The sequence below is a fragment of the Podarcis cretensis genome, assembly GCF_951804945.1.
Source record: "Podarcis cretensis genome assembly, chromosome: 7".
Classification (NCBI taxonomy): domain Eukaryota; kingdom Metazoa; phylum Chordata; class Lepidosauria; order Squamata; family Lacertidae; genus Podarcis; species Podarcis cretensis.
In genome coordinates this window covers 13,205,294-14,268,111 of record NC_137176.1, presented here as the reverse complement: position 1 = coordinate 14,268,111, position 1,062,818 = coordinate 13,205,294, and the positions used below count along the sequence as shown (strand labels likewise).

General features: G+C 42.6%; 1 protein-coding gene and 7 long non-coding RNA genes across 20 annotated transcripts; 4 read left to right on the top strand and 4 right to left on the bottom strand.

Moving 5' to 3' along the window:
• Positions 1–230,516: 230,516 nt before the first annotated feature.
• On the bottom strand, positions 230,517–231,986 carry LOC307220962. The gene is made up of 2 exons (XR_013841226.1): positions 231,857–231,986; positions 230,517–230,714 (listed from the first exon to the last, which is right to left on the bottom strand). It is a non-coding gene; the product is annotated as an uncharacterized lncRNA (long non-coding RNA).
• Positions 231,987–300,004: 68,018 nt separating this feature from the next.
• On the top strand, positions 300,005–319,600 carry LOC307220999. Its single transcript, XR_013841265.1, has 3 exons — positions 300,005–300,304; positions 304,345–304,466; positions 319,130–319,600. It is a non-coding gene; the product is annotated as an uncharacterized lncRNA (long non-coding RNA).
• Positions 319,601–337,075: 17,475 nt separating this feature from the next.
• Positions 337,076–358,082, bottom strand: LOC307220977. Its single transcript, XR_013841242.1, has 3 exons — positions 356,801–358,082; positions 349,219–349,366; positions 337,076–337,240 (listed from the first exon to the last, which is right to left on the bottom strand). It is a non-coding gene; the product is annotated as an uncharacterized lncRNA (long non-coding RNA).
• A 29,513-nt stretch (positions 358,083–387,595) lies between these two features.
• LOC307220973 lies at positions 387,596–455,387 on the top strand. Its single transcript, XR_013841238.1, has 3 exons — positions 387,596–387,964; positions 391,849–392,794; positions 455,300–455,387. It is a non-coding gene; the product is annotated as an uncharacterized lncRNA (long non-coding RNA).
• Positions 455,388–487,399: 32,012 nt separating this feature from the next.
• Positions 487,400–1,015,401, top strand: CTNND2 (catenin delta 2). 7 transcript variants are annotated; one of them, XM_079984908.1, is made up of 24 exons: positions 487,400–487,606; positions 553,561–553,694; positions 660,106–660,218; positions 733,121–733,155; positions 735,501–735,617; positions 742,928–743,100; positions 756,577–757,201; positions 788,288–788,482; positions 800,580–800,898; positions 829,425–829,493; positions 884,246–884,378; positions 904,804–905,017; positions 914,691–914,874; positions 930,173–930,290; positions 935,163–935,348; positions 947,662–947,835; positions 954,305–954,455; positions 966,137–966,347; positions 967,324–967,408; positions 972,987–973,112; positions 993,630–993,756; positions 1,003,965–1,004,093; positions 1,009,947–1,010,020; positions 1,013,253–1,015,401. In XM_079984908.1, exons 1-24 carry the CDS (start codon positions 487,570–487,572, stop codon positions 1,013,511–1,013,513), a joined length of 3,990 nt encoding a protein of 1,329 aa, XP_079841034.1. In that variant the 5' UTR covers positions 487,400–487,569; the 3' UTR covers positions 1,013,514–1,015,401. The 7 variants fall into 7 exon arrangements, with proteins under 7 accessions (XP_079841034.1, XP_079841035.1, XP_079841036.1 ...); XM_079984909.1 differs by having other exon boundaries at positions 487,401–487,606; positions 800,646–800,898; XM_079984910.1 differs by lacking the exon at positions 829,425–829,493 and having other exon boundaries at positions 487,401–487,606.
• Positions 954,463–1,008,639, bottom strand: LOC307220971. 2 transcript variants are annotated; one of them, XR_013841235.1, is made up of 5 exons: positions 1,008,096–1,008,639; positions 980,053–980,219; positions 977,712–977,908; positions 961,728–961,821; positions 954,463–955,518 (listed from the first exon to the last, which is right to left on the bottom strand). It is a non-coding gene; the product is annotated as an uncharacterized lncRNA (long non-coding RNA). The 2 variants fall into 2 exon arrangements; XR_013841236.1 differs by lacking the exon at positions 961,728–961,821.
• Positions 1,010,362–1,035,515, bottom strand: LOC307220944. 5 transcript variants are annotated; one of them, XR_013841180.1, is made up of 4 exons: positions 1,034,979–1,035,515; positions 1,019,879–1,020,082; positions 1,012,071–1,012,127; positions 1,010,362–1,010,395 (listed from the first exon to the last, which is right to left on the bottom strand). It is a non-coding gene; the product is annotated as an uncharacterized lncRNA (long non-coding RNA). The 5 variants fall into 5 exon arrangements; XR_013841181.1 differs by lacking the exon at positions 1,034,979–1,035,515 and adding an exon at positions 1,033,311–1,033,654; XR_013841182.1 differs by lacking the exon at positions 1,034,979–1,035,515 and adding an exon at positions 1,032,136–1,032,491.
• LOC307220953 lies at positions 1,028,976–1,034,878 on the top strand. 2 transcript variants are annotated; one of them, XR_013841203.1, is made up of 5 exons: positions 1,028,976–1,029,050; positions 1,029,604–1,029,715; positions 1,031,784–1,031,852; positions 1,033,701–1,033,822; positions 1,034,673–1,034,878. It is a non-coding gene; the product is annotated as an uncharacterized lncRNA (long non-coding RNA). The 2 variants fall into 2 exon arrangements; XR_013841204.1 differs by lacking the exon at positions 1,028,976–1,029,050 and adding an exon at positions 1,029,082–1,029,236.
• Positions 1,035,516–1,062,818: the final 27,303 nt, after the last annotated feature.

Genomic DNA, 1,062,818 nt, shown 5'->3' with positions numbered 1-1,062,818 from the left:
TGCAAGGTGTATTGAGTTGTATTCTCAATGGAGGAGAATGCAAGTCTCTTTCAAGAGAAGCCACAGTAAGTAGTTCCTTAAAAATAAAAAATAAAGCAGGACAATCATTGTTTTCAAGGTAAAACACTACTGTTGTTGTGCAGTTGTTTAGCTGTGTCTGACTCTTCGTGACCCCATGGACCAGAGCATGCCAGGCACTCCTGTCTTCCACTGCCTCCCGCAGTTTGGTCAAATTCATGTGCATAGCTTTGAGAACACTGTTCAACCATCTCATCCTCTGTCATCCCCTTCTCCTTGTGCCCTCCATCTTTCCCAACATCAGGGTCTTTTCCAGGAAGTCTTCTCTTCTCATGAGGTGGCCAAAGTACTGGAGCCTCAGCTTCAGGATCTGCGCTTCCAGTGAGCACTTATGGCTGATTTCCTTCAAAATGGATAGGTTTGATCTTCTTGCAGTCCATGGGACTCTCAAGAGTCTCCTCCAGCGCCATAATTCAAAAGCATCAATTCTTCGGTGATCAGCCTTCTTTATGGTCCAGCTCTCACTTCCAGACATCACTAATGGGAAAACCATAGCTTTAACACTACTATTTCCCCCCTATTTCTATTTGGGGATGCCTTTTAAACACAGCAGTCATATGTTAAAAATTGCTCAGGATTTAGCCTTTGGATTTATTCAAGTTAAATGTGGGTGTGAATACATTTATACAATGAGGCCGTGACTGTAGAGGCCAATTCTGGATCCACACATCCTTCCACAGTGGGGACATTGGTTTCCAGGTGGGAGTCGGTCACGGTGTGGATTTGCCAAGCATGCCTTCCTCTTAGCACATTTTTCCCTTGCATTCTGAGTTTGAGTGTCTTCAAAGCCCACGACACCTTTGGTAAAGGCTCTTCTCCAACTGGAGCGCTCACAGGCCAGTGTTTCCCAGTTGTCGATGTTTATACTACATTTTTTTAGATTTGCCTTGAGACAGTCTTTAAACCTCTTTTGTTGACCACCAGCATTACGCTTTCCATTTTTAAGTTTGGAATAGAATAGCTGCTTTGGAAGACGATCATCAGGCATCCGCACAACATGACCAGTCCAACAAAGTTGATGTTGAAGAATCACTGGTGATCTTTGCTTCTTCCAGTGATCAACTGCTGTCTGGAAACCAATGCCCCCACTGTGGAAGGACGTGTGGATCCAGAATTGGCCTCCACGGTCACTTACGGACTCATTGTTAAAACCGTGTTTATGGAAGACAATCTTACTTGGCTACGAGTGATCGCCAAAGAAGAAGATAGTATTATTGACAGTGATATGAGTATTTATTGAATGATGTTAATGTATTTGTAGTATATTTTGAAACAAACATTTATTTCATTATTAATGCTGATATATTTATAATATTGGTACAGTGGTACCTCAGGTTACATACACTTCAGGTTACATACGCTTCAGGTTACAGACTCCGCTAATAGTGCTTCAGGTTAAGAACTTTGCTTCAGGATGAGAACAGAAATCGTGCTCCAGCGGCGCGGCAGCAGCAGGAGGCCCCATTAGCTAAAGTGATGCTTCAGGTTAAGAACAGTTTTAGGTTAAGGAACGAATTAAGTACTTAACCCGAGGTACCACTCTATTGTTAATTTGGTATTGTGAATTGGTTGATTGATACTGATGTGTATTTAATTAGTTGTGTAGAGAAGGGAATTTTACACAACAGAATATACTCATGAAAAGTATTTTATTTTACCTTTTTGCCAGGGGTGTGTATGTCCTAAAATGAGTATACAATTTTTTTAAAAAGATTTGGACTGAAATGCAAAGAAAATGGTTGCAGGATAGTTCTTTCTTTTCCTCCAGAAGAGATTTCTCAAAGGGCATTTACTTACGTTGAGAGTGAATATTGAAAATATGCTTTGTGAGGGTGCACCTTTATTAAGTGCCTATCAATGCAAGACAGTTTAAACTAAGTCAGCAGCTAATGAAACTTGTCACAGAACAAGAGGGATTTGAAGAAGGGCTAATCCTACGGGTGTCATTTCTGCTGGCATCCCAGCTAGCCTTAGGTCTTTGGCTTTGTTTTCTAGGTCATCAGCTTTTATCAGAAATTGAGTAACTTTAATTACGACTGACATTTATCGTCCAAGGAAGCTGGGAAAACTGGAGGCCAGGCCTAATACATGGACTTTCCTCTTTGTTTTCTGTTCATGTGGGTCAAAGGATGACATGAAAGATAGTATGGGATGTCACGTGTACCTTGTTTTTCCATTTCACCATTCACAGTAACAGTATTCTTATGTGGACTCTTGACAGGGGACAATGACTGTTAACAGATTGGTTGTCCTGTACTTAGCTCATTCTCTAGTTTCCTCCCACCTTTGCCATGTTATCCTCCCAGCAACCTGAGGGAATAGAGAAGGAGACAGAAATATAGTGATTTTCCCACAGCCACCCAGAGTTCGTTCTTAACTGTTCTTAACCTGAAGCACCACTTTAGCTAATGGGACCCCCTTCTGCCGCGGCACCACCAGAACACGATTTCTGTTCTCATCCTGAAGCAAATTTGTTAACCTGAAGCACTATTTCTGGGTTAGCGGAGTCTGTAACCTGAAGCGTATGTAACCTGAAGCGTATGTAACCTGAGGTACCACTGTATTAGGATGTCAGAATATTTACTCATCCCTTCTAGAACATGTTTACAATAAGGGCTAGAAACAGGATCAAGGCAGTCCATTGAGAGATGTATTTTATAACAAGTTATGCTAACTTCACACCATTGGGGGGTGGGAATCATATTTGTACACACCGCAACGCTACTGTATGCGTGTTCAATTTTCATTCCATGTAAAGTAGCTTGAAAGTCAATGCATGGATAGCTCAGAATAATTTCTTTAAGAATTATGACAACTGCACATTCTTCCATGGGGAAATAATAATAGTGTCCTCATCTGGCAAATGTATAGGAAATTTGAATACACAAATATAATGAAAAATAAATTAACATGTCCAACAGGGTTGGTATCAGTGCTTTCACCAAGGATAAAATATTCAGGAAATGCTATCCTTGAATTGTCTATAACCATTTACATGTTAGCTTATGTTTTAGTAAGTATTTTCCAAAAGCTGTTTGGTTGCTCAGTTTCAAAAAAATCAGACTACCCTCTTCCAAATCACACTAATCAGATCCATCATCAATTTTAATGGTGTGATTAGGAACTTTTTCTCATTCGTCTCACTATCTGACATGAGCATCGATCAATGCAACCTAGTTCCAGCTCCAGAGATGTGACAAGAGCAGTTGCTCTCTTGACATTTTGCATGCATTGCAATTACAGGAGACTGTCCTCGTTAGATGATCGGATGCAAGGCTTCCTGTCATTCAGGTGATGGCAAGCATCTTCTCTTTTAAATGGGTGAAGGAGCATTCATAATGCAAAATGTATATCTCAGTTACATCATATCTGGACTATTGCAATGCACTCTTTGTAGCACTGCCAGTGGAGAATGTCTGGAAAAAATCATTTTATTTTCTAAGCACTCCCCCTCCCCATAGCCTATTAATTATCCCTTCCAGACAAGCATTTTGAAGTATTCTTCTTACTATTGGAAGGGGTTACTCAGTGCATGACCTAAGGGTTTAATTCTGTTGTTGGCTTGGATGACAGCAGGCGTTGATCGGCTGGAAGTTCTAGTCAGTTAGGAGTTAGCTGTCAATGAGGAAGATGGCTGACCTTTGACAGTTGGAGGAGTTGGAGGGAAAAGTACTTCCGAAGGAGTTTTACCTCCGTATGTGTGGCTGAATATGTCTCCCTGCCCTCAACTAGGCCTGAAGAGAAGGTTTCCCTCAATATATATACGGTTTATGTTCCATTCATCTAACTAAAACATTATCCGTTTATTTACTTTCTGGACTCCATCTGCTTTATTTCAGTCACTCTGCTAACACTTACCCATGCCCCCACCATTCTGTTTCCCTGGGAACCATGGGGAATACTGGATGAGCAACATCGGTTGTGACTGGGAACCTGGTGCTTCTTAAGTCTGAAACACTGTTTTTCTGGAATTGTTTCTAGAAGACTGAACCTATTTCCCCCCAATCCCTACCCACTGGAATCATCACCCCTACTGTGGCAGCATGAGCTCATAATTGCCTTCCCATTAGATATATATGTGGCTGTGAACCAAGTTATTACTTAGACCAAGTTAGCAGACTGGACAATTTAGCTGAGAAATCTAGCACTGGATGCTACTACATCAAAATTCACCATGTCAGTAATTCAAACAAAATTATCACAAATTATATTCTCCCCCCCTCTCTCTCCCCCCACCCACTCTGCTGTCTAAGAGGGAAATTTCACTGTGTTATTGTTTGACAATAGAGTCAGTAGGCATTTCCTTAGTCCAAAGCTCTGGTCAAAATAGTCACTATTTGCCTTACAACCAGTTGTTTTGTTCATTTTCATTTTGTTATTCGATAAAACTGCACCGATATATGCAAATGAGCAGTGTTTCCTCCTACTGTGACACCTTTTTTAAAAAAACACACACTCTCAAGTAGTTTTATTACACAGCAGTAGGGTATGAATTATTCTTCAGATGTACATTCATTAGCATCAAATGTAAATTACTTTTGGGCTTTACATTCATCTGGGTTTAAGCTCACAGAAAGCTGTCTGGTTAGCTGAAATGGTTTCGTGTGTTGCCTTCTAGACTCTCCGCCCCCCCATGTTCTCACTGCCATTTTAAGTTGTTTTAGGTACTTGACCTATGGTCGTCTTCTGGGTCTTGGCACGATGACAAAGTAGTGATGTACCGGTAATTCTTTATGTGCCAAGCAATTCCTTAGTATAGCAGGACCAAAGTCCTTTAAAATATAGCAGCTACCATGAAAGTACAAAGCATAAAGCCTGGTCCTTTTTTAGTTTTTGAAACAATATCTCCAGGTGTTAACTCTGTTCCATATTCTCAAAATCTTTACACCTGGCATTTACTTTAGTGGTGAGTGCTCTTTCCTTGGTCCCTTGGCATCAGATAATTAGTATTGCGTCAGTGTTGCTTCCAGTCAGTGTGGAAAATGTTGAGTTACATGGACCACTTTATCCTGCTAGTTAATAATCTCACAGTTGTGCTTTGTTTGCCGCAATGGTAAATTTTTCATTATATAAATAGGGATTTGAACGGCATGGAGATCAGTGTTGCTGGCTGTGTGTTCAAAGGAAGACTCAGAAGAAAGAGTAATAATATTCTTTCAAGTTCTGGAAACATTCCCACTTTGTAATATGGTATTTGATGTTCAATGTCATAATCAAGAATCAGGCAGCTATGCTAGGACTACGGTTGGGTTGACTGAATAGTCAATCAGAGGAGGGAGATTATTTAGGGTAGATCTACACCTGTCATTTATAACATTAAAATTGCGTTATTAAAATGTGAACCAGAGGGCACTGCCGAGCAGCAAGCCACCAGCAGTGGAAATCGGCTATTAAGTGTTATAGAATATTTTATTTGATAACATTTAGAAGATCACTGTCGATCCAGCCTTATATAAAGACAGAGAGTGGGCTGCTTCAGTCTCTCATTGTGGCGTTCCCCACCTGCATTCTGAAGTGGTACAGTCTGAGGTGTGGTCTACAATGAAGGTGGGTAGAATCTTGAAGTGATAAAATGGAATTTACTACTTCAGAGTGCAGGGGTGCAGGGCTGTTTTTAAATGCTCCTCCATGTTTTTTAAAAAAGAGGCCTGCATACCATATGTTAACATGGTGACAATATCCTTTCTCTTGTGTTGTTCCCTGAAGTCTACTGTCATTCTGTCTTCATTCCACCACCTGATTCCCATCATTCTGCTGTACACATATACCAAGTCCCTCAAAGATTTTTCTACGTTATTTTCACAAACTCTTCATGGGGAATGAAAAACCCTGTGGACATACACAGGCACACATTGTTCAGTCTGATTCCAACTAATACTGAGCATTAAGCACAAGTTCCAGGGCTAAGCTTGCCAAAACATGGCTGAATTAAATCCCTGATTAGTCCCTTCCGCACAACAGGCTACATACACAATGTGATATTCTGGGTGTTCTGTTTCCAAGTTTCTGTATAGCTTAACACAAATTTGCGCTTCTGTTGTTTTGTTTCCCATTTGGTATCTCTCAAAACTTGATGAGCCAAAATGAATCATTCCAACTGGAAAACATAAACAGCAAAATAGGAGATGAAGAAGAAACATAGTGTGGAGATCATGGGGATGACTCTCAGAATGCAAAATGCCTGTAAGCACATGAAAATTTAAGGAAATTAGCAGGGAAGAATGTAATGAGGGAGGACAGATTGTCTATGGATATGCCTTAAAATCAGTTAGCCAATCTGCAGGAATCTTCAGCTAGAATCCCACCAGATGTCAAAGAGAAAAACAGCTACCAGACTTTTAGATGACATCTGAAGGCAGCCCTGTTTAGGGAAGCTTTTAATGTTTGACAGAATATTTAATATTTTGTTGGAAGTCGCCCAGAGTGGCTGGGGAAACCCAGCCAAATGGGCGGGATATAAATAATAAATTGTTGTTGTTGTTAAATTATGCTTGTGTATAAAGATGCAAGCAACAGCCTGGTAGCTTGGTAGGAGGTGTCCATAACATTGCTGCAGAGTGACCCTGCTCAAAAATAGTATGTATGTGGAATTGTTTATTTTATAAGGTTGTCTAAAAGGTGGGACGCGGGTGGCGCTTGGGGACATGGGTGGTGCTGTGGGTTAAACCACTGACTTGCCGATCAGAAGGTCAGCGGTTTGAATCCCTGCAACGGGGTGAGCTCCCGTTGCTGGGTCCCTGCTCCTGCCAACCTAGCAGTTCGAAAGCACGTCAAAAGTGCAAGTAGATAAATAGGTATCCAGCGGGAAGGTAAATGGCGTTTCTGTGCGCTGCTCTGGTTCGCCAGAAGCGGCTTAGTCATGCTGGCCACATGACCCGGAAGCTGTACTCCAGCTCCCTCGGCCAATAAAGCGAGATGAGCGCCGCAACCCCAGAGTCGGTCACAACTGGACCTAATGGTCAGGGGTCCCTTTACCTTTTACCTAAAAGATAAAACGATAATAAATATGAATCAGAATTCACCAGATTTTTACTCTGGAACACATGACATTCTAAAAGGTAAAAGGTAAAGGACCCCTGGACAGTTAAGTCCAGTCAAGGGCAACTATGGGGTTGCGACACTCATCTCGCTTTCAGGCCAAGGGAGCCAGTGTTTGTCCACAGACAGCTTTCCGAGTCACGTGGCCAGCATAATTAAACCACTTCTGGTGCAGTGGAACACCATGACAGAAACCAGAGCACATGGATATGCCATTTACCTTCCCATTGCAGCGGTACCTATTTATCTACTTGCACTGGCATGCTTTTGAACTGCTAGATTGGCAGGAGTTGGGACAGAGCAATGGGAGCTCACCCCATCACAGAGATGGGGTGACCTTCTGATCGGCAAGCCCAAGAGGCTCAGTGGTTTAGACCACAGCGCCACCTGCATCCTTAGATGGCATTCTAATGTAATATAGACAGGTATGAATGAACTTTATTACGGTCACAGACTAGGATAAAAATAATAAAAATAAAAACCCCATATAAATAAAATAGCAGTTAGGATTTTATTTTTTTTAACCGATAATTGTTAGAGCAAATAAGGACAAAGAAACAAGCATAGGATAAAACATCTGAATAAAATACAAGATTAAACACAGATAATGGATGGATAAAAACTGATAATTAAAACAGATAAGAACTAAAAACAAATAAAACACGCAGTTAAAACAACTGTAAGAGCATAAGAACTAAAAGACTCACAGTTAAAACAACTATAAGAGGCTGCAGAGTAGAAGCCTCTGAAATAGAGGACACTCACAACATTAGAAACTGATGTGCAAATATGGTTAAAACAGACAATTAAAACAATGTACAACAATAAATTTAGAAACAATGTACAACAATAAACTATCCCAGGGAGTTGACTCAGAGTCACCCATGGAACCGAGTTTGGGGATTTTCATGCCGGACTATTTTGAGCTGGGCAATGGTCTGTGCCTACAGATTTGTACACAGAATCTGGCGACCATCCAGGTCATCTTCTGATCTTTGCCTAACAGCAAAAGTAGACAGGTATGTGTTTATCAATACATACAGTATTGTTAAGCTGATTGCTGAACTAGGTTTCCCATTCCAGTTTCCCATGACAAATTATCCCTCTGAGAAAATTGCAGGGGGCATTTCTGGTGCTTTTTTGGTGGGAGGGTGGCTAAAAAAATTCTCTGAAATTTTCAGGAGGTGGTTGCTTCTTACCTTAATGCAACTCCACAGAAAGTGCAGATGGAAGAAAATTGTGGAGAGAGTTTCATGTTGCTTTGTGCTGGCCACAACTTCCTGGAATGCCTTTGGGAGCAATATGATAATTGCACAATGTGTCAAGAAGTTATCCCAAGAAGTGTGGCTGGTGAGACACTGCAGAGAGTGGAAGTAGTACAGAGTAGGACAGAGCTTCCTTTTTTTTTTAATAAAAAAAGTGATAAAAAGGAAAGCATTCCTATCAGCAGCGCACCTGACAATAGCTAGGAGGTGGGAAGATTTAGGAGACAACTTGCTATCTGAATGGTATGTAGCCTTATTAGACTACCGATTGGTTGGGGTCTGCATTGCTCCCAGGAGGGAGGAAGGAAGTCAAATGACACTGAGGTTGATTCAGAGAAAGAGTTCTTTATTCCTACTCTCTGGAGCAGCAGAAAGGCACTTGCGTGGTCAGTTCACAGCAAGAGCACTTAAAGAGCGGTTACACACAGCTTATATACTCTTTCTGGTCTCCTTGCCCCCTCCTCAGGAATCCAGCCACGTCAGCTTATACACGTAAGATCCCCAGGAATCCAACCACGTCAGCTTATATATGATAGTTCACATCCATGACCATAAACAGATGCTCCTGTTCCGGTACTCTTGACCATAAAAGGGTGTTCCTGTTCCTGTATTCCTTATCTTGGGGTAAGAAGGTCACCAACTCTAAGAGCCGTTCCCAGACTAGGTCTGTGCGTCAGTGTGGTCAGGATGTAAGATAAGACCCAGATGTGCCATCCCTGCTCCACTTTGGAATGGACAAGGCCATTCATTAGGTGTCACAGACTGATAAAGGAGAGAGCTTTGTTTATACAGCTGGGTTCCTCTTATATGTTTAATCAAGAGCTCAAGTTAATAGTTTTTAGCTAATGCACCCATGGAGGAGGAAAAATGGGATTTTGGGGCCCGTTTCAGACTGACTGCACAGTCAGGTTTTAGATTTGGGAAACCCATTCCTTCAGTATGCTTATTTTCTGCTGCTCCAGACGGTAGGACCTAAATCAATGGATTCAAATTACAAGAAAGGAGATTCTGACTAAGCATTAGGAATAAGTTTCTGATGCTAAGAGCTGTTCAACAGTCGAACAGACTGCCTTGGAAGGTGGTGGAATCTCTTTCATTGCAAGTTTTTTTTAACTGAGTTTGGATAGCCATCTGTCAGGGGTGATCCCTGCATTGCAGAAGGTTGGAGTAGATTACTCTTTGGATCCCTTCCAGCTGTACAATTCTATTATTCTATGAACTGGCAACCACCAACCACAAACGGTCTTCTGTGGAATGACGGTATAAGATCACAATGTAAACAAAACAATAGAATAAGTAAAGAACAGAAGTTTTACAGTGAAGCAGAGATTCAACTATACGTCACTTACATGTTTAGGATGTTGTATGCTGTTTTTTTTTTTTTTAAAGCAAATAAAATAGCAAACAAAAACAAAACACAACCCCTTGGCTATCTTGTAAGGTTAAATAAGGTGACAACCGACTCTTTGATTTTGTGTGTGTGTGTGTGGGGGGGTGTTTGGTAGAAATTTCACCCCCTCCCATAATCTTTTGAGAGGGTGCCAGTTCAGCCCCAGCCACCAAAGAAAGGTTGAAAAATACATTTCTGACATTTTCAGCACAGTTCTAGTTACTTCTTAAATGAAGTGATTCGCTTTTGCTCTTTTCTATAGTTAACAGCCCAAGATGTCTCTTAAATGGGCATCCATGGCCAGAAGGCACCTCATTTAATTAGCATTGATGGTTTTTGATGGCTGGTGGTCACCCCCCACCTGCATGAATAGAGAATGAAAAATAGAGGCAGTTGGAAGTTAGGCAGCGCAGGAGACAAAAATTTGTAGCATTCTGGCACGAAAGAGCTATGAGGGAAGCAGGAAGGATATGCTATGGATTCTTGGGGAAAGAAATGTTGCTGTAGAGATTAGTTTCTTTCTGTTTCAGTCTGTGTCTACTTCAGCTTGTATGTTTGTAAATAAATCACAGAAAAATACAATAGACAACCTCTCCTCACAAGGAAACCAATCTGGCATTAGCTTCTTCCTGAACTACTTACCATTGAAGCTGGGAAGTGAAAAACAGCTTCATTCACACCATCAAATCCTGACTAACATGTGCTTTGCTGTTTAGTCATTTAGTCATGTCCGACTCTTCGTGACCCCATGGATCAGAGCACACCAGGCACTCATGTCTTCCACTGCCTCCCGCAGTTTGATCAAACTCATGCTGGTAGCTTCGAGAACACTATCCAACCATCTCATCCTCTGTCGTCCCCTTCTCCTTGTGCCCTCCATCTTTCCCAACATCAGGGTCTTTTCCAGGGTGTCTTCTTTTCTCATGAGGTGGCCAAAATATTGGAGCCTCAGCTTCATGATCTGTCCTTCCAGTGAGCACTCAGGGCTGATTTCCTTAAGAATGAAGAGGTTTGATCTTCTTGCAGTCCATGGGACTCTCAAGAGTCTCCTCCAGCACCATAATTCAAAAGCATCAATTCTTTGGTGATCAGCCTTCTTTATGGTCCCGCTCTCACTTCCATACATCACTACTGGGAAAACCATAGCTCTAACTATACGGACCTTTGTTGGCAAGGTGATGTCTCTGGCAAGGTGATGTCTCTACATGTGCTAGCTTGATGTAAATGCATTCAGATCCTTTACTCCTCCCTTCATGGAAGTGGGGAAACAAACCAGAAAGCCACAATCAGCCACTATTTCCCATTACCTATTAGAAGAAGTGACCAGGCAGGCTTGGGAGATTAGCCTCAGGAGCTGCCTGTCAAGGAAGCAATTCTTCTTTACAGAATACAAGAGGAGAGGAGAGGGAAAGAACCCAGACACATTGGCAGTTGGACCCTGAAGGAGAGACAGAGGAAGAAGCTGGATGATCTGACTTAAGCCTGCTCCTGTTGTATTGTGTGCTCTGTAAATGTCCTGCTTGCTGATACAGTGCAGCTGGGATGGTACTAAGCATGTTTCTGATGGTTTAAGAGTCTAACCCAGGCTTCCTCAACCTCGGCCCTCCAGATGTTTTTGGCCTACAACTCCCATGATCCCTAGCTAGCAGGACCAGTGGTCAGGGATGCTGGGAATTGTAGTCTCAAAACATCTGGAGGGCTGAGGTTGAGGAAGCCCGATCTAATCCAGGGGTCAGCAACCTTTTTCAGCCATGGGCCGGTTCATCGTCCCTCAGACCATGTGGTGGGCTAGACTATATTTGAGAGGGAGAGGAATGAACGAATTTCTATGCCCCACAAATAACCCAGAGATGCATTTTAAACAAAGGCACACTTTCTGCTCATGTAAAAACACCAGACAGGCCCCACAAATAGCCTAGAGATGCATTTTAAATAAAACAACACATTCTACTCATGTAAAAACACGCTGATTCCTGGACCATCCATGGGCCGGATTGAGAAGGCAATTGGGCTGCATCTGGCCCACGGGCCTTAGGTTGCCTACCCCTGGTCAAATCTATATGTTGATCTTGGGTTTTTGGCCACGTACTCCAGTTTCACATATCACACTCTGTTGAAGTTATTTTGAATAAATACTGATAACTCCAGTAATAGAGGACTCTTTGATCCAGCAGAGATTTTTGTCAGTGGAAAAACCTTTCCCATGGGCTGGAAGTCCCATTAGAATAGCACATTAGGTGGTACAGGGAGGAGCTGCAGGAAAAAGGGGAAATTTGCCAAAATCACATTCTTCCTCTCTATCCTGAAGAACCTTCTGTTTGCGGAGGAGCACAATTGGATGTAGCTCATGGTTGTTATTATTTTACAGAGATCAAAGTAATCACAGCCATAATCTTGGGCCTTGATAGCCTATTCATACCTTTGCTATTCATTCTGTTGATAACTATAGGTTCAATAGAAAGGAGAGAGGCAGACCTAATAATAATCATCACCAAGCACTAGAAATCTAGGTATCAATTGTCAGTTTATAAATAGCCGAGAAAGCTATGGAGCATTATAGTATTGGCTAAGAAAGCACACAATGCATTAAAGTGAGGGAAGTGATAGCAAAACAAAAATCAAATTGGATTCCATTTATTCAATACTTTACCAACAGGTATATTAAAAATTATGAGAACTGTAATAGTGCTACAGTCATTCACAGTAATAGCAACAGCCGTAATACGACTCATTTTAACATTAGTTTTGTACAATAACACACACAGGCACTCACACACTTTTACCTATCATCTATCTATTCTAAAATGATCTTGGACCAATATAGCTCTTCTGAAGCTCCACATTACAATTTCTGAGACCCACTGAGAAGATTCAAATGGTAACACATTTACGCATCAGGCTCAGGCATCACAAAGAGACATTCTTGGGGGCACCTCTCCAGTTCAAGATCATCTTCTACATAGTCTAAGCCAGAGATGATCTATAGCAGCAAGGTCCAACTGGTCAACCATGATCAACAGGTAATCGCCTGGGTTCTCCAGGTCGATTGTGGCAGTTAAAAAAGAGATTGCCCAGTAGCTCCTGAGCAATCTTTATGTGCCCCTCCCCTGGCGCTATGCCTTATTGCCTCTATCAGTGCTTCTGTTTTTATTCCATGCATCTGCGGCAGGGTGTGGGAAGGAGTGAGGGCTGTGGACTGATGGATGAGTGATTTTGTTCAAAAAAGGTCAACAACTTTGGTCTTTCCCCCTAAAAAAAGCTCGACAACTATGGACAATGACAATGGGTAGATCAGTGCCAGTTTTATCATACTGGGAGTAGATTGCAGTCTCTATAGATTTGGACGTGCCTGATCTATAAAGGTAAAGGTACCCCTGACTGTTAGGTCCAGTCACAGACAACTCTGGGGTTGTGCAGAGGCTTCATTCATTCATATAACACCATTAGGATATTTTCAGTGAGTTTTTGATGAACCCCTTTTTGCTTCTGGCTTTAACAGTGTTGTAGCTCAAGCTGCGTGTGTAATTTACATATTTCCTGTAAATAAATAAACAAATTCAGCTGTACTTCACGGCAGGAGGTTATACAAAAATCATTTGGCATGCGCCGTGTTTTATGAGCAGTTGCAATATGGACTCAGAACAAATTGTACTGGGTGCCTATCGATCAATCAATCAGATTGAATAGAAATCGTGGTGGTTCACTGAAGATAGTGGCAATCTTACTAATTAGGCATCAGTGCTTGTGATATGGGTTGCTCATAATGTACAATTGCTCATAACGTACAACCCTGTTATCAGTTTGAAATTGATACTCACATTGTGTTTTCAAATATGTTTGAGAACAACATATCCTCTAGGGGCCAATTCTAGGAGTAAATTCTTTTTTTCTCTTTTGTGTAACCTCCTGAAGAAAAACGCTGCACCCAGATCAGTTCAAATGTCTGCCCTTATATGGCCACCGGAAAAAGTGTGTGTATGTGTGTTTGTATTTGTGTTGATTATTCCGTTTATATTAGCAATAGAAAAGGCTTTAAACTGCAGCACGTGTTGATTGTTCAGTTTATTTTCTACATTATAATTCTCAGTATGTCTATGCTTGTTTATTGCATTTGTTATTTCCAATGCAGAATAAACCTAATTTCAAGAGCAGCTGCCTATTCCTTAAGCAGGTGCCTTGATCCAGCTGTGGCCATTTTCTAATCTTAATAAGCGGAACGTGCAGCAAAATATTGCAGAGTGAAATGCATTTATTTTCCCATGGTAAAGGAAGATACCCTTGTCTAGATTGCTTCTCTCACTCCTGCCAGAAGAGTCAGTCAAATCTGACAACGGTTCTGCCCTGTTTAAGACAGGGCATCCTTACTTCAGTTTCCATTATGCCCCAATCCTTCCTGTCAACAGACTCAGGCAATGCTCTTCTATAGCTCCCTCCCCTCATTTTTGTGTGTTTTCCCTTTGTTTTTCTTCCATTTCTTCCCATGCCATACCTTCCCTCATTACATTCATCCTACAGCCCCCATTCTCTTCCCATCCCCAACAGAAACTCAGTATTCTGTGGCCACTAAGCCCTAAGTGAACTATTTTGGAGGGGTTGCCCCTTATGGTTTTTACCTAAATATTGTTTCTTTCTACTAGAAACCTTGGGGTTCCCCTGAGAATGCTGATATTTCCCTGTTGTTTAATAGTAGCCCTTTTCTGGCTACATCATTGTCCTAATTCAGTGCCTGAATTCAGTATTATTAGTGCAGTATATACAACTGAGGCCCAGCAACAAAATGTTGCAATTGCAGGGGGAGGGACTTCTGCCATTCCAACCTCCCTGTGGTTTCCTACCCATCCCCAATAAGTCATTTTGTGTACCATGCACACTGAGCATGCTGTTTTGGTTTTGATCTCCATTAGAGGTTAGGGATGCGGTAGGCACAGTTGTGCCCTATCCCCTCTACATTTAATTATTTAATTCATACATTGATATCTAAGCATCATTCTCTCTTTTGTCCCTGAGGCATGGATGCGAGGAGGCTGCAATTTCCATCTGCCTTGTGTTAATCACAACCGGCGCTGTTTCCGTTCCACTACGTTTCGAATTCTGCTAAAAACTGCATTGTTCGTCTTGCTCTCTCTCTCCTGTGGCTGAAACTAACATAATTAGTTGCATTAATGATGATGATGATGATAGTTAACTACATAACTAACTTCAATGTTTTTCAATGAAAGGGAAACACCAAAAACAATGCAGACAATAACATGTGTATGTAATTTTGTGGCCTAAGGGTGGGAGTCACCTAATAAGCGCATTACCAGAAGCCCTGTACAAGGACCTCTGCTTGTACAAAAGGGCTTTTGCTCCTTCTGCCCTGCCCACCCCAAATTGGCCTGGCGAAGGTTGTTAGGAGAACCCTCAAAACAGTGTGTGGTGGGGAGAGAGGGGAGATTATTCTGCCTGACAAGCTGAAGTGCTTGCACTGATGGAATGATCAAAAGAGTGCATTGTTGAATTCTACCTGTAAGACCATATTTACTTGCATGATTTCTGTTCCTAACATTATGCAAACCTACTTTTCTCTTCCAATGAATTTCCCAACATTCCTACACCCGGGACACTGAAAAATAGCTGGAGCGGTTGTATGGCCAAGAATAATTAGGGTGGGATAGTAAAGTAACTGTAGTCTGTTATGATATAAAATGCAAATGCTGTACTTTAGAACAAAAAATCTTGACATTTAAAGCACATTTCTTGATTTTTTTTTGTAAGTGGCCTGATAATTAGAGTGTAGTGTAAAGAACAAGTTCATATGGAAACGTTCTCATTAGATCTGCAAGTCATAAATTAAAAATTGGAGGCAAGATTATATTTTCTGAGCTGAGTGTCTTTACATCTACTTAACATTAATCCCTGGTAACCCAAAACAGAAAATATTTAATATTCTTTTTTTTTTTTAAGCACAATGAAATAAACCTCCCAGTTGCAATAAACCAAAGAGGTAAGCCAAAATGAGAGGTCAAACAGTAAAATACCAACTCCATACTTCTTATAGTTTTGAGAATAGAAAAAAAAGTGGCTTTCCCATGAGCACATCAGATGGGCAAGATAATGGGCAAAACCTTGCCCAATATTTTGGTGCAATCTATGGGCCCCAGTGCCGAGGTGTCCCGCACTTATTGAGCATGGAGCAAGCCTTATAGTGAAGGACCAACAACATCTGCTATTGGGTCCCTGAAGCACAGATTCACACAAAGCGGCCAAACGTCCTTGCAGGTTATTAACAGGACTTTTATTTGAAGTGCGTATGCAGAACAAAGGTACAGGGCAATAAATACGCAACCTGCACACCCAGTCAGGGTGCGCCCCCTTTATATAGATTTGCAGAATAGAATACCACATGATCTCTTGTAAGCCACCTGATTTCTTGTAAACTGAAAGTTATGGCAACTTCCTATGTCCTTGCATGGGCTTGCCCCCCTTTCCTTCGTGTACCAGCCTCTCCACGCCATGAACCTCGACACGTGTTCAAATGTAAAACATGTGATTTATACTAGTAGCAATAAAATTGGGCTTTGTCTCCTGCATTACCCTCCTCCCTTTCAACTCGCCTCCTTGTCTTCAGTCTCTCCCCCGCCCCCCAATCTGGGGCCAGAATAACACACATTCAACCTTGCTCTTATCTTTCTTTCTTTTTAAGTATATTTATTGAATTTTCCAAAAATTTGTTTAAAAAACAAAAAGAAAGAAAAAACAACAAAGATACAAAAAACACAAAATTAAGACAGATACAATTTCCAATACTTATTTCCATTAACTTGTTTCTCAGACCTCCTCTCACCTCCCCTTCTTGTATTCCAATTTAAATTTTTAATTCAACAAATCCTTATATTCAAAATTAGACATCAAATACTTAAACAACATTGCTCATTACACTTTTCCTAAAGTCGACCAAAATATCCCTTCCATGGCTTTCCCCAATTCCAAACAGATAACAGAACATAGTAAAAATAAAGCAAGTTATAGTTATATACCCTTTGGATTCCCAGACCCCACCCACCCCTTTCCCGGTTTGAGTCCCCAAAAAATGTTCATCAGTTCGATATCTTGTCTAGCCTGGAGATCTCACGTCCGAGGCTTTTAAATCTCTTTCAGCGCCTCTCTGCCGGCCTTTTTGATAGTCCTTAATGTTAAACCCCAGATTTCGGAAAGGCTTTGGCCCAACAGGGTTCATATTCTTCCCAGCCAGCCCTCCATACTTAAAACCTCTAGGGTACCCCAACATACTCCTGTCAAGTCCAAATGTCCCCAAGATCAAGTTTGTAATCCTTCGGTCTTCAGATCTCCACAAAAGGGGATCTCTTAGTTTCAGGCTCACCAATTCAGGCCAGGCTTTCCACATCAGATTGTCATTCTCCTTTGTTGCCTTCATGTCAGGCCACCAGTTGCAGCTCTCATAACAGCTTTCATTTAACATCTGGGAAGTTACAACTCCTCCTTCCTTGGCTTCAAAAACATCACATATCTCCACTTCCATATTCTCATAACATTCAAGTTTGCCTAAATGTTCAAATATGTGAGCTTCCTGCTTCAGATCCTTATCAGCTCCAACAGCATTGTTTACTGTTGAGGCCAGAGTTGTGACACTTGTAGCCAAAACACGAATTTCCCCTTGTAATTTTCCCAAGAGAACAAATGTTCTTTCCAGTTCAGTCTGGATTTTCCCTTTTCCAGCCATTGTTGTAATGTCCAAAGCCCCCTCTAGGGGGATTTTAGTTTGTTAGTATTTTTCAGCTCCAGTCCAAAAGCCAATTTATTTGTATCAGTTCTTCCTTATTCGCAACAAATTATAACAAATATAACCAGCAGGAACAACAGAAACAAAGTTCTCTTTTTCCCTCTGACAGCCAATTTGACAGCTGTCAAAGTCCTCAGTGCTTCATCAGCAGGCTCTCTCGCGGGACACTCCCGGGTCCAGGGGGGTGAAACTTGAGCTCCCACACTTTAATCTTATATCCTCCGGTAAAATTTCTTATAGTGTCAAACCATGAGGGTTGAAATCATTTAATAAAAAAAGAAGATCCTCTCGACCTTAGGTAATAAGTTCTTTGCTTTAAAATTATCTACATAGAGGGAGGGGCGGACTTCCTTTTTAACCTTTCCCCGCTCGTTCCTGATTCAAAATAATTTTTTTCTTTAAATTCCAAATTCCATTTTACTCACGGGTTTTTAGTTTAGAGTCCAATTGTTCCAAGGAAAAAGTCAGCGCTCTCCGTCAATGGCTTGCGGCTTCGCTCCGCCGAAGGAGCAGTGGACTCACAGCACTGCGCCGCACCCCGTCTCCGTTCAGAAGCCTTTAAAAAGGCTCCTTCGCGGTTTGGGGGGGCGCAAATGGTGACCGCCGAGTCACCAGGTTCACAGGCATCCACGCCTGTGATTTTTGAGGGTCCCCGCGTCGCCGCCGCGGGCAAGACCCGATCCTGCGGAGCCGATTCCCTCCGGAGCTCGGAGGGAATCCGCCATTAAACGATGGCGCTAACCCGGAAGTCTAACCTTGCTCTTATCTTTCACTGCCTAAGCCTAGACATTCCAACGAGAGGCCTATTTGCACTGTAACATTCAAGCATGTCCTTCTAGTTGGTGTAGAAACCTCCTCTTTTGGGATAATAATAGAACAATTATATTGTAATATGCCCCTTCAATAGCGACTGCTGCTATTGCTAGGGGTGGGAGAGAAATCTCATCCAATCTAAAGCTGAACCTACCTAACACCCATCCTTTGAAATGTATGCTGCTCCGGGTATTGCAATGCAATTCTCCAGCCAAGTAAGGTGGACAATACAATGCATATACTACAACAAAGCTTGCGAAAGAATGCATATATTAGTGAAAACAACATCCCAAATTGCATTGTGTTAGGAGGCTCTAGTTTGACTAAAATGTTTATATTAAGGAACATTGCATATAAAAGTGTGTCTATTCACACTAAATGCTGGTGAATTTTCACAAGGACTTCTTTAAAATTGAAACAAGGGAATAAGGAAACTGAGAGGAAGCAAAACTCACAGATTCAGCTATCTGTAGTTTTGCAGGACCCCTACGATGAGTAGGGTGCCTGAACACTGATGAAAAAAGGCAGTGAACCTCTATGGCTCTGTTGGATAAGAGGAAGTGCTGGGAAGTATTGTGGCTTTCCAACTCCTCTTTAAAGCCAATCCTCCAGGATTCCTGACAGACAATGAGATATAAATGTGGGTGGCGCTGTGATCTAAGCCTCTAAGCCACTAAGCCTCTTGGGCTTCCCAATCAGAAAGTTGGTGATTCAAATCCCCATGATGGAGTGAGCTCCTGTACTCTGTCCCAGCTCCTGCCAACCTAGCAGTTTGAAAGCACACCAGTGCAAGTAGATAAATAGGTACCACTGCGGCGGAAAGTAAACGGCATTTCCAAGTGCTCTGGCTTCTGTCACTGAATTCCATTGTGCCAGAAGAGGTTTCATCACGCTGGCCACATAACCCGGAAAGCTGTCTGTGGACAAACGCCGGCTGCCTCGGCTTGAAAGCAAGATGAGTGCCACAACCCTATAGCCACCTTTGACTGGATTTAACTGTCCAAGGTTCCTTTGGGTTTTTTACCTATAAATGAAATTAATAACATACAGGGCTTGTTCATCCAACAACATATAGAAAGGGGTCTTGCAAAGCAGAATGCTTTAAAACTGTTGCACTGTGTTATCTCTAAAACCTTTCTGAACAGAGCCTGGAATAGGACTGAAAACATAAGATGGCTCAAGTCTCACTGAATGCCTTAAAGTCTTGGTCATATCTTAATATCTACTAACCAGGACGTTATATGATAGAGCAGGGATTCCCAAAGTGTGGCACCTGGAGATACACAAAAGGATTTCAAAGAGTACACAGCCGATTTTTTTAAAAAAAATATATATTTTACTTTAACACTTTTTTTTAGCTTGGGGGGGGGGATCAAAGAGAAAATAGTATTATGAAAACTACCCCAAAATTATCTTCACCTGAGAAGGGGTACTGTGGTAAGACTAAATATGTAAACAGGGTAAGTTTGGGAAACACTGCTAGAACTCTTCTATAAACTAAACTGTTCCAGATTCATTAACAATATTTAAGGCAGAAGCATACTTTACACAGTTGTTAATTCAGACTCTGGCAGAATGAAATCCTGACCCACCTGACCACTGGTGCGTTTCATTCCTTAGAACCAACTCGTGTTTGTTTTGCTGCTGTAGATTTTGAGTTACATTGCCAATTTAATTCACATTTCCTTTAAAAAAATTCACAAGACACTCCTAAACCTCGCTAAAAACAACATTGCTTATCTAGAAGTAGCCTGGAGCAGACCTTAATGGACCAAGTTTAAACCCTTGTAAATGAGTCAATTGTAACAGGAATGCTGGCATGAGTTCAGCCGGTAGCTTTGCCAGGTGTAGCTCCCATAACAATTACACTTCCTTGATTGAAATCTATCAATCACTGCCATAAAAAAATATACCATGCCAGCATGTCTCTTCCTCATTTAGAAGTATTATTGTGATTTAGAAAGTATCAAGGTGAAATAATGTCATTAAAAAAAATTTAAAATGCAACAACACGAAAATGCTTGTCAGACATAAACATCACCATGAATTAAAGAAGTTAAGCTGCATTATGTTCTGTGGGGAAGCGATAGACACATAACCTGCACTGGGAAATATCTAGACTGCATTATGAGGGCTAAAGTTCACTGTTCACTGTGAATCATAGTGACACAGTAAACAAGGATAGCCTGAATATCTGTGATTAACTGGAGAACTTGACAAAATGAAGAATAAATTAAAGCAAAAGGAGATGAATTTAGGAATGAATCATAGAATCATAGAATCATAAAGTTGGAAGAGACCACAAGGGCCATCGAGTCCAACCCCCTGCCAAGCAGGAAACACCATCAGAGCACTCCTGACATATGGTTGTCAAGCTTCTGCTTAAAGACCTCCAAAGAAGGAGACTCCACCACACTCCTTGGCAGCAAAATCCACTGTCGAACAGCTCTTACTGTCACGAAGTTCTTCCTAATGTTTAGATGGAATCTTCTTTCTTGTAGTTTGGATCCATTGCTCCGTGTCCGCTTCTCTGGAGCAGCAGAAAACAACCTTTCTCCCTCCTCTATGTGACATCCTTTTATATATTTGAACATGGCTATCATATCACCCCTTAACCTCCTCTTCTCCAGGCTAAACATGCCCAGCTCCCTTAGCCGTTCTTCATAAGGCATCGTTTCCAGGCCTTTGACCATTTTGGTTGCCCTCCTCTGGACACGTTCCAGTTTGTCCGTGTCCTTCTTGAACTGTGGTGCCCAGAACTGGACACAGTACTCCAGGTGAGGTCTGACCAGAGCAGAATACAGTGGCACTATTACTTCCCTTGATCTAGATGCAATACTCCTATTGATGCAGCCCAGAATTGCATTGGCTTTTTTAGCTGCTGCGTCACACTGTTAGCTCATGTCAAGTTTGTGGTCAACCAAGACTCCTAGATCCTTTTCACATGTACTGCCCTCAAGCCAGGTGTCACCCATCTTGTATTTGTGCCTCTCATTTTTTTGGTTGTAAAGCACCTGCCTTGAGTGCAAAAATTTCCAGGTCCAACCCCCTGCCAAAATTTCCAAACAGAGTCCCTTTTCTGAAACCCTAATGAATGGAGGAATAGGAAATATGTTTAAGGATAAATCACGATTGGTATGGATTAAACAACGGTAGTTAATTTTGGATTAGACTTTTTGGGAGGGCGGGGACAACTGCATTTTTCTGTGTAGCATTTAAAATTACAGCATATTGATTTTTCTATTTTTGCTGCATATTGTACATATAAAAAAACCACACTAGTCTCCCTCTTTGCCTTTGCTTATTAACACCATATTAATGACTATGTTGAGGTTACAGAATACTGCATAACCGTGATCTGCCTTGGTCGCGCTGGTTGATGATCTCCGGCGAGCTAGGGACAAAGGTGAGAGTTGTTTCCTAGTTCTGCTGGATCTCTCAGTGGCCTTTGATACAATCGACCATAACATCCTTCTGGACCGTCTAGAGGGGCTGGGAGCTGGGGGCACTGTTATACAGTGGTTTCGCTCCTTCCTCCTGGGCCGTGTTCAGAAAGTGGTGGTGGGGGATGAGTGTTCAGACCCCTGGGCCCTCACCTGTGGGGTGCCTCAGGGTTCTGTCCTCTCCCCCATGCTTTTTAACATCTATATGAAGCCGCTAGGAGAGATCATCAGGGGGTTTGGACTGGGTGTCCATCAATATGCAGATGATACCCAGCTCTACCTCTCCTTCAAATCAGAACCAGTGAAGGCGGTGAAGGTCCTGTGTGAGTGACTGGAGGCGGTTGGAGGATGGATGGTGGCTAATGGATTGAGGCTGAATCCTGACAAGACAGAAGTACTGTTTTTGGGGGACAGGGGGCGGGCTGGTGTGGAGGACTCCCTGGTCCTGAATGGGGTAACTGTGCCCCTGAAGGACCAGGTGCGCAGCCTGGGAGTCATTTTGGACTCACAGCTGTCCATGGAGGCGCAGATCAATTCGGTATCCAGGGCAGCTGTCTACCAACTCCACCTGGTACGCAGGCTGAGACCTTACCTGCCCGCGGACTGTCTCGCCAGAGTGGTGCATGCGCTAGTTATCTCCCGCTTGGACTACTGCAATGCGCTCTACGTGGGGCTACCTTTGAAGGTGACTCGGAAACTACAACTAATCCAGAATGCGGCAGCTAGACTGGTGACTGGGGGCAGCCGCCGAGACCATACATTGAAAGACCTACATTGGCTCCCAGTACGTTTCCGAGCACAATTCAAAGTGCTGGTGTTGACCTTTAAAGCCCTAAACGGCCTCGGCCCAGTATACCTGAAGGAGCGTCTCCACCCCCATCGTTCTGCCCGGACGCTGAGGTCCAGCGCCGAGGGCCTTCTGGCAGTTCCCTCATTGCGAGAAGCAAAGCTACAGGGAACCAGGCAGAGGGCCTTCTCGGTAGTGGCGCCTGCCCTGTGGAACGCCCTCCCATCAGATGTCAAAGCGATAAATAACTACCTACATTCAGAAGACATCTTAAGGCAGCCCTGTTCAGGGACGTTTTTAATCTGTGATATTTTAATGTATTTTTGGTTTTTATGGAAGCCGCCCAGAGTGGCTGGGGAAACCCAGCCAGATGGGCGGGGTAGAAATAAATTATTATTATTATTATTATTATTATTATTATTATTATTATCTTTACCATTTGTGTATACATCTCACCAAATTGCACTAGAAATTGCAGGAATTTTATTACGGTAATTGCAACACAGAGAGGAAGTGTGCAAGGAGACAGGATCATAGCGAGGCATCAGATACTCATGTGTGTGTGTGTGTGTGTGTGTGTGTGTGTGAGAGAGAGAGAGAGAGAGAGAGAGAGATGTTACAGATGAATGGAGAATTAGTCAGAAGGAAGATAAGAGTAAAAATATATAGCCAGAGTGTACCACTTAGAATCCTCCATATTGCTTTCTATCTTACAATCTTTTAATAAAATCTTGTGTAAAATAACAGAAGGTAAAACCATTGAGATGCTCTATTGCAACTGGGCAATAAAAAATAGCAGCTTACAATAAGAAACATTGGAGCATCAGCAGAGTAATGACCTAGCCCTTCCAATTAGTGTACCATGAATGACTATCTCGTTCACCATGGGTTGATTGATGATCCCTGATACCCGTGTACGGGTGTTTGATGAAGCACTTCTGGGCTTGCAGTGATTTCCCTCCTTGTGCCCCAGTCTTGCTAAGGCATGTCACTTACTTATGTGGCCCTGCAGCCTTCCTTTGCTGTGACCATGCTACTAACAACATCAAGGCTGTGTGCTGAAGCTGTCTGCCTGCTAATGCAGTGTCTTTCCCTTTACTGGAGAGCAGGGACCATTGTTCAATGGCAGAACACACACTTTTCACTCAGAAGGTCCCAAGGAGGAATGACCACTCCCCACATTAAATGGGGGTCGCCCTTTGCACGGTCGTGCGCAGCCCCTGGACCCTATGTGGCACCATTAGCACAGGCTTGGCTTCGCCTTCCCCCAGGTGGGACACCTGGAGGTCTCTGCCTACCTCAGCCAGTTGCCCAATCCTGCATGGGGAGAGGTTGCCAAGGTGATCAGTCCAGGTAGGGGGAGGGACCACCCTTCCCACACAATAGGGGGAGGGTCTCACCTGGGAATCGTCAATTGGCTCCAGAGCTTCTCCCACCCTACCCACCCTTAGTTAAGACTTCTTTTGCAGGTTAGCCTTTTCTCCACAGGTACGCGGGTGCTGCTACATCAAGGTCACTGTTGAAGGGCCAGAAAGGAATTCCCCTGCGCTGGCAGGTTTGCCTTTCCCGTAGCAAAACGTCACAACTTTGGCGGTATCAGGCCTTGGGTGGGATTCTTTAATCTATCTTCCCTGAATGGGGTGGGGGGCCTGCAGTGGTGACCCACGCCCCCTCCTCTTTGTGGCGGCGATACTAGGGTTCCCCATTAAAGGGGTTGTTTGAGGGAAGGCTTTGGCTATACGCCTAGAGGTCGTCATTGCTCTCCCCTGAGATGGCAGTGTAATAGGGGCAGGCTCTCTCGAACATATGTTCTTCAGAGCCAGCCCACCCACTCCCACTGGATAACCCTGATGTTTCCCAGATCCCCGGCGGGGGACTGGGAGGGATAAACGCCCAATGCCTGAGCCAAGGTCTACCCACATCTGAAACATAATAAAGTTGTAAGGTAAAGGTAAAGGTACCCCTGCCCGTACGGGCCAGTCTTGACAGACTCTGGGGTTGTGCGCCCATCTCACTTAAGAGGCCAGGGGCCAGCGCTGTCCGGAGACACTTCCAGGTCACGTGGCCAGCGTGACATCGCTGCTCTGGCCAGAGCCAGAGCCAGAGCCAGAGCCGCACACGGAAACGCCGTTTACCTTCCCGCTGGTAAGCGGTCCCTATTTATCTACTTGCACCCGGAGGTGCTTTCGAACTGCTAGGTTGGCAGGCGCTGGGACCGAGCAGCGGGAGCGCACCCCGCCGCAGGGATTCGAACCGCCGACCTTTCGATCGGCAAGCCCTAGGCGCTGAGGCTTTAACCCACAGTGCCACCTGTTTTAATCCCATAGCACGTTGTCCTGAGTCGTTATTCCACATGGGGGCCACCCAGGGTTTGGGGGACTCTGCCTGTCCGCACAATACGATTTTCCATTGGTGAAAAAATTGGAGTTTGGCTTTTGCTGCTCAACTCCCCATGAGACTCTGAGTCTTCTAAGTCCATGATCGGTCAGAGAAAAATGGATGGAGGCAGGATCCAGTGGAAAGCAAGGGAGATATTTATTTTTCTGTTGCAATTGAATTCCTTCCCCAATGAGAGAGAGAGTCCCAGAACCAAAGTGTGCAGGAACCTTTAAATCCTTTTGACATTGCCCAACCCCCTTAGCCAAAGACCACCCCAAAATCGTCATACATACATCATAGAAGGTGGCCTACAGCAGAAATCCTGTCTGCCTGAGATGATACCTGAAAATGGTCTCTGGTTGCATTACCTGGGCAACCTGGCCATTCTTTTGTGATGGGTAACACTTTAGTTCCTGAATCCAGGTCACAGGCTCACCCTATTCATACACAAATATGCCCTTAAGACAGGATTTGTAAGTGAATGTTAAAGTGGTATCATAACTCATTGAATGTGAGGTATGGATGTAGCCTACAACTCCCATCAGCCCTTGCCAGCATGGCAAGCAACCTGGGATGATGGTAGTTGCAGTCTGACAACATGGGGGCGGCATTGCCTTAGCTACCCCTGATCTACTTCAAATGACAATGGTGTACCAAGATCACTTTAATTAAAAAAACCCAATCCTTTACAACATTCATTTCTGCGCACCCCATTGCACAGAGCAGCTGGACGGCAAAATGCATGCTACAGTGGCTTCCTCCTTCAGCTTAAGTTGGGGTAATACAGCCTGACTGTAAATGTCACTTGAGGGGGGCCAGAGCTGAGATCAGACAGCTCACGTGAGGGGCTGAGTTGCACTCTGCGCTCAAAAGCTTCATTTGAAACATTTGAAGTCGGTTCCTGAGGCAGGCTGCCTACCTGGGGTAAGACCTAGGTTAATCTCTTCCAGGTGGTTGAACATGAAGACATCAGTCAGTGTTACAGCCACTTGCCTCTTCAAAGTAACCGGAGACAGCTGCTGTTAAGCTAATCAATACTCGAGTGTAGAGAATGAAAAGCAAAAGGTTCTCTTTCTGTAGGGGTTGGCAGCATGCTTAGAATTACAAAGTGCACTTTTGTTGGCTTTGATGGGCGAGAGCCTTTTTCTTCTTCTTTTTAAACAGGAGCTCCCTTGTTTGGCAAAGTTGTGTTTATCAATCTGAAATGTTACTCTGATAGAAGTGCAATCCATTGTTGCCCAGGTGTGTGGAAATAGTTTCCTAGTGGTTACAGCAAAGGACCAATCACTTAGAAAACCTGAAGGCCTGGGATCAACTGAACAGTTTATCTATCTTCTTGAAATCAGCCAGCAGACTTATCCTTTGGATGGGGCAAGGTCCTGTGTCTTGGTTATATTTCAGAGAGTGAAAATCCAGACAGAAAAGTTGTTGAGCTTTCTAAGGCAAGGTTGTTGAGCTTTGCATGCAAAGTCACACACAAAATGAGGTTTTAGAGTTTTCTTTCCCAGAAATCCCCAAGATTACCACTTCCATATATATATATATAAAGGTAAAGGTAAAGGTACCCCTGCCCGTACGGGCCAGTCTTGACAGACTCTGGGGTTGTGCGCCCATCTCACTTAAGAGGCCAGGGGCCAGCGCTGTCCGGAGACACTTCCGGGTCACGTGGCCAGCGTGACATCGCTGCTCTGGCCAGAGCCAGAGCCAGAGCCAGAGCCAGAGCCGCACATGGAAACGCCGTTTACCTTCCCGCTGGTAAGCGGTCCCTATTTATCTACTTGCACCCGGAGGTGCTTTCGAACTGCTAGGTTGCCAGGCGCTGGGACCGAGCAGCGGGAGCGCACCCCGCCGCAGGGATTCGAACCACCGACCTTTCGATCGGCAAGCCCTAGGCGCTGAGGCTTTAACCCACAGCGCCACCTGCGTCCCTTTTATATATATTTATATATATATATATATATATATATATATATATATATATATTATATATATATATAAATTATAAAATGTACCACAAAACTTATCACTTATATAATCTTTTTTAGACTTCCATCAGCACCTCTGATGATCCACCTCTTTAACCACTTCTTATGCATTTCTTAACTTTATATTGCCTTTACATCTCTTAACAAATCATCCTTCCCCTTCTCCATTTTTGCAATACTTCCAATAATACTCCTCACAAAACTTCTTGCAAACCTACAAACGTCGCCTGATCCTCACAAATACTTTTCAAGTAGTCCATAAATTTACTCCAGTCTTCCGTGAATTTATGGTCCCGCCCATTTCGAATCCTTCCTGTTAGTTTATCTAGTTCTGCATAGTCCATTAACTTCATTTTCCGTTCTTCAATCGTCGGTAATTCTTCTTGCTTCCATTTTTGGGCCAGTAATATTCTTGCTGCTGTTATTGCATATAAAAAGAGCTTACATTCCTTTCTATTTATATCACTCCCCACAATGCCCAGTAAAAATGCTTCTGGTTTCTACCAAAATTACCACTTCCAATAAGGGTTGACTTACATTTGGATTTTCCCAGTCATTAAAGGGACTACCCCCCAATGGCTGGATCCTGGATATGTCTGGGAAATTCCAGATGTATGGCAACTCTACATAGGATGGCCAGGTGAAAAAGGGGAAAGGACTTCTGCATTTGTCTAACAGTTGAGTAGGAGAGGAGGTTTTTGCCTGACAAACCAACTCCTGCAGATCTAATAGAAGCTCTGTCCTCTTTTGCAAATGGTCACTTTAATCTTGTGAGATTCCCCGGATGTTGAACTAGATCTCTATGGGCTCTATGGAGGGTCTCCCCCGCATAACCCCTGCATCAATTGGGAGTTGCCTGCATAGATAGTTGAAATAAAATAAACATTAAGAATAAATGGTTCAGATTCTCTCCTCAGCTGGTGTTACGTTGTCCACAGGCCCTGTCCAGCTGCAACCTCATGCCTCTTCGAATAGCTCAGGACCCATACATAATGGCACAGCAGTGGACTGTATGACCAAATCCACAATAATAATAATAATAATAATAATAATAATAATTTATTATTTGTACCCCCGCCCATCTGGCTGGGTCTCCCCAGCCACTCTGGGCGGCTTCCATAAAAACCAAAAATACACTAAAATATTACAGATTAAAAACTTCCCTGAACATCCCTTTCTGTTGCTCCTATCTGCCGAGGGATGAGGAGAAAATTGACATTCCTCTGCTTTCCTGCATTGCTGAACTCTTGCGAACATGAGGTAACATTTTCGGAAGGATGTTATATACACTGAGCCAATCATGGGGTGATACAGATCCTACAGAACTATAGGACCTGTAATACATGGGTGGCACTGTGGTTTAAACAACTGAACCTCTTGGGCTTGCCGATCAGAAGGTTGGTGGTTTGAATCTCTGCGATGGGGTGAGCTCCCATTGCTCTGTCCCAGCTCCTGCCAACCTAGCAGTTCGAAAGCATGCTAGTGCAAGTAGATAAATAGGGACCACTGCAGTGGGAATGTAAACGGCATTTCCATGCACTCTGGTTTCCATCACGGTGTCTCATTGTGCCAGAAGCAGTTTAGTCATGTTGACCACACGACCTGGAAAGCTGTCTGTGGACAAACACCAGCTCCCTCAGCCTGAAAGCGAGATGAGCACTGCAACCCCATAGTCACCTTTGACTTCACTTAACAGTCCAGGGGGCCCTTACCTTTACCTTTTACAAAACTGTGATAGTTCAAAGAAAATGGTTTGGAGGGATTGTATATGTTCCTACTGTAAAACAAGACTCCATGGACACAGAAAACTCACATGGGGAGAAATCTACTCCAAAATTCATCTCATTGTCCTAGTCTATTATGCACAGTAGGTTTATAGATGAAGAAGCATTCACATTTGACCCCCTTGTTTCATTATAAGTAGTACAGTCCAACAAGAGCTGTGCCGCAGGACTGTGAATCACAGAGTGCACCCGTTAAACTGATTGCATGAATGCAGTCACACATTAATATTGGCTAAATGGACATAGCTATGCATCTTGCGTTCATCTGTTTCCAGCACCTTAAAGCAAACAGCTCATGAAGAACAAACCATTCTGAATGACCAAGACATTGTTATTATTTTAATCCATTACTGTGCATGCTTGTCGCATGTCTACTCAGAAGTAAGATCTGTTGGGTTCAATCTTACAATAACTTATGTGGGAGTAAGCCCCCTTGGACTCAATAGAGTTTCCTTCTGAGTAGACTATACAGGAATGCACTGCTATATAGATCCCACAATCTTTTTTTTTTAACGAAATAAACTTTTTCATCAGTAGATACCTCTATAGTAATACTGCCACATAGCAGGTAATGTGCTTTGTCTGTAAAACTGATTGCCCCATGCTGTACTTCTTTTTCCAAAAAGAGGAATTTAAACAAGCAAATATATCACAATTATTGATTCATAAATCTGCTTTAAGCATGAAGAAGTTCAAAAAATGTATTCAAAGTGATGTTATTCATGTAAAAATGGAAAGGAATGACCCAGAGGCAATAGAAACATCCCTTAATAAGAGGGAAACTCACCCTTTGGCACCAGGATTTATTAAACTCTGGAAGTGTTACGTGTTCTGGATAAATTATGTTGGCACATGGGAGGAAGCCAATAACAAAAGTGTCTTTACTCATAGAGCAATATCTGCATCAACATTTCTTTCTGTATTTGAATCTTTGGAGCACTGAAGGGAAAAGGCACTCAGTTAAATCTAATGTTTCCTTTGTGAACAATTGTATTCTTAGTTATCTCTGGGCAAATTCACCCAAACTGTAGCGATATTGCAAAGCAGTCAATTGCTTGGAAGAGAAGACAGGCTATCTGGCTAAATAGGCATTGTTTCATTTTGTTTGCAAACTTCCTCTAAGGGTTTCAGTTTTAATTAACACAGGGAACATTTAGGGACACAAGAAGAAAAGCAACTTCCTAATTAAGCTTTCTGTCCTCCCCTTTTAATTGCACCTTCAGCATACTTCCGAGGAGGAAATAAACAAATCCCTGGGCCCTGTCATTTTGCTGACTCCAAAGTGTCTCTTGTTTCCATTGATTCTTTGCGACTTCCTCCACCATGACCTCAAAGCACAATGGCAGCACAAGCAATAATTTAACCACCCACACTTCCCCACATCCCTAGAGGAGTTATTTTCCAAGGACCAAACTACACACTTGGCTAAACAGATAAGGGCATTGTCAAGACATCAACAAAGCGAAGTTTTTGAGGAAATCATTTCCCCTGTGCCATGATCCCAAGGAATCTCTCCACCACCACAGCCACTATTTGGAATAATAATAATAATAATAATAATAATAATAATAATAATAATTTGTACCCCACCCATCTGGCTGGCCCTCCCCAGGCACTCTGGGTGGCTTCCAACAAAGATTTAAAATACATTAAAATGTCACACATTAAAAACTTCCCTGAACAGGGCTGCCTTCAGATGTCTTCTAAATGTCAGGTAGTTGTTTATCTCTTTGACATCTGGTGGAAGGGCGTTCCACAGGGTGGGTGCCACAACCAAGAAGGCCCTCTGCCTGGTTCCCTGAGCTTTGCTTCTCACAGTGAGGGAACCAACAGAGAGCCCTCGGCGCTGGACCTCAGCATCCGGGCAGAACGATGGGGGTGGAGATGCTCCTTCAGGTATACTGTCCCAAGGCATGGGATGGAAGTTGTCTTTAGTGCATCTAATAGAGAGGGGAGGCAATGGGGTGGCAGAGAAAAAAGAACATAGATTCCCAGGAAAGTCTGGAGTGTGGAAATGACATCACCACACCTGGAGCAGGAAGTCCCTGATTTTCATTGAATCCAAACCAAAATGGATCAGGGTACGTTGGTTAGGGTGGTTGGTGAGTGAACCAATAGACATGGGGTCCTCAAATTATGATCCGTAGGCCAGATACGGTCCGCCAGGGTCCTGAACCCAGCCCGCCTGGCAATTGCAGAACCCGCAGCACTCCTCCTTCCCGTTGCCCAGATGGCCACAGCAAACGCGAGCTTCCTTCCCTCCTTCCCTCCGAACCGCTACTTCAACTGGCTAGGTCCAATCCCTTCTGGCTTATCCTCAGAGCACATTCTCCAGCCCCATCCCACTTAGCCACCCACCAATCCCATCACAATCCCAGGTTCGCGTGCACATGGGCGCACCAGTCGGGGTGCGTGCGTGTTTGTGAGAGAGTGAGACACCGCCAGCGTTAGTGGCAGCTCCCTCAAACCACTGGGAAGGGACCACCGGTTCGGTAGCGGCCTCTGTGGTGGTGACCGCAATCCCCCCTTCCCCGGCTTCTCCTTGTCCACACATGCAACTCTTCCTCCTCCTCCTTGGTTGCCAGGCAAAGCGGGTCCAAAGGGGGAGGGTCTGGCTCAGGGACCAGCCGAGCCTGGAGCCGAGCCTGGAGGAACCACCACCGCCAAGGAATGCCTGTGGAAATGCGGGCGTAGCGTGAAGACATAGAGTGAAGGCGCAGCAGCCGTAGCCAGTGCCACAGCCTGTCGGAACCTGCGGTCGACCGAGCAACTCCTCCGGAATCGCCCTCCGACGTGATTGATGACTTGAGCCTTTGATAAGGCTCCAAACATGTTTCCCCATTACGCAGAGTATGAAAGCAACACGCAGGGAAGGATGAGATAGTATGAGCTACATCGCTATGGTTTATTTTAACTACGCAGACAGAAAAGAAATATACATACTCTCTCTGTGAAAGCAGAGAGCAACTGAACAACAAAGGAATAGGAAACCAGTAAACATTACATCTGTCTCCTGTCTTCTGTGAGACTTCCAACAGTATGGAATCTCTGGAATGTAAACAGAGTCTTGTGACTCCAAGCACTGCACAGTGGCAACACATAGAAACCAACACAGCCAGGCCCTGGGCACCAGGTCTCTCGCTGGAGGACACTGAGGGAGGAGCAGATGGATGCTGCCGCAGCCACTGCTGCCCACAGCCTGAGGTGACACCTCTTTCCTACCCTCCCTCTTACTCAGTCGCCCTCCTCTCTCTCTCTCTCTCTCTCTCTCTCTCTCTCTCTCTCTCTCTCTCTCTCTCATATCCCCCCATTGAAATACTTATAAGTTTATGTTGTTTAAAATCGTCCTTCATTTTAAATATTGTATTGTTTTTCCTGTTTTTGTGTGCACTGAAAATAAAATATGTGCAGTGTACATAGGCCTTCGTTCATATTTTTTTCAAACTATAGTCTGGGCCCCCAACAGTGCCTGAGGGACAGTGAACTGACCCCCTGTTTTAAAAGTTTGAAGACCCCTGCAATAGACCGTGAAGGAAGAGAAGTCTTGTTTGTTTGTCTGCCTTGTCTCTCCATCTGTCCCAAGACTCTGCATGACACAGTTCTATTTTCCCTTTCATTGGTTGTGTTACTACATACAGTCGTACCTTGGATCTCGAATGCCTTGCGACTCGAACATTTTGTCTCCCGAATGCCGCAAACCTGGAAATGAGTGTTCCAGTTTGCGAACATTCTTTGGAACCCAAACATCCAACGTGGCTTCCATGGCTTCCGATTGAGTGCAGGAAGCTCCTGCAGCCAATTGGAAGCCGCGCCTTGGTTGTCGACCGTTTTTGGAAGTTGAATGGACTTCTGGAATGGATTGCATTCCACAACCAAGGTACGACTGTATTCCTCTTTTTTTACAGGCCAGGCCAGCTTCTAGGATTCAGATCCACAGGGCTTTTGTATATTTGTTCTCTTTCTCCTCTCTTCCCATCTCACACAGTTGTTGCTGGGGTGTTCCTATGGGCATCTTTAATTTGGGAAGTTGTTCTATTGTAATGCCTCATGGAAGCACTGCATGTCCAGACTAATCTGATCTTATCTGCATTTTTAATATTTATGCAAACCGATCTGATGATTAAGTAGTATCTAAAATCTATTAGAGACATCACCTTGCCAACAAAGGTCCGTATAGTAAAAGCTATGGTTTTCCCAGCAGTGATGTATGGAAGTGAGAGCTGGACCATAAAGAAGGCTGATCGCCAAAGAATTGATGCTTTTGAATTATGGTGCTGGAGGAGACTCTTGAGAGTCCCATGGACTGCAAGAAGATCAAACCTCTCCATTTTGAAGGAAATCACCCCTGAGTGCGCACTGGAAGGACAGATCCTGAAGCTGAGGCTCCAATACTTTGGCCACCTCATGGAAAAGACCCTGATGTTGGGAAAGATTGAGGGCACAAGGAGAAGGGGATGACAGAGGACGAGATGGTTGGACAGTGTTCTCGAAGCTACCAGCATGAGTTTGACCAAACTGTGGGAGGCAGTGGAAGACAGGAGTGCCTGGCGTGCTCTGGTCCATGGGGTCACAAAGAGTTGGACACGACTAAATGACTAAACAACAACAACAAATATCTATTAAAAAATGAAATATAGGGTTCGGCTTGATGCCCTGTGCCCGAGGGCCCCCAGAAACCTGAAGCCAACCCTGATTGAGAGCCACTTTGAGCTCAGGATTGTTGCTGGAAAAACAGAATACAAAGCAATATAAATACAGAAATTGAAAATGAAAAATTATAAAAATATAAATATTTGATCAAAAGCAAAATAAGGTAAAAGCAGAATACAAAGATTCAGTCAAATCAAATCAATAATGTCTTACGAGAATGCATATATTAGAAGAAACTTGCACTAAAATCCTGCTAAATTTTCATAAGGACTTCTTTTTTAAAATTTTAAACTGGTGTAGAAGTGTAGTGAAATGAACTTAGAACTGGAAAATGAGAAACAGAGAAAAACTGATTGGAAGATTTGCCCATCCCTGATGTAATGTAGGAATTACACTGCATCCTCAACATGCCTTTAAAACTGACACGTTTTGATCTGTGAAATGTTAAGCATGTTTTCATCCAATACTGCATGTTTTCTCTGTCTGTTGTGCATACTCTATTATATCTATGTATTTTTTATCAACCATTTTTCTTGTTTAGTGTGGAATGCATTATTAGTTGCTATTTTCTGTTTGTTTTCCCCTGCTTTCAAGTTGAGGCCTAAGGACAATTTTCCAATAAAATATTGATTGAATTTAAATATTCATCAAACAAATAACCAAGAAGCTCAAAAAGCAATTTCCCCCCAGCTCAGTGGAAACCAAACCAATGAGGAGGGTAAATGATTCCCCTCCCCCCATTCAGATGTCCCACAGCCATTGCTACAAAGATTACGAGTGAAAGAAAGTTTCACAAGGGTCAACAACTATCAGATAGCACATTTGACATCATTGGTTATCAGCAATACAAGTCTTTTTCCTACGCCCAACGTTTTTCTGTTATAATTTTTTTAGCACACTGCAGGGGCTGTGCTCCCTTGCTATATAGATCCAGCACTGGGTCATTCATTGAACAGCAAAGAGGTAGAAGCCTCCAAGTTATTAGAGAGGAATATCATGCAAAATGATGCGGTGAATGATTTAGCAAGTAGTTTGGAGTGGGTGGGATCCTGGTCCCATAATATGACTGATAACTTATGCTTCACGGATCCCCGATTCCAAGAAGGTGTGCAAGAATATTAAGTCAGATGCACTTACCAGCCCCCTTCATACTCCTAGATCCTTTTCACATGAACTTTGCTGATTGTTCCAGCTTTAGTGCAGAACCTAACATTTGCTCCTATTGAATTTCATTTTGTTAGTTTGGGCTCACTTTCTCCAATCTGTTAAGTTCATCTTGCATCCCGATTCTGTCTTCTGGGCCATTAGCTACCCTTCCCAGTTTGGTGTCATCTGCAAATTCCTTTGTTCAAGTCATTTATAAAGACGTTGAACATCAATGGTCCCAGGACAGAACCTTGCTGCACCTCACTTGTCACTTTTCCCCCAAGATGGTGTGGAATGTTTGTGTCAGGATGCTGTCAGCAGCTCCTGGCTGGTTGCCCAGGAAAGTACAGTGGTACCTCGGGTTATGTACACTTCAGGTTACATACGCTTCAGGTTACAGACTCCGCTAACCCAGAAATAGTGCCTCAGGTTAAGAACTTTGCTTCAGGGGAACAGAAATCGTGCCCCGGCGGCGTGGTGGCAGCAGGAGGCCCCATTAGCTAAAGTGGTGCTTCAGGTTAAGAACAGTTTCAGGTTAAGAACGGACCTCTGGAACCAATTAAGTACTTAACCCAAGGTACCACTGTATAAAGACAAGGAAAAGTTTCTTACCATCCTTTTTTATTTCATTCTTTACAAAGAGAGGCTATAGAACCCAGCCTCTTGGATAATAACATTATCCCAAGTGATTCTCCACCCCTCGTCTCTCTCACTTCCTCATTCTCGTTTTCTCCTCTATGGGTGCTGCTAAGTGCCCTCTGTCTTTTATCTCATTGCTCTCCTACTTTTAAGGCATGCCGGGTTCTGGGAGATGGAGGGTCTGGAATGCTTTCGAATGACAACATGTCAGCCGGGTGTTGTCCTGGCTCTCCCATGATTTTCCAGCTTTCCCCCTCATCTGCGTCTGAGTTGCTACCTCCCACAAACCCTTGTTGTAAATCTATACTGTCTCCCTCTTCCTCCTCCTTGGAGGGGTTAGGCTGGGGAGGTGGTCTCCACCATTTCTCCTCTGCCCAGTCCCTGACAGTTTGTGAGCGCTCTTTGAGTTTGGTCAACTAGCTACAAATCCACCTAATACCTACCTCGTCCATCCTACATTTTACCAGCTCTTCTCTTATGGAGAAGAATATTATGGGGAACTTTGTTAGAAGCCTTACTGAAATCAAGAAAATGGTCTGAAAGTATCTGAATGCAAGGAAGGAACTCTAAAATAAACCTGTATGTTGACTCAGTGTTCTCTGAGTCCAGATCCTTGTTTCTAGGGGTCCTACAGAATAATTTAATGGCTTGATTTCAAGAGTCTCTCCCCTTTAAATCTCCAGCTTTGTTCCACATTAGACAGCCCATTTGATGTCCCTGACCTGGCTTCTAGATCAAGCTGTGATATTTGTCTGGGCAATAGGCTAGATTAGGTTTTGTCTATCTAGCTCATTATCATCTTGTATGTGCCTTTCTATCGCTCCTTGTTCTTTGCAGTCTGAAATTCAGCTTTGACCCCCTCTGATGCAGCTTTGAGCAGTCCCTTTCTTGAAGCTAAGATCAAGAAGATCTCTGGTAATGCTGGTCTCTAACTAAGTATGCGTGGAAGAATTCAGTTGTGCCGATTCTGAAAGGGACTGACCTGATCCCCAAGTCCCAGACTAAAGCTGTGTACATGCTATGCATTTAAAGCCCATTCAAAGCTTTCCTTTAAAGAATTCTGAGCATTGTAGTTTACCCCTCGCATAGTTACAATTCCCAGCAAACCTTAACAAATTACAGTGCCCAGAATTCTTTGACAGGGGAAAATGTGCATCAAATGTGCTTTAAAGGTATAGTTTGCACACAGCCTAATGTTGCAAGACAGCTCCTGGCCCAAAAAACCTTAGCCACCCAAGTTGCGGAGATTACGAAGTACTGCCTGACTAGTATTCAGCATTATAAATAGCTGAGGTTTGTGTATGTGTCAAAGGCAGGTTGAAGTTGAATTTTGGTGGAATCCTCAGTTAAGGAATATTTCTGTGGAAGGGGGGAGAGACTCTGTGTTAGCCATCATGGTTTTTGTCCACCCTCCAGCCCTAGGAGTCTTCATAGGGACCTGTTTCGGGGTGGGGGAGACTGTGAGGGGAGATAGACTCTGTTGATCATTGTGGATGGTTGGTTTTACATACGCTGCCCCACTTCCAACCTGAGGGACCTTAAGAATGGAGTTGCTGTCATGCGCATTTTGTGTATGTATTTTAATTAGCTTAATAGAGTCAAAGATTAAGAGTCATGGGGTGTGGAGAGAGAGTGTATGAACTTAACAGTGCTTAGTTTATTTTTTGGCTGCTATTTTGTTAATACTGTTATCAATGTTATTTTATAGATTATAAATGCCGTATTGATTTGTTAATCATATAATATGACTTTTGCTTTAATTGTGGCGTATAGCGTTTTTTTTTTTTTAGTTCTTGCCTTGTTAATAGTGTTTTATAGATTGTAATTGTTTTACTAATTATTTGTTTACTATTCTCTATTTTTTATGCTGCATTTGTGATGTTCTGTTATATTGCATGATTATTTATTGTTTGCAAGCCACTTTGGGATTCCTTTGAATGAAAATGGCATGGAAATATAATTAATTGGTCCATCTTTCCTATATCATTTCCCCCCGGATTTGCTTGCATCCCTGAATTTTGTATTGGAAATGGCAAAAGCAATTATTTCTGTTCTTATTAATGCTTAGTCACCATCCTTTGGTGTCTTCTGCAAAGCTACTGCTCTTCGTATTGAACCATCCAAGTATGTACTTCAATGTGGAAGTTGCCATGACACAACTTCTTACAAAACGGCTTGCTCAATCCGATTTCTAGGAAATTACTGAAGCAGAAATAGGTTTTACAATTAGGAGCTAATCCCTAATAGTAGGGGAAAGTGCTCCCCTTACCTGACATGCCAGCAGAAGACAGGACATTTTAATTGAACAGGTACATGTTCTAGGGATTTGCAGTCGGAGAAGATGCATACCTAACAGGTTGGATCGGAAGGTTAATTAACTTTCAATAGCAATAGTTTTTCCTTAACCCACTGAACAAGGATGAATGAGCTGCTGTGATATGAATGGTGCCCCTCATTATAGCTGAGTGCTTGTGCTGGGACATGCAAGCGGCAGTCATAGACACAAAATATTGACAAGGAAAGCAAAGGGCAGTTGATAGAAGAGTTTGGATTTGATATCCCGCTTTATCACTACCCGAAGGAGTCTTAAAGTGGCTAACATTCTCCTTTCCCTTCCTCCCCCCACAACAAACACTCTGTGAGGTGAGTGGGGCTGAGAGACTTCAAAGAAGTGTGACTAGCCCAAGGTCACCCAGCAGCTGCATGTGGAGGAGTGGAGACGCGAACCCGGTTCACCAGACTACAAGTCTACCGCTCTTAACCACTACACCACACTGGCTCTCAGTGTGATAGGATAACTTCATGACACATGGCCCAAAAGGCACAAAGGGATGAAGGAGACACGAGGGTAGAGTGCATATGAAAGAGGAGTGTTTGGAGAAGGCATAAGATACAAGGGACTGAAGGAAGGGAGGCCAAGAAAAAAACTTATATGGGCTGAGGAACAGAAATGATTGTGTGCAGCTGAACAGGTAAAAGATGTAGTAAGGGAAAGGGGCAGGAAAACACAAAGTTCTGGTGATAAAGGAACATTTTCTATCCATAATGTGATGCAGGCAAAAACAACAACAGCCCATCCATAGGAAAAGAGAAGCATTGTTGTGCCCCGGCTAATAGTGAGGCCTTATCCCTGAGAAACTGTTCATATTGTCCATGTCCCTGTGATGAAGGGATTTAATAAATAAACTGTTGCAGAATTTCTCCTCCTTCTGGAGAAATTTGGTAAAATTATCCCCTCCAATTATTTGCCCATAAATAGGATGGAGAATCTTGAGAGGCCATTTGCCCACAGCTCTGCTTTCTCTTGGTACCAACCATGGCTAGCCCTCCCCTCCCGGCCTCGGTCCAGTATACCTGAAGGACCGTCTCCACCCCCATAGTTCTGCCCGGACGCTGAGGTCCAGCGCCGAGGGCCTTCTGGCGGTTCCCTCATTGCGAGAAGCAAAGCTACAGGGAACCAGGCAGAGGGCCTTCTCGGTAGTGGCGCCCGCCCTGTGGAACGCCCTCCCACGAGATGTCAAAGCGATAAACAACTACCTGACATTCAGAAGACATCTTAAGGCAGCCCTGTTCAGGGAAGTTTTTAACGTGTAATATTTTAGTGTATTTTTGGTTTCTATGGAAGCCACCCAGAGTGGCTGGGGAGGCCCAGCCAGATGGGCAGGGTGTAAATAAATTATTATTATTATTATCATCATCATCATCATCATCATCATCATCATTATTATTATTTAAGGCTGCCCCTCCTGATATCCCATGCAGCACTGGTACATTATGCCAGTACTCTTTGTCTTTAAAAAAAATGTTTGGGGGTACTCTCATTTTCCTACTCATATTGAAATACTGCCCCTAAATGTGGCCAAACTCAGATTCACAAAATGTTTGGGTGTATGCGTACCCCAGCATCCCCCCAGAAAAAAGCACTGCATTAGGCTATTGTTAGCAGTGCTACCTATGTACCAACGGTTTGACTCAGAATAAGTACTTACATACTCATTACAGTCTATCGATTAGAACACATTTGATTTCTTTGGAGGAAATTTTACAGTGGCTCCATAGCTATCTAATATGATCGTTTCATTGCAATGTTAAGTAACAGCGGCACTTACAAATTACAGATTTTCTTGTCAATAAACTTAAATATGCAAGCTAGCAATAAAACATTGTATTGCTTCAGACAACAGCACTATGCATAATCCATAACGATTTCTGTAATGCACAATAATTATCTCGTACTAGTTGGCTTATCTTGAACTATCTAGCTTTTATGGGTTTGAGGTTTGTAAAATAATCTGTAATACAACTGTACCTATTAACAAAATCACAGTTTTCTCCAAGTAGCTATATAAAAAAGGCTTGCCTGAAAACAGTTCTGGTATTCGCCAAATAAATGGGACATTAAACGCAGCTTTGCACTTAAGATGTATGTTCTTTTTTTAAAAAAATAAATGCAAAAACTGGGCGGAATATCAGAAATGAAAAGGCTTAAGTCCTGGTGGAATTCACTTTTCCTAAGCTGCTATTTGCTTTGGGCGAAAGCTCCCCCATCAGTGCTATGAAGCAATCGCATTTATCTGAATTAAGATTTAATGTGAATTTTGTAATGTGTTGTGACATTTGCATTGTAATGTATGTTGCAATGTATTTGAGGCACTTTTTGTCTGGTCCAGTGAAAGTGAGTTCAGCTGTCGTGTGGGACCTTTAACTGACAGTTGTCAGTTAGAAATCTCAGGATGCAAAAGGAGGCTAGGAGACAGGCGTATTTTGATTGGTGGGTGCAGGCTTAGAATTTTCTGTTAGACTGTGATTGGCTGGGGCTGAACTAGAGGGACCACAACAAGTGTATATATGGCTCAGAGCTGATCAGTAGGGAGTTAGATGGCAGTTGGTTGGAGAGTTGGAGTTCTTGGTGCTTGACCATTGTGGAGTCAGCTGAAAGAAGAAGAAAACAGAGGAAGGAGAAGGAAGAGCTGAGGGGCAGATGGAGTTGGTTGGTGGCTGAAGCTCCCTCTCACCTCCTTGGAGGTTAGTTGAATCACTTGGCTTAGGTGGAAGAGATAAGGTGAGGATTGGCTGCACAACTGGGAATCAGCTAGGAATGCTGGTCTCTTGTACCTGACAGGAGTACCAGAGGGGAAGATATCAAGGGAACTAGGTAAAAGGTAAAGGACCCCTGGACAGTTAAGCCCAGTCAAAGGCAACTACAGGGTCCGGCGCTCATCATACTTTCAGGCCAAGGGAGCCGGCTTTCCAGAGACAGCTTTCATTATTATTTTTTTAATAAATATTTATTAGAGTTTCCAAATTAATACAAAAAACAAAAAGCAACACACACAAAAACACAAAAAATGACAAAAATACAAAAATACAAAATAATAAAAAAAGTTAAAACAAATATAATTTCCATTACTTATTTCCATTAACTTGTTTCCCAGACCTCCTCTCACCTCCCCCTTTTGTATTCCAGTTCAAATTCTTAACTCAGCAAATCCTTATTATAACTTATTATCACTTATTATAACTTATTACTCAACCTTTACATTACAGCTGGTAACCACTTAATTTCTTTTTTTTTTTTAATGATATTTATTAAGTTTCACAAAATATAACAAACTTCGAAACAACAAACATCAGAAATACAAACAATATCAAAAAACATAAAAAACAAAAACATACAAAAGATTCAACATAATAATAAAAGAAACATTAAAAGAAAACTCTGGTTCATTCTAATAGTCTTCAAAACCTTATTTTCCTTGCTTCCTCCCGCCTTCCCTTCTTGTATTCCACTTTAAAAGTTTTTTCAGCAAGCTCATTCAAATTCGTTTTATCCTTTATCTTTCCCTTTATACTCTTCCTTATCCTAATCACTGGAACCCCATCATTTCATTTACACTGCCCTTAGCACTCATAGATTTTACAATGATTTTGTAGATAAACTTTGAACTTCTTCCAGTCTTCTTCCACCGACTCTTCTCCTTGATCTCGGATTCTGCCGGTCATTTCTGCCAATTCCATATAGTCTATTACTTGTATCTGCCATTCTTCCAAGGTGGGTAGATCTTGTGTCTTCCAGTGTTTTGCGATGAGTATTCTTGCTGCTGCAGTAGCATACATAAAAAAGGTTCTATCCTTCTTTAACACCAATTGGCCGACCATGCCCAGGAGAAAGGCCTCTGGTTTCTTTAGGAAAGTGTATTTAAATACCTTTTTCATTTCATTATAAATCATCTCCCAGAAAGCCTTGATCCTTGGGCACGTCCACCAAAGGTGAAAGAATGTACCTTCAACCTCTTTACATTTCCAACATTTATTATCGGGCAAATGATAGATTTTTGCAAGCTTGACTGGGGTCATGTACCACCTATACATCATTTTCATAATATTCTCTCTTAAGGCATTACATGCCGTAAATTTCAAACCGGTGGTCCACAACCGTTCCCAGTCAGCGAACATAATATTATGACCAATATCTTGTGCCCATTTTATCATAGCAGATTTGACCGTTTCATCCTCAGTATTCCATTTCAGCAGCAAGTTATACATTCTCGACAATACCTTAGCCCTGGGTTCTAGTAATTCTGTTTCCAGCTTCGATTTTTCCACCTGGAAGCCATTTTTCCTGTCCAAATTATAGGCCTCTCTTATTTGAAAGTAATGTAACCAGTCACGCACCTTATCTTTAAGTTTCTCATAACTCTGCAATTTCCCTCTAATGTCCATTCCAGAGACAGCTTTCAGGGTCGTGTGGCCAGCATGACTAAACTGCTTCTGGAGCAACAGAACACTGTGACGGAAACCAGAGCACACAGAAACGCTGTTTACCTTCCCACTGCAGCGGTACCTATTTATCTACTTGCACTGGCATGTTTTCGAACTGCTAGGTTGGCAGGAACTAGGACAGAACAAAGAGAGCTCACCCTGCTGTGGAGATTCGAACCGCTGACCTTCTGATCAGCAAGCCAAAGAGACTCGGTGGTTTAGACCACAGCACCACCTATGTCAAGGGAACTACAGCAATACAAACTAGCACTTCAACACGTCAGTAAAGGGTTGGAAAAAGAAGCTTCCGGCAGAATCTTTGCATATAGCAGGCATGGCCAATCTTGGCCCTCCAGCTGTTTTGGGACTACAATTCCCATCATCCCTGACCACTGGTCCTGTTAGCTAGAGATTGTGGAAGTTTGGCCATGCCTGACATATAGTGTTGGTAAGGTTAAACTGGGGTGAAAAGGAAATCAATAAAAGGGCAATTTGTCTAAAGGACATTAAAAGGGTTACTAAGTGCAAAAGTGACCGTCTTACTAGAACATTATTAATTGAACATAAGCTGTTCATACTTAATGCCAATAACAATATCAGGAAAGTATGTGCTCACTGAACAACACTGAACTATTTTAAAGTAACTGCTTAAGCTTGTGCACTTAATAATCTTGTAATAAATAAATTTCAATAGTGTTGTTTAATATAATATCAGTATCTGTCTGGATTTGTTCCACACTTTTACCCCTCATTTACTGGGTTATTGATAAAGTAGTAGACTGAATGTTGGCAGTTGAATGAGCTTAGGAAAGCAGTTGAAGTGGGAGTTCAGCTTTATTTGAAAGACTAAGAATGTTAATACCCCACTTCCCCTCCACAGGGATGAATAGGGATTTCCTCTTGATGCAAATAACAGTTTCAGGGGCCAATTAATCTCACCCCTCCCTGCTTCAGTGCTGATATTTATTAATTTACCCAGTGGCTGCTGTTTGCATTAAAAAACAACAACATGCAGATTAAAAGAGACATTGAATATTATTTCTAGTTTGACCCTTCTATCAACTCTTCAACTGCAAAAAAACCTGAGTGTAAAGTTTGTGATTTAAGAGCTATAGATATCATCACTAGGGCTTTAATTTTTTGACAGGTCTCAAATCTTATGCATCGTACAAAATTGCACATCAATGTTCAAATGTAGCCAAAAGTAGCTGAAAAGAAACTAATGCAGAAAATCAAGTATCATCAGATGTCAAAACACATTCAAAATATTCGGCAACTATTCAGCAAATATTTCAGTGTTCTAAGAATATCTAGGAAATATTAGATGACAAGTTTCTTAGATGACCATTCTGAGAAGCAAATTCATTTTGGCTCTGCATAGCTGATACGTAAATAAAGTGTTGTCCTTATGAGGAAGTAGAAGTTTTGTGGCTGCAATTGAACTTAAAAATAATATTTATAAAGACTGCAAAGGTGTCTACAAACCTCTGATTTAAGAAATATGGGAAGAAGTATTTTTGATACTGACCTTTTGGTGGATATAAATAAATTACTATGCATTGTTTCCTTATTGGTGAAATGCACACATATTTAGCGAACAAGCCTAAGCTGTGAAGAGTGTTACAAATGATATTCAAACTCCTGTTTTAAACTTTGAAATACACCTCTGCTTGCACAGAACAGCCTACTATGATCCTTCCATAATTTACTGCTAAATACTTTCCTTCTGTTCCAATGGTCTTGTATGGGGCTACTTGATTATGTAATGTCCCTGGCATAATTTGGCAGACAGTTATCTTGGCAAAACATATCCCTGCTTCTCCTTTTTTTTTTTTTTAGAAGTGGAAAAACTGCTTCAAGAAGAATTAAAATTCTGAGCCAATAAAAGCTTAGCAAAGTCACAAACCAAGCAAATGACAAACTTTGCTTTTCTGAACTGTAACTTATTTTATGTAGCCCCAAATAAGTGGAGGCACTGCTGCATTTTCACATGAAGTGAAATCTGAAGGTGAATTTCAAGGTTCCTGTGTAGAGGAAATAACTGAGGAATTTTGAGAGAAGAAATAGGTAAGATTAGTCAAAAGATGTCATGGGTTATGTCTGGTTCCAGGCTTTGGTGAGCCCATGGACCCAATAATATCTATGGGACCCCACTTTTCCTTCCTCCTCCAGGTTATCCCAGTGAAAAAATACCTATCTTGTGCATATTTTCTGAAAACAACACTCCAACGGTTATATGTTATTTCCTTCACTCAAAGTCTTGGAATATAATGTCTTGTGTTCCTACATTTGGGGAATTAAAAATGCCTCCTGCAGAAGAGCAGCATCAGGACACATTGAGACAAAATATTTCTTCTCTAAATGATATTTTAATAAGACAGTTCTAAGAATGTGCACTTCAAATGTATTGGCTGTGTTTTAAATGGCTCTACCTGCTGCTATATGTCGCCAGCAGTGCATTGTGAGAATAAAGCTCTGCATGAGATTGAAGTGGGAACAATGAATCCTTATTTCATTTGTCAAAAATTAGAACCACTGAGCCTCTTGGGCTTGTTGATCAGAAGGTTGGTGGTTCAAATCCTCACGATGGAGTGAGCTCCCATTGCTTTGTCCCAGCTCCTGCCAACCTAGCAGTTCAAAGCATGCCAGTGCAAGTAGATAAATAGGTACCACTGCGGTGGGAAGGTAAACAGCATTTCTGTGTGCTCTGGTTTCCGTCACGGTGTACTGTTGTGCCAGAAGTGGTTGAGTCATGCTGACCACATGACCTGGAAAGCTGTCTGTGGACAAACACAGGCTCCCTTGGCTTGAAGCAAGATGAGCGCCACAACCCCATAGTCGCCTTTGACTGGACTTAATCATCCAAGGGTCCTTTACTTTTACCTTTTAATGTGGCACCCATGGATACCAATATGCCTTGCAAAGGTAAAGGTAAAGGGACCCCTGACCATTAGGTCCAGTCGCAGACGACTCTGGGGTTGTGGCGCTCATCTCGCTTTATTGGCCAAGGGAGCCGGCGTACAGCTTCCGGGTCATGTGGCCAGCATGACTAAGCTGCTTCTGGCAAACCACAGCAGCACACAGAAACAGCGTTTACCTTCCCACTGGAGCAGTACCTATTTATCCACTTTGACGTGCTTTCGAACTGTTAGGTTGGCAGGAGCAGGGGCTGAGCAACAGGAGCTCACCCCGTTGCGGGGATTTGAACCGCCGACCTTCTGATCGGGAAGTCCTAGGTTCTGTGGTTTAACCCACAGTGCCACCCGCGTCCCTATGCCTTGCAAAAGGTCTCAGTAAATATCTGCTCAGTGCATGAGTGAATTTTTGCTCTTCCTGCTCAGTTCCTGTTTACACTGTCTCAGTCTCTCCTGCACTGAACATAACTGAAATATGTCCACATTTCACTGGATGCCGGTCTTCCTCACCCTTCTGTCAGTGAGTATAGGCTGGTGCTTAAATAGCCTATCATTCATATTTGCTCCATGGCTGGTTTGTTGCCCATGGTCTTGTAGAGAGAATGAAAACGTCAGTTGTATTCACTCTCGTGTTAAACTTGAGACACCTCGCCTCTCAGCTAGAAATCTACTGTACTTTTTATACCTCTGTAAGACTCACGCCACATAAAACCCATGATGCCTCTTTTTGTCACTGAAATTCTACTCAATATTGATCCAGAGCAGAACTCCGACATATTGTTAGCAGAGTAAAAACTTAAACACGTTGCAGGATTCCGCCAAAAAATAGGCAATTAATATTTCATCCAGCAGAGCTTTACTGCTACTGAAGGCAAATGAGCATAATGGTCACAAATCCAATATATTCAGGATTTGCACTGAATCTAGTGGCAGCAGACTTAAGTTAAACTTACAATAACTTATAGTAAGACTCAACCTTAGCACTAAGTATACTATGTACAGAAAACCACATCAGGAGGAAAAGAGATAGAGAAAGAGAAACCCAGGCTCCTTCTGGCCTTACGTTTTATAGTCAGCATGACCTTGACAGAAAGAGATAACAGAACCAGTTTAAGCCAGCTGTACTCAGCTTCTCTGAAGGAATAACCCAAACATCAAGGACCTTTTGCTTTTTTCTTTCACACAGAGAAGCTTCCAGAACCCTCTTGAATTAATTAGAATAGGAAAGATCTCTACACAACAGATCAATACTTTCTGCACTAAGAAATGCAAACTGACACTTTTGAGCCTAGGGGTGGGCGAATTTGCCAATTTTGATTTCTCTCAGTTTCTTCTGGTTATGAGTTTGGAGTGGTGGGGAAGTAGGCTGTATGCAGAGACCTTTCTAACCCCTGGGTCCAGGAAGTGTTAGCATATCTTCCGATTGAGGTGATAGCCTGAGTGTTGAGCCATTGAGGGGAACAAAGGAAATGGATCTTTGTGAGACAGCAAATGGGTGCCCTCCTCTCTCAACTGGCTGGTATTTAGAAGGGGAGGTATCTCCAACCTATTACATACCCAGCTCTGCTGGATGTAATAGGAGACTGGTGGTTGAACCAGTCTCCTATTACATCCAGCCCCCTCAAATATTTTATTGGGGGGGCAAGGGACCTTGACCCCTAGGAGTTGTCTCCTATGTAGAGTTGGGAGGGACCACAAGGGGCAATAATAATAATAATAATAATTTATTTATACCCCTCCCATCTGGCTGAGTTTCCCCAGCCACTCTGGGTGGCTTCCAATCGAGTGTTAAAAACAATCTAGTCCAACCTTCTTCAATGCAGGAATTTTTTGCTCAGTCTGGGGCTTGAACCCATTACCCTGTGATTAAGAGTCTCATGCTCTTCCAGCTGAGCTATCTCAGCATGATGCGACACCACATCATGTATTTTGTATTAGCATATGCTTATAGTGCAGAGTGTGGTGGATGCTGTCACAATAGATTGTTCCGGACTCCAAGTTGCCATGGTACTGTGCAGATGAATTTTGAAGCGAGAGTTTTGAGGTCCTGTCAGGAGTGTGTGCAGGAGCCAGGTCCTGTGACTGGTAGGGCCTCACAGGACTGGGGCCTTCCTGGGTTTGGCCTGGAAGGGCAAGGCGAGGTGAAGCTTGACAGAAGACTTGTAGCACTTGGTGGCAAGGACTGGGAGGGGTATATAAGACCAGCATTTCCCTCTGGCTCTTTGCCACAGCAACACGCTATCCACCTAGCTGTGCTTCCGCTTCCTGACTCCTGGTATCCTGACTCTTGGACCCTTGGCTTCCTGACTCTTTGTATCCTGACGCTTGGGCCCTTGGCTTCCTGACCCCTGGACTGCTGGCCCTGGACTGCTGATTCCTGATTCCCGACCTCTACCCTGGTCCCGACATACCAAGCTGGGACTCCGACTGCCTGTAACCTGGACCGTGACAGATCCCTGGTCAGACCCAACATCTAAGGAAGTAAAAAGTTTTGATGAAACTAGAATAATTTCTTACGGAGTATCACGTGTTCCGAGGCTGTCACCAAGTACCATCAAAAGGAAATGTTGAAGCAAACTTGGAGGCCTGTATTGTCGGAACTTCTGCCATTTCAAGGGAAGCGAATAGAGTTTTGATAAGACTAGTGAAATTCATCCAGAGGCTTTCCTGTATCCCTACTCTATATGGATGTGAAATGTGGCTGATAGCTAAAGTGGAAGAAATGAAACTTGAAGCTTTTGAAATGTGCTGTTGGAGAAGAACATGTTAAAGTGACTTGTACAGAGAGGGAATCAATACAAAAATATTGAATTGTGCTGGAGAGGGACAAGCAGTAAGGCTAAGTGTGAAAAAAGACAATCAGGTGCAATAGGGCACATTAGGAAATGGTTAACTAGTTCAAGATATAGTTGATGGGAAAACAGAAGGAAGAAGAGTAGCAGGAATATAAGTTAAGAGCAATGAAGGTGGTATACATGTTTTCACACAGGTTGCAAGGATGCTAGTGTGCACTGGAATATTTAATGGCTCCACAAAGACCAACGTGAGAAATGATTTACTGGAGAGAGTTTCTAGGAAAATAAGGATTGTCCTGGGCAAATATAGCTGGACTATATGCATGGAACTTTCTTTTGATTTAGTATCCCCACCCCGCCAGCAAAAGGAACTGCAAAGCTGAAGTCAATCTCCCTTTCTGTCCCTTCTCCCAAGCCCAGAAGAAAACATTGTAAATAACTCTCTAAATTCCTTAGACCAGGGGAAAAGCTTTCCCGCATTAACCTTTGAAACACGGTGTTTCTGTTTTGTCTTCTCTAATCTATGACTCTCACAGTGGAGCCACAGCTCTGATGTAGTCATCCATCTTCGGGTCACCACTCTCTTGCTTTTCCATACAAAAAAAGCAGCAAATCAAGAATTAGAATTCTGAGTTGTCCTTGTACAGGACTCAGAATGCTACCCTAGATCCTGACACAACTTAGTATCTTGCATACCCTGCCTAGGATTATATGTCAGCAAGCGCCAAGTTTCTTATTAGAAGAATTTGGAATCACCTGTTCTTCTACTGGATCAACTTGTAAAGCATAGTTTTAGCCCCCCCAAAAAGGAGGATCTGAAAAACCAATGAATATAATAGTCAGCCTGATGAATATTTTTGCTATTGAGCCCACATTCCTATTTTTAACATCTCAGGCTAGTGGTTTCTCTCTCACCTCAGATGGGACCATTGGCGGTAAGGTCATTCCTTGTATTTTAAATTTTATTAAAAGTGTCTCAAAGTCATGAAACTAGTTCAGGGAACATTTTCCTACTTGTCGCTTGATCTATCCTACAGAGAAAAGGACCGAGGTAGCTCTGGAAAGCAAGGGCACTATTTCTCTCTCCCCCCCCCCCCATAGAAAAGGTGTTAGTCCCTTGAGATCAAAGACTTTTATCACATCTTTCTCTTTTGAGCTATTCTTTATGAATTGTATGAGGTGATGTACATCTGTCAGCCATGGCTATGTCAATAGACCCTGTGTAAGCAAGAGTCTCTCCTGCCAACCTAGCAGTTTGAAAGCATGTCAAAGTGCAAGTAGATAAATGGGTACCGCTCCAGCGGGGAGGTAAATGGCGTTTCTGTGCGCTGCTCTGGTTCACCAGAAGTGGCTTAGTCATGCTGGCCACATGACCCAGAAGCTGTCTGCAGACAAACGCCGGCTCCCTCAGCCAGTAAAGCGAGATGAGTGCCGCAACCCCAGATTTGTCCGTGACTGGACCTAACGGTCAGGGGTACCTTTACCCTTACCTTTAAGCAAGAGTGTAGTCTAGTCAGAAGTAGAGCCTTTGGTGGGCAATTTAAGTAAGTAATGCAAGACTATGGGAGGCAGTTGTTAAAACCATTCCTACCCAGAGCCAGGTTATTTCAAGACATTGGTAAAGTGGGTTTATATTTGTAAAAAAACAAAATAGACTAGGGTATACAGTCATACCTTGGAAGTCAAACGGAATCCGTTCTGGAGGTCCGTTCAACTTCCAAAACATTTGGAAATCAAAGCGCGGCTTCTGATTGGCTGCAGGAATTTCCTGCAGCCAATCAGAAGCCATGGAAGCCCCATTGGACATTCAGGTTCCAAAGAACGTTCGCGAACCAGAACACTCACTTCTGGGTTTGCAGCGTTCAGGAGCCAAAATGTCTGAGTACCAAGACGTTCAGGATCCAAGATATGACTGTATTAGTTTGGAAAAATTGAAATACTTAAGTGGGGTTCTTAGAAATTCCCAGTTCTAAACAGATGAGGCTAGTGTACAGAATACTAGCTGAAAATTGCAGAAAATGTTTTCGTCTCAATTTGTCTTGTCTCCAGGGCAACAGCCCTGTGTCCTTACTTGTGTGTAGCAAATTTTGATAAGCTCCAAGGGAGTTGAAAGGGACTCCAATCCCTCCTCAGACAAATTGTACAAGTGGTGTTTGATTTGAACCAATTGCCATTGGTCTTAAAGTTTCAAGACTTCCTGCTTATTTAAAAATTTGATATCCCTGTATTCGTTTGCAATAAAAATAATAATAATAATTTCTGACTGTGTGTTCCTCAGACTAGATCATGTTGAGAACACACAGCAAGGCTATTCAGTTCCATTTGCAAGCTGCGTTGTGATGTACGGCTTGGTTGTAAGGGCTTGAATATGCAGTTAAATTGATTGTGGTTTTAATATACAGTAAGTTTAAATGAGCTCTGGATGCACGATAAGAATGAATAAATTGGAAACCCAAGATTGAGTTTTCTTACTTAGGTCTTCCTCAGGTCATTCAGAACCTGAACGAAGGGAAAGGGAAAGAAATGCACAGAGTATTAATGCCCACCTCCTTTCTCCTCTATGTCTGTAAAAACTGTTTTGCAAAAGAAGAAAACTTCTTTATTTTGACTAGCAGTATGCTAGGAGGCGATGGGACGCAGGTGGCGCTGTGGGTTAAAGCCTCAGCGCCTAGGGCTTGCCGATCGAAAGGTCGGCGGTTCGAATCCCTGCGGCGGGGTGCGCTCCCGCTGCTCGGTCCCAGCGCCTGCCAACCTAGCAGTTCGAAAGCACCTCCGGGTGCAAGTAGATAAATAGGGACCACTTACCAGCGGGAAGGTAAACAGCGTTTCCGTGTGCGGCTCTGGCTCGCCAGAGCAGCGATGTCACACTGGCCATGTGACCCAGAAGTGTCTCCGGACAGCGCTGGCCCCTGGCCTCTTAAGTGAGATGGGTGCACAACCCCAGAGTCTGTCAAGACTGGCCCGTACGGGCAGGGGTACCTTTACCTTTACCTTTATGCTAGGAGGCAAGTGTAGGATGGATGATCCCTCCGTTCACAGTTTTAAACACCTTTTGAATATGTATTAAAATCTTGTATTAAAACAAATCTGTTAGGCTAAACCTCTGATAACTAAGTCAGATTCTCTGAAAAGAAGCCTCACACTTTGTACATGGCAAAGAGGCTTCATCACTCTAAACAGGCGGGAGGGTAAGAAGTGTGCTTTGTAGATTTTTCTTCTTCTTAAAGTGAATCTCAGTATAAAGCTGGTTTTCAGTCTCTGGCTAATAAATATTCTTTTGCTGAAGAGTAACTATCTAATTGATAACAGCAGAGCCTCCAGATGCAGGAGTTATCTCCCACAAGCTTGGCTTTATTTGGATTAATTTGGCTTCAGAAGGAATTGAGGTTTCTGGTTCAATCTGCATAACAGTTTTCTTGACTTGGCCCATTATTATTATTATTATTATTTGAATTTATATTATATTATTATTATTTATTGAATATATATACCACCCTATATCTGGGGGTCTCACAGAATAAAATCAAGATATGAAACCACAAAATACCTAATAAAAACAAAAACAAAAACCCAATAGCGCCCCCACTCCCAAAAAACACATTTTAAAAGGGCATAGGATGTAAATCGGATCAACCAAAGGCCTTGTTAAAGTGGAGCGTTTTTGCCTGGTGCCTAAAGGTGTATAATGAAGGCGCCAGGCGAACTTCCCTGGGGAGAGCATTTCACAGATGGGGAGCCACTGCAGAGAAGGTCCTGTTCTCGTGTTGCCACCTTCCGGTCCTCTCGAGGAGGGGGCACACAAAGGAGGGCCTCAGAAGATGATCTCAGGGTCTGGGTAGGTTCATATGGAAAGAGGTGGTCCTTGAGGTATCATGGTCCTGAGCCGTTTAAAGCTTTATAGGTCAAAACCAGCACTTTGAATTGGGTCCAGAAACTAATTGGTAGCCAGTGTCATTGGTAGCCAGATGCAGTTATGGTGACTGACTCCAGCTCTGGACCTCAAGATGGAAAAACTCTTTCCCTTTCACTACACTGCAATGGCAGGCTGTATCTCAGTGCATATTGAATATAACTTCAGCCACATGTTAACAGTCATTTGCTAGTTAGCAAGTCTGTACAATTCCACCCTCCTCTCATTCTGTATTGTGACCTGCAATGTAACATGTGAACTGTTCATTGCTAAATTATTGGGGGAAAGGAATATCAAAGCTACATTCACCCATTGTTTGAAATAATAAAGCATTAACCCCATGGACTAGCTGCACCGATACTGTTATTAGCCACTTTACATGTGTCTCATTAAAACAATAACCTTCCTTTTCTAAGCTCAAATCAGATTAGTATGTTCCTGTTTTTCAAAAAAATGAACTTTGCATCTAAGTGTAGGAAGCAATTTAGTTGAACAGAGAGCACAATACAAGAGTTTCTGAGTTGCTGTGTGTAGAAAGAATTGATTCTTTCACTATTATTCGTGCCACAATCTCTGTCAAATTTCACAGCTGTTCACAAAAATGGGGAGGAAGCAAAAATGACCATAAAATCATGAAATACAATAAAATCATGAAACCAAAGAATAAGCAATTAAGCAGCAGGGGATGAAAATCAGTGGTTTTTGAAGGCTCTGTAAAGTGAAGGTTCTGGCACCAGGGCTGTACAGTCAAACCTCGGTTGTCAAACACAATCCGTTCCGGAAGACCATTTGTCTTCTGAAACGTTCGATAACCAAAAATTGAAAGCAGAAGCCTCAATACAATAGGAAAACACAAAACAGAAGCCATATAGCACATGCGGCTTCTGAAAATCATTCGAAAACCGGAGCAGTTACTTCTGGGTTTTCAACGTTCGGGAGCCGAAACATTCCAAAACAGAGGCATTCAGGAACCGAGGTTACAGCAATCTCTTGGGAAATAATTCCAAATTTAGCATGGCTGCCCATATCTGGTGTTGCATCAGTAAATATGGAAGTATTTACTGATGCTTTGCACAGTAGAGCCGGACTGAATATCGCCCAGATCCAGCTTTGAGGCTGAAACCTTCCATTTTACTGGGACTGCAGCCCCCGTACTTCTTGGAGTGTCTCCACACTAAGTCAAAAGTGTGGCCCCTTCTTATCTGAAAGATGTTATTTGCGTGTTGAGTTCCGCAGTGCCACCCACCAAATAATTCACACTTCACACTTCAATTTTTGTTTAAGGTTTTTGGCATAATTTTTGGCCACAACTTTATTCAAATACAATATCTGTGAGTGGTTGCTTAGGCATTGGTTATGACTATCTGTCCTTGCCCCCCAAGGACAGAGCTGGTCCCTTCCGGACACCACCGGAAGCCAGCGTGGGAAACAAGTATTGGGTGAGAAAATGAAGCTGGGACACAGACCCTCACCTCTCACCCTCATGTTCCGGTGGGGCTTGCACGGCCCGAGCCCGGCTCCACGGACAAGGACGAAAGAATGGCAAGCCCCTGGATTCCTTTAACGGAATTCCCTTTCACCTCATTTGGAGGGGTAGGCACCTTACCCCTCCAAGCACCAATTAACCAATGCCTAACCGCCAACCTTACAAGTTGTGACGATTTGCTACACAGTAGGCAAAAACCAAATGGCACAAGCCAATCAGCCAAATGGCAAAATTCCTACCAGGCCCCCGCACCAAGGCGGACGACCCCATGACAGGCATAGCAAGGTCAACCAAACAAGACCACCCTAATTAAAGGGAGGGAGAGCGGGTGATCCGATCCAAAACGGCCAAGAGGACGTCCCCTCGACTGGCCCCTCTATTTAAAGCCTCTGTCCCCTCCTCCAAATTAGCAACATCAAAAAATCCCCAACAACCCATTTAACCATTTAAAGGCTGGGTATTACCAAATTTGCCTAATCATGCCAGGGTGGCCTGCTCCCCAACCGCAACACGTGCTCTCTGTTAAGGAGAACACGCTTTGCAGATGAAGCAGCCTTGACAGTGCAATGCGAGGAAGCTCTACAGAGACTCATCAACCATTTTGACCAAGGCTACATGGAGTTTGGCCTCACCATCAGCCTAACAGAAACCAACGTCCTATGTCAGGATGTCACCGGCACTCCACACAGCAATATTGGTGACCACATGCTTGAGGTGGTTGACAGTTTTGTCTAATTGGGCTCCACCACAGCTAGCAACCTTCCCGTTGATGTTGAGCTGGATAAGTGTATTGACAAGGTAGCTATACCTTGCCTCTCCATGGGAGAATGTGATGCTAATGAACAAAACGAAGGTGAAGGTCTACAAGGCTTGGATTGTGGGCAACTTATCCCCACCAGGTGGGGTGCCTTAATGCCTTCCACGTGTCAGGAAGATTTTGGGCATCACATGGCAGGACAGAATCTCAAACAAAGATGTGTTCTCCTAAGGCCACATTCCCAGCATATTTGCACTCCTGTCTGAGTGACGGCTATGCTGCCTTGGTCAATTACACAGACTGGAAGATGGCAGGTTCCCAAAGGACGTGCTCTATGGGGAGCTGGCTTCAGGCACTAGGCCTGTTGGCAGACCAACTCTGTGTTACAAAGATGTCTGCAAACATGACATGAAGGCTGGCAACATCAACCCTGCTGTGTGGGAATCCCTTGCGGATGATCGCAGTGCCTAGAGACAGACCATCAAGTTGTGTATTCACAGCAGTGACCAGAGGAGGAAATACTGCTGGGAGGAACATAGAACAAACATCATGGCGCACCTGCAGCAGCAAATCCAGTCATCTTCATCTGCCCCAGCTGCAACAAAACATGTCTCTCCCATATGGGTCTCTGCAGCCACAAGTACTGTAACTCTCTAGCAGTTTGGTTTTACCCCTGAAGGCACATTCTTTCATTGTCTCCTGAGAAAAATGGGTGCCAACAACATCCCCTGCAAAAGCTTAGTTTGTGTTAATATTGAAAATAGATTCTTTCATTTGGTGCCCTTATTTCATTGGCGGCTGCCATAGGTCCCTGGGCTTTGTCAGAATCTGGCACGGACTGTCAGCCCCAGGAGAAGCAGGAAGAAAATAGCAGCGGGTTGAGCCACTAAGAAAACAATGGATCGAAGGAACTTGGAGTGAGACAGCCAATGCTTGGTGCCCATTTCCCACAACAGGCAGAGCTTATGCTAGAGAGGTAGAGTTAGGACAGGGGTCGGCAACATTTTTTGAGGCTGTTCCGGTCCACTCCCCAACAGACCTCTTGGTGCGGCAGAGTGTGTGCGCGTGCACTCAAGCTATTTCCAGTGCTCTTCCGACCCGGAAGTCTGTCCCCGCAGCAAGAAAAAAAATGGCACTGTGGGGGGGAAAGCATGGAATCTCCACGCCGATCCACAGAACAGCCGTGGGCCAGTTCCAGGAAGCTCATGGGCCAGAACCAGCCCATGGGCCTTAGGTTGCTGACCTCTGAGTTAGGAGTTATGTGACTAAGAGGCAAAGCAGCAGGTGGAGCATGATGGTTGATTTCTGTTTGGATCCAAGGCTGTAATAATAATAATATTAATAATAATAATGATAATAATAATAATAATAATAATAATAATAATAATAATAATAATTTATTTATACCCCACCCATCTGGCTAAGCCTCCCCAGCCACTCTGGACAGCTCCCAATTGAGCGTTAAAAACAATACAGCATTAAATATTAAAAACTTCCCTGCCTTCAGATGTCTTTTAAAGATAGGATAGCTGCTTATTTCCTTCATATCTGAAGGGAGGGTGTTCCACAGGGTGGGCGCCACTACCGAGAAGGCCCTATGGGAGAAACCCATGAGGCCCCTTTGGGGTGTCAATGCCATGAACTCCTCCATCATAGGCTCAGGCTGTATCTATGTGTAAATAGACCATGTATCATAAAGACACCACAGTCTCCGCTGTCCCTCATTTCCAAAAGGAAACACAAACCCTGGGTTAAGTGACTAAAATTCCTGGAATCTCGCACTGCTCGGAGATTGAGGTGGCATGAAGCACTACTTTAAGGGCAAAGATGCAGAGATGTCTTGGCTAATGCTCAGATGATCCTTGAGAATCACACCCATGCCTCTCCATTGCTGTAGAATAAATCTGTCAGTCTGGAGGGTGTCAGAACTTCATTCTAATGGATGGAAATTCAAAACTCTCCCAAAGGATTGTAGACCTATCATTACAGTTGTCGAGCCAACCACAGGAGCTAAAGAAAAAGAGAATGTACCAGAGCTGGCTAATGGGGAAATGAATGTGGGGTTTAAGCTACCAGCATAAATTGGGCATGTGGCATGGTGCAACAAATTTCCTAGAGGCAATATCTTGACACTCTTGAGTGATTGCTTCTTGGAACAACAAATTCTAAAGCACAGAAAGCAGCAAGGGGTGGCTGTTCTTAAATTAGGCTTTAAATGAAGTTGAATGCATACAACTTAAAGGTAGAACAAATGAATTCTAAGTCGTAATGACTACAGTTTAATTAGGCTTAACGTTTGAGCAAAAGCCATGAGGATATTCAAACTTTTAGAAGTGGAATACGAATGATAGCCAGGCAATATGCTAAGGATCACATAAGTGGCAGATATTTGCTCATTTTTGCATTGTGTATGTTACGGTTAGGACGCGGGTGGCGCAGTGGTCTAAACCACAGAGCCTAGGACTTGCCGATCAGAAGGTTGGTGGTTCGAATCCCCACGATGGGGTGAGCTCCCGTTGCTCTGTCCCAGCTCCTGCCGACCTAGCAGTTCGAAAGCACACCAGTGCAAGTAGATAAATAGGTACCACTCCGGCAGGAAGGTAAACGGCATTTCCATGTGCTGCTCTGGTTTCGGTGTTCAGTTGCACCAGAAGCGGCTTAGTCATGCTGGCCACGTGACCCAGAAAAACTGTCTGCGGACAAATGCCAGCTCCCTTGGCCTGTAAAGCGAGATGAGCACTGCAACCCCAGAGTGAGCTGTGACTGGACTTAACTGTCAGAGGCCCTATACTTTTACCTTTATTTTATGGGTAACACAAGCTGTTTGGTAAATATGCATGGCAACTTAAGGGACCATTATGTAGAAATGGTTAGCCTTGGAAGACTTTTCAGCTGGGTCTTTCTCTAAACAGAATCCAGAAATGGAGGTTTGGGCTGCTCAAGACATGGCCCAAGCAGTTAGCGCAATTGCACCAACTATTCCTCCACCCCACACCTGCATAAGGTTGCAATTGAGTTAGCAAAGTGGTTGCAGGCCCAGTGTATTGATTGTTCAATATACGTTGTCTGTAAATGATGTTGAGGGATGTTCATAAATAACTTCATACTTTGTACAGTGGTACCTCAGGTTACATACACTTCAGGTAACATACGCTTCAGGTTACAGACTCCACTAACCCTGAAATAATGCTTCAAGTTAAGAACTTTGTTTCAGGATGAGAACAGAAATCGTGCAACGGTGGCATGGCGGCAGAAGGAGGCCCCATTAACTAAAGTGGTGCTTCAGGTTAAGAACAGTTTCAGGTTAAGAATTAAGTACTTAACCTGAGGTACCACTGTAGATTAAACTGGAGATATTTGCATATGTATATATTAGCACAACAGAATTTACCCAGTGGTTCTGAGGCATCTGATCAAGGCCTGTATTTTAAAATGAGCTTAAAGATATATTTGCAAATGTTTGTATGTTTCATGCCAGGCAGAAACCAGCTGGCTAAGTACTTTGGCAGTTGTTTATCTTCCTGCTCCCCCTGATTTATAGCAGTAGCAGGAGACAAGTTTCTCAAAGTTGTAAAAGGGAATTATAGGCTGGGAGCAAATGTTACACTGACCCTACATATTCACAATCAAGCTGCAAAAACACTAATTAAGAGTTGGCAAATAGTAAGATTATTGTTTAACAGAAAATAATACCATGTGCCTCCCATCAGAACTCTAGCCATATTTTCCTAAGGTATAAGGTATACTGAGAGAAGTTAAAGGGCAATAAATTTTGGGAAGAGCTAATGGGAAAAGCAGCTGGCTGGGAAAGGGGGGGTGTAAACTGAAGAGGCTTCTTTTGAAGCTGTTTTTACTGAGTTCCTTTTTTACTTTGCAAAGGCCTTTTCTTCTAAAAAGCTATCTATGTTATGTATGAGATTTGTTGGCTTAATGTAATTAGGCAAAGGATTTAGAAAGTAAGAAATGTTAGATTCTTATGTTAGATTCTTATTTCATTGATGGTGTGTGAGAATGTGAACCCAAGATCTCTGTTTAGATAGAATTTAATACCACGAGCCATTTGTTTTAGCCATTTGTTTTGGAATGCAGGGGCAACAGGGGCAAAAGGTGATCTGGTAATTATGGTGCCTTGTCGAGGCAAATGTAAGATATATGGCTACTTGTCTGCCATTTATGGATAGAAGGAAATATAGCTCTTTGTCTCCCATAAAAGGTAATAGGAAATGGGTGTATCTTTTATGATTGGTTCTAGCAAACAGCCAATAGGAATTTCAACCAGGCTGATTGGCCAAAGGCAGCCAAAGGAGGAGCAAGGGGGCTGGGCTGAGGAAATATAAGTGCTGGCCATCAGGGCTGGAAGGGGCAGAGCTTTGGTAACCATATACCACTGTGCCTATCATTTATTTGTCTGACAAATAAATTATTATTTTAATTTCTCGATTGCTGCGTTGAATATTTCATTCCAGCTAAGCGTTAACCACAAGCAGGGTGCTACAGTTCCATCCCAGAATAAGTCTTGCTCTTAACAGTCACAGCCTGGAAAATAAAGCTGATCTCTGGGATTGTGGGAAACATATAGCTCAAATACAGCTCTCTCAGTAGGCCTTTAAAGCAATGCTTTAAAGGGTCCAGGACAAGAAGTCGACCGAATTGCCACAGAGAAATCGGTCTGGCTTGGAGCAAACAGATTGAGGAGGGAGGGGAGCATGCAAGGTCTCAAAGGGAAGTAATGATTGCTGGAAAGCAAGAGGCGATGTCGTTTTTATGTCTTACTCTCCAAGAATACATAGGCATAACTCACTTTTCTGTAAATCCCAAATAACGGGCTACTTTGCTGAATAACAAGAAGGCAGCACTGACTGGGAAAATGAAAGTAACCAAGAACAGGCTTAGGGTGGATCTTTTTTTGACAAGTTAACTCTTTCGTTGTCGGATTATAATAGGGATTTTATCTAGATGCTGCAGTCTTTTCTAGGCTCCCAGAATGCATAAAGGCCCAGGGTGCTATTCAGAGACCTTTCTAGAACAAAGGCTCTGGAAAATGTCATTTTTCGACAACGTTTGATTGAAATGGACCTGTTCTGGGTCTCCTTTAAACTATAGTTTACAAAAAAAAAAAAAGCCCTTCAAACCAACCAAATTATTTTATTGCTATTCTTTCCCACTGAAAGTTTAAGTGTTGTTCTGTTGACAAGTGATTTCTTCCATTACAAACTACAGAAAAGTTTGATGAATTCACATGTGTTATATGAACACATAAATTCAGTTCATCCAGTCTTATAGGAAGTAGCGTTCCTGTTTTGAAAGCCTGCATTTGAGCTTGTGTTATCTATTTGCCTGACTAAACCATTTGATGTGATCCTTGAAGTAATATTTTGACATCAAAGCTTTTCTCAATGAATAATACATCTGCTAAGTGCAGTGAGCCAGGGTGTCCATGTAGATTTGCCTTTTACTTGGATATGGAAGTCGTAATGACATATTTCACAAAACAAGTTCATTCAAACTAAAACAAGCCAAAAAGAAAAAGAAAGAGACAAAATTCGAGAAGTGCACGACAGAGAGATGATATCATGGAGAGGAATTTTAGTTTTGTCTTGACTCATCATCTCTCTAAGTCACATAATTCAACACCAATTTAATCTTTTCAAATCATCCAATATGCAAGAAGTTGGAGCTATTTGCTTAACCTTGCATTTATTTGTTTCAGGGAGCAAATCTCCTTTTCGGGGGGCCAATGCAGGCACATTACAAACACATTGTTTTACATTTTCAGACAGAATTCACCAGAACTCAGTTCCAGCACCTCATTGCCATTCTAAGAGAATGAGGGAGCCAAGTGAGGATTACCAGGTAAGATCCACCCTCTATTGTGTGGGCAGGTAATCCCTCCCCCTACCTGGCCTGGTTTCCCTGGCAACGCTTCCCCCAAGTGGGATTGGACAACTCACTGGGGTAGGCGGGGACCTCCAGGTATCCCACCTGAGGGAAGGCAAAGCCTATGCTGATGGGGCCACTCCAGATCCAGGGCTGCACGCGTCCACGCAAAGGGCGCCCCCCGTTTTAAGTGGGGAGCGGTCATTCTAAGAGAATGAGGGAGGTGTTCATGGCGAGTTCTGGCACCTCTTTTTCTAGAAAAATAGTACTGATTAAATGGCATCCATGATGTTACATGGAAGATGCAGCATAGCATGTATAAATCCTGTTGGTGATAGTGATATAATGTCACTAAAAATAAATTCACAATCAGCAGTTGCCATTTTTCTTCTTCTAGTGATCTGGAAAAGACCCTGATGTTGGGAAAGATTGAGGGCACAAGGAGAAGAGAATGAGATGGCTGGACAGTGTTCTCGAAGCTACCAGCATGAGTTTGACCAAACTGCGGGAGGCGAGGCAGTGGAAGACAGGAGTGCCTGGCATGCTCTGGTCCATGGGGTCACAAAGAGTTGGACACGACTAAACAACAACAACAAGTGACCTAGAGTTGTTCTAGTAACATTAGAGTTGTTCATCAGAATCCTTAATCTGGACTGTGTCCAAAAATAAATGAGCTTTGCACCCCAACAGTGTGTTTTGAAACTTTACTGCAGAAGTGGCTTGAACTCCAGTTACAAAATATAAATGTTACAAAGAAACACGTTGCTCTCAAGTAGCAGGCAAGGTGGTTCAGTAAACTTTCCTCTTTCTGGTCCCATAGAGGGTCCCTAAACTTGTTCATCATTGCAGATTTCATCTGCCACTGTTTCTGCTAGCCACCACAGACTTCTCAGGTCTCCTCTCCTGCTGTGAGAGATTTGCAGCTTAGGATTCCAGCTATGAGTCATCAGGTAGCCTAACTTGAAATGGAAAAACACCAGCCGTCCGCTTTCACCTAGAGTGGAACCTCTTGCTTAGCGTAAACCATTCTGCTTTGCAAATGCAAGCCTTTACAGAAGTTTTAGTTTTTTTGCAGACAAACATTGCATTTTATGTGCAGTCAGCTTCAACCATTACTATATGCTGTATCTGATGAGTCGTCATCACAGAATATATATATATATTTTATAAAGATTTTTATTAAGTTTTAGAAAAGACAACATGCATGAGAAAGAAAAACAAATACACAAAAATACAAAATTATAAAATACATAAGAAAAAAGAAAAATTATTTCAAAAAAGAAAAGAAAAAAACACATTTTAAGAAAAAAAACAAGGAAAAAACCCCACAAAAATCCCTCTTTTTACTTCTCATCTTTGATTCACTTATTTTCTTGACTTCCTCACATCACCCTTTTTTGTATCCCTGTTAAAAATTAATTCAGCAAATTCATACCCAATATATTAGTCTAATTATCCATCCCATCTTATTTTTCACCTCGTTGCTAGAACCCCTTCAGCTCATTTCAATGCCGTTAACATTCAAAAATTTTACAATATTTCTGTAAATAAATTTTAAATTTCTTCCAATCTTCTTCCACCAACTCTTCTCCCTGGTCTCGGATTCTGCCAGTCATTTCCGCCATCTCCATATATTCTATTACTTGCATCTGCCATTCTTCCAGAGTGGGTAGATCTTGTGTCTTCCAATGCTTTGCGATGAGTATTCTTGCTGCTGCTGTTGCGTACATAAAAAAATTTCTATCCTTCTTTAACACCAATTGGCCGACTATGCCCAGGAAGAAGGCCTCTGGTTTCTTAGGGAAAGTGTACTTAAGTACCTTTTTTAGTTCATTATATATCATCTCCCAGAAAGCCTTGATCCTTGGGCACGTCCACCAAAGGTGAAAGAATGTACCTTCTGTTTCTTTACATTTCCAACATTTGTTATCGGGCAAATGATATATTTTTGCTAGCTTGACTGGGGTCATGTACCACCTATACATCATTTTCATAATATTCTCTCTTAAGGCATTACATGCCATAAATTTAATCCTGGTGGTCCACAACTTCTCCCAGTCAGCAAACATAATGTTATATCCTATATCTCGTGCCCATTTTATCATAGCAGATTTTACCGTTTCTTCCTCAGTGTTCCATTTCAACAGCAAATTATACATTCTTTTTTTTTTTTTTATAAATATTTTTATTGAGCTCTTTTTCATATGACCAAAAACAAACAAACAAACAAAAAAAAAAAACGAATACAAGGGAAAAAAAAAAAGGACAAGAAATAACAAACAAAGGTATCATATAGCAAAGTTACAAAACCACCAACACGTACAACCATACAGAAAAGAGAATATATATATATATATACACATACACACACACACACACACACACACACACACACACATATATATATATATATATATACACCCACCCATCCCAAAACAGTGATTGACTTCCCTTCAAAACGGCTTGAGTTATACTCCCATGTTATTTTCCTGCGGGGTATTTTTATTACCTTGTTTACACCTCTCAAACTTTATATATCGCCAACTGTGATTTTAACGTTACCTAGATTTGCTTCCATGTATATAAGGAATTTACTCCAATCGTTAATAAATTTTACATTTTTCTGATGCCTGATCTTCTGTGTCATCCTTGCTAGCTCTATATACTCAAATAACTTAGATTGCCAGTCTCTAATGGTTGGAATATTAGGGGTTTTCCAGTTTTGCGCTAGCAGTATCCTGGCAGCTACTGTTGCATATTGAAACATGGTTTGGTCCTCTTGTCTGATCTCCTTCCCCACCATCCCTAAAAGGAAGGCTTCAGGTTTTTTAGGGAAGGTGTATCTCAAAATTTTTTTTAGTTCATCATGGATGAGTCCCCAAAACCTTTTTATTTTTTCACAGGTCCACCACATATGATGGAAATCTCCTTCCTTCACCTTGCATTTCCAGCATGTTTTATCACCCGTCCTGTACATTTTACCTAATTTCACAGGGGTAAGATACCACCTGTACATCATTTTTTGTAGATTTTCTCGAAGGTCAACACATGCCGTAAATTTCATGTCCTTATTCCAGAGTTTCGCCCATCTGTCATAATCTAAGTTATAACCAAGATCTATGGCCCATTTGATCATTACCTCCTTTACCTCCTCATCCTTCGTGTCCCAGTCTAATAGTTGGTTATACATTTTAGATAGGAGTTTGGAGTTTCCTTCTATTATTTCCACCTGGAATCTGGACTTTTTCTCACTCATCCCTATTTTTTTATGTTCATTCCATAGGGAATTGATTTGGTAGAATTGTAGCCAGGTTGTTAATTTTTCTTTAAGTTCTTCATATGGTCTGAGTTTCCACCCTTTATCTGATTTTACCAGTAGATCCTCATAAGTCCATCTTTGACCCTCCATGTTAGCTTTTTTTATTGTCAAAATATCAACCGGTGATAGCCACCAGGGGGTGTCCTTTTCTAAAAGTTTCTTATTTCTATTCCATACCTCAAGTAGCGCACCTCTAATTATATGGTTATAGAATCCTTTATGGGCCCTCTCCTTATCTTGCCATAGGTACGCGTGCCAGCCAAATCTGGCGTCAAACCCCTCCAGGTCCAGCAGATCTACGTTCTTCAGGGTAATCCAATCCTTAATCCAACACAGACACGCGGCTTCATAATATAGTCTTAGGTTAGGAACAGCAAATCCTCCCCTATCGCTGCGGTCTGTGAGTAGTTTAAATTTAATTCTTGCTCTCTTGCCCTGCCAAATAAATCTGGACAGGGTTCTCTGCCAGTCTTTAAATGATGTCGTACCCCTGATCACCGGAATGTTCTGAAATAAGAACAGCAACCTTGGGAGAACATTCATTTTGATTGCGGCCATTCTACCCGACCACGAAAGTCTTAGCCTACTCCAGGTGTCCAGGTCTTTTTTAATCTCTTTCCAGGTCCTTGTATAATTATCTTCTACTAAATTTATATTTTTCGCGGAGACCCAAATGCCCAGATATTTCACCTTTTTCACCACCTTAATTCCAGTTTTTAACTCTAACAGGCTTCTTGACTCTTCAGTTAAGTTCTTTGTCAGCATTTTAGTTTTCGCTTTATTTAATTTAAAGCCGGACAGATTTCCAAACTCCTCAAGTAGTTCTAAGACTTTAGCAATACCCACTACCGGATCTCCTAGCGATATTACCAAATCGTCAGCGTAAGCTTTTAGTTTGTATTCTTTGGTTCCTAATCTGATTCCCTTTATTTCTGAGGTTTCCCTGATCTTATTTGTAATCACTTCTAATACCAAAATAAATAAGAGGGGGGATAGAGGGCATCCCTGTCTTGTACCCTTCGAGATCTGAAATGAGTTAGTTAAGTTATTATTAATAATCAATTTAGCCCTTTGTTCTAAATATATCGCTTTTATGCCTTCCAAGAAGGGCCCTTCTATACCTACCCTCTCCAGACCCTTTAGTAGAAACCTCCATGATACGTTATCGAATGCCTTTTCGGCATCAATAAAGATCAAGGCTGCGGGGATATCAATCTTAAGTTCCAAATACTCAATAATATTTATTATATGTCTCACGTTGTCCTTTAGATACCTATTAGGTAGAAAACCTGCTTGGTCTTTATGGATAGATTTCGATAAATATTTTTTGAGCCTATTTGCCATTATTTCTGCGAAGATCTTATAGTCATTATTGAGTAGTGATATCGGTCTGTAATTTCTTATGTCCAGCTTATCAGGTTCTGATTTGGGGATTAACGTGATGTGTGCCTCTTTCCAAGAGTCGGGCACCGAGCCTCCTTGTAGAATATTATTCATTACATTACCAAGGACCGGGGCCAGATATTCTTCTAGAACTTTGTAATACTTTTGGGATAGCCCATCTGGACCTGGTGCCTTTCCTGGTTTCATCCTCTTAATTACTTCCTTGATCTCCTCAACCGTTATTTGTTTGTTTAAATAAATTTTCTCTTCATCCGTCAGTTGCTCTCCTCTGTTCTTTTCCAAGTACTTATCTATCTCTTCCGTGCCTTCATCTTCCTTTTTATACAAATTTTCGTAAAATTGAAGAAATTTTTCCTCTATTTTACCGGGGTCCTCAATTATTTGTTCTTCTACTTTAATTTTATTAATCACATTCTGTTTTTTCCTTTTTCTAAGTTGCCACGCCAGTAGCCGTCCCGTTTTGTTCGCAGATTCAAAATATTTTTGTTTCATTGATCTAATTCTCCATTCAACCTCTTGACTTATTAATATCGAATACTGCGTCTGCAGCATTTTAGAGGTTTGTTTAATCCTTTCATCTTTAGGGTTTACTATTAGTTTTTTCTCACATTCTCTTAATTGTTTAACTATTTCTTCCTTCTTTGATTCTCTTATTTTCTTTCTATAATTATTTTGCTGAATAAAAAATCCTCTTAGGACCGCCTTACTGGCGTCCCAAACTATATCAATTTTTGTTTCTTTATTCAAATTCATATCAAAATACTCTTTAAGAGTAGTCTTAGCCTTTTCAGTTATCTCCTCGTTTTCGAGTAAATATTCGTTCAGTCTCCATCTATATGGGCCAGCTGATTTGCATTTTATTTCCAACACTATTGGGTTATGGTCAGAAAGGGTTCTGGGTTGTATTTCACATTTCCTTGCTCTTGTCGATAACTCACTTGAAACCCATATCTGATCGATTCTGCCCCAACTCTGATGCGGTTCTGAAAAGTATGTAAATTGTTTCATTATTGGGTTTTTGTACCTCCAAATGTCTATTAAGTCCAAGTTTTCTTGGAGGTTGTTAAATGATTTTGGGAGTTTCCCTTGATTCGATTTCCTTTTTTTCCCATTTCTATCTAGTTCTGGTGATGGTACTCCATTCAAATCTCCAAGCAGAATTAATTTGTGATTTTCTAGTTCTAATAACATCTGCTCCAATTTTTTAAAAAACTCTGCTTTCTTTGTATTGGGTGCATAGACAGTTACCACATTAAATTTTTCCCCTTGATAGTTAATTTGAACTCCCAAGATTCTTCCTTCGGAGTCTTTGCAAATCAGTACTGGTTCCCATTTTTCTTTAATATAAATTACCAACCCTCTTTTTTTTCCTACATCCGAGTTAATAAACTCCACTCCCAACCTTTTATTTATCAATATATGTTTGTGTTTTTGGGCTACGTGTGTCTCTTGCCAGCAAATCACATCATAGTTCTTATTCCTCACGATTTTTTCTAGTTTATTCCTTTTTGATTTTTCGTTCAAGCCGTTCACATTCCAGGTCAAAAGGTTCAGAGACATTCCTAACTATTTAGACTCTTTATTCACTCAGGGTTTTTAAACTTATGTTTTGGGGCTTCCGCTCCCAATATAGTCCTCCTCTTCTGCTTCCTCACCTCCCGCTGCACCCTCTTCCTCTTCTATTTCTTCTTCTCCAATTTCTCCTTCTTCCTGTCCCCCCTCCTATCTTTCTTTTTCTTTTTCTCGTTTCTGGATCCTTCTCTGTCTTTTATCCTCTCCTCCCCCTTCCCGAACTCCCTCTCATACCTTCTTAGAAATTTTTCCACCTCTTGGATATCTGTCAGTTTAAATTTTTTGTCTTTAAAGAAAAAGGAGATCCCCTCAGGGAACTCCCATCTATATTGTATACCATTTCTCCTCAGGGCACCAACTATCTGTCCATACCTTTCCCTTTTACGCAAAAGCCTGAGTGGGATCACTTTAAGATCACTTGATAATATCTTAGCATTGGGTTCTAATGTCATCACAGAATATATAAACAAAATCAGGTGGTCAAACAGAGACAGTTGCATTACTTCACTCAACACTGGTTTGTAGACTACCCTTTTGCATGGTACTTCAATCCATTACCCGACTCATGCACACAGTGATTTCTGAATCACAGTGTGACTGCTATAAAACATCTTGAAGGAGATGAGAAGATTACACATGTGTTAGTTCTTTCAGGGGGTACATGGAGTACTCCATAGTTCTTAATCCCTTAGAATTCTCAGAGTATTTCTCATGCTGTGTAATACTTGACTGACTGCCTTTCTACCACTTCCTGAAACTTTGCACCTCTGCTAAGTCCAGCAGAGTTGGCCACACAACTCTTATTTCTCCAAATAGAGCAGAAATTAATAGCAGGCTCTGGTTCTACCTCCCATCTCCCTTCCCTTGTCTTGCCCTAGTGTTTTAAAGACACAGAAAGTGTAGCAGTGATGGATTGGCCTTTCCTGAGTTGCCCCATTAGCCGTAGCATATTCTTGCTACTCATTCCAGTCAACTGAAGCAACGAGTGATGTCCCTGCTCTGTCAGACTCAAATTGACTTTATTTAAATCAAATTCTTTCTCCCCAAAATGGGGGGGGGGGTAGCTAAATGCAAGCCAAGCCTGAATTGATACAGACACTATGGAAGACCTGACTGGGGATGTGATGGGGTCTGACCCTTATGCCACCTCAGAGGTGACTTCATCCACACCATACACTTAAAACACATTTAACACACATTTGAAGGACATGGCTTCCCCCAGATAATCTGGGGAACTGTAGTCTACCCCACACAAAGTTACCAGCACCCTTATCATATGACATTTCCCAGGATTCCTGAAGAGAAGACAAGTGGTTTTGATGTGTTTTATATATTTAGTGACCATAAAATATAAGCCGGGGGGGGGATTGTGGGCAATAATGCTCACTTCACACCTGAGGTGTGTTTTATGAGGCTCCAAGAATAATATTCCTGAAGTAGGAATTATGAGTCTTGGCAACATATCTAGAAACAATAGTCCCAGCTTAGCAAAAGCAGGCAGAACATAATATTCATTTTATATATTGCATTTAATACCCTGTTCTTCCCACGAAGAGCTCCATGTAGTTTATATATGCCTCTCAGGCAGTCTTCCATCCAATTTTGCCAATGTTCATCCTCAGTGCTTTTTTTTTTTTTTTTAGGAATAGAGGTGCAGGAACTCCCACCTTTTTCGGATGGACAACCCTAAGCTGTTGAGCACCTTTTTTCAGGCAGGACCAAAGTTGTTGCGTTGTTGACCACCCATCGAACTCCAACTCTGCCGTGCCAGTCGCCGCACTGCCCCAATCGCCATGCCACCAGCAGCATTCAGTGCACAGATAAGAAGGAACACAATGCTAAAGAGATATACACCAAAAAGGTGCCAGAACTCAGTGCTAGTGAGTTATGGCTGAAAAAAAGCCCTGTTTATTCCTTTCCTGTAAACAGATGAAAATGTAATAAGCTCACATGAAGGAATGCATATCTTCTACATGGAGTGGAAACTGAGGGCCTTACATAAATATTTCTAACCAAACTTTCCATAGGAAATAAGAAAGCCTATTTTCCACCCCTCCTTGCTAACAAAACCCCAAAATAATGTCCGTGCCATTCAGTATTCCCCATAGTCGCAACAATTCCATGTTATTTAATTGTCATCATACCAATATATATAAATCACGCTGTACTTATTTGTCATATTCGTATCTATCTTATAATGTGCTTTCAGCTTATTCTTCTTTTATTTATAGAAACTGATAATGCACGACAACATGTTGTGCTTGGAGAACTGAAGAATAATGCAGTCCAAAAGACACTATTCTCTCAATTTCATAAGATATGAGCAGTGGCAATGCGCTTTTGTGACCTTTCTTATCTTATCTATAAATGTAATGAAGTAACAAAAAATCACATTATCAAGGTGATCCATCACTTCTGATACAGCTCTAAATGAAGTAATATTTGCCTGGCTGCTAAAGATCTGTAACATCACATTACGCTAACATTTGGTGATGGAATGGGCACATTATCTCCACAGCGAGCTTGGAACTAAATTGACCTGTAGCTCCACAGACCCATCTTCAGTAAAGTTAGAGGATATTAACTTCTAAATATAAAGATTTTATTTACCAAGTTTCAAATTTTATGGCATCGACTGTGCAGCTTTCTCCCAAAATGCAGCCTGTCACAGCTCAGGAATGTATTTATAGCCAAGCACCACAGTAGCACTGTATTTACGGGTCAGAGGTTCATTCCCAGGGTTTATAGCTTTGTCTTGCTAAATTACACCATTGCAGCATGCCAGTGTTCTCTTTCCCTGCAAGACTTGAGTTGGTTTAATGGAGATTTTGTTTTGTGCAAAAGAAAAACCAAATGGTTTAAACTTTAAGGCTTGCTTATGTGGAAGCACGTTTTGCTGAACGTTTACCATGTTGTTGTTTAATCGTTTAGTCATGTCCGACTTTTTGTGACCCCATGGACCAGAGCACGCCAGGCACTCCTGTCGTCCACTGCCTCCCGCAGTTTGGTCAGACGCATGTTTGTAGCTTCGACAACACTGCCCAACCGTCTCATCCTTTGCCGTCCCCTTCTCCTTGTTCCCTCACAAGAAGAGCCAGTGTGGTGTAGTGGTTAAGAGCGGAAGACTCATAATCTGGTGAACCGGGTTCGTGTCTCCGCTCCTCCACATGCAGCTGCTGGGTGACGTTGGGCCAGTCACACTTCTTTGAAGTCTCTCAGCCCCACTCACCTCACAGAGTGTTTGTTGTGGGGGAGGAAGGGAAAGGAGAATGTTAGCCGCTTTGAGACTCCTTCAGGTAGTGATAAAGTGGGATATAAAATCCAAACTCCTCCTCTTCTTCTCAATCTTTCTCAACATCAGGGTCTTTTCCAGGGACCCTTCTCTTCTCATGAGGTGGCCAAAGTATTGGAGCCTCAGCTTCAGGATCTGTCCTTCCAGTGAGCACTCAGGGTGCTGATTTCCTTAAGAATGGATAGGTTTTCTAGGTTTTCAAGAAGCTCTGTGATAATAATGGAAAGAAAGAAATATTGTTTTATAATAATTGTTAAGATTAATTGGGTTAAAAAATCAAAACAATATAGATGCAAGAAATGTGAATAGTTGTGAAAATATGAAAATTTCCAGATAGACTGAAGGAAGTCTGAAAGTGGAAAGATCAGATTTGGATGTATAATAAAAATGGAATGTTTTTTTTATTATTATTGTTAAATTCTAAAATTTTATAAATATATATATATATATTTTTAAAAAAGAATGGATAGGTTTGATCTTCTTGCAGTCCATGGGACTCTCAAGAGTCTCCTCCAGCACCATAATTCAAAAGCATCAGTTCTTCAGGGATCAGCCTTCATCATGGTCCAGCTCTCACTTCCATACATCACGACTGGGAAAACCATAGCTTTAACTATACGGACCTTTGTTGGGAAAGTGATGTCTCTGCTTTTTAAGATGCTGTCTAGGTTTGTCATTGCTTTTCTCCCAGGAAGCAGGCGTCTTTTAATTTCATGGCTGCTGTCACCATCTGCAGTGATCATGGAGCCCAAGAAAGTAAAATCTCTCACTGCTTCCATTTCTTCCCCTTCTATTCGCCAGGAGGTGATGGGACCAGTGGCCATGATCTTAGTTTTTCAATAGTGGGAGAAACTGTACTTGTGTTGCCATATGTCTGGGAAACAACAACAACAACAACAACAACAACAACAACAACAACAACTTATTATTTATACCCTGCCCATCTGGCTGGGTTTCCCCCAGCCACTCTGGGTGGCTTCCAACAAAGATTAAAAATACATTAAAGCACCAGTCATTAAAAACTTCCCTAAAAATGGCTGCCTTCAGATGTCTTCTAAACATCAGATAGTTGTTTATTTCCTTGACATCTGATGGGAGGGCATTCCACAGGGCGGGCCCCACTACCGAGAAGGCCCTCTGCCTGGTTCCCTTTAACCTCAATTCTCACAGTGAGGAAACTGCCAGACGGCCCTCGGAGCTGGACCTCAGTGTCCGGGCTGAACGATGGGGGGTGGAGATGGGGGTGATCAGAATGAGGTTTAAGAAATTAATAAATCTTGTAAAATGGAATGGCTCCGGTTTCCTCCCTCCCTGCTGCATGCAGTTCTGAGGGTTCTCCTGAATGCACCCCCCCAAGCAGATTAGGAGGAGGTGTGCCAATTTAGCTGAAGCTGACCCATTGATTCTTACAGTATACAGTGGTGCCTCGCAAGACGAAATTAATCCGTTCCATGAGTCTCTTCGTCTAGCGGTTTTTTCGTCTTGCGAAGCAAGCCCATTGACGGCTTAGCGGATTAGCGCTATTAGCGGCTTAGCGGCTTTTAGCGGCTTAGCGGATCAGCTATAAGCGGCTTAGCGGCTTAGAAAAGGGGGGGAAGGAAAAAAACCCCGCAGGAACTCGCCAGACATTTTCGTCTTGCGAAGCAAGCCCATAGGGAAATTCGTTTTGCGAAGCGCCTCCAAAACGGAAAACCCTTTTGTCTAGCGGGTTTTCCATCTTGTGAGGCGTTCGTCTTGCGGGGCACCACTGTAGTTGGAAAATATTGAGGTCTGAGCATGCTCAGCGACCATGGAATGCTGACTTAATCTACATTGGAAGTTTTGGTTGCAAATCCCACTTGTAAATTGTTATTTTCAGTCCATCAGCATGTGGCCATAGCTAATCAAAACACAGTTACCTTACAGCATTCATAGTTCCAATCTTACAATCCCTTGACTCTATTGGCATTTTCTGTACATTTCCAGTGTGAGAGCAAATAAGAACTAAGATGTGAATTTTTCTTCTCTGTCATGTATGTGTGTATACAAAAATCACATTCTCAGAAGATATATATAATTCAGGCACAATAGGCTAGTATAAATTATTCATCCCATGTAAGCATCCATTCTTGCAGAAGGAAATAATTCTTTTCTTCAGTCTCAAAAGCTTCCTGACAATACAGAGGTCACAAGTGTATCATTTTTGTACCTGAGCATGATAGGCTTGTGCATTACTTTTCTCCAGTGAAGAGAAGAAAGCAAAATGGAGAATGTTACTTCTGAGTTGCTAGACACCAGTGAACAGTTGGAAGTAGAATTAGAAAGATGTGCATTTTGGGGAACGCTTGAAACACACATACAAAAACGAGAAATTGTGCTTGCCTCAATAAAAGGATTTTTTGAAAGGGTTGCAATGGATATGTTTTACTTTCATCGCTGGGGGCGAAAATTGCACATATGGAAATCACAAAAGAATGAAGGTACAAATAAATGTGAGAAAGCAACCAGTTTCTGAACAGTTTGCACAAATAAGTGGAGGGAGGTTGTGGCTTCATTTCAGGGGCTTGCTTGCACAGTCGGAAGGCACAAGCACCTTCTCAGAGTAGACCCATTAAAATGATTGGACTTAGCTTAGTCGCAGCCATTAATTTCAAAAGGTCTGCTCTGAATAGAACATAGTTGAATACCACCCCTTGTTCTTACCTGCAACACTGGAACCAAAATATACAACTTCCCTCTCAAAACAGTTGTACATTATTTTTCATTGATGCTTTCTTTCAAATAGTTAGAGCAAGGAAGCTTCTGACCGTCCAAAAAAGGGGAATTAGCACAAAATGACCAAATACAGACTCAAACAATGTCATAAACAAATCATGCGTATTGACTTTAATGTATTCCAATCACTTGGCATAACTGGGCAGCTGCTTTTGTTTCTCCTGATTTCATCACCACCACCATCATCATCGGTAGATAGGTTTTTAATGTCTGATGTTTTATAGTGTTTTTAATACTCTTTTGGGAGCTGCCAAGAGTGGCTGGGGCAACCCAGTCAGATGAGTGGCATACAGATAATTAAATTATTCCTATTATTATTGAAAATGCACAACATGTGTGTGTTTGTGCAATGCAATTACAGTCGTACCTTGGATCCCAAATGCCTTGTGACTCGAAAGTTTTGGCTCCCGAATGCCTCAGACCCGGAAGTGATTGTTCTGGTTTGCAAACGTTCTTTTGGAGCCTGAATGTCCGACGGGGCTTCTGCAGCTTCCTGAAGCCAATCAGAAGCAGCGCTTTGGTTTCTGAACGTTTTAGACATCAAACAGGACTTCCGGAACGGATTCCATTTGACTTCCAAATACGATTGTACCTCGCAACGCAGCTGTTGCACTGAAGCCTCCATAAATTCCTGAAGCTACACAAGCTATTTCCTTCCTCCATGCATTTTCCTTTCATTTCAAGAAGCGTCCTTTTCATTATCTGTCTCTTACCCTCTTTTTTTAAAGAGGGTAAAAAAATAATATCACAGTATGTATACCACACAGCTTTCATCATCTCTGAAGTCTGTCTGGGACAAGAGTTAAGCACAGAAGAAGTCCCTCTTGGCAGGGAAGCAGGTCAAGGTTTAGGATTTAAAGATCAAGTGCAATGTATTTGTAAAATTTGGACATTTGGGTCATGAGCCCCATGGCTCAGCACCATCTCATTGCTTTACATCAATGCTTCCCACAACTTTGGCCCTCTTTTAGTCTAAAAACTGTTGGACGGGTTTGTCAGAGGAAATCCTGCTCAGTTCGATGTCACACCTGTGTCTGTTTGTAATGATCTGGGACGCACTTCCTGAAAAATGAGGGTGCACAACAGAGCTGCATAGATTAAGGACTAGATGATGTCAAAAGTATACAGAGATATGTTAAACTGTCTGCCATCATAAATAATCTGTGACAGCACAAATACAGATGAAGTAGGTTGGTTTCATCTTGCCAGCCAAGAAAAAAGAAGATTGCTGATGACTGAATGTTTCACGGTGAACAGCTTCTCTTCCTTGCTTGGTTGTGGTTCTTCCAGGATTTGCGAAACTGTAGCATATCATGCCAATTAGGTTGCCGCAACTGGTTTTGAAGCGATGTAGATCAATCTGCTGTCAGCCAAATGAAAAGCCAGGGATGCCTACCTGCAGCATTTGCAAGTTATCGTGAAAGCAAAGAAGACAAACCATCTCGACAGAGAGGAGAAGTGGGAATGTGCTGGATGAGATTGAGAGTCTAGACTTGTCACAGCTTGGAAAACATCTATCCATCAAGTTTCATTGATTTAGAGAGGAAGACTTACCCAACAGTATGAAAGGCAGGGAATGTAAAGAATACAAAATTTAGCAGGGGGAGAATATTTTCAGGGCATCTAAACAAGATATTTATGAGTGGCTTAAAAAAAACCACCACTTACCAGTTTTTAGGGCTCCAATTTGTATCATATTTACACTTTCTGCTTTTTCCTCCCTTACAGTCAACCTGATTGTTAAGCAGTGGTTGTCGAATTATCTCCCCCCAGGGACCCCTTTCTAAATCAACCCATCTGCTAAGGAGCCCATTTGCCTTAATATCTTACCGCTGTCTTCATATCTTCTTGTAGGCTCCTTTTGATTTTTAAAAATGACTTTTAAGATGTTTTATCTAAATCTGACACTTTTACTGTGGGCTTTATGTTTCTGCAAATTTGGTTTTTACTAGAGGTTCATTGCAAGGGACGTGGGTGGTGCTGTGTGTTAAACCACAGAGCCTAGGACTTGCCGATCAGAAGGTCAGCAGTTCGAATCCCCGCGATGGGGTGAGCTCCCGTTGCTCAGTCCCTGCTCCTGCCAACCTAGCAGTTTGAAAGCACGTCAAAGTGCAAGTAGATAAATAGGTACCGCTCTGGCGGGAAGGTAAACTGTGTTTCCGTGCGCTGCTCTGGTTCGCCAGAAGTGGCTTAGTCATGCTGGCCACATGACCCAGAAGCTGTACGCCGGCTCCCTCGGCCAATAAAGCGAGATGAGCGCTGCAACCCCAGAGGTGGTTACGACTGGACCTAATGGTCCCTTTACCTTTAGAGGTTTATTGCCACTTCAGGAACATTTAATTTGAGAAGCAGGAATGTTGTTGGGAAGGATTGCAGGGGCAAATTTGGAGCAACCATTTTGTTTACACTGGGATGGACATTTCAGTTTGACCCCTGAGTGAAAAGCCCCAAAATAATTTTGAGGAAGAGGGGAGGGGCCTTCAATGTTGGAAAGGGCAGTACATATCTTTCTACCTTTTATTCTTTTGAATTTTTTTGAAAAAACTGTGATGCTTTGGCCATGGGAGAATGGTAGCAGGAGCCAAAGTTCTGCTGCTATTTCACCCCTGTAGCTGATGGCTTTCAAGATGATTTGGGGGGGGGGGGATGGAGGAAAGCCTTGCCAAAATAGTAAGTTCCCTGCCCTGAATAGTTTCAAGAAGTCATCTTACTATGCTTCATGGTAGGACCATGTAATTCTGCTAACATTCTTTTTTTGCTACTTTCAAAATTCCTTATATGTCTCTTTCAAGGAGGGTCCTTTAATTTAATCTTAAACTGAACTTCTGGGAAAATCCATGGATCTCTGTGTGTCCTACCAATTATTCCTTCTGTGTGGAAACTTTCTGTACTAGACTAGACTTCCTGCAGAAGCACTTCCTAAGCTGCTGAGAGGCAGAGAAAAGTCAAGAGACAGCATAACTAACAACCTTCATTGGCATGTGTGTGTGTGTGTGTGTGTGTGTGTGTGTGTGTGTGTGGTTCTCAGGTAGAGGCGTATGGAGAACCTTACTAGGAAATGCTGGTAATCTTATCAACCTTCCCTCCAAATCCTTCAGATGTTTCTTCTGAGCCTGAACCTCCAAATTTGCCCTTGAAATTTTGTGGCAGCTCTGCCCTGAATGCATTTTGCTCATGTGACTGACACTGAAGAAAATGACTTAAACAACTAGATAATCAGCATCAGGAAGTGTTAAGTTTCCTGGTGACAAGTGGGTATATTTTAAGCCAAGCTGAAAGTACCACTTCCTATATGTAACATTCAAACTGCAAAAGGGCTTCATCAAAACGCCTCTGTAATCATTTTTGACACAGACCAGTTGATGAAGATTATAGTCATTCAGTAGTCCCGGAGTGCAGTTCCTGAGTAGCCCATCAAACAGAAAAAGCTACAAGGAGTCCTGGGAAATTAAGATAATGCACTCTTTTTTTGTTTACACCTCTAAAAACTGTAATTTTGTTCTCCTCCTACCACACCTAAAGTTGTTCTAAAGTTGTTCGTTATCACATTCTCTGTAGGCCACTTTGCCCTTAATCACAAAAGACAATGGCCGTCAAAATGTATGGAAATCAGGAGAAACAAAAGCAGCTACCCAATTATGCCAGGGGATTGGAATGCATTAAAGTAAATACACATGATTTGTTTATGACATTGTTTGAGTCTGCATTTGGTCGTTTTTGTGCTAATTCCCCTTTCTTGGAGGGTGAGAAGCTTGGTTGCTCTTACTGCTTCTCTCAAACAGGCCAAACCCTACGCCAAAGGATAAATGGACATAAATCTGACATCAGGAATCACAAGACAGAGAAACCAGTAGGAGAACACTTCAATCTCCCAGGACATTCTGTACAAGATCTCAAAGTAGCTGTCTTTTTTAAAAAAATATTTATTATTAATGTTGCAATACATATATGAAATCTTTACATAATGATACATATACATTATATTCGTAAATTCACATTTTCACATTTCATTATGTACCAACATTTATCCATTTCTTATTTCTTGCCTCCACCCGTGTGTGACTTCCTTGTTATTATTTTGTAACTTTATTATTGAGATTGTATTTTTGTATCTTAATAATTAAACTTTCAGTCTTATATTTCTGCTTAGCTTAACTTAACTTTGTGAAATCACTCTATACGTATCAATAAATTCTTGTTGGAGCATCTTTTGGTCGTGTATTCTTCTACACATTTCCATTCCTGCTTGAGATTCAAAGTAGCTGTCTTGTTACAAAAGAATTTCAGAAATAGACTGGAAAGAGAAGTTGCTGAATTGCTACTTATTACCAAACATAAAACCATGGAGAAACCTGGTCTGAATAAAGACATTGGATTCTTATCTCATTATACATGATAAAGCTATTTTTAGCCATCTCACCCCTTGCTTTTTCCTGTAAGACCAATTGCAGTTATCAACATTCGTCAACAGGTTTACCACACCTATCAGCCAATCACCCATTCCCACCCTCCTTCTGAGTAATACCCCTCCCCACCCTCTCACTATATATAAAGGTCTGGTGACTTCTGTTTCAGTGTATCTGAAGAAGTGTGCATGCACACAAAAGCTCATACCAAGAACAAACTTAGTTGGTCTCTAAGGTGCTACTGGAAGGAATTTTTTTTATTTTGCTTCTCTCTAAGTTCAAGTCAAGAAAAGTGCTTCAGAGTGCGCTATAACTACATCCAATTGGTTTTCCCCATAGCTCTCCATTGGGCAGACTCAAACATGGTGCATGGATGTGTGTCCATTTCTTGGATTCATGAAATGGCTCCATTATATAGCATTGTCTTTGAAGTGATGTGGAATAATATCAAAGTTCTGTTCGTGATGACTTATTTATTCACACATGCAAGTCCCCACTTCATGCTGCAGTCGTCGTGTGAGAGATTGTCATATATTGTGCCCCCCACTCAATTTTTGCAGGAGTTGCAGATTTAACTTAGGTTTATATTGGCAGGAAATGTATCTGAATCTTACCCCTTAGGGATGTTTAGTTCTCTGTACGCAGTGGTTCGTACAACTGGAGCTGCAGAAACAGCAGCCGGACCACCAACAGAATCTACAAGAATCTGGATTTCATGGGAAGGCGAGTAGCAAGAAACAAGGTGATGAAAACTCTCCGGCAAAAAGCAGTGTGAATTGTGTCTACAGTGCCAAGGAGGGGGAGCAAGTAACCACGCAGAGAATGTAGATGAGCAAAACTTTTACTGGGTACAGCTCACAGTGCTTGGCATACCATCAAGCCAGCCTGAATGTTAGGGAAACATTGATTTCAGGCCCACTATGGTGCCACTGAAGACCAATAGGATGGTCCTACTATGCAGCCTGGGAGTATAATGGTCATCCCAGCCCTCTGAACTGGGACCAAGGCCTTGAAGGACCCCGCATTGGGAAGTGAGGTGGCCTTCCCCACTTACCCCTCTGTGAATGCAGCCCAGTGCCTCTAGTGCACACAAGAAGTTGTGATTAATTACAGTGGTACCTCGGGTTAAGAACTTAATTCGTTCCTGGAGGTCCATTCTTGAATTGAAAGTGTTCTTAACCTGAGGCACCACTTTAGCTAATGGGGCCTCCCGCTGCAACCGAGTGATTTCTGTTCTCATCCTGAAGCAAAGTACTTAACCCAAGGTACTATTTCTGGGTTAGCAGAGTCTGTAACCTGAAGCGTCTGTAACCTGAAGCAGGTACCACTGTATTATAATAATGAGGACCTTTTTCAGCCGGAAATCACCAGAACTCAGTTCTGGAACCTCTCAGGTGGGTGCCATTGCCATTATAAGAGAACAAGGGAGGTGTTCCGGCACCTCTTTTTCTAGAAAAAGAGCACTGGTAATAATTATTGTTATTTATTAAAATTGTATACCGCCTTTCATCCCTAGATCTCAGGGTACCTCACAGAATAAAATTACAATGTAAAAAACACAAAATACATAATAAAAGTAAGAACGAAAACAAACCCATAACCACCCACCCCACAGCACATTTAAAAGGGCATTGGATGACAGGGGCAGGGGAGCCAACGGGCCCCAGGTTATGGGTGTCCAGCATGCATGACATCATGAATTACAGTGGTACCTCGGGTTACATACGCTTCAGGTTACATACGCTTCAGGTTACAGACTCCGCTAACCCAGAAATATTACCTCGGGTTAAGAACTTTGCTTCAGGATGAGAACAGAAATCACACAGTGGCAGTGGGAGGCCCCATTAGCTAAAGTGGTGCTTCAGGTTAAGAACAGTTTCAGGTTATGAATGGACCTCCGGAATGAATTAAGTACTTAACCCGAGGTACCACTGTAATGTCATAATGTGAAGTTGTGGCATCAGGTTCCGAGGTCTCGGAAGGCCTCAGAAAGCATCTCCAAGGCCTCGAGAAGCAGCAAGGTGTCTAAAGGTGTCTAATGAATCATGGCAGGGATGAGGAAACTTTTTCAGCCTGAGGGCCATATTGCCTTCTAAGCAGCGTTCTGGGGGCCACGCAACAGTGGTGAGCAGGGACAGGAGCAGAAGTAGGCAGGAGAAAATAATTTTACCTTTGTACACACTCCCCCCCTGCCCGCTCACATATGCCTCTCTTACGCATCCAGACAAGCCTAGGGTGAAGCCCAAATAAAAATACAGGCAAATTTCCTTCCCTGCAGCTGTTTGCCTATAGAAAATTACCGCACAATAAACCAGGGTGGGCAGGTAGGGAATTTGGTAATGGCAATGCCAAGCATGCAAGGCAGGCCCAGAAGTGAGCCAGAGGAACAGCTGTCACAGCTAACCGGTTCCCTAGGTAGAACCTCCTCACAGCATAGGCGAGAGGGACCTGGATCCTGCGCTACCTTACCATTGCTAGGCCTTTGTTTCTTTTCTCCTTTCTTGACACAGAAACTTCAAAGGTGTACTTTTCTCAATCAGTATCTAATACCCATTTTTGCTCCCTGCCTGACTTTAATGCCTTTACGCTTCTTAGAAGAGGGACCTTCAGATCAATGAGTTCAATATCAATTTGTCCACACAAGTTGTCCCCCCCCCCTCATGGTAATAAAAGTTACCACTTAAATAGTGACCATTCCTCTAGTTTTATGTTAGCTTTCTCTGAGGTTCAGCTATCGATCAATATATTGACAATCTTTCCCTGTGCTTGCCAGTCTCTACGCAATATTCGCTCCTTGCCCACGGACAAGTAATTGATTTCTCCCTTTTTTGAGGTGTGCAGACTGCCACCCTGAGACATGTCTCTTTTTCTCATGGAAGTGCTTTGTAATGGACCAGAAATAGCCAGCATTTTTATTTCTTGTTAGGCTCATGTCTTTGCAGTGTTGGCCACAAGATGCATTTGGACTTTCCTCTTTAGCTGCCAAAAAAAACGTCTTGCACTGTTGGGCCTGATTCAGTTTCCTGGTTTTTTCCAGCATCCAGAATATTTTGTAGGAGGCAGAATGAGAAATAAGTGTTTGAGGATATTGGTGCAATGCACACACTTTCATCCCCTTCGTCACACAACCATCCCAATCTTCTCAATTGCCTGGAGACAATAGCCTAGTTTATATATTGGGAACCATGTGGAGATGATCTTCCAAGGCAGGAAGCCATTGGGCATCTTGGGGTAGAAGAGCTTTTTGTATGAATTGGTACCATGATGTGGGCATTAATACTCACAAAGCCAACATAATGAGCATGATTACAGTGTGCCCTCCTTTTTTGTAAGCTGCTAATTATATTGGTTCAAAATTGGGAAAGGAGTACAAGGCTGTATATTGTCTCCCTGCTTATTTAACTTACATGCAGAATTCATCATGCGAAAGGCTGGGCTGGATGAATCCCAAACCGGAATTAAGATCACTGGAAGAAATATCAGCAACCTCAGATATGCAGATGACACAACCTTGATGGCAGAAAGTGAGCAGGAATTAAAGAACCTTTTAATGAGTGTGAAAGAGGAGAGTGCAAAATATGGTCCGAAGCTCAACATCAAAAAAACGAAGATCATGGCCACTGGTCCCATCACCTCCTGGCAAATAGAAGGAGAAGAAATGGAGGCAGTGAGAGATTTTACTTTCTTGGGCTCCATGATCACTGCAGATGGTGACAGCAGTCACGAAATTAAAAGACGCCTGCTTCTTGGGAGGAAAGCAATGACAAACCTAGACAGCATCTTAAAAAGCAGAGACATCACCTTGCCAACAAAGGTCCTTATAGTTAAAGCTATGGTTTTCCCAGTAGTGATGTATGGAAGTGAGAGCTGGACCATAAAGAAGGCTGATCGCCAAAGAATTGATGCTTTTGAATTATGGTGCTGGAGGAGACTCTTGAGAGTCCCATGGACTGCAAGAAGATCAAACCTCTTCATTCTTAAGGAAATCAGCCCTGAGTGCTCACTGGAAGGACAGATCCTGAAGCTGAGGCTCCAATACTTTGGCCACCTCATGAGAAGAGAAGACTCCCTGGAAAAGACCCTGATGTTGGGAAAGATGGAGGGCACAAGGAGAAGGGGATGACAGAGGACGAGATGGTTGGATAGTGTTCTCGAAGCTACCAGCATGAGCTTGACCAAACTGCGGGAGGCAGTGGAAGACAGGAGTGCCTGGTGTGCTTTGGTCATGAAGAGTCAGACACGACTAAACGACAAAACAACAACAACAATTATATTGCAGCATCCCCATTTACAGCTCCCACATACACTAGTGCCAAAATGGTGGAAACCTTTTGGGGAAAGTGCATTTCTGAGGTCTGAGGGTTCATAACACCACTTTTTTGGAGTAAAACCATAAAGTTATATATAGATGGAAATATGCAGTAGCTTTCCCTACATTTCAATGTAGCCAGTTAGCATGAGTGTTTAGAGAGCATATCAACCTAAGCAAGTTGTGCTTCCTTTTTCTGGTTATTTGGCTATAACGTTTGATGGAATACAGATATTTGAACAAGCTTTGCTGCATTACATTTGTCATTAAATTATATTTCCATTGGTATATAATTTCAGGGTGTTACTCGAAAAAAGTGGTGTTATGAGCCATCAAACCTCAGAAACACACTTTCCCCAAAAGGTTTCCACAATTTTGGCCACTAGTGTACACTGCCTGTAAATCACTGTGGTTGGGCTGCCTCTCCCAGAGGCAACCAAATTGTGACTGTTGCATATAGGAGCTCTGCACGATTGTTCACTTTCTACACCTGGAAGGAGCTGTCTGTTATATTATTTAACTCATTTATTTAAGGTACTTAAATACTGCTTTTCAGGGGGATGTAACAAGGGATGCGGGTGGCGCTGTGGGTTAAACCACAGAGCCTTGGACTTGCCGATCAGAAGGTCGGCTGTTTGAATCCCCACAACGGGGTGAGCTCCCGTTGCTCAGTCCCAGCTCCTGCGAACCTAGCAGTTCGAAAGCACGTCAAAGTGCAAGCAGATAAATAGGTACCACTCAGGCGGGAAGGTAAACAGCGTTTAAGTGCACTGCTCTGGTTCACCAGAAGCGGCTTAGTCATGCTGGCCACATGACCCGGAAGCTGCACGCTGGCTCCCTCGGCCAATAAAGCGAGATGAGTGCCACAACACCAGAGTTGGTCACGACTGGACCTAATGGTCAGGAGTCCCTTTACCTTTACCTAACAATCTAAAGCAAGGAAATTGTGTCCTTCCAGGAGCAGAACGCTCTGGGAAAGCCTTGCTCAGGCTTCTTTCCACGATGCATTACACCAGTACTGTTCTAGAGAAAATATATAGCTCAGTTGGTAAATCATGAGACTCTTAATCTGAGGGTCATGGGTTCGAGCTCCATGTTGGGTGAAAGATTCTGCACTGCAGGGGGTTGGACTAGATCAGGGGTCAGCAAACTGTTTCAGCAAGGGGCTGGTCCACTGTCCCTCAGACCTTGTGGGGGGCCAGACTATATTTTTTTTGGGGGGGATGAATGAATTCCTGTGCCCCACAAATAACCCAGAAATGCATTTTAAATAAAAGGACACATTCTACTCATGTAAAAACACACTGATGCTCGGACCGTCTGAGGGGCGGATTTAGAAGGTGATTGGGCCGGATCTGGCCCCTGGGCCTTAGTTTGCCTACCCATGGACTAGATGATCCTCATGTTGTTGTTTAGTCATTTAGTCATGTCCGACTCTTCGTGACCCCATGGACCAGAGCACGCCAGGCACTCCTGTCTTCCACTGCCTCCCGCAGTTTGGTCAAACTCATGCTGGTAGCTTCAAAAACATTGTCCAGCCATCTCATCCTCTGTTGTCCCCTTCTCCTTGTGCCCTCCATCTTTCCCAACATCAGGGTCTTTTCCAGGGAGTCTTCTCTTCTCATGAGGTGGCCAAAGTATTGGAGCCTCAGCTTCAGGATCTGTCCTTCCAGTGAGCACTCAGGGCTGATTTCCTTCAGAATGGATAGGTTTGATCTTCTTGCAGTCCATGGGACTCTCAAGAGTCTCCTCCAGCACCATAATTCAAAAGCATCAATTCTTCAGCGATCAGCCTTCTTTATGGTCCAGCTCTCACTTCCATACATGATCCTCATGGTCCTCATGGTCCCTTCCAACTCTACAGTCCTGTGTTTCTGTGGAAGTACAAATTATACAGCTTGAATCTCACTGAAATGTTAAGGATGTTACCTTGGTTGCATGCCTTCAGACTATAGGGAAGGCTCCTGTCTATACGAGTAAAATACAGTGGTACCTCGGGTTAAGAACTTAATTCCTTCCGGAGGTCCGTTCTTAACCTGAAACTGTTCTTAACCTGAGGTACCACTTTAGCTAATGGGGCCTGCCGCTGCGCTGCCAGAACACGATTTTTGTTCTCATCCTGAAGCAAAGTTCTTAACCTGAGGTACTATTTCTGGGTTAGCGGAGTCTGTAACCTGAAGCGTCTGTAATCTGAAGCGTCTGTAACCCGAGGTACCACTGTAACTAAATGTTAGGAAGAATGGGAAACATTTAGAAAACTGCCTGATATCTAATCGTCTCGATGCAGGGGGTTTTAGTTTATTTTACTGCTGTGAATGAGCATTCGGTCAAGCAAAACATCTCAGATTTAAGTTTACTGCCACATTGAGAACTATGCATATCATTGTCAATAGGCCCGACTCCTCCAAGAACTTTCTGGAGACTTCCGTTTGTCAGCCACATTTCTTAGTCCATAGGACTCAAAAGCATGACTTAATGAGAGAAAAGATGTACCAAGATTTCGAAAAATGAGCTTCTGGCCTGTTCAGTTTTAGTTCACTGACTTGATCCAATCAAATTTCCTTTCTTTCCTCTCTCCTTCCCTACCATTAAAAATAAAGAGCCCTGAGTATGGTCTGATTCCCCCCCCCCCCTACAAAAAGTAACAAACAATCTTCCACATAGATTTTTTTTTCCTTTCTGATTAACATGATGCTCTCTTCCTCTGTAAGAATTTATCCCTGTATGTGAGCTGCAGAGCTATCTTTTAATGATCTGAGTCAAAAGTTATGTAGGCAGTTCTCTGAGTTATAGCCATTTGGCAGCTTGTCACGCTTTTATACGTAATTGCAATGACAGTCTCACCCACAGAAATGGGGATTACTGTTAAAGGCCCCTTCAGAGGAGACGGTTTATGGGGGCTGATTGGTACAAAAAAATTAATGGTAACCCATCTGTGCTTGTATCCCCATTTCCTCTTGGCTATTTCATCATTTCACAGAATGTTGTTCATTTTAATATATCAGATTTTAAGGCTGAAAGTGTATCCTCATTTGTTTTAATGATCCCTAGTTTAGGCACACTGAGGCTAGGATAGCGCTGTGTTTGATCAGTGAAACTGATCAAAAATTGGTATCCACGAAAGTGTCTCTGATACGTTATTGCATCAAATGGGGAATATTATTCAGAGAGCTTGCCTCCCGGAAAACTAGGTTCCTTCCCTGCCCTGCAGGTACAGTCAATCGTGGCATTAAAGAATGTAGCTTGTTTCATATGACTATGGAGCAACTCCCAAGTAATTCACAGGAACACCAAAGCCAGGGTGACTTCATCTTAACAGAATGAGAGTTATCCAGGAAACTGGAAGCATGCTAAAAGTACAGTAACATTTAAAGGAATAGTACCTCTCACTGTCAATCAACATTACTGGCAATAGATGGCAGCTTTCCATCTTTGGTTCTAAGATATTTTCTTTAAAAGGAAGAGATTGGGACTATCGTGAAGGACTCCCTTCTTAACTACAAACTCGAATTAGATTTGTCGAATCTGCTCTAAGGGATATCGTTATTCTTATTGACTTGGCTGTCCTGTTTCGTTGCTGTCACATTTCATGACGTTTTGCCCTGAGAAAGTCTCCCCAAATTTGCCATGGGTTTTGATTTCAACTGGCTGAAATTCAGTGACAATTAAATGTGCAATACTACAACAATTGCATAGAATTTCTCTGATGTCTTTGCCTGAGCACCCGTCTCTTAATTTTGTCTTTAAAAATTGCTGTAAAGGCAAAATCTAGCAACTCTGACCTAATAGCATAGTCGGAATTTTCAAAGTGTCACACAGATTTTAAGAGGCAATATTGCACCTAGCACACTAAAACTTGGTTAGATTAGCAGCTTCCCTCATCCACCTTTAAAGAAATGTTCCTCGTGAAAATACTTAGGCTAGAAAAAAATCACAGACCTTTGCAAATAAATACATGTTTTACTCACAGAGTTTCAGAAGTTACATCAGACAAGTCTCCATCTTATTGGCATTAAAACAAATGAGTTTTTGCTATGAGTTTATTCTTGCTCTCCCACCCCATCCCCAAAATAAAGTCATTGAAGAGGAGAGGTATTTTTTTACAGAATTGGCAGAAATATTTGCAAATGCTGTGAGCAGCTTGGGCATACCTTCTTTGTTTGTGTGTAGAGAGTTCTCTGTGAATTTCCATCCAGGCATGATGCACTCAACAAAGTCCGTCAAGATATTAATGGCAAGAACTAGTGCTTATACCATGGGTAGGCAAACTAAGGCCCGGGGCCTGGATCTGACCCAACCTTGTCAATCCAGCCAGCGGATGTTCCAGGAATCAGCTTGTTTTTACATGAGTAGATTATGCCCTTTTATTTAAAATGCATCTCTGGGGTATTTGTGGGTCCTGCCTGGTGTTTTTACATAAGTAGAATGTGTGCTTTTATTTAAAATGCATTTCTGGGTTATTTGTGGGACATAGGAATTTGTTCATTATTATTATTTTTCAAAATATAGTCCAGTCCCCCACAAGGTCTGAGGGACAGTGGACTGGCCCCCTGTTGAAAAAGTTTGCTGACCCCTGGCTTATACCATACCCTGCAACATATAACTGATGAAAATAGGGATGCCCTATTCCATCATCATCATCATCACCATATTATTATTATTATTATTATTAGTAGTAGTAGTTGTACCCTGCCCATCTAATTAGGTTGCCCCAGCCACTCTGGGCAGCTTCCAACATATATAAAAACATAACAAACATTAAACATCAAAAAACTTCCCTGTACTGGGCTGCCTTCAGGTGTCTTCTAAAGGCTGGACAGTTACTTATCACCTTGGCTCCGCATAACTCCATACCCTCCAACATTTCTTTGTTAAAAATAGGGATGTCCTATGGAAAAGCGGGACATTCCTGGATCAAATCAGAAACCAGGACGGCTTCTGTAAATCTGGGACTGTCCCTGGAAAATAAGGATACAGTGGTACCTCAGGTTAAGTACTTAATTCGTTCCGGAGGTCCGTTCTTAACCTGAAACTGTTCTTAACCTGAAGCACCACTTTAGCTAATGGGGCCTCCCACTGCTGCTGCGCCGGAGCACGATTTCTGTTCTTATCCTGAAGCAAAGTTCTGAAGTACTATTTCTGGGTTAGCGGTGTGTGTAACCTGAAGCGTATGTAACCTGAAGCGTATGTAACCTGAAGCGTATGTAACCCGAGCAGTGGCGTAGCGTGGGGGGTGCAGGGGGGGCCGGCCGCACTGGGCGCAACATATGGGGATTAGGGGTAGGGGGCGCAAATCCACGGGTTAGGGGGTGCAAATCCTCAGGTTAGGGGGCGCAAATTACTTGCCTTGCCCTGGGTGCTGACAACCCACGCTACGCCACTGAACCCGAAGTACCACTGTACGTGGAGGCTCTGTTTTACCACATGATCCCTATGCCAAACAAGATGAGCTCATGGGGATGCAGTCAGTATAAACAGGGCACCTGTTATTCTCATTTCCTTTAAAATAAAAGTTTATGGTCAGGCACGTGGGGATACCTGCCATGTTTCTATCAGACACAACAGAAGCATTTCGGCTCTACTAGGGTGTCTCCCACATAGAGGTAAAATCAATGGAGGCATTAGCAAGCTCTGGACATGGCAATCAATTGGAACACCACAATTGCAATGTAGTTTGTCTCTCCTACATGCCAACATTCCAGGTTGCTTGAATGAGCTGCCAGTTTCAGAGCTGCAGAATCGGAGCTCTGACTGAAATGTGTACATCAGCAGTGACCTGAAAGATGAACCCTATTTTCAGAAGCACAATCTCAATCATTCAGCCCCTTTGTAGCTCTCCCCCCGCACACCCAGGTTTTACAAAATCCCTTTGATATATGTTCTTTCTAGTAATAATTGAAACGACAGTTATTTCCATGTGGACATAGTTACCATATTCAACAATGTTTAAATATCTAGCAGAAGAAGAAGGAGAAGAAGAAGAAAAAGAAGAAGAAGAAAATCCACTCTTTATCAGGCTGAGTGAGAAATGAAATATTCTCCTGTGGCATTTTATCTGATATCAGAACTTAAATGAGCCCTGAATTCTGCAAGCTAAACAAATCTGCCGAGGGGAAAACACTTTCTTTCTCTGACACTTCTAACCACTATGCTAAATCTCACTTATCACAGTCCAACGCAATGCATATCACAATGAGCCACGCACCGTAATGAATGGCTTTTCTATTTCTGGCGTATTTCTCTTTGAGTGGCTTTGCTCAAGAGGCAAATCCATTAGGTGCTGAAGTAAAAATGTTTTCTCTGGATCCTGTCAAGGTGTCACTATGGAGACAAGTAGCAACAACTTTGTCTTCCTTGCACATTTCGAGACGCAGGCTGAAAAAGAGAGCGGTAAAAATACAGTTCTTTTGGTCCCAGCAAACCAGCCCTGCTTGCGCAGATTTCGAAGTATTGCTTATGTACAAAAAAAAAATTGGTGCTCATGGATAGAGTTTTCTGGGTCCCAAGCAGTACTCCAGACCAAGGGCGTCACCAGGATTTATACAATTCGGGCAGGGGGCAGAACCAAGCTACCTGTAATGCGATTGGTCAGTTTTTGGAAGCCACACCCATCGCTCAGTCCGGTTGCCAGCTGCATCTCTAGAATGCGCCACAACATCGTCCAAGTGACCTCAGTGAACATTTCAATTTCAAATATTCTGATTATTTCTACTTTTAGCTAGGTATTTTTATTTATTTACTTGATGGGGGGGGCAGCTGTTCCCCTGCCCCTTCTATGCCCCTGCTCCATACCACTACAAAATACCCCATGAAGTATCCTCCATTCCATTTAACACAAACAAGGCTATGCCAAAAATTTCTCTTTCAGTCAATTGTGGGGTGTGTGGGTCAGGGTGAAACAAAAGATTACAGCGGTGGGGGGGAGAGACAAAACATTTTTTGCAGTGTTTGGGAGGGGTTGATACCTTCCTTAATCTCCCTGCTGATTTTTTGCACTTTTCAAACAAGTCTCACGCTGCTCACCACAACACAATGTTAAAGGTAGGAGTTTGTTATGCACAAAATGGGGTGCTTGTATGCATTGCGTTTCAAAACAGTTGGCAAAGAGAAGGTTGCATTAAGCGAGGGAGGTTTGACTTCTGGCAAATGCAGCAGAAAAGCATGGATGTTTCCATTTCCGGTTAATAGATGTCTCTCCTAGAAACCCAAGCTACAGAGCTCTCATAGCAGGAGATGAAACCTGCCTTTGTCAGCAATGGAACGGCTAAGCTCCAGCATGATGAACAAACAAGTTGCTTAGGATCTCGATGTCTCTGGAACCAGAAAAAGGAAATTTTGTTGAACTCTTTTAAGGACCAAAGAGAAAACCAGATTGCAGTGTTTGCTGTTGAAGAACAACGTGTTACTTTGTATCTTGTAATGTTTATTTGTAACTGTTTTAAAGGTGTTTCCAGTAAAGCTTTGAAACTCATTCTTATGATGGGGAGCAAATTCATTTCTACTCTACAGAGGGTCCAGATCAGGAATTCTGCTGGCAGCATCTCTTAACACACGAGTTCATTCAAAAGGAAAAAAACTTTTGAGAACCTGAGTGGGGTGTGAGGTGGGGTCGTACAGCCATATGTTCAATGTTAACGTATGGCCCTTGGCTAGCAACTGGTATTCTTTGAAAATGAATAAGCGGCAGAAAGACCCCAACCCCAAGTCTCTATTTAGTGATGAATCCTGTGACCCCAAGGTAAGTCCCATTGCTCTGTCCCAGCTCCTGCCAACCTGGCAGTTTGAAAGCACGCCAGTGCAAGTAGATAAATAGGTACCACTGCGGTGGAAAGGTAAATGGTGTTTCCTTGCGCTCTGACACTCGTCACAGTGTCCCATTGCACCAGAAGTGGTTTAGTCATTCTGGCCATGTGACCCAGAAAGCTGTCTGTAGGCAAATGCCTATTCCCTCGGCCTGAAAGCGACATGAGCGCCACACCCCATACTTGCCTTTGACTGGACTTAACTGTCCAGCGGTCCAATGCCTCCTTTTTACAGCTTAATAGGCACCTATGGAACAGGTGGTATTATTCTCAGATAACTTGATTTCTTGTCTGCTCCTTGGTGGGTGTTTACCATACCCTTGCACTCCTAATAGCAAACACAGGTAGTGTGTGGTGATATGAAGCTATGGTTCTGAGAAACGAGAAGAGAGTGTTAGCATCTTTGTGTCAGGAGCTCAGCCTACACTCGAGTAGGACCCTGGTAGAGACATATGCCAGACTGGCATGTTCTCTCCCTCCTGGTCAATCGTTTGGGAGCTTTCTTCAGCCCAAATATCACAGCGACCAATGCCAACCGACACTGGAACACATAGGGATCCGCAGAGTTTGCGCATCATGCATAACAGACCTCAGCAACTCAGCATTTTGGCTAATCTACTTTATTTACATATAAACACACACGGAGCACTGCAACATGGCTCCCTCTCTCTCTAGCATCAGACAGCAAAGAGGAAAAGAACAAAGGACAATAGTCCCACTTCACAGAACACAGTTAACACAAACACCCTGTTTCCATCACTTCCCACTCTGTGGAGTCGAAACATATACCGTCATGTGATAGACAACAATCTCATGACTGCAATCATGAAGCAGGAATTCTAACACTTTGGGCAACCCTCACATTTTGCAGAAATGGAGGGGAAACCTTTAACAAAAAATAACCAAGAGTGCACCCTTCCAAGCTACAGAAAAACATGATAATTGAGCATATAGAGTAGTTATGGAAGGCAGAGTAACATTTGGAAAAGGAAAACACAAAACGCTGGGAGAGGGAAGGAGTAGAGGAAACAGCTGCCTGTAATTCCAAACGTCAACACTCCAGTTAAGAGGATCTGCTACATCATTTTGTTGCAGGTCCAACACTCATTGGCTATTGCTGTTCTCACCCCAGTTGTGCATTATCTCATTCCCAGGAATTCTGGGATCATACCCTGGCTGCAATGGGATGTGGATGGCGCTGTGGGTTAAACCACAGAGCCTAGGGCTTGCCAATCAGAAGTTTGGCAGTTCGAATCCCTGTGACGGGATGAGCTCCTGTTGCTCAATTCCTGCTTCGGCCAACCTAGCAGTTCGAAGGCACATCAAAAGTGCAGGTCGATAAATAGGTACCGCTCCGGCGGGAAGGTAAACGGCATTTCCGTGTGCTGCTCTGGTTCGCCAGAAGTGGCTTAGTCATGCTGGCCACATGACCCGGAAGCTGTACGCCGGCTCCCGCGGCCAATAAAGCGAGATGAGCGCTGCAACCCCAGAGTTGTCCGCGACTGGACCTAACGGTCAGGGATCCCTTTCCCTTTCCCTTTACCCTGGCTGCAGGGGTCCGCCATTTTGCCCCATCTTCTTTCAGTTCTGCTTTGTGTTGGAGGGGAAATTACAGGAGATTTCCCATCAATAGATTCACTTCTGAGGGAATTTTGTCTAAATTGCTTCCAACGAGTGGGCTACCGCTGCACATCCATTACAAATAAATAATAATGTAACTGAGTTTATAGAAGTCATGCACTCAAGGGGAATTGTGTCTGTTTAATAGACACAATTTACTACTGTAGTTGATGGAGTTAGAAATTACATTTCTGCCTCCACATAATTCCCACCTTCTTGCCTGTGGTATGGCATGGGATAACTTTCCACTATTGAATGCTATATAATGTCTAAATCAGCAACAACAAAGAGAAAGTTAGGGGAATGGAAACATGTGCCTGTAGCTTGGAATAGAAGTGATGAAAGGACGCACAATTAAGCTAATTGCCTGCGCACTACACAACAGTGATTCATATCTACATTATACTACATAGAGAGAGGACTGTGCTTCTGAATGAGAAATATGATGTGCAATTAAGCTGACTGCAGATAATAAGATAGACACAAGGTGCAGCAGTGATTTGAATCTGCGTTACACAAACGGGTTATCTGCTTTTGCAGATAAGTATTTTGAAATACATGCATCCAAGAACCCAGAAATAAAGGAAGAGATTTCAACTAGCTGTATCGGTTAGTGGCTGTACACCTGCCTGATAGCTTCTTTCTGATAGACAGAGCTGATCAGTGTGGCTGTATACATTTAAATTCATATTAATTAACCTAGCTGACACGTTAAGTCTCATTTTTAATTAATGCTGAAAGTTTCTTGGGCTTTTCTTCGCAATGAAATATTAGCATATAGCTGATTAACCTTGTGCCATTTTCTTTGCTTTTGTTGGGTTTTTTTCAATGTGATTTCTACAGTTTGACTGTGGAACTTTTCATGAAAGAAATCCATTCATCTGAACGCTTCCTTTAGATAAATTAATCTGGAAAGTACCTGGAAAGCCGAAGGTGTGGAAAGGTGCTGTTGGAAGCCTTTTCAGAATACCGCTTCTGACTGTTTCGCTGTCTTCAAACATTTGTCATAATACTCTGAACCATGTAGATGGGCACCAGGAGTTCATAGAAATCAATGGGATCAAGTTGGCCAGGACTAAATTTAAGACATTGGTTTCAATGCGAATTCATAGAATACCACCTTAGGTAAAGGTAAAGGGACCCCTGACCATTAGGTCCAGTCATGGCCGACTCTGGGGTTGTGGCGCTCATCTCGCTTTACTGGCCGAGGGAGCCGGCGTACAGCTTCCGGGTCATGTGGCCAGCATGACTAAGCCGCTTCTGGAGAACCAGAGCAGCACACGGAAACACCGTTTACCTTCCCGCTGGAGCGGTACCTATTGATCTACTTGTACTTTGACGTGCTTTCGAACTGCTAGGTTGGCGGGAGCAGGGACCGAGCAACAGGAGCTCATCCTGTCATGGGGTTTTGAACTGCCAATCTTCTGATCAGCAAGTCCTAGGCTCTGTGGTTTAACCCACAGCGCCACCCACGTCCCTAGAATACCACCTTAGAGTGGACAAAATTTTTGGTTTTCTTTTCTTCCTTGGGTCAGACACTCATGTTCTTTCCAAACAGTGAGGAAGTATTCAGCCTGTCTAAGACATCTGTTCACACTTCCGACAGTGTGGTTTCAATAAGTGTTATCTGAGCAAACTATTGGAGAAGAATATAAGAAACCCACTGGATCTGACCAAACGGTTCATTTATATTTCTGAGAAGGACCGAAAGTCCATTTCTGTTTCAAGCTGTCAAGCAGGCCATGAAAGCAACAGCAAAGTGGGAAATGCAAAGATCAGTCACCCACAGGAAATCATAGCTGCAGGTTGATTTTTAGGAGAAAAGTGGTGGCCGCTAGAATCTTGGTAAATACTCTCAGCAGCGGGAATCAAAAACAAATGAGGTAGGCAGAGGGTAAATTACCCTGGAACAGAGAAACCAAGAGCTGCTGAATATTTCAAAACTAAACAGAAATCAGCATGCGCACAGACAAAACAAGATAAAGTTAGGGAAGATCAGTCTAATTTGACAAATCAACAGCAAACTGACGAGGACATATACTCACGCTTTGCTAAAGTGTGTTCTCCTTCATGGAGAGCACGGGTTGCGGGGGGGGGGGGGGGAGCTACTGAGCCACCCCTCTGTTGCCAAGCAGGTTCTCCAAGATGACCTGGGGCAGTGATTGGTTTGCTGGGTTGCTGGGGAAAAGGTTATGTTACAATTTTGGTGGGAGGGGTAAAATATTTAAATACTCTGCACGCAGCTTGGGATTTTCTCTTTGCTGCGTGCAACGGATCACCCGCCCACCCACCCTAGAGTAAGGGGTTGTTGTGTTGACCTTGCTATGCCTGTCATGGGGTTGTCTGCCATTGGGGTAGGGGCCTGGTAGGAATTTTGTCCATCTGGCTGATTGGCTGGGCCATTTGGTTTTTGCCTACTGCGTAGCAAATCGTCACTGGTTATAAATTGGTGGAGGAGGGGTTAGGATAGGCTGGGCCTGCCCCTCCATGGTTGCTGCGGAAAGGGAATTCCGTTAAAGGAATCCTGGGGCTTGCCATCTTTTCGTCCAATCCCTGGAATGGGACTAGGGCTGGCAAGCCTTCGGGGAGCATGCAGGTGAGAATACCTAAATAACCACTCACGGTTTTGTATTTGAATAAAGTTGTGGCCAAAATCATGCCAAAAACTTTAAACAAAAATTACGTGTCCGTTGTGAGTTATTTGGGAGGTGGATTGGGGACCTCGACACGCAACTTCAGATTTGTGTTCTGAGTATATGTCAGACTGGAAACATGGAAAAAGTTGTCTGCAGTCATAATCTTAAGAGTTCAGTGTAGTGATTGTTTTTTGTTTTTTATTAAGTTTATTCATATGCTGACAAACATATATGACATACAAGCAAGTAACAAATAAAAGTAACAAAAGAGGAAGAAAAATAAGTGGGGGAGGGATAGAAATAAACATGTATCTCAAAAATAGGCGATATATGTACCCAAATATTCGTATCCATTCATTTATTTTTACTTCCTTCATCCTCTATGTGGGTCTGAGATCAGCCTTAGTAATTTGTTTCCATTTGTCTTCTTATTAATTCTCTTTGTAATTCCTTCTATTTGTCTTTTTCTATTCAGATATCAGTTTGCAGAAGTTAATTAAAACAAGTCCAAGGAGTTATATGTGGGCATTGCTTTTTCACATATTCACTATATTTTCCCCAGTCCTTTGGAAATTTTTGCTTGCTGTGGCCCCTGATCGCCTCAGTCATTCCTGCCAATTTCCACATTGTAGTGATTCTTTCTTTCTCTCTCTCTCTCTCTCTCTCTCTCTCTCTCTCTCTTTCTTTCTTTCTTTCTTTCTTTCTTTTGTCATACCTTCAGGCTTTTGCAGTGGAAGTCCTACATCTCTGAACCACAGATAGCAAGGAAAATACACAAGTGCCATTGGGGGGTATGTGATGGATATAGGAAACCTGCCACTGTACTGAATCACTTTTACATTTCTCTATGTTTTCAACATCCCTTGTACAGCCACAGGAAAAATAAACACTTCTCCCACAATGCATCATCGCCTAAGATATCAAGCAAGAAATAGAGAAATCATCTGACTAATGTTGAGGATAATCCCTGTCCCTTTTTGAAATAGCAAAGCAGGAGCCACAAAATAATGGAACTGCAAGTGTGCTTAAAAATGGAAACTCATAATATTTCTTACTGGAGCTGCAAGCTTTAATTAGCTGACCCAACAGATTATTTTGCTTAATGTATGTAGGGTTTGGTGTCAGTGTAGCTTGTGCAGGTTCTCTGCTGTTCACTTATGTTCCTTTGGTGGTGAGAGAGGTTGGGGTTGGCCTTGTTTGTTTGTGATTGGCTGTGGTGATCTTTGTTTTCATGTGTGAGTGGGGTGGGTGGGTGTGTTGGATCAGGTTAGCCATATTGATTTGTATGCTGTTGGTGGATTGTTGCCATTGTCTTGTTGGGCTGTGTATGTGATAAAGGGGAGCCATACCATTTTTAAGCAATTTGGTTCTTCTGTGGTGGTGTACATGAGGAACAAAAAAGGGAAAATATCAGCCTTTTTAACTAACCAGGAGTAACAACCTTTGTACTTTAAGTTGGTTATTTCACACTTCCATCAATAACTTGAAGATGTTTTGATAATTGTTGTTGCTGTTTAGTTGTTTAGGTGTGTCCGAATCTTTGTGACCCCATGGACCAGAGCACGCCAGGCATCCCTGTCTTCCACTGCCGCCTGCAGTTTGGTCAAACTCATGTTAGTAGCTTCGAGAACACTGTCCAAGGGTCTCGTCCTCTGTTGTCCCCTTCTCCTTGTGCCCTCCATCTTTCCCAACATCAGGGTCTTTTCCAGGGAGTCTTCTCTTCTCATGAGGTGGCCAAAGTATTGGAGCCTCAGCTTCGGGATTTGTCCTTCCAGTGAGCACTCAGGGCTGATTTTCTTCAAAATGGATAGATTTGATCTTCTTGCAGTCCATGGGACTCTCAAGGGTCTCCTCCAGCACCATAATTCAAAAGCATCAATTCTTCAGCGATCAGCCTTCTTTATGGTCCAGCTCTTACTTCTATACATCAGTATTATTATTGGGGGGGGGTGTAGCTTTGTTTTCTACAGTGTTGCTTAGTTTCTATTCCTTCTTCATCCCCCAGGTCCAAACTTGGCTCTTCTATCTTCTAATGCCACCACTGATTTTTTTACCCATTTGTCTTGTTGGCTTTATCTTGACACAGCAGAGACTCCTTAGTTCCTCTGTGTGACCATTAAAATGTTTGGCCTCCAAGAATGCCTGACATTTATGGGTAGCATTGGTGAGAGGGGCTGGAGTCAACAGATTACAGGGGAGGAAGAAATGAAATATGGTTTGATATGGAGGCAGCACTGGGCAGGGTAAGGCAGCTGAAAAGTTATATTGAGGAGCAAGAGGAATCAATAGTAGAGATAAGAGAACTTCCTGTTTTCTGTTCCCTTATTGATCCATTGATTCACTTTGACCTCTGACCAAGTGCTCCTAAATGCCGTTTTAACTAAAACAACCCCTCAATTTAGTTCCAGAAATCTGGGCATCCAGGTTTCAGTCCCTTCAGGCTGTTTGTGTTTTTTCTTCACCTCCACTTCACCAATGTACTATCATGCTTATAATAATAATAAAATATTGCACAAACAAACAGAAAGCAATGTTACCATGATTGTGTATATGACTGCATCAATACTGGGCTCATATGGTGTTTTACTGTTGAGAAGAGACCTCCAGAGGTACACTTCCTGAGCCCTATGTGTTTCAAATATAAATCCTTCTTCCATGGCACTCTTGGGCACCACTGTCTTAAGTCTCTGGTCTCAAACTGTTGCAAACTCACATCAGATTTCCTTTTTTTGAAGTGTCGTACCGCGTTGGCAGTATAGTGTGTGTGAGGGATCTGTGACTCTATATGGGCAATTGCTTTCTCAAACGTGTGGAATATTTCATACGAAATTGTTGATATTAATGCATATGAGAGTAAATACAGATGTGCTCATTGCTCCTCTGAAGTTTTGGTGTGAGTTGTGTCAGCAAAGAAGCATATCCTTTTGATAGAGATTCCAGGATGATCCTTCCATTGTTAGCAATGGTGAATTTCAAAGGGGATGTCTGTCATATGGGTATTGGAGATAAGCTTCATCTCCTTCATGAAGGAACGTCTCCACCCCCATCGTTCTGCCCGGACGCTGAGGTCAAGCACCGAGGGCCTTCTGGTGGTTCCCTCATTGCGAGAAGCAAAACTACAGGGAACCAGTCAGAGGGCCTTCTTGGTAGTGGCGCCCGCCCTGTGGAACGCCCTCCCATCAGATGTCAAAGAGATAAACAACTACCTAACATTCAGAAGACATCTTAAGGCAGCCCTGTTCAGGGAAGTTTTTAATGTGTGACATCTTAGTGTATTTTTGGTTTTTGTGGAAGCCGCCCAGAGTGGCTGGAGGGGCCCAGCCAGATGGGGGGGGGGTACAATTAATAAATTATTATTATTATTATTATTATTATTATTATTATCGCTGAGGTCTCTCCTTTAGCTGATGCTCTCTGCATTGAACTACAACCTTCTTCTCTGTCTTGCTAGCCTCTAGATGCTATGTACTACAAATCCCATCAGCACAAACTGACTGGGCTAATTGTCAGACTGGTGTGAGTTGTAGTCAAATAACAACAACAACAACAACAACAACAACAACAACAACAACAACAACAACAACATTTATACCCTGCCCATCTGGCTGGGTTTCCCCAGCCACTCTGGGCTGCTTCCAACAGAATATTAAAATACAATAGTCTATTAAACATTAAAAGCTTCCCTAAACATCTGAATAGCACCAGCCAAGCCCATCCTGCTTGGAGGCTGTGTAATTTTCTCCATTGGCTGTTACATCCATCCCACTGGGAGACAGAGCTGGATGGATACACTGGCATGGTAAGTTAACTTCTGGAAGGAGCGGGTCAAGGATGCAGAGAGGCACTTGGGCAAACTCCTGAAACAATTTTCTTTGTGTAAAACACAGGAAAGGGCACTGTTCTGCTGATTTCCTTCCAATGGATTGCTTACTGCCATTAGTTGCCGCTTTAGTACTGTTAAGTCTTTCTTGCGTGCGGCAGACCCTTGTAGGTCATGGAAGGCTGCCTTGGTATTTGGGTTAATTACTCCAGCTGGGAGCCATTCAACATGTAGCTGACAAGCTGGGGAAACAGATGCTGAAGGAGTCTGGAGCTAAAAAGGTGTTGGCAATGGGGAGATGGAGATGCTTTGGTGAGTGACAGTTTCAGGTTAGATCCCGGAAGACTCTTCAGGCAGAAGGCTCTGTGAAAGCTTTTGAAGACCCCCGAAACCAGAGAAAGACTTGCGAAAAGTGCTAGGATTATTTGTAGGTACAAATATATTAGTGGAAGAACATATCTGAGAAGATTTGGAGAGGAACAGACAGATTCAATCTTCCTTGCTTTCTCAAACCATATTGTGGAAGCTGTGGGTCTGGCAGCTGAGCAAAAGTCCTCATGTTGTGAGCATGGAAGAAAGGAAAAAGAAACAAAGCAAGATGTCAGTAGGGTCTGAGCTCGGTGGACTGTGATCATTTTGAAATCAACTGTAGTTGGCTTGCTATTGGCCCAAAGCATTTTCGCCTCTTCAGTGAAAAGTCAAAGTGGTGACTAGCTGCTCTGGATCAGAGCTTGGTCTTCAAAATGTCACACAGGTAGAGAGATTAGAGGCAAGAGTACAATGCTGGTCCTAATGCCGGTCCCCAAACCTAATATTCTACCACCTTATTTGCAAATATGAGTGCTACTTTTTGGAAAGGTAACTGGGATGAGCCCCAGGTGTGTGTTATTAGTAGCAATTTGTGCACAGGGTGCAAGGAAACTAGCTCAAAGAGTGCCAAATGAGGGTGGACAAGATTGCCATTTGAGGCTATAAGAGTTGGTTTTTTCTCCAAGTTGTTCCATACTGCAAGGGCTCAATAAATCATCCTGGTCTAGGTGCTGTGGATTAAATACTTTTTGAAACACAGATAAAAGCTAGAGCCGAACGCTTGTTGTTATGCATAAACACGTCAATTCAGAAGAGAATTGCAATGTTTCAGTATTGTGGGAAAATTCACACACAAAAAACAAAACAAAAAAACCTTTTATAAGAGACTTTAAAATCATCACACACTTTGTACATTTTCCTTTGATGGTGCCTAGAAAAGCTTCTCGTAGCAAGCCATGGTTTAACTCAGGTTCTCTGGTGTCATTTGTAGAAAGGTTTGTAGATTCTGTATGGGACAAATGCGGTCCAATTTGTAGAAACATTAGATGGGAGAAAAGGGAGGACAATCCTCCTTGCCAAAATACTGTTTCTTGGTGTTGAGTGAAAGGAAGCAGAGGAGGGAAAATTGGTCCCAGGAACTCAGGAAGATGACGAGAAGAGGTGGGTAGACCAGATGGTATAGTGGCCTCTAGCACAGGAATGGGAAACTTGTGGCCCTCCAGATGTGGCAAGACTCTAATTCCCATGCGCTCCAGATAGCACTACCAATAGTGAGGGATGATGGGAGTTGTAGTCCAGCAACATACAAAGAGCTACAGTTTCCCTACTCCTGTTCTAGCAATTTGCTTTGTTACAAACTGAAGGTTGCGCCAGTTATTGGAAGCCACTGCACAGCCTGGGCTGCTCACCCATTTCCCCCACCTCCTTAGCTTCAGAGTGCCTTTAAGCCCTTCCCAGATTGGGATTCCTCAGCAACTGGACCTTGGAACTAGGGCTGTGTAGCAGAGAAGGATGGTGCCTGGATCCTGAGCCAAATCAGGACTACTTGGAGGAATTTGGACCTCCAAGTGTCCATATTTTTTAGGGACAGTCCCAGATTTACAGAAGCTGGCCCTGTTTTCTGATTTGATCCTGGAATGTCCTGCTTTTCCTTAGGACATCCCTATTTTCATCAGATAAATGTTGGAGGGTATGGCGTTATGCCACCCCTGAGGCAAGGAAATAAGTAACTATACAACATTTAGAACAAAAAAAAATCCTTCCAGTAGCACCTTAGAGACCAACTAAGTTTGTTGTTGGCATGAGCTTTCATGTGCATGCACACTTCTTCAGATATTTCTTCAGATACTTTGATATCTGTGGCGCTATGGGTTAAACCACGGAGCCTAGGATTTGCTGATCAGAAGGTCGGTGGTTCGAATCCCCGCAACGGGGTGAGCTCCTGTTGCTCGGTCCTGCTCCTGCCAACCTAGCAGTTCGGAAGCACATCAAAGTGCAAGTAAATAAATAGGTACTGCTCCGGCGGGAAGGTAAACGGCATTTCCGTGCGCTGCTCTGGTTCTCCAGAAGCGGCTTAGTCATGCTGGCCACATGACCCAGAAGCTGTACGGTGGCTCCCTCGGCCAGTAAAGCGAGAAGAGCGCCACAAGCCCAGAGTCAGTCATGACTGGACCTAATTGTCAGGGGTCCCTTTACCTTTACCTTTATATTTTAATATATGTTGAAAGTCACCCAGAGAGGCTGGGGCAACCCAGTCAGGTGAACAGGCAAGAAAGAGGAGGAGGAGGAGGAGGAGGAGGAGGAGGAGGAGGAATAGGGTGTCCCTATTTTCATCAGAGAAATGCTGGAGGGTATGTGATTGTAGATCTACCCCCATTCACTGTTTGCCCTCTGCTCAGGTATGGCAGAATAATCTTCAGTGGTTGGTGAAGTTTTCACTAGACAAGTTTTCACCTGTTGTGCCTTTTGCCGCTGCCTGTATTGATTCTGCTTCACTTAAAATGTGTTGGAGAGTTATGCCCCACAATGACTGGAATGCTACAGGTTTGTAAAAGGTCCCTGCAGTTTCCCGCATAACACTTAGGTTTCCCCATGGTCCTTAAAGGCAGACCCTGCACTTATGGCAAACTAAAATGTGTTGACTTTGCTTTACAAAACTAAGATGAGAAGGGCTTAGAAAATGGGGAGTCTATCCACTTTTCTGTTAACCTGGAATCCATTTTGCACATCGTAAAGGAGCAATAAAAAGACATAAAAGCAATAAAGAGTATAAGCAACTTTTTCCCTTGCAGTTTACCTTGGGAAGAAGATTTTTTATTGCCATAAAGACTGAGGAAGATTGATTTTCGTTTGTCCCAATACATAATCGCTTCTGCAGTAAAACAGCCACTTGGTGTATTGATGTAATCATTATTTTCTGGATTAAACATCTCTTTCCTCCATAAATTTGTTCCCCTTATCACCAATTCTGTTAAGGAAATTATCAAAGTCATCAAAATGCAATCCACAGTGATACCTGCTAAGTGTTTTAGCTGTTCCTCCGTACACAAATATATTTTCAAACTTTTTGCAGAGAGAACATTTGATGTCAGGGAGATGAGTTCTAACCTAGAACTTTCTCTTATGTGCTCGTTCTGTACATGAAATCCCTTCAAATATTTGAAGACTGTTATGTCTCCCCTTAATCACCTCTTCTCCAGGCTCGATGTGCCTATCTCTTATAAGTGTTCCTCACAGGGCTTCCAGCTGGTTAGTATCAGCAGGTTCCAAGGTGGAAGTTGTGACAAGAGTGCCATTTTCTTTCTGTTAATATCTGTAACATTTAAAAAATGAGCTCCAGTCACAATTGCATAAGAGGCTGATGGATCAGGCCAATAGCCCATCTAGTCACTCATGTAACTCACTCTATGTGGGGCTGCCCTTGAGACTGACCCAGAAACTCCAGTGGGTGCAGAATGCCGTGGCAAGACTCCTTACTGGGTCCTCTCTGCGAGATCACATTCACCCAGTGCTATACCAGCTGCACTGGCTCCCGGTGGAGTGCAGGATCAGGTTTAAGGTGCTGGTTTAAACCTTTAAAGCCCTATATGGCCTAGGACCCTCGAACCTATGGGACCGCATCTCCTGGTATGTCCCACAGAGGAACTTACGGTCTTCAAACAAAAACATCTTGAAGGTCCCGGGCCACAGAGAGGTTAGGCTGGCCTCAACCAGAGCCAGGGTTTTTTCGGCTGTGGCTCCGATCTGGTGGAACGCTATGTCACAAGAGACTAGGGCCCTGCAGGACTTTCCACAGGGCCTGCAAGACAGAACTGTTCCACCAGGCCTTTGGCCAGGGCACAGCCTGACCCCCTCCTTTGGCAATCCTCACAGAACTCTAGCCCAGTGGTTGCCATTAATCTGATTTGAATTAATTTTATAATGAAATAATTTTAGAATGTTGTATTATTTTACTGTTGTTAGCCGCTCTGAGTCCGGCTTTGGCTGGGGAGGGCGGGATATAAATAATTTATTATTATTATTATTATTAGTCTATCACCCTGTTGTCATGGTAGCTAACCAGATGCTTACGGGTAGGGTTGCCATATTTCTAAAAGTGAAAATCTGTGTGTGGAGCTTTTTTGGCAAAGTTGTTGAGCTTCTTTTAGTTTTGGTCAAAATCACAAAGGAACTGGACGTTTTTGAGCTATTTCTGAGGGAGATTGGCAAAAATGACACTGCTGACATCGGCTGTCATACGTCCGGATTTTCCCAGACATTTTGGAGATTTCCGCCCAGACACCGCTTGTGGCTGACGTTTTACGGATATGTCAACCCTATTTATGGGAAACCTTCTAGCAAGAGTTGAGTGCAAGAGCACTCTTTTCTCCTGCAGCTTCCAGCAACTGGTATTTAGAAGCATATGGTCTCTGACTGTGGAGAGAAAGAATAGACATCATGGCTGGCAGCCATTGATAGCCACTGATAATCCAGAGCAGAGGCTGTCTCTTTGACATTTCCCTTCAAGTGCAAAAATGTCTAATGCTAGCACTCAATTTAAAATATGCATGGGGTGTGTGAATGATGTACAGTTGTGGTGAAGAAGGACATGCAATAAATAGAGCATCTCATTGTGATGTAAGGTTGGATAGGGAACATAATGTAGGGCCGAACCCAAGAGTTAAATGGTGACGTGGAGTCAATGGAAAGGAGTGGGAGGCAATCTTGATGAAATTTGCACACTCTGCAGTGCCAGGAGTATTTATATGCTCACATCCAGTGCAACTTCAGACGTCAGCTGAACATCCTCTCACCCAGCTCCCTGAAGGCTTGGTGTGAAATGTCGGCTTGCATAGATGCTGGCAGAAGCTGAATCATTAGTGAGACTAAAGTGATGTCAGGAGGTAGACAAAGGAAGAGCTAAACAGTTCTATCTTCTCTTTTAAGCAATGCTCTCTGGCTTAACTAAGGGAAGGCATGACTGTCTAAAGACATTTCAAAGATTTAAAAGCAATGAGGGATAACAAGTGATTCAGGCTAGCAAAAAAACCACACACAGCTTACATTCACTGGAAGTGTTGTGATCAAACTGAGGGAAGGGAAATCTGAATTAAAAAAGCAATCTTCCAGAGAGTTCTTTATTCTGCATCATGAAGTCCCAAAGGATGCGGTAGAAGCATATTACTTGCTACATTTGAAATGGCCAGCGCATTACCCAGTGTAGCGTCTGGAGTAATCTTGCATTGTAAGGGAGATGTAGCAGACACATAATCAGCAGTTTCCATCTCTATATAGCTGATCCTGGGAAGCAGTATTTATTTATCACTGTATCAACCTTGTAATATCACCAAATTATCACCTTGCGTAAAAGGTGGAATGTCTTGGATGCAAAGAGCCCCTAATACAAATGGAAGGCAGATCTGCTCATAAAATGGGGAGTCCCCATTCTCCTGGCTCTTCCTCTCCCAATTAGTAGCCCACCACCAAATGCCTGTCCGTCTGTTTATCTGTCTGTTATAGGATTCTTTTATGGGATCATTTGGACAACTACTGTCTACCAATAAGTAGCTGTTTTTGAAGGCAAGGGGGTTTGTCTGCCTGGATACCTGAGATAATCTTAGGAGAAATTCCTGGGTTTGAACTTGAGCTGAGCTAAACTTTCTTAAAAGGTTTTTCTAGGAAAATGTCACATCCCCTAGAAAAAGAAAACTTTGGGGGCGGGGTGGAACTTGCCCCAAATATTCTCCACCACAGAAACTGTACTAATGTAACTGTGAATAATAACCTGCTTATCCCACCCAGAAAGAGTTGGAGAATATCTCCTACCCCTGGTGAAATTTAGTGAAATGATCCCCACAGTTTCGCTGCCCACAAGTAGGGTGGAGAATTTGAAGAAACCATATGCTTAAGAGTGGTATTCAACTATGAGTGGTATTCAACTCAAAGTAGACCTGTGGAAATTAGTGAACATGACTAAGCTGGGTCCATTAATTTCAGTGGATCTACTCTGAGCAAAACCTAGTAGAATACCTTTGCTTAGTTTGTACCTAGAACCTGTTATGGATCCTTCCTCAAAATCAAATATGCTGGAACTCAAGCCATATAATTTATTCCGATATGTGAACAAGGACTTTAGAGATAGGAAAGACAAAGGCTGGGAGAAATAAAGTGTGGTGTGTAAAAAGATGGCTGCAAAGCATTCAACCAGGATGTTGTTGTTTAGTCGTTTAGTCGTGTCCGACTCTTCATGACCCCATGGACCAGAGCACGCCAGGCACTCCTGTCTTCCACTGCCTCCCACTGTTTGGTCAAACTCATGCTGGTAGCTTCGAGAACACTATCCAACTATCTCGTCCTCTGTCGTCCCCTTCTCCTTGTGCCCTCTATCTTTCCCAACATCAGGGTCTTTTCCAGGGAGTCTTCTCTTCTCATGAGGTGGCCAAAGTATTGGAGTCTCATCTTCAGGATCTGTTATTCCAGTGAGCACTCAGGGCTGATTTCCTTCAGAATGGAGAGGTTTGATCTTCTTGCAGTCCATGGGACTCTCAGGAGTCTCTTCCAGCACCATAATTCAAAAGCATCAACCAGGATAGTGGATCCCAATTAATGATTGGCAGTGGGATGCACTGAGTATCTCCTGCTGCACAGCTATTAAAATATTAAAAGAGGCCTTGTTTTATTAAAAGAGTCATCCTGTCAGAATTCCGATTCTTGTTTCCCAGTGCAATACAAAAACACAGCCATTTCTTTTTATTAATATCCAAGTTGAACATATTTGACTGTTTAATGCAAGATGGTGATTTGAAATTAAAGAGACCAGTGACCTCAAGCAGGAATTGCTCAGGGATTTGTCAAATGTGTGTGTGTGTGTTTCTTTTGACTGATCCAACGGAAAGGTATGCCAAGTATTTGTGGAGTGGGATGCAAATACCTTCCTTTCCGCACAGAAAATCACAATCTCCTGCAAATCTTGTTATGATTAATTGGCAAACCCCAGTATGAATAACTCTGAAAACCTCAGATTCTTTATGGATTGAGAAATGCCAGCCATCCGCCACCATCCCTGACACTCTTCTTTCCCTAGCTTGAGTTGGAGAGGAAGAAAAATGTGCAGCCAGCGTGGATCTGTTCTTGTCACTCTGCCATCCATCAGGTTACACTTTGTTGACTTGCAGAGTGGAATATGATTTGTGACTGACATGCTGACATGACTAGTCAACACGATCACATCAGCCGAGAACCCTAAGCACATTGCAGGCCTCCTGGCGGGCGTTCTCATCGCACTCAAGAACTGGGAGTGTCGGGACAGATCGGTGCCTGCAGCATTAGATGTGGACAGCTTAGTAAGAGGCCATTCACTTGCAACGGTTAAAGCCAGATGAAGAAAGCATTGCTATTGGTTTTGAATGCTGAAAATACGATAGATCAGCCTGAGGGTTGACAGCTTTTCAGTAGGGCACTAGAGTTGTGGAACGGAAGTGGCAGCTTGACATGCAGATGGAGACACAAACTAAACTGCTGATGTACCAGCTCTGTGCACATTTGGCAGAAATGTGAAGGGCCCCCACATGCACGCTGACATCCATACCTATGGCTCCTCCACATCTGGAACCCTGGACCAATCAAAGTTTTCCACTTGCTTGGAGAAGTCCAATGCATGAAGTTCTCTATGGACTTAAGGTCCCTAGACACTTCTGCCAAGCACATGGATGGCAAATAGTATGGCAGGCATGCATATCAGTGTGGCTAGGAGAGATGATGCTCGTGTCCTTGCTCCCACCGCAAAACATGCAAGCAGAGGCGTCAGGGAGTCAGAAATAGATATTTATGCAGACAAGTCTCAGTACAGGCTCAGCAGCAGACACAGGGCTTAGGAGCCACAGTTCAGGAGTTAAAGAGCAAGGTGTGAAGTTCATGACTGGATGGAAGCAATGAAGATGCCCCATCAAACTTCCTCACCCACTAAGCTTTTAAAGATAAGGTGTGGAAAAACACCTACATTAGTTTTTAAAAAGAGTAAAAAATGAGTGCTCACTGGAAGGACAGATCCTGAAGCTGAGGCTCCAATATTTTGGCCACCTCATGAGAAGAGAAGACTCCCTGGAAAAGACCCTGATGTTGGGAAAGATTGAGGGCACAAGGAGAAGGGGACGACAGAGGATGAGATGGTTGGACAGTGTTCTCGAAGCTACCAGCATGAGCTTGACCAAACTGCGGGAGGCAGTGGAAGACAGGAGTGCCTGGCGTGCTCTGGTCCATGGGGTCACGAAGAGTCGGACACAACTAAACGACTAAACAACAACAACAACAAATTGAAAGAAAGGAGGTATCCTTCCACCAAAACAACCAAAATAAAAGCAACTCTTCACCCTCAATTTAAGATAAAAGAAAATATTGGGGGTGGGGGTGGACAGGGGGTCCTTGGCAGGTGCCAAGTAAAGTGTCTGAGGCCACCATGGTGCCCACAGACACAGTGTTGGGGACCCCAGCTATAGACGTTTATGTCCCGCTAACTTGCATAGAAATGCAGCCCAATTCTTACAACTTCAGACAATATTAAGGGTCTGGTTCTGGCTGAAGGGAAATGCTGCAGGCTGTACTGAAGCACTCCACTGCGCTAGTAATGTTAATGCATCTCTTGCAATAGTTGGGAGAATGCAAAACACACTCGCACAGTAAGGCGCCTCATTCTCCTGTGCATGGCTACGAATGTGCCCTCTGTCACCGTTTCCCCCCAAATTATTTTGGAGTGTTATTAACACGGGGTGACCTGAGACGTAAGGCAGAGCCCAAATCGCAGACCTTTCCCTGTCAGAGAACTGGAGTTTAAGCCACTGCCTGCAGCAATACAATATGGAATATCAGCTCTGCAGTAACATGTGGGTTGGGTTGTCAGCTGCAGCGCCTCAGAATTCAGCAATATGTTGTTCTGCTGTGTAATTGAAGGAAGAGCTATAGCTTTACTAGGCAGAATACTCTGGCCATTGCTTGCTTGTCTATTCACTACTTGGATTGTTCATTCATGCACTTGAGACAGCTGATATTATACAACAGAGGCAATTTCTCAAAGTTTACTTGATGTGGAATATCTTTCTTTCTTTCAAAAATAAATAAATAGCTGGCATGGGACCCAGTATGTTTCCAAGCACAATTCAAAGCCTCAGCCCAATATACCTGAAGGAGAATCTCCACTTCCATCGGTCAACCTGGACACTGAGGTCCAGCTCCGAGGGCCTTCTAGTGGTTCCCTCACTGCAAGAACTGAGCTTACAGGGAACCAGGCAGAGGGCCTTCTCAGTAGTGGTGTCTGCCCTATGGAACGCCCCTCACACCAGATGTCAAGGAAATAAACAACTATCTGACTTTTAGATGACATCTGAAGGCAGTCCTGCTTAGGGAAGTTTTTAATGTTTGAAGTTATATTCTGTTTTTAGTGTTCTCTATGCTTCCTCCCTGGAAAGACCCTGATGTTGGGAAAGATTGAGGGCACAAGGAGAAGGGGATGACAGAGGACGAGATGGTTGGACAGTGATCTCGAAGCTACCAGCATGAGTTTGACCAAGCTGTGGGAGGCAGTGGAAGACAGGAGTGCCTGGCGTGCTCTGGTTCATGGGGTCACAAAGAGCCGGACATGACTAAACAACTAAACAACAACATGCTTCCTCCACCACGTGATGCAAATATCTGGAGAGATAATTGGGAAAATTACAAGCGAGCAGTTACTTCCCCACCTCCGCCGTACAGTGATCTCAATTGCTTTCGCACACACTGTGTCACGGCTGTGACTTTTGAAAAAGGAAGGAAACTCTGGACATCCCAGCTGCTGATCTCTCCTACGGTATCTAGTTGCATCATCTGAGCCCAGAAGTCTCTAATTCTACGTCTTGGCCTAGACAAGCCATTGTCTCCCAGACCCAGCACCCCCTTGGTTGAAATGCAAAGCTAATGGTCCTGGAAAGGCTTCACGGTGGGTGTTTAAACAGAGCTATGCACATCTTAAGAGTAGCAGAAGCAGTAACAGTAGTCTGTAGCAACCAGACAGGGGAGGGGAAGAGCAAGGCAGCCGAGAGGTCAGCGCTGTGCAAACACACCAAGGGAGCCATTTCAGTGGTCCTGTTGGCACATTTGCACTGCATCAACCTCCCCGCCACCTCTGTCCTGCCCCTTTCTGTTAAGCGGCGGCAACTCAGCTCTCAGATCACATGAGTGCCACTGTCCCACCATGCTGTCTGCTACTGGTAGATGTAGTGGTGTAGCAGTATGCAAATCTAAGTAATAAAATATATAGGCCTCAGTCCACCACAGGGAATTGTGTGCTTCAATGCCATGAACTAGGCACTGATTCGCATGGTGGCCGTAATACTTCACTTAAACACTTAACTTGTTAAAACTAAGTTGTTTGCCCGTGCAGGGGGCGGGGTGCTCTGAAGAAAGTATAAATCTGTCAGTACAACTATGCATGAGGTATTCTTCAAACTATATTTAAGAAGCATTTCCCCCCTTCTATTAACGCAGATGATTCAGCTTTTCTCTGGTAAAGCAGACAGCTGATATTCAAGTGTATATGGATATATATATATATATATATATATATATATATATATATACACACACAACAATCCCTAGGAGTGCAATAACATACACTCAGATTTTAATTGCCGACTGAAAATGCTTGCCAGGTGCACAAAATTAGCACTAGACTTTGTTTTAACCTTTATAATTTATCCTTCCTGCACAACATTAGATGGCTTCCTAGTGGAGTTAGATGAATGTTCATCTTTTAAGAGTGAAGAAATCTGTTCATCCCTTAAGTCTCTATAAACCCCAGTCTTCAGCAGATAATGTTCTATGGCAAGATCGACTGCTGGGACCTGTTAATTTTAGCCAATGTTCCCCCCTTTTTTAAAACTTAATTGAAGTTTCGTATCAGAAAATGGTCAGATGAAATAGAAAGGCATAAGGGATATAAATGTTAAATATATTTTTTAAAGTATATTCAAAAAATATTTTTAAAATAAAGATATTACTAGGTCTGAATCTAAGATTTCCACATGGAGATTAGTGTATAAATATGTTTTGTTTTGAGACGCAGGTGGCGCTGTGGTCTAAACCACTGAGCCTAGGGCTTGCCGATCAGAAGGTCAGCAGTTCAAATCCCCGCGACGGGGTGAGCTCCTGTTGCTCAGTCCCAGCTCCTGCCTACCTAGCAGTTCGAAAGCACTTCAAGTGCAAGTAGATAAATAGGTACCGCTCTGGTGGGAAGGCAAACTGCGTTTCCGTGCACTGCTCTGGTTTTCCAGAAGCGGCTTAGTCATGCTGGCCACATGACCTGGAAGCTGTCTGCAGACAAATGCTGGCTCCCTCGGCCTATAGGGTGTGATGAGCATGCAACCCCAGAGTCGTCCATAACTGGACCTAACGGTCAAGGGTACTTTACTTTCACTTTTATGTTTTGTTTTAATGTGCATACCAATAAGTACACTCATTTTCCCCACCCTGAATGTTCAAAATGGACAAGAATTTTTATCTATATGGTAAGCTTTTCATCTAAGGTTACAGTTCCTTCTTTGATATGCTTCAAGAAGGAATCTACTTACTGTTTACACTCCTCTTATTTTCCATTTCTTAGTTTCAAGATGTATGCCGAGCGAAAGAAGCAAGAGTATTATTACAGCATTCAGAAAAGTGGACTTATAATATGCCCAGATACAAATCTAACAGAATTTCGGTTCTTACTACTGAAAATACCCAGCTGCACCATAGAAATAGCCTCCTGCTTAATGGCTATATTAAGGATTATGTTAGAAACAATCTTTCCCCCAAGGATTTAATTCTAGGTATACAATGTGGCCTATTAAATCCCGGGAAGCATGTTTTAGGCCCTTGTATTTCTCTCAATTCAGAATACCCAGGGTCCTGTAGATTATTTTAAACCAATTGCTCCATCCATTCATTTTGAGCAAGTGAACTGCTTCATGGGTGAAATGAAACAAGGCAAATACAATGACCTCGTGTTTATTTGAATGTTTAACATGAGGGAGAGGGCATCTGTGAAGGAAAATCAGCAGGTGGGAGTGGTTGCTTAACTTTCCTTGCTTCCACTTTTTCCTCCCATGCAAAGCCAGGTTTCAAGGCCAGAAGGAAGCCGGACTGGGGACAAAAGAGCACAGTCAAGTGGACAATTTTGGCAGGAGTGGGTGGGAGGGTTTAGTTCCAGGCATGACAGGAATTAAACTCTTCCTCCTCTCCTGCCCGCCAGTTCTCCCCTGCACGTGGGGCTACCCTTGAAGGTGACCCGGAAACCACAACTAATCCAGGATGTGGCATCCAGACTGGTGACTGGGAGTGGCCGCCGAGACCATATAACACCTGTCTTGAAAGACCTACATTGGCTCCCAGTACGTTTCTGAGCACAATTCAAAGTGTTGGTGTTGACCTTTAAAGCCCTAGGTGGCCTCAGCCCAGTATACCTGAAGGAGCATCTCCACTCCCATTGTTCAGCCCTGAGGTCCAGCTCCGAGGGCTTTCTGGTGGTTCCCTCACTTCAAGAGGCGAAGTTACAGGGAACCAGGCAGAGGGCCTTCTTGGTAGTGGCGCCTGCCCTGTGGAACACCTTCCCTTCATATGTCAAAGAAATAAACAACTATCTGACTTTTAGAAGACATCTGAAGGCAGTCCTGTTTAGGGAAGTTTTTAATGACTGATGTTTTAATGTATTTTAAATCTTTTGTTGGAAGCCGCCCAGAGTGGCTGGGGAAACCACTCTGGTGGGCGGGGTATAAATAATAATAATAATAATAATAATAATAATAATAATAATAATTAGTAAATTCAAAACATGGATTAAGAAGCATGCATTTGCAGAGGTGATGCATAGTTCCTTTCTACCTAGCCATTTTCAATATTCTAAGCATGAAAACGGCCTGTTCTTATGAACAATTTGTTGTGAGACTTGAAGAAACATGGGGCCTATTTGTTAGCTTTGTGCTGGTTTCTAATACTACTACAAATTATTTATTTTTTAATGAAGTGCACACCTCACCTGGGACATATATTGTGAGTGACCAAGGCATTAATTTGTTTGTCTCAGGAATAGAAACCCTCCAAGCTGGATGTTTATAGGTGGCTTGAATCTTATTATTATTATTTGTGAAGACTGTTAAGCCAGTTATATTATACACTTTGAACTGTACTGCAATGTTTTTTATTAGTCATGCTTTTATTTTTGTAGGAAGAAGTTATACTATAACTTTTTAAAAGTAGAATTTTCAGTTAATTTAAAATAAGTTAAGGTTGGCATGAACAGTAAAATACAGAATATTATTTTCTTCATAATTTTCTAGATACACAGGGTTGGTCCTGTGACAGAGTGAGGCAATCACCCCAGGCCACAGGTTGAGAGGAGGTAGTAGCCATGGTCCCTTGCTCTCACCTTTCCTCCTGTGCCCCAAAGCTTCCTGGCAGCTGCTAAGATAACCAGTTTCCTTCAACTATGAGCCCAGTTGGCTTCTGCAGCTGGAATGTGTCCTTTGCCTCAGGTAGCAAAATGGTTTATTTGATTTATTTGTCATCTAATGGATACAGGATGTCTTTTGGCAACTAAACGTACACATAAAGTAACAACAGCCATCAGCTTTCCCAAGAAAACAACACACACATCTCAACACACACACACACACACACACACACACAATCAGAAAAACACTACTAAGTAAAAGGTAAGGTAAGGGACCCCTGGACTGTTAAGTGAAGTCAAAGGCAACTATGGGGTTGTGGTGCTCATCTTGCTTTCAGGCCGAGGGAGCCGGCATTTGTCCACAAACAGCTTTCCGGGTCATAACTAAACCACTTATGGTGCAACGGAACACCAAATTGGAAACCAAAGCGCATAGAAACGCTGTTTACCTTCCTGCTGCAGTGGTACCTATTTATCTACTTGCAATGGCGTGCTTTTGAACTGCTAAGTTGGCAGGAGCTGGGACAGAGCAATGGGAGCTCACTCCGTCGTGGGGAATCGAACCGCCGACCTTCTGATCAGCAAGCCCAAGAGGTTCAGTGGTTTAGACCACAGCGCCACCCGTGTCCCCTCATACTACTGAGTATGATTATCATACTCCTTCAGAAACCTGGAAGAAGAGGTACATCTTAACCTGGCATTAGAGCTAATATATCTATCACGAGAATGAGAAACAGGGATTGGTACTTCAGTTGGTCAAGGAATACCAGTTAGTCTGGTCAGATATATTCATTTAATTGTATTAATTTAATAGAACTTTAAGAGAGAGACCTGTGCTAATTAGAACATCCCAAGATATTTAACTATTGCTCAACAGTAATGTTCCCTTGGAAATAACTGTGACCCAAGCATCAATGTTCCCAGATTCCACATGGGAATTGCTCATTTCATGATTCCATGTGCTGAACATCTGTGCTTATGTGCTATGCCTTCAACAATGTGTGGCCATTTGGAGAACCTGAGGTCAAGACAACCATACCTGGTACATATTGCAGGTGGTCATAATCCTGTCACCCACCTTTGTAGGTTCTGAAAATTTTGAGTTCATTCCAGTTGGCCCTGTATCTATTGTTCTAAACCATCCAAACAGGTACATGCTGCATATGTGCTTCTAACTTTCTGGAAAAGCCTGTTACTGATTTATATAAATTATTTTGTTCTGCATCCTCATTAACAGTTCAGTAGTCCATTGATCTTTTTCTTCTTGTTTGTAGCCACTAGCTTATTTTTCACCAGTTTTGCATTAATGCACCATTAGTATATTTTTTTCTTTCTAATGGAAGGCTTTCAGATGATTCATTGCTTGTTACAGCTCATTTTGTGAAACTCTTTGCAAAATCAAATTTCATGTGCAGATTCTGACATTTTATGTAACCAGTTCTTTGCATTTACTGCATTGTTCTAGGAGACAGCAGGCCTTGCCAGCCCCAGATAAGAAGTACGGTACTAAAATCTCAGTAGACAATAACCTTTCATGACCTTTCATGAGGGGGTTGGACTCGATGGCCCTTGTGGTCTCTTCCAACTCTATGATTCTATGACCTTGAGAACTGCAAGTTCTCTAATTGGCTGAAGGTAATAGTTTGGTCAGATGCAATATATGTGGAATGCTTCATTCAACACATGAAATGGAGTCACAGCTAAAATATTGGGCACAGAGGTTTTGTGTCAGTGCTCTCCATATTCTAGAAATTGGTGCAGGGGGCGGGGGCGGGGGGGTCGATTCAGTTCACATTTGAATGTGAATCCTCTAAGTGGAGCCGATTGAAACTAAATCCTTCGAAGACAGAGGTCCTATGGCTGGGTCGGGATGGCATGGGGATGAGGGACCAACTCCCTTCTCTTGCAGGGGCCCAATTAGTGCCATTGCCTTCCATTAAGAGTCTGGGTGTAATCCTTGACGCCTCCCTTTCCATGGAGGCGCAAGTTACAGCAACAGCCAAGGCGACATTTTTCTACCTTCGCCGCATCAAACAGTTGGTCCCTTACCTCTCCCGCCCCGACCTGGCCACAGTGATCCATGAGACGGTCATCTCCAGACTTGACTACTGTAATTCGCTTTACGCGGGGCTGCCCTTGAAGCTGTCCCAGAAACTCCAGCGGGTGCAGAATGCTGCAGCAAGGCTCCTCACGGGGTCTCTGCCATGGGAGCATATTCACCCAGTGCTTTTCAAGCTGCACTGGCTCCCGGTGGAGTACAGGGTCATATTTAAGGTGCTGCTTTTGACTTTTAAAGCCCTTCACGGCCTAGGACCCTCGTACCTATGGGACTGCCTCTCCCGGTATGCCCCACGGAGAGCCTCAAGGTCCATAAATAGCAACACCCTCGTGGTTCCGGGCCCTAAGGAAGTTAGATTAGCTTCAACCAGAGCCAGGGCCTTTTCAACTCTGGCTCCGGCCTGGTGGAACGCTCTGTCTCATGAGACCAGGGCTCTGCAGGATCTGATTTCTTTCTGCAGGGCCTGTAAGACAGAGTTGTTCCGCCTGGCCTTTGGCTTGGAGCGAATTTGATTCCCTCCCTCTCTTTCTTTTTTCTTTTCCTTCTCCTCCTGCGATGAGGCTACATTTTAATATTTTAATGTTTCAATATTTTAATGTTGCATTTTAATTTTGTTTTTAAGGTGTAATCATTCAACTTGTTTCTATTATTGCTTGTAAGCCGCTCTGAGCCCGGCCTTGGCTGGGGAGGGTGGGGTATAAATTATTATTATTATTATTATTATTATTATTATTATTATTATTATTATTATTATGTCACAGCTTCTAAAACAATACATGAACTGCAACACAGCTGTCCTTCCAAGTTCACACTTTTCCAGATTGCATGATGCGGTTCTCTAGCTGAGAAATGTGGACAGCACTGTAAGTGCTAGGGCAGAGCAAGCCTAAGAATGCATAAGTTAATTAAAATAACATACAAAAGGCATGTGCATTATGTCACCTATTGTCAAGCGGAATGTTGATAAGACGCTAGCAGAGAGTGGGATGGAGAGAAGCCAACTCGCTCAAGAAGCACAGGCAGGCTCAGAAAGCAGGAGGGGTAGCATTTCCTCACCGGAAGAGGAGGCAATTATTCCCCTGAGCCCAAGGAGTAGACGTATGGGAAAGGTATTAGAAGACAGGAAACAAATCCAGAAATGTAAGGGTCATAGGTTCAGGATATTCTGCAGAACAAGAAAGCACTCCTCAGAAGGGTCAACTGAATCGTAAGGTACAGAAGCTCCGATAGAGTGTCCGAGACTGATTGTTTGTTTGCAATAAATCTTCTACCTAATTATGACTTGCTTGCTTGCTGTGTTAACTAGACGGCAGCCTGGGCTCCTGACATGAAGGCTCTGTCAAGGCTTCGGGAAAGCTATTCCTCCCCCGGTTCCAGCAAGAGCAGAGAAAACAAATGAGTTTTATTCAATCCTAATAGCGAGAGACAAAAGAAAGCAACAAGCCTCAACATGGTGTTGCTCCAAACTGGGCTCTTCCTCCCTTCTTCCTAGCAACAGCACCTTCCCTTACAGTGGCCACTTGTGGTCAAATGTCTCTGATTCCATTGTTCCTGCACTCTTAATGAACATTGCATTCTGGGAGAAGGGGGATCAGAAATACTTTCCAGTGACAGCATGGCATCTCTTTGTCTATCTCTAAGCTGTGACTACCCTCAAACTCCTCAAACTCATGCTGTAATTCAACACTGCCTCCCGCTTCTCCTAACGCTGCAGGAGAAGGGTGGGGTGATCTCCAACACTACTCCTCCTCCATCTCACCCTCTTGAGTCTAACCCCTGACACCTATGAGAGCAGCAAATAACCAAACTGTACAATGGCGATGGGATGAAATCAGACCAAATCTTTATTGGTGACAGCAAAGGTTGGCATAGCATTGGAGCCAGGATCAGTTCATCATCCCACAAACCCCATGTTGATGGAATGGGTCTGCCGGATTTGGACCACCCCAAACCTGTTCCATGAGAGTCGGCCATTGCTGAACCTTGCTGTGGTGCACGTCAAGCAAGCAAGCTCTCACTGGGTAACCTGGGGGCAGATGCCAACCAGGCAGGTGGTGCTGTGGTTAATCCTCCCCTCAGGTCCCTTATGCCCCACCCCCTGTGAGGCTCGAGGGATTCTCTCCTTTCCCTGTAGCACCAGGGAGCAAAGAATAAACAAGAAAGTTAGTGTTTGTGGTTTTTTTATTCAGTAATTATGGAGCAAGGCAAACAATGCAGTCTCAACTCCATGGTGGTGTTGCTCACTCTGAGCCCCTCCCCTTCCTTCACCAGCAACAACCTGTGGCTCTACGGGAGGCTTCAGGAGTCAAATGTTGTTGAGCCCTTTGCTCTTGAATTCTGAGTGAGTGATGAGTACAGGGTGATGGTGGAACTTCTATGCTCTCCAAGAAAGTCTCTGCTGGCAGTTCTCCATCTCCCCCTCCTCATAAGATCTCTATACCGGCTGCACTGGCTCCCAGTGGAGTGCAGGATCAGGCTTAAGGTGCTGGTTTAAACCTTTAAAGCCCTATATGGCCTAGGACCCTCGTACCTACGGGACCGCCTCTCCTGGTATGTCCCACAGAGGAACTTACGGTCTTCAAACAAAAACATCTTGAAGGTCCCAGGCCACAGAGAGGTTAGGCTGGCCTCAACTAGAGCCAGGGTTTTTTCGGCTGTGGCTCTGATCTGGTGGAACGCTCTGTCACAAGAGACTAGGGCCCTGTGGGACTTGACATCTTTCCACAGGGCCTGCAAGTCAGAGCTGTTCCCCCAAGCCTTTGGCCAGGGCACAGCCTGACTCCCTCCTTTGGCAATCTTCACAGAACTCTAGCCCAACAGTTGCCATCAATTTTATTTGAATTAATTTTAGAATGAATGATTTTAGAATGTTGTACTATTTTATTGTTGTTAGCCGCCCTGAGTCCGGCTGTAATACAATCGTGTCTCCCTCTTCTCTGGAAACTACAGGGGAAGGGGGCTAATTCCTCCCCCCCCTACTCCGAGGGAAGCAGAGGAGAAGGAGGGGTCGATTCTCAAACCTCCTCTTCAGTCTAGTCCCTGACACCCCCATATTATGCTGCTCCTGCCCAATGCCATTTGTGCCCTCAGATGAACAATGTTCTTCTGCGTAACAAAGGAAGACCAACAATGAGTGTTACAGACATGCCTCTAGGAGCAGATGGCGTGGGATTTGATTTCATATTCTGGACCCAAACCATGTCCCACTTCTCACACCAAGTACTGAATCTTGGGACTGTTGACTTTGATGACACACCTTATAATACGTGGGAAAACACTTTATGAAAAGCAAGGAAGCTGACTATTTGGCCTGTTAATGCCTTTTTGATTGGTGTAAATAACATTTAGATTGTCATGTGCAGGAACAGGAACATTAATGAACATTCTTTGTTGAATAACTAATAAAATACAGTGGTACCTCTGGTTGCAAATGGGATCCGTTCTGGAGACCCGTTCATAACATGAAAAGAGTGCAACCTGCAGCGGCGCGTCAGCACACATGTGGGTTGCAATTTGGTGCTTCTGCGCATGCGCGTGATGTTATTTTGCGCTTTTGCGCATGTACGAGCGGCAAAACCCGGATGTAACCCTTTCCAGTACTTCTGGGTCACCCCGGGACATAACCTTAAAGAACGTAACATGAAGCAAACGTAACATGAGGTATGACTGTATTTTGCTTCACCGTAACTACGTTGTGTGGGTCAGGGTTGGGGATTTTGATTAGAGACTTTAATTTATTGTCTGTTTTCATTTTTATACAGAAATAATAGCAGTTGTGGTTTGTTTTTAAATCAGTCTTGATCTGTGGTCTGGGCTGATTATTATTTGCCAAATGCTGCATTACATCTAGGTCCTCTGCACATTTTTTGTGATATTGAATGATTCCTTTTTCTAGACTGAAATTAGTTCATACTGTGTGGCTAGTTGAACACTGTAGCCCCGGGATGTAGTAAAGTTAGTGTTTGCTTAGAAGCTGTTCTTTGGTCAAGCAGAGAGAGTGAAGCCTTGTGGGTAACCAACAAGCCACAAGAATCATGGGAAATAGGTTTTGTCCCTTTAACCCCAGACCAGCAGGCTCCAAGGGTGCAAAAGGTTTATTATGGGAAAGGAAACCCTTGATTTAATTGAAGGTTTGACACCTGGGTACGAAGTTATGTGCATTCCCTCAGTGATGTTATCTACCCTTGATAGCCTGGGAATGTGCATCTGCATAGGCTCCACGGAAAGGGAGGAAACCCCTTTGATTTAGGCTCTGGGTTCTTAATTGGCCCAGCTGCCATAAGTTAGATTGATTAGCCTACAACCTGGTCATTGGAGGATTCAAAAATAATCAAGAGTTATGATTGGTTTTGGGGGTTCCGTCTCCACGTGCAAATTGGGGATAAAAGATCTTGAGAATGGCTGGGAAGGTGCGCTCTGCAATCTGCAAATCGCCCGGCTGCTAATGCTCCACCTAAGTAGCCGTCCTTTCATCCTTTGTGATGGAGAATTGCTGAAACCTTTGAATGCGGATCATTGAAAGGACTCTAACTATTCTATCTGTGTCTTAGTCATGAGTATGTAAGTCAGTTAGATTCTGCAATGTTATTATTTTTCTTGCCTGTAACTTCCAAAAGATGTGCCTGCTTTTTAGCATGTTTCATTATGTTCTTTTAAAATAAATTTTAAAAAAGGAAACTTTTCTGCTCCTGTGTGCCTTTCCGGGGGAAAAGCTAATTCCAAGCCTTACGCTCTGGTCGTGCTCTACCGTAGAGTTTCTGTCTGCAAGTCTGTGGATACAACTTGTGGAGTGGGGGTAACCAGCAATAACGGGACACAGCCTTCTCCCTGGGTTGTGGCTCTGGGTTCCCCGGGACAAAGGGAGTGGTGGCAGCCTTACCGGTTCTATTTTGTCTTGTTTCTGTAAAAAGTAAATGTGTCTGCCAGCCCTGCTCAAGAAACCTGGTCTGGCCGGAGAGCAAAGACAGATGAGGTAGGAGCGAGCGGCTGGGGGCAGTTTACCACAAGGGGTCAGCAACCTTTTTCAGCAGGGGGCTGGTCCACTGTCCGTCAGACCATGTGGTGGGCTGGACTATATTTTTTTTTGGGGGGGGTGGTGGATGAATTTCTATGCCCCACAAATAACCCAGAGATGCATTTTAAATAAAAGCACACGTTCTACTCATGTAAAAACACCAGGCAGGCCCCACAAATAACCCAGAGATGCATTTTAAATAAAAGGACACATTCTACTTAAAAACACGCTGATTCCTGGACCGTCCGCGGGCCGGATTGAGAAGGAGATTGGGCCGCATCCAGCCCCTGGCCTTAGGTTGCCTACTCCTGCTGTAGCCAGAAGCTCTTTTTAAAAAAGAAAATGATAGATGCTTCTCAAATTATATAGGACAAACTGCTATTGAAATCCCACCCTCCGCCATTATAAAATAAGTTTGACCAAAGACCTGGGGGTCTGGTATTTGAGAAACACAAATTCAAAACCCCAATTTCTGTGAATCCAGACCTGTCTTTATATGCTCTACATAATATGCTTCCCAGCAGCATGAAATGTGTTGTGGGAGCGCTGTTTATGGGCTCACAAAGACTGCTTCCAAAACCCACACACATTGCTTTCAAAGAAATGCTGTCTTATGGTACAATTTATATTTCCCATCTGTCGGGCAATTGTAAAATGATTCAAAATTTGTTGCACATATGGGATTATGAAGTCTGAGTGATCCTGCTTGGCATACAGCCAAACGTTTGCATTTCACTGCAGAAATTATTGCACATCCTGAATTAGGAAGTGAACGCAACGAGCGTGAGATTGCCTGAAGTTGAAAGCGGATACTGTTAACGCTTACCTGGGCTTGATTTCCTTTGGTGAATGAGATAACCGGAGACGTAAGTCATTCCTGTAACATTTGAGTTTATTTACAAATATATGAGGTGAGTATAACTGGAGATTGGGCTTAACACGCCAACAAACTGAGTCCACTGTGAGCTGCGTCAGATCTTGATGGAAGGGCACTCCTGCGGCATCTGTCTATTTTGCTTAGCAATGTGGGATGCAAATACCATCTGTGGGTTAGCTTTAAGGTGTTTTATTTGGGTAGAAATAGCTTGAAAGGGGGCTTTTTGCCACTTTCCATCCCACAAACCATCATCAATCCCTTCTCCCAAGTCTCTTTCCCATCTAGTTTTCAACATGGAGGGCTTTGAGGTTGAGAAATTTACAATCGCTTTATAGATTAAAGCAATTACCGTATTTTTCGCCCTATAGAACGCACTTTTCCCCCTCCAAAAACGAAGGGGAAATGTGTGTGTGTCCTATGGGGCGAATGCAGGCTTTCGCTGAAGCCTGGAGAGCGAGAAGCGTCGGTGCGCACTGACACCTCTCGCTCTCCAGGCTCCAGGAAGCTATCCGCAAGCCTTGCGTGCCCAGGGGAACTCCACCCGGGCGCGCAAGGCTTGCGGGTGGCAGCCTGCAGCGCGGAGCAAGGGGCGCCCTTTGGAGGACGCCCCGTGCTTTGCGTAGGTGCCCGCAGCCTGCCGCCCAGCGGGCGGGTCTCCCTGAAGCAGAGGGCCCCGCGCGCCGGACAGACATCCGCAGCGTGGGGAGCCCTGCAGGAGTTCCCCGCAGGGCTCCCCACGCTGCGGATTGCAGCCTGCCACCCGGCGCGCGTGGCGCCCTGAAGCAGAGCGCCCCGCGCGCCGGACAGACATTGGCCAGCCCCACAAGCTCGGGGGACAGAGGGGAGGCGCAGTGCCGCCATCCCACTGTTCCCCGACCTGGTTTGGGGGGGAAATAAAGGGGGGGGAAATTCCTTTATTCCCCCCCCCCCCAAAAAAGTAGGTGCGTCCTATGGGACGGAGCGTCCTATGGGACGAAAAATACGGTAGACCATAGGGTCTGTGGTATATAAAATATTTTCAAATGCAGTTAGCGACTTCGTCCCTTGTTTACTACTTATAAAATGGATGACTTGATGGATTACCATCCAATTGTGGGGAAAGTTTTGAACCATTTCTTGTAGTATTAATCCAGACAAAGGGGTGCTTTCTTCATAAAAAATATTTAAGCCAAAACAGGCCCCCATTTCCCCATTTTTCAAAGGGGAATGTTCTGTCTCTATTATAGAAAGTAGGGTGAAATGCCAGTGGTGTTACAGGAGAAAGCTGAGAGGCCAACCATGGGAACCATTTCTTGCAAACTTTTAGATTAGATAATAAAAAGGGGTTTTCTATCTCAATAATATTTTTTTTATTAATTTGCCAAAATGGGACCCCTCCTATTGAATACTGTTCATTTGGGTTTTCCATATTTAGCCAAGCTGTTTGTTGAGATCCTTAAATTACCAGAAAAATGCTATGTAGATGGGCTGCTGCATAGTACCACATAATATTAGGTAAAGCCACGCCACCTCCTTTGGCTGGTTGATATAACGCTTTATATGGTAACCTTGGCCTTTTATTCCGGTGTATAAATTTTAGAAGCATGTTTTGCCAAAATTGTAATTTTTTTGTCTTCTATAGCTATTTCTTGCTCCTTTTTCACAGAGATCTAGATTACATCCTTGGACTCAGCTTCATTAGCAAAGAAAAAGCGTTTTAAATACGTTATAACACTGTGACTCCAGATGGCGCTGTGGAGTTCCATCTTTCACAAACGTAATTTCCCTCTTTGACATTTACAGTGCTTTTTTTCTGAAATGTTTCTAGATCCAACCTATATGTGTTTATGGAGGTAGGTTGGGGACACGGTGGCGCTGTGTGTTAAACCACAGAGCCTAGGACTTGCCGATTAGAAGGTCAGTGGTTCGAATCCCCGCGACGGGGTGAGCTCCCGTTGCTCGGTCCCTGCTCCTGCCAACCTAGCAGTTCGAAAGCACGTCAAAGTACAAGTAGATAAATAGGTACCACTCCGGCGGGAAGGTAAACAGCATTTCCATGCGCTGCTCTGGTTCGCCAGAAGCGGCTTAGTCATGCTGGCCACGTGACCCAGAAGCTGTACGCCGGCTCCCTCGGCCAATAAAGCAAGATGAGCGCCGCAACCCCAGAGTTAGCCACGACTGGACCTAATGGTCAGGGGTCCTTTTGGGTTCATGAGATTTTAGCAGAAGACTTCCTAGATCATATTTAAGGCTCTGATCCTTTATGTTACGTTAGCTAGAACTGAACTTGTAAGATCTGCATTTCTCTTTGGTAATCACACTTGTGAACAAGGCCACAATCTGATCATCAAAGCAGTTTGCCAGCAGGAGCTCCATTCCCTAGCATAATAGGGACTGCACTGGCAAAGCCTACAGAGGATTGGATTGCTCATATTATGCCTCTCTATCATATTCTTTATCCGTGTAGTAAATAATTGAAAGGGTGTTTGACTACAGACAAGCTTCTGTTGCAACCTGAATCTTGGAAATATTCCCCAGGTTTCAGTGAGCCAAAACTAAATGTAATCAGAGAAATCTAATTTTTGGACACTGTGTACTTTCACTTGCATCCAGTCTACTGCACCAAAGGAAAAGAAAAACCCTGAATACATAATCTTGTTGATACAGAAGTCACATTAAAAAAAAAATGCATCAGCAATTCGCTGATGGAGTGCACATGAAAAAAAAAGTGATTTTCAGTTCACCAAATTTCCACAAGGAAAGATTACTTTCTTGCATATTAGAGCAGCTTGTTCATCTACAAAAGGAGAGCGGACTCTTAAAAATACAATTAACTGAAAAACAGTGAATTACCAAAGTCTTGTTAGTTTCTTTCTAGACGTTTATATTATACTTGAAGGAGCGTCTCTACCCGCATTGCTCAGCTGGGACACTGAGGTCCAGCTCCAAGGGGCTTCTGGCAAGTCCCTCACTGCAAGAAGTGAGGTTACAGGGAACCAGGCAGAGGGTCTTCTCAGTAGTGGCGCCCGCCCTGTGGAACGCCCTCCCATCAGATGCCAAGGAAATAAACAACTATCTGACTTTTAGAAGACATCTGAAGGCAGCGCTGTTTAGTTTCTAATATTAGTTTTTTAATATTTGACGTTTTACTATGTTTTTATGTGTGCTGTAGGCCACCCAGGGTGGCTGGGGAAACTCAGCCAGATGGGTGGGTTATAAATAATAAAATTATTATTATTATTATTATTATTATTATTATTATTATTATTATTATTACATATCCCACAAAATTCCTAATCATATAACAGATAAAGATAAAGGTACCCCTGCCCATACGGGCCAGTCTTGACAGACTCTAGGGTTGTGCGCTCATCTCACTCTATAGGCCGGGAGCCAGCGCTGTCCGCAGACCCTTCCGGGTCACGTGGCCAGCGTAATGAAGCTGCTCTGGCGAGCCAGCACCAGCGCAGCACACGGAAACGCCGTTTACCTTCCCGCTATAAAGCGGTACCTATTTATCTACTTGCACTTAAGGGTGCTTTCGAACTGCTAGGTGGGCAGGAGCTGGGACCGAATGACGGGAGCTCACCCCGCCGCGGGGATTCAAACCGCTGACCATGCGATCGGCAAGTCCTAGGCGCTGAGGTTTTACCCACAGCGCCACCCGCGTCCCTATATATATATAACAGATAAATACCTACAAATTAACCCTCATCCACATAGAAATTACATGGTACAATCATCTTTCCTGGGACTATATCATGTCAAACTGTAGGCAAGGGATGTTATATTTAAATCATGGGTAGGCAAACTAAGGCCCAGTGGCCAGATCCAGCCCAATCGCCTTCTAAATCCAGTCCACAGACAGTCCAGGAATCAGAGTGTTTTTACATGAGTAGAATGTTAGAATGTGTCCTTTTATTTAAAATGCCTTCTAAATCCAGTCCACAGACAGTCCAGGAATCAGAGTGTTTTTACATGAGTAGAATGTTAGAATGTGTCCTTTTATTTAAAATGCCTTCTAAATCCAGTCCACAGACAGTCCAGGAATCAGAGTGTTTTTACATGAGTAGAATGTTAGAATGTGTCCTTTTATTTAAAATGCATTTCTGGGTTTCTTGTGGGGCCTGCCTGGTGTTTTTACGTGAGTAGAATGTGTGCTTTTATTTAAAATGCATCTCTGGATTATTTGTGGGGCATAGGAATTCGTTCTTTTCTTTCTTTCAAAATATAGTCCAGTCCCCCACAAAGTCTGAGGGACAGTGGACTGGCCCCCTGCTGAAAAAGTTTGTTGACCCCTGGTTTAAATGTTTCCCCTGTATAAACATTGCTCCCCCTGCCCACTGACTTAGTTAGCATGTGATGCTAAGTTAAGCCATGACTTAGCACAAATGCAAGGGCATGTGAGCTCCCAGGGAGCAGCCACGAGTCCTGCTGTTGCTGCTACACTGCTTTGAGTGAAGCTATGGTTTGGCTTAATGTCTCATCTGAAGTATACTCGGACTCGAGAGTGGATTTCATGCTCTTTATTCAGCTCATAGTGGTGAGGAGGAACGGAAGTTCCCCCAGAATGTCTGCCTTATATACATTATTTACACAGTGGGCCCCACGTGGTTGGCTAATTCCGGGATTCTCCTGTAGGCCAATCAGGTTGAGGATTCCCTTCTACCTGGAGCTGGATTGGGTGGCTCCTGTGGACCAATCAGACTTCTGCATTCTGGATCCTATTGTTCTAGGACCAATCAGACTACTGCCTTTTGGATCCTATTCAACTCAGTACATAACATCATCCAAACTGGGTTCATGGTTTGCCGGCTTCAGGCAAAGCACAACCGTAAATCAAGAGCAATCCTTAGTCAGAGCTCATGGTTTGGAGCAAAAGAAATCCTGAGATTGGGTTCAGAAAACCATGGCTTGGCTCATAGCAGTGAGGAAACCGCAGGGCCAGATGAAGAGCAAATTATCATTGATCTCCTCTGTATGACCCCATACATTTGAATGTTTGCACTGAATTTGTCCTAGCGTTCCTTGTGAACTGGGTCACAGAAAATGACAGATTCTCACATCTGCATTGTAAAGTGGCACTGTCTTGGGAAGACTGAGTGCTAATATTTAAAATGTGTAGATCTCGTTCTTAGAGATCAAGATCAAGTGTCTGAGGAGTTGTCACTGAGCAAGCTGTCTATAACTTGGCCACAGTCGCCAGTGAAGAACACAATTCCTGGGAAGAGAAAATAGCTCTGGAACTAGCTTAAGACTGTGACATAGATATGTGAACTTTGGCAGTAGAAAACACAGGTCTTTTCCAAGACTGTAGGAGAAAATCACCTGTGGTAGTGGTGTGCCCAGAATTCTCTGTACAAATGAACCCTCATCAATTTGGAGCAGTTTGACTTGCAGATGCTTTATTAAAGACTTTTTTTTTAAAAAAAAATGTCTCTAGATTACAGTGGTACCTCTACTTATGGACACGATCCATTTTGGGGTGCCGTTCGAACCCTGAAAAGTCCGTGACTAGAGCACCGCTACTGCGTGTGCGCGATGTGCGATAGAGCGCTTCTGCATATGTGCAAAATGCACAGCTTGCTTCTGCGTGCGGGGGTGGGGAGGCGAACCCGGAAGTAAACACATACAGGTTTGCTGCCTTCATAACCTGAAAAGCCACAACGTGAAGCAAACGTAACACGAGGTATGACTGTATTTTGAAAATACAGTTTAGCAGTGTCTGCCATGGTGTTGCTCACTTGGCTTCCTATTGTGGAAGTCACTGCCGGTAACTGAGAGGGGTGAGGCAGTGGAGAGGTCAACACCAAAAAGTCTGGTGAGCAACACCATATCATTCCAGCATTCAGTCGAAAAGCTGTTTCATGGCACACCTCCCTATAAGGAAAAAGCCAGATTCAACTGCCCAGTTCCTCAAGTTCCACAGCTTCGTGACAAACGTTTCTCCAAAGAACTGTCACCAACCTTTTAACTGTCAAGATGCCTCGGTATGTCCTTATCCTGCCCAACCAAATGAGTACAGTTCCCCTAATTAATTCATGGGGTTTGCTGGCCTGCTATACTACATACTCACACGATGATAGTAACTTTAGGCTCCATTACCTCAGCTTGCACCCAGTTCTGGCTCTATTGTGCTACAGATGGTTGCCAGGCAGCAGAAAACATACCTGATGGATTTGAGTGCCTGTAATGACCCCCCAGAGGCTTGTTTATCCATTTACCTATGCCAAGATTTAAAACACAATTCAATTCGCTTCAACACCAGAACTGTTTATAAACTCAAAGGGTAAATCTGAAATTGAATCGCGTACAGGGGTAAAAACAACAACAACCCGGATAAGCAAAAGATTATTTCATTGCCTGTGCGGTTTTGGGGAAAAGCTGGACAAGTAAACGAGGCCGCAGATGGATTTTATTATTATTATTATTATTAATGCTTTGTTTTATCACTTTATGTACAGCATTTACAAATCACTCCATAACAAGCAAACAAAAAGGTTCCCAGGGCAACTCAAAACATTGGCATTTCAGTAACCAGAATATTATAAAGAACAAGTAAAATATGACGCAGCATGAAATCCGACTAGTATGAAGCAGATTTAGTAGGTTAAAGCAGATTTGAAAGACCTGGAAGAAACACAAACGGTATTCATCTGGTACCAAAGTGGCAACAAAATAGGGGCCAGGAGGGCCTTTCTGAAGAGGGCAGTATGTAACCCAGGCACCACTTCTGAAGAGACCCTTTCTGTAGTAGCTACTCACTGCATGGTGTGTATTGGGTGTCAGGACAGGTTTAGTACCTCTGTTGGGGGACATGTTGTGCTCCTTCTGGGATAATTTGCCCACCTTTGGTCCCTACCCTGCACTTAGTTCTCAGCTGTGGCTCCCAGAAGCTGTCAGCATGCGACATCGACCACACCCTGGGAAACCGATTCAACTGACTGGCTAAACCAGGTGAGGATAGCCAATGGGTCTGAAATCCTCAGTGAGTTAGAGACTTCCCCTGCATGCAAAGACAAGCTCTGGCAGATTGAGCAGATGAGACTGATAGTGGGTCCAACGATCAAGAAGGTAGTTTTTGCATGGGCTGCAGTGGGAAATAAGGGGCAGATGGGGGTTGTTGACCTGGAAAGATAGCCCATCTAAGAAGAGTTTGGATTTGATATCCTGCTTTATCACTACCCGAAGGAGTCTCAAAGTGGCTAACATTCTCCTTTCCCTTCCTCCCCCACAACAAACACTCTGTGAGGTGAGTGGGGCTGAGAGACTTCAAAGAAGTGTGACTAGCCCAAGGTCACCCAGCAGCTGCATGTGGAGGAGCGGGAAAGCGAACCCAGTTCACCAAATTACAAGTCTACCGCTCTTAGCCACTACACCATATCACTCTCTAGTACAATATGTTGCCATTGTCTAGTCCCACTTAGCAATCTCACAGCCCTATTGTTGATTAATTGAAGTTCCTAGACTGTTTCCAAAAGTGCCCCACCAATGCATAATTCTGGCATGTCCAATGTCAATTTAATCCAGCCACCAAAACAACAAAGCCATCCAGCTCAACAACTTTGGTCAGCCCTCATGCATGTTATGTTCACTTCATTAAATCTGGCCCTCATTGAAAAAAGTTTGGGCACCCCTGGCATAATTATTATAATCCAAATGGGAGAGGTCACCAGTGCATGGATGGCTGACAAAGAGCTATTCTGAATAGACTCTGCTCACAATTAATTTCACCCTCTAGAACATATTGAGGCATTACATGCAAGAGCTGCAAACACGTTGCCTTCTGCAACCAGCTTTTGTTTTGGGATATCCAAAGTGGCATTCCCACCGGGGAAGTCACACAGGCTGAATTTATATGTGCAACCCGTGAAACTTTCCTTGATGAATTCCCCTTTGGCAGCAAGAAAAAGAGACAGCAAAGAAGAGGCTCATGTGTGATGAGCATGTAGAGATCGACCAAATGTTCTTATCTTGAACTCCTGGACTGCTGGAGAATTTCAGCACATCTCCAAGATAATATGTGTCAACCCACACACACAGAAATGCAGAAATAATTTCACCATCCATAAATGGGCTACCGAATTTCAAGCACAACTCTGGATCTAGTTTTAATAATGTTGAATATTTTTCTCAATACTTTTGCAGGCAGGAAGCAATGTGTTTGAACTTTACTTCTTCCAGTCTTCATTTAGCCTCTGCCTAAAACCGTGGAAAGCTGCTGTCAGTGTAGACAGTACTAAGCCAGAGGCACCAATATTCTGACTCTGTATAAGGCAGCTTTCTGTGTTCCTATGTTCCGGTATGAAGTGGTGCATAACAACCACAGGATTCAGTTCAAACTCTGAATTGACACTTCAGGAAAGAGCACAATTTCAAGCAAAGCAATTTGGAGGCTATCTGATTTGACTCATGATCCAAACTGGTTAAAACAAAAAGCAAAACAAAAAACAAAGCTATCTATCTCACCCATTTATTATGAAAATTGCATTATAGAGGTGTTCCCAGGAAAGCAACCTGCAAAATTTCGGGAAGGCAGGGGCAGGGGCTAAGTGCTAATCATTTTTGTTTGTTTTTTAGAACTGCTTCCAGCTAGTGTTCTGCTCAGCTAACACCAAAAGACACAGTCATTAAGTGCAAAGCTGATTTGGCAGAAGTGGATATACAGTTGTGCGGGACCATAGCAGAAAGACTTGAATGTCCAACATTTTCCAAGCAAGCATCACTTGCAAAGCACTGAGAACAAGGCGAACAAGGAGACACATTACTACAACATCCCTTCCCCAAAGTACTTACGTTGAGAGAGTCCCGGGAAAATAATTCACCCTGATAAGAAGCCAGATCTGTCAGTCACAAAAATTCTCTGCCTCCTTGCCAACTCGTAATTTTCTTAAATGACAGTCTTGGGGAGAAAAGTTTCAATTTTTTACAGCAACTGACTGCAGTGTTTGGTAAACATCTGAATCACCTCAAAACACTTTGTAGGTGCTCACTTCGGTTTGGGGTGAATCTGTCAAGAGCATCTCTGCTTTGAGACTTGATCAAAGATTTGTCTTAATTATCAATAGACTTTAATTTAATGTTCACTGAGCTAAAATTTATCGGAAGACAATTTTCTGAAAGTGTTCTTTTTCACACACCTACCCATACTCTTCCTTGTTAGCTACACCAATTTTCTAGCCACATTAAGGAATTTCTAAAATGGAGAACAACATGAATGATTGATGCTGTTTTAAGCCTATCCTGTGGAGTCGGGTTTGCTGATGTTGGGCTTCTATTTTACACTTTAGCTTGGAATGTTGAATTTAGTGCATTTAACATACATGAATACTTTATCTGCCTATATCACCTTCAAATATTTTTTCTCAAACGAAAGCCTTTGCAACAGATCTTCCATGCATGGAATCTCGAGAGCTACATTCCCAATAAAATATTCATTGTACTATCAAAGTTTTCTCCATATTATCACGAGGAGCTTCCGGCATATCACCGGAGAGTACTGGTAATAGTAAGCTATATTAGGGATGATAAAGCTTAAACTCATTCAGTTTAGCATCTGTTTGTCCTCAATGACTAGAGTGAAAGCATTTTGGCTCTCTAAACTCATGGGATCCACTTCTTAAAGAAAGAACATAAAGCACCTTTTTACTTCTGCATCCCCCTTCTTTAGCTCTTGTAAATACAGATTTATGTGGTCCTAACATGGGCGGTGCTGTGGGTTAAACCACAGAGCCTAGGACTTGCCAATCAAAAGGTCGGCGGTTCGAATCCCCGTGACGGGGTGAGCTCCCGTTGCTCAGTCCCTGCTCCTGCCAACCTAGCAGTTCGAAAGCACAAAGTGCAAGTAGATAAATAGGTACCGCTCCAGCAGGAAGGTAAACGGTGTTTCCGTGCACTGCTCTGGAAGCTGTACACCGGCTCCCTCGGCCAATAAAGCTAGATGAGCGCCGCAACCCCAGAGTCGGCCACAACTGGACCTAATGGTCAGGGGTTGCTTTACCTTTACCTTTAACACTGCTTAGCCAGAACAAGCCCCATTGAATGTAGGACATGCTTTTGAGTAGACATGGTTAGGTTTGCTCTGCAAACAGGGAAGAAACAGGGTATGGTTCTTATCCATCAATTTGTTGCATGTTAAAATGATGCAACACCTCTTGCATTTTTCAAATTTAATGCAACTCTTTTCTTTAGACGTGCTTGTGAGAAAGATAGATGTTCATGTGGTATATAAAATGTGTGCATTTACAGGGTCACAACTTCTTTCTCTTTTTTTATTGGCATGTATGGAATTGGTTTATGTGGGTTGATAAATATTCTCAATATACTAGCAACCTGCATTTTAAAGTGTTGTTGGGAATGGGTATTTTCTCTGGCTGAAAAAGGGTTGTTATGTGTATGACAGATGATGGTCCTACACAAATGTTGACGAACTTATTTAGAAAAACTGCACTTGGACTGTTTTTGATTGAGTTAAATCTGTGATCTATGCAGAGACTCTCAGAATACCAGGAAGCAATAAAACAGATTTTCTACAAACAAACAAACAAACAAACAAACAAACAAACGAAAAACCACCCAAATCCTCCATCAGCAGAAGGGCATAAACATTCAGACAGTAGCCAGGAGTCCTGTTAGGGTAATGTGTCTATAAACTCATTAAGACATCTTCAGCAAACTGCATAGTAAACATTAATGACAACAACAATGAAAAAGGAACGTGAGGATAATACCATTGAGCACATAAAAGTGAAAGTGCAGATTGCATCCAAGTTTCCTGAATGAATGAAACTGGACTGTTGAAGAAAGCATGGGTGTGTGCCCCCACCCCACCCAGCTCCACAAAAGGAACCATCATCCAATAGCTTTGAGAACAAAATGACACATCTATTGGCATAGCTCAGTGAGGTACCATCTCCAATAATGGAAGGAGTTTCTAAAAGCACAGTGACTGCTTTTTTAAAAAAAAGATCACTGCCAACAAATCTGAGAAACCAAATGCAGACTAATGATCACCTCTGATATTGCTGGCATTGGTAGAACATACAATGCCATGAGAATATTGGGAGGGGTGACACTCCACCTCACAATACACTGAAGGGAGCAATCAGCTTCCAGTTATGCAATGAGCATGTATTCTCATCCTGTTTGTAGCCAGTGTGGTGTAGTGTTAAGAGCAGTAGACTCGTAATCTGGTGAACCGGGTTCGCGTCTCCACTCCTCCACATGCAGCTGCTGGGTGATCTTGGGCTAGTCACACTTCTTTGAAGTCTCTCAGCCCCACTCACTTCACAGAGTGTTTGTTGTGGGGGAGGAAGGGAAAGGAGAATGTTAGCTGCTTTGAGACTCTTTCGGGTAGTGATAAAGTGGGATATCAAATCCAAACTCTTCTTCTTCCCCTTCTTCTAAGTCAAGGTTCACATATATAGGATTATCTCATTTTATTCAGTGCAACCAGTGAGGTAGGTCAGGATAAGAGGCAGTTATTGGCCTTCCCCTAATATAGATCCAATGTCAAGGAAAACATGTTCCCACTCCTTGAAGCAATCACAAAATACATTCAGCACATGTTCCTGAAAACACCTCTGAACTCACACCAACAACATTGGTTACCATCTTTGCTGTGGGTCCTGGAAGACCTACTCCCTGCCTTGCAGGTCTTTTTTTACCTGCTCTGTGAGGTTGGGGTCTTGACTGACTCCAGCTACAAAAACTGAGGCTGCTGAACAGACTCTTGGACTGGGGTGTTGTTTGGGCTTTATTGTTGAAGGCCCTAGATCCCCACAAAGTTAATGGGCATTGTCATTCAAATGGTGTGTGTGTGGCCCATCATTAGATGGTTTATGTGCGGTGGGGGTTACCTGCTCCCTCATGTTTTATTCAAGTTTGTACCCCTGTGTATGGAAATGAGCTGACCTAAACTTAAGAATAGATAGATGAAATACCGAGAGAAAGCATAACTGAAAAGTTCACCTACTCCAGTAGGAAATTTCAAAGGCAGCCGCAACATGGTCAGGTTGGGTTTTTTGCAGGGAAAATGCTGAAGATGCATGCCATTTCAATTATGTCATTTACGAATACAAGTTTAACATGACTGGAGCTGAGGAGAACAGCAACAGATAGCCAGTCTTTAGAGGAGCTTCGGTTTTACAGCAAAACAATGCCTTTGCATTTATGGTCCTGCACAGCTTTCATTGGCCAGCCATAAAATCCAAGTTTCTTTCTCTCCAGCCTCTCCCTCCAAGACATAGGGTACAGGTTGTCCTTCCCCAATACAGGGCTCTTCTAGCCATCAAAAGCCATTGAACAAGCATCTTCAGCTCGCCTGATAACAAGCCACCAGATTTGTACAAAAGATGGTCATCTCTCCACTTGACACAATCACATTCTTGTACAATTTATTGGAGTGGGTGGAGCAAATGTAACACTTTTTGAGCTTTGAAGGCAGAGTGCTCTTCAGTTTAAGAGTGAGCTAGGAATAGAAGGTTTCTTTGTTGAGTGGTGTGATGGGAAAGTCATGCTCTCAAAAATACTTCTGCCACGCTGGCTGCAAATGTAACTGCTTAAGCTGTATGTTTCTCTAGCTTGCTTGTTTGACAGACACCTGCAATTTGAATGCCAGTTAAATGGATCTCCAATGGCTGGTTCACACATGGAAATACATCATTTGGGGTTATAATCAATGTAGCTCTAAAGTGAATGTTCCATCAGCACAAGGATTTCTCATTGTGAAATGGAACGGTCTTGCCCTCTCCTACCCCTGTGTTCCCCCAAGTCAGTTCTGTGTTTTTCTAACCAACCCTCCAGAACAGATTTGGGGATGGCACAGGATGAGTGCAGGGAGGAGGCGGGAAAATCCTATTGTGCTAGCATGTATCCTTGCACTAGTGCAAATATTGATTTCTTTGTACTTGCCTAGACAGCTAAATTTGTCAGCTGACTCCCTTAGACTGAAGGAATGGGTTTCCCAAACCCGAAACTGACTGTGAAGGCAGTTTGAAAACGGCACCAAAATCCCTATTTTTCCTTAGCTAAAATCCATTAACTTGAGCTCTGAGTCAATGTATAAACAAAAACTGGCTGTGCTCGAAGCTCTCTCCCTTATCAGTCCGTGGTGGCAATGAGTGACCTTGCCAAGTTCCAGTAGAGCAGGGACAGTGCGTGTGTGCCTTATCTTATGTGCTGACCGCAAAAGACACACAGACCCAATCTGGGAACAGCGCCAGAGTGTGTTCCCGGAGATGTGACCTATTCCTCCCAGATAAGAGTAGGAAGAGGAAGATCCTTTTATGGTCAGAAGTACAGGAAGGAAGATCTTTCTTTGGTTGAGAATACCAGAGCAGGAACATATGTGCTGTCAACCTGCGTACAAAGGCTGACATGGTTGGGTTCCTAGGGGAGGAGGGAGAGTGTGCCTGGAGGATATATATACTGCATGAAACTTCTCATTTCTTTGGACTTGCTGTGGACTTGATCACGCAAGTGTCTTCTGCTATCCGGAGAGCAGAATAAACTCTTTCTTTGAACCAACCTCGGTGTCATTTGACTTCCTTCCTCCTGTCCCTGTAGCAATGCAGACCCAATCGGTGAACTCTAATAAGGCTACAAGACATCGCTGTATCAAGGGTATCTCATCTTTTGGAAGCAGTACACTTCTCATAGGAACAAATTCCTAGGGGCTGAGGGGTCTTTGTCTCCCCCAAGAAAATATTTGAGGGGGCCGGGGGGACCCCAAAGTTGATGGGCATTGCCATTCAAATTGTGTGTGTGAACCGTCTCAGGTAATTGATTTTCTGAGGTGGGGTTTACCTCCCCCCTCCAATATTTTATTCAAGTTGGCATCCCTGACACCTATTAATACCAGCTGGTGTGAATCACAGTTGGTAGAGTGAAGTTGTACTCAGGTGCTCCTTGCAGACTTCCGGTGGGTATCTGGTTGGCTACTGTGAGAACTGGATACAGAACGAGATGGGCCTTTCGCCTGATCCAGAAGACTCTTTCTAGGCCCATCTTTGGTCACCAATCCTGTATCTGTGACATTCTATTCACATGTGTGACTCATAACTCCATGGGAAACATGTGTGAACAAAACCCAGATGACCTGAAATCACCATGTTTATTGCCTTTCCTCTCCTGTAGGAATCCTATACAGCAAGGGCAAGGAGATGTTCTTTGGCCCATGGGCACCAAGGAGATGTTCTATGAAAAGGTATGTCTCCCTTTTCTGGCTTACTGTTAAAGAACTGAATGGAAAAAGCAGGAAGCATTCAACCCCTAATAATAATTCCTAACCACCCAAACTCCTTTTTGGCCAGACATTGTGGGTGTTCATCTAAGCCCCATTCTGTGCCCAATGGGCATGGGGTGCCTTTGCCTGGCAGTGCTGTGGCCCATAGATTGCAGCAAAACACTGGGCAATGTTTTGCCCAGAATCTTCTCTGTGTGATGGGCTCGTGGAAAAAATCTGTCCCATGACTCTGTGTTGAAGAACGGAGGGGAAAGCCTACATAAGGCTGCTTCCCCTGGAGCTCACAGCCATTTTGCTTTGAGAGCTTGCCGCCTGCCCACCCTCAGGTTAGAACCTTCACTGAGCAATTTTGGGTCGTTGGTTGACACAACCGGAAAGGGATTTTTCTCTCTCAACCTGACTGGGAGTTTTTTTGCCTTTACCTCAGTAAAATTATGGTTTTCCTTTGTTAGGCGGAAGAATGTTGTTTGTATGAGGGCAGAAATGGCATTGGTCAGGATCAACATAGTATAGGGCTCCCCATAAGGGGCCTGAGGGGAGGATTAACCAGGGCACCCCCAAACTTGGGGCATCTGCCTGGTTGGAATCTGCACCCTGATCCCCTAGTGAGATCTTGCTTGCTTGGCTTCTACCACAGCAAGGTTCAACAATGGCCAACTCCCATTGTACAGGTTTGGAGCGATCCAAACCCAGTGGATCCATTCCACCAACATGGGGCTTGTGGAATGACGAACTGATCCTGGAACCCAATGCCATGTCAAACCTTGCCCTGCCTGTTGCTGTCAATAAAGATTTGGCCTGATTTCATCCCATCACCGCTGTACAGTCTGGTTATTTTGCTTCTCTCATGGGTCACATGATGAGCCTGTCTGGGCAACAAGAGAACAAAACCCAATCTGCGCTGACTTTAACCTGAGAAGAGATATTCACTGGGGCCCCATATCTTTCATTTCTACACCTGCTGCATATTACTAAGTTACACATATTGAACCAGGTAATAGTTGACATGACCGCTTTAACCCAAGATATTAAAAGTCATTCTCAGAGGTGGAAAAAATACTTTCAATTTCCTGAGAGAGAGAAAATGAGGCAGAAGATAAGAGATTTCTTTTATCCCATCATCCTGAGAATGGAAAACAGGGGCCAAGTTGCCCTATGACATGCACAACTCCCGTTGAATTAAACGGGATCTTGATCCTCTTTACTGTAATGTAGCTTTTTCTGTATCATAGATAACCCTGAAATGCAGCCTTCCACAAGATTCTCTTTCAGGGTCAATTGCGATATCGCGCTTTAGCAACATGCGAGCCCCACACATCTGAGAAAGATAAAAGAGGAGAACTCTGTGTGGTTTTATATGAGCAGTGGGCAGAAGAACAGGAGTAGGAAGACAATTGAGGTGTTTGGATTGTGGGCTCAAGACCTTCCTGGCATGCTGAAACTAACACTGGCCTTTCCCCCATCTCCAATAGTTTGGCAGGAGAGGTAGGCTGGAGAAGAAGCCTCAAATAGTAGGCAAGAAGAGAGGGTGATTGCCTCTCACCAGCACTATTTATGCCAAAAGTAGGTATAGCTCTAATGGAGAAATACATCAAAGAGCTAGATAATGTCAGGGTGTCTTGGTGGAGTCTTGGGAATCTGATTTTCTGGGGTACCCTGGAGTTCCTTGGGATCTTAGTGGCTCTTGGACATCAGACAATGTTCATTGCACACTACCAGTGCTCTTCCTTTGCAGTCACTGGAGAATGTTGGGTGCATTCTAGAATCTAGGCTCAAGCTGGGCAGCAACAATGTCCAATAAACCTGCTCAGTGGTTTGCTCAAAATGACTGTTCACAGTGTAACTAGAATCTTCTCTGGAGATCACTCATAGCCGAGTAAGATTGTCTTCCATGAACATGGCCTTAGCAGTGAGTCTGTAAGTGACTGTGGAGGCCAATTCTGGATCCACACGTCTTTCCACAGTGGGGACATTGGTTCCTGGGTGGGAGTTGATCAAGGTGAGGGTTTGCCAAGCGTGCCTTCCTCTTAGCACGTTTCTCCCTTTCATCCTGAGTTTGAGCGTCTTCAAAGCCCATGACACCTTTGGTAAAGGCTGTTCTCCAATTAGAGCGCTCGCAGGCCAGTGTTTCCCAGTTGTCGGTGTTTATACTACATTAACTAGAACATCCTGCAATGCGCAGGTTCTTGGGCAGACACATCCATTTGGAAAAAAGGTTCTATGGCTATAGAAAATGTGAGGACCACTGGTCTTGGGGCAGAAAGAGGGAAACCTGGCTTGGTGGAACTGTAAGAACTACTTAGCATAGTAGTTTGAGAGACAGTGCAGGGAATGAGGTCCCTGGTTTCAAACCTTGCATGTCCCAACATTTCTTCTGCCTTAGGCAAGTCTCTCTCTCTCTCTCTCTCTCTTTCTCTTTGAAACAGCTGGAGAATAACTGTGACTTACCTCATAGGATAGTTAGGAGGATTATGGTAGTAATACACTGTTGTGATCTGGAGTCTTCAAAGGTGCTACATTTATTGCAGGTTCATCCCACCTTTCCTCTGGGAGCTCAAATGTAGCATGGATGGGATTACCAGGCAGTCTGTCCTCCAGGCACCTGCCAGGCGGACCTGCTTTACATTCATCTGTATCAGCTGCCTTTAAACCATGGTCTGGGCTTTACCCACTCAGCCATTTCCCTTCCGGCTAAACATTACTATTATTTTAGGATCTGCTCAGCAACAGTTTTTACTATACAGCCTCTGGAGAAGGACTGTGACTGAGTAGTAGAGCAATTGCATTGCGTGCAGAAGGCATGAGATTCGGTCCCCTGTATCTCCAGATATTTCTCATCACCGGGTCTCAGGGAAGGTTTACAGCAATAAAATCTACTGTTTTAGGTGCCTTTGGCTGATTAATGTTCTACAGCCTTTTCAGTGTGTCTGTGGGAAGGAGTGTTACTGTTTTGCTGTTTGGTTTTACTTATTTTCATGTTTTTATCCTGTATTTTACTTTGTGAACTGCCCGGAGATCTCATGAGGAAGGGTGGTATATAAATCTAATAAATAAATAAAAATATATTTTTTAAAAAAATAAAAATAAAAAACACTGCCACAGAAAGTAGGCAATTTTCCTGTGTCTGTAAGTGTGATGTGAGAATGTCGATATCGTTAAGGAAAACGCTTTATTCTGTTTTGTAGAGGCACGTGCATTTGCACAATTACACACAGGTAATTTTTAAATATCTGTTTTCTCTTCTTGCAAACACTATGAGAAAGTCTACTTTGCTTTTAAATGTCATTTGGGGTTGCAGCTGTTGAATACTTTATCTTAGTTAACTTTTAACTTCTAGCTACTGATTTACCAAGAGACGTTAACAGCACAATTCAATTCATCCCTCCTTAGAAGTTAAACACACTGTGTCCAATGGGGCTTAATGCCAGGTAAGTATGCTTAGAATTGCATCTCAAAGCAGCCTTCCTGAATCTGGAGCTCTCCAGATGTTTTGCACTACAACTCCCATTATCTCTGACTGGGGCTGATGGGACATGTAGTCCATAATATCTGGAGGGCTCTGGGTTAGGGACAGCTGTGCAAAAGCATGCGACAAGGGATTTGGCAACCTACCACATATTAGCATGTCACAAGTGATGCTTCTAGTGAAAAAAAAGAAAGGGATTGTCTGTTAGAAGTGGGGATTCTCAAGAGACTATTTACATTCTTTTTACTCTGGCTCAGTCTCATTGCCTTCAAAGAGAATACACCACTGAAAGGTATCTGTCTATCTGTGTGAATAATTTCTAGTACTCATAATAATGCAAAATGATACGCGGTACATGCAGAGAATTATAAACTTCAGTAAATGTATCAGCCAGCTTTGGGAATTATAAAAATGATGGTAGCTCACAGAGTTAGCTAGCTATTGGTCAAATGGTTCTTAAAATCAGTAATGGCACAATTTACTTTAGACATGTATATAAAGGTTGATGTTCTCATTGCATATTTCTTAAATGCCAAGATACTTTACTAATCCTTTTTGTAACTCACAGTTCTTTCTTTTCTATATGAAACTCCAGGGATTATACACCCAACTCTTTCTTTTCATCAGATGCAATTGTGATGCTCAGACATCTCTCCATTCACACCCACTGGGGCATGGAAACTACTTCTCCACTGTGTGATTCAACAGTGTGGTGTAGTGGTTAGAGCTGAGGTTCCCAAACTTATTTGGCCTACTGCCCCCTTTGCAGAAGAAAAATTACTCAGTGCCCCCCTGGAAATCTACATTCTCTAAGCGAACAAACAGAAAGATTCAGCGACAAATCTGCATTCTTTTATGTAACTATATTTCTACCTATACCTATACGGCCTAGGACCCTCGTACCTATGGAACCGCCTCTCCTGGTATGTCCCACAGAGGAACTTACAGTCTTCAAACAAAAACATATTGAAGGTCCCAGGCCACAGAGAGGTTAGGCTGGCCTTAACCAGAGCCAGGGATTTTTCAGCTGTAGCTCCAATCTGGTGGAACACTCTGTCACAAGAGACCAGGGCCCTACAGAGCTGTTCCACCAGGCCTTTGGCCAGGGCACAGCCTGACTGCCTCTTTTGGCAATCCTCACAGAACTTCTAGCCCAATGGTTGCCATTAATTTGATTGGAATTGATTTTATAATGAAATGATTTTAGAATGTTTTATTATTTTACTGTTGTTAGCCGCTCTGAGCCCGGCTTTGGCTGGGGAGGGCAGAATATAAATAAAAATTATTATTATTATTATTATTATTATTATTATTATTACCTACGTCCAACAACATAATTGTCAGGGACTGGTCAGGAGAGGAGGTATGGTGGAGTCTGCCCCCCACACACCTCCTGCTCTTCCCAGAGAAGAGGGAGACAGTATAGATTTAGAACAGTGGTTTGCAGAAGGTCATAGTTCAGAAGCTGCAGAGGGGAGAAGCTGGGAAAATTGGGAGGTGAGCAGGAGCAGGAAGAAGCAGCACCAGGGGAGAGACAGCCGATAGACTCAGTGTCTTTAGACAGCATTCCTGTCAGGAAGAACTCTCCCTTGAGAGTAGGCAGTTGCCTGTTGAGGAGCTGCCAGCAGATACAGGGGAAAGGGGGAGGGAGACAATGGAATTGTGATGGCCTGGGATTCGGATGCTGAACCTGAGGGATCCCAACCTGCACAGGATTCCCCGCCTCCAGAACCAGCTGAGCCGGGGTTGGGGCATGAGCCTGAAGGGCCCTCACCTGTGCTGGATCCTCAGGTGCAGGCACCAGCTGTGTCTGCTCTGGCTCCTGAGATGATGGAGGACCCATTGCCTGCAGATGCTCCACTCTCAGCCCCGTCAGAGGAAGCTGAGGTTGCCTCTGGGTCCAGTAACCCTCCAGCCTCTCCTGAGCTGCAGAGGCTCAGGGCAGAGAGGCAGAGGGAACTAAGTTCCCGCAGGAGGAGTGCTTGCCTCCAAGCCAGGAGAGGGGAGTCACCTGAGGATCGGGGCCGCCCTGTGCCTCGGGGCAAATAAAAGCCAGCCAGCCCCAGTCCCAAGTTGCGGGAGCAACTTCGTTGGTTGTCAGTTCCTGCCTGAACTCTATCCTGCTATCTTGCTGGAGCTCCTGACCTCACTCGACTACCTGCCCTGCATCCAGCTTCAACTTTTATGGACTGCCTCCATAGTGCACCTTCAAACTCGGACTGGACTCAGATCTTGCCTCTTGGTTAGACCACGGGACCAGCACAGATATGCAGGCAGCCAGAGAAATGAGCAGACTGACAGTGGGTGAACATTCATGTGATAGAGCTAGGGAACTGACGGGGAGTGATAGCTTGTCAGAAGGAGGAGGGGAGCCTGTAAGCTTCAGAACCCTCAGGAGGGGAGGGCTTCCAGAGAGAGAGAGCGGGGAAAACAGCATTCCAGGAAAAGGACACACTTCTGTTTTTGCTGGAGACGATGGAAGAAAGGAAACAAGAGTTAAGTCGAGTCATCATGATGGTGATGGACGCTGCTCGGGGGGAGAGTTCCCGAGCTACTGTGTTTAGTTTGGCAATAAACCAACCTTTTAATTAACCGGACTCATGTGTTATCATCTGCCACTCACAATTCCTGACACACACACCCTCCCAGGACACGGCATGCTTTGAGAGTAGTAGAACAGAAAGCTCAGAGGCAGAAAACACAGATTAGCCAGCACAGGGATGACATAGAATAGAAGAGAGGCAATGCTATTATCTAAGAGAGATAGCATTTCTACATCTCTCTCTCTGTGAATATTGAATAAAAGACTGGTAAGAACTCTCCCTGTTTTTCAACTTCTTGGCTGCCACCATGGGAGGGATCAGATCCCCTGAAGCCTTGACAATAATAAAGAAAGATTAAAAACCCATAAGGCAGATCTGAGTGAAGCCTACCAGCTCAGTGTGATCCGCCCCAGTGGAAGATTCTTTATGCTTCCACTGCCCTCTTATTTTTATTCAACATCCTCCTCCCAATTGCACCCAAGGCTACTACTGTCCCCTGAATCATTCTGGTGCCCTCCAGGGGGCAGTATCACCTACTTTGGGAAATACTGGATTAGAGAATTAGAGTTTCACATCCCCAGTTCCACCATGAAAATCACTTGGCTGAGCTTGGGCCAATCAGAGTCTCTTGGCCTAACCTACCTCATAGTGTTGTGAGGCTAAAATGGAGAGGAAGAATACCATGTTCACTACAATGAGCCCCATGGAGGATTGAATTTCGATTTGATCCATAAACTGGTAGGTTTGAAGGAAGAAAATCCCAAAGGAGCAGATTTATCATCCAAAACCCCTATTGTTTTGTAGGCTGTTGCTGCATATAAAATTCCATAATCTAGGATTTATGTGGGAATCATACAGTAAAAGCAAACAACTTAGTAGGCAATTGTATAAGGGCAGAAGCAGAAACCTACTTTTCCCCCAATAAATATCTGTTGTTGGTTAATCTTGCTGGGCAAATGACAAAGTAACCAAATATATAGGCACATGTGAATGACAAAATTGTTTATGCGACTGACTTTGATACGTGACAAGGATCTTCAATGTGACTGTTTTGTGGGTTTGTGAGTTTCAGTTCTGATTTTATGGGTTGCTTGTAAATTACCTTACAGAGGCCACCAGCCTTCACATGCCATTATTCAGGACCCTATAATGTACCATCTAGTGCCAGGCTATATAGAAAACCAATACAGGGCATCATACATAGCAGAAGAACATGCTTACAATATCACAATAATGTTTAACACTGTGCCTATTTTCCCTTTCCTTTTTCTGCTGGACTCACAATTACAAAGCTATCATATTACACTGATTAGGTGGTTGGTTCCAATAACGGTTTGGCAGGAGCAGCAAAACTGCCCCAACTGAAATCACAATATAATATATCTAGCACAGCCCTACTGCTTAGTACTCAACCGGGAATGGAGAAAACCGTTCCAAAGAGAACAGGACAATGGTGAGCACGATAGCACATGTTGTGACCTGTGCCAGCATATTCCTGCAGTGGCAGTTTGCCTGCATCTGTTGATTGGGGGATGCCTGTTCCTGGATCACATTGTGAAAGCTCAAAAGCATTCAAGGTCCAGCCCAAGACATTCTGCGTCTAAAAAGAAAGGAAGGAAGGAAGGAAGGAAGGAAGGAAGGAAGGAAGGAAGGAGCGCTTGTCATTCGGGTTAGTGCTTTTCTGCATCCCCCCCCCAAATAATATAGCCATATCCCCCCCATTTCCTTAGATTTGAGTCCCCCCAAATAGAGGGCACCTTATACATGGAGGCATGTTATACACAGAAAAATACGGTATATAGTTGTGTGGTGGCAGAAAAAGGGGAAAACATAGAGAAGTGAGGCTTCAGAGATCTGGGTATATCCTATATTTATGTATCTTCAATTGCCACTTGAAAATGCTCTTGTTTTCAACGCATATGTGTTTATGTGCTGAGGGTCAGGCACATTTTATTCTTTCGTAGGTCGCATTGAGTACTTAGTGGAATAAAGAGGCAACTCACGTATTTTATTAAAAATAAGAAACAATCAGTTATGTATGGGTGATGACATTTGACTGGAGGGCATAAAGTGCAGAGATGCTCTCTGAACATTAAAACACTTCTTAAGTGCTTACAATCACAACCGTTTAACAAATGCCCACCCTGCCATTTAGTTAATCCTGTTAGCTTCAGATATGCCCATGATTGTGTTCATGAGGTCATGTCACTATGCCTGATATGATGGCTTCATATGGTCTTGAATGCCAAGGCAATTCAGATTTAACAATAGTATGGCAAATGAGCAGGGCCGGATTTAGGTTTGATGAGGCCCTAAGCTCCTGAAGGTAATGGGGCCCTTTATATGTCCAGCTGTCCCTTGTCAACAACAAATTGCCGCTATTTTTTGTGTTGCATACATGCTATATGGAAATTTAATAAACACAAAACACTGTTGCTGTATGTAGGTTTTATTTTATTTGGTTTTTATCTTCTATTTTGGAAATGTACATCCAGGTTTTTTTTCCTTTAATTTTTTTTTGGGCCCCAAGAGAGTGGGGCCCTAAGCTATAGCTTGTATAGCTTATATGTAAATCCGGCACTGCAAATGAGGGTAATGAAGGAATATGGGACTGGCAAACAGCTATTGCCAAAGGAGTAAAGAGACACAATATACAGTGGTACCTCTAGTTACGAACTTAATTCGTTCCGGAGGTCCGTTCTTAACCTGAAACTGTCCTTAACTAGAGGCATGCTTTCGCTAATGGGGCCTCTTGCTGCCGCTGTGCCACCGGCACACGATTTCCATTCTCATCCTGGGGCAAAGTTCTCAACAAGAGGTAACTCTTCCAGGTTAGTGGAGTTTGTAACACGAAGCGTTTGTAACCTGAGGCATTTGTAACTCGAGGTACCACTGTACATTTGTTTAAAACTAAAATGGAAACAAACAGATCCTTGGTAAGATTCCTCCCTCCTCGGTTGGTGGTTTTTTTTTTTTTTTTTTTTTGTTTTGTTTTGTTTTGTTTTGTTTTGTTTTGTTTTGTTTTGTTTTGTTTTGACAGCACTGAATGTGCTACCTTCAAAGTAGGTATTGGAATTACGGGATCTTTGTTTTAGGAAAATGACTTTAAAAGAAAAATGAGCTCCACTCTCATCGTTATTTCAGGTATCACATGGTAACACGATCCATGGGAACATTATTCTCTCTTATTTGTATCAGGTAGTGGAAATGGAGGACTTAACTGAAACTGGGCATTTTTCAAAGACTGATGCAACTTCTTTCTCCACTATTGGGAAATAGTTAACTAGATTTATAGTGTGGTTAGAGGGGGGGGGGTGCTTTCTTATTTTCTTAACTAGACAAATATTAATGCTAAAAGGCTGTTCTTGAACTACAATCTAAACTGGAAACCTCAAGAGGGAAAAGCAAAATGTAATTAATTCAATTAAAGCAAGACCAATAATGTCCAGCTAAGAAACATTGTTTCATTTCCAGAATAAATGAAAAGCTCAAACACTGATAATTTTTAATGTCTAATGACACACGATTATATATTCTCCTAATAACTTGAGGCTTTTATTCTCTGGTTTGTATCCATTATTTTGTATAGCTACTTCAAAGTCTCTGTAGAACAAACTCCATAAGTGGAATGTAATGTATTTAAATTTGTACGTTCACAGTTTTATTACAATAAAATTGTATCTTGTTAAGTAATAGTGATGGGCATACAATATTATGTACAAGGTACCACATAATTATGAAGTTATGCAGCAGAATATTATCAGTCAGCACTGTTATTATTAGATTTATTACCTACTATGCCATCATTTGGCTTAGCATATCATACAAACCCAGACTCAGGTAAGAGTGTTCCAAATGTTGTCTGGGTGGGGGGGGGGCACTGAAAACATCAGGACATGTATAAGTAAATATGTGTCATATATTCATTCTCTACCCAATTACCTTCTGCCACCAGAACATTTCACCATCTCTCATCCAACCATGAAAAAAAAAAATTACTCAACCCATTTTTACTGTGCATGTCAAAACCACCCTTGTACCTTACATTCACTTGTTTTTCACTTAACTGTCAACCAATGGGTTCCTCTTCAGCCAGTTATTGCCAGTCCTGTTGTCAGGTCCTCCTGTGTTATTTTCCTTTAAAAAAACCCACAAAAATAAAACTTACACCTGCATCACTCCATGGACCCGTTGCCCTCAACATTCTTGAGGTGCTGGAACCTCACAGTTCCTGGTTCTGCCACACACACACACACACACACACAAACCCTTTGAAAACTTTTAAATTTTAATTACAAACTAATGGAATTTACAACATAAATAAATAAATAAATAAATAAATAAATAAATAAAACACCTCTGCATAGCCAGGGGGTTCCATGAGTATTCAGAAGCCACTCCTTTACTTGTGTGTGTTCCTGTTTTGTTGCCAAACAGATAGATAGAGAATTCTGCTCTGGTCAGACCTCACCTGGAGTACTGTGTCCAGTTCTGGGCACCACAGTTCAAGAAGGACACTGACAAACTGGAACGTGTCCAGAGGAGGGCAACCAAAATGGTCAAAGGCCTGGAAACGATGCCTTATGAGGAACGGCTAAGGGAGCTGGGCATGTTTAGCCTGGAGAAGAGGAGGTTAAGGGGTGATATGATAGCCATGTTCAAATATATAAAAGGATGTCACATAGAGGAGGGAGAAAGGTTGTTTTCTGCTGCTCCAGAGAAGCGGACACGGAGCAATGGATCCAAACTACAAGAAAGAAGATTCCACCTAAACATTAGGAAGAACTTCCTGACAGTAAGAGCTGTTCAACAGTGGAATTTGCTGCCAAGGAGTGTGGTGGAGTCTCCTTCTTTGGAGGTCTTTAAGCAGAGGCTTGACAACCATATGTCAGGAGTGCTCTGATGGTGTTTCCTGCTTGTCAGGGGGTTGGCCCTTGTGGTCTCTTCCAGCTCTATGATTCTATGATTCTACCCAAGTTTTGTTGTCAGAGGATATTGAAACTCCAGGATTCTATGATTAGGCTGGAAGCAAAGTGAGGAGTGCTAGTTATAATCCTTAAATCAGAGGTGGGGTGGAATCACCAGCTGAGGCTAAACACCAAGCTAAATGATAACTGAGATCTCATAGGGCAGCTATTGCTGGATTACATTGCTCGAGATTGCAGGGAGGGGGTTACTTATCTGAAATGTTCATGCACAAAAGAGCCACTTTCAGAACACGGTGGCATATTAGGGAGAAAGGTTTTCTGTTTTTAAATGGGGAACCATTTGCATTGGAACTTAAAAAAATTAAAAATGGAAGGTCTGCTGAATATTTCATTTCTGAAGGGCCATCTATCACCTGCAAAAGGGGGAGCTATTTGCTGATGGGGGTAGGGCAAATGTATATTTAAATAAACGAAGATGAAGTGGTGGATGGATTCCCCCCCCACACACTTTTAACTCTCCCTCCCTTCATGCCTCACTGATGCTTCAAGCGGAAGCTTGACTGCTCTAGGCCATACCCTGCTTTACATTGTGCTTAGGAATGTGGTGCATCTGCAAGCATCCAAGTTATCTGTTAAACTGGTTGAAAAGATTTTGAAGGGTGTGTGTGTGTGTGTGTGTGTGTGTGTGTGTGTGAAGGGTAGAAAACAAAAATTGTAATGATGGTGAAATCTTTAGTAGTGACCATACACACACAAGAGAAATGGAAGAGTTTTGCACAGTTCTGTGTTGGTTGTAGGGCAGAAAGCTAGCTATAATTCTTAAACTCTTAGCTGAGAGCAATGTATAAGTTCAGCAATTACGAGCCAATTGAAACCATGGCAATGAGTGAGGTGACTGAGCAGTGGAAGGAGCATTCAATGCATCTCCAAAATCTAGTACAGGAGAAACGATTTCCCCGGATAATTTTATTGCTATGTTCTGATCCTAAGTAAACAAGAAAAGGAAATAAATGTAGCAAAATGAAAACATGGCAGTTCCATGAGTTATGGGTTAGTGATAGCAGCGTGAAGATCAAGAGAGTGAAGAGGGCACTGTCCTTGGTGCTGATTGCCATCATCCAGTTATTGGTGAGCTTAATTTGAGAACAAAGGTATTGACACAGACCAGGTGGATACTAAATTGCTGAAGTATTAAGGGCATCATAGGGATGAGCCATGTGCAGATTGTGGGAGTGGGAAGCAGAAGACAAACAGAGCAATTGATTAATTGCAGGATCCTAAATGGAGCAAACAGAGATTTGACATTATTTGCTGCAATAACTAAAAAAAAAAGAAACATGGGACATACATCACAGTGTTTCTCGTTTACGTGTATAAAATATTGATTTTACAAAGTTGACATCAAATTGCCGAAAGCCTCCTGAATGATCACTTCTGACAATGCAGAGCTGTTCCCTCTTCTGTTGTAGAAATCCCATTAAAGGACAAATTGCCTCCTTGGTACGTATCTTTCATCTAATGTGTCCAGCAAATATCAGTTGATAATACTGTAGCTTACTTCACGACATGGATATTCTTTGGCAAGAAATGCATCATGCACAATGTGCAGGCCCCATACAGCTTGCTAAATTGTAAGATTTTGAGAAACTGAAATGACTACAGTAATGCTAGGGTAACAGTAACTTCTTTATACGTCCATCGGTAATTGGCTTCTCTTTGTCAGATGATGCTGTACAACCACTTTCATCTATAAAAGCACTCATGGCAAGTGAAAAATTCTACCATTTGCCTCACTTGAGAACAGTCCAGTGGTGGACAATTCTCCTTTTCAGTAGATGGTTCTGAAAGTGCCAAGGCAATTTAGGTTCTTTCCCATTCATTGGCAGCAAATCTCAAAAAAGCTTCCCATCATAAAGTTTCTCTGGGGATGAAAAAGTGAGACTAAGAACACTCTGGCCTCCGCCATTTGCCAGGGCATCAAGATACCCTGGAAGGTTACACTCCCTTCCTCCCAGGAAGAGCACCATGGCAATGGGGAGACCAATCCTGCCCATTCCATTCCATGACTTCAACTGCCATTTGCCTGAGGATGGCAGAGCTGAAGGGAGGCAGACTCTGAACATAGCCACAATCCAAGCATATTTTGGAGGATGGGATGGCAGGTCTAATGGCTTCTCCTCCCCACAGTAAAATGTATGGGGAAATCTCTCGGTTTTGGCAGAAAGGGTCATGACACATTTCTGTCCACCAGCCAGAACAAGGACCACTGAGGGAACTGGGCCCCTTCCCTACAAGAAAGACATCATAATCAGATGACCTCAGTCACTAGAGAGTAACCACTGAAATAGCTTGTTTACTCTGCTTCTAGACAGAAGTCTGCTCCTATTACCAGTTTCACTAGGACTGTACAAGTGAGTGAAAGGACATTCTGGACTTTGCTTACTGTGAGGGAAACAAGAGGTGGGGTTTTTGTGTGTGTTGCTGTAATCCAGGGGTTGTAGTACGATTCATGCAACATGTTAGCGACTAATATACACACAATAATTACCAAAATAATTATACATTCTTTATCAATCTTCTGAGAAAAATACAAAACCTTACGTAAAGCCACAGAGACTTGTGAACTACCCAACCTAATATCTGGTTTTTCAAATGCTTAACTCAGGCTTTTGTTATCTTTATCTTTCTAGGTAAGTTCATGAAGATACCAACCAAAGGTAAGTTTGGTGTTCACAATACTGAGAGATGCTAGTGAAGTTGTAGATGGATGTTAATGAAGTTGAAGACAGGGTGGCGGCGTTTTGCACCTGTTTCGCCCTGGCAGTCCAAGTAATCAAAAGGCCGCTGTTCGCCCCCAATGGGGCCCTTTTACTGGGGCTTGCAGGTAGCACACTCCCAAGGTAGTTTTCCGGGGTCAGCAAGGTTTACCTTGCCTGGGCCGGTTCACTCCCGTGGAGATTGCTCTGTGGGCTGGATCGCGTCTGCACAGATGCAATTTCCAGTGCTGCGGAAGCAAGTCCCCGCTCTGAGCTGTGCCAGTTTAGCACAGCACCCGGGGACTCGCCAAGTGGGCAGCTCAGTTCAGGGGCAGCTCAGGGGGCATTTAAATGACCCCTGTGGGCTACTTGTGGCCCATGGGCAACAGGTTGCCAACCCCTGCTGTAATCTGTTCCACCTTGGAAGCAATGTTCACAGAAGGCAGGTTATAAGTCTTAGTACACAAATGAGAAGCTGGCCTAGCGAATTCCACACACGTGTCTGTTGTAGCCAAGTTAGCAATCTGATTTCTGCAGGATCTGATTTCTTTCCACAGGGCCTGTAAGACAGAGTTGTTCCGCCTGGCCTTTGGCTTGGAGTCAATTTGATTCCCCCCCCCTTTTTTTTTCTTTTCTCCTCCTGTGACGAGGCTGCATTTTAATGTTTCAATTTTTCAATGTTGTATTTTAATCTTGTTTTTTAGTTGTATTCATTCAACTTGTTTTTATTATTGCTTGTTAGCCACCCTGAGCCTGGCCTTGGCTGGGGAAGGCGGGGTATAAATAAAATTTATTATTATTATTTTTTATTATAATATGTGTACCAGTTGTTTTACTGGGATACAGTTGTCACAGCAGGAAGCAGCTCACCTCTTGCAATGCATCTTGGGTGACTAAGTCACCCAACGTTCAGTCTTGTTTTGAGAAATCTTTAGCTTCTTTTTGAAAAGGAACCTCTTTTCAAACCACTTTTGCTGCAACATCTGAACAAGTCCAGTGATATAGGGAGTTCTTTTCCAGCACCTTAAACCTATCACTTCAGAGATTGCCATATATCCGGGTTTTCCTGGACACATACAGGATTCGTCCTATGGAAATAGCATCCGTGCTCAATAACTTTTGTGTCCCGATTTTCACTTTCTTGAAATATGGCAACCCTAAGAGGTGAGCCCTGCTGCTCAGGCAATTGAGCACTGAGAAGCCAAAGGGCCTTGTGCACATACTCTTAAAAACTTAGTGAATTCTCAGTCTGGCCATACTCAAAACAATCCATCTGCTAGCGTCCGTGACATGAGAAGCTAGAACTCAAATTAAGTCAAATGGGTTCTGAAATGTGAGGCCAAGATCTCAAGTGATATTTTCTAGGAGGTTTCTGCTCACTACATGTGCAGATTAGCTCATCCATCCTCCAAGCACTGATGTTCAGAGCATGTCATTCTTCATGCTTGCATGTTCCTCCACCAGAAGGTGTGCAGCAGCAGGGAGAGCTAAAGAGTGGTGATAAATCCTGATTTCATGTAAATAGCTTAGATGTACTGGCGTTCCCAGAAAGTGGGGAAGGAAAAATAGCTCACTTACATACACATGTCCTTTTCAGCACGAGCTCCATAATTTTTAAAGACCAGGTAATTTTTCATGGTAAATAATAGTTTGGGCTGGCAGAGCTTTGTCAGGGTGATGTATGTTTGGGCAAGGCTCAGACACAGTCACTGTTGGAGGCTAATCATAATGCTGGTATTTATTTCCCTGTCAAAAATTGTGCCTGCATTTTCTTTAAACACACACACCAGCTATTACCTGGAGCAAATGTGTTGTTTCTGAATTGGTATTCCAGGCTTTAAGACTGGTCATTTTAATTCCCCTTGGGTTAATGCTCTTTCACCTTCCTCAGCAGTAAGAAATCGGATGTGGGGAGGTGGCAATGGAAACAGGAATGAAGATTCAGGCTGTTTAAGAAGCCTGGGTGGTAGAAATTACACTAAAATCACTGCATCCATAAAAATGTTTAGGATTAATAACCAGTTAATATATATTTCCCTTGTAACCTTAGCCTAATAACCTACTTTTTAGATCATTGTTACTATTTTATTTTGTTGCAGCAGACTAACTATGTTTTATTTATCACATTATTATCACATTCGGGATTATGCCATTTTATCTTCACCAAATCCCTGTGAAATAGGTTTGGCCCAGGGAGAATAGCTAGACCAAGGCTACATACAATATGCTCCACAGCAAAGGAAAAGTTCAAATCCTGACTCCTCCATTTGTGCTCAACATGAATTTCTCACCCCACAACTGGGTTAATCCAGGGTGAGCTGTTTTTTCAGGAGCTGTGTGCACTGCCAGTGCGGAGAATTTCACTGGCATCTGTTCTGGCTAAAGTGAACAGCCACTGGATGACTTGGAGATGGCCAACACTTTTTGGCAAGTAATGGCTTTTGCCTGTAATGGCAAGTCTAGGATGCGGGTGGCGCTGTAGTCTAAACCACAGAGCTTAGGGCTTGCCGATCAGAAGGTCGGCGGTTCGAATCCCTGCGACGGGGTGAGCTCCCGTTGCTCGGTCCCTGCTCCTGCTAACCTAGCAGTCCGAAAGTACGTCAAAGTGCAAGTAGATAAATAGGAACCACTGCAGCAGGAAGGTAGGCGGCATTTCCGTGCACTGCTCTGGTTCGCCAGAAGCGGCTTAGTCATGCTGGCCACATGACCCGGAAGCTGTATGCCAGCTCCCTCAGTCAGTAAAGCGAGATGAGTGCCACAACCCCAGAGTCGATCACGACTGGACCTAATGGTCAGGGGTCGCTTTACCTTTAATGGCAAGTCTAAATGGCTCCCCACCCCACAGTAAGATGTATAAACACAATTCAGGTGTCAGGCAGCAGAGGAGCCAACCACGACAGGTTGCCAGGAATGGATAAGACAAGGAAAAGTTTTTACCATCTGCTCTGAGTGACTCTCCACCCCCATTTCTCCCACTTCCTCATTTGTCACCTTCTCCCCTATGGGTGGCACTGAGGGCCCTTTGCTTCTGAGCCCTTTGCTCTACTACTTTCAAGGCTTGCCGGGTTCTGGGAGAGGGGATTCTGGAATGCTATCTAAAGACACTGTGTCCATCAGCTGTTGCTCTCCTGGTGGTTCCTCTTTCTCCTCCTCCTCTCCCATTATTTCCCATCTTTCTCCCTCGTCTTCCTCTCCGCTGTGACCTCCCTCAAACCCCTGTTGTAATTCTGAACTGTCTCTTTCTTCTCTGGAAGGGTCAGGCTGGGGAGGCGGTCTTCACCATTCCTCCTCTGCCCAGTCCCTGGCACCAGGAAACATTAAACCTTTTTACGTCCTGCTGATTTTATAAGGAGAGATTTCCACACATTGTGTTTCTGCGCAAATGATTTCAGTCGGATAGCTAGGCACAAGCTGAGTCACAGGGGCTTGCAAACATGCAAGGAGTGTAGACTGTTCATCTCCTGCATGTTGGCCCTTTCAAAGGAGTTCTCTCCTAATAACAATCTTTTGAATTTAGCCCACAAGACAGTGAGGGCAGCAGATTTATTTACGGTGGCCTGCCCCTGCCATGCCCCAGTACCACATGCTGTTGGCCACATTTATTGTTGACTTCGGTGGTTTATTTCTTGAGTCTCCCTCCATATTTCATGGCTAGCCTTCACTGGAAACTACTGCACTATTCACTGCCCATGGATATGTTTAGTAACAGCACAGTTCTGTACCAGGTGTTGCTTTGTTACCCATCTGCATTCCTGAAAGAGAGCTCTAGAAATATCTCACTCTCTCGGAACAATCCATAAATATACCTCTCTTCATAATACCTGGGATTTCATTGGTGAGGTGCACCTGTTTATTGCCTCTCAGGTTTATTTATGAGTGAGTGTGCCACCCAAGTACTCTTCTTTGATACATACTCTGAGAAATTATTTTTCATTTCCTGATCTTATACGGAGAGAAAATTTCAAGTCCTTAGGTATTCTGAACATCTTTAGGAAATGGAAATCCGGAGCATAAACATGCTTTTATTTATTCTGCTCATTGTAAGGAAAGTCCTTTTGGATGCAGATTCTACGCTCGTTGCTCTCCTGGGTGCAAATGTCAGCGCCAGACTCTGCATCCCAGAGACGTGCCATGAAATAAATGGGGATCACGGGGAACTTCCAGCACTGATGCAATGACATATATAATACTGCTTAATTGTTGCCCAGCTATTTTCAGTGGTGGGGGGAGTAACAAACATAATGATTGACTCTGTATCTATTTGACATTTTCTTTCTCTTTCAAGCAGTTCTCAATTACAGTGGTGCCTCGCAAGACGAAATTAATTCGTTCCGCGAGTCTCTTCGTCTTGCGGTTTTTTCGTCTTGCGAAGCAGGGCTATTAGCAGCTTAGCGGCTTAGCGCTATTAGTGGTTTAGTGGCTTAGCGGCTATTAGCGGCTTAGTGGCTTAGCGGCTATTAGCGGCTTAGCGGCTTAGAAAAAGGGGGGAAAGGGAAAAAACTCGCAAGAACTCGCCCGACGTTTCGTCTTGCGAAGCAAGCCCATAAGGAAATTCGTCTTGCGAAGCACCTCAAAAGACGGAAAACTCTTTCGTCTAGCGAGTTTTTCGTCTTGCGAGGCATTCGTCTTGCGGGGCACCACTGTATAAGTTTGCTAGCTGGCAGTCCCCTCTATTCCTCAAGATTTAGATATCTCTCTCTCTCTCTCTCTCTCTCTCTCACACACACACACACACACACACACACACTTTTCTGTTTAAATTTAGAATATTCATTTAAACAACCTTAAAATATCAGTGATTTCCATTCTTCTCTTTCCATAGTTCATTTTGCGTAAAACAAATCCCTGCATTTTTTACATATAAAACACCATTCAGTATTCCATGTCTGCATTCATCAAAATTTATTTACACTGTTGAATTTACCTTAATGCTGCCAACTTTTTCAAGCGTACACAATTCCCCCCCCCCATATATTCAATAAACATTTTCCAATCTTCTTTAAACGTATGTTCTTCTTGTTTTCTTATTCTATATGTTAGGTCCGCAAGCTTCACATTCCTTCCCCCCTTCTTTCTGCGGTTCCTTAAATTTATTTTTTATATTTTCTGCATATTCCAAATTAGTTTAATTTCCTCATTTATTCATCTGCTTTAGACTCTTATAAAACTGCAGGTTATTACAATAATCCTGCCAATGTTCTTATCTGTTTACAATTTGTTTGTAAATATTCAACAAACCATTTCCATTCTTTCATAAAAAGTTTACCTTGATTTCTCATTCTTCCGGTAAGTTTCGCCATTTCTGCATATTCCATACGTTTTTGTATCCGTTCTTCTTTCGCTGGGACTTCTTCTCCTTTCCATTTTTGGGCAAGTGACATTCTTACTGCTGTAGTTGCATACACAAATAAAATCCTATTCCATTTGGGTAGTTCTGTCCCTGTAATTCCTAAAAGGAAGGCTTCTGGTCTTCTCCCAGAGTACAATTACTTAGAAAAATTGTACTGAACTTAACAATATTCTATATTAGCAGTGCTCAAGACATTTAGTTCACATTTTTAAAGTGAACCAGGCTAATTCACATTTGGAAAGATTGGAAAACAGTTATTCTTTGGTGACAGCACTTTTCTTAATTTTGTGATACACATTTCATACACAACTTTTGAGCAGAGAATTATATTTTATGATGAAATGAATACAGAAATGCATATATGGTGGGAAAGTATATTATAGTAATGACAATTTTCATGATTTATTAAAAAAAAAATTAGAAAGTGCTGAAGAATGTGGAACTGAGGTGAAACAGACTTATGAATGGAGTTACATGAAAGTGACTGAGACCAGAAACAGCTTGAACTGTCCATCTTTACTCTTAATGCTTCTCTTAGAAATTCTCAGATGTTTGCTGTGGAACTCCCAAATTCACACCTGATATTCATTAGGTACAATTCAGTGACATCTAGATATATGCAAAATTCCCTCGAATTTTAGAGGAAACTTTCAGATTTACACCACAATGGAGGCCTCCTCTCCCTTTTTGTGTTTTTACATATTCTAAAGTTCCTAACATGGAAAATGTATTTCAGGTCTGGGGTCTAGTGATACCTGGCTTGAATTAAGCCCTGAAAGCCTTTTAATCACAAAACTATATTAAACACCTATTGGAAGCCATGTGTTGTTTTTCCCCACTTCAACTTGTCTTTGTAATTTTCCTTTTCTCCTGGATGCCTCGAGTACTTTTTGCTAAGGACAGAGGTTTTATTAAGTAACTTCACACTCCATTTTCTGTAGGTTGTTTCTGGTGTATTTCGAAATAAATTGTCCCTCTGCCAAAAGGCAAACACAGCCACAATGGGGACTGCTTTAGATATTTTCCAACTGCAATATCTGCTTCAAAATTTGCCTGTTCAAGAAGAAGAAGAAGAAGAAGAAGAAGAGTAGTTTGGATTTTATATCCTGCTTTATCACTACCCGAAGGAGTCTCAAAGCGGCTCACATTCTCCTTTCCCTTCCTCCCCCACAACAAACACTCTGTGAGGTGAGTGGGGCTGAGAGACTTCAGAGAAGTGTGACTAGCCCAAGGTCACCCAGCAGCTGCATGTGGAGGAGCAGGGAAGCGAACCCGGTTCCCCAGATTACGAGTCCACTGCTCTTAACCACTACACCACACTGGCTCACCAGTGTTCAGTGCAGTGCAGTGTTCAGTGCAGCTGAATAAATTCCACCCCCAGCCTCACCTTGCTGAATATTTTGGTGCTTTTGATACTGTTTAGTGGCCTTTTAAGGGACGCAGGTGGCGCTGTGGGTTAAAGCCTCAGCGCCTAGGACTTGCCGATCGAAAGGTCGGCGGTTCGAATCCCTGCGGCGGGGTGCGCTCCCGCTGCTCGGTCCCAGCGCCTGCCAACCTAGCAGTTCGAAAGCACCTCCGGGTGCAAGTAGATAAATAGGGACCGCTTACCAGCAGGAAGGTAAACGGCGTTTCCGTGTGCGGCTCTGGCTCGCCAGAGCAGCGATGTCACACTGGCCACGTGACCCGGAAGTGTCTCCGGACAGCGCTGGCCCCTGGCCTCTTAAGTGAGATGGGCGCACAACCCCAGAGTCTGTCAAGACTGGCCCGTACGGGCAGGGGTACCTTTACCTTTACCTTTAGTGGCCTTTTAGCCCCGTGATTGTTGCTTGTACTTGGTGCCATTTCACCTGATTGGCTGTAATGACCCATATGATTTTGTTTACAGGTGTCATGGCACCATGCCAGACATGCTTTTGTGGCATCTTCAACAATAGCACATAAGTCATAATGGACAAGTAAGTCGAAAGGCACCGAGGGGAAATAAAGCCCGGGACAGTGAAAACAAGAAGAAGAAGAAGAAGAAGAAGAAGAAGAAGAAGAAGAAGAAGAAGAAATAGCTGTGAGGAAAACAAAAGGGTGGCAAACAATAATGAAGGAGGGGAGTTTAAACCATTTTCACACTTAGTGTTAAAAAATAGCAAAAGACTGGAGGTTCTTTTTCACACAAATGAACATCTAACTAGGCAATTAGCTTCAGTTCAGCTCTTTTCATGTAATTTCCACCTGAAACACAAACTACATCATTTCCCCTTGATGTTGTTTTGCCCAAATACCTCTTTTTTCTGTAATTGCAGGACATAAACACACATCTTACTTTCTGAGCAAAAGATTTCTTTCAGCCCGTCTTATTTTCACAGTTCCATCAAACCAGTGATGTTCACCTGGAAAACTGTCAAGAGCTAGTTTTGATTTAGGAGATTTTAATAAAGCCACAAGTGTTGTGCTAAAAAGTGGCAGAGAGGTATTAAAACGAAAACTTCAGCAGTGTTTTGGTTAAGTCATAGCACCTTGGAAGATTATAATGTTTTTTTGCACTTTACTTGGACCTCTTAGAGTGAGATATGGGTTCTTTGAGGGCCACTTACAGTGAGCATTTGGTGATATGCTTTGCTGCTATGTGCACAGGTAGCTAGCAAGCATGCAATGATATTGGTGGCTGGGTGGCTAGGTTGGTGAGTTGCTGGCACACAGAAACCTGATCTGAGGATATTGCAACGCAGTTAGATCAGTGCTTCCCAAGCATTTTGGGACCACTGCCCTTTTGGTTCCATGAACTCATCTCCAATGCCCAATAATGTAATTTATTTTTTTAAGTATTATTCAGAGCAGTTTTTACAACCTTAAGGAAGATAATAACACAATAAAATTCAAAACAAATTAAAATTAATGCAACAGAATGGATGAACTTGATCCAGTGACACCAGCTTTTCAAAGTCAGATAATGATTTACAACCTCCAGCTCCCTCCGCTACCTCCTTGCCTCTTAGCATCCCCTAGGTAATCCCCCAGTCCCCCGGGGGGCACCACTGTGCAGTTTCTGAACCACAAAGTTAGATGTTCACTCAGCCCACATCTTGGTACACACAGTGGGTCATATGAATAGATCCCTATGTTAAAAATACCTTGTTTTAAGAGTCATCTTTTTTGTAAGAATCACATTGTGGGTGCACCTACTTCTTCAGCTCCAAGTTACCGATAGGGGTATATACACATGCTTGGGACACGGGTGGCGCTGTGGTCTAAACCACGGAGGCTCTTGGGCTTGTCGATCAGAAGGTTGGTGTTTCGAATCCCCACAATGAGCTGACCTCCTGTTGCTCTGTTCCAGCTCCTGCCAACCTAGCAGTTTGAAAGCACGCCAGTGCAAGTAGATAAATAGGTACTGCTCCGGTGGGTAGGTAAACAGCATTTCTGTGGGCTTTAGTTTCCGTCACAGTGTCCTGTTGCACCAGAAGTGGTTTAGTCATGCCAGCCACATGACCCGGAAATCTGTCTGTGGACAAATGCTGGCTCCTTCAGCCTGAAAGCGAGATGAGTGCCACAACCCCACAGTCTCCTTTCACTGGACTTAACTGTCCAGGGGTCCTTAACCTTTCTTTCTTTCTTTTAATCTTACACACATGCTTCAATATGTTATGAAATTCATTTGGCCTTTCACCTGGCATTTTCCATTGTGCTGCAATTGGCTTATTTTGTACAAGGTTTCTTTCCATTGTCCACCAATGCAAAAAATGTGCCAATGTTTTTATTTATGTCAAAGGCCGCACTAAAATTGTGTGTGTCGGGTAAGCAGGGTTAGGATTTTAAAACTGGCATACATTCTCTCTGCTTTCTGAATGTAATTGTTCCTTTCTTACCTTCAGCTTTCAAAATGGGCCTCCTCTTGTGCCCCCAAGTTCCATGCCCGTAATAAGCATCTCCACTATCTGCTTCATGCATTTTTAAAAACAGAAGAAGACGCCTTCACCCCGGTATGGTTCCCCTTTATCACGTACACAGCCCAACAAGACATTGACAATAATCCACCAACAGCATATAAATCAATATGGCTAACCTGTTCCAAAACACCCACTCACACATGAAAACAAAGATCACCACAGCCAATCACAAACAAACAACCACACCCTAGGCCAACCCCAACCTCTCTCACCACCAAAGGAACACAAGTGAACAGCAGATAACCTGCACAAGTAACACTGACACCAAACCCTACTTACATTAAGCAAAATAGAAACATCGCCACCCGACCCCCCCCCATCTTCCCCCCTCCACCCCTCCACCCCCCAATGTCTCAACAAATGAAACTGATTTGTAAAAATGTTACATGGAAAAAATACGAGAGACATTACACATATACCTGTAAAACAAGAAAATCTTTAATAAAAAAAAAACTAAGAAAAGAAAAGAAAAGAAAAGTGGGCATTGGTGACTGAAAGCTTATGCCATGATAAATGTGTCATTCTTTAAGGTGCCGCTGGACTCTGTTGTTTTTGTTCAATGTCGAGACTTTGAGAAATGTGTGAATGAATTTTCACACAGGTTATTGTGTGAAAAATTCATCTTTTTTTATAGTACCCCTCCAAAGTTGCAATAGAAAAGATTCAAAATACTAAGACAGATTCTGGATTTTGAAATGGTCCTATAATCCACACATGTTCCAAATCCTGCTTCAGTGCTAAAAAGCATTCTCTTCCCCATGTCAACACAAAAAAGTGGGTGAGAGAAAGCAGTCCTATGTGTAGCAATTCATCCAGGTGTCCTAAAGGGCTGCTAGCAAAGTGATGATGCACAACCACCTTCCCCAGCTGATTCCCTCTAGAAGTTCTAGTTACAGGTAAGGTAGCCTTGTTGGTCTGCCATAGCCGGAGGGGGGGAATCCTTCCAGTAGCACCTTAGAGACCAACTAAGTTTGTTATTGGTATGAGCTCAAACTTAGTTGGTCTCTAAGGTGCTACTGGAAAGATTATTATTTTTTGTTTGTTTGTTTCCTCTAGAAGTTGTTGGACTACAATTCTCATCATCCCTGATAACTGGGCAATGATGGTTGATGGACGTTGGTGTCCAAAACATCTGGAAAGCACCAGGTTGGGGAAAGCAGATGTGTCTGATTTCCCAGTGCCTGTTCCTTCACCCCAAAACTATTATCCTTCTTGCCCATATCAGAGACAGAAGCAATCGCAGGATCTTGAGCCCAATGGTTGCCGTTAATTTGAATTTGAATTGATTTTAGAATGAATCGATTTCAGAATGCATTTCAATTAACTGATTGTGATTTTATGTAAACTGTGTTACTTTTATTGTTAGCCGCTCTGAGCACAGCTTTGGCTGGGGAGGGCGGGATATAAATAAAATTTTATCATTATTATTATTATTATTATTATTATTATTATTATACAGTATGAATGGCGCAATGAGCAGAACAAACTTATGGGATGGTCCTCAGCCTGCCTCGGACACACAGTATTTTAAATGATATCATTGTGCATTCTTTCTTGTGTGCTCCAGATGATGTTATTATTCAGTGAAATAGTTTTGCCTGCTTTTTCTTTTCTCCTGATGCTAACTATATGCTAACATGTTTTAGAGAGAGAGAGAGAAATTTAAGCACTGTTAACTGTCACCCCCCTTTTCTTCACAGCGTGACTTTTAAGCGATGTTGATGTTAAGAGAGTCCCCTTAACCAATTTCTTATCTCTCCTGCCTATTGATTTTTCATTAGGAAGCAAGTTAAGAGAAGACAAAAATCAGGGCAAACTCCCAAATAACGACTACAAGGAACAACTGAATTCACAGATAAAGGAAAGCACAAAGGTAACTACATTTGTATTCATGCAAACAAAATGTTTCCCTCGTCAAAGAATGTTCAGTTGTGCGAGAGTCTAATGAATAGATCAGTCCAGATTATGTCCCAAAATGTTTATCTGCCACAGGGACAGCAGCCTCCATGTAGGCTTATGAATTTCACAACAAGTGCAAGGTGGGGTGATAGCCACTAGTTTAGCTGGGTTTCTGTTAGCTGTCAATGGTAGATGGAGCATTGATGCACAGAGATGGTACATACCTCACAATATCAGCTGCCAGGAACAAACACAAAACGTTTTTTGCCTTCATGGGGTACTTATCAGGAATCTTGCTGGAAGGTGTTAAAAACAAATGCTAGATGGCCCAATCTGGGGATAAATGCATGTGTCAATTTCGGTTTCTTGCAGTTTTTCATTTTTCTTCAGTCTCATGTTCCATTCTTTGCATTTCTGCATCAACCTGTGTGTGTGTGTGTTTTTTTAAAAAAAGTCCTCAAGAAAACTGATAAGCATTTCAGTGCACATTTCTCCATATGTATACTTTTTGCAAGCGCTTTCCCTGGACGTAACACATTTTTGATTGCTATTCATATGCATTTTTATCTAGACTTTTTTTTTTTTAATAATATTTATTCAGGTTTTAAAACATTACAAAAAAAAGAAAACACAATACAAAAACAAACAAACAAGACATTTCCAAGAAAAAATGCAAAAAATAAAATAAAAAGGAAAAAAATAATAATTAGAAAATACATACAATCAAAACAGAAAAAAACAAGTTAAACCTTTACATAATTTTCTTTCTATGACTTATTTCCTTGACCTCCTCACACCTCCCCTTTTTGTTTTCTAGTTCAAATAGATATTTCAGCAAATCCTTCATCTTTATTTTTATCCTAATAATTTATCTTAATACACTATAATTTTCCATTCTCTCTTTCACCAATTAGCCATCCACTTTTACTTTATTTAATCTTATTTCTCATTAAAACTGATATCTTTAAACCTATTCTCTTAAGACATTTCCCCTAGGGTCATAAAAATTCCATTCCACATCTCCTCTCATTAAAAGCATTTTTTTTTTTTAATTCTCAATATATACACTTTAAATTCCCAATTTTCTTTCACCGTCTCCCCTCCCCGGTCTTGGCCCCTGCCAACAGTTCCATCGGTTTACAACAGTCCATCAACCTGGAGATCTCAAATCCGAGGCTCTTAAGTCTTTTTCATGTCCCATCTGCCGATCTTCTTGATAATCTTTAATATTAAGAAACAGTTCTCGGGGGAGCTCCAACCCAACGATGGTCATATTCCTTCTTATCAAGTCTGCCAGATTTCCATAATTAAAGATAGGGCCCATAAAATATTCCCGATCTTGTTTCACACTTCTTCCGAGTCCAAAGGCCCCAGAAACTTCGGTCCCCTCCTGGCTCAAATTCATATCCCAAAAGTCATTTGATCCCCACATAGGGTGATCTCTCCACTTTTCATTTTCCAAATCAAGCCAGGCTCCCATCTCCAAAAACTGGCTTCTCCTAATTACAGTCATGTAAGGCCTCAACTTGTAATCCTTCAATTGTCTCTGTAGGGTTAAAGCTCCCCCTTGCATCACTTTAACAACAACTTTCTCCTTCTCTGGTTCTTCAATTTGTTCAGTTGAGAAAGATTCTTGTGCCGGATTCTTGTCGACTTCTTTACTGATGCCTACTTTTGTTCCCAAAATATCAACGCTGGTAGCCATGGCATCTATCTGTTCATGCAGCTTTCCCAACAGATAAAATGTCCTATTCAATTCAAGCGTAACTTTTTTCTCCGCCGACATCCTTGAAATGTCCAAGGTCAAAGCTAATTTCTCAGAGTTAGGCTAATTTTCTTTAGGCTAATTTCCCAGCTGCATTCTTATGACCATGTCCCAAAACTCCCTCTAGAGGAAAGCAGTCTATCAATCCTTCCAGCACAGTCCCAAAAGTCTCAAAAGTAAATTAATAACAATTCCAGTTACCTTTCCTTCTTTTTAGACGCAGAAATGGACAATGGAAACAAAGTCTTTCTTTGTATCTTAACAGCTAGCTGTCAAATCTGACAGCTGTCAAACCTTTCTATTCACCGTCGATGGGCTCCTCGCGGACCTCTCCCGGGTTTGGAGATGTGACGCTTCAGTTCCTAAATTTTACCTTCTCCAGCAGGCTTCCCCTGTTTCCAAAAGGAGTGTAAGTAATAGTTTCAATCAGTGAAGTTTTAATCCTTTACGTAGAACTTTCCAAGACCTTAGTTAACAAACTCTTTGCTTCAGTCTATTTACAGAAGGGGGAGGTGGACTTCCTGTTTAGACCTTCCCCCGTTCCTTGCCAAATTAAATTGTTTTAAGAACCTAATTTCCCGTTCTACTCACGGGTTGTTGTTTGAAATCCAATTGTCCACAAGAAAAAGTCAGCGCTCTCCGGCAACGGCTGTGCAGCTTCACTCCGTAAAAATAGTGGTCGATTCAAAACACTGCGCCGCTCACCCCACGTCGTTTCGAAGCCCCCCAAAAGGGGTTTCCCTGTGGGTAGGGGGGGCGCTCCTGGTGTCAGCCGAATCCCACGTTCCCAGGCTTCCTCTGCCTGGGATTTTTTGAAGGGTCTTAGCCTTCGCCGCGGCGGCAAGACCCGATTTTCGCGGAGCGGGTTCCTCTAAGTCAGAGGAGCTCCGCCATTGCCGATGGCGCTAACCCGGAAGTGCATTTTTATCTAGACTTTAATTCACGCACTTTTGTACACATTACTTGTCCAAAGGATTGCTTGGCAAAATATAGAGAAACCCCAATTGTGCAAGTCAGCTGCTTGCTGTTGTTTCTCTTTGCTTGTGGACTGAAGCGAGGCCTCCTTGTGAGTGCACACAAAGGCCCTCCAGGTTTTGCAAATGCAACGAATGCTCTCGAAATCCCAACGGTGTTGTTTGTTTGTTTTTAAGCAAACAAGCAAGGTGAGCGTCGGCCAATCCCTACTTTCTTTCACAGGCTACAAAATAAAAATGTAGCTGATATTCCAGGACTGGAAATGTGTTGTTGACAAGGGGAGTCAATCAGCAAATTCCTTTCAATTTGCTTGCTTTGATCAGTTTCAAAATGCATCAAATTCTCCTGATCATCACTGAAGCCTAAAGGGCGAGGGAGAAGTCTGTGGGTTACTTACAAGTATCATCGGCACTAGAGATGTGTGACAGAGCTGAGCAGGCAGGCAATTATTATTATTATTATTATTATTATTATTATTATTATTATTATTAATACCCCGGCCTCCCCAGCCAAGGCCGGGCTCAGAGCGGCTAACAAGCAATAATAAAAACAAGTTGAATGAATACAACTTAAAAACAAGATTAAAATACAACAATTAAAATATTGAAACATTAAAATGTTAAAATGCAGCCTCATCACAGGAGGAGAAAGGAAAAAGGAAAAAGAAAGAGGGGGAGGGAATCAAATTGGCTCCAAGCCAAAGGCCAGGTGGAACAACTCTGTCTTACAGGCCTTGTGGAAAGAAATCAGATCCTGCAGGGCCCTGGTCTTATGAGGCAGAGCGTTCCACCAGGCCGGAGCCAGTGTTGAAAAGGCCCTGGCTCTGGTTGAAGCTGATCTAACTTCCTTAGGGCCCAGGACCACTAGGGTGTTGCTATTTATGGACCTTGAAGCTCACCATGGGGCATACCGGGAGAGGCGGTCCTGTGGGTAGTAGCAATGAAGTATAGTATTTAGTTGTTGCCTTAATGAGCACTGGAAGCTCTTGGCTTCCTCCCTTTTCGTTTGTTTTCATTTGCAAAACAAACCATGGTTTGTTGTTTTATCCAAATGATGCAAACAATGGTTTCAGCAAGCCCTGAAAACCTCAATCCAAGATCATGGTTTGGGGGCAAAGTATGGTTTGTGCAAACCATAGGTTGCCAGTACTCAGGGGGTGGTTGCCAGAAGCTTAGCACCTGAGAGGAGGACCATGGATGAAGCTAATGTTCATTTCCCTCTGTTTGTATGTTTACCAGCTCCTGACCAGCCAGTCCTTGGGAAGTACTTCAACAATATGTGGAATGCATAACTAAGTGTGCACTTGGCAATGCTTTTGAGGTGCATAGAAAAGCACAGGATCCTCCAGTTGCCCAAGTCAACTGGAAAAAGAATAGTATGACAGAAACCTCCTTGGACCTGCTGTTAATAGAATATTCTGTTTTATATATTTTTTCAGCCCTCCAGCATGATGCTGGCCATTGAAAATCCTGTTGCTGTTTTGTATTGTTTTGTTGGATGTGTTTTATGCAGTTTTATTGCATGTATATTTTTATAGTAAAATGTACTGATGGTGTTGGAGGAGACTCTTGAGAGTCCCATGGACTGCAAGAACCTATCCATTCTGAAGGAATTCAGCCCTGAGTGCTCACTGGAACAACAGATCCTGAAGATGAGGCTCCAATACTTTGGCCACCTCATGAGAAGAGAAGACTCCCTGGAAAAGACCCTGATGTTGGGAAAGATGGAGGGCACAAGGAGAAGGGGACGACAAAGGATGAGATGGTTACACATTGTTTTTGAAGCTACCAACATGAGTTTGACCAAACTGCGGGAGGCAGTGGAAGACAGATGTGCCTGGCGTGCTCTGGTCCATGGGGTCATGAAGAGTTGGACACGACTAAACGACTAAACAACAACAACAACAACTGATGCTGTTCACTGCTTTGGGGGCCGTTGGGCTAAAAACAGAATATAAATAAACCATGCCCTATCAAACCAAAAGTATGGACTGCCACTAATTCAAAGTTGAAGCTTGTAATGCCTTTCCCTCAGGTACAAAGGAGAGTTAAAAGCACATCTGCTTTGTCCTTCTTATGACCTAAACAGCAAAGTAACAATACAAACCTAACTGGGTCTACTCAGAATTAAGCCTCATTGAATTCAGTTGGGTTTACTCCTGGGCCAAGTGTGGCTGGATCTCATTCTTTCATTGCCCCACCCCCGCCCCACCCCCGGGATTAAGCATTTATATGGTGCTCACTAAGAACTCGGTGAGGTAAAAATGCTACCTCTACAAAACAAACTAAATCCATGCATTTTCCAGTGTGACGGTTGCTTTTATCCTTATTTTAAAGAAACCAATTTTGTTCTCCTTTTGAAGCTGATAGAAAAGGGTAATTATCTGTGAATGGCAAATGTCCTGTTATTGGTTGGTTTAGGTGGGGGCTCCCCCTCCCTCAGTGAACAAAAGGAATAGAAAAGGTAATTCGCAGTGTGTGAGGGTTTCATGTCTGGCATTATATTTTCAAGGCTTGTGTTCCATGACAAGAGGCTAGAGGATTCAGTACTGTTTTTTTATTTATATATAAAGAAAGTACCAGACAAATTATAACATGCAGCATTTCTGTCGTTGTCTGTAACAATCATGCTCAAAAGTCAGTAAACACTCTGAAAAGCCAAGATAAGGCACTGGAACTTTTAGAAGAATTATACATGCTTAGAGCACAATAAATCAACCATTCAGAAATTGGTCAGAAAAAATAAATAAACTCCCCCTCCCCAGTAAAATTTAATATACACAAGTTCTATGTAACCCAAACATAACTGGATCTCTCTGCAAGTCAGTCTATGAAACAGTAAATTGTAAAGGTTGTCAAAGGTATGATGTCACCTGCTTCCTCTACAACTCAAAGGATGGCAAATCCTCTGTGTTGTTTTTTTTTTTGCATCTTCCAAAACAAATGTGGTTCAACCAAAAATAAGAAATAAAAGTTGAAGAGTATGAAAGCAGGGTCCAAATGATGGTGATTATTATTATTTAATGGCCTTCTCCTCAGAAAGACACTTTGAGTATTACAGTAAGCTACCTGAACTAGTGGGGAACAACAGAAAGACAGCCAACCTATTTTTCCTGCTGATTCCTTCTCTCTCTCAGGCTTTAATTCCTTCCTAAAGGTAAAGGTAAAGAGACCCCTGACCATTAGGTCCAGTCGTGACTGACTCTGGGGTTGCGCGCTTATCTCGCTCTATAGGCCGAGGGAGCCAGCGTTTGTCTGCAGACAGCTTCCGGGTCATGTGGCCAGCGTGACTAAGCTGCTTCTGGCGAACCAGAGCAGCACACAGAAACGCCGTTTACCTTCCCGCTGGAGTGGTCCCTATTTATCTATTTGCACTTTGACGTGCTTTCGAACTGCTAGGTTGGCAGGAGCAGGGACCGAACAACGGGAGCTTACCCTGTCGCGGGGATTCGAACCGCAGACCTTCTGATCGGCAAATCCTAGGCTCTGTGGTTTAACCCACAGTGCCACCCGCGTCCCCAATTCCTTCCTACTTCTTCTTAAATATTAGTGCTAGGTCTCCCTTTTGTCAACCTCATGACACCATGATGGCTAAGTGTAAACTTGTAGTCAGAATGGTTCTGTTTGCAAGGAGAAAAAACCCTTAAGTTTCTTTATTCTTGGAATTCCAATTCACATACCGAGCAAATACATTCTCAAAATTAAATCTTTGTTCAGAAAATGCCTTTGGGGCTCTTCGGTTCCAAGAATATTTATGTAAAAAAATTGCAAATGTTGATAAAAGGAGGAGGATTTGGGATCCCAGACTTAGAATTGTATCACCAAGCATATTTCCTGCCAGGTACACAATTCTGGATCACCTTGCTGACAAAAATCCTTATAGTTAAAGCTATGGTTTTCCCAGCAGTGATGTATAGACGTGAGAGCTGGACCATAAAGAAGGCTGATCGCCAAAGAATTGGTGCTTTTGAATTATGGTGCTGGAGGAGACTCTTGAGTGCCATGGACTGCAAGAAGATCAGACCTATCCATTCTGAAGGAAATCAGCCCTGAGTGCTCACTGGAAGGACAGATCCTGAAGCTGAGGCTCCAATACTTTGGCCACCTCATGAGAAGAGGTGATATGATAGCCATGTTCAAATATATAAAAGGATGTCACATAGAGGAGGGAGAAAGGTTGTTTTCTGCTGCTCCTGAGAAGCGGACACGGAGCAATGGTTCCAAACTACAAGAAAGAAGATTCCACCTAAACATTAGGAAGAACTTCCTGACAGTAAGAGCTGTTCGACAGTGGAATTTGCTGCCAAGGAGTGTGGTGGAATTTCCTTCTTTGGAGGTCTTTAAGCAGAGGCTTGACAACCATATGTCAGGAGTGCTCTGATGGTGTTTCCTGCTTGGCAGGGGGTTGGACTCGATGGCCCTTGTGGTCTCTTCCAACTCTATGATTCTATGATTCTATGATTCTATGATTCTATGATTCTATGATTCTAAGAGAAGACTCCCTGGAAAAGACCCTGATGTTGGGAAAGATGGAGGGCACAAGGAGAAGGGGACGACAGAGGATGAGATGGTGGGACAGTGTTCTCGAAGCTACCAGCATGAGTTTGATCAAACTGCAGGAGGCAGTGGAAGACAGGAGTGCCTAGCATGCTCTGATCCATGGGGTCACAAAGAGTCGGACACGAATGAACAACAACAACAACAACACAATTCTGAAGACCCATAACTGAAAAGAACTGTCCACATTGGGCTGCTTTGGAATAGTCCTATGTAGCACTTCTAGAAAGATAGGCAGTGCTTTGGTCTAAATAAATCAATACTCCAATTAATTAATTAATTAATTTAATTAATACTCCAATAATATCAGTTTGAATGATATGGTACCACATGTCCAAAAAATATAAATTTGACCTTTTCTCCCATGACAAAATGACTGTGTTACATGATATTTGCCCCTGAAATGTACTTCTTAAGATACTGATTCCAGTTCAAAAATAAAAGCTCATGGCAGATTGATTCTGTGTTATCCCATAATGTGTCCATCTGAAAACAGATCTAGGCAGTCCCAGCAATGGGAAGAGTGTTTCCACATCTGTCCATGGATGTTGTAGGTGGGCAGATGCCAAGATCACAATCACTGCGTTCTTCAAACACCTGGGTCACGTGCAGGGATGAAAAGGCAAGCCTAACCCGATCAAGGCGAGGCCTTTCAAAGCTTATCCAGTAACCACACACATCTGGTGGATGTCAGGATCTAGAAACCATCTAGATTGAATGAGGCTGGGGATTAGCAGATTGAGATAAACTACATTTTTTTGCGCTACAAAGGAATTAGTGCATGCAGACCTAGACTCACTAACTCAGACTGTTTCTGTATTCAGCAAAGATAGGTTAGAATGACAAGGTCAGTCCACATAATTCTAGGGCTCTCGCTCTTGCAGATATATTGAAATGTCACAGAGACTTGCCATTATTCTGGCAGCATTTGAAATCTTTTCTTTACCTTTCATTCTGAGATATGTTAGTTCTCTTTTGCTGACATTTTGGTTGGTATGGGGCAGAAAAGCAAATTGAGAGTTTACATTTGAAAAATAATAATTTTACATGTGGCTCATTCCGATTCTCAGTTTGTGTCAGACTCCTGTCACACTTTAATCATATTTAAATCCTTTAATCCTACTGGCCCAATTAACTTTAATCTTTATATTGTATCTTGGGCAGTGCTTTATAAATCTGATGAAAGGATGAACTGTTTATTCCTAGGAGAGTATTTGATGCAGCAACTCAAGGAACTTTCCCCCCTTGGTCTGAATATTTACGGTGTTCCAACACTACATAATGCCTCAGGGGAAACATACTAGAAAGGAAACAAAAATGGCAAAATGTGCAACCATTAATCAACTGAAGGGTGAAATCACCACAAATAATTATAATCATTCTGTCTAGACTTTTCCACGCCGATTTCCCCATCTTCTATGCTCAATAGATCCATCGCATTGGCTTTAACCTTTCCACCACAAATTTGCTTCGTTTTCTTTGTTCCCAACATTTATGCAATGGGCATCCTGCAATCATGACTTTTCCATATTGTGTGAAGCATCCTTTGGCATGCTAACATGGGACTATTTTCTGCCAGTCCCATGTTACAGATCCTGCATTGGCAATGCTGAAATTTTATGAGACTCTTCTTATCTGGTCTGCAAGCAGTAAGCCTTCAAACTGAGCCAATAAACTCTTCATTGTTTTATTAAGGTTAAAAAATCCAACAAAATTATATTGAATATTGTTGAAATGTGTTCGAGTGAACATACCTATTACCAGTTTGTAAGATGGGACAATATCATCTGGATCCAGTATAGGGTTGCAGAAAAGACCATTTTCCACCTTCACTGGACTTTTGTTCTCCAAAAATGATGCAATGAGATTTGAATGAGGTAGGCTTTTCATCTCCTTCCAAACATTTTTGTTTTTGTTTTTTAAGTTAAACACAAGTTGATATTCCCAGTCTCCTGGGCCTGGACGGTTTTTTAAAAGAACACTCTTTAAGAATGGTTTTGGGGAACTATGTGGCAGATGACAATGAAACTTTGTGCTTTTCATACAGTATTAAAAAACTAAAAAATGACACAGTGTGGTTTCCAGAGATACTGAATGGAATTGAAGTTGGCAACATGTGAACATTTGGACAGGGTTCTAGCCTGATTTCTACTAACCTTACACTGTAAAAAAAGGCGGAGATTGTAGAAATTGAATGGATGGATACACAAATATGCATCTAATGCACACAATAGATGCAAGTACTCATGCAGCCACAGCAGAGGTTTCCAGCCCCATAAACAATCATTTTGTTGTTTAGTCATTTAGACGTGTCCGACTATTCATGACCCCATGGACCAGAGCACACCAGGCACTCCTGTCTTCCACTGCCTCCCGCAGTTTGGTCAAACTCATGTTGGTAGCTTCGAGAACACTGTCCAACCATCTTGTCCTCTGTCGTCCCCTTCTCCTTGTGCCCTCGATCTTTCCCAACATCAGGGTCTTTTCCAAGGAGTTTTCTCATAAGGTGGCCAAAGTATTGGAGCCTCAGCTTCAGGATCTGTCCTTCCAGTGAGCGCTCAGGGCTGATTTCCTTAAGAATGGATAGGTTTGATCTTCTTGCAGTCCACGGGACTCTCAAGAATCTCCTCCAGCACCATAATTCAAAAGCATCAATTTTTCAGCGATCACCTTCTTTATGGTCCAGCTCTCGCTTCCATACATCACTACTGGGAAAACCATAGCTTTAACTATACGGACCTTTGTTGGCAAGGTGATGTCTCTGCTTTTTAAGATGCTGTCTAGGTTTGTCATTGCTTTTCTACCAAGAAGCAGGCATCTTTTAATTTTGTGACTGCTGTCACCATCTGCAGTGAAAACAATCATTTAGGTAAAGGTAAAGGGACCCCTGACTGTTAAGTCCAGTCGCGGACGACTCTGGGGTTGCACGCTCATCTCGCTTTATTGGCTGAGTGAGCTGGCGTTTGTCCGCAGACAGCTACCGGGTCATGTGGCCAACATGACTAATCTACTTTTGGCGAACCAGAGCAGCGCACGGAAATGCCGCTTACTTTCCCGCTGGAGTGGTGCCTATTTATCTACTTGCACTTTGACGTGCTTTCAAACTGCTAGGTTGGCAGGGGTAGGGACCGAGCAACGGGAGCTCACACCGTTGCAGGGATTCGAACAGCCGACCTTCTGATCGGCAAGTCCTAGGCTCTGTGGTTTAGACCACAGTGCCACCCAGGTCCTTTATTATATTATATCTGTAAAATATATATCTATAGACAGCCCTTTTCATTTAAAAGATAATGCTCAAGGCAGCTTACAGCAAATATTAAAAAGCAACCACATTATACCCTTCCGTAAATACAATATAAAAACAATAAACATCAAATGCTCTTTTAATATTCCACTGCTTTGTCTATGATGTGTGTCGTTCTCAATTTTATTTTGTTTGAAAACCACCTAGAGATCTATGGTTATAGGCGATTTATAAATATTTGAAATAACAAATACACCCAGATCAAAGAGCTAATCCTCCTCCCCCCACTAGGAAGGGAGGAGAAAGTCAATTCCATTCACATTTAAAGGCAAACCTACCTAATTCACACTTTCGTAAATGATCTGCAAACCAAAACACAGCCATTCTTTGAAAACTGCATCTCTTTGAACCTTGTGGTACAGTTCCACAGCCAAGATAATGTATACAAAAATGCATACAGTAGGTAGAGTAAACTAGTGTACATTGCATTGCATATGTTGGTGAAAATACCATACATGTTTGCATTATATTCTGGGATAACGCTTTGCAGAAATATGTATAGGAGGCAAAATGACATGAAACAAGCATGTATATTAGAATAAATTTGCTTTAAATGCTGATAAATTTCCAGGAGGACTTCTAAAAATAAATTGCAAACTGACCAGTAAATGTGAAGAGCTAAATTTAAGATTAGAAAAATGAGAAACTGAGAGAAGTCATTATGGAAAAACTGGCCTCACACAGGTGAAAAGCTTGGCACAGGAAGAAAAAAGTCTTTTTTTGTCAGGAAGAAACCATTTGCTGTAGTAACTGTGGGACTAGTAGCTCTACAATTCTATGATGTTATGACTCTGGAATATTTCACCAAGTAGTTTCCTTAAGACCACATCCATTCAGACCTTTAGATAAGCTCTGAAGCCACCGGTTCTCTCTGGCTTTTCCTTGAAGATGTGCTTCTTTGTATACAAGTCTTGGTTATACTGAATTTATGCTCCAGTCTAGTGTCTGTTTGCCTTATTATTGCTGAGCTATTTTTGATTTCTGATTGCATTACGTTATATATTATTGGTGGTTATGTTTTGTTTTTTTTACATGAGCAGCCAGGAAAGTGCTTTGAGTCTTAAAGGTGACACATAAATATTTCACGTTTCATCAAATAACTAATAAGTGCAGGGATGGCCAAGAAGAGAAAGGGACGAGGATGATATGTTTACATTTATGAGTAAACTTTTTTAGGGTGGTGAAGTGGAAGAAAGGCTTGTGCCAAATAAGACACTTGGAGCAGAACAGAAAATATCAGGTAACAGTGCAGATGATAGTAATAATAGGAAGAAGAAGAAGAAGAAGAAGAAGAAGAAGAAGAAGAAGAAGAAGAGGAAGAAGAAGAAGAGGAAGATCCGGGCTCAGGGCGGCTAACACCAGTAAAATTACAATAAAATAAAAAAAAACAATTTAAAATACAGGTTAAAATATAATTTTAAATGCAGCCTCATTTTAATAGTAGCCCATAGATCAAAACCATAAGGGGAGGGAAACATAAGGGTCAGACTGAGTCCAAACCAAAGGCCAGGTGGAACAGCTCTGTCTTGCAGGCCCTGCGGAAAGAGGTCAAGTTCTGCAGGGCCCTAGTCTTTTGTGACAGAGTGTTCCACCAAGTCGGGGCCAGTACTGAAAAGACCCTGCCCCAGTTGAGACCAATCTAACCATCTTGGGGCTCAGGACCTCCAAAGTGTTGTTATTTGTGGATCTAAAGGTACTCTGCGGGGCATACAAGGAGAGGTGGTCCCGTAGGTACGTGGGTCCTAGGTCGTGTAGGGCTTTAAAGGTCAAAACCAGCATCAGAACAGATTCTGGCACATCCATAGATCCCTATTTGTAGGGGCTGGAGAATTTGTGGAGTGCAACTGCAGACTACAATGAAATAGTGGAATTCTTACATGGTGGGACTTGCAATCCTGTCTCTCAACCTAGGGGTGATGTGAGGGGTAGTTTGCAGTGGAGTCACTTTTATACTAGGCTCCAGCAGCAGAGAGGAGGGCTCAGCTGTGATGTGGGGAATGAGCAATGCCTTAGCAGGTGAGAAGTGACCACAGGTGGAACACACCAAACTGGACACTTTGGGACATGATACAAGAATGTTTGGATCTGTAAATCCTTTGAGGGGCTTGGCTCCTCCTGTGCCAGCCCTGTTCCTTCTGAGTTAGTGTTCATTCAATTGGGCTGCATAATATTTTAATATGCCATAGCATTATCATTGTTTCTGTTGGGCTAGAGGAATAACATTATGTTGCCCTCTGAAAGCTGAAAGTACACGATAAGATGCTTCACTTCATTTCCCCCTGTTCTCTCCCACTTTTTTGAAATTTAAAAAAAATAAAAATGCATCCATACTTGTATATCATTTTGTATGGACAAAAGAGGAGCGGGGAGGTTGGCATTAATATAGAAAAACCAAAAAAGAAAAGAAAAAGACAGTCATTAGAAATGTTCCAGAGGGTGATAAATAAATATGATTTATATGCAAACTGTAGGTTATACATTCTCAGTATTGCTTTTAGCAGACATTCTTATTAAATTATCTCCAAGGCAGCTTGCCCTACATTTGTATATTTTATTTTATTATGCCAATAAAAGTTTTACTAACTCATCACACTTTTCTACTATTCCTTCTGAATTTGTTCTACTAATGCTACATTTTATACTTTAGAATCCTGCGCCGAATCTTTGTGCCCAACAACCATTAGTTCCTGCTTAAACAACCTTTGAAGGTTCGGAGAACGTAACGCTATACCTGTTTAACCATAAATAGTAGCAGGAAAGAGTATTGCCACTTTCTATCCGAAAATGCTATGATCTTTTCACCACGAAAATTTACATGAAAGTAGTAGTAAGACCTTGCCAACAAAGGTCCGTATAGTTAAAGCTATGGTTTCCCCAGTAGTGATGTATGGAAGTGAGAGCTGGACCATAAAGAAGGCAGATCACCAAAAGTATGGATGCTTTTAAATTATGGTGCTGGAGGAGACTCTTGAGAGTCCCATGGACTGCAAGAAGATCAAACCTATCCATTCTTAAGGAAATCAGCCCTGAGTGCTCACTGGAAGGACAGATCCTGAAGCTGAGGCTCCAATACTTTGGCCACCTCGTGAGAACTCCCTGGAATAGACCCTGGTGTTGGGAAAGATGGAGGGCATAAGGAGAAGGGGACGACAGAGGACGAGATGGTTGGACAGTGTTCCGAAGCTACCAGCATGAGTTTGACCAAACTGTGGGAGGCAGTGGAAGACAGGAGTGCCTGGCGTGCTCTGGTCCATGGGGTCACGAAGAGTCTGACACGACTAAATGACTAAACAACAACAACAAGTAGGAGGCCTGATTTACATAGTGGCATCACTTATATATGGGAGTGTTTCTTATTTTGGTGAGGAAACTTCTGTCCTCTCAGATGTAGGGGGAAATTATAACCTATGCAGGGCTAATCTGCCCATGAGGAAACATGAGGTGACTATCACAGGCGGCAGAACGCACAGGGGCAGCAGATCTGGCCTCCAAGGAATGCATTGCCTGCTACCACCACTGCAATGGTTGTGGCTTGCTCTTTGGAGGCCAAATCTTCCACCTCTTCGGCAGTCCCCACCCCATGTATGCCACCTCTAAATTGGCCACTTGGGGAAAGCGAGACACTTCTGTTCTCCACCCCACTCTAGGGAGGAAATGGCAAGGGCTGCTTTCTGGGGTCTCTGAACCCACACAAGTAGTTTACCTAAGACTGGACTACCGTTATGGTTTCATACAGTGTTTTTTTCCCCCTGCTCATATTGAAATACTGCCCCTCAATGAGGCCAAACTTAAGATTCACAAAATGTTTAGGGGTATGTGTACCCCTGCATCCCCCCAGAAAAAAGCACTGGTTTCATACACAAGAAAGAATTAAGGGTTGACAATGCAATCCTCAGCCTGCCTACTCAGAAGTAAGTCCCATTCAGTTCAATGAGATTTTCTCCCAGGTAAATGGAGTGCAAGAAGATCAAACCTATCCATTCTGAAAGAAATCAGCCCTGAGTGCTCACTTGGAAGGGCAGATCCTGAAGCTGAGGCTCCAATACTTTGGCCACCTCATGAGAAGAGAAGACTCCCTGGAGTCCCATGGACTGCAAGAAGATCAAACCTGGAAAAGACCCTGATGTTGGGAAAGATGGAGGGCACAAGGAGAAGGGGACGACAGAGGACGAGATGGTTGGACAGTGTTCTCAAAGCTACGAACATGAGTTTGACCAAACTGTGGGAGGCAGTGGAAGACAGGAGTGTCTGACGTGCTATTGTCCATGGGGTCACGAAGAGTCGGACACGACTAAACGACTAAACAACAACAAATGTTCATAGGACTGCAGTCCTTAGGCTGTTATTGTCTAATGCAGCCACCTTTCATAGCAATGGAGGGAGTGAACTCTATTATTGATTATAAACTGCTTGAAATTTGGGGGAGGTGTGGTGACAGAAATGCAATAAATAACTAAATAATTGTGGAAATGCACACCAATATATCAAGATCTGCCTGTTTCATTTGCATAAAGGGATATGGCGTGATCTGGGATATTAAAACTGTTCGCTGTCTTAAGGGAAATATGACCCTGATCAATTTTAAATTTCTGGCTGACACTTGCAGAATAACTTGAGGGTGTTCCTTCTTGATGAAGTAATGACTCTTCCTTGGATTAACTACCTTTGAGAGCTGTCATTTGAAATGTTAATAGGACCTGAATGCAAGGCTAAGTCAGTTTCCTGATAAAAACCTGCCTATTAATAGGGAGGTATTGGCCTAGAATGATGATTGAGGTGGGTGGAGTGGACTTTTTTTTAATTTTTTTTAATGACAATGTCGCCGTTATGAAGCAAATCAACTATCTGCTTAGCACAGTCACATCCAGGAATATTTAAATCATTCCTTCTAAATGTGATCTGTAGGTGGTCTTTCATTCTCCTGTGACTTAAAGCCTGCTACCCAAGATATTTTGTGCCTTTTGGAAATGGAAGTTTCAGATCTAAGTAGGAATGATGATATCACCCTCCGTGTTATGAGATGGAATTGAGATTTAGCAGAAGACTTGGCTAATAATTCCTTCAAAGGTATAATGGCCAGTGGTGCCTTGAATGTCCATTGTAAGGAATTACATTTCAACATTGTGCTAAGGTGGCCTTTATCTTCAGGTAAGATTAAGAGGACGACCCCACACATTCCTGACCAATGTTGGACAGGTTACAGGAATTCTGCCATTTTGACAGATTCCTTAAAAGATGTTGTGCCAAATTTTCACAGTGTGGTGGTTAAGAGCGATGGACTCGTGATCTGGTGAACCAGGTTCGCTTCTCCGCTCCTCCACATGCAGCTGCTGGGTGACCTTGGGCTAGTCACACTTCTCTGAAGTCTCTCAGCCTCACTCACCTCACAGAGTGTTTGTTCTGGGGGAGGAAGGGAAAGGAGATTGTTAGCCGCTTTGAGACTCCTTAAAGGTAAAGGTAAAGGGACTCCTGAATGTTAGGTCCAGTCGTGGCCTAGAGGCTCATTCCATTGTCTCTTGAGGCAGACAGATGGAACTGGATAATCTGTTAAGAGTTAGAGGTGTTAAGGTTTGTGCTGCTCCTCTAATCCCTAGATCCAGAAAGTGTTTGAATTTAATCAAGGTTTCTAATTCTTGGAATTGCCAGACTAGCCTCCTGGTGAAGTGATAGCCTAGGCGATGAGCCAATAATGGACTCAGTGAAAGACTACAAATGGGTGTACAGCCCTACCCTCAACAGATAAAGCTAAAAATTAGAGCAGACAGCTTGTGGGGCAGTAAAGTGACCTGGAAGTAAGGCAACAAGCTGGAGAGAGAGAGTCAGAGCAATGTTTGATTTCTGCTTGAATCCAAGGTTGCAGCTGTGGAAGAAACAAGACCCTTTTTGAGGTGTTGATGCTGTGAACCGCTCCATTGGAGGCCCATGTATAAATAAACCATATATCATAAAGACACCACAGTCTCTGCTGTGCCTCATTCGAAATGAAACATGGACCTGGTTAAGCACCTGGAATACCTGGAATCTCCCACTGCTTGGAGATTAAGGTGGCATCCAAAGATTGAAAGAAACAAAAAAGAAAAGAAAGAAAAGCTGCCTCTAGAGCTGAGAACCTTCAAACCTAATGTACAATCACATTCTATTTCTTGCAAGGCTATAACCTTGACAGTGATGAAAGGTTTCTTCTTCTTCTTCTTCTTCTTCTTCTTCTTCTTCTTCTTCTTCTTCTTTCTTCTTTCTTCTTTCTTCTTTCTTCTTTTCTTCTTCTTCTTTCACACTGCAAAACCAGCTTTGCCTTCCTTGTCAGAGATGCCATGATGAACTCAATGGAACTTATATTTGAGTAAATTTGTATAGAATGATGCTATTAAGTACTTTAAAGTCCTATTCATTTTCATTGCAGTGTTATGTGCATGCCTAACTCTGGTCCACTAAAATCAAACATTTCTGTTGCTCCTCAGATGCCCAAACTGCTTTAAAAAGGAGTGCAGGAAATTGTTGCTTGGTGACTTTGAGGAATAATAAGATGAAAGTGATATTGTCACAATATGCGTGGAGATATGTGAAAGATGTACACATGGTGCTCTAGACTGAAGCCCTCAATGTGTGCATGTCCTGCGATAGGCATGTGTGACCGAGGTTGCCAAGAAGGACACACCTTTCAGCACAATTTGTGTTCAATCTGCTTTTGGAGACTTCTGATACTGTTGGCAGGCTTCAAAGTACCTGTAAGCCCCATTTTGGCACAGCCACAACTTTACTTCCCCCACAACTGACACCATGTATTGTGTCAAGTGAAGATCAGGAGAGTAGATAGATGATAGACAGACAGACAGACAGACAGACAGACAGACAGACACACACACACACACACACACACACACACACACACACCATTAGTCAGTTCCTGCATCTTCCCCCTACCTTGTGGTAAAAAAAAGGAAAAGGTTAAGTCCAATCGAAGGTGACTATGGGGTTGCAGCGCTCATCTCGCTTTTCAGGTTGAGAGAGCCAGCGTTTGTCCACAGACAGTTCTCCTGGTCATGTGTCTAGCATGACTAAACCACTTCTGGTGCAACAGAACACCGTGACGGAAACCAGAGTGCACGGAAACAGCATTTACCTTCCGTCACAGGGATTCAAACCGCCAACCTTCTGATCAGCAAGTCCAAGAGGCTCAGTGGTTTAGACCACAGCACCACCCATGTCCCTACCTTGTGACCCCTTTTGTAGCAGTCTTTTGCAGTAGCCTTTTCATGCTTGCCGTCCAGTCACTTGTGTCTTCGCATATCTTCTTATCTTTTCTCAGCAGCAATTCTAAGAGCAGTATTGTTTTGGCAGCACACTCGAGCTAGAAAAGCCCATAGCATACGCTTCTTCCAGAAACAAAGCAAAGCACCAAAACGCGTTTTTAAATGACAAGGAATGCTGACCTCAATGCAAAGACTAAACTCAGATTGCGGTCCCTTTTGAAACAATGTCCATTTTCCTAGCTCTTGCCTCTCATAAATGTCCACAGTCACAGGGGAAAATAATATGTTGTATGAACTATGAAGACCTGAGACACACAGAGGCCTGTTTTAATATTTGGGATCATTATCCTGCACTACTTTCTGAATAACTGGCTGCCCTTTTAAGGCAAACAATATTCAATACTTAAGTAGATTAAAAGCACGAATCTTCTTTATTACTTTTGCTGTGGCTGGCCTTCATTCCCAAGGCCCGCTGCTTATTACCCTTGCTACAATAATGTCAGCATGGAAAGGCAAATAAGCCTTGTGCCACAAGCATCCTGTATCGGTACATGAGAGGCTTAGGAAACAATGAATTGTGTGTATGCTTTTATCTCAGGAAGATCCCATGGAGCTGGAGACTGGTGGTATTTGCTGAGCTAACTTTGAACAGATGACAAATAATAAGGCTCTGTCAAGAGATATCTGCTGAGTGAATTGCTGGGGGCAGCAACCGCTCAGGCTGTGGAAGGAGGGAAGCACAGCCCCCAAGTGAATATTGTTTGTCAGTATGCTTCTTACTACGTTTTATTATGTTTTTATCATTATTGTTCTGTAATATGGTTTTAATGTTGTACACCACCCTGGGATCTCTTGATAAGGGGTAGTATAAAAATCAAATAAACAACAACAACAAACAATTACTGAGGGAATAAGAGCATTTCTCATTAGAGCTGTGTTTCCCAACCTTTTTCCGACTGTGGCCCCCTTCCAAACTTGTTTCTTTCCTGTAGCCCCCCCCATGGGCATAGCCAAGGGGGCAGGGGGGCAGCTGCCCCCCAATAAGTAAAAATCAATACAAATCAATACAAATCTGAGGTTCTGCTCATCATATACTGTGTTCCAGAAGCTTTTGATTTTTTCACAGGTCCACCAAACATGTATGTTTAAGTATAACTTTATGAAAAATACGGAAGCTTCTCTAGTAGGGATAATGGACACAGATATAGCAAGAGAAGATCAGAAAATATTCCTCTATGCCACAGGAGCAGCAAGGATCCTAACAGCTAAAAACTGGAAAAAAGAAACTATGCCAACAAAAAAGGAATGGCAAGACAAACTGTTAGAGTATATTGAACTGGCTAGATTAACAGAGGCAGTTAGAGATCATACTACACAAGAGTTTCAAAAAGCATGGGGGAAATGCAGAGAATACTTCACAAAACAGTGCCCTAAAATACATACCTCGACTTGTTTCGATTGAAGTCTGCAGGAGACTTTGTGGATATTTAAGTTATAATTAGAAAAATCTTAATGATTATTCATAAAGGAAATAGTTTATAAGAAGTACCGTATTTTTCACTCTATAGGACGCACTTTTTCCCCTTCAAAAATGAAGGGGAAATGTGTGTGCGTCCTATGGAGCGAAGACGCCATAGCCTCGTGACCCTCTCCCGGCTGGAGAGGTGACGCGCGGATATGGAAGGAGCCTCTATAGCCGCGTGTCACCTCTCCAGCCGGGAGAGTGCGCGCGGGGCTAAAGAAGCCCCCCGCGACCCTCTCCCGGCTGGAGAGGTGACGTGCGGCTATGGCAGCAGCCTCTCCGCTGCGCCTTTCCGCTGCTCCCTGACCTGCTCTTTGGGGCTGGTGGTGGGCTTCCCCCGCCAGCCCCAAAGAGCAGGTCGAAAGGAACCTGAAGCCTGGAGAGTGAGAGGGGTCAGTGCACACCGACCCCTCTCGCTCTCCCGGCTTCCAATGTAGCCGCCTGAATGGCACCTTGTTTTAGAGCAGGAAAACAAGAGGGGGAAAATTCTCCCCCTCTCTGCGCAGTGCCTCCTGCCGCTTCACTGAAGGGGCGCTGGGCAGAGAGGGGGAGAATTTTTTTTCTTGTTCTCCCCCCTCTAAAACAAGGTGCGTCCTATTGTCCGGTGCGTCCTATGGTGCGACAAATACGGTAAATAAGGAGGCCAGATACAGGATAAAGGAAGTCTTTTATTTCGTTGTTTGTATTGTTGTATGTTGTGCTCACTGTATGTTCACGTTTAATGAGGGTGGATTGTGTATTGGGGGGTGGGGGATTATGTTATGTTGTAAATAAAATTACAATTATTATTTTTTAAAAAACAAATCTGAGGTTCTGACCCCCCCCCATGGGCTACACCCATGCCCCCTCCCACCCTACAGGTAGAAAGGTAGTGATTTAAATATTTTGTTTGTAAATAGATCATGTCTTGTTTATAATTTTTATAATTTATACAAAATACAACTACATAAATTGATAGGAACATAACGAAATAATGTTGAAGCAGAAAAACATGGAATCATCTTTCTAGTGCAACCTCCTGTAATGTAGGAAACTCAGCTAAGGTATCCATGGCAGGTGGCCATCTAACCTCTGCTTAGAAACCTCCAAGGAAGGAGAGTCAAGAACCTCCCGAGTGAGATCCATTTCCCATGTATTATAAAAAGTAAACAACACATATTTGACCCCAGTTATTTGACACAAAGAAGGAAGCCTACAGATACAGTCCAAAAGGTGCACAGGGAGTTATGCATCTATGGGAGAATTTTAAAAAGCAAGTGGTTCTCACTGACCTGGTGCAAAAAGATATTGTCATCCAGAGGAGTCCTTGCTGCGTTGATAAAACACTATAGCCCCACACACCCTTACCTGGGAGTAAGGCCCACTGAACTCAGTGCGGCTTCCTTCTGAGTAGACAGTTCTTTATTAGATGCAAGTCAGCAGCACCAGATGACCCCACTTGACTAGGCGCAGGGGTGGATTTCACCCCGTGTCTTGCAGAGCTGGGCCGACACTGCCAATGGGTCCTGCGTCCCTTGGCAACATCTGAAGGCCCTTGCAGAGACAGGCCCAGGCTGCCACTGGGCCCAACACTGGCAGCAGCAACAAGCAGCTCCGACTCGCCCAGCTCTACCAATTGCCACACCACCACCGCACTTACCTGACCTGGGAGTTCTGGATCTCAGGCTCTACTGGTCAAAATGGGAGGCTCAGCAATCACCCTCTCCTCCAGAAACAAACTAGGACTTCTCCAAGAAAATGCAGGTGGCAAAAAGGAGCATTAGGCCCTGGTGGGCTGCCCCCTTACCCACTTGTGATTGGCCAAGCGGACAGCCAGTCAATCAGAATTTTTTAATGCTATTTTTCTTCACTTCTCACTTCTCTCTTTGCCCTCCCCCCAGCCTAGTGCTGTGCCCCCCCCATTTATGCAATTTTCACCTGTGCCCCCCCCCGGAATATCCTATGGCCCCCATGGGGTTGTTGGTTTCTGTTTATGCCACTGTGCAGTGCTTGGAGTCACAAGACTCTCTTTACATTCCAGAGACATTCCAGACTGTTGGAAGTCTCACAGAAGATGGGAGGCGGATGTGTTGTTAGTGGTTTCCTGTTCCTTTGTTTTCCAGTTGCTCTCTGCTTTCACAGAGAGAGCATGTATATTTCTTTTCTGTCTGCATAGTTAGAAATAAAACCTTGCAATGTAGCTCATAAATCTCATCACTTCTGCTGCCTTGATACTCTGCCCAATGGGGAACGTGCCTGGAGGCTTATCAAAGGCTCAGATTGTTAATTATCGTCGGAGAAGATTCTGGAGGACTCGACAGGAGGATGAGCTTTTCAGCTCAGTCGTAGCGGAGGCTCCAACAGGGGTCATATGGCCCCTGGTTGGAAAACATTGCATTAGAGAACCCTGAACTCCTTGGATTATGACCCTCTTGATATGGGTGTCAAATTATGCATTACCTTAATCAAATGACTTGCGTTGACCCACATCTTCTCCCCATATATCTCAGCAACATTTAGTTATAGCAGATAAATGATCTGACAGGATCATGCTCGGCATTCCCCCATGCCTGCCCCACTTTCGACTTGCGGGAGCTGAAGAAATGTTGAGCACAATGGCATAGCATCATCCATCTCCTTCAATTTAAGGCATGGCACAGTGGGGAGATGTGGCTCAGAGGCAGCCACACCTTTAAGGCAATGAACAATTAAACTGTTTGCAAATTCACACAAAAGCATTTGCTGCCGCACTCAAGAAGAGCAATTCCAAAGCAGTGTTTGTGTGGCACTCGTTGAAAATATGTCATTTTCAAAAACGACACAGAGCAATCTGGATTATGTTATTTTTCCACTTTGTTAAGCATTGTTCTATACATGTATTGTATTCCCTGTGTTTATTTTCCATGATTCATCTATCCAGGCAGCCTGGATTCCATTAGGAATGAAAGAAAAGAAAATAGGAATTCTTGAACAAATTCTAGTTTCAATTTGCTTGCAAAAACTGGAACTTCCAGTCCCCTAATCTGACTTCTTTGACAGTACCAACTGGGCATTGGGGTGGCAGGAGATGACATTTCAATTTTAGTTGGTGGTCGATTTTACATTATGTTTATTTACGTATTTGTTTAGTTTCTATTATCAATTAAGTTCTAGGTTTTCATTGTTCTCTGTGAATGTGGACTGCAGCTGTTCCCAACTGTGACATTCCTCCATCCATCTGCCGAGAAGATGGTGGGTGGCTTGGCTGTGACTGCTGTTGATGGGAAATGGCATTGTGGGAACAGTAGTTCAGCCACAGAGTGAAGCACAGTAGCAGAGGCAGATTATTTGATTCTGAGCATGTAGAGTCTAGAGATAAAAGTGCAGAGAGATCCAGTGAGTTGAGTTGCCAGGGCATTCCAGGGAAGATCTATGTTAGGGTCCTGAGGGAATGGTGGAATGGAAAAGGGAAAGAGTCTTTTCCACACTGATTTTGGGGGCAAGACAACTGGGGAATGGACAGAGTACCATAACTGTCAACGCTTCCCTTTTTTAAAGGGAAATTCCCTTATTCCGAATAGGATTCCTTGCAAGAAAAGGGAAACGACAGCTATGCAGAGTACAGCAGACCCCACAAGGTGATTTGGAACACTGCCTTATTGTAAACACCCTCAAAAAGAAAGCGATTTTGCAAAATATAAAGATACAAAAATGCTGTTTATAAAAAAAAATCTTGATAGAAGCTACACAGACATATTATCAAAACTTAACTTATACAAGAATGCAGTGCTTTTTTCTAATAAAAAAAAATATGTTTAGGGGGACTCTCATTTTCCTACTCATATTGAAATACTGACCCTCAATGAGGCCAAACTTAGATTCACAAAATATTTAGGGGTATGCGTATCACTGTGTCCCCCCAGAAAAAAAGCACCGCAAGAATGTATCTGGCATACATTAGAGCATACTAAAAGTATCAGTGTCAAAAGCAGCATTCACTGTCAGTGCAACTTGGCTAACTAATCAACGGTGAATTGGTTAAGTAGGCCAATTCAACATTTCCATTTTATTACAAGAGATGAATTTAATTGTATTGCCTTGAGGTAAGGAAAATCAGGTATGGGTCCTGTTCCTGTGTCTCTGGAACCAGCCAAAATGCATGAATAAGTAGGTTGCAGAGGTGGGGAAATTTGCCACATAATAGTATCCTATGTGCTGATGCCTCTCCTTTGAATGAATGTAAATTGTGATCTTGAAGATAAGACTTACCGTATATACTGGAGTATAAGCCGACCTGAATATAAGCCGAGGCACCTACTTTTGGCACAAAAAACTGGGAAAACTTATTGACTCGAGTATAAGCCAGTTCACCACACCACAAACTGGTGGTGGCGGCAGCGGTGCAGCAAGAACAAGCAGCTCGTTCCTCCTCTGCCACCGCTGACAGCGGCAAAGATAAAGGAGGAGGAAGGAGCAGCCCAAATGGACCCTCACTTGAGTATAAGCCGAGGGGGGCTTTTTCAGCATAAAAAATGTGCTGAAAAAGTCAGCTTATACTCGAGTATATATGGTATGTTGCTTTGCCATCTCCCAATGGTGGCCACTCAACATTCAGTGCCATGCATTTCTTAGAGAAATAACTGCCAGACAACTAACAATCATGCTATTGTCCTAGTGTTGTTGTTTAGTCGTTCAGTTGTGTCCGACTCTTCGTGACCCCATGGACCAGAGCACACCAGGCACTCCTGTCTTCCACTGCCTCCTGCAGTTTGGTCAACCTCATGCTGGTAGCTTCGAGAACACTGTCCAACCATTTTGTCCTCTGTTATCCTCTGTTATCCCTTCTCCTTGTGCCCTCCATCTTTCCCAACATCAGGGTCTTTTCCAGGGAGTCTTCTCTTCTCATGAGGTGGCCAAAGTATTGGAGCCTCAGCTTCACGATCTGTCCTTCCAGTGAGCACTCAGGGCTGCTTTCCTTAAGAATGGATAGGTTTGATCTTCTTGCAGTCCATGGGACTCTCAGGAGTCTCCTCCAGCACCATAATTCAAAAGCATCAATTCTTCAGCGATCAGCCTTCTTTATGGTCCAGCTTTCATTGTCCTAGTAGCATGGGTGAAAAGTGGTGCCTATCTGCCTGAAGAGAGATGAAATGTCCAATTGAGAAGATGACAAATTAAAAAAGGAAAATAAAGAAGCCCCTTTGTAGTCTGGGATGCAAAGGACCCGTTCCAATGAAACTGGTTGGCAACATGTGAACATAGAGAGCAGTGTTAATCTCTCCACATGAGGAAACATCAACATGAGGTTACAGAGGCAAGTCTTCCATTGAAGGTCATAATGAGATCATAATGGGCAGTCAGCATAAGATCATGTTGGCCATTAGGCAGTCATTGTAGGGGGCAAATACTAGGCAATACTAGGATTTTCCTCAAGACTACAGCAGGGGTTGAAACATTTTAATGCCCTCACCATATCAGGTCTGATTTCATTAAGTATCAGCCGCTGCCAGTTGATGCTGTTTTGGGGTGGCATTCAACTAAACCATGGGTAGGCAAACTAAGGCCCGGGGGCCGGATCTAGCCCAATCACCTTCTAAATCTGGCCCACAGACGGTCCAGGAATCAGCATGTTTTTACATGAGTAGAATGTGTCCTTTTATTTAAAATGCATCTCTGGGTTATTTGTGGGGCATAGGAATTCGTTCATTCCCCCCCCCCCCAAAAAAAAAAAAATAGTCTGGCTCCCCACAAGGTCTGAGGGACCATGGACCGGCCCCCTGCTGAAAAAGTTTGATGACCCCTGTAAACTTTATTCAAAGTAGACCAGTTGGAATTAATGGACCTCACGTGTTCATGTTCTATAATTTCAATGGTCTACTCCAAGTAATACTTAGTTAAATACCACTTTTCATTTAAAAATAACACTACATGTTTCAGGTAGAACCCAGCTGTTCATTGCTTTGCTAAAGTGGGCACTTCAAAAAACATAAAATCCAACTTTCGAAACTAATTATTCTTGAACAACTTAGAAACAAGAAAGATCCGCCTTGTCTATACTTTCTTTGCTTCCCATTTTAGTTTCAGTTAATTCAATATATAGAAAACTATATTGACTAATCTTGTATTGGTTACAGTATTAACCACTGTGGCACTGAATTGGCACTCCCCTTCCAACACCCACACATTCTTTCACAAGTCGTTCTGACTGTGTAAGAGAGATCCTTATATTGCTCCTATTTATATTGCAGATCCAACTGGCTCACTTAGTTTTATTATATCTGGTGCATGTTAAATAGGAGTTTCTTTATGTGCTCTGTGGACAGCATTGGCTTAGGATACTGAGGGGAAAGACAGTTGAATGATTACAATAGATGGAGGTAGCAAGGAGATATAATGAATCATTACAGACCGTTCACATTTTTGCTTAAATGAATCTAGCCTTTTCGTTTGCAATCAAATATACAGTCAAATGCATTTGAAAATAATCATCAAAATCTCAAAAATGATTGATTACTGGGGATGCTATAACTGAACTCTACTCATGCTTACCCAGCTCAGTTTACTTGGATACTAAATCTGTGTATCAATTTATCACTTCTGAGATTAGTGTAATATATAGTGTATAATTATGCCCTTTATTGCAGTAAGTACAGAAGGATACTAAAGGAACCCCAGTGTACTCTTCCCAGCCTGGTCTCAGACTCACTATTAGCATAAAAGTTAAATTCATAGCTGTGTCTCAGCAGCGGTAACAATCTTAATTAAAGTTCATGAGGCACTTGGATGCCTTCAGAAGAAATGTGTCTGAAGGAATATTATAATTGCCAGCTAAGATTACTTTACAAAGCCCAAAGTGAGAATTGATTTGATATTTTACTCCAGAGCGGTACTGCAAGACCTGTGACCCACATGCTCTAGATAACTTTGCTTGTTTCTGTGGATTGCCAAATACAGTACTACAAAAAAATGAGAGGAGGGGCTGTTTATGGCACCTGTGTGGCAAGTCACATTACATGAGTAGTGTGCTGTTTTTGGCTTGGTGGGCTGCAGGTTTTTATTATTATTATTTTATTGTTTATTTTTTTGAGTTCGGGATTTATATTATCTCCTTCCAATTTTTAATTCCCATACATTTTTTTCCTTTCCCTCCCTTGCCACCTCCCCCCCGCCCCCCCGTATCCATTGGAAGAGTTCAAACAATTCTCCTCAGCCATGGGCATAGCATCTTTAGTTTCCACCAAATGTTTTTTGTTCCAGTAGTTTTTATCCATTGAAGATAGGGGTTCCAGCTGTTCCTTATCATGGTGGACTTGATCTTCCACGTCGTTTCCTGTGACATGACTGCGACAATGTCCAACTGAATAAGTTCAAACAAATAACTATTCCATGCCTCTACTGTCCTTTTTTCTCTATCTTTCCAACCTAAAGCTATTTTTGCCTTTCCCACTAATATCATAGCTTTGAAGGTAAGCTGGTCACCTTTCTCTACAGCCGTGTTCCCAAGTATACCCATTGTTATGAAATCAAAGTCTATTGAAAGCTTCACTTTAAAAATTTCATTATTAACCTTTAGGATTTTATTCCAGAATTCCTTTACCTCTGGGCATTCCCAGTACATATGGGAAAACCATCCCTTGGCTTGTTTACAGTGCCAACAGTTAGAATTCAATCCTGGCACCATATTAGCTAGCTGAGCCGAAGTTCTGTACCATTTTAGAATTTTATTTCCAGCTCTCTAAATTGGGCTGCAGGTTTTATAACCCTGATCTTCCTGTTCCTCATTTTTCTTCTTTCGTAGGTTCCCGGTTGTGTTAGAGGCACCTTGGACAGATCCCACTTCACCCAGAATCCCTCCAAGACATCCTGCTTCAGGGATGCAGGATTCATACAAATTGGCTGCACGCCTAGAATCCTTTCATGTATTTTCTACCAGGCTGCAAAGAACAGAAGTAATGCAGTTTCTTTCATGGTATATTTTACCTGAAATGTTGCATATCAAGAAAGATATTCTACTCTATTTTGGGTGGAATCCAACGTTACGCTGCTGTGAGCATTCCATCTGTGCAGGCATTTTAGTTTGCCAGACAGAATGATGTTCCCTCGCCTCTCCTTGTGCACTGTTCCAGGGGTTGTCCTGACACACACGCCCCGAGCCAATTTTGGGATGTGTGGAGGAGGACGGAAAACCCTGTTGCACAAACAGAAGTCCTTGCATGGGGTTGCCGCTGGTGGGGCTGGCCAGGTGAACTTAACCCTATTGGTTTAACAGGAAATGCTTTAACACTATATTAAATACTATTTGAAAACTCTCTCTCTCTCTCTGTGTATGTGTTTTGGAGTTACAGGTGGCACAATTTGACGGCATGTTTTCACATGAATATATAAGATAAACATGTTGATTTATTTAAAAGGGTGACGTCAGAATGTGTCTGTTTTCATTTTCCTGATTTTCACTGCTTGTATTTTGCTGATTTGTGAGAAGTAAGTACTTTGTTGTTGCTTAGCAACCTGAACTGCTATGGTGGCTAAAGGTTCGGAGGATTCGTACATGTCTGTGCTATATGCAGCTGAATGATTTGAGGTGCCCTGTTAAGGATATTAAAATAATCCCTCTATTTTCAATTATACTTGTAAAGAAACACTAATTGTATTCTTACCCCCGCCCCGCCCCCTGGTACTTAGAAGTGGGGGAAATTAATGTTTTCCCCACTACTAATTGTACAAGCAGAAACCAAGTTATTTCTTCATTGTTGTGAACAGAGTGATTTCACGGCAATGTTATCAAAATGTACACACACCAGGAACTCAGAAAGATAGAGACAAACCAATGATTAATTTTGATCACTTTGTCTACTATGAGGGACACGGGTGGCGCTGTGGTCTACACCACTGAGCCTCTTGGGCTTGCTGATCGGAAGGTCAGCAGTTCGAATCCCAACAACAGAGTGAGCTCCCATTGCTCTGTCCCAACTCCTGCCAACCTAGCAGTTCGGAAGCACGCCAGTGTAAGTAGATCAAAAGGTCTGTGGCAGGAAGGTAAACGGCGTTTCCGTGCACTCTGGTTTCCATCACAGTGTCCCATTGTGCCAGAAGCGGTTTAGTCATGCTGGCCACAAGACCCAGAAAGCTGTCTGTGAACAAATGCCAGCTCCCTCGGCCTGAAAGTGAGATGAGCGCCGCAACCCCAGTCACCTTTGACTGGACTTAACCATCCAGGGGTTCTTTACCTTTTACCTTATGAGTAACTTCAGCAACTTCCCAGGGTTTCATAGAGGGCATCTCCTCCCAGCCCTACTTAGCAGGCTGGGGCTTGAACCAGGGGCTTGAACATCTGCCTACAAAGCAAAAGCTATTTGTCAGAGGTTTGCCTGTTTTGTTCCTGCTGTGCTTGTGCTTCGATTTCAAAGTGGGGCTCCATGAATCTCACTTTCCCCTCCCACCTCTTGTAGATCTTAGGCCAAGACAGAAGACTTCTTTGGACATTCTTTGATCCTTTGATGAACCCCAAAGAAGCAAGGAGTGGAACAGTGTTGACCAGGCCCACCTCAAAGGCTACATGTGCCTCCTGACATCTGCATGTACATCTGTAGCAAAAGGGGCTTCTTACTGATAGTGGTACTCAGAAAGACTTTCCTGACAATTTGAGGTTGAAGACTCTCAGGCAGTCCCTGTGTGTACAACTACAGACCCTCTGAGTGTTCCTATTTTCCAGGGACAGCCCCAGATTTACATAAGCCATCCTGGTTTCTGAATAATAGTTAGTTAGTTAGTTAGTTAGTTAGTTAGTTAGTTATACCCCACCCATCTGGCTGGGTTTCCCCAGCCACTCTGGGTAGCTCCCAACAGAATATTAAAAACACAATAAAACATCAAACATTAAAACTTCCCTAAACAGGGCTGCCTTCAGATGTCTTCTGAAAGTCAGATAGTTGTTTAAGATAGTTGTTTATTTCTTTGACATCTGATGGGAAGGCATTCCACCGGGTGCCTGGTTCCCTGTAACTTCGCTTCTTGCAGTGAGGGAACCGCCAGAAGGCCCTCAGAGCTGGACCTCAGTGTCCGGGCAGAATGATGGGGGTGGAGACACTCATTCAGGTATACTGGGACGAGGCAATCTAGGGCTTTAAAGGTCAACACCAACACCTTGAATTGTGCTCTGAAACATACTGGGAGCCAATGTAGGTCTTTCAGGACCAGCGTTATACGGTCTCAGAGGCCACTCCCTGTCACCAGTCTAGCTGCTGCATTCTGGATTAGTTATAGTTTCTGGGTCGCCTTCAAAGATAGCCCATGTAGAACACATTGCAATAGTCCAAGCAGGAGATAACTAGAGCATGCACCACTCTGGTGAGATACTCTGCGGGCTGGTAGGGTCTCAGCAGGCATACCAGATGGAGCTGGTAGACAGCTGCCCTGGACACAGAATTGACCTGTGCCTCCATGGATATGCTTTCCCTTAGAACATCCCTATTTTCATTGGAGAAATGTTGGAGGCTATGGAATTATGTGACCCCCCCCCACTCTTGTTTCTGCAAATGGAATAAGGGATCAGATGAAAGAACTATGGAAGAATGGGTAGGAGCAACCATGGCAGGTTGCAATTTGAGAGTCATACTATGATGCAATGATGCTCTCCAGATTTAATAATTAAACCAATGTGACTAGAAAGCCATGATTATAAGCTGTGACTGCAGTTAGGGGTGTAAGAAGACAGTACTTTGCATTCTGACCTGTATGCATCACAATTGCTTCTGCTCCCAGTCTGCTGCATCTGTTTTCCTCAAATACTCATATCACTGTCACCTATTTAATGTAACTTACATACCTTACATTCATTTTCACGTAAAGGTCAAAACAGGAAAAGTAAAAACAAACAAACAACCCATCATTAATTATGGATCATTTGCAGGCTGCAAAAACAACCACAGTGATGTGAATAGCAACCAATCATATTCGCTTAACTTGGTTTCCGTTCCTCACCACAAACATGCAAACTGCAGCAATTTCCGCTTCCTTTTCTCTTTTAATCTGAATTCCCAAACTTCTGTAGTTTCAATTAGCTGCCTTCATTGCAATAGATAGCTTGTCTGTCACTAAGTATGCCAGACTGCTTGGAAAATGCATTGACGTCTTATTTTTTGTTATGACTGGAAGAAGCCTCTGTCAAGAACACATTTAAACATAAATATATGTCCTTTTGCTTCTGTGGATGTGTTAACTGAAAATAATAATGAAAATCATCATCATCATCTCAGCCCTTACAACTCAAGGACAAAACCACTTGGTTGGCAATACCCTAGGGAGAGGTTGATTGCTCGAAAGGGTTACTTTAAATTCAAAGTAATCTTGTTCCTTGGGTGAATTAGTCTAGGTATGCCAGCTGCTAGCAAAGAAAACGGAACACTGAAAAATGTGTTGAGCAGATGTGCAGGCATATCCACCCCCTCCACCTTTCCTTATTTAAAGTAATGAGAACATTTGCAAGGACACTGATAACATCATTAATTTTAATAATTGTGCACCTATTATATTTTAATAGGAGACTGTGTTGCACTCAATTTGCAACACAGAAGCATGAAATCATTCACTGGATAGCAAAAGTGAAGATATTTTGCTTTGTTGGTGAGTTCCAGAAGAGTTGTGTGAGTCTGTGGTTGTGAATCTGTAAGGATATCAGGGGGTTACTCGAGAGCAATCAGGCAAATGCCTCCCTGGTCGGCTGTAAAGCCTCGTTATTGGTGCCAAAAACCCTTCACCATGCAGAGTGCCACTCTTCCGTGGCTCGCTCATTCACTGACAGAATCTGTGAGTGGGCGGTCCTTAAACCTTCCCCAGCAGAGTAGTTCTTGACGCCCAATCTGCGCCTCCCCTCTCGGCACGGAAGCCTACTGCGCAGGGAGGGCGTGGGCAACGGAGGACCTCTTTCCTCCCCCCTTTGCCCAGGCAAGGTGTCCTGGCACCGCCTCGCCTCCTCCAAGCCCTGAAGCTCCTCTCCACTGGAGGCGTGGTTACTCTCCTCCACTGAGGAGGTGCTGCTTCCCACAATCTTTGGGGGCTCGCTGTAATCCACCCGGCTTTTCCCCTCTTGCCCCTGAGCGAATGGCAGTTCCCTCACAGAATCCAACTAAGAACCCCACAGTTTCTTAAAACTAACACATGGGAGCATCCTCAAAAGGCTGAGTTTCCTCACCTACTCTGCCCCATCCTCTGCCTTGGAGGCCTTATCACAGGTGTGAAGAAGCTGTTGCCCTCCAGATGTTGATGAACTACAGTTCCCACCAACCCCGGCAAGCATGGTGAATGGTATGGGGTGATGGGGCTGTGGTTGAGCAACATCTGGAGGTCCGGATTTTCTTCATTCCTGCCTTATAAGAAGCCCCTGCCTGGAAGGCGTCTGCTTAAGAGGAACCACCAAAGAGAACCAATTGGTGGTAGGGGAGGTCTATCTGGTGGAGGTTGATCTGGTTGCCTTGAGCCCTGTCTCCTTGGCAGGAGAGCAGGACTATCAGAGCAAGGTAAGACTGTTTCGTTTCTACCTAGCCTCCTCTTCTCCTCTTATCGCTTTTGTCAGATGAGTGTAATGACTGGGTAACTAAACTAATGGGTCCTGATCTAGCAGAACAGCAACTACGAGTCACTGAGGAGAAAGAATGAATACTCTTTTAACATCTACGGTAGTTCCTGCTCCTCACATTAATGCTTTTCCAGGAACTGCAACAGATGAGGGGTCCTGTGCCTTTTGGTAACTGTTCATGGACATATCATAGACTCCAGGTCAGGCAGAAGAGACAACAGAAGAGACAGCTGAGAGACCCCCAAGGGAGAGTCTTTAGAATCCAGCTTGTCCATCTCACATGAGTTTTCCTCCAGGAAACAGTGAGGACCACACTAGGAGCTGTAGCATCTAACCCTGAAATGGGTGTGGAGGTCCTTTCCCACCAAGACTCTGATAGCTACCACAAGTTCCTGACCTTGACAGTCATGTCTGGGTGTTAGAAGGTATCTCCTGGACCTCTTGCAGATGGTGGTTTGGATGGGTAGCCCCACACAGGGGACACCAAATGGACCTTTCTCATGGGTATTGCCACTTTTGTGAACAAAGACAAGGGCACCACCCTGTTTTTCAGTCAGGTGATGTTGGACTCCTCTTGTGCAAGTAGGAGAGATAATTGTTTTGTTTGTCCCAGTCTCATACCCTCCATTAGTTCACAGATTGGGAGGTTTAAAGTACCCTCATCCTCACTCTGAAAGCCTGACCCAATATGTGTGACGCCACATCTTTTCCAAGCTGTATGCCACATTAAATCACACTGCAGCAGCATGTAAGCATAAGAAGGTGTATTAGGTAAACTGAATATAACATTTTAAAAAGTCAAGAACATTTAATCAGAATGTTTAATCTTAAAACCTATCTACAAGTAATTATAGAATAATTGCAACTCAGGCACATCTAGTCATTGTTAATTAAATGTGAATTAATCAATTCGTTTACATTTACTATCTCGAAAGTCAGTTTTGGGACAGATGAAAATGTGTTCACATTAGCAATTGCTTTTAAAAAGCATCCCCCAAAGAGACAGAAACCAGGGGCTGCCCTTAGTAAATAGGGACAGGTGGAATGTTTGCCACATATAGAATAAATGTGTAAGGTGTGGGGCTTTCCTTGCATTTGAGCCAGAAGCTGCAGTTAGTGCAGAATGGTGCAGCATGAATGCCGACCAGAGTGAGGCCTTGTCAGCATATGACACCTGTATGTGGCCAGCATGACTGAAATGTTTCTGGTGCAGCAGTACACCGTGACAAAAACCAGAGTGCACAGAAACACCATTTATCTTCCCCACCACAGTGGTGCCTATTTATCTACTTGCACTGGTGTGCTTTCTAACTGCTAGGTTGGCAGGAGCTGGGACCGAGCAACGGGAGCTCACCCCGTCATGGGGATTCAAACCGCTGACCTTCCGATCGGCAAGCCCAAGAGGCTCAGTGGTTTAGACCACAGTGCCACCCTCTTCACTATTACTATTACTATTACTATTACTATTACTATTACTATTACTATTACTATATAAAGCCCTTAACAGCTTGGGACCAGTTTAACTGCAAGATTGCCTTACACCTTATATGTCCACTTGACTGCTTTGATCTGCAGAACTGGCACTTACAGATCCCACATAATACCTGTTCTGCATTTGTAATAAATCAGTCTTTAAGTGTAACAGCACTTAATCTTTGGAACTCCCTCCCTATTGACATTGGGCAGGTGCCTCGATTGTACTCTCTTTGTTGTTGTTTAGTCGTTTAGTCGTGTCCGACTCTTCGTAACCCCATGGACCAGAGCACGCTAGGCACTCCTGTCTTCCACTGCCTCCCGCAGTTTACTCTCTTTAGTACCTCCTAAAAACACTTGTTTAGGCAAACAGTTTCCCAGATATGGATATCATTGATGTGTGTTTTAATCTGTTTTTAGTTTATTGCGTGGCAAGGCCCCCAAACCAGCCCCTCATTAAAATAAAATTCACACTGACACAGAATTTTGGTTTAAGGTTATTGGGCAAAATTTTAGGCCACAACTTTATTGATTACAGAAATGTGAGCAGTATTGGCTTAGGCATTGGCAAAGGATTATATTGGACTCCTGCTCCTTTTTCAGGAAGTCAGTAAGGGTAAACCACCGAAAGAGGAAGCCACACTGGGGGAACCCGCCTGTAGCTCTCCTCGGTGTTCCCAGAGGCCTGGCATGGCCCTAGCCCCTCAAGTGGACTTCAGACACGATCCAGGCCCTGGATTCCTTTAACGGAATACCTTGGACAATGGAGGGGCAGGCAATGGCTGACCTCCCCTTCCCCACAAATCAATGAGCCAATGCCTAACCGCTAAACCTTAGAAAGTTGTGACGATTGCTAAGAAGTAGGCGAAAATCCAGTGGCCAGTGCCAATCTGCCAAATGGAAAAATTCCTACTTGGCCCCCATCCCAAGATAGGTGACCAACCAGAGTCCAAAGCAAGGCCAGAGGACATCTAAAATAAAGGGCAGGTGGGCGGGTGTTTGGCAAGGCGAAGCAGGTGCCAGCCACGTGTCATGCTGCCACTTTTATATCCCCCCCCCCGATCACCTGAGTAGTGATATATGGAAGTGATAACTGGACCATAAAGAAGGCTGATCACCGAAGAATTGATGCTTTTGAATTATGGTGCTGGAGGAGACTCTTGAGAGTCCCATGGACTGCAAGAAGATCCAACCTCTCCATTCTGAAGGAAATCAGCCCTGAGTGCTCACTGGAAGGACAGATCGTGAAGCTAAGGCTCCAATACTTTGGCCACCTCCTGAGAAGAGAAGAGACTCCCTGGAAAAGACCCTGATGTTGGGAAAGATGGAGGGCACAAGGAGAAGGGGACGACAGAGGACAAGATGGTTGGACAGTGTTCTCGAGGCTACCAGCATGAGTTTGACCAAACTGCAAGAGGCAGTGGAGGACAGGAGTGCCTGGTGTGCTATGGTCCATGGGATCACGAAGAGTCAGACAAGACTAAACGACTACACAACAATATGATCACCCCACATAAAAGCGATTGGCCAAGAAGCCAGGGTGATCGCGGTGCCACCTTGGCATAATGGCATTATTCCGCCCATGCCAAGGGAGGGGGGAACCGGCCTGGGGGCCTGCCCACAACCAGGACCATCCTTAAAGATGATCCCACTTGCTGATCTGTACACCCCTTGATTTTAAGAAGTTTGCACTGACCCATGGTAACTGCTTTTATAGAGGTGGTTCTTCATTTGTGGAACGCCATCCCAGGTGAGGTGTGTCTGTTTCTTCCATTATAGACTTCCAGGAGTAATGTATATGCATTCCTGTTTACCCTAGCATTTGATGGCTGATACGGCAACCATGAAATTAATAACTGACAAGCAGATTATGCGCTTCTCTGAATTTTGCAATGTGTTTTCAGTTTTAAAAATGCACACAGACTTGAATATTTTATTGAAAATATTCATACGAAAAGCATATTTGAGGGGAAATGCCTTGAAAAGCATACAGCGTGTTGTTTTAGGGAAAGGTTGTGCATAAATGCACATTTTTGTGAGTTTTTAATTGCAAAAAATAAACCCCAGAATAGAAGGGTCCTGTGACTGAGGGAAGGTGAAACTGACAGGAAACAGGTGCATTCTGCTCCATCCATCCCTAATGATTACATGTAACTGTTATATACAGATAAAGAAAGTTAAAAATGGATATTTGCTTCAAGCATTTTACATACTGGGAAAATGGCTGACTCCCTCCCGGAGTAACTGTACATCTTGTAGATGTTTGCAAGCCAAATGCAAATCTGGGTTTCTTCCCCCCACCCGATCTCTCTGAAAAAATAAAATTCCTTGCTTAGAATGCATACGCAAGCTTCAGAATTTCATTTTCAGAGATGCTTTGAAAGCTGTCCAGGCTCAAAGAAATAAATTGCTTCTTTGTGAAGTTCCATTTATTAAAATTGCTTTTAGGGCTTGTGGCCAAATTATATACATTTCTAAGGGAGGTGTTGTTTTATAAACCCCTCTGTTTTTTGAGCACCAATACTAGACTACTTCACGGCTGATTCAAATGTTCTGAGGAGAGATAACTCAAGGGACTACACATCACCTCAAAATTTGTGTGTGTATGTGTGTGTGTGTGTGTTCTGAAAGCACCACTCAATGGAAACCATTCACCATCTCAGTTATTTTTATGTTTTTATTATTTATAAATATACATGGCACTATAAAGGTAAAGGTACCCCTGCCCGTACGGGCCAGTCTTGACAGACTCTGGGGTTGTGCGCCCATCTCACTTAAGAGGCCAGGGGCCAGCGCTGTCCGGAGACACTTCCGGGTCACGTGGCCAGCGTGACATCGCTGCTCTGGCAAGCCAGAGCCGCACACGGAAACGCCGTTTACCTTCCCGCTGGTAAGCGGTCCCTATTTATCTACTTGCACCCGGAGGTGCTTTCGAACTGCTAGGTTGGCAGGCGCTGGGACCGAGCAGCGGGAGCGCACCCCGCCGCAGGGATTCGAACCGCCGACCTTTCGATCGGCAAGTCCTAGGTGCTGAGGCTTTAACCCACAGAATTCTGTAAATGAAACCACAATAATACAGATATCTGCCCCAAATAGTTTATAGTCTAAGATGGTTAGGAAGACTGCACAGGGGGTGGGGTTTAGAAAAAGCTATCAAGGAATGAAATTGATTTAAGCTTGGCTTAGGGATGCTTCTGGAATTCTCATCCAAATTATTACCTGAATTTTTGAATTCTGAATAATTCTGTTCTTTTTCTAAAATATCATCTTACATAGCTCAGTTGGTAGAACCTGAGACTCCTGATCTCAGGGCCTTGGGTTCAAGCCTCATGTTGGACAAAATATTCCTGCATTGCATAGGGTTAGATTAGACCTCATGGTCGCTTCCAATTCTACAATTCTAAACACCACTTTGTCAGAATTGTGCATTAATAATCTTTCCTTGTTTCATTTGCAATTTCCAAATTTTGTACAGAATGCTGTACACGCATCTCGGCTATAAATACAGTTTTGACCAATGGATGAGCTTCACAGGTTCCCAATCCATTTCCAAGCTCAATTCATGGTGCTGGCAATTACCTATAATGTCCTTCACAGTTTGTGACCCAAGACCTGAAGGAATAGCTGCTTCCATAGCAACCTGCTTCTGTACAAAAAGGTCATATAGAGATATTGGTCTCTGAGTGCTCTCCTACTGGAGAAGAGGACATTTTTGGTCTGGCAACTAATAATTGAACCTCCTTTTCAAGGATGTTCACTTGGTGCCTTGACTGCTATCTATTATCATCATATTATCATCATCGTCTACACAATCTTCTCATGTACAATAAAAACAGAAAGACACACACACAAACAAGCAAAAACATCAGATACGTTTAAAACAAAAACGATGCAAAATACAAACTCATGGCAGAGATCCAGTCATCCTTGTTGTTGTTTAGTCATTTAGTCGTGTCTGACTCTTCATGACCCCATAGACCAGAGCACACCAGGCACTCCTGTCTTCCACTGCCTCCTGCAGTTTGGTCAAACCCATGCTGGTAGCTTCGAGAACACTGTCCAACCATCTCGTCCTCTGTCATGCCCTTCTCCTTGTGCCCTCAATCTTTCCCAACATCAGGGTCTTTTCTAGGGAGTCTTCTCTTGTCATGAGGTGGCCAAAGTATTGGAGCCTCAGCTTCATGATCTGTCCTTCCAGTGAGCACTCAGGGCTGACTTCCATCAGAATGGAAAGGTTTGATCTTCTTGCAGTCCATGGGACTCTCAAGAGTCTCCTCCAGCACCATAATTCAAATTATTAACAATTAATTATTAATTTTTATTATTGTTGTTGTTGTTATTTATACCTCATCCATCTGGCTAGGTTTTCAAGTCAGCTCCCAACAGAATGTTAAAAACACGATAAAACATCAAACATTAAAAACTTCCCTAAACAGGGCTGCCTTCAGATGTCTTCTAAAAGTCAGATAGTCGTTTATTTCCTTGACATCTGCTGGGATGTTCCACAGACCAGGTGCCACTACCAAGAAGGCCCTCTGCCTGGTTCCCTGTAGCATCACTTCTCGCAGTGAGGGAACTGCCAGAAGGCCCTCGACACTCGACCTCAGTGTCCGGGCTGAACGATGGGGGCGGAGAAGCTCATTGTGGGGGGAATGTTCTCAATTGCCAGTGGGTGCCTGCCATAGCTTGATCAGAATGTTGTATCTTCACAGAACACGGACAGCTGCACAAAAAGCTCTGCTCTAAGTTTCTGTGCAGTTGGAAGTATATTTGGTACTTCCAGAAGAACCTGTCCATTTCTGAGAGTTCTTTAGGGCTGCCCATTGTTGGAAATAGAATGTTGGGCACCATGGACTCTTGGCCAGCTCTGACCTAACCAGTCAGTTGTCCTTGTGATTCTTAGATCTTCCTTCCCCATCTCTCCATTTATAAACTTTGAGCAGTTACAAAACTGTTTCTTGAAATTCACTTCCAGGCCGTTCATCCTAGGTTTCATATTTCTTGTTGGATATCTATAAAGAGAGCTTTGCAGGTAGGATGCCATTGTGAAGGACCACATCCTATGTGCTTTGGACTCGCTGATGCTCCACCAAGTGTGATTTGAGTCCAGATGCTTTTCCAACATCACTTCAGCTAGAAAGCGTCCCTTCCCCCATCCGTGTGAATTATCTGATGAATGGTAAGTACAGAGTTTCAAAAGCTTCCTCTCCCACACAGTGCATTTGTAAGGTTCTTCACCTCTGTGCCACCTCTGATGACGAACAGATGTTGAGCATACAGGAAAATGTTTTAGATAGGGGCTTTTAAAAGAGCGCCTCTCCTTAGTGGATCTTCTGATCGTTGAAAAAAGTACAGCTTCAACTGCAACTTCCATCCCATATGTTTGCTCTGCAACCCAGATTGATTTTGTGGCAGACAATGATATTCTAGGGTTTAGTGAAATCCTTTTTTCTTCTCTCCTTTTTGAATGAATTGATTTATATCACTTCTTTGCCGAAGATTTTTGTTGCGGGTGTTCCTGCCTCTGCAGAATGCTGAAGGCATGCCTCAAGAGACAAATTTGACAAGTATCACCTTTAAGCCTTGTCAGTAACTTCTCATTAAGTTCTGCTTCCTCCAGAAACACTTATTGTGGGTTCCCATTTCCTGTTTTTCTTCTTCTCTTGAGCTTATCAACACTCCAAGTGTGATTAGCATCTTGTCAAGCTTCGAGATAAACCTTGTCTGCTGAATAGTACCAGAAATCAACCTTCTGCAGCAGTTAAAATCAAGGGGTTCTGTTTTACTGGATGATATCAGTGAAAAATAAGGGGGATGAGTGCTTATTGTATAGACGGGATGGAGAAAACCAATATGGACATATTTTGTCTGTTTGAGTTTCTTTGATGGAAAAATCCATATGAAGAATTTCCTTCAAGACAGCAGTTGTTTTGTTTTTGTTTTTTAGCTTATGCTCAATGGAAAAAGCAGCTACTTAAATCTCATCATTTCTTCTCTGAATGTTGTGTGATTGGTTCAACGGCACGAGACACATCATATGGGGAGTTCCGGCGAGGCAAAATGGCGGGAGTCATGGCAGCGAGCAGCTCCTGAAACCAGCCAGAGCTAACTGCACTACCAGGCTGGCTCCAGGCTGCTGAGACTGCTGCTGCCACCGCCACTGTTGAGGGGGAACTGGGGACGCCCGGCGTGTCAACTGGGGGAACCGCTAATCCCCACATGACCCAAATCGAGCCAGGAATGAGAGCGCCCGGCCATACAGCCAACTGCCCAGCAGCGCTCGGGGGCCAGGAATATTCCAGAGCTGACGCAGGGAGAAGGCGGAGAGGAGGAGAAAGAAGAGAGAGAAAGAGGAAGGAGAAAAAAGAGGGGAGCAACGCCCTTGCCCCGCCCCTGCTGTTGCTGAGGAGGAGAGGTAGAAGAGCACTGAGAGGGCAAAGACACGTGGCTGAGCCCAGGCCCGACCCGAGCCTACTCCACGGTGGCTAGCGCTTTCAAGAGAGCAGGCCAGGACCCAGAGGAAGGCGGTGTGACAGAGTAAGTGACAGAGTAATACTTTTTTTTATTATAAAAAAAAGGGTCCCCGGATTCTTTGGGAAAAATCTGGTAACCTTACTCTAAAGTCATATTTTTCAATGCAGCTCTTTGGTTTCTGAAATTCATTCAGATTGTGCAGACAAAATATCATGAATAGTATACTACAGGATGCATTGCTAGTATGCAAAAACAGTCAAGATCCATCAATCCCCAGGCATGCACCTCCAGGTGGTGGAGACGTTAGGTGCCATCCTGGTGCCCGGGAATCTTCACTTGGTCGCAAATGGTTGATAAAGGTAAAGGTAAAGGGACCCCTGGCCATTAGGTCCAGTCATGGCAGACTCTGGGGTTACGGTGCTCATCTCGCTTTATTGGCCCGAGGGAGCCGGCGTCCAGCTTCCAGGTCATGTGGCCAGCATGACTAAGCCGCTTCTGGCAAACCAGAGCAGCGCACAGAAACGCTGTTTACCTTCCCATCAGAGTGGTACCTATTGATCTACTTGCACTTTGACGTGCTTTCAAACTGCTAGGTTGGCAGGAGCAGGGACTGAGCAACGGGAGCTCACCCCGTCACGGGGATTCGAACCGCCGACCTTCTGATTGGCAAGTCCTAGGGTCTGTGGTTTAACCCACAGCGCCACCCACGTCCCTAAATGGTTGATAGCCAGGTACAAAATGAGCCTGGTGCCTGGCAAATTTCTAATGCTGGGATCCTGCCAGCAGTACTTCTACCCATCCAGTGGCAACTAACACTGACAGAGATGTTCCTCCTCTATTGTTGGAGGCATATGCTTCTAAATATCAGTTGCTGGAAACCAAAGGAGGGGAGAAGATTATTGTGCTCAGGTTCTGCTTGTGGGTTTCCCAGATGCATCCGGTTAGCTACTATGAGAACAGGATGCTGAGTAGATGAACCATTGGCCTGATCCAACAGTCTCTTCCTACGTTATTGTCAGGGACTGGACAGAGGAGGAATGGTGGAGACCACCTCCCAGCCTGAACCTTCCAGAGAAGAGGAAGACAGTATAGATTTACAACAGTGGTTTGCAGGAGGATGCAGCTCAGATGAAGATGAAGGGGAAAGTTGGGAAATAATGGGAGAAAAGGAGGATGAGGAGGCAGAGCCGGAGCAGCTGGCTGACATGTTATCACTAGAAAGCATTCCAGACCCCCCTTCTCCCAGATCCTGGTGAGCCTTAAAAGTAGGAGAGCAAAGGGCTCAGAGGCAGATGAATAGAGGTAGAATAGAGGACGAATGAGGAAGTGGGAGAGAAGGGGGTGTAGATTTACTCGGAGCAACACCATTACTCCAAGAGGCTGTATTTCTAAGCCTCTCTCTGTGAATATTGAATAAACAACATTGGTAAGAACTTTCCTTGTCTTATCATTCCTGGCAACCTACCGTGGGGGATTGGTTCCTCTGATGTTTGACAGATATGTTCTTTTTTAGAATGGAGGTCTCTGAATTTCTATTCCATTGCCAAATATTGATCTCCTACTGGTGCTACTTGCTAAAAAAGAGAGAGACTGGCCACTGTGATGTTTTGCTGAAACTGCCTGTCTGAAAGAGGGAGGTTGGCCATTGTGGCCTTTGTGACTCCCGTTCAAAAGAAGAATGAATACATTGGCCAACCCCATGCCCACTCAGCTGGGCCGTCTTTAGCATAAGTGCTACCAGGGTGCAAAGATCTGCCCAGTGCCCCACATTTAGTTAATTTCATGTGCACGGTGCTGTTGAGAATGACAAGTGCCACCATTGTGAATGACAAGCGCCGTTGCTTGAGCAGCACATCTCTGGTAAATGAGCGCACAAAGTTGAAAGTCCTTCAGTGAAACAGTAGGTATAAATTTCGGTAATACCTGTAGATATATATGTATTTTGTTTTTCTAGCTTGATCAAAATTATTTATTATTTCATAACAGGTAGATAGTTAAGAGCTTAGGCGGCTTCAGCAGTGGGCGCCTGGCGCCCCCCAGAATTCGGCGCCCGGGTGCTCCACACCCCTTGCATCCCCGGGTGAAGACAGCCCTGCCACTCAGTGCCTATCCCATTTTGGAAAATGTCAATTCTGCAAATAAGACAAAGCTTCTCAAATGCAGGCAGAACACGTGATGAGTCTTACTCTCTTCCAGTCAGTTGCTTCATGAACAGGTAGGTAGCTGTAGGCAAGTACGCAGCCAGCAAGTTGTGCTGGTCCAGGGGGGAGGTTACCGTGGGGCGAGGTCCAGGACCTGAGTTGAGGGTCGGCAGACAGTCCTCCTCGGGCGAAGCGGGGTCCACAGAGGGAAGCCGGGCAAGGACAGGAACTCTGGGGGAAACAGGACTGGATGCTGGCCGAAACAGCTCATCAACAATGTTGCTCCTGCAACCTGGGACCGGGCTGACTGGCCTTTATCTTCTCTGAGGCCAGGGGCGGTCCCGGCCCCCAGGAGACCCGCCTCTCCTGGCCTTAAGGCGAGCACTCCTCCTGGGAGAAACCAGTTCCCTTCGCCTCTCTGCCCTGAGCCTCTGCAGTTCAGGAGAGGCTGAAGGGTTACTGGGCCCAGGGGGAGACTCACCTGTAGGCACTGAGTCCTCAACCACCTCTGGAGCCAGAGTGGATTCACCTGGTTCCTGCTCCTGAGGATCCGGCTCAGGTGCAGGCGCTTCAGAATCAAGGCCCTGCCCCAGTTCAGCCGGTCCTGGAGGCGGGGACTCCTGTGCAGGCTGGGATTCCTCCGGTTCAGCCTCTGAATCGGATTCCCAGGCCATCACACAAGTGATGATATTAAAGTATCACACAACCCATACTATAAACACAGTTGAGATACTAGCAGCATTTGCTGCCTCCTCTCCTTGAACTTTTCCATCCTTGGTGGTCATTATAGCAACTTGTAACTAAGGACTTGAACCTGAATTTGCTTATATTCTCCTCACTTCCAGTCCCCCCCCCCCATCCTGCACTTATAGACTGTGAATCTGAGGGCAGGGGCTGTTTTGAGGTGGGGGGGTTGACCCAGTAATTTATAAGCTGTTCACATAGTCTTTTTTAAAAAAAAAAAAAATTATATCCAAAAAACCAACATAAAATAATAACTTGAGAAGTGACACAGTTATTCCTGTAGAAAACAATGATAAACTCAAGCTAAAAAAAATTTAAAATGCATTAAAATGTTACCTCCTACCACCAAAAACATAGTATCTAACAGGCTTTATATCCTAGATTGAGTGCTTTTTAATATATGGCAATTGTCCCTGGTGAATCATGTTATCTATTTTGTCCCTTGGGGGGGGGGATTTTAAAAATGTGTGTATACACTCATATATGTGTAATAGAGTGCACTCTTCAGCCCCTCCAAATGCCTAGCCAGATAGTAAATGTTGCTTAATTGGTTTTAAATATAATTATTTTATAAGTACAACTAGACATATTGTGAGACAAAATGCTCTTAAGTTATTTCAAATACATATGCAGCGGTACCTTGGGTTACATACGCTTCAGGTTACGTACGCTTCAGGTTACAGACTCCGCTAACCGAGAAATAGTGCTTCAGGTTAAGAACTTTGCTTCAGGATGAGAACAGAAATTGTGCGGCGGTGCGGCGGCAGCAGGAGGCCCCATTAGCTAAAGTGGTGCTTCAGGTTAAGAACAGTTTCAGGTTAAGTACGGACCTCCGGAACGAATTAAGTACTTAACCTGAGGTACCACTGTACCAGACTTTAACACACACTAACACAAACACACCTAAGGAGAGTAAACACTTAAAAATAAATGTTTTGGTGGGAAAATGCAGAATGAGCTGCTGAAGATTAGATGAAGAAGAGTATTCAGCAACATGTAACTGGAGAAGGACGCTCAGGTAATGACTTTTTTGTGAGAGAATAAATGTGTTACAACATGCATGAGTCTTCCTGTTTTCATCTGTGAAATGTTAGAAGGTACGCAAAATGCTTCCTTTAGGTCATGCACTGATGAAAAGTATATTTGAGGAAAGACATAAAAAGGGAGTCTTCCCTTCTTGAGCTATTGGAAAGGCTAAGAATAATTCTCTTTCTACATTCTTCAGTTAATATCAAAAGGTGCTGGTCTGCCGAAAGCTCCTTGCTCATGGATCTGTCCCCTTTTTGTTGTTTGACTTTTGTTTCCTGAGCTTGGCAAGAAAGATTCTGCTAAAGAAGGATATTTGAACTAAGTTAAAGGTTATTTCACCTTCAGTCATCTGAACATTGACTGACGATACACTTGACACTGGCTAACAGTATCTAATATTTTAATAAGCAAGGTGAAAGCTGGCTTATTTGATTTTGTGATATTGTGAGAGAGATGTCTTTAATGAATTGATCTTTGCTCTCATCTTCATTCTCGGACCTGAAATCCCCTATATAAACTAACCAAAGTGACACTGTGCTATTTAGAGCCTCTCTATATCCCCTCTGCACATCTGCTAATTATAAGCAGAGAACTCTGTCTCCAGGAATCAGACAACATGAAAGCCTTTAGACCTGCTATCCTCCAACTGTTTTGGACTACAGCTCCCATCAGCCCAGCAAGCACATGGAAGCTGGAAGCCAAAACAGCTGGAGAGCATTGGGTTGCAGAAGGTTGCCACAGACCATGATCATCACAGACCATATGCCATAGACCATAAGCATAAAGCAGCCTGCTAATCAATACTTCCAAGTTCCACCTTATCTGACATCACTATGACATGAGGAGATTGAAAGGTGGGAAATCCTACAGATATGTCAAATTTGGCCTCTCAGGAGTTGGAGAGATAATGATCTGGCCCAATGTGCAGGAAAGTTTCTCCACCTCTGGCATATGAGAATGTGCCTTTTATGGTGCAGGATACTTCCAATGACCAATGTGAAATAATTTTCACATCTAAATCATACATATTTCAATTACTACATTGTTGTTGTTGTTGTTGTTACTACTTACCGTACTTTTCCGTGTATAAGACTAGGTTTTTTTTCTTGAAAAGGAATGCTTTAAAATGGGGGTCGTCTCATACATGGGTAGTGAATTGGGCTGACGTTTGATTGGTTGCTGCTGCGGCTGTTGGCGGTTGCTGCGTCAATGGGTGGTGGTGATTGGCTGATGCTGCGGCAATAGGGCAGACAATCGGCAGCTTCTGCCAGCGAGGGGACAGATGGGAGGTGGTTTTAGCAACTCGTGTAGGTGTGTGATTTTTGGCAACCCCCCCCCCAAAAGTAGCTCAACAACTCTGTGCCATCTCTCCCCATTTTCTGAAATTTGAGTCCCCAAAAATAGGGCATCTTACACATGGGGGCATCTTATAGATGGAAAAGTATGGTACTTACAATTCTATATTGCTATTCTGTACTATTTTACTACATTACATTCCTTTCCTGTTACCTTCCTTAATGGGATAGTCCATGGCTTTTGGAAAAGAGTCTGATAAAAATGATGGCAATAAATGAATAAAACAATACAATATGATCCATTTAATAGATGAAGACATGGAATAGCTTGCACACAGAGGGCTGGGTTTCCTCTAACAAAGTCAGATTCAAAGTAAACCCAAAATGAATGGACCTAAGCTAGTCATGTTAATTCAATTCAATGGGTCAAATCTGAGCAGGACTAGCATTAGTTACAACTCAGATTCTGTGAGTTTAGTGTTACGTGTTGCTACTGTTAAAAGTGTCAGTTTTCCTTGCCAAGTGATGCACTGACATGATCTAATAAACATCTTTCACATACAAGAATCACTAGAAGCAGACCACTGGTAGTTTGTCCTAGACTGGAGCATCTAATACTCAGCATTTGCATAATATTATTTGAGTGCTTAACAGTGTTCTACAAAACTTCTCAGTAATTCTTACTAAAAACCTGTAAGGTAGATCAGTATGTTCTCAGTATTGCCAATATGGTGGGGAAAAGTCTAAGAGAGTCACCATCTTCAGTTCATAGTAGGGGTAAGAACTGAACCAGAGCCATCCAGAGTCAGAGCTCAGTCCCTCAGCCACAAGAACTGCCTTCAAAGAGGCAGAGCACAATTTTAACAGGTGTCCCTGGAATAGTTTTTATTATTATTACTGCACCGGAGTATGAGTGAGTTGGAGAAAGGTAATCTAAAATGTAATCTAAGGCTACTGAATCAAAAGATAGCATTTCTATTTCCTTTAATACCTATTTTCTTTTCAGGTAGAACCTTAAGAAATCTGACATTTCTCTCACATCTTCCACCCACTTGACTTCTATCTGACAGTTCTGGTTCCAACAAGTTTCTCTCACTATATCTATTAGGTCTACACTGGAATGCTACACTGTGTTTTGAGTTTGGGGAGCATGTGCTTATGATAAAAAGAAGACAGTCCCAACCCCTCTCATTCATGCAGATACAGTGGTACCTTGGTTTACAACCATAATCCGTTCCAGAGGTCTGGTTGTAAACCAAAACAGGTTGTAACCCAAGGTGCGCTTTCGCCAATGGGGCCTCCCCCCCCAATTGGTTGTAATTCTAAAAAGGTGGGGTTGTAATCCCAAAAAAGAGACACGGGTGGTGCTGTGGGTTAAACCTCAGAGCCTAGGACTTGCCGATCTGAAGATTGGCGGTTTGAATCCCCCCGACGGGGTGAGCTCCCTTTGCTCAGTCCCTGCTCCTGCCAACGTAGCAGTTCAAAAGCACGTCAAAGTGCAAGTAGATAAATAGGTACCGCTCCGGCGGGAAGGTAAATGGCGTTTCCGTGCGCTGCTCTGGTTCGCCAGAAGCAGCTTAGTCATGCTGGCCACATGACCCGGAAGCTGTACGCCGGCTCCCTCGGCCAATAAAGCGAGATGAGTGCCGCAACCCCAGAGTCTGCCACAACTGGACCTAACGGTCAGGGGTCAAGATGCCCTAGCTGAAAAGTTTAACCTCTGGCAGAAGAAGACATGGCATAGGTCAGCTCCTCCACATGCAACTTGGGCTAGTCACACTTCTCTCTGAAGTCTCTCAGCCTCACTCACCTCACAGAGTGTTTGTTGTGGGGAAGGAAGAGAAAAGAAGATTGTTAGCCACTTTGAGCCTCCTTAGGTAGTGATAAAGTGGGATATCAGATCCAAACTACTCTTCTTCTTCTTCTTCTTCTTCTTCTTCTTCTTCTTCTTCTTCTTCTTCCCCCAACATGGTACCCTCCTGATGTTGTTAGACACCAACTTCCATCAGCCCCACCTGGCAGGGCCAATGGTCAGGAATTTTTGGAGTTGCAGTCCAGAACATGTGGAAGGCATCAGGTTGACAAAGATTGACACAGGATATCTTGTGGGAATGTTCGGGGATGCAGGATTGTCTGGTTATATCCTTTTCCAACTTGTGTTAAGAAGTTCCCGAATTTCAGCAGGGTAACACATTCCCCTTTATTTTAAGTTTGCAGTGTCTGCGTTTGCTCAGGCTCGATAAAGCCTCTATAATAACTATTCTGGTAATTTCCCCTTATTCCCTCATAAAATAGAAGAGACGACACAGTCTTTTACAAAAGTATAAAAAAGAGTTTACTCACATTCTGTTCACAATCAGATCCCAGAAGGCAGACCTAGCTTAATGAAGTAACATACACTTGGAATCTATCTTATAAGAAGGAGGGGCCACTAGGGGCGCATCAGAAGATGGCTGACAATAACATCTCTCCGACCCACAGGAGGTAATTAGGAGGCTGTGATGGGAGTAAATAGCCTCCCTACCCCCCCCAAGGTTATGGGGGGGGGCTGCCCTTGCCTGCTGTGCCCTATACCACCCCTGAATTTGTGGGGATGGGGGCACTAGGCAGAATGCCCTCCTGTGGATCTCGGTGCTCCTGGATGCTGTCTCTGATCCGCGCCGCTAGCTGCAAGAACTTCAAAAGGAACAATTAGGAAGAAGCGAATGCACATATTTCAAGGAAGGAGGGGGAGTAAAGACTGCTAACTGAAGAGTTCTCTGATAAAGAAGATGAGTCGGAGGAACAAGAATCAATCATGAGAAGATATGCCAAGACTCGGTATGGCAAAGGGACTGAATGGGGGAGGGGGAAAAACTTTCCTTTCTTTCCTCTATGTGATTAAACAAGAATCCCCTCCCCACAAGTCAGAAATGCCGTTTTAATGACTTAAGCTGTGGATTTACGGCTGTGTGGAGATAAATTTTCTAACCAAAGCATGTTTTAAGAAAAGCGTGGAAAGTTTAAGAGTTTTGGAATGACGCAGTTAAAAATACCGTCGCTATGTTGGCAAGCTCTGTCGGAGGACTTGAATCTGGGGGGAGGAAAAGAGCTGTTTTTATATTGTGGGTGAGACTCCTCAGTGGGACTTAAGAACGACAGATCCTGAGATTAATGATGGAAAGAGCGATGTTTTTATGAAAGTGATGATATATGGAAACCATCTCGATATGAGGATTGGACAAACGGAAAAATCCACACAGGATATAATTGGTGTTTATCTGTGTCAGGGGCTCAGGAGCAGAGGCACAGGGGAGAGAGGAAATGGAGAGCGAAGGGGAAGAATCTGAGGGCAGCGTAGGGGAGTATGAAAGTGGCCCGAGAGATTCCATGAGCTTCTCCAGCGAATCAGAAGATTCCCAGAGGGGAGTGCCGATGGCTAGGGCAAGGGGGGTCCCAGGGGGGACACACCAGAAGCAAGGGGCCAGCGGGGACTCCCAAAGCAGCAGCGAGAGATCAGGACCAGCTCCTCCACCAGAGCGTAGTGGGGGGGGGGAAGAGTCCCATGTATCAGGGCCAGCTTCTCCTCCAGCAGGGAGAGAAGATGAATCAGGGCTGGCCACGCCTCCATCGCAGAGTGAGGGAACGGAGGGGAAGTCAGGCCCAGCTAGCCTCTCCGAAGGGGGAAGCAGTGACAGGAGCAGTGTAACGGTCAGGAGGAAGGTTGCCGGCTGGGCGCGCGCGCCAAGTTCAAATGTACAGGCGCACGGCACAGCAGAAAACCCAGATTGGGAACCAGGTCCTAAAGCCCGCCGGAGGCAGGGGGAAGACTCAGGGGACTCAGCGTCAGAAGAGTCTAGAAAGGGCAAGACCCCAGCGGACAGGCGGACCCAGAGGAGGAAAGAGCAAAGGAAGAGGTGGAGCAAGGCTAGAGTCTTAAACTGGTGTCTGGGGGGAGGAGATTCAGACGGAGCTTCAGCGGTCTAGAGTTTAAGACGTAGAGCTGCGCGCCGCGGCTTTGAAATCGAAACTGCACTTCAATAAACACTTTTATATATAACAATGGACTGGCATTGGTCCTTTGTGAGCTGGGACCTCGGGCAGCTCTGACAATCTGCTTAAGGAGATTATCAGAAGAGATCATAAAGAAAAAAAGAAAAAATATACGAATAAGATGAGATGTGGAAACAGCAAGATAAGACTGGATAGAATTATGAACTTTATTTGGACTGTTTTGGATATTAACGCAGTAGCAAGAAGATGATCAGAATCCTCCTTCGGAACTTGAAATATGGGTCCCCTCAACAAAAATTTAAAATTCGGCTTTGTAATTCGGAATTTATGTGATTTGATTTGATTGGTCGGTTAATAAAAATTATTTTTTTAAAAAATGGAATCTATCTTATAAGAAGACAGTCCCTTTTTCCTCTCTTGGCTGGAAGCTCAGTAGATGTTGTTTCTTTGATGCATGTGGTAACAGAGAGAGAGATGGCTGCCCTGCCCTGTGCTTTTGTCATTACCTGCACAGGTGAGGCCACACCCACCTCTAGTCACATGCAGAGGAAGTCTGTCCCAGCCCAGAAGGAAACAGGAAGTTTACCTGCTGGCTGGACAAACATCCCTCCCCATGTGTAAACATGTTCACTCTAGGAATGTTGTACTTGACTGCTCTTGTGTTTCACATCCCACACATCTTTCCTCCTTTGGCTCTATTTAGGTATGCAAGTACACACAGGCATCCCACTTCAGTACATCAAGCATCCCACTCCAAAGTTATTTATGGTTATCTCTTTGTTTCGCCAGGGATGTGCAATTAAGCAATCTTGCTCTATTCTTGCTTCCTGAACATTAAAAAGTGATTTAAAAATGCTAACTGGGATTGGCCTCATCCAACTCTCACTGCTTGCAGAGAGACTGCAGTGGGAGTAGTGACACATCCTGTTGAGTAGCTTTGCAAAATGTGGTTACCAGATGTAAGCAAATATTTGTAAATGTAAGGAAAACAACCGTAGAAATGTAGAAACTTAGAAACTACCAAGTATCAGGGATTGGCTGGATGAAGAAGAGGCACCAGCTGGGGAAACCCCTAGGGAAGCCTCAGAGGAGGAAGGCTCAGAGCCTGGGGAGTGGTGATGAGACACTCAGGACAGGTCAGAGGATGAAGGGAGAGCAGAATGGCTGGAGGCCGAAGAAGCAACATGTTTCACTGAGAGAGAAAAGCCAGATGCAGAAGACAACGCCAACTCAGGACAAGAAGTTGAGGAGGGGCCAGCGGCTGCAGAAGCATCCACGAAGCTTGCCTTTCCAATAATAATAATAATAATAATAATAATAATAATAATAATAATAATAATTTATTTTCTATACCCCGTCCATCTGGCTGGATTTCCCCAGCCACCCTGGGCAGCTCCAAACATAATATTAAAAACATGAGAAAACATCAAACATTAAAAACTTCCCTAAGCAGGACTGCCTTCAGATGTCTTCTAAAAGTCAGATAGTTGTTTATTTCCTTGACATCTGAAAGGAGGGCATTCCACAGGGTGGGCGCCACCACCTAGAAGGCCCTCTGCCTGGTTCCCTGTAACCTCACTTCTCACAGTGAGGGAACCACCAGAAGGCCCTTGGCCCTGGACCTCGGTGTCCAGGCTGAACAATGTGGGTGGAGATGCTCCTTCAGGTATACTGGGCCAAGGCCATTTAGGGCTTTAAAGGTTAGCACCAACACTTTCCTACTGCAGTAAGCTTCCCTCCCCATTGTCTCCAAGGTCACAGAGAGCTTGGCCCTTCCCTGATATAATTTAAGGCTGCTTGGGAGACACCCGTCTGGGGAGGAGACTTAGTGGGAAGTAGAAGGCAAAGACCTTCAGTCCTGGCAACTGCATCATGGGGGAGCCAGTCCCGTTTGTAGGCATTGCTGCCTAGTATGCTGTTTTCTGGAATAAAGAGCTAACTTCTCTGCATCTTGAGTGCTTACCTGCATCTGAACCAGCCCTGAAACCAAGGTACCATATTTTTCACTCTATAAGATGCACCAGACCACAAGACGCACCTAGTTTTTGGAGGAGGAAAATAAGAAAAAAATATTCTGAATCTCAGAAGCCAGAATAGCAAGAGGGATCGCTGCACAGTGAAAGCAGCAATCCCTCTTGCTGTTGTGGCTTCTGGGATAGCTGCGCAGCCTGCATTCACTCCATAAGACGCACACACATTTCCCCTTACTTTTTAGGAGGGAAAAAGTGAGTCTTATACAGCAAAAAATACGGTAAATGCTGTAGATTAAAATATACCTTTAAAAAGAAAAAGAAAAAAAATGTTACCATAATTTTGAGATAATTTATAATTGCATGGCCTTGCCTTTTCAACTGGTCAAGGCCTTGTTCAGTTTGCTCTAATCAAACCCAGCAGTGGTCTTATCTTCCATATAAATCAATGTAAATTACTATCCATCTTGACTAAACTAATTTTCAAGGCAGCAGGGAATGAGCAGAAATTGTCTTGAGTTGCTTCCATTAAAGCTTTCCCCCCCATTCTTCAAAACTTTGTTTCCAAAGGGATCTTTCCCTATTTGCCCAGATGAATCCATTCTATACATCTTTTCAGTTTCTTATTCCCTAATATGGCTTCTTCTTTTCAGAACTGGTTCTCTAAAGATGTTTCTTGTAACACCCCCTGCTTGTGCCTACCATTGTTGATTTCAGAATCGTTTCAAGATTATCCTTTCCCTGCTCCTTAAATTCACTTAAGAAAGGATAGTGTCCTTTTCACCAAAGATTCCTGCAGGGATTCTCTACACAGCAATTCTCTTAGATCATGTTTCTGATCTAGGTCCTTTAAAGAAATGAGCAATAATGGACTCCTATGCCTTATCTATTCATTTGACTGAAAGAAAGAATCAACCCTAGCTGTACCAAAAGTCCATTTTCCATTGCACCATGTGGTACATAGTAAAGTGGTCACTGGATACTGAAGTAGTCATGGCGAAGAGATTTGAATGATTTGCAGTGCATTATGGGGTTGGTAGGTAATAATAGTACTAATAATAATCATACTACATTGTTATATTGGTGATGGTCGTACCAACATTTCCCCTTTTCTATTTGGCCCAGAATCAGCCTCCAAGATAGATTACAAAACTCCAAGTCAAACACGTTTAAAGCAAGTTCAAAATCAACATTAAACAACAACAAAACCTCTGTATGTAGTCATCACAATGCAAATGCAAAGCAATCCATCAAACTCCTTAAATCAACTTAAAAGAACTCAGCCAGACAGGGGAACAGCCTTCTGAAACTGGAAAGTCGGAATCACCTTCCAATATGTCTGAAGAAATTTCTCAGAAAATTCACAAAAAGCTGGCTTTGCATACAGAGATTCTGTTTAGCTGACATCACTAATAGCCAGCCGTTTCTAGACGAATCTTTCATTACTCTTTGTGTGTCGAGGTCCCCAAGCCACCCCTCAAATAACTCACAACACACACATAATTTTTGTTTAAGGTTTTTGGCATAATTTTGGCCACAACTTTATTGAAATACATAAATGTGAGTGATTGCTTAGGCATTGGTTAAGACTATCTGTCCCCCCCCACCTGGGGACAGAACTGACTTCCGGACACCAATGAAAGTCAGCAAGGGAAAGCAATATTGGGGAGAAATGGAGCTGAGGCACAGACCCTCACCTCTCCGCACATGCTCCCCAGGGCTTGCCGGCCCTAGCCCCATTCCAGGGATTCGGACGAAAAGATGGCAAGCCCCTGGATTCCTTTAGCAGATTTCCCTTTCCGCAGCAACCTTGGAGGGGCAGGCCCAGCCAATCCTAACCCCTCCTGCAACCAATTGCTAACCAATGCCTAACTGCAACCTTACAAGTTGTGACGATTTGCTACGCAGCAGGCAAAAACCAAATGGCCCAGCCAATCGGCCAGATGGACGAAATTCCTACCAGGCCCCTGCCCCAATGGCAGATGACCCCATGACAGGCATAGCAAGGTCAACGCAAACCCATAAAATTAGGGCTGGTGGGCGGGTGATCCGTTGCACGCAGCGAAAGAGAATGCTCAAGCTGCAAGCACAGGATTTAAAACATCCAATCCCCCCTACCAAATTGCAACATAGAATTTACCCCCAGCAACCCAGCCATCCAATCATTGCCACAGGTCAGCTTAGTAACCCTGCCTGGTAACAGAGGGGTGGCGTGGCAGACCCCACCGCAACACGTGCTCTCCATGAGGGAGAACACGCTTTATAGGAAGCTATTAAAGCTAGTGTCCATCCCCACATTCATTAATTCCTTAAATCTGTGTGAAGGAGTAACTTCTTTAATCTAGTTCCAGAATCATGAGACAAGGTAGAAGGCTTATCCACTCCCCTGAGTACCAGGAATGGAGAGCTCACTGCTCTCCGAGATGCTGCTAAACTACAAGTCCCATCATCCTTGGCTACTGGCCATGATGACTGGGTCTGATGAGATTTGGAATCCCAAAAACATCAGGAGAGCCATGGGTTCCCCACCTCACCTCAACCACTATTGTGAGGTTGATAGCTGGCAAAACCATTTTTGGACTATTAAAAGCTGCACATGCTCTGTTTTCAGAATGTATCGCTTATTCAATAAGGAACGTAAAGCCAGCCCATTCCTCAATGATAAGGGAAGCTAGGAAGCGCTGCAAAGCAACAGAGCCTGAGAGAGAGGGGGGGTGATGATAATAATAGCAGGGAAAAATGCTAAATCATTGCCACGTAATAGCGAAATAAATTTTGTTGTGCTTCAAATTTGATTTATTCATTGGCAGCACAGAACAGCTCCTGCTTGCTTGTCAAATTTAACAGCATTTTTACTTCTGACACATCCGAATATGTACCATATCGTTTCATGATGTATCTGCAAAACCCGTCTCTGGCTTCCTGTTGATGAATTTAACAACGGCCTGCCTTGAGTAGATACAGGAAAAGAAAAGAGAAACTAATGTGCCATGCCGAGTCAAACTTTCAAACAAATGAATACACTAATCACTAACGAGATGGTTTGCTCTTCCAGTCCAAGAATAAAATCTGCTGAGTCACTGGTGTACAGTGCTGGGCTTCAGCTGGATCCATAAGGGGGTCACACATCCCATAATGCCTCAGTTGCACCAGCAACACTATTGCTCCATACTATTTCGTCTGTGTCTCTTTACAAGAGGATAAAACTTACAGGGGAAGCTTTTAATTACCGTATTTTTTGCACCATAACACTCACTTTTTTCCTCCTAGAAAGTAAGGGGAAATGTCTGTGCGTGTTATGGAGGAAATGCCTACGGGTGGCATGCCTACGGATTTTCCTCCTCTAAAAACTACGTGCGTGTTATGGTCGGGTGCGTGTTATAGAGCGAAAAATACGGTACTCTTTGAAGGGAAGGCAAAAACCATAAAGGAAGAAGAGAAGAGAAGAAAATTTGAGGAAAATTAAGAGGTGGAAAACAGGAACATAGAGTTTAAAAATATGCATAGTGGTTCCATGTTGCAGGTATGGTTAAACCCCCTCTCTGAAAAGGTAGAAGGAAGTTCCAAATATCACTCCTAGGTATGGGCCAATCTGTTTCTGATTTTTCAAATCTTAAAGCCAGTTCTCCACATTTCTACATGAATCAGTGGCCGCCAGCCAAATCTCATTCACCCAGGTCTCAGTGATACAGACCACATCTGCTGCCACATCCGTAATCAGATCATGGATGAAGGAGGTCATGTTCAGAGCTGTCAGCAGCCGCAGACCCAAGAGCTAGCTGATGGGACAACGGGGACAGTCCCTGGATTTGCAAATCTGTCCCCGGACAAATTCCGTCCCTCGAATGTCCCCAGATTTGCAAATCTGTCCCCGGGAAACGTGGCAGCGGCAGCCTCAGCAGCAGTTGGCTCTGGCGGGCTTCAGGAGCTCCTCACGGCCGCCACCACTGCCGAGGGGGAACCGGGGACATCTGGCAGGACAGATCTCCTGCCCCCTTCCCCCTTTGTTTTGACAGATCGGGGGAGGCTCAGGAGTCGTGGGCGGGCAGCCGTTGCCCAGGAGGGGCGCAAGGCACGTGGTTTCTCTGCCAAGCAAGGTGCAAAGCCCTTCTTTTGCACCCTGTGAAATATAAATGCACAGGGTTCTAAAAAAATGGGCAACAGCCACCCGCCCACGACATGCCTCCCCCGATCAGTCAAAACAAAGGGGGAAGGGGGAAGGAGAGTGGGGGAGGCTCAGGAGTCACAGGCAGGTGGTGCGCCGTTGCCCAGTTTTTTATTTATTTAACATATTTTGACTCCCTGTTGCTACTCAGCTTAAAAAGAAGAAGTGTCCCCTGATTCATTGAAAAAAAATCTGGTAAGCATAGGACAACCACAATTCTGCAGGTTGGAGGAGAGGCTAACTGCCTGTGCTATGTGCCCCTTACCCGGCCTGCCACACCCCTATATCATACCTCACCTTGCCCAGAATCACTGCAATTGGGGTGGCCCCTGCTCTTCCCAGCTCTTCACTTTCCAGCTCCTCTCTTCCTAGGCACACCTCACATCCCATAATTTAATAATCATTTTGAACAATTAGGGCAGTAATAACAGCAACAGAACCCCTGTAAACAATACCCCAACCAAAGAGTCTGTTCAGCCACCTTTGCTTTTGTAGCTGGAGTCAGTCCAGGCCCTCCCCTCCCAGGTCAGGTGGAAAAGGCCTGCAAGGCAGCAAGCAGGTTTTCCAGGACTCACAACCAAGACAGTCTCTTAGAAAAATGAGTTAGAAAAAAAACAAATATTCTGTTAGAAAAAAAGATTCCAATCTGACCTCACAATATGGGAAACGGTTCAGTTACATGAGCCTTCCTCACCTGAAATGTGAGGTGGTTCTGTCCTAAAAAGGTGTATTATGTAACTTTTCTAAGGGTGCAAATCAGCTCGTAGTCTAATCCCCTTTTAATATATAATTATAATATGTCCATCACCATTTGCTTCAGCAGTGCATTCCACTTCCCAGTGAAGAATGCTGCTGATGCAGCTACTAATTTTTTTATTATCATTATTATATGTTGTCGTTGTATGTGATCTGCTTCCCACTGATCTCAGATAACATGGAACGTAATAAAAGGAGGCAGTATTTAAAATATTTTGTCTCTCTATCGTTCCCTAAATCTTATTTTTATTTCATCTGTATTCTTAAAAATCAGTGAGACCGGCTCATAATATAAAATTGGCAATGTTCTGGGACGTATGGGTACATAACTAACAGCTACCAGCATTGTTATATTTGTAACAATCAAACAATTAATTTCAGATTGTTTTATTTTTAAGAAAAGAGCTTAGAGGAAACAGACACTCCAAGAAATCATTCATCAAGATAATCAACTGTTAATTAAATTTCTTTCAGGAAGTGCAAATTTTAAAAAATTCTCAAGCAGATGAGTGAAAAATCACAGAACTGATATTAGCTACACCCAATTTACAACCAGGATGTCATTCTCAAAGTTGAAGCTTACCGTTTTCAAAAACCAGAGTAGATTCACATCAGCAACATGGTGACCTTTTAAAAAGTTGCATCCTGTTGAGACGTGCTGGGGATGTAACGATTGGGTAATTGGATAATGAACTATCTAGCTCATTGACAACATAATCTCTCCTCTCTCTTTAAAAAATGAGGAATGATTGTTTTCAACCTCAGTAAGCTTTCGTGTGGGTGCACAGGCTAGATTTGGTTAAGTAATTGATTAAGATATTCAGGAAGTTTATTCATAATCTTTTTTACATATATGGGGTCATAAATGACCCAATAAACAAACCTATCTCATTTAATGCTCCTTCTGTAATAAGCAAGTTGGTTGTTCTGTGGGGTTTCAACACCCCCATCCAATATAGAGTGTATGTTGATATCAATATAAAGACACTGATTGGATTACTTACACCCCAATTGAAGTGAATATTTATTAAATATTATTTACATTTTATTTGAATAGGCAGAAATGAAACACTGAAAACTGAGACATTGTCTAAAGCGCAGAATTGTGACAAACCTATTTGGACTTTGTGACCTCTTGACTCCACTGGTTGCAAACACACACACACACACCATAGCTATGTATCTTCCTACCACCTGAGGATAACTCTTCCTGAATCTGACTACAGTGGTACCTTGGTTCTCAAACTTAATGCGTTCCAGAAGTCTGTTCCAAAACCAAAGCGTTCCAAAACCAAGGAGTGTTTTCCTATAGAAAATAATGCAAAACGGATTAATCCGTACCATACTTTAAAAACAACCCCCCAAACAGCAATTTAACATGCATTTTACTATCTTATGAGACCACCTATCCATAAAATGAAAGCAATAAACAATGTAAATGTACTATGAAATAAATAAAATAGTATTGTAGATAAAAATAAAAATTATTTTTTTTCTTCTTACCTGCACTGGTGATAGTCATTGTTTGGATGGGGGGCTTTTATCCATTTCTGCAGTCACACAATCAATCAATCAATCAATCAGTAGCTGAACTGGGATTCACACGGTCACAAAAACAAATTGCCTGAAAAAGCCTCAAAACAAAAAACGCAAAATAAATAGCAAAAACAAAAGCACCAAATATAAGCTCCAAATATCACCTCAGAACACTGCAATTGGAAACAAAAGGCTTGAATTACAATGGGGGGGGGCGCAAATTAGCGGTGCAACAGGAAAACACAGGGGGACTAAAAATGGAGCACGTTCAGCTTCCAAGAAAAGTTTGAAAACCGGAACACCTACTTCCGGTTTTGCAGCATTCGGGTTCTAAGTTGTTCGTAAACAAAGCTGTTCAAAAACTGAGGTACCACTGTAGTCCTTAAAAGCTTAAATTTTAAGGTGTCACAGAACTCTTGGTTGTTATTCCTTTTTTGGTCTAATTTTTATTAAGTTTTTCTATTTTCTATTTTAAAATATTCATTTGAACAACCTTAAAATATCAATGACTTCCCTTCTTCTCCTTCCATGGTTCAATTTGCATGCCATAGATCCCTGCATATTTTACATAAACTAAACCATTCAGTATTCCATTTTTACATCCATCAAAACTTACTTACACTGTTGAATTTATCTTAATGCTGCCAAAGTTTTCAAATCTACAAAATTTCCACCCATATATTCATTAAACATTTTCCAATCTTCTTTAAAAGTATATTCTTCTTCTCTTATTTTCTCTTATTCTATAAGTCTGCCAGCTGCGCATATTCCATCAGTTTAGGTTGCCATTCTTATTTAGTTGGGACCTCACTCGTTTTCCATTTTGGGGCTAACAAAACATGGGCCGCAATAGTGGCATACATAAATAGTCTTTTTTGACACCTGGGAATTTCCATCTGAATTATCCCCAACAAAAAGGACTCTGGTTTTTTTGGAAAAGTACTTTAAAACATTTTTTTTCATTCAACAGTTTAGGAATTACTTCTTTCGGAACCTTTGCTTTTTAAACCTAAAAAGAAATTAAAATAAAATGGAAGAATATTAGTACTGGAAAATCTTTAGCTGAAATCACTTAAGTATATGCTTATGGTTTATGATATACATGCATTTCCAGGTCAGTTCCTGAAAAACTACATTTGATAGTAAGTATATTTGAATGTAACTTTGCAAATAATAATAATAATAATAATAATAATAACAACAACATTAAAGCCTTTTATGTTGAATCTTTTAAAAAAGTATTTTAACAACTTTTTTCCCCAAGCTAAGAAAGATTACTTCAGTTTCCTTGGGAGGAAGATATATTATTTTCCATCTTTCATGAGTATTGGCATATTACTCTGATGTCATCCTTGAGTATTCTGCTGCAGTTATTGACTTTTCAAAGCCACTTTTAAAATATTTCCTTTGAGGAAAATGCCAGCCTATAAATAATTGCCTGCACATTTACTATGTCTTAAAGAAACATTTAAGATAGTAAAATGTTTAAATTACCCTTTAAAATCACCAATGCACCTAATACAGGGGAACGCTAATGATCCTTCTGTAATCAAAACTGGAGTCAGCTAGAGTTTCCTGTGCCCTCTAAAAAAGGGCAATCATTTGGGCAAGTGCCCACCAGAGTTACATCTACATCATATGCTCCAGAAGGATGGATATCTATAGTTGAAATTGAGATAGGGCTAAATTCAGTCGAAATGACATGGGTGGCGCTGTGGTATAAACCACAGAGCCTAGGGCTTGCCGATCAGAAGGTCGGCAGTTCGAATCCCCGCGACGGGGTGAGCTCCCGTTGCTCTGTCTCTGCTCCTGCCAGCCTAGCAGTTTGAAAGCATATCAAAGTGCAATTAGATTAATAGGTACCACTCCAGCGGGAAGGTAAATGGCGTTTCCGTGTGCTGCTCTGGTTTCGCCAGAAGCGGCTTAGTCATGCTGGCCACATGACCCAGAAAAACTGTCTGCGGACAAACACCAGGTCCTTCGGCCTGTAAAGCGAGATGAGCGTCGCAACCCCGGAGTCGTTTGTGAACTGTCAGGGGTCCTTTACCGTTACCTTTTAAAATTCAGTAGAATACACAGACACTGCCCAATGCCACATAGTAAAAAAGAAAAAAAAATGTCCATGGAAAGGCTGATTTGAAAATTCAGCAGCGAGGGTAATAATAGCTACACATTGAAAAGTGAGTACGGTATATACCCACTAGATTGGACTGGATACTAAAACTGACAGAATATGCAGAGCTAGACTATTTGTCAGAAAGAACTAAAGATGAATCCAAGCAGGAGTTTATCTCAAATAGGAATTGTTTTAAGGAATATTTAAAAAGTAATTGTTGCCATCTGAAAAGGGTAACAGCCTTTGAGTAATTTCTGTAGACATTGAATATAAAAGGAAAATCGACAGAAAAGACAATACTGTTAATAAAAAGACAATAAATATAGGCAAAAAGTTTATTAGTACAAAATGGAAGAGACGGGAAGTCATTTGTTTATGAAGAATATTATGATTTTAAAATTACATCTGCTTTTCTTTTTCTATTTGTGTATAGTAATATATGTTGACTTGAGGATGATGACAATAATAATGATGAATACATTTTGAAAACAAGGAACATGTATAATGGTAAGAGGTAAAGCTATGGTGTTAGCAATAAAGAAAATTTAAAAAGAAAAAAAAGAAAATTCAATTTACATGAATAGTAGTGTATTCAGCATCAGATGCTAATGAGCAAAAAACAAAGTAACTAGCATAAAGAACCCATTTCCATATATATACATGTGTGTGTGTGTGTGTGTGTGTGTGTGTGTGTTGCTTTAAGGCCAAACACAAAACAAGAATTAATATATGTTCAATATTGCATCTATAAACATTTTTAAACCGTAAGGCTACACTGATGTAAACAATCAATTCCATTCATACCACATAGTGACAGGAATGCACTGCGTGGAAGTTAGAGATGCACAAGGATTTTATTCAATCTGCATTTTTTTTAAAAGCAATCTGACTTGATCTACACTATCCAGAATAACAGGCAGTTCAGAAGATGGTTAGCCTTCAGTTTTTTCACTTTTCTTATTTTTATGCCACATTTCTTGGCCACGTGGGCTCTTGGCCAAGTAGTTTTAATGTTGTGGTGTTTAGAGACTTAGTGTGGGGGGTATGCATGAAGGTTTACAGTGGTACCTCGGGTTAAGTACTTAATTCGTTCTGGAGGTCCGTTCTTAACCTGAAACTGTTCTTAAGCACCACTTTAGCTAATGGGGCCTCCTGCTGCTGCCGCGCCACCAGAGCACGATTTCTGTTCTCATCCTGAAGCAAAGTTCTTAACCTGAGGTACTATTTCTGGGTTAGTGGAGTCTGTAAGCTGAAGCGTATGTAACCTGAAGCGTACGTAACCCGAGGTACCACTGTACATGCAACAGCAATAACCTGATGCACCAGGTCCAAGCAGCCCCAATCTCTATATGAAGATCCTAAGCATTATGATAAGGTATTCTGAATATTAATATCCAAGGAGAAGTTACTATGCAGATGTATTTTGGAACAATCTCTATAGCACTTAAATTAACTGCAACTCCAGTGATTAAGTGCTAACTGCGCTACTTAGCTTCTACTAGTTAAAGTCTATATTTAACTTCTCATCACAAAATAATTCTCAGTGTCCCTGATTAAACTTATAATGCCCTTGAAAAGGGGATTAGGAGAGGAAACACTAAGGTGAAAATGGACTGTCTGGCAAATGTGTTGAAGATTATATAACAGTTTCTTTCTTTCTTTCTTTCTTTCTTTCTTTCTTTCTTTCTTTCTTTTTCTAATGGAAGAATCACATTTCTTTTCTATGGATAACTAGTCTCTATAAGCTAAGCCAGTGAAGAAGCCAATGTGAGAAACAAGGTGACCAAGGCGGGGGGGGGGTGTCATACGCCAGTGTAATCAATAAGCAGCTGCAGAGGCAGATTTATTAGAAGTAAAAAAGCAGAGACACCACCTTGCCAACAAAGGTCCGTATAGTTAAAGCCATGGTTTTCCCAGTAGTGATGTATGGAAGTGAGAGCTGGACCATAAAGAAGGCTGATTGCCGAAGAATGGATGCTTTTGAATTATGGTGCTGGAGGAGACTCCTGAGAGTCCCATGGACTGCAAGAAGATCAAACCTCTCCATTCTTAAGGAAATCAGCCCTGAGTGCTCACTGGAAGGACAGGTCATGAAGCTGAGGCTCCAATACTTTGGCCACCTTATGAGAAAACTCCTTGGAAAAGACCCTGATGTTGAGAAAGATTGAGGGCACAAGGAGAAGGGGACGACAGAGGACAAGATGGTTGGACAGTGTTCTCGAAGCTACCAACATGAGTTTGACCAAACTGCAGGAGGCAGTGGAAGACAGGAGTGCCTGGTGTGCTCTGGTCCATGGGGTCATGAATAGTCAGACACGTCTAAATGACTAAACAACAAAATGATTGTTTATGGGGCTGGAAACCTCTGCTGTGGCTGCTTTTGAATTATGGTGCTGGAGGAGACTCTTGAGAGTCCCATGGACTGCAAGAAGATCAAACCTATCCATTCTTAAGGAAATCAGCCCTGAGTGCTCACTGGAAGGACAGACACTGAAGCTGAGGCTCCAATACTTTGGCCGCCTCATGAGAAGAGAAGACTCCCTGGAAAAGACCCTGATGTTGGGAAAGATGGAGGGCACAAGGAGAAGGGGACAACAGAGGACGAGATGGTTTACAGTGTTCTCGAAGCTACAAACATGAGTCTGACCAAACTGCGGGAGGCAGTGGAAGACAGGAGGGCCTGGCGTGCTCTGGTCCATGGGGTCACGAAGAGTCGGACACGACTAAACGACTAAACAGCAACAACAACAACAATATCATATGGGCACCTAAAGTGTTCCAAGCTCTATAGAGATCTTTACTGCTGAAGTGGAAAGTCCTATCCATGCATACAAATAAATGCTTTATAAGTTTAAAGTAGGGAGGGAACTGTCGGGAGCTCAGCCTACTTCCAAGTAGGACCCTGGCAGAGACTGGCATGTTTTCTCCCTCCTGGTCTTTTGTTTGGGAACTTCAAAAGCTTTCTTCAGCCCAAACATCACAGCGACTGATGCCAAGAGACATTGGCACACTTAGGGATCCGCTTAGTCTGCGCAGTTCGCGTGACAGACCTCAGCAACTCAGCATTTTGGCTAATATACTTTATTTACATATAAACACACACGGAGCACTGCAACAGGGCTCCCTCTGTCTCTAGCATCAGACAGCAAAGAGAAAAGGAACAGAGGACAATAGTCCCACTTCACGGAACACAGTAACACAAACATCCTGCCTCTGTCACTTCCCACTCTGTGGAGTCAAAACATATACCGTCATGTGATAGACAAAAATCCCATGACTGCAATCATGGAGCAGGAATTCTAACAGGAACAGGGGCGCATGAAATCCCCACCCCCAACATTCTCACACATATTGGCTCCACTTCCAACATTTGCATGATGAGGACAAAAATCTGTGTTATCAGAGTTCCTGATCATGGGTAGCTTCTAAGCACATTCACTCAAACACACTTATAATGCCTCTTCAGTCTTTTGGACTGAATGTAAGAATGGTGCAGTAGATCTGACAATATGCTGGGACACTGGGGACAGCTCCTGCCTCCTCTCCACTTCAAACTCATATGACTAGGTCTAGAGTTTTGCAAGAACTGCATTTAGGATTCCCAACCTGTGCTTGCAATATTCTTGGGAAGGGTCAGGCTTGGTACTTGGACTGGAGTGACTATGTGAACCAGCCTTGAGAGGAAACTAAATGGATTGTTGAACAGGATGATTAAAGAACATTTATGCAATACTATTAAAGGTAATGGATGTGTGGATGTTTAGAAAAAGTCATCCAAGCCCTTTACTTTGCCCTTGCTAACCTTGTTTGCATGTTGCCTGACATATGTGCTCATCTGAATTGAACCAAAATGTAGTTTTCTCTAAGTAATGAATCCAGATGTTAATGTGGAAGTTAAAGTGTTGGACACCTTAAGCATGTTAAAAAATTAATCAAATGCTAAAATACATCTTCTTCCAAAACAATATTTCTTATAGAAGAAGAAAATCCAAATTCTTTTGAACTTGAAACTCAAATTTCAGATTCAGTATCAGGCATACACATAATCAATTTGTATTCATGATTTTGAATTGGATAAACATAAAATCAACATTGTGCCACTAATAAGAGTTTTCCAGTACAGTGGTACCTCAGGTTACATATGCTTCAGGTAACATACGCTTCAGGTTACAGACTCCGCTAACCCAGAAATAGTACCTCAAGTTAAGAACTTTGCTTCAGGATGAGAACAGAAATCGTGCTCTGGCGGCGGGGCAACAGCAGGAGGCCCCATTAGCTAAAGTGGTGCTTCAGGTTAAGAACAGTTTCAGGTTAAGAACAGACCTCCGGAACGAATTAAGTACTTAACCCAAGGCACCACTGTATAGATGCTTAAAAGTGGGCAACTCGTTTAATCATTAGGGGGGAATGTTCATTCTAGGGACTCTGAATGTATAATTTTATGCATCCACATAGAATCTCCAGTTTCTGGTTTGTTCTCTCTCCCCACCCCCGGCATCATAGAGTTATATATGTATTACGACAAGCCTTTCTGTTATGAATGAATGACTCTTCAGTAGGAAAGAATTATCAACAAGATAATGAGTCATTTGCTGCTTTTTCTGATTACACTGCTTTGTGCTACAGGTGTGAGAGCACAGCTGGCATTTAGAGAAAAATCAAAGCTCACTTTACATAAAAAGAATAGACTGATCGATGCATTAGCTTTTGTGCCCTTTGACGGAAAGCAAACCAGCATAAAAATCCATGTCAAATAAAATTTTAAAAGTTGCCAGTCAGACCTCAATGATAAGAAAACCAATATTGAAGTGATGGAGTTCATCGTGACTGTTTTACAAATGCTAATAATAATACTGTAATAATAATACCTGGACACGTACACCCCTACCCCCATGGGAGATGACGTATTTATTCATGTGGTTCTGTTGATATGTTTAATGTTCTTGCTTTTGTTCTACTCTGTTCTGCTGTCATAGACAAGTGGAATTGTCACATATGAGGTCTGAGGGTTCTGGGCTATTGTTGCTAAGGGAACTGGAATATTTGGAGTGTGGCAGCTGGAGGGCAGTTAAGCCAGTAGAGGAAAGAAGTAAACGCTTAACTGGTGTAGTGTGTGAAGAACATCTGGGTAATGGGAGACTGTGCTCAAGTTCTTGGTGTAGCTCTGGTCTCTGGCGAAGATGGAGCCAAACAATGACATGTTTGGAGCCAAACACCAGATTACAAGTCTACCGCTCTTAACCACTACACCACACTGCGAAAGGGGCACTATCAGTGCAGAACTTGGGGGCAGAATGGACAGGGAAGCAGCAGGGTTGACTTACCTCAGTCTGAGTTAAAGAACACACATTGCTATCTAAAGGGGAGGCATAAAACCACTGAATTCAGATTCCAAAACTGTACCTCTGCCCAATGAAGGTACAATGAGGAGCAGATCATAACTTGAGCAGTTTCATTATGTTGTTGAATGCCATGCGTCATTACTGACATTGCAGTATGAATGAATGAATGAAAGAATGAATGAATCTTTATTTGCGTGAGCCATCAGCCATAGCAATAAAACAACAATATGGTATACAAAGAATAGAAATAAAAAGTCAATTATATAAAATACATTTTAGGTTTTGAATCAGTAGTCAAATAGTGGATCTTATTTTGATTGCCCCTGCTAAAAACCTTTCAACCTTTGCTGTCACCTGCTCATCTTGATCTGCCAAGTGAAAGGACACTGTGGCAGTGGTTGGGCGATCTGGAATGGACAATAAAAGAGGGGGGATAATCTCATTCCTCAAGTCTTTATAAAGAGTGCAAGCCAGAAGGGCATGCGCCGCCAATTCGTTACTGCAACCTCCACAGGGGCATAAGCGTTTTTCCGTGTGGAATCTGTTGGAATCATCCCTCAAGTACAGCTGAGGACAGTACATTCAATCTTGCAAGAGTAAAAGCGTGTCTATGTTTAGAATTACTAGGTTATGCAGATTGGGTGCCAGAGAGTCAAAATGGAAAGGTGGAAAATAGTCATACCACGGGCAAAATTGCAGTAAAAATACCAACCATTGTCACAGGAACCCCCCCCCCCCCAATCATTCAGTTTGTACAAACTCCACACACACACACACACACACACACACACGACATATGCTACGCTTCTGTTATAAATTCATAGAAAATCAACCATACATCAGATCTGCACCGTTCCACTTTTATTTTACTCCATGAAGGAAGGACTACAAAATGGGGAAGGTTTGATACAGGCCAGCCATAATCCCTTGAGCATACCAGCACATACACAGGAGCCCTGCCCAGTTGCTATGCCAACCCTGATGGTCCTAGACAGAAGACCATCAAGGTCACAAAGGACTTGCACATGGGAGTGGATTCAACACGGACTAGAACAAAGGACAATGATCAGATCTTTCCCCTGGGAGCAGGAAACTGCCAACTCCCCTTTGTCCTCTGGAAATGACTCATGGGGAGGGGGAAAGAAAAAACCAGCCAAGTGACAAGTTACTCAGGTTACCTCCAGAACTCCTCCCTCAACCCCTCCTTTTTGTGATGTGTCAATGATGTAGTCATGATGTAGTTGTGATGTAATTCTAGGGGTGTAGTTTGGGGGATTAGTAACTAATAAAAGTTGGGGTCTACTTTTCTTCTGGACTTCCATTTTGTTTCACCTGGTGGCAGGTGGGAGTCCTGTCGCGACAGTCTTCAATAAAGACCAAGCCTACTGGCTGCTGTTTTGCTCTGGTATTCCTGGCTGGTGTCCTTGTTTTTTTTGTCCAAGGGAGCCCTCGGATTTCTCCGTTAACACCATTTGTACAGCGGCATAAGCCTCTTTCCCTTTCAGATCTTGGGGATTCCCCTCCCCCCAATAACTCTGGATTTGTAATGATTTAAAGTGCAGGCAATCACATGAAAAGAACAAGCTAAATGGTAAAACAGGCCTTTATCAACAAGCTCATCACAAACCAACCCCAAGAGCTATTGTTTGCCTGCATGGCTTCAGATCACAAGCTCCTTGAAAGACGTTTTCCATTCAGTTTCATAGAGAATGCTTAATTACTTCTTTTTCCACAATTAGCCACTAATTAGAGGTGAACAAATGCATCCCCTCTAGTAAAGCCATCTAGATTTTAGAGTCCCTCATCATTTAGGAACTTGGCACTGTACAGTAATTTTAGCTAGTCTAACGTAAAAAGGAGGAAAGTGATTAGGGTTTGCAACCTCTCAGAACTGTCAAGTCATCCAATGCAAGTTTTTAGAGCTTCGAAAGCAAATTGTCCCAATTAAAACTAATGGAGACCAATTAGTCTTTTAGCTGATGAAATAGTAATCAATGCTCCTTTTTAAAGCTGTTGAAGCTTCTAATGAGGATGCGGCTCTTTCTGAAGCAAGAGAAACATTAGTTTATGAAAACAAACCCTGCTAAACTATTAGAGAGGTGCTCAGAAGAGGTAATTAATATTGTTAAATGCTCATCACTTCCCTACAAAATGATAAGCTAAGGAACAGCACTACAGGATTTCGTTTCCTTTGGACAAGAGAGCTGCTAAATAGCTCGGTCGGTAAAGCACAAGTCTCATAATCTCAGGGTTGTGGATTCGAGCCCCACATTGGGTGAAAGATCCCTGCACTGCAGGGGTTGGACTAGATGGCCCTTGTGGTCCCTTCTAACTCTACAATTCTATGAAAGTTATGCTGCTTATACATTTACAAATTCACAAGCAGAGCCTATTGTAAGGAAGCAGGCTTCGAAAACTAGGTCTGGATCTACACCGACTCATTTAATGTTATTAGAACAAAATTAGATATGTATTAGGCGACTAGGCATATAAGACAACCCCCAAATTTTGCTGTTAAATTATAGAGTTTGGCCGTGCACCAAGCACCACCAAGGGCAGAGCGCGCACCCCTCCGCTGCCTCTGCCGTCGTAGCAGCAGCAGCCCAAGGCGAGGCATTTGGTGGGTGGAACGAAACCGAAACCTGCCACCCAGAGGGAGGGAGGCCTGGCCCAGCTCTCTCCCTCCCTCCAGGAAAAGGAGTGAGCAGCCGCCCCGGCCTCCACCACCCTCACTTCTAGGGATGCCCAGCTCCTTGGAGCCCCGGCTGAAGCCGCGCACCACCTCGCCGCAGCAGGCTCTTCATGGCGCCCATGAGCCGAGCAAAGCCCTGCGCGGCCACGGCGGAGGCCGGATCTGGCTCCCATGATGGAAGCAGCAGGCAGGTGGGCGGGCGGGCGAGTGAGCACTGTGCTTCGAAGGACTTTCCGTGGTGAGGAGAGAGCAGCGACCAATGAACACATGCTGTGCCGGTACGGAAGAGGTGGGGCCTCATACTGCGTCACAGGAGGCTGCGTCCCCTTCCGTGGGGAGGGAGGAGGGGCAATGGCAGAAGGGGCGCCTCTGCTCACCGGCTCCCTCTCCTCCTTCTCAACAGGTGGCTCCATGTATACCCGGCGTATAAGATGACCTCCGAGTTTTGGGGTGATTTTCCTGGGTTAAAAAGTCATCTTATATGCTGGAACATACGGTATCTTTCTAAAACATCACAGGACATACTAGGAAATCAAAAGAAGTAATTACCTGTTTTCTTTTTAAAAACACATTTTCCCTTTTCCCAGTTCCTGGCACAACCATGAATCCTGCAACAAGTTTCCAAAGAGAGTAACTGTGCCCAAAAGGCTTCACTTACGCATTTTAGTTATTTTTATCAATGAATACCCTGCCACTGGTAATTATAAGAAATTACAAGGCAGCTCACAAGTCTCAAAGAAGAACAAACCAATTTAATCAATCCATATAAAAAGAAAATAGGAAACATGCTAGCATGATAACCCAAGAAGCCAGTATAAAATAGGAAAAAGTGGTCGTACTATGGCAGCTCTGTCCCTGTCCCTGACACAGACTCTCCCATTTGCAGAGAATGAACTAAATACAGTGGTACCTTGGTTCTCAAACGCATTGGTTCCCAAATGCCAAAAAACTGGAAGTGCTCCGGTTTCGAACGTTTTTCAGAAGCTGAACATCCAGTGTGGCTGTCAGGTATTGTTTCCGGGGTGCCTGCACCAATCAGAAGCTGTGCCTTGGTTTTTGAACATTTGTTTTTGTGACTGTGTAGAACCCAGTTCAGCTACTGATTGTGTGACTGCGGAAATGGATAAAAGCCCCCCCTATCCAAACAATGACTATCATCAGTGCAGGTAAGGAAAAAATATATATTTTTATCATCGACAATACTCTCTTATTTATTTTATTTATTGCTTTCATTTTCATTTTATGGATCAATGATCTCAATAGATAGTAAGATTTATGTTAAATTGCTGTTTTAGGGGTTGTTTTTAAAAGTCTGGAACGGATTAATCTGTTTTGTATTACTTTCTATGGGAAAGTGCATCTTGGTTTTGGAACGCTTTGGTTTTGGAAAGGACTTCCGGAACAGATTAAGTTTGAGAACCAAGGTACCCTTAGCTTCCTAAGCCATCTAGGCAGCTAATGATGGATGATTTGTGTAATTGGGTTCTTCAGTACAACCACATCCAAAACAGGTGTCACACCTCTACCCAAGTCTCAACCAACAGGGGGGGGAAATCCATCTTGCTTACCCTGTTAGTATGCAGTGTTTTTCTTTTTTTTTTAAATATATTTTATTAAGGGTTTTCTTGTTTTACAGTGTAAGTGTAATGCCTCATATTTTTTTTTTCCCGTGTAACATTTTTACAAATCCATTTCATTTGTTGAGGCATTAGGGGGAGAAGAAAAAAGAAAAGAAAAGAAAGTATGCAGTGTTTTTCTTCTTCCTCTCACTTTCTGTCTCCCTGTCCAAATTCAAAATGCAGGAGCTTCTCCCTGTGACTGAGTCCCTCCCCTAGTCTCTGATGGGTGCCATCTTTCAAAGTTGGGGGAGGAGATTCCCAGCCTTTCAAAAAACAGACAAACAATATTTGTTTGCTAAGTCCCTGATCGCTCATTAGTTTGTCATATAAAGTCATAGCAATAAGACCATTTATGCTAACCACCTGCCAGATATAACATTTAGCAGGGTTCCAAAGTATGCTGCCTGTTTTCTGAGTCAAGGCTTTGGAACTTTGAAGACTACCGTTGCAAGAATAAAGCATCACATAAGGGCAATTATGACACCATTATAAGTCAAGGGCATAGTCAGAAGCCATGGATGACTTCTGCTATGGTGAAGAGAAAGCCTGCACAAACTCACATTATTTTTAAAGATGGAATAGTTTTCTAGCACAGGCATAGTCAACTGTGGCTTTCCAGATATTGTCAAACTCCAACTTGTTAAAGTTAAATTTTTAATGTGCATAAAATGCAATGTTTGTATTAAAAAGGCAAAGGTAAAGGAACCCCGACCGTTAACTCCAGTCGCGAATGATTCTGGGGTTGCGGCGCTCATCTCACTTTACTGGCCAAGGAAGCCGGCGTTTGTCCACAAACAGTTTTTCCGGGTCATGTGGCCAGCATGAGTAAGCCGCTTCCGGCAAAACCAGAGCAGCGCATGGAAGCACCATTTACCTTCCCGCCAGAGCGGTACCTATTTATCTACTTGCACTTTGACATGCCTTCTAACTGCTAGGTGGGCAGGAGCTGGGACTGAACAACAGGAGCTCACCCCGTCGCAGGGATTTGAACCGCCGACCTTCCAACCGGCAAGCCCAAGGCTCAGTGCTTTACACCACAGAGCCACCCGTGTCCCTTAATGTTTGTATACATTGGAGTTAATAGTTTTGTAAAGGTTTGCATTTGCAAAGCATATAGGTTTACACTGAGTGAGAGATTTCTCTAGGGATTTCTCTACATTAGTAAAGAAACTGCGTTTTGTATGCATTAGAAACACGCAACACCAGATGGCGCTGAAGAGTAAAAAAATTTTTTACAAGATTTTCCATAGCATTTCCCCCCCCCTTTTGTTATAACAATTTAATTTCTGAGTTATTTATAGCAGTTTTTTCCTGTGTATAGATCCACTCTAGGTGTCCTAAGTTCCTACCCCATTACATTTACCCACTCAACCACTCTCCTTCCCCAGCTGAACCAAACACATCTGGCAATCTAGAGAAAGAGAATGAAAGAGAAGTGATGGCCAAGGAAAGGGTTAAGCACTCCTTTATCTGTTTGTTGCTTTACCTTTCCAAAATGAAGCTCTCCCCCTGTTTTTGAGCTGGTCAGCAATGACTTGGGTCTGCCATTGAAAGTCCCGTCTTGTGGTAAAGAGGCATAGAAATATAATGCATTTCAATTTGTAAGAGAAAATATATATGTATTGTAATGGGAATTGGGGTTGCTTGTGCGTAAGCCTCAAACTGCTCCAGGCTGGGTTGTCAGGCTAAAACCTTTCCCTGGCTGGACAGCCCTCACAACGTGGCTGTCTTAATCACTGGCAGAATCCGTCAGTGGGCGTTTTCTGAACTTCTTCCAACATAAAAGTTCTTTGACCCCCAAGTCTCCGCCTAGCCTCCCTGCGCGGAAGCTTTCTGCGCAGAGTGGGCGTCCCTAGCGGAGGTCCGGTGCTCTCCCTGCTGGTCCCGGTGGAAGAGTCTCGGAGCCCTCCCTCCGAAGCCTTCTCAGACTCCTCTTCCTTCCTGGCGTAACGCTGATCTCCTTCCCCAGAGGACGTGCTCTCTCTCTCCCTGCTGGTTCCCTCTCCTGCGTCATTGCGGAGCCTTACCTTCACTCTTGGCTCTGATGGCAGTTCCCTGACATGTATATATTGCAGCCTTACCTCTAGGGTAAATATATCTTCGACATTTGAAAATGTGTTATGAAGTAAAGTAAAGGAAGGATTGAACTCTGATTAATAAGAATACACACGGAGACTTGAACCAGCAAGACTCTGGGAAGGGTGCGTATAATAATGTCTGCCTGTGTGCCTCCAGTCCCTGGCCCAGGTCGTTTTGTTCACAAAAGAACTTTTTACAGAGTGTTCGTAAGAACCAATCAGATTTCTTCTGAGCATTTCAACAAACCCCATGTGGGGACAAGTTAAACTATAAACAGTAGTTAGGCATGCATACTTTTGGAGTAAATGAATGAAAACTACAAAGGAGCGCATTCAGCAACCCCGGAGGTCATAAACAATCAGTACACATGATAAGAAGGATGGCCAGGAGGACAGTGATCATTATCACCTTAATGTAAAACCTGTTTCCTGGCCCTAAGATTAACATCTTAAGATTAACATATCAGAAAAGCTACATCTACGAAACTGCCCACTGTCTTTGATGACCCAAGACGCCTGCCTGTCTAAGCAATTGGGCTGTGTACGTAACTTGTCAAGAAAGAGAAATGGAACAGGGATGCAGAGGTGTGGATTGATCAAGAATCATATCAAAATAGTTTAAACCCAGTCAACACCATGCTTTCATTGCTGACACCGATGGCTTACTCTATATTTGTTATAATTCCTCATAGCAATCCCACCTGATCACTACAGTGTTACACACACATAGGTGCCTGCACTCGTGACTTCAAAAATAACACCACAAAACTCCCTAAACCTTCCAGTTTAGAATATTTCCTTGGCTACGCATGAGGGAAATGAGGTTAGCTGACACTTTTACTGTTTTTGACTAGTCATTTGACTAGAGATGATGTGAGATGCTGCTTTACTTTGAATATAAGAACACCCAAAAAGTGTGTGACAGCTCTTTCTTAAAGTATGGTGCTACATGATAAGGATACTAAAAAAAAAAAGGTATTATGAAGCAATGTGCTAAATTATAACTCTGTATTTATTTAATGTGCAGCAGCACATATTTCAAAGGATAATCTTACGATGTGCCTACCACTGTTCAGATTTTTGCATAAATAAAAATATCATGCTGCAATTTAACATCAGAGAAAATATACCATAGTTTTCGGTGATATATTGCTAATGAGATACTCTCTATCAATGTCCATTACCACATGAATAGAGTGTTTCACACCTGAGTGAAATAAAAAGAAGCATGATATCACCTGTGAACGAACATTTCAGCAACCAGCAGTCCTTCTTTTGGTGAAGAAATTGTGGGGAAATACATTTACAGCGTTCCATTCATTTTGATATTTAAGAAATAAATGAGGGGTTGATTACTGATTGCAGATTCTTTACTGGAGTTTTACTCTGTGTGATAGTTAGTGGGTGTTGCAGCAAAACGTTCAGCTAAGAGTACTCTCAGAGAATCATAGAACTGTAGAAGGGAACATGAGGGTCATATACTCCATCCCCCTGCAGTGCAGGAATCTTTTGCCCAATGTGGGACATGAACTCATGTCCCTGAAATTAAGAGTGCTATGCTCTACAGACTTGTTCAGTGTTCCAACAATACACTTTTCCTGTATGCTCTATTTGGTTCCCATCTACAGTGGTGCCTCGCAAGACGAAATTAATTCGTTCTGTGAGTTTTTTCGTCTAGCGAATTTTTCATCTTGCGAAGCACGAAATCCCATAGGAATGCATTGAAAATCAATTAATGCGTTCCTATGGTCAAAAAAAGTCCAAACAAAGCCAAATTTGGTACAAAAAGAGTTTATTAATTGCTCTTTAAAGTCACACATACTGTAAAGAGCATTTCAAAAATTGAAGGAACAATAAATTAAGTTTCTAAACATGACAGAAAAACATTTAAAAATCAACAAAGTGTACAGTACATTTTCCAAGACTCTGGGGGACAACTCGAAGAAGGTTCCTCTTCCACTCTTTGCTTCTTGCTGAAGAACCTGTCCATGGTCTGCTGCTTCATCCGCCTTTTCAGCACCTCCCTGAAAGACGACATGACCCTCGTATCAAAAGTGTTCGCAAGGTCAAGTGTCAGGTCCTTGTCAGGGTGGTGCCGCTGTGCAAAAGCCTGCACATCTTTCCACTTCTGGCAAATGTCCCTCAGTTCTTTGGGCTTGTGGCCAGGCAACTTGGCCTCCTCCTGTGTGATGAAAGTCCTTTTGGGCATCCTCTTCCAAAACAGCCCGGTCTCGTCGCAGTTGAAGACCTGCTGTGGAACGTAGCCCTCCGTCTTCACAACCTCCAGGAACTCCGCTGCAAAGTCTTCAGCCGCAGGAACATCAGAACTGGCAGCCTCTCCATGCCTGACCACGCTGTGGATTCCAGATCTTGCCTTGAACCGGTCAAATCAACCTCTGCTTGCCTTGAAGACTTCTGGCTCGTCTGAGGTTCCTGGCTGTTCCCGGACGAGGTCTGCGTGCAAGGCCTTGGCCTTCTCACAAATGACGGCCTCAGTCACTGTGTCCCCTGCATGCTGCTTCTCTTCTAACCAGATGAGCAGCAACTTCTCCACCTCCTCCAGAACAGCTGGGTGGTTCTTCACGATCCTGGTGACTCCCTTGGCTGCATCAGTCGCAAGGATCTTCTCCCTCGTCTTCAGGATGGTCCCGATGGTCGATGGATTCCTCCCGTACTCCCTGGCGAGGTCTGTCACACGCATTCCACCATCGTGCTTCCGGATGATCTCCTTCTTCATTTCCAGCGTCACTTTCTCCTTTTTCCTCTCGCCGGCCTCTGCAGCAGCACTCTTCTTGGGTCCCATGGCAGAACAGCTCCTACCTTCGTAAACTCAAAAAAAAAAAAAAAAAAAAACCACCAGTGCTTCACATCCAAAAAATTCAAAAGCACCCAGCCACCCACCACACAGAAATTCAAACCCAGAACCAAGTCCTTGAATTCCAAACACCCCAACCCAAAATCCAAAACCCCCCAAAAAAGTTTTAAAAGTTTAACTTACCAAATGGATGCAAAAGAACTTTTGGAAAAGCTTCAAAAATCACCAAAGTCTTCAAAAACCTCAACTGTTCCCCCAGCCACCCACCCACCACACAGAAATTGCAAACCCCTCCCCAACTGTTGCAAACCCCTCCCCAACTGTTCCCCCAGCCACCCACCACACAGAAATTCAAACCCAGAATTTTTTTAAAAAACAACAACAACAACATGGCCCAATGGTCACAGAAAATCATAAAAATTCAAAAAAAAAACCCAACCACACAAGCTGCCAGATTCTTGCAACACCCCCCCCCAACACCAAGTCCTTGAATTCCAAACACCCCAACCCAAAATCCAAAAAACCCCAAAAAAGTTTTAAAAGTTTAACTTACCAAATGGATGCAAAAGAAGTTTTGGAAAAGCTTCAAAAATCACCAAAGTCCTCAAAAACCTGAAAAAAGGCTACCAAACTGGGTGCTATGAGTTGCTCCTCGAAGTCAAGTTGCAACTGCACCTCTTCAAGCAATGCACCCTGGGTATTAATGGTTTTAAGAAAAAGGAAACAAACTTGCTAGACGTTTTCGTCTTGCGAAGCAAGCCCATAGGGAAATTTGTCTTACAAAGCACCTCAAAAAACGGAAAACTCTTTCGTCTAGTGAGTTTTTCATCTTGCGAGGCATTCGTCTTGCGGGGCACCACTGTATCTGGTTTTCCTTTCCCCTGTCATTCAATCAGTACCGTGGTACCTTGGGTTAAGAACTTAATTCGTTCTGGAGGTCCGTTCTTAACCTGAAACTGTTCTTAACCTGAGGTACCAATTTAGCTAATGGCGCCTCCCGCTGCCGCTGCACAATTTCTGTTCTCACCCTGAAGCAAAGTTCTTAACCCGAAGTCCTATTTCTGGGTTAGCAGAGTCTGTAACCTGAAGCGTCTGTAACCTGAGGTACCACTGTATTCCATGGCTAATAAGCATGTTCAGTCTTTCATGGTCTATTTTAGACTATATATATATATATATATATATATATATATATATGCCTTTCTCTAATGAACTGCTGGGAAAGTGGTGAGCCTGACTGTCTGCTATCAGAGTATGAAATCTGTGCCCCCACCTACAGCTGTGCACAAATTACCTCTCAAAATTACTCACCCTCCTTGTAGGCAGAGATGGGGGAGCAGGATTTCACTGAAATTTTCCAGAGAGAGGAGAAATTCTCCTGGGGCTGCTTCTGTGTGTCTGTTTGTGCCACCAATTGAAGTTGAAGCCGCACAGTTATTTTTTGTTTTCCTGAGGTGCAGTTTCCACAATGCCTCAAACCTAGTACCATTTGGGGACAATGGGTGGGAAGATGTTAGCTACCACAACAAAGTGGTAACAAGTCTTGAAAGACCTACACTGGCTCCCAGTACATTTCCGAGCACAATTCAAAGTGTTGGTGCTGACCTTCAAAGCCCTAAACGGCCTCGGTCCAGTATATCTGAAGGAGTGTCTACATACCCATCGTTCAGCCTGGACACTGAGGTCCAGCGCCGAGGGCCTTCTGGTGGTTCCCTCACTGCGAGAAGCCAAGTTACAGGGAACCAGGCAGAGGGCCTTTTCGGTAGTGGCACCTGCCCTGTGGAAAGCCTTCCCACCAGATGTCAAAGAGAAAAATAACTACCAAATTTTTAGAAGACATCTGAAGGCAGCCCTGTTTAGGGAAGCTTTTAATGTTTAATAGGTTACTGTATTTTAGTATTTTGTTGGAAGCCGCCCAGTGTGGCTGGGGAAACCCAGCCAGATGGGCGGGGTATAAATAATAAATTATTATTATTAGAGAAAGTTCTGGAAAGTGGCCTTTGGCAGGGAAAGAAAAAGAAAAATCTCAGAGGTTTGCTCAGAAAATGGTCGGCCACTACTTTTCACCTCAGCTCTTCCTTCAGCTATGCTCTGCCTGAATACTTGCAAATAAAGTTTTAAATAAATAAAGTCTCTGCTCCAAAAGGAGGGCAAACCCAGATAGCGTTGCCCCTGAGAAACATATTAATGTCTGAGGAAGTTGAGAGCACAGAGCTATCTGAACCCTTTGCATCCTTTTTAATCTATTTTATTGGTCCTTCCCCCACCCCCTGCTTTCAGTTTTCTAACAAACTGCACAATATAAACAGTCACAGTTACCCATCTCTTCCATGCTTAGTTGCTGCTCTCCTCCTGTGCTACTAAGAAGAAACATATTCAAAAGAAACAGAAAGAAGAAAAGGAACAATGGGCAAGTCAGAATGAAGAGAAAGAAGATTGGAGATGGTTATGGATCTTTTCATCATGGAACTCCTGGTAACGTTCTGCAGAATCTCACATTTGGCCAGAACATAGACTGAAAACCACTACCACAATTATTTGATGTAGATATGTAAACACTGATTTTTTTAAAACCTTTAATCTTTTGGGGGGAGAGCGGGCCAGATTTCTTCTCATCTAGTTCAGTTCTTCTTGCAAATTGGCGAGCTGCGTTTTATCTCAGGCAGCACACCTAATCAAAGTCATTTCATTGGTCCTGGGAAGTATCTCATTTCATTCTAAAATGAAAGTTCTGCTTCTGTAAAGGTTCTATCTACAGAGAACCCTGTTTCTTTTAAAGGGGTTTGAACAGGGAATATTGGGGCAATCAGAAATTCGCATTTACATTAAGCCCTTCCTCAATACTCTTGTTCTGAATCAACTCTGTAGCTCACAGAGGTCAGGTAAGGTTCAGACATAGCTTCCTCTTTCAGTCTATAGAAAACCCCGAATTCAGGGTGGAATATAATGGGTGCTATCTTTACATCATTTTAATGAGATGACTACATCAGGTTTCGCTGCATGAAATATGGGGTGGGGGGGAGTATATATTCTACAGGCAAAAATGACATTGTTACTTTTTTTAGCTGCATTATAAGTTTTTAAAGTGAGGCTGGTTGGAGTGAGGCGTCTTCTTGCTTCCTTCCCAGCAAACCTAAAACCATCCTGCTGCCATTTCGCTTTGCCCTTGTAACACAGGGCAAGGTCGTAGCAGTATTGTGAAAAGTCACTAAATATGTTCATCTGCTCATACGTCTCTGGGCAAAGCTCAACAGGAACAGGACTAGGCTCTATGCCATCTAAGCTTATTGTGGAGTCTGGGACTCAAGTAAGGCGGCAAAGAGGGGCTTTTTTATTCAACAAAATGCTTTCCAAAAGAAGCTGAGAGACCAAAATAAATAAATAAATGAAACTTGTTGGAAGTATTGATTAAAAATGAAAAAGAATTGATAAAAAAAAACCTGGAAAAGACTCAATAAAACAAACCATAAAAATGTTACAAACATAATATTTGTTGCTGGTACATCAAGAAATTGAATGGAAGATTCAAATGTTATGGCAGAATTTTTTTGAATTTGCCAACCATCCAGGTATGGAGTTATCTGACCCTTGAGTCTAAAGGCAATCTTGTATGGGAAGATTTTTTTTTAATGTTTAAAGTTTAATTATGTATTTATATCTTGGAAGCCACCCAAAGTGGCTTGGGCAAAAATTATCATTATGGAATGGGACATCCCTATTTTCATCGGAGAAATGTTGGAGGGTATGAAAGATTATTTTCAACTTAGATGATTGATCGTAGAGGGGAAAACCTAGGATCTTATCCATGGAAGTCTATAAGGAATGCATACAAGCTATATCTTTACAGCACATTTGAAGCACATTCTCTCCCACAAAGAATTCTGGGCAATGTAGTTTATCCCTCACAGACTTTACAGTTCCCAGCAACTCTTGAACTACAGTGTCCATAATTCTCTTATGTCACCCCAGTGAAAACACAAGGTCTGCAATACTGAAGGAGACCTGAAGGAGCGTCTCCACCCCCATCGTTCTGCCGGACACTGAGGTCCAGCGCCAAGGGCCTACTGGCGGTTCCCTCGCTGCAAGAAACCAAGTTGCAGGGAACCAGGCAGAGGGCCGTCTCGGTAGTGGCACCCACCCTGTGGAACACCCTCCCACCAGATGTCAAAGAGAAAAACAACTACCAGACTTTTAGAAGACATCTGAAGGCAGCCCTGTTTAGGGAAGCTTTTAATGTTTAACAGACCATTGTATTTTAATATTTTGTTGGAAGCCACCCAGAGTGGCTGGGGAAACCCAGGAAGATGGATGGGGTATAAATATTTTATTTTTATTTTTATTTTTATTTTTATTTTTATTTTTATTTTTATTTTTATTTTTATTTTTATTTTATTTATTTATTTATTTATTTATTATTATTATTATTATTATTATTATTATTATTATTATTACTACTACTACTACTACTACTACTACTATTACTACTGTCAAACAAAGAGAAAAGTTCCAAATACAGAAACTCAGTATTAGCAGAGAGAACATAATTTGGTTGGTTTTTAAGTCAGAAGCTTATGCAAAATGATGGTTGGGGAATTGACAGAATGACTATACAGTATTGCTACATTGCAGGTGCTTACACAATGAGAATATCTGCACACCTTTCCAGAGGTATTTTATGCTTTTATCTTCATTTATAGTAAACTATTCACAGCAAAGACTGATGGGTGTGATGTAAATATATTGACTCTAATGATTCGCGACTGTAATGAAAGTGTGCTCTTCATGTGGTTAGATGAATAGACTGAGAATTAAATTGTTTCTGGCCTAATTTGAAATCAAATCATTCCACTTCCTCCCCACCCCCACCCCCATTTGAGCACTGGATGCTACTTGGAAAAGCTTTTGTACAAAGAATCATTTGGCGGAAGATGCCAACACTGTATACTGTATACGATAGTTTATGGAACATGTGAGTTCAGAGATTTGTCCTTTATTTTTCTCTGTGTTTTCGGGTGTTTTTCCAAAAAGGGTATTGATCTGACATCCTGCATTGTTTGTAGGGTGTTCAGATGTGAAAGAAGACAGGCACCTGGTGCTTTTAATAGTGGCAGAGATGAAGAGTAGCTCAAGATCCGCCTGTGAAAATTGCCTCTTTTACACCACTATTAAATATGCACAAGCCCAGCCATTTTTTTTTTCATCTGGATACCATAAATATTTGATAGGAAACTGATTCCATTTTATTTCTGTCTTTCCAACCCAATTAAAGTCACGCTGTGCTGAAACCAGTACCTTGTGCTTCTTGAAAGTCTTCCTCCACCGCAAAAGAGGCTTCCATTTTTCTGTGCCATCCACAAGGTACTTAAGGATTGCATTAGAATTTCAGTGAGTGTGCGGTTGAGCTTACAGTGGTACCTCAGGTTACATACGCTTCAGGTTACAGACTCCGCTAACCCAGAAATAGTGCTTCAGGTTAAGAACTTTGCTTCAGGGTGAGAACCGAAATCGTGCTCCAGCGGCGCGGCAACAGCAGGAGGCCCCATTAGCTAAAGTGGTGCTTCAGGTTAAGAACAGTTTCAAGTTAAGTACGGACCTCTGGAACGAATTAAGTACTTAACCTGAGGTACCACTGTACTTTCTTGTTGCAAGGTGGTTGAGACTGGTGGCTGTTTCTCTTTCCATCAAATACATTCCCCAACTACTCAGCAGACTCATCGGCTTCCAGATCTGAAACAGCCAAGTGGGAGGTAGTAATTCATGATGACTTTTTCTGGGCTTTAATTGAAACATTGGGGGCCAATTACTGAGCATTTGACGTGTGTGTGCTCACTGATTTTCTTTCAATGGAAGTCCTTCATTTTACCTTTTTCTTTTTTTTAAAAAAAAAACCAAACCACTCTACTAACTTCCTCAAAAAGCAAAATAAGTATAATAATGCACAGTTGTCAAGCACAAAGTAGGCAGCCTTCCCTCATCCCCAGGATTACAGTTTGGAAGGCCTCTTGCACTTAAACCCAACAGGTGGTTGCTGTAGCCAGGAGTGCATAATATCAGCATCAACTGGTGTGTCAAAGCGTGTTCTCCTTCATGGAGAGCACGTGTTGCAGTGGGGGCTAACAAGACACCCACTGTTGCTGGGTGGGAAAAGAGTTTGGCCACCATTATCATTGAGCTGCCTGTTGCCGGGGAGATTTAAATGCTGCCATTTCGTGATTGACAGCCATAGCCTTTAAATACCCTGCGTGCAGCGTTGAGCTTCCTCTTTTCCCTGCGCGCATCGGATCATCCACCTTCACTCCCTATTTTCAGGTTTTTCGCTTGACCTTACTATGCCTGTCATGGGGTCGTCTGCTTTTGGGGCAGGGGCCCGGTAGGAATTTTGTCCATTTGGCTGATTGGCTTGTGCCATTTGGTTTTTGCCTACTGTGGGAGGGGATAAGAATAAAAACTTACCATTTACGGTAACTGAAATGTGTGCATGGCCGCATAACCGTTTTTGCGATGAGCAGTGGTTGCTTCTCCCCAGCCGCTGCAAAGCATTGTGGGCACTGCCAGGCCGTCAGTTCAATTCAGCCAATCTGTGACAGCCTGGGAGGTGGTGCTTGGAGAATGGACCTGAGTGTTGCAGTCCTCATTCAGGTCCGCTCCCCGGGCATAACAGTGTGCCGACGCTGCCCTCTGCAGCCCAGTTAGCCTTTATGTGAATTGCACCTGTCAGTGCTCTTAGCTGCGACAATGAAAGTTGTCCTTGACGTTTGACCCCCATATTTTTCACCATTTTGCTTGATCTGGCAATACGCTAAATAAGTAATTAACACTAATACAACAATAGTTGATTGCACAGCAGATTTGCGGAGGCCATGAAAGCCCGATGTTACTTGATGTGACTGGAGTAATCCCCAGCTGCCCTGTTTAGAGGAATCTGAGGAGTTAGCCATATAACACAGATTTAATATCCTATTAATGTTAATTAAGTGTGCTTCACTTGTTCAACTCTCAATTGCATCTTTGCCCTATAACTTCTCTTGTCCTTGATAGATGTGGATACCCAGGGATTAAAACCTACCTGTTGCCAGATAGTGCTTCTGCTTTTAAATTTTGTGGTGGGGGCCAGAGTATACAAATCTTTTTGAGAGTCCCTATTTCATTCTGACTGCCTTTTGCAACGCGCCTGAACATTAAGTCAAGGCAATGTATGTTTAGCTATGGCTTACAAGGGATCACCTTAGCCATTCACGCAGCTATCAAATATTGTGCAGATAGTGTACAATAAAAAATAACAGGCTTTGGGATCCCCCCTTGCAGTGGTATGACCTCTCTGCCAATTATATCAGGCTCAAGAGCTTCCAGACAGTGTGAGGATCAGCATGAAGCAACACTTGTACGCCAAAGAGAAGCCTAAACATTTCCAGAATAAACAACAGGATTCATCCTTAGCAGGCAGGGGGACAGTCTCATCAGCGAAGGATAAATACACGCGGGCAGGAGGAGAAGCATTGCCATCCTCTCTTCCGAGCTGCTCCAGCAATCCACTCCTGTTTAACAGCTGTCACCGAAGGCTAATGAATGCAAAGAACCCATCAGGATTCCTTACTGTGCCAAGTGGGGGTTGCATATGCACATGTGTGAATACAGCGAGGGGGGCGCATCCATTTGCATTTTGTCAGGTAGAAGAGAGAGCCTGCAAGCCCTCAGTTGCTTCTTCTCTATTTTTTCCCCTGCTGTTCTCCAGGTAGGATCAGGTGAAGTCTGATAAGTAAGGTTTTTTTTTTTTTTTTTTAAAAAAAATCAATTTAGGTCTCCTGGCCCATATGTCTGTACAGGGCCGGATTTAGGCTTGATGAGGCCCTAAGCTACTGAAGGTTATGGGGCCCTTTATATGTCCAGCTGTCCTTTGTCAACAACAAATTGTTGCTGTTTTTTTGCATTGAATATATGCTATATGGTAATTTATGGACCTAATCAGTATCTAAAGCCATTTGCACATAACAAATAAGAGCCTACACAACACAAAACACTGTTGCTGTATGTAGGTTCTATTTATTTGTTTTTTATCTTAAATTTTGGAAATGTACATCCAGTTGTTGTTTTTTCCTTTAATTTTTTTTGGGGTCCCCAAGAGAGTGGGGCCCTAAGCTGTAGCTTGTTTAGCTTATACATAAATCCAGCACTGTGTCTGTACCAACAACAACAACAAAAGAACCCAGACTTCTTTGCCGTTGCTAACCGCACAAAACTCTTTCATTCTTGCCCACGGCCTCAGGGTAAGCAGAGCAAAGGAATCGGGGAGTAGGGGTGTGGAACAGGAGGACATGTGCTTCCACAAAATGCTTTAGGTTATTTGGGGAAAGGACTCAGAAGTGTCATGAAAAATTGAGCATTGCCCACCTGCACGGTCTGCCTTGACAATGGAGTAATGCATGAATTCAGGTGGGCGTGAGGAGGATGCCCTTTTTCTCCTCAAGGGTCAATAAGTAGAAAGCCGCAGTGGGATTGTGGAATAACTCTCACTTTCCCTGTAAACTCTCTGTGCCTGCAAAAGGATTCTGTCCTATAGGATGCTTGCCTTTGAGAACCATTGAAATCTTGCCTCCAAACAAGTGGCACACTTATATTGGACGTTAGCAGCAGCAGCAGCAGCAGTAGTAGTAGTAATAATAATAATAATAATTTATTATTTCTACCCTGCCCATCTGGCTGGGCTTCCCCAGCCACTCTGGGCAGCTTCCAACAAAGATTAAAAATACATTAAAATGTCACACATTAAAAACTTCCCTGAACAGGGCTGCCTTCAGATGTCTACTAAATGTCAGGTAGTTGTTTATCTCTTTGACATCTGGTGGGAGGGAATTCCACAGGGCGGGCGCCACTACTGAAAAGGCCCTCTGCCTGGTTCCCTGTAACTTTGCTTCTCACAGTGAGGGAACCGCCAGAAGGCCCTCGGCACTGGACCTCAGTGTCCGAGCAGAACGATGGGGGTGGAGATGCACCTTCAGGTATACTGGGCCGGGGCCATTTAGGGCTTTAAAGGTCAACACCAACACTTTGAATTGTGCTCAGAAACGTACTGGGAGTCATTACATGTAAAACTCCTTTCTGAGTCTTTTTTCTCTGCCTCAGCATGCTTGGGACTGAACTGGAAATATTCTGCATGCAAAGCATCTGTTCTGCCGCTGAACTATGGCCCTTTCCTTAACGAGGAATGAACACCCACCTCTGGAAATTGCTTTCCCTAAAAGGGTATGGTCCAGGTTTCCCGGGTGGTTGAGAAGCAATGGGAAAGTAAGCATGGACTGATTGGCGGGTGCATAGCGTTAATATGAGCCGATGTTCCTAACGCTTCCCCCTTCTTTAAGGCAAGTGTGGTCGACTCCCGAAACTTGTCTCTAGGGCCTGGAAGTGCACGTTTTGCTGGCTTCTCTAATGGTAACCAAAAACATGCTTCAAAGCATTCCAAGTCAACAAGGTACCGTAACTACATTGCTAATCCAGTTGTTCTCTTATGGTACGTTAATGAGAGAGCACCCTCTAGTGGCAGCCACTTCGTTTAAATTGGCCCATAAATAATGAGGATGAAAGAGAGGTTCTCATTCTGCCAGGTGACATTGCAAGAGCGGGCTTGTATCTGAAAGGGAGCAATATCGAGGAGGGAGAGCAATGAAGGATGTTTCTGATCTCGCTCTCTGTGTGTGCGCATTACTGAGAGTTGGAGACGGAACAAGCGAGCACAAAATATTGTTCGATTGCATATTATGCAATTAGGAGAAAACACTCTGCATGTTTAAAGTGCACTGCCTATGATACAGTTTCATTTTTACAGGTCCCTGGTTTTAAATGGGCTGTGGCTGGGCAGCTCAAATTGGTGCTGAAGCTCTTTTCTGTACTTGTCTAAATGGTCTTGAAAGTAAGTCCCCACCCATCGGAAAGTTCTTCAACCGCTCCCCTCAAATTTATTTATTTATTTATTTATTTTGATTTCTATACCACTTTTCATTTTTAACAAAAACCTCAAAGCAGTTTATAGCATATTAAATCAATAAAACAATAAAATAATAGCCGGGAGCTGTTCCTCTGTCCTCATGAGGAGCCTCTTCAGTAGGGCTGGTGAGTCTGGGCCTTGCCCCCTAGGCCAGGTGGAAAGGGCCTTGCAGGGAGCGGGCTTCATGCCTTCAAGCCAGGCGATGTTCCTCTAGGGGAATTAATCCAATCTCCAGGGCGTGTTCAGACCCACCCCCACCCCCCAAAAAGCACCAAGAATCACTGGGCCCAAGCACTTTGGTCCAGCACTAAGAGAGACAGTAATGAAACAGATGGAGCAATGGCCTGGTGTAGTTTATGGCAACTGACCTGATTTTTGGTAGTAGGCCCATTCAAAAAAGCAAGCTCTCTCTTCCCATAATATTATGACCTCTTCAGCTCAATGTATGTGACCAGAAAGCCAACACCTTAGTGGTATGTATCTGGTAAAAGCATTTCTGTTAGGAATAAGACCTGGAGAATTGAGGGGCTATTCTTCAATATCTGATCAATATTCTAGAATGGCCTTCCCCAATGTAGTGCCCTTCATTGGCCATGCTGGTTGGAGCTTGTGGTGTTAAAGATACAAGATAAATGTGCATAAAATGCAGTGTTGCATTGGTATGCATTGAAGTTTAGAAGTTATTTAAAAGTTTGCCTTTTCCAAAAAATTAGTTTGCATTAGGCAAGAGGTTTAACTCTAGGTGAATGCGGTAAGAAGAGGGTGGGTTTTCTGTTTGAGTGCTTAAGCTAATGGATGACTCCTCTGAGGAAATCCAAGCAGTTCCCCCTCACCAGGAGATGAAGCCAATCGAAGCTAGTAGTAGAATCTCAGCTCAGAGCTGTTGGACAAGCAAGTTGCTTGGATAGGATCTCTCTCTGGGATCAGAGAGAAGACAGTTACTGGACGGAACTAAGGACTTAAGGCTGGATTGTATTTTGCAGTGTTTTGTGTTGTAACTAAGAGAGTTTTGCAGTAAAACGTTTTGGAACTCATCCTTGTGGTGGAGCTTATTTATTTCTACACAAAGTCCTGATCAGAGGATTCTGCTCAAAAGATGGGAGTTCTAGTCCAAAGCATCCCTTACCATTGACTGTGCTGGTTGGGGATCATGGGAATTGTAGTCCAAAAAAAGTTGGGGAGGCTGTACCTTTCCATGGATAATACAATGAGGAACCATTATATATCAATGATCCACAAGAAATGAAACAATTTTGTCTTCTATATTGTTCTGTCTAGGCAGGTAGTACTTTTTGGCAGAATTACTGGCTGTGCTACAAGACATAAGCAACCTGTAGGATATGCGGTGGGCGGGGGGACTGCAAAGGAACTCACTTTCCACTCTTTGCTCAGTAGGCTGTCCAACTGAATAATATCTAAAGAAAAATACAGAAAGCCTCGTGGGTGCTTTAATTCTCTTTTGTGGTCTAGGTTAAAATGACCCAAATTAATTAAAGGTAGCTGAAAATATTCACTCCAGCAGTGAGCCTGTCAAAAGGTAAGATTGCTTCTTTCACAACATGAACGCCAAAATATAAAAAAGGAGCAAGATGAGATCATCATGTACAGCTTCTTAACCTCTCATGTAATACACTATACAATGTTACAAAGATTGCTTGACATATTACAAAAGAAAACCACAAGGGTTGGAGTTTTTTCCCCCCTCCTTTGGCCAAAGTTTTTAAAAAATCATTTTGCTAAGTGTCTTCTAAAACCTCTTCTTGGACAAATTAGGAGGAGGGAATGCAGTAACTTTGCAGAATTTTCCAGTTATTCCTACCCGAGAAGCTTCTCAAATATATTGGTAAATGAAAGGGAAAAAAGAGGCCTATGGATTTCTAGGCCACAGTCCATTTCATCAGCCTTGGTTGTTCTTACTGCAACAGACTTAACATAGTTATTTTCGGGAACTGGTACATTTAAATTCACTATCTTCCCCTTCTCATGCAAATGTTTTAAATGCAATTTCATCTCCCAAGCAGCAAACTGCCTCCACTCAGTATTTCAGTTCCCAGCATTACAGACCAGCATGTTGTTATTTTGATCAGAGGAGTTATTAAAGCTCTCAAAGACAGATTTATTCTTAGTAGAACTAGAGATAGCCACAAACAACACGGCAGTGAACATGACAAGATAGGCAAGGGGAAAGCTGTAACCAGTAGGATATACACTTCCACCTTCACTGAGGATAGTAAGAACTGCCCCAATGCATCAGCCAAGGCCCGTCTAGCCTTTCATTCTGTTTCCGCTCATTTCCATCCATAGTGTGCAGAGACAATGGTGATCACATTGGACAGGTTACATGTGCATTTGTTCCTGTGATCGAAAACCCATATGCACAATTTTATTTTTTATTTTTTAATAATAATTTTTATTAATTTTCCACACAGATAATAAACAGCAATATAACACAATATAACTTCATACTCATCGGTTCATAACCTTTTTTCTTTGACTTCCCCATACCTCCCCATCCCTGCATCCTTGTTTAATAATTCTTTAGCAACCCTTAAGTCCATTGTCTTAATTCCTTTTCGTAAATATTTCTTAAGTTTTTTTGTTTACTGCTGCAATTCTTTACTTCTTACCCCCTGACATCTTAACATTCCTCAATTTTACAATTATTTTTAAGATATATTTTGAAATTCTTCCAGTCCTCTTCCACTGTCTCTTTCCCCTGGTCCCGGATTCTGCCCGTCATCTCAGCCAGTCCCATAAAATCAATCACCTTTGTTTGCCATTCTTCCAGAGTAGGTAATTCTTGCGTCTTCCAATACTTTGCCAGTAGAATTCTTGCTGCTGTAGTGGCATACATAAAGAAAGTCCTATCCTTTCTTAACACCACTTGGCCCACCATACCCAAAAGGAAAGCCTCTGGTTTCTTAGGAAAAGTCCACTTAAGGACCTTCTTAATTTCATTATAGATCATTTCCCAGAAAGCTTTAACCTTTGGGCAGGTCCACCAAAGGTGGTAGAAAGTGCCTTCAGTCTCATTACATTTCCAACACTTATTATTAGGCAAATGATAAATCTTTGCTAGCTTGACTGGGGTCATGTACCACCGATAGATCATTTTCATAATATTTTCTTTTAAAGCATTACATGCAGTAAATTTAATACCGGTGGTCCATAATTGTTCCCAGTCAGCAAACATGATATCATGACCTATATCTTGTGCCCATTTGATCATAGCTGATTTCACCGTTTCATCCTGTGTATTCCATTTTAACAGCAAGTTATACATTCTTGATAAATTCTTAGTATTGGGTTCCAACAATTCTGTTTCTAATTTTGACTTCTCTTTCTGAAATCCTATTTTCCTGTCCTGTTTAAACGTCTCATTTATCTGATAGTAATGCAACCAGTCTCGAACCTTAGGTTTTAGTTTCTCATAACCCCATATGCACAATTTTAGAGAGGAGCAGCTGTGTGGAGAGGCTGATGGCCACATTTCCACATATACAAAAATATAACGTAAAAACAAAACAGTATCATATAAACAGAGGTGCAAACATAAAATAAGTAAAACAGTATTATAAAAACAGAAATCCAGAGTCAAGTCTTCCGGGTCAGGAAAAGCCTGGGAGATATCAGAACGATGGGAAAGTCCCAACCAAAGTGCACAATTTACACCAATTCAAAGTTTCCATATTCCAGACTAATATACGTCAGGGCCAGACTTGTACCACAGCTGGACAAACCTGAATCCATACCTGGAATGTGTGCTCTCCTGTTGCTGCGACTGGAGCTTGATGTTTTTCCACTTTGTTGACCAGGCAAAAGTAGAAAGCCAGCCTCCTCATAGGTATATTAGGTCTGGGCAATCTGAAGACTTCATACTTAGGGCTAGTGCCAGGGGTCAGTATGGCTGGGCAGCTGCCAAGGCCCCAGTTTCTGGGAGTAGTCACCCCTGACCTATAGCTGTACACCAGCAACCACCACCAGTACTTGCCCTTTTTGGAAAGCAACAGCAGTGGGACTGGACAATGCCCTGGGGAGATTGGTTTCCACTTCTCAGTGACAGCTATTGTTAGGAGCAACAGTCGCCCAGAAGAAGTGGATAGGTGTCATCATCATCAGCTGCTCCAAGCCACTGCCACCAATCACTATCTTACTTGCCCTCTCCCTTTGGGGGTTGATAGTTGTTGTGGTGGTGGTCTAAACCACTGGGCCTCTTGGGCTTGCCAATCAGAAGGTCGGCAGTTCGAATCCCCATGATGGGGTGAGCTCCTGTTGCTTGGTCCCAGCTCCTGCCAACCTAGCAGTTCGAAAGCACACCAGTGCAGGTAGATAAATAGTTACCACTGTGGTGGGAAGGTAAATGGCATTTCCATGTGCTCTGGCTTCTGTCACAGTGTTCCGTTGCGCCAGAAGCCATTTAGTCATGCTGGCCACATGACCCAGAAAGCTGTCTGTGGACAAACGCCAGCTCTCTCGACCTGAAAGCAAGATGAGCACCCCAACCCCATAGTCGCCTTTGACTGGACTTAACCATCCGGGGGTCCTTTACCTTTACCTTTACCTTTACCTTTACCTTCTAGCAGCCACTGCTGCTCAGCCTTTGCATGTGTAGCGAGGTGAGGCAAAGCAGCAACCGCTACCACCTACCCGTTGTCCAACACATAAGGAGAAGGAGCTGTCAAGGCTGACACAGGCAAGCTCCACCAATGTCATCCTAGCAGCCACGAAAACCCACAACCAGCCCTTTTTATACTTCCTGATGTAATGCGGCACAAATCTTTCCCCACTGGAAAATAACCTTCTAGGTCCTCAAGCCACAAGGCTCCCCGAGAGTCCCTGGCAATCTGGAATACCTCTGTGTATGTGGCAGTGTTTCTTTCGGATACCACCAGTTCACTGCTTTCTCTCCTACTACCATTTTCCCCGGCTCGCATTCCAGTATAAGCATGTTCAGAAATGATTGGCTGTTGCCTACAGCCAGGCAAGCAATCAAAACAATCCAAAACCCAATAAATTCTCTGCTATACTTCAATCAATCTTCATTCTCTCTGCGCTTATCAACACAATTTGCAGATTTGGCATCTCTCTCTGTATTGTGTTTTGCCTCTGTGCATCTTGGAGTTTGTCTTGATCGTGATTAAGCACTAATTATTTCTTTGTATGTGAAAGTGTGAGTGAGTGTTTATAACAGATGGTTGCAACATTGCACTGAGAAAAGGATATGGAGCCGAATGTACATTTTGATGGGCTTCCTATAATTGGAATAACACTGGGTAATGCAATACCCCCTTCAGGGGTTCTTTTTTGGGGGGGTCACCCAGCTCTTGCCACTAACTATTCTTAAATGTTTAATTTTGGGGCTGTATATTTGTATTTTTCACATATCAGAAGGAGGGTGATTTTACAACAGACCATTCGAACTAAGACATTTCGCTAAACCTTACCATAGTTGAAGGACACATTCCAGCCAGGCAAAAACACTCCAGGCAAGATGGAGGTGTGGTTAGCTAGAGGTGTGGCCTGGAGAGCATTCTGACAGGGAAGCGTGAAGGGCTATACTGTATTCGCCCTCATACCGGATGCTCTCCAACCCTGTACTAAGGGCTGACATGTGTTTACATTTTCCCATATAGAGATCATCTTCATGCAGGAATATCTTTACTAAAATATCTGATGTGAGATGCAAGTGGTCTTTTGCTCCAAGGTATAATCTGTCATGCAGCTGAATGCACACTAATCTATCTGGGCCCCTCTACACACACAATGCAGGTAAGGTTTGTATATTTATATCCTAGCTAGATGAGAGGATGAGTACTCAGCTGCTTGTGACCTGCAATACTAGACCATGCCAGTCTTTGCTGCTCATCTGGTCTCCATCTTGATTCCACAATCTGATATGGATTTTTGGAGGTTAGGATTAATTTATTGTGAGTTTTGTCTAAGTTGCTTCTTTTTCCAAATTCAGAAACTTATTTCACTGATATCCATGTGTCCTAATAACTATCTGTCTATCATCTATCTATCTATCTATCTATCTATCTATCTATCTATCTATCATCTATCATCTATCATCTATCTATCTATCATCTATCTATCATCTATCTATCTTTGATTCTAAAAAATATAAACACACAATGAACATCAATTCAAAATCCAAATACTGAGATTACTCTGAATCTCCTGACTTCTCCCCATCCCTTCCATGGGTCCTAATAAAAATAATTACAATGGCATATCAATATTTATCCAAATATTTTTCCTTCTAGATTGTCCATAGTGTCCGTTACTTTAAAAGTGTGATTAAAATCCTGTCAGTGTTTTAACCTGCTTGCAGTGGTCTCGTATTTAAATTATAAACTTTCCCCATGCTTTTTTAAAATTCTTGTCTTCTTGATTTCTGAGCTTCCCAGTTAGTTTTGCCATTTCAGCATAGTCCATCACCTTGATTTGCCATTCTTCTCTGGTCGGGGTTGACTCTTCTTTCCATCTTTGGACCAGTAGCATCTGTGCGGCTGTTTTTGCATACATAAACAATCTTTTATGATCCTTTGGGATCTTGGTACCTATAATTCCTAGTGAGAAAGCTTCTGGGTTTTTTTTAAAACACATGTTTTTTTTCATTTCATTAATATCATCTCCCAAATGTTTTTTACTACTTTACACGTCCACCACATGTGACAAAAAGTACCTTCTTTTTCTTTACATTTCCAGTAAGCTAATAACTACCAGCATTCCCCTAAAGAGAGTTCTCAGAGCACGTTTTCTTAGGAAAGACAGTATACAAGTATAACAGGCATTTATAAACAAATTAACATGATAACTTGAATTTTCTTGTCAAAATATTCCTGTAAAAGTATTGTAAATTACTACCTAAAACAATAAAATACAGTTGCAACATAGATCATTTAACTTTTTGGGAAAAGCTCTTGTATAAAAAATGTTTTTACATGAAGCAGAAAGGAAACAAGGAAGCTGTTTATGGATCTTTCTAGGCAAGGAGCTCCTAAGGGTGACTGCAGCTACAAAAAAAAAAAAAAAAGCCCCACTCCATATTCCAGTAAGTATCACTTCTGACAAAGAGGTAAAGCCTTCACTCTAGAAATATGCAAGGCATAAGATATCTGTTTTTGCGTTTGTTGCTTTAATCATCCCTTTTCCTGGTGAGCATAGAAATACATTTGTTTATTTAAGTTATTTGAGATGCCGTACAATTTGGATGCAGACTTAAATGCATCCTGTCTGAAATGCAATTTTCCTTTTTAACTGCTACTGCACATGGAAGAGCTGTTACACACCATGGATTGTAGTAGAACTGCAGAGCACTTAATGCACCCATTCTCAGAAGTCTAGAATGCTCATCCTGTATAAAACAAATATTCAAAATCCATCAGTACAGTTTAGTTCATCTGGACTGGTTGCTGACCCTGAAGTTCAGAGCAACAGCACTTGTATTAATAATGCAAAACAGGAAGGGAAATGCATATTAATTACATTTGCAAACTGCAGTAAGGAGGCAATAATTGCCAACATTAGGGACAATGGGGAAAGAAAATAAACAAACTTGAAGCAGCTAGAAACATCGACAGGAATGAAATAATTCTTCAGCCTAGCAAAGTTTACTAGGTGATATTGTATATTTTCTCCACCACCCAGCTTCATATAAAAGGCTATGCAGAATGAAAAGTAGAATAATTTGAGGCAGAAGACCAGGGGAAATGTTGATGGTACTTGCCTGTTTAAACACTTGCCTGTTGTGAACATCAAATGGCTCTGAAATAGCTGAAAGTGAAATTGGAAATCCATATGAAGATGTATCTTTTCATTGAATGTGATAGGGGAATCCTGGTGTTTGTGCTCAATAAATGCCAAACGAGACATTATGTGGGAGATCCTTAACCAAGATCTCTTGGGGTTTTGAAAAATAGCAACCGCGTCAGAACTGGAGAAGAGGGGCACCCTTTCCCCATTCAGTGCTACATTCTAATTTTCCCCTTGAAGTTGCTGTTTGCACCCTGTGAGAAAAGATATATGTTCCTTGCAGGGCAAAAGCAGTCTCTCTCTCTGTGTGTGTGTGTGCGTGAGAGAGAGAGAGAGAGAGAGAGAGAGAGAGAGAGAGAGAGAGGTTTTAATCAGCAAAATGGCAACAAGATCTTGATTTACCAGCTGCAATTAACTTTTTTAAAAAGGGAGAATGTGACTAAGGATTTTCTGCATCGTCCCCGGTTGTACCCTAAATCTCTTGCTTTGGTCTCTGCTTTAAACTGCAAAAAACAGCAGGTTTATCACACTTCACTTGCCCTAGTAAACAGTACTGGTGTGGGCTGCATGGGATAACTGAGTTATCTAGGATCAGTACCATGGACAGCGGCAGGAGAGCACTCTACCCATGATCTCAGAAACAAACAGAAGCCTACGCTGCAACCTGCAGCCCTAACCTTCCTCGCAGCTTAAGTTATCTTCAAAAAGCAGTTCTTGGGCTTGCTCCAGTGGCACGGCTGAACCTAGGGAGGTAGGTGAAGTCTCTGGTGAGGTTCAGTGAGCTGTGAGCACTGTCATTAACTCCTAGTGCTTTTTCCATTCTCAGGATGTGGGACAAGGTGATAATAATAATAATAATAATAATAATAATAATAATAATAATAATTTATTTATACCCCACTCACCTGGCTGGGTTTCCCCAGCCACTCTGGGCGGCTCCTAACAGAATATTAAAAACATCAAACATTTAATTTTTTTCTAAACAGGGCTGCCAAAATGGAGGTGCAGGGATAGAACCAGTCATATAAGCCTGTTGACCATTACACATCTACCATCTTTTTTGTCTTTTCAGCCTCCACTGAAGACTTTATTCTTTCAGCAAGCCTTCTGAGATCTTTCTTAGTTGGCATCACTGATGTTGTCTCTAGAATTGTTGTTATTCACTAGAATCGTTGTTAAGATGTTTTAATTCTTTTTTATCACTCCAATGAGAGGATGAGGATATACATAAATAAGCACATGCAGGCAGTTTAGCACAGTCAGCTGGCAATTGTGGACCCCGTTTTCTACTGGTATCTAATCCATCTTGGGAAATTGCTAGATTCTTTGGCCACGGCAGTTTCCTACAAGAGCTTCTGCTCTCGCTGCCCTCAAACTGTTATGGCTGCTGGTGGGAAGAAAGCCTCATAAGAAAAGCAGTATTATGAAATGGAAGATAAAGGGAAGGTAGAGAAACAAAAGGCAGAACTACAGGGGGAAATGTGGATGATGCCGGTCCATTGAAAGCAATTAATGCAAACTCAAATGCAATTTTCCTTTTTAGCTACTGTTGTGAACTGAAATAGCTGCTGCACAGCATAGTTTGCAGTAACGCTGTGAAATAATTAATCCACCCATTTTCGAAAGTCTAGAATGAGAGAGGCAACATGGTGCAGTGGTTAGAGTGTCGGACTATGATCTGGGAGACCTGGGTTCAAATCCACACATAGCCATGAAGCTTGCTGGGTGACCTTGGGCCAGTCACTGCTTCTCAGCCTATCCTACCTCAAAGTGCTATGAGATGTTTAGAATGTTTACTCTTCATACAGCCACAAAACATTCTGAAGGGGGCTGGGATTGCTCTCCTCACTCCTAGCACCCATGTATCCAGCTGAAGATTTGTGCAAAGAGTACTACACACACCTCTCTAAACATGCCTAGGTTTTGTTCTGTTGGGAGAAAAGCAGACTCCCCAGTGTAGTGATGTGTTTAGATCAGGGGTCAGCAAACTTTTTCAACCATGGGCTGGTCCACCATCCCTCAGACCTTGTGGGGGGCCGGACTATATTTTGGAAAGAGAAAAATGAATGAATTCCTATGCCCCACAAATAACCCAGAGATGCATTTTATGTGGGAATGTTTAGGGATGCAAGGAAGGTTATATCTTGTCTAAGATATCCTATCCCAACTTGTCTTTACAAGTTCAACAAAATCAGCAGAGTTAACATTCCCCTTTTTAAACACACGCACAGCTGAAAGCTTGCTTAGACTCGTTAGAGTCTCTGTAAATATTTCCTGGTATTTCCCCTGTTTAATCCCTCCTAAAATAAGACGCTACACAGTCTTCTGTAAAGTATAAAACGTGTATTCACAAGCAATCATCTGTTCACACAAAGGTTCTCAGAAGGCAGACTTAAAAGGTTAGAACATAGTTTAAATGTGGTGACTATCTCCTTATAGTCTTTTCTTCTCTTGGCCTGGAGCCAAGGGTGCATTTTAGCAGTGCTGTTGTTAAGATGGCATTGGCAGAGATAACATAAGAGATAAGATGGTCGCCAGCCTGTGGTTCTAGTTCTTTCTACTTCAGGAGAGGCCACACCCATCTCAAGTTACACATAGGAGGTTTCGTCTCAATCCTGGAAAGCAGGAAGTTCCGGCTGAAGGACTGAGACAACCTTCCTGTCTACTCTAGCAATGTTGTGTTTGTCTGCACCTGATTCTTACATCCCACATTTTAAATGAAAGGACACATTCTACTCATGTAAAAACACACTGATTCCCGGACTGTCTGCGGGCGGATTGAGAAGGTGGATTGGGCCACATCCAGCATCCGGGCCTTAGGTTGCCTACCCCTGGTTGAGATGCAAGGAGAGGATATATTTATTAGATATTATCCTATCCTTCCTTGGTGAGTTTGACAGAGTGCCATCCCTTTGCAGCTTAAAAGGAAGCTTAGATAAGCTAGTTTTAGCCTTTTAGTTTAGGTAATCCAGGATGCTTTAAGGCAGACTGGATTCTCCTGGCATTCTCCCCTTTTCTCTCCCTTCAAACAACAATCACACAAACAGCATTGTAAAAGCTAAAAATAACATTTACTTGCTCAGTATTTCTTGTTGAAGAATAACAGAAGACAGCGGCTTTGTTCAGGCAGGCTTAAAATGGTAATTCAGTTACAAAAACCTATTTTATAGTCTAGTTTAAAATGGTTTCTGAGCGATGGAGCTCAGAAATGCAGATGTTTTACATTGATGGAATGAGCTGAAAGAGCAAAGGGGAAGTTATATATGGTCACGCCCTCTCCCTGTCCAGGCACAGTGGGAGTTGCTCTAGCAAACTTACAGGAAAACTCTGAGCTTCAACTTCTATCATGTGCCTATCTAGCAAACATGCATCGTTGGTTTGGTAAAGGTAAAGGTAAAGGGACCCCTGACCATTAGGTCCAGTCGTGACTGACTCTGGGGTTGCGGCACGCATCTCGCTTTATTGGCCAAGGGAGCCAGCGTACAGCTTCTGGGTCATGTGGCCAGCATGACTAAGCCACTTCTGGCAAACCACAGCAGCGCACGGAAATGCCGTTTACCTTCCCACCATAGCAATACCTATCTATCTACTTGCACTTCGTGCTTTTGAACTGCTAGGTTGGCAGGAGCAGGGACTGAGCAACGGGAGCTCACCCCGTCATGGGGATTTGAACTGCTGACCTTCTGATCAGCAAACCCTAGGCTCTGTGGTTTAACCCACAGTGCCACCTGCGTCCCTGGTTTTTTGCCTACCTTGTAGCAAATCGTCACAACTTTTTGGGTATTGGCGGTTAGGCACTGGAATATGTGTCGTGTGTTGGAGGGCAGGTTGTGGCCATCACCTACCCCTCCCCTTCTTGGGCATCCTGTTAAAGGAATCCGGCAGTCGTGGATCCTGTCCAATGCCCTGCTGGTAGCTATGGCCATGGCACAACCCCTGGTGACGTCAGGGGAAGCTTCCAGTTGTATTTGCATCAACAAGCTCCTCCCACTGGTTATTAACCTTCAAATGACCTCCCACTGTGCGGGGTGGAGTCATATATAGTTTGCTTGAGCCAAGGCCTATGCCAATACCACTCACATGCTGTAACCAATAATGTTGTGGCCTTCTTTAGCCCATTAACCTAAAATACATGCGTCCTTGTGTCTTATTTATCCCTAAACAGGTGGCGGGTCCTCGACTCACAAACATGCATCATTGGTTTGACTGCGCTGTAAATATCCCACACCCAGCAGCTCCCAGCAATGGGTGTAAGCTGACTTTTTGGCCTAATGTCTGCAGGGACGTGCGTGGTTCCTATGTCATTAAGGCTTCTCCCGTTTACTGAAATAAAAAGCTATTATGAAGTCCAGTATTTTGTGAACCTCTTTACCATCCCTTCTGCTGCTTTGCTCCCCCTCTTCTTTTCCCAATATTCCACATAGGCAGAGCAAGTCAGTGCTCTCTTTGCCAAATATGTCATCACATTAAGAAACCCATGTCGCTGATTAGGACGGATGCCAGCATTTATCTCCTGTTGACAGCCCAGACAAAAGGGAGATAAGTGATGCTTTTTGAAATTGTAAAGAGACCTTTCAGCTTTAACGACTCTGACAGCTATCCTCTTACCTCCATAGGCTACACTTGCCATCATGATAATTAGATTTTGCTAGCCCATTGTGTCTTCCCATATTTACAGTGTAGTTTTTTTGCCGTGTTTGTAGATTTCATCTGGTTTAGTCAAGATAACATTAACTGTCTACCTGACAAAATGTCAGCAAACAGTAGCACATACCATTTGCGACCGGCCTTTCTTTCGTGTTTACAGGAGCTGGGATTTTGGCAGGTGGAAATAAATGCCGGTGCTTTGTCACTTCAAAGAAGCCATCTCCCCTTTTGTATGGCCATTTTGGGGATCCATCCCGTGCAAAGAGACTGAATTCAACAGCACAAGGAGGAGGAACTTGCAAGTGAGGAGGAGCCAAGAGATGCTTTTGAATGTGGAAAATGAAGGTACCTACATAATCCAAGTTTTGAAGTCGCACCTGTGGGAATGTTTAGGGATGCGGGGGAGGATATATTGTCTAAGATATCCTATCCCAACTTGTCTTTACAAGTTCAACAAAACCAGCAGAGTTAACATTCCCCTTTTCAAACACGCGCACAGCAGATAGCTTGTTCAGACTCATTAGAGTCTCTGCAAATATTTCCTGGTATTTTCCCCATGTAATCCCTCCTAAAATAAGACAGTACACAGTATTCTGTAAAGTATAAAATGTTTACTCACAAATAATCATCTGTTCACACAAAGGTTCCCAGAAGGCAGACTTAAAAGGTTAGAACATAGTTTAAATGTGGTGACTATCTCCTTATGGGAGAAAGCCCCTCTTTTCTTCTCTTGGCCTGGAGCCAAGAGTGCATTTTAGCAGTGATGTTGTTAAGATGGCAGAGACAAGAGAGACAAGATGGTCACCAGCCTGTGATTCTGGTTCTTTCTACTTCAGGAGAGGCCACGCTCATCTCAAGTTACACATAGGAAGTTTTGTCTCAGTCCTGGAAAGCAGGAAGTTCCGGCTGGAGGACTGAGATGACCTTCATATCTACTCTAGCAATGTTGTGTTTGACTGCACCTGATTCTTACATCCCACAGCACCCATGTAGAAGATAACTTCAGAACTGCTTGGCAAACTGAAGGGGCAATTTTAAGCCACTTGCTCTTGGCTGCAGGGACCTATTGTGGAGTGGAGTTGATGAGGAAACAGCTCAGTGCATTAAGGGATATTGACCCAGAAAAGTTCTGTGGAAATCATGATGGTTTGTCCGTAAAGGGTCAGACTTGATCCCCACCTTGACCTTCTGAGGAATGTGCATACAGTCTGCAGGCATGCGTCAATTGGTATTATGGGTAAATCTACACGACAAATTTAAATGGGTTAAACATCATTTATAACCTAGCATATAAAATTGTGCTATTTGCTATATTAGTGAGATTTGCAAAGCAATCCCCAGGGAGGCACATTCAACCGGAAGAATCCCCAGGATAGCACCTTTGCCCAGATTAGACACTTTCATAAAATTGAAGAGGTGGAAGGGATCACAAAGGTCATCTGGTCCAACCCTTGCAATACAGGAATCTTTAGCCTAACTTGGGGCTCAAACCCACATCCCTGAGCTATCAGTCATTCCCTCTCTCCAGGAAACCCTGGGAACTGTGGTTCAAAGGATTAGGGATTTCTAAAATACAGTACCTTCACAAAACAGCAAATTTCAGGAACCATTGAGAAAATCCATAACAGTTAAACTGGTATGCATCCATATACATATTATGTATTGATATGCCCAGTATAAAGGTAAAGGGACCCCTGACCATTAGGTCCAGTCGGGACCGACTCTGGGGTTGCAGCGCTCATCTCGCTTTATTGGCCAAGGGAGCCAGCATACAGCTTCCGGGTCATGTGGCCAGCATGACTAAGCCACTTCTGGCAAATCAGAGCAGCACACAGAAACACCGTTTACCTTCCCGCTGGAGCGGTACCTATTTATCTACTTGCACTTTGACATGCTTTTGAACTGCTAGGTTGGCAGGAGCAGGGACCAAGCAACGGGATTCGAACCGCCAACCTTCTCATCGGCAAGTCCTAGGCTCTGTGGTTTAACCCACAGCGCCACCCGCATCCCAAGCCCAGTATACCTGCTTGCTATTTTGCTGGACTAGAGCAAATAACATCAGGGTCTTCACTCCAACATGCTCTTAGGTTCAGTATTGTTTGTACACAGGCAGCACAAGGCAGCCCAGTCCCAAAGACTAACTTAAGGGGGTGCTAATGTCAGCATTGTCCCCAACTCAATCTCCTTTAGCTGCACCCCACATGGTCCAAAAAAATGAGAGAGAAAATACATCAGCTGAAAAACATTTTACGAGGGGAACCTAAACCAAGACAAAGGGGATCCTTGCATGCATTTCCAGTCTCACCCTACAGTGTAAATAGGATTTGCACTTGATGTCTCGAATGTGGATGCAACTCCAGGCTTTTCTGTGTGTGTGTGTCTTTCAAGCCAACAAGGAAATTGTTTGTGGATTAGAATGTACATCCCTGCATGAAGCTCCTGACACAATGTCCATCTATGCTGCATAAAAATCCAGCAGGTCATCTTTGCTTTGGAGGTTCAAACGGCAAAAGGGAAGAAAATATTTGCTGAAACAGAGAGTTTATAAATGCAGCCATACCTGAGCAGCTTCTGTATACAGAATGGAGCTTCGCACCTACTGGACCAATCAGGGCAGTTTTCTTCCCTAAAGAGCTTATTTCATTCTATTTGTGTGTCTCTGCCCTGCCCCAACCTTTTGTCTTCCCCCTCTGCAATTCCATTATTTAATCTTTTCATGGCATCATTAATCATTCTGCTGCAGAAGTATGTGGCAGTATAAAGAGTCTAAAACCTTTTCCTGCACTATCTACGGTTGTTAGCTTTTTCTGACAGCTCTGAAGTATAACCCTCCTACTGCAAGTAAAGAGGAGAGATTTGATTATATTTGGAGAATGGTGCAATCTGTGGTTTATGTTTGTCACTTGCCATTTCAGCACACATTTCCACATTCACCTCTTTCTGCACCTGGGGTGTATGTATGTATTGGTTTGCCTTTCTTCCTTTGATTCTGCTTAACCATTTTGTATTGGAGAGCCAATGAAAAAGGAGCAATGTAGCCACCATTATAAAATGCTGACTTTCCACCATCCGTTCTCTTATAGGTTCAGCAGCACACTATTATTTGGCAGAAATCCATGTAACCAGAAGCACTTCTTTCATTTTGTAGCAATTCTTGTCCTTTTTGACTAGGAGAAGAGGAAGATACTGTACACAACTTTTGCACAGGAGTCATTGTCCTCAACCCTGTAGATCAGGGATGTTGAACAGGTTGATCGCGATCTACTGGTAGATCCCTGGTAGGTTTTGGTAGATCGTGGTAGATCGCTGGGTCCCTTTCCTTAGCGTTGGTAAAATAGAATCCGCCCCCTCGCGGATATACATCTTCAGATTGTCATCATTTTCATGTGATCTTTGATTGGCTGGAATTATCCATATACCGTATTTTTCGCTCTATAACACACACCCGACCATAACATGCAAATAGTTTTTAGAGGAGGAAAACAAGAAAAAAAATACTCTAAACGAAACAGCGGATGTATGATTTTTGTGGTTCATGCTGTGGCCACAGACATGTGATCTGACGGTGAGTTTGGGGTAGCCCAGTGCAAAAATCCTGAGGATCCATGTGGATCCATGCTTTATAACCACGTTTTTGCACCACTGCGGCCCCAGGCAACAGTGGGTGCGTGATTTTTTTGGTGCAAGATGTAGCCATGGACATGCTATGTGATCTGATGGTGAATTTGGGGTGACCAATGCAAAAATCCTGAGGATCCATGTGGATCTGTGCTTTGTAACCACGTTTTAAGTGGGGAGGGAAGGAAAAGCACTCAAGGGACAAGGGACACACGTGGGGTGGGTGGAGAAGGATGCTGTTAATAATGCCGAAGAGGGGTATAAGGAGAAGGCTCCTCTCCTCTCCCGCTTTGCTCCTTTAAAGCAAGCAGGCTCTCTGTCCCTCTCTCCTCCCCACTCAGCGGCTCTTCTCCCACTTTGTTGTTTCAAAGCAAGCCACGGAGGAGGGAAGGAAGGGGAACCATGGATCCTCTGCTCACGACTGCAGCAGATCCCCCCGCCATCCATAGGCATTCGCTCCATAACACGCACAGACATTTCCCCTTACTTTCTAGGAGGAAAAAAGTGAGTGTTATGGTGCAAAAAATACGGTAACTAATGCAGGAAAAAAAGGAAGCAGCAACCATCCACAAATAAAGGTGTTCATTTTTACAGTGTTTTTCAGGAAATGTTTCTATCCCATCAGAATCCCTATGTATGATCTGCAGACTGAAACGGGAGTATATTTAGTGCACCCTAATTTGGACAAAGGGAATGGAGGAGAATAAAAATCTCAATGGTAGTTCCAATAAGGAGGTAAAAGTGACCCTCAAAATCAGTTTGACATAGACCTACTTTGTGTCTAAGAAATCACTCAGTAAATGCAAAGCTCCCATTGACTTGAGAGATTTCATGCAGCTCTAAATATTACTAGTTTTCATTGAAAATCATGATTTAAATGTTATAATGGTCTTCCGCGATAGCTCACAGTGGAATAGAACACAAGCCTTCTAAGTGGAACACCACAACAAAAAAAAATGTTACAATTAAGCAATTATCTGACTTTCAGAAGACTACATGGTGCTCGCTTTCATTTTTATTTCATGGATTTCTAAAATAATACCAGCAATAAGTATTGTACAAAGAGCTTGAGGTTCTTTTTTTACAACTGTGCAATTTGAAAGAAAATCTGATTTGCTGAGCAGCTTTAATTCAGCAGAGAAGATAGCAGAAAAGGAAGATAATAAAGGACTACTAAAGAAATAAAAAATGGATTACTCTCCAAACATATAGGCATAGATTTGTAGACATTGGATGTGACATTTCAATAGGCAAGGGGCCAGTCATCACTTTGACAGAAGCTCTTAAACTTTATTCTGAATGAACGACATAAGCTGAATAACCAAAAGAGAGCACTTGCTTTTCTACAAGGCATGTTGGAACACCTGAGCTCAAAGTCCCAGAGCCAGCAATTGGCAAAGACCTGGTTTAGCAAGTGCTAATCCAATTTCCTTATCCTCTCTTGACCAGTTCACATATGCATTTACATCACTGGATTTCTTGATTATTGTGGTGTACTTGGAATCAGTTGACACACTCACCTGCCTGTCACCAAGCACACACAGCCGTCATGTGTAGTGAAATGGAGCAATGTGCGTGCATCAGGATTGGCACATCCTGCTTCGCCACTAGAGGTGAAATGGGAACGTTCTGCCATGCTGCCCACTGCTGTCAAAGCCTTCTGTACTTAAGCTGTGCGACAGTTTCTCCACCACCATTGGAGCTGGCAGGGCAGGGCAGGCAGGGCACCAGTGGGGATGCTGTCTCTTGGACTTTAGCCACCCAAGGCAGCTGCTTCACCCCAGCTCATGGTGGGCCAGCCCTGGTGGGCCTGTTTGAACCAGGCCTTGGCAACTCACAGCTGAATGTATGAACTGACTCCATTGCATTTGGGCTTATGTCAACAGGTAGGAAAGTCCAGAGCTAACATAATTGCAATGGTCCATCAACACATGCAAGTTATTGCTCATCATGGGGCAGCTGGCAGGTTGTAGAATGCTCCCTTCAGGTAGTCTCACCTGGAGGTTTTTTTACATATCTTTAGGTGGCAGGCAAAAACATTCATTTTCTCCCAGGCCTTTGGTTCATGAAACTATCTATGGACAGGGGTGGGGGTTATTATTATTTTGTTTGTTACTAGGTTATGTATTTCTGTGTTTTTATAAATGAAAACCTTCCTATGATCCTCAGATGAAGGACAGTATAGAAATTAAATTAAAAATAAAATAATAAAACATTGCATTCATCAATGAATGCATTCATCAATGTTGCACTCATCAATTCCAGCGGGTGCAGAATGCCGCGGCGAGACTCCTTACGGGGTCCTCGCTGTGAGATCACATTCATCTGGTGCTATACCAGCTGCACTGGCTCCTGGTGGGGTACAAGATCAGGTTTAAGCTGCTGGTTTTAACCTTTAAAGTCCTATACGACCTAGGACCCTCGTACCTACGGGACCACCTCTCCTGGTATGCCCCACAGAGGAACTTACGGTCTTCAAACAAAAACATCCTAAAGGTCCCAGGCCACAGAGAGGTTAGGCTGGCCTCAACTAGAGCCAGGGCTTTTTCGGCTGTGGCTCCAATCTGGTGGAACGCTCTGTCACAAGAGACTAGGGCCCTCCGGGACTCGACATCTTTCCGCAGGGCCTGCAAGACAGAGCTGTTCCACCAGGCCTTTGGTCAGGGCACAGCCTGACTCCCTCCTTTGGCAATCTTCACAGAACTTTAGCCTAATGGTTGCCATCAATTTGAGTTGAATTAATTTTAATGAAATGATTTTAGAATGTTGTATTATTTTATTGTTGTTAGCCGCCCTGAGCCCAGCTTCAGCTGGGGAGGGCGGGATATAAATAAAATTTTATTATTATTATTATTATTATTATTATTATTATTATTATTAAATGATGAGCAAGCATGTTGGAACCAGACCTTAAAGACTGGTGTCTGAATGTGTGAACTGATGTGGCTGAAAAGCAATGCATTTCAGGTGATACAAAGTTCTATCTGTGCTGTTCTATCAGTGATCAACTGATGAACATGCATATATGAACCACCTTTTGTATATGTGAGTCAGGTTGATTTTTTCCAAATATATTTTGCACTTTGGATCAGGTTTGCATTTTTTAAATTAGCGTGCCCATAGCTTCAAATAAGCACATAACATGACAGTTTTCTACTCATCAAATTACATGTGACTGGGCACTTGAACTTTGGGGGTTACTGCTTTCATTTTCTTTGGGAAGTGTAAGCAGTGTATTTAGGAGTCTTGTTCATCATTGCTACTGCCATACTCCCTCAAATAATTTGAATTTATCACCGTATATTTTGCCTTTTCCTTTCAAGACCTCGAGATCATACCAGTAACCCAAATGTCTTATCAGTCTCTTTGTCTAGGGATGAGGGAATGCCACAAGAACCTATGAAAAGGATTGCTAGTTTTATTTTCTAGAAAAAGAATGTATTTGGAGACTCCAGAGAACCATAGACATGTGGTATCAAGTTGTAGACAATTACAAAGTACCTTACTGCCATATTGTCTGGAAATCCATACCTATAAATAGGTCAGCCACAATCCAATTCATATTTATATGGGGAGGACGGTAACCCCTGTGGCATTCTTCGAAGCTGGCTCCCAAATAAATGTACATAGGATTACAGCTCTATCCTTGAATCTTTATATTTATTTTATTCATTAGCTTCCAACACTATATTTCATTCATTCGCTTCAAACAAGATTGATTGCATAGAACAATTTCCCCTAAAGCCTCGGCAACGGCTCCAAATTGCTCATAACGGCTTAGCGCTATTCTCCAAGTGAGCCGGGGGCTTGCTCCATTAGGCATCAATAATATTGTCCTGGTGCCTTCAGCAGCTGAACAGCTGGATGCTGAATAAAAATGTTTTGGAACCTCTGGTTTACCATGATTCAATATAAGCCAACTCCTGGAACTGCAGGCATACAGACTGGGTTTCCCTTAGATCTCACACTAAATCCATCACAAATGGTATAACATGATCCTGGGTGTTCTGGTCCAACTTTCTTTCCAGAGGGCTAACTTTCATTCAAATTGTCATTGCGGTGGGATGGGGAAGGAATTGTAGAACTTGCCTCATACAGCTTCTCCTACAGGTTTCAGCCAAACAATATGGTAAATCTCCTACCCATTGAATGTAAAGTTGATGTCCAAGCTTATTTCCATATGTTTCCACCTTTGCCTTCCATCGCTAGATGGCTTCTGACACAGACTGTAAAACAGATGTGACTACAGCTATAGGATTAGGTTCGCTCTAGGCCTCCCAAGTTCAACCTGGCAGCAAACACACTTACATACTTTCCATATTTTGATTGTAGTCACACCTCCAAAGACAAAGGAAGATGAAGAATTAAATGCATTCATGCCAAGGGGTACCATTTACATAGCAACAGTAACCATGGTGCAGGTTTTTAATAATTCTGTGATGCTATTATAATGGCAGACATGGATCAATGGGAGTAGAGGTTGCATTACAGCTGTAAACTGATGTAAAGTAGTGGTGAAGAGTTGGAGCTATGCTGAATCAAGAAGAGCCTGGATCAAATCATGCTTCTGCCATGCACTGATAAGGTGGGAGAACAGATGGAGTGAAATTTCATTGGGTCTGCAAGAACCTCATTACCCTCTCGATGTTGCACTTTTCCAAATTTTGTGATAGAGTTCTTATCTCAAAGAAAGTACCACATTGCATTAAAAATGCATATTTTAGGAGAAAATACATTTAGAAATGTAGGCATAGGGTATTTAAATATGTATTTTGTGACAGAATGCATATTTATGAATTTAAATATGATTTTCGTGCACTTTTTTTTAAAAAAAAGTAATTGTAGGTTAACGTGGAAATAGGATGGAGCAGGATAAACACATGTGAAATTGATACGGACTGGAATTTGGGAGTTGACCTTTATAGTTTCCCCTCTGGTCCACTCCCTAAGCCATGCTGAAGCTGGAAGATCACCCCACAACGACTGCAACCACTGCTCCCTTCCAGCCGGCAGGTAAGCAGCCATTTCTATCTACAGAATAAAATGAAATTTTGTTGTAAAAATTGCTATAAAGATGTCCCACAGACCGTTCTGAAACTCTGAAATACCAAAGGTCAGGATTCAACTGTCATCCTTGGTCCTTGAAAAAAGGGTCTCTGCAAGGATGCTATGTTAATTGCATCCCTTAATGACTTCTACATGACTCTTACTTGTTTATCTCTTTATTTAAAGTCCTTTTGGAATTTAAGCATAGCAAAATAGAGAATCATAATAAAATTGTGAAGAGTTGAAATGCTTCCCAAAAAAAACACACACACATGAAATGAAATGAAATGAAAGGGAGAGCATGACAAGGTCAAAAGGACTAAGCAGAATTAAAAATGGTTCATGTTCACAAAGGATGAAATGTTCGAGTATAGTTTAGTTAAAATGCAGAATGTGCTGCAGTAGCTAAGGTACAAGGAAAAGGAAACAACAGGGTTTTGGAACAATTTTCAGCCCAGACGCCACCTTTCTTTGTCGCTTGCCTTCTGGTGGCTCCATCTCAGTTGGGTGTAACAAGGTAGGAGTGGTCATGGCCACTGGTCCCATCACCTCCTGGCAAAGAGAAGGTGAAGAAATGGTAGCAGTGAGAGATTTTACTTTCTTGGGCCCCATGATCACTGCAGATGGTGACAGCAGTCACAAAACTAAAAGATGCCTGCTTCTTGGGAGAAAAGCCATGACAAATCTAGACAGCATTTTGAAAAGCAGAGACATCACCTTGCCGACAAAGGTCCATATAGTAAAAGCTATGGTTTTCCCAGTAGTGACGTATGGAAGTGAGAGCTGGACCATAAAAAAGGCTGATCGCCAAAGAATTGATGCTTTTGAATTATGGTGCTGGAGGAGACTCTTGAGAGTCCCATGGACTGCAAGAAGATCAAACCTATCCATTCTTAAGGAAATCAGCCCTGAGTGCTCACTGGAAGGACAGACACTGAAGCTGAGGCTCCAATACTTTGGCCGCCTCATGAGAAGAGAAGACTCCCTGGAAAAGACCCTGATGTTGGGAAAGATTGAGAGCACCAGGAGAAGGGGACGAGATGGTAGGCCAGTGTTCTCGAAGCTACTAACATGAGTTTAACCAAACTGTGGGAGGCAGTGGAACACAGAAGTGCCTGGTGTGCTCTGATCCATGGGGTCACGAAAAGTTGGACACAAATAAACGACTAAACAACAACAAAGGTAGGAGTGGGTAGAGTGATGGATATTGCTATTGCATTTGAATAGCAGGCTACATTCCAGCCACACAACATTCAGAGGTTTCTATGGATACGTGCACACAAAGACCCACACACTTCTCTCCATGTTTTATGCACCAACACAGTTCAAGGACACATTCAACCAGGCAAAAGAACTCAAAGACAGCACAGAGCAGTACTGATGAGGGGTGCGGCTCCTGAAGAATTCTAAGGGTCAGCTGGAAGGCTGTTTTTGGTTCTCTGGCTTGAGGTTCTCCACCTCACATGCCGATGGCCGTAGCTTCAAACAGGAGTCTCCCAGCACCACTTTCTGAAAACAACTGCAAAATCCTGATCCCAAACTGAAAACTAACTGGGCAGGCCAAAAGTAGGCCACAGTCAAAGCCCGTTGAATGGGGCAGCAGAAACACCTAGTTCCCAGTGTATATCATGCAACAGACAAACAAGGCTGCTTTGGATAACTGAAGAACCACCTGAAAAATTGTTTTTCAATAAATGGAAATTTAAGCTTGGCTACCTGCATTTCTGAGAATATTTTGTACAATCTCTTGTATAATAATTATTACAATATTTTGTACAATATTCATTCATTCATTCCCCACCTATCTGACTGGGTTGTCCCAGTCACCCTGGCATCTTCCATCTTATATACAGTGGTACCTCAGTTTACAAACTTAATCCGTTCTGGAAGTCCGTTCTTAAACCGAAACCATTCTTAAACTGAGGCACACTTTCCCTAATGAGGCCTCCCACTGCCAGTGCCCTTCCACCATTCGGATTCCGCTCTTCAACCGAGGTAAAGTTCTCAAACCGGGACACTACTTCCAGTTTTGCGGAGTTCATAAACCAAATCGTTCGTAAACAGGACTGTTCTTAAACCGAGGTACCACTGTACCAGAACTCAGTTCTGACACCTCTCAGGTCCGCGCCATTGCTATATAAGAGAACTTCCCATACTTCTTTTTCTAGAAAAAGAACATTGGTTTTAAGTCAGAAGACAGGCAGGTGGGGAAGTTGCCCCATTTACCCTAATGAACCAGCTTCTAATGCATGAATCTAGATTGGCCCTTATTTCCGCTAGCCAAAAGGAAGGTCATCATGTTACATACAGGGTGTGTGTGCTTTTCCTTGCCAGTCTTCTGGCAAAGAATCTTTTGGCCTTACCTCCCTTTTCAAAATAGGATTTTCTTAAGCCTCCTGTGCTTATTTGAACTCTTAAGTTAATAGACATATTTAATTTTTCTTATATCCCCTTTTCTAATACCTTTTTCCTTGCTCATGAATCTTAATGAGAAGGATTTTCTTTTCCTGATCGTTACCTCTCCTTTTTTATATTTAACTGGAAGCCAAGGAATTTCCCCAAAGCAGTTTTAAAAGCAGCTAGGGAGAAAACAGTGTTGATTTTTTAGGGTAACATTGCCATTTCCCCCCTGCATTCCCCCCCCCCGAAAGCTCCTGGTTAAACAAAAGTAATTTATCCAGATGCCAATCCAAGCTATTTCTCATCTGACTCTCATATGGCTAAAAAGCACTTGACTCATTAGTGGCCTAAGCAGGATGTGGAGTCACTTTTGACTAAATAAAAATCATGTTATTCGTGAAGGGGTCTTATGGAGGCGAAATCCCTGTACAACATTTTTTTTTTTTTTTTTTTTGGAAAAGTGGCACACCCTCCATGGCCATGCTGTTTAATCTCATCATTAAAAAAATAATAATAATATTAGCCCAATGGGTGGAATTCAGCTTGCTAGATGGAACAGTACCCCTTCTCTTCCCCCTGTGTGCTGTTCTGGGGTTTCTCCTGCCCCCAAATTATGCAACTGCAAGTTCTTGCTCAGGGGCTCCTCAGCAGAAGCTCATTGACAGCACATCACTCAGGTAAATATGATTGGTTGCATAGCATGATGACATTATATTGTTCACTATGCTGTGTGGGTTCATCCATGTGACAAATGCAGATAGGTGTCAGGCTTCAGGGAAACCCATCCCCCTCCCTTATGGCAGGCTCCCAATAATGGATAAACAAGACAATCTTAAAGGTAAAGGGATCCCTGACCATTAGATCCAGTCATGGCCGACTCTGGGGTTGCGGCACTCATCTCGCTTTATTGGACGAGGGAGCTGGCATACAGCTTCCAGGTCATGTGGCCAGCATGATTTAGCCGCTTCTGGCGAACCAGAGCAGCACATGGAAATGCCGTTTACCTTCCCGCCGGAGCGGTACCTATTTATCTACTTGCACTTTGTGCTTTCGAACTGCTAGGTTGACAGGAGCTGGGACCGAACAAGAGGAGCTCACCCTGTCGTGGGGATTCGAACCATCAACCTTCTGATCGGTAAGTCCTAGGCTCTGTAGTATAACCTACAGTGCCCCCTGCACCCCTGAAGAAGATCTTACCAAAGTCTTTATTCAGTATACACAAAGAGAGGCTTAGACTTGTCGCCTCTTGGGGTAATGGCATTGCTCCGAGTAATCTCCTCCCCCCTTCCCTTCTCAGTCATCGACAGCACCACCCATTTTACAGTGACTGCTTAAGGCCGATTGTCTCTTAGCCCTCTATTCTCCTACTTTCACTGCTCACCGTGTTCTGGGACAAGGGGGATCTGGAATGCTCTCTAGTGATAACGTGTCAGCCAGCTGCTCCTGCTCTGCTTCTTTCCCCCAGCTTTGCCCCTCTTCTGTCTCTGAGCTGTGACCCTCTGCAAACCACAATTGTAAATCTATACTGTCCTCCTTTTCCCGGGAAGGTTCAGGAAGAGGGGAAGGTGGTCTCCACCATTCCTCTTCCGATGTCCAGTCCCTGACCTCAACATGTTTACAATTCTGTCTCCACAACATCTACGTTGGCTTGGTCATGTACACAGAATCGAAGATGACAGGACATGATCTAGAGCAGTGTTTCCCAACCTTGGGCCTCTAGCTGTTTTTGGACTACAACTCCCATCATCCCTGACTAGCAAGACCAGTGGCAAGGGATGATGGGAATTGTAGTCCAAAAACAGCTGGAGGCCCAAGGTTGGGAAACACTGATCTAGAGGGAGCTGGCTTCAGGTACTAGGCTTGTTGGCAGACCAACTCTGTGTTACAATGATGCAAACGTGTTTTACTGATAGCTTCAATATTTCTTGTAAACCACTTAGAGATTTTGTTACAACCAAGTGAAATATAAAATTTGTTTTCATAAATATACTGTGGTACCTCGGGTTACAGACACTTCAGGTTACAGATGCTTCAGGTTACAGACTCTGCTAACCCAGAAATAGTACCTTGGGTTAAGAACTTTGCTTCAGGATAAGAACAAAAATTGTGCTCCAGAGGCACTGCGGCAGCAGGAGGCCCCATTAGCTAAAGTGGTACCTCAGGTTAAGAACAGTTTCAGGTTAAGAACGGACCTCCAGAATGCATTAAGTTCTTAACCTGAGGTACCACTGTATAGCATTACATTAGAGGAAATAGCTTGCAAAAATGAATTTATCAGTCAAAACACAGACATGTGTTGACTGGGAGAAATCAGCACTGAGAAACTGTTAGATTTTTATTTGACAGCAAATTACTACAGAAATATGGAGGACGAAATTCATGATTGGAAATATGAGAAGCTGAGAGGAACTGGAGTGGATGAATTTGTCCATCGCTTAAATGAACCCCAAACTCACCGCAAGAGATGGCAACTTTGCTCTACTGCTTCCTTTCTGACATAAGCCTTCTCCCTGCTTTTCCTTTTCTGAGTGACTTTAGCACAGTGTGATTACTGAGCAGCAATTTGGTAAAAGTCAAATGCCTATCACAGCAGGCAGATTTACTGAGGAGCGTTCCATTAAAATTGCATTCTCCTTTGGGTCTGAAGCACAGTAACATTTCTTTGTTTGGTGCAGCAAGCAATAAGGATTTTGAAATGAAAATTGCTGTGTTTTGATGTTAAAAATATATCAGTTTTGTGTCTTGCTGCTTGTCTTGTTACTTGGTTATAGCCGCTTAACATTTTCTGAGATCTCTTCTCGGAAGAACTTTTATCATACCTGGAAGTGCAGGTCAGCAAGGCAGTTTGGTTAATTATAATTATGGCAAAAACTGCTGACGTGGTCCTCTCCCATGGAACTGCCATTGTCAAAAGTACTGATGCCAAACTTGTGACATACAGTAAGTCTTCATAAGCAAAGCGGGGGAGGGGGAGATATTCTCATTGTTCCGCCATTCACATTTCTCCCCCCCCTCTCCATTATTTGAGCGGAACTGATTGGCAGAAGTGTGCAGCTGTTGCAGTTTTGCTGGCTCAGACCAAACGGCTGGAGATACTAACCCATTCCCCACCCCCGCAATGGTATGCCAGAGTATGCTGAGAAAACTGCTGAGATGCTGCAAATAAATAAATGTAATAATTAAAAGTGGCACACTTAGGTAATTTATGACTCTGGGCTTAATGGGAAGGAGTGCCTCTTTAAATGGCAGTGTATATTGCTTCGCTTTGAAATGCAGTATCGCGGGTGGCACTGTGGGTTAAAGCGCAGAGCCTAGGACTTGCTGATCAGAATGGTCGATGGTCAAAGTGCAAGTAGATAAACGGGAAGGTAAATGGCATTTCCATGCGCTGCTCTGGTTTGCCAGAAGTGGCTTAGTCATGCTGGCCACATGACCCAGAAGCTGTACGCCGGCCCCCTCGGCCAATAAAACGAGATGAGAGCCGCAAACCCAGAGTCAGTCACGACTGGACCTAATGGTCAGGGGTCCCTTTACCTTACCTTATGTGCCTCTGAACTCCAACTGTTGGATACCCCCAGAGGGTAAAGTGCTTATGGGCTTCCCATAGGTATCTGTTTGGCCACTGTGAGAACAGGATTCTGGACTAGATGAGCCTTGACCCGATCCAGCAGGACTCATGTTCTTATGTGACAAAGCAGCCCTGCTACATCTGGGTATCCTCCTGCTCATTTTGTTCAGTAGGGTCATCACAGACATCTGCCCCAAAGTCCTGCCCTGAGTACACCAAATGGGTCCTGTGAGCCTAAGTTATTCCTCATGCACACTCCTTCTTCTTTGGCGATCACTCATAGCTGAGCAAGATTGTCTTCCATAAGCACATTGTTTGGGGTTTTTTAAATATATTTTTATTAAAGATTTTATTGATTTACAAAGGTATGTGCAATGTCTCTCTCTCGTATTCCCCCCCCCATGTAACTTTTTTTTTTTTTTTACAAATCGGTTTCATTTGTTGAGACATTAGGAAGAAAAGGGGGAAAAGGTGGAGGGGGGAAAGATGAGTAGGGGTGGGGTCGGGTGGCAATGTTTCTATTTTACTTAATATATGTAGGGTTTGGTGTCAGCATTGCTTGTGCAGGTTCTCTGCTGCTCACTTGTGTTCCTTTGGTGGTGAGAGAGGTTGGGGTTGGCCTAGGGTGTGGCTGTTCATTTGTGGTTGGCTGTGGTGGTCTTTGTTTTCATGTGTGAGTGGGGTGGGTGGGTGTTTTGGATCAGGTTAGCCATATTGATTTGTATGCTGTTGGTGGATTTTTGCCATTGTCTTGTTGGGCTGTGTATGATAAAGGGGAGCCATACTCAGGAGTAAGCATGAACCAATGGTACCAAATAGTATGGGAAACAGCCTTACTAGAAAAATTAACCAATCAACTTAAGCTGACACCGGGACAAATAGAAGAAGACATAAACATGGTTTTAACAGTGAGTCCATAAGTAACTGTGGAGGCCAATTCTGGAGCCACACATCCTTCCACAGTGGGGACATAGGTTTCCAGGTGGGAGCTGATCACAGTGAAGGTTTGTCAAGTGTGCCTTCCTCTTAGCATGTTTCTCCCTTTCGTCCTGAGTTTGAGCATTTTCAAAGCCCATGAAACCTTTGGTAAAGGCTGTTCTCCAATTGAAGTGTTCACAGGCCAGTGTTTCCCAGTTGTCAGTGTTTAGACTACACACACATAAACACACATAAACACACACAGAGAGAGAGAGAGAGAGAGAGACAGACAGAGAGAGAGAGAGAGACAGACAGAGAGAGAGAGAGAGAGAGAGAGAGAGGAGGCTGCTGTCCGACATTTCCCTGCTCTGGTTTTGCCTCCTTCTAATCAGCCTCCGCTGGGGGGTGGATAATTCTGCTATGTATTTGTAAATGGTGGTTTTTAGTCAGGAGATGTAGCTAGATTATATGCCCACAAAGGAGACTTGCATTATGGGTTTCTGCATGAGTCACTGCTCTGGGCTGTTCTCCTTCCAATCTGATACACCCAGAACAGTGATTCACCCAGACCCACAAGGCGTAGACTGTAAACATTCCACAAGTAAAGCATTTTATTTTATTTTTGGTATGTAACAGCACATCACCATTATCATCAACATCAGCACCATGCCTTGCCTACCCTTTTCTACAAGGTCCAAAAGAAGCTTTTAGCAATGTAAAAACACTATATCAAAATAAACTGAAACAATCTACTTCCAAAAGAATAGGGTGGGTCCTAAAAACTTATGTCGAAGGTGTCAAAGAGGTGCTTCTTCAAAATATGAGGAAAGCTATACAATGAAGCTGCCAGAAGCATTTCTGTGAGGAGGGAATGCCACAGAGCTTATCCTCTCCTGGACCCGCCCCCACCATGAACTTCTGATATTCTCCAGGAATTTGTATTTAAGAAGTAAGAGAGCTTATTTTCTGGTAAGTGTTCTTGGTAAATCACTACTTCTGTTTTGCTTCCCTGCTTTCGTCTTTGAGGGATGCCCAGACAAAATTCTGTTTGCATAACTTGCTGGTTGTTTTCTTCAGACTTTGGCTTTACCTCCAAAGTCTTCAGAAATTCAGTTCCCGAATACATGAAGAATGTACAGTGGTACCTCGGGTTACATACGCTTCAGGTTACATACGTTTCAGGTTACAGACTCTGCTAACCCAGAAATATTACCTCAGGTTAAGAACTTTGCTTCAGGATGAGAACAGAAATTGTGCTCTGGCGGCGCGGCGGCAGCAGGAGGCCCCATTAGCTAAAGTGGTGCTTCAGGTTAAGAACAGTTTCAAGTTAAGAACAGACCTCCAGAACGAATTAAATACTTAACCCGAGGTACCACTGTACTGTACCAACCCTGAAATGGCTGGGGCAGTTTTTGGTGTGGGTGTGTGCGTATAAAACAGAAGCAATCCCCTTCCCACAATTTTTGGGGGACTATTTCCCCCACCTCCTCTAGATAGCATTCCACAATCTGTTGCCATCAAATAGGAAGATGGAAGGAGAAGAGCCGGGTTTTGTTTTTGTCCCCCCAACACACACATTCTTGACAACACATGCACACAAACACTACGGGACCATGGAACAGATAAGCTACTATTTCACACTCACAATTGAAAGATAGTGAATACAATTTTTAATTTATATTACATTATCAAGAATGTGCATTCACTGGCTAGCAAGAGGAAAGTAATATGATGTGATAAGATCTGGTTGTAACGGTTCATAATCAAAGAATGAGGTACTCCTGCAAAGGTACCATCTCTCCAGAGCACATAGCAATTTATGTGTGGCACTCCTTCAAAATGATGTGCGCGTACAGGCTCACTTACTGTGACAAAAGTGCCCAGCTGAAGGACAAGAGCAACCATATTTGCAGAACTTCCTCTCTCTCCTTTGATCGAATGTTCTCAATGAAATATCAAGGGCTAAACAAGGGATAGTAATCTCACATTGTCCTTATCGTTGCGTGGAATTTAAGACCTGCATTTCTGGCAGCTGTCTACCATGATATTTTGATTAATGGCTAGTGAACTTTCATACCTGATTTCCCCCCTATCCCTAATGTGCATCTGTTCCAAAGTCATCGTGATGGCAGCTTGGTGCCTACACATGAATTATTGTTATTTTCACTAGCTCATTCTTTAGAACCAAGGACATTAAGAAAAGGCAGAAATACTGGTGTCTATTACCCAAGAGACTAGGGGCCTGTTGTTGAAGCAGACTCCTATCTTAAGAAACATCTGTCAGTGAGAGCTGTCAGTGGCAGCCCTAACAGGATGGATGTCATGAGTGGCATTGAGAAGCTGGAGGCAAGTGCAGTGTTATGCAGTACAGGGACTGACAGTCTATAAGCAGCTCAGACCAGGAACCAGATCAGGGCCTGTAGGATCAAATTGGTTCAAGGTGTCACCAGATCCCTCCTGGGCTGCAAGCTGCAGAACCATTCCCCAAGAATCTGCAAGGCTGGATCAGTAGTGAAAGTGAAGCCAAGCCAGCTGTTCCTTCTGTCTACGTATGTATGCCCATGTGACTGCTTTGATCTGTGGTTACAGGTGCCCCATTTACTTGTTCAACACTTGAAAGCAAATAATATTTTAGTGTGGCAACTCCCACACTTTGAAACTCTCTTTCTATGAGACAGGCAACTTCAGTGCGCTTGTTTTGGCACCTGCTAAAAACATTTTTGTTTAGGCAACCCTACCCAGAAATGTAGACGCTGTCGTGTGTTTTAATCCAGTTTTAGTTTATTGTTAATTTAAATTATTTTTAAATACTTGTTTGTAACTTTTGTAATTTTTTAAATAATAATTTTTATTAGTTTTCAATTACAATCCAATAATAGCCTCATTATAACAATACTGATTTATAATACAATTACTAATATCAGTCATTCAAATACTGAATTATATAATTAGATAAGGTGGCTGCCCGCGTGCTAGAATTGATGCTTTGATGATTTTCTTTATTTCTGCGTTCCAAAATCTTATTGATTTCAATTACATTCTGGTCATAATAATAATCCTTATACATCAGCAGCAATATCAATAACTTCTATTCATGCTGACACATTAAATGATTTATGAAACTACAAGTGAGGATCTCAAACTATATCCTTGTTCTTCTGTGTGTGTTTGTAACTTATAATTCTACTGTTTAATTCTTTTTTGCAAACCACTTTGAGGTTTTATTATAATCAAGTGGTATATAATGTTGTGAAAGAAAGAAAGAAAGAAAGAAAGAAAGAAAGAAAGAAAGAAAGAAAGAAAGAGTAATGCAAGGCAATGGGCACCCAGAGTCACCAGTTTGAGAACACTGGCATCTTTCAGGGATGCTTCCAGATGATCCACCCTGTGTTAAAGAAGCTTTTATTGAGGGTGAAAGAGGAGAGCGAAAATATGGTCTGAAGCTCAACATCAAAAAAACGAAGATCATGGCCACTGGTCCCATCACCTCCTGGCAAATAGAAGGAGAAGAAATGGAGGCAGTGAGAGATTTTACTTTCTTGGGCTCCATGATCACTGCAGATGGTGACAGCAGCCACGAAATTAAGAGACGCCTGCTTCTTGGGAGGAAAGCAATGACAAACCTAGACAGCATCTTAAAAAGTAGAGACATCACCTTGCCAACAAAGGTCCGTATAGTAAAAGCTATGGTTTTCCCAGTAGTGATGTATGGAAGCGAGAGCTGGACCATAAAGAAGGCAGATCGCCGAAGAATTGATTCCTTTGAATTATGGTGCTGGAGGAGACTCTTGAGAGTCCCATGGACTGCAAGAAGAACAAACCGATCCATTCTTAAGGAAATCAGCCCTGAGTGCTCACTGGAAGGACAGATCGTGAAGCTGAGGCTCCAATACTTTGGCCACCTCATGAGAAGAGAAGACTCCCTGGAAAAGACCCTGATGTTGGGAAATGTTGGGAGGGCACCAGGAGAAGGGGACGATAGAGGACGAGATGGTTGGACAGTGTTCTCAAAGCTACCAGCATGAGTTTGACCAAACTGCGGGGGGCAGTGGAAGACAGGAGTGCCTGGCATGCTCTGGTCCATGGGGTCACGAAGAGTCAGACATGACTAAATAACTAAACAACAATAACATCATTTTTCTGCCTTTTCTTTTATAAATCCTTGAGCTATTCTAGTTTTGGATAAATAATCCATTTTCCCAAGTTTCCTGTTGTATGTTTCCCTCACTCACATTTCCTATCCATTCACTTACATTTTGCGTACAATAGATTATGAGCCTGTGCACAGAGAATTGTCACTGTAAAAACATGCATTGTGCAATGCCAAGTGATGATGGTGGGATCTCTTTTTTGATACTACCTGAAAACTTTTAAAAGGATCCAAAGGTGACATGAGGGAAAGGATGCTTCTGTGATTAATCTCTCCCCTGCCCCTGCTCTCACCCCAGCCCATTTCTGGGATTCCCAAAAAAGTTTTCAGATGTTCTGTCCTTGGTAATTGTCTCAGTCAGATGGGGTTTCGAGTGAAGGGGTTTCTAGGTAACTGTTTGGGATTCAACCAGAGAAACTATCCAGCCAAGTCAACGTTCAGTTTCTGGTAAGGAAAAGCAAGACAGCATCCAATTTCCAACACTGCAATGCAAATTTCAAGTTTGGGTAGCACCCTGGACAGCTCCATATGCTGCTCAGAATGGCACCTCAAATGTTACTTTAGTAACTAACAGACATCTCTGGACCTCAATGGGACTTCAGCCCAGTCTAGGTGTTTAGTTTTGCCTCTGCTGAGAACATCTTATTTCACTGAAATGGAACTTTCCTGTTCAGCAGCCACTTTTTTCAATGGCATGGAACAGACCTTGAAGTCAAGGACCTCAGAATATGGTGGCATGGCCACCTCCAGCTGAGAAGGTGACAACAATACAAGCTCCTGACGCAGCCCAACTGTGAGTTGCTTGTAGGTTGATTGTCTTCTTTGAAGTCTACTTTTCTTTTCATTTCATGCTCATTTAAATTTAGGGACAAATTCCTAGAAGATGGACCTTTTGCCTGATGCTACTAGTTTCTTCAGGTTCAGTCTAAATCAAGGTACATCTAAACAGCCCCCCAATGGTTGATATTTGATGCACAAGGAGTTCATGGCAATGGCTTGCAGCCCTACTAGCAAGTGGGTGGTATTAAATATTAGTCATCCTCAGAGAAGACTCATTGAAAATGAATGGTATTGAGTTACATAACTTTTGATGAGTCGGCTTTGAGTATGGCTAACATCTAATACCATCCATAGTCTGTACCAAAACCAGTTACACAAGACTTTTTACTAACAGCCATAAATCATTTTGGGACAGATGGACTTAACTTGTAAAGTTTTCATCTTTTCAGGGTCCTTAAGAGATTGAATTTTCTCTGCTGATATTTAAGCGCACAAGTTTGTTTTGCTGACCCATTAATATTCTGTCTATCTTTTGTTGCTGCAGATGTAAAATATTAGAAAATTTTCAGTAGAAACAGGGGGGTTTAAAAAATAATAATAATAAAAAAAAATATTGACCCTGAAAATGTGAGAAGACACATTTGAATATACTGTAGAATATACTGTGTGTATTGGAAGATGGATGAATCCTGATTCCATTATAATTATGATGTGCATTTTTGGAACTACTCTGGACAAAGTGAATGTAGAAGAGGCACAATTATGTACATGCAGACAACTGATTTTCAGGACCCAGGAAACCCTTCTTGCTCAACAGGTCATTTCAATCCCACCCCTGCCTCTTTAAAATCTGCAGGATGGGGCTTTGCCATCCAGTAAGTCATGTACCCCCCCCCCCCGCCAACCTCGATGAGCAGATCTCCTCGCACATTGACTACACTGGATGAGGCCCATTATGTGACCCCTTAGATTTTCTTGTCCAACTTTGGTTTCCTTCTAACAAGTATTCCTACAGTTTAGCCAGGAATGACCACTAAACAGGCAACAATCACAATGAATAGGTATTTTAAATATAATGCCAATGGCCTATGACTAAGACAATGGGCAGGTAAATCCTATGGGAGAAGAAGAGTTTGGATTTGATATCCCACTTTATCACTACCCAGAGAAGTCTCAAAGCAGCTAACATTCTCCTTTCCCTTCCTCCCCCACAACAAACACTCTGTGTGGTGAGTGGGGCTGAGGGACTTCAAAGAAGTGTGACTGGCCCAAGGTCACCCAGCAGCTGCATGTGGAGGAGCGGAGACACGAACCTGGCTCCCCAGATTGAGACTACTGCTCTTAACCACTACACCACACTGGAGGTGGGGAGTACATGGCAGAGGAACAACCACTTCCTACACCTTCTTGGGCTTGTTCTTACTGGGGCAAAAGGTTTGTGGGGTGTGTGTGCTTTGTTTGCCTTGATGTTCTTGCTGATACTCCCCCCCCCCCACATCAACAGCAAGAAGGAAAACAATGCCATCTCCAGGGTCCAAGGCCTTCTCAAATTCATCTCCAACATGTCCCTTTTCATAACCTGTCATCATCACTGCACCAGTGGTGGAGGAGCTCTCCATTGCCATAATGAGAAGGCCTCTGCAGGATATTGTTGTCCCTTCCGTCACTGTTTCTGGCAGTTTAGGATTTTCCCATCATGCTGTGCCGCAAAGTTTAGAGTGCTATGCATGGGAACTATTACATTTCATTCTTACAGCATCACACATGATTATAAAAAGGCTTTTCTTTTTAGAATGTCTGTTGACTTTTCAGTGAATTCGGTTTCAGTAAATAAAATAATGCAGTACAATTTCACTAACAGCTCGCACATTTTTAGATAAGATTTTGGTTTTTTTTTAAAAAAAGCAAAAACACCAGGTTATATATGTCTTAATGAAAGCATCTCACAGAGTAATTCTGTTCAGAGTTGCTTCTGTTCTCTGTCTTACAAGAAATCTGTGAGTTCCAATTAGTGCCAGAGACAGATTAAGATAACTCCTGGTTTTTTTGTCTTGTCAAAGACTGCCTCCATTGCTTTTCTAGTGCAGCATGCCATATTGTAGTTTTGCATAAAGCACAAAACTAACCTAAGATGTATGCAAAAGGTTTCCCCCACCATTAACAATTTCAAGGTAAGATTGAAAGCAGAGCATGAAATCATATCCTCCAGCTTACTATATGTCCCTTTTGAATTGCGTTTGTTTAATATCCTGCTTGAGGAAGAGCTCTGTGTAACTCAAAAACTTGCACAACACACTTCGAATTGCGGCTGGTTCTAAAAAAGTATTGTATTTTTTCGCTGCTTAAAAAAATATTAAAGTAGCATCGGTGATACTTAACATTTGTATAGTACAAATCTTGCTATTTTAAGACCTTGCAGGAATAGTTGGTCCCCATCAGTTCCAGCCAAACATGGCCAATAGTCAGAGATGATGGGAATTGTGGTCCATAGATACTAGGAGGGATTCAACATAGTGCTAATCCTATTTCTGCCTGCATGGTGGAATGATCTGCTCTCTTCATCCCTGATACCTGTTCCTGGAGTTCTTCCACACACGCCAAGCCAATTAGGAGAGCACATGGAGGGAAGAGAGCAGGGATCCCAGATGCAGTTGCAGAGGTCCTTATGAGGGCTTCTACCAGCAGGGTATTTAGCTGAATCCTGCCCATTTACTGAGTGGTTCCACTGTCCAGATAAATGGCTTTCAACCAGTACTCGTGCTCTCCCATGAAGGAGCAGGTTCATACCTTGAGGATTCTTCTGAATCTGTTACTGCCATTGAAAGCACAAGTGGCATCTGTGGTGCAGAGCACATTCAACCAACCTTGGCTGGAGCCCCTTCAACCAGCTTTGGTTGGAGCCCAACTATGCCCCTATCTGAATGTGAATAACCTTGTTCCAGTTCCCTCTGTTTCAGTAACCTCAAGGTTAGATGAATGCAATGTGTCATATGAAGGCTATCTTTGAAGCCTGTCCAGAAATTACAGCTGGCACAGAATTCAGTAGGCAGATTCCTAACAAGGACAAGACAATATGACATATGGCGTCAATTCTTCTCACCCAATTGCACTGGCTTCCGATATATTTTCCAGGTTCAGTTCTAAGTGCAGGTCAAGACCTCAGTGCATTATGGAGCTTCTCATATTTTATGAAGCTCTACAGACCCTTACATCATCATTGGAGACAGAGTGTGTAATTTTATATGTTCTCATATGTTCTCATCATCATTCTGTATCCTGGTTAAGTCTCCTTGAGATCTTTGTGAATGGATAAAGAAATAACAATAGTAGCTGCTGCAGCAACAACAACAACAACAACCCTGTAGGGCTGTTATAAGGATTGGAGTAGATAAAGCATGACAGAGATGAGATTAAAACTGGCGATTTCTTGATTCATAACTCCATCTCTTAGATGCTACACCAGATCCATCTAGCAACAATTCCTCTTTTGAACTCTGAGCAATGACAAACTATTTTTATACGTTGTACAGTCATGATGATATCAGGTTTGCATAAAAGCCTCTCTCAGCTCCACATCTGAAAGTAGCCTCAGAGCAGGAATCTAAGTGGAACTAAAATAAATTTAACAATGCAGTGCGCCCAGGACTGCAGCTGCACCAAGAACAACGAGAATAATCCCAGAGGGGGCTCCGTTAATGGAAAACATCTAAGAGCTGGCCCTAAATAACTGCAAACAGCAGTTATAAATGCTATTATTAGTGCGTGTTCTGTTCTTTATAAGCCTATTAAGATGCATAATCATAATCACATAATCATAATCAGTAACTTTATGACAAGTGAGAATGAAATGTCTAAATAAGAAAGCCCAGGCACAGAAGGTACATGACAGCCTCGGCCGCCTGGGCTCTACCTTCCAGTTTCAAAATACTTTGACGCAAGACCCACTGATGTCAGGCTTGTATGGGTTCAAAGAGCCACACACCAGTTGGCAAACTTATTGCAATGTTCAGTGCAGCCATGTAGTAATTCTGTCATCTGCACTGTGGTAAACAGAAGCTGATCAGAAATATAGAGAAGTACCTGGCAAGTCAAAAAGGGACGGCGCTGTGGGTTAAACCACAGAGCCTAGGACTTGCCGATCAGAAGGTTGGCGGTTCGAATCCCCACGAGTGAGCTCCTGTTGCTTGGTCCGTGCTCCTGCCAACCTAGCAGTTCAAAAGCACGTCAAAGTGCAAGTAGATAAATAGGTACCACTCCGGCGGGAAGGTAAACGGCATTTCCATCCGCTGCTCTGGTTCTCCAGAAGTGGCTTAGTCATGCTGGCCACATGACCGGAAGCTGTACGCCGGCTCCCTCGGCCAATAAAGCGAGATGAGTGCCGCAACCCCAGAGTTGGTCACGACTAGCCCTAATGGTCAGGGGTCCCTTTACCTTTACCTGGCAAGTCAATACAAGGGGATGAGATTATAAAGCATTTCTCATAATTATGACTTCATAACTGGTCACCTATGTTCTGCATGAGGGCAGGTGGGAGGGACCAAAGAAGTGAAGGTCAATGAGGGTCAGTTGGAGGGAGTAAGAACTTCTGGGGGGTAGTGGCAGAAACACAGACTCTAAAGGGGCAGAATACCCTCCAACGTATTTTTGGCAGAAATTTCTTCACTTTCAAACCTTGCAAACAGGGTTTGTATTTTAGCCCGCGAGCAGTTAGATTTTACAGATTACGACAGCTTGCAGCAGGGTACTTAATCAGCCTTCTAATCTAGGGATCAAAAGGTAATTAGTTTATTTCTATTTTGTTAGGAGCATTTAAATCGTATGCACTTATTAAAATAGTCGGGTAACCTGCTGCAAAATGTGAAGCATATTAACAATGACTAATGTTTTGATCCAGTATGAACCAGACAGCCTTCCAAGGATGACACTGCATTTACAAGAATGTAGGTGTGGAGACTCTTGAGAGTCCCATGGACTGCAAGAAGATCAAACCTCTCCATTCTGAAGGAAATCAGCCCTGAGTGCTCACTGGAAGGACAGATTGTGAAGCTGAGGCTCCAGTACTTTGGCCACCTCATGAGAAGAGAAGACTCCCTGGAGAAGACCCTGATGTTGGGAAAGATGGAGGGCACAAGGAGAAGGGGGCGACAGAGGACGAGATGGTTGGATAGTGTTTTCGAGGTTACCAGCATGAGTCTGACCAAGCTGCGGGGGGCAGTGGAGGACAGGAGTGCCTGGCGTTCTCTGGTCCATGGGGTCACGAAGAGTCGGACACGACTAAACGACTAAACAACAACAAGGTGTGGAGAAAAACATGAGAAAATAATATCTGTCTCTTTAAAAAAAAATCCCTCTAAATGGCACAGTAACCTAGATTCCCCATTACACAGCAACCTTTCTGTCATTTTGTAGCCTTATTAGACTTTACCGATTGGTGGGCTCTGCGTTGCTCCCGGACGGGAGGAAGGAAGTCAAATGACACCGAGGGTTGGTTCAGACAAAGAGTTCTTTATTTCTGCTCTCCGGAGCAGCAGAAAGGCACTTGCGTGGTCAGTCCACAGCAAGTCCAAACAAATGAGAAATTTCATGCAGTATATATATCCTCCAGGCACCCTCTCCCCCTTCCCAAGGAATCCAAGCACGTCAGCTTATACACACAGGTTGACATCACAGATGTTCCTTCTCCGGCACTCTGACACTCTTAACCATAAAAGGGTTTTCCTTCCTGTACTCCTGACCATAAAAGGGTATTCCTCTTGGAGCAAGAGGTCACTAACTCCAAGAACACACACTGGCGCTGTTCCCAGACTAGGTCTGTGCGTCAGAGTGTGGTCAGGACATAAGATAAGACCTAGACATGTCATCCCTGTTCTACTGGTACAGTCAAGGCCATCCTTGCTGTCACAAACTGATAAAGGAGAGGGCTCTGAGCACTTGTGTATACAGCCGGGTTTTTGTTTATGCATTGACTCAGAGCTCAAGTTAATGGATTTTAGCTAAGGAAAAATAGGGATTTTGGTGCCTGTTTCAAACTGCCTGCACAGTCAGTTTTGGGTTTTGGGAAACCCATTCCTTCAATTTTCCTCTGGGTGCATAGGCTGGGGTTCCTTTGAGATGAGTCCTGCTCTCAAAGTTCTTATCTTTTACTGCCACCTTCCTGGATTATTGAAAGGTGCCAATGGCCCAGTTTCTTAGACACTCTTTCCAAATGTTGGGCGTCCAAGGTCCCAAGTGTAACAAAACAAAACAAAGCCACTCTTTGCCCCTAGAGTTGTGCTTCAGCCCATAGGGCATATTGTTGAATTTCTTCATCAACACAGAGTGTGCACAGCGAATGGGGCGTAGAAATAAAAAGCCGTCCGCAATATATTTCCTAAGTTTTATTTTCGAAAACATAACAGCCAAACGCTGCAAGCCATCACTCCTCCTCACCAGCAGCTTACAAAGCATTCGATCAAATTAAATACAGTTTCAATTAACCAATTATCCTATCACATCCCTTCCTGCACCCGGTGCAGAAAGTAACTCCCCTTTTAATTAGGCAAAAAGTCGAGAGACCACAGATGTGCAGCTAAGTAGGTTAAACTGCAAACATACACCTCTGAAACCAACCTGGTTCCTGAGTAGCATTATTGACCACTTTAAGATAAAGAAAAACCAACACATATCTCATTGAATGATCCTTCCCCCACCTCCAATCAAATTCCTACCCTGATTCTACAGGATTAAAAAAGAGGGTTATTGCCAAGAAAATTTGTCCTCTCCTGAACATCAGCAAGGTGATCTTTGCATCGCACACATTGCCTAGTGTAGGGTTTTGGGTTGGTTTTTTTTAAAGAGAGAGAATAAACAGTTTTGTTTCTCCTTGTGCTACCTGTCTCCACAATTTGCAGCAACTAAGACATTTCCCCCCCACATTTCCACACCAGTTTCCACATTAAAAAACAACAACACACACACATGAAAATTCACCAGCAATTTAATGCAAATTTCTCTAGGTAAACACATTTTTTATCATGCTGCTTTGGCTAATGTATATGTTTTTACAAACAATTTCCCCTAATATAATGCATTTTTGGATGTCATTTTCACTAACATCATATTAATGCACACTTTCTCCATATATCTGCAGTTTTGTAAACATAAGTCGATGGACGAACTGCACTGCAGAATTCAGATCAGTGCAAATTTCAAATACTGTAACAGCTATGTTTTGGTTTGCTCAATGCTTCAGAAATTTGATAGATTTGTCTTAAAATACCCACTAAATTGAATTCCCCCTCCATCCCTAATCACCATCCCTGATTTTAATAAGTCTTCTTAATATGGAACCTGGAGTCTGACACTGTCCTTTTTTAAACTATATATATGTTTATTAGTTTTTGACAGTACACCTGCAAAAAATCAATAGGGTATACAAATCAAGGGAGGAAATACAACTGTAACCATGACTGTGACTGAGCCGAGTACAGAGATTGTTTACATCATATTCTTCATCTTCAATATTAAAAAGTAAATATGGAGCGATGGGTCAGGATATGCACTATACTTTTCAGCAGCTCAATCCCTGTGTGACAGACTTCTCTTTCAACCTACCTGTTTTGACCAAGGTGAAGCAAGGTGAACATTGGCAAACCTTTCTCTGAGGTGATCAGAAGAATTCCAGATATAAACTTAGAGTCCTGCCTTCTCAGGAGTTAGGATAAAAGGAGAAGCAGTGGCAGATAACCTGGAGGTCACACCCTGGCCTTTGTCCCTAAAGCAGCAGAGCCTTATATATTATTACATTTATATCCTTCAAGGAGCTCAATGTGACATATCTTGTTCTTCCTCTACCCCATTCTATCCTCGCAACAACCCCAGGAACTGCCTGAGGCTGAGAAGTTGTCCATTATGACAATTGCATTGTTGTGGTGCTCTTTTCCACTCTGGGATCTTGTGGTGAAGAGCGAGTAAGAAATCTCCAAAATAAATATATATGAGGCCACCACAAAAAAATAAAAATAAAATAAAAAATGGCAGACTTCCCTTTTCCCTCACAGGAGATGAGAGAAGAAGAGTAGTTCTTGTGGCCTACTTCCTTTTATTACAGTGATCCTCAGGTTACATAAGCTTCAGGTTACATATGCTTCAGGTTACCAACTCTGCTAACCCAGAAATAGTGCTTCAGGTTAAGAACTTTGCTTCAGGATGAGAACAGAAATCGTGCTCTGGTGGGGCGGCGGCAGCAGGAGGCCCCATTAGCTAAAGTGGTGCTTCAGGTTAAGAACAGTTTCAGGTTAAGTACGGACCTCCGGAACAAATTAAGTACTTAACCTGAGGTACCACTGTATTCTCTTTAAGGCTTAAGGCTGTGTACACACCATGTATTTAAAACACATCCACCCACCAAAAGAATCCCAAGAACTGTAGTATAAGGATGCTGGGAATTGTAGCTCTGCCAGGGAGTAAACTGCAGTTCCCAAGATTCTCCAAGGAGGATTTTAAATGTGTTTTAAATGTATGGCGCGTACACAGCCTAAGAAAGAATGAGGTCAGTGAAAAGCTTAAAATTCAAGAAAACAAATCCAAGCGTACAGCTCCTTGTGATTCCCGACTGTATGCCATTGACCTTTTACTTCCGCTACTTTAACAGCTACATGCAAGAGAATGGCAAATGCTTATAATCACATTTATTTACATTTTTATTACTCTTTCCTCATTTCAGTGCCGGCCAATGTTTGTTTGCACCTCAGAAGTGCTTCACTCCGAACATATGTTTCCTTGCATGCCTCTCATGATGTAACACAACATTGTCTGTTGCTATGGTAATGACCAGCCGCATATGGCATGAGCCACAAGAATTATTTCAGGTGTGGACCGCTAGACTGGTGATTTCTTTTTCTTTCCAGTCAGTTCAGGTCTAATCCTGTATTCCTTAATTTACACTACAGTTTCTTGTTAACGCATCCAGACAATCGTCTCTTTTGCTAGAAGAAGAAAACACTCCCCAGAGAGGCCCTTGAAATCTTTCTTGTTTGTGTCACAGTATAAATACCTTTAGAAGGCATTATTTTAAAGGTGTTCAAATAAGGCAGTGGTGGGGAGTGTTAACTTGTGATTTGAAACTGCATTTACAACTCTTCTCAAGCCCATAAGCTGCAAGAGACAAACAGAGGATGTGCCTTTCTGAGGGAAAAATCACCCACCTTAAATGCCCACGTGATGATAAATTCACCTGCTCCAAAGGCCTCATTTCCCCCTTTTAAAAATGGCAGAAAAGTCATTGTGAAGTCGACAGATGCATATAGGGCCAGTGTAGTATAGTGGTTAGTGTCGGACTAGGAACTGAGAGAACAGATTTCAATCCCCACTCAGCCATGAAGTTCACTGAGTGACGCTTGGACACCTCTCAGCCTAACCAACCTCACATGGTTGTTGTGGGAAATAAATGAGGAGAGGGAGGGAGAAATGTTTGTGCCACCTTGAGCTCATTGGAGGAAGAAAGGCAGCAGAGAGTCAGTGTGGTGTAGTGGTTAAGAGCGATAGACTAGTAATCTGGGGAACCGGGTTCACGTCTCTGCTCCTCCACATGCAGCTGCTGGGTGACCTTGGGCTAGTCACACTTCTTTGAAGTCTCTCAGCCCCACTCACCTCACAGAGTGTTTGTTGTGGGGGAGGAAGGGAAAGGAGAATGTTAGCCGCTTTGAGACTCCTTCGGGTAGTGATAAAGCGGGATATCAAATCCAAAATCCAAGCAAATAAATGCAATAAATAAAATATATGTGTACAGTATATGTGTACATCAAAAAAATGAAGATCATGGCCACCTGTCCCATCACCTCCTGGCAAATAGAAGGGGAAGAAATGGAGGCAGTAAGAGATTTTACTTTCTTGGGCTCCATGATCACTGCAGATGGTGACAGCAGTTGCGAAATTAAAAGACGCCTGCTTCTTGGGAGAAAAGCAATGACAAACCTAGACAGCATCTTAAAAAGCAGACACATCACCTTGCCAACAAAGGTCCGTATAGTTAAAGCCATGGTTTTCCCAGTAGTGATGTATGGAAGTGAGAGCTGGACCATCAAGAAAGCTGACCACCGAAGAATTGATGCTTTTGAATTATGGTGCTGGAGGAGACTCTTGAGAGTCCCATGGACTGCAAGAAGATCAAACCTATCCATTCTTAAGGAAATCAGCCCTGAGTGCTCACTGGAAGGACAGATCGTGAAGCTGAGGCTACAATACTTTGGCCACCTCATGAGAAGAGAAGATTCCCTGGAAAAGACCCTGATGTTGGGAAAGATGGAGGGCACAAGGAGTGTTGGTTTCTGCTTCCTTCACTGTGCAGTGAAGTGCTTGTCACGAGGCAATGTTTGCATTCCACAGTCAATTGCTGTTGGAGTTTCTCACGGGAAAGGAGACTGGATGTGACGTACACTGGTTTCCTGTTTTTCACTGTTCACACAGTGTTCTCTCCGTGCTTTAGAGGAGAGAGGATGCTTTCTCTGCTCCGGCAGAGGCAAGATGCTTGTTTGTAAGCTCTCAGCTTTGAAGTGTAAATAAAGTAATATAGAGTATGTGGCACGTACTCCTCATCATTCCGCTGTGCTTGGGACACTGCAAATTCAACATTACTGGTTATGGGGCCCAGGTAAACGCAGTCATCTTGAGAATGGAATTCAGAAGTCGAATCAGAATGCCGGCAAAAAAGGATCGGAATGCAGAGGGACGGATCGGACGGTATCTGCTCTGCGCATCAAGATGATTGATGAGGTATGTGCTCATGCTCCGGGCAGCCTGCCAGCTCCTAATTAATGGCTTTATGGCTGGACTTTGAAATTTTAAAGCCGTTTGCCACGGCACAAGCGTGGAGGCTTGGTAAACCGAAAGTACCTTTTAAAAGTGCCTTTGGAATGAAGTTTGAAGCAGCAGAGACGTAGCTTGTATAAAGCAGCTTGTTTTAAAGCAGCAGAGATGACGCAGAATGCTAATGCCAGAGTCATGAAGGCTAGCTGCAGAAGGCTGGCTGATGCAAGTGGGGAATCTGATGCCAATCAGCCACATGCTCAGCTCAGAGTAGCCTGTGATACTGCCGTGATTCAGAATGAAGCAGACCGCCGGGGTGATAGCTGCATGGGTAAGGGGGAGTCTTCACAGACATCATCCCAGAGTGCAGTGGAACCACCAGATGGCGCCAAAGCTTTGAGGGCTGTGAAATGCTACTTGTGTGGACGTCTAGGCCATATGAAGAGGGAATGCAGATATCCCAGGGCCAAGACAGAGCAGCGCAGCGAAAGCTCATCGCGTGGAAAAGGCCGAGGCAAAGGCAAAGGTCCGGTGTCCAGGACAACGCAGCACAAGGCAATGGTCTCACGCTTCACTCCAAAGGTTGCAAAGGTCCAGAAGACGTCTAGATCTTTCTTTGTTGTTGATTCAGCGGCGACCCATCACATGTGCAACGATAAGCGACTGTTCGTGTCTTTTACACCGCAGGAAGGTGCGATTCACCAGGCGGATGACCACACAATCCCCAGTAAAGGCTACGGAACTGTTGTTCTTCACAGTTTGGACTTATCGATACAGGATGTGCTTTATGTGCCGGATGCCAAACATAATCTGCTCAGCGTTGGACAGCTGAATGAGTGGAAAATTGACGTTTCCTTTAAGAACAAAAGGTGCATCATCACAAAGAAAAATGATTATGTATTGCATGCTGAATATGTTGATCGTTTGTATGTTTTGTATTATGATGATGTTGTGCAGGATAAAACTTGTTGCATTGCAGGTTCTAACAAAAGTTTGCATGCAGAATGTATTCACAATTTTCTCCGAAAATTTGGTCATTTGAATTTTGAGGCAGTATCTAAAATGCCTGCCTTGGTTGAAGGTATGACTATTAAACCCTGCAGGTACCACATGAAGTGCAAGGCATGCACAGCAAACAAGGTGAAAATGGCTGCGAAAGGTAAGGTGTCTAGTAGGCAAGCTACAGAACCATACCAGGTTGTTCATGCTGATTTGGTTGGACCACTAGCGCCCTCTTTGGGTGGAAATAGGTACTTCATGGTTCTCATTGATGCATTTTCCAGGTATATTTATGTGTACAATCTCAAGCAGAAATCAGAGGCTTTTCCAAGGTTCAAGGAATTCTGTGCTTGGTTGGAAAATGTGCATGGTAAGAAGATAAAAATTCTTTTCACTGATCGTGGGGGGGAATTCACTTCTCAGCAGTTTGAAGCTTTTCTGTCTGAGAAAGGAATTCAACACGATTTGTCTAGTCCTCGCTCGCCATGGCAGAATGGACTTTGCGAGAGGGCAAATCAAACATTGCTTCAAGGGTTAAAAACCTTGCTACATGATGCAAATCTTCCAGAGAGTTATTGGGCCGAATCTCTCTCGTGTTTTGTTTACAGTTATAATCGCAGGTTATCTTCAGCGATTGGTTGTACCCCCTATGAGAAGATGTTTGGCAAGAAGCCATACATCAAACACATGAAAATTTTTGGTTCTGACATGTGGGTTCACTCACCACAAAGCTCCAAGTTAGACAAGCGTGGATTGCATGGTATCTTTCTAGGTTATCAGAAAGGGTCTTACAGAATAATGATGACTGACTCCAAGACAATTAAGCTCACAAGAAGTGTTGAGTACAATGCCAAGTGGGGGGAGAATGTGGGAATTTTCCAATGTTATCCTGATGACAGTGATGAGACTGAGGATAGTCAAAAGCAGCCACAGCAACCCACACCCACTGATGAAGGTTCTGATTCTGAGTCTGAAACTGAATCGGGTGATTCAGAGGATTTCAAGAGTGCGAAAGCCTCTATGCGACCCTCTGAAAGCTCTGATCAAGAATTGGAGGAACCATTGTTCACAATAGGTCACTTTTCTCCTAAGAAGGAAGAGGAAAGTGTTGAAGACTTAAGGCTAATTCGCAGGTCACAAAGAGCCACAAAAGGCAGACCTCCAAAGAGATTTGCTGATGAGTTTGCCAAGATAGCAGTGACAGCTGTTAAAAGCTCCAAGAAGGTATTTGAACCTTCAAGTTTCCAAGAAATCCAGGATTTGGATTCAAAGGAAGCTGAGCCATGGTTAAATGCCATGAAGGCTGAGCTTGATTCCTTAGAAAGGAACAAAACATGGGACCTTGTTCCAGTAGTTCCAGGAATGAAACTGCTTGGAAGCAAATGGGTCTTCAAAGCGAAGACTGATCAAAATGGCAAGATAGACACAAAGCCAGATTGGTAGCCAGAGGTTTTGCACAGGTACCAGGTGAAGACTATCACGAGACCTACTCACCCACAGTGAGGTATGAGAGCATTAGGCTTATGCTCAAGCTAGCTGCAGAGGAGAATCTACACATTAGTCACCACGATGTGAATACAGCTTTTCTGTACGGATCTCTAGGTGAATCACTTTATATGCTTCCACCTGATGGCGTACAGGTAAAACAGGGATGTGTTTGTGCTCTGAAGAAGTCCCTTTATGGTCTCAAACAAAGTGCACGGTGTTGGCACTCAAAACTCACTGAGGTATTGTTTTCTCTAGGTGTTCAGCAAGGGAAAGCTGATCCATGTGTATTTATCAAAGAGGAGGGGCAAAAGAAACTTACTGTTTGTTTTATGTTGATGATATTTTATTCTTTTGGAAGGATGTCACAATGTACAATAACGCCCTAGCTCAACTGAAAAAGCACTTTGACATGAAAGATCTTGGTGAGGTAAACAACTACCTATCTCTGGAAATAGAAAGAGATCAAGATGGTAACATTCTAGTACACCAGTCACGGAAAATTGCTGATGTGTTAAGCAAACTAAACCTGATGGATGCTAACCCTGTAGACACACCGATGACAACAGGTTATCAGGTAGATGACACTGAAGAAGCATTTTCTGACACTACACTGTACAGAAGTGTGCTAGGCAAGCTAAACTTCATTGCCAGATGTTCAAGACCTGACATTGCTGTTAGCTGTAATTTGCTAAGCAGACAAGTCAACAATCCTACCGTTAAGGATTGGAAAGCTCTGAAACGTATAGCGCACTATTTGAAAGGCACTATGCATTACAGACTGAGATTTAACAATCAGAAGTCTGGTGGTCTTGAGATATTTGCAGATGCAAGTTTTGGAAGTGACACTACAGACAGGAAAAGCACGTCTGGAGTTTGCTACATGTACAATCAGGGTCTATTTGATTGGTCATGCAAGAAGCAAACAACAGTTAGTTTAAGTACTTGTGAAGCTGAACTGAATGCACTGTCTTATTCACTCAAAGATTGTGAATGGTTGTTACAATTGTGCAAAGACATGAAAATTCCTGTCAAATGTCCAATCCAGGTTTACCAGGTCAACAAAGCATGTTTGGCTTTGCTGAATTCTGAAGGTTGTAAGCAAAGCACGAAGCACTTGCAATTGAAGGTGCAACATGCTAGGGAACGTATTCAGAAGGGACTCGTAATGGTGTCCTATATGCCAGGTAATGAGATTCCTGCTGATGTATTGTCTAAGATTGTATCAAGGGATCAACATAGTACCTATGTGCAGAAGTTGGGTTTGTACTGATATTGTACGAACACGCTGCCCAGTGATGTTCACAGAAAGGGGGAGGATGTTGGTTTCTGCTTCCTTCACTGTGCAGCGAAGTGCTTGTCACGAGGCAATGTTTACATTCCACAGTCAATTGCTGTTGGAGTTTCTCACGGGAAAGGAGACTGGATGTGACGTACACTGGTTTCCTGTTTTTCACTGTTCACGCAGTGTTCTCTCCGTGCTTTAGAGGAGAGAGGATGCTTTCTCTGCTCCGACAGAGGCAAGATGCTTGTTTGTAAGGTCTCAGCTTTGAAGTGTAAATAAAGTAATATAGAGTATGTGGCACGTACTCCTCATCATTCCGCTGTGCTTGGGACACTGCAAATTCAACAAGGAGAAGAGGACGACAGAGGTTGAGATGATTGGATGGTGTTCTCGAAGCTACCAGCAGGAATTTGACCAAACTGCGGGAGGCGGTAGAAGACAGAAGTGCCTGGCGTGCTCTGGTCCATGGGGTCACAAAGAGTCGGACACGACTAAACGATTAAACAACAACAACATGTGTACAGTGGTACCTCGGGTTACATACACTTCAACTGTTCTTAACCTGAGGTACCACTTTAGCTAATGGGGCCTCCTGCTGCTGCTGCGCCACCGGAGCACGATTTCTGTTCTCATCCTGAAGCAAAGTTCTTAACCCAAGGTACTATTTCTGGGTTAGCAGAGTCTGTAACCTGAAGCGTATGTAACCTGAAGCATATGTAACCCGAGGTACCACTGTACAGTCAAACCTCAGTTCCCAAACGGCTGAGTTTTGGAATATTTCAGCTCCTGAACGCTGAAAACCTGGAAGTAAATGCTCCAGTTTTTGAATGTTTTTTTTTTTAGAAGTCAAACGTTCGAGGTGGCTTCCGCTTGAGTGCAGGAAGTTCCTGCAACCAATTGGAAGTTGCACCTTGGTTGTCGAATGTTTCAGAAGCTGAACGGGCTTCCGGAACAGATTATGTTCAACGACTGAGGTTTGGCTGTACACACATTTCAGGTAAGGGCTACAGCTGATCTGTGTGCATCAAGGATATCTGCATACGAAGGCTCTAATACTGAAATGAACATGGAATCAATTCCAGATGAATGAGCTCCACACACACAAACATTAGAGCTCCCATTCCTGGAGGAAATTGCTGGATTCAAGGGAACAAGTGCAGTATTCACCTCTGGCTTTCCAGATGTTGTTGGACTACATCTTTCCTGACCATTGGCCATGCTACCTGGGGTGACTGAGAGTTGAACTCCAACAATATTTGACGGGCCACAGGTTCTCCATGCCCGTCTAAGAGCTTATCCACAACATCGTCTGTGCAATCTTCATCTCCAACCCCTGCACTAAGGTGGGGGAAAACCTTGGGAGTTTCATCAAATGTGTACATCAAAACGCATGTGCCTATATACCCAGTCTGCAAGTACTAGTTGCTAGTTAGAGCAATTGTGTAAAAAAACAAACAAACAACTTCATATATTTCAAGTTTCCTGAACTTGTGGTCAAGAAGTCTCCCACTGGATCAAACAGATCCATCTAATCCATCATTCTGCTTGTAACAGCAGCCTGGCAAGTCCTTCTAGGGATTCACAAGAAGAGTAAGGAGATAATGCCCATCTTCTGCTTTTGGTCCCCAGCATCTTATGTCCAGGACCATAGTGCCTCATAGCTAGTTAGGTGTGCACAGACCCATTTTTGCAACTTCCTCTAATCATCTTTCTTAAAGCAATCTGTTCACATGGTATCTGGTGGTGGCAAATTCCATAAATTAATCTGGATGGCGTTGGTCCTAGCCTGATGTGACCTCCAGACTGTGTACCTGTGAGGATTTCAGGTATATACATGCTGATCACGGTAAGCACTGTGACAACCCCATGGTGTCAGGAGTAATGCCCGTTCGAGTGAAAGTGCTTTTATTTAAGAGAGAATATGAGTTTTCAATTGATTTCCTTGCAGTTTGTCATCCATCAAAAGCAATGATTGAAACATATTTCTCCATTTGGCGTTTTCTAGGTCTGCATTGTTTGGGGAATATGGATGATCTTGGCAGAAATGAGTAACAAAAATTAAAAATGTACTGCATACTGAATATAACACACATATATATTTAATGTATGGAATCAATTATTCCACATAAGTCCATGTTGTCAGCACAGCTGAATCATTTATTTTCAAGTCAAGCTTTAATGGGAAATTAATTGTGTGTGTTTGTTTTGGTTCTTCTTAATCCAGTTCTGGACCCCAGCATAAGATTGATAAGGAGATGCAAAGGGTAAAATAGGATGCTGCCAAGACTGGCCACTATTTGCTTCTGGACCTGTGGTTTAAATTCAGATAGTTTGCATGCCTGCGTGGAAGATCAATGAAAAGTGCAGGAATTGATTGATATCCTCTCTTCTGAATAGTTACTGTGCCAGCAAGCCGCAATGACTCCCTGCCAGAAACTATCCTTCTTTGCCTCCTTAGGAAAACACCAAGTGCCAGTGCTATTATATACTTTAAACTAACACTGTGGATTAGATAAATACCAATTATTCCTAATTTAATTGCTGCTTTTGATCCCCGACTCGCAGCCCGTGCAGCTGTAACATGCTTCAGGTAAGCGTCACCTTTGGAAAAGAGACATTTAGGAAGCAGATTTGTGGACATCATAGGGCTGCTCTGATGCAGATCTGGGGGAAACAATTAGCTCAGGCTAATTATGGCACTGCACATTGTGATGAACAAGCATCACACCTACTAACTATAAAAATGTCTTGCGTTCCTGGTTCAACGGAGCTAGAAGCTCTCTTTTTTCATGCATCTAACACCACCAAGTCACAGAGTGACACCGTTCTCAAGTGCTGCATAAGGAAGACATTTCCAGAGTGTTTTATTTTTAACTGTATGCAAGAGGCACAGGGATGCGGGTCACGCTGTGGTCTAAACCAGAGCCTAGGGCTTGCTGATCAGAAGGTTGGCGGTTCGAATCCCTGCGTTCGATCCCAGCTCCTGCCAACCTAGCAGTTTGAAAGCACATCAAAGTGCAAGTAGATAAATAGGTACCACTCCGGCAGGAAGGTAAACGGCATTTCTGGTTTGCCAGAAGCGGCTTAGTCATGCTGGCCACATGACCCGGAAGCTGTCTGCAGACAAACGCCGGCTCCCTCGGCCAGTAAAGCGAGATGAGTGCTGCAACCCCAGAGTCGTCCGCTACTGGACTTAATATTCAGGGGTCCCTTTACCTTTTTATATGCAAGAGGCAGTTCTCATATGTTTGCCCATTGTTCCTTGGACTGCGCAATGCTCCTGCTTACATGCATTCCCCTTCCTTTAGCAGCCACCAGTGAGGCACCCACATGCACCAAAGTGCTGATACCACCTATGGCACCATTAAAATCTCTCAGTAAACATTTCCACAACTGCCAGCTCTTCCTGCTCAGTTCCTGTTTACAGTGCCTCAGGCTCTCTTCCGTGCCTACATTTCATCAATTCCAGGACTGGACACCCACCATCCCTTCTGTTCTGCACAGAAGAGAAGAATAAAGAGCATCTCTCTGTGAGTGGCAGTGGGCAATGTCAAAAACTCCTTTTTCATTTTTCATTGAGGCGACTGATAGAGGGGTAGAATGCCTGCACAACCACCATCACCATCTTTTCAAACTTATTTTGGCCTCCCTCACAAGACCTTCAATTTTGACCTGCTTTAGGTCAAAGTTCAGTGGCTACTCTAGGCAAAGTGAAAAGTGCTCCCACTCTCTGAATGGGTGAGGCAGGCTGAAGAGGATCAATTCCAAAGCGCTCTTCTGAAGAGAGAGAGAGAGAGAGAGAGAGAGAGAGAGAGAGAGAGAGAGATTGGCTTTGATATCCCACTTTATTACCACCCGAAGGAATCTCAAAGCAGCCAATATTCTCCTTTCCCTTCCTCCCCCACAACAAACACTCTGTGAGGTTATTGAGGCTGAGAGACTTCAAAGAAGTGTGACTAGCCCAAGGTCACACAGCAGCTTCATGTGGAGGAGCAGGGATGCAAACCCAGATCACCAGATTACGAGTCCAACGCTCTTAACCACTACACCACACTGGCTCTCAGTGCATAGGATCTGGATGTTAATTTGAGTGTGTGTAACAGGAACACAATTGCTAGTCAGTATGCACTAGGGCTTGCACTAGGGGATGGGCCATCTATCTATCTATCTATCTATCTATCTATCTATCTATCATCTATCTATCTATCTATCTATCTATCTATCTATCTATCTATAATGCCTCTGGGAATGGCACATTATTTGTGTGGTTCCCAATGGGGAATTATGTTATCAACGGGGACTGCTGAAAGCTGCTGCCACTGTCAGATCTAATGGCACTCAAGGAAGCAACAGGGATAGATTCATTTTCCAAGTCCATTCAGTTACCTTTTAAAAAATTCAGTGCCCTGTTTTCTCCTGTATCTGCATCCAATAGTGGAATTTGTTTTGTTTTGTTTTGTTTAAAAGTCACATCTGTATACATATTATTTTGACTGGAGTTTGCATATTTTTTACCATATTTTCCGGAAATGTGTACATTTGAGAAGCACTGAACAGAGTGGGACTTACTTCCAAAGAAAAATGCACAGGAACAAGCTGTATGGCATCGATCCTATACATGCTGACCAGCCAGTCATTCCCACTGGATTCCTTGGGACTCACTTCTGAACAAGGAAGCTTAGTATCATGTCCCACGATGTTGGATTCCTCCTGTTGTTCGACTGCTGGAATGGCACTGCTCATGAGTACTTTGGCAGGTTTGCTATTTACCAGGACTAGATCCCAAATGGTGACAGCAGCCACGAAATTAAAAGACGCCTGCTTCTTGGGAGAAGGGCAATGACAGGCCTAGACATCATCTTGAGAAGTAGAGACATCACCTTGCCGACAAAGGTTCGTATAGTTAAAGCCATGGTTTTCCCAGTTGTGATGTATGGAAGTGAGAGCTGGACCATAAAGAAGGCTGATCGCCGAAGAATTGATGCTTTTGAATTATGGTGCTGGAGGAGACTCTTGAGAGTCCCATGGACTGCAAGAAGATCCAACCTCTCCATTCTTAAGGAAATCAGCCCTGAGTGCTCACTGGAAGGACAGATTGTGAAGCTGAGGCTCCAGTACTTTGGCCACCTCATGAGAAGAGAAGACTCCCTGGAGAAGACCCTGATGTTGGGAAAGATGGAGGGCACAAGGAGAAGGGGACGGCAGAGGACGAGATGGTTGGATAGTGTTTTCGAGGTTACCAGCATGGGTTTGGCCGAACTGCGGGAGGCAGTGGAGGCACAGGGGTGCCTGGCGTTCTCTGGTCCATGGGGTCACGAGGAGTCGGACACGACTAAACGACTAAACAACAACAAGATCCCAAATGGCTTACCATGGCATGGTTCCTTTTCAAAGGTTGAACCAAAAGTTTAGTTTTTCAAACTTTTCACTGGGATTTTTGCAGGCTAGGGAAACCACCAACATTTCCCCACAGTTTTGGAGAGCAAGCTGCTGTGGCAACCAGAAAGAGTAAGTCTTTTTCTTCTCTTCTGTGCTTGTGATTTAAACCCTACCCTGACCCCGGTGGTGGCAACAATAATGGAGTTCTTCTTAGCACCCATGAACTGATAACTGCTATTTCCTCTTACAGAGTCTTTTCAAAACGATGCTACATCATTATTTAGTATAAGTCCGAGGTCATTGTAGAGTCAGATTGGGAAATGATGACTGTTGATTAGTAGCTGCTTTTAAGAATTTGGTTACTGCCATCGCCACAACAAGCAAGAACTAAATTTAAACTTTAGCTTTAAAGTTTGAGGAAAAAACCATCATCACTCACTACCATGCTAACCAACTCTCGTAAATGTCACCATGAAAAAATGGATGAAATTCTCCCCCTCTGTAATTCATCAGCTGCTAACAAGTTAGTGAAGTGGAGGGTGGGTTATAACTCAGCCCTAGAAAGGAAGGTGCAGATGTGTGAGAGAGGAAATTTGGGGCATTTGCCCACAGAAGTCAGTGGGTCAGAATTACCCCCCAACTCTCTGCAAAGCTTCAGAAATCTATGCAGGTTGTACTGACCTCCTCTGTCAAGAAGAATCGCTAGCGAGCACAGCACTCAGCCAGCCAGATGTGAAGGGAGGGGCCAGCTGTTTGCTTTTCCTAGGTAAGGAGCCAATGAAATACCATGAGATGAGATGGGGGTCAACTTCCTGATTTGTTCATTTCTGATTCTTCAGCCCAGTTGCAGGACTGAATTGTCTTGGCCTCCAGAAATGAACATTGCTTTCTTTCTTCATCCTTTGAACTCAAGACAAACTCCCAACAAGCCTCAAAGTCATAGGTCTACAGAATTTGTCCTGAAATCTGTCATGGCCAATGCCCAAATTACAGGGAAGACAACATTAATTAAATTCATAATTCACACCCCCTAATTTCCCCATTTCAGCCAAAGTGCATCACCATGCATGGCCATAAAACTGCAACAAATAAGAGTATCATCACAAAGTGTCAGGAGATAAGGTCCCCTCTGGCCACCATGAAATTCAAACACTGGATGTGGGGGACTCCTGAGGAGGCTTTGCACCACATCCTCAGAGCTTAGGGGGGCAAAATGGGCTTCTTCTACTTGCCAAAGGGAGGAATTATAAGGGAGAGATGAAGGAACAGGGAATCCTCCTCCCTGTCTCTCCTGCCCCTTTCCCTACTCTCTGAATGCCCTGAGGGCATCCAATGGCTAAATTTGAAAAGACATGCAACCTGTAACTATCTAGTTTGAAAGTGTATGTTTGTGTGTGTGTCTGGCTCCCAGCCAGCCCCACAAACTAAAATATATGGCAGTGATTTGACCGTTTATAAGTTTGGCTGAGAGCCAGTAACATAGATTACTCATTCCAAACAAGATGTTTTCAGGTTTTCTCAGAGATGGGAGCAACTCCTGGGAGTCATCCGGTGCCTTTACATTCTAATGTGGCAATCATCCCTCAGTGAACAAGCCTATCTGTACAACATGACCAGAATTATTTGTTAGCTACAACTCTTCAGGGCTAACACAAGTAATGAAAACCTGCCTGCACCATCTTCATAATAAAAGATGCCACGTTCAGCATTCTTAAAAAGCCCTGCAAGGTAGAGTTTAGCATGCATCATGGCCATAGACTCTTGACGCTGCGATACTCAGCAGTTTCATATAAGCAGATAATCATGTGAATTAGCTTTGAAATTGGTATGTGAACCACACATGCCCCAGTCCAGCTGTACATGCATGGGAGCAGGTTTCTGCCCACATATCCAGATGTCAAAGAGAACAACAACTACCAGACTTTTAGAAGACATCTGAAGGCAGCCCTGTTTAGGGAAGCATTTAATTTTGATGCATTACTGTATTTTAATATTTTGTTGGAAGCCACCAAGAGTGGCTGGGGAAGCCCAGCCAGATGGGAGGGGTATAAATAATATATTGTTATTGTTATTGTTATTGTTATTGTTATTGTTATTGTTATTGTTATTGTTATTGTTATTGTTATCCATGGTGGATAGGGAATCATGCATGCAGGAGCAGGTGGCACTGTGGTCTAAACCACTGAGCCTCTTGGGCTTGACGATCAGAAGGTTGGCAGTTTGAATCTGCATGACGGGTGAGCTCCTGTTGCTCTGTCCCAGCTCCTGCCAACCTAGCAGTTCGAAAGCACACCAGTGCGAGTAGATAAATAGTACCACTGCAGCAGGAAGTTAAACGACATTTCCGTGCACTCTGGCACTCGTCACAGTGTCCTGTTGTGCCAGAAGCAGTTTAGTCATGCTGGCCACATGACCTGGAAAGCTGTCTGTGGACAAATGTCAGCTCCCTCGGCCCAAAGTGAGATGAGCACCGCACCCCATAGTCAAATTTGACTGGACCTAACCATCCAGGGGTCCTTTACCTTTACCATGCATGCAAATTAATACATCTCAATCCCTAGCCTGATCCAATAGCAATGACAGCCAGTCTGCAACCTTGTAAACAAAGAGTTACAAAATCTAGCATCTGGCTAATCAGCTGTTCAGGAAGGGTAGTGGGTAATCTTGATCACCACCATATGAATCCTTTCTTGCCAAATAGTTGATTTGAAGGATTCCATCTTTCTGAAAATAATTTTCAAGCCAGGCTTCATAACATTATTGTGTTCTGTTGAAACCAGGCCATACTTTGGAGTAGGAAGTAATTTCCCTCAGATTAGATCACTTAGTGATGTAGGCGTGTAATGTGAGAGAAATGTTGGGCTGTTGAAAAGGGAGATCAGCCAATCTGTAGGTGGCATAGTTTTTAGTGTAAATATTACACCTCTTCAGTCCACATTGCTCAATTTAATTGTGAATTTTTGATAAATAGATCAGGGCATTTTAGGCACAAATGAAGTTCCTCCATCATAGACTTTCCCCAAAACCGATTACAGCTTGCTCCATCCACTGGAAAGAAAATAATGCATATTTCCCCTCCAAACCACTTGTTTTGCTAATGATTATTCTTTATCTCTTTCAGCACGAATGCATAATACGAACAGCATCTTCCTGCAAGAAGACACTGCTATATGGATCATGCATGAGACTCTTTGAGGCATGAAGGAACTGGGTGCTATAGGCAATGTTAACATCGTTGACTAAAAATAGAAGTCAGAAAACAAAAGTACCTTGCCAAAATAATATGGATTATTTGAACATGGTTTATACAGTTTAACACTTGGTTCTTTAAACTGTCACAAGCTGATTCCTCCAACACATATTTCAAAGTGAATTTGCATGTCATTTGTTCTTTTCAGCACCACTTTTCTCACGCATATGGTGGGTGTATTACTCAGTGTAGAATTGCCTCCTAAGTTCCTGGATTGTTTAATAGTACATATATATTCATGTAGGCGATACAGCTAATCTGTGTGAGCCAAGAATAGTGCCCCAATTGGTAAAATGAATGTGGAAGCCATTTCAAACCAAGGAGTTCAGTAGGCCCAACACCGGTCCCCATTTCACCCACAAGGCTGTTCCACACAAACCATGCACACCCACCTGTATCTGACAGCACAAGTAACACCAAGTGTGAGACTAGTATGAATGGGACTACCAAGGAATAATCAGGAACTTCAGGTGAACTGCTTGGTCACCCATAAGGCTTGGGAGACAGGGACAGGCTAGCTGCATCCCTTTGCTAAGCCCTTCTGTTCTCCTTTAGTTAATAAGTCATTTGGCAAGAGGGGACATTATTTTCCCACTTCAGTCATTACATCCCAAGCTACTATTTCAACTGTGACAAATAAAGCCAGCTAGAATCAGGCTGTTTGTTTTTAATCTACTCAATTATACTGAAATTTATATGCTGTTTAGCTGAGAAAAATGGAAACACAACCTAGAGTGCAAAAGAAGGTAAAAAATGACTCGAAACAACTACATAGTTTCTCTTCGTACAGTTGATTCCCAAGCTTTTGTTCTTTAGAATACAAAATAAGTGAATAAAGGATGTGTTCTCATTGCTATGAAATTTTCCACGTGTGACTTTCTGAACAACATAGGATATTCCTATGCTAAAGCATTTTTTTAATCTAGCTAACACATCTAGTTTCCCCTCTTGTGTATGTGTATGCATAAATACATGCTAAATTATGTACAAATGATTTTATAAATAAATACAATAATGTACAAATGATTTTATAAATATGTACAAATGATTTTATAAATAAATACAAATGAATACAGTATACCAGAAGGAGCGTCTCCACCCCCATCATTCTGCCCGGATGCTGAGGTCCAGCACCGAGGGCCTTCTGGTGGTTCCCTCATTGTGAGAAGCAAAGCTACAGGGAACCAGGCAGAGGGCCTTCTCGGTAGTGGCGCCCACCCTGTGGAATGCCCTTCCAGCAGATGTCAGAGCGATAAACAACTACCTGACATTCAGAAGACATCTTAAGGCAGCCCTGTTCAGGGAAGTTTTTAACGTGTGATATTTTAGTGTATTTTTGGCTTCTATGGAAGCCACCCAGAGTGGCTGGGGAGGCCCAGCCAGATGGGCGTGGTATAAATAATAAGTTGTGGTTCGAGGACCCGACCCCGTGAAGTGAAATGAAGACACAAGGACACGTGATATAAAGTTAATGGGCTAGAAAAGGCCACAACTTTATTGATTACAGCAATGAAAAGGTATTGGCTTAGGCATTGGATCGAAACAAGTGGGTTTATTCACCAGTAGGTGGAGCCTGTTGATGCTGATCCAACTATAGGCTCACCTCCTGCTGTCACCGAGGGTCGTGCCATGGCCTCCCACCAAGCAGGCATCGGACAGAATACACGACCGCCAGATTCCTTTAACGGAATACCCCTAAACTTGAAGGCATAGGCGATGGCCACACCTAGCACTTCGACACACCACAACACATTATTCCAATGCCTAACCTACCCACCAATACCACAAAAGTTGTGACGATTGCTACGAGGTAGGCGAAAAAACCAAAAAGCCTAATGCCAAATGGAAAAACTCCTACCAGGCCCCCCGGACAACCAGGGCGACCAACCTAAGGTCCATAGCAAGGCCAATGACCTAGGCCCTAACTAAAAGGGAGTGGAGGGTGGGTGACTCGCAACGGGACGACGAGGAATGAGGCCAGGGAAAGGCTGGCGATGCAGCAAAAGGCTGCTGAACACGCCCCCTCCGTGGCACCTGGTTGGATGGCCACAGGGGGGGCGTGAGCACCAGCCAGGTGAGCTGGAGGCAGGGGGCAAATGCCCCCTGCTGGGCGGTGCTCGGGCTCCCGCCCACAACCACTCCCCTCTCTTTCAGGGAGGAGAGTCTTTATTATTATTATTATTATTATTATTATTATTATTATTATTATACCCTTGAGACTGCTTTAATCACCTGCACACAGGTATGACATCTCACAAAAGCTTATGACATAATGTATGAGTCTTTACTATGTCACAAAACTCTTTGCTGAGACTTCTAGTCTCTCTCTTGGCATTGGTTGAGAGGGCTGGTATCCAGGCAAGGTATCCAAAGAACCATGTGTTTAGTCCAGCATGCCCAATCGTCATATGTGGTGGTCTTGTAGTAAGGTTAAAGCTTACTGGGAAATGATATATAATGAAAAGAAAAGGATGTTTAAAATAACCTTTGTTAAAAAACAAAAAACAGAAACTTTTCTTTTTGGAATTATAGGGACAGAACTACCTAAAATGTATAGAAACTTATGTATGTGATTACAGCAGCAAGAATGTTACTGGCCCCAAAATGGAAAGAAGCAGAAGTCAAGCAAAGGAAGAATGGATACAAAAGCATATGGAAAATGCAGAACTGGCGAAACTTACCGGAAGAGTAAAAAATCAAGGTAACTTTTTAAAAAAAGAATGGAAATGGTTTATTGAATATTTACAAACAAACTGTAAACAGATAAGAACATTGGCAGGATTATTGTAATAACCCACAGTTTTATAAGAGTATATAATTAACGTAGACGAATAAATGTGTAATTTAAGTTAATTTGGAATATGCATATATAAAAAATAATTTTAAGGAACTGCAGAAAGAGGGGGGAAGGAAGTGGAGTTTTGAAATGTTAAAATCCTTGTAAAATTATTGAAATGTATAAAATTGAAAATCATAAATAAAAAATAAAAAATCCAGCATGCCCAGTGGGACACTGAATTTGTGTATCTCAGAGAGGAGCTAGGAGTACTGTAATACTGAGACATTTGATAATGAGAGAGATTTCAAATGCAGTTTGTGGAACAGTATGGTGGTCTGCCAAATGAAGGGCAAAAGTCAACAATCCTACTTGGAATGGTCATGGCTCTTTCTGGGCAGGGCTGGATTTAGGTTTGACGAGGCCCTATGCTACTGAAGCTTATGGGGCCCTTTATACATCCAGCTGTCCTTTGACAACAACAAATTGTCGCTGTTTTTGTGTTGAATATATGCTATATGGTAATTTATGGACCTAATAGGTATGTAGGTTTGTTTTATATATATAAAGGTAAAGGTAAAGGGACCCCTGACCATTAGGTCCAGTCGTGACCGACTCTGGGGTTGTGCCGTTCATCTCTCTTTATTGGCCGAGGGAGCAGGCGTACAGCTTCCGGGTCATGTGGCCAGCATGACTAAGCCGCTTCTGGCAAACCAGAGCAGTGCATGGAAACGCCGTTTACCTTTCCGCCAGAGTGGTACCTATTTATCTACTTGCACTTTGACGTGCTTTCGAACTGCTAGGTTGGCAGGAGCAGGGACCAAACAACGGGAGCTCACCCTGTCACGGGGATTCAAACCACCGACCTTCTGATTAGCAAGTCCTAGACTCTGTGTTTTAACCCACAGTGCCACCCGCGTCCCATATATATATATATATATATATATATATGTGTGTGTGTGTGTGTGTGTGTGTGTGTGTGTGTGTGAGAAATGTACATCACTTGTTTTTTTCCTTTACATTTTTGGGGTCCCCCAAGAGAGTGAGGCCCTAAGCTAGTTTGTTTAGCTTATATATAAATCCGGCACTGTTTGTGGGTACTCTGACTGTAGCTCCACGTATCCCAGACTTTGCTGATTCATGACGCAATCAAATAGGACACAACCTGCAAATGTAGCTCTGCCTCACTCTGCGAATTGTGAGTTGTTGCCCCAGTGTAGCCCTTTTCGTCACAAGAATTTCTTGCAGGTGCACTCTCTTGACTTTTTAATTGATCTAATTCTCCCATAAGAATTGAAGAGCCAGTGCAGTGTAGTGGTTGCAGTGGTTCTCAACCTGTAGGTCCCCAGATGTTGTTGGACTACAACTCCCATCATCCCTGAGCTCTGGCCTTGCTAGCTAGTGGTGATGGGAGTTGTAGTTCAACAACATCTGGGGACCCACAGGTTGAGAAAGGCTGGGTTACAGTGTTGGGCTAGGACCTGGGAGACCAGGGTTCAAGTCCCCCCACCATCCTCACAGGGTGAAGTCGGACCAGTCACTGACTCCTAGCTTAACCTACCTACCTTACAGCATAAAATAGGGTTGTAGGGAAAAGAACCATGTATGCCATTTTGAGCTCGTTGGAAGAATGGTAGGGTGCTGAGCTGGCCCATTGATGAGGTGTGGTGAAGGACCTGCCTCAGGCAATGGAAGCACAAGAGGTTCCACCTGCCCCATCGTTGCTGCTGCAGAAGAATTGATCAAGATTGGCTGATGAAGCATCGAATGAAAGAGATTGGTTATCCAGGAACTCTGTTGCGTGGACAGGCGGAGCCCCCCAAACCCTGGGCGGCCCCCGTGTGGAATAACGACTCAAGACAACGTGTTATGGGATTAAAATTGGCCACAACTTTATTATGTTTCAGATGTGGGTAGACCTTGACTCAGGCATTGGGCGTTTATCCCTCCCAGTCCCCCACCGGGGATCTGGGGAACATCAGGGTTATCCAGAGTGTGGGGAGGGATGGGCTGTCTCTGGAGAACATATGTTCAAGCAGATAGAGCCCGCCACCATTACGTCGCCATCGCAGGGGAGAGCAATGACAACCTCTAGGCGTACTGCCATAGCCTCCCCTCAAAACAACCCCTTTAATGAGGAACCTATCACCGCCGCAAAGAGAAGGGAGGTGTGGGTCACCTCTACATGCCGAACCCCATTTAGAGAAGATAGACTAAAGGATTCTGCACAAGGTCTGATACCGCCAAAGTTGTGACGTTTTGCTACAGGAAAGGCAAATCTGTCAATGCAGGGGAATTCCTTTCTGGCCCTTCAACAGTGACCCTGACATAGCAGCACCTGTGTACCTGTAGAGAAAAGGTTAACCTGCAAAAGATGTATTAACTGAGGGTGGGTAGGGTGGGAGAAGCTCTGGAGCCAATTGACCATTCCCAGGTGAGACCTTCCCCCTATTGTGTGGGCAGGGTGGTCCCTCCCCCTACCTGGCCTGATCACCTTGGCAACGCCTCCCCAGGTGGGATTGGGCAACTGGCTGAGGTAGGTGGAGACCTCCAGGTATCCCACCTGAGGAAGGCGAAGCTGAGCCTGTGCTAATGGTGCCACATAGGGTCCCAGGGGCTGCGCGCGACCATGCAAAGGGTGCCCCCATTTAATGTGGGGAGCGGTTATTCCGGCGATATTTGGTGACAGATTATGTATATATCAAACTTTTGAATTATTCTACCGCAGCCAGTGAAGAAGATCTAGAGACTTTGCTTGCAATTTCTGAGCATTTGTATTAGTATATACAGTGGTGCCCCGCAAGACGAACGCCTCGCAAGACGGAAAACCCGCTAGACGAAAGGGTTTTCCGTTTTGGAGGCGCTTCACAAAACGAATTTCCCTATGGGCTTGCTTCGCAAGACGAAAATATCTTCGAGTTCCTGCGGGGTTTTTTCCCCTTCCTCCCCCCTTTTCCTAAGCCGCTAAGCCGCTTATCAGCTGATCCGCTGATAAGCCGCTTAACAGCTGATCACTAAAAGCCGCTAAACCGCTAATAGCGCTAATCCGCTAAGCCGTCAATGGGCTTGCTTTGCAAGATGAAAAAACCGCTATACGAAGAGCCTCACGGATTAATTTCGTCTTGCGAGGCACCACTGTAAATAGTGTTATTGGCCATCGTGTTGTGTTATTTTGTTCAGCTGCTGCAATGCCAGCAAGAAGGGGGCATTCTGGTGCATGGGGGGGGGGGATTTTGGAGGTAGCAGAAGAAGCAGGGAATATCCCTGTTTTGTCTCTAGGGGCAAAATGAGACGGGCTGCCCCTGGTGGGGTACAAATCTAATAATAAACACGAATAAATAAGTTGGCTGTTAGATCAGATAAAAGACCCATCTTTTCCAGCATTCTGCTTCTACCAGATGCCAGCCAGATCCTCTGGGAAGCTTACAATCAATGCATGAAGGCTTGATTCCAGCATCTGGTATTTGATGCCTATAAACATAGACACTCCCTTTAGCTACAGTATTGTGGCTTATTATAACCACTGATAGAGCTATGCTCCATAGATGTTTCTAAATAATAATAATAATAATAATAATAATAATAATAATAATAATAATAATAATAATAAAATTTATTGCTATTAAGTAGTGACACAAGACTTCATATTTTTTTTCAGTTTACATCCCACTCTTCCTATGAAAGGAGCCCAGGGCACTCCATTGCAATTTGATTTTCTTTCAAATAGTCATCTGTTTTATACACCTCCATTACCACATCTTGTTTTGGCCCTAATCTTTGTAAAAGCTGTTGATGCTAGCTTGGTTCCAACCAGCGTACTTGCTACGAAATTCCATTCATCCCTGAAATAGCAGCTTTAAAATTCTCTTCCTTTTACATTAGAGCTCCTTTCCTTGTTACTCTGTTTTGTAACTGCTCTGTGTTGTCGCTTTTACATTTTCAGGATCATTTTTCTCTTTCCATAGCCTTTCCCTGTGTGCTCTATTGAGAAAAACAGAGTCTTTTTAAGCTATGCAGTCTTTCAGTCTTCAACATGATCTTGAAATGAGGACACAAGTAGTGTATATCTGTTGGCTCTCCTTCAAAGGTAAGAACAATAATTGAAAAGCTTACTCTGAATCTAAACAAGGTTTGTCATTCCTTTACTTATTTGATTGTTATGCATCTATGTACTCTATAATAAAGGCAAATACTGAAAATACTGAAATACAGTGGTACCTCGGGTTACAGACGCTTCAGGTTACATACGCTTCAGGTTACAGACTCCGCTAACCCAGAAATAGTATCTGGGGTTAAGAACTTTGCTTCAGGATGAGAACAGAAATCGCGCAGTGGCGGCGCGGTGGCAGCGGTAGGCCCCATTAGCTAAAGTGGTGCTTCAGGTTAAGAACGGACCTCCGGAACGAATTAAGTACTTAACCTGAGGTACCACTGTGTGGCGCTGTGGGTTAAAGCCTCAGCGCCTAGGGCTTGCCGATCGAAAGGTCGGCGGTTCGAATCCCTGCGGCGGGGTGCGCTCCCGCTGCTCGGTCCCAGCGCCTGCCAACCTAGCAGTTCGAAAGCACCTCCGGGTGCAAGTAGATAAATAGGGACCGCTTACCAGCGGGAAGGTAAACGGCATTTCCGTGTGCGGCTCTGGCTCTGGCTCTGGCTCTGGCCAGAGCAGCGATGTCACGCTGGCCACGTGACCCGGAAGTGTCTCCGGACAGCGCTGGCCCCTGGCCTCTTAAGTGAGATGGGCGCACAACCCCAGAGTCTGTCAAGACTGGCCCGTACGGGCAGGGGTACCTTTACCTTTACCTTTACCTTACCACCGTAAAGGCAGGGAAGACGTGAAATATGTGAAATAGTAATTATAAAAAAATAGATACCAGCACTATGCAAGTTCTCCAAGATGTGCTTTAGGGCCCAGAAATGTTACCAAAATGATTTGGGCTCATATTGAGTACTCCCCTCCTTTTTTAAAAAAAGCAAAGGCACTGTATGTGATTGAGCTGATAGATCATGGGTCAGCAAATTTTTTCAGCAGCAGGTCAGTCCACTGTCCCTCAGACCTTGTGGGGGACTGGACTATATTATTTTTGGTGTGTGTGTGTGGGGGGGGGGAATGAATGAATTCCTATACCCCACAAATAACCCAGAAAGCGTGTTCTCCTTCAGGGAGAGCACGTGTTGCAATGGGGTCTACTGAGCCACCCGCTTTGTTGCTGGGTAAGTTCTCCAAGATGGCCAGGGGGCAATGATTGGATTGCCGAGTTGCTGGGGGAAAAGTTATGTTGCAATTTTGGTGGGAGGGGTAAAAGGCTTAAATACTCTGCACGCAGCCTTGTACTTTCTCTTTTGCTGCGTGCAACAGATCACCCGCCCACCCGCCCTAGAGTAAGGGGTTGTTGCGTTGACCTTGCTATGCCTGTCATGGGGTCGTCTGCCTTTGAGCAGGGGCCTGGTAGGAATTTTTCCACCTGGCAAATTGGCTGGCTGGGTGGTTTTTGCCTACTGCGTAGCAAATCATCACAACTTGTAAGGTTGTGGTTAGGCATTGGTTATAAATCTGGTGGAGGAGGGGTTAGGATAGGCTGGGCCTGCCCCTCCATGGTTGCTGCGGAAAGGGAACTCCGTTAAAGGAATCCTGGGGTTTGCCATCTTTTCGTCCAATCCCTGGAATGGGACTAGGCTGGCAAGCCTTCGGGGAGCATGCGGATGAGAACTGAGGGTCTGTGACTCAGCTCCATTTCTCCCCGACTTGCTTTCCCCCGCACTGTCTTTTGGTGGTGCCCGGAAGTCAGTTCTGTCCCCAGGCGGGGGGGACAGATAGTCTTAACCAATGCCTAAACAACCACTCATGGTTTGTATTTTAATAAAGTTGTGGCCAAAATCATGCCAAAAATCTTAAACAAAAAATTACGTGTCCGTTGTGAGTTATTTTGGGGGGTGGATTGGGGACCTCGACACGCAAATGCATTTTAAATAAAAGGACACATTCTACTCATGTAAAAACACACTTATTCCTGGACTGTCCGTGGGCCGGATTGAGAAGGTAAGTGGGCTGGATCCAGCCCACAGGCCTTAGTTTGCCTACCCATGTGATAGATCATGTCATACGAAATTGTGTCCTTCTTTCATCAGAATTGGACCCTAAGCTCATCACACAGCACATCTCTGGCTTAGTGAAAGGCTGGGAAACTACAGAAGAGCCATGAAATGGACTTGGGTCCTCTCACATACAAAGGCATGTGCTCTGTTATTAAGCTACAGTAATTATTATTAATATTATTTATTTATTTATTTATACCCCGCCCATCTGACTGGGCTTTCCCAGTCACTCTGAGCAGCTTCCAACAAAATATTAAAATACAGTAATGCATCAAACATTAAATGCTTCCCTAAACAGGGCTGCCTTCAGATGTCTTCTAAAAGTCTGGTAGTTGTTGTTCTCTTTGACATCTGGTGGGAGGGCGTTCCACAGGGAGGGCGCCACTACCGAGAAGGCCCTCTGCCTGGTTCCCTGTAACTTGGCTTATCACAGTGAGGGAACCGCCAGAAGGCCTTCGGTGCTGGACCTCAGTGTCCGGGTAGAACGATGGGGGTGGAGACACTCCTTCGGATATACTGGACTGAGGCCGTTTAGGGCTTTAAAGGTCAGCACCAACACTTTGAATTGTGCTCATAAACGAGCTAAGGCTCTTTCCTGACGCAGGGGGCATAAGGCAATTTTTCCCAACCTGGTGGCCTCCAGATGCTTTCTACTTACAATGCCCAGAAACCCCAGACACCATGTCCCCTTGTCAGGGGTTAATGAGAGTTGTGGCCCCAAACAGCTGAAGGGGACTAGGCTGCAAAATGCTGACACTCCATTTAAGGAACTCTTTAACAACTTGCCATAAAATGAGTTTCTTTAATACAGAGCCAGTCCAATGTCTCCTATAACTCCCATAATGTGGGCAGCAATTCTTCTGGTTCTGCTAAGGAACCATTCCTTGGTATTATCTATTGGAATTACAGCATTGTGACATCAAAGACTGGCTCCACAGTGATATCTCTTAACTGGGTGGCAGAGGCATAGTCCTCTGAGAGGAATCCCTTAAGTTTTACCAATAATTGCTATTATTTCATATATCCCTTCCATTATCTCACTACCTCCATTGCCACTAATGCAAAGCAGGAACACAAATGTTAGTTTGAAAAGAATTTCCCAGGGCAAAACTACTATGTGTCCCTCTGCAAATAAAGAATAATCCCCTTTCGTCCAGGAAATGGACTATCCAAAGAAGCTGTGTGTTTGTTGTGTGGAACTGCAAAATAACATACCTTTAATTGTGTTTGGACCATACGTCTTAGCAATTATAGCCAGCTGTTCCCTCAATTTACTCACCAAATAATAAGTCCCCCAAGATTTTACCAGAAACTGTTTGCATACTTGGAAAACAGAGCTCAGCTGTTGCATAAATGGCAGGTCACACTCCCCCCCCCCAAACTGTATAATTAAATTATTCTTCATGCCTTCACAGGGATGCAGTTATTGATTATTTAGAGCTCAATCTTCCTTCTCCCTGTGAAACTGAGGAGCAGTTTATACATTCAACAGAATGAAGTGATGAAATTTCTCCTGGATCACATACCACAATAGACTGAAAGCAAGGGATCACATGTCTCAATGCTCTTCCCAAACACTACCTTGCTCATATGGAACTGGAATGTCAGGGAGAAGGGTCAGCCTAGTCTTCTCCCTCACTTGCTATGTGCAGGTAGCCCTTTAGTTGGGGGAGCATTCAGATTCTGAAGAGGTACAGGTCAGGCAGTGCCAGTCACTGAGGTGATTCACTAAGGAAAATATAAGCCAACACTGCATAGAAGCAGAGAAAGGCTGCAGTGTTTTGGGTGGAAATGCAGGTGTTTAGCTGCATACCTCCATATGGACATCCCACCATAACCACCAACATTTCTCCGATGAAAATAGAGATGTCCCCTCCAGCATTTCTCCGATGAAAATAGGGACGTCCTACCTGTACGCCAGCTCCCTCGGCCAGTAAAGCGAGATGAGCACTGCAACCCCAGAGTCTGCCGCGACTGGACCTAACGGTCAGGGGTCCCTTTACCCTTTACCATACCCTCCAACATTTCTCCGATGAAAATAGGGATGTCCTACCATACTCTCCAATGTTTCTCTGATGAAAATCCTACCATACCCCCTGTAATGGCTTGGGTCTCTCCCACAGACGCGAGACAACTCCGGCGTTAATTATCTGAGATTTATTGCTCAAACACGCAAATCATTTTGGAGCTCACTCACTCAGCGTCTTCCCCCAAGTTTGCTGTTGCCAAGTCTGAGCTCCGCCTCTTCCTCCTCCAGCAATAAAGCCCCCACTTTCGCTTTCTTTCACTTTCCTGCCTCTCGCAAACTCTTTCAAGCCTATGCGTTTTTGGAGAGGCTATTTCCGGTGTCCCTGAGTCTGAGCCTGAGCTTGAACTGACAGTTTGTGTTTTGCCCCTTGGACTCCACCCTTCCTGCTCTTTGTTCTCAGAGATCAGGTTTCTACTGCAGCTTGGCTGCTCCTCCCCCATTCCGCATTCCAGCCTAATCTCTTCTCCTTGCCTCTCAGCGTTTCTCAGCCTCTGTCAGCTGCGTCTTGTCTCTGACACCCTCCAAAATTTCTCTGCATAAAATAGGGAAATCCTACCATACCCTCCATCATATCTCTGATGAAAATAGGGGCATCCTAAGGAAAAGTGAGACATTCCGGGATCACATCAGAAACCAGGTGTTAGGAATGAGCCAGCTCCCAGTGAAGGTTTGCAGCCAACTGCAGGAAGCAGCCAGGAACAGAGAGGCTTAGACGTTAGGCAGGGGGGAGCTGGCAGCTGCAGACTTCGACTCTTTCTGACCTTGATGGGTAGGATGATAAGGCAGTAGCTGAGAGCAGGCTAGAACACAGCCAAAGCTCACAGGATGCTCAAACAGGAGCGAAAAAAAACACAGAAGTATGTCAGAATAGGAAGGGGCTGGAGCTAAGCCAATAAGTCTGAAGAGTAGGAGAATGGGAAGGCTGCTAGATAGGAAGCAAAACAAGAGACGCAAGGGGTGACAGTTCAATATATTCTGTAGAAGAATATCTTGAAGAAGTCTTCAGAAGGGTCATCCTGAGTAATGATGCCAGAGGCTTTGTTAGAGCCATCCAGAGCTATCTGTTCCTTTTTCCAATAAATCCTCCTTTTTAATTACCTACGCTTACTGTGTTATCAAGCTGGGAACCTGGACTCCTGAAAGACGGCTTCTGTAAATTTGGGACTGCCCCTGGAAAATAGTGATACTTGGAGGGTCTGCGCTGAATGGGTATTGTCTTGGTGACATCAACAAGCTGCACTGCAAAAAGCCCTCATCCTGCAATTCTGCACTTGCATGGCGTTGGGAGCAGTGGTGGAGGAACCCCCTCCGGCACCCGGGGCAGGACGCCAAGGGGCAGGGCGAACAACCTAGCGGCGCACACGCAACATCCGTATGGACTGTGCATGCGCGGTGGCCCATACAGTCTCTGTGCGAGGGGCAGCCTGTACGGACGCCCATATGGATGGCCCGTGCAAGCGGCAGCCTGTACAGACTGCGCATGCACGGCAGACCATATGAACTGCGCATGCATGGCAGCCCGTACAGTCACTGTACAAGAAGCAGCCCGTATGCACACTGTGTGAGAGGCAGCCGTACGGACACCCATACGGACGGCACGTGAGAGCGGCAGTGCGTACAGACGCCATGCGAGCGTCACCCATACTAACTGTGCATGTGGCCTTGGCCGCTCTACAGCTGGGGGGCAGCGGGCCATCTTGTCACCCGTCAAGTGGTGCCTGGGGCAGACCGCCCCCTCTGCCCCCCCTTGCATGCCCCTGGTTGGGACTTGCACCCCAACCACTACTGTAGTCTCTCAATGTAGCAAGGAAACAGGAAGCTGATATTCCCTCTTCCCTGCATCCCCAGCCTCTGGGCACTCCATCCTATTCCGTAGTGGACAGTGTGTTCACTTCACAAACTGCTCTGTCTGCAGAGTGCCTTCTTTATTACTCGATTCTGCTGATAGTATAAACTGACCCTGAGTAAATTTATTGCAGGCAAATGTCTGGTTCTTTGGTTTCAGGGAGATTTCTAATAAAATAACATCTTATACGGAATTGCACAAAGGCTGGCAAAGCCCTCTGGTTTCTCTCTTTAGATATTTTCATGCCTAATAATAATTTCATTGGTTTGCTTCATATGGTTAGGGCTCAGATAATGCAGAGAAAATAATTCACAAGAGACCGAAATGATGGATTAGCAAGGGATGTGAGCCACCACTGATAAAGACAAGAAATATTGGCAAAGAAATACAAAATCCATCATACTAATTCAGTTGAATTAAATGTATCTACACTCTTCAGCCCTCGCCAAAATAAAGGAATGCAGCTTTTTAACAGTGGGGGAAAAAACCCTGCTGCACTTTGTTCACATTAAAACTGAGAATTTTAATGAAAATTAAAGCCGTACACTAATTAATGGTGAAGAGCATGATGTAGCCAAATTGAAGCCCTTTTAAATCCCACAGAGATTCAACAGGAGAGTTAAACAGCAATAGGACAAAATCAATGGGATGGAAATGTTTTACTGTTAAGTACCCTCCCCCGACACTTGTTTCTGTTGAGTCTACAACAGGAATAACTCAATGGACTGGCATCCATGTCAATCTCTTCCAGGAGAGATGGTTATAAAACTTTGGTGGTTAGGTGGGATGGTTTTTACATATTTGGGCCAACCAAAAGTAAGACAACACAATAGGTAACGGTAAACATGTTGCATTTCTCTGAACAACACAAATGAATGCAAGATCCAGTGTTTTAATACAGCAAAAGTGGAGGAGAGGGAGATTCTGTACTCAGGCCCTACTTGCAGAGGCACTTTGTCGGCCACTGCAAGAAAAGGATGCTGGATGAATTGGGCCATTCGCTGGCTTGATCCAGCAGGACTATACCCTTCAATATCTGGGTAATCCAAATCAGCAAGATCCGTTTTTGATCCCAAGCTCCCACCAGAGCCAGCAGACTCACACCAGAGTGCCGAACCAAAAAACGGGACATTCTGGGATCCAATCAGAAACTGAGATGCCTTCTGTAATTTCAGTATGTCCCACTTAAATCAGGATGGTTGAGCAGTATGCAGGACTCTTATGTGATATTATCTTTTTTTATTATACTAATTTAACACTTGGAGTAGGACTACTGCTGGACTGTGTATGTTTTTCACTGGCTTTGCTACACATGCCAATACTGCTACTCCTCTGGAACTAAGCTATTAATGAATAGTACAGTGTTATTCTCCTTTAACACACAACCCTTTACTGTTTGTTGCACTTATTTGTGTTTTTTACCAAAAGCAAGAAGAGAGGGACAAACTGTTTCTTGAAAAATATGCTTTTGAATTAGGAGTTCCCTATCTCATGAAGCTATCGTGCCCACTCAGTTCATTGATTTATCTACCTCAGTATTTTCTATATTGAATAATGTAAAAGGTAAAGGACCCCTGGACGGTTAAGTCCAGTCAAAGGTGACTATGAGGTTGCAGTGCTCATCTCGCTTTCAGACCAAGGGAGCTGGTGTTTGTCCACAGACAGCTTTCCAGGTCATGTGGCCACCGCTTCTGGTACAGTGGAAGACCATGACGGAAACCAGAGCGCACGGAAATGTCATTTACCTTCCCGCTGCAGTGGTACCTATTTATCTACTTGCACTGGCATGCTTTCAAACTGCTAGGTTGGCAGGAGCTGGGACAGAGCAACAGGAGCTCACCCTGTCACGGAGATTCGAACCACTGACCTTCTGATTGGCAAGCCCAAGAGGTTCAGTGCTTTAGACCACAGCATCACTCGCTGTTCCCTCGGGTTTCAAACAGAAGCCTCTCCCTGCCAGGTGTTACTTATCAGGGATTTGCAAAAAGTGCAGCATCTGTGTCAACAGTTCTACTCTGTAGTGCTGCAAGGCAAGGCCCAACCAAGGGGTAAGACAAGGCAAAGCAAAAAAAGATTCAGGCTGTGCTCTTGGGAACAAAAAGAGCTCTGAAGCTGCTCTAGCAAGGAACAAGCTGGACTGCACACTAATACAGTAGCAACTAATTAACGATGACAACAACATTTTTGTTTTAGGTTTGTCTTTCTTAAAAAGAACTAACAAAAAACATACTGCAACTCTGTGCATGTTTACTCAAAGGACGCCATAAGGACTTCAATGGAACTTCCTTCTAAGCAGTGCTTTTTTTAAAAGAAAAGAAAAAGATGTTTAGGGGTACTCTCATTTTCCTACTCCCTCAATAAGGCCACACTTAGATTCACAAAATGTTTAGGGGTATGCGTACCTCTGCGTCCCCCCAGAAAAAAATCACTGCTTCTAAGTAAAGTGTGCATCGAATGGCAGCCCAAAGCAAAATCAAGTTATCTGATTTTGGAACAGTAGTCCCAGTCAGGGAACAATTATGTGCTAGTTTCTGACGATGTTTCCATTACTGTCTGCTAAATATTGTCAGGGGACCACCGTGATGAAAAATAGGCCTGATTTAATACACTGCATATACTAAAATGAATAACTGAGTATACATATTAGGTACTTAACTGCTTGGTACTTTGCTTGATTAAGGACACATCTGTACCGGGAGCTACCCATGTTTTCTTGCAGTGCTTTTGTGCTGAACAATGGCTGAGATCCAATGCGCCACTTTAAGGCATGGCGGGGGCTCACCAGTGCCTGGTGGGATTTGAGCGGCCTTCTCTCTCTGGGAGCAACACACCATGCCATTAAATACTTTGATGAAAAAAAACTACGTTCCAACAGCGATTTTCAAGGTAGTGTGATGATTTGCTGGGGGGAGAGGTTAAGGGGGGTTAAGCAGACCCCTTAAGTGTCCGGTTTTAATTGGAACAGCAGGAATTGAGAGAAGCCACCCCAATCCCAAATGCCGGGTCTATGGGGGGGCGTGTTGTCGCAGTAAGCATCATTACACAATAGATGAAACATGCATGAACAGTTTTTCAAAATTTCCTTCTCTTTATGCTCCCATCGCCCCCTTATTTTTATTCAATGGCCCCCATTGCACCTGAGGCCCCACCCCCAGATTGTTCCACCCCCCCCCCCAAGGGGGCGGTATTTCCCACTTTGGAAAAAATTGTTTTTACAGTATTCTTTTCGAGATGCAGAGATTCGAACTGTACGCAGTATTCCAAGTGTAAGGTAAAAGATAAAGGACCCCTGGATGGTTAAGTCCAGTCAAAGGTGACAATGGGGTTGCGGCGCTCATCTCACTTTCAGGCTGAGGGAGCTGGCGTTTGTCCACATACAGCTTTCCGGGTTATGTGGCCAGCATGACAAAATCGCTTCTGGCACAACGGAACACCGTGATGGAAACCAGAGCACGCGGAAACGCCATTTATCTTCCCACCACAGTGGTACCTATTTATCTACATGCACTGGCATGCTTTCAAACTTCTAGGTTGGACACACCCACCACGGCTGGCAGGCCATTGGTATAGCTCCTCCCCACTGGGAGTTGAATACTGATTTGGGAGATTCAGGGCAGACAAATAAGAAGTTCTTCACTCAGCAGATAGTTAAACAATGGAACTCACTGCCCCAGTATGTAGTGATGGACACCTACATGGGTGGCTTATCACAGAGGATAAGGCTATCAGTGGTTAGCAGTCATGAGGACTAGTATGTATTACCTCCATTATCAAAGACTGCATGTCTCTGAATATACCAGCTTCAGGAGATCATGTGTGAGCGATAGAGAACTATTGTGCTTCTGTCCTGCTTATGGACCTCTCGTTGGTCTGATCTGGAAGGGCTCTTATGTTCTGTATTAGGAATTCAGACTATGAACTCGTGTGTCTCCTGGCAGCACGGGATTCAAAGGTTGCAGTGTCTATGGAATCAGGACTGGATTGGAAATGTAATAAATACATAGTAATACCTCAGACAGGAAGATTTGCAATGTCTACAGTATGTCAGATCTAATAATATAAAAACTTTTCCAAACGGCAAATGTGCAGCTGCAGCAGAACTTTCCCCCAAATAGTTCTGCTTCCGCATTTCAAGATGTAAATGGAACAATCACCCCTATAAATGTATGCTATTAATTTGTAGCACATAAATTTCTGGCATACCTGTGGATAGGCGAGCTTCTTTGATCAGCAGACAGTGCAATCTGGAGTCCTTGTATCATTTTAAATTGAACACCAGCTAAATGCTGGCTGTTAAATGTAACATAGGAACAAACTATAATTCTAAACTAATCCTAGTTGTAGGCTGGCCCTGAAGTTAGTATTTGGCTGAAGAGTTTCTTCTGCCTTTAATGAGTTCAAAAGAGGTACCTTCAGAGCCTGTACTTGACTGTAAAGTAAAAAAGCATTATAATATTATGTCTGAAGCATGGAGCCCCATTACAGCAAGGGGCTTTTGTGAAGCTTCATGTCAGGTCTATAACATTTAAATCATCCCAAATTCCAGGCCCCTGTTGGGATTTACAAAACATATATTTTGGTATTTCACAAAACACAGGCACACTTGTCAGATATACCTCTAGAGGAAGGAAAAGCCAGATGGTGAAAGAGAATGCAGGAATGCCCTATTCCATAGGGGAACGCGGAAGTCCTCCAATAGACATGGCAATCTAATGTGAAAGGAAATTAATTCACAGCTCCAAAAAGGAGGATGCTCTGAGAGGGAAAAGCCATTCCCCACTCATTTTGCAACTAGATTCCACTTGTGCATGCACTGGGTAGCAGTAAAGATCTGTCCCAAGGCATAATGCAGATCACTGGATACAACTGATATTGTGCTATTGCTGTGTGCAGTTGACTTACAGGGAGAACTTGAATATGCAGTTGTTGTTGTTGTTTAGTTGTTTAGTCGTGTCTGACTCTTCATGACCCCATGGACCAGAGCATGCCAGGCATTCCTGTCTTCCACTGCCTCCCGCAGCTTGCTCAAACTCATGTTCGTAGCTTCAAGAACACTGTCCAACCATCTCGTCCTCTGTTGTCCCCTTCTCCTTGTGCCCTCCATCTTTCCCAACATCAGGGTCTTTTCCAGGGAGTCTGCTCTTCTCATGAGGTGGCCAAAGTATTGGAGCCTCAGCTTCAGGATCTGTACTTCCAGTGAGCACTCAGGGCTGATTTCCTTCAGAATGGAGAGGTTTGATCTTCTTGCAGTCCATGGGACTCTCAAGAGTCTCCTCCAGCACCATAATTCAAAAGCATCAATTGTTCAGCGATCAGCCTTCTTTATGGTCCAGCTCTCACTTCCATACTTCACTACTGGGAAAACCATAGCTTTAGCTATATGGACCTTTGTCCATAAAAAAAAGTCTGTGGAGATACAGAGCTGGAAGGAGCTGTTCCGATGCAAAGCTCCACCAAGACTAGCTTCATTTGCAGGGCTATTTGAAATCTCTTTGCTCCTTACACAGAGCCCACCCACCTGTCAAATTTGGCCTATGAGAAGTGAAGGAGAAAAGTTCCCTAACCCTGCTCTTAATATTGCAGAGGAACAATGTGCCTCTCCTGTTGATGTCACCGAACTTCATTTACATCTTCCTAATCACTAACCATGATGTGATTTAGGGCCACATAGAACAGTCTTTTTAACCAAAATGCTGCTGCTTCTTGGCCTTCGCCAACTCATCTTCAGTTCCCTCTGGCAGCTTTTAGAGTTGTAGGCCGCTTTGATACAAAATTCCAAGTGATATTCTGTAAGGCACACCTTTCACTCAAATTCAAACACTATCTCACTTCAAATTTAACAAGGTGATTTAAAATTCAGGGTTGGATCCTAGTACTAGAAGACTCACCGCAGTTAAAGAAAATGATTGCCTTGAGTTCAGTAATATCTATTGGTCATTGGGACTGGATACAACCCTCAGTTCCATTTCTATGGTTTGGTATATTTCAAGGAGGGGTGGGAATCTCTGTGTGTTTTATGCTTCTGCTGTCAATAGCTGTTTCCAGACTTTTCTCCTTTATTATTTTATCAGACAAAAACAACTGTCTACTGGAACTGAATACTGTGTTTCTTGAGCCCACAGCTTTACAGATTTCTCATATTTTTAAACTTTTCTAGTCTAGATTATTTTCACACAACAATAATTATTACCTTGACTGTAGTCCTTGGCACAATTATATTGCTGAAACCCCTCAGCAGTCTAAACGCTTTGAATATTTTAGTCCAGGGAATATTGGTAATCATCAAATGTTATCTCAATAAAAGTGTTGATCTCTTAAAACTGAATCTTCAGACCACATATTCCAAATGGTCTCTTTGGCTTCAATATAATTAAATCAGAGACAATTATTTGAATGACGTTCAGATGCTACTGAAGCAACATAGACAGTAGGAATCCAGGAAGGCTACCATCTAACACAGGGTTGAGACCCCTAATTCCCCAATAAGATTTTGTAAACTTCTCAAACTATACCACCCATCCCTAAGAAATGGGCTCCAAGTATTTATTTGTCCCCTTTTTCTCTGCTTGTGATTCGAGGACCCGATCCCTGCTTGGGGAATAAAGACAGGAGGACACAGTATGTAAGGTTAATGGGTAAGGAAAAGGCCACAACTTTATTGATTACAGCATGTGAGAAGGTATTGGCTTAGGCATTGGACCACGGAACTTTAGACTCCACCCACTCGTAGAGGGGTGAGTCTGAGGAGGGGTTAACCACCAGCAGGGGGAGCCTGTTGATGCTAATGCAACTATTGGCTCTCTTCCTGATGTCACCGAGGGTTGTGCCATGGCCCCCCACCACACGGGCATCGGACAGGATCCACGACCGCCGGATTCCTTTAGTGGAATACCCAAAATTGTCGGGGTAGGCGATGGCCACACCTAGCCCCCCGAAACACCAACAACACATTTCAATGCCTAACCGCCAAATACCACAAAAGTTGTGACGGTTGCTACGAGGTAGGCGAAAAAAACTAAGAGGCCAGGCCAATTTAGCCAATTGGAAAAAACTCCTACCAGGCCCCCTGGTTGAACAGGGTGACCAACCAGAGGTCCATAGCAAAGTCTCAGGAAGCTAACTCTAAAAGGGAGTGGAGGGTGGGTGACTCGAAGAAAATGTGTGTGCAATGGTGGGGATGGCTGGCGCGGCCGCATTTGAGCGGCAAGCCACGCTCCCGCCGAGCATCCCTACTGGATGCCCAACTGGGGAGGGGCGTGGTGTGCCAGCCCTGGAGTTGAAGCAGGGGGCGAACTGCATGACACGGTAATTGTCTCCTGCTCACAACCCCTCCCCTCCTGGAGGAGGAGAGGCTTTTTCAAATCACATTTGCAGATTACTGTACACAAGAGAGAGAGGGCAGAACAGTGCTTGCAGGCTCCCCGAACTCCTATCCATGAAGTTGTTATCCGCCCATGCACAATGGCTGTCTCAAACATACACACCTAACTTTAACTGTGAAGTGAACGTGGCTTATATTTTGGATGAATGCTGATTTAAGGGAAAACACATCCAACAGAGTTTTTCCTCAAGAAATTACAAGATAGATATAGACTGTGGCTATCAGCATGTGTACACTGCTTCAGTGCCCGTGGTGAGAGCACACTGGAGTCAGAGGAAGTGGTGATGTGTGAGCCTCAGAGTGGATAGTATAACATTTACCATAATGGGCATACTTACATTTATATTTTGGACTATTCGACATTGCCTTCTTGAGCCTCCTTATTTCAACTGTTAACAATGATCCATTGAGAAACTCCCTGAATTCAGTAGGTCCTCATTTGCAAAAGAAAGCAATTTGCAATATGTTTGTTGCACTGTACTTTCCTGAGAGGGGGCATAATGCTTTGGAACAGACTTTGAATTGGCAACATAAAACTGATTCCATGCTTCCTAAACTGTCATGCTTCAACCACATTTGAATTTCACATATGGAGGGCCATCACTTTAAATCTGCTTGGGAAAATAAAAGTCAAAAGTCGAAAGCGCCCATCCTTTTTTTGTGCACAGAAAAATAGAAGAGCCTGAATGGATGTGTAATAAAAGGAAAGATGTCTGCAAAGAATGAACACTGTGTACTAATTCAGAATTCTCAGCCTACTTTAATGTCATTTCAATTCAATTGTCCTCTCCAGAGAAATGAATTTCATGAGATAATTGTTTCATTCTACAAGAGCCTCCTGTCAAGGGACATCTACAGTTAGCTATTCACATAAATAAATATGTATCACCACAACACATACCAAAATCATAAAAAGTACAAAACCAATAAAACAGTTCAAGCTTAAACTTTCCTTGAACTTCAGTGATATACAAGGTGTGATCGCCCAAGGCCCCCATCCCTTCTCCTGCCCAGCCAAAAGGCACACAAGATGCCTTTAGCTAGTAAATAATAAACAGCACAAATTGAGTGTGTTGCGGCAATGATTGCCACAGCAAGTGCATTTAGAATAAAAGCCCATAAGCTTAGTGACCTGAAAACCTCCATTTGGTGACATCGTTTGTCACATTGTGATGAATAAAATAAATGTCACTAAAATAACCTTCCAGTTGCTTCTCTCTGGACTCTTACGTTTGCATTTCTTTGTAAGCCTGTTGCATAACAATAACAATTCTGTCTCAATGCACACTACATAACCACAAATCCCTGGAATATATGGTAACCTGAAATATCTTATGCAAATTATATGACAAGGGCGCAAGAAACTCTGCCTCAGAAATCCTCCATTGTCTCTTCCTCTAGGTTTATCTTCCAGATGAAAAGAACTGAGATAGTCACTGTGGACTCTGGATACATCTTAGATGTGGCCAACAACAGATGCAGAAGAAGGAATTTGCTGTTTCAAAGTCCCTGTAAAAGCAAGATTAAATTCCCACTGTCTGTCCTATAAAATATAAATGTTGGTTTCAGGCTTCTCCATCGACTGCAGGCCCTTGGTGGCCCTAAGAAGTGGGCGAATGCGAAACAAAACTTGAATTACCTCAAGAAAGAATTCATTATGAAAGACGTATTTTTCAATGGCATTTGTAAGATCTCTGGCACATGACCAGATGGTCTTCATTCTCACTACACCACTATGAGGTGAGCACTGAGGAAAACACCTTCACAGGCTGAAACTTGTGCTTGCAGCTGCTGATCATGCCAGCCACCATTCAACTAATAACAAGTGTACAGTTGCTCGTGGAATTCAATAAAACTGGGATTGGAGTTGAATATTGTGGCCCTAATATTTCCTAACATTCTGGCATGCTTTGAATCTTCCTGTCGGCAAGCACTGTGGACTTTTGTGGTTGTTTGAGACGTTTCAGGCATTTCACACCAACCTGCCTGCAGCAGAGGTGGAGAAACCTCAGGTCTGGGGGCCAAGCTCCTCTGGCTGGTCCTTAGGACACCATACTGCCTCCCCAGCCTCACCCCATTTCCCGAACTGCCCACCTCACCGGCCCTACTTTGCAACCTTCTTTAAGTATTTCTGCCTGACCAGAATGTGTCCTTGAATGCATCTTACAATGGTTCTTGCTTTCCTGGAGGAGGCATCTGTAGGAAGTAATTTACAGTACAAAAGGAGAACTTAATATTCATCACTCTGTCTACTTTTTCACCTTTGGCCTCACCAGAAAAGTATCAGCCCCATGGGCTACAGCAGGCTCTAGCTGAACACCCGGTTTATGCAGGGGCAGACTTTGGTAATATAATAATAATAATAATAATAATAATAATAATAATAATAATAATTTACCCTGCCCATCTGGCTGGGTTTCTTCAGCCACTCTGGGCAGCTTCCAACCGAATATTAAAAACAACACAGAGTCAGGCATTAAAAACGTCCCTAAACAGGGCCGCCTTCAGTTGTCTTTTAAAAGTAAAATAGTTGTTTATTGCTTTGACATCTGCTGGGAGGCCATTCCACAGGGCAAGAGCCACTACCAAGAAGGCCCTCTGCCTGGTTCCCTGTAACTTCACTTCTCGCAGTGAGGGAACCACCAGAAGGCCCTCAGCGCTGGACCTCAGTGTCCGGGCTGAACGATGGGGGTGGAGATGTTCCTTCAGGTATACAGGACTGAGGCCATTTAGGGCTTTAAAGTTCAGCACCAACACTTTGAATTGTGCTCAGAAACGTACTGGGAGCCAATGAAGATCTTTCAGGACTGATGTTATGTGGTCTCAGTGGCCACTCCCAGTCACCAGTCTAGCCGCAGAATTCTGGATTAATTGCAGTTTCCAAGTCACCTTCAAAGGTAGTCCCACATAGAGCGCATTGCAGTAGTCCAAGCGGGAGATAACTAGAGCATGCACTACTCTGGCAAGACAGTCTGTGGGCAGGTAGCGTCTCAGCCTGCATACCAGAAGAAGCTGGTAAACAGCTTCCCTGGACACAGAATTAACCTGTGCCTCCATGGACAGCTGTGAGTCCAAAATGACTCCCAGGCTGCACACCTGGTCCTTCAGGGGCACAGTTACCCCATTCAGGATCAGGGAGTCCTCCACACCAGCCCACCCCCTGTCCCCCAAGAACAGTACTTCTATCTTGTCAGGATTCAACCTCAATCGGTTAGCTGCCATCTATCCTCCAACCGCCTCCAGACACTTCACCGCCTTCACTGGTTCTGATTTAAAAGAGAGGTAGAGCTGGGTATCATACACATATTTTGTAATATGGCACCCTATGTGAGGCCAAAATTTGACACCCCCCAATGAATCTTCTCAATTATGGAACTTCTCAATTTTGCACCCCCACAACTTGGTACCCTGGGGGGAGGGGACAACTGCCTGCACCAACATTTATATATATATATATATATATATATATATATATATATATATCACTGGTTTATGCCTGCAAAAGCATGCACACTTCCCCAATGGCTCCTCATGGTACCACTCAATGCCACTGGAAGATGGTTTAGCGCACTGCTCTGCTCCTATTAAGCGGAGCAGCTCTATGTAGTTGGGTTGGTGTGTTGTTGTTTTGCAGTACTCAGCTTGTGGTTGGTAGGTCTAATCTGTTTTTATATGTCTCTTAAAGAAGTTTTAGCTGAATGCCATTGTATCCTTATATGAATTTATATTAAAATGGTGGGGGGAATGTAAGCTGCTTAAAGAAGAGGTAGTCTGTATAGTGCCTTCAGATGCCTTCAATTGTCAGGGATGATGATAATCAGCTAATATTACTGGGCTACAATTACTTTTTATATTATAATCCAGGGCTGCCGTAAGTCTGGTTTTTCCTTGATGTTACTGGGATTTCAAAGAAGAAATAATGTCCGGGGGGGGGGGGATTTCACAAAGGTGCTACTTTGTCCTGGTCTTAGAAGTCAATCGCAAAACCATGATTATTATTATTATTTGCATTTTGGGTTTTTTTAAAAAAAAAGCTCATCAATTTCAGTGGTTTCCTGGTTTTTACTTTTTGAAATATGGCAACCCTATTTTTATATTAAGCAGTGCATACATTTTTTAAAAAATAAAATAAATAAATCAAGACTAGCAGCCATAAGTTCCACGAATTGGTTAGCAGCCAGCCCCACCTGTTGCAGCAGCAGCAAGTTCCATAAATTCATTATGCATTGCACATAGAAGTATTTCACTTTGTCTCTCCTTAATCTACTGTCAATCAGTTACAATGGATGAACCTGAGTTCTGGCATTATGAGAGAGAGGGAAAACACCTCTCTATCCACTTTTCCCACACCTTGCATAATTTTGCAAAACTCTTATCTTCCTCCCTTTCAGTTACCTTTTCTCCAAGCTAAAAGGAAGTCTCATTTGTGGCTGCCTTTCCTCAAAAGGAAGGTGCTCTTCTTGAGATAGGGCAACCAGAATGTGACACAAAACTCCAAATGCAGCCACACCATAAACTTGCATAACTTTATGGGGTGGGTAATTGTTTTGCCGTTTTGTTTTATTTACCTTATTTACCTTTTTATTTTATTCTGTGAACCGCCTTAGATCTTATGATGAAGGGTGGTTTATAAATCTAATAAATAAAATAAAAAGAAGCACCAAAAATATGTTGTTGTTGTTTAAAAAAGAGATACTGGTCAGGTTAGCCAGATTGATTTGAATGCTGTCGGCGGATTTTTGTTGCTGTCTTGTTGGGCTGTGTATGTGATAAAGGGGAACCATATCAGGGTGAAGGTGTCTTCTTCTGTTTGTCCCCGTGTCAGTTTCAGTTTTGTTATGTACGGAGTTGAATAGGAGCCAGAATGCAGCAGTCTGATTGGTCTTAGAACAATAGCATCCAAAATGCAGCAGTCTGATTGGTCCTAGAACAGTAGGATTCCGAATGCATCAGTCTGATTGGTTCTAGAACAATGCAGCAGTATGATTGGTCCGCAGGAGCCACCCAATCCAGCTCCAGGTGGAAGTGAATCCACAACCTGATTGGCCTACAGGAGAATCCCAGAATTAGCCAATCACATGCAGCACTCATCGTCCCTTGGCCGCTGCCACCGCCAGACCCTGCCGCTCGCAAGGCACAGGTAAGCAGCCACCGGAGCTCATCCAGTGCTATGGAGAAGGGATGGGAGAGTCAGGGGGATTTCCCCCCAAAAAAATATAGTCCGGCCCCCCACAGGGTCCGAGGGACAGTGGACCAGCACCCTGAAGGAAAAGTTTGCTGAACCCTGAGCTAGATTTACAGAGGTGGAAAGGTCCTCAAAAGTCACTTAGTACAATTCCATGCCAACGCAGAAATCTGCTATGTCATAGAGGTGCCAGACAACCTCTGCTTTGCCTGGTCACATGGCAACAGTCTATACTACTCTCTGAGCCTTTTGGTACCTTTTTCTGATCTGGTTGTGGAGGTAGAGGGTAGCAAATCAAGTGGAACTAATATAAGATCAAGGTAATGACTGTTTTCTTGGAACATCTGTGTCTTTCTCAACACATAGCAACTCTTCGTTTCAAAGACTTCCTTCAGCAATTGCTCCACTTAGCCACTGATCTGAATCTGCCATCTGGAGTTTGCATTTGTTACTCTCAGTGACTTTCAGCACAATATTTTGAGACAGCTCACGATAAAACCGCTTCCTGACGCTCGTCGCCAAACAAACTTTTCCACGGGATGCTCTGCCTGGTGCAAACGTGAGATCCTATGGAAACAGCATGCCAACAGCCAACTCTTGAGCAAAAGCTGGAGTGCAACAGAAATGACAGCACCACAGTAGGCCTAAAAGTTTCGCCTAAAGGAAAATTCAAAGCTTCAGCACAAGGAACCATTTCTGGGGGGATTCAAGGGGATTTAAAAGAATGTTCAAAAGAATGGTGAAATTTACTTGGGGAGGGAAAATGCACATCTCAAACCAAACACGGAAACTGAGATACATGCTATATTCTTCTTGTGTAAAGTTTGTTTAAAACACAGAGCACTCAAAGGATAAAATTTACAGCCTGTAATGCTTTGAAAGAGAATATGATGAAAATGATGTATAGATAGTATATTATAACAGTGAAATTAGCTAAAATGTAGAAGACAAATGATAAATGTTGGAAATGTAAAGAAAAGGAAGGGACATTTCATAACATCTGGTGGGAATGTAAGAAAGTAAAGAACTTCTGGGAAATTATATATAATGAGATGAAAAAAACAGAAGCATTTTTACTTGGTATTATAGGCAAAGACATTAATAGACAAGATGTCAAACTGTTCTTATATGCAACAGCGGCAACAGTATTGTTAGCCCAGAAATAGAAGCAAGAAGAAATTCCAATGAAAGAAGAATGGCAGATGAAATTAATGGACTATGCAGAATTGGACAAAATGACAGGAAGGATTCGAAACCTGCGGGACCAGAGATTTTCAGAAAATTGGAAGAAGTATAGGAATTATTTGAAGAGCAACTGTAATCAACAAATTACGCTAGTAGGACTACAAGAAGTTTTGTAAGGAGAAATATACAAAGTGTTACAAAGTAGAAAAAGATAGAGATATTGGTTATGAGTTTGAAATGTAATAGGGAAAATAAGAAATGCATACTAAGAGATTAGATTGGAAAATTTTCAGGCAGGACTGATGGAAGTCAAAAAAATTGAATAAGATGTAAAAGTATGTTTAATTACTGTTGAAAATGATATGTTAAAAAACTAATAAAAATTTATATATAAAAAATAAAACACAGAGCACTCCCTCCTCAAGCTGACTCTGCACACAGAGAAGGCTGGAGAGGTTTCAACAGTTGTGGTCAGTGGGGTGGGGTGCTATTGTCTATCTGACTTCCCAAGGTGCTGTCGGTAACCAAGGGGGAGAATGGTAAATGTAAGGTGGAGGAGCGATCAGTGTGGTGCGACAACGCCAACCTCCCTGCCGCCTTGCCCCTCTCAGTTACTGGCAGTAGCCTCCATGTTGGAAAGCCAGGTGAGCAATGGCTCCCTACTGCACTTCACCCTGCCAACCAGTAGGGTTTATTCAGCTCATAGTGGTGAGGAGGAATGGAAGTTCCCCCACAATATGTGCTTTATATACATTATTTACACAATGGGCTAAGTCCGGGATTCTCCTGTAGGCCAATCAGGTTGTGGATTCACTTCCACCTGGAGCTGGATTGGGTGGCTCCTGCGGACCAATCATACTGCTGCATTGTTCTAGGACCAGTCAGACTGCTGCATTTTGGATCCTATTGTTCTAGGACCAATCAGACTGCTGCATTTTGGATCCTATTTAACTCAGTACATAACATCCCCTTTGACCTGTTTTATTGCAGCGGGGGCAAATGAAGGCTTCTGCTTGTGCCAGTTCAAGTGTACCATGGTGTTTCTTTCATCTGATCTCCTCCCAGCAATCCTTCCTCCTCTGGTCACTGCTGTAGAAACACAACCTTACTGCCTGTTGGTGTTGCCAGCCTTCAAGTCATGTTTACAGACATCTTTGCAACACGGATTTGGTCTGCCAGCGGGCCTGGTGCCTGAAGCCAGTTCCCTGCAAAGCATGCCCTTGGGGTGTTGAGGCATTGTAAATCCCAAAAAAATGAGCATTCCAGGGACATGGCAGGGGTGGAAACAGAGAAGTGAGACTTAGGCTGGATCCTAAACCCATTCAACTCAGTCATGTGACCCAGTGTGAAAAACACTATTATAAAGGCTTGATTTCCATCTGCCAGGCTTAGGCAGACCAGCAGCAGCCCCATCACAGAAGAAGGAGAAGGAGGAGGAGGAGGAGGAGGAGGAGGAAGAGGAGGAGAAGGAGAAGAAAGAAGAAGAAGAAGAAGAAGAAGAAGAAGTTGTTTTATAAATTGTGTGTCTTTGTTTCTCAATATGATCCATTTACATGGTTTTGTATTTATTGTGTTATATTCTACATGGCGACTTTCTCAAGAAGTTGAAAGATTCCATCAACGGTGTGTTCAAAAAAAAATTTACGTATTATTTGGAAAGACAGGTGAACTAAGGCCAGTGTACTGGAAGAAGCAAAGATCACCAGTGTCAAAGCAATGATTCTTCAACATCAACTTCGTTGGACTGGTCATGTTGTGCGGACACCTGATTATCGTCTTCCAAAGCAACTACTCTATTCCGAGCTTAATAATGGAAAGCGTAATGCTGGTGGTCAACAAAAGAGGTTTAAAGACTCTCTCAAGGCAAATCTAAAAAAAAAAAAGTAGGATAAACACCGACAACTGGGAAACACTGGCCTGCGAGTGCTTCAGTTGGAGAACAGTCTTTACCAAAGGGGTTGTGGGCTTTGAAGACATTCGAACTCAGGACAAAAGGGAGAAACGTGCTAAGAGGAAAACACATTTGGCAAACCCTCACCTTGATCAACTCCTGCCTGGAAACCTATGTCCCCACTGTGGAAGGACGTGTGGATCCAGAATTGACCTCCACAGTCACTTACAGACTCACTGTTAAGACCATGTTCATGGAAGACCATCTTACTTGGCTATGAGTGATTTCCAAAGAGGAGGAGGAGGAGGAGAGAAGAAGAAGATTGTGACTGTTATTGTGAAGAAGATTGTGGCTGTTATTTTTATTGATGATATTTTAGTAATTATTTGTTGTAATTGTAAAGAGTGAATTTCTGTTTATTATTTGCTGGTGTTTTGAGTATTAGTTTTATTGTGTACCACTATATTCTAATAGATTATTGAATATTACTTTATTTTATATAAGTCATTCCATTTTAAAGCTATGTTTTAGTAAGATTTTTTGTATTGGATCGGTTTATTCTAAGGTATGTGCTCTTTCTTGTATATTTTGTTGCTGTAAACTGCCTTGTGTATAACAATATTAAAATATTAAAATTAAAAGTGAAATGAAATGTGGAATGAAGTGGTGTAACTCTATGCAGCTTACCTTTACGCCAGCTTGCTTTGCACTAGCTTCTTGTGCATAGGATTGCTCCCTCAACATGCAGTTTTGAATATTTAATGCTGTAGAAACAGGCCTTCTTTTAAAGCAACGTATAATTGTGTGGGCTCTCAGGCTCCAAGTCCCTTGCACTGAGTTCACAAAGTCGTGGGGAACATTGCTTTTCAGCCAAACAGCCACCTGCAGTGCAAAACTCAGAAATGCCAATTGAAATTAAAGGCCTTTTTAATGTCATCATTTATTCCTTGTGACAAGTGCCTCTTACTGAGTGAACTTTAAGAAAGTTCGGATTTCATGTATCAGCAATGGTTTCCCTCCAAGCTAGATACAAATGGCATTTCACAATTCTTTCAGCATCCTGGACAGCTAATCTGTGAAGGGGAAATGAGACCTGGCTCCAAATATCAATTCACCTATAGTATCCGACAAATGAACTAAGTGTCAAATGTCAGAGTGGCAGCTGAGACAGCGAGAATGAGAGGAATTCAGTGGAAATGTATCTAAAGCGAAACCTTTAAGGCTATATGCAGGAAGGCAACGGAGGAATATCAATGGCTCGCATCTCATATATTCAGGCGATGCATGCTCTCATCAGGGGTGTCCCTAAACATTTGACTTGTAGAAGGTAAGAGTGAATGAGACGCTTTATTAAATATGTGTGGAAATCCCTTAAGACATTTTGCTAATCCTATCAAGTCTCTTTTAACTTTCCTCAGAATTCATATGGGTGTTTAACCTGAGGAGGACCTTCCAAATTCACTCTGAAGCTGACTGCAGCTTGAAAGTCAGCATCACACAAAGATGCACAGAACCCCCAGAGGTGGTTGGCTAATTTCATTGGATTTCTTTTGACTTCCATTAAAATCCCTGCAGCTGTTTTGGCTAAAGGCTGAACTGGATTTCACATCATTCATACAATTAGCAATTGTGTGAATTGCTTTTTTAAAATTTTATTGTAGATGCAGGGTTGAAGGACGGGGGATTGCAGTCTGTTCCTCTCTGGAATGGGAGTGGCAGGGGGCCTTGACCTTTTTGCCCCTGCTCCCCAGTGTGATCCTGATTCAGATCAGGTTTCCTTTACCAGCTATTTACATTGAGGAATTCTCCCATACACTCCAAATAAAGATTTCCCTCTGGTATAAATAGAAGGTGCAGAGGATACGATCCTGACCAGGACAGCAGATGGGGGCAAAGAAGTCACCCAGATCCAGTTCTCTGTGTCTACAGATTCTTATTCTGCAAGCCATCCATGCAATTTTAATTGCATCAATGGTGTCACATCTAGTTCCACTTTCTAATTCAGGTCCTAGGTGTACTACACATTTAAAGCAATATCATATCAATTTAAACAGTCATGGCTTCCCCAGAAGAATCTTAGGAACCGTGGTAACATAAAGGTTTTTAGAGTTGTTAGGATATCCCTATATTCCCCCAGAGAGCTACAATTTCCAGAGTTCCCTGTGAAGACAGATGGTGGTTAAACCACTTTGAGAACTGACACTTTTAGGTACAGGCACACAAGTATCACGTCCTCCTCTCTCTAAAGAAGAGATGAGCAGTTTATTCAAGACAGAGCTGTTGCCATGCTCTCTAGTAATTGAAATATAGTTGTCAGGTATAATACTGGTGGAGCACCTAAATCAATGATGGTTCCTGTAGGGCTACCATACGTCCGGAAAATCCTGGACATCACTGGGATTTCAATCCCTAAAATGGCATCTGGGTGGAATTAGTTATGTCTGTTCTGAATGTCCGGGAAACCCGAACATAAGCTCGCAAACACATCAAGGCGTCCCACACTTGCTGGAGCGTAAATTATAGGTACAAAAATGTCCCTTATTTCGGAAGCTCCTTGTTTTCCACAAGACAACTGTCTAACTTCCACTCTTCTTTTGCCGGTTTTCTTAAAAGTAGCCAAAAAAAGAGCCCCCCCCCCCCAAAAAAAAAATTGAGGGGGGAACTTTTTTGTCCGGATTTTCACTTTCTGAAATATGGCAACCCTAGGTTCCTACAGAATTAATGAAATACTTGGTGAAGAAAAGACATAACAATATAAATCAATAGCAAGAATTCGTTTTTGAATGACACATTACAGAAGAGATTAGCATGAATTGTGCCCACTCAACTCATGGTAAATGGACTATTTGATAGGGAATTAATTCCCTGACTGGGAAACTCCATTTGGATGATACAATGCAATGGGCAGATATAACTGCATAAACTTATGTAGGTCTGCAGTATCAGCATAGAAAAGGGAGATGGAACAAGTGACTATTACTCATCTTCCATTTTCCTTCCATGCAACTGGCCTAACAATATCGTCTCTAACAGTGCTGTGTTAATAAGATAAGGAAATATAGTAATATACCTAAGCCTTGAACATTAGCTGTGCTATGGATAAATCAGACTCTAGAGATAATGATTATGGAGCAACATCAATAAATGATTCTTAGCTAGGGTCAAATTAATGATTTGTTCAAGTTGCCAATGCAACTTCCCTCCCCACTTCAATTATCCAGTAATACATATAACCCTGCTACTGTTTTCCTTCAGGCAGGGTTCAGATCATTTCACAGAGTTCCATAAGTGAAAAGAGTGAGGGCTTTGGGTGCTGTTTCTTTAGCTCTCTTTGTGTGTTACTTCTCTGTAGGCCAATTGTGTGATGACTGTGGAGCAGGGATGAGCTTTTAGCCCTAACTCTTGACTTTGCATCTACTTCTTGGAACAAATGTGTTGCATGTGGTTGTGAATGGAGCACGTGAAGGAGAGCAACAGGAGATGAGCTCTGCTGCCTACATACAGCAACTCCTAGATGGCATTTTGTTCTTGAGCCAGCATGGTGTAGTGGTTAAGAGCAGTGGACTCGTAATCTGGTGAACCAGGTTCACTTCCCTGCTCCTCCACATGCAGCTGCTGGGTGACCTTGGGCTAGACACACTTCTTTGAAGTCTCTCAGCCCCACTCACCTCACAGAGTGTTTGTTGTGGGGGAGGAAGGGAAAGGAGATTGTTAGCCATTTTGATACTCCTTAAGGGGAGGGAAAGGCGGGATATCAAGTCCAAACTCCTCCTCCTCCTCCTCCTCCTCCTCCTCCTCTTCTTCTTCTTCATGAGCCTGAGAAGGTGACGATACAAACTGACCAAGGGAGACTGGAGTGCTGACAAACAGAAGTGGAGCGTGGACATTCTGGATTGGAGGAGGTATTTATTGTTTATTTTCATTTGAACTGGAATGGAGACTAGATAGGTCATCTCAGGAGGATGGGATGGGGGCTGCCTTGGAGACTGAAGAAAAAACACTGGGTTGGGAAGTTTCCAGTTCCACTCCAGCATTTTGCCCTTCAGCCTCCAGGACAGTCCCCTCTCACTTGCTTTTCCCTGAAATAATCCAGTTGAGAACCAAAAGAATGGGCATAAGAAATAACTTTGGATATGGAAAAGAATGCAGTGATGAAAGGAGAGGAAGTGTGTTTAAGAAAAATGGAGTTTTCCACAGTAACATTTGGATTGAAGACACAGCTATATTGATTCACAAAAGGGCCTTCTGCTTCACCACCTACCTGCCCCAAGAAGACAATGAATAAACATTTGCTTTTTAACTATTTGAATCTTGAATTCAGCCAAGTATGAGCATCTGAACAGAACTGTTAAATCACTTTTGACGCCCCCATATGACACCTACGTCTTGCACTGAATATAGTATTGCCAGCCTAAGCAGGTGAAAGATCTTCTGTAGCATACCTGCTTCACAACTCATGAAACTCAAATTCTTTGCATGAGTTAGGGTTGCCACTGTGGAAGAGCAGGGCTCATGTGCCTTTCACAGCTGTGTGATGGACAGAAATGAAGCAAGGCAAGGCTTTTCTCATATGAGAAATGCTTCCCCTGTTGGCATTTTATATGTCAGGTACAGTGGTACCTCAGGTTAAGTACTTAATTCATTCCGGAGGTCCAAACTTAACCTGAAACTGTTCTTAACCTGAAGCACCACTTTAGCTAATGGGGCCTCCTGCTGCTGCTGCGCCGCCAGAGCACAATGTCTGTTCTCATCCTGAAGCAAAGTTCTTAACCTGAAGCACTATTTCTGGGTTAGCGGAGTCTGTAACCTGAAGCGTATGTAACCTGAAGCGTATGTAACCCAAGGTACCACTGTATCTTATGATTTGAGTTTGACCCCTGAGTTATTTTGGGGCACTCCACCCCCTCCACCTGCAACACAGGGCAAAAAATTTGCATACAACATAAAGTTTATGTAAATTTTATGCAAACTTTCTTCCCCGTGTTTTGAGTGCAGAAGAGGACTCAGCCCACATACAGTACACTGTGAGCAGAGAGCCCAGTTGGAAAGCCTGCCTCAACCTTCTTATTGAGCATGGATGGTGCTATTTTAGCTACAGAAGAATCAGCCCTCTGAGAATAAATACATATGATGTTTGCAGGAGATTGGCAAATATGAAGGAATTACTTCCAGATCCTTTGAATGTTTGCTGATAGCAGGCTGTTGCTTTAAGCTGGTTTCTTCTTTCAGAATTCTAATTCTTAAAATACTTAATATCATGAAAAGTGCTTAGGGCTTTAATAAGTTTTGTTTATCATTCCCCAGACTTTGCCCTCATCCGGTTTCATAAATATGCCCGAGTCATTCATGTGATGTGCTCAGCTCCTGATCTGGGAGCTCTCTTAATGCTCTGCAAGCATCTTGTTTTCTATTACTGGGATTATTATTTTGCTGTTACAAGCCGTTAATAATACCTTACATTTATACAGAGCCTTGTATCTTGAAAGCATTTTGTAAATTTATATATGCAAATGATAAGGATTTAGGCATACTTTTTATTTTGGGGGAAAATCACTGAGGATTATATTACGCACTCCAGGTGTGAAATTCAATAGCTCGTTCACTATATGCAGAAATAATGGTGCCACAGGTACAGCAATATTGGGATCATGGGCCACTGAAACCCGGGTAAATAATATTTGGAATGTGTCTCTATCAGATCACCTTAAAAGGTAAAGGTAAAGGACCCCTCACAGTTAAGTCCAGTTGCAGATGACTCTGGGGTTGCAGCGCTCATCTTGCTTTACAGGCTGAGAGAGCCGCCGTTCGTCTACAGACAGTTTTTAGGGGTCATGTGGCCAGCATGATTAAGCCACGTCTGGTGCAACAAAACACCAAAACCAGAGCAGCACAAGGAAACGCCGTTTACCTTCCCGCCAGAGCAGTACCTATTTATCTACTTGCACTTTTTCGCGTGCTTTCGAACTAATAGGTTGACAGGAGCTGGGACGGAGCAACGGGAGCTCACCCATCACGGGGATTTGAACCGCCAACCTTCTGATCAGCAAGCCCAAGAGGCTCAGCGGTTTAGACCACAATGCCACCCTCGTCCCCTTACTAGCTATAGAAGGATAATTAATTAAAGGCACTTCAAAGATTTATAAATGAGACAGAATATACTTTTATTCCACCCACAACACAAGAATCTCTGCAGAGAGGATACTTGAATTGACAATACTTAAACATACTTAAACGTATTGCTTGTATACTGTGTACTGCATATGAAACTTAATAAGAATGTACCACTGGACAAGCTACTGTAGTTTTTTGTTGTTCTTGTATTTACATGAAAATCAATAAAAATATTGGGATCATGGGCTGTGGTTTACAATGTGCTAGCCCTGATGCTGCTACAATCCCAGAAGACCTGGTCATTCATTAAACACTAGGTTGAATTGTTTGTTAGTGCATGTAATCAGCACTCCATTCTAATGTGGGGCAAAGACAAACTGGCTGGCGGGTGCCATCTTGTGAGCCTGATTTCATAAAATATTTTGATATCATGTTAATATGTAAAGGTAAAGGGACCCCTGACCATTAGGTCCAGTCGTGGCTGACTCTGGGGTTGCGACGCTCATCTCGCTTTATTGGCCGAGGGACCCAGCGTACAGCTTCCGAGTCATGTGGCCAGCATGACTAAGCCGCTTCTGGCGAACCAGAGCAGCACACGGAAATGTCATTTATCTTCCCACCAGAGCAGTACCCATTTATCTGCTTGTACTTTGACGTGCTTTCAAACTGCTAGGTTGGCAGGGACCGAGCAACGGGAGCTCACCCTGTTGCGGGGATTTGAACTGCTGACCTTCCGATCGGCAAGCCCTAGGCTCTGTGGTTTAACCCACAGTGTCACCTGTGCCCCTATGTTAATATGTAGGTGGCCACTTACCACGTTGTCTTAGGGCTAGCTTATATATATATTTCAAGCATCCAATAGCCCCTCCTCCAGCTGAAGCCCTCAGAGGAGCATCCACTATTAAAACAATGGGGAAATGAACTATCTGACAATAAAACACATCGGAACAGGAGTAAAATGAGGGCTGCTATACGTCTGGGATAATCCTGGACATTACTGGGATTTCCATTACCGTGTGGTGGGAAGGTGGTGGTTTGTCCTGGATCTTTGGCAAGTCAATCAAAAAAGAGTAACAACAACTTGGGGGTTTGTCTTAAAAAAGCTCAACAATTTTCGGGATGTCCTGGTTTTTACTTTTTGAAATATGGCAACCCTACATATCAGAAAACAGTGTACTGCTATACATGCCTGCTCAGATGTAAGTTTAAAGGGAATTGTATATCTTTTGCATGTTCTTGAAACTAATTCATTTTTAACATGACCCATACTGAATGGGATTGGGAGGATTTTGTCCATGTGTGTAATCGCATGTGTTTTACTGTCACACTTAATGCTTGTTTTAAAAAGCACCAGCATAAAGACAAAGTCCAGCAACAATCATATTGTGTACTGCTAACCTGACTTGGCACCTACAAAGGTGACTGGGTGGAACCCGGACTTAATTAGAGATGGCCTATTGATTTCAATTGGCCTGCTTTAAATCTGGATCAATTCACTGTTGGATTTTAAAATGAAATGTTTCAGCTGAATATGAAACCCTTTGATAGGTTTACTAAATTTTGTTAAGAATTTGTTTAAAAATTCCATTTTGACATTTGTAAACTGCTTTGAGAGAGTGTGTGTTTTTAACAATCAAGCAGTGTATGAATTTTATGCAATAAATTAATCAAAACAAATTGGCAATTAAATAACAACAATTATATGGACACAAAAAGAGACAGGTTTCATATATTCTGACATAATCAACAGTGATGGGTTGTATCCAACGTTGGGCATACTCAGAATAGACTTATGGGCATAACTAATTAAGGTCCATTGATTTCAATTGGCCTATTCTGAATAGGACTTACTTGGACCCAGGTTAATATTTGGTACATTTAGGAAGAGCTGCCCAAGCTAATAAAAGTTGATATAGTTAATAAAGAAGAAAATATGAAGCAGGAGAAATAGGTGACAGCACTAAGGTACAGGAATTGTTATAGAGTAACGCTGAGAAGCTGAAAATTAGCAATACTGTACAATATATTAAAGGGTAATTGGAAATTAAGGAAAGGGAACAGAATATGTGATGTCATAAAATAAGCTGAAGGATATGATGAACCAGTCACTTAACAGATCATTGTACTGAGGTCTGTTCACATAACTGTTGATATATATCTTGCAGTTTCATAATCAATCAATATGATTGACTCCTTTGAGAGTGGTTATTACAGCTGCATCTCTGCATCAAAAGTGATTGAATGATCCAATCATACCCAATTATACATTTAAGCCAATTTCATGGCAAGATCATTTACACACTGTAAGAGGCTACAGGGAAGGGCGGCCAACTAGGGTTGCCATATTTTTAAGAGCAAAAAAGAGGACACATTTGCCAGCTTCTACTTTTAACTATGGGTCACTATGACTACCCATGAAAAAGAGGACATGCCCTGGAAAAAGAGGACATATGGCAACTCTAGGCTCACAGGAACCTTTCATTATTTCATTTATTTATTCCTTGCTGCAGTGCATACAGTTTGGGAATTCTGGAGCTAAAAAACCCCTTATGCCCCCCACACCGGCAGTTTCGGAGCAGTCTCATTACTGCCTTAGTAATATGCCTTCTTCTGTCGTCCTTTCATTACCTGAGTCCTAGCGAACCAATGAAAATCTAACCGTTACAAATACCGGGGCGGGGGGGGGGGGATCCTTAGTCTTTTAATTACAATGGTACTAAAAATAGCATCCTAGTTCCAGGCAAATCAAAGTTCTTTGTTTTCCTTTCCAGTGTGCACTTCATGATAATCGTGCTGCTTGTTGTAAACAGTAAACTGAGCCAGCTAGTCAATTAGCCAAGCACTCTATTAATCTTTTCATAGAAAGAAACATTAAATTCAATTAAAATCCCTCCACTTAAAAATGGTAATGAGCACCCTGATCCACAGATATTTTGTTTAAGAAGGGGGATCTGGATTTAAGCCAATTTCATTCCCTTGAAGTTTACGTATCTGAGGGTTCATGTGACATAACTTGATACAATCCAAGTTATGCTAGTTAGTCCATTTCACCATGTTGCATATTTATGCAAAATAATCAATTAACATATTTATGCAAAATAATCTATTATTAATCATCTATTTTGGTATCATAAGTCAATACAAAAACAGGGTAATTACAAAAATAAATTCATTTCTATTCTTATATGATGGCATTGTGTATTCCAATAGCTAATAAGTAGCATCAATTTAGTAGATCAAACAGATTCATATCTTGGATCAATTAAATCACTTATTTTTTTCTGTTTCCATTGATGCCATTTGCTGCTTTCTTGTGACAGGAGGAGTTAGGGGTTTTTAGTCACAGGTCCAAACTGTATTTAAAACCAGTAATAAATTTATTATAACAGGTTTAAGAAACAAAGACTGTTGTATTCTGTTAAATAAAGCTGCCATTATAGGGTTCAAAGGCAAGTTATAACCCACTGAGATGCAGCCCCTAAAACCTGAGTCTTTGTGCCATTTGATATCTCTGCTGCAGGTGGACAAAATCTGAACAAAGCACAGAGCACTTCCAGCAATGAATGTGGAAAACATTGTTTTTGGCCTTGCCAAACACTGATGAAATAGGAACTTGCATTGAAAGTTGGATCATCTTAAAAGATGGTCCTGGTTGAGGGCAGGCCCTCAACACAGCTCCACACTCCACCCCGGCGTGGGTGGAATGAGGCTTTCCATGCCGCGGTGGCACCACGATCACCCCAGGCCTCCTTGGCCAATCACTTTGAGTGGGGTGATCGTAGGGAGGTATATAAGCGGCAGCGCGTCATGTGCTGTGCATCTGCTTCACGCTGCTGAACACCCACCCGCCTGCCCTTTTATTTTAGGTCTCCTCTGGCCTTGCTTTGGACTTTGGTTGGTCACCTGTCTTGGGACGGGGGACTAGTAGGAATTTTTCCATTTGGCAGATTGGCATTGGCCACTGGGTTTTCGCCTACCTCTTAGCAATCGTCACAACTTTGTAAGGTTTGGCACTTAGGCATTGTGGGGGAGGGGAGGTCATTGCCTGCCCCTCCATGATCAAGGATATTCTGTTAAAGGAATCCGGGGCCTGGATCCTGTCTGAAGTCCGCTTGAGGGGCTAGGGCCATGCCAGGCCTCTGGGAACACTGAGGAAAGCTGCAGGCGGGTTCCCCCAATGAGGCTACCTCTTTGGGTGGTTTACCCTTTCATGACTCCCTGCAAGGTGGGCAGGTGTCAGATATAGTCTATTACCAATGCCTAAGCCAATACCACTCACATTTGCTGTAATCAATAAAGTTGTGGCCTAAATTTTGCCCATTAACCCTAAACCAAAATTCTGTGTCAGTGTGAATTTATTTCTTATGGAGGGCTGGTTTGGGGCCTTGACACGCAATTCTCTTGGAGCAGGGTAGAGAACATGTGGCTCTTCAGAAGCTATTAGACTCCTCCTACCATAAATACCAGGGTGCGGGTGGCGCTGTGGGTTAAACCACAGAGCCTAGGACTTGCCGATCAGAAGGTCGGCGGTTCAAATCCCCGCGACAGGGTGAGCTCCCGTTGTTCGGTCCCTGCTCCTGCCAACCTAGTAGTTCGAAAGCACGTCAAAGTGCAAGTAGATAAATAGGTACCGCTCCGGCGGGAAGGTAAACAGCGTTTCCATGCACTGCTCTGGTTTGCCAGAAGCGGCTTAGTCATGCTGGCCACATGACCCAGAAGCTGTATGCCGGCTCCCTCGGCCAATAAAGCGAGATGAGCGCCACAACCCCAGAGTCGGTCATGACTGGACCAGGGGTCCCTTTACCTTTACCTAAACACCAGCTAATGGTCAGGGGTTATGATAGTTCATCATCATTAGGGGGTCACACTCCTGTCTTACAGACCCTACTGGAAGAAAATGTTCTATTTAATATTTTCAAAAATCAGCAGTTAGGAAAACCTCTGGGGTCATATTTTAAGAACAGCTTTTATGGAATTGTATTTTATGAACAGCTTTTATGAACCATTTTCTTGAGTCATCTGAAGCAAAATGTTCTGCAGCCAACCTCTCACTACCCAATGGTGCTGTGATGTCATAATGTCCACTGGATGATCTTTGACCCATATGACTAATCCAGGAAGAGAGAAGAAACAAGCTGACCTGAAAGAGAGAGAAAAAGAATTTGTGCAAAATTCACACAATCTTAGTTATAGGGGACAGTGTGCCACCCCAATGAAATTGCTAGTTTCTACCCAGCATTTAAACTGAAGAATACTTAGCACAGTTTTGATATGCAAATTATGTAGATACTTCTACTCTTAAATGGGTCATACTTCACTTGGATCAAGACAAAATACACTCTGATTTCTATAATTGGCATTATCTTCAGTTTGGGAACAACCTATAGGGTTTACCATTACAGTGGTACCTCGGCTTACAGATGCTTCAGGTTACAGACGCTTTAGGTTACTCCGCTAACCCAGAAATAGTACCTCGGGCTAAGAACTTTGCTTGAGGATGAGAATAGAAATCGTGCGGCAGTGGCAGCGGGAGGCCCCATTAGCTAAAGCAGAACCTCAGGTTAAGAACAGTTTCAGCTTAAGAATGGACCTCCAGAACGAATTAAGTTATTTTTACACTTTACACTTTAAACCTTTATTAGGCATTATGCAGGTAAAACCATAAAAGGAAAATAACATATAAAAGCCTTGAGATATATATAGAAAGGCAGGAGTTGGCTACATACAAATATAAATATATACATATAGAATCAGTGGTTTTCCTTGTTAACCTGCTCCTTGGAGGACTGCTGCCAAAAACTCGGCTACCCCCGCCGTTACCCTTTGGTCAGCGTCGGATAGGTAGAGTCCCACACATTCAGCTTGCTGGGGTTCCAGACCACCCGAAAGGGGGGACAGCACGCGTTGACGGAGCGTACTGTACAATGGGCAATGAAAGAGGATATGCTCTACAGTGTCCGGGACATTCATAGAACATCTGCAGAATCTCTTGCTTCTGGGAATGTTTTGATATCTTCCCCAGACAAATGCTGAGGGAAAAACATTCAAACGGGCCAGCATAAAAGCCCTACGTTGGGCTGGGATTATTAATTTAGAGACGTAATTGGCTCTGCAATCTAAGATATTTAAATCGTAGAATCTGGGGGAGCAAATTTTGTTTACAGCTGCCGTAATATTTTGTCTCTCGACATCCTTTAGTCTAGTTAGGATATTATGGAGAATATATTGCTCATTAGAATTGTACAGGAGCTCCAGCTCGATGCCTAAAGATTCAATTTTTTTTTCAAGGTGCTGATACCATCTTGATTTATAAGGGTCTTTGAGCAAATCAGCGAGCAGACTTGATGGAGGGCAGCGAAAATGGCAGCGTAACCAATACTTTATTGAGGTGGACCATGCCCAGTATTCCATTGTGTGTATGCCTATTTCTGCACACATTGTTTCATATTTGATCATAAGAGGGAGTCCAAGAATACGTCTCAAAAAGCTGGAGTGAATCTTTTTTATATCACTGTTATATGCTTGGACCCATAGCGGGATACCATAGAATATCTGGGATTGCACTTTTGCTTGAAATATCTGATTGGCCGCAGGAATAAATTGATTACCTTTCTGATAATAAAAACGGGCAACTGCTGATGAGATGCACTTTGCCTGTTTTATGGCATTTGTGCGATGGGTTGCCCACCCTAAGTTGCTCTGGAATAAGATTCCCAGATATCTATGGATTTTCACTTGTTGGATTTCTTGCCCTCTTATTTTCCATTTCTCTAATTTCCAACCATTCGAGAAGACCAAAATTTTTGTCTTCTCATAATTTATAGAGAGTTTGTTACATTCGCAGTAAAGGATCAGTGAAGATATAAGACGTTTCAGACCCAAGCTCGTTAGTGATAGTAAGACAGCATCGTCTGCGTATAATAAGAGAGGAACTGGTTTCTGATTGAGTTTAGGGGCATGTGATTCTATTTTTTGAAGGTAATCTGGCAAGTCTGATAAAAATAAATTAAATAGAAAGGGGGCAAGAATACACCCTTGTTTTACCCCTTTCGAGTTTGGGATGTCTGAGGAGAGGTGACCTTTGGTGTTAAGTTTGACTTGACAGGTATTGGAAGAATGTAGATTTTGCATTAGAATCAATAAGCGCTGATCAATTTTTTAATTCTGTGAGTTTCCTCCACAACTTTGGGCGGTCAATTGAGTCGAATGCACCACGAAAATCTACAAAAGCAGCGTATATCTTAGATTGCCTTTGGGATCTGTATTTTTCAACCAGATGCATAAGTGTAAGACAGTGGTCTAGAGTAGAGCAACCTTTGGAGAAACCTATTTGTTCTTTCCCTGGTAAATTTAGATTTTTCATCCAGGTAAGAAGTTTAGATAAGAGGTGCTTAGCGTAGATTTTCCCTATCACTGATAGTAGGCTTATCGGTCTATAATTCCTTGGTTCTTTTGGGTCGCCATTTTTAAAGATTGGAATAATTATTGATCTTAACCATATCTCAGGTATGGTCCCATATTTATCTATAAGAGTAAACAATTGAGCTAAGGGTTCTGCCCACCAATCTATATAGGTCTTAAATAGTTCTATTGGTAGACCGTCTGGCCCAGGAGATTTCCCCGATTTGAAGTTTTTAACTATCTCTCTAATTTCCTCTTCCTCTACCCTTGGCCACTCCTGGAGTTTATTAATTTTATTTTTAATGGTTTCATTTCCTTTAAGTTCACCGTGTAGATTGTTAAATACAGATGTAAAGTATTGGGACCATTTGGATTCTGCAATTGGTGGCAGAGTTAGTTGATTTTCGGCTTTCAGTCCTCCGTACACTAGGCTCCAGAACGCTTTGTTGTTTTTACTCTGAATTGAGTCGAATAATTGTAGCCATTTTTGGGTTGCGTATTTCTGTTTCTTTTCGGCCAGAATATAATGGTATTTTCTTTTTTCATCAAGATAAGAGGGCTCTAGTTTAGTGCGATTATTTTTAAATGTTTGGCGCAGTTTTCTTTTTAGCTGGAAACATTCATCATCAAACCAAGGGCTAGCGCTATATTTAAGTTCCCAAACTTTAGGTGGAGTACTAAGCTCTACAAGCATTTGGAAGATTTCATTATAAATTTTAGGAATATCACAGTAGGAATTAGTGGTCTTTAAGTTGAATAATACTTGTTTTCTCAGGTTAGCTGTAAGTTTATGCCCCACTTCTGCACTCATTTCCTGGGACCATTTTAATTGGGTCATTTGTTTGTATTGAGAAGGTTCTATGATATTGTGCTTAGTTATTTTGGTTTCGTCCTTTAAGCTAATAGACAGCAATAATGGCTGATGATCGCTTTCAGTGCGCGTTCCAATTTTGAGGTCCATGATCGAATTTATAATATTATAAGGGACAAGGATATAGTCGATGACACTGCATCCTCGGGGGGAGAAGTATGTAAACTCCCCGCTTCTATCGCCATTTGTTGAACCGTTCACAATCTGCAAATTAAAGTTGTTACATAATTCAAGTAGGCGTAAGCCTTCGTTGTTAACAACCCTGTCTCTGGAGAATCGTCCTATTTTCAGGGCATGTGCGATATCATTATCAGTATTCCAATTTAGTTTGCTACATAGTTGTTCATTGTTGGTTCCCACTCTGGCATTAAAATCACCTGCTATTATCAGTGAGGCATTTGGGTATTTATCGGACAGATTTTCTATATAAAAGGTTAGTTGTGACCAATTTTCACTACTGATGTTGTTTTTGGTTGGGGGGATATAGACATTTACAAGTAGCAAAGAGTCTTTTTTTTGGGTTAAAAGTAGAGCTTGTGCAAGTGGTAAACATATTTCTAGTTGCTTGATTTCAAACCCTAAGTTGTCTTTGATCATACAACAGAACCCTGCTTTCGGCCGGCCCTTCGTGTTTGTTTTCAATGCGGGTTTCGTATAGGAGATGAATCCGTTAATATTAATATCTCTAGTTGACCATGTTTCTTGTAGGAGTATTAGTTCAAAATCCTTAAAGAAGTTCATTAGGTCTGGGTCTCCGTCTTTGTTTCCCCACCCTGCGATATTCCAGGACAACAGGCGTAGGATCCGTTTTTGGGTTGGTGGCTGGTTGACAGCATTTAGTCATTCTAGTTCTGTCATTAAGTCCAGCGAGGAATTTTTTCTTGTGCAGATACAGCCATTTGTCGCTTCTTTCGGTGGGGGACGTAATGGTGGATCTTTTAGATTCTTTTTTAAAGTGCGGGAAATTAGAATTTCCTCCCTTTCTTGATTTTCTTCCTTAACTGTTCCTTGTTCCTGAGAGATTTCTGTGGTTGGTGGGCTATTATGGACAGTAGGACTGTTTTTAGTCTCTACTTCCATTTCTTTGGCCTCATTAGGTGTTGAGCTCGGTGTGTCAGGTCTGTTGGAGGTCATCTTTTGTTCGGCAAAGTTCGAGTCCTTTGTGGTACTTAAATAAGGGGTACCTATTTCGTTTGGAGCTAGTATTTGATATCTCAGCCAGGAGTTTGTAGTCTCATTACTGGAGTTTTTCCTTGCCGTTTCATATTCTAAAGGCGGCTGGATTTGTAGCTCTGCATCTATACATTTGAAAGTTCCATTTGCAGCTCTCTTTTTGACTATGCATTTTGGGGAAAAGGCTGGCAAGTGTAAAGTTTGATTGTGTATTGTATCTACTGCATTTTGTTGACCTTGTCGGTGAATTTCAATGTCCACTGGATGATCTTTGACCCATATGACTAATCCAGGAAGAGAGAAGAAACAAGCTGACCTGAAAGAGAGAGAAAAAGAATTTGTGCAAAATTCACACAATCTTAGTTATAGGGGACAGTGTGCCACCCCAATGAAATTGCTAGTTTCTACCCAGCATTTAAACTGAAGAATACTTAGCACAGTTTTGATATGCAAATTATGTAGATACTTCTACTCTTAAATGGGTCATACTTCACTTGGATCAAGACAAAATACACTCTGATTTCTATAATTGGCATTATCTTCAGTTTGGGAACAACCTATAGGGTTTACCATTACAGTGGTACCTCGGCTTACAGATGCTTCAGGTTACAGACGCTTTAGGTTACTCCGCTAACCCAGAAATAGTACCTCGGGCTAAGAACTTTGCTTGAGGATGAGAATAGAAATCGTGCGGCAGTGGCAGCGGGAGGCCCCATTAGCTAAAGCAGAACCTCAGGTTAAGAACAGTTTCAGCTTAAGAATGGACCTCCAGAACGAATTAAGTTATTAACCCGAGGTATAGTAAACTGGGTGTTATTAATACCCTTAAATAGCTCGTGCGAATCTTGATAAAATGCTAACTCAAAGTTCAGAACTAAGGTTATTTCATATATAAAGGAAAATATCAGTGCTTGCGGATAAGACTAATGATTCAGAATCTATGCATCTAATGGAAGACATCCAAACCAGATTACTAACTCCTATATGCCTAGTTTTATGGTTATATGACTGAACCACTTCATCCTGCACTTGGTGACTCAGATTCAAATATGTCATCTCCCACCTGCAGTCTCAAATGGAGCAAGCCAAATGCTAGTTTAACAGTGAGAACTAATCCATGGGGACAAGGATGAAGTGATCGTGACTTGAAAAAGCAAGGACTTTTAAAAGAATAAATTTGAATATAACTTAACTACACTACACTTTCATACGTCATTAGGCTAATACTCTGCTTAAATATGGTTATCCATCATTTCCTGATTAAAGCTTTTGTGCTCAGTAACATATGCTTATGTGAAGCCAGTACGTCCCCCCATTATTTATGCCATCGATTTTTTGAAAAATATAGAGAGAGATATTCATTTGAGAAATTACTGTGCTTGCTGCAATCCTAATCCCAAATGGTGAGACTCCAATTACATATAATAGTTCAGGATAGCTGCTTGGTTAAACCACCATTTAAAAAAGATGGCACAACCTGCCTTGTTGATGCCACCCCTAAGTCTGACATAAATTTCCTGGATTATTTTCTTTTACTTTTCTATATGGTCTGTCTTTCCAGGCACCTATCACAAAGTTCCTCCCGCCACCAGTACTTGGCCCCTTTGAAACAGAACACAATACACCCTTTTTATTTATTCATTTTTAACCATCAAAATTGCGGCTCGGTAGCTTCGATTTTCCCCATACCCAGGATAAAGACTCTACACATGGCTATGGTAAAAGGACATATTTAGGAAAATACAACAAAGACAACATGCACCAAGCCAAACAAAATCTTGTGCCTCCTTCATCCAAGCTATTGTGAAGGGAGGCAAAACCATTTTCTCATAAAGGAAGCCCTAGGTGTTTGACCTGACAGGTGCCAGTGCCAGCCCCAGCCTCAACCTGGTCCTCAGTGATCATCAGCTGGCACCTGACAGGCTCCAAGATCATCACACCAAGCATCCCCTTCCTCAGCCGGTCAACAATAGGGGTCGGTTAGTGGAGTAACCACTACCCAACACCTCAGACTGCTGGTCATTATCTAAACCTCATACCTGCCCACACTAAATGCCAATAAACCAACCAGCCACATTAAGCACTATACATAAACTCCACCTCAAGGCAATCAAAACCCAGGCCTTTGCTTCTGAGCCAACACTCAAACCACTGCTGGCACAAGATCTCATATTGATTGATACCATCTCCCTACAAATTCCTAACAAGCATCCCAGCATTTAAATGTAGATGTCAACCAGCATGAGGCGGAGGGGAAATAGAGCTCAGCTTCATCTCAGAGCAGAATTGCCATGGGTACCAAGTTGTTCTGGAACCAATCAGTTGAGCAGATAGGAACATAATAGGTAGAGGTAAAGGATCCCTGGGCAGTTAAGTCCAGTTGAATTTGATTATGGGGTGTGGTGCTCATCTCTGCTTTCAGGCCAAGGGATCCAGCGTTTGTCTGCAGACAGCTTTTATGGGTCATGTGGCCAGCATGACAAAACCACTTCCGGTGCAACGGGACACCGTGATGAGTGCCAGAATGCATGGAAACACCGTTTACCTTTCCGCCACAGTGGTACCTATTTATCTATTTGCGTTGGTATGCTTGCAAACTGCTAGGTTGGCAGGAGCTGGGACAGAGCAACGGGAGCTCACCCCGTCGCGGGGATTTGAACCGCCAACTTTCTGATCAACAGGTCCAAGAGATTCAGTGGTTTAGACCACAGCACTACCCTATAGGAACATAATAACCACTGGAAGATAGGACCAAACCACTGATATGAATATGCGTCTCACTTCCCCCAGTGCAGGCTGCCTATCATCCAAGGAAATTTCAGTGACTGCTCTGTACCACAGACTATATTGAAATGGTTTGGATAAGGAGTACTATCTCATAGGGCCTGGAGTTGAGTCTCCATGATAAAATGATTTGGAGGAGCCTTGTTCTACATTATGCTGTTTATTGTGATTAGATCACAGGGAGCATGGTGTAGAGCCTTTTCCATTATAGTAGCCAGTGTCATCCTGGTATCTGATAAGCACTTCTTCATACATTCAACAGGTGCTACACAGCAGCACTTTCCACAAAGAAAATTCATAACGTGTTAAGCAGACCCACAAAGTGTGTGATGATTCTGAGCTGGCAGTCCTACCGCTCAAGCAGAACACCCATTCAGCTCCTGGTTGCAACAGGAGTTGGCTAGGTCTTCATGAGATGGATGTGAATAAAGCCGTGTCTATGATGTCTTGGCTATGTTCTGCTTCCTTGGCAGCAGCAGCAGCAGCTAGGAAGTTTCAAAAGAAGAAACTGAATAGATTTTTTAAAGGCTGTTTGATTAGCTTTGATTGACTTTCATCGTGCATTCTCTCTATTCTTCTCCTGATCAACTGACTATTAAAGCTAAAGAGACAAGCAGCGAAAACATATCAGATCCTAGATCCATTATATTTGTTGAGGTCATTAGAGAGATGAGCATATTAAGCAGACCAATAACTCTTAGGTCCATCCATTTCCGTTCAGCTATTTTAATTTGCCAGCGTATCTTGGCAAGGGAGGCTGCGGGTTTTGGATTCCTGCATTGATTCCAATTTAGATATCTAAAGTCACTATGGAGAGTCAATGCATTCTACAGTGCAAGGATGGGCAACCTCCAACGTATGAGCTGAATTAAGTCCACCAGGCCGCTCCAAATGGCAGCATGTTTACTCATGGGGCCCTGCATTTTGAACATATTATGGCAGGTGTTTTTGCTGGCTTCCAGTGTGTTTTCAGGCCCAATGCAAAGTGTTGTCTTTAACCTATAAAACATTATATGATTTAACCCCTGAACGTGGATGGTGCTGTGGGTTAAACCACAGAGCTTGGACTTGCCGATCAGAAGGTCAGCGGTTCAAATCCCCGCAACAGGGTGAGCTCCCGTGGCTCGGTCCCTGCTCCTGCCAACCTAGCAGTTCAAAAGCACGTCAAAGTGCAAGTAGATAAATAGGTACCGCTCTGGCGGGAAGGTAAACGGCATTTCCATGCGCTGCTCTGGTTCGCCAGAAGCGGCTTAGTCATGCTGGCCACAGGACCCGGAAGCTGTATGCTGGTTCCCTCGGCCAATAAAGCGAGATGAGCACTGCAACCCCAGAGTCAGTCATGACTGGACCTAATGGGCAGAGGTCCCTTTACCTTTACCTTACGTGAATGAAAATCAATTGTTGTTGTTGTTATTATTATTATTATTATTATTATTATTATGATGATGATGCTTAAATTCCACCATTTGTATTTTATGACCCCAGGGCAGGTTACACTATAAATATATTAAACAATCCATAAAATACATAATTAATTGTAAGTATTACTTGACTACCCAGGCCTTAAGATCATCTCCAGAGCCCTTCTCACAGTGCCTCCTCTGTCAGAAATGTGAAATGTGGCAACAAGAAAAAGGGGTGACTCCCAGCCTATGCAACACTCTCCCCCAGGGAAATTTACTTGATATCTTCTGTACAATCCCTTCAGTGTTATGCAGAGACAGTCCCCACCCCCCATACAAGAATGTGTGTGTGTGTTAGTAATTTTCAGTTTTCACAGGGGAAAGGATTTTAGGGTTTACAGCTAACATCTCCCTCTCAATGACAGTTTTATCGTGGTTGCTATTGTTGTTTCTAGTACTGGGAAGCATTCCCGCCCCCCATCTATTGTTTTGTGTAATGGATGGGTGGGTCATTGATGTTTTTATATGAGATGTAATTGTATTTTGTATTTTAAATCATATTTCTTATTTGTATGTCGCCTAGAGGCTTCTGTGTAGGCAATGCACAAATCAAATAAATCATCATTATCCTGCTAAGAACAACTGTGCTTGCATTTCTCCAGTTTCATGGAGAACCAGCTCTCAGATAAGGCAGAAGTGTACAAAAAGCCACTTCATACAAGTAGTCCTAGAAGATAGATAGGTAGATAGGTAGATGATGATAGATAGATAGATAGATAGATAGATAGATAGATAGATGATAGATAGATAGATGATAGATAGATGATAGATAGATAGATAGATAGATAGATAGATAGATAGATAGATAGATGATAGAGATAGATAGATAGATAGATAGATAGATAGATAGATAGATAGATAGATGATAGATAGATAGTAAGTATATGATACTTTATTCACGATACAGTGGTGCCCCACAAGACGAACGCCTTGCAAGACGGAAAACCCGCTAGACGAAAGGGTTTTCCGTTTTGGAGGCGCTTCGCAAAATGAATTTCCCTATGGGCTTGCTTCGCAAGACGAAAATGTCTTGCGAGTTCCTGCGGTTTTTTTTTCCTCCCCCCCCCTTTTTCTAAGCCGCTAAGCCGCTTATCAGCTGATCTGATAAGCCGATAAGCCGCTAAAAGCCGCTAAGCCGCTAATAGCGCTAATCCGCTAAGCCGTCAATGGGCTTGCTTCGCAAGACGAAAAAACCGCTAGACGAAGAGACTCGCGGAACGGATTAATTTCGTCTTGCGAGGCACCACTGTATATGAAAAACAAGTGAATTGCACACTCCTTAGAATTATTCCATCTAGAATGTTCTTAAAACTGTAAGATACGCTCACAACATTCATTTGAAATCCCAACTGTGTTATAAAGAAAGGCGGAAGTGGAAACATTTAACTAAGCAGTTCCAAATCTATTCCATCTCTCTCTCTCTCTCTCTCTCTCTCTCTCTCTGTGTGTGTGTGTGTGTGTGCAAAAGCCACAGCCAATACGGCTTGTATATTGCCCTCTGCTTCTCCTCCCTAAATTAGTCACACGGGGGCTCTCACCCAATCAAGGGTCATAATCTGATCAGCCTACCAGATGACATCGATTTGGCCAAGTGACAGTAAAGGAGGATCCAAAGAAACAGGCAAACCCATTGAAACAAACAGCCAGCCTTCAGAATTGCCAAAAGTGTTTGCTAAAGAATAGTTTCAGCTACGCTAAATAATATGAATGAATGAATGAGCCCCCAGTCTTTCTAGAAGCCCTTTAAAAATTCCACAATGCTCTACTAGGTTAAATGCTAAGCATGTTAGAGAGATACGTTTGTTGGAGGGGTTGGAAAAACGGTTCCTCCACATATCTCTTCCCAAACTCAGGGCAAGCAAAGATCATCCCTCCATGAGTGAAAGATTGTGGTTCACTGGCTCCATTTGTCATCCTACTTTATCCCAGTCTTAAATTAATCCATTAGGCTTCAGCATATCCCAAGATAGGACAAGTGCTGGATGAGCCACAGCTTGAAGAGCATCTGAGAACGATATCTCAATAGAACAGCATTCCCTTGTGACGCATTTAAAGTGGTTGTCTAGGCAGCTGGGCTGCCCATGTAGCAATGTTATATCCGGCATTGCAAAAATATTTATAACATGTTGAGTCATTAAGGGCTGGGCTGCACGAATTAATTTATATGATATGTCATAGCATTATGTAACTGTTTGACAATGGACCTACGCCTTCCTCCTCGAAACTGCTGAGCATCACTATCACTGATTATTTGACCAATGGTGCACATGTACTGTACTTAACTGGGTGACAATGGGTATACAGTGGTACCTTGGGTTAAGAACTTAATTCGTTCCGGAGGCCTGTTCTTAACCTGAAACTGTTCTTAACCTGAGGTACCACTTTAGCTAATGGGGCCTCCTGCTGCCGCCACACCACCAGAGCACGATTTCTGTTCTCATCCTGAAGCAAAGTTCTTAATCCAAGGTACTATTTCTGGGCTAGCGGAGTCTGTAACCTGAAGCATATGTAACCCGAGGTACCACTGTATCTTGTCTTTGGGTTTCAGTATATGGAGAATACAAACTCACTGGTCATCACTGGAGCCAGTGTGGTGTAGTGGTGAAGAGCGATAGACTCGTAATCTGGTGAACTGGGTTCGCTTCCCCGCTCCTCCACATGCAGCTGCTGGGTGACCTTGGGTTAGTCACACTTCTCTGAAGTCTCTCAGCCCCACTCACCTCACAGAGTGTTGTTGTGGAGGAGGAAGGGAAAGGAGAATGTTAGCCGCTTTGAGACTCCTTCGGGTAGTGATAAAGCAGGATATCAAATCCAAACTCTTCTTCTTCTTCATTTTCGATGGGATTGTTAGGGACAACTTTGGGGGCAAGCGCCTGGAGTAGTAAAGTTAGGGTTTCAATTTCTGAAATATTAACCCGAGCTATTATTGGCAGTGTTATTAGTCTGACAACCTGAAGAAGGAGAATCTGGTCAGCTATTACCTTTTTAATTCTAGGTATTTTAAGCAGCCATTGAGGGATTACAAAAAAAAAAAAAAAGGGGGAAGTTGGCTTTTATGGCAGAACAGTTATTTTCAGGAATATGCCTGAATGTCAGCTAATAACACTGCCGGTAAAAACTCAGGTCTAGACAGTGCTCCATCAAGCACTTGCAGTTTACTCTTCCATCTGCAGAAACCCAAGAGCCAAAGTTAATTCTGTACACGTTGCTTTCCTAAACACTGGGAGATCATCTCGGCACGCCATTTTGCCTGTGGGAACCAGGCAATGGATTCTTGCCACTGAGCAAATTGTCACAACCGCATTATCTCCTGATAACACAAGGCAGCACAGCTTATGTCATTCAGACGGGCACCCGGAATATTCTATGTAAAGGCTTAAATTGAATAATTCCCCTCCAAGGTACAGCATTTCATCATGTTATTACCTTTGCTATTCACTCTTATCACGCAAGCATTTCCCTGCAGCTCTTCTTAAGATGCACCCATTCTAGGATAGCTTGAATCATTGCGTACAAGTGATGCAGTTTCCATTTAGTGTGTTCATTCATCCACCACAATTACTTCTAAGCAGTCCTAAGAATTATGCAACAAAAAATTGTGTTATTGAAAGTGAGAGAGAGAGAGACAGAGAAAGATTGGTCTGCCGGGAAGCTGTTAATGGAACACCCTTTCTCAACTACATCATTAGCTCGATTGGGAATGAATACCCATTTTCCAGGCAAAGTTCTCTCTTTTGTTTGAGAAAGAAAAGTGATTTACAACACAATTCTCTGCATGTCTACTCAGAAAGAAGTCAGATTGAATGCACTAGGTCTTGCTTCTGTGTAAATATGTTTAGCATTGCACTGTTAATTATTTAAAGCCACTTTGGCTGTCGGTTCTGCATTTTAACATTCCTACTTAAAGTTGGGAAATTGTACCAAACACATTCTGTTTATCTTAAGGCAGTGTTCGTGTTAAAGCCACTTCCAAGCTGGAGAGGAGGTGGGGTTGTGGGCTTCACACCTTCCCCACGTGCGCGGGGGCTGTAGGCCAGCCCCCGCGAGACTGGGGGAATCCTCGGACACGTCATCTCCTTTGCCAGCCAATCAGCTGGCCTGGGAGGCGTGGCCAGTGCTATTTAGGGCTGACACGGCCAATGATTTCCCTCTTTCTTTGCTCCAGCTGCCCCGGTTTCCCACCCTCCCACCCTTTCAGGTTTGGCACTCTGACATTGCTATGGACTTCGCTTGGTCGCCATCAAGGGGCCTGGTAGGAATTTTTTCCACTTGGCAAATTGGCACCAGCCATTTGGTTTTTCACCTGCCTCGTAGCAAATCGTCACAACCTCCTCAGCACTGGCGGTTAGGCATTGGTGAGGGTATTGTTATGCAGATGAGAGGGGGGAGGTAGCGCCATCGCCTTCCCCCATATCGAAGGGTAGTCTGGTAAAGGATTCCGGGGGGGGGGCGTTGCCCTGTCCGAAGCCTATGGAGGTGTGGGCCTAAGGCACACCCCTGAGCGGTGACCCCGGGGGAGCTCCTAGTTGATGTGCATCAGCAGGACTCCCCCTACTGGTGGTAAACCCTTCAAGCAATCAGGCTGAAGCCGGTTAGTCGATAGGACCAATGCCTAAGCCAATATTGCTCAATTCCTGTAATCAATAAAGTTGTGGCCTATTTTCGCCCATTAACCTAAAATATTGGTGTCTTGTATCTATTTCTGATGGGGAGGTGGGAACTCGCCACGCACTTCTGCATATATAATGTTGCTCTGGTTGAATGTTTGGGGGGTTTTCATTGCCTGCTAGAAAATCTCTAATGTGGACAATTTGAGAGGAAAAGCTTTTGTAATGTATCGTTTCCCTTTTTATTCTTCTTTTGTTATTGCTTACTTTTCATATTATCCCAGAAGAGAAGAGCTGAATACAGCTCAAAATGTACATGGCTTCATGTTATTATTATTATTATTATTTTGTAATCTATAGGGATGCATGAATCTGTCAAAGCTGGTTTCTCTCAGTTTCTCATTTTTCCATCCTCAACTTTAGTTTGCTGTATTCCATAACAGTTTATGATTTATATATATAGCAAATTTCTTCCTGAAAATCTGCCAGCATTTTAGTGTGCATTTCTAATACACACATTTGATTTGTACAGGTAATTCTGCATAATATGCAAATATTTTTCTTTAATATAGTGCATTTTCTATGTTGTTGTCCCATAATATATGCATTTTAGAACACATTACTTAATTAGAGACATAGAATTAAGAGACATAGCTGTGTTTAAGTCTGCATGGTCAGATTTCTGGAGGTATGAATTTCTCTTCCATCTCTTTAAATTCCTAAAAATTTGCCTTTGCCTTTAAATATTAGCCACACTAGTCATGGTAGAGAACAAAGAGAGACACAGATAATAGGCTTGTAGCTGAGGTAAAGGGACGTGGGTGGCGCTGTGGTTCAAACCACTAAGCCTCTGGGGCTTGCTGATTGGAAGGTTGACGGTTTGAATCCCCGCAACAGGGTGATATCTCTTTGTCCCAACTCCTGCCAACCTAGCAGTTCGAAAGCACACCAGTGCAAGTAGATAAATAGGTACCGCTCCAGCGGGAAGGTAAACAGTGTTTCCATGTGCTCTGGCTTTAGTCACGTTGTTCCGTTGCACCAGAAGTGATTAAGTCACGCTAACCACATGACCCAAAAAGCTGTCTGTAGACAAACGCCAGTTCCCTCAGCCTGAAAAGCGAGATGAGCTCCACAACACCATCCAGGGGTCTTTTAACTTTTTACCTCTAGCTGACGAAGGAGCCGTATGCAGAAACTGAATGCGATTTCAGTTACATCTGTAAATAGGAAATTGTTATAACTTTCCTGTTCTTTTGACATCCTAATGCTAGTTACTATTATTATTTTGTTTGCATGCTTTGGGGGGGGGCAGGGTGGGAAACCATAAATAAATAAAGAAGCAAGCAAACTAAAGTCACGTGTCATTCACCTTGTGTGTACTAAAGGTAAAGGTAAAGGGACCCCTGACCATTAGGTCCAGTCGTGGCCGACTCTGGGGTTGCAGCACTCATTTCACTTTATTGGCTGAGGGAGTTGGCGTACAGCTTCCAGGTCATGTGGCCAGCATGACTAAGCTGCTTCTGGAGAACCAGAGAAGCGCACGGAAACGCCGTTTACCTTGCCGCCAGAACGGTACCTACTTGCACTTTGACGTACTTTCAAACTGCTAGGTTGGCAGGAGCAGGGACCAAGCAACGAGAGCTCATGGGGATTCGAACCGCCGACCTTCTGATAAGCAAGTCCTAGGCTCTGTGCGTACTATGCAACTTAAAATGTGTATCCCTTAGCCATTTTGCATTTACTAACTAGACGGCTCTGGAAAAGCCTGATTTGATCAGCCTCATGAATAAATAAACCCTATTTGGAAAGAATGGCAGATGAAGATGATGGATTTTTCGGAGCTAGCCAACCTAACCGGAAGAGTCCGCGACCAGAAGGAGGAGGAATATCAGGAAGAATGGAATAAATTTAATGATTATTTAGTTAAATTTGTTAAGTTAAATTAACCAGAAATAGCTTGCAGATACTTAATAGGCCTAGGATTTTATTTATGTTAAGTGATGAATTAATATGTTTAATTATATAAGGTGAAGATTTAAGGATGTTAATGTTTAAGTTAAATTTCATAAAAATTGGGATTTGGAAAACCATTAAAAGGACATGCAATGAAATTCAACCAAGGGGAAGCGAGGAAGTCACTTAACAAAGTTAATAACTGTAATTTTCAGTAAGGCTATGATTTATGTTTGTTATGTTTGTTTGTTTGTCTTGTGTGTTTGTTTGTTTGTTTATAATATTGTGAAAACCAATAAAAAAGTAAACCCTATTTGAAAAATCAGTCTTCTGCAGCTCACCTTTTAGCAAGACTGCTGATGGCATCCTGCCAGCCACTGCTGACATTCTCTTTAAACATTTCTTGCATCAGGTTCCGAAGCAGTCGCAACTTATCCCATGTCAAGGGCAGTAAATGCATCATTTTAAATATGTCTGAAACCTCTGCTAAATAACCATATCAGCATGAAGCTGATAAAACGGTGGGGTTTCCTCCCCGTCTTCCAAGATGTAATGTGCCTAGATGATGTGTCAAGATTAAGCTCTCCATGCTGAAGCAGAGCTTGCCACAAGGTGACAACAGAGTTCATCAAGCTGCAAATGAATTCAGTCTCTTCCTTTCCGAAGTATCTTTAGCATTGAACACTGTAGGAAACATAGGGCTGCCATACGTCCGGATTTTCCCATTCCTGGGATTTCAAAGGTGTAATTGATGTCTGGGGGGAATTTCCAAAATGTGGTGCTTTGTCCTGGATCTTAGGCAAGTCAATCAAAAAAATCATGTTTCGATTTCTTTGGGTTTTCCGGGGGGGAAATTGAGGTCTTCCTTAAAAAACTTCTGGAGTGTCCTGACTTTTACTTTTTGAAACATGGCAACCCTAGGAAATGTACAGTGGTGCCCCGCAAGACGAACGCCTCACAAGACGGAAAACCCGCTAGACGAAAGGGTTTTTCGTTTTGGAGGCGCTTCGCAAAACGAATTTCCCTATGGGCTTGCTTCGCAAGACGAAAATGTCTTGCGAGTTCCTGTGGGTTTTTTCCCCTTCCCACCCCTTTTCTAAGCCGCTAAGCCGCTTATCAGCTGATCCGCTAAGCTGCTAAAAGCCGCTAAAAGCCGCTAAGCTGCTAATAGCGCTAATCTGCTAAGCCGTCAACGGGCTTGCTTCGCAAGACAAAAAAACCGCTAGACGAAGAGAATCGTGGAACGGATTCTTTTCGTCTTGCGAGGCACCACTGTATTTTGCAAACCTGTCTTTTGCAGTTCTCGTGTCCTAGAATGTGATGGGTGGATAGTCACGACTATAGTGAGAGGGTCACTTCCCCTCCAGCCTGAGAACTGATTTATTCTTCTTTCTTAGCGAAAAGTTGTTGCGATGGTGGTAAGCTGAAAATGCCTAGTCTGGTCACTTTAACAGCAGCAGCACACACCATGGCCCTGATTCAGGCACCGTAATGTGCAGCAAGGCATTCATAGCAGAGCTGGCAACTTGAGCAGAAGATGGGGGGGGCAATGACACATGCATGATGGGATTCTGGGAGGAGCCAAGGGGTGGAGCCAAAGGTGGCAGCAGCAGGCTACAATGGCTGCTGGCTCCTCCTTTCTGGCGCTTAGCCTCCTCTTCTTCTTCCTACCACTGCCACCGGCCTGGGGCTGCTTCCCCCTTCCTTTCCCTCAGGATAAAGAGGAGCCAACAGCTACTGAAGCCACACCACATGCAGCTCCCCACACAGCCTCGTCTGCCCCCCTGATTGTTCTCAATATTGGGGGGTGGTCGTCCAAATATTTTATTGGGACATGGGCCCATTCAGTTGGTGTCTATGAATCATAGCCCAGGACAACTTTTTGAGAAGAAGGAGGGACAGTCAGACTCTCTTGGGAGGTGGCAAGCTCTCCTCCATTGAAGGTGTTTAAGCAAGAAACTAGGTGGTTGTCAGTCAGGTATGCTATAGCTCAACACTCTTTGACCTGGTATCTTTCATATGTTTTGGACTACAACTCCCATCAGCCCTAGCCAGCATGGCCTATGGGTTCCTCTTCTTTGGCGATCACTCATAGCCGAGTGAGGTTATCTTCCATGAACACAGTTTTAACAGTGAGTCCGTAAGTGACTGTGGAGGCCAATTCTGGATCCACACGTCCTTCCACAGTGGGGACAAAGGTTTCCGGGTGGGAGTTGATCACGGTGTGGATTTGCCAAGCATGCCTTCCTCTTTAATCTTTAAACTTCTTTTGTTGACCATTAGCATTACACTTTCCAGTTTCGAGTTTGGAATAGAATAGTTGCTTTGGAAGACAATAATCAGGCATCCACACCACATGACCAACGAAGTTCATGTTGAAGAATCATTGCATCCCTATGGGTAGGGATGACTGGAATTGTAGTCTAAACCATCTGTAGGGCATGAGGTTGAGGAAGGCTTACACTGCAGATCCTACACTGGGCTGGGTGGCTTCCAAAGTCTCCTCCATGATTCTATAGCTTGGGTCATGTGTAATTTCAGCCTTGCAGTTGGAGGTGTGAATTGACTCAGTTGAAAAGTTTGGGGTGATTTCAGGTGCTGTGACTGTTCCAACTGTGACAGACCAGCCATACTTACGACATTTTTTGATATTAGAATCAATATATGATGACCATGCATGTGTGAACCAGCAATTAAGAATTAATTGTTGAAGAAACATTCCTATTCTTTACATGTTGCTCATTATGTGTATAGCAAATGTGTGTAGCAAAAACTGAATTCAGGTGCAACTTTCTAATTGCTTTTTACCCACCAAAAAGCTTTGCAGCACCGAAGAATAATATCTGTCAAATGGTGCCTTGTTTTTCTTTTAACTTTCCCAGCATGACCCTCAGGGATGAAAAATAAATACATTTCAAACAAAATCCTGGAACAAGAAGTCCCATGAAAATCCTAAGAATTACAAGCCACGGTTATGAAAATTATTGTGTATTTTTCAATAAACCCCAAGTATGTAAAGGGCATATTTCAAATACCACAGCTAAAGTACATAAAGCTATACAGGTTAGACCATCAGTTGCTGTAATTCATCATAGCTTTATTGACTTCTGTGGCCAAGCGGCTGAATATATCTTTTGTAACAGTATATAACTTGCTTCTTAAAACTTCTTCAGTCCCATTTGCTTCCTATTGAATTAGTTATATGCTTTGGTTTCGGAAATGCACGTTGCAGCTAAGGTGAACTATTGAGGCCATTTCATAAGGCTGCATAGCTCTTTGCAAATACAATAACCAAACACAGAGGGCATTTTAAAAGCTCGCTTTTGCAGGGGCAGATCATCAGTGCCTCCCTTCCAGAAGTCTGGATGACAGAGAGTCTTCTCAAAACTGGGCAAGGGCTGAGTGCTTTGCTTGCAGAAGGTCCCTAGCATCTCCTGGCATGGCTGAAAATGTCCATCGTCCAAAACCCTGGAGAGACACTGCTAATTGGTGTCACAGAGCGTGCCAATCAGTAATCACACAGTCCACAGTTGAAGTTAACTCTTTATTAGCAAAAACTCAATCTCCACAGACTTTGCAGAGTTTTGGGCCTAATATCAGGCTTCAGTAACTCAGCTTCCTTCCCACCCCCCTCCCTTTGGCAGTAGATAAACAGAACAAAGCGAAAGGAGTCTCTTATCAGTTAGAAATTTTAATGATCACAGCAAGAGAACAAAGAAACCATTCCTAGGAATGAAGGTGCTCCCAATTAAGGATTTCACCCACTTCCTCCCTTGTCACCCATGTCACTTCTGCATCTTTCAACTTGATCGTGCAACCACTGTGCTTTCTGTGCTGCCACCTTATCTGCTCTCTTCGACCTTGGGCTGAGCAGATGGACGCTTTCCAGCAAAAGTGAGTCTGCTAACTCTCTCTCTCCCAGTTCTTCTTCTTCTAGCTGTTCACCACCCAGTTCTTCCCAACTTCTGTCTTCTGAACTATGCCCCTCTGCAAACCACTGTTCCAAATCTATACAGTCCCACTGCTCCTGGGAAGATTCAGGATCCTGCTCAGGAGCAGGGGGAGGGGAAGTCTCCCACGATTCCTCCTCAGTGCAGCTCTCCTCAGCACAGTCCCTGACACCTATGGAGCACAGCAGCTCATTTCCGGTGGGTCTTCCTCCATTAAATCAGTTGCTTGGCCCTCATTCTCCTTGACCTCTCTGCTGCCTTTGATACACTAGATCTCCCTCTCTTCCCCTTCCGTCCATCCACCCTCTCTCCAACTTACATCCAAAATCTCTCTTATTCTGTCCTTAGATGCTTCTTTTCCTACCCCTCTAATTAGGAGCCTTTCTGAGAAGCTCTGTCTCTGCTTTCTCTCTTTCTACTGGACCAAATGACCAAGCATAAGTTAAGAGTGGGGTGGGGTGGAACTGTCTTCCTGACACTGGTGTCACTACAGCTTACCTGGATGGGGGTGGGGCAGGGTAGCAGTGAGTTTGGGGCTGTATGGATGCACAACTTGTAGGAACACCAGGTTGGCTCCATGGATTTCTTTCTATGTCCTGGATTCTTCAGTACCCAACATCCATCATGCACGCAAAGTTTATTCTTCATATCTAGCTGTTTATAAAAGGGGAAGGTAGCCTTATTTTTCTTTTCAAAAATTGTTTCATCCTCACCAGTCTTTCTTTGGACAGAAATCTAATAAAGTTTGTTTTAGAGAGAGAGAGAATGACTTTGTGGCTACTTTGACAGGTCGAGGTGCAGCTTAGCTTGTCAAAAGCAGACGTACCCAGACACACCGTGTCAACTTTTGAGCTGGTTTTAATGTATGTCCAGAAATTATGACACCTGAGTTATCAAAAGGAGACAGTTTCAGAATTACCTGGTCTATTACTCAGTTGTACTTGAAACAGCAGCAGGGGGGAAATTAGCTATGCATCATCCACCTCTGTGATTTGCTTTCTCAGAACCAACACCTCCTCTTTGAAGTTTATTTTAAAAGAGCTTTAGGGTGACAACGGTTGGCAAATGGCTGTCTGATCTCATCATACCTAAAGTTAGGCGTAAGAGGATTGCAAATTCAGCTTTTACTGACATTGTGGACAACATTATTATTATTGGGAAGATCATTTTTGTCATTGAGAAAGTCATGGAAACATAAAGAGCATATTTGCAATTGTGAAGTGACACTTTCCATTTACACATCAGCCAACAAAAAATGCTGTTTTACAGGCAGGAGAGGAGATTCTAAGTCTTAAGAAGCCTTATTCAGCAAGCACTTTGATAATAATTATGTCATAGCAGAGACCAATTTGACTGAGCTGGGCCCTCTGTCAGAGACCTGCTGCATACCCAATTGAGAATGTGGACCAACAGCCATTGTGGGAGGGCATGTTGCTCAGTTTCTCTCTTTTTCAGGTGGGCAGAATCCGTACAAAGCCATGTGAGTCTGTAAGGTGCATTCATGTGAAGACATAATGTCAAGGCCTCTCCCTTCCAGGCAGGGCGCATCAGCGAAAGGTCACAACACCCAGCCTCTGCTTTTTAGGTAGGAAAATCATCATTAAGTTACAATCACCAGTTTCTTTCCTTCAGACAAAATGCACCAGCACAAGATCACAAAAGCCAGGCTCTCCTCTTCTGGAAAGCAGCCTCAACAGAAGGTCACAGTGACCTTGGAAGTCACAATGGCCGGTTTCTCTTCTAGCAGCAGGCAGCATCAGAATTGAATCACAATGGCCAGTTTCTCCTCTACAGGGAGGAGAGCATCAGAATGAGGTCACAATGGCTAGCCTCTCTCCTACAGGCCGGGGAGCATCAGAATGAGGTCACAATGGCTAGCCTCTTTCCTACGGGCAGGGGCGCATCAGAATGAGGTCACAATGGCTAGCCTCTCTCCTACAACCAGGGGAGAACCACATTGCCCAGTCTCTCTCACACTGTTCTAGACAGCAGCAGTACTACTGGCACAGTGCCTCTTTGTCTTTTACTGAGAGGGGCAGGAGCAGATGGGCACCATCTCACTTCTCTTCTTGAGGTGGGTAGCTGCAGTATGTGGGCACAGCGGCTGTCAGTTTACCTCTGACTGAAATGGCCAGTCGTGTGGGAGCAGAGAAGCAGGGTCCGAAGATAAGATGCACAGAGAGGTAAGAAACCCCAGCTATCAGACAGTTTCGGATACTTACTACCCAAAGAGACAGAGATAAGAGAGGGGGACAAAAAGAAGAGGGGGGTAATGTTCAAGAAGATCAGCTTTGTCCACTGTAAGAAATGGGTCCTTTTAAACATATTTTTCAATGAAGAAAATGTTTAAAAGCACCTTTCCAAAAAACAAAACAAAAAACAGAGTCCTTTTCATTGGGGATAATTCAGATGGAAATTCCCAGGTGTCAAAAAAGGTTATTTATGTATGCCACTATGGCAGCCAGTGTTTTGTTAGCCCCAAAATGGAAAACCCAACCAAAGAAGAATGGCAACTTAAACTGATGGAATATGCGCAGCTTGCGGATCTAACGTAGAGAATATGAGAACAAGAAAAACATTCATTTAAAGAAGGTTGGAAAATGTTTATTGAATACATGGGGGGGGGTTGTGTACGCTTAAAAACGTTGGCTGCATTGAGATAAATTCAAAAGTGTCAATAAGTTTTGATGGATGCAATAATGGAATACTGAATAGTTTAGTTTATATAAAATATGCAAGGATTTATGCTATATAAAATGAAGCATGGAAAGATAAGAAGGGAAGTCATTGATGTTTTAAGGTTTCTTAAATGAATATAAAAAATAAAAAATAAAAAAATAAAAAAAAATAGTGGGTCCTAAAACCCTTAATCCTGCTCCTTAAAATACAATCTGAACAAAATTGATGAAGCAGCAAAGTGTTTATTTGGTACAATACATTCTTGCAAGAGCAGGTGTCCAAAGTAGGCAAAACCCATTGTGGCGTCTGCCCTCCTATGTGTGTGACATCATACTGGGTTCATAGGGAAAGCGTTAACTAATTGTAAAATGACTAACCAATCGGAACCCAGGGGACAGAGTTAACTGTGTATAAGGTTTAAGCACAGAGGTTTTTTAGGGATTTAGAGTTAGAGTTAGAGTTGTTGAGAAGACAGTGTGAAGTTAGAAGAGACAGAAAAGATAAGTCTGTGAGTTGGGCTAGTCTGGTGTAATAGAGTGAGAGAATTTGTTAAGAGGAGTCAGTCAAACAGTTGAGATAATCAGTCAGAAGGTATTAGGAAGGTATAGGCCGGCAAAGAAACTAAAGTTAAGATACTGACAGGAATATTATCTGAGAAACCATAAACTTGTTAATGTTTGTAAAATAAACTTGGTTTTTTTGGTTCACTTTTAACAACTGACTGGACTCAATGTTTTACCAGAGAGTAACTGGTTGGTTGCAGCGGGGAAGCGAGCACAGTGGGGGCACAGGGATCAATAGACAGTTAAACGTCCGGGGACCCTGTATAATCGTCACACCGAGGCTTTGGCAAAGCATGAGCTTATATTCCCTATACAGTGGTACCTCGGGTTAAGAACTTAATTCGTTCTGGAGGTCCGTTCTTAACTTGAAACTGTTCTTAACCTGAAGCACCATTTTAGCTAATGGCGCCTCCTGCTGCCACTGCGCTACTGAAGCATGATTTCTGTTCTCATCCTGGAGCAAAGTTCTTAACCCGAGGTACTATTTATGGGTTAGTGGAGTCTGTAACCTGAAGCGTATGTAATCTGAAGCGTATGTAACCCAAGGTACCATTGTGGTTTCATGCAGAATGTTGAGCAGAAGAGGGAACAAAACATAACCTATACACCCCAAATAACCCCCTTCTTAAACCCGCCAGACATGATAGGTATGGAACCATTGAAGAACGGTGCCCCCAGTTTCCACATCCCACCATTTCAAAAGGTATTTTTAAAGCAATTTACAGATTTTTAAAAAATACTACTACTAAACAACGCACAATTAGTAAGAGCATCAAGATAAAAATAGCAACAAAATTAAAAACCAGCAAAGAAAATAATCCAGTTAAAACTCTCCAGTCATAAAGCAATACAAATTAAAAGCTCTAGCAGTTTCTTTCAGCTCAGAGAAGTAAGTTATGTAATGCATCTGTGAAAGAATGAAGATATGTGTTAGGAAAGCGCAAAAATGTGCAGCTTTCTTGTAAGAAGCAAGACCAGCGGCATTTCTTTAATCCAGTTATGCTGCTTGAGACCCTTCTAACTGGAAATACCTGATAATCTCTACATGCAAAACTGCAAATGCCCCGCTGTCAAGAGATTGTCTCTACTTGGAAATTAGTTGTTTGACCAAATTTATGTATGTGACCAAATTTAGTCAAAATTACTCCTGCAGCAAAGAACCAATATAAAGATGTAAACTCTTAGTGTGGTGGTAAATGAAGACTAGGAAGTTGTTGTTTAGTCGTTTAGTCGTGTCTGACTCTTCGTGACCCCATGGACCAGAGCATGCCAGGCACTCCTGCCTTCCACTGCCTCCCGCAGTTTGGTCAAATTCATGCTGGTAACTTCGAGAACACTGTCCAACCATCTCGTCCTCTGTCGTCCCCTTCTCCTTGTGCCCTCCATCTTTCCCAACATCAGGGTCTTTTCCAGGGAGTCTTCTCTTCTCATGAGGTGGCCAAAGTATTGGAGCCTCAGCTTCAGGATCTGTCCTTCCAGTGAGCATTCAGGGCTGATTTCCTTCAGAATGGATACGTTTGATCTTCTTGCAGTCCATGGGACTCTCACGAGTCTCCTCCAGCACCATAATTCAAAAGCATCAATTCTTTGGCGATCAGCCTTCTTTATGGTCCAGCTCTCACTTCCATACATCACTACTGGGAAAACCATAGCTTTAACTATACAGACCTTTGTTGGCAGGGAGACTCGAGTTCAAATTCCCACTTGGCCGTGAAGCTCACTGGCTGACCCTGGTCCAGCCACCTCAGTCTGACACTGCATACATATGCTGCCTTAGGCTTCTTGAAGGAAATGTGGGATACAAATTTAATGACTGGCTGAATAAAATGCATACGTTATAATGTAAATTTTAAAATGATACCCCCTGAAATCACAGTAATTCAAAATAACACGATTTGAGAATAAAATAACTAGACAGTAATGGAAACGGAAAGAGAAGATCTTCAGTAATGAGGTACCAAAGGACTATAACATATATTTTTCAATATTTTACACGTTTGGCTAAATCTCAAAGAGTCAAGTCAAGTAGTGTGTTTTTTTAAGGTAATATGGAAGATGTAGTATTTTCATACGTTCTAATTTTTATTGTTTAATTAACATTTCCATAACACTCCTACATCTTCAAGTTTTAGAAAGGCCACTGAAATTAGGCTCTATTCAGTGTCGTAAATCTTTGCCGGGGATTGCAAATTTGCCCTTAAATGCAAAACTTAGAAACATTAAACCACTGGGCTATTTTTTTAAAAAAAAAGTCAATTATTTAAAGTTTATCTTTGGGTGGATGAGAACAAAAGAACTTATATAGTATTCTCTGAGAAGGACTAATCCCTAGGAAATTCTGTAAGCCTCCTTCATTGTAAGAGACTTTTTAAAAAAATTCAGTGTAATTTCACACGTGCCTGGCTGAACGACGACAGGAATGAATACGTATTAGAGACAAGGAGCACACGTTGGCATCGCATGCCTCCGAGCCAGAGAGCCTTGCGGGGTTATTGTATTACTGACAGATGACTGATCAAGTTTGACAGCCTCAATCACTTCTCTGTGTAGTAGATGGAATGTCTGAATTCCACACTCTGTTGACATCTCACTTAGACCATAACGTATGGTATTTGGGTCTGCCCTTGAAGACAGTTTGAAAAAGGCAGTTAGTTCAAAATTCAGCAGCCGGGATTTTGACTGGGAAAACTCATGGGATATGTATCTTGCCGTTTTCAGAGATCAAAAATGTTTATCTGTTCACTTCCAAGTAGGGGAATAGGAGTGTGGCGTTTGCCTCCTAGGACGGGTCATAAGGAAAGGGATAAAATGGGTGTGACGTGATTGGCCAGTGAGAATGCAAGGGGGGAATAAAAGTTAGAGTGGGTGGTTTTGAATGTCAGTCTAGGTTTGGAAGTTGAAGAAGGAAGAGGGAGGTTTAGGTGTGGGTTGGTAGAGTTGTATTGTGAGAGAGTGAGAGGAATTGTTAGGTGGAGTCAGATAGATAGTTGGGAATAATCAGTTTGAAGTTGTTAGGAACTAAGATTAAGAAACTGTCAAGAAAAATTAACTGAAACCATAAGCTTGTTCCTGCATTTAAAAATAAACTTGATTATTTGTTTATGTTAACAACTGACTGGACTCCGTGTGTCCCCGTGAGATACGGGGTAGTGGCAGCGGAAAAAGCAATCGCCATGGCGGCACAGGGTCAATAGACTGTCAAATGTTCGGGGGCCCTGTGTATGATCACCACTGGGAGAAATTTGATTCAGTTTGCATTTAAAGCATGGGTAGGCAAACTAAGGCCCAGGGGCCGGATCTGGCCCAATCGCCTTCTAAATTCGGCCCGCAGATGGTCCGGGAATCAGCATGTTTTTACATGAGTAGAATGTGTCCTTTTATTTAAAATGCATCTCTGGGTTATTTGTGGGGCATAGGAATGTGTTCATTATTATTTTTTTCAAAATATAGTCCAGCCCCCCACAAGGTCTGAGGGACAGTGGACCGTCCCCCTGCTGAAAAAGTTTGCTGACCCCTGATTTAAAGCCAGATCTATAAAATCTGCACTTTCCAAATCAACATGAGAACCAAAACACAGTCACCCATTGAAATTTGCACATATCCAAATTTTGTGATGCAGTTCTCCAACCAAACAATGCTTATAAAAATGAGCATTTGGTGTGTGTGTGTGTGTGTGTGTGTGTGTGTGTGTGTGTGTGTGTCTTCCCTCTACATGGTTGGTCAGCAGTGGTACTTTTTATACAAACTTCTTGAATGAGCCAGTTATATTCATTGTAATTGAAACAGGCACCATTCATTTCAATGGGATTTGGGGAGACAATGTCCCAAACAACTTTCCAAGCATTTAATCAGCAAACAATACATATTTTGGGGCCCAGCTACATAGCAAACTTTGGCACCACAAGCAATAAACAAACCAGGCTTCTTGCTATCCTCAGGAAGTCTGTGCGGAAAACAGCCAGTTGGCAGTTTTATTACTTTTCGCACTAATCCAAAAAGAAATGGTGACAAATGCTATGCACTGAAATGAAGCAGAAGGTTATGAAGTACAAGGATAAGGGAGGCTCTGTTGTTATTAAAAGTGAAAGGAAATGGACCGACTGGTCCCAACTAGCCTTGCACATGGGTAGAGATTAGAGAGAAGAAGCTGTAGTGAGGGCTATCATTCCCAGCGTTTGATTTCTAACATGAAGTATCCCATCCACTTGGAAGTCATGCTTCTGAAATCCCAGATGCGTGTGATGATGATGCTCCCTACACCTTAGAGCAGTGTTCCCCAACCTTGGGCCTCCAGCTGTTTTTGGACTACAATTCCCATCATCCTTGACCACTGGTCTTGCTAGCGAGGGATGATGGGAGTTGTAGTCCAAAAACAGCTGGAGGCCCAAGGTTGGGGAACACTGCCTTAGAGCCTGCCATGTTCGTGGAGCCCCTCTGGCTCTGGTTATGGATCCTTCTACTGGTCCTGTGGGTTACCTGAGAGACGAGGTCCAAGTCCGGTCCGTGGTCAAAGGTGCAACATGGAGGCAGTCCGTAGTAGCTGAAGCTGGGTGCAGGGCAGGGAGTCGGGTGAAGTCAGGAACAGGCTTGCAAGCAAGGAGCCAGGGTGGGTCAGGAGCTCTGACAGGAAAGCAGGACAATGTTCAGGCAGGAACTAGCAACCAACAATGCAACCTGGGACTGGGGCTGGCTGGCTTTTATCTGCCCCGAGGCATAAGGCGGCCCCAGTCCACAGGTGACTCGCCTCTCCTGGCCTGGAGGCAAGCACTTCTCCTGAGGGAACTTAGTTCCCTCTGCCTCTCTGCCCTGAGCCTCTGCAGCTCAGGAGAGGCTGGAGGGTTACTGGACCCAGAGGCAACCTCAGCTTCCCCTGACGGGGCTGAGAGTGGAGCACCTGCAGGCAATGGGTCCTCCATCATCTCAGGAGCCAGAGCAGACTCAGCTGATGCCTGCACCTGAGGATCCAGCACAGGTGAGGACCGTTCAGACTCATGCCCCAGCCCCGGCTCAGCTGGTTCTGGGGGCGGGGAATCCTGTGTAGGCTGGGATGCCTCAGGTTCAGCATCCAAGTCCAAATCCCAGGCCATCGCAATCCTGCTGCTCTGGTTTCTGCACACTGACCCCCATCCTCCATAATCCTGTGAGTACTTCCTACACCAACCTCTCCTTCCCCATCTCCATCTTGCCCCAGTGTGTCTCAGTCCTTGCTACACCCCACACTGGGATCCTCTTCCTCCTCTCCGTTCATGACAGTTTATGACTGATTCCAATCCCGCAATCTTTTTCACATGGGCTATTAGCAGCAGGAACTGAAACTGAAATACTTTATTGTCACTTGTACAACTTGTATACAGTGAGCACCCCACACTCAGTTCTCGTAGTCTTAATTCCCCTCGTTACTAATGCTGTTCTTTACCTTGTTGGTGCAACTAATCATGGCTCTATATCTTCTGCCTGAGGGCAGGAGATCAAGAAAGTGCTGGCCAGGATGTGAATCATCCCTGAGAATTTTCCTCACTCTCATGAGGCAACGTTCTTCCGCTATTTCATCCAGCGGATTCACAGGACAGCCCATAATATCTTGTGCTGTATTCACCACCCTCTGTAGGCGCTTCCTATCAGTTGAAGTCAAATCAGTGTACCACACTGTGATGAAAGGACACTTTCTATTGTGGACCGGTAGAAGGAGATCATCAAATGTTGATTGACATCGTTCTTTCGCAATACTCTGAGAAGATGGAGTCTCTGTTGGGCTTTCTTAACCACCATTTAACATATCTGCATTCAATCTGCAATCAATACCTTTGAAGGTGACCCAGAAACTACAACTAATCCAGAATGCGGCAGCCAGACTGGTGACTGGGAGCGGCCGCCGAGACCATATAACACCGGTCTTGAAAGACCTACATTGGTTCCCAGTACGTTTCCGAGCACAATTCAAAGTGTTGACCTTTAAAGCCCTAAACGGCCTCGGTCCAGTATATCTGAAGAAGCGTCTCCACCCCCATTGTTCTACCCGGACACTGAGGTCCAGCACCGAGGGCCTTCTGGCGGTTCCCTCACTGCGAGAAGCCAAGTTACAGGGAACCAGGCAGAGGGCCTTCTCGGTAGAGGCACCTGCCCTGTGGAACGCCCTCCCACCAGATGTCAAAGAGAACAACACTTACCAGACTTTTAGAAGACATCTGAAGGCAGCCCTCTTTAGGGAAGCTTTTAATGTTTGATGTATTGCAGTATTTTAATATTTTTTTTGGAAGCCGCCCAGAGTGGCTGGGGAAACCCAGCCAGATGGGCAGGGTATAATTAATAAATCATCATCATCATCATCATCATCATCCCTCCCCTCTAAGTGCAGAATTCTGTCACTTTCTCACTGCTGTGGCTACTGAATAGTAAGCCTTTAAACTGTGGGAGTCCTCCTGGATAACATTCTTCTGTAATCTCTATACCTCATTGTTGGACCACACTTCTTTCCTGGTTTTTTCTGGTGTGATTCCATTATCGGAAGCCTTCATATAAAACGACTACTTCCCATGTCAGGCTTTCATACAACCCAGAAGGAAAAATAATGGCTTTCCCCCCTTTATTTTATTTTACTTTATTACTCACAAATTGCTTATTTGTACTGCTGCCATGACCCAAATGTGGTTTCTCAGGAGGACAGTCCCAGCCTGGCCCCCAGAGTGGATATGTGCATGAATTTACATAAATAAATGTACCTACACACTTCTACAATCTGATATTATTCCAGTTTATGCAGCTTCATAGGATTGTAATTAAGTTTTAATCCTGATTGCTATTAGAAGTTATTTGAGAGGTAAAGCTGTGTAGTTTATACACACGCCCTGCCCCAGGGATTAGATCTGGGTTCCCTCTTTCTCCATTAGGCTGCATCTGCACTGCACATTAGTGGCTGCTTCTGATTTTGCTAAAGAGCAGCATAAATTAATGAAAAGGCAGATTTCTATCCCTATTAATTAATGTGTGGACTGGTCATAGCAGATTGCATATTGTTCAAATAGCCTTTTGCTAATGCAGATCACTTTTTCTATTGCATATAAGGGCAGAGGAAACAATTATGATTAAAGAATGAAGCTGAAGAAGCTTTTCTCTACTTGAATAAACAGGAGCGTCATATTATTACTAGTTGGCCTAGGCTTGGGTCTTGGAGGTTTGTAGTGCTTTTTAAATTTTTGTGAGAAGAACAGTGCAATTCTCTAATGTCTACTCAGGTGCAAGTCCCATTTTGCTTTCAGCCAAGTAAGTAGGTATAGGACTGCAGCCATAACTATATACAGCATCCTGAGTGGTCTGTCATCCAGTACCTGGGTTTTTTCTCTCTCCCAAAGCTGTTATCTTAAGGTGGGCAGCTGTTCTCTCACTTGATGTGCTTTGCATCCCTTATCACACATTTATATTGTTAATTTAAATATATGCTTATTATTGTCAACTTTCCTGACCCCTGCATTCAGACTGTGTCTTTATGTGCACAGGGGACTGATGGAGTTCCTCACTAAGGCACAGGAACGGATCCTTCAAATAAGGACAATGGAGCAAAGAAACAGACTGCTCACAGGCAAATAAATGCAAATGGACACACAGGGGGTGAAATATGTTTAGATGATTGTTCAGTATTGTAAATGGGCATATCACTAAGGTTTTGACTCATCTGTCATGTGACGGATGACAAGGAGTTAACAAGCGGACTTAACAAAATGGGTTAACAAGGGTTGTGGGTGGCGCTGTGGTCTAAACCACTGAGCCTCTTGGGCATGCTGAGTGGAAGGTCGGCGGTTCGAATCCCTGCAACGGGGTAAGCTCCCATTGCTCTGTCCCAGCTTCTGCCAACCTAAGCAGTTCGAAAGCACACGAGCACAAGTAGATAAATAGGTACCACTGCAGCGGGAAGGTAAACGGCGTTTCCATCACAGTGCTCTGTTGCACAGAAGCGGTTTAGTCATGCTGGCCACATGACTCGGAAAGCTTTCTATGGACACACACCGGCTCCCTCATCCTGAAAGCGAGATGAGTGGTGCAACCCCATAGTGGCCTTTGACTGGACTTGACCATCCAGGGGTCCTTTACCTTTTTTACCTTTACTGTTCCTTAATGGCTTTCAATCTGTCTCCAACCTTTCTCTGCATTGCACCCTTCACCTGGAGGTGGGAATGGTTGAAAACAGTTTTGATTTATAATTTTGAAAATGGGTAGAGCTGTACTGAAATGAGTCTAGGAGGTTTGTAGCAGGGATGCTGTTGTCTCATGGGAATCTGAAACAGGATTACAAGTTATGTTACCTCCTTTTGGAGTCTGATTACTTCCAACATACTCTGTTTGTGCATTTATAGAGAGATATTACAAAAACACTGCAAATATCCAGTATTTCCCTTTATGTTTTACATGAAATTGTTTTTATAGACCAAACGGTTTTGTATGTTTTTATTTTTGACATTGATATTGTTAGTCACGTTGGGGTGCTTCATAGAAAGTGGTTCGTAAATGGAACTAAATTAAAAAACAAAAATTAAAATAACACCTGCAAAGGAAAACAGACTCTGAGAAAGGGGGCCACCCTTGAAACTTCCTCCCACTTAAGAAAATGTGGGTTACTTCCCTTTTTGCGACGAATGGTTGGGAATTACCATGCACAAGTACAAGACAGAGGACTGTAAACTCAGCCATACAGCTGCAAAGGAAATGTTTTAAGTGTGTTGTAAAGTGCATTATACAAATGTGATGCTAGATGGCGATGGTGAGCAATGGCAAATTCAATATATTTTTCAAAACGTTTTTTTTTAAAAGCGTGTGCACGTTTTTCATATGTGTGTAGATTCCACCTGTGTCTCTTTGCAAAAACACAGCACTAAACAGCATTACACAAGAAACTGAGCATCAGGGGGCCACAGTCTTACCTTCTGCCTGACACTAACCATAAACATACGTTTTTGAACTAGGCTTCTTAAGCAATACATAGAGTCTGAGGCCCCAGAAGAGAGGAGAGCTCCTTCATTGCAGGTTTCATATAAACTCAACCATTCAGTATCAGAGATGGTGATCATGCTCTTAATTTGAATGCTGTAAATGTGCCCCCATTTCAGTGAAGTGCAACTTAGCTTTCATCTCTTGCTGAAAATTCGCGATATGTCTTACACATTGTTTTAGTCGTGTGTGTATGACAATGGAACAACAAGACCAGGGTCACTTTTACTAAATCATTGTCTTAAGCCCAACCCCAAAATGAGTGTCAGGCAAAAGCAATGTGTGCTTTGAGCTTTAGCTGTGGAATTCAAGAAAAAAACCTGCATTCACAACCATCCTCCAGGGATCTGCAAGGAAAACCAGAAGCCAGATGTTCACCTGGCAAAAGCCTGGTTTACTTCCACTGACTGCAGCAACGCCATGCAAAACAAACCTGCTGGGAATGCAGCTGCCATTTCCTGATGTAATGAGATTTCCCCAGTGAACTAATTTTGAAAGAAATAAAATATAACCCCTGGTGTTCTCCAAATAACCTCTGCAAATACCAGCTCCAGCATAGAGCTACCACTATCCCTCTGGGGCAAGTTTGGTGCAATTAAAAGAAGACATTTTGACCCAGTTGCCTTATCTTTGCTTCAGCCCTTCTTTTTAAACACTTTAATAAATAAAACAAGTGGATTTAATTGGCTAACAAGAGGCTTGGGATAACCTGGAACTGCTTCCACATCAAGGGAAAGGAGACTTGGGGGTCACTTACAAGCTCTAAGCATACAAGTTACCTGCTAAATGTAAAGGAGAAAATTTCTCACTGAGCACTAATCTGCATTCTGGTTTAAATGAAAAATGAATTGCATCGCAAACGGCACCGCTGCCTTTTCCTTGCTAATGATGCACAGTGCACTTGTAACCGAGTTGAGAGGAAAGGAAATGAGCCAACTGCTGTGCCCTTTTAAGTGGCACTTGCAAAAAAGGAAAAGGAATCACAGTGCAGCTGCTTTCTGGTGTAGGTGTGATGATGGGGTGGGATTTTCCCTTGAGAAAGGCCCATAGCTCTGCGGCAGAACACATGTCTTGCATTCAGAGGGCCCCAGGTTGCATTCCTGGCATCCCTAGGTAAAGGGGCCCCTGACCGTTAGGTCCAATCGTGGCCGACTCTGGGGTTGCGGCGCACATTTCGCTTTGTTGGCCAAGGGAGCCGGCGTACAGCTTCCGGGTCATGTGGCCAGCATGACTAAACCGCTTCTGGCAAACCAGAACAGCGCACGGAAATGCTGTTTACCTTCCTGCAGGAGTGGTACCTATTTATCTACTTGCACTTTGACGTGCTTTCAAACTGCTAGGTTGGCAGGAGCAGGGACCGAGCAATGGGAGCTCACCCCGTCGTGGGGATTCGAACCGCCGACCTTCTGATCAGCAAGTCCTAGGCTCTGTGGTTTAACTCACAGCGCCACCCACGTCCCCGGCATCCCTAGGGAGAGCTGTGAAAATGTCCAGCTTGAAACCTTGAAGAGTTTCTGTCAGCCAATAATGAGTTAGATGGACCAATGGTCTGGTTCAGTATAAGGTAGCTTTCTCTTCTGATCACTGGCATTTTAGGACTTTGTTTGGTTAGCATACTCATGTACTGATGTTTGAGAGTGGACACCTTGCTACCGCAAACCTCCAATTGCTTATCTCTAATTTGATACCATTATGGTGGGGAAATAGGACCAACATTAATCTAGTGCTCCAAACCTGGGTGACCCAATTGGCAAACTATGCAAATAATTATGCAAGGCGGGTAAGGGAGAAAGTAAACCCATTTCTGATCTCAGAATGCTAACCGTCCCCTTTTTCTGCTATATCGCTATTTGAAATCCTGTGTTGAAAATGTTACTCTGGTGCAACCCATTCTTCCCACGTAGTTTCCCTGGGATCATTTATTGCAGAAGATGGCTGGTCCCAGGTATCAAATATCACTGAGGAAAGTAACTGAACCTACAGGATTAATGCTCTCAACCTGAAGTCACCACAGAAGTGATGTACAGAGGACATTTGCAAGCAACTACACTCAAGGAGGACTGTAAGTAGAACACCTAGACTAGGCTTCCTCAATCTCGGCCCTCCAGATGTTTTGGGACTACAATTCCCATCATCCCTGACCACTGGTCCTGCTAGCTAGGGCTCATGGGAGTTGTAGGCCTCTGGAGGGCCGAGGTTGAGGAAGCCTGACCTAGACTTTCCTATTTGGCTTCCATGCAGATGTGGGCTACCATGTGACAATCAGCCAGTTTTCATGTTCTCATGTCTTTCTTTATAATCAAATAAATGTTGTTTTACTTGTGTATCTTCTGTGACGGCAGATCCTCCAAGAGTCCCTATTTTCCAGGGACAGCTCCGGATTTACTGAAGCCTTCCTAGTTTCAGATCTGGTCCCAGAATGTTGCGCTTTTCCTTAGGACATCACTATTTTCATCAAAGAAATGTTGTAGGGTATGGTAGGACGTCCCTATTTTGATTGGTCATGGAGTTCTGCAACCTCCCAAGCCAAGGAGATAAGTAAATATACAACTTTAGAAGACATCTGAAGGCAGCCCTGTATAGAAAAGTCCCCCCCCCAATGTTTAATGGTTTGTTATATTTTTATATATGTTGAAAGCCACCCAGTCGGATGGACGGGGTATAAATAAATTGTCATTGTTAAAGAATAGGACGTCCCTATTTTCATCGGAGAAATGTTGGAGGCTATGTGAGAGTGGGAACACATTTCCAAAGACCAGTAGCCAGTGCCTCACAGACCAGTTTCATAGGAGTCACAAAAAAGAAGTTAAAATACATGACAGGAAATTCAGAGAGAGCTTCCTCCATGCTTCCTGGGCCTGGCTGGGGTATGTTGTTAGCTATTATTATTATTATTATTATTATTATACACCACCTTTCCCCCCAACATTTCCCCATATAAGGAAGGCACTTGTTTTACAGCCCTCCTGCCTCCACTTCTGACTTCGGATGCAAAAGGGACTATTACAGCTCTCTTGCTAGTTAACATTGATTAATAGTGCAAAAATGCTGCAAGATTTGGCATCGTTCTGTAGTCATTCTGCAGTGCCACAAAGTCAAAGCAATGTACTGAAGTATGAGGCCCAATACATATAAGAAAAAGAGAGGAATGGTAGCAATTTACTGGAAGCTGTTCTAGCAGAATGACTCTACATCTGAATTATTCACAAATAAAGGAAACCTCTGTATTAAAGTAGGCCATCCTGCCAAAGTAACAAGCTTCCCCTTTTTTTGCTAGCTTTTGTTAGTTTTAATTTCCTGTGCTCCAAGTCTTTATAAATAAAATTGCCACTTGCTATTAAAAGAGAGAGAAACACACCAGAGCTGATTGCAATGAACGTTATTAAAGTAGCATTTGATCTTGGTTCAGAGTGTGGCAGTGGGCCTGTGTATTGATAATGAAAGAAAGAAACTCAGCTTAAGCCAGGAACAGCCACCATAGCAAAATGCATATTTGCTCCTTTTAAAAAAGATGATCCACTATATATTCTGCTCTGTCCCACCAACTACTGGATATTTCAAAAATATAAACAGGGACCACTCTCCTCATTGTGGACTTGCCTTACAGAGGACTCAGACTATCCTTTTAATGAGAGATGCTAAGAACTGAACCTGAGGTCATCCACTGAAAAGCTTGTGCTTTATCACTGAAATATGCCCTTGCATACATTTTCCTCTTCCCCCTGGAGAAATGGAAGCAGAGCAAGGGCACAGGGTGGCATGTCAGAGGGCTGGTTCAAACATAACACTAAACAACTATTGGTCCCACATAAATCAGACCTATGCTCGTGTCCTTTCATTTCCCCTGTCTCTTCCAGTGCTGCAGAAAACCATAGATTACTGTTTCATCCAAACCAGACAAACCATGGTTTGCTCAAGCCAGTTTCAACAGGGTTTGCAATCGAGCTTTGGGATTTGTGAAAACCTTTGTTTCCCGGTTCAGATGTAATGGAGAGCTATGGTCTGTTGCTTAACTGGATGTGCAAAAGGAAATCTGAGGGAAGCAGCAGCACTGGGCTCATTCACATTTCACTAAACCATGGTTTGGTATTAAATCTGACCTTATCTCAAATCTGCCAGGTTCTCAACACTAGAAGACAGATTGTGTTCATAAGTTTACAGTAAGCTGCTTTATACCAAGTTACTCTCTGGTAACTCTTTGTCTATTTGTCTTAGCATTGCCTTTTCTGACTGCCAGGTTCCCAGGCAGGGGTCTTTCATACCACCTGCTACCAAGCCTCAACTGGAGAGGCCAACAACTCACTCTGGGACTGTCTGGTGGGAAATGAATTCTTCTACCATTGAGCTATGCCATTTCCTAGTTCTTTTTTGTTTTATTTTATTATTCTATGCTGTGTTTTAGTACACAAAACCCAATACGATAACTTCAAAATCAAAAATCTGAAGTCCGTCCCAATAATCCCAGACACCCATTCTCTCGTTTGCAAAGGAGACCTAAAGGAAATGGTTAGATAAAATTGTCTATTGCAGGCACCCCCAACCTGCGGCCCTCCAGATGTTTTGGCCTACAACTCCCATGATCCCTCACCAAAGGACCAGTGGTCAGGAATGATGGGAATTGCAGTCCAAAAGATCTGGAGGGCCGAAGGTTGGGGATGCCTGGTCTATTGAATAAAACAGCTGGAGATGCTACAAAAGTAAAATTTGATAGTGCTCATTCCTTCTTCTAGATGCTACATATCTGCAGAGAAGCAGATGTTCCTGGGCTTTTAGAGGTGTTCCAGGTTAGCAAGAACTCAGTAGATCATATGCAGATGGTAAAGAACATCCATGTTCTATACTATTAACAAACATTACAGGATAAAATACTATTAACAAACATTACAGGATTGCACTGTAAATGATTCAGCTTCCGGTATGATGGCGTCCAGCACTCTACTAACGTGAGCTCGTCGATTTTATCTTTTATTCTTTCTTACTCCTTTTAAAGACTATTTTAATGAACATTAAGCTTAGATAAATCTAAGCATCCCACCGCACTCTATCTCACTTTCTGTACTCCTGACTCTTCTTGGAAGTTTAAAGCTGAATTGACTATCTTATCGCATTGCGAAGCGTTTACAGGAAGATTCTTGGGCTGTTTCCACCACAAGTTTGGAGGCACAGACGGAGCATAATTTAGTGTTATGCCAGTAATCCTTGGCACATTACTCCCCCTTGAATAGGATACTCCCAAGGAAAACACTCCCTCGACTCTTTGAAATACCTAGGGAAGATAGAAGAGTGAGGTAAAAAGAGCGATGACTCAGCAATTCGACAGCCCCGCTGATGCGAGGAGGGGGGTTGGAAAGCGCTGCAGAGAATCTGAGGACTTAGAGGAAATGGCATGTTTGCCCCTCACTAAGCAAACTAAAATCAGCGAATTCTTTTATGGAAAAACAAAGGACATTTATAATATACCGACTTCGAATAGCTTCTCTCCACTAGCAGAGATAATTGATAAGGAAACTACACCGAAGGAACTATCTGCTAAACAACCCACTAACCCCTTAAGCAACACCATCATGAGACCAAAGGGTCCTAAAAGGGTTCCAACTATGCCCACTCAGGCGGAAGACTGCATCAGAGAGCAAGAAAACCATCTCTCTGAATTACTACTTGAACACTCTACCACATTAGACCTAGTGGCTAAAACCGTGGACTATATCTTTAAATATATAAGAGAAATCAAAGGCTCCTTAGAGAAGATTGTATCCTTTGTATCCCCAAAAGCTAATGTCAGACCCGTAGATGCTTCACCGGAGGATAGGGCCGAACCAACACCCAGAGCACCTGTCCTACTGCACTCAACTTCGCAGACTGGCTCCAAACTTGAAAATGAACAAACTATGGAAGAACTACACACCATATCTTCCTATAATCTTTCACTGCAAGCCACTAGACTCTGTTTAATTATCCTCCCCTTCAAAGGTCAGGTTGTTAACTGGTCGTCCACACATGTCGCAAGAAGACATCTAGCTGAACTTTTGGGCGTAAATCCTCTTTCCATCGATCTGAAATCCACTGTCCACATTTACAGCAAGCCACACATGCAGAGGATACTGCTCACCTTCGAATCTAAAAAGTTTCCAACCCATATGATGTCCCTACGAAGCTCCCTGACTAACTATGGAATTTTTATTACAAGAGTTTTTATCAACACTAAGATTTGCCCTCTTCTACCCTACTCTCCAGCTAAAAGGAAAGCAATTAAAAATGAGGGCACCCAACCTATCACGAGCTCTACAGCTCCACCCTCAGACTTAATTAGTTGGACAGAGACCCCCACTCCCCTCCTATCAAAGGCTACTCATCTAGAGAATTCGATGGAGCAGGAGTTACTTGTTTCCTTCTCCCATCTGCCAAAAGCCGAACAAACAGAGATAACGGACAGACTAGATGAGTTATTACTCTATCTTCGCAACTCTGAAGACCTAGCGCCCACAAATGAGGCAAATACTCCACCTAAATTGGAGCGAAAAATGGGATATGAAACTCCTCAGGTCACGTCAGAGCACACACCCCTACTCTGCCCAGCTGAAATCCACGCTGAAATCTCTGTGGCGCCCCTAATCACATTACCGGAGACTTCACCACCCAATGGATGTATCTTCCACGACTCCGGGAAAGTCATTGATGCTATTGAAGAGACAAAATGACTCTCACCTCTATTATTATCCTGGAACGTTGCTGGATGGCAATCGAAAACAATGGACAAAGACGTTCTAACCTACATATCACAGTTTAAGATCATCCTACTTCAAGAAACCTGGATGCAAAATCCTTTTGAACTACACAATTATTTTGCTTTCCACTCTTGTGCCTCAATCGGCACAAAAGGCGGAAGACCGGCGGGTGGTCTGAGCACCTTCGTATCGACAGACCTAGGAACCTCCCCTACCCAATTGAAAATCGATAAAAAATGGATTTTGGCTGTTAAAATATTCTCTACCCACTTTAAGATCATATGCATCAATGTTTATATCCACCCACTTATGAAACAAACTGATCTTAAAAACATCTGGAACGAACTGGAAGACTGCATTCTCCTTGTCTCAAATAAGTTTCCCTCTGCCTCCTTAATTATTGGTGGGGACTTTAATGCAAGGTTAGGCCATTCAGACGAACAGCTAATCAACGAAAGTGTAATGGGTCCCCTAAATGCTAATGATGAACATTGGCCCCTATTTAGACGTCATTCACTTGACCCAGTTACCAACTTTGCTGGTACATGTCTTTTTCTAATGGCACTTAGATTAAACCTTGTTATTTTAAACGGCCTCTCCTCGGGAGACTGCCCTGGCCAATTTACTTATTGGTCAGGTTTAAGGCATTCCGTTATTGACTACATTCTTGTCTCCCAAGAACTCTTTGATGAACATATTGAATTTACTGTAGATATAAGAACCGAAAGTGACCATTTACCCCTAAATCTCAAAAGGACTGAATTTTGGGAACCCTCTAGATGTGGGCTCGCCCCACAGACACCTGTTCCTAATGTTTTACAACAAATAGGCAGATCCAGAATCAAATGGTCCCCTTATGTTAATAACAACTTTAGCATTTGGACACAATCAATGGAAGGCCAACTCCTCTGGGCTCATCTGACCTCCAACAATATTGAAAAGACCTCCCCAATTGACCATTATAATACACTAATCCGAAAACTCCAACCGTTATTGTCAAGACTCAGGAGATCTAGCCACAATGAATTCCCTACCAACAAGAAATGGTTTGACCGTGAATGCATCCAGGCAAAACTTATACTCAGGGAATGCTTTAAGGTCTTCCAGCAAAATCCTAACCCTACTACTAAATTAGAGTTACAACTTAAAAAAAAAGAACTACAAAGAGTTACTAAAAACCAAAAAAAGAACCGCAGACTCTCTCATCTGGCAGGCCCTCATAAAAGCATCAATAGAAAAAGACAATACCAGCTTCTGGAAAATTATCTCCAGTCAAACCAAAGCGCCTAACGAGGGCACAATAATCCCTGCAAATTCATGGGAAGAGCACTATAAAGTGCTGTTTAGGGAACATCGACCTCCTGCGCTACTTAACATCCCTTTAGATAATGATACACCATGGCCCCCAACATCTGAAACTGAAATCACTTCGTTAATTCTACAATTGAAATCTGGCAAAGCCCCAGGAAGTGATTTCATTGTTGCTGAACTTCTGAAAGCGCAAATAAACTGGTGGGCCCCGGTTCTTGCAAATCTATTCTCATATATAGATAAGACAACCGAAATCCCTAAAGATTGGGGACTGGCTATAATTGTTCCTATATTTAAAAAAGGCAACCCCTCTGACCCATCTAATTATAGACCAATTAGTCTTCTGAATGTGATCTGCAAACTTTATACAAAACACCTATGCCTAAAATTGCGTGAATGGTTAGACCATAATGATTTGCTAGAAATTGAACAAGCAGGATTTACACCTGGACGTTCCACCATTGATCACTGCTTAGTGTTAGATTATTTTGTTTATAAGTATGTGAAACATTGGAAAAAGTCATTGTATGCGGCCTTTGTGGACCTAAAGGCAGCATTTGATTCTGTATCCAGGGGTAGGCTCTGGGCCAAATTGGCCAATATGGGTATTAACAGAAGGTTATTACTTCTGATGATTAAGCTTCATGAGAACAATACCCTTCAGATAAGAGTCGCACAGGACGGCAGACTCTCTAGAGAAATCCCAGTCCAAAGAGGAGTCAGACAAGGATGTCTATTAGCCCCATTTTTATTTAACATCTATGTTAACTCCCTGGTCACATGTTGCCATGAAATCGAAACCCATCCCCCCGTGTTCTCTAACGGCAGAAAAGTACCAGTTTTAATGTATGCGGATGACGCTGTTCTTCTCTCTCAAACCAAAGTGGGCTTGAAACGCGCCTTAGGAAAGTTTAGTGACCAATGTAACACTGAGCTGTTAACAATTAACTTTGCCAAAACCAAAATTGTACATTTTAACCGCTCCTTCAGGAAAGATAATTGGAGCGTAAAGGGAAACGCCATTGAACAGACTAAGATCTTCCAATACTTAGGCATTACTTTCTCTTATAATGCCAAATTGTCAACACACCTGACCACATCAGCTATATCAGCAGGAAGAAGTGCAAATGCCATCCTTAGATTATTCAGAAGGAAAGGAGCTGGCTTCCTCCCGATGGCCCTTAAAGTTTTCCAGGCAAAATCATTAGCCCAACTTCTGTATGGCTCTCAAATTAGCCTTTCTGCCAACCTTAAAACTCTTGAAACAGTACAATCAAAATTCTTAAGATCATTATTTGCTACCCCAAAGTGTACACCTAATGCAGTCTTAAGGCAAGAGGCAGGACTGCCCAGAGTGGAATTAAAAGTCTGGGAGCAAGCAATATCCCTCTGGCTGAAAATCCATTACAATCCTAAGGGACTGTTACCTTACTTCCTGGCCGCAGTTCCCTATCCTCCTTGGCTTATGCAAATAACTAACAAGATCAAACAAATTGGCCTAAACCCTGAAAATCTTCTTAATGGAACTCTGAACAAGGCAAAAGTAATTATCACTCAGAGACTTTACGATGTCGAATTACAACAAGAAGACGCCCTACTCCCAGAGACGTATAGATGTTTAAAAGCTTGGCCTAATTTTGCAGCTGCCCCTTACTTAACTAACATCACTAATGAAGCTTATAGATGGGCTTTCTCCAGAGCCCGCTTTGAGACAATGCCCTCAGCAGTGCTGTACGGCAAATTTACGCGGGTACCAATGCATGAGCGTCTCTGCCCCTGTATGTCTAACAAGGTAGAATCTGTCACTCACATCCTTCTATTTTGCAAATTTTATAGTGAAGAACGAGCTCAACTTATTTTGCCGCTTTTATCAAAATTTATACCCCTACAACATTATTTGGAATCCTCCCCCGAAATTCTACGAAAATACCTTCTGGAAGATTCCTCAAGTTTAATATCATATGAGGTGGCCAAATTTTGCACTTTAGCAATCAGGAAGCGTAAATCTCTTTTGTTGAATGGCACACTGCGAAGTTCCCTTGTGTAATTTTTTTTTTATGTTGTTGTTGATTTCCTTTTGTTTGATCTTGTGGTGTTCTGTGTCGCTGGCTTTTGCCGCAATAAAACTAACTAACTAACTAACTATTAACAAACATAATAATTCACTAAGCCATACTGTTTCAAAAGAGTCTTGCTTTTTTCTTTTTTCTTTTTTCTTTTTTTCTTTTGCCCACATATTCTGTGTCAGCTTTTCCAAAAGGGCAACTTGCCAAACTCTCTGGTAACACTGATCTAATAAGTCAAAAACGTAAGGTTAAAATTAAATAAAAAAAATAAATGTAGACCCTTTTCACAGTTCAGATATCGGGCATCTACCTGCTCTCCCTGGGTTGCCCAGAGCAGCGGCGTAGCGTGGGTTGTCAGCACCCGGGGCAAGGCAAGTAATTTGCGCCCCCTAACCCGGGGCAAGGCAAGTAATTTGCGCCCCTAACCCCTAACCCCTAACCTGCCGCCGCTGCCAGCTTCTTCTTGCTGCTGCCTGGGCTGGTCGGATGTGGTTCTCTCCCACGCTCAGCGCTGCGCTGGGCAGCCACTGCACTGTCCCTCCCCCAGATAGTCCCTCCCTCGCTCTCTCTCCGCTCCGCACAGCAACGCATGCCTGGCACCCTCCCCCTCCACAGTGGGCTGCGACCCGGCAGCTCAGATCGGATTCGCACAGCCAGCACTGCAGTGAGAGAGAGTGAGTGAGCCAGGTCAGGGCAGAGAGCTGCGAGTGCGAGCGCCCCCCAAAAAAATGTTGCGCCCGGTGCGGCTGGCCCCCCCTGCACCCCCCATGCTACGCCACTGGCCCAGAGTGCCCTGGTGAGTAGCTGACTCTTTCATAGAATCATAGAATTGTTGATTGGAAGCAATGCAGGAATCTAAACACGTTGTCCCCACCCAAATATATGAGCAAAACTAAGATCCAAATCGCCGGTCAAATTAGGATAAGCAGGAGAGAAAGTCCTCTCCTCCATTTGGTGGCAAACTACTTCAGATCAGACATTTAACTGAGTGGAAGATTTCTTTGTTCCATAAAGAGCACCCTGTGAGCACATAACCAATAAGTGGCCAAAAAATTGTGTTTCACATTCTTTGATTTTTGCCCAGTTTACAAAATAGAGTTGGGTTTGGGTTTTATTTTCCTCTCCAGAAAAGAGTTAGTTGATTATCAGCATCAAGTTAATTATCTAAACATTCATTTCACGAAACCTAAGTAGAAGACATTCAAAAAAAGGCTCTTGCAAGTTTCACACGTTGTCTACTTAATAGCAGCTTGCTGTTTTAAAAATCCATCCAACCAAACCATTTCTCAACTGAATAACAGCAATGTCTTTGAAATACCCCAGACAATACAAGTGGATGAGTGTTGGAGGATTCTTCCAGCTCTGTTTCAAATTAATTGCACTTGGCAATGTTCATTCCACATTTGAAAAATGAGAAAGCTAGCAAGGTTAGCTAACACATAAACAGAATAAGGTGCAAAGTTTTTTTTTAATTCTTTGACCTGCTAAGTCAATAACAATGTGATTCAATAATTCAGCCTTCTCACCTTAATTCAGTGGAGCAGAATACCAACCGAAGTAATTAGTCTTTATCTGGATGCAGGAAGAAAAGAGAAGCTTGAACTGTTTTTTTTGGGGGGGGGGGGCGGGACCAAACCTTTAGCACTTCAACTACCAGCACATAAATAATTATTATGTATTTTGCAATGGATATTATGACAAAGGATTCATAGGGAAGTTTTCCTGCATGAGCTTCCTTGAAATGAAGGTGAAGGCACACAGAAGCATTGCTATGCAAACTGCCATATTGCAAGGATTGAGTGTCTATGAGTGTGTCAACCTCCTTTGTAACTGACTTTTTCTTCAGGTGATCTGTTCTCATGCAGGACTAAGCCTTCAGCAAGTATTTGTCCTTCTCTCCAATACATACCGCAAAATAAACAAATGCACTGAATAATTGTATCATATAAACTGATCTATATCACCCTGCTACCTAAGGTTTATTTAACTGGAAGGATCAGGGACTAAATGTTGAACCTTTGGTATGCAATGTATGTCTTCTTCCACCACGAGGCCTCGCTCTAGTATCCAAAACAGTGCAAAGTACTACTAAGTACAGTGGTACCTCAGGTTACAGACACTTCAGGTTACAGACTCCACTAACCCAGAAATAGTACCTCAGGTTAAGAACTTTGCTTCAGGATGAGAACAGAAATCGTGCAGTGGCGGCGCAGCGGCAGTGGGAGGCACCATTAGCTAAAGTGGTGCTTCAGGTTAAGAACAGTTTCAGGCTAAGAACAGACCTCCAGAACGAATTAAGTACTTAACCCGAGGTACCACTGTAATGCCTTCCATCAATGCAAGGATTTCTGCATCCACAATGGGACTTCTCCCCACTTCTTCCCCATCATGCATCCCCTAGAACAAATTTAGGCATTCCTCCAATCCTTTGGAGAAGATTTGGGGAGGGTATGGGATGTGCATTGGTGAAGGAGAGAGGAAAGTCATGTGTCACAAGTGGAAATCCTTGCACTGTTGAGATACATCAGTTGGATACCACCCATACTCTCTTGTAGAGTAGACTATGTAAACTTGTAAAGGTAAAGGTAAAGGTACCCCTGCCCGTACGGGCCAGTCTTGACAGACTCTGGGGTTGTGCGCCCATCTCACTTAAGAGGCCAGGGGCCAGCGCTGTCCGGAGACACTTCCGGGTCACGTGGCCAGCGTGACATCGCTGCTCTGGCGAGCCAGAGCTGCACACGGAAACGCCGTTTACCTTCCCGCTGGTAAGCGGTCCCTATTTATTTACTTGCACCCGGAGGTGCTTTCGAACTGCTAGGTTGGCAGGCGCTGGGACCGAGCAGCGGGAGCGCACCCCGCCGCAGGGATTCGAACCGCCGACCTTTCGATCGGCAAGCCCTAGGCGCTGAGGCTTTAACCCACAGCACCACCTGCGTCCCCTGTAAACTTGTAGGCATCCATCAACCTTGAGAGACAATCAGGGCCGGATTTAGGTTTGATGAGGCCCTAAGCTACTGAAGGTAATGGGGTCCTTTATATGTCCAGCTGTCCTTTGTCAACAACAAATTGTCGCTGGTTTTGGTGTTGAATACATGCTATATGGTAATTTATGGATCTAATAGGTATCTAAAGCCATTTGCACATGCAGAATGTAGGCACCCTATATAAACCAGTGATATTTTAGGGAGCAGGTTAGCAAGCAGGGCCCATTACTTACATTCACAGGAGCCTACACAACACAAAACACTGTTACTGTATGTAGGTTTTATTGTATGTCCAGGGGTGTTTTCCTTTAAATTTTTTTGGGGTGCCCCAAAAGATTGGGGCCCTAAGCTATAGCTTGTTTAGCTTATATGTAAATCCAGCACTGTCTCAGATAATGGATTGCACCTCTGGGGGTGAAGTTAAACTGCTGTGTTAGTAGCATCCGTGACCTCCCCAGGGTCCAAGCCTGGACATTGTGTATGGAGGTTCTGGACTGCCCTGCAGAAAGACACACACCCCCAGCTTCACTGATGTGGTCCAAAGGAAAGCAGAGCAATACATCTGGCACGTGCTTGGCCGCAAGACTTGCCAGAAGGAGCCGTGCAAGGTGCCATCCAGCCATCCTTGGGGCTCCACTCTTGATTTGTGTAGGCTTTACTCCTTAATCTTTTATTCTCCCAAAGTTATCTTACAAGGCAGCGGATGTTTAGGATCCTTCTCCTAGATGGGTTGCCTTCCCAGGTGGATGAGCCCCATCTGCCCCCTCTACAGCATGTGCAGATACCACCTTCTTGTCCATTAGATGCACTACAGTGGTACCTCGGGTTACAGACGCTTCAGGTTACAGACACTTCAGGTTACAGACTCCGCTAACCCAGAAATAGTACCTTGGGTTAAGAACTTTGCTTCAGGATGAGAACAGAAATTGTGCAGCGGTGGCGCAGCAGCAGCCGGAGGCCCCATTAGCTAAAGTGGTACCTCAGGTTAAGAACAGTTACAGGTTAAGAATGGACCTCTGGAACGAATTAAGTTCTTAACCCGAGGTACCACTGTATTGGTCTCATCCGATCAATTTGCCGGAGCCTGTCTTCTCCTGCAGGAGAAGGCCCTAACTCATTGAGACCAACCAGCTACCCTCACCTGGTTTAGCCGGCCAGTTGAAGCCATTCTCAAAGTGTTGCTGCCGTCACATGCTGACAGCTTCTAGGAGCCACAGGTGAGAGCTGAGAGTGTATGGGGTGTTAGGAGATGGGTAGTACGTCTGGTGGGAAATACATTGTGCTCCTTCTGGGGTAGTTTGTCAACCTTTGGTCCTCGCACTGCACTCAGCTCTCACTATGTAAACTATGGCTGACTTCTTGGAAGAGTTTGAGTTCCTCAGCATATTTGGTTATTGACAATGTATTCACCTGTGAGTCTGGTCATCAAAGCAGTAGCTTTTCCATCTGGGAATGATGCATAGCTTATTAATGATACAAAGCATCTTTGAAATCTCACACAGGCCTCATAAGAGGCAGCGCTTGCTGTGTGACAATAGCAAGAAACGGCAGCTTTCACTTTGGGATATCAGAGTTTCATAAATATAATGTGACATGTTTGCTTTCTTTTTCCTGAGATGTTTGTGAAAAACCCATCTGCAATTCCTCATCCACTGGAGAAGAGACTCGTATCTGATCTTCAGCAAAGCAGACTGCTGTTGGCTTCGGCCTCCTCTGCTAAGATCCAACAGCAAAAGAAAAGCAATGATGAAACCAATTAAGCACATGTGCACATTTCAGCAGCAGTGATTTCAGGATAGAGACATTGTCAAAGTTTGTAACCGTCGAGTTTGGAATTTGAATTTGTTCAGCTGGTAATGCCCGGCGATAAAACAAACTGAGCAGTGTGTCGCCAAGAAGTAGTTTTCTTGCTCAGAATGTAAAACAAGTAACTGCAGATATCCAGGCAGCATGACTTGCCAAGCTGCTTTCTGGATATGTGATGAAAAGTTATTCAGTGTTAGCCCCTTGCTTTCATTGAAACCGCCTTGGGTTGCTGCACATAATACATACCCTCCAATTAAATACCCTCTATTTTCCCGGAACAGTCCTGGTATGAATAATAATAATAATAATAATAATAATAATAATAATAATAATAATAATAATAATTTATTATTTATACCCCACCCATCTGGCTGGGTTTCCCCAGCCACTCTGGGCGGCTTCCAACAAAATATTAAAAACAATACAGCGTCAGACATTAAAAACTTCCCTAAACAAGGCTGCCTTCAGTTGTCTTTTAAAAGTATTGCCTTGACATCTGCTGGGAGGGCGTTCCACAGGGCAGGCGCCACTACTAAGAAGGCCCTCTGCCTGGTTCCCTGTAACCTCACTTCTCACAGTGAGGGAACTGCCAGAAGGCCCTCAGAGCTGGAGTTCAGTGTCTGGGCTGAACGATGGGGGTGGAGACGCTCCTTCAGGTATACAGGACCAAGGCCATCCTGGCTTCTGATTTGATCTTGGAATGTCCCTATTTCCCCTGCCAGCTTTGCCAAACTCAGGGAGGACAAGGAGCTACTGCTTGTCTTGAGCTGAGGCATCCCGTTGCCTCTCCATTGTCTCTCCATGTCCACTGCCACTGGCCTACTCCCTTGGGCAGTTGGTTTTTTTTATTTTTTATAGGATATTTATTGAGATTTTCCAGAATAATACATTATAAAACAACAAAAAAGAAACACAAAAATACAAAAATACAAAAAGAATACAAAAACCATTTAAAAAGAAAAAAAAACACATAAAATTTCCCTTTACTTATTTTCTTTTAACTTATTTTCCGGACCTCCTCATACCTCCCTTTCTTATATTCCAATTCAAATTATTAATTCAGCAAATCCTCTCTATTAGTTTTTGCTTATTTCAAAACCTTATTTTCCCTATCTCTTAAAGCATTACAGCTGGAAACCACTTGATTTCTGTCCAACATCATTCTAACATTCATTAATTTTACAATATTTCTGCAAATAGTCTTTAAACTTCTTCCAATCTTCTTCCGCCGACTCTTTTCCCTGGTCTCGGATTCTGCTGGTCATTTCTGCCAATCCCATATAGTCCATCATCTTCATCTGCCATTCTTCCAGAGTGGGTAGATCTTGTGTCTTCCAATATTTTGCGATGAGTATTCTTGCTGCTGTTGTCGCATACATAAAAAAAATTCTATCCTTCTTTGGCACCAATTGGCCAACCATGCCCAGGAGAAAGGCTCCCTTGGGCAGCTTGTAGCAGCTGCTGGAGAGAGGCTGTGGCCAGATGCCCAGCCCCACATGATGCAGCAGCTCTGAGGTGCAGGAAGAGGGCAGGGCCACCCTGGGTGGGAAGAAACAAGGAGAAGAGCTCAATGAGTCTTGATTTTTTTAAAAAATGGTTTGTGCACCTGTGTCTAATCTTGCCCCTTTCTAAAATTTATTTGTAGGAAGGATTCTAAATTTGTAAATCTACCAAAGAATAAAATAAGATCAGGATTAAGGGGTGTGGCGTTAACATATGAGAATGCTGGAGGTGAAATAGTTAAACAGGTTACCCAATCAGGACCCGGGGGTGGAGTCAGTGGGACTATAAAACCAGCTCTGGAAGGGGCAAAGAAAGGAGTTGGTTGGGAGTTGGGTGGTTGGTTGGAGTGGGAGTGAACTGGGATAGAGTCTGTGGGGAGGTTGAGTTAGTGTAGCGAAATAAGCTGAGTCTGGAACAGTTAGGGGCTAGGAAGACAAGTAAATATCTGAGAGGTGGTTTAGTGAGTGAGAGCAGGTAGCGGAAGTTATAGGATAGGCACCCTATGAATGTAATTGACCGATACTGTTTATGAAACCACACGCTTGTTAAACTGCAATAAATAAACAGAAGTTTATGTTCCAATTTAACCCTGACAGGACTCAGTATCGCACCAGGTAGGGCCTGGGTGGTGGCAGCGAGAAATAAAGTGGTGGCACAGGGATCAATAGACGGTGAAACGTCCGGGGACCCTGTGTGATCGCCACCAGGGGTTTTCTCAGGATTGCGGAGGGAGTGGGTGCTGTGTCGAATTGGTGCAGTAACGGTGGAAATACTCTGTGGGGGGATAGGACAAAAAATGGGGGGGACAAAGAGGGTCAGTTGGCAGGGGGCATGAGGCATGTCCCTATTTTCATCTGAGGCATGTTGGAGGGTGTAATATCAAGGTGTTGCAACCCTCCTCTGGCCCAAATGACTTCTTTGAAGTTGCTACATCTCCACTCTCATATGTGCACCTCACTCATACAGAATCTCCAATACAGTGGTACCTCAGGTTACATACGTTTCAGGTTACAGACTCCGCTAACCCAGAAATAGTGCTTCAGGTTAAGAACTTTGCTTCAGGATGAGAACAGAAATTGGGCTCTGGCGGCGCGGCAGCAGCAGGAGGCCCCATTAGCTAAAGTGGTGCTTCAGGTTAAGAACAGTTTCAGGTTAAGTACGGACCTCTGGAATAAATTAAGTTCTTAACCTGAGGTACCACTGTACCGGCTGATTCTTCCAGCCTTCCTAGCTCCACGGCAAGCACAAGGCAGGACTGCATATATAAACACAACAGCTCATGCCAGACTTCTGCCCCAGGAAACCCTTAATTATTAATTATTACAATTCACCAGGAGGAGAAGCGAGCAAGCAAAAAAGAAACGCAACGTCACTTGCCCTCATTACTGGTCCTTCTGCACCAATAGCGGGGAAGTTCTTCCAACTGGAGGTCCACATTTATTTATTGTTTTCTGGGCAGCCTTCCAGAAGCCACAGGCCAGAGGTGTAAGGGCCAGAGGCAAAAGGGAGCAGATAAAGTAGAACTTGGCTTTTGTACAGTAGGCTAGTTTCAGCGCACACTCACCAATAACTCTCCATCCAGGAAGCCAAGAAGTATTGTCGTGGTTCAGGAATACGTTGCAAGCTGACCCAAAACACTTAAGGGGAGAGCAAAGAAGGGCCAGTAAGAGAGGCTTGCGGAGAGTCCTAGGGGCCAGCCAGAGACAGCAGCGTAGCGTGGGTTGTCAGCACCCAGGGCAAGGCAAGTAATTTGCGCCCCTAACCTGCCGCCGCTGCCAGCTTCTTCTTGCTGCTGCCTGGGCTGGTCGGATGTGGTTCTCTCTCGCGCTCAGCGCTGCGCTGGGCGGCCGCTGCACTGTCCCTCCCCCAGATAGTCCCTCCCTTGCTCTCTCTCCACTCCGCACCGCAACGCATGCCTGGCACCCTCCCCCTCCACAGTGGGCGGCGACCCGGCAGCTCGGATCGGATTCGCACAGCCAGCACTGTGAGAGAGAGTGAGTGAGCCAGGTAGGGGCAGAGAGCTGCGAGCGCGCCCCCCCCCCAAAATGTTTTGCCCGGTGCGGCTGGCACCCCCTGCACCCCCCACGCTACGCCACTGGCCAGAGAGGATTGTGGGGGTGCATTTGGCCCTGGGTATGAAGTTCCCCATTCCTTCTCTTTACCAAGATTGCTATATACATTGCAGGGATAATGCAGGCCAGTTTGCTCACAAGGGCCTGCTTCTAGAATCATAGAGTTGTAGAGCTGGGACTTCAAGAATCAGCCTTCTGCAATGATGGAATCTCAGCTGAAGCATCCATGACAGATGGCCATTCAACCTCTGCTTGAAAACCTCCAAGGAAGGAGAGACCACAACCTCCCGAAGGAGACTGCTCAACTTAAAACAGCTCTTACTGTCAGAAAGTTCTTCCTGACATTTAGTCGCAATCTCCTTTATTTTATTTTATTTTATTATTTTAAAATCGCAAAAAAAAAGAAAACCAAGCTGTATTTTTTCTAGTACTTTTATTTCTGTTTTTATTTTTGCATACCAGTTATCAGAGTAAAATGCAGTCCCCGCATTTGGGGAAATCGCAGGGGTCACCACACCCACAGTGCAGTGGATGAGCCTCACCCTGGGAAAACCTCCTTCATGATCAAGGCGTCTCCCCCCCCCCCCCCCGCAGGTAAGTATCGGAAGCTCCTTTCTTGTAGCTTGAAGCCATGGGTTCGAGTCCTACCCTTCAGAGCAGGAGAAAGCAAGCTTGCTCCATCATCCGTGAGATAGCCTTCTTCAAATATATAAAGGACTATTATATCTCTTCTCCATCTCTTTTTCCCCAGGCTAAACTTGCCCAACTCCTTCAACCATTCCTCATAAGGCTTGGTTTCCAGACCCTTAGCCATCTTGGTTGCCCTCCTCTGCACACATTCCAACTTGTCAATGTCCTTCTTAACTTGTGTTGCCCAGAACTGGACACAGTATTCCAGGTGTGGTCTGACCAAGGCAGAGTAGAGTGGTACTAAAACTTCCTCAGACTGTATTAAAAGCGTAGCCAGGGAATAGGTATGAATCTTTTCAGTGTATGGTTAGGGACAGCATATTCTGGAAAGCAAAACCTTTTAACAATATGCAAGGCCTCCATGATTACAAAATTAAGGCATTTATTAAGTTCATATAAATGTCACCTGCTGACCATCATAACCATTTTTCTTTAGGGAACATGAATAGACAGGCATTTATTAATTTAGCATGTACAGATAACACTAAATGCAGCAAGTATTGAAAAAATCAATGAACTTAAAAGTGTGTTTTTTTAACTTCTATTTTGCAATAAGCTGTTCTCTTTAGAAGGGCCTCTTTGCAAAACAGAAGTAATTAAACAAGATTTAGAAACTCATTTGTATTTTAAAACATTCTTAAATGGAGATAAATAATGTATTTTTGCTGGAGAAAAAACTGTACCAGCTAAATGTAATTTATTACTTTGTTTAGTTTCTCAATAATGTGCTGTTCATCAAAAGGCAGCAAGAAAAATCCATCTCCTGAAGTCATAATACATGTGCCGGAACTAATTGTAGCACACAGGAAAATCCATTTCAGATTCCAGAAAGTGTTTTCATGTCTGGAATATAAAAGAAAAACAGTTAAGCTCAAATATGTACACTTGAACCCAGTGCTTGATTTCTAAACAAAGACAAACTGGACTTCAAGCCAGCCTCATCCCAGATGTATTATTATGATTATCACCATTGGTTTATTAATTGCCTTCCAAACAACCATATCAAGGCAAATTACACATAGGATTATTTAAAACAGAACACAAAGGCATCAAATACATTTGAAACAAAACCAAAACCCTAAGAACAAAGATATTCATGGTAAAGACCCATTCTGAGAGCAAATGTAAAATGCAGATATAAGTCCTAGGGGTGGAGCAGTTTGATTCAGTTCACAATATGCAAGGCCAAACACATCCACCCTTCAAAATCCACAGTTCTCCAGTTGTTTGCAGTGCAGTTTTCCAGCCAAGTAAAAAAACGCATATACTATGGTAAAGTGTGCATATAAATGAATACATTTGTGAAAATAAAAGCAATGCCTTATACTAGGGGCAAATGCCTTGCAGCAATGTGTACATTAGAGGAAATTGCACCCCGAAATGTGTATATCATGAAGACTTTTCAATGTGGAAATGTGAAGAACTAGATTTAAGATGGAGGAACAGAGAGAAGTTGAACTTGGTGTGTTTGCCCACCCCTGCATGACACTTAGATATTGTGATTGTGCAATTTTAGATTATAAATGCAGGGCCACATTATTGAAAAGTGTGTGGGTGTCCCCTCTGCCTCATATTCTAGTTACTGAAAACATGGGCATGGAGATTTTTGACACAAGGCAAACTTACAAATATGCAGTCGCTCGCATCATGCATTTCAAAGGAGGTTGTATCACATGGCCTATAAAGGGAGCCAAGAGCAGTTTAAAACAATAAATACCAGTGTGATTCTTTGCATATCGACACAAAATTTAATTCTACAATATTCACTGGAGAATACTCCAGAGGTAGATTTAGGGCAGTGATGGCGAACCTTTTAGAGACCAAGTGTCCAAACTGCAACCCAAAACCCACTTATTTATCACAAAATGCCAGCATGGCAATTTAACCTATATATCTCATTTTTTCTGTGTGTTTCACGTTTCTTCTTTATGACTGCTGTCAGAATAAATAATCCTTCATTACATTCTTCATTAAATTATCTTTCAATTGATATATAATTTTATGGTATAACTCAGTGCTTTTTTTCAAAAAAATAATAATTTAGGGGTACTCTCATTTTGACTCAAGAAAATCACCACCAGGGGAAAAATAAATACAGTGGTACCTCAGTTTTCGAAGAGCTTAGTTCTCAAACTACTTGGAACCTGAACACTTCAAACCCAGAAATGAGTGTTCTGGTTTTGGAACTCTTTTCGGAAGGTGAACATGCTCTGTTCTGAGTATAACTTCCATTTTGACTTAAACCAGCTTTAGTTCGGCAACTGAGCCCTGGCTGAGCCAGAGTGAACAAGTTATGTTAGTGTTGGGAGATAACTAGCCTCACATAACCAACATGCTTAAGTCTAATTAATTCAGGAAGGGGTTAATTCCATAGAGTAAGCTGTCCTGCTAGACTTAGCTAGGTCACTCCCCCTCACCTTAGGAGGAAGGTAATCAAGCCTATTGTTGTACCTCAGTCCACCAGAGAAGCTCAGCAAGTCAAGAGGTCTGAGCTGGTTGCTCCAAGTTCAGACTGCATGGCTCTAAAAAGCCACTCTTATTTAGGAAGTGTGGAACTAATTAAGTTTTATTGCCTGTGCAACATTTTCTGAATGCTTTATGGGAAAGCACCTGAAACTGACTTTTGGAGAGTTTATAAGTAAATCATTTTTTAACTTACCAAATATGTGATGCATTTTTTTCCTATGCTAACTGAAGAGGGAAGTTTTAGAACTCACAAGGGCATATTTTAAAGGTTTAACAGCCTCTATTTCCAGGTATGATGGCCTGGGAATCAGATTCAGAGGCTGAACCTGAGGAACCCCACCCTGCACAGGAGTCCCTGCCTCCAGGACCAGCTGAGCCGGGGCAGGGGCTTGAATCTGAAGGGCCCTCACCTGTGCCGGATCCTCAGGAGCAGACACCAGCTGAATCTGCTCTGGCTCCTGAGGTGATGGAGGACCCATTGCCTGTAGGTGCTCCACTCTCAGCCCCGTCAGGGGAAGGTGAGGTTGCCTCTGGGTCCAGTAACCCTCCAGCCTCTCCTGAGCTGCAGAGGCTCAGGGCAGAGAGGCAGAGGGAACTAAGTTCTCGCAGGAGGAGTGCTCGCCTCCAGGCCAGGAGAGGCGAGTCACCTGTGGACTGGGGCCGCCCTATGCCTCGGGGCAGATAAAAGCCAGCCAGCCCCAGTCCCAAGTTGCGGGATCAACATTGTTGGTAGCCTGTTCCTGCCTGCACCCTGTCCTGCTCTTCTGCCAGAGTTCCTGACCACACCTGACTCCTTGCCTTGGACCCCGCTTCAGCCTTGACAGACAGCCTCCATGCCACACCCTTGACCTCGGACTGGACTTGGATCACGCCGCACGGTAACCCCCCGGGACCAGCACACCATGCTTTGCTGAATATTTTGTGATTTTCTATCTCTGCTGTGGTTCTCCCACCAAAGAGTGCTTGCTCCAAACTTCTATTTTGGCATCCATAAGTTCTCCTTTTTGTACCTACATTTCTCCTTGACACCAACAAGTGTATATTTGGCTGAGCCGTGGTTAGAGACTTAATGCCGGCTGAGCCAAAAATCCACTGCATTCAAAGCAGCTCGTTCCAGGAGAAATTGTTATAGGATTGTCCCTCGTGTAACCCACATAAGAGTTGCCAATTCATTGCAGTTCAACTATGTGTTTAGACTTTTCAACGTTATAACTGAGAATAATGCATTTCTGCAGAATGCCAAACAATTATAAAAGTTTGTTCCCCCCCCCCAAATGTGATACTTTATAATGATGACTTCACACACATCACACGCCCAATTGTTCCTGTGGTATACAGAACAGGGTATTATAAGTCCAACAGCTTTTATCACCTAATTCTTCACATCCCAAAATACATTTTGGACACAATGTCATGCTCCCATTTTCTCCACTGACATTTCCGAAACAATTCCACCAGCATAAAATTCCCCAAGCAATCTGACAAGTGTAGATCTTGCTAATGTCTAAATTATTGTAGCAACGAGAAGCTGTGTGTTTTGTGCATTAAGCTTTAAACATCATCCATAAAAGCTCAACTGCATGCCTGCTTAAATATGGGTTACGAAAATATCTATTATCAGAAAGGCTCAAATGGGATTTAACATTTGGTCTTCGGTTAAGTTGATGGTAATGCAGACTCCTTTTGTTTGTTTGGCTTTTAGGTGATAAAACTGAAAACATGAAGACAGCTTTAATTACAAGCATTCAATAATCCTACAGTATGTATGATAAAAAGGCACTGAGATTTGTTTTTAATAGCCCGAGGGGCTATTTTGACTTCTCTACTCATTTCTCTGTGTATTAAAAATGCATTATTAGTAGCTTTCACAAGATTGCTTAGAAGTCTGGGCTTTTTATCCTCCTCCTTTATTTTTTGTGTACTAGAATTATATGGTTTTCTTTTCTATTCATGCATTTAGTTAGCCTGATTCCTTTCAATCTTCAGTTAGAAGCTTATATATCTGAAATATTCAAGGATGGTTGAAGGACCAGATAATTTAGTACCAGCAAAGTATGTACTTTGGGCCAAACTACACATGAATTTAAATGGGCTGTTCAATTTCACGTGCAGCAGGTGTGAAGACGGAATTAAACCCCTCCCCTATTGCGATCCAGACAAAAATCCCTCTTGCACATGAAGAAACTTGTCTGCAAGGGAGAAGCAAAGGTAAGAAATTTGCACACATGCAGCTCTGCATAGCAGACTTTGTGCAGCTGAGGAATGCTACAGTGTATGGATGTCTAAATGTCTCAAGCTTCAGCAAGACCATGATAAAAATATTTTTCATTCATTAATTGTTATCTTTAACTTATCACAGCCACCCCATCAGAGAATTTGATCCCTTTCTGTATTTATTACAAATGTTTTATAGTTTATCTCTTTCATGGAAGGATAGTTCTCTTCTGTTCGCTCCCTGGAATTACAAACAGTGCCTTTGAAATCAAGAACATAGCAACAAGCTTCCGTCGTTCTTAACAGTGGTCCATCAAGCCAACATCTGATGTCTTCCAGCAACCATCTCTCTTCGTTCTCCTAGGCAGTCATGAACTCTAATATAAGCCATGAGTGAGGCAGTCACTTTTCTTTCATTCAGTATTCGGATTATAGTTACCTAGAAGCTTTCTCCTGTAGCATAATTATGCCATAGGCTATAGGATCAATTTAGTTGTGTAAAGCCAGTAGACCTGAGAAGTTGGTAAATGAATGGAGAACTGAACTTGAGGCAAAGAGTGAGTGGGGAGTAGAATATACCTAGCTGTGTGTATGGTTTGGGAGCTGCACGGCCAGGGAAAAAACAATGCTGTCCAGGGTTGTAAAGACTGCAGAGAGAATAATTGGGTGCACACTTCCCACCTTAGATCAAGTCTATGCTGCCAGGTGCCATAAGAAAGTGGCAGAGATAGCGCAGGATAGTACGCAGCCCGGAAATGATCTCTTTCAGCTTCTGCCTTCTGGAAGAAGGTATAGGGTTATAAAGGCCAGGACCAGCCGCCTGAGAAACAGTTTCTACGCAAATGCAATTCTGCTTCTAAACACAGCATAAGGGGTCTCTATAGTATAGTGTATTTTATAGTATACTATAGTGTATTTTAAAATGGGGTTTCAGAGTTTTTAGGGGTTTTTGAATGTTTTATGTAGTTTTTCAGTTTCATTGTTCTGTATGGGACAATGGCAATAAAGATATCTATCTATCTATCATCTATGTTGTCACCATTCAATCAGTATTTGTTTTGTAAAATCAGCCCTGAGTGTACACACACACACACACACACACAACCTATGGAGAGCCTGTGTTATTTCTGCACAACCCTGCAAATACTAACAGCTTCCACTTTGGGGAAATAAATATTTTTTTTAAAATAAAAACAAAACATGAAACTGCTTTTGGATTCAGCATAGTTAACATGCTCTTTCTATTTCAGGCTTCAATAACTGGTCTGTTGCTATGTTCTCTGTAGAGACATTCGTAATCTCTTCCTGTTCATTGCACTAAGCAAAACTGCTGATTCTTAATACTTGGGTTATTAAGGGGGAAATGGGCAGTTGAAGCTCCTTAAAATGACAGAGACTTCTTTCTGTATTGTCTTAATAAAAAAGATAACAGTATTGAAATCCCAAAAAGCAATGATCCCAGCAGGAAATCATTACTTATACTGTAATATTTAAAAAAAAATAATCAAATATTGCTCATTCTCAAGGACTGCAATGTAACTAAAAGAACTCTCCTGATAGCCAATAAATTGATTCCAGTCATTCTACGGCTTGGGCCAGAGAAGTGAACAGGAGAGAGGGGGGAAGTAAGGAGGAGAGCCTTCAACATCTCTAAGCATCTACATGCAGCGCCTCCCTCCTGCTAGGCTTGCACCTGCTTCTAGTTGCCCATACCAGCAGGCAAGCCTCTCACCATTAAGCAAGCTAGCCAAGCAGTTGAGAGAAGCAGCCCTAGAGACCTCTTCACCTGCAGCCAATTTACATCTCCTAGCTCAAGAACTACAACTCCCATCATCCCAAGCTAGCAGGACCAGTGGTCAGGGATGATGGGAACTGTAGTCCAAAAGCAGCTGGAGACCCAAGTTTTGGAAACATTTGTTTAATATTTCTGAGGTGTCCAGTGTTAGAGCCTGTGGTGTGCCAGAGAATTTCTAAACCTTGGGTATGAGGTGGGGCAGGGAAGGGACTGTGAACGCCCCAGGTGAGAGATGGGGTGGAATGCCTGCCCCCCAATAGTTGTGTTCTATTTCTCAGCTGGGGGCTTGACATATTTATGTTGAGCTGTATATGTGACCTAGTGTGGATTGATGTCTGCAGGGCCTGGTGGTATGGTCAACTGTGTATTTCCTTTCTTTCTTTTGCAGAGTGTTCCATACACAGAGTTTGTCTTGGAGGAAGAAGAAGGTCATTGGGCAACCTATCTTAGTTACTCTTTCAAGGAGTGAGAGGCGTTTGAGAGGGAGGCGGTGTTATTTGCCTCTCACTCCTTGAATGAGTAACTACTCTTAGAGATGGAGATACATAAGCTTTACATTGGAATTGGCATAGGATACAGTGGTACCTCTGGTTACGGATTTAATTCGTTTTGGGGTGCCATGCACACCACGAAAAATCCACAACTAGAGGCGCCACTTCTGCGCACACGCGCGGCGTGATAGAACGCTTCTGCGCACGCACGCAGAGCGCTTCTGCGCATGCACAAGCAGCAAAACCGGGAAGTATACTCTTCCAGGTTTGCTGCGGCCGTAACCTGAAGATTCTGTAACCTGGAGGTTACGCAACATGTGGTACCACTGTATAGGAATTTCCCTGCTCAAGTGATTGATTTTCTTGATATTCATGCAAATCCTACTGTAAAAGGAAACGGGTTTAATTCAGTACAAAGGAGAGCTCCCCAAATCTCAGGTCCTATGCAATAACCCTTGTACAGTGTGCAGTAAATGTACTGCACTAGCAAAAGGGGTTTGTCCCCCCCCCCTTTCTTAGTTATATCCTATACTGGCACCTCTTCTGCTGCTGCTCAGGAACAGCAAAGGTGATGAAAAATCAGAGGACCAGATATTATAGAGAAGCAAGTCTATGAGAAAGGGAAGGCCAGCAAGTAAGCCAATTTGAGAGGTGCATGAGAGTTTACTGGGAGATCTGAAAGAAAAGGGATAGCAAGTGAGTGGACCCCAGAATATGTTGGTAAAATGGGACCAGATAAACTGAGGCAGCTCTATCCATCTTCATACAACATAAAGTCATTAGGAAGTCTGAAGAATATTGACTTGAAAGAGGAACTGGTATATAGTGCCTAGGGACGCGGGTGGCACTGTGGGTTAAAACACAGAGCCTAGGGCTTGCCGCTCAGAAGGTCGGCGGTTCAAATCCCCGTGACAGGGTGAGCTCCCATTGCTCGGTCCCTGCTCCTGCCAACCTAGCGGTTCGAAAGCACATCAAAGTGCAAGTAGATAAATAGGTACTGCTTCGGCGGGAAGGTAAATGGCATTTCCATGTGCTGCTCTGGTTCGCCAGAAGTGGCTTAGTCATGCTGGCCACATGACCTGGAAGCTGTACGCCAGCTCCCTCGGCCAATAAAGCGAGATGAGCGCCACAACCCCAGAGTCGGTCATGACTGGACCTAATGGTCAGGGGTCCCTTTACCTTTACCTATATAGTGCCTAGGATGTGCCTAAAGTATCAGAGACTGTGCCTCATTATTATTTTTTAAGTATTTTAAAAGAGAGTGAACTTTAGATTCTCTAAAATGTTTTTGAGGAAAGGCTTATAGCAGTGTTATTCAGATCTCGCCTCCTGCCTTGTGTTCATAGAAACACAAGGAGAAGCCTTAAAAAGAGGTACATATGGGCAAACCCATCTTCATGATGACAACAACTCAATCCTAGAAATGGCTACTGTTTCCTCTTCTGACTCTTCTTTTTTGCAGCTTCTGCACAAACAGGGGGAAATGACCCCTCGCCAGTTGACAGAGTGATTCTTCTTCAGAATATGCAAACCGTTTGTTTTAGAGTGTACATATTTGCACAGTATACATCTTTTTCTGCTTTCTGAGGGTAGTCACAAAACAATGTAAAATAAATATTGTAAGCACATGGTTTAAAAATAAACCTTTTAAATGTCATAAAAGCAAAAAGAAGAAATATCATTTTTCTGCTCTATTTGTATCATAACAAGGTATTCGTTTCCAGAAAATACCATTTTGCCAGGGCTGTGTGTGTGTGTGTGTGTGTGTGTGTGTAAAGCGCTTTATTGTCATGTTAAGCAAAATTTTGCCAGCTAAAACTGCTACTAAGCTACAGCTATGCCTCTCATCATTTTCTTGTGATCCTCCCTGGTTTCTAAATATCCTTTCACTCTTACATACACCTCTCTGTTTCTATTCCTGCTTCTCTTCTGTCAAAGAGTAACCTTGAAATGGCCTTTCTGCACCATAGATTCTTCACCATAAGAGAAATTCCTTTCCTTGGGCTCTTGGCTTCTTTCCCACCCTCCCTTACTTTGAAACTCCTTTGGATTTAAGGAAGAGATACACTGCTGGTAGAGTATTAAAGCACCTTTTCCTGCTATTATTATGTAAACTGCACCAACCAGCAAAAAGGGACGTTTTTTAGGACTGAACTAATGTATTAATGAAAATGCACATAAGCATTTTCCACACAGTTCTGTTAAGCCCCATCTACAAATCCACAGTTGGCAGGTGTGGATCAAAGTACCAACCCGCCAGACATCCACTTCATTGAACATTCATCATGATTTGGGCTCTTGATGTTATTAAGGAAGTTGGCACTGTGGGTTAAACCACAGAGCCTAGGACTTGCCGATCAGAAGGTCGGCAGTTCAAATCCCTGCGACGGGGTGAGCTCCTGTTGCTCGGTCCCAGCTCCTGCCCACCTAGCAGTTTGAAAGCACGTCAAGTGCAAGTAGATAAATAGGAAACGCTCCAGCGGGAAGGTAAACGGCGTTTCTGTGCGCTGCTCTGGTTCGCCAGAAGCGGCTTAGTCATGCTGGCCACATGAACTGGAAGCTGTACGCCGGCTCCCTCGGCCAATAAAGCAAGATGAGTGCCACAACCCCAGAGTCGGCCATGACTGGAGCTAATGATCAGGGGTCCCTTTACCTTTTTTAATGTACTAATGAAAATGCACGTAAGCATTTTCCACACAGTTATGTTAAGCCCCATCTACAATCCACAGTTGGCAGGTGTGGATCAAAGTACCAACCCGCCAGACATCCACTTCATTGAGCATTCATCATGATTTGGGTTCTTGATGTTATTAAGGAAGTTCTGTGCAATCACACTTTCAGTACCATTTGTGCCTGTATAGGTTTTGGGGCAGCCATACAACTTCATTTGCAATAGGTGCCGGCCCTATCATTTCTTGCAAAAGTCCTTTCTCTTTTCATACCACAAATGTTCCTCTTTTTTGTCCCACTTTTGTTGTGATATATAGGGCAAGGGTGCCTCTCCAAATTTCCATTTTTGCAATAGGATTGGGCACATTTCAGAAGCCAAATGATGTCTGTGCATTCCCGTAAAAATCCACTATTATTACACTAGTGGCATTGAGAGAGACACCTGCCAAAAAACACCAGGCAGAGTGGGAAGGAAATATTTTTCATTTTAAAGTTAAAATCTTTTATATCAGGGCAGCCAAGACCCAAGTTTGTTTACCTGGTAGTACGTACCAATGATACTTGCACCCTAATAATTGTTCTTAGGACTGCATTACTTTTATTGACTCTGTTAGCTTTGACTGATCATTAATATTTGCATTTCCTGAGGATGCTGCAGTTATTAGCAATTTTTCTTCCAGGCACGCCTGGAAGAAGCGGACCATTTGGATCCCTTCCAGTCGGGATTCAGGCCTCATCATGGGACTGAAACTGCCTTGGTCGCACTGGTTGATGATCTCCGGCGGGCTAGGGACAAAGGTGAGAGCTGTTTCCTAGTTCTGCTGGATCTCTCAGCGGCGTTTGATACCATTGACCATAACATCCTTCTGGACCGTCTTGAGGGGCTGGGAGCTGGGGGCACTGTCATACAGTGGTTCCGCTCCTTCCTCCTGGGCCGTGTTCAGAAAGTGGTGGTGGGGGATGAGTGTTCAGACCCCTGGGCTATCACTTGTGGGGTGCCTCAGGGTTCTGTCCTCTCCCCCATGCTTTTCAACATCTACATGCAGCCGCTGGGAGAGATCATCAGGAGGTTTGGGCTGGGTGTTCATCAGCATGCAGATGATACCCAGCTCTACCTCTCTTTTAAATCAGAACCAGTGAGGGCAGTGAAGGTCCTGTGTGAGTGCCTGGAGGCGGTTGGAGGATGGATGGCGGCTAACAGATTGAGGTTGAATCCTGACAAGACAGAAGTACTGTTTCTGGGGGACAGGAGGCGGGCAGGTGTGGAGGATTCCCTGGTCCTGAATGGGGTAACTGTGCCCCTGAAGGACCAGGTGCGCAGCCTGGGAGTCATTTTGGACTCACAGCTGTCCATGGAGGCACAGGTCAAATCTGTGTCCAGGGCAGCTGTTTACCAGCTCCATTTGGTACGTAGGCTGAGACCCTATCTGCCTGCGGACTGTCTCGCCAGAGTGGTGCATGCTCTGGTTATCTCCCGCTTGGACTACTGCAATGCACTCTACGTGGGGCTACCTTTGAAGGTGACTCAGAAACTACAACTAATCCAGAATGCGGCAGCTAGACTGGTGACTGGGAGCGGCCGCCGAGACCATATAACATCGGTCTTGAAAGACCTACATTGACTCCCAGTATGTTTCCGAGCACAATTCAAAGTGTTGGTGCTGACCTTTAAAGCCCTAAACGGCCTCGGTCCAGTATACCTGAAGGAGCGTCTCCACCCCCATCATTCTGCCCGGACGCTGAGGTCCAGCGCCGAGGGCCTTCTGGCGGTTCCCTCATTGCGAGAAGCAAAGCTACAGGGAACCAGGCAGAGGGCCTTCTCGGTAGTGGCGCCCACCCTGTGGAACGCCCTTCCAGCAGATGTCAAAGCGATAAACAACTACCTGACATTCAGAAGACATCTTAAGGCAGCCCTGTTCAGGGAAGTTTTTAACGTGTGATTTTACTGTATTTTTGGTTTTTATGGAAGCCGCCCAGAGTGGCTGGGAAGGCCCAGCCAGATGGGCAGGATATAAATAAATTATTATTATTATTATTATTATTATTATTATTATTATTATTATATTGTTTGCTTATTTTTCAAAACAGCAGGGGTAGCTTCTCCCTCTTAGATCAGCTTCCTCTTTTCCCCCCACAGTATCTTGCTGTGGGCTCCATACAGTGGTACCTTAGGTTACAGACCCTTCAGGTTACAGACACTTCAGGTTACATTGTTGTTGTTGTTTAGTCGTGTCCAACTCTTTGTGACCCCATGGACCACAGCACGCCAGGCACTCCTGTCTTCCACTGCCTCCCGTAGTTTGGTCAAACTCATGCTGGTAGCTTCGAGAACACTGTCCAACCATCTCATTCTCTGTCGTCCCCTTCTCCTTGTGCCCTCCATCTTTCCCAACATCAGGGTCTTTTCCAGGGAGTCTTCTCTTCTCATGAGGTGGCCAAAATATTGGAGCCTCAGCTTCAGGTTCTGTCCTTCCAGTGAGCACTCAGGGCTGATTTCCTTAAGAATGGATAGGTTTGAGCTTCTTGCAGTCCATGGGACTCTCAAGAGTCTCCTCCAGCACCATAATTCAAAAGCATCAATTCTTCGGCAATCAGCCTTCTTTATGGTCCAGCTCTCACTTCCACACATCACTACTGGGAAAACCATAGCTTTAACTATACGGACCTTTGTTGGCAAGGTGATGTCTCTGCTTTTTAAGATGCTGTCTAGGTTTGTCATTGTTTTTCTCTCAAGAAGCAGGCATCTTTTAATTTTGTGGCTGCTGTCACCATCTGCAGTGATCATGGAGCCCAAGAAAGTAAAACCTCTCACTGCCTCCATTTCTTCCCCTTCTATTTCCCAGGAGGTGATGGGACCAGTGGCCATGATCTTCATTTTTTTTTATGTTGAGCTTCAGGTTACAGACTCTGCTAAATGGGATCCTCCTAAATTGAGGGTCCTGGTTCCGCTCGGGCCCCTTAAGCCACCCCCGTGGGGTGAGTTGTTCTAGGTGTGGCCCAAGCCTTGTCAGTTGGGCCCTGGGATCGTGCCTGGCTGTTTGGGCCAATTGGGGCAAGTGGCGTGATCCTGGGGACCACAGGAACCCCGGGGTGAGCTTCAATCAATCTTCACTGATGTTGCTCCCTCATTTGGTGTTTACCCTTTCAGACTGCCAGCCAGAGAGGCTGAAGTCAGTTATAGTCTCTGACCAATGCCTAGGCCAATACCGCTCAATTTGTTTTGTACTCCATAAAGTTGTGGCCAAAATTTTGCCCAAAAACTTAAACTAAAATTGTGTGTCCCTTTGAATTTATTTACTGGGGAAGGGCTTGGGAGGCCTCGCGGCGCAACCCAGAAATAGTACCTCGGGTTTAGAAATTTGCTTCAGGATGAAAACAGAAATTGCATGGTGACAGTGGGAGGCCCCATTAGCTAAAGTGGTACCTCAGGTTAAGAACAATTTCAGGTTAAGAATGGACCTCTGGAACAAATTAAGTTCTTAACCCAAGGTACCACTCATGGAAATGAGAGAGACCAATCTGCAACTGCAGACTATTAGAATCAACAGATGCATTTCTAGAATTGAATTATCTTCGTAACTGGACAATAGGGTTACACACGTGTAGTGTTTAAGATTGCTTTATCCTCCCCCTCACGGCTTTCGAACCATGTAATGTTAGATTGTTTCATGTACCTACTTGAGCTATGTTTTGTATCCATTTTATACATTTTAGACAGCATTTTTACATTACATTCCAGTAGGTCTCTCTCTAATTGTGATATTTGTTCCCCAAACCATCGTGTCCTATCTTTCTTAAATACTTCATTCAAATGATGATATTGGATCCATGTTGTTTATTTTCCTGATAATTCCTTAAATTCTTTTAATTTATACTCTCCTCCCTCTTGTTTCAATAAATTTCTATATGTTGTCCACCCTTCTATCATATTCTTTTTCTTTACTGTTATAGCTTCGAACGATGAGAACCAAAGTGGTGTTTTTGCCACTAATAAATTCTTATTTTTATCCCATACTGTATACAAGTTTTCCCCAATTATGATTTGTAAATCCTTAGGAACCTTTGCCTTTTCATACCATAGATAAGCGTGCCTACCGTAAATATTGTCATGATCTTCTAAGTCTAGAATATGTGAATTTTCTAATGTCATCCATTCCTTCAATCAACAAAGACAGGATGCCTCATAATATAGTCTCATATGTGGCACCAGAACAAAAAAAGACTTGAACCATGTACTTGAGCCATGTTTTGTGTTGACAAATCTTTTTGAAGTTTACCTTGGTTAACAAGTCTTTTTTCGTTAACAAGGTTAAAAATTTCCAAAAGATATGTCAACTCAAAACGTGGCTCAAGTACATGCCTCAAGCCCTTTTTTTGTCCCGGTGGTGGTTGCTTGATTCTTGACTGATCATTTGTCTCCCTTTGTCCCCCATCCCTTTGTTCCATGATGCACCAGCTGAGGGACCCATATTTCTGTTTCTATATTGTCCATGTTCAGATCCAAGAGAGACGGTTCTCGGGCCCACCACAGCCACATCCCATAGCTCAGGCACCCACCAGCTATGCCGGTTTCACATTTTGACATTGTCCAAAGGGGCAAGTGAACTGTAGGTGAAACATGAAGGATATTATGGGTGTGTCACTGCTCTATGTATGAAGGCAGAGACACACACTCCATGCATCTGTATCTCCCCCAAGAATAAGATAAAGACTCAAGGATGAGAATCACTGTTGTATCCTGTTATTTTTAATTAATTATTGAACATTTATGAATACAAACAGCAAAAAAGTGAATAGCTTTGTAGAATATAAAATGTATTGTATTTACTAAATAATTGGAGAGCTGCTTCTGTAGGTCAGCATCTTGACCATCAACAAGCCCCACAAGTCCATCTGAAAATCCATAGGGAAGAGCCTGGAATCTGTACTGTGACCTCAACTGTCAGGGGCCATATATTGCCTCCATATACTTCTGTCATAAATGCAAGCCACTTAGAAGGCCAATCTCAGCTGGAAATTATAATTCATAAATACATACACGCTTACAACAGTTCACTTTAGTTTTGTATAATAACAATTTAATGGAATTGCAATACTCGTCTACTAAGAATTTGTCAACTGGCTCATACTGTACTCTGCTTCTTCTTATGACTGAAAAAAACTCATTTGCAGTGATGAATCTAAAGTTTGTTTAAATTCTAAAATAAATATACTTGGGTTTAGATTTCTCCAAATTTCTCCACATTTCAACAGTATTTTCAAATGAGAAACCACATTTTTGAGGCATTATATAACCCTTTAATCCACTCCTGAGTTACTAACAACAGCTGTATCTGCTATGACTGTTTTAGCAAACTCTTCAGCATACCTTTTGGGTGGTTTACCCTTTGTGGCCCTTTCAGATCTGCGTACTATACACAAGTCTTCCATGCTAGGCTTCTTCTCTTTAGGAGAATGGTGGGCAGGGTGGAGGCCTGGGTCGTCCTCTTATATACCTGCTGGGATTGACATGGCATCTGACCCTCACCTGAATCTCATAGCTCTCCTGTAGCTGCCTCTGATTAGTTATCATTTAACTCTTGGGGAAAATAATTAGCATCACACGTCATGTGCATGGAAGTTGCCGAACCAATTAACCAGCTAGAAGGATTACTGTTTGTTGTTGTTGTTGTTTAGTCATTTAGTTGTGTCCGACACTTCGTGACCCCATGGACCAGAGCACGCCAGGCACTCCTGTCTTCCACTGCCTCCCGCAGTTTGGTCAAACTCATGCTGGTAGCTTTGAGAACACTATCCAACCATCTCATCCTCTGTCGTCCCCTTCTCCTTGTGCCCTCCATCTTTCCCAACATCAGGGTCTTTTCCAGGGAGTCTTCTCTTCTCATGAGGTGGCCAAAGTATTGGAGCCTCAGCTTCAGGTTCTGTCCTTCCAGGGAGCACTCAGGGCTGATTTCTTTCAGAATAGATAGGTTTGATCTTCTTGCAGTCCATGGGACTCTCAAGAGTCTCCTCCAGCACCATAATTCAAAAGCATCAATTCTTCGGCGATTAGCCTTCTTTATGGTCCAGCTCTCACTTCTGTTAAGAGTGTACAAAAACAAGACTGGGTGCAGGTCTGGCCAGGACATAGGCGTCCTGGCTGTGACAAAGGTGACCTGTGTGCTTGCTTGCTTACTTGATTAACAGCTGCTGGGAATTTCAAGGTCCCTGCTCTCCCTTCTTATGGTCTTTGTACTGCACCTGGAGACTCCAATAGACAGCATTCTATGTCAAGAAGGAGGTTAAATGCCATGAAGGCTGAACCTGATTCCTTAGAGAGGAACAAGACATGGGAACTAGTTCCAGGCCTGCCCAGGCCACAAAAGGTTTACAAAGTTCAGTTATTGCAAAAGTTTTTCAGTGTGAATTTTATGCATTTTTTAAAATAGCCACTGTATTTAACAATATCTTATGTCCTTTAGAGGAAAAAATTGTGAATTGTAGAATTTTAAATACCCATCATCATCCTTGGCTTCACTAAGATCCTCCCTCTATTGTGTGGGCAGGTAATCCCTCCCCTACCTGGCCTGGTCTCCTTGGCAACGCTTCCCCCAGGTGGGATTGGACAACTGACTGAGGTAGGCGGAGACCTCCAGGCATCCCACCTGAGGGAAGGCAAAGCCAAGCCTATGCTGTTGGAGCCGCTCCAGATCTAGGAGTTGCATGCGTCCACGCAAAGGGCGCTCCCCATTTTAGGCGGGGAGCGGTCATTATCACACTCTTCCATTTTCTTCTAGTGGTGAGGGTGGGGGATGGAGGAGTAGCCTAGGGTCTCTCTCCATCTAAATTCTAAATTAAGGGAATACATAGAACAGATTTTGTGGGGTGCATGGGGGAAGATGAAGGACAGGAAGTTCCAATGAGCAAGCAAAAGTCCTTTAGCGAATGGGATGTTTTCTTTGGATACAACTCTTAGGTTGAAATTCTAGCATGACTTATCTAGGCACATGTTAGTCCCATTGGAAAAGACAAAGGAATGGTGCATAGGACTGAGTGATCTAAGTGCCATTGATTTCAGCTTGCAGATTGCTTTTGCTGGGCTTTTTGTTTATTTTTACTGGGCCTAATTCAGAGGTCCGCATTCCAGAGTGGCACACACCTCGCTTTTCCATGACTACAGGATCATCCAACAGCACAATTCATTCACATAGGTCTCTTTCTATAGACAAATTGCCCTTGCTGGATCAACAGTGAGTGGATTTCAGCAGCTCACATGAGGGTGCTATGCCAGGAAAAATTCAACCACAGAAAAAGTTGTGGTGTTCACAGAGCACATGACTGCAAAGCCTCTCAAGATGGTTCAGAAATGGCAATAACATTCCAGTTCTTCTTAAAATAGTATTGTGATGGAAAGATTAATTCCCCATCTTTCAGATTAGTATTTTCAAGAGTGATAGTTTAATTTGCTTTTAAATAAGATGTAGCTAAAATTACCCACCAGGAACCAGAGTCTCAATACTCTTATTTTAATAATTCAAATCATTAGTATTCAAAATATATTGCCGCCCGCTACTTAAAGGAGATAGAGAATGTATACCCTAGGACAAGAGTGCATTATCTCCCAATGACACATTTTCTTTATGTATTATCAAGATATGAGGGGAAATTCCCCCACATTTGATGTACAACTAATAAAACATTAAACGACAGAGCGATTCAAAAGGATCTATTAAGTACAACAATGTCTCCCATTTCAAAAGGATTGATATATCTGAATCATGAAAGAGTCTGAAACAAAATTTTCTTATTACTTCAACAAATGAGATTAAAACAGTTAATTGCATTAATTATGTGACTGTGGATTTTCCTTCTAATATTGGCCTGAGCTGTTTTCTGCATTTAAATCTATCCAGCTTAAAGCCAAACAAGCAGATGGGGGAAAGCGATGATCTTTTTTCCTATATATAAAAAACACCCTTGATAATTAAATGGCATAATGTCTTCATTACTAAAAAAGCAACTCATTTCCAATTTTTATTTTTTATTTTTATTTTTTTGTATTGAAAATACATTTTGCGCTCCTGCTCTGCTCCAACTTATGAATAGTGGCAGAACTCACCAAGCCAACCCCATCAGCTAAAGCTCTGAACTAGGACTTCCACCTGTACAATAGGGGTTCCCCCCCTTAACCCCCTTAAATTATCTGGAAGGGACAGGAGAACCCCCCCCCCCAAAAAAAAAACCCAGTTTGTGTGGGGAGGAGGGGGGTTGTTTCATCTGGCAAGAGCATGATAACAGTATTGAAATCTGCCCTTCAGAAAAGTCATGAGGTAGAATTCAACTATGTCATATACTCTAGGTATCAGCCCACTGGATTCAGTAGGTCTACAATGAGTGTGACGAGTACAGATACCGTAGGGAGCGGGTGGCGCTGTGGTATAAACCACTGAGCCTCTTGGGCCTGCTGATCGGAAGGTCGGTGGTTCGAATCCATGTGACGGTGCGAGCTCCCATGGCTCTGTCCCAGCTCCTGCCAACTTAGCAGTTTGAAAGCATGCCAGTGCAAGTAGATAAATAGGTACGCCTGCAGCAGGAAGGTAAATGGCATTTCCATGCGCTCTGGTTTCCATAATGGCATTCTGTTGCTCCAGAAGCGGTTTAGTCATGCTGGCCACATGACCCGGAAAGCTGTCTGTGGACAAACACTGGCTCCCTCGGCCTGAAAGCAAGATGAGCACTGCAACCCCACAGTCGCCTTTGACTGGATTTAACTGTTCAGGGGTCCTTTACCTTTTTTAGCTTTTACTGTACAGATGCCACTCTTCTGCTCATAGAAATCATACTGAGATACACAGATCAGAGGGGGAACTGGCTGCTTCTCCAAACCAGGGGCTGCATGCCAGTGGCAGGCAGGAGCAGAGATAGAAAAGTGTGTGGCACCAGAGAAAAAAAGTGGTTGGAGCAATGTGGCTCTTACTTTTGTACAGAAGCTTATACAGTCATACCTCGGGTTAAATATGCTTTAGGTTGAGCGTTTTCAGCTTATGCTCTGCGGCGACATGGAAGTAATGGAATGCATTACTTCCGGGTTTCGCCACTTGCGCATGCGCAGATGCTCAAAATTTCTTCACACGCATGCTCAGAAGTGGCAGATTGCGACCCGCAGATGTGCAGTCGTGGGTTGCATTCTACTCAGGATGTGAATGGGGCTCCAGAATGGATCTCGTTTGTATCCTGGCTCAGTGTGCACCAGGAGAAGTGGGGTTGGAGACAGTCACGGAGGAAGGGGCTTTGGTACCCGGGGCGGCGGGGGCATGGCACACCGCATGTGGTGGCATGGCACATAGCGTGGGAGCATGGCACATCGCACGCATGAGTGTCCCAAGGGGAAGGTGCCCGCCCATGCGAGCGTCATCCCTGTTGGGTAGGCACCCGCCTGTGTGAGCATCCCAGGGGGGAAGGCACCTGCCTGAGCAAGCGTCCCGGGGGGAGGCGCCCACCCATGGCAATGTCACACACACACCGGCTGACACCCAGGGCCACTGACCCCCCCCCCGCCCCCTTCCTCCGCTGCTGGTTGGAGACTGACTTGGAGCAGTCACCTGGGGGAGCCTGTAACAGCCAGGAGATGATAGGGTCAGGAGACGCTGCAGGATTAGAGAGTGAAGAAGAGGGGCAAGAGGGATAGATCAGGCTAGTCTAGAATCAAGAGCTTCCACACCTCCTCCTCCACTGTCTTCCAGGACCAAAAGAGAATTGATGAGGGATTCTTTGCCTGCTTGCGCACAGCTCAGGTGGAGGGAGATACCTGAGGTTGGGGGCAGGGTCCCTCTGTTCTGGCAACTGCCTCATCAGGTGCACACCTAGGAATAGCAGAGAGAGATGTAGGACTGAGAGACATGCCTTTCCTAACTTCTAACTTTATACAATTGTCAATTCCTCCCTCTGGACATTCCTTGCCTGGCAGTGCTGAGACACACACAAACATGGAGCTGTGTGTCTAGACAAGCAAAAGGCCTTGTCGCAGTACAAGGGGCCATTCCAGCCAAGAAATACCACTGAAGGAAGACGGAGAGCAGGGTTGGCAACAAAGGCATACCTAGGCTCCATTGAGCTCTTGGCAAGGAGATATTGGCCACCAAGAGCACAGGAGGAGCTGCCCGGGGAGCACGCAGATAGGTGCGCAGGCCAGAATGGAGAGCCACAATTTTTGTGCTTCCCTGGGCCTGAATGCTTGAAGGGGGCCAAACCCTAGGAGAGCAGGTGTGGCTTGGGGAGAGTTCTAAGAGGGGCTGAAGCATCACATTCCAATCCTCCCTCCCCTTCTAAGTCACAAAATATTTTTATATTGAACAAACACATTTTTTTATTAGGCAAACAAAATCCTAAAGATTTCATAAAGGGTGTTAAAATAATCCCCTTTCTTGAGCACTCCAGCTCCGGCCCAGTCTATGCTAATGTAATACAAGCACAAAGTAAACTTAGTACAATACTTGTTTTGTCTCAGAGGTTTATATTTTTCTTGGACGGAGCGCTTCTCTTCGTATTGATCACTCTGCATTTACAAGCTGCCTTTTTTAAAAAAAGAAGAAAACTGATTTGATGCGTCTGAGAACAATATTCTCACAGCTAATAAGGATAGCTTCCTTGATGCTGAAAAGGTGAGCTCTGCTAATGCAGTGTTTGGGAAGGAATGGCTGAAGTGTCTCGTCCATTTCCTGGTAATTGGTAGGCTCCTACAATTGAGGTGCAAATAACTCCTTGCCTGAACTAAATTCTAGAGGAGATGCTGAACATAAGTGTGGCCTTGCTGAGTCAGTTACACTAAATGTTAAAAATTGAAGCATTCCAGCATGAAAGGAGGGACTGAAATATTCCCCTCAAGCCCCTCCAGTCTTTATTTTATCGTGCCTGCTTGATGATATTCACAGCCCTTCCAGATTGCTGCTGTCACCTTCCCATGTCCCGTTCTAAGCTCCATCATTGCTTTTATCATTGTCATCAGCTTGCTAGAGATACAGTCCATTCAATGAGGGATCACATAGCCAGTAAAACTCCAGCTCAACAGCACGTTTAGGTTAGGGTGTGCAGTGACTTCACAAAGCCTAAATCAGAATAGACTACATGATGGTATCAGTTGACTCGGTATATGGACAACACTCTAAATGGGTGTCACAGAGTGCTACAAATATGTTGCCACACTGGGTATTTTTAGGGAAATGCTTATGAAGGGCACAATCCTGCATTTTGGCTTATTTCTGGTGCCATTACCTTTAACCGTTGTGAATAAGAACAGCACACACACAAACCCAGAAAATTTTAGCATAAATACATTTCACCTGATACAATTGGCCTGCTTAAATGGTACCCATAAACAATATCAGAAGTTAATTATGTGAAACAATGTTTGTTATTAACATATGCCTGCTGGCTAGTTCCTCATAGATCTCTAACCATAAATTGAAAATCAATAAAGCAAGAAACCAAATTAATTGTTTTTCCTCCCAAATCTTCTCCGTCTTGTCTCTCACCGTCTCTGGGTGATTCTGTAATTCATTCTGCACAGCAAGCGTGCCGTCTTTGAGTTCTTTCTGACAGGTTTCTCCATCTCTCATCTTTGAGATCCCTGCTCCTGCTAAAACTTGACAGGTTTTCCTTTTCACTTTTAGTTTGTAACCATCCATTTCTATTAAAATACTTATTCATTCTCATATTGTCTTGAGAATTGATGTAATGTTATTTTACATGGTCTGAGGCCTTCATTTCCCCACCACAACCATGAATAACACGCTGGTCCTTCTGCTGCTCACTTCAGTTTTCTTCCCTCTCATTTTGATCACCTGTTCCTTTTGCTTTATATTGGTTCTTCTTCACTAGATTAAGCTTAAGCTTCTTTTATCTGTTTTTCAGTGTCTTCGTGATCTGTGTCTCTGTGCCCCACAACTCTGCTTTCTCTTCACACACCTTCTCCGTCTCTCTGTGATTCAGTTTTGTTTCAAACCTCATCTCTCATACATCATTCCTTGGATTTGTTCTTCGTACCTTGTGGCATAATCTGCTGGTCCACCACCAACACGACTGGCTTTTCCCATCATTTTATTTAAGACGTTATTGGATCTCTTCAGTATTGCTTTCCCTTTCTGATTTTTCTTCGTAGGTCACAAACACCCAATTCACATTTAGTACATTACCCTTTTCCTTCTGATTTCTTTTCCTTGTGTGCTGTGTTTTACCCGAGTGTAAGACTGCAGATAAGCAAATAAGTTGAAGCTAGACTTTCCCTCCATGAATAATAATAATAATAATAATAATAATAATAATAATTTATTTGTACCCCGCCCATCTGGCTGGGTTTCCCCAACCACTCTGGGCAGCTTCCACAGAGACCAAAAATACACTAAAATGTCACACATTAAAAACTTCCCTGAACAGGGCTGCCTTAAGATGTCTTCTGAATGTCAAATAGTTGTTTATCGCTTTGACATCTGATGGGCGGGCGCCACTACCGAGAAGGCCCTCTGCCTGGTTCCCTGTAGCTTTGCTTCTCGCAATGAGGGAACCGGCAGAAGGCCCTCGGTGCTGGACCTCAGCGTCGGGGCAGAATGATGGGGGTGGAGACGCTCCTTCAGGTAGAAAAACTCCTTCTGATTGTGGAGAATTGGGATCCAGCCAAGGCTCCCCACTGAGGGAAGGGAGCCTACATTTTTCCTGTAGAAAAACCTCTCACGGAATAAAATTGCGCCTAGTTCTGTTCGCATTCCTCTAATACTTTACCTGGATGCCACACTGGATATTTCCATGATTGTGATCGCAGTGCAGCATGTGTTTTGTCTTCTTCAAATCCTGTTTAAAACTCTCTTGAAAAATTCTGTTTAAAACTAGATTATAGGAGATGCTTTAGCATGAAAGGAGTAAAATGTGCAACTTCAGATAAATTGGAGGCTTAACATTGTTGGTTTCTGCTCTCTTCACTGTGCAGCGAAAGGCTTGTCACAAGACAATGTTTACATTCCACAGACAGCTTTACTGTTGTGTTTCCCACGGGAAAAGGAGACTGGATGTGACGTACACTGGTTTCCTGTTTTTCACTGTTCTTTGCAGTTCAGTGTGATTCTCTCTGAGCTTCAGAGGAGAGAGGATGCAGTTTTCTGCTCCGGCAGAGACAAGATGGTTTTCTGTAACCTACCAGCTTTGAAATGTAAATAAAGCAATATAGAGCATGTTGGCACGTATTCCTCATCATTCCGCTGTGCACTTGGATGCTACAAATCAACATTTTGGTTATGGCCCAGAAGACGCAGTCATTGGAATTCCGGAAAAAGGATCGGAATGCAGAGGGACGGATCGGACGGTATCTGCGCGTCAAGATGATTGATGAGGTATGTGCTACTGCTCCGGGCAGCCTGCCAGCTTCTATTTAATGGCTTTATGGCTGGACTTTGAACTTTTAAAGCCGTTTGCCGGATACAGGCGAAGGCTATGCTGGGGAAATCGAAAGTAACTTTTAAAAGGGCTGAAGCAGCTGCAGAAGTGACGCAGCATGATTTAAGGCAGCTGCAGTTAAGCAGAATGGCACAGACAAAGCTGTTTTGAACTTGCCTTTGGAATGAGGCTTGAAGCAGCAGAGATGCAGCTTGTGTAAAGCAGCTTGTTTAAAGCAGCAGAGACGATGCAGAAGGCTAATGCCAGAGTCATGATGGCCCTTCAGGATGCTTGTGGGATTCCCAAGCTCAATAAGAAAAATTATACGGACTGGGTTATCTATGCAGAGGCTATTCTGCGGAAAGAGGGTCTGTTTGAAGTTATTACAGACACCCCCCCCAGCTCCAGTTACAGATGCATGGAAGGCTAAAGATTCCAAAGCAAGGGGAACTCTTACATTGATAGTATCCCCAGAAGAGCTCTGTCTATTGCGTGATAAGACCTCAGCCAGAGAAATTTGGGGCGCTTTGAGAGAGGCACACATGAGGACAGAAGCTGAATCTTCTATGTTTTATTTTAACAAGCTGCATAAGATGGCTAGCTGCAGAAGGCTGGCTGATGCAAGTGGGGAATCTGATGCCAATCAGCCACATGCTCAGCTCAGAGTAGCCTGTGATACTGCCATGATTCAGGATGAAGCAGATTGCCAGGGTGATAGCTGCATGGGAAAGGGGGAGTCTTCACAGACGTCATCCCAGAGTGCAGTGGAACCACCAGATGGCGCCAAAGCTTTGAAGGCAGTGAAATGCTACTCCTGTGGACGTCTAGGCCATATGAAGAGGGAATGCAAATATCCCAGGGCCAAGACAGAGCAGCGCAGCGAAAGCTCATCGCGTGGAAAAGGCCAAAGCAGAGGCAAAGGTCCGGTGTCCAGGACAACGCAGCCCAAAGCAATGGTCTCACGCTTCACTCCAAAAGTTGCAGAGGTCCAGAAGACGTCTAGATCTTTCTTCGTTGTTGATTCAGCGGCAACGCACCACATGTGCAACGATAAGCGACTGTTCGTGTCTTTTACACCGCAGGAAGGTGCGATTCACCAGGCGGATGACCACACAATTCCCAGTAAAGGCTACGGAACTGTTGTTCTTCACAGTTTGGACTTATCGATACAAAATGTACTTTATGTGCCGGATGCCAAACATAATTTGCTCAGCGTTGGACAGCTGAATGAGCGGAACATTGACGTTTCCTTTAAGAACAAAAGGTGCATCATCACAAAGAAAAATGACTATGTATTGTATGCTGAATATGTTGATCGTTTATATGTTTTGTATTATGATGATGTTGTGCAGGATGACACTTGTTGCATTGCAGGTTCTAACGAAAGTTTGCATGCAGAATGTATTCATGATTTTCATCGAAAATTTGGTCATTTGGGTTTTGAGGCAGTATCTAAAATGCCTGCCTTGGTTGAAGGTATGACTATTAAACCCTGCAGGTACCACATGAAGTGTAAGGCATGCGCAGCAAACAAGGTGAAAATGGCTGCGAAAGGTAAGGTGTCTAGTAGGCAAGCTACAGAACCATACCAAATTGTTCATGCTGATTTGGTTGGACCACTAGCGCCCTCTTTGGGAGGAAATAGGTACTTCATGGTTCTCATTGATGCATTTTCCAGGTATATTCATGTGTACAATCTCAAGCAGAAATCAGAGGCTTTTCCTAGGTTCAAGGAATTCTGTGCTTGGTTGGAAAATGTGCATGGTAAGAAGGTAAAAATTCTTTTCACAGATCGCGGGGGAGAATTCACTTCTCAGCAGTTTGAAGCTTTTCTGACTGAGAAAGGAATTCAACACGATTTGTCTAGTCCTCGCTCGCCATGGCAGAATGGGCTTGCAGAACGAGCAAATCAGACATTGCTTCAAGGGTTAAAAACCTTGCTACATGATGCAAATCTTCCAGAGAGTTATTGGGCCGAAGCTCTCTCATGTTTCACTTACAGTTATAATCGCAGGTTATCTTCAGCGATTGGTTGTACCCCCTATGAGAAGATGTTTGGCAAGAAGCCATACATCAAACACATGAAAATTTTTGGTTCTGACATGTGGGTTCACTCACCACAAAACTCCAAGTTAGACAAGCGTGGTTTGCATGGTATCTTTCTAGGTTATGAGAAAGGTTCTTACAGAATAAGGATGACTGACTCTAAGACCATTAAGCTCACAAGAAGTGTCGAGTACAATGCCAAGTGGGGGGAGAATGTGGGAATTTTCCAATGTTATCCTGATGACAGTGATGAGACTGAGGATAGTCAAAAGCAACCACAACAACACACACCCACTGATGAAAGTTCTGATTCTGAGTCTGAAACTGAATCAGGTGATTCAGAGGATTTCAAGAGTGCGAAAGCCTCTATGCGACCCTCTGAAAGCTCTGATCAAGAATTGGAGGAACCATTGTTCACAATAGGTCGCTTTTCTCCCAAGAAGGAAGAGGAGAGTGTTGAAGACCTAAGGCTAATTCGCAGGTCACAAAGAGCCACAAAAGGCAGACCTCCAAAGAGATTTGCTGATGAGTTTGCTAAGATAGCAGTAACAGCTGTTAAAAGCTCCAAGAAGGTATTTGAACCTTCAAGTTTCCAAGAAATCCAGGATTTGGATTCAAAGGAAGCTGAACCATGGTTAAATGCCATGAAGGCCGAGCTTGATTCCTTGGAAAGGAACAAAACATGGGAACTTGTTCCAGTAGTTCCAGGAATGAAACTGCTTGGAAGCAAATGGGTCTTCAAAGCGAAGACTGATCAAAATGGCAAGATAGTCAGACACAAAGCCAGATTGGTAGCCAGAGGTTTTGCACAGGTACCAGGTGAAGACTATCACGAGACCTACTCACCCACAGTGAGGTATGAGAGCATTAGGCTTATGCTCAAGCTAGCTGCAGAGGAGAATTTACACATTAGTCACCACGACGTGAATACAGCTTTTCTGTACGGATCTCTAAATGAATCACTTTATATGCTTCCACCTGATGGCGTACAGGTAAAACAGGGATTTGTTTGTGCTCTGAAAAAATCCCTTTATGGTCTCAAACAAAGTGCACGATGTTGGCACACAAAACTCACTGAAGTATTGTTTTCTCTAGGTTTTAAGCAAGGGAAAGCTGATCCATGTGTATTTGTCAAAGAGGAGGGGCAAAAGAAACTGTATTGTTTGTTTTATGTTGATGATCTATTATTCTTTTGGAAAGATGTCACAATGTACAATAACGCCCTAGCTCAACTAAAAGAACACTTTGACATGAAAGATCTTGGTGAGGTAAACAACTACCTATCTCTGGAAATAGAGAGAGATCAAGATGGTAACATTCTAGTACACCAGTCACGGAAAATTGCTGATGTGTTAGGCAAACTAAACCTGATGGATGCTAACCCTGTAGACACACCAATGATAACAGGTTATCAGGTAGATGACACTGAAGAAGCATTTTCTGACACTACACTGTACAGAAGTGTGCTAGGCAAGCTAAACTTCATTGCCAGATGTTCAAGACCAGACATTGCTGTTAGCTGTAATTTGCTAAGCAGACAAGTCAACAATCCTACTGTTAAGGATTGGAAAGCTCTGAAACGCATAGCGCGGTATTTGAAAGGCACTATGCATTACAGACTGAGATTTAACAATCAGAAGTCTGGTGGTCTTGAGATATTTGCAGATGCAAGTTTTGGAAGTGACACTACAGACAGGAAAAGTACGTCTGGAGTTTGCTATATGTACAATCAGGGTCTATTTGATTGGTCATGCAAGAAGCAAACAACAGTTAGCTTAAGTACTTGTGAAGCTGAACTGAATGCACTGTCTTATTCACTTAAGGATTGTGAATGGTTGTTACAATTGTGCAAAGACATGAAAATTCCTGTCAAATGTCCAATCCAGGTTTACCAGGACAACAAAGCATGTTTGGCTTTGCTGAATTCTGAAGGTTGTAAGCAAAGCACGAAGCACTTGCAATTGAAGGTGCAACATGCTAGGGAACGTATTCAGAAGGGACTCGTAACGGTGTCCTATATGCCAGGTAATGAAATTCCTGCTGATGTATTGTCCAAGATTGTATCAAGGGATCAACACTGTACCTATGTGCAGAAGTTGGGTTTGTACTGATATTGTACGAACACGCTGCCCAGTGGTGTTCACAGAAAGGGGGAGGATGTTGGTTTCTGCTCTCTTCACTGTGCAGCGAAAGGCTTGTCACAAGACAATGTTTACATTCCACAGACAGCTTTACTGTTGTGTTTCCCACGGGAAAAGGAGACTGGATGTGACGTACACTGGTTTCCTGTTTTTCACTGTTCTTTGCAGTTCAGTGTGATTCTCTCTGAGCTTCAGAGGAGAGAGGATGCAGTTTTCTGCTCCGGCAGAGACAAGATGGTTTTCTGTAACCTACCAGCTTTGAAATGTAAATAAAGCAATATAGAGCATGTTGGCACGTATTCCTCATCATTCCGCTGTGCACTTGGATGCTACAAATCAACAAACATATCACAAAAATGTAGATATCACAAAAATCATCATTTGTCATTACATGCGGCTTAACACAATATAAAAGGGTGGTTGATACAGTTAATTTCAGTTTCCCTGCCCATCGTGCGTCTTCATGCATCAAGCCTAAAAATTCCTTTGATTATGGTCCTTGAGTTCAGATTCATACTGTAATTTATGTACAGAAAACTTTAAAACAGAAGCCATTTATGAAGTGTGCAAATTTGCAAGTATTTGCATTGACTGGTTTGTCGTTTTGTTACCCATTCACCCTGTCTAGAGGAATCCACCTTGAATCCTTCACAGACCATTTAGGAGTTCACCGTCCTGAATAATTTGGCATAATCTGCAAACTTGATTACCTCACTGTTCACCTCTGACCCCAGATAATTTTCAGACATTAAGTAGCAGCAGTCCCAATACAGAGAGACCCTTGTAGAACTCCGCTGCTTACTTCCCATGGTTTAATGCACTTAAATTGGTTGCGTGTCGAGGTCCCCAAGCCACCCCCCAAATAACTCACAACGCACACTTAATTTTTGTTTAAGGTTTTTGGCATAATTTTGGCCACAACTTTATTTAAATACAAAACCATGAGTGGTTGTTTAGGCATTGGTTAAGACTATCTGTCCCCCTGCCTGGGGACAGAACTGACTTCCGGGCACCACCGAAAGACAGTGCGGGGGAAAGCAAGTCGGGGAGAAATGGAGCTGAGTCACAGACCCTCAATTCTCATCCGCATGCTCCCCGAAGGCTTGCCCGCCCTAGTCCCATTCCAGGGATTGGACAAAAAGATGGCAAGCCCCAGGATTCCTTTAACGGAATTCCCTTTCCGCAGCAACCATGGAGGGGCAGGCCCAGCCAATCCTAACCCCTCCTCCACCAATTTATAACCAATGCCTAACCGCAACCTTACAAGTTGTGACGATTTGCTACGCAGCAGGCAAAAACCAAATGGCCCAGCCAATCAGCCAGATGGACAAAATTCCTACCAGGCCCCTGCCCCAATGGCAGACAACCCCATGACAGGCATAGCAAGGTCAATGCAACAACCCCTTCCTCAAGGGCGGGTGGGCGGGTGATCCGTTGCACGCAGCAAAGAGAAAGCTCCAGGCTGCGTGCAGAGTATTTAAACATTTTACCCCTCCCACCAAAATTGCAACATAACTTTTACCCCAGCAACCCAGTGAACCAATCACTGCCCCAGGCCATCTTTAGAGACCCTGCCTGATAACAGAGGGGTGGCTCAGCAGACCCCACCGCAACACGTGCTCTCCATGAAGGAGAACACGCTTTGCGGGTGTTTTCAGTAGCAGTCAGGGGTGTGCATCTGTGCTTAATGCAGAATACAAACTGAATGTGCACACATACACATATACAGATCATTCTGGGGCATACATTTATTTATACCTAATTCTGAAAGTCGCCCTCCTCAAGATCAGTTACATGTTTGTCTGCAACATACATTAAGGCTGCAATCCTATGACCCAGGAGGAAGCTGCAGTGGACTTACTTCTGAGTAGACACCTATAGAATTGTGCTGTAAAACAGCCTTCCCCAGGACCTGTTGCTCTCTGGGTATTTTGGATTACAACTCTCTTCATCTTTGACCATGTTCATGCCAGCCAGAGCTGATGGCAGCTGTCCTCTTAAACATCTGGAGAGTGACAAGTCAGGGAGGGCTACATTAAAAGCTGATTTTGAAGTATTCCTTGTTGCTCTTTAGAATATTTAACTTCCAAATGTGTACACTCAAGGATCATCTTGTTTTAAGCTTTTCCGGTATCTTGGAATTCATTTGGGCACCCATATAATGCATATACAAGTGGATCCCACAACAGAAGTGCTGTTTAGTTCTTACTAACACTTTTGACACATCCTGTCAGGGAACTGCCATTGGCTCAGGGGCAAGAGGGGGAAAGCAGGATGGATTACAGCGAGCCCCCAAAGATCGTGGGACGCAGCATCTCCTCAGCGGAGGAGAGTAACCACGCCTCCAGTGGAGAGGAGCTTCAGGGCTCGGAGGAGGCGAGGCGATGCCAGGACACCTTGCCTGGGCAAAGCGGGGAGGAAAGAGGTCCTCCGTTGCCCACACCCTCCCTGCGCAGTAGGCTTCCGTGCCGAGAGGGGAGGCGCACATTGGGCGTCAGGAAACTACTCTGCTGGGGAAGGTTTAAGGACCGCCCACTCATAGATTCTGCCAGTGAATGAGCGAGCCACGGAAGAGTGGCACTCTGCATGGTGAAGGGTTTTTGGCACCAATAACGAGGCTTTACAGCCGACCAGGGAGGCATTTGCCTGATTGCTCTTGAGTAACCCCCTGATATCCTTACACATCCCATTTCGAAAGGACCTTGTTGTTGCTGCTGTTTTCCTTGTCCGTATTCCGGCTCAGTCTACACGAACTACGGCTTTTCTCTACATACAGGCAGGTCTGCAGAAGTACTGCATGAGATGCACTGCTGCTAATTTGTCAAGGTCAATCTGGACCTTGCTCCAACTTATATTACTACATACTCCATAGACTATTGCACCGCCTAGTCATGCATATGATGCATCTGGGCCATCCGTCAAAATTAATCACTTTCTTCATTACGCAAATCATTAAGGATCGGATTGTTAAGGGGATGCACCACATCCATCCTTCTCATCACAATGAGGCATGGCAAGGGAGGTGTCAGAGTTAACAGGATGAGCCTGAAAAACTTCAAGAGATGAAGTAAAAAATTATTCCATCAAACCATTAGCAAGAAAACATAAACATGATACTTCTAGTTTAAAATATATTATGCATGCTAAATTGTTGTTGCCCCCGCCAGGAAAAACACACCATATCAATAGTATATTTTCTATTACATTCCACCAGTATAGCAAGCCAAGATTAATTGAAGTTGCCAGCAAGTTTTGTCTAAAATGAGTTCTAAGGTGAAATTGAAGGATCCTGCTCCGTGGGAACACTGGGAGGGGTCAAAGCTCGGAGCAAGAATACATGATTTGCATGTAGACCTTGTCAAGTTCAAAGACTAGCTTGAAACGCTCAGGTAGCATGGCTAGGAAAAACCTTTACTGGAGTCCTTGGGAACCTTCTGCCAATCACCGTAGACAGCGCTGAGCTACACGATCTGACGGCATATGACAAGTTAATATACACATACACACACTTTCAGTAGGAATGTCAAAGCAAGTTAAAATGAATGTTGATTAGACTGGCAAGAATTCTCGATGGGTGGGTAGCTCACTGCTATCCCACCATTCCTTCTAGGTGCCATACATGGAGCTATATCACTTTATCCTTGTAATCATCCTGAGAGGTTGGGAGATGGGGACCTCCCTAAACTTACCCAGTGAATTACATGGTGAAGCAGAGCATTCAACCGAGGTCAGTTCATTTCAAGTCCAATATTCTGGTCTTGATGCGAAGTGTTATTTCCCTCTAGGAACCATAGGACTTGGGGAAAGGGTCTGGCAGGAAGGTCTGGGTATTGGTGGGGGCAGGATCTGAGCTCCTATCAAGCCATGCCCAATGCAAGGGGTACTGGACCAACTCAAAATGAGGTTGGGCTTTCTGACTGAGAAGGAACCCGCATTTTGAGCTCTTTTCCAAAGCATTGCCCCGCCATAATTAGAACTGATATGAGTCTAACCCTATTTGCCAGATTCCTAAACTAAATCAACAAGTGGCTCCTATCTGAATTGGGGGGGGGGCATCAATGTGAAGATTTGTGCTTATTGCCAAGTCAGATAAAGACAGACAGAGAATGAGCAATCGGAGGCATATGGACAATACCCAAACCGTTAATTAGTTGGCAATATATTCCCCAAGAGTGGAGGACCACACTGTAAAATATTCAATTCGTATTTTGTATATGCTGTTTTTCACTTTAGTGGATGCAAATAACATTTGTGCTGCAAAATATATATCCAGCTAAGGATACTCAGCAGATGATACCCATTGATGTGAAGGGGGGGCATTTTAAATGCTGCAAATTAATCTATGCAGTGGTCTATTTTTATTTTGCATTGGTTCTCAAACTTCATCCGTTCCGGAAGTCCGTTCCAAAACCAAAGTGTTCCAAAACCAAGGCACGCTTTCCCATAGAAAGTAATGCAAAACGGATGAATCTGTTCCAGACTTAAAAAAAAAAAAAACCTAAAATAGCAATTTAACATAAATTTTACTATCTAACGAGACCATTGATCCATAAAATGAAAGCAATAATCAATGTACTATACTATAAAATAAATAAGATAGTATTGTAGATGATAAAAATTATTATTATTTTCTTACCTGCACTGATGATAGTCATTGTTTGGATGGGGGGCTTTTATCCATTTCTGCAATCACATAATCAATCAACCAACCAATCAATCAGTAGCTGAACCGGGCTCCACACAGTCACAAAAACGAATTAACTGGAAAAGCCTCAAAAACAAAAACGCAAAATAAATAGCAAAAACAAAAGCACCAAACTTAATCCATTCCGGAAATCCGTTTGACTTCCAAAATGTTTGAAAACCTAGGCGCAGCTTCTGATTGGTGCAGGCGCCTCAGAAACAATAGCTGACAGCCACATCGGATTTTGGCTTCCGAAAAATGTTTGAAAACCAGAACACTTACTTTCGGGTTTTCGGCGTTTGAGAACCAAGGTACCACTGTATACTACTTCCAAACACATGTGTTTGTCGCATGTTTCATATCATAGGACTGTAGAGTGGGGATCCATGATATTTTGCCATTCTTCACCAATATTTTTTCACAGGAAACAGTGGAAATGACCAGGCTTGCAACTTAAAAAAGAAAAACAAAAAACCCTGGGCCATGACTCAACTGCACTTGTGCACAGAGCTCTTATCAGATCATTGGCATTCAGAGAGGGGCGGAGCCCGCTGCTGTTCCTCCCCACAATATCACAGTTGTTCTAACCAGGGCTATGTACACAAAGTTCCAGTTGCTACATACGCACAACCTTCACATGCAACATCCACAACTGCACATAGCTCTACACCTAGCAATTAGGTTTATTTGCATAAAGGTCTATTAGGTAGGTAAGTAGGTAAACAGGCAGACCCTTACTGAGGCTGGAACATTTCTGTTCCTATAGGTCTATGATTCTCTCGATAAAGAAAAATGAGGGGATCAGGCTTAATGCTGAGAATAACATTACTATTCTGTAGAAGTCTACAAACACCAACTCCATGGTGTAATGCTGGAAATGTCAATCACGTCTCCTACTTGGGCAGTTGACTATCAACAAGGGCCAAAATCCAGCATCATCTGAGCTCTGCGAGTGCAGCTTTCTCCCAATTGAAGTGCAGAGTGTTTGAGGACCAGGACACCAAAATGCTTGTTTACAAAGCTATTGTATTACCAAGCTTACTGTACGCTTGTGAAACATGGACCACTTATAAATGCCATCTCCAACTCCTCTAAAGATTCCATCAACGGTGTCTCTGTTACACGGTTACACATCACTTGGGAAGACAGGCAGACTAATGCCAGTGTACTAGAAGAAGCAAAGATTGACAGTGTTGAAGCGATGATTCTTCAACATCAATTTTGTTGGATTGGTCATGTTGTGTGGATACCTGATTATCGTCTTCCAAAGCAACTACTCTATTCCAAACTTAAAAATGGAAAGTGTAATGCTGGTGGCCAACAAAAGAGGTTTAAAGACTGTCTCAAGGCAAATCTTTAAAAATGTAGTATAAACACTGACAACCTGGAAACACTGGCCTGCGAGAGCTCCGGTTGGAGAATAGCCTTTACCAAAGATGCCATGGATTTTGAAAACACTCGAACTCAGAACGCAAGGGAGAAACGTGCTAAGAGGAAGGCACGCTTGTCAAATCCACACCGTGATCAACTCCCGTCCAGAAACAAATGTCCCCACTGTGGAAGGATGTGTGGATCCAGAATTGGCCTCCACAGTCACTTACGGACTCATTGTTAAAACCATGTATGCGTGGACAGGCGGAGTCCCCAGATCCCACGCAGTCCCCCCCGTCATGTGGAATAACGACTCAAGACAACGTACTATGGGATTAAATTGGCCACAACTTTATTAAATTTTCAAATGTGGGTAGACCTTGGCTCAGGCATTGGGCGTTCTCCCTCCCCAGTCCCCAGCCGGGGACCTAGGGAGCATCAGGGTTATCCAGTGTGTGTGTGTGGGATAGGCCAGCTCTGGAGAACATATGTTCAAGCAGAGATAGGCCGCCCCCGTTACGCCGCCACCACAGGGGAGAGCAATGACGACCTTTCAGCGTACTGTCAAAGCCTCCCTTCAGAAACCCCTTTAACGGGGAACCCTGGTATCGCCGCCGCAAAGAGGAAGATGGACTAAAGGATTCCGCCCAAGGCCTGATACCGCCAAAGTTGTGACGTTTTGCTACAGGAAAGGCGAAACCTGCCAATGCAGGGAAATTCATTTCCGGCCCTTTAACAGCGACCTTAACGTAGCAGCGCCCGCATACCTGTGAAGAAAAGCTAACCTGCAAAACCTGTGAAGAAAAATTAACCTGGAAAATAAGACATTAACTGACGGTGGGTAGGGTGGGAGAAGCTCTGGAGCCAAGTGAGGATTCCCAGGTAAGATCCTCCCTCTATTGAGTGGGCAGGTAATCCCTCCCCTACCTGGCCTGGTCTCCTTGGCAACACTTCCCCCAGGTGGGATTGGACAACTGACTGAGGTAGGCGGAGACCTCTAGGTATCCCACCTGAGGGAGGCAAAGCCAAGCCTATGCTGTTGGAGCCACTTCAGATCTAGGGGCTGCGCGTGTCCACGCAAAGGGCGCCCCTCGTTTTAAGCGGGGAGCGGTCATTATGGAAGACAATCTCACTCAGCTATGAGTGATCACCAAAGAAGAAGAAGAAGAAGATGGTTCCATTTCTCAGAGGACTGTTCTGACTGCCAGAAAGCATCATGAAAAGCAACCATTTTGCTAAGTTTCTGTCGATGGTACTGCAACTCCCGTTAAGAAGATTATAATCCATTGCATTTCAATTGTATTGCTTTGCAATGAGGTGGCATCTGTGACACTTGTGAAATTGACCATTGGACCAACTCTTTGCTTTGCTTTTCTGTCAGCCCGGCCTCTTATTTTCTTTGTATTAAGATAAAAAATAAACAGTGTTTGGAAGCAACAAATGACACTGCTCTGCACTTTTCCTAGCTGCACTTGTAAGAAGCAGAGGCATCGTTAAAGGCAATGGGAACTCATCACTGTGAGTGAATTTGTTGCTCTCGCATCCATTAATGCACAGGTAAATGCAGACTCTTGTTAGTCTGGGATATTACAAGGTTCCACAAAGAGCATGCTAAACCAATCAAAGGGTTTGTTTTCTTTCTCTGCTTATTATTAGAAACAATTACAGAAGACATGTTATTCTGTTTATTTCAACCTGAGGTTACTGAAGGAAGAAATGAACCCTTTCCAAAAGTCAGCATAAATGAGGCTACTTACTTACATTTGAGATAAAACCAGCATTGGCTCATTGATGTCTTTGTTAATTTGCCTGTTGTAATTCAACATAGGAAGAGCACCAGTGGCAGAGCAAGACGCCAACTGAGTGAAGTGGCAGCGCTATTGTAAGAGCTCTAGGACGATGACTTTTTGTTCCACGAATTTGTGTTTTGGAAAACAAACTGAAAACCAAAGCTGTAAATCCAGCAACCAACCCCCTCAGCATGCAAGGAGCAGCATATCACTTGCCTACCTGCTCCCAGGTAATGTCTCTTCCTGCTCCCTGCATCTTACATCACAATGCCGAGGTTCCAGTCTCCATGGGGACAACTATGATTTATGTTTTGAATATGTGGTATCACAGCTGCAGCTCTTGAACTGTAACTCCCTACAGTGCACTTTGACTTAAAGTTTCCTGATGCCAGTGAGTTATTGTGCATTGTCCATTGCAGAATAAATTCGACTGAGCTTACCAAGAAGTTGATGGACTCTCAAGCTCCTGTGCCAGAAGCGGAAGGAAGACCTGCCCCACTGGGTATGTGAAGAAGAGAGTCTGGCAATGGAGGATCAGCAGCATGGAGAGAAGGCAGAAAACACTATGAATTGAAGGTGTTCTGGTGAATGAGGATTAAATAGTGGGAAATGATTTTGTACATGCCTGGGTTTAACAGAGGAAGGTAAAAAGACTGAAAGGAAAGTCAAAGGAAAGCTTAGAGAATATCTGTGGGATACTTGGCAGAGCTGGGTGTTAGATTTACAACAGGACAACTTTTATGCCTATTGTGTTTTGCAGACCAAGATTCTTTTTGGCAAGGATGGCCAGTTCTAATTGCTGAGTAACTACTTGTGCCAAAGCAACTAAAGTTGTCAAGAGCTGATTTATAGGATTGGAACTTGGGATCTTTAAGATTACTTTGAGCTGAAATTTCAGTAGCTTTTTGACGAATTAAGTTCTCACTTCCAGGAGACACAATTTTCCTGTTGCTTCAGCCGTGCTGGCCCTTCTATATAGTTATTTGACATATTTATACATTGCCTAAAATCTTTCAAGGCGACTTCTGCTTCTGCTCAGAAAGCTAATTCACACATACATGTACGCAGATCACTTGGTTCCTCGCTGCAACATCTAAATAACATCCATGAGAGTGAGCCTTGATAGATCTAAAACCACCAGCAGAAGTTTTATAATGCGCTCAGTGTGGTGCTGCCCTTGAAAACAGTTCAGATATTTCAACTAGCACAGAATGCAGAGGTAGGAGTGATGGCAGTTGCTTTGGGTCAGAGTCATACAACACCAGTTCTGAAGGATCTGCACTGGTTGTCTATTTCCAGGCCCAATTCAAGGTGATTACACTAACATATAAAGCCCCCAAAGGACATGGGACTCATATCTTCAGGAACTCTTTCTGATCCATGCATTAAGTTTTGCAGGGTTCCAAATCCACTTGTGGTTCCATCATGACATGCAGTTCAACCAGTGGTGGCATGTGAAAGACCTTCACCTCTGGAATGACCTCCATTCAGAGATGCATCCAACACAGACACTACTTTCTTTTTGTTGATTGGGGAAGATGTGTATCTTCCCCAAGGACTTTTGGAGGGGCTGAGATTTGTCACAAGATGCTGCCAGTTAAGAACATCATCATCATCATTTTTAATTTGTATACCATATTTCTATCTTACAATACTCAAGGTGGTTTACAAGCTGAAGAAACAAAAAATGTACATCTTATAACAATCTAATGCAATACAAAAATGTGATAATAAAACATAACTTTAAAATAAGCAACCTACATCAGAAAAGTAACATTCAACAATCATTAGAATAGTATAAAATAATAATATCAGCATATAAAAGTTAAACAGAAATTCACCCTTAACAGCTGCTATAAATAATTTCTAAACTATAATCAATAAAACAACGGCAAGCCACAGTACATGAAATAATACAGTGGTACCTCAGGTTACAGGTGCTTCAGGTTATAGACTCTGCTAACCAGAAATAGTACCTCGGGTTAAGAACTTTGTTTCAGGATGAGAACAGAAATCGTGCTCCAGCGGCGCAGTGGCAACAGGAGGAGGCCCCATTAGCTAAAGCGGTACCTCAGGTTAAGAACAGTTTCAGATTAGGAATGGACCTCCAGAACAAATTAAGTTCTTAACCTGAGGTACCACTGTACAATAGAAATTTAGAAGCAGAGACTAGAGGTTGGAGCAAGGCAGGTGGAAGAGAACCTTGCCTGATGGAGTCTCTCCCCTCACGGTTCTTCCTCCAGGCACATCTTCCTTATGAGGAGTCCCAGGGCCGGGGGGTGGGGAAAGGCAGGTGGAAGAAGGCCTTGTCTGATGGAGGCAGCACATAGTCTTCATTGATATCCATCTCCTCCATGAATTTGTCTAAGTCTCATTTAAGGCAATCTAAATTGGTGGCCATCGTTGCATCCCGTGATGGTGAGCTCCATATGTGATGTGTGAAGAAGTTGATCTTGAGTATCTAAGGATCTTTCCATTATTCTTTAATTAATACTTATTATGCTATTGTTTTACTGATGTGTTGTTATTGTACTTCTGTCCAGTGACCGGTTGGTGCAGGACAGATTAGAAATACAATAAATTTATTTTTATTTTTATAATGATTTTTATTGAGTTTTCCATATTTAATTACATTTCATTACACAAATCTATAACATAAAGCATTGCTCAAACAGAGCATCGACTTCCTTCCCTCCCTCTTTCTAACTTCCCAAAATCTTTTAGTAAATTCTTCGCATTTCTATAGCCACTTTTTTTACCTTCTTTTAAAAAAAAATCACCTCTTTATATGTAAATCGGTTCCTTATTTTCACATTACAAGGCATTTCAATTCAAACCTACAAATGTTTTCAAATGTTTACAGTTTTCTTTCATATAAAATATAAATTTGCTCCAGTCCTTCTGAAACTGTTCGTCTCACCGATTCCGGATCTTCCCCATCAGCATTGCCATCTGCACATATTCTACCATTCTACAAAAAAGAAAAAAGAAAAGAAAAGAAAAAAGAAATACAATAAATTAATAAGTTGAATTAATCACCTGTCATCTCCTTTAGAGCATTATTTTTCACTGGAATTAATACAAATGCCCATCTTCAGGGCCTCAACTGTACAGAAACAAAGCAAGGGACATTCATGTGTGAACCAGTCAACAGAGACTGCCATAGCTACAAAAATCAGTGATTACTCACCCTTTTATCCAATCTCAGCAGTTTTATACTTGATAAATTTGTAGAAAGAGACAATAATTGACTTATTCTGTCTTTCAGAATTATAATAAAACAAATGCTATAAAATATTATAATCTGAAGTATTAGGATCTAAGGGACGCAGGTGGCGTTGTGGGTTAAACCACAGAGCCTAGGACTTGCCGATCAGAAGTTCGGCAGTTCGAATCCCCGCGATGGGGTGAGGTCCCGTTGCTCGGTCCCTGCTCCTGCCAACCTAGCAGTTCGAAAGCACGTCAGAGTGCAAGTAGATAAATAGGTACCACTCCAGTGGGAAGGTAAATGGCGTTTCCGTGCGCTGCTCTGGTTCTCCAGAAGCGGCTTAGTCATGCTGGCCACATGACCCGGAAGCTGTACGCCGGCTCCCTCAGCCAACAAAGCGAGATGAGCACCGCAACCCCAGAGTTGGTCACAACTGGACCTAATGATCAGGGGTGCCTTTACCTTTATTAGAATCTGAAGCAGTTATGTCACATAAGAGTTTTCATGTCCTTGCCCTCCTAGGTTGTAATATAAACAGCACAGAAAATTAAAATAGGAAGGGGGTATTATTATTATTATTATTATTATTATTATTATTATTATTATATACCACCCATCTGACTGGGTTGCCCCAGGCACTCTGGGAGGCTCCCAACAAAATATTAAAAACACAATAAAGCATTAACCATTAAAAGCTTCATTGTACGGGGCTGCCTTCAAATGTCTTCTAAAAGTCAGATAGTTATTTATCTGTCTGACATCTGATGGGAGGGCGTTCCGCAAGGCAGGTGCCACTACAAAGAAGGCCCTCTGCCTGGTTCCCTGTATCCTCACTTCTCACAGTGAGGGAACCACCAGAAGGCCCTTGGAGCTGGATCTCAGTGTCTGGATGATGCAAGTGAAGATACTCCTTCAGGTATACATTTATTTTAAAAATGTATAATTGTAGAAAGGAGGCCTTCCTGGTATGAACTTAGTTATCCTTTTGGTGCCACACAAAAACGTTTCTGTTTACCAGGGTTTTAAAAATTATAAAAAATTCTAAGGTTTTGAAAGAAATATTTTATTCTGACTTTTTGTATGTTCTCTTCCTCTTGTCAACCACTCTGGAAGTATTGCTGAAAGGGGGGGGTATGTCTGTGTGTCTGTGTTCAACAATAAATAAAGTAATAAAATAAATAGGAAGGGGTGAAAAGTTTGCAGTTTTCTGTCACTTTGCATTTCTTAGTGCAGAAAGTATTGATCTGCTGTTTAGAGATATTTCCTATTCTACTTAATTCAAGTGGGTTCTGGAAGCTTCTCTGTGTGAAAGAAGCAAGGAAGCAGGTTCATGATGTTTGGGTTATTCCTTCAGAGAAGCTGAGGGTTCTCTTATCTCTTTCTGTCAAGGTCATGCTGACTATAAAAGTAAGGCCAGAAGGAGCCTGGATTTCGCTCTTTCTGTCTCTTTTCCTTCTGATGTGGTGTTCTGTATGCTTAGTGTTAAGGTTTTAGACTTATTATAAGTTACTGTAAGTTTAAGTTAAGTCTGCTGCAACTGGATTTCTTATGGACAGTGCCAATCCTGAATGTATTGCTCAACTGCCTTCACCAGCATTAAAGCTCTGCTAGATGAAATATTAATTGCCTCTGGTCTGTTTCTTGGGAATCCTGCAACGTGTTTAAGTTTTTACTCTGCTAACTATACATTGGAGTTCTGCTCTGGATCACTACTGAGTAGAATTTCAATGACAGTTTCTTCCTCATAAACAGCACTTGGGAGGACATTCCAGAGAGTGGTGTGCAGCTACTGAGAAGGCTCTCTTTTGGGATGCCATAAGGTGACATTCATCAATTGTAGCATGATCACCAAGGCCCCTTCCAGAAGACCAGAAGATCGACCAGAAATCTGACACACAGACTTCCGGGTTGGCGCCAACGCAGAATGGCGGACTCCCTCCGAGCTCCAGAGGGAGCCTGCCCGGCAGGGGTTGGGTCTCGCCGCGCCAGCGACGCGGGGACCCTCAAAAACCATGGGCACAGAAGCCCATGGACCTGGTGACTCGGCGGGCACCACTTGCGCCCCCCCGATTCGTGAAGAAGCCTTTTTAAAGGCTTCGGAGCGAGGGACGGGGGGTGGTGTGGTGCTATGAGTCCTCCGCTCCCCCTGCCGAGCGAAGCCGCATGCCATTCGACGGACAGCGCTGACTTCTTCCATTGAAAATCTGGACTAAAAATAATAACCCGTGAGTAATTGGGAAATCGTATCTAAAAGGAAATAATTTTTTTTAATTCGGAACGAGCGGGGGAGGTGCAAAAAGGAAGTCCGCCTCCCCCCTGTTGTAGAGGATTTAAAGCAAGGATCTGACAACTAAGATCGAGAGAAGGGTCTGCTTTTTATTGATAAAAGTTATTAATTTCACGATAGGAAACTACAAGATAGTGCTGGAGGAGAAAAGTGGATTGTATGAGCTAAAGTGCAACCCCCCCGGGAACCGGGAGTGATCCGTGAAAGAGCCTGGAGAGGAGATATAGAGATTTTGACAGCTGTCAAAGCAGCTGTCAAAGTTGGAGCATAAAAGGAAACTTTGTTACGATGACTTTGCCGGTTAGATTCGTTACAATTTGGATATAAATTGTTGAAAACAAGGAATAACAAGTTAGTTTGACTTTTGGGTGTGATCTGGGAGGAAACTAAGTTATTGTAACCCCTCTAGAGGGAGCTTTGGGACACTACAAGAATCGTTGTAAGTGGAAAAATACTCGTGGAACTGAACAGGACTTTTTTCCCCTGGGAAAGCTGCAAAAACGAAACACTATTTTGTCTACAGAGGTCTCTACACTAAAGGAGACAATAGTTATATCTATTGAAGAACGGAAGGGACTTGACGCAAGTTTTTGTTCCTGAATAAATAAATAAAGCCTCTGTAGAGGAACTAAGCTTTTGGAATTAGAATGTTTTTGCAGCGGAACAGGAAAAGAAACCTGAGGAAAGTGAGGAAAGAGAACAACAAGAATTGGATCAAGCTGGAAGTGGGAGCATTTGGGACATCCAGACTTAAAAGGATTAAGAAACAAAATTTGAGTTTTACTCTTGAATATAGAGATCTGGATGGAAGAAAAATGGACCTTCTTGAGATAAAGCTTTTCCAAGATTGGGTGTTCGAAACCAAAGACTATTAAAGACTATTAAAAAGACGGCAAAGACTATTAAAAAGACGGCAAAGTGGAGCTGAGAGAGATCTGGACATGGATGTGGGGTCTCCAGGAGGACAGTAGATATGGACGGACAGTGGGGATCGAAACCGGGAAAGGGGGGAGGGAAACTCGGAATCCAAAGGGTGTAAAACTATATTCTGAATTATGTTTTCTTTATTTTTTCTGTTCTGTGTATTAAAGAGCGGAGTTCGTGGAAGGGAACAGGGGTCGATCTTAGGTGGGGAAAAATTTTAAGCTGAAGGACGGTTGAATTTAAAGAGAAAGTGGTCATATAAGATGAATTAAATTGAATATTGGGCTAATTATAATAAGCTTAAAATTTGGGGTAAGAACTTGTGGAACTAATTTAATGGAAATAGAATACAAGAGGGAGTGGGGTGGGGAAGTCCTGGAAAGATGTTAATGAAAGTAAGGCCTAAATGTAAATGTTTCCTTCCTTCTTTCTTTTTTTCTTTTCTTTTTTCTTTTTCTCTTATATTTTGGAAATTCTAATAAATATGATTTAAAAAAAAAAAAGAAATCTGACACACAGCACACATTTTTTTCACATCAGCCACATGTGAGAGGAGGTGGAATCACGTGACTGGGAGTCACATAGCACAAACACTATGCATGAGAACTTGTCAGTCAAAGGATTTAATTTCCATTTCAAAGTATACGCTTCCACTCTCCATCGTTACAGTGAAGAAGTTATACTCATCCTACCCTCTAGCCATGCAATTATGCTCCCTCATTTCTTCCGTGAAATGTTATTCACAGCGAACAGAAACATCCAGTCCAAAAGGATATTTGCTGGCCTGCTTAGTGTGCACACACAGAAGGAGGCCACCCATGTTTACCCTGTTCCTCAATACAGAAGCTATTTCTGTCCCTCTCTTTTTTTTTCCTCCTCCAAGAAATTTTGGTCTGATATTCCCATTCTAATTTCAACCACCGTAAATAAATCTTTTACATCTCCGTATTTCAAACAACTGTGGGAAATTGAAGGAGCTTTGCCAGTCCAGTTTCTGAAACCTGCACATACAGTATTAATTTCGTTAATTTGTCCTGCGAGATGACCTATTTTGATCCTTTTTAATTATTTTTGCTTCCTCCTTGAATATTTTTTTTTATGACTTCATGATGTAATCTCAGAATGACGGATACCAAACTCTATTATTTCTCTTGATTAAAAAAAAAAAAAGGCAAGGCAATAACCGAGTTGACCCTGACTTTCAATCAGGATTATCACACCATGCTTATTTTCTACTCATCCGCCATAGCTGAGATAATGGAGAAAATGTCCCTTTCTATATTGCCAAGTTCTGAAAGAAAGAAAAAAGGAAGACAATCTGCTCAACATTTGGGGTTGAACTATTGGCCAGTTATGCTGAAAGAGGGAAAAACAAGTACAGCTGCATTGCAAACACCAATTCAATTAAGTCGGGCTTGTGGGACTCTCAATTCCTTAAAAAGTACAGTGGTACCTTGGTTCTCAAACTTAATCCGTTCCACAAGTCCGTTCCAAAACCAAAGCGTTCCAAAACCAAGGTGCGCTTTCCCATAGACAGTAATGCAAAACGGATTAATCCGTTCCAGACTTTTTAAAACAACCCCTAAAACAGCAATTTAACATGAATTTTACTATCTAGTGAGACCACTGATCCATAAAATGAAAGCAATAATTAATAATAATAATAATAATAATTTTTTATTTATACCCCGCCCTCCCCAGCCAAGGCCGGGCTCAGAGCGGCTTACAAGCAATAATAAAAACAAGATGAATGATTACAAACTTAAAAACAAAAATAAAATACAACATTAAAATAATGGAACATTAAAATATTAAAATGTAGCCTCATCGCAGGAGGAGAAGGAAAAGGAAAAAAAGAGAGAGAGAGGGAGGGAGGGAGGGAGGGAATCAAATTGGCTCCAAGCCAAAGGCCAGGCGGAACAACTCTGTCTTACAGGCCCTTCGGAAAGAAATCAGATCCTGCAGGGCCCTGGTCTCATGAGGCAGAGCGTTCCACCAGGCCGGAGCCAGAGTTGAAAAGGCCCTGGCTCTGGTCGAAGCCAATCTAACTTCCTTAGGGCCCGGGACCACTAGGGTGTTGTTATTTATGGACCTTGAGGCTCTCCGTGGGGCATACCAGGAGAGGCGGTCCCGTAGGTACGAGGGTCCTAGGCCGTGAAGGGCTTTAAAGGTCAAAAGCAGCACCTTAAATCTGACCCTGTACTCCACCGGGAGCCAGTGCAGCTTGAAAAGCACTGGGTGAATATGCTCCCATGGCAGAGACCCCGTGAGGAGACTCGCTGCAGCATTCTGCACCCGCTGGAGTTTCTGGGACAGCTTCAAGGGCAGCCCCGCATAGAGCGAATTACAGTAGTCAAGCCTGGAGATGACCGTCGCATGAATCACTGTGGCCAAGTCAGGGCGGGAAAGGTAAGGGACCAACTGCTTGATGCGGCGAAGGTGGAAAAATGTCGCCTTGGCTGTTGCTGTAACCTGCGCCTCCATGGAAAGGGAGGTGTCAAGGATTACACCCAAACTCTTAACAGAAGTCAATGGCACTAATTGGGCCCTCGCAAGAGAAGGGAGTTGGTCCCTCATCCCCATGCCATCCCTCCCTAGCTATAGGACCTCTGTCTTCGAAGGATTTAGTTTCAATCGGCTCCCACGAAACCATCCAGCCACAGCTTCCAAGCATCTGGTCAGTGTGTTCGGGGTCGAGTCGGTGTGGCCATTTATCAGCAGATAGAGCTGAGTGTCATCAGCATATTGGTGACAGCCCAGCCCAAAGCTCCAGATAATCTGGGCAAGGGGGCGCATAAAGATGTTAAAAAGCATCGGGGAGAGAATTGTGCCCTGTGGCACTCCACACACCAAGGAGTGGCGAAATGACATTTCCCTCCCTAGTGCCACCCTCTGTCCCCGACCAGAGATAAAAGAGCACAACCAGTTACGGGCTATGCCCTGTATCCCCACGTCTGTGAGGCGGTGGTCCAGAAGATCATGATCGACCATGTCAAAGGCAGCTGGCAAATCTAAAAGGATCAGCAGTCCTGACCCGCCTCGATCCAGTTGTCTACAGAGATCATCTGTTAGGGCAACCAGAGCCGTCTCCGTCCCAAAACCAGGACGGAAACCAGACTGAAATGGATCTAATGCCGATGTTTCCTCCAGAAACCTACCAAGCTGTTCAGCAACCGCTCTCTCAATTACCTTACCCAGGTATGGAAGATTTGAAACTGGGCGGTAATTGGATAGGTCTAAGGGATCTAATACATGGGACGCGGGTGGCGCTGTGGGTAAAAGCCTCAGCGCCTAGGGCTTGCCGATCGAAAGGTCGGCGGTTCGAATCCCCGCAGCGGGGTGCGCTCCCACTGCTCGGTCCCAGCGCCTGCCAACCTAGCAGTTCGAAAGCACCCCTGGGTGCAAGTAGATAAATAGGGACCACTTACTGGTGGGAAGGTAAACGGCGTTTCCGTATGCTGCGCTGGCTTGCCAGATGCAGCTTTGTCACGCTGGCCACGTGACCCGGAAGTGTCTCCGGACAGCGCTGGCCCCCGGCCTCTTGAGTGAGATGGGCGCACAACCCCAGAGTCTGTCAAGACTGGCCCGTACGGGCAGGAGTACCTTTACCTTTACCTAAGGGATCTAATGAGGTTTTTTTTAAGAGCGGACACACCACTGCTTCCTTCAGTTCCCCTGGGAATGTCCCCGTGTCAAGGGACAAATTGATAATTTCAACCAGGGGGGTCCGCGCAACATCTGGACACTCCCTAATCAGCCAAGACAGGCACGGATCAAGGAGGCAGGTGGTGGGCCTACCAACTTGGAGGAATCTATCCACATCAGTAGGGAGTATCCGATTGAAATGGTCCAACACTGGACCTGAAGTCAATTGAGGGGCCTCCAGTTCAGTCACTGTATCTAAATTGGCAGGGAGGTCACGGCGGAGCAACAGGACTTTCTCTGCAAAAAACTCGCGAATGCCTCACAGCTGTGGGTCGAATTTGTACTTAAATTTGGTTGTCCTCCTAAGGACGTTATTGACCTAATTATTCTAAAAAGTTGTGCCGGGCGAGAGCTAGCGGATGCAATGGAAGCTGCAAAATAAGATTTCTTAGCAGCTTTCATAGCCACCTCATAGACTTTCATAAGCGTCCTATAAGATGTTCTTGAGGCTCCATCACGAGTCCGTCGCCATACTCGCTCTAGCCGTCTGAGATCCCGCTTCATTTTCCGGAGCTCCTCAGTAAACCAAGGGGCCCGGTTTCGACGGGGTCGCAGAGGGCGCTTAGGCGCGATCTCATCTATGGCTGCCAAGAGCCGGTTATTCCAGTCCTCAACAAGGTCATCTAATGTGTCGCCAGGAGGAGCAGGGTTCCGCAAGGCTTGTCGGAATCTATCAGGATCCATCAGTTTTCGCGGACGAGCCCAAATAGGTTCACCACCCGAGCCGGGGAGGAGCGGGAAGTCAATCTTGGCTTTCAGAGCATAGTGATCAGACCATGGCACTTCCACAGCAGGGAGCATGATCACATCTATGCCAGCCCCAAAGATCAGATCCAGCGTGTGGCCTGCTTGATGAGTGGGGCCCAAAACAACCTGGGAGAGCCCTAGTGTTGCCATGGAAGTCACTAGGTCCAGAGCCTGTGAGGAGGGAGTGGCATCAGCATGGACGTTGAAGTCTCCCAAAACCAGTAGGTTTGGGAACTCCAAGGCCCAGCCTGCCACCACCTCCAGCAGGTCTGACAGGGTGGTTGCAGGTGTGCTGGGTGGTCGGTACAGCAGCCAGACAGCCAAGCTCTCCTTGGTGCCCCACATGAGACCAACACATTCAATGCCGGAGATCGCCGGTGATGGCAGAGCTCTGAAAGAGCAATCCTCCCGGAATAACAACACTACTCCTCCTCCCCGACCCACAGTCCGCGATTGATGGAGGACAGAGAAACCTGGGGGTGTTATCTCATGTAGGGAGACTACTTCGCCTTCCCGTACCCAGGTCTCCGTCACGCAAGCCAGGTCAATCCCCTGCGAGACAAAAAAGTCACGCATGGTGGCGGTTTTGTTGCCTATCGACCTGGCATTGCACAGCACCAATGACGGAGGTGTGTAACCCTTGCTCTTCCTACCCTCATCCCTTGGGATGGGGCATAGATTGGAAGGGGTTCGAGGATCACTGCATCTCGAAACCCTTCGCCGATAGAGATATCTAGCCCCACCGCCATTCCTCCCTAGCCCTTCAATTGTGGAAATCCCAGATCCCATACTAGCCTCCCCAATAGATGGGTAACATCCCCTCAATAACAAGTCATCCTTGGGCCAGGACTCCTGGGTCAAAATGGTATGGGAAAGAGGTGGAGGTCTGATAGGGTAAGTATCCCTAGAAGATAAAACCCAGCCAACCGCACCCCAAGCGAGGGGGACAGTCCCATGGTGTTTCATTAACTGTCAATCCCCCTCTCCCTCCTGGGTTAATTGGAGGGTTGTTGGTTCTATCTGTGGCTGTGGAAGTATTAATGAGGTATGTGTTATAAAATGTGGATCACTGGCCAATAGAGTAATGAAATGTACTATAAAATAAATAAGACAGTATTGTAGCTGAACTGAGTTCCACACAGTCACAAAAACAAATTAACTGAAAAAACCTCAAAAACAAAAATGCAAAATAAATAGCAAAAACAAAAGCGTCCAACTTAATACATTTCAGAAGTCCATTTTACTTCCGAAATGTTCAAAAACCAAGGCACAGCTTCTGATTGGTGCAGGCGCCCTGGAAACAATAGCCGACAGCTGCATTGGACGTTCAGCTTCCGAAAAATGTTAAAAAACTGGAACAGTTACTTCCAGGTTTCCGGCGTTTGAGAACCAAGGTGTTTGAGAACCAAGGTACCACTGTATCTGAAGAACTGCCTGTGTGAATCAGACCAAAGGGATTCTATCCCAACAGCAGCCAACTATTTGTCTCTGATAAATCATAATCTGGGCATAAAAGTAATAGCCTTTCCTTATAAGGCTGTTTAAAGAAGTGGGATTAAAAATGCAAAGTACCCTCCCATTTCCACTAATTTTCCCCTTCCACTGATGCCCCCTCCAAAGTCATTCAAGAAAGTCCCCCAACTATTAAGCATGCCTTTCAGGATTTCTCAGGATCTGCAGTGGGAAGAACTGGGCAGAAAATAAAAGGTAAGGTAAAGGTTAAGGGCCCCTGGACGGTTAAGTCCAGTCAAAGGCAACTATGGGGTGCGGCGCTCATCTCGCTTTCAGGCCAAGGAAGCTGGCGTTTGTCCACAGACAGCTTTCCTGGTCATGTGGCCAGCATCACTAAACAGCTTCTGGTGCAACGGGACACCGTGACGGAAGCCAGAGCTCACAGAAGCAGTGGTACCTATTTATCTACTTGCACTGGTGTGCTTTCGAACTGCTAGTTTGGCAGGAGCTGGGACAGAGCAACAGGAGCTCACCCTGTTGTGGGGATTCAAACCGCCGACCTTCGGATCGGCAAGCCCAAGAAGCTAAGTGGTTTATACCACTCACTGAGTGAGCAGAATTCTTCTTACACATGTCTGCATCCAACCCTACTTGTTTGACTTCAACTGTTTGATAATCTGATTTAGTCTGGGAATTATCCCACCATGGAAACCCTGATTTTAATCCCAGACCAGCCACACATTTATTTTAAGGCTACAGAAATGATCTTCTATCTCCCAAAATCATAAAAACCAAGGACCCAACTTTGCTTCCACTGTAATGAACATGCTCTAAGTCACCCCCTGAAAATGAATGGATTCCAAGAAGAAAATAGAGGATGAAATGAACAGGATATGCGAAATGAAAAGAGTGGTGTGAAGAAAAGGGCACTCAATCTCATACTAAAATTCACCTTGAGAAAGTTTCCGCTTCTGACTAAATTCTTCTATGTGTTTGAATATCAGAATTCTGCTTTCCCAGCTACCTGTAAAAATGTTGTAGGTCATTACTATTTCCAGGTGGATGACTGACACTTAATTACTATTGAATGCAACCTTCCAGTTGACCTTTTTGAAAGAAAATAGTTGTTGAGATTTCTTGGAAAACCTCCTTGAAGATTATAGCAAAACGCCTGTTCATCTCCATGGAAGCAATTCAGCCCTTGCAAGCCATAAAATTATATTATTTTCTTAAAAAGGGTGAACTTTTCCATGGAACCTACTGTCTCTTGCGTGACATGTTGTCTGTAATTATACAGTGTCTGTTTTCCCGTATTTTTGCACTTTACAATTATCGCCTCAGTATACAATGCAGCACGAACAGTTTGTTCCTCCATCCGAGGAAGTATATGCTATTGCAGCCAATGGGGTTTACATTCAAGTAAATATGCTTAGGACTGCTCTGTCAATTTTATAGCCAAAGCCCTGAAACTGTTTACTCTGGAACAGTCACATGAAGTGCATGGTAGTAAGAATTGGAAAGAAAAAAAACAAATCCTTCTAGCATTCAGAAAAATATGCTAAAGCAAATATGGTGAATGTTGTATGTTTCTAAAGCAGGGGGGTCGGCAGTCTTTTGGGGCTCATGTGTACATTTCCAAGCCTGAAAAACAGTCCTGGGCAGCACAGTACAACAGAAGAAGAAGAAGAGTTTGGATTTGATATCCCGCCTTTCACTCCCCTTCAGGAATTTCAAAGCAGCTCACATTCTCCTTTCCCTTCCTCCCCCACAACAAACACTCTGTGAGGTGAGTGGGGCTGAGAGACTTCAAAGAAGTGTGACTGGCCCAAGGTCACCCAGCAGCTGCATGTGGAGGAGCGAGGACGTGAACCCGGTTCCCCAGATTACAAGACTACCACTCTTAACCACTACACCACACTGGCTCTCACACAACAACAACAACAACAACAACAACAACAACAACAACAACAACAACAACAACAATTTTTATTTGTACCCTGACCATCTGGTTGGGTTTCCCCAGCCACTCTGGGCAGCTTCCAACAAAGATTAAAAATACATTAAAATGTCACACATTAAAAACTTCTCTAAACAGGGCTGCCTTCAGATGTCTTCTGAATGTCAGGTAGTTGTTTATCTCTTTGACATCTGATGGGACAGTGTTCCACAGGGCGGGTGCTACTACCGAGAAGGCCCTCTGCTTGGTTCCCTGTACAAACACATGCTGCACACATATGGCAGCCATTTGCATACATGCTCATACCACACACACATACCCCACATCCATGCATACTCATGCTCCTCACACTCCTTAATGAGGTTCAAATAAAATATTTTGTTTTGATTTTTTTCTAGACTAATTGGAAAGGGCTTGAAGTTAATCAGCTGCCATCTTCAGGAAGATCACCACAAACACTATGTAACAATTCTTTTGGAATGAATAGAAGGGTCCCACCATCACCACACACACACACACACACACACACACACACACACACAAACCTAATTTGAGTGAGGAAGAGGCAGTTGCCAAATGGTCTCAGCTGAGGAATAGAAGGGTTAACCCTTACAGCCCCAGTTGCAACCCTCAAACACACCCCTCCACCATCTCAATTAGAGTTTTTTATTGCAACCAAAAGGCTTTTCTCAAGTCTGGCTGGGACAGTGGGAACCATCTTCAATGTGGGTGGTCACAAGCATGACTTTAGTTTTCTTGTAATTCACAGTTCTCTTTGGCAGTATCCTGAGAATGCCCTCATCAGTCTTTTTAGGCCTACTCTTGTTTGAGATAGAAGTACCACATCATCTGCGTAAAATAATATAGAGAGGGCTTTTGTGGCAAGTTTAGGGGCATGATACTCTGGAGATGTTAAACTCTGTACAATATCATTTATATATAAATTAAGCAATGCGGGAGCTAGGATACAACCTTGCTCAACTCCCTTTATGGCTGGTAAGGATCCTGTGAGCTGCCCATTTGTAGAGCAACACACTTTCAGCACAGTGTTTTTATACAGACATTTAATCAAGAACAATAATCTTTTATCTATACTTGAAGAGTTCAACTTATCCCGCAACTAGGGAGGAAGAAGATCATTTTCCCTTCCCCATCTGTGACTTCACTGAAATCATCCATCATCCATTGTGATTAGGCCCTTCCAACATTCTAAGACTACACTGGCTTCATAGACCTGTAGACTTAAAAGCACTGTATTAGCAAGTGGGTATGCAGCCCATTCTCTTAAAGCACAAGCCTTGCCCTTAAAGCAGAGAGAGAGGGGGAGGAGGAGGTTTAAGAGTACTGTTGCACACCACCCCAGTCTTCAAGCACTTCTTCATGCTTCCTTTTGGAATGAGGCACAGCAGAGACTGTGGTGTCTTTATGATATATGGCTTATTTAAACATATAATCAACCTGAGCCTATGATGGATGGGTTCACAGCATTAACACCCCAAGAAGGCCTTGATTCCCCCATAGCCACAGCCTTGGATTCAAACATTGCTCCCACTCTCTCGCTTCTAGCTTGCTCCTCGCTTCTGGCTCACATCTCTCCAGCTTTCTGCTCTCAACTCTCTGCCTTTGTCCTTTTAACTATTCCAAGTTGAGCGAAGAAGCCTCAGCCATTTGACTTCCCACGCAAAGCTCTTTCATTTGTTCTAGTGCTATTTTTCTAGAAAAATAGGTGCCAGAACTCACCATGATCAGCTCCCTTGTTCTCTTATAATGACAGTGGTGCCCACCTGAGAGGTGCTGGAACTGAGTTCCGGAGAGTTCCGGCTGAAAAAAGGCATTTTGTTTTGTTCCATTAATGGCCCATCACCTCAGGAGGAAGCTAGCTTGGCTAAGCCAAGAATGAGAGGCAGGCAGACATTAGAAGGGTCTGAGCATACAGTCTACTCCCCCCCAAAAAAACCCCCCTTCATAACAATATCATACTTTATGTAGGAAGTGGAGATAATAATACAGGAATGATGCAGAAATGAAGTTGTGTTTATTTTAAATCCACTGATTAAAATGTTCATACCCCACCGCTCACTCAAAGATTACCAAGCCACCTAACAACATTTTTTTAAAAAAAGTAACGCCGTTCTAAATTCCACAGTAAATTGTGAAACAAATAAAAGCAGAGCAGATAAATCAACACATTAGCAACAACATTGTGACGTGCTCTCTGAGGGGCTACTCTTGGGCTTGGTCCAGAAGTGCCAGCTGGTGAACAATGCTATAGCTAGACTGTTGGTGGAGGCAGATTGCCACCAGCGAATAACATCCATGCTTAAAAGCTTGCACTGGCTGTCCATATGCTACCAGGCCAGATTTAAGGTTCTTGCATTCATTTAGAGGGCTCTTAACAACGAGGGTCCAGGCTGAGATCTTCACAGGAGTCTCTGTTGGTGGTCCCCCATGGCCCAAATGCATGGCTGCACATTCAGTACGGCGAGTTCCATTCAACAGAACTCCATTCCAGTTGAGATTACACAGGCCCCCAACACATGTACAAGTGTTTACATGAAAGAGCATGCCCTTGTACAATTCAACCCCTTGTGTACACAGGTTGCCAGAGTGTTCACTCATATAATGTAACGTGTGAACACTCCTACTGACTTTGTTGACAAAGGATTTGGTTGTATGATTGTAGATATTCAGTTGGTTTTATATACCTCCAAACAGTCTACCCCCAAATATAAATCCATGCCACTATAAAAAGCGGAAGACAATAAAAGTGTCTTAACTGATAGGGCTCCAAAATAGATAAATGATTTTTTTAGTGTATTAGGACAACCCATAAAAAGAAAATGGGCTGTGTTCGTTAGTTAGTTTAGATTAGATAGATAGGTAGCTGGATAGACAAATAGATAGATAGATAGATAGATAGATAGATAGATAGATAGATAGATAGATATCACTGAGAGACTTGATGCGCTTATCTTAAGACTACCGGAATTTTTAAATCATCAGCACATTCTGACCTATTGATCTGCTTTCCGACTGCTGACACCATTTACTACCATGCAGAGCAAAATCAATAAAATAAAAAAAGATACCTGTTTCTTTACTGACTTGGTTATTTTCCAGCAACTCTAAAGTTAAAACTGATTTTTTTAAAAAAAATCAGAGGTGGGGGTTAATTACAATTCCAGTTTTATGGTAGTACATGAGTAATATGGTAAATAATAAATAACAACTACAACAACCATATTCGCCTCAGTAAAACAGACCAACAGTTCACGTTCCCAGAAACTGGAATAAATCTTCAAGATTTCCATAGTTTCTTTTGGGTAAAGTATATAGTTACATGTACAGGCAAACTCATGCTGGTAGCTTCAAGAACACTGTCCAACCATCTTGTCCTCATGGTTCAATGTTACTAGTGAGCAAAGTTACCCAGTCAGGATTTGAATCTTGGTCCTAACTTTTGGGGTTAAGTTTCTATTTAGCTGTCCATTAATACTGACAAACCGTATCTCCCATTCATCTCTCAGATCCCCTTGCAAATCTAAAGTACTGACCTCACCACATCCTGCGGTAAAAAAATTCCCCAAGTTAATTACACATTGTGTGAAGGTAAGTGTGTGAAGCTACAGCATTCCTACTATCAGCTTAAGTGACACATTCTCTCTCTCTCTCTCTCTCTCTCTCTCTCTCTCTCTCTCACACACACACACACACACACACAGAGAGAGAGAGAGAGAGAGAGAGAGAGAGAGAGTAGAGCCCCTCTGAGCCAAAGGCCCAAAGGTAGAATGCCCAGCCAGCAGCCAAACGAAGCCTCAAGCGGTGGTTCCCACAGCGCAGCAACCCAGCAAAGGGATACAGCAGCAAGGAAAACCACCGTCACCATTCTGCTGAGAAGTGCTGAGCAAAGGCAAGTCCCCAGGCAACGTGGCCGATTTGATCAGCACAAGGCATGCAAGCTCCACCCCCCCAGTCGTTCTCAGACTCCTTACTGGGCAGCCAAGCAACGCAGTTGAGGAGCCTCCCTGGCTGGCAGGGAGCCGGCAGGGAGAGGAGCTGCTTCCTTTGAAATCCGGGAAATTTACGGGATATCAACAATCCGGGATAGCAGCGGGAAACAGCACTGGAATAAGGGAGTTTCCCGCCAAATAAGGGAAGGTTGACAGCTATGCAAAAGGGAGATCCTGCAAATGATATGGGAGCTGTTTGAACTCAGCTGTGTTTGAACAATCTTTCCTTAACAAAGAACATTAATATATCAGGGCGATGTTTAGATCTAGGCTTCCCTTGTCTCAGACAAGCGAGTTCAACATGTAAAGGGGGTTATATTCACACATTTTATTCCCTGCAACCCATCAACCAGTAAGTACATCACATGGGGCTGCTGTTTCTGCTGCTTAACTCTCATAGCCATCTTCTAGAACAGTATGTCCCCAACTTGGGTCTCCAGCAGTTTTTGGACTACAGCTCCCATCATCCTTGGATAGCAGAACCAGTGGTCAGGAATGAAGGGAATTGTAGTCCAAAAATTGCTGAAGACCCAAGTTGGGGACACACTGTTCTAGAATCATCAACAATAACAACAACAACAACCACATTGCACAAGATTATGTCCCTGCCTATACAGGGGATTTACCCTATCATTTAATGTGTACCGCAAACAGATGGAGAATAGGTGAACAAGTGTGTGCCACTCAGTAGAATAAATGGAGAAAATGCCTTCATTATTTCTCTTACCTTTGGCAGGCTATAAACTTTTAAATGCTGTGAAACCAACAGGGTTCCTTTAATTGGGCACAGTACAGTGTTATTTCAAATGTCAGTGGACTGATTGAATCAGCTAGTGGCACTAATAGAGTTAAATTGGTTTCAAAATACCAACAGGAGGCATCTACAGAAAAACACGTCAGCCAAAATATTGGCCAGTTCTACCACACCTGAAACAGGGAGATTCTAGACAGAGGCTTAGGAAGAATTTTAGTAGATCACCATGAAGAAATAAGGGAAGAAAGTCAAGGTCACTGTGAACCATTTCTGCGATGTCTTTATTTAGAGTTTTCTATAGGTAAAGGTAAAGGGACCCCTGACCATTAGGTCCAGTCATGGCCGACTCTGGGGTTGCGGCGCTCATCTCGCTTTACTGGCCAAGGGAGCCATTATTATTATTATTATTATTATTGCCTTATTATTACCTTGCCCCTCTGACTGGGTTGCCCCAGCCACTCTCTGTGGCTTCCATCACATACAAAAACATTATAAAATTATACAGGGCTGCCTTTGGATGTCTTCTAAAAGTTGTACAGAATGATGTCCTTGGCTTGGCACCACGTAACTCCAAAGCCTCCCACATTTCTCCAATGAAAATAGGGACATCCAAAGGAAAAGCAAGACATCCTGGGATCAAATCCAAAACTAAGACGTCTGTAAATCTGGGATGTCCTTGGAAAATAGGGACGCTTGGAAGGTCTGGATTTTCTAGACCCTTTTCAGTCTGGTTTCAGGCCTGTTTTTTGCAGCGAAACAGCCTTGGTCACTCTGATGTCCTTTGTCAGAAGGGAGACAGAACTGTGGCCCTGTCCATTTTTACTGATTGCTCAATGGTTTCTAAAGTCATTTTCCTGTGTGTCCTTCTAAACAACTCAGGGAGTTGGAGACACTGTGTTGCAGCTGTTCCACTCCTACCTGCAGGACTGTTGACAGAAAAAAAGCACCTGGAGAGTGTTGTTTCAGCCTATGACTTTTCAATTCTGGGGATTTGAAGCATCATGTCATCAGTATGCTGGTGACACATAGCTGCATGAAGGTGTTGGACTGGAAGCAGTGCTGGGCTGGTTGAGGGGCAATAAACTGAATTCTGATAAGACAGAATGGGTGAGAATTTTAAAAGAAATCATTTGACTTCCTCCTGCCAAATCATAAAAGCATTGCAATAACTCTTACGTACACACTTGTGTCCATTAGACACATTATGCTATTTGCTTTTCTGGTCCATTTATGGTGCTAGATGAGTGGAATTTAAATAGCCTTCCACATTTTTATGAACAGGTGTCATGAATTAATAAATTAATACTTAATTTACTGTGTTACAATTCTGTGAACCTGTGGGAGAATAAAACAAGTTACTTGAATGTCAAACTTAGAATAAAGTCTCCTAATATCATTTGAACTGCTATGTCAATCTACAATGTGTTAAGCCTATATACACATCAAATAGCCTCACTGTTGTCAGTTTCCATATTCATGGGGGCCACTCTGTGCTCCAGACAGTAAATGTACGGTATCTTGTTTTTTAATGGTCAGGCCCCATAATGAAATTAGCACCATGTAGCAGTCAGATCTCATATCTTCCAAATGTTCTCAATTCCCGGTTTTGTCTTCTTGAAGAGATTTTGGATTTGCCTTAAAAAGAAAAAGATTTGTTAAGGCACACAGGGAGACTTTCAGCAGAATGCAGTATGCTTCCCTTACACACAGATTTTCTCTCATTAAAACACATGCCTACTCCAATAGTAAATGTTGCAGAACATTTTTAAACTGTATCAGCTACTCCAAGTACAAATAGATCCACTTAGATTTTAAAAGTCCTATTAAGCATTCGTATATTCCCAAAGGAAGATGATTATGGTCCGTTTTACTAACATGCCCTGGTTCAGAAGTCAGTGAAAGAGAAGGTATTGCAAGGTGTAAAGCACAAAGCAAGCCAAGCAGTCTTTGACAAAACGTCCCACAGTAAAAAAGGTAAAGGGACCCCTGACCATTAGGTCCAGTCATGACCGACTATGGGGTTGTGGCGCTCATCTCACTTTACTGGCCGAGGGAGCCGGCGTACAGCTTCCGGGTCATGTGAACCAGCATGACTAAGCTGCTTCTGGCGAACCAGAGCAGTGCACGGAAACACCATTTACCTTTCCGCCAGAGTGGTACCTATTTATCTACTTGCACTTGACGTGCTTTTGAACTGCTAGGTTGGCAGGAGCAGGGACTGAGCAACGGGAGAATAATTTTAATAAATTGCCATTGTTGTTTGGCTACTTGCAATGTGCCCCTATTTATTCTACATCAAGCCGGATGTTATGAAATTTAACTTCCTTCTGTGCTTTAGCATAGATTGCCATTCCTGGCCTTCAAAATAGGATGGCAAATGTAGAGTAAACAGTCAATACTATCCCTAACAATATGCTGTAAGGTGAAGCTTTTGTACACACGTTACTAACAGTCTTAAGGCTGCTATTCTATGCCCACAGTGGGACTTACTCCCAAGAAAATGCGTACAGGATTGCAGTGTAAAGCTCCTGCTCATCACAATTCTCACTCTTCCTTAGCCTGCAGAATTATGCTAAGAGCTGCTCTAATAGAATATTACTGAGAGATTTCACATTTTAAAAAGTCAAAGAACTCGTAGCTATGTGGTTCCCACAGAAACCACTACACTGTGAATATATATTATGGCATTAAAATTTAACACCATATGGAGCAATCCAAAATATTATCCATGTGAAATGTGGGCAAGTTGCAAGTGCCAAGGGAATGATTAGCTTGAAATCCCTTTACTTCTGTGTAAAATTTGAGTAATGTCCTGACATAAAACGCAGATTTGGGGATATTGTCTGTACATTACTTTTTCTTTCAATACAATAAGATTTCTCTGCTCCTCTGATATCATCCACCATTTGATCTGAGTAAATGTATGGTGGCAGGAAATTCTAACATTTGGCAGTGCTTGAACTAAGATGGAAAGGTAGAGGTTCCCTTGATATAATCCACAGTACCCGCTCCCTTAATTTTAGCCTAATCATGACCATGGGACCTCCTGAGCTACTGACATTAATCCCACAATTTTCTCTTGTGTGCATGGTTTTTTCTTGCAGAAATAGTCGGCACAGGGATCCCAATCTGGATTAGGAGGAGCTTTTCCCCTTTGCCTCCTAGTGCAAAGATTAGCCCTTGAACCCGTAATTCGTATGGGAGAGGGAAGACTTCCAATGGAGCAAAAAACATGCTTTATTCCCATGCAAACTGTAGACATAGTGCTTAGTCCAGCTCTGGACTACAGTATGGTCGGGGGGGGGGGGGGGGTAATTTACCAACCCACCATCCAGGGTTCCAGGGTATTGCAAGCCACTTTGAGTCTTATTGTACAAACCGATACAATCTGCAGTGGCTGAATCATCAATCCTTCCATTGTTAAATGTCAGAAATGAGCCAGCTCCAAGCAAAGGTTTGCAGATAGCAGCCAGGAACAGAGAGGCTTTGATGTTAGTCAGACAGTGGAGAGCCGGCAGCTGCAAAATTCTGCTCTTCCTGACCTTGACGGAGAAGCTGATAGTAGCTGAGAGCAGGTTAGAACACAGCCAAAGCTTGCCAGAAGCAAAATCAGGCACGAATAAACTCAGAGATAGCCTCTCAGAAGTGGAAGAGGTTGGAGCTGATCCAATCTGAGGAGTCAGCGAATGGGAGGGTTGTTAGACAGGAAGCAAAACAAGAGAAGTAAGGGTCGTAAGTTCAATATCTGCTGGAGACGCTGGAAGGAGTCTTCAGAAGGGTCATCTTGAGTGATGATGCCAAAGGCTTTGTTAGAACCATCCAGAGCTATCTGTTTTTGCAATAAATCCTCCTTTTAAATTAGCTATGCTTACTGTGTTATCAGTCTGGGAACCTGGACTCCTGACATTAAACTACTCTGGGAATTGTAGTTTTCTGAGGGGGATTGGGCTCTCCTAATAACCCCCATCCCCCTTAGCTAACTACAATGCCCAGGATTCTCTGGGAGAAGCCGCTGAAATTAAAAAGTATACTCTAGGTGGCGGTCTAGGATCCGAAGAAAGGTTAAAATTGCCAATCAGCTGGCACACCCAACTTGCCCCAGATCCAAAGACCCCTGGAACTGGACACCACTATTGCCAAGCCTTTAAGTGGTGTGCATTTGACTGTCATGTTCCAAAATTGATATTATATATAGTAAGGTTGAGCTTTTACAATAAAGAAAATATTACTTACTGGATATATATCCATTTACAAGAAATGTTAATTCCATGTTTGCTATGAGTTGCACCAGTGGAGTTGTTCCTCTTTGACATCCTCCTTTAATAACGACTCCAAACAACCAACACTGATGAGGGACAAAAAGTTATCCATTACTCAGCCCATCTGTGCAAGGCAATTGGCAAACTGTATACCAAGAATTTATCCCCATTTATAGAGGGAAATGAAATAGATAACAGGAAGAAATAAAAGACAGAATGAAGGGGTAGGGTGGGGAATGTAGTAATGCACTGTTGAGAAGAAAAATTGCTGCTATCAGTCTTGCCAGTATATGAGAAACTGAGCTGCAATTCATGAATGTGACAAAACACATCCCCTTTACAAAACAATAAAACATAAAAAGGACAGACAAACAGGGATGCTCGTAAAACGTGTCTTGCACAACTTCGAACAGGGCGGATTCAAACGCAGAGGTGGATGTGGTCCTTAATTATAAATTTGTCGTTAAACAAGGTCACCCAGGACAGGCAATGTAGAAACATGGGATTTGAGGTTTTGGTTTATGGAAGTGTGAAGACAATGCTGAATTTTGCTTCATTCTTAAAGATGCTCCACACACACACACCCCCCCCCCCCGAAAAATAACTGGCCAGGAGACATATGTGGTTGCAACTGGTCAGGGAAAAGCAGAGCTTTAAGCGTATGACTGTATGTCTTTTAATTATGTTGTTGTTCTTTATTACAGTGGTACCTCGGGTTACATATGCTTCAGGTTACATACGCTTCAGGTTACAGACTCTGCTAACCCAGAAATAGTGCTTCAGCTTAAGAACTTTGCTTCAGGATGAGAACAGAAATCGTGCTCTGGTGGCGCAGCGGCAGCAGGAGGCCCCATTAGCTAAAGTGGTGCTTCAGGTTAAGAACAGTTTCAGGTTAAGTACGGACCTCCGGAACGAATTAAGTACTTAACCTGAGGTACCACTGTACTCAGTTTCCACATACGTTCGAAGCTGATGTACAAAATAGAAGAAAAATGCAGCTAAAAACTGTTACAAAAAAAAGCATATGATGTGCATAAAAACAATACCGAAAGGACACTTTGGGGAGAGATCTATGGGAAAGCTTGTTGGAATTAAAAGGTCTTCCATTGTTTCTGGAAAGTGCAAATTATGGACACCTGTCATATCTCAACAGGAATGCTGTATTTACACAGATCAGAGGCAGCAACACTCTCTTTAGTGAGAGATAGACAGCCAGTGTGGTGAAGTGGTTAGAGTGCTGGACCTGGGTGATCAGGGTTCAAATCCTCACTCGCCATGAAGTTCACTGGGTGACTTTGGGCCAGTCACTGGACTCAGCTATACAACTTCAAAGAAAACATTTTAAGTGCATTATACAAATGTGGCACTAGATGGTGATGGTGAGCTATGGCAAGTTCAATATATTTTTCAAAACATGTTTGTTTTTTTTAAGCAGTTTCACAAGGTTTTATATATGTGTCTAGATTCCACCCAGGACATTCAATACAGGATCTCAAAGCAGCTGTCTTATTACAAACGAATTTCAGAAACAGACTTGAAAGAGAAGTTGCTGAATTACAACTTATCACTAAACTGAAAACTATGGAGAGACCTGGTCTTAATAGAGATAATGGATTCCTGACTCATTACATATGCCAATCATCTGCATACTATCCCTTGCTTTTTCCTGTAGGACTAATTGCAATCATTGTTAACAGGTTTACCATGACAATTGAGTCAATACCCATCTCCTACTACCCTCCTGAGTAAAACCCCACCCCACCCTCCCACTATATATAAGGGTCTGGTGACTTCTGATTCAGTGTATCTGAAGAAGTGTGCATGCACACGGAAGCTTATACGAAGAACAAACTTAGTTGGTCTCTAAGGTGCTACTGGACAATTTATTTTAATTTTTTTATATATTTAGATTCCACCACTCATTCTCAGCCTATCCTACCTCACATCTGATGCTGTGAGGATAAAATGGGAAGGAGACGTATGTGTACCACCTTGAACTACTTGGAGGAAAGGTAGGATATAAACATAATAAATACATAAATAAGTGAGCTATAATCTTGATCCAACCCTCTTCCCTCTAATTTGCTGTACGCAACAGTTGTCACTTCGTAAGACATTCCAATCCCCCAGAGTCAAGCTAAAGGAAGCTATAACATACCACTCCAGAGCCACATATTCATTCACAAATGAAACCACTAAAGCAGAGCCCCATAAAAGCACTTACCAATTGTGATCAATGCCAAAACATCAGGAAATAGGATGGGGAAAATCCTAGCATTAAAAGCCAGTCACACCAATGGCGAACACAAGCAAATGGAAGTGAGATTTCCCATAACAATAAAGGTCTATTGAACGGCGTACAGATTTTCTCACGCCTCCATTATTTTCTCACCAGCCAAAATTTCCTGTTCTATGATCAACAGAAGCACAGAAACAGCATTCAGAATGGTTACTGATCACCCCTAGCCTTAGATGTAGTAAAATATAAGGGGAAAGTTTCCAAATGACATCAACTTTGCAATCACTGGTATTTGACCGTAATAATAAATTATTATTATTATTATTATTATTATTATTATTATTATTATTACTTTGCAGTCTCACGACCCTGAGATTAAATCTCATGCTTTCCCAATTGAACTACCCAGATAACTAGGGTCTTCATAAATAGAGCATATAGAGTTGGATCCAACCAAGTCCTACTCAGAGTAGACCCAATGAAATAAATTGAGAGTCATGTCCATTAATTTCAATGGGTTTACTCTGAATATAATTAGCACTGGATACAACCTTAAGATACTTGAATGTAGGTCCTATTGAAATCAATGAAACAAGTTAGACATGACTTAACAGAAGTTTCACTATTTACAGTAGAAATTGAGTGCGAATAATTTACTCTGGATCCAATCCATGGTGTTTAATATCTTCAGTTGCATTGTTATCACAATTACTGTGGCAAAAAAAAAAAAAAATGGAATTAAGTAGTGGAAATGTCATTTCCTGAAAGACTGCATTCAATAATTTATGGATCAGCATCAGGCCGGAAAATAGTTTCTTGCAGGGTACCATAGAGATCAATACTGGGACTAGCGCTACTCAACATCACCATTAATGACTTGGATGAAGAAGTGAATAGTACATTTGCAAATGAATGATATAAGATGAATGATATAAAATGTTAGGGAAGTGCAAAGAACAGGCTAAAAACGATTACAATAAAGGGGATAAGAGAATTAGTAGTGATAAATCAACAAAGACAACTTCACACCTGATGTCTAAAAACAGCCTCCACATGGTTTGAAGTCTTCAGCTGACTCTAACAGTTGCTGATTCTGACAGATATTATGACAGTTAGCCACAGAGCATTGCTCTTTTTTTTTTCTTTTCTTTTTTTTTGCAATAAATGCTCTCACTCAGCCACCAGTCTCCATGCAATGCTGCTTGAGAAAAATAGATATTTCCTTCTTTAAATCTGGCATTAAATCCTTCTTTAAATTAGGCATTGAAAAAGAAGAAGAAGCTCTAGACACTCTATATTTTACCCATGAAATGTTTTACCACTCCCCTAATGAGCTTGTATTTTATGAGTACTTAAGTGGTCCACTCACACTCCTAAATTATTTGCATTGTTTCAATTTCTGCAGTTGGGTAATTGTCTGAGCATTCAGCCAGATGTGCATTGACTCCCATGCGGTATTGTCATCTCTTTATGATGATGATCCTTTCAAACCAATAGATTTCACAAAGATGTAATAACTCACAGTGTCAACATCTTGTTCAAAACCCCACTGAACGTCTGGAGATATTGGAAAAGCACACAGAAGGCTTTCTCCATTTCTGAGCATAGTTGCAAGAAACCAGGGATCTTAGACAAATCTAACTGGATGGGCTTTGGGAAGAGAGGGGGACAACAGCATGGGACAAGCTGATGCAGTATCAATAAAAGGGGCTTCCAGATGGAAGTGCTACAAAATTGCTGCTTTCCCACTGTAAGCTACAAATAGAATTGCAATGGACTTCTTCCTCATCCTCATTTACATGTGCTGTTTATACCAAAATAAACTCTGAACTGACTTAACAATGTAAAATATAAACAGATAAAATTAACCAAAGACCAGAAAATGCTAAACAATTTACATATACAATATTATTATTATTGTTATTATTATTATTATTATTATTATTATTATTATTATTATTATTATTAAATTTATATACTGCCCACCATTCGTAACTCTCAGGGTGATTTCTAAAACATTTAAGTCCTACCTATGCCCACTACTGGGACGCGGGTGGCGCTGTGGTCTAAACCACAGAGCCTAGGGCTTGCCGATCAGAAGGTCGGCGGTTCGAATCCCCGTGGCGGGGTGAGCTCCTGTTGCTCGCTCCCTGCTCCTGCCAACCTAGCAGTTCAAAATCACACCAAAAAGTGCAAGTAGATAAATAGGTACCACTCTGGCGGGAAGGTAAACGGTGTTTCCGTGCACTGTTCTGGTTCCCCAGAAGCGGCTTAGTCATGCTGGCCACATGACCCAGAAGCTGTACACCAGCTCCCTTGGCCAATAAAGCGAGATGAGCGCCACAACCCCAGAGTCAGTCATGACTGGACGTAATGGTCAGGGGTCCCTTTACCTTTATCCCCACTACAACACAAGCACCACAGTACTGCAGAGGTAAACATCCTGCAAATTAAAGCTTCAGCACATGACTTCTCTCCAAGAATCCTGGGAACCATAGTTTGCTATGGGTGCTGGGGGTTGTAGCTCTGTGAAGGATAAACTAAAGTCCCCCTTATTCCTTTGGGGAAGCTGTGTGCTTCATATTCTTTAATTATATGGCAAGTAGCACCAGCAACACCTTGTCACTATGGTCAGGAAGCAGGTGGCGCTGTGGTCTAAACCACTGAGCCTCTTGGCCTTGCCGATCAGAAGGTCGGCAGTTCAAATCCCCACGACAGGATGAGCTCCCGTTGCTCTGTCCCAGATCCTGCCAACCTAGCTGTTCGAAAGTACACCAGTGCAAGTAGATAAATAGGTACTGCTCCAGCAGGAAGGTAAACGGTGTTTCTGTGCGCTCTGATTTCCAACACAGTGTTCTGTTGCACCAGAAGCGGTTTAGCCATGCTGGCCACATGATCCAAAAAGCTGTCTGTGGACAAACGTCGGCTCCCTCGGCCTGAAAGCGAGATGAGTGCTGCAACCCCATAGTCGCCTTTGACTTGACTTAACTGTCCAGGGGTCCTTTACCTTTTTTATAACCTTTACTATGGTCAACATTTTTCATTTTTATGTAAAGATTCCAGTAAGCGCTGTATCTTCTGAGACATCCTCAAATACCAGGTTTCCCAATTCACATTTCCTCTTTGTGAATGTGGCCTGATTTTCACTGGTGTGGTAAACCTGTATCCAAATTTCACTGCCTCGGACTTGCAGGTAGGAACTACATGACATAATATTTCTACACACACACACACACTATGGAGAGAAGTTTATAGAGAGAGAAGCAGCCAGCCATCATGTTAACTTCTCCCTGCAGTTTGAAATAGTGCAACCCAGAAGCAGGTTTGCTATTCTTCCATTGAGAACTAGGTTCTATCACGCCGGATTTCCAATAACTACCTTGCCTTTTCTAGCTAGTGTTGCAAGGACATACCCATGACAGAGGAGGCAATTTGTCTAGCAGGCCCAGAAAATCTCATCAACAGCCCTCATTCTTTGATCCACATAATTAAATGCTAGTCCCGAGAATTCTCCAAAAATCTTCGGGCTTTCTCTTTTCTAGCAATATTCCTCATTATCATTGCATGCACACATCGCATGCTTCAAATTTTATTTTATTGTAGTAAGCATATGGGCTTTTATATTATAATTTTAACACCTCATTGTTTAATCATAACTTTATTGATGGGGTTCCTTAAATGGCTGTCTGGGTCTAGATTTGCAAAATAAAACGATCTCATTTATCCATTAGTGGAAATAACTACTTTTGTAAAACAGATCTATAAGAAATTACATGTGGTTTCCATCTTCATCCCACCTATCTTTACAAATTTATTGTAGCCTCACTGGATAATTAATGGGCGTTTTTTCCCCCTCTAAGGTTCAGACCAGTGATCTCATAGATCCACATGATTAATGTACCATAAAAATGTAGTTTAAAAAGGTAGAATCTATTACATGTCATGCCTCTAATATACTGCTAATATTTAGGAAACACTGATTACAGATGCCAGTAAACACTATTATTTGTGTGCTTTTTATGTAGAGGCTCCCTCTACGATGCCAACAAAAATAAGGTATGGTGGGGAAATGCAATTAATTCAAACACACAGTAGGATAATTCAGCATGGGAACCAAGACAAACGCTGTGAACAGACCAAAATGCTAAGAATATGCTGCTAAGTTGAACAGTGTGAATGGAGTCAGAAATTGGATCTTATGGGAGACTGAAGGAGTAGGGGATGGATTTGTTTGATCCACTTCTTGAAGTGAATTGATGCAATTCAACATTCCCAAACTTGCTTGCAGATCAGAATGCAACTTCTCCAGATTCCACGATGCAGTTTTAGTCCCAAAAAAGTGTGTTTTCCATAACAACACATTCAAGTACATATTTTATGAGGGGAGCAAATATCCTTGGAAAATGTGCATTTTATGGGGAAAGTGTTAACCAAATGAATACAAAACGTGCAGATTTTATTGTGCCTTCTTTTGGGAAGACCACAAAAAAGAGCAAAGAGCAAAACTGACATGGGACAGATTTAGGCGGGTTGGTCCATTCCTAAATTTAAAATTAAATAAGAGGTTAAAAACTTGAGATAGAACTATACTAGGGAATTGAGGGCACAGCAAAGAAGCAATAACTTTGTTCACACTTTGCCTCACCTTGGGTTTACAAATCTACGCACTGATGACTGTGATTGTGCAACCAGTGGTGAAGGTGCATGCTCCGCTACCAGGGGCAGAGAGCAGGCAGGGACGTGGCGCCTCCCCCAGGGGCGTGGCGCGCATTCCAGGGGCATGGTATGCCCCCGCGAGGGCTTAGCACGCCACTTGCAGGGGTGTTGCACGTGTTCTGGGAGCGTGGCGCGCCGCCTGTGGGGGAGTGGCACCCGGCGCGGGAGAGGTGCGGCATGTGTCCGGGGGGGGGGGGGGGCTGCGATGGCACCCTACCAGAATTGTGCGGTCCGCTCCCTCCACACCCCCGTTCCTCCGCCAGTGTATGCAATCACCATTACACAAAATTAGAACACGAATAACAGTACAGTGGTGCCCCGCAAGACGAATGCCTCGCAAGATGGAAAACTCGCTAGACGAAAGAGTTTTCCGTTTTGGAGGTGCTTCGCAAAACGAATTTCCTATGGGCTTGCTTCGCAAGATGAAAATGTCTTTCGAGTTCCTGCGGGTTTTTTCCCCTCCCCCCCCTTTTTCTAAGCCGCTAAGCCGCTTATCCGCTAAACCGATAAGCCGCTAAAAGCCGCTAAACCGCTAATAGCGCTAATCCGTCAATGGGCTTACTTCGCAAGACGAAAAAACTGCTAGACGAAGAGACTAGCGGAACGGATTCTTTTCGTCTTGCGAGGCACCACTGTATATGCCATCAATGGCACCCCTGTCAGCACATGAACAGACATACAGTCTGGGTAGCACAATGCTGTACACAGCAAGTATAAACCCAAGGCAGTGTGTTTTGAATTCCACACTCGAGTGTTATAGCCACTGCAGGAAGACAAACAAATCACACAGAGTGTGCAGGGGATGAAATGAAATTGAGATAAACAGATCAAAGCTAGAGGCAATACATGAATAATTGTCCTTTTCCAATCTCCCATGTTTTAAGGAAGTATATACTCCCCCCCCCTTTTTTATTCTTTTGCTTCTAGTACAGTATAATTATAAGGCGATTTCCTTATCACATTTTTGTCTTTTTTCTTTTGAACTAAGATACATCTTCTTACCTACATGTTAATTCACACATCCTTAAAACTATGCAAAACGTTTCTTTTTGTAAGTCTGCCCTTTTATTAAAATTTTATTTGTTTAGTTATTCATGCATTAAAATAGTAACCATTGTCAGTTCTGTTATTACCTTATTCCTTTTCAATATTCCAATTAATTTTTGTTTTTTGTTTTGTTTCCCAGTGGAAACCTAGGTGATCTTCTGCCTGTGTTTTCTATCCAATAGGCCAGAAAGTTCTACATATTCTGCTGCCCCTCTGAAATATCAGACCTGACACATATCAGACAGATAAGTAGAAAAATATGGGCACAGACACAGCACCTAACAAACCCAACCATAAGTCAAACTAAATGCTATAAATCAGTAGATCCCATTGGTGGTCCATGGAACCCAGGGGGTCCACATAACCCACCCAGGGCATCCGTGGCAACCTTTGCATAACAAAAAGTACCACAGAGATATGAACATTTTCAAAAGTAGGGGGTCCATGGTTCAGCTTTTGAAAAATGGGGTCCACAGTACTTAGCTACTGTAATTGGGAACCACTGCTATAAATAACTTAGCACAAGGGAATTGGAAAGGCAAGAGAAACTGTGTTGGTTGGGAATACTTAACAGAACTGTAATAAGTGATTGACTGGGAACTCTTTTTTGCATACGTGCAGGCTCCCATTCCCTGTTCTCCACCATCACCACCACCCCCGTTGTTGTTTAGTCGTTTAGTCGTGTCCGACTCTTCGTGACCTCAAGGACCAGAGCACACCAGGCACTCCTGTCTACCACTGCCTTCTGCAGTTTGGTCAAACTCATGTTGGTAGCTTCGAGAACACTGTCCAACCATCTCGTCCTCTGTTGTCCCCTTCTCCTTGTGCCCTCCATCTTTCCCAACATCAGGGTCTTTTCCAGGGAGTCTTCTCTTCTCATGAGGTGGCCAAAGTATTAGAACCTCAGCTTCAGGATCTGTCCTTTCAGTGAGCACTCAGGGCTGATTTCCTTAAGAATGGAGAGGTTTGATCTTCTTGCAGTCCATGGGACTCTCAAGAGTCTCCCTCAGCACCATAATTCAAAAGCATCAAGGACTGTATTATTGTTGTTGTTGTTTATTGAATTTATATACCGCCCTATACCCGGAGGTCTCATGGCGGTTCACAGAATAAAATCACAATACAAAACCACAAAATACATAATCAAAATAAAAACAACAACCCAATAACCCCCCACCCACCAAAAAACACATTTTTGAAGGGCATAGGAAGGATCCTCACAACATTTAAAGTAAGACCATTAAGAAACCCGGTGTGATGGCCTGGGAATCCGATTCAGAGGCTGAACCGGAGGAATCCCAGCCTGCGCAGGAGTCCCCGCCTCCAGGGCCGGCTGAACTGGGGCAGGGCCTTGATTCCGAAGCGCCTGCACCTGTGGAGCATGTGGAGCCTCAGGAGCAGGAACCAGGTGAATCCACTCTGGCTCCAGAGGTGGTTGAGGACTCAGTGCCTACAGGCGAGTCTCTCAGGGCAGAGAAGATAAAGGCCAGTCATCCCGGTCCCAGGTTGCGGGAGCAACGTCGTTGATGAGCTGTTTCGGCCAGCATCCAGTCCTGTTTCCTCCAGAGTTCCTGTCCTTGCCCGGCTTCCCTCTGTGGACCCCGCTTCGCCCGAGGAGGACTGTCTGCCGACCCTAAACTCAGGTCCTGGGCCTCGTCCCACGGTAACCTCCCCCCTGGACCAGCACACCTGGACAGTAGCCACTCGTTGGAAAGACCATGATCTCAGCAATTATTGTAGCAGTTTTGACAGCAGCTACAGCCAATGGCGTGGGGGGGGGCACAGAGAGGCCATAGCCCCAGATGCAAATTTCTGAGAGTGCACAACCAGGCACCCCCCACAACAAGCTCCCTCATCAAGACTGGGAGGCAAGCCACGCTCAGGCCAAACCTTCAGGGCTGGAGCAACACCTCCTTCTCTTCATGGATGGCGAAGGGATGCCTTGACTGTGGACCAGCCAAGAGGGAGGGAGGAGGAAAACACTGCTAGAGTCATGTGTGCTGCCCAGAGTTCCCCACTGCAAGGCAACACAGCAGCACTCCTGGCTCCACGTTTCTCTGCCTTATCTCTGTTCCCAGGTTGGGGCTAGTTTGCAAGGAGAGATTCCATTGCTTAGGGCCCTAAGGAAGCCAGACTATCCTCCACCAGGGCCAGGGCTTTTTCAGTGACGGCTCCGACCTGGTGGAATGCTCTGTCCCATGAGACTAGGGCCCTGCAGGACTTGATCTCCTTCTGCAGGGCCTGTAAGACAGAGCTATTCCGCCTGGCCTTCAATTTGAATTAGCCTGATCCTCTATTCCCTTTTCCCCTTTTCTCTTCTATGAAGAAACCCTTTCTGGGACCCCACATTTAAATTCTTCCCTGGTCTCCTTGCTGGCCCTAGTAGGACCAACTTAGCCAGTTAGCCCTGGTGATCATTTGATGTCTACTGACTGGGTTTTTTCTCTTTCTCTCCCCCCACCCCAAGACCCCTGAATTTTTGAATTTTATTGATATTGATGCTGCATTTTATGTTGTATTTTGTGCTGTTTTATGCTTTTTTAAAGTCACATTTTAATCAATGTTTTATATTTGCTGTTAGCTGCCCTGAGCCCGGTTTTTAAACTGGGAAGGGCAGGGTATAAGTAAAATTATATTATTATTGTTGTTGTTGTTATTATTATTATTATTATTATTAGACGCTGGCCAGTGAATGGACTGGCCGGGGCACAACCCTTGCCCAGCCCTGGGCACCTGCAACCCATGCTATGTTCCTGGCTACAGCCATCCACAAAGAACCATCACCCAGCTATCTCTCACTGCTGCCAGCTACTGCTCACCCTATAGAAGTGTCTGGCTTCTTTTTGAAGAAAAGAAGAGGAACAATGAAGCCACATCGAAATTGTGCAGAGCGTACTCTAGGAGTATCAAGAGTAACTCTGGGCACCTATCTCTTCAAGCTACAAATCTGCAGCAAAGCTGGCAAATTTTTCCTTGTTTACTTTGACAACAGATGTACTGGTTCAGCTTCGGGTTAATATTTTATTGACAGGAAATAATTAGGAGAACTAAGCTGGAAAGCAACCCTTGCGGAACAACAGAGGTTTGAATTTCACCATATCCCTTTGAACCCTCTTTTTGTTTCTGTTTTTAAAGGGAATATAATATCTGTATCTTTTCCCCTCCTGCAATACTGATGAGGTTTTCCAGCATACATTTGCATAGAGCTCTCCTCATTACTGTTTGTGTTTTTAACAGCCACAAATGCACTTGTTTTTCCACAGAAAATAAGCAGAAAGTATATGAAACAAAGAAGTTAACAAGCACAGAAACAAAATATGGAGCCATTGAAGCAAACTTTACATGATAGCATTGTAGTGCCCTTGAGTCAAAAAATGACAGAAAACTTTCCTTTACACCACAGTGGCTGATTCTTCTTCAGTATGTGATCATGAATATGCATTATTAACAAAATACATATGGAATCAAATTACCTGACTAGATAAGGTGTCCTGAGGCCAGATCTGTTTTCAAATAACCCAGTTCGATGGGGTTGCTATTATCTGTAATAAAATACTAAAACAGTGAAACTCCCTTGGTTTGTTTTGTGCCTTCCTCTCAAATATTCCTAACAAGATGTTAACCAGATTAATCAGGTGGGAGTGGGGGAGGAAGCAGATTTTTTAAAGGAAGGTTGAAGACAATATATTATAACTCAGGCATATGCACAAGCAGGGTGAGAGTCTAAAGTACCTATCATTTGAGCTTAAATTATTTCCGTGCATGTAATATATTGATTTTCAATTGCAGCTGCAGCTTCTTGCACTGTGTTGGCTGCCAAAGAGACAATGTCCATACCCTCCAACATTTCTCTAACGAAAATAGGGATGTCCTATTCCATATAAGGATAATTTTACTATTTCTACCCCACCATCTGACTGGGGGTTTCCCAACGTATATAAAAACATAATAAAGCATTAAACATTGAAAAACCTTCCAATATAGGGCTGCCTTCAGATGGCTCAGGGGTCAGATAATGTCATCCCCTCCAACATTTCAATGAGAATAGGGACATCCATAGGAAAAGCAGGACATTCCAGGATCAAAGCAGAAACCAGGATGACTTCTGTAAATCTGGGACTGTTCCTGGTCAATAGGGACACTTGGAAGGTCTGAAGGCCTGCAGTGAGCAGAGGATCCCATAAAAGCTCCAGTGTGACCTCACATAAAGACATGCGTGTCTGCAGGAAGGGCAAGGGGTGCCCTGCTAATCCTAAATGTATGTATGTATGCACTTGTTTACATACTTATTGTTTTAATAAACAAATCCATCCATCCAACCAGGGCCAGCCCTACCATGAGGCAAAGTGAGGCAGCTGCACAAGGCGGCAAATTCTAAGGGGTAGAAAGTGGCTAGAAAGGTGCACCATACGTTATGCCCTGCAGCCCCTAAGCTAGTTTGTGGTGCTAACATGGCCAGCGCACCAATGAGGCAATCTGAGGCAACCAGCCTGAGGTGGCATTCTCCACGGTGGGCAGAAGATCCTGATCTGGCCTTGCCGGTGCCACTGAAAGCTGAAGCTAGAGTCAACAGCAGCAACACCCACCTTTTGGCAGAACTCTTGGTGAATAGGGGGCGTTCCTGCAGAGGGGATGCATTGCTGCTGGCCTAACTCCCACCCAGGGCGAGGGAGAAGGCATCTGTGTGGCACGTCTTGCCTCAGGCACCAAAAGGTCTCAGGTTGGCACTGCATGCATCTAGTCAACAAGAGGTTTGCAGTGATCTCTCAGACCACTCCAATTAAGAGTGGCTGTCAGGAGAGCCTTCCTGGGTCAGCAAGCACTGGTGTGAATGCTACTAGCTGTGTCCTAATGATGCTGCTGCTGTAAATCTTACATGATTGGGAAATCCTAGAAATGTAAACAAAGGAGGCGAGCAGCTTGCAGTGCTGCTGCACCTGACCCTGCTTTTGTGAGGGGGGTGTCAAGAACAGAAACCAAAAGTAACCCAGCAGAATAGAAACCTAAAGTACTGACAGGGTTCTCAGGAGATGTGTACCGAAAATCATTTCCTGGGGAAACAGAAGCTTAATGCTCTTGTTTTGATTGGTTGACAGTTGAAAGAAATGCACAAGGGTTTTCTATATAAGGTTGCTAGAGAAAAAACAAGCAAAGAAGCCGAGCTGTTTTTATTTGTTTGGCTATGGATATCCACAACTCCTTCAAAAAGCAGAAGACAGCTAGTCAATCCGAGACATACACATACGATAGTACTTCATCAGACATTGTGCAAGGAGCACGCAATATATCCACCTCGAAAAAGACAAGAAATATCCAGGTACAGGCAGGGGCAGGTCATGAGAGCATCCTACCTGAAAATACTAAGGCAGTTACCAGTACCATACAACTTAAATTTATTACAAGAAAAACTGCATATAGGAAATTATATAACGAAAGCAAATGCTCCATCAGTCAAATGAGTTAAAATCTGTGCTGCCTGATGCCTACAAAACATTGTGACTTTAGAAATGATAGCATGGGTCCAAGGATATTTTGCCATGTGTGTCTTTCTTATTCTAGGTTAACATACTCTGCTGTTTTGAAAAGACTTGTATGCTAGGTTCAGTTCAGTAAGTTTATTGTGCTAGACAAAGGCCATGACAGAAGCATACAAACACGAGCAATTTCAAATACAAAATATAAATCGAGGCATCTACTAAGACAAACAGAACCATCAATTTATAGCTTTGGGAAATGTGTACGGGTTAAGTTCACCTCTAAATGAGAAGGAAATCACATTTCTCCCCCATCTCTGCCATAAACTAAACCAAACTACCTGGCAAATATGAGCAGAAAATACATCTGTAACTCTCAGCCTGCCCTTTCCAGATACATCAACATCCACAAAACCTTTCCTAATCATCGCTTGCATGTATTTTGAAGGAAAATGTCAAGAGTTGTATACTGGTATGTCCTTTTTATGTAGTGCAAGAAGCACATTTTTATTTATTTATTTATTCTTCTTCTTCTTCTTTTTTGTTCTCTGGCATTAGAGCCTAAGTTCAAAATGTCGTTTAACAAGCAGGCCTGAGAGGGTTTCCTTTATAGAACCAGATGCTTCCATATCAGCAGATTGCAGACTGATTGAATTGCCCTAGCGGCCTGGTAAGCACTGGACTGGACTTCAGTTTCCTTTGTACATCTCAAGCTGATATGGGCCGTATGTATTCTTCCCGCTACAGAGACAGAGAGGGGACAGAATTTTGTGTTTTAAATATGTTGAATAATGTAAGACTTCCACTACTAAATTATAAGAACTTCATTTTGGCTAAGATCCATTTCAGATTTTTTGTTGTTGATGATGATGTGTTGGCACTAAACAAGTCATACAAGAGTGATTTTGCCACAGTCTGCATTTTCAAATGCTCCAGTGTTTGTATCATAAAATTCTGAACACGTTCCAGAGAACTATTATTTAGACATATTTAGCTCTTTGCTATCAGTATAAATAAATCATAACATGCAGGTTATTCTTTCTACAAAGATGTACATAGCACGTCATTTATGAATTATACATTATTTGCTTAATTTAAAATAAGTACATAGAGCTGGCAGAGTTCTCAGTCAGGCTCTCTGTTAATGTGTAATCTGATTCGGAGGAAAGTGATGCCTTAAGTTAAATCTGTATGGCAGCCTGGTCCAAGCACTGAAGATGCAAAAATATCAGTGATTTACTAAGAAGGGCAATAAATATTTTAAAGGAAATCGTGCAATGGCAGTTTACACGTTTGGTGGTGGTCAAACACCTATAGCTGAAATATACCGCACATTAAAGGAATCTTTAAAAGGGCTGTAAAACTGTGTTACTGGTAAACCTAGAAAACCCTTGGAATGATAGAACATTCCAAAATATCAATAAACATAAATGTAGATAGAAAGTGCTATGAAATTTCTTTGAAAGCCCAACTAATCAATATGAATGCCTAATGGTGATGGAAGGATTGACATTTGAGTTCCCCTCTTTCTTGGAGCATTGGTACAAGCCCAATAGAGAATATGGTTTTCTCACATTGGACACAAGCCTTCATTTTCTGCCTTGAGTCCTCAGCCTCACGGTTCCCATCAACTCACCTAGACTTTATTCTAAGACATGGATGTCCAGCTTACAGTAGCAGCTTACATGCCTCGGGAGGGTGGAGCAGGATGAAGGATTTTCCCCTCTTATGTAATCATGTAAGTAAGAAAGGCATCTTTATATAGGCTTGGCGGCAGCTACAGCATTCAAGAGTCATGATTCAGGAGTTCAGGAATCAGGCAAGATGTTCAGAACTGGACAGCAACAACAAAGGTGTCCCAACATTTTTCACACCCCACCCACTGAGCTCAGCCACTCTGGGCGGCTTCCAGCATATGCAAAAACATAATAAAACATTAAACATTTTTTTAAAAAAACTTCCCTATGCATGGCTGCCTTCAGATGTCTTATAATAATAACAATTTTCACTCAGAGGTCAGGTTTTACCATTGAAAAATCACCTGAAGTAAGGTTGGGGAGAAATGAGGGGAAGGAGATTAGGAGGACTATAAAGCAAGAGTGTGTTTGTCACTGAGCAGAACCTTTCCAGTGTGGCAGCTGAGAAGTTGATGGACGCAATCCCTCCATTGAGTCATTGATGAATGAGAAAAGCATGGACCAAACTGTAGCAAAAACATCAGGTTTGGCGTGGTCTGTAGTAAGCCGGGTGACCTGAGTCACTTTCTCCTACAAATGGACCTTGAGCTTGTTTGGAGGTTCTAGAAGGGGAGCACAGCTATCGTACACCCTTGACCGATGAATGGTACACTCCTTCTATCTGTGATGGTCATCCTCTTCCACCGAGCATGCAGTGAGAGAGGAAGGGGACACCCGCCTAGCCAGCCAGATTGGAAATATAGCTCTCATTTCTCTGGATGTGAGGGCGATCTGGCTGCAACATCTGTCACCCCATTGATCGCCCGGGTTGATTCAGGGGATCTGGCTGGCTAGGCGGGTGTCCCCTTCCTCTCTCACCACTCCATGTGCATCTCTCCCGAAGCTGCACGCTCGGTGGAAGAGGACAACCATCCCAGACAGGAGTGTACCGTTCTTTGGTCAAGGGTATACGATAGCTGCGCTCCCCTGCTAGAACCTCCAAACCTGGCTCAGTTTTTCAGACAAGCTACATGCCAAATGGGCCTGTATCAGCGCTCAAGGGTAAAGTCTGACGGCATCTTGCATCCTTCCACAATAGTCGTACGGGTTGCCACAAGGAGACTACCACTTTATTATAACTTGCTTTCAGCTCCTGTTTTGGAAGAAAAGTTTGACATAAATGTTAATCATCAGCCTCATCCTGATGAGTAAATATGAGCCACCTTGGCTCTGAGGGAGGTGGAGGGGGTGGAATGCCTTCTGGCAAGGGTATTGGTTTTTGGATTCTAGGATCTGCAGAGGAGAGAAAAAGAGATATGGAAATACACTTTTGGAATTGGATGTAGAATAGCACCTGGCACAGTCCCAAAGAGCGAGCTGTTCCTTAAATTTGTGTAAATTCTTCTCAACCATGCAATAAATCTCAAACATTGTGTACTTATTTAATTAGCACTAAGTACTGGCCTGACACTGCAGTCCTTGTACAAGCAAGCCTCTTGCTGAGTTGCTAAAACCCTCTTTCATTGAGGCTTTGCTCAAGCAACAGGATGCAGGACCATGCCCAAGAGAAATGAGAGCTATATTTCCAATCTTTCACATTTGGATCAATCCGAAACAATCTGCGGTAGTAAGCATTTTAACCAATTTGTGTATGCTCTGAGGTTTTCTGTAAGAAGCTAATAAAAATAAGCTAATTTAAAATAATGATGCTGAAAAAGTCAATGAATCAATTCTATTTCAGAACATGAATATTTTTATTGCAAAGCTAAATACCAACCAAAAGAAAAGCAGCGTGTTACTTTTCATTAGCAACAAAACGTGTAGTGCAGACTGATTTGAGGATTTCATCATCAGATTAGCAATGCATTAAATTCTGATGAGCCCTAGCCAGCATGTTCGGTCATTGGTCAGTGATTACAGGAGTGGTAGTTCAGCACCATCTGGTTGCCATCCCAGATCCATCTGGTGTAACACTCTGGCTCTGCAATTTAGACCCCACCCATATTCCAATTTCAACAGTAAGTGGCACATGGACGTAAAAACTAAAAACTGATTGCCATCTCACTGACTTAAGGGTAGGTAAAAATTTCTGTGTGCTTGTTTATCTCTTCAACACATCACTACTACCTTTCAGTTGCATAGTTCTCAAGTTCCTTAAGAACAAAAGCCTAGGATACTTAGAAGAGCACAAAGCAGAGGTGGGAGAGCCACCTGTCATGGATTCTTGAGCTGAGATTCCTGCCTTGCAAGGGGTTGAACTAGATTTCACCTCTACCATTCTATGATTCTGTAGGGGAGCACCATTATGAATAATCCAGCCACAGTTAGCACTCTCAGATTCCATTATTTTCAACTGGAGTGTTTGAAAATGCTTTAATTTCATTGGATCATGCCATTTGGTGGCCTCTCCACTCCATGTTTTGCTGGATGAGGTGGATTGTTCAGATTATTCTATTTTTGCCTTGTCTAGGAACTGAGCCTTGCCTGTCTTGGTGAATGAGGTTTTCTGGGAATTTGAGAAGGGGAGGGTGTGCCTGTATTGTTTCTGCAGGACATCTCAGTAGCTTTCAATACTATTGACCACTGTATCCGCTGGGCTGTCTCATGGGAGTTGAACGTTGGAAGGATGGTGCTATCATAACTTCAGTCCTTCAGTTCCAGAAGGTGGCACTTGGGGAATTCCTGATTGACATCTTGGGTTTTGGCATGGGAGGGATCCCAAAAGCACTTATTTCAACATGAAACCACTGAGGAAGGTCATCCAGGGATTTTGAGTTCAGTGCCATCAGTATAGAGATGACTCCTCCCCACTCTCTCTTCCACTCTCCCTGTCACCCTCTGGGCTCATACTAACAAGGTTGTGGGGGGCGGGTCCTGGACTGATATCTAGAGGAAGCAAAGACTAGATATGCAAATAAATTGAAGCTTCATTAAAGCCAGGCAGCGATGCTCATGGTCATTAGAGCCAGCTGAGGAATTCACATTCAGCCACTGTTGGATGGATGAGGTTGCATTGCCCTTGAAAATGCAGGTGTGTAATACGAGATTTGTCTTACCATTCTTGCATCCAGCTTGCTTCCTGGTCATTATGTCTTAGTTCAGGCAAGAATCCTCACCCTGTTGACTATCTTGTACAGTGGGGTAGAAAAGCTGGGGGGGGGAGACCCCACTTCTGGTAACCAGTTTGGTTACAGTTCGTAGATGGGTTGGAGAGTCTAAAAAACCCAATACACAAATTTTCACAGCCCTGTAGCTGTGATGGTGGCTCATTTACCAGAAGTATTGTAAAACTATGGTTTTCCCAGTAGTGATGTATGGAAGTGAGAGCTGGACCATAAGAAGGCTGATCGCCGAAGAATGGATGCTTTTGAATTATGGTGCTGGAGGAGACTCTTGAGAGTCCCATGGACTGCAAGAAGATCAAACCTATCCATTCTTAAAGAAATCAGCCCTGAGTGCTCACTGGAAGGACAGATCCTGAAGCTGAGGCTCCAATACTTTGGCCACCTCATGAGAAGAGAAGACTCCCTGGAAAAGACCCTGATGTTGGGAAACATTGAGGACACAAGGAGAAGGGGATAACAGAGGACGAGATGGTTGGACAGTGTTCTCGAAGCTACTGAGTTTGACCAAACTGCAGGAGTCAGACACAACTAAACAACAACAACAACAATGTATTAGCTCTGGAAGTGTATACTTGATTCTGACCAAACTAAACCTCCTTATGGTTGAGTGTGAAGCTGCCTGTTTTCCCCTTGCTCCATCCTGCTATCATCTTCTTCTCTTGGTTGCTCTGGTGCCCTAAAGTTTCACACAGACCACCTTTTATTCCTTCTTGTTTCCTTTGCCCACCACCCCCATCAGGTTCAGTTGTAGCCCCTCTGATCTGCCAGGCTAATGCATATGTGTTCTCTCTATGGACTCTTCCATAGAGTTCCATAGAGCATCATGGGTTTGGCGAAAGTGCGAATGGAAAGTAGGACTGATGGGGGCAGTGCCTGAATTCATGTGGCCCAGTACAACTTCTATCATTTTTCTTGGGGGGGGGGGGGTGTAGCTCTTACATATGATCTCATTTTGTTCTTGTATAGCCTGGATTTATTTTATCAACGTATCATGACCATGTTATATTGATACTGCATGTCTTCATAAATAATATTTCAAGAGTATCTGTTGAGAGGATGTATCCCAAATCAAACAAGAATCCCTGGAAATCTCCCTCCCTCCCAAAATTATTTTTCTTCTTGACTTGGGTGCCTCTCTGTTTATCTTATTAGTTTGTTTAGGGTCCGCTGCACACTCGTCGTTCATGTAAAACTGCTTATTCCTGTGCCAGTTTGTATTAATTTTTCATTACACTAGGAACATAAAGATCATGTAATTGAATCTCCTTAGGGTGTTGAGGTTTAGATAAATGGAAGGCAAGGTGATACATCAGAACAAATGGAGCAACATATTGATTTTCACTGTGAACTCGGAAGTTGAAATAAGAAGTACTTCATCTCTAAGAATTGCAGGAATGGGCTCACTGATGGACAAGGATCCCAGTTCATTTATCCTTCCAGCTGGCAGACAGGCTACAAAGAATGAATTCTGTGAATAAAAAAAGCATAAGGAAACATGGAGTGATTTTTCCATTTTTTCAAAAAAAAGGATAGGTAAGCTACTTGAAGAATCCTGTTGGCAGAGTGTTGGCAATGCAGATCCAAACAGGCGGTTCTTTTTTTAAAAGAACAATTCTACTGTGGATAAAAGAATTGTGTGTGTCTTTCACAATGCTCATAACAGTCCTCCCAGGGCAGGTTTTATCAAAATAAGATATTATTATTTACATGACAGTTAGCCACAGTTAGACACCGCATGCATAGCTTAAAACCAGCTACCTCGGGGAAAAGTGACCTTGTCTGACCTTGGCCTTGACCTTGTCTGTCCTTATTAGGGCTAGATTAGCCCATGAGATATAATACCAATGGGTGCATTTTTGAAACTTTCCTGGCACTCAGCCAAATAAAAAAAGAACAAAGCTAGGCCAAAAACGAAACTTCATTGTAGTCTGCAAAAGCAGAATATCCAGACTTCTTCCATGGAATATATACTAGTGTTGAATAGCAGGAGAAGGGAGAACATTAAACAACTCGGCTTCCGCAGTCTGATGGATTCAAATGTGGATGCAAATTGAGGTTTCGGAAAGCAGATTTTGGGTTTTCTTATACAGATATAATAAAGCTTTTGTACTTGTTTTACTGTGTAGCAGCAGCATCACAATATGTGATCAGAAGTGAATAAGATTTTTCAGAACTGTTACAGCTGAAGGACATGTTTCAAAAGTCTGAGCAAATGTTTCCTATTCTCCACCAACAATAGGATTCTTCGTTTCTGCATGTGAATTATTTTCCTGCACACACAAGACTCAGAAGGTGTGGTGGTTTTAGGATAGAACATCTCAACTACCCCGCATATTTGAAATAAATGTAAGTCCCCTGAAATCCTATCACAGTCTGAATTTTGTCAGGCTGTGTATAGCACAGAGATAAGTGCTACTTTTAATGAGACCCAAGTTTATGAAGTGACTAGAGTGCTGAATCTGGCACTGGGTCCAAATTTCTTCTCAGCTGTGAGCATACTAGTAAACTTTGGTGCAACACTCCTTACTCTCAGCCTCAAATGAGATGAAGTATAGATTGTGAGGTACTCTATGTTGGTGACATGGGGGGGGGGAAATATGTATATAAAGGAGAATACGGACAAAGGTCCATATAGTTAAAGCTATGGTTTTCCCAGTAGTGATGTATGGAAGTGAGAGTTGGACCATAAAGAAGGCTGATCGCCAAAGAATTGATGCTTTTGAATTATGGCGCTGGAGGAGACTCTTGAGAGTCCCATGGACTGCAAGAAGATCAAACCTATCCATTTTGAAGGAAATCAGCCCTGAGTGCTCACTGGAAGGACAGAACCTGAAGCTGAGGCTCCAATACTTTGGCCACCTCATGAGAAGAGAAGGCTCCCTGGAAAAGACCCTGATGTTGGGAAAGATGGAGGGCACAAGGAGAAGGGGACGACAGAGGACGAGATGGTAGGACAGTGTTCTCAAAGCTACCAACATGAGTTTGACCAAACTGTGGGAGGCAGTGGAAGACAGGAGTGCCTGGAGTGCTCTGATCCATAGGGTCACGAAGAGTCGGACACGACTAAATGACTAAACAACAAAAGGAGAATTCCCTGGATGCCAAGATCCAGGTTTTAGACAAGTACTCTTTGGTGAGAGAACCACAGCAGAAATTTAAAATCACAAAAAAATGCAGAAAATAAGTTCAAATAATCTTTACAGGGTTCTGGGTGTAATATAACAACAGAAAAAATTCATTACCACTGCACCACTTGTCAGGGGATTAGCTAAGAAAAACCTAATTCTAGCTGGCACATTGGAGAAAAAGAAAATTCAAGAGTTCCTTGCCCACAAATCCAAAACCTTCAACAGCAGCAATTTTTTCGTGATCTGACACTTGCAAGTTTTTTGCCAAAAAACAGTAGGCGAGTGATTCTCATTTCATCAATGTATAAAAAAATGAAGCAACCTCAAACCGGAATTCCAAACCTGGGACCATTCCTTCTTATAATGAAATTTCTAACACCAGTGACCGGATGGTCTCTACATATGTTTCTGTAAGTACATGATCAAATGGGGGCCAAAGGTTATTTCCTCCATAAAGATGGTGGACATTGCCCATATTGTTGGGCAGCAGAAAAAACCCATGACCCCAAGAAAAGGGGGGAGTGTCATCTCTGCTGTTAATGCAGTGACCAAAAATCTTGGTGACGATGTGCTTCATGTAACCATTTGTCTGTCTTACCTTTGCAGCTATGAAACACAGTAACTATGCAAAAGCAGCTACGTTGGTCTGTAACTTTTGTTGCTGCTACCAGTAATTCACAGCTCATGATTATCGCACGGCTACACTTGTGCAACTGTTAAAATTATATTTATATTAATGTGAAACCGTTTTTTTTAATGTAGTAAAACCTGTGGAGTCAGTTAGAATCCCCATATAGTTTTGTGCAGGTTATTGTGCTTCACATGGTGGGATATTGTTGACCATGATGACTTGTGTGCTGTGTTCTGGTTTTATTGTTTCAGTAGGAAGGGAGAGCCTCAATGAAGGCTGGATGTGTGTGTGTGTTTATTTGCAAACGGTGTCATGCTTAATAACTTCCACCAGGCATTTTGTTTTTATGGCTGTCTTGGGGTGCAGATTGGTACAGTCGTTTCTTCTATCAGCAGAAGGTTAATAATCATCTTCCAGAATCTCTGCAAGATCCATTAGGCAGACAAGACAGGACAATTGCCCTGAAATATGTTTACATTGTTTATGCTGTTTTGGAAGCCGTGGTCCATATGTCCTGCTAGGAGTCTGCATCTACCCCCAAAGTCTGAATGCTTTCAACAGCCAACCATATTGATTGGCTGCAAATTAAGAAGAACTAATACTCATTTGGCTCCAGCATTGCATAACTCATTACATGCAGCATAAAAATGTGTGCACAAACATGTATCTGATTGTTCCAGTGGGGGGTCCAGATGATGAACAGTGTAATGGAGATTTCTAATGGACACCAACATTATCAGGGCTGGCCCCTTCCATGAGGCGGAATGAGGCAGCTGCCTTGGGTAGCAAATTCTATGGGTTGAAAAGTGGCTAGAAATGTGTGGTGTGGTGGAAGACTCTGTTCCATCACCAGCGCTGATGGAATTTGTGACCAAATCTGACCAGTCTAGTCGGATTTTGTACACATAATCGGAAAGGCAGCACCTTGTCCTGTGCTTCAGGCTTCAAAATGGCTTGGGCCTCTCCTGAGCATTCTTATGGCTTGCACATGGAGATATCACTTTCTGGGCCTAGGGAAGTTTCTCTTTTTGTTGCTTAGAGGGTCTATTAGGTCAGCAGGGAGCATTCCAGCTTCTTGTTTTAGAACCCAGCTGTTGAGAAATGTTTCCTCAAGTGTAAGATCAAAAATGTACCTTAGTGCCTAAATCAGCAAATGCCTCAACTGCCTGAAAAACTTCAATAAGACCCTCTGTGGGAATTTGGAGACCTTTAGTTTCATATCCAGCTTTTTCCTTTAGAAATTTTAGAGTGGCTTACATCAGGGGTCTCTAATTCAGGCACTAATTAGACACAAACAGCACCAAGTACTCAAACCATTCTCAGGAAGCCTATTTCTTGAGACAAGAGAGACATAAATTTGGGTCTGATGCTGAAATGTAATTTATGGCACTAAATAATCTCTTGGATTTATTTATTTTTTAATCTTCAGACTAATGCATCATCTGGCAGTGCTACTTGAGATTCATTATTTTGAAAAGAAAGAAAAGAAAATGAGCAATGAAAGATGTTGACTGTACTTTCACCCCAATGGTTCCCACTGTGGCATGGTTAGGGGGAGGATGGTGGTGTAATGGTCTGGAGGAATTGCAAGTTTTGAAATGGAGTGGGTGAAATCAGACAGGATTTAAGAGCAAAGTTCAAAAGAGGGCAAAGGGAAGAAAAGGCAGACAAAGTCAAAACGGAAGAGAAGGTTGTAGCATCCTTTAATATCCAATCATAATTTTTCCCTTTGACTCCTAATGTAGCTTGGACCAATAAGAGCCTTAAACTCTGATGTCCTGGATCTCAAATAATTCTATAGGAGTCGCATATGCTAGTACAAACTACAGAGAAGCTATTATTAGATCACAGTCTGTTGATTTTTAAAAATCAGAAGACTAAATGATTCATAGGTTGAGATTTTCTGATCTAAACTAAAGAGACAGATAAGAGGAAATGAAGATCTACCCATAGATCTTTATAACATAAAGAAATGGGTGCAGATGGTACAGATGGAACTTCTCAAAGGTTTTTTTTAGTATATATATAAAATCAGTGTTGGATTTTGTTTATCATATTGTCTGGTGCATATAGATCTATCAAGTGTTTTATTGTTTTTTATTAGATAGAAAAGATCTGTTAACTTAATGTGGTGTGTTGAATGGCTGTTCCAATAGCCATTCAGTAGAAAAATTATCTACAGATTTAAGCAAGGAGGGAAACATATTAGTGTAGAGAAGCTATGCTGCTTCCTCCTCTGTACCCTATTGTGAAAACATCTAGGTAAGGTATTTGTGAATGGGCAGAGTCTTTCTCTGCATTTTTAGATGTTAAATACTGTGGCGAGCATGGGCGTGGCCAGGATTTTAGTTGGAGGGGAAGGACTTTGTTGGGGGGCAGGACTTTTGTTAGCAGGGGGCTGAACCAACGTGATTGTTCAGTTAAGTATTTCTATTGTTTTACTTGATCAGGGGGGGCAGCTGCTCCCCCTTGGCTATGCCCATGGTGGAGAGTAATACACAGTTTTCCTACATTCCAGGGAATGAGGATGCATTCAGTGGCCATGCACATCTGAGAGATCTGCAGGTCTTGGAATACTGTGCAGGGGAAATGGGCAGATGGAGCAGAGGCATGAATCACACTATGAGTCCTGGTTTCACCTCCTTGTGAGTCTCTGCCCCCGCTTAATTATTAGTGTGAGGCACCTGAGTTACAGCAATCGAGCTGATTTTTCTGTGGAGAAATTTGATTCACATTTGATTCATTTATTGAAATTTGATTCATTTATTGGTGAATATACTTAATTAGCACTTGTGTAAATTGAAATGCAGCCATCCTTAAAAATTTGCATGTCTCTGAATTCTGCATTGCAATTCTCCAGCCAAGTCATGTTTACAAAAAATTCTTCTGCTGGGGCGAAGTGTTCATATAAAGGCATGTATTGGTGAAGATGACATGAAATTGTGGATAAATGGATTTAAGGTTGGAACAAATGAGAAAGTGAAAGAAACCCAAATGGACATGTTGTCCCATTCTGTTTTACAAACAGAATGTTAGAGTACTAAGACAGAATGCTTGGCTGAAGTTCTGGGAAGACAAGCATTGTCCATCAGCTTCCCCCCACCCCACCTTGTTCTCTGCTGGGTGTTTGTTGTTTGTGAAAAATGTTCTCTCTCACCTCCACTCCTAGCAACCCAAGTTCCTTGACCGCATGACATACGTCAATTGCCATGGAGACAAAGTGATGTAGCCCCACGTTACACATCTTAATGTCATCTATGTTATCTTGTTGTGTATTTTATACTCCCTTTGACTGAATGCGAACAAAAAAAACCCTACCTTCCTGTGTGACTAGATGGGCAAAGGAAGGCAGTCATCTTGGGTTCTCCACTGACTCCAATGGAAATGTTTCTTACTTACATCTCATTCCTATGTCTTGTTTTATACTGGTGCAGGAGTGGAACGCGGGTGGTGCTGTGGGTTAAACCACAGAGCCTAGGATTGCTGATCAGAAGGTCGGCGGTTCGGATCCCCGTGACGGGGTGAGCTCCCGTTGCTCGGTCCCTGCTTCTGCCCACCTAGCAGTTCGAAAGCATGTCAAAGTGCAAGTAGATCAATAGGTACTGCTCTGGCGGGAAGGTAAACGGCGTTTCTGTGCACTGCTCTGGTTCGCCAGAAGCGGCTTAGTCATGCTGGCCACATGACCCAGAAGCTGTACGCCAGCTCCCTCGGCCAATAAAGCGAGATGAGCGCTGCAGCCCCAGAGTTGGTCACAACTGGACCTAGTGGTCAGGGGTCCCTTTACCCTTTACCTAGGAGCAGCAGTGGCTCCTGGGAAAACATAGAATCCACGTTCTTTCTTGCCACAGCCCTGACTCTAAGCAGTTTCCTCTTTATGCTGTCAATTTCCCACCAGAATACAGCTTTTGCTAGCAGTAGCTACCATTAGTGTAAATTTACTGCATTAGCATATTCCTCTGTTCAACCCGTGTCAGGACATTTACCTGGAGATCCTATCTTACCCAGCAGGAATAACCTGAAGATGGGTTTGCTCTGCTCATTTATTATTCTGTGGGGGCATTGTTATTATTGCCTAGAGACACAATACGACACTCTGCATTTTCTGTCCATTGTTTGTATAAAAATAATCTTTGTTATAAATGATTCACCTAGGTTGGCACCTTACAGAGCAAGATATAATTGAAGACCAGGCTAAGGCACTGTGCCTTGAGCACTAGCATTTATAATGTAATCATGTAAACAGTAAGAGTCAATTTTGCAATAGCAGCATGACTTGAGCCACCCTCTTTGGCTGGTTCGATTACCTCTGAATTCCCTGAAATTAATTATAATAATGTTCATGGACTCTAGTGACAGCTCTAAGAAAGAAAGAAGCTGATCCTCTATAGATTTCCCCAGTTGCCTATCTGAATCAACATCCTAACTACGGTGAGAAAATGTATAGACCAGTGTCCAGTTTACCTGCAACATTTTGCTCAGCTGACCATATAAAGGAAAAATATACAATTCTCCATTTTTTAAAAGATGAAGGGATAGGATTGTAATAGGAGGCTGAGTAAAGGGAAACATACAACGAGGAAAGAACTCAGTTTCCAACTTCTGATCATAATAGCCATTGATTATTTATCGACTTGTGGTGGTGGTTGTTTATTCTGTACAACTGTTCCTTAGAAAACTCAGGATGGAAACATTGCAAAAAGCATGAGTTTACCACCAAAAATGCCAGCCTCTTGTCAACCCCGCAACCCCTGGTAACATCTAACATAACACTGTTTTTCTCTGGTCTCTTGCCTACTCCTGAGCATCCAGATATGTGGAGATAGAAAACCAAGAAAAAGCAAAGGATGGTGACGTAAGGAGGACACCAAGTAAGTAGTACTAGGGGAGAGGTCAACTTGATGGCAGGTTGGCAACTGAATGCCTTTTATAGAAAAGCAGCATTAATTCAATGGAAGTAAAATACTAAGTCTTGAGAGTGCACCAATTACTTTTTTCCAGGTTTAACCACCACAATTTATGCAATATTTGTTATTATGGAAGTTTTTTTAAAAAAAATGTTAAAAGATTCATACAAATCCAAAGGAAAGAAACTGGCATCCCATTAATTAATTTATTAATTTAATTTATTAATTTATTATAGCACATAATGTTGACAACAGGGGTGTCTGTACCCCCACATAACAGCTCTGAAGAGCAATTGCCTTTAGGGCAGGCTTCCTCAATCTCAGCCCTCTAGATTTTTCAAGACTACAATTCCCACCATCCCTGACCACTGGTCCTGCTAGCTAGGGATCATGGGAATTGTAGGCCAAAAACATCTGGAGGGCCAAAGTTGAGGAAGCCTGCTTTAGGGGAATGCTGCAGGCCTACTCCAAGCCCCACAAAACCCCTGATTTCTTTTAAGCAAAGAAAAAGCATTGATAGATGCAATAATGGATCTCCCACATCATTTCTCATTTCACCTAATAATATCTTTTTTAAAGCAGCAACAAAAATTGTGATTATTTTTAGTTCTCGATTCCCCTCCGCCTCCCGTCTCCAGAATTAAACACAAACAACTGACAGAGGAAAATCCAAGGGGCTTCTTATTTTTCAAATGCACATAACTTTTTTGTATTGGGGGGGGGGTTCCTCTTGTGTAGTTCATCACAATTTGGCTCAAAATTTTGTCACAACTTAAATTATGGCTTTCTAACTCCTACAGTCCAGAATACAAATGAAGCAGATGTTCAAGGCTGTTACCCTAAATGCATTTCTGCTAACAGAACTATTTCAACTTCAGTGAGATTCTGCCAGATCAAATGCATTTGGGATTGCTGCCAGAACCTTTAATCAGAAGTTCCTAGAATTCATAATGAAACAGGAAATGTTTGTCTTATATAAATGAGACATCAAAATGATATAAAAATTATGTTTTCCAGCATGTTCAACAACTGATATCAAAGGAAAGCTTAAACACTGCTTCTCGGATTTAGTTAGCTTTTTACCCTTCTACATATCAGCAAAAATACAGGATATATTTTATTCTAACCTATGTCACTACATAATAACATGCATACTCCTATAAAGACTCTCCTCCCTGAAAGAGAGGGGAGTGGTTGTGGACGGGAGCCCGAGCACCGCTCCTAGCAGGGGGCGTTGCCCCCTGCCTCCAGCACACCTGGCTGGCACTCACGCCCCCCCCAGTGGCTGTCCAACCAGGTGCCATGGGGGGCGTGTCCAGCAGCCTTTATGCTGCAGTGCCAGCCTCCCCCCCGGCCTCATTTCTCTTTGTCGTCCTGGGCGGTTAGGCATTGGAATAATGTGTTGTGGTGTGTCGAAGTGCTAGGTGTGGCCATCGCCTATGCCTTCAATTTCTAGGGGTATTCCGTTAATGGAATCTGGCGGTCGTGTATTCCGTCCGAAGCCTGCTTGGCGGGAGGCCATGGCACGACCCTCGGTGACATCAGGGGTGAGCCTATAGTTGAATTAGCATCAACAGGTGATGAACCCCTGGTGAATAAACCCACTTGTTTCGCGATCCAATGCCTAAGCCAATACCTTTTCATTGCTGTAATCAATAAAGTTGTGGCCTTTTCTAGCCCATTAACCTTATATCGTGTCCCTGTGTCTTCATTTTACTTCGCGGGGGTCGGGTCCTCGAACCACAATAAGGGGGTGGGGTGTTCATTGCTCAGTGGTACATCAGCCTCCTCCCTCTGTATGTGTTTGTGTGTTAATTTGATGACCCTAATTTAAAATGAATTCAGGAAAATAGAATACTATAGTCAAAGACATTTGGAATCTAAATTATTCCAGTATGGTTTAACAACACGGTAACTACTTTATCCACTAAGTGCTACTAAAGCCAAAACACTAGCAAGTGAAGTTTAGTCTGGTCCAAACTAAGAAACCCATATCCTGGGCATGGTCGGCCAATTGGTGCCAAAGACGGATAGAACTTTCTTTATGTATGCTACAACAGCAGCAAGAATATTTATTGCAAAGTACTGGAAGACACAAGATCTACCCACCCGGGAAGAATGGCAGATGAAGGTGATGGACTACATGGAACTGGCGGAAATGACTGGCAGAATCCGAGACCAGGGAGAAGAGTCGGTGGAAGAAGATTGGAAGAAATTTAAAGTTTATTTACAGAAATATTGTAAAATTAAGGAATGTTAGAAGGAGGCTAGAATGAAGTTATGTGGCTTTAGCAGAAATATTATAAAGGGCTAAGTAAAAATAGACTGTTAATGGATGAAAGGAGGAAAGGTAAAGTTACATTATATTAAGATAAATTATAGGATAAAAATTGGGAAGGATGGAAAGGATTTGTTGAAATAGCTAACCGAACTAGAATATAAAAAAGGGAGGTGTGAGGAGGTCAAGGAAACAAGCAAATGAAAGATAAGTTATGGGAAGGTTTGTTGTATCTTTTTTTTGTTCTTTTTTAATTGTTTCTATTTTTCTATTTTTCTGTTTTTTACAAGTTTGTGTTTAACTTGGTGTGTTTTCCTTTTCTCTTTGTAACCTTTAAAACTTTAATAAATATTATTTTAAAAAAAAAAACCTTAGAAACCCATAATTGTCTAATTCCGTGTTGGTTCAAATGAAGCCAGTCCCTTTTTACAGGCTATGTGTCCCATAGCAAACCCCCTCTTCCAATCACCAGTGTTTCACCCATGCCTTGAGACTTCTTGGCTCTGGCTATCTAGCTGCCCCTGTGTGTGGGACAGGTCCCATTTCAGAGAAAGCTACTTTGAAGGTCCTAGCATCCAACCTTGCAACCTACATTTTGCTTCCAGGACTACATGACTATAGTTTCCCATGTCATTGATGTCAACATGCTCCATGACCACTGACTCTTCCCCAGCCTTATGTGCTATGCTGGCTAGATGATGTGCAACATCTGTGACCATTTCACCAGGCAGGGATATGATTGTGTGATCTGCACACCCATCACAAACCCAGCTATTGATGTCCCCAATGAAGTGCCCACTACTAAGAGCCCCCTGCCACCCAAAGGAATATCCTCAGTGTGAGAGGATAGATGTTTCCCTCCACAAAATGGTCTGTCTTAGAGGAACAGGATCCTCTTTTTCAGAGCAATCCCCCATTCTCCAATATCCCCATTCACTGTGATGGTGAAATAATTTTCATCCTGGGATGCTGCTAACATGTCCCTGAAGACCTCAGTCACAACTTCTCTGATCTCTCAGCTTCTTTGGGTCAGCTACCTTGTCCTTGAGGGAATAAATTTGTTCCCTGGGAGCCAGGTGCCCATTGCACCATGCTCATACACACAACTTCTGTCCAGCTGGCAGATAATAGTACATGTGACATTCTCTTCAATACACTAGATAGCTCCATACCCCTGCCAGCTTTCTACTTGCATAGTTGTTATTGTTGGGTATTGAATTAGACTGCAATATCAACCCCTTTCCTGGATGTGAGCACAACTGAATGCAAAAGGACTTACTTCTGAGTAGATATAGCTAGGATTGCACTGCAAATTTGCTTTGACATAGCCTTCTCTGCATGCTACTGAACTTCCACAGCAGTCTAACTCACCTGTTGCCTTGACACTTTGTCATTGTGACTGAGATGCTTCATTACATGAGGAGCCCTTCTTGCTTGATCGTTTTCTCTATGGGGTTGCCTGTAAGTTTTCAAGGCCAGAACGTGATGTGTTCAGGTATTTCCAAGCTGCTACTAATATTTTGTAAATATAAAAGTATAATAGCTGGACTAAGGAAATTTGCTTATCAAGACTGTGAGGTCTACCTTGCATATTTAACTGGGCATTAAGGTGGGTGTTTTTGTGTGTGCACTTTAGCAAAATGGCTATTTGTTCTGTTATCATGGAAGCAAACATTGAAAAACCAAATTAGTATATTGTACAGATGAGTGCTACTTACCTCAGATTGTAATAAGCGCATGTAATTGCCTCACTTTTCTCACTTTGACTGTTCTCATGAACTGACTCCTTCAAAATGATTTCTCATTTTAATCACCCTGAACATCTAAAGGGCAACAGCAACAAAATGAACTGATTTATAACTAAAATTGTTATAATTCATGGGACCTGTTTCCCCGAACTGATGGAAGTTCAGCTGAGCATCAAGTTAGATCATGAATTGTTTAAAAAATTCAGACCATTTTTTCATTCTGTCATATTTTGGCAGCAGTTAGTAAATTCCAAATTTTGAAATGAGTAGAAATTCCAAAATCCTAAACTTTTATAAGGATGTCAGTGTAAACTACAACAAGCTATACTCGGATATAAAACAGCAGGGATACAATCTAAAAATTGTAACAGGATTTTAATGCAGAGGGAGAAATCTTTTTTTGACCCCTATTCTGCCTTATGGGCTTAACTAGGCAGCTTCTGGAAAAAATACACATCAGTGATAGTTCCCCCCCCGCCCCCCCATAATTCTGCTTGTCAAGGTCAGAAACTACATGATGATTGTCTTCAGGCTTTTCAGAAAGGATATTCAGATATGTTCCTAATGTGCATAAGTACTACAAAAAGCACAAGTCCTAGAAAGACATGTAATACTGGTTTTCTGGTAGTTATACCTTTAATCCCAAATGCTCAAAACGTATTAACGAATACATTTTTTAAAAAAAGAAAGGTCTGGCATGGAGGAATTTCAGTTGACACTAATAGGGATAAATGAGTTTTGAACTGTGAATGCTAAATTTTTGGTTTAATTCAGTTGAGTTGGCATTATAACTGCTCACACGGCTGATCGCGTGAAGATAGATCCAAGCTACACATTTGAGAAGCATTACCTAAGGCTTAGAAACTCCTGGGCTAAAGTCGTACCTTCAGCGTTAATATTTTCTCTTTGATGAAGAAGCTCAATGTATTGCAAAAGTTCAGAAATGTCAACTGGCACTCCTGTACTAAGCACACTGGGTGTGATACCATCAAAGTGAAGCGTTTGTTTCAGTGGGAATGGGTCATGTATGTGCTTTAACTTTCAAGCTGATGAGTCTTAAAATAATTTAATTGTGGCTGTACCATGCACATGCAAGCCCAGTCTTTTTGGTGGAATGAACTTACAAGGGAAGGTTCAACCTATGCATATTTACTTGAACGCAGTGGGACCTGCTTCTGAGTAAACAGGGTTAGGACCCCTCAAGACTGGTGTTTCATTGTGGGTGGGTTCCACAACATGTTGTCATCACAATAGTGTGTGTAGTGTATGCTTCAGCATTGTGGTTCCACCAGGGCAAGGATTTTTCCTTGTGTGATGGAATCTTCTCTCCTAGTTGGACAATCTAGGTAGTTGGAGAGGTGGTGGCAGAGCTTCAGATCCTGGCTTTCACATTCAATCTGAAACCCCATCCATGGGAGCAGAGATAGGAACCAACTCCATTGTGTCTGGATGCTCTCCCTCAGAATGAGCCTCAGGCCAGTTTGGAATCTACAGGGTCACTGAGCCAGACTCCTGCTGACCTGGGTCTGGAAAGGTCCTCTGAGCCTTGGAGTCACTTTCTGAATGTCAGTAGAACATTGCAGCGGTCTTTAATGGTGCTGGGACAACCAGATGCAAAAGAAGACAGAGCACATTACTGTTAGATGCAATGCAGAATTTCAGGTGTAGCTTGCATAACAACACCTGCAAAACAAGCGCACTTAAATAGTGCCAAGGGTGGGACTACCTGCACCAGACCTTAGTGTGAAAGAGAGGTGATAGATACACAGGCCATGAAGCCACAGGTTCCTGCACTGGATGGAGAGACTGTTTTTGGAGGGAGTGGGCTTTGATGCTCAGGTGCACAGGTGCTGATGCACAAGCAGTTAGGTCATCTGGGCATGCTGTTGTGGCCATCTTAAACCTCCATCAGTTAATGAGTGATCACTGGCTCTGTAGAATACTCTACCTCCTTCTTGCTGCATGTTGGCATACAAATGCAGGCGAAGAGAGAAGATGAAATAAATCAAGTTTGAAAGATTGTTGAAGGGATGTATATTTCATTAATCCCTCAGAGGAACTTTGGACAACATTAAGATTTGTAAGGTGATATCTAGGATGGATGTGTATTATTGTCTCTGTCTTTGGAATGCATCCTTGTTTGAATTATCCTTTTTTGAACAGCCTCTTTCATGGTGGCTGCTTGTCTTTGATCATTAAAGACAAATGTCCTTCGCGTGAATCTAACAAGGTTTTGTCAATGAAATAGCAACACAGGAGGGGGTGAACATTAAAGTATTCGGGTTTTTTAAGCCTCAAAAGCTGATAGAACAGAATGACAAATTAAATTATTTGATTCCTTTGCTCAGAGGAGGATTAAAAAAAATAGATTTGGAAATGCAGAAACACAAATATTGATAGCATGTATGCTGCCTAACATGAAAATGCAGAAGTACTTAATTGTTCAGGAGAAATATGAAATCGGATCTTAATTATTTGGCCCCTTTCCAGGTCCCCCCCTCCCGTATAACTTGTGTTTGTGACCTGTTTACTATTAATACTTTTCAAATCAGTTTGAAAATTTAGTCTTGGAAGACAGCTATGAAGTGTTGTAACACTTGGAACACCTGGTGCAGATATTTTTTTAATGACCTAAGCATATTTCTGAATATTGTCTCTATCACATTTACATACACTCTCTATATTTGGTTTTCAATCTTGCCCAAACTCAGCAAACACTCTCGATGTCCTTAACACATGTATAATAATGTATTTTCATCCTAAAGAAGAAACAGATAGAGCTGCTCTTCATTCTTTCACCTTAATTCTTTAGGCAGCTACAACCCCAAGCACACTTACTGTATTTTTTGCCCTATAGGACGCACTTTTTCCCCTCCAAAAATGAAGGGGAAATGTGGGTGCGTCCTATGGGGTGAATACAGGCTTTCGCTGAAGCCTGGAAAGCGAGAGGCTCTCGCTCTCCAGGCTTCAGGAAGCTCTGCACAACCCTCTGGAGCCCGGCACAAAGCCGTGCCGGCCTCCGGAGGGTCGCGCAGAGCTGCCTGCCCTCCCAGGGTCCGCGCAGCTCTGTGCGACCCTCCGGAGCCTGGCGCCAAGCCGCGCCGGCCTCCGGAGGGTCGCGGAGAGCTGCCTGCGCTCCCGGGCTCCGCGCAGCTCTGCGCGACCCTCCGGAGCCCGGCGCCAAGCTGCCGGCACCAAGCAACCCAGAGGGTTGCGCAGAGCTGCCTGCATTAGGAAGCCTCAGCGCGCCCGGGCTTCGCACAGCTGCCTGCAAGCCTGGGGAGACCGGTGCGGCTCCCTTGGCTTGCGGATAGCAGGCTCTTCTGGGGGCTGGGGTTGGGGGAAGCTCGGGCTTCCCCCACGCCAGCCCCGTGCCTGGGGGGAAAATATTTTTTTTTTCTTTATTTCCCCCCCCCCCAAAAAAAAACTAGGTGCGTCCTATAGGGCGGTGCATCTTATGGGGCGAAATATACAGTACTCTATCGAACAACGTGGGATTTGCTTCTGAGCCAAAGTGCACTGTCCAGTCTACTCTAAGATTCTGCTGTGAAATGTGCTTCAAAGATAAGTTAAGGTAAAGGTACCCCTGCCCGTACGGGCCAGTCGTGTCCGACTCTAGGGTTGTGTGCACATCTCACTTAAGAGGCCGGGGGCCAGCGCTGTCCGCAGACACTTCCGGGTCACGTGGCCAGCGTAACGAAGCTGCTCTGGCGAGCCAGCACCAGCGCAGCACACGGAAACGCCGTTTACCTTTCCGCTATAAAGCGGTATATCTACTTGCACTTAGGGGTGCTTTCGAACTGCTAGGTGGGCAGGAGCTGTGACCAAAAGATGGGAGCTCACCCCGCCATGGGGATTCGAACCGCCGACCATACAATCGGCAAGCCCTAGGCACTGAGATTTTACCCACAGTGCCACCCACGTCCTACAAAGATAAGTTAGCAGTTTCTAAATGAAGGGTTGAGAACCACCAGCATGCCTCCCAGGTTTTTATGTGGTGACATTAGTGGATCATCAAGGGTAAATAGTTGGTCTTCTCAAGAAACGGTTATCACAGCCATTCTTGGTGGGGATGCAGGAAAGGGCCTTCTCAGTGACTGCCCCCAGACCCTGGAATTCCCTCCCTGGAGAAGCTAAACTGGCTGCCTCCTTATTGTTCTTCCATTGGCAGGTGAAAATCTTATTGTTTCAAGAGGCTTTGGAGAGTGGACTGATTTTAATGAAAGGGCTGGTGCCATGCTATTTTTATTGTAATTATTTGTATGTTTTAATCAGATTTTATATGTGCATATAGTTCAAATTCTTTTAATGTTTAACTGTGTTTTGGTTAATTTTTTTCCTATGTTTTCAGCAATTCTTGCTTTTATCTGTATGTTGCCTTGAGTCCTATCAGGGGGGAAAGGTGGGGTATAAAGAAAGATACAATGATGATGATGGTGGCAATGGCAGTTTTTCTGGAGGTACTCAGGGGTACTCAGTACCAGCACCTCGTTTCCCCCAAAGGTTAAAATTGTGGCACTTACTGTAACAACTTCATGGTGAGTCCTGGCACCTTTTTTTCCTTAAAAGAAGCACTGGGTAATAGTAATGATAATATTTACTTATGAGCAAAAACACTGATACAACAATAAAGACTGCTTCTTTTAGATATTGTATGGCAAAACTGGGCCAAAATGTTTTAGGTTACAATATGGTAGATGTTCATAATAACATCATGCAGCTATTCTAGGCAGCATCAACAGAAATATAGTGTCCAGATCAAGGGAATTAATAGTACCACTCTGTTCTGCCTTGGTCTGACCACACCTGGAATACCGGTTCCAATTCTGGGCACCACAATTTAAGAAGGATGTTGACAAGTTGGAACGTGTGCAGAGGAGGGCAACCAAGATGATCAAGGATCTGGAAACCAATCCTTATGACCTAAATGTACTCAATTGAATCTTTTATCAAAGAAACGGTTCTCCAACATTACTGCGCCTACAGAAGGGGAGAGCGGGATTGTGTACAGTATTCCAAGTGGGAATCCACCACGGGATACAACTTAATAAAAAGTATAAATTAGCAGAATGACAACTAAAATTTTGCGGGGGGAGGTTGTAAACTGTAGCATCTCGTGGAATTTTACCAACAATGGGTGGTATCCAACAGATACTTGTGTGCAACAATTACTGTTAGTGCAAGGAGACTCCCCCCCCCTTCTCTCTGCCACATACCCATACCATCCTGAAATCTGCTCCGGAGAGTTGGAGAAAGCCCCAGTACAGATTATGGGGGCTTGTGGGGCAGAGAGGGGAAGAATATTCTTTTGCAGAAGTAGAAATCTTTGTGCTGATGCAACTTTAGCCTTAACCGGGGCTTTTTTCCAGCTGGAACTCACTGGAACTCAGTTCTGGGTGGGCACCATTGCCACTATAAGAGAACAAGGTGAGTTCATGGTGAGTTCTGGCACCTGTTTTTCATCTAGAAAAATAACACTGGCCTTAATGCCATGTTGAATGCCACCCAGTGTATTTTAGTGCTTGTTATGGGTCTTAAGCAATAAATTCTGAATGATCAGATGTCAGAAACTTCCAAACAACATGGGACAAAGGAGATATCCAGGTCAGGAGGTGGACGTCCATTCCAAAATTCTGTGTCTGTAAATCTCATTGGGGAAAAACTTGATAGGAATTATTTTGAGATGTTCTAACAAGTAGATATACTAATGGGAAAATCTGTCAGCTACATCGGCAGAGTCTTCCCTCAAATGCTTACTAAGAATTAACGACACAATTTACCATACAACAATACTCCCATAACACCCCTGAATTTTCACTACATTTCTCTTCTAACACCAATTTATATGCATGGTGACGTGTGCATCATACTGACAGCACTTCTCATATAACCCATGGGAAAGGATGCTAAATGTTGATCGTTCCCAAATATTGATCAACTACAATTAATGTTAATAGCATCTCTTTTTTTAACAGTTCACAGTGCTGGACAGCTTGCATAATCTGTTACTGATACAAACAGCAGGGAGAAATTATTTCTGCAGTTCTTGACTGCTAACTAGCGTAGTTATTTATTTGTTGTTTGTATAGGACTATCAATGTGTTGGCACAAAAAAGCCAGGTCTCTGACTTGAGGGAAGATTATTGTTTTGAATGAAGTCTTCACAATGCAACTTTACAGCACAAACATAAACAACAGTGCTGAAATATGGTGCAGAAGCTTCAGCACCCTTGAAAACCACTAATGATCTTTAAGAAATTTGTAACCATGTAACGTAACCTGTAAAATTTAAGGTAATGAATAAACACATGTTATATCTTTATGACTAATCAAGTACCCTAGTAAGACTAGATGAAGACAAAGAGGGGGAAGTTTCAATAACCTGGATATTTATATATGGATAAACAAAGGAGGGGACACGGGTGGCACTGTGGGTTAAACCACAGAGCCTAGGACTTGCCGATCAGAAGGTCGGCGGTTCAAATCCCCTCAACGGGGTGAGCTCCCGTTGTTCAGTCCCTGCTCCTGCCAAACTAGCAGTTCGAAAGCACGCCAAAGTGCAAGTATATAAATAGGTACCGCTCTGGTGGGAAGGTAAATGGCATTTTCGTGTGCCGCTCTGGTTCGCCAGAAGCGGCTTAGTCATGCTGGCCACATGACCTGGAAGCTGTATGCTGGCTCCCTCAGCCAATAAAGCGAGATGGGCGCCGCAACCCCAGAGTCAGCCATTACTGGACCTAATGGTCAGGGGACCCTTTACCTTTAAACAAAGGAGGGAATTGAAGGAACACCACATGGTCTTTATAGAAGATCTCACCCCTTAATGTTTTATGTGAAACATAAAAGGTGAGCCTAGTTTTTATATTGCCCAATACTGTGCATGCTGTAAATTGTTCTGCATTCCACGAGATTAATTCATGAGTAAGTGTTCAAAGCACTGAAGCCTGAGGTTGCAATCTTGCAGTCACTTCTTTTTTTACTCTAAAGTCTACTGAGCTCAGTAGCGTTGATTCATCAACAGATATATATAGAGTTACACTATTAGCTGCCCAGAACATAATAACCACCATCACTTGTTAACAGGAAGAAACCAACTTTGGTCAGAAGAAATCAACAAAACCAATAACTCTCCAATCTGAAACATACTGGGTTGTATCCAGTGGCATATTTGTGTTAGCAGAAAGAATTTCCATTTGTACAAGGCAGCGAGATTTATTTTCACTGGTCCAACCTATCCATTTCAGCACTGCTCCTGAGGGTTGTAGGACCCTCTAGATTAGTATGAAACACAACTCAGAGGGCTGAAGAAGGTATCCTGTTGTCATCTGTCTGTCTTGAGAGACAATGGATGTCCTGCAAGGCAGGGGGTAGGTAGAGGGCTGGCAAAAATAGGAAACTCACCTTGTTTAAACTGAAATGCTTTCCACTAGCACAAAAACTACTGGATACAACATGGGATATCCTTTAAAATCAGAACATAAGAGCAGCCCTCCTGGATCAGACCAAATGCCTTTCTAGTCCTTCATTCTGTACCATCAGTGGCCAACCGGATGCCTATGAGAAGCCTGAAAGCAGGACATGAGTACAGTAGCATCCACTCGTGTTCCCCAGCAATTGGGATTAAGATGCCTAGTGACTCTGATATTGGAAGTAATATGCAGCCTCCATGACTATTAACCACTGATAGGCTTATCTTCCATGAAGTGTCTCCTTCCCTTTTCAAGGCATCTAAATCAGTGACCCTCACAACACCTTGTGGTAATAAATCCATCATGTAGCTATGATGCACAGTTTGACATTGTCTATCCCAAATCTCTCAGCATTCAGCTTCATTAGATAATCCCATGTTCTAATGCTACAAAAGAAGAAAAACTACTCTGTGTGTGTGTGTGTCCATTCCCTCAACACATTGCACATTGGGGTGATTTGTCCACTACAATCCCAAGATCCAGTTTCGGTTCAGTAGGTATCTGTCCCACATCGTCTGCAGTGGAGACAGACATGCGGAATTCATTGAGTTCCTCTCCTGATCTACTTTAGCACATCTTTCAAGGCAGCAGTAGGACATAGGGGTAGAAGTAATGTAAAAAATATCACACAATGATTTATTCCACGCAACCCAATCCCATGCATGTTTTCTCTGAAGTAGATCCTCCCCCCTCCATTCAGTTGGATTTACTCCTGGGTAAGTGTGCAAAGGATTAGTTACAGATAGGTCTGCCATAGTATCTGAAGAAGTGTGCATGCACACGAAAGCTCATACCAAGAACTAACTTAGTTGGTCTTTAAGGTGCTACTGGAAGGAATTTTTTTTGTTGTGCAAAGGATTGTAGCCCTTGGTTTACCAAATCTTGAGAGCAAATCCCATAGTTTTCAATTGAATTTATTTCAGAGTAAACAAGCCTAGGATTTTTTTTGGGGGGGGGCACTGTCACACAACAAACCATAAAAACAAATCTCAAGGACCAATATTCTATTACGAAATAATCATCCAGAACTCCTCCTGACTATATAAACAGCGAAATATACTGTTGTTTGGAACAGCCGTGAAAAATTATCAAGCAAAAGGTGGCAGCAGTGAGTTTCTTTGAGATCTGATTTTACTAGCAGTTATTAATGCAGAATTTACACCATCCATATGAAGAGAGGATATTTTGGAAATTCGCCTCCGTAGAGAAAGATGCTTGCCAACTGCTGTTTGGCGTGAGATCATTTAGGCATTCTTTGAATTAAAGTTGGAATATAGATTTGGGTGTTAAAATGATTATTTTTTTTTATTACAACCCTCGGTATAGTGTACCTGGAACCTGAAGAGTTTTCATACTGAGGAGTTGGCTAACCTGGATTTTAAACGGAACATGAAGAAATCTACCAGGGAATCCTAGAATAATGTCCATTTTAGAAAAATTCCTGCCCTGTGTAGCTTTATATATGCAGTGTGTTTTTTAAAAAAACAAACAGCCTACAAATCAGCCTTCTGACTTGTTCTGCGGTGACTTTGACACCCCACAAATTTGCCTTAATGTAACCAAGGAGTTAAAATCCGCACCGCTGCCATTTTCCTCATCGTCTTTGCCAGTCCTGTCAGGAAAAGCGCGCGCGCGTGTGTATGTATGTCTGTGTTTCCCCCCCATTTCAGGATGGGGCTTTGCGACAACGTGGGAAGGAGTCCGTGAGCTACAAAAGGAACAAGGCAGCCCTTTCAGAGCTTTCCCCCCTTTTAGGCAGAGCCGGAGCTTGAATAAACCCTCTTACAGCTGTGCGAGGCAGCCCCTGAGGGCTGAACCGCCTCCCATGTCAGCGCCTGCCAAACCCTGACTGACTGAACTCTCCGCGCGAGGAGGGACAGCGACTTTGGCTGAGGGAAATTCAAGGGCATTGGCCACGCAGCCTTCCCCGCAGGAGCAATCCTGAGCCGCTGCCGCCGCTCTCTCCGGCGAGCCCGCCTCACGCCCGCCACCAGCACCTGCCAGCCCGACCTCGGAAGGGTCACCCCCCCCCCGTCTCCGGCTTCGCGCCACCCTCCCCTCTCCCCCAGCAGCTGCTCGACTTCGCCGCTCCCCCCGGGCGGAGATGGCAGCCGCTCCCTCACTTTCTCCTTAGCCCAAGCGCGCCCGAATGCCCGCCGGAGGATGGGGTGAGGCGGTGCGCGAGGAGAGGCCAAGCGGGGCGGCGGGGAGGGCGGCCGTGCGCCGGGGTGCGCTTCTTAAGGAGTCCGTTCTGAGGGCAACTTTCCGCCGCCGCCGCCGCCGCCGCGGGGAAGCCTCTCCGAGCGGAGGAGAAGCGAGGTCGCCCTCGCGCCACAGCAGAACCCTCCGCTTCTTTAGCCCGGACGGGGCAACAACGCGGGAACGCTTCTTCGCGCGCTTTTTCCTCCTCCTCCCTCTTCGCCAGGCGCAGGTGGCAGCGGCGGCGTTTCGCTGAGGGAGAGAGAGAGAAAAGAGCGCAGCCGCCTTGCTCGCTTTCCCGCCCGCCCGCCCCAGCCCGGCCTCTGGAGCAGCGGCGGCGGCGGCGGCACCAGGCGCGCGCGCTCCTGCTAGCGAAGGGAGGAGAAGGGAGCGCGGCGGCGGCGGCGGCGGCGGCGGGGGGGGGGGGTGCAGCTGTCACAGTATCTTCTCCAGCGGCGGAAGGTTGCCAAGCTGAGGTGGCCGCACTACAGAGAGAGCGCCGCTGCCGAGTCCGTGGAGAGAGGAAACGGGAGGTGGTGCTGAGGGGGGAGAGCGAGAGAGCGAGCGAGAGAGAGCCAGACGTCGAGCTTCTTCTCCCTCTGACGGAAGCGAGAGCGAGCGGGAGAGGCAGAGAGAGAGGCTGCCTCTCGGAGCCACGCAGTGTATGAAGGAGCCCGCCTCGGAGCCCTCCGCAGGCGCCCGTTTCGCGGCGAAAGAGGGAGGCGGCGGGAAGGGCGACGGCGGCGGCGGCGGCGACGACGACGACGGCCAGGCAGGATGCTGCAATTGGGCAAGGTCAGGACCTTGCACTGAAGAAGCCCGCGGGGCGCCGCAGCCACCTCCCTCCTCCCCGCCTTGAGGATTTGCCTTTTGTTGTTGGTATATGCTCGGGAAACAGCAAGCAGGGGCGACGGCGTTGGGTGAGTCGGGCCATTGCCATCATGGATGGTGCCCAGGTTCCCCCCCCCCTTCCCCCTGTGCGGAGAGGGGCTGCTGCCTATGGGTGGAGGAGGGGCCCGCACTGCAAAGGTCTCCCCCTCTTTGTGTTGGGATGGGGTGTCCTCGATTGCCTGGGATTTCTTTATTTTTAAAAAAAACCACCACCCCAAAACGCGTCGTATTGATGATCCTTTTCCTTCTGATGAGAGAGCGAGCCGGCAAAGGTGGGCTATTTCTGCCTGCCTGCCTGCCTGGCCGTCGCTTTCCCCACCCCCTTCCTTCCTCGGCTCCTCGATGGCTTATGTAGGGCATCGGCAGCGACTCGCCTTCCCCGCCGCCCTGCAATAAGAGCAGGGAAGTCGTCAAGATCGGCCGGGGAAGGGGGCGAAGGAGGCGAGCGGGGAAGATGGGAAATAGACCCCTCGCTTCCATTTAGTCTCGCACTGCTGTGGACCATGATTTTCGTGGCTTGTGTGTGTGTGTGTGTGTGTGTGTGTGTGCGCGCGCGCGCGCGCGCTCTCGCTCGCGGCGGCGCGCGCAGAATCAACTGGAAATACTTAGTCATACATCCATATCTGCTGGTGGTTCTGTGTTGCAAAGAGAGGGGCGACCCCGCCTTCCTCCCCACCCCCATTTCGTTATCTTTTAGGGGCCCGGAATAGTGTGGTTTCCGTGCGATGCTGCTACTTAGCTGCTTAGGCAGATGCGCCTCTCCACGTTGGAAGAGGATTGGGGTGGTGGCGGCGGCGGCGGCGGTGGTTCCTTTTTGTTTAGCATCCTTGTCTGCCAAAGGGCTTTCTTGAGATTTGGCTGATTTATAATTAATGGCTGAAAGGAAAGATGCCTCTCTCGCTCGATCCATTTCCTCTCCCTGTGCTGGTGCGTAATGTGCTTGCATCGATCGCTTCTAACCTAGCCTCCTCGGCGAGGCGAGTCGCTACAGAGGAGGTGCAGCAGACGCGAGACAGTAAATGGTGGTGCACAGATTCGGCTTTTGCTGGGAATGTTGGGGGTGGGGAGCTTCCCCCGAACGGGTTGCATTAGAAGCTGGGCAAAGTTTGTGTGTGTGTGAGAGAGAGATATCCCCTGCGAAGAGTGTCCTGCCCATCTCTCTTGCACATACAGCCGTTTAATGCATGCTTTCATTGCAAAGGGCGTGACTTCTTTTGGTGGCGAAATGTGCGCGCAACCTTAGCAGTTAATCTCTTCCAGGAAACTTAGCAGTATCTTACTATAGATGATTGGGAAAAGATTGATAGGCCTGTTACGAAACGGCCAGCTATTAACTTTTATGAACTGCGGGGATTGGTATTTACAAATACTTCCGAAGACAGCATCGGGGGAAGTGTATGGACAGCATCTGGGGAAGTGAAACTTTTAGACCTCGTTCATGATCTGCATACATCATATAAATAAATGATGTGTGTGACGTAATGCAGCTTGGTGCAGATCTAATTCTTAGCAAGACGTACATTGTTGTAGGGAACTTCCACTGGCAAGCAAGAATACAATGCAACCCATGAGGAACAAAAGGTTTTATCAGTGTGAAGGGTGAAAATATCTTCTAGGCAACGTTTTTAGTAGAAAGGAAGGTTCACAGTTATGCCCCAACTACTTTCTAACAGCTCTGTGTAGAGAATATAGGGGTTGATTGGTTGTTTGCAGTTGTGGTGAGAGACTGTCTGGGAGGATGGATGCATTTCGGATTTCTCCGAAATTAGGTTAGCGCCTTTATACAATTTATAGTCTCCTTGCAGGCTCTTGAGTCCCCTAATGGTTTTTGGGAACATGCATGGATCTTCTTAGCTGATCTGCCAAATTGGAAAGCATGTGATGTTTGTAGTAAATCACCTAAGCCTTTGTAACTGATTCTTTGGACATTTGGGGCAATAGTTCTGTTCTCTAAGGTTAACTGAATTCACATTTCCCCTGTTTTCAGTTCTTACTACTCTAAAATCTGCACATTTGAAAGCGAGCTTTGTATAGATTAAGCACATTCAATGGGTCTAATCAACAGCCTGAACCTGTTATACTTGAGGAACAGTTTGCTATCATAACTGCTGCAGTAGAGAAACATGAGATTCCATCTTGATCGAGTCTTCTAGAGGTGGTGTTTTTGCAGTCTGTTATATAAGAGAGGCTTTGAAAATGAAAAAGTGGACTGTGCTGTGTACACTTGCCAAAGGAAAAAGCTGCAGGTAGTCAGGGTGGGTTTGTTTTGTTTTGTTTTTAATCCTGTGAACATACTAAGTTGCATTCTTCACAGTAGGTTACAAAGTACTCAAATCTAGATAAGTATGTCACAGTAGATACATCTACTGTATCTGCATTTCAGATATTGCTAAATGGACGAATCCTTATTTTTATTCATAACACTGTCTTATGCTGTATACAGCTGCAGAGGACTGTAATGTTATTTATAAATATCTGTATGATTTTTATTTCAACAAATTGCTTTGAATACTGACAATTATCTTGATTTCTGCCACCTGTAAAAGTAACTTGTTTATGATAAAGTATGAATGAAATATCAAATGATGCTGGGGAACATAGCCCAGGTTATATTTAAGTTGTTTTACAAGTACTCTTTAAATTATGGATCTGTATCCATTATTGAAAAGGAGAGAACTTGAGCTGCAATCCTGTATACACTTACCTGAAAGTAAACACTACTGGACACAGGGAATTACTTATGAGTAGACATACAGAGGATTGTGCTGTCAGCATTGCCCTTGGGGGTTCATTCTCATGCTGCATCTCAGATAGATAGATAGATCCTCCTCCTCCTCCACCTCCTCCTCGTAATATTATAGCAGTGCATCATTTGTAAGAAGTTCCCAAGGATTTATTTTAAAAACAAAAAAATATACATTTTCAAGAGCTATAGAAGCAAATGCTGCCAAAGAAAGAAAGCACATGTGCCTGTAAAGCATTTCAGAAAATGGTTTGGCTCCTTTCCATTCTGGGAATAATTCGTTTTGAATTAACAGAGTGCTTGTAACTAAAAGCGTCAGCACTGCTCGGAAGTAACATACTGAATGAGCTGCATTTCTCAGAGGTGCAAGAAGAATAAGGTGAGTGGAAGTGAGGTCAAACCATCTTTCAAGAGCATTTCTATGCTTTTCATGTAAAAGGTTTTAATGGGGAAGCAACAGATCTAGCTCCCTTGAATAAGAGATGGAAAATCTGAACTGAAGGTTGACTGGGCTTGGATAGCATTTACTTCCCAACTTGCAGTTCAGTCCTAAACACTGGTTCAAAACAACTCCATTGATTTAAGTGGAAAGGGTTTCTGTGTTGGAATTTTGGTGTGAAATTGATGCATCATTGTTAAGAGCTCATTACAGTATGTTTTGCAAGTTGCACCTCTCACACACATGTACGCTGGGTGTGGGGTGGGTTTACTCCCTTCCAATTCCAGGAAGGCAGCCAGAGGAAGTAGCCCTATGGAACATACCACCCTCTCATATAACATCTGTACCATGTGATAAAAGTTGCACCAGTTCAGTATTTACTCAGCCCTCAAGCAAGCAAGCCCACCCAATCTGGAAGCTATGGGATAGCTAAGGGAATTTGTTAGCCTCCAGTGACTCAAACTGGTTCTTGACAGATGCTAGAACTGTATTCATTAATGTCTTTGGGGTTCCTGTAGCATTTAAGCCAGAGCTTAAAAAAAAAAAGGTTGAAACTCACCCCCAGCAATGTGGCCAACATGCAAGAGGAGCTGTTGTGGGTGCCTACTGGGTCGTGCTCATGACATTGCACCCACACCCACTGGGTGCAATCCTGTGGCCTATGGGAGGTGTCCCAGTGGACATAGATCAGACCCATCCTCCATTGTTGCAAACAGTTATGAGATCCTGAGAAAGAGATCCGATGTTGGAGGCTCCATACCACTCTGCTATTGGCTCCTCTGGTGCCCAGGCCCAGTCATAACTGGAGCACCAAAGTCAGTAGGGCTTTGCAGGAAATGGCTTTGATCCAAAGCTGTCCCAGTTCCCCTGGCATGCCCCCAAACCACGGAGCTATTTAAGTAATGTTGATGCGAAATTACCAGTCCCTGATTTTGCATTCTTCATCCACTTGCATTTTTCTAAGTTCTTCTGGCAGTCAACCAAATGGGATTTTACCCATTCCATTTTCATAGACAGAACCACAACCTGGAAACTAGCCAGGTCAAATATATTCTTATGGGTCTGGTTTGTCAATGAAAATACCATTACATCCTGGCCTTTCCAGTCTCCTTTTTTCCCTCCCACCACTTTGCTATCAATTTCTGTGTAGGGCAGCTAAATAGACTGCACTGCAACACTGTATGTTCCAGAGTTTCCATAGCTGGTTGTCCACCCTGACAGCAGCACTCTTCCAGGGCAATCCCTCTGATACAGTCTGATGCAACTAAATGTAAAACGGGAGGGGGGTATCTTGAATTATCTTCTCCACATAAATAGTTACAGAAGTGTAGAGATTAAAAGTACATTATGGCAGTATCCATCCACACTTGGCTGAAATTGCTATAATCGAGCTGATCTTAAGTTAACACTAGGCACATCTGCTAATTAGTTTCATTCTGAAATTTGATAATTGCTATCTCAGGATGCTATTTTGAGTCTTGTAGAGGTCAATCTGCAGGATTCCCAAACTGTCAGTGCTGTGTCAGGATAGTATCGTGGTAGTGGTAAGAGGGAGCCACTCCCATTGTCCTGTGGAAATACATTTTAACTTAAAAATCTCTGCTCACATTAAAATAAAGCAATAGAAACCAGGTAAGAAAATAAAGCCAAAGCCCATTTAATAACAAGTTGCCGAAAAGTCTTAACATTCTAGCAAGGGATTGTTCTTGTATGTTTTCCAAAGGGAGAATAAAATGGACAAATCCTGCTGTTTAGATAGGGTGTTCAGAAATTCTGTTACCAAGGCTTGTTGTTGTTTCAAGCATGCCCCTAGCACTTTGTCTCAAAGACCTATAAAACAAGAAGTTGCAGTGTCTGTGCATTGACCTATGCCTACGTTAATCCAGAATGAGGGACTATTCCAGTTATGCATAGCAGCCTGAGATCTTTGCAGAATATGAATGCTTTCTTTCCCTGACCTCATACTTAATTAAACCACCCAAGGCACATCCTGATTTGACCTACTTAGAGCCTTGATGGAGGAAATTCCATGTCAGATGCACTGCCATCACCAATCGCTACATTAACATCTCTTAAATATTAGAATCCTCCACAGGGACCTGTTTTTGCACATGCCACACAGTTTTTTGTACTTATCATCTATGGAAGGACACTTGGATATCAGTTTTGTTCTAGGAGAGCCCCTTCCTTAGGTTGTCAAGCATATGAGAATTATCTATTCAAAAGTTAGTGTTAGTGTTCAAAAGTTAGCCTCTGAGGGATCTTTCCTAGCATGTTGTTGTTGTTTAGTCATGTCCGACTCTTCATGACCCCATGGACCAGAGCACACCAGGCACTCCTGTCTTCCACTGCCTCCTGCAGTTTGGTCAAACTCATGTTGGTAGCTTCGAGAACACTGTCCAACCATCTCGTCCTCTGTCGTCCTCTTCTCCTTGTGCCTTCAATCTTTCCCAACATCAGGGTCTTTTCCAGGGAGTCTTCTCTTCTCATGAGGTGGCCAAAGTATTGGAGTCTCAGCTTCAGGATCTGTCCTTCCAGTGAGCACTCAGGGCTGATTTCCTTCAGAATGGAGAGGTTTGATCTTCCTGCAGTCCATGGGACTCTAAAGAGTTTCCTAGCATATATTGTTCCAAAATTGGTCAGCTTTGGCCCCCTTCCTATCTTCTCTTATCCAGTGTTATTTCCCATATATATATATATATATATATATATATATATATATATATTTAGCTGGGTAAGTTAGAGCTCCAGGAGAACCACACAGCGTACATGCCTCCCTTCATTGTAGAGTTGGTTCCATGTAATATGTGCCTCAAGAAAATCTACTAGAGAGCAGCTTCCACCTTGGGACTCAGTTACGTTGTCAACGAAAAAGCAATTTATATGTGCATTATAACACTGTGACACCAGATGGCACTGTGGAGTTCTGGTTTTGCCAACCCGATTTCTCAAGCAAAGTTTACAACCTGTTTAACTGAAACGCTTCTTTGATGTGTCTAGTTCCAGCCTTCGTCTCCCATCGTTACGGGGGTTTTTTCTAGGTGTTTCTGGATAATAAGAAACACTTTGTAGCCAAAGATTCAGTCAGTCATCCCGACTTCCAGGAATTTGTAAGGAATCGCTAAGGTAGTCCCAGGTGTCCTTGCACTGAGGACAACCTCCTGATTTACAGTGGTACCTTGGGTTACAGACGCTTCAGGTTACAGACTCTGCTAACCCAGAAATAGTACCTCGGGTTAAGAACTTTGCTTCAGGATGAGAACAGAAATCGCACGGTGGCAGCGGGAGGCTCCATTAGCTAAAGTGGTACCTCAGGTTAAGAACAGTTTCAGGTTAAGAACGGACCTCCAGAACGAATTAAGCTCTTAACCCAAGGTACCACTGTATTGTGATCCCCCTTAGTAAGAGATTCTCCTCACTCCCTACCTTGGAACAGGTAATATTTGTTCTCTACTTTTTCTCTCTAGCTCTGATGCAGGTATCTGCAGTGCCTTCTAGCAAAGTGTATTTGCATCCTAACTTGCTGCTTTAACCTAATGCATTTCTATGCATGTCCATCTGATGTCTACTGCTTTCCTTCTCTGTATTTGGTATTGGGATAATCCTGTCTTCCGCCTGTTAGGTTTAGCCTAAGAGTGGATAGTCCAGTTTAAATACTGTGTACAAAATCAACCTTTCGTTCCTGCATATTAATCAACATTTGTCTTTCGTAATCAATGGTATATCCTTTGATCTTAAGCTTTGGCCTATTGTCTGATTACTAATTCCGCTTGGTGAAAATGCAATTCCCCTCACAGTGTATTCTGATTCTTGAGTTAAAGACCTGGCATGTGTTCCTCCTATACACTTTGCATCCCCAGTACATGGAGACAAGGACATGCAGTACTACCACAACTGAAATGTGGAGAAATGTGAGAGTGAGTGAATGAATTCTCTTGTGATGCCTCGGGGCACTTCTGAATCACACCCCCCCCCCCAGTTCTGAAACTTGACAGAATCACTATCTACTGGTTTGCAGCTGCAGTTTAACGTTCTTGTAACATTCTTTAATTTAAACCCTTAAACTCAGCCCAGCATATTTGAAGGATAGCGTTTCCTATGTAAATGTCCTGAAGTTTTAGATCTGTAGAAGACAGTTAAACCTCCTAGATTTACCAATTACCAGGGCTAGGGAAACAGCTGGGCATGTTCCTGTTTCTTTAAAAGAGGTTTCAATCTATAGTAAACAGAAAATGAAGTTCTTCCATAGGACAAGGCTAAGCACCACCACCTCCTAAATACTGTTGATCAAGATATATTTTTTTTAAAGGGAAAGCTATATGTGCTGGTTCAAAACTTGGCAACCATTGTCTAGGTTTTTTTAATCCATTACAGACATGTATTTTTGGACTTGAAGCACTTAGTGAGGTGTTGAAGACAAAGTTATGTACCATGTTGTATGCCCTGAAGCCCACAAGGTAGCCTCCTGCCCTCAGGTGTAGTGGCAGACATTGGTGATGTTGACTTATGAGTCAGCTACTCATCTAGTCATCTTCTATACATGGAAGAGAGGGTACCATCTTGTCCTCCACCTAAGGCAGCAAATGACTTGCGTTGGCCCTGGGGAAGTAGGAACCCATCAGCCTATTGCCCAAACAATTGGGATGCTGCCCCAGTCCTGCAGCACTGTGTCGCCCCATGCATTCAATCTCATTTCTCAGCACCAGTTAGAATGAGGGTGATGTGAGAAATTAGTTTTGCGTTCGGTGATTTTAGCCATAGCCAATTCTGAATACGTGACAACATCACCTTCCAACCTAGAAGCATGTTTTAGCCTTTCACATGCCCGTCTTCCCCACATACATGACATACCGTTCAATAGCTGAAGTGGTTTTTGGAGTATGTGAAAATGTTAAATGAAAATCCCTCCTCTACCCCCCAGTTCAGCTTATCCCTAACATGAACTGTTTGTGGTCCTAGTTACTACTTTCATGTACTTTTGAACAACAGCAAAGCAACAGCTTTTAATTTTAATACAAAATATCATATTAATATTCAAGATGTCACAGATTGCTATTTTGTAATGGATTCATTGACAGTCCTTCCTACTGATTTTTGTTTAGAGAATTCAATTACAGTAATAAACCATAAGAAGCCGTAAAGAAGAAGAAAAAATGGAAACTGATCTCATCCTGTTCTTCGTTCACTGCATACTTATCAGAACTATCTATAGCTTTTGAATAATTACTACTCAAATTGTGCAAGACAGTTATTTTTGCCTTTCAAGTTTACAGTACTGAAGATAAATGTATTCTTGGATCTTGGTGGTTTAAAGCTCCTGTGTGCAGTGCATCGTATATGCAAATACTGATTTGAAGTCCTATGCTTGCAGAGCTGGAGGCAAAACTGTGCCACAAGAGGTATCAGGAGACCTGGAGTAACCCTGAGGTTTGCAGCTATGGAAAAGGAACTCTATAGGGCAGTGTTTCTCAAACTTGGGTCTTCAGCTATTGTTGGACTACAACTCCCATCATCCCTAGCTAGCAGGACCCATGGGCAGGGACGATGGGAGTCGTAGTTCAGCAGCAGCAGGAGACTTAGGTTTGAAAAACACTGCTCCATAATAACTCAATGGGTTGTATATAAAGCTGTATGCATGGAATCAACTCATGAATCAGAGCTTTCCCTTCCTCTTCCTGTGCCTCCCCCCATCTGATTTTTAGGGTTCAGTGTGTGCTGCAGGGCAAAAGAGGGAACAGCTGCATTGTGCAAGTGGAATGGCAGTGCTGGAAACAGCTCAACAGAATGTTGGCTGACTGGGCATGGGTGGGGAAGCGGACAACCAGGTGGGAAGAGGGGATAGAATGGACAGGACTGTGCTCTGTGTGTTCATGTACACACACACACACACACACACACACATTTTATTCTGAATAGGTCACTTCCTGATTCACACTGAGAAGCGATGGAATAAAAAGCTACCCATAGACATCAATGGAGAAAGTAAAGAATTTAATGAAGCTGAGGATGGGCACCAATGTGTCTGGTTGTAACTTCAAGTGCAATATCATAATTGGAGTAAATAGCCAACAACACATTCACTTCTTCCCCACCCATTTGTAAAAGGAATTTTTCTACCAGCCCACAACACAGGTAGTCAAAAGTTAGGATATTGGCCAATTTTAGACCCACGGGTCTATAGAACTTAAGAGCTCAGACAGTAGTGTTTTAGCTTGAATAGATATTGGACCAGGCTCATGCCTCATTTTTCAATTTATGCTGCCCTTTCTACTTCTTTTACTGCAATGAATTAGATTGCCATTCTCCAAATCAAGAATTCCAGAGACTCGCTATGTCACTGGAGGTAAAGATCCATTTAGCATGCCTGAAACTTACATTAGTCACAAAGAAATACATTGAACTCCCTATATTTCTTGGTAGTTCTTATCACAGTTTTTCTTTATATCAAATAGTAGTACAGTATGTTCTTAAGACTGAAAGTTTCAAAAGAACCACATGCCAACACTTAAGTCTCTTTTTTGGTTTGAAATTATCAGCCTAGATTTAGTACACCTTTCTTTTATTGGACAACTTGATGCAAACTCAATTTTCTTGAATAAGACTGATGTGTATAATATAAACAATATGCTTAGCCACCACTGTCCATGACCATTTGGAGAAATACTAAGTACCAAGATGTGGACAACTGAAAGTTAGCTGGGATTTTTTCTTCATTCCCTAGGAATGGCAGCTTCTCCCTCCAGGACCCAGTTGTTTTAAAGAAAGATATGGCTGACTGCTTTATCCTGGTGTGCCAAGGAAAAACTAGAGCACAGCTCCACATTCTTTTGTTACAAAGAATGAAGCAGAGGATCTCTTGTGGGCAGCAAAGTCAAAATCAAGCTGGAGCAGAGATCTGATGCAGAAATCTCAGGAGTTCTTATTAGCTGGAGTTGACAGCATGAAAGATTGTAGCACCTATTTTTCCTTCCTCTACCAATGGGAATGCCAAAGTGCAGTCTTCACTTCAGTGATGCTTTAGGAGATCTCTGTCATCAACAAAACGTGGAAATTCCAGCTGATCCCCAAGTTCTCATGGTGAAGCACTCTGGAAATGTCACACTGGTTGACCTTACACAAACTTAAAAAAATATATATAGCCCATTGTCTGTACTGGCTATCAAATTACACAAATACACCACAGTTTCCTCAGATATGCACAGCATCCAAACTATTAGACTTTTCAAAAACCTATCAGAAGTACAAAGGCATCTGAGCTGCTTTAATTACCCTGCTGGCCATTGTGGATCACACTGAGCCATGTTATTTTGCCAAGGGGGAGGAGGAGAACTGGAACAATGTGATGTGCCAATTTTTTGAGTAGGGAAGAAAGAAGCCAGAACAGAAAAGCTGGATATGATTATTTTATACTCTGCTTAAGCTGCGTACTTCTATTAGGATTTGTAACAAAAAAAGAAAATGTTTTCCTTTTTCTTGATTCAGGTGGGTAGCCGTGTTGGTCTGACACAGTCGAGATATATAATTATCCAGTAGAACCTTAGAGACCAACTAAGTTTGTTCTTGGTATCTGAAGAAGTGGGCATGCACACAAAAGCTTACACCAAGAACAAACTTAGTTGGTCTCTAAGGTGCTACTGGACAATTTCTTTTAGTTTTTTTTTATATATTCCTTTTTCTTTTAAATCAAAAAGTTCTTTTTTAAAATTAATGTTACATAGATTAGTTCATTCTCTGCATTGATCCTTGTTTCCTGTAGAGACTAAGGTGTATGTATGTATGTATACACACACACACACTTGCCTGCAGACAAGTAGAGCATCTACTTCCATATTTATGTCTAGTGTTTTTGATACTTTCTTCTGTGCTACCCACATGGTCCTAATTCTGTATTGTCTTTGGCTGTATTCGCATTGCAAGGACACAAGTGCAATTCCCTCTCCTCCCCTACCCCAAACAAGATCAGTAGTATGCACGGGAGCATCCTAAGAGCTTTCCTCCTAGATCTTTGCAAGCTTTGTGGTGGGCAGCAATAGTCGCTCAGTTAAAACCAAACACAAATTACAGAATAACTTTCAGTAGTCTTGGAAAGAGCCTATAATCCTAGTCACTGGAACCAAGTGACATTGAAATCAATAGGGTTTTCTTCCTCTCTCTCTCTCTTTGGATTGTAGTGCTAGAATGCTTCCAGAAACTATTTATAGTTTCAGACTGTCTCAAAACGAAGAGGTTCATGGAAGGAGATTGCTCCACACTGGTTAATTTTTAAATACAGATGTGCTGTTTTGGTTTGGTTCTAAACGACACATACTGGAGAGTTTTCCTATGTAATGCTACTTACGAATTCAAGGAACCCCTGCGGCATTTTGCCTGTAGCCTGACACATCCAAATGCTACTGGATCAGGTGGCAGTTTCTGCCTGTTACAGCTGGCGATGTGGCAGACTTGATTACTTCATTTTCCTTTTTAATCCATTTCAATATATTGCCTTGTCCCCATTGTGATCGAAACAATGTGCAGATACTAAGCCTCTCAGATTTCACATCCATCTGTTCAGGAAAAGGGATCTTGTCTGCCGCCATCTTTGTCTGTCTGTTCCATAATCAGTACACATTTAACACGAAGCAATGTGAAGCTCTTGCTTCAAAGAGCAGCTCCCAGTAAGGGTACATTTTCCAGCTGCAGCTTTTTCCATTTTATTCTCCAGCCCAGTGTAAAGCAGCATGAGGTTGACCTTAGGTGCACTGCTTCATGAAGTTATAAATTTCAGATACCTGAAATCCTTAATTTGCTTGCAGTCTGATGTTTGTGATCATTGTGGCTGGAAGAGGTGCAAGAGAGATTTGTAGTACATTTCTCTTGGGATCAGGCTCATGGAGGCTTAGGTCCAATGAATTGTGCAGTGAGTTTTCTTATTGGGGCAGGTAGACATGTTTCCTCCCACAGTATTACCTCAGGCTGCTTGGCAAAGTGCTTTAGAAAAGTAGGGTACATTCAACAGATGTTAGTAATATGGCACTGGAGTCTGCTGGTCAAAAAGGCAAAAAACCAAACCCAATCTTACGGTCTTCAAACAAAAACATCTTGAAGGTCCCAGGCCACAGAGAGGTTAGGCTGGCCTCAACTGGAGCCAGGGCTTTTTCAGCTGTGTCTCCGATCTGGTGGAACGCTCTGTCACAAGAGACTAGGGCCCTGCGGAAAGATGTCAAGTCCCACAGGGCCTGCAAGACAGAGCTGTTCCACCAGGCCTTTGGCCAGGGCATAGCCTGACCTCCTCCTTTGGCAATCCTCACAGAACTCTAGCCCAATGGTTGCCATTAATCTGATTGGAATTAATTTTATAATGAAATGATTTTAGAATGTTTTATCATTTTACTGTCGTTAGCCACTCTGAGTCCGGTTTCAGCTGGGGAGGGTGGGATATAAATAAATTTTTTTTATTATTATTATTAAATGCTACGCAGCTACAGGCTCTTGGATGAACCTAAAAAGGCTCTGCGAGTGCAAATCAAACACAATATTGAATTAAATAGGAATAGAGAACAATTTGGAACTGAAGGATTTTGGAATATGAACTCCTCCAATTTTGGAATTTCATTCTCCTCCAAGCTTGAGATGAGGGAGCAAACAAGAGGGAGGAAGAGCCTTTGAGCAGTAGCAAACTTTATTACAAATGAGGCCCAAATGCAGAGAATGGAATTCCAATGGCCTATCTGGTCCAGCATTCTGTTTTCACAGTGACCAACCAGGTGCCTATGGGAAAACCACAAGCAGGTTTCAAGTACAAGAATATTCTCCCTTCCTGTGGTTCCCAGCTCCAGGCAAGGTAGGCATGGCTTCCTGAAAATGTCACACAGGCCAAATGATGAGGCTTGGCAGGTCAAGTTTGGCCCATGGCCTGGAGTTCCCCCAGCCTTGCTTTAGCGCATCGTTTCCTGCAAATTGTATGCTTCTCGGTCTCATGACTTGAATTGGGAGGCATAGAATACTACAAGTTGTACATACTTCTGCAGGACATTATGCTCTTCGTTATGCTAAGGAACATCTAGGCTACATAAGCATGAGACTTCTTTTGCCTCTGGCAAGGTTCCACCTGACATACTGGTTTCATGTTGAGACCACTGTTACAGTGAAGATAATGGGGAGAGAGGGTAGGGCATAGTTTGTGAGGCATTTGCAATCCCAGTGACTATACTGGGAGCTCAGAGTTAGGAAAAAAAACAAAACCCTAACAATTTCTGATGGTGAGAGGGCTATGAAAAGCTCAGTTTGTCAAACTGAATTTTGAATTGTGCTCAAGAGAATTCACCACTCCTTGTAAACAAGTCTATTCTTTCCCCCATGGGATTCTCTAGATTATCATGGTAGTTTCCCATTAGTTTCTGTTAAAATGTTTAAATGAATCTTTGTTGTTAGCACTTAAAACTTTAATAAACTATATTGGGCACCACCACTGAAATAAGTAATTCTGTTAGTCCATTTTTTTAGTGGGAGAATTAAATTCATGATTGAGGCTGTAAGTGTAATCCTCTAAGCATGTATAAGATTGCGCTGTGAATCTCTTCATTTGAAATGAATGGGATGTATGTAGAATACTTAAGTTTGGATGAATTGTGCCCATACTTAATTATTTGTGGTGTGGGTGGGCTTGAATAACTATTTTAATTCATTTTATGTAGCTGTTGGATCTCATTTTCCTCACAAGCACACAACTGCAAAAAGTTTGGGAATAATATATGCAAAATATGTATACCATCATCATCATCTGTTTATTTACTTATTCCATTTATATACCGCCCTTTATCAAAATACCCCAGGGCATGTTGTACAACATTACAAATATTAAAAACTGGTACCTTAGTAATGGGAGACAAGCTGACTGGAGTCTGACATCTGGAATGGTATTTAAGTAATGAAACTGTTGAAGTACAGTGATTTCAGAATTATGTTCTGAAAAAAGGACCTATTTTATTATTAGGGGAGAAAACAAAAAAAAGAAATTAAAATATTATTAAGTCGAACAGATGGAAAGTCCATGGATAGGGAAAATAGTGTTGGTAAAATTAAATATTCTTTCTAAAATTACCGTACTTTTTAAATGTTACCTTTTAATATATCAAAGAAGTTCCTGGTCCAAGAGAATACAATGTCTAGGGAATCTGTGTTATTATTTATACTAAATAGCTTTAAAAAATAATCAAAAGAAGCTTACAAATATCAATAAAATATTAGGGAGGGAAATAAAGTAACATTAAAACTGCATATAAAACAAGATTAAATACAGTTCCAGAGGGACTAAAACTATTAAATCTGGAGACATAAAAAGGGTTACATCTGTCACAGGAAATATGCTGTTTATGTTTTTTTTAATATTTCAGTTTGACATTTGTAGCAGTAGGCTATTGTATAGGGAAATCTGGATAGAAAGATACACTTACATTTTTGAGAAAATTGCTCGTAATGTCCTAGAAAGGATTCAACTTTGCAATATTATGATATTATTTTGAAGACAGGTATTCCAGTTGAACTGAAATTCAGAATAGACTGGGGAAAATAATACGGTAGATGTGTGGGAAGATGTATGAATGCAATAAATTAAATGTTTTACACCTGCTAAACCCATTTTAAAGTTAAAAACAAGTGGTATATGGTAATATGTTCAGCCATGCAGCTCTGACTAGAGATTTCAGCAGTCCTGTGGCATTTTCAAGTTTGTTCGCTTTTCTAGTTGCTTGGGAATCCAGTATGTATATGAGTATTATGCATATTAGACATCAAAAGCTATATGAAAAGTGAAACACTTGTATTTATAGAAGTGCTATAAAGGCTATGGGAAGTGCCCCCCCTCTGTCTGAAGGCTTAGTGAAAAAGATAATATGTTCACTCAAAAATTAGTCCCATTGAAGTCGATGGGGCTTACTTGCAAGTGTGAGTGGAGAATTGCTGCTTCAGACTAAGAGATCAGTGTGTTTAGATGCTAAAAAGAAGCTTAAGAGTTGATTGCATATTGCACACAAGTCTCTTCCTGAAAAGAGGCCAAGGGAGCCAGCATACAGCTTCTGGGTCAGATGGCCAGCATGACTAAGCCACGTCTGGCGAACCAGAGCAGCGCACGGAAACGCTGTTTACCTTCCCACCGGAGTGGTACCTATTTATCTACTTGCACTTTGATGTGCTTTCGAACTGCTAGGTTGGCAGGAGCAGGGACTGAGCAATGGTAGCTCACCCCACTCCATCGCGGGGATTCGAACCGCGACCTTCTGATCAGCAAGTCCTAGGCTCTGTGGTTTAACCCACAGCACCACCTGCATCCCTGCTAGGGGCTTGCTGAAGTGTTAAGCCTTTAAGCTGAATCACTGGCTTGGGTCTTGCTTGAACCCACATACTTACAGAACTAAGCTTCATTTCTTGAAGTAGTAACTTGATATGGAAGTGTCTACATTTTTCCTTTAGCTTCCAGTGGTTTTCAAACTTCATACTGCCCAATAGCGCTGCCTTTCTTAGACACAGAATCCAGACACTTTTGGTAAACTCAGACATGAACAACTTTATTAAAGTACATCAGACAGGAAACCCTGCTCACTCCTCAGCCTTCAGATCCACACTGGCTTCCTTCTGCTGCTCATATCCATCAGAAGTTCCTTCTTCAACTAATTCCTCTTGACCTAGGAACTAACTATAGACAAACTGAGTAAACAAAGGAGGAAATTAATGTGGGTCTCCTCAACTGCATGTCATATTTAATACATTTATAGAGTGCCTTTTTAGGCATAGCTTACTCATTATAGCACAATACTGTACAACTCAAAAGGTGAACAATAGCAGCAGTAAAAAGCAATCAGTTAAAACCATAAGTTACTTAAATAAAACAGCGATATAAATTCCAGCCCAGGCAGAGGGATTTTCCATTCTAAAAACTCACAGAATAAAAGGCCTTGATTAAGAAGTGGTCCAAGTGGCTCAAAATAATGTTGGTGGTTTTGAAAAAAGCTTGCTTTGTCAGCTGCTTTTTGAGATCACATTGAAGAGAGAATTTTCATACTAAATGAGAGAAGCATCAGGTTGTTTCTCTTTTCTCGGAAACAAGGGCTTCCCATGGCAATGGTGATGTATTTATTGCTTCCCATGAAAAATGGTTCCCTTCATCCCGCAAAGGCCTACACTGGGGATCTCTAACCTAGTGAAGGAAGGGACGCGTGTGGCACTGTGGTCTAAACCACAGAGCCTAGAGCTTGCTGATTGGAATCCCCGTGACGGGGTGAGCTCCTGTTGCTCGGTCCCTGCTCCTGTCAACCTAGCAGTTCGAAAGCACATCAAAGTGCAAGTAGATAAATAGGTACCACTCCGGTGGGAAGGTAAACAGCGTTTCCGTGCGCTGCTCTGGTTCGCCAGACGTGGCTTAGTCATGCTGGCCATCTGACCCAGAAGCTGTATGCTGGCTCCCTTGGCCTCTTTTCAGGAAGAGACTTGTGTGCAATATGCAATCAACTCTTAAGCTTCTTTTTAGCATCTAAACACACTGATCTCTTAGTCTGAAGCAGCAATTCTCCACTCACACTTGCAAGTAAGCCCCATCGACTTCAATGGGACTACTTTTTGAGTGAACATATTATCTTTTTCACTAAGCCTTCAGACAGAGGGGGGGCACTTCCCATAGCCTTTATAGCACTTCTATAAATACAAGTGTTTCACTTTTCATATAGCTTTTGATGTCTAATATGCATGTCTAAACCACAGAGCCTAGAGCTTGCCGATTGGAATCCCCGTGACGGGGTGAGCTCCTGTTGCTCGGTCCCTGCTCCTGTCAACCTAGCAGTTCGAAAGCACATCAAAGTGCAAGTAGATAAATAGGTACCACTCCGGTGGGAAGGTAAACGCCGTTTCAGTGTGCTGCTTTGGTCTTGCCAGAAGCTGCTTAGTCATGCTGGCCACATGACCCGGAAAAACTGTCTGCGGACAAACGGCTCCCTCGGCCAGTAAAGTGAGATGGGCGCCGCAACCCCAGAATCATTCGCAACTGGACTTAACTGTCAGGGGTCCTTTACCTTTACCTTTTTAACCTAGTGAAACAGTATGATGAATGTGTATGTTAAACAGTAGGTGGGCTCTTTGGGGTTCTTGCAGACTGTTTACTATGGAGTTCTGGAATTAAGAAGAGTTGTTAAATAACCAAATATTGCCGACAGCAGTGAGATACTGTCATCATATAATACCTCTGCTCAGAGACCTGAATTGGTTGCCAATTTGCTACCAGGCCAAGTTCAAGGTGTTACTATTAGTATGTAAGACCCTTAATGGTTTGGGAACAGGCCACTTCTTGTAATTCTGTCACCTGAGGTGGCTGCTTCTCCTTGCGTAATGGGAAATTTCTGCCCTATATATGCCTACTCAACTGCTTCAATCCGCAGAACTGGCACTGTTGCAAGTCCCACATAATACTGGTTCTGCATTTGTAAGAAGTGGATCTTGTAGTGTGTCTGCACTTTGGAACTTCCTGCCTATTGACATCAGGCAGGAGTCTTCACTATACCTGTAATGGTTCTAAGGGGGTTGCTCGTGCGTAGGTTGCCACCACTCCTGGCTAGGTTGCCTGGTTGAACTCTTTCTCTCTGGACAGCCTTGCACTCGTGGCTGTCTCAGTCGCTGGCAGAATCCGTCAGTGGGCGTTTCTTAAACTTCTTCTAGCAAAGAAGTTTTTTGACGCCAAGTCTCCTCCTACTCTCCCTGCGCGGAAGTCTTCCTGCTGGGACCCTCTCCGGCATCGCTCTGGAGCCTTCCCTCCGCCTCTGGATCCGATGGCAGTTCCCTGACAATACCCTTTTTAGCACCCACTTAAAATATTTTTTGATTAGGCAAGCCTATCCCAACGTGCAGAATGTTGACAGTTTGGTTTAATCTGGTTTTCAACTTATCACTGAATTTAATTATTTTTAAAATGTTTTAAATAGTTAACTTTGTTTACTGGAAAAAAGTGTCCTTTTTTAAAGCCACTTTGAGATTTTATTATAATCAAAGGGTATATAAATCTTATGAAATAAATAAATTTGCACAGCTAGGAATGTGGGCTTTTTTTCTTTTTTCTTTAGTCCATTCTGTGAACCTAATGAAATATTTATACACTATTGACTGTCACTGTTTACTAATGATCTGATGAGATACTATGCCAAGTGCTATATATTTTATTTTAGAAACAGGATAAATGTAATATTCCTCTACTTTCTGTTTCTGGTGGAATGGTTTATCAGCTTTGAACAGCTGGGTATAAGGGGTTGGGGGGGGGGATACCATTTGAGACATACCATATCAAGCCACTTTCCCTCTCTTCCACTCTCCCCTTCTTGAGCTGATGATCAATATAGCTAAAATAAAAGTAGGATAAAACCTCTAGAGGGTGCCAAAAACTTTGCTTAACATTGGAATTGCTAACTTGATGTGAGTTAGCAGCTAAAAGCACAATCTGTATGTCCTTGTATATTTGATATGCAGGAGAAATCACTACTAGACAGTACAATACTAAATATATTTATTTTAATTTCACTTTTCCAGAGACAGCTCTTTCACAGGGCTGATCATATTATTATGTGGCTAAGCTGTAACTATAAGCCTTGCGACACACCAGCCTCATGTTGAAAAGAATTCACTAGTTATGCTTTTGAATTCGATACATGTATTATGACTTCTACATGTTTATCTGAAAGAAATGCAAGTCTTAGAATGTGTCACTTTACAAAGCCATAATTCAAATAAGGTTTTTTTCCTGTCTTTTTACTAAATATAAATAGCTGAGCTTAAGAGCTTGTCAAATTAAAGAACTACTGGATGAAATCTGTTCCCATTACACAAGCGAAACAGCTTTTGTTCCAGCAGACTAAAGGAAGGCAATTTTCTTTCATTTCTCCTTTCCTGTGCATCACCGTCCATGCTGTCCTCAAGTCTCTGCCAGCCCTCAAACAGATTTTCAGTGAAAAAATCACCCTCCATTAGTGGAACCATAGGCTGGATCAAAAGGTGTTACATGAGGGGAACAGCAGCATTCAATTCTACCTTGTGTGAATTTGGGTGTATGGGGTCACTTAAGGCCTGAAGACTCTTTGTCATCCACATGTCATTCAGTTTTAACTTGTAAGATTTTTTTAAAAAATGCTTGAACACTGTTTTGAATAGCTTCCTCAGACTGCTAAATAAGAACTCTAGTAGTAGTTAAGCAGTGACGTAATTGTTTTACTAATCTGTGAAGTTTGCAATTTGTATATTCAATAAATAAGAGAAATAATAAGATAGAGATAGTTCACATCTCTTCATTTTTGAAAAAGTCATAAATAAACCATTGCACTGGGAGTTTGTTGCCCTGACGGGTCTGTCTTCTCCCAGGTTGCCAGTGGAATCCATGGCAAAGTTGGCTTAGGTTTGTCTTCTGCCTCTTTAACATTTTCTTAACAGGTGGGCTGGGGAGCTGTCTCTGTTAGTGAGTGGGCTTTCAGGTCTGGATCATTGGCCGAGCCATGCCAATCTTTGCAAAGCTGTAACCTCTAGAATTATTGGCCAGTCTTGGTCTATTCACTGCCTCTTTGTAGTTCTTTGCTCTAGTACTCCACTCCAAGCAAGCTTCATAGACAAACCTGGATCTGGGCATTGGAAGTTGCTTATACTGATTCATGCCATTGCTCCACCTAGCACAGCCTTGTTGATGAAGGCTACTGGTAGCTCTCCAAGGTTTTTAGATGGGGGTCTTTTCCCAGCCCTACCTGGAGATGTTGAGGCTTTCCTATGCCCACTCCAAACCCAAAGCTAATACTATACTCTTAATACAGACTTGCCCATCCTGGACAACTTCTGCCACCCACAAGTGTTGATTATGCTGATTGGGGGGAGCTCTCTATTTATGGACATAATAGCCCAATTCAGTCATTCTCTTTATATGGTTTATAAATGCACAGAGTAGGGGAGCAGGGGCTGCACATCCTGACTCTCCTCCCCCTTTCCTGCATGTGGTGATGGACAGCATGGAAATACAGTGGAGGAAAATGTGTGAAGAGGGGTGTCTGCTGTGGGTTCATTCCATGATGTGGAACTTTGCATGATCAGAATTTCACATCACATGCATGTAAAGCATGTGTGAGTGCCTGGAGGCAGTTGGAGGATGGATGGCAGCTAACAGATTGAGGTTGAATCCTGACAAGACAGAAGTACTGTTTTTGGGGGACAGGGTTTGGGTGGGTGTGGGGGACTCCCTGGTCCTGAATGGGGTAACTGTGCCCCTGAAGGACCAGGTGCGCAGCCTGGGAGTCATTTTGGACTCACAGCTGTCCATGAAGGCACAGGTTAATTCTGTGTCCAGGGCGGCTGTCTACCAGCTCCATCTGGTACACAGGCTGAGACCCTACCTGCCTGCGGACTGTCTTGTTAGAGTGGTGCATGCTCTAGTTATCTCCCGCTTGGACTACTGCAATGCGCTCTACGTGGGGCTACCTTTGAAGGTGACCCGAAAACTGCAATTAATCCAGAATGTGGCAGCTAGACTGGTGACTGGGAGTGGCCGCCGGGACCACATAACACCGGTCCTGAGAGATCTGCATTGGCTCCCAGTACGTTTCTGAGCACAATTCAAAGTGTTGGTGCTGACCTTTAAAGCCCTAAACGGCCTCAAAGGCCCAGTATACCTGAAGGAGCATCTCCACCCCCATCGTTCAGCCTGGACACTGAGATCCAGCACTGAGGGCCTTCTGGTGGTTCCCTCATTGCGAGAAGTGAGGTTAGAGGGAACCAGACAGAGGGCCTTCTTGGTAGTGACGCCCGCCCTGTGGAATGCCCTCCCTTCAGATGTGAAGGAAATAAGCAGCTATCTTCTCTTTAAAAGACATCTGAAGGAAGCCCTGTTTAGGGAAGTTTTTAATATTTAATGCTGTATTGTTTTTAACACTTGATTGGAAGCCGCCCAGAGTGGCTGGGGAAACTCAGCCAGATGGACGGGGTATAAATTTATTATTATTATTATTATTATTATTATTATTATTATTATTATTATTATTATTATTAAGCATGTCCCCCTTTATAGGTGAGTGGATGGAAGAGTAGGGCTGGTGGTGGCTGTGAACCTGGCATCCCTCTCTTGAACAGTACCTACTGAATTTCAATAACAGGCATCGTTATTTATCGCTCTCTTTTTAGCCTTACATAAAATTCAAATGATGCTTGGCAGTGGTAGCTTCAAGCTCCCACTGGCTACTGATAATGTTTCTTACTTGTTCAGGATGGATAAAACAATGCCGAACCAGTTTCACAGTGGAGAGACTGTTTTACTCTGTGTGTTTAGCTATTTAAATGCACAATTGAAAACCAAATGTAGTATGGGACACAATTGTGTTGCATGAGGAAATAAATGATAACAGAAGTTAAGTCTGGCATCTGGCATTTGGACCCTGCAGCTTTCCCTGCTGACAGCACATTAAAATCCACCTTCCTCCTTATAAAAAAAAGGAGGAGTTAGGTTCACTGGCTGTTAATGTTTGGGAGGGCTATCACTTACTGTGCATATCTTCGTAATATATTTCACACATCTTTGGCAAGGCCATTCAGTCTGTTTGTGTCAGTATGAATTTACTTCCAAAACAATTATGCTGCAATTTATAGTCCACCTGTGCCATATGATGCAGAAAAAACTCCAAAAATGATTTGAACCAGACAATATAACATTGTTCGTTTCCTGCCCATGCTCTACTGTTTGAGGCAGTATGCCTCTTAATGCTAGTTGATTGGATTCCCAAGTGAATAGAGTGCTGTTAAACTCAGCTCAGGCTTGTGGGCTTAAAAAAATTTGCTTGGCTACTGTAATAACACAATTCAAGACTAAACAGGCCATTGACCCGATCCTATAACAGTGGACATTAGATAAAATGCCTTTGCTGTCCTATTAGAACAATGAAATGTTAATGCTGATTAAATACAGCTAACACTAACTCTAATCTAGGAGCTAGCATTTGGTATTTTCTGGGCCAAATCTAGCCTTCTGAAAGCTGAACCCTAACCACCTCCACCCCCACACGCACACACAATGCGTGTGTGTGCGTACACACACACACACAAGCAATTAAGAAGAAAGAAAGAAATTAATGGAGAAAATGATTGCTATGACATAGACCTTCCTATTTCTTTCCTTCAGAGTATGCCTTCAACAGAATTAATTGCTGTCCATGGTGCTAGTTTGTGCCACTTAATACTGAGCTCTGCCATTCAAAGGGCTGCTATGCGTTAAGAAAAAGTTCCCACAGCTTCTTCCTAATAAGGAATTCTGTGAGTTGTGTACATGTGGGCAGGAACCTGCTATATTTATGTGGTGAAACAGCTGTATGTTCATCACACACAATTTATTACAAGCACTTTCCTACTGTTCTGCAAGGAAGGATTCCGCCTTCTCTGAAGGGGCTTTAAAAATTGTTGATTAGTTGTCACCGTTGTGTATTTTAGCACAGGCTTGCAAATAATCACTAGTCTGGTCACCTGTGGTGAGTAAAAATTGCATTTAGGTAACCAGGCAGAAAAACTTTTTGTAAACAGTAAAATAAGTCGTCGTCGTCCCCACTTTTTCAGGTCATTGCTGTTTCACATTTAACAATATCAGTATGTGAGGGATGGTGAACTATTAAAAAGGGGGGAAAAACTTTGTTGGTTAACAGCCTTTGCAATCCTGTTTGCAAAGTTTTTGTTATATCTACCTTAACTGACAGTACAGATTTTTTGAGGTTGGCTGATTTTACTACATCATCATTATTAGCCCACACACTGATTTCAAGTTTAATTGAAAGCAAATGCTCTGTTTTGATATCCTCAACATTTGTTTTCAAAACAAGGATGCATCTCATTGCTTTTTATATTGAGTTTAAATAATAGGATTCATAATTATGAACATAAACTTCTAATATGGGTAGAGAGGGAGATTTTTCAAAAGAAACATATTGTGTATGTGTATCTCACGTCCATCTTGGGTACCAACTTAGGCAGCTATTAGCAAATGGAACAAGGCAGTGAAGGTTTTATGTAACATTTGACAGGGATAGTTGATTGTGTTTTATCATCTTTCCTCCTTCCAAGTTGCACCTTGAAATGAAACTGTGGTTGTGTATACATTACTGTCTTAAATCACAGATAGCTCATTCTCAACTTGGATCACAGCTGGTTATGGGGGAAATGCATCAAAATTCAGTGTTTTATAAAGAAACAAAGAAATACATATGGGATAGATATGGATTGTGGCTATCGTCAAACAAGCAGTGTGAGTACAGTGGGTGCAGAGTAAACAGGAGTGTGTCTATCTTACATAGCCTCATTCTGAGGGAGTTCCTGGGAAGAAATATTGACTGCAGGGAGAGTTTGATGCAAAACCCACTTCACCCACTTTCACTCCCTGCAAATGTGGGAAGACCATTTCATCTCCCTCCCACGTCGGAGGAAGAATAAAGCTTTGTGTTGCATATGCTGAACACGTGACAGCTTTTTTTCTAACCAGGTTACCAGGTTCTCCAATGACTGGGTGGGATTCACCCAAATAGCCCCAACAGCAGAAGCCCTGCACAATGACTTCTGCTTGTACAATAGGGCTTTACTGTCCTTCTCCATCACTCACAAGCTCTGCCCCCTGAAAGTGGCTTGGGGAGGTGCATTGGAGAACAGCTTGATATTGAATTCTACACACTTGATGTTTTTCTTATTGGGTCCTGTTTAGAATCTATGACCTAGACTTTAGAGACTGGGATCCTCAGTTGCCCCACCATACAGATAAAGGGCAGAAGAAGGATCTCTTCCAATTGCCGTCTATACCATACCCAATGATCCCTCAACTCCTAGGAGCAGATTTTGGGGGGGGGGGGGGGCTGAGGACTGCAGAGAGAAGGGGGAGGCAGGGAAGCCCTGTTCCAGGAACATAAACTCTTTTCTAGTCATGGAAGGAAAGTTATGATTCCAGCCATAGTGCTGTATTTGTGGCAAGCCTTCTGGTTACTTTCTTTCTGTGCTCACAAACCATGCTACTAGTAACTTAAACTTTAAACTATGTAATTCACGAACAATCTAATTGTTCTTGAAGTAGTTGTAAAATGAGGTTTGCATATTGGCACATATACCGTAATTTGAAAGGAATTTGACCTGAAATTATACTATGAGGCTGCATGTTTGTGTTGGATCAAGGATTGGATTGCGTTGAAAAACACGGATTTGTTAGATTTGGAGGGATTCGATGCTAGATTTGGTTGGCATGCGTATTTATGGCAGGATAAGGAGAGAGCACATAAAGGATTTGCCAACCATGTCTTTAGAGGAGCGCTACTTGAAGTATGGAACAGAAATAAGAGACTTATAGAAATAAGAGACATAGAAAAGGACACCCCATGGTGGCTGTCACCAATTGATATCATCATAATTAAAAAAACTAACATGGAAGGACAAAGATGGACTTATGAGGAACTATTGACAAGATCAGATAAAGGATGGAGACTCAGACCTTATGAGGAAATAAAAGACAAATTAACAACTTGGTTGCAATACTATCAAATTAATGCGTTATGGAACGAGCATAAAAAAATAGGGATGAGTGAGAAAAAGTCCAGATATCAGGTGGAAATAATAGAAGGAAATTCTAAACTCCTTTCTAAAATGTATAATCAACTACTAGATTGGGACACCAAGGATGAAGAAGTGAAGGAAGTTATGATCAAATGGGCCATAGACCTTGGATATAATTTAGAATTTGATAGGTGGGTGAAACTCTGGAACAAGGATATGAAATTTACAGCATGTGTTGGACTCCGAGAAAATTTACAAAAAATGATGTACAGGTGGTATATAACCCCTGTGAAATTGGAAAAAATGTACAAGACCGGGGACAAAACTTGCTGGAAATGCAAATCAAAAGAGGGCGACTTCTTTCACATGTGGTGGGCCTGTAGAGAAGTGAAAAGGTTTTGGGGACTTATTTATGATGAACTAAAAAAAATATTGAAATACACTTTCCCTAAAAAACCTGAAGCTTTCCTCTTAGGAATGGTAGGGGAGGAGATAAGACGAGAAGACCAAACCATGTTCCAATATGCAACGGCAGCGGCCAGGTTACTTTTAGCGCAAAACTGGAAGACCCCCAATATCCCAACTATTAGAGAATGGCAATCCAAATTATTTGAGTATATAGAGCTAGCAAGGATGACACAGAAGATCAGGCATCAGAAAAATGTTAAATTTATTACTGATTGGAATAAATTCTTTACATATATAAAAAAATATATAGGAAATATTAAAATTGCAGTAGGTATAATATAAAACCTGAGAGGTACTGATACAGATGGTAAAAACAAACTGCAGGGAGATAAGGTTAAAATAGAGCTCAAACCGTGATGGAGGGAAGTCCTTAATGTAATGTTGTAATTGGATATATGTATGTGTTTATTTGTGTGGTTTTTTTTTTTCTTCTCTTTCGTTTCTGTTGGTTTATATGTGTGCGTTGTTTTGTTTTTAACTTGTATTGAAAATCAATAAAAATTAATGGAAAAAAAAGAAAGGAATGGTTGTATGTTTTAACTTCCATCCTGATCCTAACTGCAATGAGCAAGAAATGAAGTTTAGATTATAGTTGTTTTTTAATGGGAAAATTGTACCCCCCATCTAAAGAAACCATATGAAACTCTTCTTCCTTTGGAAAAATAAAACTGTTCTTGTTGCAATAGGCATCCTTCTCTTTATATATATTCTGATGAGAACTGAAAGGAAGAATAAAGTTCTGAATAGCAAATTAGGTTGCTAACATTATTTTTTATCAGCATGACCTGTGCCACGTAGATCTTTCTGTTACAGCATGCACATTTTAAAGTTGGAATTGGAACAGTAAGGCATAAATGATAATTACCAAAAGAAGAGCAAACCAGAAAGTTACATGTGGCATACCAAAGTGTAAATCTAAAAGGTAATTATTCACTTTGTGCTGGTTCCACTGTGCACACTCTGAAAGGTTTTATAGTTGCAGAACCTTATTTTAGCAGTTATTAAACCAAATTGGACACAAGGGAATACAGTTCTCTATTTTAAGTTACTCCATGCAGAGTACATGCAATTAAGTGCTATAGTCCACTGGCAAACATGGGCAGAGAACCAAATCAACAAAATACCCAAGTTCATACCTCTATTTTAGCACACACCCCCTTGGCTGGATAATTATCAATTTGATCTCAAACCCAGAATACTCACTAACTGCCCAATTATTTTCTGCTTTCAAGTAATGATATTTGCTAATTTGTATAAACCTGGAATATCTCCTTGTGATTTGCATGTAAGAATTTCATTTATGCATTAGAAATATGACTAGGATACTTTGGCTAGGAAAATCAATATAAAAATAGTGGAAATCTGATTTTTTTTAATTTTATGTATCTATATCTATAAATCTGTATCTATCTATATCTGTGTAACCTACTGGAAACTAAAGGTTGTATCAAATAATCCTACTCAGAGTAGATTCACTGAAATTTATGGAGCTAATTTGGTCATGTCCATCAATTTTCATCAATTGACTGAAACCTGGCATGATTAATATACTTTGGGAGGGGCTCCTTTGCTTGCAAGCTTCCTCCACTTATGTGAAAAGAATGAAAGTTAACAGCCATTTTTAGATTCCCTATCAAGGTCAATGAGGCCAAATCGAGCAGATTTGGATCCCAAAAACGAATCAAATTGGAACAACACAGAGTGGATGTGGATCCAAAACAAATTGGACTGCTTCTAAATGTCACTGAGGCAACAGGAACCTGTAGCCCTGCAGGTTTTGTTGAACTCCAGCTCCCATCAGCTCCAGCCATCATGAATGATAGTTAGAGGTGATGGGAATTGTAGTTCTCCAGATGCTACAATACAGGTGCAAAATGGATCTTATGACTGCACAACCCTACTGTGTACCAGAATTGATCAAATATAAGGTATGTTTTCTTGGAGAATGATATGTATATGCTTTTGAAAACAACCTTGGCCAGTACACCAAATGGAATACAGTATCTTCTAGTCAACATTCCTGAGTGTTTTTATTTTCATTTTTAATTTAAATTGGTTCTGACAGTCACAAAATGATTTGTACAGAATGAATATGAAAAATAGCTGAATTAACACAAATGCTTAATTAAGGTTTTGGGTTGTTCTTTTAATCTTGGAGGTATTCTCCCTCAAAATAGAATCCTGAACATATTTATAGACAGGAAGCCGCAAATGTGCTATGTAAATTGAAAGACTAAGTTTGGGGGTTTAATAAGAAGAGCGAAAATATTATATATGGTGTTCAGGTTTTTCAAATACAACAAGAAACCAACTTGAAAATACTCTACGTAGGTAGTGTCAAGTTTCTAAAATGCATAGGAACTAATTATTTCATTATTCTACTTTTTGGATAACCACCAATTTCATTTTACAAGTTGGTACTTCACTCATAAAAGCAAGGATACTGGAAAATTCCACAGTGCTGAAATGGATAGTTAATCTGATTGGGCCTTCTAGAAATAAATCTATAGATCTCTTTGATATGGATGTCAGCATGGTTCAGATTAACCCTAATCCTTTAGAATGTATTTAGCCCCATCTTTTTTTTTTTCATTTTTACCCAATAAATTTACATTTGCTTTAATCCTGAATAAACCCATGCTTAGCTGAAATTAAGTTGTATTTCACCGAGTCCTTAAAAATCACTGGCTTTCTACGCTGCTTTGGATCAGACCACATCATATTTCTAGCACTGCTTTCTGATACGCTATCATACAAACTTTCAAAAAACAAATAATTTGACAAAGAAATAAAAAAATGGAAGATAATAACTACAATTATGGAAAAAGCAAACTTAATTGATCCCTAAAAGAGCAAAATGCAGTTGTATAAATCTGCAGTGCTGCCAGCACATTTTGAAAATAACATGGTAATATTTTATATTATGCTTTGAATACTTCGGTTGCATGTAATATAATATTTCTATACTGAACATATTTAATGCAGGTTGTTGTATTGGGTGGTATTTTTAGGCTAATCGTGTGGACATTTTTATTTTGTTTTTTTACTGCCAAAATTTTTCCTTGGTGAAGTAAATGGATTTCTTTTGAATGCCCCAGGAATGTTCAAATTCTGTGTAGCTGTCTTTTTGTCCCTTCAGTGTCTGCCTTACAGCTGCTTTTGATCCCCATTGTTTATAGAAATGATCCCTCCATTAAATAAGTTTGGAGGGCGATATACAGAAACAGTTAAAGAAATGTTAAATCTATTTATGGAACATTATAATTTGTGGAAAATTAGGTAATTCCTCTAATGGATGTATTATTGTGAATTCTTGAGTAAAATTAGAATTGCCAAGCATATCAGAAGAAAAATAAGATCTGCACTAGATGTTATTAAGCCTATTAAGAAATGCCTAGTCTGAAATGCCTGCACATGCTTGCTAGCAAGGAAGCCCCATTAAACAAAGAGACTGATATTCTTTTAAACTATTTATATAGCACAAGCACTTTTGGCTGTGCAATGGAACTTCCTCTCCCTCTCCCTGTGTGCTCCCTAAATATGTTCTGAGGGTTCCCTCAACCCTTCAGAGCAGATTTTGGGGGTGCACAGGGAGAGTAGAGGGAGGGGAAGTTACATTGCACAGCCAGATGTATTTGCACTAGTGGAATTGTTTAGTTGGATACCAGCCAGTGGGGGTACTTGTGAATACGTAACAGGGCACCCATAATTCACACCAGCATTTTTTATCTATTTAGCCCCTTGATTTAAGAGGATAGGGTATGTGGTACTTAATGAAGAAGTTAAAACATATGTAATGCTTAAGGCTGGAAATGACCCATAATTAGTTGACTCTCAATGGCCTCTGTAATAATAATAATTTATAATTTTATTATTTATGCCCTGCCCATCTGGCTGGGCTTCCCTAGCCACTCTGGGCGGCTTACAGCATTTATTAAAAAAATAAAACATCAAACATTAAAAACTTCCTGATACAGGGCTGCCTTCAGTTCTTTATCTCCTTGATATTTGAAGGGAGGGCATTCCACAAGGAGGGTGCCACTACTGAGAAGGCCCTCTGCTTGGTTCTCTGTAACTTTGCTTCTCTCAGTGAATAGCCCATCACTATTGATATACAGCCTTTCAACATCAGTTTTGGATAAGTGGCTTAATCAAAGTTTGTACCTGTTTGCATGTAAAAGTGTGTATAAATCTGTAGTAAAATGAAATACTAAAATGACCATTCATCCAGAATGGGAACACATGGCCAAATAATGCACTCTCAGCACTGAGATGGTTACATCAGTGGCTTCTTATCCAGCAAGTAACAACTACGTGGAAAAGAAGCTTTTTCCATGCATGAAACTAATACATGAATGGCTTTGCATGGCTCAGGCCTTATTTCAGTGACTATCTGGACAGTTTAAATCATGATTCTATTTGGTATGAGGATATAAAGACTAATAATGATTATGATTATGATTATGATTATTATTTATTTATACCCCGCCCATCTGGCTGGGTTTTTCCAGCCACTCTGGGTGGCTTCCAACAGAACACTAAAATACAATAACCTATTAAACATTAAAAGCTTCCCTAAACAGGGCTGCCTTTAGATGTCTTCTAAGAGTTTGGTAGTTATTTTTCTCTTTGACATCTGGTGGGAGGGTGTTCCACAGGGCAGGTGCCACTACCGAGAAGGCCCTCTGTCTAGTTCCCTGTAACTTGGCTTCTCACAGAGAGGGAACCGCCAGAAGGCCCTCGGCACTGGACCTCAGTGTATAAAGCTATACAAACTGTATGGGCAACATTGCACTAGTCAGTTGTGGTTAGTTTGTGTGCTTCTACCTCTGCCTGTTGAGGAGACAATCCTGCAGCTACATGTACCAATGGCACATCCATAAAAAGCCAGAAAATTGTGCAGGAAGCATGGGGCCTGGAGCTCTCTGTTTGGCCCATGGGAATGACCCTAGGCAACATCCCTCTGTTCTGTGCCCCACTTAAGGGCTTTTCTTTAAACAGTGTTCTTGAACTGCAATAACATCTCTTCCAGTCAGGATGGAGAGGTGTGGATAGGCAGACCTTTTTTACTTTTGCCTTGATGGAATGTACAAATTCAAGATTTACATCTTTTCCTCTGGCCATTTTTGCATCGGGCCATGTCAATATTTTTCCTGGGGGCACGTTAAATTGGTGGCTGGGGCACCATCAAAAAGTGCTCATAGTGTTCATGCTAAGCCTGTTCCATTCTGGTTTCTGTATTAATTTGTAAATCATTTTTTAAATAATAATAATAATAAAGTTTAAAAGTTCTATTTTATCACAGAGCATGCATTTCAATACAGTCATACCTCAAGTTGCGTTTGCTTCACGTTGTGTTTTTTCAGGTTACGAACGAGGCAAACCAGGAAGCTACTTCCGGGTTCACAGCTTCACACATGCACAGGAGCGATCTGTGCGCTTTGTGCATGTGTAGGAGCACTCTATCGCATCACATGCACGCGCAGGAGCGGTGCTCTACTTATGGACTTTTCGGGGTGTGAATGGCACCCCGGAATGGATTGCATCCGCAAGTAGAGCTACCACTGTATATATTTCACCTCAATATACACATATCTAAATGTATTTTATCCTAAAATACATTTTCATGCATTTTGAAGTGAGGATCCAAGGATAATTATGTTCCAATCTGTGTATCAACCTGGGAGGTGCAGATTAGGTCAGTTCTAAAAATGCAAAGCAAAGGAAGTTTTCCGCCATCCCTAACTACAGGAGGAGTCATGGATAAATGCTTCCATGTAACTGGGCCTTCTTTCCCTGTTGATAGATGTGCATTGCTGGCTCATATCTGTGGTTCATGAATCATTAAAAAACAACAACCAATGTGTTAGGTGGTAGAATTGTAAAGCTGGAAGGGACCCATAGGGTCATCTAGTCTAGCTCCCTACAATCTCAACACTTGGTCCCCCATCCAATTTGAAACCACTCCAGACCCTGCTTAGCTTTGCAAATGTGCTACCCAATTGACTTGTCCTTGTAAAGTCTTCGAATTTACTGTTTCACTTTATACATAGGAACAGGCAAACATGCATTAGGTTTCTGTGAGGATTGTTGCAAATATTCCAAGAAGATGATGGCTCAAATGGCTCCTTAAAGGTGCATCTGGGAATGGAATGATGCAGGTCATCCTCTTTTGTGCCATGAAGGCAAGGAATTTTAATCATGAATATATCACAGCAAGCACAAGCACACTGTGAGGCAACAGAATTTAAATTGAAGGGACCTGAAATGCAATTTGTTGTTTAGATAATGGAGTATGTTGTCATTAATAATACCAGCTAGAATGATTAACTTGTATTCTTTCTATTGTAACAGAAGTTTTATAAATTAATATTTTAACATTTCAGTGTCACTTCTACTAAAACAAGCATAACAAATAATTAAGCTTTAGTTTTTGACAATCTAAGGAAGAAACAAGTGTTACAGAACTAAAATGATCTTGAAAAGTGTCTGGTGCTTTCAGAATGAAAAGCTAAGAAAGGCTGTTTTTACTTTCTTGCTGTAATCATAACCACCTGTGCTTGAGAAACTGCGTGCTGAGAAGATAGCCTGCAGATGTAATAGATTAAATGTGATATTCCCTCTATACAAATGGATAGCTCAGTTGGTTAGAACATGGTGCTGGTAATGCCAAAGTTGCAGGTTCAATCTCCATATGGACAGCTGCTTATTCCTGCATTGCAGAGGGTTAGACTAGATGATCCTCAGGGTTCCTTCCAACTCTACAGTTCTATGAAACCAAATCCTGCTGAAGCATACTGCAGGGAAAATTATCCGCTTTTTACTACTTTATTTAGTGGCATCAATATACTTTTCGTGTTAACTCCATGCTTTTGTATATGTGTGTGTGTACATCACTTGGTGGTAACTGTACATAGCATCTGACAGTTCTCAAAAGAGATCAGGAAGCGAATGCCTTCTTTTTCCTCTTTGACTGCTACTATGCCAACAATTCACACCAGTGAACAACATCAACCGTTACCACTTAGAAAACAGTCCGGTCTGCACAACTTGGAAGTCAAGTGTACCCACCAGTCTCTTATTGTGACCTGCCAGATGTGCAATAATCCTTCATTGTTTTTTTCAGTCCCCAACAGCAGCAGAACAGGATGTTGTCAGTGGATTGTGGTTGGATTGCTGAGTGCCAAGTAATGTAGGCTTAGTTTCGGCTATGCAGTGGGCAACTTGGGGGGAAGTTCTGCACACAGAAGTAGAGAGTGGGATGGGCAGGGGAACAGGCAAACATGGCTGACCATCACCTCTCCTGGCTTATGCATGTCAGCCAGTGGAGGGTGAATTTTGGAGCCAGCAGTTTAAGCTGGTAACCATGTCTTCCTGTCATGCTTCACCCTGTGACATGTTTACTGAGTTTCTCTTCCCACCCCATTGGACTATAGACATAGGTAACAAAATCTGGTCTCTCTCTCTGTGGTTTTTCCACTTTTTAGTTGAATTGACTACAGAGTTTTTGGTTTGTCTGCTCTTTACTGCTCTGTTGGAGAGGCTTCTGTTGTGATCTACACCTGCTATACGTGCTTATTTTGGCAGTAGCTGGCAAGCAGCATTCAAAATTCACCAGGCGCATTTTGCATCTGGCTATCGGCCACTTGCGACCAAGTGAAGATGCCCAGGCCCCGGGATGGCACCTGGCATCTCCACCATCTGGAGGTGCATGCCTGGGGATCCTTTACATATCACTTGATTGCAAACCGCAAAACCAGAAGCCTTTCTACTTGCAGTAATAGGAATGGAATTGCCTACAAAAGACGTTAGACTGTTTTTGTATGCCACAACTGCAGCAAGAATTTTACTTGCCAAAAATTGGAAATCACAGGAAATAACAACAGTGGAAGATTGGCAGATGAAGATGTTGGACTTTTTGGAGCTGGCCGACCTTACTGGAAGAATCCACAATCAGAAAGAGGAGGAATATCAAGAATAATGGAAGAAATCTAAGGAATATATAGCAAAATATTATAGTATAATATAAGTGGAATACTTGCAAGTATTAAATTTGGCTTAGGGTTAGAGTATGTTGAATTGTATGGAAATACGGATTGAGAATATTATGAAAAGGAAAAAAAGTTAGTAATTTTAACAAGTTAATTTTATTAGAAAGTGGATATTGGAAAATTGCTAAAATGTGATTTAATGAAAATCACTTAGGAAGGATTTGACAAAGTCATTTAACAATGGAATTTAATTTGGATCTATGATTGGAAGATGTATGTTTGCTTTTTGTTTGTTTGTTGTTTTTTTACATATGTTTTGTTTTTTGTATTTGTAATAAATTTGGAAAATTAATAAAACCAAAAACCCTACGCCGCAAAGTGGTTTACAAAAAAAAAATAAAACAATGAAATTATTACTAAAAGCAATTAAAACATCCCAAAAATAAAAACAGCAATAAACCCAAAACACCAACAGCATTATTGATATCTGGGTAGACTTGATAAAAGGTGTGTCCATTCATCCAAGACAGTGTTGAAGAAAAAAATGAGATATTTACCACCAATAACTGGGTCTTCTTGAGTGAAAAACTTTTTATATAAAGCACACACAGCCATTTTTTTCCTGTTACTATATGATATTCTGATTTGTTGTTACTCAATTACAGTTATAATAGACTCATGAAATCAATAAGAGGGAATTGAAACAGGGATATATTTCTATCAACATATTAGGAAAGTGGGATTTATGCTTGCAATCTAGCTGTGATAGCCCTTTATCCTATGAAGACTTTTTAATGTCTCTCTCTGAGTAACAGAGAGCAAGAGAGAGAGAGAGAGAGAGAGAGAGAGAGAGAGAGAGAGAGATCTGTGTGTTGATTTCTCCAAACAGCTGTTTTATCAGCATCAGCAATTTTATTCTCACTTACAATCTGCTTTCCTTACATTGGAACATTGTAATTCTTTTTTGTGGCATGTTACAGCAAAGTACTTACACCGGCAACATTTACTGGTATAATATAGAAATGTTAATTCCATTGTGGTGTTTGCTCTAATCAAATATTTCCTGCATGGCCAGCAGGGGGATAGTGCAAGGAGTGTACTCTGCAAGTTTTGACATTTTGAATTTATAAGTGGGGCCTGCAACAGAATGTTGCAGCATATTCTTAACCCTTGGCAGGTGCGCTTCAGTTCAGTACTCCAGACAGTCTGGAACAGAAGCTTTGTAGCCAGGGCTGGTGCTATCATTAGGGCAACTAGGCAGCCGTCTAGGGTGCAGATCTGAGAGGGGTGTAGCACTGACCTTTGAGGGGCACAGTTTTATACAGATTTTAAAATACCTAACTGCTTTGTTAAAGAGAATCAGAGAAATAGAATCCAGTCATTAAAAAAAAAAAAGAATCAGCCAGATAATTTGAGGATACAGATCTTTCTTATACCAGTTGCCAGTTATCACTGGCAGTTATATTTCTCCTTGGAGATTAACATCTCTGATACTGTACTATCCCTCCCCCCCTCTCTAAAGATATACAGATAAGCTGGCAGAAGCTACAACCAGTGGGACAAAGAACACTAGCATTCCTCCCAAATCAGGACATGTATTTTTCCTCTTTTAATGCTAAAACACCACAGAAGGCCAGTTACGTGCATCTGTCGGCCATTCCATTCTTATTTACAGTGAAGTGCAGAGCAGTTTAAGTGAAAACCTGGTTCCATGTTGAACATCTGCTTCAAGGTTATTTAGACACAAGATGCTATTATGATAAAAAGGCCTAGTACGTGCGTAGGCCTTGTGGTATTGTGGTACACCCCCCCCCCCCCAGTTCAGTCTAATGGAACAAGTGATCTCCTACAGGTAGCACTTACGTGCCTTTCAGTATGCTGACTGAATATTCCTTAACCGGTTGTGACTTTTATCTGATGGATGACAAACTTCTCCACAGAAGAGTGGGTGGGTGGGAAGCAGAAGTCAGAATACGTTCCTCAGTTGTGTGTCCTCAAAGGTGTATTTCATTGTTACGTACTGAGTTGAATAGGATCCAAAAAGCAGCAATCTGATTGGTCCTAGAACAATAGGGTCCAGAATGCAGCAGTCTGATTGGTCCTAGAACAATGCAGCAGTATGATTGGTCCGCAGGAGCCACCCAATCCAGCTCCAGGTGGAAGTGAATCCACAAGCTGATTGGCCTACAGGAGAATCCCAGAATTAGCCAATCATGTGCGACCCATTGTATAAATAATGTTGTCAGAGCTGCCCAAGGTCCCAGCTCACAAAGGACCAACGCCAGGTCGTTGTTATATACAAAAGTCTTTATTGAAGTTCAGTTTCCATTCCAAAGCCGTAGCGCGCAGCTCTACGTCTTAAACCTTAGACCGCCGAAGTTCCGTCTGAATCTCCTCCCCCCTGACACCAGTTTAAGATTCTCGCCCTGCTCCACCTCTTCCTCTGCTCTCTTCTCCTCTGGGTCCTCCTGTCCGCTGGGGCATTCCCCTTTCTGGACTCTTCTGACGCTGAGTCCCCTGACTCCTCCCCCTGTCTCCGGCGGGCTTTAGGACCCGGCTCCCAATCCTCGTTCTCTGCTGCCCCGCGCACCTGTACTTTTGAACTTGGCTCTCGCGCCAACCCAGTGACCTTCCTCCTGACCGTTGCACTGCTTCTGTCACTGCTTCCCTCTTCCGGGATGCTAGCCGGACCTGACCTCCCCTCTGTTGCCTGACTCTCCGATGGAGGCGTGGTCAGCCCTGACTCCTCTTCTCTCCCTGCTGGGGGAGACGCTACCCCCGATACCTGGGACTCTTCCCCCCCACTATGCTCAGGTGGGGAAGCTGGTCCTGATCTCCAACTGCTGCTCTGGGAGTCCCCGCTGGTCCCTTGCTTCTGGAGTGTCCCCCTTGGGACCCCCCTTGCCCTGGCCACCGGCGCCCCCTTCTGTGAATCTTCTGATTCGCTGGAGAGGCTCATGGAATTTCTCGGGCCACTGTCATCTTCTCCTACGCTGCCCTCAGATTCTTCCCCTTCGCTCTCCATCTCCCCTCTTCCCTGTGCTTCTGCTCCTGAGCCCCTGACAAATGTATATAAAGAAGATATTTTGGGAGAACTTTCATTCCTCACTACTATGAGCTGAATAAAGAGCATGAAATCCACACTTGACTCCGAGTATATTTCATTCATGATGTCTGGAATAATATTGTCAGGGAATGGTCTGGATCAGAGGATTGGGGAATGCATTCTCAGGCACAGAAGCTTCTCTCTGATGAGGAGCTGGAGGGGGAAGATTTGCCCCTCCTTGTCTCCAGCGGTTTCAGAAGCAGGGAGAGACGAAGACACAGAACAGATTAGACAAGAGTTGCCTAGCTACAGGATAATGGACAGATAACCAGGAGGGAGAGAACAACCAGCAGAGACATCATTAGAGAGTGTGAAAGACCCTCCCTCCCCAAGGACTAGGAGATCCATCTGTATTAGAGAACAAAGAACACAGAAAGGAGGAAGGAGTTCCTGTTGGCACCCAGAATGTTGTGGGAGACAGAAGGGGGAGGATTTAGAGTACACTGATACCTTGTGTTACGTACTTAATCTGTTCTGGAGGTCCGTTCGTAACCAGAAACCACTCATAACATGAGGCACGCAACTTCCGCTCACATCCCGGGGCAAAGTTCGCAACAAGGGGCATCTACTTACGGGTTAGCGGAGCGCGCAACCCGAAACATTCGGGGGGGGGGCGGTATGTAACACGAGGTACCACTGTAACCAACTGCTCTCTTTGTGGAGGGATGTGGTTTTTTGCTTGCAACCAGATAACTGAATAAAAAGGACTATAAATATAAACTGCTCGTTAATTCTTGTCTTTGAAGTTACCAAAGGGAGGGGAGGACTCTCCACGCCTGACAAATATAGTCATTTGCTAAGTGGAAGGAACTGTAACTGTCAGAATTTCCATGCCAAATTTTATATAAAGCATATAACAAAAGGCGGGTGGAGGACCCTTGACCCAAATCCACCATCACCCTGCAGAGTTCCTGCAGCAGTGGACCTTGAGGTCTCAAATTTCAGTGGAACCTGAATTCGTCATCCCCCATCTCTTGCACTCCATTCTGTCATAGTTGCGGTGCCCCCAAGGCTCCAGGCCAAGTGCAGCTGAACCGGTCAGGGTCCCCTAAATTCACCTCTGGTCCCTCTCTGATCTTTTGCATCTTCTCTCCTTGCCAGTCTTGCAATACATCCTAAAAAAATTGCCAGGAACCCAGAAGAAAATATAAATTTGCAGCTTTCTTAAAAGGGAAATGCGATACAGGAAGTGAAATACTGTAAATGTGAATGGATGGGTTTGTGTGAGAGAGAATTAATGGAGGATGAGGGGGACAAAGACCAGAAGAGAAAAATGAAATGTCAGTGAGAGCAGGGGAGAATTGAGGAGTGTGTTGATGGACAGATGACTGTAAATGGGGTGTGTATCTGGATTTGGCCATGGTATATTGTACACCGCCCTGAGATCTTTATTTATTATTATTATTATTATTATTATTATTATTATTATTATTATTATATTTTATATGCTGCCAGTCTGACTGGGTTGCCCGAGCCATTCTGGGCAGCTCCCAACAAAATACTAAAAACACAATAAAACATCAGCCATTAAAAAACAGGGCTGCCTTCAGATGATATAGGGTGATATATAAATTGAATAAATAATAATAAGATGTGACTTCCGAAAGGTTACCTAACCCTGGTGTAGCACATTCCTTAAGACTAATCTAGGCTGCATTTTCAGTTCATTAGAGAGGTCCAACAATACGCAGAGGGCAAGAACAGTTTACATTTATGATCCCCCCCAAAGTAAAAAATGACAGCGCAGGCTGAAAGCATGGCATTACAGCAGCTGAAGCACTGAACAAGTGGAACACATGAAAGATCTTTTGCTGGAGCCCTGAAGATCAAGATTGGCCTATAACAATTACACTCTCTAGGAAAGCCTTTTGCTTCATTAAACCAGAATAATCTAATCTACTCTCTTGGCATCCTTCCAAGGACACAGATGTCAGCCCAGAAAGAAGTGTTGTTGTTGGTCCTGAGAAATCTTGAAATATGTTGTTTTGTCTCGATAGCCAAGCTTTTCCTCCCTGGATTTGATTTGCTACAGAAATGTAGAAAACAATTTATCTAATGGACTAACTGAAGTAGGTTGTGGCACGCTCTGTGTCTTTTAGAAAAGCAGTTTTTGGAGATGACTATTAAGAATGGGAAAGCAGTAGGAGGGGAGGTACTTAACCCTTTTGGTACCATAAACTACATTCTTAAAACAATTCTATCCCCTATGTTTTAAATCCTTAACGAGTATTGTTTTCACACAAGCTATTTGTGGAATAGAAGTGTGGTGGAGCAGGCACAGGAGAGCACAGCTCTCAGATTTTTTTCAGAGCAGCAACAACAGTGTTCCCTGCTGGAGCACCAGGATAATCGACAGATCCTTGCTTTGACCAGTGAATGGAAACGTTCAGGTTCTCCAGTTGGGGTTCTACTTCAATTTTAAGTCATGGCACTTCTTTGCAAGGCTGTTTACATTTCTAAAGCTTCATGTTACATTTCAGTTGCTTTGTTAAAGCTTGATACGTCCTGCAGGTTCAGCTTGTGCAGTCAGAAGTAACCCAGTGAAGGCTAGTCCATTAGGGCAACCAGCGAACCACCTCACCCAGCCATCAGCCAGCCCCCACCAGCCTACTTTTCAATTTACAACCAGCTGTACTGCCCCCCCCAGTGGTCACCCAACTGTGGCAACCACCAAGCAGCAGCAGGTTCTTTGGATCTCAGTAAACGGAGGGCAACAAACTTGTAGGCAGCAGAAGCAAGCTTTATTAACTACTATTTTAATAAGGAAAGAAGCAGCAACAGGTGCTATATACAAAGTAAAGATAATTGTTATTTGTTGTTGTTGTTTAGTCGTTTAGTTGTGTCCGACTCTTTGTGACCCCATGGACCAGAGCACACCAGGCACTCCTGTCTCCCACTGCCTCCTGCAGTTTGGTCAAACTCATGCTGGTAGCTTCGAGAACACCATCCAACCATCTCGTCCTCTGTCGTCCCCTTCTCCTTGTGCCCTCAGTCTTTCCCAACATCAGGGTCTTTTCCAGGGAGTCTTCTCTTCTCATGAGGTGGCCAAAGTATTGGCGTCTCAACTTCAGGAACTGTCCTTCCAGAGAGCACTCAGGGCTGATTTCCTTCAGAATGGAGAGGTTTGATCTTCTTGCAGTCCATGGGACTCTCAAGAGTCTCCTCCAGCACCATAATTCAAAAGCATTCATTCTTCGGTGATCAGCCTTCTTTATGGTCCAGCTCTCACTTAAAGGCTATTAAAGAATACGTAAAGATAAAGTTGTGACGCCAGCTCAGCCACATGACATTTCTGCCATCTATTAAGGGCCCCTTCTTAAGAGTTCACACTTAAGTCAGTGCATGACGTCGGCCTTCGCTTGTGTTCCTCCTTTACCTCCGCAGTAGGCTCTGAGCAAGGTGGCTGTGAAAATAGGAGACCATCTACTGGCTGCTTCCCTGGCAATACTCCAGTCTAGGTGATGGCAGAAGCAGCTAACTTAGTCTCCATGTTGCACAACTCAGCAGGGAGTTGGCCCCATGTGAAATGTGACCAGGAAGGAGGTCTTCTTGGTTGTAACAAACCAGCCATGGAACACACTCCCCAGGGTGATTTCTCTGGCTTTTTTTAATGGTCATTAGTCACACTGTAAAACAAATTTTAATATTTCTTTTGGAAATGTTTATGATATCATTTGTTGTTTTGTGATAATGGTATTTTAATACTGCATTTTATTTATGTTGCATAAATATGGCCTGTATGGATAACTAAATATGATATTAGATGTGGGGGAATCAGGTCATGACCCTGGAATTATGAGTATCAGTTGTATGATTGTACTGGTATTGGCACCCTTGCCACCTGATTCTCAGCTGGTCTGCTCACAAAGCTACTTATGTTGTTGTTATTATTATAATGTGTGTGTGTGTGTGTGTGTGTGTGTGTTTTATTTTACCACCCAGCTCTGTTAGTCATCAAAGACAAGTCTTAGCAGTTCTTCAACAAAAAATTAAAAATAAACTTTGACAGCCAGAATAGCTTATTCGGTATCACACTGATTATATTCAAACACTGTGCATAAATCAGCCCCCTCTGCTCACATCTTCCCATTGTGACCTTAACCACATATCAGCTGGTGAATTTAAAACTTAAAGGGACACAAACACTTCTTCTCTTCCTGCAGCTGTATGGGCGTCTGTGATTAAGTGGCAGGATTTGAACATTATTACTATTATTATTTATTAAATTTCTATACTACCCTTCATCCGAGGATCACAGGGCAGTTTACAATATAAAACCAGAAAAATACATAGCATAGTAGCAAACAAAAACAATTACCACCCTCTCCGGTTTAAAAGGCAGAGAGGGAGGAACAGTTGTGCACAGATATTCTTCATGAATATAGATCAGCGTTTTCCAAACATGGGTCTCCAACTGTTTTTGGACTACAGTTCCCATCATCCCTAGCCATGGTTCCTGCTAGCTAGGGATGATGGAAGTTGTAGTCCAAAAACAGCTGAAGACCCAAGTTTGGGAAACCCTGGTATAGATGAAATTATTAGAAAAAACATAATGATCATTCCCTTTTGCATGCGTAGCTATGCGTAGCTATGCTGAGGAGGAGCAATAGACTTCACTAGTATATGTACTGAGTGTGCACCTTGAAACATGTCCCTGAGTTCTCTCTGTACTGTGCAGGTGTTCTGCCTTGTGGGAAATCTTCAGGAGAAGAAAAGTCTAAGGAGTAAACTCTGCACAAATCTGGAGTGGGGTCTCTAAGACTCTTGGATGGTGCCTCCTTCGGGCAACTCCTGGTGCCAAATGTATTTCTCTGCTTTCCTTAGGACCACACTGGTGAGGCCAAGAGAGGGGTATTTTCTTCTGGGCAGCCCAAGACTTCCATACACACTGCCCAGACCTGTGCTTCAGGGACTTCACTTCAGTGATACTAATGCAGCAAAACAGTGATAGAGGCAGCAGTTATGAGGTCCTGATCTCTGCAGCCACAGCAGGCGCTGTGACTCTCCAGCACTTGTCTTCACCTCCAGAGGTGCATTTCATTGTCTCTCGAGACAGACAGATGCCAACTGCAGCAGGAGTTCTGTAGCTGACTGTCATGAAAAGTGCTCCTAGAACCCTGGGAAATCATTGAAATAAGATGTTTCCTATATCATAAGTAGTGGGATGCGGGTGGCGCTGTGGGTTAAACCACAGAGCCTAGGACTTGCCGATCAGAAGGTCAGCGGTTCGAATCCCCGCAATGGGATGAGCTCCCATTGCTCAGTCCCTGTTCCTGCCAACCTATCAGTTCAAAAGCACATCAAAGTGCAAGTAGATAAATAGGTACCACTCTGGCAGGAAGGTAAACGGCGTTTCCCTGCGCTGCTCTGGTTCGCCAGAAGCGGCTTAGACATGCTGGCCACATGACCCGGAAGCTGTACGCCAGCTCCCTCAGCCAATAAAGCGAGATGAGTGCCGCAACCCCAGAGTCGGCCACGACTGGTCAGGGGCCCCTATCTCATAAGTACATACTGTACTGTACATGAATCACAGGTTAACATTTTACTTTAGATCTCACTGGGTAATAATTTCAAGAGGAGCACATGGGGTTATATTGGCTGGGTTCATGATCCAATTTTTAATGACTGATGCATAATTTTTAGAGAGACAGGAATTGTGCACCATAAAATTACTAATGGCACGTCAATGCAATTAATATTTGATGGATATCCTGTGCATGACTGCTTCCAAGCGTTTTTGAGTTCTAGAGTTGTGCAGAGTCAAACTGGAACGTGGTTATTTTGTAGGCCACACAGAGATTATAATAGCTTTTTAAAGGTAAGTTAAAAGGGAAACCTAAGGTAAATGCCAGGTATGATGCTCCCATTTCTTGTCCCTTCAGTTAGCAGAAAAATACTGTAGGATTTCTATGATGTGCTGCTTGCAGCTAAAACTAAATTACTAACCTAGAATATTATGATAATAATTGCAGCTGCCTGATTGGATCTATTTTCATAGAGAAGTGCAATTACAGCTCCATTCAACTTTGAGAATAATCTGTGTAGCCACCTTGATTTAAATGCTTGAAACCGTATGTACTAACTGCCAGACCATAGTTATCTTTATTTTGGTGTATACTTACTTTATTCTGGAATGAGAATTCTAGAAGAGATTTCAATAGTTTGCAATTGTTCAGATTTTAGTGAAAATTTCTCCTAATAAACATTTTGTTTGTTATACACACACACACACACACACACACACTTTTGCAAACAATTTCTCCCAGTGTATTTGTGTATGTTGTTTTCACTAAAATACTCATTTTATATACTTTTCATCTTATATGTGCTTCCTTTGTAAACATTGTTTGGTTAGAGAACTGCATTACAAAATTCAGATAAGAGCAATTTTTAAAAGGTTGGCTGCATTTCAGTTTTTGGAAAGTTCAGATTTGATAAATTTGTCTTTAAACTAGAACTAAATTGAATTTCTCCCTCTTTCGAACTTCGTAGAAAAATATGCGTAGGAATTCATTTTATCCTAGTGTGAGCATTTTTCCCTATCCTTGAAGTTTTCTAAAAGCAACTACGGTATTTTCTCTTATAACACGATGCTACGTGAACTATTATACTTCCTTTCAAATCTCATTTGAAAGGAAGTAACTTGTCTCCAAACTGATGTTATTCATACATAATAGTGATTGTATATTCTGTATTCTGGTATTTTTTGCTGGTGTAATTGGCAATTATTATAAACAAGCTAAGGTTTGCAGAAGTGGGGTGTCTCCACAGACTAGTTAATCCATAGCTGTCAACTTGCAGATTTGAAAATAAGGGACCAGCAGCCAAAATAAGGGACCTGCAGCCTCACCTGTTCGAGGCACTCCAGTCTTCGTGTCCTCCTGCAGTCTAGTCAAACTCATGCTGGGTAGCTTCAAGAACACTGTCCAATCAACTTTGTAACCAGAGGTTCAACTGAATAGAATCTGAATCACATGCACCACAAGGCCTATGCAGCCTCAACTTAAGATGGCTCCCCGGCCTGGCTTTGCACTGCAAAGTTTGCAGCAGCATGTGCAACAAAATGGCGTCCAGCATTCAAAAACCTCCTCAGCTTGCATTAACCAGCCACACACAAGGCATGCAAGCTCCACCCCCCCAGTCGTTCTTAGACTTCTTATTGGGTGAGCAACACAGCCAAGCAACACAGTTGGAGCCTCCCTCCTCCCTGGCTGGCAGGGAGGGAGAGGAGCTGCTTCCTTTGAAATTTAAGGGACATCATTTAAGGGACATTTAAGGGACATCCATCAATAAGGGACAGCAGTGGGACATGGCGCTGGAATAAGGAACTGTCCCTTCAAATAAGGGACACTTGACAGCTATGAGTTAATCCTTGCATCCTACAATTACATGTTAATTTGGCACAGACAGTTTACATGTGTTAGGGTATTAGTCTGCAAGTGGTGAGTTGCCATAGCCAGTGATCTGACATGGGTGTGTGTGAATCCACTGCTTTATTTGTTCTATTATTATTATTATTATTATTATTATTATTATTATTTTATTATTATTATTATTATTATTATTATTATTATTACTTAATAAAATTAATTAGAGCCAAACCATGTTCTCATTTATCTTTAAATCAGCGGTGACCACATGTTTAGTAAGTTAAAAATAGTTTACTTACAAACTCTTCGAAGGTAAGATTCATGTGCTTTTCTATACAGCAGTAAGAAAAGACAGGCAGTATAACTTAAGTTCCAAAGTGGTGAATGTTTCCAAATTATTAGTATAGAAACACAAAGATGGCTTGCTTAAGCCATGTGATCTAAGCTTGGAACATCCATCTTAGACTTCTTTACTGGTAGGGTTCACATGGTGGAATGGGAAGAGTAAAGGCTTGATAACCATTCCTCCCAAGGTCGGGGAAGTGACCTGGCTAACTCAGGCAGGACAGCTTTCTCTATGGTCTTAACCCCTTTGTGCATTAATTAGACAAGCATATTGGTTATATGAGGCTGAATAACCCACAGTTTCTACCCTTTGCCTCATATCTCAGGTTCTAAGAATGCGAGAGGTTTACTTAAATGAAAGCTGGGAATCTGGGAGTTACAGTTCATCCAAGGGCATTGTGCCCATGGGTGCCAGGTTGGCAACCCGCCTATTTAGAAATGCCCTCAGTCTATGCTTATATAAAGATGTGGCTGTTGCATTAAAGGACTATGTAGATGCCAAAATCTAGATGTTTTCTCAGGAGGCAATATTATATTGTGTGATATTTCTGGTTTGCTCACCTGCACCTTTCAAGTTAACTCAGAAACAATGCTAAATAAGAGAAGTAAGAATGAATCTGAGCTGCATGCCAGTATGTATGCTGAACCATTTTCAAAACCTTTTATGCGGTGTCTGTGCATGTTGTGTGTAAATATAAAGCCTCTGCAATATTAATTATTTTTGTTGGCATACTGTAGCACTTCATGCTGTTGCAGAGAATCCCTTTCATGGGCGTGACGTAAACTTGCTATACTGGCTCACAAAATCTCGTTGTTTTTTGCTGGTTAATAACATTTTATTTGGCCTTTGGCTTGCTTTCTACATCTACTGCATGATAGTTGTGCATACTATCCGCATATACATAGTTTCAACATTGCGCGAGGGTTTGATAAAAGGGAAACTGAAACAGTTGCTTGGGGCAGCAGATGGCAGAGTACTGTGCCCAAAACAGCTGCAGCCGTGAGCACCTTTGCAGCCACTCAGGGGATGGAAGGACCTGGCAATAGACTTCCATGTGCAGATGCACATTGTGCCAACACTGGGGAGAGAGCAGGGCTGACGTGGAGCCTATTTAAGCCCCCACCCCTCTCCTGACCTCTTCACTCATTGGGCTCCTCACTCTACTGGCAGTGCAGGCCAGTAGGATCAAGTAGGATTTTTTTGTTTATCAGCTGATTTGATTTGCTGGCTTTTTTGCTTACTGTGTGCTGATAACTGGTCACAGGTAGGTGTGGGTAGTTATGAGGAAGTTAAGGTTAAGCTTTTGGGGGGGAAGTGGTGGTGTTTTTTTGCTCAAACTTGTTGACCTTTTGGGTGATAACGCTGAGGCCGGTGCCTCCCCCCCAATGCAGCGTCGCCTGGGGTTCATCACTCCGGTGTCCAGTTGCGCTCATGTGACCCATATCCAAGGACATGAACACACGACTAGCAGAGCCCAAACAGAAACTGAGCCTTGAGGTCTAATTTACGTCTAAGCCTAATTTATTGCGCACAAAATCAAATGTAACATAACAAAAAAAACATGGACTCTCTCTGTGTCTTTCTTCCTTGGAGAAAGAACTGCAAAAGCAATAGCTGTACAGAACGGAACAGAGTATCTCAATTTCCACTCACAAGACTCCAACAATCAGTGCTGGAATGTAAACACAGACATGTGACATGTAACATTCCCACACATCTGCAGCATGGGAGGAATGGAATTCCCAACACATCTCCCCCCAAAATCTAAGTTGCTTTTAAAACTTGCCATACATTTTGCCGATTTGCAGGAAATCCGCCCAGGCACCATTTTCCTGCCCAATTCCTGGATGTGTCGAGGAGAACCCGGACGTATGGCAGCCCTTTTAAAAGGGAAGAGTGTAGTCCCAAGGCTTGCCTTCAGAGCTGTGGTGCTCAATGCAATGGTTAGCGAGCAACTCTTTGGGGCCAACCTGTAGCAAAGCAACTACCTGAAGTAGTTATTTAGTAAATTTTATTTACTAAATTTGTGTGATCTGCCTAATAACAGAAGGCATAAAACGCAACATAAAAATGCAAAATAAGATGCTTAAAATGAAATAATAAAGCAATAAAATGCACCATAAAAACTTGCCTTTGTAGGAGAGAGAAAACAGAACCAATTAGCAACTGAGATTATAGAACAAGTCATAATATAAGCATTCTTACGGCCTTATTACATGACTTTTTATATGTGCACAGTGGCTGTGATCACACACCATGGTAAGTCATAAAGCATGGCTTACCATGCACAAGTGAGTTGCACCCACGTCGCTTCTCCTCATGCATGCTGGGAGGAAATGGGTCTCAATCTCTGGTTTAACTTTATCTCCAAACCAGACATTGTGGTTTGTTTCACTTCCAAGGAACCATGGTCCATAGCTTAGATTTGCTTACTGCTCGTTTTTTGTTTTGGAATGTAACCAACCATGATCCCTGGCCTGGGTGTAACACTAAGCTAGGGATCATGTTTCACAAACACACACCACCAAACATGAGTAGGAAGTGGTCCACAGCAAACTATGAACTAGTGTTTACTTCAACTTCATGCCCTTCAGATGATTTTAATAAGTGTTTAACGACACTTAGGTGCAACAGGTATAACACCAATCTCACAAACAACAAAGCCCATGAACACTTTCCACTTCTACCTGTCAGCATCGCCCTTGAGCCAGTGCCACCAACTGGACTCATACACTTCAGCCCTACTGGGCTAGGCGAGCTGGGTAGCACTTCCAGAGACCACCTTCTGCACAGGAACAGGTCAAAGTGCTGTGGACTCACAGCTTAGAGTTGTAAGCACCGGATTCACTCCAACAAGAAGACAGTCGTCGCACAGCAGAGTACAGCAGAGCATAGCAGAGCATAAATGACTCGGAGAGCAGCTCTGTAGAATATCTTCTTTTATTCTATCTACAGCTATAATACACAACTATGTACAGAGCTAAATGAGGTCTAAACGAAAATGCTGAACTGCAGCTGCTCTTAGCAGCAACCTTATGTATACACACGATCTCTCTCTAACACTCAGTCTCTCTCTCTCTCTTTGATGTGAGGCTGGAGCGGAATAAGTAGAGAGCAAAAACTGCCCCCTCCTCTCTGGAGAATCAGCAGAGAACATCAGCAGATTCTTGGATATGGGAGGGGTGAAATCTCCTCACTACCATCAGCAGAAAACAAGTTGTCACCTTTGTATGGTCTGTTTGAATTGCTGTGCCCAATCTATAGGCAAGCAGTCCTTTTAAACTAGGTCCAGTTTTCTTGAAGGACTGAATGTGAACTTGGAGGTCTTATGATTATGTCCTGTGTGTTTCATTACATTAAAAAAAAAAAGTTTCATCAGAATTATCTGAAGCTACATAGTTCCAAGCTGTCCTTATGCCCTGTGCCAATTTCTCTGATACAGCAAAATCTGGCTAACAGCTTTAGCGTACTTGTTCTATTTTATTAACTTTTTCACACAACAAGGTCCCAGGGCAGGTTACAGCAATAAAATATACAATTATAAAACAGATCAGTTGCAGCCATAAAAGAAGTGTAAAAACAATTAAAAACTGTTCCATATCTAAACAATTAAAAACAATTCCAGGCATAAAAACAGCACAAACATATAAAGGTCCAATCAGCACTATACGCTTAAAGCAGTATTATACCACTTTAAACAATCATGGTTTCTCCCAAAGAATCTTGGGAACTGTAGTTTGTTAGAGGTGCTGAGAGTTGTTAGGAGACTCCTATTCCCATCATAGAGTGTTTTAACTATCAGTCCCTCTTCCCAGTGTTTGAAAGTTTAGGGAAGATAGATTTATTGTGCTGGTAGGAAGTTATTGATACTACAGCCCTATAGTTTAAAATTAAAAACACTTGCACTTTACTAAATAATTCTTGGATAGATTGGGCACAAATAGAACTTTAGCTGATAAAACAACCTATAAAAAGAACTGATTGTGTTCCCAGCAATGTTCTTGTAAAACTTAAGAATGAGAAACCTCATAAAGAATTTAATGTGTGCTCAACAGAAATGTTCTACAATTATAAAGAGACATTTGCGGAACTGAGTAGGATTGATCTGTCATTATCAGCATATAGCATCTGATTTGTAAGTGCATTATTTCCAAGCTCTGTTCTGTGCATATATTGTGAAAAACTGGGACCTCAGTATTTGCTTATAGTTCAAAGCAAAGTTATTCTAGCTAAGGTCATGATCCCTCCTGATGGTCTTGCAACCTTGCCTTGTTTTTTCATATTTGCTTTCTTTATCCTACATTTGCTTTGTTTTTCTTAACACCATTTGTTATCTGCAATAAAGTCACAGTGAAACTTTGTGTGTGTGTGTGTGTGTGTGAGAGAGAGAGAGAGAGAGAGAGAGAGAAAGAAGCCACAAGGGGGAAAAAACCCATCTGTAGTAAGACTTCTGTGTTGTTAGAGGGGCAGATGCTAGCTGCAGGTGCCTTAGCCTATGTATAGCTCCTATGATGTAAAAGAAGCTTTACAATACTTCACCTCCACATCTGAGATTACTTAGGGTAAGTGGGGAAAACTTTGTGGGGGTTTTTCAATTTTAAAAGATAAATGACTTTTTAAAAAAAATAGTGCTGGACTGAATTTACATGACTTTTCAGCTAACATCTTGCAAAAGTAGAAAAGCTTATTACTGTATTGTTTCAAGGTTTAATTAGAAACACAACATAGACAACATTTGCTCATATGTTTTTTATCAGTGTTACCTTAGAGTTTCTGGACTTCGTTTCTGTTTGTTTTAATGTTTTGCTGAAGTTTCATACATTTGATCCTTAATACCTTCAGTTAGGCTATACTTTGCTTTGCTGATCATCGAAGTAGCAGAGAGGGATACAAACCTTTCTCAAATTTGTGAATTATAGGCATACTTCTGGGAAATGTGTTCATTAATAAAAAGCAGAAGGAGCTCCAGCAGAAGCTTCAACAATAATTACTACCAAATTACATTGTATTTTTGTTTAGCAGAAGTCAAACGCGTTGAATCTAATTACTGAATTATTTAGTGGAATATTAATTACTGAGTACCTGCATTTGCTAGAAGCAGGAGCTACCATTTTACTAGCAAAAGAATTCACATCTCTTTCTAAACATTTCTTGCAGAACGGTAGCTATGCTCCTTGTTCTCTACCAATGCCGCCAAGCCATTTTTACATTTACAAATTTTAGAGCCTTCATCTTTTTATGATCTATTAATTTTTCCAAGATGATTTGATGTGAATTTCCCCAGTATGTGCTTTCCTGCCCCCAACCTTTCCAATTCTCATGTAGAACTTCTGATTATTTAAAGCAACTCCAGAAAACTGCAGTAGTTCATAACTACCTCCTTGCAGATATCATGCAGTACAGTGGTACCTCGGGTTAAGAACTTAATTCGTTCTGGAGGTCCATTCTTAACCTGAAGCACCACTTTAGCTAATGGGGCCTCCCGCTGCTGCCACGCCACTGCTGCGTGATTTCTGTTCTCATTCTGAAGCCAGCGTGGTGTAGTGGTTAAGAGCAGTGGACTCGTAATCTGGGGAACCGGGTTTGATTCCCCACTCCTCCACATGCAGCTGCTGGGTGACCTTGGGCCAGTCACACTTCTCTGAAGTCTCTCAGCCCCACTCACCTCACAGAGTGTTTGTTGTGGGGGAGGAAGGGAAAGGAGAATGTTAGCCGCTTTGAGACTCCTTCGGGTAGTGATAAAGCGGGATATCAAATCCAAACTCCTCTTCTTCTTCTTCTCAACCCGAGGTACTATTTCTGAGTTAGCGGAGTCTGTAACCTGAAGTGTTTGTAACCTGAAGCGTCTGTAATCTGAGGTACCACTGTATATGAACTTGCATTCTGCCACCTCTCCAGTTGGACTGTAAAAAAAGGACACAACACAGCTGAAATGGGATCAGATCAGGCCACAAGTTTTGACTACAAATGTAAGAGACTTTGCATAGGCATTCAGCAACCATTTACTTCAAGCCCGCTTGCCAGAAGTGATGCGAAGGATCAACTCTGCATCATGGAATTCCTATGATTTACAGCAGATAGGGGGATCCCCGTGGGGACTGCAACTTTGAGGAGTGCTGTGGCCCAAGCCCCCACCTGGGCATATGGACAGAAGCAGCTCCTCCTGAATCTCTTTGTTGGGATACCCTGCATCTGGAGGGGCAGGCATAGACTACAACCTCCAAGACGAAGGTTTACCCAATGCCCAAAGTTGTGACAATTGCTATGAGGTAGGCAAAACCACCAGGTTGGAGCCAATTTCTTGGTGGACAAATTCCTGCCCGGCCCTGAATACAGCAACCAACAATGCCTAGTAAGGTCAAAGGTACCAGACATAATATAACAGAAGGTGTGGGTGGGAGAGAGACTCAACAATGAAACACCAAGTGCTGGAACTAGGGAAGTTTGCATTAAATATCCTGGGAGTGGACCTGAGGGAAGCCTACCTGCTCCATCAGGACTGCCCTCAAGGAGGGCCCTGACTCCAAGCCTGCCATTGGCCAGTTTTGCAGGCAGGCTTGGATCCGAATTCCCAGGACAACCTTGGCTCCCATCGGGTCCTGGTGACAGGAGGCAATGCCAGCCTCCAACACTGCCAAACTGGAAGGGTATTTTGCTTCTGCCAAACACACAAATGACTGTAAAGAAAAAGGCTGCTTCTGTAATTTATTTTTTCACTTGTTTGTACTCCTTAATGTAGAGCAGTTGCTTTTGGTGATCAATTTTTGTGTGACTCTGCATACTGGAAGGGTAAGCGGACTTGTATAGAGTGAGAAATTTAAATGGCAAACCAAACAAAAATTTCAAAAAAACAAAACAAAAAAACAAATCCCATTAAACCGCCTCAATTTATCTTTGATATTTTTTTTTACACCTGCCTCCTAAGCACACCAGTGAAGAAAAAATGCTGAAGTTTTTTTCCATGTTGAGTAACCCTCCTACATCTTTACTATATGTTAATTGCAGCATGAATTGCTCAGTGGATTTTGTGCAGGAAGTTAAATCTATTACTTATAATGCTGTTAGGGATTTTCTAGATTGTCAATATTATCTCATATACCGTATTTTTCGCCCTATAGGACGCACTTTTTCCCCTCCAAAAATGAAGGGGAAATGTGTGTGCGTCCTATGGGGCGAATGCAGGCTTTCGCTGAAGCCTGGAGAGCGAGAGGGGTCTGTGCGCACCGACCCCACTCACTCTCCAGGCTTCAGGAGAGCCCCACCGCCAGCCCCACAAGCTTGGGGGACAGTGGGGAGGTGGAACGCCGCCATCCCGCTGTCCCCCGACTTGGTTAGAAGGCTGGCGGCGGGGAGAAGCCTGCTCCTCCCTGTCGCCAGCCCCGCAAACTCGGGGGACAGCGGGGAGGCGCAGCGCGCCATCCCGCTGTCTCCCTACCTGGTTTGGAGGCTGGCAGAGGGCTTCCCCCTCCCCCAGCCCCGCAAGCTCCCAGAGCGATGCCAAAGCTGCACGCAGCTTCGGCATGGCTCTGGGTCCCGTTCTGGGAGCTGGGGTCGGGGGAAGCTCGGGCTTCCCCCGCCCCAGCCCCGCGCCTGGGCGGGGGAAATAATTTTTTCCCCCTTTATTTCCCCCCAAAAAATATAGGTGCATCCTATGGGCCGGTGCGTCCTATAGTGCAAAAAATACGGTACTTGGCTTGATTTGTTTTTTTTGCTTTGGTTGTTAAGATCAGCAGTCGGGTTCCTCTTGCTAATTCCGCCTCTGGGTGGGGGGCATTCTCTGTGACAGCCCTTAAGTTGTGGAATTTACCTCTTTACTCTAGCCTTTGACACCTGAAGTGTGTGTTTTCAGGGCCCACCCTTTTCTTATAAATGTAATCTCTTTTAACTGTTTTTTTTATCATCAGCTTTAAATTGTTGGAGCCTGTTCTGGGACTCGGCCAAGGCTTGATGAACCAAGGCCAGTGTAATTCCAAAAGGGGCCATTCTTAACATTCCTTATTACAGTGGTACCTCAGGTTACATACGCTTCAGGTTACAGACTCTGCTAACCTGCTACCTCGGGTTAAGAACTTTGCTTCAGGATGAGAACAGAAATTGTGCTCTGGCTACGCGGCAGCAGCAGGAGGCCCGATTAGCTAAAGTGGTGCTTCAGGTTAAGAACAGTTTCAGGTTAAGAACGGACCTCCAGAACGAATTAAGTACTTAACCCGAGGTACCATTGTAAACTTGCTTTGGATTGGGCTACCGGTGTTAACTGTTCCTGAAGGTTGCATTTCTGGTGAGAACACCAGGGGTGATGTATTATCACTATGCATAAATATCAATGAATTGTGAGTTGTGCATCTCTGCAAGGAGAGTGGACGGAGTGAGAGAAAAACAACATTGTCTCCACCTCCTATAACCACCTGGCCCTGGCTTTTGTGACCAGACCTGCCGTGAGCTGCTCAACCCACCACCCCCATGTTGTATTAAGCAATATGTCAGTCTCATAATCTGACGGTCCTGAGTTTGAGCCTCTGAGAATTTTTGCCAAAGGGTGTGTTCAGCTGCACTCTCTAAGAAGGGGAAAGGGAAGACTTGATGTTGTGGCTGGTGAGTTGGGGGGTCTTGATTGCTGTTACTTATCTATATTCAGCATTTGCAAGTAATAATTAAATAAAGAAACAAAAATATTCCTTGACCAGCAGTTGAAAAAAGGGGGGCATTCTGTGACTTGATGAGTTCGGGACAGTAGGGGGGTCCTGATCCTAAGCCTGTTCAGCTTTGTCATATGCCCTGGCAACCCACAAAGGTCTCCCTTCTGCCAGATTAGGCAGAGGGTGTGGCATAACTTTAGGTGGCTTATCTTGCATTGCCTTGCTTTATGCTAGCTTAAACTGCAGAGGATTGCCCCCTTAAACACTGTTTGTTATTTTTTCTTAAATGTCATTAAAAATAAAATTGTAGCTGGCCAGCACACATTGCAATGGAGCTGGAACTGTTGAGCATGCTGCTGATTTTTAGGAGGCAACAATAAAAATTTGATATGATTTGCAAATATGCCATAAATGTAAAATATTCTAATTTTAATATGCAAAAACAAAATTCATTAAACATAGTAATCCACTTTATGAAATAAATGCCACGCAAGTTTAATTTTCAGAACATTGCTTGAGGCAGCAGTTTGACATTTTCATGAAATCTGATTAGGTTTCAGAGTTATGCTGAGAAATAGCTTTTCTAAAAGAAAATGCCAGTTAATTAGTAAGCCTTAGTAAAATTAGGGGAAACGCTTTGATATTTTTTTGTTGTGCTTTCCAATAAGAGGGGACAGAAGATATATTTTCTCTGATCCAATTAGGAGCAATATGTACTCAGATCAATCCCCATATATCTCAAGCTGGATGACAGAGCAGAAATACAAAGCTCAGCATATTTACTCAAGGAACACCCTCAAGACCTAATAACATCAGCATGCCATCAAGGGATTTCACCTGCACACCTTCTGATGTGGTATATGCTATTATGTGCCAGCAGTACTGACCTGCTATACTTACATTGACCTAAGTAGACCTCTGCAGTGCAAGAAAGAACAAATAGGTAGGCAGGAGTCTTTAAAAGGTGACACTCGGAAATCACAGCAGGGGCATTCCAAGCTAGGGCTATTCTACTTTCATTTTGTTTTGGGGTTTGTCTGATTTCAAGTGGGGCATTTCTTGGTGACCTGTTTGGGCTGAAGCAAAGGAAGGAAGGGGATGGGTCATAAATTTGTTTGGAGGTAGGGATGTAGCTTCTCTTTCTTTTTTCTAATTGTTAACAGAGCAAACCTCTGTTTGCTGTTCCTTCTTTTCCAGTGTGCTTTTGAGAAGACATTGTTCGCCACCCTGCACTCAGCTCTCACCTGTGGCTCCTAGAAGCTGTCAGCATGCGACAGCAGCCACACCCTGGGAGTGACTTCAACTGGCCAGCTAAAACAGGTGATGGGTCTCTAACTCTCAGTGAGTTATGGACTTCCCCTGCATGAGAAGACAGGCTCCTGCAGATTGAGTGGACAAAACCAATAGTGGCTCCAGTGGTCAGGAAGGCAGTTTCTGCACATACCGTAGAGGGAAGTGAGAGGCAGATGGGGCTTGTTAACCAGGGAAGGGAACCCATCTAGGAGAAGGAAGAAGCTAAGGAGTAAACCCTACACAAATCCTAAGGCTGTTGGGTGGCACCTTGTACTCCTCTGTCTGGCAACTCCTGCAGCCAAGCTGGTGCTCTGCTTTCCTTTGGACCACACCAAGGTTGTTGTCTGGGCAGCCCAAGACCTCCATATACACAGCCCTGGCTTACATCCTGGGGAGATCACTTCTGGGCCTCTAATGTAGTGGTTTTGCTTCACCTCCAGATTTGTGGGAGCCACACATCAATGGTGGGTGTGGCCAGAATTTTGTGCACATGCATGCACAAACTGACCTCGCACATCACAACACACACTGTCTCTCGAGACAGGCATATGCAAAAACAACAACAAACAGCAGGGTCAAATTGGCAGTGGCAACTCTTTATCAGATTTCTACAGCTGCTTATTCTACACCAGGCTTCCTCAACCTCAGCCCTCCAGATGTTTTGACACTACAATTCCCAGCATCCCTGACCACTGGTCCTGCTAGCTAGGGATCATGGGAGTTGTAGGCCAAGAACTTCTGGAGGGCTGAGGTTGAGGAAGCCTGCTCTACACTCAGTTGAACTAACAATCTACAATAAATTCAGTGTCTTTAACAAAATCACTTCTTGTTGTGTCCTTTACATATTCAAAGTATGACACACACACACACACACACACACACACAATATTTTACATTAAAGTAAATGGGAGTTGTGGTTCGAGGACCCAAACCCCGCGCAGTGGAATGAAACACCAGGACACGTGATATAAGGTTAATGGGCAAGAAAAGGCCACAACTTTATTGATTACAGCAAGTGAAAAGATATTGGCTTAGGCATTGGATTATGTCAGCTGACTCCACCCACTCGGAGAGGGGTGAGTCTAAAAAACAAAGGGGGTTTATTCACCAGTAGGTGGAGCCTGTTGATGCTAATCCAACTATAGGCTCTCCCCTGATGTCACCGAGGGTCGTGCCATGGCCTCCCACCAAGCAGGCATCGGACAAAATACACAACCGCCAGATTCCTTTAACGGAATACCCAAAAATTGAAGGCACAGGCGATGGCCACACCTAGCCCTTCGACACCACAACACATTATTCCAATGCCTAACCTACCCACCAATACCACGAAAGTTGTGACGATTGCTACGAGGTAGGCGAAAAAACCAAAAAGGCTAATGCCAAATGGAAAAATTCCTACCAGGCCCCCTGGACAACCAGGGCGACCAACCTAAGGTCCATAGCAAGGCCAAAAGAAAACTGGAAACCCTGCTCTAAGGGAGTGGAGGGTGGGTGACTCGCAACGGGATGACAAAAGTGAGGGCTGGAGGCTGGCGCCGCAGCAATTCAGGCTGCTGTACATGCCCCCTTGAAGGCACCTGGTTGGGTGTCTGGCCGAGGGCGTGGGTGCCAGCCAGCTGAGTGGGAGGCAGGGGGCAAACGCCCCCTGCTTGAGGCGGAGTCCGGCTCCCAGCCACAACCACTCCCCTCTCTTGCAGGGAGGAGAGTCTTTATACAGTATTGGTGTTGGTGGGTGAGCCCTCATCCAGTGCTTTGGAAAAGTATTGTATTGCGTGCTTAAGGGGCAATTCACTTGAGTAAGGAAATCATTGCTTTTGGCTGTTGCTGCATTGCAATAGATGGAGGTGAACAGATTTTAGTTTATTACTCATTTAAAAGCTGAAGCAGAAATGGCCTTCAACCATATGTCACCCTCTCTTTTACTCTTTCTTTGAAGGACTCTTTAGAACACTTGTTAAAACGCTAGTGGCTGTTTTCTGGTTGTCTAGTTTTCTCTTCAGTACGCTTGTTCCTTTCCTTTAAAAAAGAAAAAGAAACCATTCAAACATGTATAAATAAAATGGCATGTTTTAAAACAAACCGTAAAAAACAAATTCGGCTAATTGGCATTTTCTGCAAATGCAAACATTTTAGGAGATAATTTGTATCTTTTTTTGACCTTTCTGAATATTTTAATGCATGTCATACTGATTCGGACATAACAGCAAACCATGTTTTGCCATTAAAAGACCTGAGCTTTCATGAACCTCAGACCCATGCACTCCCTAAAGCTGCAATTTTTCACTTTTCAATAGCAGTCATACCTTGGAAGTCGAATGGAATCCATTCCGGAACTTCCAAAACGTTCAGAAATGAAAGCACAGCTTCTGATTGGCTGCAGGAACTTCCTGAAGCCAATCAGAAGCCACAGAAGCCCCATCAGATGTTTGGCTTCCAAAAATAGTTCACAAACCGGAACAGTCACTTCCAGGTTTGCAGCATACGGAAGCCAAAACGTTCGAGAACTAAGCTGTTTGAAAACCAAGGTACAACTGTAGCTAATTTTAATTAATTCACAAAATTTATATACCATTTGATTGTAAAAAGGGGGGGGGAGACCTCAAAATAGTTCACAAAAAGAAATAACATTTAACAACAATTCCCCATTGAATCCAAACTTGAGAAACTCTGGCTAGTTAAAATGAAACAAACCAGTATCTGAAACCCCCTGTTTCTTTCGTGTATATCTGTAAAATGACATATAACCTGATGGTGCTATATATAAAAAAATGTGAAAAACTGTGGTGTGCTTAAATCCCTATTTCCTGGCACAGCAAAAATTAACCAGGCTATGGCTGAAATGTGCTTTGGCTGCAGGAGTTCGTACCAGGAGAAGGTAAAATAAGGAGACTGTAAGCATCAGGGTCTAGATCAGGCATAGGCAAACTCATCCCTCCAAATGTTTTTGGGACTACAACTCCCATCATCCCTAGCTAACAGGGCCAGTGGTCAGGGATGATGGGAATTGTAGTCTCAAAAAACATCTGGAGGGCCAAGTTTGCCTATGGCTGGTCTAGATGTTAACGGTGTTCTCTTTAATCAAACTGAATTTATTTAACAAAACGGTGAAGGCCTCTCAACCACCTATAACAGGATAGTCAGACACTGTTGAGTCTCCAGGTCAAAACTACTTATAGCTGTTTATTTCCCCAGATAAGATGTAATCTTATGGTATACAGACTTCTTGAGCAGTGTGACATTGAACTCAGTGAAGCTTCCTTCAGAGTAGAAATGTATAGGAATCCACTATTATTTGGGTAACAATGGGCATCTATAGGATGGCCTTATTAAGGATGAAAGCGACTGTAAAAGGCCACCTAAGATGAATTATAAATGGAACACAACAGCTGTTATCATGAGCCTATTTTTGAAACTTCCTTTTGCAGATCCCAGATGTTCTCTTACAAATAGCATTACTAAGCCAATCCCTGTACTTTTAGTGGTATATGTATATTTTTTTGTATACTACAGCTACACAGATGGCAGCTGCGGCCAGTTTTAAAGCGATGCTAAACTAGACAGGCATTCCATTCCTTTGCTGTTAATGTTTATGCATGTCTCACTAACTAAAATGCTCTGAGAAAGCCTGTGATCCAAAGCAAGGAGAGAGAAATGAAAGCAGACTTACTCCTCTTGCCTTTTCAGCATTTCACCATTATAAAGTTTGAATGCACTACTTTTATAAACAGGTTAGTTAGTCCTACTAGCGTGAATTATGTTATTGTTTATAGATACAACTTAGTGGAATTTTGATATATCTGATGTAAAATTGCGGGGGATGTGGGTGGCGCCGTGGGTTAAACCACAGAGCCTAGGACTTGCCGATCGTAAGGTTGACGGTTCAAATCCCCGCGGCGGGGTGAGCTCCCATTGCTCTGTCCCAGCTCCTGCCAACCTAGCAGTTCAAAGGCACGTCAAAGTGCAAGTAGATAAATAGGTATCACTCCAGCGGGAAGGTAAACAGCATTTCCCTGCGCTGCTCTGGTTCGCCAGAAGTGGCTTAGTCATGGTGCCCACATGACCCAGAAGCTGTACGCCTGCTCCCTCAGCTAATAAAGCAAGATGAGCGCCGCAACCCCAGTCGGTCACAACTGGACCTAATGGTCAGGGGTCCCTTTACCTTTACCTTTACCTTTACCTTTACCTTTACCTTTACCTTTACCTTTACCAATGTGTTGTATGTGGGGCAGCGCTTGAAGATTGTGCAATTACTCTGAATAAAGTTGCCAGGATTTTAATTGGAATGGCTTGCTAAGAACATATCTTGCCAATTTCAAGAGATCTACACTAGTTACCAGTTTTGTTTTCATGCTCCGTTCAAAGTGTTGGTTTTAACCTTTTGAAGCCCTTTGTGGCTTGGGACTTGGGTAGCTTCTACTATACTATACAGTGGTACCTCGGGTTAAGTACTTAATTCGTTCTGGAGGTCCGTACTTAACCTGAACCTGTTCTTAACCTGAAGCACCACTTTAGCTAATGGGGCCTCCTGCTGCCGTTGCGCCGCCGCTGCACAATTTCTGTTCTCATCCTGAAGCAAAGTTCTTAACCCGAGGTACTATTTCTGGGTTAGCGGAGTCTGTAACCTGAAGCATATGTAACCCAAGGTACAACTGTACTTCTCAAACATTAAGAACTTTCCCTGAGGTCCTAGTTCCACCATGACCAGTTATCAAGCAGGAAGCCACCAAATATTGGACTATTTATCTATGACTTCCCAGTTGCGATACTAGCTCCCCAAGACAGTTTGTTCCTTTTAGGAGTCAGGTTAAGACATTTTTAGGATGCAATCCTACAAGTTCTGCTGAGTTGAGTGACTTAGGGTGCTGTGGATCTCTTGCTGAGCCAAGAGGTTCCTGGCTCAGTCAGCATTAAGTCTGCAAACGTGGTTCAGCTGAAGAGACAGTGGCGTAATTTGCTCATCCAGGCTCAGTCAGGGCTTTTCTGCTTGAGCTGGCTGAAGTGAGTTCAGTGTAAGTTGCAAAAAGGGGGGGGGGTGCAGGGGCATGAAGGTGGGGAGATCAGTAAGTAGGGACTTAAGCTGGATCCTAACTCTGTTCAACTCAGTCATGTGACCTGGCAAAAAGTCAAGCTTTACTTTCAAGGCTTGTTCTGTTTCTGATAGGCATGGGGCTGCACAGCCAGCAGTAGTCTCGCTCCTCAACAAGGTTTGGACCCAGCATAAAATTACACCAGCTTGCTTTATGCCATCTTCTTGTGTATAGGACTGTTCCCTTATTCAATGAGACATTTTTAATGAATATTTTTTTGAACAGTGCAAGGAAGATGAACAGACAACTCCCCACTGGCGCACGTTCAAGGCACGCACAACCGCTGACATCCCACCAATGTGTGTGGTGCCTCAGAATGCAATAACTACACACATGGGGAATTGCTTGTATTTTAAAACACTAGAATTGAAACATTCTACTCTGCTGTTTAAATTCAGATTTGATTGCACTGTTTTATTGTTTTTTAATTGTTTAATTGGTTTTTGTTTTCATCTGCAATGCAAGCCACCTTGGGATAAATATTTATCGAAGCAAACATAATGGTAATTCCCAAGGAGACCCCAAAGATCCATCATTAGTTACCTCATATCAACCAATATTGTTAATGAATGTTGATTGTAATATGTTTACTAGTCTATCAGCTGAGTATTTGAATACTATTTTACACTACCTCGCTTCATGCCAGCCTCTCGTGCATAGGCTTTCTTGCTTAAAATTGTATGCTGTTGTATATGAAAACTTTTGGAGACTACAACTAGTATAACTGTTAAGGCACATTCTAGCAAAAGTGACTCAATAGAAGTTGAATAAGTAGCCTTCTTCATCCCACAAAATTAGACTTGGGAAAGAGAAAGGCATGGGAAGGACCATGCGCAAGCTTAAACAGAACCATAGCTCAACCTAAGAATCCGTTTTATATCAAATACACTATTTAAAGAAAATAGCTTATGCCTTTGATTTAGTGCTTCCCACAACACAGGGAAACCACAGCCAACCCTGATGGTCTGTACGATTATCATTTGAGGCCAAGCTCTCAATTTCAAGTGTGCAGAAAGCACTTCACCTCTGAAGCTGCCTGATACTGTGCAGTCATGAGGCTAGCTTTTATTCGTTGTGCCAGATAGTAAATAATTTATTTCCCTCCCCAAATAGTAGCGAGTCCTGCTTGATGTGCAGTTGTGTAGACATGGTTCTAGGCAAGGCTCCATAATTCATGATTGCATTCCATTATACCACATTTTTTTTGAAGCCTTAAAAGTATGTAGCATGAGAATGTATTGATTCCGCCCCCGCCCCCTTTGGTTCTCCTTTTACAGAGTAATCTGTTCATTAGTGTTCATTTGAAAAAAATTCAAGCTTACATTGTATTGGTATTACATCATATTTGGAATTAGGCAGAATAAATTCTGCCTTATGCTAACTGTTTACTAAGAAGATAACACCCTTAAGTGCCATGTAATTGTGACAATTTGAGTACCTTTTGAAAATAATTGGCTTCTTACTCATAGAATAATAGCACTGTAGAGTAGGGTCAGCTAGTCCCACCACCTGCTATGCAGGAATAGCAACACACCGTCTCCCATCCAATTTGAAACCAGGTCGGACCCTGCTTAGCTTTGCAAATGTGTTAGCAGTTTTATTGCTGCGCCCTTGGAATAAGCTTTTATTTCCCAGAATGTGTTTGTTCACAAGGAAAAGGAAGTAAAAATACTACTGCCCAGGGGCAAATATAGCCTTTCTAGGCAAGGTGCTTGAGAAGGTGGTGGTAGTCTAGCTTCAGGCATGCTTGGAGGAAACTGGTTACTCGGATCCATTCAAGTCTGGCTTCATGCCTGGCCATGGTACTGAAACTGTATTGTTTGCCCTTGTTGATGCCATTTGTTGGGAGAGAACGTCAATATCATATACCCTACATAATGCTTGGATCCTGACAGTGGCTCCTTCCATCTGTACATTAAGCCCAAGTTTTGATAGTTCATGAACACTATGGTTACTATATTTCTGATTCCAGATGATAATATTCAGGTTGATTGCTAAGTGCACAAATTTCAAACACTGCATTTTAAGGAACTGCCAATATTGATTTATGCAAATATCAAATTATCAAAAAAGCAATTGGACTGTATTAGGAATATCAAATAGAAAGCTTTAATTAAACCATCATAATACAATAATCAAAACAATAAAAGTCCCTTGGTATCTCCTTAAACAATGAAAAATTATTCAACAGGTATATTCTGAAAGTGGAGCAGTAATGAATTCTTATTACATAGCAAGCATTTAAATCAATTACTGCTAAACTAATTTGAATCAAAATCTTGAAATGCAATACAGTGCATAGTAAACACATGATTTAATTCATGCCTTAGGCCCTACATGTTCTGTGTTTTGTATCTCTTCATCTACCTTCTTATTCCCTTTCTCCCACCATGCTTAAAGATGCATTTTCTTGCAAAATACAGTATTTCCAATGGCTGCTATTGTAGAAAACTGGTAACACACAAAGTAAAAATTATATGGAAATCAAATGTCTTGAAATCAACACCCACATTTTCACTGTGTACAGTAACACCCATTTGTCTTTCCTGTAAAACAAGTTTTTATATACGTACTGTTCCTACAGATGTAAGGGAGGTAGAAGTCCCCCCCCCCTTTATTTCCTCCTTTCTCTTGCAGCCTCCTATGGCACCCAAATCTGCTCTGGATGGTTGTAGTACATGCTGGAACAGCATTCAATGTTTCTCAAACTTGGGTCTCCAGCTGTTGATGTACTCCAACTACCATCATCCATATCTGAAAGAGCGTCTCCACCCCCATCGTCCAGCCCGGACACTAAAGTCCAGTGCTGAGGGCCTTCTGGCAGTTTCTGCACTGCGAGAAGTGAGGTTACAGGGAACCAGGCAGAGGGCCTTCTCAGTGATGGCGCCTGCCCTGTGGAACACCCTCCCAGTAGATGTCAAGGCAATAAGCAACTATTTTACTTTTAAAAGACAACTAAGGGCAGCCCTGTTTCGGGAAGTTTTTAATGTTTGATGCTGTATTGTTTTTAATATTCGGTTGGAAGCTGCCAAGAGTGGCTGGGGAAACCCAGCCAGATGGGTGGGATATAAATAATAAATTATTATTATTATTATTATTATTATTATTATTATTATTATTATTTATTATTATTATACTTAGGCAGACCAATGGTCAGGAATAATAAGAGTCGTACCAAACAACAGCTGGAGACCCACGTTTGAGAAACACTGGCATGGGTGGTAATTCTGAGGGAACAGGAAATTGCTGAAAATGGCATAACCCCTATGAAAAGGAGCTTCCACCGGATCTAAATAACTTCTGTGAACTGAAGGAGACCTTCTGTTTATGGAACAGAAATTCTGGATCGAACACAATGGAAACTTCTGATTTGCTAAGGTGGCGCTGTGGGTTAAAGCCTCAGTGCCTAGGGCTTGCCGATCGAAAGGTCGGCGGTTCGAATCCCTGCGGCGGGGTGCGCTCCCGCTGCTCGGTCCCAGCGCCTGCCAACCTAGCAGCTCGAAAGCACCTCCGGGTGCAAGTAGATAAATAGGGACCGCTTACCAGCGGGAAGGTAAACGGCGTTTCCGTGTGCGGCTCTGGCTCGCCAGAGCAGCGATGTCACGCTGGCCACGTGACCCAGAAGTGTCTCCGGACAGCGCTGGCCCCTGGCCTCTTGAGTGAGATGGGCGCACCAACCCCAGAGTCTGGCAAGACTGGCCCTTACGGGCAGGGGTACCTTTACCTTTACCTATGAGCAAACTTTAAAGCAACGTACAGTCCTGCTATAGTTTTATAATGTAGTGCTTTTAATTCCAACTGGTTGCACCAAACACTATCCTGTTTTGATTTTCAAGGTGAAAGTGGTGCTTTCAAATGGTAAATGGAAATATGCCACCACCACCCCTCAAAAAAAAATTAGGAGAAAATACTCCCCCCCCAAAAAAAAAAGCCGTTTATAAGAAAATACATCTCATTCTTTTTTTACTGCTATTGCTTTCCCTGCCAGAGGGATGGAGAACCTCAGGCCGGGGATGGGGGGCAAAAACAGGCCCCTTTAACTAGCCCTTGGGGTTTTTCCTAGCCTATATACCCTCCTGAGCCAGACCCCTTGCTGGCTTGGCACCCTTCTTTGCGTGCTTTGCCTGGCTTGAATGTGTTTTTGGACGCTAATCGTGCTCTCCTGGCTTGTCTGAATGGTCTGAGGCAGTATAAGGCACCTTCATGTGTTCCTAACGTAGACTTAACCCCAATGCAGTCTGGAGGAATGACTAAATTCTAAAGGTTCCTAGGACCCAGTCATTTCAATTGCCCATTGTGTGTTTGGCAGGGGTGTGGGGGCAGGGACGACAACAACCCTTTTGGAAGAGGACTTCTTCATATCCGAATTGCACGGGAAATCTCAACTCGTCATGTGAGAAATAATAGAAGCAGCAGGGAGATCCCTGTTGAGAACACTGCACCTTTGCACAGGCAGACAGGAGTTGCTACATTAAATACACAATCCCAGAGTTGCTATTGTATCTCCTTCATGTAATCATGGCACACAGTTTGTATTATTTCTATAGGAAGCATATGCATAGTAAATGCCTAGTGTAAAAGCTGACAGGATTTTGTGGATGCACAGACGCCTTCCCTACTGATTCCTTGAATATGCACCGACTGCAGCTTGTTATCATACTTACAGGCCATTTGCTAGTACGCAGTAAGGTACCCCCCTGCCCATACGGGCAGTGGCGTAGCGTGGGCGTGCAGGGGGGGCTGGCCGCACCGGGCGCAACATCTGGGGGTTAGGGTTAGGGGTAGGGTTAGGGGGCGCAAATCCACGGGTTAGGGGGCGCAAATCCACGGGTTAGGGGGCGCAAATTACTTGCCTTGCCCTGGGTGCTGACAACCCACGCTACGCCACTGCATACGGGCCAGTCGTGTCCGACTCTAGGGTTGTGCGCCCATCTCACTTAAGAGGCCGGGGGCCAGCACTGTCCAGATACATTTCCGGGTCACGTGGCCAGCGTGACGAAGCTGCTCTGGCGAGCCAGCACCAGCGCAACACACGGAAACGCCGTTTACCTTCCCACTATAAAGTGGTACCTATTTATCTACTTGCACTTAAGAGTGCTTTCGAACTGCTAGGTGGGCAGGAGCTGGGACCAAACGATGGGAGCTCACCCCGCCATGGGGATTCGAACTGCCGACCATACGATCGGCAAGTCCTAGGTGCTGAGGTCTTACCCACAGCGCCACCCGCATACGCAGTAAGAAGCGTCTAAATGCCAGTTAACACTTGAACCTGTTCATTTTCTGTGAAGCATTATTTAACCACGTTTCAGCCTTATTATTCCACCAGTGGTTTTTCGAGGCTGCTTTACATCTGATCCATCATCAATGAATAAGCAACAAGAAAAAGTGGGAAAGCAGGTTGCATTATTTACTATCCAAAGCTCAGGAGAAAAAAACAAGACTGTTAACCTGGTACCTAGTAGAAAAGAACATGGCACCGCAAAGATGTTTGTTCAGAATATTCTGTAGTTGAGGATATCCTGAAGTCAAGGTGCCGCCACAAAAAAGGCCTAGCCTGCCTGGTAACAAACCTACTTAACTTCCAAAGGCAGAGGCAGCCTAAAATAAGCTCTCAGATAATTATCTTAGCAGATTGATGTGTTCATATGAGGGGGGCAACCCCTTTAGGCATTTTGGTACCTAACCATTTAGATTTATATGTCTTGACACCAGCACCTCCTGCTAAATTAAAGCAGCAATACTTTCTAGATGTAAAAGTTCTTAATACTATTCGTTTTTTATATAAAAAAATAAATAGCTAAATATTAAATTCATGCCTAGTATACAAACTGGAAATCAGATCTGGTGAATAATTCATTAGGGTACAAAGGGGAGGAAGTAATAGTGGAATTATCCTTGTAGAAGTGTTAACACCATTAAACTGAGACTTAACTTCTTTAGCACTGCCTTTCCCCCACCCCTCCTTCATGACAAAGGACTGTAAAAATCTCCAAGAGCAAGTCCTACGTTTCATTTCTTCTTTTCAAAAAACCACACAGGCTTCAGCCTTCTTCTTCATCTAGCTTCTATGTTACACACACACACACACACACACACACGATACACAGCTCTGGCTTTTGTCTTTTCTTACTACCAGCAAGTTGAAGGAGGGGCCCCCTCACCCATTTGCTATCTGGCACAGAGCCACTTCCTTTCTTACCATACTTAAGAGACCTGTCTGACTATTGAACCGTTGCTTAGATTTTTAACACTTGCTGGATCCAGGAATTAGAAGGGTCTTGGTGTACAGCCCTCTCTGCCCCCTCCCCTCCCCAACTCACAACAATACAGTACTTTGAATTTGTGACAACAGCAAATGTGTAAGGCTAGGATCAAAATGACTGCCCAGCTACTTCCATGCACTCAGAGATATTGGACATGTATTTTCTCGGACAGAGGCAACTTGAGCCACAGGAAGACAGTGTGGTGTAGTGAACAGTGTGTCAGGCTTGAACTCTGGAGATCTGAGTTCACACACATGTATGCTCAACTGTGAAACTCACTTTGGGTAGCCTCTGTCTCTCAGACTAACCTGTTTTACAAGGTTGTGAGAATAAAGTAGGGTGGCTTCCCTATGTACTTTGTCCTGAACTCTTTGAAGGTTTTTTTTTTAAAAAAAAAAACACCTCATGGAGCACATAGAGGCCATTCAAAGTATTTGGCAACATGTGCCACCTTTGGTATTGTGCATGTTGCAAAAGGAAATCTTAGAGTCACCATACATGAAAACAGAAAAGGTGTGTGTGAAAAATACAAGGGGAAGTTCCATGAAAGAAAACAATTTTGGCCATCAACCAAAAAAAGAAGAAACTTTAGACATTCCTTTCTTGAAACCAGGTCATCTATTTATATGCACTGTGAATTCTTGATAAAACCAGATGTGTAATCATGCCTTGCTTCTGTGTTACAGGAGCTATGCCTGTTCCAGACCAGCCATCGTCTTCTGACAAGACAAGTTCCCTTAGCCCTGTCCTGAATACATCTAACGGAGATGGATCTGAAACAGAGACCACATCTGCCATTCTGGCATCAGTCAAAGAACAAGTAAGCAACAGAGACAAATTTCAAATAAACCATGGTCCTATTATTACATTTTGTGTTATACACATGAGTTCTACCTGTTACTTGCTTGAGTAACTTTAAGGCGCAAAATATATTCTGAAAAATATTTTATTTCTTTAATCCACTTTCATTATTTTGTCACTGAGACATTGGTTTGAAGTCTTCATTTTTCTTCCTTGCCTTAAGGGAACTGAAAATTAGTATGCTATTCACTCAAAATGGTGAGTGTTCATACATTTATTTGCATTTGAATGTATGAAATGCAGATGGCATATGTTTTCCTTACTTTTTGCTATAGGTTTGAATGGGAAATTCTTAGGTGTGAAATAATTTGCTGGAACAATTTGTTTTCCTTTGCTTGGAATGATAATATCTGGACTTCCTCTTTTTTTTACTGTTATCTAGGCCAAGTTAGAATTTTTGTACTGAAAGCCATAAATCTGGGGAAGTTAAAGTAGTTTTGTTCTATTCCATGGAGAGCTACGTTGATAAACAGTTATAAGATTTTGACACATATCCTGGGCTTAATAGATAAGGGAGATAAATTTAAAGATGGAAGGGGTCTACAGTCAGTCAATGGCAGAATAAATACCAAAGGGAGTTTGTGCTTGCATGGTTGTCTCTGTTTCCTTGGTGCTTTATTTCATTTCCAAATTTCAGCATTAAACTTTTGGATTGACTGGACCTCGCTTTAGATTTTATGGCAGAAAACATTGTGCTGCCAAGCCAAAGCTCTAAGGTGTTTCTCATGTGCCCTGACGTGTATATTTGGGTGCATATGTAGATCCGTACCTGGTATTGCAATAAATGAAGGAACTCTTCAATACGTTGGGTTTCCTGTGCATGCAGTTTGGCTGGCTCTAGGTATTAAAAAGATGTCTTGGTTGACACTGGTGCACGTTTGAATACTAATGGGAACAATTAAGCTAAAGTTAAAGCATAACAGACACCATTGATTTCATTGGAGGAGCTGACCTAATGCTTTATTCTGTTCCATTGAAATCAATGAGGCACAATTTCGGTAAAGTACTTTTTTACTTAATTTTTACATGATCCAGCTAAAGTAATTTTAAGAACCAGATTTGCCTTGGAAAATAAATATTTTGAAAGTAGCTAAACAGGGTGGACATGTGTTATTATGTTAGGAGCTTGCTTTCTGCTCATATCTCTCCATGTGGCGAATGCCTGTGTGTCTTGCCTGCCTGCAGTGTCGCTTCTGAAAGTCACTTGACCTCTTGGCTCTGTTCCTCTACGTTTAAAGTTCTTTGAGAACCCATATGCAAAGTACTTTATCTGTCACTCCAGATTCTTTTGTTGGCACCTCTCACAGTAGGATATGAGAGCCTTTCTAGAGGAGCCAAGAATTATTAAAAGACTACATTTTTTTGTGCCAGAAAACCATAGCTTATGTAAGGTTTCAAACAGAGAAGAGTTTATGCTAAGCCCATGTTCTGTTTTCTGTATCAGCTGCTAGGATGTTCCCTGAAAAGTTTTCATAGCTTCTCCTTCAGGTTTTGCACATTCTAAGCTTCAATAAAAAACCTTTTGGGTAAGCTGTTACTATAAATGAGCGTGTGTGTGTGTGTGTGTGTGTGTGTGTGTGTGTATAGTCTCATTGCTGAAAGTGGGGAGGACAGGAAGCTGGTACTTTTTCATATACTGTGAATTACTGTAGCCATTGAACTGCTGTGGTTTAGGGTAAGGTGACCAGAAGTTCCCATTTCCCGGGGACAGTCCCCGGATTTACAAATCAGTCCCCATACAAAATCCACTGAAGTTGAAAAGTGTCCGCTGATTCATTGAAAAAAAATCTGGTAACCTTAGTTTAGGGTTCTCCAAAAGCACCTTGCAAGTATCTATAAATTGTGTCCTCATCACGGAGGGCACATGTTGTGGTGAGATCACTAAGACCGACCTCACTGTTTGTGTGGGTGGGATCGTTTGGATAGCCACAACAACCCGATTGGGTCCCTCGGTTGCTGGGGTAATTATGGCCAATGGGGTTGAGAGAATTTGCAGCCGGGAGGGGGACCTATTTATGCCGCTGAATGTTGCATCGAGCTTCCTCTTAGCGCCTCGTGCATCGGATCACCCACCCACCCTCCCTATATTTAGGGTCTTGCTATGACCTTGCTATGCCATCATGGGTCATCTGCTTTTGGGGGCAGGGGCCCAGTAGGAATTTTCCAATTTGGCTGATTGCCTGGTGCCACTTGGGTTTTGCCTGCTGCATAGCAAATCATCACAACTTTATAAGGTTTGGCTGTTAGGCATTGGTTCAAGGTGTGGTGGAGGGGAGGTTGTCACACCTGCCCCTCCCAATTTGTGATAGGGTACTCCATAGGGTATTCACCTTGCTTTTGTCTGATCCCCTTCCAGGGGTTAGGGCCACACCAGAGCACCTGGGAACATTTTGGGGTGAGGTTGCGTCTTTGATAGGACCAATGCTCTGTGAGGAGAATCAGAACTTACAGGGTTAAACAGTTCTGAGTGACGTCGCTGGGCTGATTTACGATGTTATTCTACTCATTAAAGACTATTGGAGATAAGAGAAAAGCCTGCATTCAGTTTGATTTATTTTTCCACACACAGCAACAGTTTTTCCCCATTGCGTGAACTCTGCTAGGACTAAGCTAAGAGAGCTGAAGTTGTTTTGATTGGCACAGACGGTTAGTGGCGCAGCAAGGAAGTGTGCCGGATGCCATTTTGACCCAACATGCTCCCCCGGTATGTTTACTCTTACTGACTTCTGCTAGTGTCCACTTGTCAGTGCTGCCCTGCCAGAGGTGTAGGTGCAGCTAGTCGAACCAATGCCTAAGCAAAGCACTCATATTCTGCAATCAATAAAGTTGTGGCCAAAATTATGCCAATACAGTGGTATCTCGGGTTAAGTACTTAATTCGTTCCGGAGGTTCGTTGTTAACCTGAAACTGTTCTTAACCTGAAGCACCACTTTAGCTAATGGGGCCTCCTGCTGCCGCTGCGCTGCCGGAGCCCGATTTCTGTTCTTATCCTGAAGCAAAGTTCTTAACCTGAAGCACTATTTCTGGGTTAGTGGAGTCTGTAACCTGAAGCATATGTAACCTGAAGCGTATGTAACCCGTGGTACCACTGTAACCTTAAACTAATATTGGTGTCAACTGTGTCTTTCTTTGGGAGGTCTTGGGGGTCTTTACACGCAACTGCACACCATGCAGACAGCAAGTGCTGCTTTTAAATCATTGACCTCTGTACACAAAGTGGGCATGTCCACTGTGGCTAACTTGCATCTTTTCTCCTTTCACTTTCAACACACATTGCTTCCCCTCCCCTGCAAATTTACTGAAATACCTGCAGTCCAGAAGAACAGATTGTGCAAACTCAGCTAGTTATATTGCACTCAGTGTATGCCCAGAGGCTTCATTCTCTTGTACCATGCAAGCAACTCCATTGCTACATTTTTCTCCGCAAGGTGATCTAGGTATGCTCCCTCCCCTTTCAACATCCTCTGCACTTCTTACAAAAAATAAAATAAAACCCTGGAATTGTGTTGATATACCAATAGTTTGGTAGCAAAAGCTGTGCAGGTGAAGTAAGTTATGCTCAGAGCTGCCTTTCCCTTGAGCTGCAGGCAATTTCATGACTATATTTCTCCTTTTGGTCAGTGGGTGCAAGGCATTCTGCATTGTGTCCAACTAATGTATGTTCAGAGAACACCCACTGAAATTAATGGTCCTGAGTTACTCATGTCATAGAATCATAGAGACCCTGAGGATCATCTGGTCCAACCCCCTGCAATGCAGGAAAATGCAGCTGTCCCTTACAGGGATCAAACCTGCAACCTTGGCATTATCAGCACCATGCTCTAACTGATTGAGCTATCCTGTCTTTTAATGTCAGTGGCTCTACTCTGAGTACAAGCTTCTGTGTATGCCCAGCGGCTTCCTTCCCCTATACCATGCAGGAAACTAAATGACTCTTTTTACTTTTGGCAAGGCACTCTGAATATGCTCAGAAGCTTCTTGCTTTGGTGTCACATGTGGCTCATTAATAACAGCAATGTCTGTTTTATTGCAAGGCTCTTGTGGATTGGTATAGGGAGTTCACTAGGTTGGAGAAGGCTGGCTTAGAAGGCTTCATCCAGCCATCTTTACCAAGTGCAGGATCCATGCATAAAAGGCCCTATTAAATATGGTGGTTAAAGCATGCAGTTCTCCACCCTTGATTGTAATGAACAGGACAATCAGTGCACACAGGAGATCAGATGCAAAAGTATTTGGATTGGAGAAGCTGCCCTGTTTTGTTAGCTGACAAATTCAGCATTCATAATTACATTATGATTTCTGTACAACCCAGTGCAGTGGCTAATTTGTTTAGCTCATAGCAGTGGGTTTTCTTTTTTCCTGCACAAAGGAATAAATTTGTGTTTTGTATTAATGGTGCTTCTGTAATTTCTCTGCTTAAGCCATTATTTGTTTTTGTAACCACTTGGGGGCTATGTTTGTTTTTCGCTTAGCTTGTTTGATTTTGATTACTGTGGGGATGAAACTTGGGTTCATCATTCAGTAATAAAAATCAGAGATATGGCTATACTTCCTCTAAATTCTTCAAATGCCGTCATGAATGGCAGGTGTTTCTTTCTGCAGGTTACTGGATTATATTATCACTAGAGGGCTGCAGTAAAGCCAGCATTTTGACACATAAATGAGAGGCTTCTAGTCAGATCCTATGCAAGTTTACCAGGAAGTAAGCCCTACTGAGTGCATTAGAGCAGGGGTCAGCAAACTTTTTCAGCAGGGGAGTGGTCCGCTGTCCCTCAGACCTTGTGGGGGGGCAGGACTATATTTTGGAAAAAAACAACGAACGAATTCCTATGCCCCACAGAGATGCTTTTTAAATAAAAGCACACATTCTACTCATGTAAAAACACCAGGCAGGCCCCACAAAAACCCAGAGATGCATTTTAAATAAAAGGACATATTCTACTCATGTAAAAACACACTGATTCCCAGATCGTCCATGGGCCAGAATTAGAAGGTGATTGGGCCAGATCCAGTCCCCGAGCCTTAGTTTGCCTACCCATGCATTAGAGCTTACTCCCATGTAGCTATGCATAGGATCATAACCTAGCCTCTTTACTGTTATCCACCTCATACACTGGCCAGGAGAGGAGAGTAAGAGAAGCTGGTACAAGAATCCTATTCTGATCCTCGGAAGGTGCAGCTATAATTGCAAGAAGCTGTTCTCCATTTGCTCTGGCAATGGCCGCTTTGTGAACAGCTGCTGCGGGAGAAAATGCCTGTGCCTCTGGCAAAGATAGCCACCACTGCTGCAGAGGACCAGATGGACTAATGGAGGGCAGGTGCGGCGACAGCTTCCCTTACTTTTTCCTCCAAGAAAAAAAATGCATTCACAGTCTTATGTCCAACTGCAAATGAGTAAGTCCTCCAGCTGAACTCCACCAGGCTTGCTTCTGCATAAACACATATAGGAATGGGTTGTAATCAGGTGTGTGACTCTTGCATAAGCTACCCATTTTCTGAGTCTCTCCTACCCCTTGATCAAAGTGAGGGACAGGAGTCTGTTTTCCCCCACCCCAACCCAGACATCTGAAATGAATGCTGCTGCAGGTGTCCCATGGTGCCTGATAATCCTGCTGCTTTCTCCACACAACGAGATATTTGCGTCCTATTTATATATTTATATTATCCCTGACAGCATTGGTCGAAACTTTAACGTCTTTGACCGGTTCACCATCAATGCATTCCAGAGGAGGGCCATACCTGGCCCTGTGCGTGTGTTGGCTCTATGCTGCCACACCCACCTGGGAAGGCCCGAAGCCCCCTCACCGTGACCCCAATACAGACGCAGAGCCATGTCTGGATTGTCATCGGAGGTCTGAGAAGACGTGCCAATAGAAGAGGAGGAATTGCCATCTCTGCGCCTCTTGGCCCTGCGTTTGGAGCGACGACTCTTCTGCTGCTTGCCACCAGATGAAGGGACTCTAGGCACTGGGAGATCCTCCTCTGGAGACTGGGTGCTGAGCACCTCCCTCGAAGGAGCCGCCGAACCTGCACAGAACTAAAATGAGGAGCTTAACTGGGATGAAGACATGCTGTGCAAGCTGAGGCCTTGAACTTTCAGGCCCTGGGGGTGCCCACTGCGAACAAGGCAGTCCAGAGTGGAAGGCCCACTGCATCATGGTACCCATAATCCTAGGATGACCCCTAGGGCTAGCTGGGACTGGGATCCTGGAAGGCTGAAATTGGGAGAGCAAGGCACCAGAAGGGTCGTAAGCCTCACTCCCTTCGCTCACATCTGAAGGACCATGAGCCTCAAAAACAGTGGAAGACGTGGAGGGGCCGGGCTGAGAATCAGACTGCCTTCTAAATTGCTGAGCCAAAGATTCAAGCTCCATATTAAACCTCGACATGGCCGCAGGGTCCGAACCAATATCAGCCATGGCTGCACCCAAGCAATCCAGCGTATGCTGAGGAACCGCTGGGGCAAGCACTGAATGCAGTGACTGAGACACCCTTTTAGAAGGCAGAGCAGGACTTGGATTCCTCTTAATAGGCATCCTGATCCCTTCTTTACTAAACGGGCTGTGTGTGTACTAAACGTACACACAATAATAAAAGCACCCTGGGATCAATATGGCACTCCCGCCAAGACAAGATGGCACTCCCGCCAAATTAGCTGGGGTTAAAACTTTCCCCAAATCGAAATAGATAAAATGGTGATTGGGCTAACGGAGGGGGGGGGGTTTCACAGCCCTAGAAAATTTTCAAACATGCCCAAAGCGATCGGCTGGACAGAACAACCTAGACAACAAAACGCACAAATCGCTCAATAAATTTAAAGCCCCAATGCTGCAGCCACAGCCAGAACCGAGAACAAAAAAGCCACTGCGCAAAGAGCCCAAAGGGAAAATTAAGCGGGCAGCGGCAAGCTCCAAAGACTGAGAGCACTCAGGGGGCAGAAGCCCCGTGGCGCAAAAGCCCTCCTAGGGGGAAGGGGAAGGGAAGGGAATAATTATAAGAAGGGGAAGAAAACAATTGGAAGGAATTAAAGGGAAAGAAGGGATAACGGAAAGAAATTACCAGGACGATCCGTCGAAGGTAATCTTTCTTGGTTGCGCAGAGGATGCTGCTAGCTTGTTCCGAATGCATGCACCAAAAGAGGAAGCTCTGGGTCATGTGCATGGGTATATATAGGTCCCTCAATCCATTTGGACTGCACCCCATTGGCCAGATTGAACCCAACATTGAGGGACCTGCTAATCAAGTGTTGTGGCTGACCAATCTTACCCACCCACAACACAGGAGATCGGTCTCCAGGTCTCACCGCAACACGTGCCCTGTTTTAGGGAGGACACGATTTAACTGAGATCTGTTTTCACACACACACATTGAAAGAGTAAAACTCTGATCCTTTCCAAAATTTCAAAATGTGAATGGGGACCATTGCTGCATAATGGCCAGATGTTTGACTAGGTGCTGAGCTGTTGAATTTTAAACCAGCGTACTGAGATTATGTAATCAGTTCTGAATTTAAGGTGCTGACTGTTAACATATACATCTCTAAAAAATAACCTGGCCCATATTCTTCCCATCCTGCCCAAACCCTGCTATTTGCTTTCAGTTTGCAGCAAGTGTTTATCAAGAAAGGGGAGCAAGGAGGACTTCTTGGGCTATGTTTACATCTTCCAGACTAATGTTGTTTTGAAAAATGGATTCTCCATCAAATTGCTATTTCTTAAAATATTAGTGGGGAAAGGCATCATTCCCCACCTAATGGAAGATAATAACTTATTCTCTTACATGATTTTTATAGCTATTCTATTAATAGAAACTCTGTTGTTCAACTTCTCTGTTGTTGTTTTTTTAGTTTCCACCTGAATTCTTTATCCATTGACTCAAAGCTGTCAGAGGTGCTGCTTGATAGCATCTCATGATGTTTCGAGCAGCTAATCCTCCACTTCTAAACCCCAGCCTGAGGAGCTATTCTCCCTGTCTTTATAATATGATATTATCCTGTTAACACTTGTCTGAATAGTACTTATGTTAAGCATAGGAACTTTTAATGGGTTAGCCTAAAAGAAAGAAAGATGAAACATTGCAATTCCTTCATCTCTACTTTAATCAAATTTCTAATTATTTTTTGTGTGTGGCGGGGAGAAGAGAATAGCCTTGTATTTCCCTCTCCCCCCCCCCCGTGATGTTGATACACTCTTGTTATTTGTAGATTAAAGGGATGTTTTGTCACTTGAACAGCTGTTGTGGAACAAACTGCTTATTAATGTTATCTAAATATGAAAATATATTTAATGCTTTATTTTCAAAACAGGGGAGAAATGCATTTTTGTTTTGAAATATTTGTTGTAGAGTTTCTGATGGGCTGTGTATTTTTTATTTTATTTTGTTATGTGTGTTTACTTGGAAGTAGACCTCAAGTGCATAGGAATGCATCTTCAATGTAATTGTAGAAACTTTATTTATTTTGCTATTACATTTCTACCCCACCTTTCCTTCAAGGAGCTGAAGGTGGTCTACATGGTTCTCCCCCTTCCCATTTCATCCTCATAAAGAACCCTGTGAGGTATGTTAGTTTGGGAGACAATGACTGGTCACCCAATAAGCTTCATGGATGAATGGGGATCTGAACTCCTGTCCCCTGGGTCCTAGTCTTAGGACTCAGCTACACAGCTGCAAATAAAACATTTTAAATGTGTTGTAAAGTGCAATATACAAATGTGACACTAGATGGCAACAGTGAGCTATGCAAAATTAAATTTATTTTTTGTAACTCCCCCCCCCCCAGCATTTTCACAACTTTTTTTTTTTATGTGTGTAGATCCCACCCTGCCCTCAAACCATTTCATCATACTGGCAGAAAGACTCCCAGAAATTATTAGGATGGGTGTTAAAATACAATAAAACCTAATTCTAGGATACATTTTTACAGCAAGTGTTTAGAGGATGAATGCAAAGTGGTAATGGACTCCACAGTCAACTGAGAAGGTGAATCTGTGCTGCTGAGCTTGATTTCGCCACCCTGATCATTTTGAGTGGATATGTCTCCTATATTATGTAGGCGTACAATCCAACAATATCTCTTCCCTAAGGCATGTGAATCCAGAGAGATATCTGGAAGGTTATTTTGACAGAGGATAGCAGGGAACAGAGTAAGTACCCCTGGAAGCACTGTGAGAACCTTTCTACTCAGCCTATCTTCATAGGTGCTCCTGTGATTAGAAGGAAGATGTAGACAATAAAGTTAGAAATAATGAAACAACAAAGAACGGAGTAGTTGTTTCCTTTTTTTAATAATTCTTCTGCATAAATCCATCAACTCTGAGATTTTCAAGTGCTACTAAATTGATAGGAGGATAAAGCACGGAATACATTTGTAGATAATTGTATGTGAAACCTCTAAAAACAGCAGAAAGGGAAACTTCCACTCACTCAAAGGCTTGATCTGACACCCAAAACTTAACAACTATGTTACAAAATGCACCAAGGGACAGGAGGGCATTCCACAACTTGAGGACTCCTACAAAGCATATCTATCATCAAGCCACACACGACAGCAGTACCCCTATCAGGGTTGATATGGAAAGAGGTGCTTCATCAGATATCTGGGGTCCAAGTCATTTAGGTATTTGTGTGCCTTAATTTGGGCTCTGTAGCTTGGGACGCGGGTGGCGCTGTGGGTAAAACCTCAGCGCCTAGGACTTGCCGATCGTATGGTCGGCGGTTCGAATCCCCACGGCAGGGTGAGCTCCCGCCTGCGGTCCCAGCTCCTGCCCACCTAGCAGTTCGAAAGCACTCTTAAGTGCAAGTAGATAAATAGGTACCGCTTTATAGCGGGAAGGTAAACGGCCTTTCCATGTGCTGCGCTGGTGCAGGCTCGCCAGAGCAGCTTCGTCACGCTGGCCACGTGACCCGGAAGTGTCTCCGGACAGCGCTGGCCCCCGGCCTCTTAAGCGAGATGGGCGCGCAACCCTAGAGTCGGACATGACTGGCCCGTACGGGCAGGGGTACCTTTACCTTTACCTTTAGCAAACCAGTGCAGGTTCTTTAAGGATTTTGTGATATGAATCTACCAAGAATATTTACATTTTCATATTCTTGGAAGACAAGGAATGCCTAAGTGGCAGTTAAAATAAGTTATTATACCTATGCATTACAGATGATAGGCATAGGCAAACTCAGCCCTCCAGATGTTTTGGGACTACAACTCCCATCATCCTTAGCTAACAGGACCACTGGTCAGGGATGATGGGAATTGTAGTCTTGAAACTTCTGGAGGGCCGAGTTTGCCTATGCCTGGAATAGGAGCTTAGGAAACATGCAGGAGGAGATTTTCAAGATACTTAAACATCGTTGTCAAAAAACATGCTAAAAGCCACCTTGCAACCAGAGTCTTCAGTAGACATCTCCCAGACTTTTGGCAGCAACTGCTAAATGCTGCCTTTTTGAGAGAGGATAGTTTGCTCCTCAAGAAATTTGAGCTTTATACTGGATTCCAGACCCAATGCCATTTCATCATGCTGCTTCCTCTAGTGGAATCGAGCAAGATAACCTAATTTTCTTGGACATAAGGATTTTTCCTGTTAGTACAGCCAGTCATCGTAACTGAATTGCTTCGGTTCTTCAGTTTGTGTAAATTGATCATTTTGCCTCCAGTTGTGTTATGATTAATAGAATGTCTCTTTATCTTGATAACATCAGAGCCCTGTGGTGTGCTGCATGCATGTTGCTCAGTAGCTTGTTGTGATTGACGTTGGGATGATAAATTACCTTTTGGTACCTGAATAGCACTTAGAGAAACACATTGCCAACCTGTCAAAAGCAGGCACTTAGCACTTTTTAGACGAGGGTTACCAAAGCATGTGTGTGCCCTTTACCCCTTGTGAAAGTCTACAAGGGACTCTGTCCAGTGAGGTCAGTTGTTTTCATAGTTTACCATTTAAAGCCTATGAAATAACTCGAGCAAGCAAATTCCCATGTTTTAAACTATTTCCATTATGAAACTCTAAAGTCATCAGCCTAGAAATTTGGCTTAAAAGAAAAGAAAGAGCAATTCCATAGACTGAAAAAACAAATGATAGGATAATTAAATATGAACCCCATCATGATTCATCATAGGAGTGTGTTATTAGCATCCCTATAATGAGTCAGAGGGAGGTTATTTTTAGCATGTAATGTTAAAATGTAAATATATTAATGACCCAGTTGTAGAAATGTGTTTTTATTAAACCTTGGAGACTTATAAAAATAGGTTTTCAGTTTCCAAGAATGTTTAACAAGAAAAAAGGAAGTAGGAAATCAGATTTACATAGAAGGTTATCATAGTGATTATAATCTGACAGTGACAATAATATTTGATTTATTCTACCTCATTTGACCATAATGCTATTAGTAATTTTCCTCTTACACTAGATTGAGTCTGTGTACATTGAAGGGTAGTCATAAAGTAGGTGCCACATTCTCTGCCTTCCAGGTGCCTTAAATAATTTTGAAACAGTTATGTATGGACCTCATTTTGATACTGCTGTGTAAGACGAAAGAAAGAAAGAAAGAAAGAAAGAAAGAAAGAAAGGAAGGAAGGAAGGAAGGAAGGAAGGAAGGAAGGAAGAAATGGATGGATGATGGCATACAAGGGCCCTTTGATATTCTTTGGTTGTGGTATTCCTATAGATATTCCAGTAAAACCAGGGATGCCTTAGAGAGGAAGAGGATGCTATAAATCATTCTCACTCTTAAACATGGTATACAAATCAGATAGATGGGTTTTTTGGTGCGGCAGAGATACTGGTTTCTCCATTCATTCAAAAGGATGGGCCGACTAAGAGTTGTTATTGAAGCTTCAACAACTGTGAAATTCAAATGCAGGTTTCTTCTTGGGCAAAATGTATGGAAAGTTTTGAATGAAGCCAAAATATTTTCAAGAATTTTTTTATACCATAACTTCTGAATTATACGTTACATGATTTCTTTGTTTTCCTTCTATTGTGGTAGAAACATAACTTGTTTCTTTCGTCAGTCTCATGCACTTTATTTTTCATTTACAACAGCAAGAAAATGTATTTTAAATTCTTGTTAAAAGTAAATTAAACCATCACTCAATACTACCTCTGTGCTAGAAAATTCAACGCAAAATCTAATTTTCTATTAATATAACATTTAACTTGCTGTCAAAACTGCAATTTAAATACTAATATTGCTAAATTACGGGCATGTATTCTTAATGTGATTTTCTTTTCTTTTCTTCTCTTCCTCCTCCCTCCCAAGGATATGATCAGATTTATAACTATGTAGGATTTTGATGCAGACTAGAGTGTTATCTATTATCTGCATGAAAAGACTAACACTGTTGGAGTGGTAGCTGATTGGCTGCTTAAAGCTATACTGTATATTTCTGGAAAGTCCAAGTTAAGCACTTTTCAGTTTCACCAAGCATGTGCTTAGATTTGTTGAATTCAATGAGACTTCAAAAGCTTTAACTTTAGTTTGATTGTGCCTCTAAGGACAGGATGGTATAATTGAACGCTTAGTAGAGTTTCTGTGAGTGTGTGCATTTATTTAGCACACTGATTCTTCTTGCCCGCCTTCCTTTTCATATACACAATGCAACCCTTTGAGTATATTTTTATCAGTGGTTTGCGAAGTGGATTCCCAGGAGCCCTGGGGTTCTTTAGAAGTGCAATTCCTCAATGAAAAGATCAATAATAGGAGACAAGTCAACCTGAAAGGCTGAGAGCCAATTGCTGTCACAGGTGCATAATGGCTTTGGCAGGTGAAGGGAGGACCACAAGAATGAACACAGGAGACTGATATTGGGTTGAATCAGGCCACAACTTTGTTGATTACAGGAGTAACGGTAAAGGGATCCTTGACCATTAGGTCTAGTCGTGACCAACTCTGGGGTTGCGGCGCTCATCTCGCTTTATTGGCCGAGGGAGGCGGCGTACAGCTTCCGGGTCATGTGGCCAGCATGACTAAGCTGCTTCTGGCGAAGCAGAGCAGCGCACGGAAATGCCATTTACCTTCCCGCCGGAGCAGTACCTATTTATCTACTTGCACTTTTGGCGTGCTTTTGAACTACTAGGTTGGCAGGAGCTGGGATGGAGCAATGGGAGCTCACCCCGTCGCGGGGATTTGAACCGCCAACCTTCCGATCGGCAAGTCCTAGGCTCTGTGATTTAATCCACAGCACCACCCATGTCCCCGATTACAGGAGTAGGTTTGGCTAAAGCACTGGGCATGTTGCCCCTGTGCTGATGAATCTCCCCTGACAAAGATTGGGTGCCACAAAAGACCCATCGGGTCCCCAGTGGACTCCTGGACGTAGTCACCCCTCTTGGACCCCTCTAACAGGGTGCTCCTGTAACTAAGGACCCAGCCCAATGCCTTATCTGCCAAAGTTGTGGCAGTTGCAATGAGGTAGGTGAAAACCTGCAAGCCGACCAATTTGCTTGTAGATGACAATTTCTCCCTATCCCCAAATACGGCGACCAATTAAACCATAGCAAGATCTGTAGGCAATATGCCCGCCCCCACCCCGGCACCCGGGCAAGCTCCTGAAGACTGGGTTTATGGGTGGAAAATCCCACAACAATTGGCCAAGAGAGTGGCCTTCAACTGGCCATCCCCTTAAATAGGTTGGGGCAGGCTGGTCACAGCCCCCTGGCCCCTGACTCTGATTGGCTTAGCAAGGGCTGCCTGTCCTTACCTGGCAAAATGTCCAGGAATTTTTTTATTAAAAAATAAATAAATCAAAGAAAAAACCCCAAATGAAATTCCCCCCAGAAATGTTCCACTGAAAAAGCCAAACAACTTTAACCATAAAAAAATAGCTCAACAACTCTGTCTGAATTTTCACATTTGGGAATATGGCATCCCTAGTTAAGCCAAACCTCAGCTTAGCAAAACTGCACAGGAGTGTTCATGCACAATTCTTTCACGTATCACATATTTCTATCTTTGAATCATTAGTTGTTATGATATGTTCACAATATAATATTTTTTAAAGCATAGCCAACAATCATAAACACAATTTTCACTAATTTCATGCAGTATGAAATGTACACAATTGTTTACCGACTAATTCCAATTTATTCAATACAAATCTGCCTCTTCTATGGTTAATCAGTATCTTGCTAATACATTTTATGAATTGCATTTATTCATACAAGCTGTTGTGGTTTTAGAATGCAAAAAAGATTGATTTACATTGCCCAAAATAACACCTCCTTTTAAAAATAGATGTGGCATTTGTTTCCTTCCGATATAGCTAGATATCAACAGATTTCCAATTTATTTTGTTTTGTTAGCAGCTCAGATGGATTAGAATGCCTTCCTCTATTTTAAAGTGCTTACAGTAGATGGAAAAACTGAATAGATGAATGATTCTTATTTTACTGTCAAGGTTTACTATCCTCTACCAGACAGTATGTTGAAGGACTTTGATTATCACTCACATTGAAGGGAGAAACTGGGCTCAATTTTATGTTTAAAATTCCCTCCTTTATTGAATATCTGGGAACCAAAGTAGTCATGACTTTTAAGCACATTGTAATCCTGCAGTTATGACAGGTCACATCTGTTTTTTGCAAAAAGCTGCCACGTGGGGTAAATTGGGAGAAGGGAATTAGGTTAATTCCCCCCCCCCCCATTAATTTTCCCAATGAAAGTATCCCACCCAAGCTGCTATTTGCCACAAATCAAGTAGCAGTGAAGTGGGGGCAGGGGCTAGGTGGGATGTTCAGCAGCAAAACATCATGGAGAAATGGGTTAAACTTCTCCCTCTATTCCTAATCTGGATTCAGAAGCCCTACAAGTGAATGATTTACAAATCACACCTGGTTTCACGCCTCATGCTATGTGTAACTGAAATAATTTAGTTCTTGTCAAATCAGTCTTAATAAATTCCATTGTGTTATTGTGATAAGTAAATTATGCACTCCAATTCTAGTTATGATATGATTAATAGGTGATATATTTATTCCAGCATATGAACTGTCTGATTTGACAAGTGAAGTAATTTAATTGTGATGCATTCAACAAAAATATGTTTTTGATTTAAAAGATAACCACCAGTAACAATGTAGAATGTGTGCCCAAGTTTAATCCTTGTTGAACTTGCTGGACAGCGTAAATTTATGAAACCGATATGACATTTTAAGGCATATGGATTTCAGCTATTAATAATTAATTTCATCTTGTAAGAAGATACACAGTGCCTCTTAAATATCTCACATTGAAGAGGGAATATGCTAGACAGTAATCTAAGCTAGACTTTCTTTTGCTGAATCTGGAGAAGACGGGTTCATGAAACAGCCTTAGTGTTGCAACTCTTCCTGGTATTTTTTTTTAAATTTCTGTGGAAACATGAAATAAATCACCACCCAGCATTCTCATATTTCCTTGTAAAATTTTCATCCTGCTACTTCTGTCAGTCAAATGGCAGAAATTTTCCCATGCATCTAAAATGTACTGAATGTCCTAAATGTGTATTCACAGTGATGCAGAAATATTTATTTAAATTTCTCGTATTTTTTATGATGACACCACAGCCAACCATTTCTCGTTGCCACCTGGGTTTTGATTGGGAAAGGCTATGCCATTGAGAGTGGAGCCTAGATGCTTCATTTTCAGTTATGGTCTAATATGCAATTATCCATCACTGCAGCTACCCTTATATGTGCTGTGCACACCCACAATTATTTAGAAAAGGCAATCACTTCATTTTACTTACATATCGAAAGGAAATCTTTTTCATGTTAAAAAAGAAAGCTAGTGGTGACGAAAATTTATTTCATTGTTTCTCACTTATATTTTTCCTAGGTCTGGCAAAGGTGTACAAGCGCTGAAATACAATGGAGCCTTCAGTGCTTATAGTATTGCCAATAGCTAGTCTGGGAGAAGAACTGTCATATAGGAACTGTCACATTATTTCTAGGGTGAGGGCAACAAGCCAAGAGATTCAAATCAGCGCGAAGCCTCTAGGCTTAATATTCAGATGGAGACACTGCAGTGTTTCGGGTCTGAACTCTGCTCACAGCAAATCTGTGTCAATCTCTTTACTGTACTTTTAACATTTGTGTGTGTGTGTGTGTGTGTGTGTGTATCTTTTAGTGAATGAATTGTTCTTGTAGGTCTTACTTTTCAGCATTGCAGCTCAACTTTTGAAACAGCTTTAAGTTAATTTAAACAATGGAGTGCTCAGTCATTTACATTTGGGGTTATGACAATGAAAGTCCTAAATAAACAAGAGCTCCTGGGATCTTCAGAGTAGCAGTCATTGACCAGGGGCAGCAGAGTGTCTGCAAATAACAAGGCCAGTGGAAGTGATGGTAGAAGGGCAGTGCCAAAGAATGCTCCAACTATCGCACAATTGCACTAATTTCTCACGCTAGCAAGGTTATGCTTAAAATTCTACAAGGAAGGCTCAAGCAGTATGTGGACCGAGAACTCCCAGAAGTGCAAGCTGGATTTAGAAGAGGCAGAGGAACCAGAGACCAAATTGCAAACATGCGCTGGATTATGGAGAAAGCTAGAGAGTTCCAGAAAGACATTTACTTCTGCTTCATTGACTATGCAAAAGCCTTTGACTGTGTCGACCATGGCAAACTATGGCAAGTTCTTAAAGAAATGGGAGTGCCTCATCTGTCTCCTGAGAAATCTCTATGTGGGACAAGAAGCTACAGTTAGAACTGGATATGGAACAACTGACTGGTTCAAAATTGGGAAAGGAGTACGACAAGGCTGCATTTTGTCTCCCTGCTTATTTAACTTATATGCAGAATTCATCATGCGAAAGGCTGGGCTGGATGAATCCCTAGCCGGAATTAAGATTGCCGGAAGAAATATCAACAACCTCAGATATGCAGATGACACAACCTTGATGGCAGAAAGTGAGGAGGAATTAAAGAACCTTTTATTGAGGGTGAAAGAGGAGAGTGCAAAATATGGTCTGAAGCTCAACATCAAAAAACGAAGATCATGGCTACTGGTCCCATCACCTCCTGGCAAATAGAAGGGGAAGAAATGGAGGCAGTGAGAGATTTTACTTTCTTGGGCTCCATGATCACTGCAGATGGTGACAGCAGCCACGAAATTAAAAGACGCCTGCTTCTTGGGAGAAGGGCAATGACAGGCCTAGACAGCATCTTGAGAAGTAGAGACATCACCTTGCCAACAAAGGTCCGTATAGTTAAAGCTATGGTTTTCCCAGTAGTGATGTATGGAAGTGAGAGCTGGACCATAAAGAAGGCTGATCGCCGAAGAATTGATGCTTTTGAATTATGGTGCTGGAGGAGACTCTTGAGAGTCCCATGGACTGCAAGAAGATCAAACCTCTCCATTCTGAAGGAAATCAGCCCTGAGTGCTCACTGGAAGGACAGATTGTGAAACTGAGGCTCCAGTACTTTGGCCACCTCATGAGAAGAGAAGACTCCCTGGAGAAGACCCTGATGTTGGGAAAGATGGAGGGCACAAGGAGAAGGGGGCGACAGAGGACGAGATGGTTGGATAGTGTTTTCGAGGTTACCAGCATGAGTCTGACCAAGCTGCGGGGGGCAGTGGAGGACAGGAGTGCCTGGCGTTCTCTGGTCCATGGGGTCACGAAGAGTCGGACACGACTAAACGACTAAACAACAACAAAGCAGAGTGTTGTTCTTTTCTATTGGTTCTCTCTCTCTCTGCAGAAGGACTGGCCTCGAGGTCTGTATAAGAAACTGGGGTTCACAACCGTACCAGCACAACACATTTCTTAACAGACATGCTTTTTTTCTTCTTGAAAAGCAACTTTAATCCATTTTCTTTTCTCTGGTGTCAACTATCTGTTGAAGTCACCACAAGCTCCCTTTCTTTTCTTATTCAACCCAATATTCTATGTGAACCTTGCTGCCATTTGGTGGTCCCTAGATCCAAATGTGCCTCTTTCTTCAAGTACAGTTACCTCTGTTCTTTAGGGGCAAGGAGCAGAAACAAAACCTTCTATGTATTGTTCGCAAAACAAGACTGAGTTTATTACCAGGTCTGCTTGCTAGTCTATACACAAGAACACATGAACTTGCAAGGGGAATCTTTACTAGACATGATTGTACACCACAGACACCATTACAATGCACTTGATTGGTAAATACTAACATTGTTTTGTTCATTTTGTGGAAACTAACAAAATCCAGTACATGCTAATATTACATTGTTTTCTTAAGGGAATTGGAAAAATACCACAGGCTTTCCCTGACCACTAGCAATGACCCAGTTGCCCTGTGTTCATTCAGTTTCTCACTTGCCCTTCACCACAAGGTCCCAGGGCAAGATACAGAAATTTAAAATGCAATGTTAAAATTAGTTAAAAACAAATGCAATTAAAAGAATAAGGGGAGTCCTAAAAATATGTTAAAGACTGTGGACTCAGCTACATTAGGTTGGTTTTTATAAACATGCAACACCAGATGGCGCTGTAGAGCACAAAGCCTTTCTATGTGATTTTACATAACATTTTTTTCTTTTGTTATAATGATTTGATTTATGACTTATTTATAGTGGTTTTTTCCTGTGTATCCACTCCAGGATAAAGAGGTGAATCTTCAGCATGCCATGGAAACAACATAGTGAGGGTGGCATTGTTACATCTGTGGCATTGTAGGGTTTTTTCCATATTGAATTTCTAAAGTATTTTGATTTTCAGCTTTGTAAACCACTTTAAGAATGCTTTGTTAACAGCAAGTGGCATATAAATATTATTAAATAAATAAATATTATGGTTAGAACATTTATTTACACAGATGACTGACAGTGAATAAGATGGATGCACTTTGCCTGGATCATAAGTCAATAAGACAGTGAGAAGTGGATATTGTCTTATATGGAGTCGTGGGGCATATGTTTTAGAAGCCCAGCAGAACTGTAGGAAACAAACCATGAATGGGAAATGTTCTCATGCAAGTAAGAAAGGTAGACTGACAAGTAAGAAGGCTGCAATGCAATATTAGCTGTCCTGAGGAAAGAGGAACAGAAGGAAGAAATTACACTAGAGTTTCCAGGTTTTTCATAGTGACTTCAGGATGCATTCCAAGGAAGGTTAATTACAGTCAAGCAAAGCTAGCTTAATCTAACTCTTCCTCCTGTGAAGGGAATGGCGAACCAGACCATCAGGGTTCAGGCAGCAGTGGGCGGCCAAAAGTAGGCAAAGATTTTCTAGGAAGTCCTTGATACATGTGATTCCACTGGGTTTCTAGGAACCCTTCTAATATGGCTAAACATGGAGGGAGGGGAATCCTTTTGGGTAACACTGGTTACCCACAGGGGTCCTGAGTACTCCTGAAAAAGAAAAACAATGAACAAAAGTTGAAGTAGGGAAACGGGGAAGAGGAGAGCAAGGGATCAAGATTAAGTAGAAGATGACTGGCTCTTGGAATGATCCACATTGTTGGAGCACCTGGGCAAAGAGGACCAACCGCTGTGGAATAGCCTGATTGGAGATGATTGAACTGATGGAGCTATCTCTTAGGTAGAAGATTGAACAAAATGAGAACTAAGAAATATCCAGTTACAGGAAAGCAGCTTTCTAATGGGTACGAGGTCTGATGCAGAAGGTCATCTCATTAAGGACAGAGCTGGGTGGAAAAGACTTTAAGGGTGGTTCCACCCTGTCACTGATTTTGGATGGGATCATGTCACGTACCAGCAAATTCAGGTTGTGTAATTATGATTCTTCTGCCAGGGAGTGCCAAGGTCACACAGGGTCTCTTAAGACGATCTACATTTTTAAAAAAAAAATGGCAAAGGTGTTAGTGCTTTCACAGGAAATGTAAATTTTCCCCTAAAGCCAATCCCCTAAAGATAAATTAAGACAAAATAAGATAACAGGGGTTACTTATTTATACTTGAGTGTGCATATATAGTTTATACTTAATAAATATGGACTTCCACTTGCACAACACATCTTACCCCCCTGTCCACCTCGCACCCCACCAAATTAGCTCAGGGGGTAGGGAGAACACCCCAAACAGTGTGTGGGAGGAGAAAGAGCAGATTGTTCCATCTGACAAGCAGAAATGCATGTGTATATGAAACTTTCCTAATTGTACAATGTTGAATCCAACCCCTGTTAACAATTATCCAACCCCACTGGATAATGTTAAGTTATAAGGTATGAATTTTAACAAGACTGATTAGCAGATATATTTTCTCATTGTCTCTTGTCATAGTTTTTTTAGCGGATTAATTTGTAGCATAACTTAGATAATGGAATTGCCCAAGATGTCACCATGTATGTTTATAATTCATGTTTGTCGGTTTTGTTCATTAAATAAATTTTATTTAAATTTAAATTAGGCAATCCAATTACTGGGGGAAGGTGCTTGCTCTGATTACTGTCCAGAATTAATTAATGCTTGGAAAGAGTGTTTATTTACATTAGAAGTGGCAGACGTTCCAGGGACCAATTAGACACGAACTTAAATGATATTCCCCTGTACATTATGGGTGTGGGAACAATATTTGGCCGGAACCCCTGAAACTTCATTACTAAGAGTCATTGAGTTCTTTGTCCTACATGATTTAAATTCAGATGTGCACCATTCTTGGTTTCTTTTTATAGTTATGTATGTATGTATGTATAATGTGTGTGTCGTACGTATATACATACATACATATGTCTTTACTTGCTTACAGAATAATAATAATAATAATTCAAATGAAATGTGCCTCCTGCCCCCGAGACCATCATTTATCATAATTATCCAACGTTCCAAAAAATTAACACTTCTTGAGATATTTTGACCCCTTTCTACTTTAACAATACAAATTCCACAAATATCTTCCATATTTCCTCAAAGTCACTTCTGTTCCAAATTCCCCTTCTTAGCACACATTAATTTATCATTAATTACTATATCCCTCACTTCTTTCTACCATTCTTCTGTTTGAAATCCTCCTTGCTTTTTCCATACCATTCTTGGCTTCTTCTGTGAGGGACATGAAAACTTTCCAAATAACTCAACGGAAAAATCCAGATTTTATTCTGTAACTGTGATTGGCCACCAACATGCTCCTTGCCCCCCCCCCAAAAAAGACAGCAGCTTTCTTATTCAGGGGGAATATATCTTTATAATTTTGGAGTGGGGCGAATGAGTTGTTGCTATTAACCTTTTTTAAAGTTGCCCTGCCAATGTAATCCACTGTCCACATTTGAGGTGTTGCCACAGGGCAGGAGGAGAGACAGTGGTTTAGAACAGCACTGCAGCATGTTATTACAACTTGTTTTACATGTTCATAAATGGTGTGCAGTCAGGAGTAAGCAGTGATGTACCCAATTGTTCAGGATGACGAAACCATCTGAAGAATCCCCAAAAGATCAAACTGGGTAAACAGGCAACAAAAATGGCAAGTAAGAGTTGATGCGCTTCAGTGTGGTACAGTGCACATTGGAACAAAGAAATCCTAATGTCATGTATATGGCTAAGGGAGTCCGAAGTGGAAGTAACTAACTGGGGAAGACATTTTGAGGTCATAGTAGAAATGTCTGTTGAATATGTGGCAGTAAAAAAGCAAATGCCTTGCAAATAATTATTAGGAAAGGGACAGAAGTATTTCAGTATGTCTAATAACTAAAAACGGGGGGGGGGGGGTGTCGGCTGGAGCACTATCCTATCCCTATGAGTAAAGGTTACATTTTTTGGATATTTTTTTTTAATTTAGGAAAAATGCAGTAATGATGGGTTATGACAGAGGTTCCTAAGAATTTATGCATTGTGAGTAGATAGTGGAGAGAACGGAAACTTTGTCCCACTTTGAAGGATGTGGTCAGCCAATGAAACTGATCATAGTCGATTCAGAAAATGTAAAAGGAAGTATTTACTCAACATGCAATTAATTTATGCAATGCACTGCTCCAGGATATAGTGAAGAGACCTTGCAGCTGCTGTTAATCATGCTAGCTTAATGGAACTGCTGGAAGAAGGCAATAGCAGTAGAGGGATATTGTCTTCATCCATTGATCATGGATGCATTATGGATTGGCATGGTTATAGCACATTCATAACTAAATCAGTGTTAGAAACTGAGATTTGAGAGCTAGGAGCTAAATGGCACCTTAAACCTAGGTTATGGGCGCAACAACAGAATGTCTAGGCTCGCTTTTTTATAACAATAATACAAAGCTGAAAATGAATGAACTGCAGCTAAAATTCATGGTCGTTCATATTCTTAAGAGGGTCTCTTCTCCAGTCTTCAGAGAATAGCTGGAAGTAGGAAGGCAGAAAAAGGTCCTCTTTTCCTTCCACTCCGCTGTTTTAATCTGAAATCTCAGGCGCTGTACAGCCCCCAGAGCTCAGAAACTGCTTACGCTAATGAAACTCCCTGTCGCAAAATGTGCCTGGAACAATGGGAGTTTCGAACACTGAACTAAATGCTGAAAGTGTGAATTTTCAAATGATAACGTGGCAGCCCATGGACCAAATCCAGCCCAGAAACCATTTTTAGCTTGCCACAATATTTCTACCAAATAAAGGTACAGTCAGTGTGTGTGTGTATCTCTCCACAGTTCAGTTGTAAGGAAAAGAAATTCAGTTTGAAAAGTTTTCTACACATATTCTACTCTCTCTGTTGTGAAAGCTCTTTTTTAGTTTTGTATGTGCTGCAGTCAGAGCAGCAGTTAGATGAATTTTAGATGAATGGTCTTCTGGGGGCCTTCTTTAGATGGTCATGTGCATTACTTTGTTTACTTCAAAATATGGTAAGCCAGTGGGTTTTTTGTGTGTGTGTGTGTGTGGAGGGGGGTTTCCTCCTGATTGCTTTCCTGAGTGGGGACCTTGACATCTGTCCCAAAGTTCTGTCCTGATAGCACCAATGAGAGTATTCAGGCCATGTGAAACTACATGTTCTTCTAACTTTGTTGTTGATGATGATGATGTTAAAATTTTGTATCTTTGTTATCAATGTTATTATTATTAATGTGGAAATGGTTCAGTTTGGATGTTTTGTTTATCGTTCATGACCACTTTTGGTGTGTTTGTAATTATGCAAAAAGAAATTTCATGTTGTTAGCCGCCTTGGGCATGGTTTTGGCTGTGGAGAGGCGGCATAGCAGTAAAACCTGGTATGTATGTACATAACTACAGGAACCCTAAAGTTTCCTGGGATGCCAAGAACCAGGAATGTCTACAGGATTTCCTGGTCCCAGTATATTGTATGTGGATTGGGAACATGATACCCCCACCTCCCCTCCTGCCAGTATATAATAAAAATAAAAATAAAAATGTATACCCCGCCCATCTGGCTGGGCTTCCCCAGCCACTCTGGGTGGCTGCCAACAAAATATTAAAATACAGTAATGCATCAAACATTAAAAGCTTCCCTAAAGAGGGCTGCCTTCAGATGCCTTCTAAAAGTCTGGTAGTTGTTGTTCTCTTTGACATCTGGTGGGAGAGCGTTCCACAGGGCAGGTGCCACTACCGAGAAGGCCCTCTGCCTGGTTCCCTGTAACTTGGCTTCTCGCAGTGAAGGAACCGTCAGAAGGCCCTCAGCGTAGGACCTCAGTGTCCAGATAGAATGATGGGGGTGGAGATGCTCCTTCAGATATACTGGACCCGAGGCCGTTTAGGGCTTTAAAGGTCAACACCAACACTTTGAATTGTGCTTGGAAACATACTGGGAACCAATGTAGGTCTTTCAAGACTGGTGTTATGTGGTCCTGGCAGCCACTCCCATTCACCAGTCTAGCTGCCGCATTCTGGATTAGTTGTAGTTTCCGGGTCACCTTCAAAGGTAGCCCCACATAGAGCTCATTGCAGTAGTCCAAGCGGGAGATAGCCAGAGCATGCACCACTCTGGCATGGCAGTCTGCAGGCAGATAGGGTCTCAGCCTACATACCAGATGGAGCTGGTAAACAGCTGCCCTGGACACAGAATTGACCTGCGCCTCCATGGACAGCTGCAAGACCAAAATGACTATATTGGCGATAACTGCTACACAGGGCTACTAGGAAGATAAAAAGGGGGGGAGGTAGGATACCTCAAGTTCCTGGGAGTAAAAGCAAGATACCCATATATAATGCCATTCATGTAAAGAAAAGTAGATATGCACAAAGCCAGAAATGCAGCCCCCACCCCCCACTTCAGCTGCAACGTTCTGCAGTTCTGATATTTTACAATAAACTAGCAAAGCAAAGCAAAGATATTGGCAACACTGCGGATTTAAAAATACATACAACCCATTTTCAAAATGCATCGCAGAATGAAAAAATAAAAATCAATATTAGTTTCCTGCCAAATAACAGCCATGACACCTAAGTAACCCCTGACTACTTGCTTTTAGAATAGAATTTGAGGGTGGAGAGAGATTACCCATATAACCCTATATCTACTCATAAGTAAATCCCAGTGATTTGTAACACACAATTCTAACCATGTGTACTCTAAAGTGCTATTGAATTCAGTGAGGTTTACTCTCAGGTAAATAAAATTAAGATTACAGCCTTACTCCCAGGAAAGTGAATATAGGAATCTGGGAAGTACCAGATTCAAAACGGGTTATGAATTACCCTGTTCAGCAGCCTAGGGGGGGGGGGGAATTATATAGGTCTTTGTATTCAGAAAAGTTTGTATTCATGACAGTTTAATGTGGGTCCTTCTATAGCTTAGTCGGTAGAACACAAGACTCTTAATCTCAGGGTTGTGGGTTTGAGCTCCTGCATTCTAGGGGGTTGGACTGGATGACCCCTGTTGTCCCATCCAACTCTACAATTCTATGATTTGATGCATCCCATGTGTGCATGCTTTTTTGGTGTCATCCACATGGCATTGCGTGGACAGACAGAGTCCCCCAAACCCTGGGCGGCCCCCATGTGGAATAACAACTCAAGACAATGTGCTATGGGATTAAAATTGGCCACAACTTTATTATGTTTCAGGTGTAAGACCTTTCAGGTGTAAGACCTTGGCTCAGGCATTTGGCGTTTATCCCTCCCAGTCCCCCGCCAGGGATTGGGGGAAAATCAAGGTTATCCAGAGTGTGGGGGGGTGGATGGGCTGACTCTGGAGAACATATGTTCAAGAAGAGAGAGTCTGCCCCCATTACGCCATCGCAGAGGAGAGCAATGACAACCACTAGGTGTATAGCCAAAGCCTCCCCTCAAAACAACCCCTTTAATGGGGAACCCTGGTATCGCCGCCGCAAAGAGTAGGGGGCATAGCTGTCAACTTTCAGATTTGAAAATAAGGGATCAGCAGCCTCGAAAATAAGGGATCAGCAGCCTCACCTGTTCCAGGGACAGTCTATGGGATATCTAACAATCCGGGATAGCAGTGGGAAATGGCGCTGGAATAAGGGAATTTCCCACAAAAAAAGGGAAGGTGACATCGCTACACGCCCACCCCCATTTAGGGAAGATAAAGGATTCCGCCCAAGGCCTGATACCGCCAAAGTTGTGACGTTTTGCTATGGGAAAGGCAAACCTGCCAATGCAGGAGAATTCCTTTCCGGCCCTTCAACAGCAACCTTGACGTAGCAGCACCCGCGTACCTGTGGAGAAAAGGTTAACCTGCAAAAGAAATCTTAACTGAGGGTGAGTAGGTAGGAGAAGCTCTGGAGCCAACTGACTATTCCCAGGTGAGATCCTCCCCCTATTGTGTGGGCAGGTGGCCCCTCCCCCTACCTGGCCTGATCACCTTGGCAATACCTCCGCAGGTGCAATTGGGCAACTGGCTGAGGTAGGTGGAGACCTCCAGGTATCCCACCTGGGGAAGGCGAAGCCAAGCCTGTGCTAATGGTGCTGCATAGGGTCCAGGGGGCTGCGCACAACCACACAAAGGGCACCCCCCATTTAATGTGGAGAGCGGCCATTATGGCAACCTGCACATTCCTTCCATTTAATTTGGATTTTCCCAATCCAAGGATGATACATTAAGTGGAGGGAAGTCCAACACAGAACCACGTTACCCAACCATGGATATACTGAACTGCATTGGGTGGGTAGGTTTCTCTGTGTGTTTGTGTGGGGTGATGTTTCGCTGAGTGCCATCTATCGCTACATCCTCTGCTTCCATTAGTGAGAGGTTCCTCAGTAGGCCGCTGATAGAGCCAGGTGCAACACACATGTATTTTATTTTTATATCTCACTGTTTCATACAAGTCTGGTATATCAGAAAACCTGTATCTCAAAACTAAAATAAAACAAATGGGCCACTCATGCAAGTAAACAAATGCCTGTGTACCATACCCATGATGGGCTTCAGGTTTCCAGAACTCAGGGAGGGTGTGAAAATACTAGAGAGGACAGCAACATACAATGTGAATACAGTGGTACCTCGGGTTAAGTACTTAATTCATTCTGGAGGTCCGTTCTTAACCTGAAACTGTTCTTAACCTGAAGCACCACTTTAGCTAATGGGGCCTCCTGCTGCTGCCGCGTCGCCGGAGCAAGATTTCTGTTCTTATCCTGAAGCAGAGTTCTTAACCTGAAGCACTATTTCTGGGTTAGCGGAGTTTGTAACCTGAAGTGTATGTAACCTGAGGTACCACTGTACCTATTACCAAACACCAAGCACTAGTATGAACTGGAAACAATGAGCTAGAGAGCGATAGAAAGTGTTTGTGTGTGAACCAACAGGCAGAAAAGTGCACACAGAAAAATCAGATCTCTGTGACCTACGTATGCATTAATACTCTGGTGTGTACACATCCCTTGTTGCTTAAATAATCCAAATTTCATTATGCTTGCTTACTGTAGGTAAAGGGTACTGAGAGTAGATTTTAAGAACACTTGAAATTTCCCAAGTCCAGTTCTTCGACTTTGAATTCAGTAGCCAAAGCTTCTTAACCATTCAGAGCAACACTTTTATTCTCTGTCTGATGCATTATGGTTTAAAAGATAAGAAAACTGTTTTCCATTTCCATCAACCCTGAAGCGAGAGATGCCAAATTATTTCTCAACTCTGTTTTGAAGTTTATTCTCGTGGATTGGTAATTGCCCTGTCGTAGGACTGCAAAATGCTGTTCTGCAAAAACAGATAAAATTTAGTTCTATGTATCACAGGCACAAAATTATATTTGTAATGCATTTTACATTTTTAAACCCTCTGGCAAATATTCCTATGAAGTTCTTATGTGCAAAGGTTTACCATAGGATCCATATACTGGTAACTACTATATAAAACATATCTCACCAGTTGTTTTGCATGTGCCTCAAGCCAAAAAATGCAACAAAAAATCAGTATCCCCAAACTATTCTAACATATTTTTTTTTCATTCTGTGAAGTGACCATCTTAAACGGAAACAATGAAAATACCAATTCAAATAGCATTATCTCAACTACTATTGCCAAAGGCAAGAGGAAGAGGTAGGGGATCAATATTTCAGCAACGCCAACACAGTTGAAACTGTCCCAAACTGTCTTTTCTCAAAATAAAGTGTGACCACCATGAGGAAAAAATGATGTTTTCCTGCAATTATCATGCTCAGAAAATAGCACTCTATCTCAGACATCCAATGATCCTGTGGCTACACAGGTAAAGGTAAAGGGACCCCTGACCATTAGGTCCAGTCGCAGACGACTCTGGGGTTGCGACGCTCATCTCGCTTTATTGGCCAAGGGAGCCGGTGTACAGCTTCATGTGACCAGCATGACGAAGCCGCTTCTGGCGAACCAGAGCAGCACACGGATTCTACTTGCACTTCGTGCTTTCGAACTGCTAGGTTGGCAGGAGCAGGGACTGAGCAACAGGAGCTCACCCCGCCGCGGGGATTTGAACCGTCAACCTTCTGATCGGCAAGTCCTAGGCTCTGTGATTTAACCCACAGCGCCACCCGCGTCCTACCCTTAGGCTAGGTTATATTAATATATGTACATAAGCAGCAGTTTTTGGTCACTAGATGGGGGGGGGATGCTGAGGGGCAATCTGTATACAGTATACTGGGACCAGAAAATCCTGTCTGTACCCCTGACACTGGCAAAATCTGGGTCAGAAATCAAACTCGTAGGGTTACCACAGCATCCATTGTATTTTATTTGTTCTTTCACATTCTGGAAGTAAATATTTTGGGGCTTTAGAGCAAAAGGGTACCTCCCATTTCAGTTATGAAAAAGTATGTCTCCACTGCCCGAAACTTAGGAAACACTGACCTGTTAAACCTTTTGTGTTTGTATCTTGGGGAGTAAATTGCATTGTGGACCCACTCGCAGTGATTCCCTCCCCAGTGAGAAAGGCCTGAGCCAAGAGGGGGAACAAACTGGACAAGGCAACAATCTGGGATCTTTAAAACTGGCCACAACTTCATTGTTTCCAGATGTAGGCTGGATTTGGCTTAGGCATTGGTTGGATCTCCCTCATAGCCCCCTTGCTGAAGGGTTGTCACAGGACAGGGTCAAGCCCAGGATTAACAGGTCATCCACAAGCTGCAGGTCTACCCATATGACCCTCCCAAGTCTCTGACGGAAGCTCTATGGACCATTTGCCGCGTGCCTTGGCTTTTGGACAGAGACTTCTCACTGGACCCCTCTAATGGGGTACCCTGTTCTTGCACAGTTCTGGGGTGATGCGAGACTTCACCCTCTGCATATTGTTAGACTAGAAGGATTCCACCCATCACCTTATCCACCAAAGCTGTGACTATTGCTACGGGAAAGGCAAAACCTCCAAATGGGAGTCAATCTTTTTTGGAGGAAAAAATCCTTCCCGGCTCTAAAGCAAGCATTATTGAACCACACTGCATTTGAGAAACATTATGTGGATAAGCTCCTAGCAATGTGCTCGCCGTTGCTCTGACACGCTGTTGATGTTTCATCTTCATTCAGCTGTTTACCTGATAAATTTCTAATGTGGCGCATGACACTTCAGCTTCAGAAATATTAAGAACTTTATTTTCCAAGCTGTGTTTCTGGCGGCTCTGGAAGTTTCTGCAGTAAGTGTGCCTATTGCCCTAAGGTACTTCAAACCCTGAGGTTGCCCTCTTTAAATCATATTCCATTTGACTCCCTGGAATTACGCTGGTGACAGGAGGAGACTGCAGCATCTTCAGAATATGAAGATGAGTAGAATCAATTCTGTTGACAGGAAGACTGAACTATTTCATTACATGGAACTGTAGGTTTTGTTATTTCCCAAGAGGGGGGAAAATAATAGGAACAAAACAAAAAGAAGCATATTATAGAACTGGAACTGAACAAAGGGTTCCAAAAGGGTAGAAAAGGAATGCTTGTTTTAATTCGTAAAGGTTTCTCCTGGTTGTGTGTTCCATGCTCCTCCACCTCAAAATATTCCATGCAGTCTCTCACAATTGCAATAAATACACCCTTCCTTGAGAAAGACAGACCTTTCCTGGCAATGATTGATTAAACATATGAAGAACATGTCCTTTCACTGTCTTCTGAAGAGGGAGATTTCAGTAAGGCCAGCTGTTCTCAGTCCTGCATGGCAGCTGCAGTTACTAATATTCTTCCATCAACTGCACAACTGTTAAAAGTATGAGAGTGCTGTTCTGATTTAGGCTACTCTGCTTCAACCCCCAGCCTTTTAGCGTAGGTCTACCATGTTTTCTGATGAGTGCTCCTTCCACACACATCATTGCCATCAACTGACTTGCCATTCGACGTGGACATTATGGTTCCTTCAAGGTCTCCAATGTTGACCATGTCGCTTGTCAACCCCTAAGCACTGCAGTTCATCAGCAATTGTTAAACCTTGGTGGGTACATTTTTTAATATTTATTAAAAAAAAATAGGCACCTGTAATAACAAATAGTGATCACAAGGCTGTTTCCAACACATTATGAAACAATACCATGTAACAGAAAACAACAGGAAAATAGAGTCATTAAAATCAATCAGCAATAAAACACAATGGGAGAGCATAAAACCTGAGGCCTTAAACAGTGCTGGCTAATTTTACATCTTCGTCATCCGTCACAGAGTGTACAGTGGTACCTTGGTTCCTGAACGGCTTTGTTCACGAACAAATCAGCTCCCGAACGCCGCAAACCCGGAATTGTTCCAGTTTGCAAATGTTTTTCGAAAGCCAAACATCCGTTTCAGCTGTTGGCATTGTTTCCAGGGCCAATCAGCCAATCAGAAGCCATGCCTTGGTTTTCAAAATGTTTTGGAAGTCGAGCGGACTTCCAGAATGGCTTGAGTTCGAGAACCAAAGCACCACTGTACTCTGGTGGTCGTGTGCTTAAAAGATTTTCATTACTTTGTCACTAATGCATCGATTATGCTCTCTTTGCTGAACAAATATCACATGTTCCCATGCATACTGAAAATATTATATCTCATCCATGACTAATATGTTCACCAGTATTCGAATTCTGCTTTGTTTTTGTTTTGTTGTAAATTAGATTATTAACAAAAGGCAAACCAGATTTCTGTTAATTCAACTGTGCTGGTGTTGCTGAAATTATGGGATTGGCTTGGGAGTCTCCTGTTCCTCTGTATTCCTCTATATGATTATACAGTATATAAAAACAACTTGTTATAAGCTCCTTTATTCAAAATGTTCTGACAATGCTAGTTAATATGATGAAGATTCCCTTATATTATTAATAATACAATTAACAATATATATTACTTTCATTTGTCAAGTGTCCACTTCACACTTAATTCACATGTGGATTTGTATCCACATTTGAAAACACAATGGAAATTCTTTTTGAATAAAGATGTTTATAATCACACTGCAAGCTATGTTCTGTTACCGATCTATGAAAAATAAAAAGTATATGAATGAACAAACTTAAGTGCATAAAATATGTTAATGAGATTGAGTTATAACTGGTTTAGCTAGGTCATGCTAAGGTTGTTTCAAGAAATGACTCTGCAATAGAGAAAAAGTGTAGAATTGGCAAGTTGATGTTTGCCAAATTAAACTGTTAACAAACAGTAAATAGACTGAAATACCTCTAATGAAAATTTAATTTCAAGGCATGAAGGTGGCAGGCAAGGGTAAATAATGGAAGTAACAGTTGTTGAAAATAATATGGACGCAATCTTAGTTATCCAGTGGCACATTCATCATGGTGCGGGTCATACAGAAAAAAGGCAAAAACGTATTTTCAAATTTGGAACACTGAATTTTTAAATAATAAATGAGAAAGTGATATTGAAATTGCTTAGGAAACCCAGAATAGCATAAAATACCATGCCGTATCAGGGGAATAAGTAATAATAACAAATTCAAATTAGTGTTATGTTGTTGGCTGAATTGAACATAGTTTCAGGAACATAGCTAAATGAATGACCATTCAATAAGTTTCTTTCATTATAACGTGTGCATAAAATTGAGTTATATTTGCTGAGATCATGCATCATACCTTAGAGATGCCAAATCAAAACAGTTTCAAATGTAGGGATTCTATTTCCCCCCCTCCCTCTCCACTCCCAGAATGCAAGCTGAAAATAAAGTTATAAACATCGGAATACATTTAGTTGAATTAAATGTTTGAAGGGATAACAACCAATTGCTTTGTTTTTGGTCCAAATACGCTGTTTAAAATGTGTGTTATGTGTGTAAAGAATACTGCGTATAATACGCTCTGTTAAATCCCCAGCAACGTGTTTCTATATAAATCGTGTGCTCCCTAAAAGAGGGCACGTGTTGCGGTGAGACCTGGAGACTAACCTCCTGGTTGTGGGTGGATCTGTTGGATAGCCATAACACCCGATTGATAGGTCCCTTGTTGCTGGGTGTAATCTGGCCAATGGGGCACAGTCTAAATGGATTGAGGGACCTATATAAACCCATGCACATGTCCCAGAGCTTCCTCTTTCGGCTCGTGCATCGGAACACCCGCCCACCTCTCCCTAATTTGAGGGCATTGTGTGTCGTCTGTTGTTGGGACAGGGGCACGGCAGGATTTTTCCCTACTTGTCTGATTGGCTGTGGCCATTTGGGTTTCGCCTGCCACATAGCAATTTGTCACAACTTGTAAGGTTGCGGATAGGCACTGGTTCATGTGATAGGGAGGGGCGAACGGTCTCGCCATCCCTCTGTGAAGGGTATTCCGTTAAAGGAATCCAGGGACTCAACTTGGTTTGGTGTACCCCCAAAAGGGGGTTGTGCCCATGCCTGAGTCCAGGGGAGCATCTGGGGAGTGGACAGAGTCTGTTCCCAGGCTTTTCACCTGCCTCAGGTGTTCACCCTTGGCTGACCTATGATAGAGCTCTGGGTCAGCACTACTTGCAAGGGTGTGGAGAGCTAGTCGAACCAGAGCCTATGCAACCACTCACATTTCTGTAATCAATAAAGTTGTGGCCTAAAATCTACCAAAAACCAAAACTAAAATTTGAGTCAAATGTGTCGTTATTTAAGGGGGAGGTTTCTGGGTCTGAACATGCAAAAGGTGAAGGGCTGTTGGCATTAAAGGATTTAACCAATGGAAATCTGCTTGGCTTTGTCCTCTCTTTTCTGCAAGTGAGAGTTGCCTTTTAACTTTGCACAGATCCAGACCTCCCCAGCCCTGGGTTATAAACACTGTGCAGAAGGATCTCCAATCTCGGAGTTGTAGCTCAGTGCTCAGAGTTGTGGTCCTCAGTGCTGAGATGAAATATCCTTCTGGCTGCCTTATGGAGAGTATCTCTAAAGGGCAGTCAGAGAAACTTTTATATCTGATTTCAACACTAAGCAGCACAGCGCTGAGATCACACATAAGCCCTTAGATGGCTCATTAAGAGTAAAAGGCAACAGGAATGGAATGGGTTTGGGAGAAATGCTGTCTTTTACACTTAAGGAGAAGGCAGTCTACATGTCTCTGAACTCAGTGATGTGGTTCTTAGCACTGAAATTGAAGTAAGAATAATGATAATAAAAATTGCCCACCTTTCACTATAAGGCCCCGCGGCAGATCGCATAAGTTAAAAAGGCTCTATTAAAACCAGTTTAAAACAATCTACAGTCAGACAAAGAGGGTGAGTCATTCAAATATATAAGTATATATTGGGTGACAAAGTCTAGGGTAAAGAGGTGTGCTTTCAGCTTATGTATCATGGTATAGGGGGACGCAGGTGGCACTGTGGGTTAAAGCCTCAGCGCCTAGGACTTGCCGATCGAAAGGTTGGCGGTTTGAATCCCTGCGGCGGGGTGCGCTCCCGCTGCTCGGTCCCAGCGCCTGCCAACCTAGCAGTTCGAAAGCACCTCCGGGGGCAAGTAGATAAATAGGGACCGCTTACCAGCGGGAAGGTAAACGGCGTTTCCGTGTGCGGCTCTGGCTCGCCAGATGCAGCTTTGTCACACTGGCCACGTGACCCGGAAGTGTCTCCGGACAGCGCTGGCCCTTGGCCTCTTAAGTGAGATGGGCGCACAACCCCAGAGTCTGTCAAGACTGGCCCGTACGGGCAGGGGTACCTTTACCTTTACCTTTATCATGGTATAGGTGTAAATAGTCCAACAGCTTTCATTAGTATCTCCTAGAAGGGAATCCATACCATTGACAGATCTAGAGCCAAAGGATATCATATGTTTACAAGATATAGTATCATCAGTCCCAGTTTCAATTGTCAGTTGACCGGTTTGAATAGTTGTCTATCAAATGAAAAATTCACAAAGAGTGAAAATTGGTAAGCGTTCCAGTCTGGGCTGGTACCTTCATGTGCTCCATTCTTTCTTGAGTAACATGTGACCAAACAATACCAAAGTCATGGCTTCTTATAAGGCATGTATCTGAACGCAGCAGGGATGGCCAGTTGACTTTGTAGCTCACCAATGGAGCTTAACATATACTACTCAAAGTAGCAGCTTTCTAGTGCCACACAGCATCCTAGCCAAAAATACAAGCTTTGATATTTTTTGTTTATAAACCAATGTTCCTGTTCTGTTGGTATGAGAATAAATGCTTCTGTAATTAGCCCAGGAATTCTGCCAGCGCAATTCTATCAAAAACCCATTCCACTCCATGCTGCACTGGATTACTTTGTACTATCAATATAGAGTAAGGTATCCTTTTAAAAGGGATTAATTGCTATTTACATTTTAGGGGCCTGCAGCCCAGTGTGAAAAGCACCACAGGTGGTGGCAAATAATGTTTTGTGGGATTGGCTGGTGTTAGAGTACAGAGCAGTCTGTTTTAATTGCAATATAAATTAAATTCTACCAGAAAAGCGAGCAATGCTGATTCCAAAGATTTGTGTGATCCTAAATATTTGTTTAGATGTTTGACACTCCTAAAATAAAGATGTGAAGATCTCCTTTCTATAGATATCCAAATACATCAGTTCTTCAGAAACCATATGAAGTTAAAAAGGCATCGCAAATAAAATACTTATACAATGATGGAGAATCATGCTGGCAGTACAACTGTGCAAACAAAGAAACATGTCAATGAGAATGACATGTGCCAGGAACAATGAACTATCACAAACAATTTGATAGGTTACTCTCAAAAGCATTGCTTTAAGAAGTAGAGCCACACAACTGTGGTTTTATAAAGAATTGTTCTTGAAAAATATCCAGCAGGGAGGTAAAATGGTTCTGTAACCTTTCAAATTCAGGCAGCTGGGAGCCTGGCTCTGAGTTGAATATGTTTAAACAGATTAATTTAAGTGTGTGGACATGTACAGGAGAGGAAGGACGGAATACACTCTTGTAGGTGTTGCAACCTTTCAAGCATTGCTTTCCTGTGACAGGAAGAGGCTGTACAGTAGCACTTGTTTTGGGTATCTGTATCCAAATGACTTGAGAGGGATGAAAATATCTTCTAGCACACACATATTTGGATAGTCCAACTGCATTCCATGGGGCTTCCAGCCTTGTAAGTGTTCATAAGACCGCAGCCTTGATCACAACCCCTAATCATATTGGTTGAACCTTCCTTTTGCCCTTTTGGCGGCTACTAAAATGCAATTTGAATGAAAAGGGAATTACACTGCTTCCAGAAGACACTATTGTTTGGACTATAGCAAGTCTTCAAGGGAAGGAAATTTCAAAGCTGAGGAGAAGTCCCCCAAAAATCTTGTGGTTCTGGCTGTGCTTACATTATAGATATTAAGATAGTTCCTAACTCAAGGATTGAGAATAATGTGTGGCTATCCTGTGGCCCTCTAGATGTTGCTGAACTACAACATCCATCATCCTTACCCATTGGCCATTCTGGCTGATGCTGGCTGGTTTGTAGTCCAGGAACATATGGAGAGTCACTGGCTTCCCCCATTCCTGTTGCAAAGGAGCATGGGAGGGAATCAGTCTTAGATTTATTGGGTCCACTAATGTGTTGTAGGTCATCACCAGCAATCTAAATCGAGCCCAAACATTTCTTCTTTATAGGAGCTGAAGTCCCCACCCATTCCTGGCTCTCAGCCAGGCCCTGATCCAACCAGGTGCTTTCCTTTCCCAAGTAGTCTTGCATGCAAATATCCAAGGACCTCAATGACAGCTCTGGCCCTCCTGTCTGACTCGCCATCTCCTCTGCTCCTGTAGTCCTAGGGGAGATGAAGGAGAGCCTGAGAGTTGACCAGGAACCCAGAGTGCTCTGAGTAGGGGAGATCTGCTGGAGGAACTTGCTTATCTTGTTCCTCCTCTGAGGAGACTTGAGGTTCAAAGTCCGGGCAGGGCTGAAACATTTACTGTGGGCAGAGTATTGCATATGCTATTTTCAAATGGAAAAAAGGGATACGATCCCTAGGCATTTGCTGTCCCTACAGTGTATTTGGATTTTACAGCTCTGAACTAAAGATTCAACAACAGCTATGACACTTGGGGGAAAGGGGAAATGAAACCCAATCAAATGGGATTTAAGTTCTAGTTTTTGTCCAGCCAATACAAAGTTGAAACAACCAAATCTTAAGCAGTCTGGTCATTCTGTTTAGCTGCTGGGATGAGAACTGTATGATGTGGTTTTATAGACTCTCTTGAAGTTCCTTACCAATGCACAACTTGTTCTAATTGCTTTCCTAAGGAGGACCTCACTTCATCCCCCTCATCCTGCCCTCAACAATATCATTCATTTTCTCTGTGCAGTTGTGTCACTCAGCCTAGGGGAAAGAATTCACCCACTGCATTAGGACAGTTCAGTGAGGGCACTAAACATAACAAAAGAAACTGTCATTGTTGAGTTTGCCACTGGGAGAAGAGAATGATTGGAGATTGAGCTGGTAGGGGAGAGAGCCGAAGTAGCTTTACATGACTGCAAGAGAAGTCGTTGTGACTACATACCCTAAAAGTAGAGACGATTTCATTACTGAAAGCAGAATGCTTAGCAGACAGCAAGGTCAAGGACTGCTTTGGACCTAATGACTGTAAAGGAATCAGCTATAATAAATAGAGCTGAAACTGGAGAGCATTTGGAATGTAGTGAACAGAATTGACAAACAAAAGGGTGCTCTGGCTTTCTAATAATATCATTTCAGTAGTCATATAAAATATTTCTTTTTAAAACATGCCCTGCAAGAACACTGTGTGTGAAGCTGGAACAAAGAAGACTGGGTGAAAATGTACGAGACATCTGTAATGGCATGCCACCAATGCTGAAAGCCTTGTAAAACAGCACAAGGCTATTCAATGTGAAAAATAAAATAAAATAAATGACAGTACGGTATTACCTAAGCACTGGTGCAGTTGTTAATTATATCAATATGTCGAATGAAGTAGCAGAGAAAAAGTAGAACAGAGTTTATAAAAGAAACACTAATTGATTAAAATAAAGGGCAGTTGGGGTGGTGGAATGTTGGCATTTTGTGTAGCATAGCAAATTTAAGAAATCTGGTGATCTTGGTGTGAAGGCCACCAGAGTAGGTCTCCGATTAGCTTCTTTTTACAATATTCAACCATACATGGCAGCCATTTTGAACCAGCACATGAGTACCAGTACCTCATCATTATTATTTTTATCTAAAAAAAACCACCAAGTAGCAGCGTTGTAAAGTGGGAATTTTGGGGAGCACAGCTCCAATACTTTTTTCATCACAGGAGCTATGGTGTATTTGCCAGTGTTGTAAGTTTGGACTGAAGGAGAAGTCTGGTCCAGGACATATTTCCTATGTTAGGTAGGCTAGGCTCAGATACCTGTTGGCCCATCATCACCCAATGAACTTCATGGGTCAGGGTTGTGAACCCAACTCTCCCAAGCCCAAGCTAAAAATGCTAAACACTGTACCACCCTTTGCCTATTCACTATTCTCTGACCATCAGCTGACCCTAGTAAATTGGGTAGTACGCTATGTATCACTGCTTGGTGTATTACTGTATATAGAATTTATTTATGTGTATGTAGATACAGTAATGTTATATATAATTTACTAAACCACTACTGATTCTTAGCTGGAGAGCTGTATGTCTATAACGAAAGAAAATGATGGGGGAAATGGTAGTTTGTACTTGTTACTTCATATTTCAGGATTAACAGAATTATCCTAATTCATTTCCCTGGAATTTATATTGGAGTTCTGCTTGTTCCCAGTTCTTTCCCATGACCCTCATGTTACATATTGATAAACTCTGACTTTCCATGCAGCAGCAGCTTTGGAAAAGATAGTTTCTTCCAGGCTTTGTTTGTGTGTGTGTTGACAGCATTGCCTTCATTTTGCTTGTGTATCTAGCTAGGAAATACATGATACAAATGCAACATAATCTCGGGTATACTGGTTAGTGGAGAAAGGACTCCCATTGTAGACATGTACAGTTATAGCCGAATTCCAGGCCATCTAATGCAGCTGTGTTGTAGAAACAGGAAGTTAATTTTAATCAGTACACTGTATTTTATTTCATTGCTATGGCAAATAAAGATTCTATGTATGTAATTTGTAATCAAAGCACATAAAGTGTCTGATCCTGTCATAAATATCTGAACCTCAACTGATGGCTCATGTGACCAATGGGTAAAATTTTGGGTCTGGCCCCCGAGTCTGTATTCCACCTCAGCAACAGACTTGTTGAAGCACCAGCCATATAAGAGAAGCATTGGCATCACTGAAAATATTATAATGTATTTATACAGATTTATAGTATCACCACCCCTGGAATACTATGTAAAGTTCTGGGTCTTGCATTCCAAAAATGATACTTTAGACCTGGAAAATGTACAGAAAATGGCAACCAAATTATGAGGAAGCTGAAAGAACTCCACCACATGGCAAAGCTACAACATTTGGAGTTGTTTGGTTTAGAAAAAAAGGTGACTAAGGGGAAACTTGATTGAGGTATGCATAGTGTAGGGGGAAAAATGGAGAAGAGATAGGCTTTTCTCCATTTCTAATAATTCTGCCGAAGCTGAATGATGGGAGATTCAGGACAGAAAAAAAGTACTTATTCATAAAATGTAAACAATGGAATTCACAACCACAAGATGTGGTAATCACCAGAAACTTGGATGGCTTTAAAAGGGAATCAGAGAAATTTATAGAGGTTAAGGCTATTGATGGCTACCAGACATGGTGGCTTATATATGCTACTCCCAGGATCGGAGGCAGTATGTCTCTGAACACCAGTCAACTTTGGAACAATGGAGTGGGCCATCCCATTTCGCCACTTGAGGCGAACTTCTCAATATGCTACCACTCATCTTCTCCACCCCGGGTCAGAGAAGATGAGGGGCAATGCTGCATGCCAGAATGTCCCTGTCTTGCAGGTGAGAGGGAGGCATTCCTAAAGGCACTGCCACTTCTCTACCCCAGGGGCAGAGAAGACGAGCAGCACCACCACATGCTACAACAGTTCCCTCTCACTGGCAAGAGGGTTGTGTGGTGGCAGAGATGGAAGCAGTGGGGCAGGGGAGGCACTGCCTCATGTGCTTCTGCTGTCTGAGAAGGGTGATTCATTCTGCCTCATTGGTAGGCTGGCTCTGGAGAGGACTATTACTCTCATATCTTCAGAGAGTTGCTAGTGGGCCACTAGAAGGAAGCAAGATGCTAGATGCTAGAAGGGGACGACAGAGGATGAGATGGTTGGATAGTGTTCTCGAAGCTACCAGCATGAGTTTGACCAAACTGCAGGAGGCAGTGGAAGACAGAGGTGCCTGGCGTGCTCTGGTCCATGGGGTCACAAAGAGTCGGATGCGACTAAACGACTAAACAACAACAGATGCTAGATTAGATAGGCCTTTGATTCTGTCTAACAGCAGAGCTGCTGTTACAATCTTATTGTTTTCACACTGAATGCGAGGGCTGATAAGTAACAATAAGCCAACTGCCCTAGTGGGTGGGTGGACATTTGCAGACATAGCTAATGAGAAGTGCAAAAGCTGAAGATATATAATGATGCTACCTATAGGACAGTTGGTTTATTATTGGTTGTGAAAGGTCTTACAGTAAAAACTCGCATAAAAGGTGTGTTTAAAGCGAACACCTAGAAGAACAGACTTTGATAATGGATGGCATGGGTTTAGGCAGAGAAGGTCATGCTGAACTAATCTGCTGGAGTTCTTTGAAGATATTACTGCAAGGAAAGATAAGGGAGATTTAGTGGTTGTAGTATTGTTATATTTTCAAAAAGAATTTGACAAGGTTGCACATCAGAGACAAATGCCTTAGGTAAAGAACTCTAATATTAGAGGAAAATGAAAATGCAGGGTAAAAAGACTGTAGGAGGAGGAGGAAATCATCCAGCTAAATTTTGAAGTTGTAAAAGAGTTTTGTATATGTACTCGGGAATCAGGTCCTCCAGATACTTATTCTTTAAACTATATAAAATGTGGCCAAAGAATGAAAGAATCAGTGTATGCCTTTGCTGTTGTTTAGTTATTTTTCAGTTAGGAAACGTAATATATGATAGTACTCTCTTAATGCATGCTTTTGGGCATGATATCTTAATAAAGTCTTGAGATTATGCATGTGGTCTATGGAAAGTAAAATAGATTTTATTATTCATATCGTCATATGATTGAGACTGTAATCCTAACCCCATTTACCTAGGAATTTCATAGGAGTTACATCTAAGTAGACATGGTTAGAATTGTGTTGTGTTCTTGCCACATTTTGGGAGAGGACTTCTGTACTACAATTTATTAGGAAGGAAAGCAACCTGCTTATTTATTCCTTAATATACCAGTGTTCTTAAATAGGTTACGAGAGATGGCATGTCTTTCGTTTTGCCTCCATTCTGCCTGCAAATTGTCAGGACGCTCACTAAGAAAAGTTCAACATCAAGTATTTCCTTAAAGGGGAAAAAGTACGCAATTCCATTTTATTTCCCTTTACTCCAAGGAAGCACTTGTTTTATAGCCAATTAGCACACCCCAATAGGGACGCGGGTGGCGCTGTGGGTAAAACCTCAGCACCTAGGACTTGCCAATCGTATGGTCGGTGGTTCGAATCCCCGCGGCGGGGTGAGCTCCTGTCGTTCGGTCCCAGCTCCTGCCCACCTAGCAGTTTGAAAGCACTCCTAAGTGCAAGTAGATAAATAGGTACCACTTTATAGCGGGAAGGTAAACGGCGTTTCCGTGCACTGCGCTGGTGCAGGCTCGCCAGAGCAGCTTCATCACGCTGGCCACGTGACCCGGAAGTGTCTCCGGACAGCGCTGGCCCCCAGCCTCTTAAGCGAGATGGGCGCACAACCCCAGAGTCAGTCACGACTGGCCCGTACAGGCAGGGGTACCTTTACCTTTACCTTAGTACACCCCAAACCCCAGTGTGCTTTATAACACACCTCTGTTTTGTAGACATAGAAACTTTACCCAATGATTTTGTTTAGGAAAATAAGTTAACAGTCCAATGTTTCTTTCAGAGTAGACCTCAATTTACTGCACAGCAAAATAACATTGATGAATACACTCAGCCAGCAGCTTGATCTCATCTATATTAAAATACAGCTGACAAACAGGAGGCACCATAGATGTTAAACAAGTTTCCCAAGTGGTTATGTGCATAAGTCACTCACTGGGATGTACTTCAATGAGATTTTCTGAGTCCTATCTACAACCTTTAGGGCTAGGTATTTTATTTCAGCCTCTTAAGGACTCTAAAATTACAAGACAGATGGCCTAAAGTGCACATCCAGTATAGTCAGTACGACCAACTTCCAATCGACTTGCTCACAATGTGGATATCAGCCTATTGATAAGTGAAATGCCCCTAGTGAGATGTGAGGTCTTGTTATATTAAACACAGCAGGGCATCTTCCCACTGAGCAAGCTTTCCTGCTCTTTTTTCCTGGCAGATCTTTTCTCACTTTTCTTTCATCAGTTCTTCCTATTGATGACACAATTACAGAACCTAAAGGCACACTACAGAAACATATGCTCTTCCAGATTTCCAGTAAAGATGCAAATAGAGGCGCCACTGCTTTCCCTGTGGTTTTTGAAATACCACACATAGAACGTGGTGCAGGATCAATAAAGTGTGAGACAGTGGACTATCCGTTTCTGCAGATGGCAGAAAGGAGCGCGAGCCCCACGGAGAAACGGGGAAGCGCCAAGGCGAGGTCTAGTCATGACCGACTCTGGGGTTGCAGCGCTCATCTCGCTTTATTGGCCGAGGAAGCCGGTGTACAGTTTCTGGGTCATGTGGTCAGCATGACTAAGCTGCTTCTGGAGAAACCAGAGCAGCGCACGGAAAAGCCATTTACTTTCCTGCCGGAGCAGTACCTATTTATCTACTTGCACTTTGACGCGCTTTTGAACTGCTAGGTTGGCAGGAGCAGGGACCGAGCAACGGGAGCTTGCCCCATTGCGGGGATTCAAACCGCCAACCTTCTGATCGGCAAGTCCTAGGCTCTGTGGTTTAACCCACAGTGCCACCTCTGGATGTTACTGAGCTACAAGTCCCAGCATCCCTAGTCACTGGCCATGTTTGCTGGGCCTGATGGGAACTGTAGTTCAGCGGCATCTGGGGCGCCAAAGGTTTCCCCACTCCTGCTCTAGGAGAAGAGAAAAATTGGATGCAGATACTACGAGATGCAACCAGCAAGCAGTGTTCTGAGCTGCCTTCACACTGAACATAGTCATCACAGGGCTCAACTACACAGTCCTACTGATCACATGCTTGCCCTTCAGTACAAGATTCCCCCACCCACCCAAGTAGTGCAGGGAGCCTGATCTGGATTGGGACCCTGGCATGCGGCATAGGAGAACTTCAACCTTTTGTCCCTATTGCACTCCCAGTCCAGATTGGGAGTTGCATTCTGTCATTTACATGGGAAGAAAGCTTATTGGAGCTGGCTATATGAGAGAGGAAAAGCTTGTACCCAAGGGCCATATAATGACCTAGTGTGGGAACATAAGAGCGACCTATTATTTCTTTCCCCTTAAGGCTAGAGCAATTAAATGAAAGTATGTGACTCGAATGGGGGGGGGGGCATTCTCTCTGAGTCACTTCTCCTCAGGTATTATAAGAACATAAAAGAACCTGATGGATCAGGCCTATGGTCTATCTAGTCCAGCATCCTTTTCCCTTAGTGGCCAGCCAGTTGACTGTCAGGTGTGTGTGCAGGAGCCAGGCCCTGTGACCAATAGGACTTTGCAGGACTGGGGCCTGTTCTGAAGAGGCAAGGCACGGCCTCACAGGTGAGGCCTATTGGTAACTCACAGCACCTGTGGCAAGAGCTGGGAAGGGATATAAGGTCAGCATTTCCCCTTCAGCTCTTTGCCACAGCAACACACTTTCTGCCTTGCTGTGTTTGGCTTCTTGCTTCCTGATCCTTGAACCTCAGCTTCTTCACTCCCTGCTTCTTGATCCTCGGGCCCCTGACTTTGTGACTCCTTGCTTCTTGATCCTCGGACCCTTGGCTTCTTGACTCCCAGCTCTCTGACCCTCGGACTCTTGGCTTCTGGACCCCCGTTCCTGCTCCCACCCCGCCATCTTGCCCCCGGTCCTGACGTCCTCCCGGGACTTCGATCGCCCATGAACCGGACCGTGACATTGCCTGTGGGAAGCACACAAGGATGACCTGAGTACAACAGCTTCTGCTCACCTGAAATTCCCCATAGCTGGTTGGTATTCAGAAGCATGTTGCTTCTGACAGTGGGACATGGCCTTTGTGGCCAGTAACCAATGATAGACTTGTCCTCCATGAATTGATCTAATCCTCATTTAAAGACATCCAAGTCACTGGCCACCACTGCCTCTTGTGAAAGCATGTTCCATAGTCTAACTCTGCACTACCCTGTTTCCTGTGTCACAAACTTTGCGGCATGTTATTTCATCTATTTGGTCAGTTCAAGATTTCTTTGTTTTAATCTCGGATGTTTTCAGTTGTTCTCCACTCACCCAAGAAATTTGCTGTCTCCTTCTAGAATTAAACGTAGCAATATCCCAGGCTCACAAATAAATAAATAAAAATAAGGGCCAAAGGCAAAGTAGTCTCAGAGCATTGTGCTGTGGAAAGTTTTTATCACCTAATATATTGCATTTACACTACAAGCAGACTGCATGTTTTCCTCTCCAGTTGAACTAACTTCTGGTTGGCATAACTCAGAAAAGCACTTGGTGCCCTCCTTAATTCCATTTCCCATCTTATTCTAACAACCCCAGGGCTATTCTTTAAAAGAAGGTTCTTTGAAATACTTGGAGCATATGCTTGCTTTTTAAAAACAACAACTTGATGCTTCATTTTTTTATGCTCATCCAATTCTATCTGGATGAGCTACATTAAAAAAACAACAACCCTGCTTTTGCTAACCACAGAAGTTATAGATTAACTAACCTGCTTTCGTAATTCGATTTCACATGCGTCATATTTACGCTGGAGTGAGATGAACCACACTTAAGTTTAAGGAATTTTGATCTTGGCTCACAATGGCTCCTAGCTTTCTGAACTAGGGGTTTAATTTCCATTATTTGAATTCCGAAATCTAGATGTAGGTGGCACACCCCCACACATGTATACACACAAACATTGGTGTGACTATGTATTATACAAAGGGCAGCCTTCCGTTCGAAGGTCTGTCCAGACCAAATCTATTTGAAAGGGAAAGGATCATAAAGAAGGGAAAGCAGGAAGAGTTGATGTGCATTGATCTTTCACAAAAGGAGGGCCATTTACAGAGACTTTCAGGAGAGTTTGGATAATTTTTTCCCCATATTTGGTTAGGGGTGGGGAAAAGAGAAATCACCATGATAGATATATGGTGTCAGAAGTTCATTCGTTTTCATTGGTAGAAAGCTTTGCCACTGCTCAATGCAGCCACAGAGATGGAAGCAGCAGTGGCAGCTGGGCATCATTCCTCACCAAGAACGTCTTGATAGGAATTCTGGTTTGTCATGATGACACAGCATTCCCAAGGCATTCTTGGTAATTATATGTATTTTTTTAAAAAATGGCTACCCTACTGGGACAATTATATTACAATTCAAACTGTAATACAGGAAAATACGGCGTAAGAAATAAAGGGGGGGGAATACATAACTTGTATTCTGATAACTTGTAGAACAGACCCCAAATTAATCTGTTCAACAGTTTTGGGAAAAGTGAATGGTAGTTTTGTGATATGCATCATTGCAGACCTCTAATAATTGAGCCCTAACAATTATTTTGTTAAACATCCTACAGCAGCGCTGGATTTAGGCTGGTGTGAGGTCCCCTGCACAGAGCAGTGAACTAAGGGGGCACAAAATAATAATGAATAAATATTTATTGTGAAAATAAGAAATGTTTAGGGGGTGCGCCAAATTTTGTCCTTACTCAGGGCGCCATATTGCCAAAGTCTGGCCCTGCCTACAGTACCCATGTTTTGTAGTGTGATTCTCACATTTGGGATACAAATAAATTTGTACGCAGCACAAGTAAAATTGCATGAAGAATGTAGCGTCTGTGGAAAGCAATATATGGTTGCACAAATGTCAATAATCTTGTGTCATCTGAGAACAATGTAGATAAGTAGCTTTGACTGTCTGTACCTCCAACAGCTAAATGAAATATCCGTTCATTAATTATATCTGATTATATCTAATTATTTTTGAATCCTTATTTCTATTTCCTGAATTTAATTTGCAGGTAACTAATAGGTATTACAGCAACTCTGAATTAACTTTTTTTAATTTTATGCCTGAAGGAATCAGTGTAGTCACTCCTCCAAGTTAAATGTATGCCTTCAATTACTTTTGCAATTAAACTTCCATGAAATCAGCAGGATTTCATGGATATTCTTCCCTATTGTTCAGAGCAGTTAACCACAATGGCTGAAATTTTGTTTGCTGCAGTTCATGCTATGGATTTTTAAGACAATAAATGAACTAAGTAGATCTGAAAAAAGGGTGCATTCTAGTAAAGTGGTACTTTGGTATTCATGCCCTGTTTCTTCCAGCATGACATGATCCTATCAGCCTTTCGAATCCTATTAGCCTGTTGTTTTCACTTTCTTTTATTGATCTATCTATTGATCCAGCTATTAATGAAACTTTCCTACTCTGGAGCAGAACATCCAAAATGAGCAAAAAGACATTCTCCAAACTATGAGTTCATTAGTTTATGGAGAAACAAACTAACCTAGAAAGGTGTTTTTTTCAAAGAGACACACGAAAAAAGCAAACTTATCTTAAGTTTTATTTGTTCATAAAAAGGTAAAGGTACCCCTGCCCGTACGGGCCAGTCTTGACAGACTCTAGGGTTGTGCGCCCATCTCACTTAAGAGGCCAGGGGCCAGCGCTGTCCGGAGACACTTCCGGGTCACGTGGCCAGCGTGACAAAGCTGCATCTGGCGAGCCAGCGCAGCACACAGAAACGCCGTTTACCTTCCCGCTGGTAAGCGGTCCCTATTTATCTACTTGCACCCGGGGGTGCTTTCGAACTGCTAGGTTGGCAGGCGCTGGGACCGAGCAACGGGAGCGCACCCCACCATGGGGATTTGAACCGCCAACCTTTCGATCGGCAAGCCCTAGGCGCTGAGGCTTTTACCCACAGCGCCACCCGCATCCCTTATTTGTTCATACTTGGCTTCAAATATACTCAATGGGGCCAGGTTTGTCATGCAAACAGAGTGAAGCAACCTGCTTCAAAAGGCGTTTTGTGGGATTGGATGAAGGCAGATAATGGGGTGAGATCATGTGAGAGGTTTAATCAGGAGCATAAACCATGTTCCTGACACCTTTAGGCAAGCAAGATTCTGGTAAGCTTCGAATCTGTGGTCATAAATGCTTGTCCTGCCCTTTACATAAGCAACTTCATCTGCATGAGTGTTTGGTTTTTGTTGTTGACTTCCTACATAGTACCATTAGCCACTGGCTGGCAGACCAGTTGATAGTGCTGCTTCCATAGGACTTCAGCCTCTTAGGACTATGAATGCTAATATAGTCCAGTGTATGTAAGAAATCCTTAGCAAACATTATCATTCTATTGTTCTAAATGACAAAAGTTCATTCAGGCAGGAAAGGCTTCAACAAATCAGTTCACTGTGGCAAATGCAGCAAACCCCCTTAAGAGAGCGTGATGAACAGCCAGACTTTCTCCCAACTTTTGTTTATTTAGTAACTGGCTTTATACTGAAACATTGTAATATATGCAATAATAATAATAATAATAATAATAATAATAATAATACAATTAAAATACAATACAATGCAATGCAATGCAGTGCAGTGCAAAACTGCTAACAGTTGACCTATGTCCAAGTGTTTGTTACAAACGCTGCTAAGTTGACCTTTGTAATTCTTTTTTGCCCTTGCTGTTGACCCAGATCCAGTCTGCCTCCCTCTTTGCTGTGCCCAGAACCAACCTGAATTTCCCTGTGAGCCAAAGTTTGCTGTGGCACTTACATATCCATTCCGCAGGCTCTTTTCTTCATGGCTCCCCAGAGAACTTGATTTTTTTCATCATAAAACACTGACTACTGATTTATCTCCCCATGGTTTGAAGCTATGCTGTATATCAATCATCTGAGGATCATTTAATATCTCCTCCTGATCAGGTGAAGATTTCTTCCTCTGTAAAAAAAGGGGGGGGGGAAAGCAAGAGCTATCACTTCTCTTGCTCCATCACTGAATTTATAGAGAGACTTGAGGAAGCACTAATAATTTCAGATGCTCCAATAAATCTTATAAGGAGTCTGAATGGTACTCTGTTATTTTATTCCCTCTGGATTTAATATAGGCAGGTCTCTCTGAGCAAGTGGCTGCAGAGAAGAGGGAAGAGCAACCTTTAAATTGGAGTGAGTGCTGTTTCAAGTTGAGCTGTTCCTACTGGAAAAATCAGTCACAAGGGGGAGGCATTCCTTAACAGAAGCACTGCTGTAGCTGGTATACCTTTATCCAAGGTCTACTGAGTCTACTGAAACATTGGTTGTTGTTGTTTAGTAGTTTATTTTTTTTTAAAAATAATTTTTATTCGTTTTTCAAACACATAATAAAAACAGAACAAAACAAAAAACAAGAAATTCAGAACACAAACAAAAACATACAAAACATTTAAACCAATATAACTTCAAAATTATATTTTCATACCCTTCTTTCTTTTGACTTCCCCATACCTCCCCATCCCTGCATCCTTGTTTAGTGATTCTTTAGCAACCCTTTAGTCAATTATCCTGATTCCCTTTCATTAAATTTCCTTTAGTTTTTTAGTTACAGCTGCAATTCTCTGCTTCTTACCCCATGACATCTTAGCATTCCTCAATTTTACAATAGTTTTTAAGGTATATTTTAAATTTCTTCCAGTCCTCTTCCACTGTCTCCTTCCCCTGGTCGCAGATTCTGCCCGTCATCTCAGCCAGTCCCATAAAGTCCATCACCTTTGTTTGCCATTCTTCCAGAGTAGGTAGTTCTTGCGTCTTCCAATACTTCGCCAGTAGAATTCTTGCTGCTGTGGTGGCATACATAAAGAAAATCCTATCCTTCTTTAACACCAATTGGCCAACCATGCCCAAGAGAAAAGCCTCTGGTTTCTTAGGAAAAGTCCACTTAAGGACCTTCTTAATTTCATTATAGATCATTTCCCAGAAAGCTTTAATCTTTGGGCAGGTCCACCAAAGGTGGTAAAAAGTGCCTTCAGTCTCATTACATTTCCAACACTTATTATTAGGCAGATGATAAATTTTTGCAAGCTTGACTGGGGTCATGTACCACCGATAGATCATCTTCATAATGTTTTCTTTTAAAGCATTACATGCAGTATAGACTATATGGAACTGGCAGAAATGACCGGCAGAATCCGAGATCAAGGAGAAGAGTTGGTGGAAGAAGACTGGAAGAAGTTCAAAGTTTATCTACAAAATCATTGTAAAATTTATGAGTGCTAAGGGCAGTGTAAATGAAATGATGGGGATCCAGTGATTAGGATAAGGAAGTGTACAAAGGGAAAGATAAAGGATAAAACGAATTTGAATGAGCTTGCTGAAAAAAACTTTTAAAGTGGAATACAAGAAGGGAAGGCGGGAGGAAGCAAGGAAAATAAGGTTTTGAAGACCATTAGAATGAACCAGAGTTGTCTTTTAATGCTTCTTTTACTATTATGTTGAATTTTCTGTATGTTTTTTTTGTTTCTATGTTTTTTTTTATATTGTTTGTATTTCTGATGTCTGTTGTCTGTTGTTTTGAAGTTTGTTATATTTTGTGAAACTTAATAAATATCATTTAAAAAAAAAAAAATAAAGCATTACATGCAGTAAATTTAATACCGGTAGTCCATAACTGTTCCCAGTCAGCAAACATAATATCATGGCCGATGTCTTGTGCCCATTTAATCATAGCTGTCAGGGAACTGCCATCGGAAGGACAGGTGGTGAGAAGGCTTCAGGAGAATAGGAGAGCCTCTTCTTCAGCAGAAGAGGGAACCAGTAGGGGGAGTGCGAGAGCTCCAAAGGAAAGGGAGTCGGAGGGGAGGCTCTGGGATACTTCCAGTGGGAACAGCGAGGAGGTATCAGAACAGCCCTTAAGAACTCCCACCCCCCGCCGGAAGCTGTCACGCAGGGAATCCAGGAGGCGCATGTCTGTGAAACAGCTTTTATGTTGGAAACGCTTCCGCAAACGCCCACTGTCAGATTCTACCAGCGACTGAGGGAGCCATGCTCAAGGGCTCCTCTCAAGGCAGGGTTTCACTAGACTGAGTGAGCTCTGAGGGATCGAGTTTCAACGCACAAGCAGCTCATTATCCCACCACAGCAATCTGACAGTCCCTGAAAGCAGCTTGTGCAAAGAGAGGCATCATGAGCAACCCAGCCGGAGCAGGAGATGGGGGAGCAGCTGCAGCCGGTCCTAGCCTGGAAGAAAGGTACAGGATGTTGGAGGTACAGTTAGCTCTGCAAACGGCGAGGTTGGAGGAGAGGAGGGCTCATGATGCAGAAAAGGGGAAAGCCGCCCAGCTCTCGAGGAAAGTGCCAGGACTGGTGCAGAAGTTTGGGGGTGATCCCAGGAATTATCAAGCCTTCAGGACTGAGATGCAATATGCCCTCAATCTGCAGTTTGATGATTTTCCTGATGAGGATTCGAGGGTTGCTTTTGTGATTGGGCATCTCGAAGGCCCGGCCAGAGATTGGGTGAGACCACTAATGGCAGCCAATAATGAAGCCCTAAGGGACACAAGGAAGTTTTTTCGCGCCATGGATCTGATGTTTTCCAGCGAGATTGAGCAGGGAGTGGCGCGCAGGCAGTTAATGGCGTGTAAACAAGGGAACCGATCTGTCCGTGAGTACTGGACTGAGTTCACCATGTTGATCCATAAATTAGGATGGGATTTGTCAGCGGAACCGATACAAATGCTGTTCGAAGAAGGACTATCTTCGGCAGTGAAAGACGAACTTTCCCGGGGGCCCAGGGCGGAGTCTATGGACCTTCTGACTAAATCAGCGCTGGCCATAGGCTCACGCCAGGAGGCCAGAGCCTTGGAGAAGCGGGAAGGGAAAGGGGAGCGTTGGAGGGATTTCCGCATTCCAGAGATGCCAGAGCAGCCTTCTCTGCCAGCAGAGCCGATGGAAATCGGAACAGCGCGCGCGCGCGCAATTTCAAACCCCAGTGAAGGGCGGAAGAAGGAGGGAAAAGGCGCCAAGAAATGTTTTCTCTGCCAACAGCCAGGTCATTTTGCCAGAGTTTGTCCACAAAGAAAGGAATGGCAAGGAATGGCGGGAGCTGTTGGGGAGGAGGGAGAAGGAGCTAAGGAGCAAGTAAAAGCCAACGCCTGGCTGCCACCGACGGGGCACAGCAGCCAGGCCAAGGAACAGTAAATGTGCCCACGCCAGAACCCCCAAGACCAGCTCTTGTAATAGAGGTATTGCTGGAGCTGGCAAACGGACACCCACTAAAAGTGAAGGCGTTACTAGACTCAGGCAGCTCCTGCAACTTTATGAGTAAGGAGTTTGCAGCCGCCCATCAGATACAAACCATTCCTTTAAAAAATCCCCTGCAGGTGACCACGATTGATGGGAGGGCGCTGTTGGGGGGAGAAGTAGACCAGCAAACTGTCCCCATGACAATGAGGGTGGCAAGACACACGGAACGGATAGCGTTTAATATAGCCACGTTGGGAGGAGCGCCCATCATTTTGGGGATGAGCTGGCTAGCGCTGCATGATCCGCTTGTGGGATGGCACCAGAGAGTGGTTTCCTTTGGGTCAGCACATTGTATGGGACACTGCACAGAAAGAGGGGGCCAAGTAGGGACTCAGGCCACGTTAGCAAAGATAGAAGCAATGGAACAAGGTAGGGTACCACGACAATATGCAGATTTTGCCGACGTCTTCAGCGAAAGGGAAGCAGATAAACTACCCCCGCACAGACCCTTTGACTGCCAAATCAACTTACTTCCAGGGGCGCAATTGCCAGTGGGCAAGGTGTATGCAATGTCTGACAGAGAAATGCAGGAGCTAAGGGAGTTTATTGACAAAAACCTCAAGCGTGGGTTCATCAGGGAGTCACGAGCGGTGGGGGGTAGTCCAGTGTTCTTTGTAGACAAAAAAAACTCGGACAAACCGAGATTAATTGTGGATTTCAGGGCCCTAAACGCAGTGTCCGAACCCGTGAGCTTCCCTATGCCCAGAATCGATGACATTCTGACCCGGGTGAGAAAAGGGAAGATTTTTACCAAGCTGGACCTGAGGGGGGCGTATAACCTGATACGTATGAGAAAGGGAGATGAGTGGAAAACCACTATGTTCACCCCCTTGGGGGCATTTGAGTACTGCGTTATGCCCTTCGGCCTCCAGGCGGGTTCCGCAGTATTTCAATCATTCATGAATCACGTACTGGGACCATTGCTGTACAAGAACTGCGCTGCGTTCTTGGACGATGTACTGGTGTACTCGGAGGATGAAGAGCAGCATGTGCGAGATGTGCGAGAAGTACTGAGCAAACTGCAAGAAAACCAGCTGTGGGTGAAACTGGAGAAGTGTCAGTTCCACACCAGAGAGGTGGAATTCCTTGGGTACCGGTTGTCGGACAAGGGGCTGGCCATGGATCCTAGCAAGGTGCAAGCGGTGCTGGAATGGAGGACACCGAAAACTAAGAAAGATGTGCAGAGGTTTTTGGGGTTCGGAAACTTCTATCGGAAGTTCATCAAGAACTTCGCCCATTTAACAGCCCCCATCACGGATTGTCTCAGCAGTAAGAAGAAATTTGTCTGGACGGAAGAAGCGCAGCGAGCTTTCGAAAGTTTAAAGAGGGCGTTTGCTTCGGAAGAACAACTCTTACACGTGGATCTGCAGCAGCCGATGAGGGTGGAAACCGACGCGTCTGACAGAGCGGTGGGGGCCGTGCTTCTGCAGCCAGGAGCGAATACGTCGGAATGGAGGCCGTGTGCCTTCTTCTCGAGGAAATTGAACAAGTCTGAGAGGAATTATACAGTGTACGACAGAGAATTACTCGCTGTCCACGAAGCGTTCAAGAGATGGAGACACCTGTTGATTGGAGCGCAACACAAGGTTCAAGTGCGGACAGACCACAAAAATCTAGAATACTGGAGGACAGCCCGAGTGTTGAACCAGAGACAAGTAAGATGGGCGCAAGAGTTCTCCAAGTTCAATTTTGAGATTCGCTACGTGCCAGGGGCTGAGAATGTCAGGGCGGACGCTCTCTCCAGAAAACCGGAGTACTTGGAGGGGGAAGGAGGGGCGGAAGAAAGACATATCATCTCAGAGGACCACTGGGTTTGTGGGGCGGCATTGGTGGGGCAAAGAGAACTGGTAGAGGGTATTGAAAACGATGAATATGCCCAAGAGAAACTTAGGGAACTCAGGGAGACAGGTGAGAACGCAGGGGGGTTTGAGGAAAAGAACGGAAAACTATATTACAAAGGGGCGCTCTACATACCAGGTGGGGAACTAAGAGGGCGGGTGCTTAAGCAGTTGCATGACAGCCCCACGGCGGGGCACTTCGGGCAGCACAAAACCATGTGGTTGGTTACCAGGGAGTTTTGGTGGCCCAAGGTGCGGGAGGACGTGCGGGAGTATGTCAGGGGATGCGACAGGTGCCAAAGAGCAAAGGGAGAGAGGTTGGCGCCAGCGGGGTTATTAGAACCCTTACCCACCCCAGAAAGGCCATGGGAGATGGTATCCATAGACTTCATGACCGATCTACCGAGATCCAAAGGGAAAACCGCGGTCATGGTGGTGGTAGATCTACTAACTAAGATGTGCCACTTTATAGCTTGTTCACATGCAGTGACAGCGGAAGAAACCGCAAGGTTGTTTGTGGAGCACATTTTTAGGTTGCATGGCGCCCCCTTGAGGGTTTTGAGCGACAGAGGAAAACAATTTACTTCTAGGTTCTGGAGGAAACTAATGAGCATGTTGCATGTGGAGGTAAGTTTTTCCACCGCCAGACACCCAGAAACAAATGGGCAAGCAGAAAGGGCAAACGGGGTTTTGCAACAATATCTTAGGTGTTATGTAAAGGACAGAGAAACGGATTGGGTGGACTGGTTACCTCTGGCAGAATTTGCCTACAACAACGCGGAGAACGTGTCCACCGGGATGAGTCCCTTTCTAGCCAATTATGGGTGTCATCCTCGGGCGTTTCCAGGGGAGGGCGGGGGGAGGTGGAGTGTACCTGCAGCGGAAAATTTTGTTGAAGAGATGGAAGCGATCCACCGTCAGCTCCAACTCAACTTAGAGAAAGCCAAAGAAGAATATAAGAAGCAAGCTGACAGAAATAGGAGGGAAGGCGAAACCATAAGGGTGGGTAACCGGGTGTGGCTATCCACCCAAGGACTGCCGTTCAAGGGAGGGTGTAAGAAATTGAGACCCAAACGGTTGGGACCCTTTGAGGTCATACAGCAGGTGAACCCAGTAGCGTTCAAACTCCGATTGCCCAGTCACATGAAATTGCATCCAGTATTTCACAGGTCATTACTGTCGCCATACAGAGAGGGGTGTGAGTGGGGGGAACATGAGAGGGAGGTCACCCGGACACCCGTCATAGAAGAGAGAGAACGCAACATGGATGTGGCGGGGATCATTGATTCCAGGTGGAAGGGGAATCAGGTGGAATACTTGGTAGAATGGGAGGGGGAGGAAGAGTCAGAAAACGCATGGGTACCGGCAGAGGAAGTCAAAGACGAGATTTTAATAGAAACGTTTCATCGGCGTTTCCCAAGTAAACCACAACCAGTGGCAAGGTTTAGGAGGGAACACTTCGGGACTACAGATGAGGAAGGGGAATTTGAAGGGTTCCCAGAGTCGGAAGTGGAGGTGGAAACAGATTCCGACGAAGAAGAGGAAGAGGGGGAAAGAGGCGGTAGGCCGTGGTTAGAAGTGTTTGAATCCTCGGAGGATGAGGGGAGTTCCTTCCAGGGATTTCCGTCCTCGCCGCCAGTAAGAAAAGAGGCGGGAGGGGGTGAAGGGGGCCCTGGGGGGGAGGTGGATGTCAGGGAACTGCCATCGGAAGGACAGGTGGTGAGAAGGCTTCAGGAGAATAGGAGAGCCTCTTCTTCAGCAGAAGAGGGAACCAGTAGGGGGAGTGCGAGAGCTCCAAAGGAAAGGGAGTCGGAGGGGAGGCTCTGGGATACTTCCAGTGGGAACAGCGAGGAGGTATCAGAACAGCCCTTAAGAACTCCCACCCCCCGCCGGAAGCTGTCACGCAGGGAATCCAGGAGGCGCATGTCTGTGAAACAGCTTTTATGTTGGAAACGCTTCCGCAAACGCCCACTGTCAGATTCTACCAGCGACTGAGGGAGCCATGCTCAAGGGCTCCTCTCAAGGCAGGGTTTCACTAGACTGAGTGAGCTCTGAGGGATCGAGTTTCAACGCACAAGCAGCTCATTATCCCACCACAATAGCTGATTTCACCGTTTCATCCTGTGTATTCCATTTCAACAGCAAGTTATACATTCTTGATAAGTTCTTAGTATTGGGTTCTAACAATTCTGTTTCTAGTTTTGACCTCTCTTTCTGGAATCCTATTTTCCTGTCCTGTTTGAATGTCTCATTTATCTGATGATAATGCAACCAATCTCGAACTTTGGGCTTTAATTTCTCGTAACTCTGAAGTTTAACCCTTTCACCATCATATTCTAAAATTTCATAATATTTTGGCCATTTAGAGTCCATATTAAGCTTTTTTACTTCCCTAGCTTCCATTGGTGACACCCACCTGGGGGTTTTACTTTCCAACAAATCTTTGTATCGAATCCAAACATTGTACAATGCTTTCCTTACAATATGGTTTTTAAAGCCTTTATACACCTTTGCCTTGTCGTACCATAAATATGCATGCCAACCAAAACTATTGTCATACCCTTCCAGATCCAAAATGTCTATGTTCTCAAGAAGTAGCCAGTGTTTCAACCAGCAAAAGGCTGCCGATTCATAATAGAGTCTTAAGTCCAGCAGGGCAAACCCCCCTCTATCTTTTGCATCAGTTAAAATCTTAAATTTAATTCTGGGCTTTTTGCCCTGGCAGACAAATTTTGATATGTCTTTCTGCCACTTCTTGAAACAGTCCATCTTGTCCAAAATCTGCAACGTCTGAAATAAAAATAGCATTCTGGGCAATACATTCATCTTAATAGTAGCAATTCGGCCTAACAAGGAAAGTTTCAACCTTGACCATATTTCCAGATCTTTCTTTACTTCTAACCAACATTTTTCATAATTATCCTTAAATAAGTTCACATTCTTAGACGTTAAGTTTATCCCCAGGTATCTCACCTTTTTCGTTATTTCCAAGCCTGTTTCATTCTGAAATCTCTCTCTTTCTTCCATTGTTAAATTTTTCTCCAACACTTTCGTTTTTTGTATGTTCAATTTAAAACCTGCTACTCGACCAAATATTTCAATTAGTTCTAATACTCTTTTAGTGCTAGTGTCTGGCTGTTGCAGAGTCAATACTAGGTCATCTGCAAATGCTCTTAGTTTGTAGTGTCTAACTCCTTTAACTCCTTTAACCAACTGGTCCTTTCTAATCATGTTTAACAAAACCTCCAGGACTGATATAAAAAGCAGAGGGGATATTGGGCATCCCTGCCGTGTACCTTTTTCTATGAATATTTCTTCCGTTACCACATTATTTACAATTAACTTAGCTTTTTGTTTAGAACATATTGCACCTATACCGTTTTCAAAACCTTGGCCTACCCCCATCCCTTGGAGATTCTTTTTCATAAAACTCCAACAAATGTTGTCAAAGGCTTTCTCCGCGTCCACAAAAATCAGAACAGCCTTCCTGTTAATATCGACTTCTAACAACTCCAAAATGTCTATAATGTTCCTCACATTGTCTGACATATGTCTCCCTGGGAGAAAGCCCGTTTGGTCCTTGTGAATCTCCCCTATCAACACTCTTTTCAATCTTTTTGCCAGAATGTCTGCAAAAATTTTGTAATCCACATTGAGTAAAGATATAGGGCGGTAGTTTCTAACCTGGTTCTTCTCAGTCTCTGTTTTCGGTATAAGTGAGATGAAAGCCTCTTTCCACGATTCAGGTGCCTTTTTCCCCTCCAGAATTTCATTGCAAACTTCCTTCAGTGGTTGTATTAGCCATTCTTTCAGCGCTTTATAATATTTAGCTGTCAAGCCATCTGGTCCTGGTGATTTTCCCAATTTCATATTCTGAATGGCACCCTCTATTTCTTGTTCTGTTATTTTCTCATTTAAGATCCCTTTACTTTGTTCTGAAATTTTTGGTAGACCGTATTTTCTAATAAATTCTTCTATTTCTTGTTCGTTGACTGGCCCTTGTGCATACAGTTTCTTAAAAAAACTTTGAAAGCAATTACTTATCTCATTAGGTTTGTGGATAATTTTCCCATCCATTTCTAGACTTGTCACAGTGTTCAATTTCTGTCTTTTTTTCAATTGCCATGACAGAAGTTTCCCACATTTATCAGCTGATTCAAAAGTCTTTTGTCTCATTTGCTTTATCTTCCATTCTATCTCTTGATTCATGAGCTCCATGTATTGCATCTGATAAAACTTTATTTCTCTCAGGATCTCATGAGACTTTGGTTTGGACCTCAATTTATTTTCTCCTTCTTTTATTTTTTCTAAGATTTTTTCTTTCCTCTCATTTTGTTTCTTCCTCTTTATAGAGTTCTGTTGAATTAGGAAACCTCGCATCACGGCTTTACTCGCGTCCCAAATTATTCTTTTCTCCACTTCTGTTCTCAAATTTATCTCAAAGTAATCTTTTAATGTTTTGAGGGCCTTCTTATAAATCTCTTCATCTCTGAATAGGGTGTCATTCATTCTCCATCTAAAGGATCCAGTTGTTGTTAGTTTCATCTCCATCTTCACAGCGTTATGGTCGGAGCAGGTTTTTGGGCAGATTTCTGCTTTTTTTGTTCTTGACGCCAGGCTACTAGAAATCCAAATTTGGTCGATTCTTGTCCATGTCATTTTTGCTTCAGAGAAGAAAGTTCCCTCTCTCTCAAGAGGGTTCCTTGTTCTCCATATATCAATCAGGTCCATAGTTTCGGTCATTTCAAAAAAAGTCTTTTGTAGTCTCCCTTCCTTTGAAATCACTTGTCTCTGTGCTTTATCCATGTTTGTGGAGACGACTCCATTCATATCTCCCATCATTACGATTTTATAGTCTAAAAAGTCGATTAATGTCTCATGCAGCTTCTTAAAAAATTCGGCCTTCCCTTCATTTGGGGCATATACTCCAACTATCAAAATCTTTTCTCCTTGAATTTGTATTTCAATTGCCAGGTACCTTCCTTGTTCATCTTTGAATATCAATTTTGGAGCCAATTTTTCCTTTGCATAAATCACAACACCTCTTTTCTTCACTTTATCTGATGAGATAAATTCCTGTCCAAGTCTCTTGTTTATCAGCAATTTCCTATGTATCCTGGCAATATGGGTTTCTTGCAAACATATTAAGTCTAATTGTTCTCTTTTCAAAATGTGAAAAACTTAACGTCTTTTCCGGGGAAGGTTCAAACCGTTACAATTCCAACTAAGAAGTTGCAGAGACATTTTGTATTTAAGTGCCTGTTCCTCCGACTGCTCCGAGCTTCTGTTGTTCCTCCGATGGTGGTGGTAAAAGTCCAAATGATAGATTTGCTATGTCAGGTGGTTCTTTCTCCTCTACAATTCCTTTCTGCAGGTCTTCCACGTATCTCTCCAGAAACTGTTCTTTATCCTGAATTGTTCTTATTTTGATCTTCCTTCCTTTAAAGTTAAAGGACAGTCCTTGTGGAAACTCCCATCTAAAGGGTATGGTATTTTTCTTCAGCAGGTCAACCAAATTTTTGTAGAGGGTTCTCACCTCCAAGATATATTTAGGGATGTCTTTAAAGATCTGTATTTGACAATTTTGGATCACCAGTGCCTTTTGGTAGTGTGGGTTCAATATTTTATCTCTTTCTTCCTTTGATCTCAGTGTAATAAGACAATCCCTTGGTTTCTTGTCCTGCCTCCTGCCCAGTCGAAAGGCTGTTGTTATCTCAAATTCATCTTCTTCCGCCCATTCCTCTTGCCAAAAGGCTATAAAGTTCTCTGTAAGGAAGTCCACAAGGCTGTCCCCTTCCCTTTCAGGAACCAGTCTTAATTTTAAATTTTTCTCTTTCCTCTGGAGTTCCAGTAGAGAGAGGGTTGCATCATGCTCATTCACTTTTTTTATGATCGGCCCAAACTTTTCCCTTGTCTCCTCTGCAGTATTTTTTGCACTTTCCGCAATCTTTCGTGTTTCAGAGCTCTCTTGAATTAATCTATTTATAGAATCTGTGTTAGATGTTACGCTTGCTGTATTTACATCTAATCTTGCTGTCAGCTCTGTCAATTTTTTGGAATTTTCTGTAGACAGCTTTGTCAATGCTTCCAAGGATTGATTTATTTTGAGGAGTGCCTGTGTCATAGGATCCATAGAGGCTGTTGCTGCTTTTTCCTGTGCAGCTGGTGTTGTGCCTGATATTGAGCCCCTTTTCTTCTGAGATTGCTTTGCTTTGAGCCTTGTTACTATCTCTTCTGTTGGGCCACTCATATCCTCAAGGTCATTCTCACAGAAAGAGCTTCCAAGTGGAAAATCCCACTGTTTCTTTTTTAGTGCAACAGTTTCACTTAAAACCCTCTAGAGGGAGCATTCAATTGTATCCAAATGGCAAGAAGAAACAAAGGAGCAAGGAAGCATAAAACAGTAGCCAGCAATTTCCAAAGTCCACACTATAAATTCTCAGTCTTTCAATATAACCAAAGATGCAGCAGGCTGAATTAAAGTCCAGTAACTTTATTTCAGACAAATCCCCACTTTGCACAGTTTAGTATGACAGTTCACTTTCCCGGTGCCTTGTTTGGGCAGCCCGACCTGGGGGATTTGGCAGTGAAAGATCTTATTTTCCCGTTAATTTTCCCGCAGGTTATCAATGTCCAAGTCTCTTCCCCCCTTCTCCTGCCTGTCGGGGGGGAAGCTTAAGTCCGATGTCAGGTTTGACAGCTTAAAAAAATTATTTTCCCTCAAATGCAGCTTGCTTTTTTCGTTGCTTTGTTTATCATGCAGCTCTGGGGAGGCAGACTTCCTTAGTTTATGCCTTTCCTGTTTTCAGCCAAATTTCCAAATTTCCAATTTTAATGTCCCGTCAATCTCTCAATCTTACTCACGGGTATTGTAGTCAATTTTCAATTTTCAGGAAGGAATCGGCGCTCTCCGTTCATGGCGATGCGGCTTCACTCCGCGGGCTGGGTGACGACTCTCAGCACCGCACTTACCCCGATGCCGCTCCGAAGCCTTTAAAAAGGCTCCTTCACAGTACCGGGGGGTGCAAAAGGTGCCCACCGAATCTCCTTTGTTCACAGGCTCCGCGCCTGTGATTTTAGGGGTCCCCTGCTCGCCGTAGCGGGTCGGACCCGAACTCGCGGAGCAGTCCTGCCTCGGAGCTCGAGGCAAGGACCGCCATTAAACGCTGGCGCCGACCGGAAGTCAGTGGCGCCTGCCCTTCTGGAACACCCTCCCATCAGATGTCAAGGAAATAAACAACTATCTGACTTTCAGAAGACATCTGAAGGCAGCCCTGTTTAGGGAAGTTTTTAATGTTTGATGCTGTATTGTGTTTTTAACATTCAGTTGGGAGCCACCCAGATGGGTGGGGTTGTTGTTTAGTAGTTTAGTCGTGTCTGACTCTTCATGACCCCATGGACCAGAGCACACCAGGCACTCCTGTCTTCCCGCAGCTTCGTCAAACTCATGTTCGTAGCTTCGAGCACACTATCCAGCCATCTCGTCCTCTGTCGTCCCCTTCTCCTTGTGCCCTCCATCTTTCCCAGCATCAGGTTCTTTTCCAGGGAGTCTTCTCTTCTCATGAGGTGGCCAAAGTATTGGAGCCTCAGCTTCAGGATCTGTCCTTCCAGTGAGCACTCAAGGCTGATTTCCTTCAGAATGGATAGGTTTGATCTTCTTGCAGTCCATGGGACTCTCAAGAGTCTCCTCCAGCATCATAATTCAAAATCATCCATTCTTCGGCGATCAGCCTTCTTTATGGTCTAGCTCTCGCTTCCATACATCACTACTGGGAAAACCGTAGCTTTAACTATACGGACCTTTTTCGGTAAGGTGATGTCTCTGCTTTTTAAGATGCTGTCTAGGTTTATCATTGCTCTTCTCCCAAGAAGCAGGCGTCTTTTAATTTTGTGACTGCTGTCACCATCTGCAGTGATCATGGAGCCCAAGAAAGTAAAATCTCTCCCTCCCTCCATTTCTTCCCCTTCTATTTGCCAAGAGGTTATGGGCCCAGTGGCCATGATCTTAGTTTTTTTGATGTTGAGCTTCGGACCATATATGCCTAATTTATGGGGGTAGCAAAATGAGAGCAAGGGCATGCCACTTCTTTTCTTTTGTGTGTGTAATTGTGCATTAAATATATAAGAGAGTTTCGAAAGTTCTAAAAGGGATATGTAAATGGACTATTTATATTTTATAGTCCATATTCATTATAATAAATTGGCATTAAAAGTGGAGGGGTGAAGCTGATTTACTAGGAAAATTAAGCATGTAAGTATGCAAAATTATTTTCCTATGAAGTATAATGTTTGTGAGAGCTTATGCGCAAATATTCCTGGATAATTTGAGAGCTTCTTTCTTTTTAATATATAATTTTAGAACAAAGCACCAGACAAAATATAATGTAGTAACAGCTTGTAGGATAAGAAAGTGAGTGAATGCTAGAATTTCTTATTTGAATGTATTAATGATTATGATTAATGATTATAATATATATAATTACATTGCTTTATTGTGACCCACCGGGATATTGTTTATGATGAAGGGTGTGGTATAAATAAATAACATCTGAATCACATAGCACAATGTTTTCCTTTTATTTATGCTGCTCTATTTTGATATTCCGTATTTTCTTAGTATGTTTCACTTATTATACATATAAAACGTTTTATACATATGAAATAGATTTGCCACCTGCACCAACTAAGCTAACTAGCAGGTATCAAACCTAGCTTCATTTCATCAATATAGTTCCTTTAGGGACCATGGACAAGCTATCAATTGAATATATCACTGGATTATTGTCTGTAGATCTTTCCATTATCACACATTTTTCCTCAGGCCATAAGGGCCTAAAAAACCTTATTCTGTATACTCCTAAGCATGATATAGAAACTCTTAAGTTGCGCTCTCACTTGTACTGCCATAAATGTATGCAAGATTCCAGCTTCTGGCACAATACAACTTGAAATTAGTTGCTTTAATAAACAGTTATCAAAGCACTTGAGGACAATGTAAGCCTTGACCTTATCTGGATAATTATCTCCTAGTCTGCACTGAATGATCTAATTAATTGCTGTTGGCACCCTCTGCAGCTATGAATACCCTTAGCCTGGGTGCCTTTTTCTTCCTAAAGTGTTTTTGTGTTGCTTGCCGAAACTGTTGGTCGTAATTTGGGGGTGGGGGGGTTGGTGTGTTTCTAGACAAAGCATTGCTTTTCTGAAAAACCCTAAATGACCATGACACATTCATAGGCTGGTTTTTGTTTCTTTAAATTATTTTTAAACACCTGAATATAAATATCATTCTGGCATGTGAACAATAACTTAGAGGAATGAGTGGTAGATATGTGAAATAATGGTTTGAACTACTGTGGCTGCAACCTCTGCATATTCTGGAATATGAGTGGGTAGAAAGCTTCTATAACCCACCCTCCAGATTTTAAAGCACAGATCAGAGGTGCATTTATCATTCCAAGGCACCTCTCCCAGAATAGTATCATTTATGACTGTTTATTACTGCACTACTGCAAATATGTTCCAGAAGGAGCTGAGAACATAGTGGAAAAACTGTAGGGCAAGTTTGTGCCTGTGGAGACAGGAATGGGGAAGTAAGTGATTTAGAAAATATATTCAGTTCTTTATCCAATCACTATATTCCCCTGCTGGGTCATGGGTGGTGCTGTGGGTTAAACCACAGAGCCTAGGACTTGCCGATCAGAAGGTCGGCGGTTCGAATCCCCGCGACGGGGTGAGCTCCCGTTGCTCGGTCCCTGCTCCTGCCAACCTAGCAGTTCAAAAGCATGTCAAAGAGCAAGTAGATAAATAGGTACCGCTCCGGCGGGAAGGTAAACGGCGTTTCCGTGCACTGCTCTGGTTCGCCAGAAGTGGCTTAGTCCTGCTGGCCACATGACCCGGAAGCTGTATGCCGGCTCCCTCGCCTAATAAAATGAGATGAGCGCCGCAACCCCAGAGTCGGTCACGACTGGACCTAAAGGTCAGAGGTCCCTTTACCTTTTTACTATATTCCCCTGCTAGGTTTAGTGCCTCATTTGTAGGGAAAAAAGGAAGTGAAAAGCAGCTGTGGCAGCAACCATGGCAGAGGAGCAGCAGAAACATTCAAGGTGTGTTCATCCACTTTTTATATATAATTATATATTGGTGCTATTATCATATTATATAACACCTTGTTATAACACACAATATTATAATAATTAAATTATATATTTCATTATATCATGTGTGTGTACGTGTTTGTGTGTGTATGTATACACATATAAAGGCAAATGTTGGTGTCTTGAATGTTTGGTACCACTTAACCTCTATCTCTTCTCGTATACTACCTCTCATTTCTCTTTAACTTATTTAATGGAAGCAATTCCATTTCTTCTACCCAGTAATACATTTTAAACCTAGGTGCTGTGGCATTTATATTTTTATTTACATTTATTCATGCCTATATGCATGTATTCAATTGATTTATTTTTCTACTGTAGCTCTGAAAATTTAATGTGCCTATGAAAGAAGGAAACCATGGCCCTTTTTACTGCTACTAAGCCTGCTAGCAATTTTAAAAGGTTAAATTACTATAAATATCTCTGTATAAAACCTTTCAGGATGGTTAGTTAGGGTTATCATTTGCTCCCGAATACTAGAGAGGGCAGCCATAGTCATAGCAAGCAGTGTAGAAAATATATTGGATGGTACAGCATTCTTATAAGAAGGTAAAAATTACTGCTTTAATTGTTGGGGGGTGCGCAGGTGGCGTTGTGGTCTAAACCACTGAGCCTCTTGAGCTTGCTGATCGGAAAGTTGGGAGTTTGAATCTGCATGACGGGGTGAGCTCTCGTTGCTCTGTCCCAGCTTCTATCAACCCAGCAGTTTGAAAGCACACCAGTGCAAGTAGATAATTAGGTACTGCTGTGGCGAGTACGCTGTGGCGAAACAGCGTTTCCATGCACTCTGATTTCCGTCATGGTGTCCTGTTGTGCCAGAAGTGGTTTAGTCATGCTGGCCACATGACCCAGAAAGCTGTCTGTAGACAAATGCTGGCTCCCTCGCCCTGAAAAGCAATATGAGTGCCACACCCCATAGTCACCTTTGACTGGACTTTACTGTCCAGGGGTCCTTTACCTTTACCTTTACTATATCTTCTATGTGAAGTAGTACTGGACCAATGATAGATTCAGGAGGGTTAAATATTGCAACTGTCTATCTGGAGGCAGGGTATTGGAGGCAACTGTTGCAGACGGTGGTAAAATTATTTCTAAAACACTATTTGTAATCTAAAAAGTAATTAAAATATTTGTATTTGCTTTATAGAATGTGCGGCCAGCAGGATGTGGCCAACACATTCAGCAGCTGATAGGGCTAAGACCTGCAACCTCCTCCCACATTCTTTCAGTGAGGCTGTATCTTATTTCCATTTGAGCATAGTTTGTATAATGTTGTCATCTGCCTTCTGACATTGTCTATTTGGCAAAAATTAAAACTTTTATTTTTAAAAATAGCTGAGCACAGTATAGAGTTGAATTTAGTTTTATAGCTGATCCACAGAATTTTCTGACTTGAACATTATGACACTGTTGTATCAACACAAAAGTTCTCATCACAGCAAATCACAAATATAGGAGTCGGGTTATCAAAGGTGTAGAATATTCTTCACCAGCTATTTCAGTGCCAAACCTTAAAATGTATCTAAATTCCTGAAAATCTATTTACAAATAATGGAAATCATCACAACTCCTTCCAATAATTGACATTGACTCTATAGCGTCCATGCATCATAACCAACAGACTGAAAACTAATGTGTTGACTTGTTAGGCCCTATAACTCAAAAGTGATTGGCAGCGTGCATCCCACTGCAAGTTAATCAATTGTGTTTCATTATCAAATGAGAGCTCCCTTATGATCTTACCTTTTAACCTTGTCAGTTGCTTTTAGAATTTTTGCAACTAAGAATCATATAAATACATTAGTTATAAAGCATCTATTTCAGTGCAAATTTATTTTAAAATCAGCTTTCTGGCTGTACTGCGGGGCATGAAGGTTGGAAAACTACACGTAAACATATTGCAAACCGCATTGCCTCAAAGCAAAGCTAAGCTAGGTTTGCCACAAATGTGTGCTCTGTAAGGAACTGTCGCCATTCACAGCTTCTTGGTGAACTGCAATCACAGTGCACATGGTTGTCACATGCATACTTTACATTTTGAATTATTACTTAAACAACTTTGTTAAAATATAATGTATGATGTTTCAAATATTATATTCAGTCTACATTTTAATGATGAAAGCCAGTAGAGTTTAGAGTGTTGGACTGGGAGCTGGGAGACCAGGCTACAAAACCCCACTTGGCCATGAATCTCACTGGGTGGCCTTAGGTCAGTCATTGCCTCTCAAACTAACCTACCACACTGGGTTTCTGTGGGCATTAAATGAGGAGGAGAGAGAACAATGTAGACCACCTTGAGTGGTGTGCACCACCTTAAGAAAAAGGTGGAATATATATGCGATAAATAAATAAAATTAGAAAACATTGGCATACTTCCAGTTGCCACTGGAAATCATCCTATTAATCCGAAGACTATTAAGTGAAGCTTCGTTCCAGGCATGTGTGACCTTCCCTGTGTTCAAACTTATATTCATGGCTTTCACAGCTTGTCCTCTTTTTTCCAATCTGAGGTGACTTCAGGCGTGTAAAGGAATAAGTCCCACAGCCCATCAACATTCTGTTGCAAATGCACTTTGGCTTATTTTATGCAGGAGTGCTGGCCGTTGTTATGATGTATAGTTCTATCTTGGGCTTCCTGGGAAAGAAGAGGGGAAATGACCCATTTTCAGAGTTAGTAATCAGAGTGTGGTAGACAACATATATAATTGGCTTCCTAGGTGTTGTAGCATTACTTTAACAGCCTTGCCTTCCTTGTCAGTGATATGCAGTGGTGTAGCCACCAAAATATGGGACGCAGGTGGCGCTGTGGGTTAAAGCCTCAGCGCCTAGGGCTTGCCGATCGAAAGGTCGGCGGTTCGAATCCCTGCGGTGGGGTGCGCTCCCGCTGCTCGGTCCCAGCGCCTGCCAACCTAGCAGTTCGAAAGCACCTCCGGGTGCAAGTAGATAAATAGGGACCGCTTACCAGCGGGAAGGTAAACGGCGTTTCCGTGTGCGGCTCTGGCTCTGGCTCTGGCCAGAGCAGCGATGTCACGCTGGCCACGTGACCCAGAAGTGTCTCCGGACAGCGCTGGCCCCTGGCCTCTTAAGTGAGATGGGCGCACAACCCCAGAGTCTGTCAAGACTGGCCCGTACGGGCAGGGGTACCTTTACCTTTACCTTTTAGCCACCAAAATACATCTCCATGATGCAATTATGAGGCGCACAAGCACAATTAACATAGTTCTTCCAATTCTTGTGGTTATATCATCAGTACCAGAAGCTCCTTCGTTACTCAGGCCCCATATACTCCAGAGAGGACCTTTATGCAGTCATTGGGTTTTCTGCATTGCATGCTTCAGAACCCAAACCAGCCTAAGTTCTGGTCCTAAGAAGAACAGTCTATTACTAGCCCATGATGCCACCTGTCTCTGTACCTGAGGCCAGATGCTTAGGCTACTCAGATGTAGAACTGAGAGTGCACACATCCATCTATCTCTCCTCCAATCACCCACAGCCTGTCACACCCCTGCAATCTCCCAAAGAAACTGAGAGAATACACTTGGGGACCACCCAGATGAGAGCAATGCTCTACATCAGGGCTCTGTCCCTTGTAATTTCCTGCTGGCTCTCAGATAAGAGCTGGAGATAGTACAGTTAGTAGGCCAGTGCACTAATTAGGTCACTGGTTCTCAAAGGGTGTGGCATGCCATACTGGTGTGCCAGGAGAGGGTGGCAAGTGTGGCGGGAAGACTCAAGGACCGACAAAGAAACATTTCAACATTTCAGTGTAGTATGGATATACAACCAGAAACAGTATCCACGTCTCCCTTCAAGAGCATTGGCTATTTTTCTACAGTTCTCCACGATATGTTGTTGTGAACAGGGATTTTTAACCTTGACAAATATGAAAGATAAGAAAAGAGAAAGGCTTCTTTGTGCTGATGAGGGATGAGAGTTCATTTGTCTCAAATTAGACCTATTATAAATGAGATTTCCTGGCAAAAGCAAGCTCACACCTCTCGTTGAGTTGGTATATTTTCACATGTAAGAGGCTCATTTATAATTCCATTTTGGGATTGATTCATGTTCTTATGTAGCTGCAAGGTTTTATACATTCTGGATGTCCCATGATAATATAAAGTAGTTGTGTTCTATGTTATCAATAAAGCACTGCTAGGAATTGTTGCTTTTTGTTTTCCAATATATTTATTATCAATAAAAAAATTTGGTGCAGTATGAGCAAATGTTTATTTTGAAAGTGTGAGCCCAGAAGAAAAAGTATGAGAACCACTGATTTAGGTATTTAGGTGTGCTTAAAATTCTATTGACGCAACTTTCATACTCTGTGAAAGCTCACACTGGGAGCTGTCTCAGGTCCTACATAGCCTCAACAGAGGTCCCCGAAATCTGTTTCCAGACTGTGTCCAGCATCCACTCTAATTAGACATTCACTAATGAAGGACCATGTGAATCAAAAGCATGTGTTAACTGCTGTGAGATGGGTTCTTCTCACCACAGAGAAAAGTCCTTTGGGCATCAGTCATGCCACACCTTTTATGTATGAGCCTTATTTGATTAGGCCCAAGCATCTTTTGTGTCTGCAGTTGTTGGTATAGAGGGGAGACCTGCTAATTTGCAAAATAAGTCTAGGACATTGTGTTGGATATCATGTACAAACAAAATTAATATCTGCCTATATTCTGATATCACTGTATATCATTTTATATATCACTAAAACATGACGTATGTAGCAGGTGCATAACTCACCTGTCCCAGTACTGTCACTCTGTAACTGTGTCTTACATTTCCACTTATCATTATTTATAGTGAGTCAAAGTGCTTTTACATTTTAACTATGATCTTGTTCATGTTTTATTAAAGTGGCATGTGAGACACTTTGCTATGGGTGGTATCATGCTGCTTCGGTAATATGTGATAAGAGAAACCATTTGGATAGATTATAAGCTTTCTTCCGATGCCTGCAACACCTCTTTCTAGGGTCTGTTTATACTGTTACATGTAGAAAGAGCTGCATCATTCACCTGCTCCGTGTTGTTCCTCTTTACAGAAGCAGCAATGCAATCTTGAAGAGAAAGGAAACAAGATTGTGAACTGTTCAGAAGGACGCAGATTGGGGGCGGGTGAAGGGCGTCACAGGAATTAAACGGCAGCCATTCCTAACACCTCCTTACAGCCTCACAGTATTAAAAGGGGTAGGAAAGGCACAGGGAGTGGCATTCACTCAGCAACATTAATTTTAGGTTTGGTTGCTGAGAAAAGTTTATGAAGCCCTTATTGCTAGAGCAGGCTTGAACTCAACGCATAGCCAAACCATAGTTTAGTGCAAACACACACATTCCCAGAGAGGATATCCTGGGCACTTGGCTCCTTCTCTGATTCTGCTGCTGTGTTGCTGTGAGCTAAGCCATGGTTTGCCTTAACATTTTGTCTGAAGCCATGTTTGTCCTTTGGATCAATCCTGGCAAACGATGAGCTGCAACCAAGTTTTCTACTTGAGTTTACAGATTATGGTTTGGAGACAAACCATGACTTGTTACAGGAGAAGGAGGAGGAGGAGGAGGAGGAGGAGGGTTGGGGCAGGACTGCTGCAGCCACTACTTCCTCTCTAGAAACCCTTAAACTCATGTGATCATACAAAGCCATGGTTTGGCTTAGCATTATGTGCAAACCAGTTGCTAGATGGCACCATACTATATTATAGTGCCCAGCAACATATGCGGGTTGACTACAACAAAGTATGTTTCCTGCCCATAGTCCATTAATTGGAAAATAATTTTGGCCCCAAATATGGGGAAGTTGATCATTCCTGGTGTATCATTAACTCATGCTTACATCTAAGCAGATCTGATTCCATTCTGATGTTTCCAGATCACCTACCTTTATGTCATTTGCCTCTTAGTGATACACTGAATTAAGGAATAGTACTGCTGACCTTTCTGCTTTGTGAATTTATTCCATTACTTAAGACACCCCTGTTTTTTAAAATATTTATATTTTATTAAGGTGATTTCTGTCAACTGCCCTGAGACCTCCGGGTGTAGGGTGGTATATAAATCCAATAAATAACTAAATAAATTTTCAGTGAAAAAAATATAGTGATACAAAAAAAAAGGGAGAGGGAGAAAAACAACAACAATAACAATGATATATATAAAAGCGAAAATAGGCACAAAAGAAAAAGCAACATACAATATTCCCATATATTCTTGCAGTACTTTTTTCCTTAAAAAAAATGTTTAGAGGTACTCTCATTTTGACTCAAGAAAAATCACTATTTTATAGCTCAAATTGGGAAAAATAAATACAGTAAATGGACAAAAGTACAAAGATTCACAAAATGTTTAGGGGTATGCGTCCTCCTAGAAAACCCCCACTGCATTCTTGTATCAATTGGTATAGTGTTATTGTCTTAGTACTTATGTAAATGCTAATAGCCTACTACATTTTGTATAAACTCATTCCAAATATTAGCGTATTTATCCATACAGAGTCTGCGCCTGTAAGCAGTCCGTTCATAAATTTCCAGGGATGTCATATTGTCAGTCCATTGATTGAAGGGTATCATATCTTTATTTTTCCAGTTCCTCAATATCAATCTCTTGGCCACCATTAGGGCACAGAAAACCCATTTCCGTTGTCCCATTGATAATTTCCATACTGCAGGGAGCCAGTGTGGTGTAGTGGTTAAAAGCAGTAGTCTTGTAATCTGGTGAACTGGGTTCGTGTCTCCGTTCCTCCACATGCATCTGCTGTGTGACCTTGGCCAGTCACACTTCTCTGAAGTCTCTCAGCCCCACTCACCTCACAGTGTTAGTTGTGGGGGAGGAAGGGAAAGGATAATGTTAGCCACTTTGAGACTCCTTAAAGGGACCCCTGACCATTAGGTCCAGTCGTAGCCGACTCTGGGGTTGCGGTGCTCATCTCGCTTTATTGGCTGAGGGAGCTGGTGTACAGCTTCTGGGTCATGTGGCCAGCATGACTAAGCCGCTTCTGGCGAACCAGAGCAGCACACGGAAACACTGTTTACCTTCCCGCTAGAGCGGTACCTATTTATCTACTTGCACTTTGACGCGCTTTTGAACTGCTAGGTTGGCAGGAGCAGGGACCGAGCAACGGGAGCTCCCCCCGTCGCGGGGATTCGAACCCCCAACCTTCTGATCAGCAAGTCCTAGACTCTGTGATTTAACCCACAGTGCCACCCGCGTCCCTTGAGACTCCTTAGGGTAGTGATAAAGCAGGATATCAAATCCAAACTCTTCTTCTTCTTCATATAGTTTAATAAAATATTCTCTGCTGAAAGATTTAACTTTTTCTGCAGAGTCATAGTTACACTGTCAAGCATTTTCTTCCAAAACCTGTTAAGTAAAGAACACTGAACAAACATGTGTTTCAGAGAGGCATTCTCCTTGCGACATCTCCAACACTGAGCTATTTTAGCTAACCCTTTTTTATACAAGCGTAAAGGAGTCCAATAAACTCTAAATATTATTTTCTGTTGTATTAGTCTTAATTTTAAATCTAATGACACCTTAGGTATTGAAGCTAATACATTTTCCCACTGTCTGGGTAATAACGAAAGTTCCAATTCTTTTTTCCAATCATCTCTTACAGTCTGCATATTGAACTTGTGTATTGTTAATAGACACCTATAAAAAGTAATTGCTGGCTTTTTATTTTTGAATGAGTTGTCCAATTGCTCCAATATCTCAGGTATCTCAGAAGCTGAAAGGGCTGACAGCCCAAACACACTTGCTAGGAGATGTTGTAATTGAATATATTGTCAGTGGGCTGCATCTGATAGATGATATTTTTGTTTCAGAACAGTAAAAGTATAAAATTCATTTCCCCCATCTATCAGTTGGTCCAATGTCAATGCACATGCTTCCATCCAATTTTTCCATATCACCATCTTTTTTGCAATTCTTAGTGTGGGGTTTCCCCACAGAGTAAGTTTAGCATGTAAAAATGGATCAAATTTGTTTTTATTCCTTATGCTACTAAGTGATTTAATTGCTTCCAGAGTCACCTGAGATTTCAAATATTTTTATCCTAATATTGTCCAACCAACCAAAGGTGCTATGTACATATATTATAGGGTTGCCCATATTGAAAAATTGGGGCCAACAGTAGGATAATAGCGCTAGCCATCTAAACAAATATTAAAAAGCAAGGGTGAAAGTGAACATCCTTGTCTGATTCCTTGAGCCAACGGAAAGGTGGGAGACATAATACCATTTACTTTGACTCTAGATATGGGTGCCTTGTACATTACTTTGATCCATTTTATAAACTTCAAGGGAAATCTAAATTTGATTAAAGCTAACTCCATATACTATTTATAAATTTTATCAAAGGCCTTTTCAGTATCTAATGATATGATTACAAACTGGTCTTTTTTTAAGTCAACCAAATCTACCACTAATCTAATGTTATCTGCACCCTGTCTTGTTTTTATAAAGCCAGTCTGATCCCTCTTGATAACCGCCGCAATTACCTGTTGGATTCTATTTGCTAGTGTTGATGTTAAAATTTTTGTATCAACATTAATCAAGGATATAGGGTGATAATTTGCACATTTTGTGCGATCCTTGTCTGGTTTGGGAATAACTGTGCTCTAAGCTCGGTGGCGCTGTGGGTTAAAGCCTCAGCGCCTAGGGCTTGCCGATCGAAAGGTCGGCGGTTTGAATCCCTGCGGCGGGGTGCGCTCCCGCTGCTCGGTCCCAGCGCCTGCCAACCTAGCAGTTCGAAAGCACCTCCGGGTGCAAGTAGATAAATAGGGACCGCTTACCAGCGGGAGGGTAAACGGCATTTCCGTGTGCGGCTCTGGCTTGCCAGAGCAGCGATGTCACGCTGGCCACGTGACCCGGAAGTGTCTCCGGACAGCGCTGGCCCCTGGCCTCTTAAGTGAGATGGGCGCACAACCCCAGAGTCTGTCAAGACTGGCCCGTATGGGCAGGGGTACCTTTACCTTTACCTTTACTTTAAGCTCGGTTAAATATTGTTGATAAAATACCTTTATCAAGCATCTCATCATACAATTGGTGAAATTTTGGTAGCAATAAATCTATGTGTGTTTTATACCATTCAGTAGGGAATCTATCCATTCCTGGTGTTTTGCCACTTGTCATTTTAAGGATAGTTTGTTTAACTTTTGTCTCTGATATCGGTGCTAATAACATTTGCTTTTGTAGATCATCTAGGTGAGGTAGTTTTGTTTCATTTAAGAAAGCCTGCATATCCTTGTGGGCAACATATTTTGGTTTAGTATATAATTGCGAATAAAATTTAAAAAGACACCCCTGTGAAGTGGAAGCATAAGATAAAGAATGGGTAGGTGAGCAACCCATTGTAGCGCCAAACCATAATTGACATTGGTTTATTGACAGACTCAGGGGAGGGTTTGATGGATGCTAGTGATCATTGTTGAGGCCTGCACATGGTATCTTGAGATTTGAGGGCAAAGATATGTTAAGCAGATTCATATGGACATCAGTTCATCGAAAGTACATTTTTCATGCTCTGTCACCAGATTTTACATTACTTTATTCACATGAAGTAACAGCATATCTCCAAAGGTAAAATTAATCTCTGGAGCAAGCCATTAACTTAAACTGTGGTTACAGAGACATCTTGTCATTTCATACATAAAGAAAAGCGATAAATGTAAAAGCAATATTATCTTATATAAGATAAAAGTCTATTTTATAACGTATTCATTTTTTCTTTGCAGATTTGCTAATGCTGGATTTCAATCTTTGTATATTACACTGTACCAGCAACATGAATGAATGTTAAGGGTGCATAAAAGCTGCTTTTGCACTAAAGTAATTATAAACTATGCATACAGAGTCACTTTTCATTATGAGGCAGCCATTATTACTGCTCCTTATGTCTCCCACAGAAAATATGGCTATATGGGTTGTCAAAGGTTGGATCAGCATTTTTTTCTGCCGACAACAGAACCTCCTATTGTAATATATGCATGTACCAGTGGCTGCAAGCACCAACAAAGCATTATACAGTGTTTATTAAATCATTCAGAGAAAGATGTGCATTTTCTTTGTCTTCAGTTTTGCAGTGCTCCACTATTAATGATGATATTGCAGGCAACCAAAGTTGAGCCATTATGCGAAAATGTAGTTTTATCCTGAGGCAAAGTTTGAAGGCACCTTGTTGCAGCAAATCAGGTGCAAGCCTGGGAGAGTACCCATAACACTCTCTCTATATATATATGTGTGTGTGTGTGTGTGTGTGTGTGTGTGTAGTACTGAAAGAAAGATGGAATGGGAATGTACTACGGTAATTTTATTTGTTTTATCAGGGTAGCCAGTTTAGTTTGATTTATTATGGCCATTGGCCCATATCGAAAACAATACATCAAAATTTATCCATAAACAATACAATTTAAACAGTTAAAATCCAAGTTAAAACACCCATATAAAACCAATTTTACTTCAATTAGTAAACACTATACACAATAAGCTCCCTCTATGTAAACCGAAATTCAAATCCCTCGGATTTTGGGAGATATGCGTCTTAGTTCTGGCACTTATTGATGGTTCTTAAGTTTAGCTAAGCTGTCAGAGTCATACAGTGATCCATTTCTCCTCTTTTGAAATAAGACATTAATCAGGTATCTAGCGACTGCAAGGGATCTACTTGTGTCTTCGTCGTTTAATAAGTATATTATTTGGGCTTCCTGAGGTCTGTCAGCAATTCTCGATAAATATGGGGCCAGAAACTTGGACCGTGAAGCCGAATGTAATGGACAACAGAAGATTATATGATATAACGATTCTATAGATCCACTTTTACAGTCACAGAGGAGTGAGATCTGTCCGTTGGAGAGTCTGTTACCCAACACATTTGATGGGAAAACATTGAATCTAGCCTTTATAAAGGCATACCTGTGCATCACCACAGATAAGGTAGTTAAATAAGATGGAAGTTTCGTTGGAGGTGTTAAGCCAAGGTTTATCAGCAAACAGGTGCCACCACCTGTCGCAATATTAAATTGTAAATCCATCTCCTCTAATTTGTGAGTTATAATTCTCTTGGCAGAAATTAAATCCAATTTTAGTAGTTCAGATGGAGATAGTCCTAAGGACACAAGTTTCCTATGTATTATTTTTGCCCAAGGGCTAGGGAAGTCATCTCTCCAGAGACACTGTATCAAGTGGAGATTTGGAAGTTTATGCCATAATGCCAACCAGTAACAGAGGATGCATTTCCATAATGTGGTTTCTAGAGATGTAACATTTAGTTCGAGTCGTATAGCAGTATTGCCTGGGTAATTTTAGCAACCTTCTTAAAAGCTGGTTTTGGATTACCTCCAATTGGGTTAGATTAACAAAAGACCCCCATATTGGAATTGCATATGCTATTGTTGCAGTCAGCTTTGCCTTGAAAACTTTTAACACTGATGGAATATGGAAAGCCAGGGTAGCCAGATATTTTAATATCTGCACAGCACTTAGAAGATTTCAGAGCCTTAATAAGTGGGGTTTTCTAAATAAATAAATAAATAAATAAGACTTTCCTCCACCTTGGAGCTCAATGTGGCCCCAGCAACATGGTTGCATCCTGTGCTCTCATTTCCAGAATCATTATTATCTTCATTGTTGTTGTTGTAGTGCTCTTCCCTGCAGACTACCATAAAAGTGAGATGAATGCAGTATCTCTCAAACACTAATAATTTAAGACGAAGTTGTTATCCTAGTATTAAAGATAGTGGAGATGATGAGTGAGAAGGGAGCTGGAGGGAGACAGAAAAATACTGGATTGCCAACTTGAGGGGATTGTTGAGTTGTGGTCTTTCAGACTGTAGTTCATGTTCTTAACAGCAGCACTAGCCCATCTCAAATTTCTCAAATGGACAGTCATTGGGTGGGTTGGATCCAGAGTCCCATGGGTGGATTTCGGCTTATGAAAGATGGTGCTTTTTAGGTTGTGGCTTCCAGGTTCCCTCCTGTGCTTCCCCCAAGTCAGAGGGCTGCAGGACCGTCTGAAATAGCATGGAAGGTGGTGTGGTGGGGACTGCAGATGGAGGAGGGGGCGCTGAATCAAAGGGCCTTCTCTTCAGCAGAAATGGAATGTTGGTTTTCCACTGGGAATTCTGAGTCTTACCGTCCCAGATGCAGCCCTTGGGAGGAAAACATTATCCGCTGGGCATTAGATACATTCCCATCTTCTTCCTGTGTCCCACTGTATGGTTTTTGTTTTTGTTCTGTTTTGTTTTTTAACCTTTGGGCAGGTGAAAAAGGAAGCAGAAGCTTGAACGATCAAGGTGAGCATGCCTGTGCTCACAACACTGGAGTAGACGAGTGCTCACTTGTGTGATTTCCCCTGCTCAGATGTTCACAATATCTTTTTCCTTCTCAAGCTATGCAGACTAATTTGGCCCACTGAGCACGAGTCACGCTGCAACTTTATATTGACACACATTCCCATCTGGAGACTATGCAACTGAAATGCAGGTCAGATATGCATTGCAGATTATTCAAATCAGCTTTAAAGCAGTGGTAAACCATTATTGCATTTGCGAGCTCAGGAGCATCATCTTGGGATCAAAGTGGCCACAACTTTATTGAGCACAGATGCAAGTAGGCTTTCACATAGGCACTGTGGCACTGTGGGTTAAAACCACAGAGGCTAGGACTTGCCGATCAGAAGGTCGGCTGTTCGAATCCCTGCGATGGGGTGAGCCCCCGTTGCTCGGTCCCTGCTCCTGCAAACCTAGCAGTTTGAAAGCACGTCAAAGTGCAAGTAGATAAATAGGTACCGCTCCGGCGGGAAGGTAAACGGCGTTTCTGTGCGCTGCTCTGGTTCACCAGAAGTGGCTTAGTCATTCTGGCCACATGACCCGGAAGCTGTACACCGGCTCCCTTGGCCAATAAAGCGAGATGAGCGCCGCAACCCCAGAGTCGGTCACGACTGGACCTAGTGGTCAGGGGTCCCTTTACCTTGACCTTTATGTATCCTGAATCAACTATCCCAATTGCTGGCTGATTCCTTCACGAGGGTCAATATTGGGTTAAGGACCCCCATTAACACATATCAAATAGGGTGATCCCTACAGGCCCCCATTTGGGGAATTCTATAGCCTGTTAGCCCCGTCTGGGCATTGGGACAGAAACCTTCTCTCTGGACTCCTTTACCTGGGTACCCTGATACTTGGTTCATGAAGAGGTGAGTAGGGCTCCTTCCCACCTACCCCCCTTCCTTTGTTTAAACTAAGGATCCCAAACAATGCTTTTTTCCACCAGCAAGTCGCTACGAGGTAGGCAAAAACCCAAGGTAAAGGTAAAGGGACCCCTGACCATTAGGTCCAGCCATGGCCAACTCTGGGGTTGCGGCACTCATCTCGCTTTATTGGCCAAGGGAGCCGGCGTACAGCTTCTGGGTCATGTGGCCAGCATGACTAAGTGGCTTCTGGAGAACCAGAGCAGTGCACAGAAATGCTGTTTACCTTCCCGCCGGAGCGGTACCTATTTATCTACAGTGGTGCCCCGCAAGGCGAATGCCTTGCAAAACAAAAAACTTGCTAGACAAAAGGGTTTTCCGTTTTTCGAGGTGCTTCGCAAGACGAATTTCCCTATGGGCTTGCTTCACAAGACGAAAACGTCTTGCGAGTCTTGCGATTTTTTCCCCTCCCCCCCCCTTTTTCTAAGCCGCTAAGCCGCTAATAGCGCTAATCCGCTAAGCCGCTAATAGGGGTGCTTCGCAAGACGGAAAAAACCGCAAGACGAAGAGACTCGCGGAACGAATTAATTTTGTCTTGCGAGGCACCACTGTACTTGCACTTTGATGTGCTTTCGAACTGCTTGGTTGGCAGGAGCAGGGACCGAGCAATGGGAGCTCACTCCGTCGCGGGGATTCGAACTGCCACAATGCCACCTGCATCCTCAGGCAAAAACCCTAGCCTGGCCTAATTTGTCTGTAGGCAAATTCCTCCCTGGCTCCCGAATAGTAATAAAGGTAGATAAAATTAAGTGTCACTGTTTCACATGCCAGCAGCAAGAATAAGTAGGTATGAAATTAGCTACCAGAATACTGCATACTGATACCTGAGCGTGATTTTCTTCAAGGGTTTACTTTCTAACCACATGTAGTTGTGGTGCAGCAGAACGAACAACATTCAAATATACGGCTTCTTTGTGAAATGGGCATCTTGAATTTCAAAATCAGAAATGGCATTAAATATAAACTCTATGCAAGGTTCAAAGTGCACTTTTTATCTGGGAAGATCGAGCACTAAGTGGCTAACTGAATGTATTTTACCACAACCAAAGGTCATATAGTTTTTATTTCGGGGGTCTAAATAAATTGAGAGGATGTGATTACAGGGGAGAAAGAGCTTTGGGGGCTCCCGTTAGGCTAATGGGAAGGTCCTTTTGTGGTGAAATGTTGCATAAATAATAGCAGAGGGGAGGGCTCTGTTCACAGTTGCCATGGAGACCTTTGTGCCTGACTGAATTTAATTCTTCTTTTTTTTAAGGCTGCAGCCACAGGGTCTTGAAGTATCTCCGTATTTTACATCCTTTTTGCCCTTTATTTTTCTGCAGCTTCTTGCATGCTTACAAACCAAAGGAGGTGGTAGCTGGTTTGTGCTACTAGGATGGTTACTGACATTCAGGATTTAAAACCATATATGTTAACTTTTACAAATGATGAAAGATAAGGAATGACTAGACCTGCTGGAAGTACTGCTACCGTGGGAGAAAACAAAACTCACCCTTCAGCTTTGTTTACTGGGTTTGTTTACTTGGACTGCTGAATTTTTATTTTTTTGAAGCGACTGAGAAATATTTGCTTGCAAAGTGTGTGACAAAGGTAAAAGAAAAGAGAGCTAAATTTATACTGTATTTTTCTTGCACTACTAGTTTGTTTATAAGGTTTTTATTAAAGTTTTGCAGAGCTGTTTTGTGAAAGTTTTACTGCAGTAATATGTTAAGAAAAAAAATCAGCCTGCTCTTGTGGATGATAGTTGTGCATGATCTTATTTTTAAAAAAGAAAATTATTCTAAAACCTACTACCAAAATATTAACATTCACTTTGTTAAGTCGGGATTGCACATTTATCTAGTTTTAACTCATCAGCAATTTGAAGCATCTTTAAGTAACTGAGCTTTATGCTCCATTTTCCCCTCTGTTCAGTAATGCACCATTAAAACAATATTATGATTACAGGAGGTATAGAAAAAGAGAGGGGAAAGTTATATTTTAACTAAAGTTGTTTTAATCCTTTCGTCATATATCTCCATCACCACTCTAACAATAATGTTTTAACTAATGGCTTCTCTTTTGCTTGTTTCAAATATTCTAAGAAAACCAAAAGACCATTTGGATTAAGGCAAAGACAGCAAATATGTTCCCTGTTCAAAATATATTTCCACAGTTGCTCCCTTTGGTAATAAGTGATCCTGTTGCTATTTTGAGGTAGAAACCTGTTGCTTTGCATTTTTGCCCATGAATTTCAATTTATTTTTCTGTGTTGATAAATGTCTAATTTCTGTGTTAGTGTTATGTAGGTAGAAATGCATTGTGTACTTTATATGTAATCAAAATGAGGTCCTAAACTATTAACTTTGAAGTCAGAAAAATCTAACTAATATAAAATAAAAAAAACACATAATGGACATTTACAGACTATAACATATGATTATAATGTCATGGATGAACTGCTATGTAATGCCAGAGTCAAAGAAGGCTGTGAGTGACTGCTCAGCAAATTAAATAAATGAATTGATGCCAGTAGCTGAATATGCCTGAAATACTCATGGCTGCCTTTCTTTTCAAGTTTTACTCAGAACTCTAATCTGTATACCTTTTTAAAGACAGGATTTAATTTAATGGCCTCTTCCCAGTGCCTGGATTTCAATACAAAACCAACTCCCATTAAACCCCTTGGCATTCTTGATTATGCAGCAAAGGAAGAATCATCAATTTAAGCCAACGCCTTTTGTGAAAGACATTTTTAAAAAAACATAGTTATCTGTTGTATTATTTTACAGAGTGATTATATATTGACAAATACTTTACAACTAAATTTTACTCGGGGTAGACCTGCTGAAGTTAATGAAACTAACTTAGTCATGTTAATTAATTTCAGTGGGGTTATTGATATCAGCAAGGGTTAGCTGCTTAATCCTATGCTAAATGTTTTATTTGCATTTCAATATTAAACATGAAAAGAATACTCAGAGAGGTTTTCCAGCTCTTAAAATTACAATGAAGTGGCATTAATCATATTATGATTGTAAAATCTCTTTATCTGTGGATAATGTAATTGAAATATTAAGAGTTCCGTATTTTACAAGTGTTTTCAGTCAGTCCAAGCTTTCTTAAAATCTACTTTAGGACCAATAAGTTAATTTTTTCTCCACATTTGACTGGTATTAATGGGCATACCCAACTAATTTTATAACACTCACGTGTTTGTTTCTTGGACAGCAAAACAGTGACATGGGTGTCATAATGTAGCACTTGCTTCATTGTAAAAGATGTTGAAATGAATTGAGTTGGTGGTTGTGCATTTTGAAAGGAGAACCTGAAATGTCCTTGATTTGAAACAGTAGTTACATCCCTAATTTAAAACTACCCGTAATCATGTTGCTAGTACCATTTAGATGAGTTACTATGGTTCTCCAGTTAGCAACTTAATTGTTAGTATGTGTTACATGTTGAATAAAGCAAGAACTGTGACTGCCAGTGCTGTAGCTTGTGGAAAAAGATTTACTCTCTCATCAGGGCCAGGATAGAGCATGGTGGTTGTGATGTTTGGACTGTGTGAGCACACTGGTGCACCCATGCAGCCCCTTATCCAGGTAAGCTGCATTGATGCCTGTGTCAGTAGGGTGGTTCTACAGCTCCACCATGCTACATGGGTTGCTAAGCCCTTTGTTTACTTCCTCCACCATGGTGTGACTGAACAATATGGCAAGAGTGCCCTGGTACCTATGAACCACTGCAGGCAAATGGGAACGAATAGCTAAATTGCACATGAAAAGAATACTACATAGAGGGAAGCGGCAAATAGCCCTGTCCATATTTCTGTCCTCCATTTGCAAGAGGTCTAGTGTATGCCATAATACGACTTAGCTGTGTTGTAAAATTCAACTTATCTGTTTACCAAACTTCCTTGTGTCTCATGAGAAAACAAATAGTGATAGGAGGAGGCTATAGAACTTGTGGAGGGTCCCAAGATTGGAGGTTATGCTGAAGAGCAATTGAAAAGCCCCTTGTGACCTTAGGAAGGCCCTGGACCTAAATTGCCGGTCACTACTGTAGACTATGCTGGTGGCGCTGTGGTCTAAACCACAGAGCCTAGGGCTTGCTGATCAGAAGGTCAGCAGTTTGAATCCCTGTGACGAGGTGAGCTCCCGTTGCTCGATCCCTGCTCCTGCCAACTTAGCAGTTCGAAAGTACGAGCAAGTAGATAAATAGGTACCACTCTGGAGGGAAGGTAAACGGCATTTCCTTGCGCTGCTTTGCTTTGCCAGAAGTGGCTTAGTCATACTGGCCACATGACCCGGAAGCTGTCTGCAGACGAACGCCAGCTCCTTCAGCCAGTAAAGCAAGATGAGCATCGCAACCCCAGAGTCAGTGGTCCCTTTACCTTTACTGTAGGGGAGTGTTTGTGACATAATAATGTGGACATAGGGTGGAATTCAATACCACACTTAGGTTGAATCAGCACAAGCATTTCAGTTTGCTAAACAGAATGATACCTCCTTCTCCTCTCTCCTCATGCTACTCTGGGGTTTTTGCTGACCCTCTGAGCCAATTCTGGGGTGTCGGGGAGGAGAGCAGGAAAAGCCCTGTTGCACAAGCAGAAGTCCTTGTGCATGACTTCTGCGGATGGGGCTCATGAGGTGAATCCCACCCAAGGGATGTTTTGATACTTAAACTGATTCCGTTTTTGTTTTTGTTTTAATGTGAACATAGAGCAAATCTACACTTTTGCTTTAAGTGAGCTTCCTAATGTAGTCCTGTGCCAAAATAAGTACTTGTAGTTTGTGGGTTCTGTTCTGTTTGGGAAGTAGCTACCTAATGCTGGTGCATTTAAAATGTGTTACTAAACACATTAAATGGTTCTTTGCATAAGATTCCATGGACCCAACATCTTATATCAACCTTGCATCACAGTTGTTACCTCAACAGAGGAGTGAATGAAATGCATTCTTGTGTGAGAAGCTGTTTTCATGTGGCAGAACCCCATATGTTGAGTGCAGCTTCAACCATGCGAAGGACACCAGCCCCCCTGAAAAAAAAAGGGATTTCATTAACATTGAAATTGTCCAAAATGCAGCACAATAGGGCAAATTATTGATTTGCTACACTGAAATGTGGAAACTATAGTTCTAAAGTTAACATATAAATTCTGCCAAAGTTGTTGCTGGCAAACTGTCATTGATTTTAGGGGGCAAAAGTTCAGATTAAGTCTTCTTGTGTTTGTAGGAGTGTATAATGGGATAAACTTTGATCTCATTAAAGCTGATAGCAACAGCGACTTTTAACATGATCTGAAACAGAAGTTTGCGCTCTGTCTCTCGCTCTCTCTGTGTGTGTGTGTGTTCACAGAAGTAACTTAAGCTTTCCTTTATTCCATCTAACATTACCAGCAAAGAGCACAAGCCCATGTATTGTTTTCTTTCTTTCTTTGTAGAGCTGTTCTGCTTTTCTTTTGAACTACTTTTCCACCATTAATGAGAGAGGGTACAATTTGTACAATAAGTCACCTAAAGTCAGCACTATTACCTTATTTTCAAAAGTCGAAAGAAATAAGCGGAACCACCTCTGAAATAGAGTTCCCACCAGATTTCTCCTGACGTGAAATTCATTGCAAACATGGAATCTTGCTCATGCAAAGCATCTGCATGAAGTTGGGTGGAAGTTCAAATAATTTCAGCTTTTCCTAGATTGACCCCCCCCCCTTCAGGGATCTTTTCGGAACACAAACTAAATTCTGATATAAGGTGTCATTTCCATCAACCAGAATTACTTGAAGCTGTTATTATATTTATTAATATATGCAACTGAACTTTTGAGGATTTTTTGTGGCTTGTTCATGAACATTTGGAAAGCCACTTACTGAAGGGGCAATGCGTTCATCTTATTGTTCCAAGCCATAGAACAGAATTTGATTTAAAGCAAATAAACTTTTGCTTATTTTGGTGTGAGCTACTGGCAGCAATAATACTATATCATCTTTCTACTGTCTGTATTTGAAGATACTTAAGGCAAAACAGCAACAGCAAAAATGAAAAGTGACACAGCCATGTAATATGCCTTGTTTGATAATAGGTCCTGATTTATTTCCATTTGGAGAAATTTGTGGGATTCTCCCATTGTTGTGGTGACCCAGAGTGGCCTACAAAAAATAAAAACCAAATAGAAAAATCAGAATAGAAAGGGATATCTAACTCATCCCACCCACCTCACCAAAAAGATGAGCAAAAAAGAGGCCATAAATCTCTCTAATGTGGTGTAATACCCTGAATTAAAGTATTTGGTATCCGGGACAACTTTAATAATACCTGAATGAATTTGCTAGAGAGTCTCATTTTGTGAGGCTAAATTTTATGACTGGCTAAATTAAAAGTGGAAGGGCTATAGAAAAGGGACAGAACATACCCTCTGAGTACAAAAGGTACCAAGTCAGACTGGGGAAGGCCCCTGTCTGAAACTGGATAGCCACTGTCTGCCCATGTCATTAGAGACAAATGATCCATCTAGCTCACATTTTTTCGATTGACAAATGATAACACAATTAATAATTTAAAAATTGCCATTGTGAATTCAGCTGTAAAGTTACAGTAGCAGCGGCTGAAGAAAACTGCAGAGTCGTTAAGACACAGATGAAAGCCCAAAATACAGATGTTCAGAATTCTGGGTGAATTTTGCAAAGGTCACGTCGTCCCAGGGCTGGAGCCAGGGTGAACAGTAATGTGTGTGCAGCTTGAGCCAGAGGCATGTATACACACATGGTGTAAGGCGAGAAGTAGCAAACTACATGGCATTGATATGAACCCACTGTATTCCAGTGTTTACGAAGTAATCATCCCATGTCCTTACAGTGGCATTTTTTGGTGATAAAATACAACTGAAGCACTAGTGTTCTATTAAGGCATTTTTAGGAGATCCTGTGGCTCATTGCTCAATGTATCACCAAGGGATTAGTAATTTGTAGTATCTGAGTTGTCACTTAATTAGCTTCTCCATGGCCTTGGTACCAGTTTCTCTTCCCAAGGTGGGGACCAACAAAGTTGTCCTGTTATCCACAAAAAGTTCAATATGTGCAAAAGAGCTTCCTCTCTTCTCATTGTGCACCTCCCTGCCCCCCGCCAAATTTGCTCTAGGTTTCCCTGTTAGAATTCCTGCTCCATAATTGCAGTCATGGAATTGTTGTCTGTCACATGATGGTGTATGTTTTGACTCCACAGAGTGGGAAGTGACGGAGACAGGATGTTTGTGTTACTTTGTTCTGTGAAGTAGGATTATTGTCCTTTTTCCTCTTTGCTGTCTGATGCTAGAGAGAGAGGGAGCCATGTTGCAGTGCTCCATGTGTGTTTATATGTAAATAAAGATTAGCCAAAATGCTGAGTTGCTGAGGTCTGTTGAGCATGGTGAGCAAAGTCCTCAGATCCTTAAGTGTGCTGGTGTCGGTTGGCATTGGTTGCTGTGATGTTCAGGCTGAAGAAAGCTTATGAAGCTCCTGAATGATCGACCAGGAGGGAGGGAACATGCCCGTCGGGCATGTGTCTCTGCCAGGGTCCTACTCGAGTGCACGATGAACTCCTGACATTCCCTCCCCCCAGCTCCCCAGAGCAGGTGGGGTGTGTGGAGAACATACAATGAGGGGGAAATGAAGTCCTATTGCACAAATTTAGTCCTTCTGCTATCAGGAAGGTTTTGTTGATAAATCGCATAGGCACTAATCCAATCTCATTATTTTCTTTTTTCACTAGAAAAGAGAGCTATAAACAACTAACAGGACTACTAAAAAAAATAAAAATGAGAGGAAATCAATTATTAAAACCTCTTTCTCCCTCCCTCCCCCATGGAAAAAGTAATTGGCAGTGGTATAATTTAGAGAGGTCATTTATCACTAATCCCCCACTGCATGTAAACGGGAACCAGTAAACAGGGGCTGAACATGCAGACAGGAGGCTTTCAATACCATTATAGAAAACATTTGCTTAATGGAACCTAATTTTGAGTTGACTATATAGATACAACCAGTGCTTTTTTTCGTTTTAAAAAAATGTTTAGGGGTACTCTCATTTTCCTACTCATGCTGAAATACTGCACCTCTTCCCCCCTTTTTAGTTTTATTTATTAACATTCTTATCTTACATCATTAAACATTATCATATTACATCACAAGGCTTATTATAATATAGTTTTCAGCATGTATACAAAGTTTATATACCTAAAGAAAAGAAACGAAGACAAAAAACTATTCCTAAATCATATATGTACCAACACTTTGGACTTCCTGTCTATCCCGTCATATATTCCTTTTTTTACAAATGAATGTACTCTTCTTATTGTATATTTCTTTACATTTTATCTAATACATTCCTATATCAATATATACCCTTGGTCTTATTTCTCTGCTCAGTCTCTCTCCAACGTCAATCAAACTGCACCTCAGTGAGGCCAAACTTAGATTCACAAAATGTTTAGAGGTTTGCATACCCCTGCGTACCCTCCAGAAAAGCACTGGATACAACTGATTTATTTATTTTATTTTTTTAAGAAACATGTTCATGATTGCCTTTCATGACCGTTGTTCTTATCTTAGGGGAATGGGCTGGTGTTCTGTTTTGCATCTGTTTTCTAACCATCACCTTATCCCTAAAGTCTACGGGTCAGATCTAGTGCTATGCATGGTCTGTGCAGTTCCAATGACAGAAAATATAATTTGAGGTTTCCTTAGTGTGCTGACATAAGGTTCAAATGACCATGTTTATGTTGATGCAGTTTTGAAAGGAACCAGTTGTCATTGGTTGGACTAGATGATACTTGGGATCCCTTCAAGTCTTCAATTCTATGATTCTATGTCATAGTCCACCAAAGATCCTGTGTGTGTGTGTGTGTGTGTGTGTGTGTGTGTAGCGAAAAAGAGGGGTGGGGGCTATTGTTTAAATCTACATACATTACATTATAAATAAATCAGCAACTATTGCAGGATTAAAAGAAAATGCTCCAAAATGCAGATAAATTATGCAACCCACCCTCCAAACTCTTATGAATAAATGCTACAGAATTTTAAGACATTTTTTAGCAAGTTGTTTCAGATTTTATAGTACTTAGGGAAAGTATTGTTGGAATATTCTGAAATGCTTTAGATGCTGGAAATCCACCCCCTCCTCAACAGAAAGCTACAACACTTGATTATTTTTTTAAAAATAGATTATTCATTTTTGAAATGTTGAATAAACTGTTGCGTCTACTTGTGTAGCACCCTGCTTGTGGTTAACGCTTAGCTGGAATGAAATATTCAACGCAGCAATAGAGAAATTAAAATAATAATTTATTTGTCAGACAAATAAATGATAGGCACAGTGGTATATGGTTACCAAAGCTCTGCCCCTTCCAGCCCTGATGGCCAGCACTTATATTTCCTCAGCCCAGCCCCCTTGCTCCTCCTTTGGCTGCCTCTGTCCAATCAGCCTGGTTGAAATTCCTATTGGCTGTTTGCTAGAACCAATCATAAAAGATACACCCATTTCCTATTACCTTTTATGGGAGACAAAGAGCTATATTTCCTTCTATCCATAAATGGCAGACAAGTAGCCATATATCTTACATTTGCCTCGACAAGGCACCTTAATTACCACATCACCTTTTGCCCCTGTTGCCCCTGCATTCCAAAACAAATGGCTAAAACAAATGGCTCGTGGTATTAAATTCTATCTAAACAGAGATCTTGGGTTCACATTCTCAAACACCATCAATGAAATAAGAATCTAACATAAGAATCTAACATTTCTTACTTTCTAAATCCTTTGCCTAATTACATTAAGCCAACAAATCTCATACATAACATAGTGTGATGGCCTGGGAATCCGATTCAGAGGCTGAACCGGAGGAATCCCAGCCTGCACAGGATCCTCGCCTCCAGGGCCGGCTGAACTGGGGCAGGGCCTTGATTCTGAAGCACCTGCACCTGTGCCAGATCCTCAGGAGCAGGAGCCAGGTGAATCCACTCTGGCTCCAGAGGTGGTTGAGGACTCAGTGCCTACAGGTGAGTCTCCCCCTAGGCCCAGTAACCCTTCAGCCTCTCCTGAACTGCAGAGGCTCAGGGCAGAGAGGCGAAGGGAACTGGTTTCTCCCAGGAGGAGTGCTCGCCTTAAGGCCAGGAGAGGCGGGTCTCCTGGGGGCCGGGGCTGCCCCTGGCCTCAGAGAAGATAAAGGCCAGTCAGCCCGGTCCCAGGGTGCGGGAGCAACGTCGTTGATGAGCTGTTTTGGCCAGCATCCAGTCCTGTTTCCCCCAGAGTTCCTGTCGTTGCCCGGCTTCCCTCTGTGGACCCCGCTTCGCCCGAGGAGGACTGTCTACCGACCCTCAACTCAGGTCCTGGACCTCGCCCCCCCCCCCCGGACCAGCACAGATAGCTTTTTAGAAGAAAAGGCCTTTGCAAAGTAAAAAGGAACTCAGTAAAAAACAGCTTCAAAAGAAGCCTCTTCAGTTTACACCCCCCTTTCCCAGCCAGCTGCTTTTCCCATTAGCTCTTCCCAAAATTTATTGCCCTTTAACTCTCTCAGTATACCTTAAACCTTAGGAAAATATGGCTAGAGTCTGATGGGAGGCACATGGTATTATTTTCTGTTAAACAAGAAATCCTACTATTTACCAACTCTTAATTAGTGTTTTTGCAGCTTGATTGTATTCTGTAATATGTAGGGTCAGTGTAACATTTGCTCCCAGCCTGTAATTCCATTTACAACTTTGAGAAACTTGTCTCCTGCTACTGCTATAAATCAGAGGGGCCCTTGTTCAGGAGAGCAGGAAGATAAACAACTGCCAAAGTACTTAGCCAGCTGGTTTCTGCCTGGCATGAAACATACAAACATTTGCAAATATATCTTTAAGCTCATTTTAAAATACAGGCCTTGATCAGATGCCTAACTTGAATGTAAGGAAAAAGTAATATGTCACACATTGTTGAATCTCCTGCATAATAATATTTCACTGCTCAGTGAATTTGTTTTGCCTCAAATCACTTTAAACTTTTTTGTTCTTGATACAGAGGTGCTAGCAATTTCAAGCAGAAAACTATAAAAATGTGCTCAAGGAATAGCACTATGTATATTAAGCCGAGAGCCAGAATAAATACTATGTAGGAATTATGTGGCTGGAATGCTTTGTCGTCTTCTTTTCCTTCTTAAAAAGCAGCCAAGGCAACTGGATCAGGGCCATGGTGTAGGCAGTGATGCCTAAGCCTTCACTGCCAGTTGGTAACCTGGCTCCAAAGCTCCCCCCCCCCCAATGCTTATTTCCAGAGCTTGCCACCATTAGAAGGGAAAACACAGGGGTACAACAGCAATTAGTTAATAAGAGATCAATAATCATAAGCAGTGCCCTGATAGCAAGGGAGTCTTCTGCCTAGGGTGAAGTCATGTTCTGCCATACAGTTAGGCCCGAAGCAGTTCCCCCACTCAGCAGTTGCTCAGAATCTGCTGAATGGTTTACTGAAGGGCTGTTTATAAGGCTTCTCTGCAGCCCTGGGGGAGAATCGCTTCCAGCCCTGAGTTAGACACAGTTAGGGATCCTACCTGCAACGGCTACAACTGTTTGTTTTTTTTCCACTGTCCCACCAGCCATCACCACTTTGTGGAGATCTCCCCTCCAGGTACTTCCTTGCTGATTCTACCTGCAGTGATCACACTGTGAAAAATGGAGCCTGGAATCATAGAATTGTAGACTTGGGAGGGACCACCGGGGTCATCTAGTACAACCCCTTGCAAAGCAGGAATCTTTTTGCTCAATGTGTGGCTTGAAATGACAGCCCTGAGATTAAGAGCCTCTACTGTCTGAACCATTAATAAATTCAGTGGGGATCAGTGGGGCATAGGCATGGGATGAATAAACCTGGAGAATTGTGTCAGTCACATATTTATGAAGCACTAATATAATATAATATAATATAATATAATATAATATAATTACTCCCAGGTAGAATATGTAACAACACTTGGTTTGCATATGCATGTTACTGTCTCTTTAAATCTGCTTCTTATTTTAAGAGTTGTTGGTTATATGCTAGTGGTGTGAAGATTCACCTTGCATCTGTAGAGCTGGGATAGCAGTCCAGTTTTCTTGCAGTTCTGTTGGCTGTGTTTCTTTCAGGGTAGACTTGTTATTTTAGTCCAAATTAAATCTGTTTATTTGAGGCTTTCTTTTCCCCCTATTGACTATACTAGGGAATCTAACAATGGCTATAAGCTGTTTCCCCCTTTCACACAATGCATATGTATCCTGTACTTTGTTATAAAATACTACAGTTGGATGCATTGTTTCTGAAACCAGCTTCACACTGGTTGGAGTCCTAAAGCTTTTCCTACTTTGTGTCTCAACAAGGTGCAAACCCTTTTACACAAAGACATCCTGCCTGTCAGCCCCCTAGTGTGCCCACAAACAAACAAATCATGACATGAATGAAGTTGCTAACAAGTAGGGGAAAGCTGTGAAACACAGCTGAGAAAACCCAACTTTCCTGCTTTTGAAGGCAGTAATGTGAGCATTCTCTGGATGGGAAAGGTGGTTGAAATACCAGACCCAGAGGCAGGAGGGAAGAAAATGTTAATAAGAATATCTCAGCAAGAATTCAGCTGAATGAAATCACATGTACCTAAAAAACAACAACTGAACAGGAAAGTGGAGCTTTGAACAAGCAAGCTAAAACCAGGAGAAAGAGTCATTCTTTGCAAATGAATTTAAAGCTGCAACGTGCACAAACACAAAAGCGGAAGAGCAGAGAGCCTCTTAAGAAAAATGTGCATAAGCCTAAGAAAAAGTATTGGTTTCTGTATGTTATGAAATGGAAAGTGATTGGTAAGGACCTTAGTAGTCTAACACTCTTCTAAATAACCTACTTTCCCATGGCTGTTTAGTCGTGTCCGACTCTTCGTGACCCCATGGACCAGAGCACGCCAGGCACTCCTGTCTTCCACTGCCTCCCGCAGTTTGGTCAAACTCATGCTGGTAGCTTCGAGAACACTATCCAACCATCTCGTCCTCTCTCATCCCCTTCTCCTTGTGCCCTCCATCTTTCCCAACATCAGGGTCTTTTCCCGAGAGTCTTCTCATGAGGTGGCCAAAGTATTGGAGTCTCAGCTTCAGGATCTGTCCTTCCAGTGAGCACTCAGGGCTGATTTCCTTGAAATGGAGAGGTTTGATCTTCTTGCAGTCCATGGGACTCTCAAGAGTCTCCTCCAGCACCATAATTCAAAAGCATCAATTCTTCGGCGATCAGCCTTCCTTATGGTCCAGCTCTCACTTCCATACTACTGGGAAAACCATAGCTTTAACTATATGGACCTTTCCCATGACAGAGGAGTTGTAATTCTGTGTGCTATGTGTGAACAGGCACAAGAGCAGGTTAGGTAAGGAGGTGATACACCAGTGTCCATGTGTGGACAGTGGAGAAGTCATGGAGTTGAGTGAGGCAGATCCTTCACAGCATCCATGAATAAACATGCTACCCTTTTATAAATCCAGTTAACAAGGTGCTGCCTAGAAATGCAAGCGGGGTAAGGAAAACATCACCATGTGGGGTAGTTCCTGTCCATGAGCTTTTATTTTGCTATATCTGGTTTGGATAAATGTTGATGAAGGAAAGTATGTTCCTTTATGCGAACCTGCAATACTTCTCTCTATAGAGGCCCTGTACAAAAAAAGTGCTAAGTAAAATTGCTCGCACAACTGATGGCATTAATTAATTGCTGCTGCAGTTGCACCAAGAAATGTCAGCTACAACAGAGCTGAGAATAAAAGTCAGTGTAGAAGATATAAATAAAACTGCAAAGAAGGCTAAATCTGGTGCCTAAAGTGTACAAAGCTGATGTACACGCATTTCGTCAGCACGAGGGAGATCAAAGGGAAACCCCTTACAGTATCTCAGTATAGACTTTAAATTCATGGGGATTACATTTACTCAGTGGCTGAAATGACCTCACTTTATGACCTTTCCCAGGAGAAAACAGCACATCTGCCTGCGTGCCATGGAGGGAATAGGATTTCTTGGAAAAGCAGTATTGCTTGCCTGTTCTCAGCTCATATTTCACTGCTGTTGCAAAGGGCAAGATAGTTGCCATCGAAACCGTCTTGTGTTTCCATATATACATTGAGTAGAAGCTCTTATAGTTGAAGCACCCTACCTTCCTACCAACTATCAGGTATGTTACGGATGGATCAGGTCTCAGTATCGCAAACGAGCTCCTGTGCTATGTGCAGCCAAATTTAGACAGGATTTTGAGCGGAAGTCCTCATATACTCCAAGTGATATGAAACTAACTGGGACATAATGGTCCTTGGTTTCATTATTGGTACATTCCCTGTGTCGGGTTTTTTCATGTACAGTGGTACCTCGGGTTAAGTACTTAATTCGTTCCGGAGGTCTGTTCTTAACCTGAAACTGTTCTTAACCTGAAGCACCACTTTAGCTAATGGGGCCTACTGCTGCTGCCGCGCCGCTGGAGAACAATTTCTGTTCTCATCCTGAAGCAAAGTTCTTAACCTGAAGCACTATTTCTGGGTTAGTGGAGTGTGTAACCTGAAACGTATGTAACCTGAGGTACCACTGTACTATAGTCTTCTATTCTTATGTTTGCAGCCAATGCAAACAATAGAAATCTGTTGTCTTCATTCCCCTTCCCCTCTTCAGAGCAGGATGCAAGTCACAACTCACAAGTCTTTTCTGTGTTATCTTTGTGAATTGTAGTTTTATTAACACTCTGTCCACAAGGACTTCTTTCCTTTTGTGCTAATATCGCAGCTGTGTCACCTTCCCATAGTTAGTTAAATCTTAGTCTTTCTGAGGCACACACAGCACAATGATCATCCTGAATTAAACAACTGGGAAATCACCTCAGTCTGCTTCCCCCCTGTTCTGTGGCTGATTTCCCCCTTCTCTTCATTGTCCCAATTTATATATCAGTACTGTTGCGTGTGTTGTTTTTTTAATTACAGATGACTTTTCATTCACTTGAGGAGTTTGCTGTTCATACCCTTTTGCTTATGGACTTTAAGATCAACTTTGATTTTTAATTGCTCATTTTGTGAGTGCTGCTTCAGAGGAACAAAAGATGCATGGCAGCCATAGACTATTACAAGGATTGCGCAGCTTGCAACATGTATTTTGTGTGCTGAATTGAAGCCACTCTTTAGCAACACGTTTCCCTAGTGAATAGTGACACTGTCATCCTAATTATACTTATAAGGATACTTATGGACAAAAAGAAGTTTTGAATTTGAATTGAGCCCAAGTAGTGTAATACACTATTTATAAAGTGATTTTGGTTCTGCAATGAGTGAATTCTAGATGATGGCCAAAGTAATCAGAGACTTCACATGAACAAAGGGAGAGTTAATAAGGTGGTTGAGCTTCTTCAGGAACAAAAGCACTACCATTGTACTGCGTTAATACTCTTCATACAAGTGATGATATCCTAGAACTGTCCCGAACTCTACTTTCTACAGTCTTTCATAAAGACTCTGGAGTTGTTCCCATTTACTTCAGACGTAACACTTTTAAAAGTGCAAAATTGAATATATTTGCCCCCAGCTTCATCTGAATGTCCCTGTCAAGAGTCTTATAGGCTAATTCTGATCTGGAAAGCTAATTTCCAGAACTAAGTGGAGGTGAATTCATTCTCTGAAAGTGGTAGGTGAAAGTCACCTTGTGGGGAGTTTTCTGCGTCACCAATGTGTCACGTTTGTGAGTTTAGCACATAAGCCTCTGTCAAAATTGAAACAGAAGCTAAAGGCTATCGTTGAGTTCCATGCTGTCCCGCTCTTCATCCCCTCTGGACTTTTGCAGGTCTGGGGCATTTAGCAATTCATATTATTTAAATGGACAGTTCAGGCCTGCTAGATATTTTTCATCTGGATGTTAGGGTAGGAACTGAAATGTGGTGGGCTAGGGAGAAGAAATGGGACGCAGGTGGCACTGTGGGTTAAACCACAGAGCCTAGGACTTGCCGATCAGAAGGTCGGCGGTTTGAATCCCTGCATCGGGGTGAGCTCCCGTTGCTCGGTCCCTGCTCTTGCCAACATAGCAGTTCGAAAGCACATCAAAGTGCAAGTAGATAAATAGGTACCACTCCAGTGGGAAGGTAAACGGCATTTTCATGCGCTGCTCTGGTTCACCAGAAGCGGCTTAGTCATGCTGGCCACATGACCCTGAAGCTGTACGCCGGCTCCCTCGGCCAATAAAGCGAGATGTGCGCCTCAAACCCAGAGTCGGTCACGACTGGACCTAATAGTCAGGGGTCCCTTTACCTTTACTTTAGGGAGAAGAAATGCTTTGGGTACAGCCAGAAAGAGAGAGAGAGAAGTTTTTTAGGAATGATCAAGAAAGGTCTTGGGCTGGGGGGAGTTGTGCTGTTTCTTCAAAAGCTACACCTTTATTTTGGGGGACTAATGGTTTCATAAAGTACCGCTGCCTGAGAATATACTCTCCGGTACTCTCTTGTCACATGGAAACTGATCCTGTAAAGCTGCCCCATTACTTTTTATTACTCGGGGATTAGGAAGTGCGAAACACTGGGGTTTGTTAAGCCAAACCTGTGGCTTGTGCAAATACTGTAGAAGCAACAGTGATTCGTGGAGTTAATCCTTCCTCTGCAAAGAGCTACGAAAACTGTTGTCGATTAATCTCCTCTTAGTTCCTATTTCTTCAATATGTATTGTAAATATCAAGTTTTTCCTAAGGTTTCCCATAGTTCTGGCTACATCATAAGTAGAGGATTGCCCCAGGGAACATCTCATTTCTATTTATACAAACTCTCTAGCCACATTCAGCAGCCAGCACAGTATCAGAAAGGTATTTGCTGCTGCTTCTTTTCTTTTTTTAACTGAAGTTTAGATGCTGAAAATAAAAGGTTGTCCTATGGTTGGGCTCCTAATAAATGCTGACATCTAGTTTTCTTGGGCTTGCTGCTAGAGAATGCTTTGTTTAGCTTGTGGGAGTTCACAGGCTTTATTGTGGCAATGAAGGCAGGCAAGCATCCATTGAAACGTACATTATCAGGTGTACTCACAGAAGCCTCAAAACAGTTTCCTCCTCAAAGGATTGTTTTTGGAGTATTTGCCCTATATATTTCTTGAGTTACAGGAAGGATATGAAGTCATTCATCTTTGGGTGTAATTGCAAAGACCCTTATTTTCTGCATACCACAATTACATCAAGACATTTCCCACAGGGCAATGGAAAAACTAGCTAACTCTTCTTTTGCACTGTACTAGAATCTCTGATCTGTTAAGCCATGTTGTTGCTTATCTTATCAGATAAGAAATCCAGATCCAGGCTCCTATTCTTTATATTTACAGCAGGGTTGAGCCGAATTTGGCCTGCCAAGCATCCCCATTTGGCCCGTCACCTGTCCTACAGGTGGGGCTGGTAAAAACCTGGCTCAGCCAATCATCTGATCAGTGTTGCTTGCAAAACCTCTTTCAGAGCGATATGCAAAAGTGCAGGGGGGAAGTCACCCAATGCCGTTGTGGTATCAGGTGGTTGATAGCTGGGCACCTCCAACTTGGCCTGCAAAGGGTGAGTTACTATATGGCCCATTGTGCAAAAAAGTGTCCCGTCCTTCTTTGCAGCTCCCCACCAATGACTTCCTCTTTCCTTAATCTTCTTGTTCTGTGCATGCTCACAGGCTATTGACTGCTTTTTCCTTCTCCTCTCATCCCCTCTTTCCTTTCCCCTTATTCCTTTTCTCTTTACCCTGGACCTTCTTTGTTCTATTTATCTAGCAAGTCAATTCCCTAACCTTCCTATTTATTGCTCCTAAAATCTACAATTGGCTGCTACAAGTTCCTGTCCTCCTGATTTCTGCTACTCCTTCATTAAGCCCCATCAGTTTTATCTGGTATGTGTTGTTTGGATTCTCATGCCATGACCCTAGTGCACACAAACACATGGTACTCTTCTGGTGTGAGATACCTTTTAATGATGACAATGGCATTTGTAAAGTAAAGCAAGCACTCCGTTAATTTTTATAAGGATTCTGTTATTCAGATTAGCATATCACATTTGGGATTTACAATACCAGGAGTTATATTTGACTGCCTCCCAGCTGTATTTGTCCTGCTTTTATTCAAAACTGGGACAAAGCAAACTTGTGAAGCCTTTAGTTACCCTTGCAAAAATGTCTTCCTCTTCAAGCCAAATGTTCTTTTGTCCCAGAATTCCATATTTCTATTCAATAAATCCAATATATAGGGCTAGTTAAGTTGATTGTAAACTGCATTTACAAACTCTGAATTGTTCAAATGACAGTGTACGTTAGTTTCACATTATTCCTCTACTTGGTTTAATCTATGCTGCCTCCTACTCAGAAAAGAAAAAGCTTTTTGAGAAAGTAACGTGGTAAGAGAAATATGACAGAGTTTTATTTGTAGTTGATTAGTCATCTGCTTTTTAAATTTAATCAAGTAGATTTGAATACATCAATAAAGTCTCAATAGGGGTGTCTTTCTGAGATCCTGGGAGAAATATAAGTGAATGGACAAGTTGATAAAAGTTACCACTCACTGTTAGAATGGAAATACATCTTATTTTGAATCACTTTGGCAGTAACACATTGGAACCAAAACAGACAGAACTGCCAACAATTCAACATGTGACCTTAATGCAATTAACTTTTCCCTTATTGGCTGATATTGTTCCCTGCCAATGAGAGGCAGGGGGGTTGGGTAGGGTGGACATGATGTCCTGACTTCACGTGACATTCTGATGTGGGGGAGGGGCTCCTCTGGCCAGTGGTAGAGCTTCATGCTCTGGCACCGGGAGGCAGAGAGCAGGTGGGGCGCGTGTCCCGGGGGCATAGTGCGTGTCCTGGGGGCATGGTGCGTACCCTGGGGGCATGGCACACCACTGGCAGGGACATGGTGTGCATCCTGGGGGCAATGGTGCACCTCCTGCGGGGGCGTGGTGCCCAGCATGGGCGGGGGGCAGCTGAGATGGCACCCCACCGGGATCGTGCTGCCAGGGGCAGTGCACTCCCCCTGCTCCCCTCTTCCTCCACCAGTGCCTCTGGCATTGAGGGGGTGGGCCCCATCAAAAAAAGACTGGGGCCCCCCACAGTGCCTCAGTCCCCATGAGCTGGTGCCCTTGCTGCCAATTAATCAACCAAAGCATTGGTTGATTAATCTACCAATTCAACATTTAAAGTTTGATGGTTTGTTGCTATGTTTGAGCCAGGGAGTAAATTATTACATCTTCTAAGGGTTTCTCAACTTCTGATCTATTTTGCAGTAGTGTTGTGTCTTTCTTTCACAGGGTTGGTCTGAGTTGAAATGTGGGTGAATACCAGGGTGGAAAGCGCAGCTGTGCAGCCACACAGAAGAATAAATGGGGGAAGGAATAGGGAAGCACTAGAAATAGGGAAGCACTAGGAAACAAGTTGAAATGGTTCCTTTCAGTGGCTTTCTCCTGGCAATCCCTCTTCCCTGTTTCACTCCTTCCTCCTGTATTGACAGGACCACAGACCATAATACCAAGGTAGGCATGTGGTTTAAGTGTACTGAGAAAAGTATGAGAAGGTGCTCTCTAGAAGTGTATTTGTGGTGTCAGAAATTTGCCCCATTAAAAGTGCAGACATGATCAACCTATGACAGTGGCCAAACTTGGCCTTCCAGTTGTTTTGGGACTACAGTTCCCATCATCCCTGACCACTGGTTCTGTTAGCTAGGGATGGTAGGAGTTGTAGTCCCAAAACAGCCAGAGGGCCAAGTTTGGCCATCACTGACCTAGGGTTACAGGTCATTTGTGTAGTATCTGCTCTGCATGCAGAAGAATCCAGGTTCAATCTCCAGCAGCTCCATGTGGAGCTGGGAATGTGCTCTACCTGAAATCTTGGAAAGCCACTGCCAGTAGTATGGTAAGCCATCAATTTACCTTTGGGTTGCATTCTTGAAATTGTGCCTAATGCCAGCTGTGTATAGTCAAAACACATTGGGTGCAATGGCAGGTGGGATTGCCAAAGTCTCCCCCTCCCCAGACATCATCCTCCTCCTCCTCTTTCTTTCTTTCTTTCTTTCTTTCTTTCTTTCTTTCTTTCTTTCTTTCTCTTTCTCTTTCTTTCTTTCTTTCTTTCCTCTTCTTTGCCGACTGTGTAAAGTAGACTGTGCACAACTTAAATGTGCATAAGTTGTGGGCTTATTGTATGGACAATGAGCCAAATGGAGTAATGATCTGACTTGGTACAAGGCAGCTTTCTAAGTTTTTGTTTGCCATTGAAATCTTGCTTTTAAATTTGGCAGTTCATAACATGGAGAAACCAGGATAAAACAGAGGAAGAGATAAATGAATGCTTTGAATAAGGGGAGATGTAGATAAGTGGTGGGGCTGCCATATGTCTGGGATTTTGAAGGCGGGATTGATGTCCAGGGGGAATTTCCGAAAGGCGGCGCTTTGTCCTGGATCTTAGGCAAGTCAAATGAAAAATTGTGAGCTTTTTTTGAGGGGGGGAATCTCAAAAACTTTGGGGGTTGTCTAAAAAAAGCTCAATATTTTCGGGGGTCCTGGTTTTTACTTTTTGAAATATGGCAGCCCTATAAGTGGGGGTTTGAACAAATATTTGAACGGAACAAGTCAGTAACTTGGTGAAGTGCTGTGAAAAGGAGCAAAAAGAAGAGAGAAACAAAATCAGAAGAAGAATACCGTGAGCCCAGAAGTACAATGGGTGTTTTCTGAAACTCTGTTGCAATGTGCTGACCTAGATATTCCTCTAGAAAGTTTAGGAAATTGTTGGCCTTTTTCATTTTTTGCCACGACCAATATACATCAGCTTATCTTTTTCTCCTTCTAGATCAAAGAAGCACTGTCCTATCTGATCACATCCAACACAGTTCTCTAAAACTTGCAAGGTTACCTTTTTCTCCCACACTGTTTCTAGATAGAGACCTTGCCTCAATATGACCCTTTGTGTCACTTCTGAGTTCCTAAGACGGCATTACGAAAGGATTTTCGTACACATTAAAATGAATCTGTCTGAAGTCTCTTAGATGTAGTTTGCAGAATAGTACTGGCAAGGACATTTATATAGGGTGCTTGTTTTTATGAGGCAGATCAGATGTGAATTTGTTTTGCCTAATATGAGGACTAGAGAGCAGGGAGATCAGAAGCAAAAGGGGACAGGGTTTAATTATGCCACTAATTCTTAGGTACAAGTCGGTGAGACACCTCTATCTCTTGTGTTGCCCAAAGCTTCACAGTCAAGGAGAAGGTTTGCACAGGGTATATGAATGTAAGGTGTCTGAATTTCTCGGACCTAGACACTATGGGCTAGCTTAGCCTTTGCAGCCTTGAAATGTCCAGACCTTTGGGGCTTCTTGCACAGTTCCAGGACTTGGATGAAAAATAGCTCATGTTGTCCCATATTTCTACGTCAAAACCTCCCAGAAGTGTTTGATAATGAAAATGAAGCCAACACTACAGTTTTCCCCCAGCTGTAATCATTCAGGGGGGAGTAAAGTTTCATTTGCTGAGATTTCTTCTTCTGCACAACTGTTCAAGGTGAGGAGCCCTGCTCTCCTTGTACATTTATTAAAATATATCTCTCGTCCTTCCATTAAATTCAGATCTAAAGCTGATTATATACATTCAGCTAATTCAGTGTAAAACAAAACATATCATTATCACAGAAGATAAACTATAATCCTACATCCATTTACCTGGGAGTAAGCCCATTGAACTCAATGGGACTTACTACTGAATACAGTACACACAGATACATATAGGATTGTTCTGTAAGATTAGCAATCATTAAGAGTCATTGAAAGCCTGCAGGGGAGGGCTGATTTCATCGGGCACCAAATATATGTTGAAAGAAGGTGTCAGGTAAACATGTTTGGGGGGGACATTCCACATTTGGGGTGCCACAATGGTAAAGGCACTGTCTCTGCTAGCCAACAAATTAATTGCAGAAGGCTGAGGTACCCTGAGCTGATCATTTTATTTCATCGGTAGGTTTGCGCAGATGTTCTCCAGAATAAATGACTGACCTTAGTGGATGGCTTCCAGAGTAAAAAGAGTCTTTGTAATTAGTTGTTTTTGTTTAAAAAAACAAAAACATCTATCTGTATAACCAGTCTGCATCAATAAATCGAACAAATTAAATTTAAGAACATAATCAAGGAATATTCAATATGATATATCACATAATAGTTTGTGTATTAAAGTGTTCACATTACAGGGCATGCAGCCAATGGACTTCAGATCAATATTCCAGAGCATTGCTGGACAATACTAGTAATGAAAAGAGAGGCTCGCTGTTGTTAAATAAATGTGGGGAGAAGAGAAAGGGGTGGATTAATAGCTAAAGGCCTCCTCTTAAGAAGAGGCATCTCTGTAGAAAAACCAGAAGCATTTTTGTTAGGGATTGTAGGACAAAACCTGCCAAGGAAAAACCGGAACTTATTTATGTATGCTACAAAAGCAGCAATAGTCTTGATAGCACAAGGATGGAAGAGTGAGGAAACCCTGACAAAAGAACAGTGGCAAGAGAAACTGATGAACTACGCAGAACTGGCTAAATTGACATACAAACTGCGAGACAAGGACAACTGTGACTTCAAGGAAGAATGGGAACTTTATACAAATTATTTAAAAACACAACAAAATGAACTGGACTCCTTGGCAGGTTTTGAATAAACATACACAAATTTATTGTTGACAACATGATGGACAGATATGTAAGGATATATACAATTTTATAATATGCAGAGAAAATATGTGCAGCGAAATCGGAGAAGAGCTGAGGGAAGTCCTTTGGGGGGGAGGGGAATAAAAAAGGGGTGAAATTATGTAGGTTTGACAATTTATATGGTTTATATGGTTTATAATTATATGGTTTGACAATTTGTTATGTGGAAATTGAGCAATAAGAATATTTTAAAAAAAGAAGAAGAGGCATCTCATTCTGCAGTGGGCTTCCAGCTATTTCATAACATGCTGCAAATTGTCTCTTTTCTTAGCGTGCATAGTTTGCTTCCAAAAAATTGATGCCATCACAGCCTACATTCTTTTCCTGTTTTCCTTGACACTGCTGCTCACTTTGTCTTTTTAAGCACTCCCCAATGTCATGATGGTCACCTCACCATTGTAATGTCACCTCCCTAGGCTTACTTTGGCATCCTTGTGCCATTTTTCTGACACTACTTAAAAAAACAACATGGTTTTGTTTATGCTCATCTTTGCACTGCAGCCTGGCCCCTGCAGATTTGCAGAGATGTAGTTGTTCAGTTCTCTAAAAACAACAGTGTATGATTTGCATAAAACTTTCATTACCTCCGGGATTTTTTTCAAAACAAGACAAAACAAAAACAAAACCCTGTCAGTGCAGGATGGCTCACTAGTCTTGGATTAACATTTTATGAGATTGTTCATTCTCCCCTGTTCATCATGAACAAGGTAAAGGTAAAGGTAAAGGTACCCCTGCCCATACGGGCCAGTCTTGACAGACTCTGGGGTTGTGCGCCCATCTCACTCAAGAGGCCAGGGGCCAGCGCTGTCTGGAGACACTTCCGGGTCACGTGGCCAGCGTGACATCGCTGCTCTGGCGAGCCAGAGCCGCATACGGAAACGCCGTTTACCTTCCCGCTGGTAAGCGGTCCCTATTTATCTACTTGCACCCGGGGGTGCTTTCGAACTGCTAGGTTGGCAGGCGCTGGGACCGAGCAGCGGGAGCGCACCCCGCCGCAGGGATTCGAACCGCCGACCTTTCGATCGGCAAGTCCTAGGCGCTGAGGCTTTAACCCACAGCGCCACCTGCGTCCCTCATCATGAACAAAGAGAGTAATTAATCAAACAAATAAAAGTTGTGACAAAAGGCAGAACAGGTTCACTAGCTATTTTCCACCCAACCTGAGCGAAATGTTATTTCTAGTTCCTATATTTCTTATTGGGACACGGGTGGTGCTGTGGGTTAAACCACAGAACCTAGGACCTGCCGATCGAAAGGTTGGCGGTTCGAATCCCCGTGGCGGGGTGAGCTCCCGTCGTTCGGTCCCAGCTCCTGCCTACCTAGCAGTTCAAAAGCACCCCTAAGTGCAAGTAGATAAATAGGTACCGCTTTCTAGCGGGAAGGTAAACGGCGTTTCTGTGTGCGGCGCTGGTGCTGGCTCACCAGATGCAGCTTAGTCACGCTGGCCATGTGACCTGGAAGTGTCTTCGGACAGCGCCGGCTCCTGGCCTCTTGAGCGAGATGAGCGCGCAACCCTAGAGTCGGTCACGACTGGCCCTGATGGGCAGGGGTACCTTTATATTTCTTATTGTTTGGTAGGGTAGGGTATTTGCTGGCATGCTGGCTGTAGCTTTAATTACTTCTAGAATGGTTTGGGGAAAGAGTTTAGTGCGTCATGGAAAGTAGTGTTGCTGTCGTTTGGTTTGATCAGTAAAGAATGTTTCAGAGCAGGCTTGCTTGAGAGAAGTTGTATCAGCTGTACCTAAGAGAAGGGTAGCTCCCACTTGGTCTTTCTCTTTGGGTACACTGGAATTAGCACCACAGATGAGTAAATAATAGTAGTAATAATAATAATAATAATAATAATAATAATAATAATAATTTATTTATACCCCGCCCATCTGGCTGGGTTTCCCCAGCCACTCTGGGCGGCTTCCAACAAAACACTAAAATACCATAATCTATTAAACATTAAAAGCTTCCCTAAACAGGGCTGCCTTCAGATGTCTTTTAAAAGTTTGGTAGTTATTTTTCTCTTTGACATCTGGTGGGAGGGTGTTCCAAAGGGCAGGTGCCACTACCGAGAAGGCCCTCTGCCTAGTTCCCTGTAACTTGGCTTCTCACAGTGAGGGAACTGCCAGAAGGCCCTCGGTGCTGGACCTCAGTGTGGACATACAAACATGTGCCATTGGAATGGGTCATCACCACAATTTATTGGGGAAAACCCAGTGCTTTTTTCTGGGGGGACGCAGGGGTACACATACCCCTAAACATTTTGTGAATCTAACAGAAGAAGAAACTATTTTTTTATTTTTAAAAAAATAGTTTCTTCTCTAGCACGGTGAATCATCTGTTCCATTGCTACCCCCAATGGCGGCCTCATTTCCTGTCACGTGTTTCCTGAGTCTCAGGCGGAAGTGAGCATTTAATGTGTGAAGTAGGAGTTGAAATCTAGCATGGTGATTGGTCAGTTTCGTTGTTACCACCTCCGATGGCAGCTTCATTTTCTTTCCCAGTGATTTTTTTGAGTCAAAATGAGAGTACCCCTAAACAGTTTTTTAGAAAAAAAAGCACTGGAAAAAACAACATTTTTTTTGTACTGGAGTCCAGCCTTAGCCTTTAGGATTATATGTGATCAAGAGGTAGTTTTATAGTCTATTTCTTTATTTCTTTATTACATTTATATTACACCATATATTTGAGGATCTCAGGGTTCTGCATATGATCTACCCAGGCATGGCCAAACTTGGCCCTCCAGGTGTTTTGGGACTATAATTCCCATCATCCCTGACCACTGGTCCTGTTAGATAGGGATGATGGGAGTTGTAGTCCCAAAACATCTGGAGGGCCAAGTTTGGCTATGCCTGACCTACACACACACACACACACACACACACACACTTAATTTTCATAACACCTTGTAAAACTGGATAGTGAGATTCATGGGTAAACTGGGTCTACTTGGTCCTAGTCAAACATTCTAGTCCCTAGACCAGGTTTTCCCAAACTTGGGTCCCCAGCTGTTTTTGGACTACCATTCCCATCACCCCTTACCACTGGTCTGGCTAGCTGGGGAATGATGGGAGTTGTAGTCCAAAAACTGCTGGGGAAACCCTTCCCTGGTCTATGCTGACTCTCAGTCATGTAATAATAATATATTCAAACTTTCTTTTACACACTTGTGCAAGATTTACTGCATGAGGAAAGAGTTATGGAAGAAAATTTCTAGTAGTATTAAGCACTGGCTTACAATATTGAAGATCTCCGTGACACTGTGGAGAGCACATATTCTAGATTGATAGAGAAGTATAAGGAACAGTCATAAAAAGAGGCTGTGTCCTCTTCAGAGTTCATCTACTGCACATTTTATTTTATTTTTTGAGTACCTTTTAGAAACGGTATAAAACCTGGAGACTTTTTCTGTCATATGAAGGGTTATTCTTGATTTGAGAAATTGTGCTGATTCATTGGTTTACTGCAAAATTAGTAGAGTTGGCTGAAACCTAACAGAGATGTTGATACTGAGCCTATTGCTTCTTTCAAAGCTTTTTGTCAGGGAACTGCCATTGGAGACAGGAGAGGAGGTAAGGCGCAGCAGCGATGCAGGAGAAGGACCCAGTAGGGAAAGAGAGCTCACTTCCTGTGGGGAAGGAAATCGGCGTGACACCAGGAAGAAAGGGGAGCCTGGGAGGACTTCGGAGAGAGGGGTCCAAGACACTTCCACAGAGACCAGCGGGGAGAGCACAGGACCTCCACTGGGCACGCCCACTCTGCACAGAAAGCTTCTGCGCAGGGAGGCTAGGCGGAGACTTGGTGTCAAAGAACTTTTATGCTGGAAAAAGTTCAGGAAACGCCCACTGACGGATTCTGCCAGTGACTGACACAGCCACGGAGTAAGGGCTGTCAGCCAGGGAAAGGTTTAGCCAGACAACGTTGCCTAGAGCAGCAGGCCATTTACGCACGAGCAACCCCTATTCCCATTACACTTTTAGTTATGTTTCCAGACATGGTGCTAAGACCACAAACCCTTGCAATCTCATGTGCTGCCTCTTCAGTTAATCACTAGTTACACAATGTCCTGTCTGGCTGGAGGCCAGGGTGTTTATGGGAAATCTCTCTCTCTCTTCTACTGATATCGATAATAGATAAGGATGCCACCAGGAGAGGTGAGAAATGGTAACAGCAGAACTGACTGACAGAACTGTCATCCCCTATTGCTAAATCTATTCATAGGACAATATAAATCAAGCGCCAACTACGGTACTCTTTTCCACCAAATAAGAGATGTGTTTAATATCTGTCATTTTCAGTAAAGGTGGGGGGTAGATGGGGGTGAGTAGAGAGAAGATTGTAAGTAAATTTGATGTATGTATGTATCCCCCTAAGAATGCGTCGAAAAAATCCACGTGTGAAACAGCTGTAAAATGATTAAGAAAGAATGTGCAGATATTACAGGAGTTTGGCTTGGTCAGGTTTGAGAAAAAGAGAGTCTGAAAGACAATATTCAGAGAATATTTTACCCCTCCTTTCCTCCAACCTGGAGGCAGCTTACTAAGGGCAGCTTAAAGGTAAAGGTAAAGGGACCCCTGACAATTAAGTCCAGTCGTGAACGACTCTGGGGTTGCTGCGCTCATCTCACTTTATAGGCCGAGGGAGCCGGTGTTTGTAAATAAAACAACCTTGCGGTAATAAAATCACAAATAATACAGTAAAATCAGCAGTGATAAGAATCCGTAGGACCTCACACAGAAGTCAATTTCCTTTATGATCCAAGCGCCTAAACAAAAATGTATTCATTCTTTGTTTAGATACTTCTACTATGGGGACAGACTGAATACCACCTAGGGGAGTGCATGTTAGTTTCCCATAAATCCATCAGATGTGATAACAGGTAAAAAGGTAAAGGTAAAGGTACCCCTGCCCGTACGGGCCAGTCTTGACAGACTCTGGGGTTGTGCGCCCATCTCACTTAAGAGGCCAGGGGCCAGCGCTGTCCGGAGACACTTCCGGGTCACGTGGCCAGCGTGACATCGCTGCTCTGGCGAGCCAGAGTCACACACGGAAACGCCGTTTACCTTCCCGCTGGTAAGCGGTCCCTATTTATCTACTTGCACCCGGAGGTGCTTTCGAACTGCTAGGTTGGCAGGCACTGGGACCGAGCAGCGGGAGCGCACCCCGCCGCAGGGATTCGAACCGCCGACCTTTCGATCGGCAAGTCCTAGGCGCTGAGGCTTTAACCCACAGCGCCACCTGCGTCCCACCGTGATAACAGGTAGAGCTATTTAAATAAAATACTATTTTGTGAGATAGCAGCAAGTGGAATATTTAGGCAGGAAATCAGAAGAGTTTAAGCAATTAAGAGTGCAAAACGTTCTGAAATAAGCATATGAACAAAGAACTTCACTGTTCTTTGAATGCAGAAGTGGATAAACTAATGAATGGATAAGCTATGATTGTTTATAGTCTTATGCCTAATTGTGCTTTAAAGGGGCTTTGTTGCTTTGTGTTATTTTTCTTCTGCGGCAACTGCACATTTTAGTCTTGTCAGGCACCTAGCAGTAGAAAGAAGCTGGTCATATTCTTTAGCTAATTACTGGAGACTATGCAAACTTCCATTATAAAGTCTATGCCTGAAAGGCTATGTTGTTTTGAATACCTGCCCTTAATTTCTGCATTCCTACAGCACCTCATTAAGTTCCATTGCAGCAACCTGGTCAGGGACTAAGTAATATACCTGAAGGAGTGTCTCCACCTCCATCATTCAGCTCAGACACTGAGGTCCACTTCTGAGGGTCTTCTGGCAGTTCCCTCACTGTGAGAAGTAAAGTTACAGGGAACAGGCAGGGGGCCTTCTCGGCAGTGGCACCCTCCCTGTGGAACACCCTCCCGTAAGATGTCAGGGAGATAAAGAATTACACAACTTTTAAAAAACATCTGAAGGCAGCCCTGTATTGGGAAGTTTTTAATGTTTGATGTTTTACTATGTTTTTATATATGCTGTGGCTGGGGAAACCCAGCCTGATGGGCAGTGTATAAACAGTATAAGGGTGGGGTATAAATAAATGAGGATGATGATGATGATAGCTGCTCCAGTCTTGTCCTGGGCAAGTCATGGCTGCTGTACAATTTTTTATTTTTTATTTTGTTTAGACTGTTCTGATTTTGGATATCCTGGGGCATACCTGGTATGCCCCTTGTCTCTCTACAAGCCATTGATTTATTTTATATTATTAACATCCCTCTGGAGAGTTTGGGATTTCTTGGCACACTGATGCATAAGAAGGTGCTTATTCTCATGTCTGTTAGTCTTATAGTCCCGGTTTTGTGTATGTTTCATGTTTGCTGCAATCATGTGCTAAGCCTGCTGTGCTTGTGTGAAGGGAGAATTGCCTGCACTTTCAATGAGAGTGAATCCTGAAAGAAAAGAGATCTCTGCACAAAATTAAAACCCTCCTTTACTTGAAACGATAACCAGAAAAAGTCCTTTCCATCCTCTTCCTAAAATAATAAATGGCACATGCCAGCAATAACCCTCTAAAACACAGAACAACCAGACAGATATTGGACATCATTTGGCACCAACCATCAATTTTTAAAGCCTTTCTCAATAAAGCACAGTTACTGTATTTGAAGAAAATAATCTTTTGTGATATTTTCCATTGCACCTTCTTTCAACAACTAGCATAATCCTTCTAGTCTGCCTTTTGGGTAGCATTGCCAACCATTTATTATTGCACACTAGTCTGACCAGTGAAAAACATTTGCTAACAGGAAAGTACTATCTGAAAGCCGATGAACCCTAGGGGTAGTCCAACTGTTTTATTCATTTATCCCTTCCTTTTCTTTGAACAGAAACCAGAGTAGCTTGCAACTTAAAATCAAATAAAATGCATACCCTCCAATATTTCTCCAATGAAAACACAGACGTCCTATTCCATAATGATAATTTTACTATTTATACCCCACACATCTTACTGGGTTGCCCCAGCCACTCTGGGTAACTTCCAACATATACAATAACATAATAGAACATTTAACATTTAAAAATCTTACCTATACAGGATTGCCTTCAGATGGCATGTGGGTCAGATAACTCCATACCCTCCAGCATTTCACCAGTGAAAATAAGGACATCCTAAGGAAAAGTGGGACATTCTGGGATCAAATCCAGAAACTGGGATGGCTTCTCTAAATCAGGGATGTCCCTGGAAAATAGGGACACTTGGAGAGTCTGCGAATGGCAGTAAAATCATACCTGCAAATAATGATAAAACAAAATAGCTGCAGAAATAAACAATCTCGTAATATAAACAATGCAACAGCAAATCACAAGGGGGGGGGGGACAACAACCAACATAAAAGCAGGAGCAGAAAATAAAAACATCTCCAAGAAATCCTCAGCCCTAAAAGTTTTCTGTATTGCAGCTAGGTGGGTCTCCCTAAGGAGGGCACACTGCCTCCAACACCCAGATCTGCCAAATTTGCTTATTGGCACATGCTAGGCCAGGCATAGGCAAACTCCGGCCCTCCAGAGGTTTGGGACTACAATTCCCATCATCCCTAGCTAACAGGACCAGTGGTCAGGGATGATGGGAATTGTAGTCCCAAACACCTGGAGGGCTGGAGTTTGCCTGTGCCTGTGCTAGGCTTTTCTAGGGCATGCCAGATTCCATTTGGGCCGCCCATGAACTGGGAACTTCTGCTGCCTAGTTCACCATAACTTTGGCCCCTAGCCTCATACATTCCCTCCCCACTCCCTGCCGCCCTTGGCCCAGCCAGGGGGAGGTGGGCAGTACTTTTTAAAAAAGTCAAAAGTTGATAAATCTACCAGTGGGGGGAGAGACAGAGGGTCATCCTGAAACCAGGAACAAGGAAGCTTCTTGGATACTGTCAGGGAACTGCCATCAGCTCAGAGGTGAGAGGTGGAAGGGCAGTTGTGTTACAGGGAGCCTCCGAAGATCTTGTGAAGATCTGGCAAGGAGGAAAGCCCCACCTCCAGTGCAGGGACCAGGAGATGCTAGGGAGAGCCTCAACACTGAGCCTGAGCAAAGCGGAGGGGAGGCAAGTCCCCCTTTGCCAGCGCCCACTCTGCGCAGTAGGTTTGGGCACAGAGAGGGGAGGAGAAGGATGGGGGTCACACAACTGTTATGCTGGGGGAGGTATAAGGACCGCCCACTCCCAGATTCTGCTAGCGACTGAGCGGACATGGACTTGCAACGCTCTGCACTGTAAATAGTTTGTACTAATAATAAAGCCCGGAAAAGACAGGTTGGAGTCTTGCCTGTTTGCTCTCGAGCAACCACACCACCACCTGACAGATACATATTACCTGGATTCCACAAAGTTTGTAACAGAAGTGTGTTTTGCATTTCAGGAGTTACAGTTTGAAAGGCTTACCCGAGAACTTGAGGCTGAACGCCAGATTGTCGCCAGCCAGCTGGAGAGATGTAAACTGGGATCTGAGACTGGAAGCATGAACAGCATTAGGTATTGTATGAGATTTATTGTGTTATTTCTCCATAACTGATTGGCATTGATAATGGATTGTGTTCCTCCTCTGACATATCAGGGTGGAGCTGTGATTTATTAGCAAAGAGAAAATGATTGTGAATTGTGGGCAAAAATGGATGTCGCAAATACTCGTGAAAACTGTGGAGGCAATGAAATAATTTGACTTCTGAATCTGCTAGGCTTGGCTCCTTTTTCTCATGCACTGGGATAAGAAAAATAAATGTAGTGAAAAATAAAAGCAGTTTTTTGGCATGTGGAAATGGAGAGAGTGCCCCAGATCATGTCCTGTCACACAAACATAACTTGTGGAAATATATTACTGGATAACCTTTTGGTCATTCTTCTGGTTGGATCATTTTAGTAGAGAAATTATTTATGCATTTTAAAATATGTATGATTTTTAACTGCAATGTTCTGAAATCTGGTTCTTCTTGTATCTCTGGGAAATAATGAGAAAAATGTTCATGCAGGTAGCATGATTCCGTATGCAGAATTATAATGGTGCTATTAGATTTCACTTTTAAAAGGTTCGATCTAAACAGAGACTTGCATGGAATACTAAATTTAGGTTGGTATCTTAGGTTGCTTGTCTGAAGGCATGATTAGGCTTGTAAAGTGAATTTGTAGTAGAAGATCATTCTTGTAAGAGGACGAAATGATTACACTGGAGACGATCCTCTAAACATTTCTAAACAATTGCATAATATGAATGAGATGTTGACAGAAGAATAGCCCAGTTATTGCTTCATGATAATAGGCCATACACTTCATGGAGCCAAATTTGCAAATAATTAAAAAAGCACTCCAAGTTTGATGATATGCCAGAAATTTGAGAGACCCGGAAAACAAAATAAAAATCAAATGATTGCATAGTAATTTCTGGTTAGTCAAAATCCTTTAAAACAATATTTTATTTTAAATAATTAAGCAAATGCAAGAAGGGGGTCAAAAGGTTCGCAATGTGGTTTCAAGATACTGCCAATCTGTTCTTAAATGTGTGCATTGATTCTTGGTGTTTTTTAAGCGTCTAAAGGCACAGTGGCAGTATTGTAGTCATTGACGTTAATCCGACATGCGATTATTGCTAATTTTATACATTTCCCCTAAACACTCTTCCTAACAGTAGGAATATTGCCTGATCTCAGTAGTATATCCATGGGGGCCTGGAACAGAATCCCCATGTAAATAGGGGGTCACCTGTACTCCTAGGACAACTGAAAGAAGTTCTTGCATTTATGTCCACCACTATTAACAAAAGCAGTGAGTGCACCCCTTCATTGTAGGATATTAGCAACTATATCCTAGGCTACCCTTCCTGAATCCCAAAATGGTTTTCGACCTTCTAGGGGGACAGTGGACATGATTTTCACTGCAGAGAGCAAAACCAACCCCTGTATATAGGGTTTATTGACCTGACTAAGGCCTTCAACACTCTAAATCGTAATGCCCTGTGGACTGTCTTTCTGAAAATTGGCTGCCCAGATACATTTGTGAACATCATGCAGCTCCTTAATGATAATATGACAGCAAGAGTCACACGTAACAATGGCTCTCAAAGTGAACCATTCACAGTGGGATCAGGTGTTAAACAGGGTTGTGTTATTGCCCCAACTCTACTATTTTCACTGCCATGAATCTACACATTGTCGAAGGGAAACTCCCCACCAGGGTAGAAATCATATATCAAACAGATGGAGAGCTCTTTAACTTGAGTACACTGAAAGCAAAGAGTAAGGTTACCATAACTTCTGTCATAGAGCTTCAATATGCTGATGACAATGCAGTGTATGCACACTCAGAGGATGACCTCCAAACCATCCTAAATAGTTTCACAGAAGCTTATGAAAAGCTTGGCCTATCACTCAACATCCATAAAACCAGCTACACCAACAAGCACAAACCAACCCCTCTGCAGCACCACTAATCAAACATAATGGTATAACACTGGAAAAGGTCAATCACTTCTCCTATCTGAGCATCTATTTTTCCACAAGGGCAGACACTGATGCCAAAATCCAGCATCGCCTGAGCTCTGTGAGTGCAGCTTTCTCCCAACTGAAGTGTAGAGTCTTTGAGGACATACTCAGGGAAACCAAAATGCTTGTTTGCAAAGCTATTGTACTACCAAACTTACTATATGCTTGTGAAACATGGACCACTTATAAACACCATCTCCAACTCCTCAAAAGATTCCATCAATGGTGTCTCTGAAAAAAATTACATGTCACTTGGGAAGAGAGGCAAACTGGAAGAAGCAAAGATCACCAGTGTCAAAGCAATGATTATTCAACATCAACTTTGTTGGACTGGTCATGTTGTGCGGATGCCTGATTATCATCTTTCAACACAACTACTCTACGCCAAACTTACGGTAAAAATGGAAAGCGTAATGCTGGCGGTCAACAAAAGAGGTTTAAAGACTCTCTTCAAGGCAAATCTAAAAAAAAAAGTAGCATAAACACTGACAACTGGGAAACAGTGGCCTGCAAGCATTCCAATTGGAGAATAGCCTTTACCAAAAGTGTCATGGACCTTAAAGACACTCAAACTCAGGACGAATAAGTGTTTGGCAAACCCTTGCCTTGATCAACTCCTGCCTGGAAACCTATGTCCCCAATGTGGATGGACGTGTGGATCCAGAACTGGCCTCCACAGTCATTTGCAGAGTCACTGTTAAGGCTGTGTTCATGGAAGACAATCTTTCTTAGCCAAGAGTGATCGCCAAAGAAGAATAAGATGGTGATTTACAAATTTGTATCATAAAACAGGAAGGAGAGAAGAAGTTGTTAGTTACATTGGGAAATTAACCACCTTGAACTGAGGACCTGAAATCTTGATCATGTGTTATAAACGGTGCTTCTTTTTCCAGCTCCAGATGCTGTGGAAGGTAGAGAATTGTGTTTGGAAATACATGGTTACAGAAGTTGGGCGCCATCCCTACTCTCTACTGAGTCATAGCAAAATTGGGGGGGGGGCATGTTTCCAGGTGCTTACCCAGGATCTGTGTTCTTTTGATAATCAAGACTGTCATAGTTTTAAGAAATATGATTTATTCACATATTTATACCTGAGTTTAGATGGAGGGAGTCCAGATCTTAAAGCACAGTCATCTCAGGAGGGGCTTGCTTCCCACAGCAATGCAGCACTGGAGTCCAAGGCATCTTTCCCAGCCTGCCTTCAGCCAAAATTATTCTGCCTATTCCAAGTCTGCTGCTGTGCCAAAGGCCCCAAACTCAAGTGTGACATCATGCCCAGTTGCCCTGGCAACTTTCCAGATCCCCTGCCTCTGTTCATACCTCAGGGCAGGAGGAAAAAAGACATTTTCTTACATGCCAATGGCCCTATATTGTTTCTTAATGGCCCTAGCTTGTTGTTGTTGTTTAGTCATTCAGTCGTGTCCAACTCTTCGTGACCCCATGGACCAGAGCACGCCAGGCACTCCTGTCTTCCACTGTCTCCTGCAGTTTGGTCAAACTCATGTTGGTAGCTTCGAGAACACTATCCAACCATCTCGTCCTCTGTCGTCCCCTTCTCCTTGTGCCCTCCATCTTTCCCATCTTTCCCAACATCAGGGTCTTGGTCCTAGCTTAGCCACGTCATTTTTCATAAGCTAGCCCAGGAATTCCTCTGTAGCTTGTATTTCTCCTTTCATATCCCAATTAGTCAAAATCCTACCATTTATTAATTTCTAGGGTTTAGGGTAAGGTTACCAGATGTCCCCGTTTCCTGGGGACAGTCCCCGGATTGACAAATCAGTCCTCATGCAAAATCCATTGACATTGAAAAGTGTCCCCGGATTCATTGAAAAAAATCTGGCAACCTTAGAACTTTAGGGAGCTCCTCAGGGCTTTTTTAAAGTTGGAACTCACCAGAACTTAGTCCCGGCACCTCTCAGGTGGGCACCATTGCCATTATAAGAGAACAAGGGAGGTTTTCATGGTGAGTTCTGGCACTTCTTTTTCTAGAAAAATATAACTGGTTTCTTCCCCCCAAAAAACCTCTTTAACAATAACAATTTGTTGGTAGGGAAGAATGCAGAGTAAGCAAAGCTAACATAGCTGGAGGCCCCACTATGTTACAGCAAATACTGCCATGTAATTATATTCATTTTCTAAAACCACAATCTCCCTGTTGACTCAATGGGAGATCTCAAGGAGTGTATTCCATGTATTATTCCGTGTAAAATGAGGATAGCCATGCCTCCTAGAGTTTCTCTGATCAATGTTTGGTCATTTTCACTTGAATACCAAACCAGGCTGCAGTCAAAAAGTGAAAACCCCAAGTCTGATCTTTCAGTACATTGTATGCTGATTTGCTTTTCTACTTTCACAGCCACTAACACTCAAATTAGTTATATATAGTACCAAACTGATGCAAGAGGCTTTCTTTTCTTACTAATTTAGGAATAGGTCACATTATTCTGATGAGTGTTTCCTTTGAAACCCTAGAACTGACCCCCTTTTCATTCTTTTTTTGTTTCCCTTTACTTTTGGCTGGTGCCTTTCTTGCCTTCCTGACTTTGGCAAGATGTGAAATGCACAGTAGGGGCTGTATCTGGAGCTTGAAAGGAGATGGGCTCAGTGTCATAATAAGGCTTTTCCATTTGTATGCTGCTCCAACCCTACTCATGAGGAAAATCAGTTACCATGGGATTCAGTATTGGAGACTCTTTGTGAATTGGAACAAAAGCATAATAAAGCTATTATGAGGAGCTTCACTGAATGGTTTAAAAAGAGACTTGGTGGTGATTTCCAGACAAGGGAGCATTGGAAACTATAAAGTTGATTATTATATCATGAAAGTAAACTGTAAGTTGCAGCACTGGGTGGGTTTTTTAATAATAAAAAAATGCAATGCAAAATGTTATTGCGTCAAAGAACTTAAAATTTTGAACAAATAGGCTTAAACACTATGCTAATGATAAGAAAGGGGACGAGGGTGGTGCTGTGGGTTAAACCACTGAGCCTTGGGCTTGCCAATCGGAAGGTCGGCAGTTCGAATCCCCACAATGGGGTGAGCTCCCGTTGTTCAGTCCCAGCTCCTGCCAACCTAGCAGTTTGAAAGCACTTCAAAGTTCAAGTAGATAAATAGGTACCGCTCTGGCGGGAAGGTAAACGGTGTTTCCATGTGCTGCTCTGGTTTCGCCAGAAGCAGCTTAGTCATGCTGGCCACATGACCTGGAAGCTGTCTGCGGACAAACGCTGGCTCCCTTGGCCAGTAAAGCGAGATGAGCGCCGCAACCCCAGAGTCGTTCGCAACTGGACTTAACTGTCAGGGGTCCTTTACCTTTAATGATAAGAAAAGGCAATTATAAAAATCACAAATCCCACTTTTCAGCACATAGACCAGCGATGGCCAAACTTGGCCCTCCAGTTGTTTTGGGACTACAATTCCCATCATCCCTGACTACTGGTCCTGTTAGCTAGGGATGATGGGAATTATAGTCCCAAAACAGCTGGAGGGCCAAGTTTGGCCATCACAGACATAGACAAACCCTATTGGATGTATATAAAAATGGTATTTTGTTTCTGAAATCTTTTATATATTTGTAGAATTTCCAGGGATCAACCAAGTTACATGTTACCCATGCTAAATGCACATGGTTGTCCCATGAATATAGCTCTCCAGTCACATAGAGAGTGTGGAAGATGCACGAGGAAACTGGGCTGGGCTGCAAGATACATGTTACATGAGAATCTTCTGCATCTTCTGCAATCCTCTCAAGGCAAATTTACAGCCTCCCAGATCATGGACACTGAGCCAAAATCTATGAGCTTTTTAGATCATGCCCAATTGCTCACATGAGCATGCAAGGTCAACATTTTGAGAGAGGCTGAAGCAAGTCACTAATTTTGACCAGTGACTTCAATCTTAGTGAGACCAAACTCCCTGAAGTGGCTGGTCTTATTTAGCCATACAAGTACTTTTAAAGCCTTCTGAACACATTCAATAGTCACATGACATGATGACAGAATGTAACGTCTGTAGTCCTATGGACTCCACTATATTAGACAAAGTGTTGTCTTATACGACTTATACATCTGCCTAAGCAGAACAATAATGAAAGCAGTCATAAGCCAGGTCTTGTGTCTTGTTGTGCAACAATTTTGTACTGTTACTTTACTACGGATACAGGAAAATGCAAAGCGGTGGAGTATTTGCTTTGAAATTTCTGGATGGTGCAGTAATTGTGAATAAGCATCATGTTCAGTACCCTAGTCGTTGACTCAGTCACTATCTGTTTGCTTGTGTTTGTGTGTGTCTTTAAAACAAATACATCTTATAAACTCTATTGTCAACAACCCAGAAAACATGTTAATAATACGCATGTTAATAAAACTAATAATACGCAAACATGAAGCCACTAGAAAGCTCAGTCAGGAGATGATAAATAAAAGCTTATTTAAAGGTAAAGGGACCCTGACCATTAGGTCCAGTCATGATGGACTCTGGGGTTGTGGCGCCCATCTCACTTTATTGGCCGAGGGAGCCGGCGTACAGCTCATGTGGTCACAGTCATGCGGCCAGCATGACTAAGCTGCTTCTGGAGAGCCAGAGCAGAGCACGAAAATGCCGTTTACCTTCCCGCTGGAGCGGTACCTATTTATCTACTTGCACTTCGACATGCGTTCGAACTGCTAGGTTGGCAGGAGCTGGGACCGAGCAACAGGAGCTCACCCCGTCGCGGGGATTCGAACTGCCGACCTTCTGATTGGCAAGCCCTAGGCTCTGTGGTTTAACCCGCAGTGCCACCCGCGTCCCTAAAGCTTATTTAATTGATTGCAAATGTACTGTATAGGTTTCCCCCTCCTGCCAAGTGGTAGAGAGTGACCTCCCACTATAATAATCTGTGCAGGAGCAGGTCAGCATGAAGTGGGGGGTTTGGGTGCAAAATATGAAAGGACAGTAGAAAAGGAGATGAGAGGAAGACTGATGCAAAGCTTATGGAGTTTTATCATTGACATAAATCAATACATTTCTGCCAAAATATTCTGCCACAAATCAAGAATGTTATGTCTATTATAGGACACATTTTGCTCACCAATCTCTACCATTTTCCTCATCCATTGCTCCATATGACTACAGTTATGTGGCTTCCAGTTATGGTTCTTTCATCATGGTTCCCAAAAATGGAAATGTGGCTCTCAGTTTCCATGAATACCTCCTTGAAGTGGAGGGCAGATTTTAGGTTCATTATCTTCTCTCTCAGGTTGATAGGGTTGCTATATGTTCTCTTAATTCCAGGACATGTCCTCTTTTTGATGGGTATGTAAAATGAGTGTCATCATAGTGATCCATAGTTAAAAGTAGAAGTCAGCAGATGTGTCCTCTTTTTTGCTCTTCAAAATATGGTAACCTTAGGGTAAGAGGACACAAGAGAGAGCCTTCTTGGTGGCTACTCCCAGATTGTAGAACCCCCTTTCATGGGAGGTACAATGACTCCTTTTTTCTGCTTTCCTTTTCCCAGCAGGCAAAGTATTTTTGTTGTTGTTGTTCCATCAGGCCTTTGGCCACTAACTGGCTGTTGTGGCAGGGTCTTCTGAAACTGAGTGTTGTGCCCTTTCTTTCTTACACTTTTAAGTGGTTGTGTTTTCAGTGCTGTTTTTCATAGCGTTACTTATTTACTTCTTCTTTAATATTAATATTTTTTTATTATGTGCTTTTAGTTATATTTGTTTTAATTTATGCCGAGAGCTGCCTTGGGTCCTGCACTGGGAGAAAAGTGGAGAATTAATAATAAATGGATAAATAAACAAAATTCCCCATCTTTTAACTCATCAGCATCCTTAGTGCCTTTAGAAGTCTCCTTAAGGAGGGCCATCGCAGGCTCTGTGTATTTCTTCAAGGTTGTAGCTGTCATCAAGGTGGCATCTTAGGATATATCTGCCACCTGCCCTGTATGGAGCTGTAGTGGGGTGAAATGAGATGCCCAAAAAGGACAAATAAAAAGTCAGGGATTGTGAGTTAAGGCCCTTAATTAAGGCTGCCCTTATAAAGTTTGGGAACTTAGGCAAAACAACTTGTCTGATAATATTCTGCATCCTTATATTCAGTATTCTGCAAATGAAAGGCATTTTGAAATAATTGAAGCAGTAAGGGGGTTAGATCCATAACACAAGAAAACAAGGAAGGGGAGTCAATGAACATGTAAGAAGAAGAAGAAGAAGAAGAAGAAGAAGAAGAAGAAGAAGAAGAGGAGGAGGAGGAGTTTGGATTTGATATCCCGCCTTTCACTCCCTTTAAGGAGTCTCAAAGCGGCTAACATTCTCCTTTCCCTTCCTCCCCCACAACAAACACTCTGTGAGGTGAGTGGGGCTGAGAGACTTCAAAGAAATGTGACTGGCCCAAGGTCACCCAGCAGCTGCATGTGGAGGAGCAGAGACGCGAACCCGGTTCCCCAGATTATGAGACTACCGCTCTTAACCACTACACCACACTGGCTCCTCTGTTAAAGGAATTGTCACGTTATCCAGATAAATAAAAATTTAAACCTTTAATTTCTTTGGTAATGAGTTATTCTCAAGCGTTCAGCATTAAGTGTGGTGCCTGTTTTAATCCATAAAAATGCAATTTGTGTTTTTTTTCTAATGGAGTAAACACAGATGTTTCACAACTTAAGCACATTCAAATCCCTAGAAAGAATGCCCAAAATATGAAAAACTAGGGAAAGACTGCAGTTGCAGTCATAAATTAATTTTTGTGCCGTGCTTCTCATAATATTTATTTTGCCAAAGATTCTTAGGTTACAGATATATTGTAAATTCCCTGATGGCTAATTATTATAGTCAGGTCTATACTTTTAATGGCATAATTATGGTCTGATTGCAAATGACTCTTAAATAAAGCTTTGGTTGATTAAATAGGGTGTTCTGCTTGGCAATGTATCATTATTGCAAATATGTATTTCTTTTCCTAACTTTCTTTACGCTCATATAGAGACAAGTTCTTATACAGTTATTGCAGATTAACTACATGACTAAAACCAAATTTTACAATGCAGAAAGCCAGAGAGAATGAAATAAGATACTATGCAATGAATAATTCTAAAACCCCATTATATGCTTGACCTTTATAATGTCCATCTCAGACAAAACAATTATTTATTCCAAATGTATTACTTTGCTGTGTGCGTGTGGTTTTTTTTATGTTACCAGAGATGCTGTTTCAAAAATCAGTGCAAGCAGGATTTTAAAAGCTAGCTCTTTTAATACATCCAATACTAAATACAAAAAGGTGTAGGAAAAGAATTGTGAATTTTACGCATATGTGGTGGAAGTGTAAGAAGATAACATCATTTCTGGAATTATCTTAGTATTTCTATTAGTCGGATGATTGAATACCCTTTACAATTAAGTCCATTTCATGGACTGCCAGGATGTTTAAGAAGAAAAGTGAATTGAAACATCTGGAATTGGCATGAACTCCAGCAAAAATCCCGATAGCTTCTAAATGGTGTTTACATAATGTGCCAACTATGATTAAATTAATTTAGTATTTGGCTCAAATGGCCAGATTGACAGAATATGTGGAATGCCAAAAGAAAATTAAACAGAAATAAACTTTTGAGAAATCATGAACCCCATTATAACTGCTGGGTTGTTTTTTTTAGCCTGTAATATTTATCCAATGGCTGTGTGAGTGGAAGGTAGCTCATGCAAACACACTCTTTCCTCCCCCCACCCAGAAATCCTCTCCAGGGGCTGCAGTGTGGTGGGCGGTGGGAATTGCCCAAATTAGGCAGAGAGATTTTGCAGGAGCAGAGCTCCTTTTGGAACAAGACTCCTCCAGGCTCCACCCAATTTGGGGTGATTCCACCTTCCCACTGTAGCCCTTATGACATGTTCATAGGGGGAAACCCTATGGAGAGGGTTTTGTGGGGATGCAGGGAGATGCAAAGGAGAGGAAAGCTCAGTTTTGTGGGCTTCCCTCTTCTCATGCAACCATTGGATGCAACACAATGCATTTTTGATGTCTTAAATAGTAGAAAATGTAAAATAATTAATAATTAGTTTAATGAGAATTTATTTTGCATATTCTGTTTATTTTGGACATTGTGAATGAATATATAAATATTGGAGATAGGAAATGCAACATATTTGTATTTTAAATGTTTATATTTCATGTATGTAATATGCTTACAACAAAAAGACTAAATTAAATGCAAAAGTAAATAATGTAAGACATTTAGGTTGCATTACATGAAAATAAAAAATAATATCTAGCTAGCCCTCACAGTTCTAAATGTTCTAATATCTGATGTGTTCAGGTTTAGGTTTTCATTTATTTAGCCAATGTCCTTCCTTAACTACTTGATTAAAAAAAAAAGCACCTGGGAATTGATCACTGTTCAGTTTGTCAACAAGTAGCAGCATGTTCAAATTAATACATGAAGTCTCCAGGAAATAATTATTGCAAGCTGCTGGTGAGAAGAGCGGAATATACTTCCTTTTTTATTATTTCCTTACATTCTATAGCCTCTCCTTTCTTCTGTGTTTGCACCTAAGTCGGCATACATGAATTTATCAAGATGTCTCATATCTAGAACCAGACCTACTTAGCTTCAGCAAGGCAGGGACCTCGTATTACCAATATCACCTTAATTTAATTTTATTTTATCTGTATATTGGTCACACTAGCTTTTCAAATAGGCTTTCAGTTAAGACCATTTCCAGCAATTGTTTGTGCATGTGTGTACAGTATATATATTTAACTTCAGCTAAGAAAATACAATCAGGGAAGCGGGTGGCACTATGGGTTAAACCACAGAGCCTATGACTTGCTGATCAGAAGGTCAGCAGTTCGAATCCCTGTGATGGGGTGAGCTCCCGTTGCTCGGTCCCTACTCCTGCCAACCTAGCAGTTCGAAAGCACATCAAAGTGCAAGTAGATAAATAGGTACTTCCAGCGGGAAGGTAAATTGCGTTTCCGTGTGCTGCTCTGGTTCGCCAGAAGCGGCTTAGTCATGCTGGCCACATGACCCGGAATCTGTACACCGGCTCCCTCGGCCAATAAAGCGAGATGAGCACCGCAACCCCAGAGTTGGTCACGACTGAACCTAATGGCCAGGGGTCCCTTTACCCTTTACCTTTAAGAAAATACAGGATTCTTTGGTTAATTTAATAAAGCTGGTAACCAGAGAGCTCATTCTGTAAAAAAAAGAGCATTTTACTCCTGTCATGTAGTGTGTTTTTCTGTGCAGCACAATGTTGCAACTTCAGTAACGTTAAACTTACAGTTCAGGTTATGTGCTTGATCCATAGCTTTTAGCATAAGTGGGAAACATGTAAGGAGTATAGGAATGTTCTAAACATTAACCATGACTTCCTCCTGCACGGTATTACGTATGCAAACTATGGTTACACACAAAAATCTTAAGATCAAAGCCAGCAAACATATTCCAGAGGGACATGTGGACAGTACATCAGAGGTGCTAAGGTCTGTCAGCCCCCGAGCTGGGCATTTGGACATGAATCATCCCCCCAGGCTCGTTTAAAGGGATATTCCATGATAGCAAAGAGGGGGTCCCCACCTCTATCTGTGTGGACTAAGGATCCAACTCAATGCCTTTTCTGCTAACAAGTTGTGGCAAGTGCTAAGAGGTAGGCAGAACTGCAGGCAGGCCCCATTAGTCAACAAGAAAAAAGCTCTTCCCAGGCCCATATGAAGGCAGCCCTGTTTAGGGAATTTTTTAATTTTTAATGTTTTATTGTGTTTTTGATATTCTGTTGGGAGCTGCCAATGATGATGATGATGATGATGATGATGATGATGATAATAATAATAATAATAATAATAATAATAATATGGTGAGGTCCATAGCAAGGTCTAGCAAGGGCATGCCTGCTCACCTTCAGGCAGCCCATAAACCTTGCAAATCAGTGCGGGACAGTGGGGAATCAGTGCTGATCAATTGCCAAGGCCTCGATGCAACCAGCTTTACATGGCCATGGGCAGGGAGCAGACCAGAAGAAAGAGGTTATCTCTCAGGTCCACCCCCAAGCCTGCCCCCTCACACATGCGTGATTGGCCATGCAGGCACATTCCCAGCAGTTGACACAGCAAGAGGAGGCAGAAGTGCCCCTTCCTGCTGCGTCAAAGCTGAGGTGGGGAAGCCCAGCCCAACCATGGCTGCGCCTGGGTTGCAACTGCTGCTCTTGGCAGCATAGTAAGCAATCTTTCCTGCTGAAGTTCCACATGACTTCATTTGGGGTTTAAGTCACATGAGTTGATGACAGAGTAATTGCCTGTGATGCATGAATGTGATTTTTTTTAAAAAAGAAAAAGATTGTCACTCTTGGCAGATGTTAAGCAGATCCTCAAACTGCCTTTTTAGTTTTGTAGTTTTAGGGAGGAAATGTCTACTGGAGAAAACACCATACCTCTAGATGTATTACATGTGTCCAAGGTTGTGACTATCATCTATAGCACTGCTCTCCAATGTGATCATCTGTTTTCTGTCCGACTTTCCAACTAAAAGCGGGGGCACTACCTTCAGAACAATTTGAAGCATCCTATATATCAGTAAGTCTCTTTGTGTGATCCTGGCATAAGGCAGTGCTTCCAAATCTGATTGTAACCCCTATCAGCCCCAGCCAACACAGCAGGGGTGAGTTGAAGTCCCAAAACATCTGGAGGGTACCAGGGTGGGGAATTCTGGAATAAGCCTTCAGAAGAAGGTTAAAAACATTAATAAAAAACTGTACCACTCACTAACCAGGTTTCCAGGTCTTAGCTTTGGCTCAGGCATCAACAGCTGACATTTAGTTAACTACAATGAAGGAACAATATACAGTTTGGACAGCTGTAAATGTCACTAGTTTTAAGTGCATACAGTAATTCTTCTGAAAGACGTTGTGCTCATGTTAGCATCCACCTTTCTCACTCTGGCATTTGATGGTTTCAAATGAAAGGTAGCGCCTTCTCTGGCTTGTTGCTAATAGGGTATTCTCCAGTGAAGGTTGAGAGATATATCATCCTGTTCCACTTTCACTCACAGCTTGTTTGAATTTGTGTTTGTGCCAATTGAGGTTAAGCAGCAACACAGTGTTCTTGCTGAAAGATATAAAAACAATCATTGCTGATAATGTTGCAGATGAAGATAGATAGTGTGATAAATAATGAGGGTGAAGCAATTTATGTAAAGTGATTGCATGGGAATCTGGGCCCTTTAGTGATTACGTACAGAAAATGGGAGGGACGCAGGTGGCGCTGTGGGTTAAAGCCTCAGCGCCTAGGGCTTGCCGATCGAAAGGTCGACGGTTCGAATCCCTGCGGCGGGGTGCGCTCCCGCTGCTCGGTCCCAGCGCCTGCCAACCTAGCAGTTCGAAAGCACCTCCGGGTGCAAGTAGATAAATAGGGACCGCTTACCAGCGGGAAGGTAAACGGCGTTTCCGTGTGCGACTCTGGCTCGCCAGAGCAGCGATGTCACGCTGGCCACGTGACCCGGAAGTGTCTCCGGACAGCGCTGGCCCCTGGCCTCTTAAGTGAGATGAGCGCACAACCCCAGAGTCTGTCAAGACTGGCCCGTACGGGCAGGGGTACCTTTACCTTTACCTTACAGAAAATGGCCTGAGAACAAGACCACAGTAGTACTGTATCTGCATAACGGAACTGGAAAGCAATATTTCTAAAAGACTGCAGAATACACCTAGACATCTTATCATTAATGGACAATAAATGGTGTTTCTGTGCGCCCTGGCACTCATCATGGTGTCCCATTGCGCCAGAAGCAATTTAGGCATGCTGGCCACATGACCGGGAAAGCTGTCTGGGCAAACGCCGGCCCCCTTGACCTGAAAGCGAGATGAGCACCGCAACCTTTGACTGGTCTTAACTGTCCTGGGGTCCTTTATCTTTACCTTTAACTTAATGGCCAGTGTAAAGATATTGCATGGGGGGTGGGGTCAGAGTTATGCCAAACAGTGGAGGGGATACAAAAACAGAAATGCTCAGATTTATGACTGTGACAATTTTGAAACTGCTTCTCATATGCTGTGCAAGATCTAGGATCCACTTTTTAATAAAATATTTTGAAAAGCCAGAGAAGTTCTGATTAACAGCAATTAAAATAATTCAAAGTCTTTGTGTTTGTTACTTGAAACTGTTGCTTTTTTTGCCCAAAAGGCTGTAATAATGGCCCTTTAGCAATAGCATATCATGTTCTCTAACCTGTTGTAGGAAAGAAGTTCAGGGAAGTTCAATGGCAACTTTTCTCCAAGGGCAAATAGCATCTGGGTAGAGGTGGGTTTCTCCATTTGGATTTTGGTGTGTGGGAAATGCAACTCAGGCCTGATCTGGATCACAGTCCCTCTATGGCTGCTTTTCAAATAAGCATACACACACCCTAAATGCATATTCACATTTAACATGTAGTTTAGCTTTGAATATCCTTAGTATGTAATAGCAAAGCTCACATTTTCCACTAGTTGTCTTTGACTAAGAGCCATCCAGTCTGAATTAGGTGTTAAAGTTCCTACATGACTCCTAGCAAAAACACTTGCTTCCATGCGGTACCCCATACCAGGCAAGTACTGCACAATTTTAAACAAGTTACTGCATGGTTTGGGCTGATCACGTGAAGCACCCCATGCCAGCATCCTAAGCCATCCATGAGTAGAAGTGCTGGGGGCATTAAGACACTTGGCATAATTATCACCAACCATACATTTGTTTACTATTTTATTTATAAGACTATTTCTAAATAGCCTACTCATTAAAAAGGTTTGGTATACAACAAAGTAATTAAAACATCATAAAAATCATAAAACACAGAACTTATGACCAATAGTAAATTAAATTAATTCTCTAAACATGTTTGGCAAAACGGAAGTGTCTCCAACATGCAGAGGATTATCAGAATTGTGAGTCTCTGTCTGATTTCAATGGGAACAGTGTTCCATTGTACTGGTGCCACTATGCTAAACGCCTTTGTGTAGAAGCTAAAATAATATGAAATAACTGTCACTCCTTCTTGTAATGAATGAGACATTCATGAACCTCCATAGTCACACCTACCCAGCTAGCTTTAATTGGTCAACATAGACAAGGGTCAACAGCTTCCAACCACATCATCTAAAACTGATCCCATAGAACTCAGTTAGATGGAATTTTGGACTCCTCATCAAGACTTGCTCTAATTAATAACAGCATCAAGGTCATTGTGAAGTCAAGTGAGTTTACCCTCAAAATGTCTTGCAAATATACACAGCAGGAAACAGAAGGATCCAGTGCTTCATTGACAAGCACTAGGCAACCAAGCACAAAGACCCTAGGCAACCCTTACAGAGCTCAGCTGAGAATATAATAGCAGCAGCAGCAGCTATGGAATGTGCTGTCCAAACCATAGGCTTGATAATGTATACCTACCTGTGTTCTAGCTCCTGTTCTAGCTCTTGTTTCATAGCCCTTAGTTCCCTGCTGAACACACTCCACGGCACTAGAGATGGTGCGCAGGAGTGGCCTTATTGACAGCTTACCACATCTCACCACTTCAAGTGCTCTATCCACGGCTCTACCCACCAGAAGGTCCTCCAGAGCATTCGGGAATCCTTCTGATTCCACCAGTCTGAGGACAGGTCATCCAGAGAGGTCCCCCATCCCTTGAGTGGTGGTGGTACATAGTTACAAGCTGTAATTCCAAATCTCCTCAGGATAAAATGTTCTTCACAAACATGCCCTCCACATGGAGTGTCACCTTTTAAAAAACAACAACCACACAAACCCTTTTTTTCCAGAGTCAATCACTTCGGAATCTTAAATTTTGAAACTGGTCCGCTGTCTCATACCTTAGGATGCAGTATTCAGAGCATGCTTCCTACAGCACTTTTTGCTCTAAACAGGTACATTTGCCAAATGCTGTGGACACGTTTAACTGACAGCTCTTCCCCCTCAGCTCTCCATAATGGACCCCGAATGCTAAAAAAACTGAACTGTGAGCCCTACTTGAAATATCAAATTATTAATAATTAAAGTTGGCACTGCCAAAACCCTTTCAGCATCAGCCACCCGCTTGACAAGTGGCATTTAGTGACAGAAATGGCCATAGCATCAGAAGTCAAATCACATACAATTCATAATTGCTTTAACAATTTGTGATTTATTTATTAGGCCGATTTGTATCTCGCCCTCCCTCCAAGTTGTCTCATTTTATTCTCAAAACCCTGTCTGTGAAGATACTAAGTATGGCTTCAAATACAATGGGGGTTAAGGCAGCAGAGTGGGGGTCACACCTGAAATAGAACATTTTCTCATCCCTGCCCTCAAGCAAAGTCATCTCCATATGAGCAGAAGCATCTCTCCAAGGAAGAAGATGCAGGACTTCTTTCATAGTGAAGCCCAGAGGCAAAGTGTGAGGTGATTTCATTTCCTTCTCCCACCCCTATCTCCATAATATTTGGCACTGTGCCAGGGGCATTTTACACATTTTTTTTGAAGAGGCAAACGCCAACTGTTTCCCACTGACCATAAACAGGTAGCACAAGGCGTGTCTCATTCACACCATATATTTTAGGTGTACACAGGTGTAAACCTAAAAATGAAATTTATGAAGTGGCCATGAGAAAGAGGTCAGGGGTTGAGTAATTTCTTGTAGAATGCCCAGTCCTAGATGTGAAACAGGACAGCAATAGCACCCAGTTTTTCTGCGACTTTTCTATTTTTGCTCATTTCTTTTATTCTAGGCTTGTTGGTTGCTCCTAGCAAAGCGTTCCTTATTTCATTCTCTGAAATCTCACAGGGTTCCTTTACCTTGTAAGTATTCTAACATTAAAAATTAATTCACACCTCTCTCCTTTTGAAAGATAATTTTCCCTTTAAAAATGTAAGCTAAATGGAAAGGAAATTTTCACTTGCGCTTTAAATCTTTAAAAAATATGACTGCAGACTGCAAGGCTACTGTTGCTTTTAAAATCATTGTCATTTAGCTACCAGGTACTACCAAGCATAACCTTGGAGCCTCTTTTGCTCTCTGCTGAGTTTCACAGGGGGTCGGTGGTTGGTTGGTTTGCAGGATTTATTTCTTAGGTGCCTCACTTTGCCCATGTAGAGTAGCATCCCAGGGTCTATTGAAAAACCAATAAAGTGAGCATTTAAGGTCTTGTCAAATTCTGTCCATCGTTGCTAGATTAGCAAAGTACATGTTGGTACAGTCAGTTATACATACTTTCTCCCATAAAAGGCAATGACTTCCACAAACAGCAGTTACCCCAGTGTTGGAGGCTGGGGTGGTACCCTTCCTCAGCTATCTTTCCAAGAGCATAACTTTTCCATAAAAGTTAATGAGCACTATCCATTGGAGATTGAAGGATGAGTAAGACTTATGGGAAGAGGCAATGGGTCCATAGTTATGAATATAAATGTGCACACTAGATTTAATGTGGCCTTGGGAAAATTCCATTAATAGAAGCACATCAAACAATAAGCCATCACTGCACTTAAAAGAGTTTTAGCTTCATTTAGGACAAGTCCTTGCATTTATTAAAGGATAGCTTCCTTGGACGTTAATCCAAGGTTTTACCCAAAGAACACATGTATTGCACCTATGATGAATGACATTGTCACATAGTGGCAAGCACTGTAGCCAGAGCAACAGTATATTCATTCCTTGAGACTCCTGAATAGGAAGAGTATGCCTGAAGAGTGATTGTTAAAAGTGACAGTGATTGAAAACCTGCATTTGTGTTTTCTCTTGTCGCTTTGCAAATGTGCAGCTGATGCAGCAAGGTTGTGTTCAGAATGAGTGTGTTAACATTATACTAGGCTGCACCAGTAACTTTTAATGTCATTTCCGTTTCATTACCCCTTAGAAAGCAATTTAGGCCACCTCTGATGGTGCTCTTTCAGCTGCCAAGTTGGCGCGTTCATGCCACTCAAACGTTTAAAGGTGGGTGACTAAGGTGGAGTTTGTGTTCCTTACCTGCTGTACAGTGTTGCTGTTGGCAAGTGGAGCATTGTGAACACAGCTTCATTCCATATTCTACTTTTTTGGAATGGCCTTTACCGATAACCTGTCAGTGAAACAATGCTATTCCAAGTACAGCATTCACTGTGGTTTATTTGAACTGTAAGAAAAAGGTGCAACGAGGAACAGATTCTCTTGGGGGCAGGGGATAAGACTAGTTCTCACAACAGCCTTAGTGTGAGAGCTTTCATCCTGGCTACTTTTATAATGTATGTGGTTTCTTTAAAGCCCTAAACGGCCTTCAGTATATCTGAAGGAGCGTCTCCACCACCATCATTCTACCCAGACACTGAGGTCCAGCACCGAGGGCCTTCTGGTGGTTCCCTCACTACGAGAAGCCAAGTTACAGGGAACCAGGCAGAGGGCCTTCTCGGTAGTGGTGCCCGCCCTGTGGAACGCCCTGCCACCAGATGTCAAAGAGAACAACAACTACCAGACTTTTAGAAGACATCTGAAGTTAGCCCTGTTTAGGGAAGCTTTTAATCTTTGCTGTATTACAGTATTTCAATATTTTTTGGAAGCCGCCAAGAGTGGCGGGGTATAAATAATAAATTATTATTATTATTATTATTATTATTATTATTATTATTATTATTAATTCTCTCCATACCAGTTCTGTCCTCCCTGGGTAACTCTCTCACATGGCATCTCCATTGGTGAGCAAGAAACTTTTAGAAGACATCTGAAGGCAGCCCTTTATCGGGAAGTTTTTAATGTTTGATGTTTTATTATAGCTTTTATATGTGCTGGAAGCTGCCCAGAGCAGTTGGTGAAACCCAGCCCATATAAGCAGGGTATAAATAATAATAATATTATTGTTATTATTATTAACAAGGACACAGTAATTTTTCATTCATTCTGAAAGAGAGATGCCTTGTATTCTCAGAGCCATCTCAAGTTGGAATGGGTTCATACCTTCTGAGATTTTTTTGAAAGAAAATGATCAGGGCAAAGATCCCAAAAAAGTTCTAATTTCTTATAGATTTCACATCAGCTCAAGCAGCTCTTTCCTTAGTGCACACCCCTCTTTTTCACTGTTGCTGCTAAGGTAAATTTTGGGGGAAGCAGACATAAACAACTGGAGCTTGGAATGTGGCTGACTTTCTTCACAAGCTGAGCTAAAATTCAAATACGATCTGAATGGTTAAAAATATATTATCTCTATTCTGGAGAATAGATGTGAACTGCTTGATTGCATCGGGTGTATTGGCCCAGCAAATGATGGCCTTCCAAGAGCTTATCTTCAGCTTTTCAATGCTCACCATTCCCCTAGCCTCTGTGCATGGTTCTTTCCATTTTTCCACTCCTGCTTTTCTTGGGAGTAACAAGTGTGTCTGGGAACCCTAAAGGAAAATTCAGAGGGATGGCCTTGGATGGACATGCATGGCCTAGTCAAGTTGCATACTCAGAAAAGCAGTGATGCACTGGCTAGTTGGAGAGGGAAGCTATATTGGAGGGACCTACTGTACTTCGTATCCAGTTTTCCACATGCACAAGGTGAAGATCACTATGATCACTGAATGCATAGATGACCAAGGTATGGCCCTCCCATCAGCCATGACCACTGGCTATGCTGGCAGGGCTGATGGGAGCTAGAGTCCAAGAACAACTGGAGTTCATAAGCCACCCATGACTCAATATATGGTTTGACTTCCCTCTTTCTAGTTGTTGTCTACTCATTCGAAACAACAGGTGTTTGTGGATGGGGTGGAGTGCTCACTTTTATTCATTATTTACACTGGCAAATTGACCACATAATTGTTACTAAATATAGATTTCATAGTTTTTATTCGTTTTTTAATCTTTTTTTGACATTTCTCTTCTGTGTTTATTTCTGGAAAGGAAACTAAGCATGGAAGCAGAGAAGTTTGAGGGACACTTTCAAAACTTATCATTAGCAATATTGACTATTGGAGCGGAGGGAACTTGAAACTGCTACTTGTAGGAATTTGGAAGATACAGATTTTCTGAAAGTTGAAGAATAAAAATTATCAAAATGCCGAAGTCAGACAAGCTGTATTGCCAAGCAGGAAACACTATGAGATCACAACGCTAATGGATTTCAGTGCTCCTTTTTATGAATTTTATATTTCAGGTTTTACATAAGGATGGGTGGTGGGCAGATAGGTGTAAAAACCAGGAAATGGCTTTCCCTCCATCTCAGCTGAAAACAAATCTCTGTTTAATTTTTAATATTCAGTGTTGACAGTGTAGTCACTAGTTTATAATTCATGTAAATTTAGCTATTTTATTGAAAGAGCCTGACTTGATGCCCTCCTAAGAAGCAGCAGCAGCAGGTGTAGGACCAGTTACCAGAGAGAATTTCTTGCTTGGGAGCTAGACTCAGCCTCTATGCTATGGGACCAGCAGCACCGACAGAACAATGCTAGGAAATAACCTCCAGAAGCACTGCCCAAAAGCTTTGTCAGGCAAGTGTATGGAAGAATTATGCATTGGCATAATTCTGAAAGCAATAATCCCCCTCTCATGCTGTTCTGGGGGTTATCCCAACCCTGAAGAGTTGATTTGGGAGAGGCACAGAGGGCAAGTGGTGGGGGGAGAGGAGAAGTTGGGATGCCCCATTGTACTAGTGGATGTCCTTACACTGACTTCTGTTAGCATTCTGGATTGCTGAATCCAGTCTTTAAAGTGCAGACATGTGTGCACATGTGTCTTTTAAACAGCAGTGTAGATATGTCTGAAGGCTGTTCCAATTAGGGCTCAAAGATCGCTGTACACAGGTGTATGCAGGCTGTGCCTCTGTTGCAGAATTCCCAGTGGAGATCCCCCATGCTACTGTCATTTAGGAGACAATGTAAAACATATTTGTTTGTTCAGGCATGTAGCTGGAGTGAAGTTTAGTAGTCTAAGTACCACTGTTTCCCTGCAGTGTGTCATATTGTGGATAACATTTTCAGTTTTTGTTTTATGCCAGCTGTATTTTTATATTTGTTGTTAGCCGGAGGAGGAACAATGAGGTATCAACATAAATGACTAAATAGTATCTGTAGGCACATGTGTGTCATCTACACAATGCAATTGCTGCAGGAAATACAGCTGGTGGACATGCGGTAAATGCATTTGCTGTGTAAGCTGCCCTGATTTGCCACATCCAAGGAGACGGCAAATCAGGTCATGATGGACCATGATGGACCACCATCCCTGAATGATGAACCAAGCATGGCTTGAGTCACAGGTTATGCAAGCTTGCTGTAACCATTTAAAGCCACACTGGTTTTAAAGATGGCTGACCTAATTTATAGCCTGAGTTAGCATTTCCATGTGTAAAAAAATGGTGCAAAATAGGTTCAAAGGCACTTGTAGATGGCCCAAGGCTTTTGAGAGTCGAAGTACAGCTAGGATGACTAGATAGTAGTGCTTTAACTGTTTCTTACTGTACAGACATTTTAACGTGAAAAGGGTAAAGTACATTCTTTGGCTGGCACTTTTCATATATGTTTTAGAAATGCTTAGGAGAAGTCAGTGAAATACTCAGTTTATCTTATGGCAATAGATTCCAGCTGTTACCTAAATGTCACACTGCCAATCCACAGTATTTATAGTAAAAGAGGGGGAAATACAGATTGAAGTGAAGCCATAAGTATATTTTCCCAGCAGGAGGCATTGATCCCAAAACAATTTTCTATGACAGTGGTTTTATTTTCATTATATTAAATGATTTATATAGATTTAATAATCTACCTGATAGATGTTGGTGCAGTAAAATAAGAGTTGGTGGTAATTATTAATGCAGTTTGACTTGCTTAGAAGAATAAGCTAATTTCATCACTTAGAAAATGGGTCTTTGGACCTTCAAAATCTTTCAGGCATACATTACATTTCGAGGAACAAACTAGTTTTCTGATATATGTATATATTTTTAAAATTTATTGGGTTCAGCTGTGAAGTAATCCGACAGTAGATAATCTTGCTTAAATTATACAAATACAAGATTAACATGACATTGACCACCCCCGCTGATTCTCATTTTACACGTTAATATTTGTATTTCATTATTAAAAGTGGTGACTTCAGATCCCAATGTGGACAGAGCATTTTGAAAACAGCTTTGCACATTCTGTGATGCTGCTCAGTGACACAGATGGTGATGCAGGATTTGCTGGAATCCTGGAAGCCAAGTTTGGGGCAAGTAGTCTTTGGTGAGAGAACCACAGCAGAGATTTAGCACCACAAAACATGCAGCAAATAAAAGCATGGAAATATAGGCTGTCAAACCTTTAAAATGTGCCCTTCCAGTGAGCCCCCCAATTGTCCCTTTTTAAAAGCTCTTGCCAAGCTATCCCACTTCCCCGGCATAGAGGTAGACCTCTTGTTTGGCAAGCCATAAAGGTTTATTTACAAAACTCTTCAAAGGTCAGAGTCACATGCTTTTCCATACAGCAGTCAGAAAAGATAGACAGTCAAAACATTGCTTAGTTACAAAAAGTAACAGCTTCTAAACTATTAGTTTAGTAAAATGCTAGTTTCAGGCTCCATTCTGCTCTGCTGGTTATAGCCATGTGCTGGAATGACTAGGTCAGAGCTCCCGACATATTGAAATCCACATAGAGAGAGATAACAAAGGCTTTGTGATCCATTTCCTCTCAAGGCGGGAAGTGATGGCATAGGCTAAGCCTGTCAGGACAGCTTACTCTATGGTCTAATCCAGCGGTTCTCAACCTGTGGGTCCCAGATGTTGGACTACAACTCCCATCATCCCTGAGCTCTGGCCTTGCTAGCTAGGGGTGATGGGAGTTGTAGTCCAGCTGGAACCCTACAAGGTGGGAAATGACATTGCTAGTTGGTCTGAACAACCCTCAGTTAAATCTGAGTGCTGGATATATATGTGTGTCTTAAAATATATGGTATTCTATCATTTCTGCCTTTGATCCTCTCAACAAGAGGTCCAGTCTCTAGATGATGCCATTAACTACATGCTTGGGGGGGGGGGTCAATCTTCTCCTTAATTAAGCTCAATTCAACATCCAAGGTGGTTGCATAATAAAGCAAGGCATGTTTTCATTATAGGAGAGGTACCTGTCTTGCTTTTAATATACTTTGCCAGCATTCTTCACAAAGGCACTGCTGTTTAGCTACAAAACAGTTTTTTTAAAAAACAAAAACTAAATGAGTTGCATTTGGAACTACTTTCCAGCTTGACAGAGATCTATACTTGCGCCATTACATTCATTCTTTGTGTGCATCGTCTGTTACAAGTTTCATGAAAGCTGGGAGAGGAGGAGAGAATCTTATTCTTTGCAAACTATCACCACTAATTTCTGTGCCAGAGCAATTGTGGGTAATGTATCAAACTGTCCCAGAACCAGATCGAGATGAGTATAATGTTCTAGAAGAAGATGCATGAACAGTAGATGTGCCCAATATCTTTTTAAAAATTGAAGAGATTTTTTGTGGGGAATCATATTCTTTTTTAAAACTTAATAAATTAATTTGTAGAGATACATGCTTTTGTGTTCGTTTGTTTGCTTTTTAAAAAAAAGATGTCATCACTTTGCAAAGCTGCTCTTTGAGAATATAAGTAATTTTTACAAGACTAATTTGCATGTGTGCCTTCCTAAATAATATTGCTGCAAGATTTTTGCTATTTATTTTATTTTATATTTATTTTATTGCTGCAAGATATTTGCTATTTATTTTATGTTATCACATGAAAGGAAATACAGCCTTATTGCCTCCGTTTGTGAAACTCCTCTGTATGTTTCCTAGCATTTTAGTGCAATTACTTATCCCCTCTGATAGCTGTTTTTGTATGTGTTGACAGTGTCATAGTTGATTTTACTTATTTGTAGTGCTTTTGTGCTGCCCCATAAGCTGACGTTCTCCAGACTATTTGTAGTAAATGTACACACAAAAAATGGAATACAAAGTAAAACATTAAATTGAGGGGAAGACTCCGTTTAAGCTGGTTTCAAAACTCCTACAAAGATGGCACCAGGTGAGACTCCAGGCAAAGACTTTTCCATAAGGGGGTGGCCACTGTGAGAAAGGCCTGGTAGTGACCACCCTCAGTTCATCACTAGGAAACCCTGGACTTTGTCACTGAGTGGCACTCTACTTGGTTTTGACACTAAGCGGCATTTAACTTAGTTGTATCTGAGTGGATTCAGGAGTTTCCTAGAGCTGTTTTGTTATTTAAGAGCATGAAGTTCTCGAATTTGCTTCCTGGCTGGTGTGTCCTCTAAGCTTCCCATGGCACATAAGGAACACACAAATTGCCTTGTTGGTTCAGGCTAGAGCTCTATCTAGTTCATTATTTTAAATTTAGCCTTGAGCCACAGTGCTCTAAATGCATTAGGCAAGTATTAGACTGAGAGTGGGGGGGGGGGGGAATCAGTTTCTGTGTTTTTGTGATACGTATTCTTAAGAAAAGAAACAATATTATTCCTCCTTCAAATTTTAGCACATTCATTTCCCATGTGTAATACAAGTGACACTGCAAGGTTAACGATGTGAAACCCAGCGGACAAAAATGAAGTGCTGCAAATCCCTGATGACAAAGCTGCTGCAGAATAGTATGAAAGATAGAGTAGTTCATGAAAAAAAATTATACCAACCAAGTATACACTCTGAACAAAATGCATTGTTTGCCAAGTGGCAGGGAGGAGCAGTTGGTCTTACTCAATTTACTCAGGGATATGATGGATCAGAATATAAGAGTGGCTCTATAACAACAGCTGAAGCAAGCAGTGCATAAAACATTTTTCCGGACTTCATTTACTGCAAGGTGACACCCAATGGAAAGTTCAAAATCTAAGCATTCTACAGTGCACCAGAAACTTCTCTTAAGAGCCCAAGTACACTGACTAGCACAAACAAATAGTTTGTCCTGGTGGCATCTCAATTTGTGTGCACTGTTGTTAGGTGCATGCTATTACGCAAGGAGTAGCTACAACTGCCAATTGTACAAAGCTGTGATTTACCTCAGAACTAAGTAAGGATGAAACAGGACAGAAGGAAAGTACATTGGTACCTCGGGTTACATACGCTTCAGGTTACAGACTCCGCTAACCCAGAAATATTGCTTCAGGTTAAGAACTTTGCTTCAGGATGAGAACAGAAATTGTGCTCCGGCGGCACGGCAGCAGCAGGAGGCCCCATTAGCTAAAGTGGTGCTTCAGGTTAAGAACAGTTTCAGGTTAAGTACGGACCTCTGGAACGAATTTAGTACTTAACCTGAGGTACCACTGTAACCTACAGCAAGGATGGGAAACTTTTTTGACCAAGCAGGTCTTTATCTCCCTCCATCCAGCTTTAAGAGGTGTGGGGGTAGAGTCCACCCACCTGTCAAGGGAGACCCACATGGCAGACAGGGGTATCCTTTGCCAGTGCATTCCGCACAGGGAATGTAATGGTGAATCATCACCCAGCAGGATTGAACCCTCTGCTCTTAAGAAGGAAGGGGTGGGTATTTGTTGCCAGGAATCTGAAACAGGACAGCTCAACACAACCAATATTGAAGGAGACTTGCTGGATATATCCTACAGCCTTCAAGCAATTAAAACAGTTGTTTTCTTTACCCAAGGATTTGGAGACTCTTAAGAGGTGTAGTTCTGTGAAAGAAGGATATCTATCCCAACATTAATTCTCAGCAGCATCACCAAAACACAGTTCCTAGGATTCTTAGTGGGTAGGCATGACCATTAACTTTATATGAAATTGATATAAATGTTTAGGGTGATATTGAGGACAGAGCCCCAGATCAGGATCCAGTTGCCTGGAAAGTGTAATAGAACTAAGGCAAGGAAAAGTTGAACAGTGCAAATTTAGTTTTCAACCAATGAGTGAAGTGGTAAATGAAACTATGTGCATTTCATTTTCCTTAGAAACAAGAGGGAGACCAGTCCAAGGCTAGAAACTAAATTATAAGTAGTGAAAATAACTATGTAGTTTTAGAAATAACAGAGAACCACCAGTTTTAACAGCTTTAATGAATATTTCTTTTGTACTCAAAATGAGCAACATTGAGTGTGCCAATGGGCAATCAGTGTCCACAGCCGCATTTTATCATAATGCTCAAATTGTAGAAGATTCTGCTTTGAAATGCAGAGTGTGCAGTTGATCTGGCTCTTTCATGATACTGAAATGAAAAGCTGGAGGCAACTCTTTCTTGGAAAAAGCTTTTTCAAATGAGTCATTTCTAAACTTTCCCAGTAGTATGAAATGCTTCAGATAATTTCCCCACTCGAGTATTTTTTATTTATTTATTAGAAAACCAAACATTTTGTGCACTATTGCTTGCTATTGGGGATCCTAACAGTACAGTATTAGTATAGGCATGTGATAAGGAAAAGGTTGAGCTGTGGGGGCAGATAATTCAACACTTCTGGGAGAGATCAGTCAACATGCTAGTTCCTTTTAGATGACAGTAAAGCTGACACTGGAGCAGGTGAGGTGATAAACCTGGGCGATGAGCCATTAAGGGGGATTAAGGGGTTTGGGGGTGAGACAGCAAATGTGTGAGGCCCCCTCCCGCAACAGATAAAGCCAGAGTTTAAAGTAAAGAGTTGATTTTGTGGTGATGTGCTATGCCTATAGCTATGGGAGAATACCCTTTTGCGTGTTGATGCTGTGAACCTCTCCATTGTAGGATCAGGTTGTATATATGTGTAAAACGTGTTCTCCCTAGCAGAGAGCGCGTGTTGCTTGCACCGGATCACCCGCCCACCCTCCCTGTATTGGGGGGGGGGGTTGTTCGCTTGACCTTGCTATGCCTGTCATGGGGTCATCTGCTTTGAGGCAGGGGCCTGGTAGGAATTTGTCCATTTGGCTGATTGGCTGGTGCCATTTGGTTTTGCCTACTGCGTAGCAAATCATCACAACTTGTAAGGTTGTCGGTTAGGCATTGGTTCAAATTGGTTGGTGGAGGGGTAAGTGCCTACCCCTCCAATGGGGGTGCGGAAAGGGAATTCCGTTAAAGGAATCCAGGGGCTTGCCATTCTTTTCGTCCTTGTCCCTGGCATCGGACTTGGGCCGTGCAAGCCACCAGGAGCATGAGGGTGAGAAGTGAGGGACTGAGGCCCAGCTTCATTTTCTCCCCAAAAATTGTTTCCCTGACTGGCTTCCGCTGGAATCTGGAAGTCAGTCCTGTCCCCTGGGCAAGGACAGATAGTCGGAACCAATGCCTAAGCAACCACTCACTTGGATGTATTTAAATAAAGTTGTGGCCAAAATAGTGCCAAAAACCCAAACCAAAATTGATGTGTGATGTGTGAGTTATTGGGGGGTGGCTTGAGGACCTCGACACACAAATAATCTGTTGCTGTTGTTGTTGTTGCTATAATGCTCTTCATCTAAAGATCTCTGGGCGGTTCACAACAGAAATCACTGCAATTACTGCAGAAATTATCTTAAGGACAACACAGTCTCCACTGTGCCTCATTTCCAAAAGGAAACACAAACCCTGGGTAAGCATCTGGAACCCCTGGAATTCTTCACCTGTCAGAGGTAGCATGCAACAATAGCATGGACATTCCCCTGCAGTCTTATTTACTGTTGGCTTTTCACAAATTCAGCTGTGTTACTGAGGGGAAGAAAACAGAATCCTCATAAAAATGCACATCAAGACAATCAGATGACTAGCAACAGATTCTTTAAAACCAGAGCCCTGTATTTCAGGCTGAGCAACTTTATAAATGCCACTGTCACATGTTAACTGTCTAGACATTTGGATCAGTCTGTAGCAGGCTGTTTGACATTTTCTCTCCCCCTTCCCCCAGCTCTTTGGCACAATTAGAAACAGCATTACTGGAAATAGGAAGGTGGAAGGAAATGGAGAACATTAATTTGCATTTATAGTAAATGTTCATAATGGTTAAGAAATGCTTACAGCTGCCCCAACAGAAATGGTATTTGCAAGCTCGTATGGCCTATGGCATTGAAGTCACAAGAGTCTGCGGAACACATCAAAATACCAATGCCAGCAATGTAATATAATTTTTTTTAATAATCCGTAATTAGTCACCTATATCAGCTAGGTCACATAGGTACTTGAGCTTTACCCCAGGAATATAATCTCCAAGCAGTTATTTGTCATCAGCCTTGAGGAAGTGAAAATTTGTAGCACTAATTTGTATTTGTCAGTTCAGCATCTGCAAAAGAGTCAAGACACTCAAACCCTTATTAAAAATGCAAATGCACTCTTATCTTATCCAAACACTTGATAGCGGATGAGTTGCGATAAGACAGGTTCTCTGCTACATGGTGCATAAATCTGCAAGCTGTGTCAACAGCTTATTGTGCATTACTGCAAGGCATCCAGGCTGATGCAAGCAGTAATATGATTCCCAAAGCCTGACCTCTATTAAGTTGTAAAGATTGCTGGGTTGCCTACAGCATCTTAAACACTGGTAAACATTCACAGATATAGTTTCCAATGAAAGTGTGATCCCTGTGCTGGACTGAAGCAATCATAGCTTTGTGATATATGGAATGAATGTACATATCCAAGTTTCAGGCAAGGTGAAGAAGTATGGCGAGGGTAAGCATGTGTGTCCCTGTCTTCTCTGCTGGGTAATGCCTGAAATCACCTAGGGCTGTATGCCTCCAGTGATGCTGCTGGCTGGGGATCCCAAAATAGTCCCAAGACAGAAAACATCCTGTTTTCCACAGTGACCAGCTTATTCCAGGAAGCCCATAGCTGTTCTTGACAGGGAGTGCAACAACTAGCTGATTTTTCTCCTCAAACTTTTCTTTTAAAAACTTGTGATGTCAAACATGAAGCATGTAAAGTGTTAGTCTTCAGATACAGTATTGAACAACAAAAAAGAGTTTAAATCATGAAGAAAATAAAGGTAAGCTTAAGTAGAAATCAAGCAATCTTCGTTCCTGTAGCTCAGGTAATTGAACTCGAAATAGGCAATCTCTAAATCACAGGTTAGATCTGGTTTAAGTGCCAGACTGCTTGTTCCTATATTATTAAATTCACTATCGGCTAGAGAGAGAAAAGTGTACAGCCAGTTTAAAAGGTGATTAATTGGCTACATACACTAGCAAACTTATCCTTATTATAGTCTTTTTGCAATTCGTTTCAGCAAAATGATGGCCCACTGTTCTCTAGGGTCATCATTAGACTTTTTATTTTCCTGGTATCTGCAGAACTTTTCTCATCCCCCTCCTCAGCTGTAAAATAGATCCATTTATGAACTGGTCTCTTAGATTTGGTAATTATTCCTTTGTACTGATAACTGCTTTAGACCAGACCTGGTCACCCATTTTGCTTGTAAGGAAGCCCGTTCACAGTTCTTTTACATAGTCATGAAACTTCTTAGCAGAAGCAAGCCTCCAAACTCCTACAAATGTTCACATGTTTAGCATACAGCAAAGTCCATGGACTGTAGTGTCGTCAAGGTTCATTTCCTATAGAGAGATCATAGTGCATGGTAGTTCAGAAGAACACATTATAGAAGGCGTGTTCTAGCACCTTTACACTCTTCCTACAAGTTTTGAAAGTACCTCTTCCTCTTCTCCACTGGCTTCTTCATTCCTGCAGCCTTTTTACTGACTTCTCTCTTGGTATCATTATCTGCTCTAATGTCACAGAGGGCCAGAACAAGCAGAACATCATAGGCATTCTGGCTGTTGTTAGCTTAGCTGCTCTGATGTCAGAGAAGGATTGCTCAACCTGGGGGTAGGCAGCTGGGTACTAAAGATGACTGGAAATGCCTTAGAATGCAAGGATTTGCTTTCTTTAAAAACCAACCAACCAACCCAGGCATGTAAAAATGTATTTGTTGGCATCAGGTGAGCCTCACTAAGAAGGACATGACTAGGGGAAAGGGAAATGACTGAACTGTTTCAGAATCAATGTCAACAAACGCATACCATTTGGTCCTTATTTCAATGAGTTATATGATAATCTGGTTTATAAACAGCCTTAAAAGAGAAAGTACTTGAGGACAAACAGAAGATGGTAATATGAAAAAAGTGAGCTCTGGTTATACTGATTTGGATTCCATCAACATCAGTAAAGCTACACAATCTTTGCATACTCAGTGGTGGCATGGTGGTTGTTTTTTTCTTCTTCTTGCAGCTGATGACAAATGGGTGTTCTTTAAGAATACACTGTTCCTCTTTGAATAATTATTATGAACTTACTTTAGTGAGTATTTGGTATCAGTTTTATGCTGCTAACATTCCATAGGCATAGCCACTGAATGAGTTAATAGCTACAAAGTATGTGCATATTGCTGCATGAACCGCTTTCTTATGTTTCCCTGCTGGGTGTTTGATCACTCAGCTGTTAGAGGGAATTTAACAAAAAGCTATAAAAATCACTTCTGCATTTTCCTCTATGTGTTGCAAGTTCTCTTGTTTCACCCTGGGACTGATGTTTTGTGGCCCCATTGCTGCAAGGCTTGTTTAGAAAACCACTTAGTAAAAAAGGAAGCGTTTGCCACAGTGTGAAATTACTCAACTAGATCCATAAAAGAAACAAAACACCTTTCAGTGTCTGCATATTACGAGTGGTGCGTCAACAACTATGCTGTTCTAGGTCAGGTGATGTTACCTCTAGAGCAAAAAATCCAGACAATGTTATATGCATAGGAGCCAACTCCTAGGGGCCAAGGGGTCTTTGCCTCTCCATCAAATATTTGAGGGGGACACACACACAGCCCAAGCTGATGGGCATTGCTATTCAAATGATGTTGGTGCACCATGTCATGTGATTGATTATGCAAGGCAGGGCTTCCTTGCCCCCCACAATATTTTATTCAACTTGGCACCCCTGATTATATGGGTGGCTAACCTGCTGCAGATGTGTCACAAGAGATGCAGACAGCAGAGATTTGTAAGTTTCTGTTGTCTCATCTGCTAACTGACACACCAGTGCTTGTTTTCAGCAATCAAGATCTAGCTCAGTTGATTAGAGCAGGCATAGGCAACCTCAGCCCTCCATATGTTTTGGGACTACAACTCCCATCATCCCTGACCACTGGTCCTGTTAGCTAGGGATGATGGAGTTGTAGTCCCAAAACATCTGGAGGGCCAAGTTTGCCTATGCCTGGGTTAGGGCATGGTGATGATAATGCCAATGTCACAGGTTTAATCCCCATGTGAGACACCTGCATATTCCTGCATTGCTGGGGGTTGGACCAGATGATCCTCAGGATACCTTCCAACTCTAGAACTCTGTGATTCTAGGAGATGAAAAACATGCTAAGGCAAATAGGTTCTGTGCTAATCACCAGAATGACCCCTTCATATGGTGGAGCTGACTTGTGGCACAAATGGCAAAAAAGGGCTGGTAACCACTGCAAGTAACTTGGTTCATCAATACTGGGCATTCCTCAACAATGGACACATCATTCTGTCATGCTACATTGGAGGTTGGGTCAGGCCATCTCCACTTGCTCAGCATCAAAGCCTGTGTATGTGAAAGACAGAAGGCAACTGCTCTTCTAGAGGGCATATTGGTTGGAGGTGGGATGGCAATGGGTCATATTCATCACCCTTTCCATGATTATAACTCATGTTGTATGTGAATTGCTTTCCTATATGTGAATGCAAGAAATATTATTTCATCATTACCTTTGAAATGGAGGTTGCCAGTTTGCGACATAATTCAGAATGCCACATAAGTTAGGTATGTCAAAAGTATTGGCTTGAGGTTCTTCTAACTACGGGCTAATTTATTTGAAGATTAAACACCATGAAGTCAATAGAGTAACTGAAACAAGATAGGTGCAATCCATTAGAATGCCTTTGATTATGATAGTATAGCTTCCTGCTTTCTCTTCTCCCTTAACACCATTCTTCATATTTTTATTTTGGTAAACAGTGAATACTTTTTTTCAGAATTAGGCTCTGCAAAAAAAGGTGGGTTTTGGACTTGTATTAGCACTCCACATTCCACATTGTCACATATAACCAACACCAAGTATGAATGGGGGCGGGGACTGCAAGCACATTAAAAAGAGTTTTTTATGCTTTTGGTTTCAGTTTTTTGTTATTTCAGTACCTCTGTCCCATTCCCAACAGACACTTTGAGAGCTGGTTTGGAAGGGGAAAGGAACCATTTGTCCTGAAAATCCTGCGTAATTTGCAGTATGTTGGTAGTAGATGTAATGGAATAAATGTATTTCCCACACATTTTTGTGCCTTTTTCAATGGAAGAGCTATATAGAGCACATTTTTGGTTCTCCTTCAGAATGGAGATGTCACTGTTAAAATCTGCAATTGCTTCAGTGCAGCTACAGGCAAAAAGATGGTCCTCCACTGTGGTGTCCTTAAAGAAGAACAAAATTACTAGCTCTGCTGCTTCAGCGTAGGAAGAATGGGTGCAGACTGCTTAAAAGTATGTCATTTGATCCATCTGCCTTTCCAATATTCCCTTGCTGATGGAATCACATTGTGGAGAAAATAAATCGCCCAAGCTGCATCTGAATATACATTGAATGAGTTAGCATGTGCGTAGTATTCAGTACCTTTCTATATTATTATTGCCTGGTGTTGTTTACAACCCTAGGAATGGTGCCTTATGAAAAGTTTGCCAATCATGCTAGTTTCTAGAAAGACTATCTCAGAGATAAATCAAGTCAATGTGCTTTGTTTAAAGGTAGAGATACATTTGAAAGCCAAGACACATTTTGTGGTTGTTGTATGACAAACCTCCCGTGCAAGATAATTGGACTATCTCAAGTCCTCTTTCTCTCTTTCAGCACATACAAATGCACATAATCAGTTTCTTCTGGCTAGTCGAAAGGTGGCAGCACTGCTTCAGCCTTTGCCTAGACTTAAAGTTATAGTCTTATGCTCTTCATCTATCAGCAGCAGTACAACTCCCTTCATATGTTTTATATGCTAACTTCTGTTTACAAGCAGAGAATATTACGGGGGGGAAACATGCTATATTCTTGGCTGCTGCTAATGGAGATTGTCTTTTGCAATTATATATCCCCATAACACAATATCTCTGCACTTGGAAGAATGTGCCATAGAGAGAGAGAGAAGCTACTGAATATTAAAAGGCTCATGATGTACCTTTGATCAGCATGACTGAACAATATTGGTATTCCTTGCTCACACTGCTTTCATTGACTTTTACACTCACAAAATATTACATATCCAGAAACTGGCCACTCCTTCCCAAGTGCTTGCCTTTTGGGGTTGGGTGGGGGGCCATAAGAACAAAATTTATTTTTTTTATCTGGTATCACGTGATGTTTGCTGCGATGCCCCCCCCTCTCTCTCTGTAGTAAACATCACTATAATTAATTCCCTCAATGTTGCAATCTTCTTCCCCCCTGCCCCCAATTTCCCAGGAGACAACACCAACAACATTACAGCTATCAGCAGAAGCACATTGTTAGAATTTGCTGCACTTGTTTGCAGGACCATGGCAGATTATTCTTTGTTCATCTTGGGCATGTTTGTAGGTTAATTTGTATTGTTGCGAATAATTATAGCAGTTTCAATTTTCACACTGTGTGCTGAACTTTTTAATACAGGTAAGAAGCCTCTGTTGATTTGGATTCTAATAAAAGTTAATTTAAGGAACTTAGGAGAAATAAAGTTTCCTGTCCCCTCCTCTTACTTGGGGGACCCTGCTCCACATCCAACATTGTTCAAGAGGCATTCCTAACCCTCCAGAGGGGTGTTCAGGGCTATCAGGTGGCTGCAGCAAGGATGAAAGGATGGAAAACTTTCATTATGTGAACTTCCTTAAGTTAATTAACCAGTCTGCAGGGCATTATTTTTACTCCAGTTTGAGATTAAGCATTAATATGATGATTCCTTGAATAAAGTTTTTTTGGGGCGGTATCTTCTGGTGTTCTGAGACTTTTGCTGCTACTTGTGGAGATATCCTCCCATAATTTATGAAAGGTTCCCCCCCCCCCTCATAGCACTGTTGTTCCTTTAAGACAGGGGTGCCCAAACTTTTTTTCAAAGAGGGCCAGATTTGATTAAGTAAACATGCGTGAGGGCAGACCAAAGTTTTTGAGCTTTTGAAGTTAGCTTTTTTTACAATTTTACCCCAAAGTTATTGAGCTTTTTTAAGGATTGAAATTTACTTTGGACATGCCTGCTTTAAGAGTTGCCTGACATGTAGAAATTAGGTATGCAAAACTTTCTCCCCGCCCCCAACCCTTTCCATTCATTGCTAAATTTTGGCAAGTCAGGCAACTGTTAAGGCATAGAACAATTGACAGAAGGAAAGCCAGCAACCCCAAATCTGTATTGTGGGCCTTGTTAGGTCAGGTTTTCCTGTAAAAACCTGTAAAAACAACAACATAAATATATGGAACCTGGTTCAGGGTATGTGAGGAGAGGCCATTTGACAGATTTAATGAACTTGACCAATTCGCTCTCAGCCATTATGGATGGTGTGGAGAGGCTTTTGTCCCTATCTCAGCTTTACTCAGTGTAGCTTAATAGATTCAGGATAGACAAAAGCAAGTTCTTCTTCACAACTGTGCAGAGCTAAACTATGGAATTCACAACCACAAAGCATAGTGGTAGACACCAACTTGGGCAAAAGAGGATTAGGGAAATTAATGGAGGATAAGGTTGCTAGTCAAGATAGCTATATTTCATCTTTCAGGCTTTAGGTAGCACCCTGGACAGCTCCAAGAGGGTTTCAGACTGGAGACACACAAGGCAGTCTCTCAGATGTTGCACCTGCAACAGGCAACACAGCACTAAGGCTGAAATAGGACTGCCACTCGGCTTGAGTGAGTAGTTCCCTCTCCTGTAGGAAAAACCTCTTGTAGTTGAAGGGGGTATTGCCTATTTTAGCAGTCACTGGGTTCTGTGAGCTCTGAGGATGGCATTGCAGTAGACCTCCTCAGCCACTGTTATGATGGACTCGTTGTGCATTGAGGCTTCGGGGCAAGAGGGTAATTCCACCACCTTTGAGTCTGTGGCCATGGGGCTCATGGAGAATAGTCTGTTTAGAAACTACATGGCTCAAAATACAACGGTTAGGCTGCAAACTGCTATTTACAATACAAAATACCTCTCACACGTGCATAAAGGAATGGAATAGCCATTTCTTTCTGGACACAATTCAAAGTGCTTCTTTTGGACTTGTGCAGCTCGTAAATGCCCTGAGACGGAAATCTGAAAGATTAAGCAAATTTGCTGGACTATTAAGATCCTTCTTGGGACACATATGGACACACAGACACCTTCTGACATGAGCTTTATGGCAATGACAACCAGAGCATTTTGGGCTGTAGTACTTCAGTTTGTCCACCCATCTGGCCTCCTGTCTGCTGACCTTTAGACAATAACTGAAAACACTGCTGTTATTTTGAATCATGATGAGTTTGTATTGAATTGCATTAAGTGTTTTGATGAGTTTGTTTGCTTTTTGCTTTATTTATGTGCTACTGTGGTTTTGATATTATAGTGATTGTAATGTTTGTTAATTTTTAATGCTGCTGCTGTTATCGTGAGCTGCTCTGATCTCAACATTTGTTGTTGGAAAACATTAGACAAATAGTACATCAAATCAACTTCATAAAGCAATTTATAGGGAAGCCGTGGTGATAACATTATATGCAGAGTACAGAATGGCAACATTGGTAAAGTTAGGGCATAATTATTCAACTGAGCTGCTTTCCTTTAAAGATTTAAGGGCCTAACAAGGTGAAATAGGAGAAAGTCATAATATAAGCAGGTTGTGATTGTGCTCATAGCAATAATTAATGTTTTATATTCTGATTTTGTCATGTTTTAATTGTTAGTAATTATGTGTGGTGTTGACCTAGTGGTTCAGCAGCAGGCTTTGCTACTTAGAGTTATTCATAGAAATAGATGGAAGCAGGAAATTTTGCTTGAAGGGGAAAAATCACAGTCTGAGGTTTGCGGTATTTGAAGTGTGAATTTAATTTGTCCATTCTTCTGCCAGAATTCCCATAAATAAGTGTTCACTCTTGCAATGTCATCCCACCCGTGGGGTGGATGGATGTGAATAGGCTACAAACTAAGGCTGCAATCTTATGCCCATTTATATGACAGTAAGCCCCACTGAATTCTGTGTGAATTATTTTGGAATAAATATGCCCATCCGTGAAGCCCAAATATATGCCAGCATCAGGGATCCATCTTGGCATAGTGCCACAGTTACACCAACATATATTTACACTACTGTGACTTCACCAACACATAGACCAATAATGAATGGTGTCTGTATTATGTCAGCAGAAGAGATTATGTAAATTTGAACACTTCTTTAGAACATAGTGGAGAACCAGAGACAGCTGCACCCACCTCTTCCTAATCTGTCTCCACAACTGCATAGCAGTTTTAGTACCTGTCAGGTACTGGGCAGAAGAGGAATGGTGGAGACTTCCTTCCCAGCCTGACCCTTCCAGAGAAGAAGAAGAAAGTTCAGAATTACAACAGGGGTTTGAGGGAGGTCACAGCTCAGAGGACGATGTGGGGGAAAGTTGGGAAATATTGGGAGAGGAGGAGGCGGAGCAGCTGGCTGACACGTTATCACTAGAAAGCATCCCAGATCCACCATCTCCCAGAACCCAGCGAGCCTTAAAAGTAGGAGAGCAAAGAGCTCAAAGACAGATAGCCCTAAGCAGCAACCGGGGGTGGGGGTGCTGTTGACGAATGAGGAAGTGGGAGAGAAGGAGGGATAACACAGGACAATGCCATTATTCCAAAAGACTGCAATCCCAAGCCTCTCTCTGCAAATATTGAATAAAAAGCATGTGGTAAGGACTTTTCCTTGTCTTATCTGTTCCTGGCAACCTGCCATGGGGGTTGGTTCCTCTGTTGCCTGACAGTACCTCTGTAGCACATTAGCAGTTGTGCATAAACCCCAGTCAGCTCAGAGTGGGGCCATGGGACTACATCACTCTGTCTAGAAAACTTAGAGCACATGAGTGGGGGTTTGTGGTAGGAAACTTAGCATGAACAATTGGGAACCAACAAACAGCCTGGCTTAATATTTAACTCTGGAAGGGGGATCTTGCTAACACTTGTCTCTTACAGATATTCTGATGTATAAATCCAGGCATACTTACCCAACAGGAACCTCACCTGTTTCTTAACTGGGGATGGTCAAGGCATCCTACACATGTAAATAAAGGACGAGGAGGACTGATTGATATTCCCACCATGCCTCTGGTCCTCACCCATCTCTGTAGAAGAAGAAGAAGAAGAAGAGTTTGGATTTGATATCCCGCCTTTCACTCCCCTTCAGGAGTCTCAAAGCAGCTAACATTTTCCTTTCCCTTCCTCCCCCACAACAAACACTCTGTGAGGTGAGTGGGGCTGAGAGACTTCAGAGAAGTGTGACTGGCCCAAGGTCACCCAGCAGCTGCATGTGGAGGAGTGGAGACGCGAACCCGGTTGCCCAGATTAGGAGACAACCGCTCTTAACCACTACACCACACTGTAAAATAATGGATCCTTTCACCAACCATAGTCATGTCTCCCTAAGAATCAGGGGAGCCATTGGGGAGCACAACTGCCCCTGTACGTAATTTTAGGCATTTGACATGCTACTGTTGTCAAAATGTTCATAACTCATTTTCTCTTACAGAATTCTAAATCTTGGTACATAGTTAGGAACAATTTAGATGCAAGGACTTTGGATATAAAAATCCCCTTGGGGATTTCACCTTAATTTCCCCATTAAAAATGTCTTCCACATATGATTTTTAGAAAGTTATTTTCTTCTTTTTTATTACTTTCAAAGTTTCATTTAGGAAAAAGTAAAAAATAAAAATAGAAGAGTTAATTAACTAACATACTTAAGTTTTATATATTTTTTAAAAAATATAAATCTAATAAAGTAAGTGGATAAAATAAAATTGTCAAGGGTAAAACACATATAATTACAAACAACTTAAAACCAAAAGACCAAACGGTAACATCAAGTTCTGTCATTGGAAGGAGTATTACCTTTCTGAGATACTGTTTAACACAGCTTTTACAAAACAGGGTAAGGGCAAGCATGATCAATTTTACAGAGTTCCCATTCTTGTTCAAAATCCATTATATCATTTCCCCCTTGCTTTACCCATTAAAAAGTAATAAGATCTTGCTTAGAGTTGTAAAACCCCACAATTTAATAAACCACTTTTGTGGTCATTAAATTCTTCTTTTTCCTTGCTGTAACAATCATATAAAACAATTTATCTTCTGGAGTTTCTTTTAAGTATTTTAACAGGAATTTTTTAAGAATCTAGACAAAATCATTGGGGTGTTCCTTAAGATCGGTTGCCAGGATTCCTTTGTTGAAAGAGCAGGTGCACCAATAATGGGAAAAGTTGGCCTTCCATATTTCACATTTCCAACAATTAGACATGCAGACAAGGACCCAATAAAACATCTGTTAGTGGTGGACTTTAAAATTTCAGCAGCGCCCTATGTGATGCCAACATTTGGTGCCCCCCAATGCCTTACATCTAAGTCAGGCATCCCCAAACTTGGCCCTCCAGCTGTTTTGGGACTACAACTCCCATCATCCCTAGCTAACAGGACCAGTGGTCAGGGATTGATCTAAGTCATTGTTGCATTGTCCCCTGCATTACCCTCTTGGCTTAGTGTCTAGTGTGAACGAACTGTCGTGCTTCCATATATCTGCCTCTGCCTTAGTTTTGTAGCAATTTCTAGTGCTGATTTTAAGCAGGTTTGGACCTTTAGTAATGGGAGATCACTGGGAGGCCCATGTAAAAATGGGGTGTGTATAACATCTGTTTTTAAGTTGAAGAAAGAGAAAAACATCAGACAGACCCACAGACAAAAGAATAACTGTGCCTAAACACTATTTGTTTTATCATTTAATCATGCGAGTTGTATATAAAATTAACAACAGTGAAATGGTCCATGTTGGGGGGGGGGGGGCGGAGCAGCAGCCAGTACACTTTTTTTAGCACTCTGTGTACTTAAAACATTAAGTGCTCTTCTAACAGTTTAATCTTGCAAACCTGTCATCATATTTAGTTTCGTTCAAATGTAGAAATGGCAAAAAGAAAGAAAATAATTACTGTATTTTTTGCTCTATAAGACTCACTTTTTCCCTTCTAAAAAGTAAGGGGAAGTGTGTGTGCGTCTTATGAAGCGAATGCAGGCTGCACAGCTATCCCAGGAGCCATAACAGCAAGAGGGATCGCTCCTTTCACTGCACAGCGATCCCTCTTGTTGTTCTGACTTCTGAGATTCAGAATATTTTTTTTCTTGTTTTCCTCCTCCAAAAACTAGGTGTGTCTTATGGTCTGGTGCATCTTATAGAGCGAAAAATACGGTACTCCTTTCGTACAACGTATTCCAAATTACTTTGCAATGCCATACAGGTATATAGACATTATTGGTTGATAGGAAAGACCAGAAAAGGGAGGGGACCTAGAGAATAGCCTATGTTGGGAAAGATTGAGGGCACAAGGAGAAGGGGTCGACAAAGGACGAGATGGTTGTATAGTGTTCTCGAAGCTACTAACATGAGTTTGACCAAACTGCTGGTCCATGGGGTCACGAAGAGTCAGACATGACTAAACAACTAAACAACAACAACAAACAATACAGGTGTCACAGAATCTCAGTTGGGCTGAAGCTTTTGGAAAACTTGGATCTGCTATTTTTCTAGAAAAGTGAGCCAGAACTCACCATGAATGCCTCCCTTCTTCTCTTATAATGGCAATGGCACCCACCTGAGATTTGCTGGAACTGAGGTCTGGGGAATTCTGTCTGGGGAAAAAGCCTAAGATTTAACAAATCATTTCAAAGATTTGATTTATAAGTACAACAGTGTTTCAGCATGGTGAAGGGCCTATCTTAAAATGGCAGCAAAATGAACGATGATCAGAGAGCCTTGGGAGACACCCCATCTTACTAATACCCAAGTATTTTGTTCGGTAAACATTTACAAATCTGTATTGGCAGAATTTCTTATGGTACTGTGGGCATCAAAGACTGGCTGGGGATGTATTTCAACTTCAGAAAAAAAGGCTGAAGAAGAAAAAGAGGTAGGCATTGAGGGTTTGAGAACAACAATGAATAATCTGTTTGACTGTATGCCTTAGAAAAGCACTTTTAAAGAAATATTAGCATTATAAAAGAAAACATCAGAATGAATGGGTCTCTTCAATGTAAGTGACATGTGATTTGCAGGAAACTGTCAGTGGCCTCATAGATTGTAGAAAGACTTGTAAGTTGCAGCATGGTTTTCCTGGGTGACTATTTACTTGTATATCCAGGGAACACAGTGGAGCCAAAGAGGTTAATCTTGTTAGCAGCCTACTTTAGAAAAGTAATTACAATAACAAGAGCTTTCTGACAGGGAGTAATATTGGATTTAAAACCCTCAATGATAGGATGCTCTATTACTTTCCTTACTCGTTTATTGGTAAGTAATATTGGATTTAAAACTCTCAATGATAGGATCCTCTATTACTTTCCTTACTCGTTTAAACCAACCTGCCTAGTGGCTTCTTCCAAAATCTTCATCCTAAAAGCTCTCTGTGAAGGGTCTAGAACTGAATTGCATCCAGAAAGCGACAACAATAATCGAGTCGGTAGTCATTAGTTTATAATGCGATATAGATTCCCAGCAGCAGCACCCTTGATCCCTAACAAAGCAGAAAATGTAATCACTTTTAATAACTGAGGATGTCTTTAAGTAGCTAAATCGGCAAATGACTGGAAACGAGGCATAAGCTAGACAAAGCAACAATTCTCCCAAATGCTGCGGCAGAATAGTTCCCGTTTAGTGGCAGAAAAATAATCAGCAAAAACATACAAATGGAAGGTGTTTTTTCAGGAGCTTTAAAGACGGGGATTACAGCCACAGAAAGGAGGAATATCAAATGGCATTTCAAAATGCACGATGGGAATAATAGATATAAAGGAAAAATCTAGTATTCAGAGGAACATTTGTGATGTATTTAATTATTTTCATACACAACCCAATCCTGCAGAAATCAGTCAGAACTAAGACCCTTTGAAATCAGTGGAATGGGACTTGCTTGCTCTGACTAACTTAAAGCCCCTTGTGGACAATCTTTCAGTGGATGGGTTGGCCAGGAGTCGGTCAGGAGGTAATAAGACTACATACATGATTATCTTTTCCATACCTTCATTTGAAGGTTGCAATAGCTTCTATGGGCATGTTCTGTGGCATGTGTGCAAGGCTTTCTTTCCACGTGATTGAGATCTGCAGTTTCCAATTCACAGAGACCATTTATACACAGCTGTACGGGAACAGGCTCTGCTCCAATTTTCAGATGAGAATGCAGGGAAGACTGGAAGAATTTGCAATCCTGTCTTCCCACCCCCCACCCCACCCCACAAGCTTCACCACTGAAAAGTTTGTTCTCTTGGTTTAAATAGAACATAGTCATGATTAACATTTGCTTGATCGTGCAGAGGGACCATGGAATCATGGTGAGGCAGAAGAAGCTAGAGCCCTCCTCACAAAAATGATCAGACAAAAAACAGAAACCAGCACACACTATTTCAGTCAAGGTTAATTGATAAAGAGAGAGAGGAAGAAGAGGATCTATCAGATCCAGCAACTGTCTTGCTTGCTGTATCTCGGGAACAGTGCTTACCTGTGCAGAGGGGAAGTGAACACTAAAGTATGGAGAGAGGGAGAGGGGAAGCATAGCTATGATTGAGAATTAAAAGGCTGAGCCCTGAATGGTGGGCTTCTAATTCTTCTGAAGTTGTATAGTATTCATGAACTGAGTCTTTTTGGATAGAATTTGGATCCTTTTTTAATTTAAAATTTGATTGCCTTCAGCCCCACACTGGTTAAACACTCCCAGGGGCTCTGGTTGTACTGTATAGGTTTTTTACAAACGTTGACTTGCTCACGCTTTGCAAACTAATCCAAACAGCATCTTTAAATTGTTTGATGAATGTCAAATGTACTGTACTGAAATGTATGCAAGTGTAAAAGGTAAAGGGACCCCTGACCATTAGGTCCAGTTGTGACCGACTCTGGGGTTGCGGCGCTCATCTCGCTTTATTGGCCAAGGGAGCTGGCATACAGCTTCCAGGTCATGTGGCCAGCATGACTAAGCTGCTTCTGGCGAACCAGAGCAGTGCATGGAAAAGCCGTTTACCTTCCTGCTGGAGCGGTACCTATTTATCTACTTGCACTTTGACATGCTTTCAAACTGCTAGGTTGGCAGGAGCAGGGACCGAGCAACGGGAGCTCACCCCGTTGTGGGGATTCGAACCGCCGACCTTCTGATCGGCAAGCCCTAGGCTTTGTGCTTTAACCCACAGATGCTCATATTTTTGAGAGAGACTGAGACAAGATGACTTCCAGTCACTTTTTTCACAGTATTGATTATACTGCTGTTAGATGTAATGCCTGTTTAGATACTTATCTTCCACAGAGAATTGATGGTTTTATATCAAGAAGGAGAAAATCACAGATATTTGTATCATCTCTAAATAAAGTGCTAATCAGGGTTATATCAGACATAAAGACAACCTCTGGCTTAACATAAGCAATGAACAAAGTGCTGAAGCTGGTGCGCAATAGACGGGATGGACAAGGGAGAACCACTTGTGCCCCAAGGTTGTTTCCAACTTGATAAATTATGGTTTATAATGTCAGGAAAGATTGTCCAAATCTTACCATAGGCTTTGAAGGGGTTCAAGATGCAGAATAACCTGTGCTCAACAGATTTCTACTGTTAATGAGTAGGCTGCATGCCAAGACCCTTCTAATCCCTTGATCCAGCAAGTGGTAAAATTTAAGCAAGGATTCAAATTCCTGGAATAGCCAGACTAGCTTCCTGGTGAGGTAATAGTATGGGTTGTTAAGGTAACAAAGGAAGCGGCTCTGTTCCAGACTGGGCAAATGGTAGTTAGACAAACAAAGGCCAGAGCTGACTCGAATTATGTGAGCCAGAAGCTAGAAAGTCTTTACAGAGGGTGGTGAACACAGCACATGATACCATGGGCTGACTCCTGAGCTTGCTAGATGACATTGCAAGGGATCGTTGCCTTAGGAGAGCGAGAAATTTTCTCAGGGATGATTCACACCCTGGCCAGCACCTCTTTAATCTTCTACCCTCGGGCAGGAGATACAGAAGTATAATCAGTCGTACCAACAGGCTAAAAAACAGTTTCTATCCGTGGGCTGTTAGGCTGAATGGAAAATAGTATAGTGCACCTGACTTTCAGGGTTGGTGTGTTGTGCAACAATCACAATGAGATTGTGCAATGAGATTGAGTGTTTGTGAGGGGGGGAGGCTCGGTTAATTTCATTGCACACAGGTTGTACATTGACAATAAAGGTATTGATGATGATGATGATGATTAGCAGCAGGCTGGGAAGCCAGAGAATTAGAATGATACTTGATTTCTGGTTGAAATCTGCATCTATGGAAGAAGCAGGAACCTTTGGGAGGTGTTCATGCTGCGAACCCTTCGCTCAGGTTGCATATATGTGTAAATAAACACTATATCATAAAGATGCCACAGTCTCTGCTGCACCTCATTCCAAAGGAAACACAAACCCTAGAACTCCTGAAATCTCTTAGTGCTTGGAGATTGGGGTGGTGTCCACTGCTACCAACTGTTTTGTTGTTGTTGTTGTTGTTGAAATGAAGGATTCTGTGTAAAAGCTTGCAAGTCACTATTTAACTATGCCGCTTTCTAAATCCTGTAGTTAAGAACATTCATACTTAAAGTTGTGATTTTACCAGGTTTGTGGACATTTCGTGGACACAGCAAGCATCGTGGCAAATGCACACGAAGCTGGCATGCTTACATATGCCCAAGTAAAGCATGCATAAAATCAATTTTTAAAAAGAAAACCCCCAAACTTAAAATGCAGCCAGTTAACTCACAAACTATATTTGGAAGCACGGAGTGTCTTTTTCAAAATTGTAACTTTGCCTTGCAGCCTCTTTCCAGCTCTCTTGCTCAGCCCAGTGCTGAACCTTCCTCAGTTCAATCCTCTTGTGCTGCTGTGCCACCCAGGCTTCTACAAAAGCAAACTGAAGTTGTTTCCCTTTGAAGTGCTCTTGCTGCCTCTCCAGCAGGGTCACTTAAAAAGAAATCCACTTCACCCCCCTCAGTGCAGTGTCCCTGCGCTCACTGAAGCTTGCTAAGCACTGACTCTTCTAAAATTGCACGGAGGCAGGAAATGGGTTGTATACCTTCAAATTAATGCATTTATATAAGTTGGCAGCTTTGAACACACATTCCCAAACCTGCGGGGAGGGAACTGAAGAACTAGTGTCAGACTCAGGATTAACATCCTGATTTACAAAACGTTTACCTGAAACCAATGGGTGATATCTAACTAAGTTTCCCTTGAAATAAATGGACCTAATTTAGTTCTTTATTGGACCATAAAGAAGGCTGATCACCGAAGAATTGATGCTTTCAAATTATGGTGCTGGAGGAGACTCTTGAGAGTCCCGTGGACTGCAAGTAGATCAAACCTATCCATTCTTAAGGAAATCAGCCCTGAGTGCTCACTGGAAGGACTGAAGCTGAGACTCCAATACTTTGGCCACCTCATGAGGAGAGAAGACTCCCTGGAAAAGAACCTGATGTTGGGAAAGATGGAGGGCACAAGGAGAAGGGGACAACAGAGGACAAGATGGTTGGACAGTGTTCTCAAAGCTACCAGCATGAGTTTGACTAAACTGTGTGAGGCAGTGGAAGACAGAAGTGCCTGGCGCGTGCTCTGGTCCATGGGGTCACGAAGAGTCGGACACAACTAAACGACTAAACAACAACAACAATTTAGTCATGTTCCTTGATTCCTGTGGGTTGACTCTGAGTAAAACTCTGAGTTGAATGCTGTGAGCATCCACCTGTCTCGAGATGGATGAAGTCAAACCGCTGTGTTAGCAATACCAAAGTGACCTCCTTTGTAGAAACTGCATTCTTGGCTGTTGGACCCACTATTGGTCTTGTCTGTTCAAACTGCCAGGGCCTGTCTTTGCATGAAGGAGGTGTTTCTAACTCATGGAGGGTTTGAAACCCATTCACTACCCTCACCTGGTTTAGCCGGCCAGTCGAAGCCATTTCCTGGGGTGTGGTCACTGTCGCATGCTGACAGCTTCTAGGAGCTAGAGGTGAAAACTGAACGCAGGATAGGGACCAAAGGTGGACAAACTACCCCAGAAGGAGTGCAACATGACCACCACCAGAGGTACTACCTCTCCTTTACCACCCCGTACACAAGACTAATAGTGGGTCCAAAGGTCAAGAAGGCCATTTGGGCACGTGCGATAGAGGGAAATCCTTATCCATGGGACATCATCCGGAGAAGAAAAGTCTAAGCAGTTAACTCTGCACAAATCTGGAGTTGGAGTCCCTAAGATGGTTTAGTGGTGTCTTGTATGGGTCCTTGCAGCAACTCCTGCAGCTAAGCTGGTGCTGAATGCATTGCTCTGCTTCCTTTGGACCACATCTGGGCATCCCAGGACCTCCAGGCTTGCATTCTGTCAATACCAACATTTCAGCTTCCCAGGCAGAACAATTTCCCCACTCCTCCCCCTATGTGCTGTTCTAGGGGATCTCCCAGAGCCAATTTGGAGGGTGTACAGGAACCACACAAGATGCAGAAATGGGGAAACATCCCATTGCACTAGCAGGACTTCTGCTGGCTCCCATTAGTTTTAGTCTAATCTGGGCCCATGTGTTGCATGTGTGTTTACTTATCACATTTTTAATAATGAAGGAAATAAAAGTGGTTGGGATATAGACACCTGGTGTCATTTCCTTTAATGCCTCCGGCAAACATTTTGTTAAAATATATATTGGTAGAGAGCTAAGCCACAGAGTTATTGCCTTTTGGCAAAACTCTCAATAAATTGCAAATATAGGGTAGTAGTCAGCTAAGTTTAACTCAGAGTAGACCTATTGAAATTAATGGTCCTAACCGAGTTATCGTCATTTGAAGCCAGATTTTGCATTTCATTACATTATTTCAGTCTCATCCTATGCATGTTTAGTCAAAATAAAGTAGATAATTATATTTCACTGGGTAGTATTTGAGTACATCATATTCAGAGTAAACTCACTGAAATCAGGGCTTAAGTTAGCCATTACTGTCCATTGATTTCAGTGGATTTATTCTGAGTATGACATAGCCCAATATCACCCACTTAGTTTAATTAGGTTTCTTCCCTCCCGTAACCCAGCTGAGCCGTACAAACAAGCTGCATTGTCCTAGCCTACTAGGCGCTGGGGTGAAACCGCCTCAGTTGAGGCCAATGCAGCTTGTTTTCTCAACATTGCGGTTTATCGCCAAACTGCGGTGTTTGGCTGGTGATACACCGCGATGTTGAAAAGTTGATGTCACCCAGCACTAGTGACTAACAACACAATTATGTGTTCACTTATCATGCATGTTGGTGTATGTACAGAATATACCTAATTTTCTGTATGAAAGTGATCTATTGTTTTAAAAAATTGTCTTGTTTTAAAGTGGCCCACAATTATATTTCATTTTCTTTGCTTGTTTGGCACAGTGGTGGTTGGAAGTAGAATGGTTATAGATCAGTAATAGGATTGCTTAAGATACAAATAGTAAAGCTTAGACATTTGCATAGATTACTTCTAGAGCTTAGTGCTGCAAAAACATGAAGGCTTATATTTGTGTAGAAGTCTTATCATGTATCCACCTACTGAAATCAGAAATAAATCAAAAAGTATTGTTAAAGGGTTTTATAAATTCAAATTATGCTCTTGTAAATTCTTAATTTGATTACTGTAATGCAGTCTATGTGGGACTTCCATTGAAAGACAACGCAAAAGCTTTAGCTGATGCAGAATTCTGTTTCCAGCTACTTACTGGGCTTGGCTACAATGACCATATTACGCCAGTTTTGTTCATCTGTTCCAACTTCCCGATAAGTTTGCTAGACCGATTCGCAGAGGCAGGGAGTGTGCAGGTATGGAGTGAATCATGGATGGAATTCCAGATTCCAAGATTCCCTTCAGCATTTGGACAGAGCAGCAATTTCTTTCTCCACCAAAAGCAGTTACTTCCAGACATCTCTAAAGTGAAAAATATGTGCACATTGTGTTGAGAGCCACATGAGCCTAGCCATTTGCTTGGCTATGACCCCAGCAAAGACCAGAGCATGCCCCGGAAGTATTTGTGGTACCTACCTGAGGAGGTAGAGTGGGTAGGAAGTATAGCTGTCAACTTACAGATTTGAAAATACGGGATCAGCAGCCTTGAAATAAGGGATCAGCAGCCAAAATAAGGGATTTTAGTCAACCAGCAGCCAAACGAAGCCTCAAGCAGTGGTTCCCACAGTGCAGCAACCCGGCAAAGGGGATGCAGCAAGGAAAACCACCGTCACCTCTCCACTAGGAAGCGCTGAGCAAAGGCGAGTCCCCAGGCAACGTGGCCAATTTGATCTTCACAAAGCATGCAAGCTCCACCCCCCAGTTGTTCTTAGACTCCTTATTGGGTGAGCAACGCAGCCAAGCAACACAGTTAGAGCCTCCCTCCTCCCTGGCCGGCAGGGAGGGAGGGAGAGGAGCTGCTTCCTTTGAAACCCGGGAAATTTACGGGACATCATCAATCCTGGACAGCAGCGGGAAACGGCGCTGGGATAAGGGAGTTTCCCGCCAAATAAGGGACGGTTGACAGCTATGGTAGGAAGCCATTCTGAGACCTGTGAGAGCATTATGGACTCTTATTCCACTCATCATTTGGAACAGCTCACCATGAGGGCTCCAGCAAACTGACCAGGAGGCTTCCAGGTCAAATCCTGGCTGATCCTAACATAAATATGTTAGTCTTCAGTGGTGTCATAGGACTCTGTTATTTTGTAAAGTGCTCACAATTTGCTTATAAATGAGCCTCTCATGCCGGCTCCCCACATGAGAGGCAAACACATATTTCTCAGCAGCTGTCATAGGACTTCTCAGTAGGGATCAATTCACACAGTCCTAACAATTACAAGTACTCATTAGAGTAACAGGTTTTTAATCTTTTTAGCGCTATCACAATATTTCTTGTCAGAAGTAGTGTGGCATGTGGTGACTTAGTACATGTACACAAAAAAGTAAGTATCTAGTCCAACTTTCCCACTCCAGTAAATTTTTAAAAAAATGTGTTTCACCCTTTGCTCTTTTAACATCTCATATTAAAATCCTATTAAAATGCCTTCAAAAGTGGTACTCTCATGCAGAATTTTTCTGAATTCATTTGATTTCTTAATCTGCCCTTCTTCAAATAAAGACTCAAGACAGATGACAAATCCATTAAAAGCATGTACACAGTTTGCACTATTAAATCAATATTTAAAACAGTATATCTGCTATGTAGTCTGTCTCTTTCACAATATGGCATGAAAATAAATCAGATCATTTTCTTTCATACTTCATTCATACCCAATGCATAGCTTTTCTTTAAAGGTAAAAGTAAAGGACCCCTGGATGGTTAAGTCCAGTCAAAGACGACTATGGGGTTCCGGTGCTCATCTCGCTTTCAGGTCGAGGGAGCCGGTGTTTCTCCACAGAGCTTTCTGGGTATGTGGCCAGTGTGACTAAACTGCTTCTGGTGCAGAGGAACACTGTGATGGAAACCAGAGCACATGGAAACGCCATTTACCTTCCCACCACAGTGGCACCTATTTATCTACTTGCACTGGTGTGCTTTTGAACTGCTAGATAGGCAGGAGCTGGGACAGAGCAACGGGAGCTCACCCCGTCATGGGGATTTGAACCACCAACCTTCTGATTGGCAAGCCCAAGAGGCTCAGCGGTTTAGACCACAGCGCCACCCATGTCCCTAGCTTATCTGTACGACTACTTTGGCATAGTAGCTGTGGGAAAATCCTGGACATGTCAGCCCATCCAACACCATGTATATGACACACAATAAAAATTGCTTTTTGAGCACTGGCAGAGGCAAAAGTCATTGGCATTGGATAAAGGAAAACACTCGTGGTGGCAATGAATTTTTCTATCTTTCTGTGTATAAGACGCCCCCATGTATAAGACGTTTCCTATTTTGGGGAACTAAATTTAAAGAAAATGAGGGGAGATGGCCCAAAGTTGTTGGCAAAGTGGGCAGCCACTCCCCACACACTGCTGCAGGAACACTCCCTAGAGCACGTGCTCCCCACAGTAGCATGGGGGCAAGTTGTGCATACACCCCCACTATCCATGTACAATGGTACCTTGTTTGCAACCATTTTGGATTACAACCATTTTGTAACCACATCAAACCCTGAAGTGTGTGTCCCTTTTTTAGGAATACAACCCATTTTTTTTGGGGGGGGGGATTACAGCTGCGAAAGCATGCCTTGGGTTACAACCTGTTTTGGTTTACAACCAGATCTCTGGAATGAATTATGGTTGTAAACCAAGGTATCACTGTATAGGATGACCACAGTTTCTTTACATGATTTATGAGTCAAAAAAACCTCATCTAATACCTGGAAAAATACGGTAACGCATGTACAGGATTATCAAGGGTTGTTCATATAGCTGCAGTACTTGGCACACTTATTTGAAAGTAAGTCTCACTGGATAATGTGGGGGGCTGGGATGAACATCTCTATGTACCATTTTTGTGACCTCCTTTTTATATGACTAGATTTTGGCATCTGCTCTCCTTGTGCACCTAGCCTGAAAATTTTAGAACTTTTTGTGCAGCTTTGATGCTAAACATATGTAAGGCCAATGAATGATTTACAGGAAGGAAAGGCAATAGTGCAAGAAATACAATCTGCTGATAAGAAATAACTTTTTTTATTACTAAATAGCCAAAGACCAATTTTAATAAGCTATAGATCCTCTCACCTTGGTGTTAAGTGTTCAGTCCTACTCAAGAAGATGTTAATAGCTTCACCTTCTGTCAGCTATTCAATAGGCTGTTGGCGCAGGATGGCCATTTTAGCTTCCTCTCAAGGATGTCACAGATTTTCAAAGGATGAAGGAGAAAGTAAAGAAACACAAAGAGTTGTTAAGGAAACTAAGGGAACTGTTAAGGACACTAAGGCAACTCATAAGAGTTCAGTGCTGTTAAATTGTCTGCAAATGGAAGGTGGATGAGGTTGTTAGAGGGAGTCATGAATGTATTGGGGATTAACATAGCACTGCACTATGGGTTCTGTAATAATGCTCACTACAGTGGAATGTTTGCATGTCTCACAGAAACTGCTGCAACTGTGAAAGCACATTGCATACTACTGTATATAATCTGAATCCAGTACTTGGGATTCCCCACATCTTTTTCTTTATAAAAAGCAGCTGTCTCCCATCCTCAGTGCTGGTGTAGGGAAAGGAGGAGTGAACCCCACTCCTGCACACCACTTTGCCTCTGAAATTTGTTTCCAAAATGGCTATTTTCTGCAAGCAAGACATTGAGAGCAGGTGTCCAGATGTCCGCCTGGGATCCAGATGTAGTAACGATGGCCTTTTCTTTTAAAATATTTATGAGTAGGTCTTAACCTTTTCTCAGTTGCTACTTGACTTCATTTTAAAAGAAAATTCCATGATTTCTGCTAGCAGTCAGGAACATGAGGTCCTCCAGATATTATTGGACGCCTGCTCCCATCTTCCCTAGCCATCAGCAATGCTTGCTGAGACCGATGGAAGTTGAAGACCAGCGACATTTGGATGACCACAGATTCCCAACCTCTGATTCCCAACCACTTGTGTGCCATTTGTAGCCTTTTCAAATATGTGTATGTTCTGTATTCTTGTGTTAGTTAGAGCTCAATACAAAATATCGTGAAAGAGGCATCCCTGATGTGAATCTGGCAGGGAAGTGTTTCCTTCAAGAACCATAGCTCATTCTTTTCTATCCACTGCTTCTCATATAAGTGCCCCTTCAGTATGTAGCATGGATCTTTACCCATTTAATATGAATAACCTTTTTTTTTTTTTTTTTTACAAATATTAAAGAATCTCTGAGAAGAAACAGGAGTTTGACAAGCTCTGTACCCATTCAGAAGTTCATATACTATCAAGAGAACAGGTGAACAGGAATTTTAAGAAATACCAAACAACTTCTGCAGAACACCCTCAGCACTAATTGTTGTTCGCATCTGCCGATCTCGAGAGACAATGAAGTGTGCATTCAGGGGTGAATAATAATAATAATAATAATAATAATAATAATAATAATAATAATAATAATTTATTATTTATACCCCACCCATCCGGCTGAGCTTCCCCAGCCACTCTGGGCGACTTCCAATCAAGTGTTAAAAACAATACAGCATTAAATATTAAGAACTTCCCTAAATAGAGCTGCCTTCAGATGTCTTTTAAAGAGAAGATAGCTGCTTATTTCCTTCACATCTGAAGGGAGGGCGTTCCACAGAGTGGGCGCCACTACCGAGAAGGCCCTCTGTCTGGTTCCCTCTAACCTCACTTCTCGCAATGAGGGAATGGCCAGAAGGCCCTCAGTGCTGGATCTCAGTGTCCAGGCTGAACGATGGGGGTGGAGACGCTCCTTCAGGTATACAGGACTGAGTCCATTTAGGGCTTTAAAGGTCAGCACCAACACTTTGAATTGTGCTCGGAAACGTACTGATCTCTCAGGACCGGTGTTATGTAGTCCCGGCGGCGACTCCCAGTCACCAGTCTAGCTGCTGCATTCTGGATTAATTGCAGTTTCCAGGTCACCTTCAAAGGTAGCCCCACGTAGAGCGAAGTGACCTCTCTGGAGTGCAAACCTGGACAGTGTGTATGGAGGTCCTGCGCTGCCCAGATGACAATATATGACTACCTATGTATTACAAATTATCAGTTTGCTGATGTGGCCCAAAGGAAGCAGAGCAATGCATTCAACACCAGCTTGGCTGCAGGAGTTACTGGAAGGAGGCATACAAGACACCACCAAACCATCTTAGGGACTGCAACTCTGGATTTGTGTGGGGTTAACACCTTAGGCTAACATGTTAATTCATACATTCAAGCAATGTTAATATTTTTTTCTTATTAACTACATTCTAAATGAAAAGGAATGAAATAGTATTGCAGCTATTTATTGTAAGTTTGCAGTTAGATTGGCCTTTATACTGTCCAAATATTGCTCAGTCTACAAAATCCATACAAAACAAGATAACAAACATTTTAGCAATGTTTTTCAGAAATAATACTCTCAGTCATGTTTTATTTTCAGCAAACTTTCAGAAGCAAAAGAGATTTTTTTTTTTTGGGGGGGGTATATAACTACAAGGCCGAACATGCACACAATACATAATCCAGCCAAAATCAAGCACTTCAAAGTTTATCTCTCTCTCACATTGACAAAAAGAGCTTAACATTGTCTTGATCGGCCTTACAACTGCAATAGTGACGCAAGCTGTAGCCTTGATTAATTCAAAACTGCTGTACTCTTGTGCAGAAGTGAATGTTCAAAACACAGTGTAATATCTGCAATTTTAGGATTTTAAATTATAATTAAAATCTTTATAGATTGTTTTAAAATAGTAACTTCTCATTTGCTACAGATAATTATAGTGAGGGATTACCCAGCATCACACCATATGCAGCAGATAGGATAGTTATCAGAGTGCATTGTAGAGTTGGCCTAGAAGCTAGATAATGTAATTAGTGCGTTCTTGAAATGGAGTGTTAAAATGGAAACATTTAAATTGGCAAAACTATTATATTGGGCTCATGTTATTAATCTTCAAGAAGGATGGCAAAGGGATTTAATGAGTTTTAAATGTGAGACTAAGATTGATGACTCTTCTTCTTTCTAATACTCAATGCAGAGAAGCATGCAAACCATGGTTAGTGTGTGAAAATACCATGCAAAGTTCAGGTGGTAATTTTTAATTTTTTTTAAAAAAATACAGCTTTTGCAGTTGATTAACTTTTTGTCTTTTGCAGAATATTTTAATAGTTTTTTTCTTTAAAAAACCCCCTGAAAACCCTGTATTCCGGCCACTTAGGAATACTAGTTCTTGGCTTCTCTTATTACTGATTATTGAAACTACCCAATTGTTTCTGACAATAAGGCGACTGAGAAAGCTTGCAAATTATGGGCTCATGCAGTGAGCTTTCACCTAATTCCAGTTCTCATTTTCATTTAGAGTTGTACACTCCTGCCAAAAAACTCTGTTTGGAATTTGAACCAAATTCATTTTGAACCAAAGTCCTGTTTTTGCACCTGCATGGTCAGTCTTCAGATCAGGTCAGCAACCCTTACTCAGCCTTAGAAACTCTCCTTTCTTCATGATAAATTAAAACATGTTGAGGTTTCTCCAATTTCTTTATTTAGATAAGCATTTATATGCCACAATGATAGGGATTCCTATTGCCTGGTGTCCAAATAACTCATTTACCAGTCACAGTTCTGACTTCACTCATTGGCTAAAAAACTCTTGACAGGCAACATCAGACAGGGCTGGCTCATTTCACACACACAAACGCAAACACACAAACATACACACACTTAAAATGATACCTGCACATTTTGCTTCATAACTTTCTTTCTGGGAGGGCTAGAGACTCACTAAAAAAAACAACCCCTTAGAGACTGATGCCCCGTCTGGCTGGGGACCTGGCATATGAGAACCCCTCTGTACCCACCTTTTGGCAACTCTAAAGGGGAAGGGGTGTGTGTGTGATGGGAAGCAAATGCATGTGTATCTGTACTTTTTAGCGTGTCTCTGATTGTGTGTACTTGTTAGTGTAGTCGTGTGACTGTATACTTGTATGAGAGCTTCTGTGCACATGTGTTTTGCAAGAAATTGAGGCGTAGGAACATGTTTGCAAATTAATGAGGTGAAAGAAAGAAGTAAATGGGAGGTGAAATTAGCAGAGAAGTAAATGAATGAAGGCAGGAGGGGGGATGATGGCATCATCACATTTCAAAACATGCATATTTTCAACTTAAAAGAGATCTGGAAGGGGTTTGAGATCATCTAACCTAAGGTCCTCAACAAGATCTTAGCACATGACTACATATATATTTAAGACATACTAACATATATTTTATAGGGACACGGGTGGTGCTGTGGGTTAAACCACAGAGCCTAGGGGTTGCCGATCAGAAGGTCGGCGGTTCAAATCCCCGTGATGGGGTGAGCTCTCGTTGCTCGGTCCCAGCTCCTGCCAACCTAGCAGTTTGAAAGCATGTCAAAGTCATAGCTGTCAAGTGTTCCTTATTTGAAGGGACAGTCCCTTATTCCAGCGCCATGTCCCACTGCTGTCCCTTATTGATGGATGTCCCTTAAATGATGTCCCTTAAATTTCAAAGAAGCAGCTCCTCTCCCTCCCTCCCTCCCTGCCAGCCAGGGAGGAGGGAGGCTCCAACTGTGTTGCTTGGCTGTATTGCTCACCCAATAAGAAGTCTAAGAACGCTGGGGGGTGGAGCTTGCATGCCTTGTGTGTGGCTAGTTAATGCAAGCTGAGGGGGTTTTTGAATGCTGGATGCCATTTTGTTGCATGTGCTGCTGCAAACTTTGGTCCCTTATTTTGGCTGCTGGTCCCTTATTTTCAAGGCTGCTGGTCCCTTTTTTTCAAATCTGTAAGTTGACAGCTATGGTCAAAGTGCAAGTAGATAAATAGGTACCGCTCCGGCGGGAAGGTTAACGGCATTTCCGTGCGCTGCTCTGGTTCACCAGAAGCGGCTTAGTCATGCTAGCCACATGACCCGGAAGCTGTACGCCGGCTCCCTCGGCCAATAAAGCGAGATGAGCGCCGCAACCCCAGAGTCAGCCACAACTGGACCTAATGGTCAGGGGTCCCTTTACCTTTAACATACATTTTAGTCTTCTGCTCAACATTAGTTAAACGGAATTGGTCCTAGCTAAATATTTTAGGGATTTTTGAAGATACAGCATTCTGATGCTCTTTGCAGCTGGTCACCCTGATGACATTTATATCAGAATTGGTACTGGTGTTGGTTTTACTATGTAAGAATCTTAGTGGGTATCTTTTTCCTTTTCTCCAAATGTATCTAGCTGAATGGAAAATAGCTCTATAATCCTTGTTGACAACCTGTAAATTTCTAGCAAGGACTAATTCAAGGTTTATTTTCTCCCAATATATTCTCACCAGTAATAATCTCTAAAATCTAGGTGACCAATGAGAGCTTCTGTATTTGCCTGTTCAGCCACTGAGCTTTAGATTCCAGGGAGACAGGGATATCTTTGCTAATGAGCCAGCCAGAACCGATGTGACAAATCACATTTATATTTGGATTAATTCATGTTAGTGCATTGCATGATATCATGAAATAGATGGCTGCTCTTGATAACTACATACACACATTTGTATACTCCCCCCCCCCCAATCTCAAAGCTACTCAATATCATTGGATTCTAAGGTTTCAAATGACAGTATGTGTGGTGACAAAATGCAAAGAAATAGAGTACTTTTAATAGTTTGTGGAAGAGGGGATCCCAGCACATAGATCTTTTACTTCACTCGTTCATGATGGGCTCCACCTGTCAAAATAACTGTGCAGGGACCTCATCCTCCCTTCTGTCAAAGGACAATTGCATATTCCACATTGAAAAATCACTATATCCAGAAATAGGTTTCTTGCAGAGAAACAGTATTAGATAAGGAGGCACATCTGCCAAACCTCAGTTGCTAAAACCTTAGAGCTGACTGAAACCAATCAAGTGTCAAAATAATCCATCTTTGGTATACAGAGTTCACCTTTAAATCTTTGTGATCATGAGGCCAGTTCTATGAAATAAAACAAAAAGCCTGTTAGCAGTGGGTTTTTAAAAAACACTTCCATGCTTGCAGTGAAAAATTGAAGACTGATTTAATACTACTGCACAGAGGTATCTTCCAATTACAGTAACTACTTATCTTTATTGTTTCAACTCAGGAGTAATTAATGTTCTTAATTCCTCAAGATCTATATTTTTAATACAGCCCTTTTAAACCTTCTTGATCTTAATTGTTTCCTATTCCCCAATTCTTTGAGCTCTAGTAAATCTCAGAGGCAGCCTTTCCTAAGATCTTTTCACTTGTGAAGAGAAAATACTGGAGAATTACAATGTTTTTGAAATATCTTTTTAGTCAAAAACAATATATGCTGAGGCACTGAATGTTCTTCAGATATCTTCTTTAATGTATTTTTAATCTCCTGTTGGAAGCCGCCCAGAGTGGCTGGGGAAACCCAGCCATATGTGCTGTGTATAAGTCATAAAATGTTGTTGTTATCCAGACTGACACTGTTTTTCCCCATTTGCCTATAACCATCCATGCCCTTATAGTTTCCCAAGTTATTTCCCCCTTTCCCAACATGCTTAACACACACACACACACACACACACACACACAGAGAGAGAGAGAGAGAGAGAGAGAGAGACTTGTTTTTCTTTTACTGGCTATAACAAAAATTATAAAACTGTTCCCTCTAGCTCCCACCCTGGCAAGTTGGTGTGATCTGCATTTCCCTTCTCTAGGAGCATTGACTCAGTACCCATTACCAAGCAGCTTTAGCTATAAACAAGCCTAGGGATATGGTTGTTCCCTCTACGTGAAGCAGCACAGTAGTGTTCCTATAACAATATTATGGGATTCTTTTCTTCATTTACCTGCACTAAAAGCTGCTATGAATGACTTCTATTCTACTTGCAGAATCAGAGCTAGCCAAAGCAAAGAGCAGTTTAGAAATATTGGGTCTTTATGAGTAATAATTCCTGTTCAGACAAAATGGGAACAATATGCACCCAATCTGAAGCCATGCCTTGGTTTCCGAATGTTTTGGAAGTCGAACGGACTTCCAGAATGGATTCCGTTCAACTTCTGAGGTATGACTATACAGTGGTACCTCTGGTTACGTACTTAATTCATTCCGGAGGTCCGTTCTTAACCTGAAACTGTTCTTAACCTGAGGTACCACTTTAGCTAATGGGGCCTCCTGCTGCCGCCGGTGCGCGATTTCTGTTCTCAACCTGAAGCAAAGTTCTTAACCCGAGGTACTATTTCTGGGTTAGCGGAGTCTGTAACCTGAAGCGTATGTGACCTGAAGCATATGTAACCCGAGGTATCACTGTACAAGAAAAAGTGACAGAGCAACATGTGGCTTTGCAGGATTACTGACCCAGCTTGGTGCACTTTAACAATGCAGTTGGACTCAGAGAGAGATAAAATCACTGTGATGTTATTTGACCCCAGCACAGACTGGTTGCACACCTGTAGTGTTCATTTTTCAGGACTGTAAGCTTATTGTTTCCAACCAAAGGACATGACAAATCTGCAGCAACAGTATCAACAAAACATTACAGAATATAGTACAAGGGTGAGGGAAAGCATTTTGACAAGATGCTTTCTAGAGTTGGTTATCACCCAATTCAATAAATCACAATGCAGGAAAAGCTCAATTGTCATAGTAGCAATTTTTTAAATATACTTTAACTTTGCGCACACTACTCGTATCTGAATTGTTGGCCACCTGTACAAAGAAGGGCTGCTGTAGTCCTGGGTATGCTCTGTTTCTTAAGTAGTTGAGAAGTGCTTTGCCAGATCAAACCAGACTCCACTTTTCAAGATGCTTGAATTCATAGACAAATTCAACAGAAACAGATCAACACTCCATTGGTGAACCAAGGTCAGCATCCTACCAATACCTGTTTAGCTAGCTAGAGCACTGCCTTCCTTTTACCTTCCTGGAACAACTTGCTTCTTTTGATCTATAGAGCCACACAGTTTTGATTCTGCTTGCTCTGCAGTTTATTGTATTACATTCATCATATTTTTTTTTATTTTACTCTTCCTCTAAGGATCCCAAGCCAATGTATATAGGACTAACTCATTTACTCTTTGTAATACTAAGAGAAAATATAGCTGAGTCCTCCATTTGCAACTTCATTTGTAGCTGAGAAGTTGGGGGTACTTTTGTAATTTAAGGAGGGGAAGCATATAAGGGCAAAGGGCTCACTTGCAATAGGCATTATTCCTACTTCAAACTGGGAAAACTTAGTTGGCTACAACCGAGCAATAAAAAAATGACTGATGTGATGCCATTTTAAGAAAATGCTTGGACTCTGCAGGTTCCAAATTTGAGTCAAAAGGTTTAAACAACAGCTCAGCTTTAAGAGACAATGATTTGCCCACAACCACCAAGGAAGCTTCATAGCTGAGTGGAACTGTGGTCCAGTTCCAACTGCCCATTACATTAAAAGAGAAATTGGGAGTAGTGTGAGGTAGGCAGAAGAACAATCAAGCTAGGCTATGGCTTTGAAAGGTCTCAGTGTAACCTAGTAGCTTTTATCCCCAGAAGGGAATCTTTTGGTCAGTGAAGAGTGTCACGGGTGGGACTTACTGGACATGAATTCCTTGTAGCGTTCATGCATAGATGCATTCCTGCTGAAACTGATTTGCCAAGTATCTGGGGAATGATCAGATTTCAGCTCTTCGAAGCTCCCTTAGGAGTTGACAAAGAGATTCCAGCTTGAAGTATAGCATTCATCACCATTTAAAAACATTTGCAGAGTGAAGAAGAATTGTCGACCATCTGTTGTATAATGCTTCTTGTAAAGTGTCTACTATAATTATTTGTATCTTTGGAATATCATTTCATAGATGTTTTATCTGCCTAAAAATAAGGATGGATTTGAATTTCATCTTTTGCATGACAGTAAGACTCATACATTATACACAGAATAAATTTTGAGCAGAAATGAACCCAACGTCTAAACAATTGATTTAGGTGTGATTTTGGGGGTGGGTCAGTTTCTGATACTCTTGTGTCGGGAATGTTATTAGCGCTAATAATTCCTCTTCATAAATTTCTTCAAGACTTTTGAGCAGCATGCAGCAATAGACTGTTCATGTTAAACCACCATTAACTATGGTTTAAAATAACATGCAAACACTGGGTTAATCCAGCAGCATCTCCTTTGTGCTGGAGAAAGTGTAGTGAACTTAGAATAAGTGTGGCATATATGGTGGGAACGTAAGTTCAGCAGCCTTTGTGGAAATAAGTCTCTTCAGTTCTATTTTTATAGAAAAAAGAGGTGATGGAGCTCACCATGAACACCTCCCTTGTTCTCTTAGAATGGCAATGAAGAAGGTGTCAGAACTGAGTTCCTGCGAGGTCTCCCTGAAAACAAGGACCGAGTCTCATCAAAACACCAAAGAGCCCAGTGTACAGCAGAACTTGGTTTACTGTCTATTTTTCATGAAAAACAAAAAGATTAGTATGAAGAATTGATGACATTCTTTACTCATAGCAGCAAAGCTTAAAACTGGAGGGGGGGGGAGAGAGAATCTGGACCAGCATTCGAAACTCCCATTGTTCTAGGCGCATTTTGCAAAAGGGAATTTCATAAATGCGAGCAGTTTCTGAGCTCTGGGCACAGTACTGCACCTAAGATTTCAGATGAAAACTGCCACTGCTGGCCCTGAGGGTGTGGGAAGAGAAATTCCTCCCCACTCAACTTCCAAGAGATCACTGCAGCATCAGGCAAGCTCATAGATGGCCTTACAGAAAGGCAGCGTTTCGCTCTCGGCAGCCTCGAAAAATGTACATAAGATCTTAGCTGCAGTTCATTCATTTTCAGCTTTGTATTCTTGTTATTAAAAAGTGCACCTAGACATTCCGTTGTTGCTCCCATAACCTAGGTTTAAGGTGCTGTTCAGATCCTAGCTTTCATATCTCTGTTTCTAACACTGGTCTGGACAATCTACATCTATCCCCATGGATGCAAAAAGTATGGACAGTAATATCAGTGGAAAAGCTTACTAAACACTGAAAGCTCTGAGCGGTGCTCTTTGCCTTGCCCCCTCCCCACCCCACCCCCAAAAAACACTTCTTCGTTAAATCATTCTTCTCTTTGTTGTTACTAAGGATGGGTGAATCTGTCAATTTTGGTTTCCTATAAAACAAAACAAAACCATAACTTGGAAACAGAGATCGAGACAAACAACAATGGTTAATATATACTCTATAAACAGAGCAGAAATACATGGTTGTGGGTTCTATTACTCCCTTAATCAAAGTATTTAATATGCTGTAGATACACTGGAACCAATATGCAAGGAACAATCAGGAATGAAGTATCAATGCCCCTGGTATTGACAAAGTGGTGCAAATTTGCTTTAGTCTGACATGAGCTAATTATATCATAAAATAGCCTCATTTGTGTCAATAGAGGGTTACTAGTTTTGGTCTAAGCAATTATATTTATAATGCTTATTTTGGACATTATACATTTTAAATACAGCACATCATCCCATGTTTATAGACGAATTAGGTGGCTGGCAAGGCGAATCTTTGAAGTTAGAGCTTTAATGGTTTCTGCAAAATACCACATACTGCTCGATGTGTGGAATGCATTTTCTCTTTACAACACAAGCCTGATAAATGTTGGCTTGGACCTGTCATCGTGTTCTGAACAAGTCTTTTCATTAAGTGGTTATTCATGTAAGTGGACTGTACTAAACCTAAAAAAGATTAAGCTGCAATTGCAGTGACAGATGTGGGTCCATCAGTCCATTTTTATAAAGATCAGAGTGCGGCCTACGAAGGATCTGTTAGGAAGGCGGGCATGAGCAGCAGAGTAGGAGGCTCATGAAGAAGCTGAGATGGAATCCTAAAGAGGCAGAAAGTGATGCTGTAAAGCCATTACAGAAAATACTTCTCTAACACTTTTGAAGAATGTGTGGGAAAGGGACTATTGCACATTTGAACTCACGAAGCCGGATTTTATTGTCACCGATGTTTCCCAAGATTTATTGTGATGTAACTGAGAGAAAAATAAGGTCACTTAACCATCACCCTCTGGTCAACTCATTTTCTTGTTGTTGTTGTTTAGTCGTGTCCGACTCCTCGTGACCCCATGGACCAGAGCATGCCAGGCACTCCTGTATTCCACTGCCTCCTACAGTTTGGTCAAACTCATGCTGGTAGCTTCAAGAACACTGTCCAACCATCTGGTCCTCTGTCGTCCCCTTCTCCTTGTGCCCTCCATCTTTCCCAACATCAGGGTCTTTTCCAGGGAGTCTGCTCTTCTCATGAGGTGGCCAAAGTATTGGAGCCTCAGCTTCACAATCTGTCCTTCCAGTGAGCACTCAGGGCTGATTACCTTAAGAATGGATAGGTTTGATCTTCTGGCAGTCCATGGGACTCTCAAGAGTCTCCTCCAGCACCATAATTCAAAAGCATCAATTCTTCGGCGATCAGCCTTCTTTATGGTCCAGCTCTCACTTCCATACATCACTACTGGGAAAACCATAGCTTTTACTATACGGACCTTTGTTGGCAAGGTGATGTCTCTGCTTTTTAAGATGCTGTCTAGGTTTGTCATTGCTTTTCTCCCAGAAGCAGGCATCTTTTAATTTTGTGACTGCTGTCACCATCTGCATTGATCATGGAGCCCAAGAAAATAAAATCTCCCACTGCCTCAATTTCTTCCCCTTCTATTTGCCAGGAGATGATGGGACCAGTGGCCATATTAGGTCACTTAACCATCACCCTCTGGCCAACTCATTTTCTTACACTAATCTATAACCAGCTATAGGCATAAATTGTTATAACAACAACAACAGCAGCAAAGACACTGTCTCAGTTACTGAATACTGTATAGGCTAAATAGGTCAAATTAAATAATGAGGTTTTTTTAGACTGAATATTTGGGAAGATAACATGCCTTTATTCAATGTAAATGTATGATAAATTACAATAACACCACTCCTAGTACCTGGCCCATGCTTATGGCCCAATATAAAGGGTTTCCGCTGCAGCACAGATATGAACAGGTGAAGTATTTTATTTTTAATCCTGACATAAAATTCAATAACAATATGCAAATAATTTAAGATTTACCTTAATGAATCATAGAACTATTGCTTTATGCATGTGAAATGCCCAGAATAATTAAAATGTGCTATATATACACTATTACAGTATTTGCTATGTAGAATCATCATATTTGAATTGAAATGCTATATAAATATTTGAATTACCAACTGATGTGTTAATTGAACAAGTAGGGTTGTTGTTTTTAACTGCTAAGATGCTTAACCCTACCAATTTCTGTTTTTCTTTTACACTCCTCTTGGAGCGTGGGTTGCTCATTCCCAAATCCTGTTTCATGACCACTGAGTTTTGTAAATAGGGCTGTGCAATAAACTGCCATATCATTGAATTTATGTTCTTATCTCTACTGTATAGAGTTGTGACATGAAAGTATAACATGTTGTTGTGCTCTGATAAGACAACTGGGGCTCTGCAACAGACTAGTACAATGCAAAATGCATTCCAACCACTCCATTCCCTGTTTCCCCCCCTCCATTGTGGTGTGAGTTTGTTTGTTTGTTTGTTTGTTTGTTTGTTTGTTTGTTTATGGGATCGGGGAGGGCTGGACCCAATCGTTGTGCCTAAACCAAGATACCTTGAAATCCTACATTTCTCCGCTGATTTCTATGGGTACTTCTCACCTTCTGAATATGAGGGAATTGAAAAGGGATGCACAGAAACCTGTAGTGTCAAAAACCTCATGAGAAATGACATAATCTGTTCATGCTAAGAAAAAATATGCAGGAATAGATGTTTTACAAATAAGTTAGTGACAAAGAAAGATAAATTAAGCAGTAAGACAATGGAAGGCTCATTTATTCAGCACTATTGTGCAACCCCCATGACTTACTTAACAATTTAGCTATGTTGATTTTCCTGATGAATCACTGTACATAGTTACAAGACATTAACATCACCATAATTAAAAAGTGCACTTCTTTAACTATGTCAGAACGTCACTTGAGTATACTCCCTATTGTCACATTCTGTTTGTAATTTACAAGACAGTTTGCAGTGCCAACACACAGGCTAGAATTAAATATAATGCCATCAGTATAGATTTAGACAGAAAAACTTTTTTTAGTACTCACATTAACTGTTGGTGATAAAGACTTATGATAGCTTTACCTGATGCACTGGGTTGTGTGAAAGCAACAGCAGTTAATTTAACATGCCTAATAAGCTACATATTAAGCACATTGCAGTTGATGCACTGGTTACACGTTCATAGTTTTTGGCAATTCTTAATATATTAGGTGTTCCTCACCATTTTGATTTCCTTCAGATTATTACAATGGTCAAATTAATTAACTAGCAATACTACAATTGTATTTAGCAAGCGTGTTCTGCCACCATGTGTACTTTTTCTTGCTATTCTAGCCTCATATGTGACTGTTAGATGGTATACACACCATACATTTAAAGCACATTGAAAGTACATGACCCCCCCAAAGAATCATGGGAGCTATAGCTTGCCCCTCATACAGAGCTATAACTCCCAGCACCCTTACAGTTTGTTTTCTAATGTAGACAAAGCTGTGCTGAATTCAGACAGAAGTGTGAATCAGTGAAAAGTATGTTTTTTGTTAAATGTTAGGATTATAACTCAAACCACTGTCCAAGTATAGCTCAGACAAATATGTCTCTAGTAGCCAAAACAGCAAAGACTTCTATGGCACTCGCAGCTACTACACAAGTTTCTAATGTGGGGGAGGCATTTTATTCAAGATTATCTGATCAAATCCCTGTAAGAAACATGGTGTGAGGGACCATTTAAAAATAATAGGATTTGCTTTCTTTCAAAAGGATGCTTGAAAGGTTAAAACCAATGGGCAGATCATGGCAGGTAGAGCAAATTAACTTTCAATCCATGATGACCTTGAGGGAGCACAAACGGATACCAAATAAAAAGAAAATATACTTATTGATTAATAACAAACTTTAGCTGTGATCAATATTTATATCCCTCACTCAACAGCTGACTCAGATCTCTTTCCTTATTGGGATTCATTAGAAATCCCGTTGAGTGATAAAAATACACTGAGTTTGAAATAAGAGTATCAGGAGTCTTAAATGCTACAGTAAGTAATTTGAGTGGTCTCTTTAGTGGTGATTACTGATTCTGATGTGCAAGATTATTGGGATGGCTCCCCAGTGAATACCCTAGGAAAAATCTCTGTAGATTTTAATGATGAAACAAAATGTTACCATTCTGTCTGAATGAACCAGGAGTTGTATTCTGAAAGCTTATACCCTCGTTTTTATCACAGTGGAAGAACAGTGAATGGTTTTAATTTGGAGGACTCAAGATTTAGACTAAGAAGTGATTCCAGGCATCTGCTTCCCAACCAGTAGTTTCCATGTGAGCCTGGGAGTGAACCAAAAATGAACTCTCCAAAGAGCTATCTGTTACCACAATGTGTTGGAAATATCAATACCCTTTGGCTATCCCATTGGCCATTGTCAATCCCTGCAAAGAGGTTAGGGGTGAATTGGGTGATATTCAACTAACTTTTACTCAGAGTAGACGTAATTAATTTCAGTGGGTCTCCTCTGTGTAAAATGTGGTTGAACACCACACACGATTGTTCGTTTTTGGCTCCCACCACCACACACAAACACTATTCTCACGCTGTACCAAAAGCTGGTGTTTGTGCTCATCTTTTATGAACTTTTTGTCCAATTATTTATGGCAAGTAACCATCACTTTCATGCAAACCTGCGCATCACTGTTCTTCAGAGATAGAGCCGTGTGGTCAATTGCCATAGCACTGCCCTGGGATTAAGTAGCAGCCACGCTGATGAGTTGGCCTCAGAATACAGATTCAAAATTCTCCTGGCTCACCCACAAAATGACCTGTTCAATGAGGCGGCGTTAGGAGAGGATAGAATTGGGTCACACATCTTCCGGGCCATGCTCCTGCGCATCACATGACCCTCACGAGAGCACGGCACCCAAAAATGGGCAATTTGGGGCACCGGGATCTCGCACATTTTTGGGTGCCATGTTCTTGCATTAGACCATGTCCCCTCCAAAAAAACAACAACCAGGGTGTACCAGACAGTTGATGAGTATGTGTCACAGACCCCCTGGCTAGGTTACGCAGACCCCCTCTGGTCCACGGACTATCAGTTAAGAGCTACTGTTCTACTCCAATACTGGATCACACAGCATATTCTTCTGGTTCCCTTCTTTCAGGGAGAGAGAAATAGTTTCTCAAACTGCAGATCCCTGTTCCACATGGCAAGCCTTTTTGGAAACTAAATAGTTGAAAAAAAGAAAACAGACTGTGTTAAGGCATGTAGTTCTGTTGTTCAAAAGGGAGGTGGGCACAAAAGTCCCACTGGGCGCTCTCAAGCCCTTGGGCATGCCTAAAGTAGCTCTTTGGATCCCAGCCCACAGGTCATATAATATAATACATACCACTTTAGCAAAGCATTGAAAAGGCATTCTTTCTGTGCCATAAAATCCAACACATAACAGTGAACATGGTTGAAGGTTGTTTAGGTACAGATAACTGACCTAAACATTTTTGCAGCTCAGACTGTTGTGAAACAGAAAATGTTGTGAAATAGAAAATGCACTACAAACATTTTATTACTAATTTCTAGCAAGCTCTAGCTTGAATTAATTGTTGATCTTTCCTACTAGTGGCAGCACATTTACACGGCAAGGTAGGGTGGTGAGAAAGAACTTATCCGGTGCCTTATTCATGCCTGTTACAGTTCTAATTTATGATTACTGTGTTATTAGTACATGATCATGATTGTGCCAAAGCTGGTTATGCTTATTGTATCTCTTTCACAAGCAGTGGCAATGGAGGCTCTTATGAAATCACAGGTGTTGAAGCAAAGCCACTACCTCCAGTTTCCCAAATGCAACAATAATGTGGTGTACCAAGGGGAATAGCAGCAGGATTAGAACCCCATGCATCTCGCTCCAGAGAGCAACAGCCTAACCACACAGTCTCAGTGACACTCCTTTGCTGCTGCTGCTGCTGCTGCTGCTTCTTCTTCTTCTTCTTCTTCTTCTTCTTCTTCTTCTTCTTCTTCTTCTTCTTCTTCTTCTTCTTCTTCTTCTTCCCCTGCCCGTAGCAGATGTTCAGCTACAGTACCAATTATCAAGATATGATAATATAATAATATTACACAACACAAGACAGAAGGGGGGAAAGCCATAACTCAGGAATAAAGGATTCACTTCTCATGCAAAAGGTTCCAGGTACAATCATCTGCATCTCCAAGATATTCATCAGAAAACCTGGAGAGTTGCTGTCTGTGCAGACAGTCCTGAGGTCTGTGAACCAATGGGCTTGCATAACATGACAAAGCTTCCTAGGTAGGCACTGTATACATAGATATTTTAACTTTCAAACAAGACTTGAAGCAATAATATAGTTAACCTTGAAAGTTCAGATAGCACCCTCTTTCTCCATGACATGTTCTGCCTTGCTTCTCCATATTATGCATCTTGTCTGGCTGTAATAGAGCTGCCTGTACATCTGTTTTGCAATCCTTGCTCGGTTCCAAACAGTGTGATTCATCTTTTATTTTGGTTACCTGAATACGAGCTAAGATGGGTATGTTAATGGCAGATGGCAAAATTTGGTGTACTGTTACATTCCTGTTCATAAGACTAATATGCATCAGTTATGGCCAAAACCACTCCATAGCAGTGATTCCCAAACTGTGTTGTGGGGCACACAAGCTTGCTGTGGGAGGAACTGAAGTGAGCCTTGGAAAATTAAGTTGTCATACTGGATACACCCACCACGTTGTGCCCACAAAGCAGGGAGATCCTGCAAGCATTGATACAGCCTGTGCTACAACTGGCAGATCCAAGGGGATTCCAGGAGCTTCACTACTGCTCAGAAAGCCCTGAGTCATAATTGACTAGGTGAAGGGGAGACAAAATTCTGGTAGACAATATTAATTGGACTATCATAAAGTTTCAAGGGCAGTGCTTGCCTGTCTGCCTATTCTGGGAACCGACAAAGAAAATGTATAAATGTAAAGTGTGCCTTCGGTTTGGGGCCAGAAAAAAAGCTGGGCTCCAAAACTTAAAGGTGAAACAATATATCATTTTTTTACATCATACTATATAGTGGACTCAGCCATACAGCTGCAAATAAAACATTTTAAGTGTGTTGTAAAGTGCATTATACAAATTTGACACTAGATGGCGATGGTGAGCTATGGCAAATGCAATATATTTTTCAAAACTTTTAAAAAATAAAATAAAATAAAATTCCACAACGTTTTTTATATGTGTGTAGATTCCACCAGGGTCTATATTGCTTTGGTATGCACATCCCAGTTCTTTGAGCTGTGCGAGAAGTTCCACGGTCAGCACTTATCCAGCACTGGTTCTCTTTCGAAGAAGCAATGACTGAAAACTTAATGCATTTCTGTAATATAGCAATATTTTAAATATCCTCCCACAGCAGCATTCCTTTCCGCAACAGATGCCCAGAGAGAGGCACACCTACACCCCCAGATTACAAAGTTCAAAGCTCAGCTTCGGTCCTCTCTGCCACTTTCGACATCTCCCTCCCCCCACATGTCATATTTTCAAAAACACATGCCTCTGCCTCTTTAGCACACCCCAGAGTGGTCTTTATATCAAGAAACAATCTTCTAATAATTTGCTCCAATTGAAAAAATATATCCCCTGACTGCATAGGGCTATTAACATTCTTTTGACTCTGGCCAGGTATTGTTTGAAGGCAGGGATGAGGCACCTTTTTCAAACCATGGGCCACATTTCTTTTTGGGCAGCCTTCTGGGAGCCACAAGCTTATTGGCAAAACCTATTTGGTGTTTCGCAACTTTCTGACTAGTTGCAGGACCTTAGTCAGACCTAGAAGGGTACGTGCAGAATCCACAGAAGCAATTGGCAGCTTGGTTGCAGACAGGATAGACGAAGCAGGAACCAGGAACTTGTAGTTAGGTCAAAACAAAATAAAAAAATAAAAATAAATAAATAAATAAATTTAAAAAAATTTCCTTCCAGTAGCACCTTAAAGACCAACTAAGTTAGTTCTTGGTATGAGCTTTCGTGTGCATGCACACTTCTTCAGATACACTGAAACAGAAGTCACCAGACCCTTCTATATAGTGAGAAGGTGGGGAGGGGTATTACTCAGAAGGGTGGTGGGAATGGGTGATTGGCAGATAGCTGTGATGAGCCTGTTGACGACTCTTAACGACTGCAATAGGTCTTACAGGAAAAAGCAAGGGGTGAGAAGGTGAAAAATGGCTTTGTCATGTATAATGAGATAAGAATCCAATGTCTTTGTTCAGACCAGGTCTCTCCATGGTTTTAAGTTTGGTAATGAGTTGCAATTCAGCAGCTTCTCTTTCCAGTCTATTTCTGAAATTCCTTTGTAATAGAACAGCTACTTTGAGATCTTGTATAGAATGTCCTGGGAGATTGAAGTGTTCTCCTACTGGTTTCTCTGTCTTGTGATTCCTGATGTCAGATTTATGTCCGTTTATTCTTTGGCGTAAGGTTTGGCCTGTTTGTCCAATATAGAGAGCTGAAGGACACTGTTGGCATTTGATGGCATACACAATGTTAGACGATGAGCAATTAAATAGTCCCGAGATGGTATGTGTGATGTTGTTGGGGCCAGTAATGGTGTTGTCCGGGTGTATGTGGCAGCAAAGTTGGCATCTGGGTTTATTGCAGGCTCTGGTGCCAGTGTCCGTGTTAAGTCTGGTTGTAGTATTATTGTGGGTTAGGAGTTGTTTAAGATTGGGTGGCTGTTTGTAGGCAATGAAAGGTCTTCCTCCCAGAGCTTGAGAAAGAGAATTGTCATTGTCCAGGAGAGGTTGTAGATCTCTGATGATGCGTTGTACTGTTTTAACTTGGGAGCTGTATGTGATGACTAGAGGTGTTCTGTTATTTTCTTTTTTGGGTCTGTCTTGCAGCAAGTTCTCTCTGGGTATCAGTCTGGCTCTGTTGATCTGTTGTCTAACTTCATCTGCTGGGTATTTTAGTTCTAAAAAGGTTTGCTGTAGATCTCTTAGGTTTGAGTCTCTGTCTGTAGAATTGGAACAGATGCGGCTGTAACGTAGTGCCTGGCTATATACAATGGACTGTTTGGTATGTTTGGGATGGTAGCTAGAGGCATGTAGATATGTTTGTCGGTCAGTTGGTTTACGGTATAAGATGGTGTCTATGCGCCCATCCTGTATTTTTATAGTAGTGCCCAAAAAATGTATTTCTTGCATAGATTGATTCATTGTTAGGTTGATTGTGGAGTGAAAATCATTGAATTTCTGGTGGAAGGTGTCCAGGGTCTGTTGACCATGTGTCCAGAAATTGTAATTGTAATTGTAGTTAGGTGTTTATTATATACAGTGGGCTATTTACAGGAACAGAACACAGATCTTTAGCTAGCTCTCTCTGACACAACTCACAAGTCCTACACTCACTGACACACAGAACTGTGAACCTCTGAACTCTGAACTAACACATTCCAGTTAGTAGGCCATTAATTATCACTCCCTTGAGAGAGCTTGACCAATCAGGGAGCTTTTTCCATACCTCTGTTATCACCAGGCAGACTTACTCCTTCAGATTGCCTTCTGGCTGTCTGCCAAACCTTAATTGACTCTGTGTGAGTAGCTGCACATACACAGATTCCCAACAAAGCTGGTGTTGGGTAGCACCGGGGATGAAAGTGGACAGAGCAACAAATGTGATTCCCACCGCCTACCCCTTTGTACAGTAGGTGTCAGGGGCTAGCAGGCCACTGTCAAGTGTGCACTGGGGGCAGACTCAGGGCAGTGGTTTATGAGGGCCTGTGCCAGCCTGACAGAGGCCTAAACCATAAACCATAATTATCATGGCTTGTGCACATGTGCTTCATGTCCTTTCTATGGGGGAGTAGAATTGTGGTCCCTAACTTTAAGAAATGCAGTATTCCTCCCTTATATGCAGCAGAAAGCAGTGGGAACTGGGATTTCGATTGGAATGACAGGAAGCTAGAAGGTGCTGTGGTACACAGGGCCACAAAATTTATCGCGGACATTTGGATAAGGGTAGACAAAGTGTGACAAAATGAAAACTAGCTTTTAATATAATATAGGAAGAAGTGTCTAGGAGCTATATTTAAGTATTATAGAGGAGGGTTTGGGAAATATTGGAGTACTAGATACATTAAGTGTTTTGTTATAGTTGAAGTTTTACTCAAGAATTCCGAATTCCAGGAGCCCCTTGGATGACACATTTATTTCACTCAAGTGAATCATATCATAATAGGCAATTTTTGTGGTGTTATTGGCCCTGTGAGGGAGGGATTGTGTATTTGGCAATATGGAGGCAAATAAAGAGCTCTTTCTTGTGGCGCTGACCTTCGGGAGCAGGGAAACTTTACTATGATGAAATAGGTAATCTCTCAAAAACAAAATTCCAGGAGAGGATTGGAACTGGGGATTAAACATCAGAACAAATATTCTGTGTTATGGAAGTTAAAAGCCCTCCAGAGAAGTTATTTGGATAGATTGAGGACAGTCAGCTGGAAAGTCATAGCTGGATTCACAAGGATACAAAACTTTGTTGACTGTTCTGAGGCGGCTGTATGTTACTTTTTCAGACCTAATTTTTATACTTTATCTAAGGCCTCATCTGTGGATTAAAAGATACAAATGTTACATGTCAGAGGGATTTCCTGTTGTTGTTAAATAGTTTGTGTATCGTAATTTTATTATATATTTATGCACATATTATTGCAATACTAATCTTTACCGAGGAAGTTATTACACTCAGGGGATTCGGGATAATTGTTTTTAATTACCCATCAAATATTTTAAAATGCAAGAGATATTGTCATGCTTCTCCATTTTTTGCTGCTGATGCTTAGGAACAGTTTGTGTCAGTTATTACCCTTTTTCTTTTTCTTTCCAGACATTGCTCACTAGTAGGGCAATGTCTGAGGGCCAAACTATGCTTGAGACTTAACAAGCTAACTTGGAGCGAGTCAGGGTCTGGGTTTTTCATTTTTGTTAGGTGGGTGGGATTTTCCTTGGCTCTGCAGCACATATTGAGGATAGATTTAATTCTTCTCCCCTGCAGCTGTGATACCAGTGAAAAACCCCTAACCTTTTGCTGCTATAAAGATTTAGGACAGAGGTAGGCAAACTAAGGCCCAGGGGCCGGATGCGGTCCAATCACCTTCTCAATCCGGCCCGCGGACGGTCCGGGAATCAGCGTGTTTTTACAAGAGTAGAATGTGTCCTTTTATTTAAAATGCATCTCTGGGTTATTTGTGGGGCATAGGAATTTGTTCATCCCCTCCCCCAAATATAGTCCGCCCCCCCCCACAAGGTCTGAGGACAGTAAACAGGCCCCTTGCTGAAAAAGTTTGTTGACCCCTGATTTAGAAAGAAAACTCCCAATGGCATCAAGATGGGCCTATATGTAATATCTAACTTTCCCTGTTGATTTCCAGTCAGAATGCTCCACTCTGTCTGCTCTTTTGTCACCCAGGGACACGACACCCACTTAACTCCCAGTTCTCTTGCCAGCCTCACCTCCATTCCCAGCACCCTCTTGAGTCTCTGGCACTCCCAGAGCCCACCCTTAGCCCATCCTCTCAGGATGAATGTGCCACTCAATCTGGTTCTCAGCCACGGCTGTTGCCTCCTCTGTCGCCTAGGTCACAGAAATGCCAGCTCAGGCACAAAAAGATAACTCAGGTCCAGTGATCCCGAAGGATTTCCCATTTGCTAACTCAGTCCCAATGGCAATCCTGCTTGGGACATTGAAGTTGGGCTTCCCTTGATTCCATATAATGGGACCCAAGAGAGCATGTTGCTATTTGGATCAACGTCTTAGCTTGCCTAGCCATACATGGCACCAATCGTGCCTTTGAACTCCATTTTGCCTCTGCACTGTACTGATTTGAGCATTGAAGTTTTGGGCAGAAAGTGTACTCCAAGTTCAAGTTCCTCATCCTTCCGTGAGAGCCAGGACACAGACAACCTGAGTTCTTGCTTAGTCGGCTGATGGGTTCTTATTCTCCTTTCTTATGGTTCTTTATGTTAAAACCAGACTTGTGCAGTGCAGTCCTTAAAAGAGAGGATGCCTTCATGAAAGTTCACCTTCCCAGGTGTGATGGTCCCGGGGGGGGGGTTACCGTGAGGCGTGTTCAAAGTCCGGTCCTTGGCCGAGGGTCTGGAGACTGTCCACCAAGGGGGAAGCTGGGTTCAAAGCAAAAAGCCGGGTGTGGTCGGGAACTCCGGAAAGACAGGTCTGGGTGCTGGCAGAAACAGGTTTCCAACATCGTTGCTCCTGCAACCTGGGACCGGGCTGACTGGCCTTTATCTTCTCTGAGGCCAGGGGTGGTCCTGGCCCACAGGTGACCCGCCTCTCCTGGCCTTAAGGCGAGCACTCCTCCTGAGAGAAACCAGTTCCCTCCGCTTCTCTGCCCTGAGCCTCTGCAGCTCAGAAGAAGCTGGAGGGTTACTGGACCCAGGGGGAGGCTCACCTTCCGCTGACATGGCTGGGAGAGGCGCACCTGTAGGCAATGGGTCCTCAATCACCTCTGGAGCCAGAGTGGATTCATCTGGTGTCTGCTCCTGAGGATCCGGCACAGGTGCAGGCGCTTCAGATTCAAGGCCCTGCCCCAGCTCAGCCGGCCCTGGAGGCGGGGACTCCTGTGCAGGCTGGGATTCCTCTGGTTCAGCCTCTGAATCAGACTCCCAGGCCATCACACCAGGCCATTCCAGTTATGCACGGGCAACTCTGTGTGCTAGTATTCACTAGTAACAAAGACAATTTATTTTTCATTATAGCAAAAGAGAGCATTCAAATATTCCTAATATTTTTGACAGCTGGGTACAATTGACGCTAGTATATGTTCTGAGAAACAGTGTGGTATTGCTCTCTTTGCCTAATTTTGGTTCTGGTCAAGTTTTTCTTAATATTAATCCAGTGGCTTGGATCCTAACTACCTTCTCTGTAGAGAGCATCTCCCCCTGGAAATCTGTTTCAGGGAATTGGGGGACTTTTAGAAATGGTTTCAGTATAGTGCAGAATAATGCCGATGGAGGGAGGAATGGTGGGTAATTTCTCATCTGAATGAAGAAGGTACAATATAGGGTCCTTGCCAGTTGGTTTCAAAATGAAAATAGCGTCAAGTGTGAGAGTTGTACTACTCAGTTTCAAACTCATATAATTAAAAATAGATTCTCCGAGACTTTTCTGAGTTCTAACACATATTTTTGTATGGTTTTTGTTTCGTTTCACTGCAGTTCAACTGAAGAACAGTTTCACTGGCAAACCCAAGGTAAATTATAATTTTGTAGAATGCTGTGTTGAACTTTTCTTTCTCGGAGAGTCACTATTTTCAGGTACTTTGCCCTGACTGTGCTTTGGTTATGGAAATACTGCAGCCAAGCTGCAAATATTTTATAATTGGGATAATGTTATACTTCTCCCGGACAGTATTTCCATAATCTTATAGAAACAGTATAAATTACTGCCGAACAAGTATGTCAGTTAATAACTTGGTATGTTTCTCTATTCCCAGAACATCAGTTACTCACAGAACCCTCTGAGTCATAAATCAAACCAAGTAGGAACTTAACAATTGTTTACTTCCCAACACCCACCCTGAACAGATTTTCATAAATCAAGCATGAAATGATTTGTTAAAATTAAAGTATTAAAAATATAAAAAAAAAATGACAAAGCAATTTTATACACATAATAAACTAACAATAAGAAAGATTAACATCTTAAAATAAAAAATATATATGAGTTTATCCATGAAGGTTACTGGCAACCTTCCTCAGCCTCTAGATCTTTTGGACTACAATACCCATCAGACCCAGGTAGCATGGCGAATGGTGTGGAATTATGGGAGTTGTAGTCCAAAACATCTGGAAGGCATCAGTTTAGGAAGTCTGTGTCCCTTAATGACAATAGACTGAACTACAGATCAGTATGACATTCTCCCAGTCTGTTGATTCTTCTTACGAACTTGTTCACCTATTTAGGCCACAAGACTTACATCCTGTTTTATGGCACTGAGAAACTTTCTGAGCTGTTGTTTATAGTTACCAAGGCACAGCTGGCGTCAATGGCACCCCAAAGGGGCCATCTTTTTCTTAATTCAAAAATTTAGTTCTCCCCCCCAAAAAAAAAACCAAAAAAAAAACCACACCTATTAGACTGTTCCCTGGCCCATTGCTATAATGGAAAAGACTGCAAATTAAGGATTCAGTATTTTCAATACGATTTTAAATTTGGAATGTACAGTCTCCCTAACTGACCAGAATTGTTTCATTGTTTATATTTACAGTGGTGCCTCGCAAGACGAAAAGAATCCGTTCAGCGATTCTCTTCGTCTAGCAGTGTTTTTGTCTTGCGAAGCAAGCCCATAGCGGATTAGCGCTATTAGCGGCTTATCAGCTTTTAGCGGCTTATCAGCTTAGCGGATAAGCAGATAAGCAGCTTAGCGGCTTAGAAAAAGGGGGAGGGAAAGGGGGGGAAAGTCGGAAAAACTCGCAAGGCATTTTGTCTTGCGAAGCAAGCCCATCGGGAAATTCATTTTGCGAAGCGCCTCCAAAATGGAAAACCCTTTCGTCTAGCGGGTTTTTCATCTTGCGAGGCATTCGTCTTGCGGGGCACCACTGTATTTATTTATTGGAGGAGCGATCCTATAGCAAGATCCACCACGATTAGCAGTTTAGGATCCTGCAGATCTCTGGCTGAACCATGAGGTCCCTGACACAACCATAACATAAACATTGGCTTAACTTCCTCATCCTTGGTGGAGCCAGAGATACGGTAGCCTATCTCCCCCATCCTGGCTCAGCTGAGACCCAGCTGGCTGAGAGACAAACACTGGGTGTCAAACACCACACCGAAGAACTCATTTATTGTCCAGCTGTTATATGTGAAAAAGTATATATGCAAAAGTGCAGTTTGGGGGAAAAAAGAGAAAGAAAATTATCATTTAGTTATTGCCTCTTGAGAAAGCAAATATTGAAATAAATGGAAGAGCAAAATATTATATGACACATAACATTCCCAGAGGAATGTTGGTCATCATCCAGCACGTAAACATTATTGGCATTAAGTTTGCCTCTTCACTAAAAATGTAACGGTAAAGGGCCCCTGGATGGTTAAGTCCAGTCAAAGGCAACTATGGGGTTGCGGTGCTCATCTCGTTTTCAGGCCAAGGGAGCCGGCGTTTGTCCACAGCTTTCGGGGTCATGTGACCAGCATGACTTAACCGCTTCTGGCGTAACAAAACACCGTGATGGAAAGCAGAGCGTACAGAAACACCGTTTACCTTCCTGCCACAGCAGTATCTATTTATCTACTTGCACTGCGTGCTTTCAAACTGCTAGGTTGGCAGGCACTGGGACAGAGGAACAGGAGCTCACCCTGTTGTGGGGATTCGAACCACTGACCTTCTGATCGACAAGCCCAAGAGGCTCAGTGGTTTCGACCACAGTGTCACTCGCGTCCCATTAGCCTCTTCAGTACTTGATTGTGGTCAACAGTGTAAAGATCATTGCAGACTAGCATTACAAATACCCAATAGTTTTTGCTTAATAAGCCTCCCTTCACTTTCCCTGTATTTTAGATTATTTAAATGTTTAAAACAATATTTTGTTACAGATGGTCAGAAGGATATAGAAGATGAGCTCACAACAGGTCTTGAACTTGTTGACTCCTGTATTAGATCTCTGCAAGAGTCTGGAATACTTGATCCACAGGACTATTCAACTACCGAAAGTAAGTTTCTAAAGAATGTTCCTTTCATTGTGTCCTACCCTAAATTAAAACCCAGTCTGCACAGAAGATGATATGCTTTTAGGATGAAAGGATACTGGGCCATTATGATGTTCTTATTTTATCTGTCATTTCTGAAAACCGGCAGTATTCAGTGAGCAATTGCCTTTCTCCTACCCCACTCTATGTGTGTGTGTGTGTGGATAACAATCTCCAAGCTGTTTTAGAGCTGCTTTCACAATACAGATGAAAACAGCATGGGGTTATTTTATGCGCAGGTAGCCTTTGGTAGAAATGTGGAGAGATGGGGAAAACATGTAATGTTTACTAACATCAAACATTTAGGAACCAGCTTCTGGTTTTAAAAAATATTTAGATGCTTGACATTTTACCTGCCTCAGAAAGTGAATTGGGCTTTCAGTATACCCTATATAGGGCTTCTAAACCTTTCTATCCCCAGGGCCCACATGAGGTGTCTGTGGCCTACCGGTCACAAAAGTGAGATATGGGGCAGAGCTAGTCACAAAATGGGGCAGTGTGAGGAGGCAGACTTTGGCATAATCACTGGGTGATGACTGACATCATTTTCCTAATTCATGTCTGCAAGTTGCACAATTATTTGCCACAACATTTTCCTTATGATCAGGGATCTGTAGCTGAGCTTTCCTCAAGCTAAATATAGACATTTGGAACTCACAAAGTAGATTAAGATATTCTGGTTTTCCACAGAATACTTTTTGTTTAAACATGGGGGTGGGGGAATTCTACATGTAAAGAATTGTCTTTGTATTTTTAATTGTAAGTTCAGGTATGTGTGGAATGTATATGTATAACTTAAAATGAAAATATATGTGTATGGCTTACATTTGACTTATAAAATGAGCAATTTAAAAATATCACTAACTCTTGAGATGATGTTTCTTAACTACATTTACTGCCCCATGGTAACTTACTTGAGGTTGACGCTGGTGTGCTAGGTGGTTTATTTCATCCATGTTCTTCCATTGCCCATGGTTTATCCAAACATAATCGCTCAAATTAGTGGCTAGGAAGAGATGTATTGTGCATTTTCAGCTCACCCTGTTCAGCACAGAACTTTTCCCTTTATGCAACAGGCTGTTGTGGTACAACTACTGCAGTAAAATGTTCAATCAGAAAGGAGATTTTTGCATATTAGCGGGTGCACATATTTGTGTAATACATGTTAGCTGATACACACCTTCTCGCTGAATGCAAACATTTCATTTTTACGTATATACAGAAACCCACCTGTGAAGTAGCTCTTAAAATATTGGGGTTTTTTCCCCCTGCCAATAAATTTAAAGTTTGAGGAATCTTATGGATAACAAAGGACTTTCTCTGGCTATTTGCATACACATGGTGAACTGATGATACAGGGAACAAGTTCTGGGGTTCAGCTCTTTCAAACTCTGCTTTAAAGTAAGAATTAAAGCCATCTTATGGGAATACATGATCCTCTAAAGCGATAGTTATTATAACAGATGCCTGGCATATTTGATTTTAATGAAAGGAATCAGCATATGTACAATACAAAACTTTATTAAGTCATTTCAACTCGCCTCTTCGTTTAATAGAGTGCTTTCAGCAGTTCCCCAGTGAATACACTCCAAAAACCATCTCTATTGTAGAATCTCTAACAAAGCAGATGTTTGCGTCTGAAAAAGCATTTGGTCTTGATTTTTATTATGTTTTTCTTCTACCTGTCGCTTCCTCTGAACGAATTAAAAAGACTGCACAACAAAAGGCCCGCATCTGCATCGTTAGATGTGTAAAAAGCCAATTCAGTCCATGTTCTCTCATTTTTAAAAAATAACCACCTGTCAGATGGTTGAAAGGGTAGAATAAGATTAAATCTGGCATCTTTTGAGCTAGCAGTCTGTTAATCAGTGAGAGTTATTTCCTTCTCATAATCCAGCAAAGGTTTCAGGGTAACCTTGTGCTGTTGATCTTGGCAGAATGCTCCGTGGGGATTGCTTAACACATATAATGCTCTAATTAAAGTCACATGGAATATGTCTGAGGCATTCGTTCGCCTTTGTGCATTAGTTCTTCTCTTTTGTTTTCTAAATCTTGATTACAGCGTTTCGTGAGAGAGACGGAGAGAAATGTTTGGGTTTAGCCACGGTCTTTGTCTAGAAGCCCTTCCAGGCTGGTTATGGTTTCCAGCGATAGCAGGAAGGCACTCTGCAGAAGCTCAAAGACACCATTGTTGTCGTTGCTTTTATCATCATTTCATGCAGCTGAAATGGCTCCCTGAGCTAAGCACTGGTGCCCCTTGACACAAACTGTGCAGATACGCAAAATTCATTGCTACCCAGTGGGTGCATTCCACGCCAACTTTTAAACGGCTGCTGAAAACTTTTTTATTACACCAGGCCTCTGCAGGCAATTAAGGGTACACCCCCCCCCCAGTCTGTTGATTTTTGTTTTTAATTTCTTTTTGCTTTTAACTTGTTTTTAACTTTCTACCTATTTTACTGTCTGGTTTTATGTTTTTAGATTGTTATAAAATGCTGTTTCATACAGGGGTGTGTGTGTGTGTGTGTGTGTGTGTGTGTGTGTGTCTGTCAACAAAGACCACTTCAAATTATCTGAACAATACACTTATCATCTATCTGGATTCCTTGGGTACAATTAAGTTTTAAGTTTGTTGGACTGACATTCTGTTTGAGTCGCAGAAACATTATTGGCAGCTTCCCACGAGCAAAACATGGCACCCCAAAATGTGTGTTTTGGGGCAATGAAATCTCACATGAAAGCTGCATCCGACCATGATCTCATGCATTCACACAAGAGCATGACCCCTCAAAATGGGATTCTCCAGACAGTTGATGGGTATGTGCCATGGACCCCCTGGGTAGGTTTTGTGGACCCCCTGGGGTCCACCGACCACCAGTTGGGAACCATGGATTTAGAGCATTCCTAAAGCTAAAACTGGGAGAATTATATATAAATCTGTTTAAAGAGCTATTCAGATATATTTGTCCCTCCTTGTGATTGTCCTTGAGAGAGATCAGAAGCAGATCTTTTATCTTACACAGTCCGTTCTGCCTCTCCCCATCACCATTTCTTCAGGGAAGAGCAAATGTCCAAACTCAGAGATCCCCTGTTTATTTGAGTCAATAGGAGGCAATCGCCAACAACAAAATGGGGGAGCAGGGCGTCACCGACCTTCAATTAGGGCCAGGGCCATTTCAGTAGTGGCCCCGACTTGGTGGAACACTCTGTCACAAGAGACTAGAGGGCCCTGGGGGGACTTGACATCTTTCCTCAGGGCCTGCAAGACAGAGCTGTTCCGCCTGGCCTTGGTTTGGACTCAGTCTGACCCTTATGTTTCCTTCCCCTTATGGTTTTGATCTTTGGCCTACTTTTAAAAGAGGCTGCAATTTAAATTGCATTTTAACCTGTATTTTGAATTTTCCCCCTCCCCCCCTTATGTTTTTACTGTAATTTTATTGGTGTTAGCCACCCTGAGCCTGGCTCTGGCAGGGGAGGGTGGGGTATTTATTATTATTATTATTATTATTATTATTATTATTATTATTATTATTATTATTTAGTAAGTGTACGGATAATGTCTTCAGAAGATTTCCCAGTCCCACTTCCATGCCCTATGTAACTCCTAAGTGGCATAGAAGAAAAGAGTGAAAGGAATGGCAGGAAGCAGTAACAATAAATCATTCTTGAAGCTTTTCTGTAGTGAGCCAGCTCTGGAAGGGTTCCTGACAGGTGAATGATATAAGATGACTGCTCTAAACATCCTCCATGGTCTGTTTTCTTTAAAGAGACTACTTAGTAGCTTGCAAACAGGGGGTTTTAAATATAGCTCAGTCTCACACAGAGCTCCTGTAGAACTTGCCATACAATACCTGCTTTTTGTCCCTATCTCTGGAATAAGCACAGGAAGTGCTCACATAGACAGAAAAGCCTCAGGTATGTTTGTGTGCCCTTGGGGTGCGGTGAGGAAGGAGAAGGGCCATGCAGTATAGACAGATTGGCCCAATATGGCGAACCATTATAAATGGTTTATCCTGAATGTGCTGATCTGGGCTCTTTTGCTCCTCCTCACTGTTGCGTGGAGAAAATAAACCACACTTAACTGGAGATTGTGTTTTTGTTTTCCAAGCCATGATCAGTAAATCAAGAACAAACTTTGACTACAGAATATAGTTAGGAATGAGACGAATGATGGTCCCTGGTTGGGACATAATGCTATTCCAGTTGTGGTGATTTGCTTCTTCCATCTACTAAGAAGGAGGAGCAAAGTGGATAAGCTCACAGTAAACTATTCACACCCACCCACCCACAGACCACTTGGACTTTGTAATGTTCGCTAAACGTTTTAATTAAATCAGGGTTTGTTTATGTTTTAACACTTACCTTCCATTCCCTCCCTTTTATGGTAAACAATCTCCCATTATCCCCCAACATTCCCTACAAGAATAAAGAATGACTGTGGTAATGCTGTCTTATTTAAAAGGAGAAAAAAAGAAATGACATACATATTACAGTGGTGCCTCGCAAGACGAAATTAATCCGTTCCGCGAGTCTCTTCGTCTTGCGGTTTTTTCGTCTTGCGAAGCATGGCTCTTAGCGGCTTAGCAGCTTAGCGGCTATTAGCGGCTTAGCGGCTATTAACGGCTTAGCGGCTTTAAGAAAAAGGAAACAAACTCGCAAGAACTCACAAGACGTTTCGTCTTGCGAAGCAAGCCCATAGGGAAATTCGTCTTGCGGAACAACTCAAAAAACGGAAAACTCTTTCGTCTTGCACGTTTTTCGTCTTGCGAGGCATTCGTCTTGCGAGGTACCACTGTAGTTTTTAAGACACTGCTTGGGATTTGGGATACTATACAAAATGTGCATCTGAAGTTTATCTATTTTGATATATCTTCCCATTTTCAGATCAGGTTTTCTGGAAGATCTCAAGGGAAGATCTCCTCTTGCTCCAGGCATCCATTGCCAAAAACAAATGGGTAGAGCAAGAGTCCATCCATTTTCCAGGACTTCAGCATGATGCATTTCACTTTAAAGAGAGCTTGCAATGAGAGTCATCAGTTATACTTTAGCATGTTCCATATCATTTTCTTTGTATGCTGCTCAAGGCAGCTTACAACATGAAAATGTTACACAATACAAAAACACACACAGAAACCTAGTCATAAACAACAAATAAAACATCAAGAAGTACACAACCAAATCAAACAATTTCCACGTAAATCATAACAAAGATACAAAATAAAGATACCCAAACAAGCCTGGCCCAAGCAATAGCCCAGCAGTAAAACAGCTCTGTTGAAAAGCAGCTCCCTAGGCAGATTGTAAACGCAGGTGGCGATGTAGGTTAAACCACAGAGCCTAGGACTTGCTGATCAGAAGGTTGGTGGTTCGAATCCCTGCGACGGGGTGAGCTCCCATTGCTCGGTCCCTGCTCCTGCTAACCTAGCAGTTCGAAAACACGTCAAAGTGCAAGTAGATCAATAGGTACCGCTCCGGCGGGAAGGTAAACGTCGTTTCCGTGCGCTGCTCTGGTTTACCAGAAGCGGCTTAGTCATCCTGGCCACATGACCCGGAAGCTGTACTCCGGCTCCCTCGGCCAAGAAAACGAGATGAGCACCGCAACCCCAGAGTCGGCCACGACTGGACCTAACGGTCAGGGATCGTATTTGTGTGTCTTCTTCCATATTTCTTTTTCTTCTGCTATACCTTTCTGCCCCTATCAATCCCCCCCCACCCAATCATTTAAAAGAATAGAAATATTTGCATGAACATATATAATGAAACATAAATATACATATTGAAATGCAATGAAACATATAGCATGCGCGCGCGCACACACACACACACACACACAGGAGGAACCATGTACCAGTCAAGTAAATAACATGGAGTGTTCAGATATGCTACAAGCTTCAGCAGATTATTGTGTAATTAGGCTTAGTAAATCTAAAAGTAATTACTGCATAAGAAGCAGTGTAATTTAGAGGACCAAATTAATCGTGCATTTATCTGGTAATGATATGGTATCATGTAAATAACCTGACATTACATTGTCATTACCATCTGAGTAAAAAGCCTGGCTTTTATATATATAAAAAAAGGAACAGAAAAGGAAGAAAGGATAAACCTTACCATAATCAAGATAAAAAATAATATCTACAATGAGGAGAAGAAGAAAATAGGGGAAATTAATTCTGGGGTGCTGAGCTTCACTCCTCAGACGAAGTTAACAGTTGAACCCATTTTCTCAAGGGCCGAATAAAAGGAGGAGGTGGTTAATAAAAGCACTAATAAATAATAATGCTTGGCATTTCTATAGCACCTTAGAGCATTCCAATATTTTCATGAACATTATCTCAGTAACAGTTAGCTAAATTCATGTTTGGATTCTCAGATTCCAGATGGGCTAAGGGTAATATGGCTTGCCTAAAAACATCTGATGAGTTTGCAGCATAGACAACATTTGAATCAAGGACTTTGTAGTCCTCTTCTGAGCCTCTACGGTAACACTAGTTCTTGAGATCTCACTCAGAATGCTGTGGTTTGGTGGTCCAGCAAAGAATGTGGCATGATTTTCCATGCTAACAAAATTTTTGGCAATTGAGATGGAGGATTAAGTCATACGAGAAACCTTGCTAGATCATACTGATTGTTCATATAGCCCACCCAGCACTCCATCTCTGACATTGGTTTGTTGGTCAGGGATCATGGGAGTTGCAGTTCAAAATATCTAGGCTGAGGAAGGCTGGCATGAAGGGTTTACGAAACTAGAAAAGTAAAATGCAACGTGGGAATGTGTGGAAACTGCGGTGTGAATGCAGCCATAATGTGCATTTTCCTACCCTCATTCCACACCATTGGCTGCTAGGGGTGTGATGGTGTCAGAAAAGAGGGGAAGCAGAATGCAATCAAATGAAAGTGTGGAATAGAGCAGGAGGGAGAAGCTGGTACTGGGGCTGCCTGCTACAGTACTTTCAGCAGCAGTCTCCTATTTCTTGCAGTGCTTCGTTCTGCCCTGCCCTGTCTATTTCATGTCGCAAAATGAGGTTAGTTCCCCCCCCTCCCCCTCTCCATTAAGTTCAATGAAGTAACACTTTTTAGTTGCTCAGCATACTGTGCTCTTCTTGAGAAAGACAAAATAATGATGTTTAAGTAATAAGTGCCACTTTAAATTACAGGACCTGATCTTATTGTTGAAAATGACAAGCTGCAGAAAGCAGGAATCAAATGTGATAAATGCATTCTTTCTCTCCCTTGTGGTGCTCACTGACTGCTCCAAATTGCTTTCAACACAGGGCCCAACCTTCTATCCCAGAGTGCACTTCAGCTCAATTCCAAACCCGAAGGGTCTTTCCAGTATCCATCTAGCTACCATAGCAACCAGACCCTTGCCCTTGGTGATTCAGCAGCCTCACAGCTTCCAGCCCGCAGCAGTCAAGCCAGAGCTGCTATACAGAACTATAGCCAGGTATGTTTTGAGAAGGATTCGTTTATACCAAATGCCATTTTGAAGGGCATATTCTGGTTGAAAATGAATCTCACGCACACGTGGTTTTGCTTACAGAGTTTAAGTTTATAATTTATGTTTGTGTGGAATACAGCTAATAACATCAATGCAATATTAAAGGAATAATTCAGCAGAACAAAATGACAACATTCTTGTGTTTATACATTAGTTTAGGAGATGTTTATTAATCTTTAATTTTATCATGACTTATTTATGTGTGGGTTCGAATCCCCACGACAGGGTGAGCTCCCATTGCTCGGTCCCTGCTCCTGTCAACCTAGCAGTTCGAAAGCACGTCAAAGTGCAAGTAGATAAATAGGTACCGCTCCAGCAGGAAGGTAAATGGTGTTTCCGTATACTGCTCTGGTTCGCCAGAAGCGGCTTAGTCATGCTGGCCACATGACCCGGAAAAATCTGTCTGCGGACAAAAGCCGGCTCCCTCGGCCAGTAAAGCGAGATGAGCGCCAGAGCCCCAGAGTCGTCTGCGACTGGACCTAACTGTCAGGGGTCCCTTTACCTTTACCTTTACTAATCCACTTATATAGCACTATCACAATTAGGAATGTGTATAATCTGCACCTTTACTTCTGTGGGTACCTCTGTAGACCATGCTTTACCTACACAGAAATAGCTGACACATTATTTTCAAAATGCAATCCCAAAGGATTGTGCATTCTGTGTGCATTTTCTATAATTGGCTTAGAGCACAATCCCAACCCTAGATCTGCCAAGATGAGGGAGATCTCTGGCCCAGCTGGCAAGTTTGCAACCCCAGCTAAGCCAGAGATACATCAGTGTAACTTCTTCATCCTGGCTGGGGTGGGGCTAAGACACATCAGCCAAGACCACCAGAATATACACCAGTGTAACCCCTGAAAAATGGGCATTCCTGGGGAAGGGGCTACATTGCGCAGGAGGTACACTGGCAAAAAACGGTGGTGTACCTCAAACAGTATTTTAAAGGCTTAGGCTTAGGCTTAGTCCTACTCCTGAACAGAGCTTGGATCTGGTGTAAATTAAAGCAGCATAAATTACACTGGCTTTCCATGTTTAGGATTTCTCCTTTAATCTCATCATGTTCCACATTCTAAGGTATCAAGTGGCATATTGCAAATTTGAATCATTGTTGCACATTGCAGACACAGTTGGGGCTTAATTGTGAAGCCATTTCTACTGAGTTTTTTCCCTTTTATTTTCATGGATTTGATGACATTATTATCAAACCTGCTGTCTGTATGGGACATGTCTATGCAGTAGCAAATTTGGAGACAATAACAAATATTTTTGGCATTCTCATGCTAGACTTTTTATTATTCATTTGTTTTGAGATACTGAGAGTTGCCTACGGGTAAGGTTGTAATTGCATAAAAAGTCTTGAGAATATCTTGGCAAAAGAAACCCACCAGCTTCTGCAATATATCCAATTTTCATTAGCCTGAGCATAATTGTGGTGATAGGTTTCATGAATTTGGCATATTTCTAGGATGCAAGGGAGCTGTAAATAAATGTAGCCTTTGATTAACTTAACTGCTAGCCTTGCAAGTGTTACAAGTAAAACCATGGGAGGAAAGTACATATATTTCAGAAGCTTTGGCAACATTAATTCAAAAAAAAAAAAAAAAAAGAATCTGGAACACATGCCGCCTCCTACATTTTTCGAAAATGCTAATGATAATTTAACTGTAGTCCCTAACGGCGATTTCAAAGCCCTTCACATTCCCCACCTTGCAAAATTATGGATGCTTTATGCTAATTTAATCTAAAACAAGGATAGAAACTTTTAAATGCTTTGTGTCAAAAATCAAACAAAGTCTCAGTTCTGAATTTAGTATCTGCACTCTCCTCAATACCATATCTAGGTGTTTTTGTGCACATGAAAATCTGTGTAAGTGGGGATTGCCCGACACCTCTGCGCACGCAATGACCTTGCCCAAGTGGCAGTGAGAGGGGTAGCCTCCGCTCACACAGAGCTTCAGCGCACATTTGACTGAGGGCTTTCACTGTAAGATTTCTTCCTGCACCAGCCGATGATGTCATGACAGGGCTGCAACGCTCACCTGACCTCCAGGCAGCTGAGTTGCTGCTGCTTATGGAGTGGGACTGGGGAGATTAGTGGAAGTGCAAATGCACCAGCAGAGCCTATCCAATGCTTCCCGTTCATTTGCACCGCACAGACCTCCCTGCCACTCCTGCTCAGGTAAACAGCAGCAACTCAGCTGCTACTCCACCACTTCATCTAGGGCCACCTCACGACCTATCATTGCCTGCGGCAAAGGACAAGATGGCGACCTCCCCCAAGGCACCCACAGAAGCCAAATAGACTAGCAGTTGCATCTTACACCCTTACTACTGAAAGGACACTATCCTCCACTGCACTTGAAGGCAGCAGGCTACCCTGCTGAATTTTACAGGGCAGCCTACAGGGCACTCAGAGCTCTGTCTTCTCGCTCCCTCTCAGCATCAGCTACCTGAGCCAGCTTTCTCATGCTGCCTCACCCTGGGGCTGGCCCTGACTTCATCCACTGCTGTCTCCCACTATCCTACAGTTTCAGTTACCGTAGTTTTCGCTCTATAGGACGCACCCGACCATAGGACGCACCTTGTTTTAGAGGGGGAGAACAAGGGAAAAAAATTCTCCCCCTGTCTGCTCAGTGCCCCTTCAGCGAAGCGGCAGAAATGGAGCCCCTTCCATTTCTCCTCCTGCTTGGCTGAAGGGGTGCTGTGCAGCTCTCCCTCTCTGCTGAAGCCAGGAGAGTCTTGCTCTCCCAGCTTCAGCAAAAGGAACCCGAAGCCTCCAGAGTGCAGCAGGAACTCGCGCTGTGTTCCGAAGGCTTCAGGCGGCTATCCCTGAAGCCTTTGGAGTGCAGCACGAGTTCCCGCTGCACTCCGGAGGCTTCGGGTTCCTTTTGCTGAAGCTAAGGAGCCTGCATTCGCTCCATAGGACGCAGACACATTTCCCCTTAATTTTTGGAGGGTAAAAAGTGTGTCCTATAGAGTGAAAAATACGGTAAATAAATAAAGATGTTTCTTTATGTGTTGTTCTTTGCTATAAACAGAATACTGAAAACAACATTTTTAAAAAAAAATAGTTCGTTGCGATTTTTCTCAAAGATGCAATTTGTACATAAACCCCACTTTGTTGTTTGGTTAGGCAGCAGTCTGGCAGGGCTATGTGCACATGTCTGCCTGCAGGGGTGTCTCTTTAGCATTTACTGCAGGCAATCACATATCCAAATAAGCAAGCTGATTTCAAAGGGAAAAGCAGCTTGCCTATTCAGCCATACAGGCAGTTGCAGGAGGAACCTCAAAGACACTTCCAGCTGTATAGTTGGTTTTCTCCTACCCTTGAACATACCTTCTGTAAGAATTGCAGCCTTCTTGTTGCACTTGCTGAATAGGAACCCCAGCAGTTGCAACAATAAAAAAACCCCTACTCTTAATTTTCTGTATCTTAAAACAATATTCCCACAAGCAAAGTCATCACTGTGCTTTCTTTATATCATTGCTCTTTTGCAAAACATCTAAAATATATATATTTTCAAAAGATTATTGCAATCTTGGGACGGCGTTACATAGCATTTGGGTAAGGACTCCTTCAGATGAATGGACTTACTTTTAAACTCACAATGACACTTTATACAAAGCACAGTAGATCTGAACATTATTTTACATTTTATACAAAGCACAGTAGATCTAAGCATTTTACAGCAGCTGCACTATAAAGCGATGTAACAGTGTTCAGTCCATTCATTAGTGTAAATGGGAGGAACCTACAGTTCACGATAGAACACAAAATAAAGCACAAACCATGGCTATTATGCTTGTGGGGATGTTCCTCCTTCCTGTGTCTCAACCGAGGAAGACAAGATATGAATTTACCACTGGTGCATGGTCTCAGTAGCTCCTTGTGGAATGTTCTGTTATTGAAGTCAGTTTGAACAGAGACAGTCCCAGGAAGGTACAGGAGCTCATAGAATTCAATGTATTGTACAAAGCCTGCATATTTAGAAAGATCTGTATTTTAAAAAGAGCCTGTCTAGTCCAGCTTCCTGTTTTACATTGGCCACCCAGATGCCTTCCCCAAAAGCAGAGCATGCCAGTAACAAGCTCAGTAACTCCTCCCCCGGCAGCTGTTATTTGGTGGCCTCTGAATGAGTTTGTTCAACTGCCATTTAAAGCCATCCGAGTGGCCACTGCCGTACCCTGTAGCAGTGAGTTCCAGAAACTATGTGAAGAAATGCCTTTTCTTTTTTCTGTGCAGAATCTACCCCCCCCCCCAAAAAAAATTTTTTTATTTGAGACGACCCTGAGTTCTAACATTACGTGGGGCTACCTTTGAAGGTGACCCGGAAACTACAGTTAATCCAGAATGTGGCAGCTAGACTGGTGACTGGGAGCGGCCGCCGAGACCATATAACACCGGTCTTGAAAAACCTGCACTGGCTCCCAGTATGTTTCCAAGCACAATTCAAAGTGTTGGTGCTGACCTTTAAAGCCCTAAACGGCCTCGGTCCAGTATACCTGAAGGAGCGTCTCCCCCTCCATCGTTCTGCCCAGACACTGAGGTTCAGTGCCGAGGGCCTTCTGGCGGTTCCCTCGCTGTGAGAACCCAAGTTACAGGGAACCAGGCAGAGGGCCTTTTTTTAATGGAGCAACCACAGTTCTTACACACTGTATTCCAAGTATGGTTGCACCATAGATTTGTATTAAGATATTATGATGCTGTTCGTTTTATCTTCAATCCCTTTCCTAATAATTACTACCTGGGCATTTGCTTTCTCCACAGTTGCTATAGGCTGAGTTTCCTTTCCTAACAAAATAAAAAAATTCGTTCCAGTAGCACCTTAGAGGCCAACTAAGTTTGCTATTGGTATGAGCTTTCGTGTGCATGCACACTTCTTCAGATACTTCTTCGTGTGCATGCACACGAAAGCTCATACCAAAAACAAACTTAGTTAGTCTCTAAGGGTGGCGCTGTGGGTTAAACCACAGAGCCTAGGACTTGCCAATCAGAAGGTCAGTGGTTTAAATCCCTGCGACGGGGTTAGCTCCCGTTGCTCGGTCCCTGCTCCTGCCAACCTAGCAGTTCGAAAGCACGTCAAAGCGCAAGTAGATAAATAGGTACCACTCCGGCAGGAAGGTAAACGGCGTTTCCGTGTGCTGCTCTGGTTTGCCAGAAGCGGCTCAGTCATGCCAGCCACATGACCCGGAAGCTGTACGCCGGCTCCCTCGGCCAATAAAGTGAGATGAGCGCCGCAATCCCAGAGTCGGTCACGACTGGACCTAATGGCCAGGGGTCGCTTTACCTTTACTTTAAGGTGCTACTGGAAGGAATTTTTTAATTTTGTTTTGACTACAGCAGACCAACATGGCTACCTACCTATAACTTTCCTTTCCTAGTTAGCAATCACCAGTTCAGATCTTTCTTTCTTTCTTTCTTTCTTTCTTTCTTTCTTTCTTTCTTTCCTTCCTTCCTTCCTTCCTTCCATCCATCCATCCATCCATCCATCCATCCCATCCCATCCATTAAATGAAGGCAATCAGGGTCACGGGTTTGAGCCCCATGTTTGGCAAAAAGATTCCTGCACAGCAGGCAGTTGGACTAGATGTTCCCTTGTGGTCCCTTCCAACTCTACAATTTTGCGATTCCACTTACCTTACTCACTATCTTGATGCCTAGTAACCCATTTTGAAGAGGCTTTTTCTATCTCTTCATAGTCTGCACAGTAATCCGGATGGGAGATTACCAACTCATTGAAGCCAGGCTATTGCTACAGATATAGAGTTGTAGATGGATCATCACCTAAACTGGCAAAAAGGTGGATCCAAGAGTAGCCCCTACTACACATTTGATCCATAACAATTATACTGGGTGAAGAAATGGGATTTAACTTTATCATATAAATTGTCAAAGTATCTTGCAAACACAAATCTCTTGCATCTTTGAACATTACATCTAGTGATTGCAGTGTCTCTTTCTTGGCACAAATTGCGAGGAGCTACAGCATATCTTCTATTTGCCAGGCTTTTTCTTGCCTCTGTGAAGCAGGAAAGGCTTCAGACATATCATTTCTGATAAGGAATTTCAGTGCCCTTTTCTGCCTCCATTACAATCATGGGAATTTTGCTTCTGACCTAAAATGGAACAGGATCAGCCCTTTCACTGAATGTTCGCTACATATACAACTTCATTTACAGAACGGTTTTGTAATCTTCCTTAAAGCACAGTTGTATTCTATATAATGGCATAAAAAAGTACAATATGTGTACAGTAGAACACATACAAATGTGTTAAATGTGCTTTCAGCTTATCTGCTTCACACTGTTAAGAGATACTGTGCAGGACCATATTAATTCATAGGGCATAATGCAGTTTATTGTAGAAAGGCTGGTAACAGGAATAGTAATTGTATGTCCACAGCATGACATCTGAAATCGCACATTTATTTTGCTCCTGAGGAATTAAATGACTGACACTTGTTATCACTGGTGGGCTGATCCATTTATCTACATCAAGTCTCACACTGTATTGCCTAGAGATTTTATTACAAGCACAGTGGAAGACTGAAATCTTCAGTTAAGGCTTCTTAACACTTTCCACCTAGTGTTTTCTTAAGGCTAAGCTACATTCACTTACTAGGATTTCTTTAAAAAATGGAATATTAACTTTGGGACAAATATTTCTCTTTCTTAAATATACCTGGTGTAGATTACTTTCCAAGTACTGTTACACAAATGTAAGAACTGGCTTGTGAGATCAGACCGAGTTCCATCTAGTCCATCAGTTTTTTCCAGCACCAGTCAGATGATGTCTCTGGAAGCTTCCTAGCAAGACAGAGGTGATGGATATCCAGCCTCTGGTAATCTAATCTAATCTAATAATATAATAATTTTATTATTTCTACCCTGCCCATCTGACTGGGTAGCCCCAGCCACTCTGGGCAACTTCCTACGTATATGAAAACATAATAAAACATTACACATTAAAAAGCTTCCCTATACAGGGCTGCCTTCAGATGTCTTCTAAAGGTTGCTCATCTCCTTGACATCTGATGCAAACGCGTTCCACAGGGAGGGTGCCACTACCGAGAAGGCCCTCTGCCCAGTTCCTTGTAGCTTCACTTCTTATAGTGAGGGAACCACTAGAAGGCCCTCGGTGCTGGATCTCAGTGTCCCGGCTGAACAATGGGGGTAGAGACGCTCCTTCAGGTATACAGGGCCAAGGCCGTTTAGGGCTTTAAAGGTTAGCACCAACACTTTGAATTGTGCTCAGAAACGTACTGGGAGCCAATTTAGGTCTTTCAGGACTGGTGTTATATGTGGATATGGAGGATATAAACATAAGAACATGCCTCCTGGATCAGACCAATGCCCTATAGTCCAGCATCCTGTTTCTCACAGTGGTCAAGATGCCTATAGAAGCCAACAACAACAACAACAACATGAGAAAAATCAGCCTCTCTAGCTGTTGTTCCCCAGCAACTGGAATTCAGAAACATGCAGTCCCTGATCCTCGAGGTAGCATATGCCCCTCACGACTAGCAACTACAGATTGGCTTATTCTCTATGAATATGTCTGCCCCATGGGCCTTTTAAAGCTATTTAGACTGGTGGCCATCACCACATCCTGCAGTAGAGCATGCTACCATTTATCTATGTATGTTCTGAAAAAGTACTTCCTTTTGTCTGTTCTGTCAATTCAACTTCAATGGGGGACCCCGGATTGTAGTGTTATGAGAGAAGAATTATGTCTCTATCCACATCTTCAACATAATGCATTAATTTTTACACCTCCTGCAAGTTGCCCATTACTTGCATTTTTCCCCTAAACAAAGGCAGCAACAACCCAAAACAGAGTTGCTCCAGCCCACTGACAATTCTACAATATCCTTCCCCCCCCCCTTTTTTTTTTAAATGCAGCCACTGTACTCAGTATTCCAAGTGTGGTCGTACCACAGATTTCTATATCAACAGTTCTATTTTTTCTAAGGATCCGCAACATGGAATTAGTATTTTCATAGCTGTCACACACTGGGTCAATATTTTCATTGAGCTGTGCACCATGACCTTTCTTGATCAATCACTGCCAGCATCACCACTGAGCAACATTTGCCATTTAATTGCCCATTTTCCCATTTTGGAGAGATCTTTTTTGGAGCTTTTTGGCTTTTTTTTTTGCCTTATACTACTCTAAACAGTGTTGGCCACCTCATTGTTTACCTTTAACCTTAGATCATAGAATCATAGAATTGTAGAGGTCACTTGTAAACAAGTTTAAAAGCACCAGTCCCAATACAGATCCGTGGAAGACCTCCCCTCTTTTTATACATTCATTTGATGTAAAAAAACTATAAATTTCTTCCTACTTTGTTGTTAACACCCCCTTCAGGGGTCCCTCCTTCAACTAGTGCCACCTTGTAGTAAACCTGCTTCACCTTTGACAAGTCCCAAATCCATCGGACCTCACTTTGCCTCAGGATTCAAAATTCATCCAAAACTCACACACACTCCCAATTGAAACAGAATTTGGTATGTTGTGTTGTAACCACTATAATGATTGACATTTGCTCAAATGTGTATTTAAGACTCCCCAATCCTAAATATTTTTACTCCGAAGGAAATCCTATTAATGCAATAAGATTGACTTCTGAATATGTATGCCTGAGATGGCAGAGACTTCTTCCAGGAGACAGATTGTCAGCAATTCTCTTTTGGGAGGAACATAAGGGGGAAAAACTGCCTGAAACCTCCTGCAGCTGACAAGAACTAATGCTAGGTGTGTGTGTGTACACACACACACACTTTTTGTAATTGGTCAGCTTCACTGTGTATTGTGGCACTGCCCGCTTCTGTTGTGACTGGAACTAAAAATGAAATGTTTGAGTAACTTTGGTTTGAATAACTCATACTACAGTTCCAACTTCTTGCATTTGGGGCATTCTTTAATGTTTCAGATAAATCCTCTGCCTGATCAGGAAAGAAAAAGGCAAAGGGCAGGCAGGGATGTGGAAATGTATCTGAAATCAGAGTGTGCCTTTCAACAGAGTCCTCAGCTATCTCTCACTCTAGTATGCTGTTATTAGAGGATTTTAATGTTACCAGATTAACAGCCACAGATGATCTCTTGAGCCTAAGATCCCCGATAAAAACTGGAATGCAGTCTATGTTGGGAGATAAGAGGTACATTCTATTCTTTGCTGTTCCAGAAGGGGCTCAGGCACATAATTGAAATTTTTAATAGGGAGCATCTGTTGAGGATTTTCTTTCTCTCCTCCCTCCTCTTTTTCTTTTAAATTGCAAGGTTTAGGCAAAACTTCGCACAGCACTACATAACTGGCAGGAAGATCTAAGACCTCCTGTGCAGATGTGCTGAACAATCTGCTGTTTTCAATTGTATGCAAATTTATACCTGGGCTGGATCTCGAGGAAGGGCCCACCTCTACCACAACTCCATCCCACCCTCATTTTCTGGTATGTCTTGTAAATAAATAAGTAACTGGGTTGCACTCAGGAAGAGACAGCTGCAAGAATTTGTGTGTGAGAAAGAGATTGCTCACAAAGAGTAGGGCATGCACATTGTCACAAAATGCAGAAATGGATAACCACCCACAAGAACTATCACTTTTTGGAATACGCCCCTCCCCCCCCCCATCTTTCATATGCTCCTGTTTTCACAGTATAATTTATTTCCAGTGGACAGAAAATCTCCCTCCAATTCCATGTGTTGAAGTTGAATCCTCTCATCCACAATCACAACTGCCAAGGAGTGGTTTGATTTACAGTGTGCCCACAACAGCTTTCCTTGTCACATTTCTTTTGATTTGTGGGTGCTCTTCCATATTGCTTTCAGTCTAGAATACTTGTTTTTGGGGTTTTATTTTGTTGTGTTGTTTTTTTTTTTAAAAAAAGGATTGCATTGTTGGCCAAGCAAAGGCAGATGAAATAATGTACATAAGGAAAAGAGCAATTATAATAGCAACCCTTCCCCCACCCCGCAGCAGAAACATGCAATGGTCTAATATTCTATTTCCAATAGCAGCAAGCCACATAAGTTGGCCAAACCCTGTTTATCACTCCACCTGGCACACAAAGATGTATATCATCTGAATTTAATTTAATTATCATGGCTAATAACCACTGATAACCTATCCCACATGAATTTGCCTAATCCTTGCTAAAGCCATCCCCAAGTTGTGTGGCAGTGAATTTCTTAACCTGGTCATACAATGACAGTGTTATAAGAAAAAACTGCTGCCTTTCCCTTATGGAGTATCCATGAGCCCGTATAGAGTCCTTACGTAGGTTCTCTATCGGTAGGAGATAACAGAGGCCAACCAGAGAATATTGAGAAGCAAAGCAGCTAGTAAGCCTGGTCTTTATTAACTGTTGCAACAGCGTACTCACTACCACATGCAGGAGGCAAGAGGGAACCAGAACAATGGTGTGCAAGCCCTTATATAAACCTTTGAAATTGCCCACCCTGTAGCTCAAGAACACCCCCCAAAACATCATACATACATCACAGGAGTTGGGCTACAGCAGAAATACATCACAGTGGGCAGTCTACAACAGAAATCCTGTCTGGCAGGATACTGATAATGGTCACTTGATTGCTTTACCTGGCCAGCCTGGCCATTCCTTTTGAGATGCTAAATACTTACTTCCTGAATCCAGGTCATATCCTTACCCTATTCATACACAGATATGCCCTTAAGACAGGATTTGCGAGCAAAGAGACAATGGGGAGGTTTTCCCATTTCCTTCTTCACTAGAGAGTACCGTATATCTGAGTTTACTAGAAGAGTCAAAATGGCTTCAGGATTGCTCTTCTGCACTATTTCAGACACTTGGTTTATATACTTATGTCTGCGTTTGCCTTGTAAATTTATGATTTTTATATATATATAAGACCTTAGAATTCCAGGTATCCCAATATTGGCAGAGAAATACTGATGAGGGCATGCCTCAGTTCTCCCTCTGTGCCTTCTGTGACACTGAAAAGAAAAACGAGAAGCATCACCTTCTCCTCTACCAAGAAACAGAGGGTCTAGCCAATTTCATTTCCAAGATGACAAAGGAATTTCCCCTCACCAAATGATTTTAACTAAATCAATTCATTTTCAGTTAGAAGGTGGGGGCTCTAAGTTTTGAGGAGACCTATTCACAGGTAGGGACGTGGGTGGTGCTGTGGGTTAAACCAGAGCCTAGGACTTGCCGATCAGAAGGTCGGCAGTTCGAATCCCTGCGACAGGTTGAGCTCCCGTTGCTCGGTCCCTGCTCCTGCTAACCTAGCAGTTTGAAAGCACACCAGTACAAGTAGATAAATAGGTACTGCTCTGGCAGGAAGGTAAATGGTGTTTCCGTGTGCTGCTCTGGTTCGCCAGAAGCAGCTTAGTAATGCTGGCCACATGACCCAGAAGCTGTCTGCGGACAAATGCCGGCTCCTTGGCCTATAGAGCGAGATGAGCGCCGCAACCCCAGAGTCGTCCGTGACTGGACCTAATGGTCAGGGGTCCCTTTACCTTTACTATTCACAAGTAGATTGTCTGTTCGGCCATTTTATGAGCTAAGTACTTCAACCTGCCGTTTTTAGCAACAAATTGGAAGGGAACAGTAACCCCTGTGATGCCTTCTCTAAGTGTCACAACAAATGTTGCAGGGGCATTTAGTATATCATAGCGACTTCCCTGCAATGAAACTTAAAAACCAACAAAGCCTGCCCTAAGCTTGGATGAGATGCAAAGTCTGGTGGCTACTTACATCCCAAGACACGTCACAAAAAGAAGTAGAGTCCCAAATACCCCTTTCTTTTTAAATATTTAAAATCTTTATTGCATTTTTCACAGCAATAAAAATAAATCTGATGTTAACCTTAGCAGGCAGAGGGTCCTCTTGGTAGTGGCGCCTGCTCTGTGGAATGCCCTCTCATCAGATGTCAAAGAAATAAGCAACTATCAGACTTTTAGAAAACATATGAAGGCAGCCCTGATTAGGGAAGCTTTTAGCATTTGATGAATCATTGTTTTTTAATATTCTGCTGGAAGCCGCCCAGAGTGGCTGGGGAAACCCAGACAGATGGGCGGGGTATAAATAATAAATTATTATTATATAGCATACATAGCCATGAGGCAGAGTGAAGCAGCTGCCTCAGGCAGCAAATTCTGAAGGGTAGAACGGGGTTTTGAATTGTGTGCCTTGTGTTCTGCCCTGCAGCCCCTAAGCTAGTTTGTTGCCCTAGGGTACAGTGGATGACTGCTCCATCACCAGTGCTGAAGCAAGAGTCAACTACCAGTCTAGTCAGAGTTTGTGCACAGAATGGGGAATGCACCCTCTTTTCCTTTGCCTCAGGCAGCAAAATGACTTGAGCTGCTCCTATGATTACATATCACAGAGTTCTTGCAAGCTAACAATTAGGTTCTTGCACATAGCCTTAAATCATTTGAAAGGGACCTTTCCAGCTCTGGAGGCTGGGAAATAAGAGATGCTTTATTCAAATTGCAGACAGTACTCTTGTGTCTACTATGCAGGCATGGCTCCACTCTCTCCTATTTGCCTGCTTAGATGCTGGTTCAGTTCCTTGGATAAGGTGATCTGCCGCTTATCCACACCTTGACATTGTTTTTACACCAATTTAATACTCTGAGCTGCCTTCCACCTGGGAGGTGCAGTTTGCTGAAGGTGCTAATCATTCTCCCTCAAACAGAGCCCCAGTGGACTACAAGTCCCAGGATTCCCTGGGGGAAACTGAATTGCTTTGAAGGCTGGTGTAGATAAGACACCATCACTCCTGACAATTGCGAAGGTGTTTCTTGGAAGCTGAGGGCGCTATTGATTTCCCATGACCCAAAGTATGCCCAAGAGCAATTTTGGCTTGCTTTTTTTCCCCACGCTTGGACGGCAGGGGAATAAATGATGGAACGTGGGTCACTTTAAAAGGCAAACGCCATCATATCGCCTTTAGGCGCTTGGCTAAGACTGCAATGCTATGCGTGATCATAGTGGCGTTTGCTTCCGAGTAGACGCGAGTCAGGTTTTCAGGGAACTCTTAAAAAAAAAAAAAAGTAGACTTGTGCAAGGAAAGCAGAATTGTGCAATGCATCTGAAAACGTGTTCTACTAGTGAGAAACGGTCCTGGCATTATGTTCCCCACCCCCACGAGCAACAGACTATTTTAGCAGCTTATGGAAGACCAGGCGCTTAATCCTGGAGGCATTGGGGAGGAACCCCAGGGAGAGGTCAGCCGAGCGCTGTGTGATGCCTTTAATTCCCTCCCCAATTCTCTTTTTTCGCCGGAGGGGAGGATAGAGGAGGGGCTGCTTGCTCGCTTGCTTTTCTCTCTGCTGCGCCCGCCTCTTGTCAGCCCGTTTGTTTGTTGTGCTTGCTTCCTCTCCCCGCCCCCCCCCCTCTCCTCCTCCTCCTCCTCCTCCTCCTCCTCAGGCCACCGCCGGCCGGACAGCCCACCTCGCCGGCTCGGAGCCGCCGCCGCCGCCGCCTCCTCCGCTGTCTCAGCCGCTGCCCCGGGAGTCGTTCGCGCCGAGCCATGGCAGCGCCTTCCACTTGCCGGACTCGTGCTCGTCCGCCTCGGCGTCCCAGGCGCAGCAGCCGCACTCGCCGGCCCTCTACTACTCCAGCTCCACGCTGCCGGCGCAGCGGGTGAGCTCGCCCTTGTCCATGCAGCAGGTGGGCTCGCCCACCAAGCTCCAGCGGGCCGGCTCCGCCTCCGAGAGCGCCGCCGCCGCCGCCTCGGGCTACAGCACCACGCAGCGCGTCTCCTCCCCGAAGCAGTCGCCCAGCCGCCTGGCCAAGTCCTACAGCACCAGCTCGCCCATCAACATCGTCGTGTCGTCGGCGGGCCTCTCGCCCTCGCCCATCCGGGTCACGTCGCCGCCCACCATCCCCTCCAACATCTCCTCGTCGCCCATCCACCAGCTCAGCTCCACCATCGGCACCTACGCCACGCTGTCGCCCACCAAGAGGCTGGTGCACCCCTCCGAACAGTACGGCAAGCATTCGCAGGAGCTCTACGCCACCGCCACCCTGCAGAGACCCGGCAGCCTCGCAGGTGAGTCCCCGGCGCCCGGGAGCGCGCGCTGCTCCAGCTCCTCCGGAGTCCGCGCGCGCGCGCTTGCATCCAGGTCTGGGAAATTGTTACGGGGGGGGGGGATCCGGTGGAAAAGGGGACAAAGAGGGAGGTAGGTAGGTAGGGGTGTGTGTGTGTGTGTGTGTGTGTGTGGGTGTGTGTTTCCCCATCGCTCCCCAAATGCTGCTTTAAGTGGTCGCCGCTAGCACTAGCGCGCCCTCCTTAAACCTCAGACGTCTGAATAGCAACTAGGGACCCGGGACCCGTGAATACTTGGAGGTTACCTGCTCCTGATTTCAGCGGGACTCGCTGCTAAGTGTGTTTGCGGGTTGCAGCCTTCGACACCGATTATACCTGGCTATTCCTTCGGTTTTCGCTCCCCTACCTACTTGTCTGATTGCTCTAAATGAGGGAAGTTGGTCCTACTGTGAGCCCATCTAAATACAGCACAGTGCATCTTAATTGTTGATTATTAAATTCACTATCAATGATTTACTTGAACTTTTCGTGTATAGTTATGCATTTTTCCGACACTGGACATAAAACTACTTTAAAGCTACTTTTTTAAAAAAAAAGTTTTAAATGTAAGGACTGCCTAAATTCATTTAATGGATACACTGTTTCTTCCTTTCAGCTGAGATGAAGATGTGTTACTGTCTGTATGCTTTCCCCTAACATAAAATTTGGAATATTCTGATTAGTATCAATTATGTCAGTGCTCTGTGTTTCCTGTCCTAGTCAGGAAACACCTGTTTGTTTGTTTGTTTGTTTGTTTTTAAAAATGATATCCTGGGTCTTCCTAATAATCTGATAATTAAGCTGTGTACTTTTTCAGTGGGATTTTTTTGTTCTTAGAAAAATCATTGGAGGTATATTGCTATAGCAACAACTGTCATGCTCATGTGTTCTCTTGTCTAATCTACATAGCTGGATCTGAAAATAAAGAAAAGTCAGATGGCAGCAAAATTGTGTTAATATCAGAAATATATTCTGGTGGCTCCCCTTTGCAGGGGAAGGGTTGGGAAGACCCACCCGTGAAATGATAACTGTTATTCTATCATTGTTGTATGTTGCCAGAGAGAGCTTATTGGGTGAAGTTAAGTAACACATTGATCTTGCATTATTGTAAATCGTGTTCCCTATATGTAACTTGCTAAACTGCACCTCCAAGATTACTGGGCAAAGAGATGGTTGTAGAATAAGCACTATTAATCATTGAGGTTGTGTGTCCTATGCACACTTCCTTGGGAATATTTCCTGTTCATTGGAATATAGGAAGCTGTCTTTTACCAAGTCAGACATCGACACTGTCTGTACTGACTGCAAGGGCTTCAGATATTTTCAGCATGCAAACAGAGGCTCTGCCACCGATCTATGGTCCTTGCCCAACTCAGTGAGTCTTGTGTCTGAGGGACATGTATTTGCCAGTGAGTGCAGCCGTAACCACCATGGCCAAGTATTTGTCGTGGCTCCAAGATGAGCAAAGGGCTTGTTTCTCCAACATGCTGCTATTTCCACTTCCCACGGAGATCCTTAGAAGGTTGAAAGCATTGCAAGTGGAATTCTCAGTTCCCATGCTATACTGCTTCCATAGGAAGATAGGAAGCTTCCTTTCAGAAAGTCAGACCATTGGACAATCTAGGTCAGCATTGTCTTCACAAGAAATGGGAAACCTTAGGCTCAGGGGCAAAATGTGGCTCTCTGGGCCAGTCTGTCTGTCCCTCAGACTCTCCCCATGTCACACTTTCTCCCCAGGCTATATCTTTCACTGGTACTTCTCCACAAGGTCTTTTGTGTGGTAAGAACGTGTCCTCCTATCCCTCTTGCTTGCCAGGATAGAAGGATGTGCACAGAAGCCTCTGACTCTTATGTGGCTAGAATGTAGTCTGCTTTTCTCCACCTACTTTTTTGCTTCTGGCCACAACCCCTTTAACTCTTGGCCTTGCCCACAGAACCAGCAGGTTCCCATGAGGCTGAAGAAGGCCCCCCATCCTTGGTCTACACCAGAAGTTGGGAACCTTTGGACCACCAGACCAGTTTGGTCAAGCCACACACACCTGCCTTGCATCTGACACCATATATGACATCTGTTGTGAGGCAGATAAAGTTGCGGGGAGGGGGGAGAGATTCCTGGGCACTGCCAACCATTGGTGTCTTCAAAGCCCTTTTGAAACTCCAGCTATCAGCTTATTGTTGGGCCCTCAGAGTGCAGCACCAGGCCATCTGCAGATACTGATAACCAGCTGATTTTCAGTGCTTGAAGGGAGCTTGCAGAGACACAAATCAGCTGGTTGTTGGTGCTGTGCTCTGTATCCATGACAGTCAGCTGGGGACTTCCAAGTGCTAGAGGGTGGAAGAAGCAGCTTGGGTACAAAATGATGGAGGAGGCTCTTGGGACCAAAACCACGTTCTTTGCAGAGGGGAAAATGTTCCATTCACCCCTCTTCAGAGAATTCAAAGGGACTCCTTGTAACTGACAATCACTTGATTGACAATTATGGAGAAGTCTTTTGAAGGTGCACTTCCAGCACTAGTCAGCTGACTGATGCTGAAAGGGCACTTTAAAACGAGGTTGCTGTAGGGACACCAACCTGGTGCCCAAAATCTTTCCTTGGCACCCCCAGACAGGTGCCCCAGACTCCCAGCTTTCATTAACAACAAGTCTCTAGTCCTTTTAGAAGGAAAGTTATGAGTCAAAATGTGCAGGTACCTTCCAAAAGATTTATGTGAAATGAATGTGAATGTGGTGTGGTCACTGTGTGTTTTTACTGGTACTTAGGAATGTTCCCTGTTGCTATTAGACAGCAACCATTTGAGGGCTTGTCTTTATGTATGTTTGTAAAATCAGTCTTGTGTGATCTCCACAATCAGGACCAGCACATAGCTATCTTCCTAAGGTAAGCATAGAGATATTAGGGGTGGCCTTTTTTCTAATTTTGTGCTACGTCGTGCTTCCAATGACAGCCATTTTGTGTTACGCCACCACTCACCCCCATGACAGCCATTTTGTGACTGACACCCCACCACACTCTCAGAATTCAAAATGTGCCAATGAGTCCAAAATGGTTTGTGACCATCCTTTTTGTCACACCCTCTTTCATTGGTTACTGATTTATCCATTAGGGTAGCCTCTTTTGAACAGGCAGGTCACCTGGCATCATTATGGCAGAAAATTGGCAAGTGTCAACCCTGTGGGGGTTGTGAGAAGGTAACCAGCCAGTCGGATCCAGTTACCAACCTCTACTCTACAATGATTGGCAATGGCTCTCTGGGATTTCACATGGGGAACATTTCCAAACCTACCTGCAAATCAGATGCTCTTATCACTGAGCTGTGGTCTGTAAATTTAGTGGACCTTTTCAGTTCCTTTATACTTCAGTGGACACATTCTACTAGTCAGTGAACATTTTCTGTTTTGTATTTACGATTTCTCTGTGATTCTTTTTGTCTGGATTTGCTTCCTGATAAATGTGGCCTGCCAGCATGTGACAGGATAGCCTCAGCCAATTAAACAGGAGACCTGGGGCTGTAATTGCAACCCATAGTGCCTGGCCTCTTTCAGACACAGAGTCTTCCTTTGCCTCATTCTTATGCTTCACTGTATCTTCCCTTCTCCTCCTCCTCCTCCTCCTCCTCCTCCTCCTCCTCCTCCTCCTCCTCTACTTCCCAGCTTCAAAAGACTTTAACACTTCTTTGTTTCCTAGGGTGACATGCTTCTTGTGACCCCCTTTTCTTCTTTTAGGGCTGTTTCCTATAAACATAACATGAACCCATCCCATGCAAAACAATCTCATGAGTAATGAAAGAAAAGTTTCTATTTTACTTCACTTTTTCTTCATTTCTGAAATGATACATTGGCCTACTTTGGCACTTTCCTACCATTTCCTTCTCTCTGGCCCCCTCCTTTCATATTTTTGTTTACTATAATGTCTGTCCTGAAGTGTGCTCTCCATTTTGGAATTTTTAGGTGGTCCTAGTAAGGTTATTATTCAGTTAATGCTTTGATTTTTTTATAGACCAGTGCTGCTGCAAACATTTTCCCAAAGTTTGTATCTCATGCAAGTTCATACTCAATAGACAAATAGCTAGGTGGCATAACTGTTCTTGCCCCCTAGAGAATGCCTGAAGTTTTTGATGAGTGTTAACTTGCTGAAACTCCTGTCAGCTTCTGCAACACACCCTGACATCGCACAGAAAATCCATTGGTTAATTTTTTGTAAAATTATTTAATAAATAGGTTGAAGTGGTGTTTCATACTCTTCTCTGCTTCAAAAAAAAAAGCAGACCTTCAAGAATTTTTTCAGATGCGAAGTTTTATAAGGAAAATTCTTATGAACCCACCTGGGATAGTTGTAAAGCAAATGTTTCTAGACATGGCGGTATGGCGACCATTGGTGTGTGCATTTGTGAACTCCTTCCTTTATATATGTGCACAAGGAACTCTGGAACTGGTAGCATTTGTGACCATATAGAGAGAAGGAAAATCTCTTGTCATTCAAGCTACACGTTTTAGTTTGCCCACATAACCAACCCTTTAGTCGAGGGTTGTAACACAATAGGTGTGTTATTCGGCTGTAACACAATAGGTATGTGGATACCGGGAAAACAAATACGCTCAGGCATGATCTACAATTTAGCTGCTTTATAATGGGGTTGCTGCCAGACTTCCATAGTTCCTTGGGTCCTGGTAAACTGTAATTTTACCCCACCTCATGGAGCCAGGAACTTTTTATTCATAGTACAAAATCTTTCTTAGTGCAGGAGTGAGGAACCCTTTTCAGCCAGAGGGATGCATGCTGTCATTAGGGTGTGTTGAATTTTTCAGCTTTCAAATTCCAAAAATGAGGGGTGCTAAAAAGTTGTAACATGACTTGGGAATTCAAAAGATACTTTGGTTAAGTTCATATAATTTAGTTTTGCTTTGTAAGTAAAATGTATGTATAATTGCATAGAAATCGTTAAAAACTATTGCCAAATACTTGCAGTTATGCAGTAATGTTATTTGTTTTCATTATATAGTGTTATCTTGACATTTTCAGAAGGTAAAATTTAAATTATTTGGTTTTCCGCAAGCAGTATATGTGCTGCTTTGTTAAATGTAGGCCTAAATGTTGTCCAATCAAAAAAATAATAGCAGATCTGAATTCCTTACACCCAAAAATATCTTTTAAGGACCCACCTCCCAGTGAAGTCATTTGCAAAAATTAAGTTTCACCCCCTGAAATGACACACCCTATGCCAACATGGCCAGTCTTCCAGGGATGGGGGCAAAAGCAAAGGTGGGTGGACTTATTGGTATATCTCTTGTATTTGTACAGGAGGCTACATTCCACCAATGTGAAAGTCAGAGGTTTTAAATCCACCTACAAACACTACATTTCTGTCCTCTAGCTAGGAGTGCAAGAAGTATTACCATTATTAAGGAACATTACCATGTTTCTGGGCTGGAACGGAGCAGGGCTGGTGGGAGTTTGGGCCCAGTGAGGGGGCAGGGAATGGGGAGAAAGCAACAGACTGGATAGAGAAGGACTGGTTCCGTGTCAGTACCATGGTTTATATCATAGATCAGATCATAAATGTCCTTTCTTTTTGTTTCTACATTTTGAACCAAAGTAGATCCACAAATACGGAATGAAAGAGCTGTTCTTTTTTTTGGAGTTGGGCCATTCAGATTAGTGTTTACATGCAGCTACATAGGAATTTGTGGATGTGCGCACATGCTACAATTAACTGAACATGCTTATACATATCTTTGCACTCAGGTTGAATCTATAGCAGGGGTGGCCAACTCCCAAGAGACTGCGATCTGCTCACAGAGTTAAAGACTGGCACTGATCTACCTTCTTTTTGGGGGTTCAGGTCAACCTTGTTGAGCTTTTTTTTTAGGGAGCAGGAAATCCCCGTTTTTTGGGGGGGAAAGTTGAGCTTTTTTTTAGGGGAGCCAAACTTTTTACTTGTTGAGTTTCTTTGCGGGGAGCCAGTGATCTACCACAGCCAGCCAGTGATCTACCTCTTGGATGTGCCTGGTTTATAGCATCTCCACATAGAGCTGGAAAACTCTCCTGTTGGGAACCTGGATAGCTGCTGCCAGTCTACATAGACAGTGCTGAACTTACTAGTATTAGTATACCGCCCTTCATCTGAAGATCCTAGGTCAATTTACAACAACAAAAAAGTACAAAATGAGAATACAAAATACATAATAAAACAGAAACCAGTAGCCTCCCTCCCACAAACACATTTCAGAGCCATAGAATGTCAATCAATCAGCTGAACCCCTGGTTGAAGATAAATGTTTTCACCTGGCTCCTAAATATATGTAATGAAGGTGCCAGGTGAACTTCCCTTGGAAGAGCTAAATGGTCCAATGGAATCACCTGGTGTAAGGCAGCTTCCTGGGTTTCTTTCTAATTCTGAATGAAAACGACATTAAAAACAGATAATTTTGAGGGCCCAGTGGAGGTGGGGGGAGCTGTACTACATTGACACATGCAATTTAGCAATGCAGTCAACTGCTTTGAGTGTTATAAATAAATAGTTTCCATAGAGATCCCCATTTACTTTAAAAGGAAGAGAAAGGAATAGAAGCCGAATCACTGAGATGCTCTTTGTGGTGCTTATATGATGGAGTAATGATTTCATAATTGGATTTTGCACCTGTATAATATGAACATACGATTTTCTTGGAGAGAGGTTTTTGCTAATTGAGCTATTCAGCTGAGACATGGGGGGGGGGTGCAGTTCAGCATTTTCTTGTAATGACTTGGTTGTTGTTTTTTATACAAGCAAGAAGTGTCGCAATCTATTTTTGGCCATTGTTCCTACAGGAGACGGAGGTTGCTCTTGGAACGGGAAGGTCTGCATGGCACTTGACTCAAGTAGGCAGCTTAATAGAGTATTGCTGTTTCTCCTACTATTTCCATCAGCTGCAAAATGGTTGGCTGCTGATGGAGTTTGATGGAAGCTGGTCTATGCACACTAATGGACTTCTTTTATTGCAATTAATAGAAAATCTAGCTTTTGTGACCATGTGTTTGGGAATGTCTGATGCAAAATTGGGTGTGATAAGCCTTAATATAAATTAGAGCCCAATAGGAAATAAGAAAAAAAATGTTATTTTTTTAAAGCTGTTGTAATTTATTGAGTGGGACGTGGGTGGCGCTGTGGGTTAAACCACAGAGCCTAGGACTTGCTGATCAGAGGGTCGGCGGTTCGAATCCCCGTGACAGGGTGAGCTCCCCTTGCTGGGTCCCTGCTCCTGCCAACCTAGCAGTTCGAAAGCACATCAAAGTGCAAGTAGATAAATAGGTACCGCTTCGGCGGGAAGGTAAACGGCATTTCTGTGCGCTGCTCTGGTTCACCAGAAGCGGCTTAGTCATACTGGCCACATGACCCGGAAGCTCGGCCAATAAAGCGAGATGAGCGCCACAACCCCAGAGTCTGCCATGACTGGACCTAATGGTCAGGGGTCCCTTTACCTTTACCTTAATTTATTGAGTAATTATTTATTGTTTCAAAGAAATGTTTCAATGACCAATCTCTTCCTAAAAGTCCTCCAAGAACTGAGGTGTCTCCTTCGCATTCTGAAAGGGATAACATCCGAGATCTCCTTCTGGCTCTTTCATGCAAATGGCTTATATTGGCTGGCAGGCAGAGGCGTACCTAGGCTCCCTTGCGCCCTTGGCAAGGAGATGTATTGGCATCTCCAAAGCCGGGAGAGATTTAAAAAGTTTGCTTTCCTTCACTCGCTGCTTTCTCTTCTGCCTCCTTCCTCCCTTCCCTTTTCCTACTTTAACTCTCGCCTGATCTCTCTGTCTTTCTTTCCTCCAAGCGTGTATTATTGGGTGATACTAGCAGGGGTTCATGTTGGTTTCTGTGCCTTACAATTCCCCCAGCTGATTTCTGCACATTGTATGGTTGTTAAAGGCACAGGAGCAGTTCACGCTGAGAGTTTTTCCTTAGACCTTTAAGTCTAGCCTTAAAGATTGCTACAGAATTTTTTTTTGGTGCAGACCATTCTGAACCTTACCTCTCCTTCTCTGCCAAGTATTAACTCATTTTCTTAACTATAAATGCCTCAGAACCTATTTCTGTTAATTTGTTTAAATGATTTCTTATCTGCCCTTACCATAGGGTCCCAGGGGGGGTTTAAGCCAGGGGTGCCCAAACTTTTTTCAGAGAGGTCCAGATTTGATGAAGTGACCATACGTGAGGGTCAACCAAAGTTGTTGAGCTTTTTTGAGAATTTGACCCCAATAAAGGATTAGGCCCCCAAAACGGACTTTGGACATGTCTGGTTTCTAAGCTATAGAATCGACAATTATAAAAACAAGTAGAGAAAACCATTCCAGATGGAGCAGAGCAGTATAAATTCTGCAAAAGAGGCATTGCCCACAGAACAAAGTACATTGATTGGTAATATGACTACTCTCCATGCCTGGATTTCTCATGCTGGTGGAGTGCAGTTCAGCTGACTCACCTTGGACATGGGGCTGTGACCATGGCCCTCCAACAAACTATTTGAAGTCATTCCTTTCCAGAGTAATCATGAGCACTAAGATTTTTGTCCTCCCGAATGGGGAGGAAAGGAGAAGGTGACAGCAAGCACAAGAAAGCTATTTTCTGAGAAAGGAGAAAATAAATAGGCTTCTTTGTTGTTTGTTTGGCTTCTTTGGGCTGTTGGTTTTTTTTGTCAAAGGTGGTTTTCTGCTTCATGTATACACGTTAGAAATTCAGGTCTTGTCTGTTCATGATAGATTATGACATCTCAAGAGAGGGAAACTGAACAAGCCTTTGTTTTTCGTTTCTTAGCACTTCTTTAACTCCACTGACTAATGAACTCTTGAATCAAAGGATGCCTTTGTTAAATATAAAACACTGCCAGATCTCTTCAATTAAACCCTTTGGAATCATGGTACCCAGACCTTGAACGGGGGGGGGGGGGGGGCAGGGGGAGGTGCAATGAAAGAAATGTTAAACTGCCTTTAACAAACAGAAACAGGGTTTTTCACAGTTCACCTTTAAAAAAAAGCCTGGTAGTGTTGCTTTTAATTCGAAGAATTAGATCTCTGTTTCTTGTTCCCTGTTTTCAGGAACAAAGCTAAGCATTACTACTACCCCTGAGGATTTTTAACACTAATGAGAAAGTAGTAGCCACTTATTCTGGACATATCCTTTTGGTTTGCGTAAGTGGTATGTGAGGGTACTTTAAATTGACTTTAAATTACAGTTTTCTGATCCAGACATAAAGGGAAATTAGTTAAAGAAACTTTAATTTCATAGGAACCATGTGAGGTAGATTTTGTTTGAGACATGGACTGTTTGAACATCACATCAAACTATGGTTTAGCAAGACATGAAAGAGCCTAGCTTTCTCCTGGGCTCACAGCTGCCCCTCCCCAGAAGATGAGGAGTTCGGAAGGCTTTTCGTCTCTTTCTGGTTAACTATCATGTTGTCCAGCAGAGGTGCCAACTTGAATAAAATATATGGGGGGGGGAGCCTCAGATAAGCCATATTTGCATAATCGATCACAAGACGTGGCACACACACACACACACACACACACACACACACACACCATTTGAATGACAATGGCTATCAACTTGGATCCCCCTGGCCCCCTCAAATATTTTATTGAAGTGTCCGAAGGGACCTCAGCCCCTAGGAGTTGGCTCTTATGTTGTCCAGTCCAGCAAACTGTGTCTACTACAACTGTACTTAGTTTTAAACAAGCTCACTGTAAACTGTGGTTTCTAAAACACTGGCTTGTTTAGCTAACCACAGGCAATTTAACCATAGTTCTGTGTTTGGACAACACAAGAAGCTGTAATTAACTAAAAGAGTAAGTTTCTGAACCCTTCCTCTTGGCTGTGTAGGTGGAGTGGGTAAGTGGGAGTTTGGGAGGAGTTCAGATTCATTCACACCTTGCTTCGGCCATAGTTTAGTGATGTCCAAACACAGCCATAGCGATGATTAGGAACATCCAGTCAGTTTCATGTCTGTGCAGGGATATGAACCCCAGTCTAATCAGCACATGTCCATTCTGCCTTGCTGACTCTCGCAACAGCTCTTTATTTCATTTATCCTTCTGCCCTCCCATGATCTCCAGTAATGCCTTCTTTTCTTGCCTCGCCAAACTCTTCTCTTCATCGGAGCCCATTTCCCAAAAAGGAATATTACAGATTCATTCCTAGATCTCCTTGTTCTATTAGCTGCAATTGATGCTGATCTCAAACTTTTGTCAGCAATAGGTTTCAAAATATACCTTTTGAAACTCTTTCTGTAAACATTTTTTTACCCTGAACATTTGCATAATCGTGATATTTCTTGCAATAAACAGTTTAAGTGATCTGGACTGGAGCTAGCTTTTAAGGTGTTTAATATTCCTGGGTTATACTTTTACTGTTCAGACTGCTGCAGTTTAGGCAAGAATTAGTATACACATTGGCTTTAAAGTACGCATTATCCTAATTTTACTTTTACTTTTGACCCCTTTATTCTCTTAACTATTCCCATATTGGTGATCATTTCCACAATTTGGGAATACTGTGTATTTTAAAGGACAGGTGAAGTGGATTTGATGTTTTAAACTTTTGCATCAGATGCCTGGCTTTGTGCCTCTCAGTCAGGATCCAAAGAGCTACTTGTGCCATGGACTAATAATAATAACAAAAATAACAACAATAATAATTTTATTATCCCTCCCCTGCCTAACTGACTGGGTTGCCCCTGCCACTCTGGGTGGCTTCCAACATATATAAAATCATAAAAAAAACATTCCACATTTAAAAACTTCCCTATACAGGGCTTCCTTCATGTGTCTTCTGAAGGTTGCTCATCTCATTGACATCTGATGCAAACGCATTCCACAGGGTGGGTGCCACTACTGAGATGGCCCTCTGCCTGCTTCCCTGTAGCTTCACTTCTCACAGTGAGGGGAACCACAGAAGGCCCTCAGAGCTGGATCTCAGTGTCCAAGCTGAACAATAGGGGCGGAGATGCTCCTTCATATTTACAGGGCTGAAGCCATTTAGGGCTTCAAAGCATTGGTGCTGACTTTTAAATTGTGCCAGGAGATGTTCTGGGAGCCAATGTAGGTCTTTCAGGATCAGTGTTATGTTGTCCACTCCCAGTCACCAGTCTAGCTGCCGCATTCTGGCAGCCCCACGTAGAGCACATTGTAGTAGTCCAGGCAGGAGATAACCAGGGCATGTAACCAGGGCAAGACAGTGCACAGGCAGGTAGGATCTCAGCCGGCATACCAGACTTGTGTTTACATGAAAATATTTTCCCTCCCTTGCCCCCTCCCCAAAATACAAACTGTATTATACAATGATCTTCCATTTCAGACATCTTTTGTCATCCAGCTTGAGGGGTCCTATTTTAAAGGAGCACAAGTTTAAAGAACTATTTGTGGATGTTAAGTTGTGGGTGAACATATCAGACGACACAGTAATTCTTCAAACAGCTCTTGTTTATTCACAGGCCAGGACAGAACTGAACTGAAGGGTTCAGTCAGCCTGCTTATATAGAGCTCCAGTACAACGTAACTATAACAATTTTCTAAAACTGTCCAATCACTGAACGTCACTTTTGATCCCTTATTTGCATAATTATCTACAGTATCCCCCTGCTGGCCCAGGGTGAGAACTTCAGTACATAACAGTGGAACTATTTGAGCAGGTCTCTGGATTCCTGCTTTTGTCTATAGGAATGTATACTAGCTGATTCTGTGATGACCACTTTCAGGTGGCATTTTCCTTGGGCTGTGTAAACATAATCTTACCTACTTTAAAGTCACTCCCATCAATGAGGTTTGCTTTTCAGTAAACACGTTTATGATGTTTTCCAACAATAATAAGGAAAATGCATTCTTTATGTTCTTTGGAGGTTTTTTTATTGATAGATTATGTCTGTAGTTCAGTTTGGAGCTGTTTTAGAATTTTATGAGCTTCGTTTGAGAGTGTTGAGGGGAAGACTTTTTTCCCAATAGTTCTTTACTGCCTCGGAAAGTTGGTGTGAGCATGCTGATTGTGTCACAAGCATGCGCCTTGTTGTATTTTCTCCTGAGAATTGAAGTTCTCACTGCACTGGTGGTGATCTGCCTTTCCTCCCCAAACAAACACTGTTGAAATTGAGAGAATACTTTAGGTGTGGATGGGAAACAGTAGCCACATAAAATGTTTGCGGGCACTAGTTGAGAAAATTATCTCAAGGAGAGAGAAGATACTCCTCCAACAGAAGGCTGCTTGGTTGAGTGGTCTGATCATGCGGCTCACAATAAGAGTTTAATAAGTGATTAGCTTGAAAGAACTCAGATGTGCACAATGTTCTGCTTGCTTGCTTGCTTCCCATAAGTCTGCAGGACTAGATGGGCCACTAGTCTGATTCCACAAGGTCTTCTAATGTTGATTCATTCATTTTACAGTGGTACTTTAGGTTACAGATGCTTCAGGTTACAGACTCCGGTAACCCAGAAATAGTACCTCGGGTTAAGAACTTTGCTTCAGGAACAGAAATCGTGGCGCGGCAGCAGTGGGAGGCCCCATTAGCTAAAGTGGTGCTTCAGGTTAAGAACAGTTTCAGGTTAAGAACGGACCTCCGGAACGAATTAAGTACTTAACCAGAGGTACCACTGTATTTGTATGCCACTTTCTCACACACAAAAAATGCTTAAAAATACAACAACATACCAAAAAAAAATCCCCACATTCCAATACAGTGGTACCTCAGGTTACATACGCTTCAGGTTACAGACTCCACTAACCCAGAAATAATACCTTGGGTTAAGAACTTTGCTTCAGGATGAGAACAGAAATCGTGCAGCAGCGGCGCAGCGGCAGCAGGAGGCCCCATTAGCTAAAGTGGTGCTTCAGGTTAAGAACAGTTTCAGGTTAAGAATGGACCTCCGGAACGAATTAAGTTCTTAACCCGAGGTACCATTGTACTATGAATATAACAAGATTGCTTAAACAACATGCAGCATTCCAACAGCAAAAATAACAAGGGAGATTCACAGTTTCAGCTTAGTCCTAGAAACAGCCCATCCATGATGTTGCTCACATTCACCTACAAAGTGACCTAGCCAGCCTGAATGTGCATGTGCAGAATATCATTCTGCATTCCAACCTGGTCAAGAAAATCTGGGGCAAATTTTATTTGTTGATGTATCTTAGGTGGAAATATTTATAAAGGAGCTTAATCAAATAGCTCTTCAAGCAGCATGCATGATAAAGTTGTATGAAATACACAGCTAAAACCCACACAGACCTATTTTAAAAAACAAATACACATAAAATAATGATCCAAAAATATAAGAAGAGCCTTGCTGGTTTGGACCCAAGGCCCATCAAGTCCTACATTCTGTTCCCACAGTGGGCAGCTAGATGCCCAAGGGAAGCCTGGAGGCAGGTCCAGAGCACAACAGCCCTCTTTCCCACCTGTCATTCCCAGCTGCTGTTACTGAGAGGCGTATTGTATCCAACAGTGGTGGCAGAACATAGCTATTCAGTCTGTAATACAGTACAGTAGTACCTTGGTTTGCATACATCTTGGTTTGCATACATTTTGGATTACAAACACGTCAAACCCGGAAGTGCGTGTCCCAGTTTGCAACCTTTTTTTGGATTACGAACAATTATTTATTTTTTTGGAGGCCCCATTGGTGAAAGCGCATCTTGGGTTACAACCTGTTTTGGTTTACAAACGGACCTCCGGAACGGATTATGGTTGTAAACGAAGATACCACTGGTCTTGAAATACCTACATTGGCTCCCAGTACATTTCTGAGCACAATTCAAAGTGTTGGTGTTGACCTTTAAAGCCCTAAACGGCCTCGGTCCAGTATACCTGGCGGTTCCCTCATTGCGAGAAGCAAAGCTACAGGGAACCAGGCAGAGGGCCTTCTCTGTAGTGGCGCCCACCCTATGGAACGCCCTCCCATCAGATGTCAAAGCGATAAACAACTACCTGACATTCAGAAGACATCTGAAGGCAGCCCTGTTCAGGGAAGTTTTTAATGGGTGACATTTTAGTGTATTTTTTGTTTCTGTGGAAGCCGCCCAGAGTGGCTGGGGAACAAATATTAAATTATTATTGTTGTTGTTGTTGTTGTTGTTAATTTATTTATTTATTTATTACCACTGTAGTTGAAAACAATATTCTGTTTGGTAGGCTTGCTGAAATAACAGGTTTCCAGCAAGTATCTAAAACAATATAGGGAGGTTAGGCCTGCCTCATACATGATTTCTAATATAGCCAAGCATTATGAGCTGGGCAAGGAATTACCAAATTTGTTGACATCTTTGATTACAATTATCCAGAAACATCACTGAATTTCTGTAGTGATAATGATGATTTTTGGGTGATGCTCCTCTTTCTCAGTTTCCATGGTGTTTAGGGTGTGTGTATGTGCTATTTCAAAATTCTGATCAGAGCTTATTTCATAATTAATGTACCTGTTGGCAGATAATGATGTGCCAAAGTGTAAAGAGAATTCTCTCATCTTACCTGTACCATATTCTCATATACAGCTCACATGGTGCAGTCTTACTCAAAAACAATTTGTCAATAGGTGCTATCAGAGTTAGTACATGCCATCTTGCTATTTTTTATCATGTGTATTTATTAACAGAGCTTTTTGTGAGTAAGGCTGAAATTATTTATTTGCAAATCTTTTCAGCGTTATACAGTAAAATTGTTTTTATGTCGCCTTCTGACCTTCAGAAAGGTTACATATGTTAAATATACATCTGAATACAGTAAAACCTAGAAGCAATAAAAATTCTTGCAACAGTCTCTCAAATAGCATCAAATGAGAAGGGTTAATAGTTATCCAAATAATAATAATTAAAAGCCTGGCGGAATAAAAATGTCTTGGGGCGTACCTGGAAACCATCAAAGGTGGGTTTAGCTGAATTTCCAGTGGCAATCCTCATGCAGCCCCCTGATACCCTGTTCTGTTACAAATTTGGCTCGCCCCCTATTTTCTATTAATTGTAATTGTGCATTGTCATGCTAAATCTGTACCTCTTCCATCTCATAAATATTGTAAGACAACTTCTTTTGTTTTTAGACCTGTCTACTGAATAGTAGGTGACGCGGGTGGCGCTGTGGGTAAAACCTCAGCACCTAGGACTTGCCGATCACATGGTTGGCGGTTCAAATCCCCGTGGCGGGGTGCGCTCCCGTTGTTCAGTCCCAGCGCCTGCCAACCTAGCAGTTCAAAAGCACCCCCGGGTGCAAGTAGATAAATAGGGACCGCTTACCAGCGGGAAGGTAAATGGCGTTCCGTGTGCTGCGCTGGCTCGCCAGATGCAGCTTGTCACGCTGGCCACGTGACCCGGAAGTGTCTGCGGACAGCGCTGGCTCCCGGCCTATAGAGTGAAATGAGCGCACAACCCTAGAGTCTGGCAAGACTGGCCCGTATGGGCAGGGGTACCTTAACCTTTACCTTTACTGAATAGTAAATACATGAAATAAGCAAAACCTTTAGAATACAGGACTAGAGAGAGCAGCAAACACAGATAACAAGTAAGCTTTTGTTTCTGACGCCAACTGTTAGATCAAACCTGTATATGTTTTGTGAAGTGGGGAGGGAGGGGGAGAAACAATGCCAGGTTTTTCTGCTGGAAGATTAAAAACGCTTGTGTTATACTCCTGCTCTTTAGTCATAAGCGCAACAGTTCTCCTTCACTCCGTACTTGCGTAATGAAGTTAACTCCCTATAGGGCTGGCCCCTTTCCAGACCTGGCAGACTCCTCTGAACACCTGCAAAACAGGTGACATGTTAGCAGGTACTGGATTCCCCACACCCCACCCAGAGCACTGTGTCTATCTTTTTGCTGGGGAAAGTACAGCTGTTGAAATTATGCCACTCATACAGCTGTGAAAAGAACAGGATCCCTGCTGGTAGCAGCCCTTACCACCAAGCTTTTTTTTTTTTTTGATTTTTGATAAATTTATTGTCATTGTCCGTATATACACAGTATACACAACAACGAAAATCAAACACCCAAGACCGGATTCACATACACATTTGCACGTATCTCCAACACTCTCATCCTATTCAGACATAATCTATTAAAACATACATAATCCAGAATCTAACACAACCTATTAGAAGCATAGCATCTACACCTGTGGAAGATGGCATATAACGTACCGTAATGCACCTTTTTTTTTTAGGGACGTGGGTGGCGCTGTGGTCTAAACCACTGAGCCCAGGGCTTGCTGATCGGAAGGTCGGTGGTTTGAATCCACACGATGGGGTGAGCTCCCGTTGCTCGGTCCCAGCTCCTGCCAACCTAGCAGTTCAAAAGCACCTCATAGTGCAAGGAGATAAATAGGTACCGCTCTGGCGGGAAGGTAAAGGGCGTTTCCATGCACTGCTCTGGTTTTGCCAGAAGTGGCTTCGTCATGCTGGCCACATGACCTGGAAAAAACTGTCTGCGGACAAACGCCAGCTCCTTCGGCCAGTAAAGCAAGATGAGCGCCACAACCCCAGAGTCGTTTGCGACTGGACTTAACTGTCAGGGGTCCTTTACCTTTTTTAAAAAAACACCTTTTTACCAGCTCAGTCAATAGTTCTGAAATTATTTTATCAGTATTGCCGTGGACAAGACTGGGAAGGAGGCAGCACAGTCATTTCTCCTTCCAGACAGACATAGCTGTGTTAGATTGCTATATAGCCTTTGTGGAGGCTTCACCGTGTGTGGGTAGCAGTTCTCTTGGGACTCTTGCCTTAGTACAGTTGTTGAGCTCATATGAACCATCACCAGGTAATAGAGAGAGTCATTTAGATCCCAGTCTCCTCTATACCGCTGATGGATTACTTTAATTAAGGTTAGAATTTGCTTTCTCAGTGTGAAGATGGAGATTTGAAAAAGCAAATATGTGATGGCTTTATTTTGATGAGAGGTAAAGTTTTGCTTTTAGCTAAGGAGCAGAATATAATCAGATTTGTGGGTGACGCACAGATGGGGAAAATTGGCTCAGAAATTAAAAGACAAAAATAGTTCAGCTGAGCTATGTTCTAGGCAAATCTTAGGAGTTTTTAGGAATCTTACTCATGAGGTTAGTTCCAAAGGTGCTTCCCTGCTTACAGAAAATTCTTCTTCCATTCTCATTCTCCAGCAGAAGTCCCAGCAAACCACTTAATGAGTCTGGCTGCCTTGAGCAATTTTTTAGTGCCCCTCCCAAGGCCAGTGTGGTAGTGCCAGGTGGCACTGTGCCCTCTCTGTTCTTCGGATGATGGATGCCGTTTTCTTCCCCATTGTGCTGCTGTGCTGGGTGGAGAGGTTATTTAGCTATACATTTCTCCTGGATTAAACCCAGAGCCTAGATGCCAAGGTCTCAGTGGTGGCCAAGAGTGTGTTTTTATGTTTAAAACTTGTTCCTAAAGATGTCTGATAAGACCATGGTGACACATGCCTTAGTTATAACATGTGTGCATTACTATAGCATGCTCTACATGGGGCTACCTTTGGAACAGTGTTTGAAACTCCCATTGTTTTAGGCGCATTTTGTGACACAGAATTTCATTAGTATGAGCAGTTTCTGAGCTCTGGGCACAATACCGCACCTAAGATTTCAGATTAAAACTGCAGAGTGGAAGGAAAGGAGGACCTTTCTCTGCCTCCTCCCTTCTATCTACTCTCTGAAGACTGGAGAAGAGACCCTCTTAAGAATATTAGGGGGATGGGCAGGGGAAGGACTAGAACATGTGAAAAATGGACGTAATATTTTGGCTGCAGTTCATTCATTTTCAGCTTTGTATTCTTGTTATTAAAAAAGCATGCCTAGACATTCTGTTGTCGGGCCCATAACCTAGGTTTAAGGTGCCATTTAGCTCCTAGCTTTCATATCTCAGTTGCTTTAGAGAAGTGTTTGGAAACTTCAGCAGGTCCAAGATGCCGTGGCTAGATTGCTGACCAACTCCAGTCAAGCAGGGGCAAAAGAAACTCTACCAGCTACCAGTCCATTTTGGGGCACAGTTGAAAGTGACTTACACAGCCTTATGCTTGGGTCCAGGGTATATGACAGATAACATCTCCGTATATGAGCTTGCTTGGGCTTCTGGGGAGGCCTTTCAGTCCTGCAACCCTCAAGGCATGTTTGATGAGGACATGAGAGACCTTCTTGGTGGCTGCTCCCATATTGTGGAGCTCCTTTCTGTGGGAGCCTAGGCTAGCTCTCATTTTTCCAGCAGTCAAATACTTTTTTGTTTAGACATCCTTCTGGTCACTACCCGTCCCCTAACACCCTTTATAAAAACTGTTGACAGCAAAGCATCATCTATAAGAGGAATTCCTCCTTCTCCCTCAAACACAAAGGAATGCTTCTTTGTGCATTGTAGAAGTCATATTCTAAAATGGTTGGGAAACCTGTCGCCTTCCATGTATTAATGACCTCTAGTTCCCAATAGTCCCACCAGCACCACCAGGAGTGAGGAATGATGAGAGTTACAGTTCACCAACATCTGAAGGAGCACAGGTTCCTCACCCCAATCTGCATGCAAAGTATTCTTCAGAACTATTTTGCTTAAAGGTAAAGGTAAAGGTACCCCTGCCCGTTTGCCAGACTCTAGGGTTGTGAGCTCATCTCACTCTATAGGCCAGGAGCCAGCGCTGTCCGCAGACACTTCCGGGTCACGTGGCCAGCATGACAAGCTGCATCTGGCGAGCCAGTGCAGCACACGGAACGCCGTTTACCTTCCCGCTGGTAAGCGGTCCCTATTTATCTACTTGCACCCGGAGGTGCTTTCGAACTGCTAGGTTGGCAGGTGCTGGGACCGAACGATGAGAGCGCACCCCGCCGCGGGGATTCGAACCGCCGACCATGCGATCGGCAAGTCCTAGGCGCTGAGGTTTTACCCACAGCGCCACCCGCGTCCCCACCACTATTTTCTTACTCATATACAAATTCAGTTGGCTGAAACTAATATGATTAACTGACTTGAGAGTCCTTTAATTTGATGATAGTCTTACCTCCAGTCCCATAGTTTCAGTGTGAGAACTAAACATTACCTTAAATTGTTTCTCTGAAATCAATGAGGATTGAAATGGTAGCAGGACCATGCCTTACAGGTAATGTGATATTTTACAAATCTTGTGGATTTTGTTTTCCCAAATTTTGGCTGGATGCACTCCTTTGCCCTGAAATACAACAAGACTGCTAATTGACTTGCAGAATCACAACCATTATGTTTTAAATGAGCCACACAAGCTTCTGTTCCAACTATTAACCAGCATTAGCATGATTATGGAAATAATTAGTAGATCTCTGAAGAAAATGTTGTTTTCTTTTGGCCTGAACGTGGCCTTGAAAGTTAATGAAGCTTTCCCTAGAAAGTAGCAAAAGTGTAGGTTGCAGTTTTAGTAAAACACAGAAATCTGAAATGTCATTGGAACGTTTGGTTTTTAGATGGCTTTATGTAATAGGAAACGTAATTTGTATTGCCTCAAAAATTACTTCTGTGTTAAGTTCCACTTACCTGATTTTTGTATTCGGATTCTTGACTGCATGTAAATTGAAGGTGATTAGTTTAACGTTCCCCTAAAAAAAAAAATTTGAATTTATAACAGGTAATGAGTCAAAGCATTCATGGAAAAGAAGCGGCACAAAAAATTGTGCATCCTTCTCCTCATAGATTTTATTTGTATTTTTCATTAGACCATCACCAAAGTTTTCTCTATCATTTTAGCACAACAAATGGCAGTCCATGGAAAACCCATTTGCCATTTTGTCTGATTTAGTGGAAAACAGTGAAGCAAATTGAGTTGTGGACGAGGCCTAACTCAATTCCTGCTCCCTCCCCCGGCGAACAGCTCAGTGTCAAACTGCAACACTCGGTTTCACACATACATCCCTCCTCACAAGAGCTGCCTCTTTTCTCCATACCACTAATGACTCTTCTTCCTTTTGTTGTGATAATTTTTTTTTCACTCAGAAAGTGGCAGGAAAAGGTCCAAAAGATGGTTGTTGAAGAGTTCTGTGTAGCAGGTGAAAGAAATTGATCCTTTTGCTTATTTCTGTGGGTTTGACCAGTTCTGAGATCTGTTACAGATACGTTGGGCAAGAAGGTGAATAATTCTGGATCTTCTACAGATGCTGTCCACTCTCCTTAAATAGAAGAATGGGTTTCTGGACACTTTAGTCAACATGATGCCCAATTTTTCAAAGCTTCTACTCTTGCTGGAGTTTGTAGCAAGCATGCATAGCACATGATCTACTAATTCACTGAAGATTTCATAAACTGCCTGCTTGTTTGGGATTGGAAAAATAGGATGGGGCTTGTCAAGCATCTGCGGACCATAATTAGTAGTTAGCGGGCCACATTTAGCTTGGTGGGTCATATATTCTGTTTCCTTGGGGCATAGGATTTATTGGGATTCAGCCAGCTGAATATTTCCACCTGCAGGGGGCGGGAAACCTAGCTATGGTTGAGCACATCCATTCATTCCCAAGAATTAATCTTTTAAAAGGAGAAGTTCATTATGGGCTCTGCCTAGAGACTTCTTCGCTTGTAATGAATGTGGAGCAACTCCATACATATTCAATGCCTTTCCTCTGCAGAACTGAGCTAATGTGTATGCAAAAAGTGAGCTCTGGAATGGTTTTCCCTTATATATTTTTCTGGTTATTATATGTGTGTACATAAAAACTAGATGAAAATAAGGTCCACATTAGTTCAGCATTTGGCTTCCAGCAGCAGTTAACTAGGTATGTCTGGGAGCTTATGCGCAGGTCATAAATGCAATGACCATGTTACTTGTCCTCAGCATCTGATATAGCCTTTGTATGTTGAAGTTATGTTTAGCTTTGGAGGCTAATAGCTGTTGATAGTTCTATCCTTCATGAATCTGTCATATATATATATGACATATATATATGATTCATATACATATACATATACATATATATAATTATGCTTAGGATAGCGGCCAGCACACCTTTAGTGATTTGTTGTTTAGTTATGTCCGACTCTTCGTGACTCCATGGACCAGAGCATGCCAGGCACTCCTGTCTTCCACTGCCTCCTGCAGTTTGGTCACACTCAAGCTGATACCTTTGAGAACACTGCCCAACCATCTTGTCCTCTGTCGTACCCTTCTCCTTGTGCCCTCCATCTTTCCCAACATCAGGGTCTTTTCCAGGGAGTCTTCTCTTCTCATGAGGTGGCCAAAGTATTGGAGTCTTAGCTTCAGGATCTGTCCTTCCAGTGAGCACTCAGGGCTGATTTCCTTCAGAATGGATAGGTTTGATCATCTTGCAGTCCAGCACCATAATTCAAAAGCATAATTCAAAAGATCAGCCTTCTTTCTGGTCCAGCTCTGGATATTATGTTTGGAGGAGACCAATCTTAGCTAGGCTGCAAGATGCATCTTCTCACAAAGTGACCGAGACTGCAGGTTTTGAGCAAGGCCTCTCAAAGGCCTGTAGTTCATTGGTGCTTTGGGGTGTGTGTGTGTGTGTGTGTGTGTGTGTGTGTGTGTAAAATGCCTGACTATACTGTTAATAGTTACAGGGGCTATGGGAATTGTGTATTATATATACATACACCAATCAAACATCAGATTTATATAGCTAAATATTACTCTTGTTTAAGACCTCAGTACAGGGTTGGAAACTCCCATTGTTGTAGGTGCATTTTGCGACAAGGAATTTCATTAGCGTGAGCAGTTTCTGAGCTCTGGGTGCAGGACTGCTGGTGCTGAGGGTGTGGAAGGAGAAATTCCTCCCCATGATAGGTGCCACCTCTCAGCTGGCCTTAGTTTCCCTCTTGGCAGCCTGAAATTGGCTGCCCTTAGGCTAGGAATACAGCTGCATTTTCCCTCCCCCCCTCCCCCACCAGTCTCACCCACTGAAAAGGGACAGGAAACAAAGATAATGGCAGTCCTCCTTGAAGCTGCTGGAGGAATGGGCTTGTCTGCTCCTGAAGCAAATTCTGAAAATGACAGGGATGCTCTGCAGTTCCGTTTTCTGCATTTCTCTCTCATCCTCAGTGCAGAAGGGGAGGCTCCAATAAGGGGCTGGGTAAGGGGAGTTTAACCCGCTGCCAGCCTGCCTCTGGAGCGCCCTGAAATCAGCCAGCCCTGATTGGCCCATGCGCCTGCCTCTGTTCTATTCTTGCTTTCTTCCTTCCCTCTCAAGGAGGGGGGAGGGATAATTAATTGCACAGGAGAAATTAAACCTTGGGTGGAATTTCACACATGTGGGACGTAGAAGGAGAACTAGGCAGAATGTGGTTTCCGAACTTCCCATCCAGAGTCCATTTGAAAACCGCTGAGCATCTTGGTGGACCACTTTATGATTTTTCTGTCTGTTTAGCAACTCTAATGCACTGTGCTTTACAGTGTTAAGGAATTCAAACTGTAATACAATAAAATGCAATATATAAGAAACAAGAAGCAATTTGGGTGGGGGGAAGGGTTGTTTTCAATCTGGATCTGCCTGTTACTCGGAAGTAAATTCCAACCGAGTTCAATTGGGTTTCCTCCCAAGTAAAACATGCGTGGATTGAGGACCTAAAAACTCTTGGTTTTCTTTTAAACCCAACATGTTTTGTTCAGATTTTAGTTGTCTTGTTTAAAAGCATATCATACATTAAAAGTACATTAATTTGAAATATACTAGCCAGTTAGTTATGATGGTTTAAGTAGTGCATGTTAAAGTGTTATCTACCTCAGACTCTCACAGTGATGCTTAAAATCAAAACAATTTTTGGAGTGGGGTCACTGAAGGACCCTTAAGTCTTAGGTTTGTGAACTGGACACTCAAAGTGGGTGTCTCTGCCAACAGTTGTATAGGCCTGTAATATGTGTTAATTGTGGTGCCAAAAAGATTTATGAAGGAAAGGAGGTGTAGGGAGAATCCAAGGCTTGTCTGCAGAGCGGAAGGAAAAGAGGATCTTTTTCTGCCTTTCTACTTCCAGCTACTCACTGAAGACTGGAGAAGACACCCTCTTGTGAATATTAGGGCGGTGGGCAAGGGAAGCATGGCTTTATTTTTTGCCGTCTTCAGATGCGGATTAGACCAAGTGAAAAAAGAACATAAGAGTTTAGCTGCAGTTCATTCATTTTCAGCTTTGTATTCTTGTTAATAATAATAATAATAACAATAATAATAATTTTATATCCCACCCTCCCCAGCCGAAGCCAGGCTCAGAGCGGCTAACAGTGTGTTAAAAAGTGTGTCTAGACATTATGCTGCTGCGCCCATAACCTAGGTTTAGGGTGCCATTTAGCTCCTAACTTTCATATCTCAGTTTCTAACACTGCCTCAGTATTGTGTGTTTTTTATTTGCTTGTTTTTAATGCTGACTGGAAATGAAACTTCCACTTTCCTTAATGAAAAATTTTTATATAAGGGCAAGGGCTAGTTAAATTTGCTCTTGCATACTTTGGGGAGGGATTTTGAAAAGGTGTGCACACACTGATACAGAAATACCTGCACAAATGCCCAGAATGGAAAAGACGGGGGAGGGCAGGAGGGAAGAGTAACTGAGGGAGGGGAGAAAGCAGCCCGGTCCTGACCCTCTCCATCAAGCTCAACACGCTTGTGCAAAATGACAAGTGGCAGAATAGCGTCAAATATCCAAACAGGATATGTAGAAGCTAACAAGCCAATCATTGTTGTTGTTGTTTAGTCGTTTAGTCATGTACGACTCTTTGTGACCCCCATGGACCAGAGCACGCCAGGCACTCCTGTCTTCCACTGCCTCCCGCAGTTTGGTCAAACTCATGCTGGTAACTTCGAGAACACTGTCCCACCATCTCGTCCTCTGTCGTCCCCTTCTCCTTGTGCCCTCCATCTTTCCCAACATCAGGGTCTTTTCCAGGGAGTCTTCTCTTCCCATGAGGTGGCCCAAGTATTGGAGCCTCAGCTTCAGGATCTGTCCTTCCAGTGAGCACTCAGGGCTGATTTTCTTAAGAATTGATAGGTTTGATCTTCTTGCAGTCCATGGGACTCTCAAGAGTCAGTCATATGTGGACATAAAAACCACATCTGAACAATCCACTCTGAAACAGGGGCTTGAGTCTAGTTTCCAGAACTTGGAATTGGCCACGGTTAACACAGTTGCATGTATGTAACATTGCAAAGACCATGTAAAACATGGTAATAATAATTATTATTTTATTATTTGTACCCTGCCCAACTGACCAGGTTGCCCCAGGTAAAAACCAGGAAAGGTGAAGTAAGGGAAAGGGAAGGGATCTCGTAAACATCAGCACCAGGTCACTGAGCACACCTGAGTACAAAATCAGAAAGGCAGAAATCAGTATTCAAAAAAGAAGCTATCCTGTTTTGAGCAACATTCCTCTATGGATATTGTGACTGAGAGCAGCACAGCACCACCCGTGACCCTAGTTATACTGTAGACCCAGAGGGGTGTGTGGTCTGGTTCTCTGGTAGTACCACAGTTCTTTTGAATTTCAGACCACTCCCACTCTAAAGAGCAAATATAGAAAGAGTTTGCAAAATAAATGTTTATTCCTTCTGCTGTCCCTCCCTGAAAACACTTTTGCTGTTTTCCTATAAACAAAGTCATATCTTCTTTCTGCTTCGTTTATTTTATTTTTTTGAAGAAGGGGGAAAAAATCAAAGCTACGAAAGGCACTTCCGTTCCAGACAATTTTGTTTTGAATTTGGGAATTGTCAAGGAGCTGTGGTTAGCCGCCCAGACTGTGTGCCGTTCCCTGGCACCGTTGCCTAGTAACATCATGCTATCGCTTTAGCACTCAGCTTTGAGTTAGAGTCTAATAATGAAAAGAAAGTTAGATGTGGTTATTTACATCGAAAGAAATTGGTGTCTGTCTGTGTGTCCGGTTGTTTGCGGTTTTTTAAAATAGCTGCTTGTTTCTTCTTCTAAACTCAGTTTTTCATCATGATCAGTGGGTGCAAAATGGGGTTGGGGTTGTTGTTTTTCCTGCTGTGCAGCAATAGTTTTTAATTTTTGTTCTCTTCTTTTGCTTTCATTTTAGTAGGGATTGGGGTGTGCTTGTCACCTAGATGTTTTGGTCCCATCCCCCCACCAGTTTTGCCCAAATGTAGCCCTTTGAGATAAAAATTGCTGGATGTGAGGTCATTGGATCAGAGAACTGTAGAGTTGGAAGGGACCCCAAGGGTCATCTAGTGCAGGAATCTTCTGTGCAAGGCAATCTGGAGTACGGCTGGAAAGGTGCACAGCTCCAATGCCTTGGATCACCTGGCAAGAAAATGGGACCAAGGGGACTCCAGCTTAAAGAACCGTTAGCAGAGTATTTACCACTGTCCACAGGGTTGTGTTCATGTCAATGCACATACCTGACCATTAGAATTTCCACACAGCAAAGGTAAGTGGCATGGGGCCCCAGAAGACAGCGTATGTTCAGAAGGGGATCCCAACAGTTTGAAAAACACTGCCCCCTTTTATTGCAAGAACAGACAAAAAACGCACACATTCATCATGAATATGCAAAGTGAAGAATGTCTGTTTTGGATATTGCGTGACACAGGTAGCTCTTTATGATTTCATCCAAATTGGTTCTCTCCAGAAATCACAATAAAGAACAAAGACTGTTGTTTTTTCCACCCCTCAGCTTCAAACGTTTCGTTCTGTTCTTTCAGAATTACTAACAACTTTTAATGCCTTTTAAGTTTTGCTATGGAACAAATCAGGGCGGGACCGGGGGGGGGGGCGGGACAACGACGACGACTTTCAACAGACCAGTCAATGCATTGATGTTTTCTACCACAGCTTTTCTTGTTTGGCAACTGTCCTCATTGTGCTCAGAATCATTCACCTGCTTATGGAATTTCAGCACCAAAAGTTGAAGCAAGATGCAGGTGGAGGTGAGGAGAAATGAGACTGAGACCCAAAAATGCGATGAGAGGCAGAAATACACCTAGTCACAGAAAACAGAGTCAGTGCGCTCCTGGAAAGGAAATTCTTAATTGTGTGGCAAGCTTAATTTTCAAACTTAATTGCAGGGGGGGGGGGAGAGTGAGAAAATGAATGAATGTGTGTAAATGAATGAATGAGTGTGCACGTGTGTGTTTATGAGCTTATGTGTGGGTAGCCTTGCCCATTTCCCCCCCATTAGTCTGGAACATTAACTATGAGGGAAATGTGAGCCCCTACAGAAGGAAGAGGCCTCCGCCAAAGAAGAAAAAGAAAATTGGCAAAATAAATTATTGAACTATGCAGGACAAATTAATCAACTTGAAACCCAAGAAAGAAAGAGGACTTTGATTGTTTTTTTAAAGGGGGCAGATGTTTAATGCATATTTTTTAAGCTTTGTGTATAGATTTCTACATGAGTATAACTTTTAAAAGTCACTTGTAGTAAGATGGTGAAGGTTTTAAAATTGGATTGTTAAGAATATAAGGTTTTACAGGCATGCATGAACAAGCATAAAGCAATGGAACCAAGAGGAGGAATGGAGGGAAGTCAAGCAAAAAATTATGGTTTAAAAATTTGTTTATGATTTTTTTTCTTTATGCATTGTTATTTTTGGAAAATTAATAAAATGTTATTTTTCTAAAAAAAATTATGAGGGAATGTCGCCCTTGAGCTGAAAGGTTTTCTCCTCCTATCTTAAATGAGTAGTATCCTTCTGGCTTCAGCCAATGTGAAGGTAGTTAGAGATCCAGTAATCTTGCAGCAGTTGCAATGGTGAGCTGATCATTTGCAACCCAGTCAAGGTAAAATTATTGTATGGCCACTTGGTACAGATCTCTGGCTCCCCTTGTGGATGAAGCTGCCACCCTGAGGGATAATACAGTGGCACCTCGGGTTAAGAATTTAATTCGTTCCGGAGGTCTATACTTAACCTGAAACTGTTCTTAACCTGAAGCACCACTTTAGCTAATGGGGTCTCCTGCTGCCACTGCACTGCTGGAGCACGATTTCTGTTCTCATCCTGAAGCAAAGTTCTTAACCTGAGGTAATATTTCTGCGTTAGCGGAGTCTGTAACCTGAAGCGTATGTAACCTGAAACTTATGTAACCCGAGGTACCACTGTATATAGCATTTGCGAAAAGGGATAATATATAGCATTTGCTATCTTGAATATATGAAGTTATCCTTTCAGACTTGCTTACTCCTCATTGTGCTGGCAGCAGGTATGGTAGATCACTGGGTAGGCCTTGAAGATATATCAATATATCGCCCAGAGCCAGTATGAGGAGCAGATTGCAATGTTGGCTTCACTCAGCTGTATATCGCTGGTGAGACCACCACCTCTCCTAAGTCTCTGCTAGCAATGCTCGCTGGAGGAAGTAAAGATTCCTGACTCCCCTCAACAGGCGCTGCTAGCAGAGGGACTCAGGAGCAGGCGGTTTCACCAGCGATATACAGCTGAGTGAAACCGCCACCCCAATCTGCCCTCATATACTGTCATCGGTGAGGTGCCAATAGGCTTATTCCTCCCTCTGCATTTTTTTTACTGCTCATCTGAGGAGTGTGCAATTGCTACTCCCCTCAGCCAAGCAGTTAAAGAATTTGCCAGCCAGCCGCTGACTCCCGCACAAGTAGGGGGAGTACCGGGGATGGGGAGGGTTCCCGCTCCCCAGCAGAGCCGTGCAAAGGAGCCCACCGAGGAAAGAGAGGGAGAATCCTAAATGGATGTCCTCACTACTTGGGTCAGGACAAAAGGCACTTGTGTGATCCATTGTCTTTTTATAATAATTTGTATTGTGTTTGCAATTTAGTTTTCCATTTACAAAAAGGAAAAATACAATCCAAAAGTATAGATTTCTCTGAATTCTGTGACTTCCATCCTCCCTTTCGTGGCGTCCACTAATAATCATTTTCACTGCATATCATATTTCTTTGGTGATCCATTGTCAACCCCTTTGATCGGAATGTGTGATTTCAAAGCCCGGGAAGTGGTTGCACAGGCAAGATGCAAGCTTGGCTAGTAAGCAGAAGCCCATCAAGCTGTGATTCATGGCTCCACATTAGGTTCACCTGTTTTTCCACTGGTTGTTTTAGCTGTAGATGATGCTGTTTGCTGGTTCCCACATATCAAGCTGTATTTAAAGATACACCAAACAGGGTAGGCCGTTTCTCCTGGGCATCTGGCATCTCTGCCCAACACCTTCCTCTTTTCTTTTTGCTTTTTTCAAAGGGGGAGTGATGTGTTCATGACTCAAGTGTTCACAAGGGCTAACCCAGGGTTTCCCAAACTTGGGTCTCCAACTGCTGTTGGACTACCGGCTCCCATTATCCCTAGCTAGCAGGACCAGTGGTCAGGGGTGATGGGAATTGTGGCTCAAAAGCAGCTGGAGACCCAAGTCTGGGAAACCCTGGATTAACCAATCCCTTTACGCTGCTTGACATCTCTCCTGCCCTGAATCCAGCTTTGCCTGATTGGAATGCTTGATCCTGGCATGGATGAAGGACATGGTCCTTTGGACTCTAAAAAGCTGCCTGGCACTCTTGCTGCCAAGCAGCTTGTGAGCTTTATGAGAATGAGTCACCCGTCTCTTCCGAAGGTAGTGAAATGCTGGGCAGGCTTTGGCAAATTCTCTGGTTAGCACCATTCTTTCGCTCCCTTTGTTTGCTTTCGTTTTGTTTAGAGAGCGCAAGTTACACAGCGTGTAATTTACTCCACTGCATTGTAGTCCTATTTGTGGGTTTTATCTGAAGCCTTGCAAGGGCTTAACACCACCAGGATTAAGGGGATAATGCATTAGTTTACAGGATACTGGGAAATGAGCTGCAAAGGAAGCTGAACCCCATGCAGTGTGCAAGCCTGTAGTATCCTGCCTCTGCAAAAACCAGACAGTAAGGAATAAGATTCCAGTGCTAAGATTGCAGGAGACTCCTGAGGCACCTCTTTATTTTCTGCTTCAACACTGGTAGTTGCCTCCATCTCGTGTATACAGGGGTTATGTTTATATTAAGGGAGGGTTTTTTTAAAAAATGGGAAAGTATTAGTGCATTCCTAAGGAATGCAGTTGCAGAGTGCAGAGGATGCAGGTGGCGCTGTGGTCTAAACCACAGAGCCTAGGGCTTGCCGATCAGAAGGTCGGTGGTTTGAATCTCCGCGACGGGGTGAGCTCCCGTTGTTCAGTCCCAGCTCCTGCCCACCTAGCAGTTCGAAAGCACATCAAGTGCAAGTAGATAAATAGGTACCGCTCCAGTGGGAAGGTAAACAGTGTTTCCATGTGTTGCTCAGGTTCACCAGAAGTGGCTTAGTCATGCTGGCCACATGACCCAGAAGCTGTCTGCGGGCAAATGCCGGCTCCCTCGGCCTATAGAGTGAGATGAGTGCCGCAACCCCAGAGTCGTCCGCGACTGGACCTAACGGTCAGGGGTACCTTACCTTTACCTTTAAGGAATGCAACTGCAGAGTTCCTTCACTTGGCCTTCTTCTGTTCCGTCTGCGAGTTGTAATATGAGAGCATCCCCTTACTTCTAGTATCAAATAATACACATCTGATATAGCGTAGCAGCTCTGGAAAGGGGATAGAACAGGACTGTCCTGTAGCACTGCTTGTGATGAAATCGTTAAGCCAGTGGAATATTCACTGTACAAGCGGTGTTTCAGTGGTTCCTTTTCAAAATCAGGAATATATTCCCAGAATTTGTGAGTGTGTGTTCAGAAGATACATCTCTTCTGCATTTGAAATGCAGTATTTTTAACAAGATACCACAGGACCATGTGATTAACATTTAACAAGCACAGATCTTGGGTTGGTTTGAGTCTAAGAGGTGACGGCGTTTAAGGTGTGTACCAGTTTTTGCCATATGGCCTGTTACATCTTAAAGCTTAACTTAGCCATCTGCTACATAATGTTTACAAATACATTTTTGCTTGCTTGGGCTAGTACGGATTTTTCCTCATGTTTTAGCTCCCCAGGGTGTCAACATATTGCGAACGTTATTCCATCATCTGCTTGCAAAACGATATCAAGAAATTGTAGCAGTGAAGTAGTTCTGTGTGGTAGAGGTTAAGTGGTGAGATTTCCTTAACTGATATGGCGGTTAATACAAGCACCTCACAGCTTTAATCCTTGTCTTTGGTCTTTTATTTATGCCTGGCTATAATATGGAGATTGTGGTAGCTCTATTGGGAGAGGACTTTATCTCCCTTTTTGACATAATGTAACATGTGGAAAACAATATATATTCAGCTGACTAAAATGTGGAGTAGCAACATAACTACAGAGACTCCTAGTTTTCTTCTCAGTCAACAGAAAATAACTCTTATGTTTGGTTACCAGAAGAGATACATAAGATACAAAAATTGCCCTAAACATGCTTTAAGTTAAAACATGTAAATAAGGTATCCGCATGGGTGGTTGTGTGGGTAAGGGGAAATTTGAGAAAACCACCTTCTCCCTCTTCTGTTCTCTAGCAGGAGCCTTTATTATACTGCAATCTCTTCTATTCTGGATACAACCCAATTTTTTTCATGAGTATGCGCATTATCTCCTAATGATAGCTTTAATATATGTGCCCTGGGGGATTTCGGTTTTACGAAATCTCGCAATCTGGCGTCTATATAGCACATGACAAAACAGCTGACAAACCACAAAATCCTGCCCTGTTTAAACGGAAGATGTACTAGGTCAACTCTGGTGTTCATCCTGAAGAATAATTGATATTTGTAACTTGGTTTCAGTCTAATATTGAAGATGTGGGCACAAATTATGGTACTCGTTTGAATGTTTACTCCCCCATCTGCCGACAGGCTTCTCCGAGATAAAGCAAATATATTTGGAAACGTGTGTGTGTGTGTGTGTGTGTGTTTTCTGGCATTGCTGAAGAATCTCCCTCACGTTTGAGAAAATCAGATTGTGCAGCAGCAACAGATGGCTGGATGAAGACAGAGAGTGTGACTAACTTGAGCCACTGCTGCCTTGTCATGTTTATTCTTTCTTTGTAATTTTTTCAATAGTTTTGATTTGTTTAAGGTCTCCCCCACCCCAATTTGTTAGCTGCTTTCTTTTGCTTGCAAGGTAATCGGGTTACAAATTATTGCGTTTCTGTTCTCGATGTGCCTTTTGGGGTGCTGTTTCCTTGCAAGTGGTTTTGGTGTTCCCCTTAATGTTCCCATATCAATTTATGTTGCAGCTGGATCCCGGGCTTCTTATACCAGCCAGCATAGCCACCTGGGCTCCGAGCTAAGGGCACTACAGTCTCCAGAGCACCACATAGATCCTATTTATGAAGACAGAGTATATCAGAAGCCCCCTATGAGGAGTCTCAGCCAGAGTCAAGGGGACCCTCTTCAACCAGCACATACAGGCACATACCGCACTAGCACAGGTAGGTGAAAACAACCTACAGTCTCTTTCTACCCTCCCTCCCCTTCCTCTCTGGGTAGGTATGATGCTTTGATTCATAAATTTCTGCATTTTTGCTGTTCTGTTAGAAACACAGGGACTGAATCTGTGGTCAGAAATTTGTGCCTGCTACTAAATAACTAAATAAATAAATAATGTCTTTATTCCCCACCCCACCCTTTCTCATAGTTTCTTTCTTGCACACTTACTACTTCATTTTTTGAGCTAAAATATCATATGACGGCGCTCAGAAATCATCCCTGGCTGCTCCTTTGTTCGCTCAGAATGTGTATTACTAAAAAAAGGGACAGGGAGAATTTTTCCTATGATTAATAGACCATTTACAACTGGATAGCTTAATACAGGTGGGATGGCGAAGGGGGAATTAATTAGACGTGGAACATACGTTCCATTCTTACTTCGTATATGTATGCACATTCTCATTCGTTCATTAATACTATATGTCACTCCATGTTAAAGTAGCAGTGTCTGTGGCTGCATTTCAACCAATCAGCTCCATTGATTCATCTGTAATGGTAAGAGCGCATGACCATATATCAAATGTGTTGGTGAACAGTTTTTAGTTGTGGGGAGGTTTTTTCAGCTGTGTGAAATAGCTATATTTGGAAACCTGTGAACAGCAACCAAGTCAGTACTGGCAATTAATTTATGAAGCAACCCGCACCCAGCATGTTCAGAACCAAAATACCCTTCAGACAGACACATCGAGAACAAACAGTAGACATTACTGCAGCGTTATTCATATTTATGGGATGTTTTATTTGCATTGTTGATCTTGTACAGAGAAGGAGTTAGAATTTCCTCAAATCAAAAAAAAAAAGACCATTTGCATTGCCAGATGACTGGTTTGATTTTGCTTTAAGTCTTTTTATAGTCATATTTTGAATTGTGGAGATTGCCTGCTTTCTTTAATTTAATTTTGCATTCTCTGTGCACCCAGATATGTCAAACCAAATATGAAGGAACTAGCTGCTTAATTTGATATAAACAAGAGGGTCAGTAAAGAAGCACTCAGGTGCTGGTAGTAATGACTGCCAACAGAGTATAAAAAAAGAACAAGACTTGGAAATAAATTGTGCTTATGGCCTTGATGAGCAGATATGCTACAACTATAATTAGATTGCAAAGTGAGTAAGTAGATAACGAGAGGAGTAAGCATGGCCTTGTGTTTGCAGGTCTAAAGTACACTGATTGAAAGTCGATTTATAATCTGTAGATCTGCATTGGGTAGTGTCCTTTATGCAGAAACATTTTTTTAAAAGGATACAATAAAGGAGGGAACTGTTTGCCTAAACCTGGCCAATGTTGCATTCATTTTTCAATTTATTACTGTAATTTTTGGAAGTGGGGGAGGTTATAGGCTGTGGTACAGATGCAAGACATTCCCCTGCCATCGAATCAAATCCCTTTATGGGAAATTTGCCATCCACATTTTCAATTCTGCTCTGCAGACACTGTTAATATGAAATTAAGCAGCAGTCCTGACTTCACTCCTGCCAATGAGCCAACGAATGCAACATATACTTGTTTTTGTTAAACTACCCGAGCAAATGCTTTAAGCATATCCATAAACACAGATCACTTATGTCCACTAAAGGCAGCGGGAAAAGTTAGAGAGAGAGAGAGAGAGAGAGAGAGAGTGAAGTGAAGGATCTGTTCTATAGTGGTACACACTTCTAGTCAAGATAGCTGTGTCCTGTATGTAGCTTGTGCTGTGAATGATGCTGTGTCCTGTATGTAGCTTGTGCTGTGAATGATGCTGTGTCAAAAATTAGCCCTTGATTGTGCTCTGCTGACATCAGTTATGCACAGCCTGTTCTTAATGGCCCATCCTTTGCAAAAGCCTTTAACAAAGGAAGCAGGAAAAGGCTGCTGAGGAGGCTGTTTAATCATTTGTTTCTGAAGTTGTCTGTCTCTTCTTGTTCTCCATGGTTTCTGAGCCTCCCAGGGCATTTGGTTTTCCTGGCTCTTTGCTGACTTCCCTCCTCTTTCGTAACTCCCTGGTTGCCCAGGTTGTTTGAATTCAGTGACCAAGATTACCCCAGGATTGAGGGAACCAGCCACAGCACCCTACTGCAGCCATTTTTAAAAAACCCACTATTAAAAGCAAGGTGTGGTATTGCAATTAGGAATTTAGGAGTTGCCACTGGTTTTCATTTTCTTTTTCTTTCTTTATCAGTACCTCTCTAATGGTGCCTTTGTGCTTAGATTGCCTTCACTAAGCAGCAAATAATAATGTTGCATTATTATGAATGAAATTGCTTAACTTTACACTCGGCAAAACTTTACACTCATAATCTTGTTTCAAATAGATTCCTTGAAAGAGAGCAGCTTGTGGTTCTCTTCTTTCTGTCAGTGCCTCTCATAGCAGTCACCTGGTCTGCACAGAGAAATAGTGTGCCCAAAGGGAAGCCAGGTTTTTGTCTCCTTGAAGGTGGTGGCTCTATTCCCGGGTTTCATATATTGACTTTGCTGGACAGAAGGCATTTAAAGTATATTTTCCTGCCTTTTCTGCCCTACTTAGAGCTGTACGTATGCATACTTCTAGTTTGTTGTTGGCCTAGCTGATGGTTTTGTTGAGTGCAAGCATTGTTGAGAGTTCCTTTAACCAGTGAGAGGTGCAGTCATCAGGGAAGCAGTGGTGGTAGACTCCAGACTTTTTGTTTTAAAAAGTCCCTTGGCCAACAAATTTGGTGTGGTCCTTTTGAACACAGAAAAGCTAGGTATCTGAAGGACCATTTTCACCCAATGACCATGCCTAGTTGTTAAGATATGCATTGGCGGGCCCTCCTCTCCTTCCCACCAGTAAGAGAGGAGGCAAGCATGAGAGAGAGGGCCTCTTTTCGGTCATGGTTCTGGAATTGTGAACTCCCTGTACATGGCCCCTACAGTGCAGGCCTTTAAGCATGTCTTAAAAGCCACTCTGCCATTCCTTAACAGTGTTTTGTCATTGTTTTCTGAGACTCTAGGCTTCCCTACATTGGTTTTTAATGCTTCAGAAAATGTACCGAAGTGTATCTCATCTCGTTGTACACCACCTTGTGGGGGATATCCTCTAAAACAGGTGGCATAAATACTTTCAAATAAATATGGCTTCCAGCATTCTGCCAGTTTTATAGTATTGATTTCATACATAAACTGAGATTTCCTTCTGTGCTCAGGAACACAATAGCCTCTAGAATACTGTCAGTTTTTCTCAAGTCCCAGAGAATATGGGTGTAATCTACCCATAGTAGAGCTGATTTACCCATTTTATCAGTTGCCTTATTATGGTGTTTGAACACACTTAAGTATTAGGAATTTCTATTTCTACATGTTCCAATGAGCTTTGTGTTGAAAGGTATCCAATTTCTACAAACTTTTAGAACTGGAAGAAACTAAGAATGATTGTTAGCAGCAGCAGCAGCGTTCCTTCTTTAAAAAACAAAACGTTGTGGATGATATAAGCCACACAGGATTTTTGTTGAAGAGGCAGTGCCTGGATGGAAAATTCTGGACGTGGACATTTCTGAAACAAATTTTGAAGAAATCAAAAAAGAAGATATTTTCAAACGAAATTCAGTTTAGACATTTAAAAGGAAAGCATCACTTAGGGACAGAAAACATCAGTCATTGGACCTGTTTATGCATCTCTCCCTATTACTTGATCTGACAAGGATTGTGCTTTTAAAATGCTAGTCTTCATATTCAAATATTCATTTTTGTTTGCTATGAAATACTTGAAATTCCTTGTGGATACTTAATTCTGTAGTACATAATTTGTTGTTGTTGTTTAAGCACACATAAAGTTAGTTCTCAACTGTATGGATTCTCAAAAAAGCAGCATCTTTGAATCTGCAAGCTGAGAAACAACTGCAACCACACCATCAGGGTATCAAATTTTGGAACATTTATATATCAAGACTCATTTTAGCAGTATCAATCCATAAGCAAAAGTCTGAACCAAACTAAGAAAAGTCAGAGACGGAGATGTAGAAAAATGCCACTTTCAAACATCTTTTCTATGTTAAAGCTAAATCAGTGCCCTAAAGGTCCAGAGCATCATCAGAGAAAGGGAAATACTTGAGGCTGCTTCCTGGAAACACGGCAGAACATCAAATAAAAAGCTGCATCAGTGAAAGTACCACAAGAAGCTATCAAGCTGAGAAAGTATAGCATTGTTTTTCGCTCAAGGAGTATCACTCCTGATCACAGATGTATAATGATCAACCTGAGAAAAGGCAACATTAGTATATTTGCTCATCCTTAGCCATGAGCAAGTTTGGGCTAACAACTTTTTTATTATTATCAGTGCTCAGTGTCAGCATGTTCTCTGGATGAGTTGTTCCATGTCGGCCTCTTTTTTTAAAATGAGCATTCTCAGGTGCACATTCATACAGGTTCTTGCAGCAACCAATATATCACTATGCTTGAGCTAGGGTGTAAAATTAAGTGTCTGGAGCTAAAAACCACTACACAATAGCATTTATTTAATTAGTTAAAGCAAGCAGTTTTACCCTGCACTTCAGCCATAAGAGAGAGTCCCAAGAACATTCCCAAGACCCATTCAAACAAAACAGTGTTTGCCCACAGTCTTAGTCTAAAGGACATACTACAAAAGCAAAGGGGGTGGAGAGGGACGAGGAGGGAAAGCAAACTCAGGCACCAGTTTTTAGTATTGTGGCCTCTTGTGTTGTCCTATATCTCTCAGCTTAGAACATCCACAGAAGAGGGTCTTTATATGCCTAGTCTCCTTGTTTTCATGTGTTACTCTGCCTTTCAATCACTTTGAACTTTAGACCTGGCTTTAATAAATTGATGGACACTGGTACTCAGTGCTGCCAAATCTGCATGCAGGTGGTTCCATTTTCCTCCCCAGAAACCGAGGCGTGTGGATTAATATCACCTGTGTCGATATGACAGAAGTCTGATTATGGAGGTAGGATATGTTGAGTCCATGTGTATAAAAGGCCTCGGTCCAGTATACCTGAAGGAGTGCCTCCAGCTCCAAGGGCCTTCTGGTGGTTCCCTCACTGCGAGAAGCCAAGTTACAGGGAACCAGGCAGAGGGCCTTCTCAGTAGTGGCGCCCGCCCTGTGGAATACCCTCCCACCAGATGTCAAAGAGAACAACAAATACCAGACTTTTAGAAGACATCTAAAGGCAGCCCTGTTTAGGGAAGCTTTTAATGTTTGATGCATTACTGTATTTTAATATTTTGTTGGAAGCTGCCCAGAGTAGCTAGGGAAGCCCAGCCAGATAGGCGGGGTATTAATAATAATAATAATAATAATAATAATAATAATAATTAGACAATTGTCCCTCTGATCCTCAGTCTGTTACAAAGCAGTCCTCTGACAAAACCAGTTGCTGACCAAGGGCATATGCTTTTTTTTTTTTTGTTTGTTTTTGTTTTTGTTCCGACAATAATCAGTCCTGCTCTTCTGATAATTAGCTTGATGCTTTCTCTTTGATTATAGTATATGGACACGGAATGTTGTTGGTCTCCTTTGCAAAGTATGTTTTAATACATGTCAAAAATTTTACTTTGAAAAGTGGGCTATAAATAACGCATTCTGAATTGGTACGTCGGGAGTAAATTATTGAGCCCAAGATGTATATATTTTATCTGGGGCCATCACCTGATTAAGGGAATATTAGGTTATTAATTGTAGATTATTAATCCTTGGGGAGCTTACTTCAGTGCTACACACGTTGGATCATACCATGTCTTAGAAGAGGTGTTCCATTTTATTGAGTATAGAAGCAGGGGGTGCCTTTTCTAACACTGTTACTCCCACCCATAGGTTTTGTAAGACTGCAGTCTTTAACAGTGTCTGCTCAGAAGTAAATCCCATTGGATTCAATTGGCTTACTCCCAGGGAAGTGGCATTTGGAGCAGCCCTAAGAATGGGGGAAGTCGGCATAATTTGTGCCAGTTTAAGTTAAGCCAAACTCCATTCAGCAGTGGGGCTACTGTTGACTGAGTCAGCTTAAGCCTGGCGGGAGGAAAGCAAGCCTTTAAAATAGATTTTGACTTGCCTCGCTCTTTTAGTCGGCTTTAGTTTGCCAGGACATATGAACAAGCTGAACAGAGTTAGGATCCAGTGTAAGTGACCCCTGCCTGGTTCAATCCCCTGCCACAGCATGCTCCCATAATACCCATTTACACCAGTGTAAGTTCACCAGTCTTGGCTCAGCTGGCTGAGCCAGGATGATGGAGTTGCACCCCTGTATATTTAGCTGAGCCAGGGTTGGGTAACCGATGGTATCCAGCTGAGCTGGGAATCTGCTTCTTGAGCCAGCTTGGCTTCTTGTGTCTACTTGGAAGGGAGCCCAACTGAGTTCAGTGGAACTTACTCCCAGAAAAGCACATTTAGGATTGCAGCCTTAACTGATTAATTGAATGTAGATTGCTGCCCCTAACTTCAGTCAGATACCTTTTAAACACCATTTTTTTGTGAAATTGAAAGAAGATGTTTGATTATATTTTGAAATGCTTGATGAATATAACAATCAGATAAATAGGTAATATCCCAGTAATCCCATGAAAACGAGGCCTCAGATTGTCAGACGTGTCTCCTGTTTCTATGAAAGATAAAAGCCAAGTTAGGTTCATCCTCCATCTTCCTTGTTCCTCTTTGGTGGGATAAGATGACAAAGAATAGCTTTAAAGCAAATAAAAGGAAATATAAGGTAATGCATTATAATTGAAATCTTAGAGGGAATAAAATGACAGGCAGCATGTCTCTGCTTGTTGCAGGTTTTAGAAACTGGAAAAATCCACAGCTGAGATGTTAAGGAACATGGGAGTAGCTCCTTCAAGACAAGGACAAAATGATCTGTCAAAAGGAAGAGACAGGGTGGGAGAAGGAACGGGAAATAGCAAAACTGCTTGAATTGTATTGTGCCCTTAGTTGGCCATTGGTTATTTCAAGTCAGGTTTCTTTTAAAGACATAAAATGGAATATTCCAATGCAAAGTAAATAAACCGGAGGCAGCGGGGGTGGGAAGAGAGGTGATTTAGGTGTTGATGCATCATGTATGATGGCCATACATTTTTGTTAAGGGTTCTTTCAAATGAGATGTGACGTGCTAGAATGATGTGGAAGAAACTCATTGTACAAATTAATTACTGGCATAATTTGTTCTTATTGAGGTTTTTGAAATTTCGATGCTACCGTTTACCGTAATTTCCACAACTTGTGGGAATTGTGTAGGTGTTATAGTCTGTTCTGCAGCTTTTGTTTTATTAGCGCATTTAATTAAAACTTGCTTTTGTGAGCATCCTAGTGTGTCTTAAAAAGACGGCATGCATCTTTTATCCACTTAGCTGGCCTACAAAGATAATCATAAAAGTAAATTCAGCTTCCTTTCTTTAAGGGTGGGTTCACATTGCTGCCTTTAGAGAGCAATGACGCTGACTCTTTTCCCATGTGCCCTCATTCCTTTCTCTATGTGTACAAACCAGGGGGCATTTAGGGTGTGGGTGTGGGTGTCTTTACCCTAAGCAAGGGTGTTCACCCCTTGGCTAGTTCCACATTAAGAATGGTTTGAGGACTCCACAGCCATGTGAAACAGCACATCAAACAATAGCATCTTATAACAAATTACAGAATGCATGCACATTTTGGATAATGCAGTGTCTGTGTTGACACAGATTAAAAGCCCAGCACTGGAAAAGCAGTGAGTAAACCTGAACACAGCTGTAGTCTAGCTAAATGTCTGGTTGCTATAAGGAGAGGAGCATGCAACTCCTGCCAGAACAATGTTTCCACCCACTTTATACTTATGGCTGCTGCTACACAGCGGATTTCATATCCCTTTGTCAAATTTTAAAATGTTAAGAAATAAAGTTTGTTACTCTCATTAGATTGTGTGTGGCACACCAGATCCCAGTTTTGTTGTGTATTAATGCATTAATGGAAATCTCCCTGCTCCATGATAGATGTACTTAGAGCTTTAAACCTGTTGACTAATTTCTACATTTACTATATTTTCCAATGAATCCAGGTGCCAAAATATTATTGTTTCTCCTATAAAAGCGACTTGACAGTTTGCGTAATGGTTCACATTTTGTCCCATAGGCTGTTGAATGTAGTTTGCTAATGTGAGTCAACGAAACAATGAAGAATCTTTTAGCGCCTTAAAGACTTAACATAAGCTTCTGTGGATTAGAATTAACTTTGCAAGAAGTTTGAAGTTGACAGGTGTACATACACATGGGTGTAGAAGGAAATACTGTACCTCTGAGGTATAGCTGGCACTCGTTCATTTTCAGTGCTAACGTAAAACATAATTGTTCTCTGAAACATCTGTTGAATGTTGATTTAGTCAGCCACTTATAGGAAGAAGCTGGCCTCTCTGTGGTGTCAAATATAGTTTTAGTGATTGTTGAATAATTGCTGTTTTAATTATGGTATCCTTAAAATCTGTTCCTATTTGTTCTGAAAAAAGAATTTGATGAGTGTTGCTGTTTTGAGGTTTAGGTTATTGTAACTATGAAGGGTGGGCTAGAAATTTTATCAAATGAAGAACTGCGTCAAAATGGCAAAGAATAGTCTTCAAATTTAATTAATGCTTAAATGCAGGCAAAGTAGGCACAGAGGCCATTCATAATGGCACAATAGCTCAGTCTTTGGAGCATGAGACTCTTAATTTTAAATTTTAAGCTTTTACAAGCTAGGTTCCCTCTGCAGATGAAAGAGTCCTAGGGAGTTTTAATGAGCTCAGTTTGTTTGCAGGCAAATTCCTTCTTGGCGACTGATTATCCCCACAGCAGGGTTTTCAAGATATAGTGCCCCCTGAGCTCAAGAGCAAAGCCCATGTATAGGGTAGACAGGCAGAGCTGATCTCCCACTGACTGCATTACTAGTGCCCTGCACAGCCAGTTTAACCCAAAGGCAGACCAGAATGAAGTCTTGCTCCTTCTGGTCTGCTGCTGAAACCCTGCCTCTCAGAGGGGCCCTCATTGGCTAAGTGGCTAATTTGCACTCAAAGTTTAGGTGGGGTATCCCGTCATTCTACATTGCCAGCCACGAAGGAGGCGGGGTCTGCCTTATCCTCTGTCCAGGGAGATGGGCCTGGCCACAACTGTCCCCTCCACAAAGAAGGGGTAATCAGTCTTTCCCTCCTATCCAACCTCTCTCCCCCAGGCTCTTTTAGCTTCATAGCAGGCACCCCACAACCCGAGTCACCTTTCCCCAATACTCTTGGTTACTAGGGTTTTGACCAGTGCAATCCCTTTCTCCTTCCCCCCTTTTTTTCTTCTCCCCAGCTGATGTTCAGCTGTGATTCACAGTTGGTGAAGGACTTGTCAAACCATTCCTCTGTGTGTGTGTGTGTGTGTGTTTGCAAACACATAGTTTTCAGTGTACCTGTAGACTACCCTAGTGCAGAAATCTCTGTGGATGGGTGGTCCAACTTTGCTGCTCTAATGATAGTCATGGATCACCTGTTATTATTTACATTATTTTTTTATTTCTTAATGACATTTGTATATTGCCTGAAACATAAAAGTTCTTACAGCTTACAGTAAATGTGAGAATAATTGAAATACGAACCAAAACATAGAACTGTTGAAAGGGGAGGGGAGGTACGCAAGGCTGCTGTTAGTGTGTATGATGTTTTTTTTAAGATTAAATACCTGATATCACCCATATGGGCTAATATTACTTAACATCATTGCATTCTTTTTGAATGTCTACTAACCAACAAATTTTCAGTACTGCACCATCATAACCATTGTCATAATTAACAACTACATTCTGTAGTTCAGCTTGCTGTTCCATATACACCCATATGAAAATTGCATGAAGAAAAGAAATATCAAATGCAAACTAGAATAGATTGAAATGCTGTTCTTAATTTCAAGGTGAAGATGTTTAAAATGTGCTTGAATCCTAATTGGTATATGGTATTTCTAAAAGTCACATGGAATATTCAGGAAACATTGACATGAAGTGTACTTGTAAATTATTTTAGTGCTTGGTATAAACCTCTCTCAGTCCATTCCAGCTCTTTAATGAAATAGCAGTTGTCATTTGATTGGATTGATATGCATCTCCTAAATGCATATTTTCAAGAGAAATGGCAAACACAGTTATAAAGTTGAACAATGAGAAATGTCATCCCCAATGTTCTGTTGATGCTGACAGTAACAAGACAATACGTATACTTTTGCTTACCCATTTTACTTACCTTGTAATTATGAAATATTTGTCCTAATAAAATGGAAGTTGTGCCAGTTTGAAGGTCGTATGATTTTCTCTGTAACGTGGAAAGAAGAAAAAGCCCATTGATGTTACCTTGATTTCCCAATTTGGGATGACTATTCATTAAGGGCAAAACTAGTTCAGTGGACCTGAATCGCTGCTGAATATTTAAAAATAATTGGTAAGGAGGGCAGAAGTAAAAAAAACTTAACTTTCCTTGCTTGCTGTATCTCCCTTGTACACTTGCTCCCTAGCTGTTTTTCCTCTCTACTGCCAGCAACACTTCTCTGTTAGAAGAAAAGTTGCTGAAGGAGGTGAGTTTAAGGGAAAGGTGTTTGGCAGGGAAAGGTTTAATCAGCCTTCCTTCATCCTTCCAAACCAACGGCCTCATTTCATTACAGTTTGCATTTGTCAGGGTCTTGGGTTCCTAATCCTGGGTCCTTCGCCAAAGGTTCAGTCTGTTTGTAAGGTTAATATGAACAGAAGGGAGGAAACTACTGGGAAACCTCTAAGATACTTGATCAGACTTCATTCTTTCCTTCCCCTCCCCTTTGTTGTACTTGTGGTTTGGCCTCCCGGAGAGCTTGTTGTGCAGTGGTAGGTCAATGGCAGGGTGAGTGGCAAGAACTATAATCCTGTGAATATTTCCTTTGAAATAAGCCTCATGCATTGAATGGGATTTTTTTTTGAAGTCAGAATGCACAGAATTTCAGTCTTGGTTAATTGCAGTTTTTAAAAAGTTTAAGAAGATTTAAACAATACAGAATGTATGCTAGCCTGTTATTTTAAGACCACCATATCAAACCCACCGAGAACCAATATAATTGGGCTTTTTTCTGTCAACGATGACCTTTTTTAATCACAAATGTTGTTACTCTATAAAGTACAGCTGCATTTTGCATGGAGTTTACAGTCCAGGCATGGCACATATATGCAAAAACACCAAGCAGGTCCCTTTCAGTGTTCAGGCTTTGAAGTGCTCTTATGAGATCTTGTGGGACCATCCAAGTTCCCACAAGATCTTGGGAGAGCATCCCAGATTCTGCACTCTGAGAGGGACTTGCCCAGTAAGCAAGGAGGAGAGCTTGCACCAAGTGCAAAAATATCTTCTATTGTCTCCTCTCTGCGGTCATTTAATCTGCAGTTTCAGCTTGCCAGCTTTCAACCGTGCAAGGTTGAAATTGCACTAGTTAATGGCGCATAAGACGCGATCGTACTGTAGTGACAAAAATCTGGCCACTATAGACAGAAAAGACACTCCTAGGATTTGGCCCGTATTTTGAATAAATTTCGATCTTGCCTCAAACATCTTCACTTGGAAAATGAGTGTAATAAAAGACCGAGTGTTATTTCACTAATTTGAAAAATAAGCAGCTCCTTGATTACATTGTGGTTATTAATAACCACCAATGGGTTACATTTCACTTCTAATGCAGGCAGATAATCTGAACACGGTGTTGGGACATTTGAAGGTTTGATATGGAAGAACACTATTAATGCAATTTATATGCATTGTCTTCATTATTCCTGTGTAATCTTAGCATCAAGAAGAAAGTGGCAGGTGATCTGCATGGGGCTACAGTTCCTAGGTAGCAGTTTTGCCTTTTTTTAAAAGTGTTCCAAGTTTGGCAACTGATAAAGTAGCACTGCGATGCCTAGGGGTTTTGTTTGTGTACGTACTTACCTGTGGATAGTATTCTTGAACATGCTATAAAGCAGTTACTCTTCTGGCTAATAAATGTGAAACTTCATTTAAAGCTTTTCATTTGAACTGTGTTTCATGATGATTCCAGGAATGACAATGTTCTTTTTTTCTCGTTCTTTTCAAACCCCTGTTTATATGTGTGTATTTTTTTCCTCTGCCTAGACCTGGTTAACCATTTCTGTGAACAGGTCCTCAATTTTTTACTTTGTCCCTACTTTCCTGTCGTAGCCCCATCTTCCCCTGGTGTCGACTCCGTACCCTTACAGCGCACAGGCAGTCAACACGGCTCACAGAATGCAACAGCGACCTTCCAGAGGGCCAGCTATGCAGCCGGCCCAGCCTCCAATTACGCAGATCCCTACCGACAGCTGCAGTATTGTCCTTCTGTTGAATCACCATACAGCAAATCTGGACCAGCCATCCCACCTGAGGGAACCTTGGCTAGGTCACCTTCAATTGATAGCATTCAGAAAGATCCCAGGTGGGTAAAACCTTACTTCTCTCTACAGTTGTATGAAGTCATAAAGAGGTTTGCAGTGGCAACCGGTTTCATATTTTACAAGTGTGTTGTGCTGTGTTGTTTTATTTAATCAGATAAACCAACCGGTCGCTTGAGGTTCTTGCTTTGACTTCTGTTTGGTTAGCACTTTTGCAACAGAGTTGCCTCTTTAACAACAAAAATCAGAAAAGTGTTTTGGTGCTCCTCTGTGAAATTTTCTGTGAAAATACTTTTTTACAAACACGTTGCATGCATTTGATCTAATAATTAAAGGAGATTGTATTACTATTTTTGGATTATTTTAATGATTACCCATTAACAAAGAAAATTACTATTTGGGTGTCTGTAAAGATTAATAGTTTTGTTTTAAAAAAAGCTGGAGTAAAGAGAGTGAGAATGTTTCTATTATCATAGGGACCTTTAATTGAGTGTATAAATGTTTGAGCTGGGATTACCGAAGTATGTGCAAAAGACCCTTATTCAAAAAGAATGTGTCTGATTTACTTCGATTGGCAGTTGGTGTGGCTTTCATGGTTTTTATGCAGAACAAATCTTCAAAAGCTCAACATGCAGGGGTAAAAAAGCACACAAAAAGGTTCATTCACTATTTTAAAAAACCCTGATGCATTCAAAGTTTTAAACTTTGATGGCAAATTCAGTAGACTGGTACCTTGTGTTTCTACTTTGAAAAAGTTGGGTTTCATAGCTTATGATAAAATTTCACCTCTGTTTGCTCTTGATGTCTCTCATGTTCGGTTTGTGAATTGATCAGTGTTTAACAGTTCAGATGCATAATTATTAGCCGTGTTTCGGGATTCAGTTGAACGTGGGTAGAATTAAACTGTAGGTGGAGTAAGGGTGCACATGCAATCCAGTCCCCAACACCCAATGTTTCTCTTCTGAATTTTGCATGGTTAGTGCAAAGGTCTGAAGGTGATTTTTAAAGCACATTCAATTGAGCACACTTAGAAACCTCCGAGTTTGAGGTGGAGTTTTCATGTATGCCCCTATCCTATCCTCATGTCCATGTGAATGCCTGAACACAGCTATGGGCTCAGTATTGTTTAAAATGCATTTTTGCATGCAGGAGAAATCTTCTTGACAATTAACAGCTTGCCTGTGCAGTGGTGCCTCGCAAGACGAAATTAATCCATTCCGCGAGTCTCTTCGTCTTGCGTTTTTTTCGTCTTGCGGAGCACGGCTTTTAGCGGCTTAGCGGCTATTAGTGGCTTAGCGGCTATTAACGGCTTAGCGGCTATTAACGGCTTAGCGGCTTTAAGAAAAAGGAAACAAACTCGCAAGAGCTCGCAAGACGTTTCGTCTTGCGAAGCAAGCCCATAGGGAAATTCGTCTTGCGGAACGACTCAAAAAACGGAAAACTCTTTCGTCTTGCATGTTTTTCGTCTTGCGAGGCATTCGTCTTGCGAGGTACCACTGTATTGTTAGAAAATTGTAAACTGCCTTGCGTATAGTAATATAGAAAGATGGTATACAAATTAAAAGTGAAAAATGAAAATATTTTGGACACTAGAGAGAGAATAATATTAGCTGCAATGGATAAAGAGAACTGTCAAGTTACAATGCGCATTCCTATTTCCGTCCAACATTGTCTTAGGGCATTGTTAAATAAAAAAGGGTCAGTGTCTCTATACTATTTTCCTTGTTTTATTTTACAGTGTTCCTTGATATTTTGCATATTTCTCTCAATTTTTGCATAGATTTTCCTTTCCTTGTAAATTTGTTATGTTGCGCATACAAGAACAACTTCTTGTAAGTAATAATACAGTGTGCTAAAGTTTATGAAATTTAATTTGCACACCTGCACAGGTACACATGACCTTTTGAAAAATGGTTGCGGCTAACACATATTTGTAACACCACTTTGAAAGATCCTTGTTCTATTTTGTGCTTTGGCAAAGTTTTACCTACATTAATAGCTAAGAGAGGTTTGGTATTGATTCAGATAGTTCTTGTCTCTTCTATTATTTTAAAGGCTGGTTCATTTGTTGACATGAAACCCTTACATGATCACTTTATAGTTTTTATGTTGAGAAGTATTTGTGTGACCAACGCTTCATGTATAAAATTCAGTCCTTGCTGTGTTCTGTTTTGTTACGTCTCTAAGGGGAAAGGAGATAAATATCCTATATTCTCTGCGGACCATTAATGCTTACATTTGTATTGGTGCTATCTAAAAATAAGCAGTGTATATTATCCACCACTTCATTATTTTTCATAGAAAAAAATGGAATTCATTATGATAAGCAGCAATTAACACCTTTATTGCCATGAATGTGATGTGAGATTAAAATATGGAGCGAAAGGCTTTCCTTTTTAAGATAAACCGAGATGTTCCTGGGGAGCCCTTAAAATATATCTGTTTTATGTTCTTTTTGGTTTGTAGGGAAATAATATGGGAGACCATTATGAGATCAACTAGAATATAAACTGTAGCGTGTCTCCTACTTGCTTAATTTTAAAACAGTATGATAGGAGGATTCAGGTAGACATAAATAATGGCGAAACAGGTCGTCATGGGAGGAGATGGTTTTCTTCTGTGGCTTTTGGGTCCCTCCTACTTTTCTGCTCTTGCCCATCATGTCCTTCAGAGACTGACAGATTTGGCAGAACAAGGCTGCACCATCCTTAAAATAGCCTTTTTGCAATTAACAGCTATTCGCTGCATCTTTCTTTCTTCCCTCAGGGTAGATATTTCTTATGCTGTCACTTGTTCTTAATGCTGTAGAGTCTGCACAGCTTTACAGGCACCTATCAGTACTTATCCAGTCACTGAATGCTAGAAGGAATTTGGCACTGTATTCCTACCGTTTGTGCCAAGGCAACAGCTCAACAACATGTAATATCCTGTTTTGCCCCATTGCATTGAAGCAGCAGTTGTGTATCCCAGCCAAAACACTTATTTGGTGGCATAATTATGAAGAAAGGCTGGGAGGGAAAACAAACCAATTTAAATATATAGCTGTGAAAACAACAGTAGAGTTTCCTGACAACTTGTCCAATTCTCTCCTATGTATATTCCCTCCTTCAATTCTGCTACGTGTGTCTTTTGGCTAGATCTTACATCAGGAGTAGCAGACATTGCTAAAAATCAGGGTGGATTTGATGTAAATCAAATCGATTTAAATCACAATTTAAATCAATAGTCAGTAAGACTTGATTTAAATTACTAGTTAGTAAGACTTGATTTAATTTTTTTTTTTTTACAGAAAAACTCATTCTTGCTGGTATCATCTTAATATTTACAACTAGATGAAGGTTTCATTTTTGGAATAATAAATTTTCAGAGTAGTTTTTACAGCTTTATCAAAAATTACTGATTTGGTTATACTATTAGAAATACATAGATGGATAATTATGAAATTATTGTGAGGTTTAATAAGTTAACTGTTTATATTTGGACAACCTTTCTGCTTTACTTTATTGGAAGGAGAAAAATAATCATTTCCTTAATAACAATTTAAACAATTTATTTAACTAAAGCAATAACATTATAGCATATGTATCCATGATTGTTAACTGATGTGGTCAAACTTAAAAGAAAAAACTTAGACTGAGTTTTAGCACACATGAAAAACTTAAAACAAATCCTTATTTCCTGATGAATAGCCATTGAACTAAAATGTAACCTTAATAGAAAACTATCTTTAGAAAGATTTTTCCTCCAAAAGCATTTTATTTTAAAAATGACAGAGATAATAACACTGGTCAACAACAAATTTGTTGTCTGCGTTTTTTCAGTTGATTTAGGACGAATCTGATGCGCTGAATCCAAAAATCACATTGGTTTTGCTCAATCAGGTCAAGTTTTTGAGCTATGGCCACATGTCGTTTTTTTACGTTTTTGTTCACATGTAAGCTTGTGTGGAGCATTTTAGAAGAAGTTGGTGGGGGTAAAATGCCATGTGAAATGTTTTGATTGGAAATGATTATTTTAATGACAGGAAGTATTCAGGTCCGATAGTTCTGTGTGATTATGTTGAAAAGGGATCAGTTTGAAGTCATAAAACCTCCGTTTTTTCTCGGAAGAGAAGGACTTGGTGTACTGTGCAGATATTGTGCAGCTTCTGCTCAAGCTTGGAGTGCCACAGTACGAACCCAAAGATTGGTGACTGTTCATTGACAGCAGCAAGCGATCACTGAAATGTGTTCTGCTACACAACGGCAACCAGTTTGCCTCTATACCCCTGGCTCACTCAACTACACTGAAGGAGAACTATGAAGCGGTGAAGTGTGTGCTGGAGAAAATTGGTCATGATCAGCATAAGTGGTTTATTTGTGTTGACCTGAAGATGGTTAACTTTTTGTTGGGACAACAGCCTGGCTTCACCAAGTACCCATGTTTTCTGTATATGTGGGATATTAGGGACCGTGCTCAGCATTACACGAAGAAGGACTGGCCTGTGTGGGAGGAATTGGTGCCTTGCAAAGAAAGGAACATCATCAATGACCCTCTGGTGGACAGAGACAGAATACTCTTCCCACCGCTGCACATCAAGCTTGGCTTAATCAAGCAGTTCATCAAGGCTCTGGACAAGGATGGTGACTGCTTCACTTACTTGTGCCAGGCTTTTCCAGGGTTGACCATGGAGAAGTTGAAAGCTGGCATCTTTGACGGTCCTCAGATCCGTCAGCTCATCAGAGATCCAGAGTTCGGAAACTCAGTGAACGAAGTGGAACTGGAAGCGTGGGAGGCATTTGTTCTGGTAGTGAAGAACTTTCTTGGCAACAATAAGGCCATAAACTACGCAGAACTTGTCAACAACATGCTGACTGCTTTCAGAAACCTGGGCTGCAACATGAGCGTCAAGATGCACTACCTATTTTCACATATGGACCGGTTTCCTGAGAACCTGGGTTCAATGAGTAACGAGCAGGGGAAGAGATTCCATCAGGACATGAAAGAGATGGAGACCAGGTATCAGGGTCGCTGGGACGCAGTCATGATGGCTGACTACTGTTGGACTCTGAAGAGAGACCTCCCTGCCGCTGAGCATTCCAGGAGTTCCAAGAAACGGAAGTTCAAGCTTGGCAGGGGGTTGGACTCGATGGCCCTTGTGGTCTCTTCCAACTCTATGATTCTATGATTCTAAGCCCTGAAGTTTGAAAAATGGTGAAGCAACATGCAATTTACGTGTACTTACTTTTATCAATGCCCACCATTCAGTTTACAGTAAACCTGACCTGATGGAGAGAAACGGATGCCATTTCCTGATTCAGCAGTGCAAAAATACCCTAAATCAGTTGTAGAAATCTAGACAACATTCAAAAAGTAAAAAATTGTTCCCCAGTGTAATTTACAAAGGTGCTAACAATGAGTTCTAGAGAGTTTTAAACCTGTAGATGTAGCAAAGGTGGGCTCATTACTAACAACAACCGTGTCATTCTTTTATAACGAAATCGTAATTTTAAATATTAACAATATGCAGAATTCATGATAGCATTCAAAATATGTCACAAGTTGGGATGCCAGGAAAGTAAATTTGACGATTTAAGGAGTGCTCCCAGGTGAAATTCTTCACCGATGAAAATCACAATAAATAAGCAGGAAATGCCTAATGTGCAAATTAGGAAACATTTCTCCATCTTCTGTAAAAGAGAATGTGCATTGCCTCCCATACTCTATAGCCTTAATTTGGCTTGTGCAGTAACCAACATATGATGATTTAATCTTAATCAGTGTTGTATTTGCAAAGCCAATATAAGAAAACCAAAGCTCCCAATATAATGACTTTCCTGAAAGTAATTTAGAAAATAATATGCTAGAAAGATAAACATTTAAGAGGCCAGGAACAGTAATTAAAAAGTAACATTGTGGGTAGGTGTTCACCTTCCATGTGATAAGAATCACCTGAGGGAACAAGAACGGCCTCTCTCCCATGTGACCTTCCTCATGTCGAAGAAGTTAACTTCTTCTCTACTCATGTAGGCTCTAGGGCTGGGCAATATCTGGTTTTCAACATCGTGATATATCACCAGCTAAGCATCATGATATATCACAATGTCTGGAATAAGGAAATAACTATGTAGAGGCGAACATTGTAGGGCTGGGTGATACAGTGGTGCCTCACAAGACGAAAAGAATCCGTTCCGCGAGTCTCTTCGTCTAGCGGTTTTTTCGTCTTGTGAAGCAAGCCCATTAGCAGCTTAGCGGATTAGCGCTATTAGCGGCTTAGCGGCTTAGAAAAAAGGGGGGAAAGGGGGGAAAAGTCAGAAAAACTCGCAAGACATTTTCGTCTTGCAAAGCAAGCCCATAGGGAAATTCGTCTTGCAAAGCACCTCCAAAACGGAAAACCCTTTCGTCTAGCGGGTTTTTCGTCTTGCGAGGCATTCGTCTTGCGGGGCACCACTGTACCTGGTTTTCAGCATCATGACATATCACCAGTTAAGCATCACAATATACTGATATAACACAATATCTGAAATAAAAATGGTGCTATGTAGAGGCATTGGATGGCTTCATAGTTTTTCACACATTGTGATTTTTGCATAGCGTGCACACACACCGAAACATCGTAAACATATTTCCAAGTCAAAAATTATGACACCGAAATCACAATATGGATTTCAAGCTGGTTTTGGATGATATATCACCCAGCCTTGGTAGGCTTTCTTTGCAGGCCTGAGAGTGCAGAGTTCTGAATCATCTGAAGAACTTGCATGAGTAAGGCAGGCTCCCCACTGCGCAAGTTACCCCGCCAAAGCATGGAAGGTAATGGGGACACGACAGAAGGAGTGTGGCCTGCTGTCCTCCTCAACATGATTCTGATTGCACGGTGGTGGGGCTGAGAGTGAGCGCCTGTCTAGAGCGCCTGTGTTAAACAAATACTGATTGCTGAAGCAGCTGACAAACCATAGCAGGGAAAGCAAAGACTTTGGAGTTGAAGGGACCTTGATACAACTGTGCGTGTTGGAGGAAATTTCTGCCCAAGTTAACATAAGTGAAACGTCCATTGCGTATATTGAGTGTATCTGAAACTGCACTGACGTCTTGCAAAAGTGGTAGACAAGGAAGGCAAAATAACAAACATATTTTTGAATTGACTGTTAGTGTTGTCTTAGAACAATTATGTACAAAAATATTTTTTGCAGAAAAATGAATATAGTTTGACTGATTAGTTATATGTTTCAATCAAGTGCAGTGCTATGAATTTTTCCCCCTTGCCAGAAGATTTCATTAGGATTTTCTGTAGGATCTAAATTTTGGGGTCATAGCTTTGATCTCTTTTCTAAAGCTTGTAGAAAGAATCCTGTAACTTCTGAAGGTTCTCCTTCCCTTAAGCCTGAACTTTCTCTGAGGTACTATGGTGAACAGATCAGTTACTTCCTTAAGTCCTCAGTTGTAGTGGCATTACTTTATTTGCTGAGCCTTTTGATTTCTTGTTCACAGCCTGCTTTCTTTAGACTCGAAAGATCCAAACCCAATGCTAAGCAAACTCGCTCTTCCTTTGTATCGGCTTAACACTGGGTTCCTGCTTTGCTCAGAGCTTCAAAGGCTACCTTGGGAGCTGCACAAAGCAGGCTTTGGGAGAGCCCCACCCTTTTAGACAAGCCTTGCCTTTCCCTGCATATCAGCCTGGTACTTTCTCTAAAGGAGGCTTCCCACTTCTCCTTTATTATGCCCTTTTGATGACCAAAAACTAAAAAGAGTAAATCTGGTCTGAATTTTTGAGGGGAACTCAGCAATCTGTTTAGTGCAGGGAATATGTGGTAAGTAGAAGCTGTGATTTATTGTTATTTTTATTTTAAAAACACACATTTGTGCACCATTTCATTGTAGGCTACTTTCTTAGATTGAATCCTATGACCCTGTAAAGCAAACATTGTGCTATCCTTGGAAGCCCTTTAATAGTCTACTGAATTTAATCATGGAAATTTGAAGTCTTCTCCTGTAGTGTTCATTGAATACAGTGGTGCCTCGCAAGACAAAATTAATCCGTTCCGTGAGGCTCTTCGTATAGCGGTTTTTTCGTCTTGCGAAGCAAGCCCATTGACAGCTTAGTGGATTAGCGCTATTAGCATTTTAGCGGCTTTTAGCGATTAGCTGTTAAGCGGCTTATCAGCGGATCAGCTGATAAGCAGCTTAGCGGCTTAGGAAAAGGGGGGGAAGGGGGGGAAAACCCGCAGGAACTCGCAAGACATTTTCGTCTTGCGAAGCAAGCCCATAGGGAAATTCGTTTTGCAAAGCGCCTCCAAAACAGAAAACCCTTTTGTCTAGTGGGTTTTCCGTCTTGCGAGGCGTTCGTCTTGCGGGGCACCACTGTAGTCTTATCACTCCCCAAGTAGCAAATGGGCATAAGCAGCCTCTTCCAACAGTGCTGATCTAGACACACTTCCTTAACTGCTTTATGACACTCCTTTGAGCCCTGTTGAACTCTCTGGATGCCTCTTTTGATGCTTCTGGAAATTCACATTCGCTTCCAGGGTCACCTGTTAGTAGCACTTCATTACTTCTTGATTGGGACAAATGATACTCAGGGAATGATGGAATCAGTGAAAATTGGGTGGAGTGCTTGCACAAGCTGGAGGGCACTGAAGGCTGCTCTGGGGAATCAGGGTTGGGAAGGTCCTATTCCATGAGAGGACCTCTTCTCATGCAACTATCAGCCCATTACAGGGCCACTGCAGTTATTAAAGTTATGTGACCTTTTCTTCATATTACCAATGAGTTAATGTCTAATCTAAACGTGTGTTTAGACTAGAGTGTATTGACTTGTCTAATTGCAGCATCACGGAACATGAAATCATGCCAGCATTACATTAATACCAATACAGCATTGCTGGCAGATCGATATTTTTGGACTGCGCTGTAAAAAATACTGGTCTACATCAAAGTTTTCCCAAGCTACACTGTGCCCAAATAATTTGCTCACCTCCCTCCTCCTTCTGGTTTGCCAGTTGTCCATTAACAATTAAAGTTAGATGCCAAATCATCCAATTAATAGTTTTTTCCCAGGGAGAGGGAATGCCTGTTAAGCTGTTTCAAATCTATAGTGTAGATAGCAGACTTTGCAGCTTCTGCTATTTTTATCTGTTTCTGTATATTTGCATTAGGAGAAAATAGCACTCTAACTAGCTGCCTGGCTAACTGTACTGCTGCTTTTTTTTTTTTTTTTTAGCAAAGTCTTTTAAATTCATTTTATGATGTCTATAAAGCTGAGAGGATGGTTAATGGCAGATGAAAATTTAAAATGAAAACCAAAGCTATAAATAGGTGTGTAGAATGAGTATAGGTGCACATGGGTTAAAAGAACAAAAGTCCCAAGTAAAGAATATTAGCGTTATCTGATTGTCAAGTATAGTTTCAGATGTACAAGGCTTGTTGTGACAAGAGTTGCCTTGAAAATGGTGGTATAGGTGGTTTGTATAGATGGTTAACTACTTCTGAGACATTGGTTGCAGAAGATACACACACACACACACAATCCCAAACCCATTTATTTACATTCGTCTGTTCATTCATCATTTGTTTGGTACTTGGAGATATTGTCTGCTTCAAAGTCACCTGAACTTTTAGACTCTAAAGATCCAAACCCAGCACTAAGTAAGCTCACTCTTCATATGCTGGGTTCCTGGTTTGCCTCCTGAATTTGTTGAAATAAAATCACCCATTTTTCCCCTTCATGTTTGAGAGCTGGGGAAAATGCAGGACAAACCACCCATTTTCCTCTCCTTACCAGCTGGCACAAGCAGTGTTCAGGGTCCTCCAGTGTCTCTTGTAAATAGAGAACATAGGCTTGCCTTAGCTAGAAAGTTTTCATATTGATAAACCAAGGGTACAAAAGTCCACTGAATAGTACAACACAATTTATAATGTTTTAACTTTCAAAGTGCTTTTAAGTGTGTGTGTGTGTGTGTGTGTGTGTGTGTGTGTTTAAATTTTGTCCTCACAACATATTTCAAACAATTTGTTGATCACATCTATAGATGAAGAAAGCCACTAAAAAAGACTGTGGGCATGATGAGAGTTTGGTATCCAGTCTTCATATGTCCATTTGACATCTGTCTGTTGGTTCACAGCGTAACAAGAGTTCCTCACAGTAAAAACATTGGAGGAAAATGAATATGTTTTCTTGTTTAAACTAAATTAAATAGACTTCCTTGATGCACTAAGTCAGGCATCCCCAAACTCAGCTCTCCAGATGTTTTGGGACTACAACTCCCATCATTCCCAGCTAACAGGACCAGTGGTCAGGGATGATGGTAATTGTAGTCCCAAAACATCTGGAAGGCCGAGTTTGGGGATGCCTGCACTAAGGGCCTTGTTTATTTTCATGTTACTTACCTGGTAGTAACCACTTTAAGACTTTTTACCGTTTTGGCTTTTCATTATATATTCACCCTGCAAATTTACTAGAAAGGGATTTCAGAGTTCTAAAAAAAACAAGGTTAAATTAATACTCCCATTCACTTAGCACACTAAGTGGATAAATTTGTGGGTGCGTAAAACTCAGGTGCTGCTGTTTCTTAACTAGCCAGATGGTAGCTTTTGTAGGTCATTTGATGGGAGGTTTAGGGAACTGAGTATGAGTGACACACTGGGGAAAGGGTAAACCTTGTAGTTAGAAACATTTCAGAAGTATATATGCGTCTGTTTCTGAGAAAATTGTAGTGGTGAACAATCGGACAATGGAATACAGAAACATAAAGCTGTTGGCGTTGCCTTTGCAGCCATTTTTAAAATTCCATCTAGGAGGTGATTTGTAGGGTCAGCCCTTTAATTGAGGTTGGGTAAGTGTCGACATATTGAGTAATAGATTCTTGTTCTTTAACTGTGTTGATGGAATCAAATAGATGAGGTTAAAAAGTCTCCGGGACTTTTTCTGTTTCTTAAATTGGGAAGGCCTTGGTGTAAATTCTCTTTCACTCAAAAGGGAAATTAAGGGGAGAAGATGTGTAGCAATTAGTTTTCCATACTAGTGAATACCAGTAACACTGTGCTTGGTAAGGCAGAGTTGCCTTCTCAACACTGCTGTGTTGTTTACTGCTTGTCTGAATGGGGCTGAACAGCCGAAGGGAGTGGGCTGTTCAATCTATGCTGTTCATTTTCTTGAAAATTGCAACAGCAGCAGTAAAGGTTCTTCCTCATCTACCTGTTGTATATGTAAGGTAAAGGTAAAGGGACCCCTGACCATTAGGTCCAGTCGTGGCTGACTCTGGGGTTGCGACGCTCATCTAGCTTTATTGCCTGAGGGAGCTGGCATACAGCTTCCGGGTTGTGGCCAGCATGACTAAGCCGCTTCTGGCGAACCAGAGCAGCGCACAGAAACGCCATTTACCTTCCCACTGAAGTGGTACCTATTGATCTACTTGCACTTTGACGTGCTTTCGAACTGCTAGGTTGGCAGGAGCAGGTACGAGCAACGGGAGCTCACCCTGTCGCGGGGATTCAAACCGCCGACCTTCTGATCGGCAAGTCCTAGGCTCTGTAGTATAATCCACAGCGCCACCCGCATCCCGTTGTATATGTACTTGAATGCAATTATGGGACTGGTGCTGAAATCTTAGGAGACCCCCTTTTTTGCCACAGATGTCAGCATTCAGCCAGCAATCTTCTATCAAGCCAACTGGGTAATGTTGAAGTTGCCTTGGTGGAATCCCCTTGAGATTATTTGAGAGTCATATTTCATGTGTTGTTCTGGGGGGGGGGGGGAGTGTCAGTTCATGTAGATGTAGGAGGGGAAGGAGATGAAAGTGATAAAAAGCCCCAAAAAGCAAGTTCCGGCCCAGTCATTGGTGCATTTTTTTTTTTTGAAAACCATCAGTCACCCTGTTTCCTAGATGCAAGGCTGTGGGTGTGTTTGACTTGCTTCTGGACAGAGATCTGTTTAAGGTTTAACTGTACAGTATGTTACGGCAAAATCTGGGTGCGAGGCTGCTCTGCCACCCAGCTCATCGGACTAAGCCCGTGGGTCCCTGCGGAGGAAAATGAGCTCAGCCGGAGACAGGAGCAAGCAGCAGGAGATCCATGTTTATTGCGCAACAGGTTCAAGGCGAGATTGAACAGTGAGAAAGGGGTGACATGAGTTTTTGAAACTCCCTCCATGTCCCAGAATACAGTGCAAAACACGTCATGAATACATTAAAGAGAGGTTTGGTTACACAGATTACATCATGAATATATTAAAGGGAGGTTGGGTTACACAGATTAACATATGGAGGAGGGAGGGGGGAATATGCAGAGCTGGAGATATGCACAGATAAACACTTCCTGGGGATGAGAAAACAATGGTCCCAAATATGCATAGTCTGCCACCTAACATTGCCTGGAGGAAAGGCTGCTCAGAGCGATTTGACAGGATTAGGGTCTTAACACCTTGCTTGAGGGATTATGCTGGACAGGGGAGGTGTGATGGAGTCCTAGAGAAATTGAGCAAACTGGCACGTTGATTTTCTATGAATTTTATAGATTTTAGTCCCTTTTGACATTGACAATTGGAAATAAATTGATATATTGTAGCGAAGAAGAAGGTGAAGAAGACATGCCCCCCCCCTTCCGTATCAAGTATATGGTTTCATTTGCTTTAAGTGTTAACATGATATAGTTGCATGATATTTTAGAATGGAATCGGTATTCAAACTGTAGTCATAAAGTGATTGAGACGGTGACATGGAACATTTCATCTCAAGTACATCTAAACAAAGAGACAAACGTTTCACTGTAGAAGAATGTCAGTACGTTCCTGAGCAAATTTCCTTACTTGTTTACTTTTTTTACCCTGCTTTTCAGACAATTGTCTCCCAAAGTGCCGCACGTCAGTAATAAAAGAGTGAGAGACAGGCCCTGCCATCAGGTTTGCAAACTAGAAAGATAAGACCCACAAGGGAAAGGGAAGGAAGGGAAAACGTCCACTAAAATTTACACCTAGCTTTAATTTGCAAGAACGTTCATTGCTTCCTAGTTTGCATTATTTAATTTGATATTAGGTGTCTTGGAAGTTAAAATTACCCTCCGGCCTGTTAGAATTTTTGATTTCACCCTCTCAAGCGTTTCTCAGTTTAAGCATTTGCCCTTGCCACCAGTATACATACCTTTATAACAGACATTCTTCAAATGTTACAATTGCCCGCCTAGAGATTAACACGCTTTGAAGGTAGCACTGTTTATGTTGTCAGTGTAGGTTTCTGAATAGCCAGATGCTTCTGGCAAGGAATAATTGCCTCCAGGCAACCAGGCTGAGAAATGTCTCTCTCCAAACTGCACATATACCCTAGCCCTTTCCAGGCCATGCAAATTAGCACAGCTGTGTGTAAGCAAGTGAACAATAAAATATATGTGTAGGTTAGTAACTGTTGTGGAAGGAGAAAGCTCGGAGAGCCTGCTTATGACTTTCCTTGAACAACTGTCTTGTGAGGTAGGCCAGTCATGCCCAAAGACTATCCCGTGTTGTGGCTACCGTCTTCCCCTCTTAATACCTGCAGTCCCAAATGGGAGGAAATTCTGGTAGGTCAAAACAATTGCTTATAAGGGGGCTCCGAGACAGGATGTCCTGCATTTGTTGGTCAGATCCTTCTCAATTTAACAGGAAAGACACGGCTAGCATCCAGCTGTCTCCCTCACCCTGGGGTTCAGCCCAGCCTGCTCTTTTCCCCTGTGAAATTCCACCTTTTCAAAAGGGTAGGATGCACCCAGAGCCAAGGAGACTACACTAATCCATATTGTTGGACATAAAATGTGGACTGTAGTCCATATTTAAGGGTTCAGGACCCACATGGTTGCTGAATGACAGTTGGCGCTATTCAGCATACTCTTAACAGCTTTCAATGGTGCGGGAAGATAGCCCCTTCTCAGATCCAAAAAGAGTTGCAGCTATCTGCAGTTTTAGAAATTAGCCAGGCGCGTTTTGCTACTGACATGGGTCCAGTTGTGACTAGGCAGAGATTTGTGGGCTGAGTACATTTCCGAGCACAATTCAAAGTGTTGGTGTTGACATTTAAAGCCCTAAACGGCCTCGGCCCAGTATACCTGAAGGAGCATCTCCACCCCCATCATTCTGCCCAGATGCTGAGGTCCAGTGCCAAGGGCCTTCTGGCAGTTCCCTCACTGCGAGAAACAAAGCTACAGGCAGAGGGCCTTCTTGGTAGTGGCGCCTGCCCTGTGGAATGCCCTCCCATCAGAAGTCAAAGAGATAAACAATTACCTGACATTTAGAAGACATCTGAAGGCAGCCCTGTTCAGGGAGGGTTTTTTAATGTGTGACATTTTAATGTATTTTTGATTTTTGTTGGAAGCTGCCCAGAGTGGCTGGGGAAGCCCAGCCAGATGGACGAGGTACAAATAAATTATTATTATTATTATTATTATTATTATTATTATTATTATTAGTGCCAGTTTGGTGACCACAGTTTAAAAACTTCTTCCTTAGTACATAGCTAGTACCATTTTCATTTCCACTGTGTATGTTTCTCCTCCTTGCATACTGGAACAAATGAATTATTGTAAGAGCAAGGTACAGTCAGACAATGTAGTTGAGATCATAGACTTGTAGAATTGTAGGTTTGAAAGGGACCCCGAGGGTCATCCAGTCCAATCCATTATGGTGACCGTAACCTGGATTTAAAGTGTCTTTTGGCACCTACCTTGTATATTTGAGTTTCTAATACTGGCTACCTGGTGATAAGCTTTGCCAGGATTTCTTGACCTTCCCACCAGGTATAATTTAATATTTTCCTACCAGACAGGATTTAATAAAGAAAACTTCTGGATATTAGAAGGCATGTGCCTTATGCACTAAGTATAGCAGGGAAAGAAGACTAGATATATGTCACAGTAATTTCTTTGGAATGATTTGCAAGGGTGTTGAGTTGTATGAAATGCGATGAAGCTTTTTCGGTCCTGGGTTGCAGACTAAATACACCTGTATGAGCTACAGCTATTCCATGCATGTCATGCCCGCAGCATAAGTTAAGATCCAACAAGCTAAAAACTGCTGAGCATCTGTTCTTGCCTGTTAGTCACCCTTCCCCCACCGCTTTCTCCTACACTCCCCCCCCCATTCTCAAACAGGCAGCAAAAGCAGGAATATTTACTAATCTCCTTACATGGCTAATGGTCCTTCAGCTGTGAGGTTCTTCTCTGGGAGTCTGCATGTTCATTCAGTACCAGTAAACCATAGTTTAGCTTACTGTGCCCTGAGAACCAAACCTGTTTTGGCTTTGGTGGAGGAGAAGGACTTCTTCTCAAAACGAAAGCCTGGACTATTGGATTTCTGTGAGAGATCTACGAGAGAGCATTACGAGTGAGCATTACAAAGCCCACACAGAGATAGAAATAAGACTGTTTCTCTCAGTCTACTTGTGGAGAGAACTCGGAGGTGACTGAAAAGGAAAATGAGTAACGACAAGAGTTGAGAAGATGGGACTTGAAAACATCATTGTAAATAGGAAAGCAGCAGAAATATGGATGATTGGACTCCTGACGATTGCGAAGCATGGGTACCCCCCACAAAAAAATTTAATTTGGAAAACATTTGGACTCTATGATGTGTATTGATACAATTTGGACTAATTGGTATGATATGTTTAATTTGGTAAATGGAAACTTAATAAAAATTACTTTTAAAAAAAGGAAGATGAATGATTACTTAATCCTGTGCAGAAAATTGTTAAAAGCAGACCTCAGCGTTTGCAATTTTGGACTCTAGTAGTGAATTTGGGATCTAGGTTTATTGTGAATTCCCCAGGAAGTACATCTGTCAGTTGCTAAATCACCGCCACAATCAGTGCTGTTTTTCTAGAAATAGAAGTGCCGGAACTCACTGTGAACACCTTCTCTGGCAATGGCGCTCACCTGAAAGGTGCCAGAGTTCCGGCGAGTTCCAGCTGAATAAAAGCCCTAATCACAATAATCACCAGTTTATTTGTATGCCACTTGCCTGTAATAGTGTTCAAAGTGGCTCACAACATACCAAATGACCAACAGTAAAAATAGCAATTAAAAAAAGAACAGAAGAATGATAAATAATCATAATGTCAATAAATACAGTAAAGCCATACAAAAACAGTACAAATAAGCTGTGCTTCTAGAGTTCTGTTACGTTTCTTTTTCCATGTAAAATAAAAAATAAAAAATCCAGGTTCTGTGTAGGGTTTTTAAAGGAATTTTCCTCACTGCATCTATTAATTTGTATAATTTTAAGGCATGCTTTTGGTTTATAAATACCACAAATGGCCCAATGTTAACCAGGACCTAATCCCTCCTTACCAATGCACAGTTTTGTGTGCAATAGGCTTCAGGGATTGTCCCTTCAAAAAAGGAGACAAGCCAAGATGAAAGAATTGCAAATAAAAGGCAGGGTGGAGAATCCCATGGTGTACTTCAGCATATACCCATTAAGATTACACTAGTGTTAAGTGGATTCTGTAACCTCCCCTGTGAGAAATGGGAACTATTTTTGCCCGACAGCTACAGAACTCACTACCTATAACAAAATGTTCTTTCCAAGTTACTAACAGGGTAGCTGTTAGTTTGAAAAAGAAAAGAAAAAAGAAAAAAGAGAGAGAGCAAGATTAAATTTAGGCAAGTACAGTATGGGTCGATACCCTTTTATTTCACTCATTTTTCTAGCTCTGCTTGCTATAGAATAGCATGGGAGAAAACATGCTTCTGAAATGTTCTGCTAGCACAGAAGGTTAATGGATGTTTCCAGAATTCAGATTGGCTTGTCACTTGAGGTGCTTGCTTCAGGTTATATAAAATCTAATGTCTCATTAACTTTGAATGTCTTGCAAAGGAAACTTGTATGTGAAAGAATAACAAGGGCCTGCCAGAAATAAAAACGGAGATGTGCAGCCTCCATTTCCAGCACACACAGCATTGAACAAAATTGCAAGACTGTTGGTGACTTCAAATACACAAATGTTTCATTGAATTCCCGTCCTGCCCCGCCCCCGCCCCCCCCCCCCCCCCCCACATACGTTATTCAAAGGTTTTTTCCAAGTATTGGGCAATTTACGTTCTCAGCATAATAACAATGTTTAGGTGTGTGTTCCTAGAGAATTTGGCTGAAATACTCCATGGAAAAGAAACAGCCATTCCTTTCCCACTCCTGCGCACAAATTTGTATAAAGATAAAGGGACCCCTGACCATTAGGTCCAGTCGTGGCCGACTCTGGGGTTGCAGCGCTCATCTCGCTCTATAGGCCGAGGGAGCCAGCGTACAGCTTCCAGGTCATGTGGCCAGCATGACTAAGCCGCTTCTGGCGAACCAGAGCAGCGCACGGAAACGCTGTTTACCTTCCCGCCGGAGCGATACCTATTTATCTACTTGCACTTTGACGTGCTTTCGAACTGCTAGGTTGGCAGGAGCAGGGACCGAGCAATGGGAGCTCACCCCGTCGCAGGGATTTGAACCACCGACCTTCTGATCGGCAAGTCCTAGGCTCTGTGGTTTAACCCACAGCGCCACCCGCGTCCCACACAAATTTGTATACATGCATGTATATTTTTTGAGATGAATGCAAGCAGGTATTTGTCCGAAGGCATCTCTAAAAGTAACACAAGTTAGCTTGCTAGCTGTGCAATGGATCATTCTCACATGAAAGAGATGTGTGTGTAAGGCCATTTGTACATCCTTCGCTATTTGCATTCAGCATCTAAAGCAATGGCAATTGCGTGTTCAGACCCAGAAACCTCCCCCCTAAATAAATTCACACTTGACTCAAATTTTTGGTTTGGTTTTTGGCAGAATTTAGGCCACAACTTTATTGATTACAGAAAGTGACTGGTTGCATAGGCTCTGGTTTGACTAGCTCCCTGCCATGCAGGTAGCACTGGCCCAGGGTTCCAGCATAGGTCAGCCAAGGGTAAACACCTGGATAAGCGAAAAGCCAGGAACGGACTAACTCTGCCACCCAAATGTCCCCTTGGACTCAGGCACGGGCACAACCCCCTCTCAGGGGTTGACCAAACCATCGAGTCCCTGGATTCCTTTAACGGAATATCCTTCACATACCCTTCACCTGAACCAGAGCCTATTTGCAACCTTACAAGTTGTGATGATTTGCTACGCGGCAGGCGAAACCCAAATGGCAACAGCCAATCAGCCAAGTGGGGAAAATTTCTGCCGTGCCCATCCCAACGACAGACGACGGTATAGCAAGGTCAAGCACAAAGCCCTAAAAGTAGGGAGAGGTGGGTGGGTGTCCTGAATGCATGCGCCAAAAGAGGAAGCTCTGAGTCATGTGCATGGGCATAAATAGGTCCCTCGAACCATTTGGACTGCATCCCATTGGCCAGATTGCACCCAGCTACAAGGGGCCTACCATTCGGGTGTTGTGGCTGACAAATCGTACCCACCCACAACACAGGGTGTCGGTTTTCCAGGTCTCACCACAATACGTGCCCTCTTTAAGGGAGGACCCGACTTATTATCCACAGTAGTTCTAGGGGATGTAGGGAGCCAGCCTTTGTATCTCTACACATCTGGAAGATTTTAGATTCTCTGTGTTTGAACAAACTGAGCCAGATACTCGTTCACATTTTTTTCAGGTAAGAATTCTGAAATGCCTGCTAAATGGCCTTCCAACCGCCTGAGCCTGTTAGTTCCCTTAGAGGTCACTGACTGAAGAGACACAAGCAGAGGCCATCCAATGAGTAGTCCCAAGACTGAAAGCTGCATCTTTACATTCCTGATACTCCTTCAACTTTGAAGTCCCTTTGAATTCATTTTGTTTTATAAATGTTTAAGCAAATAAAAGCTTGGAGGCTGAGATTCTGGGTGTTAGGCTTGCTGAGGAGATAGAAGAGCTTATTTGAGCTCTTGGAGCAGTTTAGATGCTGCAGTCTTGTTACTGAACAAGCACCCACTTCATAGTCTCTTGGATATCTGTTACCTTACCTTGCCTTGTCATGTCTTGACCCTTTGAGGCTATTTAGTAGGCCACCTGGCATGGGGCAAGACTCTTATGAAGGCCACTGGTACCAATTAAAGCTGTAATATACAGACAAAGGTCCGCTTCCAGTTTTATATGTCAACTTCTCCAGCCTCCATTACAAATTCAGGGAAGAACACAGTACTGAAAAGCTTGTACCTCTTTGATACAGTACAGGGAATTCTTGTAACTTCTGTTAGCAAACTTCTGTTAGCAGACACATGTTTCACTCACATATGTTTGAAGGGTCTTGTATATTATTTAAGTTCTGTTCTCCCCTTCATCCCTAAGGAGCCATGGGCAGAAAATACAGAACAACTTCTAAAAATAATTCCAAGACAGATGCAATCTGGGGGAGGGGGGGGAATCCTTATTTTAAATAAATAAACTTGTTGCAAGAATTGGAAGGTACCCTGAGGGGTCATGTGATCTCAACACACAGTCGGTCTCCCATTGAAACCACACCAGACTTATCTTAGCTTTTTAGATGTGCTAGTCATTTTATTGCAGCACCACTAGGACGACAACAGAGATATATTAAGGCATTTGGACACTGGCAATAGTACATTTTAGCAGAATTATCCAGTAGCTCGCCCAGATCTCAAAATGAGGATAACGTTTACTGAATATGCACACATGATAAAAAATATGGGTGTTTAATACTGCCTTGAGATATGCACATCTTTTGTGGCAATGGGGAATAGTTCAGTAATTCTAACCAAGACTAAACTAACATATGCACACCATATGCAGAAGAAGCAATGTTCATGAGGCATAAAATGAGGAGGGGGGAGTAACTGAAGGGGTAGATAGAAAGCTGTGTGGGGTCTTGGAAGAAAGGCTTGCTCAGCACTGCTCAGAGAGGCACACTGATCTGCTCTTTTTGGGCTCCCATGGCAAGCTGGGCTTCAGACATGAGCATTAAGGCGTCATGGGGTTTATTGCATTAGTTTTACTCTTGATTTCTAACTTTCTTTTCACATGGCAGTACCTGTCGCAATATTGAACCGTGGCTTTTGAACTGATACATCAGCAAGTCACGCTAATTTTTAAATGGTGGGGATGTACCCAAATTTTGTCAACACAAGACATGGTTAAGAAGGGGCTACAAACTGATTTTTTTCCCCTGGAAGCAAAAAACACAGAAATGAGTTTAGAACATTAGAAAGGCTGAATAAACTGCTGTTGGAATACAGCCACAGGATTTGTAATATTGTGGATTTATGATGGTGTGGTGATTTTAATGGTTGTGAGTTGCCCTAAGTGATGTCAGGGTGGAAGTGTTCTTTTACACAACACTTAATGTAAATAAATAAGCTTCTATTAAGTGTTGGCTATTAAGTTTTGTTTCGTACCTGATGCCTTACCCTGCCTTTCTTCCATCATGAAACTCAAGGCAGTATCTGTGGCATTCATGTTTGGTACCCAGATCCAGAGCCACATTACTTGATCAAGCAAAGATGCTGACTATACACCATTTTGAGCATCTTTTTTGACACATAACTCTGAGCTTAAGTGTAGATTTCTAAACACTGCTTCTATTACCACACCAATAATAAGTAATTCCCTAAAACATTATTGTCACATATTCCTCCTCTGCTTTTGGCAGCCGGTGTGCTGTCATTTCCCCATAACATTTCTATTAACTGTTGATTAGAGAGTCCCACTCCAATTTCTTCAGATGTTGTAACCAAATCTTGCTCAGTAATGTTGTGGGATAAGCTGTGGAACAGCTGGGAGGCTGTATTAGTAGGAACTTTGTATGGCCTTTTTTTACATTTGATATAGAAGATAAGTCAAACATAATGCAATACTCTTTGTGCAGGCGTGGTACTGGATTCTTTTCCTTCTAGAACTGGTGTATAGACAGGGAAACTGCAAACCTCAGTGTACACTTCTCATTCCACTTGAGTGCATAAACATTTCTTTTAAAAATGAAGCATAAAAATCCTGCAACCCTATACACACCTACCTGGAAGTAAGCCCTATTGAACTCAATGGGACTTCTGTATAGGCTTGTTCTTTGGATCATATGAATTTATATTCCTTGTGATGAAAAGCATTGCTGCTTCTTATATGACCCCAGTTGTTAATTGCTTCCAGTTTCTTTTTTTAATATAAATAATAGTTATTAGAATTTTTAAGGGTTACAAAAAGCAAAAGTAAAAGTAATAACACCATATTAAACAAAAACAAAACAACACATCACAATAAGGAAAAAAGAAAAGAAAAAAAGAAGAAAAAAACCACAACTAATCTTCCCATAACTTATCTTTCATTTGCTTGTTTCCTTGACCTCCTCACACCTCCCTTTTTTGTATTCTAATTCGGTTAACTATTTCAGCAAATCCTTTCCATCTTTTCCAATTTTTGTTCTGTAATTTATCTCAATATGATGTAACTTTACTTTCCCTCCTTTCACCAATTAACAGTCTATTTTTTCCTAAACCCTTATAACATTTCTGCTAAAACCACATAACTTCATTCCAACATCCTTCTAACATTCATTAATTTTACAATGTTTCTGTAAATAGTCTTTAAATTTCTTCCAATCTTCCTCCAACGACTCTTCTCCCTGGTCTCGGATTCTGCCAGTCATTTCCGCCAGTTCCATGTAGTCCATCACCTTCATCTGCCATTCTTCCTGGGTGGGTAGATCTTGTGTCTTCCAGTACTTTGCAATAAGTATTCTTCCTGCTGTTGTAGCATACATAAAGAAAGTTCTATCCTTCTTTGACACCAATTGGCCGACCATGCCCAGGAGAAAGGCCTCTGGTTTCTTCAGAATTGCTTCCAGTTTCTTTGTCTCTGAGAAAATGTGAAGGCTAAGCGGAAAGAGATGTGAGAAAATTAGTCATTCTTTGATGCATTTCATGAGTATTAGTGGATTTCTTGGGGAAAGATGACTATGACAATGAATTCTATTAATTGTTCAAATTGGAATTCAAATTTCAGTGAGGCTGTTGGTTTATGGAAGAGATCTCATTACAACTTGGAGATACTGAATATGTCCAAAAGTGAGACTTTATTTCTGTGCATTTATGAACATATATTTATGAAAGAATGTGAAGGGCAAGTATTGCTTTTATTGAAACAAGAATGAAACGTTAATAGTGGATTATTACTTGGCTGTTAGGTTGCCTGTGATCACTTCACTCTTGACACTGTCACAGAATCTCTGGTTGTAGTAAAGGCAGGTAGGCTCCCTTGTTTTGTAAGTTATCTTTAGCAAATAAAGTTGAGTATTGAATCAGTAGTGAGAAATGCCTACATTGGACTTCTATGAAGTTTGGGCAATTAAGTATTCAGTTAGCATACACACATCAGTAATGGCAAGTATTTGCTAATTAGATTTTCAGCACTTACCGTATTTTTTGCCCTATAGGACGCACCGGACCATAGGACGCACCTTGTTTTAGAGGGAGAGAACAAAAAAAAAAAAAAAAGATTCTCCCCCTCTCTGCTCAGCGCCCCTTCAGTGAAGCGGCAGGAGAAACGGAGCCCCTTCCATTTCTCCTCCCGCTTGGCTGAAGGGGCGCTGCGAAGCTCTCCCTCTCTGCTGAAGCTAGGAGAGTCTTGCTCTCCTGGCTTCAGCGAAAGGAACCTGAAGCCTGCGGAGCTCAGCGGGAACTCGCACTGCTCTCCAAAGGCTTCAGACAGCTATCCCTGAAGCCTGGAGAGCGAGAGGGGTTGGTGCGCACTGACCCCTCTCGCTCACCAGGCTTCAGCGAAAGCAATGCGAAGCCTCCGGAGCGCGGAAGCCAAGAAGCCTGCATTCACTCCATAGGATGCACACACATTTCCCCTAAGTTTTGGAGGGGGGAAAGTGTGTCCTATAGAGTGAAAAATACGGTACATCTCTTATGGAAATATCACCAGCAAATGAAGTAACATTATCCAAATGTTTGAGGTCTTAATTTGCAGCACGGTGCTTCTTGAGCTTTAATTTCTAACTTTCTCAATATTCACTCTAATTTCCTGCAGCTAAGGTTGTCTGCTGTTGACCCAAGTTATATGAGCTGCTTCCTTATCAGTAGTAGCTACTCACTTATTGCCATAATGCTGCCGTTAACATCTTTAAAATTCCACCTGCTATTTTACATAACCTTTGAAGAGATGTAGTTAATAGAAGAAGAGCTTAACTTTAAATTTTGAACGAATGTGTAAGACCCATTGAAATCAGCAAATCCATAGATGCAGCAGCCCTTACAATTGCTAATTCAAATAATTTGTCATGCTTCTTGTTTTAAAGTCAGTGAATTGGAACAACCATTCTGTTCACCTGTATATGTGTGTGTTAAAAGTCATTCACATAGAAACCAGTCTGTTAAGATGAACCCTTCTCTCTGACATGCAATATTCAATATTCAAGCAATATTTTACACTTGGGGCAATTCAAATATGCTGTCTCCCACCTGTATCTAATAAATGTGCTACGAGTTGTAGGATTTGGTTACATTTTTAATAGCAATTTGAGGGTCCCAAACTTCAGCTGTTTCCTAAAACTGTTAAGCTAAGATGCTTAGCAAAATTCATCATGAGAATGACTAGATAGGTTGGAACAGAATTTGACCTACCTCCGTTCAGTGCATCTGAGCTCCACTTTTCATATCTCATAAGAGTTGTCGTGTCTGTTGTGTGATTTGATTCTTTGCCTGGAAGAAGCTCGGTGCCAAACTACATGTGACAGTAAACAATTCATTAGGAACTCCGTCATCTTAAAAAGTAGCAGAGTAGCAGATCAGTTTTTGTTAGGACCTCAGCATGAAATGAGAAGTTTAACTCTTTTCTCTCTTGCTGCAATCCCATCCAAAATCACCAGCACCTGCTACTAGTGCCAAGGAGGAACCTAATGACTTATTGAGCATCCCCTGTAGTTAAAGTTTGCTAGTTTTGCCACTTTAAGAAGGTGGGACTAAGGCGGAAATAGTCTGACCATTCAGCTCCCAGGAGTAAGAGACAGGTATCCAATGGAAGCAGATTTTGGGGAGGGAGGGTGGTGCTACACAGAATGGTTGGATCCAAATGGGAGAAATGAAGGTGGAAATGTTCCCTAATATGAGAGAGGATGTTTCAGCCACCTGCCTTGCACAAGACCATTTTCTCCTGGGAACGACTTTCCTATACATTTTCTTAACACCTTCTATCGTGTTAGAGCAGGCAAGTTCATTATGGGCCCAAAGAGGCAATTGGCTCTTAAGCAGCTAAGGAGCTGAAACTGGAGTTCTGATATAGATTAAAAGCCCTAACGAAAAGTTGGGACGACCAGGTTAAATATGGACCACGGCACAGAAAAGTATGATTATTCATCTTGCCCGGGGAAGAAGGTCCTTGCTGCTGTGCTGATTTTGCATGATAAGAGCAGTTCACCCTTTTTAGGCTCATCATTGCTCACTAGCTCCATTCAGGAGACAGAAGACTAGCTTTTAAAATCTTCTTGTGGTTTAGAGTGCCAGGCTCCTCTGCATCTCTGTTAACGATGGTAAATACTTGCACCGTTTTGCACCCTGTAATTCTGTACTGTAGCTTCTTCTATATGCCTAGGCATACCCGAAAGATGGTTAGGATATACAAAACCCTACGTGACTTGGGGCCAGCATCTGAAAGACCACAGGTTGGCCCAGGGTTTCCAATCCACTGAAGAGCCTCTTCTTTCTGTTACGCCAACATCTGAAGTGCATTTGGCAGGAACTTCAGAAAACATCTCAGTGGCTGATCTCATTCTCCGAAACGCCTTGCCAAAGGATTGCCAACTTGCCCTATCTCTAACGACCTACCAGCAGGCAGAGACCATTGCTTTTTAACTAGCTTCACTTTCATTTTTTTTTTTTTAATCGTGTTTGTTCTTGTTTTATTATTGTTATTTGTCTTCAGCACCATTTGGGGAAAGGCAGGAGGCAAACACTTTTGGAAAAGTTTTTAGAAGCCATTTTGAAAGATGGAGTTGCACCACTAATGCTACTGGTTAGTATCAGAATAAACACATTTTCACTGTCCATTCCATTATAAAATATTCCATATAAGAGTGTTTTCTTTTTTCCCCTTTCCCCTTTTTTTGTACACGCAGACCTTTGCAATTTTTTTCCTGGGTATTCACATTTCTTGCATTCAGTGGATTGCTCTAGAAGAGGAAAGAGTGGAAGCAGGAAAATAGTGGAATCCATGAACAGCCTTGGGTGGCTACAACAACATCCTCCCTGTGGGTGACTGTCCTGGTTTTCCACCAAAAAGCCTCCCTTTCTGAGAGCCCTGTCACAGCTTAGCAAATCAGCAGCCTCATTAACACTCTGTGGTTTTGGCAGTCAGAACAATGGCAGGTAGCCAGACTCCAAATCCAGCTAGGCTCTGGAGAAGGAATGTCAGGAATCCATCAAATTAACTGTGGAGATCTGCCCGGGGAGGAGATCAATAGTGAAGTTGTAGACAATGCTGACAAGTCAACTATTTCATTGTCCTCTATAATGATGGGCAAAAGCAGGGGCAGGGGCATTCTGTGTAATCGGCATCCTTTCTCCCTTTTTCTTGCACACTATAGCATTCTGAAGAAGGTGTATCACTTTACATGAAAGAGATAGTGATTTATGGTGTAGTCACATATTCTCAAACTTAGGCAGGATTAGGCACAGACGTTTGCGGTGTTAAATGAAGTTTTGATTCCATTTCCTCATTTTTAATCCATTAGTAATGATTGAGTGTAGTAAACCTGTCATCCATTAACCAAAGAAAATGTGCAATTCTGATTTACATGTATCGGTGAGAGAGCACATGCTAATGGAAAATTTCTGAGGTACTGTTTTCCCCGTTTGTTGTTGTATTTAAAACACACACACACACACACCCAAAAAACTTCTCCATGGAAAATACATTGATGAAATTGCTGATATTCTGTGCATCTTTTTGAGCCACTTACTAGTAATTAGAACTAAGAGAAACTGGTGTGAAACTTCAAAGCACTGTGTGTGGCGCTTTCCAAGCATAAATTGGCACAGGAAGCTTAAGGTATTCAAGCATAAATGGCAATGCAAAACAAACAAAAAACCCAATCCTTTGTAGGAAAAGGCCACATTGCCTTTCAGCAACCCGAAACAGACACAAAAGGAGCTGGCCACTTTTCAGTGGTTCCAGAGCCAAATTCAATTTACACAAGTCTGATGATTTAAATTTTAGTGGGTTGATAAATGCAGATTAGGGACGCAGGTGGCGCTGTGGGTTAAAGCCTCAGCGCCTAGGGCTTGCCGATCGAAAGGTCGGCGGTTCAAATCCCTGCGGCGGGGTGCGCTCCCGCTGCTCGGTCCCAGCGCCTGCCAACCTAGCAGTTCGAAAGCACCTCCGGGTGCAAGTAGATAAATAGGGACCACTTACCAGCGGGAAGGTAAACGGCGTTTCCGTGTGCGGCTCTGGCTTGCCAGAGCAGCGATGTCACGCTGGCCACGTGACCCGGAAGTGTCTCCGGACAGCGCTGGCCCCTGGCCTCTTAAGTGAGATGGGCGCACAACCCCAAAGTCTGTCAAGACTGGCCCGTACGGGCAGGGGTACCTTTACCTTATATGCAGATTGGCTGTGAGTGGAAGAGTAATGTGAGAAAGGGACTCAGTTCTTTTAAAGTCATTGTGAATCCTGAAGTTATCTGGTACGTAAGAGAGAGCAATGCAGAGTTATCAAGATTTCAGGTGAGAGCCACTGAGCTATTAAAAGTCCATCCTTCTGATGGTGCCAGATAATTTATCCCAGTACCATTATATGCTATGTAGTTTTCCAGACCTTGAAGTGGATCTTTTTTTGAGTCGAGAACAATGGGTTAAATACCTTCAGTGCAGAATATTTAAACTTAAAGTGACATATTCCCTTTCATTTCTTGAATAATTTGAGAGAAATGTGTGATTACCATATGTATGCTTGGTCATATATTGACTTGGTTTGGAAAATAAACATTGAGATTCAGTTTAGTAGCTCTGTAATAGTGACTAATGCAGGGAATTGTCATTCTGTCCCTAACCACATCCAAATCTCTCAGCTATCAGTCACATATCCTGGGAAATTTTGTATCATGAAAGTGCATTTAAAGGATTTCTGTACCACCCCACACACGCACCTGGTCACACACCCCACAGCAGCAGGATAAAATTAATATTCCTGTACCCATACATTTTTTGCCGCCAAGGGGTAAAACAGTTTAGAGGCTGTATTAAAAACAAAGTTCCTAAAAATAATGTGGAACTACATGAAATGTGTAGTTTTACCCTTGCAGTCAGAGCCGGAACACTATTTGGTATAAAAGTGTTTTATTTCTAAGTGATACTAGTTAGTGAAGAAAGGTTTGTGGTGGGAAAGGGACCATAAAGTGTTTTATGGAACTTTCTAATTTTTTAAAAAAATGCAATTCAACTAAAATTGAACATGATCATTGAAGCTAAGCAACCCCAAGAAAAATGAGGCTTGCTCAACGTTTGCAGGAGACCTGACCCCTAAACTGCAGAATATGGGTTTCAGTCAAGATGGGCCTCATCTGGTATCATTTTCACATAACCATGAATTATGGTACGCTGTACAGTACCAAGTGGATTTTGAGATTTGGTTGATATAAAAAATGTTCAGTGGGATTTATTGGCTTTCCCTTACATAAAAAAGGAAATGTACAGAATTATTTCTTATTTGACCTTGTTGGTTGTCTGAATATCCACTTTGTCTCTTTTCCGTTACCTGTTGTTTGACATTTAGTGAGATATTTTTATATCCCTTGGATACGGAAGAGCTTTGATCATGCTAGGAAAGCAGATTACAGCAGACTGATCTATAGGCTTCTTGGACATGTGTGCACATTGTCCTCCAATACATGCAAGAGTTTCTTTATCACTGCAACATCTAAGGTAGTTCCGTGTGCGTATTATTGGATCTGTCTGTGCGCACGTGTGTGCGCGCGCATGTACACACACACATTTGGTGGTGGATTATATCCAACATTGCAGGGAAAGGGCAAGCTATGCTTGCTGGACTCTCCACACATTAGACTTTGTTTAGACCTTGGGATCGCAGTCTAGAGCTTTGTTCTGTTCTGTCAATTTAGAGGTTTACTTAAAGTGACTTCTCCTCCAGCAAAGGACTGGTGCATTCAGTTTGTTGTGTTCAGGTTTTTACTCAATATTAAGTGTCTAGTTTCAGCTATTAAAACTGGACAGAAGACTTCTTTTCTATATATGTTGTACTTTTGAACATTATCTTCTTTCTGTCAACCTTACTGTCCAAACATTGGTCTGACACTGAACAAACCACATTGATAAAATCATCACAAATGTTACCTTTATTTCTGCTTATGACAGGTTTGCTTCTAGTACCTGTACAGTTAAATTCATAGCCACTGCAAAAATGGAAAGGTGAATAGTGTCTTAAACGTGGAGGACTCATTTGAAACCATATACTGTATATGTATTTTTGCCCCAATAAGTTAAAACGATGCAAAGAAGCTCAACTGCCTTATTTGTTTAAAATATAACAACACTCGTTACAACTAATTTTAATTGCAACTATTATATTAGAAGTGCACATTCTTCTCTTAATGACTGATTGAACCAGTGTATTTGTTTTTTTCTGCTAACTTCCACAATTCTGTTCCTCTCCAGATCTTTCATGAACCCTTTTACCTGGATGAAGGTTGCCTCCAATAAGATTTCAAATACGCATTCAAATGTGTATGTACTTGAATGATTGATTCATTTCTAACACATTTTAAGAGGTCAGGTTGCAATAGGATCCCACCTGCACAGTGCATCACATCCCAATTGACGTACGCATGTAGGCCTACTTTTTTTACTACATATTAATTGACCCAACTGTACTGATAAACTCCTTCCTCAAGTAGTTCAAAGCACAGTAAAAATACTTTAAAAATAATGCTAAGACCCAAAGGGTTGTATGCGCTGCACACAGTGAAGCTTTTCAGGCTCCCTTTCATCACAGTAACTCCTTGCATGCACACACCAATTTTTATTTTTATTTTTATTTCTTAAGATCAGGAACTTATCTGGGGTGGCAGCTCTGGAGTATTAGGGGTTGGGTGCTGAAACACCTGATCTGATCTTTCTAATTTTATACAAACAGAAAGGGAAAAAAGCATTAGACAATGTAAGCTCTGCCAAGCTACGACCAAAAGCCTTGTTTAAGCAGTACAATTTTCACTTGTCTGCAGAAGCTTTAGTAATAATGTCCTGCAATTTATGTAGGACTGTTGTAATGTCAACAAGTATTCTGGTTTGTTTTAAAGTTTTGGTTTGTAAACCCTAGAGGTTTAAAACTGTGGATATAAATATATGCAGGATTTGGTAATTGAAGAACTTTTTTCTTCAAAGGGCATTATCATTTGGCACTATATGGAGCACTGATTTTTATTTATTTTAAGAATTCATTTGTGTATGCTTGCAAATTATTACAACATTTGTGCTTTTCACGCTGTGTATGTTGTATTCTAGGGTCCAGTATCATTCATCATGTTAAATTTTAAAACATGTGATACAAAAAATGTTTTTTTTAAAAAAAAACTTCTGGAATGATTGGCAGTATTTCTTTATTTATTCAGTAGTATAAATGGCATGGCACTTCACAGAGGTAAAACACAGATAGTATAAGTTTGGATAAAAGGGAGGACAATCTGGGATTGAGGAGGAAAGAAATTCCGTTGCATACAATGTATTTGTATATGGAAATACTATTTGATGAATATCTCCTAAGTCTTTCACGTACAAAAAGGACCTCCTATGGAAAGGATGGCTTGTGATCCATTGAGCCATTTACAAGGCCAAAATGACACAAATCTATCCGAGCTGGATTGCCTAAAGAAAAGGAAATGGAAAGAGAAAGGGTGGGGGAATGGATTTGTGAATCTGCAATCGAAAGCACATTTTACGATGGACTGCAAGTTGTGGCACTGAGGAGGTGGTAACCAAATACCACCTGGTACATGGACATAATAGTGCTACTCAGGGCCACGCTAGACTTCATATTGATCACACCGTAAATGCTTCTGTGATAATTTATTTGTTTATTTTTGTAATAAACAGCACATACAGAAGAGTGAGCCAAGCTGGACTGTGGACACTTTCATCCTGTGATATTTAGGTGTAGTCTTTACATTGGGACCTTGGTGGGGTCAAATGTTTAAAGTCCTCGCACACCACAGATACAAAGTAGTGTCGACCTTTGTTCCTGGACTTCTTTGTTTGTGGAAAGTGATGCACAAATCAAATAAAGAACTGTTTTTCTTTTAAAAACCTCACGTAGGCTAAACTTTACTGAGGGCCTATCTGCAAGAAAATCTAGTTGCCCATCCATCCAAGATCTAGTGCTGCAAATTTCAGCAGATTGATTCTTAGATGGGGGACTGTGAGATAAGAGTTTGTCGATTCTATCCTGGAACAGTCCGAGAGGCCTTTCTCAAACTGAGTGCCACCTTGGCACTCGGTTAACAGGCTATACAGGTAAGCAGTGGAGTCATGAATGACATAACATCTGCCCAACATAATTGTTTACCCAAAAAGGTTTTGGAGCTTGCTAAACATGCATTTAGATGTGGTCTCTGATTTTCAGTTCTGATTGAAATAGTTTTCTGCAAGTCACTTATCAGGTACACTTTTGTAGCAGAATCTCTGAAATATTTTACGACTAGATTGTTTCTTTTCCTCATACTGATTGCACTAGGATAGCGTATGTCACCTTGTTTTGGGATGTACTTTGATTGTAACAAAACTAATGACTTCATTAATTTCAACACAGCCACATGAAGGTCGAATTAATCTCATTTACTAAGAACTCTCAGTTCTTGCGGTTCAGCCTCAATTATGAATTTGTTTCAGATTTTAGATCATTTTAAAAAAATGGTGTGTGGGTTTGGTTTAGTTTTTTTTAAGGGAATACTGAAATTTACCAAACAAAAACAACCCTGAAGCATCTCTGCCTTCTTGCTTCTAGTCTGATTTGTAATGTATGTTAAGATATACATAATTACTTGTCTTGACAGAGTAATTCAATAAGACAGTGATACAATAAAACTGTTTCTTATTCAAAGAGAAAAAAATCAGTGATTGCTTAGACCTGTCAAACTGAAGAACAGATTAATATTACATGCTGTTGAACAAGGACAGATGATAGAGACAGGAGTTTGTATTCTACTATAACTCAATTTTTAGTGTGACATCTGGCTAGGATATAAACATATTCATATATTTCCAGGGCACCAACTGAAAGTAGTAGAATTTGTGTGTTAATTCCTAACTGGGAGTCATCAACCCAGTACCCATGGGCTTTGAATGATGCCCTCAGGCAGGGCTTTCATTTTCATCTTTTTTATAAAAAAACAAACCAATTATCTAATTGTCTTGGACTGGTTAAACACAAAGGAATGGTGGGAAGAACCAGCTGGGGAACAATCAAGGGGAAAAGGCTCAGAGCCCATGCAGTGGTGGTAGAACATCAGTGAGTGGCCACAGAGAGAAGAGGGAGAAGACTGAGAAGAGGAGGTGTCAGAAGCTGAAGGGTTAACAGGACTTAGTGCCTTGGGAGAGCCTGTGGCAGAGAGGGTCAAGAATCAGAAGCTGAAGCAGGCGAGTGGGATGAGGGACACCAAGAGGCAGAGATTAGTCAAGCTGGTATTGAACCTCCACCTGCTGCAACAAGCTCCCCTCTGCCCTAGTCTCCCAGAACCAGAAGAGGCATGAAAAGAGAGGAGCAAAGACAGGCTGCATGCAGGCGCAGTCTCCGAGTGCTTAGAAGAGACATCCCACCAGATGTCAAAGAGAACAACAACTACCAGACAAAAGACATCTAAAGGCAGCCCTGTTTAGGGAAGCTTTTAATGTTTGATGTATCACAGTATTTCAATATTATTATTATTATTATTATTATTATTATTATTATTATTATTTTATTATTATAGAAACAGTCCTGGAGAGGAGGAGATATAGGCAGCTCTGGGGAGGCAGGGTCCTTTTGTTTCCTGGAGTAAGACCTACAGGGCATGAACTGCTGTGCTCATGAAGCATGAAACACTGTCTAGTCTGTGAAGATTGTGCTTCGCTAATAAAGAGTCAATCCCATCTTTGGACTGTGCGATTTACTGACTGGCTGGCTCCGTGATGCCAGTTATGAAGCAAAATATGTAGGTTCCCTTCTAAGCAATTTCTCTTAAACGATCCACCCTGGCTGCTCCCACCCATCGGTGTATTTAGCCAATGAGGAAAGTCAGAGCCGTGATTGATACGTGAGTTGTTCACTAGGCAGAAGGAATCCCCAGGGTCCTAAAGAGCTGCCGTTTCCGCCTCCCCATTTGCTCCTCTATTTGTTTCTGTTTCGCTGCCTGCCAGCCACATGGAGCAGTTGGCAGGCAGCTACTTAAGAAGCTTTAAAAAAATGTGTGTGTTGTGGTAGGGGAAGAAGCACAGAAACCACTCACATGCCTGCTGGACACACTGAACAGTTGGCAGGCAACTAACTGCTTGAGAAACACGGGAATCCTCCTGTTGCTGTTGTATTTGTTTTGCACATGGAGTAGGAGCCGCCTGAGGGAGGCTTCAGTTGTTTATGGGTGTGTGAGAAAGAGGAGATTGCAACCTTTTCTTGTTTCTGTTGGGTGCTGGACAGTGGTTATTGTTCCAAAGTTGTTGCCGGGGGGGACGGAGGCAAATTTAGAGCCATCATAATTATTTTGGTGGTAATAATGCTCACTTTTGCTTGCTTATTCCCAATCTGTCGATGAGGGGCAGTACAGAGGCATCATTGCCAGTGTTGTTACCATCTTTTCCTTGATTGTTCCCATGTTGCTTTTTGTCATGGGGGTTGGGGGCTGGTACACAGCAGAGGTTGTTCTCAAGTTGTCTGGGGTGGGCAGAGTTCAGTGCAAAGAGAGAAACATTATTAATATCATCTCCTCAACATGCTCCTGATTTTAAGATGCTGATAGATGGCATTCAGCCTCAAAAGTCTACATGAGTCTGGGCCAGTAGGGTTCATCTACTACTTTGGTAAGGCTTTCTGTGTATTTTTCTGTGTATTTTCCTTGTATTTCTATTCTTTTATATTCCATGAAGATGAAGATGGTGACGATAATAACAACTTGCCAGCCAGCATGAATTAATTTTTATCTTCGACTATGCATGTTTATGGCTGGCTGTAGCAATTCAGAATTATTCTTGGATTCAGCTATATATATATATATATATATATATAAACAAATCGACAACAGCACACCATCACCAGACAAGGTAACAACCAAGGCTTAACAGTCTCTGGAGAAAAAAGAAGATTTTTCAAAACACACACACACACACACAATGACTAGATTGTTCCATATCTGACCCATTTCATATTTCTGTCTCATTTCTTTTTCTGTTCTTTTGGAGGCAGCAGCCATTTTTGCGTTAGGCTGCAAACTCAGGGCCAGCCATTTTCTGGCAGGTGCCCTCAGCAACTTCTCAAAGTTCCCAATGTACCCCTAGCCCCCCCCCCAAAAAAAATGGTGACCACTGTCCTGGACCCCTCATTTTAGCCTCATGCATGCATATATAGTAACTAGAGTTTAGAGAGTAGTAGAAAGTTGCAGGGTCACATGCATCTTTCCCTTTCTTTTGCAGATTTCTCTGCCCTACTCTTGCGGGGCAATTATATGCAGTTGCCATCAAGACATCTAAATACGTCCATAAATTCACTTCAACCAATCTGATTAAAGTCAGCTTATCATTTTCTCTTGGACTGGTGATGGCCAAAGTAATTTTGGTGCATTTTTGATGCATTCAAAATTTTTGGGTTTGTGAGGAGAAAGCTCACATGAATGGATATTCCCCCCCCCCCTTCTCTCGCTATACGTGTGTGTGTGTGTGTGTGTGTGTGTGTACACACACACACACACACACACACACACACATATTCAAAAGTATGCACATAGCAAGCTTAATATTGGGGAAAGCAGATTTATCTATAAGAATTTTATTTTCCCTAGGAAGGGAGCATTCCACCATACAAGTATCTACCTGGATGTTGAGTATTACGACTGAAACATAAATTGACTTCTGCAAACTAGATTTGAAATGGGTAGAAATTATGCACAAGAGCATAGCGTATGCACCATCTTGGACTCTAAACGTGGCTAATTATATATCTGAATTTTTGGTTCATAAGTTAAATTCCCAATAATTTTAGAGCCCTTGAAGTCAAAAAGATTCCACATAAGAATTGCTTGCCATATCAAATCACCATTCTAACAATCAGTGTTGTCCAATAGTTTTTAGTTATTTATTTAGTACACAGATATTATTCTGGTCTCTACCGTGATGGTGAGCCAAGCTACTAAGTCATATAATCATTTAGAATTTATTCTAATTTCTTAATCGCTGACACAAAATTAGTGATGCTTTTCCTGATGGAGGGTAGCCTGAGATGAAATGCACTGAGTTTTAAAAATGTATTTAGAACCATCTTTGTAAACTACTTGATGCAATTGCTGTTATGATGGTATGGCCCTTTTCAGCATATTATATGGTTTGCTTGTTAGCATAGCTATTCAGTTGTGCACAATGTGCTAGTCAAGAGCCATTGTTAGTAGTGATTTATAATCCTGTAAGGTAAGGTAAAGGTACCCCTGCCCGTACGGGCCAGTCTTGACAGACTCTGGGGTTGTGCGCCCATCTCACGAGGCCAGGGGCCAGCGCTGTCCGGAGACACTTCCGGGTCACGTGGCCAGCGTGACATCGCTGCTCTGGCGAGCCAGAGCCGCACACAGAAACGCCGTTTACCTTCCCGCTGGTAAGCGGTCCCTATTTATCTACTTGCACCCAGAGGTGCTTTCGAACTGCTAGGTTGGCAGGCGCTGGGACCGAGCAGCAGGAGCGCACCCCGCCGCAGGGATTCGAACCGCCGACCTTTCGATCGGCAAGTCCTAGGCGCTGAGGCTTTAACCCACAGCGCCACCTGCGTCCCCTTATAATCCTGTAAATAGTACCAATTAAAAGTTATAATCGAACAGTTGCTGGTACCAGTAAACTCTACTCAGGTAGTGTTTAACCTGAATTTTTAAATAATTAATTAAAAATTAATTAAAAATAGCCTTCTCAATAAGTGAGAGGATTCACAAAAATAAATGATACTTATTTTTCCTCCCATTGCAGTGTTAGAAAGAAAGAAAGTAGGGTTTTGTTTTTGTTTTGTTTTTTTAAAAAGGAAAGGCCATATAATGCAGGGTAGAACATTTTGTTAATTTTTAGCGAAGAAGACTGGGTTATCAGTTCACCGGTTTATTATGAGTACATGTGTCTAGCAGCAGATGATGTTATGCTTTATAATACCATTTATAATTAAATGTGTACTGAGTGACCATGAACAATTCATTACATCTCACTCTTAAATTTTTGGGTGCCATTTGATTTAGGCGTTCTCTAAATTTTGTAGAAGCTTCATTTTGTAATTCTAGTAAGAATTATAACTACACCCACGTCCCACTAATAGAATGCTTGTTGTCTGAAATTTCAGTTATCTGAAAACAAAGAATCTTACCTGAACCTCACCACAAAATTGGCTGATTAAAAAATATCCAAACAGCCAGAATTTGTCCACTGCCTTACTTATTTGAGTTTTGCTGATCAGTGGCAGCCATTTTGGGCAGAAAGCATGGAGGAGGGGGAGAGATCAGAGAAATCACAGATTAGAAATGTTCCCATAGAAAATAATGGAAATCATCAGCTCCTTATGCAAACGCTTGCCTAACGAACAATTTCCTGGGAATACACTGTGTTTGGAAAGCAGAACCTGTGTGTACTGTATCAGCTGTTGATAAAATAACTGCTTTATTTTACTTTGTCTCATTGCTAATTTGGAGTATTTAGTTGTATTTGGCATATCGAAGCCTTCATGATGGGACAGGCTAGAAATTTTAAATAACTAAACCTGTATTTGGGCTCACAATTCTTTTGTAACTACAGCAGAAGATGAATGTCTAACCTATTTTTCAGTTTGCTATAACTGCCTTTCATTCACAAGGAAAAGAAGTCAAATAATTATTCTGCTATCAATCTTGTCTACTTTCCAAGATACTTAGTCTTCTTTGAACCAACTCAGCTTCTTTGTTCTAGTCCAATGTAAATATTCTGAGTTATTTGCTGCAAGCTTGAAGATTTTACCACTTTGATCCATTCAACAAACAAACAAACAAACAAACAAACAAACAAACGGCATAACTGAATAGCAATATGGTCAGAAGTTGTTTTGTCTGTTATGTTATTCTAATATCAGGGGAGAAGTTTGCTGATTCTGCTTAAAGTGACTTCACTTTACAGCTCTTTAAGAATGTTTTAAAGCACATAATAATTATAATAATAATAATGTTATAAATATGATATTTAACATTTACTGTGGCAATAAAGAAATCCAAAAACACCATTCCAAAGGTGAGAGGCTTTTCTGTAGTTTCTCCCCCATAAAACAAATCTTGCAAACGTGGTTTAAATAGCTAATAGTTACATGACAAAGAGCAACATTTTATACCATTTTCTGTGTGCCTAATGGTCCGTATGAGCTTTCAGGGGAAAGGATTAACTTAAATTCTTGGACTTTCAGTTATGAATGCATAGATAACTAGTTAGGAAAACTGCTGATAATGAATCACTTATGCACCTCTCAGGTGAAAAACAACATGTTTATAAAAGGATGTTTGCTCTCTTTGTCCTATTACACAGTTATGAACATCAGGTTCTTAATAAATATTATCTTCCCCAAGTTAAGAGAATTAAAATCAACAACTATTGAATGCTTTCCACTCGATAACACACTCTCGGTGACTAGTTAAGCTCCAAAAAATGGTATCTCAGATTGATTGCAGAAAAACTGAAGCTCAGGTCAATTCTTTTGCAATTTATGTGACCTATAAAACCAGTTCTTTCAAATGCTACTCAGTCAGGAATGCTATTTCAAAATAATTCAGAATGTATGCTCCATTAAAGAGATCGGGCTGTAAAACATATGAGTTCAAAGGATATAAACTGCCTGTGAGAGGAGTCTCCATTCTCCCATAAAATGATGATGGAGCCTATAGATATGGAATCTAGTTGGCTTTACACTTAGCTGATATTTTTGAAAGGAAAGTATTAAACACACGGAAGCCTTATTGATTTAAGTCAGCGTGGTAACAGCTTTTTGGGAGGGAAACCAGGACTTAAATTGGGTTACTTGTCTCAGGTAGAGTAAAGATGCTGACTGACGAATCTCTCAGGTGGGTGCATTTATTTACCTAGCTTAGCAGCTCTAGTAAGTAGTCTTGTTGCCTGCAAGTGTAAGTTGCCAGTCATGGGGAAGGAACATTGACAGCAATTCCTTTTGCCAGAATAGTACAGACATCCTGAGCACAGTTGCTATATCCACACCTCAGTCTGTGAGAAAAATAAGCAATGATAGAAACATATTATTAAAAGGTAAACTGCTTTGGTTAAAAAAAAGTCTCAAAATAAAATATTAATACCTCAGAAGATTTACCAAATGGATTGGCTGCTGTTGTTAAGCTTTGGGTTCACTACTAGCATACAGTACAGTGGTACCTCGGGTTAAGTAATTAATTTGTTCCGGAGGTCTGTACTTAACCTGAAACTGTTCTTAACCTGAAGCACCATTTTAGGTAATGGGGCCTCCTGCTGCTGCCGTGCCGCCGGAGCACGATTTCTGTTCTCATCCTGAAGCAAAGTTCTTAACCAGAAGCACTATTTCTGGGTTAGCGGAGTCTGTAACCTGAAGCGTATGTAACCTGAAGCGTATGTACCACTGTATAGGTACCACTGTATAGGACATTATTCTCCAAGTACAGTCATACCTCAGGTTAAAGACGCTTCGGGTTAAATCTTTTCAGGTTGCGACCCGCAGCGACCCAGAAGTAACAGAACGGGTTACTTCTGGGTTTCGCAGCATGCGCAGATGCTCAAAATAACGTCATGCGCAGAAGCGGCAAATTGTGACCCACACACGCGGATCCCATTCGCAACCAGAGGTACCACTGTACAGAAAAATAGGGAGGAAACAGCCCAATGAGGAATGAGCATGGCCATGAAATACTAACCAACTGAGACAAAACAACAACAACAACCCAACAACCCTGGAAACTAGGGCCAAGGGGGTGGGAAAGAGTATTTCAGCTGACTGGCTGGTAAAACCCTGTACATATTCTGCCTGGGAACAAACATGCCAGGAAGATCAACCATTTCTCCCTTTCTTAACTGGCAATATGAGGCTGAGATGTTGTGGTTTTCCTAGTGTCTCTGCTTGTTAGTGTATGTCTGAGCCAGGATTTGAAACCTTGACTCTCAGATTAAAGAACCCCAAGGAGGATGTTCAGATCACACCCTTAACCGATGAAACGATCTTCTGGAGAAAAGAAGTGGTTTTTCCTTTAATCTGGCTTTTCCCTCACATGTAGACAGAACGCAAGAGGCCTCAAGTTAAACCTTCAGAATAAACTCTTAGAGGACATTTCACTCATGCAACATAAGCGATACCCCCTCTTGGATGATGATGATGATGATGATGATGATGATGATGATGATAATTTATTATTTATACCCCGCCCATCTGGGCGGCTTCCAACAAAACATTAAAATACAATAACCTATTAAACATTAAAAGCTTCCCTGAAGAGGGCTGCCTTTAGATGTCTTCTAAAAGTTTGGTAGTTATTTTTCTCTTTGACATCTGGTGCGTTCCACAGGGCGGGCGCCACTACCGAGAAGGCCCTTGGATAACATTGTTGGGTAATTGCATGAGAGGGTTATCAATTTAATGTCTTCTTCAAGTTATCAAGTGATAACTGGGAATGATGTTGGACTTTCCTCCTTGCAAATTGGAAGGGGAAGTGCAAGTAACTACCATGGTCTGTTCTAATTTTAAAATTTCTAAAGTGGAGTTTCTGCATCTCCCTCCATCATGAGATGTGCAATTTCCTAATCTTGGACAGTGATATGACACGTTCTACGCATCATTGGTTCCTCACAAGGTTTCTACAAAGCTGACACCTCTGCGTGCTACTTACATTTTTTTCTTTTTTCCTGTCCTGTTTACCCACAGTTTCATTCCTGCCATATTATGCTGTGTGTTGAGTCTGTTTACTAGCTCAGTTCTCATTTAATTCTGTCTAGAGCTCCAGAAAAGCATATTGGAGTTCCATAAGCAATATCTTTGTTTAAATGAAATCATAGCTGACACAGAAAGATGGTGCCTAGAGCTAAAGGGACAAGACTGATAAGAGTTGAGAGTTGTAAGTCTTGGTATTAAGTGAGAAAATTTAATACTTGGTTGCTTTACATGATCAAAGTACTCTGTTAACACCAATTCCATATTTCAGAGGACAACTTTGTAAGATAACTAAATGATAACACAAGCGTGGGTGGTTTTTTTGCGGGGGGGGGGGGAATTAACTTCTGCTCAGCTCAGTGTTGGATATGTATGCATAATTCAGTACCACCTGTATATTTATAAAATGTCCACAGCAGTCTATTGTAATCATAAATCCCCAAATTACTGGGTAATCTTTTGGTTATATGGGACTGAGTGTAGAGGTTAAAAAAGAATGACTACTCCTACGAGTAGGGTTTCTTTTTTTGTTCCAGGCAAAGATGTACTTTAATTTTAAAAAAGCAATTATAAAGTCCATTGATTTCAGTGGACAATAAAACACTATTTTTATTGTTATTTGGTGGCAATTGGTATTAAAATATACCCATATAAACTTTACTAGATAGTATTTCCTTTTCATTGGTTTTCTTTTTTAGTAGATCAGGTGTACGAACAATTTCTCTGTGTGGTTAGTTTAAAGTATTAGTATACGGGGGAATTCCTGTTTACGTGGGAGTTTTGTTCCCAGCCATTGTGCGGGAAAGTCCCATTCTGTCCGGTCTGCCCCATTTTGCCCTTGCCCCCTTTCAGTGCTGAAAACAGTGTCGCTTGGCTATTCAAACAAAACTGATTGTCCAGAAGTAGATGTTAAACAATACATTCAACATTTTCCCAATTGTTCTAGTGCAAGGGTTATATACCTCATCTGTTGTCCCTGCAAAAAGAAATATATAGGAGAGAAACAACTGGAGCTGTGAAAATTAGGATTAACGAACATAGATCCAGAATTAGACAGGGGAACAGAGAGATTCTCTTAGTAGAGCATCTTTTAAACGTGGGACATAAAGACACTGATGTCAGATTTAGTGTTTTCGAACTAGTTACATCATCACCACATGCCCCTATAGATATTGTTCATAGATTGCTGCAAAGGGAACCTTTTTACATCTACCGTTTAAAGACAATTATCCTTTCAGGTCTAGATTCACACCTTCACCTGAGTTCTTATTTTTAAAGTTTGTCTCATAAGATCAATACAGTACATCGTAATTTGCTTTGGTAATGTCCTGTTTAAGAGAATAATAATAAATAAATAAAATTTTATTTATATCCCGCCCTCCCCAGCCGAAGCCGGGCTCAGAGCGGCTAACAACAATAAAATGATACACATTCTAAAACCATTTCCCTCCATGGGTATTTGCATATTGGCTATTTGGCAACATGCTGAGTATGAATGACAACAGTATACCTTTAAGGTATATTTCAGGTACAGGCAATTAACCTTGTGTGCTAGTACAACTGAGATACTGTAGGATTTGGCATTAAGATCAGGGCATCAGGAAAGTTTTTTTTCTCCAATGAGGCTTGTATTATCCTAAGATTGGTAAGCAATAGCTAGTCATGTGCTTTATTATCTCAGGTGATTATATTATGGCCACAGTAGCTTTTGGAGTATTTTTTGATATAACATATTAATTATTGGCTTGTGTGTTTGGCCTTACAGCAATACGTATATACACTGATGAAGAATGGACTTGAAAATGAGTTTTATGCTAGCTACCCTGTTTTTGCTCAATAGCAAAAAAAAAAAAAAAAAAAAATCGTTTAACTCTGGTAGACATTTTGAAAATATTTACCTATATTTCATTTATGCATTTTTGTTTGACACAATGAATTTGAGGAAAATAGAATTTTGTTTCTGATTTGTTTGTTTTTGTTTTGGTTACTTATAAGGAAAGAATGACCTCACTGTGAGTAAAAAGGTGTTATAATTTGTCTCAATAAAATGGAATGTAATTTTGTTGCAGTACAGTCTGTGGTACTATGACCTACAGTGTAAAGGAGAAAAAGCTAGAAGTTAATAAGAAAGCAGCTGTTATTGTGATGTGAAAAGCAGGGACAGGGGTGGATTTGTGGAGTTTAAATATTGGCAAGTCTTGCGTCAGAAACTTGTATTCAGCATGTCCTGTTTTATTAGATGGAAGAGAAAGGAACTCATGCTGTAGATGCACTTGCAAATGGTAACACTGTTCAACGTCAGCCATGCAAGAGGCATCCCCGTATTTTTAGCAATGCTTGGGTGAAAGCCACATTTTTACCTGACACCAAAACACCATTATAGGTGCTGATTGCACCTATAACTATTTTTTTTTCTTTTTGGTTGCTAGCATGTATATAGTTACCCCAGTGTAACAAATTTGTTTGCATCAGCCAGAAACCATCTAATTTTGAAATCATGTGAGTCAGATACTGTCTTAAAAATTATGGAATTCATCTATCCCTAGATGTATTGCATAAGGGGCAATAAAGAATACCTTGCACAATAAATGTAATAAATATAATCCAACACACAAAGAATCACACTTGTCGTCCTGTTAATAAATTTGCTGGTTAGATATTCTTTGGGCTTTATTTGAAATCTGAGCTGAGTGACTGCACATCTACCGGGGGAGGGGGGCAGGCGAAATCATTCCTGCAGATAAGCAACCCTTTCATGGTCAGATTTAATTTTAGCATTGCTAACTGAGGGTTGGAATTATTCAGAGTCCATTTGGCATCTTCAGCAAAGGTTACGTCAAATTTCTTATGGCCAGGCATATCCTGAGGTGACATTACATGAATAATATGATAAATTGATATCAGTCTACTACAACACTCTGTTTAGCTTGCATGTCGGGGGGGGGGGGCAGTTTTGCTAAGTGTTAGACTGGCATTAGTGAGAGGTTTCCCCCCAGTGCACAACTGAAGTTTATGAATGTGTTCTTTTCGACAAAAAAACCACTTCAGTTAAAGTACTGTGCTAAGTGTACTTTGTAGGACTCCAAGCAGCAAACACAGGGCCTTATTTTGGATTATATCTAAGTTGTCTCTACCAGAACTGTGCTTGCTGCACCAAATAACAAGCAATATACATTTTAGCAAGATAAAAAAACAACACATTGATTCTAATGGATGAGGTGATCTTTAGTATAATAAAGTGTCTTATAACTCCCAGTGAACAAGCAGATTTAAGTTTTAATTGCCTCCAAATGGGTGTGCCTTAGGGTATTTTCACAAAAATGAAACCCCAAGGACTTAAATGAGTGGCATGGTTCAATATATGCCCATTTATTGCACTTACGCCTTTTGGCAACATCTCTTGCCATAAGTCCAAGTACCATAAAAGGCTGGATCTCTCCCCTGTGAGCACCTCATCCTCCTGCCCACCTGGCAGATATGCACCATACAGTGGTACATCCGGTTGTGGGTGGGATCCATTCCAGAGCTCCGGTCAGATCCTGAGGTTTCCGCAACTGGAGGAACCGCTTCTGCGCATGCGCACGCTGTGAAACCCGGAAAAAATACTTCCGGGTATGCCACGTACGTATCCCGAAGAATACGTAACTGTATTTCTCTTATGCCCACAATTTCTCTAGCACATCAAATATAAGCCTCAAACAAAGCTTATGCTCAAAAGCCGAGATTTTGTGGGTGTGGATTCCACAATTGTATCTGGGAAATTTTACCTGGGAAATGTGCCTGAACACCTCTATCCTATTTGAAAGATGTCTCTACCTGTTGAGATTGCCAGTGGTGTCAGAGACAAGTCAGGTACCGTGGATGGGATGTGAGCTGCGCTATTATTGTTGCTCTTAATCTTTACCACAAATAGGATAGCAATTAGGTTCATGCTGTCCAATTCAGCCTTCTCTCTCTCTCTCTCTCTCTCTCTCTCTCTCTCACACACACACACACACACACACACGAGAGGGAGAAGGTGTCTGTGAGGTAGTTTTTCCTCATGCTATATCAATGCAATCCCTAAAATTGTTGTACAGAGAAATACCTGTTAATTGATTTTACCAAGTCCTACAAAGCCCTTCAGGCTATTGGGGCAGAACTTGGTGTTAGTGGAAACTAAAATGAGCCCAATCCACTGGAAAGTAGTCCTGCCCTAACTGTTTCCCTTAGAATAAGGTGGGTAGTGCATTGCGTTGTATTCCTGCATTGCAAGGGGTTAAACTTGATAAATAAAATAAAGTTTGGATATCCCACTTTATCACTACCCTAAGGAGTCTCAAAGCGGCTAACAATCTCCTTTCCCTTCCTCCCCGACAACAAAGACTCTGTGAGGTGAGTGAGACTGAGAGACTTCAGAGAAGTGTGACTGGCCCAAGGTCACCCAGCAGCTGCATGTGGAGGAGTGGGGAATCGAACCCAGTTCACCAGATTACAAGTCCACTGCTCTTAACCACTACACCACACTGGCTTCTGATGACACTTGGGGTTCCTTTGAACACTACAATTCTATGATTCTGTGATTGTATGATTGTGTTATCTACCTATCTGTAGTTTCTGCAAGACACCTCATAATATAGTGTGATAAAACCTCCCCATTTGGCCCATGGTGTTTTTGCTCACTTAATCTGTTTGTTGTCCATATCTGGTGGCGTCAGGTGTGAATCTTTCATAACATTTTTTTTCGAGAATCGGACAACTGTCACCAGATACTCTGTATAAAGATAAAGATAAAGATAAAGAGGCAGGGGTAGACAATTTAAGCATTAAAAACTAAAGATCTGACATTTCAATTGCTGTGTTCAGTTCTATCCATTTGAGCTTTTTAAGGATGTATCTGTGTTTTTCTTCCATTTCTCTTTCCAGTAAAACTTCTCAACAGAGAGCCAGAATCAAAGGTTATAATGAGCCTGGTGCATCTGGGCTCAGTATCTCCTAATGACAAGAATATCATCTTTGGGTATCTGTACTCCCAATAGAATCTCACTGCCGCATACATTTGTTATCCTCACTGCCCCCCTGATACTTCCTAATTTTAATAATGATAATGCAGTTAGTATGAAACTGGCTTCACAACATGCACTTGCAGATTGCAGAGAAAACAAACTTGTTAATGGAGAAGAGGGAAAGCATTTTTTAAAAATATTTTTAATTGGTTTTTCCATGTATACATCCTCTAACAATATTTCTCTAACAATTTTCCATATGGAAGTATGAGAGGAGGAAAAGTATTAACTAAGCTAGTTGCTTAAAAATCCTACAAAAGAGATAGTGGCATTTGGTATTCCAAATCTTTACCCTTTGTGAATAAAGTTTTACTTGAAAAACATACGATGGTTGCTCTTGAAATCTGATCTATTATAAACAGCTATTTTAAAGATACTATATTAGATCCAGGCTTCACTTTCACCCAGAGCCAAATTAAGATTTTTGGAGGCCCCAAGCATTTTAAAGATTACAAATGGGACAGAACAATATAAATTCATTAAAAAAAATGTAAGCATCCTCACTTTGACTTTTGGGCGCCTCTTGAAAGTCTTTTTTGTGCCAACAGGCCTTTGCAACTATTTATTTATTTTTTATTTTTTAGCCAGTCACTCTAACAATTATTTGAATTATATTTAATGTTGTTTTATGTGTTATCATTGTAAACCATCCTGAAACATTATGGTAAAGCAGTAAAGGTAAAGGTACCCCTGCCCGTACGGGCCAGTCGTGTCCGACTCTAGGGTTGTGTGCCCATCTCACTTAAGAGGCTGGGGGCCAGCACTGTCCAGAGACACTTCCGGGTCACGTGGCCAGCGTGACAAAGCTGCATCTGGCGAGCCAGCGCAGCACACGGAAACGCCATTTACCTTCCCGCCGGTAAGCGGTCCCTATTTATCTACTTGCACCCGGGGGTGCTTTTGAACTGCTAGGTTGGCAGGCGCTGGGACCGAGCAACGGGAGCGCACCCCGCTGCGGGGATTCGAACCGCCGACCTTTCGATCGGCAAGTCCTAGGCACTGAGGCTTTTACCCACAGCGCCACCCGCGTCCCATGGTAAAGCAGTATCGAAGTGCAATTTGAAATGCAAAACTAAAAACGGTTTAAAACAAATTGCAATTGAGAGAATAGGGTGGATCATAAAAAATATACTCCTCGGGTCAAAGGGTCAGGTTAAAGAGATACCTCGTCCGTATATAGTGTCAGGTAAACTTCTATGGGGAGGGAGTTTCACAATTTGGGAGCTGCTACAAAGAATACCACTTCCAGGTCAAACACTCCTGAACCTCTGAGAACAACTCAGAGGCATTATCAAGAGGACCAAGGAGATGGTCTTTTAGGTACTTGGGGCCTAAGTAGTTGATTGGGCTACCATATTGATTGGGCTACCATATGCCCTCATTCTGTTGAGTTGACATTTAATACTGTATAGTTCTATTCATTTCAGTAGAAATATGCTCCATTCTTCTTCTTAAACCCTGTGAATCTTTTTCACCTGTACACTGTAAGTTGCCCTGTCATCCTTGAGTAGTATATAGATTTAATTAAGAAGAAGAACACTCTGTACCTGCTTTCAGAGCATGCTCCTGTGTTGCAAAGGTGACAGGCTCAACGTGCGCTATGGTTTCACCTGCTTTTTCCTGAGGATGTTCCCACCTTTAAAAGCATGATTGTTCACTTATAATGAATAAAATCAGTACAGTAACTTTACAGGAGATCAAAGTTTCAAACAGGATAGTCTGTTCATCTCTGAATTATTCACCAAGGATTGATATTGTGAGGGGGGGGGAGACGTAAACCCTATAAATACAATTCAGTTGATTTTGAAAGCTGTACCAATCTGATGGCAAACACTTAGGCAAGCTGTGTTTTGAGTCAGAGACAAACATTAATGCCTTCACACTGTGAGTACCGAATTCCATTATTAGAAACCAGCCTCACATGCTCTGCTATGTGCAGAGATTACATTTGAACATTTTTGTTGTGGGAGGCATTGTAGCTCACAGCAAGGGTGAAGAATAGTTATGTCAGGTTAACCTAAAGTAAATCAGGGTAAAAATAAAATAAAATAACGGTAGGATTGCTTAGTAGTGCAGTCTGTTTACATTATGTACACAAACTGTGTGCTCTGAATTCTGTTGGCCCAGCAAATCCTCCATGTTAGCTGTCAGTGATCCAAAGAATCCCGCTCTACTCTACTCTGCAGACCTCCCGGGTGACAGCAGAGGAACAAAAAGGCATTATAAACTTAATAAAACAAAACGAAAACTGCCTGCCTCAAATTGAACTTGAAATGTGGTTCTAAGCGGAATGGAGACAAGCTCAGAAGGTGGGTGGGAATGCTTGGAGTGGGACACAGGCAAGGATGAATGTGCATATGTAGACATTTCAGATAAGTGCACCTAATATTAAAGGTAAAGGGACCCCTGACCATTAGGTCCAGTCGTGGTCGACTCTGGGGTTGCGGCGCTCATCTCGCTTTATTGGCCGAGGGAGCTGGTGTACAGCTTCCGGGTCATGTGGCCAGCATGACTAAGCCGCTTCTGGCAATCCAGAGCAGTGCACAGAAACGCCGTTTACCTTCCCGCCAGAGCGGTACCTATTTATCTACTTGCACTTTGATGTGCTTTCGAACTGCTAGGTTGGCAGGAGCAGGGACTGAGCAATGGGAGCTCACTCCTTCACAGGGATTCGAACCGCCGCCCTTCTGATCGGCAAGCCCTAGGCTCTGTGGTTTAACCCACAGCGCCACCCACGTCCCTGCACCTAATACAGGAACTTTATTATGCAATTTTGTTCTGTAATTAAGATGATATTTGTATACCTTCATACAGGAATTCAGGAAACCTCATTAACTTTTTCTTTCCACATAACAACTGTCTTGCAAGTCGTCTCGGTATTGAAATAAAGGAGGGGAGATTTTTAAATCTACTCATGGCAGCTTTTGCCTGATAGGAAAGGGCCATATGATTCCAGAAAATGCATAGTCCCTAGTCCCACAAAAGCAGCCGCCACTACTGCTTGCTGTTGCTACTGCATGCGATTGGAGATGGGTCCCGATTCCAGCGTGAGAACGCCAGTTGTACCTTTGTGACAGCAGCAGGGATCCAAGGTCTGTCCCTGTGACCTGCTTTGGTTGATGAGACTTGGTTGCAGGTTTCTTTGGATATTAGATTTCCCAACAGTTGAGTTGTTGTTGTTGTTTTTCCCCAGTTAACTTTTGCTATAATGACTCTTGCTTGATTGGTGGTGCTTGTAAATGCTCTTCAATTGTTTTAAAATAGAAATGTGCATGGTTTTCTGTAGCATCAGTTGCATGAAGGCTAATTAACTCTTCGGGGTACAAGGAATCTTTACATATTTGTTTTTAAAGCCCAGGAGGAACAGAGAAACAAAGGGAGGTGGAATGTTGGAGAGAAGCGATAACAAATGAAATAACATTGCTGCTATTAAATGTTAAGCTGAGAGGGTTTCTTGTGGGACAAGCATAAATATGTAGCTGCTGTGCAATTATCCCAACTTCTCTCTAAATGTCACACATTGGTGATTGGCACTACTTCTTAAGCTACTTAACTCTTCCACTTTTGTTCTTAGGTTGTGGTCTCAAATTTAAACAAATCAACAGCCCAGAACCATTGTACTATGTTTTATATATGCTCTAAGCGAGCCCAGAGTGGCTGGGGAAACCCAGCCAGATGGGTGGGGTATAAATAATAAAATCTTTATTGTTGTCATTGTTATTGAGGTTCATGACATAAATGGCCTTGCCAGACATCTACTTCAGCAAGAAAAGAGAGTAGAGTGTGTCTGCACATGACATTGGGAGGTAGAAGTAGCTTTTATCATACTATGTGCATCTATGCCTTTTCATAGTGTAATGATAATTGTAATAGAATATTCTGAACAGGTATTGCCCATAAATAGAATCCAGAGAGGTGGCTTGTTTCCAACAATACTTTCACAGTAACCCATCACTCATTCTGTGAAAAGAGGCTACTACTAAATGATAACCAAAGGGCTCCTTGACATCTTATGTCTATGGACACACATCTTAGGATGCTGAAAATAAAGTATGCCTGTCCATTATATCTATTGACAAGAGTTTTATCACTGCAAGGTGGTATCTAAGTGCACCATCTATTGGAAAAATATCACGTCTGTCTGCAAACTGCTTTATGGTGTTCATAGCTCATTTTTAAGATTGATTGGACAAGAAGAGGTCAACAACCCCAGGGACAGATTCTTTGCATAGTCTTTCCTCTGGAATAGGTAGTTCTTGACACATCGTGTCACTTACAAATAGTTTAATTAAATAATTGTGTAACATCTGGGTAGTAACGCTTTTGCCTCAATGGCACAATAAAAGGTAAAGGTAAAGGTAGCCCTGCCCGTACGGGCCAGTCTTGACAGACTCTGGGGTTGTGCGCCCATCTCACTTAAGAGGCCAGGGGCCAGCACTGTCCGGAGACACTTCTGGGTCACGTGGCCAGCGTGACATCGCTGCTCTGGCGAGCCAGAGCTGCACACGGAAACGCCGTTTACCTTCCCGCTGGTAAGCGGTCCCTATTTATCTACTTGCACCTGGAGGTGCTTTCGAACTGCTAGGTTGGCAGGCGCTGGGACCGAGCAGCGGGAGCGCACCCCGCCGCAGGGATTCGAACCGCCGACCTTTCGATCGGCAAGTCCTAGGCGCTGAGGCTTTAACCCACAGCGCCACCTGCGTCCCCAATGGCACAATACTGCACAATAACAGTACAGTGGTACCTCGTGTTGCAAACCGTTCCCCTTACGAATTCTTCAGGTTACGCACTCCACTAACCTGGAAGTAGATGCCCTTTGTTGCAAACTTTGTCCCAGGATGCAAGCAGAAATCGTGCTCCAGCGGCATGGCAGCAGTGGGAGGCGCCATTAGGGTAAGCACGCCTCATGTTACGAGCGGTTTCTGGTTACGAACGGACCTCCGGAACGGATTAGGTTCACAACCGGAGGTACCACTGTAGCAAGAAGATCTTCCAGCCCTTCAAGGCCCAATTGCAAATGTGCTACAATAAGCTACCTGGCTGTATATATTGCCAGAAAACGGTTCCGTTACTGTTAGATTTTTTCTTCATGGACCTGAAATATTGCAGGTGGGAGAACTCTTTATACATGCTTGTTCTCTGGGGGTACCGTAGTGGGGCACGTGTGAAGTGGGGTTACAGCAGGCACCCCCAACCTTCAGCCCTCCAGATGTTTTGGACTACAGTTCCCATCATCCTTGACCACTAGTCATGTTAACTAGGGATCATGGGAGTTGTAGGCCAAAACATCTGGAGGGCCGCATGTTGGGAGTGCCTGGCTTACAGCCGTGGAAGGAATGCACAAACACAAAGATAAAAACAGCAGGGGAGGGCACGAGTGTTAAGGGTCACGGGCATAGCTGTCAACCGTCCCTTATTTGGCAGGAAAGTCCCTTATCCCAGCGCCGTTTCCCGCTGCTGTCCCTTATTGATGATGTCCCTTAAATTTCCTAGGTTTCAAAGGAAGCAGCTCCTCTCCCTCCCTCCCTGCCGGCCAGGGAGGAGGGAGGCTCCAACTGTGTTGCTTAGCTGCGTTGCTCACCCAATAAGGAGTCTAAGAACGACTTGGGGGTGGAGCTTGCATGCTTTGTGCCGATCAAATCGGCCGCGTTGCCTGGGGACTCGCCTTTGCTCAGCGCTTCCCAGCGGAAAGGTGACGGTGGTTTTCCTTGCTGCATCCCCTTTGCTGGGTTGCTGTGCTGTGGGAACCACCGCTTGAGGCTTCGTTTGGCTGCTGGCTGACTAAAATCCCTTATTTTGGCTGCTGATCCCTTGTTTTCGAGGCTACTGGTCCCTTATTTTCAAATCTGTAAGTTGGCAGCTATGGTCACGGGCAGGCAAAAGAGGGTGAGACCACAGTGGGAGAAGAACTGACAGAGCAAGGGTATGTGTGGGGAAAGCCGTAGGAGCAACTCTGTGAGTGGGAAAGGGGGAAGGAAGGAAAAGAATTCAAGAGTATAAGGGAAGCAGGAAGGAGATCTGTTTGTGTGTGTTTGGAGCTTTAAGAGGATACAGCTGAGAAAGTGACGTAACAAAGGGACATGGAAAGGTGGGGGCAGAAGAGATTGGCTGATGACTGGGAGTGTGCTGAACAGAGAGCAAGGAAAGGGGGAAAGGGACAAATGGGAAGTATAGGAGGGTTGCAGTGATTGTAATCGAGCTGTTGAAGAGATGGTTTTGCAGGCTCTGCCAATAAGGCTAAAAAAAAGGGAAGCGATAGAGAGATACCACAGACTCGCTTGGGGTTTTTCTCCCCAGTGGTTGACCAAGGGGAACAGCAGCAAAGCAGTGTTATTATAGAAGAACACTGACTCTTATTATTGATTGATTGATTGATTGATTGATTGATTGATTAAAATTGCATACTCCCCTTCACCCAAAGATCCCAGGGGGGTTCACAACAGAAGGGGGGGAGCTTTTGCTTCAGAGAAGGAGCACAGTGCATATTGATGAAATCTAATGGCAACAGAACCTCTCTGTTTCAATATCAGAATTCAAAATTGTGTAATTTTATAGGACTTTATGTGCTTATTGCAGCACGATTTCAATTGGCCCTCGAAGGGCGGAAATGTGTTATTGATACTGTTGCCAATATTGGCCCTACTCAGGGATCTTTGCAAAATGTAGGAAGACCTTATATTCAGAGATGCCTGGTTTTTTGTTTTGCGATGCCAGTTGCAGTGACAAAAAACTTTAAATGAAAGAAATTGAGAGATTGTATATGTGGCAACTCTGTTAGCTAGTGTGGAACTGAAAATTGTGGGGATTTAGCGCCTTAATCCTTTAGGACATATTCTGAAAGATAATATAGTGAAGGGAAACTGTGAGCATTGTGCGGCAAACACTGGGAGTGCAGGAAATAAAGATTTTATTTCCTCTGTCGTGCTGTTTGTTTGCTTTTGTTGGTGATCTGAGCAGAGCCTGAAATTCAGGAGCATCAACAATAAGGGCCAACCCATATCTCAATAGGATGAAAGACAATTTTGCTACAAGCCTATTAGCTTAAGACAACATAGGTCCTTCCTCTGCTGTCCTGCTCTGTTGGTTAAAGGGCTAGCTGGGAGTTTTGAATCTGCTCCATGTCTGCAGAAAGAAAGCAAAGTGAAGAATTTCAGCAGTAGTAAACTCTTCTGGAAAGAAGGGGTTGCGCCTGATTTTGACATAGGAAGGAGCCGGGACTTCTTGCCCACAATTTATTCCTGTGCATCCTCTCTCACAAAACATTTCTCAGCAGTCCTCAGATACTCATGGAAGGTAAGGCCATCTGTGTTTTAGTTACTTAAGCATCCTGACCCTTGTTACCTAAAAAGAAGGTTAAAAAATTCCACAGGGAACTGTCTTGCCCTGTGTTGACTTTCTGTCCAGTTAGTTAGCTTTCTCCTTTGTGATGTTTAATGTACATCTGTCCACAGGCCATAATATCCACCTGCCTTTTATATACCAAAATAACATGGTTGTTTGCTAATCTGCTTGAAGACACGCAGTTTGAATGTGTCAACTTGTGTGTATTTATAAGGCAGTCAGAATCATTCTTGAACTTAAAGGCTGACATTTCATTTGGGCTGACCTGGATTTCTATTAATCTTTCACAACACTTAACAGAATTACTTCAGCCTCACAAGTCCTGCAGGTATTTGGGAAGTTTCTTTTACTTAATTTGCACCAATACTGTTACAGTGGTACCTCGCAAGACGAATGCCTCAAAAGATGAAAAACTTGCAAAACGAAAGAGTTTTTCGTTTTTTGAGTCGCAAGACGGATTTCCCTATGGGCTTGCTTCGCAAGACGGAAACGTCATGCAAGTTTGTTTCCTTTGTCTTGCAAGTTTGTTTCCTTTTTCTTAAAACCGTGCATTCACTTCGAGGAGCAACTCATAGCACACGGTGTGGTAGCCTTTTTTGAGGTTTTTGAAGACTTTGGTGATTTTTGAAGCTTTTCCAAAGTCCGTGCTTCGCAAGACGAAAAAATCGCAAGACGAAAAAGCTCGCGGAACGAATTAATTTTGTCTTGCGAGGCACCACTGTATTTTACACCCATAAACGATTCACCTACACCAGCTCATTTAGCAGTAAGACAGCAAGTTGGTGGTAGGATATTCCATCTGTGTTTTATTACCTATCCTGCAATTTTCCATGTAAAAATAAAAATATTTGTCCTGATTTGAAAAGTGATCTGTGGTGCAGCTTGAGATTTAATTACATTCGCTAAATGCATCCAGTTCAGTCCTGCAAATGTTCTTAGAAGTGGTTTCTCTGCCATCTGCATTTTCTGGATTCAGTTCATAATAAAGTTGGCTATTGTGAGAACAGAATGTCAGACTTAGTCATTGAACCATGGCTTTGCCACTAGCAAGGTGACCCCTGAGGAAATCCTAGCCACTTTGCTCCCTGCTGGGCTTCTTAGGTTGAGGCAGCAAGACAGGTAAACCAATATTGGGCTAGCAAGTCATCTGAACCTGGCATCATGATTAAGGTCCCTCCTCCTTAGCACATGACCTGTAACCATAGCTGTCAACTTACAGATTTGAAAATAAGGGACCAGCAGCCTTGAAAATAAGGGATCAGCAGCCAAAATAAGGGGCCTGCAGCCTTACCTGTTCCAGGCACTCCAGTCTTCATGTCCTCCTGCAGTCTGGTCAAACTCATGCTGGTAGCTTCGAGAACACTGTCCAACCAACTTTGTAACCAGAGGTTCAACTGAATAGAATCTGAATCACATGCACCACAAGGCCTATGCAGCCTCAACTTGGATGTTCATGTTGTGTCCCTTACTTTGAAGCGCTCAAGTGTTTTAAGGGCAGGTCACTGCAGCAGCAAACAGATGTTTTTGTTTCAATTTTCCTTTGAGAGACTGGTTTTCGTCCCTTGCTTAAGAACAATATTACACAGATCGGGAAGAGTACATTTGAAATCTGCTCAGTGCAGCATCATGGTTCATATGGTTAGCATTGGGAAGAATTGGTTGAATAAGAGGAACAATAACAGGAATGTTAGTTAAGGCTTCGTGGCTGAGTGGGGTTTTGAACCCTGGTTTGCCAGGTCCTAGTCCAGCACACCACACATTGGTTTGCAGAATAAGCTACACATTCACACACACAGTCTTTCTTTTCCTGACATTCAGTTTACTTTGCCATCAACTTAGAATTACAGTGGAATGTTAAGAAGGATGCTAGATCATAAATAATGGCCCACCACTGAATTAGATCTGATTTTGACGATAAGTGAGATTAAGGAAAATATAAATTTATTCGAGAATTGTTAGATTTTATTTAAATGAGTGGAGATAAGATTGTAAACAAGTGGGTAATTTGCTTGGAAAAAATTTTCTTTTCTGTAACGATGTAAGTGCGAGCGGGAGACGCGGGGGAGTCCAAAGAAGTGATGAAACTATGTTATAATATAAGTAATGTTGTTTATTTATGTATTTTTATTCAAAAACTTTAATAAATATGTATTAAAAAAAAACTTAGAATTACAGTGGTACCTTGGGTTAAGTACTCAATTTGTTCCAGAGGTCCGTTCTTAACCTGAAACTGTTCTTAAGCTGAAGCACCACTTTAGCTAATGGGGCCTCCCACTGCCACCGCACGATTTCTGTTCTCATCCTGAAGCAAAGTTCTTAACCCGAGGTAATATTTCTGGGTTAGCGGAGTCTGTAACCTGAGGCCTATGTAACCTGAAGCATATGTAACCTGAGGTACCACTGTACAGCCACGGCTCTCTTAAAATACATGCTAGTTTCATAGTGGTGTTCATACATTCATAGGGAAGCAACTCTTATCTTACATACATACATACACAAGTAGGATGCTGTTTGGAGAGTTCATCTAGTTACAATGTTTGGAAACTAGTTGTACTAAATCATGCACAATTCTCACTGAGACAAAGCACAGGAGAAGGCTGCATTGCCACTACCATACAGTATTTGAATTAAAAGCTTAATCCCCCCCCCAGCCCTTTGCTTGAACCGAGTTTTGCTTTTCCAAAAGTAGGAATATTAGCCAGATAAGTGATCCGGAATGTATACTATTGAAGCATAAGAATGTTTGTACTGGATCAAGGGTAATGATCTGTTCTGTGTCTCTGGCTTAGTCCACATTCAGTAATAACACTTCAGTTGAACTATAGTATATCTAGATTCCTGCCTTTGAGTCTGTTTCAAATGCCGTCTGATCCAGAAAAAGTGAGAAATGGGATAGTTGTGATGTAAGTTTTCCCTCCATGTTAGCGTTAGTTTGCATCATCCTCATCATTCACTACTTTTAATAAAAAAATCCCAAAGTGGTGTGCAACACATTAAAACATCAGATAAAACACCCCGGAACAAAAGAAGAAAATCAAATATAAAGTATACACTCAAAGCAACATAACTAGCAGGAAACTAAAATACAAAACTACAGAATGCACGTTGAACACAGCAAAGTTAACAAAATAAATTATCTCTTAAACATTCCAAGAGAAAGCATCATTAGGGGAAGTCAAACATAAATTGCACATTTAAAAAAGCATAATTAACAGGAGAATAAAATATCAAGCGTAGAACATATCTGCTGCTGTTGCAGCCTCTTCACTAAGAGGCAGCTAAGATGGTCTCTTGCTTTGTCAGCAGACTTGGCTTTCGTAGCTGGAGTCAGTCAGGGCCCCGCCTCCCCAGGCCAGGTGGGAAAAGGCCTGCAAGGCAGGGAGCCAAGATGCTCCATAAAAGACAGTGGTGTGCAGGTCTCCAAAGAGGTGAAGAATCTGAGCAGTGCCACAGTCATGGTTATCACCTTCAGCTTTTCTTTCAGGCTAGGGACTTTGCTGTTTCATGCATAGTCTTTTTCCCAATCGATCTTCGGGCGTCTTGAATGTTTCCTCTCAGGTATGAGCAACAGTAGCCATTCCTAAAGATGCATCAGTGTAGTGAGTGAGATACAGTCTTGAACACACATCACACTTTGTGCTCTTTGCCTTAAAATATCCTTGGCATTTAAAAACAACCCTAGTATCAGCTTCTTTATGAAAGTATGTGCTGCGGAAATTATGCTAATTTATCTGGAGTGTAATTATAGACTAGAAAGATTATTTCACAGTCAGAATTGAATTGTTGTAGATAAATGTGCATTAACTTAATAGTGTGCAGATAATTAGTTTTTCTATTTACTCAGGGAAGGTAAAGGGGGGAGAGATGTAATCAGTTATACAAAGCTTGCTCAGTCAACTGAAAGTATATTCTATCAGGATCCCAGTAATGAGTATTTTCCTGACATCTGTCTCCAATTTTTTCCCCCTATCCTGTAATTAAAATGGTCAGTGGTGACTAATTAACCCATTTAACTTTATTTCCATTTATGACATTTCTTGTACAAGAGAGTTAAATGTGCTACAGAAGCAGGGCATATTTGCAATTACATACCTAATTTGGTAGAAATAAAAGTAATTTTTTCCGTGATAAATAGCTGAAATCTACAATACACAAGATATGCGTGTATGTCTTTTACATGCTCCCTGCTGATAGGAAAGTGACTAAATATGAAATATTTCAGACATCATTGTCTGGTAAACATGGCTTAATTGAGAAGACCTTTTCTTGTCTTGCATCTCATACTTCATTAATTCCATTGTTCTGAGGTATTATTCCAGCTTAATGTATATTTGCAGGATGGGAAGGAAGGGTGTGTGGTGGGGGAGCAACAATGCCTAGAGACGTGTATCTTAGTGTGTAATATATAGAAAAAAAATATTTTAAAAAGCAAGGTCTCTTTCATCCAGTGTTACCATGGTTCAGTCTTCAGAAATTGATCATTCTCAGTCATCAGTCACTGACTAAATGTTCCCGTACAAACACAATGGAAAGCATGCAGTGATTTCAGTATGCAGAAATCATGTGTGCTCGTTTTTTAACAGTTCTTCCCCAACTGACCTTTCCAAGCATGCACCGCAATACTGCTTCTTCATACTAAAGTAATATTTGCACATTATAAATCATGTGCAGTAAGCCATTTGTGCAATGAATGCTGGTGTATTTAGCTTGTTTTTGAACGGAACAGAGTCCGTTACAGCGGGGGTCAAATTATCTGAAGATTTGCATGAAACCTCCTGGGCAGTGCAGAACTTTCGAATAGAATGTGCATTCATCTGTTCTCCACATTGTTTGTTCACTCTGATATGGTTTGTTTTCGACTTGTTTGAAAATGTTTCCGTTGTTATAGCCTTCATTATATCGGGTCACTGTGGACACTTTTGGAAATCTGTGAAGCAGCCCTTTTAACTTTAGCTTGATTTTGTTTTATGTTTGCATCTCCTGATGTAACTCTTGTTTTCTCTTTATTCTGTTGTTTCCTACTTGTACCCATAAAGCACCCATCCACATAAACCAGAGAGCTCTAATTGGATGTGTGGCTTCCTTAAGTGTGTCTGGGGTAAGGAAGCATATCTGTGTCTCACAGATAGTTGCGAGAAACGCCACTGTAATGCTACACCAAAATCAAATATTAAAGCTATGTAAAGCATAGCTCTGTTCTTAGGTGCTTTCCTTGTGGAAGTTCCCATCTGGGTCTGTCTTTTGTCTGTGTGCTCTGATTACTCATTAAAATGGAAGTGCAAGACCAAAGAAGAATTTTGTATTTTTATGTATTACTTCTAATTGAGCTAGCTGAGCTGTTGTGCAGAAGCGTTGTTTTGTTTTTTGTTTAGAAAGGGTATGAGGGAGGGAATTAAAACATAAAGTTGACTAATAATAATAATAATAATAATAATAATAATAATTGAAGCAACGGTGATGAAAATCTTGCAGTGTTTTGGTAGCACTGCAAATGCAGCACACTGTAAATCAGGCTTCCTCAAACTCGGCCCTCCGGATGTTTTGAAACTACAATTCCCATCATCCCTGACCACTGGTCCTGCTAGCTAGGGATCATGGGAGTTGTAGGCCAAAAACATCTGGAGGGCTGAGTTTGAGGAAGCCTGCTGTAAAGTTCTTTCCACAATGGTATTCTAACATAAATTCCATCCTAAAGATACATTAGTGTTCTCATTCACTATGGTGTCTTGGACCTTAGTTCTTTTAAGGCATGTCACATGCTTCCTATCTCTGCAACTTGTGTCATGCACACCTATGTGGGACGCAGGTGGCATTGTGGTCTAAACCACTGAGCCTCTTGGGCTTGCTGATCAGAAGGTCGGTGGTTCGAATCCCCGCAACAGGGGTGAGCTCCCGTTGCTCTGTCCCAGCTCCTGCCAACCTAGCAGTTCAAAAGCACACCAGTGCAAGTAGATAAATAGGTACCGCTGCAGTGGGAAGGTATACGGCATTTCTATGCGCCTGGCACTGATCACGGTCTGCCGTGTGCCAGAAGCAGTTTAGCCATGCTGGCCACGTGACCCGGAAAACTGTCTATGGACAAACACTGGCTCCCTCAGCCTGAAAGCGTGATGAGCGCTGCAACCCCATAGTCACCTTTGACTGGACTTAACCGTCCAGTGGTCCTTTACCTTTATGTGCTAGCCAGACTTCCTAGTTCTCTTCAGTTGCCATTCTTCCCCAAATTTCCCTAAAGAGCATTGTGCCAGATGGCTTCAGAAGCAGAGAAAGTATTCCACACAGGGTTTGCCTAATCAGCCAGACGACTTTCTTATACTAGTTCATACCCTCCAACATTCTTCAGATGAAAATAGGGACGTTCTATTCTACATCAGTATCACTGCTTGAGCATTTGCTTTTGGTCAATTACAAAAGTTATTAGAGGAAACACCCAAAACTGCAGTATTTCAAGCACAAAAATGTTTGACTATGTATTGCACTTAGGGAAGCCCAAGGGAAATCCCAAATCTATAAATACAACTAACTGGGGGGGGGGGGGAGAAAGAGAGACTATGTGATGCCATTTATGAGTATTTTGGAAGCATGATGACTTTGAACAACCATCATTGTTGCGATTGTGCAGCTGTATGATACGGGGTAAAGGTAAAGGGACCCCTGACCGTTAGGTCCAGTCGTGACCGACTCTGGGGTTGCGGCGCTCATCTCGCTTTATTGGCCGAAAGAGCCGGCGTTTGTCCACAGACAGGGTCATGTGGCCAGCATGACTAAGCTGCTTCTGGTGAACCAGAGCAGAGCACAGAAACACCGTTTAACTTCCCACCAGAGTGGTACCTATTTATCTACTTGCACTTAGACGTGCTTTCGAACTGCTAGGTTGGCAGGAGCAGGGACTGAGCAATGGGAGCTCACCCCATCATGGGGATTCGAACTGCTGACCTTCTGATCGGCAAGTCCTAGGCTCTGTGGTTTAACCCACAGTGCCATCCGCGTTTTGGGATCCAGGTACATAGTAAACTTTTGAGTTCAGGGATACATAAACTTCCTATTTTTTAGTGTTTTAGTGAGCAAATTAGGAATGTGTAAGCAACCTCAGCATCCTCGTGCTTTGGATGGTTCAGCTGCTCAGACCCCCCTCCCCCCCCCCCATGCACAAAATGGGGAGACTCATCAGATTTCAGAATGTGCCACCAATTTAGCTCATGGAAGAGAGCCCCCTTCATGGGGGGGGTGAGGGGCTTCCGCTGAAAGAGGCTGGGCTGCACCTGCGTCCTCTTAAGGAGCAATATCCGCAAAATACAATACAGTGGTACCTTGGGTTACATACGCTTCAGGTTACAGATGCTTCAGGTTACAGACTCCGCTAACCCAGAAATAGTACCTCGGGTTAAGAACTTTGCTTCAGGATGAGAACAGAAATCGCGCGGCGGCGGTGGGAGGCCCCATTAGCTAAAGTGGTGCTTCAGGTTAAGAACAGTTTCAGGTTAAGAATGGACCTCCGGAATGAATTAAGTACGTAACCAGAGGTACCACTGTAAAGCAAAGTACAATAAAAGGAGGTGTTGCCCATATAGCAAATCCAGTAATTTCAGAGAAGTCCAAATATTCATTCTGAATTCTCATGTTCTTTCATAGTTTGGGCAGTTGATCAGCAGCCATAATGTGTGGGAATAGAGGGCATTTATTTGTTTACTACTTTGATTGAAGATGGCGACGGAGGTAGCAGCCTAAATAGAGCCTCCGACTTCAATTAAGCGTTTTTATCAGTTTTTATCAGTTTTAGCCCCTTCAAGACCTCAAAACTGCACCTTAAGGACCTTAAAGACTCTTGGCTGTCTACCTTGTCGCCTCGTTTTAACCGGTTTATTCCTTTATTGTTTTATTGTTTTACCATCGCACTGTTTATTGATACGGCTACACCGACTCACTGTTTATTGATACGGCTACTTCGACTCACAACCTTGGGGCTCCCGGACGACAGACTGGCTTGAAATACAGCCAAAGAAGCAGAGGAAACCGCTGAACTCCTTTAACTCTAACTACAATAAGATAAGTACAAGAACTCCCCCATGAATACCCTCCCACCCCAAGCTAAGGCTTAAGGAGGGAAAGGTAGGGAGGCTCCCTGAGCCAACAGCCTGGACACGGGATTTCCAAACTTTCCAAACTTTACCTCTACCCTTATTTCTACAATAAAATTTCCAATAAGGGAAGCTTTCAACTCAGGGAATGGTGTTCACAAGACAGAGATACAAAGAGCTGGGAATCCCCCTCACCAAAGCGGCTGAACCCCCTACAAAAGGAAGACAGGTGAAAATCTCACACTATTTTAAACCAAAAATGAATAAAATAAGTAATGATGAGAAACATCACCCCCACGAATGGTCCATAGACCGCACTAGGTACGAGGAGCTCAAGGAAATAGATGAAGAATGGGTGGGAGTCAATCTGGCAACGGAAATAAAACAAGTTACCATAGAAAATGAAACCTTTGTGAACCAACCGGGGCTGGAGCAGGAGCAGGAACAAGAGTCACGAGAGGAAAACTCAGTAATCAAGACAAACGAGCCCTCCCAAAGACCTAGGCCCGGGGGGAAGATGGGGTTTCACACTGTGGCGAATGAGGACTTGGAGGACACAAGAGCCCAACATCTGGACCTGGAATGCCTCCCCTACATACTTACAGGGCTATATAATGATCTGTTAAATGAACAGAAGTTGCAGATAGGCAGAGAACTGGGTCACATCAAAGACTTCTTCTCAGAATGCCTGGGCCTACTTACCACCTTAACTGAAATAACTAGGAGAATAGATGACGTGCATACGCATAAAGTTCTCTCTAGTACACCAAACAATAACAGCATTAAGGAAAATAAAACCCAACATGACGAGGAAAAAAGGAAAACATCTAGGATAAAATCAAACCAGAAAGGAAACTTATTTGACCCTAAGAAACCCCTCTTAAAGGGGAAGTGTCCCAGGAATAAAGAGAAGAAGCCCAAGAACGTAAAAATGGGAAGGAAGACAAAGCTCCCATCCCGAACACAGAAAACGAACTTCACAAGACTATTTAACCTATTAGAGAATTCAAACTCAACGAGCCCAGCTAGCCCAGTTCTGCCACCCCTTGACAAAAGCCGAAGCCCAAGCTCAAATAAAAACCTCCATAAGGCTGGGCTTTTCAATTCAACTGAGGAACTCCATAAGGCTGGGCTTCACAATTCAACAGAGCAAGTAGCGCTCCCGAATGGAACTGCGGGAAATCCAACGAAAAACCCGATCCCTAAGCAAGAAACTCCTCCTAAAACAAAATACTCTCGCAGAAATCTAATTCTAAATAAACAAAAACTTATCATCCTACCCGTATACACGCACAAAGATCTCCTGTCCCCAGCACAACAGAGAATCTATATTCTCAAGAAAACTGAATTAGCCGTCAGAGGGTTCGTCCCAGCAGAAAACATCATTAATGTTAAATTTCTGCCATCAGACAAGGACCTAAACAGAGTTGTGGTAACATTCAGAGACTGGCACACAACCAAACTAGTTTCAGACAATAAGGACAAACTGCAAAGGGTTGGATTGCAGGTGACTCGACTATTCGAAGACTCCAGTACTCCCACTCCTCTCATCGAAACAACCAAGACTGAAAAGATGAAAATAAAGCCGACAAAGACTATGATGGACAAGAACTGTAAGATGCTTCAATTAGAGGCAGATAAAGCCCCAAACCAGCTGGTTAAAAGACCAAAAACCCTATCACCAAACCACGTCCCAGATGAAAGCTCCAGTATAGCGAATGAAAACCGCTTCATAGCAACTATTGAACAAATAAATAAAGCTCAGGACGCGCTAATTGAAAGACTAGCATCCATAAGGAAATCTATTACCCTTCTAGTCACACCTGCCACCAGGGAATTTAACTTTGCAACTTATACCACAAAACCTTTATCCAACAGTGAGTGGATACTAAGACTATTCCTATCGCCAGAGGAACTGGGACCTACGGAACCATCTATAACAAAGAAAACAATAACACATCAAGCTGAAATAGCGGTTCCACCAGGCAAGAACGGTTCAATCTTTGTGGACAACCTAGGAACCCTAGACACCATTCACACGGATGACTGAAGTAAGGCCACGGGGGAAGGACGCCCCTCCGGGACAATAAAATATGACCAAGTACACACGGTGCCAAATTGTCCTATTACACACCCCAAAAGGGACATAATGAATGACAAATCTCAAACTGGCCACAAACATAGGTTTGATTGTCCCTTGAGATGCCTGCCAATCAAAAAACACAACCTGGCCACCTGTTCGTGGAACATCGCAGGGTGGGGAGCTAAAAGTAAAGATCCCAATCTAATGGACTTCCTCACTAAATTTGACATCCTGTTCATCCAGGAAACCTGGTCGATAGACGAGCTCTACCTGGATAATTACCATTCGTGTACAAAAAGAGCAACACCCAGGCAAAGAGGGGGCAGACCCAAAGGAGGCTTAGCCTTACTCTTCTCAACGCAGATACAAGCTAATATTACCCAATTACCCTCTAATGATGAATGGTCTGTAGCAGCAGTTTTAGATTTTGGACAAATCAAACTGCTATGCATAAACTTATACTTACCCACACATCGGCGGCAGGCTCAAGTAGAAGAACTATGGAAAGAAGTTGAAGCCCACGTGGTGCAATGGAGGAGACAACATCCGTCAGCCACGATATTACTAGCTGGTGACTTAAACGCAAGAGTGGGCCCCAGCGACAATGCCCTATATACACATTTTCACCAATTGCCTCCAGAAACGGAAATTATCCCACCCCTAATGATAAGATCATCCTACGACAAGACATGCAACATTGGAGGCTTACATCTAGCACAGATGGCCTACAGACAGAACCTACATATACTGAATGGGGCTATACAAGGAGATTACCCTGGTCAATATACATATTGGTCAGGACACAAATTGTCAGCGATAGACTACTGCATTGTTTCCCAGGATTTGATCCCTAAGATATCAAAATTCACTATTACAGCAAGACCTGAAAGTGACCATCTACCTCTATCCCTCGTGTGTGATCTACCCTTTGATCTGCCCAAACCACAACACAGATATCAACCAGATCTAACTCCTGGAACAGGGCTCAAGAAGATCAGATGGAACGAACAAGTGAGTGAGCGGATATCTAACTGGTACAAACCTGAGGAGAGCTACCGTCTCTCAAAAGCAATCATGGAAGGGTGCTTCGATATAGAGGAGAGCACCCCGAACATGATGACAACATATGAAATGCTTATACAAAAAATTCAAGAGTTTGTTGTAAAATCGAATTCCAAGTCTCCCTACCATAGGAAAACCTCTAGGGAGTGGTTCGATCATGAGTGCATAGCCTCCAGGAAATCATTGATCCATTCCTTTATATGTCATAAGGATAATCCCACAGAGGATAACAGACAAAAGATGCTTGAAGTCAAAAGAAGTTACAAAAAACTCCTGACACAAAAGAAAAGGCACGCAATGAAGTTATTATGGCAGCAACTGATAGAGGCCTCCAATTCCAATAACCCATCATTATTCTGGAGAATCGTTGCTGTACAACCGGATAGGGGCCTATCACAACTATCTTGCTGCATATCAATGAAAACCTGGGAAACACACTTTCATAATCTCTACGAGGAACCTAGCGATGAGTCCTATGCATTAGACATTCCGGAAGACCAGATACAACCATGGCCAGCAGTCTCAACAACAGAGACTCATCTGCTGATTGACCAACTAAAGAACGGGAAAGCCCCCGGAATTGACTGTATACCAGTGGAACTTTTTAAAACCAATGCATCCTGGTGGGCCCCCTTGCTAGCCTCTCTGTTCACATATATAGATAGAACCGCACAGATTCCATACGACTGGGGGATTTCCATCATTATTCCCATTTACAAAAAAGGCTCGAGGGATGATCCCTCCAACTATAGACCTATAAGCCTCCTGAACATAATAAGTAAATTATATGCTAAACACCTCAGCGAGAAACTGTGCGAATGGATAGAAAGAGCGAAGATTCTTGATGATGCACAGGCAGGATTTAGACAGGGGAGATCCACAATAGATCACTGCCTGATCTTACAGCACCTAGCGAAGAAATACACGTTGCATCATAATCACCACCTATTCACAGCATTTGTTGATTTTAAAGCAGCCTTTGACTCCATCTCAAGAACCCGACACTGGGACAAACTCAACAAATCATCCATAGACCGACATCTGCTACTACTTATATTCAAACTGTACAACAACACACGACTACGTATAAGATGTAGCCAAGAAGGTCAACTCTCTAATTTTATTAGAACAACAAAGGGAGTTAAACAAGGATGCATCTTGGCGCCCTTTTTGTTCAACATCTATATAAACTCCCTAATAGACCACCTACAAGGAGCGGATATACACGCCCCAAAATTAGCAGACAAAAAACTGCCTATCCTGCTCTATGCAGACGATGCGGTTATTCTGTCCCAGACTCAGAAGGGCCTCAAAAGAGCCCTTAACAGCTTATCCCAATACTGTAGAGGTGAGAAACTAGCAGTGAACTACCAAAAAACAAAAATCATGGTTTTCTCTAACAAAAGAAAAATATACAAATGGAAATTAGACAATCAGGAGATTGAACAAGTGACATGCTTTAAATATCTAGGAGTTATATTCCAAGCATCTAGGAAGAAGACTGCCCACATAAATTACAGCTCCTCCACAGCACAAAAAAGTACAACAGCAATTTTAAGATACCATCGTACAACGGGAGGAAATTTCATTCCTGCTACAATTAAACTATTCGCTGCAAAACCAATAGCACAAATACTATACGGCGCTCCACTCGTCTCCCTCTCTAATCTAGACCCATATGAAAAGATACAATCAGTTTTCCTTAGATCACTCCTGCAAACACCTAAATGCGTCCCAAACGCCGCCCTACGACTAGAAGCGGGCTTATACAGCATCAAAGCCAAAGTATGGATAAGAACCTTATGCACTTGGCTAAGACTTAACAACTCGCCGGTTGGACTACTTCCCCTGATGCTTCTTGACAAATTCCAATCTAGTTGGTTGAAGGGCACTCTCAGGAAATTGGCCACATATGGTCTCTCCCCAGAATATTTATTAAGTTTAGAAAGGGGAAGGGCCAAGAACATAATCAAAGAAAGACTCAAGGACAATTGAGCACCACTAAAATAGTTGGAATTAGGATGATAAGTGAGATCGAGGAAAATATAAATTTTTTGGAGAATTATTAATTATATTTAAACGAGCGGGACATAAGAATGCAAACAAGTTGATAAATTGCTGGCAAAAATTTATAATGATGTAAGTGGGAGTGGGAGACGTGAGGGAGTCCAAAGAAGTTATGAAACTATGTTATGAAATATGTTACATTGTTTACTAATTTTGCATTGGTATTTAAAAATCTCAATAAAATGTTGTTATTAAAAAAAAAAAAAAAAAGACTCAAGGACATTGAAGCCCAAAATGACTTTAATCAACTTCCGATAACTTATAAACTCCTATTCAATTCCCAAAGGCCCCACCTAGCAAACTATCTCAAAGTTCAACACAACGCTAAACACAGATGGGCATTTTCCAGGGCCCGCTTTAACGCTCTACCTTCAGCTCTCCTAGAGGGAAGATACAACAAAATACCGATTGAACAAAGATTATGTCCCTGTAACAGCAACGAAATCGAAACCATCGGGCATGTCATCTTATACTGCCCATTTTATCGAGACTCAAGAAAAGAGCTGATTGAGCCGATTCTGAGGAAAATACCTCATAGTACAGACAACACCTACATCAGACACCTCTTAGCGGGCAAAGAGCCCGAAACCATCAGGCCTGTGGCAAAGTACTGTTACATTGCAACAAGAATAAGACGAGCAATGATGTCAGTAACGGAGTCCAAATTGTAAACATCGAAGGAACGATAATAAACAGTAGTGACATTTGAACTGAATTTTTAAAACCTTAAAAGCCGAAACCTGGTTATAAATATAAGCACCAATTCTGTGAATCGGCCATATCTCCACTGCTATTTGTAGCACAATACTACTTATAATGTCATTTTATAAATTGCTTTCTGGTCATTGACCGTATTAAAGATATTTGATTTGATTTGATTACTTTGATTGGTATGCATAACCTTGTATTTTGCTTATCTGTGTATATATCTGTATATATATAATATTCTTTTCTATGAGGTTAAGTGGGAGACAAATGTGCCGGGAGCTGGCCAGAGTCCCGTTTTGCTACAATTTCTCTAGAGATTGTTCCAAGATGAGTACCTGTGAGCACACGTACACAGGTGTAACAAGAAAAAAACAGTTTAAATTCATTGAAATACCTGACATAATTTTACCCAGGTGAATATAAATTTGGCTTCATAGGTAAGACAAAAGACCTATCTAGTTTGGCATTCTGCCTCCAATAGTAGCTGCTGAGATGTGTTTGGGAAGTTCGTGAGCAGGACATGATGAATATAACCCTCCTTTGCTGGTCTTTAGCACCTGGTAACCCCAGAGATCTACTGACTGGGAGCACAGGGGGACCATTCTTAGCTGTTGTATCAAAAAATGTGCTTCTGCCTAACAAGTTTAGTAACTCAAACGCTGGTGATCATCACTGCATGCTGTGACAATTAAACTTAGTTCCTTTTGAAATCAATGGAACAGGTAATGATTAACTTATCCCACTGAGTTTGGGGAGACCTAAAGACGCAGGTGGCGCTGTGGGTTAAAGCCTCAGCGCCTAGGACTTGCCGATCGAAAGGTCGGCGGTTCGAATCCCTGCGGCGGGGTGCGCTCCCGCTGCTCGGTCCCAGCGCCTGCCAACCTAGCAGTTCGAAAGCACCTCCAGGTGCAAGTAGATAAATAGGGACCGCTTACCAGCGGGAAGGTAAACGGTGTTTCCGTGTGCGGCTCTGGCTCGCCAGAGCAGCGATGTCACGCTGGCCACGTTACCCGGAAGTGTCTCCGGACAGCGCTGGCCCCTGGCCTCTTAAGTGAGATGGGCGCACAACCCCAGAGTCTGTCAAGACTGGCCCGTACGGGCAGGGGTACCTTTACCTTTACCTAAATTCAGCTAGCCTATTAAGTTAATTAAGTTTATCCTGAGCTGATTGCCAGTTAATATCTTAGGCTGACTCTTCAGTTGTTGGGGGGTGGGATGAAAGAGAGAGAAATGTTTATCCCAATTACCTCTCCCTGTACCATTCACCACCTTCAATTTAGCACTGTGAAGAAATATTGGGATGAGTGGATGTTGCCAGACCAAGAGTGGGTGAGATTCCTTTATCTTAATATTAAGGTGAACAGCATTTTCTTCCATGTTGATGTAATAATAGGAAGGCGACAGGGCTAGGATAAGGTAGGGACATTTTAACAATGATAAAAAGTAGGAAAGGATCTGCAAAATAAAATTGGAGGTATATTTACTGCTCAGTGTGGTGGTACCAATTCTTTTGAACCTCCCTCCCAGCTGAGAAGAGAAAGGCTGGGAAGACGAAGACCTTCATTTCAACAGGCATCCTAAGTAGGTTTTCTGAAGTTCTGGTTTGTTTTAACTGATTTTATCTTTATTCTATCTTTTCAATCTTTGGACACGGGTGGCGCTGTGGTTTAAACCACAGAGCCCAGGACTTGCCGATCAGAAGGTCGGAGGTTCGAATCCATGTGACGGGGTCAGCTCCTGTTGCTTGGTCCCTGCTCCTGCCAACCTAGCAGTTCGAAAGCACGTCAAAGTGCAGGTAGATAAATAGGTACCGCTCCGGCGGGAAGGTAAACGGCATTTCCGTGCGCTGCTCTGGTTCACCAGAAGCGGCTGATTCATGCTGGCCACATGACCCGAAAGCTGTACCCTGGCTCCCTCGGCCAATAAAGCGAGATGAGCGCCGCAACCCCAGAGTCGGTCACGACTGGACCTAATGGTCAGGGGTCCCTTTACCTTTACCTTTACCTTTTCAATCTTACTGTCTATCATGTAGAGACTTAGGGAATATGGTGTAGAACTATAGCAGTCTTTTCATCAGTGCAAGCTTTCAGCTTGCCAGATGGTACAATATCCACTCTCTCCTCCCTACATGCTGGGGGTCATGTCCCCCAGCAAATTGGGGAGTGGTGTGGAGAGGGGCAGAGACCCCATTTCACTAGTGGAAGTCCTTGCATAGGCTTCTGCTAGTGGGACTCCTTAGTTGCACCTGAAATATATTTAGTCTGGACAAAGAGAGGCTAGAGTGGAATGATAAAAATGAATACTGTGACTCTTAGCTTGAGGGTCTTAACCTCCTCTGAATTCCACTAGTCTGCCAACTTTGTAGCCTGTTCACCTGGTGTTTGACCTTTGTTCACCTCCCTTTTGCACTTAGGAACAGTTTCTTTTCTCATACAGCTATAATGCAGTAAATAGGAAGGTGAGAATGATCATTGATCTCCACTAAATGGGAGAGCAATTACTGAAAAGGCCACATTTCAAAGCAATTTAATTTCCCTTTGGGAAGAAGGATGATCAGAAGGAGAGCACTATAGCATTGCATGTGACAGGGATGTATTGCCCAAGACAATTATACCTGCTTCTGGAAGGGAATAGGGTGTTAATAAAATAACAGAAAGTGAGGATCAAATAAATAAAAAGAAATCAATCTGTGTTGTTGGCAGGTAAGACAGTCTTCGTACTTACAGTAGCTTCCCAGAGGTTCTAAAGGTACACTTTTTAAAGACGAATTTTAAAAATTACTACCGATGCCTTAGCACTCAAATGGCTAACTTTATTCAGTCCTGTGACATGAAGCGTGTCCCCCTAAAGGAGATTCTGTGCTCCTCTTCTGTGTGTGGAAATCCGAACTGTGATCCGCTGAATTTATTCCCTCAAATAGCAAAAGATGCCACTGGGATGCTGTTTATGAAGGGTGATTTTGCTGCGCACACAGACCTTCCCTTTTAACTTCACTGGATTGTGCTATAAACCTCAATTTGGCCTCAGGAATAGCCATGCTTTGAGCACATTTCCCCTGCTCCTAGTAACCTTCTAGCTACTTTAATCCCGCTATCTTCAAGGAAGCCCGTATCGGCAATTGTCAGGCACTGACCGCTTTGATAAGTCACATTTTCTTCCTCTTCCACATCTAAGAAAGAAAATGCAGCTTTCTAAGATAGTTTAAAATGTCCACCTTCATCTCTTTTAAAAAAAACCCCCATGCTGTGTAGAAGAGCTGCTGCTTCTGAAAACACCTCTGAATCCATAATATGAGGCTCTTAATCTCAGGGTTGTGGGTTCAAGCCCCACGTTGGGCAAAAGATTCCGGCATTGCAGGGGGTTGGACTAGATGACCCTGTTGGTCCCTTCCAATTCTACAATTCTGTGATTCTATTGGACTGTTATAGTAGTAGCTGATTTCCAGTGCCTTTCGGGGATTCCTTTGTATATAATAATCGAGAAGTGTCTTCGCATATTTTCTGTCAGCGGGATTTGGTTTGATCAAGATTGCAATCCATTTCTGGTTGTTCACTGTAGCCCATTCTCTTCCCCCCTCTTGCCTTTTTTTCTCTTTCCCTTGAAGATAAGGAGGGACTGTTAATGTGCCAGTCTTGGCTGATAAAGCAGCTGGTGCTTACAGCACCGGCAGAATACGATAAACATGAGGCAATTAGCATTACTCCTTTCAACCTTTAAATGGGTTGAAGGTACCATTATGAAGATACAGGTTGGGTGGGTTCTTTGCTTCAAATGGTTCAAGCTGCGCAGACTTTAGAAAATGCATCTTTTACGAGAGTAGCTTTCGACTGTAAATCTGCACATCACAACAAAGAGAGTGCATAGGGTGGTATCTAATGCAGTGGCGACAGTTGTATATGTATGTAGTTTTCATTCATGGGTAAAGTCAGAAAGAATAGTAAACATTGCAGCATTAAGTCTAGAGTCAGTTTTAACCACATTCAGCTGGAAATGCTTTTAAAAGCAAAACAGCCTTATTCATCTAAGGGAAACTCCGTAGGAGAAGAAGTCTAATGTTCCAAACAATGATTTAACCCGTGCGCCCCCATATGGAATCCCTCTTGGTGTTGGTACATAGAATAGGTTGTCCTGTCCAGATCAGAGAACCTGTGGAGGAATACATGGGATTTTTATACTCTGTTTTATGTCATGCCATAAATGGCGTTCAGAATTGTTTTTGTTGATGTTCATCTGTCTTGGAAGACTATAGAGTGAAGTCAAAACAGCTGCTTTAGCACCACCAAAGTGATCTCCCCGGGTGGTCCAGAGCATGGGTAGGCAAACTAAGGCCCAGGGGCCAGATCCCGCCCAATCGCCTTCTAAATCCTGCCCACGGTCGGTCCGGGAATCAGTGTGTGTTTACATGAGTAGGATGTGTCCTTTTACTTAAAATGCATCTCTGGCTTATTCGTGGGGGCTGTCTGGTGTTTTTACATGAGTAGAATGTGCTCTTCTATTTAAAATGCACCTCTGGGTTATTTGTGGGGCATAGGAATTTGTTCATTCCCCCCCCCCAAAAAAAATATATAGTCCGGCCCCCCACAAGGTCTGAGGGACAGTGGACCAGCCCCCTGCTGAAAAAGTTTGCTGACCCCTGGTCTAGAGGAAAGCAGAACAATATATTTGGCTGCAAGCTTGGCTGCAGAAGTTTCTTTAAGGAGGTGTACAATGTCCCATCCAACCACCTGAGAAGACTGCACTCTAGATTTGTTCAGGGCTTATTCCTGAAGGTATCCTCCAAGGCAGCAGAGGTTTAGGATCAGAGTTTTCCTTCTCCTAGATGGGCTATCTTCCCAGGTTGACAAGCCCCATCTGCCCCTCACTTCCCTCTACAACAAGACCTCTTTCTTGGTCATGGGACCCACTATTTGTCTAGTCTGCTCAAATGGCTGGAACCTTTCTTTGCATTGCTAAGGAACTCTCTAACTCAAGGGTTTGAGACCCATTGGCTACCCTCATCTGGTTTAGACAACCAGTCAAAGCCATTCCCAAGGTGTGGCCACTGTCACATGCTGACAGCTTCTAGGAGCCATAGGTGAGAGCTGAGTGCAGGGTGGGGGAACCAAAGATGGACAAACTATCCCAGAAGGAGCACAACATGTCCCCCACCAGAGGTGCTACCCCTCCCTTAACACCCCATACCCCCTCAGAATTGTTTACATGCATGATAAATGCATTGCACCGACTTCTCTCCTTTCAATCTCCAAGGAATTTCTTTTCCCAAAGCTAACCTAGCATTCTAGGCTCTTTCTTTCCACAAAACTGGCTCAGTGGAAGATCACCGCTGGAAAACAATAGATAGCCAAAATAAGAGTGAATCTGATTAAGTGGGAGCCCTTAGGATTTTAGGAGTCTCTATTTAGGGGTGAGAACATGTATGTAGTGATTGTTACAGAGAAATTGTTATATTTCTGTGACTTCTCACCATTATGTGTGTTTAACATTGCTGTTCATCAGTTATTCAGGGTCAGCTTCTGTGAGTGGAAATGTAAAATACCTTGGTTACCTTGGTCCTCGAAATGAATCCGTTCCAGGAGTCCGTTGACTCCTGAAACGGTTTGAAAACCAAGACACAGCTTTTGATTGGCTGCAAGAGCTTCCTGCATTCAAGCGGAAGCTGCGGAAGCCGCGTTGGATGTTCGCCTTCTGAAAAATGTTTGCAAACCAGAACACTTTGCAGCGTTTGGGAGCCGATTTGTTCATGAGCCAAGCCATTCAAGTACCAAGGTACCACTGTACTATGAACTTGTTGTCAGTGTGGATAGAGGTCATAAAAACAAGACCAAAATCACAACAGAGTGAGTGCATAAACGTCTCACCTTACCCACAAAAGTTGTGAGCTGCTGCTTCTTTCCCTTGGCTATTAATCAAAGAGACTGACTCCTGTTGCTGTAGAATTGCTCCCCATCCTTTTATGACCTATGAGGCCACTGGATGAGACTGAGATCCTGTGAAGATGCGAGGGTGTCCTTTATGTTATGTGGACAAAGCAAGATATGGTTCTTTCTCTTGCCTGAGGCTTTTGAGCTCCTTCCTGCCTTCTTGTTGTTGTTTAGTCGTTGAGTCATGTCCAACTCTTCGTGACCCCATGGGCCAGGCACTCCTGTCTTCCATTGCCTCCCGCAGTTTGGTCAAACTCATGCTGGTAGCTTCAAGAACACTGTCCAACCATCTCGTCCTCTATCATCCCCTTCTCCTTGTGCCCTCCATCTTTCCCAACATCAGGGTCTTTTCCAGGGAGTCTTCTCTTCTCATGAGGTGGCCAAAGTATTGGAGCCTCAGCTTCAGGATCTGTCCTTCCAGTGAGCACTCAGGGCTGATTTCCTTCAGAATGGAGAGGTTTGATCTTCTTGCAGTCCATGGGACTCTCAAGAGTCTCCTCCAGCACCATAATTCAAAAGCATCAATTCTTCAGCTATCAGCCTTCTTTATGGTCCAGCTCTCACTTCCATACATCACTACTTTTACTATATGGACCTTTGTTGGCAAGGTGATGTCTCTACCAGTCCCCCAAAGGCAACAAGGCGAAGAATCTTTAAGCAGAAAGGCACAAAGGATGCTTCACTTTATCACCAGCCGCCACAAACTGCAGAGAATTTAGCTCTGGTTGTTTCTCTTCAGCAAGCTGTCCTCTCTGCCAGCTCCTGCAGGATGAACAGTAGTCCCCAGCCAGGATTCTATCCCACCCTATTTTGAGACTTGAGAAAGAAGCTCTTAGGAGAACGGTGTATTTCAAAGCATTTTTAAATCTGCAATATGCATCACGACAAACTCTTGCAGGGAGAAAAAATAAAAATGATTTAGTATGTTAATGTTGGTACATCATCAGTGTCTGTTCCAGTTTGCGGATAGATAGACCATATCCCATGCATGTTCAAATAGCCATGTTTAGGTTACTAAGATGCAGGGAATGTACATAAAAATAGAAAGATTTAATGTAAGGAGGAGAAAACAGCCCTTTAACTGCTTATATTTCGTTAATGTTTTCATGGCCGCATAATATTTCACGGGTCTTATTTTGATGAAGCAGATTAAAGAACGGAAGCATGGATTTCAAACATTGATCCTGCATTCTGTGAGGCGTTAAGTCTAGCCTCATTTTCCACTGGGAATTAAATGGCCCACACTTTGCAGTCTAAATTAGAATTATTATTTTATTTTATTTTCTCTAAAAAAAAGGACAAGGAACTGCTCTGAAAACAAAGCCTGATTCAGACTCTATTAATCATTATGCTGCGTCTCGTGCTTACTCTGTGCCAATTGCTTTGAGTCTAATTTGATGAATTGGCTTTAGCAGTTTAAGTCTCAACTTATGCCTAGCAAGAATGGCAAAGCCATCCTTTTTGCTACTCCCTGACAAAGCCCCTCGATGCAAAGTGGTTTAAGAATTAGAAATAATAAATGCAGAATTATTCCACGGCTCTAAGGACTGACCAAACAGCACATAGGTTACTGTGTGGCGGGGTGCAAGTTGTAATCATTCCAGTACAGTTGTACCTTGGAAGGCGAACGGAATCTGTTCCAGAAGTCCGTTCGACTTCCAAAACGTTCGGATACCAAAGCACTGCTTCCGGTTGGCTGCAGCCAATCGGAAGCCGCAGAAGTCCTGCCGGCTTCCAAAAATAGTTTGCAAACCGGAACAGTCACTTCCTGGTTTGCGACGTTCGGGAGGCAAAACGTTCAGGAACTAAGCTGTTCGAAAACCAAGGTACGACTGTATTTCCCTTCCCCCGGACAGAGAGCAGTGGTGGCTCTAGTAATCAGAGCCTCCATGTATACCTGTGAATGTCAGGTAGTCGAAGGTAAAAGATGAAGGGTGTTGCTTTTATGCCTTCCCAGAAATATTCAGCTGACTCAAATTAGCTTTATGATCTGGTCCACCAGGACTCTTCTTGCATTCTTAATACAAACAAACTTGTGCGACGCTCTTCTACTTTGGCAGCACTCATGGGTGGGTTAGCATCTTTTTAATTTCCCTTCTTTCTTTTTTTTCCCTTTTCCTTTTTCCAAAGGCTATGCCAGTTGGAAAAAAATGGCTTTAATGCTTTAAGAACATGTTAGATAATCAAGCAGCTGCGATAACTGTGATTTGGAAAGCTTTTCAATAAAGTCATACCTCAGGCTGCGAACGTGATCTGTTCGGGAGGCACGTTCGCAACCAGCAGCATTCGCAGCCTGAAGCGCCGCATCTGCGCACACGCGTGACACGATTCGGCGCTTCTGCGCATGCGTGTGACATCATTTTGTGTTTCTGCGCATGCGCGAGCGCCGAAACCCGGTAGTAACCCGTTCCAGTACTTCCAGGTTAGGCGCAGTGCGCAAACTGAAAACGTGTAACCCGCAGCGTTCGTAACCTGAGGTATGACTGTAATTGTTTTGATACTTTTGCCCTGCATTCCTATTTTTGCTCTGCTTCTCTGTGATAAAATTAAACTTACGGAAATATAAATCTTAGCGAAAACCATGTTAACAATAAAGCAAAATAACAAAAAAGCAGGTTTAAAAAAATTCATAAAAAATATATCTCCGTCACAGCAGACTTAGAAGCATTTTTTTTTTATGATAAATGTTTGGTGTCATTTATCAACATATGGTTCCTACATAAATCTCTCCAAAGCTGCTTGCAGGCAGTATTGCCCGGAAAGGGGTAGATGTTGGTGTCTGTGTTTCTGTATGCCAACTGCTTGATCAGATGCAAATGTTCTGCTCTAATAACGTAAATTAGCCCTAGAAACGAACACATTGAAAATTAACCCTTGCAAGAATTGAAAATAAGGGACCTTTGTCATAACTGCCCTCACAGCTTCAGCGTAAAACTGGTGTTGGAAAAGTATCCTCGGGATGCCAAATGGTGAGACATATGCTCTTTAAAATGCCTGTGTTCTCTTAATCGACACGCACATGTTCGTTTATAGCAGTTCCTCTCTGAAGCAGTTACCGGCACAATCCTATGCAAATGAAGATAAATGCTTCTCCCACAGCACTGCAGGTGACCAACAAATTGCTGGTAATTCTGCGGGGGGGGGGGGGGGGGGCTTTTCACATTTTTATTCATGTTTTAATCTTTCTTTCAAACATTGTACACTCACCTGCCAAAATACAAAAGGGAGGTTGCATGCTTTACACGCTAATCATATTTCAATTTCATTGGGAATATTCACTCCAGTTGCTACAGTGCTGCAGTATTGCGGTCTTAGTCCATACCAGTGGTGTCACTCTGAAGTTATTATTGTCAAGCCAGTGCACACCACAGCCCTCCAACAGCCCCCACCCAGTGTCTAGGTATAGTTTGAATCTAGAGCAGATAGCAAGTTAGCTTAAGAGCAGGCAGTAAGGAAGGAATCGTCTTATCTTTTTTTTTAATGAATATTTATTGGCATTTTCAAAAACCACACAAAAACAAAAATAGACAAAAAATAACAGAAATACAAAAATCCAAAACTTAAAAAAACAATTAAAAACACATAAAATTTCAGTTACTTATTTTCATTTAACTTGTTTCTCAGACCTCCTCACACCTCCCCTTCTTGTATTCCAATTTAAATTATTAACTCAGCAAATCCTTATTACTTATAGGAATCTTCTTATCTTGGCTAGCAGTTAGAGCTCTGTTGCCACGTTGCAGGTTGACCACTTATGTCAATATGGTCAATGACCACCCAGCTACAGGGGAGTCCACATAACGTTACATTCAATGAATATACAATCTGTGTACACATATAGTTGAGCTGCGCACTCAGTCAACACTTGGGCTGTCTAGTATTCACAGGTGTGCTGCTAGCAGAAGGAAACGGCTTCAATGCACTTACAAAAACATGCTGTTAAAGTAATTCGCCTTTGCCGACAATGAGGCGTGCTGGGTCTGTTATCCTTTCTTAAACAGTTCCCTACTAAGACCGGCGTTCAGTGGAAAGAGTTGGGGCAGAACGTCGAACATAACTTTACTGACTTCATTTTCTCGCTTTTGACTGTCAAGTGTCTTCTCTCGTTTTGGTGCATAACACTTGACCCAGAAAGGGGAGAGTTGCAGGGAAATGAGCAAATTCTTCTCAGTTTCTAGGCATACGGTAGATGGCTGCTGTTGCTCCAGTGAGAATGTTTCCTTAGCAAAAGAAAGAAATAAAGAGAGAGATTTGGCTTTAGCTGTAGTTCACTTAGTCTTATGTTGAATCTGGAGTGCTATTCGTGTACTTTGGGGTATTGTTTAGCTGGGGATTGTTGATGTTATAGGCATTATTTTTTGTATCTTTATTGTAGATCTTAATTATGATTTTTGTGGAAATTGTTTGGTTGGTGCATTTTTTTTGATGTTTTATTTATGGCTACTTTTGTTGTTGTAATTGTGTATATTTTTGTTGTGTCCTAAGCCGCCTTGAGCATGGTTTGAACTATGGAAAGGCCGCATATCAACAAAATTATATATGTATGTATACTTCTTTCATGACTTTTACCATATTCAATGCACTGAAGTTTCAATGTTGATGATTACTTGTTTCAAATTCACTGTGCGGCACTCTGGAAACCCTTCAGGGTTGAAGAATGAGGCATGAATACATGTAAATACATTATACAATCAGTGTAACATAGTAAGCTGCCTAATATTGAATCAGACTACTCTGTCAATCTAGCTAAGTTCTGCTTACTCTGAGAGTGGCTCTTCAGGGTCTGAGGCAGAAGTCTTCCACACCATCAGCTACCAAATCACTTTTTAACTGGGTGCAGATCATATGCTCCCCTACTGAGCTATGTCGTAGGCTTGCCACATGTCTGGAATTTCCCAGACATACATGTAATACTGCAGAAATCGGCTAAATGTCTAAATGTTGGTTACTTGCAAAAAAAAAAAAAAAAAAAGTATCTCCACAACTTTGGGCAAACCTAAAAAAAAGTTCAATAACTTTGCCCCCTAAAAGCTGAATTTTTTTTTCTCCCCCCCCCAAAAAAAATAAATAAATCATTGGGTTGAATCCAGTGAAGAAGATTAGATCAAAGTATACTTCCATGAGCTGGAGAGCATGGTTGATACTTTCTGTCATGATGATTATAAAAACACTCATCCTGAAACTCAAATATATATATGGGATGCGGGTGGTGCTGTGGGTTAAACCACAGAACCTAGGACTTGCCGATCAGAAGGTTGGCGGTTCAAATCCCCGCGACGGGGTGAGCTCCCGTTGGCTGTTTAAAAAATAATAATCATGATATCATGAATATGTTTTTTAAAAAATAATATTAAGTCTTCTGGTCTGTTCGTCCCATAGCCTGAACCCAGCTACTGTGTGGTAATATGATGAAGAGGTAATATGCAATATGGAAAGTAAAAAGGAACAGCTATTGTAAATGCCTGGTGCCTTTTTCAACACAGGGGAGCAACTCATGCTTTGGAGAGTATGGTTCTGGGGTTGTGGCGCTCATCTCGCTTTATTGGCCTAGGGAGCCAGTGTACAGCTTCTGGGTCGTGTGGCCAGCATGACTAAGCCATTTCTGGCGAACCAGAGCAGCTCACGGAAACGCCGTTTACCTTCCCACCGGAGTGGTACCTATTTATCTACTTGCACTTTGATGTGCTTTCAAACTGCTAGGTTGGCAGGAGCAGGGACCGAGCAACGGGAGCTCACCCCGTTGCGGGGATTCACACCACCGACCTTCTGATCAGCAAGCCCTAGGTTTAGTGGTTTAGACCACAGCGCCACCCACGCTGTAAATTTGTATTAAGTAAAAAAAACCCAGTATCTACAACTGTCAGTGACAAATGTTAGATACACCTTGAACGTGATTCACTAAAACTAAATGTGAAAAATTGCTGTGATGCTGGACTGAGCAATAATTCAATAGAATTCTGTCTCTGTTAGATCTTTAACAAAATTAAGTTAAGCGTATTGTGTTTAAACAGAGGCTTTGATCCAGAATTTGTATGACCAGAAACCGGATATTTGCAAGACTTCACCTCCCACTTGAAAACACACACATACACATATACACAAATACTCTCCCTTCCTCCCCCAAACACTAGGAGACCTTCAGGAAATGACTGAGAAGCAAACTGCCTCCATCCAGTCTTCTCCAGTTTTCCTTCCTGCTACAGCCCCAGCATATCATATCCCAGGCCTTTCCTGATAGTCTTCCACCCTCTGAGAGAGGTTTTTTAGTGGGCTGGAGAGGTGGAAAAGCGTAGCTGAGCAAATGGCTTCTGCTCATGCAAACACTGGATTCAAGCCAGAATAGTCCATTGCAATTAATATTTGCAGTACTTGAAAATAGTCATTTTCCAAAGATATATCCCCTTAAGTCTCATTAGATCATGCTCACCATCTTTATTTTAAAACATTTGTTTTTAAAAAAATTTAAGAATCTCGTACGCCTAGGGTATGGGGGAGTCATTAGAGTGGCTTAATTCAACATATTTATCAAGCCATTTAGCTGCAAATTTAGCAACGGCTAAAAACAAATTTTAACAATTTTGCAGAGCATCTGCTTATAAAATGGCAATCACATACCAGTTTCTTACCCGCTTTGGTGTTTTAGAATAAAAACAGATTTATTGCAAGCATAAACATTTGCTATGAAATTCTTCTCATAACAGCACAGAGGAAATGCATGCTACAGGTCTTCTTTAAAAATTCAAAACAAAGAGACGTCCTATGCATTTGGAAAGCTTTAGCTTGCATTCATGACTCCACATGAAATTTGTGAATTTGACTATCTGTGCTACTTCTTGTGCAAGTACTCCTGCTGTTGGCTTCCTTTTATTCTCTCAGTAACCCGGAAACAGCTAAAACAGAAATCACATTGTATGTAACTTGCATGATGGTTCTTCGAAATGTTTTGGATCAAAGGGGGGAAAGTGTCTAAAGCTTGCTGTTAGAAGCTGATTTGACCACTTCACAGCCTTCACTGCTAATAGCCAGGAGGTTCAGGGGCTCTACTGAATGGGGTAGGCTTTGAAATAGGGGTCTGAGGGAAAGGTCCCACCCCTCAAAAAATCAGACAGAGGCAACTTCTTCTGATGACTCCTGCTAATGGTATTTGCCTCCACCAATTTTCCAGAAACCCTGGTCTTCCACCATGCCAAAGCCCATCCCACACATGAGGGTCCCTTTCTCCAGGGTGGGGTTTTTTTGGGGGGTGGGCACCTTTCACCAGCCCTATATTATACATGCATTTCTATGGCTCCAACCCAATCGGTACAACCACATTAAAAAAAATAGTTTAAGTGCCAAGCTTCTGTAGTTTCATGCAAATTTACCAAGTACTTTAAGCCTGTCAAAAGATATATTAAACTGCCACTGGACCAAATGCAGAATTCATCATGCGAAAGGCTGGGCTGGATGAATCCCTAGCCGGAATTAAGATTGCTGGAAGAAATATCAACAACCTCAGATATGCAGATGACACAACCTTGATGGCAGAAAGTGAGGAGGAATTAAAGAACCTTTTATTGAGGGTGAAAGAGGAGAGTGCAAAATATGGTCTGAAGCTCAACATCAAAAAAACGAAGATCATGGCTACTGGTCCCATCACCTCCTGGCAAATAGAAGGGGAAGAAATGGAGGCAGTGAGAGATTTTACTTTCTTGGGCTCCATGATCACTGCAGATGGTGACAGCAGCCACGAAATTAAAAGACGCCTGCTTCTTGGGAGAAGGGCAATGACAGGCCTAGACAGCATCTTGAAAAGTAGAGACATCACCTTGCCAACAAAGGTCCGTATAGTTAAAGCTATGGTTTTCCCAGTAGTGATGTATGGAAGTGAGAGCTGGACCATAAAGAAGGCTGATTGCCGAAGAATTGATGCTTTTGAATTATGGTGCTGGAGGAGACTCTTGAGAGTCCCATGGACTGCAAGAAGATCAAACCTCTCCATTCTGAAGGAGATCAGCCCTGAGTGCTCACTGGAAGGACAGATTGTGAAGCTGAGGCTCCAGTACTTTGGCCACCTCATGAGAAGAGAAGACTCCCTGGAGAAGACCCTGATGCTGGGAAAGATGGAGGGCACAAGGAGAAGGGGGCGACAGAGGACGAGATGGTTGGATAGTGTTTTTGAGGTTACCAGCATGAGTCTGACCAAGCTGCGGGGGGCAGTGGAGGACAGGAGTGCCTGGCGTTCTCTGGTCCATGGGGTCACGAAGAGTCGGACACGACTAAACGACTAAACAACAACGGACCAATTTTAGTAAATTCTGGGTTGGATTCTAGCAACATGTTGACAGGAAGAGCTCACTAGCATGGTGAAGTGACCAGATTATTGGGGTTTAAAGGGCTCACTAGCATGGTGAAGTGACTAGATTATTGGGTTTTAAAGCGAGGAATCCAGTTAACAATGAACGTGCATCAGTATGTTATTTTCAGATATTACACTGCCAGTTTGGGTTGTTCTGAGGCTAAAACACACCAGTGTGAGGAAAGACAACAAAATTAAATTGTAGGTGTTGCTTTAAAATAAAACAGAATGGAAAATAAAGATGGCTGTGTATGTGTATGTAACAGTGGTTCTACTACTCAGTTTTAATTAAACATTCTTGGTTGAAACTGCCACTTCATTTCCTCTATTTGAAGAGATGCAGATGTATGAGTTACTCATGCAGTAGGAGTTTGCAAGTTGTCAGTTCATTTAGACTAAACTTGTATTGAAACGCAAAATCTGTCAGCTGTTAAAATCACTGTTTAGTAGAGACACAGGCTGTGTAAGCATGCCCATTTACTCTGGCTCCAGTGCGCTCTTGCTGCTGGCTTTTCAATTGATGATGCAGAGCTTTCCTGTAGTTTCTTGAGAAATACAGTGGTACCCCGCAAGACGAATGCCTCGCAAGACGAAAAACCCGGTAGACGAAAGGGTTTTCCGTTTTGGAGGTGCTTCGCAAGACGAATTTCCCTATGGGCTTGCTTCGCAAGACGAAAATGTCTTGCGAGTTTTTCTGACTTTTCCCCCCTTTTCCCGCTAAGCCGCTAAAAGCCGCTAATAGCGCTAAGCCGCTAAGCCGCTAATGGGCTTGCTTTGCAAGACGAAAAAACCACTAGACGAAGAGACTCGCGGAACGGATTCTTTTCGTCTTGCGAGGCACCACTGTACTGCTGTTTTTGATACACTTTCCCTCAAACTAAACTTCAATCTGAAAGGAAAACTTAAGCTACATTTACTTTGCAGTTAAGCTGAGGTGTGTACATTTCAGAAAGTCAATGTACATGTGTGGATGACAGCTCAGACACAGGTGACAGGATCGTGAAAAGGGGTTGGAGGAGTTGGTGACCACCTCTCTGGTGTGTACAACAACTTGAAACTCAGTGGAGGAGAACCACCTCGCTGTGTTTTCTGCCACTAATGTGTACATAGCCATGGAGAAATCTAAGTTAAGCAATTGCATCGAAGCAGAATATTCAGACTGAAAACTTGGCCTGAAATTTCGTCTCTGGTAAGAATATAACAGCAGAACAGTTGTCAACCTGAGTGGCCACTTAGTCCTTGTGGTGAATAATGTTGACTATGATTTCTGGAAAGTTCTGTACCTCAAGGGTGGGAAAATAGGCAGCAGACTTGCAGCAATCATGCAGTTTTGTATGTAATCACAACTTTAACCACATGCCCCATTAGCTTTATTTAGTCATGATTTCTTTATGTGTGATTGCTGTTGATAAATATTTTGCAAAGTTTGAGAGGTGGATGTTTGGTGGAAGATAAACAGAAGTGCAAAGATAACTCTGTGACAGAAAACATGAGAAATGATTAAATTTAATGTGGGTCAAATACATATCTTATCCTTTTCTGCAAAGGAGATTTAAGAATTTTCTGCAGTCCGGCTACTTTTGATTTCTTCAAAAAAAAGAGATACATATTGTTCATATACATTTTTCTAGAGGCCAAGCATTAATTAAAGGTAAAGGTAAAGGGACCCCTGACCATTAGGTCCAGTCATGCCTGACTCTGGGGTTGCGGCACTCATCTCACTTTATTGGCCGAGGGAGCCGGCGTACAGCTTCCAGGTCATGTGGCCAGCATGACTAAGCCGCTTCTGGAGAACCAGAGCAGCACACGGAAACGCCATTTGCCTTCCTGCCAGAGCGGTACCTATTTATCTACTTGTACTTTGATGCGCTTTCAAACGACTAGGTTGGCAGGAGCAGGGACCAAGCAACGGGAGCTCACCTGGTTGCGGGGATTCGAACAGCCGACCTTCTGATTTACAAGTCCTAGGATCTGTGGTTTAACCCACAGTGCCACCCGCGTCCCACCATTAATTAAGGCACTAATAGAATGTTCTGGGTTGTATCCAATTCTGTGCATGCAGAATTCTGTTCATGTAACAGGACTTCTCCTTCCCCTCCTCTCCCTGCACGCCCTCAAAAACAGCTCAGAGGCATCCTCCAACCTTCTGGAGCAAATTATGACGTGCTTGGAAGGGAAGAGGATGGGAATGTTCGGTCATAGACTCATAGAATTGTAGAGTTAGAAGGGACCACGAGGGTCATCTAACCTAACCCTCTATGTTTATAGAAGTCTGCTGCACTAAGGGAACAGCAACACTCAATATGACCCTATAGGTTTGCTTTGATATACTTGTTCTAAACTCCCCATTCAACATCCCACGCAAGCAAAACTTAACAGCCTTTATAGCAATTCTGGAGGACGCTTATCCATTTGAGTTGTTGAAACAGATGTTTAGTTATATTGTGCTGGGTCCAAACTTAGTAGACTCATTAAAATCAACAGAATTTGGTAGTTCTGACTAATTTAGGTCCAGATGCTTTCAGGGGGTTCTGTTCTAATAATGACTAAGTCCAGCCCTTTGTCCTGAGCACCTTTGGTCTTGTATGCTCATCTTCAAATTAGTTGTTGCAGTAATCATCCAACTCTTCCTCAGACAGTCATCATCCTCTGAACTTAATTCCTGGTTTTCATAGTTTGGGAGTTTGCACAAATCCATGCACATAAGCCCATTTCTCAAGCAGACACATTTTGACAGCTCTCACTTCTTGGTGAAGCTGGAGGTTAGTGATAGATCAGGTTCTGATAGATGCTTCACCTACTTTTGATTTTGTGCTGCTTCTTGACAATTGCTCCATCCTTCGTTGTGGCTCAGGGCCATGTCCGTGTCCCCTTCCTCCTCTCTAGAGGTAGTGAGGGGTGGGGTTATAACACAAATAACAAGCAAATGGTGGTGGGGATGAAGTGTTTGGTTGTGGTTTGTGATATAGAAATATGGATATTGAGCATAGGTTGGCACACAATAAGTCATGAAGTGTACCAAGTGCTCATGGTGCATCCAGGTAGATAAAGTGAGAAAACAGTGAGCACATTTGTAACTTGGATGCGTTTCCAAACTTGATTCAACCCTGGGATACTTTCCTGTAAGTGCGCTGCATTGGTCCAATCTAATTTAAGATAAGGAGCACGAGGATTTTGCATGCTTGTGGGCATAGTGCCAGTCTCAAGGCTCTGAACTAAGGAGAACTGGCATCCCACAGTTGAGCCCATGTTCTTCCTTGCAGTCCTGTGGAGCGCTTTAGGTAATGCCCGTCCTCTGATACTGCTTCTCTCCCAACTCCCAGCCCAGATCTGGTACTTGGGATAGGCTCTGTTCATCGTCAGTGAGAAAGCATGGTTGTGCATAATGGCTGTGTTTCTGTATGTTTTTTTGTTTTCTTAATCTTTATCAGGGCTTCCTATAGTGCATTTCATTTCTATTATTTTAGAATAATAGAACTTTGAGAAAACTAATCTAGCCAAAGTTGCCTTTCTCTAATCACAGTGGTTTTTAAATTTCTGGGTAGTCATGATACTGGTTACCGTCTACCTTCATTATGGCAGTGATACCAACAACAAAAAACCCTACACATTTCCTGAGCTTGGTGCATTAAAACTATGGGCATGAACAAGTATAGGTGCTGCTATCGTCATTAGAGCAACTGCTAAATCCCTTCTCGTTTCTTTGTGCACAGAGAGTTTGGATGGAGAGACCCGGAACTTCCAGAAGTCATTCAGATGTTACAGCATCAGTTCCCCTCAGTACAATCCAATGCTGCTGCCTACTTACAGCACCTCTGCTTTGGAGACAATAAAATAAAAGCTGAGGTAAGAGAATTAGTTGTTTAAAACATGTGCGTATGTGTAACATATGTATGCTAAACCACTGTTGAAATTCTAAGCTGCCTTTTTCTTTATGGAGAACTCCAGGAGAACTTCTTATCTGTACTGTGGCTTACTCCGTGCCAGTGTGCTGTAGTGGTTAAGAACGGTAGTCTTGTAATCTGGGGAACTGGGTTCACTTCCCCGCTCCTCCACATGCAGCTGCTGGGTGACCTTGGGCTAGTCACACTTCTCAGAAGTCTCTCAGCCTCACTCACCTCACAGAGTGTTTGTTGTGGGGGAGGAAGGGAAAGGAGAATGTTAACCGCTTTGAGACTCCTTCGGGTAGTGATAAAGTGGGATATCAGATCCAAACTACTCCTCTTCCTCCTCCTCCTCCTCCTCCTCCTCCTCCTCCTCCTCCTCCTCCTCCTCCTCTTCTTCTTTGTTGCCTTTTTGTGAGGCACACTTCATGAACTGAGGTTGGGGGGGGGGCTTTTTATTCTGTCATTGGGCTATGTACCAAATTTCAGATTTCTCTCTGTTGTGGAAGTACCTTAAACATTTTTGATATCACCTTACATAAAGCTTTTAGTTACAGGCAGGTAGAGGAAAAGGTAATCTCAGAACTATTGTTCATATAGCTATTTCCAGAGCATGGGGAGGCAGGTGAGCACTGTAATAATAATTTCTTGATCATATGTGTATTCCCTCTCATTACAGACATGTGTATTGTTATTAAAGTGTAATGTTTCCTTGATTGGTTGGACTACAGCAAGCCATGCCTCCTGGGAACGGTCACATTCACACAAAATTATTTGAATCAGTGATACTTTTTGTAGTATAGCTGTATTGAAAGTTATAGTTAGCCTGATGCCCTGCTCTCTCATATCTCTGTTGAAAGAAATTGGTGTTTTGTTTTTTAAAAAAGGATCTGCACCAGAGTCAAATGTGTTACAACCTCATTTTCGCCAACATTCAATGTTTCTGCTTAGCATAGATGCTTCCTAAAAGATGCATCTTTGCCTTTAGCCTGGCTTCATTCATAATGATGGCTTGAGGACTTTCATCACTTGCTGACTCCATAGAAGTGCATTCTGCCCCTGACCATACTGATTGCAGTGTGCATCTCCTGTGACCATCAGAATTGTAGGAGGAACATGTCTCTGGACCTCCATTTGATCCCTGTAATTTAGGATGGTTGTGTGTGTTTAGGCGCGGAGCCATTTGCCTATGTGGACCAAATGATGAAAAGACTAAAAGGATTGTATTTTTCTAAAGTCTTCACATCATAGAGTTAGAATGGAATCCCTTGAGCACTAGCAAGTATACAGATGGAAAGTTGTTAATTTGTCAACTAACTTCAAAAAGTCCCATAGGATCCTAGCTTTTGATGAGCTGACCCATCCACTCTGCTTATTGGATTTTTTTATATGTAAACAAGATTCTTCATAGCAATTAGAGTTGTGTCTGCAAGGTCAGAAAATGTGGTTTTACTTGATCCTTCCTTTGGCTGCAGTGAACCAGTAATTGTGAAGCCATTTTTTGCATATATTGAGTAAAACACAACGTTGTGGAATGTGTTTTTTATCTGCTGATACAACATCTTTCTCACTAACCATAACCTGCAGTTGTACATGCTTTTCCGCCATTATGTATGAGCCCTTTGTCATTTTTTGAAACCTGTATTATGCTTCCGATGCACAATGCCCTGGTTTTGGGCCACTTTAGTCCCACTGGAAATCAATTTCAATGGCACTAAAATGACTTTAATCCTAGCATTCTAGTTGAACCCACATATGGGTTGCAGACACTTTTTTTCGCCCCTCTGGACCTATACTTCCTAATTTTTAAAATGCTTTTCTCTACTCAGTTTCTTAGTGCAGTTTGCAGCAAATGACTATTCTGAAATCACAATTGGAGGGGAAAATAAGTAGAAAATCATTTTTTTGTCTATAATCAGTAACGATGATTCAAGCTGTTACGTGCAACTATAACAAGCAGTAAGAGCTCTTTGCACTTCAGTACAATTTGTAAATTGCTGGTTTCTCTTTTAGGTAAAATTGTGTTCATAATCTTCCCCCGCCCTCCCCACACACACAAGGAAAAGAGACTTGAAATACATTGCCCCTGTTTGGGTGACTTCTTGGCTGTCTGGTTAGATTCCTGGATCCCAATATATTAAAAGGACACTTGGCAGAGATGATGATTGTTTCCTGGGCAGGAGCCTCAAGCTGGTTCCTTAGGTGTCAAAAACCATTAACTTACTCACAAAACACCCCTCATGTTTGCTTTTGTTGATTTCATCTGGAAGGATTTTAATTTTTCCTTTCCAGCTCTTACAATGAAGCATGAATAATTTAAGTGAACTAAATGATTACCATTAGGATCAACTGCATTAGGAAGATCCAGGGTCCCCCCCCTTTGCTATGTTTAAATATTGCCAGTACTTTTTTTAAAATTGGCAAAAATGACACCGCTGACATTGGTTGCCATATGTCTGGATTTCCCTGCACATTTAGCCAATTTTCGCCTGGACACCTCTTGAGGCTGCAGTATTCCGGATATGTCCGCAACTCACATGGTAAGTTCTGGCACTTCTTTTTCTAGAAAAATAGCACTACACATCATTTCCCTAGTTTTGTATATTGTGTCTATTTGAACACACACACACAATTAAACTGTAGTCAATAACTAAGATCATGGCCACTGGTCCCCTCACCTCCTGGCATATAGAAGGGGAAGAAATGGAGGGAGTGAGAGATTTTACTTTCTTGGGCTCCATGATCACTGCAGATGGTGACAGCAGCCACGAAATTAAAAGACACCTGCTTCTTGTGAGAAGAGCAATGACAAACCTAGACAGCATCTTAAAAAGCAGAGACATCACCTTTCCGACAAAGGTCCGTATAGTTAAAGCTATGGTTTTCCCAGTAGTGATGTATGGAAGTGAAAGCTGGAACATAAAGAAGGCTGATCGCCGAAGAATTGATGCTTTTGAATTATGGTGCTGGAGGAGACTCTTGAGAGTCCCATGGACTGCAAGAAGATCCAACCTATCCATTCTGAAGGAAATCAGCCCTGAGTGCTCACTGGAAGGACAGATCCTGAAGCTGAGGCTCCAATACTTTGGCCACCTCATGAGAAGAGAAGACTGCCTGGAAAAGACCCTGATGTTGGGAAAGACTGAGGGCAGTGGAAGACAGGAGTGCCTGGCATGCTCTGGTCCATGGGGTCACAAAGAGTCAGACACGACTAAACGACTAAACAGCAACAACAATAACTGATTTTCATATAACGTGGTAGCCCTGTATACAGTGTTTAGTGTTGAAAGGGAACGGATGAGAGATTTTTCAGCTGAAGGGCTGCAAGCGAACAGAATTGATTTGGTGAAATGACAGGCTATTTGAGGAGGTTGTTAGCTGCCCAGGAAAAGTTGCTTCAACTAATAACAATTCTTGTCATGCCTCAAATCTTCCTTACTAGGAAGGAAAAGCAAGGAGAGATGGGGAGTGGTGGAAAGGGCACTATGTATTTTAGAAAACTTAATACATAACTCTTTTTTTTCACTCTTGTTAAAAACAAGGTCCATTCTTCTGAAGCAATTCCTTGTGGTTTTAAAGACACATAAGTCTTTTGTATGAGGTCACCCAACAAAAGAATTGAATTGTTCAGTTTTCACATGCCAATATCATTTTGCTCTGAAAGAAAATGGCAGCCTGTCATTGGTAGCAATGATACAGCAGGTCACATAAGGTTTTGGCTTCCTGTATGCTAGAAAATTAATTTCACCTTTGAAAGCCGCAATGCCAGCAGTTTGGGTAAGGATGTGGAATAAGGGTCCAGTAGCCAGTGAACTCTTCATCCCATTTCTTTGGTTTCCTTACATCCTTAACAGACACCTCTCTAAGTGACAGTAGTGGTTTCATTCACTTCATGCTTTTTTGGTTGTCATGTCATGTTATTTCATTATAAACTACTTAATGTTTTAAAAATCTGTAAGCCATATACAATATAAATGCAAGCAATATCATTAAAATCAAGTGAATGCATGATGGAAACTGGAAACATTTCCCTCTAGCCATTTTCTGTTAAAAATATAGCCTCTGCTATTTTTACTCAAGTAGGTTGGCACAATTTGTGGCCCTCAAAGCCAAACATGGCCCACTAGCAATGAAGGGTCTGCAAGATACATCTCAATCCCCATTTTTCATACTCGCATGCAGATAGGAAAAAGAAGTTTGCAATGAGTTCTTCAGACCTTCTATAGAGATTCAAGTAAAACTAGGAAGGGATGTTGTGTTTAAAATGAGTCATTGTTTTAAAATGAGTTTTAGCTATATTTTGGAGATGGGTTGCAAGCAGTTTTGGATTTCCATGGAAAACCAGCAAACACATACCATCAAATTTGAGCGTAGATTTCTGGCAAATGTCTGGTTCCCAAGCTGTGTTATGTATGAAAGAGAACAGTTGTTTCATAGGCCCATGATATATACAAAAGCCACCTTCCTTGAACATCTTTTTCTGGGAATACGGAGACTTTTCTTTAGTGGGTACATCTCATCAGAAGTGCAGGCCGGATATGTACCTTTAGGGCAAATACAAAGAACATTTTTCCCATTGAAGAATTTGGGGTACTTGTTATTTAAAGGTTGTTGCAAATTGTAATCCCGTAAAGGATAAACTATAGCGACCAGAATTCCTGGGGGGGGGGTGTGATTCAAATGTGCTTTAAAGGTACGCCATGTATGATGTCCCTGTGTGAGGAAGGGGAAGAGAATGCCTTTGCCTCCTTGTCAACCCAATGAGGGTCCCAATGAGGCCTTTCCTTCAAAGGAAGGGGCAGCATTAGAGCTTCCAGGGACCTTGTAGGAGCAGTCAAGTTTCCTTGCCCTGTCAGTTGCATGGCTATTGTCCATATCGTCATGGCAACAGATTTCCCCTCCTTCATCCATCTAACTTGACTAAGGAGTTTACGTGCAACACTTCACCACCACTGCTTCTTAAATCTTGGAATAAGCAAGATTGAGTCTTCTGTAATAAAAATGAAATGATTTTAGCCCAATGTGTAAACAAAATGTGTATTCCTATAACTTGCCCACCCACAATAATCTATAAAAGTTGACGATCTTCAGATTTTCTTTGTTTATTTATGAAAGAGACTATTCTTTCCCCGAATGCTCTGTTACGATTGCAACGTTAAACAATCTCATTACAAGATTTGCTGATTTTGCAGGGTTCTCATTCTCCAGATCATTTGTTTTATATTCCCCCAGAATGACTGTCCTAAAAAGTCAGCCCATGGAGCATGCTTATTTTTAATTATAATCATTATTATTTCTGTTGATTCCCCCCCCCCCATTTTCTTTTAATTGAAAAAATGTTTTAACTTCCAGGATTTTGCTGTCATCTTGGAGCTTCTTGAGGCTGACATATACCTTCTTTTTGCCATTGTTTTTATGAGATTCTTGTAGAGAAATTAGCTATGCTTGTTTTATGAAAGCACACTATTCAAACTCTTAAGCCATATTTTTGTCTTAGACTTCTGTCTCTCTTGGACTTCAGTTGCACGTCTTGGGAAGCAAAACTGTCGTGTACCAAGACTGCAGAAATATACAGGCCCCTGGATAGGAACAAATTTTGATCCCACCTTGAGATTATGAAGGAGCACTGTTTTTTGTAAAATAAATGAATAAATAAATAATCAGGTGCTCCTACTTATATATCGATAAAACTTCATGGGTGCCAGCACAAAATGGCTGTCAAGGGCAGCGAAGAGAGAGATGAGAGAGGGGCCAATACTCTATACTGGTGAGTTCTATCACCAAATAAAGTCCTGGTGAGGAGAGCTTAGCCATGAGCCAGGTTCAAACAACATGTTAAGCCAAACCTTAGCTCAGCTCAGCTCGGCAAATAACTGAAAGAGACTTTTCAGGAGCAAAGCTGTTGTGAATGACTCACTGGGACCTGAATATTCTCACAATCCAGTTTGGTTTACCGTGTCATATGAACCACACCATTCTCTCTCCCACCCCCTTTCCAATATAACATTTCCCAAAGTGGTTTTACAATCCAGATAACGATACCAACCTGGAGGGCTGCTTTTTGTGAAAATGTATGTGGAAGACTTAAAACTAGAGTTAAATAAATGATTATTTATCATTCTCTATTGATGTGCAGTTCCTGTTAGCTGTGCTTCACAATGTTATCTGAGTTTGAAACTGTGCATTCTCCTCCACCCTACAGAAAGAGCAAATCACTTGTGATTTCTCCTGTTTACCTCGCCTGTACATCATGCCAAAACAGCTTTTACACCACCAGAACCAAAACTCCTTGTTTGTTCTGGTGAGGTTCTTCTCTCAGCTCTTTGCAAACCTAGCAACTGCCAGATCAGACACTGGTTATAATCAATAACAATTTTGCCAGATTAGTTCTCTGTGTGTAGATAATTTGCTGTAGCTCTGCTCCAGAATTATATTAGCTGGTGTGATTTGAATTCTAAAGGTATGGATGAACCAATTTTGCAATTCATAGCGGTTAAAATAAATTAGATCTTGGAACTGACTTGAACAGAGTGGGGATTACAGTCGTACCTTGGATCTCGAACACCCTGGAACGCCGCAAACCCGGAAGTGATTGTTCCGGTTTGCAAATGTTCTTTTGGAACCTGAATGTCTGACGGAGCTTCCGCGGCTTCTGATTGGCTGCAGGAGCTTCCTGCAGCCAATCAGAAGCTGCAATTTGGTTTTGGAAGTCAAATGGACTTCCGGAACGGATTCTATTCAACTTCCAAGGCACAACTGTATATGAATTGCACATGTATTATGGGAGATACCCAACAAAATCATTCTGCAAGTGCAAGGACTCTTGGCTGTGCAACAGAACCCCTCTGTTCTGGATTTTCCCCCAACCCAATGGAGCAAATGGGGGGCACAAAGAGAGGGAGGGGTGGTTCTGTTATGCAATCAGAAATCCTTACACAAAGGGGACTACTTCAATAATTGCATTAGATGTATACTTTATTAACAACTCCAGCCGCACTTTCCAATACATTCTCAAATTCAAAATAGCACTTGCAATTCCACTAGAATTATTCACTATATTTATAACATAGGAGAGCATTAATCTGCATCATTTGCCAATATTTTTCCAAGGAAAAGCCATTATTTGTGGACCTCAGCTTGAAACAAGGCACCTTGAGCATACCATTTAGCAACGCTTCCAAGAGCCTGGAGTGTAATTCCTCATTTATCTTAGTGAATTAGTTCATGCAGCACAATTATGTGACATTTGGTTCCTTAGATGATGATAAAGTGAATACTTCATTTCATGTGTGACCTTTACATTCTTCAACTTTGAGAACGAATAAATGTCACCATGTGCAGTGTAGTGTAGACAAAATCTAAACATTATATCTCTGAAGAGAATATATATTTCATTCTCCGTGCCATGTCAGTGATCAACATTTTATCAATTAAGTGTTTATAAAATCATTTGTCACTTGAGATTGTGATTTGTTTAAGTTATGAAGCATCCTTGTGGAATTAGGCAGTGATATTAAGGTTATAGATATACGAACAAATAAATCTATGTAAGTGAAATAGTAACAGATGAAAATGGGAGCTGAATATAAATACAAACATGTGTATTCGATTAGAATTTATTTCCTTCATAGCTGAGTTGAATAAAGAGTAGTTAGGTATTCAACCAGGTTTTAGAATGCTTATAGCTGGGGATACTCTATAGCAAACTCAGCCCTCCAGATGTTTTGGGACTACAGCTCCCATCATCCCTGACTACTGGTCCTGTTAGCTAGGGATGATGGGAGTTGTAGTCCCAAGACATCTGGAGGGCCGAGTTTGTCTATGCCTGCTCTTCACTTTGGGCTTTACAAATGGAAGGAACTGACTTCTGTATCAGGGCTGCTGTCAAGAGGACCCAGGAGAGGAGGAGACTTAGGTTGTTGTGAGTAGACAGGGACCTTCAGTCTCCACAACTGTCTCGTTGGGGTAAGACGTACCAAGAAGAGTTGCTGGGCTCATTAGGCCTGGCATTTCTGAGCAGACCTTGTTTCTTCTAATAAAGAGTTACTCCAAGGTCTGCTCATTGTTGTAGCACCACCAATCCCCAGGCTCAGCCTTCTTCTCTTGGATTCCTCAGCTGGTGCCTCTCACCATTCCTTTCTGTCCACTAGTCCATGACAGCTTCCTTTTGTGGATTATGAAATTTATTTCTTGATTAGCCTATCCTGGGTAAGTCAGAGTATGGCCATGCAAACACGCGGGCTCGTGCCCACTTTGCTACATCCTGGGCTTTTTGGGTCAGCATGGTGTGGTAACTAAGCCAAGGTATGTCTTAGACTTAGTATGTTGTCTGAAACTAGGATCATGGTTAAGGTCTTCCCTCCTTAATCTGTAGTCAAAGTTTGCCCATAAAGTTTGTGGTTAAGGAGGAGAGGCCTGGTTTGGACAAGCTAAGCCAGACCTTGCCTTAGCTGGCATCCTCAACTGACCTAAAAACCCTGGGAGAAGCAAGCCCTCCACAGGGCTAAGCCATGATTTGGATTAGTGTTGCATACAAGCAGCGACCAATTTGTATGGGGTTATATTTCAAGGCGGGACGTGGGTGGCGCTGTGGGTTAAACCATAGAGCCTAGGACTTGCTGACCAGAAGGTCGGCGGTTCAAATCCCCACGATGGGGTGAGCTTCCGTTGCTCAGTCCCCGCTCCTGCCAACCTAGCAGTTCGAAAGCACGTCAAAGTGCAAGTAGATAAATAGGTACCGCTTCGGCGGGAAGGTAAACGGCGTTTCCGTGCGCTGCTCTGGTTTGTCAGAAGTGGCTTAGTCATGCTCGCCACATGACCCGGAAGCTGTACGCCGGCTCCCTCGGCCAATAAAGCAAGATGAGTGCCACAACCCCAGAGTCAGCCACGACTGGACCTAATGGTCAGGGGTCCCTTTACCTTTACCTTTACCTTACTATATTTCAAGGCACCACGTGCTTACGTGAAATCGTGGATAATTGGAACACCCATTGCAAAAGCCTGCAAATACCTTGTTCTGCCCCTTTTGGTGTTTCTTTTGTGACAATTTTGAGTCACATCTGGGTTTGGCATGAGGAGCATGTGTGTGGTCATGCACATATCATACACGCCTAAAACAACTGCTGCCTGTACAAACAAGGCCAAATAGTCTCTCTCCCCACATCCCTTCCACAGAGATGTTAAGACTGTCCTACTTGACCCAGCTTTTGGTCACTAGACATAACTTATATGTAGCATCAGTTATAACTCATGCTCCTGAATATGCAAATTTCCTAGGCTACACATTAAAGAACAAAGAGCTCATCGTATTTTTCTGGACAGGTTCAGCATGCAAAGTACAATTGTTTTTAAACTTCACTGAAATATTGTATATAAAGCAGTAGCTGGATTCATTTAAATTATGTGCATTAATTGTTTTCAGTGTTAGTGTAGTTACCTAATCTAATGCCTTCTTAATTACAGTTTTGCAAATCTGTTTTTAAATGGGATCTGGGTTTCAAATCCCAATTTAGATTTCCTAAACAAATTAGACATTTTGAACTAATGCAGTAATTTGCATACCATTCCCCTCTTATTTTGAGCTTAAATTGATCCAGCACTTTTTGTAACCTGCAACAAATTACTATACTAATGAAGCTAAATGAAGTCATGATGTTGCAGATAAATGAGTTTCCAATAAATCTCACCTACATTTTCTCCTCAAAGAGATCACATTGTGTGCCGTTCCTCTCCCTTTCCTATCTATGCTTCTCTAGATCTAGAATTGGGGTATGTTTTCCTTAAATTCTAGGGGCCAGACTAGTATTATTTTTTTTAATGTTTTCTCTTAAAATACAGAATTTACCACTTCTTCTTGTTGTTGTTCCTCTTGGCTTAGTCATGTATCTAAGCCAGGAGGTTGGCAAAGTAAGCTTTGGTAGGAACACAACTACATATTAGATCTAGCCCCATGATTATAATGCTACCCATCTCCTGGATTTTCACCCCTCGTGCAAGGTACTGCTTCAGAAAGAGAGCTGGAGGCCGGGGTGATATCTGACTTGATCAGATATTTGTACTCTGAACCCCTCCGAGCTACTTTCTCACGTGTTGAAGAAAACGTGTGGATTCTTCTCTCAGCAAACAAACAGGTTGGGGCTGGGGCATTTGGGCAAAGAGTCCACCAAGCCAGCTGCGGCTGCTTTTCATGAAAAACCAAAGAGAAGGGGGCCACCAGGTGGCGCGTTGGAAGATGGCCGACAATAACATCTCTCTGACCCATACGAGGTAATTAAGGGGCTGCTATGGGAAGTATGCAGCCTTCCCTACCCCCCAGGATGTGGGGGGATCCTGTCTTGTCAGCGGTGTTCACAATGCACCCCCTGATCCAAGAGATGGGGGTGCCGAACACTTGGCATGAGCCCTCGGTGAAGTCAGCACTTCCTGACACCGATTCCAATTAGCGCATGCTGGTTGCTTCAGCTCGGAATTATAATTGGAAACATATGATTGGAAAGGAAGCTGAAGCACATACATCAAGTAAAGCTCGACGATAAGGCTGCTGATTAATGGATCTCTGTGACCGGGAGTGACGGATGGATAAGTAAATCTTCTGATGAATCACCACTAGGAGACTGTATGTTTGGAACGAAGGGGGGGGGGGAGGAAAAAAACCTTTTTTTCTTTACACAATGTGATATTAATAACCCTTCACCCCAGAAAGAAATAAGATCGTCGCGTTTTTATTAATCATAAGCAGGATTTTAAGAACTGTGTGGGGAAGGATTACAACAGGAGAGAAGACTGGTGAACAGTGAGAAAGAGGAAATTTTTTATGACGCAGTTAAAAAATGGCGTCTCGCCAAGACAGGCTTGCCGGAGAAAGAAGGACAGGGGGGAGGAGAATCAGGATCGTTCGAAAGAGAAGGAGTGCTGGAATGTAAGTTTGACCTGACAGAGCCCCCTGATTTGTCTGATTTATTTGGCCAGCCTGAGAAAAAATAAAGGACAGACCGACGGTTAACTTTGTTTATGGAAGCGTTGAACAGAGGCTGTCCCTGAACGAGATAGTTTGTGAAGAGTACAAAACCCACACAGAGACGCCAGTTTTCAGTCTGCTTGTGAGAATCATCAGAGATCGCAAAGAAAGGAATATATGATAACAAGATGAGAAAGAAAGTAATAAAGGACTATCCGGATTGAACTGGATAGAACTGTCTAATTAAAGCAGTAAAATATGTGATGCCTGGAGTTATCCAGAATTTTGGACTCGTGCGGAGCTTGATGTATGGGTACCCTCAAATTTTTTTAAAAAAATTGGCTGTATAATTTGGAACTAATGTGATTTGAATAATGTGATGTGATTGGCCTGTTAATAAAAATTAATTTAAAAAAAACCCAAAGAGAAAACATTGCAGAACAGAACACACGTAGTGTTTCATGGGAAGAAAAACATACGATTAGACTGCAGCTGTGCATTTGGTATCAGAGTGGCCGATGGATTATCCTAACACATTTATGTGGTTTTCTTTTTAAAAGTAGGCATGGAAGCCTAAAAAATGTTCTGAAATAAAAAGAGTTTTGAGGGCAGAAAAGCTCTTTCCCCTTTAGAATGTCCTATTTGACCCAGACGGTAGCAGAGTTTTACCGATTGGGAGCCGCCCAGAGTGGATGGGGAAACCCAGCCAAATGGGCGGGGTATAAATAATAAATTACTATTATTATATTATTATTATTTTACCAATATTAGGGATATTCCAGAATCTCCCATCTGTCCTTCCCTTGAAAGAACAGGCTGAGTGAGATCCTGAGTACAGTGGTACCTTGACTTACAGATACTTCAGGTTCCAGACCCAGAAATAGTACCTCAGGTTAAGAACTTTACTTCAGGATGAGAACAGAAATTGCGTGGCTGCAGGAGGCCTCATTAGCTGAAGTGGTACCTCAGGTTAAGAACGGACCTCCAGAACAAATTAAGATCTTAACCCGAGGTACCACTGTATTGTGTTAAAAAGTAGTGTCTGATAAGGGTCAAAGGATCCAACGGGGTGGGGGGAATGGGGATTAGAAATTCCATGTAGGAAGGGCCGGTTCCTTGTCCCTTAGTACCTGCCAGATGCCATGGGCAGGGTTTCAGCCACAAGAATACAGGGGTAACTCTCGCTCTGAAAAGGCATATCCAAAGGAAAAGGAGGATGTGGTGTGATTTATGAAGGAAGGACATCAAGGAAGAAGAAAAGCACATGGAATATGTCGAGTTTCTTCTTCTTCTGGTCCTCTTGCTTGGAAGGATAAAGCCCTTCTTATTGATTATTTTGGCAGAGGGCGTGCCATTTTGCTTCCAGTCTCCAGTTAAGTTGCACAGAAACGAACAAACAGGAACGATGCCTCCCTTCGCGATACCACATACCTATTTATAGAGATCCACTTCACAAAAAAACAAACTGAATGGAGGTAACCTGTTTGGGGCAGCATAGTTCATGTTTCCATGATTAAAACACAGTATATTAGATTTATTCACGGCAGATCTTTGTGTCGCTTCTTTTCTATCTTGCTTTAGAAACATGATTGCAGAGATCAAACCCTTATTATGGAATATTGTGGTGTCTGCTGTTAGCAATTAAGGAAGATTTTCTAGATTCTGCAAGCGACAACGCCAATTATTATTCTGCCCTTTTCATAAGTGCTACAATGCTGACGGACTTATAATGAAAGATCTTTGGGACGCACTGATAAGCTTTCACAGTTTCAGCAACTTTATTTAATCAGAGTTGGGAGACAGAGAGAGTAAGCAGCATGTGAACAAATGTCTCAGTAATTTTCCAGAAAACCATGCCTCTATGTTTCCGATTGCTACTTTTACAGAATTACCATACCCACTATAGGTAATGTTAATTAGAGCTGCTAGCCCAAATATAGGCTTGCTGTGATACAGTGAAAAAAATAACCGATCTTTTGCCTGAACTGTTTTATGTATTTATTTATTTATTTATTTATTTATTTATTTATTTATTTATGCATGTATTAATATTTACCTGCTCTACTCCCAACACCTTCAGAGTTGTGTAGAACATGACATTGCCATAAAATGATAAAATACTAAGCACAAATAAAAGAATAAGCAAAAGCTGAGCAGGAAAAAGCCAAAGCCACAGTAGCAAAATATTAAAACTGTAAAAAAAAGGGGGGAGGCATACAAGCAGTCTTCATTAACCCAGTTTGTACGATCATATCTTGATTTAATAAGCTAGGATATGAATGGGAGTTGTGCTTTGCACACAGTCCCCATTTCCTTCAGCACACTTCAGTACTGCTGTTCCAGATTCCAGTCACTCCTTTCCAGTCATTGTCATCTCCCCAGATTTCCGTCCTACTCCACAACAAGCAATCGGCTTTCCATAGCTTCTCGCATGAGGCAGGATCTCTGCCTATCTGCCATTCTGAGAGCAAGAGCACACTGCCGCCGTGTCTCCTTCCATGGCTACTGAGCACATTCTGTCTTCGGTGGGATTGCTTGTTGGTGCCTCCCTCATGGGTGGGCAAGTGGTTCCATCTGGGCTGCATAATGGCTCTCACAGCCTGAACACCAGAAGTAGAGGGTATGATTCTGCGGTTAGCTAGTTGTTTCTTCTTTGCGTATTTGATGTGCACCTGTATTCCATACGATGAAATTTGGCTTCCTCTAGGCCAGCCTTTCTCAACCTGTGGGTCCCCAGATGTTGTTGGACTACAGCTCCCATCACCCTTAGTTAGCAAGGCTGATGGGAGTTGTAGTCCAACAACATCTGGGGACCCACAGGTTGAGAATTGCTGCTCTAGGCAGAGCCGTATTGTTCATTTGACCCTGAGGTTAAGGTATATTGTCACATTTGAACCTTTTTGCATTTTGTTATGTCTGATTCTTGTTGGTTCCTCATCAGAGGTCAAGTGAATCTGTTGAAATCTCCTGGTGTTATATTTGCTGCTCCAAACATTCTGAACTGATGCTACTGGTAACTTAACTCTTCACTTGTACTGAAACTACGTAATTTCAATATGGCTCCTGCCTTAGGTTTTTGTTCTTTGCTGGTATTCCCCAGAACAACTTCTTCCTGTCTGCCATGCAACACATAGCAGAAATAAATCTTTTCACCTAGAGATTATTGTGGTGAGCAGCAGCAATTTTATTGTTATGAGTTTATGGTTGCCAGCCTCCTCTAATCCCTGGAAATGTTAAAATCTAATCCGGGGTTTCCCAAACTTGGGTCTCCAGCTGTTTATGGACTACAATTCCAATCATCCCTGACCACCGATCCTGCTACCTAGGAATGATGTGGCACTCTTCTCGCTCTATAGGCCGAGGGAGCCAGTGTTTGTCCACAGACAGCTTCCAGGTCATGTGGCCAACATGACTAAGCCACTTCTGGCAAACCAGAGCAGCGCACGGAAACGGCGTTTACCTTCCTGCCAGAGCAGTACCTATTTATCTGTTTGCACTTTGATGTGCTTTGGAACTGCTAAGTTGGCAGAAACAGGGACCAAGCAACGGAGCTCACCCTGTCATGGGGATTCGAACCGCTGACCTTCTGATTGGCAAGCCCTAGGCTCTGTGGTTTAGACCACTGTGCCACTCACATCCCAAAAATAGGAGTAGTCATGTGGATTTCTAACACTTTGTTTTCCCATTAAAAATCCATGCCTGAGCTCCGCTGCACATCTTGTACGATACTAAGGGCTTTTCTCTGTGTTTATTTGCACTTCAATAGCAATTGCTACACCCCATTCTGAAACAGGATATGTTAGTAAATCATAACAGGATTTGCTTTTTTAAAAGACAGTGGCCCGAGGAATACTTTAATAATTATGAGAAGGTGGAAGAAAAATAATGCAATGGCATTTTGCGTGTCATGATTTGTGCTAGAATCAAGGTGCATTGGTCCCTGTACTTACAAAAATTAGCATTGAGTCTTGAAGGGGAGTTGATTGAAATCTAAATACTTCTACAGCATGTGTTTTTACATATCAGTATGTATTTAAAGTGTGTTTTATTGTTTTTAAGAACAAGTACAAACAAAATAAAAAACCATAGAATACATAGAAAACTGCTGATTTGCCAGGGACGGGTCCATAAAATAGGTGCTATCCCTGGTAAGAAGGATAGTTGGAGCATATGATGAAATGCTATTCACATTGTTTTTTGAAGCAGCAACTGCAGTTAAAAAGTTGGCTTGTTGTAGCTAAACTTGCCAGCAATGCAGTTTTTAGGATTAATCAACTCGGTCTTCAAGTGATTAACTGACGGGGGTCAATTTTAAATTTGCAGGCTGCTACTTAAAGCAAGTTTGTGTATTTGGGAGTGTGTTTTGGTCATAGAGCAAATTGCTCACTAACCAAAGATAATAAACACTTGTGGGGAGTGTGGCGGCAGACTCCCCCATGAGCTTCCCATTCACTAACACTGGAATTGGCTCTTTGCCGAAGTTGGCTCTTTCCAAATTGCCATTTTTTAAAATTTATGTTTCTCATACTTAAAAAAAACAAAAAACAAAAAACCAGAAGCACAAAAATTGCAAAGTGATGCTCTGTAACAGTGGTATATGTTCCTGCCCTTTCACTGCAGTGGTTAAAATGGTTGCATGGAACTACAAAGACTTTCAAGGCCTCTTAAGTTTCTAAATGGGGAAAATGCTAGAGCGAGTGACCTTGGAGCTTACTCAAAGACAGGTAACTGAGCATTAATGGAGGCAGTAGGCTTGCGGGCTGCTCAACCACTTACATACCTGGCTGTAATTCATTCTCAGGCAGTTAGGATGAGTAAGTGCCTTGGCTGGTACTTATCACAGGCAGTAAAAGGTGAAAGTGAGAAGGTGAATGCAATTTGTTTACCACTTGCAGTGTGAAATTATTCCTTTGCTTGCATAGGCATCTGCCATGTTGGGGAAGCATTGCTAAGAAGAAATTGGACATTTCTTTTGAATAAGGTCATAATACTAGTCTTAACAGTGTTTTCTCCCCTCTTTTCCCTCATCTGCCATCTTTCTCTATGTTATCTTTTGTTCAGCATGTTTCTCAGTAGATCCTTTTATTTAGAGTTTCCTTGCAGGCAGTGGGTGAGATACTCACAAGCTGGAATCAGGCGTAGATATTGTTTTAAAATATCAAGTTGCTTTATAACTCTGCATGTGTGTAGGTTAGATCATGTCCTGGTTATATGTGTTATTTTAATCAGATCCTTGCCTCAAGTATGCTTTTGCGTGTGGTTCACTCCCATCAGTACATGTCAGTCAATGTTTGGTTTAATTGCAAGAACGAACGCTGCTTTCTGTCTAAATAAAACTCTTGCCTGAAGGTGGTTGGCTCTGCAGTATTGGAGATTCATGGACATGACACTTCTGTAGCAGTGGCTAGGATATTGTTCCTTGTCTCCAGCTTCCTGATCTGCAAAGGTCATCCAAGCAAAGGTTGAGAGAGTGCACCTGAAAGAGGTTGCCAAAGCCCGAGACCTCAAAATGTGGCACACATACTTTTGCATATTATGCATTCTGGCTCTACTTGATGCATAATAGCATAACTATTACTCTAAGTTACAGTGTGCATATTAACTATTCCTACTGCAGTACCAGCCGAGACAAATGGGACTGTGCATCTGCTTCCTATCTCCATGGGGTCTGGGCCTCCTTCACCTCTTCAATCCTTAGTGATGGTGGGCAATCAGCAGTTATGTGCTTTCCCTGTTTCTGCTCAGTGCAGCAGTACAGCAAGCACTGACACAATAGATAATTGTGCCTTGATGAGAAGGAAAATAATTCAGACTGAAATCCAAAGCCACAGCTCTGCAGAGCTACTTCCAGAGCCGGGCCATTCCTGGTGGCAGAAGATGGAGCAGGAAGATCAGGGCCAATCACCCAGGTCAGGTGTGACTGGCTATGAGAGCAACTCAAGGTCTTGTGGATCCCAGGCCAGATCAGCTCCCTTGCCTCATTTGGGGGCAAGGATACCTGCCACCAGTGGACCTTCAGCCATCAGCAATGGGGAGCCCAGCAGAGAGACCTCCATGCAGTCCACCCCATCTGCCCCAAATGGGGAGTTTGAATTGCAGTCTAATCCGTTGATGGAACAAGTTAAAGTCTTTAAATATCTCGGCCTTATTTTTCAGTCAAGAAGGTCATGGGGAGCGCATCAGAAATATGCAAAGGAAAAAGGGTTTCAAAGCCAGCGCCAAAATTCTGACATGCTTTTTTCCATACAAAAGGTGGCAATCACATGCCATCAGCACTTGAAGTGTTTAAAGCTAGCACAGTTATTATATGGGGCTCAGATTTGGACAGCCACTCACCTTGGATCTGCAGAAGCTGTTCAATTCTAAGGAAAAAAAAAATTTCTGTTCCATCCTGTTTTCCAAATGCAACATTGCCCTTGGAGGCTAATCTCCCCTCTGTTGAATTACAGATTTGGTGTAGGATATTTAATTATTGCTGTCTGAGGGCTCTTCCTAGTTTCTGTTTGCCCTGTGTTTTCTTCCATTTGTCCCAAGATTTCTAGGCAATCTGTAGAAAACCCAGTTGACATTTGTTCCAATTCAGTGGCAAGCAGTGGGTTTTCCTGGGGGAAGTGGTGGCACAAAAGAAAAAACCTCTCAGGCCTGTGCCTGGAAATCACAGGAGAAATGGGAGTGTGGATGAGCCTCAAATACTTCTCATTTACTTGGCAATAAGTAACATTCAGTCACCTGTACACTAGTCACAAAAGCAGTTCTAGCAGGTTAGGGGAAACAATACCCTAAACCCATTTCCCTGATGTGCTCATTTTATGTATGATGGGAATGTTTAATCTGGGAGAGTATTCAAAATGTGATCCACCAATTGCAGTCTAAAGAGCTACAGCCCAGCAAGAGGGAGAAAGCGTAGGGTTGCAGCTGTGAAGGAAGGAGCTTCTATTTGCATTCTGGTCAGATTAGCACCCAGGTGTTGTTTGTTTATTTGTTTGGCTTGTTTTGTTTTTACATATCTTGGTCCCAACTTTGAGCTTGTTAGTTGTGCTTCAAGCTTCAGTTTTGGACAGCTGTGTGAAAAATAATAATAATATTATGACATTATCACAAACGCCTGCATAAGAACACTACGCTGTTAATCTTAATTATTAATTGACTTTAGTACTTAGTGAAGCATATCCATGATGCACAGTGCTAATTAACATCAGTGGAGTATTAACCAGAAAATCTGCTACAGTGGGGGTGGAAGGTGGAGTTCCAGATTAAACCTCTGTGCACCTAAGCTTTGCTCCCCTAGTTATTTCAAATAGCTTCCCCCTCCCTGTCCCTCTCCAATTTACAGATTGATAGGGAGACTTGAAGAAAAGAACTATCTCCTCTACATGTTCCATAATTTTTGCATCTTCCTCTTTAACACAGGGTGAATGTAAACAACTGTCATGGACCCTTTGGTTCTATAAGGTTCAGGTATGAGATGGCAGCCCCAGATAGATGGAGTAGGAAGGAAGATGGAGGAGATAGAAGGCAGGCACTTGGAGATCGAGGATGCAGGTCCTTTACTTGGAACTAGAAATTAAGAGAGGTGGAAGCCCTCTCCTGTGGAGCACAGAGACCCATTAGCTGGGCAGGGGGCTCTGACCAACCAGAGGAAGGAGAAGTTGAATAAGAGAAGTTGGAGGGGCAGGACATAGTTTGTTTCTGCATGCTCAGCATTGCCATCAAAGGTGGAATCAGCTGCACTCACTAAAAAAGAGCCCAGTGTAGTGTAGTGGTTAAGAGCAGTGGGCTTGTAATCTGGTGAACTGGGTTCGATTCCCCGCTCCTCCACATGCAGCTGCTGGGTGACCTTAGTCTCTCAGCCCCACTCACCTCACAGAGTGTTTGTTGTGGGGGAGGAAGGGAAAGGAGAATGTTAGCCGCTTTGAGACTCCTTCGGGTAGTGATAAATCGGGATATCAAATCCAAGCTCCTCCTCCTCCTCTTCTTCTTCTTAGGTTTTCACATGCAGCAAACTTGTAGGGTGAGAGAGTGTCATGAGTGAGCCCTCCCTGCCTCAACTTTAAAAGCTTGATGACTGGCGAGTCAACTTTGGGGGGCATCTTTGTAGCAGCTTCCACTTGGTTAGGTATCTCTTGCCTTGCTCGTGAACCCTGAAACCTTGACTGGGGCTCCTACCTCTAGTTCGAAGCACTAGCACCGAAGATACTCTGCATTCCCTGCTTAATGGCCTCTATTTGTTTCGTTTGTTCTCTCCTGTTCTCTCTTACTTGCTTTCTTTTCCTCAACTTTGCTCCTCTTTTGGGGACTTTGGCTGCCTTTCCTTCTGTGATAGGAACTTGACAGCAACCAACGTGTCCTCTGTAGAAGTTTGCCCTTTTAACACTGCCTTTAAGTGCAGCAGTATAGAGTGTTTTGTCGCTTCTTCTCAATTGCTTGTTTCATTTAGTGGATTCGTATCCTGCTTTTCCACTGAAGTCATCAAAGTGGCTTATAGTATTTTTTAAAATGTTGTTAATCCGTTTTAAGCCATTCACTCATAACAAAACAATACCCGCCCAGCCAGGGGAGGAAAAGCTGCCTGGACTTGTACCCATGGAGTGGTACCCATCTCTCTCACCTGAAGTCTGCACCGCAATACAATTGGTGTTGTTTGTCTGGCAGCGGAGAGTCTGCTGTCTTCTTGAAAGTTTTCTCACATTGATAATGATGTCCACATCAGTTTCCAGATATACACATGTTTAAAAAGACCACATTTTTCTGCCTAGTTCCATAGCAAGTGGGAATAATAGTATGTCTTGTAGATTGTCAACTCGCCAATTTCCTTGTAACTCCTGCAGATACTGAGTATTTATTGATACCTTTCTCCGGGCAATCTAGAAAGTGCTATAGCTGAATTATACAGTGTTGATACATAATTAATGTGAGCAGTTCGAAACTGGTGTTCCAGTCATTGTTCTGGGCAATAATTCTGATGACAGCTGTCACCATACACCATGAAATCAATTCGTAAGTGCAGGTGGTGCCTCATGTCCCTGAAGGTGGCTTATTTTGTTCCAAGTGGTGGCGGGAGGAATTTCTCTTCCATCATCTGTCTAGCTGCTTTGATTGGAATTTCATCATCATCATCAAACCTTTTATTGGCACCACATACAAACATCCATAGCAAATCAATACAGACCGCCTTACCAGTCAAATGAAAGAGCCATGTTGGGATGCGCTACTCTCAGCCATCCTAACGAAAGATCATTTGATTGGAATTTTATTCTTCCCATGTCAAGAGCTTTTATTTCCCATAGTTCCTTTGAAAGCAAATAAAGCAGGCTAATGTGCACATGTGCGCTCTCCTTTCTAACTGCTATCTAAAAACTATTGATACCTTAAAACTCTCATTGACTATCAGCCACTGATTTTGAATTTAATTTGAACATTAATGTTGCAGATAAGAAGACAAGGAGGAATACAGTTACTGGTGGACCTATTGGACCATCGAATGACAGAAGTCCACCGTAGTGCCTGTGGAGCGCTGAGGAATTTGGTGTATGGGAAAGCCAACGACGACAACAAAATTGCTTTGAAAAACTGTGGGGGTATTCCAGCACTAGTACGATTACTGCGCAAGACTACAGATTTGGAAATCAGAGAACTAGTCACAGGTTTGACTATCTTTTCATTTATTGTACTGTATGCTAAGGATTATCAGTGCGCTTCTGAATTTGCTTAGTTGAGGAAGACATTTCAATGAGGTTAAGCGGACCCAAGTTTCCTGGTGGATTGTGGCGAAGTTATTTTAAGAATGTACTTGTGAGAAATGACTAAGGACAATCTTGTGCTTGCAAACATGTATATCATATACATATATTCATTAGGAAGCCAGGTTTCTTGTCAGGTATAATTTCAGTGGCAGATACTGGGCAAAGTGTGGAAAAGCAAGTGGTACAATGGTGCGTTGTTTCGGCCGCAATTTTTTTCCATGCTCCTGCTGTTTCTAATGAGTTACTGAATTGAAAACTATAGGCAGGCTTGGTGGGGCAGAATTAAACTCCCTCAAAACATGTAATGTGGTGGTTGGGTTGGGTTTTTTTTTTTTTAACATTCTATTTTAAGACTTTCAGGGCCCTTTTTTTAATGATTTAAGCCTCTGTCCCAAGAAAATAATCATGAGTTGCTCACATTTTTCCCTCACTGCAGGCTATGTGACTCATGGTTATGGATTCTAAATGAAGAATTTTAAACATACGTACATTGAATTCCATGTCTTAATCATCCGGCCTTTCATCTCTTACCTGTTGGGCAGAATTAATTAGATTCTTCTTGTCGTAAGGATGCTGTGCTACATGGTGTTCAGGAGCTGGTTCCTAATGAGTGACAGAATTACAGGCAGACCCAGTATAGTGAAAACTGGTAGTTCATTGTCAATGTACTGTTTCAGTGCTTGGTTGTGTTATCTGCCCCCTGCCTTCAGGGAGTAATATGCAAGCTTACTATGAACAAATGAGGACCAAGCTGCTAATAATCTTAATCAACTACATCCAACTTGCACAGTGGATATCTGCTGATATGAGAGATGTGTTCCCTTTACCCGTTTTCCTTTTTTAAAAAAGGGCATTTTTTATGTCCTTCCCTCTCAATATATGTTGTATTCTTGAAACACACTGAACTAATGCAGAAAAAAATCCCAGCTAATAAGGTTTTAAACTAGTTGCTTTTAAATTGTATTATGCTTTCGTTGACATTCTTTCACAGAATGACGCAGAGTATACAATAGTTAGTGGCTGAAGCATAAATCACATGGACATTTAAGTATAGTAGCAAACTGCGCAAAACAAGCTGCATTGTCCAGCCTGTGAGCCTCAGTGAAACCGCCTCAGCTCTCACCCGGTGTCTCGTGGGCAGAGGCCAATGTTTTCTTTTCAACATTGTGGTATATCGCCAAACCACAATGTTTAGCTGGCAATACACAGCAACGTTGAAAAGCTGCTATTGCCCAGTCCTAATCAGCAGTCGGTGCACAGAAGAAAAATAATGCAAAGTTTTGTGACATTTCTGCTTCAGGTGTGCTTTACCTTTCCAAAAAGCAAACTAACAAATAGTTCCATGTAGGTGACATATCTATGGTCTAAGCCAGGTGTGAAGAACTTCTGGCCCTCCAGCATCTTGCTAGGGTTTTCCAACCCTACAACTCCCATCACCCCTGGCTCTTACCGTGCTTGGGAGTTGTAGTTCAGCAACATCCGGAGGGGCGAAGGTTCCTCAGTCTTGTTCTCAGGTAGGGAGCACCTCTGCTTGTGGAACTTGCCAGCTGCGGCCAAGCTTGTGGAGGCGTCTTAATGGGTGACTCCATGTAATCAAGTAATACAGTCCGCATAATGTTTGAATATTTTACAAATACCTCACAAAATACAGCAAATAGTTTATAGAGCTCAGGTTACCCATTTCCTCTCCAGCCCACGTAACTTTGATTTTTCTGTGAATTTACACGTCTAAGCAAGGTTATGGCAATTACACCATCATTAAAAGGTTTCTAATTAACATAAACAAGCATGAAGACTATTCGGCTCAGAATAATTAGTGCTGATAGAAAGCACATCTGAGACGTGGAGCATCAGGCCTCCCCTGACAAACCTGTAGCCAGGTGGCCTTTGTCCAGCGTTTCCCCGCGCTTAGATCAAAGAGTGAGGGGAGTGGCAAATTGAATAATCTTTAGAGGCTACCAGAGAAAATGGCAAAAGCAGCAATGGATGACTGAGACTTGTCACTCCTCTTAATGTTATGAATGAATGAATGAATGAATGAATGAATGAATGAATGAATCTTTATTTGCCTCAGCCTTCAGCCTTAGCAATAAAACAACAATACGATATACAGAGAATAGAAATAAAACGTCAATTACGCAAAATACATTTTAGGGTTTTGAATGTTATGAGATTAAAGAAGCCAGTTTGAAATCCACTTTCTGTGAGCTTTCATCCACATTGATTTACCGATAGTGAGAAATAGTTCTGGCTGCCAACATTAAGGCCTGTAACAGTTTAATATTCTATTCACATCTGGGATGTAAGAAAATGCCTAACGCCAGGACAGACCATTGGTCTTTCTAGCTCAGTGACCGGCTGTCTCTCTCTAGGTCTCTGTCTTCCCACCCCGACCTGGCCACAGTGATCCATGTGACAGTCACCTCCAGGCTTGACTACTGTAATTCGCTCTACGCGGGGCTGCCCTTGAAGCTGTCCCAGAAACTCCAGTGGGTGCAGAATGCTGCAGCGAGGCTCCTCATGGGGTCTCTGCCATGGGAGCATATTCATCCAGTGCTTTTCAAGCTGCACTGGCTCCCAGTGGAGTACAGGGTCAGATTTAAGGTGCTGCTTTTGACCTTTAAAGCCCTTCACGGCCTAGGACCCTCGTACCTACAGGACCGCCTCTCCCAGTATGCCCCACGGAGAGCCTCAAGGTCCATAAATAGCAACACCCTAGAGGTCCCGGACCCTAAGGAAGTCAGATTAGCCTCAACCAGAGCCAGGGCCTTTTCAACACTGGCTCCGGCCTGGTGGAACACTCTGCCTCATGAGACCAGGGCCCTGCAGGATCTGATTTCTTTCCGCAGAGCCTGTAAGACAGAGTTGTTCCGCCTGGCCTCTGGCTTGGAGCCAATTTGATTCCCCCCCTCTTTCTTTTTTCTTTTTTCTTTTTCCTTTCTCCTGTGATGAGGCTGCATTTTAATATTTTAATGTTTCAATATTTTAATGTTGTATTTTAATCTTGTTTTTAAGTTGTATTCATTCAACTTGTTTTTATTATTGCTTGTTAGCCGCCCTGAGCCCGGCCTTGGCTGGGGAGGGTGGGGTATAAATAAAAATTATTATTATTATTATTATTATTATTATTATTATTATTATTAGGATTTACAGACTGGTTCTCTCTCAACCCTAGCTGGAGATGCCACAGACTGAACCTGGTATTTAGATGCTCTTCTGCTAAACTACAGCCCTTCTCTTGCTTTGTTGAAAAATTTTCACAGGATCCTCATTTTGCATTGAAAAAGCGCAGAAGGGCCAACGTCTGACTGCACCAACTGACATACTCCCAAGTGAGCCTGGGCACAAATGGCCCTTCTTCCCCAACTTTGAAAGCCAACAATATACTTGGGTACACCCCATCCCACAATACTTCAGCTGCTCACTTCTATTACTTGTGTCTTGGCTCGTAAACTGCTGAAGGGCATGAGCCTGACAAAGACTTTGTTGCTAATTACACTTGAGAATAGTTTGGTCCATGGTTTAGTTAGTCTGATAATAGGCTAGATCGGTATTTCCCAACCTTGGGATCCCCAGCCATTTTCGGACTACAATCCCCACCATCCCTGACCAGCTAGGGATGATGGGAGTTGTAGTCCAAAAACAGCTGGAGACCCAAGGCTGGGAAACACTGGTAGAGACTGGCCATTTTTCAGCTCCCTGATCCTAGCATATTTGACATGTTTGGGAAGACCACCATCCATTAGCTTATAAGGAAAGGTTTGCACACAGATGTCATTGATGGAGGCAGCAAGAGGGGGGGGGGGCGCCACACAAATGCAAATCCCACGTGTGCTTTATAGCCACACTTGTGGTTTGAGAGCCACTGGTTTAGGAAGCCTCAATAAAGAACAACATGCTTAGGGAAGCTTTTATTTTTTTAATAGATTATTGTATTTTAATATTCTGTTGGAAGCCGCCCAGAGTGGCTTGGGAAACCCAGCCAGATGGGTGGGGTATAAATAAATAAATTATTATTATTATTATTATTATTATTATTATTATTATTATTATTATGTGTTTATTCCATTTGTAGAATGGAACTCAAGAAAATGTAGTTTGCCTTTCCCTCACAACACCCTGAAGCTGAGAGACAGCAGTGGCCTAAAATATCACTCAATGAGTCTCTTGGCTACTCATTTAGCTCTTTCCTAAATAGGTCAAGTACCGTATTTTTCGCCCTATAGGACGCACCGGCCCATAGGACGTACCTAGATTTTTTTTGGGGGGGGATAAAGGAAAAAAAATTATTCCCCCCCCCCAGGTGCGGGGCTGGGGGCGGGGGAAGCCCGAGCTTCCCCCGACCCCAGCCCCCAGAACGGGTCCCAGAGTGATGGCGAAGCTGCGCGCAGCTTCAGCATCGCTCTGGGAGCTTGCCGGGCTGGGGGGATAGCTTCCTAAAGCCTGGAGAGCGAGAGGGGTCGGTGCGCACCGACCCCTCTCGCTCTCCAGGCTTCAGCAAAAGCCTGCATTCGCCCCATAGGACACACACACATTTCCCCTTCATTTTTGGAGGGGGAAAAGTGTGTCCTATAGGGCGAAAAATACAGTATTTTGCAGTCACTTGGTTAAGTTCTTGCAAAAGCTCAAACACTCACGAAAGACCTGGCAGGGTTCACTGGTTTATACCTGCTCTCCCAAGGGGAAAGAAAGCTTACCTTTGACAGGTAAACTTGATTCTTCCAGCAAGTGGACTGGTCCAAACAGCCCTACTGGGAAAATTACACTATTTGTGTTCATTTCTACTGGGGAAATTGCCTTCTGACACTTAGCTTATGTTAGTACCCTTACTTGATTTCTCACCTCATATCTACTCATTACAAGCAGAGACATCTTACATTTGGAGCAGAGACTGGCTTCTTCTCTGTTCCAAACTTTTTCCTTCCAGGTTGCTGTTTCCCTTGCAGAGTTTTCCAAATGCAGCTTCAACAGGGAGCTGTAAATCAGATGTAGGGGGTGAGGGAGGGCAGCAGTTTTGTGTCTAATTTGTTAGCATTTCTCCAAATAATAATAATAATAATAATAATAATAATAATTTAAAAATGTGTTATTTTGTTAGAGTAAAATGTGACTTTAAAATTTGTTTTAACACCCAAGAAGATTGGAAGAAAACCCACACAGAGCAGTGACTCTCGCAGAGGTTAAGCGGGTAACCTCCTCTGAGGGAAAGCAATTCCAGCATATTGCTGCATTGCCTGTGACTGAATGTTCAGTTGCTCCTGTTGCAGACATTCTACAGAACTGCCTGCCTCACAGGAGGCACACAGAATCTCACTGGGATTAATCAATGTTGTTGCTTTTTCGTACCAGCATACTTGTAGTAATCGCAAATCACAGTCCTGTGTCCAGCATCCAATCTGAAACAGTTTGTTCTGCCCACGCTACCTTCCAGGCAGTTTCACTCTGTAACATATCGGAACCCACAAGGGGGAAAAGTGCTCAGAGCAAACTTTAAAACTCCTTTGTGGAGAATAAAACCCAAACCTGGAAAGAAGGGAGGTCACCATATAATGGTTGTGCTGTCGAGATAGAGCTCCTACTATTGTTGAGGAACATGAATTAGGGGTACAACGCTTTCTGCATCTGAAATTTAAAATTAAGAAGTCATTGTTTACAAGATGGTTGAAACTTTGTTTTTTTAAGAAAGGGGGAAATGACAGCATCTATCCTCTTCAAACAAGGCATGCTGCTTGCTAATCATTGCCTGTGGGGGCAAGGGGGGGGGGGAGGAGAGAACAAGCTTCGAAAATCTAGAGTGACTTCAGTTTGTGAATCAAGTGGTTTTTCTTGCTGTTTCTCATTCCTCATTTTCTTCAGGTTCAACACTTCCCTTGCCACAAACTGGAATAAAATGCACAGCATCTTAAATAGCATAGGATTTTGCATGCTGACATAGCATGTTGTATTTGCATTCCTATGCATAACTGACTAGCAAAAATCACAAGATGTAGCTGACTAGCACACAATTAGGTAGAAGGCTAGGCTAGGAATATTCACCATTATTGTCTAGTTCTGTGTGTGCAGTAGATAGATAGACAGGTATCTATAGATAGATAGATAGATAGATAGATAGATAGATAGATAGATAGATAGATATGATAGATGATAGATAGATAGATAGATAGATAGATAGATAGATAGATAGATAGATAGATATAGATGATAGATAGATAGATGATAGATAGATATTTTGGTGAGTTCAGATAAGCAATCAGTGATGTGCGGTTTGCCAACTCCTTTACTTTTTTGAGAAGCACACTATAGAGGAGGCATGGCCAAACTTGGCCCTCCAGCTGCTTTGGGACTACAATTCCCATCATCCCTGACCACTGGTCCTGTTAGCTAGGGTTCATGGGAGTTGTAGTCCCAAAACAGCTGGAGGGCCAAGTTTGGCCATGCCTGCTATAGAGGAAAGGGGATGGGTATCATCTTTCTCTCATGACCTACTACTGTGTTCTAAATTTAAATACGAGACACAGCTAGTAGTACTTCTTGTCACATAACGAGGAAACTGCCACTGCTTTTAACTGTGAGGTATTGTAAATGAGCATGGCAGAAGAAAATGTTGCCTTGGAAAGTTTTCCCTCTTCATTTCTCTGCTTTCTCAGTGAAAAATTCAGTACTACCTATGCATCTTCTGAGATGTCAGGGGAAAACAAAATGTGAAAGTATTGCTCCCCCCCCCCAATGCCCATTTCTTTCACATCCTTCCAATCAAAATCCGTTGAATTGGGAGCCATAGGAAAATACAAATCCCATGAGACCCAGTAGGATTGATAAGGCATTTCTCCATTTACGGTGGAGCAGAGACCTTCAAAGGCTCTCTTGGCCCCATTAGTGAGCCAACTCCTTCAAATCTCCTCAAGGGGTGGGGAAACTGGCAGGGAGCAATAAGAGCAAGACCACGTTAGGACTAAGGCCTGAGTTCGAAGAGACTTGGGCCCAGTTCATAACTGGGGGCAGGGAGGCTGAATTTGCCAAATTCCTAGTTCTGAGTTCATTTGTAGTAATTGCAAATGTGGCTGAAATTTCTGCACACTGCTACAGCCGCATTTCTTTATCCAAACCGATTGTTCATTCAGTTAAAAGTCTCAGAATGAAAAGAAAGGTCACCAGCGTGGGGGTGGGGAATATAAAAGGCAGCATATTCCTCAAGGAGGGTATTTGTGCAGTTAAGATGATGTAATGTTTTCATCAGTCCCATTTGCCGAGTGCCTTTTCATAAAGTATTTTGACATTTAGTGTAGGATGGTTATTCAGACTTGCTTAAACAGAATTATGGCTGAATGGAGGGTATCTCCTATGCCGGATTTTTAATCACTTAATCAACTTAATAAGTTTCTGCAAAAGTGCCCTTGACATTAGCTTAGTTACTGAAGTGCATAAACACAGATGTGTAATTTTTACTGCGACATCAACGGTGGCACAGCTATTTATAGTAGCCTCAAACTTTTAAGGCCTAAAGGCTTTCATAAGGAATGAACACAGTGTGTAAGAGGAATTGTTTTAAATTCTGGTAGCTCCATTAGATATTTCATTACTTGTTCGTAAGCACCGGCAGCGTGTAAGCAACTACGATGCCGTCGGTGGTCAGAAAACATGATCCGACTACGGCACGGGAGGCTGCAGCGGCAAATCTGGCAGATGAGCTCACACAAATCCTTAGGGTGGAGGTACCACAATATGTTCTGTTACTGCTTTCATAGACATTATTTAAGTGGCAAAATTACTATCATTATGGTGAGCAAGGTGTTTTGGAAGGAGAGCCTATTTATTGCAGCAGACCCACCTGAATAGTGTATATATGAGAGAAAGAGAACATTGTCTTGTTGGGGGAGAATGGGCCATCTTGCATCAGGAGTGGCGGAAAGGCTCGCTACTACCACATAGTGCTGCGTTTAAGTGCAGCATGTTATTTTCCTCCCTAGATAGTATTCACTTATATGAGAAAAAGTTAGTAGTGAATGCAGGACCTGGTTTCAGGGACACGTTCTGCATGAATAAGAGAATCTTGGTATTTTAGCTCTCAGTACACACACGTGCTGAGCACATGTTCTGCATTCAAAATCATCTCCAGGTTAAAAGCTGGGAAAGATATTGTGTCAGAAACCCTTAAGAACCCCCACCAATCCGAATAGACAATACAAGCCTGGATAGACCATTGATCTGACTTCGTATAAGGCATCTCTGTATATTTCTGCATGGAAGGTGAATCTGTAGTCACCTATAGAAAAGCTGGATTCAAGTAAAGTGTATTTAAAGATACAGGACTTCTGTTAAGTCCGTATTCATGACCAAGCTTCTATTAGAATTCATCTAGACAAACTGTAAATTTTAAAAGTTCACCTTTGTTTACTTAAGAATGCAAAACACCTCCCTGTAAACAAATTCCCATGTTGAAACACTTGGAAAACCCTGAGATAAACATGTATGTTGGTTTGTTGGTTTGTTTGCTTGCTTCCTTGTGGCTTTTTTAAAAGCAAACTTTCAGCATTATAGCACACAATTTTGTAGTTGAATTTGAGGAACATATTCTTATGCACTCCTTACTTATCATGTGCATGTATTTGGCATTGGCAACTGAATAGTAAACTCGCCCAAACGCTCTTCCAAAGATAAACAGATACAGAGAGCTGGAACTGACATTTTAAATTTGGAATTCTGTTTCTGAGGGTGTGCATGGTTTTTTCCCCTGCCTAGGGTTGTGTGTGATCTTAATTCTTTGAGAAAGGGCGACCTCCATCATTTCTGTGAAAGGATGACATCAGCAGAATTACTCCAGAGGGAGTCTTTCCTGCTTAAGTCTCCCTCAGCTGGTAATCCTAAATACAACTGCTTGACAATAACCTGTAGCAAAATACATTTCACAGCCTTGCCCGATTCTTCTAAGTGTGAAATATATTCTTTAAGTGTTCTTTTATCGTTATTGTTATTCCCTGTTTTGCATGTGATAATGTGAGTTCACAGAATTTATAGTTCTAAGGCACCTTGAACACTCCATGGGTGTAAAGGCAGCAAAAGAATGAATTGAATTAAAATTAATTAATTTGGCCACAAAAGTAGTTGGCAAAAGGAATAGCAAAAGCAGTGTAAGCAGTATTTGGGTCTGATGTGGCCTGTTCTGGCCCTTCCCATAGCAGAGTCCACCCCTGCAAAAATATCTGCACTATCATGTGCCGTCAAGAAGCTCTGTGTCCTATCCTTGTTCAAGTTATTGTAGCACCTGCACATTTTCCATTAGTTGAGCCTCCTCAAACAGTATACAGCGCAGTACCCTTGCCTGAATGGGAGACCACTGGCTGCACTCCCCTCAGTTTTTGTGGCAGAAGAATAGGTCATTGAATACAACAAGCTACATTCTAATGATGATTCTGGGGTTTTTTTTATAGCCACAGTACATTAATGGAACCTCCACTCTTCCTGGTGGTTCCTTTTATGTTCTTAGGATGACTGTGTTGATTTACTTGTGTGTGGTAGCATTTCTTTCTGTTAAGTAATGTCAACAATTGTTTATTTGATTGATAATTGCTTTTAGGAGTTCTCTGGAATCTGTCATCTTGTGATGCACTAAAAATGCCAATTATCCAGGATGCCCTTGCAGTGTTGACCAATGCAGTGATCATTCCTCATTCAGGATGGGAAAACTCCCCACTCCAGGATGACCACAAAATACAGCTTCATTCATCACAGGTGCTGCGCAATGCCACTGGGTGCCTAAGGTGAGTTCTGATAACTTAAGCATTGGATATGTTCTTATGCTGAATTCTCTCTTCTTCCCTTAGCCTCCCAGGGACATTGGGTGGTATCCAAGTAAGTCATACTCAGAGTAGACCCGTCTTACTTAACGGACTTAAGTTAGTCATAGTCTGAGTACGACTTAGTCGGCTACACCCATAGAATCAATATTATCACTTCAGTCTTCCATCCATTCCACAAAAGTCTGTAGCATTTTTACTCTTTCGTTGAAATGTCATAGTAGAATTGTAGAGTTCGTGCCATAACCAAGTATTTAGAGGTGCTCTCAACCAATAGCTGTAGTATGTGGTACTGATGGTTTTCTACTGTGGGTCTACAGTGAGTACAATCTGTGGGTACAACAGTGGGTACAACTTGCGGAGCACAAAACCCAATGATTAAATAATCCTATTTCCCATGTTCTTGCCATGGAATGGAGCAGCAGCAAAAGTGTCTGACAGACCACCATCCATGGCTGATTGGTGGGTTAAAAAAAAAACACCTGCATAGGCCTGTGGGTTAAAATTACTGTCATTTGCTTTAAAATTCCTGTTATGTATCTGAATTTGGGTGCAAATCAACTTCAGTGTTTGCACAAGAAAAGAACAGGTGTGTATAAGACCTGGTGTGTAAGCAGTAAAAATATTATGAACGAGTGACATTTTTGTGTAATCACGTCAATATGTTTTATGCGTAGTGATTTGTAAATGGAATCAGGTAGATGAATAACAAAACTGAGATTGCAAATTTACTTAATTCAGGGTGAAACCTTTAATCTTGTTCTTACAAACGGGTTGGATGAGACACCTCGGTTAGATTGCTACCTCCCCATGATTTTGGCTAGATAATCCATGCAACTTCATCCAGTGGGCAGGTGACTAGGAGCAAGGGCAGCAGAGTAGTAGATTACTTTAGATTTACTCCTCAGCATTACAAATATATCTTGTGCTAGTGTTTGTTTTTTATAATTGATGAATGTGAAGTTTGTATGGCAAAAAGATAAGTATCACAAAGGCAGGGTGCTGGACAATGACCTGGCTCACTCATAATGTTGAACCATGGTTAGAATGAACTGGAGCTTAGTGGGAAAGCATGCTAGTTCACACTCATGCACAGCTCATGGTTTGTTTGGAGAGGAACAAACCACAAGCCCTGGGTTCACATGTCACAGTAAACCAGACTGTTTCCCAGCAGTGTAGAAGTCGGGTGGGAGGAGCAAAAGGCCTGTGTTCACCCGAAACTCTGTTTTAATTATGGTTTAATGTGGCATGCAAACCAGGCCAATAACTTCAGTTCCTTGAGTATTGGTCCTCTACTGAAATATGACTTTCCAACCAGTTGTAATCCTGCATCCAACATGTTGCTATTGAGTTAAAAGCATTATTGAGGTTTCCGCATACCTGCATGCTATTGGTTTTTCCTGGCAATTTAACTAGGGTTCACATGTTCCCTTGGGGAAGGGCCACAGCTCAATGGTAGAGCATTTGCCTTGCATGCAGAAGGTCGCAAGTTCAATCCCAGGTAGGGCTGTGAAATAACCCTGCCTTGAACCCTGGAGTGCTGCTGCCAATCAAGTGCTGCCAGTACTGAGCCAGATGGATCAATGTTCTGATTTGGTGTAAGGCAGATTTCTATATTCATTCCTTCCTCCCTCTCAAGTTGTTCATATTTTCTTCAGACCTGGTATCTAGAATATGTGTCCTGATCTGGTGGGAACTGCTACCTTTTGTATTGATGCATTTTAAAAACGTAGACCTTACATAGTAAGGTAAAGGGACCCCTGACCGTTAGGTCCAGTCGTGACCAACTCTGGGGTTGTGGCGCTCATCTCGCTTTATTGGCCAAGGGAGCCGGCGAACGGCTTCCGGGTCATGTGGCCAGCAGGACTAAGCCGCTTCTGGCGAACCAGAGCAGAGCACGGAAATGCCATTTACCTTCCTGCCGGAGCGGTACCTATTTATCTACTTGCACTTCGACGTGCTTTCAAACTGCTGGGTTGGCAGGAGCAGGGACCGAGCAACGGGAGCTCACCCCGTCGCGGGGATTCGAACCGCTGACCTTCTGATTGGCAAGTCCTAGGCTCTGTGGTTTAACTCACAGTGCCACCCGCACCCCTAGACCTTACATAAATAACTGTCAGATCTAATTTTATGCAAAGACAACAAAATATAATCTATAATACTGTTACAGTCATATGTGGAACTTTGTCTTTTATTTGTAATGGGGAAGTACAGGGGAGTTACGGGACACATAAAATATTTCTGTTCTCATCAAAACCAGTAAAAAACTGTATTTGTTTTCTAGCTATGGCTGTTTGTAGCAAACCAGTGTCTGCAGGTTTTGATTCTTGGCAAATGCCAATGCTGTGGGCACTTTTTTGCCCTTTCAAATCTCTATTGTGTGTGGCTTCTAAATAAAACACTTTTGAGACTTTTTCTCAGTGGGTTGTTAAGCTCATTGATTTCAACTGCTTTTCAAGATTTAGGCCACAATCCAGGAAGCCACAGGAATAACAAGCACCAAGGTTTTTCCCTTCTCTGGGTTTTTGTTTCTTTGTTTAAAGAACAGAATGCCCCGATTCTATATGGTAAATAGCTTTTTCAGATTCCAAAACATTTGCATTATATCTGCAGAGAATTCGACAACAGTTTGTGATGCACTGGGATGCTGCTGCTCAAAGACCAAAATAGTTGAAGCCCTGTTGAGCAAGCTCAAGCCCTCAGCTGAACCTCCCTGGATTATGCCTTTAGGCTACCATCTTCAAATGCCTGCACCAGGAATATTTTCATGCATGCTCGACAGAAGTTGCCCATCAGGAAAAGATGGAGTGAGCTGCATAGTGTTGTTCCTGAATAGTTCCTGAATAGTTCATTCAAAATCAGTCTGTCTTTAAGTTGGGCAATGATGGCTGCAGCCGGTTTGGCAAAACTATTTGTGTGTGCAATTCGAACTCCCTTATTCACACACACAAGTACAAATAGGTGTGTGCAGTGTAATCTGAAGCAATACAGTCCAGGAAAAGCTGTACTACTTGATTCTACTGCTTTTTTAAGGTGACCCAAAGTTATGCCTTTCACAAGGATGAGCAATTACTGCATTTTAATTTGTATTCCAAGTGCCCCTTGTGAACAAATATCACTTCTGCTTGCTGATATTCAGGGGGAGGAGGGATGCTAGTTTCTGCTGAGTTCCTCTCTGGCTGAAGCCCCACCCCCAATACTATGGAGGGGTGTGTGGGGTTGTGGCAGGAAGGGAGCCCCAAAGCTCTGTTGCATGCACAGAATTCCATGCGCAGTTCTTTGGATTCAAGTCAGTGGTATACTGTATCTTAACTGAATCAAAGCACATTAAATCAGTATTCTTTTATAAAGACTATTAAACCAACAAAATAGTTCTATTAGTGCAAGCACTTTTAATGGCACAGTGGAATTCCTCTGCCTTCTTCTTTCCCCACATGACCCCTGAAACTGCTCTGGGGCTTCCTCCAACCGCCCAGAAATGATTTAGGGGGTCTGCAGGAAAAGTAGAGGGCAAGGAAGTTTCATTGCACAGCTGAAAGTCCTTGCAGTAGCAGAACTGTTAGATACCACCCTTTGTCACATACAGTGCTCCTTGATTCTTCTTTTAAACTGTGTTCTTGCCTGGGCTCCAAATTTACCCTTTTCTTGATTCTTTTTTAAGAGTGAGATGAATGAACAGGCATTTCTTTTTTAAGAGTGAGATGAATGAACAGGCATTTGGCTTCCTTTGTGCCAGGTCCATCATCATCTTAGCTTAGATCAGTGAAGACACTGAGTATTTGCGAGTTACCTCTGTGGAGATGTCACTCTGACGCTGAAAAGAAAAAGAGGTCCAACTCATAGCTTCACATAGATTACTGGGTTATGTTCAGAGGATAGCACCTAAAGCCAAAATCACGTACAGTCATACCTTGGATCTCAAACGGCTTTGTTGCCAAACATTTCGGCTCCCGAATGATTGAAAACCAGAAGTGAGTGTTCCGGTTTTCAAATGAATTTTGGAAGCCGAACGTCCAGCACGGCTTCTGATTGGCTGCAGGAAGCTCCTGCAGCTAATTGGAAGCTGCGCCTTGGTTATCAAACGTTTTGGAAGTCGAACGGACTTCTGGAATGGATTCCGTTTGGCTTCCAAGGTATGACTGTATAGTTAAAACACATTGGGTACAAGGGTGAGTGGGATTGCTAAAGTTATCCCCACGGACGCCCGACCACTTTCTGCTCTCTCTTCATTTTTTTTTTTTTTAAATGTTATCAGCTGAATAAAGCTGAATGCACACAAGTTAAAGGCATGCAAGTTGTGGGTCTACTGTATACTATATTTTATCTTCCAATATATTGTGGGCTCCGATTTTGTTGGGGGAAAGGAGGGGAATAAGGTGAAAGGGAGAGAGTTTTGGTTTTGTTAGAAGTAAAAATAAATGAATTTTAACACTACCGTGGCTAAAACAAATGCACTTTAACAAGTGCTTTACATTTTAAGATGTGTTGTGAATGGAATTACCATTTTCATTGCATGTTTATTCTTTTTTATTTGTTTTCCAAAATTGTATAGAGCACCTCTCGTCCAAAGCCCCAACTTTATATACGGCCCAAGGGGCAAATCCATATAAAATGCTTTAAAATAGGCCCAGTTATGAAATTACTTATATTCTGGCAACTTTCAGTTATTTAATTTTTATTGCCCTTGCATCTCTGCTGCTCACTGCTTTAAAATTCAATTATAGTTATTTAGATTCTTTTAGTATTGTCATCCATAGCTGAAAATATTGGATTTCTTACTAACAGGCTTTAAGCCAGCAGCAAAATATATTATGCACTTAGGACTCTTATTCTGAAGTTAATAAATGCCAACTAAAATTCAATGCTTTCTTAGAAGCAGGAAAGTAGATAGGATTAGCAACACAAATGGAACATTTCCAGAAGGGAAATTAAAAAATCAGCTATTACTTTTCTCCCTAATCCCACCTGCACACCTGCCCCACTCTGATCTGTTGTTGTTTAGTCGTTTAGTCGTGTCCGACTCTTCGTGACCCCATGGACCAGAGCACACCAGGCACTTCTGGTTCCACTGCCTCCCGCAGTTTGGTCAAACTCATGCTGGTAGCTTCGAAGACACTATCCAACCATCTCGTCCTCTGTCGTCCCCTTCTCCTTGTGCCCTCCATCTTTCCCAACATCAGGGTCTTTTCCAGGGAGTCTGCTCTTCTCATGAGGTGGCCAAAGTATTGGAGCCTCAGCTTCACGATCTGTCCTTCCAGTGAGCACTCAGGGCTGATTTCCTTCAGAATGCATAGGTTTGCTCTTCTTGCAGTCCATGGGACGCTCAAGAGTCTCCTCCAGCACCATAATTCAAAAGCACCAATTCTTTGGCAATCAGCCTTCTTTATGGTCCAGCTCTCACTTCCATACATCACTACTGGGAAAACCATAGCTTTAACTATATGGACCTTTGTCGGCAAGGTGATGTCTCTGCTTTTTAAGATGCTGTCTAGGTTGGTCATTGCTTTTCTCCCAAGAAGCAGGCGTCTTTTAATTTCGCGGCTGCTGTCACCATCTGCAGTAATCATGGAGCCCAAGAAAGTAAAATCTCTCACTCCCTCCATTTCTTCCCCTTCTATTTGCCAGGAGGTGATGGGACCAGTGGCCATGATCTTCGTTTTTTTGTCTACCTAATACTAGGCCAAAGCGTGACTTAGCACAAGTGAGAAAACATGCACAGTATCCCAGAAAAGAGATTGTGGCCTGTTTGCTGCCCTTGGATTGCTTTGTTGTCATGCTGGATTAAGCCATGCTTTGGGTTGATGATTCTATTATATGAAACTGGGCTCATAGTTTAGCTTTCTGCAGGTAGTCCATGATTTGTAAGAAAGATTTGTCCTATGCTTTACAGATCTTAGTTTGTCTGGGAGAGCTAAACCACAAGCTGAGGTTGAGACAACATACTAAGCCAAACAGTGATCATTGCCTCAATGGGACACCATTTTATGTTTCTCTGGGCTTACCAAAGGGAACACTAGCCTAGAAATTAATGAATAAAGAATTGGGATTCTTCACTGATAGCTCACTGCAGGGTCTGAACTTAGGGTCATTGGAAAATGTTTTGTAAGAGAAACTAAACTTTTATCTTTTCTTTTTTTCTTTAAAAAGAATGAGTTTCTCTCCATGTTGCTACAGAGATGCTTGCAGAATTTGTACCTGCATTCTCTAAAACACAGTACAGTAATACCTCCATGAATGTCTGCCTTATCCAGCGTCCATTCTGGCGAATGTCCGCAGCAAACCCAGAAGTACCGGAACGGGTTACTTCCAGGTTTGCCGCTCATGCATGCACAGAAGCGCTAAATTGCGCTTTGCGCATGTGCAGAAGCGCAACCCACTCTGTGCGCATGTGCAGACGCGGCACGAGAGCCAGTGTGGTGTAGTGGTTAAGAGCGGTAGTCTTGTAATCTGGGGAACCGGGTTCAAGTCTCCGCTCCTCCACATGCAGCTGCTGGGTGACCTTGGGCCAGTCACACTTCTTTGAAGTCTCTCAGCCCCACTCACCTCACAGAGTGTTTGTTGTGGGGGAGGAAGGGAAAGGAGATTGTTAGCCGCTTTGAGACTCCTGAAGGGGAGTGAAAGGCGGGATATCAAATCCAAACTCTTCTTATCGGCTAGCGGCCAGGGCTCCAGAATGGATCCCAGTTGCAAAACAAGGTGCAACTGTAGTTCTGTCCTTATGAGGTTCTTTGCACTTGAATTCAGGTGAAAACAAAAATATGTGAGGCTTTCTCCCCTTCTGCTCCTGCCAAATGATCCATATTCATTCTCTCCAACAGATGTGTATTACATACAAAATCTGTAATGTAAGATGCTGTAGTGTAGTATATTCATTCCCACAGGGGTGACCAGTATGTTGAAGCAAAAACAATGAGGATTCTGGTGGTACCTTAAAGACGAATAGATTTATTGTGGCAATATATAAGTCATCTGAAACTAAATATTCTTGACATCAACCTAATTACTTGGCTATATGTTGAGCCTTGGTTATCCTCAGCTGCTCTTGTTCTCATGCTTTTATTCTAGTTGTCAAGTGAAGTGTGCTTCTGAAAAACTGCAGAAGCAATAATTTCTGTGACATGTTATATCATTTTACTGAACTTTTAACCTGTCTTGTTCTCAAAAAAGACAACATATGAATAACCAAGGAGAATTTTATGGTTCCTGGAATATTTTCATCAGTTTTAACAGGTCCCAGAAAATGAGACAGAAATAATGAGCTCAAGCCTTGAATGTCTGTAGCAATGTTTAGACAGGGATCAAGTAAGAGGTATTAGTGTTGTAAACATGTACACGGGGCAATATGGGCCCCCAAATATAACATGATGAGCTTGATTTCCAGATATCAGAAACATTCAGAAAGTTATCAAATCCATACTAGTTTTGAAGATCAGCTAAAACCACACCAAAAACTTCTAGATTTGTGGTATCCTTGGTGGTACATTGCAAAGCCGTTTGATCTTGGAACACCAAGAAAGACAGCATAACAATATGGTAGCACAAACCTGTACATGTCTTCAAAAGTTGTATTTATTCTGAAGCCAGCCTTTAAGGAATTTATTTGAACCAAAAAGTTCGTTTAATGGGCTTGGAGGACATGCAGGTGTAGTTGGTGAAGTGGCAGTGGTCTATCAGCCACATTGGGCTGTGAGCTACTAGAAATACCAGGTTCCTTGCTAGTTGTAAACATCTCTGAATCTTCTGCGTTCTCCCTGTTCTCAGGGTGATAATGCATTTCAGGTACAAGGAGCTGGAACTGTTGCGGTCCTTAATTTATGCAGCTGTCATCCTATTGCAGCGTCATTTTTTGGGAGACAACTGTTTAGTAACCAGAATGCCTTATTCTACATTCTGAGTATCTACATTCTATATCACCCACTGGTGGTCGGTACAATACGCCAATGCTCTCTTTTCACAAAGCAGCAACTACTTGTTGCACTACTTCCCTGCATAGAGCCATCATGCTCTCATAAAGGTCAAACCATTGATTTGGAGTTTACTGAAACACAGTATACTGAACGAAGGTGATGGACTACATGGAACTGGCTGAGATGACTGGCAGAATCTGAGACCAAGGAGAAGAGTCGGTGGAAGAAGATTGGAAAAAATTTAAAGTTTATCTTCAGAAATATTGTAAAATTAAGGAATGTTAGAAAGATGTTGGAATAGAATTATGTAGTTTTAGCAGTAAAGATATAAAGGATTAAGTAAAAATGAATTGGTGAAAGAAGAGAATGCAAAATCACAATATATTAAGATAAATTATTAAGATAAAAACAAAGCTGGAAAGGATTTGCTGAAATATCTAACTGAATTAGAATACAAAAATGGGAGGTGTGAGGAGGTCAAGAAAGTAAGTGAATAAAAGCAAGGGATGTAAAGGTTTGATCTGGTTTTTTTTTTCAATTGTTTTGTATTTTTTCTGTCCTTTTTCTTTTTTTCTTTTTTCTTTTTTCTTTTTTCTCTTTGTAATCTTTAAAATTTGAATAAATATTATTTAAAAAAGAAAAAAGAAACACAGTATACTGAAATTGTACTGTAGACGTGATGCTCCTGTTGTTCTGGGTGAAAGACGTTACACTCATTTGGAACTCCTAACTGAATCAGATTGTTTTCAAGTGGTAAAGTGAAGGTTTGATGTATTGTGTGTTGAATTGTCTCACTCCATCTTATTACGATACAATATTAAAACAACATACAGACTGTGTGTCCATACATTTCTAGTCAGATATTTTGTAATCAGCAGGCTTTGTAGGGGCTCACTTATCCAACATGGTGGGTGCTTTCATGGTGTTGGAGTTCTCAAATTATTTTTGGAAGGTGTCTTCACTGCACAACAGATTCCCTGGCAGGACTCAAAATATGTTACTGAGCTTGCCAGACTTACATCTTCAACACCAAATTGTACATGATTCATTGCCTCCACAATGAGATAAGAGTATTTATCTGCTTGAAAAAATGTGATAGGGGATATGATAAATGTAATTACTTTCATTGCCATGAAGAAAAATATTTGATTTTCACTGGTGCTACAAAGAAACCAGCCAGGACCCTCTCATAGCCATATCACAGTCAATTGGATTCCAGGGCACTTTGCAGAATGTAGATCCTAACCTTGATTACTGTCCTTTTAAAGTCTTGTTGAACTTTGGAAGAGCAAACTGATTGGATATTGGCTATAATAAATGGCTTCTGGCCTGCAAAAAGTCCCAAAGTTCCATTTTGTGAGGTTTATGGAGCTTGCAGGATTTGATCTAATTAATACGTGTATTCTATTTCTGCTACTTAGAAAGCAACCTCCTAGCTCTCCACCAATTTCCATTGTTTTTGCACCAAAAGGCAAATGTTAAATATCCCCAAATGTTCTAGACATTCTAGAGGATGGCTAGGCAATGTAGTAGCCTCCAGGTGTCATAGACTACAAAATCTCCTCAAGCAGTATGTTCAGTGGTAAGAGCTGATTGGATATTGCCCGGCCCTGAACTTTTCCCATCTCTTTCCAGAGACAGAAACAGTTTCACAGACCTGAAACGTTGTAGATTAGATTAGATTAGTACTTTCAGGACTGGCTCAGTTGTCAAACACTAAAATTCTTAATGTGAATTAACCAAGCTAATGACATAAATATGTAAATAGATTTTTTTTTAATGAAGAGAAGAAACCTTGGCTACAGATCATGGTTAGCAAGGGGGGAGCTTAACCATGGGCAAAGGTTCAGTCAACACGCCATGCCAAACTTTCTCTTAGCTCAGTGTGCCACAGGTTTATGAAAAAGACCAGGAAGCAACAGAGCAGAGCAGCTGCAAGCAGTTTTTTTTCTCGCATGCTGGCTATTTCGTTTTAACAGCTAATTTTAGTTGATGCTCTGGTCATTTTGCATTAGTCTAGAGACAATGTTATTTTGTGTAGCTAGGACATGTCTGCTAGCATTATATGCCTTTACCATAAAACTTGGGCCTGGGATGGGAAAGATTTTAGAGGCCATGTTAAGTTCTTATGGCATACTTTTAACATAAATCAAATATGTCGTGCTGAATATTTGTAACAATGGCGGGAAGAAGCCTCAATAGATTTCTGAAATTTGTATGAACTGTGTCAGGAATCTCCCTAAGGACTGCATCTGTGGAAAACATTCTATTTTACTTTATTGCGTTTTTAATTCATTTGCAGTTATTTGCTGCTCAATGCAGTCCAGTGAGTGCAGCAGGCCGCAGTGCAAAAAATTATTACACAATAGTGAATCTTCAGTGTTTTAACTCTGAGTTACAACAGAAGGCAAGCAGTTAACAGTGATTGCAAAAATAATATTCACAATTAAACCATTTTTATCACATTATGAATGAGTAAAAAATTTGGCTCGAGGTCTGTAGCTGGCAAAGTAAATCTTGCCATGACCAGAGAAGTTGCTGTAGTATGAGAAGCCAACAAAATGTAAATTGCCTGCATATCTGACCAGTTTGCTTCCCCTTTAAGGAGTGGATCTAAAAATTTAGTTCAGTTCTCAGAAAAGGTTGGGCAATAACACAATGCAGCTAGGAAAAAAACTTAAGGAACAACCATAACATTGCATTTGGTGTAGAAGTCTTTCGAATGGAATTGAGCCTTTTCATTAAGACCCAGCTTTCATTTGCTCAAAGGGACACATTTTATAATTTTATAATAAATCAAGAGATTTAGAATCATAGAATCATAGAATCATAGAGTTGGAAGAGACCACAAGGGCCATCGAGTCCAACCCCCTGCCAAGCAGGAAACACCATCAGAGCACTCCTGACATATGGTTGTCAAGCCTCTGCTTAAAGACCTCCAAAGAAGGAGACTCCACCACACTCCTTGGCAGCAAATTCCACTGTCAAACAGCTCTTACTGTCAGGAAGTTCTTCCTAATGTTTAGGTGGAATCTTCTTTCTTGTAGTTTGGAGCCATTGCTCCGTGTCCACTTCTCTGGAGCAGCAAAAAACAACCTTTCTCCCTCCTCTATGTGACATCCTTTTATATATTTGAACATGGCTATCATATCACCCCTTAACCTCCTCTTCTCCAGGCTAAACATGCCCAGCTCCCTTAGCCGTTCCTCATAAGGCATCATTTCCAGGCATTTATTTATTTATTTATTTATTTAGGTCCCAGATATTTGCTCCGTAAAAAAACATGATGTAAGTTTTCATTTCAGCACAGCAGAACGCCAGTATTTCTTTTATTTATTTCTTCTCAATGTGTTTTGAATAAGTATTTTTTTTTTCAGAACTGCAAGCTGCCTTGAGAGTTCTAACTGAAACGAAGGGTGAAATGTCATGTTTTATGAATGAGCTTTAAATGATGGGCTGTATTCAACCTTGTTGTTGTTGTTGTTTAGTCGTTTAGTCGTGTCCGACTCTTCGTGACCCCATGGACCAGAGCATGCCAGGCACTTCTGTCTTCCACTGCCTCCCGCAGTTTGGTCAGACTCATGTTTGTAGCTTTGAGAACACTGTCCAACCATCTCGTCCTCTGTCGTCCCCTTCTCCTTGTGCCCTCCATCTTTCCCAACATCAGGGTCTTTTCCAGGGAGTCTTCTCTTCTCATGAGGTGGCCAAAGTATTGGAGCCTTAGCTTCACGATCTGTCCTTCCAGTGAGCACTCAGGGCTGATTTCCTTCAGAATGGATAGGTTTGCTCTTCTTGCAGTCCATGGGACTCTCAAGAGTCTCCTCCAGCACCATAATTCAAAAGCATCAATTCTTCGGCGATCAGCCTTCTTTATGGTCCAGCTCTCACTTCCATACATCACTACTGGGAAAACCATAGCTTTTCCTGCTAGCACTAAAGAACCCTCCTCTATCCTCCCCCCGGACCTCACCCCATCTGTTATAGGGGTTCCCCCAACCCTCTGGCGCAGATTGGAGAAGGGTGATGGGCATGAGGAAAGTGAATATACTGACAACCTAGCTCTATACCCCTCTATACCCCAGCAAGCAGGGCTCCGTTCTTCCTCCCACTTTGCAGGAGAGGCACTTCGCTGAAGGGGCGTTGCGCAGCTCTCCTGCGCAGAGTGGGAGAGCTGTGCAGCGCCCCTTCAGCGAAGCAGGAGGAGGAACAGAAGGAGCCCCTTCTGTTCCTTCTCCCACTTCGCAGGAGAGGCACTTCACTCAAGGGGCACTGCGCAGCTCTTCCTCTGAGCAGCGCCATTCACTCCATAAGACGCACTCACATTTCCCCTTTTTAGGAGGAAAAAAATGCGTCTTATGGAGCAAAAAATACGGTAGGTTGGATGAACTGCACATTTCTTTACTCATATATATATTTATTGTTGTGATGTACATTATATCCTTCTCTTGACTTGAAGAATTAAGAAAGTTCCAGTTTTAGCCTTGCGGTACTGGGGCCGATTGCTGATGAATAAACATAGCAGCCATGTGAAATAATTCTGCCTGGTGGCTGCCTCCATTTTGAAAACCATGCAGGTGGCAATGACTTGCCATTCAGGAAAGCCTTCTGTCAATTTCCTCCATCCCTCTTTCTTCCCACCCACTCTTGTTGGTGTGAAGAACCAGGATGTGTGCAGCCTATGAATGCTCCCTGTCTCCACCTTCATGAAAGGTCAATATATCTAAGCCAATGTACTATACTCGATTATCTTATGTAAATATAATTGCTACTTATAACACCGAAATTTCAGTATTAACTTACAGAACTGAATTTCAGCATGAATAACACATGCAAAGACAATCAAGCTGTTATTGCAGAGAAAGCTAATCAGAATGGTTGAATTGTACCTGATTGGAAATAATCAGCAGAAAATGTAATAAATATTAACACAGTTTCAGAGATTTACTTAGATTACATCTGATTAACTTTCTTCTTCTTCTTGATAGAGCACCCAAATGACTAGAAAAGGAGATGGGGTGGATGGAAATGTATTTGAGTATTAACAGTTTTACAAAGCAAAGACATAATTTATTGATATCTAGTTATAGTTGGTGTTCTAAAAATAATAAAAAGTAATGACTCTTTTAAAAAAACTGGTTGATGCTATCACAGTCTTTTCCCCCTTCAAAACAATCGAAACCAATTGCAACTCTCCCTTTTTTTTAAGAAACTATATTATTTGAAAATCCAAACAAAATTAAGTACTCATCAACCTAATTTATTTAAATAGGGGAGAATTAAGCATATGCTTCTCTTTTTGATCAAATGTTCTGTTTTATTTTTCATTGCTTTTTCTTCTTCTTAAAATGGAAGATAATACTGTGCACACCCCTGTCCCATTTTCATCTTTCTTTATATTTTAGCAGGTAGCTTTTAGAAATATTACATAATCAATACAAATTTTTGAAAATTTTAATCATTAAATTTTTAATCACTTTTTTAAAAAATTGTAGCTTAAAATTTCAGACCCTCATAACTCACAAACAGGATGAGATAAAAAAAAAATTAGATTCAAATTTAGTTTTGAACATTCAGCAAATGTACAGAATATTAAGAAATTTGGATGACATGAGGTAAAAAAAAGTTGGATCACTTGATATGGAATGACCCAGTTGCATGTGAGCCTTGTAGCCTGGGTTAGTTACGCTGAAAGTTGCTGTAAAAACTGGAGGGCATGGTATTATGTGCTGGTGTCAGAAAAGAGAGAACCCTGGTTTTAATTCTCTACAAAATATCGAAGTTCACATTGCATAAATGTTTTCATTCATAAAGGTATAGTAAAATGCTTTGCTCTTTCTTGCCTTCCCCCTTCCAGTACTTGCAGCTCTTTGCTGCAAACCCTTCTTCATTCATGATAGCTGTGCTTCATGGTCCTTCCAGGCTGTGGGATCATGAATCCTAGGGCCATGTTCTCAAACAAATGAAGGGCAGGGCCAATGTGTCTTAGCCAGTTCACTACAACAAACAAATGTGTATCTTAGAATGTGTCCCAAAGATTCTGGAGTACATTCCAAGACACAATCTCTGCTGAACTGCTCTTGGTGCTGGCAGGTAAGTCAACTCTGGGAACAATATTCATCCGCCATCTCAATTGTTGCCGTGTTGCTAATGAAGAATCATAGAGTAGGACTTGCTGACTACTGGAGCATTGGTTGGGATGAAAACCATGGAGGTAAGGGGGAGGGAATCCAGGGCCCAGCTTCTTGCTCACCTCAGGGCAATGGAGGGCCTCCATCAAGGACTTTGGGTCAGCGAGCTGGAGGGAGAACGTTGGCCTGCATAACGGGGGCCTGTGGAGACAAACAGCCACAAAAATGGAATCCTAGACTTATATTCTCTGTTGTCATTTAGTGCTAATTTGAGTGTGCTGTGCCATATTTCTCCTTGATTCTGGCACTCAGATTTTAAAGTGGTATCTACTAGGCTGAGTTTTATTGATGGTATTTGAACATAAAAGCAGGGCTGGTGCTGTATAGAAACACTGATACATTTCTTTTTTTATTACTTTTTAATCAAAATTAAAACAAAACATATTATCAAGAAACATATCATCCTTATCTCCTCCCATTTTCCATCCCTCCCCCTCCCTTCCCCCACAGAACCCACCCACCCCCACCCCCCAACTTCCCTCAGTTCCAGTCTTTGATTTCTCTAAAAATGCTGTTTTCTGCATGTTACACAGTTGTATAGATCCTCCAACTGTTTAGCTGATAATTATCAATAAAGTTTGTGAATGTTTATTCAAAACCAGCCAAGGAGTCCAGTTCGCTTTGTTGCGTCTTCAAATACTTTGTAAAGGGTTCCCATTCATCTTTAAAGTCACAATTATCCTTGTCCCGTAGACACTGATACCTTTCAAGACAATTAGATGGTGCCCAGGAGTTTTTAGAACATAACCACTTTCAGGTGAATAACTGTTCCAAAGCTAGAAATGAGAAAAGATACAGGGAAAATGCTACCATTCTTGAACATTTGTAGGTGTCACACATTGTGCTTTTCATCAGGGGTGGGGTTGGTGAAGGCAAGTCTTTGACGTAAGAATTGTAAAAGCATTTTTATTTTAAACAAGACTTGTGTTCCCTTCCCTAAGCTCTACCTTGTGTGTTAACCCAATTTTAAAAGTTCTCTGAGGTCATGATAAAAGATCATAATGTGTGTGTTTTTCTTTTAAAAAGAGCATAGAGGAGATTCATTCACATATATAAACTTATCACAGCCAATAATCTTTTTTTTAAAAAAAAACAAACTGTAGCATGTCCATTGCCAGGAACGAGTAGTGGAATGAGAAGATGGTGACCACTGTTGCTTTATCCTAGGAATGTCAGCTCTGCTGGAGAAGAAGCCCGCAGAAGAATGAGAGAGTGTGATGGACTTACGGATGCATTGCTGTACGTGATTCAGTCTGCTCTAGGGAGCAGTGAAATTGATAGCAAGGTTTGCCATCTTTGTTTTTATAGAAACAGTATTCTGAAGGGGGGGAACCCACGTTAACAGAGGCACGTCATACATCCTTCAGGTTGTAAGAATTAAATTTCAGAATCCTTTGCCTTTAAGGAAAGCCTTCACTTACTGTATGCTCATGTGAGGTATATGTCTGTCATTCTCTCAAATTCAGCCATAGTAGTGGCAACAGGTACTTAGCAGTTAAGCCAAAGGCTCAGACTTTGGGCCTTGCAAAGCGAAAGGGGTCTTCATGCACAGTGTGGGTATAAAAGGAGAACCTCTGGAAAACAGAGGTGAACCACCCTGAGATCTTTTCAGGAAGGGAAGCATATAAATCTAATAAATAAATAAGCAGCGTAAGGAGATATACTTGATGTGCTGGACCTTGAATTGTCTCAATGAAGGTAAGCTAATATATTGGGATGGGGGGAGTTGTGTGCTTTTGTGGAGATTTTGTTTGATGATTTTTACAACTTAAATGTAGAGTTTCATTAATGAATGACTACGGAGCTTGAATTATAGAGATGGCCATTCCTTTTGTTGATGTGTGTTAAAACTGTGTGATGACGTTAACTCTGCTGATCACTGGGTACAGATGTCAGTGTTGCCTTTGTTTGGTTTTCATTGTTTATATTTTCTTAACCTTTGATATGATACTGTTTTTGATACAGTGAATATTTACGGTTGTTCCCATAATTTTTAAAAGATCGCCATGTGGGTTGGAAGGTGGAGGAGTAACTTAGCTGAAACAAAATGCTGCATATTCCTTTTCCTGTAAAATGGCAAGTGTTTCTGTAGGGCTTTGTTTAAATTCTTCATACAGATAAACTAAGGTAAATTGGCAAAGCCTAATACTTACTCCCATGGGAACAGCAGAAGCTTCCAAGTTTGGTCCATCTAGCATGGCATTGTCAACACTGACCGGCAGCAGCTGTCCAGGGTTTCAGGCAGGGGAAATTCCCAGCCCTCCTTGGAGATTCTGGGAGTTGAAACAAGGACCTTTCGTAAGCAAAACAGATTCTCCATCAATGAGCTGCAGCCCTTGCTGAACACTAGTCTAAATTGGAATAATTTGGTGAAAATGTTAACAGCTTTGTTTTGTCAACATCATAACTACATGCCTCCTCTAGGTTATAATATGCTTTGACTCTGTATTTAAGTATGGCACGTCCCTACACTTACATGACCCAATACATGAGCTTTATATCTCACCCGGACCCAAATTTTGAGGGATAACTCGTTTCAATATACTCGTATAAACATCACATGTAGATGTGATGAAGAATGTGAGCGGAGGGTAGGGAGACATGATGCGTAGTCCCACCATGCATGTATCGCTGGCAGGTCTGAAGACATGACCCCAGATCGGCAGGTGTAAAAGCATTCGTTAGCACTTGAAATAACTTCTGCATTAAGCAGTACAGTGGAACCTCGGTTTTCAAGCACCTCGGAAGTTGAACGTTTCAGTTTTCAAATGCTGAAAACCTGAAGTAACTGCTTCAGTTTTTGAATGCTTTTCGGAAGCTGAATGTGCCACACAGCTTATGTTTTGAGTTTCCCTATTGTATCGAGGCTTCCGTATTGAGTTTTCAGTTTTCGAACGTTTCGGAAGTCGAATGGTCTTCCAGACCGGATTACGTTCGAAAAACGAGGTTCCACTTTATCTGTTAGTTAAATCATGGTTGCATGACAGGAAGGAAGAGCTTGTTTTACAAATATGAAGTTTATCTTAGTTTATTTGTATGAAGAACTAAATATAAGTGTGTGACACTTTTCTTTCCCACAGCAAAGCTGCCAATATTAAATTTCAGCACCCTGGCTGAAGAGTGGAGACAGCAAAGCACTAGCTGTGGCTAGGATCCTTTTCCAGAATATTTTGCACTTCACATGTGTGTGTGAAGAAGGGCTTCTTTTCACCTTTAGAACTTTTCAGATTGTTAGAAAAAGCAAAACTGGTGCTTGTGTTTGAGTACACTTGGCAGCAAAAAACAGCACATCCTGAGCTGAAGCATCTTTGTTCTGCGAAATTTTATATGCATGGCCCAGTAATTGATGTGTGTGCAGATTACGGTATGTCATATAATAGCCTAAAATCAATTAGTGAGTAGTAAAACAACTCTAATCTGCCAGGTTATCATTGTTGTCAGGAACGCAATTCATGCAAAGTCGTTTCTGCCTGCCCCCTCCCCCCCAACAAAACTTCCTTCTGTCTCCATGAGCTGCATAAAAGCAGAATCAGTAGCTGCATATCAAAGCTTCTTGAATCACCTTGGCAAACAGAAAATGAGGCGTTGAAATGCTTCAGAACTGGATATTCTGAACTCTTTTGGATCAATGAAATCCACGCTATTTCCTTACCAGGCACCCAAGAGTAGTAGGAAAGAATTCTAAACCTTAGCAGAGTCTTCTGTTCTTAAGAAGATTCCTTTTTTGGGGTAAATGAAAAAGAGTGTTCTATTGTATAAAACTGTAAATGAGGTAATCTAGAGTCCCAGTTTCAGCTGCACACAGGAGAGAACAGAATGCCTGGCACATTAATTCATAGCATTTAGAAGAATAAGGAAGAAGGGAGTCTTCAGAACTTGTTTGGATCAATGAAATCCATAGTTTTCTGTACACTGCTTTGCAGTTAAATGGCATATAAATTGTTTAAAGAAGATAAAATAAGTAAGTACTGTATTGACCCAAATATATGCCGCACCGGATATAAGACATACAAGGGGGCGGAGACAATACCCGAATATAAGCCACTCCCTTAAAATTCCGCAGGCACTCACACCCATTCTCTTTTACTGTGTGTCTGTTTCAGCAGCGATATCGTAAAAGCCAGTTTTTGTAAGGTCGTGAATTTAAGCCGCCCTTTTAAAAAGTGAGGCTTATATTCAGGCCAATACGGTAATATCAGGGCCTGATAATCAGCATCTATTGCTTCAAAATACAGTTTATGTTTTGTTTCTTTTTTTTAAAAAAAATAACAGCTTAGAAAATGGGGCTGCAGCTGACATACTGAAACGCGGTACTACTGTTGCGAACTAACTTCTTATTCCTGTGAAGCAGCATGTGCATTGATAGTGCCATCTACTTCCTCCTCTTCCATCAAGCACCAGCTTCAGCACACAGCTCTAGCTTATTAACCAGCATTAAACCAGAATTTCCTGGTTGCAGCCAAGATCTCCACACATAAAACCGAGTGCAGCAGGAAGTGGTGAGTGACGGAGGAGGAGTATGCATCTACTGTGCTCTCCCATGGCGTCATAAACCATCAGGGGCGCCGACTTATAAAAAATATTGGGGGGGCGGGGGCCCATACCGACTTATAAAAAATATTGGGGTGGCCCAAGACCTCCAAACCGCTGCTGCTGGGGGAACAAAAGGGGCGAGCCCCGGGCTGCCCCAACCTTAAGTGAACCTGTGAGGGCCCGCCCTTTGCGGCAGCCAATTGGCTGCCGCCGTGGGCGGTGAATATTAATGAGCTAGGGGGAATCCCCGCTTCTCGCGGGGCTGACGCCAGCCCCGCGAGATTGTTGATGGGTCGAGAGCCCGCAACCCCACCCCCTCTCTAGGTCGGGAGTGGCTTTGTTTTTCTTAAATTATTGGGGGGGGCAGAGCCCCCCCAAACGAATTTTTGAGGGGGCTCGGGCCCCCTCAGGCCCCATGGAGTCGGCGCCTATGTAAACCATGATGATCTAGGTATCATCAGCATAGAGGTGGTATGGAAAGCCAGATTAGAGAGGACCAAAAGAAGAGAGTTAGATGAGAGAAAATCAAGACAAGTGGAAGCAAGAAGCCATCAAGGGGAAATGATAACTAGACATTTGGAAGGGATAGGATACAGGATAGAAGAGGGGAAACGCCTCCGTTGGGTTTCATGATAGATGGTCAGAGAGATCCCCTGTTCAGGGAACCATGGGTCTCATGAAGAATTATTTTATTTCACTTACAGTGAAGGAAGCAAGGGTTGAAACCACACAAGCAGCAGGCCCATTCACTGTCACAACTCTCCACCCACTAGCTACAATTCTAATGCCAAAATGTTAAGAAGGCTGAGCCATTTCAAATTCAAACAGAATTCGTTATCAAATGAAAGCAACTCTATTTAAAAGCAAAAGCAAAAACCCAACACTTTGGTTTCCTAAATTTCAGCATTATTTTCATTCAAAAGAGCAAATCATTGCACTATATGATATTTCCATCACTCTGATGGACCAAATGACATATGTAATAATTTCACAAAGTCTAGTAGCTTAGACAGTTAAAATAAGCAGTTTAAAGAATGGATGACTCTCTAAAATACACTTTATTTCCTGGTCCCGTCCCCCATTATCAATCCATGTGGGGTTCATGCAAGATAAACACATAAGACTATAACATAAATAGCCTTTCCCCTCCGTGCTGTAAATGGGGAAAAATCCAGTTTACATACATGCATCCGATTTATCACATTTTAACTTTAATTCTACCCCCTTTCACAATGGATTTTCTCTGAAATTTGTTTGCTACTGTTAACTATTGACTCAGACTCCATTCTCTCAATCAAAAAAAGGCTTTGCAACTTCTTTCATGCTTAATTAAGGTGGTTTTCAATTTGGAAGCACCTATGTACGAACATGAAAACTGTCAAAAGCAGGCTAGCATCTGACCTTTGATGTTCAGCTGCCCCAACACCATTGCAGATATTGGAATTGCCAATTTTAAGAACCTGCCATCAGGTTTTTCATAGTTTTACAAAGGGTAGTTTGCTAGTCTGGGGAGTACCCAGTGGGGACAATTTTATACCAAAAATAATGTTCAAGACTGAAAACCTTTCTGTTGAATGTGAGAATCCTAAAATAATTTTCCATTCATTTTTATCTTCCTTTTTAGACCGTTGAAAACTGTGTGTGCATTTTAAGGAACCTCTCATACAGACTCGCTGCAGAAACATCTCAGGGACAGCAAATGGGGACCGATGAACTAGATGGCTTGCTTTGTGGCGATGCCAATGGAAAAGATGCAGAAAGTTCAGGATGCTGGGGCAAGAAGAAGAAGAAAAAGAAATCTCAAGATCAGGTACTGAAAATGACTTACGGTAGCAAACAATTAGTGATCGTGCTAATACGCTCAGCCCAGAACCAAACTGTACAGTGAATAAAGACAAGAATAACTGGGGAAATTGTTCTGATCCAATGTTATTGTTTAATACTGGTGCTACTATAATTTCTGTCCATTTAGGACAGAGGGGGCAACAGAAAATAGAACAACAGTAGATACAGTGCTGGAAATAGGCAGAGCCCAGTGACCTGATGGAGATGGAGATATGGTGGGTCAGCCAAGGACAGGAGTTGTGTACGTGTGTGTGTGTGTTTGTTTGTGTGCATGCATGTTAGAGTGCACGAATGTGTGTGGTGTAGTCACACCCAGTTTTGGCAACAACAACTGCTGATATATGCCCTAAAGCCAAAAAAAGAGTTAGCCAGCTGTGATTTAGGGAATATTTCGTTTAGCATTACATTACTTGAAACAGCATTAAGACTAAGCACCCCAGATGAACAGATCTTTAAGATTTCAGGAATAATTAAATTAACCTCTGGATATTTTCTAGCACATAGTTCCACCATGCATTGAGCAGTTTGTTTTCAAATGCCAAATAAGGGAGAAAAACTTTTAAAGATAGATCTCAGGCTTATGCTTGTTTCCTCATGAAGGCAAAAATCCACATGGATTTTTAATAGCGTATAATCCACATGGATAATTAAATTTATTCTGAACAAAACTTGTCCAAATAGCCTCAAAAATAAGAGCACATGGTATGGTATTGCAGTACTGCTCTTCTATTTGCTACAGTCTAACATAAGTTTCTAGATCTATTTTCTAACTGAATGAATAGTTGCTTCCATAATTGATGTTGAAATTATTTCTCTGTATGGCAGATTGACTGTTTCTAATACTGTTAACCTGATTGAAATTAGGAAGACCATCCATACGCAATTACTTCTCTCAAGAAGAAAAATAGGTTGAGGCTAGAGCGCCTGATCTTGCCGGGAGTTGCCAACTCGCTTTCAGCTTACCTCAGCTTCTGATTTGCCTCTTGCAATAAATTCCATTTTTTTCCTTTTATGCAATTGAAAATCAGAATCCACAAACGTATGGGACCAAAATCTATGAAAAGGTAAACAGAAATCCCCAAGAAAGCTGAACTGATGCTCACATAGCTATACTTGTGTATGCAGATATTACATACATACATACATATAAATACAACTTGATCCAGTTATCAAACACTATAGAAGTCTAAAAACCAGAACAATAAGCAAGTATTTACAGCTGACTGAAAAGCAACCTTACAAAATTCTACATGCAGTAAACAAACACCTGTAATTCCACCCTCAGCTGGAATTCCGTTATTTTCAGCTAAATCGATTGTGTTGCTAGAACCCCAGTGACACTGAAGCAGACATAGTTTAATTCATTTTAGTGGGACATGTATTCCTGCTCTATTTCCTTTTTATGCTAAAAATGTTAAGACTTTAATTTTATTTTGTCGCTTTATTCGGTTTACATTTACTAGCGCAACCGAGTACTTTCCATGTTTTCAGTTTATTCACTGTGGCTTACAGAAATTGAGCTTTCCTGACACAAAGATGCTCTGGTACATTGACTCTTCAGATGTCTTTTTTAAAAAACTTGTGGAGGTTCTTTAAGGATACTTAATAAAAAAATAAAATGAGGCCCAAGCATGTTGCACAGCATGTACTAAAACAAATGGTTCAGAAAACTTTGCTTGACCCATAATTTGTGAGTCACTGACACATTTGCCTGTAATAGCTCCTAAAGAAACATTAGGGCATGCTGTGCTGATTCCTTTAGGGAAATGATTCAGGGCTAATTTGTGTGTGGGATTTTGTACGTACACTCTTGAATCTGTATGAGGTAAAAAACCACACACATAGGTAGTCCCTCAGCTAATTTAGACATTATCTGTGATCCATAAAAACACGTAAAACTAGTGTGTTTTAATGAAGCCAACTGACACCGTTTTAGCCATCATTTTTGGTAGTTTCACATTTTGCAAATATTGGTGCCCCACAGAAGTCTCCTGAATTGGGAAGCCCCTCAGTGGTTCCTCAGGTAACCTAGATTGGAGTTACCACCTCCTCACTCTTAACAGTTTGATTTTCTCTTGGAAGCTTCCTTATGGCATCCTCATTTGTATCTTAAGGTTTAATTCCCAAGTAGAAAGGGTTCATGGGACGTGGGTGAGGCTGTGGGTTAAGCCACAGAGCCTAGGACTTGCCAATCAGAAGGTCAGCGGTTCGAATCCCCGCAATGGGGTGAGCTTCCGTTCCTCGGTCCCTGCTCCTGCCAACCTAGCAGTTCGAAAGCACGTCAAAGTGCAAATAGATAAATAGGTACCACTCCGGCGGGAAGGTAAACGGCGTTTCTGTGTGCTGCTCTGGTTCGCCAGAAGCGGCTTAGTCATGCTGGCCACATGACCCGGAAGCTGTACGCCGGCTCCCTCGGCCAATAAAGTGAGATGAGCGCCGCAACCCCAGAGTCGGTCACGACTGGACCTAACGGTCAGGGGTCCCTTTACCTTTACCTTTAGAAAGGGTTCAGTCTGTTTTCCTTAGGAAGTTCCTGGAGTTACCTCCTTGTGTGGGAAAGGCGGCTATTTATCCAATGGTAGCTATATTTACATTTCTTAGCATCTCATGGCAGTGTTCTCTCTCCCTGTTGATCTTAGACTCTTTAGTTAGTCATTGGTTGAGAGAGATGGAGAAGATTTTAGTCTAGGCTTTTTTCTCGAGGTTTTGAATGATTGTGGGTTAAAGAAGGCCCAGCTTATTGTGGTCCAAAGTTTAGTAAATTTGGATTTCTGCTATCTAAGAAGTAAAGCCAATAAATCTTGTTCTCCATTACTATTTAATATCCCTATAAACTGTGGAATCACCACAGTTGTGGTATCTATAGACATTAACCATTTCAAAGTATAAGAGGGCATTTTCTCTTGCTCGCTTTAATGTGCTGCCTTCAGCATTGTTAAATGACTGATTTAATAAGATCCTGGTTAATAAACGGATGTGTCTGGAGCAGAAGCAATAAAATCTATTCAACATGTCCTTCTGCACTATAGTAGGTTTAGGGGGAGGTTAATTCTCCCTCTACTAATGGATTTTCCTGGAAGATCTCCTGCAAACTTACTAGTGATGTACTTAAGGGATGTTTCCTCCTATGTCACTGAGGGTTTTCTTAATATCAGTGCAGATCAGAAGATTATTATTTTTTTGCTGGCTTCTAGAGGAAAAGAACATAGAACTATTTGTACTTGTTTTAACTGCTGCAATATTTTAACTGTTGTAACATAGACTTTATTCTGTGCTGAATTTTATCAGTCTGCGAAAGTAATATACTACTGCTACTGTTTGGTTATACAGTATTATTTTAATTCTCAGTATTTTATGTATTTTTGACATAGTGTTCTAATCTATTCAGAAGTCCCATTGCGTTCAGTGTGGCTTACTCCCAGGTACAGCCTGATAATATTTTTTTTTTCTGACGACAGAATCATTCTGACATTTTCCTATTGGATATCGTAATTCCTCTGTAATATACTTCTGATTATACTCTGAGGCAACTTTTTTCTAGTTCTGTAATCATTCTCTGTCAGAGCTGGGTAAAGGCCTCTGCAGAGCTCTTCTTGTCCATCAGTCTGAAGGGTTTAATATCCTTTTCTTAGAATAAGGTGTGCATGGAACTGTGCATGTAATTTTAAATTTATGTTCACTGGACTGTTATACAGCATGAAGATAAATTACACTATCTTCAGACTTTAGATTAGTATAGCAATAGAAACCCCCAAATCTCTTAGATTGATGTTTAATATTTCTAATAATGTGACTTGGGTTTTTCTCGGGGTTTCTTAACCATGGTAATATTTCTCAACTTCAGATTCACTCCTGCACTAAAACCTCCATGTATGATTATAATCCAGCCGGCGACGTAGGATCAGAAATTACTATGTGCAGAAACTGTGACTATGGCTCCTATAATCTCCTTGATTCCTGTTGGCTATGGCAGCTGTATTACTGGTTTAATCAGAATACAATATCAAATATCACAGAACTGCTGGTTAAAAATGTTACAGAGTGACATAGATTTCATTCTAAACCATTTTTCTAATGCAGCGTCTTAACTCTGTAGCCAATGAAAGACAATTCTCTGGATTTGATCCAGAGAAAGACGAGTGCCACTCTGCATGCCATTAACTGCCATCTGTTCACCAAGAGGAGTCCCTTGCACATCCCCGGGGGTCTTTGGGGTAGAAGCAATTATTTTGTAATGGCAATCTATTTTCAGAATGTTTATAACAATAATGGTTAAATGGTTGACATTCCAAGAAGGCCACAAAAGAGTCCGTCGCAGTTTATCTGTGAAATCAATCAAGGATTTCTCTTATGCCTCTCACAATATGCACAATGCAAAGAATGCGTCAAAGGCCTAATTTTCACAAAACCACAGACGTAAACATTTCTGGACGTGAATAGTTCCTTTGATAGCTTGTCATGCAAAAACAAGCTATCAGATTCCATTCTACCTATAGTCTGGTGGGTACAGTGCATGCTATAGCTTTAAGGTAAAGGTAAAGGGACCCCTGACCGTTAGGTCCAGTCGTGACCGACTCTGGGGTTGCGGTGCTCATCTCGCTTTAATGGCCGAGGGAGCCGGCGTACAGCTTCTGGGTCATGTGGCTAGCATGACTAAGCTGCCTCTGGCGAACCAGAGCAGCGCATGGAAACGCCGTTTACCTTCCCGCTGGAGCGGTATCTATTTATCTACTTGCACTTTGATTTGCTTTCGAACTGCTAGGTGGGCAGGAGCTGGGACTGAGCAGCGGGAGCTCACCCCGTCACGGGTATTCAACCTTCTGATTGGCAAGTCCTAGGCTCTGTGGTTTAACCCACAGCACCACCCGCATCCCTATGCTATAGCTTTACTACTAGGCTAAAAAAAATCACACCATGCCAGTCATTGTTAGGGTGTCACTTCAACTTATCCCAATAATCATAGTTGACACTGAGAAGTCACCAAGGGTTATGTTTTCAGAGGATTCTGTAAGGATGAAGATCCCTTGGGATCTCGTTGATGTCATGGTCTTGATCCATGATACAAGAATCATAACCCAAAATCCTACGGATAAACTCAACAGTATTAAAATGGAAAATTGTAATATGAAGGAAGTTGTGCCAGAGTAAATTGTGCATTTTAACAACGTGCAGTGCAACTGCTATTATTTCTAAAATATCTGCCCTTGCCTATTCTATACATATGCTCTATCTATTAAGGGAACAGTTTTTGGATCTGTTGGTTTTCTCCAGGTTTATGGTTATCATTACTCTTAAATATAGACATAAGATGAATCAGATCCAAAATAGAATTTTCAATTTGGGTGACCCACCTGAAATCACTGTGACCTTCTGTTTTATCTTCTGTCATCAATCATGAGCTACAACAGCAACATTTCACAGCTGATAGACAGGTAAATCATGCTTGAGCGTGCTAGAGAGAGAGAGAGACGGTAAACCCTAATGCATTAAGATCCAAGTTGCATAGAAAAATTCTCTCACTGAGTAGGCTGAAACTCACAGATTAGAAAGCAGTTAAAATGTGGTTTTAATATATGTCTGAGGAAATTTGTGAAACCGCTTATGGCATCTGTAGAATGTCCTGTTGGTTCTTTTTAATCTGCGGTTATTTAACAGCAGTCCCGTCTGTCTATGAATATTAGTGTATACGTGTTCATCTGTAACTAACTTTGTGCTCCGCATATCTCTCTGGCTTTATTTATCCATTCTATAGGATTAGAAATTCTGTATAACTCAAAAATGTGCATAGATCTATACCAACACTAGCTGGCTCGTCTGAAGACGCCCCTGTTTGCTTTCTGTTTTCTAGTTCCTAGGTCACAGCTGCTGCCTAGACCCAACTATTATCACTATTTTGCCAACCATCCATATAGTTCCATATTATTACAGCTTATTGTGTTTATTTATTGTTTTCATCCTCTCCAGTAATTTCTTTTTCTGTCTGATAGATGCTCATGATGGAATTTCTCTTGCTGCAAAATCATAGCAGCTTTCTGGGAAGAAATCTCAAATTGCCTTAACTTTTACATGCCCTCTTCACTCTTTAAGGAAAGAATTGTATGTTGCAGAAGTGCTTCAGAAAATATCTCCTTTCTGGCATGTTAATGGAGAAGCTGGCTTGAGCATCATATCTGCAGTCTCTATTTCCCCCTTCCTCTTGTTATTTTTTATCTTGTCAGTGTGAGGGGAAGGGTAATGCTGGATTCCTTGCCTTTTCTGTTTCCCTACTGTAGCAGCAGAAGCCCAACATCAAGCAATCTCATGTAAACTACTTTCATGAAAGGTCAACTAAGATGGAGGTGTCACTCATGCATGGTCTACCAGTATATAGAGATATGGATATTAGCTAAAGTCCTCATTATCCACTAATGTGTGTTTAATTTGCAAAGCGAGAGTGCATACTCAGAATTGTCTTAACATTTAATTAATCAGCATTAAGTGATCTTGCATATGCACTTTAGTTTGCTTAAGAGCATAAGAAGGCTCCATCTAGTCAAGCATTCTTTGTAAGTTTCTCAGCTACCCACAGACCCTGGCTGGATCTAGACACATAAAAAAAAAAGTTACAAGAAAACGCATTCTAAAGCTCGTAATGGAAAATCACATTGAGGAAGGATCAAACTCTACAGCGTCATCTGGTGCCGCATGTTTATAATGCAGTTATAACGATATAGTCACCTGAATGTAGCTGAGCACCCTATTATTTTATTCAATAGTACCCTAATACAAGATTTCTCTAAGCAGCTTACACAAAACACACAAATTAAAACCATACCCTCTCTCTCCAAACACAAACATACCAGAAACAGCAGTAAAAATGATTATCATAATCCGTTGAAAGTCTGGGGGAAGAAAAACACCCAAAGGATGCTAATGTTGGGGCAGGGCAAGTGTTGCTACAGAAAGCAATCTGTAGATGGGTATGGGCCACAACAGAAAAGGCCTTCACCCTTGTCATCAGCCCCCAAACCTCTGTCAAGGGAGGCTCGCGAAGAAGGGTCTCAGATGATCAACAAGAGTCTGAGTATGTTATAGTCAGACAAGGCATTCCATTCAGTAGATGGACCATGGACTGACTTCTGCCTACTCCCAAACTAAGGAATATTTTCTGGGAAAGGGAGAACGCGTAGAAGAAAATAGAGTTTCTGGGCTGCCCAGACTATAAGACTCCCCTCTTGGCCATGCTGGCGTGGTCCAAAGGAAAGCAGATCAATACATTTGGCACCAGCTTGGCTGCAGGAGTTGCCGGAAAGAGGCGTACAAGCAACCAACCATCTTAGGGACTCCGCTCTGGATTTCTGTAGGATTTACTCCTTGGCCTTTGCTTCTACCAAAGTCATCCCGTAAGGCAGCGGAGGTTTAGGATCAGAGGTTTCCTTCTCCTAGATGGGCTGCCTTCCCAGGTTGACAAGCCCCTTCGGCCCCTCACTTCCCTCTACAACGTGTGCAGAAACCACCTTCTTGATTGTTGGATCCACTATTGGTCTCATCCACTCAATACTGACATGCAGTTCCTTGTTTCTGCCACCTATTGCCCCTATTGTAAAAGGTAAAGGTAAAGGGACCTCTGACCATTAGGTCCAGTCGTGGCCGACTCTGGGGTTGCGGCGCTCATCTCACTTTATTGGCCGAGGGAGCCGGCGTACAGCTTCCGGGTCATGTGGCCAGCAGGCCTAAGCCGCTTCTGGCGAACCAGAGCAGCGCACGGAAACGCCGTTTACCTTCCCACCAGAGCGGTACCTATTTATCTACTTGCACTTTGACGTGCTTTCGAACTGCTAGGTTTGCAGGAGCAAGGACCGAGCAACGGGAGCTCACTCTATCATGGGGATTCAAACCACCGACCTTCTGATCGGCAAGCCCTAGGCTCAGTAGTTTAGACCCGCGTCCCTATTGTAGCTTAATATATAAATCACATAATGGTTTCATGCATTGTAATAGGAGCAAAAGCATGTTCAAAGTGCAACTGATACCAGACTCTGACAAATACTAGCAGATACTAGATTCTAGTTTACATACCCCTTTTATACGGAATGTACATGTGGAAATGTATAGCTGCCTCTCACACATTATATAGGCACACTCCCAAATCCAGGATCAAAGAATCATACAACTAGTTCCTGCTGCAAAGAACTTTGGACATCATTCTCTAAGCGAGTATGATAAGCTACTTTAATACAACTTATGGTCCACCAGTGCGGGTTAAATTTTGCAAAGTCAAGAGTGCATGCCTCAGGATAACATAAGGCTCCGGCCACTTTTGAAACTGAGGTGGGTTTCAGAAACGGTTTGTTTCTGAGAGTCTGTTGCTGAAAAGCAGGCGAGTCAAACATCCCTCTCAGTACGCCTATAGTAGCTCTTTGCATCCTGGCTTAAATTTTTAAATATTATCTTACCTAAGCTCAGGGAGAGAGGGTTTTTTTTAAAAAATCACTTCTTGCTTTCATAGTGAAAGGTGAGTTCCTCTTCTATAATTTTGCACCCTGGAGAAAGTTATTATGTGTCTTGGCTAATCTGAATTGTTGTTCTCCCCCCCCCCCCCCCCATATTTAGGATCAGAGCATGAACTGTATTGCATTGGGAATTTTTTGGCTTTAACAAAGTAATGTGTTAAAGTAAAACACACACACACACCCAAAAAACCTTCCTGAACCCCCCAAAAAACCTTCATGAACCTTCCATATGGAGAATACTGCAAATCCAGAAAGGAAATCAGAAAGTTTTCTTCAGAATGAATCTAAAAGAAATAAAGAAGCAAATGAACAGAAGCATGTATATTTGTATTCCTCTGTCAGTCTATGAAACATTCTAAAGAGCACTTTTGTTTTTCAAACAGCCTCTTGGATTCAAAAGCAAATGATGGTTTTGTGAAGTTTTCTGCTGTGCCACCCTCCTGAGAGACTTGGCTTTTTTATATGCCGGATAACAACGAATTGAGCCATAGAAACACTATTTGAGCTTCAAGGATTTCACCCTTAACTTCTTTGAAAGATTTTAGCCTGCTAGTGATGTTTTGAAGGCTAAATTTCCCTAATATTTACAGTGCGGGAGTCCTGGTGACACCATGAACTCTAAGTATAACAGCTGTCTCTTCTCTTCCTTTGACTCTCTTCATAATTTTAATATTACAGCAGCCCATTTTACATGGCGCATCGATACTTTTGTTTTTGAACCTTGTTTAAACAGGGCACCATCAGCAGTTTAGATTTCTGTCGTGCTGATTAATATGCTGCCAGCCCAAAGAGGGCTGGAGACTGTTAATCTATTTCATGAAGGATTCAGGACTGCATAGCTCTTCCAGAGGTTTTCCTTCAGGGTTGTTGTTTTCTAATGAAACCTCTTACCTGTTACCTCCAGCTGCCAGCCTTGCATAGAAGACTTGGGTTGTTCCATTGTACACAGCTGGTGTATTTTATCTGCCCATGTTTCTGGCTAGTGAAATTAGGATAACCTCTGGTTATATAACTGAAAGTGAGCCTATAGTACAAAACACGGTGGCAGTTGTATGATGTCCCATTAAATTTACCCCCAACCTTACATTAAAAGGTGATTTGCAGCTGTGTAATTTTTTTTTTTTGGGGGGGGGGAGGTTGTTTATACAGTCAATGATTGTCAAACACCTTGGAATTTGGGCAATTTGGCTCCTGAACACCGCAAAGCCGGAAGTGATTGTTAAGGTTTGTGAACTACTTTTGGAAGCCGAATGTCTGATGGAGCTTCCACAGCTTCTGATTGGCTGCAGGAGCTTCCTGCAGCCAATCAGAAGGCGAGATTTGGTTTTCGAACATTTTGGAAGTCAAACGGACTTCCGGAATGGATTCTGTTCAACTTCCAAGGTACGACTGTTTTATGTCTTGAAAAGCATCCTAAAACTATATGGTGAAGGGCCAAATATAATCCTATAAATCAATAAATTAAATCAAATAATTTTCTGGGTGGAACACCGTCGATTGAACTTCCATGTTTTCAGAGGATTTGGTTCACACATTCTGATGTGAGTCATCAAATGTTGAATTACTGTGATGCACAGCATGTGTATGAATCATCTTTGAGAAATGCAAATTGATTCTCCACGAGCCCATTATGCATAAAGGTATTTACATCTCCCAAAATATTTCCTCCCCGTTGTGATCTACTCCTCCTCTTATTTTCCTTTCTCTTATTTTCCATGCTGGGCTGGAGAAATGGGAACCACGACCTAGTTAAATTAAGAGAAAATAAGAGGTTGAGCAAACTTTGTTGCTTTCGTCACCTTTGCTTTCCCCAGTAGTTTCCTAGGGATGTTAAAAAGTGTGTATAAAGCAGGAATCCATTCATTATTTACCACATTGGTATCTCCACTGTGTAGTCTAAGCATTGAATTTTATTGAAGGAATGATCATCATAATTAACAATTATATACAGCTTTCGAGGGTAAAAAGTGCTTCACATATATTATTATCTCAGTAATTCTTAGCACATACAGGAGGCAGGTAATCTACCCAGCATTCTAAATGGCTGCTGAAACTAAAGGATGGTGGTTTTCCTGAAGCTATCTATTGAGTGCCCAGATCTTAACCTGGGACTCACGTCTCCTGGTCACTCGGCTACATTAGACATCCTTTCACTGCAGTCCTTATTTTTAATAGCTTCCATGCCCGATAATGTTTCACTTTACACCCTTTAGCGATACCATTCCTTTAGGACATTTTAATGGTTTTCTGTTGGACAGGGATGCACCTGTGCTAGTTGCATCACTTAGAATATACCCTAAAGAGCAGCATGAGAACTGCTTCTCTGTGATGCAGCCTCATGTCATTGTGGTGAGCATCCTTCTGGGCCAATAGCAATTTGGCGAAGACAAGAAAGTGCTTGTGTGGCCATTTGAGTCCATACCACAGGAAAGCAACTTCCTCCTCTTTGACTGCATATGAAGGAGAGCTCAAGGTCTGCTTTACCTGAAGAAAATTGTCAGATAATAATTCCAGTTAAAGGTAAAGGTAAAGGAACCCCTGACTATTCGGTCCAGTCGTGACCGACTCTGGGGTTGCGGTGCTCATCTCGCTTTATTGGCCGAGGGAGCCAGCGTACAGCTTCCGGGTCATGACTAAGCCGCTTCTGGCAAACCAGAGCAGCGCACGGAAATGCCATTTACCTTCCCACCAGAGCAGTACCTATTTCTCTACTTGCACTTTGACGTGCTTTCGAACTGCTAGGTTGGCAGGAGCAGGGATCGAGCAACGGGAGCTCACCCCGTTGCGGGGATTCAAACTGCTGACCTTCTGATCGGCAAGTCCTAGTCTCTGTGGCTTAATCCAGTTACTTGTTGCCAGTAAAAGCTACAAACATGAGTCTGACCAAAGTGCGAGAGGCAGTGGAAGACAGGAGTGCCTGGCGTGCTCTGGTCCACGGGGTCACGAAGAGTCGGACACGACTAAATGACTAAACAACAACAACAACAATAAAATTTCTATTCATAGTTCTTCTGTGTAACTTAGGCTAATCATAACAATAACTATTGTTAACTATTGTTGATTTATTTATACCCTGCCTTTTTACCAGATGGGTCTCAGGGTGTATTCTTTGACTTCTGCTAAACAGTAGTACAGTTGCTGATGGTCCAAAAACTTCTAGTGCAGTGCACTGACATATTATATTGCAGTTTGACCTGGGTCGTCCGTCCCACGGCCTTCAGAGGTGAGGCAGGGGGCAATTGGAGAAAGGGCCGACCCAGTGACAGTGCCCCACCTTGGAACACCCTCCTGCAGACAGATCCTAGTGCCGGATTAAAAACTTTTTATTTGTCCAGAATTTTATTTCCTTTTGATGTACCAATTAGTGCTTACACTTCCTTTGTTCATGACAATTTAAAAATAATTTTCTATGCTTTCATTTTACCAGCATTGTAGTTGGGTTGGTTTTACGATTGTGTGCTGCTTTGAGATGAATTTTAGTTGGAAAGTGACGAATGTGGAGTGTATGTTAAAGATAAAAGGTATGTAATATGACTCTGATGGAACATCAGGAAGAACTTTCTGACAGTAAGAGATGTTCGATGGTGGAATTGTCTCCTTCCAGAGGTTGCGGGCTCTCCTTCCTTGATCTAGTTGAGATTCCTGCATTGAGGGGGTTGGACTCGATGACTCATCCCTTCCAACTCCATGATTCTGATTCTATGACTGTATATTCAGTTCAGTATTCTTCTCTTCTGTAATTGCCATAACCAGTGATATTTCACCTTTTCTCTCTCGTCTTTCCAGTGGGATGGCGTAGGTCCGCTCCCCGACTGTGCAGAACCACCAAAAGGAATTCAGATGCTGTGGTACCCATCCATAGTCAAACCCTACCTCACACTTCTCTCTGAGTGCTCAAATCCAGATACGTTGGAAGGGGCAGCTGGCGCACTACAAAATCTGGCCGCAGGTAGTTGGAAGGTATGAAACCTATGTCTCTACTTAGTCAAATTCTTAAGTAGCCTGCCACAGGTACATTGAGTCAGTACATGAAAGGTGGGTGCAAAACCAGGAATCGTCGTTGTTAAAAGGTTTTTTTAAAAAAGAAACGCTCACTGTCAAAAATAATAATAATAATAAATTTTTATTTACATCCCGCCCTCCCCAGCCGAAGCCGGGCTCAGGGCGGCTAACAACCATGTAATAATGCTCCTGCCACTCACCCCTCCCTCCCTGTCCTGCAATCCAGTGGAAGCAGGCTTAGAGGAACGATGGCTGGCAACATATACTTTTTTGCAGGACAAAACACATCAAAAAGGTAGTTGCTGCCACCACTCCCTTGTACCAGGGCACCAGAAGACTTAACCCAAGGGAGAAAGTTATTCTTCCTAGTTACCGGTTGCCCCACCCTGCACGTTGCTTCCACAAAATGCAGGCAGAAATTCAACAGATTCAGTAGGCGGCTAAGTAGTCAGGCTCTGGATTCAGGCTTTCCCCCAGAATGGCACACAGGACAAGAAAGTGGCAAACTGACAGAAGGACAAAAAGGCAAACAAGTGATTTGTTTGGCTCCAAGATCTGACTATCTGAACTCTATGCCTCTACATCAAGGGTCAGCAACCTTTCTCAGCCATGGGTCAGTCCACCCTCCCTCAGACCATGTGGGGGGCCGGACAATATTTTGGAGAAAAAAATGAACAAATTCCTATGCCCCACAAATAACCCAGAGATGCATTTTAAATAAAAGCACACATTCTACTCTTGTAAAAACACCAGGCAGGCCCCACAAATAACCCAGAGATGCATTTTAAATAAAAGCACACATTCTACTCATGTAAAAACACCAGGCAGGCCCCACAAATAACCCAGAGATGCATTTTAAATAAAAGCACACGTTCTATTCATGTAAAAACACGCTGATTCCCAGACCGTCCGCGGGCCGGACTTAGAAGGCAATTGGGCTGGATCCGGCCCCCAGGCTTTAGGTTGCCTACCCCTGCTCTACATTAATGGTTAGAAAATAGGCACTGGCCGAAATGATTTCCCCCCTTCATTTGCTCTGCTCACGTGTTTGAGTTGAACAAAGCAGTCTGGTTGCAGGGATATCCAGTTCCACTTGGCACTCATTAACATCCCTCCTGACAACTTTAGCAAAAGACCAAGGATAAATGAGAATACATAGGATGCGGGGCTCCTTATCTGAGGTTGGAGAACAACCCGAAGCTGCTCCATTGACGTACTGTGAGACAAGGATTGATTCTGCAGAAAATCCTTCCTTGGAACTTAATTAGGTACTGTAACACTGACGTGATTTAATACGTTTGTTTCCATATTATGCCAACATGTTTTATTTATTCTACGAAGCCGTTAATTCAGTGTAGTAATCTATATGGACCAGGTAGTAGAGGACATGATTTATCCTGCCAGAGCTAGCTAAAAATAACCCATATATCAATAAGATGCATGGTTTGTCATGTCTAAGGTAAGCATGTTTGACCAAACAATCACTCTTTGAAATGGGAGGTCAGCAAACAAAATTGGTACAGCTGAGCAGTGAATGAAATAATCTGCTTACCTAGAAAACTTGTATAGAATAAACAGTGGCTCTCTAAGCTTCTTCATTCTACCCTGTCAATTTGCCTCAAATGTGTTTGACCCTGGAGGGAGACTGTTTCCAAGAGAAAAGAAAAGTGCCTAATCCACCTTCTATATCCTTTGCTTAAGCAAATTCATTTAGTCTCCTACTTGCCCAGTGGTGGTGCCTTTTCATCATGGAGAAAATATTTATTCACAAAAACCCGACTACAAATAGAGCTTTCTTCATAAAGGTAAAAGGTAAAGGTACCCCTGCCCGTACGGGCCAGTCTTGACAGACTCTGGGGTTGTGCGCCCATCTCACTTAAGAGGCCAGGGGCCAGCGCTGTCCGCAGACACTTCCGGGTCACGTGGCCAGCGTGACATCACTGCTCTGGCAAGCCAGAGCCGCACACGGAAACGCCGTTTACCTTCCCGCTGGTAAGCGGTCCCTATTTATCTACTTGCACCCGGAGGTGCTTTCGAACTGCTAGGTTGGCAGGCGCTGGGACCGAGCAGCAGGAGCGCACCCCGCCGCAGGGATTCGAACCGCCGACCTTTCGATCGGCAAGCCCTAGGCGCTGAGGCTTTAACCCACAGCGCCACCTGCGTCCCCCAGCTTTCTTCATACTTATCAGCAAATGCCCTCTCAATAACATCACTTTTTTGGGTGATATGCAGCAAACAGTATGCTTGTGAAAATACCCAAGTACACACACACACACATATAATAATAATAATAATAATAATAATAATAATAATAATAATAATAATTTATTATTTATACCCCGCCCATCTGGCTGGGCTTCCCCAGCCACTCTGGGCGGCTTCCATAGAAACCAAAAATACACTAAAATATCACACGTTAAAAACTTCCCTGAACAGGGCTGCCTTAAGATGTCTTCTGAATGTCAGGTAGTTGTTTATCGCTTTGACATCTCGTGGGAGGGCGTTCCACAGGGCGGGCGCCACTACCGAGAAGGCCCTCTGCCTGGTTCCCTGTAGCTTTGCTTCTCGCAATGAGGGAACCGCCAGAAGGCCCTCGGCGCTGGACCTCAGCGTCCGGGCAGAACGATGGGGGTGGAGACGCTCCTTCAGGTATACTGGACCGAGGCCGTTTAGGGCTTTAAAGGTCAGCACCAACACTTTGAATTTGAATATATTATTGTTATGAGTTATTGTGTGTGCCAGACACCTATAACCCTAACAAGTATTAAAAGCTACTCAAGCCAAGCTAGCTTCTTGATGAGGTAATCACCTGGGTGAGGGGGGCTAAAGAGAACAAAGGAAAGGGGGCTCTGTGCTAGATGGCAAATGGATGGAGCCTTTCCCCCATGTTTTAGATAGTTAGAAGGACAAAGGCTGAGTTTGATGTGAACCCCTCCTTCATAGGCTCAGGTTGTATATACAGTGGTACCTCGGGTTACGTACTTAATTCGTTCCGGAGGTCCGTTCTTAACCTGAAACTGTTCTTAACCTGAAGCATGACTTTAGCTAATGGGGCCTCCTGCTGCCGTTGCACCACCAGAGCACAATTTCTGTTCTCATCCTGAAGCAAAGTTCTTAACCCAAGGTACTATTTCTGGGTTAGTGGAGTCTGTAACCTGAAGCATATGTAACCCGAGGTACCACTGTATGTATGTAAATAGCCCATATGTCATAAAGACACCAGTGTCCACTGTGCTTCATTCCCAAAAGCAAACATGAACTCTAGGTAAGCACCTGGGACCCCTGAAATCTTGCTTCCTGGGAGATTGGGTTGTATGCAACAGTACTGTAGGCTAAAGCAATCTCTCAAAGGCCAAAACAAATCCTGCTGTGTTTCGGAAGAGATCACAGATGAGACGCTGGGAGTCTCTTTCAGGGAGAAGAGTCTAGAACTACCAGATAGCTAACAAAAAAAACCCCACAACCTTCCTGTGTCATCTCATTAGGGGTGCTAGCGAGATTTTCTGAGCTCTGTACACTTTATCAGAATTGGGCCTTCTACCCTACCCACAAAAGATAGCACAAATTTGTGTAAAATTTATATTCCATGCTTTATATCATATGCAGATGCATTCATATTCATGTCCTTTTTTGCAGAAGGGCTGGGTCCCCGATATAGATAGAAATGAACTTAATAATAATAATAATAATAATAATAATAATAATAATAATAATATCAGGGACTGCAGAATGACAATAGGTGACACTTTGCCTATCGTGGTATTTCCATTTTAGATCATACTTAACCTGTTGAATTTCTCCCCGCTGCAGCTGTTAATAGCACATGTCCACGCCCTCCCCAAGTGCCATTCCTAAGCTATGCAAAGAACCTGAGTTTCATGAGCTGGTTACTGTGACCCCAAAAAAGAGAATTCCACAGCAGAAAATTTGCAGCAGTAAAGTTTAATTTGGAAAGTGTTGAAACTCCCAAATGATGTACTTATGCTCTTACAAAAGACAGCAATATATTTCTGCTATTTGCATCCATATGATAATATATTTCTCATTTTGCACTGTTTATGGAGAATGGGGAGGAGTGTTGCAAGGGGGCAGGAGAAGCCCCCAAAGACAATTTAGTGGTTGCAAACAGCTGATGGAGTAGAGGTTATACCCCCTTCCCTCCCCTTCTCAGAACAGATCCCTCTTTAAGTTGCTGCTGTTTCCCATGCCGTGGATGTAGTTTGCAGTTGCCCACCTTAGATTCTCAGGCTAATTCCTCCAAAGGATAAAGCCTTAGAAACTGAGGTTTTATGATAGCAGTTAAAAACTAAGGGGTATCGTTATATTGCAGTCTTTTCCTCTTTAATTACCTTGACTCTTCTAAGAAGGGACAGTTCCAATGAAGAAGGGGCATCATGATGAGCTGCAATTCTACAGAGCAGTGTCTGCTAGTTATGCCCCACAAATTCCATTATCTATAAATAGTCTCGTAGAATTTAATGCAACTTCCATGCATGCCTTTGACAATTTAGCAGCCACTGGAAGCAAAAGAAATGGATTTTGCTTTCTGGCTTACCTCTCTATGAATTGGAGCAAGCTGTTCCCATAGGAATTGCCTTCCTTTTCATGCTGAGCAATTACTTGAACGCTGATGTCAGACTGATTTATGGAGTAACTGGATGATTAAGTATATTGGCAAGCCATCTAATTTTAAAAGGTGCAAAAGACCCTCTTTTGTCTTTTCCCATTTTTATGGTGTGTGGTTTTTTTTTTTAAAAAAAAAATATCCTTCAGTAGATTTGTGGAAGCTTATTGACCCGCAATCTAGAAATGCAAGGATGTTTCTCAGTGGCTTTCGGCAAACTGAAAGAATAATCAGGACGCACAAGAGTGAATCTATTTCTCAATTCTTGGGGAAGGATGAAGAAGCTGTCTTTCAGCATCTCAGCCTGAATGTGTCCCTGCAGTGCGGACTGCTCAGGATAATTGCTTGCAAATATATCCTAATTGACAGGTTAGGTACCCAGAGATATCTCACATGATTAATAAAGGTGCCTGTAAGGTTCAAGACTTGAAGGCATGAATAAGATTATAGCCTCAATCACAATGACAGTTTGTGGATTCTCTCTGTAGCTTCTCTCTGGGGGGCTAAAGAACTGTTGCTCTATCTGGGGAAACCAGAATGTGGGACAGAATTGTTGTTTTACACATTTTGGCCAGTCTTTCGGCTTCACCTGCTTTGGGCAGCAGACCTCCATGCCTTGTCACATACTGCTTTTGAAACTCATGTCACTTTCAAAACTCATTTGTCATACAGAATGGAGCCTGCCGTCTGAGAAACACAAACACAACATCCATTAGTTGTGTGGTTCTTTTGGATCCTGGGGTTTGTGTCACAGGTTTCCTACAGAGCTACAATTTCCAGAGTGATTTAGCAAACATTCCCTCTTCCTAGGGAACAATTGAGAGTTGTGGGGACAATAGGTCGGGTGGGGGGGTAGAGACTAGGTTATATAATATAATAATAGTATTTATATAACACTTTTCCTAAGTGGTTCAAACACTTTGCTTATATTAGTCATCCTTACAGCCAGCCCGAAACATAGACCAATATCATTATCATCCTTCAGTCCTGGTTTAGGATGAGAATTCTGGTTAGCATTAATCAGTGCCAAAATAATACCTAATGTGGGAGACAATTGAGAAGCATACAATCTCATTGCCCAGTCCGAAGCTTTAACAGTGGCGGGGTTTTTTGGAGGATGCCTTTTCTGAGTTTATTGAAATATAAAAAATAATACATATAAACCATGCCAGAAAAATCACTGGAGCAGGGCAGAAAACAAAGTTTGTTGAATAAGAGACAGTTGCTGAACAGGAATACAACATGGCAACCAAATTTTCCAAAATAGCGTTTTCCACATTCAAGTTTGAAACACCTTTGGAGACAGGCTACTTGTGTTATTTCCCCTGCAGTAGTCAAAGTCCATGTGTTGTAGGTTTTGTTGTGGTTTCCATTTCTGAGCGATGGAGATCCTGGCTGAAGTCAGTATCCCTTCAGCGTTCCTTAGAACATTTTTTTTGTGTTTAATAAAGAAAGTTATGGAGAGGCATTGCTGGAGGATTCAAGTATGTCAGATATTTCTCAATATGCTTCTGTCCAAAATAATGAAACCTGGGGCTCACATCATTGACGGAAAGAAGTTACATCAACACATTTATGAAGCATAAATTATCTGAATGATTTTTAAATTGGGAACTTAGACTTTTGGATTACCTGTTCAAATCAAAGTGATCAGGAATGGGTCGTTTAAAATCACATCTGGCAGTTCATGAACTTCATTTTCTTCTTCTAAATAGCAGACGTCATGGTAATTAATGCCTTGCTCTTGCAATCTGTAGAGCTCCCATTTCTTTTCGTTCTGCCTCATACAATATTTTGTTACAGTGGTCAGTCTATATCCGCGCTGCCGTACGGAAAGAGAAAGGCCTGCCTATACTGGTAGAATTGCTTCGAATAGATAATGACCGGGTAGTATGTGCGGTTGCAACAGCTTTACGGAATATGGCCTTAGATGTCCGAAATAAAGAGTTAATAGGTAAGCGCTTATATTGTGCTATGTCTTGTTGGAAAACATCGTTCTTATCCCTTTCACCTCAGCATGCTGCCGTCAAATTTGTTTGTGTGTGTGATCCCGAAATGCTACTCTTTGAGAAATAACTGCTGGATGTTATTTAGCATTAAAATATTATATTATTTTCTTCTATATTCAGTTATGCTTTAAAAATAAAAATACAGAAAGCATTAGCATGATCTCCTAAGGCTCTGAATGCATGCCCTGACCCAGGATCATTCTTGCCTTGTGTCTCTTCTGACTAGGATCAGAAGTCATTTGCTCAGCCAAACTTTCCCCCTTCTCCCTGACTTAATCCAGTGTGGTTAAATTATCAAAGTTAAGATTGAAGGTATGAGAAAGTGAAAGAAGCGCATGCCTCTTCTCCCCTCTTCAAAAAAACCAGAGTACATCCCCTGGCCCTTTTGTGGATTTCTGTATTTTTATTTTTATTTTTAAATCAAAACCCCAAGGCGGTTGAGCCACTAGGAATTAAAGCATTGTTACGGCTACTGAGTTGAAAAAACCATATGCAGTTTTAATATATTTAGACTGAATATGAGGAGTTTCTACTTGGAATAAAGAACCCTCGTACTTCTGTTGCCTCTCCAGCATATCACGAGAGAACCACTCATGCTATTTTTAGCATAATCTGAAAACTAGGAAGCGACCATTCTTTATATAGGAAGCATACTGAAAATCTGTTCTTGCTTTTATTGAATGATAATTGGCACTGAAAAGCTCATCAGTAATTTGGTTGCTTATAAAATGGCCAAGTTCACTGGCTGCCTGTTGAGTTTTGTTAATGATACTCTCTGGTAATAGAAACAGTGCAAGTTTTACTCTTGAATGGGAGTGTTTTATCCCAGCTGTGGTTTCCATTTATTTCATGTGTATGATTCCTTCTATTGTTCCTATTCACCTCACTTTGAAATTTTTCATACTGTTGCTTTGTTTGGTGAGTATGTGCTACACAAGCCATTGAGTTAGGCTCACCTGCTGTTCACAATAGTTGAGAAGGGACTGCAAAGAATTCAAGAGATACAGTCTGAAAAACAACAACAAATGCTAGCTCTGTCAGGAGGTACCACATGTAGCAATTTGGGTTTTATTCATGCAATGTGACTCAAGATAAAATGGTTGTGCAGGTGGAGTACAAATCGTCTCCTAGGTACTGTCCACAGTATGTAATGTGGAAGAAAACCAGGCAGTGCTGAATGTCACAGCCTCTGCCAGCTATGTTCTGCAGGGAAAAGACTGGTAAAGACTTGAGGTGTAGCAGGACAGTCGAAATGACATTCGTGTCCAAAAGCCATTTTTACTTCATTAATAATAATAATAATAATAATTTTTATTTATATCCCGCCCTCCCCAGCCAAGGCCGGGCTCAGGGTGCTAACAAGCAATAATAAAAACAAGTTGAATGAATACAACTTAAAACAAGATTAAAATACAACATTAAAATATTGAAATATTAAAATATAAAAATGCAGCCTCATCACAAGAGGAGAAAGGGAAAAGAAAAAAGAAAGAGGGGGAGGGAATCAAATTGGCTCCAAGCCAAAGGCCAGGCGGAACAACTCTGTCTTACAGGCCTTGCGGAAAGAAATTAGATCCTGCAGGGCCCTGGTCTCATGAGGCAGAGCGTTCCACCAGGCCGGAGCCAGTGTTGAAAAGGCCCTGGCTCTGGTTGAAGCTAATCTAACTTCCTTAGGGCCCGGGACCACTAGGGTGTTGCTATTTATGGACCTTGAGGCTCTCCATGGGGAGAGGCGGTCCCGTAGGTACGAGGGTCCTAGGCCATGAAGTCTCTCACCACCTAGCCAGTAGTCAACTGATTCAACTTGAGACATGAGATTATTATTTTTTAACCACGCCATACAAAATGCTTATTCTAGTCACTTTTCTTTGGGCCCATGTCCATTTTCTAAACTTTATCATTTGAGGTGGCTGCTTTGAAGCATTCTTTGCTGGCCACCACAACAAAACGCAAAGTGTTTTCTGGGAGCAAATTCTCCACTCATTCTTTAAAGGTGGTTTCTCTGTCCTCACATTTATGGCATGAAAGGCTGCCTTGACTGCCAGTTGACTGGTTTTAATTCTCCAGTGGATAAATATATATTCAGAGGGCCATTGGTCTATCATCTTCAGTCATGTTGGCTACAGTTTAGAAAGGGAAGAATATTAAAGAGTAAAGGAGCTCTCAGAAGGCTTTTCAGAGTTGCTTCAGATGCTGCTTTCCCCATCTCACATTTTTAAGATGTGAAACCTGATCGTTTATGTGTCAATCATCCCTTTATCACTCAGTGGCTTGCAGCCTCAAGTGGAGACCCACCTATCCATGGAAAGACACCACAGATCAATCACCATATAGAGAACTTTCATAGTGCCTCACATTGTTTGAAACACAGTGCTTTTCAGTAGAAGCAATTCACACATTTTAGCCTTAATATATACACAAACAACTCATTTTGTGACAAAAGGTGGGGAAATCACATCACTGAATGATTTCCTCCAGAGTACAAAGGAGCTGATTCAGTTCCAAAACACCAGAAAAGATGATCAGGAGTGATCATGTCATTCCATAGCAAGGCCAGGGCTTTGACCAGATCACCAACTTTCTCCACTGGAATGCTCCACAAGAGCATTCAGGAACACATCCGGTTCCATTGGTTTCCGAGGGTGGGCCATCCGAACAGGCCCTCCACCCTTACTGGGGCGAACTGCCACTGCCCCCTTCTTCCTTTCCTAATATCGCTTTGCACCTCTGCTCCCACCACTGCTTCCAGGAAAGAAAGTACCTCACATGCAATTTTCTAAGATGGAAGCAGCGGGTGCTCCTCCTTGACTCAGTCCCTTTATTCCCTAAGAGGAGGAGGAAGAGGTGGGAGCAGCAATAACAGCAGCAGAACATACAGCCAGTGACTATGTAATTCACTGGTATGCTTTGCTACATCTGCATGAGAAAGTGAGCTCAAGAGTGTTCTCTTAATGCGCATTTGTGTGTGTTGGGACACAGGAGTTCCACATTCAAATACCTTCTTAGCTGTATAGCCAAACGAAATTCCTTGGGCAAATAATGTCATTTTAACTTACGCCATTGCACCTAAAACCTAGCGGATCCTTTATGGTAAACATAAATATAAGCACCAATAGTCAAGAACAGCTGCTTCAAGTGACCTGCGATTCTAAACGCACCATCTTAGGAGTACAATAAGATAAAATGTGTTGTTGAGCCACTGCATAAACTCTCTATAGGTATTAAGTCTCCTGGTGCTAAAGCTATTATCGTATGTTATACAGAGTTCCAAGGGGGGCAGGAGGGGTGGGTGGGATATCTCAGTCTCTCTTGTGAGTCACTAAGAATCCGAAGTACAAAGTACATCTTAAGCAAAGCCTTTTGAGATGATGGTTCTAAGGATGGATTTCAGTACTTTATCCACTGTAGTGAAATGCTTTCTGTTGCTGTGGGACTGAATAGGTATTTGCTTTGCTTTTTTTTTTTTTTTTTTTTTTTTACTAAAGAGCTCAGCCTCTTCCTAGGGATATTGAAATTCCTCTTATTCACTCCCCACATCCACCCCGCAGTCTAAGCATCTCACATTCACCAGGGCTTCTCTGATAAGCTGCGCTCAGCTTCCATAAACTTCAAAGGCAAAGGAAAAATGATTACAGGGAGAGAGAGAGAAAAAGAACTGCACCTTGAGTTCACACTTCAAATGAGAGGGAGAAAATTGATTAAGAATGGGAGATTAGCTTAGTTTTTGATCTGCTCCTCGTTACAATTAGGCATTTCTTGTTCCCCATGCCTTATTTTATTATTATAACATTTATTTCAATACCAAGTCATAAGTAATTACTGTCCAAATACTATCAGTAAGGAGTTCCCAAATATATTTTTAGATGTGCCCACTTAGGAACCCTGCGGGATTTGTTTTTTAAGGGCATCTAAATCTAGTGGCCTTGCTCAATTCCATAACTTCAGGACTTATCCATACTTAACTTTTGCCCTGTGCTTCCTAGGCGCAGCTCTGCACTTTAAAGTTCTGTGTCTGAGCGCTTTCTTTGTTTTCCCCGCTGCTCTCCCCCAGGAAACCCCACTCTTTAAAACAGAATCGGAACAAACAGCAATTCAGGTTTTCCTGAAGTGGCAATTGCTATTTTCTCCAATTCAGCTGTAAAGAGTGGGTTTTTATGGAAGTCTGGGTAAGCCCTTAGTTAAATTTTTATGCAGGCCTTTCTTTTCCTGTACCTTTTCCAGACCTGTATGCAGTATTCCAAATGTTGCTTCATCATCACTTGGCATTATGAGACAGGCTGTTTCGCTCCCCATCTCCTTTCAAATAACTCCTAACTTTGGATTTGCTCCCCCCCCCCACTATGTATAACAAGTTGGCATTTTCAGGGAGTTGTCCACCATAGTACAAAGACATTTTTCCAGGGCAGTCACAAACCATTCATTGTTACATATGGGAAGTTAGCACACAAACACAAAATGTATGTATAGCATAGCACTTACACTAATTCTCAGTTGCTACTTTATTGCTGTTTGCTTGATTGCCATTTACCAAGAGTGGACTTTGGTAATCTTTTGTCATATAGAGCCCTGTGCAAGGCCAAAATGGAGCTTCTCAATTATGAAGCTTCTCAATTTTGTGCTGCCCTGACTGCATTTCCCCACTTTGAAGAGCTGGTTTGGGGGCGCTTCCCAGCCTGCTTGGGTGTTCAGCATCCTGGAAAATTAGGTGCCATCCACAAACACGGCTATGTCACTGCTCAGCCCTGACACCAGATTCTTTTATGAGTAAGTTAAATTGCACCAGTCCTAATACAGATCCTTAGGCAGTGGAGGCTGGTCCGTCAGGGAAAATGAATCACCAACCTATATTCTTTAGCAAAACATGTAGATGTCATTGCATTAACCTGTCATAAGCCTTTTCCATTTTCAGGATATCTGTATACTAGGGAGATTACCTAAATGAAATCTTTAAATTGTGCAGAATGGAGAAGATCTACATGGGCTTCCCATTCCTTCCCTTGTCTGTGCATTCAGCATGCAATCCATCAGCAGAGGGCTGAGGAAAGCAAGATTTTATTGAGGCCCAAGGAACTCCTCCAGGAGCACACCACCTGTACTAGGACTGTATCAAGCCCTAAATGATTTTGATTTTAATTTATGCAAGGCAGCCAAGCAGCATAAAACTGCAACATGGTCTCCGTGCACAGTTGTTTTCCACCAAAGACAAATTAATCATGCTAATGGTCCCACGCATAATTTCCATGGAAGCAAATTAAGAAATGTGTGATCACTACCATGGCCTTATCTTGTAACCCGCTCCCACCTTCCCTCCCCAAGTCTTCAGAGGCTTGGCTTAAAAAGATATTTCTGCATTGAGATTTGCTTTTATAAGCAAACGTTTTCATCCTTTCTTATTACAAGCTTTTTTCATGTTTCCTCCTCTGTGAATTGGGAATTCGTACATGCCAAAACATATGTTTTTAAATAGCAGGAAGCTTTTCATCTCTTCCCATAACATTAGGGTTGTGTCGTGACCCAGGGCTTAGATCAGTCTGCCCCAGGCAAGGAAGATGTTTTCATTTCTGAAGTGGTTCTTGATGTCCCCTGCTTCTTCAGAATCCCCATCATCAGAAAAGACCATAAGGCCACCAGCCACTCTCTTTGGTTTAAGGAGGTCCCATTACTGCCCCACGTTCTGCCTGCTGCTAAATAGCCCATGTATTGGCAAACACTTGTAAATTTTTACCCACTTCTGAGATAATACTGCAGAGATTGAAGCTTTCCAGCTCTGTTTAATCAGTCTGTGGATGTTGCAGGCGCAAGGCTTCCTCTCATGCCCTTCTCTGCATGTGACAGATATATTTTCATTTAGTTTGTGCCGATTACCAGCTGCAGCTGTTGCGGTGCCATGTGCAGAACTCAAAGCCAATTGGCTTTTTCCATGCTACTGCAAGAGTAGTTTCTGGAGAATTAGTAGTGCCATGCTAAAAGCCCACAGAGAGTACTGCATGTGGCATCAGCATGCCCTCAACTAGCTCATCGCATCACACCGTGGCCAAAAATAGGCATGGATTGATTTAAATCTGCAGTGGCCTGGCACTGAGAAGTTCATGAGATAATAGGCTCTCTGTGGCACATCTACAGAAGCTGTTGTAGATTGAAGCTTCTCCCTGTACTTCAGGGAATGCATTTATTTTTTGATAAAATGCTGGAAGTTGGTCAGTGGAATTGTGATGCTCAATGATGCTTGTGAAATCATCCAGTGGCCATTGACACATTTTTTAAAACACTCTTTGATTTGTACCAGACAGATTTACTGAAGGTATTTTCTCACCAAATAGGTCTAAGGACCACAGTCCTTAGCTAACCTGCATGGGAATTAAGTGCAATTCAATATGATAGGTGTTTCTTTCAAGGAAGCAATCTTTGGTGGGAAGGAAATGTACAAATCTTCCATTCAGTTAAAGACTTCAATCCAGCCCCAATCTTTGTCAGATCAAGTGGTTCACTTAGAGCTTTCCATGGTGCTGAAACTACCAGCTTGCCTTTCTTTTTCATGGGACTCGTGTCAAGGTCAGGATATGACAAGACAAGCTAGATCAACATATTAAGTCATGAAACTTTGGGGAATTTTACCTAATCATATTGCTATCAGCTCTTGTAGCATTCAACCAGTTGTTTGTTTTTAAATTGATTCTCTGTTGAGATTATTGGAAAATGCGACAGACTGAGAAGAAAAGGTTCACAGAAGTCCATACAAATAGAATGTCAGTAATGTTTCTATATTGCAATATTACCTGCATTTATTCACAGTGTAGAAAAAAGAGCCACATCAATCCCACATTACCAGAATAGCAAGTTTACTTCTGAAACCAAAGATATAATCCATTAGAGCTGTGTCCACATTTTAAGAGTAAAACCACTTAGTTGCTCTTTGAGACCATTTATGAATCCCCTTCACTTTTTCTGCAACATTATTTGCTGCTCTCCCCCCCCCCTTTCCCAGTCTCTGTCCTCTTACCTAGAACCTCAGCCAACTTTGTGATTTCTTCCTGGTTGCCTCATATATAGCAGAAGAGCTGCTTACACATTTCTTTAGAACTTATGCATTATTGTATTTCAAATGCACACCAGGAATCACCTGTATACCCTGATCCATACAAAACATTCAATACTAGCTAGATAATTAGTGTCTGGAGGTCACTGACTGTGATACGAACATAACGATTTTGCGATACCTTTTCTTCCCACCTGTTGACACATCTGCAGAGCCGAAATAGGTCTGTGATCTTTCTTCATAGCCTCAATTTGTTACCATAATACAGATTGTATCTAGAAAGAGAGAGAGATGTACCGGGAGAGATAATAAAGGCCTTCTGCACTGTATTTTTTGTGGGCTTTTAACCAGCCAAAATAGAACAAAGAAGAAGCTGGTTGGAAATTACAGTGCATTTAAAACATTGTTTGCTATACTGACATTTCAGTTGAAATTAAATGTTGTCTGATCAAGAACCATTTGGGGGGTGGGGTGGCTTTCCTACATTACGACTGTACCAATAATTAAAAGCAAAAGCCATTTAAAATGCTGTGCATTCCCAATCAGGCTCTGAAATGTCATTATTGTTTTGAACTAGAATAAAGAAGCATTCTATAGACACAAGCAAGGATCGACCAGCAAGATGATGCTAGGTGTCAGAAAAAAAAGAATTATACTGCAGAATTTATGCTACCAGTATTGTAGCCAACTTAGCTATGAGAACACTAGTAGGCACTTTGATAAGGCAAGCAGAGAGCCTTGTAAAAGCACAGGGTTTTGTTTTTTTGGTATGTAATTGCTTCTCTGTATCTATGGCCCTTTCACATATTTTCTATTCATTCATTCATTCATTCATTCTCTATTTCCCCTTGCATGTAATGCACGAAAAGTACTTCTTCATGAAGCAAATACCGTATTTTTCTGTCTCTAAGATGCACTTTTCCCCTCCTAAAAAGTAAGGGGAAATGTGTGTGCGTCTTATGGAGCGAATGCAGGCTGTGCAGCTTTCGCTGAAGCCAGGAGAGCAAGAGGGATTGGTGCGCACCGATCCCTCTTGCTCTCCTGGCTTCAGGGATAGCCTCCCGAAGCCTCCTGAGCAGAGCAAGAGCGCTCCCGCTGCGCTCAGGAGGCTTTGCGTTGCTTTTGCTGAAGCCACGAGAGCAAGAGGAATCAATCCCTCTTGCTCTCCTGGCTTCACTTCGCTGGAGAGCCTCTGCGCAGGAGAAACGGAGCCCCTTCCATTTATCCTCCTGCTTTGCTGGAGAGGCTCTGCGCAGAGAGAGAGAGAACATTTTTTTCTTGTTCTCCTCCTCTAGAACTAGGTGCGTCTTATGGGCGGGTGCGTCTTATAGAGTGAAAAATACGGTAGTCGAACTATGGAATTGGCTCCATCAGGAGGCAATGATGACCACCACATTGGGTAGCTTTAAAAAGAGGATTTAGACAGATTCATGAAGGATGTTACCATCAATGCCTACTAACTAGGGTGGCTGGGTTCTACCTTCCCTGTCTGAAGCCTCTGAATGCCAGCTCCTGTGAATCACCAGGGGTGAGAAAGCCGCTGTGCCCAATTGCTGCTCTGGGACTTTCCATTGACATCTGGCAGGCGGGTAGTGTGAGATCAGAGTGCTGGACTCGATGGGCCATTGGCCTCGTTCAGCAGACACTTACCGGTATATTCTAAAGGTCACTTACTTTCTAGTTGGACCATAATTTGTAAAAACTGCCAACTTGTTTCCCCCCACCTCTTTAACAGGAAATAGAGCTTTTCTCTAGTATTCTTCTCCCAAAGGCAGCTGTAAGTCAGTGTCACCTTCAGTTATTGCTTTAAAAAAAAGTTATAATCTGAGTGAGTGGGTAGCAGAACGATAGCCGTGGGAGAGACAGTGTCCTGGAAAATGTACTGCAGATTCTAATCCATACATGCAATTACTTTTGGTTCACCTTTTCCTACAAAGTGCAACAGATTTTAGTGACTTAAGAAACAAGAACTGAGAGACAATACAAGGCTGATGCTGACCCCCCCCCCCGAAATACAGTGAAATAATGGTAGTGTTGGATAACTTCATTTTCTAACATCAGAAATCCCCATCTCTCCAACTGCATTCTGTCCTGTAAATGCTACCCTGGGGTTACCTAGTCTAATTCCTCCTTGCTTTTTTCCCATTAAACCTATGCTTTCCTGAATGTCACCCAGACTTAAATTTAAACAAATCCTTCTGGAATGTGTTGAGTCATCGGGCCCTAAATTGCTGAAAGTATGTGTTTGTTTGCAGAGGACAGGAATATTTACCTTAAAATTAACTATGGCTTTGATTCATGCAGTGCTCAATACCCATCCCTGCCCAGCCAAAATAATAAACAGTGCTGTCAGCTCTTGACAGAAAAATACGGTCCATCAGGGGAAAGAACGGTGAAGGTGATGTCTGAGTACCCTCCCTCCCAGTCATGTCATCATTCAGCCACAGGTTGTCAGACCTGATAATGCAGATTGTTTGCTTGGCTTTGCAAGGTTCCAGTGTATGATCCTTACATCTAGGATGCAATGTGACCCTCTTCTGCAGTGGCCATTTTTAATCCCAATTCCTCCTACTGAATAGAGGTCATGTGTTAGCTTACATAGTTTCTCCAATGTAACTCTACTGCAGTTTCACAGACTTAAGGAAATCTGTTCCTTCGTCGTTGCTTAAAGCAGTTTTGAGCTTCTCTAAACCTTATTACCCAGGACCCCCAGAATGGCAATAAGTCTCTTATATCTTCACATGTTCCTGGTGAGCTCAGCACTCAGGACTGAGATGTTGTCGTTTAGTTGTGTCCGACTCTTCATGAGCCCATGGAACAGAGCATGCCAGGCACTCCTGTCTTCCACTGCCTCCCGCAACTTGGTCAAACTCATGCTGGTAGCTTCGAGAACACTGTCCAACCATCTCGTCCTCTGTCGTCCCCTTCTTCTTGTGCCCTCAATCTTTTCCAACATCAGGGACTTTTCCAGGGAGTCTTCTCTTCTCATGAGGACTGAGATTACAGTTCATCTAATCTTGGAATCCTCCCTATATCAAGGTTTTACAATATCTCCAGTGGACAGAACCACACACAAGTTCTGTGCACTCTGTCCCTGCTAAAACCAGCTTTCCTCCTAAGGTAGTTTCTCGCACCCCTCAGCCCTTCATTCCTTCTTTGGGGTAGTGTTCGCATGACACACCTACACACTGCAGCCCACACACTAGCGTGTCATGGCACACAATTTGGAAAGCTCTGTACTAGCCAAAGGAAAACGTGTTTGGAATCTCCCAGATGCTAAATTAATTGTGCTCCTTTCCCATATCTGCCCCAGTCCAGCAAGGAAGAGCCATATGCAGAAGCAGGCTCCCACTTGTGCTGCATATGAGCATAAAGACAGACATCAGACCACATCTGCCTTGCAATTATAATTCAAGACCAATTGAACTGTTGGGCTAAATATTTAAAAATGGATGTGTATCTCCATCTGAGCTAGCTCATTGTTGCATAATACCAATTGCAAATAGCCAGAGCTGGATCAAGCCATAGCTTTTAAAATATTTTTTTTACCACTAAAAAGTGCTAGGATTGTGGTACTGAGAGCTACCAGCTGTGGAGTCCATTCTTGCCTTTCTGGGCTACAGATATTGGGGCTACAGCAATATTGGATAAACCCAGGTTAAACCATCAGCTCCTGGAAAGTTCCTTCAATAATTCCTTTTTTGTTACTGTTTTGCCTTTGGTGTGTTTTGTGTGTCTGTGTGTGTGTGTGTGTAATATTGCTTTAGCATTTCAAATTGTAAGACAACAGGAATATATTGGCAGAAAGGTAGTATATAATTGTGAATACTGTAGGGGGCATTTCTTGAAACTGGGGATTAGCAGGTTATTGGGGTTTAATGGATTATCTGTTTTTAGTAATATTGTCTGTTTCATGCACTTCAGATGTAGTCTTTCAAAAGTGTACTTCTGCTGCAGGGATAAATTGGTATGCCGCTGCTTCTGATGCCTGCGATAGGAATCTGTGGCTTATAAATATTTGAAGTAAAATAAATATTTCATTTTCCCAACCCTGGATAATCTGTATTTCATAACTGGGGGAAAGTAATTATTTCCACAGATGGCATATTCATCGCTTTGTGATGTGTGAGATATAGTTATGAGGATATTGTCTGTCACGTGAACTACGCTGTCCCTCTCTCTCACCCTACTATTACTTTGTGGCCTTTTAAATTTTGTGTGTTTGTTTTTAACACTTTGATGACATATTGTGTGTGACTCCTGCACAAAATGGCTCATGTAGCCTCATCCGTAGGGGGCTAGCCCTCCTCCATCCATTATATATAGACAATATATTGTGTGTGAATGGGATTTGCAGGACTAATGAGCATATAGGCTAAAATACGGTTGCTAACAGCTGATAATATAGATACGGGGGAGACAGGACAGTCACCTGAACTCATGCTAGCTTGCTAGGCAAAGCACATAGCTCAGGAGAAGTCATGGAATTATTGACCCTTACCCTGTACTACAGATTTTCTTTTCTATTCGCCCCTCCTTTCTTTGCTTCCAATATGTGACTCCTCCCTCCATTTAATTTCTTTCCAAAAGGGAAGTATGCTATGCGGGACCTGGTTCACCGGCTTCCAGGAGGTAACAACAGCAACAGTTCAGGAAGCAAGGCCATGTCTGATGATACCGTCACTGCTATTTGTTGCACTTTGCATGAAGTCATCACGAAAAACATGGAGAATGCCAAGGCCTTACGGGACGCAGGAGGAATCGAGAAGCTTGTTGGCATTTCCAAGAGTAAAGGAGACAAGTACGTTTTGCAAATCGTCTCATGCCTATTAGCTATAATTTAAGTCATAGATAGGTAGCCGTGTTGGTCTGCCATAGTCAGAACAAAATAAAAAAATTCCTTCCAGTAGCACCTTAAAGACCAACTAAGTTAGTTCTTGGTATGAGCTTTCGTGTGCATGCACACTTCTTCAGATACACTGAAACAGAAGTCACTAGACCCTTCTATATAGTGTGAAGGTGGGGAGGGGTATTACTCAGAAGGGTGGTGGGGTTGGGTGATTGGCAGATAGCTGTGATGAGCCTGTTGACGACTCTTAACGACTGCAATAGGTCTTACAGGTCTTATTTCTGTTTCAGTGTATCTGAAGAAGTGTGCATGCACACGAAAGCTCATACCAAGAACTAACTTAGTTGGTCTTTAAGGTGCTACTGGAAGGAATTTTTTTATTTTGTTCTAGCTATAATTTAATTAGTGCTTGTCTGCACTAATGATTTCCTGGAGAACTGTCATTTATCATGTGTTAGTAAGCTTGACAGTTGATGGGGAAAGGGTGGGGGGGTAGTAGGTGGATAATTTCATATCAAAGCAGCTGACTATTGTCATCTGAGGCATGTTATTTATCAAGAGTAGCTTACAGTTTAGCCTATATCTGCACTCACTAGTATTACATGAACCGATTACAATTGCTAGTATGGGAACAAATTTATTGTTTAGAAAGTACATTCTCAATTAATTGCAGTTGTTGTTTCTCAAGAGCGCACTCCCACCATAGATTATAAAAGAGAAAAGAGGGTGATGCCAGGTACTGGAGTCAGGTACAAATCCCAGTAATGGGAAAGCATAGGTTATTTTCAGATGAAATTTGAAAGACCCAAGTCCACCATACCTCTCATAAAGTGCTGACTGAATTTACGATTATCAGCTGCTTCCTTGAGATTCCAGTTACTCCTAAGTATGTTTCCTCTTCCCTTTTCTTTCTTTTTTTTTTCAACAGGCACTCACCAAAAGTAGTGAAGGCAGCATCTCAGGTCTTAAATAGCATGTGGCAGTACAGAGACCTGAGAAGTCTCTACAAGAAGGTAAGAGTTATTTAAATTCTTAAAATTAGTATCTCTTGGGGTGGGGTGGGGGTGCGTTTTAGAGCAAAATCAGCAATGAGCCAAATATTGGAAATGTTGGCGTAAATACAAGTTTCTGCCTACTTTTGCACACCGTGTGTGGCTGATCATGCAAGAGGCACCATTTCAAATTTCACTGGGGTGTGTGGGGCAAAACATTTCCAGTAGGGGAAGGATATTTTGCTAAGGTCCGAAGACTGGTTCTCCGATACATTTGAAGATCAGTTATATGAGAAGCAGCATATCTTTAAATCATTTATTTTGCTAGCCACAGTGGCTGTGTTCAGCCTCTACTTTTGGAGGGGAGAGTGCCCTTGCATTTGGGTTCTGCTTCTGGGCATCACAGATGGGATTTTAGGTCTGATCCAGTTAGGCTGCCCTTATGGTCCTACATTCTTACAGTTCATAATAACTGCAGGAATGTTATAACCACAGAACTGTCACTCTTGTAGAAAAGAGAGGTCAAGGAGGAAAGAGCCTTTGTTGTACCTGCCTAGTGCACAGGCCCATTTAATAAATAAGTATCATACAGTTAGGGACCGAGCCATGGATAGCTCAGTCAGTAGAGCATGAGACTCTTAAGGTCGTGGGTCCACGTTGGGCAAAAGATTCAAACATTGCAGGGGGTTGGAGTAGATGGGACCCCCCCTCAGGGTCCCTTCCAACTCTACAATTCTGCGATTCTGTTGTCAGTCTGTACAACCAGTGAGTTGGCCAGGTGTGGGCACTCCTGAGAGACAAATACCGTATTTTTTGCTCCATAAGATGCACTTTTTTCCTCCTAAAAAGTAAGGGGAAATGTCTGTGCATCTTATGGAGTGAATGCACTGGGCGGCAGAGGGATCCCCCAGCTACCACTGCAGTCGCGAGCTGAGGGATGCCTCCATGGTCGGAGCCATGACTCCCATCCATCGCTTGCTGTGAAGCCATCAGAGCAAGAGGCGCTGCGCAGCTATCGCTCTTGCTCTGCTGGCTTCAGCGAGAGCGATAGCTGCACAGCTTGCTCTGCTGGCTTCACAGTGAAGCGGGATGAGGGACAGACGGGAACAAGCAAAGCAAGAGCTGCTTACATGGCTTCTGTCCCGCTTTGCACAGCTCTCACTTTGCTTGCCCATCCCTCCTCCCACCTCGCTGTAAAGCAAGCAAAGCACCTGTCCCGGTGTCTCCTCCTCCTCTTCTTGCTCTGGCGTTGCTGCGCTTTACAGTAAGGTGGAAGGAGGGATGTGCAAGCAAAGTGAGAGCTGCGTAAAGTAAGAGATAAGCTATGTAAGCGGCTCTCACTTTGCTTGCTTTAAAGCAAGAAAAGTGAGAGCTGCTTACATGCTCTGCGCAGAATATTTTTTTCCTTGCTTTCCCCCTCTAAAAACTAGGTGCATCTTATGGTCGGGTGCGTCTTATGGAGCGAAAAATGTGGTACATATTATTGTCCTAAGTGGCTTAGAACTCATATATTTGCTCGGAATAAATTCATAAAGCACATGCTACAGGTAGTCCAATCAGAAGCAGCAGCCAGCCATTTTGGGGGAGGTATCATCCATTAGCAACTTCTAACAGTTTTAAGTGCTATGCTCCTTTACATATTTTGCCTACAGGCATTTCTTTAAGACCATTCAGAAGTGGAGGAGGGTCCCCTGTAGGACCCTCTTTTGTCTGCCACCCCAGTTTCCGGGGTGGGAGGAGGCAAGCTATGAAAATGTCTCCGCTCACTGTTTTGCCGGCAGGCTGTTTTTCGAGCCTCAGATTGGCTCAGAAAATGGTAAGAATTGTTTACAGGGCTTTTTCTTAATAGTTCAATTTCTTACCAAGTCCATCAGAGGTGACTGGGGCCAAGCATTCTTCCCATCTCTAAATAAGACCAAGCAGTTGTCTAATAATCTGCACAAGAGAGTAATGCTTTTCTTTAATAAAATGTGTGTTGTGCTAGTAGTGTTGGTAAACAAAAGGGATTTTGAAAACAATTATCCACAGCTTGAAAGGATTACTTTTGCACTTGAAGAGAGAGGGGCTTTGCTTCTGTTCTATATTAGCACATTTATAAGATGCTGAACTGTAATGCGAGATTGCCTGGTTTCATAAATATGCACTATTAGAAGGGCATAAACAAACAAACAACGAGTTTCCTTAAAAGATCTTTAACACAAAAGTAACATAATCAGTACAATATTTTCTCCAGTGTACATGTATATACTGGAGAGGAAGCTCACCCTCTGTGTTTACTGATGCCCTCCATTCTCCCAAGGCAAGATTGGATTAAGCTAGGAACAAAGAGGCAAATACTACCAGAGATGAGAAAACGATGCAAGGGGAATAACAGTGGCACAATGATACCAGTTTTTTAAAAAAACAACAACTGGTATCCTACCAGTCAAAAGAAAACTTTAAAGGCAGCTAATAGCACAGTCCTATACCTGACTACTCAGAAGTAAGTTCCATTGAGTTCAGTGGGAATTACTCCCATGTAAGTGGGTACAGGATTGCATCCCAAGTGGCCAAAATTATTTATGCAAGCCAGGGAAATGAGCAGCAGAATTGAGAGCCAGTGTGGTGTAGTGGTTAAGAGCGGTAGTCTCGTAATCTGGGGAACCGGTTTCACGTCTCCGCTCCTCCACATGCAGCTGCTGGTGACCTTGGGCTAGTCACACTTCTTTGAAGTCTCTCAGCCCCACTCACCTCACAGAGTGTTTGTTGTGGGCAAGGAAGGGAAAGGAGAATGTTAGCCGCTTTGAGACTCCTTGAAGGGAGTGAAAGGCGGGATATCAAATCCAAACTCTTTTTCTTCTTGCAGACTCCATGTAAATAAGTGCAAAAGGCACATTTACAGGTTTGCTTGTTAACACAATTGCAACCTCAACGAAAACTCACTGCATTATAGCAGCAGCAGGAGGAGAGAAGGCAGTGTCAGAAGTTAAAATGAAAGGGGTTGAAAATAAAACCGCAACCTATTGCTGATGCATACATTCATTGTAGAATGAATATATTGGTCATCCCATTTTTTTTAAAAAAAGGATACCATACCTAAGCAGGAAAAGGCAGCTAAAATAGCCAAGAGGTGAAGCATTCTTATAAGGAAAAGTAGCATTTCTAACTGAGAGAATATGATAGAGGCTTTTCAAATTATAAATGGCATGGGGAGAATGAAGAGAGGAAAATTAGTGCTCTTCCGTAACACAGGTTCATCGAACAAAACAAATAGGTAGTACGTTCAGGGTAAACTCATGAAATTATTTCTTCAGACAATGCGTAATTACCTTGTGGGATTCACTGCCAGAATATGTGGTGGCTTTTAAAAAGGGTTGGGAATGTAATGGACTTATGTACCACTATTGGCCTAGATAGCTACAAGAAAACTTCATGCTCAGGGATGGGACAGCTCCAATTGTAAGGTGCTGGGGAGAAGCAGGGGATGGCTCCAAATTTAGGCTTTAGTCCTATACCCACTGATCAGAAGGCTGTGTGTTCATATCACACCAGGGTCAGGATTCTGACTTTGGGACATGGGTGGCGCTGGGGGTTAAACCACAGAGCCTAGGGCTTGCCGATCAGAGGGTCAGCGGTTCAAATCCCCGCGACGGGGTAAGCGCCCATTGCTCCTGCCAACCTAGCAGTTCAAAAGCACATCAAAGTGGAAGTAGATAAATAGGTACCGCTCTGGCAGGAAGGTAAACTGCGTTTCCGTGCGCTGCTCTGGTTCGTCAGAAGCGGCTTAGTCATGCTGGCCACATGACCCGGAAGCTGTACGCCAGCTCCCTCGGCCAGTAAAGCGAGATGAGCGCCGCAACCCCAGAGTTGGTCATGACTAGACCTAATGGTCAGGGGTCCCTTTACCTTACCTATACCCACCTGGGAGTAAGCCCCATTGAACACTGTGGGACTTCCTTCTGAGTAGGCATGCACAGGATTGCTCTGCAAGTTTAACCCAGCAGGTCAGTTGTTCCTGGAAGTGACAGTGTGTTCCCTTTGCATTGGAATACTACCTTTGCTTCAAGTTGATCCCTATATTGTTAAGAGTTTATTAAATAAGGATGAATAAATTCCTGCCTCCCAGAGTGAGAATGAAGCAGGGGTTGTTTCCAAGGGTTATGCCTGGTATCTTCAGATATGGATGGGTGGTTGGGCAGGGTAGTGCCCTTAGCATACCTCTGTGGGGATTGGAAATAATTTGGACTGTAAGGCTGGATGAATACCATTTATTCATATCATTAATTGTCGTCAGCTCTGACCAAGTTAGAGATGTTTTAGTAGTTTCTTTTTTTAAAAAAGGGAATGTACTGAATATTTTCTAATTTGAACATTCACTTCAAGAGTAGCACATTTGATGCCGTTGAATACTGAAAAATTACCTGGCCAAACATTCTTATGATTTTCAAGGTGCTCGATGCTCTTTTGTTCCCCTGGCTTCTGCTTCTCTGCACAATTTTCTTCTCATTTCCCCCCTCCTTCACGGTGCTTGGCCTTATTTGCCCCACACGCTGCAGTTCTTTCAGCTCAGAGGTAATGCACTCTCTCAACAGGTCCTACCTGCTAATAGGTGGGCGGTCACATTCTGAACCAGTTCAAGTTTCCAAACAACCTTCAAAAAAGCTATGTCCTGTAGAATATTTTGCAGAAATTCAGCCTGGACATCACCATGGCGTTTATTAGTGGCAAGGTCATCATTCTCCAGGAGCAGCCATGGCTAGCGTTCCAAGCTAAGTTGGGGGAAAGCATTCCTAACTGACTCCCTTTTGGGATTTAAGGAGCACAGCTGGGTATAGGAGCAACCCAGGACTGTTCAGCTGATCCAGGGATCAGTGCTCACTTGTTTAGAACAGTATAGCCACCAACTGTGTCAATCAGACCTTCTCACCAACAGCATCTCTCTCTAGTCTGGACTGGTCTTAAGTTTATTCATCCTAATCAAGCCCATCACTAACCCCAGAACCGTCAAGAACCGTGGTTGCCTCACCTGGTTCCACTGAAAAGTAGGGATAAAATTGCATCATTCACACACCAGGGATATTTTACCTCAGGTATCATCTCAGTTGTTTCCCACAGGTTTTTAAATCACACTTGCAGCATAGCATGTGAAGTCTTTCACCTATGTACTTCATCAGTGGGCACGTTTACAATATTACCCATGAGATGTCTGGCTAATACATTACTTCTGTGGTATGGTAGTCATGTTCATTGAAGAACTACAAGGGGAGAAAGCTTTGCATGTAGTTCTTGTGGACCAGGAGCAGAGACTACAGCAATCCAATTTTAGGCCTAGAAAGAACTATTTTATTCCTATGATAAAAGACTAATATTCCTTAGGCATATATTGTTTGGAATGTGCACCTTGGAATATATAGTGTTTTAGAGTAGGCTGCACTGAATTTTTTTTCTGCCATAAAAGTGCATCTGCAGCAATGGGATCTATTTCTGTTTGTAATTTAAAAGTGTTATAATTGTGCAAGAAAAAAAATGTGGCCTAGATCCCATATTTCTATATCACTGTAAAAAAAAAAAATCTCATTGAAATAAATGATTGATTGACTGACTGATTGATTTATGGCAGCGGGTGGCCCCAGACTTCAGAGTGGCTGAGGACAGAGGATTTTCACCTACCAATCATTCTGAGTCATGGCACGCTCAGCAAACCCTCTCCCAGAATCAAGAAACCAGAATCTATTCCCAAACCCAGGTATTCTGGCTGTCAGCTGACCAGTCTTGAATTGTGATTTTTTTTTTTAATTTAAGTACTTATTTTATTTACTTATTTATTCTAAAATTTAAATGCCACCAACAATGCCTCACATAGTGTCTAACAAATAAATTATTAACACAATTAAAACGTTAAATGATGTTGAATGCATACCTAGATTTGCATCTGAAAGAGCACTGAAGAGTTTATTTAAATATTAGTATGAACCTGAGTGCAAATGCAGAAAGCATTGTGTAGAATATTTTTTTACATCATTTGCAACACTGGCCAATTTTTTTGCACCTCATGCATGTGGGCAGTGGCATTTTCCACTCTCATGCTATTGTTTACTGACAGTGAGGCAAATGTAACTATAAAGGAAGACAGTACAAAAAGAGGGTGGGATAGATCCTTTTTCTAAGAAATCCATCCATGTTATTTGTGTATATCTGTATTCTGAAATTTCCTCATAACTCAATGCTTTGTTAGTTAGCAGAGAAAATTATTTTAGTCAAGCATTTTGTTTTGTGAACTAGAATTTTTCTTCCTTTTGATAATATGGTATGAGTAGAAAGTTTCCTTGTCTAATCTGATCCTTGAGACATACAATAAAGACTAAAACATGGGGCAGGGTTATAAATAGTGACTTGCGTGCCAAGGCCCCATGAACTGCAGTTCCCCAGTGGTTAACAAACAGACCAACAGGAGTATTTAGGTTTATGAGCTGAAATAGGCCACAACTTTATTGGTTACAGATGTGAGCGGTTTGGCTTAGGCATTATAGAATCATAGAGTTGGAAGAGACCACAAGGGCCATCGAATCCAACCCCCTGCCAAGCAGGAAACACCATCAGAGCACTCCTGACATATGGTTGTTAAGCCTCTGCTTAAAGACCTCCAAAGAAGGAGACTCCACCACACTCCTTGGCAGCAAATTCCACTGTCGAACAGCTCCTACTGTCAGGAAGTTCTTCCTAATGTTTAGGTGGAATCTTCTTTCTTGTAGTTTGGATCCATTGCTCCGTGTCCGCTTCTCTGGAGCAGCAGAAAACAACCTTTCTCCCTCCTCTATGTGACATCCTTTTATATATTTGAACATGGCTATCATATCACCCCTGGCATTGGGTGAAGCCAGGCTATATCTCAACTCCCACCCATCTGCAGGGAGTCCATCTAAGATTAAACCACCAATAGGGGGAGCCCTATTGCTTACATCAAATAGTGGCACCCCGAGGGGTCCCCTTTGGTGTCGTGGAATGGCCCCAGCCCACATCCAGACAGATAGGATCCACACACCCCAATCCCTTTAGCAGGATACCCTTAATGAGGAAAGGCAGACGAAAGCTATAACCTCCCCTCCAAAGGCTTACCCAATGCCTAATCTCACAAAGTTGTGACGATAGCTACAAGGCGAAAACCAAATGGCTGGTGCCAATTTGCCAAGTGGAAAAAATGTCTACCCAGCCCCAACAATATGGCAGCCAACATTTGTCCATAGTAAGATTGTGTCAGAGCAAAGCATGAAGAGTGGGTGGGTTGGGAGATCCGGCGAAAGGGTGAGAGAGGAGGGCCCCCTGGCCGTGGCGTGGTTAAATTTCCATGGCCACGCCCCTATAAATGCTGATTGGCTAGCGGGGCCACAGTGGGTGGCCCCACCCAGTGCCAGTCATGCAACCAGGATGGCACAAGGGGGGCGTCAACTCCCCCCCATGCCAGATCACTGCAGGCCCCTTGGATGCCCAGCCGCAACACTGCCCACCGAAAAAGGTGAGTGGACATACACTATTAGCAGTGATGTGGCAAATAGAGCAGGAAGTGTACTCCCTTGTCTCTCAAGACAGACAGGTGGTTATTTGTATTAGTATTAGTATTAGTATTAATTACTTATACCCCGCTCATCTGGCCTGGCGTCCCCAGTCACTCTGGGCAGTTCCCAACAGAATATTAAAAACACCATAAAACATCAAACATTAAAAACTTCCCTAAACAGGGCTGCCTTCAGATGCCTTCTAAAAGTCAGAGAGTTGTTTATTTCCTTGATATCTGATGGGAGGGCGTTCCACAGAGCGGGCACTACCACCGAGAAGGCCCTCTACAGGATGCCAGCAACTAGTATTTGTCACCTCAGGTACTCTTGTCCTCTTCAAGCATTCAGTTAGAATGCATGGCAGCAACATGTGATCAGGACTAGTCTGAAAGAAGCTAACTTGTACATAGATATTTACAAACATGAAGACCCTGGTCAGTTTTTAAGGAACCTGTGGTTCCCTGTCATCCCTGAACATTGTCCATTCTGGGCACTGGAACACTTCAATGTCAGGCAGGCAGCCAGGTTTCAAAAGTAGACCATGGCTACTCTCTTTGAGTTGCTCAACCAAGAGTCAAACCTAATGCCAGCCCTTAATTAGCTGTGGTCTGGCTGATGTGACACAGTACTCCACTTTGGCTATTAGCTTCAATGCAGGTGGAAGGGACACATTTTACAATGCAGCAAAGATCCAACTAGCAGCCAGAGAGCTGCCATAGGACTGCAAGGAATAAGGGGCCAGATTCTGCTCCCAGAGTCCCTGTTTAGAAAAGCTGCAGGTACTATTTCTTACTATTTTTTGCAAATAACAACAACACACACAATATTAAAGAAAAGTAAAACCACTGAGTTTCCTCCCCAAAAAACTAAATTCTCTTGCTTCCAGTTAGTCCTGCTAATTAGTACTCTGTTTTTAATAGAAGTTGCAAGTCTGATTTATTTTATTCATTATGAGACACATTCAGCCCTCACCAAATAATGCTTCCATTGATTTGGCTGTAATGAGAACAGCTCTCAGTGGTTTTGTGTTAAATTATCAGATGTAAAGTCTACATCACAGTGTACATAATGTATTCAGAATGGAACAATGCCATAAGTGCACTATGAACACTTTTTCTGCTGCAGCAAAGATATATATATTTTTCAGTAAAAAGAGCATTCATTGTGTATTGATACGCCTTTTAAATTTTTAGAGATATGAACCCTATATTTCTATCGTCGTTTCACGACAGTTAATTATTTTCTTTGTTTGCTAGAGCTATATTGTAATACAGCAATTTTAATCATCTTGTATCATAACTCGGCAGGGGAGAAGTGTGTAGTTAGCCTGGTTTCATCTTCAGGATCCTGTTATTGTAAATCAGCCTCTGCAACGGTGACACCAACATTAAGCAGAACAGACCCTGATTTGTCTCTAAACATACAGCTCAGTAGGCAGAATATCACAAAGCTTGCAATGCAAATAACTGATTGAAACCAATATATTCAGAATAGCAGGTGTGAGTGACTACACAAATACCAACTCTGTGTGACTGCACATTTGAAAAGTGTCTCTAGAAATTGATAACCTCAGTTTTTGCAGAGGGTGCTTTGTTGGGGCAGAGGTCAATTTAGGGGAGAGCAACTGGTTCGCCCACACTGGACTCCAAGCCAAGAGACTGCTGCAGGGAGCACTACAACAGTGACTTTGAGTGAGAGGCGAGGGGGATCTGAATTTTGGCATCACACAGGGTGCCACTGAAATTCAAAAGCTCCAACTCTGTCACTGTTTGGGATCCCTTTTAAAAAAATGCTCCACAGTGGATAACATAAGGGAAATATTCTGTAGGTCTCCATTCTGAAAATCCAGTTCACTCAGACCATGTTAGCCTAAATCCCAGTACAGTGGTGCCCCACAAGACGAATGCCTCGCAAGACAAAAAACCCGCTAGACGAAAGGGTTTTCCATTTTTCAAGGCGCTTCGCAAGACGAATTTCCCTATGGGCTTGCTTCGCAAGACGAAAACGTCTTGCGAGTTTTTTTCCTTTTCCCCCCTTTTTCTAAGCCGCTAATAGCCGCTAAGCCGCTAATAGCGCTAATCCGCTAATAGGGATGCTTCGCAAGACGAAAGAACCGCTAGACGAAGAGACTCGCGGAACGGATTATTTTCATCTTGCGAGGCACCACTGTACTTCAGTTTAACTAGATTATGATTTAGGCTGATCATCTCTCTAAAATTTTCTATCTGAATGTTAAAACATAGCATAAGCAATTACTCGTTGGTCTTTCCAAGTGATAATTCTGCCAGCCTCCTTGAATCTTTTATTCTGGATGACAACACTACAAAAGAATCTTTAAAACTGATACACTATACTGTCACTTTTTGAACATTTATCACAACTTAAAAGATTTACAGTGCAAAACTGGAGACTTCCCTTTGTGTCTCCTGTATGCCATTTATTGGACTAAAGCTGGTTTGCCATACTGTTATGCCATACTGTGGGTGTTATGCCATACTGTGGGTGGCCAACCTGCAGGCTGACTGCCCTAGATTCACTGAGAGTGGAAACTTGGGGCCCAACTAGAGTGGGCTGTTTATGCCACAGAGTCAAGCTTACAGAGTCCCACCTACCTTCCCAACACTGTTCTGCTGCCTAACTAGGTTGCAGCAGTGTTGAGAAAGGAGCTGCATATATAGTAAAGATCAGCACACTAGGGTGGCATTTAATTAGACTTGTCACTTATCAAAAACCATGTGAATTGCATTATCTATGGGCAGCTTCATCGCTTAATAATTGCACCATTTACTTACATATGCCATTGAGCTGTCACAGGTGAAACATCCAAAGCAGGATTTTCATACCCTCACTGTGACACAGGGCTTTTCAGTGGAGTTGGGTCACACATTAAGTTGTGAGTCATCAGGTGCTGGGTAATGAGGAAGTGGTCTCATACTGTCGTGAATTAGCCCTGTGTCTTGCTTTCACATACCAATTTAGTATGGGTGCCCTTAAAAACAGAATAGGTTCTCACTGTGATTATGGGTAGAATCCACAAAACGCTACTGGCATACAGATCTCATTGAAGTCCTTTTCCTGGAGACAGGTTTTACGGATTGTCCCAAATGTGAGTCAACACACAAATGTTGACAGTGTAAAGGAGTGGGTGATCTGACCTAGTGAATGCATAGACATTTCTTTCTGCTTTGAATGCAAAATCACTAATCAAAGGCTCTTTCACAAACAAACTCCGGAAAATTCAAGCCTAATAATTATGTCTATTTATTTTTCTTATCTTAACACAGCATAGCATATTATCTTCAGAATGAACATTTAAATAAGTAAGGTAAATCTAAGCTACAAGTGTGTTTTAAGGCTGCTTTAAAAAAAAACAACTACCAAAAATTGTATTATTTAAAAATCTCCAGATGTAGTGAACATTTTCTAATTCACTTGCATAAGCTCCAGTGGCTTCTATACTGAAAGCCACATCATTTATTCTGCCTGCTTACATGCAGATTTAGGACCACAACAAATTTCAGGGAGCTTTTCACAGCTTTAGTTATTAAAAAGTCCTATCTTTGCAGACAGTAGTGTAGCTTTTGATCTTTCTGTAAAGAAAGACAGACAATTCTCTGTACAGCACAGCACCTCAGTCTGAGTAATTGACTGACAACCTTCCTTTTGAAGTTCGTTATTTAACTAAGTCTCAAAACTTGCTCCAGGCAAGAGAGAGAGAGAGTCAGAGGTTTCTGAAGGGCTTGTGTAGGTCAAGGTTGCTCTAACTTTCTAGTCCCTTCAGAAGTACAGTGCCTTTGGAGAAGATTTCTAATGTTTTTCAGCCAGTACCTTCAAATTACGATGATTCCTTCATAACCCACCAGCTCAAACCTTTCCAAAGGTTTCACAGTACAAATAACATCTTGCACCACAATGCTTCCCCCTCTGGGCAAATGGTGAATTTTGTATGGCCTCCACTGACTCACAGTACTTCTCCAAGGTTTCAGCCAGGAGTCTTTCCCAGGAGTTGGAAAGCCAGGAGATACCAGGGCTCTGCCACTCAGCTGTGGCCATTTCCCAAAGCTGATCAGCAGAGGGCTATCTTGTGCTCACCCCTTTTTATCTCACGAAAGTGGATCACACAAGCGAATCCTCAATATGCCCTTATGCACTGACCCTTGTAAAAGGTTTTGCATGTAATGGACCTGTGAGCCAGCGCCAGGTACAAAAGCAGAACTGCTGCCAGAGCCCCTTAGCTGGCACAATGCTAAGGCCCACAGTAGGAGCAGAGGAGATATCTTGTATTGCCATTCAAGTCGTACTCTTAAGCTCAGAGACGTGAAGTCGCATTGCTGTCATGATATCATTTCCAGCTCCCTTTGCTGATATTCCCCTACCACGGTACAATAAAGTCAGGCATAATGCCTAGTTATTTCCTGCTCTTAAGGGAAATTAAACAAAGTGACCAGTGCATGTAGCTGGAGAACATGAATTCTGCCAGAACCATCTGAGTGAGTCAATGATAAGCTGCTAGTTTCAGTTCTTTCATATTCAGTGTAATCTAGTTACACACTTGTTCAAGAAATAGCTCTGGGAATAATGGCTTATTGGTTTTCTTGCTCACAATTTGGGGGAGGGGGGAGCTGGCTGCTGTTACCTGAATACAGATACAGAAGTTTTTTTTTTGTGATCCTGTTTTTATGGCTGCTGCTTTAGTTCATTTAATCAGAGGTGAATCAACTAAAATTTTAATCACAGATTAAACTTGTGCCCTTGAATTAAACTGTGGGGAGGTGGACTTGCACACAGCTGAGCAGGCTACACAAAAACACACGCTCTCTCTTTTTTGTGTACCAAGATTAATAATAAAAAGGCCTTTCCTTCCAAAAATGAGTGATAATCAGATTAATAAACAAAGGCTATCTTACACTTAACAGAAATGGGTCTTTGTTCTCTAAATACTCAAAAGATGCACCTGTGCCATTGGATAACATGCACACTTATTAAACTTGCATTAACTCACCCTCTAGCTTTAATTTACTTAATTGGTTAATCAACTAAAACATATCTAACTAGTTGACAGCCCTGCTTTGTTCCCTCTGACGTAGAACAGAATTTAAATTTTATTAGGCACATCTGTGACAGTTGCTATACCATTAAATGAAATCCTTTCACTACTTGCTCAGAATGCCAAGTGTACACTTGAAAGGTCAAGGTGCCCTCAATTCCTCTGTGGAAAATGACATAGGGGTTGCAGGAGGATGTTGGAGTCTGTGAAAACCCTTCTTCCTCCAGCTGGAGCCTCTGCTAGATCAAAATTCCTAGAAAGAAAAGAGCCCTTCTATTCACAGAAGGTCAATCTTTACTCCAACCCTGGTCATCTCTATATGTGATAAGCTGCTCTCAGTCTATGCCTAATATTCATAGCTTCCGTACATAGCATAATCCTACATTTGGAACCTTGAAAAAGAACTGGAACAAGTTCACTTAACTGTAACACTTTATTATTATTATTATTATTATTATTATTATTATTATTATTAAGACAGTCTTTACATTCATCCAATGTCTATATTTCCTCTCTTGTTCATAGTTCTAAACTCCTCATAGAGATTGTACTTACACAGTGCTTTTCTTGTGCAGGGTTCATTATAATCTTTTTCATGTCCTTCTATGAGATATTTCCCTTCTACTCCCATTTTATCGATGGGGAACAAAGTGATACAGGCTTTCTCAGGACCACCTAAGGACATGATAACTGAAAGTTATTTTTTGGGATAGATTTCATTCCTCTGGAGCCTGTAAAAATACGTTGCATCATACCACCATAAGCTGACCAGAAAGTGATGGAAGTATAATTTGCTCTCAGCACGCTGCCTCTCTCAAATCTCTCCCAAGATAATAATAATAATAATAATAATAATTTATTATTTATACCCCGCCCATCTGGCTGGGCCTCCCCAGCCACTCTGGGCGGCTTCCATAGAAAGCAAAAATACAATAAAATATCACACGTTAAAAACTTCCCTGAACAGGGCTGCCTTAAGATGTCTTCTGAATGTCAGGTAGTTGTTAATCGCTTTGACATCTGCTGGAAGGGCGTTCCACAGGGCGGGCGCCACTACCGAGAAGGCCCTCTGCCTGGTTCCCTGTAGCTTTACTTCTCGCAGTGAGGGAACCGCCAGAAGGCCCTCGGCGCTAGACCTCAGCGTCCGGGCAGAATGATGGGGGTGGAGACGCTCCTTCAGGTATACTGGACCGAGGCCGTTTAGGGCTTTAAAGGTCAGCACCAACACTTTGAATTGTGCTCGGAAACGTACTGGGAGCCAATGTAGGTCTTTCAAGACCGGTGTTATATGGTCTTGGCGGCCGCTCCCAGTCACCAGTCTAGCTGCCGCATTCTGGATTAGTTGTAGTTTCCGAGTCACCTTCAAAGGTAGCCCCACGTAGAGTGCATTGCAGTAGTCCAAGCGGGAGATAACCAGAGCATGCACCACTCTGGCGAGACAGTCCACAGGCAGATAGGGTCTCAGCCTACGTACCAGATGGAGCTGGTAAACAGCTGCCCTGGACACAGATTTGATCTGTGCCTCCATGGACAGCTGTGAGTCCAAAATGACTCCCAGGCTGCGCACCTGGTCCTTCAGGGGCACAGTTACCCCATTCAGGACCAGGGAATTCTCCACACCTGCCCGCCTCCTGTCCCCCAAAAACAGCACTTCCGTCTTGTCAGGATTCAACCTCAATCTGTTAGCCGCCATCCATCCTCCAACCGCCTCCAGACACTCACACAGGACCTCCACCGCCTTCACTGGTTCTGATTTAAAGGAGAGGTAGAGCTGGGTATCATCCGCATACTGATGAACACCCAGCCCAAACCTCCTGATGATCTCTCCCAGCGGCTGCATGTAAATGTTGAAAAGCATGGGGGAGAGGACAGAACCCTGAGGCACCCCACAAGTGAGAGCCCAGGGGTCTGAACACTCATCCCCCACCACCACTTTCTGAACACGGCCCAGGAGGAAGGAACGGAACCACTGTATGACAGTGCCCCTAGCTCCCAGCCCCTCAAGACGGTCCAGAAGGATGTTATGGTCGATGGTATCAAACGCCGCTGAGAGATCCAGCAGAACTAGGAAACAGCTCTCACCTTTGTCCCTAGCCCGCCGAAGATCATCAACCAGTGCGACCAAGGCAGTTTCAGTCCCATGATGAGGCCTGAATCCCGACTGGAAGGGATCCAAATGGTCCGCTTCTTCCAGGCGTGCCTGGAGTTGTTCGGCCACCGCTCGCTCAATCACCTTGCCCAAGAATGGAAGATTTGAAACTGGGCGATAGTTGGCCATCGTGGCCGCATCTAAAGATGGTTTTTTAAGAAACGGTTTAATAACCGCCTCTTTCAGCGGGTCTGGGAAGGCTCCCTCACGGAGGGAAGCATTCACCACCCCACGAAGCCCATCGCCCAGTCCTTCCCGGCTAGCTTTTATAAGCCAGGATGGGCAAGGATCCAGGAGACAGGTGGTTGGCTTCACTCGTCCAAGCAGCCTGTCCACATCCTCGGAGGTAACAGATTGGAATTGATCCCACTCAACTTGACTAGACAGAACTCTAGCACTCTCCCGCCCCGGCCCTGCTCCCACGGTGGAGTCTACTTCTTCCCGAATCTGAGCGATTTTATCTGCAAAAAACTTTGCAAAATCATTGCAGGAGAACATGTGGCCCGTACTGGGCCCCGATGTTGCAGGTGGTTCCACTAAATTGTGAACCACCTGAAAAAGTCTCCTGCTGCTGTTTTCTGCAGATGCAATAGAGGCGGTGAAGAAATTCTTCTTCGCCGTCGCTATCGCCACTTGGTAGGCTCGACGTTGAGCTCTAACCTGTGTCCGGTCAGATTCGGAATGAGTTATCCGCCACCGGCGCTCTAGCCGTCTCAACGATTGTTTCATTGCCCTCAGATCCGTGGAAAACCACGGGGCTGTCCGGGCTCCATGCAATCGGAGAGGGCGCTTCGGAGCCAAACAGTCAATAGCCCTGGTTAACTCCACATTCCAGCGGGCCACCAGGGAATCGGCTGAAAGGCCATCAACATGGGATAAAGCATCCCCTACCACTCTCTGGAAACCATTTGGATCCATTAAGTGGCGGGGGCGGACCATCCGAATTGGTCCCACCTCCCTGCAGAGGGGATGGGTCGCAGAGAAGTCCAGTTGCACCAGGAAGTGATCTGACCATGGCACTTCTTTCGTTTCGCTTTTACTTAGTGTCAGATCACCAACATCCATAGAGGTAAACACCAGGTCCAAGGCATGTCCGCGACTATGGGTTGGGCCAGACTTATTCAGGGACAGCCCCATGGAGGCCATGCTTTCCACGAAGTCCCGAGCAGCCCCTTGTAAGGTCGTGTCGGCATGGATGTTAAAATCCCCTAGGACGACCAAGCTAGGTGTCTCCAGAAGAACATCCGCCACGACCTGAAGCAGCTCGGGCAGGGAATCCTTGGTGCAGCGGGGAGGTCGGTACACCAAAAGGAATCCTGTACTGCCCCTATTGCCCAACTTCCAGAACATGCACTCGGAAAACTGGGTCTTCCCAATAGGACGCCTGGTGCAAACTAATGACTTCCTATAAATCACTGCAACCCCCCCTCCCCGCCCACATGACCTGGGTTGCTGTGCGTAAGAGAAACCTGGTGGACAAGCAGCGGCAAGGACAGGCCCATCTGCTTCATCCAACCAAGTCTCTGTTACACATGCCAGGTCAAGTCCTCCATCCATGATCAAGTCATGGATGGCAGTAGTCTTATGAATCATTGACCTGGCATTGCACAGCAGCACCTTCAGGTCATGTGGGTATCCCTTGCTGATTCTAGTATCCATCCGGTCAGGACCAGACCCGGAGGCAGGGATAGTCCTCAGACAACGACTAAACCTGCCTCCTCTGTAATGACATGGTCTGGTCTTAGCGTAACTCCTCCTCCTACCCGTGATCACTGAGATCGGTTGTCCCAGTGCATCCCCCCCTGTGGAACATGCCCCAGCCATTTTGTGGGCTGGGGCCCACTCCCCGGCAGCCCTGAACCCTCCCCCTAAGAACAAAATAACACCTTAAACAAACAAAACCAATAAAACAATACAAACAAAAAATGTAAAAATTACAAAACATCAAAAAAATAATTAAAAAATAATAATCCCCAAACCCAACCAAACATCCATCCCACCCCCACCCCCCACATATAAAAAAAATTAAAAAAACATTTTAAAAACACTCTGCCCTTCCGGCAGTAACAACAACTGTCCTAGTGAGGCCTGTCAGGCCCCGCCCTGGGCCAGGTGGTAAGTGGCAGGAAGGAGCAGGACCCTCAGGCACTCAGGGGAATCCTCCTGGGCAGCAGGCAGCAAGCAGCAAGCAGTCCTTGCGAGGCTTCAGGCCCCGCCCCAGGCCCGATGGTAAGTGGCAAGAGCAGGGCCCTCAAGCACTCACTCAGGGGAGTCCTCCTGGGCAGCAGGCAGCAAGCAGCAAGCAGTCCTTGCGAGGCTTCAGGCCCCGCCCCAGGCCCGATGGTAAGTGGCAAGAGCAGGGCCCTCAAGCACTCACTCAGGGGAGTCCTCCTGGGCAGCAGGCAGCAAGCAGCAAGCAGTCCTTGCGAGGCTTCAGGCCCCGCCCCAGGCCCGATGGTAAGTGGCAAGAGCAGGGCCCTCAAGCACTCACTCAGGGGAGTCCTCCTGGGCAGCAGGCAGCAAGCAGCAAGCAGTCCTTGCGAGGCTTCAGGCCCCGCCCCAGGCCCGATGGTAAGTGGCAAGAGCAGGGCCCTCAAGCACTCACTCAGGGGAGTCCTCCTGGGCAGCAGGCAGCAAGCACCACGCAGTCCTTATGAGGCTTCAGGCCCCGCCCCCGGCCAGATGGTAAGTGGCAAGAGCAGGGCCCTCAAGCACTCACTCAGGGGAGTCCTCCTGGGCAGCAAGCAGCAAGCAGTCCTTGTGAGGCTTCAGGCCCCGCCCCAGGCCCGATGGTAAGTGGCAAGAGCAGGGCCCTCAAGCACTCACTCAGGGGAGTCCTCCTGGGCAGCAGGCAGCAAGCACCACGCAGTCCTTATGAGGCTTCAGGCCCCGCCCCAGGCCAGATGGTAAGTGGCAAGAGCAGGGCCCTCAAGCACTCACTCAGGGGAGTCCTCCTGGGCAGCAGGCAGCAAGCAGCAAGCAGTCCTTGTGAGGCTTCAGGCCCCGCCCCAGGCCAGATGGTAAGTGGCAAGAGCAGGGCCCTCAAGCACTCACTCAGGGGAGTCCTGAGTGAGTGCTTGAGGGCCCTGCTCTTGCCACTTACCACTTACTGGGCATCTCTCAAATGCTGTGGCTAGCCATAATTTCATATTTACACCTATCTAGAATTAGTAGCTACAATGCTAAATCTTGAACACTACCTGTGAAGAGGAAAGTTTATGAAGTTCCAGTTCTCAGTCAACACATTATGTTACCTTCTGGACAGTCCATCACTGAGATTATCATTGAGGTGACTGAGGCTGTTCCCTGTATTCATGGGAAGCTCAGTTACAGCCTTTGCTCCTCCTCTCTGGGTCTGTTGCCCATGAGATTAAGTGCAGAAATACCAGATCCATATGATTATAACTTGAATTCAGGCTGTTTTCCACAGACACTAAAGCATTTTACTACACAACGGAAGTCTTGGATGGAGTCACTTTAGTTTTATAGTTCTAGTTCAAACTTGGATTGTGTGGGTCAATGGCAGGGGATGGTGTACGGTCATGTGTTTTGGCAGGAGGAAGTGAGGTATAATTGTATCATTTTTCAATGCTCGTTTGTCTTATTTCTCTTGCCTTGATTAAAGCTATTCATTGCATTTCCTCCACCTACTAGCGTTATCTAGGTTAGACCTGCTTGTGCATGTTCTTTGCTTCAATCTCTCGTCTTTGCGGTGCCATGTAAGGAAAGCAGGAAAGGGGCAGTTACTAGGTGTAGTTATATCTCAGGTACATATACATCTAAGATTTTTTTTAAAATAAAACCCCACAAAAATGCTCTTTTTTGCCATTTAACCTTCATTATATGCAAGAAAAAGCCTTTGACATTCGCAGTGAACCCTCCCACTCTGAAATCTCGTATACCTTCCTCAAAACCTGAAGTAACCCCTTTTTCATAACATCCTCACAGCTTCTAGTCACAGTATACTTTGCTGAAACTGTGGCAATTTGCTGTAATGACTGTAGTCATACTTCTGGCATGCCCAATAATTTCTTTGGATGCCAACTCCATAAACAAGATATCACAGCATAGTTTGCACCATGCAATTCCCTTGCATGTTATGTCTAATCGTAATTCCACAATTACACTAAATTTGCACACTCCTCCGAGCCACATTTTCTCCCAGAAAAGACTTGAAACAGGTCACAAGGTTCCACAACGCTCTGAGTGGGTTTACAAGCCACCTGCATGAAATGAACTATTTTGAAAAATGCCTACATGATTTGATGGCGGTGCTTTTATAGGGCTTATTATTTAGTTCCCTGTATAACATCAACAATATGAATAATGAGGCCTGTTATGTCTGAGGTTCTGTCCTTCATGCTTTGTCTCACACACTGCTCCCTGTTCTTACAGCTCTGTTATTCATTAGATTAGGTCTTGTCATCCTTGCATTCACAACACAGGAAATCAATAATTAATTATGGATAGGTAAAGCAATGCCTGACTTGCTTTTGAGACCTCCGTAGACACACATTAGAAATAAATTATTGGGTATTGCTCTCTAGAAGTTTTCACTTAATTGACTTGCCCTAAGTAACTGCATTCAGAGCAGGGTGCTGCCCTCCACCAAGCCCTGGTCTCCCCTTGGCATCCTGAACAGTACTGTGCTCAACAGCTGGTGGCTAAAGGCTAATCTTATATTGACCTGAATTCTGTATATGCCCTGCAGCCCATCTCAGCTATCAATCTCTTGACAGCTTGCTGCATTGGTCAGTGCTGACTTGCCCATAACCACAGTCTCTACAACAAAGGTGGAGAACCTATGGGTCTACCCCAGATGTTCCTGTGCTCCATCAGCTCCAGCCATCATGTCCATTGGTCAGGGATTATTATTGCACTGACCTACCAGGTGGTCTCTAATCATGTGGTCTTCATCTTTCATCCTTGTCCCTAAAACACAAGCATGCAAACCGAAGCCCATTCTCTTCACACCTTGCAAAGTCATTCTTAGCCATCCAAATACTAAGGAGCTTGGCTTTGCGATTGACTTGTGTTGGATTGTCGATTCCGCACAATCAATAGAAGTGTGATAGGCTCAGTTTTTTCTGTCCAAGCTGACAGCTGGAATTCATGTGTATCTCTGGCAAATTGGTTCTATGGCTCTTTGTCATAATACACTGCTCATGCAATTACTTTGCTCAAGAACACATGAAACTAGGTTGTAAGCCTTGGCAATTTTTATTTTTTAAAAAAGCTCAACATATGCCTTAACTTTCTGCAAAGTAGCCCTGAATTTCTTTCTCCTTAAAACTAAAACTGGAGGTTTAAGAAGCTTATAGGTGAAAGAAGGTTTCTCTTGCCTTATGACTCACCTAATCAGCAGATTTTGAAAGTAAAACAAATCCTGTAAGATTCCTTTCATGTGGCAACCCAAGGTGATGTGCAAAGGTATAGCAAATTAACAGTACAAATCAGGAGAAGTCCGCAAAGCAATGAAGATGTTGTACATTTAGTTTTTGCTTAATAATGTTTTCATAAATCTTTTGATGCATTTTAAATGGGTATTATATGCGTTTTTAAAAATTCTACGTTGCTTTGAGACAAATTTATATCATCAGCAACAAATAAAGTGGTGTGGTGGTGATTTAAAACATGGTACCATAGGTTGGAATCAAGCACTAGCAAAAAGTATGGGAGCAGAAGTGTGTCTTCAACTTGGAAAACATTCTAAGTAGTTCTTAAGAAATAGTTTTCATCAAGAAAAGCAGGCAGATTATTCAATTATTTGGGGGTTGGATTTTGTTTTTCAGAATACAGTGGTGCCCTGCAAGATGAATGCCTCGCAAGACGAAAAACCCGCTAGACGAAAGGGTTTTCCGTTTTGGAGGCGCTTCGCAAAACGAATTTCCCTATGGGCTTGCTTCGCAAGACGAAATGTCTTGCGAGTTTTTCCGACTTCCCCCCCCCCTTTTTCTAAGCTGCTAAGCCGCTTATCCACTAAGCTGATAAGCCGCTAAAAGCCACTAAGCCGCTAATAGCGCTAATCCGCTAATCCGTCAATGGGCTTGCTTCGCAAGACAAAAAAACTGCTAGACGAAGAGAATCGCGGAACGGATTCTTTTTGTCTTGCGAGGCACCACTGTATCTCTAACAGATAATCAGTGCATCTTCTATAAGGGTGAAAGGATCAAACTACTGATTTTGAAGACCACAGTTCTTTAAATAAATAGTCTTGACAATATTTATTAACCATCATTGAATGCTAAGCATGTCTACCAAAATACATGTTGGTATGACCTAATTTTGGAGATTAGTACTTGTAGGCGTGACAATAAGTAAATTAATAAGTAATCACTTTTGCAGTGTCCTTGAGGTACCGTTCAGCAAAACTACGAATAAATAACAGGATGGGGATGTTAGAATATTAGTGGACACCCACAGTTCTCTAATCAAAAGTAATGAGCCCAATTCCTTTCAGCTTTACTTTTTTATTTTTTAACAGCAGCTGAATGATCTATACTTAAGAACTGCAACAAGTTTTAGATTTATTGGGACTGCTTTCTTAACATTTACACCTAAAATCCAGCTCACACCTCCTGTGGTATTTCAAGGAAACATGACATGGTATGAGATGTGTGCATTAAGGAGAGCAAAGAAGGAGTGGCTGAAGTCTTAAGAGCCTGAAAGTCTAGCTTTTCCTCCTCCATGTATATCTTTCCATCTCAAAATCTATTCCCTACTTCATCTCTGGCTACTTATCAGAGAGGTGCACATAATGATCTAGCAAAACCACAACCACCAGTTTCTCTTACACCTTTCTATAGAATTGCTTTAGGGGGAGGAGGTGAGATAGTCATTGAACAGATGTAGCCAATAATATACTTGTGAATAAATGTTTCAGGAGATGCTAGTAAAATTAAATGAGTACCTTCTTTTCCCCTTTTGATATGCATTTCTTAACTGTTTAACTGCAAGTAGCCAACCATGCCATAACTCCCATAACGTGACGTCTTTCTAAATGTATCAAGTATTTCTGTCTTAATTTTGCTCAACGAGAGTAGGATGTAGGCAGGTAAATTGAGTGCAGAAATGCACTTGTACATCTCTTGCTTCTGGAGAGATTACTTTTTCTGTGCAGGAGACCCTTATATACTGTACCTTTTAAGTATCCAAATCAATTTAATTAAATTTCATTAGAAGCACTAGAGCTGAAACAAACTAATGAAAGCAGCCAGCACATCAGGTGGTATTTATTTCTGCATTAAATTAGAAATACTCCCTTTTGGCTTCTAAAAATTAGTTTAAATATTTAACACTAATAGCTTTTGGAATTGTTGATGAAGTAGGCCTAATGAATTTGTTACTGACAGTTTACCTTTAAAATGGAAAATGGGCTTGTTTTCTTGGAACCGAGACAGGCTAATGTTATATTTTGATTACTCACATTAGAAAATATTGTGATGGTCTTACTGGACATGCCCATGAAGAATCAGTGCAATGTGAAATTTATTTCTTATTTCTTGCTTTGGTCTGACAAAGCACTATTTCAGCTGAGTCGAATTTACATGTGGCGTGAAATCAAACTACAGACTGGCCCAAAGAGAACTTTCTGTTGCTTATGTGGTAACTTGTTTTGCATGACGTGAGATTATAGTGATGGGGCAGAACCAAATTATAGCTAAAACAGAATACAGACATACCTTGGAAGTCGGAACGAAATCCGTTCTGGAAGTCTGTTCAACTTCCAAAACATTAGGGAACCAAGGCGCAGCTTCTGATTGGCTGCAGGAAGGTCCTGCAGCCAATTGGAAGTTGCGCCAGACGTTCGGGTTCTAAAGAACGTTTGAAAACCGGAACACTCACTTCCGGTTTTCAATCATTTGGGAGCCAAAGCGTTCATCAACTGATCCGTTCGGCAACCAAGGTACAACCGTAGATTGAAACATAATATAATCAAAGAATCAAAGCAAGTTGTAGACATATGACTTCCTACAGTAAATTCCTATGATATTAAGAGTCAACTTGTGTAGATTATTTGTTTTACCCTGCATAGCTGACCTTTCTGGCAAGGCATTGCCCTGCACACACCTAGCTAAGGAAGGCAAATGGCTGATAGTTAATTCTTTATTGATGAATGCACACATTTACAGCAGCTTTTAAGATGCACCAGAAACACACCTCTAGCATTTAGGTAGCTGACACTAACTTTTCCGGGTTCGTGCCTGTCAGAGCAGTTGAAGCAACAGTGGGATCATGCCCCCCCTCCACGGTCTTACATACTCTCATCTGACAAAGTGTGTGCATGCAACCTGAGACTTCTCAGATGTATTGAATGTGTCTGGTTCTTCCAAAAATTCCAGTTCATTTTGTAATGGCATTGGAGTCTGGGTCAGAGCACCAAAGTTCCAAATGGTTAAAAGAGAGGGTGCAGTGGCTCTGTCCCATCCCTTGCTGCCTCCGGGGTCTCAAGTATGATGTAAAGTTCCCATTTGGGGTTCAGGCTCCTTATAGCACTGATTGTATTGGCTGGTTTCTGAGATGTTGGATTATCTAGGGATGGTCAGAGGTAGGACTCACATTCCACTGGGATTCCAACAATTCATTTAAAAAGAGAGGTCAAAATACTGTGTGAAATCTTCTAAGCAAAGTGGGAAAAGTCTGCCTTTCTCACTCTAATCATGCAACAGCCATTTCCACAGAGCTGTGTATGCTTTGGAGCAAAGATATTTTGAGATCAGCATTAAACAAAGTGAGCTGCTTTGCAGCTGACTCTAAGCTTTTAAGAGCCCTTTGGGACAAGCCTAGATTCATAGGGGGAAAACTCCATTGACTTCCATTGACTTCAAAGTGATCAGGTGATTCGAATGCTGTTAAGCTTTCATTCCTCAAGCCATTAATTTAAGAACACTCATACCGAGTTCAGTTGTACTGTCTTGGCAGTTCGAGGATTGTAGCCTTATTAATTTAAAATAGATGGTATATATTACTGTGTGTAATTAAAAATGCACACCTTTTAATTTTTAATCTATTAATTACTTCCAGCACTGAAACAGCTTGATACTTAGTGTTTTATATCTTATCTAGCCACGTAAAATTGCTGTGTCTATCAAAAACAGTTGTATAAATGCCAGCTGTTGCAGCTCAATTCCTCTGTTTAATTTCATCTAAATTTTAGGGCCATTTCATATCTAAGTTGGAGAATAATCTCTGCAGCTGACATATGGTCACTAGGTTTTGTAGGTTGATATGTGAAGCTCTGGGGAGTAAGTTGATGCTCAAGACATGTTCATTCTATTATATTTGAGAATAGGCTATCTTAGGGCTTGTTTTATTTTCTTTAGCTGCAGTCATCAGATATACCTTGACTTTTCACACCTAAGCTTCTTGTTAATCTGGCTGTGTTCCACCATAAGACATTGCTAAACATCCTTCTTTGAACAAGCAATCATTTTCTTTTTGGACAACAACATCCTGGGCAAATGGATTTAGTTGGGGAAGTTCTTTGTCTAGATCCCTAGAAGGCCCTGAATTAGGTATCTTTCTCAATTCCCCCTTGAGTTTTGCAATTTAATCAAAACCCCTGAATGTGGCTGAAAATCAAAAGAACTCTGCTTATTATATTATTTATAAAAAATATAAATGGGTTTGTTATCCTGATTTTACAAAAGATTGTCCCTACCCAGTAGCCATACATATGTCAAATAGAGTACTTTGGAATAAAGAGTGCTGGATTCAGCTAAATCCAGTCTAGCATAATCCAGTGCTAGCCAATGGGGCTCCCCACCCCGTCCACTCTTGGGGGGGGGGGTCAGGAGAACACCCAGAACAGCATTTGGGGGGGGGGGAAGAAAGGAGTGGTTGTTCCATCTGGCAAGCAGGAATGCTCACACTGATTGAATTATTGTCTTAGTGTGATGTTGAATTCCACCCACTATGTTGACAATCTATTGCTTGCCAAATTAATCTGAGCTATAGTGTATATTTGATGAAGGATTAAGAATGAGGTTTGATTTGAAAAGCCATGTAGAATCTAGCTTTCAATATGGATAAGTGAGAGAAATAAAGGTTTTTCAAGGACTTTGAAGTATTGTGTTTAGTTCTGCTGGCCATGGAATGTTCTGTAATAATTCTTACCTCAGTTAATACTTAATAAACATCAGTAGTTGTGTAGCTGAAGATAATATATTTGGCATTACCTTTTGTCTGATTTTAGACAAATTATCTGGCTCCTGAGAGAGAATGTGTGGATTTAAACAATCTTGTCTTATCAGTAGTAGTAAGGACTAATGGTCATTACTAGATATTTCTTTTCTATTGGCTGTTTTCTTTTCTTTCTTTTCTTGCAATTTCTTATCTAACCCTCAACAGTCTAAGGATATATAGATTAGATTGTTTGAGTTGCCTGAGCCTTAAGGATGTTAGATTTCACTTATAAAGTTTTGTTTTTATTTCTTATACTAGTCAATTTACACTATTTGACTTTGCATACCGGGTGAAGGGAAAAGACAGATTTTCACTTTTGCTCTACTTATATATGTGAATATTTTGCAAATTAGCAATCATTATTTCTGAAAGGAAAATCAACATTGAGTACAGAAAAATAAGTGCACAATCCAATCAAGTACTTGTTACTCTCATTAATATCATTGGCAGAGATTTAAGAAAGTACTTAACTCTCCCACTAAAAAATTTAAAAATTCAGACAGGTTCATCCCATAACCTTTTATTCATAATTGGATGTAGGTGTTCCAATTTAGAATGTAAATATTCCTTCAGCAAAAATACTGGAGCAGCGGCAGAACAAAAAAAGGGGTAAGGCCCCGAGTGATATCCAATAAAGTCATACCTAGAGTAGACCCACTGAAATCAATGAACATAATAGGCATTTAAGTCCATTGATTTCTCCTCTGAGCATGTGACATAGCTGGATACTACTCAGTAGTTAAAATAGGAAACACAGAAAATCTTGTTCATACTCATTCATATATTGAAAATCCAAGAAAGATCACCAAGCTATTTTTAATGATAGATTACATTTTCCCATATCTGAGTAATATTTTCCAGCATTCTAAGTGTGAGTGGCAGACCTTACGACACAGACTCATTCCACCACCGCATGTGTGTACATTGGTCAGGAGGTGCGAGCGTTGTCGATAATCCAATAATAGTGCACTCACACTTACAAACTGAATGGTAATTCTCATTCTGGTGCAAGGTTTTTGACTGACTTTATGATGTGTTTTTAATCATTGCGACCTGCTCTGGGATCGCTTGGCAACGAAAGACAGGATATGAATTTTGCGATAAATAATACATGAAATCGAACATTATTTTTTTAAAAAGAGGATATATTAAAAAGGATCGTGCGAGAGATCTGTCCGTTGATGAGGAGCAAGACCAGTCTGTAAAAGATAGCATATTAAACTATTTATTCCTAACTTGGCTTACTTAAGTTTTATTCTCAAACATTGAACGTGAGTATATTTTTTTGCTGATTTTGTCATCCCCCCCCAATATGTTATCCCTGTGCAGGATGGATGGTCACAGTATCACTTTGTAGCCTCATCTTCAACGATAGAGAGGGATCGGCAAAGGCCGTACTCCTCATCGCGTACGCCCTCCATCTCTCCTGTGCGCATGTCTCCCAACAACCGTTCAGGTAAGCCCAAATTTATTAATAAGCTGGGAAGTAACCCATCATAAGGGAAGATATCTCCAGTCTGTATATGTTAACTTTCTGTGGATGTTCCATCTCTCCTGACAGCAAAACAATCAGGATAAACCACAAAGTGGGTCACAGTTGTCTTTAGGATTAGTACTAGGAGAGTTTTCTTGTTTTCTTTTTGGGGGTTTGTGTGTTCTGAACCACAGGCCGAAATGAGGTCCTGAGAGAGTGCTTTGATGCAAGGAGGATGTCAAAAACATCCAAAGAAGGATGTCAAAAACTCCAGAACGGCCAGTTCTAGTGCTTTCTTAAAAAACGGTATAAACTTGTAACACCAACACCAGATGGACATCACAACAGTGATAGGTCATCATGACTTGTCCGCACCCGAGCAAGCATTCATGCATTCTATATATATATATATATACAAAGCAGTATGTGTCACTTCGGCCGAAACTTCCCTGAGAAGATGAGGGAATTGGTGGCAAATACCCAAGTCTTACAGGTAATTCCCCTTTCTGAGCTCAGACCCCAAAGATAAGGATAACATCAAAACAAGCCAATTAGCATATGTCAGAGTGAGTGAATGTAAACATATATGAGCTCATTGTTACAACTACCAATTAATTGTGGGGTTATCTTGATTACCAAGATGGCATTTGCAGAGCTTCTGGAAAAGTTAAGCTTTGATTCAACACAGGAAAGTAGTTGAGCCAATAGATAATTTGACTTCAACCTTAGTAACTTTGCTTTAAATCTCTACTTAGCCATGTGCTTGGTTAGATAGTTGTACAGTAGTACCTCTGGTTAAGAACTTAATTTGTTCTGGAGGTCTGTTCTTAACCTGAAACTGTTCTTAACCTGAGGTACCATTTTAGCTGTTGGGGTCTCCCGCTGTCGCTGCACTACCGCCACGTGATTTCTGTTCTCATCCTGAAGCAAAGTTCTTAACCCGAGGTAGTATTTCTGGGTTAGCGGAGTCTGTAACCTGAAGCGTATGTAACCTAAGGTACCACTGTAAATTGTTGATAATCAAGCCATACCCTACAGAGCAACGTCGGAAGCAACATGCTTTTAAAGAAATTCTGTCTACGTAATTATCAGTAATAATTACAATTTTCCATGTTACTTGACTGTGAATGATGGGCATGGCAGCTTCATCTGTGTCCTACCCAGCTCATCACTGCTGAAGCTAGTGGGCATGCCAGCCCCCCGGGGAGGTCTGGAATAACAGCACTCTCAGATGTCCCCAGGAGACAGTAGTTGGTTATGACCACTGTGGGGAGCCTGAAATTATTCCCATGACTTTGAGCAAGCTCTGCTCCAGAAGGGATGTCCTACTCATGAAAAAAGACTTGCTTGCAAATACGATCTAATTGTGAGCAGAGCAAGGAAGTCAATAATTGGGTGTAGCTAGATGGAGAGAGAGATGATAGATGATAGACAAGAGGAAATGAAGAGCCACCATCTCTCCACAGCTTCACAAGAAAGATAACCCTGAAATACTGGGTGCCCCCAGGAGCTCTCTGGTTGCCCATAAAGATAGACAGTCAGCAGGTATAAAGGGATATGAGTTTCAAATGTTTTCCAACTCTCAATTTTAAAAGCCTGCCAAAGAAGGGCAGTGCCAAAGAATGCTCCAACTACCGTACAATTGCACTCATTTCACACACTAGCAAGGTTATGCTTAAAATTCTACAAGGCATGCTTAAGCAGTATGTGGACCAAGAACTCCCAGAAGTGCGAGCTGGATTTTGAAGGGGCAGAGGAACCAGAGACCAAATTGCAAACATGCACTGGATTATGGAGAAAGCTTGAGAGTTCCAGAAAAACATCTACTTCTGCTTCATTGACTGCGCAAAAGCATTTGACTGTGTCAACCGCAGCAAACTATGGCAAGTTCTTAAAGAAAAGGGAGTGCCTGATCACCTCATCTGTCTCCTATGTGGGACAAGAAGCTACAGATAGAACTGGATATGGAACAACTGATTGGTTCAAAATTGGGAAAGGAGTACGACAAGGCTGCATATTTTTTCCCTGCTTATTTAACTTATATACAGAATTCATCATGTGAAAGGCTGGACTGGATGAATCCCAAGCCAAAATTAAGATTGCCGGAAGAAATATCAACAACCTCAGATATGCAGATGACACAACCTTGATGGCAGAAAGTAAGGAGGAATTAAAGAACCTTTTAATGAGGGTGAAAGAGGAGAGCGCAAACTATGGTTTGAAGCTCAACATTAAAAAAAAAACGAAGATCATGGCCACTGGTCCCATCACCTCCTGGCAAATAGAAGGGGAAGAAATGGAGGCAGTGAGAGATTTTACTTTCTTGGGTTCCATAATCACTGCAGATGGTGACAGCAGTCATGAAATTAAAATACACCTGCTTCTTGGGAGAAAAGCAATGACAAACCTAGACAGCATCTTAAAAAGCAGAGACATCACTTGCCAACAAAGGTCCGTATAGTTAAAGCTATGGTTTTCCCAGTAGTGATGTATGGAAATGAGAGCTGGACCATAAAGAAGGCTGATTGCCCAACAATTGATGCTTTTGAATTCTGGTCTGGAGGAGACTCTTGAGAGTCCCATGGACTGCAAGAAGATCAAACCTATCCATTCTGAAGGAAATCAGCCCTGAGTGCTCACTGGAACGACAGATCCTGAAGCTGAGGATGCAATACTTTGACCACCTCGTGAGAAGAGAAGACTCCCTGGAAAAGACCTTGATGTTGCGAAAGATGGAGGGCACAAGGAGAAGGGGACGACAGAGGACCAGATGGTTGGACAGTGTTCTCGAAGCTACCAGCATGAGTTTGACCAAACTGCGGGAGGCAGTGGAAGACAGGAGTGCTGGCGGGCTCTGGTCCATAGGGTCACAAAGAGTCGGACACAACTAAACGACTAAATAACAATTTTAAAAAGTAACATGTTGGAACTTGTTGGGGCTATTTGTGAGTGTCACTTGGTTGAGAGAACTTGTGCACTTCATAGATACTCAGTTTTATTATTACAGCAGAAGGTCTTCTGCTCAGTAATAATTCACTTTTAACAAGAATGATATAGATGGTGGTGCTGACAGCTTTGCCATGAATTCATTCGCAATCACAAAGGCTTTTATTACTAGAGACATTGCCAAGGCCACCACAATAATGTGGCAGCTTTTTTCTTGTTAGTGGAATCAATGGAGAAAAATGCTGTTAGCATCCTTTAATAAAGGACCTAACCTTGAGAGACCTTCCTTTATCTACCATATTCTGGTTAGATTTGGTGCCACTTAAGAATGTTTTTCATTGTGATGAACATTTGTTACAACAATTTACTCATTCCAGGCAATTTTATTCTCTCAAGTCTCCTAAGGGGGTGGGGGTAGATGTGGGGGAAGAGAGAGAGAGATTTTTAATATTTTTTAAGGAAAACATCCTTGTTGAAAGGAAGGACAATTTTGTTATAATCCATGCCAATTAAGGGGAGGGGGGTCCTTCCTGAAATACTGTGCAAGGTAAAGCATTGTTCTTATTAATATAGAAAGGGTTTTTTAATTCACGTTCCTTTCTCTTTGTAGAGGGTGTTTGTTTGTCAAGTAGCTTCCAGTGTAAGAGAAAGAAAATACTGGTTTTTCCTTAGTGAAAAATTGCATGATTTAAATACTAGCTTCTTCTGGGCCATAGCTTAGGGGAGAGAAGGAATGTTTTTTGAGAACCACACAACTGGAACTCCTCATTTGAGAAGGAGATGCATTGCCCAAAGTCCTTCCAAAGCTAGAGAGATGAGTGGAAGGTACAGTAACTGTGGAAACGATTCCAGATCCCTTGAGTTAAGAGATCTTGTCAGAAATTACAGGAAATGAAATAACCAGTCTATTGGTGACTACAATCTAATTTATAACCTCTTACTAATTAATAGTAAGAGAGTGGTTTTACGTTTGTTGACATTGCAATAAATGGAGTCTCTTAAAACATACTAAAAAAAAAAGGTAAAGGACCCCTGACAGTTAAGTCCAGTCACAAACGACTCTGGGGTTGCGGCGCTCATCTCGCTTTACTGGCAGAGGGCGCAGACGTTTGTCCGCAGAGTTTTTCCGGGTCATGTGGCCAGCATGACTAAGCCACTTCTGGCGAAACCAGAGCAGTACACGGAAACGCTGTTTACCTTCCTGCTGTAGAAGTACCTATTTATCTACTTGCACTTTGACATGCTTTCGAACTGCTAGGTTGGCAGGAGCTGGGACCGAGCGATGGGAGCTCACCCCGTTGTGGGGATTTGAACCGCCAACCTTACGATCAGCAAGCCCTAGGCTCAGTGGTTTAGATCACAGCGCCACCCGTGTCCCAAAACATACTAATAATTTTCCTTATCTAAATAACAAAAGCAACACATTGTAAAGTATAGGACTTTATAGAAGAGTGGGGTAGGGAGTGGGAACAGAGTAAGACTGGAGAATTAGCTTTTGTTAGGTCTGTTGAGTTCTGTTTCCACACCAGCCCATTCAGACACCATGTCGCACAAATACATCCATATACAGAGTCTAGGGGCTCGGCTACCCTTCCACTTGATTGTATTTTCTAGGTGTGAGTCTGAGCTGTTTTCCCCTTGCCCTACTCCTTTCCAAGGGAAAACCTGCTCTTTAGCGATCATTTGGAACAAATGGCAGCCTAGGAAAAACTTGGAATTGCTGTTTGCTCTGATTTAGCACTATAGAGTTGTTTTCCCCAGGATGGGGAAGCAGCAGGACAAGGGGATGTGTGGATAAGCACTCAGTGTCTAAATATATGCTCCTTCATGTTGTTGTCGCCTATGAAAAGTCACCTTTCTACACAGTGCCAGTATTTTGCACAATTGAAACTGCTGTTCTATCATTCCAGTGTTGGAGCACCAACCACTTTGCCATTGATAATTGCTTATGTTGCTCCTCTGTTAGGTTCCATAGTATTCAGACATAATACAGCAATATAGACACATCAGTTATTTCTTCAATACAATATTGAGGTGAATAATGGCCACTGAGCTACCACGGCTGTCCTATTGCAGTGTCAGCAGGAATGGGGTGTTATTTGAACAGAATATAATGGCTGTCTTGGCCAGAGGAGAAAGAAAATGAACCCAAGTGTAGTGAATTAGGTTAACAGGAAAGTTGTATGATCACCTGGGCAGTCTAGTGCAGAAATGAGGATTGCAATTCTTAATTTCTCTTTACACCATGGATGGAGAACCTGCAGTCCTCCAAACATTTTTTACCCCAACTTTTATCGGAAGAACAATCAGGAATTATGGGAGTTGTAATCCCAGCAACATTTGGTAGGCCACAACTACCCTGTTCCTGCTTGTAGTTGCAGTTCATTATCTTAGAATTCACACGATTCTTGGAGGCCAACTCCCTGCTCAGTGTAGGATCTGAAGTGCAAGATGCAACTATAGCATGCCTGACAGCTGGCTGTCCAGCCTCCAGGGAAAGCGAGGTCACCACCTCCAACGGTTGTCCGTTCCACTGTCAGACAGCTGCTGCCATCAGGAATTGTCTCCTAGTTTCTAGTCTTTCCCTCTGGAACAACAGAGAACAAATTTGTTCTGTCTTTTGCATGACAGCCCTTCAGATATTTGAAGGTCACTGTCATCCCTTAATCTTCTCTTCTCCAGGTTCAACATGCCAAGCTCAGTCAACCATTCCTCATAGGACCTTGTTTGCAGATCACATGACCCAGTTTGTTAGTCTCTCTCTTTAAATATGGTGCCCAGAACTGGACACAGTATTCCAAATGTGACCTGATGAATATGGAATAGAGCAGGCATAGGCAAACTTGGCCCTCCAGATGTTTTGGGACAACAACTCCCATCATCCCTGACCACTGCTCCTGTTAGCTTGTGATGATGGGAGTTGTAGTCCCAAAACATCTGGAGGGCAGAGTTTGCCTATGCCTGGAATAGAGCTTAGCTATTTACTTTCCATGATCTGAATACTGTGCTTCTATTGATGCAGCCTAAAAATGTATTAGCTTTTATTTAATTTTAGTAGCCGCATCGCACTGCTGCTTCATGTATTCGGCTTCCGATCAACTAAGATGCCTAGATCCTTTTCACATGTATTACTGCCAAGCCAGGTTTCTCTCCCCGCCCACCCCCCCCATCCTAAGATTCATCCAGCCCACATTTTACCACTTTATCAACAAGGATATCATGGGAGACCTTGTCAGATAGTTTGCTGAAATTCATTTCCATGATCTACCAGACTATCAAGCAGGGAAATATGGTTGGTCTTGAACGATACATTCTTAATGACACAACTTCACACCACCCCAGTCCTAGGTCAAATAATTTACCTCCGTTCCCTCCTGTCAAAGGGAGGAGAGAAATTTTAAAAATAGCCACTCTTGCATTGCCGATTACCCCATCCATGACACATGACCAAGCACAGGATGTGGTACAACTCAGCTCCCAGTCACAGCATATCTCAAGTAGTAAGTAATCAAACACAGAGTTCATAATTTGGATGACAAGGCACACAACATTGGACTATGGGTCTCTGGCTCCACATATTGTGCACACTGGAAGCTTACAAGAGGGGGGCTTTGTGAAAAAGGCACTGTGCCCACTTTGCATGAAACAGCCTGGTCTCACAACACACATGTAGGAACTTGAGCACGTTGCTAACACTTGTCTACCTAGAACCCTAACAGGTACCTCACTTTGAGACTTCAGAAACAAGCATCCGACAGCAAACTTCACTCCAACAACTGAGGCTGCCAGGGCAGAGCACCCCACAGAGGTAAGCAAAGGAAATGGAAACCTCATTCTTCAAAGTGCAGCTCCCATGACTTCCTCCCTCTCAAACACTTCATTGCCATGCATTCCATAACCTACCTTGAAATAATGTGAATGCTTTGTCTTGTTTGAATGGTCTTTTCTAACACTCTTCCACTGCTCCCCAGATGGTGGGGAAGTCCTCATTGTCACATCCCTGCAATCTGCTTGTTGTTCAGCCATTCCCACAGTTGGCCAAACCCTCACGAGCACATTTGTCTTACAGGATCACGGCCCAGGTGCAAGGAGCAGAGCAAGCTGTCATCAAACATACAAAGTTTTATTGGACACCCCCCCAAAAGGAGAAAAAGTGAGTGGATTCACAGTCTCTGCCGTCTCTCCCCCACCACCATGTCAGGTGGGCTACTGATGCATAACCACAGGCACTCCGTTGGCACCTCTCTCTCACTGTGCATGCATAAATCCTCACTGCGCATGCAGCCAGAGGGAGTGCCTGCTCCAGCTGCTGCCTCTTGCTCATTGTTCCCTCTTTCTTTTGGTGTCCTCTCTGCAGGTTGCTCTCCCCCAGATACAGGTTGCACCCTGATCCACACGAACCAAAAGGGAGCCCCAGGAAGGAAGATGCTCCCAGCCGTTCTCATGTAGGGCTGCTGACCTGCTTCCTCCAGGGAGGCACCTTCACCACCTTCATCCTCGCAGCTTCCATGACAGCCAATAGTGCAACAAGTGGCTTTCCTGATGTGGTTCGGGTGCCGTTAAGAGACTCGGCTGCAGCTGCTCTGCAAAGCCCACTGTCCAAAGCACAGGAGCCCTGTTGGAGGGGCTGGGTGACAACCATACACACTGCCTTCTGTTTCAGGATCTCTTCTTGATGTCCAAGTGCTGCTCAATAAAGACTTTGACTCTGCCATACGTATTGCTTCTTCATTGCTAGTGAGTGGCAGATGGGTCTCCTCCCTGAGCCCAGCCTAATGGTATGCCTTCAGCAGGCTGCAGGATGGGTCTCTGAAGGCAGTGAGCTGGGAGGTGGAGGAGCTCAGCAGCCTCTCCTCTCTGTATTTGTTCAGGTACTCTAGACTGCGAGGGGGTGCACAAGGTGGGGTTGGTGCTGCAGGGGACAGAAATATGTGCCCTTTGATGCCTCTGGGTTTTGTGTGGGAGGATTGTTTGCTGCTGTGCTTGAGAGGTTAGGGAACAGCTCTGTAGCATTTTGCAGTGTGGGTTTGAATCCCAGGAGCATCCTCTTTTTTGCCCCCGACATCACATTTTTAAACGATGCCAAAGGTAAGTGAAAGCATCATTTCCCCCTTAGTGTACGCTTGGACTCCTTTCTGTCTCTTCCCAACTCCATGCCCTATGGCAGTGATGGCCAAACTTGGCCCTCCAGCTGTTTTGGGACTACAACTCCTATCATCCCTAGCTAACAGGACCAGTGGTCAGGGATGATGGGAATTGTAGTCCCAAAACAGCTGGAGGGCCACGTTTGGCCATCACTGCCCTATGGAGTCACCCAAATGTGTGTCTGTGACCACCCTTGTCGCCTGTCTGGTCCCTTTCTTTGGTTGCTTGCTTCTTTTGAACCCAAGGGTGGATTTTCTGAGCCCTTGGTGCAGAAGGGATGTGGGTGTTCTGTGCCCAGGGAACTATGTGTTGTGTGGGCTTTCCTCCCTCACTGTTGTTTGTTGTGCTCGTGAGGAGCATAAGGGAATCCAAAACCCTGTTTAGAGGAATGCCTAAGGACTGACACGACCTGGGTTGTTGCTGGCTCTGCCACTGAAGGCATGAGAATGCTGTTCTACAGAGGTGTCCCATTGTCTTGCATTCGTTGGCTGGATTTGTCTCTAGGAGCTCATGGAGAGAGAGAGAGATATGTGGAGGAAATGTTATGGTTGCAGGATTTGGATGTGCACTCCCATTTTCCCTCACACAATTTGCACTGCATGGAGGTGGTGGGACCCCAAATAGGGCTAAAGTAAGCCTCCGTATAGTAAAAGCTATGGTTTTCCCAGTAGTGATGTATGGAAGCGAGAGCTGGACCATAAAGAAGGCAGATCGCCGAAGAATTGATTCCTTTGAATTATGGTGCTGGAGGAGACTCTTGAGAGTCCCATGGACTGCAAGAAGAACAAACCGATCAATTCTTAAGGAAATCAGCCCTGAGTGCTCACTGGAAGGACAGATTGTGAAGCTGAGGCTCCAATACTTTGGCCACCTCATGAGAAGAGAAGACTCCCTGGAAAAGACCCTGATGTTGGGAAAGATGGAGGGCACAAGGAGAAGGGGACGACAGAGGACGAGATGGTTGGATAGTGTCTTCGAAGCTACAAACATGAGTCTGACCAAACTGCGGGAGGCAGTGGAAGACAGGAGGGCCTGGCGTGCTCTGGTCCATGGGGTCACGAAGAGTCGGACACGACTAAACGACTAAACAACAACAACAACAAAGCCTCCCTTGTCAAAAAATGGATAAAATATTGAAGAACACAATTGTTTTTCCAAATGGGTGAAGCAAATGACCCAGATTGACAGTGAGGGAGGGAGGCTCATAATTTAATTAGTTTTGTGTTACACTACTGGCTTCGTGCAAGCTTGCAAATTTAGCTGTAGATTGGGAAATTTGGGTGGCTTGGGGTGAAGTATGACAGGATAATAGAGAGTCTGCACTGGGATGTTACTTGTTTTCATAACTTGATAAACATAAAGACATTTAAAAAGTATTTATTCCTACAGCAAGCAATAACTGTTTACGTTTCCTTTATTGCTGAGAGAGTTCATAATTTCAGTAGCAGAGGAACCTGTGACGTCTCCAGCTATGCTAAATAGTCTGACTTGGGGCTTGTCTCTGTAAAGCAGACAATCTATGTCTATTTACAGTGCAGGAAGGTGGACTCTGTACAGTTCTGTTTATTATTACATTTACAAGTTTCAGCCATGTGCCTTGTGGTGTAATTAGTGGTCCCTTTTCAGAGGGGTCAGAAAGTATCCCAAACAGATACTAGTTTCATTTATGCGCACTATGGTATAATCATTGTCTTTGGGGAGGGGGGCACCACCTCCTAAATAAATGTCCAGCAGTTGTGCATAAGACTGACACAACTTCTGTACGATGTCTGGATAGCCTTTTTCTTGGTATCTTATGTATAAGTATTTGAATACACTGAATTCCAGACTCCTTGAGCGACAATTGTTAAATTTAACTGCTTTTTTTTGCCCAGATGCTTCAGGTTTTCAAATAACATCTGGTTGCTTCACATGAGCTAAACGATTCCAGCCTTTCTATCAAAATGGATTACCCTTAATGTAGATGCATATAATGTTATTGTTAAGTAGCAGCACTGCTAAGAATTTGTGCCTGTTTATGTATTTACACCAGCGGTAGGTTTTGTATGTACTTGTGCGATGAGAGAGGTTAAAAATCTAAATTTGTTTTTGTTTGCTAGCAAGTGCCCCAGCCTCACCTCGGGAAATGATCACTTTAAAAGAAAGAAAAACAGACTACGAGTCAACCGGGACAAATGCTACTTATGGAAATAAAGGAGAGCACACTTCTAGGAAAGACGCAATGACAGGTGAGGCAGATGTTGTAGCATGTTATACATTCAAAAACAATTGAAGCAAAAGTATTGCATATACTTGTACGCAACACATTTGTAGGCTTTAAGTTTTGCGGAGCATCTTTAGAGTCCTCCCCAAATGTAGATGTGTATTTGTATTGTTTATCATTATGCTGCGATCTGAGCTCCAGCTGACATTTCCTTGTACTTGTGATATTACTAGTGGCCATAAATTGAGCCCGTATATTTTGTATGTGCCGTGCATTTAAACAGGTGTGTATTGTAGCTGCAAGCAATAAAGCATTGCTGGGTTAGATAGGAAATTATGATTTCTGTTCCTGCAGCATAATGTTTAATTCAGTGATAAAGCTTCGTATAGGAGAGAAGCTTGCATTCTAATAGTATTTTTTCTTCCATGGGGAAAAGAGGTTTTATCTGCTTTTGTAACAACATTCCCCCCACCCGAACAGAAGGGCAGAGACGTGACTTGCACTACACATTTTGGCTTTGTGGTGTAACCCTAGATGAGCACGTGTCGTGATCTCTAGCTACAGCTTTTGCATGAATATCACATGGCTTAGCAGAAATTGGAATAACCATGCATCAGATGAGTACTCTAATCACCAGGACTTCATTTATATCTTTTTATCTGTTTTATCATTAGGGAGTATAATTTTTTTCCTACTATCTTTAGGCACACCTCAGTGAAAAATATCTCGTTCCTCCAAAACTCTGAGGAATCAGCTTAATTATTCATTGGTGTTAGCTACTGGGTATTTAAGACCTGGATGTTTGTGTTGCTTTCTGAAAGAGCTGCCACTCATCTCAAGTGGAGGCCAGATTATTCTGGGCAGAGCAGGAAGGATCTGGCCCATGGAGCCAGAAAGCTTCTGCACCCCAACCTAGAGGAATGTTTCATGTCTCCCCACCACCACCCATTTTCACTAGGGGGCTGTGCGGGGAGGCAATAAAGTGCATTAGTGGATTTGGGGGGAACTATCTCACCCAAGCCTGCTGTTGGGAACTGCTGCCTGAATTTGGCACTTTCTGCCAGTTGTGGGAAATGGTTGGCAAAATAAATAAATAACTTGAAAAGGAGAGAGATTGTAGGCTTTTCCACTCATTCTGGTTATGCCCCACCCACCCAACTCAGATTTGGGCTTAGACAGAGAACAAACTTACTACATGCTAAAAATGAAATTATTGTCCAAATGCACACACAAGAGGGAGGCATTAGCCGACTTGACGGAAACCTGATCAGGGACACTTGTGAAGAGGACATATTAAAGAGGCCTTGGGCATGTTGACCAGTCCTGTAATTTGGGAGGATTTTAAACCATGCAACTGCAGGTGGCTAAAGGTAGCTGTGACAAATCTGCCTTGGCCTCAGCTTGGTGACATTCTCCCCTCTCAGCACCTATCCATCTGCCAAGCTAAGCACTTGCTGGGCTTGTGCTGCTATCATGCCGAAGCATCTGTCCAGTTGTGACACCTTGCACGGTGGCGGCTCACCTTCCGTTCCCTACTACAGGCACAATTTTATATTTGTAGCAAATCCCTACATTAACCAAAAGTTTAAGGAGAAGGCAACAGAGAGATGGAAATGCGTTGTTGCAGCTTCCCTGGATATTTTTGGTTGTGCATAGAACCTGTTTAAACTTAGAGCTGTTCACTTTTCACTTTATCGAAATGGCTGTCGAAGTAAGATCTCTCCCCCTTCATTTCCAAGGGGGCAACATTTGCCCCCTGGGTGTGAAACATACAAGCATGGCAAGGTGGAGGGAGACTCGGCTACCGAGATGGGAAATCGTATGTATAAATATTAACAAAAGTAAATAATAAGCATTCGTAATATTTAATTCCAGAGGTGGTAAACCACAGGCCATATTGGGCGCACTAGGCCGTTTTAAATGGCCTTCCATCACAGCACTGGGCTTGGAGGAAAGTAATGGAAAGAAGATGCCTTTGCCTCCTGGCATCACTGTAGCTTCAAAAAGTCAGGATGCTTGATCCAAGAGGGGCGATCCAAGGGAATTTGCAGGAGAGGCTGCACAGATGCAGAAAGAGACTAAAGGGCAGGGGGGAAAGGATTGAGAGTGAGTGTGAGGAGGGCTGCAAGGGAAGTCGGAGGGAAGAGAATAAATTCTGGGTTGGCAATCTCAATAGCAATCTACCTAGGAAAGAATGGAAAATAGCATAGGATGTTACGAGAAACTCTACATTACAGAAAAGGAACTAGACAGTGGAGCCCAGGGGTGAGGAAGGATCCCAAACCCTAGTGGTACGGATCCCATCTGGCTCTTTCTTAATTTTTTAAGAATTCCTCCATCACATGGCTGAGATGACTGGCAGAATTCGAGACCTGGGAGAGGAGACGGTGGAAGAAGATTGGAAGAAATTTAAGGACTATTTGCAAAAATATTGTAAACTGTATGAATGTTAAGGAGGATGCTTGATCACAAACAACTTGGCACCATTGAATTAGATAAACTGAACTATGAAGATAAGCTAAATTTAGGAAAAAATCAACTTTTAGATAATGATTAGGCTAAACTAAAAAGTCAAATGAATATATCTAAAATTTAAGATATAACATTGGAAAATTAGATAAGGTGGGGACAAAGTGATAAATTGCTGAATTAATTTTTATATTTTGGAACGTAGGAGAGGGAGATGTGAGGAAGTCCAAAAAGGATAAGAAAATATGTTATGAAATGTGATGTTTTTTGTATGTTTCGTTTATTATGTTATAATTTAAAAAAAACTATTAATAAATATTATATATATATATAAAAAAAGAATTCCTCCATCACAGCATTGGACTTGAAATCTACAGGACCTCTAGACTGTGGTACTTGATATTTCCTTTCCTTGCTGAGGTTGTGAATGGTACCAGGAATCGGGAGCTGCTGCCATTCTAAACGTCTCATTCAACAGCAATTCTGTTACACTTAGGATCTAACACAATTTGCTACCACTGATCGCCAAATCCTTCAGGTGTTCACCAGGATTTCAGCTAACGGAGCCAAAAGATGAAACAAAATGTACAAAAGCTATGTCATAGCCAGCGTGGGATCCTTTGCTCCTCACTAGATTCTGATCCATCAAGAATTCGTGACCAGCTAAAAGGCAGCTTCCACATTCCGACAAGGTATTTGTGCTTTTAGTGTTGGATTGCAGTGTTTGAGACCAGGGTCGTCACTTCACACATTTACTAATGACCAATTATAGTATCTGTATAATGCAACTTTTGCATGTTCACATTAAAATGTTCCCCCCGAAACTTAACCTGTGAAGCAGGCCTAATGTCGGACTTAGCTGACATTTGTGATTTGTCTCTAAAGTTGATGACTTGATTTTGGAGGACATGCTTGCATGTCAGGATCTAATTTGGTAACACAGAAGGCCATACAAATATATTAATAGTTTATAGGCGCTGCAGCACATTCAAGCTTATTTAAAACTCCCTACCTACAGATTATCAAGCAGGCGCCTCCACTCTATTCTTTTTGCTGCCTGCTAGAAATGACATTTTGAATTTTAATCTTAACTTTTTCTCTGTTTGAAAGTATTAATGGCATCAATAAAAATTTACATCTTGTAAACTGCTTTAAGGGCTTTTTTTTTTACACTCAAACAGTGTATAAATTTCATGCAATTAAAAAAATATTAAGCAAGCTCTAGTAAAGGCAAAAAAAGTTTATTGCACTTTATCTACTCTGGCTTTTTTTCATCTTGGCTACTTACACCAGGGCTTTTTCATACATATTTGACCACCAATCCCTTCTCTCCCCCCCCCCCCATTTTGCCTGCAATTTTCTCCATGCCTCCTCTACACTCGCTTGTTTTAATTGGGCACAAATATACACAAGCAATATCCTCATTGCTGCCCTGTCATATTCAGCACATTATGAGCGATAAGCTTAGACAACAAAGCCAAAAATAATTGATCTACAAGAGTTTGCATTATCTGATTGACAACAGAGATCACAAGTCTTGTTTGCTTTTTCAGGTTACCTCATCTGAGCCTGGGGCACGTTGTTACCACATCAAATGAAGCCTCGTCTGAAGAGAAAGGGAAGAATAAATGAAAGAAAAACATATTCTCTTTGTGTATGAAATGTATACATCACCTTGAAAAAACCTCAACAGGCATGAAAACAAAACAGGCTCAGCCAATCTTAACAACAGTTCAATAAAACATACTACAAAATTGCAGCTTTGTGGGCCTTTTTTTTTTTAACTCCCCCTGGCCAGATATTGTACACAGGTCTTCTTTCAGATTGCGTTGCATGTACAGATATATGTTTTCCAATAGCATAAAGATATTAAACACATGTGCACATATCCTGCCTCTGAATAAGTGCTTAAGTGCTAGCAGGGAAGGGAGATGATGGAAGAAAGCAGGCTCAATTAGAATGACCCTATTACTCCCAGATCTGACGCTTGAAGGAATCTGGACTAAAGAGTGGGACAAAAACCCTGAGTTTTTCATTTCATCCCCACTAGTAACAAGATTTGGTTCCAATACTGTATCTATTATGTGTTCAGATATACAGCCTCTCCCATGTCACCAGACCTTTTATTATTATTATTATTATTATTATTATTATTATTATTATTATTCAGCTTCACTTGGCAATCTCTATTATCAAACCCTCCTTACAAAAATCAAAACTACAACACCCATGTCCGATTTTTTTTTTTAAAAAAAGCTTTTTGATTGAGCTGCTTGATGCCACCTCACTGCAGATTTCTAAGCATCCACATAAAGTGGCCTCGCAAAGGAGGAAGAAGAATGAACCCAGCATGACTTCCAGATAAAGAGCTCTGAAAGCTAACAAGCAGCTAATGTCACACTTGTCTGACTTTGCCACAAGGAACAACCAGGACCCATTCAGCAAAGGGATAGTCTGGCCACATTGGTAACCTCAAGCTTGGACTACTGTAATGTGCTGCCCTTGACATTGGTCTGGAAACCGCAGCTGCTGCAAAATGCAGCGGCTGTGCTACTCACTGGGGTGCTTTACTACATGCATGCTGCAGCAACACTTTTAAATTGCACTGCTTGCCAGCTACTGAACCATGTTCAAGGTTTTGGTTTTGACTTACAAAGCCCTGAAGCACTTGGAACGAGGCTGCCTACAAGAGTGCATTATTTCCTACTGCCCTCTTATGATCATTGTGTTCCTCTGATAAGGCTTTCCTAAACAATCGCAACCTTTGTGTTTATAAGTGATTCACATGCTATTTTAAAAGCCAAGTTCTATATGGCCACAAGTGGTTTGTTTACATGCAAAATGGCGAATTTGCAGCTTAGACTATGATATGCTATGATGTTCCTGACTCTTGGGTTTCAATCCTACTGGAGATAATGAGCCATTAGGGTGTAATGAATGCCACATGCTATAATTATCTGTTCTGTGAACAAATATAGATGGCCTGTAGCTCTTGACAGTCAAATTCACTGAGTGACTCCATGCTCTGGTGTATTAATGGAAGAAAAATCCCTTCTGTCATAGCGTATTGATTATTTTATACATCTCTGTCATTTCCCCTTTTAGTGCCCTTTTCCTAAACTAATAAGCCCCAAGATGCTTAGCCTTTCTTCACAGGAAAATGCTCCTAAACCTTCATCATCTTAATTCACCTTTTCTGTGACTGCTCCAGTCCTGCAATAACTTAAACTGAAATGGGGCCATCACCAGAACTGTGTGCAGCGTTTTCAATGTGCCTGCATAACTGATTGCTAAGAAATGCATTATGATGCTTGCCTGTATAAACCATGAATTACCCTTTTCACTTGCTACTAGCTGGCTTTCTGTTTGGTAACACAATTCCCTTTTCTCCCCCTCTTCTCATCTTCAGCTCAGAACACTGGAATCTCTACTTTGTACAGAAATTCTTATGGTGCACCTGCTGAAGATATTAAACACAACCAGGTATGTGGCCAGAGCAATTCATTGGTTTTTGAGCCATAACAGAATCAAACACATAAAGAAAATATGAATTGTGGGGAGGGCATTTTTGTGAAACTGTTGCCAAACTCTTGGGTTTACTTATTTTTCAAATTAAATTTATTTATTTTTCAAATTAAAGTGATGGCCTAAACGCTCATGATTTTCACACAGTGTAATTCGAAAATATAGAATCAAAGCCATTTGAAAATAATATAGAATCAATGCAATAAACTTAGTATTATACTAGTTCCAGCACAGGAATGAGGGCATAATAATGATGTAGTCTTTAACGATAAGGAAAGCAAAGTTCAGTTATTCTTACCCTTTGCCTGTATCACCACCACTCCAGCAGTGTTCCTGCAAGAAGGAAATATATAATCACTTTTTCCAATCAAAGTTTGTATAAAACTATCTGATAGCAATTGTTAATTGTTAATGCTTTTCGGGGAGGGGTATTAACAATATGCATGCAAGGATTCTATAGGATTCATAATATATGAAGAACAGTTCTCTGCTTCACATTTTTTAACTATTGCCATCTAATAATAATAATAAATTTTATTTATACCCCGCCCTCCCCGGCCAGAGCCAGGCTCAGGGCAGCTAACACCAGTAAAATTACAATAAAAACATAATGGGGGGGGGGAGCAATTTAAAATACAGGTTAAAATGCAATTTAAAATGCAGCCTCATTTTAAAAGTAGCCCATAGATCAAAACCATAAGGGGAGGGGAAAACACAAGGGTCAGACTGAGTCCAAACCAAAGGCCAGGCAGAACAGCTCTGTCTTGCAGGCCCTGTGGAAAGAAGTCCCACAGGGCCCTAGTCTCTTGTGACAGAGCGTTCCACCAAGTCGGGGCCAGTACTGAAAGGCCCTGGCCCTAGTTGAGACCAATCTAGCCCTGGGAAATGCCAACATTTACTGGTCAAATATGGAAATGAGAGTAGAACTCGGCAGTTGCTGAAGACCATGTTCTTTTTGAGCAGCATCAGTAAATGTCACAAGTATCTGTGTTATGATGCTTGTTTTGGAAATTTACCAATCTGCCATCATAAACAAGAAGTAAATGTCATCTTAAGGCTAAGGAAAAAGGATTACATCTGGCCAATATAATTTAGTCTTGAGATGTATTAGTAAATGTCAGGATGCCCTGCCAAAACTTGAAGAATTTCTGGTTAATGGTGTTCTGACATTTTCTGTAACAAAAATATAGGAAAAGAAGATGGCTCCTCTTCTGTTTCATTGGGCCTTGCTAATGGGAGGAGCTGTGGTCTGGATGACACATGACAATTAGCCATGATTTGTTTAAAAACTAGCTGGGGTGTTTTTTGTTGTTGTTGTTGTTGTTTTTGCCAACAAACCACAGTGTGAGCCCCATAGCTTACAGATCATGGTTTGTTTTACCATGGTTTGGCCTTATGTTTGAACTCAACAACCTTGCTTAACCATGGTTTGCTGGGCCACCTCACCCCAGTCATTTGGCAGAGACACGAGAAGAGCAACTGGAAAACAAACCACTAGTTGCAGGAGCAAGCTATGAGTTGTTTGTGAGGTAACTCATGCGTTGCTGAGCAAACCTTGGTTTGAAGGTAGTAGATTATACCGGAGATAATCCAAACATGTAAGGTCTGAAGTCTGAACAGGAGCAAAAGACTATGGTTTAAAGGGCCAAAAGGGAGGGTGTGATCAGGGTCGAGGGTCGGGTTCCAGAGAAGACAGTAGGACAAAGCAGTGTCTACTTGAGCAAGAAGCTGCTCAGACTGAGGGAGCAAGGCTTGTGCAACAATTATATAGAGAGAGCCCTTGGTCTGGCTAGACTGAAGTGCAATCTCTGGCCATTATATGGGTGAAACCGCAGTTCAACAGAGGTCAGGCCAATGATTCCTCCTGCCTGAGCTTCTGCACTGGACTCGCAGCGTCTTACACACCAGTGCAGACAGAGTGCACATTTTCAATCCAGTTTGTTTTTCTGGCATTCTGTGTGGAATGAACTATATTTTACCCCAGTCAAACACCAAAAAGTATCCTTACCTCTGGACTGCAGTCTGTTAAACATCTTAGACCAAAAGAGCTTCTCAAAATTGAAGCCTGGGGAAAAATAATAGTTATTATTATTAGACATTTATTTGTATGCCACTTTTTGTTCTTAAAGTCCCCAAACCTAAGGGCAACGAATTAAATTACAACTGCACAAAAATACATCAAAACAAGATAATACCATCAATCATACCAGCAGTATAGATCAGCAGGATCATGAGATCAGGGGATACATCTGTTGTCATTAAAACCAGAGCAAAAAAGAAGTGTCTTTTGTGTCTGCTGAAAAGAAGGGATCATGTTTGTGTGTCAGTGTGCCTGCTTCTAGAGTTCTTTAGTAAGTACTCAGGACTCACAAGTTCAATACATTGGTACCTCGGGTTACGAACAGTCCTGCTTATGAACGCTTCGGGTTATGAACTCCACAAACCCAGAAATAGGTGTCCCGGGTTGCGAACTTTGCCCCAGGATACAAACGCAATTCGCTTCCGGGGCTGCGGGAGGCCTATGTAGGGAATGCATGCCTAAAAACGCTTTGGGTTAAGAACGGATTTCCAGAACGAATTAAGTTTGTAACTCGAGGTACCACTGTAATTTCAATTAGCTTGCTGCCTGAATATGTGAGGCAGGAAGCACAATGTAGGAAGTTAGCTCCTTGTCATTTTGCTGAGCTTCTGGTGTTCTTCCAATTTAATACTTTGAAAATTATCTATTGGTAGTTTATTTCTCATGCTGCTTTAACTGGAGCTTGGAAGATACAGCAGAAAAGCGCCTGGGAAAGGGAATCAGCTTTACGCTATGTACCATGAGACAATTCCGAAGCCTTTTTCTTCCATTCTTTCTCTGGTTTGCAAATGTTCCCACAGTCCCAAAAAGCTTGGCGACCCTTACAGCAGACCCTTTGCTCTTTAACCGTCTCTTTAAGCAAAAACGTCTGTTAGGAGCAGTAATCAATGCAAGTGCAAAGCAGTCCATTTAGGAAGATCAAGCAATTAATTTGGGGGTTGGGGCTAAGAGATGATGAATGCAGCTGCTGAAATGCTGGAAGCATTCCTACTGCCAGCCCTAATAAGCATCGTTAAAGTGGAAGCATCTCATCTTCCTCCCTAAATGATAGCTTGATTCCCATCGCAGCACAAATACCTAACAAGCTGAGGCTTATTGTTCTGTTGATAGGTCTCAACACAGCCAGTTCCACAGGAGCCCACTAGAAAAGATTATGAACCATATCAGCCATTTCAGAATTCAACAAGAAACTATGACGAGTCCTTCTTTGAGGACCAAGTACATCACCGTCCTCCTGCAAGCGAGTACAATATGCATCTGGGACTTAAGTCCACCGGGAACTACGTCGACTTCTACTCGGCTGCTCGGCCCTACAGTGAACTCAATTACGAAACAAGCCACTATCCTGCATCTCCGGATTCCTGGGTTTGAGATTTGGGCAAGGAAAAAACAAAAACAAAACGGCTCCGGGAACTGTGCATGTGCATGCATACCACAAGACATTCTTTTCCTGCAAATTTAGTTTGTTAAAAGCCTGTTCCATAGGAAGGCCCTGATAACCAAGTGTGGAAAACTTTTTAAGATGCTTTTAGATGGCTAAAAGATTTGGACATTAAGCACGGGAGTGTCATTAGAAAGGGGGGAAATGTATATGTATTTCTGTATCTATATAATCCCGTCTCTCTATATATATAGATATAGAAATATATTGTGGGGAGGGGGGCAACTTTGCAGTTGGCCCTTGTATGTAGAGTGTAAAACAAATAGTGCTGTATATTGAATGTGGCTGAAGGAAAGAGGGGAAGGTGCAACAGCCGACGTAGGACCAGAGTTAAGCACAAGAAAACGAATAGTTTACAAAACCTTAAGGGGGACAGCTTCTCACACTTTGTTTCCTCTCCTCATCCATTGTGAATCTAGGCTTCAAGTTGCATTTGGGGTTCCTCTGTACAGCAAGATGTTTCTTGCCTTTTGTTAATGCATTGTTGCAAAGTATTTGATGTACATTACAGATTTAAAAGAGAGAGAAAGCGAGAGAGAGAAGTGCATTGTGTATATTACACCAATGCCACAGTGTTTCTTCATCTATGGTTCTAAATATTGCTTCAATTTCAAAACTTTGAAATATGTATGAATTTCCAGGGGGGGGGAGAGGGGTTGTTTTTTTCTTTCTTCCTTTCTTTCTTCCTTTTCTTTTCCCCAGTGCATTTTAACAAAACAAAAAAAAACCAACGGAATATTTAGCAGTATTGTTCGTTCTGATATGTGAATTTGTTTGTGGCAACTAAAAAAAAAAAAAAAGGCATTCAGCAGTTTCTGACAATTAACATTCATCATTCCACACTCCTTGTCAACGAAGTGCTTTTTCACTGCCTAAAATTTTAGATGTAGATATTTGAAATAGATTTTTTCATTTATACCAGTTTTCTTTATGATGATACAGTGTTAAAAAGAAAATAAATTACAATTGATCTGTCATCCATATTTGCTAAGAATGTCTATTTCCAAGAATCCTCCATCTAAATACACATTCTTGCTTGTGTGTGTATGTCTGTGCGCGTATGTATGTCCCCCCCACAATGTGTGCATAATATTCTGTGTGTATGTTTGTGAAGCATAAAGCGTGTTCTGTTGCAATGTTTCCAGACATGAGAGAATTCTCATCTACCTACGAAACTGGGGGGGGGGGGGGCTCTCCACAAGATACGAGACCATTTTGCACTCTCGTACACAAATACATAGACTTTCAGGCTTGCTAAGTGCAGAAGTAATCTTCGGACCAACAAGGGGTGGGGTTAGCACAGAAGCAGTTCCCAACATCTCATGCAACAGTATGAGTTGGAGAGTATCCTAGGGGTCTAACATTTTCATCTCTAGTGCAGCTAAAGCAGCAGAGTACAGCAGAAAGGGATTCCTTCCCCATTTATCCAGATAAATTGTGTGCTGTTTCCCTTTAGCAGTGCTGCTGAGGACTTGTAAGGGACTGGGGGATTGTAAAAGAGGAGAAGAAATCCTGATCCTCCTTTGCTTTAGGTTAGGTGTGAAGGACAGCCAATATCCTTAGCCAGAGGTGAGGAATTTCTGAGCAATGTCTGGCATCACTGCCCCTACAAGCTGAGAGTCCTTCCTCTCCTCCCTCCCTCCCTCCCTTCCCACCACATGTGGTCTGTCATTTTTTGAAGAAGAAAAAGAAAACAAAGAGTTTTGAGACTGTGCTACTGTGGACTGATAATCTGGCCACACTGTTCCATCTGCTATTGCCTCTGTTATTTTTTTTAATTTATATATGTATATATTAAATTTTTCTCTACAGTGGAAACTCCAGTATGTATCGCCCCTTCCTTGCAGTGAGAGCTGACTGACCATCATTGGGGATTCACGTGGTTATCCAGCCCCAAGTACGCTGCTTACTTTTCCCCCAAGGAAAGAAGGGAAAACTCAGCCATTCATCCACAAACTCCAGTGTGAGAAAATGACTGAGCGGTTCTTTGTCAAGCATTTGAATCAACAGAGCAGATTCCACTCCTGTGAGGCATCAAGATTAATGTAACTGCCCTAAATGTGAGTTAACACTCTTGGGCCATCTGCTAGGTGAGGTTCCGTGTTCATTCCCCACCCCAGAAGAAGTCAGAATGCAACAACCAATATGACAGAATGCATGGCTGAAAAGGAAATAAAGGTATATAACATTTCAGAGAGCAAACAGTAAATTGATATCTAAACAGTATCCTATCCACCATCACAACCCATGGAAAATATAGACCACTTCTGTACATTGTTTAATCTGGTGTAATATAATTAATGAAAAATTAATCATTTGACAATTGTTGGTAAGTATAAAAATATTGCAGTTCTACATTATATGGTAAGGTAAAGGTAAAGGGACCCCTGACAATTAAGTCCAGTCGCGAACGACTCTGGGGTTGCGGCACTCATCTCGCTTTACTGCCAGGGGAGCTGCCATTTGTCCACTTCCGCAGACAGTTTTTCCAGGTCATGTGGCTAGCTTGACTAAGCTACTTCTGGCAAAACCATAGCAGCGCACAAGAAACGCTGTTTACCTTCCCACCGGAGTGGTACCTATTTATTTACTTGCACGTTGGCGTGCTTTCGAACTGCTAGGTTGACAGGAGCAGGGACTGAGCAACGGGAGCTCACCCCATCGCGGGGATTCGAACCGCCGATCTTCTGATTGACATCCCCAAGAGGCTCAGTGGTATAGATCACAGCGCCATCCGCATCCCCTTGCATTGTATGGTACTCATTATCATTTACATACTGATGCAATGCACAGCCTTTTTTGGAATTATACCGCAACTACTGCAATTTAACATTTAATACCAGCAGTGTACTGGCTGCAATGCTGAACGCAGAAGGAAAATGGCCTTTGGCCAGAGTACTGGAATACAGTTATCCTTGTTGAGTCAAATTGCTTGAAGCAGATTTAAAAACACAAAAAAAGTTGGAAGAATCTGATGCTGAAGGGAACACACTACATTACTATTTGCTACAACGTACAATAACATGAAGCTACATGGCCAATATAAAATTAATCAGGATTATTTTGAGTTTCTAATAAGTGATGGTCATGTAATAGGACTTTCAGGAGTTTGTTATCCGTTGAGGTGTCAGGTTTAAGAAGCATGTGACTGGTTGAGTATTCTTAATCAATGATAATCGTTTCATCTTTGCCTGATATTTTATCACCGGAGATAAGAAAATATTTCAGAATGGCTACCTGTATTAGAGCAGAAATAAACAGATGCAGAGCTATATATTGTAATGTAGATATGGTTTGTCAGTGATCCTAGCACTGTAGTTAACTTTTCCAGGCACGCCTTTCCAATGTACAATAAGCAACCCTCTCTCCTTTTGTAGTAAACTTGGGGGGGGGGGGTGAGATGTGGAAATCTAGTTGGAGGAAGGGATCAATGGACATATGTATATGAAATATACCGTATATATCTCACACACCATGATTTTAGATACAAGTTGTTCCTATTTTCTTTATTATTAACTGGATGGAAATTAAACATGCACTTAAGCATGTAAGTTATCAAAAATTATCCAGTTTTAGAAAGCAAACGGAATGTTACTTCGCATCCGGCATAGCAGTGTCTTTGGTAACATTTCATACAGCGATCTGAGCATCACATTTTGACTTGAGTCTATTGTACATAGGAAAGAAATTTGCTTTGGATGGTGAGTGTGTGTTGATGTCCAGATGTGAAACAGTAATGCTAAGGGCCTGAGATGGCCATGCGTGCAACAAGATGGGATTTCCACTTGTTCCAGAATCAACAGCCACCTCTGTCTTGCTGCTTCCCATGCCAAAGCCCTTCAGGAGTAATGTACCGCAATGAGCTGTTGCTTTGTGCATAGCGCAAGCAAGCTGTTATGCTTGGCATCCAATTCAAACAAGCTTAGATCTCAACGCTTATTAAGTAAAGTGGTTTACAATGAAAAGCTAAGTAATATAAACAAAAGACTTTAAAAAAAAAACACTGTCGAGAACAGCAGCAGTTATATATTTCAGTTGCTGTTCCTCTTTCTGTTGGCAAGAGAACGGAATTTCTGGGCTCTGGGTGTAAAGGGACCTCTGTTGTTTCCCTAGCCAATAAGAGGACCTTCTCCAATCTCACATGGAGGACCTGAATGCAGGTTGCTGGTCCATGAGATAAAATTTAGGACCTTTTTGCTCTAGACTTCCACATTCACCCTTAACATTTGATTGGGACAAGCTTGCATTTGAACAAATGGGCATGCTGCCATCATGTCTCGTTCCATCATTACTAATAATGCATAGCATAAATACAAGCTTGACAGAGCGTGGCAAATGTAGCCTAAAGAGAAGTCACTTTCAAACTGTCCCAGTTTATGTATCCTGAAGGTTCTGGGAAGCCGGGTGTGGACTTTTAGGTGACAACATTGGCAAATGGTTTGGAAGATGGCATACCTGCCTATTGCCCACATTCCTATGTCATATAACACCATCAGAGGAGTGTTGGGCACGTTCTAAGAAGTTTGCTCTCACTGTCTGCATGAGCCCAAGAGCTGAGCTAGCACTCCACACAAAAGGAGTGTAGGACATGCTCCAGAATCCTGCAATATGCAGTGGTTCTGTTGTGCAACAGATGTTCAAGCATTTCTTGCAGTCAAAACAATAAAGGCAGAATAGAGAGTAATGTAGGGCGGGGGGAACCTCTGTCCTAAATAAAATACTGGGGGGTGGGGGTGGGTAATAAGATTTTTTTATAACTAAAATGCTAAAATAATGAGAGATGGAAGAACGGCTGTTTGGTGCAGGAAGGGCAGAAAGCCGAAGAGTTCAGATGTAGCTGTTGGACAAAATGTGCAAGTCTGAAAAAGGCTGGACATTTAAACAAGTTATTGAGGGAAAGGGGTAGATTTTCCCCTCCCTCCCGCATTTTAAAAGAAGTTGGAAAGACATAGGAAAAGGACAGCTTACGCAAGGTAGATTAGATAATCCCTAAACTTTTTATTGGTTTCCCTGACTGATTTTTTTTTTTTTTTTGCCAAAGGCCAAAAGCTGCATTATCATTGGCTTCAGATTTCCCTCCACCTTGCCCATTTTTTGTCCTGCAGTAGCAAATACTTAAGAGTAATATTTGAATATTGAAACTCCAGTAACATACCAAATCACTTTCCAGCTAGGCATACGTAAATCCTTCACACCTCCCCAGTATTTAGGGGGCTTTGCAGATGGGTAGGTGGGTCAGTCAGTTGGTTGGTCTGTTGGTTTTTCAAATGTTACCACAAACTCTTGGCTGTGTTCCCCCCCCCCCCAGCAATGTAATAACCCACATAGAAAGAGGGATTCCAAAAATGTATAAAATGTATTTGTTGTACTGTAAAAATGTTTGATTTAAACACAGACTTCATTTTAGACTCCTAATCAACTGTGTAGATCTCTATATAAAAAGCTCATTGTTTTATTAAGATGCTGTTTATGGTCTGAAAGGAATGGTTGAGCTATTATAATACTAACAAAACTGCACTACCATGAGCAATATTAAGCTTAAAAAGTGGACATTTCAAGAGTAAAATATTATTTAAACTATATTAATATTGAAAGTACATTTTGGCAATGTATAAACGCCCAAAAGTTAAAATAAATGTTGTCAAGTTAAATGGCAAAATACTACTACTACTACTACTACTACTAGTAATGAGAATCAACAGACTATACTTTTTCATTGTACATGTTGGTAGCATGTACAAAAGCTAACTTGAACTGAGATTTTCTATCAATAAATACTACTGTATTGTGGAGAGTTGCTGTTCATAGTGCAGTATGTGAAAAGCCAAAAGCAAGAAGGAATATATGCAGTGTTGAATATATACAGAAGACATGCCTCCTCGGTTCTCCATACATTTGGGACACATGCACAGACAAAATGCTGGTGTAGCACAGTGGCGAAATGTATGATCCAGGAAACCCCCGAACTTCCTAGGTCCCCTAGAAGTATGTATGTTTCTAAACTCCCATCAGCTACAGACAACAATCTAAATTCATCTGGAGGGGGTAAATTGACTACCCCTGTCTTAGGCAATCAACTCTTGGCCCCTTATTCATGCAACCTCATTAAATAGTCCATTAGCACCAATACTTCTCCCATCGTTCTAAAGAATGCTACAGAAATCTAGCATATCATTGGTCAAGATATTGAATATGTCAGAATGATACAAAGACTGTTCCATTTACTTTAGGGTTCTCTCTAGCAGCCATAATAGTGCAAACATGTTATCCCCACCCACCCTGATTTTTATCCTACCTCTTGCTCCTTTGGGGAAGCTGTTCTCCCCCAGCTAAGGTGTTTGCAGGCCAGCTCCTCTCCCAGTTTCACACAGCAGAACACAAGACGCCAGCCACTTCTTCCCCAGCAGATGTTGAAAACGAAGCATGGACAGCAATGCTCCCTGAGCAAATTTTATCCCGAGAATTGGTGCTGTTCCTGGCCAGCTGCTTCCAGTCCAGCCTGTGGCAAGGAGAAAAGGAATGGGAAAATTAGGCGCAGGAGGTATTTTCACTCCACTTAGGTCTAAGGGAAGCACCTTTGACCTGGCCCACAACCCAACACAACTGTGAAGGAATGGCCTAACCCGTCAGGAAATGTTCCTGCTGCAGAACATCTATCAACAGATACAATATGCTTTTAGGCATATACTGTGACAATGAAGAGAAGTCCTGCAAAGCAAAAATCACCAGCCTTTCTCAAACTGCAGGAAGGAAAGTATGCAAGCAAATGTGGAGGTGCTAAATCTAACACAGGTCCTTTTGGGACTTTCTCAAATTTGCAAAAGTGCCATGGGTTCTAGTCACAAAATAGCTGTCATGGATTGTGCGACATAACACAAAATGGATATGGCATAACACAAAATAACTGCTGTATCTAAACGAGCAGATAAACAGATAGAACAAAATGATGTGGGCATGACCCTGCCCCCATCAACCCACCCCATCAATGGGAGGGAAAGGCATCAGCATCAGCTACCTCTGCATGCACAGAGAAAAGCTTTTTGCACCTCTGGGAACCTGGGAACTAATAGCATCACAGAAGGCTTTAAGAGAATAGTTAGGATTCAGGGGCTGTGACAACCAGGAGCGATAGTCAAATACCAGGGATGAAAGAAGCTGTCAATTTTGGTTCGCCCACTTTCTCATTTTTCCAATATTAAAATCAGTTCTGCAGCAATATGTTTGAAAAAATCCTCATGAAAATTCATCAGCATTTCTGAATCACAGAACTATGCAATTAGAAGGCACAACAGGGGTCATCTGGTCCAAGCCCCAGCAATGCAGGAATGTTTTACTCAATGTGGTGCTCAAACCCAGTTTAAGAGGCTGACTGAGCTATCCATCATGGGCTTTAGTGCAAACTCCTCCAAATAAACATATTTTTGTATGCAGTTTTGACTAAAGTACACATTTTTGCAAGCCATTTCCTCCCAATACAACACATTTTTGTATGACGGGTTTTTTTTACTAATGTATTCATTTTTATGCACATTTTCCCCAACTATATGCACTTTGATAAACATTGGTTGGTGAACTGCATCGCAAAATTCAGACAAGTGAAATTTTCAAAAGCTAGCTGTTTCGGTTCTCATATTGTTTCAGAAAGTGGAGGTTTGATAGATTCACTTGCAAATGAAAACAAATATTAATTTATTTCCTATCCCTAGTGAAAACTAAAGAGACCTTGGTAAGGATCAAACAAAAAGGTAGGTTGCAGGATACGGATGACACAGGATAAGCATGTATTTCTTGAATTTCAGTGGGTAAAGGCAAGCAGTACTTGGTACCTTTACCTTTTGTGGGGCGGGGAACCTCACCTACTGCTTTTTGGGGAGGCTATGGAATAAATTGTTTGGATATAAATGGGGTGAGTTATGGGCTGTAGATTTAATGAAGGGTTTTCCTTCCTGTTTCCCCATAATGTGAGCAGTGGCTCAAAGGCAAATTGTGTGTCAATATGGCATCTATTAAGTGGCAGGCCCATGTTTCCTCTCACCTGCTGCAGCCAAGGAAGAAAAAAAAGGAAATGTTGGATGAGGAAGTTTAAGGATAGGAAAGCAAGTTAAGTACTTCTCTGGTTCAGATTACAACCCAGACTGGAGAAGAAATCTGGGGTCTTAAATTCTTGCCAGAAACTGCAATCAAAGATTAAAAATTGCTGAGATTCACATTGTGAGGCAGAGAATGCTGAATGTCAGGGACACTGCTAATTCTGCGGCTCACTGACAACCTTCATGAAAAATAAGAACCCACTCTCTTTTATTTCAACAAAAGCTTCCCTGACTTCTCAGCTGGTGACTGTTCTTATTTACTAATGGAAATAGGCAAGTGGTTATTTACAAGGCTGAACTAATTGCTCAAATAATTTAGAAGATCTTAGCTAAAAAAGTCTCTCCAACAAGTGGTATGAAATTGATGTACATTCAGAGATTTCTTAAGAGGCAAGCTAAGAACTGAATATGCAGGGTAATGCTGGCTAACTAGTGATCCATTAATTCTGCTAACACCATTTTCATGGGACCATAAGAAGCTGATACAATGTTCATCACACTGCCTGCAATTTCACTGTAATGTTCCTATAACTGAGTTGTGTTTTGGCAATGTTTATTAGATTACATGAAAGCGAAGGTGCCCTTTGTAAAGAAACCAGGCTCCCAGCTATCTCTCAGTTAAGAAAACAGTCTGAAAACAAAACTGTGTGATCTTGATTTCTTTTCTTTTTTTATGAATGCCTGTGGTTTATACAAGAAAAACCCAACTTAAATTTGCATATTAAAGAACTGCTTTCCTTATGTCGAAAAGAGCTGTGACTGCAATAAAGGAACATTTGATATGATCATTTGATAAAAGAAAATAAGGAAAACTAATGAACCCCAAGAGATACATTTTGCATAAGGAAAAAAGTGCCCTTTCTAAGGCAGGACATTCAGAAGAGAGATGCTCCTTATGTTCTTCTAAGAATGATCAGTCAAAGTAAATAGTGGATTGCATCACATTTTGTCGTGGGGAAGGTTCCCTTTTATTTTTGTGTTGGGAAGGTACAAAACATTAAAAGAATTGATCACAGGCATGCAAAAAGTTACCCATTGTGGGAGAAAAACCAAATCCTCGCCTTGTGTAAGCATTGTAACAATCTGCCCTGGTTGCTTCAGTTTAGACCTTGCCAAGTTAACCTGACTGTACAGGGAGAAAGAGATTTGGCTAACAGATACCAGGTGTGGCACACGAACAACTTATGAACGACTTACAGAATTTGGTACAGATCAGCATATATTTGTGTAAATACTGTGGCTAAAGGAAAGGAAAGCACTGCAATCCCGTTCCAGAAATTTCACCATGCATTGGCCAACCCATTCCCAAGAATCTCCGCTGTTGGAATGGGGCATCTGTGTCCCACCCAATATGTTGCTAGACTGCTTGGCTGCTCGGCCATTGCCTCGGCTGGCTGCAGCTGACGGAGTTTGAACAGCATCTGGAAGGCCCCCCAGCACCACAAAGATTGTGATGGTGGATCAGACAATGGGTCCAGTATTCCATCTCCAACAAAAGCCAGCCAGATGCCTTAGGAAGACCAGAAGTGTGCCCTGACACAGAAGGTGGGGCTAGTGTGGAACCCCAGCAATCAGAGGCACACTACCCTTTAATCATAGAGAAGACTTTTAGCTTGTCATAATACCTAGTAAGTCCTTTGGTAGACCTGTCTTCCATTTGTGTAATAACTTCTTTCAAGTATCCAAACAAACAGTCACTGCCACATCTAGTAGCAATGAATTATGAAAGTTAAGTATGTTAGTAATATTTCCTTTTGTTTATTATGAAATGAGTGCTGGTCAGTTTCATTGGATGGCCCTAATTTCAGTCTATGCTCTCTCTCCATACCATTTATAATCTGATCAACCTTAGTCCTATTCCCTCCCCAGTTACCAGGTAGTCATTCTCCTTTTCTAAAATAAAAGATCCCGAACGCTTGACCTGCATATAAATGAAACATCATAGAATCACAGAAACTTAGAGTTGGGTCGTCTAGCAAAAAGCTCTGCAACTTCAATCCCTTAATTTTTTTACAGTGTAGTCTCATTCATGTTTACTCAGAGGTGTGTTCAGGTGTATCTCCCACTAAAAGGTAAAGGTAAAGGTACCCCTGCCTGTACGGGCCAGTCTTGCCAGACTCTGGGGTTGTGCGCCCATCTCACTTAAGAGGCCAGGGGCCAGCGCTTTCCGGAGACACTTCCGGGTCACGTGGCCAGCGTGACATCGCTGCTCTGGCGAGCCAGAGTCGCACACGGAAACGCCGTTTACCTTCCCGCTGGTAAGCGGTCCCTATTTATCTACTTGCACCCGGAGGTGCTTTCGAACTGCTAGGTTGGCAGGCGCTGGGACCGAGCAGCGGGAGCGCACCCCGCCGCAGGGATTCAAACCGCCGACCTTTCAATCGGCAAGTCCTAGGCGCTGAGGCTTTAACCCACAGCGCCACCTGCGTCCCGTATCTCCCACTAGTAAGTGAATTTAGAATTGTAGCCTTCCTCTGGGAGTTAGTCTTGGAGAATTACTTCCGAGGAATCATGTGGAAGATTGCACTGTTAGTTGCCCCTTTCAGTACCTTCTCCAACTCTGTTATGACCTTGCTGAGCTGGGGTGATCGGAATCGTGCACAACTTTCTAAATATGACTACATCTTAGATTAATATAATTTGTTGTTGGCATCCGTCTGTCTCAAGAGACAATGGAGGAGTGTGCCATCAGGGGTAAAATGAATCTGTTGGATAGTTACAGCACCTGCTGTGGCTGAGAGAGCAGTATCACTGTGATATATGCTTTTTTGTCAATCCCATTGTTTCTTAAATAGCACAATAATAAGCATTTTATGACTATTACCTGCTTAATTGCCAAGGTGGATTCAAAGTGGTTTACAGGTATAAAACCAGTTATAAAGAAATACAAATACACATACCTAAAATACACAATAAAAGAATTCCATCAAAACATTAACATAAATATCTACAATTAAAATGTGTGCTAATGCAAGTCCATTCAAACAGTATAAGACTTAAAAACAGTTTCGATATAATAAATATGGAGGTTTAGGTCACGAGATCTGATATTTCCAGAGTTTTAAGTAGGGATGAGTAAAAATTACACATTTTCCAAGTTTTCTCCCCCACAGGGGTCCACTCTTCCCCTTTCGAGGACACTTTTAAATAGTTCAATCAAATTTCATTCTTTTGAAGCACAAGTTTTGATTGAACACTTCTATGCTCAGCCTACTGAAATAATTATTCCGTGCCTTGTTAACACAATGTTCTCCTATTCCCTATGTGGTATCAGATTGTGTGTGTGTGTGTGTGTGTGATGCCTTTTCTTACATGGTATCTAATTAGCCCTGTGAGCAAACCGGCAGTGAATCCAGATCATGTGTTATGCACACACCAAAAGTCTGATAACACAAAGAAGGATGGAAACTGCTGTCAAGAAAGCAGTTTTAAATCAACCACCATTTATTTTGAGAAACGATTACCAAACTCCTATGTTTCTTAGCCCCTAAATATGCAAATGTTGAGATGAAAATTAAGAAAGGAAAGCCACCAAAACTCATACAGGTCTAATTTTATTTAAAAAGTATACCAACATTTTCCCACTTATAGCCAAAGCTTTTTTAAAAATAAAAAAATCCAGGTAGCTCTTGTATATGTACTGCTAACCAAAATTCCTTTCAGCAGGAACAATAAAAAGGAAATGAGTCAATATGGCTTCCTGCAGCAGTATACAACCCTACGATGTCCCTATTTTCATTAGAGAAATGTTGGGAGGTACGTCCATATTTCAAAGGCGTAACTGATGTCCGGAGGGAATTTCTGAAATGCGGCAAGTCAATTGTGTCCTGGCGACCCTATGATAGTACATAACCAAAGCCAAGTTACAGACCACTAAGAATCCACAGGGAGACAGCATAGATTTCAGAGAATCGTAAGGAAGCACAAAGCTTACATGGCCAGCATTCATCACAGCCGTCTTAGAAAGGCCTTCAATAATAGCTTTCAGCAGTGGCCTTCTTAAATGTACAATCCCTTCCCACATTAACTCTGTGGTGTCAGTGCTGCCACAGCACGGCTATTTCCTATGCGGTAAATGGAAGATCAAACCGAAAAACACTTTACCCCATTACCCGGTTCAGGCCTTCAGACACGGCCTTCATAGTGCAGGAAGCAATCAGTTTTCTAGTGACTCCAAAAAGACATGAAGGGGCCCTTCGATGAAGCGGTGCTGAAATTAAACTGATAACGTCCCACTCAGGAAATGAAACAGGAAGCTATCAGGAGACAAGAGTAGCAATGCAGAGAGGCAAAATAATAATATATCAGTTTCAAGCATCATGTGGAATAATTGTCAGATGTGTAATGAATCATCAGGGCTTCAAAGCAACAGCTGCATGAGCTGGTACTATGCTTACTCTTCTCATTACACAGCTGCGTACGACCCAAGAGCCCTGAGGTCTCTTAAGGGCAGAGGCACTGCCTTGCTGGGGAGGGATAGCAATTCTAGTCCCAGAGGGCACTGCCTGCTATTGCTGCTCTCCTATCAGTTCTTCACCCTCCACTGGCATCAGAAGCAGAGGAAGCGGTGAGAAGGAAGATATATTTGAGGCACAATAACCAAGGAGGGAAGGGACGCGGGTGGCGCTTTGGGTTAAACCACAGAGCCTAGGACTTGCCGATCAGAAGGTTGGCAGTTCGAACCCCCACAACAGGGTGAGCTCCCGTTGCTCTGTCCCAGCTCCTGCCAACCTAGCAGTTCAAAAGCACATCAAAGTGCAAGTAGATAAATAGGTACCGCTCTGGCAGGAAGGTAAACGGTGTTTCCGTGCACTGCTCTGGTTCTCCAGAAGCTGCTTAGTCATGCTGGCCACATGACCCGGAAGCTGTACGCCGGCTCCCTCGGCCAATAAAGCGAGATGAGTGCTGCAACTCCAGAGTCGGTCACGAATGGACCTAATGGTCAGGGGTCCCTTTACCTTTAACCGAGGATAAAAGGTTAAGGCCACATTCAGAGGCAGGGACTTGTTAGTCCCAAATTCTGGTTCAGAATGGGACCTTGCACTTCCTTCAGTTTGGCTTGGATCAGGATGGCCATATGAATTTTACAATTTTAACAAATTAATAAAAAAAATATTTTTTTTAAAAAAGAAGGAAAACTCTGATCCTAAACCTCCACCGCCTTGCAGGAAATCTTCAAGAGAAGAAAAGGCTAAAGCTAAGAAGTAAACCCTACAGGAATCTGGTGTGGGGTCTTCTAAGAAGGTTGACTTCACCTCCGGAGGCGCACCCCATTGTCTCTCAAGGCTGACGGATGCCAACTATTGCATTTCACCTGATCTTTAAAAATGAATCCTGATGTGGTTTTTTGCAAGGGCAAATTTAGAAGTTGGTGGGCAAAAGCAAGCAGCTTGAGAGATAGGCAGTATCTGATTTAGCATGTCTGAGAAATATTCCCTTCCTCCTCTGACATTTCTTTCTAAAGAGAATTTCTGATTACAGTAGTAATTTCTGTGGAACTAGAAGATGGTCTGGGATTTCCATAAACCAGTTGTTAATTTTAAGGGGAGATTATAGATGTTCACTTGAGAGTTAGAAACAAAACACTTTTTCTTGCAGGTTGAAAACATCAGTGCTCAAAGTGGTTGAAGTACTTCCAATTTTAGGACATGAACAGTATACAGCTGGTTATCATTAAGAACATTTCAAGTCAAATTGTAGTAGTAGTATAGTATAATAGGTGACTCCAAAGCCAATAAATTAATAACCCATCCTCAAAAACATAGGCAATTTGTGGAAGCAGCAAGAACTCCCTACATTGGAAGACTGGAGAATAAAAATGGTAGAATTTGTGGAGTTGGCGAAGGAGAGGGGAGAATCAGGAATCGACCAGAAGAAAAATATCAAAAGGACTGGAGCAAATTTATTTATTATTTGAAAGAAAACTATACTCATTTAAAAACCTTTGTAGCATTAACATGAAATGTTTGGTAATGTGAAATTATGATGCTGATTTATAAATAAGAATGTGATTTCTTAAGGTGATTATAGATAAAGAAGTGATTATGGGAATGCAAAAGATATGTTATAGGCCAGGGGTCTGCAACCTTTAAGACAAAAAGAGCCACTTGGACCCGTTTCCGAAGAAAAAAAAACTGGGAGCCGCAAAACCATTGCGACATTTAAAACAAATATAACACTGCATATATTGTTTCTTACCTTAATGTCCCATCTGACAGCGGGCGGGAAGGTGGCGTCGGGACGGTGCGTGACTAAAGCACGCACTGCCCCCATGCGACGTCACAGCCAGTACAGCGCCCACCACAGTGGGGAGTGTCGGGGCGCACAATGCGCCTCCTCCCCTCGCTAGTATCCGCCCCGGAGCCGTGGCAAAGGTGTAAAAGAGCCACATGCGGCTCCGGAGCCGCGGGTTGCAAACCCCTGTTATAGGCTATAGAGATGTCAGAAAGAGAGGTAGAAGGAAGTCAAAGCTCACTTTGAGCAAATAAGATGTTGTGAATATGTGTATTGAATTAAAATGAAATATGGAAAAATTCAATAAAAAAATTATGTTTTAAAATAAATAAATAAAAATAAACACTGATTATACCAAAAGGCCTTTTTAAAAATTTTATTGTCTTTTTTTTAAAAAAAAAAAAAAACCCGCCCTCCTTATTCTCTGAGAAGATTTAAGGCAGTTAACAGATCAGTAATAAAAAGAGTGAAGCCAAGCACCATATCCAGAAAAAAAAGAAAACCACCACACAGTAATGCCACATGAAACCACATCAATGGTAATAGTGCTGGACCCATAAGCATCACAGAGTAGTATCATCTGCCTAAATAACCAGTAAAACATATTTATTTGACCCTGGTCATAGCCACTGTAACGCCACACACCACATTGGCCACACCACACTGGCTCTCGACGGGCACAGAAGAAAAAAAGGACTTTCTTTAAAAAAAGAAAGTGCACTATCAGTGATACTCCAACAGTAATGGTCATTCTTTTAACTTTCTAGTCTCTCTCTCATGCACCACAGCAATTGCTCTGTAACCAGCACCAACCACCGCAGCGATTTTCAAGTCACATGAATATATAATGATGGAAGTTACCACATGACAGTGTGGCTACATATTTCTCTGTTATCTGAGGAACATAGATCCCTTCAAGAATCAAGTCTCAAAATTACCACAACAGTGGGTTGCTTGGTTGTTGTTTTTTTTACAAGTACATACATGCATATTGCCCAACCTGTTCTGGAATCATCTGGATTTGTTCACTCTCCTCCACCCCAAATATTTATTTCACTTTAGCTCACAGGCTCTCAAATGGCTTCCTGATTTAAGCCCTCCTCTGTGCAGGGGTTGAAAGAGTCATAAATCACGATGGATTCGGTGAGGGTTGACAGTGCTCACAAAATCCAATCAGAAGCAGGCAATATCCTCTGCCTTCTCAACCTGAGAAGGTGTTTTCTTTTTTTTCTTTTTTTTTTTAAAAAAGCTACCTTAGCTCTAATAGAAAGACGGCCCATGAAAGCAGCTTATCATTTCTGAGACATCCAGAGCTTCCAGGCTAACCAAGTAATACTTTTCTGTGACAACCCAAGTGTATTGTACTAACAATCATAAACATACTTCAGCTGCAATCAATTTTCACCAGAAATTTTGGAAATCTTAGTCTTTCGACCACAGGCTGAGGATTTGTTACACTCCATTTTAGGGAAAAAATGGACTTTTGCTTCAGTGATTTGCCTTTTATTACTTTATATGCTGCCATATTATCTAGTTTGGCCTGGGGAGGGGGGGGTTGGGAGATATTCTCTCTCTCCCTGTAAGACCGCAATGCTATTCACCCAGCTATAGTTAAAGGTCTGTCAGTTTTCCCATTATATGCCTCCATTATCAAGGCTTTATAACTCAACCCTCAAATGTCAATCCTATCTGATAGGTGCCAAAAAAGCATTTGACCTCATGAAGGATTACGTGATGGCGAATGATCCATTAAATTCTTTGTAAGCCGGAAGCCAGGTTCAAGCCCTTCTTAAGGGATTTATTTAAAGGTAAAATATTAATATTTATGAGTACAGTATTCAGTTCTATCGCTAAAGCAGTTTAATGTAACAACAGTATTTTGGGGATACAAGAATCATCTGATGCTACAAGGTCTTTTTTTGTTGTCTGACCACTTCTAAGCCAACATATATCTCACAGCCAGGCCAAGTCGTAGCATAGCATTTTACACATAGGAGACTTAGGTAATTTACATAGCCAGCTAAATTCAGTTTAGCTTGTTGTTGTTGTTTAGTCGTTTAGTTGTGTCCGACTCTTCGTGACCCCATGGACCAGAGAACGCCAGGCACTCCTGTCCTCCACTGCCCCCCGCAGCTTGGTCAGACTCATGCTGGTAACCTTGAAAACACTATCCAACCATCTCGTCCTCTGTCGCCCCCTTCTCCTTGTGCCCTCCATCTTTCCCAACATCAGGGTCTTCTCCAGGGAGTCTTCTCTTCTCATGAGGTGGCCAAAGTACTGGAGCCTCAGCTTCACGATCTGTCCTTCCAGTGAGCACTCAGGGCTGATTTCCTTCAGAATGGAGAGGTTTGATCTTCTTGCAGTCCATGGGACTCTCAAGAGTCTCCTCCAGCACCATAATTCAAAAGCATCAATTCTTCGGCGATCAGCCTTCTTTATGGTCCAGCTTTAGCTACCACCATTTAACTCCATATGAAACCACAGGAAGCAGTATCTGAGGCAATTGTTCCGCAACATACCCAAGACAAATTATTTGCTATCTTTTTTTCCCATCAGTGATTATGCAGGAATTTTTACCACAATGGGAATAGCAACTAATATAATTATGCAGATAAATTACCTTTATTTACATAATTTGCTATTAAATTTTCTGACAAATCTGTTGGCTGGGATGAGGGTGGAGGGATAGAATTTAATGGGGTGTTGTTCCATTATGATTTGTAAGTCCCCTGGGGCAGAGGCCTATCATGCCTTGGTGGTTGTTATTGTTTGTAAACCACCATGCAAATAGTTGGCTGGGGGGGTGTGGTGGGGGTGCAATTGTATGCAGGGGATATGTAAGCATCCAGGAAATATTTGTCTGCAAATATTTTCATCAAAACAGGGAGAAAGGCAGATAAGATAGTGAGAATTCTTCAGCCTTGATAAGCGACAAAATAATGCTGAATCTAAAATGGCATCTTCAAACTATTTGTAAAGCAGATTATGTAGCTTTTGCCTTTGGTGTTAGCCCACTGAACAGGCCTACGTAATCGTATATAAAGAGGGCATGTTCTGCCTGAATATGTAGCACCCTACTTGTGGTTAACGCTTAGCTGGAATGAAATATTCAACGCAGCAATAGAGAAATTAAAATAATTTATTTGTCACACAAATAAATGATAGGCACAGTGGTATATGGTTACCAAAGCTCTGCCCACTCCAGCCCTGATGGCCAGCACTTATATTTCCTTAACCCAGCCCTCTTGCTCCTCCTTTGGCTGCCTCTGTCCAATCAGCCTGCTTGAAATTCCTATTGGCTGTTTACTAGAACCAATCATAAAAGATACACCCATTTCCTATTACCTTTTATGGGAGACAAAGAGCTATATTTCTTTCTATCCATAAATGGCAGAATATCTTACATTTGCCTCGACAAGGCACCTTAATTACCAGATCACCTTTTGCCCCTGTTGCCCCTGCATTCCAAAACAAATGGCTAAAACAGATGGCTCATGGTATTAAGTTCTATCTAAACAGAGATCTTACTATTTACCAACTCTTAGTGTTTTTGCAGCTTGATTGTATTCTGTAATATGTAGGGTCAGTGTAACCTTTGCTCCCAGCCTGTATTTCCCTTTTATGACTTTGAGAAACTTGTCTCCTGCTTCTGCTATAAATCAGGGGGGCCCTTGTCCAGGAGGATAAACAACTGCCAAAGTACTTAGCTAGCTGCTTTTCTGCCTGGCAGGAAACATACTAATATATCTTTAAGCTCATTTTAAAATACAGGCCTTGATCAGATGCCTCAAATATACCAACAGCCAATTTTGATTCTCTCTTAAGATAGTTCGTTGAAGGTCATTACTGTTTTTTCCCAATTTTTAACTTTCACAGCATTGTAATAAGGTCACAGATTCAAAAGAGGAGAAGCGTTGCTGTACATTATTAATGATCCCTGCAGAGGTAAGTACAATGAAAGAAACGATTTGCTGAAATTCTGTGTATTTTCAAAGATAAAGGAGGTTAAGAGATATACTCAAGCTACTCTCTTACGTGAAAGGAAACATCAGTTAACATCCATCTTACCATAAAGGAGTTGTTTCTTGCAGGTTTCGAGTCTCAGCATTAATCTAAAGAATTTGTGCTGAAAATAAAAATGGTTTGCCAGTGCTTGGGAACCTGTGGCCCATAAGCCTAATTAGCCTCCCCAGGGCCTGCAAGGCCATTTTAAGTTAATCTCACCCACCTGCCAAATAATGCCAGGCACAGGACAGTTAAAGGGGTCTTTGGTTTCTGATTGCAGCATAAAACCGAAGACAAGCCCTCTTCAAAAGGAAAAGGCAGCAAAGGCCTCTCTGATCTGCACTCTTAGACCAGAGATAGGCCTTTTGCCAACTCAACAGGAAAAGGTATTATTTCACCTCACCCCACTGTTGGGGTGGGTAGAAATGCTGCCTTTTACTCTTAAGAAGGAGGCATGGGCTTTCTCAGTTGATTAGAGCATGGTGCTGATAACACCAAGGTTGCAGGTTTGACCCCCTTATGGGACACCTACATATTCCTGTATCGCAGGGGGTTGGACTAGATGATCCTCAGGGTCCCTTCCAGCTCTGCAGCTCTATGATCTTAGTTCTGTGATGCTTAGTGCAAAGATCAGAGATAAAACATACCTCTGACTCTTTCTTTAGAACAAGCTTTCCCAAACTTTGGTCTGCAGCTGTTTTGGGACTACAATTCCCATCATCCCTGACTACCTAGGGATGATGGGAGTTGTAGTCCAAAAACTGCTGGAGACCCAAGCTTAGGAAACCCTGCTTTAGAGGAATTTTATTGTATGTTTGGTGTGTGTGAGAGTGTGTGTCTGTTGTATGAATATGTAATTTCATGCATGCAGGAAGAGATTGCTGTGTGGCTGGTCCTGGGATAGCTAAGGCTGTGTACACAGCATACATTTAAAGCATATGCGCCCTGCCCAAGCCACAGTTTCCAAAATCCTTAACCAAATACAGTCCCTATGATTCTATGGGGAAGTCCTTCAAAGGTATGCTGTGTGTAAGCAGCCTCAGGCAAGGTCTGAGCTAGGTACTTCCTGGCTCCTACACTAACTATTCTGGGGGCTAAATTGTTGGGAAATAACCGGTGAATACCAATTAATCCTGAAGTCCCATATGTGTGGGGAACTACAAAGAAAAAAACAAACGGCTGACTTCCTGAACTAAAGAAAAACTGTGTGGGGCTTGACTCAGTCTTTAGCCAAAACAGCCCCCAGTAAAGTTTAAAACACAGTATTTGCAATGCAGGGAAAATATAGGTTGTTAGATCTGTAGATGTCCCAGAAATAAGTGTTTACAATGTGCTCCCCTTGCCTCTGCCTCTCTCTGAAAAACCACAAACTTCAGAAAGTTTGAATGCTCTACTTACAGTAATGAGAGGTCTCACTCAGGCAGCAGAAACAACACAGGCAAAAGCCACTTCAGTACAAAATACAAAAAGGATCTTCAAACACAGAGTCTGGGCTAGCCAGCTCCAGCCTTGTGCATGCGGTTAGTTACATGGTTCAAACAAAAGAGGAAAAGAGAGAGGAACAGGAAGCAGGCAATACTAATCTGGTGGGCAAAATTGCAATGAGCAATTCAGAAGACAGGTATACAAGGTCTTTTGGACACCCAAGACTGTCTCCCCATGTTTAGCTAAACCCCTGAACATCTTACAACTATCCAGACCAAGCTAGGCCATTTCCATTGGGTGTGGGGGCACTTAATGTGCAGTGAATCTGGCTATTGCAATAAAACACTGTATTTTGCTTTCCAGCATTGCAATTAAATAACCCATCTGCTTGTTTGGATCTAACGCGTGGAGTGTTGACATTCGTGTGGACATCTGTTTGAGAATCCTGGTGGGCACAGAGTGGTAGTTCCAGCTGTGTAAAGATGGTAATGGCACAAAGGTTATCCTTTCCCCCTGAGACACAGAGCTGCAGCATAACTAGGACATAAGGCATGACAGATTGCTGGAGAAGCAAATTTAATGTAGCCGAGTTGGAAATTGACATCATTAAGCAGTCTTTCAACATGGCAATCAACATATTTGCTGTTTAAAAGAGGAGAACATTTTCAGCATTGCTTAGCGGTGTGGGGTCATTACTCTTTTAATCTCCGAAAATATTCCAGTAAGGAATATATTTATTTCATGTCTGCCGGATGATAAAAGACACATTACATCCATTCCATACATTCAAAGCACTATGATACCCCTCTCAACAGTCCCGACTGGATTCTGGGAGTTGTAGTTTGTTAAGGGTGCTGAGAGTTCATCAGAGACACCTATTCTGTTCTGCTCTGGAGCCAACTGATGATTCCCAGGTAAGATCCTCCCCTTATTGTGTGGGGACCTGACCTACCTGACCTGATCACCTTGGCAACGCCTCCCCAGGCAGGATTGGGCAACTGGCTGAGGTAGGCGGAGACCTCCAGGCATCCCACCTGGGGAAGGTGAAGCTGAGCCTGTGCTAATGGTGCCACATAGGGTCCAGGGGGCTGCGCACAACCACGCAAAGGGCGCCCCCCATTTAATGTGGGGAGCGGTCATTCCCAAAGTGGTTTACCTATCAATTGCTCTTCACAGGGAAGTCTGTAAATTGTAACTCTGTGACTCTAACTCTGTAGCTCAGACTCCAAATTTTGGAGGGTCCTTAGGCAAGTCCCCTCCCCTGGTCCCCACTCCCTTGTTGAGTACTACCTCTTCACTGCCATGATCACCATTTTATTCTCATTCTCTTCTCAGCATTGCTACCACCAGCACCTCCATGGCCTTTTCCTCAACCACTGTTGACTGGTCCAGACCAAGAGGTGGTTGTGCTGGAATCCTGAAAGCCAAGACACAAATTCGGGGCGTGTACTCTTTGGTGAGAGAACCCCAGCACAGATTTAACATCACAAAACATGCAGCAAAGAAAAGCATGGAAATAAAGGCTTGTAAAACCTTTAAAATGTGCCCTTCGTCCGAGTCCCAAAATATCCCCAAGCTATCCCATTTCCCTAGCATAGAGACAGACCACACTTTGTCTAAGTCGTAAAATGGTCTACTTACAAAACTCTTCAAAGGTCAGCAGCCAGGAAAGATGCACAGACAGTGAAAATGTTGCTTAGCTATAAAATGTAAAAGTTTCTAAACTACTGGTATAGAGAAAAACTCTAGTTTCAGTCTCCATTTTCCTTCTCTTACAGAGCTCCTTACCTACTGAAGTCCACATGGATAATGAGAGATAGAAACGCCTTGGTGACCCACTTCCTCTCAAGGTGGGAAGTGATGACGTATGCTAAGCCTGGCAGGACAGCTTAGTCTATGGTTTTAACCCCTTCGTGTACTAATTGGATTCAAACATGCTAGAGTTATATGAGCCTGGAACCCTACATGTCAAGTAAGCAAGTAGTTGCAACAGTGAAGAAGCAGCAGAGATCTACAGAACTCTTGGCAGCGAGCCCCCTGATAGTATAGATCAGGGATGTCCAACAGGTCATTTGGGATCGACTGGTCGATCCCCGGAAGGTTGCAGTCGATTGCTGTCAATCACGGGCTCATTTCCCTTTGCTTTTGCCTAAGAGCACCTGGCCCGGCCCCGTCTCCCCTGCCTGGATTTTCTCCTGATCTCTGTAACAGAAGACGGAGCTTTTGCTGTGATGCAAAATGCTTCCACAGGGCTGTTTTGGTGAGCGACTAATCCCCTTCCCCCTTAAAAGCCCCTCCCCCCCCGCAAAGCGGAATCCCAACAAAATGGGGATAAAATGAGGCATTTCCCCTCCCTAAATGAAAGCTCAACAACTTTGACCTGAACCCCTAAAAAGGGTGGTAGATTACTGCCAGATTTTAATTCTGAAAGCAGATGGCAGTCCCTCAGGAGTTGGCCACTCCTGGTGTAGATCCTCAGCAGTTTTCCAAATATGCACACCCTAAGCATAACAGTCAGAGTACTTAACAATGGGAGCCAAAGGTGATAAGCCAATGGCGTATGTAGAAAAAATGTTTTTTTACTTGTTTAATCAACTCACTTCTGAAACACAACAAGCCAAAGTATATAGCAGGAAAAACCTACCGGTAAAACAGTACTGCAGTTCCTTCATAATTAGGCAGAACATGTAGCTGAACTGCAGTCCTTGCCAGAGGACGCAGCAATTAATATTTCCAAGCGTCTGATGAACTACTACACAGCATCAACTTGAGTAGTATAGATGACAGCAGGACACAAAATAGATGGCCGTTCAGTGGCCAGAATAACAAGCCTGGGCTGGCTATCAGTGATGAATTAGGATCCTTAAGTTAAAATGTCTACTGTTTGAGGTTATAGTGCTGCCTCTTCGGCTATGCCTGAACCTTCCATTCCTGTTGCGGGGAGAAATCCAAAAAAGTTACTCAACTATCTAGACACCTAGATATGAACCACCTGGACGGAATGCTGTGTTACAGAACAAGAGAGTGTGCTCACGTGTAGGAACACAACCGGCCACTCAAGAGACCTGCTCTTTCAGAGCCTGTCGCGGAATCACGTGACCAAGCTTTAGGATAGTTTGCAGTAACTATTAAAACACAATAAAGCAGTAAGGGCCTCTCCAAGCTAGTGATTTATTGCAGGTGCATTGTGCAACATGCTCTTGAGCCAGGAAGAGTATATTAGTGGTGGATTTATCCTGCTTTTATTGGCTGTTCTGTGATTCTTCCCCAAGGCGGCCGCATCATTGCTGGCCTGTACTGCAATAAAAATGAGGCAAATGTAAATCAGAATGTATACGGCAATAAAAAAAGTTAGAACGTTTCAGCAGGAAGTTACAGGATATGCACTGATTTAAAAATGAAGCCATGTGACTGCCCCAGAAGTTTTGCAGGAACCGGCAGTATTGAAATCAGGATTGTGTATGACTGCCCTGACAGCATCGTGAGCCCGAATCATTATAAATGTGCAATTAAATGGGAATCTGGAGAGCCCCTAAAATACAGCCCAAAATCACAGCAAAGACCATCAGGGCAGCCTGGGAAAATGAAACAGCCTTTCTCTGTGCCTAAAGCCAGCTCTATCTCTCTTTTAAATCAGAACCAGTGAAGGCAGTGAATATCCTGTGTGAGTGCCTGGAGGCAGTTGGAGGACGGATGGTGGCTAACAGATTGAGGTTGAATCCTGACAAGACAGGGTGGAGAAATCAAAATTGGAAACAGAATTGTTAGATCCTAAAACTAAGAACTTGTCAAGAATGTATAACTTGCTGTTGAAATGGAATACTCAGGATGAAATGGTGAAATCTGCTATGATAAAATGGACACAAGATGTTGGACATAACATTATGATAGCTGACTGGGAACAGTTATGGACCACAGGTATCAAGTTTACCTGTGAGAATATAATGAAAATGTTATACAGGTGGTACATAACACCAGTCAAGCTTGCAAAAATCTATCATTTGCTTGATAATAAATGTTGGAAATGTAAAGAGACTGAAGGTACATTTTTTCACCTTTGGTGGACGTGCCCAAGGATTAAGACCTTCTGGGAGATGATCTACAATGAAATGAAAAAGGTATTTAAATATACCTTTCAGAAGAAACCAGAGGCCTTTCTCCTGGGCATGGTCGGCCAATTGGTGCCAAAGAAGGACAGAACTTTTTTTATGTATGCAACAACAGCAGCAAGAATACTCATCACAAAGTATTGGAAGACACAAGATTTACCCACCCGGGAAGAATGGCAGATGAAAGTGATGGACTATATGGAACTGGCGGAAATGACTGGCAGAATCCGAGACCAAGGTGAAGAGTTGGTCGAAGAAGATTGGAAAAAATTTAAAGTTTATTTACAGAAACATTGTAAAATTAAGGAATGTTAGAAGGATGTTGGAATGAAGTAATCTGGTTTTAGCAGAAATGATATAAAGGATTAGGTAAAAAATGATTTTTTAATTGGTGAAAGACGAGAATGTAAAATGATAGTATATTCAGATAAATTATTAGGATAAAAACAAAGCTGGAAAGGATTTGCTGAATTATCTAATTGAACTAGAATACAAAAAAGGGAGGTGTGAGGAGGTCAAGGAAATAAGCAAAGGAATTAAAGTTATATAAAGGTTTGAGCTGTTGTTGTTTTTCTAACTGTATTTTTTATTTTTTTGTTTTTTCTAATTTTTCTCTTTGTAATTTTAAAAATTCGAATAAATATTATTATTATTTTTTATATAAAAAAAATGAATCCTGACAAGACAGAAGTACTGTTTTGGCGGGACAGGTGACGGGCGGGTGTGGGGGACTCCCTGATCCTGAATGGGGTAACTGTGCCCCTGAAGGACCAGGTGTGCAGCCTAGGAGTCATTTTGAACTCACAACTGTCCATGGAGGTGCAGGTTAACTCTGTGTCCAGGGCGGCTGTCTACCAGCTCCATCTGGTACGCAGGCTGAGACCGTACCTGCCTGCAGACTGTCTTGCCAGAGTGGTGCATGCTCTAGTTATCTCCTACTTGGAACTACTACAATGCGCTCTACGTGGTGCTACCTTTAAAGGTGACCAGGAAACTGCAATTAATCCAGAATGCGGCAGCTAGACTGGTGACTGGGAGTGGCTGCCAGGACCACATAACACAACTCCTGAGAGATCTGCATTGGCTCCCAGTATGTTTCCGAGCACAATTCAAAGTGTTGGTGCTGATCTTTAAAGCCCTAAACAGCCTCGGTCTGTATACCTGAAGGAGCCTCTTCACCCCCATCATTCAGCCCAGACACTAAGGTCCAGTGCTGAGGGCCTTCTGGTGGTTCTCTCATTGTGAGAAGTGAGGTTACAGGGAACCAGACAGAGGGCCTTCTTGGTAGTAGCACCCGCCCTGTGGAACACCCTCCCATCAGATGTCAAGGAAATAAGCAGCTATCCTATTTTTAAAAGACATCTGAAGGCAGCCCTGTTGAGGGAAGTTTTTAATATTTAATGCTGTATTGTTTTTAACACTCGATTGGGAGCCGCCCAGAGTGGCTGGGGAAACTCAGCCAGATGAGAGGGGTATAAATAATTTATTATTATTATTATTATTATTATTATTATTATTATTATTAAGGCTGGGACCAGGATACCTTAAGAACTGCTTCCTCCCATACATATGGCTAATTCCATACTTAGTCCCACAAAAAAGGCCCTTTTGGTGGTTGCAACCTAGGTGTGGAACACACTCAGTCTCTTGATTGCCTTTCAGCAAGTCAGATTGTCTGTAGGTACAGTATATGGTGCTGAAGTGTTTGTGGCTGTTAACAATTTGTTTGTTGAACAGTTAGCTGCTTCAAACACCTATTCTGATAGGACAGTGGGATCAGAATGCCTTTTAATACATAAGTAGATGATCAATTAATTTCAGCACTAAGTGATACAGATCACGGTACAGTGGTGCCCCGCAAGACGAACGCCTCGCAAGACGGAAAGCCCGCTAGACGAAAGGGTTTTCCATTTTGGAGTCGCTTCGCTAAATGAATTTACCTATGGGGTTGCTTCGCAAGACGAAAAAATCTTGCGAGTTACCGCAGGTTTTTTCCGCTTTTTTCCGCCCTTTCCCTAAGCACTAAGCCGCTTATCAGCTGTTCCACTGATAAGCCGCTTGTCAGCTGATCGCTAAAAGCCGCTAGACTGCTAATAGCGCTAATCTGCTAAACTGTAAATGGGCTTGCTTCGCAAAACGAAAAAACCGCTAGACGAAGAGAATCGCAGAACGGATTCTTTTCGTCTTGCGAGGCACCACTGTATTAGGTGGAGACAGCACAAGCTGCTAACCAGATAAGCTCGAGGAACTCTCTTGGACGGTGCAAACATACCCTTGTCAATATTCCAGGCAAGCAGACCGAAGGCGCACAGTAATTCAAAGGCAGTGTTATCCCTCAGGGGAAGCATCATCTCAGAAAACAGAGGCGCTTCAAATACTTTGGTATAATTTCGGGGGGGGGGGTGTTATACTATCATTTGTCACCCCATCCCACCCCCAGGTGTGTCAGGTCTGAGGTCCCTCACTTTGTTGTGTGGGCACTAAAAAAATGATACCCTGATAACAGGCTTCTTGTATAATTATTTGCAGCCGCACACCATGGGCATATTTTATTTATTTATTTGTTTAGCTGCACACGGAGCCGTTGCCTGGGGTGTGTTGGGGAGATGGCAGATTCCTCTCTCCCTCATTCTCTCCCTTTCTCTGTGACAACTTTGTTCGCTAAATTAAACAGCCTGGCTGAGAGGGGAAGGGGGGAAAGATACGTATTTCAAACAAAATGTTTCCAAGACACTGCACTCAGAGGCCCTATCACTGATAAATGAATGATAGATCTGCCCGTGGAGCACCTAATGGGAAATATATTCCTAATGCGAAGAACTCCATTTCAGAAACACACTAGCTAGAAGCTAGTCACCTGCCAGGCTGACAAAACAAAAGTCAATAGCATGTACTGGATTCCCAGGGAAGCAATTTCCCCATCTTCTTCGCTTTTCCCATTTCCTATTTCTTCCTTTTGTCCCCACCCCTGTCAGGAGCTCGTCCTACTCTTGAGTAGGACCCTGGCAGAGACACATGCCTGACTGGCATGTTCCCTCCCTCCTGGTCAATCGTTCAGGAGCTTCAAAAGCTTTCTTCTGCCCAAACATCACAGCGACAGATGCCAACAGACATCGGCACACTTAGGGATCCGCAGTCTTCGCAGTTTGCGTAAGAGAACTCAGCATTTTGGCTAATCTGCTTTATTTACATATAAACATACACGGAGCACTGCAACATGGCTCTCTCTCTCTAGCATCAGACAGCAGAGAGAAAGAACAAAGGACAATAGTCCCACCTCATGGAACACAGTAACACAAACATCCCGTCTCCGTCACTTCCCACTCTGTGGAGTCAAAACATACACCGTCATGTGATAGACAACAATCCCATGACTGCAATCACGGAGCAGGAATTCTAAACCCACTTCTGTCTAGTTGCACAGGAGGCTCTCCCCAGTAGAGAAGCCAGGACCAGCAAACATCTCCCTGTCAAGGGCACAAGGGATGGGTGTGGTGCCAATACAACTACTGCCAAGGATGCTGACTATTAGGCAGAATAAGGTGCCCAGTGCAGAGAGGCAGAAGGTTGTTGCTTGCTAGAGTGGCTGGCCAGCCCTCAGGTGCTGTGAAGAGTGTTGTCCCTGTTCTGTTTTGAGTGACTTGTTCAGCAGAACAGAGGCAAGGCATGGCTTGAGTGGAGAGCCCTGTCCATAGCTCAGACAGCAGACTCCACAAGAGCAGAGCTCAGGAGTTGATTCAGGGACAGCCATCCTTTTACCGAGTCTTAAACGGCACCTCCAGCGTCACTTACTTGACTTTTCCATGTGCAGCCACACTTTAGCCTGAAGAGCTGGGCTTCTAGTTGGCAACTGAAGTCTCAGCTTCCACAGATAAGTTTCCTTCAGCACTGCTTATACAGTACAGTAATACCTCCGCAAACATCCGCCTTGTCTAGCGTCGATTCCGGCAAACGTCCACAGCAAACCCAGAAGTACCAGAATGAGTTACTTCTGGATTTGCCGCTCGCGCATGTACAGAAGCGATAAGCACGCTTCGCGCGTGCGCAAACACGGCGCTTTGCCCTGCATCCTTTCCGGCTAGTGGCCGGGGCTCTGGAACGGATCCAGGCCTCAAATCAAGGTACGACGGTAATGTGCAAATACCGTATTTTTCTGTCTATAAGGTGCCCCAACATATAAGACTCTGATTTAAGAAAATGGGGGGAGGTGTATAAGATGCCCCAAAATTTTTGACATTCTTTTTTAGGAGGGAAACCTAGTCTTATACACGGAAAAATACGGTACATACAAAGCTGGTAGTAGGAGAAAAGGGAGGAAAGAACAGTAATTTTCAAATCAGTGGGTGAAGCAAGGGCTACAGTTGCTAGGCAACCAGAGGGGGAAAGTTTTGGACATTTTGTGTGTGTTTGTCTTGCTCCCCCCCCCCCGCCGCCGCCCAATAATTGCCACAAAAATAAGGGCCAAGGTCAGTCCCCCATGCTCCCGAATTTTGTTTGTTTGTTTGAACTCATACATCTTAAATGAACAGACAGATTTACCCCAGGGAAGAAGTTCAGTTCAGTTCACATTTAAAGGCAATTCTACCTAAACCACACTTCCTGAAACACTATGTGAACTGGAACACGGTTGTCCTTCAAAATTGGCATTTCTCCCCATTTTGCAATAAAGTCCTCCACTCACATGATGTGTACAATGCACACATTAGGTACAAATTTGCATTAAAAGGCATATATTCATGATAACACAATATTATAATGTAAATATTATAATATAATTATAATGCACAATATTAGTGAATACGGCTTGCAAAATTCTTTCTTTTGCATGGAAATGGTGTATATGTGGATAAATTTAACCTAGAATTTTGAGGCTTCATTTTTTCCCCCAATAAGGACTTTTTAAAAAGAAGAATTCATGAGCTAATGTATGTATGGAGACTGGAAACAGGAGAAACTGAAAGAAACCAAATGTGACAGATTTGACCATCAATAGTACTCAGGTCAGCAAAAAAAATATCCCAGACACTGCCACGTTGCTTTACCAGTTCAGACACACTTTAGGTTTTAGCCAGACGACTTTTATTTCAAGAACTGGCTCCTCCAACCAAGATCCCGCTCAGTCCATGGTCTCTTTCACAGCACAGGTGAGACAAGACTGGGTCCCGTACTGGGTCCCCAGCTCTTGCCGCTGACCCTGGACTCAAACGTTTCTATTTTAAAGGCCTTCCTTGTCAGGGGAAGGTTACTGCAAACGAACAGAATTTTCTTTTAGTACCTTAGTGTGCACATTGCATTGGAGCCACCATATGCACCAGAACTGAATACATCAATATTCTTCCATCTCATTATAGCCAAGAAAACTAAACCAAATGTAGTAATGAGAGTGTGGGGAAGGCTCCTTGTGATGTTTAAGGAGACACTTCCACCCTAATTTAAAGAGGTTTTAACCTTCCATGGCAAGTGGCATCTAGTGGGTTTTATCCTATTAACAATCAATTTTACACCAATTATGGGAAGGTACATTTGAAATTACAAAGAAGAGATATGAAAGTCCCCTTGAAAACGAATTTAAGCTACAATCCTATACCCGCTTACCTTGGAATACAGAAAAAGATTTTTTTGAAAAAAATCCCTAAGGCCCAGGGTCACAATTTCAGAAAAAATGTGACGTTCTCCAATTGACTGAAAAATGGTGCCAAACAGTTGCAAATGCTCCCCTGAAAGGTTTGGCGGTTGAAACAGAAGGCTTTTTATCACAGGAAAAGAAATCAGCCTCAACAGCTTAACCGGCAGAAAATGATTTTTTTGAAAAAATCCCTGAGCCACAATTTCATCAATTTCATCATTAAGGTCACAATTTCATCAAAAATCTGACTTTCGGCAATTCACTCAAAAATGGTGCCGAACGGTTGCAAATGCTCCCCTGAGAGGTTTGGCAGTCGAAACAGAAGGCTTTTTATCACAGGAAAAGAAATCAGCTTTCGACAACTTAACCGGCAGAAAAATATTTTTTTGAAAAAATCACTAAGCCCCTAAGTCACAATTTCATCAAAAATCTGACGTTCTCCAATTCACTCAAAAATGGTGCCAAACGGTTGCAAATGCTCCCCTGAAAGGTTTCGCGGTCAAAACAGAATGCTTTTTATCGCAGGATAAGAAATCAGCCCTCGACAACTTAACTGGCAGAAAAAGATTTTTTGGAAAAAATCCCTAAACCCCTGGGTCACAATTTCATCAAAAATCTGACTTTCGGGAATTCACTCAAAATGGTGCCAAACGGTTGCAAATGCTCCCCTGAAAGGTTTGGTGGTCGAAACAGAAGGCTTTTTATCACAGGACAGAAAATCAGCCCACAACAACTTAAACGGCAGAAAAATATTTTTTTGAAAAAATCCCTAAGCCCCGAGGTCAAAATTTCATCAAAAATCTGACTTTCGGCAATTGACACAGAAATGGTGTCAAATGGTTGCAAATGCTCCCCTGAAAGGTTTGGCGGTCGAAACAGAAGGCTTTTTATCACAGGAAAAGAAATCAGTCCTTGACAACTTAACCGGCAGAAAAAGTTTTTTTTGAAAAAATCCCTAAGCCCCCGGGGTCACAATTTCATCAAAAATCTGACTTCCGGCCATTCACTCAAAAATGGTGCCAAACGGTTGCAAATGCTCCCCTGAGAGGTTTGGCAGTCGAAGGAGAAGGCTTTTTATAACAGGACAAGAAATCAGCCCTCGACAACTTAACCGGCAGAAAAAGATTTGTTTTGAAAAAACCCCTAAGCCACAATTTCATCATTAAGGTCACAATTTCATCAAAAATCTGACTTTCGGCAATTCACTCAAAAATGGTGCCGAACAGTTGCAAATGCTCCCCTGAGAGGTTTGGCGGTCGAAACAGAAGGCTTTTTAATCACAGGAAAAGAAATCAGCTTTCAACAACTTAACCGGCAGAAAAATATTTTTTGAAAAAATCCCTAAGCCCCGGGGTCACAATTTCATCAAAAATCTGACTTTCGGCAATTCACTCAAAAAAGGTGCCAAACGGTTGCAAATGCTCCCCTGAAAGATTTGGTGGTCAAAACAGAAGGCTTTTTATAACAGGACAAGAAATCAGGCCTCGACAACTTAACCGGCAGAAAATATTTTTTTGAAAAAATCCCTAAGCCACAAGGTCACAATTTCAGTAAAAATCTGACTTTCGGCAATTACCTCAAAAATGGTGCCAAATGGTTGCAAATGCTCCCCTGAAAGGTTTGGCGGTCGAAACAGAAGGCTTTTTTATAACAGGACAAGAAAACAGCCCTCAACAACTTAACCTGCAGGATTTTTTTTTTTTTTTTTTTAAATCCCTAAGCCCCGGAGTCACAATTTCATCAAAAATCTGACTTCCGGCCATTCACTCAAAAATGGTGCCAAACGGTTGCAAATGCTCCCCTGAGAGGTTTGGCGGTCGAAACAGAAGGCTTTTTATCATAGGAAAAGAAATCAGCCCTCGACAACTTAAGCTGCAGATTTTTTTTTTTTAATAAATCCCTAAGAAAAATATTTTTTGAAAAAATCACAAAGCCCCTAAGTCACAATTTCATCAAAAATCTGACGTTCTCCAATTCACTCAAAAATGGTGCCAAACGGTTGCAAATGCTCCCCTGAAAGGTTTCGCGGTCAAAACAGAAGGCTTTTTATCACAGGATAAGAAATCTTACCGGCCCAGTGGTTTTTCCTACTTTCTTCAGTAGGCACCATTTTTGAGTGAATGGCTGAAAGTCAGATTTTTGATGAAATTGTGACCCAGGCGCTTAGGGATTTTTTCAAAAAAAAAATTCTGCAGCTTAAGTTGTCGAGGGGTTATTTCTTTTCCTGTGATAAAAAGCCTTCTGTTTCAATCACCAAATCTATCAGGGGAGCATTTGCATCCGTTTGGCACCATTTTTGAATCAATTGCCGAAAGTCAGATTTCTGATGAAATTGTGACCCCGGGGCTTAGGGATTTTTTTCAAAAAAATACGTTTGGCACCATTTTTGAGTGGTGGATTAGTGGTGGATTAGTAGTAAAATAGCTTTAAAGTAGTAGTAAAGTAGTAGCAAAGTTGTAGTAAAGGATATCAAGGTATTAGCAAAATGGTAGTAAAGTAGTAGTAAAGTGGTAGTAAAGTGGTAGTAAAGCAGTAGTAAAGCGGTAGTAAAGTCGTAGTAAAGTGGTAGTAAAGCAGTAGTAAAGCAGTAGTAAAGTAGTAGTAAAGTCGTAGTAAAGCAGTAGTAAAGTCGTAGTAAAGTGGTAGTAAAGCAGTAGTAAAATCATAGTAAAGCAGTAGTAAAGTCATAGTAAAGTCATAGTAAAGTCATAGTAAAGTCGTAGTAAAGCAGTAGTAAAGTAGTAGTAAGAATGACCTCAGAAGTATCCGTTGTACAAAAAGGCGCTATGTTGGTAGCCTCAATCACAGAGGTTTTTCCAGTTGTTTCCATAGTGGGGCGGGGGGAATGGCTTCTCAGTGTTTGTATGTTGATCCCTGTTTACACTATTATGTTAAAAAGTACACCAGAATTTAGTGGCGTTGGATATTTTGGGTCCCAAAATTTCCCCGCCAGCAGTGACTGCATAAAATCCTTTAGTCAGAACTGAACGATGGGCAACACACTGTCGTGAGTCAGGAGCTGTGTGAGGAGCCAGTAGTCAGGAGAGCATTTGCAAACGTTTGCCACCATTTTTGAGTGAATGGCCGAAAGTCAGATTTTTGATCGATTTGTGACCCCGGGACTTAGGGATTTTTTTTCAAAAAAAAAATTTCTGCAGGTTAAGGGCTGACTTCTTTTCCTGAGATAAAAAGCCTTCTGTTTCGACCACCAAACCTCTCAGGGGAAAGTAGTAGTAAAGTAGTGGTAAAACGGTAGTAAAGTAGTAGTAAAGCGATAGTGAAGTAGTAGTAAAGCAGTAGTAAGAATGACCTCAGAAGTGTTCGATGTATAAAAAGGCGCCATGTTGGTAGCCTCTATTATGTTAAAAAGTACACCAGAATTTAGTGGCGTTGGATATTTTGGGTCCCAAAATGTCCCCGCCAGCTCTCTGCAAGGACAGATCGTGAAGCTGAGGCTCCTGTACTTTGGCCACCTCATGAGAAGAGAAGACTCCCTGGAGAAGACACTGATGCTGGGAAAGATGGAGGGCACAAGGAGAAGGGGGCGACAGAGGACGAGATGGTTGGATAGTGTTTTCGAGGTTACCAGCATGAGTCTGACCAAGCTGCGGGGGGCAGTGGAGGACAGAGGTGCCTGGCGTGCTCTGGTCCATGGGGTCACGAAGAGTTGGACACGACTAAACGACTAAACAACAACAACATAGGGAAGTTTTTTAATGTTTACACTTTTATTACCTTTTTATATGTTTTGGAAGCTGCCCAGAGTGGCTAGAGCAACCCAGGCAGATGGATGTGGTATAAATACAGTGGTACCTCGGGTTACATATGCTTCAGGTTACAGATGCTTCAGGTTACAGACTCCGCCTACCCAGAAATAGTGCTTCAGGTTAAGAAATTTGCTTCTGAGAACAGAAATCATGATCCGGCGGCGCGGCGGCAGCGGGAGGCCCCATTAGCTAAAGTGGTGCTTCAGGTTAAGAACAGTTTCAGTTTAAGAACGGACCTCCGGAACGAATTAAGTACTTAACCTGAAGTACCACTGTAGTAAAATTGTTGTTAGAGAACAGGGCACCCCTATTTTCATCGGAGAAATGTTGGAGGGTATGCTTTGGTCCTCACCTCAGTTTTGACTACGGGCTCCTCACACAGCTCCTGACTCACGACAGTGTGTTGCCCATCGCTCAGTTCTGACTAAAGGATTTTATGCAGCCACTGCTGGCGGGGACATTTTGGGACCCAAAATATCCAACGCCACTAAATTCTGGTGTACTTTTTAACATAATAGTGTAAACAGGGATCAACATACAAACACTGAGAAGCCATTCCCCCCGCCCCACTATGGAAACAACAGGAAAAACCTCTGTGATTAAGGCTACCAACATGGAGCCTTTTTGCACAACGAGCACTTCTGAGGTCATTCTTATTAATACTTTACCACTACTTTACTACTACTTTACTACTTTACTACTACTTTACTATTGTTTTACCACTACTTTACTACCACTTTACTACCACTTTACTACCATGTTACTACTGCCTTACCACTGCTTTACTATAATTTTACTACTACCTTGATATCATTTACTATAACTTTACTACTACTTTAATACCACTTTAAAGCTATTTTACTACTATTCCACCGCTTTACTATTGGACCCTTTTACTACCGCTTTACTACTACTTTACTACTATCTTACTGCTTTTTCACTACTGCCTTACTTCCATTTTACTACTATTTTACTACTGCATTACTACTACTACTTTACTAACCTTTTACTACCACTGTAGTGCCATTTTGCTACTGCTTTACTACTACTTCCTAAGCCCCGGGGTCACAATTTCATCAAAATTTTGACTTTCGGCCATTCACTCAAAAATGTTGCCAAAGGGTTGCAAATGCTCCCCTGAGAGGTTTGGCGGTCGAAACAGAAGGCTTTTTACCACAAGAAAAGAAATCAGCCCTCGACAACTTAACCTGCAGAATTTTGGGTTTTTTTTAAAAAAATCCCTAAGCCCCGGGGTCACAATTTCATCAAAAATCTGACTTTCGGCCATTCACTCAAAAATGGTTCCTACTGAAGAAAGTAGGAGAAACCACTGGGCCGGTAAGATATAATCTAAGTCAAATCCCTTATTTTGACTACTGGCTCCTCACACAGCTCCTGACTCACGACAGCCCATCGCTCAGTTCTGACTAAAGGATTTTATGCAGCCACTGCTGGCGGTGACATTTTGGGACCCAAAATATCCAACACCACTAAATTCTGGTGTACTTTTTAACATAATAGTGTAAACAGGGATCAACATACAAACACTGAGAAGCCATTCCCCCCGACCCACTATGGAAACAACAGGGAAAACCTCTGTGATTGAGGCTACCAACATGGCGCCTTTTTGTACAACGAACACTTCTGAAGTCATTCTTACTACTACTTTACTACTGCTTTACTACTGCTTTACTACTGCTTTACTACTGCTTTACTAAAGCTTTACTACCACTTCACTACCGCTTTACTACTACTTTACTACCATGTTACTACTGTCTTACTACTGATTTACTATCAAATCGATGAAAAATCTGACTTTCGGCAGTTCACTCAAAAATGCTGCCAAACGGATGCAAATGCGCCCCTGAGAGGTTTGGCGGTCGAAACAGAAGGCTTTTTATCACAAAAAAAGAAATCAGCTCTCAACAACTTAACCGGCAGAATTTTTTTTTTGAAAAAATCCCTAAGCCCCGGGTTCACTATTTCATAAAAAATCTGACTTTCGGACATTCACACAAAAATGTTGCCAAACGGTTGCAAATGCTCCCCTGAGAGGTTTGGCGGTCGAAACAGAAGGCTTTTTATCTCAGGAAAAGAAATCAGCCCTCGGCAACTTAACCGGCAGAAAAAGATTTTTTTGAAAAAATCCCTAAGCCCCGGGGTCACAAATCGATGAAAAATCTGACTTTCGGCCATTCACTCAAAAATGCTGCCATACAGTTGCAAATGCTCCTCTGAGATGATTGGCGGACGAAACAGAAGGCTTTATAACACAGGAAAAGAAATCAGCCCTCAACAACTTAAAGTGCAGAATTTTATTTTTTTTAAAAAAAATCCCTAAGCCCCGGAGTCACAATGTCATCAAAAATCTGTCTTTCAGTCATTCACTCAAAAATTTTATTACTACTATAAAGCTATTTTACTACTAATCCACCACTCAAAAATGTTGCCAAACGGTTGCAAATGCTCCCCTGAGAGGTTTGGCGGTCGAAACAGAAGGGTTTTTATCTCAGGAAAAGAAATCAGCCCTCGACAACTTAACCGGCAGAAAACGATTTTTTTGAAAAAATCCCTAAGCCCCGTGGTCACAAATCGATGTAAAATCTGACTTTCGGTCATTCACTCCAAAATGTTGCCAAACGGTTGCAAATACTCCCCTGAGAGGTTTGGCGGACAAAACAGAAGGCTTTTTATCATAGGAAAAGAAATCAGCCCTCGACAACTTAAGCTGCAGATTTTTTTTTTTTTTTTAATAAATCCCTAAGCCCCGGGGTCACAATTTCATCAAAAATTGGAGCCACCATATGCACCAGAACTGAATACATCAATAATCTTCCATCTCATTATAGCCAAGAAAACTAAACCAAATGTAGTAATGAGAGTGTGGGGAAGGCTCCTTGTGATGTTTAAGGAGACACTTCCACCCTAATTTAAAGAGGTTTTAACCTTCCATGGCAAGTGGCATCTAGTGGGTTTTATCCTATTAACAATCAATTTTACACCAATTATGGGAAGGTACATTTGAAATTACAAAGAAGAGATATGAAAGTCCCCTTGAAAACGAATTTAAGCTACAATCCTATACCCGCTTACCTTGGAATACAGAAAAAGATTTTTTTGAAAAAAATCCCTAAGGCCCAGGGTCACAATTTCAGAAAAAATGTGACGTTCTCCAATTGACTGAAAAATGGTGCCAAACGGTTGCAAAATGGTGCCAAATGGTTGCAAATGCTCCCCTGAAAGGTTTGGTGGTCGAAACAGAAGGCCTTTTATCACAGGAAAAGAAATCAGCCCTCAACAGCTTAACCGGCAGAAAATGATTTTTTTGAAAAAATCCCTGAGCCACAATTTCATCAATTTCATCATTAAGGTCACAATTTCATCAAAAATCTGACTTTCGGCAATTCACTCAAAAATGGTGCCGAACAGTTGCAAATGCTCCCCTGAGAGGTTTGGCAGTCGAAACAGAAGGCTTTTTAATCACAGGAAAAGAAATCAGCTTTCGACAACTTAACCGGCAGAAAAATATTTTTTGAAAAAATCCCTAAGCCCCGGGGTCACAATTTCATCAAAAATCTGACTTTCGGCAATTCACTCAAAAAAGGTGCCAAACGGTTGCAAATGCTCCCCTGAAAGATTTGGCGGTCAAAACAGAAGGCTTTTTATCACAGGACAAGAAATCAGCCCTCAACAACTTAACCAGCAGAAAATATTTTTTTGAAAAAATCCCTAAGCCACAAGGTCACAATTTCAGTAAAAATCTGACTTTCGGCAATTACCTCAAAAATGGTGCCAAATGGTTGCAAATGCTGCCCTGAAAGGTTTGCCGGTCGAAACAGAAGGCTTTTTTATAACAGGACAAGAAAACAGCCCTCAACAACTTAACCTGCAGGATTTTTATTTATTTTTTTGAAAAAATCCCTAAGCCCCGGAGTCACAATTTCATCAAAAATATGACTTTCGGCCATTCACTCAAAAGTGGTGTGAAACGGTTGCAAATGCTCCCCTGAGAGGTTTGGTGGTCGAAACAGAAGGCTTTTTATCACAGGAAAAGAAATCAGTCCTTGACAACTTAACCGGCAGAAAAAGTTTTTATTGAAAAAAGCCCTAAGCCCCGGGGTCAAAATTTCATCAAAAATCTGACTTTCGGCAATTCACTCAAAAAAGGTGCCAAACGGTTGCAAATGCTCCCCTGAGAGGTTTGGCAGTCGAAACAGAAGGCTTTTTATCACAGGAAAAGAAATCAGCTTTCGACAACTTAACCGGCAGAAAAATATTTTTTTGAAAAAATCACTAAGCCCCTAAGTCACAATTTCATCAAAAATCTGACGTTCTCCAATTCACTCAAAAATGGTGCCAAACGGTTGCAAATGCTCCCCTGAAAGGTTTCGCGGTCAAAACAGAAGGCTTTTTATCGCAGGATAAGAAATCAGCCCTCGACAACTTAACTGGCAGAAAAAGATTCTTTTGAAAAAAAAACATAAGCCCCGGGGTCACAATTTCATCAAAAATCTGACTTCTGGCAATTACCTCAGAAATGGTGCCAAACGGTTGCAAATGCTCCCCTGAAAGATTTGGTGGTTGAAATAGAAGGCTTTTTATCACAGGACAAGAAATCAGCTCTCAACAACTTAACTGGCAGAAAAAGATTTTTTTGAAAAAATCCCTAAGCCCCAAGGTCAAAATTTCATCAAAAATCTGACTTTCGGCCATTCACTCAAAAATGTTGCCAACTGGTTGCAAATATCTCACCTGAGAGGTTTGGCCGTCGAAACAGAAGGCTTTTTATCACAGGAAAAGAAAACAGCCCTCGACAACTTAACCGGCAGAAAAAGATTTTTTTGAAAAAATCCCTAAGCCCCGAGGTCACAATTTCATCAAAACTCTGACTTTCGGCAATTGACTCAGAAATGTTGCCAAACGGTTGCAAATGCTCCCCTGAGAGGTTTGGCAGTCGAAACAGAAGGCTTTTTATCGCAGGATAAGAAATCAGCCCTCGACAACTTAACTGGCAGAAAAAGATTTTTTTGAAAAAATCCGTAAACCCCTGGGTCACAATTTCATCAAAAATCTGACTTTCGGCAATTCACTCAAAATGGTGCCAAACGGTTGCAAATGCTCCCCTGAAAGGTTTGGTGGTCGAAACAGAAGGCTTTTTATCACAGGACAGAAAATCAGCCCATAACAACTTAAACGGCAGAAAAATATTTTTTTGAAAAAATCCCTAAGCCCCGAGGTCAAAATTTCATCAAAAATCTGACTTTCGGCAATTGACACAGAAATGGTGTCAAATGGTTGCAAATGCTCCCCTGAAAGGTTTGGCGGTCGAAACAGAAGGCTTTTTTATAACAGGACAAGAAAACAGCCCTCAACAACTTAACCTGCAGGATTTTTTTTTTTTTTTTTGAAAAAATCCCTAAGCCCCGGAGTCACAATTTCATCAAAAATATGACTTTCGGCCATTCACTCAAAAATGATGCCGAATGGTTGCAAATGTTCCCCTGAGAGGTTTGGCGGTTGAAACAGAAGGCTTTTTATCACAGGAAAAGAAATCAGCTTTCGACAACTTAACCGGCAGAAAAATATTTTTTGAAAAAATCACTAAGCCCCTAAGTCACAATTTCATCAAAAATCTGACGTTCTCCAATTCACTCAAAAATGGTGCCAAACGGTTGCAAATGCTCCCCTGAAAGGTTTCGCGGTCAAAACAGAAGGCTTTTTATCACAGGATAAGAAATCAGCCCTCAACAACTTAAACGGCAGAAAAATATTTTTTTGAAAAAATCCCTTACCCGGGGTCACAAGTTGATCAGAAATCTGACTTTCGGCAATGGACACAGAAATGGTGTCAAATGGTTGCAAATGCTCCCCTGAAAGGTTTGGCGGTCGAAACAGAAGGCTTTTTATCACAGGACGAGAAATCAGCCCTCAACAACTTAACCGGCAGAAAAAGATTTTTTTGAAAAAAAAACATAAGCCCCGGGGTCACAATTTCATCAAAAATCTGACTTTCGGCAATTACCTCAGAAATGGTGCCAAATGGTTGCAAATGCTCCCCTGAAAGATTTGGCGGTCGAAATAGAAGGCTTTTTATCACAGGACAAGAAATCAGCTCTCAACAACTTAACCGGCAGAAAAAGATTTTTTTGAAAAAATCCCTAAGCCCCAAGGTCAAAATTTCATCAAAAATCTGACTTTCGACCATTCACTCAAAAATGTTGCCAACTGGTTGCAAATACTCACCTGAGAGGTTTGGCCGTCGAAACAGAAGGCTTTTTATCACAGGAAAAGAAATCAGCCCTCGACAACTTAACCGGCAGAAAAAGATTTTTTTGAAAAAATCCCTAAGCCCCGGGGTCACAATTTCATCAAAAATCTGACTTTCGGCCATTCACTCAAAAATGTTGCCAACTGGTTGCAAATACTCACCTGTGAGGTTTTGCCGTCGAAACAGAAGGCTTTTAATCACAGGACAAGAAATCAGCCCTCAACAACTTAACCGGCAGAAAAAGATTTTTTTTCAAAAATCCCTAAGCCCCGGGGTCACAATTTCATCAAAAATCTGACTTTCGGCAATTCACTCAAAAATGGTGCCGAACAGTTGCAAATGCTCCCCTGAGAGGTTTGGCAGTCGAAACAGAAGGCTTTTTAATCACAGGAAAAGAAATCAGCTTTCGACAACTTAACCGGCAGAAAAATATTTTTTGAAAAAATCCCTAAGCCCCGGGGTCACAATTTCATCAAAAATCTGACTTTCGGCAATTCACTCAAAAAAGGTGCCAAACGGTTGCAAATGCTCCCCTGAAAGATTTGGCGGTCAAAACAGAAGGCTTTTTATCACAGGACAAGAAATCAGCCCTCAACAACTTAACCAGCAGAAAATATTTTTTTGAAAAAATCCCTAAGCCACAAGGTCACAATTTCAGTAAAAATCTGACTTTCGGCAATTACCTCAAAAATGGTGCCAAATGGTTGCAAATGCTGCCCTGAAAGGTTTGCCGGTCGAAACAGAAGGCTTTTTTATAACAGGACAAGAAAACAGCCCTCAACAACTTAACCTGCAGGATTTTTATTTATTTTTTTGAAAAAATCCCTAAGCCCCGGAGTCACAATTTCATCAAAAATATGACTTTCGGCCATTCACTCAAAAGTGGTGTGAAACGGTTGCAAATGCTCCCCTGAGAGGTTTGGTGGTCGAAACAGAAGGCTTTTTATCACAGGAAAAGAAATCAGTCCTTGACAACTTAACCGGCAGAAAAAGTTTTTATTGAAAAAAGCCCTAAGCCCCGGGGTCAAAATTTCATCAAAAATCTGACTTTCGGCAATTCACTCAAAAAAGGTGCCAAACGGTTGCAAATGCTCCCCTGAGAGGTTTGGCAGTCGAAACAGAAGGCTTTTTATCACAGGAAAAGAAATCAGCTTTCGACAACTTAACCGGCAGAAAAATATTTTTTTGAAAAAATCACTAAGCCCCTAAGTCACAATTTCATCAAAAATCTGACGTTCTCCAATTCACTCAAAAATGGTGCCAAACGGTTGCAAATGCTCCCCTGAAAGGTTTCGCGGTCAAAACAGAAGGCTTTTTATCGCAGGATAAGAAATCAGCCCTCGACAACTTAACTGGCAGAAAAAGATTCTTTTGAAAAAAAAACATAAGCCCCGGGGTCACAATTTCATCAAAAATCTGACTTCTGGCAATTACCTCAGAAATGGTGCCAAACGGTTGCAAATGCTCCCCTGAAAGATTTGGTGGTTGAAATAGAAGGCTTTTTATCACAGGACAAGAAATCAGCTCTCAACAACTTAACTGGCAGAAAAAGATTTTTTTGAAAAAATCCCTAAGCCCCAAGGTCAAAATTTCATCAAAAATCTGACTTTCGGCCATTCACTCAAAAATGTTGCCAACTGGTTGCAAATATCTCACCTGAGAGGTTTGGCCGTCGAAACAGAAGGCTTTTTATCACAGGAAAAGAAAACAGCCCTCGACAACTTAACCGGCAGAAAAAGATTTTTTTGAAAAAATCCCTAAGCCCCGAGGTCACAATTTCATCAAAAATCTGACTTTCGGCAATTCACTCAAAATGGTGCCAAACGGTTGCAAATGCTCCCCTGAGAGGTTTGGCAGTCGAAACAGAAGGCTTTTTATCGCAGGATAAGAAATCAGCCCTCGACAACTTAACTGGCAGAAAAAGATTTTTTTGAAAAAATCCCTAAACCCCTGGGTCACAATTTCATCAAAAATCTGACTTTCGGCAATTCACTCAAAATGGTGCCAAACGGTTGCAAATGCTCCCCTGAAAGGTTTGGTGGTCGAAACAGAAGGCTTTTTATCACAGGACAGAAAATCAGCCCATAACAACTTAAACGGCAGAAAAATATTTTTTTGAAAAAATCCCTAAGCCCCGAGGTCAAAATTTCATCAAAAATCTGACTTTCGGCAATTGACACAGAAATGGTGTCAAATGGTTGCAAATGCTCCCCTGAAAGGTTTGGCGGTCGAAACAGAAGGCTTTTTTATAACAGGACAAGAAAACAGCCCTCAACAACTTAACCTGCAGGATTTTTTTTTTTTTTTTGAAAAAATCCCTAAGCCCCGGAGTCACAATTTCATCAAAAATATGACTTTCGGCCATTCACTCAAAAATGATGCTGAATGGTTGCAAATGTTCCCCTGAGAGGTTTGGCGGTTGAAACAGAAGGCTTTTTATCACAGGAAAAGAAATCAGCTTTCGACAACTTAACCGGCAGAAAAATATTTTTTGAAAAAATCACTAAGCCCCTAAGTCACAATTTCATCAAAAATCTGACGTTCTCCAATTCACTCAAAAATGGTGCCAAACGGTTGCAAATGCTCCCCTGAAAGGTTTCGCGGTCAAAACAGAAGGCTTTTTATCACAGGATAAGAAATCAGCCCTCAACAACTTAAACGGCAGAAAAATATTTTTTTGAAAAAATCCCTTACCCGGGGTCACAAGTTGATCAGAAATCTGACTTTCGGCAATGGACACAGAAATGGTGTCAAATGGTTGCAAATGCTCCCCTGAAAGGTTTGGCGGTCGAAACAGAAGGCTTTTTATCACAGGACGAGAAATCAGCCCTCAACAACTTAACCGGCAGAAAAAGATTTTTCTGAAAAAAAAACATAAGCCCCGGGGTCACAATTTCATCAAAAATCTGACTTTCGGCAATTACCTCAGAAATGGTGCCAAATGGTTGCAAATGCTCCCCTGAAAGATTTGGCGGTCGAAATAGAAGGCTTTTTATCACAGGACAAGAAATCAGCTCTCAACAACTTAACCGGCAGAAAAAGATTTTTTTGAAAAAATCCCTAAGCCCCAAGGTCAAAATTTCATCAAAAATCTGACTTTCGACCATTCACTCAAAAATGTTGCCAACTGGTTGCAAATACTCACCTGAGAGGTTTGGCCGTCGAAACAGAAGGCTTTTTATCACAGGAAAAGAAATCAGCCCTCGACAACTTAACCGGCAGAAAAAGATTTTTTTGAAAAAATCCCTAAGCCCCGGGGTCACAATTTCATCAAAAATCTGACTTTCGGCCATTCACTCAAAAATGTTGCCAACTGGTTGCAAATACTCACCTGTGAGGTTTTGCCGTCGAAACAGAAGGCTTTTTATCACAGGAAAAGAAATCAGCCCTCGACAACTTAACCGGCAGAAAAAGATTTTTTTGAAAAAATCCCTAAGCCCTGGGGTCAAAATTTCATCAAAAATCTGACTTCCGGCCATTCACTCAAAAATGGTGCCAAACGGTTGCAAATGCTCCCCTGAGAGGTTTGGCAGTCGAAGGAGAAGGCTTTTTATAACAGGACAAGAAATCAGCCCTGAACAACTTAACCGGCAGAAAAAGATTTTTTTGAAAAAACCCCTATGCCCCGAGGTCAAAATTTCATCAAAACTCTGACTTTCGGCAATTGACTCAGAAATGTTGCCAAACGGTTGCAAATGCTCCCCTGAGAGGTTTGGCGGTCGAAACAGAAGGCTTTTTATCACAGGAAAAGAAATCAGTCCTTGACAACTTAACCGGCAGAAAAAGTTTTTATTGAAAAAAGCCCTAAGCCCCGGGGTCACAATTTCATCAAAAATCTGACTTCCGGCCATTCACTCAAAAATGGTGCCAAACGGTTGCAAATGCTCCCCTGAGAGGTTTGGCAGTCGAAGGAGAAGGCTTTTTATAACAGGACAAGAAATCAGCCCTGAACAACTTAACCGGCAGAAAAAGATTTTTTTGAAAAATCCCTAAGCCCCGGGGTCACAATTTCATCAAAAATCTGACTTTCGGCTATTCACTCAAAAATGTTGCCAAATGATTGCAAATGCTGCTCTGAAATGTTTGGCAGTCAAAACAGAAGGCTTTTTATCACAGGACAAGAAATCAGCCCTCAACAACTTAACCGGCAGAAAAAGATTTTTTTGAAAAATCCCTAAGCCCTGGGGTCACAATTTCATCAAAAATCTGACTTTCGGCAATTGACTCAGAAATGTTGCCAAACGGTTGCAAATGCTCCCCTGAGAAGTTTGGCAGTCGAAACAGAAGGCTTTTTATCACAGGAAAAGAAATCAGCTTTCGACAACTTAACCGGCAGAAAAATATTTTTTTGAAAAAATCACTAAGCCCCTAAGTCACAATTTCATCAAAAATCTGACGTTCTCCAATTCAATCAAAAATGGTGCCAAACGGTTGCAAATGCTCCCCTGAAAGGTTTGGTGGTCGAAACAGAAGGCTTTTTATCACAGGACAGAAAATCAGCCCACAACAACTTAAACGGCAGAAAAATATTTTTTTGAAAAAATCCTTAAGCCCCGAGGTCAAAATTTCATCAAAAATCTGACTTTCGGCAATTGACACAGAAATGGTGTCAAATGGTTGCAAATGCTCCCCTGAAAGGTTTGGCGGTCGAAACAGAAGGCTTTTTTATAACAGGACAAGAAAACAGCCCTCAACAACTTAACCTGCAGGATTTTTTATTTTTTTTTTGAAAAAATCCCTAAGCCCCGGAGTCACAATTTCATCAAAAATATGACTTTTGGCCATTCACTCAAAAATGATGCCGAACGATTGCAAATGTTCCCCTGAGAGGTTTGGCGGTTGAAACAGAAGGCTTTTTATCACAGGAAAAGAAATCAGCTTTCGACAACTTAACCGGCAGAAAAATATTTTTTGAAAAAATCACTAAGCCCCTAAGTCACAATTTCATCAAAAATCTGACGTTCTCCAATTCACTCAAAAATGGTGCCAAACGGTTGCAAATGCTCCCCTGAAAGGTTTCGCGGTCAAAACAGAAGGCTTTTTATCACAGGATAAGAAATCAGCCCTCAACAACTTAAACGGCAGAAAAATATTTTTTTGAAAAAATCCCTTACCCGGGGTCACAAGTTGATCAGAAATCTGACTTTCGGCAATGGACACAGAAATGGTGTCAAATGGTTGCAAATGCTCCCCTGAAAGGTTTGGCGGTCGAAACAGAAGGCTTTATATCACAGGACGAGAAATCAGCCCTCAACAACTTAACCGGCAGAAAAAGATTCTTTTGAAAAAAAACATAAGCCCCGGGGTCACAATTTCATCAAAAATCTGACTTTCGGCAATTCACTCAAAAATGGTGCCAAACGGTTGCACATGCTCCCCTGAAAGATTTGGCGGACGAAATAGAAGGCTTTTTATCACCGGACAAGAAATCAGCCCTCAACAACTTAACCGGCAGAAAAAGATTCTTTTGAAAAAAAAACATAAGCCCCGGGGTTACAATTTCATCAAAAATCTGACTTTCGGCAATTACCTCAGAAATGGTGCCAAACGGTTGCAAATGCTCCCCTGAAAGATTTGGTGGTTGAAATAGAAGGCTTTTTATCACAGGACAAGAAAACAGCTCTCAACAACTTAACCGGCAGAAAAAGATTTTTTTGAAAAAATCCCTAAGCCCCAAAGTCAAAATTTCATCAAAAATCTGACTTTCGGAGATTCAATCAAAAATGTTGCCAAACGGTTGCAAATGCTCCCCTGAGAGGTTTGGCCGTCGAAACAGAAGGCTTTTTATCACAGGAAAAGAAATCAGCCCTCGACAACTTAACCGGCAGAAAAAGATTTTTTTGAAAAAATCCCTGAGCCACAATTTCATCAATTTCATCATTAAGGTAACAATTTCATCAAAAATCTGACTTTCGGCAATTCACTCAAAAATGGTGCCGAATGGTTGCAAATGCTCCCCTGAGAGGTTTGGCAGTCGAAACAGAAGGCTTTATATCACAGGAAAAGAAATCAGTCCTTGACAACTTAACCGGCAGAAAAAGTTTTTTTTGAAAAAATCCCTAAGCCCCGGGGTCACAATTTCATCAAAAATCTGACTTTTGGCAATTGACCCAGAAATGGTGTCAAATGGTTGCAAATGCTCCCCTGAAAGGTTTGGCGGTCGAAACAGTAGGCTTTTTATAACAGGACAAGAAATCAGGCCTCGACAACTTAACCGGCAGAAAATATTTTTTTGAAAAAATCCCTAAGCCACAAGGTCACAATGTCAGTAAAAATCTGACTTTCGGCAATTACCTCAAAAATGGTGCCAAATGGTTGCAAATGCTCCCCTGAAAGGTTTGGCGGTCGAAACAGAAGGCTTTTTATAACAGGACAAGAAAACAGCTCTCAACAACTTAACCTGCAGGATTTTTTTTTTTTTTTTTTTTGAAAAAATCCCTAAGCCCCGGAGTCACAATTTCATCAAAAATATGACTGTCAGGGACTCAGCGGGAGCGCAGGGAGGAGAGGAGATGGAAAGCGAGGGGGAGCAATCCGAGGGCAGCGTAGGAGAATATGACAGCAGCCCGATAGATTCCATGAGCCTCTCCAGCGAATCGGAAGATTCACAGAAGGGGGCGCCGATGGGCAGGGCAAGGGGCGACCCAAGGGGGACACCCCAGAAGCAAGGGGCCAGCGGGGACTCCCAGAGCAGCAGTTGGAAGTCAGGACCAGCTTCCCCACCAGAGCGTAGTGGGGGGGAGGAGTCCCAGGTGTCAGAGCCCACATATGCACCACCAGCGAGAGAAGAGGAGTCAGGGTTGACCACGCCTCCATCGGAGAGCGAGTTAACGGTTAAGAGGAAAGTTGCAGGCTGGGCGCGCGCGCCAAGTTCAAAGGTACAGGCGAGCGCCACAGAAGGTAGCCCGCATAGGGAACCAGGTCCTAAAGCCCGCCGGAAGGAGGGGCAAGAATCGTCAGGGTCAGCATCAGAGGAGTCCAGGAAGGATGAGACCCTAGCGGGCAGGAGGGCCCAGAGGAGAAAGGAACTTAGGAAGAGGTGGAGCAAAGCGAGAGTCTTAAACTGGTGTGGAGGGGGAGGAGACTCAGACAGGACTTCGCCGGTCTAAGGTCGGGACGTAGAGCTGCACGCTGCGGCTTTAAAATGGAGACTGAATCTCAATAAAGACTTTTGTACATAACTACAGCCTAGTGTTGGTCCTCTGTGAGCTGGGACCTGGAGGCAGCTCTGACAATGACTTTCGGCCATTCACTCAAAAATGGTGTGAAACGGTTGCAAATGCTCCCCTGAGAGGTTTGGTGGTCGAAACAGAAGGCTTTTTATCACAGGAAAAGAAATCAGTCCTTGACAACTTAACCGGCAGAAAAAGGTTTTATTGAAAAAAGCCCTAAGCCCCGGGGTCACAATTTCATCAAAAATCTGACTTCCGGCCATTCACTCAAAAATGGTGCCAAACGGTTGCAAATGCTCCCCTGAGAGGTTTGGCAGTCGAAGGAGAAGGCTTTTTATAACAGGACAAGAAATCAGCCCTGAACAACTTAACCGGCAGAAAAAGATTTTTTTGAAAAAACCCCTATGCCCCGAGGTCACAATTTCATCAAAACTCTGACTTTCGGCAATTGACTCAGAAATGTTGCCAAACGGTTGCAAATGCTCCCCTGAAAGGTTTGGCGGTCGAAACAGAAGGCTTTTTATCACAGGAAAAGAAATCAGCCCTCGACAACTTAAGCTGCAGATTTTTTTTTTTAATAAATCCCTAAGAAAAATATTTTTTGAAAAAATCACAAAGCCCCTAAGTCACAATTTCATCAAAAATCTGACGTTCTCCAATTCACTCAAAAATGGTGCCAAACGGTTGCAAATGCTCCCCTGAAAGGTTTCGCGGTCAAAACAGAAGGCTTTTTATCACAGGATAAGAAATCTTACCGGCCCAGTGGTTTTTCCTACTTTCTTCAGTAGGCAACATTTTTGAGTGAATGGCTGAAAGTCAGATTTTTGATGAAATTGTGACCCAGGCGCTTAGGGATTTTTTCAAAAAAAAAATTCTGCAGCTTAAGTTGTCGAGGGGTTATTTCTTTTCCTGTGATAAAAAGCCTTCTGTTTCAATCACCAAATCTATCAGGGGAGCATTTGCATCCGTTTGGCACCATTTTTGAATCAATTGCCGAAAGTCAGATTTCTGATGAAATTGTGACCCCGGGGCTTAGGGCTTTTTTCAAAAAAAATACGTTTGGCACCATTTTTGAGTGGTGGATTAGTGGTGGATTAGTAGTAAAATAGCTTTAAAGTAGTAGTAAAGTAGTAGCAAAGTTGTAGTAAAGGATATCAAGGTATTAGCAAAATGGTAGTAAAGTAGTACTAAAGTAGTAGTAAAGTGGTAGTAAAGTGGTAGTAAAGCAGTAGTAAAGCAGTAGTAAAGTCGTAGTAAAGTAGTAGTAAAGTGGTAGTAAAGCAGTAGTAAAGTGGTGATAAAGCAGTAGTAAAGTCATAGTAAAGTGGAAGTAAAGCAGTAGTAAAATCATAGTAAAGTGGTAGTAAAGCAGTAGTAAAGTCGTAGTAAAGTCGTAGTAAAGTCATAGTAAAGTCGTAGTAAAGTAGTAGTAAGAATGACCTCAGAAGTGTCCGTTGTACAAAAAGGCGCCATGTTGGTAGCCTCAATCACAGAGGTTTTTCCAGTTGTTTCCATAGTGGGGCGGGGGGAATGGCTTCTCAGTGTTTGTATGTTGATCCCTGTTTACACTATTATGTTAAAAAGTACACCAGAATTTAGTGGCGTTGGATATTTTGGGTCCCAAAATTTCCCCGCCAGCAGTGACTGCATAAAATCCTTTAGTCAGAACTGAACGATGGGCAACACACTGTCGTGAGTCAGGAGCTGTGTGAGGAGCCAGTAGTCAGGAGAGCATTTGCAAACGTTTGCCACCATTTTTGAGTGAATGGCCGAAAGTCAGATTTTTGATCGATTTGTGACCCCGGGACTTAGGGATTTTTTTTCAAAAAAAAAATTTCTGCAGGTTAAGGGCTGATTTCTTTTCCTGAGATAAAAAGCCTTCTGTTTCGACCACCAAACCTCTCAGGGGAAAGTAGTAGTAAAGTAGTGGTAAAACGGTAGTAAAGTAGTAGTAAAGCGATAGTGAAGTAGTAGTAAAGCAGTAGTAAGAATGACCTCAGAAGTGTTCGATGTATAAAAAGGCGCCATGTTGGTAGCCTCTATTATGTTAAAAGGTACACCAGAGTTTAGTGGCGTTGGATATTTTGGGTCCCAAAATGTCCCCGCCAGCTCTCTGCAAGGACAGATCGTGAAGCTGAGGCTCCTGTACTTTGGCCACCTCATGAGAAGAGAAGACTCCCTGGAGAAGACACTGATGCTGGGAAAGATGGAGGGCACAAGGAGAAGGGGGCGACAGAGGACGAGATGGTTGGATAGTGTTTTCGAGGTTACCAGCATGAGTCTGACCAAGCTGCGGGGGGCAGTGGAGGACAGAGGTGCCTGGCGTGCTCTGGTCCATGGGGTCACGAAGAGTTGGACACGACTAAACGACTAAACAACAACAACATAGGGAAGTTTTTTAATGTTTACACTTTTATTACCTTTTTATATGTTTTGGAAGCCGCCCAGAGTGGCTAGAGCAACCCAGGCAGATGGATGTGGTATAAATACAGTGGTACCTCGGGTTACATATGCTTCAGGTTACAGATGCTTCAGGTTA

Coding starts and splice junctions, on each gene's coding strand:
- CTNND2 (XM_079984908.1), top strand. CDS start 487,570: ATGCTCGGGAAACAGCAAGCAGGGGCGACGGCGTTGG. Junction 553,695..660,105: donor TGGCATCAGTCAAAGAACAA/GTAAGCAACAGA, acceptor TTTGCATTTCAG/GAGTTACAGTTTGAAAGGCT. Junction 935,349..947,661: donor AAAAGAAATCTCAAGATCAG/GTACTGAAAATG, acceptor TCGTCTTTCCAG/TGGGATGGCGTAGGTCCGCT.